Source organism: Schistocerca serialis, chromosome 7 (genome assembly GCF_023864345.2).
Source record: "Schistocerca serialis cubense isolate TAMUIC-IGC-003099 chromosome 7, iqSchSeri2.2, whole genome shotgun sequence".
Classification (NCBI taxonomy): Eukaryota; Metazoa; Arthropoda; class Insecta; order Orthoptera; family Acrididae; genus Schistocerca; species Schistocerca serialis.
The window spans coordinates 364952732-366106164 of NC_064644.1; the positions used below are offsets into that span (position 1 = coordinate 364952732).

At 41.8% G+C, this 1153433-nt stretch overlaps 1 protein-coding gene and 1 pseudogene across 1 annotated transcript; one reads left to right on the plus strand and one right to left on the minus strand.

The window, feature by feature from the left end:
• Nucleotides 1-57304: 57304 nt before the first annotated feature.
• On the minus strand, nt 57305-772038 carry LOC126413092 (furin-like protease 2). The gene is made up of 22 exons (XM_050082987.1): nt 771928-772038; nt 591871-591975; nt 462949-463086; nt 428750-428884; nt 326638-326797; nt 293978-294150; nt 279435-279565; nt 273449-273594; nt 242966-243130; nt 233380-233497; nt 215878-216200; nt 201823-201974; nt 201662-201777; nt 193780-193967; nt 190095-190251; nt 177335-177606; nt 148961-148968; nt 141799-142079; nt 105436-105635; nt 84258-84533; nt 77471-77724; nt 57305-59278 (listed from the first exon to the last, which is right to left on the minus strand). The coding sequence occupies exons 2-22, from the start codon at nt 591883-591885 to the stop codon at nt 59036-59038; spliced, it is 3651 nt and encodes a 1216-aa protein (XP_049938944.1). The 5' UTR covers nt 591886-591975; nt 771928-772038; the 3' UTR covers nt 57305-59035.
• On the plus strand, nt 367827-367940 carry LOC126413584 (U2 spliceosomal RNA; annotated as a pseudogene).
• Nucleotides 772039-1153433: the final 381395 nt, after the last annotated feature.

The following is a 1153433-nucleotide window of genomic DNA, read 5'->3' on the forward strand; positions in this document are numbered from 1 at the left end:
CGACTTCAAATAGCATATCGGTATATTATATCTCTGACACCATAACGAATAAAATATTTTCAAATCTTGAGCAAAATTTGAGAAATCGTTGATTATTGGGTTGTAGTTTTTCGAAAATAAGTTGTTTGAGATTTCACGTTAGTTTCAGCCGCTAAATTTCGTTAAAATATTTTTTTAATCATAAAAATCATTTGAAACTCTTGATCCGATTTCAGCCACATTTCTTTGTCTATTGTTTCTAAATGTAGTTTGTTGTCAGTCTCCGTTCGTCATGGATAGCGATTGTGGTGAACAACTTGTATTTAAAACATTGCTGCAATAATTTCACCTAACGCAGGAAGCCAGAAAAGGCCTTCCAATCATCACATCACACTTTCTCGATAAAAAGAATGATGCTTGTGTTCTGCAATATTATGAACTCTTTTATGTACTCAAAAACATTGACTCTTCCTAAGTTTTTCGATCTCAGAGTGGTACGCAAATGCGTAAATACATGCAAAATGGCGAAAGTATTCCCTTTTCTAACGAAGAGTTTAAACCGGTGTAGAATACACTTGTGATTGACTTTGGGCTTCCAGCAGCATTTTAAAAACGCTTTAGGAGAATTAGATTAGGAGTTTGTTGATGATTGGCGTTATCAGCGTCTTAGCTCTGTTCAGTCATTATTTATCACTACAAACACAAAGTGATTCCGTAATTATATCAACGAGATACTTGATTGTTTTAACAGTATTGTCAAAAAGGACTAGAGTTTTGTTGGCTGTATTCTCGTTCTCGGATACTTGTACAGAGTACTTCTGCATGTTAGTAGGAACAGGGGTAACTACTTGCAAGTGCTGATTCAGTTTAGTGGGCAACACTGATAGTGTAATTAGAAAGGCCATGGCCTACAAACTATTTTTATGTTGCATTTATTACACTGTGAATAAAGTAAAGCTCAAGTTTGGTTTACACACTGCAGTGCTTTCCTACACATGGTGGGGTTTCCTCCCAAATCTGAACCGGTGTTTGCCGCCAGTTAGAAGTGGACACACAGTTCAACATGTAAACAACAGGAAAGATCGTAAATTCGATGGGGAGCTAACCCCCAACCTTTAGCTTCAAACTTGTCTGCTATGTTTGCCAACCTCTCCAAACTCTGTTTAATACTTGTCAACTGCTGGCGAGCAGACTTGGCTGTCATATCTGGTCCAACTGATTAACTTCCGCATATTCGCTGGTTAGAATCTACGTTAGTGTCTTTGCCTAAGGCCTATGAGGCGACGGCGGGGAAGGCACTGAGATACTCGTCACGGCTTGCGAATTTTTAAAAGAAACAAATCTCTGTTCGATGGTGTTGCAGAGTGATGACAGGCTTTAGCTTGTCTGTGATATGGTGTACTATTATTATTTGAGAAAGCGGGAGACTCATGAATGAGGGAGGTTAAGGGTTTGTATTGGCGGAGTTACAGGCAGAATGACACGGTTATTTTGTGCGTCCTCTGTGGACTTGAATTAATAATTTTTCTACATCTATATGTACGTTGAGCCATTTGTAGCACTGAGATTCCTTAGACGCTGATGTATAATGAATAGCACGCTAGTGTACGCAGATACGATTCATATTGGGCGTCCTGTTAACATACTGTATTGGATTTATGATTATACTTCACTGACCAAAATGTTTTGATATCTTACACTTTTTTCAAATTTGCTTTAGGTACCAGATCTTTCTATGACTGTGCCAATGGCATCAAATGTATCATGTGACAATAATTTTATTGTTCCGCATAAAGCTTCTCTATCTTGGGATCTGATAAAAATGATTGCCAAACATTTTCCCTCCTGTTTCTATCCTTCCACTAATTTATTTAAATGAATGTATTTTTTGAAAATTTTAGTAATTTGTAACCCTGAGGCCTTGTCTAACAGTAGCAATATATACGGTAAATGCCCTCATCTCACTCATTAGTTTAACGACAACCATTTTCCACATATTGTAACTCAGAAAACGCTTCTGTTACTTTGCAACTTATTTTGACATCACAGAAGGTAGGTTAACTCGAGAATTTCAGAGCAGCTGCTACCCTGTCATTCTTATACTGTTTCGTAACATCTTTACTGTACCAGCTCACAACAACGAAGGGACGTTAATTTATAGTTCAATTCACGATTCGATATTCCTTTACTACTGATTAGGTGAAATCTAGAGATTACTTATGAGGTCCAGGGTTTGGATCAGTAAGGTGGATGTTAATCAGTGGTCAATAGATAGTCATTTTGGACGCCAAGTAATATCTGTTTTGCGTAATTTGTGTGCTTCTCACGAATTATATCTGAAGGCAGTCAGATTGCTTACTAAAATTATTTTCTTTCGGACCTTATTTACTTTACAAATCAGAGATTTTTCAAGTGGAACTTCAAAGCTCACTACTATCGACACTGTTTTCTACCACTACTGACACTACACATCTCATCAACAAAACCAAAAGGAAAAATGAAAAACTAAAAGTTAACAAGGAGTTTTTATCGTTAAGACGCTTATTGTCTGCTGAAACATTGAATTGTCTGGTATAGACTGTTTTAGAGAAATTGTACTTATCACGTCATTTACAACGTTTTAGAACGTATTATGGTCTGTTCTTATACCCCAAAAAATGCTGCATTCAGAACTGTAACAGATTCCCTATTGTCTACTGCAAGGGATTACATAAATCACTGATTGTATGTGCTTTGTTTGAATAAGTGGAACGTCTGTCGATTTTCGATAAGTAAAATCTTCTGAAGGTAATGTGAATAACTGTGAAACAAAAGAGGATAAAGCTATGAATAACAAATCCTTCAATGCCCTATCATGTAAGAGAGAAACCAAGCGACATAGACAGTAAGGGTCACCTGATGTCTGCAAAATACATGTACAAAGAAACAAATCTATGACAAGTAGGGGAAAATAAAAACATATTGAGTAATGGTTCGCCCTATTTTGACATATGTAGTAAGCTAGAGCGGAAAGGAAAGATGAAACAGAAGTTAATAGCAGTGGAAAAGAATCTACATTACTAAGACAGATCCAAGGAGTGACATTGTGAAACTGGAGAATAAATGTATAGTTAAGGCAGCAGTGTTGAATATAAGAATATGAAATGGAAGAGCCATGTGAAAAAGATGGACACGACAAGCCGCACAATATTTTGTAAAAGTGGACAACTACAACGTAAAGGACTCCCAGACGGTCACCCAAAAGACAGGATGGTATTTGGTTCAATACGTACATGAAATGAAACCGGCGGACAGGGAAAACACTAGCTGGCAGAAAGAGAAAATTAAGGGCATCTTGAAGAATAAATTTTTCTGGTGAGAGAATAACGATTACTCTTCCGTTGGTTTCTCATGTCTCAGGAATAATTCTGTCTCTCACGATTATTTTCTGGGAGGGTGTATTTAATAAATTCGGAAGACGTGGAAGAACTGAGAGCGGATTTTTGGAAAATATAGTTGTCAGCATTCTTTGCTCATACATAAATATAGAGTAACAGTTCTAAGCTCTGCATAAAATACATGGTTATGCGGAGTTAGGGTACATGCTATGAGATTATATTTCGTGTAATAGTGTGTTTAATGGTGAAATGTTTTGGGTTAATCTTGTGCAGATTTTCGTGTAGGGAATTGCGGTGTTTATTTTGTGTTTTGAAAAGTGGTTTTTCAGCGCTGTTTTGTATTTAAAGTCGATTAATAACATTACGTATGACTGGTGACTTGCTGGGCGGAGTCATGTTCCATAGTTATAGATTATATTTCGTGTAATAGTGTGTTTAATGGTGAAATGTTTTGGGTTAATCTTGTGCAGATTTTCGTGTAGGGAATTGCGGTGTTTATTTTGTGTTTTGAAAAGTGGTTTTTCAGCGCTGTTTTGTATTTAAAGTCGATTAATAACATTACGTATGACTGGTGACTTGCTGGGCGGAGTCATGTTCCATAGTCTATCAGGTGGACTCTACCGAAGCTGTGTTAGAAGTTTGAATGAGGTGGCGTTGCCAGATGTTTTCAACACGATTGTTGCATTGTATTTAATTTCGTTAAAATTTTTATTTGCTAATTTTGACAAATTTTTCTGGAACTAATATTCTAGCATACCTACAAAGTGCCGTTGGTGGTGCTGAATATGTATATTTAATGGGAGATTAGTTAGGAAATTTAAGTTTTTAAACATGACAGGACAGTGTTTAAATGAAGATTTTGCAGCGAATTGTTAACCATTTAATTTCAATAATTCTCCTTAGTGACTTTCCATATTTTTCATCTCACGTAATTTTCTATTTTGATTTCCGTTTTTCAGGCTCTTGATGTTAATGATAATAGATTCTGAGTAATACTTTTTACTAATATCATAATTAAATGGTTTCTGGATGATCATTCAGAATTTTGAAATTTTTAAATTCTTGAGCTGTTTTAGATTTGTAAACTTTTTTTCGGTTTTTTTATTCTGAGGTCATTTTGAAACTGTTGGTTGGTTCTTGGTGGCATTACTAATCATTACAAGATGTAGAGTGTAGCAGCACCTGCAGAGGTGTCCCTTCAAACTGTGACGATTTTCTCATCCAACATTGGTCTGGTCCAATGCTGAAGCTATTTAGTGAGATAGCTGAGAATTGAAATAAGATGTTAAGTGATGTAACTGATAATAGATAAAGAAGTTCATGGAGATAGTCAATAAGGAGTCAGAATAGGATGTCTACTGTGAACAGCATAAGAGACTTGTCTGAGAACTCTTGCAACAAAAAAGTAAAAAAAGTTGAAATGTAAGTAAAAACTGTTAAGAAACAGACATATTCTGAAGGGTAATAAGCGTTAAGAAACTGTAGGAGGAACAATGGTACCATCAGAAGAAATGAAAGGATAGGAGAAAATTTGATATGGAGGCTCCACCAGTACTGGAAGTTGGAAACGAAATTCTGAAGCACAGGAAGGTGCTAGACATTAATACGGAGTTGGAAGGTGTTGCTGTTACAACCCAGCCGATTACTAACGTTCAACAACACTGAAGTACCACAGGGCTAACCAGTGATTGTGATATAGGGGAGGCCACAGCTATTCTGAGGTAGACTGTTGCTCAGTTTCCTGCTCATATTTTGCATTTTGAACCAAAGTCAAGAGTGGAATCTGAGTAAAAATAGTTATTCTGTATGTGATTTATGACAACTAAGATACGTCTACTTATGTTCATCGCACACACACACACACAAACACACACACACACACACACACACACACACACACACACACACACACTGTTCCAAAAACCAATTCAAAATAGTTCCATTCCCCTGTTCACGACCAAGACTGCTGCAACTTGTTAATCAGATGATGAAACTGAACCCAAATAATCCAGTTTGGAACTCAAGGGCATATTTCCAAAAAGTTAGGAACAGTCTGAAAATTTCCTAGTCCCACCAATTAACGTACACCTCATATGGATCGGCTTCCTCACTGCAGCAAGGAATAAAAACTGTAAAAAGTAATAACCCTGAAAGAAAATAGTCGTATATTCAAATTAAAGTGAGGATTCAATGAGTAGTGTTTGTAATGAAATTCTTATTTACCATAACATTCATATAGACGTCAGATGAAAAGGAATAATTCAAGGATATCCACAGTATCAGTTCAATTTGCAGTGCATTACGTTGTGAGCCACAACTACGCATACAATTCTTCTTTTTTAAAGTTCCCGATTTTCTTAGGATGAAAAACTGTTTGTCGATCTTAGGTATCACATGCATATCCACATTGATGGTGATGAAACATGCGTTCTTAAATATTAGAAATCGCAGCATAATACGTTCCTCTGTACAGTTGTGACAATCTTCGTTTGGTTCTCTATTGAATCAATGTGGCATTTGTCACTTAGGCTGTACGTATATGAACTTCATTTTAGTTCTTCAAGTAGTTTCTGCTTTTAAATAATTTTCTGGTATCTAACTATTTAAAAAATGACCTTTATATTCCCGCCAAATATGGAGACACAAGGGTGTGTACTGAAATTAACAAAAAGATAGTTATAGGAACAGGGTGCCACTTTTAAGATAATGGTAGCATAATCACATTGTGTGTTTCCGATTGTAAAAGCATGAAACGTGTCGGTCAAAACCGTTTCATGAAACTAGCATATATAACAAATCTAATGTGCTTGTAATGTAGATTTCATGGCGCACATTACTCAGTCAAGTTAGTAATCAACCTCTCGAGGAGGGATGAGCAAATCTGTTCATTTATTTTTGTTATATAAGTCCTTTCCGTTACCCATGCATCCTGTAAATGTTCATGAATGAATAAATGTGGCCGCAAGTGGTTTTCAAACATTGCCACAGACAATCAGCGTTCGCAAACATAGAGGGTACCCGTTGCTAACATAAACTTTTGGGGAGCTGCAGAAGAGAAGGAAACACCAGGCACGTCCGATGGTAAATGTTAGGTAGAGACGATATTGAGGTGTGGTTAGTTAGATGTAACAGGATCTCAGTCCTCCACCTATTTTAAAAACGAATCATTTCATCCAGTACCTCGTTCTTCACTGTTGCTACGCTTTGGTAACTGAACATAAATGCTGTCATAAGTTGTTTTGTCCATTTGCGGATCCACATATTTCAGTGTGACAGTATACTTTGTATAAGTGCTTACATCCTGTGTTGGTTTACTTAAGTAAGCGAAACTTTTCGGGACACTTTCTTTAAAAAAAATTTATTTAATTTTGTTGGTTGAGGTACTTTGATGGGTTTATGCTTTGTTCAAATTTAAGATACCACCAGGTACGTCCTGAGTGAAACAGGTTTGGTATTGAGAAATCCACCTTTCGCTAATTTATCACCACGTGTATTCTGATTACTACAGGCTAGGTATCCTGAACCTCCCTTTCGCTGATTTGATCATTTATTAACTGTAGTGTTGTGTGAGAAATGTTGTGTTAATATCAATACTACTTTGACTACAGAAGTTTTGTACCTGATATCATCGTGATTCTCAGATACTGACATGTTTTAATTTTCTAGTTTTCAGGTAACACTGCATTCATCTTGTAGAGAGCGGTATTCTGTCCTTAAGGAATATTTCTACAGACGAAAATTTGTTTACCATTTTTCCTGTTTTTATCAAAATATCTGCAACCATACATTCTCTTGCATTACACCATTCCGTGTCATCTCTTTTCATTCTTTGCTTGCGTTGGCGGAAGTAGTTCACTGTATCGCACTGTATGAATGCGTGTGGGTTTCAGTGATTTATTCCCATGGTCTGGAACTTAAATGTCTCGAGCACGAGGCTCATGACTCTGACAATGATCAATGTATCCTCATTGTTCTTACTTGATATATGTTGAGGAAAAGGAATTATGCACTAGAATCATAAGCTAGAAAGTGTGTCCCTGTTAGCACCTTGAAGCCATTGTATAGCAAATGTATTTTAAAGATTTTCCAGTGGCAATTCGATGTTTGTCTTGATTAATCGCCACCATTCTTGATGAAAGAATTTCATCTACTGTGTAAATGGTTTACCTACCACATATTCCGTTTCCTACTGAACCAGCTAACCCATTCCTAAAAGATAAATTCAAACTGAATGCTAGTGTTCCTTTAAAACAAACTAATAATCTGTGCAATGAAATAAGGACTACTGAAAACTTCCTGATGTCATCTTCGCTACGTGCCTGTAAGCACTTAAACTATACATTGCTAGAAATCGTTGTTGATGTGTCTGATATGCCATATTCAAGTACAAAAATCGCTATGAAATACAAAAGCGATAGGCAGTTAATTTTATCTAGATGTAAGTGCATGTTACTCACCATTATACACACCTTCTCTTATCTTGAATTATAGACCTCCTTTTATCTTGAGTCCCTGTTCAGAAGATACACACAACTTTTAGCTGTTGTTAACTGCCGTGGATGTAGGTGAGCATGAGGACTCCCTGATAGATGATAGAATATGCATTAACCACCAATTAGTTTCAGAGTTCACATGAAACTGCTTGTGTTGATTCAGCGCTGAGTAATAGTCTTGTTTCCACTTTGTTAGCAGCGTATTTGTGTGTTTCATTTGATGGAAATTTATTTATGTGTGTATGTCCTTGTGAAATGACTTTGATGTTTTATGTGGTTTCTGTTTGACATTTTTAAGCTGCATCTAACATTTTTTATTCCATTAGTCTACTTGAATAAACAAAACTGAAAAGAAGAAGTAGGACAAATGATTGTCACTATCTGGCCAAGGGCCAAAAGCTTATTCCTTATGCGTAGCACACAGGATACCTTATCTGAGGACAATATGCAATTTAGTGATTCAGCGGGGGTGGAAACAAGTACATTAAGTTGGCTATACAAGGGCAGATAGTGTCAGTATTGGATTGACAGCCCATGGTCACACAGCACAAAGAAAACTGATACGACTGACTCGCAAGCTGACGTAATTGTTATAATTCTACAGAGCCTGAAGAACCTGAGTCAAAAAATTAGATAATCAAGATTAAAAGTATTGCTAGAATAAACAGACTCAACAGTGAAAAGGGTTTTAACACGGTAGAAGGTAAAGGCATTGTAGCACCCACGCCCCTATTTTATAGTCAATAAAAACTTTTTTTAATTTTTTAGTATGTGATATCGTGAGAGACAAGTGTGTTGTCAGAGAAACAGTTTGGTTTTGCTAGTGAAAAGACAAAGTAACGGTATCTTCACAAGGCACAGAAAATAGACTGAAAACAATCTAATCATTTAATTATAAGAACAATTATTATTATCACAGATTTTCCTTTTGTTCCTTCTTCTTGTTCGAGTAGCCATGACGCTAGCAAGATGGGCTTTAATCTTCCGCCTATGATACGATCTGTTAATATTACTGTTACGTAACTACCTATTGTAAATTATTGGAGAAAAATAGAGAATAATGTTATTCAAGTTAATCTCATATTTTCTGTAAGTATATTACTAAACTTGATCCACTGCATTTCTTCCATATTTGCTGTTGGCGTCCGTAAGAGATGATCTTGGTTTGCGTAAGGCTGGGGTCTACCGTATTCCTTGCAGTTGTGGCATGTCATATATTGGCCACACCATCAGGACTGTGGAAGACCGGTGTACTGAAAATAAGCGTCACACATGCTTACAACAGCCGAGCAAATCCGCTATTGCAGAACGTTGCCTTGACACCGGTCATCCTATGGAATACAACAACATGGAGATTCTGGCTTGCACGTCCAGCTATTGGAATAGTGTTATTAAGGAAGCTGTTGAAATCAGACTATTAAGCAACCTTATTAACAGAGATGGTGGATTTTGTTTAATTGCTGCTTGGAATCCGGCTCTGTCTCTCATCTAAAAACAGAGGGACAGAATTAGTGCTACCTCACCTGTTGACTAATAGTAACTATCGATATTCTGATGTTGGTTATCTTTGGTTGTGTTGACACTTGTTCTGTGTGTGGTGTCTTCCGTGTTTCTCCTCTGTGAACCGAGGTTTTAAATTTGCTTGCACATTTCTTTTTCCTTGCATTTGTGCCTTGAGAATGGCAGGGTGAGCTCTTGTCGAAATATCGGCGGTGTTCGACGACGTCACCCGGCAGCAAACCCGTAAGTTATTTGAACATTCGATTCGCTGGGAAAAGTTAAGGTCTCACAAGAAAGAAATAATTCAAAAGATAATAACAGCAATTATAAGCGGTGTGACCACCACTATACTTCTTGATACCACAGCGAGTGTCAGTTTTCAATATGCAGTTCTATAAAAGGGTCTCGCAGATTAGAAAATTTCCGGTTTGGCCCATTTCAAACTGCAAAGTTCTTGGTGCACCAGGACAGATGTCCCTATCAATCAAGTTCCAGACTCAAGCCGAGATTCAATCTGAAATTGGAGCCATAGCGTGCACATTCCTCTTGGTAGAGAATCTTTTCGTACCTGTCTTACTAGGACTAGAGTTTATGGAGGAGAAGCAGATAATAATAGATCACGACTATGGAACCTTCACCTTTAAATAACATCCGCAACAAATTACTATAGAGTTTAACCATCACAGAAATTTGGGCCATCTATCTGTTTTCCACAGCATATTTGTAAATGACTTCTACAAAAAACTTTCGCATCAGTAATTGCAAACATTTTTATACCATATTTGGACGGTTCTGATGGGATATCTAATGAAAATGCGCATCTTCCCCCAAATGAATCCAGGACTTCACAAACTGTAATTTGTTACAACAAACTCTAATGTTTCTTGCAATTTTCACTGAACTGATCAATCAAGAATAGGACAGCACCTAATTTATTTGTTTCATTCCGATGAGCTCTGTTTCTGGTGTCATAAAATCTCAGGCATGTCAACAATAAACGAAAACGATTGATGGCCTCTGAAAGTCTGAAGTACTCCACTCAAATACCGCCTGCATTTCAGATATCTAGTGATTTTGTGTGTAATGTTCGTAGAACACCTGCCAAGAAATGAAGTCATAAACACGACTTGATACCTGTAATGTTAGTGTCTGTACCGTTCTTTTGTGTGGATTATTAACAATCCAATATGCATTATCAGTACATCGAACAATTTCTTCTAAAACACCGTCGGTGAAAAAAACTGTTAACAATCAATTGTACACTGTGCGTTTTTTGCTGGATCTATGACTCCCAGTAAATGCTTGACAGTATTATGCTGAGCTCTTCTTACACGTCTGTTTTGAACCAGAGGTTGATGAGCCCACTGTGTACCACCTTTCAGAACATATAACTCAAATTTATCAATACTGTCATTTTTGTCCAAAGACTGCTCACTTTCAGAATCATGATCACTTTCGAAGACTAACTCTGCGTCAACACAATCTTCCTTGGCAATGCCTTCGTCTAGCCATTTCAACAGCCGTTCGTCATCGACAATTCTCCTGAAAATAGTAAAATAACACTTCTTCTAGAAATCAATTCCGGCCACTGAAATATTTCATAACTGTATCAAGATTAGGACAACTAAACCTCCTAAGTAAAGAAATAAGTATACAACTTTTACAATCGTAATTATTCGTATTTTGTGATATAGCTAGAAAAAAAATTGCATTCCTGTGTTGCACTATAGAAGAACTGACGGCTGAAGACACATAAGATTATACGCTCGCGGACTGATAATACGTACCTCATCAGTTTGCTGCTAAAGATAATAATAACTTTCTGTAATTGTCGCTAGTGATTCGTTAAGGAAAGAGGGGAAGGTAGAAAAAGTCGTTAACGGAAATCTTGAATTCTTAAATCGTTATTAATTAGAAGTCGGAACCGCGGACTCACAGTCAGCGGGGCGTTTAACGGATGGTTAAGATAATAACTGATTAAATTTATAACCTCAAGAATACCAACACAAATAAGGCCATTAGTCACTTTATTTCCGGAACAATTATTTCTCAAGACACACTAGTTGCTAAAATCGTAACGCTAACACTCAGTAACTGCTTATCGATAATGTACAGATATTAAAACGTGACTAAATAAGTTTAGTGCAGTCGCACAGAATGTAAGAAATTACTGCTAGCCACGCACTTAAGCACAGTTCAATTGCGAAGCGGCAAGAAAATTAAGCCAGGCACTTTAACTTAGACCTTTAAACATGAAAACTTTAACACACCATTTATGTACATAGCGTAGTCGATAATAGAAGGCTGTAGCGTTGCTCTTAGGGGGGGCAAAAAGAAATAGTTGTTATTTTTTTTTAGAAAGTCGAAAAAGTGAATATTTTGGTGGGCCACTTGGCAACAGAATCAGGGATTGATTACATTATTATAATAACATACGTTGAGCATTAAATACCTGAAAAAGAGAAACATTATCATTTCTGTGCATTTTTATATTCGCGATGTAGTCATACCCGGAACAACACTAAGGGACCAGAAGATTTATAGACTTTAAAATAAATGCAAAACTACACTGAAAAGTTGGTTCAGAAATAATAGGAAACGATAATGTTCCTTCTGCCTCATGCTGCGTTCGGCCCATCAGCGTGATCGTAATTTATTTCCATATTAAATTACAATAGATGACCATTGTGGTTAAATACTTTATACATAACCGTCTAAATGTCTTCTTGATGCTGTCTTTTCGTAATCAGTTATAAGAAACTACATGCTTTCTGATTGGAAAAAATAACAATTAGCATATTCACTCAATATTTTCACATAAAATATAAAATACAGTTGCGGAACGCAGCAAGTCCGCGTCCGCCTTTCATGGAATACCAACAGTAAAAGGTGAGGCGCCAAAAGCCTCATTTGTCTTGAAACAATAGAATTCTTTTTTATACCATTAATCGATACATGTACATAGAGATTTACAGGCAACGCGCAAGAACGGCAAAGATAAAGAATAATAGACTATGTCGCTGCTATGCGATGGTTCATTTCTTTAACTTTACAATTGTTCGATAACTTTAGGCCATCAGACATTTACTATTGACCGTATATTAATGTTTGTGAGGCGAAAATTACTAATATTACAAGGCCTAGGCACCAACCCATTCTTGTGTGTCACAGCAGTGTTATAAATACGGTTACTGTACTGGACAGTTTCCTTCTTGTATAAGCTGATCTGCCCACACCATTTGGACTTCCAGAAACAACCTGAATTGGATGCCCTACAACATGATGGGAAAAGCAATCATTTACATTTGCCGCTGCGTGGAGCACAAAAACTGACTTAGTTTATAACGTTACTAAGGAGTATTAGTTGTCCACACCGAAATCTTATATTGCTAAAAAGGGCACTTCGCATATGAGCACTGACACAAGATTCCGTTCCGTTGTCTAACAAGAATAAAACTAAACCGTAGCAAGTTACTGCCAATCTGCTCTAATAAAGTTCAGTGTATGTAATTAGAGCCACGAAACGGGAAGGGACCCTCTGCAGTTATGAATCTTAACAGACTAGCCAAGCTATACCACAAAGTCACATGCAAGCATATGCTTGAGGCTACCATACTTGCCACACCTTTAAAAAGCGTACACTGTTCGAAGCATGAAGCCCGATACGAGACAAACATTCACAACCAGCTTGTTATCCAACTCGCCACTTCACGAAAATTCGCTACACTCAGATTTGTCCAAATCTCAAAAGGATCACTGATTTCAATCGCCGAAATTGGTTCCATTAGGCAGCATACACAGTGGTTTCATTAGAAATATGGTCACCATCTTCCACAGCTCCAGGGACCATCTCAGGGAGAGACAGTCATAGCCACCCAAGACAGCAGCAGAAGGTTGACTAAGGGCCACTCTCAACAACCCGCCGGGGCCCACTGCACTCTTCCAAACACCTTCTAGCGACCGCCGTCCTCAAGCGTCCGTTCGTGACGCAACTCTGACCTCTCGCGGCTAGTGTCTCTACTCGACCTCTCGAAATTCTCGCAAAGATCTTCTTGCCGAGTAAAAGTGTCCCTACGCGTGGAGCGCCAGGGCTCAAAGAAGAGTTAAATAAAAAAGGTAAGTAAAAATTTGGATGATCAGAATAAATGATTTGAGGAACCTTGGGCTAGAATATGAGAGGGAATTACAATGAAGTGGGTCGCTATAATCAAGTCGCATATTTCAAGGACATGATTGAGCACACTCAAATAGTGACTGCAAGAAGTAATATGCAAAACGAAACTCATTTCATAATCTGCTGCCAGAGTTAGGTTGTTATGGAGATTTAGATAATTCCAGTTTAATGAGATCAGGAAGAGATACTCCTCAAAATACCAAGAGTCGTGAATGGAGTAACTGTAGTCATATTACTAGCTTAACTGAAATTACAGGAGACGGAGTAGGGACTATAGACATAATCGGTGGGGTTTGCATCACTGTAACCATGATAGATGGGGTTGCATTGAAAACCAACCGTAATCAAGGGGCTTCCTCTACTTGTGGGAGACGTATGATCAGCCAGCCCTTACGAAAGTGAATGTAATTAGTGGAGTGGGTGGGGAGAATTGAAAACCAACTGGTCTGTCTGAGTGAACGAAAGGATAGAAAGGGATAACTGTGAAACGAATTAGATGAGGGAGAATCAGCAATGAGAAAATTTTATGTGTCGTGAGACAATGTACTTTTTTCACAGGACAAAATGAGAAACGACTATCTGGATGTCATGCATCTCGTACACGTTAATAACTAAACTATCATGGTGTGGAGCCCCAAACTACCGGCTCGTTAGCTCAGCGTGTTTGGTCAGAGAGCTGGCAGGTCTCTGTAATAAAAAAAAAAATGAAGGGATCTACTACGAACGTCAACGGATGTCACGTGACGTCCGCTACGACTATATACAACATACAATAACGAACAAAACGAAAAAAGCGTGGTCTAGGGATAGGGTCTTTGATTAGTGACAAAAACCGCATCGGTCCCGGGTTCGAATCCTACCACTGGTAGAATTATGACTAATAATCAGCATTGGGGGCCGACGACTTCCGGCATAAGAAGTCACCATCATTCTCCCACCGGCCTTTGCAATGAGGGCGGAGGAGTTGAAAACGTCCAGGGCACTCTTTTGTCCTAGTGGCATGAAACTGCCCCCAAAGGCGAAAGAATCAGCAATGACCAACGGCATTAAGGTGCAGAAGGTAATGGAAACCACTGCATTAAAGACACGTAATGTGTATCCTCATGACATGTGGCCTGTAATTGGTGAAGTGTCATGATGATCTCTCCATTATCAAAAGATTTCGGAATTTTCCCCTATTCGGATATCCAGGAGGGGACTGCCAAGGTGGAGATAACTATGAAAAACATATTGAACAATCACTGAAAAGATAACGTTCTACGAGTCGGGGCCGGAATTTTAGAAGTCGTAGGGAAGTTAGAAAATCTGAAAAAGGAAATGAAAAGGCTCAATCTAGATGCAGTAGGGGTCAGTGAAGTGAAGTGGAGAGAAGTCAAGGATTTTAGGTCAGATGGCTCTAAGCACTATGGGACTTAACCTCTGAGGTCATCAGTCTTAGGTCAGATGAGTATAGGGTAATATCAACAGCAACAGAAATTGGTATAACTTGAGTAGGATTCGTTATGAAAAGGAAGGTAGGGCAGAGAGAGTGTTACTGTGAACAGTGCAGTGATAGGGTTATCCTTACCAGAATCGACAGCACACCAACACCAACAAAGTTAGTTCAGGTATACATGCCGCCGTCGCAAGCTGAAGATAAAGAGTCAGAGAAAGTGGATAAGGATAATGAAAGGGTAATAAAGTATGTAAAGGGATATGAATATCTGATAGTCTTGGGAGACAGGATTGCCGATGTAAGGGACGGAGTAGAAGTAAAGGTTACAGGAGAATATGGGCTTGGGACATGGAATGAGAGAGGAGAAAGGCTAATTGAGTTCTGTAACAAATTTCAGCTAGTAACAGCGAATACTCTGTTCAAGAATAGCAAGAGGAGGAGATATACTTGGAAGAGGCCGGGTAATACAGGAAGATTAGAGTTAGATTACGTCATGGTCAGGCAGAGATTCCAAAATCAGATACTGGATTGTAAGGCTTAACCAGGACCAGATACATTTTCATGTCACAATATAGTAGTATTGAACAGTAGGCTGAAGTTTATGACGTTAGTCAGGAAGAATTATCACCCAAAGAATTGGGAAGGACGAGATACGCTTTGAGTTCTCTAAAGCTATATATATACAGCAGTAAGGAATAGCTCAGTGGGCAATACAATTGAAGAGAAATGGACATCTCTAAAAAGGGCCATCATAGAAGCTGGAAAGGAAAACATAGGTACAAAGAAGGTAACAGAAAAAACACTACTGTTGATCGATGTAAGGTGGATGTACAAAACGTTCCGGGAATCTCAGGAATACAGAAATACAAGTCGCTGAGGAACGAAATAAATAGTACGTGCAGGGGAAATAAGACAAAATAGCAGCATAAATAATGCGGAGAAATCTAAAAAGTAATGTTTGCTGAAAGGACTGATTCAGCATATAGGAAAGTCAAAACAATCTTCGGTGAGATTAAAAGGAAGGCTGGTAACAATAAGAGTGCAACGGTTATTCCACTGTTAAATGGAGAGGAAAGAGTGGATAGGTGGAAGGAATACATTAAAGCCCTAGTGAGGGGGAGGTTTGTCTGATGTGATAGAGGAAGGAACAGGAATCGACTTAGAAGTGATAGCGGAACCACTATTAGAATCAGAATTTGAAAGAGCTTTGGAGGACTTACGATCAAATAAGGCAGGAGAGATATATAATATTCCATTAGAATTTCAAAACTCATTGGAGGAAACGGGAAAAAATCGACTGTTCACGTTAGTGTGTAGAATGTATGGCAGTGGCGACATACCATATGACTTTCCGAAAAATAACATCCACACAATTCCGAAGACTGCAAGAGCTGACAAATTCAAGAATTATCGAACAATCAGTTATCATTTTATGCATCCTACTAGCTATCAAGATTAATACACAAAAGATTAGAAAAGAAAATTGAGGATGTGCTAGATGACGATTATTATGGCTTCAGAAAAGGTAATGTCACGAGAGAGGCAATTCTGACGTAATGGTTGTTAATCGAAGCAAGGCTAAAGAAAAATGAAGACCCCTTCGTAGGATTTATCGATGTGGAAAAAGCCTTCGACAATGTAAAATTGTGCAAGATGTTCGAAATTCTGAGAAAAATAGGGGTAAGGTATGGGGAGAAACAGGTAATATACAATATTTACAAAAACCAAGAGGGAATAAAAATAGTGGACGACCAAGCACGAGGTGCTCGAATTAAAAAGGGTTTAAGACAGGGATCTGGTCTTTCGCTCCTACTGCTAAATCAGTACACCGAAGAAGCAATGGTGGAAATAATGGAAATGTTCAGGAGTGGATTTAAAATTCACGGTGAAAGGATATCAATGATAAGATTCACTGATGACATTCCTTTCCTGAGTGAAAGTGAAGAATAATTATATGATCTGCTGTATGGAATGAAAGTCTAACGAGTACATAGTATGGATTGAGAGTAAATCGAAGAAAAACGAAAGTAATGAGAAGTAGCAGAAACGAGAACAGCGAGTAACTTAGCATCAAGCCCTATAGTTGCAAAATAACTGAAGTTTAGGAATTCTGCTACCTAGGCAGTAAAATAACCTACGACTAACGGAGGAAAGTGGACATCAAAATCACACTAGCATTGGCACCAAAGGGAATTCCTGGCCAAGAGAAGTCTACTAGTATCAAACATAGGCCTAAATTTGAGGTAGAAATTTCTGAGAATGTACGCTTGGAGTACAGCATTGTATGATAGTGAAACATGGACTGTGGGAAAACCGGAACAGAAGATAATCGAAGAATTTGGGATATGGTGCTACAGACGAATTTTGAAAATTAGGTGGACTAATAAGGTAAGGAATGAGGAGGTTCCGCGTAGAACTGTCGAGGAAAGAATATGTGGAAAACACTGATAGGTAGAAGGGACAGGATGATAGAACATCTGTTAAGAGATGAGGGAATGACTTCCATGGTACTAGAGGGAGATGCAGAGGGCAAAAACTGTAGAGGAAGATGGAGATTGGAATACATCCAGTAAATAATTGAGGACGTAGGTTGCAAGTGCTACTCGGATATGAAGAGGATGGCACACGAGCGGAATTTATGGCGGGTCACATCAAACCGGTTTGAAATTGATGACCCCAAAGAAGAAAAAAATATAAGAAAAAATTTTATGAACGTCTCTGTTATAGCCATTTGAAGCCATGCAAAGGTTTCAAGAAATTAAGGGCGTCTCTAAATTTTAACGACATGAAGTACTGGAGTGGGACTGTGCTCACCACTTCGAAAGCGCGTGAGAAGACGAAAACGCCCACTGTGTCACGTGATACCCTTATTCCCCATTATTCTAGCCTAACTTCAGGATTTTGCAGTGGTGGACTTACTTGGACCTATATATTCAACCCCATGGTGAATTCATTATTGATATTTTTTCTGCAAAGTCTTCTTACTAAATATGTAAGTTTTAGCTCATTGCGAAGCATTACAGCAAAAAATCGCGATGACCACGTTCACAAATCGCTTCTTAAAAAAAGGAGAGCATATTGAGAAGGTTCTTTTACATAACGGAATGTATTTTTGGTGAAAACGGTGTTGTGATATCTGGAAGTTGGAGTTAATAGAATTACTCCATGATATGCCTTACCATCCAGCATCGAAACCGACCAAATATATTATGAAGGAGTTAGAAAAATTATGTTCTAAGCAGCATCATTAATGAGAAGTATTTCTAAGTGACTTACGGGATGTAATGAATGAGTTACCAGATGGATCAACCGACATTTCTCCCAAAAAAGTGCTGAAGAAATCTGCACCAGTAGATCGCATAGAAAGAACTGGTGAATTTTCCACCCACGAGAGCACATTCACACAGAGGTAGCTCCAGTTGCAGCTGACCAGATCACAAAAGGAGCAGATAACAGGATGAGGGCAATAGGAACGATTGTCTCAGACAGTGCTGGGAATAGGAGTAAATGATGAAATCCCATCGACTATCAAACAAACAGGGAATTCTGTGCAGCAAGTTCTTTAATACTCGTATCTATGCTGGTCCTTTTCATGTCAGGAGAGTTGTGCACAAATGTGCTATTGAGATCTAAACTTCATAGACTTTGGAGCGTCATTGCTTACAACGCAAATGGAATCTTAAAATCTTTGACAAATGATTGGGCGTGTATACTACAAATGCGTGGTTCCTTCTGAATTAGAGTGATTATCCTTGATATTAATCATTAGTTTCATTCTGCTTTTGTTCCTTTTATGCTTGAACATACCGGATGTAGTGGGTATAGGTGCAGATATTTTTATACGTGGCAGCTTAACATGTATTCACCTCAGTGCATCGGCTTTTTTTTTCGCTGCCTCAGTCTTCCCATAAACACGTCACAAAATTTACAAACTGATGTTTTTGAATGGTTGTAACTGCACCCGTGGTCTAGGGGTAGTGTCTTTGATTCAAAATCAAAACGACTTCGGTCCCGGGTTCGATCCGCGCCACTTCATAAATTTTGATAAATAATCAGCATTGGCGGTCGAAGACTTCGGGCATAAGAAGTCAGCCTCATTCTGCCAACGGCCTTGTCAAAGATGGCGGAGGAGCGGATAGAGGTTCAGGGCACTCTCTTGTCCTAGGGGTGGGAAATTGCCCCTAAAGGCGGAAGATTCAGCAATGATCAACGACATGAGGATGTAGAAGGCAATGGAAACCACTGCATTAAAGACACGTAACGTGTATCCACAGGACATGTGGCCTGTAATTGAAGAAGTGTCATGATGATCTCTCCATTGGCAAAAGATTCCGGAATAGTCCCCCATTCGGATCTCCGGGAGGGGAGTGCGAAGGGGGAGGTTACCATGAGAAAAAGATTCAATAATCTACGAAAGGGTAACGTTCTACGAGTCCGGGCGTGGAATGTCAGAAGCTTGAACGTGGTAGGGAAACTAGAAAATCTGAATAGAGAAATGCAAAGGCTCAATCTAGATATAGTAGGGGCCAGTGAAGTGAAGTGGAAGGAAGACAAGGATTTCTGGTCAGATGAGTATCGGGTAATATTAACAGCAGCAGAAAATGGTATAACAGGTGTAGGTTTCGTTATGAATAGGAAGGTAGGGCAGAGGATGTGTTACTGTGAACAGTTCAATGACGGGGTTGTTCTAATCAGAATCGACAGCTGACCAACACCGACAACGATAGTTCAGGTATACATGCCGACGTCGCAAGCTGAAGATGAACAGATAGAGAAAGTGTATGAGGATATTGAAAGGGTAATGCAGTATGTAAAGGGGGAAGAAAATCTAATAGTCATGGGCGACTGGAATGCAGTAGTAGGGGAAGGAGTAGAGGAAAAGGTTACAGGAGAATATGGGCTTGGGACAAGGAATCAAAGAGGAGAAAGACTAATTGAGTTCTGTAACAAGTTTCAGCTAGTAATAGCGAATACCCTGTTCAAGAATCACAAGAGGAGGAGGTATACTTGGAAAAGGCCGGGAGATACGGGCAGATTTCAATTAGATTACATCATGGTCAGACAGAGATTCCGAAATCAGATACTGGATTGTAAGGCGTACCCAGGAGCAGATATAGACTCAGATCACAATATAGTAGTGATGAACAGTAGGCTGAAGTTCAAGACATTAGTCAGGAAGAATCAATACGCAAAGAATTGGGATACGGAAGCACTAAGGAATGACGAGATACGTTTGAAGTCCTCTAACGTTCTAGATACAGCAATAAAGAATAGCGCAGTAGGCAGTACAGTTGAAGAGGAATGGACATCTCTAAAAAGGGCCATCACAGAAGTTGGCAAGAAAACATAGGTACAAATAAGGTAGCTGCGAAGAAACCATGGGTAACAGAAGATATACTTCAGTTGATTGATGAAAGGAGGAAGTACAAACATGTTCCGGGAAAAATCAGGAATACAGAAATACAAGTCGCTGAGGAATGAAATAAATAGGAAGTGCAGGGAAGCTAAGGCGAAATGGCTTCAGGAAAAATGTGAAGACATCGAAAAAGATATGATTGTCGGAAGGACAGACTCAGCATACAAGAAAGTCAAAACAACCTTTGGTGACATTAAAAGCAACGGTGGTAAAATTAAGAGTGCAACGGGAATTCCACTGTTAAATGCAGAGGAGAAAGCAGATAGGTGGAAAGAATACATTGAAAGCCTCTATGAGGGTGAAGATTTGTCTGATATGATAGAAGAAGAGACAGGAGTCGATTTAGAAGAGATAGGGGATCCAGTATTAGAATCGGAATTTAAAAGAGCTTTGGAGGACTTACGGTCAAATAAGGCAGAAGGGATAGATAACATTCCATCAGAATTTCTAAAATTGTTGGCGGAAGTGTCAACGGAACGACTATTCACGTTGGTGTGTAGAATATATGAGTCTGGCGATATACACACAATTCTGAAGACGGCAAGAGCTGACAAGTGCGAAAATTATCGCACAATCAGTTTAACAGCTCATGCATCGAAGCTGCTTACAAGAATAATATACACAAGAATGGAAAAGAAAATTGAGAATGCGCTAGGTGACGATCAGTTTGGCTTTAGGAAAAGTAAAGGAACGAGAGAGGCAATTCGGACGTTACGGCTAATAATGGAAGCAAGACTAAAGAAAAATCAAGACACTTTCATAGGATTTGTCGACCTGGAAAAAGCGTTCGACAATATAAAATGGTGCAAGCTGATCGAGATTCTGAAAAAAGTAGGGTTAAGCTATAAGGAGAGACGGGTCATATACAATATGTACAACAACCAAGAGGGAATAATAAGAGTGGACGATCAAGAACGAAGTGCTCGTATTAAGAAGGGTGTAAGACAAGGCTGCAGTCTTTCGCCCCTACTCTTCAATCTGTACATCGAGGAAGCAATGATGGAAATAAAAGAAAGGTTCAGGAGTGGAATTAAAATACAAGGTGAAAGGATATCAATGATACGATTCGCTGATGACATTGCTATCCTGAGTGAAAGTGAAGAAGAATTAAATGATCTGCTAATGAGTACACAGTATGGTTTGAGAGTAAATCGGATAAAGACGAAGGTAATGAGAAGTAGTAGAAATGAGAACAGCGAGAAACTTAACATCAGGATTGATGGTCACGAAGTCAATGAAGTTAAGGAATTCTGCTACCTCGGCAGTAAAATAACCAATGACCGACGGAGCAAGGTGGACATCAAAAGGAGACTCGCTATGGCAAAAAAGGCATTTCTGGCCAAGAGAAGTCTACTAATATCAAATACCGGCCTTAATTTGAGACATTTCTGAGGATGTACGTCTGGAGTACAGCATTGTATGGTAGTGCAACAAGGACTGTGGAAGACACGGAACAGAAAAGAATCATTGAGATGTGGTGCTACAGACGAATGTTGAAAATTAGGTGGACTGATAAGGTAAGGAATGAGGAGGTTCTACGCAGAATCGGAGAGGAAAGGAATATGTGGAAAACACTGATAAGGAGAAGGGACAGGATGATAGGACATCTGATAAGACATGAGGGAATGACTTCCATGGTACTAGAGGGAGCTGTAGAGGGAAAAAACTGTAGAGGAAGACAGAGATTGGAATACGTCAAGCAAATAATTGAGGACGTAGGTTGCAAGTGCTACTCTGAGATGAAGAGGTTAGCACAGGAAAGGAATTTGTGGCGGGCCGCATCAAACCAGTCAGTAGACTGAAGACAAAAAAAAAAAAAAAAAAAAAAAAAGAAACTGCACCACTGAGTGTACTCTACCTGTCGATATACACTAACTATTTTGCGTCCGTGTGTCCTACTTCAACACCTGATCTGCTGCCCAGAGGAAAATAAATATTAATTGCAAGCTCTTGCAACACTTACTTGGAGGTGTTAACCATCCTGAAAACATACTACTTGTAATATATATAATTATTTGTCTGCAAATGTTGTAAATACTGATGTAATGTTGCTTAAGACACAATCCTCATTCACTAATATAAACATCTATATTTACATTTACACCCATTAGACCATGTATACTGCATGAGTGAAAGTTCTCTACACTGTTGATTGTTGTGATGGTGAAGTCAATCCACAGCTATGGTACAGTCACATTAGTAATTGTATGCTTGGTATTAAGTGTGAGCATTTGAGCAGTGAATAATTAGCTATAATAATTATGAGCAGCAGCTACATAGGAAGCACATAGAGATTCATATTTATTAAGGGGTCTATTATCATGTTCAGGAGTTCTTTATAACATTGTTGCCAGCGAAACATGACAATCGCTGGGGAGTTCTGCGGTATATTTAGTAAATGATAACGCAGAAAACGTGATCTGATCAAGATGAAGTACTCTTGTGCTTGATAGAAACTGAGTGTGTTGCTGGCACTGTTGAAACAGGCTGCTAGTGAAGAAATCATACCAGAAGGACATACAACAACCAATCAGTGAAACAAAGACCGAAAGCAGACAGGGACCAGGGACTCGAATATAGAAATCAGATTACCAATATTTATTATGTTCTAACCTGTGTTACATACCTTCCTTTGCAATTTGCATCTACATCTACGTTATTACTCTGCTATTCACAATAAAGTGCCTGGAAGAGGTTTCAATGTACCACCTTCCTGCTGTCTCTCTACCATTTCACTCTCGAACGGCAAGCGGTAAAAACGAGCACTTAAATTTTTCGGTGTGAGCCCTAATTTCTCTTACTTTATCGTGATGATCATTTCTCCCTATATAGGTGGGTGCCAAAAGAATGTTTTCGCAATCGGAGGAGAAATCTAGTGATTGAAATTTCATGAGAAGATCCCGTCACAAAGAAAAACGTCTTTGTTTTAATGATCGCCACTCCAATTCACGTATGATGTCTGTGACACTATCTCCCCTATTTCGCGATAATACAAAACGAGCTGCCTTTCTTTGTATGTTGTCAGTGTCATAAGTCAGTCCCACGTGATGCGCATCCCACACCACACAGCAGTACTCCAGAATAGTCTCTTTGGTAGACCTGTTACACCTTCTAAATGTTCTGCCAAAGGATTCTAGTCTTTGGGTTGCTCTACCCACAATATTATCTATGTGATCATTTCAATTTAGCTTATTTGTAATTGTAATCCCTAAGTATTTAGTTGAATTTACAGCCTTGAGATTTGTGTGAATTATCGCGTAATCGAAATATAGCTGATTTCTTTTAATACTCATGTGAATAACTTCGCAGTTTTCTTTATTCAGGGTCAATTGCCACTTTTCGCACCATACAGATATCTTATCTAAATCATTTTGCAAGTCGTTTTGATCATCTGATGACTTTACAAGACGGTAAATGACAGCATCATCGACAAACAATCTAAGACGGCTACTCAGATGTCTCCTATGTCGTTAATATAGATCAGGAACAAAATAGGGCCTATAACAGTTCCTTGGGGAACGCCGGATATTACTTATGTTTTACTCTATGACTTTCCGTCTATCACTACGAACTGTGACCTTTCTGACAGGAAATCACAAATCCAGTCCCACAACTGTGGCGATACTCCGTAGGCACGCATTTTGGTTATAAGACGCTTGTGAAGAACGGTGTCGATAGCTTTCTGGAAATCTAAACATATGGAATGAATTTGACATCCCCTATCGATAGCACTTATTACTTCGTGAGTATAAAGAGCTAGTTGTGTTTCACAAGAACGATATTTTCTGAATCCGTGCTGACTATATGTCAATAAATCGTTTTCTTCGAAGTACTTCATAATGTTCGAATACAGTATATGTTCTAAAACCCTACTGCAAATCGACCTTAGTGATATAGGCCTGTAATTCAGCGGATGACTCCTACTTCCCTTTTTGGATATTGGTGTGACTTGAGTAATTTTCCAGTCCTTAGGTACGTATCTTTCGGTGAGCGAGTGGTTGTATATAATTGCCAAGTATGGAGCTATTTTATCAGCATACTCTGAGAGGAACCTGACTGGTATACAAACTGTACCGGAGGCCTTGCCTTTATAAAATGATTTAAGCTGCTTTGTTACACCGAGGGTATCTACTTCTATGTTTCTCATCTTGGCAGTTATTCTTGATTGGAATTCACTAATATTTACTTCGTCTTATTTGGTGAAGGAGTTTCGGAAAATCGTGTGTAATAACTCTGCTTTAGTGGCACTGTCATCAGTGACTTCGCCGTTGTTATCGCGCAGTGAAGGTATTGATTGTGTCTTGCTACTGGTGTGCTATTTGTATGACCAGAATCTCTTTGGGTTTTCTGCCAGAAATCGAGACAGAATTTCGTTGTGGAAATTATTAAAAGCATCTCGCATTGAAGTACGCGCCACATTTCGAACTTCTGTAAAACTTTGCCAATCTTGGGGATTTCGAGTTCTTTTAAATTTGGCATACTTTTTTCGTTGCTTCTGCAACAACGATCTGACCCGTTTTGTGTACCATGGGGGACCAGTAGCATCACTCTCTCAATTGCTCTTGATACTATCTATTTGAAAACATTCCACAACTGTTTTACTCCTTACACGATCAGATCGGAAGGAGTGAAGACTGTCTCTTAAAATGCATTAAGAGTATTTTTATCAGATTTTTCAAATAAATATACTATGAGTTTCTGTTTGATGGTTGTAGATGTTGTAACGTTCCCTGGCAAACTCACACAATTAATAAACAAAAATTTAATTGTACCATATACGCTGCTATGAAGCAATTTGTATATACTGTAATTATTTAACAAAAAATTTTATTTAATTTTGTGTAAAAGACATTCGTTATTATTGTAATATTTTCTGTAGTAATATTCTCGATGTATTTATGATTGTAATATTTCTATACTCATAATGTGTCAATATCTGCGATAACAAAAATGTAAAATTCAGCCACAGAGGAAAATAATGTTGTAAGATTACAAAGAGATGTTAATGGTCAGCAGTAATATAAAAACCACCACGTAGTTTGTAATCTTTGTCGTCTCCCTGTAGAGCTGAAAGTGAGAGCAAGCTGTGACGTAGCATTTTATGAACGGGTAGACTTCTTCTGTCTGTATCTAGATTTAGCCGCAATTAGAGGAGAAATTACAAACTAAGTAAGTTGAATTATTGTTGTGGTATAAATATATTATAATTTTATCAAAAGTGTGTATTATTAATGTAAATTAGCTTGCCCATGTCATCTATAATATTTCTTTAAATAATTTTCAGCGTTTTTAGCGGTGTTACATGGCTGTGCCGCGACCGAACGATTTGCAGTGGCGGCACATTTAAAAATTTGTTCCGCTAAGGAAAAATTAACCAAACCCGTAAATCGGGAGCAGATAAAGATTAGCAGTGAATTAAGAAAATGTTTTTTCTTTTACAGCGATCCTGAGACTGACGGAATTATTTACTAGTTTCACATTTGTGCATTCATAGGCGGATAGTTAACCTTGGAATTTAACAATTTTGGTTCTTTCAAATAACTTAAATGTATAGTGAAGTGTGTTTTATCGATGATAATTAAACGTCAGCTTGGCAGTATTTAACCATTTTCTGCTAATAGAGACAGTCTGGTGTTCCATAACTAACGCCGGGAAAGAATTCAGTAAATAATTTAAAAAAAACCCACTGCATTTAGAAAATGTTAGCCGAGGGCGAGTTATATAAAGGATTTAATTCTCAACTAAATATTCTTAATCAGTTAATATGAATTCACATAATTTTAAACGTACTTCATTCTGTGTAAATGAATTTTTATTACCACACGTGAATAAGAGGTCCTACAACAAAGTTAGTATGTACAGAAGGAAAGAAAAATAAAATCAAAAACGCTATTTTTTTAAAAAAAGGTAACTATTAATTAATTTTTTTTTTAATTTCATTAAATTGGCGCCCAACGTGGGGCACGAATGTGCAGTGGCCACAAAATACCCATGAGATAACTAGGGAATTATTGTAGTCGAACTTTGTTGGAGAACAACTAATATTTTTTCATGTATTGTATGTATTGCCTAACCAATATTGTGTGGTAATACCTGTATATGATTTTTTGCATGAGAACACTATATACCCAGAGGCAAGCTGAAGAAGAGAGCTCATTATATCGAAAAATTAATTACCTACCACAATACCAGGGGGCAGCTGCACCCAAGATAGATCACCAAAAGGTAAAGCTACAGTGTAGTTGCCCTGTGGGTAGTAAAGTAGCCTCAGTGCAGTGTTCTCGGATCATTAGTGGTGTGCTTGTTGTTAGTGTTTTTTTGTAAATAACAGGACATTTAAGTAGTTAGTCATTGTAGTATATAATAAGTGTGTTTCAATAAATGACCATTTCTTCTGTGATAACGTCAGTGAAACCTGAGTGTTAGGATATTTAGTTCAGATTTTGTTTCTTTTGTTGACTATGGTTAGATTGCGTAGTCAGAAAGATATAAACATGGATAATGAACAACAGTTAGCAAGCAGTGATACCGAGGTAGAAAGGGGGGCACAAAGTAATGTTAGTGGCGTAGTTCAGGAAGTACAATGTAAGAATCTGGGGGCAGAAGGGCAAGAAATGTTGCCACTGCCAGCCAGTGATTCAGTTGAAAGTAGAAATACTGTGCCACCCACAAGCACTAGACACGGACCAGAGAGTGGTGAGGTGTCAGAAGTGCAATCATTAAAAGCTATGTTCGAACGCATGCTCAATTTCCAAGCTACGTTTGTGCATGAACAAGCAGAGCGTGACCAGAGATTGCTAGCTGAATTTGCACGTATGCAAGCATTACGCGATAGAGAACGTGATACTAAACAAGCAGAGCGTGATCGATGCCAGCATGAGAGAGACTTGCAGTTAATGCGATCTTTGGAAGCCATGCAAAGTGAGATTGCTAGTTTGAGACAAAACTATGAAACCATACCCAAAGCGGTGCAAGAACTGAGCGAAAGAGTATATAATATCCAAGTGGCTAACGCCAGTATCGTGGGTGAAATCAGTGTACTGGCTAACAGGATGGAACAATTAGAAATTGACACAAGTCAAGTAACTGAGCAAAAATGTCCGAACAAGTACATAAAATTGAAAACCAATTTATAAAAAAAATAGACGAGACGGTGCACGCCGCAATTGAAGCCAAAGACGTGGGCTCCAATGCGGAAGTGCAGGACCTAAAAAAGGTGGTGCACACTGACATTCCGCTGTGGCAGCGGAATGTCAACCGTCGTCTTGCGGAGCTGGAAAACAGCTTGTTGCAAGGCGACGCACAGGCGTGTGTCACGCCAGCCAGGTCCAACAATGATAGGCATATAAATACAGCAGTGAAAAATTGCGAGTGCGAGACGAACGGGCAACCAATGTTAGCGAAACAAACAAACGTCACTCCAAAATAGTGATTGAAGAAAGCCTGATTAGAAACCGACAGTTTCAGATCTTTACAACGGAGAAGAAATTTGTTCACCCTGTAGTGTTTATCAAGGGATTTAGAATCATTTTGCGTAGCGTTTGGAGTCATACACAGAAAAGACAGTTCGTTATGTCTTACATACAAGGAGATGCTGCAATATGGGCAACTGAAGCAGCTGACAGTTGCGACACATATGAGCAATTTGAAAAGGCATTCTTGTCCAAATATTGGTCAACATGTATTCAGGAGAGATTACGGAAAGAGGTATATAATCCAGAGCCGTATTCTCCAAGATTAGGCAATTTGCGAAAATATTTTGAGAAATATATTAATAAGACCCGTTACTGGGACGAGCAGATTTCATCCCGGGATTTGATCAGACTTTTGAAATCACACTTGCCGATACACGTAAAGGAAAAACTTATACACGTACCGGAGAACGACATGGAACATTTCTTGTCTGTTCTGGACTCCATTGACCTGATTCAGGAGGATGTTAAGGCAGCCTCTGAACAGGCTAGAAGTAATGGAAACGGTTACAGAAATTGTCGAAATAACACGCCTCCACCAAATAATGGAAACGGCGGAGGTAACAATAGGAGACAAGATTTTGTACAAAACGGGAATAGAGGTAGAGACCAGAACGGCAATCGTCCGCCGGTGAATAATGACCGGAAAAGGAGGTCAGAGGACCGATATGAAACAGGCCCACCAAGCAATAGTAGATGGAAAAATGCCAGGGGGCTGTGGAACACTAATACCTATAACGATGCAAACCGAACTTAGCCACAGAACCAGAGGCCCAGTCCGGACCGGCAAAACAGTGAAAGATATGACAATAACCGACCGCCACCACAAAATGCGCCAATTGCGCAACCGTGGCGGCCGACGCAACACAACTTACACATGGTGGAGGTCAGCGACACAGAGCTGCCACACCCATCCACCAGTAATAATCCAACAAACTAGATTCAGCCGAGATACGCTCTCCATCGTCGGCTGAGGTTTGGAGTGAGAGCAGCCCGACATAGAACAAAATATCGGGAATCTGTATCCTCAGGTATAATGACGGGTACAGATGGGACATGAATTAATAACTGAACCACCCACGTGCATAAAGGAACACAAAGACAAAGTACAAGCGATAATAGAGATCAAAATTAACAATATTGATGTACAAGCAATCGTAGACACAGGTGCTACTGTCAGTGTCATGAGTATGGACTTATTCAGAGTACTGGGGAAAGAAAAGCGTATGCTGACTTTTCCTGTAAACAATTGCAAAGACACTGGAGCCATCAGTGCACAGCGACAAATAATTAAACCCAAGTGCAGGTAGATATGTATATAGGGGGAGAAGCCATAGCGTGCTCATTCCTGGTAGTAAAGGGTTTAAAGGTAGCCTCCATTTTGGGTGTAGATTTTTTGAGAGAAAGGGACGCAGTAATCGACTTTTCTCAGGTAAAACTAAGTTTGATGAATGCGGGTAGGAGGATAGAATTGTCCATGCTCAGATCTGAAGAGGTACCTGTGCCTAATTGTAATGCTATTAACATAAAATGTAGGAATCAGTGGATACTACATTTAGACTATCATTTTCTAGGACAAAATCTCTATTATCCAGACGTACAAAGTGATCAATTAAAAGCAAATGTGGACGCACTTGTGAACAAAGTCTCGCAGTCCGAAAATTTGAACTCAATGCAACAGCAGGGTTTGGTACAGTTATTATCTAACTATGCAGATATATTTTCAGAACGACCAGGAATTGTTAAGGGGTATCAATACAATATCGAGGTGAAGCCTCACAAAACCTACTGTCGAACCTCATACTCCATTCCTTAGTCCAAGAAGGAAATAGTAGCTATCTCTTAGCAGATCCCCACTCAGGGAGAGTACGGGGAGTGTATCCATGTAAGGATGTGAAAATATTCCTACAGTAAATGACTAATAGTCCTATGTGTTATGTGTAAAAAGGTACGCCATTCTTTTGAAAATGAATGAACATTAATGATGTGTGATCCGTAGTGATAATGTACTAGTCTAGAAGTATTTAGTTATAAGAATTTGATTGACTTTCTCTTTTGTTTATGAATATTTGTGTTATGTCTTCTTTTAATTAGTGTTAGCTTAAACATGCTATAAATGTCTGCACAGATAACCTAATTAGTGTAAATATTTGTAGTGTTAAATTGTGACAGAGATGAGTCAGGAGGAACATTTTAGCGGTGATTAGTTTGTGTACTGCATAATATTCTATATGTGTGTCAAACTTGAAATATTTCTTGGTACAATCTTTTCTATTATATATATATATATATATATATATATATATATATATATATATATGTGTGTAGCTGTCAGATTGACAGATTCGAACCCAGAATAATATCAATAATATGAGACCCTGAGAACTTTATTTTCAAACCAGTGTTATCAAAGAGAATAATGCACCCAGTAGTGACCCGAGGGCACCATGGGAGGCAAACGTATTGCAAATTTAAGTAACGCAAAGTTATGCACAAAGAAGCTTCAATTGAAGCATGTGCAGATCCAATCAGTTAAAAGAGCTAGCCTGATATAGTCCAAGTCAATTTTAGCCTACAGAGACTACACTGTAGTTACGTAGGACCTTGCAAGTAAACTGAGACATAATTTCAAAGGACTTATTGAACAATATGCCTTAATCCGACTGGAATGCACAAATAAAATCTACTCGAACATAAATATAGATGAATTTTGGGCAAACTAATACGAAATTTTAATATTTGTTACCATGTACGTAATTATCACACTCCTTGGTAAAGAGCGAACAAAGAAGTTATGAATGTGCTGTTACAAAAATTGCACAACGGACATTGCAAATGAAAACACTTAATCAAGAGTGCAGTATTGTGTGGCAGAGACAGACAGTGACTGTTAAACCTGCAGCAATACGTCACGAGGTTGTTTTGAACAAGCAATAAGAAACTGTATCATCGCCGTGTGTACAAATGGACAAGGAACTAGCACGACACGAAAAGCGAGCCGATAACGGACGGTGGACCAAGTTAGTGTCAAACTATAACCCTTCGTGTGTCAAGGGACGCTAGGAAAGCGCGTTGACTACAGAGATACATTCTGTCCTAAGGTGAAAACTTGCGTGTGATTAATGACAAGTCATGACATGGTGAAAAAATATTGTGTGCCCATAAAACGTGTTACTGTGACAACGAAACATTGTGCAAACCAGACTAGTGAAGACCTACTGAATAATATCTGCCAATAACTGTGTGCGTTCTTTCCCACAGCAGGAAAAATGCCCATAAGGATAGTACGCTGTTTGTGAACTTGTTGCATGTTTGTTGGAGCACTGCAAGAAAATGTCACACGGGCGAGCTGATATACAACGCGCATCCGGCTACCTCAGCCATGCAGCGGCCGCAGCAGCCCGTAGCAGACTTGACAGCCACACGCCTCTCTGCGCCGTAGCTGTCAACACCGGGGGCAGTGACCTACACGAAGCCGATGCGCCGCGCCGAGCGCCGCTCAACAATCACTCCGCACCGCTCACCAACTACAGCATTATTGACATATTCCAAAATATTTACACAAACTGCATAACATGTTTATGAACTCCATTTTTGATAAACATTGAACACTTATCATGTATACCCGTAAATTGACGAGAGAAAATGAAAACTAACAAGTGTAGGAGATGGATTTGTAACACGTAGGTAGTGGGAACATTATGAAAAGTGACGTTGTGCTAAATGATTTAAAAGAACCAAGTGATATATCCTAGGACAAGTGACCTTGCAGTATATCGCAAAATTAATAATAACGAGTTGTTAATCACACACAAAAAAAAAACTTTCGTTGAACTGTATGTGACTATGATATTATGTAACCGTTGATGACAAACTGCTAAATCAGTTCAAAAGAATGACTGTTAAAGAGACAAGATTAATCATGAACCAGCAGGGATGGCTGGGCTCCGGCACAGTTTTGCCCAGGTTTCCCGTCTGCCTTCGCCCAAATGGGGGAGCCATGAGCGTACATAACCCTGGGACTAATTAAAAGAGCCATTCCATAAAAAAAATACAGAATTGTAAAGAATGTTACTGGCACCATTGTGTCAAAGTATAGAAACTCTTTGCCAAATGCTGCCATGGGGCAATGTAACGTTCCCTGGCAGACTCACACTATTAATAAACAAATATTTAATTGTACCATATACGCTGCTATGAAGCAATTTGTAAATACTGTAATTATTTAACAAAAAATATTATTTAATTTTGTGTAAAAGACATTCGTTATTATTGTAATATTTTCTGTAGTAATATTGTCGATGTATTTATGATTGTAATATTTCTATACTCATAATGTAATTGCGAAATGTGTCAATATCTGCGATAACAAAAATGTAAAATTCAGCCATAGAGGAAAATAATGTTGTAAGATTACAAAGAGATGTTAATGGTCAGCAGTAATATAAAAACCACCACGTAGTGTGTATTCTTTGTCTTCTCCCTGTAGAGCTGAAAGTGAGAGCAAGCTGTGACATAGCATTTTATGAACGGGTAGACTTCTTCTGTCTGTATCTAGATTTAGCCGCCATTAGAGGAGAAATTACAAACTAAGTAAGTTGAATTATTGTTGTGGTATAAATATATTATAATTTTATCAAAAGTGTGTATTATTAATGTAAATTAGCTTGCCCATGTCATCTATAATATTTCTTTAAAGCATTTTCAGCGTTTTTAGCGGTGTTGCATGGCTGTGCCGCGACCGAACGATTTGCAGCGGCGGCACATTTAAAAAATTGTTCCGCTAAGGAAAAATTAACCAAACCCGTAAATCGGGAGCAGATAAGGATTAGCAGTGAATTAAGAAAATGTTTTTTCTTTTACAGCGATCCTGAGACTGACGGAATTATTTACTAGTTTCACATTTGTGCATTCATAGGCGGATAGTTAACGTTAGAATTTAACAATTTTGGTTCTTTCAAATAACTTAAATGTATAGTGAAGTGTGTTTTGTCGATGATAATTAAACGTCGGCTTGGCAATATTTAACCATTTTCTGCTAATAGAGACAGTCTTGTGTTCCATAGCTAACGCCGGGAAAGAATTCAGTAAATATTTAAAAAAAAACCACTGCATGTAGAATATGTGTGCCGAGGCCGAGTTATAAAGGATTTAATTCACAACTAAATATTCTTAATCAGTTAATATAAAATTCACATAATTTTAAACTTACTTAATTCTGTGTAAATGAATTTTTATTACCACACATAAATAAGAGGTCCTACAACAAAGTTCGTACGTACAGAAGGAAAGAAAAATTAAATCAAAAACGCTATTTTTTTAAAAAAAGGTAACTATTAATTAATTATTTTTTTAATTTCATTAAAATGTCACGGTATTCAGCCTAGCAGCAACTGCCTTGTGGTTGCTAATCCCTGTATTCGTCACAACACTATTTGTCCAGGAGTTTTTTATTGCTAAGAGGTCAAGTATGCTTTCGCAACCATTTGGCTTCAAGTGTGCTCATGACCTAATTGTTCAAAATAATTTTCTGAGAAGGCGTTTCGACCAGAGTGGCTGAGCGGTTCTAGGCGCTGCAGGCTGGAACTGCGTGACCGCTACGGTCGCAGGTTCTAATCCCGCCACGGGCATGGATGTGTGTGATGTCCTTAGCTTAGTTAGGTTTAAGTAGTTCTAAGTTATAGGGGACTGATGACGTCAGCAGTTAAGTCCCATAGTGCTCAGAGCCATTTGAACCATTTGAGAAGGCATTCAGTAAAATTTCGGATGATGTTTTATGCCTGCCGCCGGCTTTAAACGTATAATTTTTCCATCATATCGAAGGTAGATTGAAGTCACCACCGACTGTAATTATATGAGCGGGGTACTTATTTGAAATGAGACTCAAGTTTTCTTTGAAATGGTCAGCAACTATGTCATCTGAGTCGGGAGGTCGGTAAAACGATCCAATTAATAGTTTAGTCCGATTGTCAGGTATAACGTCGACCAATACTGTTTCACATTAACTATCTACTTCAATTTCGCTACAAGGCAAACTACCTCTGACAGCAATAAATACTCGACCATCAACTGTATTTAACCTACCATTTCTGAACACTGTTAGATCGTTTGAAAAAAATTCGGCTGAACTTATTTCCGGCTTTAGCCAGCTCTCTGTACCTACAACTATTTGAGCTTTAGTGCTTTCTATTAGGGCTTCGTGCTCTGGTTCTTTCCCAAAACAGCTACGACAATTTACAACTACAATAGTAATCGTTTCTACAACTACCTTACTGTGTTTTACGTGCCCACTTTCTGACGGACGCTCCTTCTGTGGTTCCCTGAGACTCTCTAACCTAAAAATCTCCCAGTCCCTTCCACACAGCCCCCAATACCCGTGTAGCCATCTCCTGTGTGTAGTGTACTTCTGACCTATTAAGCGGAACCCGGAAACCCACCACCCGATGGCGCAAGTCAAGGAATCTGCAGCCTACATGGTCACTAAACCGCCTGAGCCTCTGATTCAGACCCTCCACTCAGCTCTGCACCAAAGGACCACATTCGGTTTTATCGACGATGCTGCAGATGTTGAGCTCCGCCTTAATCTCGGAAGCAAGACTGGCAGTCTTTACCATTTCCGCTAGCCGCCCGAAACCTGACAGAATCTGCTCTGATCCAAAGGGACATACGTCATTAGTAGCCACATGAGCCACCACCTGTTGTTGGCTGCACCATGTACTCCTCAAGGCATCTGGAAGCACCCTTTCCACATCCGGAATGACTCCCCCCGGAATGCGCACAGAGTGCACACTGGCTTACTTCCCCTCCTCGACAGCCATGCTCCTAAGCGGCCCCATTACGCGCCTAACGTTGGAGCTCCCAACTACCTGGAAACCCACCCTCTGTGAATGCCCAGACCTTGGGTGCCGAGAAGCTTCCCCTGGAACGGGGAGGACGACTGCATCCGGCTCAGAGACATCGTTAGCCACAAATAACGCCCGAAATCTGTTCGTCAAACGAACCGGGGAGGCCCTACGATCGGCCCACGGAAAGGTTTTCGCTGCCTGCCAGACTCTGGAATGATCTCCCACTCGATAACGGGTGAGGGGTCAATCTCAATACAGGCAGTACCACAGCAGTGGAAATGAACAGTGGAGAAAGGAAGCTTCAAAACTGGTGAATAAGTACCACTCAGAGACATTAAGACAGATTTTGTAATACAATTCAGAATGTCCTTCTTGCCGTACCTGATATCTTACTGGGTCAGGTTTAGGGGCGACTGGATATATTTGGGACAAATTTTGGTTAGTGATTTATCAATTGTTTTGTGCAGTACTTGGGGACCCTCTTATGAATATGGTGAGTAACTTAAAATTTTGACTAGAAAATAATGTAGAGTGTGTTGACTAAATACATTTTTCGGTAACCGCAAAAACATTTTTCCTTAAATTTCGCAAGTATACAAGCTAACTGAAGGCAAAGTGTTATTAGGCATACCTCTAGGGGTGAGATGGTATAACCTGATATGGAAAGGGATACATGGCAGAACACTGTCATATTCAAGGAAAATCATGTTAGTTCACCAAATCATGGGTAACTTCGTTTTCAGAGAGTAAATTCTTCAAACTCTACATTCATCATGAAAAAGTAATACGTGAACAAAACCTCAGCGTCAGTGTATGAGCATAAATAACGGATGAACTAACAAGATACAAGGTTTGCGATTATTATTACAGCTACTAATAGTTATTTAAATAATATTAGCTCAGTGTTTCAAAAGAAAACGGATGGAGGAGTTGTACACTTGTTTGCTCGAATAATTGGGTTCAGTTACTGCACAATCTTATTTTAGTCTTCACAAAGTGAATCACATTGATCTGCCCCTATTCAATTTTACTCTTCGTGATCGTTGTGGGTACGCAAATCTCGTTATCTGGTTGCCAGAGGGGTGAGGGGGGACACTGCTGGGCAAAATACTTCACCAAAACAATCATTTAAATGGCATCCTGATTGACCAAGAAGCCCTTGACATTGTGAGGTCTTGATCCATGTGAGCTCTTGGGATTATTTTGATATTCTCCAGTGTCCGTGGGTACCCTCGCGATAGTCTTGGAAACTGGATGAGGATGAGCGCGCTTTACCATGGAGATATTGTTCCCCCCCTCTGAACTATTATTAAGGTAGGGCAAACTGCTGTCACCTTCAGCATAAGTAAAGTCCGAAACCCAGTCATCTAAATTTGTACAAGAAAGCTCAAGCCGACTGTTTCTGGGAAGTGTTTTCTTCTTGGAGTTGTCAACCTCAACCATATAACCCTTCTTCAGAGTATATAGCTTTCCTTCTTATCTGCCATTTCCGTTACGATTCTCTCTTTGATGGGACAGACGGTTAGCGTAGCCATAAACTTTATTTTTTGGGTATGATGGGATTGATGTCTTACCTAGCTTTGGGGAAAGGGGGTATTTCTTTTGAGGTTACGTATATTTATTCATTTCTTTACAGAAACTTTTTCCTTTTTAATGAAAAGCCCTTTAGGGTTTTCTTCCAACTGAACCCCATGGCTGCTAGCCCCGAGGTAAATTCAAAAACGAAAAGGATACCACACAATACCAAACACCAAAGAAAAAGATTATAATAGAGTCACGCAACCACTGTTAACCACTCACTCTAAAACCGCCATCAGTAGGCCCTCACTCCAATCCACAGGTTCCCCAAAACAAAAACATGTTCCTGGAAACGATAAATGATTGCTCGTTCATGACACTTTCAATCAGACTCTAGTGATGGTGGATGGCTGACCTTTACTTACACTCCCCACTAGCTTAATTAAAGCACTCTAGCTCGAAGGTGGAAGAAAATAGACGCTTTGTGCCATCTACCTCCTTATGTCAACTGACCACAGTCTTCCGTATAGAAAGATGTTTTGTGAATGGTTGACAACATGTTCTGCTTCATGGTTTTCTGACAAGAACCAATTTGCTGATGGAGATGATATAATAAAGATGTGAACTAGAGCAATCATTCGTACGGTATGCGATCCTCTATCAATGGCGAATCTGATTTTTGAGCGACGACTCGTAAGGAAAACCTTGAACAATAGAAATCGAAACCAACCTGCCATTTTTTCCTGGTTGGTACTGTGACGTCTTCCTACTGTAATGGTACAATAGAAACTTGTGCCAAATCAGTTGCATCTACAATGTATCCACCTCATGTAAAATATTGTAGAAGTAATTCTTTGTATACGACTGTTGAGAGTCGCAAGATTCAGGACCCATAAAGCAAGCATACCGCTTACAGCAAGCCACCGGACGCCCACGTTCCTGCCATCGCTGCGTGTGTAAGAGGAAAGCTGCTCTGGAATGCATTCCCTTCACTCGGTTGCACCAGCCTTTGTGTTGGGTAAGACGCACTACCCGCGACCGCGGCAGAGCAAATTGCTGAGACCGGGAGATTCTATTCGGTGGCGTTAAAAGCATGATAATAAGGAAAGCTGCAATTGAGCAGCAGTGGCTACGTACCCAGGTCTGACATGACGGCTGGAGCAGTCATCCACCAGAATGACTCAGAAGGAAAGACACACAATCTCCAGCTGTTATGGAGAGCGATCTCGAAGGCACCCCAGCCTGTGTGCGACACAGCTATGCAGCATGGCGCCCAAACTCGGTAGAAGCAATTACATGTGGCAGGTGCCACGACCTCCTACTTAGTCTGTCACTAAAAAAGGGAGACTACAGGCATGTTTGAAGCATGTTTGTCTGGTACCAAACACAACGTTGCCATGACATAGCTGTCAAGAGTACAGGTGAGTAGAGGGCTGTTTTCCAAAACGTTCACTGTCTTTTTAAGAAGACGAGACACCCAAGTTGGTATATGTGCCACCAACAACGGATTACACATATGAGACGTCTTGAACTGTTTCGGTCTAGAAAGCACCCACCTACTGCATGCCGAACTTAATTCAGATGACTATCCTAAGCAGGAATGCCTTTCACCCACAGTCCTAATGGACATACATGTTACTTATATACTGGTCCACTAGTCGTGCAGTGGGAGGAAATTAGGAGAAGGTACATGGTAGAGGCATTCCTGAGTATTTTAGCTGGTGTCTGGAGTCGAAGAAACTGCTACCCAAGAAAATTATTTCGTCAAAAAGAACCATTAATGCCAATTTTCTTCTTAGTCAATCCCCCAAAACTCTTTAAGAAGACTGTACTACCCCATGACATTCCCAGTGATAATGTGCACTATGTTTAGTGAAGTGTGCAACAAGGCAGTGCTAACAGATTCGACTGCAGCAAAGACGTTTTTCTCTTTCAGCAATTAACGATTACAATTTATGGGTGTAACGATGTGGTAGAGAATCCTTTCTGCTCTGCGCTCAATGCATTTTTGGCAAAAGTGTGCCTTTTCATTATTTATAATGTTTGTTTTCTATCTATATTTAGCAGCAAAAGTTCTTTGGATGTTCCTTGTTTAGATCATTCGAACTGCAACTGCAGCTTGATTCTATTTCGAACTGTCTATTGGCTGTGAAGTCGTTTTACCTACCATTGTTAATAAGCATAAGTACATGAGCAGATTGTCCTAATTCTGTTTGAAATGGTAAAATGATAATTTGTCTTCGTTTATGATAATGAAGACCGTTAAACAGATCTATTGCATGAGATCAGTTGACAGTAAATTATTTGATAGTATCGTGTTAAAGTTAGTTAACAGGTCTTCTCATAATACTTTTAATTCATTGTGGTATCAACAACGATCTTTGAAACTGTCAGATTTGGCTAGTTTAATGATGTGTTTACATAATATATTACATTTCATTCCCATGTAGCAATTGTTTTTCTTAACTATGACTTTTGAATATGTAATATGTACCCTAGGTTAGATCCATTAGATAAGTTTCATTATAAAAGAACTGTGCCCTTATTGATCTTTTACATGTTATTCACTTACTTTTATAATAACGAAGCAAGTGTGTATTTGTCATTGGTCGCATCATATTTGCCTACGTATTACTTGGAACAGTCCATCGATTGTAAACTTCTTACGTTTTATCTTATCTTTTTTGTGCAAATCATGTACTGTCACGAAAGGTGATTGGTTACATTGTTTATACTATTAGTAGCTGTGATTTTCTGTAAAATGATTCGCCCATTTAATTTCTTCATATTTCATGACTGATTCTTGTGACTCTATCCATTTATTTCTCCTTACTGGTTAGAAAAAATGCAAGGAACTGCATTCCCACTCGAAAGACAGAACCAAAGCATTTCACTTTTCTTGACCCTTGGCGTGTGAAACGGATCAATTGGAGTGGTGAAATAAACCTTGCATTGATTACGAACATTGTTGTGTCAAGTTAATAATCAAACTCTGAAGAAGGTATGAGCAAATCAGTGCATTTGTGTTGTTTATATAATTCCTTTCCGTTGCCCTTGCTTGCTGTAAATGACCATGAATGGATCACTGCGTGTTCAGGTGGTTTTCAAATGTTTCCACAGGCAACCGTAGTCAGCAAACAAAGTGAGCAGCACTTGCCGACATACTCTGGTGTGGAGGTATAGCAGAGAACCAAAGCAGAGCACAAGACCAAAGATAAACGTAGGTTCAAACATTATTGGCGTGCCATTATTGATATGTAGTAGGATAAGTCCCCTCCACGAGATTGGAAGAGGAAGCATGTCAGCCAAGCACCAGTTTCGATTATCTTGCGGCCAATGGGTAATATATACTCAACTTGAGTAATTTCTTTTTTGGTGGTGGACAGAGGTATTTGAATGAGAGAGCGTAGGTCGTAGAAGTGGTTAATGTATTCTATGTCAGCTGCGTTACGTAAGCGAAACTTTTTCTCATCCCTTTTCTGAAATTTTTTAATTTAATTTCGCGAGTATGTACTGTGATGGGATATGCTCTACTCAGTTGTGTGCTACTGCCGAATGTATCCTGAGTCCGATGCACTAGGTACTGTGGGGTACACTTCTACTAATTTCATTGTTTATTAACTGATGTACTGTGTGGGAAATATATTAAATACATATTTCTTTGACTGGTGAACTTTTGTGTCTAGTATCGTGCTCTTTATACCCTCACATACATGAAATTTCTTAATTTCAATTAAGACTGCCGTGCATCTTGTAGAATGTGAAATTCTATCCTTAATGTGTACCTCCATGCGTGAAGAATTACTATTTGTTGACCATTCTTCAGTTATCAAAAAAAAAAAAAAAAAGCTACTGCCAGTGGTATTTGACACAGTATCGTTCATTGCCCTTTCCTCGCCTGAATGGGCGTTGTTCACATCATTGCCCATTATTGCACCTTATGAATGTGTGTGAACTTAAATCCTCCTCCTCTCAAGATCTGGAATTTTGTTGCCTCGAACACGAGGCTGTTTCCACTCACAGAAATCAATGTATCCTCATTGTTGACACTTGATATATTTTAAGGAACCCCTAATTAATAAGGAGTAACCAACCGGAATCATAAGCTCAGCTGTGTGTCCCTGTTTGGAACTCGAAAGTCATGTTTTGTAAATGTGTTTTACCGTATTTTAGGTGACCTTGCGATGACTGACTTAAATAAATCGCCATAACTCACGATAAAAGAATACCTCTGTAAATGATTTTGTTTCACCATGTTCCGTTTCCATTTAATCCTCATGCAGCCAGCCCTGAAAGTATAATCGAAAGGAATATTAGTTGACCTGTAAAAGAAAGTAATAAGGAAGTAAACAGATGTGTAGTAAGATAAAGACTATCGCAGCCTACGTAACGTCACATTCTGCTATATTGTTGTACTGGTCGTAATTATAAGTTGTGAAAAATCGTTATTGATGTTTTCGATCTCCGCATTAAAGAGTATTAATTCTAAGTAAATACAAGCACGACAATCAGATATCGTGAAACCGCGTCTTGCTCAGAAGCAAGTATTCAAATTGACTTAAACACCCCCCCCCCCCCCCTCCCGAAACATAGTCCCTCCTCCTCCGCATCCCATCTATGTAGCTTTCTTGCTACATGCTATGCAATTATAAATAGTACACCATGTATGGTCTTATAAATTTAAGTAATATTTATGGTTTAAGCTTTGCGAGCACATAACGTATGAGATGCGCGAAGATGTGACATTAACGGAAGAATAAAAGTGAGCTAGGTCCAACAGTTTTAGAGAACTACTTACATACATACCAGGCACATTTTCTCTGGTAGTTTCGTCAGATATTTGCTGTTTCAGTTGTGCAATGTGCAGCTGGAGTGGGGTCAAACAAATAACTTTCGTCACGTCTTTCGATATTCGGTTTATCATTGCGTACAATAGCGTTCAGATGTTAAGCATAGTCACAAAAAGAGTGCAAATTGCCGTGTCAGGTCAACGGAAGTGTTACTGAACAACCTAAAGCTTAATCACATTTGGCTTATTACTGTCCCCCAAAACATAATATTAGAAAAATTTTGTTAGCTAAAAATATACATTTGTAAGAAAATTATGTAACTGGGAAATCTCTCCGCAACAATAGATTCTCTTAGTAGAGGATCCGGTTAACACGAACAGCTACACATGTTGTTATAGTTCAACAGCCCTCTTGACAATCGATACCATTCCTTAGCAAGAGCAATGCGGAGGTCTGGAAGCGTCCTTGGTGGAAGCAGATGGGATGCAATTCGCCTCCTTAATGCATTCTATGCATGCTCTATAGTATTCAGACCCGGGGACTTCTCTGCCCAATCCACATATGTTCATCTTCTAGAATTTTATTCATCAGAGCAGCTCGATGCGGACTCTCGTTATCGTCCACAAAAGGATATCTGGACCAACTGAACCTCTGAAAAAACAAGCATGTGTTAGCAGTACCTCATCTCTGTACCTCTGACTGTCAGCAAATATGTGAAGCTCTGTACGGCCTCCCCACACCCTGGCGCCATCACCACAAATCCAGTCTCTGGGGCTGCATCGGCTACCAAGTTCTCTCCAGAGTAATGTCATTTCGAAGACTGAAGAGGGATCCATCACTGTAGCGCTGAAGTGAGCGAGATGCACACGGCCGGTCGTCTAGCCATCAGCCCTGCTATTCTGAGCACCCAGGACACAGTTTGTTGGGAAACAACTCCTGAGGCAGCTACCGGCTCTGAAGGTGCTCTCCGATTTCGTACGGCTATTGCTGTGGGGTGGTTATTCATGGGCGAGCTTGGACTAACCTGTGACGAACGCCTCTTGTGACTGAACAGCCTCGGAATTATACTTTGTTGTCCAACCAAGGGTACTGAAACTCTGGACTGTGTCTGGCGTGCTTCCTGGGTCCACATGGCGACAGTGTGGCTTTACGTTGTCAACTTCACGAAGAGACTACACGCTCGTCATTATTAACGGACAAACAAGACATAGACACAAGTGGTCATATGGACTGTTTGTATTTACCTTTCGGTTACACTGCTATTCACAACACGTAGTACTCTTTTCCTCTAAGGAGCGGACAAGTAGGTTTTGTAGGCAGTATCTGCTCACGTTACCTCTTTTCGCTTTCGTGTTTTCGTGAATATGCTAACCTTTTGCACACTAGCCACGTAAAAGGAACTTAAAAACAAGATAAATTACCGTACTCCAGCAGTTAGTTTTGTATTGCCCTAGCCCGAGCTGCCTGCCTAATGCCATCCAACAGTGCTGTAAAGTTTCTGTTAGAGTACTGTTTATTCTTCGTGTTTTACTCTCCGTGCCAATATATATATCGATAAAACGAATGTCGCACTAGACTAACCTGGGACTGCCCTGTCGAATGGGCACGTAAAATGACACATTGAAAGTCACTTTGTTTGTAACGGGAAACAAAGCGCCGATTTCGGTCGACACTGCGCGTCGCATGAAAGACATGATAAGTAGTAAGTCTGTAGCCTTTTGTGGCTGTTGTCAGTGAAGGAAAGTATTTTTGGTTGTCAGGATCTTGTGGCGTTTAAGATAGACTGAACGCACTGTTCAGTCAACGGAGAATCACTCGGTGTGTCTTTCGGTTACGCGTATTGCCCGCTGTTGGCTGAATACTCTGTTCTGCCAACAATGGACACCACAAGATCCTGAAGAAGATCACAGAAGATGAGCCGAAACGTCGATCGTATAGAAGCAATATCAAGCAGCCTAAGACCTCAGAAGATTTTACCTTCAGAGATAAATAGTATTTGTTTGGGTTCATTTCAACTCCAGCTTCTCATTCCAATCCAGAAATACGCCAATATCTGTCAAAACACTAAAAAACCCGCCTAAAGATTCTTATATAATGTGAATGTTTTTTGTGTTTGCGTGTGTACTTAATTCCAAAGAAATAACGAGCAAATAAATAACTATCATTATAAACAAAACGGGAAAACGGAAAATTTCATTTCATCTGCTTTATAAGCCATATCAGTAATCTTATCTGTCAGTGTGGACACTACGAAAGGAATTGAAATACTAGTTTTGATTACCAACAGACAGAATATTAGTAAAATTATGGAGATGCCCTCTTTTTGGTGCAAGTGACTCGTGATAACGTTGTGTTATACTTAGGTCGAAGTTTAGGAGCGCTGTGCTGCACGGGCAATAACCATGCTTTCAAGCAAATGCAATATGTTTGGCATGATATTTCAAATTGCGTATGTGTCAGACATTTGTAAATAGTAATATGTAGAGATAAATATGTTAAGTCGGATGTTGTCTGAGGAAATAAATCTCAGACAATCGGCGCTCTGTCAGTGCTGACGTAGATCCGACGATAACGTACAGTAGTGTGGCCAATATCAGCCATAGGAGGTCCTCGGAACAAACGGAGAGCACATGTGCTCGGCCATTCCAGAGCCAGTGAGGCAAGTGGGGAGATAGTCCAGTGGAACAGCAAATTGGAGTGATCGCTAATTGCCCCATTAGCCAGTCAGAGCTCTATGCAGGTAAGAGCAGCTCCACCACAATCGGCGGCGGCCACTGGTACTACCAGGCAACTGACAGCTGCTCTCTCTGCCTTCTAGCCACATGCATACGGAAATGGAGAACCGGAGACGAATTTTCTGCAATACCTCTTTACATAATGTTGTTAGTATTCCTAAAGTACGTTAAAATTTTCATTTTCGACCTTTTCGACAATCTGAAATCAACGGAGGGAGACTTTTTCACGAATTATACAGATCAGGGAAACGTATTCGACGACTACTGACTGAAGAAGCAGGAGACTGTATTTATCTGTTTCTGCTTAGATTAAAAGTTTTCGTGTCTCTCTGTCTTTTTTAAGGAATTGCATGCTCACGGAATACATTTCATTAATGTCTTGCAATTTCATCAGTGACGTAGCATCAATGAAGTTAGTTGTCGGGTCTGCCGATTAATATTGTACTTGTTGTATCGACATGGAAGTATTACTAATAAAAAAATACCGCCAATTAATTGATCTTACTCTCGAATTGATATAGGATACCATTTTGTTTTCAGACAGTTTATTTAGCTGCGAGAAGTGAGTTAGAGGACCACGAAGATAAGATGAGTGAAATTAATGCAGGCACGGGGGATTGTAGGTGTAAGTAGGCTGTATAGGTTTTTTATTGGTAACTACACGTAGCGATCCATATGAAAATCAATGACTGTGCTGTGTGAAGGTTGTGGTTGGTTTGCATTGTTGTTGGCTATTGTAGTGTTGGTCAGCTGGATGTTATAAGCGCGTAGCGTTGCGCAGTTGGAGGTGAGCCGCCAGCAGTGGTGGATGTGGGGAGAGAAATGGCGGCGTTTTGAGAGCTGATGATCTGGACGTGTGTCCATCAGAGACAGTACATTTGTAAGACTGGATGTCATGAACTGCTATATATATTATGACTTTGGATCACTATTAAAGTAAATACATTGTTTGTTCTCTATCAAAATCTTTCATTTGTTAACTATGCCTATCAGTAGTTAGTGCCTTCAGTAGTTTGAATCTTTTATTTAGCTGGCAGTAGTGGCGCTCGCTGTATTGCAGTAGCTTGAGTAACGAAGATTTTTGTGAGGTAAGTGATTTGTGAAAGGTATAGTTTAATGTTAGTCAGGGCCATTCTCTTGTAGGGATTATTGAAAGTCAGATTCCGTTGCGCTAAATACATTGTGTGTCAGTTTAAGCACAGTCATGTACAATTTTTCTACTGGGACGTTTCATATAGGTAGTCGTCTTTGCCTCATTCTATTCGGCAATGAAACATTGGTGAAGGGGGGGGGGCGTGAGGGGGGAAGGACTACAGTGGAATGTGATGTCCTCCGTCATGGCCCGTACGGTAGCTTACCGAAGATGTAGATGCAGATTGACAACTGAAGTGGCTGAGATGTTGTTTGCAACCCTTGATGACAGTTCTGCTTCTACTCCGTTCACGCTTTGTAGCAGCTAATCTCAAGAGTTTCCAGAATGAATTTTGACTCTGCACGGGGTGTGCGCTGATTTACAATTTCCTGGCGGATTAAAAATGTGTGACAACAGGGCTGTGCTTGGAGAGTGCAATCGGTAGAGCGGCTGCCGCGAAAGGCAAGGTTCACGGGCACGAGTGCCACTCCATCCCATAGTTTTAATCAGACAGGCGTGATCAAGGTTACACGGCACAATGTGTCTCGCTGTTGCTTTGCGCCTGAACCCAGCAGTTCGCAGCTCTAGCAGGGTCGGCCGCGATGGCCGAGCGGTTCTAGGCGCTACAGTCTGGACCCGCGCGACCGCTACGGTCGCAGGTTCGAATCCTGCCTCCGGCATGGATGTGTGTGATGTCCTTCGGTTAAGTTAGGTTTAAGTAGTTCTATGTTCTAGGGGACTGATGATCTCAGAAGTTAAGTCCCATAGTGCTCAGAGCCATTTCAACCATTTTTTAGTTCTACGAGGAAGGTGCAGCGGCGGGGGGCACCAACACTCCAAATCCTTGTGCACAACCCATCACCTACTGTGGGTACAGAGTGTTTTTAAATGCTGTTAAAGTGGTTCACACTCTATGTAATGGGATAATACCTCGTTTCATGAGAAACTTAATTCTTATGACCTGGAAATTCTAAAGGCTAATATAATACATGTAAAATGCTTGATGTAAGTGACATTTGTAGCTGTGATATATAGCGCCTAATTCACAATGTTGCTGTGAGGTCTGACTAGAAGTAACTTCTGTTGTATGGATATTTTCCTCCCTCATAATAATATGTAACGACATTGCTTGTTTTTGATATTCATTAAGGTAGTTGTTCTTGGAGTAAAACCAATATAACCAATGCGGGTTTGATCGTCCTCCACATAAACTTTTCATTCGAGTTATGTAGTTTTCCCTTCGTTAATATAAATGATTACTCCTCTTGCGAACGTTTCTTTGTTATGGGACCTCCGTAACACAAAGCTCAACATATGCTGAGATTTGTCACGCTCTTCTGCTGATATATTCAGTTTATCAGATTTGCTACAATCCACGTCGGTATAAGAGAGAGTATTGATCGTGGAATAAGTTCTTGCTGCCACATGAAACAGAGAAAAATATCAGTTACCACACCCAAGAAAAACTCTGTTATGGTTATTAACGAAGCTGTATCGGGAAGCAGCTTCTTGGCAAAGACAAAAAAATGTTGAAAGGAATATAGAGGCTAAACGGCGTCAGCAGCATCAGATGTTAACGCGAAAGACAGGACTACCACCCTGTCGCATCTGAGTTCTATAGGAAAAACAGAAAGGATCACCCGTCGCCACCGAATGCATTACCTACTGAGTACAAAATCGGACTGAGGAAGGATCGCCAAGGATGGATGTTGATAGCAACTTATAAGGTTGTTACTGCTGCGAAATGTAGGATGGATACTAAATAATACGTATACATGAATAATAAAAATAATAATAGCAACAATACTACAAAGTTCTATGACCTGCCTAGCGAATATTAAAAAGGTACTTCGTATGGACATAAGCCCCATTATAAATTGTTCCCGAGGTAGAACACATTTTATATAATTTTATTACGTTTTTCTTAGATAATTGAAAAACCACACCCTTTAACGAAAACTTGAAGCGCTATATAATTAAAGTACATTAAATTTCCTACAAACGAGTCATATTCAGGTATCCTATAGGAATAATCGTTTTCTCGAAGACGGTGAAAATTGTTGAAAATCTTGCGCTACCCTCGTGTGATTTAGCTTAGTTAGTTTCCCGACTTGATAGACAACAATGTCCTGTATTAAATTTTACGTCTCACCTTCATCACTACCGTGGTACGTTGTTAACAATGACGATATCTAAATAATGAATAAAAAATAAATAACAATGTAACTGCCTAGCAGATTAAAACTATGTCCTGGACTGAGACTCGAACTTAGGACCTTCGCCTTCCGCGGGCAAGTGCTCTACCGACTGAGCTACCCAAGCATGACTAAGCCCCTCCTTACAGCTTTAATTCCGCCACTACAACGTCTCCTACCTTCCAATCTATACAGAAAGGCAAACGTCCCGAGTTCGAGTCTCGGTCCCCCACACAGTTTTAGTCTGCCAGGAAATTTCATATCAGCGCACACTCTGCTTCAGAGTGAAAATTTCATTCTGAATAACAATGAATATTAAACGTGTTTTGTCGGGGGAATAGCGCATATGTCCATATAGAGACTTTGTTCAGAATCATTGTCACCCCTCAAAAGCGTCTACGGATCTACATTTCCTCTTGACTCAGTCTCTATAGAGGGTGTTCCGAAATTCCCGTTACAAGCATCTAGGACTCTTAGAGGTATGTTATTACATAACACTTTAAATAAAATCCATATCCGGAAACGTAATTTCGTTCTACGACGGTTTCAGTTCAGATGCGTAAAGCGCCCACGTCTGCTGAGGGAAAGAGAAAAGTCTCAGATTGGGAATGGGACGTGCGGACCAGGACATGCATCACAGGTACTTTGTTACAACATTGCTGGTTGCCACAGTCAACCGCTCTTGTAATGCATCAGTACTATTTTGTACATAAAGTGTTCTGGGCTCCTTTTTGTTTTGCAATAATGTAAACTCGTATTGTTTTACTGTTAATACAAACAAGTGTGTTTAGTTTATGAACGGATGTTTCGTTCTGTTTCCTGTCGAATTGGCAACTGATAATTTTACTGCGTCACGCTTAATTCAGTTCCTCAAGCAGAAGTGAATGAGTTAAACACCTGAATTGAAATAGTCGTAGAACAGAGATGTATGTTTCCGGACATGGGTTCCTGTTTGAAATATTATGTACTCGCCTCTATGAGCCCTAGAAGGTTGTAACGGCGTTTTCCGAACACCCTGCATATCTCAAACATTTCTCAAACACTCACCCATGAAGAAATAATTTGCACTCAAAAAAGTTTTTCTGTTGCGACAGATTTAGGGAGAATGGATTAGTTGAGTCTAGGTTGTATGTGATATTTGCGACTTTCGTGAGATATTTAAAAGCGTTTCAAGTCGTCAGCCTACGTGTGTCATACAGGATAAGATTTATTAATGCCACATTTGATTCCACTATCGATCGTCCCCGTAGCTGAGTGCCCACTGCGGATGGCTGCCCAGCGGATGACTTGGGTTCCATTCCAGGCACAGACAGGGAATATCCTAGGTGAACTCACCCTTGTCAGACCACTAAGAAGCTAGCCGACCGATTCGCAACTGTTACAAGCTCAAGAAACGCAACAGCTACCGGGAGGACGGCGTGATGGCCAGATTCACTTCAATACGTTTCCGATGACACCACTGGCAGAGGATGACATGGAGGTCGGTCGGCTGCTATTGGTCCGTCACAGCCAAGACGCGGAGCTTTTTCTTTTTTTTCCAGTTATGTGAGTAATTAATTTCTGTGAACAGTTCACAACTATCTGCTGTTGATGTACGAGATCAAACGAAACATTACAAGACCGAACAAGAATGTCCGCAATTCAGTATCATATAGTTTCCATAACTTGCTAGCAGCTATAAAACATTTAGGAACAAAAAAGTGGCGTTTAAGAGCATCGTCGGCACACAGGCTGAGTTAGTTGACGTTTGTGTGACGCTCTACGAATTTTGTGACGTTACTTCCTGCGATTTCAAATTGAGGAGGCATTTCGTAGTGTGAAACACAAAATAAGTTCTGCGATACTTTGGAGACTTTTCACGTGATGTACAACCTGTAGGAAGTAAGAATGCCCAGTAAGTTACAAGCAGAAAGTTTGAGACTCGCTGAAACCAAGACACCACTTATACTTTTCGGGTTCAGGAGGAGCCCATATTCGGTGGGTTTTATTTTATACTTGCCGCATCATGAATATATGCTGTTTCTATGCACCGGGACACTGAATGTCTAGAGAACGAATCGTCATTGGTACGATTTTTTGTAATAAATCAACGGGAAGCGTCATACTGCTGGTAAAAGAATCTTCGTATTGGTTAATATCGCGTTATAACTCGCGTGTTATCGGAGTAAGCACATTGAAGATTCATAGAAAACTTGTTCATAGTATGATTTGTTATAATTGCATGTAAATTAAAACCATTTCGGCGTTAAAGCCTTTACATGTCTTCAAGATAAAATACCAAGTCCTTCATTACGTAGCTAGAAGGTAGCGAAGTGAGTTGACAGATCTTACTACAGAGCAGGGAATAGGTAGGTATAGGGGTCGAGTCCTTTTGCATCTCATTTTCACCTACGCATTTTCCAACAGATAGTGAGACTTTCTTACTCAAATTTGAAAAAATAATTTCCGTAACACTTCGTTTTATGTAAATGTAAGCGTGATCTCTTGTCAGGAGCGAGTTTGTTCGATTTGGTGAACTTTTATAAGCTGATGTCCTTAGCGACTTGACATGTATCTTTCGTCTTACTGCACATTCTGGATACTGAAGTCTTTATTTAGGAATACCACAGACAGGACAACACAACTACCATATGGGAAAAAGGGAGAAATGTGTGTTTCAATGGAGCTAACTTAGGAATTTTACGCGCGTCCATTTTCGGGAGCAAACTGTATTGTTCGCGAGCTAAGTGGGCCCGACAACTGCCGCTTGAAAGTGTTGATATCGTAAAATCACCTTAACCTTATCGTCTTGTGAGCCGACGGCCTGTGTCTCGCATCGTCGGATATCCCGTCAACGTTTGCTGCCTCGTTTCGTGTACCGACGACCCTATAGTGCGATTAAAATTAGTTCCGACTTTTGATGTTTGGATGAGCGGGTCGGGACGTGACGACGTTTCCCAGGTAGCACCAATTGGGAGCCGGCTTTCCCTACCACGCCGCCAGTGGTTCGACTGGTAAAGCGCCCATATTGCCAAACCATGATCAACAGTACCATGTGTTGTCACACATCAAATGCATCACTGTTCGTCAGCTGTCGTCAGGTATTGTGAAGAAGTGTTTTTTGTTGGCGTTGCATTAATGACAACAGTGAAGTATATCCGAGTACCAGAGTTGCAATAAAAGTGTCGTCCTAGAACACATTCACCGCCTGGGAAGATAACGTTCTGCTGCAAAACATTCCTCTAAATTCGGCAATACTAATGCTCAAGATAACATACCACTCTGTTGTGATGCACAAAGTTGCAGCAATACAGTAGAGGAAAGCGGATAACTTCCTTGGCTACAAAGAAATGTTCAGTGTGATAAAATTGAAGCCAGCATGTATAAGGCGACGTTAATGGAACTTCTAGTGCTGTAGAAACCAAAATATCACGGTACCAAGGCGACGAACTGGCCAACGTTAAAGCTTCCTCCATATCATGCTCATTTAAATCTGACACGGTATTTGAACCTCGGTGAAAAGCAACGTGTCAGCAAACAACAATAGGTTTACACTTACTGAGATCGAAACACTAAAAATGTTATATGACACGACTCGTCTTCAGTTGTCAGCCATACCAAGAAGGTAGCTCAGGTGACATTCGTTCATGGAGGACTGTGACGAGTTTTGAGAAATACATTATTTCTCTTGATACCATGTTAAAATCTGCTTCCTTCGTCAAAACACAGCAGAGTTTACAAATATGTATCTCACTAACATTCTAATTCAGTTGAAATTGGGATACAGTCCTGAGTGTATTATTAATCTAACAACCGAGTGCCAGTCAGGTCAATAGTTCACGAAACAGTCCATTCTCAGTATAAAAATTAACGGGTAAATTCTTTACTTATACTTTTACAAAACCCACAGCTGTTCTCGTTTCACTAGCTATGGAAGGTCCATAATACATTATTTCACTGAAGAAGTCTGTGGTAGCTTGAATATCGCGATAGGTGTGTAAGTTTTGCATATTGTTCCTATGGCAAAACAGTCTTGTCTTTGCGCACTATCATTTGCCAAGATCTTATTTCGATATCTCAAACCATTTATAAGATACGAGAAAGTTATGAATATTTCATTATAGTTTTTACACTGATAAGACTTCGTGACGGCGTGCATTAGATACATTCGTTTCCTCGAGATTGGAAACAGGATGCGATATCCTTCTTGGTTTAAAGAATAATGCAAGATAAAGTTTACATTACACACGCAGCAACATGTAACCTAGCACACGCCAAACACAAATTCATAGCGATACCAATTTTTCACTGCAAACTGAGAATTTCTTGCAGTACTTTACCTACCTTGGATATATTACAATAGCTATGACCATTAACGAAATGATGAAGCTGACGATTTAAACTATAACATGTTCAAAAATGAGAGTTTATTATCGAATTGTTTCTTTAAAATAGTTTTTGAAAGAAGCCAGATCGGCCAGCTTGGGCGGCACGCTCTGCATACAGTCAAGCGAGGCTGACAGATTCCACTCCGAAATGGTCTGGCGTTACTCTTTTGTCACCTGCTGAGGAGGCGAGCATACGCTGGCAACTGCGCTTCCCTCCACTCGCTCCGTACTGAACTGGCAAAAGAATCAACTTATTTTAAACATGCACTATAGTGCGCTTGAAATCGTCATGGAGATGCTCAATCAGCTCCGGTGGCAGACTTTACAAGACAACTGTTGCGTATCGCAGTTTGGTTTAGTGTTAAAATATCCAGAGCGAACGATTGTCGGAGATTCAGCCCGTTTACGGGCCACTGTTCCGTATAATGTGCGACTAGAGCACAAATCTAACATTAGAACTGAGCTCACTAGCGTGTCAACAATTGTTCTTACCGCAGACCATTCGCGACTGGAACATGAAAGCGTGGAAGTGCGAGTAGTGGTCAAAGTACTCTGCACTGCATAGCTGGTGGCTTCCAAAATATAGATATAGTAGCAAATGAGTTGGTGGTCAACTCCTTCTACTCCTTTGACTAATACTTAGCGGAGCCGACGGATGTGTACAAATTACAAATAATCCATTAAATGGTGTCCTAGAACATCGATTTGTAAAGAATTACGTGAATGATGTTAACACTGGTAAGATTTGCACGTAATTTACATAATGTAAACAGTGTTCGAACATCTATTTGTAACAAGTTAAGTGAATAATGTTAACGTTGGTGACATTTCAGGTAATTTACATCGTTTCACGACGTACATATCTTCACAATTCAGTAGCCCAGTTGCAAAAGCGGCTATGTGACCAAAAATCGAATATTGAGTTAGAAGCTGTGTGATAATGTATCGATCAGGTTTCAGAAACTTTTCAAAGTATCTTAAAATGAGGTGGGACAATCGCAAGTAGGTGCAGAGGCGGCTATGTTTTCAACACGTTAGTTTGAAAAAGCGGCCAAATCCAGTTCGGCTGCTAATGAGGCAGAGTCTTAACGGGATAGTGGCCGCCGACTAAGGGTACGGCTGCAGAATCGACATATTGTCTTGTCACACTTCACACTTTCTAAAAAGGTTCAATTTTTAGCTACATGTGACTAAAATTTTCGGGTTGGCTGTACTGGGTTGATTCTCGTATGTTTTTCATTCTATTGCTACACTGTAGGAAGGAAAGTACGAGAGAGAGAGAAAGAGAAAGTGAGAGAGTTATACGATAAAAAGACCTACCAGTACACTCGTTCCACTGTGGATTTTAAAACGACTTTGTAGGTAGTTTTATTGTAGCACAGTTCGGAATGGACAGGGATAATAAAGAGGAAATTTCTACTATTGAAGTACACTTCGACGAACCTGACGACAGTAGTGCTGAGATTAGCTTTAATAATGAGAGGGAAGATGCCACTAGAAACTCTACTTTTAGGAAGAGAAAACGGAATGTAAAGCAATGGAAACGAAGCGTACAGAAAAGAAAGACGTAAGGAAGACCACTACTTATAGTACTATTCAAATATTCATTACAGGCTTAACGTTGTTGGAATTAATGACCTAGCAACATTACCTATCCTTTTCTGGTACACATTTCTTGTAAATTCAACGTACTTGGAAATAGAAACACTGAACTTCTGACTGCATTGACATAAAACTACAATAAATTTTTTGCAATTTCCACTTTCATTTATCTGTAGGTACCAACCAAAAGGGTTTCGGCAGATGCCAAACTGTAAACATCCTGCTGCAAAGCTGAAGTGTAAAGAACTCACTATGCAGGGCGTAAGACGGATCGATCAAAAATCTTACGAACAAAATAACTGATAATGGCAGAGCAACTACATTCGATAGAATGTCACTGTGTCATCTCCTCGAACATCTAAGCATACAGGAGACAAAGTATCAAGAAAGCAACAAATTTTGGAGTTTGTGCTCTCAAAAAACTTGAAGAATTTCTATAAACATCAGGTTTTGCAGAGCGGCTTTCATGAGGATTTTGCAAATCAGAAAAAGGAGACTCAACAAAATTTGTTAGAGTATAAGGAACGATTCCTCACCTGTAACCGCTCGAGAAAGAGGAGGTGACAGAAGAACGAAGTTGTATGAGGATAGGAAAATGCATTTGTCAGAGACATTGAACAATTGAAACCGACAGAAAGTCACCATTCTAGAGGAAAAATGCTACATCGCCAATATTTACCCAGTGAATTAAATGTGAAAATAATGCGGGAAATGTTCTGTGACAAACATCCTGATCTGGATGTAAAATATGATTACTACCGGACAATATTCTCCTTATAATTCTAATGTTGGCTTCGGAGTACCTTATACTGACGCAGGCTCTACATGCTCGTCCCTAGAAAGCACGATTTCCTTAAGATCGGCCAATGGAAAAGAAAAATTTGGAACATCAGCCTATAGCTTACAACGTTCGGAGCGATGTTTTTCAAGAAAGACTGAAGAAAGACATCGAAGGTCAACTAATTTTAAGTTATCACTGCCAGAAAAATGAAGCCGTTGCTAAAGTCCCAGATCAGATGTACTTCCATAATTTCACGGTATTTCGAGGTTCTTCTACGAGCAGTCGGATGAAAGACAATGTGGCTTCATACGTTTGGCTGGAGAACGAATTTGCAAAGGGTTCGAATCAGATTGCTTCACCTCTTCATCATCAACAGCTTAATATCAGCTTGCATGATGTCAGCAAACTACGCCTCTTTTGGGATGGATGCGGTGGCGAAAACAAGAACACAACAGTGATGGGGATGTTGATGTGCTGGTTCCTGTACGCTGCTCCAGTACACGTAGAGAGCGTTGAAGTGTGGTTCCCGATCGTCGATCGTTATTTTATATCGCTTGATAGAGTTTTTTTTTGGAAGCATAGAGAGAAAATTTTCAAAATTAAGCGTAATTGAAAACCCTTCGGTATACGTCGGCATTATGGAAAAATTCGTCACAATTGTGCATGTGGGGTCGGACGACTGCAAAGTGAGATAATGGAAGAAGCTCGTCACTGACGTCATCAGAGTTCCTGGATCCTGGCACTTCCAGTTTCAAAAGTCAAAGAGAATTATCACCACGAAGACAGCAAACAGAAAATTATGTATGTAAGGAGCAGTATCCTCTAATTTTGAAAGTGGAGAGCCTAAATATGTTCTTAAACGAGGCAAACGTATCAGGAAAGAAACTCTTCTTGAGGAGATTCCAAAAGGAGTCCCACTGGGGAAAAGCTAAAACTCTGGACATCAAGCGGCTCTTAGAACTACACTGGGTTGAGACGCGGCTCGGAGGAAAAGTTAATGTTCTACACTGGTGTTTTCGAGCAGCAGAAGATTATGGAAACAGACGAATGTCAAATCGGCCAGGATGAAGGACTTCGTTTTGAGCTCTTAGATGACGACGATTCCCCGAACGTAGCTTAAACACTGTATACGTCATTTTACTTTGTGACCGTTTTTTGAAATATTTCATTTTCCCAAGATTTGTTTCCAAAGATTAATCACATTCATGACAGGTGTTAGGACTGAATTCAGTGATTAAATCTGAGTAATATTAATGCTACACCTTGTAGTAGTTCATGTTTTGTTTTCTTATGTAATGGTTTCAATCTTTTTAAATATTTAAAATAAAACAGCATTTCACTAGTTGCTCGTTTAACTTTCTTCCTTTCGCATTATTTTAGTGTACCACTGTAGTCTACCATTCTTACCGATATAGCCAGATAAACACCGAGATTAATTTTTCGGCCGGTTTAGCAAACGACTGCATTCCAACTTGGCCGCCGATGCCGTTACAGAAGCGGCTAACTGGCCCATTTGGTTACAAAACGGGCTAAGTACAAAGTTTTACATAAAAATATTAAAGGGGTTAATGTAGGATTATAGAGACATTTATGATTTGGTCTCTATCCTTTCCTTTTCTTTGAGACATTAACCACCGGTGAAATACTGATGTGAGAGCAAGGCTACGTTTTCCGGCTTTCCCAAAAATCATTTAAAACTGACTTAGCCGCTTTTGCAACTGAGCTACTCGTTTGTCTGATATTACTGTATTTTTACACCGAAAAAGCTTATTTTTAACGACGACTTGTTTACATATTTAAGGATTTTGAAGCCTGACATGTGCTAAGGCAAAATGTTTTACAGTACCACTTTAAGATAGCCCAAAGGCCGAAACTTCAGTAATGAAATAAGTAATTTCTACTGTGAATGGCGAATATGATGTCCATTAAAAATTCTACGTGACTGTGAACTCCGATCATGAGAAGGTAATCAGTGTGTGTGTGTGTGTGTGTGTGTGTGTGTGTGTGTGTGTCTGTGTGTATTCTAAGTCTCCTCCTAAGGTACCTGATCGATTTCACCCAACCTTGACACACATGTACCTTACTGTCAGGCGGCAGTGACTGTGCGGGTAAGAACCACTTACATAACAAAGGGGTGGGGCTTGGCATGAAATGAAGCGTAGCAGAAGACGTGTAAATTCCCAGCCTTTATTCGTCCGGTATGTGAAAATGAGAGCACTTAGCGACTTGCAACAAATTTTACATGTGAATTAGAACTTCTGCGAAAGTTTTTCTCGCAACCCCTACAAAAAATGAAACAAAAAAGTGTATCGTTTACTATTTTTTTCCGTTTCTCATACAGTAAAAGTACCGCAAGAGGTACGACGGTATAATTTACTTCTTTACTACTAACTGCGTTCGTGCCAAAGGTTATAGACAGCATGCATATACGCCACTGAACATAAGTGAGAAGTCATATCTCTGTACGACACATTGTTCAGATGATATGACATCGTGAACAATGAGACGCGTGAATAACTGCCACTTTTCATTTACATTTATTATTTTTCCCTACTATCTCTATTCGTGAAAACTTCGCAAACAATATCCGTATGTGCCACAGAATGTACCGTCAATATTATGTCATTGCACGACACAAGTTCAGGAGATATGACGAATGAACACTGACATGCGTGAAAAATTGCTGCATCGTGCATGACGTTTAAATCTATTGCTTCGTAAGTAATTTCCCTCGCAACACATTTTGCAGACAGTTTCCACGTATGAATCTGGAATGTACCTACAAAATTACATCTTTTTACCACACGTTGTTTAGGAGATATGACGTCATAAACGTTAAGCACAAGGGCAGTCCCTGCGTCGTACGACCGTTGGCGCAGAGTTATAAATAAATACCTGGAAAATATGGGTTCTCCACTAGTATCCAGTAATTTCAGCTTTAGGTAAAATGTGACCTTCACGTCCTCAGTGCAGAAATGTAATTATTGCAAGTATATGTTGTGAAGTGATTCCCTCTTTGACGATGCGTGGTTACAAGAGCCTAAGAAGTTTCATATACAACTCAGTTTATTGTAGCTTTCTATAGCTTATGAAAAGTAGTCTGTACCTCATAAATAATAATTGTCTGAGAGTTATTGACTTATTGCACATCAATGAGGATCATTTCACTTGAGGTATATGCGACAGAATATTAACTTACCCCCAATGCCTTCTTGTTTTGTGACAAGCTCTGCGTCCTCGAGGATATCTTAACTGCGGATCTATGCAACAAAAAGGACACCTAATCAATTCACACGTAGCAACAACATGATTTATGAAAGTCGGCTAGTCTCAATGACTGAAGAAGAAGGGGTAGAAATCACGAGTTTCCTCGTAAATATTACCTTACAAGTAAACCAAAAATGTCTCGTCTAAACCAATTTGTATGAAAGCTAAATATGCTGAATGTATGACAGCAGTTACATTACTTCCAAAGGAAACAGTACCACCAACGTTTACAATAAATTACACCAATAATTTATTTCCACAGTCCACTTACAAAACATTTACACGATAATAGTAATTATAGACACATTTGAAAAGATTTCACATAACTCACTCCATCATGATAAATAATTTTTTTAGATATCACATACAAAACGTTGTAACAGGACTTGACAGTAGCATCTACAGTCTTCAGCACTTTTTCGGCGCCGCTCGGTCACTACCATCTCAGCTGTAGCCTCTGAAGCGCTGTCTGCCCGCTGTCCCACCGGAGAGACGAATATCCCTCAGCGCGACACGTGTATCTCACATATCTTACAAAAATATCACTTCGAAAATATTGAAAGCATTTTCACCTTAAGGGAAGCGAGCTTATAATAGCGTGGAACGCAGCATTTTCTTTCTGGTAATTGCTCCGAAAACTTTATTCCTGTTTCAACATAAATATCACTTTACTGATCACGCGCGTCCCTTAATCTATTCAGGAATGGACAATCTCTCATAAGTAGATAATTGTACTTATCAGTCAAACGTTTAGACGTTCTAACAAATATAGTCTTGTATATTTGGGAGGGCAAGAAGGTGGGGCGTGTTGACGGATATACACACAAAAGGCATTGTAACAACAAACTACTTCTAGTCGCTTTGATTAAAATTCCACCGTGAACATGGAAAAATATTAAAAACTTCATGTACAGACTTACCAATGGGCCCAGATGCCTGAGGCTAATGTTCCGAACGACCACAATATCAATTCAACTAAAAGTCAGATGCAGTTCATTGAAACATTAATCACAAATGAAGCGCGATGTCTACACTTTACTTCTGGTAGGAGAGCATGACAGAATAGAGAGATAGAATTTTTAGTTGCTTTTTGACGCAACTGTTTCGCCATTTCTTTGCTGGGCTGGTACAAGTGACAAGTGGAATACACACATAATCTTGGGTTGCGAAAAAGAATTTCCTCAAGGCGGAGCGAAGAAGTTACATGTTACGAATCAGGGCTCCTCAAGTGGTATTTGACTTACATACAGACAAACCTAGAGCTACAGTGTAGGCACTTTCGCTGGATTAAAAAAAATGTGACACTTTCTTTATTTTAAACTGTCACCCACGCCAGCAGCTCTCAATGCCACTAGCAAGTGGGAACATAGAAATTTCTCCCACATTTAAAAGACTAAAGACATATCTGGGGCACACAAACGCCGATAATGATGGTATCTCACCAGAGAACCTCGTTAACTTTATGAACAAATACATCATCTTTCCGCAAAAGATCTTAGGACTATGTGGGCTCTCCGAAACACCAAGAGGACAGAAACAACATTACAAATATATTGTAAGCCTACTTCTAGTACGAACAGTGTATTAGCCGCGCAACTTTCTTTTTTTTTTTTAAGTTTCTTTGGCTTCTTGCTGAGAATCGTAGTAAATCAGGGGCGTTAAACATTACTTGAAACGAAATTTGTAAATTGGTCCTCAGACTTACAACATTACAACGAACTGTGTTCAAATGTTAGGGTTAGAAATGAGATAAGCAGCCGTATACAGATGTTCAAGAACAATAAATTCTTACGACAGCTACAATGAGCACGAATTACTGGGGAGATCATATGGATGACCTTTCGCTCGGATCGCGAGATACAATTACGCATACGTCAGGAGAACCACAGTTTCGCTTTTGTTATGCTAGTGGTACGCTCGTCGAATCAATGAACGCAAAATGACGCCGGGTGGGTAACTAAGTTCTCGTAAACAACTGCGTCGAAACGTCGTCCAGGTCGTCGACGTCTGTGTCGGTGTCGTCGCCGCTGTAGAGTGTGAAGGATGCGCCCAGCAGTTCCACCTCTGACGAGGCGACGGCAGGCGTCGCTGGGTGTCGCGACTCCCGACTGCGGCCTTTCGTCTTGAAACGGACGCTCGGCGTCGATTCCAGCTTCTTGTAGCCGTCGGAAGGTGTTACACGCCGGGACTGCGACCTCTCCTGCAGACAAGAGGCGAATCCAATTAGTTAAAGTAAACCAGATAATCGTCAGCAAGAATGAGGTACGATTTCACATTATGTGACTTGAAAAGAGTAGGGCCCTCTCCTGGAGGTTAAACGGCTGACTTACTTGGGTTCCATTGTATTTTACATTTTTTACGACACAGTCACATCGATGTTTCACAGTGTTGTAACCTGTTTCGGCTAAGAGTACAGGGACACTTACGTGGGTGGTTTTGACCATCCAGGTAACTGCACCACAACGATCTGCACAGTGACCTCGGATCTAAGATGTAAGTCGAATTTACCTTCTGCCGGACCGGCAGTTTATAACAACATTTGTTTATGGTTAATTTACATTTTTTTATAATTTTTTGCTTTAAGAAATTTTCGCAGATTGGTAATAAATATTCTGTATGTGTAAAGTGTACTATACTGGCGGTTGAAGTGCTTTGTAATGTAAGTGAGTAATGTAAGTAAAATACTTTGTAAATTGTTTATTATGTTAAATGATTATCTGATGATCTTTTGTATTAAAAAATATTTGTGTGTATAAATTGTTCAAGTTAATGTAAATTTGACAGTTTAAGAAACGGTCACGCTTAGCAGCAATATAACAAATAGGTGTCATGTAAAAGCCAGTGTGCTTTTGTTTAAAACGAAAATGGCTCTGGGAAGTGGAAAAGATGGCAACGGCGAAATGGCGCGCAACCTAGAGCAAGCGCGGGACGTAAGACAAAAAGTGGCTCTGAGTACTATGGGACTTAACTTCTGAGGTCATCAGTCCCCTAGAACTTAGTACTACTTAAACCTAACTAACCTAACGACATCACACACATCCATGCCCGAGGCAGGATTCGAATCTGCGACCGTAGCGTTCCATACTGTAGCGCCTAGAAACGCTCGGCCACCCCAACCGGCTGGGGAGTAAGATACACAGTCCGTTGGCAGCAGTGACTGAGGGAACACCTTCGTGGAGCAGGAGAAGCTTTGCCTTCAAATTCGCACAAAATGCCACGGATGGAGACTGCAAACGGCTTATTGCATAGCTGCGAGTTGTTAGAAATGAGCGACACCAAGAAGAGATATGAAGCCCATACAGCAAAAGACTTGCAGGCCGTACTGTGGGTAGTGTAGCCACCATAATTGTTCGCCACAAGCCTACAGACTTTTATACCAAATTTACTTTTTTACAGCGTGAACCATAGATTTATACTGTGTTTTAATAACCACTCTTGAACTTTAAACAAAGTAGTTCACCCTGTTATTTCATCTTAATTATACACCTACATAGGGTTGCTTCCTGGTGTTTGGTAAATCAGAGTATCGTATTTTACAGACTGAGGAAGTGTCAAGTTAATATAAAGAGGCACTATTTAAATTGTTTTTGTGTTATCTTGACAATTACAAGTATGCTTACGTAGAATTCAGAGTGCAGCCAAGTTACTAGAATCTGGTTAAAGACTATACAGAGTTAGTAAAACGAATAACAGCTGTTGAAAGTAAATTCCAGTCATAAAGAGGTTTCCGTGAAGTGAAATGATCAGTACAAAAAATGTGTGCTTTAGTATCTAAGTATTTTTGTATTTAAGATTTTTTATTACAGCAAATGATATTCTTTATGTCCCCTCCTGGCCAAATTTTTTAGCTTCCCTGAAGTTATCTACTAGGCTTTTTCTCCTTTTAAAACGTAATGTATAAAGATGTGGTAGTCAGACCAAATTCCAGTGTCTGTACTAACTTTGTTTACGTGGAGTAATATTAATTTGAAGAACCAAATTACACAGTAGGGAGAAAGCAGGCAAAAATTCATACTTCTGCTTTTTCAATACTCCACTGTTTCATTGCCTGGATAGGCTGCGGACCATTAGCACACGTTTTAAACCACTAAATGAACTTGTAACTGAGTTGTACTAGCTTCAGTGTAATATTATACGTACTGTGTTTCTATTTAATTGCTGGGTAAAATGTTGGGAAAAGAATTGTATAGTCTGACTTTCTTATCCATTAGACACATCACGTGGTCAACTCCTGTAAAAAGGATAACTCTATTGATTAGCATTTCCTATTAACAGGACTACCCTCAAATAGTGCACATTAGTAGGAAACTAAACAAAATTTTAGTAAGAGGGTTATACGTGGCCTTTCCCGTAACGGGACTATTTGTTCTGTTGGGGCAGAATATACGTAGCAACTTAAAGTCAGGGTTTTCCGTTATTTAGGTAAAAGCATACTAAATTACAATAGCAGAAGTAAGGTTATAGGGTGATAAGAGAAGACAGTGACAGCTGATGACCTTCCTGTTTTTCGCCCTAACCTACAAATCTTCACCGTCGTCAAAACAGTGCCTACCCTGACAGTCTCTGAGTTCTTAAACAGGACCCAGCAGGGTCTCGTAGCCCCACTTTTTCCAGTGTCCTGGAGAACACGTAGCTTCGGCATAGCCAAAGTCCATCACATAGGACATCGCAACAGGCTCCACGTTGGACGTAGGTCTCACGAACCTGTAGGAGTAGTGAGGGACCTTGAAATTGGAGCACAACGGTTACTATTAGCGGAACGTAAATAACTCACATCAATCCCGCGATCGGAAGACAACTGCCAACCTCCGTCAACTTGACATGGCGAGATGCTACGGCCTGCAAGCAAGCTAACACTTCATGCTGCAGATTTGGTCCTCATTGCCAGAACGCTGTAGGATGCAAAGTATCTGAACTTATAATATTGTACTTTAATGTGACATATATCCCGTCTACGCCTTTACGACTTCTTAAAGTCTGTTGGAAATATATTTAATGAGGTATCTGAAAGTCTGTATAAGAATAGTAGTCCATTGTTTCTCAAGAGCCGAGAAAAGGGAAGACATTGATGTTGATCTCTGGGATATAGTGTGAAGTCGAGTTCTCAAGATTCTCCATTTGGTTCAGGTCGGTAGTCTGGGTAGACCCGTCCATCTCAGGAACGTTATTATCTACAGACAATTGCTGCTTAATGAAAGGTTGCATTGTCGTGCTGACAGAATCACCATCTATGAATTATTCCTCTGCTTTGCAAAGTGCTGTTAAATATATTCATAACCTTCCACATCTAGCGTTTCTTAAAAGCAATGAGGAGACCGCGTCAATACAAATATCCCCATACCGCATCTTCCACACTACACAGATGGCGTCACATGTAATGGACGATAAGATCCTCCACGAATTCGACAAACCACGGCCCTTTCATTTGACTACCACTCGTTACCAGTCATACGCAGTCCAAGTGGGATAGCTCTTCACACCACCTCAAATATCGCTCAGGATTAGCTACAGTAATGTATAGCTTATGAGGAGCTCTTGGACCATTGTACCGCACTCTTTTAACTCATTGCACATGGTGAAAGTAAACAAAAGTTGCTTCAGTTGGCTTCCCAAGCACAACAAGAAGCAGTGTCGAATGTAGTTGGATACTGAAGTAATGATGCCACGCGTTTGAAGTTCATTTGAGATGTGGATAACGCGATAAGGAATACCACAATAGGCAGTTCAGTTGAGAGTGAAGATGAATTGCAGAAACATTTTGCTGGAACTAACAGTCTAATGAGTACAGAATAAAAATACTGAGAGGTTCCCGAAATGAGAATAGTGAGAAGCTTAAGGTCAAAATCTGTGATAACTACACAGAAGAAATTCTCTGCAAAGAAAGTGAACCATGACGGACGAAACAAAGAGGACGCAAAAAGCAGACTGCTACACGCGAAGAGTCGTTCCTGGCCAAATGTAGTCTGTTAGTGTCAACTGTAGGCTTCAACCTCAGGAAGAAATTTCTGAGAATGCTCATTTTCAACATCTCATTCTACGAGTACATTAGTGACTCATGGAGTGTGGAGAGAATGGAGCACAAGGGAATCGAATCCTTTGTGATGCCGCGCTACAGAATAATTTTGACACTTTGATGGATTGATAATGTAAGGAATGAGGAAGGAACGTATGGAAACCACTGACAAGAAGAAGCCATAGGTAGATAGGACATGTTTTAAGGCGGCAGGGAATAACCGACATGTTACTTGAGGGAACCGTAAAGAAAAAAAGTAGAGGAAGACAGAGATTGTAATACATCAAATTAATAATGGTGTGCAATAATTTCAGGAGAAAGGCTGGCACCGGAGTGGAACTCGTGGTGCGCCGCAACAAGCCAGCCAGCGGACCGATGACAAAAGAAAAGGTTCTTGATTTGCTACAACCATCCGCCGCAATGGTCGACGGTAGCTGTCTGTCATTACACGAGGTGTGCCTGGTTTCTTCCAGCCGTGCTTGTTCCTTCGTTTTCCCTCTTCACCTTCACGTCACCGAAAGTCGACTCACCCAGACTTAGATGTGTTGAAATGTACCTGATGCGTTTTTAGTTCGTTAGACAGGTGACATATACACACTTGTTCACGTTAAAAGTCATTGAGTTCTGCTGGCTGACCAATTCTTCTGCTACTACTTCACTTCTGAAAACATCTACATCCATACTCCGCAAGCCACCTGACGGTGTGTGGCGGAGGGTACCTTGAGTACCTCTATCGGTTCTCCCTTCTATTCCAGTCTCGTATTGTTCGTGGAAAGGAGGATTGTCGGTATGCCTCTGTGTGGGCTCTAATCTCTCTGATTTTATCCTCATGGTCTCTTCGCGAGATATACGTAGGAGGGAGCAATATACTGCTTGACTCTTCGGTGAAGGTATGTTCTCGAAACTTTGACAAAAGCCCGTACCGAGCTACTGAGCGTCTCTCCTGCAGAGTCTTCCACTGGAGTTTATCTATCATCTCCGTAACGCTTTCGCGATTACTAAATGATCCTGTAACGAAGCGCGCTGCTCTCCGTTGGATCTTCTCTATATCTTCTATCAACCCTATCTGGTACGGATCCCAGACTGCTGAGCAGTATTCAAGCAGTGGGCGAACAAGCGTACTGTAACCTACTTCCTTTGTTTTCGGATTGCATTTCCTTAGGATTCTTCCAATGAATCTCAGTCTGGCATCTGCTTTACCGACGATCAACATTATATGATCATTCCATTTTAAATCACTCCTAATGCGTACTCCCAGATAATTTATGGTATTAACTGCTTCCAGTTGCTGACCTGCTATTTTGTAGCTAAATGATAAAGGATCTATCTTTCTATGTATTCGCAGCACATTACACTTGTCTGCATTGAGATTCAATTGCCATTCCCTGCACCATGCGTCAACTCGCTGCAGATCCTCCTGCATTTCAGTACAATTTTCCGTTGTTACAACCTCTCGATACACCACAGCATCATCCGCAAAAAGCCTCAGTGAACTTCTGATGTCATCCACAAGGTCATTTATGTATATTGTGAATAGCAACGGTCCTATGACACTCCCCTGCGGCACACCTGAAACCACTCTTACTTCGGAAGACTTCTCTCCATTGAGAATGACATGCTGCGTCCTGTTATCTAGGAACTCCTCAATCCAATCACACAATTGGTCTGATAGTCCATATGCTCTTACTTTGTTCATTAAACGACTGTGGGGAACTGTATCGAACGCCTTGCGGAAGTCAAGAAACACGGCATCTACCTGTGAACCCGTGTCTATGGCCCTCTGAGTCTCGTGGACGAATAGCGCGAGCTGGGTTTCACATGACCGTCTTTTTCGAAACCCATGCTGATTCCTACAGAGTAGATTTCTTGTCTCCAGAAAAGTCATTATACTAGAACACAATACGTGTTCCAAAATTCTACAACTGATCGACGTTAGAGATATAGGTCTATAGTTCTGCACATCTGCTCGACGTCCCGTCTTGAAAACGGGAATGACCTGTGCCCTTTTCCAATCCTTTGGAACGCTACGCTCTTCTAGAGACCTACGGTACACCGCTGCAAGAAGGGGGGCAAGTTCCTTCGCGTACTCTGTGTAAAATTGAACTGGTATCCCATCAGGTCCAGAGGCCTTTCCTCTTTTGAGCGATTTTAATTGTTTCTCTATCCCTCTGTCGTCTATTTCGATATCTACCATTTTGTCATCTGTGCGACAATCTAGAGAAGGAACTACAGTGCAATCTTCCTCTGTGAAACAACTTTGGGAAAAGACATTTAGTATTTCGGCCTTTAGTCTGTCATCCTCTGTTTCAGTACCATTTTGGTCACAGAGTGTCTGGACATTTTGTTTTGACCCACCTACCGCTTTGACATAAGACCACCTTATTTATATCAGTGCGTCTGCATCTCGAGAAATCTATTTGTCAGTTTCGCTTTACATGTGGGTATCTGGATACTTTCGATAGGATTTATTTGTCTCTTTTGTTCGTCTCAACCATACAGTGGCATCTGTTGTATTAATTTGTAACTTTTAATTTTAATTTCATACTTAATCACAAGTAAAATACGACATTGATTACTGGCATTGCTGCCTCTTGATCACGGGCTCCCGGGTTCGATGCTCAGCCGGGTTGGGGATTTTCTCCACCCGAGGACTGGGTGTTTGTGTTGTCCTCATAATTTCGTCATCATCATTTGTGACAGTGACTAGATCGGACTGTGTGAAAAAATGGACTGTGAGAAGAACTGAGACTTAGTACTGGCGCTTATGACCGCGCAGTTGGGCGCCCCACAAACCAACCGTCATCATCGTTGATTACTGAGCCATTATTTCCTCGCGACTTCAATAAGTAACATTCATTTTTCCTATTGGCATATTAATCAAGAGTACACAATACGTTTCAAGTAACGAGTCAACTTTGAGTTCCTCCCATTGTTATGATATGGTGCGGATCTTACTGTTCCCCTGCATTCCCGTGATAAGCTTTGAGTGAACAATACTCAGATTGACTGCTTGAATGACGCCTGTAAATGGGATCGAGTCAGATGCTTCCAAAGCAGCCTTGTACAGCATATCGTTTTCCGGTTTCCTACTGTAGGAGCAAGTTGTGTGGGAGGTGAGGTGTACCACCACACGTTATAAACCGAAATGACGGTAGCAGCAGTTACACGTCGAGATATCACTCCGTCCACAGGCCCTGGTGACCACATCGGTGTCGACCGATCGCGGTGTCACCCTCTGCTGACGGCGTCATTGGACGAGCAGACCGCTCTCCTGGCCGATTTCAGTTTCAGAGATCTGCAGTCGCTTCTACTCTATCACGCAGCTCCTCAGTTGGCATCACGAGAATGAGTTTATGCCATTCCAGTCTTATCACCAGGGAAAAATCTGTGGCAGGGCTGGAAATCAAACCAGGATCCTCCGCAAAGCCTTCAGCCATGGAGAGCACTCAGCTACGAAAGCGGGCCGAAAGGATTGTCTGTTTCGTAATATTTTGTAGAAATATGCTTAAGAATTAATTGATATGATTTATGAAGCAAGTCGTCGAGTCTCACAGTTATTAAAACGCTCTTTTAACGGAGCAATTGAAAGAGCTAGACAATGATATGTGTATTGCCACCTATTAGTCGACACGGACCTGAAAATTCATCTCTGCTGCTGAAAATAAATGCAACTACTGATATTTTCGCTCTTCTCACATTCCTTTATTGTAACCAATTATTATTGTCCAGTAATTACTTAGTTTAGAGGATCCATATAATCACGTTCATACGAGTTGCTGTCTACACCTAACTAAGGTACTTTCCCCATCGCAACAAACGCTGGAATTTGAAACAACGTTTATTTTTTTTTCGTTTCTTTGAAATGTGTTACAAAATATTAACAAGCTAATGTAATAAAAGCAAATACAAAATCATTGTCAGCACATATACCTTTATGAACAAGAACTTGCACAATTCATACATGATCCTAAAGGGGTTGTAGAGGGGACTTAGTGAAGAAATACAATATTGCATTGCCTGTGTTATTCTGATCACGATCCAAAGTTACTTTGGACATGCATACGTAATAGATGTACAGGTCGTAGACGCATGATTGGCGACACATGTCCACGGATAGCCAAATGGTAAGGCGACAGCTCGCAATAAGCGTGAAATCCGGCTTCGAGTCCCGCTCCGGCACAAATTTTCAATGTCTTCATTCCATTCTACAGCTCACGGTTGTCATTGTTCGCAATTACGAGTACATTTAATGTGTTAGTGAAAAGAGTTCTGATGACGAACACATGTCCTTAAATGTTCTGTTTCGATATAAAACAACTCTGAAAATATAATCACTTTCAAATTCCCCGTTTCAGCATGCAAAAAGCGGAAACAATAAGTTATGACCTGCATGATCTACAAGAGCCCACGGCTCATCAATGTTTCCAGTAGGTCTACTTGTTGTCGGGCTCTCCTCTACGTGACAAAGGACGTCACCCTTCAAAGTTGAGAATTCGGTGTGGCCGTGGAGCACCTCAGTCAGCCCTTCTTGTTTCAAACATACCGATTTCTCGCAGTCGTTTTTGTATTATGACGAAACTTTTATGTGGTATCAGTATTTCCGCCCAGCCAATCTGAACATGTGCAAGAGGAATAGCGAAGCATTCTGCACTTGGTATGTAAATCACAACACTCCGAACGACTTAGAATGTTTATGAGGAAATAAACAGATACTTTCTTTGAGTCAAAAAGTGTTCATGACGATTTTGATAGAAATGATTTTCAGAAACGGGGTTCGGGCTGCAGTATGAGGAATAGAAGTGTCAGTCCAATGGAACTCCTTCCGTGGGAAGAGGTGAAGCGCTTCCAGTACGTGACATCGACAGCCATTGTAGGAGAGCTGCCATCACGCTTTGCTGAAGCTGAAGCCATTACTCGAGCGACACCTGGCTGTTTCGAACGATGAAAATATCAGCCACATCTGCTAAACAGCATTCATCACATTCCAATCTGAACGCCGTCTCCGAAAACCACTAGTGTCAAACCCATTACGGACCACTAGCGCGGAGATTGTGCATTTTTGCTTCGTAAGAAACTGTTCACTTTTATCTCGTCTAAAAATTGTAAGGTGATGTACACACGCTTGCTAACACGTTGTATGCTTCACAACACTGGGATTCTCAAAAATTTCTTCCTCAATTAAAGCAATTGGTACCAGCAAACTTCTCTTCGCCAACAATGCCCTCTTTGCCAGTGCTAGTCTGATTTTTATGTCCTCCTGGATCCGCCCGACATGGAACACTTTCCTGCCTACGTAGCAGAGTTCCTTGACTACATTTCATCGGCAATCCTGATGTTGAGTTTCTTGTAATTTTCATTTCTGCTACTTCTCGTTACTTTCGCCTTTCTTCGATTTACTCTTAATCCATGATCTATACTGATTAGGTTGTTCACTCCATTCAGCAGATACTGTAATTCTCCCTTTTCTTTCCATCATTGCTTCTTCGATGTATAGATGAAACAGTAATGGCGAAAGACAACATCCCTGTCTTAACACCACTTTTCAATCAGTGCACTTCTTTCTTGGTCACCCACTCTCATTACTCTCTTTTGACTCTTGTACATACCGTATATTATCCGTCCTTCCTTGTAGCTTACTCCAATTTTCTCAGAATTTTGAACATCTACCTTTTGACGTTGTCGAATGCTTTTCCAGTACTAAATCTATTCCGAATTCAACCGATGCCAACAAGTCCGCGGTCAGAAAATTAATTTCGAGGAATTAAGTACATTTGTAGGTCGTAATTTTAGGCTTGCATGTAAGAGTGGAAAAAATCCGATTAAGAGAGAATAGGAGTAATACGATCGCAAAGGAAAGACAAAACAAGACTTCGGCAATGCCATATGTTGTACATCGCGTGATGCAATAATGCCCAAACATGAATAATATACAGGGTGAACCAAAATTCATGGACTCGGACTCCACAGCGCGATTTCTTGTTTACTAGCAGTACAAAAGTATCTATTACAAAATTTCGTCTCGTGATTGTTTTAGGTCATAAATGGAAGTCAAAGTAAGGCAATTTCACAACTTTACCCGCATGTACTAGAAGTATTTTCAGTTAGCATTATACAGGTCTGCTCCCTATTACTATTATACTGGGTAGAATTCTGTATTAGAATACTTGAGGTAGATCCCGGAACTGCTTGTAAATTTTTTATTTCAAATTCCTAGTTTCAGATTCCATTATACGGCACTGGTTTCTTAATTTTTGCACATCAGTTACGGCAGGTATTTTACAAGAAACTTGAACACTTCTAGTATGGGTGAGTACTGCATCGTGAAAGTAACCGATGTTGTTGTTGTTGTGGTCTTCAGTCCTGAGACCGGTTTGATGCAGCTCTTCATGCTACTCTATCCTGTGCAAGCTTCTTCATCTCCCAGTAACTACTGCAACCTACATCCTTCTGAATCTGCTTAGTGTATTCATCTCTTGGTCTCCCTCTACGATTTTTACCCTCCACGCTGCCCTCCAATACTAAATTGGTGATCCCTTGATGCCTCAGAACATGACCTACCAACAGATCCCTCCTTCTAGTCAAGTTGTGCCACAAATTTCTCTTCTCTCCATTACCTCCTAATTAGTTATGTGATCTACCCATCTAATCTTCAGCATTCTTCTGTAGCACCACAGTTCGAAAGCTTCTATTCTCTTCTTGTGCAAACCTTTATCATGTTTCACTTCCATACATGGCTACACCCCATACAAATACTTTCAGAAACGACTTCCTGACGCTTAAATCTATACTCGATGTTAACAAATTGTTCTTCTTCAGAAACGCTTTCCTTGCCATTGCCAGCCTACATTTTATATCCTCGCTACTCCGATATAACCAATAATAGTATTTTAATCCAAGTTTGTACTCTGGCTTGATTGGTAGTGTTTAATGTATGTGTGCTGCCATAATTTTCTGAGGTTATGAAAGTTATTCCGAAAAAGTAAGGTTTTTACGTACTCTTCTAAGGTACAACAGGGTCACATACCTAAAACCACACATTCTATTCAAATTTAAAAGAATACGTTGCTCCAAACATATTATTTAAAAAAAAGTAAGCGGCGCTAAATAATGAAGATAGAAATATAAAAGCTGTTCAGTATTTGCAGATGTATGTCACAATAAAAACTTACAAGTCTGAACTTTATCAGGGCAATATTTTGGTCAAAATCGGCGTTTTTGCGAAAATTTGAAGCTAAATTTTAGAATCAGAAAGATGAAAATCTATCACGAGCTAAAGAAGTGTAATGGAATGTAGTCGAATTAAATCACGTGATGCTGAGGGAATTATATTAGGAAATGAGACATTAGGACTTATAGATGAAGTTTGCTAACTGGGCAGGAAAATGAATAAATGTGGCTGAAGGCCACAAAATGTAGAGTGGAAAATGGGATAAAAGCTCTTAAGAAGAACAGAAATTTGTTAATATCAAATATAAATTATAAGTTAGGTACCTTTTTCTGAAGGTATTTGTTCAGAGTCTGGCCTTGTAAGGACGTGAAATGTGTACGATAAACTGTTCAGACATAAGGACAATAGATCTTTTTGAAATGTCACGCTACAGGAAAGTACTGAAGACTAGATGGATAGGTCACTTAACAGATGAGGAGGTGTTGAATAGCACTGAGGAGAAAAGAAATTATTGGAATAAAAAAGGAAGACATTAATAGACCACTTCTGAGACATCAAAGGATCACCAATCTATTGTTGGAGGGAAGTATGTGAGGCAAAATTCGCAAAGGAAGACCAAGACACGAATACAGTACTCGGATTCAAACGGATGTAGTTTTCAGTAGTTACTCGGCAATGGAAAAGCTTGTAGAGGATAAAGTGGCATGGAGAGCAGCACCACACCAGTACATGTTATTGGTTCATAATATAACTGACCTAACGCTCTACTAAACTCTTGAAACTGCCTGCCTCAAACCTTCATTACCTGGCCGTCACCACATTCATCCACGGCGATAATAAGCATCGGAAAAATCTGACGTTCGTTAATGAAGAATAACCAGTACCACTGATCGCAATTTCATTGCAGGTGTTCCCTTGCACTGTTTCTTTGCACACCACGATGCATGAGGCTTTTATCGTTGTTCGAACGACACGACTTATGGCTACGTTGATGGTGAGGACATAGTTACGTAGTGAATGGATCTACTGAGGTCTCGCTGTAGCCCCAGTTTGAAGGTATCAGTTTTCAGTTGGTACTTGTAGCTCCAGAAAACCAGATCTTCTACATCTTGTGTCACGATAGCGGTTCTACTGACGCAGATGTGGTGTACACCCTATTCCATTGTCAACTTACCGTACTGTCAACTCTTACTGCCATATTCTGGAATTGCGTGCAGTGCATTAGCTTCAGTAGACTCTTCGAGACCTTATGAGAGAGTTAGCACATGAAGTAAAAGATCGACTTCCTTGCATTATTAAAAATGTGGTACTCGATACCTTCGTCTTAGGTTCCCTCAACATCTATAACACCATACAGTATCTTATGATTTTAGCTCTATCTAAGCATTCCCTCTATGTGTAACGTTGTAGAATATATCCTTCCATTTCGTTGCTTTTGATAATATTGTCGATAAGTATTTCACTAATGTGACTGGTGAGGCTAGTTCAGCATCAATGTAGTAACTGCGTATTACTGATTTCTTTTTCTTTCATATCGGTATCATACTTCCTACGTAAACAGACTAGAGTTTCGTTTAGTCATTTCGCAACAACACATTCGTTGTGACTGTGCTATCGTGAAGGAAAAGTCTGCGAGTACTGTTGGCACCATTAGATTTATCGCCTATCGTCAGCGAGAAAGCTACAGTATTATCATAACTCTCTTGAAGCGTTACATTCCATTGTACTGGACCATCACTGCGCGGTATAATGTCCTAAGTTTCGTTAGCCAAATCCGATTAGAGCAAACATAATATTCGTGTTTAAAAGTCTTTCCGACAGAAGTCTACTGGTGGTGCATCTTGGCACAGACAACGCCTGTTGCCAGAGACACGTCAATGCGAACAACTTTTGTTGAAGGCAAACAAAATGATCGCTGACGCCTCCCAGCGACGCTAGGCGTCCTTTTTAGTATTTGCCGTCGCTTGCACGGTGAGATTTCATCGAACTAGCGTAGTCTACTAACCACGTGTGCAGCATATTACATCCCTTAGTAAACAGGTTCTGTGATTTTCAGCAACAGAATCATAAAAAAAATTTCCAAGCATAGAAAGATATGTTAGAAGCGAATAAGGGGCTTCACTTTTAGCTCCCTACCTCGAGGGAAAGGTGACTGGATGATATGCAATATACTTCGCATATGAACGTCTCCTCTCGGAGGCATAACCAGCATTAGACAGAGCCTAATATCGCCGGATGATGATGATGTTTGGTTTGTGGGACGCTCAACTGCACGGTCATCAGCGCCCATACAAAGTCCCAATTGTTACATAGTTCAATTTTTTCTCAATCAACTCTAGCCTCTCCCAAAAATGATGGTGATGAAATGATGAGGACAACACAAACACCCAGTCCCTGGGCAGAGAAAATCCCCATCCCGGCCGGGAATCGAACCCGGTACCCCGTGATCCAAAGGCAGCAACACTAGCCACTAGACCACGAACTGCGGTCTAATATTGTCGGAAAGAGCAACGGACATTTCGTCTCTAACAAAAGTTGTTCCACACGAAGTGATCTGTCACTCCTAGATATTCTCTCTCTCTCTCTCTCTCTCTCTTTCTTTCTTTCTCTCTCTATCTCTCTCTGTGATTTAGTTGCACTACCAACGTGTTTTTTACAACCTCCTATGTTTTCATATACCGCGCTGATTTTCGTATTCACTCTCTCACTACATGCAAACTCCTAGTCCTACAGAAAAACTGAACAAGACATTTTTGCAGGATATTTAATCTTCTTAGATTTTGTTATATGATACGTTTTCGCTAGCGACCTCACATCAAGTTTTTCGAGGAAAACGTACCAAAGTGACATTAAAAAGAGACTTCGTTGAATAACTCGTAAACGGTGACCTCCAGTGAAAATTTATCCCAGTTCCAAACACGAGGTATTTCACTGTTCGTGTTATACACTTCTAGAGGTTGTAGAGAGTTTTTAGTAGATCAAGTTTTACATAGGAACCCATGCCCGGAAACGTCATCCAGCGACGCCTCAGACCATCAGGCGTCGGCGTTCGTAAATGTATGAATATTCAGGGTTATTCCGTGATGATGTTAGAAGCTTTCTATGATGATTGAAAAGAATAAATGTATTAGTTTGAGGAAAGGATCCCCGCACCGGAAACAAACCAGTCGAAAGCAGTAAGCGAATTCCTTTCTCACACCTCTGACAGTGGAATAAATATGCTGATACTGTTGTTGCTGAGAAATTTAGGCAATTTTCAAAGGTTGTAGAATTTACAAAAGCGAGAAAAACTGTTTGGTAAACATGGCCTCTGAAAAGCATATCTTAAGAGCTATCAACAGTTGTTCAGTACAGGAGATGTGTTTCACATTAGCGAAGATGCACAAGTGCACACAGCTCGTCAGGTATGCATTTTAGAGCCCATGTTTAAGGGACATTTTACCCTATTTTGATCCATACTACCACCTCTGAAAGTCGCTTACCCCATAATTTAGCGGCAACAGTACCAGTATATCCATTCAACTATCAGAGACATCAGAAAAGTTTTTGCTTGTAACTTTCGGCATGTTCGTTTCCGGTACAGGGACTCTTATCTCAAATTGATACATTTAACCTTCTCCATAATCCAAGAAAGTCTGAAACATCATCACGTAATCACCTGTATAACATACATTTGCAGGTACCGGCGCCTATGATTTTGACGCTCTGTGACGTCGTTGGGTGATGTTACCGGAAACGGGTTCCTATATAAAACTTGATCTTCTAAGGTATTGCAGGATGCATAAAAGCCATAGGCAGGCAGCTGAAAATGGGATCAGAAACCGTCTGAAAAGCCTGTAAAGGTGTTGTAGAGTGGGTTGTGCTGTTCATTAGCAGTTCATTAGCAGTGAAGTTAGCCTATCATGTCGTTCCACGCGCCGAGTGACCACCCAAATACAATTAGTGTCAGTTGTTCTCTTAGCTTAAATAATAGCTCACTACCTGCTCAGCCTTTGGATAGCGTTCGACCGTTATTACCGACCCACATCCCATTTTTGTAATGCCCTTCTGTTCAGTTTAAGGAAACCAAACGCGAACATGTTTGGCGACACCATCTCTCTCGCCCAAATTTTCGTGACAACGGCCTGATTGGCTAACTTCAAGGTTAATTAACATGGAGTAACACAGAAATTTTATCTTACAATCATGTCTCAGCATAAGAAACCCTACAACACCCTCTTAAGCTTTTCGAAGTGTCTGCGATCTCCTTATACTGGACATCAGGCAATAGCGTTTTACACGATTAAATCTAAGCACTTCCTTATATTTAGGTGTATTATTTGCGAAATATCCGTGGCGTTGAATTTCTGTCGGTTTGGGGAAGGCATGCATATTTCGCGACATAGTAACCATATCAGTCCCTTCAAGCGAGAGCTGGATGTCATTGGTTAGTATCGGACAGCACATTCCATGTTATTTGTTGGCTGCAAGCAGGTAGTATTACATTTTGTTGTATCTAGAGAAGTGTAGGCTGTGACAAGGCATAGGTGAAATAGCATCTATGGGAACACGGTAAGTACATATTACAACGAACGTAACAGATTACTAAAATTTTAAATTTTTGTCCTTTTTATTTCCTTAATAGGAGATTAAGAAAAAGTCAGGACATAGAGGGACTGAAAATTATGCGAAAGGAGCAGTAGAAAAAGTGAGATTTCTTGAAATGGCAGGTAGTGGGAAATACTCAGTTCTGAAAAGTACTTTAAGTAATTGACTTAATACTTGACCGGAAATCAGAGAGGCTAGCAGAAGACCTGTTTATCGAAATACCGAGTTCACTCCGAGAACAAATTGTGATGAATGGGGAACAATATTGTACAATCCATGAAATATTTTGCAGAACTCTGAGTTCAGTACCACATTTTGTAAGACAAAGCTCATGAAAACTGTGCGCAAGTAGAGCTGTACGGTGATTTGTTCATGTGTGATAAATGTTACACTAGAGGTCAATTTACTGGTTTAGGTCGGTTCTTTTTTTAAAGTTTTAATAAGTAACTGTAGTACGCCAAAAAAGCATCACTTTATCGAAACACCTTGACTGTGTCCTATAGCGTCTTACAAGTTTCGTATTTAGCTGAAACGTGCCTGCAACCTTCGTTGGAAGTGGTGCAAAAGAGTGGCGTCCTGAGACCTCACCTTCTGGCTTCACGACGCTTCAAACAGAAAGTTTTGCGAAAAGAAAAGACTGTAGTTCAGAATAGCATGTGAGGTGTGTGGAGGGTGACTGGAGTCACATGGGCACCAGATTCACCACAATTTTGCCGAAAGCCTTCCTGGACGGGTCACACGACGAAATGGTCGTCGCACCCCCTCTTAATTACATTTCACGCGTGCTTTCGATGGCTGCGATGGAGGTAAGCACTGGGAAATCCAGAGTTAAAACCACGTGATTTTCTTACGGGTAGCCGAGAAAAGCATTTCAGACACACCTGCGCTCAGTATCGACAAGAAAAGCCCTGTGGGCGCGGTATCAATCAGCCCGTTTCAAGAGGCGTTGATTTCCAATATTTCGTGTCGAAAACGACAGATCTCTGTGCGAAGAGCGACGGGACGACGATCTTGAGAACGCTCAACACTGTTGACACTTCCCGGACGATTAAACTCTAATCTAAGGATGTCATGGGGCTGCAGACACAATGAAAGTGATCGACTACTTTGGAGTGTTGCTCGCCTGCAATTATTTCTCCGGTATGCGGAGTGAAACCGCTGAGGATCGTTCAAAACCGTTCCTGGGTGTGTCTGTTTTCAGCCCTCAATATATAACGCTGTCACGTGTCATGATAACAGAGGGCTGAGCATTGACATGTGAGTGAATAAAACGGCAGAGGATCCCTCGGAGCCACCCATGCACGTTTGCTGAGCACGTTGCAAATGGGCCAGTCAGAGACTTCGACAGCGATTCAACTGAGTGGTTCCTTGCAGCTTATCTAGTGCCTGAACACAGGGAAGACCACGTAAGAGGTGTCGAAGGGGCTGCCTGCCTTAGGCGAAAGATCATCCATAAGGCCTCACTCAGCTGAATGTTACAGTGATGCCGCGATGTAATTCCCAATTCTTCAGCAATGGTAACGAATATTACTCCCAGAGCGAGATTCGGGAGAAAAAATGCTTTGTGGCAATCCTCCCCCTGCACGATGCTTGTCGTGTTCGAAATTTCTGTGTTTAGAATGTTCCTACTGTTGATACCAGTCAAGGGAAAGCACCAAATCTTCCTGAAGAATAAACATCAGAATAAAATATAAGAATTAATATAAAAATTGAGGTAAGAATGAAGTATAAGTATATAATAGTTTAAAAAGTTTATAACCACTCAAAACATTATACACATATATACAAATATGTGAGAGTTATTGTGACACCAAATACAAACTTTAAAATTAATATAACGTCCTAGTAACATGATAAGAAACATTCGTGTAGTTATCTTCAATGGAAATTTGTACATAAATTGAAAAAATAATAAAATAAAGTAAATACAGACAATAATCAAGTTTCGAACACAGGGCAAAAGTGGGAAACCTTGATGCAAGCCACTCTGTTACCGCGTCGTCTGATCTCATCGAGCGCTAAAAGACATCTGAATTGCGTCGAAAACTTTGGCCGTAGTTTTTCAGAAATGATCGAATACCTACAGATAATCTCCTCTTCAACTGTGCGGGATTTCTGGGAAATCGGGTTATGGCAATTTCCGTGCTCTTTCATAAGGTTTATACCTCGTCATTGTTTATCTTAATTTGAGTATATATTACAGCCCAGATACAAAGCATTTTGATACAGAACGGACTTTTTAGACGATATAATTTCATATCCGCTATAGGCTTAACACTCAAGAATTTTAAACGATCATAATGCAAAGGTGTCAAAAGTAGAAAACATTGCGAACGTCTGTCCTTATGTGCTACGATCTTCAGTTTCATAATTTATTAAGAAACCTATTTCTAACGTGATTAATGTTAAACAATCTTTAGATGAAATTATGATTTTAGGAAGCATGCACATACTCGCAAGATGATTAGATTGAGGGCTCCCGTAAGGAAGATATGTTTTGTGTGTGTGTGTGTGTGTGTGTGTGTGTGTCTGTGTGTGTGGGAGAAAGAGAGAGAGAGAGAGAGAGAGAGAGAGAGAGAGGTGGGATGTGGGGGAGGCAGAGAAAGAGTGAGAGTCAGACCCACCTGCAGAACGGTGAAAATTACGGTGAAGAGGCAGACGGCGGCGATGCAGCCACAGATGGCGAAGGCGACGACGACGAGCGGTCCACCCTCGTGGCCGTGGAGGACGGCGGGCGCCGCTTCGCCCACCCCCGGCAGGTAGGCAGCCCCGCGCGACGTGCCGCCCGCCGCTGGCAGCTCGCCGCCGCCTTGTTGCTGCTGCTGCTGTTGCTGCTTGGTGCGGCGCTTGCCCGCCAGCGACCAGCTGTGGCACTCGCCTGCCACAGAACCGCAGAGCGGGCGTGTCACCCAGCGGCGACGTGGCTTACGGCCAACGCTGCCTGCTGCTTGCTAAGCATGCGTCTCTCTCTGCTTGTGACTAACAACCACAACTGTACAGGTCGTGCAATGGAATACGTTGTAACAAAGAGAACATTTTCTGGCCTAGCGACTGCAAGGACACTGCGTCCTCATATGGGACATAATCAGTGGCGTGTACACTGACGGAAAAATTCCATAACCAATCAGTAATTAATGTAGAGTAATGAAATTTCGAAATACACCTGCCTAGGCAACATACACTACTGGCCATTAAAAGTGCTGCACCACGAAGATGATGGCCTACAGGCGCGAAATTTAACCGACAGGAAGAAGATACTGTGATATGCAAATGATTAGCTTTTCAGAGCATTCACACAAGGTTGGCACCGGAGGCGACACCTACAACTTGCTGACGTGAGGGAAGTTTCCAACCGATTTCTCATACACAAACAGCAGTTGACCGGCGTTGCTTGGTGAAACGTTGCTGAGATGCCTCGTGTAAGGAGGAGAAATGCGTACCATCATGTTCCCGACTTTGATAAAGGTCGGATTGTAGCATATAGCGATTGCGGTTTATCGTATCGCGACATTGCTGCTCGCGTTGGTCGAGATCCAATGACTGGTAGCAGAATATGGAATCGGTGGGTTCAGGAGGGTAATACGGAACGCCGTGCTGGATCCCAACGGCCTCGTATCACCAGCAGTCGAGATGACAGGCATCTTATCCGCATAGCTGTAACTGATCGTGCATCCACGTCTCGATCCCTGTGTCAATGATGGGGACGTTTGCTAGACAACAACCATCTGCACGAACAGTTCGACAACGTTTCCAGCAGCGTGGACTATCAGCTCGGAGACCATGGCTGCGGTTACAATTGACGCTGCATCACAGACAGGAGCGCCAACGATGGTGTACTCAACGACGAACCTCGGTGTACGAATGGCAAAACGTCATTTTTTCTGATGAATCCAGGTTCAGTTTACAGCATCATGATGGTCGCATCCGTGTTTGGCGACATCACTGTAAACGCACATGGGAAGGGTGTATTCGTCATCTCCATACTGGCGTATCACCCGGCGTGATGGTATTGGGTGCCATTGGTTACTCGTCTCGGTCGTCTCTTGTTCGCATTGACGGCACTCTGAACAGTGGACGTTACATTTCAGAGGTGTTACGACCCATGGCTCTACCCTTCATTCGATCCTTGCGAAACCCTACATTTCAGCAGAATAATGCACGACGGTGTGTTGCAGGTCCTGTATGGGCCTTTCTGGATACAGAAAATGTTCGACTACCGCCCTGGCCAGCACATTCTCCAGATCTCTCACCAATTGAAAACGTCTGGTCAATGGTGGCCGAGCAACTGAATCATCGCAATACCCCAGTCACTATTCTTGATGAACTGTGGTATCGTGTTGAAGCTGCATGGGCAGCTGTGCCTGTACGCGCCATTCAAGCTCTGTTTGATTCAATGCCCAGGCGTATCAAGGCCGTTATTACGGCCAGAGGTGGTTGTTCTGGGTACTGATTTCTCAGGATCTATGCACCCAAACTGAGTCAAAATGTAATCACCTGTCAATTCTATTATAATATATTTGTCCAATGAATACCAGTTTATCATCTACATTTCTTCTTGGTGTAACAATTTTAATGGCCAGTAGTGTATTTAAGAGCAAGATCGCAGATTAAAGTAGTATCGAGAAAAGCCAAACCTGAAATGCTGTTATATTAATAACCGGCGCTCACTGGAAAGCAGTTGCTGAATGGCAGCACAACAAGTCGGATCACCAGACATGTACAAATTTGCAGTCAGGGTGCGTGGGATAGCTACCGTAGTTCTCCAGCTGCCATACAAAGGCGCTGTGCTCCATAAGGGTGTAAGTTTCGTTTACAAGGTATGGACTGGGTCCTCTGATCCAATTGAACCGATCACTGACAGAAAATGGGCATGTTCGGATACTTGGAGACCAATTTCGATCATTCAGTGATGGTACTTTTATGAACGTCCATTGCCCATGTCACCAAGCCACAACTACTAGCGATTCGTTTGAAGAACATTCTAGACAATTCGAGCGAGTGATTTGGTTACCCAGATAGCTCTATATGAATCACGTCGAACATTTAGGGGACATAATCGAAAGATCACTTCGTGCACAAAACCCAGGTCCTGCAATTCTGTCGAAATTATGGACGGCTATAGGCGTAGCAGTATTCCTGCACGGTACTGGGAGGTATCCCATGACTTTGGTCACCATAGTGTAAACTGACATTCACTCTCCTATATCAGCACCCAGATATCCGTGATTAAGTTAACTCGTCCTCTTCCTGGAACTGAACAAGGAGAATGCAGACTTACGTTTTCCTTATATGAGTAGCGTTTCTGGTTCAAATGGTTCAAATGGCTCTGAGCACCATGGGACGTAACTTCTGAGGTCATCAGTCCCCTAGAACTTAGAACTACTTAAACCTAACCAACCTAATGACAGCACACACATCCATGTCCGAGGCAGGATTCGAACCTGCGACCGTAGCTGTGGCGCGGTTCCACACTGAAGTAGCGTTTCTGCCTTCTATTCATGGGTGTACATGGTATTCACACAAACCTTCAACGGAGGACGTTTGACTGAGTGAGTGGTTTGTATTATAGAGAAAATATATGTACTGCGTTTCATATGAGGTTTGTCTAAAAAGTAATCTTATATATTTCTTAACTGACGAACAGTGCAGACCTCAGTTTCGAACGCTACGCTGCCCATTCACCTGGTGACCCAGCTGTTTATGTCAGACCGTGTATCTGCAGCCTGTCGAAAAAAAATGAGTACTGTTTTGAGGGAACTACAGATCAGCGTGAAACTTTTAGTGAAAACAGGAAAAATCCACTGCAGAGGGGCCATTCTTCATTGAAACGAGGAATGTCTTTCACGCATTCGACTTTCTGAGTGATCTGAGAGCTCAAAGAGGAACGAGAAGAGACAGAACGTAAGTTATATTTAGGGCAATACTCAGCATTAACAATAAACGGAAACACTGGGAATGGTGGAGATTTCCTCCCAAAACACCATTGGGTGAGTATTGCTACAGTTGCTAATATTGTAAAAATCGACAAAGAAATTGTTCAGTTGATTTTACATGACAGTTTTCACATAACGTGGAAGAATCTGACACATGCCAAGTCTTTTATGGTTAACAAGGGGACTATAGGATAGTCGAATGTTAGAAGTTTGTTATATTTCTTTTATGAGAGTGGCAGATCTCAGAGATAAATCTGCAAGAGCACTTCCACGCATCTCTAAAAAGTTCTTTGAAGATTTCCAAGATTCTTTAACCGCCTAACACTGGGAAATTATTTTGATGCGTCGTGTGTGACTGTGGTAGGATGCTTGCCTGCCATATAGATGGTTCAGGTTCGACTCCTTTCACTTTGAATTTTAAAGCCACTGTTGAAACCTTCCTCTATTTCACTCATTGCTTCTGCGATGTACATACTGAACAATAGGGGAGAAAGACTACATCCCTATCTTACACCATTTCTAATCCCTGCAATACGTTCTTTATCGTCCACTGTTACTATTTCCTCTTGACTCTTGTGTCATTTTGTATATTACCTGTCATTCCATAGAGCTACCGCTATTTTACTTATAATTTCGAAAGTATTGCACCACTTTCCATTGTCGAATGCTTTCTCCTGGCTGAAAAATCCTATGGACGTCTCTCGATTTTTCTTTATTCTTTCTTCCATTATCCACCGAAACGTCAGAATTGCCTCTCTCGTACCTTTACCTTGTCAGCAACTTGGATGCATGAGCTGTTAAGTTGGTTGTGCGATAATTCTCACACTTGTCAGCTCTCTCAGTCTTCGGAATTGAATGGATGTTAGCTTTCGGAAATCAGATGGTATGTCGCCAGATTAATTCATTCTACAAACCAAGGTGAGTAATTGTTTCGTTGCGACTTTCCCAATGATTGTAGACATTTTCATGGAATGTTGTATATCCTTCTGCGTTATTTTATCTCAAGTCCTGCAAAGCTCTCTTAAATTCTGATTCTAATACTGAACGCCCTGCCCGCATCTCGTGGTCGTGCAGTAGCGTTCTCGGTTCCCACGCCCGGGTTCCCGGGTTCGATTCCCGGCGGGGTCAGGGATTTTCCTCGTGATGGCTGGGTGTTGTGTGCTGTCCTTAGGTTAGTTAGGTTTAAGTAGTTCTAAGTTCTAGGGGACTGATGACCATAGATGTTAAGTCCCATAGTGCTCGGAGCCACTTGAACCATTTTTGAACTGAACGCCTATCGCTTCTAAATCAGCTCCTGTTTTTTCATCTATCACATCAGACAAATCTTGCCCCTGATAGAGTCCTTCAATCTACTCTTTCCACCTATATGCTCTCTCCTCTCCATTTTACATAGTAATTCCCATCACATCCTTCTAACGGAAGTTTTCCTCTATCAGCCATCCTTTTCCAAGTATACTTCTTTCTCTTGTCATTCTTGAACAGAGAATCGCTATTACTATCTGGAATTTGTTACAGAACCCTATTACCATGTCTCATCTCTAATCCCTTGTCCCTACCCCATATTCTCCTGTAATCTTTATGTGCTACATTACCCACGGAATATCCTCATATACGTTCTCAATCTCTTCATCTGCAGCTAGCGATGTCGGCATGTGTACCTGAATTATCGTTGTCGGTGGTGGTTTGGTGTCGATTCTGATAAGAGCAGCCCATAACTGAAGTTCTCACAGTAACACACTGTCTGCCCTACCTTACCGTTCATGACGTATCCTACTGCCGTTATTCCTTTTTCTTCTGCTATTGATGTTACCCTACACTCATCTAACCAAAAATTCTTCTCTTCTTTCCACTTCACTTCACTGAGTCTTCTTACATCTAGATCAAGCCTTTCGGATTTTCTAGCTTCCCTACAACGTTCGAGCTTCTGACATTCCATTCCCTGACTCGTAGAATGTTTGAATGTTATCCTTTCGTTGGTTATATAATCTTTTTCTTCATGGTAGCCCCTCCTCCCATCGTTTGCTGCTCGCCCCCCCCCCCCCCGAGATTCGATTGGGGTACTATTCCAGAGTAATTTGCCCATGGAGAGATTATCATAACACTGTTTCAATTACAGGCCACATATCCTGTGGATACACGTTACGTTTCTTTAAGGCAGTAGTTCACATTGACTTCTACAACGTCAAACTATTGCTCATTGCTGATTCTTCCTCCGTCAACGGCAGTTTCCCACATCAATGACAAGAGAGTGTCCTGGACTTCTGTCCACTCCTCTCTCTACATTGACGTCGCCGTTGGCAGAATGAGGGTGATTTCTTACGCCAAAAGTCTTCAGCTGCCAATGCTGATTATTAATCGAAATTTAAGCAGTGGCGTTTTCCGAACCCAGGACATTTTGATTATTAGTCAAAGACGCTACCCCTAGTCTGCAAGTGCATCATTAGTAGCACTATCATACCATAAATTTCTGTAAATGTGTATCCATTGATTTTCTTTTATTACATTAATGTATGCGGTATGTTTCTCCGTTTTATTCAAATGCTTCATAAGATTAACCTCTCTATTCCGTCTTCTGTGAATGTCACGTTCAGCATTAGCAACGAATCTTTCGCAGGATTCACCATGGTATCTTTTTATCACATTTTTTTGTTTTATTTCTATTTTGTTTATACGTATATTTATATTCCAGGCTTCATTTTTTCACATTTGTAAACAAGTGTTATGAATTTTTTGTTTACCTATAATATTGTTAGCAACTTCTGCATTCCATATTTTCAGACTCCTTGTAGCGATTGCTACATTGATTTTCGATTGTACTTCGTTAACTAATTTCAACATTGTTGTTTTTGATCTTTCTCGATCTCCGGCAATATTGTACTTAATTTCAACCATTTGCAATTCCTGTGTGAGTCTGTATTGATATAAATTCCTTATGCTTCCTTCTTAAGGATGCGCGTTAATGTTCAGAATGTCATGTAAGTTGTTGATATCTCGTATTTTACCGATTTTTCATTTTTATCGCAATTAAATTGATTGTCATACAACAATCTTCCAGCACTACGGATTCAACATCCCTTGCTTATCCACAGAAGATTAGTAGATTTCAGACTTTTCTGACCGCAGTGGATGCCCTCGACACCTAAGCACTGCGTTATATGATGGGGCATTGGTACTGTATACTTCCACCAACTCGGAGTGGATCGTTGAGGGTGCATTCCACATTAAATGCAAAAAAAAAAAGCTACCTCATGATACCCTACTTTGTCAGTAGGCTGCAGCCTGTGTTTATCTCCTCTAGGCTCCTCCAGCATCATGCTACGGTATGCAGTGCAGGGATTTCACTGTGTATCATGACAGCAGACGTATACTGTCACACAAACACAAAATTAATTATGTAACTATATTTTGCGTGCGAATCGTTACAACTGAACGACTGCCCCTCACATCGGGCAGACGTTCAGTGTCGCTGGTGGCCTACCTGTTCGGTTGTCGCAGGGGCAGCAGTCAGCGCGCGGCTCTCTGGCGCAGCAGGGCACGCAGCGGCCGGTAGCGGGCTGCAGGCGCAGCGGCGACGCGCACGACGTGCAGCCGCCGGCGCCGGGACCCGAGCACGTCCGGCACGTCGCGTGGCAGCGCAGGCAGCGCTGCGTCAGCGGCTCGTAGTACTGCGCGTCCAGGCACGACACGCACAGTCCCGCAGCCACGTCCAGCTCGGCGCGCGATGGGCACGAAGTGCAGTGCAGCGGACCCGGGCCTGCACGCCGCAGCGAGTTCGTCATTATACTTTATTCTCGTTTCCGTTTCCCTTGCAGACTAGTGGGGAAGAGAAACAAAGGCAGTTGATTTATGGAGGTGAGTGGAGATTGGAAAAAATTACTCCTGGGCCACAAATTGTGAACTAAGATTTGAATCCATGAACGGGGTAAATACTACTGCCTCTGCTGCGACATCATAGATAAATTGCGTTTGCTTTGACCACAAAGATTTAATTATGAAGGGGAAGGCCAGAGGCATGAATACTTGACCAGATCCACTCGAGGAGTAGTCTCAGGTCGCACCTGATGAAGGTAACAAGCTACGTTACCGAAATATCGTGGGAGCCGGAACACTCGGCAACCCAAGATGCAATTACATCGCCTGAGAAATTACTTTAATTAAGTTGTGTTTCTGATAGTGGCTATCTTCACAAGCCCATGAACGGACTGGTGTCAGGGTTATCGTCCATGTTGTTGCTACAAATCATTAATACGTATTTACACTTATGATTTGCACTTACAGCATAGATGAGACTTGTCACTCAATTTCAGGACAAAGTTACAGTTAAATTGTACGGAAGTACGCCGGCCGGAGTGCTCGAGCGGTTCTAGGCGCTACAGTCAGGAACCTCGTGACCGCTCCGGTAGCAGGTTCGAATCCTGCCTCAGGCATGGATGTGTGTGATGTCCTTAGGTTAGTTAGGCTTCATTAGTTCTCCGTTCTAGGGGACTGATGACCTCAGAAGTTAAGTCCCATAGTGCTCAGAGCCATTTGAACCATTTGTATGGAACTACACTGAGCCTCTTCTTGCTGTACTGCCAGGTTCAGAGTATTTATGTCGCAACTCTCGTCTCGTCTCCTCACTACAATGTAAACAAGTCGGACATTAAGATATGATAAACTTACAGGGTATTTGAAGACAAATAGAAAATATTTTAGAAATCTGTATTGTAGACTTATGCTCAAAAAATATGCAGTGTAATGTGTGTCCAAGTTTTCTTGGTTACAGGGCTACAGCTGGTTACATCTACACCTGAATCATCATCGATGCTCTGCAAATCACTCTAAATGCCAGGCAGAGGGTTTAACGAGCCACCTTCACAATAATTCTGTATTACCCCAATTTTGAGTAGCGTGTGGCAGAAACAAACACCAATATATTTCTGCATGAGCTCTGAGTTCCCTTATTTTATCATGATGATCGTTTCTCCCTATGCAGGTCGGCGTCAACAAAATATTTTCCCATCCGCAGGAGAAAGTTGGTGACTGAAATTTCGTGAGAAGATTCAGTTTCAATGAAAACGCCTTTGTTTTAATGATGTCCACACCAAATCTTGTATCATGTCCTTGACATTCTCTCCTATTCGTCGATAGTACAAAACTTGCTGACCTTCTTTGGACTTCGTTAATCCTATCTTTTATGGATCCCAAACCTCGCAGCCGTACTCCAAAAAAGGACGGCCAAGCGTAGTGTAGGCACTCCCTTTTGTAGACATTTAGCATTTTCTAAGTGTTCTGCCTTCCCCACAACATTTTCTATGCCTTCTTTCCAATGTAAGACAATTTCTAGGTATGTAGTAGAACTTAGAACCTTTAGATTTGACCTATTTAATGTGTAACTGCGGATTCCGTTTAGCACTCACATGAATGACCTCACATTTTTCATTGCTAGGGTCAACTGGCAACTTTCGCACCATACAGATATCTTTTATAAATGGTTTTCCAATTTTTTATCTTCTAATGACTTTGCTAGACGATAAACGACAGTATCATCCGCAAACCACCTACATCGGCCGTTCAAATTGTCTGCTAAACCTTTTATGTAAATAATGAACAGCAGAAGTCTTGTAACACTGTCTTGGGAAACGCCAGAAATCACTTCTGTTTCACTCCATGATTTTCCGTCAATTACTACTAACTGTGACCTGCCTGAGAGGAAATCGCAAATCCAGTCACACAACTGAGACGAAATTCCATAAGCACGCCATTTGACTACAAGCCGCTTGAGAGTTACTGAGTCAAAAGCTTTCTCAAAATCTAGAAATACGGAATCAATTTTTTTAAAAAAATGGTTCAAATGGCTCTGAGCACTAAGGACATCACACTCATCCATGCCCGAGGCAGGATTCGAACCTGCGACCGTGGCGAAAATACACGCAACATTTCTTGTAGGTAAACAGATAATTGTGTTTAACAAGAACGATGTTTCGTAAATACTCATTGACTGTCTGTAAATAGATCGTTCTCTTCCAGATAATTCAGAATATATGTTCTAAAATCATGCTGCATATCGACGTAAATGGTATGGGCCTGTAATTGAATTGATTATTCCCACTGCCATTCTTGAATATTGGTGTGATCAGTGCAACTTTCAAGTGTTTGGGTATGGATCTGTCGTCGAATTACCGGTTGTATAAATGTTACGTATAGACCTATTGCAGCAGCCCATTCTGAAAGGAACGTAATTGGTATAGAGTCTCCAGCGGAAGTCTTGGACTTGTTAAGTGATTCAAGTTGCTTCGTTACTTCGAGGATATCTACTCGTAAATCACCTATGTTGGCATTTTTTCTTCATTCAAAGTCTGCAATATTTATGTCTTCTTCTTTCGTGAAGGAATTTCGGAAGGCTGTGTTTATTTGTTTTAGCAGCAGTGTCATCGATAGTATTTCCGTTGCTATCACGCAGAGAAGGCATTGAGTTTGTTTGCCGCTAGCATACTTTACTTACGATCAGAATCCCTTTCGATTTTCTGCCAGGTTTTGTTCTGGAAACAACTGTAAGTTTTTCACATTAAAATCCGCTCTAAATGTGTAGATTTTGTAAAAGTTCGCCAGTCTTAAAGATTTTGCATTCGGTTGAATTTCGAAAGCTTTTTTCGTTGTTTCTGCAACAGTATTCTGATTCGTTTTGTGTACTTTAGTGGAGCAGCTCCGTCGTTTGTTGTTTTATTTAATATAAATCTATTATTTACGGTCGATACTATGTTTTGAATTTAAGCCTTATCTGGTCTACACTTATCCGTACACTGTTAACTTGGAAGGAGCGGAGATAGTATCTTGGGAAGGAGTCAAGTGAATTGTTAACTGCTGTTTTGAGTAGGTTTATTTTTCGATTATTTTGAGTTAGAAGGGGCGTTCAAAAGAAACGAGCCGCAGGCATATTTACAGAAACCAGTACCTGTGTGTTAGAGGTACTGACCCTGCCTCTTGAGTCACTTGTCCTACTGTGACACAAGGCGGTGAAGGCCTGTCTCATAAAATTCTCGGGGCTGCAATGCTAACCTGTTCCGCACACACGTCTTCCGAGGTGAATCGTTTGCCCTCAAAGCCTTTTTATGGGATCCAAAAATTGCCTAATCACAGGGAGATAGGTCCGGACTGTGTGGAGGGTGGCCGAGAACCTCCCATTTTAAATTTTGCGTGAGTGCCGCCACTGTATCGGCCGTAAGAGGCTTTACATTGTCGTGGAGCAGAATGACCCCATGGGTGAGATTGCCTGGTCGTTTTGATTTGATCGCCTGTCAAAGGGTGGTCTAGGTTTGCAAGTAACGCTGAGCATTCAATGTTGTCTCGTGCTGCAGGACACTGCTCTTCCGTTGACGCCCCCATGTCCCTGTTTGCAATGCGACTGGCAGCGTTGGACGATTGCTGCATGCTGCTGCTAGCGCTGTATAGTCACGTGACGTGTACGTGTGCCCTCTAGCGACGTGCTGTAAACTTCCACGCTCTGGTCAGAACCACACCTCGTTAAACACACTACGATATTACCCTCCTGTCACCGATCTGTGCATTCCAGACTCCGGCTCGTTTCTTTTTGAACGCTTCTTATACAATATTCAGTCTCGCTACGACAACCCTGTGTTCTCTAATCCGTGTATCCGTTTTGATGCTCGTTATTAGCCAAGGATTATTTGTTGCTAAGAGGTCAAGCGTGTTTCCACACTCGTTTACTGTTCGAATTTTCTGAGAATGTGTTTAGCACAATTTTGGACGATATTTTTTACCTTCCTCTGGATTTAAACGTGTATTTTCGCCAACATATCGCGTTAAAGTAACAATCAACTATAACTGTTGAGTTGGGTGCGTGCTTGAAACTAGACTAACATTTTCTCTGAAACTTTCAGCAATTGCATCATTTGAGTTGGGAAGTCGATAAATGAATCCAGTTATTATTTCGCTCCGTTTGCGAACAATGACCTCCAGCTACGCTACTCCTATTTCAGTTTCGCTACAAGATAAACTGTTTCTATCAATGACGAACACACCACCGCCTACTGTGTTTCCTTTTCAACACCATTAGATCCTGCGCAAAAATTTCGGCTGAACGTATCTTCGGCTTTAGTCAGATATCAGTGCCTGGAGCAACTTGAGCATCAGTGCTTTCTATTAGCGCTTCCGCTTCTGGTACTTTCCCGACACACATACGACAGTTTCAAACTGTTATATCGATGGTTCTGTGCTGCAAAAAAATGGTTCAAATGGCTCTGAGCACTGTGGGACTTAACTGCTGAGGTCATCAGTCCCCTAGAACTTAGAACTACTTAAATCTAACTAACCTAAGGACATCACACACATCCATGCCTGAGGCAGGCTTCGAACCTGCGACATAAGGACATCACACACATCCATGCCCGAGGCAGGATTCGAACCTGCGACCATAGCGGTCACGTGGTTCCGGACTGTAGCGCCTAGAACCGCTCGGCCAAGGCGGCCGGCTCCGTGCTGCACCTGCACCCTTTGACCCTGAAGCCCTTTTTGTGTTTCCCCGAGACCCTCTAACCTAAGGAATAATTTTTTATTTCTAGGGATTAGTTTATAGAGTATCACCTCTTCTTTAATGCTGATCTATACAGACGACCAAGAACGTTAAGGAATTAGTTTACGGGACACAGGAAGGCGTGCTGTTCCCAGATAGAAGCCGCTCGTTGGCTTATTAAGAAGGGTCATTTGTACCTGATAGCCTGGAAGTGGTTTTTAGGCGATTTCCCATATTCGGTTAGGTAAATACTTGTCTGGTACCCACGAGACTTCTCAGATACTAGCTAGGCAAACATCTGTAGAACTTTCTCACACTTGGACATGAGATAACACCAGAAATAGGCATATGAACCGAAAATCTGTCCTTATGGAAATGGTGATGTCATGAGGGCCATCTGACCAACCACTACTACTAACACTGCCTCATCCGAAATAGCGCTGTGGATACGTGGAGAAATGATGGGAAGAGGAAGTAGAATAATTACGTTTTGTAGATCTGATTGTGTGGCTGTGCATGAGTTTACATAGCTGAATTATTCAACAGTGATTATGCTTGTTATTTGCTGACAGTTCCTACTATATCATTAAAGCAGAGTGGTCAGCACTGCAATATGCCATGCAAAGTGCCTGGGTTCGATTACCGGCTAGGTCAGAGATTTTCTCTGTTTGAGGACTAGGTGTTGTGTTGACTGTATCATAATATCATCGTAAGTGACATGCAAGCCACCAAATTGGCGTCAACTAAAAAAAGTTACACGAAGCGGCTGGACTATTCGTCGGGAGGCCCGAGGCATACAATATTTCTTTTCATTTCATTAAAGCATGCCGTACATATTTACACGTTCTGAGCACTCTAATACGCTATTTGAGTTCAGGTTTTGTAACCCACCTTCCAACAGTATTTGAACAGGTTCCTTTCGCTATAGGGATAACCACAATATGTCAACAAAACTCGGCCCCTGCTCGTTCTAGTATTCAAATGACACATCGTCTGAAGCTGATACTCCCCAGAAGATGGTCATGCTTCTTGGCCACTAACGTCTCCAACCTCCCAATTGAGTTTTTGCCTTCAGTGATACTACAGAACGACTGGGTCGACTTATTAACGTTTCTGCGATTGCAGATATCGTCAAGATGACTTCAGAAATGTTACGCATGGTTTTGACAGGAGAATCAGAGTGTATTTACATTTTAGGAAGATCTAATGAAAATCGACACTGAAATGAATCACTTGCCTTTGCTTAACACATTCTGTCAAGAGTTTCGGTTACTTCCTAACGGGTGTATCTCCTGAAGGATTAAAAATTTGACACGTACTATATAGAATGCCTTTTTTAGACTTAGTAATTTCTGCCACGTGCTATAATATTTACTGTTCTTCCAGAAACACCCCGCATAGTAAAACGAAAAGATATTGAGGACTGTTAATTTACATATTCGTAATTATTTGGTGACCAAAGACTTCGCTCATAATAGCTCAATCTCGGACTGAAAACGTCCTTGGCAAAGAGAACAGAGGAGCGGACAGTACTTCATTAACTATCTTGCTCTCGGGGTAGGAATCAGCCCCTAAAACAGTAACTTCTTGTTGTCTATAAGGTACAATACATTTGTAGAATTGTGGACAGTTGGGAATGTGAGTCTCACGGGAGGCGTGCAAGGGATAAGTCCCTGCAGTCGCGCTATTCATCTGTGTCCTCGGTGGCTCAGATGGATAGAGCGTCTGACATTAAGCAGAAGTTACTGTCTTCGTATTTATAGTTAAAGGCTACCCAGCCATTGACCTTCGTCTGTGTGAATGCACACAGGTTGCCCAAACTCTTACAGGAATCGCCAAAGCGTGCGCGAGTAATGAGTGGGTGGGCAGATGTCTATAAGGTACAATACATATGTAGAATTGTGGACAGTTGGGAATGTGAGTCTCGCGGGAGGCGTGCAAGGGATAAGTCCCTGCAGTCGCGCTATTCGTCTGTCTCCTCGGTGGCTCAGATGGATAGAGCGTCTGCCATGTAAGCAGGAGATCCCGGGTTCGAGTCCCGGTCGGATCACACATTTTCAGCTGTCCTCATCGAGGTATAACAACAACACCTGTCGGCAGCTGAGGTTGTCAGTTAGTCATCATTTAGAACGATATAAGGTACTCAGGAATGAAATAAATAGGACACCTAGAGCAGCCAAGGCTAAATGGCTGCATGGAAGATGTGTGGGAACCGAAAAAGAAATGTTCGTCGGCTCGATCGACTCTAAATATAGATAACTCAGAAAAACGGTAGTGAAATTATAATTAAGGGTGATAACATTAATATTGCAAAGGGAATTCCGCTGTTGCATGCAGAGGAGATAGCGGATTGGTGGGAAGAGTACACTCAAGCCCTCTGTGAAAGGGAGGAATTCTTTCATTCTGCAGTGGATGAATAAATTGCGGTCGATGTGGAAGAGATAGGGAAATCAGTATAAGAGGAAAAAGTAAAAGACCTCTAGTAGAATTTATATCAAATAAGCCAGAAGGGGTAGAAGACATTAAGTCTGGATTTCTAAAGTCACTGGGTGAAGCGCCAACCAAACGACTATTCATGTTGGTGTGTAGAATCTATCGTTCTGGTGACGTACCATAAGACATTCGGAAAATGTCATCCACACTATTCCGACGGCAACAGGGGCCGATAAGTGCGTAAACTATAGCATAATCAGCTTAACAGCTCATGCAACCGAGCTGCTGACAAGAATAGTAGACAGGAGAATGGAAAAGAAAAATGAGGATACGTTAAAGGACAACCAGTTTAGATCTGGGGATGCCAAAGGCCTTAGAGTGGCACTTTTGACGTTGAGCTTGATGTGAATAAGACTGAAGATAAATTAAGGGATGCTAACAGGATTTGCCGACCTAGAAAAGCGTTCTACAATATGAAACGGTGCAAGACGTTTTAAATTCCGAGAAAAACAGGAGTAAGCAAGGAGCGGGTAATATTAAAAATGAAGAAGAACCGTGAGGGAACAATGAGACTGGAAGACCAAGAACGAAGTGCTCAGATAAAAATGGTGTAGGACAGTCATGTAGTCCTTCTCCCATTCGTTCAATGTATACATCGTAGAAGCAGTAACGGAAATAAAAATAAGGTCTCACAAAATCAGTTACTCAGATAAGCTTTCTGGAAAAAATAGCAAACAGAACTGGTCTCAAAATTTCAGTTAAAGAAAATAAAATTCATGGCAAATATAAAAAATTCACCAAAATTCATATAAACAGAAACAGGTAAAATATAGCGGGTAAATAAATTTAAATATCGTGGAGGGCCTATACAACAGATGTAAGAACTAAGAAAATTGAAAGGGCATATGGTTTGACCAAAAATATTTACAACAAGAAATGTACATCTAGAAAAGCAAAAACTACAACACTACACCACGTTGTACGACCAGAATGTTTATACGGATCTGAATGCCAAAGGAGGAACTATAAGATGCACAGACTAGAGGTATTGGAAAGAAAGATTATTAGAAAAATAATGCGTGCAATAAAAACTGCAAATGGTTGGAAAATAAGAAGTAATAAGGAGAACTACAAAATATAGAGAAAAACCCGAAGTAATGGCCAAACGACGATTAACCTTTTTCGGACGCCTCTACTGGATGGACGTAAATAGACTAACAAAACAAATAATCCTATATTTCTGGAAGAAGAAATCGACAATAGCATGGATTACAGAAGTAAGGAAAGATCTAGAAAGAAACAAGATCAATGAATCAGTAATAGCAGAAAGAAACCGTTTGAAAAATAAAAAAAACTAAATTTGGAACGCTTTCAAAGCAGAAGAAATAAAAAATCAGGAACAACATGGACAGAAGAAAGGAAGAGACTTCATGGTGAGAAAATGAGGGAATACTGGAAAAATAGGAAACAACAACAAAGGATACTAGTTGGTCAATACGATTGTAAAACAGATCCAAGAGTGGCATTAAATTTCAGGGTGAACGGATATCATCGATAACATTTGTTAATTACATTGCTATCCTTAGTGAAAGTGAAGAAAAGTAAAAGATCTATTGAATGGAATGAACCGTCTAGTATGTGCAGTATACTAATAGAGAATGAACCGAAAAGAAACAAAAATATTGAGAAGCGGAAAAAATTTTAATAGTGAGACACATAACATCAAAACTAGCGATCACGAAGAAGACGAAGCTAAAATTCTGCTACCTGGGAAGCAAAATAGCTCGTGACAGAAGAAACAAGGAGGAGTTCAAACTACCACTGGAAAAGATGGATTTCGTGTGCCAGAGAAGTCTACTGATATCAAACATAAGCTGTAAGTAGACGAAGCTATATCTTACAATGAACGTTTGGAGCCAATAATTTCATGGTAGTGAGTTATCGATTGGGAGAATCGGAACGGAAGGGAATCAAAAGATTTGAGCTGCAGGGGACACAAGAACGTTGAAAATTAGGTGAACTAGTAAGATAAGGAATGAGGTCCTCTGAAAAATCGGCGAAGAAAGGAATATATGGAAAACACTGACTAGAAGAAGGGTGTGAGCGATAGGACCTGCTCAAGACATCTGGAAAAAATCCGTCATGGTAATAGAGGGAGATGTAGATGGAAAAAGCTTCAGGGGAAGTCAGTGATTGGAAGGTATCTAACAAATAATTGTAGACGTATGGTGGAATTGGTACTCTGAAATGAAGAGGTTAGTGCAGGAGAGGAATTCTTGGTCGGCCGATCAACCAGTTGGAAGACTGATAACTGAGATGGAAAACCAAAAATAATGGCAGGAAATGCTGTCGTTTAAACTACTGCTGCACAAGATGTACATATCGATGTAGCGTATGAAATAAGATACAGTCATCCTATAATGTGACATATATGTCACAAAAATTTCCATCATTTAGTAACAGAAGTTCGAGTCATGTGTCGTGGTAGACTGGTGTAGCCTTCAGTTAGAAGACTGGTTTGATACAACTCTCTTCGGTAGTCTACCCTCTGTCAGCGCCTTCATCTATCCATAATTACTTCAGTCTACGTCAATTTGAATGTGCATACTATTTAAAGACTTGAGATCTTTACAGGATTTCGCTTCTCGCTTTGCCCAGTGATCAAACTACCTAACTGCAGCTGCTTCGGAATGTATCCTGTCGATCTATTCCTTTCTTTAGTAAGTGTTTCTCGTGAGGCGCATTTCTCGACGTCACGGTTCTGTTCCATATTAGTTACTCGAACTAGCAAGTTATTTAGCAATCTTCTCTAATGCAACGATTCCAAAGCGTCTAGTTTCTTCATATCTGAAGTATTTTACATATGCGCTTTGCTTGTAAGGCTACGCTTGAGACAAATCGTGTCGCAATATGAGATCAGAATCCACACATTTTTATTTGAAATAATCTGCTCCTCTCGTTCAGAATAGATTTTATTCATTTTTTTTCAGTCTGCATTTTAATCATTATTCTTCTTTTACAAGCCCAACTGTCATAATAATTTAACTTAACTCTGTTATTATTGTTTTATCAATGTTTATATTATTGGTTTCCAAACACTACCAATTCTCTCCAACTACATTTTAAACCGCATAAGGGTTTTGCGTAGTGAGCGTATTTCCGATGGCTGTCAATTAACCAATGTTATACTCGCAGATTCTTGGAAAAATACTCAGCTTCAGGCTTAATGTATTAATGTGATAGCAGAGAGAGAGAGAACGTAATGAATCTGTGCCACAGTTACCAATACATTACAATGTAGGAAAATACAGAAATAGGATACATGAATTACCTTCACACAGATAATGATGATGTAATATATCAATACTGAGTCAACAGTACATTATGAAATTATGGTACACCAGCAATTACGCCGTAATTGGGAGAATTTCTCCTACTAATAACTGAATTATTTGGATCAATAATGACTTCGCCTCAAGTTCTTGCCTAGTTTTAATAATCAGGGCATCGAACAAAGTGTAGTGACTTTACGACCTTTGCATTACCTCGTCAGTACTTAAAAGTGTATTAACATGTTGACTCTTCTTACCAAGTAACGTATGTGTTGATGTATGTGTCGATATAAATGTGAAAATCAAAATCTTTCACCATTAAATTAATCAGTAAGTAGCAAAAATTCCAGAGACCATATTAATCGAAAGGAACAGGGAAAATTCTGAGAGGAGCAAGGTGTGTTAAAATCATTAATGAGTTGATAGAACAGTGAGAGAGAACGTTGTCATTGCAGCACAGTCGGGGCTTTGTTTGGAGCACTAAGCGTCACTTGTTACGAATATTTTCTGTTATTTACTGGGACTATTTCCAGAGCAATTGATCCTCCACATATGTGTCGTATACTGGAGAGCAGTTATTACAAGATATCCTCATTGTCATTTTACCATATCACATTCTCGACAATGCCAACTACGTTATCTGTCATATCTTGCATTCAGCCATATCATTTATTAATAAATAACCTAAAAATATAATCCTGACATGTTATAAAATTTAACGTTGGCAGGTGATCATAAAGATGATACAGTGAAATGAATCTCATGAATCCGACCCTCTGTCTAGTTACTAACCCTGCAAGTAGTTGTTACCAAAGTACTATCAGTCTGGGTGTTGGTTATTTTGCGGAAAACGTTTAATCTTCATCAAATATTGCATAATCTTAATGTATAATTAGTCCGCTATCTTGGTGTTTGTAGCAAATCAAACCAGTAAAATAATGACTTGCCGATTTTGAAAATAAACTGTAAATCATAAGTCATTTCAATTTTTCCATTCAGGCTTTCCAGGTTCTGCCCCATCATGGATTGACAGACATCTCGCAAATCTATATTAACATAGAACATAATGAATGCTCTAGAAGTTAATCCTACAGAACTTACATATCAGTAGGGAAAAACTACAAATATCTACACACACCATCTCCCTTCTTTACTATGTCACCGAAAGTGCTATTCCTGTGGAATTCAGTAACTCAGTCTGTTTTAAGTCAAACCTCCCAGTGCTTGTAACAATACCGAAGAGAGTTCAAGAGATAGTTATACACCTCTCAGAATAAGCTCCTTATGACATACCAGCAACATGTGTAAGGCTAAACAACAGACATATAAAAAATTCTAATTTAAATAAAGAACTTCTTATAGATAGCTGAATCAGACTCAGCTTCACAAATGGCCAAAACGAGGAATTTTGCTTTTTTCTTAAAGGCACTGGGCAGTTTCGATATATCGAAATATAAGAGCTGTGGAGATATTTCTTCAATATTTCTGCATAAATCAAAATGTAAAATATTTTCCAAATAAGTAAGAGCACTGATAGACCCTCAGAGACAATGACATGATTATGCTTTTCAATTATTAGCTTCAGTAGTAGTTTTCGGTTCTGTTCTAGTTCGTCTTAAAATGTAGACATATATTTTAAACCTTAAAATGTGGACATATTTGAAACCATGTACTTATTTATGGAAGTTTACTTTTAAAATTACTAGTTTAAGTCAAAACGAAATCTTACAGTTTATCATTATTTAAGGAAGCCTAATAACACAGTCTCCTGGACAGTTGTTATTATTTATGCGAAATGGATACCGATAGCTGCGGCGATCTTCACGATGGGGTAGTTCAAAAATGGTGGTGGGTGAACATGCCCTTTTATTACTTTGTGGCCACCATTCTCATTTTTTTTTTTAATTTGGGCATTTACCACGACACTAATACCAGCAATCTTCATCATTTCTCTACTTCTAACGAAGTCCGATTCCTTTTGTTATAATTTTTATCTGATTCTTTATTCCACCATAACTGATGTTCTTTGTGACCAGGCCACAAAGAAAGATAAATCCAAGAAAATATGTGCGTATGCCTCTCCTGTCTACTCGTCACACGTGACTTTTACAGTAATAACAGTTTATTCTCACCATCGACAAATGCAGTATATAAGACAGACAACTCACTCGTGAAATTACGCTCCTCTTCTCGTTGTTGTAGCCAGTTTGGTGTTAAATATTACCTTTATTTTGTTAATATTCTGTAGCATAGTTTCCGCTTGTGTTTGTCGCTATTGACACAACGCTATTTCACGGTGAGAATTATTATGCGACTTTATAATTAAATTCATTTTGCAAATTACTGCACCGGCTGGCGAAATAATCAGAAAGGTTAAATAACAACGGAGTAGCCGAATGCCAGTGTTCAAGTACAGTCACGGCGTAGTACCTCACAAACTATTACTTTATAAAAAAATTACTGTAGAATGTATTAGAATCGGTGGCTGTAGCTTTTCGGTCCTTATTAACAGTGTCGATTTTTGGAGCTTATATATGTATATTATTCAGCTCTGAATAGCGATTGTGATCGGTCAACGAAGGGAAAGTAGTAGGCTTAAACAAGACCTTAAAATTTATTTTAGACATATCAAATAATCATCCATTTGAATCATGAAGTCGATATTTCGGACAAAGTAATATCAGACACTTGTAATTTTCAAAATATTAATATATGTGATTCATGACGTACGATATTCTGATCTATGACGACATGCTCGCAAAGACGAATGTGTCAAATAACATGCACTGCTCACAAAGTGTGTAAATGAATTGTATGATGTGCTCTCCACCCCTTTCAAGTGAAGAACAAAAATAGCCTTGTTGCTCAATAGTGAAAAACTGTAGCTGAAATTTGCATCTAATTAGGTCAACAACTTTATTATTCATTCGACGACTTGATTTAAGATAATTATCAATGTTTATATAGTAGCTTGAAATAAAATATTTTGCTCTCTTCAGGTGGCTTATCACTCTTGGTGGTTCCTGCTTCTAATTAGTTGACAGCCGTGTCATGTGATTAGTAGATGTATTGAGACGAGCATTCTAGACTGAGGTATTCGTCGGTCAGAGAAATGTCGTGATTGATGTATTTACAAATCTGGATACGTGAAGAATATTTCACCTTCTACTTGTTATCTACATCATTCGTAATTTTTCTGGTAACAACAAACGTTCTATACTAGATATTCTCGTAAATTTCTTGGTTCTGCTCTTATTCTGTCGTCTTCCATCATGACACACATTCTCCACTTCTTCTTCTCTCCCCATTAAAGCAAACGACTACTGAAGCGTTTTACACCATTTTTCTAAAGAGCTGTCTGTGTTTGGAAATGTGTAAAATTAAATCTTTTTGCTGAAACAACACTAGGAAGTAGACTACCAGCAACTGCGAATTTTCTTATCAACATAGAAACATGAGATACGTAGTTACACCTATGTAAATGTTTCAGTTATTGGTTTTCGGAAATTCTCCATTATGAAAAGTTTTATGTAACTATTTTTAAAAGTCCACATCCTGGTATCATTGTACGTGTTACGCGTTGATTGCAGTTTTGTGTAAACGAAGTAAAATAGGTCGATATAGTTAGCCACACTGCGGTGCAACGCACGACTTATAGGTATCTTATGACACTTATGGACAATGCCATCAGTCATGCTAATGGCTTAGAACTGAGGAACGTCAGATACTGTCAACTCTGCAGTCCTTTCTGATGCAGAATAAGTATCCGAAGGAAATTTTTTTATCGATAATCGATTAACGACACATAAGACTATCCAGGAGAAACTACTATCTTTTATTAATTGCATTAAAATACGTAGGAAAGAGGAAGGTTTACTTATTGTGTTTCATATATTTTTGATGAGGACGCTGAAAAATAAATATTGTTCTTACATAGGAAATGTGGTTTAGGATAGTTGATCGTTCTTCTGAGACAAACCATAACATCTGCAATCTGTAGTAATTGATGTAATTAGCAGTGAAAGAAGTAAGAATGGGTCGAACTATATCACACTGAATTCTAGGTTGATGATACAAATTAACTAGTTAGGGTGCTTTTTTATGACGCAATTAAATCCAAGGAAAGACAGTAATGTAGTTTTGGTTAGTACCTATTTATTCAAGGTATGAACTTATGTAAAAGGGACGTATATGTATATTCCGTATCTAAAAATAAAAGGGAAGCGAGAGATAAAAAAACAATATTACACCAAGAAAACTAGAAATGGGTTTCCTGTAATTCATGTTTTAAGGATTTTTTGTGTTGGCGGAGAAGTTCTGTAGCTTCAGAAAGTTTCCGATTACGGGTTATCAGGGTGTCAATTTATTTTTCAAGTACTTCTTTATTTCTTTTATTTATTAAAACTTTTGATTTATCTATTCTTGCATCACCAGCGGCATAAAACCCTTATTTACATGTAGGAAGCCTTAATTCATTTTTCCATTACGTTCATTATGAACCAAATGAACCAAATTACACAGTGGTTGATCAAGACGGATCAGTAGCAAGCCTCATGGCTCGAATTTGGTCTCATGCCGGCTGACACCCACGTCTTCACCACTAGGTTTAGATTTCTCAACACTTCTCTAAATCATTTCACACGAATGCGGAGCTGACATTCTTTGCCATCAAGTTCCGATTGTAGTTTCTTGTCCCTTTTTCACGATTTTGTCATCGATGAGCCCCTAATTTCCTTCCTTTGGAACGTAAAAGCTCCTAAGTATACATGAAGTCCAACGCAAGAAATGTAAATGATATAAATCTTGAAAACATCAGTTAGGTATAGCAGAAATAGAAACATTTTGTACTTCTTCGTGAAAAACAGAATGAGAGCATAGCAGCATTAGACATGAGAAAACATTTGGAGCATGGAAAAAGCGGTAAGTGGTAAAACGTAAGTAATGGAGACAGAAGAAAAAATTACTTGACTGAGAAACCGAAGAAATGTCGAACTGGTGTTAGTGGAGTAAAATTCTTCTGCTGGCAGATAGAAGTGGCCATATTTATTAGTTACTCACTGAAATACTGTAACGATGACAAACCGACGTGCTTTTAACGTTTCTAATGTAACGGAACTCTAAATTTAGCTTAGAGAGCCGAGTAGTTTGTTAAATAAGCACCTAGCAACAGTGTGGAATGAGGCTGATGAATATTTTGTTTTCGCTGTAGGTACAGCTAGGATACTAAGAGAGATGTAGTGATACGATTATGGTGAGATGACAGGTACTTGAATTATGTTGCGAGGTATTGAAATGTGCACATAATCTGAAGCCGATGAAGTGGCTTACAGTAGTCACATCTGTTATTTCGGACATGTCCGAGAGAACAGATAGCATCGGTGACCATGTAGCTCGCTAGAATGAAATAACAATGAAATGAACACCCTTAGCTGCCTACAGGCGTTGACATACGTCAACGGTGGCAGATGAAAATGTGTGCCCCGACCGGGACTCGAACCCGGTATCTCCTGCTTGGATGGCAGACGCTCTATCCATCTGAGCCAACGAGGACAGAGAGGATAGCGCGACATGTCCGAAAGAACAGGTACCATCTTAGTATAAATATACAGGGTGTTACAAAAAGGTACGGCCAAACTTTCAGGAAACATTCCTCACACACAAATAAAGAAAAGATGCTATGTGGACACGTGTCCGGAAACGCTTAATTTCCTGATAGCTTGGCCGTACCTTTTTGTTACACCCTGTATAGTTAAGGCCCACCGGCCACTTGACCATCATCTTCTTCTGTGCGAATGCACAAACAGTGTCCGAACTCTTACGGGAATCGGCAACGCGCCGCGAGTAATGAGTATAATGGGCGGGGCATTACGAATGTAGTGCGGGACAATACATCGAGAATGTTGGTTTCACAGGAGGCGTGCCAGAGATAAAACCCTGCAGTCCCGCTATCCTCTGTGTCCTCGGTGGCTCAGATGGATAGAGCGTCTGCCATGTAAGCAGGACATCCCGGGTTCGAGTCCAGGTCGGTGCACACATTTTCATCTGTCCCCGTTGACGTATGTCAACGCCTGTAAGCAGCTAAGGGTGTTCGTTTCATTGTATAGTCGTATAACTAGTCTGGCTGCAATAATCCTAACCAGACGTATGGAACACTAGTATCGTCAAACTGGCGGACGTTGCTCACGTTACGTACACGTGCAGCCATAATTAATTGAAGCTGTCTAGATCGACTGACTAGACAAGTTTTGGCTATACAGGGCAAATCATCTAGGACTTGCACCGCAAATACCGTGGCAATGAAAAGTGCTATTGACGTGCAGTTTTCATTGAATGGATTAGTAGTCAGTGGCTCGTATTGCTAATCAAAATACATGTTTCAAATAGAACAATTCCTACTGACATTTGCAAACTAAAAGTCGGTTAAATTAGATTGTCACTGTCGTTTATTGCAGGCTTCTAGTGCGAGTCATTTACGAGAAAGAGGATTTTGAAAAGTTTCCTTATGCCACTTGTTTGTGCCAATCAGTCAGTTTAATTGCTAGGTACGAGGTTGTTGTATTGGTTTGCAATGTGCTTGTTTGTTGGGTGAGTGTACTGCAGGTTGTTACTCAGTGAGTTATGCTCCAAGCAGTCGACTGTGAGTGGACGATGCGATTTACCGATGCAGAAAAAGACGGGATGTACATGGTATGAGGATTGTAAGGAGAATGCAGTTCCTTCTCGTACTGTGTATGCGGCGAAATATCCCAACAGGCGTGAACCATCTTGCCAATTATTTATCAACATCTTCAATCATTTACATTAAAGCGGTAATGTAACACCTAGACGACGTAACAGAGGGAAACAAGTGACGACAGAAGAAAAGGAAATTAATGTTCATGCTAGTGTTGCAGTTGTTCCGCTCCCGCGCTATCCTACGGTGAAGCGTCCAACACATTCTTCTTCGACATAAATTGCATTCCTATCATATCTCTCTCCAACAAAAGCTGCATGCTAATGATTGTGAGAATCGTGTTTACCTCTATACAAGGGCACTAAGAGGGGTGCGGCGGATGTATGATGTACCTCGTCTAGCGAAGAATCACATTTGTCAATCATGGCCAGGTAAACCATCGAAACATGCACTCTTGGCCTGTTGTAAATCTGCTTTGGCTTCGTCAGGTGGAGCATCAGCGTCCACGGAGTGTAAGCATGTGGTGTGGGATAGTGAACTACACACTAGGACGAACCTGTGGTTCCTAAATGATGGCTGTCCAGCCCATAGTTCACAACCTTGGCCGGCTCATTACCCGAATTTTACGCCTTTAGGATTTTACTGTGGAAAAGGTGACAGACGCTGTCTACGACGACATACCAACTACACCCAATGATACGCAACGACGAATTACTGCAGCCTGCTCGATCATCTCTGCTGAAATGTTAGCATGTATGCTACAGTCGTTTCATACCAGACAGGAGGGGTGTACTGCTGCTGCCGGTGGTCATTTTGAACGCAGTCTGTGGTTGTCAGTTGTCCCGTTCCTGGTCAGAATCCATATATCTATGGTATCCACTTGTGTTGTTCTTCAATGTGTGAGAGCGCAGGTATTGTGAAAGTGTCAATTTGGAATCTTAACACCACTTCCTCTGAAATTCTAACTTACCTTAATTTTACTTTGTTAATGTTAATAGCTATTGTTTCATTTAAAATGTGTAAGTTTTCACAGAAAGTACACTCTGTATGTATCATTACAATCTATTGATTGGTTAACAATACGAGTCCGTGACTACCTATTCATTCTGTAAAAACCTCACAACAACAGCACTTTCATTTCTGCAATATTTGCGGTGCACGATTTAGGTTGTTCACCCTGTACATCCCTTGGAGATACATTCTTAAGCTGCACTACCTACAGGACTACTCCATAACTCACACTTAAGTTCCAGGCAGAGATTTTTCCAAATCCTCTTCAGTCCTTTTGTCTATCATTACACTCTCCAACAACGCTTGGGAAAAATAAAAAATTAAATCTTTTGAGACGATTCCACCTATTTTATTACGATGATAATTTCTCTCTATGTAGGTTGGTAACAATAAAATACTTTCACATTCAGAGGAGTTAGTTGTTGACTGAAATATAGTGAAAAGATCTCGCCGCAGCGAAACGCACAACTGTTTTATTGATTGCCATATTAGCTCTTCCCTCTTTCGCGATAATGCCACACGAGCTACCCTTCTTTAAATTCTTCCGATGTTCTCCTTCAGACATATCTGGTAAGCATTCTATTCCACGCCAGAGCACTCTTAACAGAGGATGAACAGGCGTAATGGAGCAGTCTCTTTACCAAATCCGTTGCATTTTCCAAGTGTTCAGGCAGGAAAACACTGTCTTTGGTTTACTTTCCCGAGAACATGATCTATGTGGTCGTTCCAATTTAAGTTTTCATTTACTGTACTTCCTAGATATTTAGTTAAATTGACAACCTCTAAATTTGCATGGTTTATTGTGTAACCGAAATTTTACTGTTTTCTTTTCGTATGGTACTCTTCTGGATTGCTTCACACTTTTCATTGTTCAGAGACAATTACAACGTTTCGCACTATACAAATATCACATCTAAGTTATTTTCATTTCGGTTCTGACCTTCAGATGACTTTACTAGACAGTAAATGACAGCATCATCAGGAAACAATCGAAGAAGGATGCTCAAGTTGTCTCCTAAGTTGTTTATATAGATTATGAACTGCAGAGGGACCGTTACAGATATCACTTCTGTTTTGCTTGATAATTTTCCGTCCCTTAATAAGTAGTTTTCCCTTCCTGAGAGAATATCAGGAATCCAGTTGCTTCTGAAGCGATACTCCATACGCATTCAATGTGCTTACTGACTGCATATTACGTGTTTTTCCCTAAACAGAAACTAAGGCAATAAACTAACGGAATAAAACATAATTACACCATAAGTCGGCAACGAGTCACCAGAGACGACCGGGCGCTGATACGAAAATTCTGAGGAAATGTCCTTAAATAATCTGCGGTGTTTTGTCGGTGGAGACTGGCTTCAGCAACTATGTGTAAACCGATTACTCTCAATCATATTTTTAATTGATCTATTAGGGAGAACACAGGAATATCGACATCGTTGAAAAATTCAAGGCACTCTGACTTAGAAGTGTTAGACGCGAAACTGTACCATAAAAATTTGAAAATGTTGTACACTTCCTTAGCAAATATCAAAATAGGTGCAGAGCATTTTTTTCGAAAATGAGGTCGAAATTTCAGGCTTATTGCAACCTATAACTCCATTGATTCTTGTTGCTGATGGCTATTATAAGCTTATTTGAAGATTTATCGTTCCAGAAGCACAGATTGAACCTTCTGCAGCCGTTTTGGTAATTTTATCGAACTTATGCTGATGGCCTAGTTTCTTGTCCCCGGGGTCACTACACTAAATGCCTATTTTAGGATACCTTCAGTCCATTTAGCTCTCTCTAAGTTTCGTTTCCTTGTCCTCGCCATCTTAAATTAGTTACAAGATTTTAATTAACAGTTGCTTACGATTAAGGAGTTGGGAAATAACGACATCCTACCGACATTGCCCCACAATTTGTCTGTCAATATTGCACCATCAACATAATTTTGGAGACACGATGATGATGATGATGATGTTGGGGTTGTGGGGCGCTCAACGGCGTGGTTATCAGCGCCCGTACAATTATCCAATCTTTGCTCAGTCCAATTTCGCCACTTTCCTGGATGATGATGAAATGATGAGGACAACACAAACACCCAGTCATCTCGAGGCAGGTGAAAATCTCTGACCCCGCCGGGAATCGAACCCGGGACCCCGTGTTCGGGAAGCGAGAACGCCACCGCGAGACCACGAGCGGCGGACATTGGAGACACGGCTTCAAAAAGTTTTCTTAGGCTCGAAAAGTGGCAAAATCTATCATGAAGGCACATTAGAGAACATACTATCAATCTACATTACACTTATTACCATTGAAATGCTGTTGAATCGCTTACATCAGATTAAGCCTATGCCAAAATAAAATCAAAATTCAAGAATCTAATTTTTAGTGCCACGATGAGACTTTCGTTTACAAGGACTCGTCGCGTCTGCACCCCACTTCTGGTGTCGTCTACTAGGCTGTAGCATGGACTGATGTGCTGCTGGTCTGACAAAAGGATGGTGTCGGTATTGCCTGGTATATCGATATTCCAGCGTTTTCCCCTAATCTTTGGATGAATGATGATGGCCTAAGGTCCACCTAGCACAACTGTGAGAAATGAGCAGACTAGAGAGATAGACAAGTCATGAAAAGGTTAATGAAGAACTGAAACCATAAATTTTTATATACTAGAACTATATACGGAGAGCAGTAGCTGCAGACTCACCATTGCAGGTGCGGCAGTAGTGGTGACACTTCTCGCAGCCGAAGGGCGTCTGGAAGAACCCTTCGGGACACTCTGGGAGGCACTCGCCGGCCGCCAGCTGCCACCCCCGCGGACACGTGACGCACTGGTCCCGTCGTGGCCCGCTGCACGTGGCGCAGCTCAGATAGCACTTGGCGCACACGCCGCGGTCCCCGTAGTACCTGCAACCACACATCGGGGGGCACATTAGCCCCGGTGTTCGTTGCCAAAGAATCGTTAACACCAGTTGATCGACTGCCGTTTCCCCGTCAACGCTGTTTTGACACCGCCCGCAACATCTACAAAAATACACGGATGTGCCGCAAAATGATGACCGTAGCCCACCACGAAACTGAGTGACGCTTGGTGGCACTGCTATCACGTGACACAACAGTAGAGCAGAGGCGAATACGGAAGGTTCTATCGACGATACAGGCCGTAAATGAGGATACTCACTAACAACAACGACTTTAAAAAATCCGGGTAAGTGCGACTAGTGCTCGTGTACCGAGGGCTCTGTACAAATGTAAACAAGTATACAGGGTGGTCGTCAATCCCCGTTACAAACTGCTAGGACATGTAGAGGGTAGTGAGTACTTAACATTTTGAACAGGAACCCATGTCCGGAAACGTATCGTTTCCGTTCTACGACAGTTTCAATGTAGATGATTATCTCATCAACCACCACGTGAGGAATGTACTTAGGCGTGAACTAGTACAATTGTTGCAATCCATTTGAAAAGAATACTGACTCCTTCCGTTATTACTTATGCATTTACATTAAAACTTATACCTTATAGTTTACATTAGTCGACAACAAAAAGAACCAGCATCTACGGCACCAGCCGCAACGCCGGCTGCGGTGGTCTAGCGGTTCTGGCGCTGCAGTCCGGAACCGCGGGACTGTTACGGTCGCAGGTTCGAATCCTGCCTCGGGCATGGGTGTGTGTGATGTCCTTAGGTTAGTTAGGTTTAAGTAGTTCTAAGTTCTAAGGGACTTATGACCTAAGATGTTGAGTCCCATAGTGCTCAGAGCCATTTGAACCAGCCGCAACGTACCGACGCATTTTAACAGCGGTTCGATGTGGCGACCACCAACGTTGTTACACACATTGTACCTCCGAAGTATGTTCTGGTACACTCTCTCCATCTTGCTCAGAAAGGAGTCCACTATTCAACAACGCATATTTTCAGTAAGTTACCAACAACCATAAGAGGTTAGTTTCAGACAAGGCACAATTTAAACATAATTTAAAAGAATTTTTGGTGGCCAACTCCTATTCCATCCATGAGATTCTCAACAAGTGCAGCAGACCATTTTAATGAATATTTATTACACTTTACTGACAATACTTGGTTGCAACAGCCAAGTAACTACCTACTGTGTGAATGATGGATGTATTGAAAGCAAATGTAAGTCTTAAGTCTGTAAATAGTGGAAGTTTAATCTTAAATCTTGTACATAATCTGACTGTTCTTAACTGAGGATCACTGAAATGAATAATTTACTTTAATTTTTGACAATACTTTGTTGTAATAGCCAAGAAACTAGCAAATGTCTGAATCATGGATTTAATGAAAGCTGATGTAAGTATTAAACCTGTAAATATTAGAAGTCTAAATTTAATTCATGTACATAATTTTACTGTTTATTGACTGAGGATCATTAAAATTAATGAAACTGAAATATTTCTAATTACATTTTTGTAATATGTTATCTGATATGTTCCACACGTAGGAAGATTCCCTCTTTTATGCGTCTATGGAATGAATAATTAATCTAATCTAATATAATCCAATCTAATCATCCAACCTGGTGTCTCTTCAATGACTTGTACAGAAGCCAGAACTCGTGCCAGCAGATCTTCCTGTCGGAATTGAAACTGTCGTAGCTCAAAAACGGTACGTTTCCGGACATGGGTTCCTATTCAAAATGTTTTGTAATCACTACCCTCTACATGTCCTAGAAGTTTGTAACGGGAATTTCCGACCACCCAGTATAGACAGCTCAGCCATACTGGAAATCGAGAATCGTGAGATTTTTTGTCTGTTATCGATATCGATGCTGGCCTGTGTAAGATGCCTACTCACTTATTCGTATGTATCATGGGCAAGTTTCTCTCTGAAACGATCTGTGTTGATATGACTACCGCGATCGTGGTACAGTATCCATTAAAAATTTTCACACTCGTTTAGTTCCAATGTATGTGAAATTAATTTGGAAGGAGACATCGACTTCATATAAATGAAAGGTTTATTGCCTCTAATACAACTCGGTACACGTTCCTAAGGTTTCTAAACACACATACTGACGTTAACTCTTATTTCAGCTTGTATTTATCTTTCTGAGGAACCATTGCTTATACCCCCCTTTGCTAACGTCTCGCTTCTGATATTGGTGAGTTCTCAATCCCGTTCACGAACACTACAATTAGAGGATTTATCGAACTTCTCACAGCACGCGGGGACATATCGTCTATCGTCATCTGACATCCAGCCACGAATGCTCACTACTCTTGCCTTCCGCGCCACCCGTAGCGGTTGGCGTCAGACCGAGCTCCTCAGTCACGGGGGTTTCCATGGTGGCAGCGTTCGTGCTCTAGGCCACTACACATAAGGTGTAAGGTACAGATATCAACACTCAAGGAGTCACAATATCTGTAACCTTATACGTTATTTCAATCCTGGGAATTGCAAGAGCTTTGAGAATGTTGTAAGATTCAAGTTTAAAATTGTAATTGTAATTTTTAATTTATTGTTTTAATTTTAGAGTTACATTAACCTAATACACCATGCGGTGACTTCAGTCTTCTTAACTACAACTGTTGTCGTTCCTTTTGTGATACGGCGGAGGCCTCCGGAAAATAAAACGATACAGCCTGTCATAGAGCTACTGTTATTAAGCAAATGTCGAACTGTTCTGTGGAACACTTCAACGAATATCGTATGCCTTATCAGAAATCTTATCCCAAACAATGGGAATGCAGTCCTACGTCACGTCTCACTATTACTTTGCTCTAAAGCGTTACATATGCTGTACATGTTGCACTCATGGACTGTCAGTGCGGTAGTCAGATGCGTTCCGCCTATGAGCGCTAGATGGTAAAGGCATGGTTTTCACGGCTGCAAGGGACTTCATTTCATCGTATCTCAGCCAATTACGGCGAAATATTTGTAAGTTACCTAGACAATCACTGTACCTATTACTGGAAACCACATCAAAATATATGGTGTAGTTCCTGAGACATTGGACACATTACGAATGCAGTGTAGGTATGCAAGGGGGAAAAAGTGACATCATTACAATTTAATGTATTTCGGAACTTCTCTTTTCTTGTACTCTGAATCCTTGCTTCTTACCAAATTTCGTGATTCTAAATCAACGGGAAGTACCCTGCAGATTTTGATGAGTGAGTCTTTCGAATATCAAAATATATGACATAAATGGTTGTATCTTTCGATTAATTTGACTTAGAAGCTAGGGACAGTACGCCGTACTATGTGATATAAATATTAACTTGATACGTCTACTCGTTCCTGAGAATAAGGGGGTCATAACAATAGGGCAGGCAGACAGTCGGATAGGAAATGACAAAACAATATTTTTTTCCTGTAATATAATTATAGATCAGCAATGTTCGGAGTCTTACCTTTATTTGCACTGTCAAATCTTGCTTCTCCAAATTCCGTGATTCTAGATCTAAGGAAAATACCCTATGTTTTCATGAGTGAGTCTTACGAGTATCAACATATGTGACATAAAGGATCGTATTTAGGATCGTATTTTTTTGTGTACTAAATTAGAAGCTTACACTTTTCACAGCGGCGTGACATTCTGAACCTTAATATGTGACATAAGTTTCAACTTGTTACAGATACCCACTCCGAAGGAAAAGGGATCTTAACAGACGGACAGATAGAGAGTCGCATACGAAATGACAAATACAATATTTTTTCGTGTGTTGTAATTACGAATTAGCATATTTCCGATGTTTTCCTTTTCTTGTACAGTGAAACCTTGCTTCTTTCCAAAATAGCATGATTCTGGGTCAGCGGGAAGTACAGTTGAGGTTTCGAAGAGTGGGTTTTTCGAGTATTAAAATTTGTGACATAAGTGGCCGTATCTTTTCACTAAATTCACTTCGAATGAGATTCGAGCTTATTGCTGCAGAGTGGTGCGTCGTCCCCACGCCTGGGAAACAGCATCCCGGAAACGTCGAATATCGTCGCTGTTCATGTGCCACTGTCATGAGCATCTGCAGAAACTGATTAAAGGCCCGTGTAATCACAAGCAAGCGAAGCAGCACAGAATGTAGACGGCACAGGCAGTGACACATGGCAGATACGTGGTTAGAAGATAATACTGATGCTGGAATACCTGTATGTGTTTTTGGAGTACACTGTTCATGCACTCTATCAAACATAGGCCTCAGTAGCAGACCCATAAGTGTTCCCTCTCAGTGTCATTATAAATTACGGCACGGGGCCATGGAACGTAGTTCATGCCAAAAGTGTCGGTTGGTCGAGTTAATCGCGTTCCTTGTTACGCCATGGCGATGATCGTGCCTTGATAGGCTGTCATCCAAGTGAATGGCTGTTCGAAACATTCACCATGCCGCATATGCAGACCGTGCATTCAGTATTACGATGTGATGGACTTTCACCACGGATTCCATGCTAACTACGGTAGTAACAGGACGAAAAATTGACAGCTGTGGATTATGTGAACATATCCTCTCAAGGGTATTGACTTCCCAGATGGCGGTGAAATCTTCCAGTTTCATTAATGTTCATGACACACGACGAGAAACGTCATACAGTGATTTCACAAGCATGACAGAAATGGCGTGTCCATTGCCTAGACTGCTTGTGCCACATATTTCTGGGACTCCTCAACAGACTTGTTGATACTTTATCACATCGAATACTTGCTATATTACACGCTGTTGGGCGGCCCACAAACCGAACATAATCATCATCATCATCATCAACATCTGCTATATAACATTTCAGTGTATTGACACTACTATACTTGAAAAAAAAACTGCCTCTTCAGTAACAATATCTTATTTAGCAAATATTATCCAACGTGTTTTGAAGTTACAGGTCCATTATCCACGACTAAAATGACTTTACTTTCTTTCCGGCTGCTACAATTAATCGCCGTTTTTGGGTAGAGATGTTAACCACGTGCAAATGCTTTCACACTTCTTGTCGTTTTATGCGGCTCTCGACGATATTTCACCTTCTGTAAGCCATTTCTTCTCAACTGTAGCCTGCATGTATTTGAACATCCTCTCTATAGTCATCCTTTTGCCTCCCTCTGTAATTTTTTCACCACGCTCTCACCCATACCAAACCGTGGATTCCTCCATACCTCATGACGTGCATCATAAACCAATCCCTTTTTGTTGCTGTCCTCAGTTCAGTTCAGTACCTCCTATTTAGAAACATTTTAGCTTTCTTCTGTAGCATTACACTTCCAAAACTCTAGTTATCTTCTTGTCTGCTCTGTTTATCGTCCACGTTTCACTTACATACAAGGCTACTAACGTTTAAATTTATATTCGATGTTGTTAAATTTTTTTGGCCTTTCCAGGCTTTAATTAGCATTCTCTCTAATTCGGCCGTCATCAGTTACTTTACTGCCCAAAGCGCAAGTCTTCTATCAACTTCAGTGTCTCATTCCGCGTTCTAAGGGTTTCAGTAGCCCCTCTGTCAATTCTACTGCATTCCTTTAACTTTGCTTTAGTTTTATTGGTGTTCATATTGAACGTATTTTTGATGTAATATCCATTCCACAGAAATTATCTATAAGTCCTTTCCTTAAGACAGAACTACATTCTCATCGGCAGATCTCAAAGTTTTTATTTCTATTCGTTAAAGCTTAATGGTTGTACGAATATACTCCAGTAGCAGTTATTTTTGAAAACTTGATTGAAGCTACTAGTTAAATGCCTCAGTAGTGTCATATTCAGATCTCTATATCGTTACAGAAAACATAAAAAAAATACTTAAAACAATAAAATGAGTTAAAAAATTAAATGAAATTGTTGCATCAAAGAGGTACAACAAAACCTCAGTAGTGTCATATTCAGATCTCTATATCGTTACAGAAAACATAAAAAAAATACTTAAAACAATAAAATGAGTTAAAAAATTAAATGAAATTGTTGCATCAAAGAGGTACAACAAAATAGTTATGTGATGGGATTGTACTTTACAACATTTTCGCTTCCGCGTGCTGACTCCCTAAAATACGGTTCCAAATAAATGGTTCAAATGGCTCTGAGCACTATGGGACTTAACATCTGGGGTCATCAGTCCCCCAGAACTTAGAACTACTTAAACCTAACTATCCTAAGGACGACACACACATCCATGCCAGATTCAGGATTCGAACCTGCGACCGTAGCGGTCAAGCGGTTCCAGACTGAAGCGACTAGAACCGCTCGGTCTATCCGGCGGCTCCGAAAATACGTATTTTTGGGTATTGTTACCTTCTTTATGTGTATTGCTGTCATTCCCTTTTATTAAACACCACCCCTCGAGCTTTTACCACCTTCGTAATGTACTGTCTTAGACATAAAAACTGACCACCGGCCGGCCGCCACAGAGACTAAGTCCTAGTCGTTCACTTAAGGTGGCCAATAAAACTGACCGCCCCTGATAACTTTAAGTCCGGCCACCTGCACAATCTGGCAACACTGTAAGATGCGGAAGTGTTAGGAGGAAGTGTTGCCTACGTTCGAGGTGATATGGATGGAGTGAGCCCGTGGTCTTCCGGTAATCGTCGTGCATTCTAAACTTAGAGTCGCATGTTCGCGTCCAACTGTATTTTTTTTTTTACCACATTTCGGTCTAAAGTTATGAGACTGATTGAACATCGAAGACAATTCGCTTAGCATTCTACCCACCCGCCATAAGAAGGATTCCAGAAACAATTCCGCATTACAGCTCGTGGCTGCGTGGCGATCATAACGGCTTACGCTCGAGCGTTTCCTCGCGTTGCAGCGGCTACCGGCCACCGGCCAGACGCCACCCGCCGCCTGAAATCCGGCGCCGCCCATGTGAAGGCGGCGCCACGCTGTCACTGTATGTATCAATGCCATTTTCGAATTTGAAGTTCTAGTTATCATCTTGCAGCTAAGCAGTGGACTTTGCATACTTGAAAATCATGAACTACACTTAAGCATTGTAAAATTGAGTCGCAAGTGGAAAAAGGTATAACATCTGCAACACAACGTTTACTTTTGGGATAACAGAGGGGTAAATGTAGAGGAGGCAGCTAGAAAGATTTGAACTGTGTGTGGAGCGAGTGCTTTTGGGAAAAATACGCCAGAAAAAGATATTCTTGTTTCAACAAAGATCGCTCTGGCATGAATGATTTTCCACATTAAGGAAGTCTCGACTACTGATATATGTGACTGATTACCATTTTACCATCATGTGACATTTGCATTCAACAGGCAATGTTCAGAAGTCTAGTGTAGGAGTACTGCATGCTCTAATTCGAAACAACAAAAATCAACGGAGTGACTATTATTGAACGTCATCAGGTCGCTCATTGAGCATTCCTATGCAGTAGTGTTACTGCTGACGTGTTATGATGCCTTTATGGTTAACTTCCTAAGAAGAAATGAAAGGCTGAGCCCCACCAAAGGACGTAGACTAGAGCAAAGAGTAGTGTGAACATAATATTTTACATCTGATAGCTCCAAAAGTGTGTTTTGGACTACGAATTCTGCCCCAAGGGGTGTGTGCAACACAGCTGGAATTTGTTGTCAACAACTGAGACACCTTTCGGTCGCAGTGTAAGAAAATCGAGCAACAAAACTTCATCACCTATGCTACTGCATGATAACTCACTCTGTTGATTTGAGAAACAAAACTATCCAGGAGACTGACAGGAAATTCGTCTCTCAGGCACTTGTATCGATAGGGAAGTCCTCTCTCAAGCAGGTGTCCCTTTCGACATATATTCGTAAAATTTTACCTTTCCCCCTCTTGATCGATCAACCGTCAAGGCAATTCTTTTATAGACAAAAATACTCTTAAAACTACACTGGTTTAATGACATCTTTAGAATCAGTGGGTTTCTACGGGCGTAGAATTTGTAAACAACATTAGGATTGTCAGATTGTTTTAGATACCGTGAAAGAAAATTCAGCTGCTGAATATTTTCTCTTTGATGATTAGTGTTGCGATTAGTAAACTAATGGAAAATGCAATTAAAATATTCACTGTCCTAATACAAATTACATTCAGCTTACTACAGAAACATCACGACGGCAGTCTATCTTAATAAAGCATTAAGTGTCTGTAAGACGATTGAGCCTATTTTAACACGAATTAGTAGGATATTACCGACTTTTCACTTCGAAAAGATCTGTATTTACTTCATTTTCTGTATCATTCGTAAGTATTATGAAAATGTGGCATTTCAAAGATAAAATACGTATTCACAACAACAAAAATATCTCGGCAGAAAACAAAAGTGGCATTATGAAATTGGCAGTACCGTAAGGTTTTCGCTCTGACACTAAGGCTTACTGTAAGTAGCAAGACGAATTTTGCTTGAGCGTTATCTTACGATTCCCTTATTGAGTATGTATCTGCCTGCTTGTAGCTCTACTACAAAAGGATTAAAAATCTGGCTTTCAGAGAGTCTCGAAAGGTGAACGAAAGCAGCTTGCACCTGTTAGCCAAGCATGTTACCTCGGAACTGGTTTTCCTAAAGTGGGAAGACATCCTTTTGTGGTTGAATTGTTGCCAAATGTCACTCAGGAGTGTGCCGTTGGTCTAAGCGTTTCGGTATGTTGAATTTGTACCAATGATTTTTCTACAGGTTTTTTCTGTTCCAAATAGAAAGTTGACGTCTCCCAATAGTATTTTCACGTCATCTTCGTGAATTTTGCTCATAGTATTTTCGAGTGCGTTCCAGAATTTTTCGACATTTTTGGTGTTTTTCTTATTTTAGATGTTGGTGGGGGCATGTGCATTGATGAGTGTATAATTTTTGCTGGGGCTCTGAATGAGCATAGTCATAAGTCGATTGTTGATGGGTGTGATTTCTTTGACAGAGATCATAATAGATCTGTATTCGAGAAAAGCAATGCCAAAGATTGGTACACCTTTCGCTACTTCTATTGTATTTTGCTTTTGAAGATGCAATGGTATCCGTAATGCAAGATTTCACTGTCAGTTAGTCGTGGTTCGTAAAGAACAAGGATGAGAATTTTTTGTTGGTCGATTTCTTTTGTGAGAATATTTTGTATTCGTGCTTGGATCATTGTATCGATGTTTAGTTTTCAAATGTATGTTTTCTGCTTGTGGGAAAATTTACCAGAGATCTTAGATATTCTCTGCCGTGCTAACCTGGACTCCCCAGAATCCGAAAATTCAACTGCCGCCTGTAGACAGCCGGGATGTGTACCACCTAGTGTAAAGTTGACTTTGCTTGCACTGTTCATGTTTGCTTGTGTTTCGTTGGTTTGGCTTGGGTGATACCAGGACCGGACAGGACCAGAGGGTGTTGAAGCCTTTGGAAGCAAATATTTTTAGCCGAGCTCATTGAGCTAATAGACGGTGACCAGAGTATCGGTGATTTTCACTGAGACGTGCGTGGATATTGGGTTCAACGGATTGAGTAGCTTTTCAGGATTGTGTTAGTATTTGGTTCACCCCAAGTATTTGATTTCCTCGGTACCACCCATATGGGGGAAGGTTTCCCCTAACGGCCCCCCGAAATTTTGATTATTATTATTATTATTATTATTATTGTCATTATGTCATCAGCAAATCCGATATGGTGCATCTTCCCACCACCACTGAAGTAGAGTTGCATTGGTTGATTCAGTATTTCCATCACATAAATATGGGTTATAATTACGTTACATTGTTGCTAGTAGACATATTTCTCACTTTTTCTTAGGCAGTTGCTACCTGTTACTCCATCATAGGAATTTATGTGCGCAGCATTGTTGCTATACAGACGTTCAAATTATCCGATTTCTGTAATTTCATTTCGATATCAGTTCGTTCTAATCGGATTCAGTCAGTCAGGCTTAATGTGGATATCCGAATACGACTCTCAACATTTGATAGACTGGGTAAACCACATTCTTAATCGGACGGTTGAATCTAGATCACTTATTTATGACAGGGCCTGAATTCTTAAACACTGTGGAAAATAATAATACAATGTGCTTATTACTAATATGTTATGTAAATACAAATATATGAACGAATGCGATAACAGTTTATTTACAGGAGCGGAGCCCCATCCATCATAGCAGAGCAGTGCGAGATTGGTTTCAGGGCCAAGACAGGATGTTTGACTGTGTGTGTGTGTGTGTGTGTGTGTGTGTGTGTGTGTGTGTGTGTGTGTGTGTGTGTGTGTGTTCAGTGTTCACGCACAATGTGAATCAATACTATTAACATTAGAGAGACAACAAACAATAAATATTGCACCAAATATAGCTGTAAAGTATTTTAATGCGATGGGAACTTACAAACAGAATTTTTACCCAAACCAAGACCTGCATATTACCTGAGGTAAGATGTAATAGCTCCATAGTATCGTTAGCAGAGGACAGTGCTCTCTTGTTGTCGAGTCTCGCGACAAGTGCAGTGATTAGCACTGCCCAAAGCCGCCGCGATTTGTTTATGTTGGCTGAGCGTGGACACTGCAGCAGACGCTTCGCCATAAACAAAAAGAAATTACCTTGGCTCGGACTGCAGTGAGCGGATATCACTACCTGTGTGTTCTTATAGTAGCCAACGTGAGACTCTGCTCGCAGGTGCCATGGAGTAATTGCAACGGGTATCATGTCATTAGTCATCAGAATATTAACCAGTGATGAAATGACCTCTCTATTTGAATTCCAAGAAAATAGGAACCTCCTCACAAAAGAATGTGAGGTGATACAAAAATTGACTGCAGGGCTTTCATGTATGCAGTAGTAGCACACAAGGAAATATGTCTTGGAATCGTATATTTCATTTCCTCTTCTCATATTAACGCCCTCGTTTTAGTATGAAGTGAGAAAATAAACACGAAGAACTATTGTTCCTAAGAAGCATATTAGTCATTTCCCCTTCTCATATCATAACTTTTGTTTTAGCATGAAGGAAAAAATAAACAGTTTTAGGTTGTGAAGCATCATATGACACCAGATTCTTATCGTAGGTGCTGTCGGAAACGCAAAAGCAGGGAGCTGACCATTCTTTTGTCCAACAGTCTGTCTCCTTTCATACATTTCTCCCGCTAGGAGATTCTTATTTCAGGACTTGTGGGCATCAAATTCTTCAGCAGAACAAGCCTTATGTTACTGTGCTAATACGGTATGGAAAAAATGCAACAAAGACGATTTCCCCTAAAGCACTGGGGATATTTGCAAATGTCTGCATTCAGCAATAACTGCCAGCTGCCACAACAGATCACAGAATCCATGCGGCAGGCGACACAACTGTGCGTGCACTTCAGACTTCATTCAGTAACACGTCAGGAGATGGATGGAAACGTCAAATTATTGTCGTTCTCCGAGTCGTACTCAATCCAGAATGAGGTGTTATTAAGGTAGTTGAGCGTTCTAGGAATTACACTTTTATAATTCCGATATGAGTATTCCGATAGCCAAAGGAACCCGTTAGTGTGAAACTATCGGGAACTGCATTAATATCAAACTGCAAGAACTTGAGACAATACGTGGACTCTTCTCTTCGCCGGGTGACCTATTACTGTTATTTAGTATTCTCTTCGTCCTAGGCGTAATGCAAATGGAACATCAGAGGCGCTTTCCGCTACACTTGACAAACATCAGCAACTTGTAATCACTGCGAGTTACAACTGTGTGATGATATGGCTCAGGTTGTCAGTAGTTGTGGAGGTGTCATGCTCTCAAACTGCGCCGGCCGTAGTGGCCAAGCGGTTAAAGGCGCTACAGTCTGGAACCGCGCAGCCGCTACGGTCGCAGGTTCGAATCCTGCCTCGGGCATGGATGTGTGTAATGTCCTTAGGTTAGTTAGGTTTAAGTAGTTCTACGTTCTAGGGGACTGATGACCTTAGAAGTTAAGTCCCATAGTGCTCAGAGCCATTTGAACCATTTCTCAAACTGCTTACAGTAACGTTAATTGTGGCACACATAATTTAGCACTGACTACCTATTTAAGTAAAGATAGTGTTGTGGCGTCGTCGCTTCTCTTTATTTGGCCTCAGCTTGAATAATCCGATTTAACGAACATAGTACTCCATTCGCGCTTTGCTAATGATACAGTATGACTACAGAGATCATCGTGCGGGTATTACATTAATTCTGCAATGAATTGCTTAACAAATATTACCCTCAGCTATGCATTTGGAATGACTCTTACACAGGTACTCTATGTTGCACTTGGTTAAGGGATCAGTTCGCTGCAATCCTGCTTCTACTGTTCGTAAATACTTATATACTTCAAAAATGGTTCAAATGGCTCTGAGCACTATGGGACTTAACTTCTGAGGTCATCAGTCCACTAGAACTTAGAACTACTTAAACCTAACATGCCCGGGACAGGATTCGAACCTGCGATCGTAGCGGTCGCGCGGTTCCAGACTGTAGAGCCTAGAACCGCTCGGCCACCCCGGCCGGCATACTTGTATACTGACCATTCGTTATTTGACTAAGTATGAACTACAATCTGATTCGCATATATATGACTTGGGTTAGCGCCGGCACAAAGCAATCACTAACGGTTGGATGCCGTTGAAGTCCCGTTACACTGATGGCAAGACTAATGTTCACAAATCACCTCTATTGCCTCAGCTAAGACGGCAGATGAATATTTGTGACCGACTGTGCTTCGGACCTGGACCTCCTGCTTACTAGACAGACATGCTGATCACTGCACTATTATTATTATTTTTTTTTAAAAGTTTGAGATGACTTTCAGCACCAGTTAGGCTGAGGCAAAGTGGGCAGGTGTCGATGATCCGAGGCCTGGCCTCAATGCCTCCCCCATACCTGTAACTGAGCAGCTGCATTATTCCCATGTATTCCATGTTTGCACCCATATATGTCTTCAAATTGTGGAACAAAATTGAAGTAGTAATTAAGGTAAAATAAATTACAGATTGCCGCCTCCAATGGCGTGCGTTCCTAGTAGAAAATAACTTATAACAGTGAAAAGGGTGACGGAAAAATACATAACAAACATTCATTCAGAAATATATTCACAATTTAAGTTATTTAGCACTGGATGAGTATGAGGTCTGTAAGGGAGGCATATATTTTTCAAGAAATGAAAAAAATTTCGGAGCCGGAGTGGTTTTGCCAAATTTGAACATTTCTGATTTTAGAACCAACGTAAAAGAATATTCCAGGAACAAAAAAAGTGAAAGAATAGTATTCTGCTTCTAATCAGAAAAACTGTCTACCTCTCCGTAGCCCACATAAAGCAATAGATAAAAAAATTTCAAACCATTCCTTATATTTGTTATTCTTCTTCAGGGTAAAATGTTCTTCTGCAATATAAACCATGTACTTTTCTAAGTTCTGTTTGTAAAACACCAACTGTCCCAGAAGCCACGAGTAACTGTATTCTTTGCGGACGGGTAACATCTCCAGTCGGGTTGTAAAACTTCAGGTATCGGTATATGACTTTCTGCTGTTCTGTTGATAGTGCTAATTTCTTCCTAGTCCAGTTCCAAATTCTGATTCTATTGTCACATAAGGAGATGTGCGCTACAGTTCCTACAAGCCGATATTTGTTGCAGTACGGAGATGGTCTCAATTTGGTTTTCCAAAATCGTTCCGCTGAGGGTATGGTTTCGTTTACAACGTCGCACCATACGGCACTGACTCTAGTTGGTAGAATTTCATTGTTGATATTTTTACAGACCTTCATCCATTTTTTTGTAGGTTAATTTTCCGGAATTGGTTTGTGAAGACGGTGTCTGCTAATATAATCATAGACGCTTCTAGTGTTGGTTTGTGCTGGTGGAAGTCTTATGCAGCTCCAATCGCGATAGTACTTCGGACGTAATCTAGGCTGGCATGCTACATTGACAGGAGCGTTCCTACCCCCAGGATATAGCGAGAGGAACAGATGTTGCGTGACGCCTGTCTTTTTTTTTTTTTTTTTTTTGGTCATCAGTCTACTGACTGGTTTGATGCGGCCCGCCACGAACTCCTTCCCTGTGCTAACCTCTTCATCTCAGAGTAGCGCTTGCAACCTACGTCCTCAATTATTTGCTTGACGTATTCCAATCTCTGTCTTCCTCTACAGTTTTTGCCCTCTACAGCTCCTTCTAGTACCATGGAAGTCATTCCCTCGTGTCTTAGCAGATGTCCTATCATCCTGTCCCTTCTCCTCATCAGTGTCTTCCACATATTCCTTTCCTCTCCGATTCTGCGTAGAACCTCCTCATTCCTTACCTTATCAGTCCACCTAATTTTCGACATTCGTTTATAGCACCACATCTCAAATGCTTCGATTCTCTTCTGTTCCGGTTTTCCAACAGTCCATGTTTCACTACCATACAATGCCTTACTCCAGACGTACATCCTCAGATATTTCTTCCTCAAATTAAGGCCGGTATTTGATATTAGTAGACTTATCTTGGCCAGAAATGCCTTTTTTGCCATAGCGAGTCTGCTTTTGATGTACTCCTTGCTCCGTCCGTCATTGGTTATTTTACTGCCTAGGTAGCAGAATTCCTTAACTTCAGTGACTTCTTGACCATCAATCCTGATGTTAAGTTTCTCGCTGTTCTCATTTCTACTAGTTCTCATCGCCTTCGTCTTTCTCCGATTTACTCTCAAACCATAATGTGTACTCATTAGACTGTTCATTCCGTTCAGAAGATCATTTAATTCTTCTTCACTTTCACTCAGGATAGCAATGTCATTAGCGAATCGTATCATTGATATCCTTTCACCTTGTATTTTAATTCCACTCCTGAACCTTTCTTGTATTTCCGTCACTGCTCCCTCGATGTACAGATTGAAGTGTAGGGGCGAAAGGCTACATCCTTGTCTTACACCCTTCTTAATACGAGCACTTCGTTCTTGATCGTCCACTCTTATTTTTCCCTCTTCGTTGTTGTACATATTGTATATGACCCGTCTCTCCCTATAGCTTATCCCTACTTTTTACAGAATCTCGATCAGCTTGCACCATTTTATATTGTCGAACGCTTTTTCCAGGTCGACAAATCCTATGAAAGGCTCTTGATTTTTCTTTAGCCTTGCTTCCATTATTAGCCGTAACGTCCGAATTGCCTCTCTCGTCCCTTTACTTTTCCTAAAGCCAAACTGATCGTCACCTAGCGCATTCTCAATTTTCTTTTCCATTCTTGTGTATATTATTCTTGTAAGCAACTTCGATGCATGAGCTGTTAAGCTGATTGTGCGATAATTCTCGCACTTGTCAGCTCTTGCCGTCTTCAGAATTGTGTGGATGATGCTTTTCCGAAAGTCAGGTGGTATATCGCCAGACTTATATATTCTACACATCAACGTGAATAGTCGTTTCGTTGCCACTTCCCCCAATGATTTTAGAAATTCTGATGGAATGTTATCCATCCCTTCTGCCTTATTTGACCGTAAGTCTTCCAAAGCTCTTTTAAATTCCGATCCTAATACTGGATCCCCTATCTCTTCTAAATCTCGACACATCAGACAAATCTTCACCCTCATAGAAGCTTTCAATGTATTCTTTCCACCTATCTGCTCTCTCCTCTGCATTTAACAGTGGAATTCCCGTTGCACTCTTAATGTTACCACCGTTGCTTTTAATGTCACCAAAGGTTGTTTTAACTTTCCTGTATGCTGAGTCTGTCCTTCCGACAATCATATCTTTTTCGATGTCCTCACATTTTTCCTGCAGCCATTTCGTCTTAGCTTCCCTGCACTTCCTATTTATTTCTTTTGTTCAGCGACTTGTATTTCTGTATTCCTGATTTTCCCGGAAACTGTTTGTACTTCCTCCTTTCATCAATCAACTGCAGTATTTCTTCTGTTACTTATGGTTTCTTCGCAGCTACGTTCTTTGTACCTATGTTTTCTTTCCCAACTTCTGTGATGGCCCTTTTTAGAGATGTCCATTCCTCATCAACTGTAATGCCTACAGCGCTATTCCTTATTGCTGTATCTATAGCGTTAGAGAACTTCGTCATTCCTTAGTACTTCCGTATCCCACTTCTTTGCGTATTGATTCTTCCTGACTAATGTCTTGAACTTCAGACTACTCTTCATCACTACTATATTGTGATCTGAGTCTATATCTGCTCCTGGGTACGCTTTACAATCCAGTATCTGATTTCGGAATCTCTGCCTGACCATGATGTAATCTAATTGAAAACATCCCGTATCTCCCGGCCTTTTCCAAGTATTCCTCCTCCTCTTGTGATTGTTGAACAGGGTATTCGCTACTACCAGCTGAAACTTGTTACAGAACTCAATTAGTCTTTCTCCTCTTTCATTCCTTGTCACAAACCCATATTCTCCTGTAACCTTTTCTTCTACTCCTTCCCCTGCAACTGCATTCCAGTCGCCCATGACTATTAGATTTTCGTCCCCCTTTACATACTGCATTACCCTTTCAATATCCTCATACACTCTCTCTATCTGTTTATCTTCAGCTTGCGACGTCGGCATGTATACCTGAACTATCGTTGCCGGTGTTGGTCTGCTGTCGATTCCGATTAGAACAACCCGGTCACTGAACTGTTCACAGTAACACATCCTCTGCCCTACCTTCCTATTCATAACGAATCCTACACCTGTTGTAGCATTTTCTGCTGCTGTTGATATTACCCGATACTCATCTGACCATAAATCCTTGTCCTCCTTCCACTTTACTTCACTGCCCCGTACTATATCTAGATTGAGCCTTTGCATTTCCCTTTTCAGATTTTCTAGTTTCCCTACCACGTTCAAGCTTCTGACATTCCACGCCCCGACTCGTAGAACGTTATCCTTTCGTTGATTATTCAGTCTTTTTCTAATGGTAACCTCCTCCTTGGCAGTCCCCTCCCGGAGATCCGAATGGGGGACTATTCCGGAATCTTTTGCCAATGGAGAGATCATCATGACACTTCTTCAATTGCAGGCCACATGTCCTGTGGATACACGTTACGTGTCTTTAATGCAGTGGTTTCCATTGCCTTCTGCATCCTCATGTCGTTGATCATTGCTGATTCTTCCACCTTTAGGGGCAATTTCCCACCCCTAGGACAAGAGAGTGCCCTGAACCTCTATCCGCTCCTCCGCCCTCTTTGACAAGGCCGTTGGCAGAATGAGGCTGACTTCTTATGCCGGAAGTCTTCGGCCGCCAATGCTGATTATTTATCCAAGTCCTCCGTTTTGCCTCTGCAAAGTCGCCGTGTGGAGGGATACTTTGAAGATATTTTGTTTCCACACATACCAAGAGGCTACAGCTAATATTTTATGTGCGGTGACCTGCGGTATCGGTAAGACTGCTGCGACATGATATATTTTGATAAGTATGTACGTATTTATAAAGTGAAATTTCTGCAGTCGGTCTAACAATCGCATGCCATGGTCCTTCAACAAGGTTCCGATGACATTAAGTTTCCGCTCCCAATTGTTCGTGGCCATGCGCTTGGGGTTCGCCCTTAACCTTAAGCCGAGTTGGACTCTCTGTTCATTTACATCTAACCAGTGCGCACCTGTTGCACTATTGTAAGAACCGAGATGCAGGTTCATTTGGCTACAAGAATGCGTATGTTCCTCGAGCATGACGGGGCTCCTGCACATTCTAGTCGTCAGGTGACACATTATCCAAACCTAACATTTCCCGGCAAGTGGATCGTTAGATATGGGCACTTTTCTTGGCCTTCAAGGTCCTCAGACTTTATCTCTTTGGATTTTTGCCTGCGGGGGTGGTTAAAGGCGAAGTCTACAAATAAAAAGTAAACCTAAGAGCCGATTTGATCGTTCGGGTTATTAATAGTGCAGCCCTCATAAAAGAACGCAAAGACGACCTCAGTAGAGCTACACGTGGTGTTATCAAGAGAAGTCAAATGTGCATTGAATTTGGTTGGTGAATTTTTGAAAATCAACTTTGAATGTCCTCATTTGCCTTTACTTTGAGTTTTTTAGCGTTACGTACTAACAGCTGTACCTCTGTACTCAATAAAAACTGGACGCATTTATATGGAATTTTTTTTCGTCTGTACTTCCTCCTGCTAAGATATCTACTATTCGTCCTGAAACACCCTGTACATGGATGTATGTGTGATGTCTGTTCTTTCAGACATGACCGAAAGAAAATGCTTTGTGGCATTCTGAAACGACCTACGATCTAGTTGCAGGGGCTGATACAGATTCCAGAGCTGCTTTGCTGCCTGAATAAAAGTAGATGCTACGATTTTTGTAGGTTCTACTCTAATTTTCCTCCGTGCACATGCTGACAGAAAAAAAGTGTAATACTGTTGCCATCTTCCCTAAAGAGATTCTAGGTAGTACCACACCTGGTACTTTCATCTGTTTTAGACCTGTCAGTAAACCACTATATTATTTCTGCTGCACAGTGTTGTGGTTCGTTTTTCCACTGCTCCCTGCTTCCAACTGTTACATGGCAAAGTTTATTGAAACACCTAGAAGTTATTGTGTAGTTAGTCAGCATTTCCCCAGCCATCGCCTTACTGATTTGGGATTCCGTATATTCTAACTATATCCAGTTATTTCCAATTTTTAGCCTTTATGTCCCTGCTGCTGCCTCCATTTTAAGCCACAGGTGTAAGGCGGGCATGTCTAGTATAATATCTATTCCAAGAGTGGATGTCCTGCTAATTCCATCTGTTTGTGAAAGCAGGCCAGTCTCTGCACTTTGCCAGACTCCCTAGCAGCCACCTTCTGTTCGACTTTGTTCATATTATAGGCCAATAAATTATCATTGGTCTTTTTGCAGGGATGTATATCCAGTATGTACTAGGTTTAGACCCCATTTACCCTACAGCAGCTTCTAGTGCTGATAAGATGGTCTTTCGCAGTGGAAAATATTCTTTATGTGAGGTGTTCATATTAGTTTTCCATCCAGGGCTACCTCTAGATACACTACAACCCTCTCCATAGTTTCATCGAGAAACATAATTTTTCAGTATGTGTGCTGGACATGCTTCCCCATACTACAACAATTTTCGTGGGGCTCGTCTTTAAATACTTTTACACAATGTTCAGTGCACATAGGTTTAACAGTACTAGCAAATATTTTAGGTCTTACTGTGAATAGATCGTCTACTTATTCTTTTCAAGAGTAGTCTCTCGCATTCAGATCATCTATGAGTTCATTAAAAAAAAATGGCTCTGAGCACTATGGGACTTAACATCTATGGTCATTAGTCCCCTAGAACTTAGAAGTACTTAAACCCAACTAGCCTAAGGACATCACACAACACCCAGCCATCATGAGGCAGGGAAAATCCCTAACCCCGCCGGAAATCGAACCCGGGAACCCGGGCGTGGGAAGCGAGAACGCTACCGCACGACCACGAGCTGCGGGCAGAGTTCATTCACCGCTAGGTTCTTCATCACCAACCATTTACTCGAAGGTCGTATTACTCGACATCCAGGAAGATAAAGAGAGCATCCAAAAAGGATAATGCCTTTTCCACGTGAAGTGTTATTTCACATGATTTGCTTCGCAAGTATTATGAAAATGTGGCAGTTCATAGATAAAATTATGTACTCACAACAAGAACAAATATGTCGGCAGAAAACAAAAACTTGGCATTATGAATTTGGCAGTACCTCAAGGATTTTCGCTTTGACACTAAGGGTTACTAAAAAAGCAAGACGAATTTTGCTAGAGCGTTGTCTTAGGATTCCCTCGGTGAATTTGTATCTGCCTGCTTGTAGCTCTGCCACAAAACAATTAAAAATCTGGCTTTCGGCGAGGCTTGACAGGCGAACGGAGGCAGCATGCACCTGAGAGCCAAGCACATTATCTACGATCTAGCGAATAGGTACAGTGTCTTCCACTTAATTATTGACCCAGTAAGCACTACGGCAGGTAAACCGCAACATGAGAGGCGACAGTAGCTGTATTTCCCATGTGGAACGACTTTCGTTGACTCAAAAGGTTTAACTGATATTCTTATGTCACATCTCAAGCGAAAATCACTCAGTATTAAATTGAAATGACACGATAATATCAAATGAATTTAGCAGGATAGATGTGCCATCAAGGAAGTAACTCGTCGGACATGTGGTATGCGGCAAAGATGGGAATTCGTGTCTGACGAGGAGCGTGTTTAGATAGGTGCTGAAGAGAGGTTGGCTGCTGTGTCCCGACAGTGCCCACCGTCGAAGGTTCGAATCTTCCCTCCGGTATGGGCGAGTGTGTTTTCCATAGCGTAAGTTAGTTTAAGTTAGATTAAGCAGTGTGTAATCTTAGGGACCGATGACCTAAGGAGCTTGGTCTCATAGGTTCTTACAACGAATTTACAAAATTTTAAATCCATAATACTGCATCTCAGTTCTTACAATAGTACAATAGGTGCGCACTGGTTAGCTGTAACTGAAGAAACACTCCAACTCGGATTGTGGTTAAGGGCATAATAACTTAAATTGTGAATATATTTCTGAATGAATGTTTGTTATGTATTTTTCCGTCACCCTTTTCACTGTTGTAAGTTATGTACTACAAGGAACGCACGCCATTGGAGGCGGCAATCTGTAATTTATTTTACCTTAATTACTACTTCAAAACTGTTCCACAATTTGAAGACACATATGGGTGCAAACATGGAGTACATGGGAAAAATGCAGCTGCTCAGTTACAGGTTTGGGGGAGGCATTGAGGCCAGGCCTCGGATCATCGACACCTGCCCACTTTGCCTCAGCCTACCTGGTGCTGAAAGTCATCTCAAATTTTTTTAAAAAAAATAATAATAATAGTGCAGTGATCAGCATGTCTGTCTAGTAAGCAGGAGGTCCAGGTCCGAAGCCCAGCCGGTCACAAATATTCATCGGGCGTCTTAGTTGTATTGCAACGCTCTGTGACAGTGTGGACGTCGGTCCTTCGATATTTAAGATGCAATTGTTTTTTGAGGCAATACAGGTGATTTGTGAACATTAGTCTTGCCATCAGTGTAACGGGACTTCAACGGCATTCAACCGTTAGTGATTGCTTTGTGCCGGCGCAAACCCAAGTCATATATATGCGAGTCAGATTGTAGTTCATACTTAGTCAAATAACGAATGGTCAGTATACAAGTATGCCGGCCGGGTTGGCCGAGCGGTTCTAGGCATTACAGTCTGGAACTGCGTGACCGCTACGGTCGCAGGTTTGAATCATGTCTCTGGCATGGATGTACCTAATGTCATTAGGTTAGTTAGGTTTAAGTAGGTGTAAGTTCTAGTGGACTGATGACCTCAGAAGTTAAGTCCTATAGTGTTCAGATCCATTTGAACCACTTATGAAGTATATAAATATTTACGAACAGTAGAAGCAGGATTGCAGCGAATTGATCCCTTAACCAAGTGCAACATTGAGTACTTGTGTAATGAGTCATTCCAAATGCATAGCTGAGGGTAATATTTGTTAAGCAATTCATTGCAGAATTAATGTAATACCGACACGATGATCTCTGCAGTCATACTGTATCATTAGCATAGTGCGAATAGAGTACTATGTTCGTTAAATCGGATTACTGAAGCTGAGGCCAATTAAAGAGAAGCGACCACGCCACAACACTATCTTTATTTAAGTAGGTAGTCAGCGCTAAATTATGTGTGACACAATTAACGTTACTGTAAGCAGTTTCAGAGCATGACACCACCACAACTACTGACAACCTGAGCCATATCATCACACAGTTGTAACTCGCAGTGATTACAAGTTGCTGATGTTTGTCAAGAATAACGGAAAGCGCCTCTGAAGTTCCATTTGCATTACTCCTAGGACGGAGAGAATTCTAAACAACAGTATCAGGTCACCCAGCGAAGAGAAGAGTCCACGTATTGTCTCAAGTTCTTGCAGTTTGATATTAGTGCAGTTCCCGATAGTTGCACACTAACGGGTTCTTTTGGCTATCGGAAAACTCATATGGGAATTATAAAAGTGTAATCGCTTGAACGCTCAACTACCTTAATAACACCTCATTCAGGACTGAATACGACTCGGAAATCGACAATATTTTGACGTTTCCATCTATCTCCTGACGTCTTGCTGAATGAAGTCTGAAGTGCACGCACAGTTGTGTTGCCTGCCGCATGGATTCTGTGATGTGTTGTGGCAGCTGGCAGTCATAGCTGAATACAGACATTTGCAAATAACCCCACTGCTTTAGGAGAAATCGTCTTTGTTGCATTTTTTCCATACCGTAATTAGCACAATAACATAAGGCTTGTTCTGCTGAAGAACTTGATGAGCACAAGTCCTTAAATAAGAATCTCCTAGCGAGAGTATTGCATGAAAGGAGACAGACTGTTGGACAAAAGAATGGACAGCTCCCTGCTTTTTGCGTTTCCGACAGCGCCTACGATAAGGATCTGGTGTCATATTATGCTTCACAACCTTAATCTGTTTATTTTTTTACTTCATAGTAAAACAAAAGTTATGATACGAGAAGAGGAGATAGGTGATATGCTTCTCAGGAACTTTAGTTTTTCGTGTTTATTTTCTCACTTCATATTAAAACAAGGGCGTTAATATGAGAAGAGGAATTGAAATATACGCTTCCAAGGCATAATATTTCCTTGCGTGCTACTACTGCTTACATGATAGCCCTGCAGTTAATTTTTGTATGTTGGATAAATTTTGGTATCACCTCACATTCCTATGTGAGAAGGTTCCTATCTTCTTGGGATTCAAATAGAGTGGACATTTCATCACTGGTTAATATTCTGATGACTAATGACATGATACCCGTTGAAATTACTCCATGACACCTGTGAGTAGAGCCTCACGTTGGTTACTATAATAACACGCAGGAAATGATACCCGCTCACTGCAGTCCGAGCCAAGGTGATTTCTTTCTGTTTATGGCGAAGCGTCTGCTGCAGTGTCCACGCTCAGCCAACATAAACAAATCGCGGCGGCATTGGGCAGTGCTAATCGCTGCACTTGTCGCGAGCCTCGACAACAAGAGCGCACTGTCTCTGCTAACGATACTATGGAGTTAAATACATCTAACCTAACGTAATACGCAAGCCGTGGTTTGGGTAAAAGTTCAGTTTGTAACTTCCCATCGCATTAAAATACTTTACAGCCGTATTTGAAGCAATATTCATTGTTTGTTGTCTCTATAATGTTAATAGTATTGATTCAGATTGTGCGTGAACACGAAACAAGAAACACACACACACACACACACACACACACACACACACACACACACACACACACATACAGTCATTAATTCCTGTGAGAGTTAAACTGCTGTGTGTTGAACAACACATGCACAAGTCAATTTCTCAGTTGGCGTCGAGTGGACGAGATTTATCAATTACCTTGCATTGCAGGAATTGTAAGAAAATGGACTTGTATCTAAAGTGCTGCGACAAAGCAAAGCTTGACCGGCTGTCAGATATTTGTCCACATGGGTTTTGTGGACGGGGATACTTTTAGTAACCAACCCACCCACGATCATAACGTAAGATTTCTCGAAGGCGTAGGGGCATTGATTTCATTAAGTCATCGACACTGTAGCGTGGTGGTTTACTTCCCACCATACGTTTTCTATATTCGTCCAAAGGTTGCTTGCATTCGTAGGTCCATATGGCAATGACCTTGTTACGTCTGCCCATATATTCTCTATCTGGTTGATGTTCGGTGATCGTGGGACAAACGGCAACAGTTTTATCCTCTCTTAGCCCTGAAACCAATCTCCCACTGCTCTGCTATGATGGATGGGGCTCTGCTCCTGTAAATAAACTGTTATCGCGTTCGTTCATATATTTATATTTAAATAACAAATTAGTAATAAGCACATTGTATTATTATTTTCCACAGTGTTTAAGAATTCAGGCCCTGTCATAAATAAGTGATCTAGATTCAACCGTCCGATTAAGAATGTGGTTTACCCAGTCTATCAAATGATGAGAGTCGTATTCGGATATCCACATTAAGCCTGACTGCCTGAATCCGATTAGAACGATCTGATATCGAAATGAAATTACAGAAATCGGATAATTTGAACGTCTGTATTGCAACAATGCTGCGCACATAAATTCCTTTGATGGAGTAACAGGTAGCAATTGCCTAAGAAAAAGTGAGAAATATGTCTACTAGCAGCAATGTAACGTAATTATAACCCATATTAATGTGATGGAAATACTGAATCGAGCAATGCACTTCTATTTCAGTGGTGGGAAGATGCACCATATTGGATTTGCTGATGAAATAATGACAATAATAATAATAATAATAATAATATAAATCCCGTGGGGCCGTTAGGGGAAACCCTTCCCCATATGGGTGGTACCGAGGAAATCAAATACTTGGGGTGAACCAAATACTAACACAATCCTGAAAAGCTACTCAATCCGTTGAACCCAATATCCACGCACGTCTCAGTGAAAATCACCGATACTCTGGTCACCGTCTATTAGCTCAATGAGCTCGGCTAAAAATATTTGCTTCCAAAGGCTTCAACACCCTCTGGCCCTGTCCGGTCCTGGTATCACACAAGCCAAACCAACGAAACACAAGCAAACATGAACTGTGCAAGCAAAGTCAACTTTACACTAGGTGGTACACAACCCGGCTGTCGACAGGCGACAGTTGAATTTTCGGATTCTGGGGAGTCCAGGTTAGCACGGCAGAGAATATCTAAGATCTCTGGTAAATTTGCCCACAAGTAGAAAACATGCATTTGAGAACTAAACATCGATACATTGATCCAAGCTCGAATACGAAATAATCTCACAAAAGAAATCGACCAACAGAAAATTCTCATCTTTGTTCTTCACGAACCTCGACTAACTGACAGTGAAACCTTGAATTACGGATACTATTGCATCTACAAATGCAAAATACAATAAAAGGTAACGAATGGCGTACCAATGTTTGGCATTGCTTTTCTCGGACACAGATCTATCATCATCTCTGTCAAAGAAATCACACCCATTAACAATCGACTTATGACTATGCTCATTCAGAGCCCCAGCAAAAAATATACACTCATCAATGCACATGCCCCCACCATCATCTAAAATAAGAAAAACTCCAAAAATGTCGAAAAATTCTGGAACACACTCAAAAACACTATAAGCAAAATTCACAAAGATGACGTGAAAACACCAATGGGAGACGTCAACTCTCTCTTTGGAACAGAAGAAACCTGTAGAAAATCATTGGTACAAATTCAACATACCTAAACGCTTAGACCAACGCCACACGTCTGACAGACATTTGCCAACAATTCAACCACAAAAGGATGTCTTCCCACTTTAGGAAAAACCAGGTCCTAGGAAACATGCTTGGCTACCAGGTGCAAGCTGCTTTCGTTCGTCTTTCGAGACTCGCTGAAAGCCAGATTTTTAATCCTTTTGTAGTAGAGCTACAAGCAGGCCGATACAAACTCAATAATGGAATCGTAAGATAACGCTGAAGCAAAATTCGTCTTGCTACTTACAGTAAGCCTTAGTGTCAGAGCGAAAACCTTACGGTACTGCCAATTTCATAATGCCACTTTTGTCTTGTGCCGAGGTATTTTTTGTTGTTGTGAATACGTAATTTTATTTTTGAAATGCCAGATTTTCATAATACTTTCGTATGATACAGGAAATGAAGTAAATACAGATCATTTCGAAGTAAAAAGTCGGTGATATCCTACTAACTCGTGTTAAAATAGGCTCAATCGTCTTACAGACACTTAATGCTTTATGTAGACAGACTGTCGTCGTGATGTTTCTGTAGTAAGCTGAATTTAATTTGTATTAGTACAGTGAATATTTTAATTGCACTTTCCATTACTTCACTAAGCGTAACAGTAATCATCAAAGAGAAATTAATCAACAGCTGAATTTTCTTTCACGGTATCTAAAACAATCTGACAATCCTGATGTTGTTTACAAATTCTACGCCCGTAGAAACCCACTGATTCTAACGATGTCATTAAACCAGTGTAATTTTAAGAGTATTTTCGTCTGTAAATGAATTGCCTTGACGGTTGATCGATCAAGAGGGGGAAAGGTAAACCTTTACGAATATATGACGAGAGGGACAAGCGCTTGAAAGAGGACTTCCCTATCGATACAAGTGCCTGAGAGACGACTTTCCGGTCAATATGCTGGATAGTTTTGTTTCTCAAATCAACAGAGTGAGTTATCATGCAGTAGCATAGGTGATGAAGTTTTGTTGCTCGATTTTCTTACACTGCGACCGAAAGATGTCTCAGTTGTTGACAATAAATTCCAGCTGTGTTGCACACACCCCTTGGGGCAGAATTCGTAGTCCAAAACACACTTTTGGAGCTATCAGATGTAAAATATTATGTTCACACTACTCTTTGCTCTAGTCTACGTCCTTTGGTGGGGCTCAGCCTTTCATTTCTTCTTAGGAAGTTAACCATAAAGGCATCATAACACGTCAGCAGTAACACTACTGCATAGGAATGCTCAATGAGCGACCTGATGACGTTCAATAATAGTCACTCCGTTGATTTTTGTTGTTTCGAATTAGAGCATGCAGTACTCCTACACTAGACTTCTGAACATTACGTGTTGAATGCAAACGTCACATGATGGTAAAATGGTAATCTGTCACATATATCAGTAGTCGAGACTTCCTTAATGTGGAAAATCATTCATGCCAGAGCGATGTTTGTTGAAACAAGAATATCTTTTTCTGGCGTATTTTTCCCAAAAGCACTCGCTCCACACACAGTTCAAATCTTTCTAGCGGCCTCCTCTACATTCACCCCTCTGTTATACCAAAAGTAAACGTTGTGTTGCAGATGTTACACCTTTTTCCACTTGCGACTCAATTTTACAATGCTTAAGTGTAGTTCATGATTTTCAAGTATGCAAAGTCCACTGCTTAGCTGCAAGATGATAACTAGAACTTCAAATTCGAAAATGGCATTGATACATACAGTGACAGCGTGGCGCCGCCTTCACATGGGCGGCGCCGGATTTCAGGCGGCGGGTGGCGTCTGGCCGGTGGCCGGTAGCCGCTGCAACGCGAGGAAACGCTCGAGCGTAAGCCGTTATGATCGCCACGCAGCCACGAGCTGTACTGCGGAATAGTTTCTGGAATACTTCTTATGGCGGCTGGGTACAATGTTAAGCGAATTGTCTTCGATGTTTAATAAGACTCATAACTTTAGACCGAAATGTGGTAAAAAAAAAAAAAAAAAACAGTTGGATGCGAACATGCGACTCTAAGTTTAGAATGCACGACGATTACCGGAAGACCGCGGGCTCACTCCATCCATATCAGCTCGGAAGTAGGCAACAGTTCCTCCTAACACTTTCGCATCTTACAGTGTTGCCAGATTGTGCAGATGGCCAGACGTAGAGTTGTCAGGGGCGGTCAGTTTTATTGGCCACCTTAAGTGAACGACTCGGACTAAGTCTCTGTGGCGGCCGGCCGGTGGTCAGTTTTTATGTCTAAGATCGTACGTGTGTTCATGTTCTCTTTCTGGTGACATAAACACGATATATCGATTCACATATTATCACAACTCACAACGTAGACTATCTCCTCTGAGTGCCTACTCTGGTCACTCTTTTGAGCGTTGCTGTTGCATGTGTGGACATCACTACTGGTACGTTTATGGCATACCTAATGTGAGCTATGATTTGCTTTAACTCCTGCTTAATTCGTATATTGCTTTCATACATACTTTTACGGAATCCAGAAACTACAGTGGTTCTTGCATTATGGACATACATGTCTTGTGTAACCTTATATTTCACCTACGAATATGCAGTGTCTTTATTGTTCCAATATGAACTGTTGCATTTTGACATGATGATAACTTATATTTTTGACTTTACTACGTTTCAACTGCGTACTTCTCGTGTATAGTTAGTCTCGTAGGTGTTGAGATCCATATTATTCGCCCTTATCGTCGCTGTTTAGTCCGCATTCCGTTGATTGCATTCTGCTTGAAGGATTCAGTTTTTTGTTTATTTATGCCAAACTTTGTAACGGTATCCGGGCTGATTCCCTTAACGCGATATTCCTTGGTTACGTTAAGTGCACCTCACGGTTTGTGTGTCCCTATTCATTTTAATGATGAGGTTCCGACAACATATATACCACAAAATGACAGGCTGCTCTAGTTTTTCTTTCAGTTTATGTACATACGTAATAAACGTTTATATATTTCCACAACAGTGTATAGTAATTACAGCTGTCTGCTGTCTTACGTTATTCAACATACAACGCCGTTTTAATTTTGACATCTAGTTAGATCCCTTGCTCTAATTTTGATTACATTTATATGGTGATGTAACCCACAGTATAATATGGCTACAGTCTACAGCTTCCTACACCCATTTGAATTATGTGGAGCTATCGATATTTTAATGATACTTCGTCGCCCATGTGATAATGAAGTGGTTTTTTTCCTTGTAATTTTTTATGCACACCTCCTTTCTATCTAAATATGAGTATAATCTTACTCTTATTTTAAAACCTTTTATATATCCAGAACAGTCTGGTTTTTAAACCCTTATGTGTATTTGATGTTACTATACCTTTTCTATATCTTTGAGTTACATTTTAGAATCATAGTTTCTACATAAATCTAGACTAAGTCTACACTCTCATATTGCTGAGTTAGTGTCTCATCCCAGTACACTATAGGATAGAGTAATGGCTACATATCTGATATGGTACTTCAATCTTGCGCTTCAGTGTCTTGCACTGAGTTGACACAGATTACCTCTTTTCCTTGATTATCATCTGTAAAACACTTTATATTCATAGATATGACATGATGGATGCTTCATAACTTTATAATTCGTTTTTAACTTTTTATTAGTAATAGTAACTTCTACAGTTTTTCAGTAATATTTATTTCTGATTAGATACTTGCTATGGTGTTCACCCCTTCGCACCTGTTACGGTTTATACAACCCTGTGATTTCTGTTTCAGGTAGGGATGCCCTCTCTATATTTACCACCGCCCCCTTCACAAACATACTGAAAAACTGATGTGTATCTGTTTATTGTAGTGGGTCCACATTCTCTTACTCCTTACGAATAGCCTGACTCATTTATATGCCATTACACCTACCACTAATACTTTGGGGATACCCATTTCTAACCTCCACTAAAAGGAGGTAACTTGCTTGATGTACATATTTTACCTATTTGCAAGATATCAAGGTGGTATGGGATCTTTTCCACCTTTGTATAACCTAACGCGAATTTTCCTTTGTACACTTCTCCAATTGGGTGGTTATTTTGAACCGCTTCCTACACCCATTTGAATTATGTGGAGCTATCGATATTTTAATGATACTTCGTCGCCCATGTGATAATGAAGTGGGTTTTTTTCTTGTAATTTTTTATGCACACCTCCTTTCTATCTAAATATGAGTATAATCTTACTCTTATTTTAAAACCTTTTATATATCCAGAACATACACTCCTGGAAATGGAAAAAAGAACACATTGACACCGGTGTGTCAGACTCACCATACTTGCTCACGACACTGCGAGAGGGCTGTACAAGCAATGATCACACGCACGTCACAGCGGACACACCAGGAACCGCGGTGTTGGCCGTCGAATGGCGCTAGCTGCGCAGCATTTGTGCACCGCCGCCGTCAGTGTCAGCCAGTTTCCCGTGGCAAACTCCATCGCAGTCTTTAACACTGGTAGCATGCCGCGACAGCGTGGACGTGAACCGTATGTGCAGTTGACGGACTTTGAGCGAGGGCGTATAGTGGGCATGCGGGAGGCCGGGTGGACGTACCGCCGAATTGCTCAACACGTGGGGCGTGAGGTCTCCACAGTACATGGATGTTGTCGCCAGTGGTCGGCGGAAGGTGCACGTGCCCGTCGACCTGGGAGCGGACCGCAGCGACGCACGGATGCACGCCAAGACCGTAGGATCCTACGCAGTGCCGTAGGGGACCGCACCGCCACTTCCCAGCAAATTAGGGACACTGTTGCTCCTGGGGTATCGGCGAGGACCATTCGCAACCGTCTCCATGAAGCTGGGCTACGGTCCCGCACACCGTTACGCCGTCTTCCGCTCACGCCCCAACATCGTGCAGCCCGCCTCCAGTGGTGTCGCGACAGGCGTGAATGGAGGGACGAATGGAGACGTGTCGTCTTCAGCGATGAGAGTCGCTTCTGCCTTGGTGCCAATGATAGTCGTATGCGTGTTTGGCGCCGTGCAGGTGAGCGCCACAATCAGGACTGCATACGACCGAGGCACACAGGGCCAACACCCGGCATCATGGTGTGGGGAGCGATCTCCTACACTGGCCGTACACCACTGGTGATCGTCGAGGGGACACTGAATAGTGCACGGTACATCCAAACCCTTATCGAACCCATCGTTCTACCATTCCTAGACCGGCAAGGGAACTTGCTGTTCCAACAGGACAATGCACGTCCGCATGTATCCCGTGCCACCCGACGTGCTCTAGAAGGTGTAAGTCAACTACCCTGGCCAGCAAGATCTCCGGATCTGTCCCCCATTGACCATGTTTGGGACTGGATGAAGCGTCGTCTCACGCGGTCTGCACGTCCAGCACGAACGCTGGTCCAACTGAGGCGCCAGGTGGAAATGGCATGGCAAGCCGTTCCACAGGACTACATCCAGCATCTCTACGATCGTCTCCATGGGAGAATAGCAGCCTGCATTGCTGCGAAAGGTGGATATACACTGTACTAGTGCCGACATTGTGCATGCTCTGTTGCCTGTGTCTATGTGCCTGTGGTTCTGTCAGTGTGATCATGTGATGTATCTGACCCCAGGAATGTGTCAATAAAGTTTCCCCTTCCTGGGACAATGAATTCACGGTGTTCTTATTTCAATTTCCGGGAGTGTACTTGTTCACATAAGCTTTACATAGATCCTTTCTTGGTGCTTCTTAATTCCGAGGTAGGCCTCTAGCTACTTACCTTCACATTTGGTGTCAAGTGGATACAGGGTCTTTTTACAGCTGCATGTATCAACCCTTTGCTCTGTTCTTTCTATTTCGTGATGGAACGCTTATTTTAATGGAGTTTCCGCTTCATTTTCACACTCATTCTACTTAAGATGGTTCTGTTTTCTCGTCCTTAGTGCATATTTCCATTAACAAAGCACAACGATCATCTTTGTACAACATGCCACCTTTCTAGAGGTTAACAAAAGCTCGTCCTGTTAGTGTTAATCCTGCATTTCTTTTCTTATTTAGTTTGAGATGTACTCTGCACTTTACTTACCGATGGGACGGTGTTATAACTGAGTGGCCACTGTTACTTGCTTCTGGCTTATATGTTTCCATGCCACTTCTTACTCTTCATAGCATTGCTTGTCATAATTTTGTATATGACATGATGTGGAGGAGAAAGGACAAAAATGGTAGAACTCTTCTGGAACAGAAGCACACCCAGGAAGCTGTTGTTGGAAAAGGATGATGATGCTGACGATGAACTTTTCCTATTTTCTTCTCAACCTGAGACGTAACTCATTTTGATGCTACTTACATATGTTGTACACAAATTCACCTAAATTATTTTACATCTTGGTTGAGTACTACATTTTCTACTTCTACTTCGTATTTTTCTTTCGTACACTATTACTATATTTTTTTACATCATCCCTATTACATGTAATTTATGATATTTCCTATTGTTGATTTCTCATTAAATGTGGTTCTCATTAAATGTGTAGCTTTGCTACAGCCCGTTACAGTGACACCATTATGATCCATAGTTGTCTTAATAGATACGATGTATCATACCTTATGTCTTTGAACTACTGTTTTTCGTGTTACTTTTAGTTCATAATTATTAACTGTATCTATTTAATGCAACACTTATAGTGTGTTACTGAACTTCGTTTGGATTACATTGTTTTAAGTATTTTTTGTATTTTTTGTAATCATATAGAAGCTGGAAGAAGGTGCTACTTGTTTTTCTTTAATCGACATTTTAGCTTGTTCAAAAATTTCAATACCTCCTAAACTTTCACAGAAATTAAGGCCACATAAGTATGGTCTTTTCCGAATGTATGTCTCTCCAAATGTTCATTTGGGTAGCTGCAGTATAAGGTTTTCGTTAATATTGCCTTTTTCATTCTTGTGGCGATATTTCCACAGAAACTTTCTTCCTGTAACACATTTTCCTTTACATCTAACAGAGAAGTGAAATATAAATTTTCAAAGATTTAGCTAAATGTTTTTTATACAACTATGTATGGTCTTAAAAATTTTCATCGCCTATTTTACCCCCTATCCACTGAATTTCTAAAAACAATGCAATTCGTATTTTTATAATTTTCAATCGAGAATTCAAGCACCAGTTTTCATAGATGTCGCTTTAAAAATTCTTTAGTAGTTCTTTAGTGATGATCTGTTTTCCAAATCTTTCACCCACTATTCCTCACTCATACGTATTAAAGTTCTACAAGTACTACAACACGTATCTCATTACTTCTGAGAAACCAAATAACAATTTCCATAAATCTAATTTCTAAATTGTAACAGCGACACATCTAAAAAAAATTTCATCCCCAATTTTATACCCTAGGGAAACAAATGTCGAAAAATCCCTTCTTCAGTGACACCTGCAGTACAATGCCTTTCTGCCAATTTCTATTTTCTATCCTTAGTGGTTAGGGCTATACATAGAGGTTTACGATTAAACTTTAATTATCGATGTAGATTTCTCCTTTACTTCTTTCTCACCCATTTCACTTCCTTCAACATTTCCTACGGCATGGCTGCTTCCATACAAACTGTAAATAACATTTCGTTTCTAGTAATTTAGGCCTTGAATTTCAAAGTTTCAATGAGTTCTGTCCAGTCAACTATGTATACGATTAGTTGTATGGCACATACTGCCACACTTTTTCCATCAATTCTCAATAACCAAAACTGATCAACAAGGTTGTTTTCTACCAGTTCCTCCATTCTTCTACAAATAATTTGGGTCAGTATTTTGCATGAATCACTTATTAAATTCAGTATGTGGTAATCTTCACACCTCTCAGCACATGTTTCCTTCGCAACTGGAATAAATACACTGTAGTTGAATTCTCAGACTATTTCGCTTGGCTTGTTCTTTCAAGAACTCGGCAATTCTAAGGGCCTTGTTTTGGTTTAGGCCTTCCAGTGCTCTTTCAGCCTTTTAGTGCTCTGTCAGATTCTTCTAGCAGTATCATTTTTCCGATCTTAACATTTATTTTCTCTTCCCGTCCATAACACTAGCTTCATGTTCATCTCCCTGGACTCGCATTCTGGAGGACGATGGTTGAAACCCGTGTCCAGCCATCCAGATTGAGGTTTCCCGTGATTTCCCTAACCCACTTAAGGCAAATGCCGGGTTAGTTCCTTTGAAATGTCATGGCCTATTTCCTTTTCCATCATTTCCTGATCTTAGCACGTGCTACATCTTTAATATCTTCGCTGTCGACGGGACGTCAATCTCCTCCTTTTCTCAACGTTCCCTTCATTGCGCATTACTCGATCGTAGTCTGCACTCTTGATTTTCAGACATCTACTACCCTTTTCTCCAAAGGTCTCTGTAAATTTATTATAGGCGGCATCTATCTTTGCCCTAGTTATGCATTCTTCCACAACGTTGCAAGTGCTCACTACCCTTCCTTCTTTGGGAATTTACACTTTTAGTCAGTCTCTGTTTTAGATGTCAGTATTGGTTTTTGGCTGTTTTCTTTACTCTATCATTATATTTTCTCATTTCGTCACTTATATTCGAAGTTTCGTGCGTTATCCCAGAAATTTAACTAGGCTTGGCGTAGGTCTATCTCATTTTTCATTAGTTTATCTCTCCAGGCAACAGTCACGTTCTATGGTGTTCTGTACCCCTTCTTCTGCCAGTAGTAACCTTTTATGTCTTTCAAAACTCTCAATAATCTCAGAATTTTTGAGCTGTCCTTGGTATTATAACTTTAGCTTCTTACCTTTCTACAATTTGTACTGCTTTAATTGATAGTTCTTAAACAAGGAGTATGGTCACATTATGCGACATCTGTGGCAAGAAATGCCTCGCCGTTTAACATCTGGGACCGAAATCACTGTCTTACTATTACGAAATATATCTAAAATATTTCTGTGTCTTAAGATTTTTTTCAACTGTACAACCTTCTTTCACGATTCTTAAGCTAAGAATCAGCAATAATAAAATTGTGGTCTGTGCAAAATTATGTCTGCCATCTTCTTCGTTGAATTCTTCCCCAGTCAGCGTTTTCCTACTTCTTTCGAATTCATATCTCCCGTCAAAATTAAATTTTGGTCTTCCTTAATCTTCTCTATCAATCTCTTCATTAGTTGCGGATCTGGTTGGCATATAAGCTTGTACTATCGAGGTGCATAAAGGTTTCATGCCTACCTCGATTAGAGTAATGTGCTTCCAGTGCTATTTATAGTAGTTTGCCTGCTTTCATTTTTATTATTAGCTATTTTCCCTGTGTTGTTCGCATTTGATTTTGTGAAAACAGCCCCGACCTCAACTAAGCTGAAGTCCTGCTCTTCCGACCATCAGCTTTCATTATCTCCTAATATGTATAATACCAACTTATGGATTTCCGTTTTTCAGTTCCATTAAGGGGTTTAACAATCTCCCCTCGGGCACATCTGTTGTCAGTAGGGTTGTCTTATTGTTCTTGATGACATCCTCCAGAGTAGGCTTACAACTGGGTACTATTACATCTCCAGTGTATTTTATCCAAAGAAGATGTCGTCATCCTTTAACCAAATGATAGAGCTACTGGTACTCTGAAAAAGTTGTGGCTGTAGTTCGCCTTGGCTTTTAGCTGTTCATAATAACAGCACTGTAGGGCCACTTTGGCTAATGTTACAACTCCTAGATCAATTATTCATGCTTGCCCCTGTGACTGCTAAACCGGTTGCTGTCCCTACTCTGGGAAAATATGCTATTCACTTACTTTCCGTTGTTGATGCAACCAAAATACGGCTATGTGTACCTATGACGCATGTAAGCGTCCCCATATCGCCAAGGTGCATGGTTGGTGGAGCTACACTTCCAACAACGTAACAAATTACGACTGTCCTAAACCGTTCGAATGACACAATTTTATTTATGATTCAAGATTACCCTAAAAGATATCGTAGTTGTTAAATTTGTTAGACTAGTAGACCAAATAAAAATAGGTGATTAGAGATGACACTTTATTAAAGAGAAATTCGTACCTCGTTCATAGTATTTGCCGATTGGCTCCTTTTAAAGGGTCAAGAGAGAGGACGACTATTCTGCAGAAAAACAATGATGTTCACGGTCTGTGTGGAAATGATATAATGCTTGATGTTATAGACGATCTTACACTAAGCTAGTACATAAGTGGTGTCCGTTCTCTTGGACATGACTGAATGAACAAGTGCCATTTTGATCCTTCAGCTGTTTTGATTCAAGACTCAAAGGAATTACAGATGTTAGCTGCCATGGGTACTGACTTATACCAATGAGACAAGTTGCCGAACCGAGATTCGAAGCGTCTCCTGCTTACTAGACCGATGTGCTGGGCACTATGGCATCTACACACAGTGATCATCCCACTGAAAGCACTATCCTGTCATGCCTCCTATCAGAATCAAATTCTCAACATACACCACACACTACTGTCTGCTGTATTCCGATGCTCATAGTCTCATTACTCAACGCATCTCGACGATTCCAGTAAGAGTTCGAGCTTGGTGTACATCGACACTGAAAGGATAATTAGCTGTCCTTGCCTCAAGGTCTGAAAGAACAGACACCACGGATAGACTATAATTAAGGTGATGACGGCCAATGATCCCTTCAGCGCAGCTTTGGACCAAGTTCGAAATCCTATGGAAATTGACGAGATGCCATAAGAAGCCTTTAGTGTAGTAGTCCGTAGTATAAGTTGAGAATTTAAGTCTGACAGGAGGTGTGACTTGGTGGTCTGTGTGGTTATGGCGAACACTGGGTGTGAAAGGCGTACTGGACAGATTAGTAAGCAAGAGACCTGGGTTCGAATCCCAGTCCGGCACAAATTTTCACCTTGCGCCATTCTTATAAAGCTATGTCCACTGGCACCTAATGTCCAAGATTCCTTTTTGTCAAACTGGTACGTTAACATTAGTGCTCAATAAAGTTTCTCTCTTGCCCTAGAAGTCTCGCTGTGTTCATTTCAAAGGCTGAAGTGTGAAGTACTTTTATTCCCCGCTGGTCTCCTTCGTGTACCGCACAAGGCAGAGGAGCGGTACTCACCCGGGCGCGCAGACGGGCCGGCACTGCCCGCTCTGCAGCAGCAGGCCGGGCGCGCAGGCGGTGCAGTTGAGCGGCGACTGGCAGCGCGTGCAGACGTGCGGGCAGCGCATGCAGGCGGCGGCGCGCGGCTCGGGGAACCAACCCGCGTCGCACGCGGACGCGCAGCGCCGGCCCTGCAGCAGCAGCGGCGACGCGCAGCGCACGCACGCCGACTCGGTGGCGCCGTCGCACGCCTCGCACGTCGAGTGGCACGGCCGGCACCGGCCGCCGCCCGCGTCGTACTCCCCTGCGCCACCAGCACTCGCCTCACTCAACAGCCACTGCCTGCCTACTGGCCGTCATGAATTTATTGTCTGTGCGTGACGTTGCGCAGCACCTACTAACAAGGGGAAATATACGAGGGCATTTCAATAAGTAATCCAACACATTTTTTTTCTCGGTCAATTTTGGTTGAAAAAACCGGAAATTTATTGTGGAATATTTTCAAACATTCCCGCTTCGTCTCGTATTGTTTCATTGACTTCCGACAGGTGGCAGCGCTGTACGGAGCTGTTAAAATGGCGTCTGTAACGGATGTGCGTTGCAAACAACGGGCAGTGATCTAGTTTCTTTTGGCGGAAAACCAGGGCATCTCAGATATTCATAGGCGCTTGCAGAATGTCTACGGTGATCTGGCAGTGGACAAAAGCACGGTGAGTCGTTGGGCAAAGCGTGTGTCATCATCGCTGCAAGGTCAAGCAAGACTGTCTGATCTCCCGCGTGCGGGCCGGCCGTGCACAGCTGTGACTCCTGCAATGGCGGAGCGTGCGAACACACTCGTTCGAGATGATCGACGGATCACCATCAAACAACTCAGTGCTCAACTTGACATCTCTTTTGTTAGTGCTGTCACAATTGTTCACCAGTTGGGATATTCAAAGGTTTGTTCCCGCTGGGTCCCTCGTTGTCTAACCGAACACCATAAAGAGCAAAGGAGAACCATCTGTGCGGAATTGCTTGCTCGTCATGTGGCTGAGGGTGACAATTTCTTGTCAAAGATTGTTACAGGCGATGAAACATGGGTTCATCACTTCGAACTAGAAACAAAACGGCAATCAATGGAGTGGCGCCACACCCACTCCGCTACCAAGAAAAAGTTTAAAGCCATACCCTCAGCCGGTAAAGTCATGGTTACAGTCTTCTGGGACGCTGAAGGGGTTATTCTGTTCGATGTCCTTCCCCATGGTCAAACGATCAACTCTGAAGTGTATTGTGCTACTCTTCAGAAATTGAAGAAACGACTTCAGCGTGTTCGTAGGCACAAAAATCAGAACGAACTTCTCCATGACAACGCAAGACCTCACACAAGTCTTCGCACCCGGGAGCAGCTCACAAAACTTCAGTGGACTGTTCTTCCTCATGCACCCTACAGCCCCGATCTCGCACCGTCGGATTTCCATATGTTTGGCCCAATGAAGGATGCAATCCGTGGGAGGCACTACGCGGATGATGAAGAAATTATTGATGCAGTACGACGTTGGCTCCGACATCGACCAGTGGAATGGTACCGTGCAGGCATACAGGCCCTCATTTCAAGGTGGCGTAAGGCCGTAGCATTGAATGGAGATTACGTTGAAAAATAGTGTTGTGTAGCTAAAAGATTGGGGAATAATCTAGCGTATTTCAATGCTGAATAAAACAACCCCTATTTCAGAAAAAAAATGTGTTGCATTACTTATTGAACTGCCCTCGTACAATAAGCAAGTAACGCAAAATAAATGCCCAGTAACCGACAGTGCGGTCATAAGCTACTATATATTTCTGCCCTTTAGGCTTCCACTGAAGTCAATATTAACCCAAGGGCGGACATAATATGGAAACACCGAAGACATACCCAGAGATCGTGGTGCTACACCAAACGTAGGCAACGCACGTCATCATACACATTACCGCTGTGTCGCTGCAAACCGAAATTACGATGGGAGAGTCTGAGGAAGGAACGCTCTACCTCTCCGCACAGCGCCCTCACATGGAGGTCAATATAGAGCCAAGTATGGAAGCACTCTGTCCAGTTTGTGACCTCCATTGAAGCAGTCAACATCACCTAGTAGGACTAAAGAATTACTCACATTTCAGACAGAAATATACAGGTCGATTATAGAATTACGTGAAAATAAAGTCGTAATAACTTCTGAACCGTATCGTTTGGGACCTTAAAACAGCAAGGTAGGCCGCTGGGTATGATGGGAATTAGTATGTACTACATTATTTGGTTTAGCGACTAAGCCCACTTTCATTTGGATTGTTTCGTCAAGAAGCAAAATTGGCGCATTTGGGGGACTGATAATCAACGTTTCGAGATTGAAAAGTCTCTTCACCCTCAACAGGTGACTCTGTCGTCAGGGAATGATTGGTGCGATATTCCTTGATGGGACGGTGACTACCGAACGTTACGTGAAGGTTTTGGATGGTGATCTCACCCCCATTATCCAAAGTGACATTGATTTCGGCAAGATGTGGTTCATGCAAGACGAAGGTCGACCCTATCGAAGCAGGAGAGTGATGTTCTGGAGGAGAACTTTGGGAACTGCATTCTGACTCTGGGAACCCAGAGGCCACTGCCATAGTCCTGGACTGGCCACCACATTCTTTTGTGCGGTTACATTGAAGACAAGGTGTACAGCAATAGCCTCCAAAACCACTGATGAGCTGAGAACAGTTATTCAAGAGGTTATCGACCGCATCGACATTCCGACACTTCAGCGGGTCATGTAGAATTTCGCTATTCGTTTGCACCACATCATTGCCATTGATGACAGGCATGTCGAATATGTCATAACCTAAGTGCGAATATCTGTAGTTTGCTAATTAATGCTTCAACTGATGCCTGAATAGTCAATGACAGTTGTCAAATATCAAAAACGCCTGAGACAAAGGTTTGTATCAAGATAAGTAAACCTTTCTTACATTAATGTAATACGGTCATCCAATATTTCATCTGTCATAGTACCAAGAGCAACCAAAGAAGCCCCAGATATGACAGGACGATTTTAATTTCACCTGTTTCTAAAATTACCGTGCCTAAAGTGGTGCAGGAAAACCGTTGGTATTTAAAACAGGTTCCAGTAGTCTAGGAATGAACCAAGATAGGTTCTGTACGGTTTACAGGGAATCTTGTACCACTCCTCATCCTAAATAATGGCAAGTTCAACTACAAAAATGCTCAAATGTGTGTGAAATCTTATGGGACTTAATTGCTAACGTCATCAGTCCCTAAGCTTACACACTACTTAACCTAAATTATCCTAAGGACAAACACGCACACTCATGCCCGAGGGAGGACTCGAACCTCCGCCGGGACCAGCCGCACCAAGTTCAAGTAACTATGATAGAGGTGGATAGCGATCACGCACCATTCTCTCCGAAGTGGATCGCAGACGCTCAATAATATTGAAACCATTGACTGTTGTGGCCGTGGATGATTATATAACTCATTTTCATGTTTACAAAAGCAGTACACGTGGATGCGAGCTGTGTGAACGGGGACCTGTCGCTCTTGGAACACAGCATCGCTACTGGGGATCAAACGTTATGTGTCAGTGCTTGGATGTAAACTCGACCAGAGGACGGATACAGTGTAAAATAACACTCGTCCCACCAAATTACTTTCTTCCATTGCATCATAATTTAGGTTATATGGCTTCCGCACCACGTTTTACTGCTATGGGTATTTGTATCACTGCTGTGAGGTTTTGAAATTCCAACTCGCCTTGGCAGTCACAGATTATGGAGCTCCCTACGTGTAGCTATGGTACTGACAGTTTCGCGAGTGGGACATTCAACTCTGCATTAACTTTCGCAAATGTCGTCCTCTTATTTGTCGTCACTGTCCTCTTCGTCAGTCACGATCTCTCAACACACACTTTCGTCCACATAGTAACTTAGCTGAAGATATTTTTCCGCTTTCGCTGTATGCGGCATAAATTTTTGATACGGTGCCTCTTGGAACACCTAACCTGTGGGCTCCTTTGGTTATGCATGAGCCCGCCTTACGAGCACTCACAATTTGCCGATTCTCCATACACTGATCTCCGAAATAAGGCAATAACAGCTAGGAAGAACACTATTGTGACCACGATTGACATCCCAGTGTGTTAAGGATTGTTGATGACATCGCACGGGTCCGGTTCATGATCAAATAGAGCACCGCAGTCTTTTCTAGAGTATGTATTCCTCTTCAGACATGCATTTCTCGAGGTATCTCCGTGTTTCTTTTCACTCCATATACAAGGTCATCAACAATAACTTCCCAATTTGATCAGTCTCCGTTACCATTTTCATTAGCCCTCTAACTGCTAGCGACGTATATGTCCGTGCGAAGTAGTCATGCCTCCAGTGTTAACGACATATTCTCACAAAACTTGGAAGGGAGATATAGTTTTCTCTTTCGGCGTCTGAAACTGACACTGTCTCTCTAGACTGACAACCTCCTACATCTGATTAGCTGGAATTTCGTTTTATTCGTTGCGTAACCTAGCCTTCCTGTAGTACGACTCGCAGCGATAATGAAGATGGCGTGAGGTAAGGCAAGTTTGTGCAAAAATTTCAGTGTTACAGGACGGAGCTGAAACCCAGAGTTCACGATTTTGGTACAGAACAATAGGGCGTTACTCTCGGAAAACCGAAAAATGTTATTGCGCTACAAGATTTCAAGCATTGTTCATGGCGGAATTAGTCCCAATTATTGTAGATAAGACTAGTAGCTACTACACTGTTCAGAGTAATACTACCTGTGAACCATGTCGTTTGGAGGCATTGAAAGATAGTAAGGTAAATCTATTATTTTCTTCAGTAAGTCTGTTCATGACAGGAGCTACAATACTGAAGTATTCTGAATATTGCTCAAATGATCGTCTCGTTAAAACTCATATTTTTGTAGAAATAATGTCTCGTGACAGATATTTATTCTTACTAAGAATTTTGCATGTTTCCAGTGACAAAATTTTGCGTGTTACCAATAACAGAGTTCCTTCAAAAAATGATAGGTTGTGGCAAAATAAGATCAATTGCATTATACCTGAGAGTGGAGTTTAGAACATCACTCACTTCGTTCCACAATGTTTGAGTTCTGGAAGTATTCCATTGGTCAAGGGTTGCTTAGCTCTCAAACAGTGTACTCCTTCTACAAGACGTATTTCTCGTATAAAAATATTTGTTTTGTGCTATATTTTAGTTATACTGGTGCAAAAATGATGTATTGGTAATTGAGGACTACTTGGGAATATTTAGGACTTTATTTGAGAAGAGGATGTGGTATCACCGCCAGACACCACACTTGCTAGGTGGTAGCCTTCAAATCGGCCGCGGTCCGTTAGTATACGTCGGACCCGCGTGTCGCCACTGTCAGTGATTGCAGACGGAGCGCCACCACACGGCAGGTCTAGAGAGACTTACTAGCACTCTCCCCAGTTGTACAGCCGACGTTCATAGCAATGGTTCACTGACAATTACGCTCTCATTTGCCGAGACGATAGTTAGCATAGCCTTCAGCTACGTCATCTGCTACGACCTAGCAAGGCGCCATAGCATTTGATATTTATCATAAAACATGTACCATCAAGAGCAATGTTTTCCAATTATGGATTAAAGTTAAGTATTACGTCAACTACGTACTTTATTTGCTACTATTAATTCCCTTAACTGTTCCAGACCTCACGCCAGTCAGCGTGTAATTAAACGCGTGCATTTCGGCCTCCTCTAGCAACACAGTGTTGGCTCTTCTACCAACGCTTCAGAGGACACATGCTGTATGCGGACGTTAGGAACACTACGTCCATCTCTCTTCCACTACCTGCATGAATGAGGAACTAATGCAACGGGTACAGCTCACATGAAGAGAAAACATTGTCAAAAATGAAGCCGAATTGCAAAAAGAAGAGGTGGAGTTTAGGTTAGCACACTAAGATGGCTTTGAAGTAGCTTAACAGAAGAATTATAGGGGCTGGACAAAGTACGGGAACACTGCGAGAATTGCGTGATTGAACGTAAATACAGATGCTAACAAATCCTGCAGCTTGCGCTATTGTGCTGAAACATGAACATGCGCGATGTCCTCAGAATTTTGCAAGTCTCAGCCTTGGTCAGAATGGCGCACTGTTTAGCTGTGAATGCGTTATTTCGTAGCTGAGTGACTTCCAGCGTGGGCATATTTTTGGTGCTCGTATGGTGAGTGCTTCCGTAATCGAGGTAGGCTAAGCCTAAGTTTTCGATGTTTAAAGATTCGCCATATCGTAGATTTATATCGTATACAGGGGAAATGGAGAAGCATCATCCACTAAATCGCAGAACGAAGCGTGTGTTGAGCAACAGTGACAGACAATAATTGAAACAGATTGTGGCGAAAAATAACTTGACGAAAGATGCAAAAGTCACTGCAGAACTGAGTGTCGTACTGGCGAACCCTGTCAATACCAAAACAACACGAGGGGAATTTCATAATCTAGTAATGGCAGGTCGAACTGGAATTCCAAAATTTCGCATCAGTGATGAAAATGTCTATCACAGCCAAACATGGTACCGAAGTCAACAGCTTAGGCAAAGTAGTAGCGACAGGTAGTCATTCGGTCGGGTGAGTCTTGTTTCATACTGTTTGGTGATGATTTGGACAGTCATATCGTGGTATTCCATGTGACCCTTGGGTACTTTGCAGGTTTTCATTACTGCGAAGGATTATGTGACACTTTTGGCTGGTCATGTCAATGTTTATTCTCCAGTGGTGGTGGTGCGTTCCAAAACTACTGGTGGCTATCCACATAGCTCCCAAGGACTTGCACTGGTTTTGTGACCACGAGGATGAAATTTCTAATAATCTCTGGCCACCACTGTCACCGGATCTCAATTGTATTGAGTCTTTGTTTTCTATTTTGGAGATAATGGTGCATGATTGCAATTCGCCCCCTCAGATTTACCTGAATTTGCCTTTATTTTATAGGGAGAAACGGTATACGAATCCTTCTGAAGCGTACCGGACCTGTATTCACCCATTTTGAGATGACTGGACGCTGTTTTAAATGCGAATGGTTTTCCTTCACCGTATTAAGAAAATAATGTGTTTTGACTCTGGTGTTTCCATATTCTTCCGTACCCCTGTAGGTGTGTTGTTGACATGCCGAACAGTTGAAACGAAATCAGCTGCGATAATGGATCGCCAAACTAGTAACGAAAAATTGAAATTAGAATGTGAGGTGGATTACAACGAGTCTTTGTGCGCACGGTTCGAAAAGTTCTTCACTGGTACAGTGAGCTTGTTTCTCACTCCTCAGATATATGCGGCTAAATTCCCATGATTCTACCAAACCTTGGAGCAGAACCAGAGGTTCACTTCTCTTGAGACATATGTATTCAATAGCCCAACTATTGAACTTAGAAATGGGAGAACATGGATGTTTTATTTGATAAATTGCACATTGTATCACAGTTCATAGTCCTTTCAGTTTTCCTTGTGTGTATCTGTGCAAGAGAATGAATGATATGGATTATAGAAAGGTGTAGGTTGGTCCAGAAGTAGTAGAAAGCAGCAGTAGGGTTTTCACAGAACAAAGTAGCAAGGTGCAGAGTCGGGATGGCTGTACAGACCCGAAAAAGATCAGATCGGTGGAGTGTAGATAGCGCAGACTGGTCCATCAGCCAATGAGTGCAAAGGCTTTGAGACAAGGGACGCTGAGTCCGGCCGGGAGCCAGGTTTGGGATGAATGATGGTTGGGGCGGGCGGAAGAGCGGACACGGACGTCATGGAGCTCCTCGGTGAATACGGCAAGAAGCACCAAATTTGGTAGATAGTGGCGTAAGGCGTTTGTGAATATGGCAATATAGGTGCAGGAGTATTGTACGTTGCTTAATAAATTTTTGTTCTGGGAATTTTCTTGTGTGATCTATTGTCCACCGCATTTTTGGCACGCCTTGTTAAAGTGGTGCCATCAGTGCATCGTGTAAATTTTTTGTGATAAAATGAGTAGTGGGTCAGTATCACAAGTGCTAGGATACCTTCCGATCATTATTATGCCTGTCAGTGTCTTTTTTTTCAATAAGTGTGGGATACAGTAACTTATCTTGTGCCTTTAACTGAAATTCTACATTAGCTTTATTTGGCACTGTTTCAACTTATGACCCTCATATTGGTACACGCTGAGGTTGAGTGTGCAAAACCAGTGGTGTTCTGCTACATTTTTTTGTAATTAGGCACGAAGTTAATTAATATAATAACAAAAAGCAACTATGCGCAATGGATAACGCTATCTATGCACACAAAACTTACGCGTGTAGCCTGAAGGCCGTAACCGCGTGCTTTTGGCATCTGAGAACAGAATTTTACTTTTCATTAGCGGAAGATGAAACAAAGGGGCAAAAGCAGTTTATAATTTTATATAACTGATATTTATTCATTGAAAAATGTATTCTTTTCGTTTACAACTACGTTCATAATATCGATTAAAATACCTGATGGTTTCCTGCTCTTTTTCATACTATTAGGGAAAAGTTTGTATGAAATTACTCTCATTACCACAGCGCTCCCATTCATTTTCATGCAACTGTACACTAATTAATTTACGTAGGCGCCCACACTATCTGGCACGGAAAAGCGCAATCCAAGAAATTAGCAAGGTTATTACAGAGCTGCAAAACCCATTTTTAAAAATTTATGGTATTACAGTAACTACAGCGCTCATCTTATTCTAACAACCACGTGGCGCGAACACAACATCAAAAGCAGAAAACATTTGATTCAAGCAAATAACTACATCAAAAGTATTACAAAAGCATATGAAACAGGGTATTGACCTACCCTCTTTACTCCTTCTTTCACAAAAAAGTTTACAGGACATACTGATGGTGCCAGGTGAACAAGGCGCTGGACAATAGATCAGTGAAGAAAATTCCCGAAACAAAAATTTATTAAGCAATGTATAATACTCCTGCGCGTATTCTGCCATATTCTCAAACATTTTACGCCAATATCAGCCAACATTGCGGCTTCTTACCGTATTCACCTAGGAGCACAATGACGTCGTGTCCGCTCTTCCACGCTTCCAAACAACCATCGGTCTCCCCTCCCCCCCGATAAGGCTCCTAAGGCTCCTGGCTGGACTGAACGTCCCTTGTTTCAAATCCTTTGCACTCATTGGCTGATGGACCAGTCTGCGCCCTCTACACTCTACCGATGTGACCTTTTTCGGGTCTTTACAGCCGTCCCTACTCTGAACCTTGTTACTTTCTTCTGTGAAAAGCCTACTGCTGCTATCTACTATCTCTGGACCAACGTACACCTTTCTATAGCCCATTTCATCCACTCTCATGGACACATACACACAAGGAAAACTGAAAGGACTATAAAGTGTGATACAATGTGCAATTTATAAAATAAAACACCTGTCTTGTCCCATTTTTAAGTTCAGTTCTTGGGGTACTGAATAAATATATGTGTAGAGAGAGTTTAGGCAATGAAGCGAACCACTGATTCCGTTTCATTCTGATATCGATAACAATTCTTCAATCTCCGCATTTCAACTCAAACTCGTTAGTGAGATTAGAGAGCTACACCATCCAGAAAAGAAAGCAGCTGCAGGTCGTCGATCATACGAGGAAACATCATTGCGGCTTAGAAAATGGCTCCCTATAAGCACCGCTGAATAGTCAGTAAAACAACGCAGCACGAATAATAAATGAAAGAAATCGGGTTAATAGTGAAAACTGTGTTCTGTGGGACTGTTTGTTGTGCGTCGTGTCGATAAATATCACGCAAAAGATACCTTCTGAAACCTGCTTCTTTGTAATGGTAGCTAGTAGGAAGAATTTAAACAATAAAGGAAATTCAAAGTGCACTTCCGTTTGAGAACTTATTGATGAGGATGAACACGGCCTGGGATGAAAATAACTGCAGTTCTCTGACTCATATTGTGCTCAGCAAGGCATACACTGCCGTTTGGAGCGTCCCGATCGCAAGCGCTCATGGGTGCTGTTATGGTGCTCTCAGCGGTCAGTGGATATGCTCTAGACAGCAGTCGGAGATCTTAAGTAGCGCTCCGTCTAAATGGTGATAGGTTTCGTGCTACCCGAGTACTCCTGCTCCATCTCAAGACACTCTTTTCCTCTCGTACTTGCTGATATGTGGTCAGGCCATGGATAATGCACGTCCTACACGCTAAAGACGATGATCACAGCTCAAATCTAAACTTTTACCTAGGTTTTATTTGTGTCATATAATCGTACCAGTAGATTTCCGTTATCCTCTGTCTTTCCAACCTCTAAGGCTGTTGGCATAATTCTAGGCTCTAACCGAATACTATAATATTATTTATGGTGCTCTCATTCAATTTTTTTTGTTTTTATGGTTACAGTTTCTTCAATTACTAGATTAGGTTTATTGTAATATTACACTTCCTTTAAGGCACGAATTATTCCTACTTGTATTTTAAGTCTTTCAAAGATTGAGGTTAGATCTCTCACCAATGACTAGCGACTCTTTTTCCTTTCCCTTATCTTTTCCGAATGAGTAAAACTCAAAGGTAATTCTACTCTTAACACTGTGCTACGATCTGGGAGCAAAGCACTTTAGCAGTCCTTTATTCACCCCTTTGTCTCCTAAAATCAAATATGGCACACTTGGCAATGTAGGGGAGCCACTCCCACCCCTCCAAAAAAGAACAAAAAATTTAATAGAGACAGAGAGAGAAAATGAGGTTTTTGTGCACTGTTAAACCCGATTTCGTGCGTGTAGTGCTTCAAATGGGATTCCCATTCATCTGGACGCATCAATAAAACATGATTAATGGGCACGCAGCTTAAGCCGTGTAACGGTATTCGCACAACGTTCCATCCGTCTGTCCACCACGGCTACCAACATCTGTGATCGACGCTTGTTAACACACCGCCTACGCTGGATGTCAAGCTACAATAATTTATTCGTGAATAATTTGTAGTAACTCTCAATTCAAGATTCCGCTTGACATATATTTGTACCATAATAATCTAGGCTACAGTTTAAGGAAACATTTATTTTACTTGCCTCACCTGCCGTAATGCGGTGTCCACCCAGCAGTTAAGGAAAAGACAGAGAAAAAAAGAAAGTGCTTTCCTGAACAATCTGAAATAGTGAATGAAACTTGTCCACCCTTTATTTATTTCAACATACGCCTATGCAAAACTTCTTCGGTTACTTGTTCGTGCGCTTGATACACACAACAAACAACGCTTCTCATCTAGAATATTGTTTACACATAAAAACAGCAAACAAATAAGAATCAGTTTGCAAGTCCGTAAAAAAAAAGTAGCCAAACACCACGGATTAGTAAAAGGGTACCTGCCTACAAAGATTTTCAAGTACACAGAACCTCAGAAACTAACTTGTAAGAACAGTTCGCCAGTAGAGAACGGTAAGTAATTACCTGCTTGTTTGGATTCACTTTCGTGGCTTCTATTCTGATACCTGTACCCCAAAAAATACTGAGTAACGAGGCCATGCTTACGTTACGACTTTCTTTTATAACTGTCTACAATTACATTTTTAAAACTATCTGTTCTACCCTGCAAAAACTTTTTAGACATTAATCGTTCGTCTGGTTTGATGTTATCGTAAATCTGTTATGAAGTTGGGCTTGTCTTATGATTTAATAAATCCGGTACGCTCGGTTTTGTAAAGTCTAGCCTTTCACTGTTTTTGCTCTTTAGGGCATGAAGCTGACTAGTCTGCGATACTGTAGTAGATATCCCACCGAATTGTACCACCTTCGGGTAACGTTCCTGTGTAATAGCCTTCCTGGGCTTATTCTTTTCAGTATTCTTAAATTTTGCACCATGTCCATCTACTACATCTCCTGTATCCACGTTTTGATTCCATATAATGCCTCCTTAATATGAAAAGGCACAGTAACTTCCATCTCCATTTTATACCAACCTAACGGTTATCAAGTCCCTTACCACACTAACGTTTTATGGAGCTACTAATTTTCATATATAAGGTGTGATTCAGATGTTTCAAGACTGATTCATTTCTGAGTAGCAGAGCGCGCGCGGACCGGTTCCACCGGGTGGGGGAAGTAGTTGAGTGCGTGTCATTGACCTCGGTCGAAAAGTTGAAGAGGCGAAAATGGAGCAGCACTTGGAGTAGCATTATGCGATTAAGTATTATGTGCGACTGAACAAAACCACCACGGAGACCCTCAGTATGATTCAATATGCCCTTAAGGAAGACGCCATGTCCCGTGCAATGGTTTTCATGCGGCAGAAACGATTCAAAGATGGCCGCGGGAGTTTTGAAGACAACGACCGCTCTGGGAGGCCATCATCCAGCCGAATGCGGGAACTTTTAAACAATGACCCTTATCTTAGTACTAGACTAATTGCCGATGAACTGGGAGTCGGAGTATGGTGTGGAGGATTGTGAGCGGAGAAACTGATGATGTTAAAAGTGTGTGCCAAACTGGTTCCAAAAGTTTTGTCGGTGGATCAGAAGAAACGGTGGGTGGCTGTTTGCCAGGAAATTCTCCAACGGTTGAATGTTGATCCAAACCTTCTGGAGAAACTGGTTACTGGTGATGAGACCTGGGACTACAAGTATACTGACTCGAAGCGTCAAAGCTCAGAATGGTACACTGCTTCCTCACCGAATCCTAAGAAAGCTCGCATAAGCCTTTGCCAAAGGTTTGGTCAAGCTCAACGTGACAGCACTTCCACAGCCACCCTCCAGCCCCTACTTTGTTCCAAGTGACTTTTTCCTCTTCTCCCGAGTCAAGACAGACCTAAAAGGGAAGCTGTTCTACTCCATTGACGCCATTCAACAGGCTTCGAGGAGAGCCCTTGACAACATTACGCACGAGGCCTTCCAGAAGCAGTGCAAGACGCGCTGGCAGAGCTGTTTTGATGCTGAAGGTTCATATTCTGATGAATTATAGTCCGCTGTACTTAAATGTCCAATAAATTTATAGTTCTGAGTTAAGTCTTGAAACTTTTGAATCACACCCTATATATATAGTTCAAACTCCCATTCCTCGACCTTATGGCAATATAGTGATTTGTGTGTCACGTGAAACATAAGTAACTATTATTGTTTGAGGGAGGAAAGTCGGACCAATCAGGGATGCTTGGTTCGGAAGTTCGCTGTACTAAAGGACTGCTTCTTAATATTCGTATATATACTTCGAATTGTTCGCTAATAGAAAACTAATTAGCCACTTTTGCAACTGCTTGCCATTTCTCAGTACATGGTGTCTGGCTCATATTTATCCGACGCTATTTTTCCTTGGTACGAATCCTGTGTGGGTATTTCATATGACATGATTAGCACGTTCGAAGCTACCACTGTAGAGGTCGATCAATGAGTCTGTTTGAGGGCATTGCTGCAGCATGTACGCTACTCAGCGCTACTCTAATGCATTTATACATGGCGATCTAGCTGCCATCAACGCTTTCGCTTTATACAACCCGCAATGTTATCCGTGGCCTTCAAAAACTAAACACAAGGTTTTCGTATTAACCTGCTCGCTACGTACGAACTATCAGTCCTACAGAAAGAATGAATCGGACTTTTTCGTAGGAAGTTTGATGTATTTAAATTTTGTATTGAGATACGTTTCCGCTCAAGTCCGCACTTTCAGTGTAATTCATGAGAATCGTACAAAAGTGACTTTCAAACGCACCGCTTCTTCCAGAATTAGTCACCACCTGTCAGGAATCTATTATATTGTGAAATATTTGCTAGTGCGCGCATTGTTTCCCACATTCATCCTCTTTTGGTTTTTACTGACTGACCTCATTATGGCATCGACTTCGTCAAGCTCTTACAAATGGTAAAACTGACGTTTCTGTAAATGTTACAGAACAACGGGAATTTTAACACCATAAAAGAAAGAATAACATCGATGTATACATCAGACCTTCAGACTACGAAACTACCGTGCTTCTAAGGGTTAGGTTTGGTTTCAATTGTGAACATCATAAGTTTCAGCGTGGCGCTTGCGAAAGACGTTTTCCTTTCCATTACCCTAAGGGGCACGTTTAAATTAAGAACGTTGAGAAAACAGGTGGCTATGCTAATGGTGTAATAGGCCAATCAATAGACCAAAACAGGTCGAAACTGGGGAATAGTTCGTTTAGTCGGAAAATTTTGTACATTGGTAGGAGTGAGTGGCACGATCACCATGCTAGAAATCCTGACTGCTGAGGGATGAGTGTTGAGGATGGGGGTACGTTTTAAGGTGACATTTATGCGTTTTTGTTGAGTAAATCTAAAAGTGTGGCCACCAGCGATAACGTATCACAATAAAAAATTTTAGTACATTAGATTTTCTACAAAAAAGTCCATTTTCTCTGGGGGGAATAACAGTTTGTGCGTAGAGAGATTGCCGCTAGTTTATGAAGGTCAAGTATAACATTGTGGGTTTCATAAAATGGTAGCTGTAGGGACAGCTGAATCGCCCTGTGGATAAGAGGTTAGTGTGGGCTTCGAAAGAAAACTTTTTTATCGCCTCTAATAGATGTTGATGATATTCCCAACTTACATCAAGTTCTTATCTAAAGAGCAAAGTGTGTTGATGAAGCGGTTACGTAAATCGGTTGAAGATTGTCGAAACAAGTTTTCTGCAATGAAACTGACATCCATGTACTTGGTCACTCAGAAGCATCTTCGTGTTTTCAGAGGACAACTGCACTAAAACTACAAGTTATACAGAAAGTTACAGGGAACAGTCAACAGATCACATCTCCAATCGTTGATTCGTGTGATTCGCTGTGGAACAGTTGCACTAAGGGAAAGGCATGTAAGGCAATGACGACAAATCATCGGCTTCATATTCTCCCACCGAATTAGTTCGCGCCTGCAGGTATGCTACCCAACGACCCAACGAACAAACTTTCACAGTGCGCTGCTGTTGCGCCTTCCAGGGCAATTTGTGTTAGTGGTTTCAGTGAATCGCATGCAGGTGTTGATATTCGCTGCCTCACAAACGGTGCCCATATTTGCACTTGTAATATGGTTCAAATGGCTCTAAGCACTATGGGACTTGAGATCTGAGGTCATCAGTCCCGCCGGCCGGGGTGGCCGAGCGGTTCTAGGTGCTACAGTCTGGAACCGCGCGACCGCTACGGTCGCAGGTTCGAGTCCTGCCTCGGGCATGGATGTGTGTGTGATGTCCTTGGGTTAGTTAGGTTTAAGTAGTTCTAAGTTCTAGGAGTCTGATGACCTCAGAAGTTATGTCCCATAGTGCTCAGAGCCATTTGAATCATTTTTTTACCCTAGAACTTAGAAATACTTAAACCTAACTAACCTAGGGACATCACACAAATCCATGGTACAGGCAGGATTCGAACCTGCGACCATAGCAGTCGTGCGGTGCCGGACTGAAGCGCCTAGAACCGCTCGGACACATTGGCCGGCTACTTGTAATATGAGTTAAAAGCTTAGAGGGATGCTCTGTCCTTTGATATGTGTCTATCGCCTGTGTGTTGCACAGTGGTCTTCTGAAACTTCACACACTATCTACTCTGGGGATGCAGTAAATCAGATTAACTGGGTAGATATAGTGTGTATAACTAGCTTATTCATGCCCTTTGTAATGCTTCATCCTTGTTTGGTCCTAAACGATAAAAAGTATCTAAAAACATGAGGCTGATCGTTCCTTCGAATTTGTGCAGCACTTTTGTCTGCGCTGTTGCTTGGTACTAGTAAAACTGTCACCTATACGTGCACCCACGAGATATTCCAGGTTGTCAGAAGGCTTAGAACTGCATTCGCAATTGAATGTCACATAGAAACAGGAGTAAAATGCAAATTATATTCATTTTTTGTGGATCATGACTCAACGGCAGTAAAACACTATACGCTTTCCAACGTGATGAGCAGAGACTGGCGCTTTAGACACAGGGAGGGAGTGCAGCGCCGCCGCTGCATCCATTGACAGCTGCCAGCAAGTGGGTCTCAGAGAGGCCTGAAACATGCGGCGTCTAAAGCCAGAAAGTCTGCTGAGAAACCTTTCTCTAAAATGTTTGTGGACGGAACTGTTATTACTGGTGTACCAGAAGGAGATATACATTGTAGCTAATGTACCATTGCACTAAGGACTTCAACATTCACACTAAAGGCTCTACAAAAATTTAGGCAATAAGCAGTCCTGATTGCTAGACGTTGCATTCAGATGAAGAGTGCCTTTCTGTAAGACGTTCAGCAAAATGACATAACACCTCTAACATTAGACAAGACTTACTCCAGTGATTGCCACAGACAACAGAGTAGTCAGATTGTATAGATAGCCAGAGAAAACGTTACAGTGTGGCCGATTTTTCCCATGTCACGATCGGCACATACTTAGACTACATGGCAGTAGGCAGCCGGTCGCCGACCAGGTTTTATGTCAAATAGTGTAGGTTTAATGACGACTCATCCTGTAGTCACATTGCACACTATCATGTTACAAACAACAACTTGGAGCCCCATAGTGGCAGAGGGTTGCAACCTGTGTCTGAGAACTGGGACAGTCAACAGAGTAACAGGCATGTATTACCTCAGCTGGTACTGAAAGCAGAAAAACAGATCGGATGAATTGCATTGTATTTTATGTTAATCGGGGACCTAGAGACGACGAAGAGGCTACGTCCCCGCCGCAGCCGTAGTGGTCCACAACCCCACGACGACTACGGCAGTCCACTTCACCCCTGCGCCGCCCCGCACCGAACCCAGGGTTATTGTGCGGTTCGGCCCCCGGTGGACCCCCCCAGGGAACGTCTCACACTAGACCAGCGTAACCCCTATGTTTGCGTGGTAGAGTAATGGTGGTGTACGCGTACGCGGAGAACTTGTTTGCGTAGCAATCGTCGACATAGTGTAATTGAGGTGGAATAAGGGGAACGAGCCCGCATTCGCCGTGGCAGATGGAAAACCACCTAAAAACCATCCACAGATTGGCCGGTTCACCGGACCTCGACATAAATCCGCCGGGCGGATTCGTGCCGGGACCAGGCGCTCCTTCCCGCCCGGAAAGCCGTGCGTTAGACCGCATGGCCAACCGGACGGGCCCCGTATAAGCAAGCCTCAGTGCTTATTTTTGTTTTCTGTGTCATTAATTTCGAGTAAAATGGGTGAGGCACTATTTTTGTTGAAGTATGTAAATGGTTTTTGCTTCACATTTCTGGAAAAGTGATTGTATGTGGTCACATTTACCAATATCTCCGTAGGGGTGCACCAGTTCCAATAATCAAAGCAATATGTAGTGCTAAAATTCGACTGATAGCAGAGGTAATCCAGTCCCAAATTAGCTCTGCATATGTGTAAAACAGCGCAATGCAGGGTTAAAACTGACTTTATCATGGCGTAACGAATACTGAAATAACGTACAGGGACGCAGCATATCAACTGTCTTTACAACGGGTAGCTGTCGAGGATGTTACCCTGCTGCATTTTTGTAGGTTACGTGAAGGTAATCCCTACAACAGATTACCCCAGTGTTAACTGATACCACTGTGAGAACCAATTTCAGAAACTAGATGATGTGACGCAGTAGTAACGTTCATTGTCAATAGCATGTATAATATCCAATTTGCCGTTAGACAGCTCCTGGAAGACACACTAGCCGCTTCAGCTACGAATGCTAACGAGCTGCCCTCGCCGCCAGAGAGAGTTTGCGGGCGCGGAGAGGGGGACCTGTCAAGTGGCGGCGGGCGGTCCTCCGGGGCACAGTGGATGGAGACTGGTCCGCCGGGGGAGAAGCAGTCTGCCGGGGCCATTAATAACCCGTCCCGTCCCGCGGCTAACAATCGGCTCACAGTCGACATCCGGGCGCCGCGCAGTGACGCGGCCGCCCGCTATCGATCCGCGCAAACTCTCGCCGCTCGAGACGAGTTTAGGCAAACGGATTTGGCTTCATAATTCAGAGGGCCCTGGGGGGCGGAATGAAGAGAGCATTTTTGTCCCCGCGGTTCTGCCTCGTCATCTCGCGGCGGGTTCCTGCTGACGCTGATTTAGACGCCAAGCCGGCTTAAAAAGTGCCGAGCGTCGAGGGTTGCGGTGTGATAAACGAGGGGACAACATCTCTCGTCCCCGCGACGTTGTTCATTTTTAGGCAGGGCAGGAAGTGAGAAATATTGCTTCCATCGCTCATTCTTACATGAAACAACGATTCCACCACATCGTATCTGCCAAGATATTGCTAATGCTCAAAGGTGACCACAAAATGTTTACAGTACTGTCCTATATAATTAGATTTATTAATTTTGTAATAATTTCAAGAGGCAGTTAGAATTAGCTTTTAGAGATATTCTTCTCCGAATTCATGTATCCTACTCAACATTTTGAACAACAAATTTTTTTTTTTATAAGAGCTATTTTGATCTACATTCCGACGACTTTGTCGCAGTCGTAACACATGTTCGAGTCAGATCACCGCATTTAGGGACTGTCGAGCGCTGTTGGCAAGTGAAGACCGCTCAGCCAGTGTCAGGCAAATTGAGTTGCTATTTGATTTAGAAGTAGTGACTCCGACCACAGAAACTGACAACGGTCCGGAGAATGGTGAGCTGACTACATCCCTGTTTATTTCTGCATCCACTTCTATATATTCTACCGCTTGAGCTTTGTCCCGCAGCTACGCAGGGTCAGCCATTGTTAATCGGGTTTGGCATGTTAATGTTTAAGAGGTGGCCGGATGCCCTTCCTGCCGCCACCCCGTACCCCCCGGGACGGAATTAGTGTACCCCAACTGCCTACGTCGAGTGTAATCCATGGAATAGTGCGAATGTGTTCCGGTGTCTGCGAGCCGTGTAACTGAGGAGGATCACGGCGAACAGCCCGGTATTCACCTAGCGGGATGTGGAAAACCGCCTAAAAACCACATCCAGGCTGGTCAGCACATGGGCCCTCGTCGTTAATCCGCTTGACAGATTCGTTCCGGGGCCGGCGCGCCTACCCGAGTCCAGGAAGCAGCGCGTTAGTGTTCTAGGCTACCCTGGCGGGTTCACATCTGCATTCACTGACGCCTATCTATTGACAATGACACGGCAGTCGGTTGGGTCTTTCGAAGCCGCTTCGGACGGAGTTCAGCTTTTTATTTTCGATCTGCATAATCTTCATGGTATACAGCAGGAATCCCCTAATAATTACACTCATTTACTTAGTTACTTGACTACATTATAGACGACATATTTGTCTCGAGATAACAGCTGTACCCTGATGTGTGGTTTGACACAGACACGGTGGGATGTCGACGGAGGTACAAAGATCTGAAGGTGATCTAGGGAAAAATTTGAAAAAAATTATAGCTGGGACAAAAAAATAAACGATAAAACAGAATTGTTGTAATTACTTTACACGATCAGGCCCAGTGCTGTGTTTTCGGCTACAAATCCCTGTTTCTGCTTGATTCTATTTCCTGCTTTCTTCCACCAATCACGCTATACGCCAATCTGCAGCGAATCCTCCGGGATTCCCTCTTCCCATCCTCTATTTGTTCTACATAGTGGTCGTGTCCCGTGGGAAGTAACACTCGTGGATTTCGAAGGTCATCGATGTTACGCCATCTGAGGGGTTTGACCTGCCAATAGGAGCCGTTCGTTTAACTTCTGGCCAACAATATTCGAAAGGTTGTAAATAAAATCCGGCTCATAATGGCCGGCCACAGTGACCGGGCGTCTCTAGGCACTTCAGTCTGGGACCGGGCGACCACTACGGTCGCAGGTTCAAATCCTGCCACGGGCATGGATGTGTGTGATGTCCTTGGGTTAGTTAGGTTGAAGTAGTTCTAAGTTCTAGGGGACTGATGACCTCAGATATAAAGTCCCATAGTCCTAGAGCCATTTGAACCACCTGAACCAACTCATAATGGCCTCATATTGTTCCAGATCGAAGATCTTTCTCAAGACTTTCTGTTCGGAAAAAAGTAGTCCTTGTCGAGGACACTCCAAGTTTCGCATCCAAACAACCCTACAGGTTACATGAGTGTTTTGTACAGTTGGAGTTCGACACTCCTTAGAGACTGCGCGACTGAAATAGCTGTCCTGAGACTAAAGTACGGTCGGTTTGCGGCTTGAATCCTCGCACTGACCTCTGCCTCACATGATGCATCCTCTTTGAATATTATCCCAACGTATTTAAAATTACGAGCCCTTTTGTAACATCGGGTTCCGAAAATCAAGGGCTGGAGAAACTCTCTTGAATAGGCATGAATATACCCGTTGCCGGAAGTTTGGTCTTCGCTTCATTCAGGAGGAGGCCAATTTTGCTCTCTGCTATCTCCACATTGTTGCTCACACACATCAGTTCTTCCATAGATCTGGACAACAGTGCCGCTTTTTCCATAAGCGCAATATGATTTTTCTCACCTGGCCACTCCTTTTATTTTGTGCAGTGTTCAAGATAGCCGAAAGAGATTTCCGGCGAATGGTGGTACACAGAGGGGCGCGAAAATTTGTTGGCTCAGCAAAATTCGAATCTCTCGTGCCGACACTGATATTGAAGCCAGTGTGGTGTTTCTTCATAGAGAGATAAATTTGTTTATATCATTCGAAAGCTCGAGAAAATACGAGTATAATGATAACACGCTTGGTAATGTTGGCTTTGAAATAGTGTTTCACAAATTTTATTGAGTGCAGAATATTATTTATGGTAAATTTGGATATTGTGAAGAGAAACATGTGAGAAGGAAAGCGTGTTGAGTCTCGCAGTCAACATTTACTAACTGAGAATGAACAGAATGAAGGAATGCCTAAGATCCAGTTCGATATGTAAACGTTGCTACTATTACAGTTCCTCACTAGCGTAGTTTTATTGAATGCCACGTCGATGACGAAATTTTTTCAGTAGTACCGCAATGCCGAATTCTGTCTGTAACAGTTAAGAACACTGTTGCTCCTCATTACGATAATGAGCAGTTCAGCTGAAATTAGTTACTTTTATGGCTTATCGTATGTTTGTTTTTGACAGTAAATGAAAGTCTATAAAGTTCGAATCATTGTTTACCAGTCCCGTCTGTTGTCCTGTACATTTTTCTCCAGCAGGCAGTCAAATCCTTTAAAACTTCTTGATTCAAAGTGTAATTCTGTCCCTATTCGTCCACCTTACCAAAATGATTTATCTCCCAAATTTTCACGTATACCTTCAACAATCCCTGATAATAACAGCATCACTACTTTATGCAAAAAATCCATACGTTTCGCGCACATTATGTAACTGTTAACTGCCAGTGAAGAGCACATATCATGTTGGCGAGTAAGTACAGTGTCATAATTTGTTTGGCCTTTTTAGATACCACGTCGTCAACGTAGCCGTCCTCGTTAGCGTTCATGGCTCATGTGAGGACGGCGTTAAGGATAAAAAACGGTAGAATCAATGCTGGTTGCATTACTGGTAGAGGGCGAGCCCAAGCTTAGAGTTAATCGTCTATGAAGCAATAAGGCGATATTCATATAGGGTAACGGGGCTAACGGGGTGTTTGTGGATTTGTAAGGACTGAACCTGGTTAAGACTGTGATTACCGCTTATTAGTTGGAGGAAGAATCTTTTATGAAGAACAGCAGTAATTCAGGGTGTTTATAAATGAATATCGGGGATTTAACTCTTTAAAATATTTATTACATTAAACTTACAGTTATAAATGATATGTCAAACGCAAGAGTAACTCAAACAGTTTTACCAAGAACCTTATAAATGTTCAGCGTGAGCACCATTTGTCACACGGCACACATCAAGTCTACGGCGGAATTCTTCCCAAACGTTGATAAGTGTCTTCAGTGATTCCAGCAACAGCTGCTTCAATCCGATTTCTTAATTGAGGGAGGTCTGCTGGTAGCGGAGGCACGTACACACGAACCTTGATCAAGCCCCAAAGGAAAAAATGGCATAGCGTTAGGCCGAGTGAACGTGGAGGCTATGCAAAGCAAGCCCTGTCATTGGACCCCTTGCGGCCTATCCAGCGCTCGGCTATAGACTTGATGTGGGCCGTGTGGTAAATGGTGCTAACTTTGAACATTTATAAGCTTCTTGGCAAAACTGTAAGTTTAATGTAATAAACCCTGATATTCATTTATAAACACCCTGTATATTTCGTTTTGTTTTAACGGTTTCATTTTCAAAATGTACATATTCGCATCTGTATGTGAGTAGTTGTTGGGAAAGAAAACAATTTCATCTTGTTACGTATAAATTACTTAATGTGGATTGCATTTGTAACTCAGGGGACGGACTGACCAGCTGATGGTGAGAGTGAGGTGTTTGTGGATGTGTTTGGCGAAGATGTAGTCACGTTACTCAGGGGAAACTAAGGACAATGGAGTATTTCAGTAGGAGGACCGGGAGTTGTAGGTCAGAGAAGTCTAATTATGACGTACATCAGATATGACGTTGATCTTGAAACATTCCAAGATGCCTTTTAATGTACTTAACTTCCAGTATCCCTTGGGGGAACTGTTAAAAAACCTCAGTGTAACACGTAAGTGTGTATAATATTACGGTGTAATTTACAATAAAATGAATAGATAAGACTTATCGTCAGTCAATGATCGGGTTTGGAAATTTAACTGTGTTAGCGTGTTCCAAATGGCTTCATTAGCCGCGTCATGACAATCAACGTGTTCTGAGTAAGTCACTATGACTCCGAGTCATGGGAGAAAAAACATGAGGATTCACCACTTCCTAAATTCGCAAATCCACAGCCAGCAACGGTTAAAATGTTGCTGTATGTTTTTTGGTACTGTTACGCTGTAGTACTAACCTTTGAGGGAGCTACGCCATTGTTTTTTCTCGCGTGAACTTTATTGCTAGAAACAAGTACACCACGGCATCAGGACCTATAAATCTTCCACTATTTATCGACATAGTCACCGACGAAATTGAGATATTTGTCGTTGCGTGCAATCAGTTTGAACACAGGTGCTCCACATCAGCACTGGCTTGAAAGCGACGTCCTGGATTGTGGCTTTCAGTGTAGGAAACTGGCGAAAATCTGATAGGTTAAGATCGAGACACCACACCTATCACCTGGTTGATCCAGTCACTTTCATCCAAAGCGACGAATCTGATTCTGTGTGAGACTTGCTGTATACGGATTTGCGTTGTGGTCCAAGAGCACACCACCTTATTCGTCGAACGTCTGACGTGGATTTAGTGAGTGTGTCGCAGTATGAGGCCGCACTGATTGTTCCTTGCTGGACGAAGTCATGGAGAAACACAGCATTCACGGTCCACAACACTTTGGCTACAACCTTTCGTGTGGAGGGCGACACTTTGAACTGGTTCCTCATTTACGAACTATAATGCTTCCTCTTCATCGAGACGGCCTTGGATTCTTGGATAAAGTAGAGGACACGTGTTTCATTGCCGGTGATGTTTCTGAACACGTAGTCAAGTGACTGAGGTTCGTTTCTATTTTTGTATTCTTGGGATCTGAGGTAAGATTTCTCGGCAGCCTTCTTACATACACTTTTCGGTGACCTAACAAATCATGGAGCATGTGATGGGCCTGGGCACAGTCAATACGCTGTGTGGACGACACGTATGACATCGTTTTGTGTCTGTCCACTCACACCATGTCCCATACTCTATCACTGTTATTTTCATTCGTGCCCACTTCGACCTTCATCCTCCACAATCAGCCGTCTTTCTCTACACCTGCAACACCAGCGACGAACCAGTTGACAAGAAATGGCCTCTTTGCCATACACGGTCTGTAGGCGTTGATTGATCACAGACACACTATTTCCACGTGCCCATTCATTCAAGATACAGCACGCACTTCGTTTGGCGATCGTTCTTAGCACATGTGATCTGCTACCATTACATTTAGTCGAATAACCTCGGGCACGTTATTCTGATGCTATTCTTTCTTCTTCAGTGCCTTAAGCATGCGTCATTGCTCCTCCGCTAAAGTCCCTTCCGCCGTTAACCCAGCAAAGGGTGTGGATTCTTACGGCGCTTGTTTGTGTCAGCTGTTGCAGCGTCTTCTGTTGGAAAAAAAGGACAAAACTCACTTCCTGAACGTCCCACGTTCCTAAAATACAAGATCGTAGTAACAAAATCTCATGACGAAATTTTGGGAGACTACCAAAACGAAGAGTCACTGTCGAAGTGCATGATTTTGAGCCGTGACAGCGACCTCTCTTATTTTTTGAAAGACACAGTCAAACCTACAGCTTCTTTGAAGCGTTAAACTTTGTCTCACCACTTGTATCCTCCTCACAAAATGCCCAGTAACTTCTTTCTCTTTCCGCAGTTGAGGGAACCATTTGTAGTTAACGTTTCCAGAATGGCGACGAGGTGATTTGCGAGGTGCAACAGTTGCTGGACAGCGAAAATGTAGGCCTCTACAAACAATTTCTCCGCCAGATCATCTTTCGCTGAGAAAAATGTGTCACATTTAAACGTATTTATAACACTGTCAAAATGTTTATTGGTGTCAAATTGGACTTCTTCGAGGTGACAAGTAAGACTACATCACCAGCCTTCGTATGAGGACGTAGCCCTCAGTGTGAAAGATATATGACAGAGCTGAAACATCCTAAGACGTCAAGGCAATTATGATAAATACTGTTCGTAATAAAGGCAGGTGCTGACAGGTGTGGATACTACCGAACCATGAAATGAATGAATCATGGTTTCAAAATACTGACATCAATTATGCGCAGAAGGCTACAAAACTTGTAGAAGCCGACCACGCGGAAGATCACTTTCGGCCCCGGAGAACTGTAGGAAAACGAGAGGCAACCATCAACCTGCCAGTGACATTAGCAAAAAGCTTGAAGGAAGGAAAACCTATATTCACAGCATTTGTAGATTTAGCGAAAGTCTTTATAGTATTGTCTATACCAATGAACCCTTCGGAATTGCGACCTTAGCAGGGATGAAATTATTTGCAAGTGGTACAGGAACCAGACTACAGTTAGAAGAGACGATAAACACGAAAGGGGAGCGTACGTTGATAAGGGAGTGAGATTTGATTGTAGCTTGTCATGTTATTCATCCTGCACAAGGAGAATTTTTAGGGAGTGAATTCGAGTTCAGGGAGTATAAGTAGACACTTTGAGGCTCGTCGATGACGTAATTCTATAGGATGCGTCAGGCAAATAAACAACGACTGGCAACAGTAATAAAACCACTTTTGAAACATGGGAATTTTTTAACGTCTAGTATTAATTAGTTAAGTATTTGGTAGATCGAAATGAACTGGGGAAATAGAAATTAATGGCATAATTTGACGAAATGAAGAGATAGATTGGTAGGTATTAAGGAATGGCCTGTTCAGTAATGGTAGTGTGGGTTGCTAAAAATTGATAAAAAGTATAATGGTTTTCAGGCAGTGCTTAGCGATTCCCAGAATCATCGTGGCCTTATAGTAGAAGCGTTTCATAAAAGTAATAATCTGATTAATCTTCTTACTTAGTAAAAGAACAACGAGTATGCAAGTAATGATAGCGAGAAAGTAAGTATTGTTACTATGGCAGCGTCGTGATTGAAGTCTAATCTTTCTACGTGTTGTTTTTATTAATAATGATCATACTGAAAATTAGTTTTGTAGAGTACAATTACATTTGATGGTTATTTGTTACATAACGTAATATTTCAAATGTGTCATTCAGATGTAAAGACAGAAATGTACAAAAATGCAGGAAGCCTGCCAATAATTTCGTATTCGAATAACTTACGGAAATGTAGACCGATGATGTCGCTGACAAAAGCTGACATTTCTACAGCAGCACATCCCGCCATTTTCAGGGCGAAACGGAAGCAAGTGAGCGCCGTGCAAGCGAATTTAAGCATCTGAACCCTACCTACGAAGGGAGACACTATGGTCAGACAACAGTTCCTTGAATTTCTGTTTTAACTGTTCTACTGTTGGACGTGAGGAATGACTACAAAGATTCATTTCTTTCAAAATGCTAGCTAGTAAAAGCATGATTTCTAATAAAACGAAACGACATTTGGAATCAATTCACGACACTTTCGTAAACAAGCAATTGGAACACTTTGCCACACGTTTATTTAAAAGACAGAACAAATCAAAACATCCACTGGACAAGCTTCATTTCCGATAAAGGTTCTTCTTTCATCTTAAAAAGTTTTCTTACAGTGCTGCAAAGAGCAAGAAGCTACGCCACAGCGGAAGATAAACGTTCCTCTTTCAGAGAGTAATTTCTGATGTAGAAGGAAAAAAGCTGGATTGTAAAGTATTATGTTACTTTTCGCCTGATCGGTACACGGTTTTAGAAGATACTGAGTTTCGGCTGAGTGCAGAAATGAAGTTTCTGTTTTCGGATAATTTAACTGAACTCAGTGATCACTTTACGAAGTGCTTTCTTAAACAAGAAGGTGGACACATATAGATTAAAGAGCCTTTCAATACAGAATTTTTCTTATCACTTACAGGTAGGGAGGAAGAGAAATTTAGTAAAATTTCTTCAGACTCCACATTGAAACCGCAGTTCGTTTCCTCATCGCTGCTTATGTTTACGCGAGTGGTGTAGCGGAAGTATCCACAAGCAGCTAACAAGGTCCTACGATTTTGACAGTTTTTTCAGCATTGTCAGTCATGAAGAGGAAATAATGATCGTGAATTAATGTGGATGAAGAAATGCAAGTCGCAGTTCATATTCTCCTACCGAGATATAAAGATCTAACGATGAAGTAGCATTGTCATTCTTCTAGTTGATTTCGTTCCAGGAATAAGGTGTAATAACATTAAAAGATGACTAAACTGTGATATTTAAATAGCTAAATAAACCAATAACTATTGGTACTATTTGTTTCGAAATTTAACATTTTTAACCATTTTGAATCAAATGTAGATAAAGAGCCATGGGTGCCCACGTTCAGGTCAAGGGAGTCTTACACTCAAATCTCAAAACCACTGATATAAGGGGCGTAGACACCAGCACAGTAAGCTGCTGGAAACTGATGTACTTTGGAATAGCTATTTAGTGATCAAGCGGCTTCCACAAAATTGAATAGCATGGAGAGCTGCATGAAATGATTCTTCAGACTGAAGACCACAAAAACAATAATTGAGCCGTTTGCTGTCGATATTCAAACATACCGAGGTCGCGTTTCTTGGCGGAAATACAGAAGCGTCCGATCTTACCCGTCGGCTTTGACCCATGACGTCACAAATGTAGCGGAAACGACTATAAACGACAATTCCAATATGGCGGATATAAAAACATCGCATACGTATTATCCAATATGGCGGATATAAAAACATCGCATACGTATTATAAACACTGAAATACACAAGTTTCACAAAAAGCCTAATGACTCTAACGGGACAAGCGTGGGAAATTGGGGGTTTTTGGGTGGGGACAAACTAAATATACACAAATGTAGCCACCGACCGCCATACAAAACCACGCAAAACAACGAAATAAATCAACATCACAAAACTGACCAAATACCAAAAAACACATTCCTATCCAGAATCGGACACTTCCCTTGACCTATATAGCTCAACAGAACCTACCGATCACATCCTCCAATACAAAAAAAAAAAAAAAAACGAACACTTCCCTTACACCTACATACATCTACAACAGCTCCCAATCACATAAATTACGATCGAACACTTCCGTTGACCTATATAGCTCAACATAACCTACCGATCACATCCCCCAACACCAACCTAAAAAACCAACACTTCCCTTACACCTACATACATCTACAACAGCTCCCAATCACATAAATTACGATCGAACAAAGATAATAATAAACAAGTGGTACTCGAGGCCAGGCAGGGGGGGGCTGCGCCCCCCCCCCCTGGCCCCCTCCCCCCCCCCCCCCCCGCCAAAAAAAACCTCCCAACCTAACCTCGTATTCAGGGCTACGCTACAGATCAATGTGTAGGTCCCTAACGTCACGGGTCAAAGCCGACGCGTGAGATCGGATGTTTCTGTTGACACAAAACACACATCAAAAACAAAAAAAAAACGGAACTTACCTCAAAAAAGTTCCAGCCCCACAAACTAGATTGGCCACCACAATCACACACAAATGCACCCTAACTAACCACTTTCGGCCTATACATTTTACCCACAGCCCTTAAAAAAAACCCGAAAAATGCAATAGGCCTCTGGGACACTCTTCCGCCAACAGTACTCATCTAAATGAGACTGAAGGTTGGAAGAGCGCCTCTTCCCCCTCCCAAGAACTGACTTAACCGCCCCCCTCATCCCCTCAATTGTGTTAGTGCAAGCCCCAGTATCATAATTCTTAAATTCTAGACTGTGGTTCACTACTAAATGATTAAATCCCCTGTCACCCAACCCCCTATAAGAAGAAAAAGCATCAGAAACTATTGTGGACCCGGGCTCTACATACTCCTCAATTAACCCCACTAATTCAGCCTTCGACCTCCCCTCCACAACCCTAAAAACACATTCAGTACCCCCACCCCCGTGAACAACAGCCCCCCACACCCAAAGACCAGCCACAGACTTCCCCCTCCCATACTTCCTTTTACCAAACTGCGACTCGTCCACCTCCACAAGCACCCCATGCCCACCCAACTTACCCCTGTACTTAATAAATTCCGAACACACTTCACGACAAAAGGAATACCAGTCTAAAACAGTCCTCTCACTCACACCAGTCTCAAACGCGTAAAAACTCTGTGGGCATCTATAACAAAAATAATATGTAATAAGCACAATCTCACGCATGCCCAATCTAGACTTCTCGAACCAGGTACCACGCCTTATAGAACGCCATACGCCATCTTTCCGGCAACACCACATGTATCCGTCGCTGGTCCGAGAGGCCGGAACTTTAACCAATTTCATCGCCTCAAGGCAAAGAGAACACTTAACAACTTCGGCGATTAAACCGAATAGTTGTAAGAACTTGATAAGTTCTAACGCTGTCTCGCCCATCATCGCCCTCAACCGAACACTATTAAGGCGGTCTTTCATATCCATTCCTAAACAAAAAACCACAACCAAATACACTCAATAACAAACTCACCCGACATACAGCAATGAGCATTAAATTAAAACAAACGAAAACCGTGAACACACCACCAGAGAGCACCACAAACAAAAACAAGACTAAACTCCGCGCCGTAATGACGTCACACACCACAACACGCTTACGTCACGGGTTAAAGCAGACGAGTAAGATCGGAGGTTTCTGTTGACCTTTCTTGGCAACGCCTTCCTCGGATTCCCGCTATGTGGCAGTGGGGTCGTGCAACATGGCTTTAAAGTGCTGTGTGCGGATCGGCTCATGATCTTGTTACCTCCACCGAATGCAACAGCTTGTAGGTTTTGTTGGACAGCTGGAGAGCTGTTCGCACGTGGAGCTGATGACGTACCGGTGGCCCAGTGTTGGTCACTACAGGTAAAGTGGATTTCGAGTTATGTTTGGAGTTTAAATTGAGCAATGACGAGAAAGTGTTATTTCTGCTGGTCCAGTAGATTCTCCGTCCAGATCGCGAGTTGTGTATGCGCTGTCGAATGTGCTATCTGTTTTATCTAAATGTCAGCAGGCGCTTCGAACATGGCTAGACACTATGACACACGGAAGTTTGGCTCAGTCCTGCAAGCGTGCTCGAATGGCCGAAGTGGTTAAGGTGGAAGTGGCCACAACGTGTCTACTTTTGCAAGGTGTGCGGGCCACTGGCAGGCCAAGTCCCGGACTGTCTCTGCTTTGGTCGGCCCTTCTCGGGAGTACCCGGAAGAGCGCCCGCCCGGTTGGGCGTGCGGTCTAACGCGCGGCTTTCCGGGCGGGAAGGAGCGCCGGTTCCTGGCACGAATCCGGCAGGCGGATTTATGTCGAGGTCCGGTGAGCCGGCCAGTCTGTGGATGCTTTTGAGGTGGTTTTCCATCTGCCTAGGCAAATGAGGGCTGGTTCCCCTTATTCCGACTCAGCTATACTATGTCGGCGATTGCTGCGCAAACAAGTTCTCCACGTACGCGTACACCACCATTACTCTACCACACAAACATAGGGGTTACACTCGTCTGGTTGAGACGTTCCCTGGGGGGTCCACCAGGGGCCGAACCGCACAATAACCCTGGCTTCGGTGTGGGGTGACGGAGGGGTGACGTGGACTGCGGTAGTCGTGGGGTTGTGGACCACTGGGGCTGCGGCGGGGACGGAGTCTCTCCGTCGTTTCTAGGTCCCCGGTCAACATAACATATCATAGCCCGGAAGAGCACAACGTTTCGTTCAGTATTATTCTGCGACATATTTCTATCAGCAGAACGCTCTTCAGTTTGTCAGAATAGTGGTGTCGTCAGCACAAATTATTGTTCGTTATTTTTTTCGTCCTATGGAGGACTTCTGGTCAGGTGACTACAGGGTTATAAACACAAAATCAAATAGGGGGAATGCAGGAGTAGGTTTAATAATGAATAGGAAAATAGGAATGTGGGTAAGCTACTACAAACAGCATAGTGAACGCATTATTGTGGCCAAGATAGATACGTAGCCCACACCTACTACAGTAGTACAAGTTTATATGCCAACTAGCTCTGCAGATGACGAAGAAATTGAAGAAATGTATGATGAAATAAAAGAAATTATTCAGATTGTGAAGGGAGACGAAAATTTAATAGTCATGGGTGACTGGAATTCGAGTGTAGGAAAAGGGAGAGAAGGAAACATAGTAGGTGAATATGGATTGGGGGACAGAAATGAAAGAGGAAGCCGCCTGGTAGAATTTTGCACAGAGCACAACATAATCATAACTAGCACTTGGTTTAAGAATCATGAAAGAAGGTTGTATACATGGAAGACCCCTGGAGATACTAAAAGGTATCAGATAGATTATATAATGGTAAGACAGAGATTTAGGAACCAGGTTTTAAATTGTAAGACATTTCCGGGGGCAGATGTGGACTCTGACCACAATCTATTGGTTATGACCTGTAGATTAAAACTGAAGAAACTGCAAAAAGGTGGGAATTTAAGGAGATGGGACCTGGATAAACTAAAAGAACCAGAGGTTGTACAGAGATTCAGGGAGAGCATAAGGGAGCAATTGACAGGAATGGAGGAAATAAATACAGTAGAAGAAGAATGGGTAGCTTTGAGGGATGAAGTAGTGAAGGCAGCAGAGGATCAAGTAGGTAAAAAGACGAGGGCTAGTAGAAATCCTCGGGTAACAGAAGAAATATTGAATTTAATTGATGAAAGGAGAAAATATAAAAATGCAGTAAGTGAAACAGGCAAAAAGGAATACAAACGTCTCAAAAATGAGATCGACAGGAAGTGCAAAATGGCTAAGCAGGGATGGCTAGAGGACAAATGTAAGGATGTAGAGGCCTATCTCACTAGGGGTAAGATAGATACCGCCTACAGGAAAATTAAAGAGACCTTTGGAGATAAGAGAACGACTTGTATGAATATCAAGAGCTCAGATGGAAACCCAGTTCTAAGCAAAGAAGGGAAAGCAGAAAGGTGGAAGGAGTATATAGAGGGTCTATACAAGGGCGATGTACTTGAGGACAATATTATGGAAATGGAAGAGGATGTAGATGAAGATGAAATGGGAGATACGATACTGCGTGAAGAGTTTGACAGAGCACTGAAAGACCTGAGTCGAAACAAGGCCCCCGGAGTAGACAACATTCCATTGGAACTACTGACGGCCGTGGGAGAGCCAGTCCTGTCAAAACTCTACCATCTGGTGAGCAAGATGTATGAAACAGGCGAAATACCCTCAGACTTCAAGAAGAATATAATAATTCCAATTCCAAAGAAAGCAGGTGTTGACAGATGTGAAAATTACCGAACTATCAGTTTAATAAGTCACAGCTGCAAAATACTAACACGAATTCTTTACAGACGAATGGAAAAACTAGTAGAAGCCAACCTCGGGGAAGATCAGTTTGGATTCCGTAGAAACACTGGAACACGTGAGGCAATACTGACCTTACGACTTATCTTAGAAGAAAGATTAAGGAAAGGCAAACCTACGTTTCTAGCATTTGTAGACTTAGAGAAAGCTTTTGACAATGTTGACTGGAATACTCTCTTTCAAATTCTAAAGGTGGCAGGGGTAAAATACAGGGAGCGAAAGGCTATTTACAATTTGTACAGAAACCAGTTGGCAGTTATAAGAGTCGAGGGACATGAAAGGGAAGCAGTGGTTGGGAAGGGAGTAAGACAGGGTTGTAGCCTCTCCCCGATGTTGTTCAATCTGTATATTGAGCAAGCAGTAAAGGAAACAAAAGAAAAATTCGGAGTAGGTATTAAAATTCATGGAGAAGAAATAAAAACTTTGAGGTTCGCCGATGACATTGTAATTCTGTCAGAGACAGCAAAGGACTTGGAAGAGCAGTTGAATGGAATGGACAGTGTCTTGAAAGGAGGATATAAGATGAACATCAACAAAAGCAAAACAAGGATAATGGAATGTAGTCTAATTAAGTCGGGTGATGCTGAGGGAATTAGATTAGGAAATGAGGCACTTAAAGCAGTAAAGGAGTTTTGCTATTTGGGGAGCAAAATAACTGATGATGGTCGAAGTAGAGAGGATATAAAATGTAGACTGACAATGGCAAGGAAAGCGTTTCTGAAGAAGAGAAATTTGTTAACATCGAGTATAGATTTAAGTGTCAGGAAGTCATTTCTGAAAGTATTCGTATGGAGTGTAGCCATGTATGGAAGTGAAACATGGACGATAAATAGTTTAGACAAGAAGAGAATAGAAGCTTTCGAAATGTGGTGCTACATAAGAATGCTGAAGATTAGATGGGTAGATCATGTAACTAATGAGGAAGTATTGAATAGGATTGGGGAGAAGAGAAGTTTGTGGCACAACTTGACCAGAAGAAGGGATCGGTTGGTAGGGCATGTTCTGAGGCATCAAGGGATCACCAATTTAGTATTGGAGGGCAGCGTGGAGGGTAAAAATCGTAGAGGGAGACCACGAGATGAATACACTAAGCAGATTCAGAAGGATGTAGGTTGCAGTAGGTACTGGGAGATGAAAAAGCTTGCACAGGATAGAGTAGCATGGAGAGCTGCATCAAACCAGTCTCAGGACTGAAGACCACAACAACAACAACATGGAGGAAGTTCACTGGTACACTGGCTGTTTGCACGAAAACGGTCAATCTAATGATGCATAGTGACACGCCTTTAAATCTGAATGGGAATGACACGAGAGAGGGAAGTGAATTCTCAGGTTGCATAAGCAACAGGTACTGTAGATTTCCTATAAAGCGACATCAGAATAGCATTCAGAAAAGAATTTAAAGATTTAGTTGGTAATGGAAGAGCAAAAAATTAGAGCGGTCGACAGGTTATATTCAATCTTCTGCACATCAAGTAGCACTCTGTGCTAAATTTACAGTCATAGAGCAAATGAAGAAAGTGATAGTACGAATAGTAAAATATCTGAAGTCGCACAAATTATTCTGATGTCAGTTGCAACCGTTAAATGTGTTCTAACTCCGGAATCATTTCGAACAAAACAGTTGAAGTTTTTTGTTGCCGTCAAAGCAAGTACCTTTCCTGCTGACACACCTTGTATGGTGATGAATGAGAGACAGTGTACTGTAATCCAGTTTCTAACCACTGGAAGAGTTCGTCCACACAAGGAGCACATTCTCATTTAGCATGACAATGCCAGACCACACACGAGCGCTGCAGCATCTACAACAATCCAACGTCTTGGGTTCATTGTCAATGATCATCCTCCATGCAGACCCCACTTACCCTCATCCAAATTTTATCTGCCTCCAAAACTTAAAGAACTCGTTTGGGGTCTTCAACTTGATATTGATGGAGGTGTGCAAGCAGAGGTTAGGTTGTTGCTCCGCCGACAATATCGAACATTCTACTGTCACGGACCGATCGAGGTGGCGCAGTGGTTAGACACTGTACTCGTATTTGGGAGGACGACGGTTCAATCGCGCGTCCGTCCATCCCGATTTAGATTTTCCGCTATTTCCCTAAATCGCTCCAGGCAAATGCCGGGATGGTTCCTCTCAAAGGGCACGGCCGACTTTCTTCCCCGTCCTTCCCTAATCCGATGAGACCGATGACCACGCTGTCTGGTCTCCTTCCCCAAACAACCCAAGCCCCCTCTACTGTCACGGTATCCACAAACTGGTCTCTCTTTGGGAGAAATGTGTTCGTTGCCACGATGACAATATTGACAAATAAATATGTAGACATGAAAAATGCAGAGATGGAGATTCAAACGCGTAATGGTAATAAAGTTTATTTTATTGAAACAGTTTCACGACTTTTCACATAAAACATTCAGAGACGTCATTTTTCAGCATGCTCTCGTCATTTCGTATATTCACTTTTGATTTTGCGATTTAAAACTCGCTATCGTTTAGCTTATGAAGGAAAACCGAGGGTGGGAACGAAAATTGAGATTGCTGACCTCGCGAGTTAAGTGGACTCGACTGTACATTACACACACAAAGGTAAAGCAGGGTGAGGAACAATGTCTTTTTGATTTGGTGAGGATGCATTTAAAAATAAAATAGCGTTATAGAAGGGTCACATTGTACACAGTTCGGCTTCCCAAGCTTACTGGCGGTAAGGAAAACGGGAGGTTTGAAGAATTGATTGTGACCTCGAAATAATTACAAGATCAGTTTCCTAAACGTTCTGAGGACACTGCAAACTTTACATCTGTTTTCTAAAGCGTATGCCTTCTCGTTGAAAGGATGCTTGTGCATATACAGATATAAGTGACTGACCTGCAAGTTAATTTTCTTTTCAAAGAGAGATCCTTTTAAAGTTAAAGGTCCACAGGACGTCTAGAATGCTTTTCCTCAGGTAGAGTTTCCATGTTAATGTAATAAGGTTGCAAAAGTGCTATAATATTTCGACGAACAAGTTTGTGTGTAAGATCGTTCTCTCGAATACAATACTGAAGAAGTCACGTTTACGTGGAAACCTGAGTGCTGAAATCTGTGAAATTGTCTGCTTCTGTCTGTACGACGAGAGTTTCTACTGGCTAAAAATTGTATGTCATCACGGCGCCAGAAATAAATAATAAAAAATATTTGTTTTGTTTTTTATCTTTGTTGTTGGTACGTAGTGCGACTGCATTGCCATTTAAATGCAGTTCACAGTTTCCCCCTCCTCACGCTGAGACCGCGTGGCGTGGCAGTGAGGGGAGTGTGCCAGCCAGGCTAAGCCAAGGCTGGGCCTAGAGTCACATTCTTGACCACCTATGTGTTAAGTCGAGCATTCGAGACAAGTGTGAAATGCGGATTCGAGTCCCGGACTGACACAAATTTGTATATGTCGGCAATAAGTAATATGTTCATACCTAACGTATATAATGTCAGAAACATCCCACAATACCGAACAAATTATTTCATGAAATAAAAATATGGAACAATTTTACGTGTTTATTTCACGGTACATTCCACTAATGAATTGATTGAAATATCCTGTGATAATTTTGAGATGGTTAATCGTCTAGCAATGGAGTTTGAACTGGAGATCAGAATGCTCTTCACGTTTCTAGGCTCTTTCGTTTCTACCTTTCATTTAAACGTAAAGGTACTGGATGTGAAAGAGCACACGCTGCGCTCTGCTGTGGAATGTGGCGGTGCGGTTACTCACCGGAGTCGCAGTGCGTGTTGCCGCGCGGGAGACAGGCTGCGGCGTGCAGCGTCCAACCGGGCGCGCAGGCCAGGCAAACGGTGGCGCTGCAGTGTAGGCAACCTGGTGGACAGGCCGCGCACTCACGGCGGCGGGCGTCGGGCCGCTGACCTGCCGGACACGCCTCGCGGCACTTGCCGCCGGAGAACAGCAGCCCGCGCCGGCACGTCACGCACTGCGCCGCGCCCGCGCCGCCGCGGCACGACTCGCACGTCGCGTGGCAAGGCGAGCACCTGCCGACACACGACCACGTTCACCACCACTACGACGTTGGCTACACGGAAAGTTGATCCAGACATAATACAAAAATGGACATACACCGGGTCTCAAACTTAGGTCACATTGAAGCAGATGATATTTGGTCTACAACCGATTAAATTGAGGTATGGGACCAACGGTCTGAAAATAATATTTATTGTGTTACTGAAATACACAGCACACACCACGTAACAACAGCACAGCTCATGGTAAAAGATTATTACTTGTTTTCGGTCACTACATGCTACAGCACCGTAAATTAAATGCACGTATGGCAATTCTTGTGCCTAGTAACGTTCCACGTTCGATTGTGTGTTCATAGCAACACACCTCACCACTGACGTACACTATGTGATCAAAAGTATCAAGTCACCTCGCTGAAAATGACTTACAAGTACGTGGCGCCCTCCATCGGCAATGCTGGAATTCAATATTGTGTTGGCCCACCCTTAGCCTTTATGACAGCTTCCACTCTCGAAGGCATACATTCAATCAGGTGCTGGACGTTTTCTCGGGGAATGACAGCCCGTTCTTCACGGATTGCTGCACTGAGGAGCGGTATCGATGTCGTTCGGTGGGGCCTAGCTCCAAGTCGGCATTCCAAAACATCCAAGAGTTGTTCTATAGGATCCAGGTCAGGACCCTGTGTAGGCCAGTCCCTTACAGGGATGTCACTGTCGTGTAACCAATTCGCCACAGGCCGTGCATTATGAATAGGTGCTCGATCGTGCTGAAAGATGCAGTCACCATCACCGCATTGCTCTTCAACACTGGTAAGAAAGAAGGTGCTTAAAACATCAATGTAGACCTGTGCTGTGATAGTGCCACGCAAAACAACAAGGGGTGGAAGCCCCCTCCATCCAAAACACGACACCAACATAACACTACCACCTCCGAATTATCCTGTTGACACTACACATGTTGGCAGATGATGTTCACTGGGCATTCGCCATACCCACACCCCGCCATTGGATCGCCACATTGTGTATCGTGATTCGTCCACACAACGTTTTCCCACTTTCAGCCCACCAGTGTTTATGCTCCTTACACCAAGTGAGCGTCGTTTAGCAATTACCTGCGTGATGTGTGGCTTTATGAGCGGCCGCTCGACCATGAAATCCAAGTTTTCTCACCTCCCACGTAACTGTCACAGTACTTGCAATCCGTCCTGATGCAGTTTGGAATTTCGGTGTTATGGTCTGGATAGATGTCTGCCTATTACACATTACGACTCTCTCCAATTATCGGCGGTCTCTGTCAGTCAACAGAAGAGGTCGGCCTGTATGCTTTGGCGCTGTACATGTCCATTCACGTTTCCACTTTACCGTCACACCGGAAACAGTGGCCCTAGAGATGATTACTAGTACAAAATCTCGCGTACAGACGTATGATACAAGTGACACCCAGTCAATTGACCACGTTCGAAGTCCGAGAGTTCCGCAGAGCCCCCCCCCCCCCCCCCCCCCCCATTCTGCATTATCACGATGTCTAGTGTCTACTGAGGTCGCTGATATGGAGTATCTGGCAGTAGGTAGCAGCACAATGCACCTAATATGAAAATTGTATGTTTTTGAGATAGTCAAAAATGGCTCTGAGCGCTAAGGGACTTAACAGCTGAGGTCATTAGTCCCCTCGAACTTAGAACTACTTAAACTTAACTGACCTAAAGACATCACACATATCCATGCCCGAGACAGGATTCGATCCTGCGACCGTAGCGGTCTCGCGGTTCTACCCGACCGGCTGTAAGTCACACATCTCCTCCTAAATCACTTGATTTCGACTAAACCTGGTTCACATATCAGTTACCGTCCGGAAATCATCGCTGTTGGGGTAAACACGACACACCTAATAAGGAAGTGAAAGTGGGAGTGAAATAGAAGTGTAGGGCCCGACTCCTGAATACCCACGGTTTATCCATCGAGTATTTGTCCAGAATAGCACTTTCAAAAAACTTCTGCACGTAATTTCAAATCTTACGAAACTCTTTCTCGTGCACAACCCCCACAATATGATGAAAGGAAGAAAGTTTATCGGTTACAACAATTTCGTTGTTCATGGGTTAAAACAGCCGCATTGAACACGACGATTTGATTAGTTACATCTTTACACCTACTTGTATTCGCAATACATTTTGCAGGCAGTATTTACATAAATCTTTGAAAGTACCTGCAAAATATAATATGACGTCAATAATGCTGTGGGTGATAACTGAACGTGTTGCATGACGTTGAAATCTATTGCTTCATTGCTGCTGAACCTAATCTAAATGCATCTTAGGAAGTGACTATATATGCCACTAAATGTACCTAAAAATTGTGTTTCTTGTACGACGCACAATTCAGTACATAATACGTCATAAATATTGAGCCTCGTGAAAATCAAACTACACAGCGAAATTCGTTGGAGATACAGATGAAATATGTTTACAAATTGGTGTGAAATATGTTAAGGTACATGAAATAGTAGAGGAAGACAAAGATTGGAATACATCCAGCACATATTTAAGGACTTAGATTGGGCCGCACCGAACCAGTCAGACGACTGGTGACTAAAAAAAGAAATAAGTGATATATATATATATATATATATATATATATATATATATATATATATATGTGTGTGTGTGTGTGTGTGTGTGTGTGTATGTGTGTGTGTGTGTGTGTGTGTGTGTGTGTGCGTATTGCGTATTGAACTGGGGAACTAGAAACGACACAGATGCTTCGTTCCTGCCGTAGCCCTCAGTGGTTCACAACCCCACAACGGACTCCAGCGGTCCACTCACCCCACCGCTGCCTCACACCGAACCCAGGGTTATTGTGCGGCTCGGCTACCCGTTGAGCCTATCCCCTGCCCCCGAGAACGTCTCATACCAGACTAGTGTAACCCTAAATGTTAGCGAGGTTGGGTAATTATGGTGTACGCGTTCCTGGGAACAGTGTTTGCGCAGCAATCACCAACATAGTGTAACAGAAGCGGAATAATGAGAATCAGCCCACATTCACCAAGGCAGATGGAAAATCGCCTTAATAACCATCCACAACCTGGCTGGCACACCGGACCTCGACACTCATCCGCCGGGCGGATTCCTACCGGGGACCGTCACGCCATCCCGCTGGGGAAGCAGAGCGTTAGACCGAGGGGCTGAAATATATGTGACACTACTGTACTCTAGCAAAAGTGTAGGTAAAAAGCACCCCCTAAAGCCCAGGATCGACTTGATCCAATTATTACTGAGTATCTGGAGAGAAATATCGTGGGGATAAGCCTGACAGCCTGATACCGGGGTGGGGGTGATAACTGGGTGACAGAAAGAGAAATTGGGCAGGAGGAGATGTCTGGAGAGGGAGAACGAGTAGATGTATGCAGTTAAGAGTGAGAAGCAACAGGGAGAGGAGGAGGAGAAGACGGACAAAGAAATGGAACAGTATAAGATTGACAGTGAGAGGGAAGTGGACAGAGAAAGGTAGGAGGAGGAGCCGGGGTAATCAAGAAATCGACAAAAGAGGGGGAAGGCGAGATACTCAGAGAGCGGGAGGAGGAAAATGATTTCGAGGGGGTTGGGAGATGAACGTAGAGCGGAGGAAAGAAGATGGATAAAGAAATGTATTTATGTCTCACTCCCAAGGGCCATTAGTGGCGATGTGTCGAAGCTGGTGAGGACCTTTCGCTTCCAAACTACTAGTAAATGGGCCTTATTCAGCAGTGTCCTTACGCCTATCCAGAGAGCTCTCGACGCCACCATCCCCTGCTATTAACAAGAGTATATAAGCTATACTTTTATATTACTTCATTCTCAACATTGATTTCAAGTTCTTTGACTTCTGATAAAATGTGTTACTCTTTTTCACAGGGTAAAATTGTCTGATGGCGAGGCAACAAGAAATCGAAACTAATCACCGAAGAAAATAAATAACTTATACGTGATGAAGACTACTTCTACAGATAGTATTTTATCAGACAATGCTGATCGTTACTGGTGCATCTGTGTCCTTTCCAATATTCTGGATACCTGCTCTGAGCCGCATTCCACCACGTTACCTGAGTAGGAAAAGTATTCGCCTGATGGAATGTACGAAAATTTGCAACAACCAGGAGTTGCCAGTCATCGTAGACATTCCTACTAAATGAATCAAGAGATTCCGCTCGAGACGCCTACCACTGAGAACATCTAGGGATTTAGTGGACAATAACTTCAGGTTCCAGGAATATTAAACGCAAGAGTGGCACAACAACACTCCACCCAAGCGCCACAGCTTTCTCCAAGCTAACATCTAAAAATGGGCACCTGATATGTCCTAGTGGAAATAGAGAACCCTCAACAAGAACCAGACTGACGAATGGGAGATGCGGTGACGAACTATACAGCTGGGAAAAGGGCTATGACTGTCGACTGCACTTGCGACTTTTCAAGACCGTCTGTCAGACATATTGTTGAACACTGCCCTCAAAATTCCTACCCTTGAAACACGTCGGTCTTCATGGGTAGTACAGCGGATGTAATTAAGTATATGGATAATGATGTAATGTAATGATGTAAGTTAGTAAATTGTGTAAATATTTTATTTTGTATTTTTAAAGTAATGTGTTATGCCATACAACTAATAAGAATAATGAACTATTTCGTAATTTATGGATTAGTACATTTCGCCCATTGGTCATTACGAAGCTATGCAGCAGTAAGAAGCTGTAAAGCCTCTAGCATGACACATTGCTTAGCAAAAAATGAAAATCACTCGGAAGAGGAGAAGGAAACGAAATGAGACCTCATAGATTGAGAAGGTATTTGGTGTTGCTCGGTGATTACAACAACGACTGAAATTTGCAAAAATCTTAGCAGTATGAGTCCTCTCATTACTAGGGCACTGCGCCTCTCCTGGCTTAAATGCATTCACTGATCAAGTAAGGCGTACCATAAAGCAGCTATTTCTTCTGCTGTGGCAAGGTTGTCGACAACTGCTGTAACTGCTCCTGAATAATGGCACTAGTAAGGGTTTGACTTTCGAGCTGGCCACACACATGTACTTCATCGAGACATATAAGGAGATCTTTATGACCTTGAGACTACCTTATCATCACGCAGACGGTTCATAGAAATACCTGCATTGTATGGACGTCCATTATCCTGTATGCCTGAAAGATAAACCATGAGGATGCAGGATGTCTGTGACATTCCGTCGTGCCGTCAGAGTTTCAGTAATCACTAACAGCTGTCACCTGTGGACATACCCAATAGCTTCCAACAAAATGACATCAGGAGTAACAGCATTGCCTCCATTTGCTACCGAACCTGTCGAAATTGAGTATGCGAGGTAAAGCGTAATTGTGGTTAATATCTGAAACAGTGGGCTGCCGTTCTTCGGCAATCCAGGCTTTCAAATCACGAGACTAATCCAAACGCAGCCGTTTGTGTTGCTCATGTTATTGCCAAACTACGAATGGGACGCCAGTTCCCTAGTCCGGCACTTTAATAGTTTCCAACCAATAGCGAGAGACGACGTTTAATGATGCAAGGAATGAAGAACAGGTTCACCGATGGCATGCGCTGATATCAAACGTTTATTATATGGCTGGTACAAACTAAGGTCATCCTTACTTGTGGTGGCCTTATTAGTGGACTAGAACATTGACACTGAGTATGCCAGCCGTCACATCCCCAGGCAGTCAAACATAGGTCTACAGTCACCTCGCCCTGCAAGTCTGAATATTGCTCGATCCGAGCAGCTGACCAAATGGAAACCCATCAATGAGGCACATCTCAAAGACGGCACCCTCATGTACTTTACAGTGATGACTCGATATTATATACTTATGCTCGTAAATTAAGGATAATGCTGATACATAGTGAAACAACACTCTGGTGGGCGGTTTGCGGGTTTAAATCACCTCGGGCTATGACTATGCGGTGCATTTGACCTGCGGTTGTCGCACGGTGGCGCTGGCAGTAGTCCACATACGCAAGGGTGTGTTGGTGCATGCCAGAGTACGGTGCAGCGAGTAAGTGTGCAGACGTTTTCAGACGTTCTAATGGTGACTGTGTGTTGAAAATGGCTCAAAGAATACATATTGATGTCGTTATGAGCGGTAGAATACTAGGGCGACTGGAGGCTGGTAAAACACAGCAGGTCGTAGCACGAGCCTTCCGTGTGCCACAAAGTGTGATCTCAAGATTATGGTAACGATTCCAGCAGACAGGAAAAGTGTCCAGACGCTAGAGTACGGGACGTCCACAGTGAAAAACACCATAATAAGATTGATATCTCACCATTAGTGCACGCAGACGGCCACGGAGTACCGCAGGTAGCCTTGCTCGAGACCTTACCGCCGGCCAGTGTGGCCGAGCGGTTGTAGGCGCTTCAGTCAGGAACCGCTACGGTCGCAAGTTCGAATCCTGCCTCAGGCATGGATGTGTGTGATGTCCTCAGGTTAATTAGGTTTATGTGGTTCTAAGTTCTAGGAGACTGATGACCTCAGATGTTAAGTCCCATAGTGCTCAGAGCCATTTATGGGACCTTACCGCAGTCACTGGAACAGTTGTCTCCAGATACAAAGTCTACAGATGACTGAACAGAGATGGTTTATTCGCCCGGAGACCTGCAAGATGCAAATCACGTCTGAGATGATCTCGGTCGACGTATCGCTGCACGTTTTCGAACCCCTAGGACAGTTAAGGAGCTCTGACAGGCACTGGTGCAAAAATGAGAGGTTATTACCCAGCAGCTGCTCGACCACCTGATCCAGAGTATGCCAATCCATTGTGCGGCCTGTGTACGTGCGCATGGTGATCATATCCCATACTGATGTCGGGATACATGCGCAGGAAACGGTGGCGTTTTGTAGCACATGGGTTTCGGGGCGGTTTTCTCAACTTATCACCAATACCGTGGACTTACAGATCTGCGTCGCGTGTGTTCCCTACGTGCCTATGCTATTAGCGCCAGTTTTGTGCAGTACCACGTTGTGTGGAACCACATTCTGCAGTTATCCTTAATTTATGAGCATAAGTGTACATGATCTCATAACAACGCTAAACACGAACAGTACTAATTCTTTGGGATAGCCACTATGTCACCGTTAACCTTTTTTATACCTTTAGATGGCGTCCATATGAACGAATTTATATTTACATCCGACCATGTTGTTTGGAAGCTTCACTTTTCCGTCAGGCAGTGTATATTCCACAAATTATGTGCAATGTCATTTCTTGTCTGCACACGTGTGCTTGTTTCTGTGGATATTGTTTAATCCACGTGCAATGACACAGATATCACTACAGCACTAAACAATATCTTTATTAAAACAATTACTAAATTTCGGAGAGGTGAATTGTTCGTCTTGTTGCATCGTAACTTCGAAAACTGGTAGTCGGCACCACTGAAGCAGTGTTCCGCTGGCATTGAAAGGGGCGCTGTGTGAGACATGCCTAATGCAGAGGCTCATGTCATTTAGCAATTGCAATGATGCAATCTTGTAAAAACTGGTGGGGACGAATCACCACTCCCTCGAATGGGACCTCCCGGCCAACAATACCATACGCTCACTTTCATTTACCTCATGCGGAAGTGGCAAACAACCTAAGTTACACATTTACTAAACTATATTAAGAAATAATTAAATACATTACGTTATGTTTCTTTTGATGAAAAGCTTAAAATGTTAAAATGACTGTGAAATTATGTACTGCGTAATGGAAGCAGCCATGGCTCGAGAAATATATATTAATAAGTAATGGTATTACCGCACATTGATTTAAGCGGTGGCATCCCGTCATTTTGAGGGGACATGTCTCTCGAACAAACACTGTCTAAGTAGTCAGTAGTAGTTTGAGCACAGGGCAAGTGTAAGCTGTTTGTGTGGTGAAGATCCAGCACTGGTAAAATTAGCCTCGTACGACTGCTGAATGATGTTACTATTTTATAAAAAGTGCAGCCAAATTGTGCGTTACGGAAGAAGAGGTTTGCTCTGATCTTTTGCGGAGTAAGAAGTCGGTTGTATTGTGGATCGTGGGGCTCTGCAGGCTGCAAGAGACATACTGCTAGCTACTCATACAACTGACATCCTGTAGCATTCATAGCCACAAACAGTAAGCTTCCACTTCACGTTTCTGCAAAGTTTGTTAAAGAGGCTTGGACATAGCTCGTTATAACGTGAAATGCCACGTTTTATTTCGTCTGTGCTGCGGCATATTACAGTCGTATTTTGTCGGTGCTACAGCCTAAAGTAGAATTACAGCAGGGAAGCCATATTAGCAAAACGTGTAAAAGCCATGATACAACTGGAACTGCAATTTGAGTAATAATATACTGGTTATTTATGCAGAAAATGGTTATCTCGTGTGTTTACTTATGTATTTAAAAATCAGTATCCTTATAGCTTCACTGTTTTAAACCTGATGTTTTTGTAATGATAAAAGCTGGTAGTTTTTTGAATACAAAATCGCTCGCGCACGTATACTGAGATTTCATATATCAATTATAAACCTCGCAATTTTAAAAATGGATACTACGTGTCGCTGTTATTGTTGATAAGAACATATCATAACGTAAAGTCAAACTTCTACTTCATTTCCTTCAGAAAACTCGGTGGCTTGTATACTTTGCAAATCGAAACCAAAGATGTGTGACGAAATCTGAGCTTGTGTTAGCTACTGTCGGGTGAAGATAGTTTTTCATACCTTGTCTGAAATATATCTTGTAATATTAACGTTAAATATTCTACCACCGGGGAGATAAGTACCTTCAGTGCTATATCAGGTATCTCATTAAAAGCTTATTATGTTAATTTTGATGAAAAGCGCCATGTTATGCAAAGTAATTACGTACGTGTGGATATAAGTATCCAACATTAGTATTAGGCATTCTTGCGAATTTGAGTGCCTCATGTTGAACCAATATCCAATAAGATCTTCACCTCAGACATAGTTAGTTTAAAAATTACTATGTTTCCTCTACAACCATTTACTGTTAACAACTGTTTACTATCATTTAAAATAATTCGTGTGTTAGATTATAGACTATCACAGACGAAAGTGATTGATCAGCCATCATATAGCTGAGCATCTATAGCACGCGACTGTCTCCCATAATTTAACACATGTTTAATAAAGTTATTGTTAAATCCTAACTGCGAGAAAATAAATTGAACCGAACGGAGACATCGCACATTGTAAGATGTTGTCTCAAACTTGCAGATAATGAGCTAGCCTTTCTCTCATCCCTGTAAATGGGCACTGGTCTGGGTGTAAGAGTTCGACTCAATGCCGAGTGATTTGCACATACAGACAATGCAGAGACTTGGAAGTGTCCTGGCGGAAATCAGCACACTACTGAAGCAGTACAAGCGGGAGCAGGAAAAGGTCAACGAAAATGCCTACATTCATGTCCTGTTTCAAATAAGCTGGAAGAATCAAATGTAAATAATTTCATGGAGTGGCGAATCTGGAGGAATCGGTGACAGCCTGCATGGGGTTGAAGCAGCAACTAATGTCCTCTGGAACCGAGTTTCTGTTTTGAAGTAATGGTCAAATGGTTCACATGGCTCTGAGCACTATAGGACTTAACTTCTAAGGTCGCACGGTTCCAGACGGTAGCGCCTAGAACCGCTCGGCTACCCCGGCCAGCAAGTGATGGTCATTTCGCAGATATCTATCATCCCTCATCAACTAAATTGCTTTTCCAATAGACAAAGCGTGGAATATATTCGAAAACGTTTTTCCATACATGGAAAAGTACTTTTCCAATAGAGAGAGGTTGCTAATGATTCGAATGTGTTTCTCCATACATGGATGTCGAATCCTGTTTAGCTACATCCTTGTTTTTCTTAATTATTGTTGTGGATTTGTTCGGTAAAACGATTCCTTACAGCACTCAGATCAGTACGAAACAAATTACAATTTCTGTTTTTGATTACCTTTAGCCAAATCTGTCACATTTGTTTAATGTCTGTTGTAACTAGTTGAGTGCGATGTGTTCGAGGATGGTGAACAGTGTGCGGGAATCTTTCCTCTAAGTATTTAGAAACTAATAGGAGCTTTAATTGATGCTCTAGTTCAATTTTCAGTTGTGCTACATTCAGCTAATGTCCTCCCCAACACCACTTTTTACAGGACTTTGCATAAGATTCTTCAGTCTCTGAACTGAACTGTCAAAATTAGTGTTATTATTGAATCAATGTGGGATCAATGTTCTGCATGAATGCACAGGTATGGTTTCGAAAGGAGAGCCAGTATTAGAACGTAAAATGACACGATATCGTGGAACTGGTATTCATAAGATGAATACCGAAGGTTTTCCAGACCACCAAGACTGGACTGGACAGCTTGCGGCGCCACACTTGCGCCCCAAGTTTGCTACGGGTGGGTTGGCTTTCGCTGCCCGCTGGCAAAGCAAGGCCTTCTGCGGCGCTGCCAGTGGTTGCTCGGTCAGCCGTATTCCCCACCGCCACTCGGCACTTGGCCGAACTTCCCCCATGTAGCCAACAGTTATCGCGTCGTCCAGCGGCCGCTCAGAGATTGCACGATGTTAGTTCCAGGACAGTTCCCAGATTTATAGGGCCCTAAATTTGTGCAAACACTTTAGGTAGGGGTTTCCACGAATTCCAGAACAGCTTGACTGACGTGTGCTGTGTTATCAACGCGAGAAACTGATGGCTGAGAACCAGTAGTGAATGACCAACAAGAAGCAACATACAAACGTCTAAAACAGACATTCCTATAACTACGTTTTGTCAGAAACAATATTACGTTCACATAATTCAGTAGGAACCATATTTTACTAGAATAGGCACAGTATTTAAAATTCAGTCTTGCGATCAGAGTAGCACTTTATATCTACCGTCCTAGCGTGCTACCCCGATCGCATCATTCATTTTCCGCACACTCTTCATAATCTCTGCAGAAACACTGTTATACATTAACTTAATAAAAAGGTATTTTCGAAATAATTCTTTTACTTTCTCAGCATTTATATCAATACACCGTTTCATTCAGAGAGCCTGAAAAAATAGTAACATGACGTCAGTCTTGCTTAGAGTAAGATTATTTTTATTTTTAATTTCTGTAGTAAATTTTTGACAAAAACTGTAGAAATCAGCTTCTTTGGAACTTTAGCCTTGTTGACTTTCTTTGGGCATGATGGTATATTGCATAAAGTTCCTGAATGTTTGCTGCATATTCAAGGTCTCCTTCTAAAATGTAGCTTATGTCTGGATCATCAAGACCGCTCGTTACATCAGAACCGTCCACAGGGAGTCATGCAGCATCTGAGAGTGGTAGATAGTGCACCGTTCCCCAGCTACAGAGACTATTAACATCGAGGTATTTAATACAAGAGCCATAATTTTCGTTATAATCAACAATGAATCATTTATATATCTTCGGCATTGCGCCAGCTGCTGGGGGAGATCTGAATTGTTATATTATCCAGATATGTCATATACGCCAAGATCGCTTATAAAATTTTACATTGATTACAAGTCTCGACCGAATTGTGCTGTCATCATCGGATCTTGCAACACATTAACAGAAGTTGATGAGCTTTACAGTGTTAATGTTAATGCGAGCTATGTCTGTAATAAGTAACTGTCTTTCATTTGTTCATTTGAACAAAGTATTGCGTGCTAAGCCAGATGAGGTAACATAATGGGCTGCATCTAGTTTGTACTATATGAGACAGTGTATATGGAAATTTTCGAAGGCATTGGCAAATAGCAAGGACTCGAATCTCTAAACTAAGTCACAGGGAACTTCTGATACCTTGTATTTCAATAAAAACACACCTCGCCCACCTTTGACATTCGTAACCTTCAACAGCCGTTTCACCAGTCAGCAGGCTTTTGAACCCCTCATTTGTTTATTCAACATGCAGACACATACATATACGATAACAGACACCTTAATTATTAATCAATTACATTTGTTCACTGTTGAAGAAATACTTTCTTGTTAGTTTCAACTCATCAGGTTTTAGGTATGGTATCCATTTTAATAGAGAATACGTTAGAAAGTTGAAGAAATTTACATTGTGCAGCCACATAGACGCGAACTTCTGTGGAAAGCCTGAACAATCGCCTTTTGCAGGGTGAAACTCTGCGAAACGTGCAAGAAGAGAGTCAATGAGTTTCAGGATTGTATCGACATGTATGTGGAGCCGTGCTCACTCCATTGCTGTGGCCAACTTCGCTAGATTTCTCGACTGAAGTAGTGCCACGAATTCTCGATTGGATTTAAATTCTGGTTGTTTTGTAGCCAGAGGAGTAAGGTCAACCGATTCCGGTGAGCTTGTAATTACGCACGTACACTACGTTCTGTGTGTCACATTGCGCTGTCCTGCTGACAGATGCCATCGTATGGAGGAATAATGATGAATACACCACGTTCATTCCAACGCGGGAAAGCAAAAAATCAAGGAGCGCTTTACAGGAAACCGAGTGGCAGCCAGCACTTTCGAGCCAGCGAGGTACTCACGTGTTTCCGTCAGTCTCGAAGGTACCGGGCGGGCAGGCGGCGTGGCAGCGGCCGCTGTACAGCAGCAGGTGGTGTTCACATGAGGCGCACCGGTCGGCGCGCTCCATGCACGTCGCGCAATTGCCCGAGCACGGCTCGCACGTGCCCTCCTCCATATCTGCAAACAAACCGTCTTCACTCGTAACACAGTAGCTTCGTTTCTAGTCACCGGTATGAAGGCTGAACAATTGTAGTTTAGAAATTAGGACAATGGGGAGAGGGGTGTGGGGGGGGGGGGGGGGGGGAGGGTTGGGGGCGCTCAGAGTCAACAGATATGTAGCACGATCTCGAATAGAACAAGAATGTGGGTGAATATCGCTGACTTCCTTCACATAGGAAGCGTTCTAGCATTAACATAAACAGATTAGGAGCAATCTCAACTTAAACGTAAATGATCTGGCATGGAACCTGATCGTCACGAATGCGATCATATTCCAGTGATTAAGCACTGTGAAACCTAACCCGGAAGCGGCTGATGGTGTACAGTCAATAGTTCATTGGTGGAAGCTTGAGTACGTCAACTGTTACAGACGAAAACTGAGTGCTCATCGAGGTCCCAATGTTGAAAATGAGCAAGTTGTACAGAATGTATCGTAGTTAATGGCGTAAACGCATACAGTTGAAACTACACGATGTTAAAAGCAAAGACAATTTTAGTAAACATAGGTTCGGCAACTAGCCTTTTGTGAGGTAATTGCGACATTCTGGTTACCAGCCACCACTGACGTAATTCTGTGTAAACACCCCATGCTGGTCTGTAGCGTGGTCTTTGTTTACAATTTGGAGCTGGAGTTATCAACAGACTGGATATGACAGCAGAGTACACCGACAAAGGACAACTCACGTCAGCCGTTTGCGGAGCGTCATATGTTTAGTGCGAGTGTTGGTGGTAACATGGAACGTTACAGGAGTATGCGGATATGCATTTCATTTCCGATAGGGTAAATGGCAATGGACGGGAGGCTGCACGCCTGTACCAAGAGGCGTACCCTGCCCGAAGGCACCACTACAGTCGAACGTTTACAAGGCGGCATCAACGCCTCTGAGAAACTGGGAGCTCTGCACATACTGCCGGAGTGCATAGCCCTGTACAAATTGTGCTTGTAGTGCTGGAAACTGTCGATTGCTCTCCGGGAACCTCGACAAGGAACCTTGCTCCATTCAGGCAATGTAGTGTTTGGAGACTAATGCATCGTAGTGCAATGTACCCCTACTACCTTCAACCAGTTCATTGTCTTAGTCAGGCGGACTTTGGCTCTAGACTGACATCCTGGCAGTTTTTTAATATTTTTATTATGATTCTGAAAAATCTGGTGCGTCGCAAATTTAGTAACTAGATCTTAATGGAATTCCTTTATTTTCATAGTGCGTTTCGAGTGTGTCTCGTCGAAAGGCTTCAGTGTCACAGCATTGCAGTCATATTGCTTTGTGCATTTCATCTGACGATGAACCATGACAGAAACGCTATATGAAAACGAAGGAGTTCCGTTATAATCTAGGGACTAATTTTTACGATCTATAACTTTTTTAGAATTACTATTAAAAACCCTACGTTTGACAACGTTTTATTTTCAGAAGGAGCAAAGTTCATTCGATAAAGTGCGTTTGTCGAAATTCTCGCGTCTGGAATCATCACCCACTAGCTGTGCATGCGTTTTCACCTCAGCGACGTTTCTTATTGAGTGTTTCGTTAGGGGCACTAGATGATCATCTTATTTAAGGCACCAAACAAACATAATGCACAGAATTGCCTTCGGTCTGTGGGGTATTATCTCGAAGGATTCCTTGAGGATATCCTTAGACCAACGTGAGAGGAATTGGAACATGGTGATGGAACATCGACATTTTGCTTCTATGGTGAAACGACATTAAACTCGTCGATACGGCCAAAAAAAGAATTGGGCGTGGAGGACCTATACTGTACGCTCCAAGATTACTTCACACTAACTAATGGATTTCTGTGTTTGGGCCAATCTTAACGGTGTAGTATGCGCCAATCCAGCTATCACGGTTGACGAATTGGAAACGAGACTTCTCTAAGCTTGTCAAAAATTTCGAAATGATCTCGCTGTGTTTGAAAGTAGTCGAAATTCATAGCGGTGACGGACAGAGGCCTGCATCCAGATGCGAGGACGGCACTTCGGACACCTCCGTTAACTAAGCGTATAGTCGCGTAAGTATTTTTTATTCAAAACGTCTGCACTTGTATTGATGCATCTCTAATAACTTTTCTTAGTGTTGTAAAGTCTTGTTATCTTTTCATGACTGGGGTGGTATTTACACAGAAATATTTCAGTGATGGCTGATAATAACAAAGTTGCATTAATCTCGTATACAAACTTTTTCGGCCCTAGTATGGTGTATTCCCAACGGTGATCTATTACGCCATAAATTGTGGTATAACCTGTATAGACGGCAGCTGTGGGGACCACGCGCAGTGTATTTACTATAAATAATGTTAGTTATAGACGTCATTACGTTAGTAGTTGTTTCTTTGTGATGCTGCTTAGATAAATCAAATAGAAATGCTACAGTACAAAGACTGTGCCTTTATAGGAGCGGTCTGTGCGGTAGGCCTCTTCCACTGGACAGAATGTAGTGCACAAGAGGTATTCGTGAACACTATTTTTGTCGGTGAAGAGTTCTCGGGCTTCCGGCCGGGTGGCGGTGTCTTCAAACTGCGACGTTTCGACGAGTGGCAGACATACTCATCATGTTCTGGCGAAGTACCGAGACTTTGCGGATGCTGGTCCCTTTTGTACGTGCAGCGTGCTCCCCGCAACCTGGCCACGGCTGGCTGGCTCCAGATTAGCCGGTGGGCGGGTGGAGGAGGAGGCGGGTGCGCCGTCCGTGTCTCCGTCAGAGCATTCCAGTCGTGTCTCGCGAGCTGGACGGTTCTTGGTGCGTTCACGGCCTATTGCGGCTGATGGTGGATTCCAGGGCGCGCTAAGTTGATAACCTTTGTCCCTGTTCACAAGATTCTTGTGGACCCGTATTTCTATGGATATTCTGATGACGCTGTCCCAATAGCGCCCTGGTGTTCTTGATATCAAAGGTGTGCTTTTCTTTGATACAATGTTCTGCACCGAGCGTGGTGGCGCAGTGGTTAGACACTGGACTTGCATTCGGGAGGACGACGGTTCAATCCCGCGTCCGGCCATCCTGATTTGGGTTTTCCGTGATTTCCCTAAATCACTCCAGGCAAATGCCGGGATGGTTCCTCCGAAAGGGCACGGCTGACGTCCTTCTCCATCCTTCCCTAATCCGATGAGACCGATGACCACGCTGTCTGGTCTCCTTCCCCAAACAACCCAACCCAATGTTCTGCTTTAGCTCATGTCTCTGTCTGTCCAAGTCGAACGTGTCTGATGTGTTCCTCGCACCTTTTACTGATTCAGCGCTGCGATTGTTCAATGTACTGCACACCACATTCGCCGGCTAGCCCGAGAACTCTTCATCAGCTGTATACGCCGGGAAAGCATACATTCACATTTACTCTTTCCGTCATTTTGTCCTTTTTTTCTTTTTTATTATAATTTTTGCGCCCTCTTGCGCCTGCGCCCTTGACGGGAATCTGTCCCTTCTGACCCTCAGTACGGTCCTCAAGTGTGAACTGGGCGAGACGCCGAACGGCGCGGCTACTCACTTTCCAGGTAGCCGTCGGGGCACTGCTGGAGGCAGACGGCGATGTCGGTGAGGCGCAGGTGGGCGGGCGCGCAGGTGAGGCAGCTGTCCTGGCCGGGCCCGGCGCACGTCTCGCAGGACTCGTGGCACGGCCAGCACACGCCGCCCTGGCTGGGGAAGCTGCGCGGCGGGCAGCGGCTCACGCACGAGCTGCAACAGCGCGGCGCACGGCGTGCAAGGCGGGATGACGCTGGAAAACTGCTATAGCACAGAGGATTTACCAGTCTACATCCGGAAGGCGGCAGCTACGGGAGGTTAATCTGAGCAGAGTATAAAAAAATGTGGAGCAAATGCTAAATGAAAATTTCCTTCGGTCCAGACAGGGATTAAGGTTAGGTTCTCTTTCAAATGAGCAAAAAACAAGCAATGTTTGGAATTTTTGTTTGTTGAGACAGTGAAAAGACATACGAAGTATCTCTTTGAGAATTATGACTGATAATTCTCTGAAATTCAGTTTAGCCCGCCAGGGTAGTCGAGAGCGCTAATGCGCTGCTTCCTCGACTCGGGTAGACGCGCAGGCCCCAGATCGAATCCGTCCGACGTATTAACGACGAGGGTCGGTATGCGGGCCAGCCTGGATGTGGTTTTTAGGATGTGGTTTTTAGGCGGTTTTCCACATCCTGCTAGGTGAATATCGGGCTGGTCCCCGCGTTCCGCCACAGCTACACGACTCTCAGACATTTGAAAACGTTCGCACTATTTCATGGATTACACTAGACGCAGGCAGCTGGGGTGCACTTAGTCCATCCTGGAAGGTTCGGGGTGGCGGCAGGAAGGGCATCCGGCCTCCCTCTGCCACTAACATTGCCAAATTCATAATAACAAATCAAATGGCTCTGAGCACTATGGAACTTAACATCTGAGGTCATCAGTCCCCTAGAACTTAGAACTACTTAAACCTAACTAACCTAAGGACATCACAAACATCCATGCCTGAGGCAGGATTCGAACCTGGGACCATAGCGGTCACGCGGTTCCAGACTGAAGCGCCTAGAACCACTCAGCGACACCGGCAGGCTCGTAATAACAAATCCGACCCTGCGTTCTTGCGAGATAAAGGCCTACAGGAAAAGAAAGAAAGAATACTCTGAACTTCAGTTTATACTTTCAATACAAAAAAGAAAATGGCGCCCGTAATTATGGTTTGATCAAGACCCTGCAAGTCTGAAATACACAGACTGAGTTCAATTTTGCGCCTCAGGAGCTATTTGAAATTAAAAAAAAATGGATAATACCAATCGGTACTATATTAAACGTATGGTATTTTATACCTAACTACAATGAAATAACCTTAAATGTAACGGTATGATGCCAACTCGAAGTTTGAGTTCGATTTGTGGGGGTTTGTTTCATTCGTTATAGCTTTATAAAAAATAGTTAATGTTAGCAAATTTCATGTAATACAGACCTAACGTCCTAAGAAGAGTGTTTACTTTTGGATTGTGAAAAGTTGAACTTAAAATGTTTGACCGTCTTTCTTTTAGGCTGCACGGAGTTTTGAAAAATCGTTTCTCGAGAAAGATCTGCTTAAAGCTTAGCGAAAACTATTATACGTATTGTTAGTTCAATTTTCATAGAAACTACTTGTTGTTATTTATTTCTGATGTTGCTGAACACAAATCTAAAATTAGATTCTCAAAACTGAAAATAGCTAATCCTATACCGTGGAACAAAAATTACGTTTTGACGAATTATGTCCTAAATTTGACCAAAAAAAGTTTTCGTTACTTACGTTTAGCCTGAAATACTAGTACTGTATATCAACGCCTCCTCTAACTCGAATTGTTCCTGGAGAGCAATTCCCTCGGCGAGAAAATCCGATTACTGCTGGGCTGTATATGCCTCGTTCGGGAGCCTGCACACGTTGTTCGTCAGCTTTCTCGGCGAATATAATTGCATGCATACTGAAATATAATCATTTTGTGAAAGCGCGTCGCGGCACGAAAAGTTTTCTGCCTGAACCAGACGTATCAGGCTTAGAGTGTCCCACGGCGGCCGTGACACAGCCTCGAACAATAGGACTTCAAATGGTTCAAATGGCTCTGAGCACTGTGGGACTTAACATCTGTGGTCATCAGTCCCCTAGAACTTAGAACTACTTAAATCTAACTAACCTAAGGACATCACACACATCCATGCCCGAGGCAGGATTCGAACCTGCGACCGTAGTAGTCGCGTGGCTCCAGACTGAGCGCCTGAACCGCTTGACCACCGCGGCCGGCCAATAGGACTGTAGAAACTTTTGCAATGCACGGATTATAAAACGTTATCGTCCCAACGTTTTAGACACATACACCTGTAAAAAAAAAATAGAATTTTCGACCATTTTGAATGAGAGCTTGACCCTAAGTACAAGAGAGGTGATTCTGACACTGACACTAGTATTTGAAAAGGAATTACAGAAAAATTAACCAACGTATGTAGCCTTTGTAATTCTTGGAAATTCAAGATGTTATGTTGAAAGAAATGTTCAGAGTAGTGACAGGACCTGGACTGAAGCGCAGCGACATGCATGTGACGTTCAGGTTCCGTAAGAACGAAGTTTCAGTTCATAAGGAGCCAGAACCAAGAATTAGTAAAGACGTGAGACAAGCATGTGATTATACTCCTCTATTATTCACTCCTTTCAGTCACGAATTAGCCTATCAAGTTCATTAAAATGAAATGGGGTTCAAAATTAATGGGCAGAACATAATCTTACTATTTTACCCCTGACACTGGTCAAGGGAACGAAACATGATTTTGAGAAAGTCGTCAGTACAACGGAAAGAATTTTCTGTAGATATGAGATGATGTGAGAATAAACAAGAGAAAGAGTAAACTGATGGTATGCACTACTGAGGACGAATGTGGTCCTACAATACAAAGAACTAGTAAAGAAAAGTTTGAATTGATCGTAAGATTTGTCTGTTCATGAAATACGATGAGAATGGATGGCATAAATTGGAAAGGAATTGTGAGAGAATACATCAAGTTAAAATGCCATTGAATTTCCGAAATAACTAACTCATCAGCAACAACGCAATAACGAAATGAGGAATATATTCCCAATTGAATATATTTTATTGAGAGGAAGAGTTTCTGTTCACAAATCAACGTGTATTTAGAAAGCATTGTTCGTGTGAAAATCTATCTTGAACTTTTCTCTCACAGTATGCTGTGAACCATGGACACGGTAGCCTGTTACAAACTGTTAAGAAAATACGAACATATAGAATAGGCTCCTAGATATGTGAGTGGCTTGAAGACGTCATACATAATGGAACCCAGTACGTTGGCCTTGAAATGCTCAGATATATTAATGTCTCGAAGACATCATAAATAATGGAACCCAGAACATTGTCCTCGACAGCGCGTTTTCAATTGGGACAAGGGTGTGATCAGGAGTGCACCAGAGAAGTGTGCGAGGACCGCTCTTGTTCCCCATATCTAAATAAATGATCTGACAGACAGAGTGGCCAGCAATAGTAGTGTGTTTACTGAAGATGCTGTGGTGAATGGGAAGGACTCATCTTTGGGTGAATGTAGGAGGATGCAAAATTTATGGTATGTGTAACAAACTGCAGGCTGCTCTAAATACAGAAACATTTCAATTAATGCATATGAGTAGATAAAGCAGATCCGTAATGTTCGGAAACAGCATCTGTAGCGTACTGCTTGACACAGCCACTTGGATTAAATATCTGGGCGTAGCTTCGCAAAGCGATATGTTACGGGACGAGCACGTAAGGATGGCAGTAGTGAAGGCAAAAATATAATGGTTCAAATGGCTCTAAGCACTATGGGACTTAACATCTGAGGTCATCAGTCCCCTAGACTTAAACCTAACTAACCTAAAAACATCACACACATCCATGCCCGAGGCAAGATTCGAACCTGCGGCCGTAGCAGCAGCGCGCTTCCGGACTGAAGCGTCTAGAACCGTTCGGCCACAACGGCCGGCAGTAGTGAAGGCAAATGATCGATTTTATTTTATTGGGAAAGTTTTAGGAGACTGAGGTTCATTTGTAAGGACACACATTGTTGGGTAATGCTCAAGTGTTTGGTATCTCCACCAGGTCGGATTAAAGGAAGACATTCGCAGGTGGTCTGCAAGATTTTCAATAAGTAGGTTCGATCAACACGCGAGTGTTACGGAAATAGTTCCGGATTTCAGGTGGGAATCCCTGGGACGAAGACGTTGTTTTCACGGAATACTACTGAGACAATTTAAAGAAACGAAATTTGAAGCTAACTGCAAAACGATTCTACTGCCCCCAACGTACATATGCCGTAAAGACCACGAAGGTAAGGTACGACAAATTAGGGCTCGTACAGAAACATGAAGGCATTCGTTCCTCCCTTGCTCCATTTGCGAGTTTAACAGGAAATGGAGAGACTAGTAGTAATACAGAGTACCCTCTGCCACTCACCATACGGTAGACTTTGAGGTATGTATGTAAATGAAACCTGCACTTTCTTCGAGGTAGGTGGCTGGACAAGAGAAATATATCACTTTGCGAATGAAGGAGGAGACATTACCACGGGACACAAGAATTTTCCTTGACATATTAGTTACAATTCAGATTTCTGTCACTGTGGATGAGTTAAATTTGAATGTTGCGTCCAATGATGCCTCAAATTACTTTGATTTTGCAGATCTCGGTAACTCAGTCTGCAAATCTACCATTATACTAAGACTTTTGATGCAGGTTTTGACTGAAAACAATTTTGTGTGTCAGCGGGACTCATTGTGGAGGAAATGGCAACCGATTACATGTTTTTTGTTCAGATTTCTGTGGAAATGAAATAACGGGCTTGCGTATTAGCATACCAGCCAGCAACCGACTACATCGAAGTTTCAAAGTGGTAAGAATCAGTGTTGCACTATCGAGCTAAATTTGTGAGTGAAGCAGTGCGATGCACTGTGGTCATTTGGACAAGACTTCAATCATACTGTACGGTGGTTGCACACTTCAGTAGTCGTTCACCGTTAGCTAAGGCCCTCTTTCATGCACTGATTCTGTACATGCATCAGCGTCAAATCAGCATGGCACGTACAGACCGAAACGCCTAAGTGTTTAAAACCAATTACATCGAGACTGATCACTCTACGCTCGTTAAGTTCACTCTGATTGTTTGCTATGGTATCGATGTGGCTGACAGCCTTGCCGCAGTGGTAACACTGGTTCCCGTTACACCACCAAAGTGCGGTCGAGCTAGGCTATCACTTGGATGGGTGACAGTCCAGCTCTGCCGAGTGCTGTTGGCAAGTGAGGCGCACTCAGCCCTTTTGAGGCCGAATGAGCAGGTACTTGACTGAGAAGTAGCGGCTCCGGCCACGAAACACATAGCGGCAGCAAGAGTGATGTACTGACCACATGCCCCTTCATATCTGCATCTAGTGATGCCTATAGGCGATAGATGAGACCGTTGGGTCTACTGAGGCCTGTTCGGAGTTAGTAGATAGTTTGTATCGATGTAGCGTACAGGTATTTCTTTTCTGGTTCCAGTTTTGGCTGCATCGAATAGGTCTCCTTGAAATCGCAGCAAAGGTTTCGTGGTAAAATACTGAGTAATTTAGAACTATCATTCTACCCGAACTAGTGTGATAGTGTGAAGAGAGCGTTGATAATGTTCTCCAGAAGCGTGGTTCAGTGGAAGTTGTACAGACAATAAGTTTATACAACAGCAAATGAGATGAAATACAATAAACAAATGGACATCCTCTTCATAGATGTTATAAAGGAAATAGGTAATTATTTTTGGAGATATTAAGAAGATTATAACACTACGTCTTATACCGGAGATTAGGAATATTCATCATAAACAAGTATCTAAATTACTGGGGTGTATTAGAAAAGAACAGAGGATATTAACTTAGGAGTTTTTGCCTTCCGCCACTGCTCTTTAATATATGCACAGACAAATTGTTCAACAGAAAATGAAAGTACGACGTTACACATACGAGTTTAAACAACAGTATTATGTAAGAACGATGCTAGTTTCAGATGACCAATTCTTAATGGCGGAAATTACAAATGAACTACAGAGAGCCCCGCGGAGTGGCCGCGTGGTTAGAGGCGCAATGTCACTGCGAGACCCCTCCTGCCAGGGGTTCGAACCCTCCCTCGGGCATGGGTGTGTGTGTTGTACTTAGTGTAAGTTAGTTTAACTTAGTTTGTGTGTAAGTCTAGGGACCGATAACCTCAGCGGAATTCACACACATTTGAGCATTTTTGGACCACCTATGAACTGCATAAAATATTTCAAATAAATTATATGTCAATTTCAATGCAAGAAACACTAAGACTTTCTGTTTGAAAAACGCAGGAAGAACAAAAGTAGTCACTGAAAGAAATATCATAGACGGATGAATTCTTCTCGGGTTATCAGCCGAGTGGTGGAGTCGTGTTGTCGCAAACGTTTCAATGAGTTTCGTACCAATCATCTTCTGGCGAAGATGATGGGCACGAAACTTTTTGAAACGTTGCTACAAGACGAAGCCACCACCCGGCTGATAATCCGAGAAGAATTCATCAGTAGAATAGGCCGAGAAAGACTGAAATCGTGTAGATCATAGACTAATTTCATATACCGGGTGATCAAAAAATCAGTATAAATTCGAAAACTTAATAAACCACGGAATAATGTAGATAGAGAGGTGACAATTGACACACATACTTGGAATGACATTGGGTTTTATTAAAACAACTCCATATTGCTAGAAGCGTGAAAGATCTCTTGCGCGCGTCGTTTGGTGATGATCGTGTGCTCAGCTGCCACTTTCGTCATGCTTGGCTTCCCAGGTCCTCAGACCTCTGTCCGTGCGATTATTGGCTTTGGGGTTACCTGAAGTCGCTAGTGTATCGTGATCGACCGACATCTCTAGGGATGCTGAAAGACAACATCCGACGCAAATGCCTCACCATAACTCCGGACATGCTTTACAGTGCCGTTCACAAAATTATTCCTCGGCTACAGCTACGATGGTGGACATATTGAGCATTTCCTGTAAAGAACGTCATCTTAGCTTTGTCTTACTTTGCTATGCTAGTTATTGCTATTCTGATCAGATGAAGCGCCATCTGTCGGACATATTTCGAACTTTTGTATATATTTGGTTCCAATAAAACCCCATGTCATTCCAAGCATGTGTGTCAATTTGTACCTCTCTAGCTACATTATTCCGTGATTTATTCAGTTTTCAAATTTATACTGACATCTTGATCACCCGGTATTTAAATTTGTAGGAACTGTGCTAACATACAGAGGAGATCTAGCTCCAAAGTTCAGTACCTGAACGCAATCCCTCCAAATGAAATAAGGACGTATCTTCACATTTGTAATGTTATATCGGTACCAATATTGCGGACTGGTAGGGAGTCTCAGGTAAAGAAAAAAAAAAAAAGAAAGAAAAGATAAGATAATATCACGGGCCAACGAAATACAGTTCCTCAGCAACATTGCAGGACGCGCATTGTGAGATTATAAAAGAGGTACAGATATTAGGAAGGAATCGAAAATAGTCGATGAACACGAAAAGACCGTAAAAGAAGAAACAAAAGATATCCCATTCGTTGCGGATAGTACAATGAAGATAAACACTAAATTTCTTGTCAAGGATTCCGCGTTGTTAGACCATTGGAAGGAACAAATTTAGTTGCAAGATGACGTTCAAGGACTAACGTTTAACAGAAGAAGAAGGAGGAGGAGGAGGAGGAGGAGGAGGAGGAGGAGGAGGAGGAAGAGACGATGATGATGATGACGATGAAGCGTTAAATTTTGACTTGCCCTAATAAGTGCAGCAGCCTTAAAGATGACACCACTCGGGACCTGAGCTACAGTACACTGTTTTTACTAACTTGTCTAGCCGGTAGTGGCGGCAGGCGATGCACTGGGTGGGCCCCTTGCCGTAGCAGCCCTGCGCGTCGCACTCGGCGTCGCACGTGTGCAGCACGCGCACGTTGCCGCCGCCCTCCTCCTCCGCCATGAGGCCCGCCCCCGCAGACGCTGCCGCCCCCGCGCCACCCCCGCCTCCCCCAGGCCCCAGTTCTGCTCCGGGCGGCGGCGTCGGGGCTCTGGGCGGCGGACCGGGCCCTCCGTCGCCGCTCGACCGCACGTTCACCGGCTTCGTGGCCGTCCCGTAGAAGATGAGCTGCCACTTCTTTAGCATCCCTAAAACGTAAAGAAACCGCTTATCACAAAGCAGCTCTGTGTCCCATAAGAATGAAACACCGCGTACGCTGAGTTATAAATACATACGTACCACTATTCGCAAACATAGTTAATAGTACCGCTTGGTGCGTCCCTGCTATATCAGAAATATGCAATACAATGAGCAAATGTGTACATACCACTACCAGCCCTCTAAGACCTCTCGTCTTTCTCGTGATCCCTAGACAGAGCAATATAACTGATGGACAGACTTGCTGTGCCAAAATCCCCATTACCTGTGAACAGAGTTCGACTGACAGCGAAGTGACGGCTGTCTTCACTCTAACTTTGTAAGAAGCAGAAGGCAGCAGAAGCCTTCTTCTGTTACTGGAGAGAGGTGAGTAGAATCGACTGGAGTACTATCATACTACTAAGTATTTTGGTTTTCAAAGAGGAATTGTTTAATCATTTCAACAATGTATTTCATATGTACCATACTGGAAGAAATGTCTGTTGGCTCGCTGACTAGCTTTCTACAGAGAGAGTTGCATTTCAGCAAATAGTTACGATTATTCTAACAATATTTGTTCCCAACCACCAGAGAGGAGTATTGTTCCGCTTATTTACAAGCAATACATATATAACAGTCTGTTCCGTAAACTGCACAAGTATGTTAGAGACGTGTAGTGTGCTGTGACTCATTTTAACACATTACCAAAAACATATAACAGTTCTCTAGTATAGACAAGTCAAGACTCCTCTTATTCTTCTATTATCTGACGTCCAGAATGTACTTACTTCAGCTGCCCCCTGAATGGTAGCGCAGTCTTCCTCGCAGATTGTTTTCTACCACATGGGCCTCAGTTCTGTCACGTCAAGATATCGCTGGTGATATCTGAGGCGCTTAGGCACGCCTGACTCCGATTTATTCTGTATATCGAGGCCTACCATTCTACTGTTTGTATTTGTGATGGCTCCTTATTTTTAACACGATAACGCCTTTTAGTTTCCAGATCACAGGTGACGTGTAATATAGGCCAACATCATACTGAATTCCAGCATCACCGATGGAGGGTGCATTGAACCTGTAAGTCATTTTCAGCCAGGTGTCCGGATCCTTTTCATCATATAGTGTATGCTCTATGGGACTCAGATCTGTGGAGCGAAAAGGCCACGCCATGTGTGTTTTCCGTTTCCAAGAAAACATCAACTAACCGTGCTCTATGAGGTCTAGCATTATCAACCGTTAGTACGACGTCTGGCCCCACAGCACCTCGCAGCAACCGCAAATGAGGTCCAAAGAGATCGTCACGATATCTGGCAGTAGTTTAACCTTGCCAATTCACATGACGCCATCGGACCACGTCAGCTTGTAACTGACCTGATTCCGTTCTTTCTACGGCCCTCCACCGTAGTGAGTCTGGTAGGCATCTTCTCTCTGCCATACTGCACCGTCTCCAGTTTTGGTTGTGGGGCTACATTGTTTCGTAGATGCCCTGACGTCTTCGCTGGCACGGTTCTCCACTGACCGGAACGCTATCATCCATGCAGAACACGATCGTATGGACATCTGGTTGACAGTTTTTATGATTACATCGTGAATTAGACCCAGGAGGGGGAAGTAGGGGTTCACTGCTTTCATTTTGGACACCAGTGTATATTGCTGGTGCACCTTCCTCACAAATATTAAACTTTCGTGAAGTTTGGCAAGCATGAGCTAATATTCAGATTGCATATTTCACTCTGCAGAGGAACTTGCAGTGAAATGGAACTTTGTGGTAGATTACAACTGTGTACTGGACCGGGATACGAACCCAGGGGTTTTGGCTTTTGTGGACAAGTGCTCCATCAACTGAGCTGCTCAAGTACATCCGTCCCCATACCTTTACTTCTGGCGTCAGCTCATCTTCTGTCTTCTAAACTTCACGGAAGTCCTCCTGTGAAAGTTGAGGGACTAGCACTCCTGGAAGAAAGGAAATTCCTGAAAAATGGATTTACCGCAGCTTGGGGGATGTTTCCAGAATGAATTTTCACTCTGAAGCGGAGTATGCGCTGATATGAAACTTTGCACAAGAGCTTCTGTGCACTTTGAAATGTAGGAGATGAGCTGGTCGTGGATGTATGGCTGTGATGACGGATCGTGTGTCGTGCTCGGGTAGCCGTGTAAGGCAAATTCTAGAGTGCAAGACCCTATCCGGCACACAGTTTTAATCTGCCAAGAAGTTTCAGAATGTAATATTGGTTCTCCAAATTTACCCAACAGAATTTCCCAAGAACAAGGTTGGGTTTACTCCACGACCACTGGTAAGGCTTCCTCAAGATCCATGTTACACTTCTCTATGGACTATACCTGAATCGGTATGTCTTGTAAGCTAAGATCGAGCAGAGTAGCGCAGTGGTTAGCACACTTGTCTCGCACTCGGGAGGACGATGGTTCAAACCCGCATCTGCCCACCATGATTTAGGTTTTCCGTGGTATTCATAAATACCAAATGCCAGAAAGGTTCTTCGAAAGGGAACGGTCGATTTCCTTCTCCAACCTTCCCTTATCCGAGCTTCTGCTCCGTCTTTAATGACCTCGTTGTCGACGGGACGTTAAACACTAATTTACTCTTCCTCCTCCTCCTCTTGTAACGTAAGTGGTTGTCATAACCAAAGGTTGACGTACAATCCTCAGCCAGTTCTTGGATATTTTTTTATGGTTCTGATCGCATCTTTCACCTTTGCCACCGACTTATGTGGTGAATATTAAGTTGCTTCTTGTTCACGTTGAACATTATCTCCACCAACATAGTTGCCGATACAGCTGGCTGCGTATGTTTCAATCGGAGAACCAGCAACAGAATCATGCCATATTAGCGATGGAAGTGCAAGTACTAACTTTCCATTTGTTAACAGGTCTTACTTCTATGGCTAGCGGCAGATAAGACGTACTTATTTTGGATCCTAAATGCTGTAAGAGTACTCTGTAACTGGAGGCACTTCCGTCATACAATCAGCCTTGTATGCCAGATGCACCAGTTTTCTATAATGCTGCCGACAATAGTTTGTCTTCCTTTCGCCTTATTAGTAAGAGCAAATCGCACTACAACAAGTAATGTTATTCTTACTTGTAGCAATAATAATTCATGTAGCTACAGAAATTCTAGAAGTTGCAAAGTGTTATCAGATTTGCTTAACAAAATTCAAGCTTAATTTAGAGTCACCCGTTCCGAGAAAGGAAACTACATAGCGAACAGCAGCACATCCATCGCTTGGTGTGGATTTACGCATTACAGGATCAAAAGATTCGGTTTTGAGGCGTCTAGTTCCAGCTCTTAACAATAGTACAATGCTAAAGGTGAAGTGACATCAGATTCAACTAGTCTCCATCTAAAGAAACAGAGAAATGAGTAAAGTGAGTCGTTCCAAAAATATTACCAGCACCTTGTTAGAGTTTTGATGTATGTACACGATTTGTCCCTTGCTGACTTTACCTGTAATGATTTCGTTACCATAAACATACAAAGGAAACACCTATTTCATTCTTCAGTGGATGCACTTCAACAGCGCATATGAACAGTAAAAAGAAGTTCCCCCGAAATAATTTCGAGGTTTTTAGGGACATTGCTTCCGATGCATCCGCTCATTTTACCTATAAGCAAATCTAAAGTTATGTTCATTTTTAATATATCTAATTGGAGCAGTTTCGTAAATGCCAACACGTAATAAACTGCGTACAGATTTTAGTAGTACAGAATAGTATTACCTCTCGAAGACACTATGTTGTTCTCCACACACAGCAGAAAAACTGTTAAGGTAAATTTTTTTTTTGTTTTCATTTTGAAATCGAACAGTTAAGCTATAACTCATGTGTTCGATTTCCTGTTTCCCCTCCTCTGCGAGCAAATTCTGTTCATCGGATAACGTTGGCGTCTCACCAACGGGCTGGCTGCCCAGTAAGCATGAATTATGTGCAAACATGATTAGAAGCTACCTTAATTACGTTAATGGCTGACTACGGAAGATCAGAGCGATAACCTTCAATTAACTTAATTCAGTTATACACATAGTGAGCTCGACTAGGTGGAATGAGACATGGATTGTCCTCCATTTTCATCAGATTTTAGTTCGAGAAATAGTCTTGCAACTATCCTCTTTAACACTGAAGTACTAGCCAACTCATTCTTTGCTCCGTAAGTAAACATAGTTAGTTTTTGACCTCTTTCAGTTCTTTAAAATGAAAAGCTTAGTGACCGCTTCTATCATTTCCTTACGATAGTAATTGTTTCGGTAGATCTGCAGTAATTCTGGGTTCTTCTGAGACGGACTGAATTATAAGGGTAGTGAATTCTTGTATTTGTCCAATAATGTGCTAAATAATTTTCGCAGTAGTAACTAGTGGAATTATTACTTTAATGGATTCATTCACTCAGGAGATCAATATTAGTCACAAATTCAACACACGCTGAAAGCAAGCAGCACACAGGTTCACAATTCTTACCATATTATGTCTGCCACACGTACTAAAAGAGGGAAAATACAAAACAAAAAGTTTATAAGACGAGGAAAACAGGGAACGGGAACTGAACATTGTAAAGCAAATCCCAGTGGGCAAAAGCAAACAAGGTGAAAACGCTTGATATATAGACGAAGTGAAACAGGCAATAAAATGTGAAGCCAATATTGTATTCCTGCACATAATTTATGAAAAATATACCCGACCTGCTCACGTGACGAGGTAGAAATACACCATTCCACAAACAACAAATAGCTACAGGCATTTATTCCCCCCTGCCGCAACTGATCAGAGCCATCCTTTAAACCAAATATGTATGAAACGGCATATAAAATCGCTCAGGCCAGACTGACAGGATTTTCAGAGTTACAAGTAGTAACCACTTAACTATTAGGCATAAAGCATTTTCAGAAATTTAGCCATAGGAATATATAATACTGGTTATTCTTTGAAAAACATGTAAAGTAAACGCAGGAAATCCGGAGAAGAATGAAGAATAAGACTGACAGTGCTGAGATCAAAAATCATCAATGTTTTCGTATATTTATTGTCTGCAGCTTATTGGAGGCTATTTCGAACGATCTTCGTAGTGAAGCCGCTAGTATATTCAGATGTTTGTACGTTTATTTAACAACTGAAAGACTAAATACAAATACAAATACGATATTCATCACATAATACACTCTCTATACCGTTATGTTGTTGTTTTCAGTTTGGTTCTACGATTACTGTGGATGACGCATTACTACGTATGTAAGAGCTTCAAAGTCTGGAACAAACTACATGACCAGCAAATAGAAATCAGAAAATATCTGAGTATTCCGTAATATCTAGATTCCAAAGAGTTTCCCAATTTCTTACAGTAAGGAAAATATTCTGAGGAGGGCCAAATGCAACAGGAGCCGGAACGACGGAGAGTTTTACATACAGGGTGTTACAAAAAGGTACGGCGAAACTTTCAGGAAACATTCCTCACACATAAATAAAGAAAAGATGTTATGTGGACATGCGACCGGAAACGCTTAATTTCCATGTTGGAGCTCATTTTAGTTTCGTCAGTATGTACTGTACTTCCTCGATTCACCGCCAGTTGGTTCAATTGAAGGAAGGTAATGTTGACTTCGGTGCTTGTGTTGACATGCGACTCATTGCTCTACAGTACTAGCGTCAAGCACATCAGTACGTAGCATCAACATGTTACTGTTCATCACGAACGTGGTTTTGCAGTCTACATCTACATCTACATTTATACTCCGCAAGCCACCCAACGGTGTGTGGCGGAGGGCACTTTACGTGCCACTGTCATTACCTCCCTTTCCTGTTCCAGTCGCGTATGGTTCGCGGGAAGAACGACTGTCTGAAAGCCTCCGTGCGCGCTCTAATCTCTCTAATTTTACATTCGTGATCTCCTCGGGAGGTATAAGTAGGGGGAAGCAATATATTCGATACCTCATCCAGAAACGCACCCTCTCGAAACCTGGCGAGCAAGCTACACCGCGATGCAGAGCGCCTCTCTTGCAGAGTCTGCCACTTGAGTTTATTAAACATCTCCGTAACGCTATCACGGTTACCAAATAACCCTGTGACGAAACGCGCCGCTCTTCTTTGGATCTTCTCTATCTCCTCCGTCAGACCGATCTGGTACGGATCCCACACTGATGAGCAATACTCAAGTATAGGTCGAACGAGTGTTTTGTAAGCCACCTCCTTTGTTGATGGACTACATTTTCTAAGCACTCTTCCAATGAATCTCAACCTGGTACCCGCCTTACCAACAATTAATTTTATATGATCATTCCACTTCAAATCGTTCCGAACGCATACTCCCAGATATTTTACAGAAGTAACTGCTACCAGTGTTTGTTCCGCTATCATATAATCATACAATAAAGGATCCTTCTTTCTATGTATTCGCAATACATTACATTTGTCTATGTTAAGGGTCAGTTGCCACTCCCTGCACCAAGTGCCCATCCGCTGCAGATCTTCCTGCATTTCGCTACAATTTTGTAATGCTGCAACTTCTCTGTATACTACAGCATCATCCGCGAAAAGCCGCATGGAACTTCCGACACTATCTACTAGGTCATTTATATATATTGTGAAAAGCAATGGTCCCATAACACTCCCCTGTGGCACGCCAGAGGTTACTTTAACGTCTGTAGACGTCTCTCCATTGATAACAACATGCTGTGTTCTGTTTGCTAAAAACTCTTCAATCCAGCCACACAGCTGGTCTGATATTCCGTAGGCTCTTACTTTGTTTATCAGGCAACAGTGCGGAACTGTATCGAACGCCTTGCGGAAGTCAAGAAAAATAGCATCTACCTGGGAGCCTGTATCTAATATTTTGTGGGTCTCATGAACAAATAAAGCGAGTTGGGTCTCACACGATCGCTGTTTCCGGAATCCATGTTGATTCCTACATAGTAGATTCTGGGTTTCCAAAAACGACATGATACTCGAGCAAAAAAGATGTTCTAAAATTCTACAACAGATCGACGTCAGAGATATAGGTCTATAGTTTTGCGCATCTGCTCGACGACCCTTCTTGAAGACTGGGACTATCTGCGCTCTTTTCCAATCATTTGGAACCCTCCGTTCCTCTAGAGACTTGCGGTACACGGCAGTTAGAAGGGGGGCAAGTTCTTTCGCGTACTCTGTGTAGAATCGAACTGGTATCCCGTCAGGTCTAGTGGACTTTCCTCTATTGAGTGATTCCAGTTGCTTTTCTATTCCTTGGACACTTATTTCGATGTCAGCCATTTTTTCGTTTGTGCGAGGATTTAGAGAAGGAACTGCAGTGCGGTCTTCCTCTGTGAAACAGCTTTGCAAAAAGGTGTTTAGTATTTCAGCTTTACGCGTGTCATCCTCTGTTTCAATGCCATCATCATCCCGTAGTGTCTGGATATGCTGTTTCGAGCCACTTACTGATTTAACGTAAGACCAGAACTTCCTAGGATTTTCTGTCAAGTCGGTACACAGAATTTTACTTTCGAATTCACTGAACGCTTGACGCATAGCCCTCCTTACGCTAACTTTGACATGGTTTAGCTTCTGTTTGTCTGAGAGGTTTTGGCTGCGTTTAAACTTGGAGTGGAGCTCTCTTTGCTTTCGCAGTAGTTTCCTAACTTTGTTGTTGTACCACGGTGGGTTTTTCCCGTCCCTCACAGTTTTACTCGGCACGTACCTGTCTAAAACGCATTTTACGATTGCCTTGTTTACAAATGCAATGTTTACAAATGCGGAGTTGGCAGATGCCCATTTGATGTATGGATTAGCACGGGGCAATAGCCGTGGCGCGGTACGTTTGTATTGTGATCGATTTTCAGGACGAAGGTGTCCCGACAGGAAGACGTTCGAAGCAATTGATCAGCGTCTTAGGGAGCACGGAACATTCCAGCCTATGACTCGCGACTGGGGAAGACCTAGAACGACGAGGACACCTGCACTGGATGAGGCAATTCTTCGTGCGGTTGACTATAACCCTAATGTCAGCGTCAGAGAAATTGCTGCTGTACACGGTAAGGTTGACCACGTTAATGTATGGAGAGTGCTACGGGAGAACCAGTTGTTTCCGTACCATGTACAGCGTGTGCAGGCACTATCAGCAGCTGAATGGCTTCCACGGGTACACTTCTGAGAATGGTTCATCCAACAATGTGTCAATCCTCATTTCAGTGCAAATGTTCTCTTTACGGATGAGGCTTCATTCCAACGTGATCAAATGGTAAATTTTCACAATCATCATGTATGGGCTGACGAGAATCCGCACACAACTGTGCAATCACGTCATCAACACAGATTTTCTGTGAACGTTTGGGCAGGCATTGTTGGCGATGTCTTGATTGGGCCCCATGTTCTTCCACCTACGCTCAGTGGAGCACGTTATCATCATTTCATACGGGATACTCTACCTGTGCTGCTAGAACATGTGCCGTTACAAGTACGACACAACATGTGGTTCATGCACGATGGAGCTCCTGCACATTTCAGTCGAAGTGTTCGTACGCTTCTCAGAAACAGATTCGGTGACCGATGGATTGGTAGAGGCGGACCAATTCCATGGCCTCCACGCTCTCCTGACCTCAACCCTCTTGACATTCATTTATGGGGGCATTTGAAAGCTCTTGTCTACGCAACCCTGGTACCAAATGCAGAGACTCTTCGTGCTCGTATTGTGGACAGCTGTGATACAATACGCCATTCTCCAAGGCTGCATCAGCGCATCAGGAATTCCATGCGACGGATGGTGGATGCATGTATCCTCGATAACGGAGGACAGTTTGAACATTTCCTGTAACAAAGTGTTTGAAGTCACGCTGGTACATTCTGTTGCTGTGTGTTTCCATTCCATGATTAATGTGATTTGAAGAGAAGTAACAAAATGAGCTCTAACATGGAAAGTAAGCGTTTCCGGACACATGTCCACATAACATATTTTCTTTCTTTGTGTGTGAGGAATGTTTCCTGATAGTTTGGCCGTACCTTTTTGTAACATCCTGTATACATACCCTGAAGACTTTTATTGACAGTATATACAAAAAGTCTCCCCATGAATTAATATAGTGCCGGAACTGTGTCCTACAATCCTTTCCAGATTTTATTTTACATACATATAGAAAAAGGCCGCCCCATACTTCTTTATAAGTGGTAGCTTGACTGCCTGTGGCCGTTGTCGGGAAGAAGCTATGACGTTACAGTAAACAAGTAAAGTGGTGGCTAAAGAAAACGCATCGCACTATGAAAGACTTCAGGACAGTTCTGCATACACTATCAAGTTATTTAGGGTGCCATGATACTCATTATAGAAACTGACAACAAGCCACCGAGACCCTCTCTGCCAGGTGCAGTAATATTGTGGGCGACTATTAAAGACGTTATTGTTGTGTTTTGGAATAAGCTTCTGAGCTCTTAACAGGCATCACGAAATCTCTGGGAATTTAGGGAATTATGAAGTTGTAACTTTCGTAATTGTTGATCAGGGAGCACGCCCTCTTTAGTATCTTCCTACGGTAGTGAGAACGCCGCGTGCACAGGCCACTGCAGCCTGTTATTAATGCAAGCACTGTAAACTACGAGCTTAAGAGTCCCCGGGACTCCACGACGCAGTTAGCGTATTGTTTCGATTTTAGTAAATACGTCAGTGAATTCAAAAGCAGTTAACTCTATAAATCTAAATACTGAGAATGTGTACTAACATCGATTGAGTAATGTGTTGCTGACTGTTCCGATGAAGATAATGATGCCGAGAGCAATATTACCATTGAAAATGCTGTTCCAGGATATCACGAAACAGCAACTCAACTAGCTGGCAAGAAATATGATGAAGATTAGAAGGTCAGACAAAGTGAAAAAGAAAACTGAGTTTAGTGCTTGCAGATCTATAACTCTCGTTCCGTCCGAACAGGCTTCGGAAGGCCTAACGGCACAGACCGTCGTCTTATACTCAGCCGGTAGGGCTCACTGGATACGGAGGGACACTCTTAGTTTTTGAGACAGAAGCAGCCGCTACAGCGTCACATAACTCCTCAGTTGGCCTCACAAGGGCTGAGCGGACCCCATTTGTCAACAGCTCTTGGCGGAACGGGAAAGTGAGCCGTTGAAGTGTTGGCCAAGTCCAACAGCGCTTTACTTCGGTGATCTGACGGGAAACGGTGTTACCATTGCTGCAAGGCTGGTGGCTGCAAATCTAATAGCCTCATAAATATTATCTCTTCTTATAGGCGTGTCTATACCGTTGCCAACATTTTATAGTTTTGGTATCTAAATAAATGCGTGCTCTTTCCTTGTAATTTAGGCCCAATCAAATTCGTATTTCACCAAAAAAAAAAGATTTTTATTTGTCAGTTTCTGTTGGAAAATAGAAGAAATGGAGAAAATGGATTTATTTTTGTAATATCTTTAATTTCAGATTTTCCGCTTTAGTTTCATCCCAAACTGGTTGTGAATAAAAAAGGTTGGTTCCTCAAATGTTTTTGATTATGTTTATGTCCGAAAATAACAATAAAAATGATCACGATACACTACAAACTTTTTGGCTTTGGAGGCCCAGGACTTTTCAATGTATTTAGTGCTAAAATCCCCCCCATGAACCATGGGCCTTGCCGTTGGTGGGGAGGCTTGCGTGCCTTAAGGATACAGATAGGCGTACCGTAGATGCAACCGCAACCGAGGGGTATCTGTTGAGAGGCCAGACAAACGTGTGGTTCCTGAAGAGGGGAAGTAGCCTTTTCAGTAGTTGCAGGGGCAACAGTCTGGATGATAGACTGATCTGGCCCTGTGACACCAACCAAAACAGGCTTGTTGTTGTGGTACTGCGAACGGCTGAAAGCAAGGGGAAACTACAGCAGTAATTTTTCCCGAGGGTACGCAGATTTACTGTATGATTAAATGATGATGGCGTCCTCTTGGGTAAAATAGTCCACATTCGGATCTCCGGGCGGGGACTACTCAAGAGGACGTCGTTATCACGAGAAAGAAAATTGGCGTTCTACGGATCGGAGCGTGGAATGTCAGATCCCTTAATCGGGCAGGAAGATTAGAAAATTTAAAAAGGGAAGTGGATAGGTTAAAGTTATATATAGTGGGAATTAGTAAAGTCCGGTGGCAGGAAGAACAAGACTTTTAGTCAGGTGAATACAGGGTTATAAATACAAAATCAAACAGGGGTAATGCAGGAGTAGGTTTAATATTGAATAAAAAAATAGGAGTGCGGGTAAGCTACTACAAACAGCACAGTGAACGGATTATTGTGGCCAAGATAGACACGAAGCCCACGCTTACTACATTAGTACAAGTTTATATGCCAACTAGCTCTGCTGATGATGAAGAAGTTGATGAAACGTATGATGAGATAAAAGAAATTATTCAGGTAGTGAAGGGAGACGAAAATTTAATAGTCATGGGTGACTGGAATTCAACAGTAGGAAAAGGAAGAGAAGGGAACGTAGTAGTTGAATATGGATTGGGGCTAAGAAATGAAAGAGGAAACCGCCTGGTAGAATTTTGCACAGAGCATAACATAATCATAGCTAACACTTCGTTCAAGAATCATGAAAGAAGGTTGTAAACATGGAAGAACCCTGGAGATACTAGAAGGTTTCTGATAGATTATATAATGGTAAGAGAGAGATTTAGGAACAAGATTTGGAATTCTAAGACATTTCCAGGGGCAGATGTGGACTCTGACCACAATCTGTTGGTTATGAACTGCAGATTAAAACTGAAGAAACTTGAAAAAGGTGGGAATTTAAGGATATGGGACCTGGATAAACTGACTAAACCAGAGGTTGTACAGAGTTTCAGGGAGACCATAAGGGAACAATTGACAGGAATGGTGGAAAAAATACAGTAGGAGAAGAATGGGTAGCTTTGAGGAATGAAATAGTGAAGGCAGCAGAGGATCAAGTAGGTAAAAAGACGAGGGCTAGTAGAAATCCTTGAATAACAGAAGATGGCTAGAGTACAAATGTAAGGATGTAGAGTTTTATCTCACGAGGGGTAAGATAGACACTGCCTACAGGAAAATTAAAGAGACCTTTGGAGAAAAGAGAGCCACTTGCATGAATATCAAGAGCTCAAATGGAAACTCAGTTCTAAGCAAAGAAGGGAAAGCAGAAAGGGGGAAGGAGTATATAGAGGGTATATACAAGGGCGATGTTCTTGAGGACAATATTATGGAAATGGAAGAGGATGTAGATGAAGATGAAATGAGAGATATGATACTGCGTTAAGAGTTTGACAGAGCACTGAAAGACCTAAGTCGAAACAAGGCCCTGGGAGTAGACAACATTCCATTGAAACTACTGACAGCCTTGGGAGAGCCAGTCCTGACAAAACTCTACCATCTAGTGAGCAAGATGTATGAGACAAGCGAAATTCCCTCAGACTTCAAGAAGAATATAATAATTCCAATCCCAAAGAAAGCAGGTGTTGACAGAAATCAAAATTACCGAACTATCAGTTTAATAGGTCACAGCGGCAAAATACTAAAGCGAATTCTTTACAGACGAATCGAAAAACTGGTAGAAGCCGAACTCGGTGCTGGTCAGTTTGGATTCCGTAGAAATATAGGAACACCCGAGGCAATACTGACACTACGACTTATCTTAGAAGCTAGATTAAGGAAAGGCAAAGGTACGTTTCTAGCATTTGTAGACTTAGAGAAAGCTTTTGACAATGTTGACTGGAATACTGTCTTTCATATTCTGAAGGTGGCAGGTGTAAAATTCAGGGAGCGAAAGGCTATTTACAATTTGTACAGAAACCAGATGACAGTTATAAGAGTCGAGGGACATGAAAGGGATGCAGTGGTTGGGAAGGGAGTGAGACAGTGTTGTACCCTCTCCCCAATGCTATTCAATCCGTATATTGAGCAAGCAGTAAAGGAAACAAAAGAAAAGTTCGGAGTAGGTATTAAAATCCATTTAGAAGAAATAGAAACTTTGAGGTTCGCCGATGACATTGTAATTCTGTCAGAGATAGAAAAGGACTTGGAAGACCAGTTGAACGGAATGTACAGTGTCTTGGAAGGAGGGTATAAGATGAACATCAACAAAAGCAAAACGAGGATAATGGAATGCAGTCGAATTAAGTCGGGTGATGCTGAGGGAATTAGATTAGGAAATGAGACACTTAAAGTAGTAAAGGAGTTTTGCCGTTTGGGGAGCAAAATAACTTATGATGGCCGAAGTAGAGAGGATATAAAATGTAGACTGGCAATAGCAAGGAAAGCGTTTCTGAAGAAGAGAAATTGGTTAACATCGAGTATAGATTTAAGTGTCAGGAAGACGTTTCTGAAAGTATTTGTATGAAGTGTAGCCATGTATGGAAGTGAAACATGGGCGATAAATAGTTTAGACAAGAAGAGAATAGCAGCTTTCGAAATGTGGTGCTACAGAAGAAAGCTGACGATTAGATGGGTAGATCATGTAACTAATGAGGAGGTATTGAGTAGAATTAGGGAGAAAAGATATTTATGGAACAACCTGACTATAAGAAGGGATCGGTTGGTAGGACATGTTCTGAGGCATCAGGGGATCACCAATTTAGTACTGGAGGGCAGCATGGAGGGTAAAAATCGTAGAGGGAGACCAAGAGATGAATACACCAAGCAGATTCAGAAGGATGTATGCTGCAGTAGGTACTGGGAGATGAAGAAGCTTGCACATGATAGAGTAGCATGGAGAGCTGCATCAAACCAGTCTCAGGACTGAAGACCACAACAACAACAACAGTGTTAAAATTTCTGACAACGCCGGTTAAAGGCTAAGGCAGAAATGGGATGGTAATTTTTTTTTCGCTGTAAGAGAACAATGTAGTAATAATAAAAAGTAAAATAGAGAGAGGCGCAAAGACTGAGGAGAAGTTCACTTGGCATCCATACCAATGGACGAGAGCAGGGCGCAGCGCGTGACGACTCACCGGGCTGCGTGGCCCTGCGGGAGCCGGCGTTGACGATGTCGAGCGTCCAGCGGCCGTCGGGCGCCTCGCCCCAGTAGTGGACGCTGAGGAAGGCCCAGTCGTCGAGCGCGGCGCTGAGCAGGTCGCGCGGCCGCGGCGACAGCAGCGTGCACGCCGTGCCCGCCGGCGACGTCAGCCGCACGCGCAGGTTGCCGCGCGGCAGGAAGCGCAGCGACACGCGGCACTGCACGTGCTCCAGGAAGCGCACCTCGCTGGCCGAGCCCGTGCAGCCCGACACGTCCATGTGCACGCGCAGGCTCGCGCCCGCCGACGCCTCCAGCTCCCTGCCGCGCCGCAGTCAAACACAACACCGGCGTTACAGCCGCTACACTGTGCGGTCTCTTCTGATAGAGGCTATTCTAGGTGAAAACAGGGCAGTGGGACAGTTGGAAACTTAATAATTAGAGCAGCGTACTAGCAAATGAACCATTGAGGCTATTCTGACGTTGTGATTGGTAATGGAATCAAGACTTACAGGGGTACAACGGAGCAGAATATTTTTGTTTCTTTTTTTTTTCATTTTCCTTGAGCCAATTTTTTATTGTCTTTAAATGTTCCTTAGAGAGTCTATTTTTAAGACTAATTTACACTACTGGCCATTAAAATAGCTACACCAAGAAGAAATGCACATCATAAACGGGCATTCATCGGACAAATATATAATAATAGAACTGATATGTGATTACATTTTCACGCAAGTTGGGTGCATAGATCATGAGAAATCAGTACCCAGAACGACCACATCTGGCCGTAATAACGGCCTTGATGCGCCTGGGCATTGAGTCAAACAGAGCTTGGAGGGAGTGTACAGGTACAGCTGCAGATGCAGATTCAACACGATACCATCAAGTGTAGTGACTGGCGTATTGTGACGAGCCAGTTGCTCGGCCACCATTAACCAGACGTTTTCAATTGGTGAGAGATCTGGGGAACATGCTGGCCAAGGCAGCAGTCGAACATTTTCTGTATTCAGAAATGCCCGCATAGGACCTGGAACATGCGGTCGTGCATTATCCTGCTGAAATGTAGCGTTTCGCAGGGATCGAATCATTGGTAGAGCCACGGGTCGTAACACATCTGAAATGTAAAGTCCACTGTTCAAAGTTCCGTAAATACGAACAAGAGGCGACCGAGACGTGCAAACAATGGCACCCCATACCATCACGCCGGTTGAACGCCAGTATGGCGATGACGAATACACGCTTCCATTCTGCGTTCACCGCGATGTCGCAAAATACGGATGCAACCATCATGATGCTGTAAACAGAACCTAGATTCATCCGAAAAAATGACGTTTTGCTGTTCGTGCACCGGGTTCGTCGTTGAGTACACCATCGTAGGCGTTCCTGTCTGTGATGCAGCGTCAAGGGTAACCCCAACTATGGCCCCCGAGCTGATAGTCCCTGCTGCTGCAAACGTCGTCGAACTGTTCATGCAGATGGTTGTTGTCTTGCAAACGTCCCCATCTGTTGACTCAGGGATCGAGACGTAGCTGCACGATCCGTTCCAGCGGATAAGATGCCTGTCATCTCGACTGCTAGTGATACGTGGCCGTCGGGATCCAGCACGGCGTTCCATATTACCCTCCTGAACGCACCAATTCCATATTCTGTTAACAGTCATTCGATCTCGACCAACACGAGCAGCAATGTCGCAATACGATAAATCGCAATCGCGATAGGCTACAAATCCGACCTTTATCAAAGTCGGAAACATGATGGTACGCATTTCTCCTCCTTACACGAGGCATCACAACAACGTTTTACCAGCCAACGCTGGTCAACTACTGTTTGTGTAAGATAAATCGGTTGGAATCTTTCCTCATGTCAGCACGTTGTAGGTGTCGCCACGGCGCCAACCTTGTGTGAATGCTCTGAAAAGCTAACCATTTGCATATCACATCATCCTCCTGCTGTTGGTTAAATTTCGCGTCTGTTGCACGTCATCTTTGTGGTGTAGCAATTTTAATGGCTAGTAGTGTATATAAAATGTGCCATAAATGTTAAAACTGAGACATACTGCAAAGGGGTCTCGCGTATCCGAGCACTTGAATGGAACCGATGTGCACTGAAGAGCGAAAGAAACTGGTACACCTGCTTAATATCGTGTAGGGCCACCACGATCAAGAGAACTGGCGCAACACGACGCGGCATGGACTCGACTAATGTCGGAAGTAGTGTTCGAGTGAACTGACACCCTGAATCCTGCAGGGCTGCCCATAAATACACTCCTGGAAATTGAAATAAGAACACCGTGAATTCATTGTCCCAGGAATGGGAAACTTTATTGACACATTCCTTGGGTCAGATACATCACATGATCACACTGACAGAACCACAGGCACATAGACACAGGCAACGGAGGATGCACAATGTCGGCACTAGTACAGTGTATATCCACCTTTCGCAGCAATGCAGGCTGCTATTCTCCCATGGAGACGATCGTAGAGATGCTGCTTGTAGTCCTGTGGAACGGCTTGCCATGCCATTTCCACCTGGCGCCTCAGTTGGACCAGCGTTCGTGCTGGACGTGCAGACCGCGTGAGACGACGCTTCATCCAGTCCCAAACATGCTCAATGGGGGACAGATCCGGAGATCTTGCTGGCCAGGGTAGTTGACTTACACCTTCTAGAGCACGTTGGGTGGCACGGGATACATGCGGACGTGCATTGTCTGTTGGAACAGCAAGTTCCCTTGCCGGTCTAGGAATGGTAGAACGATGGGTTCGATGACGGTTTGGATGTACCGTGCACTATTCGGTGTCCCCTCGACGATCACCAGTGGTGTACGGCCAGTGTAGGAGATCGCTCCCCACACCATGATGCCGGGTGTTGGCCCTGTGTGCCTCGGTCGTATGCAGTCCTGATTGTGGCGCTCACCTGCAAGGCGCCAAACACGCATACGACCATCATTGGTACCAAGGCAGAAGCGACTCTCATCGCTGAAGACGACACGTCTCCATTCGTCCCTCCATTCACGCCTGTCGCGACACCACTGGAGGCGGGCTGCACGATGTTGGGGCGTGAACGGAAGACGGCCTAACGGTGTGCGGGACCGTAGCCCAGCTTCATGGAGACGGTTGCGAATGGTCCTCGCCGATACCCCAGGAGCAACAGTGTCCCTAATTTGCTGGGAAGTGGCGGTGCGGTCCCCTACGGCACTGCGTAGGATCCTACGGTCTTGGCGTGCATCCGTGCGTGCGGTCCCAGGTCGACGGGCACGTGCACCTTCCGCCAACCACTGGCGACAACATCAATGTACTGTGGAGACCTCACGCCCCACGTTTTGAGCAATTCGGCGGTACGTCCACCCGGCCTCCCTGCCCACTATACGCCCTCGCTCAAAGTCCGTCAACTGCACATACGGTTCACGTCCACGCTGTCGCGGCATGCTACCAGTGTTAAAGACTGTGATGGAGCTCCGTATGCCACGGCAAACTGGCTGACACTGACGGCGGCGGTGCACAAATGCTGCGCAGCTAGCGCCATTCGACGGCCAACACCGCGGTTCCTGGTGTGTCCGCTGTGCCGTGCGTGTGATCATTGCTTGTACAGCCCTCTCGCAGTGTCCGGAGCAAGTATGGTGGGTCTGACACACCGGTGTCAATGTGTTCTTTTTTCCATTTCCAGGAGTGTACGTAACAGTACACGTGGGAGGAGACCACTTCTGATCAGCACGTTGCAAGGTATCACAGCTTTGCTCAATAATGTTCGTGTCTGGGGCATTTGGTGGCCAGTGGAAGTGTTTAATCGCAGAAGAGTGTTCCTGGAGCCACTCTGTAGCAATTCTGGACGTACGAGGTGTCGCATTGTCCTACTAGATTTGTCCAAGTCTGTCGAAATGCACGATGGACATGAATGGATGCAGGTGATCAGACAGGATGCTTACGTACGGGTCACCGGTCAGAGATGAATCTAGACGTATCAGAGGTAACAAATCACTCTAATTGCTCACGCCTCACACCATTACAGAGCCTCCACCAGACTGAACAGTACCCCACTGACATGCAGTGTCCATGGATTGATGAGGTTGCCTCCATACCCGTACGCGTCCATCCTCTCGATACAATCTGAAATCAGACCCGTCCGAACAGGTAACATGTTTCCAGTCATCAGCTATCTTATGCCGTTGTTGACGGGGCAGGCGAGGCTTAAAGCTTTGTGTGGTGCAGTCATCAAGTTTTAAACGAGTGGGCCTTAGGTGCCGAAAGCGCATATTGATGATGTTTCGTTCAATGCTTCGCACGCTGACGCTTTTTGATGGTCCCACATCGAAATCGGCAGAAATTTTCGGAATGGATGGACTTCTGTCAGGTTGAACGACTCTCTTCAGTCGACGTTGGTCCCGTTCTTGCAGAATCTTTTTGTGGCCGCAGCGATGTCGGAGATTGTTATGTTTTACCGGATTCTTGATATTCACGGCACACTCGTGAAAGGGTCGCACCGGAAAATCCCCACCTCGGAGATGCTGTGTCCCATCCCTTGTACGATGATTATAATACCACGTTCAAACCCACTTAAATTAGGATAAGCTGCCATTGTAGCAGCAGTAACCGATGTACAACTGCGTCAGACACTTATTGTCTTATATAGGCATTGCCGACCACAGCCCCGTATTCTGAGTGTTAGCATTTCAATATGCATGCCTATATCATTTTTTTGGCGCTTCAGTGTAATACAATAGTCAGCATAACACTGTAGTAGCTACTGACGGAATAGGGGTCCTGTTAGTTTCGGACAGTATCACAGAGGATATTATTACCGACTACAATACTACTTTCAGTACATTTCTCTTCATAACATGATTTATTCACGGCACACACCAGCGCCTGCTTGTCCGTTCGCTTGTTTTTTATACGAAGCAAAATTTGAGTGCTTGAAAATGACACACAAACTTATTTATATATATAGAAAAAGCTAAAAAGTAATACCAATCTTGCGAAGAACGGTTCGATTGCTAAGCGGCAGCCATTTAGGCCTAATCCAAATACGTTCGTCAAAATGAGTGTGTTTCGACACCGTCGAAAAAAAAAGCCGACAGTACAGCGCTGGCAATCCTGATAAAAGGTTCGGCCAGTTTCAGTGTTAAAAAACAGAAGTTGAAACTTACATCTCTTGTTTTTCTCAAAACAAAATTCTTCAAGTCGTCCGAAGCTATCGGTCATGAAATATATATTTAATTACATTATACTTTAATGTAACTTGTGAGTTGGCATTCTTTCTACTGTAGTAAGGAGGAATTTTGCCATGTATTTTAGTTTTGATTCGCGATGCACCTTTTTATAAGGAATATGTTGTTTTCACATTTTTTTATTTCAGATTGCGGCCATTTTGTTAGAATCCACTTCTTTAAGCATTTCTTCCTACAACGTTAGACAATAGCATCAGTTTCAAATCAGTTTTTGGAAGTTTGGTCTAGGTTCTAAATTGGACCATTCAGAGCTCGTATTAACCGCTTTCGCATTTCCCGAAGACCTTTCATCGTCTATGTTGTGTAGCGTGTTCTGGACGAACGATTTTTACTAAAAAACTATAATACAATCTTACGTGTTTACAAGGAAAGTGTAATGTCAGTTTTGTGATACATCTGTTATTTTATTGAAAAAATCGTGAATATCTATTCGAAAACGTAGCGTCACCTTAGTCAACTCCCTTAAAGAACTTAAGGAACTTCCTATGGATACGTTCGATAGTGTCAATTGGTGCAAGGTGTGAGTCCTTAAATTGTCCCGTATTAAAGAGTATCCCAGGATTCGGCAGAACTGAAACTTAAAGCCTTTTGACGATATGTAGGTGACATGCCTGTAGTATCCCCACGGTCAGGAACTGTCGCGCTTTTTGCGTCATCTGGATTCAGTCCAAGAGAATATTCAATGTATGAGGGAAGTGGAGAAGAGTGGCTGCCTGCAGTTTATGGGCATCTTGGTCAGTCGGAAAGTGGACTGATGTTTTGGACGGTCCGTTTGCAGCACTTCCAGACATACAGACCTGTATAATGTTGGGGCCTACCTGTCACCACCCATTACAGACTACGAGCGTCCGTCTCCACGTCAGATCAGCACGGCTTCAGAGAAGACGAAACGTGATTCCCCGTACAATCAAGAGGAGAAGGTGCGTTCCTCCCGTATGTCGGCAATAATTCGTGGGCATTAGAAAAAATCAAATGTGAACATTATGTCAGAGTAATCTTCCTGCCACCTACAAAAATCTATGCACATCTCGAACTGGTAAAGGACGATGTGGGTCGCGAAGGGCTCGAATATACAGAATACCTTGCCAGTGTGGCGAGGTTATGCACACGAATGCTCCACCTGGCTCTGCATATGCATCTCTGTCGAGTGTCTGTTGTTCATGTATCAAAACCAGCAGATGCTACTCAGCGCCTCCAGTTTTGTTAGTGGCCGTGCACTGAGATAACAATAAAAAGCTTGGACATGGATCTGTTCTTTATGTCTGGTGAAGCCTGATTTCACCTGCGAGGCTGTTTCAACTCACAGGATCAAATTTTCTGGGCAGCAGCGAATCCGCACAGCTTCCACGAAATATCACTGCGTGATCAGAAGGGTGCAGTTTTGTGTCTAATGTCTGCACACTGCATTATTGGTCCCATCCTCTTTCATCAGACGCTGACTTCGGCGCGTTACATTGCTATCATTTTGAAATCATTTGTGGCAGCACTAACGAAGGAGGAGAAGACCATACAGTTACTTCCAACAGGATGGAGCAACTGCCCATACAGACGCCGAGCCTTGGAGCACATTTACACAATCTTCAGGTCTTACAGAGCTGTTTGCAGAGGTCAGTCTTGTCTCGACTCTACCTGGTCACGCAGGTCACCTGATCTGTCAGTGTTTGATTACTTCGTGCGGGGAGCCGTTAAGACTGTATCGCAACAACATTCAAAGTCATCAGGAACTGCAAAAGAACATTTCGGATGAGACTGCAGCAATTCCACCAGTCCATCTTCGATTTGCATTTAGCAGCTTGCTGACGAGGACCCAAAGAAGCTAAGAGATCAAGAGTGGTCACTTTCAACATCTGCTGTAATCAGGTTAGTATTGTATTTCTTTTTCACTGCTTTGTTTCTATGTACCTTGGACTCTGGGCTACTTTCACTAGGCACACCTTATAGAAGTGTTCGAAAACATGTTAATATAACATAGAAAAAGTTCCATGGTACTAGATAGAACTCTAGAGGGTATAAACTGTGCTGTAGCGAAAGAGGGAGATAGGAATACATCCACCAAATAATTCAGGATGTAAAGTGCAAGTGAGGTTCTGGAATGAAATTGTTCGCACAGGATGGCATTTCACGGCGGGACTCATCAAACCACTAAGAAAAAAGCAAAATATAACTTCTTCAATGGTGTCTTTTACTGCTGCAATGCACACTTCTGAGTCACAATTTCATCATCACGGTCTGTGCTCGTACGCAAGTTCTTTCATTATAATGTCAATAAGCCAAAAACGGATAGCTGCTGGTTTTGTTGGTTCCCTTTTAATACTACTATTTGTTAACATTGTGAGACCAAGAAGGGGACATGTGGCTACAACGAAAATTAATCCACGGAATAGGTATACGATATTACAAAAATTACTGGAATTACAGAACTTCACGTGCACTTTTACAGAGACAAATCAATACGGTGTGAAGGCAGGCACCAAGTGCTGCAATCAGAAACTCTAGAAGTCGTAGGACGGAATCAGATATGACATGGACACGCCACTGAGGATCGCCAACAGTTGTAGCAGGACCAGATAGAACATTCTTCCGTTTGACCAGTTACCAGACATGTTCGCTGTGCCACATGTGAAACAAATTAACTGGTCTGGGAAGCAGTGGCATCCTTCGTGCAGCATATGACAATGTCCTGGTAAAATAGAGCGTGAGAAGTTGCCTGCAGGAGGAGCGACTGCTGCAAACATTGCCCTCAATATGTAGGAGGCGGGATCGCACGTTATAGCCAATGGCGCCCCAAACCACCACTCTTGGCTTGTATCAACTACGCCGCTCAATAACAGTGTCAGCCCGATTGCGTTCAATAAGGTAGCGTCCAACACCGCATCCGGCTGCCACTACATCACATATTGAAGCAATATTCGACGGGAAACACTATATTTGGTACACAGCTTGCAAGCGACGCCATTCACGCGCTCATTTCCATTACTGCTGCTGGGGGTTTCTGGTCAGTGGAAACCGGCGCATAAAGTGCGTGCTACCAGCCCGGCAATCAGGAGAGGACGTCTAACAGTCGACCGTCGACACAGACGTGTCAACAACCGTATGTGTGCTGCAACGTGGAACGGAACATTTCTGTTAAATCTATTCTGTCGGTTATGACCATGCTGACAAGACGGCGGTAATCCTGCGCTATGGTGACACTGCGTAGTCTACTACCAACTCGTTGTTGTATACAACACCCTTCGATCCACTGGTTCCACAAACACAAATAGTAGGAGCAGCGTGCCTTGTGGAAGGTACAGTCTCACAGTACGACAGACCCTTTTCTCAGAGGTCACAATCTCACGAGTTGCGACATCGTTGCAGCAAAATTTTCTCGGTGACACAGGTACATATTTACATGTTCTCTATTCCACCACTTACTAATTTTTTTACATGTAATAGTTTATTAATTAATTTCAGGTCTCCTTTTTTAGTATTGTGTGCACGAAGTACAACAATAATTTCGAGACCTTTTAAACAAAAAAAAAATACACTTGCGAAACTACCCTGCACCCCATAATTAAAAGATCGTTATTTCCAAACCTAGTGATTTCTCCCATTACAACACAGCTATCTGAAATTAGCTCTTCCTCCGCAATTGTGCTTCAGCACGAAGATGTCGACATATTCGAAAGAAAGGCAAGAGCTCAGAAATTCATGTGAGGGGTAAGGTTGGTTAATGATGTTACATTGGCACCAGATTGCACCATTATGGGTAGGACGTCATACGCTCTCTTACTCACATTTCACGCTTTCTCTGACGCTTCTGAAATGGATGTAAGAACCGCGACACCCAGCGTTAAATCATACTGTTTTCTTTAGGTGGTCGAGAAGAACGTTACAAATACACAGTTTCTAAGAATAGCCACTGAGAGGACTGGCGGTGGCATAAAGCACGTCAGTCAAAACAACTCTTTAGTTGGGGCATTGACCTTGTTATGGCGTAAAGTCAAGCGCCAGCACGCCAGTCGGGAACGACATGGAAGAGAAGGCTGTGAGAGGAAGTCAGCCAATCGCGTGCTGACCGGACCTCCATCCAGGACGACAACGCGACAACAGCGGCCCCTATGTGAAGAGAACTGGTGACGGCCCAGTGGAATACCAGCTTCAAGATTACCCTCTTGGGTAGCAGCGTCAACGTTAGGCACTTCGATAGCAGTTCAGGACAGACCTTTGTCAGTTAGCGATCAGCGGTCACTGCAAAGACTGATTATTTCGTATGTCACCCTTTGCTTGCGACACATCTGTGTAGTTGCCAAAGCTAAGTATTGTACTTTATTAGATGTAATAAAACTCATTCATACGATTTTTTTATTGTTTGTCTGGACTCGATGAGGTGTAAGAATGCCAACGCGACAACTTGTTCACGTTTCATGTCCAGAGCCACTAGCTGCCACGGTTCTGTTTTGTCGTCGCCTTTTGTGTTTTGTTGGCTTCTTAATTCTACCTTATGTTTTCTTTCAAGGGGTGTGTTCATATGTTTTAATAGTGTCTCTTAAAGAGTTTTTACTAATCAGTGTTTCCTAGTGGGTGTTGCAGAAATTTTCTTGGCTTGTTTGCTTATTTTTCTTTCTTGCATTGTCTGTTTATTGCATTTTCCTGTTCCAAAATGAGTAACCCACCTGTCCCACCCCTGATCAGCCGCCACGGCTACAAGCTATAGATACAACGCAGCTAACACAGATTTACAGTTTTAGACGCAACATACTGCAACCCTTCATACCACAGTACAGCAGTTATCGGCGAACGAAACACAGAAAGCTGCGCAACAGACAGCAACTTTAGCTCCGAGTGCCGCACCGCCTTTTCGCCAGTTTAACGAAACGAAAGAGGAATGGCCCTAGTGGTTGCAACACTGTGAAGCCCACGTAATTGTTCACACAGTATAAGGTACTGTGAAACTACATTACTTTTTGTCAACGGCAGGAAGTGCAGTCTTTCACCTCGTTCAGAAAGTGTTCGCTAACGCCACTTCGAGTAAACTTTCCTGTGATCAGGTTACAGGTTCTCTAGCTAACTATTATGACCAACAAGTGAATGTTGTGGCAACTGGTACCAATTCTTTCGTTGCAAAAAAAGGTCAGAATAAACTTATTGTGAGTGGCTAACAGATTTGCAAGGTATGCCGACAAAGTGCAAATTCAAATATGCTTGTGGTGCTTTATATATTTAGATAATACGTTGCGTGATGCTTTCGTCTACAATGTACCTGATGTCGAACTTATACAACTGATTTTGAAAGAGTCAGATCCATCATTTTGACACGGAAAGTAAGCTCCCGCTCAGTGTGATTAAGGTGCCGTAGTGGGCAATAAATTTGAGCAGCTGACAATTTGTCCGGTTGCATCATCATTTACTCACGACCAACCTAGTACGCAGCAACAGCATTCGCGTAGAAAACCACGTAAACAGTTCTCTAAACAGGCGGATACATTGGTGAAAAGAATTAGGTCATGCCCTCAGTGCTCTTCGCGGCACAAACTCGAAGACTGCCCATCCAGACAAGCACAGTATTACGCTTGTGGCAAGGAAGGCCACGTAGAATCCGGTTGTTTGCAACGGAATAAACATACGAATTTTGTCCGATCACAAAAATCTAGTCAAAAGGGACACATAATTGTATTCAAAGCCTACTGCAGGTGTTAGCAAAACTAACAAGCAAACAGTATCTTCAGTGCTACGCCGGTCCAACATACGTTTTGTTCATTTGCTTCTTAGTGAAAAAACATATGACATTTTAGTTGGACACGGGTGCCTGTGTTACACTGGTGTCAGGCTCCTCATGCTAGTCTAAACTAGCCTGCACCTGACGGCTTATAATGGATAAGACATTCGCGTTCCCGGAAAATGTACTTTGTCTGCCGTGTATCTCTCGCATTCGCAAACTGAGACTTTCACTATGCTACAATCACGTGATTATGAGAAAATATTTGGGCTCGACTCGTTTGATTTGCTTAGCTTTCAAATTCAGGACTATGTGTTGTCAGTGAGTGATTCAATGCCTAAGACAGAGTAGCTAGCTTGCTGAAAGATTTCCCTGAACTCTTCATAAGGGTTTAGGCAAGGCTAATGATTTTGTTGCACATATTACTATGAAACACAATGCTTAGCCGCCATTTTGCCGGGCTACAACTGTTCCCATTGCATTACGGGATAAAGTAGCTGCTGAACTTAAAGAATTGCAAGAGAGCGGAATTATTGCTCCCGCCGTACAAGCTACTCAATGGGCGAGTCCACTGGTCTTGCTCTCCAAACTTTCAGGTCGCATTCGCCTCTGTTTCGACTTTAAGTTTACAGTCAGCTCATAAACTGTGACTGATACTTATCCATTGCCATGCCCAGTGGATCTCAAGGACAGATTATTCGCTGGTCACCACTTTCCACAACTGATTTGCGCAATGCATATCTTCAAATACCATTAGATGAAGAATCTCTAAACGTGTGAGTTGTGAACACTGTTTTGGGATTTTTAAATATTTGCGTTTGCCTTTTGGCAATGCTTCCTCACCCGCCATTTTCCTAGGTTATTTGGAGCAGCTGACTGCTCAAGTACAAACTGTTCAAACTATTGGGACGATATTGTCGTAGCAGGGCCGTACAACTGAAGAACACTGCAGATTTGCGTGCTTTGTTTCGTCTGCTATCTGATGCGGGACTAAAGAGTTGACTGGAATAGTATGATTTCTTTTTAAAACTGAGCTGATGTATCTTGGTCATGTCATGAAAAGTCAAGGTGTACATCATCTTCAGTCACATATGTTCGCCATACAGGACCCGCCAGTTCCTCGCAATATCAAAGAATTGCAGTCAGACTTGGGGAAAAATAACAATTATATTCTCCACTGCATAGCTTGTGTCGCAAGGATGTCCCCTTTGTTTGGACAGATGAGTGTCAAGTAGCTTTTCAAAAACTTAAAAATGCAATGCTCAGTGATGGATGCTTGATTCACTTTGATCCTGGCAATCCAGTCGTGTTGCAATTTTACGCTTCTCCTTATGCATCGGCACAGTGCTTATCACAGATTTGGTGCTTTCGCACGTATTAGGTGATAAAGACATGTCTATTGCTTTCGCTTCAAGAAGCGTTGTCCAAAGGTCAGTGTAACTCTTCAAAAATAGAGAAAGAGACACTGGCGATTGTGTATGGTGTCAAAAAATTCCACCACTATTTGAATGGAGTAAAATTCTACTTAGTAATGGATCACAAGCCATAGCAGTCCTTGCTTCGTCCGATGAAGCCGCTACCTGTACGATCTGCCCAAAAATTGCAAAGATGGACCTTCTTATTATCTGAATACCAGTACGAGATTGTGCATCGTCCGACAGCTCAACATGGTAATGTGGACGCAGTTTCACGTCTTCCGATTGGCCCTGATACTGACTAGGACACCTCTGCATCATCTTCTTGTCACATCGATGATCAGGATTTTGAAATGGTTCAGGCTTTTCCGCTGAACTACAGGATAACTGCACATGCGACGGAAGCTGATTCAAATTTGAACATTTTGCTGACATATATTCGCACATCTAGGGCTCGCTCATTGTATCGTATAAAGAACTGTGTAGTGCGCCGATACTCTGCACGTCGGCATAACCTCGCTGTATAACAAGGTGTGAATCTTGTTCAAAATGAGAGTGAATAGTCACGTGTGTCGATCGCCAAAGCTTTGCAGAAAGAAGTGTGGCAGTACTTCACCAAGAACACTGGGGGGTAGTTCGTCCGAAACAGTTCGCGCGTCGATACTGTACTTGGCAGGGTATGGACACCCAAATAGAACAGATGACGTCACAGTGTCACATATGTGCGGAAAATCAGTCCGCTCTGCCACAAAAATTCTTTGCTTGGCCTAAGTCGCTATCACCATGGCAACGTGTGCACATAAACTTTGTGGGATCTTTTCGAACGGTCGTTTGTTGATTGTGGTAGACTCACATAGCAAGTTTCCTTTTGCTGTGTCAAGGATCTTGACAACGTCACGTGGCACAATTCAGGCCTTGTCCTCTATTTTTCGCCTTAGAGGTTGCCTCAAGTCATAGTGTCGGACAATGACCCTCAGTTCACTAAAATGAATTTGAAATATTCTGTGAACGAAATCGCATACAGCATCAAACTCATCCACAGTCCATCAGCGAAGCGGAATGCTTTGTCAGAACCTCCAAGCAGCAAATGGCCCATCTTTTCAACGCTCACACCAGGGGTCAGGCATTGCAACTGTATGTCGCCTCCTATCGTTCGCATCCACGAGATCGACCGTCGATAGCGGACTTGTTTCACGGCCTCCGCCATCGGACTCTGCTCCATCTGATCCACCCTTCTCAGCATCCGGCGCCGGAGGAAGGTCGCAAGTATTGCTTCGCGCGGCATGATATTGTATTTTTCAGGGTTTTTAGAGGCAGCAGGTGGTGAGCGCTATGCATGATCTTTCGTCAGCTTGGCGCATGCCTTTATCTCATTTCAGGCCCAGGTGGATTGCAGCAACGAAACCATAATCAAATTCGGCACTGTCATGTGCATGGTGATCTTCCTGTATCTCTTCCCCCAGATTCACGATTACCGAGGACAGCGCGGCCACAGCAGCCGCCAGAGGCGACATCACGACACCGCCCGACGACAGCATGGAGACGGAGCCTTCGCCTTTTCCTCCTCCTCCTTCCAATGGAGCTGGACCTGTCCACGCCGCAGCAGCCGACGCTTTCTACATTGTGGTGTGGGCCTCAGGATGTAGATGCGTACGCTTCTGGGTGTTTTCCGGGGTAGTTTCCACTAGAGTGAAGGCGGATGGCGTGAAACGACCGGAATTTCAATGTCCCCTGCAGCCTCAGAGCGCCCACGCTCCTACCTCCCCTCCCGTAGTCGTCCTCGATATACGACGACAGTCACTATGGGGGAGGGGGCGGGGCGAAGTTACAGCGTAAAGTCAAGCTCCATCATGCCAGTCGGGCATTACAGGAAGAGAAGCCTGGGAGTCAAAGTCAGCCAATCGCATGTTGACCGAACGGCAACGCAACAGCAACAACCGGTATGTGAAGAGGACATAAGCGCCGCGACCGACTGGTTACGGTCCAGTTCAATACCAGCTTCAAGATTACCCATTTGGATAGCAGCGTGAATGTTAGGCACTTCGATAGCACTTCAGGACAGACTTTTGTCTCTTAGAGATCAGCGGTCAGTGCTAAGACCGATTATTTTGTATGTCGACCTTTGCTTGCGAAACATCTGCGTGATTGCCAAATTCAGTATTTATTTGGTTAGTTGTAATAAAACTCATTCATACGACATTTTTGATAGTTTGTCTAACAAACCGAGTACGCAGGCTTCTTAGACAGATTCCTACACATTTCGCGACGCGAGGGATTGGCCGAGAGGTCTTAAGGCGCTGCTCCGTCATGGACTGTGCGGTGGTCCCGGCGGAGGTTCGAGTCCTCCCTCGGGCATGGGTGTGTGTGTTTGTCCTTAGGATAATTTAGGTTAAGTAGTCTGTAAGCTTAGGGACTGATGACGTTAGCAGTTAAGTCCCATAAGATTTCATACTCACATTAGGTTAATTTTTAGAAACTTGCAGACAAGTTTGCAGAGAGCCACGTTTCTACGAAGGTGAGCTGGACAGACGTGTGACAGTGTTGGCAGACAGCATGTAGTTGTAGATATGACTAACTATTGCATTCAAATAAACATCAGATTTCTTGACATGAGCGCTGCGGAATCGAACTGGTATGTAACAGCCCGCTGTCGAATATACTAATGCAAGTGATGCTTCACGGAGATCTGATCTACAGTATTTACTGTGCGTGAACTATCTAACAGCTTCCTCGTAGGACAACTTATTAGCTTTGTTCGAAAGCTAATAATGTGTTCTGTTTAATGTGACTCCAAGGCACGAGGATCGTCATTACTGACTAAAATTAATAATCTGATACATATTTCAATGATGCTTAACTTATTTTCTCCCGTTTCCACTTAATATTATTCTGATATTGCATCCTTTGACCTCTACGAGGCATGCCGGTACTGTTTTGGTTGTTTCCTTTTCCCTTGTCGGGTTTGCACCTTATTACTGTTGCGTACTACTAGCCATCCGGTCAAACAAGGAGGCGTGGGACCTTCAGCACTTACGTGCAGGCCTTCTCCACACTTCGACTCATCATCTGATTTAAGAGTGATGCAGGACATTTCTACTTAGTGTTACGATATGCACATGATATCACAATGAAACCCCTTTCAGATGTTTCTGCAACAGCGTAAACAACCTGTGGAACAGACGTCACTGTCATGTCATATACAAAAGTAAGTAATAAAATTCGAATACAATCATGAGTGGCATATTGTCATCATAGTGACGTTCCTTGCATGATAACTGTGGCTTCGAACCATCCTTGACATAGTGAAGGAAGCTATTTTCGATATAGTGCCTCGACTGAACATTGTGCTCTGAACACCAACTGTGGGCCAGTAACTCCGTTAATGCAAGTCGGGTTGAGTTTAAAGGAAACAGATGGGGTACAACGCTCATGCACTTCCATATTTACAGCAGTTGTGAAACTATTTTGGTCCTACTTTGCGGAAGAACGTATCTCCTTAGTACAAAGAGCGGATGCTTTTGTTTATGTTGGTTGGGGTTCACCTATGAACACCGGGCGTCGGTGTTGTCCTGGGACGTGATGGCACACATTCTCAGCCACATACGGAATAGAACAACGATAACATTTATTTAGCATTACGACGTAAACTGTGATGACAAGCTGAACTGTAGAGAATATTGATGTCTAGTATTAGTTGTAAGGCAACATGGTGTTGAGAATTGTCGAATCTAGCAACTGCGATGTCCTGAGCAAATCTATAATTATTTTGTTAGTGAGTGTTGTAGGCATATTGGATTTAAGTGAATTGTTTATGTCCGCTATCTTTTTGACGACGTGGCTCAAAGTACTGAGCTGGAATAAGAAGTTTCATGGTTTACACTTCATTTCAGTACTAGAAACTGCTACCTTTATGATTCAGCACGTAAGTTAGTCCCTGAAGATATATTACCGATTATTTCTCATTTAGGATGATAGAGAACCGAGTCTTTCCTCGCTTCTCGCTGTTCAAAGCTAATAGGAAAAAAAATTGAGTAAAAGTCCTGGGCCTAACGATTCACAGACTCTTTTCTGGTATGACATGCATTGCTCATCCGTCGCCATCATATGCAAATCGAATTTTTCGTAAATATGCAGTAAAGGGTCTGTGAAGGAATTTTAATTTCTATTTACTAGCTTTCGGAAAATGCCCATACTCTCATCTCAACGGTGAAATCTTAATTGTGACGACACGGCCGTGAGAACAACACAGCACCCAGTCACCGAGCGGAGAAAATGTCTGATCAAGTTGGGAACAGAACACGGTCCCCTACGGTTAACAATCCGCCGCGCTTATACGAAATGAAGTGATGTCGATCTTTTGAGGAGAGCGGCGACATTGATCTCAAAAGTACTTATAGAAAGCATAGTCCACATTACATTTTGATGGATTGGATTCACAGAGCATGTTTAGTTGTTAATAAAAATTACAGGAATGAATCATTTCAAGATTTGACATATTCCTTCTTGAGACCATTCGAATCCACATGTGATTGGTAATTTTTCACATAAACCATTATTCGAATCTAAATAATCTTCTGTATTCCATACTTTCGTCAACGCAGCGTGCATCTCATCCCTGCATACCGCACTTACGGAATGTCAGGACACAATCCTTCAAACTTTCGTTCCGGTACATCACATGAACTTTCAAATCGGTAAGTACTGTTGCGATATCAGCACCTTCAGCTGGTTTAACCTCTCAATTTTTTCTGACTTTGGAAACGTTCCAAGAGTGTGAAGCACACACTGGCAATTACTGACATAAATCTGCTGTTGTCGCTATGGAGTTTGTAACGAACTTCATGGACACATGTTCTTAAATACTGTCGTACATTTGCTAGATCCTGACTTTAAGAAAATATGGTTTTTCCTGTCTATTCTCGGGATCTTACGGACGTCTCAGGCGTATTACTCATATAAGACGGATTAAAAACAACACACTCAAAAATTCCAAAAATGGACCTCTCTATGGTCTATCGTTCCTCATAGTGTATTGTGAAACTTTCATTCATCAAAATAGCCGGTCTATTCCTACTACAATAAAATTAGACGCTGATGCTCGTTTCGCGTCGTAGTCTCAGACCTGTTGAAAGAGAGTTGATAGCTTCTCGATGATCTCACCTGTCCTCGTTGATCTCTTGGGATTTGCAGATGTGCTGCGTAGGCACGTTGGTCCACTTCTCCGCCAGGGCCACCATGGCGCCTGCATCCATCAGGCCGTAACCAAACTTGTGGCTAACTGAAACAAGCGACAGAAATCTTTCACCACAGGTGTGCCACAGTAACCAAATTACATCTCAGTAAAGTACCCACATTTCTGGAAAATAATGAGAGAGATTAAGTCTCGGATAATGTACACGTGGTAACACCCACCTTTATTCCATATCTAGTAACAACCTGTAAGAGAAATATACTGAAAGTACACATCCATAAACTGTAAGCTTTTTTTTTTTTTTTTTTTTTTTTTTTTTTTTTTTTTTTTTTTTTTTTTTAGTCATCAGTCGCGTGACTATTGTGATGAGGTCCGCCGCGAATTCCTCTTCTGTGTCAGCCTCCTCATATCAGAGTAGCACTTACACTCTACATCGTCAGTTACTGTTATATGTATCAAAATATCTGTCTTCCTCTACAGCTTCTACCCTCTGTAGCACCTGCTAGTCCCGTGGAAGTATGTCCTATAGCACTACTTTCTTCCCGTCAAACCGAGCGAGATGGCGCAGTGGCTAGCACACTGGACTCGCATTCGTGACGACGATAGTTCAATCCCGCGTCCAGCCGTCCTGATTTAGGTTTTCCGTGATTTCCCTAAATCACTCCAGGCAAATGCCGGGATGATTCATTTGAAAGGCCACAGCCAACTTCCTTCCCCGTCCTTCCCTAATCCGATGAGACCGAAGACCTCTCTGGTCTCCTCCCCCAAAGAAAGCAACCCCCCTCTTCCCGTCAATGTATTCCATACGTTCCTTTCTCCACCGATTCTGCGTGGAGGCTCCTCATTCAATATATTATCAGACCGTCTATTTGTCAACATTCCTCTGTAGTACCAAATCTCAAATGCTTCGATTCTCTTCTGTTCCTGTTTTTCGCAGTCCATGTTTCACTACCATACAACGGTGTGTTCTATACATACTTTCTTAGAAATTTCCTCCTCACATTAAGGCCTATGACTGATATCAGGATACTTCTGTTGGCCAGGAATTTCCTCTTTGCCTGTGATGGTCTGCTATTTATGTCCTCATTACTTCGTCCGTCATGTATTTTTTCGCTTCCAAGGTAGCAGAATTCCTTAACTTCATCTACATGGTGATCACCAATTTTAATCTTAAGCTTCATGCTGTTGTCATTTCTGGTACTTATCGTTGCTTTCGTCTTTCTTCAGTTTACAGCCAGTCTATAATTTATACTTAGCAGACTGTTCATTCCTTTTAACGAATCCTTTAATTCCGCTACACCTTCATTGAATGTAACAATGTCATCAGCAAATCTTAACACCTACGCAGTTTCAACCATTTGTTGATTTGAGATCAACAATTTGTCTATTTTATCAGGAGTTTATTTCAAATCTGTCACAGTTGCAGTACATATATTTTCTCGAATAATTCTAAACCGACTTGTTTATTCTCAAGCCTTACCTACTGAGACTTGCAAAGAAAGTGCTTCATCTTAATGACAACCATCTAAAATTGACAAATATGTACATCGTACAGTAACGGTACGTAATTGTTACAATATAAATACGCTCACTGTATAAGGCAGTTTCATTCAGATATGTATAGTGCGTATTGTAAGATTTAACTACTGTCATTATGCGATGCATGTATTTGCCAATTTCAGATGGTTGTTATTAATATAAGTTACAGTACACCTTTTGTAGGTCAGTCATGAGAATGAACAATTCAATACGTAGCTAGCCGACAAAATACATATGTACAGCAAGTCTGATAAATTTGTAAAAAGCTAATATCCTTTCACCCTGGAATTTTATTCCATTCATGAACCTTTCTTTTAGTTCATCCATTCAGTCATCGATGTATAGATCGAAAAGTAGAGGCAAAAGTATGCATCCATGCCTTCAACTATTTTTTAATGGAGCACATCTTTCTTGGTCTTTCAGTCCTATCGCCGGCCGGAGTGGCCGAGTGGTTCTAGACGCTACAGTCTGTAACCGCGCGACCGCTACGGTTGCAGGTTCGAATCCTGGTTCGGACATGAATGTGTGTGATGTACTTAGGTTAGTTAGGTTTAAGTAGTTGTAAGTTCTAGGGGACTGATGACCTCAGATGTTAAGTCCCATAGTGCTCAGAGCCATTTGAACCATTTTTCAGTCCTATCCAGCCCTCTCGGCTCTAGCATATTTTGTGTATGACTCATCTTTCCTATAGTTTAATCCATTTTTCTTAGATTTTCGAACATCTCGCACCATTTCACACTGTCAACACCTTTCCAAAGTGACAAATCCTATAAAAAGTATCCATTTTTTCTTCAGTCTTGCTTCCATTACCAAGCGATACGTCAGGGCTGCCTCTCAGGTTTTTAACCTTCTCTAACGAATAAATAATCGTCAGTCTAACAGATCCTCAATTTTCTTTTCCAGACTTCTAAGTATTAGTCTACTCAGCAACTTGGATGCATTTGCTGTTAAGCCGTTTGTCCAAAATTCTCGCACTTACCGGCTGTTGACAGCTTCACAAACGTGTGTTGATATGTCGCCAGTCTCATAGGTTCTATACATCAACTTGAGTAGTCAATGGCTTGACACTTCCGCCAGTGATATTAGAAGTTCCTACGGAATGTTATCTATCCCGTCTGCCTTATTTGATCATACGTCTTCCAGAGCTCTTTTAAATTCGACTAACATTGGATCCCTTATTTATTCGGTATCGACTGCAATTTCTTCTACTATCGCAATTTCTCCACCTAGTAGATGCCGTCAATATACTATTTCCACCTACCCGCCCTCTCCACTGCCTTCAGCATTGGAATTCCTGTTGAACTCTTATTGTTACTGCCCTTGTTTTCAATCTCACCGTAGGTTTTTTGGGTTTTTCTATACACCGAGTGATGTTTTTCTACGATACTTACTCTTTCCATTTCTTCACATTTTTTCTGCAAGCCTTTTGTCCTTGTCTTTTTACTCACTTCCTACTTATTTCATTTAGGAGTGATTTATATTACTGGATTTCTGTCTTTCGTCGGTCTCTGCATGTCGTCTTACCCAAGGTTTCCTTGGGGTTACCTTAATTGTACCTATCGATGTTTGTGAACCACATGTGAGATGGCACCGCGCGACCGCTATGGTCGCAGGTTCGAATCCTGTCTCGGGCATGGATGTGTGTGATGTCCTTAGGTTAGTTAGGTTTAAGTAGTTCTAAGTTCTAGGGGACTTATGACCTCAGCAGTTGAGTCCCATAGTGCTCAGAGCTATTAAAATCGTCGTCGTCACATGTAAGAGAAATTTTTAAACATGGGCTGTTCAAGTGAACATGTTGCTGTGTTCTCCCTTATCACAATAGCCACATCTTCAGCAAACTTAACCACATGTCATCATTCCTCAGTACTTCAGTATCCCACTTCCTTCCACTCAGATTCTTGCGGACGATTCTCTTCATCTTTAGTATTCATCACTACTAAATGGTGACCTGAGTCTACATATGCTTCTGAGTAGGACTTACAGTCTAATGATTTCGATTGTTGAACCATGATGTTATCTATCACGCACCTTAACGTGTCTTCCTCCTTTTGTGACTTTTGAAAAGAGTATGCGATGTTACTAACTAACATTTAATTTAAATTTAATTACGCTTTCTCCTCTTTCATTCCTACTACCAAACTCATTTTTCCCTCTAACTCTTTGGTCTGCTCCTTCCCCTACAGCCGCAGTCCAATGGAAGATTAAGATTAGATTTTCGGCTCCCTGTATATACTGCTTTACCCGTCCAATATTCTTATATGCTCTTTCTATCTTACTTTCTGCTTGCAACGTCGGCAAGTACAAGTGAACTATTGTTGTCGGCTTTAGTTTGCTACCGACTCTGTTGCGAATTGTTCAGAATAGCTCACTCTTTGCCTACCTTCGAATTCATAACGAACCCCACTCCCGTTATACTATTCCTTGCTGCAGTACATATGACCCTATATTCATCTGGCCAAATATGTTCAACATTCCATTTCACTTCACTTACTGGCCACTATATCCAGACTGAGTCTTTTCATTTACTTTTTGAATTTGCTCTCTTCCTAACACGTTCAAACGTCTGACATCCTAGGCTCCAATCGCAGAATGCCACCGTGTTGTTGGTTACTTCATATTCTTCTCATGGTCGTTTCACGTAGTCCCATCCAGGAGATCCACAGCGGGGAACAATTCTGAATCTTTTATCAATCGAAGGATCATCATGAAAGTTTTCAGCTACAGACCACATAAACTGTGGATACATCTTGTGTGTCTTCACTGCATGAGTTTCCATTGTCTTGATCATTAAGGATTAATTCGTCTTTTAAAGGTATTTTCCCCACCCTAAGGACAAGAGATTGTCTTGAACCTCTCTCCGCTCCTTCACACTCTTTGACAAGGTCGTTGGCAGAGCAAGGACGACTTCTCACTCCGGAAGTCTTCGGCTGTCATTGGTGATTACTTTTATTCAAAGTAAGTTCTAGGCTGTTAATGGATTAGTAGTGAACAACGATACCCATAGAGCGCGGTATGTCATTAACATTAAATAACAATAAAATTATCTGTAGAACTATTTTCATCTGCGTGTTTAATAAAATATTAGCTTGTCAACGTGGAGAACGAGATTGTTCGCTATAATTCTTTGGAGACATGCTGCTGTCACCCATTCATATGACTGACATAAACAGAAATTTATTCTTTGAAAGTTACGATTTGTTTTCTGTGCGCCTAAAATTCATTATGGTTATTGCCGCCAGACAAGTCCGTACATTTACCCGCGAAAACAGTCGAGTTTTTCCTGAAAACGATTATATTTGCGCTAATATAAATTGTTCTTTATTCTTTCTGAGTTCCTTTTCTCTAGATGGGTTGGGACGCTATAAAAGGTTTCTATTACATACAGACAAAGCGTTTAGCGGTATACATTGTTCGTCCCGCAGCAACACGACAGACAATCATGAAAGGGTTTTGAGAAAGCAACGCAAAAATCATCGAATTAACTACCCTTTTTCTACAGACATGTCATGGAAGAGACTGGCCAATATGGTTTGGATACTGTTGCCGCAATATTCCGGTATTCTACTGCCGGAGCCAGAAACTTTGCTTCTTTCTTTTCTTTTAATTTTCTTAACGGCTTTTGGACATCACCTATACAATCAGACAGAATCAGTTAACATTTAACTGTGTAACAATCTGAAACTGTTGAAATGAAACACCTCGAACAAGTACCATCATAACAACAATTACAATTATATTAATTTCACAGAAATGAAGTCTGCAATGTTAGAAAATGAAATTTTACAAAATGAAAATAAATGGATTAATTAAAGAAGGTAAGTTGCTAACACAACCCATACTTATTCATTTACTAAATAATAATGCAAATAAGGCATTTCCTATTTTGTTATATGTCCTGCTGTTACAAAGTAGTACATGAGACAGTATACTTTTGGACATCTGTCACTAAAAGTATTTGAATGTTTGCTGACAATGCACTGTCAGAAGACGTCGAAAGCTACAAGAGAATTGTCTTTTAATGATTATCTTCCGTCGCACTCAAAACCTCTTCCTCACTGCTGCATTCTCATGAAGAAGAACCGATCATACTGAGGCGACAGAGATGATTCCGTAACCTCCTGTGATCAAATAGAAGTCATATTTCATTTGAAAATTTTTTGCCAACGCCGCGATGTTAGACTATCTGTCTCCGTCTCCTTCTCCAGACCGTCTAGCTTTTCGTTTCGTTTTACTACGCTGTGTGCCGTCACCCATAACATATCTGAGCAGTGCGGCTTGCTTTTATCAAATTCTTTTGCGATGTTTCCGCTGCGCCTTCTAACTTCATGTTTAATTTCATTGATCTCTTGACATTTTCTCGTCAGAGAATTTCTCGGACAGTTTGCGGTAGCCTGTTTGGTGTCAATCGCATTTCCGTGGTTTTCGCTTGGAGAGCAGCGTCGTGGGGTGTGAGGTGGCCCTTCGCGAGTGATAAAGACTACTAAGACAGCCGGGGTACTCGGCTGCAGTTTGTCTGAGGTGGATGTTACTTGCGTTATACTGTGGTCCAGCTTGCCATCAGTAGGGGCACGTGTTCCTCGAAGGGCTCTATTAGCATCTTGAAGAGAAGATCAGGAGACTGTGTGCTATTTTGGATTCCTATGGAGCGGATTCCTGTGGGGCTTGCAATGTACTGGTGACGTTCTGACAGACGGTTGGTGGAGTCTTGTCAGTTATTCTTAATCTGGTATCCTGATACCACCGTGTTGATTCTAGCTGGTCTAGAGAACTAAGATATGTGCCGGTGATTTCTTCTATCGAGTCCTATGAAAGCGGTGAGAATTTTTGTACTATTTATAAATGGTTCAAATAGCTCTGAACACTATGGGACTTAACTTCCGAGGTCATCAGTCCCCTAGACTTAGAACTACTTAAACCTAACTAACCTAAGGGCATCACACACATCCATGCCCGAGGCAGGATTCGAATCTGCGACCGCAGCGGTCGCGCGGTTTCAAACTGAAGCGCCTAGAACCGCTCGACCACACCGGCCGGCTGCGCGTAACAACTGAATAAGTGTGGTCCCTTCTGTTTTATCTATGTTGGTTGCTTCTGGAAACAAGTCTATGTTTCAGTTGTTTCCACCCAAAAGTTCGTCTCTGTTAATGCATTGTAAAGGCCACCTTTATAACTGACGTTTTGTCAAAAACCCAGGAAGCAGCTATTTGACAGTGGGTTGTGTGGCATTATTTGGAGCCAGGGTCATAAGTAATCTACGTTTAAATTTTTCGTGTTGTAAGCAAATCACTATTTTAATTTGTCATATTGTTAGCTAGTCAGAGGTAATTATTACTTGCTAAAGTGCTGCCAAATTGTCAGCTACAAATTTATCACGTTTTGTAACTTGAATTTATGGACGGTGCTTATTAATTTTAAGCATCACTGAAATTTATCGCAAAGCGCACTGTAGCAGCTCAAATTTGGGGTAGCGTCTGTATATTCACTCAAAAGAATCTGAAAATATCTGTTAAGGGCGGATGCTTAATGTTTAAAATTTGCTATTATCTTTGCGTGAATATGTGCCACAAAAGAGTCAGTTCTATCATAAAGTTTTTACATTGAAATGGTAACGCGCGAAACTTGACGACTTTGTTTCACAACATGTTGAAATGTTGGCTGTAAAATTTTGTTCCTAAGCTACATGTAGAAAGGCTTTTCCTTATAACAATGTAGGTCTTAACATGCCTGTTGCTGAAATTTGTGACGTTGCACAATTTCGTCGCTTCCTGCTTCAAATTATCAATGAATTATCCCCATTAGTAACGTTTCATCAAAGATATCGTTCGAAAACATCTTATGTATCTAGCGTAGTAATTTCTTTCAGGTTGTCACAATGGAAAAAATTCGCTTTGTCGAGCAGCTGGAAGCGTTATTAGTTGCGCCGGAATTGGAGGAGATTATTCTGCAGAAAGGAACACTCTAGAGACCACAACAGTCATCCTACTTCTGAATCAAAACGCACTAGAGGCTCTGATACTAACATGGAAAGTTGCAAGCGGTGTAAATGGTTCAGTCAACAGACAAACGTATCATGATGTGGAACTTGGAAACATTTACACAAAATGGATGAGTGTCTACTTCAAACTGTATAAAACTGACTCCTGGTCCTGCAAGGTATGGTATATCCAGAGTAAGTGATATGAACCCTTTTTCAATCCTTTATGAACGATAATAACGGAAATATTGTGGAGGAGAAGACAGTTGGGAAAAATTAGATGCAATTTCACTTAAAACCTCTATTGGTTTATCATTACTGGCTATGTGTAGAATTCACACTGATGAGTCATTAAACAGCATATGGGATCAAGAAACAGGAAGAGGCATCTTCCCCGTTGTAATATCAGAGAAACGATTCTCTCACATCTCGCGTGTGCTTGTTTTGCAGACAAGTCTTACGGTAGAGCACGAAGAGCAAATGACAAGTTTGTGCCTATTAGAGTTCTAAGGTAGAAGAGGGTGAAAATAGCTTGGAAGCTATAATTCTGGCGAAAATGTAAACACAGATGTGCAAACAGATCCGAATTCAGAATAATAACAACTTTTAACAATTTGTCAGTATTATGCTTTTAAATATCAATTAGGTTACTATGACTCACAAGAGCATGAAATATAGTTTCTTAAAGCAAAAAGAGGGGTTGATCCAATAACTGTCGGCAGAGCAGTTAGTCATGAGTTCCATAATCTTTTTTGCATAATTCTATAGGCAATTCGTCTACTTTTGCCAACAAATGATTGGTTGGAGTCGACTTCAGTGTTCCAAAACAGACTCCACTGGCCTCATATTGACCCTTATTTAATTTTTATAAGATATTTTGTGTTACTGAACCTTAGTAGATGTATCCGCAGTGGATACTAGGCCACATTAGAGTGCAGTTAAAAGTTAATGCAGACTCTCGCACCTGCTCTCCAACAAACGACTGTCACAGAGATAAGGATACCATTGCACTTCCACAGTATCGAATTAATGTGGTGTGACCGTGTTAGACTAGAGTCGGCGTAATGCGTAGGGTCACCCCAAAACAAGTGCAGAATACTTTTTAACGATCTCCGTACGTACCAACTGCCTTGCGATATCGTGGAACTAAGGCTTGTATACCGGAATGATAGAACTCAGGAGAAACACGTTTGACCCTTCACGAGGCAGCCATCATCCTCAAATCTCGTTCGACGATGGGGTACTTTCTTTACGTGAGGAATTCTCCTCCGGAATTATTGTAGCTCCTTAAGTTCACTGCAAGCCGTGTTCCATGTTTCTTTGTTGGCATCCGACATTACTCCTGGAACCCATCTAGAGCAAATCTTTCTCGGGAACTCATCTAGAGCAAACCTTTTCCAATTGTCTTAATATTATTCACGTATTCGTTTCTTTTACTGCCGCAGGGACTGAATGTCCGTTTGCTGTTATTCATTCACTGTTATGTGTATGTCAGCCGAAACCAGTGAAAACCCTGCACACTGCTCTGTCTGCTGTTGAGCAGGAGACCACGTGTGTAGGCGTGCGTACCTTCACCGGATAATCCGCTTGCTCGACAACTAACTATACTGCTATCAACAGTGTCATCCCCATACACCTTCTACAACCTCTCATGAATGTTTCTTACTGTGTCTTTGGCACGGGAAAGGATCTTTACTGTAGTACGTTTCTTCCGATGAATATCAAATGCAGCAGACATATTGACGGAGTGCTCGAATAGCGCTACTAGTGGAAACAGGTGGAACTGAATTTTTACACAAACGCGGAGAATTTTTCTGTAACCTCCGCAAATAGCAAAGATGTAGAACAAAAATTGGGTCTCCGATAGAAAAGAAGTTGACCATTTCTGTTGGAGTGACCCTCGTACTTGATTGCTCTTTTGTCAGGCTGTATTAAGGGTGCCAATCATATGCTTCTCAGGTCGTTTAGGCTGTGTCTGGTACGTGTGAGGCGGGGAGAGTGGGGTACTGTGCTGCGACCGCCGCCACTTGCTGCGGACTCACCTTTCCTGTTGACGCCGTTGAGCGCCCAGCCGGCCTCGCTCTGCAGCGGCTCGGGCCGCGACGTGATGAGCACCAGGTACTGCACGTCGCGCCACGTCAGGTTGGGGTTCGCCTGCAGTGCCAACGCCACGATGCCCGCCGCCAGCGGCGCCGACGCCGACGTGCCTGCACACACCGTGCATCGTACAGCATTCTTCCCGTTTACTCTCTTCCACTGTAGCGGCATTGTGAGTGTCAAGAGTTCGAGACATCTCAGGAATAGAACTCTCACTGATATTCTAAACGAGCGATCGTTCGCAAATAATCCATGACTCCACACACCAACACAAACATTCTGTATGTCGGTGCCCATACATTACTCTCGTAAGGCGCACTGTAGTCCAATATAGAGAGAGTACAAAATACTCTTATTAAGAGGTTACTTCAGTAGCACCAATTACTGGATTCATATCAACGTTCAAAATCCACAGCCCAAGAAAAGCAACTGTTAAATAAATAAAGGATCAAGCAATGCAAAACAAGATTGTCCACACGCTGCCAGTCGGAAAACCCACAAAGTCATGAGGGGTAGAAATGGATGGAGCATTGAGCTGAGTCGCACATGTGCGATGTTGGTAAGAGAGCTCTGTGGGAACATCTTCATCTGGTTGCTGGGTAACCGGTAGACATGCTTCTGCAAGGGGGCAGTGATGTACCGCTGAGCGGCTGTATACGTGCGTGCATTGCATACATTATTCGAGAGTTGGCTTATGGGAGGCACAGTGTGCTTTTCAGTGATCGAAATTCGGTGTGGCTGCTTGTGTGTTCTCCGTCCCGCTGATCGTTGGGGCTGAAGAGGCAGTCTGAACTGAGGACTGTTGGTACTGAGACACCTACCCGAATTCCAATCACTAGCCGCTCTACAATCTGAGAGACAGGAACCTGGCCTGGCATTTCTCCTAAATTAAAAACTGTTTGAATCTTCATGGTAAGCTTCTACCTTCGTCATTGGGCAGCCATCTTAACTTGTAAAATTAAACAGGTGCCCTGAGCTCTCGTCATCCTTTTTACGTAAAGTCTTGAAGGTGTATTTTCCATGCCTTGCATGCAAGTGAGCTACAGTATGCTCATCAATTGAGTGTAGTGGACAGTTTCTGGCCTTTTTGAGTATGAATCACGAATATCTACCTGTGGGTGTAATTTACTAAATTTTCTTGTTAATTCACCACGTGAGTCATTCCTGCACTGATTGAAAGTAAACATATTGTGGGTACTCTGACAAGTTTTGCGTGTTACGTTGTCATCCCTTTAGTGAGCCGTGCTCTTAAGACATTTGCTTTAAGATTTACGCCCCTGTGTTTGCTGTAGAGTTTATTTCTGCGAGTGCGCCTTCGTTAGTAGGGTCTTTAGTACCATAATTTCGTGTGTTGGTAGGGAATGGAAATGAAAATGAGCGTTTGTCGTCATTGGCCGGAAGGCCCCATCCGTGGCAGGTCCGATACGCAATCTATAAATGCGAAACTGTCACTAGTGCAGGATTTTGTGGGCGATCTGACCTCTCGATTACATCCCTTAAAATGTTCGATAGTATATTTTCCGCGTTTGACTTACGAAATTCGTAACCTCACACCACAGTCTTTCATGACAGGCATATGCCTTTCACTTCATTCAAGAGAAAAAATGAAGCACGTATTAAGACAACTTTCACCTTTGATAGACCCATAGAGTCTGAAATGCATCGGGTACCAATAAAAGACGAAAAGCTGTGACTGATAGCGTTTATTTTAATTAATGCTTCCAGTGCATTGAATATGGTCACGTTTGAAGCTGCAACAAATGGAAAAAATTTAATTTAATTTACCCAGCCATGCGCTGAAAGCAGTATACTCATACAAAAATTACAAAATTAAACTTATGAAGACATTGCTGGTATTAGGTTCACCAAAGAATGTCTAGCGTATGATTTTCGTCCTAATTATGTAATTATGTCAAATGAAGATCAGAAGTAAGTCTGCTACAGCCCAGACTGCCAAAAGTAAGTGTGAGATAATGTGGATGAAATGATAAGTAAAATCTCAGCATCAGAAGAACGCAGAAATTGCCCGCCCGATTAGTAGTGCGATCTAACTCACGGCTTTCCGGATTGGCGCCCCAGCACGAATCAGCGCAGCGGACTTGTGTCGAGGTCCGGAGAGCCGGACAGTCTCTGGATGGTTTTTAGGCGGTTTTCTATCTTCCTCGGAGAATGCGGGCTGGTTTCTGTTATTCCGCCTCAGCTACACTGTATCGGCGATTTTTGCGCAAACGAGTTCTCCACACACGCTTACACCACCATTACTGTACCACGCAAACATAAGGGTTACACTCGTCTGGTGTGGTAAATTCCCTGGAAGGGGGGGGATTCCACTGTCGGACGAACCGCACAATAACCCTCAAAGAGTGGTTCAGTGTGCGGCGGCGGTGGAGCGGAATGGACTTCGGCAGTCGTCGTGGGGTTGTTGACCACTGCAGCTGTTGCGGGGATGGAACCTCTCCTTCGTTTCTAGACCCCCGGTTAACATACAATACAAGCAGACAGTATTATTCGCTGTTATTACACATATTTTCAATTAGCTAATACATTATCCCCATTACAGCTGAAGAATATGTTGAAATTATTGTACGCAAATTACAGTCTAAAATCACACTCAAGCACCAAATGAAATTAGAAGCCATGCAGCAAAAACTGCATCAACAGGACAACCAACCATCCAACAAAACACCGGTTTATGAAAGAGTCAGTAATCAAACTGGCATCACCTTCAGTGAAAAAGAACAACATATACTGAGGATGGGCTAAAGGACAACGAAAAACCCAGATCAAGTAACAATTACCTAAAAAATCGTCATTATAAACATTAGAAAAGCAGCTGATTTAGCTGATCTAAATAACACTGAACAGTTTGTCCTAGCATAAAAATAAATAACATTATTCACTAAAGCATAAGCAACCACAATTAAACGCCGCAAGCAGTTTATCATAAGAGAATGGTAGGAAACAGCATTAACATAAAAGCCAATAATAACAAAGCCATTATTCTAACAGACAACAAAAGCAATTCTGTAGTAATTATGATGAAAGATGAATACATCACATCACTAAAACACTGACTTTCTCTGAAAACAACATAACATAACTCAAACAACATCCAGCTGTAAAATTCCGAAACCAAATCGGAAAAATTTTTAATAGATCCTTTTTACTTTTCACAGAAAATAAGCAGAAACATGCATTTTAACAAATCCCACAGCTCTAGGACTCAGAGCTCAATCTAAGACCCACACACCGGATGTTCCATTGAGGCCTACTGTAAATTCTAAAAATACACCTGCCTCCAAAGCCTCCCAACTACTGAACTTCAGTCCGAAGCAGTACTATAAGTTTGATGAATCATACTCAGTTAGGAACACAAATGAATTAGCAACTAAAATTAAAGATATAAATATTCCTGCAGGTAGCAAGTTTGACTCTTTTGATTTACTTAACCTATCTAAATATGTACCAACTGAAGAAACAATAGACATAATCTTTTAAAACTTAGTAAAACATTAAAAGTTGTCGTAGCAGAAATATCAGAAGTCAATGACATGTTGCAGCTAATATTATCTCACAATTACTTTACATTTAATGGCAAAGTTTACCAACAGAAATAGGGTTTTACTATGGGAAGTTTTCTGGTAGGTATATTTCCCAATCATCTGAAATTAAGTTTTGCAATGAAAACAACAGACTGAGAAGTAGAATAATATTTCACCAGAGATATGTTGATGATACCTTGCCTCTACGTGTCGGAAAAAAAGAGGAGATTGAAGAACTACTAGCAGCATTCAGTTCCTTCCACACAAACATAAAATTGACAGTAGAACTTGAGGACAACAAAGCATAAATTTCCTGGATCTTGAAAATCACCAACCACCAACAAAAACATGAGTACAGCACACAGAGAAAACACACATACGCAGATATAACACTGGAAATCTCATAATGCTATCCCACCACACAGAAACATCCTGCATTTAGTTCCTTGCTACACAGAGTACACTCTCTTGATATAGAAGAAAATACCCTCAAGAATGAGCTAGATACAATAATGAGCATTGCCATAAGCACTGGCAACACAGTCAAGACAATTGACAACCTAGACTACAAATACACAAACGTAAGACAAATAATAGCCACACTGTGAAAGAAGAGAAAATATATGTCGGTACCCCATACCTGGGCAACTTATCACAGAAAACGGCTAACCTTAGAAGAAAAACAAATATAACAGTTGCATTCTTAACTAATAGTAACTTAGGAAACTTACTCATCCATTACATAAAGTCGAATACACAAACATAAAACAACAGTGAAGTTTACAAAGTATTATGTCCCAGTTGTCCTGCCTACTATGTAGGGGAAACAGGCAGAAACGTTAAGACCCGTTTTCAAGAACATGTAAATCCTTTCAGGTTCAACCATTTCGGAAAACCAGTTACTGCCCAACACACGTTCGAAACGAAACATGTCATCAACCGTCTAGAAATAATGTGGTAGCACTACATAATGAAGCCAACGGTAAGACCCTAAATCTGTTGGAACAACTGGAAATATACCTCCACAAAATCAAAAAGCAGTCTCTATGTTAAATGAACAAACAGATTTCGCAAGCCACAGATATTCCAGTAATTTTGAAACCTATTTTAAAGTTATTCCCTGCATAAATCAATTGTTTAACAAATAGTTCTTTAGCATTACGAATAAATTCATCTTTTATCACACCATGTACAAAAACATTTGTGAATTGTTTACAAACATGTCTCTGCAAATATGCCTATTGAGCGAAGTGATATGTACGAACAGGATGGAGAAAAGAATGTATGATGGTGCTAAAACGTTAAAACAGTTTTTCTCTGATTATGTGGTCAGTTTACACGGTTCATCTTTTCCACTATTTCCCACATATTGTCCGCGTTGGACTTACGAAATTCATAATCTATCACTAAGATTTTCGTGACAGGAATACACACTTCACTTCGTTCAAGAGAACAAATAGCACATGTATTAAGACAAATTACACCTGATGATGGATCCACAGGCTCCGAAATACGTCGGGTACTTTATAAAGCACAAAAAGATGCGACTGAAGGCGGTTTTTAATTCATACTTCCAATACACGATGCGATTATTATCGGGCGATCTGGGTGAGTCAGAGAGGAGCTGCAGGCCATGTCGTGCTGTAGGCAAGGACACTCGTGTCGATCGTTCGGTGCCGTTCCTCTGAAAGCAAAATTTCGCAGTACTGTCCTTACTGACACGGTAGTCGTAAGTCCCATGATGATTTCGGTTGTTATTTCACTCAGTGTTGCTTGTCTTAAACACTGAAAACTGTACGCAAATGGCGCAGCTCCCGGTCATGAAGTGAAAGCCGTTGGCCAGTGTGTTGTCCGTGGTGAGAGTTAATACCTGAAATCTGGTATTCCCGGCACACTCTTGGCGCTATAGATCTCGGAATATAGAATTCCCTAATGATTTCTGAAGTGTAATGTGCCTTGAGTCTAGCTCCAACTGGATTTCCGCAGTCGTAGTCTGTTAATTCCCTTCTGCGGTCATACTCTTGTCAGAAATTCTTTTACATGAATATAATGAGTACAAATGACAGCTTCAGCAATTCTTTTCCTTTTATACTTTGCGTACGCGATTCTACCGCCATCTGTATATGTGCATATTGCTATCCCGTGATATTTGTCACCTTAGCGTCTTTAATTTCAGAATGTAGTGATAATAAATGTATTTGCCTCCTTTTGTTAATTTGGGTAAATGCATGATACACACTGTGCTTTCTTAGAATAAATTTATTCATTACCAGTTTCGGCCGTGAACCAACTTCACAGTGTAAATTTTTTCAATGTCAAGATGGTGCGTGATTGAAACCAGTAGTGAATAAATGTTTTGTGAGACTGTATAGTGTGTATCACGCGTTTCTCCAAATAGTCGCCTGAAAAAAATTTTTGTCCTTTTGTTAAAGGAGCTGTCCATCTAGTTAATTTTTTGTAATTACAATTACTATTTTCTACACGCTTGGTTGCATTTTGGGAAAACTCGACTCTTTGTAATATTGCCACCACTTTCCGTGTTTATGCATTGTTCTGCGTTTCTCTGCTGCCCCTGTGGGAGTACGTTAATTCTTTTTTTAACTGATTATCAAAAATTGTTTCGTATTTAAAATGTTTAGTCCTCTGACTGCTGTGGAAGAATTATTTCAGTAGACCTACCTCTCCGCAGGTGCTGAAGCAAATGTTCGCACGCGAACTCCCGGTTTTCGTTAAGCAATATTGTCGTGTTTACGCTTCCCATACTGACAAAACCTACCTTATTTGGACAATTTTGAATTTGAGTACAACCTTAACCCTTAGGTTCTAATAAAGGTACAAAGCTCCACTAAATAAAACACAAATACCTAACAGAAGAAAATTTAAAATAAATATGAATAAATCATAAAGAACCATTCCCATTTGTAGAAAAAATGTACATAAATGAATTCTAAACGCAACTTTTATTATTGATCATAACTCATTTGGAAAAAAATTCATTCAGTATCTAGAACTGTTATGAAATATGACTATTGTTGGGACCACATGCTTCCTGATGCACACCGACAGTCTTCAGTGCACTAGGTGCGGTCATCCACCAGATAAAAATTCAATAAGTCTAGAACGACACGAGATATTGATCTTCTTTCAATATAAAATTTCTCTATCTTATTGTATTTCATAAGCAGTAAAATGTGAGCTAGTATCCACCGTCCGTAGAGTTTATGCAGTATCTTTTAACTTTTGTAAACTCTTTAGTGGTTCGTGCAGTGCTTTACTTAATTTGATGCAGGACAGTAATTATGATAAATAACGAAAAGTAATTGTATACTTTACTGAGACAAGATACCATTCTGTCCGGCGTGCAAAACTCAATTTTTTTTTATCAAATATTTTTGTTAAATCGGATGATAAGTATTTGGTAGTGGCCGAACGCTGTCTCTCAGCACAGGGAGCAGCATTAGGCAAGCAGAACATTCTTATGCAGCTATGGTTTGCAACTGATTTGTTAACTTGGTGCTAGGAGACGTTTTACTTAATTATCTCGATTTTAGGATCTCATTAGCAGCAAGTATTTGCTACTGAATTTTTTGTTATTCCACAGAAGGTACTTATTCTAGTTAGTACTGTACTTGGCCGTTGATGGCTGTTCCTTTGGGTTAAGGAAACGCAAATAAATGTTTGCTAGTAGCAAAGAAAAACGGTTTCATTTTCTAACTTCTAACTGGCCACTCTTGGTGAATTCTAACTTCACATAATTTTTTTTTTCCTTTTCTCAGTGGTCCTTGAATATGGCACTCTGTGTATGTTAACTACGATTCTGAGGCACCCCACTCACTGTGAACTTACAAATAGCCATTGGCCATTAATACAGATGTGTGACTGTGATAGTCATTTACCAAAAAGCCTTGATCTTTTTTTTTAAATTTTGATATTACATGTTTCTTAATACTGCCATGGGGTGTTACAATTAGTATTAAGCTTAGTGAAAAATTGTAATAATTGTGTATATTGCCTTGCATGGCATTTACACAAGCACCATAACAGCTTTTGTACTAAGTGTTAAGTACTTGTTGGTGACTATTAACATTGACAAACTGTTGTTTAAAATTTTATATGCTTTTACTGGCCCAGCCCCGTTCCGCTCACCCTAATAGCCCCTACCACTTCAGTTGTACCTGACGGCGTTGCTTAATGTTCTAATATTATGTATATATGCAGGCAATGTTAAAATGAAGAAAACATGTCACCTGAAAACTGTGTGTCGCTGCCGTGATAAGCTGTTTAGCAATAATGCCCAAAGACAATTTTTCCCCTTCTTCAACATGTTTCTGGAGTATTGAAGCCTTAAAAGTAGTTGTGGTTGTGTTTTTCCCCTCATCTTTTATTTTCATTACTGAGCAACCACAATTGTTACCAGTTCTTGGAACCCTCCCAAACACACACTTTTGTTTCCTCGTTTCCTTATACTGATTAACTGTAGTGGCATTTCATACAATCACATTTGACTCACTATGAAGAACTTTTCGTGTACCTGTTACACGCAAACATTGCAGTTCCATGTACGGAGTAAAGAGACAGCAACGAGAACACCCTAACTGTGCAGGCTAGCAGTTTATCGCCAACTGAGCCGGCCCGCCCCCTTCACAACAAGGGAATGGACTCTCCCTGCAGAGACGACGAGATTGTGTTTCTGCACCGGTGCTAAGTTTGCGCTAGCTGTACCTCTTCAAATACACGTCCGTGTTTTTCGCAAGACGTTTGTGCCCTTTCGTCACCAATCTTAAACGTCACTATGGTTCCAGTTACTTATCTTTGACTCAACATGGAAATCTACTTCTCTTCATTGAATTCGTCCAGGCCCTAAAGATGACGTAGAATACGATGGAAATCGGCTTGATACGACCCGTTTCTTCCTTCTGCAGACTTGCAAATAGCAGAAATCCAAGCCGTTATTACACAAAAAACATAAAACTAACAGGCTGAAAGATGTTTGTTAAATCGCACTTTCATTTTATTATTATTTTGATTAGGTCGCGGAATAATCTGGAATACTTCGCATACAGATAACCTGCAACTCGAATCGAGAATTCATGCCAACGCTTCAAGTTACCTCTGTATGAGGGAGTACAGCAGTGGAGTGTTTCACCTTTGGCGACTTCCATTCGGTACCAAACGCATAAATAGGCCAAGCAACCGACTGAGTTTTAGATCACAGTTTCATTCTGGAACTGGAGGCCCAGAGTTTTTTCATTTTTTATTTATTTATTTTCACTTTTTGGTATGACGGCTATACAGTCAATGGCTTGGTTCAAATGGCTCTGAGCACTATGGGACTTAACAGCTGAGGTCATCAGTCCCCTAGAACTTAGAACTACTTGAACCTAATTAACCTAAGGACATCACACACATCCATGCCCGAGGAAGGATTCGAACCTGCGACCGTAGCAGTCGCGCGGTTCCGGACTGAAGCTCCTAGAACCGTTCGGCGACGGCGGCCGGCCACAGTCAATGGACATTAGTTGGAAGCTGCTCGGAAGTGACAATAGTAGTTGGAGATTCGGTGAGACTGTTACACTGATTCGCGCTGGTTAGTAATATACAATGCTTAAGCCATTCCAGTTGTTGATGTTATTGTCTACACATCCAAGTTCGTATCATTTCGTTTGCAGGATTGGTGACGAATTCCGAGGGTAGCCTCGTATTCAGTCGTGTGCTACTTCAGGGGCTCAGAGATCGATGACTTTTGCTATGTTAGGAACTCATTAAAGGACTGTGTCGTAGTTATTCAATCTAATACCTGATGCACTCAGTTTCCTCATTGTCAACTACGCATCATAATGTTCCCTACATCACTGGAAGATGCGTATAGAAAATTTAAGTTGCTGTGATTTGTAAAAATACATTTCATGTTGTGCATGTATTGCAGGTCTCACGTGCTGTATGTTTCCTGTTTGATTATTCTGGAGTTGATACGGAGTATCAGTTAAATACTGTGCTTAATCTATAAAATCATCTGCTTACATTTCGTACGTAATATTCATTCACATGTTGCATTATGCCCCCTTGAACAAACATGTTGCTAATATTTCTCTCTCCTAATTCGGTAATCATCTGCGATACACATAATGCAGTAATTCAGTAACACGTGATTCCTACCACGGATTAGTAATGAACAGCCAGTTCTGTGGGTGTATAATTTTCAGATTGTGAAACATGAGTTTTCATGGTCACTTTCTGTCTATTACCTTTCTTGAGACTGTCTTAGAAATGTGCTTGATCTAGAGACTCTCTTACAGGAACGACGGTATCAAATGCGGTACTATTCCAGACATCGACGGAGTTTACTAATCATGTAAACAGTGTATTCAAGGATTCTCCACCCGGCCACCCCCTTCCCCACCTCCAGTGCGCAGCATGCAGCTGGTCAGTATCGGGTAACGAAGCTGATTCTGGAGAGCACTGATCTGAATCTCGGAATGGATCACAGAACAGGGCTCTGTTCTGAGAAGACATACCCAGATCCCAGCTGTGGAGAGCTGGGATGCGACGTGATTATTTTATGATGTTTTCGAATGGTTGTCGTTCTTACGTTGTACTGCCGAACGCTATCCTCAGTGTGGTATTATTCCGTTTTATATTGTTTACTAATAAAATACAGCGGTGATATACAGATTCCATTTTGTGTTGTAAATTCATTATCTTTACTATTGTTATAACCACGTAAATCCACTAGTTTATAAAAAAAATAAAAAATAAAAGTGGTGCTAGTGTCTCAAAAAGAGAACTTACAGTGACGTTATTCCTTTTCAGGTTGTACAGTTCATCTTTCAACTTGTTATTATTGTAGAATTTTTGTATTTGTGATGGTAATGAAATAACAATTGTTGGTCAAGCTTTTGTCCGCGAATTACCAAGGTCCCAGTTTCGAGTCTCAGTCCGGCATGAAGATTTAATCTACCTGCATGGTTGGTTGGTTGGTTGGTTGATTTGGGAGGAGAGGACCAAACAGCGAGGTAATGGGTTCCATTAGATTGGCGAAAGACGGCAATGGAGTCGGCCGTGCCCTTTCGAAGAAAACATCCCAACATTTGCCTGAAGCGACTTACAGACATCACGGAAAATCTAAATCAGGACGGCCGGACGTGGGTTTCATCCGTCATTCTTCCGAATGCAAGTCCAGTGTGCTAACCACTCCGCCACCTAGCTCGGTAAAGGGTGGTATCAGTACTTACTTTAATGCTGAAACCTGACGTCTTTATTACTGTGCCTCCACAGTTTTCTCAGTGTCCTGTTTCGTGTATCTCGTTCCCGGATGTTTCTCAGTCGAATACATAGGTCTTAACTCACACTGTTTCCAGTAGTCCTCAGTGTCACTCTGAAATACCTTCGTAACAACACCTCTACCATCTTGGGAAAAAAAGGTTAACCAAACTTGCTTCTCCGTTTTTTAAAGAAGAGGGAAGGTAATAACTGTTTTCTATGAACGTCAGTTTCCTAATGCGTTAGGAGTACCACATACTAAAATACCGCATCTGTGTGTATGGGAACAGAATTGTTCTGTCGGCACTGTCCGCACCGATAACCGCCATTAAGATTAATGTGAATGATGTCCATCTTTTATTGTGGTGAAAACGCTGGAACTAGGACACACCTAAGGTCCTGTATCAAACGTACAGTTGTTTAACTCCTACCGCTAAATCTATAAATTCAATTCACAATCGTGGAAACATAAAGTAAAATGACTTTGTCATGCTGAGAGGCCTTTTTCAGAGAAAAAAATTTTCTATTATTTTGGCTAGGCAGACAATTCGTGCTCTTTAACATTTTTACTTTTCGTTTTTCAATTCCAGACATGCATATTTGTAAGCTTACGGTGTAGCTATTTTTTCGTGGGGTGAATTTATAACTGATTTATGCGTCATGGGTTTAGATTCCTTTCACTGTTTTCCAGAATGTTGATTTTTCTGTCTTCATGGTTGTACTTCATAGAAGCTTGGAAAGGAAACACAGTAAACAATATTTCACGGATCAATGCGGTCAAAAGAAATTTGTACTTAGCCCTGCTGTGATGTGTCAAAGTGAACCCCGCTACTGCAACATTGTTTGGAGACAAAACAGAGCCAAATATTTCTATGTAGAGTCGACAACAGGGCGGAACAACAATTTTTGCATGCATTCTTTTTCCGGTGCGACAGCTTTAACAAAGCACGAACTGAAAATACGTTATGAGATGAATAATCTCTGTGATTGCGTGACAACTGAGTTTCAAACATTTCAGGACTCTGTCATTTTGTTTCTGCGCCCAATAAAGCTAAACACTGCTTCCGCTCATTTCACAACTGACAGAAATACGCTAATTTGTACTCTTCTATGAGAATCATTATTGTTAGCTTTGGCCATTTTATTTGTTTTGCTGTTTTATAAACTTCTTCTAAAAGTTGGTAGGGTTGTATCTGTTTAGCTTACGTTTGAGTATTGAAAAATGTAGCCATATACACGCTGTTTTGCAGATATTAAATGTGACAAAAATGTTTTCCTAATAGAATAAATGATTCTTCTTTTTGTTAAGAAGCTATGTTTCCTGCATTCCCTAACCAATCCGCCACGCCAAAGTAATTATTAATGTTCATTCATTAAAAGTGTTGAATGAAAATTTAAGCTCCGCAGCTCTTCTAGAGTACCCGGACATATTAGTGTCATTACCTATCAAAAGCCTGAACAACCACCTTCAGCAATGCGAGAAATGCAGGAAGTGTGTTAACAACGCTCACCCCTCCACCCGTTTCACTCTGTACACGCCAACCGAAATCATATCCCACCACCTGAAAGCTTCTGAGAGTAAAGAGATGTCCGAAGGAGCATAAAACGTGGGTCATCTGAAAAGGCCACCTCTCGCCTGTCCGTGGAAGCTTAGTTGCGTTACTGGTGTGCAAATTCCAGCCTTTGTCAACGATGAATAGCAGTTAGCATGAATGCATGAACGAACCCACATGCAGCAACGCCCGCTACACGGTCTTTGAGGAGACACCGTTGATAGGCTCTTGGTTCATCAGGGCAATCAATTGCTCAACAGTTGCTCGCTGCCGTCGTTCACCCCTGTCAACTGTATCTCGGTAGCCTCGGCGCTTGTTTTGGATAACGCCGCTTTGCCATACACAGTACACCATTACCATGGCGGGAAATGAACTGTTCACAAAATTTAGCCGCTTCGGACAGACTTCCACCCTTGACTTTCAAGCCAATTATCATGCTTTTCGACAGTGAGATAAACCTCACCGCATTCAAATTACTACGGCTGCAATGTTGTCCTCGTCCGCCCGACAAGCTTTATACGAGTATAGCCTCCAAGCTAGTGTTCCCATTAGCCATCTGTGAGTGTTATTGCCCGTCGAAGTCGAACGCAGCAGGTGGTCACATTAATGTAACTGGAGCTTGTATTACTGCCGAAGCTATTCCCTGATGACTTGAAACAAACCTTATTTTTTCGTCCATTTTCCTCTTCTTCATAGTACGCTCCTCGTTGATTCAGCGCTAAACAACATGAAGAAGTGTTTTTCGTCCATTTTCCTCTTCCTCATAGTACGCTCCTTGCTGATTCCGCGCCAAACAACATAAAGAAGTGTGTAAACGGATAAGTACAGTAGAAACATCTCTACCGAATCTCTATTGTATGCCTGCACAGAAAAGGTTTCATGCCTACTCTGGCAACGTGAGAAAATTTAGAAGGCTTTCCTATTTTGAATGCGAATGAGGTATGAAAAATGAGTAAGAGGAGGAGACAACGCGGGCACGACAAAGGAAAGAGCAACCTGCCACGTCAGGAGCCACTCGGGGCGTTAAAAACGTGCGAGGCGTCTGGCGTGGGGTGCCGCACAGGCGCCGGCAAATTTCCACCACATATGGAAGTGGAGGCAGCGGCGCCTGACGCCGCGCGCTCCGCCCTGTGGAGAGCAAAGTTTCCGCGCTCCCTGCTCCCGGTCCCCAGGGAGGCGCGTCGCCCTCCTCTGGGACAGAAAAGTTTCACAGCTCCTCCTTTATGCCGGCGACGCCACTCCGGCCCGGCGCGGCCCGGCTCACATACCCCAGCGCTGTTGATCCCGTGGCTCGGAAAACTGCTGAGAAAGGCAGCCGCGGGCTCTCGGAATTTTCTTCTCACCACATTCGAAAGGTGCCATGCATGGGAGGCCTTCTCTTAGTCATTACGTATCCTGCATCAATCTTTTCGAAAGCGAAGCACACTACTGTCCATTACAATTGCTACATCATGAAGAAATGCAGATGATAAACGGGTATTTCTTGGACAAATATATTATACTAGAACTGACATGTGATTACATATTCAGGCAATTTCGGTGCATAGATCCTGAGAGATCAGTACCCAGAACAACCACCTCTGGCCCGTGGGCATTGAGTCAAACACAGCTTGGATGGCGTGTACAGGTACAGCTGTCCATGCATCTTCAACACGATACCACAGTTCATCAAGGGTAGTGACTGGCGTATTGCGACGAGCCAGTTGCTCGGCCACCATTGACCAGACGTTTAGAACTGGTGAGAGACCTGGAGAATGTGCTGGCCAGGGCAGCAGTCGAACTTTTTCTGTATCCAGATAGGCCCGTACAGGACCTGAAACATGCGGTCGTGCATTATCCTGATGAAATGTATGGTTTAGCAGGGATCAAATGAAGGGTAGAGCCACGAGTCGTAACACATCTGAAATATAACGTCCACTGTTCAAAGTGCCGACAATGCGAACAAGAGGTGACCGAGAAGTGTAACTAATGTTACCCATCACGCCGGGTGATACACCAGTATGGCGATGACGAATACACGCTTCTAATGTGCGTTCACCGTGATGTCGCCAAACACGGATGCGATCATCATGATGCGGTAAACAGAACCTGGATTCATCCGAAAAGATGACGTTTTGCCATTCGTGCACCCAGGTTCGGCGCTGAGTACACCATCGCAGGCGCTACTGTCTGTGATGCAGCGTTAAGGGCAACCAAAGCCATGATCTCCGAGCTGATAGTCCATGCTGCTGCAAACGTCGTCGAGCTGTTCGTGCAGATGGTTGTTTTCTTGCAGACGTCCCCATCTGTCGACTCAGGGATTGAGACGTGGCTGCACGATCCGTTACAGCCATGCGGATAAGATGCTTATAATCTCGACTGCTAGTGGTACGAGGGCGTTTGGATGCATCACGGCGTTTTGTATTATTCTCCTGAACCCACCGATTCCATATTCTGCTAACAGTCATTGGATATCGACCAACGCGAGCTGCAATGTGGTGATTCGATAAACCTCAATCACGCTAGGCTATAATCCGACCTTTATCAAAGTCGGAAACGTGATGGTGCGCATTTCTCCTCGTTACATGAGGCATCACAACAACGTTTCACCAGGCAAAGCTGGTCAACTGCTGTTTGTGTATGAGAAATCTGTTGGAAACTTTCGTCATGTCAGCACGTTGTAGGTGTCTCCACCGGCGCCAACCTTGTGTGAATGCTCTGAAAAGCTAATCATTCATATCACAGCATATTCTTCCTGTTGGTTAAATGTCGCGTCTGTAGCAAGTTATCTTCGTGGTGTAGAAATTTTAATGGCCAGTAGTGTAAATCAGCTTAGAGAGACTTCCAAGTGACGGGTTATGATTTCAGGTGACGTACCTGTATTCTCACAGCATTTCTTTTCATGCTACCTAAATTCTGGCCCAAAGATATAACTATCTTTGTAAATAGATTGGGCACAGCAGCTGTCATAGCTAACAGGAATAAAATATTATGTAGAACAGTACTAATTTCATAAAGACACTTTTATTCATAATTGGTCATCAGTTTCGCCCTGCTGTGGATCATCTTCAGCCCAATTCCAGTGCCGACGTGTAGAAACGACGGCATGGAGTTGAAACCGTAGATAACCACCCATGAGCAGTCGGCATCAGTGGTTGGTATCCACGGTTCCTCGCGTGTGCCACGTCTCCACATGTCATCACTGGAGTATGGTCTGAAGCTGATCAACAGAGGGTCGAAAACAATCACGACTTTTGAATAAAAATATTATAACGCAAACAGAACTGTTTAAAATAATATTTTACAAAGTTATAATATTTGATATATAGATAAGTTCATTTTATTTTTGCTCTCATTTGTATTATGGGAGTGCACCATCATTCTCTACACGCTACGCTAACGTACCTGTGTATTGAGCTGAAGCATGCAGTTCGTTGTCTATTGGTTGGCCTCGTGGCCTATAGATCCTGGAAGCCCAGGTTCGATCCGAAAGAGTTGAAGATTCTTTTCTGTTCAGGGACCGGTTCTTCGTTGTCCTCATAATCAGTTAATCATCATCGACAATCAAGTCGTCGACGGGGCGTCAAATAGAAAAATTTGCACTATATGGAACACTTTCCCCATAAAAGATCTCCTGTCAAATAATGACTTAGGATTACCTCAATTTTAGAGACGTAAAACACTTCTTTGCTTCCCTCTCTCGTAGATCTCGCTAGAGTTCTGGTGTCTTAGACATCTGAGTTCGGACATGTAGGCATCTTTGCCTTCATCTGCAAACTGAGAATGTGGCGTCAGCTTCGATTGGGGAAACTACTGATAAACTCTTTTTGTGGATTTATGAGAGCGTACTGAAAAGTAATGCATACGAATTTCCTACGTGAACAGGCTCAGTGTTTTTTAAACAAGGGAAACGTTATTAACATTCTACATCTTCACTGCTCATTTCTCATATTTGCAGACCGAGCGAGATGGTGCAGTTGTTAGCAAACTGGACGGACGGTTCCAACCTGTGTCCGGTAATACTGATTTAGCTTTTACGAGATTTCCCTAAATCGCTTCAGGTCAATGCCGGGATGGTTCCTTTGAAAGGACACGGCCCGTTTCCTTCTCTAATCCGATGGAACCGATGACCTCGCTTTTTGGTCCCATCCCGAGAATCAGCCAACCAATCATATTTGCAGCACTCTGCCGATAAAGGGCTCCGAATTGTAGCATACAACATGGTGGTGTCTAACGAAACTATGTCGACACTTGAGAACCTTGGTTCTGCAATCCAGTTTCGAATTCTAAGAGTTCATCCTTACTGTACACGGAGCACTCTCTATTTCAGCACGAGAATGCCAGAACACACAACTGAAACAGTCCGATGGGTTGGGTTCACAGTCATCAGTCATAATCCATACAGTCCCGACTTCTCCCCATCCGCTTTCCCATTTTCGTGGCCGGCCGCGGTAGTCTAGCGGTTCTAGGTGCTCAGTCCGGAACCGCGCGACTGCTACGGTCGCAGGTTCGAATCCTGCCTCGGGCGTGGATGTGTGTGATGTCCTTAGGTTAGTTAGGTTTAAGTAGTTCTAAGTTCTAGGGGACTGATGACCACAGATGTTAAGTCCCATAGTGCTCAGAGTCATTTGAACCAACCCATATTTGTGTGTTACAAACACTTCAAAAACATCCTCGAGTTCACTTTCATAATGATAAAACGGGGCCGGCAGAGGTGAAGTTGTGGTTCCGTCATCAAAACCCAACATTCTACAGTGACGATATCACCAAACTCGTCTCTCATTGGAAGAAATGTGTTCTACGCCAGGGCGACTATGATGAAAAATAAATTTGTCGAAATTAAGGATAAAGATGTAGAATATTAATACGTTTATTTTACTTAAAAAGCTTTAAGTGTTTACACATAAAGATTTTGGAAGCATTATTTTTCATCAGGCACCCGAACAATCGCTAAAAATTCATTCTTGTTGCTTGGGACCAGCACATAGGGCGATGTTGCGGAACTAATGATTTTCGCGGGTCAACTAGTCATATAGTATTCCTTTTCGTTCAGCTAATTATTGAGTGAAACTAAAATCACGGTTTAGTTGATTTATGATGAAAGCTTTTTAACTAGTAGGCGACTGTGGGTTTTGCACTTGTGTAACAGGTGCATGATAAATAAAACTGTGCTCAACCCTTATCGACACACTTGTTCTCGTGTTCTTTCCTTAGAGTGTCTTACTTCCTCTTTCAATGTGATATCTCTGTGGTTTTGTAACGGTGATCAAAGAAGAATTTGGTGTATGTTGTGTTTCAGCAACACGGGGCTACTCAGTGCTGACGAATACTTCATTAACGTCCGGAATTGGAACCTCCATGATCTCATCTATTCCCTCCAATTTATGGCAATCAGAATTATAGATTATATTTTCGTATACCCATAGCACAACTTTGAGTAGCCCCTTGCTTATCGTTCCCATTGTCACCATCTCGGCTTTTTGTAACGTGTTAAACTGCATACATCGCACACGTTGGTACATGAAAGTGTTATCTTTCAGAAAATAAGATGGCAATAAAAATTATAGATGTCATTTTTGTACCCGGCCGCGGTGGTCTCGCGGTTCTAGGCGCGCAGTCCGGAACCGCGAGACTGCTACGGTCGCAGGTTCGAATCCTGCCTCGGGCATGGATGTGTGTGATGTCCTTAGGTTCGTTATGTTTAAGTAGTTCTAAGTTCTAGGCGACTGATGACCACAGCTGTTAAGTCCCATAGTGCTCAGAGCCATTTGAACCATCACTTTTGTATACCCACAGCACAACTTCCCGTAACGGCTGTCGTATCGTTCCCATTGCCACCATCTCGGCTGTTTGTAACGTGTTAAACGGCATATATCGCACATACTGCTACATGAAAGTACTATCTTTCACTGAATAAGCCGTCACGAGATGAGGGGCAGATGCACGGAGAACAGTCCATTGCATGTAAACGCAAAAGCACTCGAGCCTCACCAGTTCAGGATATAATTCACAGTAATTAAGCAAACGTTAAAATATTTTTGTATAGAGGCAAATGCATTGCATTTACATTACTTTTTGGGCCCAACTTTTACGCAGTAATTTTTATTCGGGATTCCCGTTCAAAGAAGATGTTCTCAAACTTGGGATTCAGTCATAAATAAATAAGAGCAATAGTTAGAATCTTTAAACTCGTCTGACTATTTTGATTCAACCTCCATATGACAAACTCCAGCTCTGGGTTGGATCTATTATTCGTTGTGCATGATCCTATCCCTGTTTCTCTGAAATATTTACTCTTTGCCATTCCTGCAGAACCATGAAGAATTTTCCTTTACGTCTTAACTAGTCTTATCACTCTGGACCTCCGGTTAGTGTTTTGTACATATTCCTTTCCTGGGCAATTGGGCTGAGGATCTAAGCGTTCTCAGTAATCCGTTCCTATTATTAGTGCTTATGTTATCATTATGAGATACTTGATTTGTTCATAAATGACTTCCTTTACTGGTTAGTCAGCTGCCCATGTTCTCCTTGCTTCGTCCGTGATGCGTTACTTCACGATAATAATAATAATAATGAGGGTATGGCATTGATGGCCGGCAGACCCCTCGCGGGGCGGTTCGGCCGCCGCTCCACAAGTTTTTTAACGCCACTACGGCCACTTGCGAGTGAATGAGGATGAAATGATTATGAAAGATACTCAACACCCAGTCATCTCGAGGCAGAGAAATTCCCTGACCCCGCCGCGAATCGAACCCGGGAGCCCGTGCTCTGGAAGCGAGAACGCTACCGCAATACCAGGAGCCGCGGACACTTCACGATTATGGTACCAGTTGCGCTGCAGAGTGATCTACAATATTAATGTTCATTTTACCGCTAAAATTACTCCAGCTTGTTTCATCATTCTTCAATTTCCTCGCCATCTATTGGCTGTGCTCAGTATACATGAACGTTAATAGATGTATGGAATTACAAGGAAATGGACGTCGCGAAACCATTAGTTTTCAATTACATTTTTTTTATAATTCACGGGAAACAGCAACAAGCAAGAAATTCGGACGAGCAACCTTTCGGAACTCCATGCTACGATCTGCGTCGTCCTCGTTCATTGCTGCCTTTAAAACAATAAAGGATGTCGTTTATTGACAAAAGCCACTCACGTTGCGTGAACTTAGAGAATCCATCGTACATTGATGTGCAAATATCCAACTGAACACGTTGCAGTCAGTAGTTCGTGCCGCATTTCGGCGGCATCGTTTGAGTGTGGATGTTAATGGTGACCATTTGAACAACTACAGTGATATCATTAAGTTAGACTTTAAGCTAGACTTCCACCAAAAATGAGACAACTCCGTCAATTAGTTTGCAAGTTCTGGACTTTTAAACAGTGGATACATTTTTTGGACCCCTCTGTATTGTAGCGCTTTACGGGGTGATCAAAACGTCAGTATAAATTTGAAAACGTAATAAACCACGGAATAATGTAGATAGAGAGGTAAAAATTGACACACATGCTTAGAATGACATGGGGTTTTATTATAACAAAAAAAAACAAAAAAAACGAAGTTCACAAAATGCCCGATGGATGACGCTCGACAGCAAAACGTCAGTGACGGCGCATGACAATCGTGTATAAAAGGAGTTGTAATGAGAGAGAGAATCAGATGCACCAGCGGTCGCAGCATGTTGACGTTACCTGAAATGGCACTTTTAGTGAAGCTGCATTACCAGATGCGTGAAAGATCTCTTGCACGCTTCGTTTGGTGATGATCGTGTGCTCTGCTCAGCCCCCATTTTCGTCATGCTAAGCCTCCCAGGTCCCCAGACCTCAGTCCGTGTGTTTGGGGTTACCTGAAGTCGCAAGTGTATCGTGATCGACCGACATCTCTAGGGATGCTGAAAGACTACATCCGACGCCAAAGCCTGACCATAACTCCGGACATGCTTTATAGTGCTGTTCACAACATTGTTCCTCGACCGCAGGTATTGCTGAGGAATGATGGTGGACGTATTGAGCAGTTCCTGTAAAGATCATCATCTTTGCTTTCTCTTATATGTTATGCTAATGATTGCTATCTAATCAGATGAAGCTCCATCTGTCGGACATTTTTAGAACTGTTGTATTTTTTTGGTTCTAAAAAAACCCCATGTCATTCCAAGCATGTGTGTCAATTTGTACCTCTCTATGTACATTATTCCGTGATTTGATCAGTTTTAAAATTTATACTGACCTTTTGATCACCCGGTATTTCGTAAATAGTGGGATTTAAAAGTTTTAGAAATAAGCTCGCGTTTCAGGTAACAATAAGTTTTGTGCAGTTGCTCTCAGTTTAAGTACCTAGGGCACTACTCGTTTTCAAACTCCGTGAATCAGCTATATAAAAATGGCACTTTTGCATCTTGTCACTTTTTTCTGATGCTCATGCTCCTCCCACTATACTATTAATTTTACTGCATTTCGAAATCTGTTTATATGGAAAAGGTATGTTTTTGGTGTAAAAATGTTACAACCAGTGACATAAAGTGCGATAGTCTTCCCTTTGTGTAAACTATTGTGGATTGAGTCTGCGTACCTTGTTTTTAGCCGTCTGTTCTTTTTAGTTGTATTTTTATTTCGTGTCGAACATCCTCCGTTTTCAAGTGATTTATTTCATCACGACGTCTTAGAAAAAAACCTCCCTGTAGCGGGACAGTCTACTACTACGATATTTCTGGCTTACACGGTAGCAGGATCGTTGATACACTTTCATTTAATTTATGTTTATTCTTATAGTGACTGTGTGGGGATGAAGTCATTTATCTTTCACCTCATGTTCCGTTCTGTCTTCCTTTCGTGTACACTCTCACTGAACATCTCTTAAATTACTCCAGCACACAGCGTTCTTTATCTTCCTTTACAATGGCTCCAAAGACTATATGAGTTGTTAAAAGGACGGCATATTCCATTTACGACTGTCACGGTTTTAGTTTGCTGTTGCCATTTCGGCGTCACGCCACTATCACGCATGTACGTTAATGATAACGGCACAATGGCGAAATTGTTATGGCAACATAAAACCGTGTCAGATGCAGCGGGAATATAACGTCCTTCCAGTCAAACATTTCTTCCACATTTATGTTACATTCAGACCATAAATCATTTATTAACCAAAGAAGTAGTTTTCTTTTCCTTGAGCTTTTATTCCTCTTTGAAATTATTCACTATGTCTTCAGCTCTCTCTTTTCTATACGATTTACACAGCAACGGTAATCGTGTGGCTCAGTGGCGTAATGCAAGTCTTTCTATTCGTCGCTACTGTCCTACAGCTGTTACCAACTGGGGGGAGGGGACCTCCAGTGTAAAGTGGGATCCGAACCACGTGAGGCGAATCCCCTCATCAGTGAGAGAAGAATGCCGTGTTAAAATGCAGACTGAAAAACCGGCGGCCCGACCTAGATTTGACCCCCCGACCTTTCAATTTCCAAGCACACGCTTTAGTGCTAGACCATCAGCCCCAAGCAACAACTGTGAAATGCATTCTATTCTGATTTATGTCGTCTCTTACTTACATATGGTTTCCTGATGTAGTCTAATCTGGCGAATTTCCTCAATTTCGTTGTAATTCTTCTTAGAGATTCGAATATTTCCGCCAGGTATGCATCGATAATAAGAGTTATGTCATCAATGTGTAGGATAAATGTGATGTAATGAACGAGAAGATGAGGCATGGAAGACAATTTAGACAAGATTAGTGGCAAAGGTATTGGCTAAGGAAGGAGATCACTACCAAAAAAATGAAAGTCAGTCTTATTGAGAGTGCACTACCCTCCGGAGGTAAGAATTCAGATGTCATTTCTTGTTAAAAAGGAAAGAAAGCAAAAGCGTTAGCGCACTATCAATGGAGTGCAATGGTCTCGATTAGAGTTCTGATCCACCATATGTTTTTAACATTTCTTGAATAATCTTTATCTTATTTGACTTTCTGACAGTGGTTTAGACCAGTACACCAACTACCTACGACATCTTACATTTGTCCACACTATGATACTGATGACTTCACCAGTCTTACACTCTTTTCCGAATGACATTTCGATCCTTTTGTGCATGATTACCATAAACCTTTTTCCTGCAAGAACTTCACCTTGTAACCTCCTTTTTTAGTGGAGGATGACATCGGAAAGACTAATACCAACCACGTTCGATTGTTTGTAAGACAGACAATGTATCACAATTATTCCAATCAACGTGTACCAAACCAAAGAGGAAGAATAGTTATTTTCTTCTAGTAGTCACGAATCGATACAGCTTTACAACGAAGTTATTTATGGAGACGCTTGTGTGATTCACCATCTCTCTGTTAGCAGTGAGTCATAAGAACACCTGCTGTTATCAATAGTCTGTACTGTATAGAATATTTTATGTTATTATTTAGAAATCCTGAGTCCTGTAGCCCAAAGACTATGATCTAGTTGTTAAAATGTAAATGATTTGTAAGAAGTAGCCTACGAATTTGGTCAAACAAGCTCTCTGTTTTAACTACCGTGCAACCGGTTCTAATTAGCTCACAGCTTTCCAAAAAATTGCTGCCGAAAATTATTTCAAGTGCTTTCAGATCTGTTACGTTATAGAACTCACTCGTCAGAATGGCGCTGGCTAAAAAAATGTATTCTGTCATCAGTAAATGAGATAACGATAAAAGGAATAGACTGTTATGTATTATGTAAATACAATGAAAATTCACGATTAAAAGCGAAAACAGAATTTGTAACTCCAATAAACGAAACCAGTACAGTCTATTGCACTGCATTACTGCACCAAGTGTAGAGGTCTCGAAGAACTTGTCAGGTTTCATGCGACGAAAGCAATGATTTAAGACGATTGTGAATAATGTCCTACAATGGTGCTAACTCCGTAATGTTTCGCACACAGAGTTCTTACTTCAGAGGACCAGTGGTCGAATCTGGCATTCAGATTTAGGTTTACCACTAATTTCATAATGTAAGGTAGCGTCCCGGACCGTGTCGGCTCGTATCGATTGCTGCCTGTAGATCGTATCATGCTATTCAATTTAGTTTTAGAAAAGGTGATGCGGCAAATGCCGGTAAACCGAGCAAGAACAATACTTAATCGAAAAGTTCATGTGGTAGCATATGCGGATGGCGTAGCATAAATGGCAAGGAATTTAAGGGCACTAAAGGAGAACTACGATACGTTAGAGGAAGCAGCAAGAGAAGTAGGTTTACAAGTAAACATAAATAAAAGGAAGTATATGGTGATGGGGGAGCGCAATATAAACGGACAAAAGAATTCAATAGTAATGAATGGGAAAGAATATGAAAGAGTAAAAACATTTGAACATTTAGGTTCTGTAATAACAGAGAACAATAAAGTAGCCGTAGATATTCAAGAAAGGATAGGGAGTAGAAACCGTTGCTATTTTGCCTTGCAGAATGTATTTCATTCAAGGAATGTTAGTAGGAATACAAAAATCAAAATATACACGACAATATTAAAACCTATAGTAATATATGGATCAGAAGGCTGGGTACTGACATAAAAGGAGGAGAACTGGTTATTGAGATGGGAAAGAAAGATACTGAGAAGGATTTTTGGAGCAGTGAGGGAGGAAGATGGCTGGAGAGTAAGGACGAATGTGGAACTACAAATACTTTTTGGACTGATGGATATTAATGTTAAAATTAAGCAGGGAAAAATAAGATAGGTAGGACATATACAGACAATGCCAGAAACTCGGAGTGTCAAGAACGTTTTCGTGGGAAAACCTGACAAGTGATGGAGAAGAGGTAGACCCAGGATGATATGGACGAAGATCTAAAGGTGATGGGAATAAGAAATTGCAGTTGGAAGGCGATGCACAGAGAAGAATGGAGGCAGGTGATGCAGGAGGCCAAGGTTCTTCAAGGACTGTAGAGCCCACCAAGAAGAAGAAGAAGAACGTATCACTGATTCGTTTTCCTTTTGGTCGCCGGGTGCCCCTCTGTGTCACGTATTCCGGTTTGAAATGTTAGTTGGAGTCTCCGGGGAACGAGTAGGAAGGAGCTCGGTTAGAACGAGCATGTGTTGTTACGCGCCGTTGGTAGGTGTCTTACATATTCCCCCTGTGGGTACCGTTGCAACGGGAACTACTTTATGATTAGCTGATATTGGCGATTTGAAAGGCCAACCCTTTCCTGTTGTCGGGCCGCGTTTTGCTACCTAGTTTCGCTGCGTTAGCGGGATCTGTTGTTACTGCCCTGCCCTATGTGATTCTGCTCTGAGTTGTGATTTTGTGCTTGCAGGAAGTTTGGTTTCGCCTTAGTGTGGTCTGTGTCGCTTATAGAAACTGCTTGCGCCCTCTTACCTCTGTGTTCGCTGAGCACCCTGTGTTGCTTTCCTGGAAAGTAACTTAGTTGTGATCCCCGGGTGTGACTATTGTATTGTATTGGTTTTTAATAACGTATCTCCTTGCCAAATAACGCCGAACGTCATTACTGTTACCATCTGTGCAAGTGATGGGAGTGTGACAGCGGTCGCTGGTGCTATTCGTGCCATTGTAACATTTATATTTAACGTACACTTTTATTTATATTTTAGATTCTGATCGGGCCAGACCTATTAGTTTACCGAATGCACTGTCGGAGAGGTGTGAGATTCAGTGTGTTTTCACCCTTGGGTGTTGTAAGGCGAGATTCCTTGACTGATTCTTGGTCTGCGAACCATGTTGTACTGGCATGTGACCGTTGTGTTATTAATCGAAGTAGCATTCGGGACTATTTTGTAAAAACCACTTCAACTAGCTTCGTTAGGTTAGAATAGTTACTCTTGGTCCTCACCAGAGTTTAAAGTGTACTGTTCTTAATTTAATCTGTTCATCGCCGCTTGCCGGACGTTGTAACTTATTGTGGGCTAATTGTTCAGGTACCTATTTGCTGAAAATGTGTTATCGTACTAACTGACATGTTGCTGTTTCTAGGCATTTTCTTGTCGCATGACGCTTATTTTACGAGCGCCCTGCTGTTGCCTGGTTAGTCAGCTTCTGTTTCCGCAGAGTATGCGTGCGAATGTCCCAGCCTGACAAATGTGAGCGTACCGGCAGCGGGATGTTAATGACCGGCATTTGGGATCCACCGGTGGCGTTACCTTGTGTGAAGCTGCTCTATGGCATGGTGGCTGCTGCGTAAGCCAAGTTTTGTCTTCACTGGTTAGAGTGGGTTCAATTCTTTTCAGAGCTCGCGTAATTTTTCTTTCGGGTTTGGTAACCTGTGGTGCCATGCACTTTTTGTATCAAGTTTTCCTTGGTCGGCCTGACCATTTGCTGGCTATTGTATCGCTTAAATTTGTCATCTTTCTCAAAGAAAAATGTTAAATTTTGACTTGTAAATCAAAACCATTCTGTAAGGTTGGACATTTACTTTTCTATAAACATTTTACCTACACTAAATTTCTGCTAGTCGTTATTACATTTGACCTTCAAAAATGTATACTTTGCAACTGTCAAGTCTCTTAAAAGACAGTGTTAAACAAGTGGGTCTGTACTTCAAAACAACTGTTAGCCTGGTGTCAGTTCAGTCTGCTATCACTGTGTTTTACTACTCTTGTATTTTTTAAATAAATGCTTAATAGTTGGGAATCAAGTGGAAAACAATGAATAACGTCATAACCTGGGGCCGAGCTCTTCGGTGAATTCCTGCTGCCCTGGCTTGATGGAGTTCAGTTCGCTTCCTTAATCCGAGTTTAGGTTCCGACTTTAATCATCTCGTCTCCAATGGATCGTTAAATCATTATCTTACTTCAGGTCGGTACCACTATGCAGGACAGTAAATTCATAGTTTGAGGTGCTAACGCCACACACGTAAAAGCACAAACTTAAGCTATTTATATAACTGACTTTTTAGCAGCGTTCCTATAAAATTGAGAGTAAACAGCCATATTTATGACTAATGCAGGGTATATACGTTGGTAAACGGACGATTGCAACACTTCGTACATAGTTAAAGACGAATGAAAGGCATCATAATACTAATGCGACATTAGTCGATTCAAGGAAAGAAATCATGGGGAAATTTTGTCTAGACGCAGTTTTTTGTACTGTGGTACTAGATAGTACCATGAAAAACATACTAAAAATCCCCAGTCGTCGTGTGGGAATGCAGGGGTTAGGGGAGCGTTTAAAAGTCGACTTTTTATGTTTTTCTTACATAATGTGAGAACCGTGGCTTCTAGCGCTAATGTTACCAGTACAAAACTAAACTTTCTTACAAAAAAAATGCTATTAAGTTTTCTTCTCTGGGACTAATAGCTTCCGCTTTGCAAGGGTTGGAAAAATATTTGATTCTCTAATAGTGGTCTAATGGTATAAAAATAAAGCTTACTATTAAATGAAGTGGGTTAAGAACAAATATTTTGTGTGTTTATTATATCTATGTCCAATAGAACCGTTTTTTGGGTTAAATGGTATTCTGGGGTTGTAATGGGCTGGAGGGGACGGGATGGATGGTTGAAATACGCGGGAAGGTAGGTCGCCGGTTTGTGGTCATGCACTTCCCTCATAGGTCTGCAGACTGAAGACCCAGTAGTGATTTCACAGTCTATCTTCCCCACTACGTCACAAGAGGAAACATCAGAGTGTTTTACAAAGTTACACCAATCCGCCACAGCGTGCTTTACGGATCCCAGGCCACGCAACGTCCACACACGCCTGGGGATCTTCTATTTTCCACAAAGTGCATTAACACTACATGGAATACAGATACGAAGTGCTGTTAACACTAACGCAAGATACATCATTAAATAGTAATTTTATACCACAGAAACACTATTTTCAAGAATGTGCGATATCTCCAGCTCCCTGCAACGCGAAAACCATTAGTGCTAAAAAATGAATAGTGCCTTTTTCGTAGTAATCTGAATAACATTTAATTTTGTACTGAGAAACACTCTCGCTCCAAACTGCGGATTTCGACTTACTCAAGAAAATCATAACATGTGACCATCAAACTCCTCCACCCGTCAACCCCTTTCCCTACGCTCACACCTCTCGGGTGGGGATTTTTAGTAAGTTCCCGCTAATCCATCGAGAACAGTGGGACAATTGTTACTTGACAACGATAATTGAGACCAACAGCTGTACTGTAATCTAATGTCGTTTATTCAAAGCACGCTACCGGTTTCTCAACCGAAAAGCGTCATCGTGCGATCGCATGCCTAATCTGCCATCAACGTACAAACCAAAATGACCAACATCAGCGGAGTCATCATGTGGAAACAATACACATTATTAAGAATGTTACGCTAGCATGTGCAACCATCAGAGTCGAGCGTAGCGGGGCGAAAATCAAGTGGACTCGGTACTGGTGTCCAGATTCCAGCCTTCATCGCCGATGAACAGCAGTCAGCATTGGTGCACGAACCAAGCGCCTGCTACGGAGTCCCATACGCAGAAACGTTCAGTGAATGGTCGTTGAGGCGACACTGTAGCGCCTTGAGTAATCTGGGAGGTTATTTGCTCAACATTTGCACCTGCATTCGCCGGTATACATCTCCACAGCACACTTTCACCCCAGTCATGTATGACCCATGGTGCACCATAGTTCCATCGGCGCCGGCTTAGGACAGCGTAATTTTACGTGCAAGGTATACTTTAACCACGGCGGCACAAGAACACGATAATTGCGACACTTTAGGAAATGCTAACATCCTTGGGCCGCAGGGCAATGTTCATGACCTTTTCGACGTCAGATAACATAGCTCTGTCCGTGAGAGCTTATTGCATGTTGACGGCCAAAAAATGCGGTGGTCATATTAGTGTGACTGTACCGTTTATATATGTCCTTTAGGGCAACTGGTGCCATTGCGTATCGCCCTCATGGTTCCGCATTTGCTCAAAAATCGTAGGATCTCCTCCAATTCGAGCCGCAACAATGCGGAACGTAAACAACAGGCTTGTGGACGTCTTTCCTTGTTACACAGGACATAACATGATCAAACCTTCAGTATTCAGGTGCGAGTTATGAATGTGTATCTGCTGCATGGTCATTGGATACATACTAGTTAGATCCGTACCTCAATAGATTAAAGCCGAATCGTCATAGGACCGCTTTGTTTTCACCTGCTTGCCTGTCTATCATTTTGTCAACTTGTCTAGACATCTTTTTCTCAGGGTTGCATAGATGTATCAGGTTGAAATGTATGTCAAATACTAAGGTCTACAGTGCCTTGAGGGTGTAAATACGAGGGGCAGTCAGTAAGTGATGCAACACGTTTTCTCTCTAAGCACTTTAGTTGTATTCAAAATTTCAATAAACCATAATATTATCCACTGTTTTGGCCACAAAAACCTGTTTTTCAAATTAATCTGCATTGAATGCGCACGGCGTTGCGTCAATTTACTGTGAGGTCCCGTGCAGCCTTATCGTATCACTCTGCTGGCCGACGTCGGAGTCAACGTCTTGCTCCTTCAATAACCTCCTCATCACCCACGTAGCGCTTCCTTGGGACAAACAGACGTAAGTCGGAAGGGTTGAGATTTGGACTGTAGGAAGGACGAGGATGAAAGGCCAATGAATTTTGTGACCTCCACCCGGGTGCGCGGAGTTGTATGAGGCCTTGAGTTGTCTTGGAGAAGGAGACGTTTGTCTGCTATTTTTTGCGGTGACGAATATGTTGTGTGCGGCCGGCACGCAGACGGGAAACAGAACACTTTTGTGCGACCTCGTTTCACTGACTACAGACGCCTCGCCCAGCGACTCAAGGTCATTTTGTTCACTGTCAGGTCTCTGTAGACATTCTGCAAGCGCCTATGACTATCTGTGATTCCCTGACCGGAAGAGACTCAATGAAAATTCTTTGTTTTGAACGTACCTCCATTACGAACACCATTTTGAAGGCTATGTACAGCACCGCCACCTATCGGAACTTCATGAGACTACAGGGGCTGAAGTGTGTATATTCCACAATGTCCGACAGCAAATTCCGCATTTCTTTCACCGAATATCTCCGAAAAAAAAATGTTGCCCATCGTAACAGAAGCATCTAATTCATTAGAGATCGTAGCACCTAATCTGGGTCGGACTACGGATTTTTCGGTCTTCGTTTCAACCTAGTCTTCTCTTCTCAACGACGTGAGAAGTCGCCAGAGACAAAACGAGGTTCAGATTCCTCGTTAAACTGTTGCTACCCATTCCAAGGTTGGGTAACTGAAGTACGTTAGGGGTACGTATGTCACCGGAGTCTCGCGCAATAGAAAGACTTGCACCAAGTCATTGAGTCTCACAAAACTATTGTTCTTATTATTATGTGTATAGATAATTAACTATAGACGTAACCCTCGGAGCAAGAGTCCTACTCGCACTTGTCCTGTATTAGCAAATGGCGTTACTGCTAATTTTCACGTTTGTGCTGAAATGCCAATCGTTCACACAACCAAGCGTGCAGTACGCTTCATGCCAGTTTGACGTTTGTTAAATGTCGTCTACATGATTTTACAGTTTTACACACACACACACACACACACACACACACACACGCACACACACACGCACACAGACATACACACACACACACACACACAAGCTCACTCACACTCACCACGTTGAGTGATGGTAGGTACCCAATATTACTGTTACTCATTTCCTTTCCTTTTCCACTCGCCTTTATGGTTCAAATGGTTCAAACACTACGGGACTTAACTGCAGAGGTCATCAGTCCCCTAGAACTTAGAACTACTTAAACCTAACTAACCTAAGGACATCACACACATCCATGCCCGAGGCAGGATTCCAACCTGCGACCGTAGCGGTCGCTCGGCTCCAGACTGTAGCGCCTATAACCGCTCGGCCACTCCGGCCGGCTGCCTTTTATGGTTTATTCCGCATAAGCACTAGTTTCTCGTATATTCTCCTTTATGGTTCTTTGGCGAGATGTAAGTTGTTGGTAGAAGGATCGCTCTACAGTCTGTCGCAAGTGGTCAACTGGTCTCTTTCGTAAAGGTAGTATGTGTTAGTGCGGTGCTCTTTTCGGAGAAATGAAACGAGAACCCTTTGACATAGGTTATTACTTTAAGAACTATTATAGATTAGGAAGCGGCGCCTAGCGAGGCAACGCAGTAGCGGGCCTTACCTGTGTGGTCGACGGTACACAGGTGGTCGGGTCGGAGGCGGCCGTCCATGTCCACGGTGGCGACGCTCTTGTCTCGGCCCGGCGTGCCCGAGCTGTACGTGGTCGCCAGCGTCGACGAGCACTCCTCCAGGTACCACGGCTTGTACCTAAGGCAGCCGTCTGTTTCATCAATAACCTCAGATGCGGATGACAATTCATTACCTTACATTTAATGTGGGTGAAACATGTAATGCTTTCATGTTAAGTCTTTTGTTAATATTGTTAAGGGCACTGCATGTATAGTAAGTGAAAACGCTGCTATATTCAAAGACTTTTTATCTAGATGTTATTTTCTTGTGCTATAACTTTATTTCGGCTCCATGGACATTATCAAGCTATGTGCAACGTATGGAGTTGTTAACGCATATATCTATGTCTATTTGTAACTAATAACAATATGTATAGATACTAAATCACGCTACTTACTTCCACAACACACGTTAACGCTGTCACTGTGTAATTCCTTATGAGGGTGCCTATCGTAATTGTAGCGCAGACGAAACAGTGTTTCCTTAAGTATGCAGTGGCTTAGCAGTGGAATTTGGTGTGCAACAATATTCACTAAGACCTATTTAAGATTTTCCGAAAGTCTTCTGATAGCTCATTTGACAACCAGGTAAAGTGTGTTAAATGTTTAAAAAGTTGACTTACTCATCTCTGGAATTGTGTGGTAGCAAGAAACTCTTAGCTAATGTCAGATGGGGTTGCCTTTGCCTCTAGATATGTTTCATCCGTTACCGTGTTCTGACACCCCCAAAAACATACATATTTCATATTAGGAGCAATGTGCTGCCACCTACTGCCAGGTACTCCATATCAGCGACCTCCGTAGTAATTAGACATCATGAGAGAGCACAATATGGCGCTCTCCGGAACTCACGGTCTTATAACGTGGGCAGGTGATTGGGTGTCACTTGTGTCATACGTCTGTACGCGAGATTTCCACACTCATAAACATCACTAGGGCCACTGTTCCCGAAACAGAGGAAACGTGAAGGGGCACGTACAGCACAATAACGTACTGGCCGACCTGTTGACTGACAGAGACCACCGACAGTTGAAGCGGGTCGTAATGTGTAATAGGCAGACTTCTATTCAGATCATCACACAGGAATTCCAAACTGCACCAGGATCCACTGCAAGTACTGTGACAGTTAGGCGGGAGATGAGAAAACTTGGATTTTATGGTCGAGCGGCTGCTCATAAGCCACACATCATGCCGGTAAAGGCCAAAGGACGCCTCGCTTGGTGTATGGAGCGTAGACATTGGACGGCTGAACAGTGGAAAAACCTTGTGTGAAGTGAGGACTCACGGTACACAATGTGGCGATCCGATGGCAGGGTGTGGGTATTGCTATGGCGAATACCCGGTGAACGTCATCTCCAAGAATTTGGAGTGCCAACAGTAAAACTCGGAGGCTGTGATGTTATGGTGTGGTCGTGTTTTTCATGGAGGGGGCTTGCACCCCTTGTTATTTCGCGTGAGACTATCACAGCACAGGCCTACATTGATGTTTTAAGCAAGGTGCTTCCCACTGTTCAAGAGCTGTTCGGGGATAGCAAATGCATCTTTCAACACGATAGAGTACCTGTTCATAATGCACGGCCTGTGGCGGAGTGTACACGACAATAACATCTCTGTATTTGACTGTGGATTGGCCTGCACAGAGTCCTGACCTGAGACCTATATAACATTTTTGCGATGTTTTGGAGTTCCATCTTCGAGCCAGGCCTCACCGGTCGACATCGGTACATCTCCTCAGTGCAGAACTGCGTGACGAATGGGTTGCTATTCCCCAGAAATTCTTCCATCACCTGATTGAACGTATTCCTGCGAGAGTGGAAGCTGTCATCAAGGCTAAGGATGGGTCAACACCATACTGAGTTCCTGAATTACCGATGGAGGGCGCCACGCACTTGCAAGTAATTTTCAGCCATATGTCCGGATACGTTTGATCACATGGAGTATCACTGTGTAAAAGATGTATCCCAAGGACCGCAGGAAGAATTTTGAAATTTCACTGACATCGATAGTACAATAATGTTAAATGTTAACTTTAAGTACTATTTGTCTTATGGAAGAGTAACTGAGTAACCGACGTTACCCGACTATTCATTCTACAATTTTGTATTAGAAACGACACCGAAAAATTAACTGTGTTTGTAATGTAATAACCTGGACAGTTTCCGTATGCAGCTTGCAGCTTCTTCGCGTGTGCACAACACGCTTTTGTAAACGTCTCCATGGCGATCCCTCTTCATATCTTCGTAGACGACCATTGTTTTCGCCTATTGCCGATTGTACTTCGCAGTTCAAATCTGTCAAAATCTCTGTCACTTGTCAAGGATTTCCTTGTCTCGACTGTAAGAGTATCTTAGTAATAAAGAATAAATGTCCTAAAGCTTCCATCATTTTCAACAACTGTTCTTGAAGAATACCGATGTAAGGAAATAGCACGTTAATTGCGTTAATTATTTTTTTAAACGTAACTGATGTTCTGTTTCTTTACATCGCAAGTGTTATTCCAATCACACAGCACAGACAACTCCTTGTGCAATTGGACTTTTTTGTGCCGCCTATACTTACTTCACACAGTGAAAGACAGAGACTCGACATAATGAATGCTCAAAGTGTAGTAAGACTCCCTTCACACAGTGAAAGTAAAATTATATCCTACTTCAGTTTCAAAAGAACGATTTCAAATATTTACCGAAAATCGCGATAAAATATAGTATAAAATAAAAATATCGGCACTCGAACGTACCAGTACGATATGGATATACAGCGTTATAATATATGTCGTTTACGTATGCCGAATCTCGGACAGTTTACCGATATATCACCATATCGACACATCATTAAATCGATTTTTTATTCACAGACCCAGTAGATACATTCAATGGCATATGTGGACACCGCAAATTAAGTTGCGAATAAAGTTAGTAGCAAAGAAGTAATCAATTTAAACATCATGTACAATGTGGGAGTTTTTTCGCAACTCAGCATCTATGACGTCATATTCCTTGAGTAGGGTTGATTTGGGGGAAGAGACCAAACACAAAGGTCATCGGGCTCATCGGATTAGGGAAGGATGGTGAAGGAAGTAGACCGTGATCTGTCGAAGTAACCATTCCATCCGAAATTTGCCTAACACTATTTAGGAAAATCGCGGAAAACCTGAATAAGGATGGCGGGACACGGGGCTGAACCGTGGTCCTCCTGAATGCGAGTCCAGTGTGCTACCCACTGCACCTCTTCACTCGTTCATATCTCCTGAACTATGTGTGGTACAGTGATACTATTTGGTAGGTGCAAATAGTGGTAGATGTGGATACCGTCCGTAAAATTTATTGCGTGAAGAGCTAGTAGCAGTGAAGCAATAAATTTACACGTCATGCATGCTACAGCGGTTTGTCACACAATCCCACTGTTTATGAAATCACAGCTCTTGAACGACGGTAGGCAGGTGGCTCTTATCCACACAGCGATTGGTAAGTGACTGTAAAGGATATGTGTACCAAGTTTGGTTGAAATCGGTGTGGAGATGTGGAACACACAACACACGTTCATACAGAATTATAATATGTATGGATTTGGTGGTGTTATCGCATTATTAATCAAAAATATTCTTCAACTCGCTACCACGAGAAGAACAGGAAACGGAAAGTTGTTGTGAGCAGTCTGGCGTAGGAGAGATGAGCCAAATTCGTGGTGTGTAAAGGAATTTTTCGATTTATACTGCAGACAGAATCTGACAAGACAAGCAGTGTAGAAGATACAGCAGTTACCAATAGGGTAATGAGATCATTCGACCTTGTGCTGTGGTCATCGTCTTGTATAGCACAACTACTAACACAAAATCTGAGCCGTGACAGTGAATGTCTTTAATAGACTGCACTAAAGCACTTTCGTGAGACATTTAAGGATTAGCAACCACCTAAGCAAATGTAAATTAAATATGGCATTAATAAAGACTGAGTGGATGTAGACTTCTCCGGTTCGAAGATTATGGCTGGTGGAATAAACAAACCATTGACTATCCTTTATCCTTTCATTTTCGTTAAGAAACTGAAATGTATGCAAAACAGGCGAAGGATATAAATCTGTGGTACTCAAAGTCACGTGTATATTGAAACGTGCTCTCAATATTAACACACCTAAATGACGATGTGTAGCTGTTATTAAACTTGTTAAAAAGAACAGGGCACCAAGTCTATCGTGAAGCCTTGGCTTGAGTGACTATAGAGGTGCATAGAATATTAGGTAGAATATTTCTCAAGGATGTAGATGTGTGACTTTCAGAAGACAGTTCTCAGTGCTTTCGGTGTGTCAATAAGAATGGTACTTAGCAGCGCACATTGTACCTTGATCGTCTCGTTCCATACCGTTAGAAACACTAAAGGTAAAGAGCAGATGTATGTACACATGGTTCTGTTGTAAGTATTCAGAAAAACTTTCGGTCACATTTTGTCATTCACGTGAGTAAAGTGTAGGTTGTAAATGTTATGTACCTCTCAACAGTATATGTGTTATATTTTCGTAATAGCTAAACAGCTGCTTATAACTCAGATAAAAAAGTAATTGAAACAGTTAAAGAACCAAAATATACAATAATGAACTTACTACAAAATGCAAAATTTTGAGTTTCCTAAGATTATTTTTGCCATGGTGTGTGTGTTAAATTACTCCACACAGGAAATTTTCACGCTTAAACTGTTAGGTTCACAATAACAAACTAGAATCATTTTTCATACAAAGTGGCACAGTAACGCTTTACGTCGGAACAGTGTGTATAGAAGTATCAGTCTAAGATAGTGATATATGCACTTCCTGAAGAAATGAAGTACATAAAATCATTAAAAGAAATATTTACAAAATGTAGTTGTATGTAGAAGCTTCTGCAGCTTTCAGAAATACAGTCACTATTAACAACGACAATGCTCTGCCACTTTCTACAAAAATACGTGTGTTGTGTATAGTACACCTTTTGTAAAGAGAAATTAATGTCGTTGTTTCTCTGTTTGGATCGTTAAATATCTGTCAGGTACATAAAAAGATGTCGAAGCCGGCATGGAGATGAGTAATAATGACTGTGGGAGGTAAGTTAATTAATTCAACGATAGCTGTATGGAAGCATTGGTGTGTGTGAGAGGTAAAGAAACAAAAATTTTCTTTAAATGTAGCCTGTCCATACATTGTAGAAAATAGTGAAACGATGAATAAATATTTTTATTGTTGTTATTATTATTAATTATATATAATTCTTAATTACTCTACTTCAGATTTACAAGATTTTAAAAACGAAATGAAATAGATAATTCAAATGTGTAAATCAGAGTTAAAAATTTTCTCACTCATTTCACTGAACTTCTTTAGGCTGTTACACTGTATTTCATGTTAGATGATTTCCTTGTTCGTCTTAGCTTCTTACATTTCTGTAAGGGAAACAAATCGGATTTTCGCATAATGATTACTTCAAGAAGCTTCCCAAGAAGGCAACTTACAGACCGTATCGCCGAAGTCACATATTAATACTTTGTGGCTTGTCGAACAAATCAGTAGTGTTCAATTATCACTTTTGACATCCAAAGTGCATTTTCTCATGATTATGTTTTTGTTCAAGCTATAAATATAACGCCAGTGCGCTGTCTCATCTACTTTATGCACAGCTTAGCAACTCAACAAACACTAGAGACCCCCACGTAACTAAATGAGTATGGTTTGTATGAATCTATCACATTTTAAAATGCATGAAAATGATGAAGGACTCTCGGAGAGAGTTTTTGTTGTTTTGTGAAATGTCTGAGTGTGTTTATGTTCGCTGGAAGTAGTTTCTGAGTACTTCACTGGCTAGAGAAACCCCGCAGAGACAGTGAAGTCAGAAAGAGTGGCAGAAGAAAACGAGATAGCAAAGCGTATAGAGAGAGGATAAAAAGCGCTACTCACCCCGCCTGCGTCGCGCTGGAGATGGACAGAGTGAAGATGGAGTTGGTGTAGCCGTCGCAGTTGCAGGAGTCTGTGTGGCGGCCGCCATTCCCGGACGCCCACACGAAGATGGAGCCCTTGCCTTTTCGGCCCTGCGGAAATTCGATGTCGTTTTTGGCGCTCAATCTCGGAACAAAGCGAACAGCTGCGTCTATACCGAGGCAGCCGTAGCCATTAATCAATGTCAGAGGCAGTGCACTACTACGCCGCAAGGCCTGTACAACTAAGACAGCCGTCACAAGAACTAACGACAGAAGAGAAGCGACTCGCTGTTGTGAAATTGTGTAGCGTTAGGTGATCTAATGAAATTCCGGTGCACATTACCCGCGTTCCATGTCAGTTAGTAATTGCGTATCTTACAATTTCCGTACGATAAAAACTTGTCAATAACGGTAAGAAGCGTAGACATTAGCTGCGGATAACAGATAATATCAAATTTAAAACAACGCAGGACCGAAATATACAAGATATTTGACGTTCCTTTACATGATTTGTTCAAGATACGAGAATGGTTTCAAGGTAATATAAATGGAACAGATTTTAGTCACACGTTTCTCTGCAAAAACTGCAATGTCAGAATAACTGAAAAAGTCACAAGATAGACAAAAATGCCGAATTATCTATGGTCTGATAGGATCCTTACGTGACGATTAATACTGGCGGGTGTAAAAATAAGGAAATTCGTAGTTCAACATATAGTGCGTTCCTGTGGCTCAGTGTCGTTAAATGAAAAAGAAACAAAAAGGAAAGCACAAGTTTCTAATATGTTTGGCAACTGGATGTACGTACTAATATCCTTCTCTCCGTTGTCTCTGTCCATCACCTCCTACGCCTCCGCCCCCCCCCCTTTATCCGTCTTCTCCTCCCACATCTATCTCCTGCCCCTATTTCTCTTTGAGCAAATGTCCTACACCTCTTCCCTCCTTTGTACTTCCATCTTCCCCTCCACACTCTCTATCTATTTGCTCCATTCATCCTCTCTCTATTCATCTACTCCTTTCCGCTTTCTATCTCCATTACCTTCCACTCCTCTATTCATTTCCTCTTCCCTTCGTATAGTGCAATAATTTAAAGTAAATCGGTCGAGAACTTTTTGAAGTTTTTGATCATAACAGTTCCCTTTTCATATATCAGATATTTATTTACCTGTTCTACGTATTTAAAAATTGGACTATAGAAAAAATGTGCGTAATCGAATGCAATGTTGTGTTAAAATTTCAAAGCATTTGATAAAGAGCTTTCGGAGATTTTTTACACACAAATATTTACATATTTATTTATTTCCGCTTTAATTATTTATATATTATATTTGGCGCTCTGGCAGATATATGAAAACACACACTTATCTGAACGAACGATCTGTAGAAATTTCCAAGAAGTTAGTGAAGAATTTACGGAAATTTAGGATTTCGAATTTACAAACATTTACATTTTTTTATGTAGATGTAAATATTCGTTTATACAAAATTGTAAATTTCCAAAATTCTTCAATGAATGTTCGAAATTTTAACAACGTTCCATTTGAATACGCACGTCTTTCTATAGGTCTATTGAGATCCTATTGGTATATGTAATACATAAAAGTAATACCCTGTTAGCTAAAATTTCATGTTCTTGGTTCAGATGCTTAAATCTCCGAAAGTTCTTCACAGCATTACATTAGAATACGCAGATGTGGTACTGGAATGCTGTATGGTACATAAATGTAATATTTTTATTTATTGTGTATATAATTTATAGGATTCTCTAAAATTCCCCTTAAAGATTCCTACGACTTCTACAGGAGACTGAATAGATAATGCTTTGTAGTGTAGCCCCGTGCGGAAATGTGACGTTTACCGTAATGAAAGACCTGCTCGTCACGTTTAACAAGATCACTATCCACAACATACGATTCCATAGCATAAGCTACAACCATTCGAAAATGTGTCGGTAACGTGAGCAATTTCACGAGTAATTTGTTACGTGCGACCCAGTACATCACTTGTTTTACAGTTCTACTTATTATTAAAGAAAGTAATAAAATCGAAATTCAATCAGCTGTGACAAACACAGTTGTTTATACCTAAACTTAAAACCAATTCGGGTGTGCAGCGTGTCCTTGGACCACCAAAGTCATCCCTGTTGATAATGAAAGTACCCCTTTCTTAAAGACATCGCGTGAATGTGACGAAAAGCGTATGCGATGGACTCGAACGTTGTGGATAATGATACAAACGACGAGCAGGTCTTTCATTACCTTGAGCTTCACCATAGAGAATGATCATGTCGGTGTACTCTGCAAGGGTGTGTTCAGTCATGTCACTCTGACGCTCACAAACACGTGAATGACGCTCGAACCAAGTCAGAGAGGTAGGATGACCTCAAATGACATCAACCTATCCGACATAAACACCCCTTCCCCCCACCATAACTACCCGGTTGCAAACGTGATTTCAAACGGCTGTAATATGCAAACGATATGTTTCCACACGTGGGTTCCAATTCAAAATATCATCTCCTCAGTACGCACTACAAGTATTGGAAGTCTGTAAGGCGGATTTTAAAGCACCCTGTATATATTTATAGACGTTATGGTACACCAGTAGCTGTATAAAAAGAAGTGCACTCGAACGCAAAGTTATGTCAAAATTTCAAAGGAATCAGTCAAGAATTTTTCAGATATACGATTTTGAATACATGAACATGAGGTTTCTGCTTACAACGTATCCATTTATCATCGTCATCACTATCATCATTATCTCCTTCCATGGATTAGGCTCTCTACCAGCTATCCATACACCTCTTACGATGTCTTCCTAGTTCTCACTTTTCAGTCGGCCGATAATTCATCATATTTTTTGGCAAGGCGTTTTCTTTTATTCTATCGACATGATCTTTCCATCTCATTATGTTCTCTTCTATCATTTCATTAACTGAAATGATGTTTAAAGCTGATCTTATTGCTTAATTCCTTATTTTATCCATTTTGTACAGCCATAATTTATAGAATTTAATTTGTGTTTCTTTTTTCGTTTTTCTTCTTAAAGTTCTTCCAACTGCTCACTAGACAGATTGATCGTTGTTACCCTTTTTCTCAATGTCTTTGTCATAGTAGAAACTAATCTCATATCCTAGATAACTGAAGTCTTGCCTCTGAAAGCCATTATCTTTGTCTTATTTGCAGACACAGTAAAGTTGTACTGTATTGCGTTTGGCTCAATATATAACTGACCTTTGTAAATTATCCTCTGTTTCCTGTATAATTAACTGGTCATCATCATTTGACCGAGTATTTAATGGTATGTTAAATCCTATTTTAATTCCTAAAATTATTTCATCCTTCCGCTTCATATCTAGGTCGTCAATGTATAAATGAAATAAAGTGGGTGTAGACTGCTCCCTTATCGAACGTCTTGATTTATTAAAATTTCATCTTACTTTTTCGGACCAGAACTTATAAAAATTTTGAACTTAAGTAAAGACTCTTTATGGTATTAATATAGGAAAACTTTTTAATTCCAATAATTTCCACAAAAAGGATCTTCTTAACATATCAAAGGCTTTCTCAAAATCAATAAATGTTAAGTGTCTTTCTAAACCAAATATCCGAAGTTTGTCAATAATTCCTATTATTATAAATAATTTATATTATCTGAGCCGTGCGCGGCTCGTGCTCGTGCCGTTTATTACTTGACATATTGCTTTGCAGTACTGCCATCCCGTTTCTTATTCTATTTACTGGCGTTACTAAGTTGCTGGCAAGCCGGCCCGTGAGTGGCAGCAGCAGCGGTTATCGATAAGAGCACAGTCGTACTATCTTTGGAGCGACCGCTAGTATTATTGAGTCGTCGTGTGTCGGGAGTCCAGTCGGGATGGAGCTCCAGTAAGGTCTGCACAGCCGGTACTCCCCGACCGCTGACCACACACATGCACTGTCCGGCGGAAGGAGACTGGAGCGGGGAGTTCCGTTGGTCGTTCGCTCGGTCACCTCATCGGGCGACGTGTATTTGGTCTTCCGACCGCTTGATCATCTTGCGGTCCGTGGGTCGGTTCTTCCTTGTGCAGAGATGTCGGGTGGCTAATGGGCCGGTGTTCCCTCTGCATGGCTGGGTCCGAATCATTGTGCCCGTGTCACCGTGTCTCAAGAGTTCCCAGTGGACATCGAGTTGGGTAGGGTTGGAGTTGTAGTGAGCTCCGGACAGCCAAGACTCGCCCGACCGTTACCGATACACATACCTTGGGTGGGGATGACTTTGATTGGCCGTTCGGTAGGTCGTGTCATCGGACCACGTGTATTTGGTCACCGACCGCTTATGGAAACTGTGTTTATCGACTTGTCATTTCTCCCTGTTGTTCCACTGTTATTGATTTTAGGATTGTAGGAGTTCTTGTGCAAATGTTTACGTGGAACTCTGTGTAGCTTCTGTGATTACCAGTGAGCAGATGAATGCTGTCTGCGTACTGGAGTAGCCAGTCGATCGGTTGCGACAGAACAGCTAGAGTGTGTGAATTTTAAAATTTTCCCGGCGAATTGACTGTTCAAACAAATCTCAGGCTTGCGGCCGGTCGTCGTTCAATACTTCGCACGATATTTCAACTGAGCACCTGCCAGTCATCTTCAGGTGAGCCGTCGCAGACTGGCGATAACGTCCTCCGCTCCGCAATATAAAGCGTACTGCAACTATTCTGCGCATGCGTCGAAAACTTGATAGTTGAACCAACATCGCCCGCCGGCAGCGCCCTCGCTGGTGGAATAGCGGAACTCAGTCGCCCTCTGCGTTGCTGTTTGCCACGGGCGTCGACGCACTCTGTCGTCATCGATTTGAGCAAATCGTGGAGATGATGGGATTCCATCAGCCGAAGTATTTTAAGATTAGGCCTTCAGCTGTGTTCTATTTAAAATTCTTGTTTTCCCTGTATTAGGAATTCAATCGCGGTTGTTTTAAAATTTGTGGCTTTCAGCCGTAATTTGCAAATGCTTATCTTAAGTTTTGTCTTTAATTATTTTGAATAATTGTTTGGGCCTTCAGCCGTGAAGATATTTTCATTTTCCTTAAGTAAGGCCCTCTGCCGTTTGTCTAAATCACTGTGTTTTAAAATGAATTATTAAAACCCTTTGTTGTTGAGTAGTTATTTGGACCCTAAGTCGTTAATTGATCACTGTTGTTATAAAGACGAATATGTTTGTGTTTTAGAGGCAATAAAATTTTGTGTTCTTGTGTAACTAACCGCCACTGGTCTTGGCCCCTTTCCACAACTTGATCAGCGCTGTCCTGCGAAACCAGATTTCATTATCGTTACACGAACATCTCTTTCTGAACCCTCGCTGTTCTGAGATTATTGCATCAGCGATAGTTTGTAGCCTTGATTAAGAATCATCTCATAAATTTTATATACCACTTTTAGTAAACTTATACCTCCGTAATTCCCTTTCTCTCTCCTACTGCTTTGTTAAATACAAAAATAACTTTAGCTGTATTTCATTCTGAAGGTACACAACAGTTTTCCCAACATATCTTTAATGATGGAGAAGGCTAAATTCTAAAGTGGTTCCGTCATATTTGATTCATTCAGAATTAGTACCCTCTAGGCCAGTAGCTCTTCTGTTTTCTGTAACATTTAAGGCTGCTTTTACATCTTTTACGTCTATATGGTCTACGAAGTTATTATCGGATTCTTAGAATAATTTGCTCCACTAACTTCATCATACCATAACGTTCTGTTATGTTGTATCTATCGATCTTCTGTTGTTATATTAATGTTTGAAGTACGTTTCTCTGTTTTATTCATATGCTTCATACGTTTAAATGCTATTTCTGTCTTCCGTGAATGTCATGTTCAATATTACCAATGAACCTTTCCCAGGATTCTCTATGGTATCTTTTTATTAAATTCTTTGATTTCTTTCTTTTCTGTTTACACATTTCCCATGCTTCACGTGTTCGTGTTTGTAAACACTCATTATAAACACTTTGTTTTTCTGTAATATTGTTAGCTATTTTTGTATTCCTTATTTTCTGTTTTTAATCTCACGATTTTTCTACAGTATAGCCTTCAGTATCAACCATTTGCAATTCCTATCTGAGGCTTTCTACATGTAAGTTCTTTAAGCCTTGTTCCTGCAGAAGATAAACTTCATATTTCAATTTTGCCTGTATCGTTACCTCTAGACACATGAGAATTTCGGATTTGAGAGCTTATTTTTTTTTTTTTTTTTTTAATTAACTGTTACAGAGGCGATCACTGAGTGTGAACGTCTTGCGTTCCAGGTTCATTTATTAATGTCAATTTTTATGAAGAACGTATTTGTAAATTTCAGCTGGTTAAATGTATCAAAAAGTCTTTCCATTTTCATTAAAAATTACTTCACCAAATGCTGCTACTGAATCATTATTGGTACCTTTACAGTTCCTGCATTTAAGACTCCTGATATCAACAGATGATCAGTTTTATTGTATTTATTTACTTGTCTTTGCAGTTACATATGAAACATTTCAGAATCCTCGCATTTTCCTTCTTCAGGTACATATACTCGCGTCATAGCCTGTCACAAGGCCAGTTATGAAGGGAGGAGGGGGAGGACTAACACCTCTTTAAGAAACTTTGGATCACCTGCCCAGGTGATATTCCCTTGCGAGGGTCGCTTTCCAGGGTTACGGTGATGACTGCAAACGGTCAACAAGGCAATGTGAAACCAGACTCTCCCTACAATGATTTGAAGAGCGGAAGTAGCAACCATGTCTGCTGGGAATTCATTAACAGAGAAGAAAGGTAGATAGATCTCTTAAGACCCGGTCGGTCGTATACCTAGTAGAAGGTATTTACATTTACAATCCGATCCTACAGGGCGGTGTTTGTGCGATGGGCTGGTTACCTATCAGTACAAAAAAATTCATAACTCATTAATCTCTAACGAATAAGCCGATGGTTCTCACAGTCGACAACAAGACCATTATGAACGCAAACGAGTTGGTATTAAACATATATTCTCTGTACGTACCTGGAATATACGAGGGCTTTTTAATATGATGGAGCTTAGGAAACTTGAAACGAGGAAATACTAACATTTCTGCTGATAAAACTTTCAACGAAGAAGATCGTGGAACACAAACGCTTTTTTCTGACGTTTCGTCCAGAACTGAGCTGGACATACCCAGAAATGTTGCGCTTTCGTAGAGTCTTGCCGACTGACGGGACGGACATATGAGAGCTACATATATATACTGTAGTAAAAGAAGCGTGGCCCGTGTTACACTGAAAAACAGAGATGATTCTTGTCAAAACTTAACTGTCGATTGTCCTCTTGTCAAAGAGCAAAAACTTCTTTAGCGATTCTGTAGAGCTCTGTCCATATCTCGTTAGGTTTGATGGTCTCTTCTATACCACTAAAATTGTTCATATATCCAGAATGAGATTTTCACTCTGCAGCGGAGTGTGCGCTGATATGAAACTTCCTGGAAGATTAAAACTGTGTGCCCGACCGAGACTCGAACTCGGGACCTTTGCCTTTCGCTGGCAAGTGCTCTACCATCCTTTTTTTTTTTTTTAATTCTCATTTTGTCCGCGTTTGTTCGTTGTATCTGGTCGGGGCGGACGTCGTAAGACAGCCAATTAAGTTCGTTGATGATCGATTAACTCAGTTCTTTTATAACAGAGGGTACGTAACCCTCTGTCCGAACACGCTGAGCTACCGTGCCGGCACCATCTGAGCTACCGAAGCACGACTCACGCCCGGTCCTCACAGCTTTACTTCTGGCAGTATCTCGTCTCCTACCTTCCAAACTTGACAGAAGCTCTCCTGCGAAGTTTGGAAGGTAGGAGACGAGATACTGGCAGAAGTACAGGACCGGGCGTGAGTCGTGCTTCAATAGAACAGATGGTAAAGCACTTGCCAGCGAAAGGCAAAGGTCTCGAGTTCGACTCTCGGTCGGGTACACAGTTTTAATCTGCCAGGATATTTTGTTCATATATTTCACTGGCTTCTCTACATAGCCATGGATAATAATTCGTCGTCGTAGATAAAATGATTGTTTCAGGAAACCTTATTTCTTGACTTAGTGATTGCATAGCACGCTCTGCTACAGCCAATTAATCCACCTTCCCTAGTTGGCAAAGAGTTTTGTGTTCCTTCTAACGTGTGTTCACGCTTCTCCTGGTTGTTTCAGTACAAACGTCACCATACCTACACAAAATTTTGTACACGACACATACAGAGTTGGGTGTTTATCGTTTGTAGATCAGAGTGCCTGACCTACTTTCTCTGTTGATTTAAAAATCGGTCTAATGTCATGCTTCTGTAATATCATTGCTATCTGATGTGTTACTTTTTTAATGAAAGGGAGAGAGCCTGTATTCTTCCATCGTTGTTTTTTCATGCATATCCTTCGGATTCCGTAATTTGGTCTTCGAGATCTGTTTACACCTTTCCCCAAGTAGCCATTTTTCCTCGAAAGTCTGCTTTATACGTTTTAATTCGACATCCAGATATTCCGGCGTGAAAGTCCATTTGGCTCTATCGGTAAGACTTTATATTACACCTCTCTTTTGTTGAGAATAGTGATTAGACTTCTTATATAAATATTTGTCTATGTGCGTTACTTTTCGGAACACCTAATGTTCCCAACTCCCATCGGTCTGTCTCACAACCAAATATCCGAGAAAGGTATTTTGTTGTCATTTTTATTTCCATGGTTGACTAGCCACAAAACGATACCAGAGAGTTGTTTTTTTATTTGCTTCTAGCCGACTGCTCGAATTTCTCCATTTAGAAATGAGCTATATCAGGACCTAAAGGATTACCCATTACAACATTATCAAGTTTTTCATAAAATTCTTCATCTCATTGGAACTGACTTGAAGTAAGTCAATGCGTGGGAAGAGCAGATGAATCTCCTGGAAAAATATCCGGCATGAAAATGATAACTACGTTGACTGGGATCTTAGTGAATAAACATACTATGTTGAAATTACTTGCAAAGATATCTTCAGGAACGAGAATTAGCCCTTCAATTTTCCCCATAAAATGACGCGAGTCTTTTATACACTCCTGGAAATGGAAAAAAGAACACATTGACACCGGTGTGTCAGACCCACCATACTTGCTCCGGACACTGCGAGAGGGCTGTACAAGCAATGATCACACGCACGGCACAGCGGACACACCAGGAACCGCGGTGTTGGCCGTCGAATGGCGCTAGCTGCGCAGCATTTGTGCACCGCCGCCGTCAGTGTCAGCCAGTTTGCCGTGGCATACGGAGTTCCATCGCAGTCTTTAACACTGGTAGCATGCCGCGACAGCGTGGACGTGACCCGTATGTGCAGTTGACGGACTGTGAGCGAGGGCGTATAGTGGGCATGCGGGAGGCCGGGTGGACGTACCGCCGAATTGCTCAACACATGGGGTGTGAGGTCTCCACAGTACATCGATGTTGTCGCCAGTGGTCGGCGGAAGGTGCACGTGCCCGTCGACCTAGGACCGGACCGCAGCGACGCACGGATGCACGCCAAGACCGTAGGATCCTACGCAGTGCCGTAGGGGACCGCACCGCCACTTCCCAGCAAATTAGGGACACTGTTGCTCCTGGGGTATCGGCGAGGACCATTCGCAACCGTCTCCATGAAGCTGGGCTACGGTCCCGCACACCGTTAGGCCGTCTTCCGCTCATGCCCCAACGTCGTGCAGCCCGCCTCCAGTGGTGTCGCGACAGGCGTGAATGGAGGGACGAATGGAGACGTGTCGTCTTCAGCGATGAGAGTCGCTTCTGCCTTGGTGCCAATGATGGTCGTATGCGTATTTGGCGCCGTGCAGGTGAGCGCCACAATCAGGACTGCATACGACCGAGGCACACAGGGCCAACACCCGGCATCATGGTGTGGGGGGCGATCTCCTACACTGGCCGTACACCACTGGTGATCGTCGAGGGGACACTGAATAGTGCACGGTACATCCAAACCGTCATCGAACCCATCGTTCTACCATTCCTAGACCGGCAAGAGAACGTGCTTTTCCAACAGGACAATGCACGTCCGCATGTATCCCGTGCCACCCAACGTGCTCTAGAAGGTGTAAGTCAACTACCCTGGCCAGCAAGATCTCCGGATCTGTCCCCCATTGAGCATGTTTGGGACTGGATGAAGCGTCGTCTCACGCGGTCTGCACTTCCAGCACGAACGCTGGTCCAAATGAGGCGCCAGGTGGAAATGGCATGGCAAGCCGTTCCACAGGACTACATCCAGCATCTCTACGATCGTCTCCATGGGAGAATAGCAGCCTGCATTGCTGCGAAAGGTGGATATACACTGTACTAGTGCCGACATTGTGCATGCTCTGTTGCCTGTGTCTATGTGCCTGTGGTTCTGTCAGTGTGATCATGTGATGTATCTGACCCCAGGAATGTGTCAATAAAGTTTCCCCTTCCTGGGACAATGAATTCACGGTGTTCTTATTTCAATTTCCAGGAGTGTATATGAGTCAATATTCCCGACGTATGGGTGTAAATGAGTTGCCGGATACCTTTCTATGCTAATTAATATCTAAAGAAGAGAGAAAACTACGTTATAACACCCATGCAAGTATCAGTTGTGGATATTATCGTCAATATAGAAACAGGTATGGGTGCCTTCCGCAAAAAAATATATTGGGAAACCTATTGTGTAACCCTTCATTCTATCAACTGTAAAGATCTCTCTCGTAACAAAAACAAAGAAGAAACTTAAAGGAACAAACGATTCCAATAATAATACATTAATTTACATTGATTTGTGGTGGACGCACAAAACAAGCAGCGAGTGTAGTAGTAATTCTTACAGATAAAAACTAAAAAGAAGAAGTGATTTTTATGACTACATAAAGAATGGATACTAATTGCTAGATTTAGAAATACGCCGTATTTTGGTTCAGTAGGTATACACAAACACGTGAGATACCAAGGGAACGCTGTGTCAAAATTTGAAAGCAATCGGTGAAGAACTTTCGGAGGTACATGATTTTGACCAAAAGAACATTTACATTTTTTTTGTATAGAGGAAGATTACAGAGACTTGCTATTAACGCCAATAAGAAGGTTACTATAATAAACTAGCCTTTTCCTCCTGGTTTTGAGAAATCTTACCTTATTTACGATGTATAAAACCGTCTGCAACTGAGGAACATAAAGGTACAGTGCTACGCATATAGATAGTTTCATCTGTCTTGATTTCTTTGCCCACTAACTCCACGTACACTGCATTTGTCTCCTGTGTGAGCAATGCTTATCACGTCGAAACTTACTGTTATATTTCGTGCTATCCATTAATGTCGGGGAGCTTTTCAACACTGTACAGTATTGACACTGCAATACATTTGTGGCGGAAGCCCATAAAGCAAGTTAAAACTTTTATGACACCTGCGACAGTCACTTTGTATTGCATGTAGGACGCTTCTTCTACTTCTGCTACGTTACATATTCACAAATTTTTCTAAATAAATCCGTGTGTTTACTAGATTTGTAATAGTTATTTATGATAACACACTTTCCCTCTAACAGTCATGCTTCAAAGCAGAAGTCTGTTAGAAATATACTCTTTCCTCATTTTTCACGATTTATTCTGTTAGTTAGTGAAGGAAATACCCTCTTTTACGTTTGGACTGTAACACTATACCTGTACCATGATCCCTTATTCGAACAACGGGAAACAATTGGATTAAGTCGTTTGCTACACTCATGTTCAGAAACAAAACAGAACACCTTGAATGAATAGAGATAGGATGCTGAAATTCACAGGGCATGTATATCAGTATGTTCTGCACTAATGAATAACATTCCAGTCGGTATGTGTCCTGCTGCCTGGTAGGCGCAGGGTCCGCCATGGACCCTGGTAACTTGTTCCATGTGTGATGGCATCGGCGAGTATAAAGCGCGAATGCCTTCCTGTGGTATAGCCATCCTTACTGCATTCACCTGGTTCCCAAGTTCTTCTGTGGTGGTTGGCATTTGGTCAGAGTACTGCACCCGTCATTTCACCATATTCCCCACATTTTTGATTAGCGACAAGTCTGGTGATCTGGCGAACCAGGGCAAAAGGCTGACTTCTGTGACAGCAAGAGGGCATCTGCTCATGCAGCAACTTGTGGTCGTGCATTGTCTCGCTGGGAAATGGCGACTGGTGTATTGTCCAGAAAGGGTTCAGCTACTAGTCGTGGGATGTCATTCACGAAAGTCACAAAGGCCACAGTGCCCTGGACGCGCACAAACTGTGATTTGTGGCTGTACCCAAAAGCACCCCACACCAGAAGGCCTTGAGCTGGCGCTGAATGTCTTGTGCGAATGCAATCACTGTGTTGCCACTTCCCCCTCCCCCCCCCCCCCCCCCCCCGCCACTACCTGTCTGCGGCGAACCAAATAGTGCGGTTAAGATTTTCCAACAAACAGAACCTGGGATCGTCCGAAAACACTTTTTGATGCCATTCCTAGCCCCACTGACATCGCTCCCTGCACCATTGCCGTCTAGCATGTTTCTGCAGGTACGTCAATGGTATACGGAGAAGTGGACGACGATCACGTAACCCATGACGTAATAAACGGCGACGGGCTGTCACTCCTGATAGTGCACGAGAGTGCACGTTGCATCAATGGCGAGGAGGAAGCAGATATGTCCTTCGAAGCCATTCGGATGACGTGTCGGTCAACCGGTGGGCGGGGGGGGGGGGGGGGGGGGGGCTGGGCAGTGCGACCTGACTCATCGAGCTGTATTCCGCGGCATTCCATGAAGCATTCTGCACACACCCATTGCACTGCCGAAACACTTCGTCCCACACGAGCAGCAATTTCCCGGATGGATACGTCACACCCTCTCATGCCAATAATGTGCCCTGTTTCAAACAACCTATTTGGCACTGTTCGCTCATTCTTTTGTGAGGCATCCTGCGCTTCTGATCAAGTCACATTGATCCATTATCTTCGGTTTATGGCGACAATGAGAGTCGGAGGCACTTTTTTTGGTTTGTTTGGCGAAGGAGACCCGACAGCGAGGTCATCGGTCTCATCGGATTAGGGAAGGACGGTGAAGGAAGTCGGCCGTGCCCTTTCAAAGGAACCATCCCGGCATTTGCCTGGAGCGATTTAGGGAAATCACGGAAAACCTAAATCAGGATGGCCGGACGCGGGATTGAACCGTCGTCTTCCCGAATGCGAGTCCAGTGTCTAACCACTGCGCCACCTCGCTCGGTGGAGCCACATTTTACTGGTAGGTGGTGTTGTGCCGCGGTATCGATGTTGACTCTGGACCCGCGGGCCGACATGGTTCAGGTGCTAACCATTTCTGCAAAACATACAAATATACATGTCCCATGAACATGAACGCCCTATCTCTAGTCGTTCAAGATGTCCTGTTTCTTCCTGAACGTCTGTATACTAAATTCGATGTCAGATCAGTACTATTTCAAATGAATTATAATATTGCATAATTTTATGCAATTTTAAGTCGAGGTAAACGCGTTACCATAGGTTTCATTGGAATATTGTGATATTCTTTAATGCAGGTCGTAGCACAGTAAATTTGGAAATTAGTGACAGTAGTTTTTTTCCAAGAAATTGCTTGTATTGATACTCAAACTTCATCAGTCTGTTGATCTAATGTATTTGGAATTTCATTTTCGCCATTCTGATTGGTTTTACAAAAGTTTCGTTGCTTCGTTTTGCTTCATAATGTTGTTGGGAAATTTTGTTTGCATCAAGAACTAGTCGATCATTAAATTTATCGATAAATGAACTCCAAGTAGCAGGACTGTTAAATCTCGGATGTAATGACAAACAAATATATAAAGGGGCCTAACCAGGTCATTTTGACCACAACTTACATAACCATTTGTAAGAAGTTCTACAGTTTAATGTGAAATCCCTAACACACTGCCATTTGGCAATCTTCCTTAAACGAATCTTTGTCAGATATTGGAGAAAGGAAAAATTTTAGGAGAGAGTCCTATCAGTGGCGGTTGAAAATCGGAATGTAGACTTTTATGGGGAGTAGAACCCGGAGTCTTTGTTTTTGGGTACAATGCTCTTACCAGATGAGCCAGCCAAGCGCGAAACTCAGGCTCCAACCATAGTTTCGGTTCTGCCTACACTGCTCTCTCAAAATTTCAGTGCCGCTGTACGAAATACTACGCTCGACTGTCGGACTAAGAGTCCTGGAAGAAATGAGATTTTATAGGAATGACTTGGCGACAGAGAGAGGTCATTTCGAAATAAGACACACATTCTGAGGTGGAACGTGCCAAATTGGGACTCATTTGGAAAGTGAGAGAGATATGTTGTCTGTCGTAGACAGTAGCCCATGAAACACGTGTGATAGCTCAGCTGTAAGATTGTTACCCGTGGGACCTACAGTCCTTATTTCAGTCCAGGATCAGGCCCAGACTTATAATTTGACGAAGCTTCCAAAACCGCACACATTCCCCAATAGATTGAAATCTTCGTTCTGGAGAAAGTGACTGACATTTTTCCGAAAGACATCCAGTGGCACGTGAGGCTGGCTGTACTCACGCTGGTGACTCCACGGACGAAAGCCCTCCTGGCCAGCGGGCCTGGACCGTCCACCGTCTTGCCGTCGTCCTCCGGCCCCCACGAGGCGCTGTAGACGTCCACGTGTTCAGGGTTCAGCCCCAGGGCCCGGGCCTCCACTGCGTCGTTCACTGTGCCGTCAAGCATGCGAACACCTGCAGGAACAAGCACCGTGTATGTGAATGACGTATACTGAAGTTATGAAACAAATTTTGGTACCAGTTAATGAGTAATTTTTGTATACTATGCGCTTTCGGCACCAAGGTCATTTTCATGAGATTTTTCTTCTTTGATAACGAAAGAAAACTTCGCAAGCCGAGGGAGCTAATAAATCTTTTTCTTGGTTGACCGGTATCGACAGAGCTCTGCTATCATTATCGAATCAGCAAGAGGACGAACAGAAGAAGTTGATACGAAAATATTTTACGATCATGATATTAAACTTCGATAAACGGTCTTGTTGCACAACTTTAAAATACTTACAACATATTGTCCTTAAGTGTTGCAATTCCCTTCACTTTGGGTGTTGTACGCTTCCCATTGCCATGAAGATCACTACATACCGGCATGCCAGATGTACTAGTTTTATGTACAAACACAAACATAAGTGTACTGCGTCTATTACAAGTTTTCGTGTTCAGTACCAGCTGACAACTGACAGAAATGTTGTAAACACAACAACCGCATAGTACATCACCAGGTGGCACTATCTCAGTTGGCTGCTTTATCGTCTTGTATGCAGCATAAAACATAGACACGTAATTCCATGTAACTGAAGGTACATTTTAAGGATTACTTTTATTTATATATTATATAATCCATTACAGGGAAACATAGAAATTTTACGTATAGTTAATGTATCTATAGTTACGTTTAGAACCTCTTTTCACACTGTGGAGACAAATTTTTTTCGTTTTCTAGTTTTTTTTTAAACAGTGCTTTACACACACTGCTCTAGACAGGTCACCGTTAAAAAATGACAACCTTACATAATTCTAAATACGGAATTGGTATGTTCATCTACATTGCATATGTAGCCCCATGTCTAGGTACTCATTGCGAATATGACTGAAACAATGTTCGTCATTGTCTATTCTATCAAATGAAACTCAAATAATGTTAATTTGTGATATACGACGGTTGGAACTTAAATAGTGGCAACTGTTAACGGTATACTACGCCTTCCACATCGATGGCAACGAGTTCTACACAACGCTGGTAACTACTCTGAAGGACATCAACAGATGCAAACATCGGTTGGGAATAAATGGTTGCCACTATTTAAGTTACAATCATCGTATAATGGGAAGCGACTTCGAACACTGATGGACAATATGTTGTAAAAATTTTAGAGCGTAAGATATATTATAACTCCGTAGGTTATGTAAGAAGACAGTTCAACAAGGTGTAATATCACGATTATAAAGTATTTTCCAATGAAATTCATGTGTTCATCCTCTTGCAGATCCGATGATGACAGTGTAGCTCTATCGAAACGGGGCATACAATAAAGTGCTTATTTTCGCGATCTTGGCTTATGAAATTTTCTTCAGTTATGACTTACTGCAGACAGCTCACAGACTGACCGTGTCAGTGATCCATTGTGATTTAAGTCTACTGTAGTCGAAGGGTACCCTCTCTGCCTGACCAGGCAAATTCACAATCAGTTATTCTGTCCAGGCAAAAAGGGTGACGTTACCTACAACACAGTTGAAATTTGTTTGGTCAGAAAAGGAGAATGCTCCTCAACTACTGCAGACCGTATCGACTTGAATTTAATCAATATGTTTTGGTGGCCAAGAAGGATGGTCATCTGCTACAACAGACTGTAGCCACTCGAATTCAGTGTCAGTGACATGAAAATGGCATCGGTGGGTGAAACAGATCGTGATATTAAAAAATAAAATTGCACATGTTGGGTTAAATTGTTTTCCATTAATTACTGGCGTTGTAGACACTCTGAAACACCAAGCAAAACATGCAGAATGTACAGGGTGTCTCAAATCTGTTGAGTCAACAGAATTAGGTGATTGTATTGAGGTAGGGATTTTATTGAGGTGTGGAACCAATGGTCTGAAATGCAAATTTATTATGTTATGGGTACACACAGCGTACACCGTGTAACAGCAATGTAGCTAACAGTAACTGTTCGTAAGGATGACCGCCAGGGTCAGTGCATGTATTATAACAGCGCTGGCAGTTCTGCCGCAATCTCGCATTGCTCGCCGGTGCCCGTGGTACACTGGAACACGCAGCGAGTGTACGCCCCTGGGCTCCAAATAGACATACTCTACTCAACTTAGCTCGTAGCACGTGTGTCATGTTACATTTTCATACTTCGCACCGGCCACAATCACACCACTATCCCTGGTATAACTTTTCCACTGCATCAGACAGCTCGTGATGTGTCCATGGCGATGTGTAGTACTGTTACTCGTCACGAGAGTTGACAGACATGCATTTAATGAACGGTGCAGCAGGAACGCTTCCTTACAGATAACATCCTACCTGGAAGAAGTTCATCTCTATGGACACCAACCCACTGAGATGGAAGTCGGAAGTTGTGAGATCCTGTAAGTAAGGTGGATGAGAGAAAACAGTCCAGTAAAGTTTCGTGAGCTACTCCCAGGTGCGCAGACTCGTGTGAAGCCTTGCGTTGTCATGGAGAAAGACAAGGTCGTTTGTAGTTTTGTGGCAACGAACGCGCTGTGGTCGTTCCTTCAGTTTCCTGAGGGTAGTAAAACACACTACAGAGTTGATCATTGCATCATGAGGGAGGACATCGAACCTCTACAGAATTCCGGAGGACGGTCGCCATGACTTTACTGGCGGTGCAACTTCGAAATTTTTCTTCGGAGGAGAGGTGGGGTGCCGCCACTACATGTAAAGCTATTTTGTCTCCGGTTCGAAGTGATGAAGCCATGTTTCATCGCCTTTGACCATGTTCAATGTTCCTCATGATCAGGGTCGTAACACACAAGCAATTCCGTATAGATGGCCCTTCGTTGGTCTTTATGATCTTCTGTTGCGGGGCGAGGAACCCAGCTGCCCACCTTTGAGTACCCCATCTGGAGGACGACGGTATCAGCACTATCAGAATAGGCGCCCAGTTGAATAGCGATGCGTTTAATTGTGAAATGTCGATCACCTCCAGTGAAGGTGTCCGCACGTTTCAACACTGGAGGAGCCACAGCTGGTCGCGGCCAGCCGGTACGTGGAAGATCGGACAGTTTTGGGTGACCACAGCGGTGACGATAGACGCCTCACCCAACGACTAACCGTGCCTTGGCTCACTGCTGCCATGTCTCCATAGACATTCACCCAATATATCTGCGATGCTCCGTTTTTCCGCCAAAAGAATCTCAGTGACAGCTGTCTGCTTAAGACGCACCTCCATTACAGATGTCATTTTGAATGCTATTTACAGCGCCACCACCAATCTAAACGTCATGAAACTAAAGCGCCTGAATCGGCACTATTCCCTGATGTGCCAGAACAAATTCCCCCTTTTATCCATCAAAATCGGCTGAGAACAAAGTGTATTGCATAAGGTATCTAATGCCCCTCGTATATAGAAACATGAATCAGTCTATTTGTTGAAACTGTATAAAAATTCCTACAGTAGTTCCTCAGAGAAGACTTAACACACAGGCAGAAAAACGATGCGAGGAACATTAATTTATAATATGTGTAGATTCTGGTCTGGTCAAGATTCTGGTTAAGTTTTGCTGCTCTGTGCAGCTGCGGTGGCTGTTACTTTACTGCTTTTTCCGCCACATACCGGGTCTTCTGTAGCTCGTGTATCTTGTAGCTCCCATCATTGGTGCGTCATTCCAAACGCAAATTATATGTGGGACACGTAACGATAAGTTCTTTACTCCTTCATTGTTACTATAATTGTAAATTATATCGACAAACACTCCCTTTGAATCAGTATATCTCTTAGTGAAAACATATCGAAATAAGTATGGTAGACTAACCTACACGTACAGAAAAACGTGGCAGGGGACAAGACTTTTCATGTCCATGATAAGTATTTCAACATTTCCTATAGTCACATAATTCTGTGTATAAGACTTGATTGTTATTCAGCTAACATCACCCTTAGGTCCGTCACAATAAAACAGTAATTGGATTTTCACAGTTTAACTCACATTTTTACGATTCGACGTGTTTTGCCATTCGCAGTCCAGAATCACCTATGCTAAGGGTAGTGCCAACGTTAAGAGAATTAGTGGCTGCTGAGTGAAGATTCTTTAAGTTCCTCGACAACTGAATCAGAAAATAAACTCACAAACCAAAAATATGAGTAAGGTATTAAGAAGGTTTATTTAAAACATCGCTTTGTCGATTTCTTTCGATTTCGTGACTTCCGTGCAGTCGGGTAGCCGTGATCGAAGGCACTATGCTCATGAATTGAACACGATTAAAGCAAACCTATTACTTCGTTGTAGCTGGAAAAAAAGAGAGATTCTACAATAACAACGCAGATCAGAAATGTTTCTCACGAAATTATTATTATTGTAAAGCCGTTATTTGTGTTCTAAAGGAGGCGATAATTCATTGATGATATCTTTTGAAGCCTTCCGAAAATTTCCAGTGTACTGAAGAGTCTGCAGCTGTTTGTCCTAAGACTTTGTGGTCAGGTAATGAAGTCCGAAAAAAGCATTCATGTTCAAAAGACAATAGAAGTCAAGAAAGAAATCAGCATGTAATGAAAAGTGTAAGTTAGAAATCAAAGACTTGAAGCCACTTTCTTAAGTATTCATGGATTGTATTTGGAGAGAGAGAGAAGACGAAGTGAACGGAGACATTACTGAATAGGACGATAATAATGAGAAGAACGCAAGAAATATTTATGTAATTTTTCCTACCAAATGTCACCGTTCTTTGAAATTAATAGGATATACACACTAGAGAACTTATTGTGTAGATTTCTCCGACAGCTTTTGGGTGTGATATTAGTGCCTTGCAAAAATAATTTGTGTTGTTTGGTTGAAACAGCATAACAATGTTTCAAGTATGTCTCGGATGGTACTTAATTATATATATATATATATATATATATATATATATCCCGAAAACCAGACACCAAATATATATAATTAAGATGAGGATTACCAATTGATCACTTCAGTGCAGAAGCACACCATGCTCTGACTCTTAATGGAATCAGCGAAATGCAGCGAATACTGAGGATAATGGGCAAGGGGCTCTGCTTTGGTAGTGTGAGGATAAGCTGAGAATTTGGGGGCTGACGGGAGGCGTGCTAGGGTAGTCCGTGGAGTTCTGATGACCACTGTGTCCGTACGGCGTAGTGGTGAGCACATCTTCAAAGCAAGTAAAAGACACGGGTTCGAATTCCAGTCAGACTCAAATTTTCAACTTTCACCACTGATTTAAATTAGTGCTCACCAGCAGGTAACGTCAGTTCCTTTGCGTCTCGATATATAATTATGATTAACAACCTCAACCTCAGAACATTGTGCCCTTCTCCACTGCAGAGCTCTGAACAGTGTATCGCCATTTACAACATCAAAAATCTCCCTCAAATGTGAATTTTAAACGATCAACATGTGCATCAGCACCGAAAAATAGGAAACGCTGAGATAAATTTCATTACCCAAAGAAATTAGTGATCTGGGAAGGGGATAATAGTGCCTTATCAATAATTCCATCTAATCACTTAAGGCTCCATAAGCCTACAACTCTGTGAACAAAATTTACTGCACATCATATATTTTGATACCACAGCTTCTGGCAGTAAATAATTCCACCTTTTCCATGAGGAAAAAAATTCCTTACCAGTCTTAACACGTGTTTACATAACAAATTGCATTTGTTAGTCCAAACCATTAGCCGGCCGCTGTGTCCCAGCGGTTCTAGGAGCTTCAGTCCGGAACCACGTTTCTGATACGGTCGCAGGTTCGAATCCTGCCCCGGGCATGGATGTTTGTGATGTTCTTAGGTCTGTTAGGTTTAAGTAGTTCTAAGTCTAGGGGACTGATGACCTCAGATGTTAAGTCCCGTAGTGCTTATAGCTATTTGAATCATTTTCCTAATCACTAAGTGAAAAGTTTGGCAACTTGAAATCGCATCTGTCCAATAATCACTACCTTTGTTTGAAGATGCTACACAAGGAGGGATAAGGATACTCTTTACTAAGTTTTTGACGTGAACTTCTGTATGTGTGGTATGAAAAATTTATTAAAAGGGAACGCTGTGGCTTCTGAAGAAAGTACACGCAGTTTTTTTTCAATATACTTTCAAAAATGTGGTAAAATATTTAACATTTTTGATCTGGCGAGTAGTATGGCTGGGTGTGCAAATTTCAACAATAGAAACGTCGATCTCTCTCTCTCTCTCTCTCTGTGAAGAAGATCCTACTCGTATTTCAGCTTTGTACATAAGCAGCTTGACCTGGTGATATTTGTCAGCCGTATTCCTTCTGAGAAGAAGTAATTATTTTCAGGCATGGTGCAAATAGATATGATAATATTGCATACTGTTTATAAGATCTCAAACAGGAAAATGTTCAGGCATGCACGTTGAATAAATTACGTATCTGCTGATTCTGGTATTTCTACTTTTTTACGGATCACCACCTGAATTGTGTCTGGTAATCTGTCATCACCTCAGTAAAAATGAAACAGTTAACAGTATACTTCCATAACAAATGAACCGTTATTGTTTTATAGAAAGAACACAACAGGTAAAGAGCTGTGATACAAGTCAAGTCCTAAACTTCAAAGAATAAATTACATTAGCATAATTTTTCTGTCACCTGGGGTACATTTTGTTGAGTGCAACAAAAACTCGAAAAATACCTCTTTACCATACGAAAAGAAATGGTGAGATGACAACGTTTTTAGTCTCAAAACAAAAGTAAGAAAAAATGATAAACTGAGGATGAATACTGAAACGGCACTACGCAAAGGGAGTTTCGTAAAAGAATATCTACAGAGTAAGAGAAGGTACGTGGTGGAGCAGATCAAAAACAGAGCACAAAAAGTTGGAGAACACGAAGAGTAGTGGACATAAATAAAAGAGTTGGACGTATTTCACATAGAAGCTTAGATAGCGGAGTGGAAAGAGACCTGGCGGTGGTGGGTGATGAAGGGGGGACGAGGGGGAAAGAGGAGGTTGGGGAGATGCTGTTAGAAGAGAGGACTGAAATTTTCTTTGACGCAACTAGTATGAGAAAACGTTGGAAGTCTGCCTTTTCTTCTACCAATGCAAAACCGCGTTGACATGGGGCAAGGGAAACACAAAGACAAGTTATAACTTCGCATGAGAAGTGAATTTTATTTACATGTTACTTAATAAGTCTCACAAGGAATTGGGAACAACCTTTGAGCTATTCTCAGATTCATCTCTGTCAGAAGAGGATGTACGTTTGATCTGTTTAATTTATCTATCTACTTTCGCAATTACCAAGGGACAGAGATGGCTATAGTTACTCGCTAGATGTGTATGTTTCATGGAACCCCAAATAGATAATGAATAAGCGTATATAAGTGATTTACCACACTATGCGGTACAAAACTTACCTAAAAACTACCATGACGAATTTTAGTAAAGAATATAAGCAAGATTTTCAACTGATAACAAATTTGATCCTACACTTATGGACGTCCTACGCTAGTTTGAAACATTATCTTACATTTTGTTCAGTGGGTGAATACCACATTTTCTATTTAATAACACCCTAATATTAACTACGAACAGCATAAAGGACCAAATGAACTAATACAGTGACGTTTGAATTCCGGTCTATCGTACAGTCCTACTTGGGATGACGAACAAATTTGTCAGATTAACTTCTCATGGTCAGGGTTCACACTCATGTCGAATTTTTTAAAGGAGACCAAGTTCGCCGATGATCTTAGGAATAATTTATTTCACAAATGCAATTACACAAATTACGTGAGTGATGTTAACACTGTCAACATTTCACGCACTTTGCGTCATTTCAAGATATACGGAGTTTCACATTCATCTGATGTTACTGTATTGCTACAATGAAAAGGCCTGTTTTTGAATTTGAAATATACATAATCCAGAGGCACTTTAAAGTCTGAAATGTGCTGAAGCCAAATCTTTCTCAGTACGACCTGTAAATGGCCCAAAGGCCGAAACTGCAATTGTGAAAGGAATAATTCCTAGAGTCAAGGGTTAAAACGAGTAGGATGTCCTTTTAAAAATGTCTTAGCAATTTCTCATATTCCTTTTCCCCGCTGAAAAAAATTATCTATAGAAGTACGTCATAACAGGTTAAGATACGTTGTAGCGATTGAGTTAATTACGGCATTTCTAACGGTGAAGCCTGACGAACTAAGAAATTATGACCATTGCCCACCGCGACACTTGGTGTCACCTGGTGATGTTGTTGGCATGTGCCACGGAATGGAAAGAAAAGGGTGGTTATAATTAAGCTTTCGCTACTTGAGAGGGTCGCAATGAGCGTCCAGTGAGCGTAGGGTAATGAAACTTCGTGGAAGCATTTGTAAGGACGTGTGGAAGAGAAATAACGAATAAACCACTTAAGAAGACACTTTTCAATTTTCGTGTGAGACGGTAATATTTGTTAACTGCATGCCATGCTTATGTTCCAGGCTACAAATAATGCAGAAAGTGAAGACCAACTCCATCCACGACAGACTGAAACAGCACTAGATATTGCTCTACTGCTGACCGAAACATCTCATATGGGATGTTGGCTGCCTCGGTAAGTTCATCTTCAGCCTCTAGCATGTGTTAGTGTCCCGTTGATAAACCTTGTCCTTCAGATATCCCCTTAGACAGGAACCACAATGGTTGCACTCTGAAGACCTTGGTGGAGACCTGGTTCTGAAAGATCGGCCAATGACTCAGCTTACTCCAAATATGTTTGTAACCGAGTGAACTCAAGAGCAACGCGAGGTCGAGCTCCATCATACATCGAAGCAGTTGAATCCAAAACAACTCTGTCTCTCACTGTAGAGATTACATATTGGCTAAGTAAATCACGCTCTGTGCCCTTTGTCCTTCGGGTCCGAGTTCCTCTAGCTGGTATGGACCAATCGCGAAATGTGCCTCGAAACCACACCACTGACCGACGTGCCCACTATGCAGGGGACCGTTAGTTGGCGGTGTCTATCCCCAAATGCGATAGTCTTGACTCTTGAGTGTTCACGGCCCCAGTGAGTTTTAGTGTGTTTCATTAATTGATAAAATGTTCCAAGGCCACATTCTGTCAACTTCAACCACTTGAAGAGACGTAAGAGCTAAGTCTACTCGAATGTCTGCATCTTGTTCACAGTTGTTCGCAGTACATTTGAAACGGGACCATGGACCGTTCAGCTGTCGTGACACAGCTCGTGCACGGCTTAAAGATCGCACTTCGCGTCTGGCATTCTCGGTCATAGCAGCAGTAAAGTTTTCAACATTTTGTGGCATAATTCGTCATCGGCCTATGGCAGGTGGATGGCCAGCTCGTTTATCTGAATTAAGGCCTCTTGAAATCTTGCTTAGTGGGACAAAATTATATCCTTGCATTATTTATTGTTGTCACTGTCATCGATTGAAATAAACCTGTGTTGATCAATACGGTACGCTGGGATGAAGTCGTGCTACACACAACCTGGAATGTGTCAGTTCGAATTATTACCAACAAATGTACACCAAGAAGTAATCCCCCTGTGTCGCAAATAAATAAATAAGTAAATAAAAAAATTAATAACGAACATATAGAAGCGAAATTAGCGAACGTCACAGCCGGAACTGTTTTCTACACAACATCGCCGTTCAACATAGCCACCTTGCTTTTGTACACACATGCGTCATACGATTCAAAACCAACTTGAAATGATTCAGGGTATTGCTTCTTCACTCTTAATGCTTAAAAACACCGACTTCGGTTTTGATTGTGAAATCTAACGCGCCTGTCTCATCGAATCGCTTCATCAGCACATCCTCGATTGGCATCTGTGACAGATCTTTATCGGCATAGAACGTTTCTCCGTTAACAAACGTCTTCACTTCACGCCACACTCTGCTGACGTTCATTACTACAGCAACCCCATACGTTTGCTTCATAGACGATAAAGAAACAGCTTTAAAGCCATTGCTCATGACTCAAAACACTGAATTTTTCAAACTAGTTTTGATCCGTAGTTTGAACGATTGGGCAAATGTGTACAAATGCATAGTGATTGTTACGGCTATGATTTGTACTGACTGCGTTTTATATGTTCATTATTTATTTTTTACGTCACAGGAGGTATTACATGTTAACTCACCCTGGTATGTAATAACTTGATCAATCTGTTCACAACGAAAAAATTATTTCCCGTGTGTCATCAGTATACAACATACAAATTTGAAAAATCTCTCTTTTTGTCACACCTTTCACCTTATCGATTTGCATTTCAGTGTTCCTTAACTCTTATACATTTGGCCTTCTCCATAAACTTCGAATGTTTTTGTCGTCGTCAGGGAAACACCATGTAGAGGTGCTTGGCATTCATCCGACATGTGACACGTTGTGCACACGTCAATACCAGCGTGCCACGTCAGCCAGCAGGGACCTGCATCATTGAGGACAAAGGACGCCCATCTATACCTGAGGTTCTGTCGACAGCCGTGCGATAGTCACGCGACTCGGACTGTATGGAGCGTTCAGCGCAATATCGGAGCCAGACGGGCACCATTCACTGCCATGCCTGTGAGCCGGAATTAAGAGCGCAGCGTCTTCTGCGCAGCTGATCTCCAGCCCCTACCAGCATAATTGACCGATGAACTGAAAGAGATTATAAGAGCACCATAGCTTAATATTTAATCTTGGATATCTTTTTCATGAAGAAATACAGGGTGAGAACCATATCCGGTCAACGAGGACGATCTCCTTGGCAGCAGACACTCGGGATGGACAACAGATAAGCAAAATATCTGCCATTGTATTTTTCGAAGCAATCATTCTGTCACTCGGTGAAGTGATTCTGAGAAATAAAATAAATATGTATATTGCCTGGAACATGCTCCACTTCAAATAATCCCACCACATTTGGTTGAGAAACGAAATACCTCAGAGGACGTTCAAGAGTACCCTTCGATGACGTACGTTGCGTGCTCTTCCCTAGCCGCATTTACAGCACATGCGGGATTAAAGGTTATTCACTAAGTGATTTGCACCAGAGCATCTCTCTGTGTTTTCACATCACGCCATCCACCACTAATTTCTTCAAGGTCCCTACTTCTACAAGGCGTCGACGGTAGACTAGATATGTGTGTTGTATAAAGAGCTATTAAGATAATGTTGTTATCGTGCCATATCTGTTCAGCAAAGAATACACAGTATGCCGAAAAAAATTATTAAATTTCTTTTACCGCTTGCCATTTACCATGTGTCTGATTAGCAATGTGAATATTATTTCTTTTTATTACATTACTTCTCTTCTTTCGGTTAATATATCATTAATTTGAAACAAATAAATGAACCTTGGTCCTTCTCTCAGTGTTTCATAGCCGTACATTATTGTACAACTTACTAAGAACAGACATGTCCATATGGTCAGGCTGTTATTCATACTCCTGCAACGAATTGGATTTTTTATGAGGTTCCATTGCAGTCGTGTCTCATTAATATATCTGCCATGGCAAGGCATAAATCTACACATACATCTACATGGATACTCTGCAAATCACATTTAAGGGCCTGGCAGAGGGTTTATCTAACCACCTTCACAATTCTCTATTATTCCAATCTCGTATAGCGCGCGGAAAGAATCAACACCTATATCTTTCCGTATGAGCTCTGATCTCCCTTATTTTATCGTGGTGATCGTTCCTCCCTCTTTAGGTCGGTGTCAACAAAATATTTTCGCATTCGGGGGAGAAAGTTGGTGATTGGAATTCCGTGAGAAGATTCCGACGCAACGAAAAACGCCTTTCTTTGAATGATGTCCAGCCCCAATCCTGTATCATTTCAGTGACACTCTCTCCCATATTTCGCGATGATACAAAACGTGCTGCATTTCTTTGAACTTTTTCGATGTACTCCGTCAGTCCTATCTGGTAAGGACCCCACACCGTACAGCAGTATTCTAAAAGAGGACGGACAAGCATAGTGTAGGCAGTCTCCTTAGTAGGTCTGTCACATTTTCTAAGTGTCGTGCCAATAAAACGCAGTCTTTTGTTAGCCTTCCCCATAACAATTTCTGTGTGTTCCTTCCAATTTAAGTTGTTCGTAATTGTAATACCTAAGTATTTAGTTGAATTTGCGGCTTTTAGATTAGACTGATTTATCGTGTAACCGAAGTTTAACGAGTTCCTTTTAGCACTCATGTGGATGACCTCACACTTTTCGCACCATTCAGATATATTTTCTAAGTCGTTTTGCAGTTTTCTTTGATCGTCTGATGACTTTATTAGTCGATAAACGACAGCGTCATTTGCAAACAATCGAAGACGGCTGCTCAAATTGGCTCCCATATCGTTTACATAGATAAGGAACAGCAAAGGGCTTATAACACTATCTTCGGGAACGCAAGAAATCACTTCTCATTTACTCGATGACTTTCCGTCAGTTACTATAACCTGTGACCTGTCTGACAGGAAATCACAAATCCAGTCACATAACTGAGATGAATTCCATAGCACACAATTTCACTACGAGCCGCTTGTGTGGTACATTGTCAAAACGCTTCCGGAAATCCAGAAATACCGAAGCAATCTGAAATCCCTTGTCAATAGCACTCAACACTTTATGTGAATAAAGAGCTAGTTGTGCTTCACAGGAACAATTTTTACTGTACCCATGCTGACTGTGTGTCAATAGATCGTTTTCTTCGAGGTAATTCATAATGTTCCAAACAATATACGTTCCAAAGTCCTGCGGCATATTCACGTTAAAGACATTGGCCTGTAATTTAACGGATTACTCCTACCACCTTTCTCGAATATTGGTGTGACCCGTGCAACTTTCCAGTCTTTCTGTTCGGATTTTTCGTCGAGCGAACGGTTGTATATGATTGTCAAGTATGGAGCTAACGCATCAGCATACTCCGAAAGGAAAGTAATTGGTATACAGTCTGAACCAGAAGACATGCTTTTATTAAGTGATTTAAGTTGCTCCACTACTCCGAAGATATTGACTTGTACGTTACTCACGTTGGCAGCCGTTCTCGATTCGAATTCAGAATATTTACTTCGTCTTCTTTTGTGAAGGCATTTCGGAGGGCTGTGTTTAGTAACTCTTCTTTGGCAGGACTGTCTCCGATAGTATCTCAATTGCTATCGCGCAGAGAAGGAAACATACTTCACATACGAACATAATCTCTTTGGATTTTCTGCCAGGTTTCGAGAGAAAGTTTCGTTGTGGAAACTGTTATAAGCATCTCGCATTGAAGTCGGTGCTAAATATCGAACTTCTGTAGAAGATCGCCAATCTTGGGGATTTTGCGTCTGTCTAAATTTCGCATGTTTGTTTCATTGTTTCTGCAACAGTGTTCTAACCCGTTTTGTGTACCAAGGAGGATCAGCTCCGTCGTTTGTTAATGTATTTGGTATAAATCTCTCAACTGCTGCCGATACTACTTCACTGAATTTAAGCCACATCTGGCCTACACTTATATTACTAATTTGTCATGAGTGGAGATTGTCTCTCAAGAAGGCGTCAACTGAAGCTTTATCTACTTTTTTGAATGGGTATATTATTCGCTTATTTTTCGAGGATTTGGAGATTACAGTATTCAATCTCGCTGCGACAACCTTGTATTCACTAATCCCTGAATGGGTTTTGATGCTGGTTTTTAAACTCAGGATTATTTGTTGCTAAGAGGTCAAGTGTGTTTTCACAACCGTTACTATTCGCGTGAGCTCAAGAAGTAACTGCTCGAAATAATTTTCAGAGAATGCATTTAGCACAATTTCGGATGATATTTTATGCGTACCTCCGGAAGTCAACATGTATTTTCGCCAACATGTCGAGGGTAAATTAAAGCCACCACCAACTATTATCGCATGAGTTGGGTACGTGTTTGAAATCAGCTCAAGTTTTCTTTGAACCTTTCAGCAACTGTATTATCTGAATTGGGAGGTCCGTAAAAGGATCCAGTTATTATTTTATACCGGTTGCCAACAACGACCTCCATACTAATTCACAAGAAGTATATACTTCAATTTCGCGACAAGTTAAACTACTTCCGACAGCAACAAACACGCCACCGTCAACCGTGTTTAGCCTATCCTTTCGGGACACGGTTAGGTTCTTCGCAAAAATTCCGACTGAGCTTATATCCGGCTTTAGCCAGCTTTCAGTGCCTATAACGATTTGAGCATCAGTGCCTTCTATTAGCGCTTGGACCTCTGGTAATGTCCCAGCACAGCTACGACAATTTACAACTGTTATACCAATGGTTCCTGTATCTACATTCATCCTATGTTTAGCCTGCACTATTTGTGGCTGAAGCTGTTCTTGTGTTTTCCCGAGACCCTCTAACCTAAAAAACTGCCCAGTCCACGCCACACAGCCCCTGCTGTCCATGTAGCCGCCTCCTGCGTATAGTGGACACCAGACCTATTTAGCGGGACCCGAAACCCAACCACACTTTGGCGCAGGTCGAGGAATCTGCAGCCAACACGGTCGCAGAACCGTCTGAGCCTCTGATTCAGACCCTCCACTCGGCTCTGTACCAGAGGTCCGCAATCGGTCCTGTCGACTATACTGTAAATGGTCAGTTCTGCTTTTATCTTGCAAGCAAGACTGGCAGCCTTTACCACTTCTGTTAGCCAGATAGAATCTCTTCTGTCCAAAGTGACACACATCATTGGTACCGACGAGAGCAACCACCTACAGATGGTTGCACCCTGTGCTGTTCATGGCATCCGGGAGGACCCTTTCCACATCTGGAATGACTCCACCAGGTATGCAAATGGAGTGCACAGTGGTTTTCTTACCCTTTTCGTCAGCCAAGTCCCTAAGGTGCCCTATAACGCACCTAACGTTGGAGCTCCCAATTACCAATAATCTTACCCTCTGTGATTGCCCGGATCTTGCTGGCTGAATGGTTTCCTCTGAAATACGACAGGTGTCAGCATCTGGCTCAGCGACGTGTCAGCCAGAGACAGTTCCTGGAACCTGTTTGTCAGACAAACCGGGGAGGCTTGACGTGGGGCCACCTGGGAAGCCCTTCTCCGCCTGCCTCGCCCCATCGCGGCCTGCCACTCGACCACGTATGAGGGATCAGCCTCATTCCGAGCAGTAACTGGGTTGGCCACCAGTGAGGACTGATCGGAGGACTCGGACGTGCTGGACGTCCGTTGGATACCCATGGCTGGCCCAGAACAGTGATGCCCATCCAATGCAGCCTCAAGCTGTGCAACCGAAGCCATCATAGCCTGAAGCTGAGAGCGAAGTGTCACCAACACGGCTCCCGCACACGACAGTCGCAGTCCCTTTCAATACTAAAGACCGTGGAAGACTAAACTATGCAGATAAATGGACTATCGGCACTTGCTGTGACACTATACTGTAAACCCTGACGAAAACGGAGGATCTGTGTCTACGAATACGCAGATATTCAAAAACCTAAATACTGAAGCACTCAGGTGAAACTAAATAATTCGCCCCTGATTAGGAACTTGTAATATGTTACAAAATCGGTCTACTTTCCGACGCAAACGGAAACACGAGAACAGTGGCTATTAGATATTAAATTTACCTGCAGAAACTCAAGAAACTAAACTATTAAAAGATGCAGATAAGATAATAAAATTCGCTCCTGGTTAGGAACTCAAAAATGTCACAAAAGCGGTTACTTCCCTGTTGCTGTGTCTGTCTCGGTCGGCTACTTACTACTGCCTGACTGGAGTGGGCAAAGATCTGTCACCACCAAAACATCTTCCTGTGCCCTCACATCACGCGCGCCACCCGTAAAATGCCACGGACTCTGTTTCTACAAGACGTCGACAAAATTTTCCGATCTAATGTAACATAGCATGACTACGATACGGGTACGTAAGCACCATCATATAGAGTAGAGATTAGTGTGGCAATTGTGTCTTTCTGTCGCAGATGCTGCACATTCGGAAACGTGAACTATGGCAAAGTTATTACAAAATGCATCCTAATAGGACAAACGTGCTGTTATTCTTTTATTGGCTGCCGAAGGAAAAACACCAATAGACATCCATCGGAGGATGATGGATGGGTATGGGGCAGCGTGTCTGGTGAAAACCACCGTTCTGGAATGGTGTGCCAAGTTCTGCAATGGTCAGATTCGATACATGACGCTGGCTAATCTCAAAGCACTACCCCCCCCCCACCCCGCCACCAATTCCTCTCATCATCAAGTGGGAGGTACATGAGCACCTGCGCTGTAGCCCTAATATCTCAACATGCGATTATAATACCTTCGGTCCCATAAACAAGGCATCGAAACGTCTTTTATACCTGTCGGAGGAGGGTATCTTCAACCTGGTGCGTTCGTGGGATGATTGCCTCAGTGCTCATAGCGACTTCACCCGATTGGCACATTGATTCTGAACTGTACGCCGTTGACCGGAAAAGTTCTGATCTCCCCTTACATTTGATGCATCTTAAGATAGGCAACTCAACTCAGTCGGAATAAGTTGTGTGCTGGAAACTTTTCCGGATTAGATGATTTTGCCAACGCTGTATTTGACAGGGGCGGACTGCCGAGTGCAGAAGCATTCCACCATGCAAGTCTGTGCCATCGTTACAATGTGAAAGCCGTAAGACGTTTGTATTGTTAAACGTGGTGTACATTCTTGATTATGGTCTGGTACTAGTGCGTGACATGGGCTACTGCCTAGATGTCACGACCAGGGAGTTGCTGTATCTCCACCTTTCCATAGCACATATCCTGACCCGAGAAGACTGGGACCAGGTTGATGGTGCCTCCTGGTCCTTGGCTGAATGCACCATGAGGAAATCAACAGCATGTCAACAGGCCAAGTTTGAGTGCATTAACAAGAAGGTGCTACAGGATGGGGACACATGGACAGTGGTCAACCTGAGCGACAAGCAGAGCGATGAGACAACCTCCAAAACACTCAGCAAGGGCCTCAACTTTGCAGTGACTCCCAGAAGCATATCTGCTGCAGCCTTCATCAGTTCGGTTGAGCAAGTCGTCAACACGCTACCTTCCAACATGTCTGAAGAGATCCGCAGGGAGACCTGCAGGGCACTCACCAGGACAAAGCGCCCCAAATCCAACATCTCGAGCAAGGAAAGGGTGGCACTCAGGCAGCTACAGGAGGATGACAGCATTGCAGTTCTGCCAGCTGATAAGGGTAACTCCACAGTTACGTTAAGCAAGTTGGAGTATGATAGGAAGGTGCAACAACTTCTGGAAGACACTGCTAACAAACCACTAGATGGCGACCCCACTGACAAGGTGGACAAGAACACCCAGAAATTGCTGAAGGAGACAGGTCTACCTGATCAGGTCATCAAGAAGCTTCATCCCAAAGCACCTGTACCACCCATACTCTATGGACTCCCCAAGGTCCACAAGGAGGGGGCCCCTCTTCGACCTATTGTCAGTAACATCGGACCAGCGACATACCTCACTGCACAATACCTGAAGAAGATATTGGCACCATATGTGGGCAAATGTGCATACCACATTCGGAACTCGGAGGACTTCCTACAACGGCTAAGGCAGCTACACACGTTGGACTCTGACATAATGGTCAGTTACGATGCAGTGTCGCTCTTGACACGAGTACCACTCACCAATTCATTCAATATCATTGGAGAGACGTTCGATGGTACCCTGCTCGACCTGTTCAAGCGTGTACTGACTACAACATATTTTCTTTACGGGGGTCAATTTTATGAGCAAACGGAAGGAGTTGCAATGGGTAGCCCTTTATCACCAGTGGTAGCCAACCCTTGCATGGAAAGGTACGAAGAGGAGGCACTTGCATGAGCCACTTACCAATACAAGTGCTTTCTTAGGTATGTCAATGACGCTTTAGTCATTTGGGCCCATGGCAGGGTGAAGCTAGATGACTTTCTGGAACATCTAAATTCACGCCACCAAAATATAGAACTTACTATGGAGCCAGAGAAGGATGGACTGCTCCCATTCAAAGATGTCCTGGTCAAGAGGAAGGCAGATTGCACTCTGGCGCACTCACACTGACTTATACCTTCAAGCCAGTAGCTGCCACCACCCAACACAGAAGAGTCTTGGAGTCTTCACAGGGTTCGGGCTCTGTAAGATAACATCTACAGCTGGTGTTCAGCAGAAATGGATACTCCTCCACAGACATCCAAAGGGCACTTTGTGCTACCAGCCAACCACAGGGTACACAAGAGGAGCCAGAGGACGTGAAGAAGGTGGCTTACCTGCCATATACTGGACCTATTTCTGCAAAGATCAACAGAATTCTCTCAAAATATGATATAAAGAATATCTTCTGTCCACCCTCCAAAATTGGGACAATGCTAGGGAGTGTAAAGAACGACCTGGGGCTACATAAACCAGGCATTTACAACATCCCGTGCGAGTGGGGAACATCATACATTGGCCAGACTACCATGACGGTGGATGTCAAGTGCAAAGAGCACCAGAGGCGCAACAGACTCGGACAGGCAACCAAATCTGCCATAACAGAGCACTGTCTGGAGCTCAGTCACTCAATGGACTACAAAAACACCAAAATTGTGACACAGACTCCTAGATTTTGGGATAGTGTCATCAAGGAGGCCATCAAGATCAAGGTCACAGACAACCTAATAAACCGAGACAGCGATTACCAGCTCAGCTCGGCGTGGACTCCGGCCCTGGAGCTTATCAGGGTCCAACGAAAGGAAGCAAGAAACTCCTCAAGAAGTAGTAACACCGCAGGAGCAGCGCCAGGCGGGCGCGGATCGCGAATGGAACGCCCTACAAACGACGGGCCTCAGAGACCTGCCCACAGTTGGAGACCAAGTCGGGCGCGGACATCCGAGGGAGCACCAGGGAAGAGACAACACCTTACAAGCAGCGCCATGTGGGCGCGGACCACGAACGGAGCGCGCGATGCGAGACGGGCCTCAGACAGCTACCACAACAGCAGATGGTGGACGAGGCGGCCGCGGACTTCCGTGGGAGCACCAGGGAAGTGCCAACACCTCAGGAGCAGCGCCAAGCGGGCGCGGTCCACGAACGGAACGCCAAACGCGGGTCCAGCCCCAGACAGCTGCCACGACCACAGATGGTGGACGAGGCGGGCGCGGCCGTCCGTGGGAGCACCAGGGAAGTGGCAAAACCTCAGGAGCTGCACGAGCCGGGCACGGACCGCGAACGGAACGCCTGACACGGACGGGCCTCAGACAGCTGCCACAGATGGCGACCAAGTCGGGCGCGGACATCCGAGGGAGCACCAGGGAAGAGACAACACCTTACAAGCAGCGCCATGTGGGCGCGGACCACGAACGGAGCGCGCGATGCGAGACGGGCCTCAGACAGCTACCACAACAGCAGATGGTGGACGAGGCGGCCGCGGACTTCCGTGGGAGCACCAGGGAAGTGCCAACACCTCAGGAGCAGCGCCAAGCGGGCGCGGTCCACGAACGGAACGCCAAACGCGGGTCCAGCCCCAGACAGCTGCCACGACCACAGATGGTGGACGAGGCGGGCACGGACGTCCGTGGGAGCACCAGGGAAGTGGCAAAACCTCAGGAGCAGCACGAGCCGGGCGCGGACCGCGAACGGAACGCCTGACACAGGACGGGCCTCAGACAGCTGCCACAGATGGCGACCAAGTCGGGCGCGGACATCCGAGGGAGCACCAGGGAAGAGACAACACCTTACAAGCAGCGCCATGTGGGCGCGGACCACGAACGGAGCGCGCGATGCGAGACGGGCCTCAGACAGCTACCACAACAGCAGATGGTGGACGAGGCGGCCGCGGACTTCCGTGGGAGCACCAGGGAAGTGCCAACACCTCAGGAGCAGCGCCAAGCGGGCGCGGTCCACGAACGGAACGCCAAACGCGGGACCAGCCCCAGACAGCTGCCACGACCACAGATGGTGGACGAGGCGGGCGCGGACGTCCGTGGGAGCACCAGGGAAGTGGCAAAACCTCAGGAGCAGCACGAGGCGGGAGCGGACCGCGAACGGAACGCCTGACACAGGACAGGCCTCAGACAGCTGCCACAGATGGCGACCAAGTCGGGCGCGGACATCCGAGGGAGCACCAGGGAAGAGACAACACATTACAGGCAGCGCCAGGCGGGCGCGGACGGCAGAGAGAGCACCCAGCGCCCTCTGGGCTTAAGTACCGGACAAGATCCTCCAATACGGCAGTCTCAGGTAGCACCTTAAGAAGGCAACGAGTTACGTGGCCGAAGTATTGTGCCAGAGTGACACAAACATCCGGCAGTAGACCCAATTATTCCACATGTCAAGATCTCGCCGGCAAATCCTGAAAAGTTACACTAGTGTAAGATGTGAATGTGATGAACTACAGGAAACTGAAGTACAAAAATTTTACATTCACTTTGTGTATAGTTGCATGTGGTTATCAGACATGAATAAAAGATGGAGACCTGCATATTCGTTAAAAGAGTTTTCTTCTAAAGACGAAACTAAGAAATATCAATAACGCAAAGCTGGTGGTCGGATAATATGCTTGAAAAAGGCTGTGAATAACAAGAGAATAGATCCGCAGCGAACGAATGTAACATTAAGTTTGTTCATTTCACAGATAAAGTGTTATTCTATTTCCCAGCATACTGGGAAGCTTCAACTGGTTGGAAATGGAACGTTGTAAACTGTTTCATTCATCTTCACTATGCTGTGCACTTCTTCTGTCAGGAAGGATATGTGCTTGGAGACGACGAGTATTCGTCAGATGGTCGTCTCCTCATAGTAACATACAATCAAGTCAATGGGCTCACACAATTTGGAGTCCGTGATGGATGCAGAACGTGAAGAGTATAATATTAAATAAGTTGGCTACAGTGTGCAGTGTAACCAACTGATTAGCGCATTTCATAAATGACGACTCGGAAACAAGTACTTTCTCATACGAACACTGTTTTCATTTGTCTTATTGTTTCTAGACGAGATGCTCAAACGCCGTGTCAATGACATTAGTGAAAAATGTGGAATGTGTACTCGTATTTGCAACAACATTCATGAATAGTTCAGAGATAGAAAACGTATAAATTAGAATTTCCCTCTCATTCTTCAGGTACATTCTCCGAGTATTTTTAATTAGAACAACATTAGGTTGTATACGAATCGTCTCAATGTAGTCTTGAGGAGGCATATCAGAGGGGGATGCGATTCATAACAAAGACGAATGCAGAACACATATGAAAATTTTTAAGGAGAGCATGAACTCAATGTGCCACAAAGAATTCAGGCAGTGTTGCGAACCACAGGAGCTTGTAGTCGCTGTAAATATAAAAATCCAGAGAGTCATATCTTTGATGCTAGCAAACGCATACGATGTTGAGAAAATGTAGCGAAAGAACAAGCAAAATACTAAGATGAGTTATCAATTGTTAAGATCAAATGAAACAGATAGTAGTGAAATTCACGGTTAATGAAACTAGAAACAGTGAACCGTTATGAAGCACTGTTCGACGATATGGTACAGAATGGACTATAAAAACGCCAAGGTATCTACTGCTTCATCTTTCACAGACAGCGTTGTTGGAAGGGCAGTACTTATTTGTATAACTCCTAATGCAATTAACAGACGTGTAGAATAAAACTTCGGGAAGGTGTGAGATGGGCAATAACCGTGTTAGAGAACCGAAGTTTACTATTTCATGTGCTGCTGAGGACGACTTCGGAGGGGGGAGGGGGTGGGGAATAAGCGTTCAACGTCCCGTCCGTAACGAGATCATTAAAGATGGAGCACAAGCTCGGCTTAGGGAAGGATGGGGAACGAAACCGGCTGAGCCCTATCAGAGGAAACACCCTGGCATTTGCCTGAAACGATTTAGGGAAGTCACAGGAAACCTAAGTCAGGATGATCGCAGATGGGTTTGAACCGTCGTCCTCCATAATGTGAGTCCAGTGTGCTAACAACACGACGGAACACTATTTCGCTTTGGATAAGGGTAAGCTTCAAAATTATCCGTTTCCTTTTGTTTTTAATGGAACCACCATGATAAACTGATTTAGGGAAGTCACGAAAATCCGCAATGTTCGAGGCTAGACGTAGATTTTAATAACGAGTCTCCTGAATACGAATCCAGAGCGCTAACCACTGAGTGATCTCGGTCTGTGTTGCACGCTGAAGTTATGTCGGCCAGAACGGACGACGCAAAAAGAGAAGAAAGACACAGCCTCCTTTGTGACTTCAGATCCCACAACCCACGCGGAGGTATACTTTCTACCCGTGTGTCTCGGCAAAAACAATAATGTGGTGTCACCGCCAGACACCACACTTGCTAGGTAGTTTAAAATCGGCCGCGGTCCATTAGTACATGTCGGACCCGCGTGTCGCCACTGTGTGATCGCAGACCGAGCGCCACCACAAGGCAGGTCTCGAGATACGGACTAGCACTCGCCCCAGTTGTACGGACGACGTAGCTAGCGATGCACACTGACGAAGCCTCGCTCATTTGCAGAGCAGATAGTTAGAATAGCCTTCAGCTAAGTCAATGGCTACGACCTAGCAAGGCGCCATTAGTAACATTGCATGTATCTGAAGAGTCTCACTTGTATCGCCACAATCACAAGATGTACCAAAAGGATGGATTAAAGTTAAGTATTCCAGAAGCTACGTACTTTTCTTTATTGCATTCATTATGTATCTTGTTTCAGACCTCACGCCATCCTGCTTTAGCTTAGCGCGTGCCTTTCGGCTTCCTCTCATTGTGTCTAGGCTGTCTTGTCTAGACACAACAAATAAAACATTCGTTTGTAATATTTATTTCATAAAAATCTTTTCCGCATGGGCAAAGGCACAGGCGTGCGTTGCTAGTTGCCTTCACCATAACAGCCAGCCGCCGAAAGGAGACGAGGATGGCCTCATAACCCAAGCGACAGGCGTCATTCGTGCCGACATGTGCCACTACATACAGCCGGTTGCACCCAGTGCGCTAGATAGCCGCCGACAGGGTCTCCTCCACATCACGGAATAAAACCTCCCGGCAAACATACCGAAAGCACACTGGAATTCTTTCCCGCCTTGCCTGCTGTCTCCCTGAGAGGCTAATTCACCCCCCCCCCCCCCGTTACATTGGAGCTCCCACCATCTATACTTGTCCGGACTGGGCAGGAAAATCGACCACTTGCCCAACAGGAGAGGCATCCTCTGCTGCCTCAGAGTTATACTGGGTAGCACCTCGTACCCGTTGCTAAGACGTAGGGAGCCAGTCGCACGGCCTGCTCCCTCTTTCGCCTTCCACCTAGTGACACGCGAACCCACGACTGTCTGCCACCCATTCTGGGGTGAGGACGGACCGCCCAGGTGTAGCGTATCAGAAGCCGCAGCGACGTCCGGGTCACCAGGGGATTGCAGTGGCGCCAAAGGTGTCTCAGGTCTCGTCACTGGCGCCCCAACGTCACAGCAACTTTGAGCATTAGCTAGATGCTTGTCGGCGGAAGCCAACGCAGCTTCCAGCTTACCTCTCCTTGCATCCGCTCACAACAAGCACAGTCTCTAGCCACATCGTACGGCGTATAAAGTAGATATAAGGTATCAAATGGCGCCACTGAGTTTGAAAATATACCAAAGAAGAGTAAAGTAACACTGAAAGTTGCTGTGCAGATTTATCACTGTACCCTGAGACCGTAAGCTGTTAAGCAGCAATAAATTTCTCTACTGAATTTGATCTATTTACAGATACCCGTTATTATAAATCCTGTTTAACGAAAAGTTACTGCACTAGATAAATATTCAAACTAGAAAGCACTGATCCAAACCAGGTGCTGTCTAATAGTACAAAATTAAAACGCAATGGCGTGACGGATTTTCTGGCGACGGGAAAATGCAGAGTAGGAAGCCGCCCTACACAAGGATATTCACAAGACCTACGCAACAACAAAAACTACGATTAGTTTTCTAACCACTTGTCTGGACAGTAAAATACACACGTACACTTCATTTCTTTGCAGAAGCACGTAAACCAAAAGCAAAGACTAAATCAATTTACAGTTTATCAGACGAGTGCTTCTGCTGCTCTGCTTCGCGTCCTCTGGGCTCGGCGGCTGCCGCTACATACACTCCTGGAAATTGAAATAAGAACACCGTGAATTCATTGTCCCAGGAAGGGGAAACTTTATTGACACATTCCTGGGGTCAGATACATCACATGATCACACTGACAGAACCACAGGCACATAGACACAGGCAACAGAGCATGCACAATGTCGGCACTAGTACAGTGTATATCCACCTTTCGCAGCAATGCAGGCTGCTATTCTCCCATGGAGACGATCGTAGAGATGCTGGATGTAGTCCTGTGGAACGGCTTGCCATGCCATTTCCACCTGGCGCCTCAGTTGGACCAGCGTTCGTGCTGGATGTGCAGACCGCGTGAGACGACGCTTCATCCAGTCCCAAACATGCTCAATGGGGGACAGATCCGGAGATCTTGCTGGCCAGGGTAGTTGACTTACACCTTCTAGAGCACGTTGGGTGGGACGGGATACATGTGGACGTGCATTGTCCTGTTGGAACAGCAAGTTCCCTGCCGGTCTAGGAATGGTAGAACGATGGGTTCGATGACGGTTTGGATGTACCGTGCACTATTCAGTGTCCCCTCGACGATCACCAGTGGTGTACGGCCAGTGTAGGAGATCGCTCCCCACACCATGATGCCGGGTGTTGGCCCTGTGTGCCTCGGTCGTATGCAGTCCTGATTGTGGCGCTCACCTGCACGGCGCCAAACATGCATACGACCATCATTGGCACCAAGGCAGAAGCGACTCTCATCGCTGAAGACGATACGTCTCCATTCGTCCCTCCATTCACGCCTCTCGCGACACCACTGGAGGCGGGCTGCACGATGTTGGGGCGTGAGCGGAAGACGGCCTAACGGTGTGCGGGACCATAGCCCAGCTTCATGGAGACGGTTGCGAATGGTCCTCGCCGATACCCCAGGAGCAACAGTGTCCCTAATTTGCTGGGAAGTGGCGGTGCGGTCCCCTACGGCACTGCGTAGGATCCTACGGTCTTGGCGTGCATCCGTGCGTCGCTGCGGTCCGGTCCCAGGTCGACGGGCACGTGCACCTTCCGCCGACCACTGGCGACAACATCGATGTACTGTGGAGACCTCACGCCCCACGTGTTGAGCAATTCGGCGGTACGTCCACCCGGCCTCCCGCATGCCCACTATACGCCCCCACTCAAAGTCCGTCAACTGTACATACGGTTCACGTCCACGCCGTCGCGGCATGCTACCAGTGTTAAAGACTGCGATGGAGCTCCGTATGCCATGGCAAACTGGCTGACACTGACGGCAGCGGTGCACAAATGCTGCGCAGCTAGCGCCATTCGACGGCCAACACCGCGGTTCCTGGTGTGTCCGCTGTGCCGTGCGTGTGATCATTGCTTGTACAGCCCTCTCGCAGTGTCCGGAGCAAGTATGGTGGGTCTGACACACCGGTGTCAATGTGTTCTTTTTTCCATTTCCATGAGTGTATATTCCTAGCCTCGCCAGTTCTACAGCGAAACTCCTCACTCCTCATTACCCTTTTCAACGTTATTCTCCAGCACCATATCTCAAATGCTTCGGTTCTCTTCTGTTTCAGGTTCCCCAAGGACCATGTTTCACAGCAATACGATTCTGTGCTCCAAACCCACCGGGGGCCGAATCGCACAATAACCCTGGGTTCGGTGTGGGGCGGCGGAGGGGTGAAGTGGACTGCGGTAGTCCTCGTCGGGTTGTGAACCACCGCTGCTGCGGCGGGGACGGAGCCTCTCCGTCGTTTCTAGGTCCCCGATTAACATACAATACAATACAATATGTATTTGTTAGTAGCAACTAGCAACGGTTTATTGGTATTATAGGTTTATCGGGACAAGATAGATGGTTCCCGGTTTTTGTTGTTAGATAAAAAACGAACTTTTGTAAGAGGGTGATATAGCGAATTTGGTCATTCCTTTGATGCTGTATTTTATCCGGTTGGTCAGGAAGACGTGTATAGTAAGCGACACTTACTTTTTCACCCCATTCAAGGTATGGAATACGTATAATACGTAATACGTTGCAGACAGAATTGATCGTAGTTAATTCTTCATGCACAATAGGTTTCCGTTGTGAGTTCATTACTCAACCAGTAATGACTAGTTATCCCACTTAATACAGCGAGCTTGAGATTTAGTCTGTGGATGTAAGTTTTGGACGTACTTCACACTGGGATTAGGAGCATAATAATTACAACGCCTTTTGAAACAGCCTGTCGTTTCACAACTGTTAAACATGCGTATACAGGACTTTTCATGCGTCTTAGTTACTGTCAGAAAAACTCTTATTAGTTGAGATGTTTTACGTGAAATCTGTAACAGAAGATACCACAGAAGGCCTACGACGTTTTGTTTTTCTTCAGCTATACGTTGTAAACATTCCAGTCTCTATCTCCCGGTAAAGTTTTTACCTTCTGCAGCTCTCTCAGGTGCTATTTAAGTTTTTTCCTGGCGTCTTAACACATGTCTTATCGTCTTGTCTCGCCTTTTACACATTTTTTGGTCCTCGCTGATTCTCAGGACAACATCAATTCTTATCAGAGCACCTAATTTTTGACATACATTTTGCACCATATCTCATAAGCTTCGGTTTCCTCGTTTTCGAGTTTATCCACAGTCGATGTTGCACTTTCATACACTGCTGAGCTGCGGAAATTTCTTCCTCAAATGAAGTCCGAAGTTTGATACTAATGGACTACTAATGCCCAGGAATGTCCTCTTTGTGCTCTGGTAAGCTTTTTACACGCTCCTTGGTTCGTCCTTCGAGTTGTGAGTTAACGAGCATTTCGCTCTCATTTAACTATAAGACCGAAAGAGAGAGCCTTCAGGAATTGTGAAACGGACCCTGTTATCCAGGACTGTTTGCTACAAAGCGCACAGATTCGCCTCGAGATGGGGAAATTGCCAGGCGTCTATTATGCTGTAGTGTGTGTGTGTGAGACAGACGAGAACCTACTTCATACGGAAAACCCGTAGAAGCCGTTTGTGGCCAAGGAGAGGCAGCAGTGTTAAATATGGCGAACCTAAGATTGGCCATAAAGGGAAACATTTATAAAATGGTTCAAATGGCTCTGAGCACTATGGGGCTTAACTTCTGAGGTCATCAGTCCCCTAGAACTTAGAACTACTTAAACCTAACTAACCTAAGGACATCACACACATCCATGCCCGAAGCAGGATTCGAACCTGCGACTGTAGCGTTCTCGTGGTTCCAGACTGTAGCGCCTAGAACCGCTCGGCCACTCGGCCGGCTGTGTTAAATGGATGTGCGCTCGAGTGTAACAGTAATTCTAAGTGCGACCACATTCGCTATTAGTTTTCTTCCTGAATAAACATTATTCTAACCAAATCGCAACTGTGTGGTCTACATCATTTATGGGTCGTTAATTTAGTTCCCGATATTATTATTATTGTTATTATATGTTGCATTAACTTTGTTTCTTACAATTTCGCAAACTTGCCATTAGCCAGACAGTTTAACCAAAGGGTCACAAGTGTGTAACTTAGGGCATCTAATGCGACACGTGCGATTCAACCCCTAGATTAGTCTGAGCCAAGACATTTGGACGAAGAGGAACCGTATGTGAGCCCAAAGATCTTTGGGGTGTTAGCTTGCAGTGTGTTGTTGATCTTTCAAGTACCAGATTTCCTTCGCTTCTTCTACTTTGTACTCCAGTGTTTTTTCCTTTTCTAAAGCCAAACTGAGCTTCGTGTAACACAATAAAATCTCTGTTTTCTTTTTCATTACACTGCACGTTATCTTTCTTTCTTTAGCTAGTCCCTTGTCCCGCGGTTTCGGAGTGTCGGCATTGTTAGGATCGGATTTGGCAAGGTTAGAGTTAAGGGGTGGCTGGATGCCCTTCCTGCCGTCACCCTGTACCTCACGGGTGCGCCCCAGCTGTCTGCATCTAGTATAATCAATGTAATAGTGCGCACGTGTTCAGATGTCTGCGAGTCGTGTAACTCAGGCGGAACGTGGGGACCAGCCCGGTATTCTCCTAGTGGGATGTGGGAAACCACCTAAAAACAATATACAGGCTCGCTGGCACACTGGCAGACCTCGGTAAGCCGCCAGGCGGATTCTAACCTGGGCTGGAGCGCCTTCCCGAGTCCAGGCAACAGCGCATTTGCGCTCTCAGCTAACCTGGCGGGTTTTCCTCTGTATGTTATACTGGTTAGTAACTTGGAAGCATGAGTGCCAAGTTCACTGTGCGGTATATCTCGCACTTACCTGCCCCTGCCACCTTTGGTATCTTCGTGGATGATAATTTTATGTAAGTCCGATGGTATGTCTGCAGAATAACAGATACTATAAAACAACGTGAACAGTCATTTGCTTGGCACTGTCAACATTGATTAAGATATTCAGAAGGAATGCTGTACGATCCAGCCACCTTATGTCACCGCAAATCTTAAAACCTCAGTTAATTTCTACTACTGGGTTCCCTGTGAATTTGTCGCATCATCACATTCTTCCTCTCGTAAATGCTTCCACTTCTCTCCTTTCACCTATTCTCTGTCTGCCTCTCTTCTTTTCACCTGCAGTCTTAATGTAGACTTTATGGTTTTAATTTAACTCTGGGTTTTTTTGAATTTCCTGCATGCTGAATCAACTCTTCATACGACCATTTCGTTTTATATTTCACCTCATTTTCCAGCAGCCATACAGCCTTAGCGTCCTTTAGTTTTCAAAATGTTTGTTAATGCGTTTCGGGCTTGTTCTGCCATCACAGAGTTAAATAAAAATTTAATTCAGTGCACGGTGTGAAGTGGTAATTACCTGCAGTGTTTCATGAGATGGGCTTGAGATAGGAAAGGCTTCTCGCAACGCATAAACCTTAGCTCAGATCACCCAAACGCTTCACTAACTGTGACAGTAACCTCTATTCTTCTGCGCTTAGTGTTCGATGACAGTACACAATGGACAAGGCTGAACACAAGAGTTTCTAAGTTCTGGGGAGCTTTCGCCAGCTAAATGTCATTCTAGAATGCTTTCCTGTATTAGAAACGATTTTTAGTATGCGAAAAAATTGGAAGTTGCTTGAAATTAAAAAAAAAATTGCTAACATGTTGGTGACAAGGGGTGAGAGGGAATGTACATGTATCCTACCATGAGATGCTTTCCCTAATGTGAGACAGTACAATTACTTGGTGAGTGTGAGTGGTGATGATCACATAAACGTCCTGCTTCAAAATATCTGCAGGTCAGTTTCCATGCAAGGAAAGTTCAATACTAAATTTCATGCATGCAGTTTAACGGCTTTTAACACATCGAACATGAGACGCCTGTTAATAAATCAGTCCAGTTATTTCTCTTGGAAATGTTTCTTTTGGCGCAAAGTTATGAGATGCTCCAGGAATGCAATCTTGAGATAACTACTAATAGAATGAGTTTATTATTGTTCTTTTTTTAAAATCTTAATGATAGATGGAAAGTTATATTCAGCTGAGAGATACAAGATGTAAATATGAACAGTTGTTAGCTGGACAAGCAGATCTTCAAAATATTTTATACTGACTTTGCTTTAATGTCTGTTGATGAGGTTGGTGGACCTGTAATGGCACAATTTGAGTGAGAATTTCAAAATTCAGAAACATAAAGACAACTCCTTTTGATTTGATGCTCTACAAAGAGCGTTCGACCCTGTAAAATGTTCCAAACAGACACTAAACTAAAATACAATACTACTGTGGCCACCATGGAGTCACTACTGGTGGCTTGATGTGGAAGACTGGTGCGAATGTAAGGCCGGGTCGGTGACGAGGTACTTGAGGAAGATGCCTCAGATCACTCTCAAATGGCTGAAGACATGCTGAACACAATTTTGATAGAAATACACGCCGCTGTAAGTTCAAGGCCCATCGTTCATGGACGTTTTGACACCAAAAATGATTATTTTTTTCTGGTAAGACACTATCACGATGTGGAAGAACATCCGTGAAGATGGAGGTATTTGAGAAGTTTACTTCAAGAGGATATCAAGCGTTTTGCTTGTGTCACTGTGCATTAGTGGAAGAGGTGCGCACGATAGAGAGAAAAAACGTAGGTGTGTATCATTCTGGAGAAGCCGGAGGGATCGGATATCAGTCGAACGAGCCAGCTGCTTATCCCGCCTGGAACAGAATAGAGTGTCAAGGAAGTTACTAAATAAAAAGAGGCGGTTACGCCGTCTGTTGTCACTTTCAAATAAACAGTAGACAGTGCTGAATTGTGCAGCAAGAATATGTGTGATATAACACTACTATGGTTCCCATGAAAAAAAAAAAACGACATGTGCTGGCGTTTATCAGTACCGCAATTAGATATGTAGGACACAGGTGTAGTCTTTTAATCAGGCCATTCAATCTGTAGGGCGAAGAAGCATTGTCGATTTATGGAATATCAGTGTGATGATATCAGTTGATGATATTACTGGGATTGCTTCTTGAGCGAGGGATAATTATGTTCATATGAATAACATACAAAATGTGTTGTGAACCGAATATGGATTGGGAGGAAACCGAAGAAAGCAGCATCAGAAATGAGATATACTAAAAAATTTAATATAAAATTTGGAAACACCGAAATAGACGGAAAGAATGGACTCACATACGGAGGAAGCAAGGTGGACATATAAATCAGACTAGCACAGGCAAAGAAGGCACTCCAGAGCACAAAAAATTTACTAATATTAAACTTCGGCCTTAACTTGAGGTGGAAGTTTTTGAGAAATTAAGTTTTGGATACAGCAGTGAGTCAGATACAGATTGTGGGGAAAATGCGAAAGAAGAGAATCGAAGCGTTGGAGATGTGGTACTGTAGAAGGATCATAATAATTAGGTGGACTGATAAAAAAATTATTTCGCAAACGTTGTTGTAAGTCCGATTGAAATTACTCGCAAGTGGCCAAGACTAGTAGATGATTTACTCATGTTAATGAATTGAAGATCAGTGAGTTTACGGGCAATCACTATTAAAGTACTTGTGGGGGGGAGGTGAGGAGGTGGTCCACCCAACCGTCATAACATAACTGCTCAGTGTGAGTTGAGTGATATATACTACAGGTTATGGTAATTCACGAGAAATTAAACGAACTTTACCTCTTCTAATCTAAAAATGATTGTCTTTTGTTGTAGGTTAAGTGTAAGCGTTGTGACCTTTCGAGCGTAAAAATAATAAACCCTTCCCCAATTGATACGGTGGATTTACAACGGTTGTTGGTGGCCACTATCTCCTACCTCTTTCCAGGTTACCTGAGCTACACATTTATGTAGTCGTTACAGTTTTAAAGTGTTGAACTGTGTGGTTCTTGATCCATTCCAGTTATTAATGTGACGTGTCGCTGTAACATTTGACAAGATGTATGCTCAACCGACGGTCTAAACAAACTGGTTGCTGGCGTTTATTTCTGAAACAGTAGTACGAGGGGTGTTCAATAAGCAATGCAACTTATACTTTTCTCGGACAATTTAGGTTGTGGAACACTGTGGAATATTCCCTATTCAGCCCCTATAGTTTCATGGCATTCCGATAGGTGGCATCGCCATAAATAGCTTTCAAAATGGCGTCTGTAACGGAAGTGCGTTCCAAGCAGAGAACTGTCACTGAGTTCCTCTTGGCAGGAAACTAGAGCACAGCAGATAGTGATAGCCGCTTGCAGAATGTCTACGGAGACGTCGCAGTCAACAGAAGCACGGTGAGTCGTTGAGCGAGGCGTTTGTCATCATTGCAACAAGGCCGCGCAGACCTGTCCGATCTACCGCGTGGCGACTGGCCACACACAGCTGTGACTCCTGGAAAGTTGGAACGTGCGGACCGCCTCATTCGAGCTAATCGACGGATCACAATGAACACCTCGCCTCACAACTACTGTCTCTGTTGGTTGGTAATGCTGACACACTAGTCCACCAGTTGGGGTCTCATAAGTGTATAGTACGACCCTGTAGAGTAGACTTCAGCCTGTTCGTCGCCACAAAAATTTAATAAGTCAAGATCTCACACAAGTCTGTGCACCCGAGAAGATCTCACCAAACTTCTTTTCTTCGTCACCCACCTTACAGTCCGTATCCAGTTACTTACGCGGGAATCAGTACGTAGAAGTTAGGGAGGTTACTGATGCAGTAAGAGGTTAGCTCTGACGTCGATGTGGGCATGCAGGTCCTGTCAGTGAGGTGGCGTACGGCCGTCGCATTGCTCGGAGAGTAGGTTGAAAACTAAGGTTTTGTAGCCAAAAGAGCGGCGTTTAATAAAGTGTATCGGAATACTGAATAAAGTCAATGTGCTTTCAGAATACAATGTATGGCAATATTTATTGAAGACCCTTCGCATATTGTAACTGTCAAATTTAATCGGTGCATGTAGGCATTTTAGCACCATTGGTCCAACTTAGAGTCACTTATTAAAGGGTAGTGTATTGTGTTTGCTTTAACCGTAAATCGTTGAGATACAGTTACTTTTAATTGAAACGGCCGTCAGTTGCGTGTAGCTGGACAGCGGCGGCGCAGCCACTCACCGCCGATGCTGGCGTTGTAGGCGACGCCGACGCCGCAGTAGCTGTTATAGGCGACGGCCGCCACCTCGCCCGCACACCGCGTGCCGTGCTTGTTGTCGCCGTTGTCGCGCGGCGTCGGGTCGCTGTCATTGTCGTTGATATCCGTGCTGGCGAGCGGGTCCTGCGGGCACACAGAGGGGTGGGTGGCGTCGGTCAGCCATCGATCCACCGCAGAATGCGCGGCGCGCGCTCGCACCGCGATTAAACGCGTCTCCAGGCGAAGAGCGTACGTGGCCGCCGAGCGCATAGCAAGGCTAATTATTCACTTACCTGCAGCGCGCATGTAAACTGTATTGGTCTCCAAATCTCTAAGGATTACATTTTATGAATTCCGCATAAATATGCATCTCTGTAACAAGAAGGCGCTTAAGTATTTTACTGTGAACTAGCTGAGAATCCGACATTGCCATGTATGTATTTAATTCTGTTCTGGTAGTCCATCACCTCCTTTCCCCTCTCTCTATCTTCTCTGGCTCCTTTCTGTCCACCTCCTTCCCCGCATTCACTCTGTCCAGTACTTCCACCCCACACTCTCCGTCCTACTTCCCCCTTTCTCCGTGCGCGTCCTCTGCCCGTCTCACTGTCTACCTCAGTCACCCCAATTCTCTTTGTCCACTGCCTCCACCCCCGACTCTCCGTCCATCATCACCCTCTGGCTGTCTCTGGCCATCTGCTGCTTCCTCCTCACTTTGCCCATCTCCTTGTCACCCTTACCATGTCTCTCTCCTGTTTCCTGTTTATGTCCTTCACGTTTTACCCCTCTTCCAGTCCATTTCCTATTATTCCCTTTCTCTGGCCACCCCCCCACCCCCACCCCATCCCTCTGTGTCGTACAACGACGCAATTTTGTAGGTACTATCTGCTAATTGTGAAGACGTGAAAAATGTCGTCCCTGATGCGAAAATGAACAGCCCAAAATGTAGTAAGCGATAAACTTTTTCCGTTTCGTCAATTTGTGGATCGTTTAACCGAGAAATACGTTCACAAAGGTTTGAAATTATGTGTATTTGTTTCAAATCACTAAGCGCTCTCGTCCTCAGGAACGGTATGAATAAAATTTGAATGTTAGCGGGTCGTGGGCTACGCTTTTTATTCACTCCATTCTTCACCCATTCGATAGGTAGGTGGTTCTTACCCAACTGGGTTTCTTTCGAGACAGTTAGTGATATGGGTGCCGAGTTTGGCTGAAATCCGTCCGGTACTACATACATTTTTTTTCGTAATGCAATTTTGATGAAGTACAGTATACATGTTACTAACGGAAATACCATGAAAATTCCTTTAGTAGTGCAGGAGCTTTGCGTGTTGAAACAGGCAGACAAAGAGAGACATGTGATTTTTAGTAAAACTTTACGTTACGATATCTTTTTTCCGTTGACCGAGCTGCGTTGAAGCTACCAGTAAAACCCCACGGAAATCCATTTCCTACAGATCGAGACAAACAAGAATGGCCCGGATGAGTGGATACAATTGACCGTGAATTTGTACCGGCACTGACGGAGGAGGAAAAGACCTACAGCTAATTTCAGCCTGATGGAGCAACTGCCAATACAGCCAGCCGAACCTTGGAGCTCATTTACACAATCCTCTCTAGTGAGAGAGTTGTTAGAGGTGGTCAGCCCGGTCGCGGTCCTAGCTGGCCATCCACGTTTCCTGATGTGCGAGTGCGGATTACATCGTTTGGGGAGCCCTCAGATCTAAGGTGTATCGCAACACCTTTCATATTCTTCAAGAACTGCAGCAGAACATTTCGGATGAGACTGCAGCAATTCCAGCAGTCCAGCTTGGATCAACCTTCAGAAAATTGCTTACTAGATGAATCATGGTCTTTCCAGCGTCTGCTATAGTCGGGTTACTACTGTATTTCTTTCCCCTGTTGTGTCCCTGTTCAGCCGGCTACTCTAATTTGCCCCAGCCTATAGTTTAGGAGAATAATGTCTTAAAAGATGAACAGACAGAGATGACGGTTTTACATTTTATTCATTAATACAGATACGGAGGATTAACAGCTATATGGAAACGCGAAAAACACAGCACATTAGCATGCCTAATAAGGTGTTGGAAAACGTATGGATTTCAAAACAGCATCCAACCGTCTTGGAATGGACCAGCAGGTCGTGTATGGTTTTCAAGAGAATCATATAACATTTATCTTGCAAAATAGGTGGAGGTGGATAGCGAACTCACACCCTTTTCTCAAAGGTACACCCCCAAGGCTCAATAAATTGAGATCTGATGACTGTCGTGGCTAGAAAAGACGTGACTGTTTATTCTCGCACTCAGAAAACCAAATCTGGACGGTGTGACCTGTGTGAACAGGATTCCAATCGTTTTGGAATAAAGCATCGCCACTGGGAAATAAATATTGAACCATTGTACCGTAGAATGGGTGTTATTAGCCGAAATGGTCACATAATCCCAAATCATCACTGAACCCATGCCATTTTTCAGCCTTTTGACGTAAAATCGGCCAGGAGTGGAACCAGTGTGAAACAAGACTCACCTGACCAAATGATGATCTTCCACTACTCCATAGCAGACGTTTTATGGTCTCAACATCCAATTTTCCTGTTACAGGTATTTGCGTCATTGAGAAGTAGTTTCGAAATTACAGCTCGCCCTTAAATTCCCCACTTATGGAGCTCCCATATTGCCGTTTCCGTGCTGACAGGGTTCGCGAATGCGAATTCAACTCTGCAGTGATATTTGCAGCTGCCGTACTTTTATTTTTCGTGACAATGCTCTTGAGTGACTGGCACTATCGCTCAAAAGACAATACTGTATGCTGTATCTCCGTTTTCCCTCTACGCGATGTAAGTATTTGATATAGTACCTCTTTAAACATCATACGCTTCGTCTACCTCGGTTACGGTGGCAGCCCCATACGAAGACAAACAAATCGACATAAGGCACACACCTCTACACAGAACGATTTACTGACTACGACTGATACTTGCCAAGTACTGAGGACATTGCTTAGTGGCCGTCAGTGGTCAAATACAACAAAGCAGTCTACAGGCTTACGTACCACCTGCGTTTCCCTGCCGGCTGAAGTGACCGAGCGGTTCTAGGCGCCTCAGTCCGGAACCGCGCTGCTGCCACGGTCGCAGGTTCGAATCCTGCCTTAGGCATGGGTGTGTGTGATGTCCTCATGTTCGTTAGGTTTAAGTAGTTCTAAGTCTAGGGGACTGATGACATCAGATGTTAAGTCCCATAGAGCTTAGAGCCATTTGAACCATTTTTTTGCGTTTCCCGCGCTGTTTCCATATTTTTGTGTAACTCCTGTAAGGCTAACTGCTGAGCACATACAGCGTGTCCCAGGAGGAATGGTCCGTATTAGGAATGGTCAGTATTCAAGGATATGGCAGGAACGAACATGTGAAGCAACGTAATCCCTAAACATGGGCTCTAAAAATGTGTACCTTAAGAGCGACAATCGCTTGTTCATTTCCCCTACTCTGAAACATGACTCTTCTACTGAACAGATATTCGTAGGTCTTAGACTATGCATTTTAGAGCCTATATTTGGTAAACAACATTTTATTATTTTGGTCCATGCAGCCTCCTACCGAAATATGGAAGGAAAGAGTGTGCATTAAAAGTGATTTGATTCACAGTATCGAAGATGAAGAAGTTCTCGTAGCTCATAGGGTATCCGCTTTAGAGCCCTTGTTTAATGAACTTTTTACTTCGAATGGTTGTTACTGTCATATTCCTGAATACTTGCCAATCCTCCTGGAACAAGTTTTATTACCTAAATTGGCCTCCCAACCTCTAACGGATAAAGTTTACCTGTATGTGAAAGAGGGAACTTCGTGTTTGAGGTACTACTTTGTGAAAATAGCGTGCTCCAGCATTTTATTCTTCAGTATTGTAATTAGCGTCAACAAACAAAACACAAACTCTTCTGCAGTCCGTTCTTGCATACTCCTGCCTTTATTGATGGACGTTACAGGCACTCGCATTACGCTTCAGCTGTCACAAGGCCGTTTTGCTGCAAAATGGAAAAATGTTTTTGCAGATATCTTTCCGCTACTGACAATTACTCTGATGAGCGGATTTACTAACGGTAGGATAATATAAGCGAGTTACATATGTAGATCACTGTTCAGCCATTTGAAATGGAAAAAATTATATCCGTATATTATAGCAGTAAAATTAATCACATATGTACCTGCAGAAACAAGTGTTGTGATTTAAATTATAGAAATTATGTGTCATTAATAAAAGTTGGGACATTACAAATGTATCAGTAATAGAAAGAAGACTTTTCTTCATATGATAATCTAGTTTCCGAATACATTTTCCAGAATATTTGGAATATTATGCTGAATGTGACATGGCTTTGCTTTTATCATACCACTGAAGACATAATCGAACGGTTTGAACTAATTACTTTACTTAGCGGATATTGTGCTAAGTGTAGGTGCTGTTCTCTGCTTCTTTCTATACTCTTCTATTGAAATGATGCGTAAATAGGTGTGTAAAAGTTTTGTTATATTACCTTTTTAAGTGGAGTTTACTTTTCTCCATTATTTCTTTATTTTATTAAAGACAGGACCAAAAGCCTCCCCCCATGAACCATGGACCTAGCCGTTGGTGGGGAGGCTTGCGTGCCTCAGCGATACAGATAGCCGTACCGTAGGTGCAACCACAACGGAGGGGTATCTGTTGAGAGGCCAGACAAACGTGTGGTTCCTGAAGAGGGGCAGCAGCCTTTTCAGTAGTTGCAAGGACAACAGTCTGGATGATTGACTGATCTGGCCTTGTAACAATAACCAAAACGGCCTTGCTGTGCTGGTACTGCGAACGGCTGAAAGCAAGGGGAAACTACAGCCGTAATTTTTCCCGAGGACATGCAGCTTTACTGTATGATTAAATGATGATGGCGTCCTCTTGGGTAAAATATTCCGGAGGTAAAATAGTCCCCCATTCGGATCTCCGGGCGGGGACTACTCAAGAGGATGTCGTTATCAGGAGAAGGAAAACTGGCATTCTACGGATCGGAGCGTGGAATGTCAGATCCCTTAATCGGGCAGGTAGGTTAGAAAATTTAAAAAGGGAAATGGATAGGTTGAAGTTAGATATAGTGGGAATTAGTGAATTTCGGTGGCAAGAGGAACAAGACTTTTGGTCAGGTGACTACAGGGTTATAAACACAAAATCAAATAGGGGTAATGCAGGAGTAGGTTTAATAATGAATAGGAAAATAGGAATGCGGGTAAGCTACTACAAACAGCATAGTGAACGCATTATTGTGGCCAAGATAGATACGAAGCCCACACCTACTACAGTAGTACAAGTTTATATGCCAACTAGCTCTGCAGATGACGAAGAAATTGAAGAAATGTTTGATGAAATAAAAGAAATTATTCAGATTGTGAAGGGAGACGAAAATTTAATAGTCATGGGTGACTGGAATTCGAGTGTAGGAAAAGGGAGAGAAGGAAACATAGTAGGTGAATATGGATTGGGGGACAGAAATGAAAGAGGAAGCCGCCTGGTAGAATTTTGCACAGAGCACAACATAATCATAACTAACACTTGGTTTAAGAATCATGAAAGAAGGTTGTATACATGGAAGAACCCTGGAGATACTAAAAGGTATCAGATAGATTATATAATGGTAAGACAGAGATTTAGGAACCAGGTTTTAAATTGTAAGACATTTCCAGGGGCAGATGTGGACTCTGACCACAATCTATTGGTTATGACCTGTAGATTAAAACTGAAGAAACTGCAAAAAGGTGGGAATTTAAGGAGATGGGACCTGGATAAACTAAAAGAACCAGAGGTTGTACAGAGATTCAGGGAGAGCATAAGGGAGCAATTGACAGGAATTGGGGAAATAAATACAGTAGAAGAAGAATGGGTAGCTTTGAGGGATGAAGCAGTGAAGGCAGCAGAGGATCAAGTAGGTAAAAAGACGAGGGCTAGTAGAAATCCTTGGGTAACAGAAGAAATATTGAATTTAATTGATGAAAGGAGAAAATATAAAAATGCAGTAAGTGAAACAGGCAAAATGGAATACAAACGTCTCAAAAATGAGATCGACAGGGAGTGCAAAATGGCTAAGCAGGGATGGCTAGAGGACAAATGTAAGGATGTAGAGGCCTATCTCACTAGGGGTAAGATAGATACCGCCTGCAGGAAAATTAAAGAGACCTTTGGAGATAAGAGACCGACTTGTATGAATATCAAGAGCTCAGATGAAAACCCAGTTCTAAGCAAAGAAGGGAAAGCAGAAAGGTGGAAGGAGTATATAGAGGGTCTATACAAGGGCGATGTACTTGAGGACAATATTATGGAAATGGAAGAGGATGTAGATGAAGATGAAATGGGAGATACGATACTGCGTGAAGAGTTTGACAGAGCACTGAAAGACCTGAGTCGAAACAAAGCCCCCGGAGTAGACAATATTCCATTGGAACTACTGACGGCCGTGGGAGAGCCAGTCCTGACAAAACTCTACCATCTGGTGAGCAAGATGTATGAAACAGGCGAAATACCCTCAGACTTCAAGAAGAATATAATAATTCCAATCCCAAAGAAAGCAGGTGTTGACAGATGTGAAAATTACCGAACTATCAGCTTAATAAGTCACAGCTGCAAAATACTAACACGAATTCTTTACAGACGAATGGAAAAACTAGTAGAAGCCAACCTCGGGGAAGATCAGTTTGGATTCCGTAGAAACACTGGAACACGTGAGGCAATACTGACTTTACGACTTATCTTAGAAGAGAGATTAAGGAAAGGCAAACCTACGTTTCTAGCATTTGTAGACTTAGAGAAAGCTTTTGACAATGTTGACTGGAATACTCTATTTCAAATTCTAAAGGTGGCAGGGGTAAAATACAGGGAGCGAAAGGCTATTTACAATTTATACAGAAACCAGACGGCAGTTATAAGAGTCGAGGGACATGAAAGAGAAGCAGTGGTTGGGAAGGGAGTGAGACAGGGTTGTAGCCTCTCCCCGATGTTGTTCAATCTGTATATTGAGCAAGCAGTAAAGGAAACAAAAGAAAAATTCGGATTAGGTATTAAAATTCATGGAGAAGAAATAAAAACTTTGAGGTTCGCCGATGACTTTGTAATTCTGTCAGAGACAGCAAAGGACTTGGAAGAGCAGTTGAATGGAATGGACAGTGTCTTGAAAGGAGGATATAAGATGAACATCAACAAAAGCAAAACAAGGATAATGGAATGTAGTCTAATTAAGTCGGGTGATGCTGAGGGAATTAGATTAGGAAATGAGGCACTTAAAGTAGTAAAGGAGTTTTGCTATATGGGGAGCAAAATAACTGATGATGGTCGAAGTAGAGAGGATATAAAATGTAGGCTGGCAATGGCAAGGAAAGCGTTTCTGAAGAAGAGAAATTTGTTAACATCCAGTATTGATTTAAGTGTCAGGAAGTCATTTCTGAAAGTATTCATATGGAGTGTAGCCATGTATGGAAGTGAAACATGGACGATAAATAGCTTGGACAAGATGAGAATAGAAGCTTTCGAAATGTGGTGCTACAGAAGAATGCTGAAGATTAGATGGGTAGATCACATAACTAATGAGGAAGTATTGAATAGGATTGGGGAGAAGAGAAGTTTGTGGCACAACTTGACCAGAAGAAGGGATCGGTTGGTAGGACATGTTCTGAGGCATCAAGGGATCACCAATTTAGTATTGGAGGACAGCGTGGAGGGTAAAAATCGTAGAGGGAGACCAAGAGATGAATACACTAAGCAGATTCAGAAGGATGTAGGTTGCAGTAGGTACTGGGAGATGAAAAAGCTTGCACAGGATAGAGTAGCATGGAGAGCTGCATCAAACCAGTCTCAGGACTGAAGACCACAACAACAACAAAGGACCAAAAGAATTTGGAAATTAAGAAAATTATAAAAATATATCTCACCAAATTGGTAAACTTTGTGACAAATATTTTTCTCTACGTTGATAAGACAAAACTCATAAAACATGAAAAATCTATAACACAGCTATAGACAAACACAAGGGCAGCCCATCGTTGTGACAGATGAACTGAACTTTGCTGTCCCTGTCTTACATGTCAGGTCACGATGTTCCCTGAGCAGAAGGTTGCTTTTGACAATTAACATACCACATACCTGTTAAATTTTAAGGATAACGTTTACAAAATTCCAGAAATGTGAGAATTAAAGGTCTCAGTGCTTATTTTAATGATTTACGTTTCAAAAAGGTCTAAAAGGATTACAAAGTTGCCCACGTTTCCTGCGTGAAATTGATCTCTGCCTTGTTGATTTTAAACAAAGTTTTGACAGTAGTAGCCTTGAAAAAAGCACTGAAAGAATTTAGCGTGGTAAGAATGTCAATAATCAAGGAGAGAAACTCCAAAGGGAAGAAATTACAACAAAACGAAAAAGAGCTTTGACTTCGCATGAGGAGTGTAACAGGATAAGAGGCTCACTCCGGTCCTGCTACAACTTTCTGGCACAAAAAAGTGAGTGCCGGACCGGCGCTCGAACATGTGATCATTGAGAGGTAGATCAGGTACTGATGGATGTAAAGCTGTGAGGGCGGGCCACGAGTCATTCTTCAATTGGTCAGTCGATGAAGCACTTTCCCGCGATATGGCGAAGGTCCCACGTTCGATTCCCGGTCTGGCGCACAGCTTCATCCTGCCAGGAAGTTTCAAATCAGTACACACACTGCTGCGTATAGAAAATTCATTCTGCGACCCTGCTGAACGCAGCGCTGCACAGTCAGCGACAGAAAATAAAATAAAAATGCAATAATTACGATATTACGTTTAAATTTATTACATCAAAAAGGAACAAAAGCGATCTTATTTAATATTGTAATAAACAGCTGTCTTGATCGCTAATATTCGATACACCGGGTGATCAAAAGGTCAGTATAATTTTGAAAACTGAATAAATCACGAAATAATGTAGATATAGAGGTACAAATTGACAAACATGCTTGGAATGGCATGGGGTATTATTAGAACCAAAAAATACAAAAGTTCAAAACATGTCCGACAGATGGCGCTTCATATGTTCAGAATAGCAATAATTAGCAAAACAAAGTAAGACAAAGCTAAGATGATGTTCTTTACAGGAAATGCTCAATATGTCCACCATCATTCCTCAACAATAGCTGTAGTCGAGGAATAATGTCGTGAACAGCACCGTAATGCATGTCCGTAGTCGTGGTGAGGCATTGGCGTCGGATGTTGCCTTTCAGCATCCCTAGAGATGTTGGTCGATCACGATACACTTCCTTCAGGTAACCCCAAAGCCAATAACCGCACGGACTGAGGTCTGGGGACCTGGGAGGCCAAGCATGACGAAAGTGGCGGCTGAGTACACGATCATCACCAAACGACGCGCGCAAGATATATTTCACGCGTCTAGCAATATGGGGTGGAGCGCTATCCTGCATAAACGTCGTACGTTCCAGGAGGTGTTTATCAGCCAGGCTGCGGATGATGCGATTCTGAAACATATCGGCGTATCTCTCACCCGTCACGCTAGCAGTTACAACACCAGAATCACGCATTTCCTCAAAGAAAAAAGGCTCAATAACGGTAGATGTGGTAAATCCAACCCATACCGTGACTTTCTCGTCGTGCAATGGAGTTTCCACGACAGTTCTAGGATTTTCGGTAGCCCAAATCCTGCAGCTGTGGGCGTTGACAGACCCTCGGAGCGTGAAATGACTTCGTCGGTCCACAACAAGTTACTCAACCAATCATCATCTTCCGCCATCTTTTGAAACGCCCACACCGCAAATGCCCTCCGCTTCACTAAATCGCCAGGTAGCAGCTCATGATGCCGATGGATTTTGTATGGATAGCATAGGATGGTACGCCTAAGTGCCAACCAAACAGTAGTGTATGGAATGCCGGTGCGACGTGCGACTGCACGAGCGATGACTTCCCCGTGCATAACCGAACCCACTACAGTCTCCATTTCTTCCTGAACTGTCTCAGCAGCATTACGCCTTGTGCTCGGTCGGCCACTAAGGGGTCTATCGTCTAAACCAGGGGTCTCCAAACTATAGCACGCGGGCCGTAACCGGCCCGCGAGGGCCGGCAAACCGGCCCGCTTTAGCTGGCCGGACATCCCCCGTATCCGGCCCGCCAAATATTTGAGGTGGTACCCACACTGCCAAAAATTGAGTTTCGACATCTATCGCGACCAATACACCGCGACATTGTCGGAGCTCTACTTTACAAAGCGGAAGGTCATGGTTAAACTTGTGGCTATACACAATAAACAGAGACCATTCTCCGTGCGGTAGTGAAAAAAAAGAAATAATAATAAGAACGGTTAACAGACTAGTTTGGCGAAAATATGTTAAGTAAAAAAATTCTTTGCATTTTATTCTACTCACGAGTCTGGTGCAAGTCTTTCAAACGGACGCCACTTCGGCGACTAGGCTTAGTAATCAATCATTATAGAAGATGCTTCTTAAGTGAGGTTTCACTTTCTTTTGACTATTTGGAAAATAAACATAGCAAGTAAATCGTATAAAATATGTTTATTTAAAGGCAATTTAAAGAAAATACAATACCTGGTGTACATAATGCTATTGGATGTTTTAGTTGTAACTGATGTATAAAAATAGCTACAATTAATTTATATCTTGAAAACTCACAGTGTTAGAGTATTCAAGTAAAAAAAATTAACAGCTTATTGATAATTAGTGACTTTTAATTATCTGTAATTTTCCATTCATAATTACCTCCAGTTGTGGATCAGGTTTACTGGTAGAGATAATCATCAGCGACTTCAAATGCTTATCACTTAAATTTGATCTGTAATTACTCTTTGCATGTTTCATTTCGGAGGAAGTTTTTTCACACAAATAAGTAGTGCCAAAAGCGGAAAAAAGCCACTGGCAAATTTATGTAAATTCTGAAACTGTGTGGATGGAAGATACTTATAAAATTCCAGTAATGTTGACTTTGAATGTCTTTCTTAAAAAAAGTCGCTACATTGCAAATCAATAATTTCAAACAGAAGTTCTGCGAACATCGACCTAATGTAACAAGAAACGTGATTTATCCGACTAGGCGACAACTTTATATTCATGCACGTTCCAATCTCGGCCGTGCGGTTAAAGGCGCTGCAGTCTGGAACCGCAAGACCGCTACGGTCGCAGGTTCGAATCCTGCCTCTGGCATGGATGTTTGTGACGTCCTTAGGTTAGTTAGGTTTAACTAGTTCTAAGTTCTAGGGGACTAATGACCTCAGAAGTTGAGTCCCATAGTGCTCAGAGCCATTTGAACCATTTTAATCCAATCTCGATGGCCATGTGCCTCGTATGTGATGACGTCACTGGATCGACATGGGAAGAAGGGCGCAGGGAACGTGTGCTTTTAGGTGTGCAGCCAAAGCTTGTGCCTTCACCGGCATGGTACAGTGTTGCCCAGTGTATCATCGACCACCATCTTTTGTGTTTTGCAGACCGGGCAGGCCCTCACCACGTTCTGTGACGCGTGGTGGTCGAGCAGTTTGTCACGTACTTTTCAGAGATGGTCGCAATAGTAGCACACGGACAGCCAACCACTTACGTCATTTGCGAGATGCTTGTGCCTAGGTGTCAGGCCACAACATGCTGCCCTTTGGCAGCCTACGTTAGTGTCCTTGCTCTTTTGGAATCAGTATCGTGGCTAGAATGATTCTCCATTCGCCTGCATACCACTCACACACTTTTCTTGCCGCGTCACTTTCCCGTAACGTAAGCAGGCGGTGCTCATACTGTTACGCCTCTGCTGTTTACAATATAGTAAAGTTAAGGCATAAGTTGTAACTTACATTTCTTTCATATATTTTTACCCTTAGCTTCAAATTATTTTCAAACTTGGTATTGAGTGTGCTGTGTACACTGTTAGGTAGCATCTAGACGGGTCACAAACTCATACTTTACAGTCTTTGTAAAATAGGTGTCTAGTACGTTCAGCGGATCAGATCAATGATGGTAGTTACATTGCAGGTCGTCTTACTGCTGAGGGGAAAGCGTTAAACTCGCTCTTGGGAAGAAAGAATACCAGTCACAACTATCTGAAGTAAAGGTTTCATAGTTTCTATGATTTACATAGGATGAAAGACCTTGAAGGCAACTCTAACCGTGTCCACCGCCATACGATCGAAGATTACGCACTCTGTCGTTGTCCATAGTACAATAAGGCCGTCACATTTGTTTTCTCATAAAAGTAACCTTTCATTACTTGCATTTTAGCGTATTTTTGCATCATGATGTAAGATGTTCCGTCTGTTCTCCCATCGTATAGAATGGTACATCAAATAACTTTAAAACACGATCGAGTAGATCAGCGAAATACGACTCGCTTTTCAACTCATTCTACCATCTAAATAACACGTTTAATACTTTCTAGAAACCTTTTGAGCGCTTTCTCTGCGAATTTAATCTGACATCGGACCTCAGAGGTATGTCCATGATGCTTGGTATCTTCTGTATTAGTAACCATACATTTTATGTTGATGAAACTTTATGACTTTTCCTAATTTGTCAAGTTAGTCATAGTGTGGCTGTGTTGAAGCGTAGGTGCACTTTTCCTCCCGTAAGGGCCCCGAAGACGCGTGCGGTTGGAACCGATTTTTCAACGCTAAGATGTCTGTCTGTGCAGTGTCTGAAACGAAATATGCCATTGTCGACTCGCGGTGTTTCTCTTTCAATGTTCAACAGTCCTCCTTATCATAATCACATGTTTATTTTGGTGCATTATTTCATAACAGTTGTCTGTTCTACGTACTGAAAATGTTACCGAGAAGAGGTCTATCAGATGAGGAGATAAGGGAATTCTTGGAGCAGTGAAAGTGAATATTCCAGTGATGATGAGAATGAGTTAGAATGAGTAGATGTCGCTGAAAACTCAGAACTACATGGAGATTATGATAATGAAGAATCTCTTTACGAAATGGAGTAGAACAATTCCGTTGAGTGTAACTTACAGTTTTCTCGTTATGGGAGTTAAATTTGGTCTACAGCTCCTCAAGCTGGAATTTCAGGTAGGTGCAGCGAAGAGGATGTGCTGAAAGAAGACCAGAGACCTATAAGTTATTTGATTAGGAACTGTGATAATGAAGAATCTTCTTTATGTTGTTGTTTCCTGTACCCTTACTGACGTAGTGTGCATGTGGACCAACATGGAAGGTAGAATAGTAAACAACGGCTGGGTTGATGCAGATATGCACGAAACGGAAAAGTTTCTTGGTGCTCTGACCTTCACTAGAGTTCAAAAGTCAAGAAATGAAGATATCAGTCAGCTTTGGAGTGTTGAGAATGGCTGCTCACTGTTCAATGAAACTATGTTTGTTCATTGCTTCCGCGATATGTGAGGGTGAAGTACTTTGACAGTGCATCAGCCCAATGTGAACATAGCACAAGTGACAAATTGGAACCAATCAGAAAAGTTTTTGAGAAATTACCCTTTGGGATGCCTACATTCCAGGATAGTGCATGACCATGGACGAACAGCAGGTCACACTTCGAGGTCGCTGCCCATTTCGACAAAACATCTCATCGAAACCTCGCAGATATGGAATAAAGTTCTGGGCAGTTTGTGAGAGTGCAGCAAGCTACTGCTGGGAGACGAAAGTCTATTTGGGAAAGGAGGAGGAAACCACAGCTGTGCGACTTGGGCAGAATGTTGTGAAAACCCTGCTGATTGATCTCGAAAAGGTTGGACGTAGTATAACCTGTGATAATAATTCACACACTTTTTGTTTTAACCTGTGATAATTTTTTTACGTTTATAGATTTACCTCATTATTTGTTATCAAAAGATCTGGTTCTAGTCGGTACTGTCCTAAACAACAAAGATGAATTGCTTGCCGATATCATTGCGTTTAAAGGACGTGAACAATGCTCTACATTGTTTGGTTTCCAACCAGGTGTGGTGACAGCCTCTTATGTTTCTAAGAAAAACAAAGTTGTTACCATCCTTAGCTCTCTTCATGACCAATCAACGGTGTTATCATTACAAGTAAAGAAAATTGAAGCTATAATTCCATACAATGCCACAAAGGGCTGTCTTGATACCGTGGACCAGAAGACGCGATGCTACAGTGTGAAGAGAAAAACAAAGCGCTGGCCATTGGTGGTTTTCCCTAAATATTATCGATGTAAGTGTATTGAATGTGCACATAACTCCTATCGTGCTGGCTGCCATCTGAGACGTCTGATTTTCTTCATTAGTCTGGGAAAGCAATTAGCAAGGCTAAAAAAGTCCATGAATTCATTACTAGCACGAAAATTAGGAACAGAAGTGAAACCAACAGCTAAGAAAAGATGTGCACATTGTGCAGAGAAGGAAGACAGAAAAAGTAAAATTACGTGGTATAAGTGCACCAAATCTGTAAGATCGGAATATTATGCTGTTGTCTGTAGGCCCTGCGCAAACTTGCTGTAAGAATAAGTTTTTTTAAATATTTTTAATTATTTTTCAATTATTTATACCTCCGAAGTCGTCGACATCGTAAGTAGTCAAAATAGTGGAAATTTACGTCAATTTAAACAACATGGGCCTGAGAGGCCGGACTGGTATGCAATTCTATACAGATTTTCTGGTAAGCAGAGGGTTGATAGGAACCTTACTGACAGATGATGGTTTACAATATTAGACAACGATTTATGCAACATGTTTCAATGGAAAACTACATAGAAGGGGATAAGACATATAGACGTTAATACGTAAAGTTCCCAATTGAATCTCGTATTGAGCCATATATATGACAATGAACACCAAGAGGAAAAGAATGGGAGCGTCGGTCATTGACTTGGAACTGGTCAGCAATGTTAATCACTTATGTTTTGCCTCCCCTGAATATATACTCTTCTAAGAGGTTTCTGTTATTGGTGTTGAACACGAAATTTTATTGCTTCAATCTGAACAAGTTCTTTACCTTACACACGTTTTTGTAAGTTGTTGCAGCTGCTGAGTAAAGCAGTGTTATTATTACTTCGACTTGGCCAGACTTCTGCCGTTCGGCGTCCTGCACCTCCATTAAGAAATTACATGCGGTTATCGATTCGGACTCTTTTAAAAGCATTGCCAGACATAATTCTACGAACGGCCTCGACTGACGTTCCGAATTAAATTATTCAAAAAACTGCTAGTTGTCTGGCTACTTTTCTTAAGGAAGTCTGAAATTAAAACCGAGTCGGTACATGAAAAACAATTAAGTTTATGGATCCGAGAAGCACAACTGTGTGGCTGCCACTTAGTACTAGAAACACGTGGAAATATTTTCGTCATCAGATTTTATTTTTAAACCTTCTGCTAAACTTCCAGTATCCGTAAACATGAATAGAGTTGTTCTTTTTTTATTATATTTATTTATTTTTTTGAGTCATCAGTCTTCTAAGTGGTTTGATACGGCCCGCCACGAATTCCTCTCCTGTTCCAACCTCTTCATCTCAGAGTAGCACTTACAGTTTACGACCTTAATTATTTCCTGAATGTATTTCAATCTCCGACTTCCTTTACAGTTTCTACTCTCGACAGCTCCCTCTAGTACCATAGAAGTTATTCCCTGATGTGTTAACAAATGTACTGTCATCCCGTCCCTTCATCTTGTCAGTGTTTTCCATATATTCCCTTCCCCTCCGACTCTGCGCGGAACCTCCTCATTCCTTACCTTATCGGTCCTTCTAACTTTCTACATGCGACTGTCGCACCACATCTCAAACGTTCCGATTCGCTTCTGTTTCGGTTTTCCCATAGTCCATTTTTCAATACCTTGCAAAGCTTTTGGTTCAAATGGCTCTGAGCACTATGCGACTTAACTTCTGAGGTCATCAGTCGCCTACAACTTAGAACTAATTAAACCTAACTAACCTAAGGACATCGCCCACATCCATGCCCGAGGCAGGATTCGAACCTGCGACCGTAGCGGTCGCTCGGTTCCAGACTGTAGCGCCAGACTGTAGCGCCTGCAAAGCTTTACTCCAAACGTATCTTCTCAAATTTCTTCCTCAAATTAATGCCTGTGTTTGATACTAGTAGATTCCTCTTGGCCTCAGATTCCCTTTTGGCTGTGCGTAATGAACGTTTGATATCCTCCCTGCTCATGCCATCAGTGGTTATTGCGATGTCTAGGTAGCAAAATTCCATAACTTCACTTATTTCGCGTTCGTTAATTTTCTCGGTGATCTTATTTCTGCAGCTACTTATTACTTTCATCTTTCTTCGATTTACCATCAATCCGTTTTCTGCACTCATCAACTGTTTATTCCATTCAGCAGAGCCTGTAATTCTTCGTCACTAATACCAAGGGTAGCAATGTCATCAGCGAATTTTATCAGTGATAATCTTTCACCTTGAACTCTAATTCCAATCTTGTATCTTTCTTTTATTTCCGTCTCTTCGACGTATAGATTGAACATAGCGGGCGAGAGACTACATCCCTCCCTTACTTTGTTCTTGGTCTTCCACTTTCACTGTTCCCTCTTCGCTCTTGTACATATTGTAAATTAAACGTCCTTCCCGACAACTTACACCTTCTTTTGTCAGAATTTCGAACATCCTGCATCATATAACTCTGTCGAAAGCTTTTATCAGTTATGGACGTGTCTTGATTTGCTTTATTCTTGCTTCCATTAACAACTGCAACGTCAGAACTGCCTCTCTGACGCCTCCACCTTTCCTAAAGCGAAATTGATTGTCATCTAACACATCCTCAACTTTCTATCCCACTCTTCTGTATATTATGTTGTAATTGTAACTGTCGAACATGTCAGCTTTTGCAGTCTTCGCAATTGTGTGGATATTTTTCCTTAAGGCAATTGGTATATTGCCAGACTCACACATTTTACACACTAACGTAAAGAGGCCTTTTTTTTTTTGCCGCTTCGGCCCAATGATTTTAGGAATTGTGATGAAATGTTATCTGCTCCTTCTGCCTTTTTGATCTTAAGTCTTATGAAGCTGTTTTAAATGCCATTTCTAGTACTAAAGCCCTTATTTCTTCTATACCTTCTATCACACCAGACAGATCTGCCCCCTCACAGAGGCCTTCAATGTGCTCTTTCCACCAATCCGTTCTCTCCTTTTCCTTTGCATTTAACAGTGGAATTCCCTTTTCACTCTTTATGTCACCACTCTTTCAATTAATTTGGCCAGATTTATTTGAATTTTCGTATGTTGGGTCAGTTCTTCCAACAATCATTTCATTTTTTCCCTTTCGTCACAGACCATAGATGTTAAGTCCCATAGTGCTCAGAGCCGTTTTGAACCTTTCTTCACATGTTTCATGCAGCTTCTCGTATTTCGTCTTAGCTTCCCTGCACTTTCTATTTATTTCATTTCGTACTTCTGTATTCCTGAATTTGCCTAAAAATGTATGTACTTCCTCCTTCCATCGATCAACTGAAGTATTTCTTTTATTACCTATGGTTTCTTCGCAGTTAACTTTTTTTGTACCTATATTTTTCTCTCCAGCTTCTGTGATTGTCTTTTTAGAGATATCCATTCTTCTTCCTGCAGAGCTGTTCCTTACTGAGGTATCTACAGCCTTAGAGAACTTCAAGTGTGTATCTTCAAATCTTATTACTTCCGTATCCCACTTCTTTGCGCACTGATTCATTCTGACTAGTCTCTTAAACTTCACTCTACTCTTCATCACTACTAAATTGTGATCTGTGTTTATATCTGCTCCAGGGTAGCCTTGCAACCCAGTATCTAATCTCGGAATCTCTGTCCGACGATGATCTATTCGTATAACTGATATCTTCCCTTATCTCCCAAGTTTTACCAGGCATTTGTTTGTGTTTCTAGAACAGAGTTTTCGCTATTACTACCTGATATTTATTGCAGAACTAAACTAGTCTCTCCCCTCTCTTATTCCCAGACCAATTCTCCTGTAACCTCTTCTGTTCCTTTCCCTACAATCTCATTCCAAACTACCATAATTACTAGATTTTCATTTCCCTCTAAGTGCTGAATTACCCGTTCAGTACCCTCGTAATATACTGTTTCTGCCTCTTTATCTGAACTATCGTCGTCGGTGTTGGTTTTCTGTCGATTCTGATGAGAACAAACCTATCACTGAACTTTCACATTAACACACACTCTGCCCTACCTTCCTGTTCGTAACGAACCGTATTCCCATTATACCATATTATGCTTCTCTGATGTAACCATAAACCCGTCTGACCAGGAATCCTTGTTTCCCTTCCATTTCAATTCACTGACCTGCTCTGTGTCTAGATTGAGCCTTTCCATCTTTTCAGTTTTACTAGATTCTCTGCCACGTTTAAACTTCTGACACTCCACGCCCCGACTCGTAGAACTTATCCCCACTTTAGTTATCCAGTGTTCGTTTCATGGTCACTCCCTAATTGGCAGTCCCTTCCCTGAGATCTAGAATGGGGGACTATTCCGGAATCGTTTGCCCATGGAGATATCATTATTACATTTTTTCAATTACGGGCCACATGTCCTGTGAATACACATTGTGTGTCTTTAATGCACAGGTCTCCGTTTCGTTCTGCACCCTGATAGCAATGATCACTGCTGATTCTTCCGCCTTTAGGGGTACTTTCCCTACCCGAGGGAAAGAAAGTATTCTGAAACCCTGTCGGCTCCTTTGCCCACTATGACAAGGCCGTTGGCAGAATGAGGGTCACTTTTTATGCCTGAAGTCTTCGGCCGCCAATGAACAGAGTAGAAATGGATATCGCTTTTGAAATCCCGTCTGTAGTCTGTTTTTGTGAATAGGAATAGGATGATTGTAGCCGACAGCCACTATTAAACCTGTAGCGTTCGCATGGATAAGGCGATGGATGATCCAGTGGCTTCTGTGTTACTGTTAAAGTTACCATACATTGTCTCACTACAAAAATACTGATTATCCTTGCGATTAATGGACTCTTGCTGTATCTTTATTCAGTCTTTCCGTATTCCCTTAAGGATGTTGTAGCTCCCCTACCGTACCTATAAGTCATTACACGCAGTTACTGTTTATTTTACTTGGCTATTTAACACTATTTTGTTATGGTCGCATTCCCATTGACACTCTTTTCCCTGAGATGTGCATAAGCTCTAATCCGATCTTTCTTTCTCAATGGAGAGCGCATGCAAACACTTTTTTTGGTTAAATGCCACAGTACCTGTGGATACATATCATGTATCTTTATAATCTGTACCTTCATGGCTTCATAATATTTAATATTGCTAACTGCTAATTGTTCCAACTTTAAGACCAGTTTTCCAAGAGAAAAAGGGCGCACTGAACGTAAACTGTTGCGCAAAATAGGTGTTAGAAAGTATTTGCCTGCTGTTTATAATTCCATGCTGTAAATGATTCCCCTTGTGATATTATAGTATTCCAGCCCTGAAATTTCTGTATCCTACTCACCAGTCTCAATTTACATTTCAGAATGGACACACTAACACTGGAACACCTTTTGTTGATCGTAAAGAAAGTTAACGCTATCCTGGGGCGTGCATCAACAACATATCCTGTTTGAAGAATAGCTTCATCCGGAATGACACCGTTGAAAAACTTCAAGCAGTCTATGATAATGATTTTGTGTAATGTTTTCCCTGTTTTTTGACTGGTTGATGAAACATTTTGGAAAGACCGGATCTCTAAACGATTCCAGAAAGGGCCACCCTGGACCACCAGACTCAGTTTCAATATTGGAGAATGCGGAATGAATGGAAACGTCATTCGGTGAGGAGCCCACTTCATCGAGATATTATGGAACACAGTAGCTCATGATGTCAGGACGGTGGCTCCAGAGGATAATATGAACTGAACCTCTTCCGTCCCAAAACTCAACGGTGCCAGTCTTTGAAGCACACGGATGTGGAGCGGTGACTTTCTTCCGAAAATGAGATGACTGAGGCCTTTGAAAATCGAGCTGTCGATACGGATTATATCTGGTTTAAGGATGAGGCATATTTCCATCTCCATGGGTCGCCAACAAATAGAACTGGTGCTACTGGGCTACTGGGAATCCACACGTTGAAGCATTTGCCCCACCTCATCAACAAGAAGTCAGTTTCGTTCGCTATCAGTCCAAAATTTATTACTAAGCTGATTGTTATTCAGGCAGCTGTCATAGTAAACAAATACGGGAAGGTAATGGAAACGGGTTTGTACCCGTTGCAAGATACGGCGGCATGTTCCGATACTACTGGTTCGTCGAGGACGGAGCGCGTCTAGATTATAGTGCAGACGGCTTCCATTTCATCCAGGAGATGTTCACGGACCAGATCATTGCTATGGACACCTTAGTAGTCATTGGATACTGTGTGAATGACCTATTTATAGCCCGGATCTCAGCCCATGTCATTATTTCTTAGGGGGTTAAGTGAAGGACAAAGTATTCGAAGATGCACCTGTTACAGTCCAGTACGTTTTTATTGCAATTTAAAAAGAGATTCGTTCAGTCTGAAATTATGCTTTTCAGAAAGTGATCACAGAGTTCAGTTCAAGGCTGCAGAAGGAAAGGATATTGAAAACCTACAGTATAAATTTCAGGTTGTCTTCTATAGCATAAATCTACTTCTGTAACTACACCTACATAGATTCTCTGCAAGCCAGCGTACGGTGTGTGGTGGCGGGTACGTATGGTTGACAAATCTAGCAGCCCGCCTCTGAATTCCTTCGACGTCTCCATTCAATCTGACCTGGTACGGCTCCCAAACACTCGAGCAGTACTCAAGAATAGCTCGCACCAGCGTCCTATATGCGTTCTCCTTTACATGTGAACTACATTTTCCAAAAATTCTCCCAATGAACCGAAATGAACCACTCGCCTTGCCTACCACAGTTCTCACGTGTCCGTTCCATTTCATATCGCAACATACTTTGACATATTTCAACATTACATGCTTGTTCTTCCTGCCCATCCGCATTAACTTACATTTTTCCACATTTAGAGCTAGCTTCCATTTATCACACCAACTAGAAATTTTTCCGTGAGACCTTATCGTACAGCACAGAATCATCAACAAACAATCGCAAATTGTTGCCCATCCTATCCACCAAATCATTTACGGTTATTGAGAACAAGAGAAGTCCTATCACACTTCCGTGGGGTACTTCTGACGGAAATCTTGTGTCTGATGAACACTAGTCGTGAAGGACAATATACTGTGTTCTATTACTTAAGAAGTCTTCGAGCCACTCATATATCTGAACTTACTCCATATGTTCGTACCTTCGTCACAGCCTGCAATAGGGCACAGTGTAAAACGCTTTCCGGAAATCTAGAAATGTGGAATCTTCTTGTTGCCTTTCATCCATAATATCGCAGTAGCCAAAAAGTTTTTAATACCTATTTCGCGCCATCTTGTATAATTCCTTTTTGTTGAAAGGTGTCCCAACAATGAAACCGCTCAACACATTTTAAAAAGTGCAAAAGTAAACAGTTACCTAGTGTCACTCACATAATTATTCGAAAGTATAATGTGTGTGTTTGCACGGCCAACTTCCGCAAAAATATTATGGGTACGATTATCACTATAACCTGCGTGAAACTCGTGTGCGCTCCTGTATGGATTGCCCAAGATTCACAAAGATGGGGTGCCTCCACGGCCGATTCTGGGCACTATCAACTCGCCCAGTTATGGACTGGCCAAATACCTGGCGACACTATTGAAACCACTGGTGGGACACTGCAGTCATCACGTGAAAAACTCCGCGGATTTCGTTAGAATACTGAAGGACATCCGAATACAGAGTGATGACCTACTCGTGAGCTTCGACGTCACCTCCTTGTTCACAAAAGTACCGCTACAAGACGCCTTGGCGCTCCTTAATCAGCCCTTTGAGCCTGAAACAGTGAAGCTCTTTGAATATGCACTTACGACCACCTACTTCAAGTGCAATGGAGAGCATTATGAACAAGTGGATGGAGTGGACATGGGATCTCCCCTTGCTCCAGGGATCGCGAATCTTTATATGGAACACTTTGAGGAGGTGGCACTACAAACTGCTCACCGTAAACCCAGGCACTTCATCCGCTATGTGGACGACACTTTCGTGATTTGGCAGCATGGCAGGCAGGCATTGGAGGAGTTTATGGACCACCTAAACGGCAAAAATTAGAATATCACCTTCACGATGGAAGTAGAAGAGAATAGCTGTATTCCATTCCAGGACATACTGATCAGGAAGAAAGCGGATGGCACGCAGGGCCATTCAGTATATAGAAAAGAGACGCACACAGACCTGTACCTCCATGCAACCAGCTGCCACCATCCGGCGCAACGCCAGTCAGTACTGAGCACCTTGGTGCATAGGGCGCACGTCATTTGTGACAAAGAAAGGCTCTCAGACGAATTACACCACCTAAGAGAGGTATTTCGGAAAAACGGGTACAGTGAAACACAGATTGGCAGGGCCTTCAAGAGGAGACAGGCTGACAAATTTCAGGAAGAGCAAGATGAAGTTAACAAGAGACTCGCCTTTCTTCCATATTTGGGGCCCACATCAGCCAAAATCGGGAGGCTATTAAGAAAATCTAACATAAATACCGTCTTCCGACCACCGCCGAAGACGAAAGAGCTGCTGGGCTCAGCTAAAGATCCACTCAAACTAAACACACCTGGTATATACAACATTGCCTGCGAATGTGGTGTGCAGTACATTGGTCAAACGCAGCGCTGCATCTCTAAAAGGTGCGAGGAACACATCAGGCATGTTCGACTTGGACAGATAGAGAAATCTGCTATAGCTGAACATAGCATCAAAGAAAACCACACCTTTGACTTCGAAAACACCATGGTGCTATGCCGAGCCGGGAGCTATTGGGATAGCGTCATTGAAGAATCAATAGAAATATGGGTCCACGAGAACCTTGTGAACAGGGACGAAGGCTATCAACTGAGCGCGGCCTGGAATCCAGCATTAGCCGCAATAAGCCAGGAACGCAACAAGAACCGTCCAGCTCACGAGACGCGATCAGAATGCTCTGACGGAGACACGAACGGCGCACCCGCTTCCCCCTCCACCTCGCCCGCCGGCTTCTCTGGACCCAGTCTCCCGCGGCCAGGTGGTGGGGGGCACACCGCAGGTATACAGGCACCGGCATCCGCAAAGTCTCGGCACTTCGCCAGAAGATGATGAGTATGTCACTCGTCGAAACGTCGCAGTTTGAAGACACCGCCACCCAGCTGGAAGCCCGAGAACTCTTCGCAAGCTGTATACGCCGGGAAAGCATACATTCACATCGTGTTACCGTGTTACTAGTACGCATGTGGCAAAATTCCGTTACGGCAGCCACTTTCTCGTTCTGGGCCGCCTCTTTGCTTTGCGGCGAAGTATGGACAGTTGCGTAAAACGCAGGGGCGGTTGTTTTTCTGCCTTATGGGACGCTACGGTCCCAAGCTGGGTGAGCCATTCCCATCCAGCTGTAATCAGTAGGTGACAAGCAATGTACATTCTGTATGATGGTTCAAATGGCTCTGAGCACTACGGGACTTAACATCTGAGGTCATCAGTCCTCTAGAACTTAGAACTACTTAAATATAACTAACCTAAAGACATCGCACACATCCATACCCGAGGAAGGATTCAAACCTGCGACCGTAGCAGTCGCGCGGTTCCGGACTGAAGCGCCTACAACCGCTCGGCCACCGCGGCCGGCTCTGTATGATGGAGGGTAAACAATCAACATTCGAAACACCGTTAATAAGCGACAGGTACCAATGGATCTACAAGTACTGGCAGGAGATGTACACAGATCAAGAAAAGTTTTGAACCACCCCGGTTCCAAGAACTTCTGAAGATAACTGTCGATATTGCATCACAGACGCAGTCCCTTTGATATTCAGAGATGTCACGCCCAAAGATGTAAACAAGCATGCGGAGGGGATTCGACAGCCGATCCAGTCATTCCATCAGGAAGGAGGTACACGGCTCATGTTGTCTGTAGTTCAACAATCCCTCGATGGTCAATACCAAGGTTCGATCGCGTCCGCATTCTTACTTTGTACCAGGAAAGGTTCTCAGCAAGGAAAGTATCCAGGCGTCTCGGAGTGAATCAAAGCGATGTTGTTCGGGCAAGGAGGAGACACAGAGAGACAGGAACTGTCGATCATATGCCTCGTTCAGGCCCCCCAAGGCCTACTACTGCAACGCCACCATGTTGAATAATGCTTTTCGTGCAGCCACAGGACGTCGTGTTACGACTCAAACTGTGCGCAACAGGCTGCATGATGCGCAGCTTCACTCCCGACATACATGGCGTGGTCCATCATTGCAACCACGACAAAAAAAAAAAAAATGGTTCAAACGGCTCTGAGCACTATGTGACTTAACATCTGAGGTCATTATAGTCCCCTAGAACTAATTGAACCTAATTAACCTAAGGACATCACACACATCCATGTCCGAGGCAGGATTCGAACCTGCGACAGTAGCGGTCGCGCGGTTCTAGACTGAAGCGCCTAGAACTGCTCGGCCACACCGGCTGGCAAAACCAAGACACCATGCACCCCTGTACAGATCGGCCCAACAACATGCCGAATAAACCGCTCAGGATTTGCATCATGTTCTCTTCACGGATGAGTGTCGCATATGCCTTCAACCAGACAATCGTCGGAAATGAGTTTGGAGGCAACCTGGTCAGGCTGTACGCCTCAGACACACTGTCCAGCGAGTGCAGTAAGGTGGAGGTTCCCTGCTGTTTAGGGTTGGCGCTATATTGGGCCGACGTACGCCGCTTTTGGCCTTGGAAGGCGCCGTAACGGCTGTACGATACTTGAATGCCATCCTCCTACCGATAGTGCAACCATATCGCGAGCATATTGGCGAGGCTTTCGTCTTCATGGACGACAATTAGCGTCCCCATCGTGCACATCTTGTAAATGAATTCCTTCAGGATAACGACATGGCTCGACTAGAGTGGCCAGCATGTTCTTCAGACATGAACCCTATCTAACATGCCTGGGATGGAGTGAAAAGGGCTGTTTATGGATGAATTGACCCACCAACCACTCTCAGGGATCTACGCCAAATGGCCGTTGAGGAGTGGGACAACATGGACCAACAGAGCAACGATGAACTTCTGGACGAATACAAGCATGTATCAATGAAAGTGGACGTGCTACTGGGTATTAGTGGTGTGGTACCGGTGTGTACAGCAATCTGTATCACCACCTCTGAAGGTCTCGCTGCACGATGGTACAACATGCAATGTGTGGTTTTCATGATCGATAAAAAGGGCGGAAATTATTTTTATATTGACCTCTATTAAAATTTTTTGTACAGATTCCGGAAGTCTCGGAACCGAGGTGATGCAAAACTTTTATTGGTGTGTGTAGGATAAACTGAAGCTGGGAAACGTCTGGCTATCAACCCCTACCTAACCTCCTGGACGTGCTTAAGATGAAATATCTGCAGCGAGCCGAGAGCGTAAAACCTTTCAGCACTGGATACGATATCTCACTAACGATCTAATATAACGTAAACTAGTACCAATGCCAATGAGGTAAAGTCAGGCTACCAGAGAACATGAAATATCTGTCCAATGATCATCGTGTTAGTGCTGCAAATGAAAACTACCTCACTGGGGGCAAAGCGGTACACGACATTCTTTAACTCACAGTTAGTTCAAAACCTTCCTAGACCAGCACTGTAACCAATGCAGGAGGAGTAAAAGCCATGCGCCGGCATTTCTTTCTTAGACCTTCATTCAAAAATCTACAGTGTCACCAGATCTGGCGTATCAGTGCAGCATCAGAAAGATACCGAGCCGTTCGCTCTTTCGATACGCGTCCGAAAGGGCAATGGAACGCCTACCACTTGCCAAGTAATATCCTACTGGCATCCCGCGAGAGGGCGCATATGTGGTGCTGCGCGTTCACTCAACCCCTCCCCCCTCCACCCTGTTGAGAATCGCCTCGTGGCCTGTCCTCGCTCACCGCTAAACGGGGGGAGGCCATCAGCGACTGCGGGTGTGTGGGTCAGGAAAGCCACCCGAGTTGGGTCGAAATTTTGAAGGTGTTCTACCACACTGGCCATGAATGGGAAATAAGGCGTTCGAATTGCAAGACGGCTTGGCTCGACCCTAAATTTTGTCCACTGGGGATACGCAGACAGGGAGGAGCAGTGTAGACATATGGTCTTGTTTGTGGAGCAACTGATTCTATGTTATCGAATGCTTGTACTCTGCGCCTCACTTAGTCCACTTGCTAGGAATGGTCAGCAACGTTCATGAAATTTGTTTGATCTTAACACTCATTTGTTTCAGCAGCACTTGCCTCTTATGCATTGTGGATGATTTAAACAGACTGTCAGTTGTATGCAACACATGTGAATGTGCAGACAAAGCAACTTTTGAAATTTTAATTAAGCCTCCCGGGGCGTGCTACCTTTGGCCATATTTTCATAACTTTTTCAAATTGTCTTGAGTGCAAGCACATTTTAATAATAATCTTACCCGGTTACTTTTTACTTTTTTGATTGGGGTAAGAGCCTGATGGTTAATTTGGAATATTAGTTGTGGTGGATAAAAATATTCTGTTAGTGGAAACCTGCTGGTTCTTTTGGTTTTAATTTTTGACACAATTGCTCATCGGTTTAACATTTCTTTTTCTTGTAATTGGAGAGTTAATTGTGAGTTTTGTGGTAAACTGGATAGTCATTGATCAATTTGGTGCCAGCCCTGGAACATATGTTGTATCATTTTGAAAGAAATTATCCTCACTGGCTGTACAATGTCTTTTACTGAAGCACATGACCCGTTTCGCGTCAATTGTAGACGCGTGCTTAGACGATAAAGATTATTTTTAACAAGTCACCGCTGAAAGGTAACTACCTTAGAGCCACTCAGTATCATTCAATTCACATTTCAAACGAATAGCGCGTTAAAATCGGTAGTCCATATTGAAAATGAAGGTGGTGGCAGAACCGTGACACAAGGGGGAAGGTGACTGAGCGGCAGCAGGGAAGGCGGTGCTGGCTCTGAGGCACTTACCTTTCGGCTATGACTAGCTAAAAACGATCTTTATCACACAGGGGCGCGTCTTTAATTGATGAAAAACCGGCTGTGACTTTTAATGAAAAATATCCTACAATCAGTGCGGATAATTTCATTCAAATTATGGAAATTTGGCTGCGGTTGCCCGCAGTTTGAAACAACGTGCTTGTGTCAATGTTAGCGTGTGGATCGAGTTAGTTATTTGTTTCTGTACGAGTCACTGCAGTCAGTGCGATCTCATGCCTTTAAGTACATTCGTAATTTTTTTTTATTTCCCACAGTTCTTGTAGTATTTTCGTAGTTACGGCTCACTGTCTTACCTGAGCAAAAGGATAAACTTTCGCTTGCGTTTGTTTTATTATGTGCAAGTGGGCTAATGAAGATCCTTTTCCCTATTTTACTGTATATGTGATTGTCCAATACAGGCTGATACATAGAACCCGGAGAGTTGGGTTGTTTTGGGGGAAGAGACCAAACCGCGAGGCCATCGGTCTCATCAGTTTAGGGAAGGACGGGGAAGAAAGTTGGCCGTGCCCTTTCAAAGGAACCATCCCGGCATTTGCCTGGAGCGATTTAGGGAAATCACGGAAAACCTAAATCAGGATGGCCGGACGCGGGATTGAACCGTCGTCCTCCCGAATGCGACTCCAGTGTGCTAACCACTGCGCCACCTCGCTCGGTTTAGAACCTGGAGAGCTTAACTTTTAGTTATTACATCGCTTATAACTATTACTTTGATTGATTATATTGTACTCCCACACTTCCGACATCTGCTAAATTTATGTTGAGGAAAATGTATTGTCGCAGTAACCACACTAACCCGCGTTTATAAATAAATATCTCTTCAGGTACAGATGTCATATTTTACTACCGAGCACCTTATCTCTCATAGCTCCTTGCTAGCTACACTGTGTCAGGTTTATTACTCCAAATGAAGTGAAAAATTCTTCTGAAGAAATTATCCGCAACATTGTTAGCAACAGCAGCCGATCAGTGGTTCATAGTTCGTATCAGTACCAGCACGACCCTCGCCCTGTAGTTCAGAAATAACATAACGACGGTAAAACTCTGCACGACTCGTAATAATAATAATTTACGGTGAAAATTGTTAGCAGTACTGAATTTTAGGAGAACCCTTGGTCAGAATTTAGTTAAATCATTACAGCTACCTGTCTCAAGGCCACCACAACTTTGGTACAGGCATGTGTGTCGCAGTCCTACGATCAGCCATAACAGTCACCGTGTTCGTCTAGTTAAAGGCTCGCAGGTCACGTTTAGATCTCAGTTACTTCCAAAGGACATCTTCTCGAGACTTTCAAGTAACTCTGAGAAACAGCAGGTCCACTTGGAGTGATCGACACAGTATGGGTTTGTTATATTAACTCAAATTCGTAAATAACATCATACATTTGTGTTTCTGCTTTACCTTCCGTTAAGCTCATTTTAATATTTATCGAGTCTCAGCTTTAGGATCCATAGCTATGGCCGTATTTTCTTTTTTTTTTTTTGTGGTAGTTGATCTGTTTGCGCCGAGTAATTCAAAGGTGCGCCCACCTTTTAATTAATTTTCTGGTTCAGGGTACTCATTTGAAACACATGAGGGGTTTTGCAATGATAGCCATCTCATTATATCATTAACATAAGTATATATATATATATATATATATATATATATATAAAGGGAGGTCGGTTGAATCAAATCGGTTTTTACTTCTCACGCTTTATGACACTGTCAATAGAAAATGTGCTCATATACATTCAGTGGCAGTTACTTTAAATAATCATTCCTTTTTCAGCATTTGGCTGAATTGCCAGGTCTGAATTTGGGTACGTTTTTATTTCACAACGACGTGCCACACCGGTGTAGTGCAAAGGGAACAAATTTAATGGCACTCTAAAATACGTGCTAGCGTTTAATAAGCGAAAAAGTTTTCACCGTAATAGATTTGATCGTCCTTTAGTTCATTTAGTGCCTGTTGCTCCTGGTGCTGCGCAGAGTAATTAAATTCAGTCGTCCAATCAAAAACAGATTATTAGAAAAGCTCACATTTAATTTCGAAGCGGATGCTTGCTGCAAAAAGAGTGTCCAATAGTAATTACATACATATAAACTTGTCGTTGCTCAACTATTTAACCACCTACTACAACAAAAAGTAATAATATTTCTTTAAAATTAGTCGTAACAGGAAAGTTAGCGAGTCCATTCTTCTTCGACGTCAACCCTGTACGTCAGGTAACAGAACTTATTGCTAAACATTAAAAAGTAAGGTATTGGATTGACAATCTTAAATCACAGTTTATTATGTAGATAACCGATTTAATTAAGAGATTAACATCTTCGCACCTGTAAGGAATACATAGGCAACAATGTACAAAAACATAAATCGACAATGGACGACAAACTTTTTTTAGTAACAACAGCAGTTGTTTTTCTCTCTTTGTGGTTTACTATTTCACATTCTTCTTCTCATATTGGCTTTTATTTTTATGTCCATTTCCTTCCACCTTTTCTCGCCTGGATCCTGTAACTCACCCGGTTCCTGTAACTGCTCAAAGTTCCTCCACCTCCTTCAACTCCTACAGCAACTTTGCCTCTCCTACGTTCCCGCAAAATTTCAGTCCCAGATTCCTGCGAGGCCAGGCCTATTGCTGCGCGGCTCTTTCTCGGTGTAATTTCAACCCATCTCATACCAAATGGAGGCTCTAGGTCTCTCTTCCCTTATCCGTCAGACGTCCCACTGATCTCAAAACACCCACAAACTACCTAGCAGTTCATACATATTAGTTCCTTTCCACGTAGACAACCCAAATTCATTTGTATATTATATCCACTAAAACACTTTTTACTCTTAATCTGCCCACTATTACCACGAGCCTCCATCATATCATTCTCACTACAGAAAGTATGTATGTCTCCATCATTCTGTCAAAAATGTCGACAAATAACTTAAACTATTAAATTATTTTCTATTATCTTTATTGTTTATGAAATCAAATTACTGAATTTAGGGAAACTGGTCGCTGCCACCCCCCCCCCCCTCCTTCCGCAACTATCGGGGAATCTAAGTATATGGCAATGAAATTAAAATAAAGGTATTCAATGCGCTGGTGTTTTACGTTATTCTCCTTCGTTGAGTTTGTGTTTTGCACGCCGCTGGTCCAAAACCTTCTGAAACTGATTGTATTCCTAACTTATAAGCCATATTAGTGCGGTAGCTACGTGAGGCTGTAGAGTGTCACGGTCGTCGAGTCAAAAGCTTAGTCGACCAACATCTCTAAATGAAATATTCAAGACATACTACATAATGTTTTGAAGAAGAGAAAAGTGTGTCGACTGTTTTTATTTCCACGTTGATTAATACAACGACGATATTATGCCTGACACGACTAAATTGAAATGCAAAACGTGGACAATTATTTTCTGGTAAATTCATCACGGGTGATGAGACTTTTTACTATCAACATGAACGTATTACGAAACGACGAAGTGCAGCAATTCACAAGAACGGTCAACACTTTGAGGATATTCAAGCCAACGTAATGCGCGAGCGGAACAACCTTCCACGGATTGATTTTTCTAGCAGTTTCACGTTATGTAAGCCTTCTGTGTATTGTATTCACCTGTAGCGGGGGAGGGGGGGGGGTGGGGGTTAGACATGGGGCATGGGGAGACTATGTAGTACGTCCGAACCATTAAGATAACCGCATGAAGTTTTCTCTCCTTTTTATTAACGAGTCTCAAAACGTCTTGCACTGAGGGGTAATATTTCTTAAGGGATTGACATACTAGTATAATAAATCTTTTATTTTGGTACCACCTCCGTTTTCATCAGCTATGTGGTTTCGTTCGTTGTAGGATTTTCACTAATAACTGAGCTGACATGTCTAATGAACAATAATGTCCTTTTAGTACCTACTTATTTTACCTTCCAATTCCGTTTTGTTTCCGTTTCCTTGTCGTGTTTTCCCACCGTCTACGTACGACAACGTTCATATGCAGTGCGGGATGACGTAAAGTTTTGGAAATACCTTATGCAGTTGTTTCGTATGACTTCATATGAATAGCTCTGTTGTGTTAAGGGATTTCATCGTTTTCCCAATATATGCATTATTATATTTTAATTTGTCTTGGTATAAAAAAATTTGTTATCTCGTTCTTCATCGTTTCTTGATTTTCCACTATTTTTGAGAAACGTTTATTTTACGTTAATCTGTTTTCCACACCTAGCAGCCTGTATTTTTCATTTAACAGTTTAACGCAGATATTTTTATTATCAAATTTATACAAATATCTTTTGTAGATTAGGCGCGTCCTTGCAACGTTGGTTTTGATATAATTAAAATTTGAACTGTACAGTTTTTTACAGAAAAATACCATAATTTGGAGGGATAATTCACCATCAAGTGTGCACCTTATATACTCGTTATACGTAAGAATGTGCATTGTGAAATGGAAGCACCGATCAGAAATTAATTTTTAACCGTAGCAAATTCATCACTTAAACGAAGTGTAATTGTACTGTATGAAGCTATCTACGTCATAATCACGGTAGTTCACATATTTTTCCAATGTGTGATGATTTTCGTGTGACTACTATCAATTCCGTTTCGTTCTCCCCTTTAACGCTATTTCCATTTCACTACGCGAATGTGTTTGATCGTTGTGATTGATTCCAGCGCGTTGGCCACGATAATGCGGATAAAACGAAGGAGATTTCACGCTTGGTTACGTGGAATGAAACATTTCGTTAAATTCACAGTTGAATGATAATTATGAAGCCAATGGATGCTATTTTATCACGACTGAAGTTGATGGTAAAACAAATTTTCCGGTATTGGTAGGACCCTTTTTGTGTCGGGACGTTTTGATTTTTCAGTGCTAGTATTGCGTCATCATGCAAAGAATGACACAAAGCTTATTTACGATATGTTTTGGTACAAATATTTAAATGCTTTATTTAAAGAAATTCAAGTTCCCAACGCCGTTTCGTACCCAAGCATTGTGTGTGTGTGTGTGTGTGTGTGTGTGTGTGTGTGTGTTGGTGTGTGAGCGATTTTAAGTAAAGTCATCATTTCGTAATTTAATGAAAATTTTAAGTTAAACTGAGAATAAAACGGTCAGTTATACAAACAGAAAGAAAGATAATAGTGCACAGGAAAGTCTTACGGAAGCATGTAGCAAATACATCAAGAGGCCATCATTCTTTTATTTTATTTATTTATTTGCACTTCCCTTCAAAAAGGTACATTTTAAGACTGATAATTTCTATGGATTATGAAATTAGGAGTCTTCTTAAAAACAACACATTGAATTTTAGAGCACTTGAAACAATATAAAAAAAATGGCCAGATGCTAGTAGGAATCGTGCACTAAGGGTTCGATACAAACTTCACTGTATATGCATACACTTCATCCATTTTGAGAATAGAGGAGACTGAGGTATTTTGCCTGTTGTAGACGCTGATACTGGCGACATATGGGTCCTATGGATTTCAAACCTGCGGAGAATGTTTCAAGTCTGAAGTCGATAACAAATGACAACAGAAATATTTTTTGTGTGATATAATTACAAATTAATAGTTTCTAATCTTCCCCGTCACTTGTAGTGTGAAGCCATGCTTATTACCCCATTTCATGATTTAGATCAAAGGGAGATAGCCTATAGGTTTTGATGAGTGAGTTTAAGAGTTCCAAAATATGTGACATAAATGGCCATATCTTTTGCCTGAATTAACTTCTGAGCATAAAACTTTTACACGGCCAAGGGACCGTACAAGTGTATGTGACAAAAATTTGTACGTGATACGCCAACATCTTTCAGAGAAGAAGGGTCTTAACTCGAGGGACCGACAGAGCAACAGAGAGGTGGATTAAAAAATATAAAAAAAAATTTGTTCTTGTTAATATGATTACAAAATTACAGTTTTAGAATTATCCTTTATTTTTAGTGTGAGACATCGCTTCTTGCAAAATTTAATGACTTACGTCCGCGGGCAGCTCCTTATAGATTCTGATGAAGGAATTTTAGTGTATCAAAATTTATGACATAGATAGCCTATATCTTGACTGCATTGATTTATAAACATTAAATTTTTTTCACCGCCAAGGGACTACAGACCGTAATATGTGACAAAGTAGAACTCCTTGCGTCTTCTCGTCCCTAAGAAAAAGGATTCTTAACAGTCGGACAGGTAGACAGACAAACAGACAGACGGACAACAGCGATCCCGTGAGGTTTCCATTTTTATAGAGTAATACACAGAACCCTAATGGGCGAATGAAACGTCATCGGACAATGGAAGGTAATACTGAAACTAAATCTGAAACTAAGATGGAACTGCAAGGGTGGCAAGTCACAGTTTATGTTAAAATAATGTGGCGATGTTTCCCAATAAGAAAGGGCTAGTTTCCATGTAAACTACATCAAAAATTGGAATCAAAAAATTAAAATAATGGGTGCACCAATGGACGTACAGTGTAGCTCGTAAAAATGTTATTGCAGCGTATGCACCAGCAAGTCGCAAGAAGAAGAGCCAGAGTAGTTATATTAATACATAGTTGTAAACTGTAGTGAATAAACATCTTTTATCCCCGAGTGACTTAAACGCCCGAATAGTTTGTACCTTTAGAGGAACAAGCGCACATAAATATTAACACCGTTTTGGTGATGTGAGATATAAAACGGCCATGGAGTAAAGATATAATTTCTGACAGCCTGTGTACCACTGACTTTATAAACACTTATTATCTTTTATAGTCAGAATCAATGTATTTTTTTAAATATAGTCGACACCTACATGTTTTGGATATACCAAATTATTAAAGGTTTCCAAGTTTCTGGAACCGTACTTCCCACAAATTTGCACCAAGGTGCAACGATAACAATGTCCATAATCGATTGCACTGCCGTGAGTGATAAATTGAGTAATGATCAATCTGTTAAATCAAACAGCACAGTTCAGATTAAATCAGAAAAACGTTACTTTTGAATGCATTATGGGAACAGCAGTGATCAATGTCTTGTAAATAATTACTATTAAAAACAGTCTTGATCACGATTTATTCTACAAGGTGACCGGTTTCGACCACTACTGTGGTCATCTTCAGACCATTGAGTGGGAACCCCTTTCCGTTGGAGAATCCAACAGAAAGGGGTTCCCACTCAGTGGTCTGAAGATGACCACAGTAGTGGTCGAAACCGGTCACCTTGTAAAATAAATCGTGATCAAGACTGTTTTTAATAGTAATTATTTAGAAAAACGTTAGTTCTGATAATTGTTACCATATTTGAGTGACAACAAAGAATTACTGTTTCTTTGCTGAATTCCATCTCCAAGAACACAGATAATGAACTAGCTCAATATACAGTTGGGGCAGATAAATATTTTCCCAGTACAGTGATCTTCGTCAGCTGCAATGTTTGCGGTCTGTTGCATAGTTTTCGGGAAATATGGCAAAATGCGACAGCCAAAAGCGGGAAGTTTTGAAGGAAAAAAACATCAGATATTAATCACCATTAGCCTGCACGCCAGCGAGGGATACCGGATAGCGCGCTAGCATATTTATCTGCGTTACTCCTAATTACCCCGGAGGGTGTTAAACGAAAGCTTTGTAATCTATCAGATGAAGCTCAATAATTAATGCCCGGTATAAATCAAACTCAAAGTCGATGAGAAGTATCGGAAATACAATTAGCGCTTGCCTCCAGCGGGAAAGATCTGGGCGTCTGGTACCTGGGACCATCCACACAGCCTTCCCAACTTCAGAAGCTCCGAAGAGGCCAAACTTCCAAGATCTGGAACAGATTCTCAGTCGGCTACTGCCTGCTGTTTGTGTTCAATGTTACCACTCGCTAGTAAATGCAGAAATTATAGTCCCTATTTGTTTCTCAGTGTTTTGATGTTCCTTGCACTTGTACATTAACAACAAATATTTCATGGTGTTACTGAATGTCACAGTTTCTAAGTAAAGAAGTTTTCGTAATGCTGTCCTACTCACACAAGATACACCGTCTTTTTTATTACTTACTGACACGGGGTTTTCATTTCCGTATTTATTTTTGTATTTTGTAAATAATATTTCATACACAATCTCAAATATGCCAATTTCATACATGAGAAAAAATTTTGTACGTGTCTGTGCTTTTTAAATTATATACTGTGTCCAGAGAAGTTAGTGCCAATGTGCAATCTGATGAACAAGGAAACAGCTGAAGGACAGACATTGTGGTGGAACGTGTAATACCATGTGTTGTACTGAATACAAAAAGCTATTGCACTGGACACCAAAAATTAATTATATGTTTGGAACGAAGTTTAAAGTACGTTTACACTGTAGGCATCCAAAGAAGCTGCTACAATGATGTGTACTACAGTTCTATGCTTAACCACAGAAGAGCTTAATTTACAAAGGGCATTTATTCAAGTAGCGTTGCAGGAAGAAATGTACCAGAAGTTTAACTAAAGGGTGCATCACGTCGAATTTAGCGACATTTGTAAATATTAAACAATGGCCCATTTGCTCAAATACATGTTAAGTCAGCAATCTGTGGAAGTGACGCTGAAGCCTGTGTGAATTAATCATCTAGCCTAGTTGAACATACCATCGTAAGTTACTGCCTAGACTTAACGTTCAGCAACGGACCAATTACAGCCATCACCACTGATTTACTAGCCATCCACAACTAACTTGGTGAGATTTAAGAAGAACCCAAAGGGAATAAAAGACTGGAAAACCAGGAACGATGCACTCGGATTAAGAAGGGAGTGCGTCGGAGATGTAGTCTTTCGCACCAACTTTCATTCTATACATCAAAGAAACAATGACGGAAATAAAAGAAAGTTTCAACACTAGGATTAGAGCTGAAGGTGAGATGATATCAATGATAAGAATCGTTGATATTGCTATCCTCAGTGGGAGAGAAGAAATATTGTAAGATATGTTGAATGGAATGAGTACAGAATATGGATAGAAAATACATCGAAGAAAAAGTAATGAAAGGAGCAGAAACGAGAACACAGAGAAACTTAGCGTCCAAACTGGACATCACGAAATAGAAGAAGTTAAGAAATTCTTCTACATACGTGACAAAAGAAACCAAGATGAACGAATCAAGGAAGACTTAAAAAAGAAAGTAGCATTAAAAAACGGCATTCCTGGCCACGTCTCCCAGTATCAAACAGAGGCCTTATTTTCCAGAAGAAATCTTCGAAAAGGTACATTCGGAGCACAGCATTGTATGTTATTGAGACACGGACTGTGGTGAGACCGGAACAGAAGCTATTCGAAGTATCTGAAGTGTGATGCCACAGACGAGTCTGGAAAATTACGTGAATTGATCGTTTAACGAATGAGGAGGTTCCTCGCAGAATCGCCGAGGAAAGGAACGTATAGAAAACATTGAATAGAAGAAGTGACGGGATGATTGGACATCTGTTTGGATATCAACGAATAAGTGTCATGGTACTAGAGGTAGTGCCAGACGGTAAAAACTGTAGAGGAAGACAGTGACATAAATACATCCAGTAAATAATTGAGGACGTAGGTTGCAAATGCTATTCTGAGATGAAGAGTTGACACAGGAGACGAACTCATGGCGGGGCTCATCAAACATGTCTGAAGACTGATGACAAAAAAGAAAGGCATGTGGCTTATGTCTGTGCGAAGGTTTGTCTGCAAAAAAGGAGAATTTGCTGTATTAAGTTCACTAAATATTGCAGTCCAAACTGTCAAATGGTTCAAAGGGCTCTGAGCACTATGGAACTTAACTTATGAGGTCATCATTCCCCTAGAACTTAGAACTACTTAAACCTAAGTAACCTAAGGACATCACACACATCCATGCCCGAGGCAGGATTAGAACCTGCGACGGTAGCTGTCTCGCGGTTCCAGATTGTAGCGCCTAGAACCTCACGGCCACTGCAGCCGGCTGCAGCTGTCATTTCCAAGTGTCCGGATGCAGGTGCAGACTACTTGCATGCAACCTTGACCCGAGAAAACTTGTACACTAGAAGTGAACCGAAGTGAAACTGACACGTGTATTCAGATCGTAGAAAGGATCTATACTAGGCATCAGGGTAAGGATTAGAGACATACCGCTCATGTTTAATGAAGTCATTTTAGAAGTGTACTCGCAGATGAAATTATTGAACCACTATTTATATATCTTCACTAGCCTGCATTTTCCGTGTTGCATATCATGAAATAACAGTGATTAACGGTCCTGAAGTGTCCATATTAGAGTGGTGAAATTAATTAACCCTTTTGCCATGTGCTGTGGGTGACGCGATGTGCAGATCATCTCATCAATCCGTTAACTTGTTTGCTACGTACGGTGAGCACGAACTTCATCTCCAACCCAGTAAAACCACGCTCTCTGAAGGACTTTCTGCGCCTTGGTGCATTTGATGTGGTTTTTCTCCAGGAGGTTTGTGCCCCCTCTCTCTCTGACCTGGTTGGGTATGACGCACTATTTAACATCGACCCTGACGCCAGGCGGGGCACTGCTTTGCTATACAGATCACTCCATCCGATATTACTAAACTACCCAATGGTCGCGTTCTTGCATGTATCATTCGGGATGTACTTTTTATTAACGTCTATGCTCCTTCAGGAGCTAATCACAGGCATGACAGAACAACACTTTTTACGTCAGATATCACCCCTTTCTTGACAGCTCGTCGTCCTATCGTATTTGACGGAGATTTCAACTGTGTGGTAGCCGATGATGATCAGGTCCTAACGCCTATGCGGTGAGAAGCGCTCGCTTCCCTCCTTCGGGCGGCTGACCTTAATGATACATGGCACCACTTTCATCCCACCTACACACAATTTACTCACATATATCCCACTGGGGCAAGCCGTATTGACCGTGTTTATGTCTCTCCTGATCTGATTCCTGCCCTCTGTGCCGTCCAAGTCATTCCCGTGGCCTTTAGTGACCACTCTGCATACTCCTGCTCCTTGCATATCACGGGTCCAACCCCGGTTCCTCGGGGCACCTATTGGGAGATGAATACACTTCATCTCCCAACGTCCGAACTTCGCACTCTTGTCACGAAAACATGGCGGGATTGCATCGCTACTGCTTCGAAGTACCCTACCACTGTGGTTTGGTGGCTCCGCTGTGCGAAGCCACGGCTGCGACGTGTTGTCCAGCAACATAGTCGCGAAGTCGCACACTGGAAGCGTAGCACATTAGACTTCTATCAACAATGTCTAAATGACGCACTAACCCTTCCTGCTGACAGGTATGATCAGCTACGCATGCGCCTCAACAAAATTAAAGCGACAATCCTTCGCTTCTCTCGGGAGAAGGCCGAGGGGATGGTGGTGAGGTGCCGCTCCGCATCCCTGATTGAGGGTTAGAGGCCATCCATCTATCACCTTGCCTCTGAAAGGAATCATGCAAAGAAAAACACCATTCTACGCCTTAAAACAGACGATGGTAGGCGCCTCACAGATCATCGTGAAGTCCTCAAACACCTAACAGACCATTATACGCACCTCTTCCAGGATGTTGCGGTAGACGTCGCCGCCCAACGAGCACTTATCGGTGGGGTCCCAACTTCATTGGATTGTCGAGACCGCGACTGTTTAACCGAGCCACTCACACTCGCAGACATCACATCTGTCCTCCGTGCCTGTCCGGGACAAAAATCACCTGGCCCCGACGGTCTCCCTTATGAATTCTACCAACAATTTTGGGACCTGTTAGGAGACCGCTTCTGCAAAATGTGCGAGGAGATTTTTGCTGGTTGCGAACTACCCGCCGACTTTCTAGCTGGACGTATTGCCCTTATTCCAAAGGTCACAGGTCACTGTCGAGCTAAAGTCCTGCGTCCTATCACCGTTCTTAACACTGATTATAAGTTGGTGGCACGAAGCGTGGCTTCTCGTCTTAAACAGGTAATGAATAAGGTACTTTGCCCCACTCAATCATGTGGCGTTTCGAATCGAACCATCTTCACCGCCGCTTCTATATACCGTGATGCTGTATTACTCACCGCCAACACTCGAACCCCGGCTGCAATTCTTTCCCTAGATTTCGCCGGCGCCTTTGACAGGGTCTCCCACCCTTACCTGCTGGCCGTTATGTCGCGGATGGGTTTTGGGGAGCGCTTCATAAGAATCATCCGGCACTTCTTGGATGGAGCAAATTCCACAATCGTTGTGAACGGCTGCCAATCACGACCAATTCCCATCAGACGATCAGTTGGACAAGGGTGTCCCTTGTCAATGTATTTGTTCGCTTTTGTGCTAGACCCCATGCTGCGTGACATCGGACGGATGGTCGATGGTGTCGCTCTCCCAGGCGTCACCTTCCGCAGTGCGGCATACGCGGATGATGTCGGTGTGTTCGTCGCAAACGCTAGGGACATCGATTCAGTTTGCCGAGTTCTCAACGTTTATGAACGAGTATCCGGTGCCATGTTAAATTCCAACAAAACGATGCTGATCCCGCTAGGACCACGATCATTGACCATCGAACGCCCATGGTACCGAGTTGTGGGGGAACAACGTATCCTGGGCATTGAGGTGACTGCCTGTCCGCAGCGCATGTTAACACTCACGTGGAGGCGGCTTCTCACGCGCATCAGAGGACTTTGCGTGAGTCACGCTGATCGACGACTCGACCTCCATCAACGAATCCAACTGATTAATACTTACATCCTATCACGGGCATGGTATGTAGCACAACTCCTTACGCTACCGAAACAAACCGGCAGAGCCATCTCACAAACAGTATATTGGCTCTTGTGGCGGCATGCACTGTTCAAAGTTGATGCACAGCCTTGTACACTGCCAAAGGTCGATGGTGGCCTTGGACTCACTGACTTTCCCCGCAAATGTGCGGCCCTCCTGATTCACCGTATCGCCACTTTGCGTGAAACTGACCCAGGTGGGACAACAGCGGTTCATTTCGCCCACAATCGGCGCGTGCACCAGTATGTTTGACACATATTCCGTTCCGGATGACGACAGTCAAGGACTATTACCTCAATCAAAGTTACGTCCTAACAGTGGCCACTGACAAGGCACGCACGTCGAAGCGCCTTTACCAGGCACTTCGAGGCCAGCCCACACCACATAAATTAGAGGACAGACGACCGTCGGTCATCTGGCACCAAGCTTGGGCTAATATCAACAACCCAACCCTTCCCACAGAAGTTTCAGCGCTATGCTATCGTGTCGTGAACAATTTAATACCCACTAATCATCGCCTGGCGGCCATACGCTTACGGCCCTCGGCTGCTTGCAGCCGATGTGGTGACGTAGACACCAGAGAGCATCGTCTCTTATGCCCTCACGTCACAGAAGTGTGGGACCTTGCACGTGTGCTATTAGCGCTGATCGGTGGGACGATACCAGACAATGTGTCAATCGACTGGTTCCTTAGCCCTGATATTCAGACCAACCCTTGAACACGACGTAACGCAATGGTGTGGCTCTTGGGCCACCCCATTTTCACTATCTATGACCTTTGCCTCACCGATGCTGTCTCTTTCATGCACTACCTGTGGAGCCAGCATCGCCTGGCGGAATCTGACCGGAGATATACCATTACTTTTGCAAGATTTCTGAAAGTTGCAATGGTTCATGGTTATCAAAAGGTGTTCCGGGTTGACTAAGGCACCCCGTCCAGGAATTGCCTGAGTTTACCCCTGGATCCTTGTCACTCGGACTTTGAAACTACCCTTGACTTGCCTCTACCCAAGATTTGACATTGGCCTTCTGGGCATCACTAGAGTAGACGTTTCTATGATACTGATAATATGGCAATTGGTAACATGGGAATTGTGTGAACCTTGTATGAAAAATTATTGGAAAATTAGAAAACACGTAATCTATCTTAGAGGATTATTACTTCGTTAATTCTATGGGCGATGGGATTATCTCGTCAGTTTCGTTTTCATTTGTGTGTGCTGCCGTCCCTGTTTTTAATTTGCCTTCCTTTCTGTCTTTTTTTATTTCTTCCTTTTTAGTTTCTAAACTCATCACTTTCTTCATACCTGCAGAGAGAGGTGTATGTCTAAGTAGTGTGTCGTCGCCCCCTGAGGCATAGCTGAGTATGCCTCCGCTTTTATTTTCGGTTTATGGCAATGAGTCTTGCTACTAACAGCTCCATGCTTTACGTGCTGCGTCGACACTAGAGGATGGCGGCATTTTTGGAGAGGAAAAGGTAGGGCTATAGGGGAGGAAGGAGGCCCATTTAAAAAAAAAAGTGTAGTATCTGTTCTTATCAGCTCAATATCTGATACGTCCTGCATCGCAGGACCAGAATATTAAACTCATTTTTGGCAAAAAAAAAAAAAAATTAAATTAAATAAAAAAGATAAAAAAACTGTCAAGCAGATCTCATTTACCTGCTAAAAGAGTGGTGGATAAAGTACACCTTTCTCTGATAAACCAGGACTGGATTAAAGTATCCCTAAAGATAAGATATGGTAATTGTTATTCTGCAAAATAACCTAATATCTGCCTGCATGTTAATGATAATTTTTTGTTGGCAGCAAGGAGCTGACTTATGATGTGTAGTATATAGCAGAAATTGTCGAAAGCCTTACAGGTGTCCATGCTATGAATTTTAATGTTTATTGAGATGTGTGTTTTGATTTCAACTTTATGCGGAAATAAAGATAAACAGTGATAAGGCAACGCTACATTAACTACAGCTGGAAGCCACGAGGGGTTTCTTGTGTGCCTCAACGGCGCAGACAGCCACAGCGATGGGATATATTTTGACAGACCGGGATAACTCGTGGTTCCTGAAAAGCGCCAGCAACCTTTTCACTACGGTAGTTGTCTGACTGATCCGGACTAGTGACATAAGCCTCAACATTGATTTGATGTGGTGGTACTTCGAACGGATGAAAGCAAGAGGAACGAATCGCCTTAATTTTTTCACAGGATATGTAGCTTTACTGTACGGCTTAATGATGATATCATTCCCTTCGATAAAAATTCCGGAGGCTAATGGCAACCCTTTCGGAAGTTTGTGCGTGAACTACTCAGAAGGAACAGAATGAGATTTTCACTCTGCAGCGGAGTGTTCGCTGATATGAAACTTCCTGGTACACTAAAATTTTGTGCAGGACCGAGACTCAAACTCGGGACTTTTTCCTTTCGCGGGCAAGTGCTCTACCGACTGAGTTACCCAAACACGAACCACCCTTACAGTTTCAATTCTACCAGTACCTCGTTCCTGCCTTCAAAACTTCACATAAGCTCTTCAGCGAACCTTGCAGAACTAGTATTCCTGGAAGAAAGGATATTACGGAGACATGCCTTAGCCACAGTCTAGGGAATGTTTCCAGAACTCTGCAACGTAGTGTGTACTGATACGTATTTCCTGGCAGATTAAAACTGTGTGCCGGACCGAAACTCGAACTTGTGGCCTTTGCCTTCGAGGGCATGTGCTACCCAAGCACGACTCACGACCCGCCCTATCAGCTTCAGTTCTGCCAGTATCTCGTCTCCTACCTTCCAAACGTCACAGCTCTTCAGCGAACCTTGCAGAACCAGCACTCTAAGAAAGGATATTGCGGAGACGTGCTGAGCCACAGCCTGGGGGAAGTTTCCACAGCCTGCGCTCTTTTCCAGACGCTTGCAAGAGCCCGACGGAGTCCCAGATGTGTTCCATCGGTTTTAGGTTATATGAATTTGGTCGTCAACATATAAATGATACCAATAGTATCCTCTGGCGAGATGTTCACGTAGTCGACAGCTGTCACCGTGGCTTTGATTACTACCACAGGTTATAAGGAAGGGCAGTTGATGGTAGCCCATAGCGTATATTGCACCACCGGTCAGCGTTTGTGGCGCGGTACATGTTTTAAACAGCCGCTTGCCTCGGTGGCTACGTATCCGAACGTGACCAGGAAAACGGTCTAGCAAGTAAGTTATTCATCTGACCAGGTGACATGTTTCCACCTGTGCACGGTCAAATTTCGACGGTTCCTGGTCGTTGTGTATTTGTAGGATGTAAATTTAACTTTGCTGTTACCTGTAATGATTTTTCCCAAAGTAACGGTTGGATTACTGCTGCTTTTGTTAGGTGTGTTTCTGCTGCTGTTAATGGCCTTGAGAGTTTTAATGAGCGTGATGTGATCGTCTTTAAGACCTTCGACGTTTCAGAATTTAGTGACAAAGATTCTGGTAACTAGGTGTTTATGAGTAACTGCAGTCGAAATGAGGACGCCTTTGGGTCAACGTGAGACGATGTAGAGACTGTCTGCTTTGAGCCCCAGATATTGAACAATATTGGGTGGGTGGTGTGCTCCGAGACACTTGTACCTTCGCAGCACAGTATTTTGTTGCCCAATCTGCCACAGAAACCCGCTTATCGACCATTGCAGAGCAACAAGCGTAGGAAATGCGTGTTATTTGAAAACGTGAAGACGTCCAAAACTTAGTCGCTTACTCGTTCTTTCACCGTCATTCTTTTCGCATAGATGCTCACGACAGGAACACACAAACAGCCGAACAGCTTCACCATATCCGAAATGCTCGTTTCAGAAGCTGGGCGATAACAGCCTGCTCTTTGTCAAAGTCGCTCACCTCAGTGGAATATCCATTTACTATACTCGTATTGTTAACAAAGCAATGAATTGTTGAAAGGTGGCTACACTGAGTCACAGCGCCAGAGATTGCGCGAAAGAGCATTATTCAGCTGCCTCCACTGGCAGTGCTTGTTCAGAAGTGGTGGTGGTTAGTGCTTTGCTGAGAGGATGTTGATAGCTGTATTATTTGAGGCCATGTCGTGTGCAGTTGTTTTGATGGGCTAGACAGCAGATGTTGTTCGAATGGAGATGTTGTTTAATGATCAGAGTGTATTTTTAGTCAATATATATGAAGGTATAAAATATTTTTTTATTTTTTTTAAATTTCCTAACTAACAATGCCTCTTGGTCACAGGTTCAGTCAACAAGGCATCTGGCTTGTGTTCATGTATTAGACTGTAATTCGGGTTTCTATGTGCAATTATAGTATTTCAGTTTTATTTGATTAATTCAGTGTAAATGGTATTTAAAATATCTTGTCTTATTGAGGAAGAACCGTGCCAGATGTGTACGTTGAATCACACTTCCACACACAGAACATTTGCACTTGTGCTTTGTTGTTCGTAGTTGTTGTTTCGCAGCTTTTATAGTTGCTGGGGACTTAATTCATTAATTGTGTTAACGGAAGTTTCCTTTCATTCTTTTTTGTTATTCTATGCAGTCAGATTGCGTACTAATACTACTCAGGGCCAACCGGTTACGAGACTGCGTAACCGGACAGACAGCGACTAAAATTAAAATTATTTGCATTCTATTTAATTAAGCCCCCTGCACGTGGCTACCGCTGCTTCGGATAGTCCCTTGGAATTCTTTTGATAGTAAAAATAGCAGACAGTAGTATTGTTGTAGTAAGTTGTAGTTTAGTAATTGTAGTCTCTATTGCATATGTAGGTTTGGTAATTGAACATTTGTAGTTGTCTTGTCATTCTTCTAATGGTAGTTTTGCAGAATTTCATTTATGATGTCTTGTACACGGGTTTGAAAATTTTGTGCAATTATGAAGATTTCAATTGTTCGTTAATCGTGTTTGTCGGGAAGCATTAGTTGTGAATGATATTGTTGGAGATAAAGTGTCATTGTGTGTAATTTTCGTATAGTGACGAGTTTTGTACTTTTTGTAAATGATTACGCGATCGATGAAAAAGGCAAAAATGATGGATAGGGAGAATGACGAAAATGTTAACATGGCGAAATCACCAACACAGGAGAACAGGATGATGAATAATGAAGTAGAAAATAATTTAATAAGCAGGGAAAATAGTCAGGAACCAGTTCAAAACTTTTCACAATCAAAAAATTTTCTGAATACGAGATTAATGACAGAAGACTCTAGAATAGTATCGAACACAGATAGCTTTACAGCTTTGACGGAAGAAGTTGGTTTTGCGGGAAATGTTAGGGGCGAAAAGAATTTCGAACCAGTTAATATGGAGTAGTTGATGATTGTAATATTTAATTTGGGATCTGAATTAAAAACAGTGGGATCACAGTTACGATCTGAATTTAAAACAGAGATGGGAACTTTGGCAACACAGTTAGACTCACAAATAGGAACAATTAAAACTGAGATGGGAACAATGGAAACACGGTTAGACTCACAAATAGGAACAATTAAAACAGAGATGGAAACAATGGAAACACGGTTAGACTCACGAATAGGGACATGTTTCAAAAATATGAAAGATGAATTAAAGAAAGAAATTAGAGAAGAAGTACAACCGATTTTGAATGCTCACAATAATAGATTAATTTCAATAGAAATTAGACAAAAGGAACAGGATAGAGAACAGGAAGAAAGAGATCGCGTGATGGTACAAAAATTTTCAGAGTTAAATTTACAACGTGCACACAATAAGGAAGAAATATTTGAGAGAATCGAGGAATCCGTACCAAATGACAGAATAAAAAACCTAACACAATAATATGAATAGTTAACTACTAACTGTGTCAATACTGAAACCCGAGTCGCGACACTTACGGAAGACGTAAATAAACAGAAAGAAAAAATAGGTGACTTATCGGAAAGAGTTGAGGAGATTTCAGATAAATTGACAAATCTTAGTTTACATGGGGACGGAGATTCAGATGATACAGCTCCATTGCCATTTACAGAAACAGAAGAGTACCAGAGCATAAATAAACATGTTGAAGATCAGGGAAAATTTAATGAACGCGTTAAAGGGGAATTTGAGGCGTTACGAAAGCAAGTCAAACAAATTGAAAGCGAAATCGTAGGAAAAGACGGTAGAAGAAATTTGGAATCATCGATAGCAGCGGGTTTTGAAGAAAATAATTTATTTCATTTACGAGATGCAACAAGAGAGCGCCAGGCGCGCGAACTTATCAATAATCAACATTCGGACTGGGACAGACACGGTAGGTCTTTGTCGCCACGAGGCGAAAACTATGACTATAAACACTTTTTAACTGTTCGGAAGATTTTTCGCAATGACATACATCCATGTTCATGGTTAGATCAATTTATGCACGCACTTCCACCAAATTGGCCACTAAGTCACAAACTGGAATTTATTTGTGGCTATTTAGGTCCTCAGGGGATTCACTACACTAAGTGAATATGTGTCGTAGTGTCCACAGGGCCCTGAGCTGTAGTAGTGCTATTTCACTTTTAGTTTTCTGCACTGCTGCCTACTCCTTTACTATTCTTTGTATCTATCAAAACAACTCTTCAACTATCAATCTATCTAGAAAAGGAGTCAGTAAAGAATCACCAGATATGACTATTTTACCTAAAAGCAATTTCGGAAATTACCGTTTGGATTTACTGTATCTTCAGCAGCATTCATTCCTAGTTTAAACGAAATTTTAACTGTTTATCTTCATGACAATATTACTTCATATGTTGACGATATTATTATTGCTAAACGTTCTTGGAGTGAGCATAACAAAATTTTGGATTCATTATTACGTATTTTTGCAAGAGTTGGCATTACAGTGAACTTGGAAAAAACTGAATTTGGTCGTTCTCAGGTGAAATTTCTTGGTCATATTATTTCTACAGAAGGTATTCTTCCTGATCCAGAGAAACTAAATGCTAGTCGTAATTATGCTGGTCCTACTACAAAACGTGAGGTTCGTAATTTCCTTGGTGTCTGTAATTTTCTTAGACGCTTTGCTAAATTGGACGATTTGACCACACCTCGTTTATGTGAACTATCTGGAAAGAATTCTAATTGGTGTTGGGATGAGGAAGCTCAATCAAAATTTGAACAACTTCGTGATGCTTTAGTTGCTGCCCCACTTCTTTCACATCTGGATTTATCTAAAGATTTTTGTTTGGCGACGGACTCTTCATACAAAGGCCTAGGTGCATATTTATTTCAAGAGATAGAAGAAAACGGCGTTGTACAAAAAACTATTGCATTTGGAAGTCGTGTTCTCTCTAAATCAGAAAAGAATTATTCGATTACGGCACTTGAAGCCTTGGTTGTTATTTCGGCTTTCACAAAATTTCGCGTATTTTTGTATGGGATACATACTAAGGTTTACACCGATCATCGAGTTCTGGAATTTCTTATGTCAACACAATTAACACATGGAAGATTGTCACGATGGGCGCTGTATCTAAAGGAATTTGACTTTAGTATTGTTTACATACAGGGTTCTTCAAATATTATTGCTGATGCTTTATCACGTGCACCTATGGGTTTGAAACAAAGTGCTGAAGACGACTGCAAAGAAAACAATTATTGTTTGATGTATATTCAAGGTATTGCGTTTGAAAATTTTATTTCGTCTTCGCTCCAGGACATCGCTAAGGAGCAAAATAAGGATCCAATCTGGAAGGACATTAAGGAGAAGTGGAGGAGAAAGGAAAGCCTAACGATTACACAGTATTATTTAGTTCGCAATGATTTTCTTTTTAAACGAAAATCGGTCGACAACTTTGTTTGGTTAGTTTGTATTCCTGATGAGTGGGTTAATAAATTGATTTGGTATACACACTTCAGTTATGCACACTTTGGTCCCAGAAAATGCTTTCATAAATTACGAGAAAGTTGCTACTTCAGTAATATGGAAAAACGTATTCGATCTGTTCTTGCCAAATGCAAATTATGTCAAAAGGCTAAGCCGCCAACTATTTCTCACAGAGCACCGTTGTTTCCTATCATTCCAGAGAAATTAAAGGAGATAGCTGCAGTCAATTTGTTCGGTCCAGTGGTTCGTTCTACTAATGGTTTTGCATACATTTTGGTAGCAGTGGAATTGACATCAAAATATGTGTGTTTTACACCTTTGCGCAAAGCAATAGCTCGTTCAGTATCTAATGCTGTCATCAAACATTTTCTTAAAGAAGTGGGTCATGTGGATAAGGTTATATCAGATAATGGATCACAGTTTCGCTCTAAAATTTGTCTTCGTACTCTAAGGCGTCGTAAGATTAAACCAATTTTCATTTCACTTTTTCACCCTCAATTTAATGCTTCAGAGAGATGGATGAAGGAAATCAATAAATTGTGTCGACTTTATTGTCATCAGAATCACAGAACTTGGGATCAGTATCTTCATAATTTTCAAAACATTCTGAATGAACTCCTTAATGATTCAACTTCTTTACCGCCTCTATTGATATTAAATAATAAAGCACCGACAAATCGCATTTCTGAAATCGTTCCTTTTCCGCCTTCACGGAAACTGCGGCATTCTGAAGTAGTCAACCTGGCTCTACGAAATATTGCATCTGCGGCTGCTAGAAGAGAGAAATGAGCTAAACGTCCTGGTAGTTTAAAAACCTTGTCAGTTGGTCAAAAGGTGTTAATTAAGTCTCATCGTTTGTCTCACAAAGGGAAGGGCTTGTGTCGCAAATTTTTTCTGCTTTATAACGGTCCATATGGAGTTCGCAAAATTATTCATGATAACACTGTCGAAGTAGAAACTCTTAAATCTCGGCGCTCTAAGGGAATACATCATATATCGAACGTTAAAATTTTTGTGGAATGACATACTTTTGAGAAACTAACAGTTATACGTAAACACACGGAGAGTACAAGGATACCGCGCTGCGTTCCGACGGCGGCACATACTCAAAGCAACAGTCAAGTCTGCGCGCCGCACAAGGCAGTCGTTGACCATAAACAATTACTTCCTACGTCAGGCGTACCTACAGCTGATCGAGCGCTCAGTGCGAATGCACTAACAGCCGTAAACAAATACACAGTCTAATTTCTCCGATTCAATTCAGTATAAAGCTATAGTGACCTGATAAATTATGTTATTAACGTTCAGTATTTTTCAGGATACGGTTGTATAAAATATTTAAGAACTTCAGGTAAATTCTGTGTGTGTCCGACGTTAAGATGACTTGCTCTCGAGATAATTTCAGGAAGAATGTAATTTCGAAGAAGAAAGTAATAAACTAAAAAGGTAACTATTAATTGAGTTTATTTTTCAGGTAACACATTTCCACTTAGGTACGTACTTTAGACGTAATTTGCTGCTCGCAATTACGTGATTCATACTTTGTGCTAAATTTCATGTTCTATGAATTTACTTGTGAAGCGACGTGCTTATGTACATTAACTGATTTTGACAATGATTGATTAATGAACAGGGTTGTTACTTGTGTATATTATGCATCGCTTGGCTGCACTGCTTTTTCACTGATGACATATTTTTCTATTATGTGCCTGCTGTGCTTATTTATTTAAATTATAACTGTCACCTGATTAATTGTGCTGATGTGGTTATGTATATAGGTTACACTTCGTGATTTATCTGCTTGCGCTTTCATGTTTACTTATTAAGATTACATATGAACATTTACTTGCTTATGCTGATATGATGCTCATGACCTGTTTATTATGTAAGATACATATTTGCTGCTTTGCGTACGGATTGCACATTTATACATTTCTGTTTGTTGTCATAACTACTCTTTAATTTGGTATATAGAAATGCAGATATAAGGTGTACGAACATGGAGTTTAGGCTACAGTATGGTGTTAATTATAGATTGTTCGCTTGGCAGAGCCTCGTTGTAGGGATTGTGCTGCATCCACTTGTTGACATTCTGTTCTCTACTGGTATATTTACTCGCTATTGCATGTTTTGCTTACGCTCAGTGCCTTACATTTTAAGATAAGAAAATGAACTGCTATAATGCTACGAACGACATTGGTACAAGAAACTTCATTGAAGTCACATGAGCTGGAGGTTTTATGGAAGCTGTATAAATGTATGCTAATAGGAAGGAAGCTAACGACATGACATACCAACACTAGGTTTAGACCATTGACAGTTATTACACTGCATTCTTCGTGAGCAATTGAAATAGCAAGTGACTCTTGACACAAGAAATACTCCACATGTTTGCTTCTGTTTTGCTATGGTTCTTGAAGTGGTGTACATACTGTGAAATATTATGATCATTCACACTCCGTACTCGTACTTACTTACTGAAAGTTATTCAAACTAAAGGCTGTTAGAGGTCATGTATGCATTTCTTTTATTTAATGATGGACAAGGTAACCAAAATGTATTTTATAATTCATAATGAGTAGAAGATTTGGGTCAGATGGATTAAACAGAGGTTGTGTGTGGGAATTATGTCTTCGGATTGTATGGGATGATGAATTGAAGTTTGCACTAGGATTTTATCTGTACTTGTTCGAGGAGACTGACTAGACGAAAGAGTTGTTATGGAAGTGAAATGATATTGGCCATAAGGTTTATATGTGTCGACGTATTAAAGAGGTATTATTGAGGTATTGAGATTGTGTGAAGTTGATGATTATTGGAGTTTTGGTGGATAAGAGGTAAGGTAAATGATATTGATGATAAGGTTTATATTTATCGACGTAAGAGGTATTATTGAAGTATTGAGATTATGTGATGCTGATGGTTATTGGAGTTTTGGTGGATAAGAGGTAAAGTAAGTGAGGAGCATAGTCTTTTTTTGTTGGTTTATATGGAACAAGGAGGATGAAGATGGCAGACTAGAACACTCAAGTAGAAGGAAGATTGTCTACACACACACTTTGTTAAATCAATAAGCAGTATATACTTTTTTTGGAGAGAGGAAGCATTTGCATATCTTGGCACACTGACAGTTGTTCAGCAACTGTACATTCTGATCTGGCTTGGCAAACATTGGTCTTGACATGATGACTATGACGTTGACTAACTATTATTGACTGTTATACACTGCTGCATTACTACTTGATACACATGTTGAACATGAAATTTTGACAGAATTGCATTTACACAGTTAACACTATTCAATTACACAGTAGTATTTAATGTGGATGAAAGATGAGTGAGTGTGTTTTCCTTTCCTATTCCCAAATAATTGGTACCGACCTATCTCGTAAATATTATTTTACTTCTTTGTTGTGGCTTGCACTGACACCCATAAATATTATAGATTCACTGATATTTGTGTGTTTGTAATAGTTAGTATGACAATTATCTGATATCATTTGTTTGTTTATTATAACTTGTATGTTTAGTGTAAGAGCATTAATAATAATTTTGTAAAAGCAATTGTGTGTGCGTTCAAACTGTTGTTTGTGCTTACACATATTAACATTGGTGGGTGCCACTTAGAAATGTTTAATTTATGCAAATGAACTCTGATGAACTGTCTGATTAGTGATAGTGAATATTATCGACTGTTATTTGCACCTGTTCAACATTGCTTGGTGCCACAAATGGAACTGATTCCACTGACATAATGTCACTTGTTGCTGTCTGCACCTGTTAACATTACTGGGTGCCACCGATGGAACTGCTACTACTGATGATGTCACTTGTTGCTGTCTGCACCTGTCAACATTACTGGGTGTCACTGATGGAACTGCTTCTACTGAGATAATGCCACTTGTTGGTGTCTGCACCTGTTCAACATTGCTGGGTGCCACTAATGGAACTGCTTCTACTGAAATGATGTCACTTGTTGATGTCTGCACCTGCTCAACATTGCTGGGTGTCACTAATGGAACTACTTCTACTGAAATGATGTCACTTGTTGGTGTCTGCACCTGTTCAACATTATTGGGTGCCACTAATGGAACTGCTTCTACTGAAATGATGTCACTTGTTGCTGTCTGCACCTGCTCAACATTGCTGGGTGTCACTAATGGAACTGCTTCTACCGAAATGATGTCACTTGTTGGTGTCTGCACCTGTTCAACATTACTGGGTGCCACTAATGGAACTGCTTCTACCGAAATGAGGTCACTTGTTGCTGTCTGCACCTGCTCAACATTGCTGGATGTCAGTAATGGAACTGCTTCTACTGAAATGATGTCACTTGTTGGTGTCTGCACCTGTTCAACATTGCGGGGTGCCACTGATGGAACTGCTTCTACTAACATAATGTCACTTGTTGGTGTCTGCACCCGTCAACATTACTGGGTGTCACTAATGGAACTGCTTATCCTGAAATGATGTCACGTGTTGGTGTCTGTGCCTGCTCGCCATTGCTGGGTGCCACTGTTGGAGCTGTTTAAATACTGCTGATGAAATGTTATGAGACTGCTATTTGCAGCTGTTGACCATTGCTGGGTGCTACTGTTGAAACTTTCAACTACTCTGAGGAGTGCTACTTGTTTATTGAACTATTGACAAGACTTTATGTGAATATTTGTATAAACAGATTTTTTGTGTATTTACTGTTTATGAAATGTTATGAGACTCTTATGAGATTCATTGCTGACGCTATTGATTGAATTGTTTAACCACATGATACTTGTGTAAACTATTATGTAAAATCACATGTATGCAAGCATTTGTATTCCTTACTGTATTTTATATATTAGGTTATTGAAGGGTCCGTGCAAAGCCTAAATTTATCTAGTTATGTGATATTTACTTATTAATATTATCTTTTATTTTTGTCTGTATTTTTTTTGGACGAATTTGGTGGTATTTTCACCACCAATGCTGGCAAAAAACCATCAAATTCTAGCCCGTGGAGGAGGGGCATATGAAAGGTGGCTACACTGAGTCACAGCGCCAGAGATTGCGCCAAAGAACATTATTCAGCTGCCTCCACTGGCAGTGCCTATTCAGAAGTGGTGGTGGTTAGTGCTTTGCTGAGAGGATGTTGATAGCTGTATTCTTTGAGGCCATGTCGTGTGCAGTTGTTTTGATGGGCTAGACAGCAGATGTTGTTCGAGTGGAGATGTTGTAATGATCAGAGTGTATTTTTAGTCAATATATATGAAGGTAAAAAACATTTTTTTATTTTTTTTTAAATTTCCTAACTAACAATGCCTCTTGGTCACAGGTTCAGTCAACAAGGCATCTGGCTTGTGTTCATGTATTAGACTGTAATTCGGGTTTCTATGTGCAATTATAGTATTTTAGTTTTATTTAATTAATTCAGTGTAAATGGTATTTAAAATATCTTGTCTTATTGAGGAAGAACAGTGCCAGATGTGTACGTTGAATCACACTTCCACACACAGAACATTTACACTTGTGCTTTGTTGATCGTAGTTGTTGTTTCGCAGCTTTTATAGTTGCTGGGGACTTAATTCATTAATTGTGTTAACGGAAGTTTCCTTTCATTCTTTGTTGTTATTCTATGCAGTCAGATTGCGTACTAACACTACTCAGGGCCAACCGGTTACGAGACTGCGTAACCGGACTGACAGCGACTAAAATTAAAATTATTTGCATTCTATTTAATTAAGCCCCCATGCATTGTAATAACACTTCGAAAGTTTATTTTTTTGCAAGCATCCACGTGTTAAATGGAGCATTGTCAAACTAAAAGTATGGTAAATTAGAATGTCAGTGGTGTTTGTTACAGAAGTCACTCACGAGATATCATTTTATGAAAAGTTCTCACATTGACACTTTTACAATGTCTTCGGTAGCACTCACTAACGAACAACACAAGTGCACAAACTAGTTATGTGAATTATGAACAGTAACCATACGGTTGCCCATCACCGGCAGTCCGGTATGGAAAAACTGCTGCACATGTGCTAGAATTTCAATGGTGATATCTGAGCAGGCTGCAGTAATACGATGTTTCATATCACGGATTGTAGTTGGTCTGTCCTTGTAGACAGTGTCTTTCAGTTTACCCCAGAGAAAAAAGTCTATTGCCGTCTATTAGGGGGAACGGGCACGCCAAGGTACAGGTCCAATTAAACGATTGGAAACAATATGTGTAGATGTACAGCTGTACTTCGCACCATGGCCTGGATAGCCATCATGTTGGCCCCACAGGTTCCTCCTAGTCTGCAGAGAAAAGCCTTGTAAAAGTGGAAGACGGTCTGCTAGAGGGTTGCGATAAGTGTGAGGGTTCAGTGCTCCATGTTTAAAAAACGGGCCTATGAGCTGATGATTCACTATACCACACCACACGTTTACACGCCATGGACGCTGAGAAACTCAGTGACAGCTATTTGCTAGGAAAGCACTTCAGCTACAGGCGCATTCTGAATGCTACACGTAGCTCCACAACCTATGGGAACTTCATGAAGTCGTAGGAGTTGAAGCGAGTATATTACACTACGTCCCACAGTAAATTTCTCATTTTTTTCAAACGAAATAGACAGACAAAAAATGTGTTTGTTATTGATCGCCCCCTCATATATCGTATTCTCCAAGGTTTTCATTCCGTTTTAATAATTGCAATAGAGGCCGTGCGTGTGTAATTTCATTCATATTATATCTTCTACTACATCCACTCCTACTTCATAAACACTTTCTGATACGTATGACCGTTTGGCGTTGCACCAATGTAACTCATTTCAGTGAAAACGAGAGGAAAACCATGTGAATTAGGTTCTCTGCTGTCAGGTAACCGTCTGTCGCATTCTTACAAAGAAAAGTTAGTGAACTGCTTATAGATGTTGACTCTGAAATTATTGGTATATCAGAGCGCCATTGAAAAAGTTTGACAAATCAGAGGCTCCTTTTACCCAGGATACAGTTTAGCTGGCTTTTTTTCAAGGATTTCCTTGCGGGGTGGGGGAGTGGCTATGAACGTAAAAGCAGTAATCCGTTTGAGTCCATAGATGTATCATGGCACTGCACTGAACAGATATTTGAATGTTGTGCAGGGGCAGTTAAATTTAGTGACCTTAACTTCTAATTTTTGTTGTTTATAAGTCCCGTAACTCTGACTTCAGAGCATTTGTGCTTAAGCTAGAGAGGGTTCTTCATTCACTTTTTACGAAGTTCCAGAAATTAGTTATATGTGGTGGCTTCAATATCAATTTTGTATATGATGGTGCAAGAAAAAGGATGTTGGTAGATCTCATACATTCATATGATCTGATGCCGACTGCGTTCTTTCCAGCTAGGGTGCAGTGGAACAGCAGCACAGCCATAGAAAATATTTTTGTTCATTCTTCATTACTAGATGGGCATTCTGTTAGCAAAAGGGTGAATGGCATTTCAGACCATGATGCACAAATTTTAACACTAAAAGGCCTTATTACTCAAACAAATGTGACATTTAATTACAAACTATGTAGGAAAGTTAATGCAACAGCAAAAGAGAGTATCTTAAACCTTGTCAAGGAACAAGAGTGGCAGGAAGTTGACGGTCGGTGTGACCAACCGGTTCTAGGCGCTTCAACCTCTGGAACCGCGTGACCACTACGGTCGCAGGTTCGAATCCTGCCTCGGGCATGGATGTGTGTGATGTCCTTAGGTTAGTTAGGTTTTCGTAGTTCTAAGTTCTAGGGGACTGATGACCTCAGATGTTAAGTCCCATAGTGCTCAGAGCCATTTGGCAGGATGTTTATAGTGCCGATAAGATAGGTGATAAATATATTGTTTTCCTTAACAGATTTCTCATGCTCTTTAAGAGTTACTTTCCATTAGAACATTCTAAACGGGGTACTAGCAGTAAAAGGCAGTCGGGGTGCCTGACTGGTGGGATAAGGATACCATGTAGAACGAAGTGGGAATTATATCAAAATATTTGAGGAAGTCACACTCAAGCTAAAGTAGCCCATTACAAACAGTATTGTACCGCACTTACCATGTTACCGCACTTATGCAATAGACTGCTATTCGTAGAACTGTCGTCGTTAGATAGTAGTGTGCCTATGTATAACGACTAAGGTCGGCTGGTAGAATTAGCCCTATAAGCTGTTAGAGCGTACATTGTAAGCTGGAGTTTTATTTGCAAATAATAGCCCCGTTTTCGAATGATGCTTCAAATAGCGATGCAGACTTTGTTATATGAATTTGTTAATGATTGACCACTTTGATGATCGTATGCAATAGAATTTTAAATGTTGGACAGTAGTATTAATAAGTATATGGTCCTTCAGTTGCACTTGGAGGCTTGGTATTAATATCTTATCGTAGATATCAACTAGTTTCCTGATGAACGGTGCGTTGTAGCTCAGTGTGGGGAGCGCCATCTATGGGGCGCAGGATGTAGAACATTTGACGACCGCGCGCGCCTAGTGTAACAGATGTAGTGGTGGAGGACATACGGTGCCATATGTAGTTTTACTTATTATCGAAACAGGCTTATGTCTGCTGAAGTTATTTTATTTTACTGATCTTGACGCAGCCGCTGGGGTAAGACGTTTACCATTTTTAAAAGCTTATGTAACTAATATGTTATCACATAGGTAATTTCAGGGGTTTCTGTATACATTGTATTACTGGTCTAGCTGTTAATTTGATCACTTTTTAGGACTTCTGAAGAAGGCGATATTATTATAACAGCAAACATGGTCAAGGTTTATAATAAACACAATTAGTGCAACTGTGTGCTGTTTTTCATTCGAGATAAAACCATATGGTCAGTTGTGAAGGAAGTGTCTGGTCAGGAGCACAAGGTCCATGATATAAATCAGTTACTAGCAAAACTGTTTCTGTTACTGATAAGTTAGATATAAGTGCCGTATTTAACAATCATTTTATAAGAATTTCTGATGAATGAAACTTAGTTTTTTACAGGGAATCATATAACATTGTTGGAAAATGCCTTTCCGTGATTTATGTCTTAAATACGCCTCTGTAATACTGACGAGTGGGAGAGTGAGTCAATAATTAAATCACTGAAGCCTAAGGACTCTCATGGTTACGATGGAGTGCCTAGGAGAATATTAAAGTACTGTGATGCACATAGTAGCCCTGTATTTAGCCACATTTGTGATTTTTCTTTTAGGAATGGTCAGTTTCATGAACGATTAAAGTACCCAGCGGGAAAGCCGCTTTACAGAAAGGGAGAAAGGGATAACGCAGATAATGTCAGACCTATTTCTATGGGATCAGTGTTTGATAAAGTCATTGAAAAGGCTGTGTATGCAGGGATAACTGATCATTTTATATCACACAGTTTGCTATCGTATGTACAACTTGGCTTTAGAACTCGTTTAACATCTAAAAATGCTATATTCTCTTTTCTCTGTGAGGTAATGGATGGTTTTTTTTTCATTTAACTAAGGCACTCGATTGTACTGATCACAAAATATTGCTCCAGAAGTTGGACCATTACGGAATATGGGGAGTAGGTCACAGTTGGTTCACCTCTTACTTTAGCAGCAGACAGCGAAAGGTCATTATTCACAATCATGAGAATGGCTGTGATATGGGGTCTGAGTGGCGTACAGACAAGTGCGGTGTGCTCCAGAGATCGGTTTTGGGGTCACTCCTGTTCCTTAGTTATGTAAATGATGTGCCCTCTAGTACTACGGGTAACTCTAAAATACCTCTGTTTGCTGATGACACTAGCTTGGTAGAAAAAGAAGTTGTGTGCAACATTGGCCCGGTTTCAAATAGTGCAGTTCATGTGATATGTTCATGGCTTGCAGAAAATAATCACAGTAAGACTCAGTTTTTTACAGTTTCTAACACACAATTCAACAAAACCTGTTGTTTCAATTTCACAGAATGCGCATATGATTAGTGAAAGTGAACAGTTCAGATTTCTAGGTGTTTAGAGAGATAGTAAGCTGTCGTGGAAATCCCATGTTTACGATCGTTTCAAAGACTTAATGCTGCCATATTTACTATTCGAACAGTATCTAAAAAGAGTGATCGTTCGACACGAAAATTAGTCTACTTTGCTTATTTTCATTCGCTTATGTCGTATGGTATTATATTTTGGGGTAACTCTTCCTACTCTGAAAGAAACCGGTGGTTCGGGCAATAAGTGGTGTAAGTTCACGAACGTCTTGTCAACCCCTGTTCACGAGTTTGGGTATTTGGCATTGGCCTCTCAATATATATTTTCCTTACTGTTATTTCTTGTTAACAATATTAGCTTATTCCCACGAATAAGCAGCTTTCATTCAGTATTAACCGGCATTTGGATCGGACATCCTTAAGTCTTGTGCAGAAAGGTGTTCAGTATACTGCTGTATCCATTTTCAATAAGCTACCACTCGAATTCAAAAATCTTAGCAGTAGTCCACGTGCTTTGAAATCGAAACTAAAGAGTTTCCTCACTCCTTCTATTCTGTAGAGGACTTCGTTGAAAAATTAAGCTGATTCTTGTTGTATTGATAGCTTTTACTTAAACTTATGGACTGACTTTTTCCGGTTCATAAACATCTATTATTTGTTATTACTTTTATGTTTTAATTTCATGTACTGACACGTTTCATAACCTTGGAGATTTGCTCCTGAATTTGGTCCTACGGAACTTGACGTGTAAATAAACAAAAGCAGCGTTTCAATTACAGAACACCTTACACATATATAATATCGGCGCGCTTAGCATCTGTAAACAAATGACACATTCTTAAATCACTGAGTAAGATTGGGCAAAAATCACAGTCATAACCACAACTGAAAAATTCAGTTATGTAAACTAAAGTGCTACTTCTCAAAATCAAACACGTACGACATGTACAAACACGCGATATAAAAACTTATCTCTGTAAGCTGCTGTATTTCTGCACCTAATTAATTTAATATTTTAAAGTCTTATTTGAATTCTAGCAAGCAATAAATAACCTGTTTATAATAATAATCGTAACTGCCTCGACACTTCCAGGGGTCTGGTGGCCGTTAGGCCCTCTTTCCATTTAATTATGTCATTTAGAGTAATATCTGGATTTCTTCAGCAATTTCAGCCTCCAAAGCTAATGTGTGATGTTACTTTGGTATTTATTTATAGCTGTGTCCAAGACTTAGTAGGCGTGAAATTTATCTTTAACTTATAAAGCTTCTATTTATACAACGTTTGAAGTAGTATGATTTGGGACATGAACAAAGAGCTTCTTTTCTTCACTAATACGGAAGAGACCATGACGCTACTGTGCGAACACGCTGAGAACTAGAGCGGTTTTCTCTGTGAGTGAACGGTTATGATCAACTAGATAATGCATGACGCACCCGATCAAAGTCTCTAAAGAGTGAGTTGAAAGTGATGTTCTCGAACTCATCAAGTCTCGCCTCACGACACTCATTTGATTCTGAGAACCGTGCAGTCCCCAGTCTTTTGGCTGTAGTTGTGTATACAGAAAGAATCGGCTGGTTTCTAGACGTTTCTGTTCTTTAAGAAACCGAAATGGAATTGCAATAATTCAGCACTTAAAGCAGACAGTAAACTTAATAAATCAATTTTTCCTAGCACAGAATATAAATATAATATAAAGAAAAAAGCAAAGAAACCTCGTTAACTCTTTCCTAAAGAAAGCGAAATCAGTAATTCCGTATATTGTAGCAAAGTAGATTCTGTATACGCTTGTGTTTATAAAGATAAGATTGTAGTTCTTAATTCTGTCAACTCTCGAAAACACATCACTCATTGAGTTAAAAAACTATTGTTTTTTTGGTGTCGTAGGAATGTAAACGCGCTATGTACTGGTTGTTTGGCGTACTGCATTGTGATGGTCAAGTCACTGAGGTAAACATACGAATTACTAAGTTTATCAGGCCATTTTAGATAAGATATTAAATTACAACATCTTTTCTTTTCCTAGATCCTATTTCGATCAAACAAAGCCTATATGTTGCCCTACGGTAAGCTCGAGTAAAATGTAAAAACCCGATGAAAATACTTCTCGCAGATTTGCAGATTAGGATTTTCTAACAGACAGACTGAGAGACATAATGGATTTAATTAAAACAATAATTCATGAAATCTTTTAAGAAAACAATAGCCAGATACGAATATGACTCTCGCTCTGAGGGTTGCGTAGAAACATACTTATGTATAAAGTTACATGTTCATCCTGGTCATCCAAAAAATCCACACTGATACCGGCAAGACATCGGTCCCAGAAAGTCATAGACTTTCGAAAAAAAATTAATTTGAAGTTTGAAGTCCGATAAGAATTGACACAAAAATATGTTTTTCTTGTGATATAATTACATATTACCACATTTTGGATTTTTTTCCCTTTAATTATACTGTTGAACCTTGCTTCTTGCCAAATTTCATGATTATAGATTAAAGAGAAATAGCCTACAAGGTTTAATGAGTGTGTTTTCGAGAATCAAAATATGTGACGTACGTAGCCAATCTTTTCGTTTCATTGACTCAGAAGCTTATATTTACTACACCGGCAAGGGACTACAAATCATTCGATGTAACATTTCAACTTGATACGTCTACCCATTCTTGAGAAAAAAGGGCTATTAACGTATAAGGGACAGCCAGTCGGTCAGATTATAAATTACAGAAAATTTGTTTCCTGGTGATATCATTCCAACTGAATAATTTTCTGATTTTTTCCTTTAGTTTTACTGTGAAACCTAGCTTCCAACCAAATGTCATGACCGTATCTTTGGATTTCAGTTTCTTACAACACCAAGGGATTGTGGAGCCTAGTATGTGACATTAAATTCGACTCGATACTTTTACGCCGTCGTGGGAAAATAGGTTTTTTGAATTTTTATAGTCGGACAGACATCCAGATACAAGAAACTGAACCTCCAAGGGTTCCATTTTTACCGTCTGAGGTACGATATCCTATGAATTTTGATGAAATAAAGCTCCTTTGCTCCAAAGTACACTCCAGTTACCTGTCAAAGTCTCATGAAAATTCATCCAGCGGTATAGGAGACTAGCGAGTTCACACAAACAGACACGACTGCTTTACAGTTTTATTATTAGTATAGTACTGATTTATAACGTATCTTATTTTTTCGTGATCCAATTATGGCGAAATAGCGCTTATACGTTACCCCAAGTAACGCTCAACTTACCTGGGAAAATTCCATGAAAATTCATCTGGCTGTTTTGGACATTAGAGTCTACGAAGAGACACGACAGTTTTGAAGTTTTACAGTTAATAAGGGGTAGTATATATATAGAGGTTGGTCCATTGATACTGACCGGGCCAAATATCTCACAAAATAAGCATAAAACGAAAAAACTACAGAGAACGAAACTTGTTTAGCTTGAAGGGGGAAACCTGATGGCGCTATGGTTGGCCCGCTAGATGGAGCTGCCATAGGTCAAACAGATATCAACTGCGCTTTTTTAAATAGGAACTCCCATTTTTTATTACATATTCGTATAGTACGTAAAGAACTATGAATGTTTTAGTTGGACCACTTTTTTCGCTTTGTGATAGATGGCGCTGTAATAGTCACAAACGTATATAAGTACGTGGTATCACGTAACATTCCGCCAGTGCGGACGGTATTTGCTTCGTGATACATTACCCGTGTTAAAATGGACCGTTTACCAATTGCGGAAAAGGTCTATATCGTGTTGATGTATGGCTATTGTGATCAAAATGCCCAATGGGCGTGTACTATGTATGCTCCTCGGTATCCTGGACAACATCATCCAAGTGTTCGGACCGTTCGCCGGAAAGTAACGTTATTAAAGGAAAAAGGAAGTGTTCAGCCACTTGTGAAACGTTAACCACGACCTGCAACAAATGATGATGCCCAAGTAGGTATTTTAGCTGCTGTCGCGACTAACCCGCACATCAGAAGCAGACAAATTGCCCGAGAATCGGGAATGTCAAAAACTTCCGTGTTGGAAATGCTACATCAACATCGATTGCAGTCGTACCATATTTCTAGGCACCAGGAATTGCACGGCGACGACTTTGAACGTCGTGTACAGTTCTGCCACTGGGCACAAGAGAAATTACAGGACGATGACAGATTTTTTTGCATGCGTTCTATTTAGCGACGAAGCGTCATTCACCAACAGCGGTAACGTAAATCGGCAGAATATGCACTATTGGGCAGCGGAAAACCCACGATGGCTGCGACAACTGGAACATCAGCGACCTTTAGGCAGGTTAATATGGTGCGGCCCTATGGGAGGAAGGATAATTGGCACCCATTTTATCGATGGCAATCTAAATGGTCCAATGTATGCTGATTTATTACGTATTGTTCTATGGATGTTACTACAAAATGTTTCACTGCATGACAGAATGGCGATTTACTTCCAACTTGATGGATGTTCGGCAAGTAGCTCGCGTGCGGTTGAAGTGGTATTGAATAGCATATTTCATGAGAGGTGCATTGGTCGTTGAAGCACCATACCATGGCCCGCACGTTCACAGGATCTGACGTCCCCGGATTTCTTTCTGTGGGGAAAGCTGAAGGATATTTTCTGTTATAGATCCACTCACAACGCCTGACAACATGCGTCATCGCATTGTCAATGCATGTGCGAACATTACGGAATGCGAACTACTCGCTGTTGACAGGTATGTCGTTATACGTATTGCCAAATGCATTGAGGTTGACGGACATCATTTTGAGCATTTACAGCATTCATGTGGTGTTTACAGGTAATCACGCTGTAACAACATGCGTTCTCAGAAATGGTAAGTTCACAAAGATACATGTATCACATTGGATCAACCGAATAAAATGTTCAAACGTACTTACGTTCTGTATTTCAATTTAAAAAACCTACCTGTTACCAACTGTTCCTCTAAAATTGTGAGCCATATGTTTGTCACTATTACAGCGCCATCTACACAAAGGGAAAAAAGTGGTCCAACTAAAACATTCATATTTCTTTACGTACTACACGAATATGTAATAAGAAGTGGGGGTTCCTATTTAGAAAAAAAACGCAGATGATATTTTGAACTATGGCAGCGCCATCTAGCGGGCCAACCATAGCGCCATCTGGTTTCCCCTTTCAAGCTAGACCAGTTTCGTTCTTTGTAGTTTTTTCGTTTTACGCTTATTTCGTGAGATATTTGGCCCGGTCACGATCAATGGACCACCCTGTATATGTAGATTACCATGACCTAAAGTATTTACTATTTTCTTCTGAATCATGTTGTTCGTACGTACTTTTATCGGAGAATAAGTTTCAGTGTCCACTGTAGGAGCCAAAGAAGATTTATTGCATTCTTTCATCAGAATAAATGTGTTCTTTCTACGATCCTCATAATCTCGTTCCTTCGTCTCCTGCACTGTGTATTTTCACGAGAATAAGCTTTTCAGTCTTGTGTCTGAACCCAACCCCTCCAAAAAACTATCTGTCTTATAGTCGATGTCAATTGTTCACCGAAAATACAGGATACTATGTATTGGTGTTTTTGTGTCGTGAAAAAGCACAGCAAAGTCCGGGGTGCTACCAGAAACGCGAAGCTGGATTGGTGGTCTCCGCTTGTGGCTGTCGCTGTCGCTAGGCATCGCAGCGCCGACAAGCAGTGAGAGGTGTTACGCCACCTGGCGACGCCGAGCGCGTCTGTTGCAGCGCAGACACACACTCCAGCGGGCAGAGGGCGGCGGCTCTGGGGAAATTACAGTTATGGAGCAGATAAGGAAATCCCCTGGCATGTTTGTGGAAGTGCGCCCACAGGATTTGTTGGCAATGGTGGCGCGGCCTATTCGGCGACCGCTCCTGCAGCCCGGAACAGTTTAGTGCCTCGGCCATGGCAACACTTGTTTTCCTGGAGTCACCTGCGACTGTTTCTACAAGGTTCAAACAGGGCTGCCACCTAAGCTACGTTATCAGGGCGAACAATCTAGAATGTATGTACACTGAGTTCCGCTGTACCAAAACTACGGTTAATGACGTAATAAATGGTAGGATTATCTATAGTATTGGCAGTATTAGTAGCGAAAGGAATATAAATTAATATATGATAGAGAAACTGCTCGCCGACGAATTTCCTTCGTTTTTTGTTTATTCTGTACATAACTGAAACCGCACATCGCTCAGTATAGAGCGTTGTGTATTTTAGATCCGCACTATATATGAACAGAATTTTATAAGCAATAAATTAGCTGCTCCCGTAACTTCTGCGCTTTTATATAACCAAAACAATAACTTTTGATCCAAGTAGTGTTTACATGCACAAACACAAAAATTCTATGTATTTATTGTTATATTGTATTCAACAGAAGTTTCTTCATCGTTACCAAAGGCAGCAGTTTCCTGTTAAGTGCAAACGTAGCTTAGCAGTAACAGAAACGTCTTTTATATAAGCTCAGCGAGGTACTGAAGCGGTGTTTGATAAGATTTCCTGTAATTGAATTGAATTTTATTTTATTTTACCTTTGTCAGAGGAAATAGCTTTTTCTAGCCCGAAATGATAATCTGTATTTTTTAAATATTTTTTACTACAACGGGGCTCTGTTTTGCGTCACTTATCTACAGTTTTCGAATTAGCCCTGAATTAACCAATGAAAATTTCAGTTTTGCTGTAAGTAGGTTTATTTTTAAGTAATAGACAGGATAACTATGAGGACAAAATAATTCCGTTGGTTACGTGCCGTTTTATAGCCACGCTTAGTTTCCAGGCGGTTCACTGTTGCCGGATTATAGGAGAATCTTGTAAGACACTGAAAGCATCGATATTACGTAAAGTCCAACGGGAATGTAACACACCTGAGCCATGCGTGGCTCGTGATCGTGCTATCTCTCTCTTTTATATTCTGTTTTACTGTACTGCCACCTCGTTTTGTTAATTCGATTACTGATCTTACTCAGTTGCTGCCTTGTCTGCCCGTGAGCGGCAGCAGCAGCGCTTGTCGATATATGTCCTGCCGTATTATCTGTGCTGGACTGCTATCAATTCCCGGTTGTTGTGTGTTGGGGGAGGGAGGGAGTTCGTGTCTGGCGGTCAGTTGCATCGCGCTAGGAGTGGAGTTCGGTCCCGGCAGTCGGGCAGTTAGGACGCGGTAGGAGTTGGTCGGGTTGGAGCCGCAGTCAGGTTCAGATAGCCATGACTCGCCTGACCGTTGCCGGCACACCTGGATATAAAATAGGGACGGTCTTGGTTGATCGTCGGTTGGTCGTCTTACCGGACGACGTGATTGCTCGCCGATCGTCTAGGGTTGGCGTTGTGTGTGTCTCTAAGTCGTCGTTCGACCTCGTCGCTGCGTAGTCACTGCCTTTACCATTGGTCGCGTTCATCGTCCAAGTGTTTGTGATATTGTGTGTAGCATCTGATGTCGACTGCCCGGTTATTTAAGTGCTGTTTCCGTGCTGATATGTAGCAATTGGTCGGTTGGCGCAGTCGTAACGTAGCGCCAGTCGGACATGCAGCGTCAGGAAGATGCGGATAGCCAGCACTTGGCCGACAATTGCCGACAGACACGTTTTGAGTGGGGACGACTTTGGTTGACCATCAGTGGGTCGTCTTGTTAGACGACGTGTATTTGACTGCCGATTTCTGATGGGTTGACTGTGTGCGCCGACTTGTGGTTTGTCCTCGATATTGCAGAGTCACTGCCGTGAGAGTCGTCTAGTCCTCTAGTCCTCGTGCAGATGTTCGTGGGGCTGTGTGTAGTCAATGTGATTTTCACTGACAAGTCTATTTAAGTGTTGCCGGTGTACTGTCTCTGAGTTAGTCGGTCGTTTGATTGGACGTCGTGGGTTTTCGGGTGATTTTCACTGACAAGTCTATTTAAGTGTTGCCGGTGTACTGCCTCTGAGTTAGTCGGTCGTTTGATTGGACGTCGTGGGTTTTCGGGTGGCTTGTCCTCGATATTGCAGAGTCACTGCCGTGAGAGTCGTCTAGTCCTCTAGTCCTCGTGCAGATGTTCGTGGGGCTGTGTGTAGTCAATGTGATTTTCACTGACAAGTCTATTTAAGTGTTGCCGGTGTATTGCCTCTGAGTTAGTCGGTCGTTTGATTGGACGTCGTGGGTTTTCGGGTGGCCCACCCCTTATGGGTTGTCTGGGATCCGTTCTTGTTTGGTTCCACAGTCTCTACTGTCAGCATCGTCGGAATTTTGGTACACGTGCGGAGCATTGGTCTGTTGACGGTCTGTCGGTTGGGGTTATCATCGGTTTGAACATGGTTGGGCCGACTGCCTGTCTCACCTAAGCGAATGTTAGTATTTCAAGTGCTGCCCCCCCCCCCCCCCCCCCCCTCCCAAAACTTCTTAGCGCCGTTAGCTGCACTGCCTTTTCTTATTTTGTGTTGTGTGTATTTGTATGGCTCATAGCCGATGTTTTGATTTAAAGTTGGTTATAGGCATTCAGCCGTTTTTAAAATTCAATTTCCTTATTCCCTTACTTTTCAAGTGCTAGGTTGTTTGGGCCTTCTGCCGTCTTTAAAATAAATTTGTTTGCTTTTAAGTCTTAGATTTGTTGGGCCTTCAGCCAAGTTATAGAACTTACTTACGTGAGGCCTTCTGACTTCGAAATATTCTGTTTTGGCTCTCAATCTTAAGTTAATGTCTTTTAGCCGTTTTCAAATTTAAGTTGGTTGGTTGGTTGGTTTGGGGAAGACCAGACAGCTTGGTCATCGGTCTCATCGGATTAGGGAAGGATGGGGAAGGAAGTCGGCCGTGCCCTTTCAGAGGAACCATCCCGGCATTTGCCTGGAGTGATTTAGGGAAATCACGGAAAACCTAAATCAGGATGGCCGGACGCGGGATTGAACCGTCGTCCTTCCGAATGCGAGTCCAGTGTCTAACCACTGCGCCACCTCGCTCGGTTCAAATTTTAGTGGTTGTGCCCTTACGGCATAAGATAATGTGGCCTATTTAGTCCATAACTAAGTTCAAAAATTTGTGCTGTAATGTTTGGTCAAATAATAAAGTTATTTGTGTTCGAAAGTAACTGACAGCCGCTCATTTTGGCCCATTTCCACAATTCCAAGTACCTGTCCTGTACTGCGAGTTTAGCAGAGAGTTTCAACCTCCTAATGCATAGGGAACGCATTTACGATCTTAAATGATCGGAGCTACTGGGAGAACAACCGTAGTCTACGCTTATTGAGCTGTAGTCTTTGGTAGCCTATGGTACTTTTACGAATCTTTCTGTATCTGAATCCCAGGTGTGCTTGCTACCCCAAATGTGTTGTGGTCCAGTCGGGAATGGTACGTCAGACAGACAAAATGAGCGAATAACTGGTTTCTGACAACAAAAACAACGATATAAGACTTGATATTTTTAAACTGCCAATACGCCCGCGCGTCGCAACGAAAAATGAAGTAAGGCTTTTGCTTACCGTCGTTTTGTATGGTGTAAACGGAACCTTTATAAGGTTATTTTGTCGATAAAGTTTTTCCTAGCCACGAAGTCAAATATAATTGAAACCTACAGAAAGACAAAGCGAAATCAGTACATCTGTGTAAAATTAAGGTCAGTCTGTCTTCGTAATCAGAAGATAGTGGCGATTAATCCTGCCACTAAAATAAACTTCGGAAAATAATTCTGCCGCTGAGGTAAAAAAATCTAGCAGCGCCATCTATTGGTTCTCTGGTGTACCACGAAACGAAGCATGGTGTCTCTTGTTACTCTGGTCTACTACGCAGTCATTAACATCCGAACGACTGAGCCGAGCACACTCCAAAGTCTTTAAATTACGTTATGTTTCCACCGGTGATCTTATTTACATAAAATAAGGCTTGTATGTTGACCGAAGCGACGCTCAGGTTACTGTGAAATACCCACAAAAATTTGTCTAATACATTCGTAGATAACAGTGTTCAAACATACAAACACGACGGCTTTAGATAGAGCTTTAAATTACGACACATTTTTCTCCGTGATCGTGCACATACCCAAAGCTACACTCAAGTCACCTGTAAAAACCCCATGACAATTGGTCTAGTAGTTTTGGAGATTAGCGTTATCAAACAGGCAAACAAGCAGACATAACGTTTTTACGGTTTTATTGTTATTACATTAGTATGGAATAGATAAGAAAATGAGGACACTTCAACTGAATTTTCTCAGTTTGACAAGCCAGAAGCAGCGATCTGTTTTACTTGCTAAAAAACACCCTACAGCAGAGATTGCATAAATATTTCTTTATTTAAAACCAAAGAATTTAGCGGTATCTCATTCCATTCAGAGGAACCTACCTCGTGATTGAAAATACACGATTTACTCTACTTAATTTACTTGTTTGTATATCTCTGTTATCAATTTTCATTCATATTTGGGACTTAAAAATCTTTTTATTAGGATACGCTATCATTTTAAGTTTGACATCACGCCAAGTTCTATCCACATGTTTTAGATAAAGAAATATTTGTGCAATCTCGGTTTTAGGATGTTCTTTAGCGAGACACTAGAGGTAATCTAAGGCTTTGGCTACTTCAATATTAAAATAGCTGACGGTGGCCAAAGAAGTACAGTGTCTGGCAGTATCAAGGAAGTGCTTCACAGAAAGAGGAATTGGTCAGTACTGAATTTAAGTTTAAGCCTCAGCAAGCCTTTCCTGAAGGTGTTTAGAGAATAGCCTGGCTAGGAAATGTCTGTTAGACAGCAAATAATTCAGAGCAGAGGAGAGCAGATACTTTAGAAATGTAGTGCTATACAAGAAATGCTGAAAATTAGGTGCGTAGATGGGATAATAAAGTGTTACTGAGACGCGGGGCGAATCCTCTACCCAAACTTATCAAATCTGTATATTTATCCAACAGTAAGGATTAACACGGTGCATTATGGTACATGCGTTGAGACATCAAGGAATAACCACATGGTACTTGAGAAAGTTGTAGAGGTTGAAAACTGTAGCGGGGAGAGACAGATTTGAATATCCAACGAACTACTGAGGACGTTACGTGAGTAACTCCGAGATGAAGACCTCGACACAGGAGATAAATTCGTGGCGGTACATTTAAAATCAATCAGAAGGTTGATGAGAAGAAATAAATGAACAACTCCACAGAGTTTTACAGGTGTTGGACTTGTGTTTCATGCCGTAATACTTCCCATTTCCGACAATGTGCCGGGGTATCGCCCTCAGGAAGACAGTCGGAGCTCCGTTTCGAGGACACGTATCGCAACATTTTTGGTTCACTCTGAAAAGTACGTTCTCAACTTTCGACACTGCTGTGTACAGTTGTGATTCGGTCTCCTGTTTTTATTTTCGTGGCTTCCTTTTGGAAACTTGTTGACTGCGGAGGCAGTAAAAACTAGGCGGCACTGCCTGGTCAACTGTGGCCGGCGCAGCACGTCTGCGGCCGTTGCGTTTACGGTATTCCCTTTGTACCGCATGGCGCGCCAGGGAACACAGCAGAGCGACAACGCCGCGGCTGCCACGCCTACGTGTTTGTTTGTGCTTTCATTAGCCGCCGCCGGCAGCAGGGACCACCCACCCGCCTCCGCGGCGCGGCGTCACGGCTCAATTTCCCGCTAGCCGTGCAGCGCGCAGTGCCAAAACAGGATCGCTGTTTGGGAACGCTTCCTGCTAATGAATGGACAGGTGCATAAGCAGCGCTGTCCCATAATTCCACCTCACTCGCTATAATACACCTTCATCCATCCTCCACCTTGCATTTTGCTCTCCCACCACTCTTCATTTTCCCATTCCAGATGACGTTAATGAAACACACATAGCTTATTCCTATTGCCATGACGACTCACCGCCTCCCGACAACTGTTTCGCAATGAGCATTGCAGTACAGTTGGTGCTTTGCGTTTCCTCAGTTAACCTATTACAGGCCTCCAAATATTGACCAACATTTCTTTGATAAATACCGATTTCGCGCAGAAGTCTGTTTTAAAAATATCCAGCCACAGGATCACGAAATACGTCACTTTAAAGCTGAGAAAGCGAATATAAAACCCATGTGTATTCTACGAGGAACGCTCATTAACCAATGCAACCCTTTCGTCTCGAACAATTTCTGTTTAAAAAATACCGAATTCGCTGTGGAATATCGTAGTAATTTCCCTCTTCATTCTCTATATTTTAATGAAGTACCGATCGGTGGCGGCGCTATATGGAGCCTTTAAAATGGTGTCTGTGGTGCGTTTGAAGCAGAGAGCTGTCACTAAATTTCTTTTGATGGAAGACAATAGAACCACCGACATTCTGACTCTCTTGCAGAAACTCCTCGGAAACCTGGCAGTGAACAAAAGCACAATGCGTCTTTGGACAAGGTGATCATCAATGTCGCAACAAGGTCGTGCAAATCTTTCCTACCGCCCGCTTTCCAGTCGGCTGCACATAGCTGTCACTCCTGCAACGTGGAACCTGCAGACACTCTCATTCGAAGTGGTCGACAAATCAGAATCAAACACTTCGCTGCATAACCAGAAGTCTCGGTTGGCAGTGCTGACACACTCGTCCATCAGTTGGGGTACGCAAAGGCGTGTGTCCGCTGGGTTCTTCGCCGCCTAACAGAGGACCATGAAGAGCAACGAAGGACCATATGTGCGACATTGCTGGCGCGTTACGACGCTGATCGTGACAAACTTTTGTCGAACATCGTAACAGGCGTCGAGACATGGATTCATCAGATCGAACCGGAAAGAAAATGCCATGCATGGAGTGGCGCCACACCAGCTCTCCTCCGAAGAAAAATTTTATACCCGCACCCCCAGCCGGCTTCTGGGGCTCCGAAGTGGTTATTCCGTTCGATGGCCACCCTTATGGTGTAATGATTAACTGTAAGCGGTTTTGAGCCACCCTTAGGAAACTGAAGAAACGACTTCGGCGCGTTTATTTCCACAAAAATGCAACTATCCCCTCCAGCACTATGGCAACGCAAGGCCTAAAGCGTGTGGGTTGGGGTTGGGTTATTTTGGAGGAGGAGATCAAACTGCGAACTCATCGGTCTCATCGGATAGGGAAGGATGGGGAAGGAAGTCGGCCGTGCCCTTTCGAAAGAACCATCCGGGCATTTGCCTGGAGCGATTTAGGGAAATCACGGAAGACCTAAATCAGCATGGCTGGACGCGGGATTGAACCGACGTCCCCCGAATGTGAGTCCAGTGTTCTAACTACTGCGCCTCCTCGCTCGGTCCTCAAGCGAGCCTGTGCACTCAGCTCACTAAACTTCATTAGAGTTCTTCCTCATCCAGTCCTGTAGCCTAGATCTCACACCTTTCGACTGCCATCTGATGAATGATAGGAAAGCTGCTGATGTATGAAGACGTTGACACTGACGCAACGATTAGAGTATTATCATAAGGACATACAGGCCCTCCCATTAATGTGGCTATCTCATTGAAGAGAAAATGTGAAAAATAAGTGTTGCAGCCGAAAGAGTGGAGAGTAATACAGTGTATTATAATCCTGAACAAAACCAACCCCCTTTCAGAAAAAAATTGTTACATTACTTAATACATTCCATACAGTAACAATAATTGTTATTATACTCTCCTTTGCAAGATTTTAAGGAAGAACTAGATAATTTAAAAGAATATATTAAATACTTGGTGGAGCGTGTTGCGGAAGTCTCCCACGCGCGCACAGGAATTTGTACGTCACATAGGGTAAAGTCAGTGTGACAACAGAAGGAAATGTGGCTGGCAGCGCAACACGAGGCATTCAGAGTAACAGCAAAAAGACAGCGAGTGTCGATCAGCAAATAGTCAAGGTATACCGTGACAGAGTTATTCAGTAGAACATGACCCGGAGGCAACATCTGGATGACTTCACATTGGGAGGAATCATCAGGAAACTGACTGAAGGGTGAAGTGGGACGAGCGTAGCTCGGGAGTACGGTTTTACTCATAGCAAAATTTCAAGAGCATAGGGAGCGTTCCGAAACACAAGCACTGTTACCCAATGAGGTAGTAGTCAACCACAGAAAGCATTGTTGTGATATTGTACTCGTTCCCCCTGTGCATTGTGAGCTGAATTCTTTTTGATGGATGACAATGCGTGACCGCATGGACAGTTCTGGTAGAGGAGTTCTTCGTTCGATAGGAAAATTGGCGAATCCACTGCCCTAGCAGTTACTCCGACTTACACCGTATCGAGCTTGTGTTGTATGCGTGGGGGAGATGTCCACATGCACCAACGACCATCCCGCAGTTGTCAATCGCACTGGAAGTGGGATGGAACCCCCATCATGAAAGCTCTTAACTAACATTCAGGGCAGCATGGAAGCACGTTACAGAGCTGAGTTGCTGTCTGTGGTAATCACACTACCTATTAAAAACCATGTCTCACCTTTTTTAATGTCCAGGGAACGATCATAAACCTCGATGCCTTCAGTATATTAATTAATTTTTAATCATTTATTACTCTTTAGTATAATTATTGTCTTTGAATAAAGGTGTCATTTCTGTGCGTCTCACTGCACGTATCTTTCAGTTACCATCCATACTGTACTATCGTAGTTCTTTCAATACATGGTCTGAGCTTCATGGAGATAAAGTACTTGGCAGTGACACATCATGCGAAACTTAATTTCCTCGTACTATAAAATATTACCTTCAATGCGAATTTTATTTCAAAATTTTGCTTTGAATAGTTTCTGACCCACATGTTTCATTAAATAACTGTTACATTTACTCTTATGAAAACCCAAAAATACCATGATGGACTAGATGTCCCACTAACTGATGTAAAATAGAACAACATTAACAGAGGCGCTGCTGCTGATATTAGGCTTGCTACGTCTGGACCAAGTCGTAAGAAAGAGAGGTGCACAATATTGGCTCAGAAAGAGGGAAAATGATAAAGGAGATTCTGGGCACAAAAGTCATGTATTGGCATGCATTAATAAAGAATGACAAGACATCTGGGAGAGGGCAGAAAAAGGAAGGACATCTTACTAATTTCTTCGTAATATGAAAGAAAGATTCAGAACGATATAATTCCTCCTACCTAGAGAATTACACACTCGCTGTCAGGACACGGCACATATTCCAACTACTTACTGAAAAAGCGAGAACTTACCACAGATATTTCTGAATGTGCAGAAATCGGCACCCGGGACCAAACGTCTAGGATTCTGGCATTAGCCACAATGTTACAAACCAGGACACGAACTTTTTCAGCAAGACAACAGTCCATAACTCAATAAGGAATGAGGAACTGGGGAATAATCTGAGAAAGGAGATAAGCCTCGGGGAGTACGAGGAAAGACTTCGTGACACCCCGACAGCCATCTTCCAGTCTGCAGACCGTCGATGGCGCAGCAGCACAGCACTGTGATTCCTGAGTTGTGTCTCTGTAAAATTTAGGTCTAGAGATGCAGCGTAAAACACCAGAACAGTGGCATGTGCCTTCTGGATGTTGGACGAACATATATCTGAGCAAGCACCTGATTGCATAGGGAAAGTATGTCAGAATATTATGTGTCGCATTGACGCCATTTCATGTAAATCGTTTGGTCTGTTTCGGCATCGTAATCACTGACTAAACTAAAATACCCAGTAAATAAAAAGTAAACAAAGTTCCATAGAAAACCAAAAAAAAGAAAATTGGAGAAAGTGATTGGAAGATAGAAAAATACAGCTATATTATGTAATGAACGACTATTGGAAAAACCGGAAGTTAACAGAAAATTACGTGGTCCATTGGAGGCCCTAATTTATAATTAAATCAATAACCGTAACATTACGCCCTTAAAAGGTAAATAGAAAATGAAATACTAGGAAAATGCTCTCATAATAGACCACAAGCGACCGTACACATCATTGGCTGTTGAGCGGCTGCAGCGGACGTCTAGTCGCGCGGACAGGACTCGGCAACGCAGATGCAAGTGAAATCTCATTGGCGACGAACAAGGAACTATTTTAGATATTCTTCCAAAAGCCATGTTACCAAATTACTAAACAAATAATATGTAGTACATTTCGAATTACGTGAGACGTTCAAGGATCCAGAAACTGTGCTATTATTAGAAAAAAGCAACACAATTAATGCCGCAAATTAGAAAGTATTTGGCTAGAAACCATGTTGTGATACTGTGAACAGAAAATTGTAAACGAATGAGTTCTTACGCCATAACAGCAAAATTTTAAAACGAAAGCCAACAAAAAACTTAACAACATTTTACCGCGAAGTTAAAATACGTTGGTGTGCAAAACTTAGTGTAATGTGTGAAAAATTTAATGTAATATTTACGATGACTCATATTTTTCCTGAACACACATTTTGAACCGTCCTATTGTGCTTCAAACAAAAACACAGATATTGTAAAGTGTATGTTTTATTCTTAGGTGGTACTTCGAAATATGTAATGTAGTTGATTTTTTATGTAGAAAAACAGACAATGGAACTTATCAATAATTGTTGAACATGAATATTACAAAATAAAGTTTATTTACAAAATTTTAGTTGAAAAATACTGTTTTGCAGAAAAAACACATTTTGGAATTTAAATTTCAGTACTTACTGCAGACATTAATTACTATAAAATTCAAATAAAATTACAAAATTTGACTTTGAGGAAACATATTGAACTCAGTTCCATATTCCTATCACATTAACTTATGCAATTCTTGCAGCAAATGTTTGCATGCTATTGGCAGAGGAGTGATTGCCATCTATTACACTTTTTGCTTGTCTTTCGGTCTTTCTTCGGTTCATACTCTTTGCACCAGCTCCTCTCCTATTCTTTTTCTCCAGAATTCGTTCCTGCAATATTCTACATACTAATTTTGATCTTTTTAGAACGATTTCTGATCGTTGTTTCCTCTCGTATTGGTTTTGTTGGTTCATATCCAAGTTCTCTTAGAAATAGTCGCCTTCTGCACAATTTATTTGGACCATAATCTAGACTGATGTGTACACACAACAGAGAGGAATTTATTGCAGTATTATCGAACACGTTGTAGAACAAACAGATCATCGTTTGGTACACCTATTGCAGGAATAACTTCTGTCAGTTTATCTGTTGTGTCAGTTCCTCCTTTCGTTTTGTTGTAATTCAGTTTTCCTTGAGGCTTCCACGACAGGCTACAGTCATGGTGCATTGTAAAGAGTAATAAAACTGCTTTATTTTATTTTGTTACTTACTTATTTTTTGGCACGTCCGAAATTAACGTTACGTCCCTCTGAAACCCAAAGATGGTTGAAACTACCCGTCTGCTATTTTTTGGCTGCATTTCCTTCGGAATCCCAGCTTTGTTCTTTCTGAGAGTTCCTACTAAGGTCAGATTTTTCTTGAGAAGTCCTTTGGTCACGGTGTAGTCGGCAAAGAAATTATCGGTGGCAATGTTTCACCCAGTTTTCTCAATACTTTCGAAAAGCCTCAAAACAACATTTCTGACTTGATTTCTTTCTCGTGGATCCATTTTCCGGCTTTCCTGTACAAACTTCTGCCGCACAAACATATGCTGTTTTTACGTCAGATAACAACCGTAACCTTATTCCCTATTTTCCTCTGGGTATCTTAAGAGAAGGGACACCATCCTCTGAATGAAACCAATTGCTTTTCCACTGTGACATCTTCGTAAGGAACGAACATTTTAGGCAACATTTCAAAGACCGCCCTTACAGTAGGCAGTTTATCATGACGTCGCCTAATTGGTTGTTCTTCTTTGTCGTCAAATCTGAGAAATATGCTGGCTGTTTGGAAACGCTGAAGTGATATAGTTACATAAAAAAACTGGCCGACCAGTCATGTTGTCCCATAGCTCTTCAAAAGTTCCCCATAGCTCTTCAAGAGATTCTCCAGCAGATCTACACACACTAGCTAATATAAGAAGTTCCAAATAACGTTTCAGTTTCTGACTTGTGATAGGAGCGAAAGTCGCATCTTTGAGTTGTGATACCCTTGTCGTTTCTCAGTTGGTTTCATTCAAAATCACCATCAACATCTATTCTGTTATGAACAGTGAAAATAACGATACTTTCGCTTCATTAGTCCGTTGAAGAACGAATTACGTAGGTTCTGAAGCAGGACGGTTAATGTTTGCAGCTCTAAAAATGTAAAATGAAGAGAAATATATTGATTTAAAATTGAATGCAATTGAATAAAATAAATTACAAAGAAACACAACGAACATAAACCTGACAATTAGTAAAGAGTAAAGATGTACTCCGTACAAGTCTCAAGGGGTGATGGATGATAGAGGTTTTTATCTTTCTAGACAATCGGCACAATGAGAAGGTAATAGGATAACCGTGAGAAAGGCTGTCCCAGGGCTGCATTCCCCACCAAAACAATCGTGTTTCGAACCTGTGACCACAACGATGACAGCCCAGCGCACTAGTCACTAGACTATGACACGGTGTAATTATAATAATATTATACACATAAAATACAGTTACGTATATAAGAGTATTATGCTCACCTTGATCTCGACTCAACCGGAGGGTCTGTACACTACTTGTACCATGACACGTATATAGATCTCCTACTACACCGGTTTGTTTAGACAATGATAAACGGCCTGCATCTGCTTCAACCACACCTCTCTCTTCACTTCCATCCGATACATTATCACATCTCTTGAAACAACAAGAAAATCTTGAAAAATCAGGATTATTGATAGGTTCTTTTACCATATCGTCATCTGACTCATGCTAAAGCCTTTCTAACTGATCATCACCCTCAGAAAACATCTAGCCATTTTGAGACACAAAATCAAACGAATGATTTAGTTGTTATACTTGTATGTATCCTTACAACAATGCGAAATGCCTCTGAACCATTATAGACCATACAACTGCATTTATTAGAATCCAAATGACAATTTCGGACTGGGTCTAAATGACCAATTCACAATATGTGTATCAAACCAGTGTGTGTCCAAAATTATTTTATATTTTAAAATAAAAATTTATAACAACATAAAATTTTACATATCTGACGATGTCCTAAGGTCCTGTATAAATATTAAACGCGATTTTTTGTTAATTTTAGTAAACGAACTGGTTCAGTTAGACCACTTAACAGTAAAATGGAATAAAAACTACGCCGTACTGTTCATCATGTGATTTAAAAAAATGTTATTAAAGTTTCCTATGGTATCTACAGAGGAGAGCTGCAGAAAAAAAATGGAAAATGGGAACAGCGGCTACACCCATCACTAATGACGAGGCCGTTGTCGACTGCCGGCCGTTTACGTTTCACAGCAGAACATCGCAAGCTAAGAACAGTGTGAGCTCATATACTTGTTACTAAGTTATGTCTTACACGCTTCAGAAAGGGACTCCGTAAAACTTAAAACTTAGTTTAATGTGTAATAAATAAAGGATCATGCTTATGTAAATGTAATCTTTGTGAAGGTTGTATTTAGTTAATATAGGAATAATTTTTTTTTTAAATTCTAATGGTTATTGTTATGCTATTGATGTAGACGTCCATCAACAACGAACATTTAAATTAAATATGAATCATTGTTGAAGGAAATACGCTATAACGTTTTTAAGTTATTTAGGTTACAATCAGCAGCCGAGATCGCAATAATATTTGTTTATTTAACGTTGTAGGCTTATCTTCTGAATTTTTGGAATCCTATGGCTGGTGCTGGCGGCTCTTGGGCTTTCTCGTGATATCACGACCGTACACTGTCCAGGCTTTAACATACGGCGAAACCGGTGAATAAACAAATTTTATTGCGATTACGACTGTTGATTGCAACCTAAATACTTCACCAGATTGCTAGACCCCATTGACAGTGGTGTCTAAATTCATGAAGGTTCTTGTGATTCACGGCAAACAATTTGTCGCATTCGGCAAGTAATGCAAACTTTACCGAATTTGAACTCGAAATTTAGTAAACATTTAAGATACGAAATTGTGAAAGTTCTTTTCTTTTACAGTAAAGGACACATGTAAAATATATTAAAGGCTTTAAGAAATACAAGGTCAGTTTTCTCATTTTTCTTCTCAATTGCGCCCATCAGGTGAAGGAATACACTTAACGGGCGTTCGTCGCAGAAGCCTGTGTTGCCGTAACCCTTCTGCGTCTGCGTGCCTAAACGGTCGACATATAGCCCATAATAGCGATTAAGACTGAATTGTTATTGGTGGCAGCTGAAGACTTCTGAACAAAATACCAACAATTAGCGAAAGAACTTTCTCTAGAGATGGGCATCAGTAACGAAACGTATGTAAGTTCGGAGTTACGTGTTCTTCAGTGTTCATTTCTCTCAAATAACTTCTGATGTATTTGAGCCATCTTAAGGAGTGAGACCTTTTTCCGACTGGCATGTTCAAATATCGTGCTTTTATTCATCCGAATCAGATGACCGTAAAACATCATTCTACGTTCTCTCATCCTTACATTTAGTTGCAAAAGTTCTTGCACGGATCTACACTATTGCTGTTTCTGTATTCCCCTTTGTGTTCTTTTGGCCCCAGTATTTTTATTAGAATTTTCTTCTCTTTCTATTTCACTCTTTCTGTTTCCCCACACTTAGAAAATCCAGGCATTTTGCTACGTAGAAAAACTAAGGTTCATTTATTGTAGCATAATGTTGTAACTTTGCTTGAGAGATTATCTATTATTGTACGCAACTTCGGTCAACAAAAAGATTGTTTACATGTTCCCTGCAGTTAATTTATTAGCCTCACCGTCACGGGTGATCTTCTGTATTGCCTTGACAATATATTTATTTTAATGATTTATTTAATTTTTCCGTTTTTTGTATTTATGAAATTTGGAACACCGTTTATATTTCTCATATATATTCCGTTTTCCCGTAGTCTATTTGAAGACCTGTTTTTACTGCAGTTCTTTTCAAAAGCTTGATACTTTTTGTTCTCATTGCTGTGTCTCTTGACAGTATTGTAAGATCGTGAGTCAGCATAATAGCCCTTCGTCTTTACGCCACCCTTTTCGGGTTTTTCTTCCCAGTATCAAATAAACGTTTCAAGGACAAACTTGAGCAAAACAGAGGATACACCATCTCCATGTCATCCACCTGTTCATGCACCGAAAGCTTCAACTACCTCTCCTAGAAGTTCAACTTCAGATTGTGGTTTGTCTACCTTTCTTCTAGTTTTGCAGTCTACAAGAAACTCTTTAGTTGTAATTTAATGGCATTGTGTTTCATTATTTGCATTGCATTTGACACTTTTCACTAACGCTTATCGTTTAACGCGCACAGCAGTGAAGCAGTATGTTCGATACATTATATACTGTGTTTAAGTATTTTAAACTCACGGCGAAGTTCATGTATGCTCCAATTATGGTATTTACTACATGATCGAAATGAAAAATCCTTGATATTGTCTAAGGTTCAAATGGCTCTGAGCACTATGGGACTCAACTTCTGAGTTCATTAGTCCCCTAGAACTTAGAACTAGTTAAACCTAACTAACCTAAGGACAGCACACACATCCATGCCCGAGGCAGGATTCGAACCTGCGACCGTAGCGGGCTCGCGGTTCCAGCGCCTAGAACCGCACGGCCACTTCGGCCGGCGATATTGTCTATGCTGTTGTTGTTGTGGTCTTCAGTCCTGAGACTGGTTTGATGCAGCTCTCCATGCTACTCTATCCTGTGCAAGCTTTTTCATCTCCCAGTACCTACTGCAACCTACATCCTTCTGAATCTGCTTAGTGTATTCATCTCTTGGTCTCCCCCTACGATTTTTACCCTCCACGCTGCCCTCCAATACTAAATTGGTGATCCCTTGATGCCTCAGAACATGTCCTACCAACCGATCCCTTCTTCTGGTCAAGTTGTGCCACAAACTTCTCTTCTCCCCAATCCTATTCAATACTTCCTCATTAGTTATGTGATCTACCCATCTAATCTTCAGCATTCTTCTGTAGCACCACATTTCGAAAGCTTCTATTCTCTTCTTGTCCAAACTATTTATCGTCCATGTTTCACTTCCATACATAGCTACACTCCATACAAATACTTTCAGAAATGACTTCCTGACACTCAAATCAATACCGGATGTTAACAAATTTTTCTTCTTCAGAAACGCTTTCCTTGCCATTGCCAGCCGACATTTTATATCCTCTCTACTTCGACCATCATCAGTTATTTTGCTCCCCAAATAGCAAAACTCCTTTACTACTTTAAGTGTCTCATTTCCTAATCTAATTCCCTCAGCATCCCCCGACTTAATTAGACTACATTCCATTATCCTCGTTTTGCTTTTGTTGATGTTCATCTTATATCCTCCTTTCAAGACACTGTCCATTCCGTTCAACTGCTCTTCCAAGTCCTTTGCTGTCTCTGACAGAATTACAATGTCATCGGCGAACCTCAATGTTTTTATTACTTCTCCATGAATTTTAATACCTACTCCGAATTTTTCTTTTGTTTCCTTTACTGCTTGCTCAATATACAGATTGAACAACATCGGGGAGAGGCTACAACCCTGTCTTACTCCCTTCCCAACCACTGCTTCCCTTTCATGTCCCTCGACTCTTATAACTGCCATCTGGTTTCTGTACAAATTGTAAATAGCCTTTCGCTCCCTGTATTTTACCCCTGCCACCTTCAGAATTTGAAAGAGAGTATTGTCTATGCAACAGGATTAATATACCGTAGATATGTTCATTATTAGCTACTGTCACTGTCATTTCAGTCTTCTTCTCTTTCAATAGCCTTTCCTAGCTGCTAAAACTGAGCTATTAACCACTATTGTTATTTTAATGCCCTTAATAGTGTTATTATTGATATTATTGTTCGTGCGTCGACTCCAACTGATTATGGACCACGTAAAACAGAGGAAATGATCTCTCGAAGAAGGTTCTCGTCCATTTTCCCACATCCTTATTGTTCTTTCAACCAGCAGTTGAATGTGTTCCGAAGCAAAGATCTTCCACGTTTCTCAGTTCTTGAAAACCTCCGAAATTTTTTGTTTTCGTTTCCAATGTTTCTTTATTTCGAAGGCGTTATTGAGATACGAGGGATGATTTTTAAGCAAGGGCCGTTCGCGCATAGCGTCCCGTAGTTCGCGCGGACGACGCAACAAGCCACCGCGCCACTTGCCGGTATCCTTCTCGTTCACACTGATGCAAGTTGCAGCTCTGTAGGTGAAGTGTACGTATCACTGTGCTGCATTAAAATGTTTACGGTTATCGAATCGCCCGCTGCGTGTGAGATATGGTCAGTGATACGTTTTTTGACTGCGAGAAGCCTATCAGCTGCAGAAATTCATCGTCAGTCAACAGAAATTTATGGCTTGAATGCAATGAGTGAAGGTAAAGTGCGTCAATGGGTTAGAGAGTTTAAAAATGGCCTTCAAATCGTCCATGACGAAGAACGCTCAGGCCGGCCCTCTGTGATCACTGATGATTTGGTGGCTGCAGTCGAAACAAAGATTCGTGAGGACAGAAGATTCACAATTTCCACTCTTTCTTTGGAAATTACACAAGTTTCAAGATCGGTTTTGTACAAAATTGTGTCTGAAAACCTAAACTTTAAGGAAGTGTGTTCTCGGTGGGTACCCAGACTCCTCACAGAGGACCGCAAAGGGATGAGATTTGCCACTTCATTGGACTATTTGATTCGTTACGAGGAAGAATGGGATGACATGTTGAGTCAAATTGGCTCTGGAGATGAAACATGGGGATCACATACCACTCCCGAAAGCAAGCGACAATCGATGGAATGGCGACACACAACCTCACCCATCAAGGTAAAAGCCAAACAGACGCTGTCAAAGCACAAGATTATGGCAACTGTGTTCTGGGACCGGCGCGATGTTTTGCTAGTGGACTTTATGCCACGAGGAACGACAATCAACTCAGATGCCTACTGTGCAACTCTAAAGAAGCTCCGCAGAGCAATTCAAAACAAAAGGCGCGGCATGCTGACAAAAGGAGTTTTGCTCCTGCACGATAACGCTAGGCCTCACACCTCTCAAAAGACTCTGGATTTGATTGATTCTTTTGGCTGGGAAGTTCTGGACCATGCACCATACAGCCCCGACCTTGCTCCTAGCAATTTTCACCTTTTCCGTTACCTGAAACACCATCTTGGCGGGCAGCGCTTCAATGACGACGATGAAGTGAAAGCGGCCGTGAACTCTTGGCTGTCGGAGCTGGCGGCCGAATTCTTTGAAGAGGGAATTAAAAACTTAGTTGTACGGTATGGCAAGTGCTTAAATAAACATGACAACTATGTATAAAAATAGGTAAAAGTGTGTAGAATCAGAAAATAAAAGTTTTTTTACAAAAGTATTTGTATGTTTTTTTAAAAATAAAAACGGCCCTTAGCTAAAAAACAACCCTCGTATGTTGATCTCTTCAAAGTTCTTTCTACTGTCTTTCATCCAGTGTTGTTTGTTCTTTTTGTTATTGAAAAACTGGAAAATTATTTTTAAACCTACTGTCCTCTATTCCTTACACATGTCCAAAGAAAATGATCCAGCTACTCTTCCTTAGAGGGTGGGAACATATTGACAGAGCGCTCTGTTGCTTACTAACTTTTAGTTGTCATTTTCGTCTGTGGTTCAGTCCAGGATTTTTCGAAGCACTGTCCTCTGGTTTTCTAAATTTTTGTGTGTATCTCCTGCTTTCACTGTGACTGTGCACTCTGCTGCTTTCCCTTTTACGGCTGCGTCACAACCTGTAATCGTCGCACTAATGGAGACTGATTTGTATTGTAAATGTCTTTGGAAAGTTGATACGCCAACTTCGCAACTTCGTATTCTGTATCCGGTATTGTTTAATTCTTTGGTTAGTCCATTGGTATGAATGATTCCTCTGATGTATTTATATACTTAACCTTTTTAATTTTTCCGAAATCTGTTTTCAACGATTTGGTTGTATCTACGATAATTTTTGGTGATAGTTGATTCTACATCTTTGTCAAAGAGTGCAAGGTGATCGGCAAAGTTCAGGCCGTAGATTTTGTTTCCTTTCTGTCTCTCTATTAGTTGGATTTGTTAACTTATTATAGCTATTTGTAGAGCACATCCCACTCACCAGATATTATTTTCCAACTCCAAATGAATAGGTCAATATTGGTATAGCATAAGTATTTATAATTTTATCTTGTTTCTTGCTGTCAATTCTGTTTTCAGTATATTTGTTAGTCTTGTCTATATTTTTCTTTTAGTTCTTCTTTAATATTTGTATTATCTATTCCTGTTTTTGTCTGTATCCTAGATATTTATAGGCATCTGTTTTTTCCATCGATTCTATGCAGTCGCTGTGGTTATCCAATATGTAATCTTCTTGTTTAGTGTGTTTTCCCTTGACTATGCTGTTTTTCTTACATTTGTCTGTTCCAAAAGCCATATTAATATCATTGCTAAATTCTTCTGTTATCTTTAGTAATTGTTTGAGTTGTTGATTTGTTGCTGCCAGTAGTTTTAGATCATCCATGTATAGCAAATGTGTGATTTTGTGTTGATATGTTCCATTAATGTTATATCCAAAATTTGTATTATTTCGCATGTTGGATAGTGGGTTCAGAGCAAGGCAGAACCTGAAAGGACATAGTAAGAATCCTTGGTATATTCCACGCTTAATCTGTATTGGCTGTGATGTGATATAATTTGAATTTGTTTGGATATTAAGTGTGGTTTTCCAATTTTTCATTACTATGTTTAGGAACTGCATCAATTTAGGATCTACTTTGTATATTTCCAATATCTGTAGTAAGCATGAGTTGGGTACACTATCAAAAGCTTTTTGGTAATCAAAGTATGCGTAGTGTAGCGACCTTTCTTTAGTTTTAGCTTGATATGTCACCTTTGCATCTATTACCAGTTGTTCTTTACATCCACGTGCTCCTTTGCAGCAGCCTTTTTGTTCTTCATTTATAATTTTGTTCTGTGTTGTATGTGTCATTAATTTCTTTGTATGACTGAAGTTAATATTTTGTATATTGTTGGTAGGCATGTTATGGGGCGATATTTCGCTGGGTTTGCTGTGTCTGCTTGATCTTTAGGTTTCAGATAAGTTATTCCTTGTGTACGTGTATCACGGACTGTGTATAGGTCTGCAATGCAACTGTCAAATAATTTAGTTAGATGTGAATGTGTTGAGGTGAACTTCTTTAGCCAGAAATTTGCTATTTTATCTTTTCCAGGGACTTTCCAATTGTTCGTAGAATTAATTGCTCGGGTGACTTCAAGTTGCAAAATTATCACTTCAGGCATTTGTGGTATCATCTTGTATGTGTCTGTTTCTGCTTGTATCCACCGTGCATGCCTGTTATGTTGTACCGGGATTAACCATATGTTGCTCCAGAAGTGTTCCACGTCTGTTATGTTTGGTGGATTGTCTGTTTCAATGTGTGTGTTATCTATTGTCTGGTAAAATTTCTTTCGGTTTGTGTTGAATGTCTGGTTTTGTTTCCTTCTATTTACACTTTCTTTGTATCTTGTAAGTCGTTTGGCCAATGCTTGTAATTTCTGCTTCTTTTCATGTAATTGCTCTATCGATTCTTGTTGTGAGATTTTACCTAACGTTTTTTGTTTTTTGTCTGATATTTCATTTCTTATAAATTGTGTTAGCTGTCTGATGTATTTTCTAAGTTTTTCTATTCTGATCTGCAGCCTGTGTTGCCATGCTGGTTTTGTGGGTTTCTTCTGTGTGTTGGTTGGTTCTGATCTCTGCCTAGTGTGTATATTTAGAGTAATGAGTGCGCCTATATAAATTAGTGGTTGTAACTCTTCCATAGTTGTATTTTCATTTATTTTGTTGTTTATGATTGTGTTGATAGTTGTTATTGTTTTTTCGACTTTGAGTTATTTGGTGGTCGATGCAAGAATGGTCTAATGTCTGTATATGTGTCTTTGTATTCTATATATGTCAGCTGAAATTTTTCTTCTATATCTAACATGTGTGTCATTTCGTGTTCCATTTGTGCTTGTTCTGGTGTCTGTCTTAAGATTTTGTTTTCCTCTGATTGTTAATTGATGCGTGTTGTTCTTTGTTTGTTTGCTCTAGGATGTTTGAGTCCATTACTGTATTTTCTTCTTCTTCTGATTTCACATTATTTTGTTCCAGTATTTGTTGTACTTGTTGCTTGATGTTTTCTAATTCCGACTGGGGTATCCGGTTATTTTTGATTAATACTCGGATCTGATCAACCAGTCGTTGTTCTGTTAAAAATTTTAATTCTGGGTATCTGGTAATAAGTGTTGTGTATACTTGTGATCTGTATCCAGTTGTGTTGGTTCCTATGTTTGTTGCTTGGTAATAACAGAACATGAGGTGTCGGTTAACTTCATCCGACCATCTCATCCTCAGTCTTTGTTTTCCTTCTAGGGTGGTTGCAGGAAGCATATCCAGCAAAACACCTCTATCTGGATTTAAATCATTTTCCATGTGGCTAGCAGTGTCGTTACCATTGTGGACGGGCATAGGGTTCAAGCGTCGTCCCCGCCCATGTCATCGCTTGTCCGAGGCTTCATTAGTTCTGTCCTGAACCAACTAATCACACTAAAAGGGGGGTTAGCCCTATTAGTGGTTTGTTCTTTTCATCGCCTTTTACGACTGGCAGAACATACAGGAGGCCTATTCTTATTATTATTATTAATATTATTACTATTGGGAGGAGTATGATCCTCCTGCAATTAATGGCAACTGCTTTATCTCGTCTTTTATTGAGGGATTTATTGGAGCATATTCCCATTGTTCCACTGTTCCTACTGAATTATATTATTACTATTATTATTGTTATTACTAGGGTTATTATGAACGCTAGTTGTTGTTACTCACTGTCATTATTTGTGTTAGTATTTGTAATTTTTTCCATAACTATTCCAGCAGATGTAGATAATTGAATCAGAAGTACGAACACCATTAGTTAATATTTTCCAATATTTTATGCAACGTGTAGTTCTTGTTCCGTTGGCAGGGACAGCCTTAAGAACCTAATCTGGTGAGGATCATTAAGTAGTAAATGAATGAACAAAAGCCGGCCGGGGTGGCCGAGCGGCTGCAGGCGCTTAAGTCTGGAACTGCGCGACCGCTACGGTCGCAGGTTCGAATCCTGCCTCGGGCATGGATGTGTGTGATGGCCTTAGGATAGTTACGTTTAAGTAGCTCTAAGTTCTAGGCGACTGATGAGCTCAGATGTTAAGTCCCATAGTGCTGAGAGCCATTTGCACCATTTAAATGAACAAAGTCTACCCCATCCAACAGCAAATGTCTAATGCACTGCCTGGTGATATAGGCAGCACCCTGGCATTCTCCAGAGGCTGACAGCACAAGCGGAGACACTACATGAGGCAGTGTAAATTTCTGCGTAAGTTGGCAGCTGCCCGGTTCATGTGGGTACCTTAAAACTGGCGACAAAATTTTGCGAGCAGAGACCACAAACCTGCCGTAAATTGCAGTATAGCTTACAGCTGTTCTGCTGAAGCGGAGTAGCGGTCATTGATACATCAAGGTACTTCGTTGACTGTAATGTTCACGACTCGCCAACGGTGAGCCTACATTAGCGAGTACATGCATATGGAATCGGACCTTCGTGACGCGCGTATGGAAGTGAGCTGTTTTCGGTGGCGATGCCACGGCCGCCGCCTCGCCGCGGGCACCCTTTGGTGACACCTTGTTGTCAGCCGCCATGCTTCAGCTGTGATAACAGGGCGAGTCAACGGCAGCGGCCGCCAGCCTGCGTCACCGACAACTTTCGGGTTGGCCGCGCCGAGCATCGCAGCGCCGCTCCACGCTTATCCCGGCGCCGGTAAACACAGCGGGCGATGCCAGGCAGCGCGGCGCGGTAGGCAATATCAGACGCTACCCCGCGTACGGTGCGTCGCGTCGCGTCGCGGGGCAGGAAATCCCTGGCAAAGTAAACCTCGCCCGCGGACAGCTTTTACCGGGACATAAGATCTTTGTATTGGGTAACAGTGCTAACATCCGCAGCGCAGCGCGACGCGTGTAAACAACCTGTTACTGTCGGCTCAACGGCATAATTCACCCATTCCCCCCCCCCCCCCCCCCGCCCTCATCGTGTGTTGACAAATTTCGGCCAGATACAGTTCGCTCTAGTACCTTTCCTAACTAAACCCCAATGCCTAATTTTAATTTAAGAATTACATAATCTTATGACTGAAATATTAATCTACTACCTCTGGTTGACCACACCTGCAACTCAACGTGTCCCTGAATCATCAAAGCTCACACAACACCAACTCAGCCTCACAGCCCAGCTTCCCTCCTTATTCACCAGGTGCAAAACACACTAACTGTGGTGTGCATACTGTAAGACCGTCGGTACACAAACCATCAGATAATTTGACTTGTCGCTCTAACGAAGTAGTGGAGTGTCACCAATATGTCTCGTGGTCTTATCGTGGCGTGTTTATCATCTGCCGTTAGGTCGGACGATAGAAATACCACTTGCACCCTTAGAGTAGCAGATTGACGGTGACCAACTTTAAACAGAACTTGATTAATTTTCACACACATTTATTAAAATAATAAAAAGCAAAGACTTACTCAACTTGATTCTGGATGCTATTTACAATTGACACTCTGAAGTTCCTTTGGTCTTGGTACGTTAATATTATTCTCACATATCTCTGATACTTGACAAAGTGTCTGTTCATCTATCTTCATGGCTATGTACAGGAATATGATAATCTTATTAGGCGCAGACTGAAACTTGACTATAGAATGGTGCAGACTAATGCAGACTGACTAATCGTAGGTCTGTACACTCGTTATAATACCTCGAGCGTTCAGGTATCACTGCGCGAGTGTGATCCGCGAGGAGAAAAGGTTCTACGTTAGCAGCAATCTCATTGGCTGCGAGACATGTTAATACGCGGATCGGCGGTAGCAGAATTTGGTCCGTCTCTAAGACAGCACCATCTCGTAGTGCGGAGACGGACGAGCGCTGCGCCTGCGCTGTTGTGCTTAGCGGGGTGCGCTGTACTGGGAAAGTTGTGTACGCGCTGACTACGCGGAACTATGTACACAACACTAACATATTGCTTTCATCTCCATGATACAGCTTATCACGTCCATACCAACGTGAAAACGAGGTACTAGATACAATTAAATTAATTTGTTTACTTATTTGAAGGTCATCAGTCTTCTTACAGGTTTGATGCGGCCTACCAGTAATTCCGTGCTAATCTCCATCTCAGAGTAGCACTAATATTGAACGTCCTCAAGTATTTGTTGGATATTTTCCAATCTTTCTCTTCCCCTAGTCTTATAGTTCACTAAAACGACTTCTTTCACGAAATTGTAGTCGGTTTACAGGATATGTACACATGATTAGTGTCAACTATCATTAACATATTATTATAGACTTACTCGTGCAAACTTTACACACTCTATAGCACCGTCAAGTACCATGGAAGTTATTCCTTAATGTCTCCACACATGTCGTACACCCTGGCCCTTCATCTTCACCATGTCTGCCTCGCCGATTCTGCAGAGAAGCAAGCACGACTTGCGACCCGTCCTCACAGTTTCAAATTTTTGCCAGTACCTCGTCTCCTACCTTCGAAACTTCACAAAAGCTCTCATGTGAACCTTGCATAACTAGCACTCTTAGAACAATGAATATTGCGGAGACATGGCTTGGCCAGTTTTAATCTACCATTACGGCTTATCGAGTATCGGACCAGATTTACGACTTGGTTCAAGACTTCCCTGTAGACAGAACTCAGTACGACACTCTTAACGGAACAAAACTAACAGATGTAAATGAGTGCTAGTTCTGCCAGGAAGTTTCATTTCAGCGTACACTCTGCTGCAGTGTGAAAAACTCATTCGGGGACCTCATTTCTTATCAGCCACTAAGTTTTTCAACAGCCTTCTTTAGGAAAACATTTCAGGCGTTTCGTTTCCTCTTGTTTTAGGTTTTCATTTAGTCCATAATTCACTTGTATCCACTGCTGTGCACAAAATGCATTTCTTCAGCAATTTCTTTTTCAAATTAAGGCAGACGACTCATAGTACTGTTGTTTCAACCGGGACTGCTTACTGAGCTACTTTGCTTTATGTTACGTGTTTCTTACTTCGTCTAGTATGTGCTTTTTTGCTTCGAAAGTAGCAGAATTCCTTCACGTCATCTACTTCGTCACTCCAAACTTGGTATTATCTTCAATCAGATTTCGCTACTCCTCATTCCTGTCTTCTTTCTTAGGACTACCCTCGGTCCACATTATAAGCTTGTAATAATGTTCATTACGTTCAAGAGGTTCTTTAATTATTGGACATTTTCAGTAAAGATAGGCATTTCATCGGCAAATCTTATCCATCAGATTCACCCAGAATTTTAGTCCCATTCCTGAATCTTCCTTTTACTTTATTCATAGATTCTTCGATGTACAGGTTAGATAATAGGGACGAAGGACTTAATCCCTATTTGACGGTGCTCAGTTGATGCCTTGTTTCTTGACTTCAGGAGGGCATTTGACACAGACCCGCACTGCCGTTTAGTGAAAAAAGTACGGTCTTGCCAAGTATCGGACAAGATTTGAGACTGGGTTCAAGACTTGCTTGCAGACAGAAAACCCGTCACTCTTAACGAAACAAAATTGACAGATGTAAAGGTAATTTCTAAGGTACCCTAAGGAAGTGCGAGAGGACTGTCATTGTTTAAAAAAATCTAATAGAAAGCATCGAATGCTCTCCAAGATTGTTCGCAGGTGACGTGTTTGTCTGTAACAAGGTAGCGACATCAGAAGACGTCTGGTGACTGAAGAATGGTGCTGACTCTGGCAGTTGACCAGGAACACAAATAAATATAACATATTACGCATGCACAGGAAAGAAAGCCACCACTGTACAACTATGCGCTTGATGATAAACTGCTCGAAACAGAATCTTTCGTAAAATATCTCGAAGTAACTATCTAGAACGACCTTAAATGAAATGACCGCATAAGACTAACTGTAGGAACAGAAGAAGCCGAACGCAGGTTCCTAGGAAGAATCTTTGGGGAATGTAGCACATACACGAAGTAAGTGGCTTGTAAGTCGCTTGTTCTACCGATTCTTGAGTTTTTGTCATCAATATGGGATCCTTACGAGATAAGACCCATAGAAGAAGACCCAACGAAGTGAAGTGCATTTCGTCTCGGGACATTTAGTCGGAGCGAGAGCATTACAAAGATGCTCAAGAAACGCCATTGGCTGAAAAGAGAATCTTCATGGATTACGAGAGGTTTGCTATTGAAATTTTGAGAGATCGCTTTCCGGAAAGAGTCGGAAAACATATTACTTTCTCTCACATACACCTCGCTTAATGACCACGACGAGAAAATTCCAGGAACTATATCCAATACACACGTTTACCGACAATAATTCACCCCACGCGTCATTCGCGAATGGAACACAGTAGGTGCGATCAGTTAATCGTACCAGAAGTACCCTCCGCCCCACTCCAGGTGGCGGCTTGGGGAATGTGATGCAGATGTGGATGTCTTAAATCATTTCTATGCAAATCACTTCTTCCTCTTTCATTCTCATTTTTCCTGCTTGGATCTTTACGTATTGCATATTACCAGCCTTTCCCTTTAACTTAGACTTATTTTCCGGCGAACTTCGAATTTTAAGTAGCCGTACGCTTTTTCTACGTCATATTACCTACGGACATTTCTTGCATGTAACTGTTGCTATATCTCTGATTTAACTGAAGATAAGCCGAAAATCGATTGGGAACAAATAAATATTTAATAGAACAATATCGTAATTTATTTGTTTTCTAGTTTAATACTTTTTTCTTTATGGTAACAAGCTATTTTTAATACAGGCTATGTCTTCGTCACTATTATCGACCACTAGAAGCTGCAAGTCACGAGTGTAGGCAACAAAAATTAAATTATAAAGCGGAGATGTAAATATATGACAATACAGTATGGCAATACAGTAAATATTTTATATAAGCGGTATTTTAATTAATATTATATTAATATTCAATTAATATTAGTCCATATTCATACATTTAATCCTACTGACAGTAAACTCAATACCTGTGAATCAGACATGTAAAATTATTGAAACCCATGCAGATATACAGTTTAACATCAGCAAAGGAAAGATGTAACATGCGATTAGTCACTCACATTTTCAACCTGCTATATGTGTGCCACTCACTGAAACTAACAGGTGCTCCGAAATCTTCTGAATTGGTCTGAGCAGTTGCGGGCACGGAGAAAATCCCCAGAGCGTTAATCTTAACCTACTTGGATTTCATTGTGACTATTAAAACAGTTTGATTTCTCAGAATACCACGATTCATACGTAAATTGAAGGTGGCAAGTGCGGTCAGTTGCAGCTTGACATTAAACGGAATGAGGGGCGACGAGCGAAAATGTGTACCAGACTGGGATTCGAACCCGGGATCTCTAGTTCACTACGCAGGTGCGCCATCCAGGACACAGCATCATCGCAACTGCGCGGACTGTCTCTGCTCGCCTCACGGCCGACCCACACTCCCACCGAGTGCGACCTGTCCGCAGTCCCTATCCATTACACACCCGTTCTCTACTCAGAGATACCAACAGAAGATCGGAAGTATTTTGTATTCGCACTGCAGATTTCCCAGCTAGGTTTATCAATTATTTGAATGCGTGGTGGCTGTTCTTTCGGACATGTCCTAAACAACATATTCCACGCATTCGTATACCACGATTTTCCAAAATGATTACCGATTAAAATTAGTATCGTTTCCAAATATACCGTATGCTATTAATTGCTGCCTAACTGCATTAGGGCAGACGGTAATTGTCAAATATCGCCACGGTGGCCTAGAAACGCTATTTGGTACATCTGTGGAGGTAAGTGAATAATTTTCACTAGTGCTTATGCAGTTGCCGATTTGTACAGATGGAGTAAATTATTACTTGAAGGAATGCAGTTTCCCGCCACTTATTTGATAGATAGTACAGCTTCATTTTATGCCAGGACGCGTTTCAGGATGTCACTTATCTTTAGGTCGAGTGACAAATTTAGATATTTGTGAGTACGACGTTAATATCGACTGTATCTTGAAAGACGCAATCACTAAATCCAAGATACTGATGAAGATCTGGAGCCGAAGATGAGTGAAATGCCGAAACATTTCCTTGCTTTAAATACTCTGTAATACGTACAAGTACAGAGACCGACTTGTCGCTCTATTGTTTCAGGTAATTCAGTTTGCAGTCACGGAGCCCAACCACCATGATCATAGATTAAGTAATTTCAAAATAAATAAACTGCAGTTTGTGGTACGCCTTTGACCAAACATTGTATCGAACATTGCATCTGCGTGTGGATTACTGTAGTTTATGGTTGATGATAAATGTACAACGTAACAGTTGTAACTGAATGTGACAGATGCAGCAACTAGAACCAGTTGTATATTTGACGCAAAACGACCTTCCTGAAAGTCGATGTGGTGTTAATCCCTGAGTTGTAGATGGTCACTTATTCCAAAATGGCTTATCTATGAAAAAGATCGTTAAAACTGTTTACCATAGTTCCAAGATATCCTCGTTTATGTTAACAAATAACGCTTTCATTCCATTGGAAATAGTCGGACGTCACCCAAAACTCATTAGTATGATGTTAATAGCCACTGAGTAATGACAGATCAACAACTTTAAAAATGTTACAGCGACTTCTTCGGTGACAAAGGTACTGTTTCCATTCATCGCTGTACGGCGGACCTATACCTACCTGCTCTCGTACACAACCCAAAATACGTTGCTAAAGTATCAAAGAGAATTACTGTTGAGAAGAGAGTAGTCTGTTACCCAAGATTCTTCAAGGATTCGGTGGCGATTAATAGGGTTAGCGAACTCGCAGCATGAGGAGCGTCCGCTGATCCAGGCACAGCGGGCGATGTGCGATAAATGTGCCTCCGTAGCGGCTGGAAGAAGATGAACTGCAGTTTCCAGCCGTATAAAACCTCAACTTAAACTCTTCCCAACACGATAGCTGTAATGTACTAACTTTGCCGAGAAGGGGAGGTGTTGCCTCTCCCTGGGCCTAATCCGCACTCCAGGGGCATCTCAACTGGTCACATCGATTCTGGGCTCGGAGAAAATCTCCAGTCGCGATTAGTCGTCCACTGATACTATTAAGGTGGCGTTGTCGACTGACCCTTCTCTTAGAAAAAAAGTGATACTCGTCGCAGTGTTAGGTGACTGAAATTAAAAACGAGTTCTCACAAGTAAATTACTTGCTTATGCTGATTTCAAAACTGTTCTTAGTAATAAATAATTATCATAATTTTTTTAGGGATGCAAAATGTCGTTCTTGTAGAGTGAATAGAGTAGCCAGGCAAAATAAAACTGTTCGAGTGTAAACGTCTGGTGCAAGTAGAGACTTTTGTGTCTGGGACTAAAAACATCTAGCTTGAGAAGCTTGTAGACAACAGTAACTATTGCATCCACCACTGTATATCAAACGGTGATTTAAATGTGAATATCATGTGCTCAAATTCACAAACTGATGAAAGGTAATGAACAGCAGAATACAATAATATACGAGGAATAATGGATGGAATCCTTTGAGGTATGTTACTGAAAACTTCCTAGGGAATAACAGAGGTACAAATTAGAAAAAAGACTGCCAAAACGATGTTGCGAAATTGAAGGGGGCTAGGTCGTAGCAACAGTATAAAAATCCATATCCGACGCTCACGTTTTGACTGCTTCCCAGAAAATCTTTGACATAATAACAAGGAAAATGTCTCCAACAGTACATTGAGGAAATGGAGAAGAGGTAGCAGGGAAGATGGACATAATGTATACTGGTTCACTGATGTTGGGTGCTGAAAAGGTAGTCTAAAGGAAATAAAAAAAAATTAGAAGCACTGATTGACCCAATAAATGTAACAGAGTATTCATAATACAGGATGTTTCAAAATGAGTTTGGGATTTAAGGCTTGGTAGCATCAATTACATTCACCTTAAAATTATAAATAATACATCAAATGAAAGAGCAACTCGGTTTTCTTTGCGAACCTGTACGCAAAAGGAAGAGAATGGATTGAGCCAAGAGTAACTTAACAACGTGTTGAACGAGTGAGAACCTTTCAAGCTTAGCCCCAAGAAATCAGTCCGGAAGGCTAGTCGTCAAATAGCAGTCCCACCGACACCTGTGTGGAGACTTAAGGAGACGCATACAACTACGTCCTTATCGTTTGCAGTTGTTACAAGCTCCAAAGCCTACAGAGCACGGTTTACGTGCCAACTTTGCAGCCGAAACGCTGCTACATGCCGATGAAGGTTTCCTGGAACGTGTCGTCTTCGGTGATGAATCTACATTTCACTTAACCGGAAATGTGAACACAAGTAATGAGCGCATCTGGGGTCAACAAATACCCAAGAAACTGTATAGTTGGAAAGAGACTATGCTGCATTTTTCTGTGCCAGATCTTGACGGAATGTTTGTGAGGAGCCTTTCTTTTTCGTTGAAGCATATCTTTGCTCTCTCGTTTCCGATTAGCGAGCGCCGCTTGACTTTACGCCGTAACACCTATTTCCTTCCCAATCCTTCTCTACTCCGATGGAGTCGATGACCTCGCTGTTTGGTACCTTTCCACTAATCAATCACCCAACCAGCAAATACCAGTTGGATTCCTATGTTAACCGCAAAACTGTGTTCCTTACCCATCGTTCCCTAACCCTAACTTCTGCTCCATCACAAAAAGACCTCTTTCTCGATGGGATATTAAACTCTAAATGTTCCTTCCTTAATGACGCAGCCGCAGTATTTGCACTTGTGTAGAGTTTAGAGCCACTAGGGACAGCTCAAAATCACTCGGCGAAATTTGAACGTGATCCAAATCAGCTCTGGGTGTTGATGCTTTTTCAGCGCTCCTACTTTGTGTCCTCCTGTGGCGTGATCATTGGGGGATTCGGCATGGATAAAAGCATAAAGAAAATGGAAAAGGATCTTTCTATGATGTCCCAGTTTGTCGAAATTCTTCTTGGCACTGCACACCTTTATTGAGATTTTCAAAATGTATCTGTACGTACAGAACCTGTGACGAAGTACTAGACGATTGCTGTACGTTAGCACCCTCGATACTTTCTCATCCTGAATGACCTACTTTTAGGCCTAAGAGCAACAATATAGTGACGAAAGGGCAGCAGCAGCAGCCTAGTCCACCTCTGTCTGTACAGGTAGCTTTTTATAATGCTCCACAAACGCGGGTAGGTCCACCTAGTGTCTGGACGGTTTTAGAAGGACCCTTTGCTGTTTGATTCACGTATGTGAATGTTGCAGGCCCCCATCCCCTCATGTAGTAACGCCACAACAGGAATCGAAATAGAGGGATGATAAAGCAAAAGCACTCTTTTCCACATCCGATCATGTTCAAATTTCGTCGAATAGTGTTGAACACTCCCTAGTGCTCCCAACCAGAACATCAGAGCAAAAAATGTGGTCGTACTGCACTCCAAAGCAGTATGGTCAATTTCAGTGGAGATGCAGCCCACAAGTTCTTAGAGACGGGTTGAAAGGTTCGAGGGTGTCAGCAGTGTCAAAGGTTAGGTTTCATGGCGTTTCTGATCTGCGGTGTGTCTGGTGTGTTGCCCTCGGCCAGTCACAAGAAAACCGCGTGATTTCAACGCGATCCTCCATTTTAGAGGTATCAAAAGAAGTGGTGAAATGTTATAAAAGGGGCTGTGACATTCTTCCCGTCACCTGACTTGACTACGATGGCCCTGGGCAGAATTGTGGTGAAGTTTGGTGCCGATGTGACATCATGAACCCACCGTACACGTCATATGAACGTATGAGCCCTGGCAGATTTTTCGCATGTGTCCACACCTTAGCGTCTGAAGCATCTTCGAGCCTGAGAGTGATGTCACAGTGTGCAGAGGAAGATTGTATGCACATATGTGCCAAATTTCAAAAATTTGCTTTAGGTGAGACTGACAGGGTTTCGAAAAATTATCCTTTAATTGTTTATATTAATTATCTGTGCTCATATTTTGTGTAGGTGGTATTCTACAGTCAACACTTTTCCTCTACTGTAACATAACCTCAGCAGGCAAAAAATTAACAGCTATGTTCAGGATCAGAAAGTATCGAGGGCGCTCATGTACTGCAATCGTCTAGGACTTCGTCACAGGTTCTGTACGTACGCGTACAGCCAACACACCTTGCAGTAATATATGAAATTTGCATACTCTTTGTTCATTTCCATTGAAAACTGTTGCATCAGAAAATCGAATAAGCTGTGTGACTTCATAAATTTTACTATTCGTATCATCAATTTCTTGAATTGCTCGATTCCAGCAAATTTAGCACGAATTTCTTCTTGGTTTGCAGAACAATGAGTCCCACCTGTCGATCACTGTAATGTTTTGTTCGTTCATCGTCATCTCAAAGTTCAAATTCTTTCTGCATGATGCTGTGATCTAGTGGCGGAGTAAATAAGTGGTACCCATTGCTTAAGCGAACTGTGAATTCTCATCGCTCTCTTCTGTCAATCCCATTCGTTTTAAAGGATTGCTGTGATAGATCACTAGACTTCGCCTTTTTGTGCGAACAGCCCATGGACCAGTTAACGTCCTTCATAGAAATGAAAAACAGCGAAGGCTGAATAGCGTTGACACCACGATTCTGACGAAGTGAGATAGTGTTGTCGACAGCAAATTTCCGCATCGCGATGTTAATTGAAATGTCGCGCTGTTCCATGTACTTCCGAGAAGTACCGTGACAGGCCGGTCCTTGGCCCTCACGTGGCCCACACGCGCTACACGCATAAAGTATGGCAAGCCTTCTTCAGCCCTGGGTGAAGAGGTGAGACCATAAGGTTGTTCAGGTCATTGCATCCAGATTAAGCCACATTTTGAGGGTTTAACTGAGCAATTCCACCAAACAGCGTAGTGCTGATGGCGTTTTAATCGTTACCAACTTGTCCCACTTATTATTCAAAGCGTTATATACAGGGTGGTCCATTGATAGTGACCGCGCCAAATATCTCACGAAATAAGCGTCAAACGAAAAAAATACAAAGAACGAAGCTTGTCTAGCTTGAAGGGGGAAACCGGATGGCGCTATGGTTGGCCCGCTAGATGGCACTGTCATAGGTCAAACGGATATCAAGTGCGTTTTTTTTTATAGGGACCCTCATTTTTATTACATGTTCGTGTAGTACGTAAAGAGATATGAATGTTTTAGTTGGACCACTTTTTTCGCTTTGTGATATACGGCGCTGTAACAGTCACAAACATTTGGCTCACATTTTTAGACGTAAGTTGGTAAGTTTTTTAAATTAAAATACAGAACGTAGGTACGTGTGAACATTTTATTTCGGTTGTTCCAATGTGATACATGTACCTTTGTGAACTTATCATTTCCGAGAACGTATGCTGTTACAGCGTGATTACCTGTAATTACCACATTAATCCAATAAATGCTCAAAATGATGACCATCAACCTCAATGCATTTGGCAATACGTATAACGACATACCTCTCAACAGCGAGTAGTTCGCATTCCGTAATGTTCGCACATGCATTGACAATGCGATGACGCATGTTGACAGGCGTTGTCGGTGGATCACGATAGCAGATATGCTTCAACTTTCCCCACAGAAATAAATTCGTATTCAATACCGCTTCAACCGCACGCGAACCATGTGTCGGACATCCATCGTGTTGGAAGTACATCGCCATTCTGTCATGCAGTGAAACATCTTGTAGCAACTTCGGTAGAACATTACGTAGGAGATCAGCATACAATGTACCATTTAGAATCCCATCGATAAAATGGGGGCCAATTGTCCTTCTTCCCGCAATGCCGCACTATACATTAACCCGACAAGGTCGCTGATGTTCCACTTGTCGCAGCCATCGTGGATTTTCCGTTGCCAAATAGTGCATACTATGCCGATTTACGTTATCGCTGTTGGTGAATGACGCTTCGTCGCTAAATAGAAAGCGTGGAAAAACTCTGTCATTGTCCCGTAATTTCTCTTGTGCCCAGTGGCAGAAGTGTACACGACGTTCAAAGTCGTCACCATGCAATTCCATGTGCATAGAAAAATGGTACGGGTGCAATCGATGCTGATATAGCATCCTCAACATCGGCGTTTTTGAGATTCCCGATTCACGCGCTGTTTCTCTGCTACTGATGTGCTGATTAGCCGCAACAGGACCTAAAACGCATACTTGGACATCATAATTTGTTGCAGGTCGTGGAGGACGCTTCACATGTGTCTGAACACTTCCTGTTTCCTTAAATAACGTAAATATCCGGCGAACGGTCCGGATACTTGGAAGATGTCGTCCAGGATACCGAGCAGCATACATAGCACACCCCCGTCGGGCATTTTGATCACAATAGCCATACATCAACACGATATCGACATTTCACGCAATTGTTAAATGGTCCGTTTTAACACGGGTAATGTATCACGAAGCAAATACCGTCCGCACTGGCGGAATGTTACGTGTCACCAAGTACTTATAACTTTGTGACTATTACAGCGCCATCTGTCACAAAGCGAAAAAAGTGGTTCAACTAAAAGATTCATATTTATTTACGTACTACACGAATATGTAATAAAAATGGGGGTTCCTATTAAAAAAAAACGCAGTTGATACCTGTTTGACCTATGGCAGCGCCATTTAGCGGGCTAACCATAGTGCCATCTGGTTTCCCCCTTCAAGCTAGACGAGTTTCGTTCTTTGTAGTTTTTTACGTTTGATGCTAATTTCATGAGATATTTGGCCCTGTCACTAGCAATGGACCACCCTGTATAGTCAGGTGACATTATGGGGCAGACGAGATGTAATAAAGTGGGAAAGTGTTCGCATTACCAGTCACATATTCTTCGGGTCCTATGAAGTTTGCTGTAGTCTTTTAGCGCCTATATGAGGAATGGCAACTTGCGAGATGACCGAGGCCAAAAATTTACTGAAAGCAGTTCCCGTCAGTGACGTATGGGTAACAGGTGCGATGTTGCTTCACTCACTACCTGCAGTCATTTTCATTACAAGCCTTGAAATGCATTCCCAGTCCACATCACTCAGATTATTCTGACGTGTTCATGGCCGTGTGTGCCTGCCGCGACATACCAACTTCACGCACTGTATGGTCATGGGCACAGCCAAACATGATCACCCCCTTTTCTTCACTCTGTCACGTCGTTAGATTTGTCCATGTTCCTTTGCAATGTCTGCTTGAAACATAAATATCTAACTCAATGCTACAGCCTTATTCTCACATAGAGGTATGGGCGAGTGAGTGACCACGTGATTCGATCACTGCGCAAGTTATAAAGTCGTAATGATTTATCACTGCATGTACACTGTGGTAACGAAGTTTAAGACCGATGAGTATATCTGCTTCGTGTAGCTCATGCGAAGATAGTGTTAACGTAACCAATAATGAACAGTGTCCTATAGCAGCGGAAAATGGTTCTCCTCATTCTTCGTCTAAATTGTCACCTGTACTATATACAACAATAAGAGAAACCATTGAGATCACGACCTGTCTTGAGAATGAACGCTACCTTGTGGCCTAACGGACATCTGCGGCATAGTAAGATACGGGCCGCGAGCTGGGGAATTCGCCGCCGTCAGTCTCTACAATGGCAGAGTAAGCTGTCGATCCACATTAATGTGACCAGCTGTCAGAAGCCTATGTAACCACTATCTGCAGTGTGGACCGCCGTGAGAGGTGCAGGGAAAGAGTCACTGATGGACTCGATACCGCCAGGGGCGTGAAACCATGTCGACTTAACTGTCGTGGTTAACTGCGTTAGCATTCTCGGTTGAGAATCCATGGCGTAAACAGCCCGATCGAGGCTGTGCCACGGATTCTCCACTGGATATAAACGCGAAGAGAACGCTGTTCGACCCATGCACGTACAGTGCGAGCTGTGTGGCATGTTTCATTGTCCTGCTGGTACATGCCAGCTAGTTGAGGAAGAACAGACTGTATATATGGGTGTGCGAGATCCCCCAAGGATAGTTACACAGTTGTGTTGCTGGATTCTGTCCTCCATAATGACCAACCAGGGAATGTCACTTCTCCAGATCATAACGTTCTTTTCTCACACTGGGCTTTCTGCAGGATGTCTACTTTTAGTCGTTTCACGTAGATGGAACATAAAAAATGATTCACCAGAAAAGGCCACCATTGGGCACTCAGTGAGCATCCAGTTGGGGTGATAGTGTGCAACTTCCAGCGTTCGTCGTCGATGAATAGCAATCAGCATGGATACATGAAGCAGGCGCCTCCTATGGAGGCCCATACAGTTTTGGATAGTGCCGTTTTGGTTTCTTTAACCACGGTGACACGGGAGCAGTTTACAGACTTCATCGTTTCGTAAATGCTTCCATTCCTCGGTTATAAGAAAACGATAATGTATTCTAGGGCGCCAGATATATCACCCCGTTTTCACATTAGAGCAATGACTGCGCTTTCTTCTCGCGACCCTCAGACACACTTTATACAGGGTGTTACAAGAAGGTACGGCCAAATTTTCAGGAAACATTCCTCACACACAAATAAAGAAAAGATGTTATGTGGACATGTGTCTGGAAACGCTTAATTTCCATGTTCTCATTTTAGTTTCGTCAGTATGTACTGTACTTCCTTCATTCTGATGATCAAATTGTAAATTTTCACACTCAACATGTGTGGGCTGACGAGAATCTGCACGCAATTGTACAATCACGTCATCAACAAAGATTTTCTGTGAACGTTTGGGCAGGCATTGTTGATGTCTTGTTTGGGCCCCATGTTCTTCCACCTACGCTCAATGGAGCACGTTATCATGATTTCATACGGGATACTCTACCGGTGCTGCTAGAACATGTGCCTTTACAAGTACGACGGAACATGTGGTTCATGCACGATGGAGCTCCTGCAAATTTCAGTCGAAGTGTTCGTACGCTTCTCAACAACAGATTCGGTGACCGAAGGATTGGTAGAGGCAGACCAATTCCATGGCCTCCACGCTCTCCTGACCTCAACCCTCTTGACTTTCATTTATGGGGGCATTTGAAAGCTCTTGTCTACGCAACTCCGGTACCAAATGTAGAGACTCTTCATGCACGATGGAGCTCCTGCAAATTTCAGTCGAAGTGTTCGTACGATTCTCAACAACAGATTCGGTGACCGAAGGATTGGTAGAGGCAGACCAATTCCATGGCCTCCACGCTCTCCTGACCTCAACCCTCTTGACTTTCATTTATGGGGGCATTTGAAAGCTCTTGTCTACGCAACTCCGGTACCAAATGTAGAGACTCTTCGTGCTCTTATTGTGGATGGCTGTAATACAATACGCCATTCTCCAGGGCTGCATCAGCGCATCAGGGATTCCATGTGTGTGTGAGGAATGTTTCCTGAAAGTTTGGCCGTACCCTTTTGTAACACCCTGTATAGCCCCCACTGCGAGTTCCACCACCTACTGTCTGTATGTGGTTCTTTCACGTCGACTTCGAACACAGGCCGTTGTCACATTAGTGTAACTAGACCCTGAATTATGGTCCGCAGCCGTGAACTAGCATCTCGGTAACAACGCTTTTCGGCTGTTCGCAGACTACAGTTGTAAGTACCCACCGAGAGGATTTGAAGGACGGTGAAATCTCGAGTAAAGGAACGGTGTTGGACGTCCACATCTCGTCACAAGAGAGGACGTTCAGAAACTAGCCAGCTCTATGCTGCAGAATGTCTAGCGATCTATGGCAAATCTGACGACAGAGTACAGTACTGACATACGCAAAAGCGTTCCAGAGGGCTCCAATCAGTGTACATTGCTTGAGTCTCCATGTCAACGACGCCTACGGGTTCCTACCTAGTCCAGCAAGGTCTCCGGATCTGAGCACGTCTGTAGCATTATGGCCAGGGCCCTCGAAACGAACTGAAAAATTTTACGATCTGACGCGCCAATTGCACAGAATTTGGCACGTCGTCACTCAGGACAGCCAACAACCGTATCACTCATTCCTAAACCGAGTAATTCCTTGCATAAGGGCCAGATGTAAACAAAACCGTTATTGACTTAATTTGTGAAAATGTCTCTTGAATAATTCAGCCACTGTATCTGAGATTGTAGTCGTTTGTCATATACATAATATCTACCGATTCGCGCCCCATTTGGATAAATCTTCGTGGTGCATTGTTGTTTTCTTGTTTCCTACCTTCGTTTTTTTAAGTGTATTATTACGGACCCCCTGCATTCCTTAAAGCTTGACGTGTTTCTCGACGGAGGTGGCAAGTTCCAATAGAATAACTGATCATATCACGAGTATCATACTACAATGAGGAGCATGATAGTGATCTCAAGTTCACGGGCTGATTACCAGTTTCCCCTAAGTGAACCTGATGGCGCTATTGGGAGCCAGTTGCGTGGCCAATGTGTAGCCTTCTCTTGCCGCGTAACCCTATATGTCCACCAAGGAGTTACTGAATCCATACAACGCAACTTCGCTGAATCGCAAAACACAGAATCTAATGGCGGACCCACATGTCATAATGGAATGTCTCAGGTGAGACATAGATTTACTGAATTTCTGTGGGAACCACAACGACTGTAGCAAATACGTATAAATGAAAAGCATTAGAACGAATCGCATTAATTCTAATTTTGCAATTAGTTGCTATTCTCAGTAACTGAGATTTATCAATGGACAATTTCAAGTCCACATGAAAAAAAAAACAGTGTACGGAGTCACTGTATTATTACTAAATGTTACACGTCACTAACTTACAGGGTAGTTTCATTGGACGGAAGTAGAAATCGTTCGGTACGAGAGTAGAGAGACTTACGTAGTTGGGCGCCAGGTCGGGATGGTTGGTCTGTATGCCGTCGTCCAGTATGGAGACGACGACGCCCTTGCCGGTGTAGCCCATCCTCCAGGCTCCCGTCACGTTCATGTCCAGGCCGCCCTTGGCACCACCATTCTGCAACAAGCGAGAATTTCTCTATAGTTTCTCTAAGGGTCATTTAAACTTCTGTTTCATATGCTGGTAAATCTCCCATACATTGCGGATACTGCAAGATACAGTGATGTTCCAAAAATATTAATTTCAGTTATTATTTGCAGTCGCCTGTTAGAAAAGGTCTCTTTCAGTATCTGTAAGCGAATAATAGGTCGCTAGCAAGCTGCAAAGACTCTCTAAGCATAGTTTTCGTCTGTCAGAAAAGTCACGTCTGTGTGTGTGTGTGTGTGTGTGTGTGTGTGTGTGTGTGTGTGTGTGTGTGTGTGTGAATGCTGAGTTTGAAGTGAAGCTCTACAGAACGGTCGCGTAACAAAGATTTGAGTTAGCTTGGCCATGTGGACGTTCTGATAAAGCGTCATCTTTCCTCTGCTGACCGCTGGTCCTAGTAGTATAGGGGATAGGCAAAATAATGTAAACACCTTTACTTACTTGGGAATGGTTTATTTATAAGGGGTTGGACCCCCCATTTGTCCGTAATACAGCTGCGATTCTTCTTGGACTACTGGCATATAATGATTGTATAGTTCCAATGGAACGTTATGCCACTCTTCGACGAGAACCTCTTCTATCTCCAGCAGTGACCAGGGAGGCAGATATCTGCTCCGGAGTCTGGACTCCAATACCGCCCACAAAGGTTCGATAACGTTCACGTCCGGGGACTGTGATACCAGGCAAGACGCTGCAGTTCTGTCGCATGCTCCTGGCTGTCTGAATGGGTGCGTTATCTTCCTGAAATGTGGCATCATTGATGGGAAACAACGTCTGAATCACGGGATGCACCTGATAAGCTAAAATGTTCACTTAATCGTTACTTGTAATCGACCCTTTGTGCCTAATGATGGGACAAGCAGATACCGTGATACGGCTACCCACACAATCACACTTCCACCCCCATGCTTAACCGCTCGATCAAGCAATCAGAATTGCAGGCTTTTTTGGCGTCTCCAGACGTAAATCCGGCCCAATGTTAAAATAAGGAAAACGTTGACACATCGGACCATATGACGTGTTTCCATTGATCAGCCGTCCAGGATTTATGCTCCTGACACACTGTTTTACGCTTATATAATTGCGTAGGCTTCCGGGGCCTGAGTCACTCAAAATTCTTAAAATGGTTCTGAGCACTATGGGACTTAACATCTCAGGTCATCAGTCCCCTAGAACTTAGAACAACTTAAACCTAACTAACCTAAGGACATCACTCTACATCCATCCCGAGGCAGGATTCGAACCTTCGACCGTAGCAGTCGCGCGGTCCTGGACTGAAGCGCCTAGAATCGCTCGGTCACCACGGCCGGCTCAGATTCAGTCGACATGAAAGTTTTCTGAGTATAGCACCGCGTTATAATGTATAAAACTACTGCTGCTGGAGAAAAACCAACGTTTCGGCGAAGGTTGCAGCGGCCTTCTTCTGGGTCTCCTTTTTCTCCAGAAGCAGTAGTTTTAAACATTATGACGAGGTACCAAACCCTGAACACTTATCTGTCGACTGTTTTACGCTTCTTTGCATTGCTTGTCGTTACTAATGGTTTCGGTATGGTAACTCGTCCATGAATATTCGCTTTATGGAGCTCTCTGCCGATAGTGTCTATAGATATGGGGTCTCGAAGATGGCTATTGAGCTGTACACTAACTTTATCTGCCGTAGTTTTGTGTTGTTTTGACTCAATTAGTTTTAATCTACGACAATCTATCATTTAGTTTTGATTTGCGCCTACTATTACGTTTACACGATAATGTCTTTCCATGTTTTGTGTAGGCTTTCATAACTGTTGAAACAGTTTCTCTTGAAACATTCATTTAGTTGATTGTCTTGGTTACTGATGCTCCAGCTAATCGGGCTCCCCATAATCTGTCCTCTTTGGAGCTCTGTTAGGTCTTTCATTGCACGCCAATCCCCGCTTCTGAATGCAAGTACGAAGTGTGCACTACTCGTAAACAACCTGCACTTATGCCTATTCCATAATAAACACGCACAGTACAGCGCAACGTCTGGCTTACCCGGCTTCAAACTTAACATCCCATTACTACCACTGCTCATGATATTTTGCCTATCCCCTGTATATTTCGCTCTGTGTGGACGTTGTGTACAGACAAAATGGATCTTTTTCATAAGTTCAAAAATTCATGGTGAGAGCGTTGCTTGCTATAGTGCTTTGGTTTAATTTTCTGTTGTATGATTTTCAGCTGTACAGACGTGTTTTTTATATGAAGAAGGTTAAATCTGTTTGTTGCTGTTGATACTTTGCTCCATGCACAAGGTTAATATCGATCTTTCATTAAGTCATCAGTGGACGTGGCTCATGCTGCATGGCCAGTTGTTTAATTATAGCAGACCGCCCCAGCTTCGCACAGGAAACACCATATATTAATGGTCAATTGTAAGGAAATTTTTTTTGGGCCACTGCTTGAAGATATTCATGAAAGTCAAACAACAGTATCAGGTAACGAAATATCATGACTTTCAAATAAGTCAAATTACTTAAGAAGGACGAACCAGAAAAGTTCTTAGGAAGCACAGATGTTGTATGTTCTATTTTCAATTAGTGTTTCGAGTGGCATCTCATGGTAATGTTAGTAACACATCATGATTACATGAATATGTTTAAAAACAATGTAAATAGTAGAGACGAGCAAAAAAGAAACAAAAAAAACTTGAGACTTTGGCGTTGGCACTTTGGCAGGTTTAGGCAAGCCTATATTCTTCTGTAGGAGATCGAGAAGATAACGCAACAGTAAAAAATATTGGATCAGTTTATTAAAATTTGATAAATCTGGAATAGTTAACTTCAAAATAATTGAGGTCCGCAGGAATATCTATATATTAGTTACTGTCGCTGAATCTATAACTTATCATTTGGAACGATAATGAGTTACGATTCTCAAATACATCTGACTGTTAACTTTGTTATCTTTCTGACTTCTACTATAATTCGCGCTTTTGGATCCGAAAGAAGATTCTGTCGTCGTCAGCTATGATTGCAGACTTTTTATTTATGAGTAGCACTGTGCTCTGTGGTGAGTACACTTCTAGCAACAATGGGGTCAGGCTAGGGTTTTCCTTCTTTGTCGTTCCTCGTTCCGTTGTGAAACACAAAATTTGACATCAGCAAGGGATGCAGCTTTGTATCTTTTACGTAAAGAAAGTGGGCTGTTCTTGCACACTGGGTTTGGCCACAGATTCATTTTGGTATTCAGAACTTCACTTCCTAAGAGTTCTGCCATTCGCTGCTAGATGGGAATTGCATTACTTTCACAGCGGCTGGAGACAGATTAAGCATCGTCCATCCACTATGAACGGAAATATGTACACAAACATTGCTTGTAAATCAGTTTGTCTATTAATAAAAATCAATTAATAGTCCCTACGGTATCTCCTGAGATTAGCACCGGCAAACAGACACAATTACAACAAATATCTTTTGCTTGTAAATGCAAAGAAAAAAGATACATTATGAGGGGGTTCTGAGATCACATGACGCTGATTTTGTTCTGTTTTTGATCAAATGGGGCATTGTTTTACAAAGTGTTTGCTTGGTGGACATATGTAACCTCGTTATTGATTTGTCGTGTTGCTTCGAATTAGCTTTAATCATTTTTCAACTAGAAGTCACTTACAAGTTTTTACTTTCTTCATGCTCAGATCCGATGTGCTCACTCATCACATTACAGCTGCTATAAAGGTAAACTACCATTGGCAGATGGAATATTTATTTCCTTACAGTCACGTCTCTGCAAACACAAGGTAGATTTGAGCTGATGAGAACTTCGGAACAGTGGTTTTTGTGATGCTCACTGTTACGGCTAGGTGTTAGGTTTTATAAAAAGCAGTCTACAGACCCATCACATGTGACAATAATGGAGGACGCGTTCACAGTTGCAGGCTACGTTAGAATCACCAAATGTCTTGGTCATACTTTTGCTTCCATAAGCACAACTGCAAGAACCAGTTATATTTTCCGTCTCGCTATGAGATTTATGCGAGTTAACGAAAGAACAGGTTGCGTTGGCTGTTCATTGAAGCGTAAAATTTTTGTTCAATAAGAGAAATATTTTTATGACATAAATACTGAAGTCATATCCAGTCATGTACTCATTTTAAATTTAAATAGGAGGTGGGAGGTTTCAAACGTGAATGAACCAGTCTACTGTCAAACACAAATGAATTATTATTACTTTGTTTTACAGAAAACAAGCATTTAACATATGTTCTTTTGTTACCTGCTGTGCTGAATAAGCTAAATATTTATTAGCTCTGTTGTGCATTTTCCAACCTCTGTAAGTTAACATATTGTGAAAACATAATTTATTTGTTTATAAAGTATTCAAACCATTTTTTACTAATTTCTTCCTTTGTCACGAAAATAATATCCACTTTTTTGCACAAACACTTTTTTAAAAATGTTTCATATACGCAGCCACGGTACCTACTAAGCTCTCATATCTGTCACTGCGTATCTTAGCACGGATTGCATTTTGAATTGAAAGCGGTAAAGATACTTGATTTTCATCGTTTGTATTGATAAATGCAAAACATTTATGCTATAAAATCACATGAATTTAACTATGGAGTAATTTGTTGAAATGAACACGTGCTATCATTCAAGTTTTAGTTGTATGTTAAATTAAAGAACATGCTGCGTAAGGTCAATCACAACATGATTCCGAGAACCCGCCTGGGTTGTCATGTACGTTAAAACGAACGCTTCCACGACGGGGAGGTATGCCGGCCGCGGATATAATACGTCTGGTGGGTCAACGACCAGAGTTCGGTGTGTTGGCTGGACTGGATGTCGATTTTAAGAGTTTTATCTCATCCCAGTCGGTGGATACTGGGCTGGTTGCCATGTTACACCTTTAATACACGCTACGCAAACATTTAGAACATTCCCTCACACCTGCGCAGGAAATTTAATGTACACGCAGACAGACTTGGTACGCTGTTTCTGCCCTGGGGAGGTGACCAAGAGAGTGGTGACTTTCACTGTTTGGTCTCCTTAAATACATACTCAGCATCAGCTCTCCCTAATTAAGGTTTTCCTTAGTAACAGACTTATCCCGGGGGTAATGAACTGCGTGTGTACTCTGTACGCACACACACACACGCACACACACACACACACACACACACACACACACACACACACACACACAGTAATCTTTTCTGTCTCTAAAAGTTTTTTTCCGTACATATGTGACCAAGCTGGGTGCAGTCATTCTGTGTGAAATATATAAATACGCATACAGCTACTAGGAATTTTAAATAAAATGTTAACGATATTGTTGATGATATTAAGGCAGTCTAGAATGACACAGTTTATTTACTAGGTAAACAGAATAGCAGTTTTCTTAGAATTAGAGTAAATGATTGGCTTAACCCGCTAATGTGCATTTCCTAAATGCAGAAATATTGAGATCGTTAGGAGATGTCACGAAATCAGATTGCAATTCCAAAGACCCGCCACCTCCTGCCCCGACTCCTTCATTTCTGCTGGAATCGTCAGTCTCACTTGCCAGTACACTTGAATACAACCTATGAAATGAAATCACTTTGCTGGTCAATGTTACCTACCACGCGGGTATTTTGGAGTAACTGAAACAATCCTATAGTTCGCCTAATGCGCCTTCTTTGACCACAGTGAAAGTCTCCGTTTAATCGTTGATCAGAGAATAACATTGTAACTGCACATTAATAATTAATGTGGTAAGCTTTCCTACAGAGATCAAAATTCGACAAGACTAAGTGAGAATGTGTGAGTGTGTTACGAGTAACTTGTTTCAGATTTTATATTTGCGTTGTTGGCTTGCAAAATACGGAAACAAAATGAGGAAGGAAATGTTGAGGCAATTTTCTCTGAATACACATAATGTATAACAAAAACACGAATTACCTTTACAGCACGTGTCTATACATATATCTCCCTCACAACCACGTATGTTAGCCAAAAAAGTAAGAACTATGTTTCACAAGCAGCGACGTGTTCGCCAACTGAACAGTGACCCGAATGTCGAATAGGTTTCCTGTAATCACGTCAATGGGCACAATATTTTTGTCCTCAGACTACTGGTTTCAGCCCGTAATTACCAACTCCAGATCTCCTTCATAAAAAGTGTCCTAATATACTGGATTATTTAATATACTTTCACCTTTACTCTTTAATATCATTCTTGAAAAAGTTATCAGGACATGGCAAAAGAAAGTCAAAGGAATCCAAATTGGCATTAGAAAAGATAATAGATTCAATGTGAAGTGTGTAGATTTTGCGGATGACCTTGCAATCCTCACAAATAATAGAAAAGTAGCCACTAACGCCATAGAGAAGTTACACGAAATTGCACAAAGAACCGGCCTGCAAATCTCATATGGGAAAACCCAGTACATAGAAAGAGTACGACAAGACAAATTGCCTATTGTGACAACCCGTGGGAAAATCGTACAAGTACCACATATTAAGTACCTGGGAGAAATCATCCAGCCATCAGGGATCAACCTAAAGGCCAATGAGGAAAGAATAAAAAACTACCAAAAGCATATAAATTCACGTGGAACTATTATAACAAAAAGTCCATATCCATTAACGCAAAATTGAGGCACTACAACACTGTCGTACTTCCGGAGGCATCTGAAACAACACAAATAGGTGGGCAAACTAAAATCAAAGAAATAGAGAAACAAGAAAGGAAAATTCTCAGGAAAATTTTTAGCCCGATACAAGAGCAAGGAATCTGGAAGAAGAGACCTACATCAGAACTATATAAATACACAAACAAGATCACGGATACAATAAGGAAAAGAAGAATGCAGTTCTACAGACATATCCACAGGATGAATGAAAACAGAATTTCAAAGCGAATTCTTAAAGTCATCAACTCAGGCAGGGGAAAAACAAAATGGATAAATGAAGTTGAAGAGGACCTCAGACAGGCACACATAACAGTAAACGATGCAGAAAATAGAACTGAATTCAGGAACGTCATCAAAAAACATAAATTTGACACCACAGCACAGAAGAGACCAGGATGGAAATGGACAGCGGAGCGAAAGAAACAGCACAGTGAACACATGAAGAAAATCTGGGCCCAGAAAAAACATAAACAATCATCATAAAGGATTTCAAGTTCAAGCGCTCTCTTAAATGGGAATAATCGAAAATAATAATAATAAATACTAGATTATGTAGGCAGAAATATGCAGTGAACACACCAATTAGAATATCATTACTTATTTAGATTTGACATTATTTCAGTAAAAATGTTTAAGATCTGTCGTTTTTATAGGTGCACTGAGAAACATTAATCGATTTAAATAAATAACTAAGGTGAACAAAACAATTCCTCTGAGAAAATAATTGGCATAAATTCCCTAGAAACTAGATTCCGTGAGGAACTAAGAAAAAAAATGGTTCAAATGGCTCTGAGCGCTATGGGACTTAACTTCTGACGTTATCATTCCCCTTGAACTTAGAACTACTTAAACCTAACTAACCTAAGTACATCACACACATCCATGCCCGAGGCAGGATTCGAACCTGCGACCGTAGCGGTCACGCGGTTCCAGACTGTAGTGCCTAGAACCGCTCGCCCACAAGGGCCGGCGATGAAATAAGAGTTTTGTATACACCTACGAAACTAAATCTGTTGTAAAAATTATCGTGTCAAACACATTGCCAAGTATATGTCACATTTGTTAACAAGCTTCTCGGAAGACCTATCCATTCATCTAGTGTGCAAATGAGCAATGTAATATAAATTCCGTGAACAAAATACCAAGTGATTTCCTGTTAGACATTTAAAAGGAATATTGCACCATAACTCTGTCAGGTATAATGAACTGCCCTTGCGGCACTCAGGGAAACATCATCATACAGGGGGAGTAATCCTCAGCCTAGGTTTCAGTCACCAAAAGAAGACCCTTTCAGGATGAAAGAGCGGCTAGCGAGGAAGTTGTGGCAGCGGGAGAAGCTATCCAGCGCCTCCAAAGCGTGAAGCTAGGCTACGTAACACTTCTGGCTAAGTTCCATTAAAAGCTCATCAAACAAAATAATCAGAACAAATAAAGTCGCTGCCACCCAATGGCGACATCCAGATGCCACATACTATGGTTATTTATGGGGTTGGATGCATCTGTTGCAGAAGTACTGGTCGGCAGGCTCTCATATTCTCCCCTTCCCACCCCTAATCAGACTCTCGGATGTTCTCAGCTGCCCGTCGACATTCTCTGTACACAATTGCACAGGGGTGCAGTAACAGACGCAATATCCACTCACTTTCCGATAATTACGTCTCCAGTAGCTTCAGACGTCTTGGGGACCTTATGCCACTCGGCAAATTTGCACTGCTGGGTGAAGTGTCAGGTGACTGCCTTCAGCTGGCGAACTTCTCCCTTGTTGATCGCGTGTTCGACCCTGCCGTATGGGCTTTCCAGTCTCTGTTTCTGCTCTGCAGTTCCTGAAGTCCTTGACCTTTTCTAATGACTGCGTAGTTCAGACAAACGCGTTTCACGTTGGCCATGATGAGTGCGACAGCGTAAACACCATCCATCCCAGTGTGGTACGTAGCAGGAGTTGTGCCTGACAAAACATCTGCGGCAGCTTCATTGACCCCAACGCCCGTGGCTACAAACACATACAGTCTCCTGAGCCGGCATTGGTGCCTTCCCTCGAGAGAACGCTCCAGCTGAGGCGCCATCGGTGAATCTGGGTTGCAGTTTCATCTCTGCAGGTGTGGTGAATGAACGTTCTGATTTTGTGGTTTCATTTGTCCCTGGGCACGGGTTTGGTAGAGAAAATTGACATGCACAGAAATGTGCAGTTGTGATTTTTGGAACTGAAAGGTCCTTCAGAATTGTCTCAGTTTTGGGGACGTTATAGGGATCTCTACTTGCGACCAGATGCCAGCAACTTAATTCGGCAGGCCACAAATTGCCATGAACGTAATCAGTATCAGAAAAAGTAGTAGGGACATTTTCCGACGTTATGGTCACAAGGAACATCAACCTGTGGAGTCGAGGTTGTTGGCTTTTAGCAAGCCGTTTAGTATTGCTATTCTGAGTGTACTAGTTAACTTGGAATTTTTGTATACATTAAGTGTATTGTAATTTTGATAGATGAAGTTTATACGAGGGTTGAATGAAAAGTAATGCCTCCACCTTCGTTAATTGGGTTTGGATGGGAATGTTTTAGTAAATAAAACGCAGAAATAATCCTTAGAATGTCATCTTTAATAACCAATATCCACTTTTACACATAATCACTAGCCAATTGGATACATTTCTGCCAAAATGAACAAGTTTTCTGAAGTCGTCACGGAAGAAGTCGACACACTGTTTCCGCAACCATAGTCCCACAATATTCTCAACGTCGTCATCAGAAGCATAATGATGTCCCCACAGAGCGTCTTTCATTATTGGGGACAGATGGAAGTCAGACGGTGATAAATCTGGACTGTATGAAGGATGCCGTGCTTTGATGAAAATCAGTCTTTGGAGTTATGCTGTGGTGGCACGCGAAATGTTTCGTTTTGCATTGTCATGCTGTAGGAAAACATTTCCCTCTTCCTTTCGGATCCCTGTTAGCCGTCGTTTCAGAGTTCGCAACGTTGTGACGTAACGCTATGAATTTATTGTTGTTCCACAATCGAGGAAATTATCGTCGATAACACCACCTGCGTCCCAGAACACTGTGGTCATGCCTCTTGAATTTCTTTTTCTGGGGCGAGTCTTTGGGTCAATATTCCATCGACTGACGTTTCGTCTCCGAGTCGTAAAGTTGTATCCAAGTTTCGTCTCCTGTCACAATTGAATGGAGAAAGGCGTCACCAGTCTCGTAACGCGAGAGGAGTTCCTGGACAATTTCAAATCTGTGCGCTTTCATTTCAGGAGTCAGCAGCCGAGGAGCCCATCGCGCACAGACCTTCCGATAGCCAAGTAAAGCAATAATGTGACCCATACGTTCTTATTAAACGTCGATTGTGCTTGCAGTTTCTCTCTGTGTGATACGAGGATCGTCCTGAATCAATCTGTCAACATTTGCTTGTGAAACTCGTTGGTAGCTGTCATAGGACGTTCAACTCTTTGTTTGTCACACAGGTCAGATGTTTCCGCCTCAACTTCTTTAAACTTACTCGCCCAACGACGCACAGTACTCGCATCAATATAATCACTATAAACTGCTTTCCTTCTCTGACAGATCTTCTTTGGGGTGACACCTTGGGCTGTCAAGAATTCAATGACTGCACGTTGCTTAAATCGCATTGACTGACCATCTGCGCAGGGTTCCATACTTTACACTGTAACGAAACAACCGTTCAATGCTAAGGCTTCCCGCCAACTGGAGCTGTAGAGAAGAGGCTACGGAACAAGCCAGTACCTGTTGCATACCAATGCTGCCAACTGTCGAAGAGATACGAGGGTGGAGGCATTACTTTTCATTTTGCAATGGCGAGTGGATACTCTGATGGCTGACAACCCTTGTGGAGACGGTAAAATAGTCAGGACGGTAGAAACAAAAGCGTCATTCAGTACGCCCAAGCCTACTTTGAATTCGTCAGCAGCTATTCTAATGAGTCCTTCTCGTGTAGAATGACTGGGATGTGTTAGCACTGACTGATAATTTGGAAGCTGCTACGACTCTGGAAGTTTGGTTGGAAGAAGAATGTTTATACGTAACCAGATTAGAGTTAAGGAGTGAGGTAACAGCTACATGACGTACCATGAGGGGCTGAACTAGGCACACATTCCAGTACATCAAAACTGGATTCATTCAGCGCTGCCACAAAGAAAATCATTCTAGATTCCTTATGGAGCATCACAGCAACGGAAAGAATAGGTGGAAACATTCTGGAATAGGATTGGGAAAGCAAGCACGCAAACGTATGAGCTGCCTCAGAATGAGGTGGATTATTCTCCAAGAGGCAGGACACAGACACTAGATGCTTTTCCTCGAAGGGGTTTCCACATTAAACGTCAAGCTTAGTATAGATGCAAAACCCGCTGCTCCTAGTAACACTGATATGCATCCACAAAAAGTGGATACATTGTCGCAGCAGAAGCTGAGTACACCGTGGTGTAGTGGTGATGATGCCCAACTGTTGCATGGAGGGTCGTGAGTACAAAACTTACCTAAACTGTACTGTTATAATTTCTATGTTCGGTTCGAGTACATTCTGGAGGTATTCACAAATGTGAAGAATCACTGTACTGGAATGGTCTGAAGCTGTATATATACTGTATGAGTTCTGGCCGAAGTCAGTTCGCTCCGCGCCCTTGTATGTGCAAGTGCTGAACAAACCTTCGTTAAGTAAATTTAGTGTTCGTCATTCATCTACTTACACCTTGTTCTACGTGACATTATTCTGGTGGAGGAGACAGAAGAAGAAGAGGACCTTACGATGACAGCAACTGTGTGCCATCACATGAGACATCCTTCCGGGTTCTCTGGTGACAATGGCCAAGATCCCAACAAGTGGCTGAAGGTAGGTACATGCTGAAGGTACATGCAAGAAGTTTGAACGGCTTCCTAACGTCGTATCGATGTCTGTGATATAGGAAGCAACTCGTTTCGCAAGTGTTCTTCGTCAGATAGTGAGAGAGGAAGTTCAAAAGGCACTTGGATTGCACGGCGAGCAAAAAACCGAGCCGCTTCAGTAGGTCATAAGGGAGGAAGTGGAACAGACATTGAATCCAATCTCTCGTCCTTCATTTCCATTTAAAACGCTGAAAAAGTCGAGACCCAGGCGGAGTTACGTTTCTACAATGCCGCATGAGGAACCTCTTTGGGCACCAAGGAAGACTGACGTCTGCAGGACCCAGGATAACCAACCAGTATGTTTCCACTGTGGACGACTGGGACATGTGGTGCGCTATTGTCAAGAAAGGTGGCGGATATTTGATTATGCCCGCGCCAGAAGACAGCAGACCGATGTTAGCTTACGCCAACTCCGGCACGACGAAGATGAACAAGAAGATGTGGTGAAGAAGATGTGGCTGAAGGACGACGTAGGTCACCATCGCCGAAAGCTAGCCGCTAGAGAGGACGCTCCCCAACACGCCAATCAAGGTTTCCATCGCTGTTTAGAAGCTCCAGCCGATCACCTAGCCGCCGCAATCTGGAAAACTACAGGGTGCGACCTTCCTTGGAGGTGAGGCAGAAGAAGAAAAAAATCCTCCGTCGTCGATCACTAAAGAATCATAGGAAACTACGCCGATATCCTCGTGGATGGCCGACCAGCCCAGGCTCTTGTGGACTCTGTAGCATCATATTCAGTCATTTCAGTGATGTACCGCCGCCGCCATGTCTGCTCAAAGTGGCTGATGGGAAACATGTAAAACCTACAGGAAGATCTACCATTCGTGTGGATATAAGTGTCCTTACACAGCCCTTAGAATTCGAATAACTGCAGCTGTAGCGGTTATAAGCTAAGTACTGACAAACTTACTTGTGCTCTGTAATACAGATATTAAATTTAATAGATTTTAGCGGTGTTGCGTGCCGTTTGTGGCGAAATAACGACTTAATGAACTTGAGTAATCGTTCGCTCGCTGTGTTTTAGAGAGTTTTCAGTGTGTTGAAGGCGTTAGTAATTTTCGTGCTTTAGTTTTCAACTGACGTGTATTGTTCTTTCTAGTGAAAAATTTCAGTAAAATTTTCATATAATGATTTAACTTCGGTTAGTGTTACAGTGGTAGTTTTAATTTATTGGTTGTAGCTAATAATTTTGTGAAGTTTTGCTGGTACTGCTATCGGCTGTGTTGTAGTAGTATTAATACAAGTAGCTGCTTTCTTAGTAGGCAGAGAATTTCGAGACCATTATTGTTAGTTCTTAAATAGTTCTACTGGTGTAACTGAACTTTGCTACCGTAGACGTACAGTTTTTTTTCAGTAACTGTAAAATTTACCATGAGTGAAATGTGTGGGCTCTGTCGTAGGTTTGTGAGTAGTGTATTACGGTGTGGCATTTGTTCAAAGTATTTTCATAGGGGGGAGTGCAGTGGGGAAGCCAATGGTCATTTTAGGGAGATCCTCTCCTGGGAATGTAGAATCTGTAGTAGAAACAAGTTAATAGAGGATCATGAGCGTAAGACCTGTGCCCTTCAGGTGCAGTTACAATGCGCAAAGGAGGAACTAGACAGGTTGAGGAGGGTGAAGGGTGGTGGGGAATGGGAACTGGCAGTTGGCAAGAAGGTAGCTAGGAAGAGGAGGTACTCAGACAGTTTTACTTTGCATACATGCAATAGATACGACCAACTGTCAGAGTTGAGTGGATGAGTGGAGAGGAGCCTCCTGTAGCCGTAGATGTAGGTAACTTGCAGCAGTCCTCAGCAATTAGGAGGCCTAGGTTAGTTGCAAAGTCTAGCAGAAAGAAGGTTCTGCTGCTAGGTAGTTCCCACGGTAGAGTTGTGGGCCAGCAGTTGCAGGAAGTGTTGGGGAGTGAGTACCAGGTCACCAGCATTGTGAAGCCTAGTGCAGGGTTGGCTCAGGTGACTGAAAGCATAAGGGAGTTATGTAAGAATTTTACGAAAGAGGATTAGGTAGTGATAGTGGGTGGAGCAGGGAACAGTCTCGATAGGGACGGGGAATATGATGTCAGTGGTGACTTGGTTAAGATAGCTACTCAAACTGGTGGTACTAATATGCATTTCGTGCAACTGTTTCAGCGTCATGATCGGCCTCACTTTAATGCGGCTGTTAGGCGCGTTAATGTGGGGCTGGGGAGGGCACTGATGGCGGAGGGCATGGATCACATCTTAGTGGTGCCAGTTGGGTCTATCAGTAGATGGGGTTTCACTAGGCATGGCCTGCACCTCAATAGGTATGGGAAGGGGAGGCTGGCTAAGCTTATAGGTGACAGTGTAGTGGGTGGTGGTAGTGGTATCACTCATGGAAAAATTCGTACAGTAGTTGGTGTTAGAGCTGCACCTTTTTTAGACTGAAGTCAGCTGATAGGTATATCTGCTTAAAGGAAGTGCCTCTAACTAAGGGCTCACCTCCAGAGGATGTAATGTTTCCAAGTAGAGAAGGAATTAGCATATTTCATGAAAATATGAGAGGTATTAGAGATAAAGTTAGTGAACTACTAATAGATGCTAACTCTGAAATTATTGGTATATCTGAGCACCAGTTAAATCATTTGATAATTCAGAGGCTTCCTTTACCAGGCTACAGATTAGCTGGCTGTTTCTCAAGGAGTTCCTTGCGGGGTGGGGGAGCGGCTCTGTACGTAAAAAACAGTATTTCATTAGAGACCATAGACGATTCACGACACTGCACTGAACATATATTTGAAAGTTGTGCAGCATTAGTTGAATTTAGTGAAACTAGACTTCTAATTGCTGTTGTTTATAGGTCCCCTAACTCCGACTTCAGAGCAATTTTGCTTAAGCTAGAGAGGGCTCTTGATTCACTTTGTAGGAAGTACCAGAAAGTAGTTCTATGTGGTGACTTCAATATTAATTTTGTACATGATTGTGCAAGAAAAAGGATGTTGGTAGATCTCCTAAATTCATATGATCTGATGCAAACTGTTTTTTCCAACTAGGGTGCAGGGGAACAGTAGCACATCATAGACAATATTTTTATTCATTCTTCATTACTAGATGGGCATTCTGTTAGTAAAAGGGTGAATGGCCTTTCACACCATGATGCACAAATTTTATCACTAAAAGGTTTTTGTACTCTAACCAATGTCGTATTTAATTACAAACTACGTAGGAAAGTTAATCCAACAGCAACAGAGAGTTTTTCAAAACTTGTCAAAGAACAAGAGTGGCAAGATGTTTACAGTGCCGATAATATAGTTGATAAATACAATGCTTTCCATAACACATTTCTCATGCTCTTTGAGAGTGGCTTTCCATTAGAACATTCTAAATGGGGTACTAGCAGTAATGGACAGCCCGATTGGCTGACTAGTGGGATAAGGATATCATGTGAAACAAAGCGGGAATTATATCAAAATGTTAGAAGTAGTCACAATCAAGATACAGTAGCCCATTACAAACAGTATTGTAAGGTGCTTAAAAATATTATTAGCAAGGCAAAAAGTATGTGGTATGCAAATAGAGTAGCTAAATCACAGCATAAAATTAAAGCCATATGGTCAGTTGTGAAGGAAGTGTCTGGTCAGCAGCACAAGGTTGACGATATAAAGTTAGTTTGCAGTAATAATATTTCTGTTACTGATAAATCAGATATATGTACAGTATTTAATAACCATTTTCTGAGCATTGATGGTAAATTAAATAAAAATTTAGTATCTACAGGAAATCATATAAATTTCTTAGCAAATGCCTTTCCGAGATTGACGTCTGAAATACTCCTCTGTGATACAGACAAGAGGGAGATTGAGACAATAATCTAATCACTGAAGACTAAGGACTCTCACGGTTATGATGGAGTGTCTAGTAGAATACTAATGTACTGTGCTGCACATGTTAGCCTTGTATTTAGCCATATTTGTAATTTTTCCTTTAGGAATGGTCAGTTTCCTGAGCGATTAAAGTACTCAGTAGTAAAGCCGGTTTATAAAAGGGGAGAAAGGGATGATGTAGATAATTTTAGACCTATTTCTATGCCATCAGTGTTTGCAAAAGTTATCGAAAAGGCTGTGTATGTAAGGTTAATTGATCATTTTATATCACACGATTTGGTATCAAATGTACAGTTCGGCTTTAGAAGTCATTTGACAACTGATAATGCTATATTCTCTTTTCTTGGTGAGGTACTGGATGGGCTAAACAAAAAGTTTCGAACGCTAGGCTTATTTTTTGATTTAACAAAGACATTTGACTGTGTTGATCACACAATATTGCTCCAGAAGTTGGACCATTACGGAATAAGGCGAGTAGCTCACAATTCGTTCACCTCTTACTTTAGCAACAGGCAGCAAAAGGTCATTATTAACAATGTTGATTACGGCTGTGATGTGGGATCTGAGTGGGGTACCGTCAAGTGGGGAGTGCCCCAGGAATCAGTGTTGGGGCCGCTCCTGTTCCTTACTTACATAAGTGATATGCCCTCTAGTATTATGGGTAACTCTAAAATATTTCTGTTTGCTGATGACACTAGCTTGGTAGTAAAGGATGTTGTGTGCAACATTGGCTCGGTTTCAGGTAGAACAGTACATGACCTCAGTTCATGGCTTGTAGAAAATAAACTAACGTTAAATCACAGTAAGACTCAGTTTTTACAGTTCCTAACACACAATTCAACAAAACCTAACGTTTTAATCTCACAGAAAGGGCATATGATTAGTGAAACTGAACAGTTCAAATTCCTAGGTGTTCAGATAGATAGTAAGCTGTCGTGGAAACCCCACGTTCAGGATCTTGTTCAAAGACTTAATACTGCCATTTTCACTATTCGAACGGTATCGAAAGTGAGTGATATTTCGGCACGTAAATTAGTCTACTTTGCTTATTTTCATTCACTTATGTAGTATGGTATTACGTTTTGGGGTAACTCTTCCCATTCTAGAAGGATATTATTGGCTCAGAAACGGGCGGTTCGGGCAATAAGTGGTGTGAGTTCACGAACCTCTTTTCGACGTCTGTTCACGAGTCTGGGTATTTTGACACTGGCCTCTAAATATGTATATTCCTTATTGTCGTTTCTTGTTACCAATATTAGTTTATTTCCAAGAATAAGCAGCTTTCACTCGGTTAATACTCGGCAGAAATCAAACCTCCATTTGGATCGGACTTCCTTAACTCTTGTGCAAAAAGGTGTGCAGTATACTGCTGCATCCATCCTCAATAAGCTGCCACTCGAATTCTAAAATCTTAGCAGTAATCCACGCGCTTTCAAATCCAAACTGAAGAGTTTCCTCATGGGTCACTCCTTCTATTCTGTAGAGGAGTTCCTTGAAAAATTAAGATGATTCTCATTGTATTGCTGATAGCGTTTGCTTAAACTTATGGAATGATTTTCTTTCAGGTTCATGAACATTTATTTTTATCTGTTACTACATTTTATGTTGTAAGTTCATGTACTGACACGTTCCATGACCTTGGAGATTTGCTCCTCATTTTGGTCCTACGCAACTTGACATGTAAATAAATAAATAAATAAAACAAGATTGTAGTCATGACGTCATTCTCGAATGGGACGTTTTGGAAGCTTCTCAGGCAGTTTGTGGTCGCTCGAAGATTATGTTGGACGAGATGAGATACTGCGGCCAGGAAGATGCGCATCCGAGTGTGTGGAGACTATGTGTGCTGGATGAAGTGATCATTCCTGCAGTGAGCACTAGAAAGGTAACTGTCACGCGTCATGCCATGCATCAACCCATGGATCTTGCAGTGGAATGTAAAATAAGCAGACCACTGTAGAATAACTTGGTCATCCCAGCCTCCGTCGTCTCGTTTAAGAACGGATTCGGTGAATTGGGGATAGTTAACTGTTGTCGCAGATCCTTCCAAGACGCATGTGCGTAGCACATGCTGAGCGTCATAGAAACCTCCGATGCCGAGTCTGTGGGCGAAATTGGCGCTACCACTATGAGACAAGATCTTCTATCTCGACTATCACCAGGTCCCACTAAGGAACAACAGGGGAAGCTACTTGCCATTCTTCAAGAGTTCTCTGAATGCTTCAATCCACAGGTGAAGAGCATATTAGACAAATCGACGGTGAAACTCTGGATTAGCACTGGAGACCATCAACCAATAAGCCAGAGAGCATACCGTGTTTCAGCAACGGAACGTGGAATAATTCGCGGCGAGGTAGAGAAAATGATGAAGAATGACATATTTTAGTCTTCGTAAAACCCATGGTCGTCACCAGAGGTCCTCGTCAGGAAGAAGGATGGCAGTTGGAGCTTTTGTGTTGATTACAGGAAGCTTAATAAGATAACTAAAAAGGACGTTTACCCTCTTCCACGAATTGACGATACACTAGATTGTCTGAAGAGGGTTAAGTTTTTCTCAACCATGGACATGTACTCGGGATACTGGCAAATCGAAGTAGATGAGGCTGATCGTCAGAAAACTGCAGTCATCACCCCTGAGGGCCTGTGTGAGTTTAAGGTAATGCCGTTCGGTTTGTATAATGCACCAGCAACTTTTGAACGGATGATGGATAATCATCTAGGGCACCTGAAGCGGACGTTGTATCTTTGTTATTTAGATGACGTTATAGTATTCTCATAGACATTTGATGAGCATTTAAAAAGACTCAGGACAGTTCTTGTCTCCAGCAAGGCGGACTGAAACTTAATTCAAGAAATTATGTCTTTGGAGCAAAAGAAATCAAAATACATGGACAGCTTGTGTCAGACGAAAGTGTGCGGCCAGAGCCAGAGAAGGTGAGATCTTCAACAGAATTTCCTATTCCTAAAAGTATTAGAGATGTGAGAAGCTTCCTTGGATTACGTTCTTATTACCGTCGTTTTATCAAAGACTCTTGTATCAGATCCAGGCCAATGATAAATGCATCTCGGGTGGCGCTCAACAAGCTTCTATCGATCTGCTGCGAAAAGCTCTGACGACTGACCCTGTACTTGATCTGTATAATGAGAGAGCACCTACAGAACTACACACCGCGAGTATGGGATCATTGCTGTTCTGGTGCAAATTTCGGATGGAAAAGAGAAGGTTATAGCCTATGCTTCTAGGACACTTTTAAAATCTGAGAGAAACTCTTCAACTAAAGAAGGAGAATGTCTTGCTGTGATCTGGGCCATGTGCAAATTTCGACAGTATCTCTTTGGAAGGCCATTCACAGTTGTTACAGACCATCATTCACTTTGTTGGTTGACATGTCTTAAGGTTCCAACACGACGACTCGACAGGTGGGCACTACGTCTTCAAGAGTGTGACATTACCATAGTGTACAAAAGTGGAAGGAAACACCGAGATGACTACTGTCTCTCAAGAAGTCCTTTGCAAGACGATCAAGTCTTTGATGATGATAGTTACTGTCTCTCCGCACTCCAGGATCTCTCTGTTGAGCAGAAGAAGGACGCCCAGATATCTCAAATTATGCTAGCCGTAAATCGATCAGAGGATGTGAAAGCGCAATTTAAGGTAGCTAATGGAATACTTTGCAAGAAAAAGTTTGATACGTTTCGAAAGAGGTGGCTTCCAGCGATTCCTAAACACATTCTATTCAATGTTCTCCAAAAATTCCATGACATACCTAAGGCCGGACATTTAGGATTTATTAAGACATACGATAGAACCCGCAAGAGATTTTTCGGCCAGGTTTATTTAGGAGTGTACGTCACTATGTGTCGCACTGTCTAGAGTGCCATAGGTGATAGCCAGTTCCTCAGAAACCACCTGGCCGACTCACACCAATTCCACCAGCCGTAACGCATTTCCAGCATTTTGGGATTGACCTCCTCGGACGATTTACTACGTCTGCTAGTGGCATTAGATGGATTATTGTTTGCACTGATTATCTGACACGCTATGCCATTACAAAAGCCGTGAGAAAAGCCAAAGCATTCGAGGTAGCCAAATTCATCGTGGAAGACACTGTATTAAAACATGGTCTACATCTACATGTACATCTACATTTATACTCCGCAAGCCACCCAACGGTGTGTGGCGGAGGGCACTTTACGTGTCACTGTCATTACCTCCCTTTCCTGTTCCAGTCGCGTATGGTTCGCGGGAAGAACGACTGTCGCTCTAATCTCTCTAATTTTACATTCGTGATCTCCTCGGGAGATATAAGTAGGGGGAAGCAATATATTCGATACCTCATCCAGAAACGCACCCTCTCGAAACCTGGCGAGCAAGCTACACCGCGATGCAGAGCGCCTCTCTTGCAGAGTCTGCCACTTGAGTTTATTAAACATCTCCGTAACGCTATCACGGTTACCAAATAACCCTGTGACGAAACGCGCCGCTCTTCTTTGGATCTTCTCTATCTCCTCCGTCAACCCTATCTGGTACGGATCCCACACTGATGAGCAATACTCAAGTATAGGTCGAACGAGTGTTTTGTAAGCCACCTCCTTTGTTGATGGACTACATTTTCTAAGGACTCTCCCAATGAATCTCAACCTGGTACCCGCCTTAAGAACAATTAATTTTATATGATCATTCCGCCTCAAATCGTTCCGCACGCTTACTCCCAGATATTTTACAGAAGTAACTGATGCCAGTGTTTGTTCCGCTATCATGTAATCATACAATAAAGGATCTTTCTTTCTATGTATTCGCAATACATTACATTTGTCTATGTTAAGGGTCAGTTGCCACTCCCTGCACCAAGTGCCTATCCGCTGCAGATCTTCCTGCATTTCGCAACAATTTTCTAATGCTGCAACTTCTCTGTATACCACAGCATCATCCACGAAAAGCCACATGGAACTTCCAACACTATCTACTAGGTCATTTATATATATTGTGAAAAGCAATGGTCCCATAACACGCCCCTGTGGCACGCCAGAGGTTACTTTAACGTCTGTAGACGTCTCTCCATTGATAACAACATGCTGTGTTCTGTTTGCTAAAAACTCTTCAATCCAACCACACAGCTGGTCTGATATTCCGTAGGTTCTCACTTTGTTTATCTGGCAACAGTGCGGAACTGTATCGAACGCCTTCCGGAAGTCAAGAAAAATAGCATCTACCTGAGAGCCTGCATCTCATATTTTCTGGGTCTCATGAACAAATAAAGCGAGTTGGGTCTCACACAATCGCTGTTTCCGGAATCCATGTTGATTCCTATATAGTAGATTCTGGGTTTCCAAAAACGACATGATACTCGAGCAAAAAACATGTTCTAAGATTCTACAACAGATCGACGTCAGAGATATAGGTCTATAGTTTTGCGCATCTGCTCGACGATCCTTCTTGAAGACTGGGACTACCTGTGCTCTTTTCCAATCATTTCGAACCTTCCGTTCCTCTAGGACTTTCCTCTGTTGAGTGATTCCAGTTGCTTTTCTGTTCCTTGGACACTTATTTCGATGTCAGCCATTTTTTCGTTTGTGCGAGGATTTAGAGAAGGAACTGCAGTGCGGTCTTCCTCTGTGAAACAGCTTTGGAAAAAGGTGTTTAGTATTTCAGCTTTACGCGTGTCATCCTCTGTTTCAATGCCATCATCGTCCCGGAGTGTCTGGATATGCTGTTTCGAGCCACTTACTGATTTAACGTAAGACCAGAACGTCCTAGGATTTTCTGTCAAGTCGGTAAGTAGAATTTTACTTTCGAATTCACTGAACGCTTCACGCATAGCCCTCCTTACGCTAACTTTGACATTGTTTAGCTTCTGTTTGTCTGAGAGGTTTTGGCTGCGTTTAAACTTGGAGTTTCCTAACTTTGTTGTTGCACCACGGTGGGTTTTTCCCGTCCCTCACAGTTTTATTCGGCACGTACCTGTCTATAACGCATTTTACGATTGCCTTGAACTTTTTCCATAAACACTCAACATTGTCAGTGTCGGAACAGAAATTTTCGTTTTGATCTGTTAGGTAGTCTGAAATCTGCCTTCTATTACTCTTGCTAAACAGATAAACCTTCCTCCCTTTTTTTTATATTCCTATTAACTTCCATATTCAGGGATGCTGTAACGGCCTTATGATCACTGATTCCCTGTTCTGCACATACAGAGTCGAAAAGTTCGGGTCTGTTTGTTATCAGTAGGTCCAAGATGTTATCTCCACGAGTCGGTTCTCTGTTTAATTGCTCGAGGTAATTTTCGGATACTGCACTCAGTATAATGTCACTCGATGCTCTGTCCCTACCACCCGTCCTAAACATCTGAGTGTCCCAGACTATATCTGGTAAATTGAAATCTCCACCTAAGACTATAACATGCTGAGAATATTTATGAGAAATGTATTCCAAATTTTCTCTCAGTTGTTCTGCCACTAATGCTGCTGAGTCGGGAGGTCGGTAAAAGGAGCCAATTATTAACCTAGCTCGGTTGTTGAGTGTAACCTCCACCCATAATAATTCACAGGAACTATCCACTTCTACTTCACTACAGGATAAACTACTACTAACAGCGACGAACACTCCACCACCGGTTGCATGCAATCTATCCTTTCTAAACACCGTCTGTACCTTTGTAAAAATTTCGGCAGAATTTATCTCTGGCTTCAGCCAGCTTTCTGTACCTATAACGATTTCAGCTTCGGTGCTTTCTATCAGCGCTTGAAGTTCCGGTACTTTACCAACGCATCTTCGACAGTTTACAATTACAATACCGATTGCTGCTTGGTCCCCGCATGTCCTGACTCTGCCCCGCACCCGTTGAGGCTGTTGCCGTTTCTGTACTAGCCCAAGGCCATCTAACCTAAAAAACCGCCCAGCCCACGCCACACAACCCCTGCTACCCGTGTAGCCGCTTGTTGCGTGGAGTGGACTCCTGACCTATCCAGCTGAACCCGAAACCCCACCACCCTATGGCGCAAGTCGAGGAATCTGCAGCCCACACGGTCGCAGAACCGTCTCAGCCTCTGATTCAGACCCTCCACTCGGCTCTGTACCAAAGGTCCGCAGTCAGTCCTGTCGACGATGCTGCAGATGGTGAGCTCTGCTTTCATCCCGCTAGCGAGACTGGCAGTCTTCACCAAATCAGATAGCCGCCGGAAGCCAGAGAGGATTTCCTCCGATCCATAGCGACACACATCATTGGTGCCGACATGAGCGACCACCTGCAGATGGGTGCACCCTGTACCCTTCATGGCATCCGGAAGGACCCTTTCCACATCTGGAATGACACCCCCCGGTATGCACACGGAGTGCACATTGGTTTTCTTCCCCTCTCTTGCTGCCATGGTGCCTTGGTGCCACAAGGTCGTTAATTACGGATCGAGGGAAAGTTTTTCAATCGAATCTTGTGACAGAGATAAACCGTCGGTGCAACGTTACTTATCACATGACGACTGTCTACCATCCGCAAACTGACGGGATTACTGAACGCCTTAATAAGACCCTGGCCGACCCGACATGCTATCAATGTTCGTCAGCGTTGAGCAGAGCAATTGGGATGAGGTTGCTACCTTTCTTGACTTTTGCCTACTATACCGCCAAGCAAGACACCACAGGATTTACGCCATTTCTCCTGGTGCGTGGTCGTGAGGTGACGACGACGATGGACACTGTGTTTTCGTTACATCCGATGACATGGAAGACGACTAGCCTACTGAGTTATTCATTTTGGTAGTGTCTATAGTCCAACCTCATTGAATTTCAAGCGTATATCTTCATTCCTTAATACTTACGTGTCCCACTTCCTTGTGCCATGTTTTATCCCTACGAGTCTCTTAAACTTCAATCTTCTTGGGTACGCCTCACAGAAGAGTTTCTGAATTCGGAATCTCTGTCTGACAGTGTTGTAATCGACCGAGCGAGGTGGCGCAGTGGTTAGACACTGGACTCGCATTCGGGAGGACGACGGTTCAATCCCGCGTCCGGCCATCCTGATTTCGGTTTTCCGTGATTTCCCTAAATCGCTCCAGGCAAATGCCGGGATGGTTCCTCTGAAAGGGCACGGCCGACTTCCTTCCCCATCCTTCCCTAATCCGATGAGACCGATGACCTCGCTGTCTGGTCTCCTTCCCCAAACCAACCAACCAACAAGTGTTGTAATCTACCTGTCTTTCGACCATTTTAATTTATATCGCCTACTCTTGTGATTTTTTAGCAAAGTACTTGCTTTTACTAGACGAAGTCTATTGCACAAAACATTTAAAATTAGTCTTTCGCCTCTCTCGTTCCTACTACCAATTCCCTTTCTCCCGTGATCCACCTACTTCTTCCCCTATAGCAGATTTTCAATCTTCCATGACATACAGAATTGACTCGTAATTACCGTCCATATTTTCATTTTTTACTTGCGATGTCCTCCTGCGTACCTGAACTATTGTTGGTGTTTGTTTGCTGGTAGAACAACCTGTCACTGACTCTTCACAGTAACTCTTTTTCTGCCCTACCATCCCGTTGATAACGAATGCTACTATCACTACTCCATTTTCCGCTGTTGTTGAAATTATCCTGTATTCTTCTTACCAGAAATCCTTGTCTTCTTTCCATTTCGCTCCGCTGACCCCCACAATATTTGCATTGTACCTTAGCATTTCCTCTTTCAGAATTATAGCTTCCCTACCAAATTCAAACTTCTGACATTCCACGACCCGACTCGTAGAACATTAACACTTCTATGGTTAATCAGTCTTTTCCTCGTGGACACGTTCCGCCTAGCAGTCCCCCTCCGGAGATACGAATGGGGAACCAGTCCGGCATCTTGAGGCAATGGAGACATCATAACGACATTTTTCAATTATGGACCACATATCCGGTGGATACAAATTACATGAGTTAATGCAGTGGTATCCGTTGGTTTCTGCATCTTTACGCCATTGATCACTGCTGATTCTTCCGCCCATTAGGATAAATTTATTGCCGTAAGGGCAAGAGTGCCCTGAACCTCTGTCCTCCTACCTGACAATGCTGTTGACAGAACGAGGGCTACTTGTTACACCGGAAGCGTTCTGTCGCTAATGCTAATGATTTTATTCAGATTTTACGCAGTGGCGAAGTTCGAACCCGTGAATCAGTATGAGCTGGTAAGTAATCAGATACGAAACCTCTAGACCACTCTTCGGCACGATTCTCTTAAATTCGAGTCTGCTCATCATCAGTATTAACTATGGAGTGTGTCTATATCTACTCTTTGGTATGCATTGCAGTCTAATATATGATTTCGGAATCTCTGGCTGATCATAATGTAATCCACCCCGAGTCTCCCTGTGCCTCTGAGTCTCTTCCAAATATACCTACTTCTCAGACTCTGGAACACTGCATTTTCTATTGCCACCTGAAATTTATTGCAGAATCATTTAGCGTATATCCTCTCTCATTTCTAGTGCTTCTCTCCTAGTGTCTAGCTTCTCCTGGTGAATTCTTTCCCGTAAACTTTTCTTCTATTGGTTCCCCTATGACTGCGATCCAAACCCACATGTTTAATAGATTTTCGTAAACCTTTACATACTGAGTTACCCGTTGAGTATCTTCATACACTTGCTATATCTCTTCATATTTTGCTTGTGACTTCGTCATATATAACTCAAACGGTTGTCTGTCGAATATGATTATGACAGCCCTATCAGAGAACTGTCCACAGTACCTAATTCTTCCCCTAGTTTCTTGTTCATCATGAATCTTACTCCCATCGTAGTATTTTTCGCTGTTGTTGATATTACCGTATACTCGTCTTACAGATTTCCTTACATTCTTTTCATTTCACTTCATTGACACCCACTGTGTGCAGACTGAGCTTTAGCATTTCACCTTCCCGATTTTCTAGCTTTCCTATTAGGTTTAAACTTCCGATATTTCATAATCCGACTCGTAGAACGTTATCCGTTCATTTTTTCATAGACACCTGCCTCTTGGCAGGCCACTCCCGGAGATCCGAATGTGAGACTAAAGTGGAATCTTTTGCCAATGGAGAGATCATTGTGACAAAATGAAATTTTCAGTATGCAGTGGAGTGCGCGCTGATATGAAACTTCCTGGCAGATTGAAACTGTGTGCAGGACCGAGACACTCGGGGACCTTTGCCTTTCGTGGACATGTGCTCTACCACTTATTTTTTATTATGAAACTTCCTGGGAAATCAAAACTGTGCCGGACCGAGACTCGAACTCGGGACTCTTGTCTTTCGCTGGCTAGTGCTCTACCATCCTTTTTTATTTATTTTTTTATTTTTTTCGTACCATTTTACACGACTTCTTTTATTTAATTTTTTTTCTAATTTCACGCTTTATGCGAGCGGTCGTCTTAACCGCTTTTTTTATTTATATTATACATTTAAACAGGAACTATAGAAAACGAAAAAACTACATTTTTCTTGGTGTTTCAAAATGACACTATAACAATTTCTTTATATAATCTGGAATGATAACTATAAATCAGACTGACGTAAGATTAACATTGTGATAAGTGGTAAGCTTTGGAACGTAAACATACGTCAGAAATTTAAAAAAAAAAAAAGCCGGCCGAAGTGGCCGTGCGGTTAAAGGCGCTGCAGTCTGGAACCGCAAGACCGCTACGGTCGCAGGTTCGAATACTGCATCGGGCATGGATGTATGTGATGTCCTTAGGTTGGTTAGGTTTAACTAGTTCTAAGTTCTAGGGGACTAATGACCTCGGCAGTTGAGTCCCCTAGTGCTCAGAGCCATTTAAAAAAAAAAATACACACACACAATAAAATTACGTTAGAAAGAAAGACTTCTCCAACTATGCGTCAAATTCCAAAGAATACCTTTCACAGATTAAAGCAAATCCTGGTTCACATATAACATTTAAGGGAAGTTAAATTTCGGTAACAATCACTGCCTTGTCATAGCACAAACAATATTTCTGTATTGCTTGAAGCTAGTAAACCGAACATTATTCTCGCATTGCATATTAAAAAGAAAGAAACACATATCTCAATGGAGAAGCGTATTTCCAATCACCCATGCTGTTCTGTCATATGGATATGTCTTCTCGTAAGCACGATGTATCCACCTATCCTTATCTTCTGTTCATGCTTCCTTGGCATCGATAATTTAACTTCTCCTACCCTGGACGTTCCAGCTATGCGGGGGCTCTTGAAACGCACTCCATAGGAAGTTAATGAAATACTGTCGGCATTTCGGATTGTTATCGATCTTTAGACGTCGCTCCTGTAAAAATGTCCAAAAGTCCATGACGTTCTTTGGGCCATCTGTGAACAAATAGAGCACCGTCTGGCCTCGAAGCCACTTTAAGGCATGCCTTTTTCTTTATGTGGGCAGTAAGTCCCGTCCGGAAAGGTTATAATCCCAGATTTAATGTTGTTTTGTCCCATTCTGAGAAAGGAAGCGATCATTCGTGTCACTAAAAGCCACACATCTGTCGAGGGGCCGCATATGAGGCGGTTTTCATCTTTGTCCAGAGTTTGGCACTGAGGGCACAATGGTGAAACTGTCATACGAATTGCATCGAGTCTGGATCGGGTGACATTTTTACCATTAACTGTACTACGTTGCTCGTGTCTCTGTGTCTAAGGAAACATGGTGTATCGATGGCAATACTACTTGCCAATTGATATGTGGATGCCTCCTCTCAATAGGATTGCTGTGTCGTCCGGTCGTTAGTATCCGATATAGGTCATGCGCCGTTGCAGGTCTAGTTTCCGACAGAGCCTTCTGAACGTACTGTACTCTATAAGAAAAGTACGTATATGTTGGAGTGACTGGGAAATGCGCTGGACCGCCACTGGCGCCATTCGAGAAACTGGTGCTAGTTCTTCTATTAAGATTCCTGTCAGACAAGTCTGATTTCATCCCCACAGTTTTAACATTGTGCTGATATATAGTACCACCGCTCGTTCACGAACATAGGCAAGACCAAGTCCACCTCTACTAAGAGGGAGGGTAAGGGCGTCGTATCTTACTTCAAACAGTAGACCTGCACACACAAAGGGACCGAACGCAGCCAGTATTTGTCGTGATATCGTCACCGGCATTTGGAGCACTTTAGGAAAATGCGCAATTTGTGACGCCAGGTAGATGTTAATATACGTGACCCACTGGATAATGTCAAATGCTCGTGTGATGTTCCCTCTAACGCCCGTTCGGATTGACTGTAGTAGTCTCTTATAGTTGTACGCTGCTGTGCGACGTACGTCGTTGGTAAAACCAATACCTAGACATTTCAAGATATCCATGAGCCTTAATGGTCCTACAAATTCTTCCGTTGGTCTAACACCAATATTCATCGCTACAGACTTGCCCATATTTATACGGCTGCCAGTGGCCGTTCCATATTTGCGTATCCGGTCTAAAGCCACACTCATATCGTTTTCACTCCGTACTATCAAAACCAGGTCATCCACATATCATTTGCACGCAAATATGTATCATTGCAAAGTTAGTCCTGTCAAGCGGTGTCGTAGGCCGCAAAGTAACGGGTCGAGAGCCAGGGCATATAATGTCGTTGATAAGGGACATGCTTGTCTGATCGATCTCGCTACGACTAGAGATTTTATCGTAGTCTATTGACAAGCGCTTTGGAGGGGGCATTGCTGATTAGCCGCCTCACGACAGCGATAAATGGTCGTGGAAATCGCATGTGTGTCAGGACTTCTGCTAGATATTTATGGCTAACTCGTTCAAAGGCTTGATCAAAATCTATTAAATCTAGTGCTTCACGGAGGCGGCACGTCTTTACTAGGGCGATCAAATCGCGGTATTCAACAAGTGCCGTCCAGATCAAGTGAGATTACTTGCCGCAATACTCTTCGGACGCGTGCTGCTAATAATCTGGTGAATATTTTAAAGTCGCAGTTAAGGGGCGTCAGTGGTCGGCAGTCCCGTATTCTTGTACCACCCGAGAGTTTGTGAAATGGGATAATCAGCCACTCCACAAAAGCCGGCGGTAAGATAGTAGTCCATCGTGGTGCGATCGCATATCTAAAGGTCCTGTAAAATTCCAGAAGGAGGACATCAGGTTCCGCAGATTTGTTCATCGCTCTCCTACCAATGGCCTCCGTCACTTCCTCCTCTGTAATCTGCCCCATCAGTTGGGCTTCCGTCTCTGGATCAATGGTGCCGAAAATCATATCCGTAACTTCGTTAATGGCCTCCATATCAGTATTCACTGCGGTGTAAAGTTGAGTGTAATGTTCTACAAAGGCATTGCCTATTTCTTGTTGCGATATTAGGTGTCTACCATCATCCGTATAACATGTGCTAGGGCTCTTCGCCGTCTTTCGTTTTCGTTAATGATGTGATACACTGATGGGTGTTCTCCTGAAACTCGATCTAGTGTCTGCGCCATCACCACCGTACCTTCGAGGTGGCGTTGCATGATGGATATAATTTTGGACTTTGCCTGTTGTACCGCCTGTTGCCGCTCCGGAGAAGGTATTTGTTCGGCACATTCCCATAGCACCGTGAAATAGAAGCCCATCGTCTGACGTCGCCCTACTGCATGCTCACGATCAAATGTTATCATTGCACGGCTCAGGGCCGGTTTGGCGCAACCCATCCACCAACCTAGGGTCGTGGGAAACGACCGAAAGCGTCGTTCGCAAGATCTCCAAACACTTTAATGACGTCTCGACAAACTGTGTCCCGCAGGTGGGTGATGTTTATTTTCCAAAGAACGCTGCTACGCCACACTTGCTGTCGCCGGAGGGAGGCTGTACATATTAATGCTGTATGATCGGGTATAGGCTGTAGGCCACAGCTCCATTTCGAGGACGTCCGCTTTAAGATTGCGTGTGACATATATTCGGTCGAGACGACTAGCGGAATTTGTTGTACGGCTGTACTCAGGTCAAAGGCCATGGACATGCTCCCAGATGTCAACATATGCATACTCTGCAACAACATTCGTAGTGCTGGGCATGGGTTATATCGAGGAAATTGGTCTTTCGGTGCAAGTACACACTTAAAATCGCCGCCTAGGATTAATCGCTCGTTTCGGACTTGGAAGGGCGGGACAATTTCGTCAGCGAAGAAGCGGGAACGCTCTCGTCTCCTGTCTGTACCGGAAGGTGCATAGCTATTGATGAGTCGTATACCAAGTACTGTCATTGCTAATCCCCGTGTCGACGGTAGGTACAGTACACCCTCTGCCATGATGCCTTCTATAACAAGTATTGCTATGCCGCTGCCAGTTTCGGAGGCATGTGATATGTATTGTATTGTAATGTATTGTATGTTAACCAGGGACCTAGAAACAAATGGACAGGCTCAGCCCCGCCGCAGACGCAGTGGTCAGCAACCCCATGACGACTACCGCAGTCCACGTCACCCCTCCGCCGCCCCACACCGAAGCCGGGGTTATTCTGTCGTTCGGCTCCCTGTGGACCCCAGGAAACGTCTCACACCAGACGAGTGTAACTCCTATGTTTGCGTGGTAGAGTAATGGTGGTGTACGCATACGTGGAGAACTTGTTTGCGCAGCTATCGTCGACATAGTGTAACTGAGGCGGAATATGGGGAACCAGCCCGCATTCGCCGAGGCAGATAGGAAACTGCCTAAAAACCATCCACAGACTGGCCGGTTCACCGGACCTCGATACAAATCCGCCGGGCGGATTCGTGCCGGGGACCAGGCGCTCCTTCCATCCAGGAAAGCCGCGAGTTAGACCGCACGGCCAACCGGGTGGACCGTGTGAAATGTAGGATACGTGCCCGTACATGACAGGAAATTCATCGATGTAGGAGGACGATGCCGATGTCCGCTGCTTGGAGCATGTCTTTGAGTAATGACATCTTAATCAGCGAACGTATGTTATTGACATTCATAAAAACAAACCGATACGCTTGTCTTCGTTCCGTCGCATGTATATCAGCCATAGGAGCTTAAGCCGTCTGCTATTGTACTGGCACGTTACGTGACCCCGTCCTACCCGCCGTTGTTAGTTATAGCTTGAACTGTAGAGGGGCGCCACCCCCACCGTGTCATCAGTTGCGACTGTCGGTTGGTCCCCTTCACAATCGTCAGCCCCGTCTCTCTGTGGCTCCCCTTCTAATACTTTGGAGTGGCAGTGGACTGCAGGTTGCCGTCCGTTGTCAAGTTCTTCAGGTTACTTTTGACGTATGCTGCTGTCGAGACGGTGGTGTTCTAGATGAGGAAGTTCGGAATCCTTTGTAAGGTGGCCGTCTTCCTCAGTCGTTTCTTGATCGTCGTCCTGCATACGTATTAAGGAGTCCTCCGACGGGGATAGACGTCGTCTATTGCGCCGTTTCGGAGACCGTTGCTTATGCGTGTGCGTTATCACTGCAGTTGGACACGAAGGCAGCCGTTGGCACTATTCGACTGTCGATGACCATTTGCTCATCTGATCTCTGGTTCAAATGATTAAAATGGCTCTGAGCACTACGGGACTTAACATCTGAGGTCATCAGTCCCCTAGAACTTAGAACTACTTAAACCTAACTAACCTAAGGACATCACACACATCTATGCCCGAGGCAGGATTCCAACCTGCGACCGTAGCGGTCACGTGGATCCAAACTGACGCGCTTAGAACCGCACGACCACACCGGCCGGCTGATGTCTGGTGCTCTAGTGCTGTTGGTATCGATCGGTGTTGCTCGGTGGGGGGGGGGGGGGGGGGGGGGTGTTCGCCGCCGTCACCATGCACGTACCGTCATCCGCCGTCGTCGGCTTTTTCACTGGCCTGTCCAGCTGTTGGGCGCTGTTACTTTTCGGTGTGGCGCCCTTCCGGAACATATTTGCACATGTGAGAGGGAGAGACATCGCCACAGGTGTTGCTAGAGATTCACCTGACGGTGTCTGTACAATTCTTCGTTGGAGACACGCTGAGTGAAGGTGGCCTTCCTGACCACAACCTGAGCAAGTTTTCGGCTGACCGTCGTAAATGACTATAGCTCTGCAGCCTCCAATTGTGAGATAAGACGTTACATGTTTTGGTAGCTCGATGCGTATTTGTCGCTCACCATTAAGTACTGGTTACATCGTAAAGGTTGTCAATTTTTCTGCTATGTGATTAAGTACCCATCCGTAGGTTTGTAGCTCATTAACCACGACCTCAGCCGGAACCTCAAATGGTAGCTCAAATACTCTTACAGTTCTCTGTCCAAGTCCCGCATGATCAATTGCCACAGTTCTGACATGGCCGTCTGCATGTTTAAAAAATCTTTATGGCCGCGTACGATCATGTCACACACCGTGTCGTGTCCAGTTTGAGGTAGACCACATTGCTTGTGACAGAGAAGTTGATGCCAATCATATCTTGTGGTTCAATTTCAACTTCTTCACGTGTAAATCGTTCTATTTCAAATGCCTTCGGTCGTGCAACTTCATTATCAAAGCTGTTCTAGCCGTCCGGTGTGGCCGTGCGGCTCTAGGCGCTTCAGTCTGGAACCGCGTAACCGCTACGGTCGCAGGTTCGAAACCTGCCTCGGGCATGGATGTGTGTGATGTCCTTCGGTTAGTTAGGTGTAAGTAGTTCTAAATTCTAGGGGACTGATGACCACAAATGTTAAGTCCCATAGTGCTCAGAGCCATTTGAACCAAAGCTGTTCTTGATAGTAGATTGTCGGTACAAATGAGCCATTCTAATTCGAAGGCGAAAGCTCTAGCGAAGGCTAACACGAAGTAAACAACCGCGTACGGGCTAAGCACCGCTGCAGGAACGTAAACAGGCTGCTGTAAGCAGACTGCTGACGCTTGAGCTACGCAACTACGACTTCCAGTACTGCAGGGTTCGCAGGTGAGCTTTTGTGAAGTTTGGAAGGGAGGAGACGAGGTACTGCCAGAATCTGATGCTGAGAGGAGGAGTCGCGGGACGTGTTTCGGTAGCTCAATCCGTAGAGCACTTTCCAGCTAAAGGCAAAGAGCTGTTCGGGATTAGCCGAGGGGTCTAGGGCGCTGCAGTCGTGGACTGTGCGGCTGGTCCCGGTGGAGGTTCGAGTCCTCCCTCGGGCATGGGTGTGTGTGTTTGTCCATAGGATAAGTTAGGTTAAGTAGTGTGTAAGCTTAGGGGCTGATGATCTTAGTAGTTAAGTCCCGCAAGATTTCACACACACACACACACACAAAGGCAAAGTTCATGAGTTCATGTTTCCGTGCGTCACACAGTTTTAATCAGCCAGGAAGTTTAAAGTTTCATCATTATGACACTATTACAATTACGGGTCACATGTCCTTTGACTACACATTGCAGTTGTTTTCCTTCTTCATCCTCAGACAGATGATTACTGCTGTTTCTTCTGCCTTTTATGGCAGTTTCTCACTCAAGGGGGAGGAGTGTACCTGATTGACAGTAGAAAAGAATTAACAGCAATAGCCTAACATAAAAAAGCGTCGGCCCAGCGACTTAGAACGTAGACTTGTCATTGGATGTCAAGCCTGTAACAGTTAAAACTGCCCAAGTCAACTACTGGTGATGCGAATTTGAGACTGAAACGCAAAGAAATAACTACAGCTATGACAATATCTGGCAGACCTCATACTGACGCAAAGGAACCGCTGAACAATGCGAAGTGTGGTTATAATCGCATGAAATCAGCGAAAGAAATTGCTTGTGTTTCCACATTATTACCAGCAATCGATCTAGCACAATGGCTGTAGGTAGGGAGTTAAAAAAAGTGGTATACAATGGAGAAATACATCGTAATCCACATATCTTCATAGTGAAAGCTAAGCGTACACATGAGGTGCAATAAAGAGCACGCCGCTGGACTGTGGACGACTCAAATTCATTGTTTTGGAGTGACGAATCACGATGGAACCTGTAGCAAACCGATGAAAGTGCTTAGGTTTGGTGAATTCCTGTAGAACGTTACCTGGCCTCATGCGCAGTGCGAAAGGTGATCCATGGAGGGTGCTGTGTTATAGTGTGGGGCTGCTTTTCGTTGCTAGATTGTGATCCGAATATTGCATTTAAGAAAATGGTAAATGTGGAAGGTCATGTACACATCTTACAGCATTGTGTACTGGTACGATAGAGGAACAGTTTGGAAGTGTTGACAGAATCAGGCTGACAACGCAGCCTGTCGTAAAGCAGCATCTATGAGCAATTCTTTGGGGAAACTATGTTCCTGAAACAGACTGGCCTGCCCTACTTGAACCCAATGGAACTGCTTTGTGATCAGCTAAAGCGTCGCTTCCACTTCAAATTCCAGCTTATAACATCACTACCTTCTCTGGTTTCGGCCTTACAGAAAGAATGGGCTGCCTTCCTGTACAGTTATTGGTGTAACTCAATGAAATGTTCCTAGCAAAGTCGCACCCGTAGCAAAGGAGAATGGTAGACATGCCTCTTGTTAATGACCACTAATATGGGCATCGGTAAGTTTGATAAGATGGTTTATTGCTGAATTATCACTTCATTTATACCTCTCGGTCTTTTACAATGTCCCAGAAACGTTTGAAAGATGTATGTAGGTTCAGCATTGAGTAGTACGACATGGCAGCCCCTATTCGTGAAGCAGGAAAGAAGTTATCACTGTAGCTTTGCGAGTGGGAATATCCGTACTTACGTCAGAGAATCGAGAGGCAAAATCAGAGAATTTGAATGTGAAGAGAAGACAGTTCTGCTGGACGGCGAACTTACCAGGTACCATTGTTCCTTGTAGAGAGGGTCCGTGAAGGAGGTGTTGCCGCGGACGGCTCGCCTGCGAGTAGTACTGGCCGCTGCGTCCAGGTCGCGCTTTGAGCGCCTCAGTTCCCGCTGCTGCTGCACCCACGTCACCTGCAACACGTACCAAAGCCACAGGGTTCAGTGAAGCAGTGTAGCGCACGTGGCTTCTACAAGTCATTTTCAGTGGTCAATTAGGGGATATACCAGATAATTCTAGAGGAAACTGCTGATAAATAATTATTTAAATAAAAATACAATTTCAATACAAGAATTTTTTAAATCCCTTTAAAAAGGGTCGAATAACTTTTCATAGCCTATACAGCTTCAGAACACAGTAGAGCCAGTTCTAAAACTTTTTGATTAAGAGTTTATACTAACTAAGGAAATAAAGATTTTTAATGAAAAACACACGGCACACCCAATAGATAACCGTCTAGTTATTAAAAATTCAGAATTACGAATTTTTAGAACTACCTGCAAAGGGCTAGGAGTCTGCTTCGGGCTAAAAGAAAGCATTTTTTTGCGTTTTGAGTCTGATTTAAAAACATGCTTAATGAAAAATGTATTTTTATTTAGATAATTATGTTCTGCAGTTCGGTCATGTATGTGAAACGTCTCAATATAATAACAGATTTGTGAGGTTGTATGAGAGACATGAGTTAAATTTCAGGATTACTTCAGCGTCTTTTCATCTGTTGTATCTTAAATAGAACAGTGTTATACCTACCTATAAATAATGTATCAGGCTGTTTAAATGTTATTTTTCAAAAGCTAAAATGAAGGGAGTCTAGCAAGAATCGGAAATGACTCAAAGAACGAGCTGCGACTGGACGACCGGAGATGGCACGACAAAGCAACGATGTTCAAACGAGTAAACGAAGAACGAAAACCTATGATCTAGCGAAATCTGAGATCAAGACAAAGTTGTGTAATGAGAACACTACGAGTACACAACTCAAGGCAGGGCGGTGGTGTGGCTAGCTTCACAGTGCGACGGTAAGGACTAACTGATACGCTTAGGTGGGCTTGGTCCTGCAAGACCGCGGGTTCAGCGCTGGAGAGGCGATGCTATTCCACATATAACTATCATTGCCATCTAGTGGCCGAAATCTTACGTGAGTACCGTCTGGAACGCATTCTGATACTACTAGAATATCTCTCTAATTCTGCAGGTCAGCCGAAATGTTAGGCGCTAGCAACGTTTTCACCCCTTACTATGAGCCGTAGGTGCATCAGGTAGCTAGGAGAGCAGGTTAATATGACACTGTCATCCATTTCGTACCTACGTTTAAAATTATTAATCTCTGGTTTATCAGGAGTCAGCTTAAAATCAACTGCCAAATCAGAACAGATCAGAGAGACACAGAGAAAGACTTAATGGCTTAAAAGTAGTGCATATTTACACAAACACACACACACACACACACACACACCACTCAAAAAATATAAACATGCACCCAAAGGGGTTGCAGACGCTTCCCAAAACACAAAACAAAGCAAAAGTCGATTGCATCTTGCAACATCAAAACAAAGTGCACGATTTATAGCTGGATCTACCCAATATGGTAACGAAGTAATATTGAGAGTAAGTGAACTGCAATAAACTAAAATCGCACACGAGTCTGGAGAATCATTACAAATGAATTAGGAAACAAAAACTCGTGAATAATAACTGTAATTTAATACCGATTAGTCATGAATGCAGTTGTAGGGGAAGGAGTTGAAGAAAAGGTTACAGGAGAATATGGGCATGGCACAAGGAATGAAAGAGGAGAAAGACTAATTGAGTTCTGTAACAAGTTTCAGCTAGTAATAGCGAATACCCTGTTCAAGAATCACAGGAGAAGGAGGTATACTTGGAAAAGGCCGGGAGATACGGGAAGATTTCAATTAGATTACATCATGGTCAGACAGAGATTCCGAAATCAGATACTGGATTGTAAGGCGTACCCAGGAGCATATATAGACTCAGATCACAATATAGTAGTGATGAAGAGTAGGCTGAAGTTCAAGACATTAGTCAGGAAGAATCAATACGCAAAAAAGTGGGATACGGAAGTATTAAGGAATGACAAGATACCTTTGAAGTTCTCTAACGCTATAAATACAGAAATAAGGAATAGCGCAGTAGGCAGTACAGTTGAAGAGAACTGGACATCTCTAAAAAGGGCCATCACGGAAGTTGGGAAGGAAAACATAGGTACAAAGAAGGTAGCTGGTAGAAACCATGGGTAACAGGAGAAATATTTCAGTTGATTGATGAAAGGAGGAAGTACAAACATGTTCCGGGAAAATCAGGAATACAGAAATACAAGTCGCTGAGGAATGAAATTAATAGGAAGTGCATGGAAGCTAAGACGAAATGGCTGCAGGAAAAATGTGAAGACATCGAAAAAGATATGATTGTCGGAAGGACAGACTCAGCATACAGGAAAGTCAAAACAACCTTTGGTGACATTAAAAGCAACGGTGGTAACATTAAGAGTGCAACGGGAATTCCACTGTTAAAGGCAGAGGAGAGAGGAGATAGGTGGAAAAATACATTGAAAGCCTCTATGAGGGTGAAGATTTGTCTGATGTGATAGAAGAAGAAAAAGGAGTCGATTTAGAAGAGATAGGGGATCCAGCATTAGAAACGGAATTTAAAAGATCTTTGGAGGACTTACGGTCAAATAAGGCAGAAGGGATAAATAACATTCCATCAGAATTTCTAAAATCATTGGGGGAAGTGGCAACAAAACGACTATTCACGTTGGTTTGTAGAATATATGAGTCTGGCGACATACCATATGACTTTCGGAAAAGCATCATCCACACAATTCCAACGACAGCAAGAGAAGTGCGAGAATTATCGCACAATCAGCTTAACAGCTCATGCATCGAGGCTGCTTACAAGAATAATATACAGAAGAATTGGAAAAGAAAATTGAGAATGCGCTAGGTGACGATCAGTTTGGCTTTAGGAAAAGTAAAGGGACGAGAGAGGCAATTCTGACGTTACGGCTAATAATGGAAGCAAAGCTAAAGAAAAATCAAGACACTTTCATAGGATTTGTCGACCTGGAAAAAGCGTTCGACAATATAAAATGGTGCAAGTTGTTCGAGATTCTGAAAAAAGTAGGGGTAAGCTACAGGGAGTGACGGGTCATATACAACATGTACAACAACCAAGAGGGAATAATAAGAGTGGACGATCAAGAACGAAGTGCTCGTATTAAGAAGGGTGTAAGACAAGGCTGTAGCCTTTCGCCCCTACTCTTCAATCTGTACATCGAGAAAGCAATGATTGAAATAAAAGAAAGGTTCAGGAGTGGAATTAAAATACAAGGCGAAAGGATATCAGTGATACGATTCGCTGATGACATTGCTATCCTGAGTGAAATGAAGAAGAATTAAATGATCTGCTGAACGGAATGAACAGTCAAAAGAGTACACAGTATGGTTTGAGAGTAAATCGGAGAAAGACGAAGGTAATGAGAAGTAGTAGAAATGAGAACAGCGAGAAACTTAACATCAGGATTGATGGTCACGAAGTCAATGAAGTTAAGGAATTCTGCTACCTAGGCAGTAAAATAACCAATGACGGACGGAGCAAGGAGAACATCAAAAGCAGACTCACTATGGCAAAAAAGGCATTTCTGGCCAAGAGAAGTCAACTAATATCAAATACCGGCCGTAATTTGAGGAAGAAATTTCTGAGGATGTACGTCTGGAGTACAGCATTGTATGGTAGTGAAACATGGACTGTGGGAAAACCGGAACAGAAGAGAATCGAAGCATTTGAGATGTGGTGCTATAGACGAATGTTGAAAATTAGGTGGACTGCTAAGGTAAGGAATGAGATGGTTCTATGCAGAATCGTCGAGGAAAGGAATATGTGGAAAACACTGATACGGAGAAGGGACAGGATGATAGGACATCTGCTAAGACATGAGGGAATGACTTCCATGATACTAGAGGGAGCTGTAGAGGGCAAAAACTGTAGAGGAAGACAGAGATTGGAATACGTCAAGCAAAAAATTGAGGACGTAGGTTGCAGGTGCTACTCTGTGATGAAGAGGTTAGCACAGGAAAGGAATTCGTGGCGGACGGCATCAAACCAGTCAGTAGACTGATGACCAAAAAAAAAGTAGTATTACTGCTCAACATGAGAACTGTTCACGATCTTGTCAATCAAATATGTTATGAAAAGCCTCAATGTTACAGTGACCACGGAGAAAAGTTTCGAGTTAAGCGAAATGTATATGGTCTAAATAAGATATTTATTAAAGTTCAAAAATATTGTATCTAACCTATTTCAATTGCATAGCGGCGACTGCGGACCGAGATCTAACAGCAAGGAAAACAACGTGAGGAAACAGATTTTTTTAAAGAAAATATATCTGTTGTTATCTAGCAAAATACATTTAACAGAAGGCAATTTGTTATCTGTAAGATAACTACTTACTGCAAGCATGAAGTATTCTAAGTCCCTGAGCTCGAAACACAGTAAGAGCACCGAAAATTTTTCGCGTTTGGATTTTGACGTCATACAAGTTGAGACAGTTTCCACGTAAGGTTACTGTCTTCACAATTTACGGTTTTTCTTTTGTATTTCATTTACTATTTTAAGAATGTAGTACGCATTCCAGGTCTACATACGTCTAATTATGAGGATCGCATTTTGTTTCTATGGTACTCACCTACGTGGCTTTTTTTTTACGTTTTAATTACGCCAGAATTTTACACCACAATAACTGGCACAAGAAGTGTTACAAAATTCCTGATAATTGCTTATATTTGAGTACAGTTACACTTCGAAGTTACTATCAAAGTATTTTATCATTTAATACTGTTACACAAGTTTATCACGATATTTTTCAATTCTTTCAGTTTTCTGTTAATTTCAAACTACGCAGTTACATTTGTAACGTTAGCGTGGCAATTATTTTAACTCCTGGTTCGTATGGCTACGTGGACGCCAAATTATGTGCGAAGCTCTGCATCGACTTTTCTGTCTATTTCTCTAATGCTAAACCAGTAAAGTCCTTGAAGTTGTTGCCGTAGTGTTCACCTTTCACATTTTGCTAGCTAACTATCTAGTATTACAATAGCAACTTACAAAGTACATCAAAGCAGAGGTTTCTGTTAGATTTTGTGTTTATTGGAGTGTCATATAGCTTGGACACCGTTTGTACTCTGGGGATGATTGAAAGAGAGAGTGTATACTTGTATTAGAGATTTCTAAGCACAATTTACCCACAGTGACTCAATTTTATGAGGAACAAATACTTATTGTTCTGAACTACTTTATTACTCATTTGTGAGATGGTTCCAACAGCCTGAACACGAACAGTAATATTCGAGACTGCCGTCCCAGTGAGAAAAAATTAAATTACAAGTATTTAACATAGGTAACCGGAAGCCTGTAATTGATAAAGTGTCATGATGACCCCTCCATCGGCAAATTATCCATAAACAGTCACTGTTTTAGATTTCCAGGAGGGGACTGCCTAGGGGGACGTGACGAAGAAACTGGAATAAACAACGACGAGATGAAGTTCTATACGTCTGAATGTAACAGGTAACCTAGAATATATGAAACGGAAATACAAAGGGTGACTCTAACTGTACTAAAGGTCAATGGGGTGGAATGGAACCAAGGTAAGAAATTTGTGGACATACGAACGTAGGGTAGAATTAACTGCAGCAGTAAACAGTATAAACGGAGTAGAATTCGTTACGAATTGGAAAGTAGGCCAGAGAGTGAGCTACTGTGAACAGGTCAGTGTTAGCACTGTTCTCATTAGATTCGACAGAGAACCAAAACCGACAGCCATAGTTTAGATATACATACCGACGTCGCAAACAGCAGATGAAGAGACAGAGAAAGTATATGAGGATACTGAATGGGTTATTCAGTAAAAAGAAGGGACACTAAAATAATCCCATAGTGCTCAGAGCCATTTGAACCATTTGAACCACTAAAATGAAATAATCATGGAGGATTGGAACGCGGTTGTAGGGAAAGGTATAGAAAAAAAGTTACTGGAGAACATGAGTTTGGCTGTAGGGATGAGAGAGGAGAAAAAGCACTCGAGTTCTACAATAAATTTCAGATAATAATACAGAACGCTATGTTCCAAATCACAAGAGGAATAAAAGTCCCGGAGACAAGGGAATACTGTAGCTGCACAACATCATGATCAAACAGAGGCTCTAAGGTTGACATTGGTTGGTAAGGTGTATCCAAGTGCAAGCATACTCCATCATCTCAATTTAGGAAGATGAGTAGGATGAATATTAAGAGTATCGAAGGAAAGAGTCAGTGGAGAAAAAGAAGAATACTGAAGTACTGAGAAATAACAATTGGTATTTGAGAATAACTAAGAATGTAGATTTTCAAATAACTTCCGGGAATTCAGCCAGGTAAAACTTTTCAGCGACCTCCGATATTTCAGCGGGAGAACACCCCGCCATTTTCAAGGCAAACTGCAACGGACAGGCGACGTACATGCAAATTTAAAACCTTGGTTCTCGGACTGATGCAGGAAAGAGAACACACACACTGAACACTAGTGCCACCAAAGATGACCAAAGTCGGAACTATCGATACTGATACTAGGAACTCGCAGGTGAGGTAGCATGGACTCTGTCCCTCTGCTTTTGACAAGAGAGAGCCGGATTCCAAACAGAGTTTAAAAAAAACCTCCATCCCTGTTAACGAGGTTGCTCGCTAATTTAATCTCAACTGCCTCCTTAATAACACTGTCCCATTAGCTGGACGTGCATTACAATATCTCGGTGTTATTATATAACATGGGGTGACCAGTATCCAAACAATTTTCGACAATAGCAGATCTACTTGGCTGCTGTAATCGTGTGTGTCGTTTGTGCTCAGTACATCGGCCCTCCACGGCCATGATAGTTTGGTTAATATATGGCATGCCGCAGCTACAAGAAATGCGATATACACCCACCTTACGCAGACAAACATTATCCTTAATAGAACTCATAAGCGCTCTAATTTTAGATGGAAGTCGGAAAACACATTTCACATCGTATTTCCGTAAAATACGAACGTCCTTGTTGGAAGTGTTTCCTACGTAAGGCAAAAAGGCTGTAGACTTAGATGTCGACTCAGAATTATCGTCAGTCACCCGATGTACACTTGGTCGATAGCGCAACGCACGTCAATCTGTCTATCACTATAACCATTTTGACGAAATGTAACTTCAAGAAAGCCGCATTGGGTGTCTATCGCATTCCTTGTAGCTGTGGCATATCATATATAGATCGAACTATCATGACCGTGGAGGATCGATGTACTGAGCATAAACGGCACAAACGATTACAGCAGCTTAGTAGATCTGCTATTGCCGAACATTGTTTGGATACTGGTCACCCCAAGTTATATAATAACACCGAGATATTGGCATCCACGTCCAGCTATTGGGACAGTGTTATTAAGGAGGCAGATGAGATTAAATTAGCAAGCAACGTCGTTAACCGGGATGGAGGGTTTTGTTTAGACTCTGTTTGGAATCTGGCTCTCTCCCTTGACAGATAACAGGGGGACAGAGTCGATGCTGCCTCACCTGCGAGTTCGTAGTCTCACTATCGACAGCTCTTACTTTGATCATTTTTGGTGGCACTGGCGTTCAGTGTGTGTTATTTTTCCTGCATCAGTACGAGAACCGAGGTTTTAAATTGGCATGTATGTCACCTGTCCGTTGCAGTTTGCCTTGAAATTGTCGTGGTGTTCTCCCGCCGAAATATCGGTGGTCGCTGAAAGTTTTACCTGGCTGAATTCCCGGAAGTTATTTGTATAAGCCAGGAGAAACTCAGGTCTCACATGGATGTAGATACTGCTCTAGGGATTACCACGGTAGTTAGTCAGTTGAAAAGGAGCTTCACCACTAATAAAAAAGGAAATCACAAATGTTGGACTGACAAACATGAGTACAAGGAAGGCTATTGCGAAGAGACCTTGAGCAACAGAAGAGATACTGCGATTGACCTACGAAAGAAGGAAGTACGAAAGTGTTAAGGAAAAGACTGGAATAAGGCAATGTAAGTAATTTAGGAATGGGTAGCAACTGCAGGCAGTCAAAGTGAAAAGATTGGGGGAGATGAAGGATTGACAGAAAAACCGAACCAACTTCCGTTGAAATTAAAGGCAAAGGTTGTAACATTAATAGTGCAATACGAATTCGACAGCTAAATGGTTCAAATGGCTCTGAGCACTATGGGACTCAACTGCTGAGGTCATTAGTCCCCTAGAACTTAGAACTAGTTAAACCTAAAGACATCACAAACATCCATGCCCGAGGAATGATTCGAACCTGCGACCGTAGCGGTCTTGCGGTTCCAGACTGCAACGCCTTTAACCGCACGGCCACTTCGGCCGGCTCGACAGCTAAATTTAGAAGAGATAGCGGGTGGATCTAATGTGTACACTGAAGGTCTCTGTGAGGCGGAGGACTTGTCTGATGACGTCATACAAGAAGGAGCTAGAGTGAATATGCATGACGTAGGAGATCCGGTATTAGGGTCATCTTTTAATAATTAAAGGAAGACTTGAGATCCAGAAGAAGGGATTGATATCATTCTATCTGAAATTCTAAAACCGTTGAGGGATGTGGCAACCAAACGACTATTCATGTTGGTGTGTCAAATCTGAGACTAGCGACGTACCATCCGACTTTCGTTAAAATATCATCCACAAAATCCCGGTGATAGCAAGGACAGGTAAGTGCGTAAACTATTGCACGGTCTGCATAACAGGTCATGGATACAAGCTGCTGAGAAGAACAATATAAGGAACAGTGGGAAATAAAATTGTGGATCAGGTAATTGCAATCATTTTGGCACTAGGAAAGGTTGCGCTTGATAATGGAAGAAGGACTATGGAAATAATCATGGCAAATTCATAGGATTCGTCGACTTACAAAAGGCATTAGAAAATGCAAGATGCTAGAAATCCTGAGAAATGACGAGAGCGTGGTATGGGCAAATATTGGTAATATCAGATATGTAGAGCCAAGATGGAACAATAAGAGTGGAAGATCAAGAAGGAAGACAGATGATGTCTTTCGGCCCTACTGTTCAGTCGATACATCGACGAGGCAATGACAGAAATAAAACAATGTTTCAGGAATGAAATCTGGGTGGAAGGGTACCAGTGACAACATTCACTGATGACGCTGCTATGTTCAGCGAGTGCAAAGATTTACCGTCTTCCGTGAATGGAATGAACAGCGTAATGGGTACAGAACATGGATTGAAGGTAACGGGGGGAAGAGGAAGCAGAAAAAAGAATAGCGAGAAACTTAACATCAAAATTGGTGATCACGGAGTAGACTACTTCAATAAGGTCTGGTACCTTGGTAGCCACATCAGCCTTGATGGAAGTAGCAAGGGGGGCATAAAAACAGACTAGCGCAGAAAAACAAGGCATCTCTGGCCTAGAGACGTTTAGTACCTTACCTGAAGGAAGAAATTTCTGATAATGTACGTTTGCTGCTCAGATTTATCTGGCAGTGAGTCATGGACATGGAAAAACCAGAACACAAGTGAATGGAAGAGTTAATGGTTACGTGGACTTATCAGGTGAAGAATGATGTTCTCTCCACAATCGACGAAGAAACAAACACATCGAAAACAGTGATGAGAGGTAGAGATGACAGCACATCTGTTAAGACATCATAAAATAACCTCTATGGTACCAGAGGGTGCCGCAGAGTGTAAAAGTTGTAGTGAAAGATAGAGATTTGAATGTATCTAACAAATAACTGAGAAGGTAAGATGCAAGTGCTACACAGAGATGAAGAGGACAGCGCAGGGGGCCGGCCACGGTGGCCGTGCGGTTCTGGCGCTGTAGTCCGGAACCGCGGGACTGCTACGGTCGCAGGTTCGAATCCTGCCTCGGGCATGGGTGTGTATGATGTCCTTAGGCTAGTTAGGTTTAAGTAGTTCTAAGTTCTAGGGGACTTATGACCTAAGATGTTGAGTCCCATAGTGCTCAGAGCCATTTGAACCATTTTTTGACAGCGCAGGGGAGAAAGTCAGAACGCGTCAAACCAGGCAGAAGAATGAATCTTGTTTAATACGTACATTAAAGCTTCCGACCCACTGGCATCAAATTATAGGATAAAACTGTTACAAATAAAAAATAAGTAATGCAACAAAATAAAAAGATGAACTTGTGTCCAAGAATCTACTTTTAGAACGATTTAGATCTTTAATTTTAATAATGGTAACGAAGCGACAATGTTTATTGACCACTGAGGGAAAGATGTAGTTAAAATACAATGCCATTGCCTTCAGTCATTAGAGATATAATGATTAAGGTTCTAGCGACTGACGCTGAGACGATATTGGGAACGAATTTGCATAAAAATTTATTTAAAGCAGAAATATTTCCAAAATTAAGCAATATATGTATGCCTACATGTTTACATATTATTCGGATTACACACTGTTAAGTCGTATAACACAAGTTAACAGAATGCGACCGAGAGAGAGCGAGAGAAGGACTGGAGTGGAAAGTGTTTGTGATAATGCGGAAAAAGTCATAGAAATCTGTGAGTTTTAAACAGCACGATAACTACAAGGATCAAGTGACCTGCAGTCGTGACGGGAGAAATCGGTAATAGTTACGAGAGAATTACGAGTTCTGGGACTGAGTTTGGTCATAACTCGGAACAAATCGAGCTGCGCCACGAAAATAGTCTTCTGTACATCAGACGCCCTGCGGTGGTAATTGCCTTTGCCCACGCATAGTGAAATGGAAGTAATAAACGGATTCTGGCTGAATGCCAAAAGCTGTTAACTATCAAAAGAAGGAAAGGTCATGGCCAAATTCTTGACAAGCATTAAGCGATGTTCACAATGGTTAGATGTAATACTCTTGTTACTAAAACTTTAAACATGTCGACCAATGTTACCACACAATGTGTGGAAACAGCATAAAATTGTCATTGCGAAATGAGAGCTCCAGAACTTCGTCAAGTAATTTTTGATTTTTGCGAGAAAGCGATAAGGCCATCAAACATTTGAAGAAAAATATGAATTTCAATGGTGTCACGAATACCATCAGTGACGAATTGCAACAATCGTGGTTCTGAGTAAGATTTTAAAACTTCAGTATTTTGTACAAGTCTCACAAATGTACCACTGCCCGATCGTTTCAAAATCCGTACGTAAAAATAAAAATGGATGTGTGTATATTTGTGTTTGTGTGTGTGTGTGTGTGTGTGTGTGCGTGTGTGTTCCAAGTCTCCTCCTAAGCCATTGGACGGATTCCAACCAACTTGGTACTCAAATCCCCTACTTTCAGGCAATAATCGTTATGGGGGTAAGAATCGCCTGTCATACTTCAGAAGATATGACGTTATAAACAAAGATATGCGTGAAAAACTGCCGCATCATGCATGACGTTTAAATTTCTTAATTCCTTGGTACTAACTCATTTCGCAGACAGGTTCCACGTATGATTCATCCACATAGTTCAAGAGATGAGTGGAAACATGCCGCATCATGTAAGATGTATTAATACTGTAGGAGTATAGTGGAGTAAACTTCAGGAAATCCTTGATACCTGATTGCGCTTTGACGGCTTTCAACTGTGAACCGCAAACGCCTATAGGCGGAAAGATTCGCCGTCTATACAGTGTGGTCCACTGATCGTTACCGGGCCAAATATCTCACGAAATAAGTGTCAAACGAAAAAAATACAATGACCTAAACTTGTCTACCTTAAAGGGGGAAACCACATAGCGCTATGGTTGGCCCGCTAGATGGCGCTGCCATAGGTCAAACGGATATCAACTGCGTTTTTTAAAATAGGAACCCCCATTTTTATTACATATTCGTGTAGTACGTAAATGAATATGAATGTTTTAGTTGGACCAAATTTTTCGCTTTGTGATAGATGGCGCTGTAATAGTCACAATCATGTCCCAATATGACACATGTACCTTTGTAAACTTATCATTTCTGAGAAAGCCTGCTGTTACAGCGTGATTACCTGTAGATACCACATTAATGCCGTAAAAGCTAAAAATGATGTCCGTCAGCCTCAATACATTTGGCAATACGGGTAACGACATTCCTCTCAACAGCGAGTAGTACGCCCGACGCGTATTGTCAGGAGTTGTCGGTGGATCACGATAGCAAATATTCTTCAACTTCCCAACGGAATGAAATCCGGGGACGTCAGATCCGGTGAACGTGCGGGCCATGGTATAGTGCTTCGACGACCAATCCACCTGTTATGAAATATTCTATTAAGTACCGCTTCACCAACACGGGAGCTATGTGCCAGACATCCATCGTGTTTGAAGTACATCGTCATTCTGTCATTCAGTGAAACATCTTGTAGTAACATCGGTAGAACGTAACATAGGAAATCAACATACATTGTACGATTGAGATTGCCATCGATAAAATGTGGGCCAATTATCATTCCTCCCATAATGCCGCACCATACATCAACCCGCCAAGGTCGCTGATGTTCCACTTGTCGCAGCCATCGTGGATTTTCCGTTGCCCAATAGTGCATATTTTGCTGGTCTAAGTTACCGCTATTGGTGAATAACGCTTCGTCGCCAAATAGAACGCGTGCAAAAATTCTGTCAACTTACCCGTAATTTCTGATGTGCCCAGTGATACAACTGTACCCGACGTTCAAAGTCGTCGTCATGCAATTCCTGGTGCTTAGAAATATGGCACGGGTGCAATCGATGTTGATGTAGCATTCTCAGCACCGACGTTTTTGAGATTCCCCGATTCTCGCGCAATTTGTCTGTTACTGATGCGTTGATTAGCCGCGACAGCAGCTAAAACACCTACTTGGGCATCATCATTTGTTGCAGGTCGTGGTTGACGTTTCACATGTGGCTGACAATTTCCTGTTTCCTTAAATAACGTAACTATTCGGCGAACGGTCCGGACACTTGGATGATGTCGTCCAGGATACTGAGCAGCATACATAGCATACGCCGGTTGGGCATTTTGATCACAATAGCCATACATCAACACGATATCGACCTTTTCCGCAATTGATAAACGGTCCATTTTAACATGGGTAATGTATCACGAAGCAAATAACGTCCGCACTGGCGGAATGTTACGTGATACCACGTACTTATACGTTTGTGACTATTACAGAGCCATCTATCACAAAGCGTAAAAAGTGGTCCACCTAAAACATTCATATTTATTTACGTAGTACACCAATATGTAATTAAAAGGTGGGTTCCTATTGAAAAAAACGCAGTTGATATCTGTTTGACCTATGGCAGCGACATCTAGCGGAGCAACCATAGCGCCGTCTGTTTTCCCTCTTCAAGCTAAACGAGTTTCGTTCTTAGTAGTTTTTCCTTTTGATGCTTATTTCGTGACATATTTGGCCCGGTCACTATCGATGGACCACCCTTTAGATCTAGGAAGAGGGGTTCCAACAAGGAGATTTACAAAACCGTGCTGTAGACACACGAAGCAGCTGCGCTCAGCAAATAAAAACTGTACGTGATATAACACTGCAAATACAGTTCAGTTTTAGTTTCCATTTCTAAGAGAAAATAGACAAACTGAATACCTGGGCAGTGCTAGGTCTGTCACATAGTTAAACTGTATATAAACATAGGAAGTGCGAAGGGCGTGTTACAGACGTTATGCTCTGGGTCAGCTGAACAGTACCGATTCTGTGGCACTCCCCTATGGTACAGGGAAACAATGCAAGTGCCACAAAGCTATCCTGGCAGTTCATGCTCGAAACGTCCACCTTCCACTACAAGCAGTTGTCATCAGTTTGATAAGGGACCGTCCATGTTCGGTGTTGTCTAAGGTGTACACTGTTAAGCCAAAACATGTCCACTTCCCTTCGCGAGGTTGGAGGCCGCATGGTGGAGTAGCGAGAACGCGACGCGGATTGTCAGGAATCACTGTAGCTACTTGATGGGCCGCCTGTGAGAAAACTTACTGACACGATTTTCTTAGAAAGAGTAACAGTACAGATCATTCTACTTCGTTTGTTAACTATTTGGGCGTTACACACTTCCTAACAATGTATAAATCCCACCGATAAACAATCAAATGTAACCCACTTTCACAGTGATGTCTGACATTGCCGTACCGGTGCTGCTTTTACGACGTAGTATATCAGTTGTAATTGTCGATGGTAGCCATTTTAACTGCTCAAACAGTAATATGTTCCGCCAACGGAAGATACTGTGCAACAATGACAATACTGTGTCGTCCACTGATTTCACATTCCACTTTCGTGGGTGACCCATATCACTGTGCAACAGTATTCTAGCAATCGATGTAATACTTCCTGACTCATAACTCATCTCATTAACTACTGTTCAAATAATTCTTGATGTCGCGCATCTACAAGTGAACTTTGCCCGCGATAGCCCTTTACTCACGTAGTGGCAAGTGACCGATAGCGTTTGGGCAACGTCGAAAGTAGTAGCAAGACGGTGCATGTCCCGAAAAGAGCCACACCCAGCTCCTAAAGTTGCAGAGATGTAGCTCTGCTCCGTGTGAATGCACGACTAATGCGAGGATAGCATCTTACCGTCAGTATCATGGAGCTTCGTAAACCATGGTTATGTTTCTACTCGGTGTGGGATTAAGCTATGAAGAACAATTTTCAAAGGTTCGCAGTTAGTTCCAAACCTTCACTGTGGACGTACAGAATGTGAGATGTTAGTACAAACTGTGTTGGCTCCGCATTCGTTAGAGTTAATTTCTAAATGAATCAAATTATGGCACATTCTTTCCAGTTTCGATAAATGCTTCCAACAACGCAATGGTCAATGTTTTCTGGCAAATAAAATAATTTTTAAGAGGTAAAATGCTTCAAATAACGGTAATATTCAACATTTTCCCGTGCCGATAATATATTTTTCTGAGGTAAAATGCTTCCAATAAAGGTAAAATTCAATGTTTTCCTTTGTTGATAAATTATTTTTCTGAGGTGTCTCGGATGAAGGAAAAATAACAAGGTTTCTGCGACGATAGTAATACAACAGCAATTACTATTTTCGGGGAACTTTATTTTGGACGAACACACTTTGGAAATATTTAATATATCAAGTTTCGGGTACAGACAACACAGCAGTGAACGTTGGAAAACATCTTTTTCAAAATTTTAAGTGTTTAAGTAGTATTATAATTTACGCTTACTGTAACTATCATGTTATTTATGATTTGGCCACCAAAAGTGTGCCTACTGATTAAATTCGACGTCGAGGAAGCAGTATTGAATGTCTACGTGTCGCATCTTTTAGTAATGAGAAGAAAAGTATGGTAAGTTTTAAGGCAAGATCAGGAATACTGATAATATCGACTGCAGCACTGTGAACATTCGACAACATTGCATATGTATCTGCAACTAATTATTTATCCTTATTTTGCTGGAGTAAAGCTTTTTCATCAGTTCTAGTTTCATAGCTATTATAATTTGTGGTCAGCTCTATTGATAGAAAAACACTGGCATTGTAACGTTTTACTGAACATAGCAAAAAGGCGTAAAACAAAACACTATTAGTCAGATTCTAATTATTATCCAGCACGATCGAAAAAAATGTTGTTTGTAACATTATGAACGTTCTCAGTATTGCTCTGCTACAAAAGTTGTTGGAGCACCTGGTAAAATATAGTCTTTGGAGTATGATCGAAAGAATAGCGGCAGTAGTAAAAATCTGTCAAATAATTTTCTGTAGTGACTAAAAGTGTGCACGATGTAGAGAATAATAATAATAAAATACATGTTGTGTCTAATCAGTGTTTGGTTTATTACCGGCATATAGTGTTCAAATAAAATGAATAGTGCAAATAGAAAGGTTTCACTGCACAACAGAATAAAACGAGACACGTTACTGGTTCAGAGCTAGAAAGCAAATAGTAATAATAATGCAGCTGAACAACACAAACATATAGCAAAATACACTAAGAAAAAGCTTCGGAACAATCAAGTAACGGACAAAACAAGACAACACATAAAATATCTCACGAAATGAGTTCAGTGATATACAAATGAACAAGGACAGTAATTTATCCGACACGTGCTTAATACGCAGAACCTATGTCATACTGTAGATGAAACTGAAACACGCGGAAAATATGTCGCCAAAGAAGAAGTACAGCAACGTGAAATGTTGTACAGGTTGAACGCTCTACTTGAGGTTGTTTAGGGATACTTTCTGAATATTTTGGTATGAAAGACACACTGTCCTTATAAGAACGAAATGAACACAATAAATTAGTTGTGTCTACATAATGAAATTGTTACTCATCATAAAATTATATTCTCAGGGCAGTGAGAGAAAATACATAAACTTGGTAAAAGCTGAGAGCCTGAAAGAACAGATTTTTATATCATTATTTAGAAACTGATTAGTGACATTTATTTCCCAACTAATAATTAGCGCCAATGTATAATGTTTCATAAACAGTACGTATATAAATTAGCTCAAATATGAAATTACGAGGAAACTAGTAGATAAACTGGAGAGAAAATAACAGAATCAGTCGCCAAGTTAACAATATTTACAGAGACTCTTTTACAAATATACGATATGACCAGTGTTTCGGTTGACTGAAACTGTATGTCACAAGGTCGACACGTTCATAAATTGAAATGGGAATCATCAGGCGACGTACTAACTAAGATTTCAGATATCCAAAAATACATTTCCGAGATGTTAACGACTTTCATTGGCTTGTCGATTCCTACCTCTGACGTACGAAGCTATTGCCCAGATTAAGGAACAACAAGCTATTGACCACTTTACAGTTAGCACGCGATTTATATAAGGCCTTTTATTTTCCGTACTTATAGTTCACATGTTCTGTGCCATCCCCAAGCGATATTTTACTTATACGTTAACATGAATTCTCTTGAACAGTACCTCGTTGCCATTTCAGCATCTGATTACGACAAAGAAAATAGAATAAATGTTCGTGAATCACATTTAAATACTGCAAGGACTATTTGCGATGAGTGTAATGAACAGATCTCACGAAAGTAGTAGAGGACAGTGAAATAACTGTCGTTTTGAAAAATGTGACTCACAGCAAATGATTACTTCTATCTTATAGAGTGCAAAAGCAGCTTCTGAATACTAGAACTGAGAAACAGAGAAGTAGCTGACAGACTTTATTTAACCCGAGATTCTAGGTATTTTTCTAATCGACACTTCCCGTAACGTTCATTTTTATGAAGTTCAAGGTATTGCAAGTGCCACGCAATCATTTTTAGGGCTTTATGAAAAAGTAACAATATCTTCCTTCGATACTACAAACTAATTTATGAGATATGTTTCGAAATTAAAGGATTCTAGTTGATGGGACAGTAGCTTCTGATTTCAGCTACAGTTACACAAAAAAGAGAAACTGCTCTAATGAGAATGGGCTGGGAAAGAATAGTCTAGTGACATAACAAATATTTATGGAGCAGTGCTACAGTAGCGCTCTGGATTATTCGCTGTCACGAACAGTGTGGTTACACATTGCCGTCCTGATTTATTGAGCTTTCACCTCCCTCGGACTGGTGAGCACAACACTGAATATTAAATAATAAACTCGTTAAGCACTATATCACAAGCTCTGCCACGCCACTGTTCATGCCATTATCAAAACAGTGATCTAAATCATCGTGGAAGGAGTCCACCATTTATGTTGATGAGAGCGAACAGCCAGTAGTTGAATCATTTCTGCGAGTTTGAAAGTAGTATGAAGGCTCTGTATCTAGCAACGCTTGCAAATTCCCTCTTCCGCAAAATAATTACACATCAGATCAAATACAATAATGTATCACTGCTGTACACTACAACTATTCCCAAGAAGTGACATGTAGAAAAATATTTGTTGCTAATTCAAATATTCATAAGTGCTACTGCTGCGTTCACTGCGCGCTCCGAAGTACTCAAATAAAGTACTTTATCTATCCCTGCTGTCTTATTCAATCTGAAGTCTTCCAAAGTTCTTTTAAATTCTGATCCTAATACTGGATCCCCTTCTAAATCGACTCCTGTTTCTTCTCCTATCTGAATATGGAGTAATTAAGTTAATAATGAAAGTACTTGTACTATCACTGCTGTTGCCCCTAGTAATGTTACTAGTAATAATGGTAATAGTAATAATGATAACAACAGTAATGACAGTGTCAGCTACAAAAAGAATTTATAGGTGTACAAAATAGATGTTACGTGATACAGCGAGGCCTGCGGGAAGGAAATTTAAGGAAATTGCGTCAGCTAAGAACACAGGGAAACGAGATCTGGTTTGAAAGAAGGATGTACACATGCAACGAGTGCCACAGGGACCATGGTAACCATTATTGTTGTCTCAGTAGACATGTCATTAATTGTTTTCTGAAGTCAGACATTGTATTCCATTCCCCTAATATTATGTAGGTTCCTTCTACAGAGGACTTCGAGGAACTGGCTGAACCACGGACACATAAAGGATTTTTCTCTGCTAGGAATGGGTGTTTGTGCCACGTTGTGTAGACAATGGCGTTAAGGTCGAGGAGAGATACTGGCTGATAGTGTATGTTGATAAGACAATTGAGACGACAGAGAGTATGAAGATCACTCAGCTTGTCTTCACGCGGCCACAACAGCTCTCGATATGAGGGTGGAACATAATGAAAGAGTCTAACAACACAGATGTAAAGAACAAGGCATTCATAACCAGCTCTCGGCCCCATGAGCTTTCCAGAGAAAGGTCTTGCACGATAATATCGCAGTAAGCAATAGTTGGAAGTATGAGTAGTTGTAAAAGTTTCTTTTTAAGGTCAAGAGGGAACATCAATTAATTTTATCGGAGCATAGAGAGGTATTGATGATTTCTTGTACATTGCACTTATATGCTCAGTACAGTTTACATTTTCATCTCTTATTACTCCTAGGCTCATTGCTGAAGTAGATTAGTTTGATATTTGTCCCATCTTGGGTTATAGATGATTCCCAATAATTTGGGCTAATGAGCATAGAATGATCAAACAGTACCGCTTGTGCTTTGGATGGGTTGAGCTTTAACCATACACCCTGCACCTTTTTTAATGATATACAAAGGTCAGTACTGAGATTCCCAATAGCTGTTTATTGGATTTGCACTTCGCACGTGGTACTTTCAGTAGGGCAAATGACACATCATTTGCATCCAACAAAAAGAGCATAGAATCTAATAACGAACCCCGCTAGATTTGCCGAACTTGTGGGATTAGTTGGTTTGAGCCCTGTCTCTGACTGAAGTATTGGTTGGATGTCTATATCTTGAAATTAATTTTATCGGAGCATAGAGAGGTATTGATGATTTCTTGTACATTGCACTTATATGCTCAGTACAGTGTACATTTTCATCTCTTATTACTCCTAGGCTCATTGCTGAAGTAGATTAGTTTGATATTTGTCCCATCTTGGGTTATAGATGATTCCCAATAATTTGGGCTAATGAGCACAGAATGATCAAACAGTACCGCTTGTGCTTTGGATGGGTTGAGCTTTAACCATACACCCTGCACCTTTTTTAATGATATACAAAGGTCAGTACTGAGATTCCCAATAGCTGTTTATTGGATTTGCACTTCGCACGTGGTACTTTCAGTAGGGCAAATGACACATCATTTGCATCCAACAAAAAGAGCATAGAATCTAATAACGAACACCGCTAGATTTGCCGAACTTGTGGGATTAGTTGGTTTGAGCCCTGTCTCTGACTGAAGTATTGGTTGGATGTCTATATCTTGAAATATATGACAGAACTCGTCAGCTGCCAGAGATGGGACATTTTCACGTGCAACGTGGAGCTTCAGGTGCAAAGCTTTCGAAGATGCCGCTGCTGGAAAGTAGCGAATGTGGATCAGCGCTAGTGAGGAAACAGAGCAGAGTGAAGTACGCTGAGGTTGGGGCACAGGTTCCCTGAAATGAAAGCAGCTGCTGTCTCCAGAGAGAAGGACGGCTTAGTAAGCAAAGCCAGCGGGCTTTGCAGCAATCTTAAAGTAGTTGACGTGACAGGAAAAGAAATTCACTAGACAGAGCTAGAGTAACTTGTGTGAAACAGCACTGAAGGAAAGGTAAATAGAATAGTAATAGACAGTAATATTAAAGATGGTAATGACGAATAACAACAATAATATGATAATAAATTACAAAAATAAAAATTGAAGTAAGGAAAATTTCGTAGTGTAATTGATAAAATAAACAAGGAGCAACTAAAACAGGAATTACGAGTAATGAAAAGAAAAAACACACAGTTAAAATATTAGTTAGGTTATGGTTAATAGTCTGGGCAAATTAGGAAAAATGGGGAAAAAACTTATAACGCTTAGAAACTTTGAGAAGACACTCTTAGGGGAGGTAGAAGTAAAAAAGTAGAAAAGTTCGCTCCCATATCGGGCGAGGTTCCCCTTCCCCAACCTATACTGTAATTTATTTTCATTGTTTTCAAACTTTAAGTAAAACGGTTCATTTAACGAAATCATCTATATCACATAAACTATTTCTGGCGAAGTTCTACTCAGAGAAGGTCAAATGCATGTTTAAGCAGGGTAATTAGATTATGAGTGGTTAAACTTGAAGGTAATAAAAGGTGAAATTTCTTTTAAAACTGACTTTTATCCATACGGAATAATGTTGCTTTATAGTCTTTTTACTTTAGACTTATGCAACTTAAATTATTGAGGTGAAAACCATTTCTCATGAAAATTAAGAATTATGGTACTGTAAAACCAATCAGCAGTTAATTTTGTTGTACTATATTTACAATTATATATATAGCTTGCAGACAACGAAAATACCACAATATCTATCAAAGAAATAAATGTTTGTAAATATTTTTTTGCATAAAACCATCGTCCAAATCTTCTGTGAAAATCACTGCGACGCACATTAGTGCAGCTATGTCCATAACAGTTTTTGCACATTGCTTTGCAATGTAGGTCAGCCTTCGTACATCCACACTTTCTTCCGCAGCTTCAGTGCAGCCACATGAAATCAGTAGCAGTATTTTCACTGGAGCAGGTGGTCGTTTCACGTAAATCGGGGAGAGGAATGAGTTTCATTCCCTCCAAGCCCAGTTTCTGGGATATAAGTTCTTCCCCAGCCATAGCTGGACTTTTAGGTAAACGCAGTAAGAGTGGAGACACCCCGCATCAGTAGTGGGTGGTAAACGAGAGAGTATGACAGCATTGTTTGCCTGACCCACAAGTACATTAAAACGTTTAAATCGAATGGCATTTAAGTTGTCATCATCGGAACTCTCTACAGTTTTTGTGTAGAGAGAGAGTATAACTTCCTCTCCTGCTTCTGCAATGGTATCATGAGAGGAAGCAGGCTCGTTGAATATCCGTGGAATATTATAAAATTGGGGATACCGGTTGAATAGTTGCAAAGTTTGCAACTCTCCATTCGCAAACAAGGCTGAAATGCTGTCGCAACTACTTACTATATGAAGAAATAGTATTGAATTCTTTCATTCATGAATGAGTGTGGAGTTACGTGTATCCTTAGAACTACAACACCTTATTCTGACGTTACCTCTGCCTTCCTTCATCAGTACTACGTCTGCGTCGTCTGGAGCAAGAGCTATAAGTAGCACTAGAAAGTCTACAACGTGACCCAATATAATCACTTGCTGGTAAAATATTGAGGCATTTATTTCTTTTGCAATAATTTCAACATCTACATTGTTATCCGCAATCCTGGTTTCAATATCAAAACTGTCTAATTTTCGCACAAGCTGGGTAATAAACATTTCCGTATTGCTAAGGCTACTAAGAAAGGCGGACTGTGATTCAATACATAGTGTCTGGTCATTAAAGAAAATATCTCGTGAGGCCGGCTTCATCATTCGCCTTTGTCGTTCAATAGTTTTTACGTTCAGAAAACTTTTTGAATGCCCGTCAACTACAACAGCAACATCATCTTTTTAATGTCTCTAAATATAGGCTATTACGGTTTTATAGATGTAACCAAAAGTTCCATTCTCGGGTCACACGACATGGTGGGTAAGAAACCCTCCATCTATAACAAAGAACTTCGATTCACTATTGTCAATACTCCTTTCAGGTACATGATTGAAAATATTGTACGGCGACAACTTTTTTGTTTTCCTCATCAATCCACTGCCGTCAAACGGAGACATTGGTACAATCGATAATTCGTATTAGAAGCAATCCTTTAAATCATTAGGTGAATGAAACGTGCACACTATTTTATGAAATAACTGTGTTGTATCTACTTCTGTAAAATTTTTTTCAAGCTTAACGGTTGGTCATGCACATTGTCATAACCATGCTGGATCGCTTAAGCTTCAGAGAACCAAATTTTGGTGAGACAGTAGCTATTCTTCGAAGAGATTCTTCACCAACAGACACAGTTTAGTAGCAGTTTAATAGCAGCTTCCTGAGAAGCTACTAATCCAGATCCTAATGAATACAATTGCTCCTTATGAACAAATGCAGTGTGTTGTTGCAACCACAGCTGAAATGGCCTGCGAATATTCTGGTCAATTTCTATTCTCCCACTCCTCAGTTCAACATGTTGATCACTCGAAACCGAATGTAAATTGCAGAACTGATTCATAGCTTAGCATATGTGATGGGCTATGGGTATACCGCAAAGCGATCGGTTCAACACATTATCGGTGAAACCTCTTGCGTGTGAAACACCTAAAATACTCTTCAGGTTCTTCATAAGCGTTGGTTCCATCGTCATGTCGGTCCATACTCCACACCAGTACTTAGGGTGTCGAACGATGAAGAAGCTATGATTGGTGAATTTACGGAACTGCGCGGGTTTCATGGTTTCTTTAAGTTTTTCCATGACATGAAGGTACAAGCGAAACGCCTTAGCATAAGGAAAGTTTCCAGTTGCATGGAATTTTGGGAGCACAGCTCTCACACATTCTATACGGAGCTCCCAATTCCTCATAACCTCTGCTGAATAAAATGCAATGCCAAGATCACAAGCTGAATGTATTGTATCCATGACTTGGCAGTTTCCCCTATTTGCGTAATATCATCCATTGTGTTGACAAATTTATTTTTCAGCTTTTCAATCACTTGATCTTTCTCCGAAACGTCGAAAGATGCACAGATTTGGCTCAAATAAGAAATCGAGTGTGTAATATGTTGCTTCTCCTCCTCCATGAGTGCCATTTCCACCAGTATTAGGATGGTAAGAGTACACATGACTGCAGAGTGAGCATCAATTGCCCTCGTATAGGCACGACCGGAAAGTATATGGGGAACAGAGGCTGCAGCATACACAGTCTACAAAAGTTGAGAGTGTGCACTGTATCTCATTAAGAATCCTATTAAAGACATTATCAAGTGAAAGCCCCCTAATCGAATAACTACATTAGTGAATAGCTCACTCCCTCCATTAGGCTCCGCTGCATCTGTATTTTTAGCTTTCATGTGGTGGGCTTGATCAAACGTCAAGATACATGTTTGCAGTGTGATCTTCTTACTCTCCGTGATGTCATAAGTTAAAACAGTTAAAATAGTACTATAATCTGTGGCGGGTTGTTGATAAATGGAAGCGCTAATACGTTTGATTGTGTATAAGGTTGTTCAGTTGTGATTTTCTCCATGAAACCTTGCCTTGCAGGAATAGAAAGCTGCAAAGACTTTCCCAAGTTGACATTTTGCAGAACAATTTCTTCAATTCCAACTCTATGCTGTCTTCGTAATGTTTGCAGACCAACTTTTTGGGAACTTGCTGTTTCAGTAGAGCTCGGCATAACAGAGGCTTGCGTTACTTTCTGATGTTCTGTCGCTCTCCCACCAGTCACACACCTTGATTCCTCCCATAGAATGGGAACTTGCTGTTTCAGTAGGGCTCGGCATAACGGAGACTTGCGCCAGTCACACACCTTGATTCCTCCCATAGTATGGGAGCTTGCTGTTTCAGTAGAGCTCGGCATAACGTGGACTTGCGTTACTTTCTGATGTCCTGTCGCTCTCCCACCAGTCCCGCACCTTGATTCCTCCCGTAGTATGGACTGTACCTTAATCTGCCATTGCTGCAATATTAAAGTGAACGTTATCGAAAACGAACTGCGAGAACGAGTCATTTGAAGTATTTGGTTATGAGAACTGAATGGCAGAAGCCTCAAATAAAGGAACAGTGCTACATGAGGAGCAGAATCCCTTATTCAAAACAATTTCAACAATGTTTTTGATCCTACTTTACGAAACTACTATACTTCAAGACCAAGTTGCAGTGGGAAGATAAATGAATGAGGCCTGGTAACTGACGCAACCGCATAGTATATTGTTGGACATTTCTTTTAAAGAGGACCGTTCACTACATTTCTTTTTTGACAAAACTACACCCTTAAAAAATTTTGTAAAGTGTCAGGAAACATAACTTCAGCATTCACAGTCAAGTCACTGACATCTGTATAATAGGCAATACCGTAGGGTGGTATTCTTCTATCTTAACGGATGATAGCTGTTGCTGCTTCTGCTATTCTCTTTCTCTCACCTTTTTCATTAACAGCTCAAGCATTACACCATTAATTCAGAAGTTTGTGGCCAGTGCCAGGAAAACATACAGCTATTGGAATTTTTGGCATTGTGGCAAACAATACACCATCACCAAAGTGTTCAGTAGGTTTTTTTTTCAGAGTTTTTATAGTCATTGTCTGTCCTTCTGAGAGACATTCATTAACAAATCCAGCAGTGAAAATTGAGATTCCTCTAAACGGTCTATAAATCTGAATAGTTATTGAAGAGTGGCATCAAAGTTAGTGTCTTGAGGGTGGCCTCTTTTAAGAATAGAGCAGGGGTTCGACACTAATTTAGCATAACAATCTTGATGATAACGGGGTTCTGCAGCTACTAAAAACAAAACACTGTTGATGCGCTCGGCAACCTTTCTACCGAAATCATGATCGCGTTTCTCTGCTCTCTCAAGCAGCGAATGTTTCACATTTAAAGAGCGAACTTCAAAGACGCCACGGCGTTTGTGGAGTGTTTTTCTTGTTTCCACCTCTGTGTCACACTTTTCAGCACATATGAAAAGGTCTTTTTTGAAATTGAATGGACTAGAGGAAGAGGATCTCAAACGTTTATTATCTGCTTGTGCAACATTCTGATTATTTACTGTCCTTATATTACGTTCCTTAATATGTTGACGTCGACGTACCATATGCACTTCAATCAGTCCAGCGTTCTGTAGGAGATATGAGCCCCATCCTTCCGTTCTTCGCTAATGCCTATCAGCGTCTCCAAGCCCTTCGTCACTAATGATGCCTCTCCTTCCGAAACAGACACAAATAAAACAGCTATTGGAGTCTAGCATTATGGTTTTGGAGTTAAGACAAACGAAATTAGACTAAAAAGAAGCACTTCACTAACACCACACGCTGATAACTACTGTCGCAGAAACAGAATTCTCTGACATTACTTTGACGGTTGACAACATCAACTCAACTGAACTGAACACTGGGTAGCAAGAAACGTCAGCGACAATAGTAGTAGCGGAGCGCTGAGTGAATGGGAAGAGGAACCTGACGTTTTCATTGTTGGCACAAACACCTGATTTCAACAATACTGATCGCAAGAAAAATGTCATCATGTAGAATATGTAGGCTACTTAAGTACGCTTTTCATATGAATACTTAGTTAAGTAACAAAATCTACAAACTACTACGTTAACAGAATTCTGTTCCAATTCTTGTACCTCAAATACCATTCACATAAATGCAACGATGCGCAGTTCTTTTGCTAGGAATGTATTTACTAATAAGAGCCCCTTTCGAAAAATGAGCCTATTTGCGTATAAATTTAAAATATGGTACAAATTGACTTTTGGGGGGGAAAAAAGGGGGACGCGCCCCCTACGAAGGGGAACCTTTCTGTTTCTTGTTACTATACCTCAAATGAGTAATTTCCCGAAGTTTCGGAGCTTTATACATTTTTACCTCATTTGTTGATTTTATTTACTAATGTGCCTGGCGTATAAGTCTAATCTACAATAATAATAGAAACACACGAACTAGAACTAGCATGAGTTGACATGTTGTTAGCTAATAAAACACAGACTTCCAAGTTCATATGCACCTAAACCTGATGTTTTGCCAATTTCTGTTTTCACCGTTATCCAGCCAACATATGTTTTGTAGCCTGAATATTGAAAGCGTATTGGAACAGGTGCTTAATCTTCCTCGTATTGTCAGACTTGACTTAAGGAGAATCTTCTTAACTAGATCTTTTGCTGTATGACAATAAATTCAATATTGTTGGTCTAGGTTTTATACATCTGGAGACTTCCATATCACTGTTTGACTTTCGTCACTGTGTTCAGAGTCACTTGAGGGCTACGTTCTAGTGGACAAGATTAGCCAGCGAACCCCATATATACAGAGTAAGTCACTAACTATTAACTCCAAGAATGACTCCGAATGTATGATAGAAGCTGAAAAGTCTGTGGGACAGAAGCCGCATGAGACAACGTCGGTTTTTTGTGGCTAGGTGGGGTTGCTTCAGAGATATGAAAGTCAACATTGTTTTTCTAAGTGGGATGCCATACTTTAGGGATGAGACTTTTATTAATTTGATTTTATTTACTGACGAGGCTACATTCACGAACCATGGAAATATCAGTTTGCATAAGATGCATTACTGGGCAGATGAAAATACATGTTGGCGGCGGCAAGTAGCCCACCAAAAACCGTGGTCGGTGGATCTATTGTGTGGGATTCTGGAGCACAGAATTATAGGCCTCTATTTCATCGAAGGAAGTCTTAATGGTAGGAAGCACACCACATTCCTGCAAGAAACATTAGCTCTGTTGTTGGCAGCAGAAATACCTTTAGGATCAAGGAACAGAATGTGGTATCAACACGATGGGTGTCCGGCACATTTTTCTCTGATGACTAGATATGAGTTGCAGAGACAATTCCCAGATCGCTGGATTGGACGCGGAGGATATGTGTCGTGGCCGGCTCGTTCGCCAGGTTTGGGCCTCTGGATTTTTTCTTTTGGGGATTCGTAAGAGACCATGATTATAAAGACTTTCCAACCACATCTGAAGATATGTGAGAGAGAATTGTCGCAGCATGTACTTCGATAAGTACCAAAGTGATAAGGACTACCACTCTATCCATAATAAGAAGATTGCAGCATTGCATTCATACCAATGGTCATCATTTCTAACACCTTCTGTAAATGGACGTTCAAGCCACCTTTGTGACCTTTGTTGACCTTCAAAGACAGTACTGTTACACATCATTGGATTCGTCTCGATAGACGCTATCAGAAAATAAGTACCATACCATAGCATCCTACTTAAAAAAAACAAAGCTGACCTTCATATCTCTGGCACAACCCCACCTAGTAACAAAAACCCAACGTCATGTTATGGACCTGTTGTCCCATGCAACATTTGTCCTACAAACGTTTCAGTTAGTACCATACTTGCGGAGCTATCCTTGGTGGCAATAGTTAGTCACTCAACCTGTATTCTCTCTGAACAAGAATCGTCATCAACTTGTCTGTATTTGATTAATAATCAGCGTTGGCTGCATAAGGCTTTCGACAATAGAAGTCATCCTCATTTCGACAATAGCCATATCAAAGAGGGACAGAGGTTCAGGGCACTCTCTTGTTCTTGTGGTGGGAAACTGACTATAAAGGCGGAAGAATCAGCAACGATCAACGGCATGAGGATATAGAAGGCAATGGAAACCACTGCATTAAAGAAAGAACGTGTATCCACAGGGCATGTAGACCGTAATTGAATTAGTGTCAGGATGATTTTTCCATTGGAAAAGATTCCGGCATAGTTCCCCATTCGGATCTCCGGGAGGGGACTGCCAAGGGGTAGGTGACCATAGGAAAAACAATGAATAATCAACGAAACGGTAAGGAAAACGTTCTACTGCTCGGGATGTGGAATGACAGAAGCTTGAATGTAGTAGGGTAGCTGGAAAATCTGAAAAAGGAAATTCTCAATCTAGATATGGTAAGGGTCAGTGAAGTGAAATGGAAAAAAATTAACGATTTCGGGTCAGATAAGTATAGGGTATTATCAACTGCAGCAGAGAATCGTGTAACAGGAGTAAGATTTGTTACGAATAGGGAGGTAGGGCAAACAGTGTGCTACAGTATACAGTTAAGTGATAGGGCTGTTCTTATCAGAATCGAGAGCACACCAACGCCGACAACGATAGTTCAGGTATACATGCCGACGTCACAAGTTGAATATGAAGAGACAGAAAAAGTATATGAGGATATTAAAAGGGTAATTCAGTAAATAGTCATGGGGGATTGGAATGCAGTTAGGAGTATGTGAAAAGGTTACAGAAAATATGGGGTTGGGACACGGAGTGAAAGAGGAGGAAGACTAATTGAGTTCTGTTACAAATTTCAGCTAGTAACAGGGAATACTCTGTTCGAGAATCATAAGAGTGGCAGGTATACTTGTAAAAGGCAGGGTGATATGGGAAGATTTCAGTTAGATTACTTCATGGCGAGACAAAGATTCCGAACTCAGATACTAGAGTTAAGGCGTACCCAGTAGCAGATATAGACTGAGATCACAATGTAGTAGTGACGAAGAGTAGTCTTAAGTTCAAGAGACTGGACAGGAAGAATCATATACACAATGAAGTAGGATACAGAAGTACTAAGGGATGACGAGATACGCTTCAAGTCCTCGAAGGGTGTAGATGCAGTAATCAGAAATAGCTCAGTGGGCAGTACTGTTGAAGAGGAATGGACATATCTAAAAAGGGCAATATCAGAAGTTGCAAGAAAAACGAGGGTAGCGTCGGAGGAGCCACGTGTAACAGAAGAAATACTTTAATTGATCGGTTAAAGAAGGAAGGGCAAAAATGTTATGGAAAATTCAGGAATGCAGAAATACAAGTCGCCGAGGAATGAAGTAAATAGGAAGTGCAAGAAACGTAAGACGAAAAGGCTCCAAGAAAAATGTGAAGAAATTGAAAAAGAAAGAATTGTTGGAAGGGCTGACTCAGCAAATAGAAAGGTCAAAACAACCGTCGATGAAATTGAATGCATTGGTGGTAACATTAAACGTTCAACTGGAATTCCACCCTTAGATGAAGAGGAGAGAGCGGATAGGAGGAAAGACTACATTGAAGGCTGCTAGGACGGCGAAAATTTGGCTGATGTGATGGAAGAAATTACAGAAGTCGATTTAGAAGAGATAGGGGATCCCATATTATAAACAGAAGTTAAAAGAACTTTCAAGGACTTAAGATGAAATAAGGCAGAAGGGATCCATAACTTTCCATCAGAATATCTAAAATCATTGGGGGAAGTGGCAACAAAACGACCATTCACTTTGTGTAACCCTTGCGACATACCACACAATTCCGAAGACTGCAGGAACTGATAAGTGTGAGAATTATCGGACAATCAGCTTAAGAGCTCATGCATCAATGTTGCTGACAAGAATAAAATATAGAAGAATGGAAAAGAAAATTAAGGATATGCAAGATGACGTCAGTTTGGACTTAGAAAAGGCAAAGGCACGTGGGAGGCAGTTCTGACGTTGCGGTTGGTAATGGAAGCAAGACTAAAGAAAAATCAAGACACGTTCATAGGATTTGGCGACCTGGAAAAAGCATTAGACAAAGTAAGATAGTCCATTATGTTAGAAATTCTGAGAAAAATAGGGATAAGCTATAGGGAGAGACGAGTAATTTACTTGTACAAAAGCCAAGAGGGAATAATAAGAGTGGACGAGCAAGAATGCTGCTCTCGGATTAAAAAGAGTGTAAGACAGGGATGTAGTCTTTCCCCCAAATCTGTACATCAAAGAAGCAATGATGAAATAAAAAACAGGTGCAAGGGGATCAATGATACGAATCGCTGATGATATTGCTATCCTGAGTGACTGTGAACAAGACTTACATGATGTGCTGAATAGAATGTACAGTCTCATGAGTACAGAATATAGACTGAAAGTAAGTCGAAGAAAAACAAAAGTAATGAAAAGCAGGAGAAATGAGAACAGGCAGGAACTTAACGTCAGGATTGGTGGTCACGAAGTAGATGAAGTTAAGGAATTCTGCTACCTTGATAGCAAAATAACATATGATGGACGGATCAAGGAGGGCATCAAAACCATACTGCAAATGGAAAACAGGGCATTGCTGGCCAAGAGAAGTCTACCAATGTGAAACATAGGCCTTAATCTGGGGAAGAAATTTCTGAGAATGTACGTTTGGAACACAGCATTGTAGTGAAACATTAACTGTGGGACAACCGGAACAGAAGAGAATCGAAACATTTGAGATGTGATGCGGCAGGCAAATGTTGAATGTTGGACTGATAAGGTAAAGGATGAGGAGGTTCTGCACAGAACTACAGAGGAAAGGAATATGTGGAAAACATTGACAAGAACGGGGGGTAGGATGATGGAACATCTGTCAAGACGTCAGCGAATTACTTGCATGGTACTAGAGGGAGCTACAGAGGGCAAATCTGTAAAGGAAGGCAGAGTTTGTAATACATCCAGGAAGTAATTTGGTACAGGAGAGGAACTTGTGGCGGGCCACATCAAACCAGACAGAAGACTGGTGACCCACCCCCTCCCTCAGAAAAAAAAAGTCTGCTCATCTCTAGCATTTTTGCTTTCCATTTTTGGGAAATGGTGATGTGGACCAAAACATGAAAAAAAATGTCCAATATACATTTGCTCTAAAATATATACCTTAAAAGTTATGAGCAATTGTTCAGCAGAAGAGTTGTGTCTGCAAGTAGCGAAGATGAGCACGTGCTCATAGCTCTTAAAGTACGCATTTTAGAACAAATGTTTTCCGGACATTCTTTCTTGTTTTGGTCCATATTACCATTTCCCAAAATATGGAAAGCAAAGAGCTTTGAGTAGAAAGGATTTGCTTCACAGTATCGAAGATCAAAAATTGCTCGTAGCTCTTAAGGTATGCATTTTCTACAGTGTGTTTACTGAGACTTTTTTGCTTATAGTATCGTGTACTTTCAACTGTATGCGTCTACGCCATTAATTATGATACAACGTATATAACATGTAAGGTGAGTGCTAATCGCAGTCCGCAGCTCGTGGTCGTTCGGTAGCGTTCTCGCTTCCCGCGCCCGGGTTCCCGGGTTCGATTCCCGGAGGGGTCAGGGTTTTTCTCTGCCTCGTGATGACTGGGTGTTGTGTGATGTCCTTAGGTTAGTTAGGTTTAAGTAGTTCTAAGTTCTAGGAGACTGATGACCACAGCTGTTAAGTCCCATAGTGCCCAGATCCATTTGAACTTTTTTCGCTAATCGCATTTCAACTCAGACACTGCCATATTGTACTTACCAGTAGACATGGGGCAAAAGACTCTCAATTAAAACTTCTCCCCTGTACGGGAACGTACATAAGAGGTGTATGAGTGCAGGTTGTTGCACATAGTTGATGATATGTTGAAGTTCGGTTTTGGCCGTGACATATACTCAGATAACCTAATGGTCGGTTCCGCTTCCAGCACCGAGCGGGAAGGTTCTTGTTTATTTCACTTGCTCCAGCGTCGCTTGTGCGTTTTCCTCGTTAGTGTTGATCTGTCTGCCGGGTGGCGCTACGCCTCCGCTCCGCCTTTACTGTCTTTGTTCGCATACTACCAGCGGCGTCGGCCGCTCCGCTATGGTTACCATGGTTTCCATGTGCATTCCGCGAAAAGGTGCTGTGTGCTTTGCTTTCCATAAATCAGCGCGACACGTGCATCCAAGGTCTCTAGAAATACACGCTTGGCTTATCGATAGAATGCATGTGAACTCTGATCAGGTCCACACCGCTTATTTTGATGCATACGAATATGAGTTTTACGTGAAAGTTTTACGTGAAATTTATGAATTCCCTTCACGTTGAAAGATTACGGTCGCGACGTGGTTCTCAAGACCCGTTCAAGCATCGCGATAATTCCGTTAGTATGTTATCCCTCGCAGATGCTGAAATCGAATGTACCAATGTTCGAGTGTTCAGCCTCTCGCTGGAAGATGATGACAACTCTGTGAAGGACATATTGACTCCATATGGTAACGTGTAAAACGTCCGTCATGAACACTGGTGTACTCAACATAGTTTACAGTGTTATAGTGGAATTCTTTCCGTGGAAATGCGTACCAAACGCAATATTCCATCACCTTTGCAAGATTGTGGCTACCGCGTCAGTGTCGTGTATACTAGTCAAGACGGAACTTGCTTCCTATGTAATGAAAGTGGACACGTTCGGTTTAATTGTCCGCGGAGGGTGTTTGTATTCAAGCCGTCATTAGTGCAGCGTCACAAATTGACGGTTGCTGATCTTATTGCTTCCACTCCCGCCGTCCGACCTACTTCTGCTTCGGATTATAATGGCCAAAATATCAGCTCTGATAATCGTGTCAATGAATTTCTGCCCTTACATCCGCGACAGGTTCAGAATCCTATTGGCCCCAGGATGGAACCTATAACGGGGAAAAACAAGCGAAGCCGCACTCAGGATGGGAATGGTGAGGATTTGGCTGTGCCCTCTGCTCCAACATCCTCCGGATCGATTGTGTCCCCTGCTCCTCTCGAAGCTACGATACCTCCGTTCGTGGTACGGTGAGTGGCGAAGAAGTTATCTCCAGCATCCCTCCTGCTTGCGAAATGTCACCTTCTGAGGGTGCCTGTGTCTGTGGAGAGAGAGCGGACTATCCCCCCCACCCACCCTCCCCCTCGCCGTCGTCTTTGTGTCCTCTGTTACAGTCTGAGATGATGCAATGTCCTTCTCCCCTTCGGCTTCAGCCGCCGACGGTTTCCTGCATTTGCCGGCTACAGCAACTCCCGAGATGAATAAAATTAATGAACAAGTATCACACGTTGCATAGGCAGTTCCACAGAATGCTTCCGCCTTAGTGACTGGAACTGCAATACATTAGTTCTGAGTGGTAGGAAGCTGTGCCTATGACCCCTCCTACATCTCCGTCTGCAGAGGCCGTCATCCCACGTAGCCGACAGAAACAGCGTTTACAACCTGACAGTGCGGTGGCACGTAAGAGCTCTAAGAAAAAAGGTTGCGATAATGGGAATTCTGGTCCCCTCATGTCTGATTCCTATGTGGATTTGGCAATGGACCTTGACTCTCAGCTGTCTGCCTAATTCTACTCGGAGGTTGCGTACATCCCGACCAGCTGTAATCAATGACCCAAGCCTACACGTTCCTTTCCTTAAACGTTAATCGTGTGGGATCAGAATTGTGATTGGCTTCGCTGTGACAGTTCATTTATGATTCATGTGCGGACATAGTCTTTTTACAGGAGGTGTTATTTAGTAATTTCTCCTTACCTGGTTTTCGTAAGATCATTAATGTAGGACCCGAATATTTTACGGGGCCGTCTTATTCTTTCGCGAAGGCATTCCTATTGATGAGGTGGAACTGTAGGATTATAGTAGGGGGCACAGGTTCTCAATTTTTCAATCTTATCTTGGTTCTTTTATGTGCCCCTTCTGGCACTAGTCGCCCAGTGGATCGTTCGCGATTCTGTAAAGAGTCCTCCGGGTATTCTGTTGGGTGGTGATTTTAGCTGTGTATTGCGTCCTACAGATCAGTCTCCTAATGTTAATTTCTCTCGTGAATTACGTGAATCGGTCCTCTACTTACGCCTAAAAGACGTCTGGATATGTAAATACCCGACGTTAGTTAAATTTACCCACTTTCCTGTAACTTCTGGTAGCAGGCTAGATATGTTTTACTTATCAGATTGCCTGAGTGATAGTGTTCTTAATGTTGAAGTCATCCCAGCTTCCTTTACGGATTACTGTGCTGTTGCCACAACTGTCAATCTTGAACGGCAACCAGTCAAATTTTCGCCCTCCGTGGATGTTAAACGTCGCTTACCTAGCTGACTCCTCTCTCGATGACGTGATGCAAGTCGTGTGGGAGCGTACTCTACGGTCCTCCGGGAAATACTCTTCCAACCTTGACTGGTGGACACGGCTAGCAAAACCAAGGATCAGGCAAACTTTGATAATTCTCTGTGCTGCCAAAGCGCGAGACTTTCGGAGAAGTTATGAATATTACCATTTCATGCTGTGTGAACGTTTTACTGATTTGGATCACGCCCCTCTGCGAATAGCGGATGTTAGGCATGTGAAAGCAAAATTGTTGACCTTGAACAGAATACAAATTGAAGGTTTAAAAATTCGATCGAAGCCGCGTTAATTGATGACGGAAGGTGCAAATGGCTCTGAGCACTATGGGACTTAACATCTGAGGACATCAGTCCCCTAGAACTTAGAAGTACTTAAACCTAACTAACCTAGGGACATCACAACATCCACGCCCGAGGCAGGATTCGAACCTGCGACCGGAGTGGTCGCGCGGTTCCACACTGAAGCGCCTAGAATCGCTCGGCCGCACCGGCCGGCCAAGATGGACTTCCCAAGGAAATTTACGTGTGCTTTTGGCCGTTGTTGGGTGCTACCTTTACCTTCCTTTTGAATGAAGTGTTACTTGGTATAGTAATACCAACTCCGTTACAAGTGGGAAAAATTGTTTTAATCTCGAAACGCACTGGACCTACTGCCCCTGACAGCTTTCGCCCACTTACTTTGTTAAACTTTGATTATAAGACTGCAGCTAGGGCAGTTTTCAGTAGAATGTCGGCTCTGATGGAGACGATTCTTCCGAAACATCAAAGCTGCGTACCTGGTCGTACCATTCTTACGCCTGTAGTAGGGTGTCTTGGTGTGGTTTCGATTGCTGCTTAACGACCGTTCCTTAAGCCCTTGCTTTTCTAGACATCGATAAGGCATTTGATCGTGTTAATCACCACTTTCTACTTCGGATTCTGGAGGCAGTTGGTTTCGCTGTTGACAGACGGCGAGTGCTCTCATATCTGTTTTCCCCCCTCGGTGCTTTCATATCTGTTTTCTGGTATTTCTGCTTTGGTGGTTGTTAATGGCCAACTGACGCCCCCAATAAATATCCGTAGGCGAGTGCCTCAAGGAATCCCGCTGACACTGACTTTGTTTGTGTTGTCTCTGGAGCCCCTACTTCGGATGCTAGAATCCTAATTCAAGGGCTGGACGCTTTCAGGAGTGACTACAGCTGTTCATGCGTACGAGGATAACGTGATGGTGTGTACGAGGATGACGTGATGGTTCTACTTCGCGATCATTTTGACATACCGCGACTGAAGGCTGTAATCGATGATTTTCGGTGCAAAAGTTAATGAAGGCAAATTCAAGCTTCTTCCACTGCGAGGTTTTCATGACGCGATTGTTCTATGGGTTGCTCTGGTGCATCGGTATACGTCTCTCGGTATCATCATTGATCGTTGTCCACACAAAATGGTGACGCTCAACTGGAAGTCCGTTACAGAAAAAAATGAGGGAGTGATACTAGAGCATGAAAGGCGTTCTCTTAATCTGCTCCAGAAAGTCTCAATACTGGATACATATGTCCTGAAGCTTATTATGTGGCCCAAGTTGACCCGCTTCCCTCGATGATGCCGAAGAAACTACAAAAATTGTCTGGTCGTTTCATATGGGAAACATATATATGTCGCTTACGATATGATGTGATCACGAAGCTTCGTTGCTTTGGGAGGGGGGGGGGGGGGGGGCGGGGTTGGGCATGACTGATATACGGAGACGCAGATGCTATATGTGGGATGTACTGTTTTGACGATGAGTCAAGAAACTCATGCATTCAAATCTCATTTATTTTTCTGTGTCCGTCCTGCTAGTCTTCAACGCCTATTGATGTTGGTCGCATAAATTATAATTTAAAACACATTGTATCTTGCGGTGAGCTATTTAGGGGCTGATATATTTTGGAAACCTGTCCTCACCTTGAAATTCCTAAAGACTCGATGGGAAGTAGTCCCTTGCCCGAACGTCGTTGAAAGAGAATCGCCGCATACAACCTAGACGATTGTTTGGTTCAATGTCAGTCTTTCGATTTTGACGATGCGCGTAGCGTCCTCGTCGTATAAGTAGGAAATAACTAGATTCCAACGAACGAGCGACTGTTCGTTATTGGTGTTAGTGACACGGGTTTATGTAATCGTTGTAGGCTCCTAATACGAAACTTGTGGTCATATGGCAAACTAGTCTTGCATCAGTACACAATTGGACTTCCTTACTCGATCTTCTAAGACTGCATACACTACGGACATCATATTGCGCCTAGATTCTTCTTCCTTTCGACAGTCGAAAGCCCATACCGTAAAGCCCATACCGTAAAGTGGTTGCTGGGACACTTCGTTCATTATGTTGTACAAGGTGAGGGGGAAGATCACATTAACTTCATGCAGTACATGATCATTGCTTATTGGGCATGCTTGCGAATGCCTCGATATCGAGACCTCTTCGCCACCATGCTGAATCTTGTTGGCTCATTTAATTTTTCTGATAAGTGTTTTTCTTTGTTACGTATGTTCCCATCTGATTTGCTTCGGCTTGTCCTCTCCTGGTTTCCGTGTTCGTTTTGTTTTGTGTATTGACCTAGTATCGCTCCACTTCTATTGTAAAATTTGTATAGATGAAGTATACATACACTTGAGCGTCGACAATCCTTGCAATCAAATTAGGGTTTTTCTTAGTTTGCTATTTCGATTGCAGTCTGGTTTCGTTTTCCTTCTACTTGTAGATTCTATTACAAACTATAAAAATAAATAAAAAACACAAAATAAAAGAACATAAAATTACTAAAAATCCTATGTAAAAGTAATTGTTGATACATATCATGTGAGCTTGGTCGTGGTTTGTAGGCTGCATCATCTTTTTTTAAAATTTATTTCTTTTCTTACTTTTATTTATTATTCTGTTATCGTATTTAATTTTTTCTCCCATTTGCATCTTATATATTAAATGATGATTTGACTATCGTCTACCGAAGTGTCATGATAGTAATACGTCATTCTGATGATAAAAGAACTGGTATGGCGGCTGGTTGAGGTAAGCGGGAAATCCTGGTTGGAGTTCTGGTCCGGGAGAAATTTTCATTTCCGTCATTCCATTATGTAGCTGATGGTTCTCCATATTCGCAATTGGGAATACATGCAATGTAATAATTCATGGCGCAGGAGTACAGGCAAGAAAGTGAGGGTCAACCAAAGATCTTTTCCGGTGTGCAGATCAGTTGAATCGAGAAAATTGTCTACGAAGGACAACTTACAGCAACCGAAGACGAAATTTTAGATCATACGTTGTCCTTCTTCAGGACAATGCTCAGACTCATACTGCAGCTGCAACAAAGATGTTTCTGCAGCGCTTTCGATGGGAAGTTTTTGTTCACCTGTCACACAGCTTGGCTACTCACTGGAACCCCATTCCGACACAGACAACGAGTTACTGGACAGCTTAGAGAATTTGCGGAATCTTCTACAGGAAACTAATTGCAGTTACTGGTGTCGAAGAGAATGAAATGGAAGCTGTAGTTGAGACAATTGTAGCCTATCCCCTTTTTAGGACATACAGCAAGCTATGAAGGAAACCAACGAGAAATCTGAAAAGTAATTAATGTGCACATAGAACATATTAAAGATTGGAGGCTTGCCAATGACTTCGTAATTCAGTCAGGGATGGAAAGGACTTAGAAGACCAGTGAAACGGAAAGGATCAAAATCAAGGAAAATGAAGCAGGGATAATGGAACGTAGCCTAGTTAAACAGCGATACTGAGGGAACCACGTTACGAACAAAGACGCCGAAACTGGTAGATGAGTTTTGTATTTGAGCAGCAGAATAGATGGCGTTGTCCTACAGACAGAGGACATATAATGCAGAATGACAACAGCAAAGAAAGCATTTCTCGAAGAGAAAAACTGGCGTTGAATATAAAATTAAGTATAAAGACGTCTAGTCTGAAGGAGGTATATTTCTTTAGAGTAGCCAAGTACGAAGTGATACGTAGGAGATGAACAGTTCAGAAAGGAAGAGAATAAGTTGTTTTTAAACATGGTTCTGTGTGAGAGTGTTGAATGTAATGATGGATATATCCAATAAGTAGTGAGGAGGTAATGAATCTAAACTGTAAGATTAGAGCTATATAGAATAACTTGACGAAGTATGGGAGCGGTTGGCAGGGCACATCCTGAGGAATCATGGAATAGTCTCTTCGGTAATGTAGAACAGTGTAGATTATAGTAATTGTAGAGCGCTACTTGATTTGACTGCAGTAGTTAGATTCGACTGTCTGTAGGTAGCAGTAATTACGCAGACGTGAGGTGGTTTGCGCAGGAGAACCTAGCATGGAGAGCAGCTTCAAAACGGCCTTCTGACAGAAGATAACAAAAATAACATTTTGATATGCTCTTGTCGAACTGATACGTAGATGAATGAGAAAGGGCTTCGAAATTCGAAATTCTTAGAGACCCTGCATTTCATTGAATAGAAAACCCTCAGAAGTTCTCGATAACAAAATATATCACGTGGTAGTGGCGGAGTCTGTCAATATATTTTAAAACTTGATTCTTTTTAAGTCTTCAGTCATCTCCTTGCTTTGATGCGGTCCTCCATGAATTGATCTCTTCTACCAACCTCTTCATCTTAGTACTACATTCTCAATTATTTATTGAACGTTTTCTAATTTATGTCTTCTCCTACAGTTCCTACTCTCTACGTGTACAAGATAGTTGTTCTGTGTTTAATACATATCCAGTCATCTTTTCCTCCTTTCCAGTGATTTTCGTACGTTTCCTTTCTATGCCCACTTAGTGGAGAACCTCTTCGTTCTTTACCAACCTGTTTTTTTTTTCATTTTTTCCCCACAGTCCACAGAATTCGGTGAACTAACGTAAGTTTTCTGGAACTTGTTCCATAAATTAAGGACTATGTTTGACGCTGTCAGACTACTTTTGGCCAGGAATACCGTCTTTCACTATGCTAGTCTACTTTATATTTCGCCCTTGCTCCATCCGCCATGTGTTTCTTTGATTGCAGGAAGTCCTTCACGTCGCCTATTGGGTGGTCACCAGTTATGATGCGACACTTAACGCTAGTCTTAGTTCTGTTGCTCTTCATTACTTTCGTCTGTTTTTAGCTTACATTCAATCCATATGCTGAACTTATTACACTGATGACTGTGTTCAACAGATGTTGAAGTTCTTGTTAAGCAAGGTTCGCAGGAGAGCTTCTGTAAAGTTTGGAAGGTAGGAGACGGGGTACTGGCAGAAGTAAAGCTGTGAGTACCGGGCGTGAGTCGTGCTTCGGTAGCTCAGTTGGTAGAGCACTTGCCCACGAAAGGCTAAGCTCCCGAATTCGAGTCTCGGTCGGGCACACAGTTTTAATCTGCCAGGAAATTTCATATCAGCGCACACTCTGCTGCAGAGTGAAAATCTCATTCTAGTATTTTCTTAATTTTCATCTAAAGTAATTGTGGATTGGAACTGGTACAGGGCGGAAAATGCGAGATCGTATGGATTGAAATCGACAGTACATTGGCTACAAGGATTCTTCCAGTCAGAAGATAAAGATTTCATGTGCACAGTGACTAAGAGCAGGATTAGGAGCGTAAGACCAGAGCAGTCAGTGGAGAGCTCTTGTCATGAACGGACATGTTGCACTAAGCTCAACAAAAGTGTATTGACTTTAAGTAATCTTGAATTTTAGGAGACTGTGATGCATGTTCAAACATTTGTAACCTCTCGATGTGATTAATGGGTCAATATTTTTGCAGTTTTTTAGTCGAAAAACGTTATATGTCGCTTCAGGGCAGCCTTGTGTGCTGTAAAAGAATTCACCTGAAGGTGGGTGAACATCCTGTAACATGCGAAAAGAAGCACTACCGCAGCATTCTTTCACGGTTCGCTTTAATACCACTCTTGAACTTTTGTTTCATATCCGATATTGCGTCATCGATATTGTCCCGTCTCAAGTGGTACGTTTGTTTTAACGGCAGCAAGAGAGAAACTTGTTGGCTTTTGCGGTGGTGTGTCGACGCAAGAGAGCTGTGTGCATGCTCGGAGATCAACATCAACATGGCAGAGGCCAACTGCGAAGACCGAAAGAGTCAACAACGTCAGTCAGATGACAACCGGCACGTAAAAAGCCTAATGCAGAGCTGATGTGCTGAGGAACTGGGACTGCGACTTGACTCACATGGGAAGGGTGGTATAAAACGCAATTGAAAAATATCCAAAATCTTCGATTATTAGATGTTCCACCACCACAATCTTTCGTTTTTAAAATTTCCTGCCATTTTGGGTTTTTGAATTTTCCAATGTCCTTCATTTCTTTGCATATCAAACATCCGTTACCTTCGATTTCTAAATTTCACGCCATCCGTCACTTTCATTTCGCGCGAATACCAGTGACTGTGGCCGACTGGCGGATAATACTGGCTGAAACTTGAACTGCACTTCAAAATGCTCGTTGAAACGCTACTCCTATGACATAAGGCGTAAAATGTGTCTGGGATTCATGTAGATATTAATTGTGAGTGTATTGCTATGATGTATATAGTTATAACCATTTGTAATCGTAGTGGTTTGGAATTGCTCTGTATAAAATGAAAGAGTCAGGGAATAATTTAGAACAGATTGTGGACGCAACATTGCATGACGGCTGTTGGTGTGGTATCGATAGCGTCTTCGTCGATCGCACCCAGCGCGCCTTGTGTAAACACGGCTATATGGGAGAAAGCACGTTTTAATCTGCATCCAGCAGGCTGCTGGCGAGCTTGCTCTTCCATCGCTCGCTGTCCCCAACAGCATGGGAGGGAGGAGAGGCGGGCAGTGGGTATTGCTGACGGCGTGGGCGGGGGAGGGTAAGGCGCCATTCATACGCACCACCAGAAGACGATCAGTTCAGATGGCCTCACAACTGTGACTCAGGTTGTTAGCGCCTCTGCTTAAGCAGCCACGCTCAGAGCTTAATCCTACTCAGGGAACCTTTGGACCAGCATCAGTCTTAGTTCAGAAGACTGCAATAAGAAAATACATCAACGTATCCCGATGCTAGTAAGCATCGAGACTACTGGTCTCAGCAGAGAATATTACTCTTATTGTATACAGGGTGTTTGTAAACTGCCTTACGAACTTCTAGGACTTGTAGAGACGATTGAGTCAGTAACATTTTGAATAGAAACCATTTCCGTGCTCGAACCATTTGAAAACATGTTGATAATGAGACCGCTTGAATAAGTTTTACAGTTCTACACATTAATAGCCAAAGTAATTGCTCGTGTACTAGTTGACAGGTTCTCTTCAACATGATGCAGTACGACTTCTTCCAATACGGTTGTGTGGTTTCCCCTTGGAGCATCACAGTCTCGCCTGCTGACAGTGAAGGTATCCCTTCCTCGGAGCCGTTGCGTAGTTGGGATTAAAATGGTAAGTAAAGGAGTTTGGCGTTGTGGAGAATGACCTTGATAAAGGTGACGAGCGGCTCTTCCATTACCGTCAGCTTCGCCATTCAGAAGGATCATGTCGGTATACTCTGTAAATGTGGGCTAAACCATTTTGCTCTAACACCCACAGCCACGTGAATGAGGCTAGAACCAGGTCGAAGAGGTATGATAGACATCTAATGACGTAAGCCTATCCGGAGGTACCACCAGACACCGTGAATAACCTGTTGCATACCTATGTAAAAAACATGTTCACAAAAGACTGTATCACGGAAACTGTACGTTTCTTGGCATGAGTTCTTGTTCAGAATACCACGTATTCACTCCCCTCTATAGGTCATATAAGTTTTTAATGGGAATTTCGGTACACCCTTTGTAACTCAGCACTAAGAAGAACTCGGAACAGTAATGTATATCTGAATGTGTAAGTGGACATATTGTGAATAAGCTTATCAATATGTTACCTTTCTGCAGGTGTCTGACCGCCTTTCTTGGCCACTTTTATTGCCGACACATCACTTGGTGAGTTTCACAACCTAGAGGACGGCGATTCCAGAATTACACATTACAAGAGGAGCACAAACAGGGTGCTTTAGTGACCGGCAGTGGAATGTTAGTCAGTTCAGTTGATTCAATCTGTGTACAGTGCACAGCGGAGAGCCACCCGTATTCTACACAGAAGCACCGTGTACACTGTATGTTTACGTAATGTGTTTACTTGGATGCTTTGTGTGTGTCTTTTCTCCAAACGAGAGTTATGTAAATGCAACTGTGTGGACAACCGTTATTGCTAATTTTGCACACGTAGTGGTACTAGTGTTGATAACAGCGAGTAACTGGTGGAAGGAATTGTTAGTAGATCTAATATTTAGTTTAAATATAAGTGTATGAAGGCCTAATTAAACCAAGGGGTACTTTTTGGGGTTTATTGTTTGTGTTAATTGGTTCTGTTAGAAAACTGTTTCCCTTGTTGTGCCTTGATGCCAAATATTATGAACTATTTGTGTTCGCGTTGTTGCCTCAAATTGACTTTTATTAAGGTTGTGTTCATTACTTGTTTTATTATTCTGCAGAAGATATTTTTATCAGTTTTTGTTGCTGTAGGGACTAAAATGCTGTAATATACTTCAATCCAGGTTATCAAATAGTTATTTTGTTAATTGCAAAAGAATTATTTTATGTTAAATGAATATTGTTTGTGTAAGTAAACCCACGGATTCACTACCTATATTCTGTGCTACAACGTATAGGTTGACAAGGGTGGGTATACGACTGTGAAACAGAAAAGTCCTTGCCGACTAGGGAAAATAGAAAAATCAGCCGTACCTGGGCATGCTCTTCAGTCAGGAAATCATGGAGTAATGTTTCCTGAAGCCAAAATATCATCAACGGTAACAAACTATTATCCATGAAAATATATAAGCATGGGGACAATTTGAACAGAAAAGAAGAAGCCACGAAACTTAGTGATATCAGGACGGATGTTCTGCAGAAACAATATACATGTTTCTGTCAGTATGTGGCAATCGACAATTAAGCTTTATTTCTGATACGAATTATCTTTGCTTTGGAGTAATGTTTCCTGAAGCCAAAATATCATCAACGGTAACAAACTATTATCCATGAAAATATATAAGCATGGGGACAATTTGAACAGAAAAGAAGAAGCCACGAAACTTAGTGATATCAGGACGGTCGTTCTGCAGAAACAATATACATGTTTCTGTCAGTATGTGGCAATCGACAATTAAGCTTTATTTCTGATACGAATTATCTTTGCTTATCACGTGTAAACTCGACCACGTCGATTTTACACATTATTTATGTCGCTCTCTGACACGTTAGTTGGCAGGACTCGGTGTCGCCAGGGGTAAATGCGAATATCTCCAGTGCAGCAATAGTGAAACGTCAGGTACCGAAAAGTTACTTGGACCATGGCCAACCCGCAAGACTCACCAGCATCTATATGCGGATGCCTTCAGTGTTTGAAGACACTCTCTGCGTAACATTCAGCTAATAAAAACTTATTTTCCCATTGTACCATTTGATGCTGCTGTTGCTGTTGATATTTCCCCACATTCATCTGACCAGAAATCTCCATCCTCTACACTGCATTTCACCACTTACTGTTTCCTTAGTTATTCAATATCTCTCTCACGGCGAGCTTCCCCAAGGCAGTCCGCTCTCGGAGACCAAATGGGGTACTAATCCGGAATATTCGGTCACTGTACAGCTAATTACGATATTTTCTCTGTTACAGGCCAGTTATCCTCTGGATACACATTATCTGCTTTATTCCTTCTGAAACTTCATGCCGCTTATCACTGCTGGTCCTTTGGCATTTTAGGGGCAGTCTTTCACTCAAATGCGAAGACCAATGGCTGAGATCGAATCTGGGACTTAGTCCGCTTTTAATAATACGGCAGCTCTAGATCACGGGTGTATAGATATTGTTACTCAAGTAACAGGATCGTGGGATAGAAGGTGGTTATAATTAAAGTGCAGCTACTCACAGTGCTCTACCGTGGGCTCTAATTATAGTATGGCAGTGAAACTTGGTAGATATGCTAATGCGTTAATGCAGTACCAGTTCACGCAGGAATAAATTTAGTTCAAAATTGGCCACCAGATGCAAATCTTGCGTTCTGAATGCAAGAACGACGAATAGAAATGTTTGCGTAAATCCATGGAACATCATCAACAATGGCTCGTAGCAGTTCCAGTGGAATATGAGCGAAGTCTTCCTGTGTACAGAACTGGCCTTCACATCAGATAGAGACCGAATTTATCTCTGGTAAACCATTTGAACATTGTACGTTTTTCTTTTTTTTTCTCCTGCATCCTCAATTATTTGCAGTATGTATCCCAATCTCTGTCCTCTTGTACAATTTTTACCCTCTACAACTCGCTCTAGTACCATGACAGTTATTCGCTGATGCCTTAACAGATGTCCTATCACCCTGAGCCCTATACTTGTGTGTGTTTTCAGAGTATTCCTTTCCTATCCTATTCTGCGCAGAACCTCCTCATTCCTTAAAACTTATCAGTCCACCTAATTTACAACAATCACCTGAAGAACCACTTCTCAAATGCTATGAATCTCTTTTAGATAACCCCTGAACCAAATGTTACATTGATCCAGATCAGGTGATCTTGCAGACTAGTCATCAGTAAAACCTCGGAAGAGAACACGTTCGTGGAAGGTTGCATTAAGCTGATCTGTCACTGGGTGAGTGAAATAGGATGCGGACCATTCTTCCATGAAAGCAATGGTCTCAACACTGACGCGCTCTTCCAAAGCACAAATCACCTGCTGTACAAGAACGTTGCGGCAACGTGCAGACGTCACATTACACCTAAGTGCACTCTCTTGAAAGAACGAACCGAGATTAAAAGTGCTTGTAAATCCATACCATGCAGTCACCTATGGTGAGTGCAACGGCTGTTCGTGCACATTACATGGTTTAATAGTATCGTAAATTCGGCAACTCCGTGTATTCACTGCAGCATGTAGTGTGAAATGTGACTCGTAACTCAATCGATTACTGCCCAGCCACAAGTCATCAACTTCGACCCGTGCCAGAAAGCGAAAAGAAAATTCATATAGTCGCTGCAGATCATGAGGTTTCAGCTACTACATTGTCTGGATGTTGTACGGTTCTTTTCCCTATGTCTTCAGTTATTTGCTGGATGTATTCCAATCTCTGTCTCCCTCTATAACTTTTACCCTCTACAGCTCGCTCTAGTCAGCAACTTGGGCGCACGAGATGTTAAGACGATAGTACGATAATGACTTATCAGCTCTTGGTGTTCTCGGAACTGTGTAGATGATATTTTTCCGGAAGTCACATGGTATATTGCCAGGTTAATATATTCTGCAAACAAACGTGATGGTCGTTTTGTAGCCACTTCCGCCAAATGATTTTAGAAATTCTTATGGAATGTTAACCATAAGTTCTGCCTTATTTGATCTGAAAATTCCTAAGCTCCTTTAAACTCTGATTCTAACAATGGATCTGCTATCTCTTCAATACCAATTCCTGTTTCTTCTTCGATGACATCAGACAAGTCTTCCCCCTCATAGCGGCCTTCAGTGCACGCTTTTCACCTGTCCACTGTCTCCTCTACTTTTAACAGTGAAATTTCTATTGCACTCTTAATGTTAACACCCTTGCTTTTAATTTCACCGAAGATTATTTTGACTTCTCAATATGCTGTCAGTTCATCCTACAAACATTTCTTTTTCGTTTTCTTCCCACTTTCAATGGAGCCTTAACTTTCCTTCATTTCCTATGTATTTCGTTCCTATGTGACTTGTATATCTGTGTTCTTGAATTTCCCTGAACATTTTTATAATTCCTTCTATCATCGACCAGTTGGGAGATTTACTGTTACCCATGGTTTCTTTGCAGTTACCTTCTTTGTATCTACGGTTTTCTTTCCCACTTTCCGATTGCCCTTTTAGGAGATGTCCATTCTTCTTCAACTGAACTGAAAAGAAACTGAGCAATTCATTATCACAGTATCTATAGCCTTTGCGAACTTCCAGGGTACCTCTTCATTCCTTAGTACTTTTTTTGATACTGTTTCTCTCTGACTAGGTTCTTAAACTTTAGCCTACTCTTCATCACTATTAAATTGTGATCTCCGTCTATACTTACTCCTGGGTACACCTTACAATCCATTATCTGATTTTGGAGCAGCTACTTGAGTACGATGTAATCTAACTGAAATCTTACCATATTTGCATCAACACAGATACTCCGCAATCAACCTATGGCCTTCTCCACGTACACATCCTCCTCTTATGGTTCTAGAACAGAGCATTCGTTAGTACTAGCTGAAATTTATTGGAGAACCGAGTCAGTCTTTCTGCTTTCTCATTCCTCTTATAAAGCTTACACTCTCCCGTTCCGCTTCTTCAACTCCTTGCCCTACAACCGCATTCCAGTCCCCCATGACTATTAGATTTTAATTTCCCCGTACGTCCTGAATTATCCGTTCACTGTACACATATACATTATCTATCTCTTCATCTTCCGCTTGCCACGTCGTCTTGAATACCTGAACTATCGTTGTCCGTGTTTGCTTTCGATTCTGAATGTAACAACCCCCCTCACTGTTCGCACTAAAACACTGCCTGCCCTACCGTCCTACTCATAACGCATCCTACTCCCGTTATACCATTTTCGACTGCCGTCGATATTACCCCATACTCATCCGAATTGCTTGTCTTCTTTCCATTTCATTTCACCGACCCCCACTATACCTTGATCAAGCCTCTGCATTCCACTTTTCAGATTTTCTAACTCCCCTACGACGTTGAAGCTTCTGACATTCCACACTCCGAGTCCTAGAATGTTTGTTGTTCATTCAATATTTTTCTTATGGTCACCTCCCTCTTTTACGGGTACCACTGTAAAATAGACGGCAAAACATTCTGTCCTCCTGACCATGGTATGGACAATTCTCGTGACACTGCACAAGCACTAACACCAGCCAGGGCACCTGCCGTATGGTGAATCACAGCAACAGCATAATCGTCAGGAACTTGCACAGGAATGGGATGCTTTCCACTTTCAGGTGCCACAGGAAACTCACCAATGTTTTCGAATTTCGTTATCTAAACCATTTAAAGACGCCTGGCGTCTCCTGAAACCTTTCAGTCGGCGTTACTCTCTCAACACAGCACTATAATTGCTACCATTCACACAAAACAGTTTCACTAATAGCGCACGGACTCTTGTTGATAGCCATACTGTTCAGTTACGTTATTGCCTGTCAATTGACAGCGTGGATGACATACCTTCGTACAAACATTGTAATGTAAAAGACCGTAAGATCAATCCTGCTCTTAATTTCGTCCATCTAGGAACCTTCGGTTTCCACAGTTGGTAACAAAAGCTTACCTGCGTGATCATGCACGACTCACTGCATTGTTTTGTTGAGAGAATCTGTTGTGTGCACCTTATCTATCACCCTTGTTCGAGGGAATTAATTTGTTTAATGCTGAGGTTAGTTAATGAGTTTGTCAAGTCAACAGACTGCAATTCCTAGTGTGAGCAGTCTTTGGCGCTCAAATATTGTGCTTTGTTTCAGTCGTCTGTTGTAATTTTTGGTGTGTAACAGTTATAGTGGAGGGTTAAGTCTATGTTTCTGTACCGGCCATTATAACAAATCTGGGGATGTTTGTCCCCAGTGCAGTTCCTGTACCAGTCCCGGGGACAAAATTTTGAATTACTGTTAAGAATTGATTCCATTTGCTATTTATAAAGATTACTTACATTTTTTCTTATGGGAAACAAAAGCGGAGAGAAATGGATACGTTGCACAAAAAGCTTGGTGTGTTATCACGAAATATTACGCTCTTCACCTACACGGACTTACAAGCACATACGTAACACGTCTTGAGAATGCCGAAAATAAAATGAAAGTTATATATTTATGGCCTTTCAAGTGATTTATTATAGTGAAAGTGTCTGGCAGTGCTACAACGGCAAAATACATTTCAATTAATTGTACTTCTGAGAATTTCTTTGGGGACGAAATTACGAATATTTTTATTGCTGTTTTTGGGGTCTTAATGTTTATTTCAGATAGTGACTTTAGTATGTTGTAACTATCTAATTATAGCTTGTCTGTAATTGGAGGACAACCTCAGGACTATACATAATTTTTAGCCTATCCTGTAATCTTTGAGGACATTTAAACGCCCTGACGTAGTAAGGTGATGAAATTTGCGCCCTGTACCTTACGTTGCCAGATTTTCATCCTAAATTATTGTACAAGGCCAGTCCTCTCATCTGTCAAATAGCAAAACTAGCGTCTCCTATCCAGCTCCTGAGATGCCTTCCTCTTCATCTATCTCTATTAGCCACGCAATCTTCTTTTCCTTTATATTTCCTTAATTATGTTTCATCATGTCTCTCTATTCTTCTCCTCCCTTCACCATCAGTCTCCCTCATACTCCATGCTGTTAGCACTCCTATCTCAAATCTGTCTCTTCAATAATGTCTATTTATAAAAGTACTTATGATCTACGAATATAAACCCTATATGTATATATTTTTCCAGGTGTGCCTTTGTAATTGTTTATTTCACTTTTTGTGCTAGATGTAGTTTAACATGCCTACTAAAATATATGAATGTAAAATAAGTAGAATGCCTGGTTAGTTGTAAGAGAGGGCCTGATGGCCCTAATCTTGCCAGGTTAAATAAATAAATAAATAAATAAATTGGTTTAGCATTAACGCATTGTTATGCCAGGTTTCGGTGCCATACGATAATTCCAGTCCACACTGAGCCTCCGTGAGTAGCAGCATTTTACTTACAGGAAATCGGTATGAATTAGTTTATATGGAGACTATCTTTAAGAATCAGATCACTCAGATAAAAAGGTTTCATGGCTCATGCTGTGTAATAAAAGAATACAGACGAGTACAAGCTGGAGTATGATACCTCTGGTTTGTACGTCTCAGAAGCACATCTTGTTAATACCTTAGAGTTTGCAAGCACACGTAAGATGGGTTTCACGAGAGGTCGGTTGCACATTGTTTAGCTCTGGTGTGTGAGAGGGTGAGAAGTACTTGGAGGGCGCCGGAGTGTCAGCACAGACGCCGAGTGCTGTTACCGACGACGCCCCGAGCAGATCTCGAGAGAGTGCGTGGAGAGTGCTGGAACGCGCCCAGGGAAGCTGCCTGGGGGCTGCGCAGCTCGAGTAGCCGCGAAACACAGGCGCAAGGGTAGCCGCGCAAGTGTTTCCTCAATGTACGAGTATTTCACGAATGAATTAACTGCTTGCAGAGCAGCTGCCAGTAGAAACAACTTTCTGTTTCATTAATGCTTTGAAATGTAACATGTTACTCACCACGAATTTCCCTCCTGTACTAACTTCTTCATCTCAGTGTAGGACTTACACCCAACGTCTTCATTTACTTATTTATGGATTGATTAACGTACAGTACAAGTTAAATCCAACCGTTCCAACTTCAATGTTCCTAATACTAATTCTAAACATGCTCAAAAACTGCTCTTTTAATGTTAACATTGGAGAAACAAGTAGATCCTATACCATAACGAACAGTGTTCCGCAGGGCTGTGTTCTGACCCCACTTTTATTTAACTTTCGCACCGACGACATAGTCACCACTGTTTCTGTCAAGTTCAGCTGCGATAACGACCTGGCAACAGGAACTCAACGCAACACATTTGAATAGAGAGAAAGAACACTTTCAAACGATCTAAAACAAGCTCGTTCAGTATTACATAAAGTGGAGAGGGTCCGAATTCTAATAAAATAGAAGTCAGCTAATTGGATCTAACCAGTCGGATGGCAAACAGAGAAATGAACGTAGCCCAGAGGAACAGAAACATAGTCGACACCTCAAATATTTGGGTGTGAGTCTTGCTTGACTGATCCCTGACATTTAGGAATCACCTAGAACTAACAGGACAGAAGCTACAATCAACAAATAACTTAAAAGAGCTGGATAAAAGGTAATTACTTTACTGACAGAGGTTCTGACAGTTAAACATCTACAATATAATATCTTCATTATGTATGACTTTTGCTATGTGCCCGGAAGGCGTCGTAGACCGTCTGCGCTCCTATTTCGTTGATATACCGTATTAACCGCCCTGTGGAATGAATAATGTCATCTCTGGTGCTGTGCCGGATCCCTCACAGTGTTTCCTTCACTTTGGCAAAGAGATCGTACTCGCAAGGGCTCATGTTGAGTGAGTACGGTGGATGTCGCAGACTCTCACATTGTCAACGGCACAAGACGTCATGGACAGCAGCAGTTGTGTGCCACCGTACATTGTCATGAAGAATGATAGAGTGCTATTCCACGAATTGCCATCGCTTTCGCCTGAGCGCTGGACTAAAGCGATGTTGCAGGAACTTGTAATAGTAGGCAGCGTCAATCGTCACCCTTGGTCGTACAGCGTGATGCAGTATTACCCAATCAATATCATACACCACAATGTGCATCAACGTCACATTTGTGTTCGAGCAGAACTGGGATACCTCCATTCACTGGTGTTTAAATTTTGGTAGGTACGAGCGCGCCCATGTTTAGTCGATAGTGACGATACGTCGAAGAAAGTCGTTACCTGTCCTTTGATACCGGCCCAAAAAATTCTGTGAGACGGCATAGGATTACCACTGTTGCACCTCTGACATTTCGTGGAGTTTCCAACGTGCTTCAATTTTGCGGTACCTCAGAGTGTCGTACAGAATGTGGAGCACCGTGTTTTGGCATACTCCCACATTTGCTACTAACTCACGCACCATCTAGCGGCAATTTACTACGAGCGAGGAAACAAGGAGTTTACTGTATTCTCCTCCAGGCAGGGTAATAGTGTGAGGGGGGTAATCCTGCACAGCATCTCCGCCTAATCTGAACGCCTTAACCCATCGTGCGCCCCACATGCTTCACGCAGCTCTGCAGATATTCTTGCGTACTCCGAATCCGTACCACTGCAGTTTTGAGCCAAGAACGTTGCTCTGTCATTACAAACATTTTGTGGCGATGATTGTACCACTGCCATGGCATTCAGTGGTCTACACGCACTAGTAGATTGACAGAGTATGGTCATACCTCGCTGTACAAAGTCTTCTCACGGGCCGTCCTTGTGTTAACACAGGTGGCAGTTCACCGACTCACCCGTTTCTCGTTGCAGCAGTGTTACCACTACTTTGTATCAACCCTTTGTATTAAGGAAATTGACTAGCGCTAGCTGAAGGCCTAATGCAAACACCTTAAGAACTACAGCACAAGCACTTGAGTATCCTGCCGTTGAATAATGTTCTGCTGTTTCGAGTAGAAGTAGCTATGCCTACAAAATAGATGTCCTTAAAAATGATGCTCTGAGGAGCGTAACATGAACAGTTAAATCCACACCAACACCACGCCTGTCGGTACACGCCAAACTTGCCTCTCGAATATCCGACGACAGCCAACAGCAGCAAATGAACGGATGAAATTCAAAAGACCAAGAGCGTTACCAATTCATAAAACAATGAACAAGTTATCACGTGCTTGACTTAAATCTAGAAAACCAATCTGGGTAAAGGTGACCAACCTGCCCCAGAAAGCTATAATCTAAGAACGGAGAGATCAATGAAGTTCTTATACGGTCATAATCTATTAGTATGGCGCTATCACGACTGAATCATGACTGGCCAGGCCGTGATCAAAGTAGGGCTACTATGGTCGACAATTACCGATGATCACCAATGAGATTGCGCAACATCGGTACGAACACAAGAGCTTATTTTGCTCTATAGCTCAAAAAGAATATTAGTAGGCACCTGGAAAGACATCATAGACGCAACACCTGCATCTATTAATTGGCTTTGGATATCGAACTATGGTGAAAAATGTGAACATCAACTTCTTTTAGTTACTGCCATTTCTCCAATTTTGCTTGTACCACTTCATATCACTTTATCTTCCCTTGTATCTACTTACATTTTATGTACTTGTAAAATCTAATTCTGTAAATCATACACTAAATAAATGAATTTATTTGAAGAATTTATTCCAATCTCTATCCTTTCCAAGACTTTTTATTCATTTGCAGCTCCCTGTTTTTCAGTGGTGTTTTGTCTTAATACGTGTCGTATCATATTGTCCTTACATCTTGTCAGTGTTACCACATATACATTTCTTTGCTGATTCTACTGAGAACCTTCTCATTTACTGTATCAGTCAATAAAATTATGATATTTGTATTGCACCTTATCTCAAATGTATCGATTCCTTTCTTTAACAAAACTCTACATATTCTTATTCATGAGGGTGATTCAGGTGGAAACCTTGAAAGTATCATAATATTCCGAATGGTTGTATGATGGAGTTAGTAGGTGGCAGAATGATGCAACAACGCAGGAGAAGGCAGTAGCGTACGCAGAAAGATGGCCGCCTCTCTGTCAACAAGATGGCCGCCTCTCTGTCAACATTCACCACTATTGAGCAGCGATCTGTACTGTGTGGCGAAAGTGTCAAACCAATCGAAATCCAATGCAGAGTGACACCGCAGTATGATGATTTCTGTTTGCCTTTGCAGCAAGTGTATACGTAGTGTGGAAAATTTAACCATACAGCAGTCTCGTGAATTTATGTTATATTAGTGGTCGTGCGGATGACAGCTTTCACCCAGCATTCTTTTCAGTGTTGTTTTAACAACGATTCAACAGAATAGAACATATACTTGCATAATCGCAAAGGATTCAATTAATTACACAACTCCACACTTGAATGCACTATTTTTACAATAATATCTACTTATAATCTTTTTTAATGAAAACAAACGGAAATGAACGTATTTTGCAGGAAAACGTAACAATAAATTAGTTTTTTAAATCTGTACACTGTAATAGCTGTCACCCTTCATTCTTTTCAGTATTATATATATTAAGAAAATTTTCTGAATGATCTTTACATGAAAATGTGTGCATTCTGTAAATTAGTCATCCAGGTAAAAGACGTATCGGTACAAGGATTTTACCTCATTCATTAAAGTAGAACTCGTTAACTTGACAAGGTATCATATTGTTTTTCCGTTTGTTTCTAGTACAAGTGAATAATATCCACACCCTGAGGAAGCGGTCCGTGAAATTCTGTGTTTTAAGTGCATTGAGCTTCTTCGCATATGAAAAAGCGTGATATGAGTGAAGCTGGGTGTTGGGATGAACTTCTTCCCTGCTTTGCTGGAGGAAAAACTATTTGCTGCACATCTCAATTTCAGTGATGAAACACCCTTCCACGTAAGTGACAAAATAAAGGGACACAACATTCGAATACGTGGTGCAACAAAACTTGGTGTGTGACAACATCGACGTGATTCACCCGAAATTGATGTCTGCTGTGCGATTTCTGCACGAGAAACAGTCAACTTTTCGACCCGGAATTGATTCACAAAAATTTACATGGCCATGATTGAGCACTGGTGAGGCAACAGTTTGATATAGTTTCCATGGATTTCTTCTTTAGCCAAAATACAGCATCCCACTTTGTGGTACGGGTGACTGCACAGTTTTAGATCGACAGGTATTCTGCTCTTGAACATCTAGATCACCAGTATTTACATCCTTGGGTTGCTTTCACAGAGTTATTTGAAAGAATTTCTTGGTTGCAAGCAGTTTCTGAAGTAATGTGTGTGTTTTTAATTTGTGTGCATGGGTGACATGTTGCGTATGAGTAGTCTGTTATGAGAATTCTGACGCAAGGATGTAGTTTCTGCCGCTTGTTGGCACTACAGCTACTGATGGTGGTGAGAAATTAAAAAACCAGAGATGGTGGATGGTGTCAACTTCAAAAATGAAAGATGGTAGACATTGGGAAATTCAGAAATATTCGAGATGGTGAGAAATTTAAAAATTCAAGATGCCAGGTAGCGAGGGTGTCGGCATTGTTGAAGGTTGTTGCTCATCGTACTGCAAACTGACGTTTCGGGCCATTAAATATGTGTGTAAATGCCCGCCCAGACGGAATGGGATGTACTAATTGAGCCCTTAATACCATCTCATGAGGCCTTCTCGTGTCGTTTTTAATGGCAGAGTGTCGAAAATGTTTTCCTCGCCCATTCATGAAAAAACTGCGTAATTTTAACGCTTGTTGCCAGATTATGACCTCCACTGCATAGGTATCAATAGGAGTAGTGACATGCGGGTAAAGCGGGGAAAGGGGGTGGGGATGACTGCGACGACCGTCCTTACGTGTGACACATGTCCACAGTGGCTTTGGGTAGCACAATGTGGAGCGCAGTGGACGTCATTAGCCCACCTTACACCTCAAATGAACTTCTAAACTCTGATTTCTTCTTCATAAGTGTCGACAGCTTGCTGTGGATCATCACGAAACCCTAGGGTGATTTCGCTTTGCCATGCTTTTGCACCATTTCAGTAGAAGACTGTAAGCACCTTTGACACAAAACTTATGCGTCGCAATCAGTGAAAATGACGGGGTTTCCAAGTATGTGAACCTATGAAATTTTATGCAATGTTGTTAAAAACATGGTTTGCTTATGCAAAGGTATTAATTGTAATTATTAATTATAATATATATATAATTACAATCAATTACAATTATTAATACATAGATCGTACAGACGACTTTTACTTCAAATATTATTCGCAAAACTTCAAACATGCGAAATAAAACCAACTGCTGCCGTATGCTACAGCGTCCTGTCGTCACTTTAGCGATAGTTCCTTTTCTTAAGTGATACTTAAATGCCCTATGGGTAAAGAAAGGATAATGGATCTCTCAAGTGCATTCGGTAGGAATTTAATTTTATGTAGAAAATCCGAGAACTCTACTCCTTGCAGTCACAGAACGCATTTTACTTACGATGGAGCTTCTGCAATTCTGATAAAAGTCTGATTTATGTCACTGGCAACAAATGAAGAGACTGATTATCAGTTATCATGTAATAACACTTGTGCGTTTCGCCTGTGTGAACTTCTGTGCATCAGACGTCAGTTTTGTTCTCTTTGTATAGTGGCTACTATTAATGCCACTTATTAAACGCAGCCGCGTTAATTATTTAAAAGATTAATCACCTTCCTTATCTACTTGCCATGAAATTAATTTTTATTGTGTTCTAACAATATTGAGAAGTCAATTGGGAGGAGCTGACAGCGGATCGTTGGATGATGATAAGACCGAACACTAGTCGCTTTCTCTTGTTATTTTTTCGTTAAACAGAGAGCCCCCATTAGATTAATAGATTAATTTGCAAATTAATTACATTATCTTCGTGCAGAAGAATAGCTCTCGACTGATCGGACACGTACCATTGGAGACTCACATTAGCCAAAACACTTACTTGCTTGATACAACTCCACATTAAATTAAATTGGTGATAATCGGTCTAAGGTAACTAAATATCTAAACTTCACATTGATGAATTGTTTTGCGCCTCTCGGTACGTCTGAATAGAGTAGTTTAAGCCAATATCTTTAACTTTCATCCTCTATCTAGGATTTGATGCACTGGAGAGGCGGAGAGGCTGGAAGGGCAAAGGGTGGTACAAAAGGCAACTGGGCAGTATTTACAATTTTGGATGATTAAATTTGCCACAACCGGCTTCATTCATTTTTAAAATTTCTTGTCCTCTACGACTCTTGACTTTTCCAGTGTCCTCCATTTATTTATATTTCTCACAACCGTTACCTTCGATTTCTAAGTTTCGTGCAATCCACCACTTTAATTTCCCGCAACCACCAGTGACCGTAGCAGAGTGGTGCTTACTACTAACGGAACTATCCGATAGAATGCTCGCAGAAATGTTACTCGTATGAAATAAGGCGTAAAGTGGGTTTGCGATTCATGCAAATAGTACTTGTCTATATACTACTATGTTTCATAAAGTTATGGCCATTTTAATAATACTGATTTTGAATTACCCTGCACAAAATGGAAGAGTCGGGATATAATATTGAACTTTCAGTGCATCACACAGTTTAATGAAACAGACACATAAACCAAAACTTTGTCGCATAAATACATTAATAATGACATCATTTCTAGTATTACTGTTGCATATAAAAATAATGTAAGAGGAATGAACTGTAACTCAATGCAGACAAAATAAAGTGAACTCCTCCATGAATAACGTTTCTAAACTTGCAGCCCTTTTTAGTGTTTATATCGTTTGTTTTATCTGAATTGAAGGACACATATATATTGTGAATGCAGCTTTTCTCCACTTCTAGTTGCATATTACTTTATTCGTGCTGTTAGCCGATAACAGCCGTTAGGTCATTATACATACATCACTAAAAGTTTTGCATCACCTCGGTTCCGAGAATTCCGGAACCTGCACATCACCACCGCCCTTTTTATTGCTCATGAAAACCACACACTGCATGTTGTACCACCATACAGTGAGACCTTCAGAGGTCGTGGTCCAGATTGCTGTAAAGACCGCTACCTCTAATACCGAGTATCACGACCTCTTGCATTCATACATGCCTGTATTCGTCGTGGAATACTATCCACAAGTTCATCAAGCACTGTTGGTCCAGATTGTCCCACTCCTCAACGACGATTCAGTGTAGATCCCTCAGAGTGATTGATGGGTCACGTCGTCCATAAACAGCCCTTTTCAATCTATTCCAGGCTTGTTACATGGGGTTCATGTCTAGAGAACATGCTGGCCACTCTAGTGGAGCGATGTCGTTATCCTGAAGAAAGTAATTCACAAGATATGGACGATGGGGGCGCGAATTGCGTCCATGATGACGAATGCCTCGCCAATATACTACCGACATGGTTGCACTGTCGGTCGGAGGATGATATTCACGCATAGTGCAACTGTTACGGCGCCTTCTATGAGCACCAACAACGTACGTCGACCCCACATAATGGCACCGCAAAGCAGCAGGGAACCTCCACCTTGCTCCACTCGCTGGACAGTGTGTCTAAGATGTTCAGCGTGACCGGGTTGCCTCCAAACCGTCTCCGACGATTGTCTGGTTGAAGGCATACCCGACACTCATCGGTGAAGAGAACGTGACGCCAGTCCCGAGCGGTCCATTCGGCATGTTGTTGGACTCATCTGTGCTGCGCTGCATGGTGTCGTGGTTGCAAAGAATGTCCTCGCCATGAAAATCTGGAGTGAAGTTGCGAATCATGCAGCCTATTGCGCACAGTTTGAGTCGTACTACGACGTCCTGTGGATGCACGAAAAGCATTATTAAACATTGTGGCGTTGCTGTAAGGGTTTCTTCGAGCCATAATCCGTAGGTAGCGATTATCCACTGCTGTAGTAGCCCTTGGGTGGCCTGAGCGAGGCATGTCATTGACCCTGTCCCTCTGTATCTCCTCCATCTCCGAACAATATCGCCTCGGTTCACTGAGAGACTCCTGGACACTTCCCTTGGTGAGAACCCTTCCTGGCAGAAAGTAACAATGCGGACGCGATCGAACCGCGGTATTGACCGTCTAGGCATGGTTGAACTACAGACACCACGAGCTGTTTACCTCCTTCCTGGTGTAATGACTGGAACTGATCGGCTGTCGGACCCCCTCCATCTAATAGGAGCTGCTCAAACATGGTTGTTTGCATCTTTGGGCGGGTTTAGAGACATCTCTGAACAGTCAAAGGGACCATGTCTGTGATAGAATATCCATAGTCAACGTCTATCTTCAGTTCTGAGAACCGGAGTGAAGCAAAATTTTTTTGATGTGTTTAGTAACGTCTCTGATTACGAACCGAAACATGAAAAATACGTAATGAGCCAATCATGTGTCTCACAAACAACCAGCACCCTCCACACAGAGTTAGTGTCCCCATGAATCGTTTGCGTCCCAGCTTACTAACTGTTAGATGGTCATCGGCTGTAAAGTACAGAGATGGCGAAATAAAGTTTGTCCATAACATATTTACAGTAAGACTGGTCTGGAAATGCCCTTTGCTGAAGAACATAAGTCAAGATGGTGGAAACGTTCAACGTTGCTGTCGATGCACTGCACTGCTCGATTATCAAACTGTGAGAGACTCGTAGCGGCTCTGCCTGGGGGACAGCAGCAAACAGTTTCCAAAGTTCTGCTGTAGCTCCTCCATATCATAAGGAAGATTTAAGTACAACTAACTCTTCAGCACGTGACAAGGCCGTCAAGGCAGTGTGTGTTGCTTGAAATATCCCCATCGTCGTTTATATTCTCTGAACTGATCCACGTACAGATTAAACAGCTTATGGAAATATCGGTTAGTGTTAAGAATTTGATGAAAGGACATTGTTACGCTGTGGAAACCAGACCGTGAATCAAACACCAATCTTAAGAGAATGGAACGGCTTGTCGAAGTACTGATGTATTTTTCTGACGCATAATAGTGCACTATCTTTATTCTGACACATAATAGGGCACGATCTGTCACTTCAGTACGCCGATGGTGTGCATCAGTCCTCATCTTGAGAAATGAAAAATTGGGGAGCGAGAAGCTCTGATATCACTTCAGTCAGAAATCATACCACGCCAGGCAGAAACCACTTGCACAGCACACTGAAGTTTGTCTCCACGCTTTAATTGATGCATAACAGTCATAGGTAATTCCCCTGTTCATTAACATGGATCAATTCCTCGTCAGTCTTATGAATATTTTATACACCACTGCCATTTTTCTCTGAATCAGCACGTGCTCTGTCTCGATTGGTCTGTTTCTAAGTCGAATTTCAGAGGGTGCTAAGCGAAAAGAAATTTCCGAAGGAATTCATATCTTGGCCTGGTGCTACACTGTTATTAGAAAAACAGCTCCGTTCTTTGCTATTTACCTCGAGTGATGTTTTGAATGCCGTAGCATGGTAAATTAACTGGAATGCATTATATTAATCTGCAACTTAAAACTATATCAGCACGAGATGTAATAGAAATAACTCTTCAATAAAACAATTGATTTGACAGTTTATATCATCTTAATAGTTATTTTCCAAGCAGTTACAGCGAACACAATTTTTTTGTAATCAGTCTCCTACCTGATTCGATGCCACACGCCACGAATTTCTCCCCTGTGCCACCATCTTCATCCCAGAGTAGCACATACATTCCACGTCCATAATGACTATATTCCAATCTCTCGGTATCTTCTTCTATAGCTTTTACCTTCTACAGCTCCCTGTAGTCCCGGATTCCTTAGCACATATTCTGTCACCATGTCACTTCTTCTTATCAAGTGTTTTCCATGTTCCTTCTTCGCCTTTCGTGAGTAGAATGTTCTCATTTCGTACCCTATCAGTTCATCTATGTCTCAACATTCCTCTGTAGCACAACAAATCCAACGCTTTGATGCTATTCTGCTCCAGCTTTGGTAGAGTACATCATTCACTACCACGAAATGCTGTTCTCAAAACATATCCTCACGTATTTCCTCCTCAAATTAAAGCCTATGTTTCATACTAGTAGACTGCTTCTCATATTCACTTACTTAGTACGTCATTGGCTATCTTGCTTCAAATTTAGCACGATTACTTTACTTTGTCTACATTGTCATCACTAAGTTTCTCATTATATTATTTCTTCTTCGGTTTACTTTCAGTCCCTATTCTGTGCTTAGTAGACCGTCCGTTCAATTCAACACGTCCTGTAATTCTTCTTCGTATTTACTGCAGAGAGCAACGTCGTCATAGATTCTTATCACTGATACCTTTTCACCTTGAATTTTAGTACCAATCATCAAACTTTCTTTTTTCTTCGTCATTGATTCTTTGACGTGTACATTGAAAAATAATGACGAAACACTTCATTTCTGTGTTACCCCCATCTGAAACCGAGGGCATTGTTCTTTGTCTTTCTTTTTGGTTCTTGTACATATTGTATATTTCTCTTCATATACCGTAGTTTACTCCTGAAATTCAAACGTCTTGCACCATTCCGCATTTTCAAACGCTTTTTTTAACTTCTACTTTTTTTAACTTTCTTCAATCTTGTTAGTGAAATGGATAGATGAGCAAGCAAAGTTAGATGAAGAGGCAGCAAGACGAGCAGATGTAAAAGAGCTCCACAATATAACCAAAGGGTTGTCAATGAAGAACTTGAGACGTGGAGGACTAGTTAAAAACAAGGATGGGGTGATGCTTACAACTCAACAGGCACAGCTACAGTGATGGGAGGAGCACTGCAAGGAACTGTTAAAAGAACAGGTAAGAGATGCTCCAGAGGAAGTCGAAGAAGATCAAGAAATAAATCTGCAGTGCGCCACAATGGACGAAATTAGGATTTATCTGAAAACCCTAAAGAATACAAAGACTCCAGGCCTAGACAAAATAGCACCGGAGCTGTTAAAAGCCGATATTGAAAGTAGTGTTCAAATGCCCCATCCCTTGCTGAATCATATTTGGCTTGAAGGGAAATCTCCAAAGGCGTGGAAAAAAGGTTTGGTGGTTAAGCGCTCAGAAAAAAGGAAATTTGTCAGACTGTAGCAACTGCCGTGGTATTACATTGTTGTTAGGGCCCAGTAAGGTCCTCAACAGAATTATTTTAAACAGAATTAAAGAGCCTCCTAGAAAGCGACTGCGTAAAGAACAGGCCGGTTTTAGGGCACAAAACAGTTTTGTAGAACTTATTGACACTCTTAGTGTGGTGTCACCGCCAGACACCACACTTGCTAGGTGGTAGCTTAAATCGGCCGCGGTCCATTTAGTACATGTCGGACCCGCGTGTCGCCACTGTGTAATCGCAGACCTAGCGCCACCAAGGCAGGTCTCGTGATACGAGAGAGCACTCGCCCCAGTTGTACGAGAACCTAGCTACCAACCAGATGTACGAAGCCTTTCTCTCTCATTAGCCGAGAGACAGAATAGCCATCAGCTAAGTTAATGGCTACGAACTAGCAAGGCGCCATTAGCCATACAGTGATTGAACTTAAAGTCTTCTGTGTATCGTCAAGATCGATGTACCACAAGGAATGAGTAAAGTTAAGTATTAAACCTGCTCCGTACTTTTCTTCCTAACATTAATTACGTATCCTGTTCCAGTACTTCACGCCCGTCTGCGTTAGTCTAGCTTGCCTTTTCAGCCATCTCAACTTCACGGTGTCGGCCCAGATACCGACACAACACTTAGGATAATTTTAGAGCAAAGCCAAGAATTCCAAGCAACCATATACATGGCATTCATTGATTTTTCAAAAGGCCTTCGATTTCTTTAAACATAAAATGCTCTGGCTGGTGTTGCAGAAATTAGCATACCACAGAAGACCTTAAACATCATAAAATATCTATATGATGGCTACAAATGTTGCGTACTCCACAAGGGAAATATGACAGAGCCCATTGAATTAACAACTGGAGTCCGGCCGGGTGGCATTTTATCACCTACACTTTTTCTTCTTTTTCTGGACTCAGTTATGAGAATAGTCACAGCAGGCAGGAGACGAGGAATCCAGTGGGGGATCCATGAACATCTGGAGCTCAAAGGCTGGCTGAAATGCAAGCTAAATTAAACTTGCTGAAAGAAGAAGCAGAGACTGCTGGCCTCAAAATAAATACTGGCAAGACAAAGGAAATGAGAGTAAGCTCAGGGAACATTGAGATGCCAGTGTTGATAGGGGAGCAGCGGGTGGAGACTGTGAACTCATTCCTGTATGTGAGTAGTATGGTGACGGAAGATGGTGGAGCTGGAAATGACGTGAGAAACCGCATTAAAAACGCAAATGCTGCCTTCATACAGTTGTACCCAATATGGAAAAATAGAAACATCAGGTACAAAAAAAAATCCTTATTTTCAATACAAATGTGAAGGCTGTCCTTCTGTACACCAGTGAAAGCTGGAAAATGGATAAAATGATAACATCCCAGTTACAACGTTTCGTAAACAGATGTTTCCCACGCATCATGAATATCTATCTGGTGGCCAGAAAAAATACATAATGAGAAGCTCTGACGAATAGCAAACCAGACATCTATAAAGACCAGATACGAGAGAGAATGTGGGGTTGGTTGGGGCACACATTGAGAAAACCAGATGTGGCCATCGAGAAAAAAGCATTTGAATGGAATCCCCAGGGGAAAAGGAAAAGAGGAAGACCTATGGGCAAATGGAAGAGGACAGTGGCATGGGAAGCAAAGCGAATTGGCAAGACCTGGGCAGAACTGAGATAAATGGCCGCAGACAGAGACGGATGGCGAGTTCTTCTGTGTGCTCTATGCCCCCATAGAGGCCAAAAGAATTAAGTCATGTCAAGTTTACATTATCACGCACAGCGCCACAACTGACTCTTTGGTGCATATAACTTTTCTAAAACCAAACTGAACAGCATATAACAGATCGTCACTTTTGTTTTCCATTATCCTGCAAATTACTCTTGTCGCCAGCATATATGCATGGCTGTAAAGCTGCCTCTGCGATGAGTCTCGCATTTAAGTGTTCCTGATATCTTCGAAATTGATGGGTGATATTTTTCAGGACGTCTGATAGTATATCGCCAGTCTAGCAGATTTTCCCCACTAACTTTAACAGTCGTTTTGTTGCCATTTACACCATAATTTTAGAAATTTTGATGCAACTTTATCCATGTCTTCTGTCATATTTAATGTCCAGCCTCTCATAGCCCTTTTAAATTCTAATGCTTTATTCCCTATCTCTTCATTTTATCGTTCTGTCAAGTCATCAGACAATTCTCCCCTCGATCCCACCCTCTCCTCCCCCCCCCCCTCTTCATTGAGGTCTCCAATGGACTCTTTACAGCTACACGCTCTTTCCTCTGCGTTCAACAGCGGATTCCCTTCTTCCCTTTGTAATCTTATTATTTCCGCCCTTGATTTTAATTTTATCGAAGGTTGTTACTGAGCCAGTCATTTTATCTGTCATTACTTTTTCCATTATTTGACGACTTTCCTGCAGAAGATCCTCGTATTTGTATTATTGTATTTTTGTACTTCCTTCTTTCGCTGGTCAGTTCATGTTTTTCACGTGGTACTCAAGGTTTTTTCACAGTTATCTTCCTCATACCTACGATTTTCTTTCCAACAGCTGTGATTGCTCTTTTTAGAGATGTTTACAAGTCTGTAACTTAAATGCCTACTGCGGTATTCCTTATCGCAGTCCACTTCAAAAGTGTCTCATCATTCGTTAGTACTTTAGTACTTCCTGTCAAGCTTATTCTTCCCAACTGGTTTCTCAAGCTTCAGTTTACGCTTCATCACTTCTGAAATGTGATCTGATACGATATCTACTCTTGGGTACGCTTTACAGTCCACTATCAGACTTCGGAATTTCTGTCTCATTTTTTTCTCCAGGCTTTTTCCAAATGAATTACCTAGCCTTGTTGTTCTTGAGCAGTGAGTTTCCCATTACTAACTGAAATTCATTGCTTAACTCTGTTAGTTTTTCTTCTATCTCATTCCTACTACCAAGCCCTTATTCCCCCGTAACCCTTTCTTCTACTTCATCCCAAAGAACCACATTCCAGACCCCCAAGTTTGATAGATTATTATTTTCCTTCACATACTGAATTACCCGTTCAGTATTCTCATACAGTTTGTCTACCTGCTCATCTTCTGCTAGCGACTTCGGCTTATATACCGGATACACTTTACGTGTTGTTGGTTTGCTGTCGTGTCTAACGAGAACAACGTTATCTCTGAAGTATTCTCAGTAAACCACTCCGTGCTATACCTTCCTGTTCATCATGAATCCTGCTCGCGTTAATCCATTATTTTCTACTGTTGATTTACCCTATATTCGTCTGATCAGAAATCCGTATCTTCCTTTCACGTCCATTGCCTTCGGCGTCCTCATAACTGTTTCTTCTGCCTTGTTGGAGTGGTTTCCCAGACCAAGGGCAAGAGAGTGACCAGAACTTTTGTCAGACTCTCCATCCTCTGTGACCGGGCATTTTACAGAATGAGGGTGCCTTCTTACGCCGCAAATCTTCGACTGCCATTACTGATGAATTTCATTCAAAATCAGAACAATGGTGTTTTTCTAAAACGTGACCCAAGACGTTTTGATTACTAGTCAAAGGCGCTTCCCCTAGAGGACGAGCCGTAATAACGACAACAACACGAATGGCTATAAAAATCACTGCTGCATAAAGGAACTACCGTATCAGTGTAAGCCACCTAAACAGCAGTTACTTTTTATTGCAGTCTTAGTTAACACTACCGTTACCCACAAAATAGGGGCGTTCTGCTGTCAGTATCCTCAGTACACCATGTTAACTCTTGAATACCATACTAAAACGCTATGGAGTCATAGCTAAGTGATGCCACCACTTATCTGACTCATCAATGCGCGTTTCACTCCTATCTCCACGTCACAGTGCAATGTGGCAGACGATACAAGATAAATGATTGCGTATTACGACGGAGTCGTGCTTTAATGAGGTTCAGTTTTTGGTCATTTAGTTTTTCCCCACATAACTTCAACGTTCGCCACATTAATTACTGCGAGAAAGCGTAGACCGATTCTCTCGTTCACTTACACTGAACGTAGTCTCTAATTACGACCACGTTAACGCGACATTATACGAAATTTTTTCGTTTGGTTTTAAACTCTCGCAGACAATGGAAGGCTGTGATAAGGAGGTACATGAAACAATTTTATCAGCTTCAAGGCCTCTTGTGACGGACTGAAATTAGCTTCAACTTAGTTTCCGCATAATGACTTAATGCAGTTGATGGCCTTATTCGTACAGCATCTCTAGGTATAATTACTAAGATGATATCCTGAAACCAGACTGAAGTGCACTCATTTGAGATATTAGTATGTGTCCTTCATTTCAAATGTCCAGTCTCTCATACAGTGTGTATTATTCGACAAAATATGGACAGTCATAAATCATTGTAGGATTTTCACCCGTCTCACTAACTTTACGCAGTTAGTGAGTCGAAAAATGATGTGACTTCACCATTTCCTATCGGCTAGTCACTGAGCTGAAACTGCAAAAAGTTGATATCTTTGTACACATTATTCGACAATTTTCCCTAACAGTGAAAATAGAGACAACGTATCACGAGGATATTTTTGCAGCACTCCGTAGGGAAATATCAGCTAAATATAACCCGGTATCTTAAATAAATGTTCAGGAACCATATTCTGTACATGAAGGAGTATTACTTTGAAAACTTTTTGAATGAACAATCGAAATCAGACATGTGGTGTCAGCAGGCCAAGCATCTTACTAACAAAAAATATGGCTGCCACCATCTTTTCCACCCTTTGCAGAACTGGTGGATCAATGACAAGTGGCTGGAGGAATTCCGCCGAATGTTTACTAAACTCCCTGTTGCTATTTGTCTCTGCAAAAAAAGAAAGTAACAGTGAATCTATGGTAAGTGATCACATGAGTTCGGAATGTACCTCTACTTACGACAATGTCCTACGTATGGATCTGTTGAAAGAGGCATTAAAACAGGGCGAGGTACGACAGACTTGGAAATCTGAAAGTGCAGAATTCTTAAAGAAAAGTCTCAACAAAGATTCCGTAGAGCCGAAGAATTATAGAACCACCTTCGTGAGCTGCTACAGTGCTTGCGGCTCTCCTGATATAAAACAGGACTGACGATAAATATTGTACTGTAATTATGATCGATATGTTAAGCGCCATATGGTCTGTCTCTCCTGCGCTGAATGTTCCAGGAGGGCTCAGCATCACGATTTCATCTGTCGCTATGGGTATCGCCACCCCCGACACAAGAAAATACGGTTACTCTAACTTCATAAGTTTTTCTGTTTAAAATTCCGCTTGAAATGAATCACTCCTGTGGTGGTTAATCCACCCTAATCAGCCAATTCCTGTTGAACAGGAGGGCCGGGCCATATAAGCAACATTGACAGTTTATAATAACAACATTTTATTAACTTTTCTTTGGCCAAATAAAATTTTATCTTTAAAATTCAAAATCCTTACAAGCACAGGCAACCGCCCTACTCAATCAACAACATTAACCTTTAACCAAGCATTAAGTGATTTGCAAGTGAATTAAATTCTATACACAGAAAAGCTCCCAAATGGAGACTACAATAATGGAAAAGTTTAACCAATAATGTATATCACAAAATCTTTTTTTAACACCAAAGAAAATACCAACACATACACACCTTCATGGCACATTTTTAAAACTGGTGACGTCACATACGCACGGGCAAGTTCAAGTAGTGGAAGGGGGACCCAATGAACCCATACCAGAGGGGCTAGACCCAGAACCCACAGCAAGCGGGCGACTTGGACAGGGTGCCACACACAGTACAGTATAACACACTGGAAAATGAGTTCTTAGAGCCCATGCTACAACGGCAAACATTAATTCCTCAAACGTAAAATAACTTCGATGTTTAAATTACAGCCTATTTCACGAACATTGAAATAAAATAGTCAAGGGTGAATCAATAACGAATGACCTTGACGCAGCCTTAAAGGACGAGGGCGAATAGCATAATACCAAGTCAGCTTAGAAATTAAAAAACACTACTATGTTAACATATGCTCACTGAAACTGGGGAGCTCACTTAAATTACCCCTTAACAGGATACTGATAAACTTAAACAGGCAAGTGAGGCTACCATTTCACAGTTTACGAGTAACAAGTAATACAATTAGATAACACAGAATGTACAGATTCAATGTTAAGCATGCGCTTTGGACCAACTATAACAACGTCCACACGGCTCACTGTACCACGAAAAATATTATAGTTTCACCATAGTGGCTTATGCCACCCGTGACTCCGAATAGCAAAAGTATCAATTAATGCACCACGCTTACTCGGACTGTATCACATCACAAAATCCAGATAAACCTTTAACCAAACACAATAACGTGTTTACTTAACAGCACTAAATAGAGGGGACCTTTTGGTTGGCAAGACAGCAGTTTCCACTTATTGTGCCGATACTTGGGAAGCAAGGATCAGTATAATGTTGTTGTTGTGGTCTTCAGTCCTGAGACTGGTTTGATGCAGCTCTCCATGTTACTCTATCCTGTGCAAGCTTCTTCATATCCCAGTACCTACTGCAACCTACATCCTTCTGAATATGCTTAGTGTATTCATCTCTTGGTCTCCCCCTATGATTTTTACCCTCCACGCTGCCCTCAAATACTAAATTGGTGATCCCTTGATGCCTCAGAACATGTCCTACCAACCGATCCCTTCTTCTGGTCAAGTTGTGCCACAAACTTCTCTTCTCCCCAATCCTATTCAATACTTCCTCATTAGTTATGTGATCTACCCATCAAATCTTCAGCATTCTTCTGTAGCACCACATTTCAAAAGCTTCAATTTTCTTCTTGTCCAAACTATTTACCGTCCATGTTTCACTTCCATACATGGCTACACTCCATACAAATACTTTCAGAAATAACTTCCTGACACTTAAATCTATACTCGATGTTAACAAATTTCTCTTCTTCAGAAACGCTTTCCTTGCCATTGCCAGTCTACATTTTATATCCTCTCTACTTCGTCCATCATCAGTTATTTTGCTCCCCAAATAGCAAAACTCCTTTACTACTTTAAGTGTCTCATTTCCTAATCTAATACCCTCAGCATCACACGACTTAACTCGACTACATTCCATTATCCTCGTTTTGCTTTTGTTGATGTTCATCTTATATCCTCCTTTCAAGACACCATCCATTCCGTTCAACTGCTCTTCCAAGTCCTTTGCTGTCTCTGACAGAATTACAATGTAATCGCGAACCTCAAAGTTTTTATTTCTTCTCCACGGATTTTAATACCTACTCCAAATTTTTCTTTTGTTTCCTTTACTGCTTGCTCAATATAGAGATTGAATAACATCGGGGAGAGGCTACAATCCTGTCTTATTCCCTTCCCAACCACTGCTTCCCTTTCATGTCCCTCAACTCTTATAACTGCCATCTGGTTTCTGTACAAGTTGTAAATAGCCTTTCGCTCCCTGTATTTTACCCCTGCCACCTTTAGAATTTGAAAGAGAGTATTCCAGTCAACATTGTCAAAAGCTTTCTCTAAGTCTACAAATGCTAGAAACGTAGGTTTGCCTTTCCTTAATCTTTCTTCTAAGATAAGTCGTAAGGTCAGTATTGCCTCACGTCTTCCAGTATTTCTACGGAATCCAAACTGATCTTCCCCGAGGTCAGCTTCTACTAGTTTTTCCATTCGTCTGTAAAGAATTCGTGTTAGTACTTTGGAGCTGTGGCTTATTAAACTGATTGTTCGGTAATTTTCACATCTGTCAACACCTGCTTTCTTTGGGATTGGAATTATTATATTCTTCTTGAAGTCTGAGGGTATTTCGCCTGTTTCATACATCTTGCTCACCAGATGGTAGAATTTTGTCAGGACTGGCTCTCCCAAGGCCGTCAGTAGTTCCAATGGAATGTTGTCTACTCCGGGGGCCTTGTTTCGACTCAGGTCCTTCAGTGCTCTGTCAAACTCTTCACGCAGTATCGTATCTCCCATTTCATCTTCATCTACATCCTCTTCCATTTCCATAATATTGTCCTCAAGTGCATCGCCCTTGTATAGACCCTCTATATACTCCCTCCACCTATCTGCTTTCCCTTCTTTGCTTAGAACTGGGTTTCCATCTGAGCTTTTGATGTTCATACATGTGGTTCTCTTATCTCCAAAGGTCTCTTTAATTTTCCTGTAGGCAGTATCTATCTTACCCCTAGTGAGATAAGCCTCTACATCCCTACATTTGTCCTCTGCCATCCCTGCTTAGCCATTTTGCACTTCCTGTCGATCTCATTTTTGAGACGTTTGTATTCCTTTTTGCCTGCTTCGTTTACTGCATTTTTATATTTTCTCCTTTCATCAATTAAATTCAATATTTCTTCTGTTACCCAAGGATTCCTACTAACCCTCTTCTTTTTACCTACTTGATCGTCTGCTGCCTTCACTACTTCATCCCTCAGAGCTACCCATTCTTCTTCTACTGTATTTCTTTCCCCCATTCCTTTCAATTGTTCCCTTATGCTCTCCCTGAAACTCTGTACAACCTCTGGTTCTTTCAGTTTATCCAGGTCCCATCTCCTTAAATTCCCACCTTTTTGCAGTTTCTTCAGTTTTAATCTACAGGTCATAACCAATAGATTGTGGTCATAGTCCACATCTGCCCCCGGAAATGTCTTACAATTTAAAACCTGGTTCCTAAATCTCTGTCTTACCATTATATAATCTATCTGATACCTTTTAGTATCTCCAGGGTTCTTCCATGTATACAACCTTCTATCATGATTCTTAAACCAAGTGTTAGCTATGATTAAGTTGTGCTCTGTGCAAAATTCTATCAGGCGGCTTCCTCTTTCATTTCTTAGCCCCAATCCATATTCACCTACTACGTTTCCTTCTCTCCCTTTTCCTACACTCGAATTCCAGTCACCCATGACTATTAAATTTTCGTCTCCCTTCACTATCTGAATAATTTCTTTTATTTCATCATACATTTCTTCAATTTCTTCGTCATCTGCAGAGCTAGTTGGCATATAAACTTGTACTACTGTAGTAGGTGTGGGCTTCGTAACTATCTTGGCCACAATAATTCGTTCACTATGCTGTTTGTAGTAGCTTACCCGAATTCCTATTTTCCTATTCATTATTAAACCTACTCCTGCATTACCCCTATTTGCCTTTGTGTTTATAACCCTGTAGTCACCTGACCAGAAGTCTTGTTCCTCCTGCCACCGAACTTCACTAATTCCCACAATATCTAGCTTTAACCTATCCATTTCCCTTTTTAAATTTTCTAACCTACCTGCCCGATTAAGGGATCTGACATTCCACGCTCCGATCCGTAGAACGCCAGTTTTCTTTCTCCTGATAACGACATCCTCTTGAGTTGTCCCCGCCCGGAGATCCGAATGGGGGACTATTTTACCTCCGGAATATTTTACCCAAGAGGACGCCATCATCATTTAATCATACAGTAAAGCTGCATGCCCTCGGGAAAAATTACGGCCATAGTTTCCCCTTGCTTTCAGCCGTTCGCAGTACCAGCACGGCAAGGCCGTTTTGGTTATTGTTACAAGGCCAGATCAGTCAATCATCCAGACTGTTGCCCTTGCAACTACTGAAACGGCTGCTGCCCCTCTTCAGGAACCACACGTTTGTTTGGCCTCTCAACAGATACCCCTCCGTTGTGGTTGTACCTACGGTACGGCTATCTGTATCGCTGAGGCACGCAAGCCTCCCCACCAACGGCAAGGTCCATGGTTCATGGGGGGGGATCAGTATAATATGCGCACCAAAAACATGAGAAGCGATTCTCACCAAATCTTTTATAAAATCCTTTACAGATCCAAATCAGGGCAACACGATTCGGGTAATGTGGCCGAGTCCAGTTCCCACACTGCAAGCCAGGTTCGGTCTTGCAAACGTGTCAAACACACCACGACCTCTGCGCCGTGCCCCGGCCTGCTTAACCACGCTCGCCAGCAACTCTCACGCGCCGCGCGGCTCTCCGGCTGTCCCCTTTCTCTAGCCCCCACCCCCGTCGCGGTCAAAAGCCACGTCAAACGGCCGAGCCCAAAGATCACACCATGCCGACCCGATCGATCAATCGATACGAGCCGTCACGGTTCAACTGCAATCACCCTCTCCTCAAGATTGTAGTAGAATTTTAGAAGCCTGTGACGAAAGCGAAGTGTCACTTTGGATTCATCTCAGTAACTTTCTGTTCTTTCATAATTACTCATCCAGAAACCTACCGTCTTACTTGTATTCAGAGCTGTAATAACTCAACTAAAATATGAATCAGTCATATCGCTCTAACATGAGTACACCGGCAGTCTTTGGAAGCCATAGTCAGAACATTTTCACTTCGCGTTTCTTGATCAGTTCACGAATTATCAGTGGCTCCGTTGGGCACACACGGAGGCCACCTCGGAGGGTACATAAAGCTGCGAGTCTTCAGTGGCCTAGAAATCATCGCACGTGACGATCGCTGACTAGCGGAGCGTAATGGGGTACGACGAATCACGTTTTAGCCTCTGTTCAAATGACGCACGTCGTTGATAGCACCACAGGCCAAATGAATTATTTCATCCCTAATGTGTGCAAGGTCAGGTTCAACTTGAATGTAAACCAGTGATGTTTCGGGGTGTTTTTATCGCTAACTGGGTCTGATCACTGAGATGACCATTAATATGAACCATCATATTTATTTAAACATTCTGATTTATCATCCAATGTCTAAAAGTTGAGTATGCTATTGATACCCTTATTTGTCAAAACGAAAACGTCGGACATCATGGGGCTGGGAGAATATGTGACTGGTTTTCAGAACACTCCCTCGCCATATTACGTCTCGACTGCCTTATAGAATCATCTGCCTTGGTCCCCATATGAAATATGTGAGATGTTTTAACAGTTGGTTAAACGCCGACATCAGCATCCCTGCAATTTTTTGGAATTGCGTGATAAAATACTGAGAGTGTGGTTTAACTAGGAATTGTCTACATAACCTTGTGGACCCAGTTACTAACCGAATCCAAGAGGTTATCAAATCTAGGGTCGAAATTACATGGATTTCTGTGATGTTTGTAATAATTTCTCTAGGGGTGACAAACATTGTGTCTGATGCGCTTACATTATTTATTATTAAAAGTATGCTACTGTCATTTACAAATAATTGTGGTTACTTGATGTCTTTGGCAAGTCGCTCAACAACTAGATATTATATTTTAGTCACATTTTAAAATATTGCACATACAAATGAAAGTATAGTTATAATGAATGCAGGAAATGTGCTGGTGAATCAAGTGTAGGTCGCTTTCCCACACAGCGCAGGCGAAACGAACATGTGTCGCTGGATTGAAGAGTTTTTAGCAAACAGAACACAGCATGTTGTTATCAATGGAGAGACGTCTACAGACGTTAAAGTAACCTCTGGCGTGCCACAGGGGAGTGTTATGGGACCATTGCTTTTCACAATATATATAAATGACCTAGTAGATAGTGTCGGAAGTTCCATGCAGCTTTTCGTGGATGATGCTGTAGTATACAGAGAAGTTGCAGCATTAGAAAATTGTAGCGAAATGCAGGAAGATCTGCAGCGGATAGGCACTTGGTGCAGGGAGTGGCAACTGTCCCTTAATATAGACAAATGTAATGTATTGCGAATACATAGAAAGAAGGATCCTTTATTGTATGATAGCGGAACAAACACTGGTAGCAGTTACTTCTGTAAAATATCTGGGAGTATGCGTGCGGAACGATTTGAAGTGGAATGATCATATAAAATTAATTGTTGGTAAGGCGGGTACCGGGTTGAGATTCATTGGGAGAGTGCTTAGAAAATGTAGTCCATCAACAAAGGAGGTGGCCTACAAAACACTCGTTCGACCTATACTTGAGTATTGCTCATCAGTGTGGGATCCGTACCAGATCGGTTTGACGGAGGAGATAGAGAATATCCAAAGAAGAGCGGCGCGTTTCGTCACAGGGTTATTTGGTAACCGTGATAGCGTTACGGAGATGTTTAATAAACTCAAGTGGCAGACTCTGCAAGAGAGGCGCTCTGCATCGCGGTGTAGCTTTCTCGCCAGGTTTCGAGAGGGTGCGTTTCTGGATGAGGTATCGAATATATTGCTTCTCCCGAGGAGATCACGAATGTAAAATTAGAGAGATTAGAGCGCGCACGGAGGCTTTCAGACAGTCGTTCTTTCCGCGAACCATACGCGACTGGAACAGGACAGGGAGGTAATGACAGTGGCACGTAAAGTGCCCTCCGCCACACACCGTTGGGTGGCTTGCGGAGTATAAATGTAGATGTAGATGTACCGACGTAACAGCAAACAGAACGTCTGCTAGAGAGGTTAGATAAGAAGACAGGTAATATGTTATTTAAAGATTTCCATAAATTTATGCAAACAATTGCGTTTTGTAATTCTTCCATTGTTATTTATCGTGACAGGTCTTGCGCTTACCGATTCATCTTCAGATGGTCCACTTTTATAGCAAGTTTCGAATTACAAAAGGCGACTGGTTGCATAGTTTCTCGAATTTATTGTTCAGTCACAGCGTTCCATATCTATAATGGATAAAGTTTTGTGCCATTATTTATTTTGTTTCATTTCATTATCCACCCTTAAGTTGTGTTCTTTATCATATTCTGTCCAGTTATGGTTTCTTTATATTTATACCTAAATAATTTTGTACTGTAATAGTGACAAGAAATACCTGTTGGAAATTTTCAATGTACTGAACCTACAGTGCTATGCCTGGCCGCTGTCTTGTTTCACGCCAATATTTTTCTGAAAGTTCCTGCGTGGTGTTCGAATAGCTCAAAACGTATTGCAGTCTTCGTACGAAATGTTTTCCTTTCTGGAATACGTATGTAAGTATGTGTAGGTAGTGAAGACAAACAACGGCGAATATGTTCGGCATAAAGGAGCTATATATATGCGTACCATGAACAAATGGATGCGAAAGTCCTGACGTAATATCTAGCTTTCTACCGCTTTCGTAAGGCAAATTTAGGAATGCATAACGAAGTATTGTGTTATAGCCATACGGCACTAAAACTTTAGTCATTATTCCGTCACTTGCTGTGATTCACCGATTCAGGGAAATTCTACGACATTCATCATTTCTTTCCTGCAAGGGATCATAGTTTTGGCTTGCAAACATGTTCTCGCCGTCGTTAAGCGTATGCGCCCAATATAATTGCACATACACTGAAGCACCAAAGAAACTGGTATAGGCATGCTTATTCAAATACAGAGATGTGTAAACAGGCAGACGGCTATATAAGACAACAAGTATGTAGCGCAGTTGTTAGTTGGGTTACTGCTGCTACAGTGGAAGATTATCGAGATTTTAGTGAGTTTCGCTATGGTGTTATAGTCGGCGCACGAGTGATGGGACACAGCATCTCCGAGGTAGTGATGAGGTGGGGATTTTCCCGTACGACCATTTCACGAGTGTAGTGTGAACATTAGGAAGCTGGTAAAACATCAAATCTCTGACATCACTGCGGCCGGAGAAAGATCCTGCCAGAACGGGGCCAACGGCTACTGAAGAGAATCGTTCAACGTGACAGAAGTGCATCCCTTCCGCAAATTGCTGCAGATTTCAATGCTGGGCCATCAAAAAGTGTCAGCGAGTAAACGATTCAAGGAAACGTCGTTGATATTTGCTTTCGGAGCCGAAGGCCCACTCATATCCCCCTGATGACTTAATGACAACGCTTTATGCATCGCCTGGGCGATGACGCAACACCGACGTTAGGCTGTTGATGACTGGAAACATGTTGACTGCTCGGACTAGTCTCCTTTCAAATTGCATCGAGAGGATGGACGCGTACGATAGTGGAGGCAACCTCATTAATCCGTGGACACGGCATGTCAATGGAGGACTGTTCAAGCTGGTGGTGGCTCTCTCATGGTGTGGAGCGTGTGCAATTGGAGTCATGTGGGGTCCCTGATACGCCTAGATACGACTCTAACGTACGTAAAGCATCCTGTCTGATCACCTGCATCCGTTCATATCCATTGTGCAATCCGACGAAGTTGGGAAATTCCAGAAGAATGGCAATAGAGTGGCTCCAAGAACGCTCTTCTGAGTTTAAACACTTCCGCTGGTCACCAAACTCCCCAGATATGAACCTTATTGAGCATATCTGGTATGCCTTGCAACGTGCTGTTCAGAAGAAGTCTCCACTCCCTCGTACTTTTACGTATTTATGGACAGCCCTGCAGCATTCATGGTGTCAATTCCCTCCGGTACTACTTCAGACATTAGTCGAGTCCATTCCAGGTAACGTTGCGGCACTTCTGCGTGCTCGTGGAAGCCCTACATGATGTTTAGCAGGTGTACCAGTTTCTTTGGCTCTTCAGTGTAGATAGTCCGTCAGCTGATGGAACTGACGTCATAGTTCTTCACCTGGAGAATTCGTTGTGAAAGGGATCCAGAGTTCCGAAACCTCGAAGAATCGTGTAAGCAGTATTATAAGATCTAGAAGCTATATCTTCGAGATATAAAAGCTCAGCTCCTACAAGGAAATGATTGTGCCTCTTTTTGTACACAAAAGGGTGCTGCAGCAGGGAAATGACAGGATGAGATGCTATTAACAGATCATGGAGAACACATTCGTAAAGGTCCGCAGGGATACAGACGTTCAGCAGACATAGGAGGAAACACGCATTTGAACAATAGTGCCTTTTCTATGAAGTAAATTGGTGGATTCTCAAGAAGTACCACATGTTTATTCCAAAGGTACCCCTCAGTACCAGTTACAGTTTTTACACACAGCGATGCGTGATTTGGCGCTACAATGTACACACAGCGATGCATGAGTTGGCGCTACAATGTACAGTGCCACGTTGCTTGTTCTGTAGCCTATAATGTACGTCTGGTTGTAACGCAAAACTTATATACGAGGTATGTTACTTACCTTCGGACAAGACTGTAGTTTTGCTATATTTCCATTGCCACGTATCATAACATCTACAGTAGTTTGTTTTTAAGGATGATTTGAGAAAGGACGAGCCATCCGTCATTAGTGAATAAATTTCCTGAGATACTTAAAACGGCTCCTTTAACAAATATTGTGATAAAAATTAAATTTTATGCAGAAAGTTTGATTAGTAGTGGAAGGTGACGATGGAAAGGATTAACAGTATTTAATGTTTCCTCTCAGCATCACGTCTTGCATTACGTACTTAACTTTCAGTTAGCTTACAGCAAACTTGGGATGTGTGTGCGTTATGTAGTAAATGATCAAACTGTCTTTCCCTTCCCTGAGACAGTGTTCTGTTTTAAAATTTCTAATTTTTAGAAAGTAAAAACAAGTGTAATTTTGGTCCTATGGTGTATGAAACTTGATCCCATCTGCACTTATGAACAATAGAATATAAAGAAAAGAAATTTTCTAAAGAGCCTTAGGAAGTAAAACGATTGTTTATCCTCAGCTGGCGGTCTGATACACTTTTTTAAAAGAATCGATTCATTTACGGGAAGAAGCCTTAGAAAGGGTAAATCATGCCCGTGAGAGGTCGCTTATGAAATCAACAATGTGCAGTGGAAAGAGTCGATTGAAAGACGTGTGTCGTGGAGAACATTATTCACAAACCTCCGATAGCTCACTGCTTTTACCATCGTCAACGTCAGCTGCATTGCACGTAATGTTTCAGTCACAGTTTATCAAGGTCACTACACAACTACAAAGTGACAGAACTAACTCAGTCACATCGTTTATAACAAAAACAGTAAACCAAATTTAAGGTCCCATGAAGAGTATCAAGGCAAAAACAGTAGTGATCACTTGATCATTAAACGCTAAATAGTAGTTTACTTATCCCAGATACTACGTCAATTTGATATTCACGAATTTCTTACGAGACATATTGATCCCTGAATTAAGTTAATCCTGTAGATCCAGTGTTTTTGACACCGTAAGAGCATTTTACTCGTTACCTACCTACGCGTTTTATGGAAAGTAGTATGGTACTAGGTATCGAGCGAAACTCGGTAGGGGACTGACGAATTTTTGATAGTTAGGATACAGCAAGTTATATTGGATGGACAGTTATCAACGTATACAGAACAAACTTGAAGTACGCTCAAAAAATAAGTTTCACACGAAAAAATGTGTAGAATACAAAGTCGATTTTCGAGGAGGACATCTACTGGTGCTAAAATTAGCCCGCCACCCCAGCCCCCTTGCGGTGGGGTGGTAGGCAGCTTTAAAATTTCAAATGGGAACCCCCATTTTTATTGCAGAATGAGATTCTACAAAAAAAAAACTACTTACATTTTGTCCTAAACATTTGTTTTGATCCTTGGTAGTTAGCACTGTAGCTCAAGAAAATCCATGTTTTCATTTTTACGTGGAAAATGGTTACGGTTAAATAAAAGAATACTTCTTTATTTCACAAATTATGATTTAGTAAAACTAAAACTCTCCTTCTCTCCCCATAGGGGGGGTTTCAGAGAGAGGAATTTGAGTTTTACGAATGTTGAACCAAGTAAATCTTATCCGAATCTGAGGAAAAAATTAGTATTTTAGTCAACATTCTTTGATAGCGGAGTAGGAGGGTCCTGTTGTCGCAAAGTTTCGATTAGTATCCTAGTGGTCATCTTCAAGCGAAGCGTCGGGTTAACGTCCAGTTCGTTACTTCAAAGCCGCTTCAACACACTCTTGTACCAAGAACTCAACTGATGGGCCATCTGCTTGCCTCGGAAAGAGATGTGGAGCGCTGTTCGTGGGAGGTGAAGGCCCCAGCGGTTTGGAGCAACATCTGAGACAGAGGCTTCCAAAAACATAAAGTGTCATAAGCATTGATCAAATGTTGTCATGTTATTAACACAGCAGTGTTGTCGAATCGTTTCAACGAGTATCCTACTCGCCATCGTTCAGGTGGAGAGTCGGGTATATGAGCATTAGAAATGGTAATGAGTAAGTTTATAAATAACTTTTTTGCTGCCGATCATGAGATTCTTTAATTTATAATTAGCGCAACACTTTTCGGGAAACATTTCCCATTCTCAAGTACGTTTCTCTGTGTGTAGAGTGTCGGTTATTCGTTATATTTCATGTGTGTGAGGTCCTGTATTGTTCTGTAGTCTTTACCGCAATGTACTAAAAGATCGAGCCATATATGGTTGATTATCAATCGTTATATATAGTTAGTATGGAAACATGGCAGAAATTAAACTAATAGTGTTTTATAATTCATTAGTACAGTGTCTCAAACACATCAAACCTCACTCTTCGTTTTTCCTGCCCATTTTACTTTGAGAATAAGGAACGAACATAAACAGTTAGAAAAATGTTTTTAGATGTAGCCAACAGAGATAATGCTATAGGTCTTCCACAGAGTGTGATATACTTTTGTACAGAAGGTATTTATCTAAATAATCTGTATCATAATTTGCATATATGTATTTACAATTGTGTTTATTTCTATATTTTTATGTAAGTATGATGTCGAAGCATCTGAAGAACTATGCTTCGAAGTTCCTCAAAAATGGTTCAAATGGTTCTGAGCACTATGGGACTTAACTGCTGAAGTCATCAGTCCCCTAAAACTTAGAACTACTTAAACCTAACTAACCTAAGGACATCACACACATCCAAGCCCGAGGCAGAATTCGAACCTGCGACCGTAGCGGTCACGCGGTTCCAGACTGTAGCGCCTAGAACCGCTCGGCCACTCCGGCCGCCTCGAAGTTTGTCGTTTCATATTTTAACGTCATATATTTTGTAATGTCGTTATATCTCTAGTTCTTCCAAGAAATCCATTTCATTCTATTCCTTCAGTCGGTGGAGTGTTTTGATTTTATGTTCTACTTTTCCAAACTGGTGTCCAGTATTGTGAAAGTTTGTGGCTATTGCTGATGTTTTGTATCTGCTACTTGTGTAGACTTCACTGCACATTTTATATATGGTATTGAAATCTCTGTCAATATGTCCTAGGTAGAATATGGAGCATTCCTAGAATGCTACTTCGAGTTTTGTGCTTTTCAGAGTGTGATTATTGGTAATAATAACTGTATTTACGTTAAATATTACTTTTTGCTGTAGTTTCTTATATGTAGAATTTTGAATTAGTAGTTTTTGAAAATATTTGCTATCTTCTGTGATATACATTTCTCTCTGTCTTTTATTACTTTGAAGTGTATTGTACCTGAGTCTTGTCTTATTTCCATAGTACTGTGACATGGAAGGAATATAATCACTGGAAAGTGCAACCCGTACGCGTACTGAAGATACATTCACAGACAAAAAAACGTGAAAGAAAAATATTAAACGGAAAACTTAACAGTGAACCAGTGTATTTGTTCTAAAAAAAACATTAACACACAGAAATAAGCACCACGGCAAGTATGTAGGTCTATTAATAAATTATGTTCCAAATTATTACGATAACCTCTGTATGTAACATACTCTGTTGGAGAACTACATCATTATCTCTGTTCACTATTGCTAACGTTTCCTTGTAATTCTCGATGTATACTGTGCAGAGAAAATTGTGTATGGTGTTTAGTATGTGTTAAATTCTGTACAGATGGACTACAAAAATAAGCCTATAAGCAGAAATTCTTTCAAATTTCACCACTAATTCTATGTACAGATGGATAATACAGGCCAAAGACGGAGAAACTTTTTTGCTGTAAATACCTTACTTTTTTGTTTTTTAGGGTGGGAAATCCAAATTTGATACTGTATCACCCACCACTTCGTCACAATTTATAGTTAAATTTATTAAATTAAGCAATGTTTAAAAGAATGTAACAGCTTTTATATAGTTAAAATAATTCAAAAAGGAAGTGTAATGAATGTAGATGAGGTTGGTAGCACTGCTGAAAAACATTCGCTGGCAAAAATAGTCGATTCTATTTTTGTGTAAATAGAAAGTGTTTTGTTTACTATTAACCTAACCTCACTTTCCCGTTTCCTGTACATGTCCACAGTACAATGTCTAATAGTGGTTGTTCAAAATGTGCTGACAGTTTCTGTTATATTGTTGGCGAATTTGTGATTAAGAAACACCAAAGAAACATTACAGTGTTTGTGAAAAAAGTTTATCTATCATACTTTGGCTCTGAACTTACTGATCAAGATAAATCTTGTGCTCCGTGTGAGGTATGTTATATGTATGTTGATGATCTTAGAAAATGCTCCAAAAAGGAGAAAAAGCTCTTTAGATTTGCTGATCCTATGGTATGGAGAGAGCCAAGAAATCATTCCAATGTTTCCTACATTTACAGTGTTGATATTAGTCGTCATAATTCGAAAAACGAGAGGGTAATAAGCTACCATAACCTTCCGTCCGCCTTCCGACCAGTAGACCATGGTGTAGATTTGCCGGTTCCTACACCACCACATGTCTAAATTCTGTTCCAACAAAAGTATTTTCTGATGTACAGTCTGATTTAAATGAACCAGACGACGATGATTTCCATTATGATACAGAAAGTCTACAGCCCAAATTGTATATGCAGACCGAGCTTAACGATTTGGTTAGGGATCTGGGCTTAACGAAAGAAAAAACTGAATTTCTTGGCTCTAGATTAAAAGAAAAGAACGTATTGGCAGTTGGAAACAGCATTTACAAGTATAGAAAGAGAGAGCAGCAATTGTCCAAGTTTTTTCAACAAGAAGGTGATTTAGTATGCTGCTCAGACTTTCCCGTTCTGATGAAGAGGTCTGGAATTATAATAAAAAAAATATTGCAAGTTTCTCTACACTGCTCTAAAGACAGAAAAACAATGCTGAACGCCACACTCCTAGAACATCACAAATAACAGGCATAGTACACAGGGAAAAACGCACTTCAACCATTTCCGGAAATGCGCCGCGTAAAATACAACAAAACAAAATCGTGACTGGTAGCAGAAAAATATTTTTATAAACAAACACACATCATTTCTATTTTTGTAACCACGTCAAATGGAAGCACTGGAAATAGCTATGTTGATGCAGATGCTTAATCATCAAATCGTGATATATCTTAGGAAGAAACAATCACAGTATGACTAGACGAGGAGCTATCGTTGATGGTGCGTAGAGTGTCTGTTCAGCCTCGTCTCATGGTGGCCTAAAAAGCCGAAAGCCGGTTACATTTGCGGGATATTAAAATTGTATGTTTAAGTTTAAAATTTTTAAATTTTCGCTCTTGTCCGACGCCCTCCTTTAGGAATTCGTGTCTGAAACTGGCACGTTTTTCTCCTTTCCACCGTCCCTTAAAATTTGCTCCTCCATCAAGGTAACACCGTTTATATGTTGAGTCATTTAAATGAAACCTCATAACTATCGTAATCTGGGCGCGCAAACTGCGGTCGCGGCGGCTGCTGCCATCAGCCAGAGGATCGTTCCCTCCCGTCTGCAGTGGTACGTGGTAGGTGGTACGTGGTACCTGCACAACGCCCAGGTTGTCACTGGGCGTGTGATGTACGGCGGCGCTACCTATGCCGCGGGCAGCTCTGATAAGCACATCCGGCAGTGATTTAGGCCCTGCCGCGGCCAGACAGGCAGACCGACGCTGCGCCTCTTATCACCTCACAGCTCTGTCCTATCCGCTGCACATATTCACACGTCACGCCCATTTAGAGAGCGCATTCCGCGTTCCTACTCTTCACTGGACATCTTCCCGCTCTCGTCTGAATCTTAATAGGGCTAATATTTGTCTGTTTCTTTTGGGATTCTCTTTAAAGAGCTTCTAATTGAGACGTTCCCTTCACTAAATTATAGCATTGCAGCTTATAATTTTAGTGAAATGGACTTTAAATTCTGAATCTCGTAATCAAAAGCGTTTACTGTCACGGAAAATTATTTATTCATAATCTGATAATTCTTAATTACTTTCGTAAAAAAAACTCAACAATGGTTAATAACTCTATTAACTTTCATTTAACTGAAAAAATATAGCTATGGGCCACAGATAGTCCAGAAACAATCCGTTTGATATTTTGAATGACTGTAAAAAGAAGTGATGTTTCCTTTTACATGAATTATACCCAGAAAAGTTATGTAACTTCGTAAAAGCAAATGACTGCAGGTTCTAATTAATGTAATAAGCATGTGATAATCACGCACGAAAAGGTGTTTAAAATTATTGTGAACCAAACTAAAAGCTTCCGTATTTGATTACCTCAGTTTTACTGCGGATAGTAAATTTTTATTGTGATCGGCAATGAAAAGATCTTTTAAATGACGTACCCGTAAAGCAAGAAATACTTTTAGACCTTTCAGTATGTATTTGATCTAAACTCGAAAATCAAACTCACATTAAATAACATAGCTCAGCGACAAGAGGCATCAGGCTAGCAATACAGCAGAAGTGCACTGATGCGTCCCATATATAATTAATTAATTTGCAATAATGTCTTTGTTTGTTACAGACGATAATGATAATGGTCACAAAGCCCATATTTCACTCCTTTTCACAGACAACAAAGAACTACTAGTAAATTAAGTATTATTTCAATTACGTGTATTTGACGCTGTCATTGTATCGATTTTCATCTGGGTAAAACAAGAAAGATTTTTGGATACAGGTGTGACGCAACAGGATGAACTATATGCACCGTCGCAAAGAGGACAATATTTAATTATCATACTCCTCTTCGTCCAAGAAACACTTGCGCAATCGCATTTATGTAATTTGTGCGGGTGTTCGTGACTGCAGCAAGGTTGAGAGTTCACAGCCTTACTGTATCCACATAGATGATATTTAAAAGACAACGCTATAGAATCTTTAGTATATAACGACCTTTTGAACAGCATGCTTCAGTTCATTGCAGGACCGCGGTGAAAACTGACATCACCTCTGCTAAGCGTGTATTACCTCAAAGCCTACGTTGCTGCTGCGTTAAGCTTTGTCCACTAATGGTCTACTGTCGGAAAGCGATAATGAAAATTAAACTAATGAAACGTTGTGAGAATGTTTGTTTTCCCTACTTTCAAGAATGATCACGCAAACATAAATTGCTTGGGATTCGCAGATGACTTATCGTTACCAGCTAATAACATTCAATATGCCTACAAAGTGTAATACAAAAGTCGGACCCCACATATCATTCAAAACGACTGAGATAATGGTACGAGATTCACTCGTAATAAATCTCATAACAGTAAATAACAGGAAAGTAATAATACGGAAAAAAATTTGAACACCACGAAGAAATAATAACGTAGAAATTGTGCGAGAAACCAGCACTGCAAGAATGAACTAATCAGATGATAAAAGGTCAAGAATTAACGTGGTATACATACAATAAGAAATGTCTGTCAATCGACAATAAACTGAAACATTGCAAGACTGCAATTCAACCACAGGTGGCATGTGAAAGTAAACTCTTCTCAGTGTCACTCAGTAAACCAGAATCGACAAAATCCTAAAAACAGCGAGGAGAATAGCTACAACAAACATAAATAAGAAATAGCAAAAGAGACGGGTAATGGAGGAGAGAGTCATCGAAGTGGTTTACAGCGAACTGGAGCCCATTACAGATACTACACGGAAGAAAATGGTCTCTTTGTTTGGTCACATAGTGAGAAACCAGAACCAGTTTACAATGAAAAATTACGAAAAAGTTTTAAATATTCAGTAATATTTAGTTTTGATAAAGGAAATCAGGAAGGATATGAGAAACCTAGAATTAGCTCGGACGATTTTTTAAACCTGAACCTGAAAAACACAAAATATAAGATTCGAGACAAATGTATGCAAACAACATACTGGAAAGGACATTTATAGATGAGGAACAACAAAAAGAACAAAGTGAATGTAAACATACTAGGACATTCGGAGAGATAACGTATTGGAAAAAGTTGATCAGAAAATGAAATGTTTTGATGAAGCTATCAAAGCGGAGGAAGAAGAAGATATAAAACACTCGGAGATAAAATGAACGATGATATAATTGTCAATTCCTTTTCTTCCGGAAGTTATTTTGTCCCAGGTTCGACCGTCTCTCGTATACCAATTCAGTGATGAGACTTGTGCGGTAGATTAACTCGCAGTATTTGAGTGAATGGAAGAGAAGCTTGCGCACAGACGTTGCAGCAGTAATTAATCCTGGCCAATAAAAAGGGCATTATCTCGAAGTCTTATTCGCAGTCGAGAAAATTAAATGCCTACATCAGTTCGCATCGTGAAAATTACACCTGCTGATTGAAAGGAGAACTAGAAAACTTTAACACAGTTTTATAAGCAAAGATGAAAATGTCTTCTACTCCAGTTCGTTGCACAGCAGTGCCATGTGATTATTAGAGACCGGATTATATGCATCATAAAAACCTTAAAATATGTATGAAAAATTCTTAAAAAGTGCTTGAAACTGTCAAAATATGCAACATCAAATAATAAAAAGCATGGTAGTTGCTGCGTGCATCACATCTCGAAGTCGAACCTGTGCTTATAAATTACGAGGAACATCGCTGGCCACGCGAAAAATCGATACATTTAGAACGTTGATATCATTTTTTGAATACTTTCTGATAGAGGGTAGAAAGGGAACCATTCTGGGGCCATTTTCTGACAATTTGTAAAATGGGGACACATACCATACAAGATGTAGAAAGAGCAATGATGAAAGAATAATAAGGTATGAGGAGAAGATAACGACAGAGATGTCGAAGGCAGGAGGAGAAACATTTCAGGAAAAGCTATACAACCTCATAAAAGAAATATAGGAAAAAGAGGAAATCCCAGAAGAATGGAAATCAACCGTCATTATCCCACTCTCTCGAATAGTGTACCTTATAAATTTATATCTTTAATAATACTTGAAAAACTTACGCCATTTGCAAAAGATATTGTAGGAGAGTACCAGGTAGGTTTCTAGGAAGGAGGATCGACCATAGATCAAACTTTCACCTTGTGGCAAGTATAGGAAAAGTGCTGGGAATTCAACCATGGGTTTCTGGTGACGTTCGTGGACCTCTCAGAGGCTTATGACGGTATCCACATATTAAGTATGTACAAAATCTTGAGTGAGCTTGATATACCAATGAAGTTAATAAATATGGTCAAGAGTGCAGAGCGGAGACCAAAGCCAAAGTCAAATACCAAGGGGAGCTCTCCAAGAAATCCGTATCAGAACGGGTACGAGACAGGGTGATGGTACTTCACCACTGTTATTTAATCTGGTCCTAGAGAATGTAATCCGAGAAATGAAAAGAGAAATCAAAGAGGTGCCGCTAAATGGTAGGACAGATTTATTGGGTTATGCAGACTGCATCGACTTGCTAGCAAAATCAGAGGAGGAGATGGCAGAAGCTGAAGAGGACCTAGTGCAAAATGCAAGTAAGATTGGGTTACGGATTAATGTGGAAAAAACTGAGGTAATGGAGGTATCAAGACAAGCACCGAATGAGATCTCATTACAGGTAGGGATATGGAAATCTGCTAATGTCGGATATTTTAAATACCCTGGTACATGGTTCAACAGGCAAAATAATTTAAAACAGGAAATAAACCAACGTATTGTGATTGGTCTAAAATTTATTTAAGGCTAAAGCAGATAATGTCGTCCAAGAATCTGTCAATTAAGACCAAACCTAAAGCAATCAGTCCGTGATAGTGCCAGTATTGTTATATGGGACAGAAACCCTGGAGCGCAACAAAGAAGGATACAGAAAACTTGTTGGTCTTCGAAAGAAAAATGATGAGAAAGATTTTTGGGCCTGCCCCGGAAAGGAGCTCGTGGAGACATAGAAAAAACTAATAACTGTATGAGCTGATGGGGCAACCGAACACCATTGAAAAACTGAAAGCGCTTGGAATAAGCTTGACAGGCCACATTGCTAGGAGACCAGACACCTCTCGGGCAAAAGCAGTAGTTATGGGAAGACATGGTGGGACCCGTCCATCGGAAGACCCAGAAAGCGATGGTTTTGCCAGCTAATGGTCCGTGACAACTGGATCCAAAGTGCACAAGATAGCCGTCTATGGAGGAGCATTGTGAGGTTGGCGCATGATCTACAGGGTCCTCGGTCGCCGATTTCATTGATACTATATTCCAAGAATTGCTCCACCTTTGGTATTGTTGTCGGTAACCAGCGGATGCTATGCGAGTGAGTCGCAGCGAAAAAATCTGTATTTACAGGACTAGCTTCTAGATATATCGTACGCAGAGGGTCACGCTCAAAAACTCCGTAATATTTTATTTAAAAAACAACATATAATCATGAATGTTTCTAACAGCGTTAACTTTTAATTAATTCTATACAACCGAATCATCATTTACAATTTATTTTACATTTTTCTAAACATAAACGACCAAGTAGTGTTCCAAATGTTCGGTACTAAAATTGTCTTCGATCACTTAAACCATTTTTTAAGCAGAAAAGGACCGTTCTGCATCAATTGAGGTAACTGGGCAGCATTGGAATTTGGGTACTATGTAGGCACTCATTGTTTCTGGTAAAAGTTCACCCGTCCCATTGATAAAACTATCAATTTGGCTCAAATGTTCAAAGCCTGGGTTACTGTTTAAAGTGTTTTCAAACTTTTCTTTCAATTTTCTGGGTATACCTACGGCACTGAGGAGTCCACTAGAATAATTTTATTCGTTAACTGAATAGATTCATTCACCCTGAAACCTAGATTTCCAGTACTTGCAGGTACATGGGAAAAATGAGTGCTAATCACAGCAATGTCTTTTGTAACACCGGAATAATTAAAATCTTTCTTGTACTGGCAAACTGCGATAGCCTCTGCATTGTCGAAGTCGTTTACTGCCCCTCTAACGGCCTCAAAATGTTCACTGTAAAACAACACAGCTTCGACCTGCGTACCCCAACGAACTACCACTAGTTTGGGACTTAGGGGCACATTTAGTAGTTCCCTTTGTAGGTCCTGATGAGAGCAAGAGCCTCTAGAAACACTTTATTTGTGGATGAAATCATTTTATTTACATTCACAAACTTGGAACTTACTTCTTCAGCAGGGTGATGTACTCCATGAGTAAAGCGGGTCACATGAATCAAATTGGGTAAAATACTCGGAGGGCTTTTCGTGCTTTGACCATATAGGGAGCAACATCTGAAATAAACACAGACACCCTTCCATCTGCAGAAGATTCTGGGAATATTTTTCTAATACCCTCGTTCACAAATCTGGCGATAGTAGAATGATTTACGCTATTTTGTCGAAAGTCGACATGTTGAGAAACGTGGCTGTTGTACTTAAGGTTTTTTATATAAATTATAAACCTAGAATGATTTACTTTTCTCAAGTTCTTTGAAGGCCGCTACCTGGGAAGAAGATGCTCTTCTTTTGAAGCACCAGCAATGTAACGGCCACAATTATCTGTAGTTTCGTCATCTGAAATCCAGATAATGCTGTTCTTGAGTTCATTGCGCATTTCTTCCGCAACATTTACGTAAATTGTCGGTATGTAATTTTTACTCAATGTTGATTCATATGGTATATTTTGATGAAAGCAATATTTCCGCATTAAACCTTTGGGGATAGGGTTTCTAAGTTTGTGAAGAGGCATATTGCCTGCAGTGAATGCTTCACATAGATCCACGTTAAACCGACTGTTTTGGTTACCTTGGAGAAATCCCAGCTACTGCAGCTTGCTATTGTCAGAAGTAACTGGCGTCGTCCATCCACCTGCATTCGTGCGATGTGAAGACTTGTCTTCACACGCTGGTCTACTCGAAACTTTTTTTGGCGAAAAGTTTTTCCCTCAAACTCGACAGTTTAAAACAATTCTGCCATATGTAAATGTCCCAGGATAGTTACCTGCCCACGAAACGACGTTTCTTTTTTCGGGCGGCATGGCGCGCAATACGTTACGCACTACACGTCGTAAACACATTCAGCTGTGTACAAGTAAATAGGAAGCTAAACTGAAAGAATGGAAGGGCGTCTAAAAGCTTATGCATCTTCACTAGTTTTTAGTTAAAATGTGTCATAACTGGTGAAATGGAGCCAAGTATGCAAATGCATATGCAACACGCAAATGCATATAATCCGGTGTCTAGTGATTACCAATGTGAGTCTGATCACACATGAAACAGTAACTTCCATAACGAGAGAATTCGCTAACATTTCGTTTTCCTTAGCAATTTTAATTCTCTTTCAAAATTTACTGTAGACACAGTCATGAACACTGTATTTAGTGCATCATATTAAGACTTACGTCCACAAGTGTCCCAGAATTTCCATAGTCTGTAGTGCCGATGCATTAAGAAGCATCGGGTTACCTGATTCATCTAGAGATTTCACTGTCGCTTTGTAACACATTCGCTTGGGAAAAAGTAATTTGGTTAAAATGGCTCTCAGCACTATGGGACTTAACTTCTGAGGTCATCAGTCCCCTAGAACTTAGAACTACTTAAACCTAACTAACCTAAGGACATCACACACACCCAAGCCCGAGGCAGGATTCTAACCTGAGACCGTAGCGGTCGCGCGGTTCCAGACTGTGGCGCCTAGAACCGCTTGGCCACTCCGGCCGGCTAAAAGTAATTTCTGAGAATACTGCATCAGTTTTTTGTACTGATGACGTCGTCTTCATCAGAACGCTTGTAACGATAGCTCTATTGTTCAGGGACAAATAAGCGAAGCTAAAACGAAGTGAACTTCAAGGTCCGTACGTCAGTCTGGCTCTGTATCATCGTCCTGTGATCAACAGTACGAACAGTTCTGCCACGCTGTCTGTGTATCTGCCGAGTATAATTATGCTTTCTAGGCACGCTTAGTGTGTGAATATATATTGTCACAGTCTTGTTTATGATATACTTATTCTACAAGAATTTAGCTCCGGCGATAAATTTCTGCTTCATGTAGCCTCTCACTGCGTTGTGGAAGACTTACTTTTACTTCCCGGAGGGAGTAACGTTCGCGGCTAAGGCAGACCGATCGATGTCTGAAGCCCAAAGTTCATATCGCTATTGTTAAGATGCCATGTGCACACGCTTAACATGGCACATACATGAGCTAATGCTTCAAATAATTTGAATGAATTCCTAATCGCTTAAAGCAGCTGCCAGATCTAGCATGATAACGTCTAATATTGACTTACACAACAGGCGAATTTAATGCCCTGCTGCTGCGGAACTGACTGCACTTGAGTTGGGAGACTGATTGTTCTCCTCTGGTTACGGGTGGGCAAGGAAACCTGGTATTCCCGTACTTATCTCATTTACTTACTCAAAATTTGAAATCACGACCGAGAGGGGTAGATCAGTAGTTAGCACACAGGTCTCGCATTCGGGAGGACGAAGGTTCAAACGCGTTTCCGGATACCCTGATTTATGTCTTCCGTGATTTCCCTAAATCGCTTAAGGCAATTGCCGGGATAGTTCTTTCTAAAGGGTGCTGGCGCTTTTCGTCCTCATCCTTCCCTAATCCGAGCTTCTGCTCCGTCTCTAATAACCTTGTCGTCGACGAGACGTTAAACACTAATCTCCTCCCCCCACCCCACTTCAAAATCCGTGGCAGCTACAACTACATCAACCATTTTCAGATCGGCCTTGCCCAACCAATATAAACGCAAGGCTACATATTTGTGATCAGAACTTTGTCTGCTTCGACGCTGTTCCCAATTTAAACTTTTACACCGAATAATAGTTTGTTGGGGGCCCATGCTCTAGACCTGGCATTCTTTCTTAGCCATCGAAGATCGACATGCAGGTTCAGTCTGCAAATACCACCATCCTGATTTCCAATTTCCACAATGCACATTTCACTCCAAGTCCGATTATCAGAGCTATTCGTGATTAACTACTAACAAACGCTAATTAAATTGTATTGATGCGCCTGGTACACTTGATGTCGTTACTTGAATGCACTACATATTCCATTTCGTTAATTGTTATCTAAACAAGATGTCCCAATAACTCTTACAATAAACTGACCCTCATTCTAATAAGAGCGTTCTGTTAATTTATCTTGAATCACACCGTTACATACGAATTAATTGCTTACGTTATGCATACACTTCATTTTTTAACTTTCTCACTTTGGAGACACATTTGAGTACTTTTCATTAATCGACGCTTTGTCCAGTTGCACTGTCTTGAAAATTTCTGATATCAACGACTGAGTGTATTCACGTTTCTTAAGCAGCATAACTATTGCTCTTCCTATCGTTGCCTTTGCAGCGGTGATTCTTTGGGTTGCAATTGGGTTCAAATGGCTCTGAGCACTATGGGACTCAACTGCTGAGGTCATGAGTCCCCTAGAACTTAGAACTAGTTAAACCTAACTAACCTAAGGACATCACAAACATCCATGCCCGAGGCAGGATTCGAACCTGCGACCGTAGCGGTCTTGCGGTTCCAGACTGCAGCGCCTTTAACCGCACGGCCACTTCGGCCGGCTGGGTTGCAATTCTGTAGGTTATTTTTTCAAATTAAGTTCTTATTTTTGTTTAAAATGGAATTTCTGAGATGAATAGTGTCACTATCTCACTCAAAAGTTCGTAATTTTTCCCACATATAGGCGCGAAAGTAAGCTCTTCAAGCACACAAAACTAGTATTCCTTACCCTTCTTTATTCGTATAGTCCTTTACTGAACATTAGTTCCATGGTTGTCACTGCACCTTCTAATAAATTAGTGGTTACCTACGCAGTGTGGAAAAAGATTATCAACAGCGGGGGTCATTCCTGTCAAATGGCTGGAGAAGAGTTCTAAGTGAACTGTGATTAAAGCCTCATAATACAATTATGCCGAAACAATGGCGTCAAACAATTTTAAACGGAGTTTATTCTCGTCAGTGGATTGAAATGATCGTCGTAGCTTCGATGATGTGCTATGAGCTAAAATTGTGGATGTAAAGGTAAGCTAAACAGATTTTAATGCGTAACTCTATTCCGTGCTGGACCACAGTCGTATGCCATTTATCTGTAGTTAACACATTCATTGGTCACCTGACGACCGATTCAATTGCAGAAAGCCTGCACATGGCAAAAAAACAAACACAGAAGGCATTAATCTGCCAATAGCTACCTGTTGACGCGAATATCCCGCTTTCTTTCGCGGCTATAAGTACATTTTTCTAGCTGGGAGTTGTCTTATAGTCTCAAGAACCTGAGGCAGTCCCAGAGTTTACCACAGGGTATTATAAATTATTTCGTACTCCGTTTACAAATAATCTTAATTCTGTTTATTCATTTCACTTGGCCATATGTCTATTCCTTAAAAATTACTTAATTCACATGCAGTTGATTTCGCGACTACTAAGTCCCTATCTCAGACATCTTCCAAAGGAAGGGGAATAATCCATCTTGCCTATACAGCATAGACCAAGATAGAAAATCTTGCGCGGATAGCAAGATGGTTGTCACTATCCGCCAATAATTCGACCAACAATTACGTGGTGGTTATAATTACAGTGCAACTACACACACTGGTCGAGCGTCGGGTCAAATTACCGTACTGCTGCGAAAATAGATAGATTTTCAAATGCGTTTATGCGGATCCGATTTACGTTGGAAAACGATAAATTCTAATTTTGGATACCACGTGCAAATCTGGCACTGTTATGCAAGAAGAATATCTATAAATGTTTCCATATTTAATGGATATGGGACGGAGCGTGTCCAGAAAACGTCAAACAAGGGAGACATGTTCGTTTCGTTATCAACCGCCACTTACACGATTTGTTCAGTATGAGCACAGGAGACAAGATTCTGTATAGAGAAATATTTGCTCCTGTGGTTCGTCATTGCCACTTTAGCATATCAGTTTTTCTGTCGTACGATAACTACATTTCACACTGGATTTCCATGAGCATCTGCACTTTAATTATGCTGAAAATTGTGCTTGCAGCTAAGGGACGAGAGACCATATTTTCAAGGCAAATATATGAAGGCTGAATGTGAATATGAGAGAGAGAGAGAGAGAGAGAGAGAGGGAGACAGAAAGAGAAAAAGAGAGACGTTGTATATGTTAATGAATGTTACGCTCTCTGTGAGATAGTGTTCGTTTTTCGGACAAGTTTATAGCGGAGTCAAATTCCAGGCCTCTTTCTTTGCTCTTTTCTACGCATTCTTTTTCCTGCGCGCGTGTCAGGGTCATGAGAAATTTTCTTCTGTATTTTCTGCCTCTAATGAATGAAAAGAGTAACGAGATCTTAATAAAGTGAGTGCCGTATCCCAAGCTGGACCTAAATAAAATGCTCCGTCTCTGTTACCAACAGTCGTCTGGATTTCTCGTTTTGATGGACTCCTTAATTACTTGACGCCCACTCTACAACGATTGGCCCATCATATCTTATTTCCACATTGTTTATGAAGAATTTTTCGTCGGCATTGGATCTGTTTGACGGTTTCAACAGTCAATGTCCCTAATGTTTCTGGAATATTTCCTCGACTGTTCCGACAGGCTGTCTCACATGTAAGATTCCGTATTTTCACTGTCAGAACAACTGTAGGGATATGAGGGTGGCGAAAATCACCTACATACGCTACTGAAACAGTCCAGCCAGTCACAGCTAACAAAAATTATATCCAGCATGACATTAGGTGTGTATCGTAAAACCAATTCAGCTCTCGGATTACCCACCTCTTATGTGTTAAAAGCATTGACGTCCGGTGCCATTTGAAGCTGGGTGTTGCACTAAAGTTTTAGTGCTGCATTAAAATAGGAGATGCTTACTACGGAGTAAATTCTTTATGTCGGCGCCTGGTTTCCTGACAATAGTTATTATACAAACACACTTAGAATTCATGATCTGTGAAGGATACACAATTCAGTTTCTTAAATCCACAGAGGTATAACTATGACAGAGTAATATCTGTGGCAAAGAGCATGCTAGAAAAACTTTTATCACTACGTAACAAGCTACATTCCTAGCAGAACTGAAATACATAAATGAATCACAGAAACGAATAGAATTTCTTACAATATTTAACACACACCTATTACGCCTAGCTTCTTCGTTATACTCAGCAATTTTCCTTCTGTTCAGCTACGTTGTAAGTTCCAAAAAGTACCAGCCTTAAATAGTGTTGCATGTGAACAGCTGAAGATTCGTACTTTTTCCATTTGCCACTCAGATGATCTATGTCCGTAGCTCCCACTTTTTTCGGCGAGTGTTCCCCACCAACAACAGGCATGGAAAGCACAATAACGCACTTTTAACGTCACAGCCATCTAATCAATCATTGTTTTCCCGGAAGGGCGTTCAATAAATAAATAAACAGATATTTTTTCCGGCCTATTTCGGTTGAAAAATTACGGCGTTTGGTGCGGTGCATCATTGAATATTCCCGCTTCAGTCAGCCCCAGTTGTTTCATCAAGTGCCGATAGGTGTGGCGGTATTTAAAGCCTTCAAAATGGCGTGAGTAGCGGTCTGCGTTCAAAAAGAGAGCTGTCATTGAGATTCTTTTGGCGGGAAAACAGGACTTGGCAGATATTTGCAGGTGCTTGCAGAGCTTCTACGGAGACCTGGGAATGAATAAAAGCACGATGACTCGTTGGGCGAGGCGTTTGCCATCATCGCAACAATTTGTCCGATCTCTCGGTTGCCGTCTGGCGGTACAGAGCCCTGTCTCCTCCAATGTTGAAACGAGCGGATACTCTTAACCGAGGTGATCTACCGATCATTGACGCACCTCTCTGCTCAACCAGACGTCCCCATCGGTAGCGCTGACGCACTCGTCCACCAGTTGGGATACTCAGATGGGAGCGTCCGCCGGGATTCTTGCCAGCTAAGACCATGAAGAGCAACGTAGGATCGTCTGTGCAGAAATGTTTGCTCGTTATGATGCTGATCGTGAGAATTTTTTGACGAACATCATCACAGGCGATGAAACACCATTTCATAACTTCGAACGAGAAACAAATGGCAATCTATGCAGTGGCGGACACCTCCTCTCTTCTGAAGAAAAAGTCCAAAGCCGGTAAGATCACAGAGACAGTTTCCTGGGACCCTGTTTGATGTCCTCCATCACAGTGCAACGGTCAACTCGGAAGTGTACTGTGCTACCCTCGGAAACTGGAGAAACGAATTCAGCGCGTCGCCACAAAATTGCAAATGAAATTCTCATTCTCCATGACAACGCAAGGCCTCACATAAGCGGCACTTCCGACACCTCACAAAACTTTATTGCACTATCCTTCATCCACCACACAGCACGCATCTCACACCTTCGGACTTCTATCTGCTTGACCCAAGGAAGGATAGACTCCGCGGGAAGCAGTACGTGGATGATGAGGTGACGACCTGGATTTTTATTGTCCAGGAAATATAAGATAGAGCAATGCATAGAAAATCGCGGTATCAAGAACCAAAGCACTCAATCATCTAGAAACACCAGAACATCTTTAAACCAAGCTACACACAAGTTTCCTCGAAGTAATTTTCATACACGTAATAAACATTATGGCTGCTACAAATCCAACAATCGCTAATATGACGTTAAGAGAAGAGAGGAAGCTGAGAGAAATGTCGTCTGTAGTGTGTGGTGCTAAGTATCAGGGCATTAGGAACTCCTTCTATTCAGTTTTCACGCCGACTACAGCACCGTATGACTTCACTGGTGAGCAGGCTGCCTGGTGCTTGGGGCAGGCCTTGTCTCGTCCCTGTTCAAAGTACAATAGTCGGCCCTATCCGTTAGGAAGTTGTCGAAGGAGCGCAATGGCCCTGAGTTTTGTACGAGCCTGGCAGTGTTTTTGGATCGTTTACGTCGCAGTAGGTCGTTGGAGGACTAAACGTAGTTGATAGTGATATATTTCATGGTATATAAGGATTCTAAAGACTTAAGAAAAGGGGACATATGAAGTGTAAAATTATTGGAAGTTGTGCAATGTTGTACTAATACTACACACAGCCACTGGTTTGAATACAACGTTTCCTTGATAAAAACTAAAAATTTCAGGTGATAGACAGTAATTGTACTGGAGGATGGATGGAAACTAGAAATAGTAGTGAAAACGTCAAAACAAAATTACCGCGGAGAAGTTTTCCACATTGACAATAAAGCCCAACTCTTTATATTACATTTTCTTTTTCTGTAATATTTGCATTATTTAAATTATATTCTCATCAACTAGGCTGAAACAAATAATATAGAACCATTTCAGCAGTTGTTAAGCATTAAATTCGCTGTAGCCTTAGAGAAATCTTTATGTATTACGTTCTTTACATTATTGAATAATAAAAGCATTAACAACTGTATACCAATAAGGTTGTAAGATTTAAAAGTCTTTGCTATTAGATTTAGAAGAGTCCGACCTACCTTACATTTATAGGCAGTGGGTTTCTCTGTACTGATAATGAAATGAAATAAAATCCAATAAAGTAGTTCGTAGTAATCATGTACTGCGTCCAACGTCTTGTACGACGTTATTATAGTTCTTTGACTTGGATATTAACATTGAAATTTACATCTCAGCGCTTTCTGAGCCTATCTAGATGCCTGAAATCTCCTGTATATGTCAAATAGACACATTTTTAGCACTTTGAACTTCGGGGATTTGGAATATTGAGATTCTTTTTTAGACGAAGGACAAACTGTACTATTTTTAAACTAGCTTCTGCTAAGCATTTTTGCAGGTACGTACCACCTGAAGCAAAGTACTCCTGCTTCACTCACCAAAAGGTTCTCGGACCCTGCCCCTATGATCTCAGTGCTATGCATCTTTTACGCAGACCACGGACGCAGAAATGTGAATTCTGTAATTACGCAACATGTTTTCCTATAACAATTTATTATCTTTGGTATAAAATGTACAAATATTGCTACTTTGGACATCACGTGCAGCAGCCGCAGCACCGGTTCCCGTCGTGTTACCGAAGTGTCTACCGAACGTTGTTGGTAAGCGGGGTGCATTCAGCCCTAGTTATGCCGACTGACAAGCTACGTGACTTACGAACAGCGTCTCGAGTCATGAAAACTGACAATGGCCGGGGAAGCAGTGTGCTGACCACATGCCTCCCGTATCGGTATTGAGCAATGGCACTCGGCTGAGGATGACATCGCGATTGGTTGGTATCCTTGGACCTACCGAGGCCTGTTCGGAAGCAGGCGAGATTTTAGTTTAGTTGGAACACCATTAAATCTTAACATTTCTTTTTTGGACAACATGGTTGTGGAGAGAAGCAGCGATTAGTATAATTAATCAATAATTCAAGAACAGGCTTAATCGCATTTATTATTGTTATAATTCCGCCAACCGGTTTAAACCCGACGTAGGGGTCATCCTCTGGGCGTTTACACCACTGGTCGACTACTGGTGGTGTCACTCCTGTCTACAACTATTTAGTTTCCTGTCGTTATGTAGACAGGAGTGACACCACCGGCAGTCGACCAGTAGTGTAAACGCCCAGAAATGACCAAATGACCCCTAAGTCGGGTTCAAACCGGTTGGCGGTATTATAACAATAACAAATGCGGTTAAGACTGTTCTTGAATTATTGCTTAACATTTCTGTTTATGCAGATCAGCAAGTCACTTGATCAAAGAGTGAAACTAGAATGTCGTCCTGTGGTATTATAAAGGACTATGGAAGCTGGGGAGGGCGGGAAACAGCAACGAAGTGGGAAGATACTCGAGTATCTTGAAAGAACTTGAAATTCACACACACAAACTGAATCCCGTAGGTCCCGGCGGAGGTTCGAGTCCTCCCTCGGGCATGGGCGTATGCGTTTGTCCTTAGGATAATTTAGTTTAAGTAGTGTGTAAGCTTAGGGACTGATGACCTTAGCAGTTAAGTCCCATAAGATTTCATACATATTTGAACATTTTTTTGGATCCCGTAAATACGCTGATTGATAAGAATGGATCATAACGAAATTACTTTTTAAGTGTTTTCGACCATTTCATCCTCTTGTGAACCGTTCGCGGACAGACTTGGAGAGAAGTGGCAGTTAACGGGCGCAGGGACAGTGTGGGACAAGGCGACCACGGCGAGCACTACTGAAAACACAGCGACGTCGACGGCGCTAGCAATGCAACTCCAGCAATGCAACAGCCCAGTAGAGGGCATCACTATCGTAATAGTATTGCATCATATTACAATTCCACTTTTAACGGTTGTAATGACAAATATTTGAACTCGTTTTTTGCTAATATACTTTGCGTACCTGTATTTTTTCATTAATTATAGATGTTTTTTCTAAACTGTACATCATCAAGTTTGTGTCAATTATTTTTTAGTACACATGTAACATGTAACTGTTTTTATGAGCACACCCCGTAGTTCCTCCCACCGCCTCATCTGCCTCCCTCAGTGCTCAGATAGTCTTTGAATCCACCCTCTCCCGAACCATCTTCTAACATCTGCCCAACACTCCAGAAAACCCAACAGTCCCTCCAAATCCACATAAATTACTTTATCTCATGGTGTAACCAATGTCTCCTAAGGATCAAAAAAATTCCTCTGAGCACTATGGGACTTAACATCTGAGGTCATCAGTCCCCTAGAACTTAGAATTACTTAAAGCTAACTAACCTAAGGACATCATACACATCCATGCCCGAGGCAAGATTCGAACCTGCGACCGTAGCGGTCGCGCGGTTCCAACTGAAGCGCCTAGAACCGCTCGGCCACACCGTCCGGCCCCCTAAGGATCAGTCCACCTCAGAAAATCCAGGCAGTGGCTGTAGGACGAACCACTTACACCTTCCATCTCCATGACTTCTACCCTACCACCTACAAGCGGCCGATACAGTTAACTAACACTGCAATATCTTTGACAAACACTCGACCGGCAACTAGCTCTGAACCTTCACCTATTAACTATCAAAAAGAAAGCTCACTTTAGCCTAAAATTACTAATACAACAGGTCGAAATTAGGGATTATACGTCTCCATTATTCTCCAAAGAACCCTTTGGTGGTTCATGGTGTGGGTTCCTGTAGTCATGTCCTAGTTCATGAACCACGGGTAACGTATGATTGGCCAAGTAAGTGGTCCCGACAGTCGGGATACCAGTTACTTTGGAATAATGCTGGGCGTCTTGGACATATTCTGAGGCGTGGTCACCTTTGCGCTCCTACAGCAAAGACTACCAAATCCACCGGTTGGTCCCTCAACCGTTAGGGGCAATACCTAATGGGACTCGGGGCAAGTAAGGCTAGCAACCTGCTTCCCTGGTACTTTAAATATGATGCTGGCAACAATCAGAGCATAATGCCTCGGACCTTTGGAGGTGACGGAGTCCCATCTCTAACTGACAAACTAGCGACTCCTAAGGTACGACTTGGCAAACAAATGGTAATGAGATGGGGAGCTATTAATATCAATGGGGGCTACTCTGGGAAGAAGGTAGAGCTGGCAGAGGCTGCAAGTAAGATGGGGCTGGACGTTTTAGCTGTTAGTGACATTCAAGTAAGGGGTGAGAAAGAAGAGGAAGTGGGAGAATACTAGGTCTACCTGTCAGGAGTCAAAGCAGGAATAGCACAATGGGGTGTAGGGCTTTACATCAGGAAAGAAATGGAACCCAGCGTAGTTGCAATAATGTATGTAAACGAACGACTGATGTGGATAGATTTGACAGTGTCTAGCAAGAAAATTAGGATTGTGTCAGTATATTCGCATTGTGAAGGGACTGATCAAGATAAGATGGATAGTTTTTATGAGGCACTCAGTGATGTAGTTGTTAGAGTAAAGGACAAGGACAGTGTTCTGCTCATGGGTGATTTTAACGCCAGGATTGGAAATCGAACAGAAGGGTATGAAAAGGTTATGGGTAAATTTGGAGAGGATATGGAGGCCAACAGGAACGGGAAACAAGTCTTGGATTTCTGTGCCAGTATGGGCTTAGTAATCACAAACTCCTTTTTTAAACATAAGAACATTCACCGGTATACTTGGAAAGACATGGGAACCAGTTCTGTCATCGACTATATAATAACAGATCAGGAATTCAGGAAGGCTGTGAGGGACACACGAGTATTCAGGGGATTCTTTGATGACACTGATCATTATTTAATCTGCAGTGAAATTGGGATTGTGAGGCCGAATGTGCAGCAGATGAGATCCATATGTAGGAGGATAAGAGTGGAGAAACTTCAGGATAAGGAAATCAGGCACAAATGCATAACAGCGATCTCAGAAAGGTACCGGTTAGTTGAATGTAGTCAATTACAATCATTGGAAAAGGAATGGACAAGGTACAGGGACACAGTACTAGAAGTGGCTAAAGAATGTCTTGGAACAGCAGTGTGTAAAGCCAGGATGAAGCAAACAGCTTGGTGGAATGACACAGTCAAGGCAGCCTGTAAAAGGAAAAAGAAGGCGTATCAAAAATGGCTACATACTAGAACTCAGATAGACATAGAAAGTTATGTTGAAGAAAGAAACAAAGCCAAACAGATAATTGTAGCATCGAAGAAGAAATCTTGGGAAGACTTTGGAAACAGGTTAGAGACTATGTCTGAAGCTACTGGAAAACCATTCTGGAGTGTAATTAGCAGTCTTCGCAAGGGAGGTAAGAAGGAAATGACATGTATTTTGGACAGGTCAGGAAAACTGCTGGTGAATCCTGTGGATGCCTTGGGCAGATGGAGGGAATCTTTTGAAGAGTTGCTCAATGTAGGTGAAAATTCGATCAGTAATGTTTCAGATTTCGAGGTAGAATGGGATAGGAATGACGATGGAAATAGCATCACATTTGAGGAAGTAGAGAAAATGGTCAATAGATTGCAGTGCAATAAAGCAGCTGGGGTGGACGAAATTAAGTCGGAACTCATCCGATACATCGGAATGTCAGGTCTTAAGTGGCTACACAGGATAATTAAAATGGCCTGGGAGTCGGGACAGGTTCCATCAGACTGGACAAAAGCAGTAATCACACCAATCCTTAAACATGGAAACAGAAAAGATTGTAACAACTACAGAGGTATCTCTTTAATCAGCGTTGTGGGTAAAATCTTCTCAGGTATTGTTGAAAGGAAAGTGTGAGTATTCGTTGAGGACCAATTGGATGAAAATCAGTGTGGGTGTAGGCCTCTTAGGGGTTGTCAGGACCAGATCTTTAGCTTACGGCAAATAATGGAGAAGTGTTATGAGTGGAACAGGGAATTGTATCTATGCTTCATATATCTAGAAAAGGCTTATGACCGGGTTCCTAGGAAGAAGTTATTGTGTGTTCTACGAGATTATGGAATAGGAGGCAAACTTTTGCAAGCAATTAAAGGTCTTTACATGGATAGTCAGGCAGCAGTTAGAGTTGACGCTAAATTGAGTTCATGGTTCAGAGTAGTTTCAGGGGTAAGACAAGGATGCAACCTGTCTCCACTGTTGTTCATATTATTTATGGATCATATGTTAAAAACAATAGACTGGCGGGGTGAGATTAAGATATGTGAACACAAAATAAGCAGTCTTGCATATGCGGATGACTTAGTTGTGATGGCAGATTCGATTGAAAGCTTGCAAAGTAATATTTCAAAGCTAGATCAGAGATGTAAGGACTATGGTATGAAGATTAGCATATCCAAAACGAAAGTAATGTCAGTGGGAAAGACATATAAACGGATGGAGTGCCAAATATGAGGAACAAAGTTAGAACAGGTGGACGGTTTCAAGTACTTAGGATGCATATTCTCACAGGATGGCAACATAGTGATAGAACTGGAGGTGTAGCAAAGCTAATGCAGTGAGCGCTCAGCTACGATCTACTCTCTTCTGCAAGAAGGAAGTCAGTACCAAGACTAAGTTATCTGTGCACCGTTCAATCTTTCGACCAACTTTGTTGTATGGGAGCGAAAGCTTGGTGGATTCAGGTTACCGTATCAACAAGGTTGAGGTTACGGATATGAAAGTAGCTAGGATGATTGCAGGTACTAGTAGATGGGAACAATGGCAGGAGGGTCTCCACAATGAGGAAATCAAAGGAAAACTGGTAATGAACTGAATAGATGTAGCAGTCAGGGCGAACAAGCTTAGATGGTGGGGTCATGTTACACGCATGGGAGAAGCAAGGTTACCAAAGAGCCTCATGGGTTCAGCAATAGAGGGTAGGAGGAGTCGGGGCAGACCAAGGAGAAGGTACCTGGATTCGGTTAAGAATGATTTTGAAGTAATAGGTCTAACATCAGAAGAGGCACCAATGTTAGCACTGAATAGGGGATCATGGAGGAATTTTATAAGGGGGCTATGCTCCAGACTGAACGCTGAAAGGCATAATCAGTCTTAAGTGATGATGGTGATGATGATGATGATGATGAACCCTTTTGTGATCCTTCCGTGCTATGCAAATCTTGCACAGATGTCTGCTTCACCAAAGTTATGGAAGTCCCCTCGGTCCGAAGTTCGAACATCTCAACCACTTACATGTAGAATACAAATCATCGGCAATAGCGGGCTACGACTTCAGGCATAAGAATTTCTACTCATCCTGCCAATTGCCTTGTCAAATAGTGCGGCGGAGCGGACAGAGCTACAGGATTGGGAAACTGTTCCTAAAAGCGAAACAATCAGCAATGATTAACGACAGCATGATGAAGAGCCTATGGAAAAAAAACTACATTCAAAATATATAATCTGTATCCACACGACATGTGATCAGTAATTAGAAAAAATAGTCCTGATGTTCTCTCATCTGTAAAAGATTCTGTAATAGTCTCCTATTAGAACCTTCGGGAGGGACTGCCAAGGGGAAGAAGACCATGAGAAAAAGACTAACAAACGAAAGGGTAACGTCAAACGATTCGGGGCGTGGAATATCAGGAGTTTGAACGTGGTAGTGAAGCTAGAATATTAGAAAACGGAAATGCAAAGGCTCAGTTTAGATATAGTAGGGGTAAGTGAAGTGATATGAAAAGAAGACGGGGATATCTCGTCATATGAGTATAGGGATAACATCAAGAGCAGTAGAAAATGATATAACGGAAGTAGGTTTCGTTATGAATTGAAAGGAATGGCAGAGAGTATGCTACTGTGAACAGTTCAGCGGTAGGGTTATTCTTATCAGTTTCTACGGCAAATCAGCACCGACAACGATTGCTCAGGTATACATGCTGACATCGCAAGGTGAAGATGAGGTGAGAGAGGAAGTATATAAAGATATAGAAAGGAAAATACAGTACGCAAATGGGTATGAAAATCTGATAGTCATGGGGGACTGGAACGCAGTTGCAGAGAAAGGTGTAGAAGAAGAAAAGATTACAGGAGAAGATGGGTTTAGGATAAGGAGTGAGAGAGGAGAAATACTAATTGAGTTCTACTGCAAATTTCACCCAGTAATAGTGAATACTCCGTTCAACAATCACAAGAGCAAGAGGTAAACTTGGAAAAGGCCGGGTGATATGGGAAGATTTCACTTAGATTACATCATCGTCAGACAGAGATTCCGATATCAGATACTGGATTGTAAGGCTTATCCAAGAGTAGATATAGATACAGATCACAATTTAAAAATAAAGAGGAGTAGGATGATTCGGAGATTAGCGAGGAAGAATCAGTACGCAAAAAAGTGGGAATGACGAGATAGCTTGAAGCTCGCTAACGATATAGATAAAGCGATAAGGAATACTTCAGTAGGCAGTACTGCTGAAGAGGAAGGGACATACCAAAAAAGGGCACTCACAGAAGATGGAAAGGAACACATAGGTACAAAGAAGGTAACTGCGAAGAAACCATGGGTAACAGAAGGAATACTTAAGCTGATAGATGAAAGAAGGGTGTACAAAAGTGGTTAGGGATATGCAGCATTACGGAAATGTAAGTAGTTGAGGAATGAAATAAATAGGAAATGCAGGTAAGCTAAGACGAAATGGCTGCAGGGAAAACTTAAGAGATCGAGAAAGAGATGATTGTAAAAAGGTCTGACACATAAGAAAGTCGAAACGACATTCGGTGAAATTAAAAGCAAGTACGGAAACATTAAGAGTGCAACTGGAATTCCAGAGGAGAGAGCAGATAAGTGGAAGAAGAACACTGAAGACCTCTATGAGGCGGAAGACTTCTTTGACGACGTGATAGAAGAAGAAACAACAGTCGATATAGAAGAGTTAGGGGATCCAGCATTAGAATCAGACTTCAAAAGAACTTTGAAACACTTAAGATTAAATAAAACATAAGTGATAGATAGTATTGCATAGCTTTGTCTGATGTGATAGAAGAAGAAACAGGAGTCGATTTAAAGGAGATAGGGGATCCAGTATTGAAATCAGAATTTATGGGAGCTTTTCAAGACTTAAGAGTAAATAATGCGCTAGGGATAGATAGCATGCCATCACAATTATTGAGGGAAGTGGCAACAAACGAATATTCACGTTGTTGTGTAGAATGTGAGTCTGACGACATACTATCTGACTTTTGGAAAAATATCATCCCCATAATTCAGAAGACTGCAAGAGCCGGTAGTTGCGACAATTATCGCAAAGTCAGCGTAACTGCTCGTGCATCCAAACTGCTGACAAGAACATTACACAGAAGAATGGAAAAGATTATTTAGGATGCGTTAGATGACCATCAGTTTTGCTTTAGGAAGGGGAAAGGCACCAGACAGACAGTTCTGATGTTAATGTGGTAATGGCAGCAAGACCAAAGATAGCTAAAGAAACGTTCATACGATTTTTCGACTTGGAAAAAGCGTTCGATAATGTCAAATGGTGCTAGATATTCCTAATTATGAGAAAAATAGGGGTAAGCTGTAGGGAAAGATTGGTAACAAGATAGGAAGCAATAAGAGGGGAAGACCAAGAAGAAAGCGCTCGGATTAAAAAGGATGTATGACAGGGATCTAGTCTTTTATTAGAATAATTTCACCATTCCGTAGTATGACTTTAAAATGTATCTACTTTCATTTTTAAATGTTCGTCTAAGGTTTTTAATTTAAAATAGTAAATAAGTCCTTATGTTCTTTATCTCATCTTCGTTATATTTTTAAAAATACTCCAGGCTGAAGAGCAGAATACTGTACTGCCGACAGCGTCACCCCCTTGTCAACCCCGATGCCTAACTGTGACGAGGTGGATGAAACTAATAATAATGAAAAACATTATTAACACACCAACTGTTGAAAGCATCATGAAATTAATGACAATCTTCCTCCAAGACATGCCTCCATTCCTTTGTACAGACTCCTTCCATCTCAAAACCGAAGCCACCCTCTCGCACCAGAGAGGTCCACCGCAACACCCTAGTCTAAGCGTCTCCATAACTCACAGACACCACTCTTTTCCCTTGGCGCAACAGCCCTATAATATCCAGTACCACAACATCCACTCCCTATCCAAGTTCAAGCGTCTCTTAACGCTTACCCGGACCAAATACAATGTCCACAGCTTCAACTTTAACGAAACATTCCTCCAATCCTATCACACAATCCGAATCGTCAGTGAATCCTCCATCGTACAGATAATCCCATTCCCCCGTATAGAGGTTAAGTTGCAATTGTCCGTCACAAGAACATCGCTGCTCGTCCACAATCCTTATTAAATAGTTCCACTAAACACCTTATCTTTAATCTGTTCTTCAAAACGTAGACACATTATAATCGATGCTTCTTTTTGTTTTTGGGGTCATCATTATTCCAACTGGTTTGATGTGGCCAGCCACGAATTCCTCTCCTGTGCCAACCACTTCATCTCCGAGTAGCACTTGCAACCTACACCCTCAATTATTTGCTGGATGTATTCCAATCTCTGCCTGATGTCTTAACACATGTCCTATCGTACTGTCCCTTTTCCTTATCAGTGTTTTCCACATATTCCTTTCCTTTCAGAGTCTGCTCAAAACCTCTTCATTCCTTACCTGATCAGTCCATCTAATCGTCAACATTCGTCTGTAGCACCATATCTCAAATGCTTCAATTTTCTTCTGTTCCGGTTTTGCCACAGTCCGTGTTTCACTGCTATCAAACTCTGTGTTCCGAACGTACATTCTCAGAAATTTTTTCCTCTAAGACCTATGTTAGATACTAGTAGGCTTCTCTTGCCCGGCAATGCCATTTTTGCCAGTGCTAATCTGCTTTTGATGTCTTCCTTTGTTCCGCCTGTCATTGATTATTTTGCTGCCCAGATAGCTCAATTCCTTAACCTCATCCACTTCGTAACCATCAATCACGATGTTGTTTCTTGCTGTTCTCATTTATGCTACTTGTCATTACTTTCGTTTTCCTTCGATTTAGTCTCAGTCCATATTCTGTACTCATTAGATTGTTCATTCTATTAAGCAGATTATGTAATTGTCCCCCACTCGCACTAAAGATATCAAAGTCATCAGCGAATCGTATCATTTATATCCTTTCACCTTGAATTCTACATCTGAACACTTCTTTTGTTTCCATCTTTGCTTCTTCGATGTAGAGATAGAACAGTAGAGGAGAAAGACAGTATCTCTGTATTAAACCCTTTTTAATTCGAGCACTTCGTTCTTGGTCATCCACTCTTATTATTCCCTCTTGGGCCTTGTACATATCGTAAATTATCCGTCTCTCCCCATAGCTTACCACTATTTTTCTCGGCACCTTTGCCTTTCGCGGGCAAGTGCTCTCGGTCCGGCACACAGTTTTAATCCGCCAGGAAGTTTCATATCAGCGCACACTCCGCTGCAGAGTGAAAATCTCATTCCGTAGAACTATAGTTCAACCAATACCTGAATATTGCTGGGATTCGTGTCAGACGAGATTGACAGAGTGAATAGAGGAGAGCAAAACGACAACAGCGAAATTCGTTACAGGATCATTCACTAAATATGGAGATATTCTGGGAATGCTTATAGACCTGCAGCAGCAGACGCGACATGAAGGGCGATGAGCATCATGGTTTTGTTTATTATTAAAATCAGAGCGCGTGCAATTTTAGACACGCCAATGCCTGTAATAGAAACTAGTATGTAGGTGCCCTTTAGAGATATCATTAGGTGGCTTCCCGAGGACAGATGTAGACTGATATCGCGAAAAGTTCAAAGTGTTCCAGAAACACACCGTAAACTCAAAGTGTTACCCGTAGGCGAAAGAAGACGTTCTTTTCGCGAAATACAAATGAGAAAATTATGAAACCCTTCCAGGCAGTCGCTTCCCTTTCTCTGGATTTTCAAGTGGAACGTGAGAGGAAACGACTATTGGCGATACAAGAGTCCCTCCGACATGCGCTGTGTCGAAGTTTTCGGAATAGGTAATTAGATTTAGATTATTAAAACGGCTGAAACTGCACTGGTTTCACAAAAAAGTAAGTCGAATAAACGGTATCCACTTAGATTTAGGACAATAAAGCGCCAAATATTGTGTTAAATAACATAATAATTTGTAACTTATTTACAGTATAAATGTAGTAAATATTTTGTAGGAATGAAACACTTTTTGCTCGCTAGGGCCTGGGATTCAGGTTTGCTCATTAAAGCAAAGCAGGAAACACTGTTGGAAGGAAAACAGTTGTGTGGAAAAGGGGCGCTATGTTCTCACGCTTATTTGGTTAGCGGGCTTCCGTTCTTCTAAAGAAAACGCCATCTCCGTGTCGGCAGCCTTATTCCACCTTTGATGTCGGACACTAAATCGTTATTTCTGGGACGTTATCCGGTGCATTAAGCTATCCTGACAAGCGCGCCATGTAAATGCGGCAGCCGCGAAACGCCTGTGAATTATTCATCGCCATTCCGTCGATTGTAGAATCTATTCTGGCCACTTATTTCTTTCCGATCGACACAGAAAGATTTTTATCTCGCCGTTTTCTCTAAAGCTGCCCAGCGGGCGAGTTCTAACTGCGTCCTTGAAGGTGCTGTCAGGATTCCCAATTACAATAACCGCCTCGGTGGGTATTCGTGTTTGATACTTGTCGGATGTTTTGGGGAAATAAGCTCTCTGAAGCAGCAGTACATACGCTGCGGTGTTACATTTATAGATGATGGCAACCTACCAGACGCGAACCAAACATTATGAACGAGAAACGCCCACTATTAACGGTAATGGTATCACCACCTATGTTCGACTTTAGCTTTCATTAGTCACTCACAGATGGTAGGTAGCAGTCATGGTTAAAGCACATCGCGCATGGAAAAATGGTACTACCCAAAACCGGCGCCGAGCAACTGTGGTTCACGGGTTACAACCCGTGTTCACTCAGGTACGAGCAGCCCTTAGCGGCTCGCCATCTTATCTTATTTGCAACTTCTCATGACGTCACCTTTCCGGCTTAGATTTTTTTAGAATGTGACTTGTAAGTACTGCATATCTTTCCAGTCAGTACACACTTTAATTTATTAATGTCTTATATACCTATTATGTACTAGAACAGTTAGTTTAATTCTGAAGACGACGCTCATAGTAGCGTCGAAACCTGGTCAATTTTGACTTAAGATTTGTGACCGATGGCATATTTGTTCTAACATAATTCTGATACGATCACTGAACCTTACCAGCTATGTTCAAAGTTTTATGATTTTGAGATTGCTAGAAAAAATTTGAGCTGTGAAGCAGGCATCAACAAGAGAATTAAAAAGAATTATTTCTGGTATTGGACATACTATAGTATATCGTCACACCTTTCCACATTGAGGAAAATTCTTTTGCAGCAGCGATCACCCGCCTGATTCTCACTAAGCATATTGGTTTTACAGACCAATTTAGAAACGCTTCATCTTCTTTCCCAGTGCAAACAATTAACTGCAGGTTGTTTAGATAGTGTAGACACACCAGGTCGAAGTAATGTCCCACTGAGAATAATCAGGATGGGTGCGTACATACTTGGAAAAAATTCAAATTATTTCTAGATACATAAATGAGCGGATACAGAAAAACCATATATTAACGGCTGAATAAAAAAACGGGAGATGAAAAACTCATGACACCGGTGCATATGAACAACGAGTAAAATCGAAGTATTACATTCAGTATCACAGAGACAGGAACATTGTTACTATTAAAAACACTTGAGCAAATAGTCAGATAAATATTTCTACTAAGAGCATGGTGAATACTTCTCCCTTATAAACGAAGGGCTTTCAATATTAAATTCAACACTTTTTCTTAAACAGGTTGGTTTTATTCAGGATTGCAGTACTTCATATTTATCCCCACAATTTTGAGGTCAAAACTGTATTTATCAACGTTATCTCCGTTCAATTCGACGACTTACGCCACATTACCTGGAAGGGCCCGTCTGTCTCCACAATACCACTCTACTGGTCGCCGAAGAAGCCAACGTGAAAAAATTGTCACGCTCAGCCTTCTAATGCTGAAGCAACGTCACACAGATGGTTCTTCGTTGCGCTTTATGGTCTTTTGTTCGACAGCGTGGAACCTGCGGGCACGCACCTTTGAATACCCCAACTGTTGGACGAGTGTGTCAACACTACCGACAGAGGTGTCCAGCGTCAGCCTTATCAACAGAGGCGCCCAGTTGAGCTGCGAGGTGACTGGTTATGATCCATCGACCACCTCTAATAAGAGTCTCCGCACATTCCAACAATGCAGAAATCACAGGTGTGTGGCCTGCCGACACGCGGGAGATTGCACAGCTTTGCGCGACCTCGCTGCGATGATGACAGAAGTCTCTCCCAACGATTCATCGTGCTTTTGTTCACTGTCAGATCTCCATAGACATTCTACAAGCACCTGCGATGATCTGATTTTCCACCGAAAGAAACTGAGAGGTAGCTCTCTACTTGATACACGACTCCATTACAGACACGATTTTGAAGGCCACGTATAGCGCTGCCACTTATTGGAACTTCATAACAAAGTAGGGGTGAAGCGGGAATATTCCACAATGTCTCACAACAAATTCCGAATTTTTTCAGTCCGCACTGGCCGACATAAATATGTGTTGCATTACTTACTGAACGCCCCTTGTAGTAAGCAATGGAGTATAAAAAGAGCGTAATTGAATTAGCTACTCTATGAACGCTCTGATAAAATGCTTCACAACTCATACTTCAGTTCTTCAGTGATTGTAGTGTACGTTTATTCTTATACTTTTCCCGAGCTTATGTACAGTTTTATGGGTATGGGAGGTAGCCATTCCTAAACAACAAGAGTTGTGGGAGTATTTCACCTCTGTCGGGTATGTTCAACATTACTGGAACTTTTCAGATGGAGACTGCAACAGAGTGTGGCCAGATGCACGAGTAAACTATCGTCATTTTTCGGATTCTTGGAAAGATCGAATAGGAGTATTGAGGGAAATGCGAGAATGACACTGACAGATCGCACAGACATTGGGTTGTTGTGAAATGGGAGCAGAACGATAGTGATCGAGTCCTCAGAGCAACAGACTGGAAAGAAGAGTAGGCTCCAGTCCTTCCAGAAAGGATACACAAAAAAATTATTGTAGGTGGCTAATGATAACATGTGTCACCCTGACAGGGTGTCGCAAGAACAGTTTACTGGATGCTGATTTGAGATCTCGTGTTTCCAAGCGTCCTTTAACGCTGACGTCACACTACAAACGACTAAAGCTTGCGTGAAGTAGAGCCGCAGTGAGCTGGAACTTCCATATTGTGTGGTGTTGTACGGTAAGTGTCGATTGTCTCTGAAGTTTTCACATCAACACAAACTTGTCCCGAGACGATATGGTAATAGGTCACAGGAAATAGCGATTCTCGAGATCGATAGCTCTCTTTAGCTTTTGAAATCGGGGTGCCGCGAATTATTGCAGATGAGAACAGCGCTCGTTTGCTAATTTTGAAAAGGCTGCTAAACGTTCCACAGTACTTACGGGAAATTGCTGAAAAGCAGTACCTCCGATTTTTGTGTGAAAACTCTTAAGACTTTTGCAATAAAACAGACATTATTAGCATTCTACATCTTCATTCATCATGTATCATATTTGTATCTCAACATAGTCACCCTGGAGACGGACGCACTTCTCCCAGCAACAGGTTCAGTTTTAGTTACTATCACTGCCTGCACCGCCTCGTAACTATCAAAGTGAAACCCTACAAGGTGTTCCTTATGTTTTAGAAACAGATGAAAATCGGATGTAACCTAATCGGACTACACTGAGGATGATAAGTGATAGTGAAACCATGGCGTCGGTGCGTTGCAGATGTTGCCTCTCGCTCGTGTGTGGTTTGGCATTTTCCTGCTGAAGGAGCCCTATGCGTGGACGACTTCTTCGAATTCGAAATTCAATTACAGCGCGCTGTTTCCACGCACCGTCATAGTTACGTTATACATGACCACCATACACACTAACCAGACTAAATACAGGGAGAGAGTGGCCGTAGGTAAAATCGCACGTGATTGACTGGTCGGCTGTGACTCCACTTTTTCGCCATAGGTCTTTCCATCTTCGTAAGTTGGCAGTGATTTCTGGAGTTGGATTACTGTTTTGGAACCTTTTGGGAAGCTGTTTCAGTCTATAGCATTACACATCTACAGATTTGTTGTCTTGCGAAGAAGAAAATTTGACTTCGAAAATATCTGGGTACTGTTATCTACATAGCATTCCGGCAATATATCGCACTGTTGCCAGCAGCTTAGTAAGTAACATCAATGATCAATAATGTCCGTACAATTCTTACTGTCACCACATTATTTGAATTACAGGTTTTTGAATTTCTTTTATCGAGTTGAAATGTCAGTTAACAAATCCTGGATCATAATCTGATGTTTAATTACCAGTTTCATGAAGATACGAGTGTCCGCAATAAAAGCAGTATCGTTTTCAAACATCGGCTATTGTGAAATTGTTTTTCGTACTTTTGCTCTTAAGCGTTTCTGTCATTCAGAAGTATACCTTCCGAATGTTTCCGGTATACGACATAGTTTCAAGATCCACAGTGATTTCATCTAAAATATATTAACCTGGAAAGGAAAAGGCTATACAAAGTTTTGGTGCCGCTATCGTCAGCAATGAATTTCAAAGGGGTAAATTCTTCAATGGTTGCAGAGCGTCTAAATTAATACAAGTAGAACTCTTTTTTCCTGGTCGATTACTATTTTTCCGGATGGTTGTAATAAGTAGCTAATACAGTGTATCACGCTACACCATAATTTACCCCACATTAAACGTAAAGTTGTCATCTAGTAAACATAAAGATAGAATTTCTGCTATAATGTGAGTGTCAAATCCATTTCTTGTGATAGTCACCGGCGACAACCGCAACAGCGTACACTCTGGTAAAAAATGGCTGCCGCTGAGCATATTGTTTATGGTCTAAAGAGCATTGGCAACTGTTTTCTCTGTTTATAGGTTTTCTAGACACTAAAATTCACATCCCTCCAGCGATAGAGGGCTGAAAATACAAAGACATGAAGAATAAATATGCAGAAGGTTAATAAGATTGGTTTTATTTAAAAGATTTATGAGTTTTCATATAGAAAAATCGGATTTACTACTTTTTAGCAAGTGCTGGAAGCCCGCAAAGTAAATTCTGTTGTCAAACGCATCATGTCCAAGATGCCAGAAGGCATTTTCCTGCAGGATAATGCTGCAGTTCCAACTATTAAAGTCTTGGGGAATGTGCTAATCCCTAACTGTCCTGCACGGAGACCTTGAAAATTAGCCACAAAGCGTGTCTAGAAAACATCTATTTTCATGTCAGCTCGCAGCTAACTATCCGCATGCTATTTCCGTAAATTTCTGGCGTGACATAATGACATTCGTATACTGTCTTCAGTTACACCACAACGAATATAAGTGTGTTCGTTCCCGTCTCGGTGACAATAGGAGAAACAATAAAAAATTGCACTAAGCAATTCGATAGCCGTATATAATTTAAATTTTTTATTGCTTGTTTGAATGCTACGGTAGGAAAGTAGTAAGTAGCTCAGATGGCGTCCGGACTAATCTTGATGACTTTTGAATTATTTAACTCGTTACTGTGATGATAGTTTCCAAATCATGGCGATGTAACACTAGAGGGATGAACTACTTTTGGGGATATTATTTCGCGTCGCGAATTGTTTAGTGTAATGTTTCTAGAGTGATGAACCGTGCAAAACAACTTGGTGTCATCAAAATTGCAAGTGTTGTCCTGCGTACGTAACAGTAAGTATCATTGTTATTGCATAGTTGTATTTGTGAGATGTAAGTCTACATTCAGCTGTAATACTTGCAAATAACTGATTGAAACAATGGTATTTTATTTGGTGAAGAATATTTTCGTGGCTTTCTTACCAACATACAAACGAAGAAACGTAGACTTCGAACAAGGATGAGGTAGTTTAATATGAATAGAGAGATGATGACCTAACTGTAGAAGTACTGATGTTTGATGAGAAGTCGTGGACTGTGTTAAACAGTTGTCGGATAATTCACCGAGAAACAGACAAGAGCGTATCTACAAAGTAGAAGGCACAAGAGTAATAGGCTGCATCACACTTTCATGTCTGTCAAAAAGGAGAACTTCCGCTACACTACAAGTCACACTTTTTAAGAATGTTCTTACTGCCAATAAGCTGAGGGCATTTCAGGAGTACAACTGATGATATAATTTTGATTGACACTGGCGACTTACTGAAAGAGGAAATGAAAAGCAATCATATTACATTATGATATGTTCCACTTTCGTATACATTTGTCGCAGATTGAGAAATTGTAAAGAAAAGAGCTTAAAGATATTACAGTAGTTACAACGGTATTCCAGTTAAGTACTTAAACTCTTCTACATAACATTTATTTAAACCAATCACTCCAGCGGGGTAACAGAACACCGCCTACAATGAAAGGACACAGCTGCTCTGCAGTTTGAGACAATTCGTCGTAAAACTGCTTCCCGTACGTGCATAAAATTTTTATTTTACTTATATTTTAACACCTGCATGCCGGTACCATATTGAGAATTAAATTATGATACGATACAGTGGAAGGAAAGTGCATCTAAAATAGGTGATAACTCATTAACACACCAGCGAATGCACAGTAAAAAAGCAACGGATACAATGCGAACGGCGCTTTAAAAGCATGAAAACGAAATTACAACTACAATAATATATATTTTTGGGTCAAATTAAAAAGCTGGGACGCTGCAGTCATGGACTGTGCGGCTGGTCCCGGCGGAGGTTCCAGTCCTCCCTCGGGCATGGGTGTGTGTGTTTGTCCTTAGGATAATTTAGGTTAAGTAGTGTGTACGCTTAGGGATTGATGACCTTAGCAGTTAAGTCCCATAAGATTTCACACACATTTGAACATTTTAAAAAGCTGGAATAAAGATGCTCAGACGTATGACATCTACATCTACATACACATCCTATAAGGCACGGTATAGTGCGTGGAGGAGGGTACCTCTTACCCCCACTAGTAATATTTTCTCTTCCACTCACGAATAGAGCGAAAGAAATAATTTTCTATATGCCTCCATAGGAACCCTAATTTCTCTTATATTATCCTCGTGTCCTTATGCGAAATGTATGATGGCGGTACCAGAATGGTTCTGCAGTCACCTTCCAATGCCGGTTCTCTAAATTTTTCTCCATAGTGTTCCTCGAAATGAACGTCGCCTTCCTTCCAGGGATGCCCACTGGATCTCCCGAACCATCTCCGTGATACTTCCGTGATCTAACCTCGTCAGTGAATTGCTTCAGTATTTTGCTTTAGTCAGACCCGGTTGGAATCCGAAACATTCAAGCAGTACTGAAGCATGGGTTGTACTACAGTCTCCTACCGATAATTCACATTTCCCTAAAATTCTCCCAGTGCACCAGAATCGACCATTCCCCTTCCTATTACAATCCTTACATTCTTCTTAAATTTCACATCGATTTGCAACATTACATCCAGTTATTTTTTCATGGTGGCTGTGTAGATCAGTACTATAGTAATGCTGTATACTATTTGTTGTATTCTGTTTGTTAATTCCATCTTTAAGAAAGATCATAAGGGAGATATCAATAACTACCTACCTGTTACACTACTGACATCATTCATCAACATTTTTGAGAAGATGATGTATTCTAGAATAGTATATCACCTTAGCAACAATAGTATACTTAGCAAATCACAGTTAGGGTTCAGATGGGTTACTCTACTGAGAATGCCATTTACAGGTTCACTCGCTAGATTTTACGAGATTTAAATTATGAAACCACATCGGTTCTTATTTTCTGCAACCTCTGTATGGCACGTGAATGTCTGAATCACTTAATTCCCCTACATAAACTAACGTTTTATGTGATGGATGGTATAGCCAACCAATAGATTATATCTGACCAAAAGAATACCGGAAGCTGTACTCAGTAACTCAAGCAGTACAGTCCAGGCACATAATTATGATCTGGGAGAAATCACAAATGAGGTTCCCCAAGGTTCAATTTTGAGTCCACTACTGTTCCTCATACATATACTTCTGTCTAGTACAGAACAAGCAGAATTACTTATTTTGGCAAATAACAATAGTATCGTAATCAATCCAAGCATGTGTACAGAAACAGAAGAAATGATAAAGTTCTTAAAAGTATCATTGACTGCTTTCTCCAAATGGTCTCACCTTGACTTAAAAAAAAAAAAGAAACACACAAGGTATTCAGTTCTGCACGTCTAGAAGTTTCCATTTCCATTCATCAACGTACTACTGATGTCAGCAACGTGGATGAATAAGCTGTTAAGCTGATTGTGTGATAACTCTCGCATTTGTAAACCCTTACAATGTTCGAAATTGAGTGAATTATGATTTTCCGAAAGTTTGATGGCGTACAGCCGCCTCATACATTCTAGACATTAGTTTGAACAGCCGTTTGGTAGCCGCTTCCCCCCAATACATTTAGCAATTCTGACTGAATGCTATGTTTCCCTTCTGCCTTACTCAGTCTTATGTTCTGATGGTAATAATGCACTCCAAATCTCTACCTTATCGACTCTTGTTTCTCCTTCTGTCACTTCATCATACTAGTCATTCCCCTTACAGAAGACTTTAATGTATGCTTCCGAACTATTCTCTCTCTCGTCCTCATTTAACAGTGGGGTTCTCACTGTTCTCTTAATGTTACCACTATTGCTTTAAATATAACCGTATGTGGTTTTAACTTTTAAGCCAGTTCTTCCGACAATTGTTTTACATTTCTTCACATTTTTCATGCAACCATTTCCCTTAGCTTCGCTACACTTGCTGTTTAATTTATACAAAATTTATTAATATTTCTATAATCTTAAATTTTCATGAAAATTTTTCTTTCTCTTTGTTTCTTCGATCAACTGAAATACATCTTCTGTTAGCCATTGTTTCTTCTTAGTTTCCTGCTTCTTAGCTATGATTTTATTTCCAACTTATGCCATTGCCCTCTTTAGACATATCCATTCATTTTCAACTGAACTGCTTACTGGGTTATTCATTCTTAAATTTCTATAGCCTCAGAGATCTTAAGGTGTATCTATTCATTTCTTAGACACTAATCCTTCCTGTCTCTCTTAAACTGAAGCCACTTATTCATCATTACTAAATTGTGATCTGAGTTCGTATCTGATCCTGGGAACGCCTCACAATCTAATATCTGATTTTCGAACCTCTGTCTGTCCATAATGTAATATAGCAGAAATCTATCCTCACACCCTGGTATTTTCCACTTTACCACCCCCTCTTGTGACTCTTGAAATCGATGCTATTGCAATCAGAAATTTATTGAAGAACTAAATTACACTTTCTCTTCTCTCATTCCTCCGATCGAGACCATATTGTCAGGTAACGCTTTCTTGTATTCCTTCTCTTACAACTGCATCCCCACCCCCCATGACTATCGGATTTTCAGCTCCCTTTATGTGTTGAATCACTCGTTCAATATCCTCATGTACTTTCTTCTTCTGCTTGCTTGTGGTATGTGTATCTGAATATTGTTGTTGGCGTTAGTTTTCCGTCGATTCTGATGAGAAAAATCCAATCACAGAGCTGTTCGCCGTATCTCGCTCTCTAACCTACCTTTCTATCCATAACGAATCATAATCCTGTGATACCAATTCCTGCTGCTGTTGATATTACCCTATAATTATGTGATCAGCTTCAGTGTCTCTCATTTCACGGACCCTCTCTATATCTAAAATGAGCATTATCATTAGCCTGTTTAGATATTCTAGCTTCTCCTGCCAGTATCAAATTCCTGACATTCCACGTCCCTAATGCTAGAGCGTTTCCCTTTCGTTGGTTGTTGAATCTTTTTCTTATGGTCAGCTACCCATCTGCAGATCTTCCTGGAGATCTGAATGAGGGGGCTAGTTTTGAATATTTTGCCAGTGGAGAGATCATGCTACAGACTTTCTATTACAGGCTACATGTCCTGCGAATACACAGTACGTGCGTTTAATACAGTTGTTTCTGTTGCCTTCTGCTACCTCAAGCCGTTGATAGTTGTTGACTTCCACCTTTTACGAGGTTTCCCACCCCAAGAGCAAGAGTGTGCCCTGAACTTCTGTGCGCTCCTCCGGCCTCTATGACGAGCTGTTGGCAGAACTACGGTGACTTCGTACATCGAAAATCTTCAGCCGCCATTGCAACTAATTTTTATTCAGAATTTAAGCAGTGGTGAACTTCGAATCGGGGACCGTGGACATTTTGATTATTACTGATAGACACTATCCTTATACCACAGGTATCTCAAAACTGTACTGAACATTTAATAAAAGAAAATCAACATCAGACTGGGATAAAAACAGACATGTCTGTCTTAGGGCATAAAAATAAAATTAAGGGAACTCTCACTTTTCAGGACGAACATTTAATACGGGAGACCATAAATAAAAATCAAAACATTCTCGAAGATAAAAAGAGTAACAACATAAGGCCAATATTCAAAGCAGCTCACAGTCTACAATAAAAATTATATATAATTATGTCAGTAATTGCTTACAAACACTGACTTTTCAGGAGCAAAAGTAACCCTTCCACCATATGAGCTGAAGCATAGAAAGCGTCCAAACGATATGTATAGCATTTTAAACAGGGAAGTGTTTTTCACTAAAGTTCATTTTTACGTGTACAATCGACAGATACTCCATTTTCTTTGCACTTGATCGGTATTTGTAGAAAGTTGACACAAAAGAAACTCTACTGTTTTTCTCTGGGTTAATTCAATGTGTTTTCAAATTGTTGTCAACGGGGGCATATAATAATGAAACCAAGATAGTATAATTTCGTTCACAACAAAATAATTATACGTTATTGTTACTGTTACCACTATTCCTTGTTATTTGTCCCCACATAAATCACTGTTATTACCACTACATTTCATCTCCTCTTCTTCATTACAATTTTCATCGCTGATACCAAGAAGTACACCTATCACGAAGGTTTTGTTTCCTTGATCCAGGGATTGCGTCACAGAACATGCCTCCAGCTGGCTGAATACCGGAATTCTTGTCGTTCAAAAGTACGAATGTATTATATCCTCTACTAGCAGTTCTCTTAATAACGATACGCCTGTTCCATGGACCAAAATGAGAGTTTTGCAATGAGACACACAACCTATGTTCCACATCCTTGTGAATCATCCGTGCCTGGTGCCGTTCGAGCGGAGGATTAACACTAGAACGGCGGAGTTTCTGACATTCCTAAAACGGCGGAAAGAGGTCGCTTTGACCACACATAAAGTATTTTCATACTTGAATTAAACAAGAAGGTTTTAATGTTTGTTCATCCATTATTTATTTCTACTAATCACAACTATTATTAATAAGTGTATATAATATTTACAATGTAACATACAAATTCATTGTATTCTTAACTATATATTTTAATATCGTAACTATTCATATAACCTTCTAGATACATTTACTATATCTGGTCAATTTTACTCTACTGTCACATGGGTTTTACAAACATCTATGTATTATTCTAACTCAGGTCATCTAAAGCTGCTACAGGCAGTTAGCTACGGTGATTTCTGTTTTACGTGCACATTTTCTGCACACTGCTTTATGGCACTTTACACTGTTTTCGCTGGTCTTGTTGTCTTTGCAGAGGCTGATTTGGCACTTCCTCCGCTGTCTAGGTCATTTCAATTTCATATCCTTTTCCTTTGCTTGATGTTCTTGCTCTTTCGTTCCCCTGAATTGATTTGCGGTTGAAGTAAGAACTCCTTCTTTTCCGTTTTATTGTTCGTTACTATGTTATAGATGACCCATGCATTAATTGCCGCCGTGTCCAGTATGTTGTAGAAGACATGCATTGGCCATCTCCTACAGGCAACCTTCCTAGTATATTTACAGTTCATTTGATCAACAATGTTCACCCCATATTTTGTTGCATTGCAGAACGTTACAGTTTCAGGTTTTTTTCTTTCAGTTCTGCCGTATTGCTACTTCAGCATGCAGCGTACACAGGAGAATGACATTTTTACTCTTCTTTCCTTGGTATACACTCAGGTGTAGTCTGTGTTCCCATTATTGTCGTTGAGTGAATTTCAGCATTTGGCTTCCATATTTCATCAGGGATTTCACGGCGGATCTAGTTCATTGCAGCAACTAATAAAGTTTTCTTTTCTTTGGGTTTTTTAGCAAGTTGATGAGACGTAAAGAAGTTGTCCGTGGTCACATTTCTTCGTTGATTGGGAAATGTCTCCATGACACGCAGAACGACGTACTCTGAAAGTGGTTATATATATATATATATATGGTGCAGAACGAAACTCGTCTAGCTTTAATGGGGAAACCAGATGGCCCTATGGTTGGCCCGCTAGATGGCGCTGCCATAGTTCAAACGGATATCAACTGCGTTTTCTTAAATAGGAACCTCCATTTTTATGGAATCTTCCTGTAGTACGTAAAGAAATGTGAATGTTTTAGTTGGACCACTTTTTTCGCTTTGTGATAGATGACGCAGTAATAGTCACAAACTTATTAGTACGTGGTAACACGTAACATTCTGCAGTGCGGACGGTATTTGCTTTGCGATACATTACCCGTGTTAAAATGGACCGTTTAGCAATTGCGGAAAAGGTCGATGTAGTGTTGATGTATGGCTATTGTGATTAAAATGACCAACGGGTGTGTGCCAAGTATGCTGCTCGGTATCCTGGACGACATCATCCAAGTGTCCGTATCGTTCACCGGATAGTTACGTTATTTAAGTTTCAAAATGGCTCTAAGCACTACGGGACTTAATATCTGAGGTCAATAGTCCCCTAGAACTTAGAACTACTTAAACCTAACTAACCTAAGGACATCACACACACCCATGCCCGAGGCAGGATTCGAACCTGCGACCGTAGCAGCAGCGCGGTTTCGGACTGAAGCACGTAGAACCGCACGGTCACAACGGGCGGCATTATTTAAGGAACCAGGAAGTTTTCAACCACATGTGAAACGTCAACCACGATCTTTGAAACAAATGATTATGCCCAAGTAGGTGTTTTAGCTGCTGTGGTGGTTAATCCGCACATCAGTAGCAGGCAAATTGCGCAAGAATTGGGAATCACAAAAACGTCTGTATTGAGAATGCTACATCAACATCGATTGCTCCAGTACCGTATTTCTGTGCAACAGGAATTGCATGGCGACGACTTTGAACGTCGTGTACAGTTCTGCCACTGGGCACAAGAGAAATTACGGGATGGTGACAGATTGTTTGCACGCGTTCTATGCAGCGACGAAGCGTCATTCACCAACAGCGGTAAGGTGAACCGGCATAATATGCACTATTGGGCGACGGAAGATCCACAATGGTTGCGACAAGTGGAACATCAGCGACCTTAGCGGGTTAATGTATGATGCGGCATTATGGGAGGAAGGATAACTGGACCAATTTCATCGATGGCAATCTAAATGGTGCAATGTATGCTGATTTCCTACGTAATTCTCTACCATTTACTACAAGATGTTTCACTGCATGACAGAACGGTGATGTACTTCCAACATGATCGGTGTCCGGCACATAGCTCGCGTGCGGTTGAAGCCGTATTGAATAGCATATTTCATGTCAGATGGATTGGTCGTCGAAGGACCACATCATGGCCCGCACGTTCACCGGATCTGACGTCCCCGGATATTTTTCTGTGAGAAAGTTTGAAGGATATTTGCTATCGTGATCCACCGACAACGCCTGACAACATGCGTCAGCGCATTGTCAATGCATATGCGAACATTACGGAAGGCGAAATAATCGCTGTTGAGAGGAATGTCTTTACGTATATTGCCAAATGCATTGAGTTTGACGGACATCATTTTGAGCATTTATTGCATTAATGTGTTATTTACAGGTAATCACGCTGTAACAGTATGCGTTCTCAGAAATGATAACTTCCAAAAGGTACATGTATCACATTGGAACAACCGAAATGAAATGTTCAAACGTACCTACTTCCTGTATTTTAATTTAAAAAACCTATCTGTTACCAACTGTTCGTCTAAAATTGTGAGCCGTATGTTTGTGACTATTACAGCGAAATCTGCCACAAAGCGAAAAATGTGGTCCAACTAAAACATTCATATTTCTTTATGTACTACACGAATATGTAATAAAGGATGGCGGTTCCTACTTAAGAAGACGCAGTTTATATCCGTTTGACCTATGGCAGCGCCTTCTAGCGGGCCAACCATAGCGCCATCTGGTTTCCCTCTTATAGCTAGACAAGTTTCGTTTTTTGTAGTTTTTTCGTTTGACGCTTATTTCATGAGATATTTGGCCTGGTCACGATCAATGGACCACCCTGTATGCTTTGTCGTTACATCAACAGCCATCCAGAATTTGAGACTATATTTGTCTGGTTTGTTGGACATGAACTGAACAAACCTGCTTTTTTCTCTGCTTAATAACAATTGCTCATCAATGGTTATATTTTCTCCAAGGCGGAAAGCGCGAATACCGTTTTCAACGAACTTTCCCCAAATTTCAGATACAAGAGCGAATTTGTTGGCTGCCAGGTGGTCAGCCCAGGTTGATTTCTCATCAAAACGTAGGAATCTGAGAAGCTCCGGAAATCTGTCACTTGGCATAATGTTATTGAAAAAAGCATTCCGCCAAGAGTGGGTCCAGAGATCATCCACAGACATACCTTTCGTGCACAATACACACCGAACATACATTATGGCTATCAGTTTCTCTAGTTCCTCAAGTGACACAGTACAGTAATTGTTTTAGTACTTTTCGAGCATTTGATTCTGTGTATTTCTTCATGAGTCGTAGCATTGCTTCATAAAAAATAAGATGGAAGGCAATGATGGCAGAGCTGTCTACTCTTTGCCAATCATAAGCAGTGGGACCTCGTTTCTCCTTCAGAATGTTCACAACTGACCACCTTCCAGAAGATGAATAATTTGCAATCTTTCACACGGTTCCATCCCTTGCAATCATCTTTATATACACTTCCAACTGTACCTGATGTGGTGAAAGAGGTGATCACTGACGTATATCAGCATCTGAATCCTTATACAGTAATCGCCCCTCATTCACAATGTCTTCATCTTCAGTTGTGTTAGGTACATACTAATCTTCATCAGTGAAATCAATTTCCGATTCAAATTCGGAATTCTCTAAGAGATGAAACACTTCTCCATCAGAAAGCCCACACTGACGATACAAGTTCGAAAATGCATTTCACGGACAAAGACTGCCTAAGTGACAACATAAATTGTGGCGGACTGGAATATACATGTGCGAAGTTACAACAATGAGAAACAACTGCTTCGCGTTGCTGGTCACTGTAGCCACTCTAGCCATGGTCTTGTTGGATAATTTACTTATATTCAGCAGAGAAATTACAGTGAGGTTGAATTGACCCCTTGCGCCATTCTAGGTACACTGAATTAAATGGCAAACGAATTTAAAATACTTCGTTAATACTACAACATATTCAGAAAGAGGAAAGAAAATTAGTACAAGTCACATAATTTCATTAAAAAAGTAAATAATTTGGATATGATATATGATTTAGATATGAACGAAAAACGTATGACAGGCGTCATTTTGACCTCTTCTGCCCTTCTAGTGTTTAGTCTTTTTAAACAGAATGGATCAGTAGCACGTTTAATGTCTACTAAATCATCAAATACCATTATTTTCAGCTGAAATTGGTGAGGTAATGTACGGGCATCAACAAATTACCTGACCAAAATTTCAGACATTCCGATTATTGTGCCCTATCAACAAGAGGTCTTGACCATTTGTATCATAGATTTGTCACTGGGAGACGTGCACCTGACTGGACAAGAACTGAACGTCAACTCTATGTTTCTTCTGCTCAGAACACACATCACTAACAAGGGAATATTCCTAAATCTCAACAAACGATCTCGATGAAACTCAGCAGATGTGTAGAGGGGGAAAATATTTTAATACTTCTTTTTTTGTTTGTGCTTAATTGCAGTTTTATGGGGTGAAACACACACTGAAATGTAATTTGGCATCTCCATCTGAAAGGAAATAGATTCTAAACGACGACATGTATGAATTATTTTCATATAGAAGTTGATATGTAATTAATGATCTTGAAAACCGTATAACTAGCTTCATAATAATTTTTGCAAAATATCACATTACTGTTAATTAATTTTGAAAAATAAGTACTTCCATCACTTTCGTTACAACATAAAGTAAACGGGCTTTGAAGTCACAAACATCCCTGTTTAACAAAGCTGGCACCTGAAATACTATTTTTAAAATTTTAGTTGAATACAGTGTGCTGTTGGAATATTTCTACCATCCCTAATTAAGATACTTAACCATTCACTACTATTCTAATTATTCATTTACTCACAATTTATAATTAAATTCTTGTTTTAAATTTTACATTAATAATTTAATTTTTGTTTGTTACTTTAATGATTTACATACATGTATTTTCTGAATTGAAAATAGTAAGAAATTCGTTATTATAATGGAAAATAATTACAATAATCATAATCTGTCATAAAATACTTAAAGGATAATTTTTTATAATATGCACATAAATTTATAAGTTGAAGACATAAAGTATGAAAACGAGTTCATTATCGTGTTTTTGGCACATTGTTTTACAGGCCCGTCTCTGTCACACAAACTTTTACTACATCAGAATATTTTATGGTATGTATGGCTGGTATACATGGCTGTTAATCACATAAACACTTTTTATCATTCTTGCGTAGCACCAGGACTTTTATAGATTTAGCGTCAGCAAACTGAACTTAGTTGGTTACATACTGTGTAAAGGTTTGTTTGATCAAGACGGACCTGTAAGATAAAATACACATAAAATAAATGAAATTTTTTCACTTAATATACACGGCGGAGTACACAATATAAATAAAAATTTCGCAGGATTTCCAACTGTCATTGGTGGTCCTCTAAAATCCTGATCTGTCTCTAGCATATTTCTGGACGTCAGTAAGCCTCCGTGAAGAGAATTGATTATGTTCTAACGACTGCAGCTTAATTATACTGTTTCTCACATGAAGTTTGACATCAAACTCATTCGTGGCTGTTAGGTTTGAAAATCTTCTCAAGAAGTTCTTACAAACATCGACAGATGTATTTGTTCCACGGCTATCACTGAGCCGAGGAGTCCTTTGGGATCACCATTCTTTCTTGTCCTCAAAACGACATTTTCCGCAGTGTCCACCTGCCTCCTCATAGTTCTCATGGAAACTAATTGCGAGTTTGGACAGGAAATCGAAAATCTCTTCTTGATACTCCAAATTCTCTTCTGAGAGAATTTAAATCTAGTAAACAAACATCAGACCACGTTAGAGATATTTGAAATATATGTTCGTCCCAGTGATGGAAAAATATCGGTATGACTGTTACACTTTTGTGGAGATCAAGGTGGAAGAACCGTTTAGAGAATTGCACCTTTGGACAATAAACTTATTGATGTGGTGATTGCAAAAGGCTAGACGGCACAGTTACAGCCATTGGACTTATACTGATTTCGACGTAAGTTCTTGATTAGTTTTAAAGGTGTATTTCAGTAGAATGATAATGATGTCAGCCTCTATTTCAGAAACAGTAGAATTAAGCTCTACTCATTAGTACATGATCAGTTCTGTTCCCCAAGACTTTCAACTGTAGTAAAACTTCCCTCGAAGAAATCGCTATAATCAGTGGATCATCTGTGACTCTTTGAAATCCTACAGAATTTTGTTTTATATTGTCCTCTCTGTCGTACAAATTAGATGAGGAAATTTTGTTTATTTTATTTGTATGGCGTAAAATAGGATTTATTTCAAGCGTTTCTTTACAGATTGTCATTATTTTCTGTCATAAAATGAGGTGTTTACTATTTTCAAATCACAAAATCCACGTATGTGAAACAGTAAACTAAAAAACTATAAAATCTGAATATAAAACGTAAAATTTTAAATTAAAACTAAAGATAAATATAAGTGAAATTAATAATTAGGATAGTAATGAATGTTTATCTGTTTTAATTAAGAATGTAGAAAATACTAAGACAGCATTCTTTATACAGCTTATTTTCCGAAAATGGTATTTCAGAAACCAGCTTTATTATACAGGGATTATGTGGCTTGAAAGCTTCTGTAATTTAAGTTGCAACCATAGCATTCTTTTTTCAAAATTAATTAATGGTGGTGAGTATCTAAAAGCTTCTAATTATTACAAATGTGGATTACTCAGTTTTCAAGAACTTTAATTGCACATAAATATTATATGAAACTTTCTTTAAACATCATCTTTTCGAAGATATTCCGTCCTAATGTAAAAAGTAACATTAGCTTTTGTGCTGTGTTTTACGCTTTTGTAGCAAAACTGGTCACAAACAAAACAAAATACGTATTGCACTATTTTTTTCTTCTCTACATGCCCACAAAGTTCCATCAACTACAAAGTTCCATGCCTACTTGGGAATGCTACCTTTTAAGCCAGCGAAGCTCATCTCTTCTATTTACTAATGAAATTACGTTCATGTAGTTAAAAATCATGGATGTGAGTTCATAGGACTTTGCCAACTTTCAGGACAGTGTTAAATAGAAACCGTCTCATCTGCCACACTGTGAATCCCAAAAACATCGTACCATAAGGGCTTTATACAGTAAGTGGCATTTCACTGCAAATGCTATAAGGGCACGTTTTACATCTGAAAACATGAATTATTGTTAATGGGTTCTTGCTTTTGTTCTTAGAATGTAGTTTAGTAACATATTAACAAAAGCTTCTGCCCTTTTCAAGTGAAATATTTTTTTGCGTTAGTAATCGACTCTTCTCAAAATCTCTCTCCTCAGCCTCTGTTTTGCTGTTCTGAGAATCACATATACTATCTGCAATAGACTTGGAATATTCGAAGTTATTTTAAAAGTTACACACTGTCCTGAAGCTCTTATAAGGAAGACTGATATGGTACTTAAAGTAAAAATTCAAGAAGCGTATCACTTATGGTCAAATATTATGTTAGGTATTTTCAATCTGCTTTTTCATGCAGAGGGTCGTGGGACTGCCTTACTTTACAGAACTTATTACAGCACTCAGTCAACTTAACTGTTGGATCTGATATCCTTTTTGGTCCGGTTTTATGGGAGCCTCTTTTATGATCTGGAGACTGCCCATACCTTAGAATGTTGTTCTTGATTCTGCACACCCTGTTTTTGGTTATTCCTTGAAAGCTAAGGAACACTACTTTACAAACTGGAACAATCAGAACCTCAGTTTTCAACTTGTAGAAAAATGCAGCTGCTTGATTACGACTTTCTTTGTGTAGTCTGCAATTCTGGGAAGTTTCCTCTGAATGTGGTTTTTAATAATCAGTTCAGCAAGATGAGAGTAGACAGCCTACAACTTCTAGACTTTTACAGGTTCTGTAGAAGTAATAAACGGTTAGTTTGCTTTTTCTTGAAGAGCAACATTTTCAAACTGGTATTTCTTTGGATCCGTATGCTTTTGCCGCACCAAATTCCGCCATGAAATAGATGAGGTGACAGAGAAGAGCGTTTTTGTACTTAGTGCTTAATCTTTTAAGACAGAGGTCCTGGTATTGTGGCGTACCTTTATTTCTACGTATTTTAATAATATGAATAAAACCTATGTACTTATGAAAAACAAAGTTCTACCGCACAACGTCTCTAAATCTGCGGTTTTGAGAGGTACCGGTAATGGATACTGTCACAAATTAAGGACTATATGTACACACATTTTTACATGCGATATCTTAATATATACACACATCAGATTATTGATTGGTTTTTCTCTGCATTGAACTGCCTTCCCACAAACACCTCACAAAACTGACGACCTGATGTTTCTTTGTAGCTGCACCACTAACAAGTAAGTGGACTATCCCTGTCAGTATAGACTAACCGTTTTGTGTCCATGTGTCACACTTCAATACCTCACCTACGTTCCAGGTGAAAGTATGCATTACTTCTTGTTCTTGACACACAGAGGCACTAACCAACCAAAATTCATATCACTACTAATAGCTAAAATTATTATTACACAAGTGAAGTAAATACTGATGTAATGGTGATCACAACACCTGTCAGTCACCAATAGAAATATCAACATTTATACCTTTTACTTCCCTCTAGATAGAATAAACAAGGTAAAAGAAGTAACATAAAAATTAAAAGTAAAATAAAATAAAAATTACATACTCACGTAACGGCCCATCATCCACTATTCCTTCATCCTTACCCCAACACGTCGCTCCATTTTCCCAAGAATCCTTAGACCATAATCCCATAATAAACTCTACAGCAAGCAAACAACAGCAGTTGAAGCATTTGCAATTTACTACAATGTAGGTTATATAAAGACGAAACATTTACTGGAAAACCTCTAAGCTGCGAATTTAACACATATAGAGCAACAAATGGCTGCGCGAATTTGATGGTACAGTGAATAACTGTCCACAAACAAGGAAAGATTTACAGCCAATTGTATGGAACTTAATTTCTGTCAAACACATTACATCCCGTCCCTTACACTCAATTCGTGTTGTCATCCAAAGGTCCTGCAACGGTGACCTGTTAGTGACGAAGAGCACAACAGATTTCTGAGGCAGAAAGTAGACGGTAAGCTCTAGCAATACATGTAACCAAGACAGCTGGCCGGATTAACGTACTCAGCAATACTAATACATCTCAAAGTTTAAATATGTTTACGCTTTTGGCAGACAATATAATATCTTGGAGACGAAAGAATATATCTAGTCCAAATTTCAGCTAGTATGGCCTCGTATGAAGTTAATGTAGGCTCCTAACGAGTAAATTCCTAATCAATACTCATGAGTCTACTCAAGTATGAGACGTGTAACTGGTAAACTTTAAAGATTTTGAAGAGATGAATAGCATCGAGTGAACAAATGACAGATTTCACATCTACATCTGCAGCTTGTTCCGCAACCGTCTATATGGTGGCGAATATAGCAGGTACCACCAAGAGTACGCTCATTCCCTGTTCTATTCCTGAATTACGTGAGGGGCATTACTATAATCGGTAAATATTAGAGTTAATTGCAAATTTCCACAATTTTCTCGTTGTGCTCATTTCGTGATACGTTTGTGGAAGGTAGTACGTAGTATGCTGTCTGACTCTTCCTAGAAAGTTCCCTCTCGGAATGCTAATAGTACATCTCCAATTTTCACACAACGTATCTCTTATAGCGTCTACCAGTGTCGTTCTGTTATACCCTCTCACCGACAAAACAATTCCGTGACGAAACGTTCCACCCTTCTAAGGATCTCGTCTCTCCCTTCTGTTAATCCTACCTGACAACAATCCCAAAAATAAGAGCAATACCAAGGAGTCGGAGGAAGAAGTGTTCTGTAAACTGCTACTTTCGTGGATAATGACATTCCCATAACATTCTTCCTACGAATTTAAACTTGGCTTCTACTTTTCCTGCTACCAGTTTTGCGGTCATTAAACTTGTTTTGTGGTATTTCCCTTTATATTGTTCTAGATGGTATTTTCTATTTGTACTGGCTTGTCACCAGTAATGTGATCGTACAAAAGTGGGTTAAAGATTTTATTGTTACTAGGAGTAGCATAGTTGTGGTTAAAATGTGAGTAGAAATATTTTTAACAGCCATGAATATGAATTGGAGGTTGATAGTAATACACTCAAAGCTATGACGAAAGCTTTTCATGATGCAAACCCTTATTTACTACAGAAATAATGATATACATATTGCTGTATGAAAATGTAAATTACAGAACTATAAGAAAACGTAGACAATACTGACCCCATTATCATTACTATTACTACATGATATAATTCTCACCAAAACAAGGACACAGGTACGTCATGCCCAAGAAAATGACGTGAAAGTTTATGAATCTTCGTGGTTAATTTACGTACATTCCTATATGTGACCAATTCTTGAAAACGGTTTGAATCAACAAGGACAACTTAAGTACACAGCACCCCCACGATATATCTAACAGCGTGTTACAACCCTTCTGTCCTTAATATTGGCAGGAATTTCGCGGGAAAGTATAAAAAAGTTTCTTTATCTATGCCACATCTAGTTGAAAAAACTCATTGCTAATTGAATGCCATACAGCTACCAAACTGTGGAGGTATTAATTTCTACATTTCACTCGTAGTTACCCAATGTATCAGACATTACCTATGGAAGATTCAACAGACCAGTCGAATATGTACAATTCTTAGAAATTTCATTCACAAATAACGCATCTTCACTAAACCACTTACAGTGATAACGAACGAATTTTATTCGTTTCTACTAATCTGAAACTTAATTTTATCTCTATCTACAAGTGCCACATACAATTAGGTTGACGAAGCCTACTTACGGTGCATCTTAGCTACTGTATTTCATATGAAAATCACTAACGTGACCCATTATTTACCTATGCCTTTTGATGTATGTCTGCCTTGTAAATGTCATAGTTACGACTGCAAGCACAAAGACTCTTGTCCACCTCCATATGTGGCATTAATGTTCTGGAATTTATACAATATTTCATACTGAAAAGATAATTTCTCCTTCAGGAGCAAGGACAACCGTATATTCCCTTTTCACAGCAGAATACATACTGGCTGATCGTTCTTTAAAGGTTACATCATAAGAAATCCGGCGAAGTATTTTGCAGAAAGTCTTCATTGGTAAGATGGTGATGGTTTCTTAGAGCTATTAGTCGATCATGCTCCGTGGACTTTCATTGTCTGAAAGAACTGGTGCAGTGCGGCTCCGAGTTTTAATTTATCACGACTATTCCTCATTTTTTGTAATCTGTCAAGCGTAAATGAGTCTAACTTCACGCAGAACGAGCTTTATTATCAAAAAGAAAAACTGCAATTGAGTATCTCGTGTCTGTGACCTAGTTATATAGAGAATGTCAGTGAAGGTGTCTACCTCAAATATTTCCCCATCCCTTTAAAAAATCGTAATGTTATTTTCAGCTGAAGTGTAAGGATGTCCTCACTGAACGACGTCTAGTTTTCTGTAATGGTTTTACTTTGTCAACATCGCTTTTAAAAATGGATGTATATAAATACTTGTTATAAGCGTCACATATCTCGCGGAGACAAATCAACATTTTATTTTCCTATGTTCTATAGATAGTTCTGGAGATGTTACGATATTTAGAACGTAATATTTACATGCTTTAGCCGTCAAACCGACTGCCGGCTTTTGTTGAAATGTCATTTGGAACTATCGCGTACTCACCACAGTCTCCCCATTTTTTCGCACATGCAGGAGTCAAGCGACAGAATTCGGAATAATAGTGGATAACTTACTTTAAATTTGATACTAATTACATTCTAACATGTGTAGCTGGGTCGAGACGTAACTGGAATACAAGGGACGTAGGATTAATTCACTGACTGACACTGTATATCCATTTCCATTCTGTTCCAAAGACTGAAATTTAGCCAGGAACAGGGCTGCGTTGAACAGAAAGCACACTTCCCGATTTTAATACTAGTTATAAAGGTGGATTACTTAACTTCATGGAGGTGTTGGCTAGTAGCAGACCGGAAGTCGGAAACTGGAATGAAAGATACATCAGACTATTCGTCTTACCTGCTTCTCTGCCATCAACGCATGATGGTGGTGGTCACTCGGCGTCGTTGATCGTTTATGCAGTCTTTGGTGCTCCAGGAGGAAGAAACCATCGAGACTGCCAATCTGAAAAGAAAACATTCTCCATAAGAATTTAATTTCTCTGAAACAGAATCAGTTTTTCTTTCTTGCAGTCGTATCACAATATTAAAGACATCTAAAGTTAATCGCCAACGAGGCCACCATACCAGAAACAACTAGAGCTGCTACGAACGCTAAAAGTTTTAAAAATATTTTGCCACAAATAAGTTTACTTAATCTTCTCTTTTTGCAGAGATGACTGGGTGTTTGTGTTGTCCTCATCATTTCATCATCATCATGAAAGTGGAGAGATTGGCCAGAGGAATGGTTCGGAATTTGTACGGGCGCTGTTAACCGCGCAGTTGAGCGCCCCACAAACCAAAAAACATCATCGTCATCATCTTTTTGCAGCTACTGAACTACAGTATCTAGAATACAGAGTTTAGACACCATCGCTGGTTACATATTCCTACGACCCAGACAATTTAGAAACCACGGTGGACGGGTGTCAACATTACCCATCGACATGTTACAGCAACAATTCGATATAAATAGTGCCTTTAGCATACAAAAAATATAGGGATGAATGAAAAATACCGCACATGAAGGTCCGCATGCGGTTTCGGATTTAGATTCACGACAAAAGTTCAACTATGAAAATCAGTTAAGTTGCATACATGCATGAAAACGAGGCGCTGCCAACACTGCCACGTCTAGTAGCGCATTGGAACGTACAGAGGAACGTGTATCATCCAAAACTATAGTACCAGCCGTCGTAGTACCTCAGTAGGCTGCTGGTACATCAAAACATCAACCATGGAGCTACAGTTAGAATCTTCATGAAGTAGTTTCTTACTACAGAGATGGAAGTTTACCACAGACTGTAATTTGTATTAGTCATTTATCGTTGTAAATAGAGAGGCGCAGTAGAGCGGCACTAGTTTTCTAACTTTCACTGACCACTTGTTAAAAAGAACGTGTATTGTTAAAAATATTTGGCAATAAAGTGTACGTTTCGCGTCAGTTTCAAGATTATGAAAGAGACATTCGTCGTCGAAAAGGAGTCTTTTCCATCACCTGTTGGTAATACTGGAAATGCAATCTTACTAGAAGCCAACGAACTTCTGAAGAAGTCCTTTCCCACAGTCCAAGCCTTCAGAAAGACGCAGAACTATGCGCGCCTGTCCCTAAACTAGTGTCTCTCACGTAACTTCACAATGAGGTGAAGCAGCTCCTATAGACGTGGTTTTTGTGGGAGATCCTTGCAATTCTAGTCCACAAAATCTGATTTAGGACTTCCGTATAACCTTTCCTAGAGACTCGTATAAATCTGTTTGGAGATATGAATAGCGTACGTTTTGTAGAAACTGCCGTGGAAAGAATCACTCGAGTCTGCGCTTAGGCCGGTATTAAACTATCAAATTTCTTTGTGAAATATCTTTGTCTAGAATCTTTGTCAAAGATATTTGATGGTGTAGTAAGGAACGTTGGCAAATGTCGTCCAATATTTGATCAAATCTAGGGCCTCGCTGTAGACTTGATCAAAGAAGTCGCTTGTCTTATGTTCATTGCAATGTGACATGTTACCACATAGCATTCTGTCGTCTGTAGTGTTTTTGTGTGCCAACAACTACAAAATTAATAGAGATGTATGAAGCTGATGAGGCGCTTTACAACGTGAGGCACGCTGAATATAACAATAGATTAAGAAGATTGGATACTTGACCTGACCTAACCTAACCTAACCTAACCTGTCCTAACCCTCTCTGTAGTAAGGAATCGGAGTGTTACAGAGAGTCTGTCTTCTGCAGATGTAGCAGTTCTTAAGTGAATATTGTGCTTTATGATATGAGGATACACTTCATTGAGGACAGACAGAAATGTATGCTCATCCATTCTTAAGTAATTGATGTACGACTTCACGTCCTCCACTACGAGCTCACATAACAAGTTTTGTTGAATGCTTTTGTCTGTCGTCGTAAAACCCACGGCTTCTCCCAGATATTTTCCTTTTTTCCCCAACTTCTCTTTCGCATGTGCACACAGTGCAATTGTGGTACATGCAACTGCTGCGGTTAGTAACAAGTTGTTGTTGCCCGCCATCTTGAACTTTGAAGAAAAATATGATGACAGTGTAATACCCCTTCTAGCGCTACGTCAAAGATATTTGTCAAATATATTTGACGGAATATTTGATCACATGTTTCATCAAATCTTTGACAAAGAAATTTGATAGTCTAATACCGGACTGAAACGTAATCGAGCATGCAAAAATAATGGCACTTCATAAATCTTAACTGTAGCTTCAGTTCTTAATCTAGTGATAGTAGACTGGTTGGTACTAATTACCTGAAATCAGTCACTGGCTTACATCGAGAATGCAAGCCCTTACTACACTAAAAAAAAAAGGTCTGTGCCAGGAACAACATACTGCGGAAGCTAACAGGTTCATCGTGGGGAGCTCAACCACATGTTTTGCGCACCACGGGTCTGGTGCTGAGTATCTCAGCAGCGGAATATGCGGCGCCAGTTCGGAGGAACTCTGCTCACACTAAGCAAGTTGACGTCGCCGTAAACGAAACTGTACGTATTGCCACAGGATGCCTCAAACCAACTCCCACAGACATCATTTACCCCATCATAGGCATAGCACCACCCACTATCCGCAGACAAGTAGCCGCCGAGATCGAAAGATCAAAACAAAAGAATGATCCTCGACACCCGTTGCATATGCACCGAAAACAACGTGTCCGGCTGAAATCCCGCAGGAGTTTCATTGAAACTACTGAAGAGCTCGTCACCAAACCCGCCGCAAGGCCGCTATCTCTTTGGGGAGAAATGGTGCCACACTCCACAATGGATCTACTTGAGGAGGGATCTGCAGGATTTCAACTATCTTTTACAACTTGGAGGTCATTAAACCGGCTGCGCACTGGAGTAACTGGGTGCAAATCAAACCTATTTAAATGGGGTTACAGTGATGGCGACAGGTGTGAATGCGGAGCAATACAGGACTTGGACCACCTACTGATCTGCCCAGATATGTCTATGACATGCCCTAAAGATGATATTTTGAAAGTCAATGACAAAACAATCTACGTTGCTAATTTCTGGGAAGGGAGGATATAATTGGTGCATCCGGACACGGAAGAAGAAGAAGAATCGAGAATGCAGATATTTTTCTGAGAGCTGCTGCATTACATGAACGCAATAATCCGTAAAAATCACATCGACAGTAGTTTCTATCTTCACACATAATCTAGTAATGAGTGTCTTTTGAGTGAGGATGATACCGTAACGACGTGTAGGTGGTTGTCATATTCTGAGCACCTGTCACGAAAACCCTTAATCGCCACGTATAAACACTGCCAGCAGTAGTTTTTATCACAAATTAACTATATAAAAGTTTGTGGCTCGTAATTTGTTTCCAGTTTTAATAATCGCAAATATAATTATTGCAGCTGGTAGTGGTTTTGCTGAAGCAGTAGACACGTTTGTTGACTCCCATCTGGAGCTAATACCCACGCTTGGCGTGTGATAACTACACGCGGCCTGGGACGAGGAACTCTGGCTGTAATTCACAGCTGTCAGAGCCACGTGACGCAGGTACTAGCAGTCCCACGCTCGGCTATATATTCTCATCTCCGTGTCCGCGCTGAGGGTGAAATATCTCACAATACTGAAAAAGGGCCGTACAGCAAATAATGTTTGAAAAATGTATATATATATAGAAACTAAAACATTTTGCTTAAAATTTACATTCCAGTACTATCGACAGAAACAAAGGAATAAACCGGCGTGGAAAGATCTAAGGACTGTATGAGTTAGATGGTCATGAAACGTAAGCTGTGTTCCGTAATTATTTTTAATCAATACTGGCGGTCTCTCATGCTTCAGTGAAAATCATTTAAATTACAATGTTAATGCAGATAGCAAACGTACGTTTTATGACTTTCAATCCGATTTCTATACACACTAAACACAATTGGAGCACGATATCGCAACGTAAAGAACGGAGACTTAGAATGTTTCTCGCGAACCACTGTCTTCAAGTGTAATGTAATATGGTGATAATCTCAACATCATCCACTAAAAGTAATTCCTCGATGACGTTGTCAGTCTTCCTGTTTGCCATATGTATCATACCCCGTGGTTATAGCGTCTGCTGCACATTCCACAGACCCTAGTCTGAGATATTTGTGATCTGGAACAGTTTCTTAATTTGCTTTCCAGGATCTTTTCTCAAATTAAGTTCTTCGAGTATTTGTGTCCCATATATTTAGTTTCTCCTTTTTCTGATTTTGAGTAATGTCCTCTTTTCATTCTTTCCATTTAACGTTGCCTCATTAGGCTTCCTTTTTGTCGACAAAGTTCCATATAAGTAAATTGATTATATCATAAAAACACAATCGACATGCCATAAGTATACGTAGACTAACATACAAGTAAGGAACAACGTTATGTCTATTATACCACCTTCACAGGTACATTCGATAGTGGCAAAAACGCCGAAACGATTAACTTGCGTCCCTACCAGTAAAAATATACATACTGCAGCAAAAAAGTGTATTTAGAATAGAATAGTTTCTTTCCTTTTTCCCAAGAATCCACGATTCACACACACACACACACACACACACACACACACACACACACACACACTCACACACACACATACATACATCGCTAAAGGGTACGTTCTGGGACAGCTGCGCTCTAGCTCAGACTTTCTGTACGTGCTACGTATACTCCAAATAATTTTTAACCCTTTCGTATAAATTAGTCTCTGATTACAAGGAAATGTAATTGTAAAGAATTCCTTTTTTTGTCAAATCCTGTCGTTAAGTTGGAACGTCTTCATGGAATTTGCACTGTCAGTGTCTAATGTAATTCCATACCTCATATTTGGTGTAGTACGGGATGGTAAGTTTACTTATCTGCGTGCAGAGCCGTATCGAGGGGCGATTCCCCGCCCATGGTGAAACCGAAAAATCTATGACCATCTTGTAAAACTTCTTTTCGGCAAAGCAGCTTTAGCTTATAATGTAATTTATCAAGTAGTTTTAAAGATTTTAAACATGGCTGCAGCAGCAACTGTTAAAATTCTTCACAATAAAGGATGGCAGCCAAAAACAGTTGCAGGATAGAATTTTTTTATTAAAATTCTTGACCAAGGTTTCGGTACATATAAATATACCTTCATCAAAAGTACATTTCCTGAATAGAAAGACACATTCATTAGAAAAGCCATATCAACGAAAGTGAGAAACAGAAGCTTAAATAACGGTGAAATTGCTAAAGTAATACAGGCACACAATCTTTAGTACTTACTAAAATTACATCATGCACTGGATAATAATGAAACAATTATGCCAAAAGGCGTCGTCAGTAATTAAAATATCATCTCCATTTGTACAACATGTGTAATGGGTACAGGATCAAAGCGAACAGTTTAACAATGTTACTTCGCCTATGAACTGTTGAGACACGAGTGTGAAGGCACTAAGGTAGATTGTTTCGCCGAGAGAGGGCACTTGAATGTGCCAGACTCGCGCATATTACAATCCATAAATACATACATAAGCGCATCAAAATTATTAAAGGTTGTGTTAATTCAAACTTTGTCTTAATAAATAAAGCGTATCACGCCAATTAAAGACATTTATGTACACTAGAAATATAGAACCAAATTTACCTGTGTCCTAGTGTCAAACGGATAAAGCTTGCGCTTGGAACATCTAACGAGAGAGGGCACTACTGTAATGCGCGAGAGTCTCGCGTAACGTAGGCAGTGAAATACATACTAGCGAAACAACCAAAATGTTATAATAAAACGAAACCATCTGTCTAGACATTATAACATTTTGGTTGTTTCGCTAGTATGTATTTCACTGCCTACGTTACACGAGACTCTCGTGCATTACAGTAGTGCCCTCTCTCGTTAGATGTTCCAAGCGCAAGCTTTATCCGTTTGACACTAGGACACAGGTAAATTTGGTTCTATATTTCTAGTGTACATAAATGTCTTTAATTGGCGTGATACGCTTTATTTATTAAGACAAAGTTTGAATTAACACAACCTTTAATAATTTTGATGCGCTTATGTATGTATTTATGGATTGTAATATGCGCGAGTCTGGCACATTCAAGTGCCCTCTCTCGGCGAAACAATCTACCTTAGTGCCTTCACACTCGTGTCTCAACAGTTCATAGGCGAAGTAACATTGTTAAACTGTTCGCTTTGATCCTGTACCCATTACACATGTTGTACAAATGGAGATGATATTTTAATTACTGACGACGCCTTTTGGCATAATTGTTTCATTATTCTCCAGTGCATGATGTAATTTTAGTAAGTACTAAAGATTGTGTGCCTGTATTACTTTAGCAATTTCACCGTTATTTAAGCTTCTGTTTCTCACTTTCGTTGATATGGCTTTTCTAATGAATGTGTCTTTCTATTCAGGAAATGTACTTCTGATGAAGGTATATTTATATGTACCGAAACCTTGGTCAAGAATTTTAATAAAAAAATTCTATCCTGCAACTGTTTTTGGCTGCCATCCTTTATTGTGAAGTAGTTTTAAAAAAATGAAGCATTATTGAAAAACATTTCTTAAACGAACTACGTGGATGTAAATAAATAGTACGCAAAATATTAATAGGATCACTGCAGTAAATTAATTGGAAATTGCGTAAACGTTCTAGAAAAATTAAAATAAAACAAAACCTTGTTTTACAGTTCGGGGCAGATGCTGTACATTGTGTTTAGTAACATGTACAACAAAGAGCAGACTTTTCGCCAGTCATATTTTTATTAAGTAATAATAAAAGGAAGGAGATACAATTAAATGTTGATAACATACCTCTTTGCTGAACCTTATTTTACTCTTCCGTTCCTTGTTTTGAGAGAAGAAAACAGGTTAGTTACTCCACTGAAGTTAAATTTAGCACCTGTGCCATTTTGCAACAACATTATTACTAAACGTGTTGACACCGAACTCTCATGGTATAAATGGTTGGCTATAGAAGAAGGCTTCTAATTGAGTTCTTTTGTGTTTACAAATGGGTCGTACTAAGCGAAAGACGGGAGCAACAGAAGAACTAGCAGGTAAGGTACTCACAACGTCCACCGTCTTTGCTGCGAACTTCCACCGTCGCGCGTCGTTACAGTCTTCAGTCAATACAAATAGGTAAAAAACTCGCTCGCCAACCGACAAAGGTACCACAGTGATAGAACGAAATGTTATAGGGAGCACATTGTGCACATGTGGGAGCGATCTAGATGGCTGTAAAACAATAAACTGGTAGCCAAGATCGCAGGAACTCATTTTATTCCATAATTACCGGTTTCGGTGAAACTAAATCCGCCGTCATCGGATCTTAGGACACATACAGGTTACAACATCAAGGCCAACAATGCTCGTATTTATAGTTGCCTATAACACGCAGGCCTTACAAAATTGTCGTGTGCCTATATGCTACTTACGACAATTTTGTAACGCCCGGTTGTTATAGACAACTATTAATATCCCCATTGTTTGTCTTGATGTTGTAACCTGTATGTGTCCTAAGATCGGAGCTGGGTCCTCAGCATGAAGCCCTACTCACCACTAAACTATGAAGGTGGACTATTTTAATATAAGAACTTAAGTAAAATGTAGATAATCATTACATATATTAGAAGATTTAAAGTACCGCATAGTACTTGTAATACAAGAAGTTGATATCTCAAAAGATACAAGCACACAGAATGCCAAATGATAGTAGTTGCAAGAGGGCACCGTCTGTGCCAGGATGAGCGCTGAATGTGACACTAGCGTTCTTTCACGCATGCTACAGTCAGTCAGTTGTGCAACTGTTACCGAATCCACTTTTCTTTGCTTTTTAATCAGTGATGGATCCCAGGGTTGCTTAAAAGAGGTAAGAAACTGCTTTGTCCAGTAAAATAAAGTTGTGATGTGAAGGTGTTTCTTTTTCTGTATGCAGTGGTAGTGATATGTAAATCTCAGCAACCAGCCACAGTGGGTGTCGCTTTGTGAGTGGTGCTATGGCCCTCTGTTAATGGATGTAGTTGATGGGTATGTAATGTCAGATGATCGCACATTTATTCGGTGGTTGGTGGGCTGAGCTGGAGAACGTGACCAAACAGGGAGGTCATTGGTCCCATCGGATTAGGGAAGTAAGTCGGCCTTGTCCTTTCAAACGAACCACCCCAGCATTTGCCTGAAGTGATTTGGGGAAATCACAGAAAACCTAAATAAGGATGGCCAGACACGCGTTTGAACGTCGTCCTGCCGAATGTGAGTCCAGTGTGCTTACCACTGTGCCACCTTGCTCAATTCAGTTTGGTGCATACATATCACGTATATCTGGTGATGAGTTTGCGAGCCTGGAAATAGGCCATAGTACAAAACAATGAAGATCATTTAGTAGCAGTTTGGGACAATTTCTCTTTCCCTTATTCACTAGGAAATGTATATTGTTGGGAGCAAATAACAGACTCCGCTTCTACATTAACAAAACAAGGGTAAGTTTCCAGTGCTACAAAGTCAATGAGTCACAGCCTACAGCTATATACCTTCATGATTACGTTATGATGCTCGAACTTTTCAGAGATGATGGAGAAGCGTAAGTGTATTAATTTCGCGTAGGGACCTTGGGCCGGCCCAGTAGATACGCTTACCAACAATACTTCATTAGCTTTTGGTCGACGTTACGTCATCAGTAATGTGAGGCAGACATCCCGCACTCCAGTTACCCATGCCAGCAAAGACTCATTGACGGCCGCTGTCACCTTGGCGATAAGATGCAGCATCAATACTCTGTAGTGCTCAGATCAGGAAGAGCGGCGGCCCTTGGCCAGTCAGTCAGCCGCAGCCCTGACGTAAGCAGCATCCCGTGTTGTGCTGCGACGGCGTTCTGCAGTGGCAGACACCCGCATTTAGGCGGCTCAGATCTGGCAATAGCCCACATAGAGACAAAGGAGACTGCTGTGGATGGAACATGACCCGTTGCCGCCAGGAAGGAGTCGGATGGAGGTAGGAGTGGATGGAAAGTCAGTGCGCTGTGGCACCAAGCTCTGCAAGGAGATTCAATGCTGGCGGTGGCTCGCCTGATCTGGTCTTCAATCCATGGTCGAACCTGGCTGTGCCCAGTGTTCTCACTGTCTAGCATGGCCTCAGAGTAGTGGTGATGCTGCTGGCCTCGGAATACGTTTGCTTCAACATCTGCTACCATTCACTCCTGTGTGCTCTTGTTACAGTAAAACCCTGCACTTAGCCACACAGCTCTTAAGGAGAGTCTTGTCGTGATGTGATACATTTCTGCCTGCTCCGGCTATTAATGCTAGGTCGCTCAGTTTTCTGCTACATCATCTCTTAATCCTTTTGTGTATTTGTTACTATAAACCATATGGTGCGTTATTACGCTTACTGCCCAGCGGTATCTTGGTGTAGGGCAACACCACGACTACATACTGATTATTCCAAATTCTGCTAAAACTAGGTAGTGACCCTACAGCAGGGTACACTCACAGGTGGTAGTATGGACGAAGAAAGCTGTTCCAATAAACAAAGGTTTTGAAACGCATTCCAAAAAGCCACGAACACTTGTTCAACATTGCTACTGAACAAGCAGCCAGCATTCCCTGTGGAATTATTTTTTCTTGAGTTTCATTTTGTTTTGGTTCACACTATTAGATATGGGAAACAAAGAGCTTGCTGTAGAAGAAATGTGTTTTACACTGTCGAAGATGAACAAGTAGTAAAAGCTCATGAGTTATGCCTGTCAGAGTTCTTATTTAGTGGATATTTTCTTCTTGTTTTGGTCCATACGACCATTTCTCGAAAACGGTACAGATACATCTAACGTATTGTCAGAGGTATTATAACGATTTTCACCTGAAAGTTTCGCCGCGATCGTTTCTGGAGAAGCGTGCCTACCTCGTACTGATACATTTACCTTACTTCAACCTCCATGAAAGTTGTAACTACATCACAGAATCACTCTGTATGTCGTGATTCCACCACCTGAACATAAAAAACGAATATCTCGAACAGTCAGGGCCAGTTTAAGACCCAAGCGACACAAGCCGTCGCTTGAGGATCCAAGCTAGGTCTTGAGCCACGCTTTACATGACGTATTGTTATCAGTAACTACCGTTTGGGACACCAAGATGAGAAAGGCGCCATGACCGCCCCACGTCAAGAGGTGTACACAGCGCACGTCGCAGCTAGTAGCGAAAACTGACAGAGGTGAATGTGTACAAGGGAAAAAGGCCGAAGGGGTGGGAGGCGTCAAATGATAAGTCGCTTGTAAGAAATGGTTTTCTCGAAGAGGCCCTGTCAACAGTCAGTAGCCCTGACTGGTTCCTGTCGAATTCCGTAGATAGTCCCCAATGATTGGATCATAATTCAGAGTTAATAGTTCATAAGATAAACGGAAATACCACATTTCAAGTTACCCAGTGGATCTGCAGTAGATCTCCGAAGTCCAGTCCTTTCATTAAAGATCACTTGCAGCGACCCATTGGCTTCGCAGTCTAGTATGACACCTACTCCAATACAACAGGTTATTCTCATTAAATCTTCCAAGCTTCACAGAGATACTGCTGTAACCTTACGTAACAACCTTTCTTGAAAAAAAAAAAAAAAAAAAGAGAGGCTGAGTCATAGCTCTCCCGTCGTTTATACGATGGTTCCCACTAATATTCTTCACTCGACAGTGGAGTGTGTACTTCCTAGCAGCTTATCCGTGTGCCGAACAGGGACTCGAACCTGCGACGTTAGCCTTTCACGGGCAACAGTTCTACCGAATCCGCTTTTGAAAGCACCACTCCCGTCTGTGGCTAAGCGATCTGCAAACCCAAAGAGAGGAAAGCTGATAAATTCGAGGACTATCGTACGATTGTCTTCACGATGCTGACAACAGCAATAAGCAGAACAGTCTAAAAGAAAACTTACACTGAGGTACATGCCTATCAGTTCGGCTTTCGGAAAGGCAAGGGCACCGGATAAGCATTTCCGAAGCCGTGCATGCGAATGGAAGGGAAGCACAAGAAAAATAACGCTGACTAGATATGTCGACTTAGAAATAGCGTTCGACCGTGTAGTATGGTCAAGATAGATATTGTCAATGAAATAGGTGTAAATTTTACGGAAAGACGAGTTACATATAATGTGTACAAGAATCAAAAGAGAGAAACAAGAATGAGAGACCTAGAACGAAATGCTCGGATTCGGAAACGTGTAAGATAAAATATAGTCACTCGCATCTATTGTTCAACCTATACATAGAATAAAGATTCTGGAATGGGATTCAAATTCATGGTGGAAGAATATCAGTGATATCCAATGTCTGGAAATGTTTCCGCTCGATGCACCAAGCTTCTCAGAAGAGACATTTCATGTGACAGCTGATGGTAGCTGCTAGCTCGCAAATAAACCAGAGGATCCAAGACCCTGAGAAAAAGGTCAATTTTTCGTGTCCCTAAACCAAGACGACAGAAACGCAAGTTTGTATCATCCTTCTCGGAGACCTTCTATTTACCTATTTTACGTAGACTAATTTCCGATATTCGCTGGTTTGGAAGACGTTATAGCTTAATACATATCATAAGTGAATCAGTCCTCGTGGCAGCTTTTCAGGGTCTGGAACTGTTTCCGCTCGACGCACTAAGATTTTCAGAAGAGACCGTTCATGTGATGGCTGGTGGTAGCTGCTAGCTCTTCATTGCCTGCTTTCCGGTAAACACTGCAGCTGAGACACCCATTCCGTTTTCGTTGGCAAAGACGTGCACTAGGATATCTAGTGCCCGAGAGAGACGCGGACGCCCTCTCGAAAAAGTTAACACTATGACAAAAGTAATCGTTCAAAGGAACAGAATCTCCTCCACCATTACTGTCGTAATTACGTGAAAACACTGCCACGTTACATTTCCTTACGTATCAGCGACCTGGAATCGTCCTCACAACCATAACAATATTTATTTTCATAGTCATCAGGATCTTTATTCTCATTAGGAACACCTGAATAAACGTTGTCAAAGACCTCCGAAATTATTTCAGATTCGTTCATATACTTCCTTTTCCTGTACAGGACAGTCTCTAAAATGCGGGCATGCAGGCAAGTAGCGCTTACGAAATTTTTATTCTGTTCTCAAAAGACCGGTTGAGGTATTATTACATGTCGTGCATATTACTGGAGCGACTTCCCTGCTTAGCTAATGCAAGTTGCAAACGTCTGCAATAAAGGGCTTCGAATTTTAACGTGTAGCATGACGGTGAATAACATAGCTATGATGATGCGTGCTGCACTAGAGATTCGAATTCATAGAGTTCATTCACACACGGAGCACCCTCTCTTCAGCACAAGGTCAGACTATAGAAGAGCGCTGCGACAGCTGTAACAGGCCGACGCTTTCAGTCCTCTATCATCCTCCACAAAACCCCGAACTGGCTCCATCAGATTTTCATCCCTTTCTAAAATTTAAGAAAAACATCCGAGATCTTCACTTAGACAGTCATGAAGCGGAGCAAACAGAGCTGAGATTGTTGCTCAGTCGATACTCAAACATTCTACAATGGCGGCGTCAACAAACTGCTCTCTCACTGGGAGAAATGTGTTCGCCGCCAGGTTGTCTATGTTGAGAAATAATTATCTAATCATGAAGGATGAAGATGTAGAATGTTAATTATATTTATTTTACTTATATAGCATTAAGGGGAGCCGGAGGTGCCTATGCTGCCCATTATAAAATCACTAAGTTTGAGGAACATTTATGAATAAACTACCAAATAGAAAAATTTGAATTTTTTTTCACATATAGAGTGGTTTAGTATTGCAGTTATGACAGAGGGATTTTGGAGTATCTTTTCTAGTTTCCTTCCAATTATTTTTTTTACTAATGACACAAATTTTTTTACAAATAATTGCTTTATAATTAAACTGAAATGAAACTACTGAACATATTGCCAAATGGCTGTGTTACAATGTAAGTTAGACCACTAGAAGTGCTGTATAAAAATTTAATCTCTCTATCTAGAGTGGATTTACGGGAAATGGCTATCAAAGTTTCTCAATACATTCCTGCACTATAGGATGGATTATCAGGGTCTTCTTCTTCATCCTCCAAAAGCTTCCTCTTCTGTCTTATTTTCTGGCCTGTTGTTCCATTATACTTCATATGCCTTTCTCTTCTTTCTGCTGCTCATATCCTTTCTCTGTAAATATTTCTTAGTGCTCGTACAATGTTCACCCCAGCTGTATATCTTAATGCCTTCAGAACTTCACACTTCACACTGTTCTCTTGGCTGTAGTTTGCTATTGCATCATAAATGCCAAAGTGCAGTGTTTTTATGCTTACAAACACCCTTTTAAGAATCGCTTTCCAAATCAAATTGTTTACGCTCTCATTAGGATTCTGCATCGTTCAGTGTAGACATTTGTGTAACAATTCTGGCAGCGCTAAATCATGAAAAATTGGTTTTATTGCATTTATCGCAGCTGCTGGCAAACCATGTTTGTGATCATAGTCAATTTTTGCATTATATTTGCACCAGGAATCTTTTGGGCACAGGCTGTGTTGAGGGTATTTATTGGAAGAGGCAATATGAAGGAACAATGCCCACACTGCTTTTCAAAAAAATGGTTCAAATGGCTCTGAGCACTATGGGACTTAACTACTGTGGTCATCAGTCCCCTAGAACTTAGAACTACTTAAACCTAAGGACATCACACACATCCATGCCCGAGGCAGGATTCGAACCTGCGACCGTAGCAGTCGCGCGGTTCCAGACTGCGCGCCTAGAACCGCTAGACCACCGCGGCCGGCCACTGCTTTTCGCATGTCACTAACATTACTAGTATTTTGCCTTACAGCATACCCACAGTATCTCTGTAGACGTTCAATCACCTCATCAGTAAGCCTGCCTCTCCCTCCTATTGTCTATCCATCACTGAGCTCACTTAAACCCAAAAATTTTTTGAGCCTTCGAAGCCGTGCACCCATACGCTTTTGCACATACCCAATGCATTCCAACTTTTCAACCACAAATTCATTTCCATATGGTTTCAGTTCCTCTATAGTCTTGAAACCTTTGGAGTCACCATCCCCAAGGTAGTATTTGTACCTAACGTTGAATCTGGGAACTGAACGTTCAAATATTTGTTTCACTCCATCCACTTCCATTGCTCCACTTGATCCACTAAAATTTGCCTCACAGGTTCCACTGTGCTCTCCTTTGATTTTATTTTTGCACCTACAATGTTTTGATAATATTGCAACATCTATCACTTTTGCACTATCACCACAAGTAGCAGTTACCACCCCATTCAGGGATTTATGACCCCTCTTTTGTCAGGAACCATCTAATGCCACTACCAAATCCCTAGAACCGCTGTGCATTTCTACAGTTTCCTCCACTGCTTCCTTCACGGTTTTCAAAGCCACATCTTCAACAGAGGATCTTACCAGTTCACAGTAGTACCCAAATTTTCTTTGAGACGATGGCAAGTTCGTAATACCACAAAACAGTTTACCAGCAGCAGACCCTTTTCCAATGGATCGAAGACCATACACAAGTCGAACATTCACATCAAACACCCCTAGATCATCCATTTTCACCAAAGAGACTGGCATGTGAATTGTAGAAAGTCACTTGATACTTGCAACATGCACAGATTATCTTCATATCACAAGCTAAACCAAAGTGCTTTGTTATCTCGAGTCGCACTCCTACACTTGAACACATTTTGCACAGAATACTTTCTTTCAGCACAGAAGATAATAATCCAATTTTCAGTACTTCGTTAATATCATCACTGTCAATAACATATTCACGAAATCTGTCACTTCCACCAGTCAGCTTCTTGCTAGAAGATGTCACAGGGGTATGGCCGGCCATGTGTTGCTTAGCAGAAGAACGCACTGTTTCAGTAATTGTAGTATCGCAACTTGGTATTAGGCGCAACACTGAACTTATTCGAAACGGTAAACAGCAAAGAGACGATGTTCCGCGCTCTTAGGGCTTCATTTGTCACAGAAAACAATGTAGCCAACCCTTGCACACTCGCTGTATGCGTAACATAAGACGCTGTATGCGTAACAGGCCGAGAAAATCCCAAGCAGTTCGCCAGGAAGTCACGAGAGGGTGTTAGATGAATTCAGCGGCCGCCCATTTCCTCTGCAGGCGTGGGGGAAAATGGTAATAACACCACTTCTAGGCCGAGTAAAACAATAATTCAAAGTTTACATTAAAGAGGAATGTTCCAATTAATTTTCGGTAGCAACAAAAAATTGTAATTTTTTGGATTTGATTACCTCCGGCTCCCCTTAAGGGTTTTCTAATAAAAAAATTCGGTGCCATTACATTTGAGCATGCAGTCGAGTAACTATAAGATATTTCAAAACACACTGACGGGAAAGAAATCGCATTGAGACATGAATGAAAGTGTGCAGGTATGTGATTCATTTAAAGGACGATGTCTATTGGAGTTTCGCACGAGACACATAATAGTGGCGCTACGAGCGCTACTGAGGAGGATACAAACTAGGTTTGCATTAAATACACTCTGTAACGGTAATGAGCTTCAGTTATCTTTCAGATTGGCAGTAGTAAGTTGATGTTTGTACGCATAGACTAATATGCGACAAAGATGCTATTTGAATCGCATAACTGAGTTTGAGAGATGCGTAATTGGTGTAGGAGGAGCTGTATGTTACTTCTGCGATGTCGCAGGAAGACTCGCTGTAATGCAGACACTGTACATGACAGCTGGCAGCGGTGGTCATGAGAATGTACAGTAGCAACAAGACTGGGCAACTGAACGCTCAAGTGCCACTACCGAGAGTGTAGAAAATCGTGTTCGCTGAATGGTTCTTGGGCATCGTACAGATCTACATCAGTAGTTTCAGCAGCAGTTGACACCACAGCGCCACAACGACACTGTCACTCATCGGTTAATTAAAGGACACCTCCGGGCCAGACTTTCTGTACCGAGGATTCCGCTGACCTAAAACAACAGTAATTTACAACTTCAGTATTGTGCCAACCTAGAGCTCGATGGAGGGCATGGCGGAGGTATTTCTTGTTTTGTGGTGAAAGGCGGTCTTAGCCTTGATGCCAGTGGTAGCCGTGTGTCGGTTAGAAGGAGCCCAGTTGAATGCCTTTAAACAAAGTGTATGCATCCTAGACACACTGGACCAATATCAGGAGTTATGGTATGGCGTGCGATTTTGTATGTCAACAGTAGCACTCTCGTGGTCATTCCAAAGACCCTGACTGTAAACCTGTACGTCAATCTGGAGATTCAGCCTGCTGTGCTGCCGTTCATGAACAGGATTGCAGCGGATGTTTTCCAACGGGATAACGCTCGCATACCAACCGCTGTTGTAACCCAATACGATCAACAGAGTGTTGTATTGCCTATAGCTGCTCGATCATCAGACCTGTCAGGAACCGAGCCATATGAGACGTCATCGGACCAAAACTCCTGCGTCACCCACAAGAGTCGGACAGAGTGACATGCAGCACCTGTAGAGCACAACGCATGCGCGTCTGTATGTTTACAACCACGTTCTGGCAGTTACATTCGTTTTTAATGTACCAGCACTTTACATCTGAAATGCTTATCAAGCGCGTATATTAAACTGTGATCTTGCAATGTTGACCTCTTAAATTCGGTATCTAGACAAAGGTTTCCCCGGAATGTCATTACTCTACATGGATTATTCTTTGGTGCTTCGATTTTTTTTCCGACAGTTACTCAAATGGTTCAAATTGCTCTGAGCACTATGGTACTTAACATCTGAGGTCATCAATCCCCTAGAACTTAGAACTACTTAAACCTAACTAACCTAAGGAGATCACACACATCTATGACCTAGGCAGGATTCGAACCCGCGACCGTAGCAGTCTCGCGGTTCAGGACTGAAGCGCCTAGAACCACTCGGCCACCACGGTCGGCCGTCAGCGTACTATCAAAATACTAAATAAGTACGAAGTACTTGAAGACAGTCAAGTTGAGAGGTTCCATACCCTCTTTTGCACGTCGTCTCTCATTTTCATCAATTTTATTAATGTTTTATGTCATTTCACGGTGATAATGGCCAAATAAGTTTATTGTAATGAGAGTATTTGTACTGAGAGCTCAAAATACTTTTCACTTGATTCCTATATATGTTGGGTTACTTTACTGGGTCGCCTGTGTGAGGCGAGCATTGGAGGACGTGGCACCCTGCGTTTCCGGTTGGGGTTGCACTTCTCCGAATACTAAGAGGGTCGGACATCAATGGGCTTAAGCAGCTGGCGAAACGACTGACGTCCGTCGAATTTCGCATATTGTATGCTTTGTGAAGTGGAAGGAAGACAAGGATTTCTGGTCAGATGAGTATCGGGTAATATCAACAGCAGCAGAAAATGGTATAACAGGTATAGGATTCGTTATGAAGAGGAAGGTAGGGCAGAGGGTGTGTTACCGTGAACAGTTCAGTGTCCGGGTTGTTCTAATCAGAATCGACAGCATACCTGCCGGCCGGTGTGGCCGTGCAGTTAAAGGCGCTTCAGTATGGAACCGCGTGACCGCTACGGTCGCAGGTTCGAATCCTGCCTCGGGCGTGGATGTGTGTGATGTCCTTAGGTTATTTAGGTTTAAGTAGTTCTAAGTTCTAGGGGACTTATGACCACAGATGTTGAGTCCCATAGTGCTCAGAGCCATTTGAACCATTTTGACAGCAGACCAACACTGACAACGATAGTCCAGGTATACATGCCGACGTCGCAAGCTGAAGATGAACAGATAGAGAAAGTGTATGAGGATATTGAAAGGATAATGCAGTATGTAAAGGGGGGCGAAAATCTAATAGTCATTGGCGACTGGAATGCAATTGTAGGGGAAGGAGTAGAAGAAAAGGTACAGGAGAATATGGGCTTGGGACAAGGAATGAAAGAGGAGAAAGAGTAATTGAGTTCTCTAACAAGTTTCAGTTAGTAATAGCGAATACCCTGTTCAAGAATCACAAGAGGAGGAGGCATACTTGGAAAAGGCCGGGAGATACGGGAAGATTTCAATTAGATTACATCATGGTCAGACAGAGATTCCGAAATCAGATACAGGATTGTAAGGCGTACCCAGGAGCAGATAGGGGATTCCACTGTTAAATGAAGAGGAGAGAGAGCAGATAGGTGGAAAGAATACAGTGAAAGCCTCTATGAGGGTGAAGATTTGTCTGATGTGATAGAAGAAGAAACAGGAGTCGATTTAGGAGAGACAGGGGATCCAGTATTAGAATCGGAATTTAAAAGAGCTTTGGAGGACTTACGGTCAAGTAAGGCAGAAAGGATAGATAACATTCCATCAGAATTTCTAAAATCATTGGCGGAAGTGGCAACAAAACGACTATTCACGTTGGTGTGTAGAATATATGAGTCTGGCGATATATCATCTGACTTTCGGAAAAGCATCATCCACACAATTCTGAAGACGGCAAGAGCTGACAAGTCAGAGAATTATCGCACAATCAGCTTAACAGCTCATGCATCGAAGCTGCTTAGAAGAATAATATACAGAAGAATGGAAAAGAAAATTGAGAATGCGCTAGGTGACGATCAGTTTGGCTTTAGGAAAAGAAAAGGGACGAGAGAGGAAATTCTGACGTTACGGCTAACAATGGAAGCTAGGCTAAAGAAAAATCAGGACACGTTCATAGGATTTGTCGACCTTGAAAAAGCGTTCGACTATACAAAATGGTGCAAGCTGTTCGAGATTCTGAAAAATGTAGGGGTAAGCTATAGGGAGAGACGGGTCATATACAATATGTACAACAACCAAGAGGGAATAATAAGAGTGGATGATCAAGAACGAAGTGCTCGTATTAAGAAGGGTGTAAGACAAGGCTGTAGCCTTTCGCCCCTACTCTTCAATCTCTACATCGAGGAAGCAATGATGGAAATAAAAGAAAGGTTCAGGAGTGGAATTAAAATACAAGGTGAAAGGATATCAATGATACGATTCGCTGATGACATTTCTATCCTGAGTGAAAGTGAAGAAGAATTAAATGATCTGCTGAACGGAATGAACAGTCTAATGAGTACACAGTATGGTTTGAGAGTAAATCGGAGAAAGACGAAGGTAATGAGAAGTACTAGAAATGAGAACAGCGAGAAACTTAACATCAGGATTGATGGTCACGAAGTCAATGAAGTTAAGGAATTCTGCTACCTAGGCAGTAAAATAACCAATGACGGACGGAGCAAGGAGGACATCAAAAGCAGACTCGCTATGGCAAAAAAGGCATTTCTGGCCAAGAGAAGTCTACTAATATCAAATACCGGCCGTAATTTGAGGAAGAAATTTCTGAGGATGTACGTCTGGAGTACAGCATTGTATGGCAGTGAAACATGGACTGTGGGAAACCCGGAACAGAAGAGAATCGAAGCATTTGAGATGTGGTGCTATAGACGAATGTTGAAAATTAGGTGGACTGATAAGGTAAGGAATGAGGAGGTTCTACGCAGAATCGGTGAGGAAAGGAATATGTGGAAAACACTGATAAGGAGAAGGGACAGGATGATAGGACACCTGCTAAGACACGAGGGAATGACTTCCATGGTACCAGAGGGAGCTGTAGAGGGCAAAAACGGTAGAGGAAGACAGAGATTGGAATACGTCAAGCAAATAATTGAGGACATAGGTTGCAAGTGCTACTCTGAGATGAAGACGTTAGCACAGGAAAGGAATTCGTGGCGGGCCGCATCAAACCAGTCAGTAGACTGATGACACAAAAAAAAAAAAAAATGCTTTGCGAAGCGACCTGTGAGACGTCTGAGAGTCGCCGCAGTTTATGTGTTTATCGTTCGGCCACGTCCAGAACGAAGACTGCTGGCGACGACTGACTGCAATGTCCTCATGATTCTGAGAACAGCTGTGGGCCGTGCCCTACTGGGCGCGACTGTCTGGCTCGGGATGGCCGGTGGTCTAGGCACGTTTTTTTAGTACCCGGTCAAAAGGCAAGTTCAGTGCCCTCAACTAAATAGCAGAGGCATGATTGGTCAACTTAAACTGAGGCTAGTTGACTTGCATAAAGCCCTACTCCAAAGTGGAGGGAACGGTCGCTATTGGCGTGAATGATGTTCTGAGACAGTGTGGGGGAATTTTTGAATCAGCACTGAATGGTGATTCTCGGCTTTCGAGGATGGTAGGGAGTTGAGCAATGTTGGTTTCGCTTTTGAGTTTTGCGGGCGCAGGGATTCGGGATCTGATTGTCGTCCGAGTCTCACGGTCCTGCAACTTAGTAGCACTTTTTCGGCACAACTTAGAAATCTCGGACAGCCTTCAAGGCCAGAGGTTGAAACCGAATTGCTGTGCAGCATAAGTCGGCGCCTATGTCAACAAAACGCTGCATACTGACGACGCGCTCCAGATTTCAGATCTAGAACAGTATTTTGCGGCTTTGACATTCTAGGACCTATCATTTTTATAGTGAATCTCTCAGCAGCACGCGGGCTCGCTTTGCTACAAGTCCACCTTGCTTGTTTCTCCATGTGATCACATTTGAGCTGTCACTACTAATTGCGATTCTACAATATAATCGGGAGAGTAATATTTGATTCATTAGGACCTCCTGTCATTATCGTTAAGCTATTGCAGCACAGAGAGTAGGAGCCCCTTGTTCTCGAGCCAACTCTTATTCTCATAACAGTTCAGCATACCCTATCCTCTAACCTACTGTTGTGTCGACAATCAAAAATGGCTCCAAGCACTATGGGACTTAACATCTGTCATCAGTCCCCTACACTTAGATCTACATAAACCTAACTAACCTAAGGACATCACACACATCGATGCCCGAGGCAGGATTCGAACCTGCGACCGTAGCAGTCCCGTGGTTCCAGATCGTAGCGCCTAGAATCGCTCGGCCACAGCGGCCGGCTCTGTGGATAATCATGTGCCTTTATGTTCTGATGTGTAATAAACCTCATTGTAATATTTAATTGGCATATCATTTATTAGATATATGCAGAATCCCATTTCCTCTTGTTTATTATGATAAAGTTCTCTTTTTTTCTCTGAGTAGGTTACGATTTTTCCTATATGATTGTGTCTGCACTCCTTACTTTACCAACTAGCATGGTCCACCACCATTTCCTTTCGTTACTGTTCTGCGCATAATTAATTAGGTGGTACATAAGGAGGGGGCCGAGTGCATGCATCGTTCTCGTGCAAAATTCGTCAGAATTACAGAGGTTCGAACTCTTCTTCACCCCGGCATCTCGCAAAATTTTATACATTTGATACAAACATGAGTTTTCTCGAGTATCGTTTCTAACGAATAACTCTAGAAACACGAGTAAACACTGAGATTTGTCCCCAAAGTGTCCTTCTCAACCGCAGTGGCAATCTTGATGTGGTCACGGACGTTTTTGATGTGGGCCAAAAACTCCCCCGACTCTTCATGTCAATGATACCTGGACACCGATGTATTGTCAACGTAATGATAAAAGAAGCCAGGTTTTGCAGGAGTCTTCTCCATTGTGTTAAGAATTAAGTAAACAGTTTGGCTATAAAAGGAACTAACGGGCTTCCCATCGAGACTTCTCCATCTGGATAAAATAATACTAAGACGTCACAGTGAACTTGCTCTTCCGCAATCGGGCGACAGTGGCTAATACCTCACAGATCCTTCGCAGAACTAGCTGACACACTTCCAGTCTGACAGACGCAGCGCCTCGTGCAGACGAACTGTGCCGGCTGGCCGCCTCTAGAGGACCGACCCAGTTCCGTGTGACGCATGGATTCAGCGGACGCTACGATATGGGCGACACCAGAAACATTTGTTGGAAATGTGGCCACGGAGTGTAAGGGGAAGGGGGGGGGGGGCGGCTGTAGGGGGCGGACAACAACGCGAGCAACAGCGCGCGACAACGCGGCGCGCGGGGCGCCTGCAGCGGTGTGCGCTGCTGCCAAGTGGCCATCGCTCTCCCTGCTGTATGCCGCACGCTCTGCAGAGCAGCTTTATTTGCTCGCGCGCCCGGCGCGTTCCTCATTTGTCTCCGGAACACGGCTGGCCCTCCCTGGGTTCCAGAAGCACCCGCGCCAGAACGCCACTCGGCTCTACTGCCGAGTGGAACCTACCTCCACAAGAGCTATGGTGCAGCGGCGCCCATATGCCGGCCACCTCACTTTACCTGAGACTATACTCATTTGTAGCAGGGGTAACGATACAGTAAGTACAAGTATCATTCACGGGTGCATGCTACGTAGCTCCACGCAGGCAAGGGTCCCCTAATGGGTTATGAAATTAAAATTAACCATTCAGCTCTTTTGAACTGAAATCAATATAACTTAGGATTATGGGAGCGTGACTGTGTAGTACTTTTACGGCATTGGAAATAACTGACCAATGACTTAAATTATATTTTTAACTTCGAACCTTTCAGCACTAATTTTATGCGTTCAGTCCAACGACTGGTTTGATTCAGCTCTCCATGCTGCTCTAAGCTCTGCGTGTCTATCAATCTCTACATAATTACTGCACACCCATTTGAATCTGCTGGCTACGCTTACCTTGTGTGTCCCTCAACAATCTCTACCGCCCGCACTTCCCTTCTCTACAGAAGTGACAGTTCCTTAATGCCTCAAGCGTATACTGTCGATCTATCGGTTCTTCTACTCAACAAATTCTGCAAATAATTTTTCCTCCATTTCGATTGAGTATCTTCTAATTTGTAGTGTTACCCATCTAATCTTCCACATACTTCTGTATCACCTCATTTTGAAAACCTCTTATTCTCTTCTTGTCTGAACTGCATATAGTCCTCGTTTCACTATTGTACTACCTTTACAAAAAGATTTTTTAACACTTATATTCGTTCTAGATGTTGAAATATTCCAGCTTCTCAGTTCTTTTCTTGCTGTATTACTTTGCATTTTACAGAGTCTGTACTTCATCAGTTGCTTCGCTGCAGAAACAGAAAACTCATCTGCAACTATGCCCCATTGCCTAATATGATATCCTCAGTATCAAAACTGTTTACATTCAGTCTTCATATCGCTTTTCCCTATTTCGACATGAGCGGTTTCAGGCCAGCTGCGCATTAGCGTGTCTATTACAAAAAAATTAAACTGGAATTGGTTCAAATTAGAAATGGTATAAGATTTATGTTTACAAGGCTTCACGATCTTGAAGATATGTGTTCCACTACAATATTTGAGCAACATACTGTCTGCTACAGTTATATGGTAATCTGTATAAAGTTGCACTGTAAGTTCACTGCTATATAGATAGCTTTACAAAAAGATTTAGGAAATCTTACCGGGGCATCATTTAAAGCACTGGAAAGCGCCTTCTAACTGTACAGAGCCGACTGATGTAATTAATAAAAATGACTTCTAGGCATGACACGAAATACTGTTGCGGTATTTAAGGGAACTAAATACTTTGAGGGAACTTAATAAAACATTTACAAAATGTAAAGTTTGCAGCGCTCAAACGTGCCCTTCATGGACTGACAGAATACATAAAAGACGTTCCAAAATGTAACATATGAAACACAGATTAAAGATTATTATTAAAAACAAGAGAGATTATTTAAAATATTGCAAAAATGTTTTCTCCTTCTATTTGGCGATCGTAGACCCAATAGCGTTCTAAAGAGTGCATGGGGGCTTCATTAATTATGACTGAAAATATTTTTTATTTTTCGTAGCTGTATGTCCGATTACGCTGTGTCTCGTAATCGGTTGGCCCTGACTAGAATTATTACGCAATCTGACTGCATAGAATAACAACAAAGAATGAAAGAAAATTTTCGTTAACACAGTTAATTAATTAAGTGCCCAGCAACTATAAAACCAACGCAACAACAAGCACAAGAGTAACTGTTCTGTGTGTGGAAGTATGACTCAACGCACATCTGGCACGGTTCTTCTTCAACAAGACAAGAATTTTTAAATACCAATTTTACTGACGTGATAAAAGAAAATTACAAATACTATAATTGCATAAGGAAAGCAGAATTAAACTCTAATACAAGAACACACGCCAGATGCTTTGTTGACTGAACCTGTAATAACGCATTATTCAGAACATTGAAATAATAAAAAAAAAAAAAGAAACGGAGTTTGTTACCTCATTTATATTGATGAAAATCACTCTAATCCTTACAATATACCTCACACCGACTCTCTACTATCACATCTCAACCAGAACTCTTCAGTATCACATCTCAGCAAGCACAGCCTACTAGCACATCTCAACAAACACTCTCTGCTACGAGTTCTTAACAAGCACTGACTGCTACGAGACCTCGACAGGCACTGACTACTACGAGCTCTCGACAAGCACTGTGGAGGCGGTAGAATAATACTCTTTGGCGCCCCTCCTCCACAGGCCAGAATTTGATGGTATTTTTGCCAGCATTGGTGGTGAAAATACCACCAAATTCGTCCACAAAAATACAGACAAAAATAAAAGATAATATTAATACCTAAATATCACATAATTAGTTAAAATTTTGGCTTTGCACTGACCTTTCAATAACCTAATATATAAAATACAGTAAGCAATACAACTTCTTTTCATACATGTGACTTTATATAAGAGTTCACACAATACACAAAAAACCAGTTTATACAAATGTTCACATAAAATGCTTTCAATTATTAGTTTATACAAAAAAAAAACACCAACAGGTGACATCTTTTCAGTAGAAGCAGTCCATCAGTTGCATCCAGTAAAGTTGAGCAGGTACACCCAGCAACAAGTCACATTAGTTCAGTAGAAGCAGCTCCATTAGTGGCACCCAGTAAAGTTGAGCAGGTCCAGACAGCAACAAGTGACATTATTTCAGTAGAAGCAGTTCCATCTGTGGCACCCAGCAATGTTGAGTAGGTGCAGACAGCAACAAGTGACATTATTTCAGTAGAAGCAGTTCCATCTGTGGCACCCAGCAATGTTGAAGAGGTACACACAGCAATAAGTCACATTAGTTCAGTAGAAGAAATTCATCAGTGGCACCCAGCAATGTTGAGTAGGTGCAGACAGCAAGAAGTAACATCATTTCAGTAGAAACAGTTCTAACAGTGGCACCCAGCAATGTTGAGTAGGTGCAGACACCGGCAAGAGACATCATTTCCATAGAAGTATCTTCATCTGTGCACCCAGTAATGTTGAGCAGGTACAGACACCAACAAGTGACTTCATTTCAGTAGAAGCAGTTCCATTAGTGGCACCCAGCAATGTTGAGTAGGTGCAGACAGCAACAAGTGACATTATTTCAGTAGAAGCAGTTCCATCTGTGGCACCCAGCAATGTTGAAGAGGTACACACAGCAACAAGTCACATTAGTTCAGTAGAAGCAGTCCATCAGTGGCACCCAGCAATGTTGAGTAGGTGCAGACAGCAAGAAGTAACATCATTTCAGTAGAAACAGTTCTAACAGTGGCACCCAGCAATGTTGAGTAGGTGGAGACACCGGCAAGTGACATCATTTCCATAGAAGTAGCTTCATATGTGCACCCAGTAATGTTGAGCAGGTGCAGACACCAACAAGTGACTTCATTTCAGTAGAAGCAGTTCCATTAGTGGCACCCAGCAATGTTGAGTAGGTGCAGACAGCAACAAGTGACATTATTTCAGTAGAAGCAGTTCCATCTGTGGCACCCAGCAATGTTGAAGAGGTACACACAGCAATAAGTCACATTAGTTCAGTAGAAGCAATCCATCAGTGGCACCCAGCAATGTTGAGTAGGTGCAGACAGCAAGAAGTAACATCATTTCAGTAGAAACAGTTCTAACCGTGGCACCCAGCAATGTTGAGTAGGTGCAGACACCGGCAAGTGACATCATTTCCATAGAAGTAGCTTCATGTGTGCACCCAGTAATGTTGAGCAGGTGCAGACACCAACAAGAGACTTCATTTCAGTAGAAGCAGTTCCATTAGTGTCACTCAGCAATGTTGAATCGGTCCAGAGAGCAGTCCATAATATTCACTATCACTGATCACACAGTTCATCAGCAGAAATTAAACATTTCTAAGTGGCACCCATTATGTTGAAGAGGTGCAGGTGACAGTTCATAATGTTCACCATCACTAATCAGACAGTTCAGGCATGAACAATAGTTTGAATACACATACAAATGCTTTTACACACTAGACATATAAATTCTAATAAACACACAAATGATATCAGATAATTCTCATATTAACTATTACAAATACTCAAATATCAGTAAACCTATAATATTTATGGATGTCAGTGCAAGCCACAACAAACAAATAAAATAATATTTAGGAAATAGGTGGGTAGGATTAGGAAAAGAAAACACATGAAACACACTCACTCATCTTTCATCCACATTAAGTACTACTGTGTAATTGAATAGTGTTAACTGTGTAAATGCAATTCTGTCAAAATTTGATGTTCATCTTGTGTATCAAGTAGTAGTGCCAGCAATGTATAACAGTCAATAATAGTTAAGTCAACGTCATAGTCATCATGTCAAGACCAATGTTTGCCAAGCCAGATCAAATGTACTGTTGTTGAACAACTGTCAGTGAGCCAAGATATGCAAATACTTCCTCTCTTCAAAAATAAAGTATATACTGCTTAGTGATTTAACAAAGTTTGTGTATAGACTATCTTCCTTCTACTTTAGTGTTCTAGTCTGCTATCTTCATCCTCCTTGTTCCATAAGACCAACAAAAAAAAAAAAAAAAAAAAAAAAAATATGCTCCTCACTTACTTTACCTCTTATCCACCAAAACTCCAATAATCATCACCATCACATAATCTCAATACTTCAATAATACCTCTTACGTCGATACATATAAATCTTAACATCAATATCATTTACCTTACCTCTTGTCCACAAAAACTCCAATAATCATCAACTTCATATAATCTCTATACCCCAATAATACCTCTTCAATACGTCGATACATATAAACCTTATTACCAATATCATTTCACTTCCATAACAACTCTTTCCTCTGGTCAGTCTCCTCGAACAAGTACAGATAACATCCTAATGCAAACCTTATCATCCCATATAATCCGAAGACACACTGTCAGCACACAACCTCTGTGTAATCCATTTGACCCAAATCTTCTACTCATTATGAATTATAAACAAAGAAATGCATACATGACCTCTAACAGACTTAGTTCGAATAACTCTCAGTAATTAAGTACGATTACGGAGTGTGAATGATCATAATATTTCACAGTGTGTACACCACTTCAAGAATTATGGCAAACAGAAGCAAACATGTGGAGTATTTCTTGTGTCAAGTGTCCTATTTCAATTGCTCACGAAAAAAGCAGTGTAATGACTGTCAATGGTCTAAACCTAGTGTTGGTATGTCATGTCGTTAGCTTCCTTCCTATTAGCATAAATTTCTACAGCTTCCATAAAACCTCAGCTCATGTGACTTCTATGAAGTTTCTGGTACTAATGTCGTTCTTCGAATTATAGCAGTTCATTTTCTTATCTTAAAAATATAAGACACTGAGCGTAAGCAAAACATGCAATAGCGAGTAAATATACCAGTAGTGAACAGAATGTCAACACGTGGATGCAGCACAATTCTTACAACGAGGCTCTGCCAAGCGAACAATCTATAGTTAATACCATAGTGTAACCTATACTCTATGTTCGTACACAGTATATCAGCATTTCTATACACCAAATTAAAGACTAGTTACGACAACAACAGATATGTATAAATATGCAATCCATACGCATAGCAGCAAACAGGTCATTAGCCTCATATCAGCATAAGCAAATAAATGTTCATATGTAATCTTAATACGTAAACATGAAGGCGCAAGCAGATAAATCACAAAGTATAACTTACATACCTAACCACATCAGCACAATTAATCAGGTTACAATTATAATTTAAAAAAATAAGCACAGCAGGCACATAATTAAAAAATATGACATCAGTGAAAAAGCAGTGCAGCCAAGCGATGCATAATATATACAAATAACAATCCTGTTCATTAATAATCATAGTCAAAATCAGTTAACGTACGCAAGCACGTCGCCTCACAAGTAAATTCATAGAACATGAAATTAGCACAAAGTATGAATCACGTAATTGCGAGCAGCAAATTACGTCTAAAGTACGTACCTAAGTGGAAATATGTTACCTGAAAAATGAACTCAATTAACAGTTACCTTTTTTTTATTAGTTTCTTCTTCGAAATTACATTCTTCCTGAAAATTTCTCGATAGCAAGTCCTCTTAACGTCGGAGACACACAGAATTTACCTGAAGTTCTTAAATATTTTATAGAACCGAACCCTGAAAAATACTGAATGTTAATAACATAATTCATCAAGTCACTATAGCTTTATACTGAATTTAATCGGAGAAATTAGACTGTGTATTTGTTTATGGCTGTCAGTGCATTCGCACTGAGCGCTCGATCAGCTGTAGGCCCGTGACGTAGGAAGCAATTGTTCGCGGTCAACGACTGCCTTGTGCGGCGCGCAGACTTGACTGTTGCTTTGAGTATGTGCCGCCGCCAAAACACAGCGCGGTATCCTTGTACTCTCCGCATGTTTACATCTAGCTGTTAGTTTCTCAAAAGTATGTCATTCCACAAAAATTTTTTAAAAGTATATCATTCCACAAAAATTTTAACGTTAGATATGTGATGTATTCCTTTAGAGCGTCGAGATTTAAGAGTTTCTACTTCGACAGTGTTATCATGAATAATTTTACGAATTCTATATGGACCGTTATAAAGCAGAAAATATTTGCGACACAAGCCTTTTCCTTTGTGAGACAAACGATGAGACTTAATTAATACCTTTTGACCAACTGACAAGATTTTTGAACGACCAGGATGCTTAGCTGATTTCTCTCTTCTAGCAGCCGCAGGTGCAATATTTTGTAGAGCCAGGTTGACAACTTCAGAATGTCGCAGTTTCTGTGAAGGCGGAAAAGGAACGATTTCAGATATGCGATTTGTCGGTGCTTTGTTTTTTAATATCAGTAAAGGCGGTAAAGAAGTTGAGGTATTAGGGAGTTCATTCAGAATGTTTTGAAAAATATGAAGATACTGATCCCAAGTTCTGTGATTCTGATGACAATAAAGACGACAGAATTTATTGATTTCCTTCATCCATCTCTCTGAAGCGTTAGATTGAGGGTGAAAAAGTGAAATGAAAATTAGTTTAATTTTACGACGCTGTAGAGTATGAAGCCAAATTTTAGAACGAAACTGTGATCCGTTATCTGATATAACCTTATCAAGAAGACCAACTTCTTTAAGAAAATGTTTGATGAAAGCGTTAGATACTGAACGAGCTGTTGCTTTGCGTAAAGGTGTAAAACACACATAATTTGACGTCAACTCGACTGCTACGAAAATGTACGCAAAACCATTAGTAGAACGAACCACTGGACCGAACAAATCAACTGCAGCCATCTCCTTTAATTTCGCTGGAATGATATGAAACAACGGTGCTCTGTGAGAAACTGTTGGCGGCTTAGCCTTTTGACATAATTTGCATTTGGCCAGAACAGATCGAATACGTTTTTCCATATTACTGAAGTAGCAATTTTCCCGTAATTTACGAAAGCATTTTCTGGGACCAAAGTGCGCATAACTGAAATGCGTATATCAAATCAGCTTATTAACCCACTCATCAGGAATACAAACTAACCAAACAGAGTTGTCGACCGATTTTCGTTTAAAAAGAATGTCATTGCGAACTAAATAATGCTGTCTAATCGCTACGCTTTCCTTTCTCCTCCACTTCTCCTTAATGTCCTTCCTGATTGGATCCTTATTTTGCTCCTTAGCGATGTCCTGGAGCGAAGACGAAATAAAGTTCTCAAACGCAACACCTTGAATATACATCAAACAATAATTGTTTTATATGCCGTCCTCTTTAGCACTTTGTTTCAAACCCATAGGTGCATGTGATAAAGCATCGGCAACAATATTTGAAGAACCCTGTATGTAAACAATACTAAAGTCAAATTCCTGTAGGTACAACGCCCATCGTGACAATCTGCCATGAGTTAATTTTGTCGACATAAGAAATTCCAGAGCTCGATGATCGGTATAAACCTTAGTATGTCTGCCAAACAAAAATGTCCGAAATTTTGTAAAAGCCCATACAACAGCCAAAGCTTCAAGTTCCGTAATCGAATAATTCTTTTCGGATTTAGAGAGAACGCGACTTCCAAATGCAATAGTCTTCTGTACTACAACGCTGTTTTCTTCTATCTCTTGAAATAAGTGTGCCCCTAGGCCCTTGTATGATGAGTCCGTTGCCAAACAAAATTCTTTAGATAAATCTGGATGTGAAAGAAGTGGAGCAGCAACTAAAGCATCACGAAGCTGTTCAAATTCTGACTGAGCTTCCTCATCCCAACACCAATTAGATTTCTTTCCAGGTAGTTCACATAAGCGAGGTGTGGCCAAATCGTCCAATTTAACAAAGCGTCTAAGAAAATTACAGACACCAAGGAAACTACGAACATCACGTTTTGTGGTAGGAACAGCATAATTACGAATATCGTCTAGTTTCTCTGGATCAGGAAGAATACCTTCTGTAGAAATAATGTGACCGAGAAATTTCACCTGTGAACGACCAAATTCAGATTTTTCTAAGTTCACTGTAATGCCAACTCTGGCAAAAATACGTAATAATGAATCCAAAATTTTGTTGTGCTCACTCCAAGAATGTGTAGTAATAAGAATATCGTCAACATATGAAGTAATGTTGTCACGAAGATAAACAGGTAAAATTTCATTTAAACTACGAATGAATGCTGCTGAAGATACAGTAAGTCCAAACGGTAATTTCCGAAACTGGTAACAGTTACCAAAGGCTAAAAAGGCAGTATATTTTCTACAATCAAGGTGGAGTTCTATTTGCCAAAAACTTGCACGCATATCAGTCGTGGATAAAACTTTAATTCCATGGAAATGTTGAAGAAGTTCATCTAAATTTTGTGGGCGGTCAGTTTCAGGAATGATGATGTTATTTATCTGTCTGGAATCCAGAACCAAACGAATTGATCCATCCTTTTTAAGAACAACGTGTAATGGGCTAGTATAAGGACTGACTGCAGGCTCAATAATGCCCTGATCTAACATGTACTGAAGTTCATTCTTAACCTTGTCTCTGTAAGCCAAAGGAATAGCGTACGTTTTCCTGCGAAATGGTGTGTGTTCTTTTACTTTAAATAAATATTGTAAGCCTTGTGTAGTTCCTGTGTGATGACTAAACACTGTAGCATGTGAAGTCAAAATGTGGTGCAGCTCTTCTCTTACAACGTCATCTGGCACTTCAGCTTTCTTAACCTTTTCATTAATTAATTCTTCGCTATTAATTATATCATCCATCGCGTCTCTGTATCTATTGTCATTGTCATGAATAAACACACTGTCGTCATAATGCTCAACGAAAACATCAGAAGTAAGAAACCTTAAACATTTTGTATCTGACTCAGATCTTGTTAAACACTCGAAAAATTTCAAACATTTCGGCATTCCGGCGACAGTCAATTTCACACTTCCTTCTTTAAAGTTCAAAATTGCCTTATGTGTGTTAAGAAACTCCATACCTAATATAATTTGTGTACTGAGTAATGGAACAATAATAAAATTAGCAGAAAATTCGTATCCTTGACAACTGAAATTTAAATTGGTCTGTTGTTTGACTTCCACACTTTTTCCAGAAATCGCTCCTCGAATTGTAGTTTTAGAAATAGGTAACACAGGACAAGCAATAGTTCTTACACATATACGAAAAACTGATTCACTAATGACATTCAGTGGGCTCCCAGAATCTAAAACTGCAGTGAACTTATTTTTACCGACACATACTTCAATAACAGCATGTAAAAATGCGTCTACATTATTTTCCTTTTCGTCTAGCAAAATGTCTCTCATGTCTTCCAGGCGTACGTAGCGTAAAGTCGTAGTGTCATTACTTTCTGAACCGTCTATATTGCTGCCAGAAGCCGAAGCTACAAGTCATTGTCGATTGTTTGCGTCACGTCTTTGATTATTCGCGTAATTTCGCGGATCAATTTCTACGATTTGCACTTGTCTCTCTGATGTTCTGTCACGTGGAGGATGCCAATTAGGTCCCTCCTGTCTGTTAGATGTAAATTCTTGGTTGTGTCTGTTATTAAAATTTCAGTTTTCCTGTCTGTCTGCATAACTACTTCTTGTGTAATTTCGACTGTCACTTCTGAAATTGTTGTTGTATCTACTACCCTGGTTATTTCTGTAGAAAGAATTTCTATTACTGTATGAATAATTTCTGTCTTGATGATACCGATTACTGTTTCCATATGATTGATCATTCCGGCACGAATTGCCGTTGTTATAATTGTCTGTGTAATTTCTGTTAGAACGTCTGTTATTGTCATAAGGCTGGTATCTATTGTCCTGTCTGTTACGTCTGTCATTCTCAAAATTACCCATATAACGCCCGTTCCGATCACTATCCCTTTTCTCTGAAAATCTATTGTAATTACTGTTACTGAAGAAGTTACAGGAAGTCCCGTCGTCGTTGTCATACTCAAGTTCTTGCAACAAAGTCTTAAAGGTCTCGATGTCGTCTTTACATCTTCCGGCTAAAGCAATTTGTCTTATGGATTGTGGCAGCTTAGTTAAACAAATGCGAATTAATTCAGTCGGGCTATAAGGGTTGGAAAGGAACTGATGCTTTCGAATCATGTCTTCAAAATATTCTGCTGGCGTGCGGTACTCAGACTGTTTAAAATTACGCTGCATAATCAGACTATGTTTGACTCTGTCTTGTGTGTTTTCGGACCAATATGCCGATAGAAATGCATGATAAAAATCATTCAGATTATTACAAACTCTAATGAGTGCGCGCATCCGCGTCGCCGGTTCGTTTTCTAAATATCCACACATAAATTCCAGTTTGTAACTTGTGGCCAATTTGGTGGAAGTGCGTACATAAATTGATCTAACCATGCACATGGATGTATGTCATTCTTAGAATTGCGGAAGATCTTAAATTTCCGGACAGTCAAAAAGTGTTTATAGTCAAAGTTTTCGCCTCGTGGCGACAAAGACCTACCGCGTCTGTCCCAGTCCGAATGTCGATTATTGTAAAGTTCGCGCGCCTGGCGCTCTCTTGTTGCATCCCGTAAATGAAACAAATTATTTTCTTCAAACCCTTCTGGTATCTGTGATTCTAAATTTCCTTTGCCGTCTTTTCCTACGATTTCGCCTTCAATTTGTTTGACTTGCTTTTTTAATACCTCAAATTCCCTTTTCACGCGTTCATTAAATTTTCCCTGATTTTCAACATGCTTATTTATGTTCTGATACTCTTCGGTTTCTGCAAATGGTAATGGAGCTGTATCATCCGAATCTCTGTCCCCATGTAAACTAAGATTTGTCAATTTATCTGAAATCTCCTCAACTCTTTCCGATAAGTCACCTATTTGTTCTTTCTGTTTATTTACGTCTTCCGTAAGTGTCGCCACTCGGGTTTCAGTGTTGACACATTTGGTAGTTAGCTGTTCATATTGCTGTGTTAGGTTATTTAATCTGTCATTTGGTACGGATTCCTCGATTCTCTCAAATATTTCTTCCTTATCCTTTGCACGTTGTAAATTTAACTCTGAAAATTTCTGTACTATCACGCGAACTCTTTCTTCCTGTTCTCTATCCTGTTCCCTTTGTCTAATCTCTACTGCAATTAATCAATTATTGTGAGCATTCAAAATCGGTTGTACTTCTTCTCTGATTTCTTTCTTTAATTCATCTTTCATGTTTTTGAAACATGTCCCTATTCGTGAGTCTAACCGTGTTTCCATTGTTTCCATATCATTTTTTAATTCAGATCCCAAAGTTCCCATCTCTGTTTTAATTCTTCCTATCTCTGTTTTAATTGTTCCCATCTCAGTTTTGATTGCTCCCATCTGTGTTTTTAATTCAGATCTAAACTGTGTTTCCATTCGTGCTCCCAAATTTAATATAGCACCCATCAACTGCTCCATATCAGCCGGTTCGAAATTCTTTTCGCCCCTAACATTTCCCGCAAAACTAACTTCCTTCTGCATAGCTGTAAAGCTATCTGTGTTCGATACTATTTCAGAATCTTCTATCGTTAATCTCGTATTCTGTGAATTTTCTGATTGAGAAAAATTTTGAAATGGTTCCGGACTGTCTTCCCGACTTATTAAATTATTTTCAACTCCATTATTCATCATACTGTTGTCCTGTGTTGGCGAGTTCGCCATGTCAACAATTTCATCATTCTCACTATTCATCATTTTCGCCTTTTTCATTGATCGCGTAATCATTTACAAAACATAAAAAATTCGTCACTGTACGAAAATTACACACAATGACTCTTTATCTCCAACAATACCATTCACATGAAATGTTTCCCTCAAACACGATTAATCGAACAATTGAAATAATTGCACTAAATTGTCAAACGCGTATACAAGACAACAAATCAAATTCTGAGAAAAAATACCATTAGAAGAATGACAATTACCAAATCTACAAATGCAAAATAGATTACAATTACTAAACTCAAATTACTACAACAATACTACGGACTACTATTTTTACAATCAGAAGAATTCCAAGGGACGATCCGAGGCAGCGGTCGCCACCTGCATGGGGGCTTAATTAATTAGGATTGAAAATATTTTTTATTTTTCGTAGCTGTATGTCCGATTACGCTGTGTCTCGTAATCGGTTGGCCCTGACTAGAATTATTACGCAATCTGACTGCATAGAATAACAACAAAGAATGAAAGAAAATTTTAGTTAACACAGTTAATTAATTAAGTCCCCAGCAACTATAAAACCAACGCAACAACAAGCACAAGAGTAACTGTTATGTGTGTGGAAGTATGACTCAACGCACATCTGGCACGGTTCTTCTTCAACAAGACAAGAATTTTTAAATACCAATTTTACTGACGTGATAAAAGAAAATTACAAATACTATAATTGCGTAAGGAAAGCAGAATTAAACTCTAATACAAGAACACACGCCAGATGCTTTGTTGACTGAACCTGTAATGACGCATTATTCAGAACATTGAAATAATGAAAAAAAAAAGAAACGGAGTTTGTTACCTCATTTATATTGATGAAAATCACTCTATTCCTTACAATATATCTCACACCGACTCTCTACTATCACATCTCAACCAGAACTCTTCAGTATCACATCTCAGCAAGCACAGTCTACTAGCACATCTCAACAAACACTCTCTGCTACGAGTTCTTAACAAGCACTGACTGCTACGAGACCTCGACAGGCACTGACTACTACGAGCTCTCGACAAGCACTGTGGAGGCGGCAGAATAATACTCTTTGGCGCAATCTCTGGCGCAGTGGCTCAGTGTAGCCAACTTTCAAGAGCCTTCTATGGACTCGAACAATTCATACATAAAGTGTTCCCATTGTTTTAGCATGTGAAACATAATCAGTGGTTGATATGATTAAAGTCTTGGAAAAACTTTACAAAATTCGAAAAATACCTTCTTTCCCTGTTACTTGGCGAACGTAGAAAGAGTTTTGAACTTAATTTTTTTCAGTGAGAATTTAATGTACAAAAAAAATTTCGGGCTTGCAGCCGGTCGGTGTTCAGAATCCCACGATAGTTGAACTGTGCACTTGCCAGTCATCCTCCCATAAGCCATCGGAGACTGACGAAGAGATCCTCCGTTCTGACATATATAGCGGGCTTTGCCTATGCGTCAAAATCAGGTTGACAGACGGACCACACTTCCCGGCGACAGCGCCATCACCGGTGGAACTGCGGTACTCAGCTGTCCTTTGCATTGGTTGGTCGCGGCGGTTAGCGCACTCTGTGGTTTTCGATTAGGGAAAATCGTGGAGAAGTTGGAGCTCCACGCACTGGTCATCAGGTAGTCGTTATCACGGTTCACCACGTCTTCTGCCAAGGGTATTTAAACGAATTCTTTAATACCGGAGTCTCAAGAAGATATTGCTGTGGTCAGAATCATTGTTTTCTCCTATTCCGTTTAGCGTTCAGTGCAGGTAAAACACAGTGTTCGGCAATATCCGACATACAGCCGGCGGTGGAAGCAGTTTCGCGATCCTCGGGACAATAGCCAAATGAGGCGCCTCCAGCGCGAATTATGCTGCCGGCTCGCAGACTGGAAGTCCGAACAATGGGAGGACATGATGTCCTCTTTCCCTCTACACAAGACTGACTGGGCTGTCATTGGCGCCTTGCGACGTTCTTTGCTGGCGACTGAGATAATGAAGAAACCTCGTTACTTTATCTTCTCCATGAGACCACACTACGAAAGAATGGTCCTCAAACATTCAAAATGCAGTTGGTTTAATGGTAGCTGATTCAGGCGCCCTCCCATCGAAATTCACCACAAAAGGATGCCACCAAGGCAGACACAGGACTGCCCTGGACGGCACTGTCAGTCTTTTCAAAATTTTCTTGGTTTAACGTGAAACAGGTTGAGGAAAGAGCATACCGAAACAAAGCATTGCTGTTCACCCGTAACTTATTGTCAATTAGTTGCCTATGTAAGGCAACAAGTGTCTGGCGCAGTTGTTAGATTGGTTACTGCTACTGAAATGGCAAGTTATCAAGATTTAAGTGAGTTTGAACATGGTGTTACAGTCGGCGCACGAGCGGTAGGACACAGCATCTCCGAGGTAGAGATGGAGTGGGTATTTTCCCGTATGACCATTTCACGAGTGTGCCCTGAATATGAGGAATCCGGTAAAAGATCAAATCTATGACATCGCTGCGGCCGGAAAAAAGATCCTGTAAGAACGGGACCAACGACGACTGAAGAGAATCTTTCACCGTGACAGAATGCAAACCATCCGTAAACTGCTGCAGATTTTAATGCTGGGCCATCAAAAATTGTCAGCATGCATCCAATCAACTAAACGTCACCGATATGGGATTTCGCAGCCGAATGCTCACTCATGTACCCTTGACTACAGCACGACTCAAATCTTTACGCCTCGCCTGGGCTGTTGATGCCTGGAAACATGTTACCTGGTTGGATTAGACTCGTTTCAAATTGTATCGAGCTGATGGTGATGTACGGGTTTGGAAACAAGCTCATGAATCCATGGATCCTGCATATCAGCAGGGGACTATTGAAGCTCATGGAGGCTCTGTAAAGGTGTGTGGCGTGTGCATTTGGAGTGATATGGTACCCCTGACACGTGTAGACACGACTCTGATAGGTGACACGTAGGTAGTCATCACGTTTGATAGCCTGCATCGATTCATTCCCTCACAGCAAAACTACTTATCAATGGGGACGATTCTATAGAAATAATGGAGTGGCGAATGTAACTTGATAAAATGTACCACACATTAACACGTTATAATAAAAAGAGAAGAATGAAAAGTAATAGGCAGAGCGATCAGAGTTGGACGTTTCTCAATATTAAGGACGTTAGCGAAGTTTAATGAGGGAATCTAACGATAGTACTATTCAATCCTAATGAAATTGAGGAGTTTAAGAAGGATGAGGATGTGTCAGATAAATTTACAAGTTATTAGTTCCAGTATTTTACGAAGTGAATTGAATGAAACTGTGCAGTGAAGTGTAAAGTGTAAAGCGAGACCAGACATTTCAACCTTAAGGACGCAGGGGATGTTGTTGATTTCGGATAACAGAGAGGCTCATCTGGGTACGCCGTTAGCGGATTTGGAGAAGAACACTCAAGGTTCAAATGGCTTTGAGCACTATGGGACTTAACTTCTCAGGTCATCAGTCCCCTAGAACTTACAACTACGTAAACCTAACTAACCTAAGGACATCACACACATCCATGCCCGAGGCAGGATTCGAACCTGCGACCGTAGCGGTCGCACGGTTCCGGACTGAAGCGCCTAGAACCGCTCCGCCACACGGCAGGCGAAATCGGTTGGCAACCTGCCACAGATCAACTCGTCGAGTTACGATGTTAGGCACTCCATACTTGTGGCGTGGCGGCAGAAAGATTTGGGGGAAATTTCAGTAGTGTGGGTAGCTTGGGTTAAGCCTACCTTCGCCCTGTGAGGGTCTTCGGCCGATGGACTGTAGGCTACGGTCCAGATATGGAAGCGCTCCCTTGTGGTCTACTAGCCGCATAGACGTCTTTAGCTGTCGTCGTGGTTTACCCGTGGAGAGAGGGAGTAGTGACAATGGCATTGTTACTCGGCATTACGACCTCTATCGCTGGCTAAAACACCCAAGTGCACGCCGTGGTGAGAGGGAGGACAGGCGGGAGTGCTCAGTCCAGGCGACCCCGGAAGGCTTGTGCTGCCCGCGCTCGTCATTACGGATGGCGCCCCATGGGGACCACAGCAGCATCCACCACGAGCCAGGATAACAGGTGTCGCTTAACGTTATAGAGGTATCCATAATCGGCTGCGTTTGCAAGCACACAGTGCGACCCTGAGACGACCGGAGTCCTGGATTTGGTTGCTTGAATAAAAATCCATCAATGCAAAAACAGCTTCAAACCCCTGCATGAATCAGTCCTCTCCTTCATCACTTCACTCGCTTATCCTGACTCGTAGTGACCCAAAACACACCGAGTCTTTACAATCGACACAGTTCTGAAGATAGCAAGGGCAGTTAAGTGCGAGAACAATCGCACAATCAGCTTAATGACTCATGCAACAAAGATGCTGATAGGAATTATATAAGAAGAATGGTAAAGAAATTTGAGGAGCTGTTAGATGACGGTCCGTCTGGCGTTAGGAGAGTTAAAGGCCTAAGTGAGGCTGTTCTGACCTATAGACTGATGAAAAATCAAGAAATGCACATCGGATTTGTCGATGTAGGTAATCTGTTCGACAATGTAATATGCAGCAGGATGTTCAAAATTCTGAGAAAACTAGGTGTAATCATAGCAAATGAGGGTAAAATACAATACGTACAAGAACAGGGAGGGAACAATAATACCGGAACTCTTAGCACGAATTGCTCAGGTTAAAATGTGAGTGAGACAGATGCACCTGTACTGTTCAAACGGTACATCGAAGATGCACTGACGGAAATAAAAAGAAAGATCCAAATTTGGGATTAAAATTCTAAGTGAAATGATAATATTAACCGATGACATTGCTATTCTCAATTAAATTGAAGATATGATGTGAAACTATATGGTTCCAGGGCCATTTTCAAGTCTGAGACATCAGTGATGTATATACGCAGACTAAAGGGACGAATGAAAATTTGTACCGCGGGTGGCATTAGGACATGAGTCTTCTGCAAGACTGACAGATGCGCTAACCACTAAGCAACGCTGGCACAGTGGCTTTGCACCACTGTACAGACTACTCTAGCACGTCTCTATCCTCCGTCCGAATCCCTAGTAACGCCTAAACCCATTTGGTATTCTCGCTAAACTCGAACAGAATCGCAGAGGCTCTCCAACTGAACTGGAATATCTTCTGAGCGTCGAATGAAACGGGGGATCCTGCCTGACACCCAGGCATAGATGATTACATTAAACTGATTAATATAAAATGGTATCTCTCATTTGGCAGAATTCCTCTCCAGTTTCTCCTAGCGAGCACAGAAACAAGATCTGCAACATCCAGAAGATGATTACTCTTCCATTGGTAACTTTTGTGGATACATATTAGGCATATTCTTCAAAAATCTCTCAGAGCCGTTTCCTTCAGTCAATGATGCCTATTCACCACCCATTACCCATTTATTGAATTGTTTATAGCCCGATGTTTTTCATATTCTGTAAGATATATAAAAGTCTAAATATGTCTGATGTCACTTTACTCTTCACACATATCAGAAAATTACTTACAGACAATCATCGTTACCACTAGAATTTTGTACAGCTACATTTTATTTGGCAATGATTAAACTTGAACGAATTGATCCTGGTTTCATAATTATCCTTGCTTGTTTGTGTGAGGCAAAGAGCTTTTTGCTTCCAGTGATACATTTGATGGGCCATTTCAGTTGAAAACAGAATAAAAGGAAGTTTCATCTGCACATAAGTGAACTAGCGCTCCCGGTTTGTTTCATATGCTAGTATATATTCACGACATTGAATCGTTCATACTATTCCATTCTCTTCTGTTTGTTTTTGCGACTACCATTGCGATTGCTACCTCTATTATGATGAACTTCATTTTCTGTTCTTTAGTAAGCTGAAACACATAAGTTAAGTGTGGCAGAAGTTAAGTATGACTACTGTAATTGTATTAGTTGAAGCTACAGCGGTTTTACATGCCACCATTGACTTATTTTTATTCTTAACAGCAACTACTTGCATCTAAAGTGCAACAGAACCTGCACACAGTTTATCTGCTTTCCAAGGCTAATGCTTTATTGTTTTACATGGCGTAGATAACCTTTCAGCAGACAAGCAGCTAGTAACACAGTAACACTGGCCTGAGCGGATATCAGTGTGTTTTATCTTACGAAAGAAAATAATTGACCCAAATGTGATTAAAATGGAAAGTATTACATGCAGTCTTTGCTAATACTTGCTTAACTCAAAGGTACTACTTAACTTAGATGATCATTTCTCTAAATTGCAACAATTTTATAGCTAATCCTCTTGAAATATTACTGCAGCCTACAAAAAACATGGCTGATGATTTACACGTTCTGATATAAATTCAAATAATAATTGCGGTCAGTTAGAGTATGCTCGTATCATTAAATCTATTGTACTGTCGATAGCTTGACATGGTTTTGGCACTGTGATGTTTTTTCCCCACTTGTTTGTGTCTTGTTAATAAAGGAATAATCATATTAATACGACACAAGGATTGGAGAAAAACACCACAACATCAAAAACCATCGCTAGCTGTAGATGTATATTAAATCCAAAGCTACCAGCATACAAAACAATTAACTTCATGGCAGCAAATAAATAAACAAGTAATCTCGTTGAAGATAGCACAAAATTTCTTGAAACTTGTCTGCGAGAAAACAAAACTGTAGAACGGTGTCTTGCACAAGGCGGAATTCCTCTCATATTCAACAATATACGCGATGTGGGCGAAGATGTGAGAAGCTTGCTAATATAATGACAGTAGACAAGGGCGTGAGACTCATCTAAGTCGATAAATGGTGTTTGAAGCTCTTCATTGACTAATGAATGTCTCTCTGAGGATTCGTCTTTTACATTGTATGCAAAACGATGTGTGAAAGAGTTTCTAACAGTTACGTGCCTAAAAACCTGATTATTACTTTATGCCTGAAAAGTTTTCTTTCAACTTTGAGAAATTTTCCTTCTTGTTTCAAATGGATTTCCTTAATGTTGCTATGATGAATGAAATTAAATTTTTTTTCCCTAAGTAATTAGCTAGTAACAATTTAATTTTGTAATTAGATATAAAAGTAATTTTAAGTCAGAGGGATCCAATGTCACACAAGTAAAATGAGTTTATGTGCCAGTTACATAGGCCTACATCATCTGCAGAGGAACCACTACCCTCTTGTGAGTATATTACTCGATGTATCCGTCGTAGCGTAACAGCCTTAAATGTTATGTAGGAGTAGATGATACATGATGTTTAGAGAATTACTCTATACGATGTAAATTTTTATTTCATTATCATATATTTGCAAGTGTATTTTTTCCTGTCGTATCAAATATTCATTATTAAGAACATTTAGAATAATTGATTAGCCTTTTACTTATAATGTTGGATACAGTGCTTTAATTCATGATTACAAAACTAAATAATTTGGAACTCCATACCCAGAAAGATAAGAAGTTACACACCTAAAACAATGTTTACATGAAATACACAAAATCATTGATTAGAAATTTGCAGAAAAAGATTGCATAACGTCAGAACCTCTTACTAAAGTTGTAATTGATTACTACTTAATGATCTTCAATATTGTTTAACAAGTTAGTCAGTTGTATCATAGAAAGAAACTTAAGAAGTTTTAAAATTTTTGTGGTGAACTGAACGTTCAAACAAATTTCGGGCCTGCAAACACCCATCGTTTATTTTATTGCGAGACATTTCGACTGGGCACCTGCCAGTCATATTTAGATGAGCCATCGGAGACCGACAAAGACTTCTGTTTGCTGTATATAGTGTGCTGCGAGTATTCCTCGCATGCCTCAAACTTCGAGTTGGACCGCACCTCTCGGGGCAGCTCTCTCGCTCGTGGAACCGCCGAACTCAGCTGTCCTCCGTTACAGCTCGCCGCCGCCGTTGGCGCTCTCTGTTGCGTTCGATTAGAACAAATCGTGAAGATGACAGGATTCTACGCACTATCCGACTGGAAGCCACTATCATCAAATTTTCTACCAGGCTTATTTCCACGGATTCTTTAATAATGGAGTCCCACAAACATGTAGTTGTGAGTGTGCTGTGGTCTACGTAGGACAGACCACAGGCAGTGTGAAAGTGCGCTACTCTGAACATGAACGTTGCACTCGCATTTTGCAAGCAAGCTAGTTCGCTATTGCCGAGCTGTGTATTCCACTGGACATTCAATGGAGTATGATAGAGTCGACCACGGCTACATGTTTTAGGCCTCCATTAATAAAGAACCCGTGGAAATTCACCTGGCGGAAAATCTGATGAACCGTGATAGCGGCAAGCAGTTCGACAGTGCGTGGAACCCCATCGCTTCCACGATTTTTTTGTAATCGAAGGCGACACAGTTCGCCAACGACCGCAACGAGCGGCGACACAGAGGACATCTGAGTTTCGCGGTTCTACCAGCGAGGGCGCTGCCGCCCTGAAGTGTGGTCCGTCTGTCAACTTGAAGTTTGAGTTATTCGCGGCATACTTGCAGCACACTTACAGGGCGAACGGAGCAACTCTTCGTCGGTCTTCGATGACTCACTTGAAAATGACTCTGCATGTACCCATTCGCAGTATCTGACAATGAATTAAACGACGTGCGTCTGCAAGCCCCCGCCCCCCCCCCCCCCCACCCACTCAAAAAAAAAGAAAACAAATAAATCAGAGACCATAGCATCTCACGTTCTGTAAAAATTAGTTATCAAAATAATTAAGTACTTACACAGAAATTTCCGTATGTCAGAAGCAGTTCTTCAAAATAAGTGATTTACAAAAGTTTGGTTCAAAAATGGTTCAAATGGCTCTGAGCACTATGCGATTTAACGTCTGAGGTCATCAGTCGCCTAGAACTTAGAACTAATTAAACCTAACTAACCTAAGGACATCACACTCACCCATGCCCGAGACAGGATTCGAACCTGCGACTATAGCGGCCGCTCGGCTCCAGACTGTAGCGCCTAGAACCGAACGGCCACTGCGGCCGGCAAAGTTTGTATAAGTAAGAAATTTTCTAACGAAAAAAAGTTGTCTAACATTGTCTTAATTATTATAAAATTTATTGTGACACTTAAGTTGCCGGCTGAAGTGGCCGTGCGGTTCGAGGCACTAAAGTCTGGAACCGAGCGACCGCCACGGTCGCAGGTTCGAATCCTGCCTCGGGAATGGATGTGTGTGATGTCCATAAGTTAATTAGGTCTAAGGTCTAGGCGACTGATGACCTCAGTAGTGAAGTCGTATAGTGCTCAGAGCCATTTGAACACTTTAGTTCTTGTAAATACCTGTCTTTTTCCTTACAGCTTTACAAAACTTTGCAAAACTATTAACATTAACAATGAATGAGTAGCGACTAATTTTTACTATTTTATATAAGGACCAGTACAAGAAGAAGCAGTTTCGTTGATGTTATGTTTGCACAGTGTGTAGTTTATCAGATAAGGAGTCTAAAACAAGGTGAAATAAACGTATTTGGCTGTAAAGAGAGCAATCCGTGATGCCCTCCGTAGCAGCGTACTGTTAAATAATATTTCACAATACGCCGAGACAATCTGGTTATATGTAAAGGCTGTTAGTGGCGCCAAAGTTAGTGTCCTGTCCGTAGCGAATGAGACGGGATCTAAAGTTGGAGGTTGCAAAACAAAAGCTGAAATGCTTAACTACGTTTTTAAATGTTCCTTTATAATACCCAGAAGAACTGCCAAAATTTAACAATCGCCATGGAGAACAGTTCAATTTAATACTTGTATACTTTTGGAAAAATGAACGAAATAAGTATTAGTATCAGTGATATAGACAAAGTTTAATTCAATAAAATTTATCAAAGCTTCAGGTCCCTGTGAGATCCTTTACAGAACTGGCGTCTGAGTTAGCCCTTCTTTTAACCATCGTAAATGCCTCGAGCAGAAAACCGTCCCCAGTTCTTGGAAGAAAGCACAGATCATACTCATCTACAACAAGGGTAGTAGAGGTGATCCATGAAACTACCGTCCAATATCCTTGACATCGATTTCTTGTAGAGCCTCAGAATATTTCCTGAGCTTGAACATAGTTAGGTATGGACAGAATGACCTCCTCAATACCAACCAACATGGATTACGAAAACATCGATCATGTGAAACCAACTCGAAATTTTCTCACATGACATACTGAAAGCTTCGGATCAAGACAGTCAGCTAGATGTAGTATTTCTTGATCTCCGAAACGCTCTTGACTCAGTACCACACGTGTACTTATTGTCGAAAGTACGATCACTTGGGATATCAAGTGAAATTTGTGACTGGATTGAGGACTTTCTGGTAGGGAGGACGCAGCACGTTATCTTGGACGCTAATCATCGACAGAAGTATAGCTAACGTCTGGTGTGCCCCAGGAAAGTGTGTTGGAAACCTAGTTGTTCATCTTTTATATTAATGACCTTACAGGCATGTTAACAATAACTTAGCAGTTGATGCAGTTATCTATATTGAAGTACTATCTGAAAGAAGCTGCAGAAATATTCACCCAGATCTCGATAAGATTTCGAATTAGTGCAAAGATTGGCGACTTGCTTTAAATGTTCTGAAATGTAAAACTGTGCGCTTTCCAAAACGAATTATAGGTCGTATCCTACTACTATAATATCAATTAGTCCCCGTTGGAATCGGGAAACTGATAAATACTTGACTGTAACACTTTGTAGGGGTATGAAATAGAGTGAACACATAGCCTCAGTCGTGGGTAAAGCAGGTGATAGAATTAAGTTTATTATTAGAATACCGGGGAAGTGCAATCAGTCTACAAAGGAGACTGCTTACAAATGGCACGTACGACCGGCTCTGGAATACTGCTTAGGTGTGTGGGACCCGTAACGAATAGGACTTACAGCGGTTATTGAATGTATACACAGAATTGCAGCAGCAATGGTCACAGGTTTGTTTGATCCGTGGGAGAGTCTCAGAGACACTGAGGAAATTGAAATGGCAAGGTTTTGAAGAAAGCCGTAAACTATCCCTAAAAAGCCCGTTAAAAAATTACAAGAACTGTGTTTAAATGATGGTTCTAGGAATATACTGCAATCTCCTATGTATCTCTCACGTAGGAATCGTGAGGAAAAGATAAAAATAGTTACTGCACGCGGAGAGGCATTCAAACAATTTTTCCCGCGCTCCATACGTGAATGAAACGGGTAGAGACCCTAATAACTTGTTCAGCGGGAAGTACTACTTTCAGCCATGCACCTCACCGTGTGTTGCAGAGTATAGTTGTAACTGTAGACGTTCATGTGTGTATTATTACGTAAGTTGTTGTACAAGTTTGAAACAAAAGAAAAAAGAAAGTGTTTCATCAATTACTTAACAGGCTTGTGGAAGTTGTGTAAAGACATGTTTTCACGGTTACGTAAATACAACATTACGTGAGTTAAAAGTTAGTGTTTCATTCCCCCCGCTAGTTCATCACATAGACAATCATAAAATTCAGTATGTTCCTCCTGCCGTATTTAGTCTGCAAGATGGTTGCAGTTACACATGTGACTGTAGACGAGAGCAGTTATGTTTGATTGTACAGCTCCTATAATCGACCAACGAGATACTCTTAGGCATCCTACAAAAAATTATCAAGCCGCTCCACAGTTGACGAGTTTCAACGAAACCGTAAAATAAGTAAACGCGCCGACGTTATGTAATTCCGACCAGGGGACAGCGATATTCAACCAAGGAGAATTAAATTACAAAACATTGCAATCCTATTTATGCCACTAAAATATAAATGCAGTCCTTCATGCTGCAGTATTCCTTCGATAGCGAAGGTGTTTATTCAAATCACATAGCAGTAGAGGGGGATATGTTTATGTAATCGCATCTACATTTTGCCACTCCGAATGTAGTCATTTATCACAAAGTTTATTTCATTGTTATCTTTGACAGATACCGAGCAATGTGGATCAGTGGTTAACACACTGGACTCGCATTTGGAAGGACGACAGTTCAAACCCGCGTCCGCCATCCTGATTTAGGTTTCCATGATTTCCCTAAATCGCTTCAGGCAAATGCCTGGATGGTTTCTTTGAAAGGTCACGGCCGGCTTGCTTCCCCTCCTTCTCTAATCCACTGATCTCGCTATTCCCCCCCCCCCCCCACCACCACCGAATCAACCAACCAACCAACTTTTACATATATGGGTCTACAGCCAGAGTAAAAATTATGAATGAGAATATGGTCTCTGCTAATACTGTCTTCTTTATTCGCGATTGAACTATGCATTTATCAAATTACTTCAAACAACGCGTAATTATGAATAAAGAACATAGCCTGTGCCGAAAACATTGTTTCATGAAGCTTATTCCATTAACACTGGGCTTTAGATAAATCCCGGTAGTGGAAGCAGTCAACGTGAGCGTGACACCGTAGGCGTATACCTGCTAATGAGATCACCTGTTTATAACAGAAGCGTCGAATACCGCTTCCGCTGCGCAGAAGTTTTCGGCGCTAGGAAACAATGACGAATTTTTTAGGAGAGGAATGACAACCCGACACTATTTATCAGAAATAAAATAATGTTTAGTGAGCCCTCAGGTGAACTTAACGCTTAAGTGACGTATAATCTGTTGCATTACACGGTGCACGTTAGAGGTGTAACAGATTGGAGTCAGTGGTGACGCAGAGCAAGGGTGCTACGTACAAACAAATATTCAATTTTGAGAGAGATTTTGAACATTTTGTGGGTGCAGAACCGCTGATCAGTTATCCCTCGTGTGACGACAGTCAACGTTGATGGAGATTTTTTTTTTTTTGTACCTGGTAGTGTAATTATATTCTAATTTTATTAGAATAACTGTGAGAAAAGGAAAGTTGTCACCAACCTGAAGGTTAGTATTGAACACCAAGGTGATTTAATAGGCTCGATTCAATTTGAGGTTATATGTCGTTGCCCTACTCTGACCTCTAAACTGTCATGTCCAGCTCGGGATCGGGGGAAGAACTACAGTTCAGACTTTGGAGCACGGCAAATCTTGACACTTACCATACTAACAAGCACTGATAAAGATGATAGAAGTGGCAACAGACATTAAAACATTAGGACTGACGTGTGTGAGCTCATCCGAGTAGTCTGCAAATCTCACACATTTTTGCTAACGTGATTTGTCAAAACATCTTTTAGCTAACCTATATGAATAATAAAATGAAATACTACACAAATTAGTTCCCATCTTACATGGCAGAATACTTTTACCTCTAATGCATTCCCGTATGTAGTCTCAAAGCAGTCTGCTTCTTAAGTATGTCTCAATGTGACTGTACATTATTTTGTCAACATTGTTCCATCATACGATTACGTTGCTGGTTTCTTTGCGAACTACTCGTCACCTTTTTCGATTCCTGAACAGTCTCGAGAATCACACGCAAGTAATTATGCGATGACGGCCCACATAGACACATCAACAAAGTTTTGCATCACCCCGGTTCCCAGAAGATAGCCGTTGACCGTGGATACTGTATCAGAGACACAGTCATTTTCACTATTCATAGATGTCACTAAACCCGCCCAAAGATGTAAACAACCATGCATGAGCTGCGCCTATTTGACGGAGGGAATCAGACAGCCGATCTGCTCCAATCATTCCACCAGGAAGAACGTACACGGCTCGTGTTTGTGTGTAGTTCCGCCATGCCTGGACAATATATGCCGCTGTTCGATCGCGTCCACTTTGTAACTTTGTGCCAGGAAGGGTCCTCGACAAGGGAAGTCTCACGGCCTCTCCGAGTGAACCAAAGGGATGTTGTTCGGACATGGAGGTGATACAGAGAGACAGGAACTGTTGATAAATGCCTCGCTCAGGCCGCCCAAGGGCTACTGCTTCAGTGGATGACCGCTACTACGGACTATGGCTCGGAGGAACTCTGACTGCAACGCCACCATGTTGAATGATGCTTTTCGTGCACCCACAGGACGTCGTGTTACGACTCAAACTGTGCGAAACTTCGCTCCCGACGTCCATGGCGTGTTCCATCCTTGCAACGACGACACCATGTAGAGTGGTACAGATGGGCCCAATAACATGCCGAATGGAATGCTCAGACTGGCGTCACGTTCTCTTCACCGATGAGTGTCGCATATGCCTTCAACCAGAGAATCTCTGGAGACGTGTTTCGAGACAACCCGGTCAGACTGAACGCCTTAGACACACTGTCCAGCGAGTGCAGCAAGGTGGAGGTCTCTGCTGTTTTAGAGTGGCATTATGTGGGGCCGAAGTACGCCGCTGGTGATCATGGAAGGTGCCGCAACGGCTCTACGATACGTGAATGCATTCCTCCGACCGATGGTGCAACCATATCGGCAGCATATTGGCAAGAAATTCGTCTTCATGGACGACAATTCGCAACCCCATCGTGCGTATCTTGTGAATGAATTTCATCAAGATAACGACATCGCTCAACTAGAGTGGTCAGGATGTTCTCCAGACATTATCCGTATCAAAAATGCCTGGGATGGATTGAAAAGTGCTGTTTATTGACGACGTGACCCACCAGCCATTCCGAGGGATCTATGCCGAGTCGCCGTTGAGGAGTGGGACAGTCTGGACCAACAGTGCCTTGATAAACTTCTTGATAGTATGCCACGACGAGTGCAGGCATGCGCAATGCAAGAGGACGTACTACAGGGTATAAGAGGTACTGGTGTGTACAGCAATCCGGACCACCACCTGTAAAGGTTTCGCTGTATGGTGGAACAGCATGCAATGTGTGGTTCTCATGAGCAATAAAAAGGGTGGAAGTGATGTTTATGTTGATCTCCATTCCTTTTACCTGTACAGGTTCCGGAACTCTCTGAAGCGAGGTGATGCAAAACTTTTTTTGAAGTGTGTAGTTAGACGCAGTCACACATTGTACTACGTATTCTTTAACGTTAATTTCATTGTTGATCTTAGTTTGTTGGAAATATTTGTACCATGGTAAGGAATCATGTGTTCACTATAAAGAATGAGTTGCCATTGTACTCATGTATCTAGCTGATCTAAGAAATACATCTTAAAGACCATCACGCTTTGCATTATTTCTATGTAAAGGCAATTCAGCTGACATATTAGGCAGTTCATATTCGGACTCTGACTAATGTCTGTGCTTCTAAAGGGCTGCATACTTTGTTTAGTGGTATGTTTATGTAAATACTTTTAATATGAACCAATTAGACCGCACAAACGCTTATTTTAATGTTTTCTACTCCTTGTAATATACTCCAAATTAGTGTGACGTGTTTTTCTTAGTTTTGCATGGCAACGTATCCATTCCACCTAAATACAATATATGCTGATTATGCCTATGTACATGTGGAAATCCTGGTAGAACAATCATTTTATTTTAATGTAGTCTAACTTAAGTCTAGACATGTTAGTGAAAATAATCGTTCGTCGTTTTTGGTGTCTTGTAGCTTATGGTAATAGACGGACTAACTGCAAATCACTTTCTTCGTGAGGACATCCTAATATTAAATTTACTACTTGGATGGAGAGGGATCGCAGGCCAGCAGCTTCTTTTGCTGAGTGGAAGACTGAAGTTTGGCTTGGTCATGTACCGTAGAGGAAGTCGATGCACACTGACTGAGACATAAACGGACATAGCTTTCACCACCCTGTACACAAGAAAGCAGTCTTACAGAGAAATTATTATTTCTAACAATAACCACCTACAGTCTGAATTGCAGCACATTAGATGCGTGTTCAGACAGACTAGTTACACCAAAAGGAACACTGCAAACGCTTTCAGGGCCACCACGAAGGACGTCTCGTGAATTAGCGTCATTGCACAAACCGGCTGCATTCGTTCCATAGTGTGGGGTAATGAACAGCAAGATGGACGGGTGCTGCGGAGACATGGACTGGAGCAGTGTCCAACTTGCAACACGAGATATATCACTCCCCCACAAACATTGTGCCCCATACGAACGTAGCAGCATCTACACTCTCCAGTCACAATGTAACCATCTGTCAAAAATTTGCGTAACACCTTTTCCAGAGCGGACCGCTGCGAGACGTACAGAAAGAGAGAGAATGATGTTCTGGAAGGTACCGACAGGGATGTGGAGCCAGGCTGAGTCCCATGTGGTGACCAGCTGTGCTAGATTACACGACTGAGCATCCATGGCGTGAATAGCCTGATCGAGTTGGTCCAACAGGTTCTCGACTGGATTTTGATCTGGTGAGTCTGAAGGCCAGGCCAGTTAGGTAAAATTTTCAAACCACGGAGGCACACTTCCTGATACGTTGCATTGTCCTGCTGGTAAATGCATGCGTGTCATTGAAAAACAAACTGCATGTAGAGTTGGACGTAGTTCCCATGGGTGGGATACATTTTTGTGGAGTTCCATTGTGCATTCCAGAACATGAGATAACCCGAGGTATACCACAAGACCATTTCGCAGACAATAACATTCCCCGTTCCGGCCTGGACCCTTCCGACCATTGTTCCAGTGTGTTTGCATTCAGACGTTTCACACCGCACACGCCAACGGCCATCGGTCCATTGGAGCATAAAACGTGATTCATCTGAAAAGACCACCTGGGGCTCCAGTTGCTGTACTGGCGACGTTCGCTGAAAGATCGCCGAGGTGACACTGTTGGTGGTTCTTCGGTTCACCTCGAGTGTCAGTTGGTCAACAGGTCACGTCTATTCGTTAGCATACATCTCCGCAACCGTCGTTCGTCCTTGTCGTCTATGGCCCGGGTTGCTTCACAGTCGGTTCTGGTGCTGCAGTCCGGAACCGCAAGACTGCTACGGTCGCAGGTTCGAATCCTGCCTCGGGCATGGGTGTGTGTGATGTCCTTCGGCTAGTTAGGTTTAAGTCATTCTAAGTTCTAGGAGACTTATGACCTAAGATGTTGAGTCCCGTAGTGCTCAGAACCATTTGAACCATTTTTTTGCTTCACAGTTGGCTCGGTGCCAACTTCGGTTAACGACATTTTGCAAGCCACGGTCTGCGTGGCCGAGCGGTTCTAGGCGCTTCAGTCTGGAACCGCGCGACCGCAACGGTCGCAGGTTCGAATCCTGCCTCGGGCATGGATGTGTGTGATGTCCTTAGGTTAGTTAGGTTTAAGTAGTTCTAAGTTCTAGGCGACTGATGATTTAAGAAGTTAAGTCGCATAGTGCTCAGAGCCATTTTTTTGTTGTTGAAAGCTAGTGTTTTGTTTGAAGTGACGTGGCTTGTAAATTGGCTCCAATGTCGGCGCCGAGCCAACTGCAGAGCAGCACGAGAGACTAAGAGGACGTCACCCAAATACGATGGCACTCAACAAATAATACACCGGTTGATTGCGTTTTTCAGTTGAAGCTACGTTCTCTTCATTATTTGGCGCTCGAGATGTCCTTGAAGTGTTTTATCTATAAGAGAGGTATGCCCAAGAATAATTTTTTCACCCGTTTCACCGGTTTTTTGAATGCAAGCGGGCAGGTACCTTGTAAACATAATTAACATGTGTGAATTTCGTTTGACGATTTTGACGTGCTCTTGATGTTTCAGTATAGACTGCTGAACAAGGAACAGAAATGCTAATCGTCAAAACCATTTAAGCAAAAGTAGTCAGTAGCTCATGTTGATACTTCTATGAAACATGCATCTACATAAGAAATTAGAAATTTTCAGTTCATGTTTTGGAACTTCTAGGCTGCCTGTCATCAGAGAAAGCGATTAAGAATAAAGAAATGCTGCAAAATATGATCCTTGTACAGGGTATTCGGAGAGCCCCGTTCCAAACTTCTAGGACTTGCAGAAGGGAGTGATTATATAATTTTTCGAATACGAACCTATGTCCGGGAACATACCGCTTCCGATTCAGTTCAGGTGTTTCACTCATTCACCTCTGCTTGAGGAATTGGGGTACCCCTGAGGTAGTACAATTATTAGGTAACAATTCGGAAGGGAACATGACGAAATATCCATTTATCTGTTAAGCACATTTGTTTGTAGTAACACTTAAACATTCCGTGTTTACGTTATGACATTGCGTGCTTACATTATTCCAAAACAAAAAAAGAATTCAGTGTACTGTACGTATAGAACAGTACTGATGCGTTACAACAACGGCTCGATGTGACGACCACCAACGTTGTTACATATATTGTACGCACAAAGCAAGTTCTGATACACACTCTCCATCTAACCTGGCGTCTCTTCAACTTTTAGTGCAGCAACCAGAGCTCGTACCAGCAGATTTTCCTCCGCCTCTACAGGAATCTTTTAAATTGAACTTTGCATACGACCCCACCAGATATAGTCCATAGAAGATAAATCCGGCGATCGCGTAGGTCACGCGGTGGAACCACCTCAGCCTATCCATCTTTCACCATATCGCCTGCAGAGATGTCACCAAAACGCAAGTGAGAAGTGAGGTGGTGAACCATCATGCTGAAACCACATTTCCTGACGGACATTCAGTGGCTTCCAAGTCCGAGTCCAATACGTTTCGCAGGAACATCAAGTACGCAGGACCAGCTGGCTGAGTGGCACGAGGGTTTTCATCTGCCCAGACAAAGTTCTTTCACGGTTTCAGAACATTATCTCTAGTGAACTTACATTCATTTGTGAACAGAACTCGACTTGGGAAATGGGCTGTGTGTCGTTGCAGCGGTGCGGGAACCACGTGCAGAGGGCAACGCGTTGTGGAAAATGGGCTGTACGATTTGTAAGTTACTCACGTTGAACATCACAGACGATACTGTGCCTATCACCTGTAACATATGTATCGATTAGAAGTAGGTTTATACTATGTAACTGTGTATCTGTGATTGTAAAGTGTTTGTTGTTTGTTGCTTAAGGTCATTGAATTGTGACAGGAAATTTAAAGTTTGTAATATATATATGAAAAAATACTTAATTATGTTTAAAATAAATGAAATTTTATAATATATGTATGTTTATAAAGAATTTATAAAGGAAACATGGTATATTGGAAGCTGGTTCATACTAAGGACACTTGCACTGTATAACGCAAAAGATGTAGAGAAGTCCCTTCGCAACGGAAGTGGCTTGGAGCTATGTAAAAGGTGGTTTGGCGGTCCAACTGAGCGGCAGTCAGTGGCTAACCGTTGCACGATACACATCGTTGGTGCCAAGGGAGGCAATTGGAAGCCATTTTGTAAGAAATATTACCTCGGATGTGGATTTGGCTTTTCCATGGTACTCTCGGCAATAAAGAATGGCTCTAACACGCTAAAAGTCCGTCACTAAGAAGAAATTGTAAAGAGCATTTAAACATCAAGAGCCACCACATCGCTTGCCACCACTACGTCGCCACTGCTCCACCAACCTGATGCATACAGAATGAGATTTTCACTCTGCAGCAGAGTGTGCGCTGATATGAAACTTCCTGGCAGATTAAAACTGTGTGCCCGACCAAGACTCGAACTCGGGACCTTTGCATTTCGCGGGCAAGTGCTCTACCAACTGAGCTACCGAAGCACGACTCACGCCCGGTACCCACAGCTTTACTTCTGCCAGTATCTCGTCTCCTACCTTCCAAACTTTACAGAAGCTCTCCTGCGAACCTTGCAGAACTAGCACTCCTGAAAGAAAGGATATAGCGGAGACATGGCTTAGCCACAGCCTGGAGGATGTTTCCTGAATAAGATTTTCACTCTGCAGCGGAGTGTGCGCTGATATGAAACTTCCTGGCAGATTAAAACTGTGTGCCCGACCGAGACTCGAACTCGGGACCTTTGCCTTTCGCGGGCAAGTGCTCTACCAACTGAGCTACCGAAGCACGACTCACGCCCGAGTTCGAGTCTCGGTCGGGCACACAGTTTTAATCTGCCAGGAAGCTTCTGATGCATACAGATATGTATCAGAGCTTGGACCTGTTAATTTGTTTGAGTATTTTCAATAATAATTTAAGTGTTTAGAACGGTAACATTTATGCTAATCACGAACCTATGCAGAATCCCCTCCTAAGTGCTCAGAATACCTAGTATCCTGCTTCAAACGAAATAGTAATTTATTTCTGTGTATTAAATGTGCAAAAATTCAGTGCCAGACAGCGTAAATATTTCTGTCTAAAATACCTACTTCACAGTAGATGAAAAAGGCACGTACGTTAAACATATTTGAAACATAATTGAGCCTTGATTACTATCAAAGGATTTTTTTAAGTTAAGCGAGCTCAGTGTAGAATAATTGGCTTTAAAAATTAAAAACATGAACTATTCCAAGTGAGGCTAAGAATTTAATTCAGTTGAACAGAATTTTGCTACTGAAATAATCACAGAGTTTGACGAGTGGTACAGTATCAGTTTATGACTCCCACCATATTCTTCTCATATTAGAAAGATAACAGCGATAGTATTGCTACTAAAGAAATCTGATACATTTCTATAAACGGGACTATATACAGTGTAATTGTGGCATTATTTAATGTTATCTGTGGTATTTATATGTCCGTTAAATCAGAAGTCCCTCCATGGCCAACTTTAGTTCGGTGCTTCCTGAAGTAGCATCCCAATTCTGAGTCACGTGATGATAGTGATTGTAACTGTTATTATTAAGAGTTAGGTGCAATTTTGCTTTCTATGATTACTGGTTTGTTCATTAATGGTAACTACTACTATTAACAACTTAGACTGCGCTGTATTCGTGTGTATCTAGTGTGTTATTCAAAGGGAATCGTAATGAAAGTCACTTCTACAAATAATATCCAATTTTCTTCAACATAATATTTTAAATTAATGTGCGAAATTGGGCTGGCGACCGTTTATTGTTTCATTCGTATGAACTTTTTCCATGGAACCCCAAAGTTAAAGCCTCTTTAGTTTTCCTATTAATTACAATATATTCAAAATTACTGCCCGATACCTTCATCCATTAGACAAACACACTGTAAAAAATTAAAAATCCTCCCATAGGGCCACATTGGTCTGTGTGACAGCAAGCGAGTGTTATACACACATTTTGACTAATACCTATTTTCACCCTCAACTATTGGAATACTCGTTGACGGGTTCCCTCCGACGCGATCCGCTAATACTTAATTCAAATTCGGGCGTGCGACATTGCTGTGGAGCACCACAGTCCTACCTCCTAGCCTGAAGGTACCTGTTTCTCGGAGCCGATGCTTAACTTCTCCGAAAGTTTGAGCGATGGCGTGCCTTGTTGTGGAAAACGTTCTTGATGCAGCCGACTAGACTAGAATCTCTTCCGTTACCTTCGCCATACACAAGGAACATGTCTGTGTCTTGCGAAAACGTGTACCGAACCATCTTTACTGTATCGGAGACGCACAGGTTTGAATAGGTCTGGCAGCAAGCAATTAAGTGCCGTCAGGGGACTGTTTGACGTAATACACAACATTCTATCTGTCCTATTACATACCAGGCCAAGCAACTCCGAGACTTTCCTCTTTCCCTCAGCATACGTGGACGCGCTACACCTCTTACTTGAAACCGTCATAGAACGGAAACTTTAGGTCTCCGGACATGGGATCCTACTCAGAACAGTATGTATTCACTCCCCTCTACAAGTCCTAGAAGTTTAGAATGGTAATTTCCGATCAATATCTACAACACTCTGTACTATCCTCACGAGGCAATTGTACTCACGGCATTAAGACCCTTCACTGACATCAGCAGAAAGCATTACGACCAACACAAGATAATAATGTATGCAGAACTATTTTCACAGCACGAAGAAATGTACTGCTCCTTGCCATATGGACGAAAAGTTCCTTTACACTATTATGAGGCACCTGATAAGGTACCAACATATTTCAAATGCCATGGAGAAAAAAGCACAATAAAAGTTGGCGACCCCGATCGCAGTTTCCGTAGAGAGAAGAAAATTTCCAAATACAACACTGTGTTAGTGATGCAAATCAATCTTCAATGTCTTATCTTTTGAGTATCGATATGTATTTTGTCCATTAAAGTATTTTCATGTTCTTACCAAGTACCGGTGAACTGCTTTAGCGCCGGCCGGTGTGGCCGTGCGGTTCTAAGCGCGTCAGTTTGGAACCGCTTGACCGCTACGGTCGCAGGTTCGAATCCTGCTTCGGGCATGGATGTGTGTGATGTCCTTAGGTTAATTAGGTTTAAGTAGTTCTAAGTTCTATGGGACTGATGACCTCAGTAGTTAAGTCACGTAGTGCTCAGAGCCATTTAAACCATTTGAACTACTTTAGCTTTCTGTGCTACATTGTCGTTCTTTAAAATAAAAACGCTTGTGGTCAGGTGAGTTAAAACTGTCTTTCGAAAGAAACACAAAAAAATGTGTGTCATATACTGCGACACGCAGTAATATTCTGAGGTGGAATGTCTCACAACTTTTGCGGACTGTTACGTGGCGTTCAGTAGTTATAGACAAAAAGGAGCAACGGTGTGAGCTTAAATCCATGTGATGACCATCTTCCGAGAGGAGCAAGCGGAATTAAACCAAATTATCATCCAGCATAAGCAACAAAAATTTTGACCGTAATATAATCTCTGTCAGAAAGTAGTGTCCAGAAGTTTTCAAACAACTTACGGGAATTCAGCCAAGTAATAATTACAGCGACCGCCGATATTTCGGCGGGAGTACACCACGCCATTTTCAAGGCACAAAAGGCCTTGAAAATGGCGAGGTCTACTCTTGCCGAAATATCGGAGGTCACTTAAATAGTACCTGGCTGAATTCGCGTAAGTTGTTCGAAAATTGTATACGCCAGGAGAAACCCAGGTCCCACAGTGTCCTAAAATGTTCATTAAGTCACACATCACACACCCCAGAGATCTGTTCCTCACTTCGCTTTCGTCAAAGTAGTAAAACGAGATGGTAGATAGAGGTCTTATGTTTAAGCTTTGAGCCATACGAACAAACTTGTAGTGTTAACAACTGGGTGAAGATGAACCCGAAAATCTGTCTTCTTAAGGCGCAATCAGGTTGTTACGCTATTTGTTCGTATGCATCTCTTGGTCAAACTGGGAGCCACAAATCATCAGACTATGTCCTGCAAATACCGCACGACAAGGATCATATATCGCCGGAGGTGGTACGCCACAACCGGGTTGGTGACTTCCTGCACATAATTCTACAGATTGACGATAACTTATATGTGGCCGCACTTTGATTCTGATTATCACTAAATCATCTGCTAAAAATGCTACCCCAAATCCCATGCAATGTATTGTTGCTGACTAGGCAATTTATGTGTGTGTGTGTGTGTGTAAAATGTGCGTATAGAAATGTTCTTAACTAAAGAAATTATTTCTGTTACAGCAATTTCATGTGCTTAGTCCGTGTATAGTAGGCACCAGTGCTCCAAATGTTGACGTTCTGACAGATTTTGATTGTTTTCATTTACGGAATATTTGTATTGTTAGGTTGTTGAGGATTCATGGTTATAACAGCAATTAGGCATACATAAGGAAAATATGGCTGGAAATAAAAATCTGCCCCTTTTTATGGGAAGGAGATGACGTTATCGACGGAGCATTACGTACAAAATATTGATGGAATGAGATCATACCTTCGACAATTACGCATCTTCCACTTGACCCAATGAGTTTTAGTTTCTGCCTAAAATATGATACAAAATGCTTCTGGACTGATAATACGCTATATGACTGAAACACTGTAGACGTGACATTGGAACGTGACTATCATCCTCCTGCGAATTTCTAATCCAGGAGGAAATTGTATTTTCCTACGATGTTGCAATCATTTTGGAGCGATTCGCAGCGAGTATTGGACGGCGGCTGAATCACCTGATGGAAGTATCTAAGGCGACGCGACGGGCTACTGCCGGCCGTTGCCGTTAACCTTGACGTTCACGTCGCGGCGGACGAAAATTCCCCTTGGCGTCCTATGGCTCGCTTCTACGGTTCGTCGTATAGGTTACGAAGGGCTGAGGCCCATCGTCTGGAAGTAGATGCCCGTGCCCAATAGTTATGTGCACAGACTCTCCAGAAGAGCATAGTGGAAACCAGAAATGGCAATGACGACCCGTAACGCAAATATGATATGGGTTTCTCAGGTTATTGCCACGTTATGCCGACATTATGAAACCGTTTGTCAGCTTATCACGAAGAAAACGGGACCAAAATGTTCTTAACCGCACCTACTGATTACGCTGTAGCTACGAATACTCACAATCAGCCTAGCACAGCTTTTCATGTAACGCAGAAACTCAAAAACAAGCGTTCCAGAACGTTTACTTGGTTTTGAGGAAACGGCTGCGTACTCACGAATAACAAGCTGGAATTTTTTAAGTCACTTCTGCCGATGACATGTAGTGATGCATTTGCGTCTACAAGTACTTTCTTCCTCGCTATAAAGTATGTATGATCATGATAACGATACGAAGTCAAGCCACGGGAAGTAGAATGTGGTGGTTTTAGAGATGGACGTATAATAGATGAAATTTAGTAAGGAAAATAATCGCAGAATTATCACTTCTCAGCGAGAAAAGAATCATAATTGGTCATAGTGCTGCAGCTTGAAGGCCAGATGTATTTTGTTAAAATAATGGACGTGACAGACAGTCCTTATCTTGAAAACCATTAAAAGACAATTTGCCGCGCGGGGTAGCCGAGCAGTGAGAGGCGCGTTGTCACGAAACGCGCGGCTCCCCCGTCGGAGGTTCGAGTCCTCCCTCGGGCGTGGGTGTGTGTGTTGCCCTTAGTGTAAGTTATATTAAGTAGTGCGTAAGCTTAGCGACCGATAAACGAGTTGCGATTAATTCCAGTTTTCACCAACCAAGGAAAACCTCTCAAGTACGTAAATTATAATCCTAGAAGAGTATCTTTACGTATATGTGTTTATTTAACCAGATTTGGTTTGATCCTGATGCCAACAGTACACTGAATACTTAAGAACAGGTCAGTTCTTTAACTTCAATAAAAAAGTACCTTCGCTCCAACAGCGCACTGAATATTTTAAAACATTTTGCATACACAGTGGATTTGGTAAAATGCTACTATCAAATTAAGATTACCTAAATGTCACACAGCAGCAACACAAGGAACCAATACCAAAATATTAAGCTTCATACTAATTTACAAAAAAAAAGGGGAGACGAAGAAGGGTTTTCATTTTTAATAAACCCAGAAAACTCCTCAAATTGTATTAGACATAAGTGCATTAAAGTGTATAGCTTGAAGTTACATTATTTTAATGTAGAAGACAGCTTCATACCAAACCAACATAGAACACCATCCTCTCCAGGGCCAGAAGTAAGAGCTAAAATGCAGTGAAGAGACCAGGCGCTTGAATAACAGCGCCGTTCAAAAGCGCGTCAGGCAGAACATAATGTTTTAAAAACTTTGAACGTAGCTGCTAAGGTTCAGTGACCGTGTCAGAATTATATTAGAACAAATAAGCCCTTGGTCACAAATATTAAGTCAAAATTGACCAGGTTTCGACGCTACTATGAGCGTCGCCTTCAGAATTAAACTAACTGTTCTAAAACATAATAGGTATATAAGACATTATTAAACTAAAGTGTGTACTGCCGGAAAAGAGATGCAGTACTTACAAGTCACATTCTAAAAAATCTAAGCCGGAATGGCGACGTCATGAAAAGTTGTAAATAAGATAAGATGGCGAGATGCTAAGGGCTGCTCGTACCTGAGTGAACATGGGTTGCAGGCAGTAAACACTAGTTTATTAATGTCTTATATACCTATTATGTTTTAGAACAGTTTAATTCTGAAGACGACGCTTATTGTAGCTTCGAAACCTGGTCAATTTTGACTTAATATTTGTGACCGAGGGCTCATTTGTTCTAATATAATAATGTTTTAATCACACTCCCAAGCTGTCTCCGCAGTAAAAAACATACTGAATAGCCATTACCAGTAATAGAAATAATATTAAGTATCGCCTCCGCTGTTTCTTGCATACAAAATCCACTGGTAACCGCAGCTGACAATCGCGCTGGCATGTTATCGTCGCTTCCACGCACAGCCTTACGGAAAGATGTGAGTAACTTGTACCAGCTCAGCATACACGACGTACAGCGGCACGAGAGAAAGAGATAGCCAACGCTGAATTTCTCTCATCTGCTACTGGCGCCCACTGTTTGCCCGCGGCGTTGCGAAGTTTCGCCACGTCCTCCTCGCCCACCGACTTACTGACTGCCGACACGAAGAACCAGCCGACGATACGTCCACTTTCTCGTTGTCCTAAGAGCAGGGTATTTGCCGCAGCACTTCTCTAGAATCAATGACCAGAGCCGTTCCCCAAATCAATCTGAAATGTAAACTTTGCGATTAAGTCTTAAATTTGACTCATGGGCCACCTTACTACGAAATTCAGCAGTACTTCAGCATGCTACAGTTTGTAATTTACTAGCGACTTACCACTGTTCAGGCGATATTTTGCTTCTAGTCCTCGCATCGGAATGCAACACTGCACTTGCCTGTGCAATGACTTGTGAATTGTTTCAAATATTTCCGAATCATCCTGGGAATCTTGACAAGACTACAATTAGAGACACCAAATTTTAAACCTTTGGAATGGAGTATTCTACCATTCTGTTACTACACAATGCTGAAAATCTGTTATGACAGCACGTTGAAAAATCCAGAGGATCTTGGAGGTCAAGGTATAAGCTCTGCTCTCCGTTTTGGACCATACTGGTGCGTTGCTTATCGCCCTATATCATCATTTATAGCATAAACGGGTCTTCAACGCCTACAGCAAAGCAAAACAAAATATCACACTATAAAATTGAACAAAACTGCATGCTATAAAAGAGATTATAACAGAACACACGACAAAAGCACAATTAGAAAGGAGGTCAGTCAGTCACAGCAGAACAAGTAGTCCATCGTTGCCGATCTCGAGCTTCATCATCCACCGTTGTCGGCTCCACTTCTTTAAGGAGTGTAACACCCGATCCTTCCATCGCGTCCTGGGACATCCCTTTGGGCGTTTTTCTGCTGTTTGAGAGTGTAGGACTCGGTATGTGATGGCTGCAGCTCGAATGATGTGGCCAAACCAATGAAGCCTATTGTGATCTAATGTCCGGCCAATGTGCGGTTTTCCATACCGCTGGTGAGGAATTCTTTCTTTCTTCGTTCTCATTTACGTTTCATGCTACTAGAGACAGGTCCATAGATCCCTCGAAGTACCTTCCTCTTGAAGGCACAGATTGTTTCTTCAGTTGTTCGGTTCTTCAGGTTTCACACGAATAAGAATAGTGACTGTACTAGTACATTGTACAGCTAGATGTCAATCTTCTGTAATATCTGTGGTGACATGAATATATAGTTCAGGTCCAACATTAACATCAAAGTGTTACAGTGTACCATTTCTATCCACCATGGACGATGGATGAAACATTCAGCGCATTCAGACTGGAACTTAATCGAAAAGTTACATTTCGATAACGCTGGTAGTAACGAGGTAAATCACATCAGAGGCAGGTCGTAAGGATACATTTGAAAATGTCTCTCAATGGCTTGTTTGGCAACCCATGTTTACTGGAGCCTTTTTGTCCTAGTACCACGTATTTACACCGTAGTCAGTCTTCATTATTATTTATGATCTACCCTGTATAAACATAAATGTAACAGCTATTTTCTATTTGAAATAGATAAAAATTGAAGTTCCTGGATGGGAGTAGGAAAGGATTGAGGAAACGAAATGAGATTTCACGTATTGAGAAGTTATGTGATGTTATTTCAGTGACTACAAGGCCGAGTCAAATTTGCAGAGAATTTGGAACTATTAACCCATTTGTCACTATGATGCTGCACCTCTCCTGGTATCAATATTTCTGCTGATTCCTTGAGAAGGTTGTGATAAAGCCATTGTATCCTTTCCTGAGGCCACCTGGTCCACGAGTGTTGTAAATGGTCCTTGATATGCAGGATACTGGCACTGTGACGGAACTGATATCCAAGCTGGCCCCACACATGTTTTATCGCAGACATATCTGGGTATCTTGCTGGCAATGGAACTACCGCAGCATCAAATGGTTGAAATGGCTCTGACCACTATGGGACTTAACATCTATGGTCATCAGTGCCCTAGAACTTAGAGTTACTTAAACCTAACTAACCTAAGGACGTCACACAACACCCAGTCGTCACGAGGCAGAGAAAAGGGACTTAACAGCTGAGGTCATCAGTTCCCTAGAACTTAGAACTACTTACACCTAACTAACCTAAGGACATCACATACATCCATGCCCGAGGCTGGATTCTAACCTGCGACCGTAGCGGTCGCGTGGTTCCAGACTGAAGCGCCTAAAACCACTCGGCCACACAGGCCGGCACCGCAGCATCACTCGAAGAGTTCGTGGTGACAGTGCAATAAATGGTCGAGCGTTGTCCTGTTGAAATACGGCACTACAAGACAGTCGCATGACACTTAACATGTAAGGCCGTAGGAAGCCAGTGATTATGCCGTCAGAGTTCCATCAACCACCACCAGCCATGACCTGAAGTCACACGCGCTGGTTACGCAAATCATGATACTAGGAGAAACACTACTGTGCCCCTTCAAACACAGGAACAAATCGCCAACATTTGTACGACGATGGTCATCCGGGGTAATGGGCTAATACATAAACGCAATACACCGCAGAACTCTAAACGACTCCATTTACAGCAGTCCATCCTTGCAGGACCTATGCAAAGGCAGCAGTCTGTGTTCTGGTGTTAACGACAGCTTACACATAGGACGGTAATGCTCTAGTCTGGCTGCTGATAGTGTCGGACCAACGGTGTAGAATGTCACAGAGTGTTGCATAGGGCCTACTGTTTTCGGATTGCTGGTTCAGATGTGAAGAGATTACGATGTGCTTGGAGAAAAATATGGCGATCCTCACTTTTGATAGTGAATCCCGGTCTCTTGGAACCTCGATAACGAGAATGACTCCCCTCATTTTCCTGTGAAGTCCAACGTTGGACCCTTGTCACATCCGAATATTCCAAAAACCTGGATATTGCACGATTCGAGCAGACGATCAAATGTATGGCCACAATCAAGTCCCTTTGAAACTTCATCAGGTGCGGATGAAGCTGTCTGACATGTGTACGCAGCATCTCCGTGTACTTCTCAGTGATCAGCAACAGCTGGCCGTTATGGGCGAGCGGTTGTAGGCGCTTCAGTCCGGAACCGCGTTGCTGTTACGGTCACAGGTTCGAATCCTGCCTCGGGCATGGATGTGTGTGATGTCCTTAGGTTAATTAGGTTTAAGTAGTTGCAAGTCTAGGGGACTGATGACCTCAGATGTTAAGTCCCATAGTGCTTAGAGCCATTTGAACCATTTTCTTGATCAGCAACGATGCTTTTCACGGCCCTTTCATAGCTTACTAACCCTATTAACAACAGTAGACAATCTGGTGGCCGTTCTAATCATCACACAGATATCCAGCTGTAGTCATTTATATGCTCGTCGATCGTGTGTATTTATACGAAGTTACATTGATATCAGATCATGTCTTCCGAGTGCTCAACTCTTGTAGTGAAGCTACATAAATGAGTAGCCTACTGAACGCTCCACCAATTTCTGCATTTGAAAACATTCTCCGTGGAACGATCTACAGAAGCTGAAGTCTTGAATCATAATTCAGAATCAGCTGACTTTATGTATACAGTAATTGTATGAATATAAAACTAGTGAGAAAACAGTCTACATCGCAGTGGTTAACGTATTTAAAATTACTAGTTTCGGTCTAGTCTTAGACCACATTCAGAATAGCACTGTGAAGGATAGAAGCCGTGCTAGTTACATAAATAAGTCAGTGACTTAAAGAAATTTACACTCACTAAACTCGAAGAGTCGTTACCTATCAGCTGAAGTTGTCGGTAACAGTCAGTAGAACTCAGTCGCTAAAACTGCTGTTGTTGGCTAGGCTGGATTGCGTTATATATAAATCTGTTGAGGGCGTGTTTGTGCTGTATGACGTCAACATCAGCAACTGAGGACCGATTTACCCAAATTATGTGTCATTTGAAGATATAGTTGATTTATAATTGGTTAATTATCAAAAAGGAGAGCCTATTGGACAGAACAGTTTGTTAACAATAGTAAGTAAGTGTAATATGTAAATTATTTTTCTTATTTCTTGAGGTACCATCTGGCGGCAATAATTAATTTAACCACTATAATATATTCCTCCAATCCATCGAATCAGTACAATGTGTGTATAGAATAAACAAATGGATTTATGTAAAATAATTATTATCTACCATAATCATACAGTGGTTGTACTGTGTTCTTCACAATACGAAATTTAGTAGAGTATCGGCGAACTCTTCTGGCCTGAATCTGCTATCAACGGATGCCGTTGTGTGAATGATTTACATTGATGAGCATAAAGGCAACAGGAGAAATGATTTTGGATATTAGTAACTTCACTGACGAGCCAAAATGTTATGACTACCTGCTTAACAGCCTGTTTGACCGTCTCTGGAAAGAAATACACTAAAGAGTCAAAGAAATTGGTACACCTGCCTAATATCGTATAGGGGCCCCGCGAGCACGCAGAAGTGCTGCAACACGACATGTCATGGACTCGACTAATGTCTGATATAATGCTCGAGGGAATAGACACCATGAATACTGCAGAGCTGTCCATAAATCCGTAAGAGTACGTTGCAAGGCATCCTAGATATGCTCAGTAATGTTCATGTCGGAGGAGTTTGGTGGGCAGCGAAAGTCCATCGGAATGGACAATGGACATGAAAGGATGCAGGTGGTCAGACGGAATACTCATGTACATGTGATACATCACAGTCGTATCTAGACGTATCAGTGGTCCATATCACTCCAAATGCACACGTCCTATACCATTACATATCCTCCATAAGCTTGCACAGCTCGGATTCATGAGATTGCCTCCACACCCGTACAAGTCCATCCCTTCGATACAATTTGAAACGAAACTCGTCCGACCAGGAAATAAGTTTCCAGTCATCAACAGTCCAATGTTGGTGCTGACCGGCGCAGAGGAGGAGTAAAGCTTTTTATCGCGCAGTCATCAAGGCTACACTTGTTGATGGTCCAGAATTGAAATCTGCAGCAATCTGCGAACGGGTTGCATTTCTATCGCGCTGAAAGATTCTCTTCAGTCGTCGTTGGTCCCGTTCTTGCAGCATCTTTTTCCGGCCGCAGCGATGACGGAGATCTGATGTTTTACCGGATGTCAGATATAGACGGTACACTCGCGAAATGGTCGTTGGGGAAAATCTTCAATTCATCTCTATCTCGGAGATGCTGTGTCCCACCGCTCGTGCACCGACTATAGCACGACGTTCAAACTCACATAAATCTTGATAACCTGCAGTTTTAGCAGAGTAACCGATCTAGCAACTGCTCCAGACACTTGTCTTATCAGGCGTTGCCGACCACAGCTCCGTAATCTGCCTGTTTAAGTATCTCTGTATTTGAATACGCATGCCTATACCATTTCCCTTGGCGCTATAGTGTACATCACCATTCTGCGTATCAGGGATCGGACAGATTGTTGGTACGCGACATTAGATGTAGTTCGCGTAAATAACGGGCCTCTGATTTGCGTACCCGCTGATGGCGCTCGATAGCGACACAAGTAGGTTCCATAGGATTCACATCAGGCGGAATCAGTCGCTGAGGCATCAACGTGAGTACACCAAAACGCTCCTGAAACCAATGTAGTAGGATTTTAGTTCCGAATCATGACATCACCTTCGGGGAAGACATCAAGCTGGCAGTACGCAGCTGTCTGAGTGTCTTCGATTACTACCACAGATCCCATGCAAGGCCAGGAGGATATCTCCCACAGCATAATAATGTTCCCACCAACCTGCGACCGTGGCGCGCTGCACGTTTCGAGCCGCCTTCCACCTCGGTGATGGCGTTCTGGAGACAACCATGGACCTAGTATGCCAAAAATGTGATTCACTCGGAGAGCCGACACGTTTTCGTTGATCGATAGCCAAATCTCTGTGGTCCCGTGCACACTGCAATCGTAACTGACGATGCCGTTGGGTCAAGATGTGAACACACATGGGTGGTTGCCGCGGAGTTCGAACAGTGTATGATGAACAGCGCGCTCCGAAACAGATGTGTGTGCATCAGCATTGTCCTCTTTCTGCAGAGATGCCACGTATCGCCATCTATCCTACTGTACAGAACAGACTAGCCTCTGATTCCCACGTTCTGTGAAGAGTTGTGGACGTCTAACCATTTAGTGCATACTCGTAGTTTGACTGTCCTACCCCTTCCCATAGATTCTCACGACAGTAGCACGTGAAGAGTCGACCAACGTCACCGTTTTCGTGATGCTCGTTCGCAAGCTCTACGTAATAATAATGTACCCCATGTGAAAGTCGCTTATCTCGATCGATTTCGCCATCTGCAGCCCATATCTTCGCTACCCGTGATCCCTTGTCCTTGCCTGCTCCGCTGATCGCGTCACATTCGCGCAACGCCACTAAGCGGCATACAGCGTGGCGGTGGGCAGTGGTCGTAATGTTTGGGTACATCAGTGTAAATAAAAGGCCCTTTTACCTGCTGCAGTATTGATAAGAAGCACACACGTTTCGCCTTTCACGTGAAAGGTATCTTCAGTGTATGTTGTCTTCTAAGGTAAGTACTAATTTATGTATAAAACGAAGTGGTGCTTACAGTTAATTTCACTAGTGAAATATGGGAAGACGTACTTACGAATATTTTCGCCAAACAGAAGGAGAAACTACAGTGGCGGAGGAAAAACCGCAACACCAAAACTTAATTTATGTAAAGTAATGAAATTTCGAGGCAATATATTTAAACGATGAACATTGCAGCACCACATATTAATGTAAGTGCGAGATAAGCCATTTGAAATGTGAAATGGAGGTACATTAATAACCGGCCTGACTGTCCGAATGTCGAATGCAAGCACGAAAACGTGCATGAGTTATGTTATACAGGTGACGGATGTGTTTGTGGTCTGGAGTTCGATGCCTGTAGCAGTTGGTCAGTCAATACAGGGGCGGTTAATGCTAATTGAGGATGACGCTGGAGGTGTCGTCGCCGATGATGTCCCATACGTACTCGACGGGAGACAGATCTGGTGATCGAGCAGGCCTCGGAAACATGGCGACACTCTGTAGAGCATATTGGGTTACAATAGCGTTGACAAATGACAGCACTATGGGTGGAATCACCAGACCGCCGTACCATTTCGCAGTCTGGGACAGTGGGATAGTCACAAGAGTGCTCCTGCTGTCCAGGTTTCTTCATACAGTACCTTCTTACATGAAATACCATCAACTAGTTAAATCTGTTGCTGCGTCCATTTCACGGACTCTAACCTAAGGTGGAAAACTACGTTATAGTAATAAATAAACTGCTCGCCAACTATTCCATAAACGTGTATGAAACGTGCCACGCGAAATTCTACAAAAGCCGAAAGTTCACACGCGTTTTTCCGTCCAGCAGGTCACTTTATAAAGCTCAGATTTTCACAATCTGTCCGTAAATGCAAATGCTTTCACCGCAATACAATCCGAATGCGAGAAACCAGTAACTTCTTCATTTTACTCATAATGTAGACGGAGACGCGCAACATGATCTGCACGTCCGATAGTTAGACAGTGACTTCTGTTCAGTCTACTTCTCTCCCAGTATAATTAATTAGCAGTGATCAAAATGACCTACCAATCAGAACTATCCTTCGAGATTATTGTCGCGCCAAAACTGTCCTAGGCCAATGACTATTACCAGTTGCATTTATGTCATTTCAATATGCAAATATTAATACAATGTTTCAGAAAACCAAACGAAAGTAAAACTAAACTTGTTATAAATTTAGAAACTTATTACTCTGAAAACGGTTATTCTGGTTGCCTCCTTACAAAAAGAAGTACACTTAGACATACGTCATCATCAATGTGGGTAAAACACAACTTTCCCAAGACACAGTTACATAATGGTGTAAAATGAGATAATATTGAATTTTTTCGTATGTCCCACATATACACCCTCACTCATTCTCATTTACTCAAGCAACAACACATTAAATAAATATTGCTCTTTTATGAATTTTATATTATGAAAAATGCCAACTTCTTAACGTATTTAGTTATGCAACTCTAAACAAAGTGACCAACGTGATGTGAGCTTCAGTAATGATTCCACATGATACTAAAAGACAATTTGTTATGAATCCTAGCTGACTTTAATCTTACAAGTGTCGGTTTGGGATGTTTTAGGTAATTTTCTCTAACTCTGAGAGTATGACAGCTTAAAAGCTGAGATTTTTACACATTATTCTTTTTAACAACAAAGGTCAGCATATTGACTTTTAACTAAATTGAATAATATTTAATATAGTTTATTTAGATTCTTATAGGCTTGAATATTCTGTCGCTCGAATTGACACAGGCACCGCTTCCCACGGCCAGGCTAGCGACAGGTACGAATGAGTCACGCTACGATACAAGCGGCTGTTTCTATCACCGCCAGCGGCTCCAAAGCTACGAGCCGTACTGCAAAGTAGTGCAATAAATGCTATTGCCTATTGACTCGTGACGTTACAGCATTAGTGCACATGTCCTAACTGTAGTCGTTCAAGGTGTTCTCCTTTTTCTGAACATGGGTGTACGTGTTCTATCACCCAGCCCCTACTTCTTGGCAATATTTACCGTTGCGGTCCTCTCCTCACCGATTCTGAGGAGAACATCCTGTTTTCTTCTTCTTCTTTTTTTTTTTTTTCTTTTTTTGTGAATCCACTTAATCTCATTCTTTTATACCAAACCTCATACGATTCGATACTGTTGTTTTCCGCTTTCCCTCAGTCCATGATTAACATCAATGCTATGCTGAGCTCCAAACGTAGTGCCAAATGTTTCAGAAATATCTTCTTCTACTTAGGGAAAATGTTTAGTGCTAGTAGACTTCTTTTTCCCAGGAATTCCTTCCTTGCATATGTTTGTTTTATGTACTCTTTCCATCATCTGTCAAAGATTCCTTTAATTCGTCTAATTCGTGATCCTTTGGGAGTGATGTTTATCGCTGATCTCATTCCCAGTATTCATCATTACAATGATATTTCTTCAGTTTATCCTCAGTCCGCGAGTGTGCACCTTGAAGTGTTCATTGCATTGAACAGGTCCTGTAATTCTTTCTTACTCTGAGGAGAGCAACACCGTCAGCGAATCTTATAATTTCATCATCCCGATTTCAAACTCTAACCCTGAACCTTTCCGTTATTTCCATCGTTGTTTCTTCGCGTGCAGACTACTGAAGAAAAGAAGTGAAAGACTAATTGCTTGTCTTATGCACGCCTGTTACCTCATAGAGGGATCATTCATTACCTGTCTCTTCTTTGTAAGGAGAACGAACGTAAGGCCGGCTGACGAGAAGTGATCCACAGTGTACAAAACCGTCGGTTTGTCTTTCTCCAATTTAGATTATTCTGTTTTGATCGTAAAGGTCGTTCGACATCGTTATGCAGATTTGTCTTCGTAATATCATTAATATTGATTCCATCGATGACCATAGTTCACTTTCAGTGTTCTCAAATCACCTTGTTGCCTAAAACGCAACCGTTGATGTAATAGCATAAAGTATCTAGTCACGGGACATCCACAGTGAAACATTTAAGATTTATCGCTCTACAGTTTATAATTAGTTCTGGGGAAATTGCGCCAGGAGAATAATGAAATGAACCATGACTTGTATAAGATTTATTGGTTTCAGTTTTATTCTTTCCTTAATATTCTTACTTCAGTTCTTCATATTCTTCATTCCGTGATCTAGAAGGATAGCATGAAAGAATCGGTGGAGACCCCTACAGGTGAAAGCCAAACCTTCACGACGACCTGCAGTCATTGAGCCGGCCGCAGGACGCGAGCGAAATACCTCAGCCAATTAAGGCCCGGGCTTCTGCTTGACCTACGGGTCTCAATCGATATTCGAATAGATGGAAGCAATTAGAAAGCCCCCACCCTAACCCCGTCCCTCTCATACTCCATCGGAGGAAACTGGACTGTGGTTTAAGCCCTCTGCCGCGTTACGTGCAACTGCGATGCACGAACGTTTGTTACGGTCACGCGCCAGGCTGTAAGGATTATGCAACGCAACGATTACCACGCTTATCGGCTCACTTTATTTCTTCAACGCGTGGCCTCACACCGATAACACACGCGTCGCAGGTTATAAATTTCCAGCGCAGTTTTAAGGCTATGTATCGTTTAATTCTAATCCCGTAGGGCGAGGGCCATTTTTCTAACGCATTTTTGAAAAATTCGGGAATTCAACAGCTCGTTGTCGTCTCTCTTTATTTAACTGAGATGACTGTAAGAATGATAATGTAGGACTTAAAATCAAGTACCGCTATTAATAATTCCTTTGAGGAGTCATATATCAAATAGAAAACAAATACGCAACACAGTTTCTGCTACACCAAATACTTGTATCTGTGAACTACCGAGCTCTCTACTCCTATGTGCACATGATGATTCTGCAGTTCAAACTGTTTAGCAGATGGTTCACAGTACTGCTTTCAGAATCTTTCACCACCGTTTCTCTCTCAAACAGAAATCGGGAGAGTATGGAAGACAAATTTTTCCGATCGGGCTCTGGTTTCCATTATTTTCCGTATGTAGGGGGAACCAAAAAAATATTTTGGCATCTGAAGGAGAAAGCTGATGATTGTAGTTTCGAGAAAAGGTATCATCACAACGAAAAACCACTTTGTGCTAATAATTGGCACCACAATTTACTTACCATATCTGTGACACTCTCCCCTCTGTTCTGAGGCATTACATGGATGTTCTCCATCAGTCCCATCCGGTAAGGATCCTACATCGTGCAGCAATGCTTCAGGAGAGGCAGAGTAAGTATGGTGTTCGTAGTCTCTATAGCAGATTCGTGGCATCATCTAAGTGTTGTCCTGATAAAATACAGTCTTCGCTTCGTCTTTCCCAGTGTTTTCATTGTGATTGTTCCAAGGTAGCTTTTCGTAATTATGATGTCTATAATCGGCAATATTTAATTTTATATGATTCATCATATAACCTAAATTTAAGTGATCATTCCGAGGACTTTTCACTTTTTATTGATCAAGGTGATTTTTAATATTCACACCACGCAGATGTCTAAATCATTTTCAAACTCCTTTTGAGCTTCTGATTGCGTTCTTACAAAGTGGTTCTATACAATCACATGCAAATATAGAAAAGAAATATATATTCTCAAACGATCTTATTTAAACACAATATAAAACGATTATGAGCGAATATACTATAGAGACAGTTACAGCGTCCCATGCCACGTCCGTTGCTGTACATACCTCTGAGTCATCTTTCAAAGATGCCCCTCCAACAGAGGGCGGGAAGGTCGGCACAGTTACATGATGAAAATTATCGTATAACAATGTATATTAAGGGAGGAAGAAACTGGGTAAAATCCAATTAATACCTGTACAATTTACAAATTTATAGTTAGCACTTTATAAAAAGCATACGACTGACATAACATAAACGAGTAACTTTTTTATAGGTTATTATTCGGAACTGTTACATAAATTTGAAATGGAAACCAAAGTAACTTTATCGGTTTTCTTCAGATCGTAAGAACAGTAGTTCACTCAAAGGCACACAGAGAAAATCATGTTGTTATTGTCATCGTCATTACCTCACAGTATAGTGAGTGAACTACTGCTTGCTCTTATGAACTGAAAGTGACAACAGAATTAAGTCTCAAGCTGAGATGAGATTGTGCCGAAGAATTAGTAATTAAAAATAATTTTATTAGTCACGTATGTCTCTGTCACAACTGAAATGTCGTTCTCTCCTAAATGAACGTGGCAGTTGTGATGATAGATGGGTTTATGCATCGTATCATTGATAATTTTCTGCCACACGATAAGTGTATCCTATGTTTCATGTTCCTCGCCTGGGCCTTCGCGAAGGCGGAAGCGCCAGTTTTCATGTCCAGATGAAAAAACCGTCATCGAATATCATTCGCACCGAATCGCTAGCCATAGAACACAACCAGAAGTTGTTCAGTTCATGTTCATTCTCAGCAATGATTAGATGAAAACATTGAGGAACTGGAGTAATTTTTTAGACGTGTGTGTCTCATCAGAGTGTAAAAAAGCCTATGTACAGCATAAATATATTCAAAAGTGTGAAACGTTATTCAGAACATTTTAATTTCTGCTTGAAGACAGTTATTCTGAATAATTGTGATTACATTGTTGATTTATGATGTATTGAAACGAAGTTTTAAACTCAACACGAAAGAATTAAGTCTTCGCAATAGTATCTCTGAAATTAGAGAAAGTGTACTATGGAATTTTGCATGATATTATTTGTCAAATTTTAATCAAAATATTTATGAAGGTTATTTTTCAAAATAGAGGATGAATTTCTTTTAGTTTTGAAATAATTGTTTCACAAATTGTGGTAAAAATACTTAAGCGACAATTAAGATATATAAGAACAGGTATTACCACTATGTCAAGAGCTGATCTGAAGTCAACAAGCCTGCTAACATCACTGGTTGTCGTATTTGACGGTAAATGAGTTATTAATACTGTATGTTGTAGTGCATGTGGAATGAAGAAATAATATCCCAGATTAAACTAAAATGTGTTTCCTATGGTTTACAGAACAGTGTAAATTGTGTTGACATATCGTGGATGGATTGTACTTAACTTTAAAACGGCTGTTTGAAGAATGGTAGATTGTTTATTGCGTCAGGACCAAACGAAGTGGAAATTATGTGAATTACTGCAGCAAAAAATCAAAAGGGAATCAAAATCTGCTAATGGTAACGGCTGAATCCCTCAATCGAACAAGAGAAAAGAACCCGTTAAACTAATGGAAAATGTATTCGAACTGATACAATGATATTCGCCTGACTTTCGAGTTACTTACGACACTAGCAAAAGCTCTTAAAGCGAGAGTGAATCACATCACGGGAAAGCGTACAGAGAGCCACACACCACTGTATGGGGCGAATGTGCTAGGACGCGACCTAGGTGCAGCAACAATACAATGAGCAAAAAAAAGAGAGAAAGCTATTTGTGGTAGGTAGGGAGACCACTGTTGCAAAAGCAATGACAAATGCATCCAAATATAAAAGAATGCAATCTCCACAAGATTGACAAAGTTCTGAAGAAGATCAAAATTTTGCGCGAACTTCAATGCCAATTGCTTTTAACTTTTTCGCCGGCAAAACTATCCCGAAATCTGGCAGAAAATCCAAAGAGATTCTGGTTATCTACAAAGTACACCAGAGACTTGTCCCAATCAGTACCTCGACTGTGGCACTGAAACTGAGCTACTAAACACAATTTTCCAAAATTCTTTCATCAAAGAAGTAAATATTGCAGAATTCGAATGAAAAACATTTGCAAATATGACTATCTTACACGCAGATATCGTCAGTGTAACGAAGCATCTTAGATCACCTAATAAACGCATAGCCTCCGGTCTAAGTTGGCTAGGTTCCGTTTAGAGTATGTTGATACATTAGTTCCGTACTTAGCAACAATGTACTACGGCACCTAAAGACAGGAACGCAGCACGGGTCACACCAATATTCAAGGAGAAATCTGACGAATGACAGACCCATATCGCTAACGTCTATTTGCAGTAGGATTTTGGAACATATACTGTGCTCGAACATTATGAATTACCTCCAAGAAAATGATTTACTGACAAATAGCCAACACGGATTCAGAAAATACTGCTCTTATGAAACACAGATAACTCTTTATTCTCACAAAGTAATGACGGCTGTCGGCAAGAAACGTCATAATGATCCCATAGTTTTTGATTGCCAAAGGGTTTCGACACTGTTTCTCAAAAACTACTTCTAATCAAATTGCATACCAATGGAGTAATGACTAAGTTGTGCAACAGGATTCGTTAATACCTGTCAGAAAGGTCACAGTTCGTAGCAACTGACGGAAAGTCATCGAGTAAAACAGAAGTAATATCTGGCGTTCCTTAAGAAAGTGTTATAGACCGTCTGCTCTTCCTGGCCTATATACACGATTTAGAAGGCAATATGAGCAGCCGTTTCAGATTGTCTGCAGATGATGCAGTCATTTATCATCCTGTGATCTCATCAGGGGACCAAAACCAATTGAAAAGTGGTTTAGACAAAATATTTGTACGATGCGGAAAATGTCTATGGACTCAGTATAATGAAGAGTGTGAAATCATCGACATGAGTCCTAAAACGAGTCCATTACATTTCAATTACGCAATAAATTACACAAATCCAAAGGCTGTAAATTCAACTAAATACTGAGGGATTATAATTACATATAACTTAACTTGGAATAATCACACACGATGTTGTGAGGAAAGCGATCCAAAGACTGTGATTTATTGGCAGATAACTCAGAAGATGCAGCTGGTCAAAATAAAAAGACTTGCACGTCCTCTTCTGGAATACTGTTGTGCAGTGTGTGATGTCCACATCAGTTAGGTTTGATGGAAGACATCGAAAAAGTTCGAAGAAGGGCATCTCGTCTTGTATTATAACGAAATAGGACAGACAGTGCGACGCATATGATATAAAAATTGGGGTAGAAATCATTAAAACAAAAGCGTCTTTCGTTTTGATTGTCTTGCCATGACATTTTAATCATTAATGTTCTCCTCCGAAGGCGAAAATATTTTTTTGCCGACCATCTACACAGGAGAAAATGACCATCATCGTAAAATAAGAGAAAGCCTAGCTCACGTGGAAAAATTAGCAGTAATCCAAATGGTGGACGAGATCCACATACTTGTGACAATGACTTTTTAAGGGAGATAGTGATTACAGAAGTAAAATTCTTGTCGAAGAAGAATATCAATACTGAAGATATAAATGGAAGCCTTACACAATCACATGGAGTTTTAGGTTTAGTGGAAACTACTAACAGAGAGATCGATGTTAACAAAAACATATTGTGTAATATAATAGATAGCAACAAAACCGAGGCGTCTAGTTACATAACCGAGTTGTCTACGAAAGTAGAAGCTAACAAGGCAGAATTAAAAGTGCGAATTAAAGGTGCGAGATGATCTCACTGAAGATTGTTACAGAATATAGCATGGGTATGAGATGCGTAGGAAACAGTAAACTGAAGGTTGGGTACTTACATTGAGCTACTGAGACAGAATAAGGCTCAATCAGTATGTAAATGTAAATATTAACTAACGAACTTAGCAAGGTTCAATTTAGAGCTATTAAATAGTAGAACAGTGCACTGGGCAAAGCAAGGGCGAGTAACTCACGAGATTAGAACATGTAGAGAAGAATTCTCGGAAGCTTTGGATGAAAAAAATCTGACAATTCCAGATTGCCAGATAGAAGGCTAAAATGGTAAAAATAAATGTAAAATATTTACTAGGTCAAGCAAAGATAATAAAAGGATGAAGATATCCGGATACTGGAATGTTGGGAATTAAGGTACAAAAGAAAAACTGGAACACTTGATAGCTTTTCTGGGAATGGTGTGACTCTATACGAAGTTCTTGAAAGGACAAAACAGTGTATTGTACAGCCGTACTTTATGCATTTATAAAACAAGAACGCACAATGACACAAAGAAGATTAAGGGGTTAGAGAAAACGGAGCAAGAATTATTAAATACTAAACTATTACACCGAGAGGTAAGATGAAGTATTCAAAAACTTTAAAGTTGCATGCTCGTATGGGGTCAAATTAAGATTTAGAAGATATATTTGACCAACACAGAAGTCTATCTTGTGCACGTTGAATGTTATACCTACACGAGTTACAGTACTCCATTACGAAGAAGGAGGCGCTAACTATAATTTGGGTATTTAAGTGCTTCTGGTGTCTGATTTTAAGTAGCAAAACTACCGTCTAGCCTCATTACAAAGCATTATGCTTTCTCATAGTAAGTTATTACATGCTCAACTTATGGTACGAATTCTATTTCTGCCTAAATTAAACACTGAGGTACATTATATACAGGAAATAAAAGTATAACACCTGATGCATTATACTGATTACCTGTAGGCTGAAATACACAAACCATAATACGTGGCGCAGGGAAGGATTTCCGTTTTTATTTGATGCAGACTAAGTCAATGGCTGTAGACGAAAATGTGTTAGTACAGCTATTATGTGAAAACGAACACAATATTTTTAGTTAATGGACGTGAAATACTGGGTAAAAGTCCATGGCCAAAGGAGAAGCCAGATTACTGAAAAGTGTAAGATGGTGTTTTATATTGGAGGAACAGTGTGCAAAATGAACATTGGAGAATTTGTGTCTTTGTTCATATGATAGACAGACTAGTAAGTTTATCCACTTATCCACATTGGTTATGGACTCTTTGGAATAAAGAAATATCTAATCATTCTGAGTAAGTTGTATTATACACGAATATTGTTAGATACCTGAGGAACAATATATGAACATTTTCGTCAGTGAGTCAAGGACATAAAAATTTCATGTAAATTCGAAATGCGCCCTTTAATACTAAATGAATTATGGGACTTCTCTGGCCCATTTTTTAAACTATTTATTGTAATGGAATGTTTGACCATGTATATACGGCTATATCCACTAAAAGCTGCTACCTCATGTGATTTAATGAGATGTTTTGGAATAAATATTTTATAAAATACCAAAAACAATTTTAATAGAGAGTGAAAGTTAGTTTGTAAGTGATATACTAAAAACAATTTCTAGAAAACCACAGCGTAAAGCACGTTAGAGTGCCTAGATAACACATACAAAGGAACACTTTAACAACAGTGATCAAAGAACATGTGGTAGTTTGTAGAACCTACTGTGCAGATCGATATAATGTGCGGGTGGGGAAGTTAGGGGAAGTAGAAACAATAGTGATGAATTACTACATTTGAGTTCTGGCCGATACGTTTGGGAACAATAGGATAAAGAAACGTGAGGGATCTCCCTTGGCAGCACTGACGTGGGTGCCTTCCTGTTCTGAGAGGGATTATTCCCTACACCTCATCTTGTGCAAGAAAGGTTAGAAGCTTACGCTAAGGAAAGGTTAGAGCGTATAGTTCCTAGACACCTGTTCGGACCACACCGTCATAGCTCCTAATTAAATAAGAGAGTTGATAAGCTTTACTAATAGGAAGACAAACATCGGAAAATTCTGGAGATCTTTCATCTAAAACCTGCCATACTAAGAGAGCCAAACACAGGTAAAATTAATGTGCTGTTTATTGTGGACCATATTAAACGTTATGGAATGATGCGTGCAAGAGAAATAAGCGGAGAGACGAGCTAGTTCTGCGTGTTCCACGTGAGAACGGAAGATTATGTGTGTAATATTTTGAACTGACCTAGAACAGTAACTTTAAATAAAGACCGAAAAGGGAAGCTTGTTTATTAGTGGACTTCCATATTGCAATAATTGACTGAGTCTTTAGCTGACACGTTGATCGTAAATGTTAGTTCAAACTTAGTCTTTAATTATTAATGAGTACAAAGAAGTACACAGAGAGAAGCTGATAAATATGGGTAAATGGTGTAGTTTCTGTATGCAGGTACCAACTCAAGTAAACATTCAAGGTTATCCACTAAGAGGAATGTGCCGTGAAATCTAGATGTATCAGAACAATTTCAACAGTCGACAACATTCCGTTTCTGTCTGCTGATAGCATAACTTTGATTACGTCACAACAGCAACAGTAAATTATTCAGAACAGAAATATATCATCGGGGACTGAGTGATTACAACGAAACTAATAATAAAATTAGAGGTAGGAATAATCCAGAAACACGAGAAACTATAATGGAAATAAAATTATTTTCCGTAACAGCCCTGATTAAATCTGCAAACTGAATACGTGCCGAAACTGATATCATGGTATTTGCTTTTAGATATGCCTTTTTCCCCTTCTGATTAAATGGTAATTAACAGGTTTTAATCAGTATTTTAATCATTTGGACTAGTCTACTTACCACGCAGCTAACTGGACGCGTGAGCTCATCACTTCGGGGATTGGAGAATGCATGTCAGCTACGGATTTGACGCACCCGGCAGATTAACTACGAATACCGGTGTGTGGGCCTGTCTAGGTGTGGTTATGTGGCTTTTAGGTTGTAATGAATGAGGATGTTCTCCAGAGACTCGCCGAGGAAACAAATATATGGAAAACACTGACAAGGAGAGGGGACGGCATGTTAAGACATCTTTTAGGCATCGCAGAATAACTTCCATGGTGCTAGAGAGAGCTATAGAGGGTAAAAGCTTTAGACAAAAACAGAGACTGGAACTGGTTCAGTTAATAAGTAAGGACGTAGGTTGAAAATGCTACTCTGAGATGAACAGGTTAGCAGAGGAGAGAAATTGGTGGTGGGCCGTATGAAAGCAGTGAGAAGACAAATGACCGCACCACCCAACTGCCCCCCCCCCCCCACACCAAAAGAAAATAAAGAAAAGTTTTCCTCATCCGATGAGCTGAAAATCTGAATAGCTTGCTGGTACTAAAGTTACACTATTCGCAAACATTTTGAAAATATCGCACACCGTAACATGGGATAAAACTAAATACAGAAAGACAGGGTACACAAATTGCACTTGCAGTTGGGGGAGGCGGTTTGTATTGGGGGGAGCGGTGGAGGAGAGTGACAGGAAAGGCATCCGACCACCCTCTGCTGCTAAGATTGACAAGTCCAAAAATAGACTGCCGACCAAGATATAAGGTCGGGAAAAGGGGCGCTAGAAAGTTTTCTGCTCTCATACCTTTGCTGAGGGGAGGTGGTGTCCACACGGTAACGGACACGAGAAACGTGGGTTATAGAGGGATAGGAAATCTCTAGCCTTCATACCCGTTTCGCTGGTGGTTCAGCGTTGAAGTACAACAATGAAAAAAGATTATCATTACACAAATTTAAATTTTTAGTCGGAGGCTTGCGTATTGAGAATAAGAAAGGAGTTCTGGAGCCTTTAGTTGAATGGTTCAAATGGCTCTCAGCACCATGGGACTGAACACCGGAGGTCATCAGTCCACTAGAACTTAGAACTACTTAAACCTAACTAACCTAAGGACATCACACACATCCATGCCCGAGGCAGGATTCGAACCTGCGACCGAAGCGGTCACGCTGTTCCAGACTGAAGCACCTAGAACCGCTCGGCCACACCGGCCGGCAATCTTTAATTGACATTTTACATCATTTCTTTCGTCCGCCCCCGGTAGCTGAGTGATCAGCGCGACAGAATGTCAATCCTAAGGGCCCGGGTTCGATTCCCGGCTGGGTCGGAGGTTTTCTCCGCTCAGGGGTTGTGTGTTGTGTTGTCCTAATCATTATAATTTCATCCCCAGCGACGCGCAAGTCGCCGAAGTGGCGTCAAATCGAAAGACTTGCACCCGGCGAACGGTCTACCCGACGGGAGGCCCTAGTCACACGACATTTACATTTTATCATTTCTTTCACGTGTGTCACTTGGAGTTCACAGACGAATTTGCCTGTAATATTTTGATGGTTTAATACATAAGAACGTGGAATTTTAGATCATGTAAATTTATGTCTTGCGGCCCTCTGATGGTCATTTCATAAAACAATTTGTTCTCTCCGTTCATTTCATGCTCAATATATCGCTTTGCGACACATCATATTACCTATTTACGACCAACCAATGTCACACTTTGCTTGTAATAACTGATACTGCTAGAATAAAATCCTAAACGCAGTAAACATCCTGGTTGTGTTGCCCTTCAATTGCACGTTGAGAAGGTAGCTGCATCACAGGCTTTGCAGCGTGAACATAAGGTTTCAGGCCATTAACTTAGTGAAGTGTAGTCTCAGGCATGATTTCGCCAATAAGACGAAAAAATCTAAATGTACGGGAGCAAATAATAGACAGTGCTCGTACTGCGGTACGAAGTATAATGGATAAACGGCGAGAACATTTTCGGACAGATGCTAAGTTGTATTCATTGTGAATATTTCCAAGTCAGTAGACTATATTAGTTTCGGCAGTGCAGACAGTGATGACACACTGTTAGAATAAAATCGGTTTACCACTCTGGCTGTTATGATTAAATTGTCATTTTATTTTATGTTATTCACTTCGAATTAGTTTCAGCACGGTAGGCGTTCTTTGATCTGCAATTCGTATGGGGTACAGCGAAACTAAAATACAACGCATAAATCAACCAAAGGATGTTTGGTCGACACAATAAAAGCAGAACTTACAGAGACTAACCTGTTAAACGCCCGTACTTGTGTTACAGTCGGAGTACTTGTTTACACTGCGCAATGTTAGAAGCGTAGATTAGTTGACTTGACATATACAAAAAAATTAAGTTCAGTATAGTAGGTGAACAGAATGGAATGGTATCACACAAAAAGTATCTAACCAGAAAATTTTAAACTACAGTACCTCACTTCAGAAATACATGTATGATACCAGGTGTAACACAGCGCAGTTACTGACACGTGTAAGGGAGTACTGCGCAGTGACAACACCTCGTGGCCGACTAGTAACAAATCTACCTAAGCGGAAGAATATGCTGTCTTATAATCATTGTTAACCACGGAACTGACATAGTACAATACATGAAAGGCAGGAAAAGGAAAGATGGAACGTCGTTTCATTACTGTGTGAGCGAGGCTTATAGAAACCCTTTTTACATTTATCTTAAAATACATATAATTAATAGAAATAAATAATAATGAGAATAATTACTGTTGTAATAATTGATTCTTTGTATAATAAGATAACTATTACGATTCTGTTCAGAGCTGTAGTTCAGCAGGTGCAGAATATTTTAACAAAATAAAGAAGTAATTACTCAGCTGCACAGGAAAACCTTTATTTGGTGCACTTTATCGGTTTTGAGAGTTAAAACTATAAGCCAATCTCAAACGAAGAATTTAACAGCTGCGTCCTTCGCAAAAGAATCAATAAAATACAGTCACACCTCTGAAAATATGTGAGATGAGTAGCAAACAGTTAACAGTCAAATCAAAAGTAGTACATGTTGGCTGACTTTATCGAACGCACTATGTACCATTTGCGATTTGACAGTTGTTAGCTGTTTATCGCACATATCATATACTAATGTATTTTATTGATTCTGTAGCGCTTCAGTTCGCAGGTTAGAATCTTGCCTCGGGCATGGATATGTGTGATGTCCTTAGGTTAGTTAGGTTTAAGCAGTTCTAAGTTCTATGGGACTGATGACCTCAGAAGTTAAGTCGCATAGTGCTCAAAGCCATTTGAACCATTTGATTATGTAGCAAGCGTTGGTACCGCTCGATTCTTATTTTGACGTTGGCTTACCGATTTGTGAGCTAATTTCACTTCGGAAGATGACAGTTTAAAGTGTCGAAATTGGAAAAGTGAGCCAAATAAAGGTCTTCTTAGGCATCTCAGGATTGAATTTTTTATCTTCGTTGTAAGATAAATGTATATGGCTCCTCCCTATGAACTTTGTGCATACAATAAATTACGCTTGCATGTCCGTCACGCTGTTACAGAGGCTTCCATGTATGATGTTAGACAGAAACTTGGGCTAATTTTAGATTTTGTGCGGTCCCAGTCTTCTTAATTCTCACGTGTAAGGACGGATTAAAAGATTATATCGTGCAACGGATGTTCGGACTGCAGATGTCCATTAATGACTTGTCATTCAGTACTATAATTCAATTCTATAAGACCATTCGACGTCAATTGTATGTTAGTAAGAATCCAACTATTATCTGTTTATACATTATCTGTCACATCTATTTAACGGTACAATCACTACGATGTCCACTTTCATCCTACATAATAGTAGCATGTTTAACATATCTAGTATGTAACTATCAACATATGTGTGACATTATCTACATGTTCAATAACAACATGAATTTTATTTGTAATCGCTTTTATTCAACGCTCACGGCGACTGCTTGTCAGCACATTTACTGTTCTTTGCTATGTTATGTAAAATTACTTGATAATAATATCTGGAATCGATTACTCGTTATTTCATCAGCCTAATATCGGTGCATCCTTAAGCTTTGGCACCTTCTCTTTTATTGTACACATATGCAGCAAATTAAAAAACCGAGCTTTTAATTTGTTAGCAACACAATTTAAGACGCCCCTCCCCATGAACCATAGACCTTGCCGTTGGTGGGGAGGCTTGCGTGCCTCAGCGATACAGATAGCCGTACCGTAGGTGCAACCACGACGGAGGGGTATCTGTTGAGAGGCCAGACAAACGTATGGTTCCTGAAGAGGGGAAGCAGCCTTTTCAGTAGTTTCAGGGGCAACAGTCTGGATGATTGACTGATCTGGCCTTGTAACACTAACCAAAACGGCCTTGCTGTGCTGGTACTGCGAACGGCTAAGAGCAGGGGGAAACTACGGCCGTAATTTTTCCCTAGGGCGTGCAGCTTTACTGTATGGATAAATGATGATGGCGTCCTCTTGGGTAAAATATTCCAGAAGTAAAATAGTCCTCCATCTTGAAAGAAGGTTGTATACATGGAAGAAATCTGCATATACTAGAAGGTTTCAGGTAGATTATATAATGGTGACAGAGATTTAGGAAACCCGGTTTTAAATTGTAAGACATTTCCAGGGGCAGATGTGGACTCTGACCACAATCTATTGGTTATGAACTGTAGATAAAAACTGAAGAAACTGCAGAAAGGTGGGAATTTAAGGAGATGGGACCTGGATACACTGAAAGAACCAGAGGCTGTACAGAGTTTCTGGGAGAGCATAAGGGAACAATTGACAGGAATGGGGGAAAGAAATACAGTAGAAGAAAAATGGGTAGCTTTGAGGCATGAAATAGTAAAGGCAGCAGAGGATCAAGTAGGTAAAAAGACGAGGGCTAGTAGAAATCCTTGGGTAACAGAAGAGGTACTGAATTTAATTGATGAAAGGAGAAAATACAAAAATGCAGTAAGTGGCGCAGGCAAAAAGGAATACAAACGTCTCGAAAAAGAGATCGATAGGAAGTGCATAATGGCTAAGCAGGCATGGCTAGAGGACAAATGTAAAGATGTAGAAGCTTATCTCACGAGGGGTAAGATTGATAATGCCTACAGGATAATTACCGAGACCCTTGACGAAAAGAGAACCACTTGCATGAATATGAGGAAGTCAGATGGAAACCCAGTTCTAAGCAAAGAATGGATAGCAGAAAGGTGGAAGGAGTATATAGAAGGTCTATACTGTGGCGGTGTTCTTGAGGACAATATTATGGAAATGGAAGAGGATGTAGATGAAGATGGGAGATAACAGAGTACTCAAAGACCTAAGCCCAAACAAGGCCCTAGGAGTAACAACATTCCATTAGAACTACTGACAGCCTTGGGAGAGCCCGTCCTGACAAAACTCTACCATCTGGTGAGCAAGATGTGTGAGACAGGCGAAATTCCCTCAGACTTCAAGAAGAATATAATAATTCAAATCCCAAAGAAAGCAGGTGTTGACACATGTGAAAATTACCGAACTATCAGTTTAATAAGTCACAGCTGCAAAATACTAACGCAAATTCTTTACAGGCGAATGGAAAAACTGGTAGAAGCCGACCTCGGGGAAGATCAGTTTGGATTCCGTAGAAATGTTGGAACACTTGACGCAATACTGACCCTACGACTTATCTTAGAAAATAGATTAAGGAAAGGCAAACCTACGTTTCTAGCATTTGTAGACTTAGGGAAAGCTTTTGACAATGTTGACTGGAATACTCTCTTTCAAATTCTGAAGGTGGCAGGGGTAAAATACAGGGAGCGAAAGGCTATTTACAATTTGTACAGAAACCAGATGGCAGTTATAAGAGTCGAGGGACATTAAAGGGTAGCAGTGGTTGGGAAGGGAGTGGGACAGGGTTGTAGCCTCTCCCCGATGCTATTCAATCTGTATATTGAGCAAGCAGTAAAGGAAGCAAAAGAAAAGTTCGGAGTAGGCATTAAAATCCATGGAGAAGAAATAAAACTTTGAGGTTCACCGATGAATATGTAATTCTGCCAGAGAAAGCAAAGGACTTACAAAAGCATTGAACGGAATGGATAGTGTCTTGAACGGAGGGTATAAGATGAACATCAACAAAAGCAAAACGAGGATAATGGAATGTAGTCGAATTAAATCTGGTGATGCTGAGGGAATTAGATTAGGAAATGAGACACTTAAAGTAGTAATGGAGTTTTGCTGTTTGGGGATCAAAATAACTAATGATAGTTGAAGTAGAGAGGATATAATACGTATACTGGCAATGGCAAGGAAAGCGTTTCTGAAGAAGAGAAATTTGTTAACATCGAGTATTGATTTAAGTGTCAGGAAGTCGTTTCGGAAAGTATTTGTATGGAGTGTAGCCATAGATCAAAAATCAGCAGGGACGATAAATAATTTAGACAAGAAGAGAATAGAAGCTTTCAAAATGTGGTGCTACAGAAGAATGCTGAAGATTAGATGGGTAGATCACATAACTAATGAGGAGCTATTGAATAGAATTGGGGAGAACAGGAGATTGTGGCACAACTTGACTAGAAAAAGGGACTCGTTGGTAGGACATGTTCTGAGGCATCAAGGGATGACCAATTTAGTATTGGAGGGCAGCGTGGAGGGTAAAAATCGTAGAGGGCGACCAAGAGATGAATACACTAAGCAGATTCAGAAGGATGTAGGCTGCAGTAGGTACTGTGAGATGAAGAAGCTTGCACAGGGTAGAGTAGCATGGAGAACTGCATCAAACCAGTCTCAGGACTGAAGACCACAACAACAACAACAGGTTGTTCATGGGCGGTTCCTGAAGAAACTCCGAAACTTCGAAAAGCCATGATTTTTGGGTGCGAATTGTAATAACAGTGGCGATGGCCGCTTCTATAGTATCTGTTCACGGTAGATCGTCGAATTGTATACTGTATGTTCATATTATGACGTTTTCTGGGAACACAGAGTTATTTGACAGAGGTCCTAAAGTTCGACTTCACCGTAGTTATCTATGTAAAACACGCGCATAATATTCCATCTGCCACCTGCGAGTAGTTTTATCTTGACGTAGTGAACAAATGGCTGTGGTTACAGGCTCACCACAAGGGTTCTCAGGTCAGCAAACAGTTTTTTTTCAGCATATTTTCAGAGATAAAACTTTATGAGTCACTGTCTCTGTATAATTGACACTTCACGTATATACAAATAAGCCTAAAGAGGTACTGCAACGACAAAAAATGAGCTGAAATGGGGCCAAACGAGCCTGAAAAGATGTTAAAAAACTGACAAAGGTATGTAAAACTGTAAAGACCACGAATTCATTAAAATATATTTAATAAAATTTTTGATCTATTAAAGTACAAATCTTAAGATGGCTGTTTTCGATTAATTACGATCCATAAGCAATGTATCAAGAAAAAAGTAAAGCAGACAATACTGCATTATTTTAATTAATTTGCCTGTGGGGTCTTGGTGAAAGATTGTATGAGGTGAGTAATGCAACATATTTCATTCTGAATGCAGTTTAGTTTTATTGAAGACTCCAATACACCATACTACTACCCACTCTTTTGGCTATAAAACCATATCCACCAATATAATTTCCATTCAACGCGATGGCCTTACTCCACATTACTGGGAGGCACTTTAAGTCAGCATAGTACCACTCTACCAATCGACGTAAGAGCCAATGTCTTGCTGCACAAATAACCGCTCCGTCATCCATGTTCCCCTTCCTATTCATTTGGCCGAACAGGAAGAAGTGTTAAGGTGCGAGATCTGGTCTGTAGGGTGGATAAAAAAGGGACAGCCAATGAAGTTTTGTGGCTCCTCTCGGGTACACATACTTGTATGAGGCCTTGCATTGATACAGGTAAGATCGTTTGATTGTGGTCTGTCAGTCAGCTCGAATGAGTGTCGGCACATTCCAATATTGCTGGAGTCACAGCTGTGTGGGTCCGGCCAGCACCCAGGAGATCGGACACGTTTGTCCGACGTTGCTGCGGTGATGACAGACGCCTTGCCCAACGATCCACAGACCTCATTTTCGCTGCCAGGCGTCAGAAGCCATTTATAAGGCTATGTACAGCGCCACCAATAATAGGGGCTAGAGCTGGCAAATTACATCACGTCCCAAATCAAATTCTACAGTTTTTCAGTCGAAACTGATGCAGGAAAAAATGTGTTACATTACTTACCACTTTCTTAGCCTTGTTTCTCAAAATTTCTTATTACTGGACGACCTCGTTTTCCGGCTATAAGGCCATTTTCTAGGACATGACTGATACAAAGGATGAGAACCAGAAAAAGATATACGTTTCAACTTCATAAACTATCGATTCTTGACTTACTCTGAAATAATCATCTGTGATAAATTTGGAAAACTTACATATGGATTTATGACGTTTATCCGGTATGCATTTATAACAACTGTGACTAAAAATATTTAGAAAATTCATTAGCACAGCGTTTACATTCACTATGACTAAACATAAAATGGAAGAAAGCCATGCACAAGAATGGGTTTTTGTTATGTGCATGAAGGCACCTCGGTTTTTCTCCTATCTAGGGATTGCAGTATTGTCAAAAAGGTGAGAATACTTGAATTTAGTCTGTTCATTCAGTAATAAATGTGGGGATAATCACATATATTTCTTAACTCTTTCAGACCTGTGTTTTATTTGGGAGGAAATATTTTTCTTTGTGTGTTAATGCTTTTACTTACGAGATTCGTACAAATATATGTACCCGTTTTTAAATCATACTTTGTACTCTTGGATTCACTGTACGGAATAAAGTAACTAATTACGAAATATTCTTGACTTTCATAAATATTAAAATGATCATGGAATAATTACCATGCAAAATAACTAAAATAATAATCAATTAAACAATGGAATATAGCGAACCAGCCGCATCCGTGTTTTCTGGTGGCCGTGTTTTCTGGTGCTCATGAGTTGTTGTGCAGCGCTACATTGGCTTACTGGTATTTTCATAGTGATGCTCTACAGTTGGCAGCACTTGTGCATCATGAAAAGGTTGAACATTCAATAACGTGTATCTCAGTTTTCCATTGAGAATAAAATACCTGTACAAGGTAATGTATGCAGTTGTAGCCAGAGGATCCTAAAGGGCTAATTTCTAAAATTTCTGAGTAAGCTTTGCGCCCTTTCCTTCTATGTGTACGACTCCCGTATGAATGATGCATTTGTGGTTTTCATTAATGCAACGTTCGGGAACGGGGGAATCTGGCTTCTTTAATCTCCAACTTGTATCGTATTCTCTGAACCTTGGGCAGATTGACCTCGCAGTCTGTTCAAGAGAGAAGATGATCTTATAATGTCAGTGTTCCTTATGACAGCTTATTTATCTTTTGAATTAAAGACAAATCTACCTACTCTCTGTAGGGCGTAGAAAAACGTAGAGAAGCACTTTTGTTTTTAAATTTTACTTATTCTACATGAAGCACTAAGTGTAAAAGGTGAAATGAGCCTTTCCTTTAAGGTCTATCTGTATTGTTCACTGTGTGTAATACGGATCTGGCTTGTTCCATCGATTCTTTATTGAGAATTTTGTCAGTAATGTTAGAATGTAATTCATTATTTGTGGCTGTTATTTTTATGGTACTGAGGTCCTCGTCACAGTATTCTTGAGACATGGTACTAGACAGAGAATTCTGTATCATGCGATGGAATTCTAAATGTTTATAGGCTGTAGGAAGTTGAGAGGAATTTTGGTTGAAAGTGTCAGTAAGGCAGTCTTTTCGGTAAATTTTAAATTTATGGTTGCTGTTTTCTGTACGTAAACTGACGTCCAGCAAATTAATGGAATCCTCTAACTCCACAGTGCTCATACAGATAGTGTCATCGACATAATTATACCAGTGCAAAACATGTTCTGTGAGTTGTTGATTTTTAAGAACATCTGTCTCATTCTTGTCTATGAACATTTATACCAGAAAGAGAGATAAGAGTGAGCATATCACCAGACCATTTTCTTGCTTATAACAGCTTCCTTTAAAAAAGGACATATATAGCAGGTGTAGGTGAAACTAAGTTAATTGTTGAATTTTTTTACCCGTCACCCGATTCCAATATGACCGTTCTAGAGTCATTCAATAGAAGTCCGCGTTCAATAGTCTGTAAATACTCAGATCACGCAATACTAGTCCGAGTCGACTTTAACCTGCCGACTATAGACAGGGATGCCTGTAGATTCATGGGGGGGGGGGGGGGGGGGGGGGGCAGACAATCGGTCACGCGAAGTTCTTTTGAACACGTTATCTCGTTAGCCCACAATCAATGGAAATATCTTAGACCTTGTAGCTACAAATAGGCCGCAGCTTATAGACAATGTCAGTATAGAAAATGGGATTAGCGATCATGTTTATCATTACAGCAACTATAATTATGAAGGTGAATAAATCAGTCAAGAAGGCTAGGAGAGTGTTTCTGCTGGATAAAGCAAATAAGCAGTTATTAACATCTCACTTAGACAGCGAACTGGTATCATTTACTTCCAGTAAAATGGATATAGAGGAATTATGGGCAAAGTTTAAGCATATTGTAAATCGTGATCTAGAGAGTTATGTGCCTAGTAAGTGGACAGTGGATGGAAATAACCCACAATGGTTTAATAACGAAATTCGGCGGATCCTGAAAAGTAGAAGCTGTTCAAAAGGGGACGCACAAATGACGACAAGTAAAGGATAGTAGAAATTCGTGCAGCTGTGGAAAGATCTATGTGTGAAACATAGAACAGCTCCCACCGTCACACCTTAGCAAAAGATTTGGCAGGGAACCCTTGTTGACCAGTCTGGTGTGGCAGTTGAAGATAGCCAAACGTAAGCCTAAGTTTTAAACTTCACGTTCAAGAAAACGTTCACAGAGAAGAACCGTACAAAAATACTGTCATTTGATCAGCGGACAGACTCCCGTATGGGTGACATAGTAATAAGCATACCTGGCTTAGAGAAACAACTGAAAGCTCTGAAAACAATTAAAACACCTAATCCGGATGGAATCCCAATTCGATTTTAGGAAGAGTACTCTACGGCATTTATTGTGAATGTCTCGCCCAGCAGAAACTCCCAAGCGACTTGGGACTGAGACAGCTGGTTCCTTCTTTTCTGATAAGAGTCATTTACAGAGGAACATATTTGTCTTTTTTGTCCTCCGACAGGAGCAATTTACCACTGGTGAAGAAAAATGATCGACTATTGAATGTCGTGTAGTTCTACAAAAATGTAGTCACTTCCCCTTACCTACTCTAGAAAGATGTTTACTTTTATTGTACAAGTTAAAAAAGTTTATTACCTTGGCAGTCTCTATTCATCGCTGGTGTGAGGAAACAAAGGTAAAGAATATTCACTGAATGGTCCTTACTACCTCGTCTTCCAACAAGGAAGTTATTTTCAGCTATATCTACTACAAAATTCCAATTAGCTGATGAAAAGTATACGAACAAGTTACTTACTTTTCATGAAAATAATATTGAAACTAAAGGTGAGTCTTATAATACTTTAATGAAGCAACGTTATGAAAGACTTTATCGGTGTTGCAAGGATAGAAAAAGCAAAAAACTATATGTTAATGACAAATAAGGAATTCAATTATGTAAGAAATAATCATATGGAATATTAATTTTGGAAAATCTTACGTGCAGTTGTAAATTCTAGTATGGAAGGCAACATATCACCAATTTGGCTTTCTGTTGAAAATGCAGCTCCTGTTGTGTCGGCAATGAAGCGAATCAGTAACTGAATTTTGCTATTTCTCAAACTGATAAAGGAAAGAATCATTTTCCTTTATCCCATTTTTTCTCAAAAAAGATAAACCAATCGGCATTCAAGAGATTAACGACATAGAGTGAAATTAATTATAGACAACAGTAGTCTGGTACATTATAATTATGACGTAGTCTCCGACGGAAAGTCCAATCAACACCAGAGTTACAACTGACCTGAAGCTGACAGTGAATCATAATAACAGCATAGTATCAAGTACCTGACGCGCTTGTGATGGTAACGGGCAGCATACGGCTAAGATATCATAAAATTCACTCTTCATCTTCTTTTCATGTTCAGTAGAGATACGTTACACGCCACGAGATGGAATAGATCGACAACAAATGAGTGTTCATCATCCCAAAGTGACAAACACTACTCGTTCTCCCGCTTCTTGCTGTTTACGATCGTTACTACTGCCTCAGCAGTGTTACAGTTTAGGGTAAGGGAACAGGGGTGAGCGTTTCCTCTCCGTAAGCTGTACATTTAGGGAAACAACTCTAAATTGTATATTTCAGTCACCTAATGTGCACCAATTGGTAAATACAATTAAACCAAATGTTCCGTTTGCATTCGTTTTAAGAGGTGGGTGAACCCATCTCTTACGTCCTCGAGTATGATGTACAACGTTGTCGGAGGACAAGAACTATATCAGAAGTGAACCGTCTGAAAATAACTGTACTTCTAAACAGAACATTGGAAATATTGTACGATAACTGTCGAATTTCTTGTTTTTGCAGCATACATAAAAAAGTGTTGTTGTATTCTTCCTAATTATGTATGCAGAGAGTAATATTTCAAGGTAAATTGTAGGACGAAGGTGTGTATGTATCAGAATGTAACTTGACTGCAAACCACTTTAAAGCAGATTACAAATCAAGTGAAATTATATATCGCAGTAAACCGCCACTAGTTGTAAGAAACGTGTATGCGCTGTTCCTAATCTATGCTGTGACGAGATATTGTACATTGTTGACCTCGCTTATTACAAAAAGTCATATTTGTAACAGTTAATTGCCAAGGTAGGAACTGCCTATGTTTCACTGCTTCTGTAGCAACATCTCAAATCTTAATTACATAATTCATTCCAGGATTCGACATTTTCTCCATTTTCTTAATGAATCAATCGGATAATAGCCCGGTAGTGCTGGCCTGTTCTACACTTCCACAATAATACTTTCAGCTTCGAATACAGAGCACATACATTGAGACTGTTCGCTATCACGAATGAAATGACAATAACGACAAGCAATAATAAAATGGTAGTATTTTGAGGATTAGATACAATAACAGCAAAAGTGTAGTAAATGGTCGAATAATAGGAAATACAACTGAATTTAAATACCTGGGGGGATCAGCTTAAGTAGACAAGACCAGAAAAACTTAAAATATAGCTTTAAAGTTTTAGGCGTATCTGTGGTACAATGCGACCAACCCAACGCGAAAGGAAACTTTGTTCAAAGTAATCAAAATTATACCTCTACTTTTACAGTGGTAAATATACATATATAGACTGCTTGAAATGAAGTTTTTCCGCTATGCAGGGGGATACCGGCATCTAGACCATTAGAAGAATATAAATACTAGATAGGACTTAAGAAAGCTGAATGGATGATTTATGACATACCATTGTAATTCGAGTACTTCTGTTTTTATTCCTGTGATTGTAGACCGATTTAAATACCAGACACACTTGTGTGCGTTCTGCAGATGCCACTGTCGTAATTTTCATTCTACTCGCTGACTTGGAAGCTGTGAAAGACACAACTGTCTCTTTATGAACAACGCTTCTTCCAAAGCCCATTTCTGCGATAGCTCTCTTCTCCGATAGATCTTCCTCAGGATTCACTTCAGCGTTGGCACTTAACGACTGAATAATTAGACTAAATTTTTAGTATTATTTAGTGGTAAAGCTTCAACGAATCATTGTGAGCTTGCTTACGCGGAATGTATTCTAGGGTAATGTAAGTGTGAAATGATTATAATAGTCAAATATGTGAACTTGTTTGGAACTGTGAGTTACTTACGGATCCTTAAGTGCTTAAGAAACTCTAGTAGTAACTTACCCGTGATTAATTCCAAAAACAAATAATTTGAGATTTTATCTGGAAAACTAGACTTTCAGATTTAACTATTCACACTAATTTCTTTTATTTTGTTGATCGATGAACCCTGATCGATAAATCGGCTACAAGAGTGAAATGTGAATGATTATATTACAGATTACAGCCTACTATAATTGGAAAGTTTATCCAGTGCCAAATGCCTCCAGATTAGATGGGTGTTATTGTCGTATTGAATAATAAATAGTACCCGGAAACAAAGCGCAGGTACCGTTTGCCTCATAGTAGTCGTAATTTTATAATAGTGATGTTCAAAGTAAAATTACACAAGTCCGAAATGAAAGCTGACCTCACCTGAAATGACTTCGGAAAACAACGGAGAGAGGGCGGCCGCACATAGCCATCCCCCAAAATCGCCAGCCTCATTCGGTTTGCACACTATTTTCTCTATATAACTTATGATATGAAATACTGTTTTGCTGTTCGTCATTGCAGGCACCACGGAACCCCGCTGGTGATTCTTAATCCACGAACATGCTGCTATGCCGCTTGCACTAAGTCTAGTCTGTTCGGATAACTGATTCCTGGGCCGTAAACGTTCAACTATGCCCCAGAGACGACTTCTCCCTCTGTCCGAAAGAATAACTGAGTCAGCATACCGAAATGATGAGTGAATTCAGAATAAAGATAAGACATTACTATCATGCACTAGACATACGATTTTCTTGTAAAATCGTTATATTCTCAAAACGTAATGGTACAGGGAGTTGTAGCCGTCCACTTGCATTATTAGCTAATATTCAGAATCCGCTAGTCCTCAACTGTGTAGTATGCCTTTTTTAATAAGAATGTTTTAGCTGCCTTCATAAACAGGTGTATTTTATCAGTCTCTTATCTCCTTGGGTAATTTATTACACTATTTTATATGTTTATAAAAAGTGCTGTTTTGAGCTCTTTGTATCTCTATGAGAAATGATGGTCAAGAGTGGCTCTTGTTCAACGACTGTGATGGAAAACGTTAGTTAAATATATTGTAATAAAGCAGCCGACTCGTCGCTGAGTACTGAACAAACACAGAAACGGTATCTGAGCTGGGACGCACGAGACAGATGGCTCGCATCTAAAAGCTTCCACTTAGCAATGAGTAAAGCGAGCCGTGGCGATTGACTCGCCCTGCTAGAAGTCGGCTACACTGAGTCAAAGCCAAAGAGGCGCTCCTGTCGAGTGAAATGGCGCGTGAAGTTGCAGGTAATGCGAGTCTTTCGGCTCCGTGCATCTGGGTGCACACACAAAGTTCCATGTGAAAAGTTCGTAAAAGCAATGCAATAAAACATCAATAGCCCTGGTATAGGACGTACAGTTGAGAAACAAAACTTTAATTGCCATTTAGTGCAATCTGTACAAAGACAAATTAATGTATGGCGACACTCCAGTGAAACGATAGGATGTAATCGGGTCGAAAGCTTACGTTAACTGCCAAAACGAGGAGCATAAAATCTTATCGCTAACACAGAATATTTTACGTGTGAATCACTTACAGTCGTATGGTAATCTCCGAACTCATTTCATTAATGAGAAGAAACTTAGAGGTGGTCCTGATATTATAGAATACTATTTCCGCCTCTGAGCAGAATTTACTGTCGAAATGAGGGAAGTTCCTAAAACCAAAACGAACTGCGACTACAACTTGCTATGGTAAGTTACATTTTATAATTTGCAAAGAATGTTCAAGTAAAAGTCTTATGAAATAGTAGGATAAATTGTAATAAACGATTGAAACCACAGATAACAAGCTTCATTTGATAGAAAGGAGGAATTAATGAAACTTATGAGAATACATCTTGCGTAATACAGATCAGAATACTGTTTCGCACTTTAGCGACGCCACTAAGTTTGTTTTGTTCGCTGTCATCACGAGTATAATCTTCCTTTTCGGTGGTAAAATGTAAGGGGACCTACCCAAATCTCTCTTGGTTTGTTTCCCAAAATTTTTCGTTGCACTAGGAACCTTAGCACAGTAGCCTTCTGGTACAGAAAAAGATACGAAGTTTTATATGAAGAAGGAATGGGTCGATAACAACACTTAGAAGTGCAAAGGACAGATGTATCACAAATCTTAGATTTTGCTTATAACCCAGGCTGACAACTCGGAAAAAATGATTTTTACATGTAAAGAAAAAGCCGTAAACTGAAAAACGATCAGTGAATTATAAATTAATATTATTACAATGTTCATTACATTTAAACTAAATCCTACGACGTATGTCTAATAGCTGCTAAGATCTTTTGAAAAACTACACAAAAGTGATAACTGAACGTCATTGAAAACTGGTCGACATTCAATACAGAGAATCACGGAAGCTCTCAGAAGTATTGTATGACCTTCTCCCGAGACAGCAGCGTTTAACAAAGGAGAAACAGTGGTATCCTCCAATGCTTCAGATTTCCATTATAACAGAATCCCCCACGCACGTTTCCTGTGCTGCTGATGGGCTCTCCTCCGAACCCAGCCAAACATATAACTTGCATCACCCCACGTGAATGTGTCTCAAATGTCCATAGGCGAAAGAAGATAGCTGACAGTTTTGGGCTCAGCACAGCTGCTTCACCCGCTTACCTCGACCACCCACACGACGTGATTTTCTCTACTTCCCTATGGCAACACTTCGTGTCGTTACAGTTCTACAGGTGGCAATAGTTTGATGTAAAGCCGTTCACGCTCCGCAATGTAAAGCTCAGGACTGCCCGCTGTCATGTTTGGCCCTTTACCAAATCTGCTGTACAATTTTAATAATAACAATAAGAGGAAAACATAAATTAATTTAATTTAATTACAAAATTTTTTACATCGTCTATTTAGCATAAGTTCTCATAAATTGCAGTTGATAGAAATACACTGACGAAAAAAAATTGCAACACCAAGCAATAATTAATGAAGAGTATTAAAATTGCGGGTATACATTTGTTTAGATACATATTTAAGCGATTAACATTGCAAGATCACAGATTAATTCAAATGCGAGATAAGCAACTGCAGTTATGAAATACGGTACATTAATAATTAGTGTAATTGCCAGAAAGTTGAATGCAAGCATGAATTGATTGTGTTGTACAGGTGCCGAATGTCAGTTAGTAGGATGGAGTTCCATGCCTGATGAACTTGGTCGGTCCACACAGGGATTGTTAATGGTGATTGTGGATAGTGCTGGAGTTATCGGCCGATTATATCCGACTTGCTCTTGTTTGGAGCCAGGTCTGGTGAACGAGCGGGCAAATGCAAAATGTTGACACAGTGTAGACCATTTTGGTTTACAACAGTTGTATGTGGGCAAGCTTTAGCCTGTTGGAAAACATGCCCTGGAATGCTGTTCATGAATGGCAGCACAACAGGTCGAATCACCAGAAAGAAGTACAAATTTGCAGTCATGGTGCGTGGGATAACCACCAGAGTGCTCCTGCTGTCATACGAAATCGCACCCCGGACTAGTTGTGTGGTGTGTCAAGCCCGCAGACTAACCTCTTTTTAACCAACACACGGTCATCATTGACATCGAGGCAGAACCAGCTTTCATAAGAAAACACAACAATTCTCGACCCTGTCCTCCAATGAGTTCTAGTTTGACACCATTAAAGCCGTTTGACATCATTAAAATCGCAAATGGTGTTGCTCTGGTGTTATGCACGCTACAGGGCGCCTGGCTCAGAGCTGAAGTAACCGTTTTGTAACAGTTCGTTGTGTCACTGTACTGCCAACTGCTGCTGAAACTGCTGCTGCAGATGCGGTACGGTGCGCCAGAGTCATATTCCGAACAGGATGGACTTCCCTGTCGGTAGTGCCATGTGACCGACCGTCCGGATCCTGGTTTCCTTACGACCGTACATTCTCGTGATCACCGCTGCCGGCAATCACGTACAGTGGCTACATTCCTGCTGAGCATTTCTGCATTATCGCAGAAGGAACACCCAGATTCTCGTAGACACGATCTCGTTTAAACTCAGTAAGGTGCTGACAATGGCGTCCTTGTCGCCTTATAGGGATTTTTGATTAACATCAACTCATCACGCTCAGTGTGAAAGGCGACTAACGCTTACGACCGTTACAACTTGTATTTAAGAAACCTGATTTGCATCCTCCTTACTGGCGCTAAAAGGGCCACCATTACGCGACTGCGTGGTACCTGAACACACGTTATCTTTCAAATGTAGAAAGACGGTTACCAAATGTCGTTTGTGTCCGGCAACCCCTTCTTGGTGTTGCAACTTTTATCCGCGGGTGTACATTAAATTAAAAGTCATCATTCAAGCATTTAAGAAGCGCATGTGCTTTGCTATTGATTTAAAACCGATGTTGTTGTTGTGTTCTTCAGTCCTGAGACTGGTTTGATGCAGCTCTCCATGCTACCCTATCCTGTGCAAGCTTCTTCATCTCCCAGTACTTACTGCAACCCACCTCCTTCTGAATCTGCTTAGTGTATTCATCTCTTTGTCTCCCTCTACACTTTTTACCCTCCACGCTGCCCTCCAATGCTAAATTTGTGATCCCTCGATGCCTCAGAACATGTCCTACTAACCGTCCCTTTTTCTTGTCAAGTTGTGCCACATACTCCTCTTCTCCCCTTTTCTATTCTGCCCTTCATCATTAGTTACGTGATCCACCCACCTGATCTTCAGCATTCTTCTGTAGCACCACATTTCGAAATCTTCTATTCTCTTCTTGTCCAAACTAGTTATCGTCCATGTTTCACCTCCATATATGGCTACACTCCATACAAATACTTTCAGAAACGACTTCCTGACATATCTATACTCGATATTAACAAATTTCTCTTCTTCAGAAACGCTTTCCTTGCCATTGCCAGTCTACATTTTATATCTTCTAGACTTCGACCATCATCAGTTATTTTGCTCCCCAAATTACAAAACTCCTTTATTACTTTAAGTGTCTCATTTCCTAATCTAACTCCCTCATCAGCATCACCCGACTTAATTCGACTACATTCCATTATCCTCGTTTTGCTTTTGTTGACGTTCATCTTATATGCTCCTTTCAAGACACTGTCCATTCCGTTCAACTGCTCTTCGAAGTCCTTTGCTGTCTCTGATAGAATTACAATGTCATCGGCGAACCTCAAAGTTTTTTATTTCTTCTCCACGGGTTTTAATACCTACCCCGAATTTTTCTTCTGTTTCCTTTACTGCTTGCTCAATATACAGATTGAATAACATCGGGGAAAGGCTAGAACCCTGTCTCACTCCATTCTCAACCGTTGCTTCCCTTTCATGTCCCTCGACTCTTATAACTGCCGTCTGGTTTCTGTACAAATTGTAAATAGCCTTTCGCTCCCTGTATTTGACCCCTGCCACCTTTAGAATTTGAAAGAGAGTATTCCAGTCAACATTGTCAAAAGCTTTCTCTAAGTCTACAAATCCTATAAACGTAGGTTTGCCTTTCCTTAATCTTTCTTCGAAGATAAGTCGTAAGGTCAGTATTGCCTCAAGTGTTCCAACATTTCCACGGAATCCAAACTAATCTTCCCCGAGGTTGGATTCCACCAGTTTTTGCATTCGTCTGTAAAGAATTCGAGTTAGTATTTTGCAGCTGTGACTTATTAAACTGATAGTTCGGTAATTTTCACGTCTGTCAACACCGGCTTTCTTTGGGATTGGAATTATTATATTCTTCTTGAAGTCTGAGGGTATTTCGCCTGTCTCATACATCTTGCTCACCAGGTGGTAGAGTTTTGTCAGGACTGGCTCTCCCAAGGCCGTCAGTAGTTCTAATGGAATGTTGTCTACTCCCGGGGCCTGGTTTCGACTCAGGTCTTTCAGTGCTCTGTCAAACTCTTCACGCAGTATCGTATCTCCCATTTCATCTTGATCTGCATCCTCTTCCGTTTCCATAATATTGTCCTCAAGTACATCGCCCTTGTATAGAACCTCTATATACTCCTTCCACCTTTCTGATCTCCCTTCTTTGCTTAGAACTGGGTTTCCATCTGAGCTCTTGATATTCATACAAGTGGTTCTCTTTTCTCCAAATGTCTCTTTAATTTTCCTGTGGGCATTATCTATCTTACCCCTAGTGAGGTAAGCCTCTATATCCATACATTTGCCCTCTAGCCATCCCTGCTTAGCCATTTTGCACTTCCTGTCTATCTCATTTATGAGACGCCTGTATTCCTTTTTGCCTGCTTCATTTACTGCATTTTTATAATTTCTCCTTTCATCAATTAAATACAATATTTCTTCTGTTACCCAAGGAGTTCTACTAGCCCTCGTCTTTTTACCTACTTGATCCTCTGGTGCCTTCACTACTTCATCCCTCAGAGCTACCCATTCTTCTTCTACTGTACTTCTTTCCCCCACGCCTGTCAATTGTTCCCTTATGCTCGCCCTGAAACTCTGTACAACCTCTGGTTCGTTCAGTTTATCCATGTCCCGTCGCTTAAATTCCCACCTCTTTGCAGTTTCTTCAGTTTTACTCTACAGTTCTTATCCAATAGATTGTGGTCAGAGTCCTCATCTGCCCCTGGATACGTCTTACAATTTAAAACGTGGTTCCTAACTCTCTGTCTTACAATTATATAATCTGATACCTTCTAGTATCTCCAGGATTCTTCCATGTATACAACCTTCTTTCATGATTCTTGAACCAAGGGTTAGCTATGAATAAGTTATGCTCTGTGCAAAACTCTACCAGGCGATTTCCTCTTTCATTTCTTAGCCCCAATCCATATTCACCTACTATGTTTCCTTTTCTCCCTTTTCCTACTCTCGATTTCCAGTCACCCATGACTATTAAATTTTCGTCTCCATTCACTACCTGAATAATTTCTTTTATCTCATCATACATTTCTTCAATTTCTTCATCATGCGCAGAGATAGTTTGCATATAAACTTCTACTACTGTAGTAGGCGTGGTATTCGTGTCTATCTTGGCCAAAATAATGCGTTCACAATGCTGTTTGTAGTAGCTTACCCGCAATCCTATTTTTTTAATTCATTATTAATCCTACTCCTACATTACTCCTATTTGATTTTGTATTTATAACCCTGTAACCACCTGACCAAATGTCTTGTTCCTCCTGCCACCGAACTTCGCTAATTCCTACTATATCTAACTTTAACCTACCCATTTCCCTTTTTAAATTTTCTAATCTACCAGCCCGGTTAAGGGATCTGACGTTCCACGCTCCGATCTGTAGAAAGCCAGTTTTCTTTTTCCTGATAACGACGTCCTCTTAAGTACTCCCAGCCCGGAGATCCGAACGGGGGAGTATTTTACCTCCGGAATATTTTACCCAAGAGGACGCCATCATCATTTATCCATACAGTAAAGCTGCATGCCCTCGGGAAAAATTACGGCCGTAGTTTCCCCTTGCTTTCAGCCGTTCGCAGTACCAGCACAGCGAGGCCGTTTTGGTTAATGTTGCAAGGCCAGGTCATTCAATCATCCAGACTGTTACCCCTGCAACTACTGAAAAGGCTGCTGCCCCTCTTCAGGTACCACACGTTTGTCTGGCCTCTCAACAGATACCCCTCCGTTGTGGTTACACCTACGGTATGGCCATCTGTATCGCTGAGGCACGCAAGCCTCCCCACCAGCGGCAAGGTCCATGGATCATGGGGGGAAGTTAAAACCGATAATGACTACATATTTTACTAATTTCTGATGACAACATACTTTTCGCGAGGTAAAATCAAAATGAGGGCTCACCATTACCATTATTTCAGTTGGGTTTGTGGCGATTATTCTGCGGACTGTGGCTTTGCAAATACGTAAAAGGTCGCCTGCTTTCTCATTCAGTCATTTCCATCCACATCAGGGAAAGACCAGCACTTCAGTTATGTGGTTTCCAGTAGTGAACCATTCTGCCTGTAGCTTAATCAACTTACTGTAGTACGCCAGTGAACTAACTTCGTCATTATTTCACTTCGCCCTACGATTGTCAAGACAGTTCTGTACACAATGGGTATGAGAGACTGTGAATTGCATGCATTTATTTGTCCCCGTCGTTTCAATCCATTTTAGGGAAAATTTTGTCTTTTTTTGTTTCGGTGGTGGTCTTTCTGTCTCTCTACCCCATCCACTTCTTGTCACTCCTTGTAGAATACCAGCTCTAATTATGGGAAAAAAGCGTGTAAAATTTTTGTTAATAGTAATTACCATCTAACTGTATGAGGGTACCTTTATATAACTGGCATATTTCTAACCGGGGTCAGGAATTGTAACTTGCATTAAAGATAGACGATAATTTCTAGAACTATGATTCACTCAGTCCTCCGAATGTTACCGGAAAATTTTGGAAATTGATATGCGTATAGATCTATATGTCTTTAATTATCTTCTTTGTGTATGAGTCGAAAGCCATTGTAAATTTCTTAAAGGAAGACACAGTAACAAAATCCACACGAGTATTGCGCTTCACACATGGACTTTAGTTCTGTAATATGTTCGAAACTACTACTATTGTGACAGTATAGGTGTCACGTGTACTATTCGTACAGCAGGGGTGCTAAATGTGATCCCCTCATTGTACATGATGGGTTTCTGAATGTAGTATTTCGCACCAAAATAATAATGCCACGTAAAAGGTACATAATGAATTCTTAATGCAACGATCCTGCGGAATTCTTTTTGTACTCTTCGAGGCAATTTGCTTCCTCTCAAATTGTAAAGATGACTCGTTGTCTATGTCCCGTTTGGTTTCTTCGAGGCTGACCGGAAACTCTAACGGCGTGCAACAAACAATGTATAATCGAGTGGCAAATAGATAAGTCTCAGTGTTTCTAGAATGAGAATTCCGAACTAACAGGATTCCACCTGAATTTCGTTTATTCATAAAATAACAAAATAAAAATTTCTTCAGCCAGTCAGACGTTAATTTTCATGTCAGAGTTAATGGATACTAATCATTATTTCTTCTGTACTGTAAAAAGAATCTGAATATACTTCGCACGAGATCGCATCTTTACGTTTTCCGATGTAATTTTTAACAAATTGTTTCCTTTTTACGTGAAATAGCATTTTACACGTGAACTCATGTACTGCCTCTTCAGAATCCGAACATAGACTCCCCTTTTGAGGTAGCTTAACGGTTTGGCGCCTTTCCGCTCAGTAAATCTTGTGTTTTGTATATTTTGTCCATCAGTGATGTAAGCATTAACTCAAATCTGCAGTTACTTTCTGAGAATGAATTTCGAATTGTTGAAATTATTGTTGGAAAGTTGTCAGTACAGATAACATCAGCGCCACAGTTGTAGAAGTGTATCGGTGTTTAAGCAGTAAATATAAGAAATGAGAGATAGACTTTTCGGCGCCACGCCTTGTACGTAAATCATCACTATCTCATTAGTTTCCAGCACGATATAGCTTCTATTCATCCAATCGTTGTCAAGCTCTGAGACCACCTCTTGCGTGTTGGAATGAGTAGGTCTAATGATCCTAACTTCTTGTCAGGACAGCGATAAGAATCGTTCTATTCAATGTTATGTAACACTGCACGTCCATGGGCATGAATGTATAAAACACCTGAAAATGGGCGGAAGCCCGAAACCGGTCGTGTCACAAATAAATAACCTTTTATTGTGACTGGTAGCGGATATTTTTCTACACCCCATAAAGGAACAGTCACGGAGTTCAGCAGCATCTACTATAGATAAAATTCGTTTAATGTTACCTAGCCAGGTATTACGAACTGTCAGTGCATTCAAAACATGTAAAATGAAGATGATGTAGACCACTGAAGCAGTCAAATTCAACAAAAAGTGCCTTTTGTGTACAGCAATACCGAACTAAATTAAAATTAATGATGGGATCCACACTAAGTCAGCCAAAATAGCAAAATAAAAATGTGAAACTGTTTGGTTAAAAACTGAAATCTAATCATTATACAAGCGTAAAGATGTCTTTAACAAACAAATGCTCGATCTCCACTTGGCAGTAAGCAACTCCTTACCTCAAATGCAATTTATGTGTATTTCAGATATAATTAATGACCAAGTGTGCAAAGAACAACTAGCAGTGTCAACTTGACATATCAGAAATTACTTGCTCTTAACCCTAACAAACTGCAACAACTAAAATCTCCTTCCACATTAGAACAAAGGTCTTACGATAGGATGATTAATTCAACCAACATCTCATCTGACAAAATAGAAGCTGAATTACTTGAGAAGTGTCTCAAATATAATATGCACCCTTTACTCACTGATAACACTATCAAAGAACTAATTGTTTGCTGTAAAATGGCATATGAGTCAGCTAAAATAAATAATAATGAAAAGATTAGTATCGGGTTGCAAGGTAACAACATCATACATAAAAACTTACAAAATCAAAAATCAAATAACTGTGGCTCCAAACTGCTCAGAAGTATTAATAGAAAACTATCTAAAAACAAAGCTCTGGTAGTCAAATCTGATAAAGGGAACTCAGATGTTGTTATTTATTAATCTGATTATTTCAACAAATCTCTAGAATTTTTTCAGAATAATAACATACATGAAATACACAATGACCCTACACCAAAATTTTAGGCCCGGCCTAAGAAACTACTGAAATCTTCTGACTTCCATTTATCCGACTCTGTTGTTCTAAAATGCCTTGTCATGAACCCATGTGCACCAAAACTACATTCACAATCAAAGATTCAAATGTAAGTTGCCCTATACGCCCCATAGTCAACCCAAGAAACAGTCCAGCATGTTTTACTAGCAAGAAACTTAAAGACATTCTTAGAAACTTTTATACCTATGAAAACATTTTTTCAGTTAAGAATAGCTGCGAACTTATTGAGCACATCAAAGACTTACCAATACCAGAGGGTGCCAAATTTGCTTCAATGGACATAGTAAACCTTTACACCAACATTCCTGTACATTACACTATTCAGATAATTAGAGACAACCCATTAAAACACAAAAAGCTATCCCAGGCTGAGATATGTGAAGTCATTGACCTGCTAGATCTGGTCATATCACACAATTATTTTACTTTTAATAACAAAATTTATAAACAGGAAGATGGTCTTGCAATGGGCAGTAGTTTGGCAGGAATACTTGCAGGTATTTACATTAACCACATAGAAAATTATTTTTTCAGATCGGATAGTTCACTTGAAAATAAAGTAATATACTACAAAAGGTATGTGGATGATGTTATCATCTTGTACAGTGGTACAACTGAGGAGATTGAGAAACTTCCTAAAGGCCTCAGCAGCATGCACAGCAACATCACATTCACGGTAGAACATCAAGTAGATAAAGGCATCAATTTTCTTGACTTTACAATATCTCATGTAAACAACAAACAAGCCTTCCAGATTTACAGAAAACCTATCACTAGTGACGTTGTCATTAACAACTCCCCATGTCATCCAGCACAACACAAAATGGCATTCTTCAGATCCACACTTAGCTGTATACATAAAATCCCACTCAGCACCCATGATGAACAAAAAGAAATTAACGTTATAAAAGAAATTGCACCGAGAAATGGATACAACCCAGATGTAATTGATAAATTTAACAAGATTAAAAAGAAACAATGCACAACTACTAAATCAGATTCACAAGAAGGAGAAATACATTCGCCTGCATACCATTTGTAGGTAAAATTTCATATCAAATTGCTAACCTCTCTCGGAAAACTGGTATTCAAATTTCTTTCAGCACTAACAAGCTACAACAGCACATCATCCACAACAGTAAGACAAACAACCAATGCCACCACAAATCAGGTATTTACAAACTTTTATGTAACTATTCCCCACAGTTCTACATAGGCCAAACTGGAAGGAGGTTCACTATAAGATACTGTGAGCATATGGATGCCCTCCAGCTAAATAATTTTGATAAATCCACCTTTGCAATGCACCTAAAAGACCATGGTCACTCAGCCACAGCCATTACAGAAAACCTACAAATACTACACATTGTGAACAGAGGAAAGAAAATGAATCTGCTTGAAGAGCTAGAAAGTGATATCCACAGCTCTCACCCACCAGACCTTGTTCCCAATGAACAAGTGGAACTGGAAAACGAATCCTATCTTCACATATTTCATAAAATATTCAAAAACAGGAAATAATTATCCTCTGATATAATAACAAAGTGATATTCTATGTAAATTCGATGTAGCAGTCATACAACAGTCCAAGTGTCATTACCGTAATTTGTAATAGTCATATTGTAAACACAAACTGTAGCTGGCATTGTATAATGTGTAATAGCTTTCAAAATGTCTTGTGTGTAACATTATTGTACCTCCTAGATCTAAGTTCTCTGATAACAGTGTGGCTCAAATCAGTTATAGCAGTCATTCTTTAATTTGTGATAGCTTTGAGTAACAAAACTGTACTTCCTAGATCTAAGTTCTCTGACAAAAATGTGAATAAAAAACATTTCATAATGTATATCAGGAAACGTCGCAGTCTATAATAGCTTTTTAAATTTCTATATATGCAAGAACCTTGCAGTTCTTATGGCTAAGTTCCTTGACCATAACCTATAAGTTTCTGTATGAGCAACATCTTTATATCTGCTACATCTAAGTTCTTTGACTACAGCCCACATGTTTGTATGTAAACATAGCGTATTTCACGAGTGCACTTCATAATAGTGTAATATGAAGCTATACTTGGTAAAACTGAAATATGGACGTGAAAATCACAATAAGTGTGTAACTAAGTGGCAAAACTGTCACCACAGCATAACTGTAATAATGGTGCTTCATCTTTATGTAAGTACAGATATAGTTTCATCAAATGCTGCCTTACCACTTACAATTGTCCCACTAGTATCCGTGTAGTCACCGGCAAATAATTTTTTTGTATTTATACAGTGATATCCAATAGTATAAACATGTTCATGAATGTGTAAAACACCTGAAGGTGGGCGGAACCCCGAAACCGGTCGTGTGACAAATAAATAACCTTTCATTGTGACTGGTAGCGGATATTTTTTTACGCATCAGAAAGGAACAGTCAGGGAGTTCGACAGCATCCCCTATGGATAAAATTCATCTTTATTAGTGTTTTTGTGTCACTCAAGATAGAATCCTTTCATGTCCTTGATTATTTCTGCACTCATGCAGTAATGTTTCAGTATTTGATTAAGTAATGCTCTTGTCTGCTACACACAGCACAGTTTGTATCCAGTTTGCTATTCAAAAGAAATCTCAGAAAAATAGCTTCAATAACTAATATCCGTTCCACTCAAATCCATATTTCCAAATTAATGTGCCTAATTAGGCTGGCGACGGTTTATTTTTTTCATTCATTTAAGATTTTACCTTTTCTGTTAACCCCCAAGGTTAAAGCCTGTTTGATCTTTCTGTTAATTTCACAAAAATATAAATTATAGTCTGATACCCTTTTCCTTACACTCATGCACGGTCGAACTTTGAAATCCTCTCAGAGAGTGTTTCACGGTACGTTAGTTTTATAGCTCCAGCTACTATCAAGATGGCTTCGCCATCTTTTCCCTAAGGAAGTACTGATGGCGTAAAGGTCGCCACTCGCCGAAGCGGACGCAACTAGACATGTACCCGTGCCCAGCGGGAGGCCATTCTTTAGGTGTCGTTTGCCCCAACTAAGACAGGCGATCGAAACCCAACATTCACCGGCACTCGCCTTGCTGTTAGCGAAACTTTCCAGAGGGTAGCCTCAGAGGCCGATTGGTTGTCTACGTAATCTCTCCTAGGCCGAGGCCCACGAGAAGACAGACGGTAGCGCGTACGTCACAGCGCGTGTCACTGCAGGTTTTACGAGTGCCAGCAGCCGTCTCCGGTGGGGAGCGAGTAACTAATTTCAGACGAGTTTAATAATTCTTGACTGCGCTTTAAAATGCATGCAAGTCCTCGATAGTACACGACAAAGTTAAGACCGTTAATCCGTATCTTTCAGTCTCTTATTGATTCCCGTGGGCTGCGCACGGAACCGAGCGTTTGCGAACTGCTGCGGACAAGCCGACTAGAGTGATGTCATAAGCTCGTTGCAGGACCTGTATATCTCGTGGGATTGGTCGTTGCCTCAGCTAGATGCGGCCGGTGGGCTGCCAGCCGAGCGCAGTCCACGAGAGCAGCGCTTCAGTCGTGATCACTGTTACACGTACGCCATGTCAGGTGTCCGTAAGCAGGTCCCTCCGTATCGGTTCGCCGCGACGGTATTACCGTCGGTACACAAGCCCGAAGTGGCTGTGCGGCCTCAATGGCTACACAAGTCCACATCGGGAGTGGACTCCGGGCTTATGCTGACTGCACGTGCGATTTCTCAGTGACAATCCAGGAAGCGTCCATCCTGGAAGTTACTCTCACACTCCGGCCCGTTGCGACTGCTGTATCCTGCGGCTCATTAGTCTGAAGATGAGTACAGCTCACCGTACTGGACGTCCGGCAGCCCTTCTAGGCCAACCTGCACACCGATCAAGACTCTGTACATTCACTAGACATTTAGTGCGAAGTACAAGCCCGTTGTATTACTCATAACAGGACTGTGAAATGTACATCATATTATTTTCACTAAACCATGGTTCTGTGTCTACCTGGGATCCTGTTAATTCCACGTGCACCATACCAACGTTCATTGAAAATGCCATCACATATTGCTTTAGCCCTACAGTCACCTCTTAAATCTCATACATCTCTTAATGTGATGGAAGAATCATAATTTTATTTTCAAATATCTCGATAATCCACTACAATGCGAAGTTAGTCTCACTTTCCTTCATTATTTCTTAAGTGTTTCAAAATTAAATAAAAGCCAGTAGAGGAATGTTTTCCTTTAAGAAGTGCTTTTAGTAAAATGACATCTGATTTGGAATGTGAACCATAACAGCCCATTTTTCATACGATTTCTAAACTAACTTGGGTCGCTTGATTAGTGTCATGTCATTACGTAGGACCCCAGTATGTAATTTCGTCTTCTGAGCTCTGCATTGTGATTTTTTAACAAATTCATGTCAAAGTATTCCCTAATGGTATGTGCATCGATTGGTAGGAACATACATCGTCAATTCGCTTAGATGCAAAAACCATTACTTGTTTATAAACCACTAGATAAAAAAAAGCTACGTGGCGTGGCCGCGCGGTGTAAGGCGCCATGTCGGGGATTGCGGAGGTTCGAGTCCTTTTTCGGCACCAATGCGTGTATTGTTCTTAGCATAAGTTAGTTTAATTAGTGTGTAAGTCTAGGGACCGACGACCTCAGCAGTTTGGCCTCTTAGGAATTCACACACATTTGAACATTTTTTTAAAACAAAAAATGTACCAAAAATAATCTATTTGATAATGTTAGAAACCTGTCAAAACTCTATTTGTCATACAGGTCAACTTGATACACTATTGTTTTCCATTACGACACATAGTTATTTGGTAATTAATGTAATTCACATTACGAAACTTAACTGAGAAAGTAAAAAAAGCGTTTCTCATTCAGGCTATTGGATTATATGTTGGAATTTCGTCTGTATTAAAAAATTATGTATCAATATTTAATGCAGGAAAAATTGTAAGAATGCTTGGCATAGTGAATTTCACACAGTTAATAGAATTTTAATCAGTGTTAGTTATTTGAATCACTTCACTTATTTTTCCATAAAAACGACAGATACGTATTTCAAGTATTCCAATTGTAGATATAGAGTGATAAAATTTTATTTGACTCTGACAAGGTCTGTGATAATAACTAACGAAATTATTATATGTAACAATGTTCTGATTGTCAGCGAATGTGCAACACGAAAGAATTCGCGCAAAGTGGCCAGTACAGTGCGAGGTTTTGAGATGCACTGTGTGACAGAACGTCAATTCAAGAAATAAACAACATTCAGAATTCTAAGTCTGAGTACACCTGAATCAAATTTTGACTTATCACGTTACTTGAGAACCATGCGGTTCTCTAGCATGTCATCACTTAAGAAATTTACAGGCAGAATCAACTGCGTTGGAGATACAACTGTAACATGAGCTTAACCTGTCAGGCTTCAAGAACTTATATTTCAGCAATCTTTTTCAAGACTAATATTCGTAAAGCCATCTACTTTGATCTATATTTCTTCATTTATTATCCCCAACAAGGCGGTTATGACGTAAGGAATGTAGCCTCCCTCACCCATCTTGGATTACGCCAGCCACAACATTTGTCGCTTTTCCAATCGACCATACTAGCAGCTCATTCGATTGTAGCTAATCTTTCTTGTAAGTTTTGAGATTCGCAGCGAGAACTTCATTCTGAAAATTAGACTCTTTAAAGTTATTTTACAATATGTCTGTAGAAGATCCATAGAAGTCTATGGTATGTGGCGAACTTTGAAGCTTTTCTTTTTTCACATGTGCTCAAATCATGAGTGACACTAGGAGGTTTAATCTGCAACGACATTACCATATCTTACCTTCATGCGCTCACAGAATGGGAGGATCGGAAATACAGGTACAAGGGTTAAAGTACAGTTTGTTGAGCAGTGTAGCTGCATTAAGTAGTGCTCAGCAGGGAAATAAATAATTATTTAAATTCGCTCTGGCTAACATTTCTACTGTGAAAATCTATTTATTTCTGGATATGTGTGTAGGCCCCACCCCCATGAGCCATGAACTTCGCCGTCGGTGGGATGGCTCGCATGCCTCAGCAATACAGATAGCCGTGCCGTAGCTACAACCACAACGGTGGGGTACCTGTTGAGAGGTCAGACAAACATGCGGTTCCTTAAGAGGGGCAGCAACCTTTTCAGCAGTTGCAGGGGCAACAGTCTGGATGAATGGCTGATCTGGCCTTGTAACATCAACCAAAAAGGGCTTGCTGGCTGGTACTGGGAAAGGCCGAAAGAAAACTACAGCCGTAATTTTCCCCGACGGCATACAGCTCTGCTGTGAGGTTTAATCATGATGACATCCTCTTGGATAAGATATTCCAGAAGTAAAATAGTACCCCATTCGGATATTGGGGCGGGAGTATTCAGAAGCATTTCGTTATGAGGAAAAACAAAACAGCATTCAACAGACTAGAGAGTCGACTGTAGGCTCACTTAATCGGGCAGGTAGATTAGAAACTTTAAAACGGGCAATGGATAATTTGAAGTTAGATATAGATAGAATTAGTTAAGTTCGGTGGCCGGAGGAGCAGGACCTTTGGTGAGGTGAATACAGGGTTATAAGTACAATGTCAAAAATGGGTAATGTAGAACTGAGTTTAATAATCCACAAGAAAAACTATCAACATTATAGTGAACGCATTAAGGTAGCCAAGATGGACACAAAACCTACGCCTAACACAATAGTACATGTTGATATGGCAATTATCTGTGCAGATGATGAAGAGATTGAAGAAATGAACGAAGAAATAAAAGAAATTACTCAGTTAAAGGCGACGAAAATTTAATTTTGATGGGGTCTAGAATTCGACAGCAGGGAAATGTAGAGAAGAAAAAATACTAACTCAATATGGGCTGAGGGAATAAATGAAATAAAAGGCCACCTGGTAGAATTCTGCACAGAGCATAATTTAATTATCTCTGACACTAGGTTTAATAATCACAAAATATGGTTGTATAAGTGGAAGAGACCTGAAGACACTGGAGGATTTCATATCGATTATACAACGGTTAGACTGAGATTTAGGAATCATATTTCTAATCATATGACATGTCCAGGGGAAGTTCTGCACTCTCACCAGACTATATTGGTTGTGAACTGTACATTAAAACTGTAGAAACTGCAAAAAGGTAGGAAAATAAGGAGATGAGATGTGGATAACTTGAACTAGAGGTCGTTGAAAGTTTCAGTGTAAGCATTATAAAGTGGCTGACTACAATTGGGGAAAGGAAAATAGCAGAAGTGAAATGGGCAGTTTTAAGGGATGAAATAGTGAAGTAGCAGAGTATGAAATAGGGAGAAAGACAAGGCCTAGCAGAAGTTCTTGTTTCACACATGAGAAACTGAATTTCATTGATGAAAACGAGTAAATTTAAAAACGTAGCAAATGAAACAAGCGAGACGGAAGAAAAATGTTTAAAAAAGTAGACTGATGGGAACTGCAAAATGGCTAAGCAGGAATGTCCAGAGGTCAAATATAAGGGTTTAGAAGCATATTTCACTAGGGGGAAAATGTATACCACCTACAGGAAAAATTAGACTTTCGGAGAAAAGAGAAGTCGCTCTATGGATACCAAGAGCACACATGGAAAACCAGTCCTAACCAAAGAAGGGAAAGCTGAAAGGTTTAAGGAGTATATAGAGGGTCCTATAAAAGGAAGATGGATTTGAAGGCAAGAGTATAGAATGGGAAGTGGACATAGATTAGGATGAGATGGGAAATACGATACCACCAAAAGAAATTGACAGAACTCTGAAAGATCTAAGTCGAAACAAGGCCCTTGGAGTTGACGATATTCCGTCAGCACTACTGATAGCCTAGGGAGAGCCAGCCAAGACAAAACGATTCCATCTGGTGGGCAAGACGTTTGAGATTGGCGAAATACCCTCAAACTTCAGGAAGAATGTTATAATTCCAATTCGAAAGAAAACAGTTGCTGGCAGCGGTGAAACTTATCGAACCATCGGTTTAATAAGTCATGGTTGCAAAATACTAATCAGAATGTTTTATAGAAGAATGGAAAAACTGGTGGTAGCCGACCTCGTACAAGATCAGTTTGGATTCCGGAGAAATGTAGCAACACGCTAGGTAATACTGACCTTACGACTCATCTTAGATGATAGGTTAAGGAAAGGCACACCTACGTTTACAAAACCTGTAGACTTAGAGAAAGCGTTAAACAACGCTGACTGGAATGCTATCTTTGAATTTCTGAATGTAGCAGGGGTAAAATACAGTGAGAGAAAAGCGATTTACATCTTGTACAGAAACGAGACGGCAGTAAAATAGAGTCGATAGGCATGAAAAGGAAGCAGGGGTTAAGAAGGTAGTGGGACATAGTTCTTGCCTGTCCTCGATGTTATTCAATCTGTATATCGAACAAACAGTAAAGGAAAGCAAAGAAAAATTTGGAAAGGTATAAAATGACACTGTACTTCTATCAGAAACAGTAAAGTACTGGCAAGTGCAGTTGGAAGGAATGGACAGGGTCTCGAAAGGAGGATATAAAATGAACATCAATAAAACCAGAACAACAGTAAGGGAATGTAGTATAATTACATCAGGTAATGTTTAGGAAATTAGGTTAGGAAACTAGACGCTTAAAATAGTACATGAGCTTAGCTATTTGGACAGGAAAATAATGATGATTGCCGAATTAGAGAGGATGTAATATGTAGATTGGCAATGACAAGAAAAGCATTTCCGAAAAAGAAATTGTTAATATCGACTACACACTTTGTGATCAAAAGTATCCGAACACCTGCAAAAACATACGTTTTTCATATTAAGTGCATTGCTAGGTACTCCATACCAGCGACATCAGTAATCATTAGATATCGTGAGAGAGCAGAATGGAGCACTCCGCGGAACTCAAGGACTTCGAAAGTGGTCAGGTCATTGGGTGTCACTTGTGTCATACGTCTGTACGCGAGATTTCCACACTCCCAAACATCCCTAGGTCCACTGTTTCCGATGCGATACTGAAGTGGAAAGACACGTACAGCACAAACGCGTACAGGCCGACCTTGTCTCTTGACTGACAGATATCGCTGACGGTTGAAGAGGATCGTAGTGTGTAATACGCAGATATCTATCCAGACCACGACACAGGAATTCCAAACTGCATCAGGATCCACTGCAAGTACAATGACAGTTAGGCAGAAGGTGAGAATACTTGGATTTCATGGTCGAGTGGCTGCTCGTAAGCCACACACCACGCCGGTAAATGCGAAACGACGTTTCGCATGGTGTAAGGAGCGTAAACGTTGGACGATGGAACAGCGGAAAAACGTTGTGTGGAGTAATGAATCACGCCACACAATGTGGCGATCTGATGACAGGGTTTGGGTATGGCGATTGCATGGTAAACTTCATCTGTCAGCGTCTGTAGTGCCAACAGTAAAATTCGGAGGCGGTATTACAGTGTGGTCGTATTTTTCATGGAGGGGGTTTGCACCCCTTGTTGTTTAGCGTGGCATTATCAGAGCACAGGCCTATATTGATGTTTTAAGCACCTTCTTGCTTCCCACTGTTGAAGAGCAATTCGGGGATGACGATTGCATCTTTCAACACGATTGAGCACCTGTTCATAATGCACAGCCTGTGGCGGAGTGGTTCGACGACAATAACAGCCCTGTAATGCACTCGCCTGCATAGAGTCCTGACCTGAATCATACAGAACGTCTCTGGGATGTTTTGGTACGCCAACTTCGTGCCAGGCCTCACCGACCGACATCGATATCTCTCCTCAGAGCAGCGCTTGGTGCGAATGGTCTGCCATTTCCCAGGAAACCTTCCAGCACCTGTTTGAACATATGCCTGCGAGAGTGGAAGCTGTCATCAAGACAAAGGGTGGGCCAACACCATATTGAATTCCAGCATTATCGATAGAGTATGCCACGAACTTGTAAGTCATTTTCAGCCAGATGACCGAATACTTTTGATCACATAGTGTAGATTTAAGAGTAAGGAAGTCTTTCCTGAAAGTATGTTTGGTATGTAGCCGTTTATGGTGCTGGAACAAGGCGATAAACAGTTTAGACAAAAAGAGAATAGAAGCTTTCGAAATGTGGGGCTACAGAAGAATGTTGAAGATTAGATGGGTTGATCACATAACTAGTGAGGAGGTACTCAACAGGACTGGGAAGAGAAGAAATTCGTAGCATAACGTGATCATCAGAAGGGATCGGTTGATAAGACTCTTCGTACTGGAAGGAAGTGTGAAGAGAGAAAAAGCGTATAGTGAGACCAAGAGATGAGTAACGTAAGGAGATTCAGAAGAATGTAGGTTGTAATAGCTATTCAGAGATGAAGAGGCTCGTATAGGATAGAGTTTCGTAGAGAGCTGCAGCAAACCAATCTTTGAACTGAAGACTCTAACAAAACAATATATGTAACACGCTTTCTACAGAGTGATACACAGCTTTCCTCACTGCCGAAACGTTATGTAACGGCGTGCAGAGAGAATTTCAAGAAGGGTATCAAGTATAAGAGGCTGAATCATTTGAAGAATGTAGGAGTGAGTCAGTTCATTTTATAAGTTTACTCCTCATTGTGAGTCAGACCTGTTAGCCTTTGACTCATAGTCGTTTGTTTTAAAATATTTGTAACTGCACTGATAACTCCGCAGATAAGCGCCCTTAATCTCCAAACACAAACGCAAGCACACACTATAAAATTACATTAATACTTCAGTCACGCCACTTCTTATACAAAAATCTCAGAAGCTACAGGAAACACTTAACGTGATCTGGACAACAGGCTCACTGCGAGATAAAAATTACTCTTAAAGAGTTTCATAGCCTGCATTTCATTGACTTCAGAACTCAGCAACATGTTTACGCTTACCTTCGTATTCATACAGATTTTTGAGAAGTGTTACCTAGCCGTTGAGGAAGTAAATCGCCCCACAGGAGTATAGTTATGTGTCCCTGTAGTATACCCAGATATTTTTCGCAACGTGGAAAGCATTGCACTTTCTGGAAACCGTTTTCTGCCTTGTCTGGTAACCCGAGTCAGGTTACACAGTTAGTACGGTTCATGTGATCTAGAATAACAATCTGACCTTGTCCACTTACAGTGTTAGGCTCTACATGGTAAGTCACACAAGAAAGCCATTGATGAGCACTCTGGAAGCAGACACGGTGTTTTCCTACTAAACCTACACCCACTTCGAGCTAGCACACCATGTCAGACAGCACTTCATGTACGTGGTGCATCCTGACTCTAGGCTCTCATGCCGATAGTAGCTGTCAACAGCGCTCAAGGCTAACGAAGACAGAGGGAAGCAGCTGAATACGTGAGAGATAAAGAGGAGGTCACCCAGTTGGACCTTTGATATCCTAGCCAATATGCGTTACTTTTAAATCGCATTGAACCTGTAGCTTCAATTAAATGTTAAGAATGTATTCTGCGATGTTGAACATGTTGAAAGGACTTAGCAGTGTTCGGAAATACTCTGTAAATTACAGGAAAGATTTCGAATGTTTTCGAAAGTCTTGGAAATTTCAAGAAGTTTCCAGAATGCTATTGAACCATAAATTTGATATTTTAGAATGCTCCACAATGTTCTAGAACCACCCCTAAAGATACTGAATGTTCTAAAAATTTCTACCTCTGCAAGTACATTCACCTTGTGACGAAATGTCAGTCTCATGTGAAAGCACCAGGCAGGATTAAGGAACGAAAATGAAGAACTAAATCAGTCTCTGAACCTATGACGAAGTTACGTAAGATTAGGGTAAAATAACTGAGAACACAAGAAATATATAACGCTAATTACAAGGGTGATCTTTACGGAGTTAAATCTGTTTTCGGTCTGCACAAAGAAACATGGAGAAAACCTCTCGTTGCCCGCTTCTCATACGATATTTAAACTTGAAAAGTGTTAAAAAGATGACGAATGAAGCGGGTTAACTAGAAGTACACGAATCGGATGTGCATGTCTTAGAATTAAGGGTACTTTTCCGGTGGTTGGAGCGAGGTTTAAATGTAGGTAGGATGGAATACTGTTTCCTATAGCGTATAACAGCAAAATATCTGTAATTGGTGAACAATGTAGCCCTTTGCCGTCCCCGGAAGAAACTTCTGGACTGTAAACCTGAAGTTATCTGGGTTTATACACTCTAACCTTGAATTTACCGACGTCCCACCAACGTCCCTCCATCACTAGCTATTCGTATAGTAAAAAACACGTCGACATCAAGGGAACAAATTGTACGTCCCAAATCTCTTCTCAGTGGCTCCGCACCGCATGGCATCATGGTCGCAAACTGGCAGTTCCGTGAAATGCACATGAGATACTCCTACGCGTCGTAGGTTCATATATGTAGGAATTATAAGGTGGAAACTCAATCTTATTCGATTTTCTCAGTATTTATTCAGATATTGCTGGTCTTGCGCTTGTACCGTTGTTGTGAAATCAACGTGCGTCGAACGACGTCGCAGGAGATAAAACTTCATAACGCCTATGAAATTTACTGAATTGCAGGAATGCCTGTACTTCAACGATAATTTGTACAGCCATTGGCACTGACTTGCAATTGACCAAAATGTTTTACGAACGTGTAAATGTGTTAACTATTTGACGCTAAGAATTTAGGAGAGGATGTTTTTGATATTATGCTTAAATTTCGTTGGAATCTACTAAAGTGTTCTTCTTATGGATGAGTGCACTCTGGGTAATTCGGATTCCTTTTGCAGCAAAAGCTAGTTCTTCATACTTATGTTTATAACGTCGTGTCTCCTTCATCTAATATTTTGAACTATGTATCGTACGATGATATATTTTTCCAGTTGTATTCCGTAGTGCATGTGGATACTGCGTCCAAAATATGTTGAAAATAGATAAGGAAGAAGTGATAGACTAAAACGTCGTGCTTGCTCATGAAGTTTCACTGCACGAACAGCGAATATATAGTAAGCGATAAACATTTCTCCTTTAATTATTTTTGGGGGAGTGTCAAAAATAGAAAGTTATGTAAATGTTTCATATTATGTGTGAGTTGTTTGAAGTCGCTCAATACTCTCAGTCTCAAATAGTGGATGAATATAATCTGGATAATAACAGTTACACTGTTGAGAGGTATGTATATACAGTTCCTATCAGCAATACTTTAGATATAGTGTTAAATCTTTAACGTAATATTACAAAAAAATGGTTCAAATGGCTCTGAGCACTATGGGACTTAACAGTTGTGAACTTAGAACTACTTAAACCTAACTAACCTAGGGGCATCACACACATCCATGCCCGAGGCAGGATTCGAACCTGCGACCGTAGCAGTAGCGCTTAATATTACAAATCGTTATGAGATTATTACAGAATTTTTGCCCCTGGAAGTCGTTAAGTAGGTAACTCACTTTAGGAAGTGTGCCCTGGGTCAGCCGTTTAGTAACGTAGACGTTTAGTAACATACATTGTTGGGAGACCCTTTTTTATTAGAGTGCTTTATTGGCGATGAGTCACTGGAAACAGAAACAGCCTGAAAATATTGACAGGTATGCGTCCGGATCGACCTGAAGTGAAATGACCTCCTGCAATTTGTCATAGTAAAAGCACATGCCAGACACAATCTCCCGTTCACCCGAATACTGGGCACTGTTCGTCAGTATCGCACTTTTATTACATAGCTTTAGTCGACGTCATATAAAGAACAGCCGTGCGTTGCGTCGCAGGTTAGATCAGTAGCAAATGTAGTTGCGGACTTGTTCGTTACACTACAGTGCCAGACACTGAAAGACAGGCGTTGTTAGTCACGGGGAGATGATATTCAAGTTTCAATAGTAAATGTTCAGAACAGGGATTCACTCACAACTGTACTGAAGAATGACCATTATGGTCTCAGTAATTTCATCACTTACGGATGTTTACCAACAGTAATACCTATCGCCGGTCCACTGGTGAAGGCCAAAGGAAGTGGTATCCGAAGTACCCTCCGCCAACCACCGTTATGTAGTATGCGGAGTATACTTGTAGATGTAGATTACGATGTGTACAGAATCACTTTTCAGTATCAGTACTGCATCTAAAGACCAAGCACATTCTCGTTTAGTCGAAGTCATGTAAATAATAATAAGTACAAGCGACGAGTATTACTACAACCCACGTAAAAACAAGAGCAGTGTCTAAATAACTAGGATCGCTCTGAATGTAAAATGCAGAGACCTGAGGGAAACAACGATACGCCATTCTACCGTTGAGAACATTATACATTTACGAGCCCGGGTTTCACTCACGCAACGGAACGGAAAACGAACTTTCCGTGCGGAACTGTCTGTTCTGCAGGTCGAATATTGGATTTTTGAGGTCACGTTCTGTGGAAAAAGTATCACACTGCGAAGAATGCGGGAAGGTTCTTAGGGCTTGTTCTCACATTTACAGGCTAATCCATGTAAACACAAAACTGTTGTTGTTGAGACATAACATTATTTCTTTGGCTAGTCGAGAGTTACTCATTCCCAGACTAAAAATTACCTACAGATTTAAATGTGAATTATTAGTGCAATAAAATGTCAGAAAGGAGTCAGAGAAGTTATACCAAACATTATAGGTCTCGATACCGTTCTGTGAAGACAAGCGCCCTTTTTCCTCATCAACCCTCCGACATCCACTTTAGAATAAAGGGCTACTTTTAACTTTAGCCGGCCGAAGTGGCCGCGCGGTTCTGGCGCTGCAGTCTGGAACCGCAAGACCGCTACGGTCGCAGGTTCGAATCCTGCCTCGGGCATGGATGTGTGTGATGTCCTTAGGTTAGTTAGGTTTAACTAGTTCTAAGTTGTAGGGGACTAATGACCTCAGCAGTTGAGTCCATAGTGCTCAGAGCCATTTGAACCATTTTTTTTTAACTTTAGAATTTCATCATTAAGTTTGGCTCGGAGCACTATGTGACTCAACATCTGAGGTCATCAGTCCCCTAGACTTAGAACTACTTGAACCTAAGGACATCACACACATCCATGCACGAGGCAGGATTCGAACCTGCTACCGTAGCAGCAGCGCGGTTCCGGACTTGAGCGCCTAGAACCGCTCGGTCGCCACGCCCGGCAGCATGAAGCTTCGGGGTTGCATCTGCAACTTTTATAATGTAAAGTGTGACATATGTAAGTCCTATAAGAGTGTAGTTCTCTTCGTTCTCAGCTCTCTGGATTTCTCTAAGAACTTTTATGGGTGATCTGGCATTAATTAGACAAGCTACCCACAATGCAGTCTCATTGCGCTCATAATTACGTCCTTTACTTCAAGCTACTTTCTCATCCACTGGTTATGTTTTCCTATTCCCCTAGTAGTTACCGGCCGGAGTGGCCGTGCGGTTCTAGGCGCTACAGTCTGAAGCCGAGCGACCGCTACGGTCGCGGGTTCGAATCCTGCCTCGGGCATGGATGTGTGTGATGTCCTTGGGTTAGTTAGGTTTAATTAGTTCTAAGTTCTAGGCGACTGATGACCTCGGAAGTTTAGTCGCATTGTGCTCAGAGCCATTCGCCAGCCCTAGTAATTCTGAACATTTATCTTTCCATCGATAAATTTTTACATTTATCTTGGCGGTACAAGTCCACGCCTCGGTGTCGTACGTTCCGCACACTGATTGAAAGCATTCCTTTTCAGTCAGAGAAGAAGCTTACCTCTTGAAACTACGTTTTAATTCAGCACAAACACTGTAAGAAATTTTTAAGTCTTCAGTTAAATTCTTTTGCTGTCCCTACCACAATACATTCAGCTGCACTAAATGGAGAACTCAATGTCGAGAGGTACACTTCTCTTTGATTATACATATTTATAGTCTTATTATACAACGTCTGACAAAATGCGAAGCACCAAGAAAACATGTATCTTCTGACGCGTAAGGACAGTTGGCAAGTGTATAAATGATGACGATGAGTTGCAAATCTCTGTTACAGGTAAAACCTCCACCAGACTGCATCAGTGTTATTCATGTTTCATGCAATCATCACCCCTGCTACGACATTTGTTGGACTTGAAATGACTCAGCTGTTGAATGATCACGGTAAGGTACAGGCAGATGACGCGTACTTGCATGAGAAAACAGTATCAACACTTGACAGAGTCTGAAAGAGCCCACACTCTAGGTCTCGACGTGACCAGCTGTTCGAATCGTCCAATATCAAGATCGGTGGGGCTTTCGAATATAACAGTGCACGTTGTTCGACTGTAAGGGAATGTGTCAGCAGGCATATTTATTGCCAACGTTCCTTTCAGCCAAGTCTGAACACCACAAGGATAGATATCCATATCGTGCGCCAAACTCGTCTTAACACCTTCAAATCCGCGACTGCCATCCGACAACAGGCAACATTCTGTGGCATCCCGCACCATTTGTCGCAGACTAGCAGCAGCTGGGACAGAGAAATGCCGTACAGCGCGTAGGCAACCGTTACCAACACCTGTATGCCGGTTCTTTTGGCCGTCAGTTATATGGGGCCATTGAGGTACTGAATGGACTTCCTGAGCCCGTCGATCTCACATTCGGATGACAGTAATGAGACATCACTCAACTAGAGCAGCAGTCTTGCGGATCGAAAAACTTCTAGTTGGCTACCACTCTCTTTATGTCGAATCCGAATACGTTCTGTAGGCGTTTCCTCTTCTTACACAGTACAGAACATGATGTTTTTACAAACAAACAACTTTTGAACACGATCTCTGAACTGGAGAGACGCCGCGTAAACTTTCCTTGTTACCTACCTTGTGCCGTTGCGGTGAAATGATAATCATCTCCAGATGTAAACCGTGTAGTACACTTCACGACACTCCGACGTTCGTTGCACGCAGCCTTCATTGTGCTGTAATTATAATGAGCAGTCTTGCAGAGATAGTGTGTGCAGTCTTAAGGAAAGAAAGCGATAGCCCTTAGAAAGCAAGGAAGTGGATGAATTCCATGAGACTGCGACGATTATGTTTGTAATGCATTTGTAAAACTTGCTGTTTCGAACCAGACCAGAATATTTGTAAGAGAGTGAATATTTTCAGGCATTTTAAACACGAAGTGTAATCAAGCTGAAATAATTACTTAACACTAATAATATGGAAAAAATTGCTACAGTAATAGTACTGTCATACTGTATTCAATTAAGAACATTAATTTGAACTGTTATTATTCTAAGAATTATTATTGGAGTAACAGGAGGTTTAAACCAAACTTCATTACGACAACTTCCTGCGTACTCATGTTAACCGCTAGAGTTGGGATGCTGTTAAAAATGGTAGGATTTAGAAAGGGTGTTTCCGTAAGGGAGTGCAAAAATTTAACAGGATATAGAGGATGCTCCACTGAACAATGTGAAGTAGGAAACCTGCGGTTGGAGAAGCCGTCTTAAGGAGACAATAGGAATAAAATCACTATGCACTTTCTTATTTACTTGTACATTAGTTACAGTTAACTGCAAATACCATGACTGCCACAATGAACTTACCATTTGTACTGTATCTTATGAAATATGCTGAAGCTGATGGCCATCATTCTCAATGCAAGCATGACACTGTCGAACAAGATTCTGACGCACCCTGACAAATATCCCTGGAGTGTTTCGAATCACATCATAGGTAGATACAACTCTGGCAACTAATTCCATCTCCGTATCCACTGGGGTCTCATACACAAATGACTTTAGGACATAATCAAGGGTTTCGGGTCAGGTGACCTCGCAGACCATGAAATAAGACCTTCGCCGTTCAATCTAGCTACCAGTAAATACAGCACTGAGATGGGTGTGGACATCCACACTGAAGTGAGACGGTCGACCGTCGTGTTGTATTCACATTCTCTCACGAACAGCGAAGGATACGTCCTCCAGCAACTCAGACAGAACTCACGAACTTCAAGTACGGATATCCATTCATAATTCCTAGTAATAATGCTCGTCCTCCTTGTTTCCTTGCAGTAAATAAATAATGGCAACGGAAATAAACAGCACAGTATGTGTAAACTTGTAAGAATGTTGAAAGGTCTCTTCTCCTTCTCAGATCAGTTACTATTACAAAATCATCTTCATTAAACACATCGATAAATTCAGACTTTACATTTGAAACATAACATTAGAACTGCTTCCTCACTTTACAACAGCAAACCATTATCTGGTACTGCGCCTACGCACACACCAAATATGGTTACCTAAACCTGAGATACAGCTTACAACAGCTCGAGAGCGAAGATATGAAATTATTGCACAATCGATGAACACTCAAATAACACTTAAATAAACTGGAAAACAGTAATGCTAGACAAAGCAGTTGACGAGTTTACTTCCCTATCTCTGTAAGCTGGCTTCTCCAACCCCATGTTCCCTACCTCAAGTTGTTCAATGGAGCATTCTCTATGTCCTGTTACATTTTTTCACACTCTTACGGGAACTTCCTGTACAGATTTTGCCGAAATATAGAGATAATTAAGAATAGTTACGTTATTTAGTTAACCACACATCAATAATCCAAGGCGTTGTATGTACATTACTTTAAAAAGATAAAGTGTACACCAGCGTGGAAAACTCAGATACCTCTGGTTTAATAATTTGCCTCTATTCTGATTAATCATTAAGAAATATGACACTTCCCAAATCTAGTTCATTAACAAGTTGGGTTCATAAGTTCAGTAACAAGTCGGATTCAGCTGTCGTGAGATAATACTATCAGCGATGTTCGATGATTACAAAATATAGGTGTTGGAGTCTAATCGTCAAAGTATCAACGTACGAGTAGCTACTGATGCCCATCTATGTTAAACACAAGAAATCGACCTTCGATGTTGGCAAAAAGACCGTGGTACCTTTTATCACTGTCAACATTTTCCTTTTTTTATATTTTAAACGACTCTTTTTCTATACATGTCTCTTATCGGTACAGCGGTTCAAGGAGAAAACTACTGGAAAGGTCGTCAACCTATATGACTGTAATACTGCTGTGAGAAGTATTTCAGTGGGGTTTAAATAAAATGTAGCAGCAAGTGATGATATAAGAAAAGAATCAGGTCTCACATTAATACAAGAAGTATCAAATGGTTCAAATGGCTCTCAGCACTATGGGACTTAACTTCTGAGGTCATTAGTCCCCTAGAACTTAGAACTACTTAAACCTAACTAACCAAATGACATTACACACATCCATGCCCAAGGCAGGATTCGAACCTGCGACCGTAGCGGTCGCGCAGTTCCAGACTGTAGTGCCTAGAACCGCTCGTCCACCTCGGCCGGCCAAGAAGTATCCTCTATATGACTGTAAGCCTTTTGGATCTGTGCCCGGTTATTAATAATATCATTAACAGCCTTGTTGGTGGTTCCACCTATTATAACAGCCGCAGATATTGTATACTAAGGTGAGAAAAGTCATGGGATAGTGATGTAAATATACATATGGCGGTAGTATTGCGTACAAGAAGTAAAAAGGACAATAAATTGGTGGAGCTGTCATTTGTATGCAGGTGATTCATTTGAAAAGGTGTCCGACGTCATTATGGCCGCACGAAGGGAGTTAACAGACGTTGAAGTCAGAATGATAGATAGGATATTACGTTTCACGTTTCTAAAAATGTCAAGGAATTCAATGTTTCGAGATTCATAGTATCAAAAGTGTGCCGAGAATACCAACTTTTACGCACTATCTCTAATCACGGGCAAGGCACTAGCTGACGGCCTTCACTTAACGACCGAGGGCAGCGGTGGTAACAGAGGAGCAACACTGTGTGAAATAACTGCAGAAAACAATGTGAGGCATACGACGAACGTATTCATTACAACAGTGCGGCCAAATTTGGCGTTAATGTCGGTCGACGAGAGTGCCTTTCTCAACAGCAAGACATCCCTTGCAGTGCCTCTCCTGGGCTCGTGACGATGTCGGTTGGACTATAGACAAGTGGAAAACCGTGGCCCGATCAGATGAGTGCCGATTGCAGTTGGTAAGAGCTGATAGCGAGATTCAAGTGTGACGCAGACCCCACAAAGGTATCGAATTACGTCCTCATCACGGCACTGCGCAATCCTGTGGTGACATCAAACTGGTGTGGGATGTAGTAACATGGACTAGTCGTCTGGTCCAGGTCATTGACTGGGAATGTTCATGTTCGGCTACTTGGAGAGCATTTGCAGCCATTCATTGACTTCATGGTCCCAAACAATGACATTTCGCCACGTCACCGGGCCATAATCGTTCGCCATTGGTTTGAAGAATATTCTGGAGAATTCGAGAGACACTCATCGAACATTTATGGGACATAATCGAATGACGAGAGTAAGGAGAAGATGTAGTAGTGAGAACAGCGAGAAACTTAACATCAGGGTTGATGGTCACGAAGTGGATGAAGTTAAGGAATCCTACTACTACCTCGGCAGCAGAATAACCAGTTGCGGACGGAACAAGCAAGGCATCAAAAAAGCAGACTAGCACTGGCTAAAAGGGGCATTCCTGGCCAACGGAAGTCTACCAGAATCGAACATAGGCCTCGATTTGAGGAAGAAATTTCTTAGAATGTACTACTGGAGCACAGCGTTGAATGGTAATGAAACATGGACCGTGGGAGAAACCAGATCAGAAGAGAATCGAAGCATTTGTGCTACAAACGAACGTTGAAAATTAGGTGGACTGATTAGGTAAGGAATCAGGAGGTCCTGCGCAGAATCAGAGAGGAAAGGAATATGCGGAAAACACTGACAAGCAGAAGGGACAGGAAGACAGGACATTTGTTACGACATCAGGGAATGACTTCCAAGGTACTAGAGGGAGCTGTAGAGGGCGAAAACTATGGAAGACGACACAGATTGGAATACATCTGGAAAATAATTGAGGACGTAGGTTACGACTGCTACTCTGAGGTGAAGAGGTTGGCACAGGATAGGAAATCGTAGCGAACAGCATCAAACCAGTCAGAAGACTGATTGTTAAATAAAAAAAAAGTCGACAGGTCAGTTCGTGCAAAGAAATATGCGTCGGCAAAACTTTCGCAATTATGAACGGATACAGATGCTGGTGGCTCAATATTTCTACCAGGGACTTCCAACGACGTATTTAGTCCATGTGACGTCGAGCTGCGATACGCCGGGCACAGATTAGGCCTCACACGATATTAGGAGATATTCCATGACTTCTGTCACCTCAGTGTGCGACTCGCAGATGGCTACGACATTCTTTGGCAAGCAGAAGTGGCTTCTCGTGAAATCTGCGCAGGAAAGTACATCGCAAACAGTAAAGTAATCCCAATAACTAATATGTTGAATATCACAATATCTCGTAGACAACCTATACAGTCTGTTGAAGAGCGAATTAGTCGACCTTCTTACTGAAGAGTTTGCTGAAAGTTAATTCATTATATGAGCATATTACCAATGTAACGTTGCTCGATTCAAGGCTCAAAACATACACTTTAAAAGTGCCTCAGTATATTCGAATTCAATCAAAATCATGAATAATTACGTGGCAGATGCCGAAACGACTGTCGGTTAGAAAGGACATTACATTGATACATTACAGGAAAACCAAATCTGAATTATGGAGTGAGCATTATAAAATAGCAAAAGAAAGGAGTAAGCTGTAAACTGGAGCAGAAACGGACATACCGTTACGGTTAATATGAAACCGGATGCTGGTTTTGGCTGTATTTTATAAGTTCATCATTTAACATCGGCATTAAACACATTGATGTTTCCGGGTCTATTGTAGTCGGCCTGCGATGATAGGCAAACATTACACACGTCTAATTGAACATCTCTCTTCACAACTGTCACTAAAACGCTCCGTTCCAGTGATGCGAAGAGTGATAGATTATTTTCGCAGTGTGCTACAAGGTAGTTACACTTCATTCCAAAGTACAAAATTTGATTTTTGTATCGACGGTTATAAATTTCGTTGAGGTACAGAAACAGCCGGCAGGATACCCGTATCAAATGCAAAACGAGAAGTTACCTGTGCTATCAGGTCACCATCACGCCACCAATTCAACAGGCACTTCCGTGGAAGTACACGTTCGCATGACAGAGAGCATAAGGAAGCCTCTTGCTACCGCAGAACTCTTTATAACTACTAAATTCACAGCGAGCAGAGGAGGATGCTGGCCAATGTCTTACAGCCTCTCCTTCATACCTCAGTCTGTGGTCATTCTGTTTTCAGCCGTCATTTTTTTAGTCTTAGTTGGAGTGCAAGCATCACTTATTCCATATAAGTTGGAGGTCATAAATCACTTACCATATGTCCTCAAACACCAAAGAAGACATCCTATTATTAAACTGAATTGTTTCATACGATCCCAATTCGTGTTCCCGGAACATTCTTGCCGACTCAATTTGAAACACTCACTCATCCACTCTCTTGTCTCTCTCTCTCTCACTCTCTCTCTCTCTCTCTCTCTCTCTCTCTCTCTCTCTCTCTCTAAAACACACACACACACACACACACACACACACACTTGAACGTGGATAACATTGTCCCAGAATTAAAATAACTATACGAAAAATATTTAGTTCTCAGAAAAAATACAGCATTTTGGAGATTAAGAAGTTACCAGAAGAGTTATCAGAACATAAAAAATGTATCAGAAACAAAGAGGAAGATCGTATTACCATTTTTCGGTATTTTTATGCAATGGATGACAATAGATTCACCAAACATATCTTCAAATATCATTAAAAAATTAATTAACTGCCACCTGTATTCATGATGTTAGGAAAGAAGAATTGGAAGGAGATGTCCTTGGGAGAAAAATCTTAAAATTGGAAGAGCTCCTAGGCAAGAGGGAAGAGGAAACTGACAACAAAGAAGAAGCATTTTGAAACACTGAAGGAAGCTGGAAGAACAGGGTAGAGCAACAAAAGATTGCCGAATACATTAGAAGACATTAACACAAGAAGAAGAAAATAGTTCCAAACCCTCAAACTGAGCTGAAGAAGGAGTGGTCTGCTCATTACCTTTTCTGGGACGACGGACGGACACATGAGAGGAATGAAAACATGAGGTGCTGCAAACAAAATTATTACTTACCAGGAAATCAGAGAGGTATCCCATGTACGAAGGAAAGAACTATTTTTGTTTTAGAGTTAGGTCTTGCGGCTGCCATGCGGTGGCTATTAATGTCTTTCCTGTGTTTTACTGGGGACCGTATTTCAGTGTTGTAGAGCATCATTTCCAGGTACTTAAGCGTGTTAACGTCTTTAAGAGGAACACAGATACAATAGTGATGCACGTTGAAAGCAAGAGTACCTATTATCCTATAAATTGTTAAACAGTTCTGAGTACAATACCTTAAAGCCACAACACGACCCAGAGTGTATATCCTCTTACTGCTATAATTGTCTCACATTCCATTCTATACTGACCACTCATCTTAATGTGACGAGCTGTCAAAAACCTGAAACATACTTTACAGCGTGGACAGCTGCGACACGTGCAGGAAGAGAGTCAATGAATTTCTGAAAAGTATCGACAGGGCCAAACCGACTCCAGTGCCGCGCTGGATTCCTCGGTTGGGAAACCATTGCACGAACACGTTCTTGAATGGGTTTTAATCCGGTGAGTTTGGTGCCGGGAGACTAAGTTAAACTCGTCCTATTGGTTTTAGAACCACGCACATGCACTGCTGAATGAAACCTAACACTTTGCTGCTGGTATATGCCATAGTCTTCCCGCAGTGGTAACACCGGCTCCCGTCAGATCATCGAAGTAAAGCGGTGACGTCCGCAGCTCGTGGTGGTGCGGTACCGTTCTCGCTTCCCGCGCCCGGGTTCCCGGCTTCGATTCCCGGCGGGGTAAGGAATTTTCTCTGCCTCGTGATGGCTGGGTGTTGTGTGATGTCCTTAGGTTAGTTAGGTTTAAGTAGTTCTAAATTCTAGGGGACTGATGACCATAGATGTTAAGTCCCATAGAGCTCAGAGCCATTTTTAAGCGCTGACGGGCTGGGCTAGCACTTGGATGAGTGACCATACGGTCTGCCGAGCGCTGTTGGCAAGCGGGCTACACTCAGCCCTTGTAAGGCAAATTGATAAGCTACTTGATTGAGAAGTAGCGGCCCCGGTCTCGGAAACTGACCTACGGCCGGGAGGGCGGTGTGCTGACCACATGCCCCTCCATATCTGCATCCATTGACGCCTGTGGGCTGAGGATGACACGTCAGCTAGTCGGTACTTTTGGGCCTTCATGGCCTATGCGGGAGGAGTTTAGTTTTAGTTCATCTTTACTTTAGATGCCGAGGAAATGGTGCAAATGGATCTGAGCACCATGGGACTTAACATCTGAGGTCATCAGTCCGCTAGAACTTCGAACTACTTAAACCTAACTAACATAAGGGCATCACACACATTCATTTCCCAGGCAGTATTCGAACCTGCGACAGTAGCGTTCGCGCGGTTCCGGACTGAAGTGCCTAAAACCGCTCGGTCACAACGTCCGGCCTGCCGAGGAATAAGAAACATTTTTCTAGGAGCGGAAATGGTCCGCAAGGATAGATGCGTGCTTGTGTTGATCCTCCGTGAATTCCAGAATGACGAAATCACCCAGGGAATGCTATAAAAATTCCCTTGGCTCTAATGCTCCCCACTGCTTGCTTTCAGACTTTTCACGCAGTACGCGCCAACGGCGATCTGTTCGATGGAGCATGAAGCGTAATTCGTCTGAAAAGGCCACTTGGCGCCAGTCAGATGACTTCTTGTTGCAGTACTGGCGTGCAAATTCCGCCATCGTCGACGATGTATTCAGCATGGTTACATGAGCCAGGCGGTTGCTGCAGAGGCCCATACGCAGCAACGTCCGCTGAATGATAGGCCTTTGGTTAACCTGGGCGTTCAATTGCTTAACAGATTCACGACTCTTCGCACGTACACATCTCCGCAGCCGTCGCTTATCGCTGTCATCTACGCCCGTAGTACACTACAGTTGCGACTAAAACATTTCGGAAATGCTTCCACCATTTTCTCGAAATCAAATTATAGTTCCCTTTTGGATGTCAGATAAACTGCTTCTTTTCGGAATTACGACGATAACTTCACTTTTTTCTGGGTCCCACCGAAACACTTTGCGTACCCTCCACTGCCAGTGCTGCCACCTGCCACCTGTGAGCGGTTATTGCACGTTGATGTCGAACATAGGCGGCGACCACATTAAAGTGACTGGATCGTGTACGAAACAAGCTGAATGGGACAGGAACATCAGGCGTCGGTAAAGGTTAAATCGATTCCATCTGCCGTGCGAAGTAAAATTTCATGAAACGTTGCATATTTTAAATGCGTCAGTGCACATGCGCCACTACCGTCCTCTTGATGTGCTGCCGGAACCGGACGGAAACAAACAACCTTTGTGTAGTGACTGATGGAACACAGGGCTAAACACCGGTTGAGACCAGCCTCGAAGCCTTCCATCTCCCATGGACTTTAATGATACTTTGCCATTCCAGAGACGTGCGCACGCCATCGCCGGAGGGGGGGGGGGGGGGGGGGGGGAAACACAAACATCACGAGCTGCTCGCGTGCCAGTAATTGTCCTCTCGTTCTGGCCTTCTACGAATACGTTTTGCAGTTTTTTGTGCATGGTAGACACTGCTCTTAATGTTTTCGGAATGCTACCGAACTGTGGTGCGCCTTCAGTTGATACTGATTTTCGCATTTCTTTCCATGTGTAAACAACTGCGTCCTGACTGCTATTCAATTTGGTTATGTCGGATAGCAATCTACATCTTTCCAGAAAATTGCAATATGAAACATTGTTTCGGTGTAAGGTCTTTTTCTTTGCTCTCATATATTGACTACTTGTGTACTCATTTCTCCACGAATCTTATAAATTTATTGTTTTGCAATCTGGAAAACATCTAGTCGTCATCCATATTTTTAAAGGCCAGTGGAACGACTAAATTAAGAAAAAAAATTTCTTGTGCATGACTACGTTCTATCTGTGCGTTACTAAGTATTTTTAGGATTGAACTGTAGTATAAAAGTACATGTTTTATTGAACGTTGCCAACTACGAAAAATAACGCGTGTTATTTACATTAATGTATGTTGGCATTTGTAAAACCGCGAATTCATTCGAGCTCTTTTCCGTCCGCACAGATGTCGGCAGAATTACAAAACACAGCAGTTGGTTAATTTTGTGAGTCCATATATCACACTGAGTGTTATTTTCCTTGATCAGGTTAGTGAACGCGTTCTTGCAGATGTATCGACTGTTGCAAAATTGTTGCATTTGTAAAAGCATAACCAAAACTTCGTTGGTACCTAATCTAAGTGCAGGTATCTGTGCGACTTGCAGTTGTTGTAGTTGCTTTTCATAAGATCGTGGGAAATGTAGTTCGAAATCCGTGACTCGCATTATATCTTTGTCAAATGTGCGGAGTAGGATATTTAATGAAATATTAAGTAACTCCTTTCAAAATTGAGTAACATATCTGGAAATAGGGAATCTCAACATCTGATGAGTGGTTATCACTACTTCCTCACGGACTATGGAACATTCAGGTTTACATAGCGTTTCTGCTGATACTGTTTTAACCATCACTTCGATATTCATCTTGATGTGCAAGTGATTGGAGATACTTCCACACTGTAAATCTAGAAGCCATAATTAGAGGAGCTCTGCTTAAATTACCGTCTTTGTATTATAGGTACCGGACGTAACGGCTGTCGCTCACAATTCATTTTTCCAAAACTATATTACAATTTTTAGAGGAATGTGAAATTCTGTGGAAAGTAATACCAACCACACGAGGATCAGATCGTCTGAAGCTAACTCTGCGCTGGTACTGTCTCTTATCCCTACTTTTGATCCATTGTGAGGATTCTCCGACACTTAGTTTTTGAGTACCCTGCGTACCCTGCAGAAAAACTGCGGGACTGTAAGTTAACACAAGAGCACAATTATTTTTACTTGCTGATTTCAGCCAAACGCCTGAGCTCAGAGTTGGACAAATGGATTTACAATTGTGGAAACTATCAAGCACGTCATTTCCTACACTTCCTGGGGGAGCCTTTTTTCGAAAATGAGCATCAGGACTACTTATTTTTCCTCTTCTTCGTCTTCTTCTGCTTCTTCTTGATCTTCTTCTTAAGCTACTTCTACAGCTCCAAGGTTAGGCCTAGCACCTGTTCCAGTCTCACCATCTGTTCTTGGTCTTCTCAGGCATCTCTTGCTCGTCAGTTTATATTCCATTGCTAGTTTAGGACGTCTCTGTGGCATCGTGCGAAGTACATGTTCTCTCTGTTTTTCGTATTCGATTGCCCTTCGGTTATTGGTTGGATTCCTAATTCTTCCCGTATTCGTAGATTCCTGGTTTTGTCTTCCCTAGTAGAGTAGCCCTCCAGATATCTAGCATCTAGTTGTCATAAATCTTTGGGTCTCAATGTTGAATTTCCCGCCCCATACATTAAAGTAAGGATTGCTTAACTTCATAAAATTACTTTTTCTTCCCATGTCTTATCCTTGTGCTGTCCCTATTCTGCCACTTGTAAGCTGTGTTATTTTCTCTTGTACGTGTGATTCGTTACATGCTAAATATTGACAATCGGCTAACTGTTTCATCGATTTAATATTGAGGACTACATTTGTTTCTACTTGGGAAATACCTAAAGAGGCCATGGTTTCAATTTTATTTGTAGAGGTAATAATCAGTTAATGTAATACAACTTCCAAATTATTTACACCGACTTGCATGAAAGCTTGGTCAACTGCGAGTAACATTGTGCTGTATGTAAATTCCTCCTATCATTTTTCTTTCACTTTTACATTCTCTGGTCATGTCATCTATATAGATTTTGTGTAATGTTAGTAGCTAGCTGCATACGTGATTTACTCAATTTGTTTGTATTTGAGGTATTACCTCTTTGCACATGTCAGTTTAATTCTGCTGTTCATATACAGGTTTTTTGGAACTTGAATCATACGTTTAGGGGTTCATATTTTTCTCCAATATTACCCATAGGTCATCTCTGTGTGTTGTGGCAAATGCTTTCACATAGTTCACGAATGAGAGGTGAATTTCCAGGAAGAGTATTTAAATTTAATGTGTGTGCGGGCACGCGCGTCCGTGTATGTGTGTGTGTGTGTGTGTGTGTGTGTGTGTGTGTGTGTCTGTATATGTGTCTGGGCAAAGGGGGCGAGTGTATAGTGCCATAGAAAACAGCGGAAAGTCAAGATGGTAAAAGCTTACGAAAATGGAGAAGAACAATTTAACGAGAATTCTGTTGAGTGTGAGTTATCGTTTTCTCGTAATGGGAACGAAACATGGGCTACAATCCTCAAGCAACCTCTTCCATGCTATTCTGAGGGTGATTTGCTTTGACAGTGAAGCAGCCCGATATGAAAATAAGTCAAGTGACAGAGAAGATTTTGAGATGTGAGAAATTAGACTTAGTAATGTCCACATTCCAGCATGGTGCATGACCGTAGAGGAACTGTTGCTTACATTTCAAGGTTGTATCCATTTTGACAATATATCCCATCAAAACCTGGCAGATACCGAATAAAGTTCGTGCAATTCGTGACAGTGCGACAAGCTATTGCTGGAAAACGAAAGTGTATTTGGGGAAGGAGGAAGGAACCAGAGCCGTGCGCTTTGGAGTAAGTGTTATGAAAACTGTGGTGATTGAACTTCAAAAGTCTGGACGCATTATTACTTGTGATAATTTTTCCTGCATCTCTCGATTTTTTAGCTCATTATTTTTTGTAATGATATCTGACATTAGTCGGTACAAAACTGAAAAGCAAAGCTGAACTGCGACCCGAATTTTAACACCTATATGGCGTTAATGGCTCTGAGCACTATGGGACTCAACTGCTGAGGTCATTAGTCCCCTAGAACTTAGAACTAGTTAAACCTAACTAACCTAAGGACATCACAAACATCCATGCCCGAGGCAGGATTCGATCCTGCGACCGTAGCGGTCTTGCGGTTCCAGACTGCAGCGCCTTTAACCGCACGGCCACTTCGGCCGGCACCTATATGGCGTGATGTATACTCTACATTAGTTGACTTTCAACTAGATATGATAGTCTCTAAAAAAAAAAACAAAGTTGTTACAGTCCTCAGCTCTCTTCATGACCACACAACGATGTCATCACCACAAGTAAGGAATTCTGGTGTTATAAAGAGACACAGTGCCACACAAATGGCGGCGTTGACACCAAGGACGAAATGACGCTATGCTGCAATGTGAAGAGAAAAACAAGGCGCAGGCCATGGGTGGTTTTTCTCACCATGGTTGACATAGGTGTAATAAATGCATACGTAATTGGGATGATGCTGCCTACCAATAAAAATAAGAAGGGGACTTTCATCATCAGTTAGGAGAAGAACTTGCCGGAATAAAAAAGACAATGAATTCATTAGTAGCATTCGATCGAGGAAGGGCTGTGAAACCACCTGCTAAGAAAAGGAGATGATGTCCAGGGAAGAACTATAGAAAAGTTACATGTTATAAGTGCACGAAATCTGTACACGGAACATTCTGCTATTGTCTGTAGACCTTGAACAAATTTGTAATAAGAATAAAAGGCACAACAGAAGAACAAAAATTGTGATTTCTAAAATGAAAACTTAAAGAAATGAACTTATTTTAAACGTATTTATACCTCAAAAGGCGTTCACATCATAAATAGCCAAGCAGTATCAATTTATGTCAATTTAAACAACACAGACCTGAAAGGATGGACTGCTAGGCAACGCCATACAAGTTTTCTGGTAATTCGAGGGCTAATGTAGTATTACAATCGTGATACCCTTCTTACCCTTCTTATTCTTCTTACCCACCACTAATTTGCTTCTGACCCTTATTTTGTCTTGTAGGCCCTACAATAATAATCATATAACAATTGCTTGCGTCGCTGCAGTACTGGTTCTGTAAAGACAGCACAAATATCGACGAGTGAAATTTTAAAAATAAATGCATTTCTATCAGACGTTTCACATACATTACGTTATCTGGAAATTATCGATTGTAGGGGCGTAGAAGTGACCAGCTGTTGAAGAAACTCCCTTAAAGGCGTTAGTTTACAGTAACTGTCTGAAACTGGTCTTGTAGTGTATCTAGTATTGCCACAGAATCTATTACACATTAATTTGTAAGTTCCCTTGAAGTGCAACTACATACACTACTGGCCATTAAAATTGCTACACCAAGAAGAAATGCAGATGATAAACGGGTATTCATTGGACAAATATATTATACTACAACTGAAATCTGATTACATTTTCACGCAGTTCGTGTGCATAGATCCTGAGAAATCAGTACCCAGGACAACCACCTCTGGCCGTAATAACGGCCTTGATACGCCTGGCCATTGAGTCTAACAGAGCTCGGATGGCGTGTGCAGGTACAGCTGCCCCGGCAGCTTCAACACGATACCACAGTTCATCAAGAGTAGAGGCCGGCGTATTGTGACGAGCCAGTTGCTTGACCACCATTAACCAGACGTTTTCAATTGGTGAGAGATCTGGAGAACGTGGTGGCCAGGGCAGCAGTCGAACATTTTCTGTATCCAGAAAGTCCCGTACAGGACCTGCAACATGCATTTGTGCATTATCCTGCTGAAATGTAGGGTTTCGTAGGAATCGAATGAAGGGTAGTGCCACGGGTCGTAACACATCTGAAATGTAACGTCCACTGTTCAAAGTGCCGTCAATACATACAAGAAGTGACCGAGACGTGTAACCAATGGCACCCCATACCATCGCACTGGGTGATACCCCAGTATGGCGATGACGAATACACGCTTCCAATGTGCGTTCACCGCGATGTCGCCAAACACGGACGCGACCATCATGATGCTGTAAACAGAACCTGCATTCATCCGAAAAAATGACGTTCTGCCATTCGTGCACCAAGGTTCGTCGTTGAGTACACAATCTCAGCCACTCCCGTCTGTGATTCAACGTCAAGGGTAACAGCAGCCATGGTCTCCGAGCTGATAGTACATGCTGCTGCAAACGTCGTACAACCGTTCGTGCAGATGGTTGTTGTCTTGCAAACGTCACCAACTGTTGACTCAGGGATCGAGACGTGGCTACACGATCCGTTGCAGGTATGCGGATAAGATGCCTGTCATCTCGACTGCTAGTGATACGAGGCGGTTGGGATCCAGCACGGCGTTCCGTATTACTCTCCTGAACCCACCGATTCCATATTCTGCTAACATTCATTGGATCTCGACCAACGCGAGCAGCAATGTCGCGGTACGATAAACTGCAATCGTGATAGGCTACAATACGTCCATTATCAAAGTCGGAAACGTGATGGTACGCATTTCTCCTCCTTACACGAGGCATCACAACATCGTTTCACCAGGTAACGCCGGTCAACTGCTGTTTGTGTATGACAAATCGGTTGGAAACTTCCCTCATGTCAGCACGTTGTAGGTATCGACACCGGCGCCAACCTTGTGTGAATTATCTTAAAAGCTAATCATTTGCATATCACAGCATCTTCTTCCCGTCGGTTAAATTTCGCATCTGTAGCACGTCATCTTCGTGGTTTAGCAATTTTAGTGGCCAGTAGTATATTTTATATTTGCATCAAAATGATTAAAACCTATCTCATTTTTGCGTAACAAAAGGGTAGTCACAATTATTTAACTATCACCTCGAAACAAGAAAGGTACTAAATTAAAATGCCCTTTGTTTGTAGGTATGTTTCTGTTGTCGCGATACACATTGAAATCCCTGGGTCATAGTATCGAAACACATCGCTAGAAGAGATAAAAAATAAAAGCCCAGCTCGTTGATTCAATGCAGAGTCGTGTGGCAACAAGTTTCTGCATTTTAAGGTTGACAGAGTTGCAACAGTGCTTGTTGGATTTGCGGAAATGTACACCAAAGCGTATTCATACCACATGGTGATTAGGTCGCATTGACTCTTCCATTGTGGTCAAGTACTTCTGAGAAATGAGGAAAAAGTGTTAGGTCATGCCTTTGTGAAGATCTGGTAATCTTAATGTACGTGGATACCCTGGTGCACAGAGAAAAATGTATCACAATCGAACTAACTGTGAAAAGCACTCAAGGATCAGGTTTCGGGCTCTGTAACGACTTTTTGAAAGTGGAAAAGAACGCCGGACATTTAGTTCCACGCGTTCTCATTCTGCACAGGACACAGTCATACATACTGCTTTCTTGGTCTTCCCACTTTTGACTCATTTGTGCATTCTTCTAAGACAGCAACCAGTGAGTTCTTCTTTCTTTCACAAATGGGGCACCAAATAAATGGTAGGCAGTTCTGGATTGAAGGCGAGGTCATTTCTGCTTCCAGCATAACAAAAATACCAACATGTACAACGTGGTCTCCATGAAGTCATTCGAGATAGAAAAAATTCGTGGATTGAAGGCTGCATATGTAGAGAAAGACTAATGCCAAATTTCATTGTTGTAGCTTGAATCCATCTTTTGCACTTAACGTACAGACTGTTACACAGTGCAGATCGATAAAGCAGGCCAGTCCACTCCAACACAACATACCAGTTGTGAGGGGAGACTACATGTTAGGGGTGGAAAAAGCATTACTTGCTCTTAACCTACAGGTTACCCAGAGAAACAACACGATACTATTCCCACACAACCCTTGTGTCCGGTAGGTGCTGAAAAACGCTTTTTACCCATATCTCCTCTCTTCTTTGAGTGCTGATACTACTGAAGTTTAGCTGTTTGGGAGGAGATCCAAGACGTACAAACGGACATGTTTCATGCATGGGCGCAGATAGATTAATTAAGTGCACCTACACTGGACAGTATAAAAGTTACGAAAAATTTTAATTTGAATATAGGATGCTCCTCTCGAAAATTGAGACTTAAACATTAAAATTAATGAGCAGTGTTGCTATTTTCGCTACTTTGTTGTAAATGAAATAATAATTTTTCAGCAAGTAGATTAGGATAATTATCTACATGCTGTTTACCATTGTTTTAATTGATTTTGGCCAATTAAATATATTGCTTGAAAGACGAATGTTGAAACATTTGCAGCATTTATTCTCTTTTAGGTTTACTTTTGAATAAGGTGACTACCTGAATGCTTACAAGAGTCTGAGGAGAGGATCTCTTGGGAGATGAACAATTGCTACCATGTTCAGACCTGTGGGAGTGGACGGAATTTTGAAAGCTACAGCGTGGTATCTGTGCCAAGAGAAATGAAGTTACGATGACTCAGCAAGACTAAGGTGGCGGAAAAAATGGCAGCGATTGCAAACTGACAAAAGAGCGACCGTCGAACATTATCGTAGGCGTCGTTACCCTGATGGCGACTTACTGTGCTTCACAGCGTTACCTTAAGAACTGTTAATTTCCTCCTGAATGGAGGCCATTAACTTATGTACTCTGATCGCCAAAACCTAACATTCTATTATGCAGTAGGTACTTGTTAGAAACAGTGTAACAGGTACTGAAAATTCTAATTTTAAAAGACGGAATAAATCCGGTGAGAGATTTTAGACCGTATTACAGTAGTAGAGGAGTGCTGGGCCGAACAAGTCTTTATTAGACAGTAAAGATGATATGTCCTAATAATGTGTGCCGTCTTCTGGAAAATACCTCAGATGGTCAGGCTCACGATTAAAACCTTTTCTCAGAAAGTGTTAGCCACGCGCGGTAGCCGCTTGGTCTTAAGCGCCTTGCACGGTACGCGCGGCTCCCTTCGTCGGAGGTTCGAGTGCATTTATTCTCTTTTAGGTTTACTTTTGAATAAGGTGACTACCTGAATGCTTACAAGAGTCTGAGGAGAGGATCTCTTGGGAGATGAACAATTGCTACCATGTTCAGACCTGTGGGAGTGGACGGAATTTTGAAAGCTACAGCGTGGTATCTGTGCCAAGAGAAATGAAGTTACGATGACTCAGCAAGACTAAGGTGGCGGAAAAAATGGCAGCGATTGCAAACTGACAAAAGAGCGACCGTCGAACATTATCGTAGGCGTCGTTACCCTGATGGCGACTTACTGTGCTTCACAGCGTTACCTTAAGAACTGTTAATTTCCTCCTGAATGGAGGCCATTAACTTATGTACTCTGATCGCCAAAACCTAACATTCTATTATGCAGTAGGTACTTGTTAGAAACAGTGTAACAGGTACTGAAAATTCTAATTTTAAAAGACGGAATAAATCCGGTGAGAGATTTTAGACCGTATTACAGTAGTAGAGGAGTGCTGGGCCGAACAAGTCTTTATTAGACAGTAAAGATGATATGTCCTAATAATGTGTGCCGTCTTCTGGAAAATACCTCAGATGGTCAGGCTCACGATTAAAACCTTTTCTCAGAAAGTGTTAGCCACGCGCGGTAGCCGCTTGGTCTTAAGCGCCTTGCACGGTACGCGCGGCTCCCTTCGTCGGAGGTTCGAGTGCTCCCTCGGGCGTGGGTGTGTGTAGTCCTTAGCGTAAGTTAGTTTAAGTTAGACTAAATAGTGTGTAAGCTTAGGGACCGATGACCTCAGGAGTTGGGTCCCATGAGATCTTACCACAAATTTCCAAATTTCAGAAACTGTTAGATACATACAAGAGTACAAAGATTTTATATCCAACATATCAATGTAGCGATTATCTTCGCAGTTCAATAGATTTTCTTGTTACTGTCATTACAAATTACATCTTTTAGCTCACATCAGGGAGGAAGTAGAATGCGAATATTGTCTCTAATGAAATGAACGTACATTTGGACAAACTCGTCAGTTACATTCTGCTAGAAGTGTACCAACAGCCTAAATTTTACTGAAAGAGCGGTATAATATAACAGGAATGAGGATGACGAATAGTTTTCGGATTAACATTTTGTCTAATGAAACAGTTTGTTTTTTATCTTTATGTATTGTCTGTGTTAATTCATTTCCAAAATGAATCTCTCTTCGATGCACTGAGGACAACGCAAATCAGTCTAGAAATATACGGTGATCAAAACTGTACCATTTAGATTGGATGTTTAACTTGGCACACTGAGATGTGGTTATAACGACTGGAAATGAAAATTTACAATTTTTAGCGTAAACAACGTGCAGTTTGTCCCGATAATTGTTCAAGGTGACAACCACTGTTGAAATGCATACATTGTAAAGTAACATCAATTTCTAGAAAATCTCATGTGACGTAAAAAGGGATAAACTAGTAGGATACTAATGACCCATACCTGTTCAGGTTCTGCTCGGTTTTCGCTCAGTTACGTGTTTATTTAACACAATGGGAAATTATACACAGTGAGTACACATGAGTGAGACTTTCCACTTCAATACAAAGATAAGTGTATCTGATGTTCTGGTGCTCAGAGACGCCAATATCCGTGTAGGATTGCTCAACATCGTGTTGGGGCTACAGCACACAAGCAACACAGACAGTTCAAAGTGTGTGACAGAAAATGAACTAATATTAGTTAGCCCCAACTCAAACTATAGCCTGAAGTTGATAGTTCATCTTTGCACGCATTGTGAAACTAGTTTGGTATATGAATATTCATTACTCAGCAGGCCATTCAAGCAAATGCGAAAACTATCACGGTTGAAAGAGACTCGTTTGTAAGGCGTTCGCACTCAAGTACTTTAGTGTGAAACGCTTTGACAGAATTGAACTTTGATTCAAAAATAATTTTTTTCCAGTGCTTGCACACTTCGTTTATAGTATACAGCTTTGACAGTATCCCACACAATCTGTTAATCGATGCATGAGGATGCAGAAGGCAATGGAAATCACTGCATTAACGACATATGATGTGTATCCATAGGACGTGTAGCGTGTTATTTTCATCTCTCCATTGGCAAGAGATTCGTCTCTGCTAAGTTTGTGTACTTTCCTTAATGCGTCACTTGTCCGCCGGCAGCGTCACAGAGTGGCATTCATTCCCTCAGCTTCCAGTGGTCACAATGTTTTGTCACGTCAGTGCATATTTACGTTGATAAAGTTCTTCCTGAAATGATGCCTCCTTTTCCTATACTCTGGAACATATATTGGTTTGATATTTCGTATATTACTGTCTCCAGTTAAATTAATATGAGCATCTGCCAAATGCTGAACAACAACTTTTCGCAACGCGGATCGTAGCGAGAGGTTTAAGAGGAGACTGAATGAGGTTGTGGAAAGTGTCGACAGGTATGTGAAGCCATGGTGACTCCAGTGTCGTGACGATCTCAGTTACGTTTCTGGGGTTAGGACCCGTGGCATGAGCAGCCCGATCGATGTGGCCCCACAGATCCTCAATAGGCTTTAGTCTGGGGAATTTGTCGGCCAGAACAGTTATGCAAACTCATTCTGGTGCTCTTCAAACCACCCACGTACATTGCAACCTATGTGACACTTGCATTGTCCTACTGGCAGATGCCACAATGCCAGAAAGAAAGAAACTACATGTAGCGGTGCGGTACGCTCTCCAAGGATAGATGCATACTTTTCTTGATATATTGCGCCAAGGGGATGCCACGAATAAGTTCTTCCTCCGGTATGGACGCATTCGACCATTGATGCAGGGTGTTTGCTTTCACAAATTTCACGTCGTACACGCCAACGACCATCTGTCCGATGGAGCACAAAACGTGATTCATTTGGAAAGGCCACCTGTCGCCAGTCAGAGAACGTACATTTGCGGTATTGGCGTGAAATTGTCAGTTTTCTTCGTCGATGAACAACCAGCTGTCCGCTGCAGAGGCAAGTACGCAGCAACCGTTGCCGAACGGCTATTGAGGAGACATTATTGTTACCCTTGGTTCATCTGGCTGGTTAGTTGCTTAACAGTCGCTTGTATATTCGCCAGTACAAACCCCCGCAGCCATCGTTCACTCCTGTCATCTTCAGCCCCACACGCGGACGGTTTAGAAATTTATCCGTTTCTGCAAATGCGTCATCTTTGACCCTAAAACCAATGACCATGCCCTTCATGGATTTCTGACAAATTACGCTGTTTTCGCATTACGACAATGACAACACTGGTTTCCATACGATACGGTTTATGTTCTAGTCTACAACACTAGTTATGCCTTTTGCCATCAGTGAGTGGTTACTGCACTTAAACACAAAGTATATGATTTCGTACTATCCAAATTCTAGAGAAGGATATAGGTAATAAGGTGAACTGATTAGAAATGAAGCTCACCACAGAACAGGCGAGGAAAGGAGCATGTGGGAAACATTGACTGAAAGAAAGGACAGGAAGACAGGTCATTTGTTAATATGTCAAGGAATAACTTACATTGTATTTGAGGAAGCTGCAGAGGGTGAAAATCGTAAGGGAAGACAGAGATTCAAATATATCCAAGAAATAATTGATTCTGTTGTGTACCAGTGCTACTCTGGAGTGAAGAGGCGTCGCATCAAATCAACGTACTACCCCTGCGCCTTACACCTCCCAAAAAAATATAATTGAAATAAATCTAAATAAATGTAATACTTTCGACCAACGAGGCAAATTAGTCAAATATGGATGACAAAAAGAGCAACCACAGACGACACGCTAATGCACTGGTAGTTACTTCAGTTACCATAGGAAGCGTCTCTCGTTTTGTTGTTCCGTCCTTAGAAACAATTTACCTGAGGTGTAGATGGACAGGTTTAAGAAGTCGCAAATCTTCAGCTCTTCTGTTAATACGAAGAACACAAAGTCTGAAAGAACAACGACGGGCAACGATTCACAGCTGTAGGAAATAGTTCTAATTTAATTTACTATAGAGGGTGAAAACTGTCTTAGTAGTTAATGTGTTTCAGGATTATTCGAAATCAACTCGAATTCCTTGTCATCAGTTTTTCTAGGCTCAGAGCTACTATCCAACAGTGACGTACGATAATGGCGACAGCTCGTGATAAGCGGGAAATACGGGTTCAAGTCCCAGTCGGCACTAATTTTCGTACTTAACTACTGGTTAGCAGACGTATAACTAATACAGCTGATGCCGAGGTATTCGCGTTCAATGAATTAATTTCTAATGATCCTATGACGCTTTAAGTAGCACCCTCATCTTCGGACATCCTACTATAATAGAAACCTATAATAGTGGGCACTCCTCTATCTCCTGCAAGCTGCTGGTCACCTTTGGGAAGTAACCAGATGGATCATGAACTACAGGAGGAGCTTTTCAAAGATGACGTAACAGTCTAAATCGGTACTGCCACGGCAAGGCACCAAGCTCGCATATTGTGGGAGGCGGATAGAGCCACCGTCGGGCCATCAAGAGTTAGGTTTGCTGTGGTTTGTCTAAATCACGTAAAGCAAATGCTGGGACAGTTCCTTTGAACTGAACGCGACAGAAGTTCATGCTCCATCAGAGCTTGTGCTCCGTTTCTAACGACCTCGACTACGGCGGGACGTTAAAGTCTTACCTATATCACGTATAAAATTTATGCACAGCTGCGAAATAAATGTGATTCCAATTTAAAAATAACCTAATAACGGCCATGCATTTGGGGTAAAATATATTCTTTAAATGACAATTATTTCTCACACTGGATATATGTCGGACAACTGTTATTCTTCATCGGCTCTTGAACATAGACTTCTGCCCGGAATACGTCCAGTGTGAGAAATATATCTTTATACCGAGTCCACGATTGTCCGAAGACGTCATTTCAACATTTAAATAATGTTGGTAAGCCATAATATTCGGACTGTGACGTCAACTTCACTTACATTTACATGTCATACTGCTCAAGGCCCCTTGCGGTGTGTTGCGGAGGATGCTTTGTGTATCACTGTGTGGTGTGCGTACTGTAAGACCTTCGGTACACACACCATCAGATTATTTGACTTATGGCTCTAACGAAGTAGGCGAGTGTCAGCAATATGTCTCGTGGTATTATCTTCTGCCGTTAGGTCAGACGATAGATATGCCACTTGCACGCTTAGAGTAGCAGATTAACAGTGACCAACTTTAAACAGAATTTGATTAATTTTCAGACACATTAATTAAAACAATAACAATTATAAACCTTACTTAACTTGATTCTGGATGCTATTTACAACTGACAATCTGAAGTTCCTTTGGTCTTGGTTCGTTAATCTTATTCTTACATATCTCTGATACTTGACAAAGTGTCTATACATTTATCTTCATGGCTATGTACAGGAATATGATAATCTTGTTAGGCGCAGACTGAATCTTGACTACAGACTAAGGCAGACAAATGCAGACTAACTAATCGGAGGTCTGTACACTCGTTATAATACCTCGCGCATTCAGATATCACTGCGCGAGTGTGATCCGCGAGGAGAAATGTTTCTATGTTAGCAGCAATCTAATTGGCCGCGTTACATATTAATACACGGATCCGAGGAAGTAGAATTTGGTCCGTCTCTAAGACAGCGCCATGTCGTAGGGCGGAGACGGAGCGCTGCGCCTGCGCTGTTGTGCTTAGCGGGGCGCGCTATAGTGGGAAAGTTGTGTACGTGCTGACTACACGGAACTATGTACACAACACACTGTCACATCCCCCTCTTCTTTTTGCAGTCGCCTGTAGTTGGCTTGAAGAAGCATTGATGGTAATGCTCCACGTCAGCTAGAGTCTTCCTAATTCTATTTTTATAGTCTTTTGATTAGGTGTACATTGGAGGAAGCACCATACTGGTTAACTCTTCTATGAACGTACACTCTCGTCACTGTTAACAGCGCGCTGCAGAGCGCCTCTCGTGCAGCGCCTGCCACTAGAGTTGCCGGAGCATTCGCGCTTACTTAATGAGCGTCAAACGAAACGTGTTGCCCTTTTTCTGCATCTTCTCCATTTCCTCTATCCATCCTCTCAGCTTCCCAGATTGACGAGCAGTATCCAAGTATTGGTCGAACGAGCTCCTTTGTTGATCGATCACATTTCTTATGATCCTCCCAATGAATCCGAATCTCACAGCTGCCTAACCCGCGAAAGAGATTACGTCGTCCTTTCACATCATACCGCTCCGTACATCTATTCCTAGACATTTTATGGAATTAACTTCTTCCTTAATTGTTTTGCAATCGTGTAGTAATACAGCAAAGGCCATTTCTATCTACGTATTTGTAATATGTTACAGTTCTTTATGTTGGGAGTCTACTGCCACACCCTGCACCAACCATCGATCCTTTGCAGCTCCTCCGACATTTCGCTAAAATTTTTCAGCATTCCGATTTCTCTCTATATAGCAGTGTCATCTTCGCAAAGCTCCATGGAACCTCCGACGCAACCTACTAAGTCATTTATATACGCATCTACTCTAGTTCCAATGCCCGACGTTGTCCAGGTCAGAGTTTATCGCATAGTTAATGGCATGGGGACCATTCTCTCTATCAAACGTAAACAGATGTATATTCAGTTACACGTAAAATCTATACAGTGTACACTAAATTAATTACTCAACAATGCAATAACATATTATTATGTAAATAAAACATGTCAGAATAAAATTTTACTTAAATAAAATTTGTTCTTTAGCGCATCCACAAAGAGAAGCGTGGTCATTAATTTAATAATAAATGAAATATTTATATTATATATGCATTTATATTTTCATTTCTTCAGAACACTTGCTTACAGACTATATTTGTAGTTTTGTTGCTCGGACTACAAATGAACAAATCTTGTGGTGACCTAACTCGTGTGCCAGCCAAAGTGACCGTGCGGTTGTAGGCACAACAGTCTGGAACTGCGCGAACGCTATGGTCGCTGGTTCGAATCTTGCCTCGGGCATGGATGTGTCTGATGTCCTTAGATTAGTTAGGTTTAAGTAGTTCTGTGTTCTAGGGGACTGATGACACCTCAGCAGTTAAGTCCCATAGTACTCAGAGCCATTTGAACAGTTTTTTTTTTTTGAACCTAACTCGTGAGCACGCGGCGTTACCGATAGAATATTGTAAATATTTGGTTCATAAATCGCTTTATCGTTCAATATTCACTTTCTACTTTGTGATGTTTTTCTCTTTGTTCCTCTCTTCGCTCTGTGAAAAGGACGACTCCCTCAAGTTGACACCACAACATCGAAATGTTTGGCACCGTGTAATGTCGATGGTTAAGTTGTAGGCCAGCAATACTAGAAATTGCAAATTCCTCAAACCGAAGGGTAGTCCAGTTGCCCCTTTGCCTTGACAATCAGTACACAGGATTCGATGATGTTATTTTGCATTAGATTCGTGTAAAGTCTCATATCATTACAAAGTTTCAGCGAATTCTGATCCTTCAGTAACTAATAAAACTAAAAAGCTTCTACGCTCACACGGATAAAAATTTTAAGAAAACGATTGAATACAAAGAACATAACAAAAATAAAACATTTATTTTTAGAATTCGCGTTACCGATAGAATATTGTAAATATGTGGTTCATAAATCGCTTTATCGTTCAATATTCACTTTCTACTTTGTGATGTTTTTCTCTTTGTTCCTCTCTTGATCGTTTTTAAATTCTGACACGAAAACGCGAGGAGCTGCGTCTTACATCGAACCGAAATGTAAAATTATTCGACTTCGATACTGTACAACTTTCGGATATCTTCGAATTCGCAAATGAAGAAATTTGTCAGGAATTTGGAACTTCCTAAAAAAATCCAGTTCGAAAGATATTTTCTTGGAAATTCCACTACGTCTATTCCATTCACTAACACACAAATCGCAAGTCAAAACATTTTAGACGCTATTCATAAATACAATGTGTTTGAGTGAGTGGCAGTGGGTTGTCATGGAGAAAACTGTGTCTTTTCGTAGATGCACATACCTTTTACATTGGGCCCTGTGCGATGTTTTTTTATTACTGAACATTTTTCACCTCTCAGAATGAGAGGCCAATACTATGTTCCGTTTACCTGTTTACCAGTAAGATTTCTATCCACTCACACAGTTGGTCAGATATTCCGTACGCTCGTGATTTGTTCAATAGTCTGAAGTGGGGAAATGTAGCCAACGGCTGCCGTAAGTCAAAGAACACAGCATCAGGCGGACTGCCGGTATCTACACCTTTCCGTGTCTCGTGGAACAACAAATTTGGCTTTTCGGAACCAATTTATATTCTCACACACATTTTCAGTCGACATACATAACAAGCGAACATAAACCATGTTCCAAAATTCTGCAAGTATTCAAGAGATACAGGCCTATAGTTATATTCTTCTGTTCGACGACCCTTGTTGAAAACGGGAATTACGTGTGCATCTTCCCCAACCATAGCGAGCGCTTCGCTTCGTGGGAGGCCTTCAGTGCATTGCTGCTCGAAGAGGAGCAAGTTATTTCTGTGTAGAATAGAAATTCTCTCTCTTAGGTCCAGTGACTTTTACTCTGTTGAGCGGTGTCAGTTGCTTTTATACATCTCGGTCAGTTATTTCAACATCTTTCATTCTGTCCTTTGTGTGACGATGTAAAGGAGGAACTACAGTGTGATTTCCTCTGTGAAACAGTTAGTGAATGTGACGTCTAGAACTTTGGCATTTTTCTGTGTCACTCTCTGTTTGAAAGACAGTACGGTCATAGAATCTAGACAGATGGCGTCGACCGATTTCCTGACTAATCATAAGAGCAAAACTCTTAAGATTTTCTGTCAAGTCCATCGAAAGAATTTTGCTTCCGATTTCTGTGAACGTTTCATGCATAGCCCTCTTAACGGTAATTTTGGCTACGTTTAGCTTTTACTTATTTGTGACCATAAATTTGTAGTGAAGCTCTCTTAGCTTTCGTAGGACCTATCTATCACGGTTGTCGAACCACGGTGTGTCTATTGCACCCTTCATAATTTTGCTTACTACATACCTGTGTAATCTGTATTGTACCATGCTTTTTTCAGTACTGATATGAAATTTTCTTGTTGACCTGTCAAGTAATCTGAGATCTGTCTCTCGTCGCTCTTGTTAAATATGATCTCTTTGTCACCATTAGATCTAAGATATTATCTTCACGATTTAATTCTCTGAATAACTACCGAAGGTAATTTTTGGATAAAGCGTTGAAAATAACTTCATCGAACTTCTCTCCGTATTACCAGTCATAATCGCTTGAGCACCCCAGACTCTACCTGGCAAGTTGAAATCTGCGTCTAAAATTATAAAATGACCGAGGTATTTATGCGAAATATTGTCCAATTTCACCCTCAGATGTTTCGCCATTATTGCTGCTGAGACAGGGATCTATAAAAGCATCCAGGGACCATGTTAGGTCCGACTTGAAATATAATCATCACCCAAATTTTTTGGCGTTCTGAATCCGTACTAATCACACTAGATATTATTACAATTTTTTATTCGTATAAACACACCTCCACCAGCAGCGTTCAACCTTTTCCAGTCGGAGTTTAGAATTTCGTTGCGAGAGACATCTGGTTTTACCCAGTTTCCTGTCCCTAAGACAATGTAAGCACTATTACGTTTATAAGCGAGCTTAGTTCCGGGGCCTTTCCAGAGACGCTCCTGTAGGCAATTAATACTATATTAATATTATCTTTCTCCGATATGCTATGGCGAACCCCGCCAGTACTCAGAACGTGTCTTATCAGGTCTGTGGAGGTATTTCTCTATTCTAAAACTCCCCCAGGTGCACGGCAGTGGTACTCTGCTATTTAATATAACTACGCAGCGCTATTAACGGCCACCCCACTGTAATGCGAAAGCTTCCCTAGGGATTGGATACAGACGGTAGATCCCGCTGGGCAGTTAATTTTGGTTTCCTTTACGTGTGCGGTCGAGCGCGAAAAAGACTTCAGACGCAGGAGCTGCTTTGCTAACTTCTCAACTCAGAGTGGCAGCAGTGCAAAAACTGAAGCTCGTTTTAAGTGAAAACAAGAAGGCGATTATATTCCGCTAGAACAGAAACCGAAAACATTAAATGAAGTGGAATATTTTAAACGGAAGGGTGTCACATTGCATTTCCCAGTCTATGAATACACTTCGCAAGATTCTTTGAACATCCCACCCCTTCCTTTAAACCAATTTCTCCTCTGCGGCCCCTCATCTGTATCCCCGCTATCTCTTTCCTGACAACTTAATTGAATAATAATTACGTCATTTTAGTGTCTAAGGCATTTCGGTCCCATCTACAAGTAATTAAATTAATAATGCGCGCTTCGTTACACGTTTTCTGTCACATCACGCATCCACAGTCACCAGTGACAACAGCACATCCGGTATCTTCCATCATAACGTTGATGTACCACATGAAGCCGGCCGAAGTGGCCGTGCGGTTAAAGGCGCTACAGTCTGGAACCGCAAGACCACTACGGTCGCAGGTTCGAATCCTGCCTCGGGCATGGATGTTAGTGATGTCCTTAGGTTAGTTAGGTTTAACTAGTTCTAAGTTCTAGGGGACTAATGACCTCAGCAGTTGAGTCCCATAGTGCTCAGAACCATTTGAACTATTTTTTTTACCACATGAATCTGCAGTTACTCGTCTCCGGTATATCTATGCATGTAACATCCCCACCTCCTACACTACGTCTACTATAACACTTTAATGTTCATATATCCCTCATTTTATAACCACCATCGGGCCCTCAGTTTCAAGAGCTAACTTACTTTTACAAAAGTTTGAAAAGCCCCGCAGTAACTATAGATAAAACCACCTAAAGGTTCTGCTACCGTAACTCCTATCTGTTTAAAAGTGTCCCACTCTATAGGAGAAACACCTGTATAGCAGTCAGTAAACTGGCTCAGAAACCTCGTCTACTAACCACGTAGCAGAATGTAAAGAACAGACAAACTACTAATCATAAGAAGTTGGAGATCCAGTCACTCATCTTCCTCCACAACCATGGCATGACCACTAACTTGTCTCCTCCTATGTCAACGCCTGCTGGTTAAATGCTCTCCCCAGAATCAGTTATACGAGATCATCGAACAACTAGCTACGATCCTCCACCAAAAATGTTGGAAACTCTTCGGTATTGCCCCATCACCGTGGGCGCTACCATAGCGAGGATGTAGACGCTTCAAGAAGGATTGCTCTCATTTCCCACTGACGGCACATCTTGTTGTGGACTGCGCACGAAAGCGTCGACGGTGCGTACAGACAGCGCTATGTTTACTGCAAATGGCGTCTCTAGCGTAAAACCAGAGTCCACCGACAAGTTTCAGAGATGGTTCAGCGATATTTGCTGAGTTTTATGGTACAAGCAACTCCTCGACTCTGGCTCGTTACACAACACGTCTAAGCGTCCTACATCTTATTAAATTGTTGTTGTTGTGGTCTTCAGTCCTGAGACTGGTTTGATGCAGGTCTCCATGCTACCCTATCCTGTGCAAGCTTCTTCATGTCCCAGAACTTACTGCAACCTACATCCTTCTGAATCTGCTTAGTGTATTCATCATTTGGTCTCCGATTTTTACCCTCCTTGATGCCCTCCAATGCTAAATTTGTGATCCCTTGATGCCTCAGAACATGTCCTACCAACCGATCCCTTCTTCTAGTCAAGTTGTGCCACAAACTCCTCTTCTCCCCAATTCCATTCAATACTTCATCATTGGTTATGTGATCTATCCATCTAATCTTCAGCATTTTTCTGTAGCACAACATTTCGAAAGCTTCTATTCTCTTCTTGTCCAAACTATTTACCGTCCATGTTTCACTTCCATACATGGCTACACTCCATACAAATACTTTCAGAAACGACTTCCTGACACTTATATCTATACTCGATGTTAACAAATTTCTCTTCTTCAGAAACGCTTTCCTTGCCATTGCCAGTCTTTATTTTATATCTTCTCCACTTGGACCATCATCAGTTATTTTACTCCCTAAATAGCAAAACTCCTTTACTACTTTAAGTGTCTCATTTCCTAATCTAATTCCCTCTGCATCACCCGACTTAATTTGACTACATTCCATTATCCTCAATTTGCTTTCGTTGATGTTCATGTTATATCCTCTTTTCAAGACACTATCCATTCCGTTCAACTGCTCTTCTAAGTGCTTTGCTGTCTCTGACAGAATTACAATGTCTTCGTCGAACCTCAAAGTTTTTATATCTTCTCCAAGGATTTTAATTCCTACTCCGAATTTTTCTTTTGTATCCTTCACTGCTTGCTGAATATACAGATTGAATAACATCGGGGAGAGGCTTCAACCCTGTCTCACTCCCTTCCCAATCACTGCTTCCCTTTCATGCCCCTCAACTCTTATAACTGCCATCTGGCTTCTGTACAAATTGTAAATAGACTTTCGCTCCCTGTATTTTACCCCTGCCACCTTTAGAATTTGAAAGAGAATATTCCAGTCAACATTGTCAAAAGCTTTCTCTAAGTCTACAAATGCTAGGAACGTAGGTTTGCCTTTCCTTAATCTTCCTTCTAAGGTAAGTCGTAAGGTCATTATTGCCTCACGTGTTCCAATATTTCTACGGAATGCAAACTGATCTTCCCCGAGGTCGGTTTCTACCAGTTTTTCCATTCGTCTGTAAAGAATTCGTGTTAGTATATTGCAGCTATGACTTAGTAAACTGATAGTTCGTTAATTTTCACATCGTTCAACACCTGCTTTCTTTGGGATTGGAATTATTATATTATTCTTGAAGTCTGAGGGTATTTCGCCTGTCTCATACATCTTGCTCACCAGATGGTAGAGTTTTGTCACGACTGGCACTCCCAAGGCCATCAGTAGTTATAACGGAATATTGTCTACTCCCGGGGCCTTGTTTTGACTCAGGTCTTTCAGTGCTCTGTCAAATTCTACACGCAGTATTGTATCTCCCATTTCATCTTCATCTACATCCTCTTCCATTTCCATAATATTGTCCTCAAGTACATCACCCTTGTATAGAACCTCTATATACTCCTTCCACCTTTCTGCTTTCCCTTCTGTGCTTAGCACTGGGTTTCCATCTGAGCTCTTGATATTCATACAAGTGGTTCTCTTGTCTCCAAAGGTCTCTTTAATTTTCCTGTAGGCAGTATCTATCTTACCCCTAGTGAGATAAGCCTCTACATCCTTATATTTGTCCTCTAGCCATCCGTGCTTAGCCATTTTGCACATCCTGTCGATCTCATTTTTGAGACGTTTGTATTTCTTTTTGCCTGTTTCATTTACTGCATTTTTTTATTTTCTCCATTCATCAATTAAATTCAATATTTCTTCTGTTACCCAAGGATTCCTACTAGCCCTCGTCTTTTTACCTACTTGATCCTCTGCTGCCTTCACTACTTCATCCCTCAGAGCTACCCATTCTTCTTCTACTGTACTTCTTTCCCCCATTCCTGTCAATTGTTTCCTTATGCTCGCCCTGAAACTCTGTACCACCTCTGGTTTAGTCAATTTATCGAGGTCCCATTTCCTTAAATTCCCACCTTTTTGCAGTTTCTTCAGTTTTACTCTATAGTTCATAACCAAAAGATTGTGGTCAGAGTCCACATCTGCCCCTGGAAATGTCTTACAATTTAAAACCTGGTTCCTAAATCTCTGTCTTACCATTATATAATCTATTTGATATCTTCTAGTATCTCCAGGATTTTTCCATGTATACAACCTTCTTTCATGCTTCTTGAACCAAGTGTTAGCTATGATTAAGTTATGCTCTGTGCAAAACTCCACTAGGCGGCTTCCTCTTTCATTTCTTAGCCCCAATCCATATTCACCTACTATGTTTCCTTCTCTCCCTTTTCCTACTCTCGAATTCCAGTCACCCATGACTATTAAATTTTCGTCTCCATTCACTACCTGAATAATTTCTTTTATCTCATCATACATTTCATCAATTTCTTCATCATCTGCAGAGCTAGTTGGCTTATAAGCTTGTACCACAGTAGTAGGCGTGGGCTTTGTGTCTATCTTGGCCACAATAGTGCGTTCACTATGCTGTTTGTAGTAGCTAACCCGCACTCCTATTTTCTTATTCATTATTAAACCTACACCTGCATTACCTCTATTTGATTTTGTATTTATAATCCTGTATTCACCTGACCAAAAGTCTTGTTCCTCCTGCCACCGAACTTCACTATTTCCCGCTATATCTAACTTTATCCTATACTGAAGTGGCTGCTGCCCCTCTTCAGGAACCACACGTTTGTCTGGCCTCTCAACAGATACCCACATATATGGGGAGCACATACACCAAGGTCTACACCTGTCGCAAAGCTATAAATCCATAGGGTGAAGGTCAGAATAACGAGCAGGCCAAGGTACTGAACCTCACCGACCAATCTATCGCTGCTGAATGTGTCTTCTTATGTGTCGTCCTGCCGGGAAATGGTTCAAATGGCTCTGAGCACTATGGGACTTAAGTTCTAAGGTCATCAGTCCTCTAGAACTTAGAACTACTTAAACCTAACTAACCTAAGGACATCACTCACATCCATGCCCGAGGCAGGATTCGAACCTGCGACAGTAGCGGTCGGGCGGTTCCAGACTGTAGCGCCTTTAACCGCTTGGCCACCCCGGCCGGCTCCTGCCGGGAGTAGAAAATTGGCCGGTGGCATATCAAGTATGTACCAAATTTTTAGTCGTTCTTGAAATGATACAGTCTCTAGCGACAAAGGTATTTGGTTACAAAGTAAATGACACTATCCAGTGTGTTCTGCAGAACGTAGCGACCTGGCAGTAAGCCCCCTCGGACGCCTGCCCAAATGTTGTTATTAAATGGGTGCTGGTGTTTGTGGTCTCTCTTCAAGTGGATGCAGGAGTGGCATCGACCCATACGTGCGTATTTACGATTCCGTCTCTCGTGAAGCACGCCTGATCACTAAAAAATACCACTGCCGTGATCTACAGGTCATGAGCACACGTTTGAAGAAAACACTGGCAGAAGTGCAATCTGATGGGTCGATTGAGTGGTTGCACATGGTAAGGACAGAGCAACTGATAATGGAGGGCTGTCCAGATAACAGACTTAGCAACATCTTTCGATGCAGCAACACTTCGGAACTCCATCCGTGGTTGTCCTCCACATATTTAATACTTGTTGCTCCCTACAAGGTTTGTGAGATGTTAGAAGTCTGCCAAAATCCCCTTATAAGGATGCAAAGCATCCCGTTTCCAAAAGGCGCTTCAGTCCGGAACGACGCTGCTGCTACGGTCGCAGGCTCGAATCCTGTCTCGGGCACGGATGTGTGTGATGTCCTTAGGTTAGTTAGCTTTAGGTATTTCTAAGTCTAGGGGACTAATGATCCCAGATGTTAAGTTCCATAGTGCTTAATTTTTGGACCAAAAGTTCCTGGAACAGGTAGCTAAACAGATGGTGTTCGGCGTCGTAGATATTTGGCAACATACAGGCTACATGCTCTTAGGCCGGTTCCATCTACTTACCCGTAGAAGGACACAACATCTGCCTCATGGTATACTGAATTGTGGTACTCCATTCAGAAACGTACATTCAGTGACTGACACGGAAACATTTTACGGTAATGTATTGCTGCATCGAAAGAAACAATGTGCCATACGAACACTGCGAGTAGACAAGATGAAAATAACATACCTGACCGATACATTTCGTACTGTGATACGCCTTGGAATACTGTATGTATCCTTGTGTTAGGTGTGCGCTTGATACAGATGCAAGATCACTGTGCTGCATAAGGCCTAGTACGCATGCTGTTTCCTCATTTTGTCCTTGTTGCGTAATACTTTTCTGTAAATATTGGAATATTTTTCAGGACGCCCTGAGTAAAGTTTTTACTACTCCTGAAGTTTCTTGAGAACCGCCAACTTTTTAAGAGCTTCTGTAACTTATGTACATGAGTAATCTGCAACTCAAGTTTATGTGCTTGGAGAAGAATTCGTAGAATCATTTTCAAACTATTTTTCCAACCCTCTTGAAATGCGTTGACTGTGGTCTATGTTTTTCGGTGACAGTTAATGTGTGCTACACTAATAATTATATATGTGGGGAAGCAGAGGGCAGCCACGGCAGTGTTTGTCACATCATCAGAGCGGGCTGTTGTGAGACCCCAGCGTGCTACCACGGAAACTGCACAGGGGTGTACGTTTCACACAGGGCGCTACCGTGTGTGTCAGCAGCCATGGCTTCTTTGTGGGTCCTGTGACGTCACGTTGATAGCACCACGCCTCCCTGCACGGACCTCTCGGTAAAACAGTCGCCCGCATGTGGCACGTTGACCAGTTGCTGCAAATATGGCTGTGCCTGGAACGTCGATGAGTCGTCGGCAAACCTCATTCACGCAAAAGTGTTACGCATCACTGGTCTCCTAAATCTTTCCGTTTGGTAAGTGGATCTGTAAATAATAATAATAAAAAAAAATCTTTCTTGAGATAGCGCAAAGACGAGTGAGCTACGGAATCCTAGTTGAAGTAAATATTGAAGGTGTTGCTTATTCTGTTCTTAGTAGTAATTATGTGTTGAATCACTGACATTTATCGGCCGACAGAGGTTAGTTTCGCAGAATATTTGTTAAATGTTTGAACTAACTTTGAACGTCATTTCATTGCCTACATTCAATTTACTTTTAAACTGCAGCTGCACTGATAACCACGACGTTGAGCAGCCATAACCCACCCGCGCACACACACACACACACACACACACACACACACACACACACACACACACACATACACTGCAACGAAAGATCGCTAATCAAATGACTGAAGCTGTCTCTGGGGCCACTTAATCAAATTGCTTAAGTTTAGTAATTCGTTATAGAAATAAATCGCTGCTTAAGTCAGATCGAAAAAGAAACACGTATTACGCAAAATTTGTGAATGTTTTGTGCTGACAATCCCGAAAGTTATCCAGAAAAAGGCAGAATATCAGCAGAATTACAGAACAGAAATCGACTTGATAGAAACTTCATAATTTATAAGTTTGCAGTTGAGATACATATTTTGTTGTGTGAGCTCCATGAAGTATATGACAGCGTAGCTTCGTGTATGTGTTTCCGATTTTGATGTTGCACCTTAAGCTTGCACATACACTTTTGATTCCTTCTGAAGGGTATTAATATGACAAAATACGTTGTAGAGAGCGTGAATATGGGAGCTAATGTCTCAAGTAGTTAAAAAAGGATTTGGAGATTATTGCATCTCGTCAGAGAATACTATATATTCATGTCCGCCCCGATAGCTGAGTGGTCAGTTTGACGGATTGCCGTGCTACGGGCCCGCGTTCGATTCCCGGCTGAGTCGGAGAATTTCTCCGCTCAGGGACTGGGTGTTGTGATTATAATAATCATTTCATCCCCATCCGGCGGTCAGGTCACCCAATGTGACGTCGAATGTAATAAGGCCTGCACCAAGGCGCCTGGAACTGCCCCGTAAGGGGCCTCCCGGCCAATGACGCCAAACGCTCGACTATATTTTGGTAGTAGAGTATAAATCACTTTTGGACTGAATTTTCTGAGCCAGTCGTTAATATTCCGGTTATTATTGATTGCTTCGAGAAAAAGCTTCGTAAGATGGATCTTCTTATACTGTTAGATGCGAAATTGACATTACATCCTCGACTATAGGGATATACCCATTTTTGTGACACTACAGTTATTACATTATTACTTATTTTGGAATTTGCCGGCCATTTTAGTTGTTGTATTGCATATTCTACTCATGAGCTAATACGTTAGACAATTGTTTGCAATGAGCACCTGCAGCGTTGCGAGACGGTGTAGCGAACTGCTAGATTTCGTCGGCGACGCAATTTTTTGACAGGGAAACCTTAGATTTATGCTATAACTTCCTGCGGTGCCCAGAGCTGCACGGAATGCTAGATATTTCCAACAAAAAGTGATTGGCCCTGTGCATCGTTGATATACAAAATGAAGGCAAGCCGCATGCGAAACTGCAGTCGCTTTAAATCGAAGGGCACTTTCTAGTCCCTGCGTATCAGTGGAGTGCGAGTAATGAATGTATCTTCACCTGCGGCACACACTGTAATGATGTTGTGCTCTATTACGCTCGGCACTAGGTTCTTCACGGTCAGACTTATACTTTTTCGTAAGTAACAACGGCAAATAATCAATAAACCAGAGTTTGGAATCATGTTTCTGCAAAATTCTCGCACTTTCACTCGTTCCACAACGTAATGACGTCGGATGGCACTATCTCGAAAATGGGTATTAAACGCTGAATTTATTCTCGCAATAGGAGTGACAGACAGTTTACCACGATTGATTTCGTTTGTTAGGCGTTTAATTTTTCATTAATTTTCTTCGTTTTTTAATCTGAATGTACAAACTTAAGAAATTTGAAATAAACCGGTCAAGAATATTCAAGTATCACCGTCCACGGTTTCCCACGCGAGTGTTGTGATGGTTAAGCCAGTCTGTCCTTTAACTGACTTTGTGAGCTGCCGCGTAGGAATTCTTCCTACTTGTTATGTGTAGATGCTCTCGTAGTGTTCTGTCCCAATGCAGGGCCGCAGCAGCGCCGTCGAATTCTGAAATTGCAACACTACTCTCTATGTTTCACGTAATAGAATGGAAGAAGTTCCTTTGTGCAAATAATTTTTAACACTGGATGCCACTACGGTGCGTATATTTAAGAAACACAGTAAAGTGAATTTGTTCACACTGATTGTAAGCTAACTGATAACGGTACGAGGGCATGGTCTACCGCATGATTAGATCGAAAGGCATTCTATGACGACTGCCGACTATGGGCACAGTCTGTATCTAGGGCGTACAACATGTATAGTTCGTATAAGATTGTTCATCATCGGTTATGCCAATGTTATTCATTTATTTATTGATATCAGCGTTGGCTCTCATTGTGGGATTACTGAAAATATTTATGACCCGTAGACACCTCATAATGTCTCTCAAATAGCTCTGAGCACCATGGGACTTCACACCTGAGGCCTTCATCCACTAGAACAAAGAACTACTTAAACGTAACCACCCTAAGGATATCACACAAATCCGTGCCCGAGGCAGGATTCGAACCTGCGACCGAAGCGGTCCCGCGGTTCAACACTGAAGCGCCTAGAACCACTCGGCCACACAGGCCGGCGTCTGAGTGGCAGAAGGCAACTTTCGTTAGCAAATATTATTAAGCACTCATTCCGTCTTCAGGACACAACTGGCCCATCGGGACCATCCGACCGCCATGTCATCCTCACTGAGGATACGGATAGGAGGGTCGTGTGGTCAGCACACCGCCCTCCCAGTCGTTATGATGGTTTTCTTTGACTGGAGCCGCTACTATTCGGTCGAGTAGCTCCTCAATAGGCATCACGAGGCTGAGTGCACCCCGAAAAATATTTATTAATAACACTTAATTCTTACTAGAATAAATGTACTTTCCTATTTTTTAGTAATGTGCCACCGAAGCGAGTACGTATCTCTTTGCTGATGTCAGGAGCGATTTCTGCATCGACAACTCGTCTCGCTGGCTCTGAAAGCGCCAGAAGGCCAACCGCCTCTGCTATGCAGCGTGAGAACCGACCTCTCGCTCTGTACGCAGTGCAGCGCTGATACATTAACTTACGTGATACAGGGAAACTGGGAGAAAGTAAAACGCGCTCTTATCTGTAAATAAGGGGCACCTTACAATGTTCAGTAGTGGATGGTGTAGAAGTCTGAAGTAAATTGGCCAAGAACTTTCACGGACTTTTGGTAACAATCTCTCCTCATTACATATATCATATATATGTTTTTCAAGCCACATAAAGAAATATTACGTAGGCAGTGATCTTCCTCTTGTCTTGCAGATAATGTGTGCGAAATATATCAAGATTTAAATAAAATTGTAGATATATATAAATTACACACAAACAAACAAGAAACGGACACTCTTCTTCGTGTATGTAGAAGAAAAAAACCATGATTTCTTGCATGAAAGTGCTGATTATAATCGTAAGGAAAGTATTCATCGCAGAAAAATCAGGCAGGGAATACAGGAAATGTTTCATTCAAAGACAGAGTAGATCTTTCTCAATTATATATTTTCCTGGTCATTCATCTTCCTCTTGCCGCTGACTATATAATGTTGACACCATTATACTTTAGATTCCCGCTTAAACCTTTAGCAGCAAATTTAGGAAGCCAGGGTGTAACAGCTTCTGCGCTGACGCAAGAAGTCTTTGAAAAGATAAGAAGCCGATGTTAACAGCACGTACTTTCGCAACAAGCAGCTCAGCAACACCGCTGGCTGTAATAACGCTGATGTCACGGAAGTATGAAATCAGACTGTAGCAACGGCGATGTGAATTTCAACAAATTGAAAAAAAAGTGATACAACTGCTATTTTTATAGCTTTTTGTTTACGCTGCAAATTTCGATTCCTCAGTAAATTTGAAACAGGTATCCTACATAGTAAGCTACAAATGTAATGGCTGTTGGAATATAACTTTACCATTCGTTGCTCCTTCTAAGTGTCTGTCTATATAACGTAGTCTTCAGCGTATCTTCCCCCACAACATTTTCTGTGCAAAGATTTTAACATACGTGCTTCGTAATTGTAATCAACAACTACAGACATAAAAAAAAAGTTTTGCATCAACATGGTTCCAAGAACTCCAGAAGATACACGTTGACTGTACATATTGTATCACAGACACAGCTCCTTTGACTGTTCACAAAACCCGCCCAAAGATGTAAACAACCATCAAGAGCAGCGACTATCAGATGGAGGGGGGCCCCGACAGCCGATCAGTTACACCCATTCCACCAGAAACGAGGTACACGTGTTGTCTGTAGTTCAACCTATCGTAGACGGTCAATACCGCGGTTCGATCGCATACATATTGTTACTTAAGGGCTCTTAAGAAAGCAGGCGTCTCGGAGTGAATCAAAGCGATGTTGTTTACACATGGAGGAGACACAGAGAGACAGGAACTGTCGATCACATGCTTCGCTCAGGCCGCCCAAGTGCTACTACTGCAGTGAATGACCCCTACGTACGGATTACGGGTTGGAGGAACCCTGACAGAAACGCCACTATGTTGAATAATGCTTTTCGTGCAGCCACAGACTGTGCGCAATAGGCTGCATGATGCGCAAATTCACTTCCGACTTCCATTGCGAGGTCCATCTCTGCAAACACGGCACCATGCAGCGCAATACAGATGGGCCCAACAACATGCCGAATGGACCGCTCAGGATTGGCATTACGTTCTCTTCACCGATAGGTGTCGCATATGCCTTCAACGAGACAATCGTCGGTTACTTGTTTCGAGGTAACCCGGTCAGGCTGAACGCCTTAGACGCACCGTCCAGCGAGTGCAGTAAGATGGAGGTTCCCTGCTTTTATGGGGTAGCATTATGTGGGGCCGACGTACGCCGCTAGTAGTCATGGAAGGCGCCGTAACGGCTGTACGATACGTGAGTGCCATTCTCCGACCGATAGTGCAACCATATCGGTAACATATTGGTGAGGCATTCGCCTTTATGGACGACAATTCGCACCCACCGTGCACACCTCGTGAATGACTTCTTTCAGGATAACGACATCGTTCAACTAGAGGGGCTAGCATGTTCTCCAGACATGAACCCTAATGAACATGCCTGGGATGGATTGAAAAGGGCTCTTTATGGACGATGTGACCCACCAATCACTCTTTGGGATCTTCGCCGCATCGCCGGTGAGGAGTAGGAGAGCCTGGACCAAGAGGGCCTTGATGAACTTGTGGGTAGTATGCCACGATGAATACAGGCTAGCGTCAATGCAAGAGGACGTGCTACAGGGTATTAGATGTACCGGTGTGTACAACAATCTGGACCACCACCTCTGGTCTCGCTGTGTGATGGTACAACATGTGTTTACGTTGATCTCTATTCCATTGTTCTCTACAGGTCCCGGAAGTCTCGGAACCGAGGTGATGTGTGTATTAAGTTAAATGGGAAACCTGTAAATCTGTGTGATTTCTCTTATATAGGTTAAGAAGCTATGGAATACACTACATTACCCACTACTTATTATCACCGGTTGTTACGTTGCAATTTTATCCAAATGCGACACATAGTCACACACACACTCTAGGAATCTATATGGCAAACTAAACATCATTCTGTATTAAAATACAAATGTAAATGCTACAAAGAAACTTCGATTCGGCGCCAACTATTCCTAGAACTCTTTTTCCTTCTACAGAAAATGAAATGACTTAAATCTATTTACGTTACTGCACACTTGAAATTCGCCAGCAGCGCAGTATTTTCTTTCAGTTAATACCTCGTGGTCAAAATATCTGACACGTAATTTGTGCGTTGAATGAAAATGAAAATTTAATGATTTTTTTTATAATTTAGTTGGAACGTGTAATTATATATATGTGTACGTTGTTTAATTGGAATGTTCAGTTGAATCAAATACTTTCAGGTAATTTGTATGCCAGCTCATATCACCGCGAATATCTATCGACGTTGAACAGAATCACTTTTTTTTCCCGCATGCACAATTTATTTCAGTGTTAGCAATCGGTCTGTGTAAAAGTGCGAACCAAAAGCTATTTTAGCAATAAAATATGTCGGAACTAATATTTTAGTATTGTTATTTACCCGATATACACTACGTAAATAAACATCGCATTCCCATGATAACGATACAGACTTTCAGTTTTGTTGGGGGAAACCAGTTACACAAAAACATTTATTAGCGATTCGGAAATGGCCATGCATAAACTCAAAAGCTAAGCATCAGGAGAGCTAAATGTAATATAATAATCGTACAATAAATAATTCATAAATAACTTGCAGTAGAGACGTGTGCTATTCTGAGAATACGCAGTCAACAACGTAAAATCTTATTCTTTTACTATTCAAATTTGGGACTGATAGTCGACATTATTGAAACGGGGCTAGTTCGACAACTGTAACACAGTTCAAGGCTGCACCTGTTCACATTTCTTTTAAAATTAAAAGTGCGCCCATTTCTCTTCAGGTTACGCTCATTTGTTTCACCAGCTGTACTAGTTGGTCAGTCTTCCTAACCACCAACACCTATCGCTTTAATACGATCACAGCCTCACGTGTCCGTATAAATGGAAACTATTGTGCTAGTAATTTCCTTTGTAAACTTGTGTTGTTAGTTGTACCCGTCGCTTCAGAACCTCTTCATGAAGTCTCATTACTTGTTGGTCTATATAGACTACAAAATGTTGGTTGATATAGTTGAGCTACTTTGTTTAAAAGCAAGGAGTGCACAATAAATAACTTGTCAATATTGGAAACAAGTTGAGATTTCTAGCTATCATTGTTCATATAGTGTTGTATACCCTTTACTCCTTACCATATTCTTTTCGTAAAACTTCGTTAAGTAAGTCTACTTTCTGATAATAATGCAACCAGTTGTGAGCTGCACTTGATCTTTCATTGCTGAATTTTTTCGAATTTTATCTAGGTAGTGTTCACACAGATAAGTAAGCCACTTACGACAAATTCAATATAGAAAAATCCATAGAACAATACCACCTGAAATTATTAGTCTTCCGATGCCCCTGATTGATTAAAAAGCCTTAGGAATTCGTCGCGTGGGCAGGTGGAACGCGTTTCAGCGTCAGTTTACGATTGACAGGTACCACCACACTTGGCAGTTGGGTCAAAAGGGATCATCCATTCCAATCACAGCAGAGTACACGAGAAACTGCAAAATAGGCGACAGCAGTACCATAGCTATGCAACGAACAGTCGTAAAAGTGGTAGTAAAGCAACTAGGTCTGGGATTAGGAAGCGGCAACAAGTTCTAGCCAGTGTCGAGGACCATGGGCCGCAATGACAGGACAAGAGTTCGCGTGGAGCGCATGTCATGGATGGCATGCCTTCAGGTTTTAGTGACCTTCCACGGTGGTTGGTTTTGGGGGCTGGCCAGCGAGCCGCAGTGCCTAACAGTTGGTTGCTGGCAACTGGTGACGTCGGGGTCGCGTATGTGGAGGGCAGGACAGTCATTGTCATCATGGGGCTGGAGGATAAAAGAGATGTGGAGAGACTACGTAGAGTGGCTGAGGGAACAAAGGAACAACTAAGATGCGAGTCAGCTGTGCAGACGGAACAGAAAGTTCACGCTGTCAACAGTGGGGCAGCCTGACCTAGCAGCGATTTGTTATGAACACAAAGCATGGGTTCCTGTTCGGGACGAGCAGGTGGTTGCTGGAGACTTGACTCCAGTAAATCTCATGCTGGAAAGGCACAAGCAGACGTCTACTGGTGTGTTCTCTTGAAGAGCAGTGCATAAGGAGAGTGTCTTGCCAGTTGTGCTCAGTGGGAACATCGCTGTGTGGAGACTGTGTTCGTGCGTTCCAGCACAGGCGGTGCTATTCATCCTGTCGTCATAGCAGCGGAGCCACTGATTCGTCTATCATTATTCCGTGAAACATGTTTTAGTAACGATACTACGCAAATTAGAGCCTCAGAGTACAATTTATTTTATTTTTAGTTGTGCTTAATTGATTTACCTATCTGACGCCTAAACTGTTATCGTGAGTGGTCGCATTAAACAGTTCGGGTACCAGGACCAATGCAAACTTCCTTATATCTTACGTTCGCACATTTCGTGATTTCCGCACAGGGAGAGAGAAATACTTTGTCATTTTAGCCCGTCGAGTCATCGATGTACCATTGTTGATTACAACATCTGTATTTATGCTGTTTATCGTCACATTAGATGAATGACATTGTAAAGTAAAAATACAGAAACTGTATAAACACAGATATTGTAACCAGCCATTACTGATATGGTTGCCTGTTGCTTTGTCCCTGCCTTGTTACTGTAAAGGTGCGTTTGTTTTAAGGGGCAGGGCCGTGGTGTGCATGGTATGTTATATTTATAGATGTGTGTTGAATTTAGAGGTGGTAGTTTTTCTTGTGTTTTTCTTTTTCTTGTGGACTCTGATCTGTAAAGTTAAGTCACTAAGATATGTGCTTAAAACTTGTAAAGTATTTGTGACTATCAAATCCCCAGACTCTTTCCATTCCATGCCCACAACTGATAGCAGGATGTGGCTGTGCCTTGTGAGAACGTGTTGTTAGTATGTAAGACTGTAGTGATACTTCCGTGTCCTTACTCTTTTACTATTAATGCTGCATGGTGGCCAACCCCCTGGCAGTTATGAAGCGCGAGAGTACCGGCTTCGAAGATGCAGTTTGTGCCGTAAGTTAGCAATTCGGTGGCAGCACTGGTGATGTCTACCCACCACAGCAGAACATGCGCGAAGTTTCAAGATAACTGACTTATAGCCACACTGCCTGTGAATTGACCGGCTGCTAAACTTTCTGTCATATGGTCGTTTCAGAAGAAGAGCAATAACGTTGTTTCTGGTTTTAAATGATGCGATACGGAAGAAATCTAGGCAGTGAGCGTACTATGTGCATGAGTCATAAGTCACATGGCTTTTGTTTTCTATCAACTAAACTGCGCAACTTATTTAAATGATCGCATTTTCAAAATCCCGTAACTGACTCCCATTACGGCGCATAAGTTTGAAATGTGGGTGAAAGCTGCCTAGAAACCATCTCTGTAATTGTGCAAAGGCTTTTCGCCTTGCAATATCGTACTCGGTGACGCTTCTAACAGCAATGTGTCGACACGTTCGAAAATAAAGGTCATAACGCAGAAGTTGGTGTGATGTGCAAGGCTGGTTAACGATGTCACCCTTTCACCAGATTTCACCACAAGTCCATGTAGCTACACCGCGGGCATTTCTTCACACCGCCTCTTACAGGCTTCTCACTCTTTCTTTTGACGCCTTTGCGATAGGGGATTGAAACCGCTAGACCCAGCGTTGAAATCAGCAGTTTTCTTATGGATGGGCGAGGAAAAATTGCAGGCACACCGCGACTCAGGGGTGACATGATACGCACCAAGAGACGTCGGAAAGTACGTCAGCAAAATCACACCTTTCCTTGGGGCGCTGAAAACCACACATTTCGCGCTCGGAAACGACAATTCGCAGTGCGATGAGCATCATGGTTTCATTGCCACCCTCTACGGAACCTCCTGAGTATTTATCCTATCGATTCTGAGTGCCGAAGTGTCAGGATTGCTTTCCTCAGCTGTTCGCTGGGGACGTGGTTCTGTCCTCCATCCAGAACGTAGAAAGAAGAGGTTAAAAGTGTGCAAGAGTGTATGTGACGATCTACTCATTATGTGAGACGTCCACCATGGCGTTGGGCGAAACTGTTGTGAAATTTGTTATCAATCTGAAATTATTACCCCACCTTACATCTCACACGAACTTCTGAGCTGTGGCGTTTTTTCGTACATGACGACACCTTGCAGTTTGAAGTATCGCCGAGAGTAGTGACGTCACAGGACGCGACGCTTTCGCACTTTTAAAGACGAAAGTAGTAGGAAACTTTGAGACGAACTTCTAACTTATGAGTCGCAATGGGAGACAGTTAGGAGGTTTCGAAAGTGGTCCACTGATGTTGCATTACGTATGTTAGTTCAAAATGGTTCAAATGGCTCTGAGCACTATGGGACTTAACTTCTGAGGTCATCAGTCCTCTAGAACTTAGAACTACTTAAGCCTAACTAACCTAAGGAGATCACACAAATCCATGACCGAGGCAGGATTCGAACCTGCGACTGTAGCGCCTAGAACCGCTCGGCCACACCGGCCGGCAATGTATGTTAGTGTCTTGCCGCATTCTCCCCATTCCCTTTCCTTTATTAAGGGTGTATCTGGTAAGCGATTGTTCATGAAAAAGGACAGTAGTTGCTCACATCAGATGAGGACTAATGCAATATATGTATACTGGCAGGATATTTTATAATGATCTGTAGTGACTGAAGAAAATATTTTTTAGTAGCGAAGAGGCTCTGAATTAAGTCATCAAATACCTATATAACGCTCCGTTGGTGTCATCTCGTTATTTTCGATCTCAACACGCTCCTGTGAAAAAATAGCTTCTTGACGTGTTGCATTTGATTGCGTTACTTTGTTCTTCCACTTCATTTTCCAAGTAACTGTCGGACATGTTCCACTTTCAAATCTATGGCTTTTATCTCCATTACTTTCATACGTAACACTTACTATCAGAAATAGAAGTGAGACATACAAATTTATGACTAATACCATTTATTGGACACAAAAGAGCTTCATCGTTTAACGTTGCTGGTATATTTACATCAACTTTTTCACTTTAAACAATACTGGATGACTCCTTAAACACTCATGTTTCTATTCCTAGCTGAAACCAAACGTAACACAACACTACCATGAGCCGTGGCTGCGTTTCACGACCTTAAGACAATAGGCTATTCTAAGTCCTTAAAATGAAACATTTATGGAGAATCAAAAGAATATACGTACAAACTAACATACTGCAAAATGTTAAATGAAAAGTACTTCTTGAAGAGTTGCACTGCGTGTGTGCAGGTGTTGGTTTAATTTACGTCGTCATTATGTTGAACGTGGAGAAGGACTGCAGCTACGGGAATCAACAGGTGGCCTATAGGTGTCCCTGACAATCCAGTGTTAATTAGCAGTACTGTATAACGTTGTACAATTGGCTCTGCGAGACCAAAGCAGCGTGCAGTCGTAATGAGCACTCCCTGCTGGGACTATAAAGCTTTCTAATTATTTTGCATTCTGTGATCATCGAGATGCAAACCGTAATCTTCGTGACAACCAGGTTCATTACAAAAGTGTTCGACAACGATCAGTATTGCATAAGTAGAATCGATGATGTTAAGTTGTGAAGCATCTATTTTCATTAATATATCTTCGTTCATTCTATTGTACTTGAATTAACCAGGCCCTTCGTTTGGTACCTGTCGAAATTGGGTAAAATAATTTCAATACTATCGCATGTTATGCTCTAAAGTAACATAAAGAGTAGCTAAATAACATCATATTCCCCACGACAGTTCTGATCGCACAGATCAACTTTGGGTAATACAAAATTTTAATCCAATCTCGAATTTAATATTCCTAAAACGATTTCGTTAGTAACAAAGTTCAACCTGTTGGGGTCTATTACTGTTCTTAGCACATACTATCTTGCGGTATCGTAGCCATTATAGTGATTTGGCACCATTCACTAATTCGGAATGGTGGGGTAGTGAAAGTTTGTGTACATCTCTCACATTTTGACTAAACTTTTTGAGGATTTATAAATCTTCCCAAGCCAGTTCTCGTTTTATGTAAACTGATGACCACATTCCAATGAAGGTCAGTGCTGTCATGGTTCCTTTCAAACATACGTGGAAGACTTCCTACCCTCGTTAAACTACTCAACAACGTATGGCTACATTACTTGCTAGTTTCGTTTCGATTTGTCTTCAAAGCCTACGATTCCCCCTACATAGACAAGAAACAGTAAGTTTCTTGACATCTTGTAAAGTAAAACTTGTATCCATCAAGATTGAATCACAAGCAGTGCAAGCTGAGGTACATAATGGAACGTAGACGGGCGTCAGCGACAAAAATATAAACGCTGATTTGGGAGGACTTAAACCAAAAGCAGTAGTGGCTGACATGTGTCACCTTTGATGAATGAAAGAGCTCAGTCAACGGACTTGGATGAGACGCCTTAAAGATGAAGTGTTTCCATACGGGAATGGAGTCTTATGGCTATCCTAGAACAGACACTCAGGGGAACCGACGGTCACTGTAGCCTGACAGAGTAGCATCATTTTTAGGCCAGACTGATCACTTCTATGGGAGGAACGTAACTGCGAAGAAACACTTTTATTGATCGAAGGAGCAAGAAGGTACAACAATTTTAAGGGAATGGCAAGATTAGGGCCATATAACTCTCTTAGTAATATAAACAGGCACTGCAAGAAAGTCAACGCGAAATTGATGAAGAAAAAATGCTTGAAATCAAAAGACAAATTGTCGCTGCAATGATTAACTCAACACACAGAAAATTTAAGGAAATCTACGGTAAAATTAAAAGCAAGGGCTTCAATATTAAGAGTGTAATGGATATTCCATTGCCAAACGCATAGGAGAGAACAGGTGGCTGGAAAGATTACACTGAAGGTCTCTACGACGGAGACGACTTGTCTGAGGAAGTGGTAGAAGGGATTATGTACGGAAGAGTTAGCGAACACAGTATTACAATCTGACAGGGTTTAGGAAGACTTAGTAAGAAAGAATGGATAATTATAATCCTTTGCAAACTTCTAAAAGGTGTAGCATCTGGAGTCTGGAGACATGACGATAGACTCACGAAGAAAACTCACCAAAAACTTCCCGAATTCATCTTAAAAACTCATACATCGAAGATGATAGCAAGAATAATATAGAGAGGAAAATTGAGGATTTCGTAGCTCAGGATCAGTTTGGCTTTCGGCAAAGTAATGGCACCAGAGAGACAGTTCTGACGTTCTTCTTAATAGCGGGAACAAGAATTTCGAGAAATCAAGACACATTATCTGGATTTATCGATTTAGGAAAACTGTTGACAATGTAAAATGGGAAATTACGTTCGAGAGTTTCGAGAAAAGTAGTAGTAGGCTGTAGATAATGACGGGTGATATACAGCACGTACAAGGACCAAAGGGAAAGGAAAAGAATGGAAGATTGGCAGTTCTCGGTTTAAAAAGGGTGTAAGAGTGCGATGCAGCCTTTCGCCCTCCTGTTCAATCCGTATGTCGAATAAGCGAGTAAAACAGCGAAAAACGCTAAAACTCATTCATTTCCAAGATCAATTTCCATCGCCAGAATTATTATACAATTATATCTAAAATCGGCCGGGATAAAAATACATATAAAAATACTAAAACTTCGTGGTTTCTTACCTTTCATAACTGTAGTTTTGTCTAGAACGCTTTAAGAGATTCTGTTCTAATAATTCTAAAAATGAAGGCCTGTCTTTCAAAACGCGTCAGTTTTAGTGCCTCTACACTGTGAAAAGGTTGTTGAGGTGACTATTTAACGTTGATTGTAACAACCACAAAAATGTACCAATCATGGATGAATCAAAGAAATTGTAATGTCTCTTGCAGCGGTCTCTCCACGATATTTTCAGAAATTTTATAAATTATATAACTCAGCACATATCTCGAAATATCTCTTCTTATCTTACCGATTATCAATGCAAAGTAGTTTCGAGCCCAATTATTCCTTGGAGCGTCCATTTACTCCATGGAATAGCTTCTCTGCTATCCATGTTTCCTCTTATGAAAAGAATAGAGGACTTCTTGCCGATTAGTCGTGAAAGAAGGATGTATATGTATGTATTGTTGAGCTAGTCGCCATCTTGATGAGATTCTGTATGAGAAGGAATTTAATACATGAACTAAAGTAAGTGTGTTCGCGTATTATTTAACTGATTATTATTGACAGTGTCTGCTTACTACGCTGTGTGGCACGGGATCAGTGGGGAACGTCTGATTTACACTGGATGAACCTGCCGTTTTGTATGCTCAAGATATCCAGTTACTTCAAATAAATAGGCTAACACGGTCTTACCAGCAGATCTCCGGTCTTCCCCATGTGATCACCGAAAGTTAATAATTATTACAAATGTTTTCAGGAGATCGACTGACAATTTTCGTCGCACCGAGACTTCGAAATGGCTTCACTGCCTTATGGAATTTAAGTTAAGCTCAATTTAATCAGGATAGAACAGTATTGAACTGAGTGAATGTGATAAGCCTGCCTTGTGAATGAAAATGCCCTTAACATACGCATGTTTATACTATCCTGATCAGTGAAGCTAAATCAGGCCGGTGTGAGAGAGGTTTTAAAATTTTAGATCCCACACAAAATATATTACAAAATGAATGTTAAGAAGTGGGATTAAATTTCAGAGTGACAGGATATCAATTGTTACACTAAAGATATCTATATGCTCAATGAAATTTGGAGAAAATTACGTGACCTATTAAATGGAATGAAATCTTTAATGAGTATATCATAAGCCAAAGAAAGATGAAGTGACGAGAAGTGTACGAAGTGAAGACATTACGCAATCTTTGAAGCAAAACAACATATGATGTGTAAACCAAGGAAGACATAAAAGGCAAAGAGAGCATTCATGGCTAAACTAAGCCTACTCGTATGGACATGGGTCTTCATTTGATGAAGTAACTTCTTAGAATACGTTTATAGAGCACAGCATTGTATGGTAGAGAAACATTCATTGTGGAAACGCCGGGAAGGAATTCAAGCTGTCGATTTAACGCGATATATAGAATTAGTTTGACTGATAGTGGAAGAGCTTAGAATGTTCTCTGCAGAATCGGCGAAGAGAGAAATATTAGAAAACACTGATATAGGGAAGAGACAGATCCGGAGAACAAGTGTAAAGACATCAATGAATGAAAATGCGGTGGACAGAGATCATGTACAACAAAATATGGGAGGAAAAGTTTGCTGTAGGTGAGGGATTAGTAGTTCGATCCATGAAATCATTTACAAGACGGATGGTGAAATATTGAGTCCTTGTCTCGCGGTGCGCCTGCGTTTAATTTCGCGTAATTCCCGCGGATTTGGAGTCCCTCTGGCCGCAAGAACGTGTGAGCGTTACTGTCGCCAGTAGAGGGCAGGTCGCAGGAGAAGGTAGTTGAGGGCTGCGGAGACCTGAAGAAGAGGAGAGCCTGACATGGACGGCGAAGAGCGCAAGTGAGGCGGCACGCTGTTGTGGCCAAGTGTATTCCGTGGCAAGTTGGCAGGAGCGGACTCTTTGCTCACTGCGGGTTTGGCGGGACCATGTGTTGGTCGCAGCCGTGAACATTGCTCGTTAAGAGCTTCTTGCACTTCTGCAGGACGAATAGTGGCGTCTGTTAGATGATACCCGTGGGTTTCCGATTTGGGGTAATCATCGTTACATCCTTCTCTCGGCGCTCTCTAAGCAAGCGTTTGTCAGTAGGCGTTGGATTTTACGAGAAAACACGGTGGTCATCCGATTAGGGTGAACGTCACGTAGTGTCTGGTGGTGGCTATTTTGACTCCGTATCCTGGTTGCCCGTTGTTATACTGGTACTGCCGGCCAGAGTGGCCGAGCCGTTCTAGGCGCTACAGTCTGGAACCGCGCGACCGCTACGGTCGGAGGTTCGAATCCTGCCTCAGGCATGGATGTGTGTGATGTCCTTAGGTTAGTTAGCTTTAAGTAGTTCTAAGCTCTATGGGACTGATGACCTCAGAAGTAAATTCCCACAGTGCTCAGAGCCATTTGAATCTTTTTTTCTGCTTTTCGAACTGTACTTTATAGTCAGTGACAATTTTTTAGTCTAGCTATCTCATTTCTGAGGGATCGCTATAGCTACCTGTTGGCTAGTATCACGACCTCGAGCTGTTTACTAAATTGTTCGCATCTACAAAAAAAGAAAAATTTTATGCCTGAGCAGTAAATTCAAAGTTCCCTGCATATCATTCGTAATTTTCTGCTTTTGTGGTAAGTTTAAATTTTACTAAATAATTAACGAGTTATCTCTGTGTTACAAGATAGGTGATTTGTATCTCTTGTTAAATGTGGTCTAGTTAAAGATGCCTGTGTACCATGATTGAAATTTTTAATGAAGGTTTTTAGTAATGTGGTAGCGGCAACCGGCGTCCTATGTTAGTAGAGGAGGAATTATTCCTGTTGGCGTTACCTCTGCTACCACCTCTATCATCATGGATTTGAACCACATTTGTCAGTCATTTTGGCTACCTCGAAGCCAATGGTGTTCTGATAATTATAGGCAATAGGCGATGGTTCATATCTGTGAAATATTCATTTGATCATATGTTTTGCTATTTTTAATGTAAAATTATTTTTTACTCCATTTAATATTCTTTTCTAAAAGGAAGAGCAGAATGCAGACAAGCATTTTCAAGGATCAGTGCAGATTAACCTACTCAGCATCAGTTAAGACCTGAAGATGGGTAACGAAGCAGCGAAACTGGTAGCCATATAATAAATATTGTTGGAGGGACGGCTGTATAACTAGTAACAGTTCGCTGCCGGCCCCACTGTATGGAGCACTCAGCTCTCCGATTCTTTCGTGAACTACGCTGACAACATCTGGGAGCACATGCTGCCAGTGAAGGAGAGAGCAATTATTCGGTGCCTTGCTGTCTAAATTTTGAAAGGTCCTGTGATACAACACTTGATCAAGCAGTCGAGGGCTCATCCATGTCCGAGGAGGCTTTGTCATTTGCAAACGCTTTTCGTACGTCTTTCTTGCACGATTAGGGCAATCCCTCTGCGCTGATTGACAGTTATTCGAGGACAACCTTTTGAGAAAATTGTTATCCCAATCTCACTTGTTCCCTGCAAGCTTCATCATATCAGACTAGTACTAGTCTAAATTTCTTTCAATATTGACAATTAGTACTTCCTTTTGTTCTGTACTTTATCAGTGAGGTTAATGTGAAATTATTGCCCCCTTGTTTATGTATGTGCTCACAAAGTGTAATGAGAAAACTGGAGTCAAAATGGGGCAAAGGTTTTTCATTGAGTACTGGACAAAACACATTCTAATTACATAATGCAATTGGCTCTATGTGGCTAGCGCCCAAGAAGCTAACACTGGAGCCATTCTGCAACCACAGAGATGTAAGGAGCACATACACGCTTCGCTTAAGAATGGGAACCTTGCGAACAGCCTGTCACATAACGAGAAGTGTGCTGCAAACTGATTGACCCCTGCTGCCACTAGAACAGCGTGTAAAGAATGTGCTTCTGGAGGTGTGGTAATTCTCACAGCGAGGCGTGTGAAACTAAAGGTCTGCGAAAGAAGTCAGCCTGCTTAAAGAAAAGCAATATTCTGTACAGTATGAACGTTCCTTACAAATTCCGAACGGCAGCAGATTCTGAGGCAAAGCGAAAATATGAGACTGTCCATGTCTCACGCTGAGAGAGCCATGGAAAAAAATTGCTTCCACAGTAACTTACAAATGCAGAGAAACATATAACTGGGAACCGCCTTGACAGTGAAATCGTGAAAAAGATGTCAATTACCGAGTCACACAGCAGCCCACGCAAGACAGAGAATTTCCATTCTGCATTTGGAGGCTTGGTCATGAAACGGCGATCTGTCACAGGACGACATTCCAAATTTAGTCCGCCAATTCCAAACTGAGAGGGGGGAAATATTCAAGGAATTGTCGAGCTTGGAGAGAGAGGGGATTGAAGAGGACAGTCGGTGAGACAGTGAAGAAGCAAGAGGACATTGGGGCCCTTCTGCCAATCGCCATCATCCGCCTTCCGACACCGTGAGAGCGGAGCTTCGGCTACGGCTATAGATAGTGACGTATCAACGTGGACGCCGTTCTGGACCCTGGCCGCACAGCCACCGGCTGCCGAGCAGAGCACCACACAGGTCCGAAGTGACGCGTCGTCGCGAGTCAGCACTTGCCGCCGTCATCACCCCACGACAAAAGGCTATGCAGAATGATGGAATTATTCATTCCGCCCACCATCCCCTGAATAACAGATTCGTGTCCACGCCCAGCCAAATCGGCTGTGACATTTGTAATTGTTGTTTGGTTTTTTACACAAAACTTACTGAATTAAATGCTGTCACAGAATATCGAAACGAAAAGTAAAATCACGTGTCACCATAGTTTTCAACCACTCGCTAACAGCTAGTACCCCCCCCCCCCCAAAAAAAAACACCCTCGTCGGCTCTATCCCCCTCTCTCCCCCACTCACACACACACACACACACACACACACACACACACACACACACACACACACGGTATAAACATCGTAAATAAAAGTTAGTCTCGAACATATACTTCGTTAGGTTGGCCACAAATAGGAAAACGTACCAAAGAAGATGAAACACGTAATGGAGTTGCAATATTTACGCTATGAAAAGTAGTGTACGACGAAATAGTTGTACCGAGTGACAAAAGAATAATAGTCCACCACAAAAAAGAGTGAGGAACATGGTGAACAGTGTGGGGAAGGCGAGAACACAAAGATGTGTTTGTGTGGTAGTGATAAAAATGGTAGTGCGACCTCCAGACCTGATGTGAGGAAACGCAGATCAGCAAATCGTTTGTAATTAATTATTTTACAAAAAATCATGAAATGAACTGTTTGATAATGTATAATTAACAAAACTGTATCGTTATAGATCCCACTGATGATGCCTTAAAACAGGAGAAGGCAAAACGTGTATGGGATAAATAAAGTAACTAGCACCAGAAAAAGGCAGTTTTATTCACAAAACAAGTATTTAAATGCAGTCATTTTATGTTTTATTCATCTAAACAATCAGTTCCACTGGCTTATCAACGCTCGAATCTTGTATCGTTTTATGTTTGATTTCCTTATTAATGACAGTTAGTTGCTCCCAACGTGGGGCAATTCATTAGTGATCAGCAAGTTATTTCACGTCAAAGAGCAAACAATTCTCGATTCACTATAATAGTTTTTTCGCAAATCACGTACACTCATTTTTATTCTAAATCTCGTCATACATAGAGGGAAATGCAATTACCAGTCAGTGGTACTTGCAACCATGTGGCTTACGAAGTCTTAGTTGACATGCAAATGTGTTGTGAGACTATATTTGTGCTGTTAAATGTAGTTTTACAGTTTCTTACAAGTGAGCTCCTTCTATTCTATTACATTACTGCCAGCTACTAAATGCTAAGCAAAGACAGGACATTAATAATTTCGCGGGAAACTTCTACTATGGGTGTTTTGCTCTAGGGCTTGCTGATCAAGACAAAAGCTAGTTACCACTGAAAGTGTGCCGTACATCTGTTGAGGGACTGAGACTGTGGAGAAATGGGAAGAGCAATACGTACTGCACTTCTCATGATTTAGGGTAGTCGTATAATCATGTATATGATTTTCGTTTTTGTATTGTTTATGCTGAAGGTCATAACGCAAAAAGTGAGGATAGAAATTATTCTAATAGATCTTTGGCCTTACGACCTGCTGCACATGGTGACTTTATCCTAATTCAAATTCGACCTATCATTCTTGAACGTCTGTAACAGGACAGCAAATCACAAAATGAATGCAATTATGATGACAGTAGAAAACTGGAAGAAGATTCTGCAACGGTATTACGTAGTCAAATCTGACTAAATTATTTATCTCCTGACTAGAATCTGAAAACAGGGTGCCAACGCATTGTTTGGCTCCATAAAGGGCTCTAAACATCTTGTACTACTGTGAGTATCATTCTCTTGCTCTAGAAACAAAGGAAAGTAATTAATAAAATTATTTAAAGATGAAGGGCTTATGATTTTGTTGCTGTGTTTTGAAGCTCTGCTTCAGGTTAGAATTGTATAAGAATCTGACGCGATAGAGGAAAATGAAAATCGGATTTGGTATCAGAATGAAAAATATTTTAACTAAGACCTTACACTATGGAAATATCGTCCCAGAAGTTTTAAAATGTAGCACTGTGTTATTAAATTAGTGTTTTTCGTAAAAACCAACACACAGAACTCATTTGCAAAGGCCAGTCTATTAACATTTCTCAATCATTTCGCGACAGATACACTCTACGGCAAATTCATTTCCGTGTGTAAGTTCATGAGAAGTAATCTTCCTCCCTGACGGCTCAGGTGGTACAGATTACTTCGCTAAGCAAAAGGTATATTAGCTCGGTTGGTATCTCACTGACCAAGGTGCTACAATACGCAAAGTACGACAATCGTTCGAGCATTATGCATGGGTGACAGCTATTGTTATTGCATTCCTGAAACTCATTTACGATTAATATTATTTTGAAACTCAGCCTGCACTTGTTACCATTCCACGGCTTATTCTGCCAAAAATATTGTCCGTTTCATGAAGAAACTCGTGATCTGTTTTCGCCACAAACATGTTTGAAAAGAAAGGGTAGATACTAGATGGAGTAATTAGTCTGAACGGAAATGGAAATGTTTCCAGGGAATCGTATTCCTGAATAACGTACTGGTCTCGACAGCAACACTGCGAAAGACACTTCGCATTTTTAGAGTCATTCAGTGATACAAGAGAAGTACTGTCAGGTGAAAAGTATTCTACAATTCAGTTTGTTTTGTTATGGATGCAGAAACTGAAATTTCGGTTCCAGCATGGAAGAATGTTTACGGTTGCCTACGGAACCGTGAATGTACCCAGACGTGCACCACTTCGTCGGAAAAATCGACGATCACGAATGTCTTTGTTTACGGCTGCAAAAATTTGCATATCGCATGAGCAGAGACCGGGACTGTATGGTGGATATGAAAGGGCCTCCCAGCGATATTCCTGCAGCCTACACGAAACAACCTCGGCAACGTATGGTTCCGACTAAATTTTTCCTTGATGTCTTGACCTTCGTCTCGCACAGTACAATAAATGTGTTAACAGTTATGGCTTATTACTTTTCAAATGATCCACAGTTTATATCTTATCTTACATACTCCCCTTTCCCTTTGACTGCCCCTTATGCAATTGACGCTATGTGTCGGGTAAATGAAAGTTGTATTAAACTGCAAAACGTTAGTTTCAATGTCACTGGTATTTTTTAGTATAGTACAATAAAGTATTATCGTCTATTAGATATAACATGCTGCGAAAAAGCGTCGAATCAATTCGGACGTAGTGCAGAATAGATTGCACTTTGAAATATCGGTGGAGATGACATATTGAATACAGTGAATCAAATGTGTGGTGGCCTATCAGTTCCATCTAAGCCATCCTAGTAATGAAAATTGTGAGGTCATCCACATGAGTGCTAAAAGGAATTCGTTTAACTTCGGTTACACGATAAATCAGTCAAATCTAAAGGCCGTAAATTCAACTAAACACTTAGAAACTCCAATTACGAACAACTTAAATGGAAGTAACATGTAGAAAATATGGGGAAGGCTAACAAAACATTGCGTATTATTGGCTGCACACTTAGAAAAGTGACAGACCTACTAAGGAGACTGCCTACAGACGCTTGTCCGTCCTCTTTTAAAATACTGCTGCGCGGTGTGGGATCGTTACCAGATAGGACTGACGGAGTACATCGAAAAAGTTCAAAGAAGAGCAGCACTTTTGTATTATGGCGAAATATGGGAGAGAGTGTCACTGAAATGATACAGGATTTGGGGTGGACATCATTAAAACAAAGGGGTTTTCCGTTGCGACGAAATCTTCTCACGAAATTCCAATCACCAGCTTTCTCCGACGAGTGTAAAAATATTTTCTTGACACCGAACTACATAGGTAGAAACGATCACCACGGTAAAATAAGGAAATCAGAGCTCGTACGGAAAGATATAGGTGTTGGTTCTTTCCGCGCGCTATACGAGATTGGAATAGTACAGAACTGTGAAGGTGGTTCAATGAACCCTCTGTCAGGCACTTAAATGTGATTTGGAAAGTATCCATGTAGATGTAGATCTGGATGTAATTATTAAGTGAAATTCAGAGCGAAAAATAATTTTCCTTTAATACTTCTATTTTTAAAAACATGGAAGACAGATCATTTTCGGTTTTTGTAGGTCTGTTGTTGATCCGAAGCTCGTTTGATTACTGAAAGCGAATGGGTTACTGGATCCATCGCAACTTCATCCGTGCCCTGTTGGCCGTCACGGGGTTCCTGTAACGCTTCCACAGCTAATCTACCGCTCTCGGGGCACACGCAGTCCCCACTGTACTTCGTTCGTACAGACAATCCCTTACTTCACGCCGTTGCGCGTCTACCAAGACGTGGACGAGCGGTTGGGCTTGCTCTGAATGAGCAGAAACATTTCAGGAAAAAGGACAATAAGACTTTTTTTAAATACGAACTATGTGGCAATGAGACAATAGGTAGTGCTTGTTTCTAACAACCCATTTCTACCTGAAACAGTAAAGCAATTGGAAATGCATCGGAATTGCTATCTACAAACCCTTCCCAGAAAAGAAAGCTTACTACCCACGTTTAGGTAGACGCTTGTTATAAAACAAGCATACTATGCACCTCTAATCTCTCTCTAGCAACACTTGTTTCTTCCACATTCTGCACTCCTATTTGAAATCAACCATATTGATATGTGTGCATTGTACCTAGTTTTTTTAAATCACTTGATCGGTTGACTTATTACTTCTGAAATAGCGGAAATTGGAGGACTTCAAGCTGCCAATGGTTTGTGTTTGACCAGACCCGCTAATAACAATAGCTTCTGTTGTGTTCTCTCACTTTTTTTATTGCCGGAGGAGGCAAGTACGTGAGACATTTAAGCATATGTCATATATATGTTTCAGTTTCACTATCATCGTAAGGAAGACGTTCATACATTCGTTTCATAAGCTGTAAGCTACACCACTCTGTGTCAAGAGTTAATATAAGTATTTAAAAAAATAATTGTTAGTAATTTAAGTATAATATTAACGTCATATTAAATAGTAATAAACATAACAATATTTACCAGCAGTTTACTTTCATGATCGAAACACAATTTAACCCTTCTGTTTTTACCCCATCTTCTCTCCCCTCCCCACCCCCTCCCCAGTCAGTTTCAATTTACCACTCAGGACGTAATAAGCCTCTCCAGGTTGAGAAGAGCTATTCTAGAGAGCCAGCACTGAAGAAGTTATATGGGCTATTGAGAATTACATAATTGTCGAAACTGCTCTAGCCCATAAAAAATGTATGCGAGCCTTAACTGACAACTTGTTAAATCTGGTATACTCGCTAATAAGCCGCGACCGTGGTTGCCTAGCGAGTAGAGCACTGTATTCAGATTTTGAGATCTCGGAATGTGAACGCTGGAAGCAGGCACGTTGTGACGGAACGGGGCACCATGGGGGTGGGCAGAGGCCGCCTGGTCTGGCGTACTCGCCAACCGCCTTAGTCACAGTTACAGTATCAGCTCTACGTGTCTGCAGGCTGATGTTGCTTCTCACATACCCTCACCAGCAGATGGGTTTGGATTCAGATCGATTTAATTATCGTGTAGACGAATATTTCTGAACAGTCGTGCCTAATCGCTTCGTCATTATGATCCATAAGATAAATAGCTTGCACTATACACGGTCGACAGTTTGGCAACCGTTTACAGTTTCACAGGAAAAAATAGGTACCTCCCAATTTATGTAATGAAAATTCATATTCATGTTTCTTGAAACATCATCTGCTTTATTGTTTGAAGTCCACATATGTGAATTTTATTTCCGAGGAAACTATAAATCTAACAGAATCGAAATTGTCTCCTAATTATTCTATATTATCGTAATTACAATGAGCTGTCGGGATGCCATGTGCCTCGTCTGTCATAGTTAACGAATCCTGCCGACCATCATTCCTTCCGCTAGGCAGGTTGGAGCATAGTACACAAACACACTAAATGAGAAGAGGATTCTGTTATGATTCCGCCTCTCAAGCCCATACTTGTCGTCACCAGTATCTGTTCGCGTAAACGGCAAGACAACCTCATAGAAAGATTATGTTATGGCCCACAGTCTAAGTCACTCTGAATGTAGTGTTCATTATTCTGCCTTTCGAGAGAGGCGGACATTCACCCACCCGCATTAAACAATTATACTCGGGGGTTGGAACTTAAATAGTGGCTACTATTTCTTCACAACCGATACATGAGAGTTACGCGTTTTCCCCTGTAACTGTCCTATAAAGTAGTCACCAGCACTGTGTAGAACCCGTTGCCAGCGATGTTTAAGGCGTAGTATACCGTTAGCAGAGCCTGTTCTGTTGATGGTGTGAATGGAGCGATCTAGTGCCTGTCGGATCCCTGGAACAGTTCTGAAGCGATTGCCACGAAGTGGTTCCTTCATCTTAAATCAAAGTCACAAGGACTTAAGTCCGGAGAGTATGGCGGATTGTACAGTACTTCCAAGTCCCATCGACCAAACAGAACAGCCACAGCTTGCGCTGTAGGTGCCAGTGCATTGTCAAGCGAAATGATGGGTGGGTTGCGCAGAAAGTGTCGCCGCTTCTGTCGCAAAACTGGTAGCAGATGATACTCAAAAAGCGAACAGTAATACCGTGCGTTGACGGTCTGCCGTGGAGGAACGTAATTCGTTAGGATAACACCATCACAGTCGTACGCGAGAATCACTATAATTTTAGACCGCTCCATTCACACGATCAACAGAAAAGGCTCTTCTAACGGTATACTACACCTTCCACATCGCTGGCAACTGTTTCTACACAACGCTGGTGACTACTTTAAAGGACAGTAACAGGTGCAAACGTGTAACTCTTTTGTATCGGTTGTGAATAAACAGATGCCACTATTTAAGTTCCAACCCTCGTATACAGGGAACACTTCCAATTATTCATTCCACAATTCCTAAAGAACTGAACACTGTACAGATGTCATACATATTGCATTTTGAAGAGGAACTCGGATTTTTTTTTTTTTTTTACAAACATTCCATATGCGAACCGTTGGTGACCCGACAGACTCTAATATGGTACTCGAATTCTTGCCATACCCGTCCCAGCATGGCATTATGTACTGTGGCAGTTGCTCCCATATTGCTCCCGCAGCTCCGCTACATCACGTGGTAGAGGTGCTACATATACCAGATCTTTAGTGTCTCACCACAGAAGAAAGTCACACGGAGTGATATCTGGTGATGGGGGAGGCCATTTCATGAAACAGCTGTCCCCTTCTCTTGCACGGCAGCTGCACTCACCATATTTGCAACTAGCGCTGACTATCGGCAAATTACCAAACTACGTTGTGGCGATATACAAGCAAAAAAACCTTTCAGGTTTTGTCTTCAAAATGTATGTATGATATCTATACAATGTTTGGTTCTTGTGCAGTAAACAATTGAATGTGTTATTAAGGGTCAATTTCTAATTTCCGCACCATTCAGATAACTTTTATAAATAATTTTGCAGTTTGTTTTGATCTTCTGATGACTTTATTAGTCGATAAACGACGGCTGCTCAGATTATCTCCCAAATCGTTTATATAAATAAGGAATAGCAAAGGGCCTGTAACACTACCTTTGGGAACGCCAGAAATCAATTCTGTTTTACTCGATGACTTTTCGTCACCTCTCTGACAGGAAGTGACAAATCCTGTCACTTAACTGAGGCGCTATTCCATAAGCACGCAATTTCACTATAAGCCGCATGTGTGGTACAGTGTCACCTACGAACTGTCACCTCTCTTCCAGGAAGTCACAAATCCTGTCACATAACTGAGGCGCTATTCCATAAGCACGCAATTTCACTACAAGCCGCATGTGTGGTACAGTGTCAAAAGCCTTCCGGAAACCCAGAAATACGGATTCCATCTGAAATCCCTTTTCAAAATGACTCAACACATCATGCGAATAAAGAGCTAGTTGTGTTTCACAAGAACGATGTTCTCTAAACCCTTGTTGGCTGTGTGTAAATACACCGTTTGCTTCGAGGGAATTCTTTATCTTCGAACACAATATATGTTCCAGAATCCTGTTGCATATCGACGTTAATGATGTGGGCCTGTAATTTAGTCGATTGCTCCTAATATCTTTCTTAAATACTGATATGACCTGTGCAACTTTCCAGTCTTTGGGTACGGAACTTTCGTCGAGCTAATGCATCAGTATAATCCGAAAGGAACGTAATTGGTATACAGTCTGGACCATAAGGCTTGGTTTTATTAAGTGTTTTAAGTTGCTTCATTACTCCGAGGACATTTACTTCTAGTTTACTGATGTTGGCAGCTGTTCTTGATTCTAATTCTGGATTATTTACTTCGTCTGCTTTTGTGAAGGCATTTCGGAAGGCTGTGTTTACTAACTCTGCTTGGGCAGCACTGTCTTCCATAGTATCTCCATTGCTATCGCGCAGAGAAGGCATGGATTGTTTCTTGTCAATAACACACTTCACATACGACCAAGTTTAGAGACAAAGTTTCGTTGTGGGAACTGTTACAAGAATCTGGCATTGATGTGCGCGCTAAATTTCGAGCTTCAGTAAAAGGTCGCCAATCTTTGGGAATTATCGTCTGTTTAAATTTGTCATGTTGGCTTCATTGACTCTGCAACAGTGTTCTGATCCGTTTTGTGTACCAAGCACGTTCAGCTCCGTCATCTGTTAATTTATTTGGTTTAAATCTCTCAATTGCTGCCGATACTATTTCTTTGAATTCAAGCCACATATGGTCCATACATAAAATTTGGAAGGAATGGAGATTTTCCTTAGGAAGGCGTCAAGTGAATTTTTTATCTGCTTTTTTGAGTAGGTATATTTTTCGTTTTTTTTTTTGAGGTTTTGTGGGTTACAATATTCAGTCTCGCTACGACAACCCTATGTTCAGTTTTCCGTGTATCCGTTTTAAGGCTCGTTATTAACTCAGGATTATTTGTTGATAGGTGATCAAGTGTGTTTTCACATCCGTTTAATATTCGCGTGAGCTCATGAATTATCTGCTCGAAATAATTTTCAGAGAAATCGTTTAGCACAATTTCAGATGATATATTACCCGTACCTACGGAATTAAAAATGTATTTTCGCCACTAACATTGATGATGGAGGTAGGAGGCGGTTCGGTACTTGCTGATGTCTGAGCGGTAATGCTGATAACGGGTGGGAGAGAGGGGGTAATAGCTAATATCAGATTGAATACAGGGGTAATGCTCTCAGTGGTCAGAGGAAGATTGAGAATCACTGCTGAGAAGAGATCTGAGGAGAGGCTCGTACTGCTTACTGCCACAGCCGTCGACTAACAATTTGTAAGGGCTAGCGAGACTGGCAAAACCGGTTTAGCCAAAAACACCATGTAAGCGAACACTAACGTCTTCAAAACTGTTACACTAAGCAGCACCACGAGCTGCGTCGTTTGGACCGGTAACGGCAGCTATAAGCTGTGTGAGGGCCCCGTTGATACGATCATGGGATACCTTGTATATGGTAAAACATCGGTCCTGCAGACATTCGTGTTGCGAGCGGGTAAGCAAGTTACCTGTCCGAGGTTGACGAAGCCGTTGCGGTGGGCGACGTCGTCGGCAGCGGCCGTGCCGCCCTCGACGCGCACGGCGAACTGGTTGAGGAAGACGCCGGGGGCGGGCGCCGAAGCGGCCCCCAGCGCCGCCGCCAGCAGCGCGCACCGCAGCCACAGCCTCATGGCCGCCTCCAGCCGCCGCTACGGACTCATGGCGGCCCTGCGCCGTCCCACTGCTGCAACACACCGCGTCACAACGTGTAAGCCGACTAGCCTGTTGATCAGTTTACAAGACAGCACGGTTATAACTAAACTTTCGCTGTTTTATCCTATTTAGAGGGAAAACTTTTTATCTTATGGGTACCGAACCGTATAGGAATGAACAGAATGATGACAGTATTGATACCCACAGCTGTACTGTAATCCAATGTCGTTTGTTCTAAACATGCAACCAATTTCGGCTCCAAAAGGCGTAATCTTCAGGTTCCAAGCGTAATCGGCCATCAACGTAGGAACCACAATGGCAAGACCAACAGTCTTTAAATGGAACTAATACATCCTATTAAGCATATTACCCCAGCATGTGCAACCATCAAATTAGACTGCAGTGGGGCCGAAGTCAACTGCATTCCGTACCTTCGTACCAGTAACAAGCCCACCAATGGTCGTCTGGCTTTGCTGATTGCACATGCTGGCGTAACGTGTCCAATAAGTTGTACTGAAGACTCGGTTAGTCTTTGTCAGTGTGGTTCGTACGTTGATGACAGATTGCGCTTGGGGCCTGAAGATGAGGCTTTTTGGAGTACCATGTTTTGAAGAAACGGCATTGGATTACAATACTGCTGTTGGTTACAATTATTACTGTTCAAGTACTTCGTGTCGGGCTGTTGTCCACCTGTCCTCGATGGGTTAGTATAGGTATAGGATTGATGTTCGGACTGTGTTCTACTGAATATGCGTTATTAGTAGTACCAGGCTAGTGTATAATTTCGTTGGGTTTTTTCTTTTGTATGTTGATATCAGCTCACTCATCGATTCTCTCTCTCTCTCTCTCCCTCCTTTGTTTTTTATTTGCAGTTCACTGATGCTGTTTGAGTTTAGATTTATTTTTTGTCATTTGGAGTTAGTGAGCTATGGACGCTAGAAAATGGAGTACCAAGTGGAGAAATCGGAACATTTCTGAAATATTCTTCTGTTTGAGTTGAACAGAGGGGTAACACGAGCGGAGGCAGCCAGAGACATTAACCTTGTATGGGGATAATATCACTATACAGAGCATGGAAAGAAAATGGTTTTCTCTTTCTGGCGAGGATAGTTTTTGACATTAGACGCTCAAGAAGAGCGTCGGGGTATCAGAAGATCTTTAAACGCATTAATCCACAACGACCCTCGTCATTCGGCTCGAGAACTGGTAAATGTGATGGGCTGTGATCATTCCAAGTCGTGCGAGATTTAGGACTACATACAAATGGGAAGATTAAAAAATCGGGTGTATGGGAACCGCATGCTCTAATCCAAAATTATACAAATCATCGAGTTGCCATTTACGCATGTATGCTTGCTCGTCATAAACTGGCTCACGGACAATACCAACCATTCCTAACCCGTACCGTTACCGGTGAGGAGAAATGGTGGAAAAGAAAGTAATATTTGAGGTCAAACAAAGCAGCAACTCCCAGAACAAAGACTTGCGTGCCTCCACAAAATATGACGTTATACATTTGGTGGAACACCGACGGTGTGGTGTACTACGAACTACTTCCGCGAGTTGTAGCCATCGTGCTGACACATGTTGTCAACATCTTACACGTCTTTGAGACGCATTCCAAGAACATTCACTACAAGTACTGTGTGAAGTGATGCTATGTTACGAGAACGCCCGCCCTCATTCTGCTAGACAGACGAAAAGCAGTGTACAGGAGTTGGGATAGAAAGTCATTCCACGCCCACTTTATTCACCTCACCTTGCGCTGTCAGATTTTCACCTTCTCGCTCTCTGTCGAACAGCCTGCTAGGAACCTGCTTTCCGGATGAAAACGCGCTCCGAAGGTGGGTCGACGAGGTCTTCGCCACAAAACTACGTGATTTCAACGGTCGCAAAATCTAAAAGATACCCCAGTTTTGGCAGATTCTTGTAAATAGTGAAGGAGAATATATTATTGATGGTTAAAGCCTCTGTTACGCCCGCGCGGGTTTAGCTGAGCCGTCTAAGGCGCTGCAGTCATGGACTGTGCGGCTGGTCCCGGCGGAGGTTCGAGTCCTCCCTCGGGCATGGGTGTGTGTGTTAGTCCTTGGGATAATTTAGGTTAAGTAGTCTGTAGGCTTAGGGACTGATGACCTTAGTGATTAAGTCCCATAAGATTTCACACATATTTGACCATTTTTGGCCTCTATTACGTAAACTGTGGTGTTTATTAAACGTACGCGAAAGTGTTGGGAGTGATTGCATCAAACCATTACTTATATGAATAACTGCTTTTAGACACCGGGCTTAACTCACAAAGAAGTTTTATCAAAACGATAGCAATAGTGCTACCGCTATCTGTGACGTACGAAGCATTAAAGGAATACGGAGAGGTCCTCTTTTCGCACCGGGGTTGAGGAACGTGATTCGGAAGTTCCAAATGACTGGTGATTCGGAAATTGGTCCTGGGAGGGGCCAGCGGCCTCATGGACCACAAATAGTTTAATTACTGTTGCCGTGGCTGAGAATGTTGGACGCAATGTGCAATCCTCAAGTACTGTACGAATTGTGTCGCGAAAGCTGAACATTTAATCTCGCGTGAGATGTATCAGGTAGCAGTAGAGCAACTTGTAGTGCGGTTCCAGGCTATCGTGGATGCAGGTTTTTGTCACACTGAGCAACGTTCGTAACCTGGAATGTAAATATGGTACGCAATAAACAGATGTTACCCTCTCATGTGGAAATGAAAATGTGTTTCTTTCAGTGGTTTAAATGCTATTTCTCTGCAGCGTTTCTTAGAAATATTTCCATAATGTTTCATTTTCCTACGATAACGTTGTTTTCGTGGGGGGCCCTCTCAAGTAGTGAAAATATTATTAAACAACCCTGTACCTCCAAGCACTCCTGATCTTCCACAGGCGCTCGAGCTAGCGACTACAACACTGGTAAAGCAGACCATGTGAACACGTGAACGTTTCTCGTGACAAAGTGGCAATGAATTGAATCTCTGCGAGGAGAGGATGGAAATTCTCGGTGCTGCCAGGGAGAGGCGCAGCTGGGGGTTAGGTGCAGAAACATGTGAGTACCTTTTTACTCCCCTCGCATGCGGTGGGGATGGTCTTACAGACTTAGTAATTTTATGTGATAATATTAGCAAGGCTAGCCATGGTCAAGAACGTGGAAAATGGAATTTATCAATCCAGCTTTATTTGTCTAGATCACGAGTTTTTAAAATGGTACGATCGGTTTCAGTTGTACTAGCGACCATCATAAGATAGTGAAATATTGTGACGGGAAGTAACACGTCTGATGTTATATAATCAAGTCCTTAATGAATCTAGTACTTGATTCTATAATATGCGATGTGTTAAATTTTGTAACGATCTACACTGCTGGATAATGAAATCAGTACACACTTCTGAGGTTTATAATTCTCTCAAAATTTGTTGTTGCAGCAGCTAGTATCGACTAGGTGAAATGACAGAATTTACAGATCAGTAGCATAGGTTCTGCAGTACCAAGTACCGACACATTCTGAAACACCTATAATAGTATGTGGTGTAGCCTCCAAGCACAGCAGTGGGGGCACTGGCTCTACCATCCAGTCGATGCTGTGGCGTGTGTGAAGGACGGTGTAAAGGTATGCGGTTCTAAACAGTTCGTGTCGACACATCCGGGCTCACAAGCCCCTTTATGTGCGCTGTGGTAGCTGTACGAGCTGCCATTGCTGTACCTACAATACAACGATTCTGGTGGATGTAGGTGGCGCGTGGACGTCCAGAACCTCGTCTACGGACGTGATTTTCAGCACGTCTAACATGTGTGGCAGTTCTTCGATAGGATAATACCTCCATTCGAAAAGCTACAATTTTATCCCTTTTAAACTCACTAACCTGGCCTTAGGAAGCACGAGTGAACTTCTGTGGTATGGCCGCCTGCTTGCTACACACATTTGCATCACACTGAGGCCTCATGAATGTGAGCATTCCCTGTTAAATGACACACATTTAGCACTCTGGCAGGCATGCCAATACGCTGTCTGCTGGTGGAAGACGTTGAAAAAACTATCAATACATATACTTTCAGACAAGTGGCATATGCCGTCATCGGATCAAAATCGACATCGTCTTTCCAGGTGTAGTTTCTTTGTGACAGTCTATTAAAACCTGTAGGTGACTGGTGGCACATTGGAAACCGATTGTAATTTTATAAACTAGGTATCTAGAGAAGTGTATAACATTAGCAAATGTCACAGAAATATTACGGTATCATAACCACGCATACAAAATAAATGATTTGTTCACTGATGCATAATCAAAGTTTGTAATAGTTTATTTAATATGAGCTGCTACAACACCTAGGAGGCATACCAAAGTGATTGGTTCAAATGGCTCTAAGCACTATGGGTCAGAACATCTGAGGTCATCAGTCGCCTAGACTTAGAACTACTTAAACCTAACTAACCTAAGGACATCATAAACATCCATGCCCGAGGCAGTATTCGGACCTGCGACCGCAGCAGCAGCGCGGTTCCGGACTAAAGCGCCTAGAACCGCTCCGCCACACCGGCCGGCGTGGGGTTATCCTAACGCATTACGTTCCTCCACGGCAGACCGTCAGTGCGTATTATTACTGTTCGGTTTTGGAACATCACCTGCGACCATCTTTGCGAAAGAAACGGCGACCCTTCCTGCGCAACCCACCCATCATTTTGCACGACAATGCACGGGCGCATACAGCGCAAGCTGTGGCTGCTCTGTTCGGTCGATGGGTCTGGGAAGAACTGTACATCCATCATACTCCCCGGCCTTAAGTCCTTGTGGCTTTGATTTGATTCCTAAGATGGAGGAACCACTTCGTGGCATTCCCTTCAGAGCTGTTCCAGAGAGTCGACAGACAGTAGATCGCTCCATTCGCACCATCAACAAACAGGTGCTGCTAACGGAATACTACGCCTTCCACATCACTGGCAATGGGTTCTACTCTTTTGTATTGGTTGTGAATAAATAGTTCCCATTATTTAAGTTTCAGTTCTCGCATATTCATGGACTTCATGATCACAAACAATGTTGTCACTGTGCCACAATTTTTCGCTCTTGTTTTGAATAACAATCTGCGTAATTCGATGAATGATTTGGCAACGGAGTTCACCCCAATTGAACGTTTATTGGGTATAATGGAGCGGTCAATTAGTGCACAAAATCCTGCACTAGCAAAAATTTCGCAGTTGTGGACGGCTGTAGAGGTAGCATGGCTCAATATTATTGTAGCTGACTTACAACGTCTATTGAGTCCATGTCACGTCGATCTGTCGCAGTACACTGGGCATAAAGGAGGGCCACGCGATATTAGAGGGAAATGATAATTAAATCAAGACTCTAAGCTGTCGACAGGATTTCATACCTATCAGCGGGAACAGTTGAAAATGTGTTCCCCGATCGGTACTCGAACCCGGGATGTCCTGCTTACATGACAGACGCTCAAGCCATCTGAGCCACCAAGGGCACAGAGGATAGTGCGACTGTAGGGATTTATCCCATGTACGCTCCCCGTGAGACCCATATTCCAAACTTGAGGTCCACAAACTACATTCGTAGTGCCCCTGCCCACTACACACATTACTCGCGGCTGACAATCTTATCGAGTCCCGTAAGAGTTCGGGCAATGCGTGTGTATCCACCACAGAAGAAGAAGGCCAATGGCCAGTTAGCCTTAACTGTATGAAGATGGTATCTGTTCTTTCGGACATGTCCGAAAGAACTGATACTATCTTCATATTCATAAACGATATTAGAAGGTATCCCAAGACTTTGTCACCTCAGTGTATATTTTTATCTTCTTAAGACTCTTGTGTGATGAGTGTTTTACCTTTCAGATAGACAGAGCTCCTTTTTTCAACGTATTTCTTAACTTCTTTCCTAAACCATAGTGTTCAGTTTGTTTTTCTCTCATGCTTTATAACCCATGTACTTAATGAATCCCGAGTTGATACTAAATACTGTATCTCCCAGAAAATATTTTCTCTGCTAATCGGCATCAGTTGTGACGTACAATTTTTGTAGGTTCATTCCACAGTTGAGCTAAACATTTTTTACTACGGTATGTTGATGATTTTCACTTATGGACCGTCTGACAGCAACTGAATAAAACACAATTTTAGTGCCATACGCGTTTCGCCTTTATTTTCTGCAAGGCATCATCAGTGGCCTGTAATATGTACATATGTTAGCCATTTTATTTACATTTTTGTCACTGTGCCTATAGATTATAAACAGTTCTGGTGGTTGGTATTTCCTATTAAGTAGTAATGTTTTGAACTGTACTTACAGGTTGCGTAGACAGTTTCTTACATCTTACGCTCCTGCTGCATTTTTGGTCTTGTTCTTCTTCCTATGAGCGCCAATTTGCTGTTTTTTCTGCATTCCACAGCACTATGCACTGAACGTTTGTTTTAATGCAATGTTTTGGTTTCTGTTGCTGACTGTCAAATGTTTTTGCCAAAGATCGAATATTACTGCCAAACTTATGAGTGTAACTATCGAAGTATCTGTGGTCTGTTCGTGTATGCATTTGTGTGTGCGCTTGTGTATGTGTGTGTGTGTGTGTGTGTGTGTGTGTGTGTGTGTGTGTGTGTGAGTGTTTTTTGCTGTCATATTAATTTAATTTAATTTTATTGTATTTAATTATTTATTTTTGTTTATGTCCTGTGTATGTGTGTGTGTGTTTTGGTGTGATATATATATATATATATATATATATATATATATATATATAATTTTTTTTGTGCTGTGTATGTGTTTCTGTCTGTATTTTGGTGTTATGCATTTTTTTTTTTTTTAATTGGAGGGGGGGCTGTGTATGTGTGTGTGTGTGTGTGTATTTTGGTGTTATATACTTTTTTATGTTATCATTTCGTTTATTAAGTGTAGTAAGGAGCCTGTGCTGATGTCTGTTTGTTCATTTATCACATGTTTGTTTTCTGCTATGGCTTTCTGGATGTGGAAGTTTTCTTGCATTTGTATAAGATGTTTGTCATGGTTGCTTATTCTCATTATTTTCATTTCTTTTTCCATGTTTGTAGGATGATGGTTGTAGTGTTTTAAATGCTCTGCAAATGTGGAATGGTTTGTTTCATACTTCCAACATCTGATATGTTCTTTGTATCTTGTTTCAAAATTCCTGCATGTCATGCCTATGTATATTGCATCACAACTTTGACATTCAAGTTTATATATTCCTGATTGTTGGAATTTGTCCCTCTTGGTAGCTGGCTGGCTTAGGTGTGATTGAAGGGTTTGCTCAGGCTTATATGCTATTTTGAAGCCCTGTCTCTTTAGGATGTTTGCAACTCTGTGTGTTAGTTTATGTGTGTAGGTCATGGTGTACCATCTGGTTCTTTTCTGTGTGGTGTTGTCATTGTGTGTGTTTGTTGAGTGTGTTTGTAAGTTTACAGTTTGTGAGTTCTTTTGTATTGTGGAAATGTTGTGTTTGTGTTTTATTTGTGTTTTTATTTTTTGATTGAGCCTGTGTACCACATGTGTGTCATACCCGTTGTTCCTAGCTATTTGTATGATCGTGTTCATTTCTTGTTCATAGTTTCTCTTACTGAGTGGGATTCTGTTTAATCTATGTAACATGTGTCTTAGTGCTGCAAATTTCTGGCTTTGGGGGTGGTTGGATGTGGAATGTATTATTGTGTCTGTGGCTGTTGGTTTTCTAAAGATGTTAAATGTATGTTTTCCATTTTCTTTTTTAATTGTAATGTCAAGAAAATTTATTTGATTTTCTTGAAGCCTGGGCAAACCCTTCAATCACACCTAAGCCAGCCAGCTACCAAGAGGGACAAATTCCAACAATCAGGAATATATAAACTTGAATGTCAAAGTTGTGATGCAGTATACATAGGCATGACATGCAGGAATTTTGAAACAAGATACAAAGAACATATCAGATGTTGGAAGTATGAAACAAACCATTCCACATTTGCAGAGCATTTAAAACACTACAACCATCATCCTACAAACATGGAACAAGAAATGAAAATAATGAGAATAAGTAACCATGACAAACATCTTATACAAATGCAAGAAAACTTCCACATCCAGAAAGCCATAGCAGAAAACAAACATGTGATAAATGAACAAACACACATCAGCACAGGCTCCTTACTACACTTAATAAACGAAATGATAACATAAAAAAGTATATAACACCAAAATACACACACACACACACACACACATACACAGCCCCCCCCTCCAATTAAAAAAAAAATGCATAACATCAAAATACAGACAGACACACATAGACAGCACAAAAAAAAATTATATATATATATATATATATATATATATATATATATATCACACCAAAACACACACACACATACACAGGACATAAACAAAAATAAATAATTAAATACAATAAAATTAAATTAAATTAATATGACAGCAAAAAACACTCACACACACACACACACACACACACACACACACACACACACACACACACATACACATACACAAGCGCGCACACAAATGCATACACGAACAGACCACAGATACTTCGATAGTTACACTCATAAGTTTGGCAGTAATATTCGATCTTTGGCAAAAACATTTGACAGTCAGCAACAGAAACCAAAACATTGCATTAAAACAAACGTTCAGTGCATAGTGCTGTGGAATGCAGAAAAAACAGCAAATTGGCGCTCATAGGAAGAAGAACAAGACCAAAAATGCAGCAGGAGCGTAAGATGTAAGAAACTGTCTACGCAACCTGTAAGTACAGTTCAAAACATTACTACTTAATAGGAAATACCAACCACCAGAACTGTTTATAATCTATAGGCACAGTGACAAAAATGTAAATAAAAAAGCTAACATATGTACATATTACAGGCCACTGATGATGCCTTGCAAAAAATAAAGGCGAAACGCGTATGGCACTAAAATTGTGTTTTATTCAGTTGCTATCAGACGGTCCATAAGTGAAAATCATCAACATACCGTAGTATTACGCGCAACTGAGGAGGACAGGACCAAAAAATTGAAGATAAACATTTTTTTGTTTTCAGGTAGTTTTTTAGCATTCTTGTCTCATCCTGCCCCGCAGTCTGATTTTTGCCTAAATAGTCGACGATCACGCCGAATGTTGGCAGAGTTTAGAGCCTACACATGTAGTTTTGACTGGAGATGCATGTTCTTATTTGAAACAATGTAATTTACTGTAAAATCGTGACCTCTTGTGTTGTGGGAAGTGCATTTATACTGCTCTTTGTGGTCAAAGAATATATTATTTTCCCTGATAAGGGAATATATTCCACAGCAGTGATTCACGGTTTATAGCTAGTGTGGTCTATGTAATTATACACGACAGTCGAGAGCAGAGCCGACCACGGCGTGCCAAACCACATGCGAGCCGGATGCGCGGGTCATGTGCAGGCTGGGGCTCGGCGTATCTCGCCTTGTTCGGTACTTCTCGGAAGTACTCACAGCAGCACGGCGTTTCATTTAATACTGCGGGACCGCGTTTTCTGTTCGACATGACTCTCTACAGTTAGGCAGAATCGCGATATCACCGCTGTCTACCCTTCGCTATTTGTCTGTGGTATGATGGACTTCTACACTTCCAGCAGCTGTTTACACAAAAACAGCAATCTAGCGATCTATCGTACCAAGCCTTTAAAAATGAGTGGAAATGACAGAAGAGAGGGATGAGAATATCTATTACACAGATGCATATTCGCCGGGTACTGCAAATTTGCTACGAAACGACACTACAATGCCATAACGATATAATTTAAAAATTTAGTTGGCAGCGTAAGAGCCAAAAATTACTACGATCGACATGTGGGATTCATTCTTTTGTACGTCAAGGAACAATTTGTGGTAAATTTCCATACTTGGAGCATGTGAAGGAATTAATGATACAAACAGAAAAATTTCTGAAACTGCAAGCGTTTTTCTACTGTCTGTTGCAACAGTTTCCGGTGGAACAGGATGAAAAGTGTGGAAACCTTATATACTACAGCTTAGAACGTTGGTTAAGTAAAGGGGCATATCTGAGATAATTCTTCGAGACGAAACCAGCTATTCCTGAATTTCTGAAGGAAAAAGGAGTGTAGGAAGGGGAATGAGAACATCCGGAATGCAGTAGACATCGAATTTTAAGAGGACTTGGCTTCACACTGTCCACTTACTGCAAGGTGAGGAACAAGTTATTTCTGATTTCATGGGGACGCATTGTAGAAAGCACAAATTCCCTAAGCTCACTAGCATTGAAAAAACCGCCACATTTGAAGAATTCATTGTTGCCTTGAAAGAATTACAAGGATGGTTTTACAAACGTTTGTTACATCTGTTTTCGAGAGTGGTTGCCATTTCAGTTGAAAGTTCTCCTTCGCGTGTAAAAATTAATCGATTGATCTGCAACGTAATTCACATTCAAAAGACAGATCTCTTTAATGATAAAACTGTCCAGGACATGCTCACTGTTTTCGACAATGAGGTTGCAAAAGTGACACAACATTTATTTAAACATATGAGTATGAAACACCTCTTTTTCAATTATGAAATTGAATAATGAATTTTAAATGGCAGCTTGCCTGTCAAATTGTCTGCGTCTTTCATGTACCGACAGTTTCTACCTGATCAAAATAATGTTATGCCTTAGCACACCAAAGATATTTAATTAAACTGAACGTTTATTTCATTTGTGGATCTATGTTGTTCAGTGATATGAAACCAGTCATACGCAGTGCTACTGCATTTTTATCTACATACAGCATATTCGCAGTTTCCCCTCTCTTCCCCCTCCTTCCACTCAGATACGATCGTGAGGACCGGGGGAGGGGGGCGGCGCCGAGTGGGGGGGGGGGGGGGATTTGTCGCTAGTCTGGGTGCTAGAGCACTGCTAATTAGCTGAATTCCTCGTCGCACCAGATAAAGCCGTACAGGTAGATAGTTCAGTATTATTTGCCACACGAAGATGCGGTGGACAATGGATCAAATGACAGTTTCGAGTAGTTTTAAGCATGGCTGCTGTTTTCAGTGACCGTTTATAAACATGTACAAAATAAATAACAGGTCAAAAGGGCTTTAGTCCCAATTTATTTTTAAAAAAAGAAGGCATGAACGCGTGACACTATGGCCTGCTCATACCTGTACAGCCACAGGTTGCAGCCTGTGGCTGTACGGGTATAAACAGGCCATAGTGGCTCATCTTCATGCTTTATTTTTAAAAAATTTTGGGGCTAAAGCCCTTTTGGCCTGTTATTTATTTTATATGTGTCATGTAAGTACTGTCTCTGTCTGGTATTGTTAGTCAGTACTTACACTTTTATATAAAAAATTTCTTTTCATATAAATTTGTAATTATGTCATAGACCACTTTAAACGTTTAAATTCTGATGAAGGCGCTCTTAGTAGTGTTGAAATCTGGTTAATAAGATTAAAAATTGTGACTGAGGGCTCATTTGTTTCAGTTTAACAGTTTCGAGTGTTTGGAAACCTAGCAAGGTCATTGTAAGCGGACAAGATCAGTTCAGAGAGAGTATGAAAAGAAGTAAATGCTTAAAACAAACAATTGTTGAATATTATATCGAACTGGACCGGCCAGAACGCTGACATAGAACAGACATGTTTTCAGATGTAGATTAAAGATATTTTTTCTACTGCGCCACCCTTTAGATGCCACTAACGCTAACTTTGTAGCATGTGTAAATCGTAGGAGGTAAACTGTGTGAACAAGCTCTAATACGAAGGTGAAAAGCAACGTCGACCAATGTAGCTCACTCTCGTAATACGACAATTAGTTTCCTGACAATATCTTATCCTGACTAGAAGTAATGGTCTATACTAACATAGCGACGTCACGAAAGATTTTGTATTCAGCTTCTCACACTGTAAATTGCACTACAGCTCGCTACGACGTCAATATGTACGCGCGGATTGACATAATAACACTTTTCGTGGTATAACTGGTTCAGGGGTAGCTATCTGGATATTAGTTACAACAACGCATCTGACTATCAGGCTTCAATAGGTTCGAAAGACAAACTACCAGCAAAGCTAGTATCAGACATTAGAAAGAAACTAAATGGGAGAGTCTACCGGGAGTAGAAATGAGGTATGGAAATACAGAAGCGTCCGATCTTACCCGTCGGCTTTGACACATGACGTCACAAATGTAGCGGAAACGACTATAAACGACAATTCCAATATGGCGGATATAAAAACATCGCATACGTATTATCCAATATGGCGGATATAAAAACATCGCATACGTATTATAAACACTGAAATACACAAGTTTCACAAAAAGCCTAATGACTCTAACGGGACAAGCGTGGGAAACTGGGGGTTTTTGGGTGGGGACAAACTAAATATACACAAATGTAGCCACCGACCGCCATACAAAACCACGCAAAACAACGAAATAAATCAACATCACAAAACTGACCAAATACCAAAAAACACATTCCTATCCAGAATCGGACACTTCCCTTGACCTATGTAGCTCAACAGAACCTACCGATCACATCCTCCAATACAAAAAAAAAACGAACACTTCCCTTACACCTACATACATCTACAACAGCTCCCAATAACATAAATTACGATCGAACACTTCCGTTGACCTATATAGCTCAACAGAACCTACCGATCACATCCCCCAACACCAACCTAAAAAACCAACACTTCCCTTACACCTACATACATCTACAACAGCTCCCAATCACATAAATTACGATCGAACAAAGATAATAATAAACAGTGGTACTAGAGGCCAGGCAGGGGGGAGCTGCGCCCCCCCCCTGACCCTCCCCCCCCCCCGCCAAAAAAAAACCTCCCAACATAACCTCGTATTCAGGGCTACGCTACAGATCAATGTCTAGGTCCCTAACGTCACGGGTCAAAGCCGACGCGTGAGATCGGATGTTTCTGTTGACACAAAACACACATCAAAAACAAAAAAAAACGGAACTTACCTCAAAAAAGTTCCAGCCCCACAAACTAGATTGGCCACCACAATCACACACAAATGCACCCTAACTAACCACTTTCGGCCTATACATTTTACCCACAGCCCTTAAAAAAACCCGAAAAATGCAATAGGCCTCTGGGACACTCTTCCGCCAACAGTACTCATCTAAATGAGACTGAAGGTTGGAAGAGCGCCTCTTCCCCCTCCCAAGAACTGACTTAACCGCCCCCCACATCCCCTCAATTGTGTTAGTGCAAACCCCAGTATCATAATTCTTAAATTCTAGACTGTGGTTCACTACTAAATGATTAAATCCCCTGTCACCCAACCCCCTATAAGAAGAAAAAGCATCAGAAACTATTGTGGACCCGGGCGCTACATACTCCTCAATTAACCCCACTAATTCAGCCTTCGACCTCCCCTCCACAACCCTAAAAACACATTCAGTACCCCCACCCCCGTGAACAACAGCCCCCCACACCCAAAGACCAGCCACAGACTTCCCCCTCCCATACTTCCTTTTACCAAACTGCGACTCGTCCACCTCCACAAGCACCCCATGCCCACCCAACTTACCCCTGTACTTAATAAATTCCGAACACACTTCACGACAAAAGGAATACCAGTCTAAAACAGTCCTCTCACTCACACCAGTCTCAAACGCGCAAAAACTCTGTGGGCATCTATAACAAAAATAATATGTAATAAGCACAATCTCACGCATGCCCAATCTAGACTTCTCGAACCAGGTACCACGCCTTATAGAACGCCATACGCCATCTTTCCGGCAACACCACATGTATCCGTCGCTGGTCCGAGAGGCCGGAACTTTAACCAATTTCATCGCCTCAAGGCAAAGAGAACACTTAACAACTTCGGCGATTAAACCGAATAGTTGTAAGAACTTGATAAGTTCTAACGCTGTCTCGCCCATCATCGCCCTCAACCGAACACTATTAAGGCGGTCTTTCATATCCATTCCTAAACAAAAAACCACAACCAAATACACTCAATAACAAACTCCCCCGACATACAGCAATGAGCATTAAATTAAAACAAACGAAAACCATGAACACACCACCAGAGAGCACCACAAACAAAAACAAGACTAAACTCCGCGCCGTAATGACGTCACACACCACAACACGCTTACGTCACGGGTCAAAGCAGACGAGTAAGATCGGAGGTTTCTGTTGACCCTGAGGTATTCACTTTACCAATAACAGCAACATATTTTGCAGAACACGTTCACAAAGTAAAGATATAATTTTATGCAGTTTATGCCTCTTTGTCAACCAACGATAAAGTCTATAAGTAGCGCCTTGCTACGACAGTATCCTTGACTCTGTCGATATTTTATCTTAATAAACTATTTCGGTAATCACAATTTTTCAGTATTAAATGGACTAACTTTTCATTTATAATTAATCACTTTTCCATAACACGCGAACTTGCTGTCCCTGTCTAAATATTATTTATCCTTCTGTACGTTACAAGTCATTCAGTGAAAATAGCACTACTTTTCTTTAATTTCTCTGAACTTTGCTTTTACCAGAAGTCCTGTCTTTTAATTTATTGGCATTTGGATTTACTTTGTTCCATAAAATTATATTCCAGATATTAGTCTGCTTTCAAATAAGCCTTGATTATTTTTTTAAAATAGTTTGGGAATAAAGACAAGTAGGGTAGTGACTTTTTCGGTTTAAAACTGTTTTCATTATTTGCTGTAATTAAATGAACTACAGGTACAAAACATTGAGTCATTGTATTGTTTCTTCGAGTGCTGGTTCACTATTCAAAACCTCAATAAGCGGAAATGTAATTAAAAAAAGAAAAACAAAAAACCTGAGTGTCACCGCCACTTTTCAGCTATATGAACTCAAATAATCAAACGAGGCTAAACTACTTCAGGCATTGACTTCTGCGATCCACTAATATTTAAAATTCAAAACACAGCACTCAGTGATCTCTTTCCAACAGAATTAGCGTATTCTCTTTTAAATGGTTCTTGATTTGTCATTCAGGGCCAAAGGGAAAAACTATCACAGTCTCAGTCAACTTCCGATTGTTTCTCAATAAATAAATATTACATAGAACGACCGTTCTGTTTAATATAGACTACAGATTCATTGCATCCACGAGACTTCCAATATTTACTATATTGCGACGCTCACGGTGAAGTCACACAATAAATCCTAACCTTAATATCGCTAAGACATTACTTCTTAGGGCTTGCGTACAACTATATACCCATAGTAATACAACGGACCGCTACTACCCCTTAGTTACACAGTTCGCCTACCATCGTGTGGCTGTTAAAAAGCACAGCGTACCATTAACAACAACTAGGAGATACTAATCTCACACTTCAATGAGTCCCAGATTTTCCTATACTTCGTGAGTCTACACTCTACCAAAAGTCTGCGAAATAGTCACTTCCTACGTGAGCCCGAAAATCCTCTCCAAATTCCTTTCCATAGGACTTAGAAGTGCTCTGAACACTTTTGAGCTCTATCCCCATTGCAGACTAGTCAATGTATCACACGTGTGAGCCGATCTCATCACACTCGGGATAATCTCTCTCGAGGTTGTCTATTCGAAAGTTACTCCAATACTACTACCGAAATTCTCAGAGAACATACCAAGAACTATTCTCTGCGAACAAACATATCACGCTAATTCTCTCTTTAGCAATATTTCTTTCATGTAGTCGCTGGAAAATATTCGTAGTGGCCAGCTGCATCGTATTTGTTTTCTTTCCTCACGAACCGATTCAGCAATCGGCTGGGCTTCGCAAACTCGCTGACTTCACAGGAATTGAGGATTACGAATCGAGGAGAAGCAACTGAAATCCAGTATCTCATCAAACCTATCGTAACACGCACATGCAATACGGAATTTACCACTAGATCTCACGAGAGGCGGTATCACCGATACAGAAGGCAGTGGACACGAATGTGTTGTCAGTCATGAAGGAGTAACAGAGAAATGGATCGGTCAAAACAGCTCAGTGACTTCAGAGAGTACTCACAGGATGTATACTACGTAACAGATCCATCCGGGACGTTTCAGTCCTTCTAAAGCTGCCCAACTCGACTGTATCATCACTAAAATGCACTCTTTCATTAATAAGGATCTCTTAGAAATGGTTTTTGGACAGCAGCTTCCCTGAGAAAGGCTGTCTTGCCCAGAGTGCCGACCTGGATCAAGTGGAACACGTTTGAGATGAGCTAAGATGCCGACTTCTATTCAAACTCCACCATCCTTTCTGTAGTTTCGCCTCTTGAGGACGAAAGGGTTGCCATTCGTGCAGAAACATTCAGACACGTCATTGATTGTACCTCCAGCCGAGATAAAGTCATCGTAAAGGAGAAAATTGCTCAACCAATATTAATGTCGACTAATAGATGTCTGGACGCTTTCGATAGCTTGGTGCATGTGATTTTTGTGTGTGTAGTGTAATTTTCAAGCAGTTTTCTTCAGAAACATCGAGATCTGATAAACGCTGTACAAGTGGAGTAGAAACGTATAGTGAATCATTATGGCGATGACGCTGGCCACATGTGGTGAAATTCACTGACCTCTGCGACTTTGTAGACAGTGCGGATTTTTATTGCCTGGAGTGTCGGAATGAGCACCTCGGAAACCGCGAAACTAATCTAATGTTCGAATGCAACCGCGAGAAGTTTCTTTGCAACGTTGACGAAGAATCGTAAACCGAAAACTAGGCGAGAAGTTGCTGAACGCCCATGCCTTACTTACATTTCTCCCTCTGTAAAGCAGATATGAGGGAAGAGTACAACGTCGGAGAATACACTACTGTCTAGGGGCATACCGTTCAATGCGCGCATTTTAACATGGGGCTACACATCGATTCACTTGTTGAACCATGGACATCGTCAATTACGGTTCCAGTGGACACGAAATCATCGAGACTGGACAGTCAATTAATTGAAATGTGAGTCCTGGTCAGACGAGTTACGTTCCTTCTTTCACCATTTCGGCCGGATTTGCTTTCATCTAGACTAATAGTTACTAGAAAAGTGCTCTGCACCACGGAAGCTGGTAGTATTAATGGCGAGGGAAGTTCGCTTGGGCTGCCATGGGACCTGCGGTGTGAATCGAAGTCACGATGACATCTGTGGACAACGTGAAAATTATTGCGGACGTCCTGCATCCCTTCATACTTTATGATCTTTTAACGACGGAGGACCAATCATCAGATTATCTGTCAGTATCACAAGGCTAGAATTATACAGAAGTGGATGACATCTTGGGGACCTAATTCATCTGAAAGTGATGGGTGGTGTCGGGAGTGAAACATCTTCAAGAGGGAAAAATTCCAGTACTCGAGGAGATTTGTCTATAGTCTTTTATGTCCGTATCTTTGGCACTCCTTGTAGTCAATTCGCAGATGCTGATATGCTTAGAAAACACATTTCTTAACGAGACGAGGCGATCATTTGCAGTGAATTCATAGCGGTGAAAGCACTTCCATCCATAGTAAGGGAAGCACTGTTAGGTAAATTAAAACGAATAAACCGCTGTAACAAGGACGCAACTGAAATGCGTTATCTGTTGCCATAAGATTTATAAGAAAAGAATCATGAAAAAGACTGAAAAGAGAGCTGTGAACCTCAAGATGATCGTCGTATGAGAGAGCGTCCCGAAAGATAACCTTCACCGGAATGGTGACATTATGGAACATTGTGTGAAGGGTAGTCATTCTATGGTTTTTCGTGTTACTCGCCTAATTGGTCGTTACCCTGCACTAACAAGGCGTTGCGCCACATCAAAAGTGTATAGCCCGTTCAGAGAATGTCATGATAACACAATGAAACATGGTCTGTTCCTTGAAGGAAACCGGTCAGCAAACACTACGACCTTTCAGTCTTAACATTCATGACATCGTTAGACACGTCGGCGACTGCAGAACTGTTATCTGATCTCTCGGCAGGAACGACTAAGGGCTATTTTCTTTGGCGAATTTTACTTCGGCCTTAGAGCAAGGCGGAATAAAAACAACCTCTAAAAATTGCTCTTCGAAAGACAAAAATGCTCAAGTTGCTGCTTCCGCTAATTTCGCGTGTCATGATGCATGATTGCAAGACGTGAAACTGTAAGAAAATTTCGTGAATATTATCGTCAATATAGAGGCTGGGTCTGAACCCCACCAAAATTCGTAGATGGTAGCTGACTGCAGAGTGCTTACGAACAACGCGCTTCAAATCCGTTTGATACGGAATGTGTGTCAGTTTTTTAAAGAAAATGGTAAATGGTCTCTGATGTAGAGAAAAATATCCATTCGCTTTATCGATCGCTGACTTAATAACCGCAACTTTAAAGATAATGACCTTGGCTGTGAGCAACACCACAGTTTTTTTTCTGGTTTTATAGCGCTGTATCTGATAAGATCATAGAGCACCAGGTCTATTATATCTGTAACTAATATATAAATGCTATGAATGAACTGGAATATTAAAGGTTTTTTTTCTTTTCTTTGCAGATTTCACGCAACATTTTATACTCTTGGTTGTTGAAGCTAGGTTTTCAACACTATCTGAAACCGTCTAGATCTTTGATAACGGCTCTAAATTTGGCAGAGCACACTTCAGTTTCAACGGATCTCATTACAGAGTTTTTTGTGACATTGTGACGCTACAACGCAGTCCTCGCTATGAATTTTTTTGCTTACTTCACACATGAAATAGTTTGTATACGATGTATTGTTTAGTGTAAACATGTATTGTAAATACTATGTTTAAATTATGTAATATTTAATACTGGCAAGTCAGGGGATATTTAGTTAACGTTGAAGTCAGAGAGATTGTTTTGTCGTGCCGCTGGGCGCGGGAGCGCGTCAGCGGGTGGTAGTAGCTGTGACGTCGTGCTCGGAGTAAGACGTACAGTCGAGTGCTGCTATTCCCAGCTGTGTTACATATAACGGCTAGTGTGTGGATCTAAGTACGACGGGAAAGTAATGGTAGGCATATCTGGAAGCATGGCCGGGCAAGTGCTGGGCATAGTGCTGAAGAAACGAGGACTTGAATGTGAAGCGCACTGTGGGCCCAAATCGCAACAGTAAAAGCCCGCTGCCACATTGTGTCGCTGCCGTAGACTTCCGTCAATCCACCGACAACAAGGGAAGTAAGATCCACGTAATTGTCGTAGGATAAAACTGTAGAAGGCTTGCCAGTGACTGTGCCTTTCTCTGAAGTTGAACAATTAATAGCAGGCACTTTATAATCGAAGTGTTGCAGTTACATTCTACCCGACAATAACACCAGGTAGGTTCCTTCCGATCCTTACCTTATTGAACCGAGTGTGTCACGCCATTATCAAGAGAAAATATGTTAATTATCAAATTATTTGCACCGACGGTGAAGAGTAAATTTCAGACTGGTTATCGTAGTTAATTGCTGCACTTAATAAGCTTACGCCAACCGTAGTAACTTAGTAATAGAATGAAGTAATAAATTTGATTATTAAGATTTATTTCCATTCATATTCAGCTGAAGTTAGTTCAAGGATATTTCATGAAACTATGAAGCTTATTCCACTTGACATTCCCCCAATTAATGAATTACTCTCACTCAAAACATAGTTAATCAATTATTGGCAATATATTTCATTATCAGTAGATTAAAATGTGCAAAGTACCTAATTTTAAAGACAGAATGACAGTCCATTATTCAAAATCTCGATAGACAGTTATCTGTGTTGTCAGCATTGCACTTATCTCACAAATTATGAACAAAGTAAGTATCAAAATACTTATTAAAAGTTAACCATTAATGTTTAAGTGTAGTTAGATTGTTATGACATTGTTTTATATGACTACTGAGCCTGACACAGCACTTACGTAAAAGCTCCCGTTCCACCTGCTGCGCTACAAACAGGTAAACTTTATTTTTGACACAATTATTCACGTACTTAACTGTCGCTCATCAGTTGAGCTGCCGACCGATTTTTTAATTGCTTTTACAACTTAATCATTACTTTCGGCAAAATTTCCACTGGCAAAATTTATTTCCAAATTATTTCCATTATTTCTTTTTCCGATCGTTAGTGAATGAAATTATTCATTCAATAACGATCAAGTTATAATGTCTTCTGCTTCCCGCGGAATAAGCATTATTTACTTCGGATTCGAATGCCTGATTCCGAGGCGGGTAAAAATTCATAATTAACGGTCATTGTCAAATTGTAATTTCGCAAATCTCGGGAAGCAGGGGGGTGTTATAACGTCACATTGATAATTGGCACCGATGAATATATGGTTCGCATCCTTTTCACGGGATTCTTATTGTGGGAATAGTGGGACGCCCGAACCGGTCAAGATGTCTCTTTAAGCAGCTACATGTACTACTCCAGCATTCAATAACGTTTCTGAAGCTGGCCGTTCTCTTACAGCTAGTGAAAAGCTGGCAGTATGGGTTGTATGTGCGTACGATGATCGCCCACATACAGTAGATTACTGCAACTTCACAATTCACTGGCGACAGCTTCATGCTCAGGCCCTGACAGACCATTCAGTGCCGGCAGGCAGTTACGTTGCCTCTCCGTATGGCGTCATTCGGATCATACAGCTCTCCTGGCCACTCTTAGTTTCTCATACCTAGGCGCCGATCTCATTCAAGCAGCTCGTCAGTTGGAATCATGAGGTTAAGAAGCCATCGTTCCCGTGTATCCAGCAATGTTACCTGTTATTGCCGGGAAATGAACCAGGGGCCTGTGAATGTCAGTCAGACACACGATTACGCAGCTAACGAGACCAAAAATTGTTTCAGTCAGCAACAGAAATACAAACAAAGCAGAATTATCTTCTCTCAACGGCATATTTGGCCAGAAATATTTGGTTTTCCTTAAAGCCGTGAAGCCTGCTGTGCATCTCATGCACAATGGTTATGAAGCAGCAATACGGTGCAGTTGGTCTTTAGAGTGTGGGGAATATGGACAGTCACGAACAACGGTACTCCAGCAAAACTAGGGCTGTTTTCTTTTCAAACTTCCAATTGGGAGTGAAATTAAAAGCACAGTGAAATTTCGATGAAGCTTTACGTAGACACATTGCGTAATGTCTAGTAAGCTTCTGTAACGCGTCACGTTATACTTCTCAGTTCCGAGCGCACTGTGCACACGTAAAGATGCTTACAACAAGAGAGTCTCCCGCCAAATTTGAAGTCCTGTTAAGTGGCTACGCCATGTTTCATGGAGTCCACGTAATGTAACTGTCGTGCATTAATTCTTCATGTGAGTTCTCGGCCGCACATTGCAGTTACGACGATGTTCCGGCAGCGTTTTCATTGGTATGGTGGCTAGGGAGAGAGGTGAAGTGAATTGTTCAGAACTGGCGTAATTATGCTAATGTACTTTTAGCCACACCAGAAAATCTAACTCCAGAAATTTACACAGTTATTGACGCCTGCGGGTTGAGAAACTTTGTGACAATTCTGGAACACTGACTGAAAATTAACTCCTTTGAGTTTTTGTATGCGGGCTTGATATTTCCCTGGTCTCCCCAACGAAGTACAACAATTGTCGGCTATTCTCTCTTCGTGTTCACTTTTTCTTAGAAAAGGTCCATTTAAAAATGCAAGTTCTCGTTGCATTGGGATGTGGAGATTAGAACGTAGCTAGCTCGGTGGGAGAATGAAAACTTGCGACTTCCGAATGTTATAACTTTTAATGAACTTAATGTACGAAGAGTACAAGTACATACGTTTTCATCATACCTGTTCGAAAGACCGACATGCACCGAGACTTGCAAAAAAACAATTGAGGTACATAAAAATTTTTAGTACAACTTTCAATTTTCTGTCAGCTTACCCAGCGAGTAAGAATCTTTACAAATATTTGATTATATTTGTAGTGCACTTCATGAACCTAAGCAGGAAGTATCTGGTCATCCACCATACACATTGTACTTTTCTACTCATCGCTCACGTGAACCATTGGCTATGAGGGCAGAATTTACCACAAACTGCTAGAAGCAGACCAGGGCAGGGAACTGGCGGAAAGAACAGTCTTCTGTCTTCCACGACGAGTGTGTGGTAAAGCTGATACCACGCTATGACAAATATCTTAGTCGGAGCGGCGACTATGTAGAGAAGTAGCTGGAACGCATAGCCAAATAAAAAAAAGAAAAATTGATTCGACAGTATTTTCCATTTCGCAACCGATCGGACGTCGGAAGCAGTAGCCCTCCTACTGCTAGTGTATCCAGTTTTGAAACTTCGTTAAGTAACACATAGTGTTCATTGAGTGATTCCTCAATTACTCGTTGGCATGAATTAGCAAAGAAAACAGGAATCACGGAACACTTTTGAGTTTTCCTCCTGGTTCCACTCTGATACCGTCGCGTGGCCGTCAGTTTGTAGTACGAATCAGGTCTTACAAACAGGTAACAGCTGCAGTGTACTCCAGCAATGACTGCACCGGCATGATTCTGAACCGTGAGGAGACGCACCGCAAATCAGCTGCGTCCCGAGGGCTATATTGACAAAGTTTCCCAACACGACGTCTACATCCTGCGCATGGTTTTACACATACAGAGATGCGTTTAAGAACCGAGGAAGCTTTCCTGTTACAACGTGTCTTGGGAAGACCAATCCGTGAGCACCCGATGTTGCCCGGAACGTTATTGAGTATTTTGAAGCACATTCTATGCACGGTAAGCTTAGCTTAGGTGAAAGTGACGCATACGTACAGTGTAGTATAAAAAAAGTGTTATCGTGCTATTGCATTAGGTTGATTGAAATGGCTCTGAGCACTATGGGACTTAACTTCTGAGGTCATCAGTCCCCTAGAACTTATAACTACTTAAACATAACCAACCCAAGGACATCACACACATCCATGCTCGAGGCAGGATTCGAACCTGCGATCGTACCGGTCGCGTGGTTCCAGATTGTAGCGTCTAGAACCGCTCGGCCACCACAGCCGGCGCATTATGTTGCTGTATTATTTGTACCTACATTAATAATAAAAATAATAATAGTAATAATGAAATAGTAGACCTTCTGATTGCCTGTGATCCAGCCACCGTATAGTATTTAATTTACGGAAAGCATATACAGCCACTTCGGCTGCACAAAAATTTGTCAATTTAGCATGTGTTTCCATTGCACTAGGGCAATATTCATCAGAATAAAAAGTCACGTGGAATACCATGGTGTGGTTGCATTTATTTCATGTAACTTTTTATTCTGAGGAAGACTGTCCTAGTGCAATCGAAACCATAGTCAACTGACAAAAATTTTGTGCAACAGAAGTGGCTGCATATACGTCCTGTAAATTAAATAATAATTATTATAACAGGGTCATACTTATCAATACTACGAAAGTCATTAGATCTCGCCTAGTAATACCTATATCTCATCGTAATTAGGGCAAAGAGGAACTGCAGCATACCTTGGGATATGGAGGTCTTCGTTGGAAATGTTTCTGAAGAACGACGACTGCATCCCTTTAAGATGCAGCTACATCAGCAGCTATGTAGAAACGATTCCCAAAATCGGATGTCCTGCTGCAGACGTTTCGTAAATAAAGTTTCGTGAATCCGGAATTTATCAAGCAAATTTTGTGGGCAGAAGAACGCTGTTTCTGTAACGACGCCAATGTTAATACACACCATTTATATTACTGGGCTCCTGGAAATGCTCACTAGTTAGAACCACCTCACATGCAACAGCACTGGGGTGTTATTAACGTATGGTGCGGCATTCTAGGTACCAAGTTATTGGATCATTTTATTTGGCACTCAGACTAAGTGGAGGGCTTATTTGCAATTCCTACAGAATGATCTGACTCTAGGGCATCTCCAAGAACACGTCCCACTTAGCTGTGAGACTCTGGCTTCAGCACGATGGTACACAACCCCATGATTGTAGAGGGCCTACAGACAATCCCAGCAATGTGTACCCTGAACGGTGGATTGGGCATAGTGGTTGCATTCGATGGCCAGCGAACCGCCTGATTGGCGGCCTTGGACTTTTTCTTAAGAGATTGTATCAAACCCACGGTTTACTAGACGTAACCCGAATATCCAGGTGTGTTAAAAGGACGAACACGTCATGCTTGCGTTCGAGTATCTGCAGAACTGTTGAGAGATGTCCCTGCTAATATCGAGAGGCGCTGACATCAATGCATCCAACAAGACGAACACGCATTTGAACATTAGCATTGTGAATAATGCAGTTATAAACATCTGTCATTCTGTAACATCATTTATGATTTCCATAATTTTATTTTTTAATCCAGTATAAGAGAGGATCGTATTTATGTTATCCTCCCTACGGTGAAGCACGAGTTGGTGCGTTATGTATTGTTAATAAGTTAGCTGTCATATGTTGATATGCCTTGGAACAGATAATTAATATTCTTTGGCCCTTGAACGCATTCTTCTACACAGACATCTTTCTCGAGCCTTGGAATCTAACGCCACACCCCTTCTACAGCAAACAAGTTTTATAGCGACAAGCTATAGGGCTACTTATAGCTGTAAAGCGTTTATTGTCAACGACTGGTCTTACGTTCAGCAGGGTCTCCTCTCTGTTGGTGTGGAGTTCCCTTAACTGTTCTGCTAGGCAAACCTTTCGGCGTCTGTCGCATCTGGGGTTAGCTAACGTCGATGGTGGACGGCGTGAATGGACCACCTCGTATATTAAAACGTGCGTTATGTGCTGAGTCATACCTTCCATAACAGATATTCTGGTGTTCACAAACGTGCTTTCCTTTTTCATAGTGAAAGTTCTCATGAGGAGTTTCAGTTAACTGACTAAAACGAAACATAATGGAACAGCTCAAGGAGCATCTACAGGATAAGAAGTACAGAATGGGGCCACGGAGTGGTTAGCACACTGGACAACAGTTCAAACCAACGTCCGGCCATCCTGATTCCTGATTTACGTTTTCCATGATTTCCCTAGATTGCTTAGCGTAAATGTCCGGACGGTTCTTTCGAAGGAGCATGACCGCTTTCCTTCTCCATCCTTCCCTAACCCGACAAAGTGCTCCGTCTCTGATGACGTTGTCGACGGTCCGTTACTCGCTAGTCTCCTCCTCCTCCAGATAAAGTGAACATTGTGGTCTTTGTTATTGCCCTACTGCAGTACCGACACATTGAATATGCTGTAATGTGTTCACATGTTGCTCTTGCAAAGTGTTCATACTGTGTATCCCGCTGCGTTTCAGTCACTTCATTGAAACATCACGTTTCAACTCCCCGTAGTTCAATACAGAATTTAAAAGAAAAAATTATTTTATGCTTATGATCTTTTGAACCATTCATAAAAAAGTTAGAAAGAAAATTTTGTTTAACCAGTTCTTGCGCTATGTAAGAATGCTTAAATGCTGTGCTATTTACTTTGCTGTTACTCTATAGGTTAGGTTCTAGTTGGAGAATATTGGACGTCCTTGTTATAGACAAATAGCTAGTCACATTTAGGGCTTTACTTCTTGCGTACTCATTAGAATAAATTGCTACCCACGCTCATCCCATGATGGACATTACTTCTGTAAGCGTAGAAGTGATAGATCACGGCATGGGGAACCGATTTTGGTACAGACAATATGTTCGCTGATACGTACCGGCATCTCTAGGCGTCCTTTAGTATTCACCAACCCTGAAATGTCTAAATTTCACCGTACTAGCAGGGCCTACTGGCCAGGTCTGTAGCGTATTACCTATCTACCTCAGCAAACTGACAAAATGTTTCTCAAGGAGAAAACCATAAGAGTGAATGGAGAAACGTATTATAGAAGCGAATGAGGAACTTTAATTTTGATGCACCTGACCTCGTTTCAGAAGGAGCAGATGAATGCATTGGAGACAAACACACAAGGCTCAGGGTCCCTATGCCCTGCATCTTCAAGGGTCGTAACTGATGCAGAAGCATGTGTAGCTTCATCAAGAAGCAACGTCGACTATTTCGTCTAAGAAATGCTATTCCCCATGGCATAGTCTACTAGTCCTTAGCGTTTGATCAAACACGTCGAGAAGCCCTATATATTAAGACGCAAGGTACCGTAAAATATAATATAGAATGAGCAAATAAAAAAATTTTAGTGTTCTAAAACTGCCCCCTGCACAAACTGTACAGCACTTTTACATGCTCGTCATTAAAGATAGTTGTCCAACATGTAATTATATTGTGGCCACATTAACCTACGATTGACATCTGTCTTCTACCTAAACGAAGCACAGAACGAAATTTCGCTGGATACGAATTAATTTACTTTACTAACTTCATCTCAGTGTAGCACATGTATCCAACGTCCTCGAACATTTATTGGATGTATTTATGACTCTACCTTCCTCTGTAGATTGAGCTGATTACGGCTCCTTATGGTGCCACGTTTTATTCCCTGATGTCTTAATCACATGGTCTGTCATCCTGTTCCTTCTTCTTGTCAATGTTTTCCACATTTTGTTTCCTTCTACGGTTCTGTGGATTATCCATCCGTTCATTTAGGTATCAGTCCATTTTGTTTCCAACTTCCATCTCTATCATGTTAACCTTTCCGATCCTCTTCTTTCCGGTTTCTAATAATAGATGATTTTTATACAATTATGTACTCGTACTTTCTCAGAACTTTACTCTTCAAATTACGTCTTACGTAAGATACTAGCATGTATTCCTTAGGAACAATTGCCCTTTTTGACATTCGTCTTGTTTCGTTACTCGTATGTTGTGTTGCTTTCAAGGTTGCAAAGGCCTTTATTTGGTCTACCATATGGTCGCCAATTTAGTATATCGTTTACCCCACTTCATTCGTGGCTTGATCATTTCGACTTTTCTCACTGCAAATCAGTATTCTGTCCTCAAGGGATTGATCTTCCATTTCAAGAAGTCCTGTAATTCTTCCTCAAGTTCACTGAGGATAGCACTGAGCTCTGCGTACCTTGTCATTGGTACGTTTATACTTTGAGCCCAGTTTTGACCTTCTATATTTCACTCATTATGAGTTCGTATGGAAAATGAATTGCATCCATGCCTTACGTCTTTTAATCCAACCAGTTATTTCTTGATAATCAGAACAACGTTGCGTTGCATTCTTTGCTTACGTATACTACTTCGTCCAGTGTGCATCGCCATATGTTGCATGCTGTGAAAATAAATCTACTCTTTATCAGTTGGTTTGTACTTTTGTGACGTTCAGCAACTACTCTGTTACGTTTGGACCGTTAGTGAGAGTTCTGTTCTAGTTTATGTAACTGGCCTTGCCTATGTGCACAAAAGTGTAACTGATTTGCTTTGCATGTAACAGACAGAGCTGAATTCTAGATTCAATCGGACCTAAGGTTCCTTCTGAAACATTACTTTAGTATCACCGCTTGCAATATTTTGTATACGACATACTTTTACAGTTGCACTGTCATTCGGGTTCTAAGCCAATATTTACCTCCAATCCCCTTGAAATGGCTAGGTGTCACAGTTCTGAAATTGTGTAAATACGAGGTTAGATGAAAATGACGAGCTAGTGACAAATTCAATTTTTGGAGTTTTTCATTAGAAGCGTTTCCCAAAATACTTTGAGTATGATGTCAATACACGAGAATGGTCGTTCTTCCTTGACAATAAAGCCACGTGCAGTAAATAGTTATGGTTTTCATATCGACTCATCTGGGTAATGTAGCATTCGGGAAGAGAATGGTTGAAATCCTCGTAGTTCTATGGAGATTCACGTATAGCGTCGTGTCCCTCGTTACATTACATTAATATTTGATCCATAGATCATGAATACGACATTTTGCAATGATATGGAACGTGTCAGTTTAAAATAAGTTTTCCATACAAAATATAATTTTTTTTTTCGCTCAGCACATCAGGACAGAATGGTTCCTTTCTGAAGGAACGGCGTACAACTTCCTTCATGCTTGTCATTCACCAGTAGTAGCCTCGTCGTTTTTACATGCTGTACCCAATCATTCCACCTCGCCAACGCACGTACTTGCTTCGTATTTTTCCCTTTTTTGTTCAAAGGAGTGTAAAACTGAAATCACAGTGCAAATAACGTCAGCGCAGAATATGGCTAAAAGGCCACTTCATTGAAGATGTATGTTATTTTCTTGTTTCTTGATCTGAGAAATTCCTATTACGTTTACCTGTATCTTTTCCCTCCTGATGTGAATACGTTCCCACTACCATTCATCATCCCCTGTACAATTTGCTGACAAGTTGGCCATTTACTGACATCTGGGTCAGCGGGTGGAGTTTTATCCAAATGACAACTTCTATTGTTAGTATCACCTTGCATTGGTGAACTTCGGCCACATGTTTCTGATGCTAACTACTAAGTGAAAGATGTGTAATGGAAGAGAGAATTCAGATTCTCTGTGAAAACTCAGTCATCTTCAATCAGTGACAATGGCTGTGAAGATATTACACGGTTATTTAGATGAAAATACTGAAAATTATTTACACTGTCTCTCGAACATTAACATAACGTTCTCCATTCGTTTTTTATGTATGTGGCTGCATGTTTTTACTTCCAGCAAGATGAAATGTTATCTAGTTCTTTGGTTTCTCTCTTCCTCTCTCTGTCTCCCTATCCCTGATATACAGCACGGACAAATCTAATTAATATACTGCAATTATTCGCATGTAATTACAATTTAATTAACTAGTGATTGCTGTTGTAATTGCTTTCATTAAAGCAACATTGAACGTTGCACATAAACTAGAGTACGTTTCACATCTAAACTCAAATCCCGATCTCTACTACACTGTTCTGCAACAGGATGGGATACACAAAGTACCATAACATAACTACTCGCAAACAATGCAGGAATGCGCTGGAACAAGTTTCCAGACGTCTCCCAGTCGTGAACATAGCGCTTAATATGGTTGGGCCAGCTACCTTGAAGAAATGAAAACAGGGAAAGACAGTGTGAATCAACCAGCGAGTAGTTAAGGTGCACTCTTGGCGTTCATCATTACAGCATGACCCGGAGGTAAAATGTGGGCGCCTTCCTACAGCGTATAATTATCGAGAAACTGGAAGAAGGACGAAGTGTGACGAGTGTAGCGCCGGAGTTTGGCACCGCTCACAGCATTGCTTCACTTGCATGAGGACCGTTTTGAAAGACGACAGCTGGAAAAAGGAGAGGAGGTGATCGACAACGATCAAGAGCAGCCACGGATGACCTCTACGCTGTGCAAAAGGCAAGAAGCGAACCACGTAAATCAGCGAGTGCGGTAGTAAACCCATTTAAAGGAACTGCAACGCAAGCAACCTCTAGCTCCTAGATGCTCGGCGACTGGGAGGGTATGGGGGTAATGTCTTTGGGCGTACGACCAGTAAGTTGTGTTCCGTTGACACCCGCGCATCAGCAGCTCCAGTTGAGATGGAGCATAGCAACTGGTTCTATAAGCAGTGAGTGGTCTTCTAGGGTTGGAGTGGATTCAATCTGAGTGGTGTTTCGGGACGTACACTGAGATTAGGAGAGTTGTAAATATCTAATGCACACAGGACCATGATCGTCTAGGTTTTATGGTGGAGAAGGCATAATTTTTATTCTCTGATCATGGTAACTCAACTATCGACGTTATTGTGCCACTGTATTCATCCCAGAGCGCATACTTTTAGGTATGCATTCGGCCATGACTTCATTTTCATGCATGAGGAGGAGGTTGTGCAACAAGAGCGTATTCAGTGAACGTCCTGGAATGCCCCTTCTTTCCCCGTCCTCGCTCCTTCTACTACATCCAATCGATGCTTCGGGGATACGTCCACGTGCATCAACGACCATCCAGCAGCTATAAGACTCGCTGGTGGAGGACGGAACGTCATACCACAAGAACTTACCATCCTTGTGTTAGGCACGAGAGCACGTTGCAGAGCATGCGTTATCGTCCGAGGTGTTCACACATCATATTGAGAACCATTTCCCGCTTCATATTATGTCCAGTGGAACATCATAAATCGCGCTGAAATTAGTATCATTACTGTTTCTGAATAAAACTGTAATTTCTGTTCGTTTCATTCCGTGTTTCTTTCTGTTAGCTTGTGTAACATACTGAAACAGCTCTTTCCATATATGGTCCAAGTTTAATCGGGTTATTTTACTCAACAGTGACCCATCACGCGAAGGTTATTTTCGTCCTCAAGTTCTGAAAACGAGTGTATTTGTGAGTTACCTTTGTCAGATAAAAGTCAATCAGATATACTTTCGGAAGAGTGTTTCAGTATAGTAGAAATATTCATTTGCGTAATCTTCAAGATTCCATATGAAATGTTGTACAAGTGTCTGTGTTATGTGATCTTGCAATTTATAATCTCCGAATGTAATTTCTGAACGTTTCTCTTGTCACGGAAAAGTGGGTGTAGGATGTAAAAATTGTTCTTCAAATGTGGATTGATTTTCCTTCATTTGAGCGCCGATCAAATCCATGGGCTGGAATCTCTCTTTCTTTATACTTACTGTCTTGTAGAAAGAGACTCACAGAAATTCTAATTCTTAAACACTCCGGCCAAAAGACACCACCAACCTACCTATCTAAAGTGGAAGGAATTTATTGTGCTAATGGTCACTGACATCAATGGAGAGGCAAGGTTCGGGTTTGTGGGACACTCGAATGTGGCAGTGGCCCGATGTTGGACTATGTGAATGCACGCTGAAGAGCCAAAGAAATTGGTACACCTGCCTAATATTGTGTAGGGCTGCCGTTAGCACGCAGAAGTGCCGCAACACGACGTGGCATGGACTCGACTAATCTATGAAGTAGTGCTGGAGTGAACTGACACCAAGGGTCTTGCAGGGCTGTCCATAAATCTATAAATCCGTAAGTCCGAGAGGTGGATATCTCTTCTGAATAGCACGTTGCAAGGTACCACAGATATGCTCAATAATGATCATTTCCGGGAAGTTTTATGGCCGGTGGAAGTGTAGAACCTCAGAAGAGCGTTCCTGGAGCCACTCTGCAGCAATTATGGACGTGTGGGGTGTCGTATTGTCCTGCTGGAATTGCCCAAGTCCGTCGGAGTGCACAATAGACATGAATGGATGCAGGGGATCAGACAGGATGCTTAAGCACGTGTCACATATCAGAGTCGTATCTAGACGTATCAGGCGTCCCAGCTGCACACGCCTCACACCATTACAGAGCCTCTACAAGCTCAGTCTCCTGCTGACATGTATGGTCCATGGATTCATGAGGTTGTCTCCATACCCGTACACATACATCCGCTACATGCAATTTAAAACGGGACTCGTCCGAGCAGGCAAAATGTTTTCAGTCATCAACAGTCCAATAGTCCTGTGTTGGTGTTGCCGGGCCCAGTCTTTGTGTCGTGCAGTCATGAAGAGTACATGAGTGAGCCTTCGGCTCCGAATGCCAATACCGATGACGTTTCGTTGAATGGTTCGTACGCTGCCACTTGTTGATGGCCCAGAATAGAAGTCTTCAGCAATTTGCAGAAGCGTCAGTCGTCGATTCATGAAGGATCTTTTCCCGGCCGCAGCGATGTCGGTGATTTGACGTTTTACAGGATTTCTGATATTCAGGGTAACTCGTGAAATCGTCGTACAGGAAAATCATGTCTTCATTGCTACCTCGGAATTACTGTGTCCCATCGTTCGTGCGCCGACTATAACATCAAGTTCACCCGCACTTAAATCTTGATAACCTCCCATTGTGACAGCAGTAAGTAATAGAGATATCTACCTTGTTGTCTTATATAGGCGTTGCTGCCCGCAGCACCGTATTATTCCTTTTTACATATCTCTGTATTTGAATACTTATGCCTATACTAGTTTCTTTGGCATTTCAATGCAGTGGCAGACCTGCTCATCGCCAAGATTCCTGTCGCCCTCGCCCTCGCCTATCTGTACACCATGTACATCGTAACCCATTCACATCTGCATGTGCCATCCGAGAACAAGTAAGAGACTTTCTGCAACATTCCGTGTCACCTCCCACCAGTGATAGGAGACTACCAGCAGCCGCTGCAGGTAAATAACGACGTGTCTGTATGCTGTCATCACAACAACAGAAACGGCTGCCTTTGATGTCTTGCCGTTAACAGGAAGCACGGATTGCTGGTGAATGTCGTCGCATGGTGTACAGCAGTGAATTACGGTTCAGCATTACCCTAGATGACAGTCGGTGGCGAGTATAGTGGTGCGGGTGGGAATTGTTTCACTCTTCCAATGTTTCAGAGAGTGTTACTCGTAGTGCTATGATGTGGGGAGCCATTGGATATAAGTTCAGGTCACGGCTGGTAGAAATTGAGGAACTCTGACGGCAGATCTGTACGTCACGGACATCCCGCGTCCTCACGTGTTCCCTCTCGTCTTGTCCGTCTCGTATCGCAGCGGTAGCGATACCGTGTAACACGCGAGGGGGCCCGGTTTCGATTTCCATCAGGGGACTGGGTGTTGTGTGCCCTTCATCATCATTGACACGCAAGTCGCCGAAGCAGCATCAACTAAATAGCCTTTCAATATGGGGACCGAACACCGAAGGGGATATCCCGGCCAATAAATGCCATACGATCACTTCATGTCACCTCTCGTGCTACAATATCATTGTGCCATCCTTCAGTAGGACTATAACTCGTCCGCACATAGAACCACTCTCTTAAAGTAACAATAATAATAATAAAAATAACAGGCTCCTGCTGCCTGGGAAAGCGCCTAAGAACCACATCCATGCACACTGGTCCTCACTCTTAACCCGCTGTGCGGATTCGATCAAGGGCTGACGAACCTCCCTGAATCTTGCAGGCAGTGTGCTAATTCGCGCATCTATCAGAGCGAGTGGAGTATATCCACTTTTACACATACTTTTACTTTTTTCTTTGGTCATCAGTCTTCTGACTAGTTTCATGCTGCCCGCCACGAATTCCTCTCCTTTGCTAAATGCTAACATATGCATTTCAGAGTTGCAATTCCAACTTACGTCCTCAATTATAAGTTGGTTGTATTCCAGTCTGTGTCTTCCTCTACAGTTTTTGCCATCTATAGCTCTCTCTCTAGTACAATGGAAGTCATTTCCTCGTGCCTTAACACATGTCCTATCATTCTGTTCCTTCTCCTTACCAGTGTTTTCCACATTTTCCTTTCCGATTACGCGCAGAATGTCCTCATTCCTTACCTTATCAGTCCATCTAATTTTCCACATTCGTCTATAGTACCCATCTCAAATGCTTCGATTCTCTTCTGTTCCGGGTTTCCCACGGTCCATACAATGCTCTACCCAAGACGTACATTCTCAGAAATTTCTTCCTCAAATTAAGGCCGATATTTGATATTAATAGAATTCCCATGGCCAGGAATGCCTTTTTACCCATAGCTAGTCCGATTTTAATTCCCTCCTTGCTCCTTCCGTCACTGATTATTTTACTGCTTAGGTAGCAGAATTCCTCAACTTCATATTCTTCGTGAGCATCAATCTTGATGTTAAGTTTCTCGCTGTTCTCACTTCTACTACTTCTAATTACCTTCGTCTTTCTTCGATTTACTCTCAGTCCATATTCTGTTCTCATTAGACTATTCTTTCTGTTCAGGAGATCACGTGATTCTTCTTCCCTTCCACTCAAGATAGCAAAGTCATCAGCGAATCGTATCATTGATATCTTTACCCTTGAAATTTAATTCAACTCCTGAACCTTTCTTTTATTCCCATCATTGCTTTCTCGATGCACAGACTGAACAGTAGGGGTGAAAGGCTACATCTTTGTCTTATACTCTTTTTAATACGAGCACTTCGTCCTTGGTCGTCCACTCTTTTTATTCCCTCTTGGCCGTTGTATATACTGTAAGTGACCCGTCCCTCCCTATAGCTTACCCCTACTTTTTTTCAGAATTTCGAAAATCTTGCACCATTTTAAATTGTCGAACGCTCTTTCCAGATCGACAAATCCTATGAGCGTGTCTTGATTTTTGTTTAGTCTTGCTTCTATTATTAACGGCAACGTCAGAATTGCCTCTCTCGTGCCTTTACCTTTCCTAACGCTGCTCGTCAATTAGCGCATCCTCAGTTTTCGTTTCCATTCTCCTATATATTCTTGTAATATACACTCCTGGAAATTGAAATAAGAACACCGTGAATTCATTGTCCCAGGAAGGGGAAACTTTATTGACACATTCCTGGGGTCAGATACATCACATGATCACACTGACAGAACCACAGGCACATAGACACAGGCAACAGAGCATGCACAATGTCGGCACTAGTACAGTGTATATCCACCTTTCGCAGCAATGCAGGCTGCTATTCCCCCATGGAGACGATCGTAGAGATGCTGGATGTAGCCCTGTGGAACGGCTTGCCATGCCATTTCCACCTGGCGCCTCAGTTGGACCAGCGTTCGTGCTGGACGTGCAGACCGCGTGAGACGACGCTTCATCCAGTCCCAAACATGCTCAATGGGGGACAGATCCGGAGATCTTGCTGGCCAGGGTAGTTGACTTACACCTTCTAGAGCACGTTGGGCGGCACGGGATACATGCGGACGTGCATTGTCCTGTTGGAACAGCAAGTTCCCTTGCCGGTCTAGGAATGGTAGAACGATGGGTTCGATGACGGTTTGGATGTACCGTGCACTATTCAGTGTCCCCTCGACGATCACCAGTGGTGTACGGCCAGTGTAGGAGATCGCTCCCCACACCATGATGCCGGGTGTTGGCCCTGTGTGCCTCGGTCGTATGCAGTCCTGATTGTGGGGCTCACCTGCACGGCGCCAAACACGCATACGACCATCATTGGCACCAAGGCAGAAGCGACTCCCATCGCTGAAGACGTCTCCATTCGTCCCTCCATTCACGCCTGTCGCGACACCACTGGAGGCGGGCTGCACGATGTTGGGGCGTGAGCGGAAGACGGCCTAACGGTGTGCGGGACCGTAGCCCAGCTTCATGGAGACGGTTGCGAATGGTCCTCGCCGATACACCAGGAGCAAAAGTGTCCCTAATTTGCTGGGAAGTGGCGGTGCGGTCCCCTACGGCACTGCGTAGGATCCTACGGTCTTGGCGTGCATCCGTGCGTCGCTGCGGTCCGGTCCCAGGTCGACGGGCACGTGCACCTTCCGCCGACCACTGGCGACAACATCGATGTACTGTGGAGACCTCACGCCCCACGTGTTGAGCAATTCGGCGGTACGTCCACCGGGCCTCCCGCATGCCCACTATACGCCCTCGCTCAAAGTCTGTCAACTGCACATACGGTTCACGTCCACGCTGTCGCGGCATGCTACCAGTGTTAAAGACTGCGATGGAGCTCCGTATGCCACGGCAAACTGGCTGACTCTGACGGCGGCGGTGCACAAATGCTGCGCAGCTAGCGCCATTCGACGGCCAACACCGCGGTTCCTGGTGTGTCCGCTGTGCCGTGCGTGTGATCATTGCTTGTACAGCCCTCTCGCAGTGTCCGGAGCAAGTATGGTGGGTCTGACACACCGGTGTCAATGTGTTCTTTTTTCCATTTCCAGGAGTGTATATAACAGGCAGATAATAAGGAAATAAGCCAGACTTAAATGATATATTTACAAAGTATCTCACACAAGAAGGTACAATTGACTGTTACCAGCTGTCTGATGAGGCAGCCTGCCTTAAATAATACCAACCGTGGCCGATAGCCAGCGCCAGTGAAACACTCATTTCATGAACATAAAGCAGTTTGGTATTAGGCACCTATAGAAATTAGAAATTGTACTGTATGCTGGTTGAGACGTGTTGCTCGATCAGCGATTTTCCCGCCGCTGGTATGGGTCATCTTTCCTGCAGTGTGCGCAGAGCGCGCTGGCGCCAACTACCGGGCCGATCGGGAGCGAGAGGACAAGCTGAGGAAGAGGGACGAATTTTGCTTTGGGACGCCGAGCAGTATCGGGGTTTTGGGAACTGTGGCGGACAGCTAAGGTCAGGTGTCAGCCAGCAAGCAGGGCACGTCCAGAAGGGGCTGTTTACCCTGGTCACGGCACCGTGGTAAATATCACCAGCGTGGAAAGAGACGTTACCGGGAAGACGTTGGTATTGTTTTTCCACTTGCTTCATGTCTCCTTGCATCGGGATCTGCGGCGGCTGACTTTGTCGGACAAGCAAGAGGGTAAGGGCATGGCTTGTCCTGTAAATTGTGGTGGGAATCCACTACTGGGCTCTGCGCGGTTGACTGTATTTTCTTGGGCTGCCGTCGCTACGCTTACTGAGTCTGGCCTACAATGTGTTGATTTTATTTGGTTTAAAACGTAATGTTTTAAGGTGTATGTGGTGTGATCGTTAGAATTTACGAGGGCATGGAGTGCTGAGACATTCCGTTGTAGATTCCTACTGTCAAGGCTTAACCGCAGTACCACCAGGTTATTGTATTAATATCACACCACAAAGTTAAGATGTGCAGTCGCTACTGATATATATATATATATATATATATATATATATATATATATATATATAATTTCATTGGATATATTTATCTCTGAATTTTAATAACGTTGGAATATTATTACAAGGGAGACAGGGCAACCAAGAGTACAGGATGACGGCATTGCCATCAAAGCGAATGGAAACTTGACGAACAACAAGCTGGAATTCGAAAACATTTTGTATAATCATTTTTTAAATGTTGTAGAGAAAACAGAATCTAAATGTTCATTAGACGAAGCAAGGCAGTTAATGAAAGAGGTCTTACCCACACAATCTGATAGAATTGAAATTCCAGCCACCTCTCCTTCTGAAATTAGGAAAATAATAATCTCTCTCAAGAATAAAAGCGCACATGGAATTGAAGGTATTTCCAGCAGGATAATGCAACCTTGTTCCCAAGACATAAGTGGGATTCTAAGTCACATATGTAATTGCTCTCTGAAGCAGGGTATTTTCCCAGATAGACCGAAGTATGCCATTGTTAAGGAACTGCATAAAAAGGGGGGATGCGACTGATTTCATCAACTACGGCCCAATCTCTCTTTTGACTGTCTTGAAAAAGTAATGTATTGTGCATTAGATTCACATATTTGTAAAAATAAAGTTTTAACAAAATGTCAGTTTGGTTTCCTGAAAGGTTTTTCAACGGAAAATGCTATACATATTTCCACTAATGAAATATTAAGTGCACTTAGTAACCGGAATTCACCTGTTGGGACTTTTTGTAATCTCTCAAAGGCTTTTGACTGTGTAAATTATGGAATACTTCTAGATAAGCTCAATTACTGTGGTACGAATGGGACTGTGCTCAAGTTTTTAAATCATACCTAACTAGAAGAGTACAGAAAGTTGAAATAAGCAGTTCACATGCAAAAAAACTGGTGATTTCTCACACTGGGGAACAATTAAGAATGGGGTGCCGCAAGGTTCGGTCTTGGGACCTCTGCTGTTCTTAATATATATTAATGACTTGCCATTCTGTATTCACAAAGATGCAAAGCTGGTACTTTTTACCGATAATACAAGTGTAGCTTTGACACCCAACAGACAAGAATTAACTGATGAAATTCTAAACGATGTTTTTCAGAAAATCATTAAGTGGTTCTCTGCAAATGGGCTCTCGTTAAACTTTGACAAAACACAGTATATGCAGTTCTACACAGTAAATAGAGTGACACCATTAATAAATATAGACTTCGATCAGAAATCGGTAGCTGAGGTAGAATATTCAAAATTTCTAGGTGTATGCATTGATGAGGGGTTGAATTGGAGAAAAAACACACTGAAGATCTGCTGAAACGTTTGATTTCAGCTACTTATGCTGTTAGAGTCATTTTAAATTTTGTCCATATACATTTCAGTAAATTTGCTTACCACACCTATTTTCATTCTCTGCTTTCGTATGGCTCCATATTCTGGAGTAACTCATCATTAAGTAAAAGTGTGTAATCAGAATAATTGCTGGAGTTCATCCAAGATCATCCTGCAGACATTTATTCAAAGAGCTAGGGATCAACACTGTAGTCTCACAATATGTATATTCACTTATGAAATCTGTTATTAACAATCCGAACGAATACAAAAGTAATAGCAGTGTACATCGCTGCAACACTAGGAGAAAGGATGATCTTCTCTACTCAAAATTAAATCTAACTTTGGCTCAGAAAGGGGTGAATTATGCTGCCACAAAAGTCTTTGCTCACTTACCTAATAGCATCAAAAGTTTGACAGATAGCCATATAACACTCAAGAGGAAATTAAAAGAATTTCTGAATGGCAACTCCTTCTACTCATTAGATGAATTTTTCGATGTAGTATGTGGGTAATTTTCCCACCCCCCACCCAAAAAAGAACTAAAAATATTAGGTGTCAAGTAATATTTTGTGTAATGTAATATCTTGTATAGACACCTTTTATTAACCTGACACGTTCCACAACATTACGAAGTGTGGTATTCATGATCTATGGAACAAGTACTAATCGAATCTAATCTAATCTAATTACTGTTACGTGTCTGTTTCAACTAACAGCGTGTGTGAGAGACATGTGTATAATTTAGAAATCCCTAGTTCCTAAATACTTACCAGTTACTGAGAGGCCAGTTGTTATTCTATTGATGGTGTTACTAAAATTCCTTCAAGGACAGTAGATCGATATTATAATTAATTTCATGTATTAATTTTCCTGATGTCGAGCATGTATTGGAAACAGCTGAACGGGAGGGCGTTCGTTTTACGAGTGTGGTTGTTGAATCTCACGAGCTTGTTTGCTCACATGAGATTTTATGTGCTATATGCTAAATTAACTTAATTATTTTGATAATAACAATCACTGTCGTAATGAAAGAGTAAATTAGTTATAAAATTTAAATCATTGCAGTAAATCTGTATTATGCCATAAGTGACACGTTTTTATGAATGAATAAAATTAAATTAATTTATTTTCACCTGAATGATGAATTTTAAAGATGTGTGGTAGTTTTAACCATGTGACGGTTTTATTGTCAAATTCTCTTGTTTAAAGTTACCAAATTAAATGTTAAGTGCAACTGTCGATGGTGATTGCCTGATGGCCGGCCAGAGTGTCCGAGCGGTTCTAGGCGCTTCAGTCTGGAACCACGCGACCGCTACAGTCGCAGATTCGAATCCTGCCTCGGACGTGGATGTGTGTGATGTCCTTAGGTTGGTTAAGTTTAAGTAGTTCTAAGTTCTAGGGGACTGATGACCTCAGATGTTAAGTTCCACAGTGCTCAGAGCCATTTCTCCCATTTGACCGATTTCATTGCCTGCTGTGTCACTTTGGGCCAGTCCTACCACCCTACAGCTTGTTGTGCTGAGTTTGTGTCGTTGCGTAAAAGGTGTAATTATATGTTGTATCGACACTTCACTGGTGTTAGAACGAATGTAACGTACATAGCAGAATTATACACAGCAGCTTTTGCCATACATGCTATTGTAAGACTGTGTAATAATTACGTTGCAAAATTTGTAAGGAACGTGGTATATGAATCTTGGTAATAACTTTATTATTACAAAATACATTTGAGCGTCAAGGTGTGTAAAAATTTAATTCGTGGTATGTGTTTATGGAAAACTGTCGAACAAGACGCACTTTGTATACATTCCTCTGGTCCACATAATATACTGAATACCATTCAGTACATCCATCACCAATAAAAATGCTTATGCACAATGATGAAAATAAATATACAGTTTTATACAAATCCTGAGTTCCAGTTCGTCCCGTGTTTTAACACTTCTATAGGGCAGGCATTATTGTTCGTCACAAAAGCCGAGCTAACGGTATTCCAACAGCTTGTTATTTCGGGAGTCAGAACTATTAATCGTATCGCTCTCCTACTATGTACATCCCGGTTGTGATTTTATGGCATCGCCACTCTGTATGATTGTATCGCTGGAAAGCAGTAAATACGACAGCTAGAGCTGTTAACACTGAATGTCTGATCAGATTTGCACTACTGACAAATATCTGTATGAAAAAGATACAGTATCCCACCTTTTTAGTAAACTGTGTACAACAATTTGCTAAGCGTTCCACAATACAGAAGGTACAACTTACTGTCATTGGGCCCTTTAATGTCGTCGTTAGCGCATTCCAAAATACAATGTGATATCTTGGGTTTTATTAGGATTGCTCTACGCTCCTTTCCTGAAGTAATCTGAGAAGAATAGGTTTTCATATGCATCTGCTCAGGCCATTATAATCTTATTTTATCTTCACATTTTCTATGATACAACTTCGGCTGACGAATATTCATGGATAATCATCTTGATGTTGAAGCTCTTGTGTCTGTGTTTACTTTAACAGTAACTTAAATTTTTAGTGGGTCTGCCTTCAGCAAAACACGATTTTGTTTTTGGTCCCAGATATAGAAACTAATATTTATATGTATTTAAACAATAAAGAACATCCTTATGTTTAAAGCCATAACAAAAAAAAAACAACACTGTTGATGCTGCAACTGCCGTGAAACGTGTCTGGTACAAAAAACAAAATCGTGTTTTGCTAAAGGCGGACCCCACTCAAAAACATATGTTATAATATTCATGGAATTCTACTCTGGAAACTGGAGGATGGAAGATACATTTAACGTCTCGTCGACAACTAGGTCTGTACAGCAAACGTCGAAGTTCTTATTGAGAAGAATTGTAGAGGAAATCAGACGTGCTGAGGAAATACGTTGGGATTCGTTACAAGAGATTTAGTCAATTCACTTATAACCTAAACCTGGCTGGCTGGAATGAGATCTCAACCGCCACTCTACTGACTACTTTTTACCACACGCCACCTCCGCTGATAGAAGAAATTGATTAGTAGAACATACCGAGAGTGAAAACACGTGGTGGATAAAAATTGTGCGCCAGACCGAGACACGAACCAAAAATCTTCGCCTTTCGTGGACGAATTCTCAAGTGAATGAGCTATCTAGGCACGACACATGATCCGTCTTCACAGCTTCACTTCTGCCAGCACTTCACTGATATCATTTTCACAAATTTTCGTTAAAACTTCCAGATCACTTTTCGCACAGCCCGTCTTTGTATTCGCATTTGGTTCTTTGTTATTGCGAAGTGGTATGGCTCCACGTTTTTAGCATTAGACTAACTGAAGCTACGCAGGTTTTTGTACTCCCATTCGCAGATGAACCACGAATTTACAGTGGTCTACCAATTACCTGAAACATGTGGAATATGCTTTACACACAGCTGAACGAAAGTTACTGATTCCCCTCACATTCCCACACATCGTTATTCCATGTTCAGCTATGTTATGAATGAGTTAAATTACGATCACATGGCGTAACGGTTCAATATTCGATCCCCATCAAATCTTTGTTCTATTACAACAATAGGATATTTCTTCATACCTTGAGCCATGATGAATGGTATGTTGAGACTGAATACAGTGCTGTCTGTTAAGCCTTTTGTTAAACGAACGGTAAGGACAGTTTCACACTTCCCAAGGGGCACACACTATACGTCCCCGCACTCTAACACCAGGACCACGAAAGCGGCAGCTTTCCACGTGTTCTTGGGTACATTACGTGTTCCCACCTTTAGCCATACGTCCAGCATTGTTGAGCGAGATCGGTTTAGTGGTCATAGTATTATGGTGTGGGGAGGCATAACGTAGTATGGGCGCGAAAAATTCATGAAGACAAAATCAGAGAGATTCGAGCCTGCACGGTGGCTTACCAGCAATCGTTCTTCCAAGGATCCAAACGAGACTGGAACGGAAAAAGGGGGAAGACACTGATACACAAAGCACATTCCATAACATACAGTAAGGTAACTGACGCAGTATTGATGTAGATGTAGATGTAGAAGCTATGGTAATTGCATTCTGGAAAGCTTCCGATGAATAGAAGCATCAAGAATAGCATATCAGTTGGTATCTTCAATTGGACGTTAAGCTCTTAAGCTTTCGTAGCTGAAATTAATTTTCATTATCTTATCGTAGGTCGTACTCTTCGTCTTCGTGTAATATGATGGAAAAACGTTTCTCGCAGTACTGAACAAGAAGTCTAGTTGGCAAGTGTACCCTGATAAACGCCATGTTCAATAATGACTGAAACCAGAAAAAAGTGTATGGAAACAGAATATACCATAACTAACGGAACCTAGCGCCTAGTTCTTAATGAAGAGACATCTCAGATACGAAACAATGTTTACGTCAGTGTCATTTGTCGTGACACAGTGGATCGCGATAGTTACTAGAGGATGTCGTGACAAAGAAATCTGGTAGGACCAGCTGCGACCTAGTCGCGTATATGAATAGTGATCCAATATTGTCAAATGTTTTATATTCCAGTCTTTGATCCCAATATCAATTCTTTGGACATTGACCTGTTTCAGTCAGTAATGTCCATCCTCAAATCTTTGCTACACCATGTAACCTTATGACTTTAGGACATGGTGTAGCAAAGATCTGAGGATGGTCATTGCTGACTGAAATCGGTCATCGTCAAAAGAATTGATACTTTGATCAAAGACTGGAATAAAAAGCATTTAAAAACATTTGAAATCGTATAGGTTACATGAGGGTTTCACTATTTTGAGGACTTAAATACAAATCCATCGAATTTTGAAATTTGGACCGTAGGCGACAGTAAGTAACTGTAATTAAAGAACTGAAAGAATGAAACAAATGAACTAAGGTACATAAATACAACTCTGTAACCTGTAGTCAGAATTACTTTATAACTTTCTTCATTTTTTAGCGGAAGAGAATGTTACAGACTGCTTTGCAACATAAATATTGTTAAGCTGGAATGTAATTAACTGTTATAGCCGAAGTACAAAGCAACGTGGATTTAGTGTGCTAAACCATGTTCATTGTCAAAGAAAGAAAGACAATTATTTGAAAAATATGTTGTTTTAAGAACTGAGAAAATATAAATACCACGTATGAACCACACACTAAGATATTGTGTTTTAATGTTATTGTTCTTTCATATTCGTCAAAGTATCAGAGGTGTAGTTCTAGGAGTTACAAGAAAAAGATTATGGTAGAAAGTTGTGGCATACACAATGAAGGATTGTGAAATCCAACGGTGGTCAAGTTTGTCAGAACATGTGTGGAAACGAAATAAATGAGGGGTTATGTATTATGCATTTTGATCTGAAAGAGAAGAATGAGAACGTTAAATACTAAATTTCTTCTTATCCGAGCTAAATGCCGGTCCTCGATGTGTTAATTACATCAAACATAAGAATGTTGTTCTTATGAGTCTTTCCTATTTATATGATATAATTTGCAATCAAGTGTTAGTGTACGTATTTATTTGTTGAAGGGAAGACAAGGCTCGATATAACCGACTACAGGAAATGTAAACATAGACAAAGTAGGACTAGTCAATCAACTGATTTTTTCTCTGAGGTAAGGAAGAATTAAATTGTTGGGTATGGGGAGTAAAGGGATCAAACTACGGGGTCATCAGTCCCTTTTTCCACATTCAAACAGGTCTCCAGTTAAAAACAGCCCCAAAACTACCCAGGGAAAGTAAAAAGCGTAATACCAACTGCGAACCACAATGAAAGACAAACCGAAAGATTCTAATAAAAGGGGAAAACGTACACTAAAAGGAAAAAGTAGTTGAAGGTATAACAGTAATATAGTAGATGGCCTGGTCTGGTTGATCCCAAAACAGAAAAGGATGAACCAGCCACCCTACAATACACTAGAATCTCAAGAATAAAATACAAGGCTAGGGAAGACAAATAGGTAAGAGACCAACACCAAGGCGAACAAGCATCAAAGCCAGAATGAGGAAGAGTTAAAATGGAGGGAGGCTGTAGTTCTGTCAGAGAAGGCCAGACGCCCACATTAGGTTGTGTGATGAAAACCCCTCACGAATAAAACGTAAAACAACCTCAGTGAGTGAGGTATTACTCATAACACCTTTGGCAGTGTGATGGGAAGGTTAACCGTTTAACCGTCCGCCAAGAGCGGCTAAAATTGGGCAGTGGAACAAGATATGAATGACGTTAATGTGGGAACCATAGCAACACCGAAATGGGTACTCGCGACGGAGGAGATGACCATGTGCTGGCCAAGTATGAGCGATGCAGGGCCAGCAAAGGACAACAGAGTCGCATGGATGACCGCCACACAGTCGTTCTCTCCTTCATACCACGTAGGTTATTTGCTACACTGAGGGTGCGCCATTCAGTATCCCAGATCGCGGAAACTATACGGCAGCTGACCTACCAAGAGGCTAAATGGAAGTATGATCGGCTGCACCCGCTCGCTTTGGAGTACCGTGCATTCCAGCAAGCAGGGGGAGTCGTGCTCCTAACAGCTGACACAGGTGAAAGGAGGGTCATGTGGAATATTTGGATGCAATCTCTACATGTGGCGCTGGAAGTGCCCCGGGAAGACGTGCATCAGAACTTCCAGCATTTAAAGCACTGCATGGTGGGAAGGACGTAACGTTCGACGTCAGAGCGGAAGGCAACCCCCCCCCCCCCCCAGCTCTTCAAGTAACGAACCACCCTCAAAAGCCAAGATGAAGGCGCAAGTGGCAACCATATTATACTTAGGCGCCCTAAAGACGTGCCGGACGAAGTCGTTATAAATTGCCACGTTACTCCTCGTCGGAGTGCAACAGGTCGCGATGAAAAATAATTCCCTGTACCACATGGAGGCTGTAATGGGGACTGACCAAGATAGTAATATCACACACCTTGCTACATGTTGGTAACGACTGGGACTGGGCTGGGGATGCCATCTGAATCAGGACTGACCCACTGCGCATTTTGGACAGTGTTGTCACTTCCCCATACTTATCAACCAACAAAAAATAGAGGCTTCGTATCCAGAAACGAGTGCCCATCAGTTCTGCTGCACGCTAAAAAACAAGGCGAATATGGCCTTGTTCTATCCATAGCTTTCCATTCCTCCCAGGGGCTGACTATGGAGGAGAACGACGTGGGGTCGTGTGTCGCAGCATTGTGTTCTACCTTGCCTTTCTTATAGACAGCTCGGGCCATTCGGTCCACACAGCAAAAGTAACTTTGTCCACTTCGTTGTACGTCATCCTCCCTGTTACATCCCATTTCGATCAGGGGTTCTCCACACGGGCGCCACCATGCCACAGCAAACTCCACCTGGCACGATGACCGTTGACGGGAGTCCCGAGGCCCGAAGACAATGAGCAGCTACTTCTTGGCATACGTTGGGAGATTGCAGCTCAGGCATTAGTAATGCCATCCCTGTGTAGTCAGGAGGCTACGACCAAGAGGGTACATGGCGACCCCTCCACAACGGATGCAGAGAAATCCAATATTGTCATGGGGACGAAAGAGGACAGTGGAAAACGGAAGAAAATGACATACACCGGACGGTTCCTCGTCTATATAGCTGGGTTGATGGTGGAGTAGCAGAGCCATGACAATAAGAGATGCAGAAAATAGAATCGGACTGTGGATATATGCTGCACCAAGTAAGGTGTTATTCCTCAAATGGCCCTAACTTCGGAAAAATTTGGGAAGATGGAGTTCAAACGCGGAAAGGGGACCATAACGCAGTAAGCCGAAAAGGTTGGATACTCCTTGTAGTTCCCTCTTACGACAGACAAGAATACATCGTGCCTATTCTAACCCCTGACCCGCAGGGGAGAAGAATTAGTTTAGCATTTTTATTTTACATGCCTCTGTTACGAAATATCTTAATGTGCCAATGCTTCAGTTTTAAGGCGCTACATGTGGTAAGGAGCTCCTCAGAAGCTGAGGAGATAAATGAAAAATTGCTGGCCTTAGTCACGCATTGTCCTAGTGTCTAGTGTCTCAGTACAAAACCCTCTCTGTTTTCAACTCAATGCGTTTTACATGACAATAACGACTTACGAATGAAGATACTTTTTGGGCGTCCCCTCCACTGCCATAGAGAAACCTCTCAGTTTCCGCTTTGTCATACGTATTCGCACCTTCCAATAACGACTTTATAAGCTTAGTCGCTCTCTCGCAAGCCAGTTTTCATTTAGCCCTTACGAAATTCCGTTTAATTACAACACTAACAAATTTTGAGCTGCTAATCGACTTTCTGGCGTGCCCCCCGGGCTCAGTGACGATAATTGGCGACGCTGCTCCTCTTCCACCGTCGCTTGGTTCTGATTTAATTAGTGAAATGTCGGCTGTAAAGTCTTCCTCTCGGGTTGAGAATAAAATGACAAAACCTTAAGCGAGTGCGTTAAATGCAATAGCTAATCGTACGCAATAAATTAACCTTTAACTACGTTCCACAGAAGCAAGGCCCCCGCTCTCCACAGTAATTGTAATTAAGTTAAGTGAACGGATGTGTCATATATTTTTAGCTTCAGGCAATAAATGATGAGTGAAATGTGTTTCACCAAAAAGATCTCTCCTTTAGATATAAACTAGAAAAACAGCAATCCTTCTGTCTTTTATCTTCCAGGAAATACGGAATTCATAAAGAGTTCTTTACCATCGTCGGATTTGAAGTCCATGCTGTCATCAAAATTATATATATATATATACTAGTGACCTATCATAAGTTTCGTACCAGCACATCGTAATGAAAGGAACAAACATATTCATGATGTTAGGTTTTATGTATGGGATGGAAACACATCTACAAATGACCACTTCTAAATCAGTTTATTTCGCCATTACAGTAATTATAATGTCATAATCTGCGTCTTTCAGTCGCTTCTTATAGGCCTTCTCAAGACTCTGCGGCATGTTACTGTTTACAGCTTGATGTATGAAAATTCGGTGTACCGATCCCTTCTTATCACGAGGGAACACGTTCAACTACGATCTTTCCTCCATTTAATTTATATCGTTGTGCTCTTACACTTTTACAGGAGTGGTATACATTATTATTCATTATCCTATGGAGAGCTAACAGTCTCTGGATGGTTTGTGCATTGAAATTTCATGTTGCACTGCCAGCTGTTAAAACTAGCACTATTCTGGGAAAGGTAAGACTTGAAGCATTCTCCATTCTATAGACTTATTGAGAGAACATCCATGGAATAAGTTTCGCTTCAGATAACTGACTTCAAACTAGTTTCGACCAGCAAAGAAGTAATAGACTTTGAATGTGTAGCTAATTTCTGTTACTCTTCATTTTTCCCTGTCTCGAAACTAAAATTTCCACTCGCTTAAGGTAATCGGATATCAAACGTTGTCTCATAGGAGGTAACACACTGATAAAAAAAAAAAAAAACCACAACCTCCAAAATAGTTAAAGCACGGTAATGAAATTTCGGGAATACATTTGTCTAGGGAACACATGAAAGTTATTAACACTGTTTCAGTAGGCTGTTTAGGTTTTTTTATTGGTAACGCCACGTAGCGCTCTGTATGAAAATCACTGGCTGTGATGTGTGCAGTCTGTGGCTGGTTTGCATTGTTGTTCGCTATTGTAGTGTTGGGCAGCTGGATGTTAACAGCGCGTAGCGTTGTGCAGTTGGAGGTGATCCGCCAGAAGTGGTGGATGTGGGGAAGTGAGATGGCGGATTTTTGAAAGCGGATGATCTGGACGTGTGTCCATCAGAAACAGTACATTTGTAAGCATGGATGTCATGAACTGCTATATATATTATAACTTTTGAACACTGTTAAGGTAAATACATTGTTTGTTCTCTATCAAAATCTTTCATTTGCTAACTATGCCTATCAGTAGTTAGTGCCTTCAGTAGTTTGAATCTTTTATTTAGCTGGCAGTAGTGGCGCTCGCTGTATTGCAGTAGTTTGAGTAACGAAGATTTTTGTGTGGTAAGTGATTTGTGAAACGTATATGTTAATTAAGTCAGGACCATTCTCTTGTAGGGATTATTGAAAATCAGATAGCGTTGCGATAAAAAATTATTGTGTGTCAGTTTAAGCACAATCATTCATAATTTTTTCCAAGGGGACGTTTCTGTACTACTACAAATGTTATCTGTTGTAGTGTCGGCAGCCTTGCCAACACTACGTACACTAATAGAAAGAGGCGGCCAAGATGCACGCGCTAACTCACGCAGGGTGGCGTGAGGTCTGAAACAGTATACGTAATGAATGCTATAAAGAAAAGTACGTAGCTGCTGGAATACTTAACTTTAATTCATCATTTGTATACAGCGTTCTTGATGATACAAGTGAGACTCTCTCTAGATAAATGCAATGTAATGCTAATGGCGCCTTGCTAGGTCGTAGCCATTGACTTAGCTGAAGGCTATGCTAACTAGCTGCTCGGCTAATGAGCGATGCTTCGTCCGTGTAGTCGCTAGCAAAGTCGTCCGTACAACTGGGGCGAATGCTAGTCCGTCTCTCCAGACCTGCCGTGTGGTGGCGCTCGGTTGCGATCACTAACAGAGGCGACACGCGGGTCCGACATGTACTAATGGACCGCGGCCGATTTAAAACTACCACATAGCAAATGTGGTGTCTGGCGGTGACACCACATCTGTATTGTTATGTTCTTTAATGATGTATTTTGTAACTTTGTTATTGTATTCTCATGTTATAAAATTGTAATTGACACCAGTTCATCAAATTAAGTAAGTTGTAAGCATTCATTTCACTGCACGTATTTCTGATGGTCATAGTATATGGACGATATGTGAGAAGTAGGGACTGTTAGTGTTTGCACGTGTGTTGATAATTCAGCAAGGACTAATTAACAGCATTGCTGGTTCTAAGGACAATTCCAAAAACTTTGTGAGTGCACAAGTGGTGGTTTATGGACTTGCTATATTGTCCGCAAGACTCTTCGTTGGTGATTGTGCACCTGCAGAGTTGTAACAGTTGGCTGCTGGCCGTCTCTACAAGGACTACAGTGGGTCTGCATCTTTGATGGCCCACCAATGCCATTATTTCTACAAGGACTGCAGTGGGTCTGCGCCTCTGGTGGCCCACCAATACCATACTCTCTACGAGGACTACAGTGGGTCTTCCCTGTGACGACCTACCTACCAATATTCTTCAAAACTTCGACTGGCTCGGCTGGGGGTTTGCTCTGTTGTGGTCCATTACCCATCTGTATGTCAAGAGTCAGCATTGTCTTTCCGTTGGAAGGACAACACTACTTCTTCAAGACTGTGTGGAAATCCACTACTTCCGTGTGCATTTCCTTTTACTACTCAGACTGAGAAAAACACAGCAATTTTACTGCGATGAATGATCAGGACTGTCTTCATGGACTGTGAGAAAGTTTTAGGTTTTGACCAACATTGTATCGATAAGTGTGTGCATTTGATATTTTTGTTATTGTAATTATGAAAAATTTTTTCAAATCTTAATTGGCCACAGCCCAAAACAATTTGTAAAATTTTTTTTGGGAGCATGGGGGCTATGTAAGTAGGCTGTTTAGTCTTTTATATTGGTGACGCCACGTAGCGCTCTGTATTAAAATCACTGGCTGTGATGTGTGCAGTCTGTGGCTGGTTTGCATTGTTGTTCGCTATTGTAGTGTTGGGCAGCTGGATGTTAACAGCGCGTAGCGTTGCGCAGTTGGAGGTGATCCGCCAGAAGTGGTGGATGTGGGGAAGTGAGATGGCGGATTCTTGAAAGCGGATGATCTGGACGTGTGTCCATCAGAAACAGTACATTTGTAAGCATGGATGTCATGAACTGCTATATATATTATGACTTTTGAACACTTTTAAGGTAAATACATTGTTTGTTCTCTATCAAAATCTTTCATTTGCTAACTATGCCTATCAGTAGTTAGTGCCTTCAATAGTTTGAATCTTTTATTTAGCTGGCAGTAGTGGCGCTCGCTGTATTGCAGTACTTTGAGTAACGAAGATTTTTGTGTGGTAAGTGATTTGTGAAACGTATATGTTAATTTAGTCAGGGCCATTCTCTTGTAGGGATTATTGAAAGTCAGATTGCGTTGCGCAAAAAAATTATTGTATGTCAGTTTAAGCAAAATCATTCATAAATTTTTCTAAGGGGACGTTTCAACTGCAACATGAGAGGTTAATGTAAGCGTGTTATATGTCATTATGAATGTGAAATGCTGGTATGTTAACAACAGATGTAACCGTCATAATGTTGGATGCAAGCACTCATATGCGCATGCATTGTGTTGTATAGGTGCGGATGTCATTTTGTGGGATAGAGTTCCCTGCTTGTTGCAATTCATCGATCAACAGAGGGGCAATTAATTCCGGCTTGGGATGACGCTGGAGTTGTAGCTCGATCATGTCCCAAATGTGATTGACTGGAGATAGATCTGGTGGTCGAGCAGGTCGAGGCAAGATGTCGACGCTCTGTGGAGCATGCTGGGTTACAACAGCAGTTGTGGGCGGGCGATATAGTTCTGCAAAACAGCCCTTGAATGCTGTTCCCGACTGGCAGCGCAACAGGTCAAATTACCAGATTCAGATACAGATTGCTGTCATACGAAATCGCACTCCGGACTATAACTCCAGGTGTGAGTCCAGTGTGTCTAGCACACAGATAGTTTGACAGCAGGCCCTCCACTGCCTCAATTGGCCTCCTAACCAACATACAAACGCCACTGTCACCGAGGCACAGCCTCAGACCTCTAACCTGCCCTCCAGTGAGCTCTCGCTTCACACCACTGAAGTCTGAAATGGCAGTGGTTGGGAGTTAGTTGAATGCACTCTGCAGAGCGTCTGGCACTTAGCTGTATGTTGAGTAACTGATTTGTAACAGTTCGTTGTGTCATACTGGCATCAACTGTTGCTGAAATTGATGCTGCAGATGCAGTACGGTGAGTCAGAGCCATACGACAAATATGGTGGTCTTCCGTCGAGGCAGTCCGACGTGCCTTCCGATGCCCAATCCTGTTTCGACCGCACCGCATCCGCAGTCATGTAAAGTCGTGGACAAAACGAGCGAGACCCCACGCCTTTTCGTTATTCTGATCCTCACAGCTTTAAAGGCTGCCACACAGCATAACAGGCAAGGCGACGAAGTGCTACCAACATGCTATGCAAGTTCGCTCAGCTAACGTGCTGACATAGCTAGCACTGGAGAAACTCGCGCTTCGAAGACGCCACAGCATCGTCCGCCACCACTTCGTGGGAAACGAAGTACCTCAAGTATAAGACAATGTGTTGTATTCCCATATTTGTGACTATGACTTTGATCTAAAGTGTGGTTATGGATAGTACGTATGCTCAGATTGCGAATCTAACATCATGAATAAAGACAAGGGGAAATGAATTAGGCGTCCTTCCTCTTCCATAACATCAAATATATTTTAGTTATTCTTTCTTAAATGTACTGCGCAGAAAATCATTCACCAGAAGTGAATAACTTTTTAGTAACACCAGATGATATTGAAAGCTTGCCGTCGCGGGTTAGTCGTGCGTTCAACGGCGCCATATCGCGGATAGCGCGGCTCCTTGCGCAGTCAGTTCGAATCCTTCCCCGGGCATTGATGTGTGTTAGATTAGGTAGGTTGAAGTAGTTCTAGATCTAGAGCACTGATGACCTAAGCAGTTTGGTGGCATAGTCCTTAGAGCCATTTTTTGACCTTTCGCGTAAATTTTCTTTACATAAACGGCCGTATCTTTAGTTTGCCTTGACATAGCTCACTTTCTTACACCACCAAGGGACCGTATACCACAGGCAGTGCGATACATTTCCACTAACTATATCCACCCGTACTCGAGGTAAAACGGTTTTATGGGTTGGGTAGACAGAGAGACGGTCAAGAAAGTGCGACTAGTAGGGTTCCATTTTTACCGATTTATGTGACGAAATCATAACAACGAAAATAGCTACCACAGTTACTGAAGATGACGGCCGCATAATAATTTCTACTCTTTATTCGAAATGTTCCAGTTGCAGTCTATACATCGGCATATTAATCGTAGCTACCTATTCAATCCAAATCACGTTTACAGAAACGCAAATAAAATCCATTTGCCTATACGCGTGGTAATTCAGATCCCACTATTAATACCACCACGTTTTAGGTGTGCGAGCATTCCCATTGCTAGCTACCTTAAGGAACACTTCAGCTAATGAACGTTTACTAGCCGTGGCACGTCTAATGGAGAATTGGAAACATTGTAGAATACGTTTGGCAGCTACGTCGCCGTTTATTTCCTCGGGTGGTGCTGAATTATCCTACTAAATTTACTCGCTAATAAAAGTTTATTGTTATTTCGATAAACATCCTGAATGATTGTCACATAAGCGGTGACATAAAGATAGACAATTCATGTTTTTGAGTCCAGAAATCTCTGTGCAACAGAAATTGTAGATGATTTTGCCATTTTCATTGCGAAATTGCCGGCTTATTCATGTCGTGGGTAATAATAGAAGGCTGTTTGCCTTTGTTGTCTGCTAGCGTAGTGAAAGGTGTTTGCTACTGCAAGGGAGGTCTGGTTTGTTTTCGGTTCTAATATCGATGGAGGCAGATAGACTATCAGTAAAGAACTTTAGGAAATATTCGCTCCCCCAATACGTTTTATTGCTGCCTATATTCTGTACTGGCGCCCTGTGGATGGAGATATGAAACTCTTGTAATTTCATACTTGTTACTGCCTACTTTTACCGCATCTGTCAATAACTGAATTGACATAAGTGTGGCACTGAATGATTTTCAACTGAATTTCGTTATGAATCTTCACGCATTGCTAAATTTGCATACTTTCATGGTAGGTCAGCAACGGTAATTCAGTATGAACGTTGACACAGACCATTTCGCGGCTGAATGCGCATAATATTTTGCTAATTCGTAACGATCTGGGGTACTTTGTCTTACTAAAGCAGTTATGTTATCTCGATAAGCTGAAATACATTTTTATTAGTACGGTTCACACTAACTAGCGTTTCTATTTTCATTTATATCTTATATTTAGGTGTTGTGGTTAACATACTAATCAGTATTAGTATAGTGTTACACATGATTGAAAACAGTCTGACAAATTTCAGATAGTTTTTCGATTTCACGCCTGTGCATTGTATGTTGGTTGCACTTCATCCCCTTGCCTGTTGTGCTGTGTAGCAGACTTTAAAGCTGTGCGGATCAGCATAACGAAAAGGTGAGGGTCTCGCTCGTTTTGTCCACGACAATCGCTACATTCCTGCCAAGTCTTTCTGTAGTATCGCACAAGGAATATGCAGCTTCTCGTAGTTCTATTACATAACCTCTTCCCAATTCAGTGATTTGTTGATAATGGATGGTGTGTTTGTCACTTTAAAGGCATTCTCGACTAACATCAGGTCACCTCGAATTGTGTCACTTTTTATCGACTAGCGTGAAATTTGAATAGACATGTTCCAGACGTAGAAACATTCCTACCAACTTTCAGTTATGTACCACAACTCCTTGTTGGTGGCGATAATTTATTTTGTGAGTTTATACATATAGCATGATAGTATGAAGTAACTAACGACAAGACAGATCACACAAAATATATCCAGAATCGTAAATTACGAGGCAAAATTTTTATTAACATCCGATTATCAGTACCAGTTAGATAACCTGTATTGAATAACTTTTTTTGTTTCTTTTGACCCCGAGTTAGAATTACTTTTATCTTTTACCGAATTCTTTCTATACGTAAAGGTGTGATCAATTTATGAGTGTATTTTTCCGTCTAAAAGTATTGTTTGTAGAAATGTTCCCATCAAGTAAATATTTTATATGTCATAAACTTCTTTAAACTGATTTAATATGTGACATTCCCACTTAGGATTAAACATATTCTGAGTTTTTAACGATATAGGAGGAGGAAGACTATTGGGTGCACAGCTGTTGGTTGTAACTGCGCTAGAGTTTGCGATTTTTAAAACGTCCAGTGAAAGTGAGAAAGAGAGGTAGTAATTTAGACTGTGTAGATAGGAGTATTAAGCTGTCTATTTATACAGAAAAGAGGTGAAACCAGACTCAAGAAGTACTACTGCGTCATAACATCTGTCGTGGAGTCGGGGTGTAATGGCTATACTGTGTGACTGTTTGGTGAGCCTTTGGTTTTTAAGGTACACAAGTCCGGCGGATGTAGTAGAGGAAACCAAACTAGCGGAACGACAAGTAAACTATGGAAGGAGATGTTATCCAGATGAAGATACGCACGCAAGAAAGAAGAATATATTCATGATTTTTTAATGGCGGCCAGCATCATCTACGTGAAATTCAAGAAGATTCATAGCTAATGGATGTTGTAGAGCATTAACTGCTGTCAAAAATTACTAATATTACTAGGGAAAGATAACTGTGCTTACTGACCGTGGACTGTAAATGAGGTACGTAACTAAAACTAAAACTTTACGTGTACATTAGAGTTTCGGGACAAAAGTAAAGCTACTATTGGCTGTAAGATATAAGAACTTTCAATGTTGATAGTTTACCAAAAAAATGCCCATACCTACAAAGAAATACATTCAAGTGGGCATGTACTCTTGATTACGACAATATTGTGTTTCATGGTTTAACATCTCATATCCCTTTCAGTTGCGTCCTTTGGATTATTTAAAACTTTTATTGTGCATGTAACGGAACCAACAGCAACACTTTTGATGTAATATTTTTCGAATAAATTTACTATTAAATCTTGGCCAAAAAGGCCATTTGTAGCAGACTACGGCGTGAGAGCAGTAGAGAATTCGAAGCTTTAATGGGGAAGAGCAAACTGTCGCAGTATGGACCACAAACATTGCTATTAATTATTATATCACGATTTGCATTACAAGAAATTCAGAGTTATTTTCTTGCTATAGGAAATGATTTAATGTAATAGCCCAAATTATTGAGTTTATAACGATGGAATATATTGCAACTATAACACACTAAAATGTCTGGCACGATAGAAAAATTTTCCTAGTTACATTTGTAAACTACCTGCTATACTAATAATAAAAGTGTAAAACGGTCTTGTCTCTGTGTTTGTCTGTTGGAACACGCCAATCTCCAAAATCAATAGACAAATTTTCATTGGGTTTCCACAGGCTTCACTTCATCAGAATGGGAAAACGGCAAAAACGATATCGTAATTTAAAGTTTTATCTAAAATCGTCTGCTAGCTTACTAGTTTGGATGGCTAATCAGCATGGCGTAGTACACCTAAGAAGCAATAGATGGTGCTATTCAGTTTAGTAACTCACGAAAGGACCAGTAAATGATGCTGTTAGTTTTTTTAAACCCATTAACTCATGTATTTTTGAAAATTTATGTGAGTCACAATTAAGCACTGCAGTCTTTACTTCATGAAAGAAACTAACAGGGTATTTACTTTGTTAGGTTGTGTGGGATATTGATCTGGCTTTGCTTATCAAATGTTAAATGCATTACTTTGCTCCTTGCAACAGGTTTTATCTACCTACGTATCAAGGAGAAATGAATTTTTTTAGGTTTGCTTTGTGGTATGGGTGCTTACTCTATATGTTTTGTTTTCGTTTTGTTTATGAATAAAAATGCCTATAAAACGGTCGAGTCATTCTGAATACACTAGAGTGGCTAAGCGACTAAGCGATTTCAACAATCGATTGAAGATCGTGAGGGGAGACTTTTGGCTCGTCGAAAACATTATACATTAATTCACTCTTTCGAAACTCCATCAGAAAGCGAGGTACGACGTAATTTCAATCGAGATCGTCATGCATTATCGTGGTCTTCAGAACCCTTTACTGGTGGAGACTTGAAGTTAACTTCTCCCCAACGTAACATCATAGAAGCGGAAATTTTGATGGGAAGTGATGAAGGCGAGCAAGTTTTGTATCCTAAATGTCACTTACTCCTAGCAATTCATCATTTCATTTTAAATGTATCCAATTCCCTGTGAGCTTATGTTATGCCATAACCATCAGAAAAGCACAAGGCAAAATGCTACCAATTGCGGGTTGTATCTTAGTGAGAGTTCCTTTTTATAAGGCCAGCTCTACGTCGGACTCTCCTTTGTTAATGAATCAAACAAACTCTTCGAGTATGGCCCGTCATGATACCTCAAACGTTGTATACACAAAAACTTTATAAGCCGGGAATGTATGCTACATGTACGAAGTCTCAGGCTTAGCTGTCAACGAATAGCCATGCAACAAGGTGTTTCTCAATTAGTAGATAATATTACTCACCACAACTTTCGAAAGTGCGAGGTGTAGTAGTGATGTATAATGAGTAAGTAATGGATTTTTGCCCCCTGGGCGTTGCAGTAATGAATGTGTCGTAGTAAAATAGCATAATAAATACTATTACTATTGGAATCCTTCATATAACATCAATTCTGGGTACAGTACTTTTGTATCTTCGATCCTACATGCGTTAGTGGGGCGGGTAGTTTCAGCCTGCAGTATCGCGCATAGCTCGTCGCCACCTTGAGCCGTACTGGCAGCCACAAGGTGCACTGAGGCAGGAAACAGCGATAGATGTCAGCCGCGGCGAGCCTGTGACGAGTTCCGAAAGCGCTCTGAGTCTCGTAGGGCTCGTGGGCACTCAAGTGACATTTGTTACGCAGCCATGACGAGAAAGAGGACGTTCCGCTAATGTTAGTGGAAGGGACGTACAGTCGGCTGGACATACCCGAAACTAGCCGGTTAGGTCGTGATAGGATAATTTCAAGGTATAAGTGCAATTTTACTAAGAACTAGCGAATCCGTAAACGATTTGAAGTTGCTAACTATATAACTATATATGGGAATCTGATGTACGTCGTAATCTGCTTTTGCCTACTGTTTCTGACCGTCTCCTACTCCCTTCCTCCCCCCCCCCCCCCCCCACTCTGTGACCATCACCTCCATCAATCTTTGTCCATCTTCCCCTCTCGCTATCTTTTCCCATTTCCTTCTCACAACTCTCTTTCCATCTCCACCTTCCTCCTCTCTATGTCCATCCTCCTATGTCTATCCATCTCTTCTTTCACAATTTGCCTGACATTAAGCCTTGCTTATTGGGTGGTATCATTGGTATCTGCTCTGCAATTGCTGTCACTGTAGTTACTATTCTTAGTTAGTAACTCCCTGTTCTGCGCTCATAGGCATCACACCGCGCCTAGTACACTCGGCGCTCGGGGATCACAGCACAGCTGCGACACCTGAGGATGGGCTTATAACAGTCCGAAACCGAACGTGTGAAAACAAAGTAACTTACAAATGAAGCGGTATTTTGAACCTCTGCTGCAATTACAGTGTTTCGCATAGTTTTAATATTCGAATGGGTAGGATTAAAAAGTGTCGGATTCTGATTTCGTAGTGTTATTCTAGTGACAAGCCAATAATCCACAAATACTACTGTCCTGATTTCTGTTGAAACAGCCTGATAAAAAGAAAACCAAAAACTACATTGTCTCTTTCTTAATTATTGTTTAAAATTCTATATAAAGGGAAAGAATATAATTGGGAGAAACCATGTGTCCAATGGTTTAAATCCCCTACCATCCTAGTAAAAACTTACTGTGAGAAAGAATACGAAAACTCACATTCTCACAAATACAACAGAGAAAGAACCACAGCGCGGTATTATTTGTCTCGCATTCGATTTTAAGTGATAACCGGCATATTATTGTTTAAAAAAGCACATGATCCATTTCCGTCTGAATTATTAATAGGTTGTCAAGTAGAAATTTGGAGCAAATTGGACAATCACTTTTCAAGATATGTGCCAGCATGTTTCCGTAATATGAATTTCATATATGTTTCTAAATTACATACATTAAAATGTGTATGAAAAAGATTTTCAAATAAATAGGTCAAGAACTTTCAGAGAGCTTTTCCAACAACGTTTATGTAAGGGAAACATTACTCTCTGCATGTTTTACCAATAATTAGTCTATATCTGTTAGAACGTTTGCCAAAGTATTGCGTTAAATTTGAATAAATCGGTAAAAATCTTTTCGAGATTTTTTCTAACAACGTTTGTGGCCTTTATATATATATATATATATATATATATATATATTACATAGATTCAAAAATATGTAGCATGTGCACGTAAGAATTTTTAAAATAGTAAGATGTATACATATGAAGTAAATAGCTCAAGAATTTTTTTATTTGTATATGAGACTTAAAAGCCTAGTTCCGTACGAAGGTTGACGAATGTCAGCACGTCTCGCAGTTCAAAAATATTACGGTGGAAAACAATTCTTGGGTTACAGAGTTAGTAAAAGTGCTCTTCCGATTTGATCAAAACTTGAATGGTGGTTATTTAATGAAGACTGCTCATCAAATTTTAAGCTGTGGGTCGTCGCGAACAGGATTTTCATAATATTTTCCGCTTTACTTTTTGTTGGCATCTAGTACAGAAAAATTTGCTTCATCATTTTAAAGAGGAACCAGGAAAAGATACGAGTTGTATGCGACACAACAAATGTTTATTACAGCCACTGTTAAAATAGATAATTGTCGAAAGGGATACCTGTGATCCAGCGAGTAACGTTCAGTGCCGATTACAGAAATGTGAAGCTTACTGGTACACAGGGGTAGCACCACGGTGATGTAAGTGCAAAAATATCATCCACAGGAGTTTAGAAGAGCACTAAAGAGACAATCAGGGACAACTGCGTGCAACTATGTGCGCTGGATCTACGGCCAGCATTGTCACCGGAAAAGAGTTTATTAGCCTTTCACGGGAACTTATTGACACTGCTGCCAAGTGCGGTACAGAGAGCTCTCAAGAGATTTTGCCCTCGCCAAGCACCTAAGATGTGGGATCTTGCGTAAAGTGAAGAAACCTATTGACGTAAATGAGTGTGCTATAACGTGTGATCTTCGCACTGACAAATTTCGGGAAGTAAATTACCTTGCTGTCACATCCCACATTCTTGTATACTCTGAGTAAAGGTATGAACAAAGAAAAATTTGCTCCTCAAAACAAATATTCCCAATTAAATTTCGTGTGACTAGGGCCTCCCGTCGGGTAGATCGTTCGCCGGGTGCAAGTCATTCGATTTGACGCCAAATCGGTGACTTTCGCTTAGATGGGGATGAGATGATGATGATTACGACAACACAACACCCAGTCCCTGAGCGGAGAAAATGTCCCTCCCAGCCGGTAATCGAATCCGGGCCCTTAGGATTGACATTCTGTCACGCTGACCACTCAGCTACCAGGGGCGGACCATATTCCCAACCCTACATCAATAAATACAAAATTCTTACAGAATTATATGAAAAATTGTCTGAAATAGATATATGTCTTCCGGAATTAAGCAAAAGTTGCGTATGAACGCATCGAGGGCCAAACATAAAGAAAGCTCTTCAGCACCATAAAAGCTCTGTTATGTGCTGTGCACTGCATAACCCAGCGGTAAGGCAGGCACCACATGAAAAATTTCTTTTAAAAACCCCTTTATATCAAGATATAGGAACCAAATGGAATAACATCTACATGATGTTGCATTCATCTCATTCACAAAAAGAAAATGAGAATTTGGTGTTAAGAGAAACAAGCAGGAAATGATATCCTCACTTCAATCTGGTTTAATGGATGTGTGATTAAATTCTCGGAAACTTCTCAAGAAGCCATAAATAATCTGGGGGTGGGGGGTGAAAGAGAACCGACCCTTTCTTTTGTAGGGCTGTCAACATTCAGTTTACTAGAAACAAGCCAATGTGAAGGTGACGACGCTGTACTTAAATTGCTGAAAATACGTGGAGAGGCATCGGTAAAAGATAGAGTCGTTAATGAATTGCAGGATTCAAATTACATCATTACACTTCTTATCCATTTTACAAGAAACTGTTAGTACCACGTGAGGAAAAGAAAGCAATTATACATCAAAACTTTCATCAGAAGTTAAATACTGTAGTCGTGGAAGAAGAGAAGAAAGGTACCATCCACACTCCAGTAAAAAAGTTGCAGAGCTGCGTCCTTCGATGTATAACGGTGAGGTTGAACTTGCAAGATATTTGGATAGCCCAGATTATGACTTCAAGATCGGTATGTTTTCGTGAAAGACCAATGCCTTTGCCTTACCCAGACCTGTGTAAAGTGGTCAGCTATTAGCACAACTTGCTAAAGAAATTTAGCTGGGCAACCCTAGTTGTATCAGGGAAGCGACACTGCGCCGATCCACATCACGTCAATATCATTTTGTTGATTCATAAGAGTAAGAGGCATGAGTAAATTATTTTATGAAGACCATTATATTATACGAGGTTAAAATCAATAAATCCTTGTAAGCTGCATCGACTTACATAATACAAATATAATGCACCGTGTTGCATTCATACGTATGTTACGGTTACAAATAACTTTTTGTTTGCATTCTAAACACATGTACTGTGGTACGCTACACTTAACCGCTACTGCATTAACTGATTATATTTTATGACATAATTTATCTTGCATTTTAATTATATTTTTCATTTAAATACAAAAAATATCATTCCTTCTATTGAACAGTCACGAAATGACTTCGTAAGGTATGATTACCGGACAGATTATTTTCACTTCTAGGCAAACTGGTGTGACCATTTAGCGATACTTCAATATTTCTAAATCATATAGCACGAAAATCGAAAGACTGAAATGACATGAAGATGAAATAATTAATTCATTAAAGGTACAGGTATCAAACGTGCAGTTTTCGTTACGTACCATTCATTATCACTAGTGAGCGATATCTCCTCCAGTACGAGAATGACCGAGCCGCCTGCGCTCAGAACCGTACGGAGGGTACCCTGCGTCCCTGATAGAACTGCCAAACGTGCTCCCTCCCGCCCCCCCCCCCCCCCCCCTGAAAGCACTACCTTTGTGCAATATTTTCTGCAGAGCTATAGTAAATTTTCCAATTTGTAAGGTAGGTTTAGGAAAAAAGGAAGCATTTCCGAATAATATTACTGGAATTAGCCGTTTACACGAAAAATATAACACGCTGTGGATTAAATGTGTTATTCTAGTGGCCGGCCGGGGTGGCTGAGCGGTTCTAGGAGCTACAGTCTGGAAGCGTGCTAACACTACGGTCGCAGGTTCGAGTCCTGCCTCGGGCATGGATGTGTGTGATGTCGTTAGGTTAGTTAGGTTTAAGTACTTCTAAGTTCTAGGGGACTGATGACGTCAGATGTTATGTCCCATAGTGCTCAGAGCCATTTGAACCATTTGTTATTCTAGGAAATAACTTACAAACTGTACGAACTTCCTAAAAGAACTGAGAGTAAATCAAAGCCTTCGTATCAGACCGGCTTCACACGGGGCTACATTGCAGCGGTACTCACTGGTTCGCTGGCAGCGCTTCCGGTGACGTCAGTGGCGCTGCTGCCGATTACAAGTGGCGATCCAAGTGCACGTTAGTGGCGCTGCGAACGGGCCTTAGTGGTGCTGCAAACTCTGCACAGCTCATTTAAAATACTGAGCATTAAGTAGGGATATCTCACCAAAATTTCAAGAAGATTTAGGGGAAATTACAATAGAAACTTGCTGCCTTCTGCAAATCTTCTATAGGGAAAGAGTTGGGTGTAAGTGTGAGTACACACTTTGTTTTGTTGGACTAATGTACAAGAGGCCAATAGAGAGATGCCAGAAGACAACTCTTTACCTGGAAATGCTACTACGAGGTTCGTTCAGTAAGTAATGCCCCACATTTTTTTAAAGCCATTAATACAGGCCAAACTAGACAAACTTCCTTGTTGGTACTTCACATTTGATGTTTGTTGTGCGTGTTGGTGAAGCTTCGAACCGTTCTGGCAGATGGCAGAGCCGTAGTACAGCGTCAAAATGGTGTCTACATACGACTCTCGTTGCAAGCAACGTGCTGTTATTGAACTGTTGTATGCAGAAAAAGAAACCGTGGTGAACATCCGTAAACGTTTGAGTGCAGTGTATGGCGATGCTGCAGTTGATAGGAATACAGTTGGGCGATGGGTAAAGAAAGTTACAGACTCAGGAAATGCAAAAAAAGAGCTCTATGATCAGCCTCGCTCGGGACGTCATGCCACAGCCACTGCTGCAGAAATGCTGAGTTGTGCGGATGCCATTATTCGTGCCGACCGGCGCATCACAACTCGACAACTTGCTCTTCAGTTGTTGGTCAGCCAGCCCTTTATGACCTAGCGGTTCTAGGTGCTTCAGTCCGGAACTGCGCTGCTGCTACGATAGCAGGTTCGAATCCTGCCTCGGGCATGAGTGTGTGTGATGTCCTTAGGTTAGTTAGGTTTAAGTAGTCTAGGGGACTGATGACCTCAGATGTTAAGTCCCGTAGTGCGTAGAGGCATTTGAACCATTTTTAGTTGTTGGTCAGCACTGGAAGTGAGTCCTCCGTGAGACTCTCTGATATTCAGAGAAGTGCTCACGATGCATTCCACGAATGCTCACAGTGGACCACAAGATTCGAAGAAAGGCCATTTAATCTGAATTGCTGGAGCGTTTTGAGACCCACGGAGGTGCCGTTCTGTCACGGATCGTCACGAGGGACGAAAGCTACGCGCACCACTTTCCGCCGGAAAGTATATGGAGTGGCATCATCCTCATTCACCACAAAAGAACAAAGTCAAGACAACCCCCTCTGCCGGAGGTCATGGTGACAGTACTCTGGGATTGTGATGGCGTCATTCTCGTGGACGTGGTGCCAAGAGGGTCAACCATCAATTCAGAGGCATATGTGATGACTCTAACTAAACCAAAGAACCGTTTCCGAAGTGTTCGATCGGACAAGAATCCACCATAAATCTTATTCCAACAGGATAATGCACACCCATCCACAAGTCTGAGAACCCGGGAATGCATCGCCAAATTGGGTTGGACGTCATTGCCTCACCCACCCTACAGTCCAGACCTGGCACCCTCGGACTTCCATCTCTTTGGGCCACTTAAAAATTATCAATGGGAAACACACTTTGAAGATGGCAGAGGATCAGTCATGCAGTGAAAACATATGGCTACGTCTACAGGACAAGAGCTTTTACCAGGAAGGAATACATGCTCCTCCACAAAGTTGGCGTACGGCCGTAGAACGTGATGGAAACCACGTAGAAAAATAGGATATTGACAAGACACGTTCATGTATATTCTAACAATAAATATGTTCTGAGAAAAAGTGTGGGCCATTACGTATTGAAAAACCCTCGTAAACGCATCCGAACAGAATTTGCCGATTACTTCAAGAATGAAGGGGCATGAAAATGACTTGAATATACATCAAATTTCAAATCAGGATTAACATGCAGCTCAGATGTTTGCATCAAATACCACTTTTCGTGTACTGAATATGTGAAGTACTTCAGCAGCTGCAGTATTTGTTACAGTACTGATAATCGGTGCCGGCCGGTGTGGCCGTGCGGTTAAAGGCGCTTCAGTCTGGAACCGCGTGACCGCTACGGTCGCAGGTTCGAATCCTGCCTCGGGCATGGATGTGTGTGTTGTCCTTAGGTTAGTTAGGTTTAATTAGTTCTAAGTTCTAGGCGACTGATGACCTCAGAAGTTAAGTCGCATAGTGCTCAGAGCCATTTGCACCATTTGAACTGATAATCGGTGAAATAAACAATACGAATAGTTTTTGAGAACGTTTATCGTGGAGAAACAGCAGTCTGGCTAAATGTACCTTAAAAATGGACACACCAGTCTCTGCTACGAAAACATTTATTTCGATGTCTACAGGTTTCCTTCACTTTTTTAATATTCTCAGACCCTCATACTGAAATATTAACATAAAATGGATTTAGAGGCGTGTCAGGTATTCTTGTTAGCTTTCGTGTAACTCTTCTGTGTATACATTATTGTAACAATTGTTATATGACCTGTGTGTCTCATTGGTTATTTCTGAAGTAATTCTATATGCATTGGTGGAGCATCACGTGCTTAAACAACTGCGTTGCTCTTCTTAGCAGTCGCCACTGTTGGATTTCCAGCACCCGCTCCGTTCACCGCCACCGCCTACCATCACGAGTTATTTTAATATTTCTTATACGCTGCTATTATCAGACATCCCTCCAAATCCATTCTACGTTTATATTTCAATATGAGTATTTGAGGAATGTCAAAAGTTGACCGAAACTGCTTACCATCGAAATAAATGTTTTTGCGGTCGTCTCTGTTTGTGTTCATTTTTAAAATAAACATTTCCTCTCTAACCGACAACGCTTTTCTCTTGCTAACGTGCCAGTGAAATATGATTCCAATTTCCTTAAGATGGACTACCATACACTCTTATTTGCGACCTCGTTGCTACAATGGTCATGTTTGAGATCCCGTCTGGCAGGCCACCTTTCAGTTTCAATAGCAAAATTTCTACATTGACGTTGGGCTGAACAGTTCTCGTATTCAGCGCGTTTGCTACGATTGTGGAAACTAGCCACTTCCCCTTGGCAGCAGCTAATGCGCTAGGGACACGTGCGTTAGCAACGCCGCACTCGCGTTTTTGAAAGAGTTTTGCGGCATGGCACAGTCTGAACGTTGCTGTTACGTTCCTTGCATACTCAGTAGTGGAACCACTTTTTGTGGTCTCTATATGCGTCCAAGCAGACCAACGAGACTGCCTGCAGCGCCACCGCTCATAGATGTATTGACCAGAACTTTGTGTCTCACAGTTTGCGAATCTCGAGATGGCAGAGTTAGTAATCCGCAGTAAATTTTGCGTGAAACTCAAGGAAACCTTTACAGACACACACCAAATGATGCAGGTAGCCTACGGCGATGACTGCTTAAGCCGTCCTCTGTGTTACGAATAGTTCACACGGTTAAAAAATGGCCAGAAAGAAGTCGAAGATAGCCGTCGTTCAGGACGTCAACGATATTGTGCCTGCCGATCGATGAATTACAGAGCGAGAGATTGGAGAAGAATATAACATTTCGGTTGGATCATGTCATAGGATCCTGACACAACATCTTCGAATACATGGAGTTGCCTACAAGTTCGTCCCATGGCTCTTAAGGAAAGACTAGAGAGACCTTCGTCTCGCAATCTGTGAAGAGCTTTTAGAAAGCGCAAATGTGAACGAGATGCCCCTTAAGAGAGTCATAGCTGGTGATGTGACGAGGGCCTACGGTTAGGATGCTGATACCAAGGTTCAATCTCTAAAATTGGTCGGGAAAGTTACAGCAATACCAAAAAAGATCATCAAGTCAAATGTCACAGCAATGCTGATAATTTTCTTTGACTTCTTGCACCACGATAGCGCACCCACACATTCATCCCTATTTGTGCGTGACTATTAGACACAAAACGAAATCACTGTGCGTTTTCAACGATATACGAGAGATAAGAAAATTACTAGACGGAGTGAACAGACCTCGTACACTGTAACTGCAGCATTGACCACCGGCAGCGAAGCTGAGACGCATTGCCTAACTGTTCCGTCTGAAGGGGCCTATACTGTTTCTGGCAGCTATTGTACACTGATACCTTTCCAAGAATTGTGCTGTTAAGGTAATTTTATTTTCTGTTTCCTTGCTTTGAGTGCGGCAAGCTGCTTGGTAATACCACTGACATCAAATTTGCAGCTGTGACGATCTCTGTCGACCTGATAGCTGAATTTGACAATTTCGTGCACCTACACTCTACGTCAAGTTGGTTGTCGCCTTTAGTTTGATGAAACTGCGTTGAAAGCTATTTTGAAGTATTGTTAAACATAAAGTAACCCAAACTTTGAAAAACATATTCAAGACTTCCGTGGGGAAAATGTGTCAGTGCTCTTCATCAACTCTACCGACTGGAATTCGAAAATAGCTATTTCGTTAAATAGTTCTACTGTATCGGTATTTATGTTACTTTTGACACCAAAATCTCGCCGGCCGGGGTGGCCGAGCGTTTCTAGGCGCTACAGTCTGGAACCGTGCGACCGCTACGGTCACAGGCTAGAATCCTGCCTCGGGCATTCATGTGTGTGACGTCCTTAGGTTAGTTAGGTTTGAGTAGTCCTAAGTTCTAGGGGACTGATGACCTTAGAAGTTAAGTCCCATAGTGTTCAGAACCATTTGAACCAAAATCTCATGCATACTTTTAAAAATAAGATACATTGATCTGATGTAACGCTTTACCAACAAGAAAATTTGTGACGAAATGGCGTGTTACATATGAGTCCTTTTTCCCATTTCACTTTTTATATATCAAATATTTTGAAGCCGTTCAGCATCAACAGGTTCATTCCAGTACTCAGCAGAAATCGGCAAACATAGGAGACTTTCGGTTAAATAGTATATCACTCGCTTCAAGACTCACCGACCAACCTTTGAGATCCTACAATACTGTAGCCAATTTGTAGCAGAAACAGCATTGTTGAACGTGGAAAACATAGGACGGAATAACGAAGATATTATGAGAAGGGTAATTTGCTGCTCGCCATACAGAGAAGACGTTGAGTCGCTAACGGTCACGACAAAAAGACTACTATACGTTAGAGGTTTCAACCAAAAGGCGTTCTTCTACAGTAGGAAACACGCACACATTCACACAAGCACAACTCTCTGGCCGCTGAAGCCAATGCGTTTTCCATTGTTTCATTTTACTAGCGGCTTTATTCCGTCCCGCAACTCAATGCTGTTTCCTTTTTCACTTTTCGTTACTCAGTTTCCGTCCATTTCTTTCTCTTCTTTCCTGTTTTTTAACTGTCGCCGTCCAAGCCATACACACTCTCACTTGCGAGCCACACTGTATCAACCATCTCTTCTTCTCACAACACACAACTATGTAATCGTGCTGATTGTGTAGCATGTCGTGTTCTTACATAATAGTAATAATAATAAAAATAATAATAATTATAATAATGTCGTGTGACGAGGGCCTCCCGTCGGGTAGACCGCTCGCCTGGTGCAAGCCTTTCGATTTGACGCTACTTCGGCGACTTGCGCGTCGATGGGGATGAAATGATGATGATTAGGACTACACAACACCCAGTCCCTGAGCGGAGAAGATCTCCGACCCAGCCGGTAAGTGTTGTTAGATAATTCTTGCCTATATTATTAACCCTAGACCTTAAAATTGATAACTCATCCTAAGCTACTCTCTTGTATTTTCGCGTGCTATTTTACGCAACTTCCTGTGCCACACACACTTGGTAACTGTCTACCAACTAACCCCCTCCCCCCCACCCGCCACTCCTGTTTTTTCCTCTATTTCAGATCTTCTGCCCCCTCTCTTCACACTTGTCAAACCTCTGGTCTGCTTCCCGCATTATTTTTATTTATTTTTCTCTTCGATATCATCGTTTATTCACGGCGATTATAGTTCGTTTTCGCCTTCCCCCATGCTTCACCGTTTTTCGGCTTACATCATCCGTTCAGTCCTTGTCGTGATTGTCCCTATTGTTAGATATTTTCCCTACTTTCAGCAGTCTTTTAGGACGTATTCTTACGTAATTCATCTATTTTTACTCTTTCTTATCCTCCACCATGGCTCCTTGTTCCTTCCATCTGGACCACCACTTAGAAGTTTCCTTATCCCTATCCAGAAAAACCCAGTCACTCAATTTTCCGGCGTTGTTACTCTACCACATAGGATCCCCCACAAATTGCATTACCATGATATAACCGATCTCTGGCTGCTTCCATTTCTTCCACATTGACTTCTGTCTGTTCAAACTCCACCAGTCCATAGCCTTCCCCATTTCAGTTCTGCGAAACCACGTAAATCTCATGCCCATCCTTTCTTGCAATACCGCCCCTTCATCCCGTAAAATCTTACTGCCCTGTAATCCCAAATTCCAGCATCCCATCACTCAACTTGTAATTTTTGTCCTGCATAAACTGTAACAGCAAGCAACGCCGTTTAAAATAACTCGCCAACCAGCTCACCTCTGGTGAGAGAATATCCCGGCCTCAGCGCCGGAGACAATGGACATATGTGTGTGATTTGTGACTATGTGACGTTGAGTTGTGACGTATGTTCAGCGCATTATGTGCTGTTTGTCGAATTGAAGCTGTGACAACTGGTTGAGTATTGAGCGTTGGGCCGTGAAAAACGAGCAAGCTTGATGCACCTTTTGCCTTTAAGTTTCTCTAATGTCCCTGTACTGTGCCTGAAGGCGTGAATCGGAGTACAAATGGTTCAACTGGCTCTGAGCACTATGGGACGTAACATCTGAGGTCATCAGTCCCCTAGAACTTAGAACTACTTAAATCTTACTAATCTAAGGACATCACACACATCCATGTCCTAGGCAGGATTCGAACCTGCGACCGTAGCGGTCGCGCGGTTCCAGACTGAAGCGCCTAGAACCGCGTGGCCACACTGGCAGGCAGTACAAATGGAGTCAATAGATTTTAAAGTCAGCTTCCAAACGAAGTAGCTAAGTCGAGTGTAACAGTTTACTAAAGCAGTAGTGACATGCAAAGATTCAGAACAAAGTTAATCAGCTATAGCAGAGGGGATTTAATTTACATATAATTAACTAGATGTTATTCGCGGTGGTGCTCATATACAAGCAGTTTTGTTGTAGGCAGTAGTGAGTAAGTACGCTTCTGTACGTGCAATAACATAAGCTCGCAAGTGGCTGGTCGTTCAGATAAGGATAGCGCGTCATGTGCGCCCCACTCTGCCCCTCCCAAGATGCGTCAGCAAGCGCGATGTCGCTGCTGCCGAACTGTGCGTACCGAGTGGCACGGGCAGAGATGCGCCTCTATGCGACGCCCTATACTGTGTTCAGCATAAGAATAAATCTAATGTAAACACTACACCAAGTATTCTTCAGCGTTTGCATGAATCTCATTGGATTTGAGTTTCGCGTGGAGCAGAAGCCCAACTGTGTACAGTACAGTCAAGTACAATCATGAGGATACGTTTTATGCACATGCGCTGAGCGATAATGCGGGACAACAGCTTTAACTGTGCATTTAGCTTAGAGAGCACTGGCCAGCCAGCTGGTTCAACTTACCTGCAGTGATGTGAGCAATTGCAGTTCAGACGTAAAAAGAGACGAGCAAAGAAACAATGTAGCTTCGAATGTCATTTACTTTTGAAAAAGAATGAAATAATATTCGGCAAAACGCCAGCACTACGGCACGCTTCTTAGGTGACCAGACGGAAAGTATAAAATGCTCTCGTTCTCACCTAACATACACTCCTGGAAATGGAAAAAAGAACACATTGACACCGGTGTGTCAGACCCACCATACTTGCTCCGGACACTGTGAGAGGGCTGTACAAGCAATGATCACACGCACGGCACAGCGGACACACCAGGAACCGCGGTGTTGTCCGTCGAATGGCGCTAGCTGCGCAGCATTTGTGCACCGCCGCCGCCAGTGTCAGCCAGTTTGCCGTGGCATACGGAGCTCCATCGCAGTCTTTAACACTGGTAGCATGCCGCGACAGCGTGGACGTGAATCGTATGTGCAGTTGACGGACTTTGAGCGAGGGCGTATAGTGGGCATGCGGGAGGCCGGGTGGACGTACCGCCGAATTGCTCAACACGTGGGGCGTGAGGTCTCCACAGTACATCGATGTTGTCGCCAGTGGTCGGCGGAAGGTGCACGTGCCCGTCGACCTGGGACCGGACCGCAGCGACGCACGGATGCACGCCAAGACCGTAGGATCCTACGCAGTGCCGTAGGGGACCGCACCGCCACTTCCCAGCAAATTAGGGACACTGTTGCTCCTGGGGTATCGGCGAGGACCATTCGCAACCGTCTCCATGAAGCTCGGCTACGGTCCCGCACACCGTTAGGCCGTCTTCCGCTCACGCCCCAACATCGTGCAGCCTGCCTCCAGTGGTGTCGCGACAGGCGTGAATGGAGGGACGAATGGAGACGTGTCGTCTTCAGCGATGAGAGTCGCTTCTGCCTTGGTGCCAATGATGGTCGTATGCGTGTTTGGCGCCGTGCAGGTGAGCGCCACAATCAGGACTGCATACGACCGAGGCACACAGGGCCAACACCCGGCATCATGGTGTGGGGAGCGATCTCCTACACTGGCCGTACACCACTGGTGATCGTCGAGGGGACACTGAATAGTGCACGGTACATCCAAACCGTCATCGAACCCATCGTTCTACCATTCCTAGACCGGCAAGGGAACTTGCTGTTCCAACAGGACAATGCACGTCCGCATGTATCCCGTGCCACCCAACGTGCTCTAGAAGGTGTAAGTCAACTACCCTGGCCAGCAAGATCTCCGGATCTGTCCCCCATTGAGCATGTTTGGGACTGGATGAAGCGTCGTCTCACGCGGTCTGCACGTCCAGCACGAACGCTGGTCCAACTGAGGCGCCAGGTGGAAATGGCATGGCAAGCCGTTCCACAGGACTACATCCAGCATCTCTACGATCGTCTCCATGGGAGAATAGCAGCCTGCATTGCTGCGAAAGGTGGATATACACTGTACTAGTGCCGACATTGTGCATGCTCTGTTGCCTGTGTCTATGTGCTTGTGGTTCTGTCAGTGTGATCATGTGATGTATCTGACCCCAGGAATGTGTCAATAAAGTTTCCCCTTCCTGGGACAATGAATTCACGGTGTTCTTATTTCAATTTCCAGGAGTGTAGATGATGAAAATTTCTACTTAAACACAGAACAATTTTTTTGAGTGGGCGTGTGTGTGATGCAAAAGCATACTGCAGGGATTTCACCGTATTACTGAATACTGAAGGGAATGAGGATATTAATTACAGTCATCTGCTAGTCTCTTAGCTCAGTTTCAATTCTGAAACTGTCAGCTGCTACGATGATAAGGAATCGATCAACAACAGAATCCACGAAACCACCCAGGCGCCGCTTCTTCTCATCTTCTTTTATGGCGTGCCGTTATATATCCCGCCAGCGTTCGGCAATGATTTGTAGAAAATCTTCTTGCGTTAGTTCCAGTACGTGTAGCAGCATAACGGTCTTGCTATTTCTCGCGATAGATCCCTTAACTTGACTCCAGATCAATTCTCTTGGGTTCATATTGCAATGGTAGGCAAACGCTAAAAGGTAGCAGTCGTGTGATGTGCTTGATGCTGCGAAAACGATTATTTTTCATGTTTCTACGACATTTACGACTCTGGCTCTTGTGCGAATAATCTGTGGTATAAAATAATGGACATAGTCCAAATAATATTAGGTTTCTCATTTTTGTCCTAAAGAATTAAGTTATGTCTGTATAAGTTGAGCAAGCTTTATTAACAATCTTTCAAAAAATACCGGTAATTGAGAATTTATATTTGAAATGAAAAGAGGAATTTTGCGTGCAGTATGTAATTAGAAATAAGAAGACGTGCATTATACTTAAAATGATGACGAATTTTACAATTACGTGTCGTAAGTATTTCATATTGAACGAAAAAAAAGATGACGAAGGCGAGACTTGATCCAGCGATCGCTGAACTATACCAAATCGGGCAAGACTCTACCCCACCGATTCCGCAACATATCTGGTGTTTAATTGTACCCCAATTGTATCAAACGTAGTCACAGCTGATATTTTTCCATAAATATATGAAAAAAATTACGGACAACCTATTTCTCGTTGCTTTTTAACCGTGTTCCAAACGCGTATTTCACTACGAAGCAGGAAGCAACCTTAACCATTTGAATAAGCGTATTAACAGCGCGACAATCAGAGCACATCATTACAGACACTGTGACTTTACACAATTTTTGAAATAACATCTACAAAGTTAAAGTGTGATTAAGAGAAACTTCGAAAACTGTTAATAAATTAGAATACCTTTAAATTTCATTTGACGTAACTTAGTAATAAGGTATCACATCATATGTACGACCTACTTCCAAGAGCGTAACAATACCAGTGTACGATTGCTACAGCTTCTGAACAATCATCGCGTTTGTGTTTGTTTACATCTGATTTATTCTTATGATGAACAGAGTACAGTGAAGCTGCTGTACATTATACAATGTGTACATAATACAACAAATAGTGTGGAAGGACAGATTAAACAATATGAAGATTGTATAAGCACTGTACATATTAGTTTCAATCGTATCATGTAGCACATATAGCAATAGAAGCATTTTCACAAATATGACAAAGATCGAAAGCCAAAAGGGTAAACAGCTTTTTCAAATAGTAAATATTCTTCCCCAGTTCACATACCACTCTTCAAATCAGTAAGTATCTTGTAACACACAGTTTCTAGTACAATGCGTTATTCCTCAGGATTCAACACATTTCTTTATCAAATTTCATCGAAATCGGTTCAGCGGGTTAGACGTGAAAACGTAAGAGACAGACAGAGTTACTACTGCAGTATGTACAAAATTTGCAAGTACGGTATCTTTTTCTCTGTGATCTGATTTAGATGAGATAAGACTTATACAGTGCCCCAATCTATGCCCTAGTTACCTGTGGAAATCCCATGAAAGAGAGTAGCGCATTCAAACAGACAAATAGACAGATACGAACAGAGAAAGATACGACGGCTTTAGATAGAACCTTAAATCAAACTGTCTTTTTCTTTCCATGATACGATTTTTGATGAACTAAAGCTTATACAGTGTCCAACATTACGCTGAATTCCGCCTGCTTGGCTGAGGGGTAAAGTGCAAGGCTACCATGCAGCGGGCCCGCATTTGATTCCCGACCGGGTTGGAGATTTTCTCCGCCCGTGGTAAGGATGTTGTGTTGTCTTCATCATTATCACATCATCACCGTCGCGCAGGTAGCTCAATGTGGCATCACCTGAAATGAAACCTGCAACCCGGCGGCTGAATTTCCCGGAAGGGGCATCCTGGCCAACAATGCCACAACATCATTTCATTTTTTCACTGCGTTTAACTTTCTCGTAAAAACCACATGAAAATTCGTCTAGTACTTTTCGAGATCAGCGTGTTCAAAAAGAGAAACAGACAGATAAGACTTTAAATCACGATATCTTTCTTCCGCGATCTGGTTTTGACGAAATAAAGCAGATATAGTGTACAAGCAGTAGTCAAGTTACCTCCGATATCTCACGATTATTCCATTTTATTTTTATTTATTTATTTATTTTGAGATTAGTGTGTTCAAACTGACAACCATGCCGGTTTTCTTAAAAGTCAAGAAAAACGATGTCTTTTCTTCAGGATCCGATTTTGATGAACTACAAAAGTGTGTACGGTGTCCCAAGCAATTCTCATGACACCTTCGAAAACTCCATCACAATTCGTCTAGCAGCTTTGCATAAACGTGTTCAAATAAACAGCAGTTTTTCGTTAAACTATAGTGAACAATACGGAGTACTTCATGAAATGTTTCCGCAATTGCGAATATGGACAACCGTCAGCTGCATAATGGAATGATGACAATGAAAAGTACCGAGCGAGGTGGCGCTACTGTTAGTGCCCTGGACTCGCATTCGGGAGGACGACGGTTCAAAAACGCATCCGGCTATCCAGATTTAGATTATCCATGATTTCACTAGACCGCTTAAGGTAAATGCCAGGATGATTCCCTTGAAAGCGTAATGCTGATTTCCTTTTCAGTTCTTCCTTAATTCGAGCTTATGCTCCGTCTCGGATGACCTCGTTGTCGACGGGACGTTAAACACTTAATCTCCTTCGCCTGCTGCTCCGAGAGTGAAAATTTGTGCCGGACCAGGGCTAGAACCCGGATTTCCCACTTTCACTTTTTTTTAGATTTCCTAGGTTACCTTAACATTTTTTAAACATACATCAGAAAGTGAAAAACACAATAAAACTATGTTAAAAATACTTTGCCAAATATACTTCAATTTTTAATGAATATCTTTCACAAATTAAAGGAAATCCTGGTACACATATTACATGTAAGTGAAGTTACATCTCAGTAACAACCACTCGCGTGTAATACCACAAACAATATTTCTGTGCTGCTGGAAAGTTAATAAAATGAGAAATACTGTCTGTATTTCGGATTGTTCACGATATTCAGGTACCGTTTCTGTAAAATGGTCCAAAAGTCCATCACATTCCTTGTGCCATATCTGAACAAATAGAGCACCGTCTGGCCTCGAAGCCACGTTACTACATTTGCTTTAGTACGTGGGTCAGTACGTCCCGTACGTGAAGAATGTAACCTCTTGTCCAATGTTGCCGATCAAGCTGTTGCGCGCGCAAATTCAAGAGGCCCGCCACAAAGGGCGTCGGTAAACGTGTGCTCCGTTAGTTTTCCAATACCGAACAAGAGAACGGAATATAGCTTGAACGTGGAACGGTAGTAACGATCGAACCCGAGCCAAAGTTTGAACAGTCTAGTGTGCAATCATCTACGACATGAGAACATCTGACGCTTACTGTACCTGGAGAGCCGCTTGTTTTTGCTCACGCAACTTCCTGCTTGGCTAACTACAGTGCTAATTAACTAGGAAACGGCGCAATATATCAAATCTTTTTATTATTTCTCTGCACAACCTACCAAGCAATAGCGTTTCAAGCCTTTTACTGTTTCTGATCTTCCTGTTTAGGGTCAAGACGTTACTGAGCAGTTTGCTTCAAATTTTTACCATATGAACTTTCCTACGGACAGTGGCTGAGAGTTTACTTCAAATTTATATACAATGAACTTTCATACGGTCATTGGCTGACCTTTTTTAAAGGGAATTGTACAGATTTTCTGTTAAAACCAACTGCCAGAAAAAAAATGCTACGTTATGTTCCCTTTCTCACAGACAGCTGTAACCACGATAGTAGGGCATTTAAACCATTAGACAAATTATTTCTGCTAGGTAGATTCTTACCCCTCACATATAATTCTAAACAAAAACTTTGTACAGAGCAACATACTTTGTGGTTTTCTCCTTTGAAGTCCGTTTCTACAGAAAACAGAAAGTAGTAGTTTTGGCTTATCGACTTACGATTACAACACTACTATATGCATGAACTGTCGAAAATTTGTAATCCTACCCGTTCGCAGATTAAAATACGCGAAACAGTTTCACTGAAGCAACATTGTACCTATTAATAGCAATCCTGTTACAAGGACTACAAGTAGTGCTATGGGATACTCGAGGGATTCCTTCCCCTGATTTCGTGCTATTTTGTACAGCTAACCTCTGTAATACTCGAAAGATCCTTTCCGTGTGCCCATGAGTTCTGCCTGATGGCGATTTAGCTGTGATGGTTCTTTCGCGTTTCCACTTGACAATCAAGTCACCAGCAGCCAAGGTGGGCAGCTTTAGAAGGCTTGAAACGTCCCTGAAGGATTTGCTGTATTCGTGCAGACCGAGCTCTCCTAATCGACTCACTCTGCTGTTATACAGCTTCTCCGCTGGCAGCGCAATACTCTTTGCCTCCTTTTATACTGACTGGTCCGCTCTCGTCGTGCCTAGTGGTCAGTTCTGCATTATTTGCCGCGCTGTGTAGCCGCGTGATCTAGGGCGCCTCATCACGGTCCGTGCGGCTCCCCCACATCGGAGGTTCGAGTCCTCCCTCGGGCATCGGTGTGCGTGTTGCCCTTAGCGTAAGTTAGTTTAAGTTAGATCAAGTAGTGTGTAAGCTTAGGGTCCAATGACCTCAGCAGTTTGGTGCCACAAACATCCTAATTTTTTCGCATTACTTACGGGTGTCCGGGTACACTTAGTCAGAGAGCGTGGTTGCATTTCTCTCATTAGTTGCAGTACTTATATTCCTCTTGACAAACGCTTATCATGTTTGCAAGGATACGTAGTACGGCTTGACAGGATCAGGCTGTCTTTCAGCGCACAACCGCAGAGCTGCAACATTCGTCTTAATCGACAAACATATCCACATTCCCTACTGTTGTTAGCATTGTGACTAGCTTCGCGATTAAGTTGTCTGATCGCAACATCAGCAGAGCAACGTAGTAGGCTACAAGCGCACAGGTAAGCCGATGAAACTACATCAGGGCTTTGAATTTCGGCTTGGGCGGATTCCATTTCCCTGTAACTTCATCCGTTTCATAATTTCTCTTGAAAATCTGTTGTCATGAATCTCTACGTTTATCCCCTTTGTTACCATATCGGGATATGTTCTTACGCTGTATTCCCTGCGTTTCCGTTTCACAGAATTCAAACACTTTGACGAAATATAATACTCTAACCATCCACTCTCACTTCTCAACTGTGTGAAAGCTACACAAGTACTTGCCAACTTCCTTTTTAATGTTGTTCACATGCTTTAAACTGCCTCTCTCATGATCTTCTGATATTGGTTTTTAACTTTTAATCACCACTGCTGATTTTGTTTGGTTCATTGTATTCTGTATTCCATGTCCATTGTCTTATTTTTTACAGATTCTCCCGTGCATTAACTTTACTACTGAAATTCTTTGTGTGCGTTCATAATAGCGTAATACCTCGTATTGCATTACACTGAATCTGGATGTAGTAATTTTAAACTGCAACAGTGGTCCTCCAACTGCGCCAGAGGGCCGCATGTGGCCCCGATAGGGTATTCGTGCAACCCGCGAATCTAAGCTGCATTTTATAATAATATGCACCTAGCAACAAACATATGTTCTTTATTTAACGAGTTGCGCGTCTCCGCAAAGGAAAAAGGTTAGCTTCGGAAAGCTGTTTGCGCGCGGCGGGCGTATCCCTAGTGATGGAGCGATTTCCACCTAGAGGAGGGCTGTGGTCTGACCCTCTTACCGGCAAGTGGGATCTGTTGGCCAAGCGGCAGTTACAGACTATTTTACACACCAGAACACTGTGCTTTACCCAATGGCTATTTTCAACGGGGTTCGCCGGTGCCATGATTGCCTCAGTGCTCACGATACTTTGCCTGATTGGTACACCTATTCTGGACTGTATGGGCTTTGAATGAAAAATTTTTAATCTCCCCTTATATCTGCTGAGCTGAAACTATTGGTCCAGACTACCCCTGATTCTGTATACTCTTTGCGAGCATACACACAAAAAGAAGCACACATCAGTATAAAAAGAAAAGGAAGTACAAGCTGTATACGTCGAGACAGTTTATCTAAGTCTTAGATCTGCTTGAATGGGTAAAGCAAGAGTGACAGTCAACTCAACAGGTAGTCCCCGCCAAAGCAGGATCGCTGGTGGGACCACTATGGGTTCTCCAATAATACCAGGAAACTAGGTATTGATCCCACATTCAAATATTTAGACGCGCTTGCTCACGGTTGATGCCCCTGCTACAAGACGAAATGTTAAGTCACGTTGTCTGAACGAGATCAACAGAAATTAATAGAAAATACCTAACCATTCGCCTGCCGTGATAGCCCGTGCAACTCGCTAGCCTCCTAGATTCGACAGTTCAGAGCGACAAGACCTGTTGTGTTGCATCCTGCTGCCTACAGTAAATGGATTTCCGAGTCGATCTCGAATGCCAGTTCACATCTCTCATCAGTGTATTCTTCCGTGTCCCCCGAACAGCTCCCTCTAAGACCGTAGAGTCCTCTCCGCTACAGATTCTCTCACAATAGTCACCAGAGACAGACCTTACCACGGGGCACACATTTTCAACACGTCCCCAACGAAGTACATCAACGCCTGTTTGCAGCTAGGGTGTCCATTTAATCATAATTTCATATCGTAGATGAGTTTTACGAATTTCTGAAATTGACCAATGTGGCACGAAAATAATATTGTATGTTGCCAACACTGCGCGAGATACCTCCTTCCGCAATGCCCCCCGGCCCCCGCCGTCCTTACCATATCTCAGAAACTGCCTCTAAGCTGAGTTCAACATGAAATTTACTGTCTTTAAACCAATTATAATTAAAAAAGTGAGAAATTTAAGCAATAATGAGCAGGACAAAGCTTTGTTGAACTTCGTGAAAAATTGGGTCTAACGAAGGCGGTGACCTATTTGTGTCTACTTATAAAGTTCAGTTATGGCTCTTACCAGGCATGTAAGAAGAGATTTTGTGTCAAAACGAGTCGAGAGAGGAATTTCTAATAATGGACAATGTTTTATTTTTTTTTTTTTTTTGTTTTTGTTACAGAGAGGATATACACCGATGAGCCAAAACATTATAACCACCTACTTAAAAGCGTCTTGGTCCACTTCTGGGACGAAATTCAGCAGTGATTTTGCGTGTCATTGATTCGAAATTTACTTGACAGCTTTTCAGAAATATATGGCACCAGGTGCCCACTCACTAGTTCAACACTGTGCGGACTTCCTGTAATTTAAGGGCGGTTGGTTTGTGGACGCAGAGCTGGCATCCGATAACGTCCCAAATGGGTTTCATCAGATTTAACTAAGCCGAGCTTGAGGCCAAGACATCATTGTGAGTTTACTATCATGCTCCTCAAACCATTGTAGCACGATTCTGGCGGTGTGGCACGGATAGTTATCCTACTGGAAGATGTCATCGCTGTTGGGGAGGACGTCAACTATGAGTGGTTACAGATGGTCCTTAATAATGTTCACGTAATTCACAGCCGTCACGGTGCGTTCGTTTACTACCGCAGGTCCCATTGAAGCCCAGGTGAATCTCCCCATGACATAATACTGCTCCCACCAGCCTGCGTCCGTGGCGCGCTGCATGTTTCCAGCAGCCGTTCACCTGGACGACAGCCTATCTGGACACGACCGCCGATCTGGCTTAACGACAAACGGGATTGATCCGACCAGGCGACACCATTCGACTGATACCCAGTACAGTCATGATGTTACCGTGCCCACTGTAATCACCATGGACGATGTTGTTGCTTCAACATAGAAGCACGGATGGGTCACTGTGAACGCACTCTGGAAGCGTGTATTCGTCATCGCCATACTGGCGTATCACCCGGCGTGGTGGTATGGGGTGCCATTGGTTACACGTCTCGGTCACCTCTTGTTACCACTGACGGCACTCTGAACAGTGGACGTTACATTTCAGATATATTACAACCCGTGGCTCTACCCTCATTCGATCCCTGCGAAACCCTACATTTCAGCAAGATAATGCACGACCGCATGTTGCTGGTCCTGTCACTACTTTGATGAACTGTGATATCGTGTGGAAGCTGCATGGGCAGCTGTACCTTTACACGCCATCCAAGCTCTGTTTGGCTCAATGCCCAGGCGTATCAAGGCCGTTATTACGACCAGAGGTGGTTGTTCTGGGTACTGATTTCTCAGGGTATTTGCACCCAAATTGCGTGGAAATGTAATCACATGTCAGTTCTAGCATTAAGTACCCGCTTATCGTCTGCATTTCTTCTTGGTGTAGCAATTGTAATGGCTAGTAGTTTAGTTTCCTTACACGATTACGACAGTAGCACGCGAACAGCCTACCAGCTTCGTCAATTTCGAGTTGCTCGCTCACAGGCACTGGGCCACAACAATCTGACTTTTGTCAAAGTCGCTCAAGTCGCCACATTTCAGAACTTCCGCTATCTATCGTGCTGGAATGATTCCCTACTCATCTCTGCTCCGCTATATATTTATCTTACGGCGTCACATGCCCTCAGTGCCAAAGGCAGCAAGCATACAACCTCGTGGTGGGCAATAGCCATAATAATTTCACTCCTCAGTGTAAGTAGCTATGTATTGAACTTATTATTAGGGGAAGTAGCGTATTTTAGAGCAAATTTTTACTATCCCCTTGTATTACATAACGAGATACCTTGTTTAAATCTTTCTAGCCCTAGAAGGTGTAAGCGCAAAAAAGCATAGATGATAAAGGCTATAATACATTTGCAGATCAAATGCTCAAAAACTTTTCATGTAAATCATCATGAAACCGCTGCGTGTCTTACTCCACGGATGAAACTACGGAACGACACAAGGGCGCGAAGTATGCTACCATTTATTAGTACTGTAACAAATAAGAGATGCAACATCCATTTTTATGGATTTATGCTATACTTTTGCAGTAGAAAACGTACCATTTGAAAACTGGTAGATTCCGCATTCACATCATTTTAGAGAACTACACCAAATATGATATCCGGTATTCATCCACCCTATTCAAAATTACTTTCAAATACCGTAAGCATATGGAAATATATTTCATCTTGCAAAATACTGTGGAAGAATGTCTGCGATTTGAATTACCTGCTTTATGTTTCTACAAATTAAATCTATGATTTTAAACCTGCCTCGACTTTCTTATTTTCATTTTGTCAATTATGTGTTAGGTGAAATTCTAAAGGACTTGGAAACCTCTGTTGAAAAAACTAATGACCATTAGAACATATATAACGTATTTGACAGTTAGGATATGGAGGACGGGCGGGAAAAATCTAATCTAAAATGCTGCAAGGCTTTAGAAAATAGCAAACCACCCTCCAGTCTGGAAAATCTCATCTAATGTGCCACAATGCTTTTGCAAAAGGTAAGCGATCGCTAATATCTTCGAAGAAGGAATGCGTGAGTAACGGCAACAGAAAGGAAGATTTGTATAGTCTGTTAATGTTTCAGTATTCCCAGGCGCCACGCTTTTGATTGATAGAGGTAGGAGGACTTAGAGTCTACTACTATCTTTATTAACTATTGCCTCAGGCTAAATTTAATTTCATATTTATTATTTCAAGCAGTACAATATTTGAGATTAGTTTCCTTATTACAAATGTGCTGTCGCGTTACTTTCCAGATCCGTGCGACATTTCTACTACAGCGGATGACAGGCATGAATGGTATCTTGTGACAAACTTGCTCTTCCCACACTACCCTTTTGAAGGTTCAAATGGCTCTGAGCACTATGCGACCCAAATTCTGAGGTCATCAGTCGCCTAGAACTTAGAACTAAGTAAACCTAACTAACCTAAGGACATCAGACACATCCATGCCCGAGGCAGGATTCGAACCTGCGACCGTAGCGGTCGCTCGGCTCCAGACTGTAGCGCCTAGAACCGCTCGGCCACTCCGGCCGGCCCTTTTGAAGGCCCTTGCGCTTTTTCCACTCTACCCGCAGACCAAGAGAGCAGCTTTACTAAAAGGTGCACGGATTGTGTTGTTATGCAGTTCTGATTTGTATTTGACGAAGGCCGGTAAAGCAATTAAAACATTTTATCCTAACGTAAGGCACGTCAGACGCTTGGACCACGCACTACATCGTGCAACATGAACAGTGCGTCTAAAATATGACAGTGTGAATATGGTATCCTCCACAAAGAAAGTAAACAGGCATATGAAACACAATGTTTTGACACTACTGAAAACATTAATTAAAACATATGGTTTTTTTCCTGTTAAAGGTCTTCTTGAAAGCACCTATCTGCGTCATCACATTTAGATATACGCCCAGATTTAGCTTTGCCACCACAACATATTTTAACCACATGGAGTACCTGAATGAATAGTGTCATCTTTTAATGTGACAACTTTTATGACATTCAGTCGGTAAGGGATTAAAATCTGTTTACTTCATTCTATTGAAAAACCATACGTTACTGTCTCCTATTTGTTTTTCTTTCTATTGTTAGTCGCACTCATCTAAAAAGGCACTGACGTATCGGGCATTCACGAAAAATACACTTGCAGCAGGTATTGATTTCCATAATAGCAAATTTAGCCCATTTTTCTGTGCTAAAACTGAATTTGGAAGCCACAAGTACACCACAGATGGAATCATTTACAGTTAATGAGGCTGAAGAAACTTCGCAATTATCCTACGGAGAAGTGGGTGTTGCAGCAAAAGACAAGTCGAACAAAGGTATCGGTTCAAACCGTGATGCTTAGTATATGAAGTTAAGAAGAAATATCCAGTAATTCAAAAGACTTTCGATTTGATATGACTTTGCTCAAAATTTCTTCACTTATGTTTGTAACTCTAATTTCTTGTGACCGATGACCTCAGCAGTTTGGTCCCTTAGAAATTCACACAAACACACACGCACACACACACACGCGCACACACACACACACACACACACACACACACGCACACACACATTTTGAAATGTACCTTTCATGTGCCGGCCGGAGTGGCCGTGCGGTTCTAGGTGCTACAGTCTGGAACCGAGCGACTGCTACGGTCGCAGGTTTGAATCCTGCCTCGGGCATGGATGTGTGTGATGTCCTTATGTTAGTTAGGTTTAATTAGTTCTACGTTCTAGGCGACTGATGACCTCACAGGTTAAGTCGCATAGTGCTCAGAGCCATTTGAACCATCTGAACCTTCCATGTAAGAAGATGTTCTGTAGGATAAACGAATAGGTAGAAGAGGAGAAAATTTGATGAAATTGTTGTCATGTTCTGTTTAAGAGAAAATGTAAATAAATATAGAAACCACAATGTTGATACCATACGTTTTTATTACTTTGCTGCCTCATTGTGCATAATTGTTGATAAGGTACTGCATGAATACGTGCACCTCTTACGGTTGAGCATGAAATTCCGGGATCCAGTAATTGTCTATTTTTCCCACTTTACTGTAATCCTACGACAACTATAATTTGCCGTCATTCCTGATGTTGAACTTTCAGTTGCCAGCAGTGTTTTTCCTTTCTAAAGTTTGCAAAATCAAGACGTGTACACGTAGCTGTAATGATGTTCTAAAGAGAACCTATGTGGATGAGAACAGACAAATGATATCGATTACAGAACGGTACATCGTTCCTGACTTTGAGAACCCAGTACAGGGTGAAGCAACATGAACCGTAATCAAGGAATCATACCGCAACTGGGTATATTCTTGTGGAATCTCATTTGTCCAACAAACATCAACAGTGATTGTTAGACGTTACAGGTCTCTAACGGATGAAGTACGAGCCAACCATAGACAGAGATATGTGGCATGCCACTTGTCAACATTTGAGGCGAACGTTTACTCCAGGGCGACAGTATTGGGAAGAGATTAGTCTCTAACGTCCCGTCGACAAAGAGGTCATTATCGACGGAGCATGAGCCCGGACCAGGGAACGATGGAGAACGGAAGCAGCCGTGTCTTTTCGAAGCGATTTAGGGAAATCGTGGAAAACCTGAATGTGGAGGCTGGATGTGGGTTTCCTCGCGAATACGAGTGCAGTATGCTAATCACTGCGCTACCTCGCGCTTTACAAGACTGGTTCCTGTTGTTCAGTTAATTAAGCTTGAAGATTCCTCACCAGATGTGACCGGTCTTTCTTTAGAAGAACCGTAAAATTAGTTCTTGCTTGCAAGGTGTGTAGCACATCGCGCTCTTAAGTCACCGCGGCGTAGCGTTTGACGTCCCAATTACATTTACAACGTTTAAGTTCCGATAGCATACTGAATCCAGTTTCGATACATAACATCGCTCTTCGCGTTTTACCACAGAGACGCCTTAAAATGCAGACTGCAGTAATAGCACTTAGCAGAGTAGGTTGTAACATCCACCGAGTGAGGGAGCGCAGTGTTAGCACACTGGACTCGCATTCGGGACGACGACGGTTCAAACCCGCGTCCGGCCATCCTGATTTAGGTTTTCCGTGATTTCCCTAAATCGCTTCAGGCAAATGCCGCAATGGTTCCTTTGAAAAGGGCACGGCCATCTTCCTTTCGCATCCTTCCCTAATCCGATGGTACCGGTGAACTCGCTATTTGGCCCCTCCACCAATCAACCAACCAATCAACGTATAACATCCGTCATTGTAGTATCGGTTGGTGTATTCATTCGAAACATATTGTTTTGCCATTCACAAGGGGACGGTACAACGTTCCCCTCATCGATTTGATTCATACTGACAGGGTGTGCAGGACACGACTGGAACTTATGTGTAAACAGGGAGACTCCACTTTGAACCGTTTCCGAGAAAATAGAGTAAGAAAATATTAGGCTTACTTACATACTTTGTTCGATCGCTTTAACCATGGAATCCGTTGCCGATCGAGTAAGTGATTAGTTTCTTGAACGTGAGAAACTGGAATGGTTCTACCGGTGATTCTTTTTTCACTTCCACGTAATTGTAACAACAGATTTACTATAATTGTGCGTATTATCAACAATGATTCATTTTTTTATTTTTCATAATTTTTATCCTGAAAAAGGAGAAAAACTTATGTTTCTAAGGAGACTGGATATAAGAACAGAATCCACGAAAACTTTCAATCAAATCAATATAGAAATTTTAGTTACATCGCAGCACCAATATTTGTGAAAAATGTAGTGTGTAACCTGGGGAGCACTTCTCTAACTGAGATAATTCTGATCACGGAAATGTGGACATTAATAAATATGGCCACATACTGCGCATGTAATGAAACCCAAATTTTTGCATGTGTGGTTTTTTCGATGTGTCTATTGCAAAAAAAACTTGAGTTGCATTCGTAAATAGTTCTCCATCTTCACACAGTTTCGTTACATACCTATATCTGCTGTTAGAATTACGAGGAATGGAAACAAGTACAGGAAGCGAAATTTCATCCAGATACCTTACGATTATGAAACTAAGCGCTTACTCGCGCGGCGGTGGACTGCTTGGATACTAGAGACCATTCGAAGGATATAAGCACGCCTAAAATTTTCAAACTTGATTTTATCGAAAAAACGGTTCAGAGATGCTTGTCCTAGTTCACATATGTAGGTGTCTTAGTTGCGTCCTACAAACCCTGTCAACGCGAATCAAATCAGTAAAGGGAAGTTGCAGAGTCCCACTGTCAGCGCATTACCAGAGGCGTTTTCGTGACTATCGCTGTTCGAGGAATGTGGAGCGAAGGTGCACGTAATGTCATGAGTGCCTCCTGTTCAGCCCACGATAGTCATACCTCTAGTGCTCATTACATTCCGTTATTCACTGTACTGTATATGTTACACGTTAACGATTTCACATTTTTATGATTTCTTCGCGTGCTAGTTACCACAGGCCTGCTGGAATGGCGACGTACTGTACCTAGTATCGATTATGATCAACCTAGTTTACCTTTCAGGTAATCTGCTCGGTATGCGGGAGCTAGTTGAAGCAGTGGATGAGGCGACTATTCGGGTCACTTCCCGCCGCGATGAGACTCTTGGGGCATGAGTTTAAAGTAACCACTCATTTGTTCCGCCGTGTCGAGGAAGGTCGTGCTTAATGTCAAATACCGCGAGTTGCTGCTTGCTGGACGGTGAGATGCAGAGATGGAGCTTGGCTGCATGTAGCAAGTGCACACTTGCAACACGATTGTGTTTATTATTCACAGCGTGCATGTGTTTCATATTAAACAAATATATTCATTCGCATCGTAAAGTTGCTGTAACTTCCATATGTTTGACCCGCACCTCTCATGTGGAATTTTGTGTCTGAGAGGCGACTATGTTTCGAAGCTATGGTCTGAATCTGTTTGCTATCAGTTCAGGCGAAAGGCAGTACTATCAATGAATGTTTGCAAATCTTATGCCACTTTGTTATTTGGTAGAACTATTCCATATTTAAGGATAAATAACAAGTACACCGTTTTTGTTCTGCTGTAGAAAAAACAATGTACTTATAATTCAATATTAAAAAGATTACACTTTGGTTTTCTTACGATTGGAACGCTGTGAACGACATGTTTTCTGGGAACCAGTAGTACACGTTACTGTTTACTCACTTTTTGGACTCAGTTATATGAGTTTACGTTCAAATACTATTCCCAATCATTGTCCTCTGACAACCATTTCCATATTCAAATGATTTAGGATGATTTTTACTCGCAATTGGAATGCGATAGCTTAATGAGGAACTGGCGGACTAAAACTATGTACTGGACCGAGACTCGAACTCAGGACATTTGCCTTTCGCGGGCAAGTGCGCTACCTGTGTTCTGGGGAGCATAGTCAGTCGTGCTTTGATAGGTCCGCTGTTAGAGCACTTGCCCGCGAAAGGTGAAGGTTTCGAGTTCGATCCTTGATCTGAGACACAGTTATAATCTGCCAGGAAGCTTCATATAAGCGTACGTTCCGCTGCAGGGTAAAATTTCATTCTGGAACGTACGATTTGCCTTCTGCACTTGTAGAACCTTGTTTTTCCTGCTGCAATTTACGTCGACAACAGGAGTGATTACTACGCATGTCGTGCCTCACATTTCCTTGTATGCTTCACAGCGGAAAAGCTGAGTTTGGCTGCTTATGCGGATGACAGAGGCGCAGTACCTTATTCTACACAAGTTGTGTATCTTCGATGCCTTATGTTTCATTATAATTATAGCAGAATGGGTCCACATTTCCTTGTTTAAACTCTTTTATACTTATATGACAGCTTAATTTGTGTTTTTTTATGGTGTGTACGAAAGAAGTCATCACGCATTGATATAATTAATTCGACTTAATGGGATGCAAAATATCATTCGACCTCCAGAAGGAACCTAAAATTAGAACACGGAAGGAGGTTGCGGATAGGTAGAGGTAGGTGGGAATGTGAGACGACGTGGGAGCATCCCGAGATTGTCCGCGCGTTTGCGATAAACACTGTTCCCGGATGACACAATAGTCAACGCAATTACCTGGTAAGCAGGTAATCCTGGGTTCGAATCCCTGTCTGACACACATTTTCACTCGTCACCGATGATTCCGTATAAAGTCCCTTTACAGCTGATATTACAATTCTTTCCCTTTGGCTACGGGAGGGGGGGGGGGCAGACTTGCGGTCCAAGGTGTTAGCTGAAATTAGATTAAGTAGTGTGTAAGCCTAGAGACCGATGGTCTCAGCAGTTTGGTCCCATAGGAACTTGCCATAATTTTCCAAAATTTCCTTCCCTTTCTTTTCCTTTCTCACCCCCCCCCCCCCACTTCCCTCCCCACCACCTTCAATTTACGTAATAATTTTATGCCTGCAGCACTGTTCGCACTGTTCATAATCCGAACAATAAATTACTCAGTGTCTTTTGCTTTTCGCCGGCCGCTGTGGCCGAGCGGTTCTAAGCGCTTCAGCCCGGAACAGCGCTGCTGCTACGGTCGCAGGTTCGAATCCTGCCTCGGGCATTGATGTGTGTGATGTCCTTAGGTTAGTTAGGTTTTAGTAGTAGGGGACTGATGACCTCAGATGTTAAGTCATATAGTGCTCAGAGCCTTTTGAACCATTTGAGCCATCTTTTGCTTTTCTTTGCAGACTTTTCCTTTCAGCCATCCCAACAGCCAAATATCCGAAGAATAAGATTCGAATATCTTGCTGGCAAGAAATGTGATCATCTCTGCTGGTACCGGGAGATGTTAGGCTTATACACTCATGTTCAGAAGAAACATGACACCTTGAACGACTAGAGATAGGAGGTTCTGGACATGTACATATGTATGTTCTGCACAAATAATTAGTATTTCAGTTACCTCAGTTCAACCTGTGTCCTGTGGCCTAGTAGGCAAGGGGTCCACCATGCACCCTGATAACTTTTTCCTTGCAAGACGGCATCAAGAAGTGTAAGGCGCGAATGGCGTCTCGTGGTTTAGCCATCCATACTGCGTTCACCTGGTTCCCAAGTTCATCTGTGGTGGTAGGCACTGAGTCCCAGTGCTCCATCCGTCGTTTCACGACATCTCAACTATTTTCGACTGGCGACAAGTTTGGTTATCTGGTGTGCCAGGGTAAAACACTGACATACTGTGCAGCAACATGTAGTCGTGCATTATCTTGCTGTAAAATTGCGTGTGGGGTGTTGCGGAGAAAGGATATGGCTACAGGTCACAGGATGTCATTCACGTAGATCACACTGGTCACAGTGTCCTGGACATGTACCAATTACGATTTGTGACTACCCAATAGCACCCTACACCTAAGGCGTTGAGTTAGTACTGCACGTCCTGTACGATTTCAGTCACTGCGATACCGGTCCCTCGATCTGCGTCAAACAAAAAGGCAGCCATAATTTTCAAACAAAAAAGAACCCTATATGACGCCGTCCCTGTCCTCACTGACGTCGATCCATACAGGATTGCCATCTAATATGTTTCTGTACATTCGTCAAAGGTAGGCAACCCCTGGCGTAATAAACCTCGTCTTACTGTCTCCCCTGATAGTGTACGATCTGTTACACTGTTACAATGTTGCGCCAGAGCCGAGGAGGACGCAGATCTAATCTGCAATGCCTTTCGGATGAGGAGTCGATCTTCTAGGGGGGAGGGGGGGGGGATTGTTTCATGTTCTACGGCCCTGTGTGAACCATTCTGCTCACACCCGTTGCATTACCGAACTACTTCGTTCCTCACTAGCCCTCTTTCTAACGCACTGATTTGACGGTACGGTTCGCGCATACATCTGCGAGGCGTCCTCCACGTCTACCCAAGTCACACTGACCCATTATCTTAGGTTTTTAGCGACAACGAGAGCTGCAGGGATATTTTAAAGGTAGTGCTGTGGGGCGCAATATCGATGTTGACCTTCAATCCGCAGGCTGACATAGTTCTAATGTTGTCCATTTATGTACAACGTACTATTGTACATGTCCTGTGAATATGAGCGTCCTGTCTGTAGTCGCTCAAGACGTTCTGTTTTTTCTGAACGTGAGTGTATGTAGCTTCGCCTAACGACTCGAATGTGCATGGGTCCCATCATGCTAGACGAACATATTTCTTGTAGCCAGAGCTACCTCTTCCAGTACTGTTGACAGCTCGTTTTCAAGATAGCCCAGATGACGATTCGACGTGATGTGATAATACATCAGGCCCAACCTACTGATTGTTTACAGAGAAGCATTCTTGAGAATGTGTCTCTACTAGACACGTATTTATTCCTCGGACCACATGTGTTATTTATATCGTCATGACTGAAATAGGCCTCACCAGTGGACATTAATAATGGGATTACTCAGCTATCTGAAATTAGACAACGATGAAATTCCAACTGTCTACATCCATTCGCTTCTCGACAATGTTTAATCTACTGTAAATGATAAGGATAGATGCCGGCAAATGGAAGTTTCCGTCAAACGTATTTTGAACGTGTGCTTGTAGGAGGAGTACGTTCAAGCAACTGAATAACTTCTACTTCACACTGTTAACTGAGCCTTGAAATGAAATGATCGTATGGCATTCATTGGCCGGGATATCCCCTTCGGGGTTCGGCCATCGTATTTCAAGTCCTTTTAGTTGACGCCGCTTCGGCGACTTGCGTGTCAATGATGATGAAGCACACACAACACCCAGTACCCTGCCGGGGATCGAACCAAGACCCCTTGCGTGGTAGGCGGTAACGCCACCGCTGCGCTACGGAGGTGGACTACATGAGATATGACTGCTTGAAACAACGTTTAATGGAAGCTAGAGTACTCTTGAAATTGGTACTCTGCTTAAATCACAAATACAATTCTTCAAACCCCCCCCCCCCCCCCACTTGTACTTATGTGCGGGAAACTTAAACAGCTCAGTAGAATTACCTAACCAGTCAGTCATATGTACTGTAGAAAATTTCAATTACGTAAAATGAAGTAAAAGTCCACAGCTTGCACTGCAAAACAAAAGCGACGTTCGATAAATAACTCCATAGCAACACACCAAATGAAAACTCCATAACCAGCACTACCCCTGTAACCAATAGAAACTGGACACATCTTATATGGAATATGTTATTCGAGTTAGTCTACACCAATTTCTCCTGATATAAGTACTGTTGCCACTGGAACATCATGCATACCCAACAGAATACTATAACTAAAACACTGTGTGTTTTCCTTGCTTAAGGTTTCACAGGTAAGCGTAGCTGGTTTAACGATATTTCTAGTTCAACGCGAGAAAGCGCTTGTGTCCTGTCTTCAGATGACGGGTAAGGGCCATTGGCGACATTCGACAATACTAAAGTTCTCATGCTGTTCCTATACTGTACGTCAGATGCTCTTTAGTCCTCTTATTTCTAAGTAATGTCGGTGTTAACAACAAAAACTTTAAGTGGTGCTCCACAGCATCGAGCCTGTATGGAAAACATTATAGCAGTACATGAAAGCTACTATTAGGTCATTATTCAGCTACTATTTTAGTCATTTAACCAACTGGCATACATAGACGTATTACGTAAGAAAGTTACAGAATTTTATTTAAAAGCAATTGCGGGGATTATAATATTGTAGTCGTGTTATTTCGTCAAATGCTGCAACAAGTTTGAGTTAAATGAGCCATATGTCCATAAACACAATGCAGAGAAGTATATATAGGGAACGTATCTACAAACACAAGCCGAACATTAACTGTAAAACCATGGTGCTAGATTTTAATATGAAATACATTTGCTTTTCACGCTCTGTCACCAAAATATATTAATTCTTCAGACGAAGTGCTCTGTTATCATCAGAGCAGCTATTCTCTGTTCCGTTACCAGTCTGCAAACACACATTATCCACCACATGTGTGGAAGCGAAAAGGACATAGCGATTAGTCAACTTATCAGACAGTACGGGTATAACTACTAACCTGAGTAGCATCTAGCTGTTGATATTTGTAAGCTCAATACTGGGTAGCATTACCTATCTAAAATATGATTTGACTATATAGTGCGTTGTCGTAAATGATGGTACAGAAAAAATAGATAAACAAGCTCCTCTAACAAAATAGCTATGGCAGAAAACGCAACATTTTAATGAGTTAGTGAAAATATGTCTAAGCTATCTTCAATTAAGGCATATTATGTCTTAAAATATCTCGTAAATGGCTACAAACGAAAGGAAACATTATCGAACTACGGTATCACATTAGCAGCCCAGTAAGAAAACCGCAACAAGTGTTAGAGACACACACAGCACGATATTTCTGACTGTGATTCTCAGGCCTAAAACGTTCGAGCTGTGATACAACTTCCACTTCAAATAGATGTACAGATATTGAAAATAATTATCATTCAAGCGTTGCACCACACACCCCATGAAGTAAGAGAATCGGGGTACCATCTTGTTCAGTGCATTATAGAGCTTTCTCATTACGGTCTCCCACATGAAGAGATAATATCACAGGTAACTAAATATAATTTCTATGCTAAGGACTGGACGCGAGGTAAAAAATGCTGGTGGTCTATTTATAAGTTTGTAATGAATCAGCAGATGCTTCCAGTGATAATCCTGACAGGGTGATGTTTAAATCGAGAAATATTGGACCTGCGCTACAGTTACCACTTGAATTAAACAGGCTGTAACACGTTTACGACAGAGATTTCTGGTCATCTGTTCAATCTTTCACTTTATGAACTCTCGCATTCACGAGAGCTTTACATTCCGCTCGTATGTGTGGTTATACCTCTCGTCAAATGCCACATAAAACTCTGGCACTGCCGTAAAAAGATACACTGTTTGATTACTGGGAAGGATAGAAATACTGCTCCGTAGCTCGTATGACGTGAGTATGAGATTTTCATGGTGCAGTGCGGCTCATCTGACGGAGTAACGTTTCTTGGCACGTAGCGTTCACGGTGAATTCAGGTGCCAACGATGCCCCAGTTCCTACACGATGCAGCACTAGTCTCGGCTTTCGTCTACGAAGCTGGATTGTATGTTGTTTCTCTTCATTAATACCATTCATCAGAAAGCTGTTGGTTACATATTACGCATGCCACAGCGTCCGTATTGCATACATCTGCTGGAGATTCGAATAACGATCGCAGAGCCGTCGTGCTACCACAGCGCTCATTAGTCCGGGCCTAACCGTAATCGGTTGTGGTCTAGCATGTAGGTGAGTACAGACCCTTTTCACCTACAGTAGCAAAAATTCCATCGGAGGTAGTAATGTTGGGAATATATAGACTTCGCACTAAACAAGAGTGCACACACGCACACACACACACACACACACACACACACACACACACACACACACACACACACACACACACACAGAGAGAGAGAGAGAGAGAGAGAGAGAGAGAGAGAGAGTGAGAGAGAGATAAAACACAATACAACACACATAAAGCACACGGGAGTGAAAGAAAATGGCAGAGGGGCCAGAGAGCGAGATAGAGAGAAACGAAAATCTTCATGATTTCTTAAGTCATTGGTCTGTTCTGCCTTAGTGGCTACGAGTTCACCAGATGGGTTGAAAGTTATTTAAGGAATAGCTGAACAACGATGGAGTTAACCATCTGAAGAATCCATTGATACCATAACGAGTACGTTATGAATACGATTGTTTTATCAGATCTCTCTACCCCATCAAGTCTCTGACAGCTAACTGTCGACATGACATTAAAACCAGTCTCCTCTCCTCTGACAGACATGTCGTTGAATGAATTTTCAACTCTTGTATGGTGATACGCTTTCATGGAAACAGACATTCTAAGATGACTGGCGAGGTTCTACATACATAGGTACGTTCTCGACTACAATTCATCAGACACAAGGATATCATGAGGGGCGTTACCAGGGAAGTGTGCAGGACAGCTGTTACTTTCTATGTACATAAATGATTTGGTATGCAGGGTGAGCAGCAATCTGCGATTGTTTTGCTGATCATGCTCTGGTGTGTGGGAGGTATTGAAGATGATTGAATGTACGATGATAAACGATGAATTAGAGAACATTTCTAGTTGGTGTGATGAATGGCAGCTAGCTCCGAATGTAAAAAAAAAATCTAAGTTAATGCGGATGAATAGAAAAACAAAAAACTAATGTTCAGATAAAGCTTTAGCATTATCCTGCTTGAACACAGTCACTTCGTTTAAATATCTCGGCGTAGCGTCGCAAAGTGATATGAAATGGAACGAACATATGAGGATTGTGGTAGGGAAGCCGAATGATCGACTTCTGTTTATTAAGAGTATTTTGGGAAAATTTAGTTCATGTGTAAGGGAGGCCGCCTAATGCTAGAGAGTGTTTGGGACCACATCAGGTAGGATTAACAGAAGTCATCGAAGCATTTCATAGTCTTTCTGCTAGGTTTGTCATCGGTAGTTCGAACAACACGCTAGTGTTACGGAGATGCTTAGGTAATCAGATGGGAATCCATGGAGGAAAAGTGACGCTCTTTTAGAGAAAAATATTAGAAAAGAACGATCCTGCTGCCGCCAACATGTATTTCGCGAACCGACCACGCAGATAAGATACGATAAATTAACTCTCATACGGAGGCATGTAGGCAATTGTTTTTCCCTCGTACATTTCCGAGTGGGGCTGGAAACGAAACGGCTACTACTGGTACAGGGTACCCTCCGCCACGCACTATTCGGTGGATTGCGAAGTATTTATGTATATGTAGATTTAGATGTAGATATCGACGACAGGTATGTCAGTCGAGACTTAATGATTTTACATCTTTAGTGATCCCCTGCAAGAAAAGGTCCTTAAACTCCCGCTTGAACAGAAATGAGCGAGTTTCACGTTGAATTTGAACTCATTTGAATAAACACAGAAAATACGCAACACGCTGCACTTATACTGAATGGAAGAGCGGTAGTAATGTAACGCGACTCTGGTATTAATTACATCTGGAATTAATTACATCTGTATCCAGTTAATGAAATTGGAAACATTACGTAATATCAAGGCACAGTATTTACACATCATAGAGTATCCGTAATTTCTCATTTGCCACTGTTACTGCACCCTTTCCTACTTTCTTACTGTATGTTTATTAAATTGGGCAACTGATTACTAATGTAGTAATTACCAGATTAACATGTAACATCTTTGACTGTTTGAAGCCAGGAGACGTGATAGTTAAAAACCTCACATTTGTATTCATGGGAACCGTACGTTTCTGGTCTTCTGTTTCTATTCACCGTGATACCAAGACAGTCCCACTGCAATCTTTCAAAGTATACAATAGAAATTGAGAAATGTCCTGTACATCCGTCAATTGTCTCATCAGATACTGGACATTGATGATGTTTGATATTGTGTGGGAGTGTTACTGCAGGCACGAGCACTAGATTGCACTTCATTATACCTAATCTATTCGTGTAAAAGTCCTGGATTACTCCAGGTAGCGCCTCCATCAATATTTGAGCATATAAAAGTAAGTAATATTCCGAAAATGTGACTTACGACACATGACTGACATTCTTGTGGCTAACTGTTTCCTTAATTCGTGTATCCTCTAGCTCCAAATTAATTTCTCATTAGTAATTAGCTCAATACGCTTTCAGTGTGGAATCGACGTCAGAGGAAAATACTGCAATATTTATTAAATCGTACGCTCATAGCATAGAAAGCAAGAAGGCTGTATGATATATGTGATGGGTTGGTGTTATTATTCCGATATATAGTTATCTCAGTTAGGCATCTAACCGCATTTTAGAAAACAATTATGTCGAAGAATCTCGATATGTTAGTGGCCTGCAGAACAGAAATTCATCGTGGACATCCCAAGAAAGACATTCGTTTCAATGTACACTCCACTGTCAAGTCGATGTCACAATGAAGCTTTGTGGTGCATGAATGTCATCAACATATTATATTAATATGATCTTTTATAAAAGTTAATTTCAAGCTAATAAGATACTTGAACAGTTGCTCGTGTACAAGCATCTGTATCATTCTTATCATATTTAAAATGTTTATATGCCCTTTGAAATTAGTATATGACGTTTGGACAGAGTTGTGTTCGTCAAATGCGACGCTAGTTGCTCCTCAAAGGTGGTATAACATCATAGTTTTAAAAACTAAATGCAGATAAAAAATCTGATATGACGATTATGGAAAATAATGGTACTGTAAGTTGAAAGAGTCAGAGTAAAGAGGTAGATACCGAACTGTTGTCCGGAGAAGCAACAGTGATATAGGCGCATAGAATTATTAGACGTATCAGATCCTAGTGAGCACAGTATATAAAGATGATAAAGGCGTAGAACTATATACAAGGAACGGTAAACGTCATGATACTAGTCACAATAATAGTATGTAAAAAGCCTTTATGTTATATAAAAGTTGGCCATCACGGAGAAAGGACAGAATGCGAGGACATGTATTACGACATCAGGTAATGATTTCCATGGTACAATACAGGGCTGAAAACATTATAAACACATCCGACGAATAATTGAGAACATTGACTGTAAAGTGGTACAATGAAATGAAAAAGTTGGCACAGGCGCATAAGTCACGGCGGACCGTATCAAACCAGAAAGAAGTCTGATGGCCCAAACATAAGTAAGTTAGTATATACAATATTAGAATGGATAAAGTAAGACACTAAACTATATAAATGGAGTGATATCTGCTGAGATTTCGGTTCGATTGTTGTGCGATTCTGGTGAATCTGGTGCCCCTTGGTTACTGCAAATGGCCGGGTAACTGCACTGATCCGGGTAACTAGAGCCTGTGGGTTGTGTAGAAGAATTGGTTAAAGGAATTAGATGTGGGCGTTATCGTTGATAGATGTGATTTGGGAATTTGATGTGTGGAATGGGGTTTTGAGAACTTGGAAACAGAATCTTGATCTATTGAAAGGAGGAGAAAGCAAGAACTGTAGCTTCTAAGAAGCCTTACAATCAGACAGATGAATGTAGCCAATAAATAAATAAATATATTATAAAGGGAATAAGAACACGTGGTCTGTGTTTGTCGTTACTACAATAAGGTGAATGGTGTAACACCAAAGAGGAGATATGTGCACTATTGTAGAGCGTCGGAAACGAATGGGGCGCGAAGGACGGCGTGTGGAGAGTGAGGTGCGTGAGATGCAAATCACCTGCTGCTCCTGTCCTGCGGGGGCGGGCGCCGCCGTGTCGCGCTAGGCGGCGGCAGCAGGTCGCGTCGCGGAGGCGGCAGGCGCGTTGCGCGGGGGCGAGCGTCCTCCGCAGACTGACCGCTCGTGTCCGGGGGCGGAGCGGCACTGTCGCCGCCCGACTGGACGTCGGGAGGCGGCGTGGCGCTGCGCGTCGGCGCTGTGGTCGCCGCCAGAGGCACTGCGCATGCGCCGCGGGATGTCGGCCGTCGCGGCTGTGCGTGAGGCAGGCCGTGCAGACGGTCGCAGAACTTCGTGACGCAAGCGTACTCACTGCCACACCGGCGCCGGGCACTGTCCGGCTTTGCGCGAGACCGCGGAAACAAATTCCGTATGCGACCTTCATTAGCCGCATTCAGTTCTTCGCGGATGCAGATCCACTTCGTGTTCTTACACGGAGAGGGAATAAATTTGCAAACCTTATGAAGGCGCATTTGGCAAAAATACTGTGTGCTTCCGAGCGTGGTGCCTCGTAATTTGGCGCCACTTCGTCCCCTGGTATGTCAGAATCGGATGTCACACCGTACCGCGGACAGTCTTTGTCCCTGACAGGACTGCCCCCTCCCCCCCTCCACCCCCCCACCCCGCCCGCAAAAAAACCCTTCACCATTTTCACCCTACACACATTTAAAAAATCGTTTGTAAGGCGGTATAATAAAAGTTAAGCTCAACCGAATCAAATGTCCAGTGATACTTGATACGTGTATTACATAGCTTAAATGTTGATGACAAAATGATCATAGAAAGAACGTTATTGTGATTTACGTTTTTTCACTACGTGTCAGCATTTGATTTGGACTAGAATAACGAGAAACTACTTAATACGTAAGTAAGGCCTATTTTCAGTGATCTTATGACATAAGTGCTCGACCAATTTAACAGTGCGTTTATACCGCTAAGGAGTCCGTCCCCGGTAGCTGAATAGTCAGCCTGAAGGATTGTCATTCCTCTGGGCCCGGGATCGATTCCTGGCTGGGTCGGGGAATTTGCTCCGCCCAGGGACTGGGTGTTGTGCTGTCCTCATCATCATCCTATCATCCTCATCGACTGCAGGTCGCCGAAGTGGCGTCAAATTGAAAGTTCGGCTCCTGGCGGACGATCTGCCCGGCGAGGGGCCGTAGCCGTACGATTAAACTAAATAAATAAAACCTCTACGGGGGCTTTCCGATTCTGTTTGTAGGTGCCGCAGGTGCTGCGAGACTTGCTATCAAACAGGCTTCAACCGTGAGTTGTCCGACCAGAGCCTCTCCTAATACTGATTTACGCCACTCGTTCACCAGCAGCGGATGTGTTGTCACCGTCGCTCATGCAATGCCCTCACCGATAGCTTTCCGCATAGTTTCGCGGGGCTCAGGTACTCTACCTCTGTATATAGTGAATAATGTTAATAAAACGACGATAATATTGTCATCGCTGCCAGGCGCACAGAAAATATGGTGAGTACACTTTTAAAAGAAAAAAGAAAAAGAAAAGAAAAGGAAACACCACGCCAACGCGAAGGAATCAGCTGAATAGGACAGATATCATTAGATACGATGTACATGGACAAGTAAATGACTACAGTTCCAGAAACACTGGACTAGTTATTCAAGAGAAAAAACTTCACAAATTGAGCAAGTTAATTACGCGTTGGCCCACTTCTGGCACTTATGCAAGCAGCAGTTCGGGTTGGCATTGACTGATAAGAGTTGTGGGTGTCCTCCTGAGAGATGTTGTGTCAAATTCTGTCCATCAGATGATCAAAATCACGAGATGGTTTGAGGGCTCTCCCTATAATGCTCCAGACGATCTCAGTTGGGAAGACGTCCGACGACCTTGGGAACAAAGCAGGAAGACAAGTAGCTGAAATTCTCGGCGTTTGCTGCCGGCCATTATCTTGCTGAAATGTAAGCTCAGAATGGCTTGTCGTGAAACGCAAATAAATAGGGCGTGGAATATCTTCTACGTACCGTTGTGCTGTGAGTGTATCGAGGATGAAAACTAAATGGATGCTACTACGAAATCGAATGGCACCCCAGACCATGTCGAAAGTCAGATCGTACAGCGGGCGACTATTAGTTTGCTATTTCACTGCTGTCCAGGGCGTCTCCAGGAATGTCTCCGACATGGAATCTCATTGACTGGAACAGAATAGACTTCAATGAGTACCGCTTCGAACTGAGCCACGATGACCAACCAAGAAGTTTCTTAAGATTACCCCCACCGCAGTGGGATACCAACACGACCTTCGCCTGCCATTCGGCCCTATTATCCCCACCGCAGTGGGATACCAACATGACCTTCGCCTGCCATTCGGCCCGATTACGATAAATAAGCGTCTGAGGTGCCATTTCATTTCATAGCAAAACCTCTTAGTTACCATCTGCGGTACCTTTACAGCGTAGCCGTTTTGTACGATAGTCTACAACCCTTCATGTCAAGTGATCCTGGGCTTACAAGACAATGCCCGTCCACAAACGACAAGAGTTTCTATTGTTGGTCTTCGTGCTTGCCAAACCCTACATTCGCCACCAAACTCGCCTCACCTCAATTGAGCAAGCTCGGAGCTATACGGGCAGGCTCCTCTATCCATCTCTGGCTTTGACTATCTAACGCGATAATTGGACAGAATTTGGGACTATGTTCCTCACGAGGACATCAAACAACTCTGTCAATCAATGCCAAGCGGAATAAATGGTTGCGGGATGCCCAGAGGTGAATCAACGCGTTATTGACTTCCTGAGGTTGTAAAAATCTTTCTCCTTTTTGTTTGGGAGTCTGTATCAACCGGTTGCGCTTGAATTCCGATCAAAGTAGAGGCCATTTAAAAATTGGAAACGGTAGAATGATGGCTGAACAGCAACATTCTTGTCCTCCTGACGCTGGAGATTAAAAAACAAATATAAGGAAGACAGTCAACGAAGACAAGAAAGTGTTTGTTTTCCAAATTTTGAAAGAGCAATTTAGAGATCTGAAAGGTAAAGATTTAGATTTCATCATACCAGTTTACGAGAACTCAAATACTGTGTTGTGTGAAACAGTCAGCAAAGATAATACGCCAGGGCTTATATCGATGAGCGCCGCTGCTGCCGCTCATGGACAGGCAAGGCGGCATTCAGTGACACCAGTAATTTAAATTAACATAAAGAGGTGATAGTACAGTAAAAACAGGATGTCAAACGAGATATGGTACGAAAACGAGCCACACACGGCTCACCTCGGTCTGAAGGCTCCTGACATAAAGCTCTCCACATGGAACGACCATTTGGATTTCCAGAGTACAACACTAGATTACACTATTCTCTATACTTCTGTATCAGTACCTGATACTAAAAGTGTGTAGCTTATTTACTGAATTCTGGTTATGCAGGACAGAGCAGATCAGGTTATGGTTCTGGTAAGCGGCCAAAATCAGTTACTGTCAGTTGCACAAAACACACAAACTTTATTTTCCTAAAATCACTTAATCACACATGCCCTTTAAAATTATTCAAAACAATATGGCTGAATGTTATTACAACTGCTTTAAGGAATACACGCAGCTGAATGCCTTACTTACAAATATTTGACAAAAAAGCTCGGCTGAGGGGCCACATACTGAACATAGAACAACACACAGTTTAGGGCCTGTATAACAAGTATTTGCAATACAGCAAAATTTCTCTTTTTGTCTTTTAAAAGAAATTGTTCAAACAAGAATCTTCAAAGTTTTAACTTAAGACCTCTGGAGGCCTCATCTTAACATTAAAACAAACTAAATTAGTAGACGGCTGAAGGCCTCGCACAATACTTGAGACTAAGGGAAAGTCACAGTCTAGAACAACAGAACAGTGGTGTTCAGAAGTGCTCCAAGGGTCGGCCTGAGGAGGTAACTCTAACGTAAGGTTAGGTGAGATAGGCAGCCAAGAATAGGATTAAGTAATCAGATGGACACATCTCAAAAAAGAACAACACCAAGGCTGTCGAACTACACGCCATGCCGGACAGCATCATCACAGTGAGGAAAACACACTGCCAGAAAACTACGCTAACGACCAGGGCAGGTAACCGGAACGTTAGCGGCCACAAGGCAGAAGATACCACTGGTACACTTCACTAATAAGTTACAATCAATTCGATAGTTAAACACCACACAGGTAGACGGCTGAAAAACTTTTGCCAACTTCAGCACACCACACATTGCTGCTTGCGGGAATGGCCAAAGAAGCAATAACCGGCAATGAACAAAGAGTTGTCACACCAGTTGAGGTTTTATAACAGGTTAACTGATTACTCGATTCCTATATCCAGGTTCGGTGGGCGACGAACTTTGCAGCTCTTGCAGCTAGTGCCTCACAAATCTGACTACGACTGTACGTCGATAGCGGCCTTGGCCTGGGTGCCTATTCTTTATCTTTCCGCCACTGTGAAGATCGTTTCGGTACTCAATAGCACCGGACGGTCTAGTACTCGAATTAGAGTCTCTGCGTTATTCAGTATGCATTTCGGTAGCGATACCGTTCGGGTCTAGAGAACGGAAGCGCTGTTGTCGGTTCATGTCGCGCAAGCCAATCAAAGGCAAGTGGCCACAGATCCGCGCATGTGCACTGCAGCGCGCACGAACACAAAGCGGCTAGCAGACGACACAGGCGCGCTATTCTTCCTAACACCGAAAATTGCGTTTACGTTTCCATAACTCACGACGCCGCATTCCATCGAGCTGACGTGCCTGCCTTCATCGCCCTAGCCTCCTCCTTAACAGTATCAGGCGCAGAATTCCATGATTCTCAGCTGAAATGCATAAAAATTTTTACAGTTTCTCTGACCACATATCTCCATGCATGCATAATAACGATAGCGTATTTGACTGTATTCTGCAGATTGTCGTAAATGCCGCATTATGTCATCTTATTCTCATTCACACTGACATCATGTTTTGGATTTTACGTTTCGGAAAATGAGTTACGAATAGTGTGTAGTATCACATTGTACTAATACATCTATAAAAACACCAGAAAAATTGATTCTGAGAGTTTCAAACAATAAGAAGGTAAACAGAATGTGGTTATAACACGCTCCTAGAGATCCAAATGATTAAGTAGCCCACATCCCTATAGGTTGCGTCAACGATTTGGGTCTTAAAAACAAAATTGATAAAAAAAACTCATTTTCGAGAGCTCCTGAAGTTCGTCGAAGTTTATAACATGCATCTCATGAATGAAAATGTTTCGTATATGGTGCTACAGCGAAAAAATATTACGACAGAGATCTTTCATCTCTGTGTACTGTAGTTGATGATTCGATCGCAGATAAATACTTGTGACAAGCAAGATTATGAAGATGACTGCTGCTAGTTACATTCTCAGTAATTTGTGCTCTTAGATTCCCGTCTAGCCGCATACTCGGAAATCGCTACATGTTCGAAAAAAAAGGTGAATTATTTCTGACAAGAAAAAATATAAAGGTCACTGTCGGTTGTTTCACTCACAGCAATTTCATCTCCAACAATTTCACCGAGCGAGGTGGCGCTGTGGTTAGCACACTGGACTCGCATTCGGGAGGACGACGGTTCAATCCCGCGACCGGCCATCCTGATTTAGGTTTTCCGTGATTTCCCTAAATCACACCAGGCAAATGCCGGGATGGTTCCTTTCAAAGAGCACAGCTGACTGCCTTCCTCGTCCTTCAATAAACCGATGAGACCGATGACCTCGCTGTTTGGTCTCTTCCCCCAAACAATCCAGTCTCCAACAATTTCATATTTCGTATTTTAAACAAACAGAAATCACGAAATCATTACTGAGGAAGTGCGCTCTTACATGTAAGAAATAACGGATATTGCAGAAAAATTTTGTTACTCGAATAACAATGTCTCAGAAGGTGTTGCATATATGAAGAGAAAAAAAAATTTTTTACGTCTATCCATGCGCGAACCCACGACCCCTGGTAACGCATTCGCGCGTGCTAACCACTTGGCCACGCCAAACAACAGACACACAGTGCCCATTTCTTGTAGTATTATGTAGAGGAACGTTGCCAAGCGGTGCTCCGTAAGTCATAAATGCATGATAGTATGGAAGGTTTCCAACATCAGGCTTCACATAATTTCTTTCCATTGTTACTTGAAAGTTCTAAACACGTTTCGATAGTTACTAACTAACCTATTTGTGGGAAAATATACACAAAGGCACCAGTAACGTCAGTTCACACTCATGTAATATATGCATAAGCAGAGCCGACGTCTTGATATTTAATGATCTTAAACTCTTATTTGTATAAAACTAACACGTATTTTGAGAGAATGTTGACCGAAAACTTTTTTTTTATGTAATCATTCACAGTAACAACCTAACCTAACCATATTTATAACAAAGGAAAATAGTGTATTACGATCTTACATTACAACTGGATGCGTCCTTTGGTGATTCTTTAGTAACACAATCACTAAATCCGAAGCTAAAACCGCTAAATATGTTTAAAATAACAAATAATAGGTGTACATAAACCACAGCTCACCGATCGACAGGGCCAGACCGAAATCCTAAACCTCTTGGTACAATTGTCGTAAAATCGGTGGATGGAGCGTTTGGTAACAAAAGTCTCAGAAGCTTACTGAATAGAATATTTCGGTAAAGAACCTAAAATGACGTCACTGCTGATACTAACCTACTACACCGATCGGTATGAACGATACAGAATAGGGCCCCTGACCTCGCGTTATGAAGACTTCCTTGCTGCTCTGTCGCAATTGACCGACTGCCTACTCGAGTATGCAGACAGCATTAACATAAGTGCTCAGTCGAAATTACGCAAGCTAGACTCAGTTCCACGAAAACACTTCCAAAAGAATTCGAACAATCGTAAAAGCCGTCACTGTGGAATAACAAGGGTGAATCACAAGCTGAAACACATAGACAACCCATAAGCGGTCGGTGACCAAATACACGTTGTCTGATGAGATGACCGACCGAACAACCAACCAATGTCGTTCACACTCAAGCCATGTGTGTCGACAATGGTTGGGCGAGTCTTGGGTGTCCAGACCTCACTGCAGCTCCATCCCAACTCAACTCGATGTGCATTCGGAACTCGGAGACACGGCGACCCGGGCACACTGGCTCGGACCCAACCGTGCAGATGGAACACTAACCCATTGGCCACCCGAAATCTCTGCACAAGGAAGGAACAGACGCACGTCCGGCGAGATGACAAACTGGTGAGGCCCAGAAACGGTCAAAAGACCAAATACACGTCGCTTGATGAGACAACCGACCGAACGACCAACCAACGGTCGTTCCTGCTCTTGTCTCCTTCCGTCGGACAGTGCGTGTGTATCGCCAGCGATCGGGCGAATACTGGCTATGCAGAACTCACTGTAGCTTCATTCCGACTGAACTAACCTCACACCACGTCCTGTAAATATTAGCGGTCGCTCCAAAGATAGTACGACCGTCTTCTTATCGATAAGTGCTGCTGCTGCCACTCACGGGCAGGCAAGCCAGCAACTTAGTGACGCCAATAAATCGAATAAGAAACGGACAGCAGTACCGCAAAGGCAAGATGTCAAGCAATAACGGAAAGAACACTGGCTGCGCACGGCTCATTTACGTCTTAGGTTAGAACAATCATGTTAACATAGTATTTTATGAGAAGTTATTCCTCGGAAATGTACACTGTTTGATGTCATTTTCATCTGAGTTTGAGCCAAATTTCTTATGAAACACCTTTCTTTAATGTTGGGCAAATGGTTCCAAATATGCATAAAATTATAACGTAATGCATGTTACTAGAACGAGAGAAGTAAGTTGAAAAACGTAGTCGGGGAAGGACATAGCACGCTTGGGTTGGATGTGAAGAGGAGACAACAATTTCGTGTTTACCGTCGAACGGCTGATTTGTCTCAAAGTTAAGGTGTTGGGACTGACATCACTGTGACTTCAGAGAAACAGAATTTTTCAGTTTCAAACCCTTCGTAAAGTGTGTTGATACACATTGATGGCTGCGATCTAGAGACAAACAGTGCCACTACAACATTTCAGATTTATTGAATAAACTACTGAACTTTGAACGGTCTATGTTATATTCCTTTCATGCTATTTTGCTCGATTTATTATTGATTACGTCATATATTTGCTCCGATAATTTTGCTGTAGTATTTCTAAATTTTACGTGGGAGAAGACTGAGCAGTGGAATATGTTATATTCACATACAAACAAGAACAACTTGCCATACAACACTTTCGAACACATTTTATATGTAAATCTTATAATACAGAGTTTTCTATGACACCCACATCCGCCTCCTTTGCGTAGTGTATATGATGTCTTAAGAAATTGTCATCTCTTTCCCTTCTAGTGTGAATGGATGATTGAATGTGAGTATTTGTAGTTGCATGCTCGGTGGTAGCAGGGAAGTTCAGTCTGCTAGAGAACAGTAGGACCAACTTCTGAGTAGGTAGATATGATTTCTTAGGCAAAGAGGTTTGTCTCCTTGGTGTGGTTCTGTCCGTCCCTTGTAAAGTTGGTAAAGGAAGTACCTCTCTGGTCATTTCCTATTGTATCTGTGAGACACCCTCCGACGGAGCATATTCTCAGGTGGTAACATCGTCGGGCAAGCGCATGTTTGTTGAGTCCGAAGGACACGGAAGTTCTTAAGTTTTCAGCCTAACTGAAATCTTAATTACTTTTCTTACAGATTTATATTGAAAATGTTTTTATATTATTTTAAATCGGGATACAGTGCGATTTCGGTGTTGGTTTCGCAGTTTATTGCGGTAGTAGCTTCGTTTCCAATCCAATAAAGGGAAGCGGAAACACGTTAAGGCATGAGGCGTAATTCTGATTAAAGTCGTTAGGGTGAATGTGTGTATAAGTGTTTGATCTCGTTGAAATTTTTCGAATTAATAATTTCTCGTTGTGTTCAATCCACGTGGTATGTGCTTCGTAGTAAATGTATCACGTGCTCGTAAAAATTGTTTAATGAGCCATCAGGTCAATACTATGCCATTATTAATACAGTTCGTAAGTTTCCTTTGTAACTGATGTGTTTGGATTTGATTTCTTCATCAAAATCGTTGTGGAATTACATATTTTCTGTAAATGTACTTTTGCACTTGGAACACGTGGTGTAGTAACAAAACTGGCCCTCAGCTACTCTTTTGCGTAATATTTAGTGTATTCAAACGTAATTAATCGCTACTGCGAGCGGTTTTCCTATTTCACAATTTATGGAAATATTTTTATGGAACATTTTGGTAAGGCTGTGTTTATATCGAACCACGTGATCTTTGTTTAAACTTCCAATACCAGTCTGTGGTTATTCATTGGAAACACGACTACGCTAGGAGCGGAATTTCTTTGTCTAAAAAGAATGGTGTGTTTTGTGTACCCTTCAACTATCTATGTGTGCCTGTTTCCTATTCTTTCGGCTTCCTATTCTTTAAAAATCACATTTTATGCAAATTGAACGCATCTGAGTAACACTTTTCCTAATTAATTTACAACAGTATATAAGGCACCAGCTTTATCGAACACTGATGAATTTTAACATAAATTTAAAAATTTAAACTTACTTTACTTTTATTTACTCTAACTTCCACCATGTTTACTTATAATAATAAAATCATAAAAAATGAGTTGGTAGTGTGGGTAACTATTGAATGGATTGAAAAATTTATAACAGTAATAAAAATTTATATATCAGTCACCCACGCGTACTCTCCACCCTCACGTCGGAAAGTTTTAAAAACACTAGGCTCATTATAACTTCCAAACACTCGTTCAGTCGTTTATCTCATCTGATATAATCAACTCCATCTCTATTTATTTCTCTATATTCCGGCTAAGAAGTCTGCAAAGAGTTCAGAAACTTGTAATTTTCTTAAAGTTGATACTATTTTGTGTCTGTATACGAGCGTCTCTAGACTGCAAGAGCCGGTGTAAATACCGTTCATGAAACAGGTCCTGCATTTATGTCCCGTCCTATAATACATTGATCTACACAATTTGGTAGCTAGCAAACCACAAAAACTAGAAACTGCTGTAGTACTATCAGTCAGCCACAAAAGGCTTAAACGAGACAGTTACAAAATGGCTCTGAGCACTATGGGACTTAACCGCTTGGTCATCAGTCCCCTAGAACTTAGAACTACTTAAACCTAACCAACATAAGGACAACACACACATCCATGCCCGAGGCAGGATTCGAACCTGCGACCGTAGCGGTCACGAGGCGAGACAGTTACACCACGTCTTCCGTCGTTCCGGTAATAATAAACATATCACTCGTATACATAGTTTAATATTTAGTAGTATTATTTTCATTGTTATGTGTGGTTGAAAAGTTTGAATTCTCTATTTAAATGATCTTTTCTCTGTGTTTCATGTCGAGGGAAAGCGCTGTAACACGACGTCGGCAGCATCTTCGGCGCTGCCGCCAGTCTGAAAGCTGGGTGTTGTTGCTCAGAAGCGAAAGCCATCTCTCCAAAGAAGATTCAGTATGCATGCGTTATCGCCATCTGATTTACAAGAGAATAAATGCATGCAGTTATCTTCAACGAACACAGTAAGTCGGTGAGTCCTTGTCTTGATCTCACAAGACTTAACATCAAAGCAGGCAAGATGCAGTTTTCTTAACATCGATGTTAATGTATATCTTACACGGTAGTAAAATAGATCCGCGGAAATGAAACGCTATTTGTTTATCTATCATGATTTTCGAAAGTGAATACAAATTTGAAAATAGCAATTTAAATTCGAATGTCATTTCACCACATGAAAAGTGATTTCTTTTATAATAAAGTCTTGTTGAGGATTTTGGAGTTCTTGAAGTCCGGAGTGAATCGGCGAACGAAGGTTAAAGGCAATGGCAATGATAATACCACAGTTGTTAATTTTTTGGTAGGAACGAAACATTTATCGAACTAGTGATACGTAAAATAATATAAATTTTGCCTCTTTCTACTTCCAAGCTTGGAGAAAGCGTATCTAACAACTTCATTGAAGAAATTCAAATTAGTTGTGGCTCGACCTTCTGAAAAGGAAGTCTGAAACGGTCAACCTGAATTAATGTAGCATTAGAATTAAATGTTCTCGTCATCTGGGTGTTAGGTAAAACGTTTACTGAAGTTGCATGTTTAAATAACAACTTTAAAAGGTGTGTGCGCCGCCCGTGGCGTCAAATACAGAGACTTGTGACCATAAATTAGCAACAGGGATGTTTCCAGAGAAGAGAGAGATAACAGCGAGGGAGACGACGCCAAGCAGTGATACACTTTGAATGAAGCACGAGTGGGAGAAGCGGAGGCGGCTACAGTAGAGGATGCTGCATTCATTATCTGGCCAGCGAGCAACAGCCACGAACCCAGCGTCGTGGTGGGAGCTGCCGGAACAGCCCACGTTGCGAACAACGACCGCCTGACGCAGCGCGCTTGTGGTGGCAGCAAAGCGCAGTCGATAGAGAAATTTAGCATTCTAAGCGGTAGGGAGAGGTCGACGTCGACTCGTCGCTGCCTGGTCGCAGCCGCCGTTCGTCACTGGTGCGAGTCGTCAGATAGCAGACATCGTGGGCGAGTAAGTCTCTGCGTTGCGACCGGTGTGGAGCCGTCGAACAGAATACGTATAATGGCAGGTTGCAGTCTACACCATGAGCCAGCAAACCGTTGGAGGGTGACGTTCATGAATAAGACACACTACGCGCCAAATCCAAGACACGCAAAGAAATTTTATACCATACTTTACATGAAATTAATGTATTTATTGACTGGTAAGTTCCTTAGATGCTATACACATAACATTTTTATGAAATTTAGAAATTCGAACTATAATATATCTTTTCTCTCAGAAACGGTTCAAGAGACTTCTACAAAATGCCCATTTAATCTCTTTTCATGTAGTACGCTTCTCTCATTAAGATTTTTTAAATGTATAGAATAGGATTACTTTAATTATTTCTAATTACAATTCGGCATATATAATATAAGATTCAGGCAAAATTCCAAGCACTTTGTCTCATATCTCAGCTTACACTTAGAATTTCAAACTGTATTTCTGAGACATCATTTATTGCCTTTGTAGAAATAAGTGTACAAAATTTCGTAAGTTTGGAGAATAAAGTACATAAACCTTAAAACCATAAGTTTCATGAAATGCAATTTAAAGCTCATTCTAAAGGTTTTTCTGATGTCACCTCTTCAGAAGGACCCAGATTTATACATCAAATCCTCCTTTCCTTCAAGACTTCAGGTTTCCTGCCTTCCATCCTTTACCATGTTTTCAACTGACTTTTCATTTAAATCAAAATGTCTTCAGAAAAATTTTCTGTCTTAAAACCCATTCTCTCTCATACCTTTACCCTCCTTACATTGCCATCATGAAATTCAAAAGCTATTTCCTAAGTTGCAGCTCTGTAGCAGACGAAGGTGTGGTGTTAAGCTATCGTTTCCAAATGAGTGTTTTTACAAACTTACCTGGATTCTGGGTTTTGCCTTGAACACACCTTTCTAGAAATTGGGGATCGGTGAGAAACCCGTATGTGAGTTTGGCAACATCGGACACACAATTTGGAAGCGTTTCCTTTTGGATGTAGAGGTAGTTGTCCCTCTTTGCCTGTAGGCATTTACACTATCTAAAGTGGTGCACATCACGCATGTGATGTTCGTCTGTTGACACCACGTGGAAGTAATTAGCCCATACTGCAATTTACATGTCGCTTGGACTGGATAGGTTCTGCTTGACAGTCTTATAGTACACTTGAGCAGCAGTACCAGGCAAAATAAGAATTGATTTTTCATAAACAAAGCAATTACTTTCTAATACTTGGAACATTTAGAAAACGAGAGAGTATGTATCACAGCCTTCTAAATGGAACTCGCGAAAGTTTCTTTGAAAGTAATCCACGGATCCTTTGTTCACCAAGCTAGTACTGAAGTATTGCTTCAAAACGTGGATGTGACAGGAAGGTTGCGCCCACATTTACTTGTGTTTTAGGCACTTCGGACGCGAATTTGCCATTGAAAAATTGGGAACGTATCGTCCATGAGTTCTACTAACAGACAAAAAGTAAACTGAAAACTGACATTTACGATCAGTTTCATGAACGTGCACCATCAATATAAATTTCTGCAGTTGGTGCAGCTCACATTGACGGAAAGGCAAGTGTGATGTGCTGTGTCGCTAAAACAAGCTTAAGTCAACGTGACTGTAGGGTTATTTTAACTGCATGTTATAAAGAGAATAGATCCGTTTTAAATTCACAATAATCATTTAGAAAGATAGCGTACAGGAATGTACGAATGAATTTTGTGGGAAAGAGTAACAAACCAGCAATTAGATAGCACATACATAGAGATGATCGGGTTAAACACCCTAAATATAAAGATAAACCAGAAATTAGATATTACTAATTTAGTGATAAAGTGATAACCAGTTTATAGGTCTCTAGTGTAGAGATACATTAGAATATAACCTGTTTAAGAGCCTCATATCGAAAGATGAGTCGAAAACAGAGAATTTGTGTTCGGAGACAAATCTGTTAACTATCCTGAACGTTCAAATTGCTAATACGATTTTCAGGTGAGATCATATTCGCGAGTCTAGAAAATACGAGTTACAAACGAAGCCTGACTGAGCAGATCTAGAGTATGAAGCTCGTAGATCGGAAAGAAACTAATTAAAGTAATATTTGTATCGGCCAAGAGATCGTGGATCAAACTGACCGCTTATATAAAGGCTTATTAGAATGTACTGTGGACACTTCTACTGGAGCTAATGGACACCCACTATCTCGAAATGGAGAGATAACAGTAATCCCAGATCGTCTAGAAGAACACCATAGGCAAACAGAAACGTTGAAAAAACAAGTGTCATAAAACTGCAACACATTAAGCATGTTACAAAGCAATAACAGCGGAATGTGTTCACACTGTGGTGAGGATAACAGAATAGAATAGGCAGAATCGTTTGGATGGTAAAATAAGACAGAGACTCATTTGCTGGAAGTTTGTAAACGGGTCGTGGAATTTACTGTACCTAGGACGGATAGTGGTAAAACTCAGGTAATAGTATTGATGTAGAGAGGGGTGACGATAAAGCCGTTTCTGATAGTCAAATAGTACGACAGACTGACGTAACTGGGAACAAGCAAAAACCGTTCGCACGGTTTGTACATTGATAAAGATGGTAATCTGTATTTGTCGAGTGAGTAGTGGAAGTAGTTTAGTTTTTCTAGCTATATCCAAGTGGATAATTAGTTCCCTAGTTAGAAACCAGAGGGAGAACTGCACTCGGTAACATTTTTAAGAAATTTTGAGGAATCTTTGTCAGTGGGATGAGAGAAGAAATAGAAATCGAAGCAGCCGAACAAGTAATGATTCATAAGCACAATTTTAAGTATTGGTTCGATTTCGTACAACAATTTAAAGATAAATACTAGCAGAAAGGCGAGCGGCAGAAGCTTACACTAGAGTTATCGTATCCGGGTCCTTAGAATAGACAATAGGGCAGGCTTATAAAAAGCTTCGTGTGGTATTTAAATAGGAGAAAGTCAGTGAACAAACCTTCAAGCGGGTGTCACCTAATTCGGGTTCTGATTAGTCGCATGCCGGTCTGCGATAGGGAGATGATGATCGCCAAAGAGTATTCGAAATCCAGTGTTACCTTAAGGTATCTGAAACCATTATATATATTGAAACAGACTAGAGAAGATAAAAGCTTGAGGGCGAATAAAGATAATTTCAATAGAGAACTAAATTCTGATCAAAGGAAGAACAATAATAACAGCAGCTGATTTTATCAGGTGGAAAGACAGAATGTGGAAGTTACCAGAAAGGTCAGTGTTGGTCCCCATACAAAAGTATGCAAGTTGGAAGGGAATTCAATTGTAGTGGAAAATGGAAAGCAGTAGAAATTCGTGAATTAAAGGGGGGCCCTCTGGGACGCCTGACTGTGAAGCATGGTGGGTCTATGAATGGCAATAGAATTTGGCAGGAAGATTTATTGTATGAAAACACTTCCATTATATGCAATACAAATATAAAGCCTGTTCTTAAAGAAAGCATACAGAGTACCGCCGCAGATATTATTCTCGATTCTGTCAGTTATGTTAGTATTCTTTCGGAAGAATTCAATCAACTGTCCCTCACTATCCGTTACCATAGTTAGGGCTACCAGAGTTACAGGGCGTACATGGCAAACCACAGCTGAGGGGCTTTTCCTGACTTTCTATAAACAAATAAGAGTTCACAGGATCTTCTCTCGTAGTACCTAGTTTAAAAATATCCTTACTACTAGGAATGGACTGACTTTGGGTGTATAAAGCAGCAATTGAATTTGGGAATTTATGTGTGAGATTATGAATGAGTAACGAAAAAATGTCAACTGGATTTTTAGAACCTGCTGTCAAGGGACCTGTTATAAGTACTCGTAGTACACAAGTAAAGACTTTGGCAACTGTGAGTTTCCTGTTGGAATGATACGCTAATCAGTACAGTGTTTATGCATGTTATACTGTAAATAATGTTGACATAGAAATCGAGACTAAGTACAATGTCAACAGTTCCTTGTACTCAGAAACGAGGAAAGAATTAAAATGGTTATTCTTAGAAATGTACACGGTTTTCCCTATTAAATCAGGCGTTTGCGGAAAATATTTATGTGAGCTAAAAGTTAAGAACCATAATCAGTTCTTCAAAAAATGGTACGCTGTACAATTAGATTCAAGCGACGTGGCTGCTAGAGACATGGAGAGAATGATTAATCAGAGCAATCCTGAGAATCACGTAATACTTCATTATTAGTGGTAAAGAAAGCTGGAAAAGGTGTGTGATTGTTTTGGATCCAGGATCGCTACGTCAGATTATCGAGATGGAAAGCGGTTGCCCTATTCTGATGGAAGAAACCCTTGTGAAGCCCTATGTGGAGCAAAATATAGCAGCAGTATAGAGTTCACGGCGGGGGGGGGGGGGGGGGGGGGGGAGCGTTACTGGCAGGTAAAATTGCACATTTTCGGTATTATACAATATGGCCAGCTTATGTAAACGGATGTGCTACTGTGTATTGTGTTTTGTGATGTAACAATCATCTGTGAGCGGTATATATAAAGACATGGCCATTTGCACAAGATGCTTTATGTTTTATGTCTTCTAATATGTTTTCTGTGACAGGCGTTTCATAAGGTGTTGTTTTTATCCACATGTCAACTTGGCGCGAACTCCAACATAAAATGAACACGTTTCATAACAAAGAGATTTCTTAATACCTGAAGATGACAGCACAGTCCGTAGAAACTGGTTCTTTTAAATAAAGTCATACTTATGAGTGCTTATCTTTAGAAGGATTTTAGCAAGGATTACATAGTCTTCTTGTTCGAGATTTGGTCAGAATTTAAGGTACTACCTTTTGGACTGAATACATCGGTAGCTGTTTTGATAAGATAATTAGATTATGCCCTAGGGTCTCAGCTGTTGCTGAAATTAGTCCCATAATTAGACGGTGTATTAGTTGTAAATAAAAGTTGGGAAGACCAAATTGCTGTATTAAGAGAAATGTTTTGAAGGCTGAATAAATACTGCTTTTCTTTTTTTTTTATGTAAGATGAGAAACAAGGCCTTGGGCCTTGTGATATGTTGTACTCTCTTAAGGCGCTTTTATGTCGTCTCATTGTCTATGTAGATTTGTTCCATGGGAAGCAAGGAGATGAGGCTGGTTGGTGGCCGGTATCCTCGTTCTATAACGCAAACGACACGCAATTAATTAGTGGGGTCTTTATTCATAAACAAAGAGTTAGTTAACTTGAGTTTTCATGGCGTGTGGTACAAGGTGTCTTCTGTATAGTCCACGTAGCCTTAACGCTGTGGAAGTAGAAATCCGGTATGTTCCCGTATAAGGTTGCTATGTGGTGCCTACGTTGGAGGCTAGGTCTGCGGCTCCGTCTCGGTGACATGCTGGAACTCTCACGGCGTACAGACTCGAACTGAAGTTAACAGGCTCGAACGAACTGGCTGACTAACTGGCCCTCCAGTTGCGGCAGCGATCTTAAATACTGGCGGCTGATTGGGCGCTGGTGGCCTGTTTCCATTGAGGCTTGTCGTTGGCCTCTATCGATACTCTCGTAACCTCTGTGGCTCAGGTATTATACCGGATCCTTCACCACATGTGGGAGCCATTGCCCAGTGCCCAAGCTCGCAGAATAGAAAACAATTAATATCATTCCTCGGAATGATATGTGTTTTAGGCGTTTTATATACGGAGCTAACTACAAATAATTATACCTAATTAAAAAGAACTTTAATATGACAATAACATCTACATGGCATGTAACTATAATATTATTATGCATTATATTAGTGCCTTTTTTATTGAATTCTGCAAAAACCCTACTAGTCCGATCCTTTTTTCTTCTCCATACCGAGAGAATATAATTTGACATCACTCAATTAGTTCTCATAACAATCCTGATGCTTACAGAATATTTAGATAAAAAAAAGAAATTAGCTATTTATGGCACTAAGATACGCGTTTTTTTCGTTTTAGTAGCATTGTGATATCCTGAAAAGTGTGTTTTAGGCGACAACTCCTCAGTTCTTAATTTTTGGTAGGAACGGAACATATATGGAACTGGTGATAACAGAAAATGTGCTTAAGTCAACGCGCGAATTCTGTTTCACCTAAATTCTGACAAAGACTTTAATATGTTGATTACGGATGGTCATGTGCTGTCTTCTAAGGGGAGTTAAATAATGACAGAGGCTTACACCGTCCTATAGCCTTTGCTAGTCATGTTCATAATAAACATGAAAAAACTGTTGTGATAGAGAAAAATAAACACTCACGATAGTGTAGCTTTTCAGAGGAGGTCCGCAGCTCGTGGTCGTGCGGTAGCGTTCTCGCTTCCCACGCCCGGTTTCCCGGGCTCGATTCCCGGCGGGGTCAGGTATTTTCACTGCCTCGTGATTACTGGGTGTTGTGTGATGTCCTTAGGTTAGTTAGGTTTAAGCAGTTCTAAGTTCTAGGGGACTGATGACCGTAGATGTTAAGTCCCATAGTGCTCAGTGCCATTTGAACCTTTTTTTTTCAGAGGGTTCGTGGGATACCAGCCGGAAGGAAAACAGTAGTATATGCAGGCCACTAAGTTTTGACACCTGTGATAAACTGCCATTTACTACACCATATATTATTGAGATGTGTGCTTCGTATACAGAAGTTTAATTATGAAATAAAAAAATAAAGGAGAACGGAAAATAATACCTTCTGTGTCACCCTGACTACCAGTGAGAATGATCGACGTAATCATTGAAGAGGGGCTCTGAACTGAATATCCAGTTTATTATCTAAACAAAGGAAACCATAATAGAATGGTACAGTAACCGCAAGTCCCTATTAACTTTGTTTAACTGAACGACGGCCAACTAAGAGAAATCATTGAAAACCTTAGGAAAGGGAGGGAAACTGGTAACAAACAATACCTGTGGTTATAGTTTAACAATTTAATCTACTGGTAAGCCTGTAGTGACAATCAGTTAAGCTCAGTTGTTGAAGAATGGGCCACTTTCATCCATGAAGGGCTTGGACATTTCAGAGTAAGAAAGTGTGTAAAACATCCAATGAAATAGAATTTAGAAAATATGACCATAGTGATGAGATTGATTACATATGAGGTGCGCAGAGAGTTAGGGATAGGAATCCACCTGCAAGATACAAATTGTATCCAATCATTTCAAAGTGTCTATGGAACTTAATTTCCGTGGACTGCTTGGCCCACTACCACGTAGTTTAGTAGGGTGAACATAAATGTTTCAAGTCTTGAAGCCTTGGGCAAAACATGAAGAATTATATATTATGTTGAAGCAAGCGAGTGCACAGGGTGGGATTTGCTGTACAACGTGGGTTATTTTAAAAGTTGGAGCAGTCCACAGATCTGCTACTGGAAAATGGAACTGCATTCTTATAGCACGAAATTTAAGGAAATGATAGAACAGCACCCGTTAAAACATATACTTATTTCAATACATCTCCTGTAAGGTAAATCAGCTGCGGGCTTGATAAAAGAACTGGGGCGTTTATGTAGAATGTACAGTTCAAATAATCATTCACCTCGCCTCATTAATATCTAAATTTGGAAAGATACTGAATGAACTCCAACATTTAAGTGTGACGTTATCACTATGAGAGGCAGTAGGCAAACGTGTAATACAGGAACCATTATCAGCACTTCCTTGGTCACCAGTGGAAGGAGAAAATTGGCAGGTGCAAACTGAGGCATTACATAATAAGTTAATAAAGAATTCAGGAAGAAACTGGAAGGATATGAACAGGAAGCTGAGGAAGCGTTCTACCCAGCCGCAAACTTAGTATTAGTTAAATAACATCTCGAAATCTCTGAAAGTGAGAGGGGATGCTAAAAGATTTTTCCTCATATGAACGGCTGTTAGTAGTGAAGCGGACACCCCATCAAAAGCCTTGTTACTGAAAAAGCCAGTATCAAGTATCATTCAAGGTCAATACAGGGTAGACCATGTTAAGCCTTTCGTCAACAAGCAAAAGTAGGAATTATACAAAAGTTCACAGGAGAACTAACCGTACTTTAGTATGAAGCGTAACAATTTCCATAATGAATAACAAAGTTGTTTGTGTATGTAAGTCAGTTAATCACCAATTCTTATAAGCTGTTAACAATGTATGTAATTAATGTAAGAAGGGGAACAGTTTTAACGTTGCCTGTAAGGATACGGGATTAACCAAGAAAGCTAGGAAAAATGATCTGCATGACATTAATTGCAAATAAATAATAGTTACAAAATTGTAGAGAACCGAATGGAAGCCTGTGATCACAAAGCATCTGCAAGTGTAAAGTGTAGTTCATAAGATAAGGAAAATCTGAATAACATTATGAATCACATTATGAATCACATTATGAATTCTCGTATTTATATAGACTTGAAATTAATTATTTTAGAAAAGAAAAACTTATGTTCAGGCACAGTATCAGAAGATGTAGACAGTAAATAATTAACAACAATAGATATTTCAGGCAGGTCGCACAGTAAAATCGTATAAGTAAATTACGAACCTCTGTTATTCTGCGTGTAAACGAAATGTGGTAGGTGAATGGAGAGTAATAAGGAACTATGCCTTCCAGGTTGTAAATATCCACGAGAAGAATCTGACAGTGCCATTATACTGGGTTTGCGAAAGTACTACGATGCTCACTACAAACCTGATACTATTCTCATGCTTCTCAAAGGAAAGTTTAGTGGTGTCTATCACATCGTAAGACACACGAAAATGTGATGTTACACAACACCAAACCTGCCCAAGGTACACAGGGGAGCTGTCGCCTTCTCATCTTGCAAATTCATTGTCACTGTCGTAGGGGAGAAACATTAATATTAATAGAAGTAGAATTCCTCAGAAGATCACATTATGAATGCTCTGAACATAAGTGAATGAAGCGCAGGATGAGAAGCAAATTCTTAGAATGATAAAACAGAAGAAAAGGTAACCTATATGCCAACATGATGTAATTTTAATGGACTAACACAATAAAGCTGTTATATAAAGTTATTTTGTCCGACTTGGAATCCCGGCAGAAACAGTAATTGTAATTAAATGATGCGATCTGTTAAAGATTAATCAAAGCCTCATAAAATAAAAGTGTATGAATTGGGTACTACATACATACGTAGAAAGATAATGTCTTCATACTAGTATACAGCAATAAGACAAGGGCATATAACTAAAGGGAATATTGTCATTACGAATGGAAAAACGTTGTTGATTAACAATGTGATGTCTGTGGTTGTCACAAGGTCAGCTAGACTACTGAGATGAGAGCATAATAGGTGATAATGAATAAGGACTTGGCTGATAACGTGGAATGTGCATGGGGTATGTATCGTGATCTGTAAGATGAGAGCCAGGAGCTCAAGAAACAAATGAAGATAATTTAAGCTGAGCAAGATATTTTCTCTGCCTCGTGATGACTGGGTGTTGTGTGATGTCCTTAGGCTAGTTAGGTTTCAGTAGTTCTAAGTTCTAGGGGACTGATGACCATAGCTGTTAAGTCCCATAGTGCTCAGAGCCATTTTTTGAGCAAGATAAAGCGTGCTGTACTCAGAAGTGTATGATGATGTGATGTGCAGTGTTGACTAAGAGAAACTAAAAACTACTTAAACAGAAAGCGCTTTAGCGACCACTTTAGAGAAAGAAGAGGACGTTGTTAGTCTGGTCAAGCGAAAGGGGATACTGCCAAACTGAGCTAGTGCATGGAGGTTGTCCAGTGACCAGATGTCAAGACAGGTTCCCCATGTCTCCTACTGTTCCATTTGCTGGTAATAATATAGACCTACAGAGAAAAATCACAGCAACAACATAGAATAAATGACGAAGAGTAATGAAATTAAGGGAATAGATTTGTCTACGTAACGTATTTAAGTGATTGACATTGCAAGATCACGGGTTATTGTGAGCGTGAGATAAGCCGTTGCAAATGTTAAACGCTGGTGTAATCACCGGAGTAATCACCAGAATACTGAATGAAACCATTCAAGCGTGTCTGAATTGTGTTGTACAGGTGCCAGATGTCAGTTTGTGGGATGAAGATTCATGCCTGTTGCAGTTGGTTGGTCAATATAGGGACTGTTAGTGCTGTTTGTGGATGATGCTGGAGTTGTCGTCAGTTGATGTCCCCAATGTGTTCGACTGGAGACAGATCTGGCTATCAAACATGCCAATGCGCCATGTTGACACTCGGTAGGGCATGTTGGGTTACAACAGCAGTACGTGGGTGAGCATTATACTGTTGGAAAACACTCCCTGGAATGCTGTTCCCGAATGGCAGGACAATTTGACAAACAAATTTGCGGCCAGGATGCGTAGGATAACCAAGAGAGTGCTCATGCTTGCATACAAAATAGTACCTCAAACCGTAAGTCCTTGTGTGTGTGATTTAAATGTTAATGTAAAACTTACGTTGTAATAAAATACATCGGTGAAAGTTATTTGTTTATGCAGCAAGAAGCCTATATTGAAATAGTGATTTGAATTTGTGACTCGTTCCATCATGAGAAGCTATATTTCTTTAATAATCAAGTAACGATGAGAATTTTGGAGTTATTGAAGACTGAAGTGAATCGGCGATCGATAGTTAAAGGCAAGGACAGAGAAAAAACTTGCAGTTGTTCATCTGGGTAGGCACGGAAATTTTGTAGAACTAGTAATACGTAAGATGATTGACATGTTATGTCTCTATACCTCCGAGCTTGCCGATATTTAATGCAATTATTTCATTAAACTAGATAAAATTTGTTGTGGCGCGCCTCTGGAAAAATGTCTGAAACGGTCAGGTTGAATTACTGTATGTATCTGTGAAACCTGAGTTTCTCCCGCAATTTTGAAACAACTTACGGGAATTCAGTGAGGTAATACTAACAGCGATCGCCGATATTTCGGCGGGAGGACACCCCGCCATTTACAAGGCAAAAACTGTTTGTACCTTGAAAATGGCGGGGTGTACTCCCGCCGAAATATCGGCGGTCTCTGTAAATATTACCTGGCTGAATTGCAGTAAGTCTTTTGAATAATTTATGTACCTGACTGAAAGTAGTTTTGAAACTTTCTCTCTAGCCCGACTTATCGCAGAGAAATTTGTCAGCAACATCTTACAGCCGACCTGTTAATCACAAGGTCGCCTCATACTATTATACGTATGTTCTTGCATGCAGTGCGCCGCACGTATATTGTTCCAGACCTTGCGCCATTGTTCCCTGATAGCGGTAAGAGAAATACTCTGGCAGCAAATCAATTCGTCACAAATTATTGATCGCGGAATTGGGCGAGTAGGAAAACAAAAAAATGGCCGGAGTGTTTCGATGACCTTTGGGTAGCTCAGCTAAAGACATAGTCTAGCCAACTCAGTGTATTGTCGCAAATTATGTGATGATTTTGGTGGTTTGCCATGAGAATTTCGCCATGAGAATCACTCGCAAATTGCGATTTCCTCCCTCACCAGTAGAGGGCTTTTGACAGTATGGCGCAGTGCGCTGATGTCTGAGCTCCATGCCACAAAAAGTTTTTGAATTCTTCAGAAGTAACTGCAGAGGCAGTGACAGAAAATAGTACCCAACTGAGACTGAAAATGCTAAAAAAACCTGCAATGTGCTGACGGCTGCTCCTGAGGTAGCTTTCTTGAAACGCTGTTACGGTACAACAAAATCCCCATAAAGTTCTCCCTAGTGTCTCTTCACTGATTTAGGTTTCAGACGTCTGGTGAGGGTATTCTGGGCCGATTTGCTTAGTGCACAAACTTGACAGCTCATAACACATTTATTATAGTCAGTGTCCATGCCCAGACAGGTAAAGTGTTCTCTCACCTGTTCGCGAATTTAGTATGCTCCAAGGTGTCCGTCTACGGGATAATTGGAAATACTGTAACACACAGGCGACTGCTTCTACTAGAACCACAATTCCAAACTTATGGTCAAAACAAGATTGACAGCATTGAACACCCTTCCTCACCGCAATGGCTCATAGTCTTCTCCCTAATTTATCCTCTCCGTTATATCCTATACACTGGTGTCTTTGCTCCTGATACGTTACTGTCTTGGAAGAGGGCAGGGAACTATGAAAATATAAGTTTTATCTCGCTCATTGTTGAGCTTACGGACCTGGGGTTTCATTTTGTGGTTTTGAAGATTTAATATACGGCTCAAGGTATTGGCAAATGCATTATCCATCCCTTTTATGTCTCTGATCTGGAAATTAAGAGCTAGAAGACATGTGGCCCAACGCACTATCCTTCCAGGTACCAAACATAATCCCAGAACCCTGTTAAATGCCTGATTGCCAGTCTCTAATTCTGAAGGGGTGTATTCCAGGTATAGTTTAAATTTCTCCAAAGCAAAACAATGCTGAGGTTCCAAATCCCTTAGTACCCTAACCAACAACCTCTGAAATGTTGTTCGTTCATTCTTTAATCTGAATGGAATCTTTTGGTATTGATAATGACCACAGGAAACCGAGCACGTGATCTTTGGTTAGTCCTCAGGAAACGTCTGTAACAGTTTTGGTATCCATTCCTTAAACCTATGGTAGAAAATACTGACACTGTTTCCAGCTGTAGATAGTCGCTGTCATATTGAGTATAAGGAAAGTATCAGCTACTATCTCATTAATAAAATGGTCACAGTCACAGTAGAGTCTATACTTCTTCGAACAGTCCGTTAGCTCATTAAACCCATTAGGAATGTGGAGACTTTAATGAACTGTGACAACAGGTGCAGAAGTACTAGTTCATATATAGAGTGAGTCAGAAAGAAAGATACATCCTTTGAGGGGTGATACTCTTAGTGATTCTCAACAAAAAACTTCATATGGAGGTTTGCCCTATTCCGAATGGTTTCCGAGGTAGATCACATTTAATGTCACTTTTGTACGTTTTTCTTGAATAACTTGAAAACCACACCCTCCAGCGAAAACGTGTCGCAGAACAAAATGTAACTGTATTAAATTTCCTACAAAAAAGGTCCTATTCATTTTTTTTCGCTAGATCTAATGGTTTGTACGAAGAAAACACGAGAATGCTGAAAAACTCACTCGACGCGCATGCGCTGTAGCTTACGTAGTTTTTTAGGCCAATTGCAGGTAGCATATTGAGGTAGCAAGTTGAGACGAACAGATTGATATTGGAAACTTGTGGTCTATCAAGTGGGAAATTACTTCAAATTGGCCAACACGCAAACACTTGGGGTTACATCGTCTCTGGGTTCGGTGTGGAGTGGCGGTGAAGTGAGTTGACTGCTGTGGCCTGTTATGGTGTTTTGAACCACTGCGGGCTGCGGAGGGACGATGCCTATCTGTCGCTTCTAGGTCCGCAGGCTACGAACGAAAGCTTGGTTCATAATGACTGCATGTGTCCTCCCTGTTCTGTTACATTCACTTAACACGCTGGTAATGGCTGCATCGGTTGCTCGTTACGTCCTCGAAAGAGATGGAGCTCCCTGCAACACGCCTTAGGAGCTAACGAATATGCTTGACTCATTTCCTTTGCTGTTCTGTCGCAGTCTCCTTTCTGATGAATGCGATCCTCCCTCGGTATCGTAATGCGCCGTCATCTAGACCCACTTGCGACATACCAGTTCGCTTCCTTCTTCTGCCTCTGACTCGAGTTTTACAGTGGTAATTTGAATGAGTTTTAGTAAAATTTCCTAATTTCTACCCCATTAGTAATCTATGCGGTAGCAAAGGCATTCGACGACAAAACAAGTCTACTAGTCTCAAACGTACGCCTTAAGTTGAGGAGTAAATTTTTAATAATGTTCTGTAGAGAAAAGTACTGTGTGAAAGTGAGTCATGAGCTGTGAGAAACCAGCAAAGAAAAAATGGAAGGTTTAGAGTTAATAAGAAAAGACTAAGATAGTGCTTGCGTAAGACATGAGGGAATAAGTTACGTGACATTAGAGAAAAATGTAGACGGCAAAAAGGTTATGGACACAGCGATCATACTATATCCACATATCTTCCTCTTTTTCTAATGCTTTCCCCTGTATCAGCTCAATATCGGCATATTTATAAACGGATTTGGCGTGGTTAATATAATGGGCGGCAGGGTGTCTTTTCCGTCGCCAGCTCTTAAAACCTCAGTGTGTATGGAATATCTGCACCCCAAAAATCTACGGGTACTGTTTGTCATGTCAGTGATTGAAACTTTTCCAACCAATCGCGAACTAGGCGGGACTTTGTTACCATACCGATATTCACGTCATAGATTGTGGGAAACCTCCTTAAAAAACAATCAGACCTACCAGCAATTCGACCCTCATGGTTAAACCTACGGGTGGGATCGACGTGGGTCGGCGCTCCTCCCTGTCCCAAAAGGAGCTCCTCAGTACCCATGCCTACGCCGGCGGGTCACTTTGTCTACATATAAATGAAGATTTTGATTTAAAGTGCTTCGTATGAAAAGAATGAATGGTCACATTAAACCTGGAATAAAGAGGAAGTGTAAGGTACTCGTACAACAAAGACAGTGGATGGCTTTTTGGGCTACCAAAATCCTCTGCTGTACCAAGTCTTCACCTTTAGCTGTACTCAACAACACGTGATCAAATGGTATGTTCTGAACTACCAGAGGACCATTTAGCTCCAGTTCTGAAAAAACTGTACCGCTTCTGAAATGAGGAAAATGCAGTGGATGTGGTACTGTGTAACAGATTATAAACGGCGAAACTTACCTGACTGTTAACGAAACTGCAATGATACGAAATAGGTTCCCAGGTATGTGTGTGGCTCGAGGAGTTCTTAACTAACAGAAATCAGTATGTTGTCCTCGACGGTGAGTGTTCATCAGAGGCAAAGGTAAAGTGAGGAGTGCTCCAGGAATAAGTAATGGCTCTGAGCACTATGGGACTTAACTTCTGAGGTCATCAGTCCCCTAGAACTCAACTACTTAAACTTAACTAACCTAAGGACATCACACACATCCATGCCCAAGGCAGGATTCGAACCTGCGACTGTAGCAGTCTTACGGTTCCAGACTGTAGCGCCTAGAACTGCTCGGCCACCCGGGCCGGCGAATAAGTGATGGGACCGCTGTTACTTTCTATACACATAAATGACCTGGCGTACAAGGTAAGCGGCAATCTGGTGCTGTTTCGCAATGATGCAGTGGTACGTGAGAAGATGTCGTCGTTGAGTGACTGTAGAAGGATACAAGATGAATTTCCACTTGGGATGTTGAATCGCAGCTAACTCTAAATGTAGAAAAGTTTAAGTTAATGCAGATCAGTAGGAAAAACAAACAATCCATAATGTTCGAATACGGTACTAGTAGTGTATTGCTTGACACAGTCACATCGAATAAATATCCAGGCGTAGCGCTACAGAGCGATGGGAAATGGAATTATCATGTAAGGAAAGTAGCGGGAAAGGCTAATGGTCGACTTTGGTTTATTGGAAGTGCGGTTCGTCTGTAAAATAGACCGCATGTACAACTTTAGTTTGACAAGTTGTTGAGTACTTTTAGAGTGTTCGGGATCCGAACCTGGTCTGACTAATTTAAGGCACCGATGTAGTTCAGTGGTGGGCTGCTAGACTTGTTACTGTTAGGTTCGAACAATACGCAAGTATTTCGAAAATGCTTCGGGAAGTGAGAATTACGTGAGGGAAGATGACGTTCATTCCCGGCGGGGTCAGGGATTTTCTCGGCCTCGTGATGACTGGGTGTTGTGTGATGTCCTTAGGTTAGTTAGGTTTATGTAGTTAGTGGACTGATGACCATAGGTGTTAAGTCCCATAGTACTCAGAGCCATTTGAACCACTTGAAGATGACGTTCTTTTCGGGGAACAGTAAACACAAAATTTAGACAACCGGCATTTGAGGCTTACTGGAGAATGATTCTACGCCACCAAAGTACGTTTCACGTAAGGACCATGAATAGAAGATTGAGAGGTGAGGGCTCGAGTGGAGGCACACAGATAGTAGTTTTCCCCTCGCTCTATTTGCGAGTCGAACACAAAAAGATATTACTAATAGAGGTACAGTGTACCCTCCGCCACGCACCATGCAGTGCCCTCCGGAGTACGTTTGGAATGTAGATATGTATTAAGTGACGCATGTGGCTAATTAACCAGATATTTTTGAGGCCAGTAGGTGAGTGCTCTGTTACTGAAGAACGATGTGATATTTGTTAGAAGCAGCTGGTTCCCTTAACATCTTATCTTTGTTAAAGAATTCAAAAATGGTTCAAATGGCTCTGAGAACTATGGGACTTAACTGCTGTGGTCATCAGTCCCCTAGAACTTAGAACTACTTAAACCTACCTAACCTAAGGACATCACACACATCCATGCCCGAGGCAGGATTCGAACCTGCGACCGTAGCGGTTGCGAGGTTCCAGACTGTAGTGCCTAGAACCGCTCGGCCACTACGGTCGGCTGTTAAAGAATTAATTCAGGATGTGTCCCAACAATAGTGCCTATTAAACCGTATCTGTGTACAGGATCGTATTTACGTCATAAATCCTCTAAAATACCTAAGTGCAGAAATTGCGTCGCCGCGTTGCAACTATGTGATTATCAGAAGTGAATTAATCCCTGAACGTCAAGAATTAGCACAATATTTTCCAAAGTGCCGACAGGGTATTAGCTTTACGGAGACTATCGAAGAGAGTGAGTGATATAAAATTTCAGAAACGTTCTTCAATTCTGAACCCACCGGGAACTTTTCTTTCGGCTGCCGTCCACACCAGATTCCGTTTCTGCCCCCTACCTCCACCCCCCCTAAAAAAATATGAGTCCATTTCTGTAATGGTATTGCGCGACGTCAGAGGGGCTTCGTTTTGCTCATTTCACTCCGTGCTACCACTGGGAACGGAAAATTTGAGGCCCCCGTAACGACTGTTGCCGGTTTTATGCTGAGGGTGTTTCAGCCGCCACTAAATTCGACTTGTCATTTTGCGTTTGCCATTTGAAGCCTGTCGATATTCGCCTCCGCGGCAGCGGAATTTTTTATCTGAAAATTTTATTTTGTGTCAGCTATATTCGCGCCGTGCTGTCGCGCGCCCGGGTGTTCGGGCTGCCACTAGCGAGTAGCGGGCAGGGCGCGTAGCGGGTAGCCGGCGCTGCAGGCAATTCCGCGCTCCAGTCCGCCCACGTGACAACTGCCTCGCCGCCACCGCCGCTGCCACGTTATTTTGGCAACCACGTGTGAAACGCACGTGCTTCACACGTAGAACAACGTATTTATACACTTCCATGTCTCATTAAGGATGGACGTTCATGAACTGACCGAAAATGTCCATTTTCAGTTTTATTTATTTACTAGTCTAGCCCGTGGACAGTAAGTTCCCAACGTTTCAGTGATGAAATCACACCCGAAGGGACTGAAAAATAATTAAATATGCGATGCGAGCCACCTGCCACTCCCACATTCTGAAACAAAACGTCAGTACTAACTCGGTGAACACCGATTCCGTGGATTACTTCCAACCAAACTTGCGCGGGATATATCTAGAGGACTGTTTGATTTTGTAGATCATCTGTGACTCTGCTGTGTAAACAAAACTTCAATCCTAACTCGGTAAAGAACGATTTCGCGGATTACTTTCAAGCAAACGTGCACGGGATACATCTAGAGGACTGTTGTAAGCACTCTTTGATTTTATAAATCACCTGTGCCTCCGTTCCGTATCTTAGAAACAGCAACAAACCAGCTGCTTTGCTTATGAGGAAGCATTTTTTGTTTTTCCTTATGTTGCTGATGGAGATTTATGCATGTGATCGATTATTTCGCCACTCAGCAATGCCATGTTCACAAAGACTTCATACAAATATGTTATAACTTCCTTTGCACGCAGTGTAGTTCATTAATGGATCGACGATCGAAGAAAAGAAGCTGTTCATGAACAGAGAACTCAGATATTAATTTATTCTACATCTAATGTTGTCGCTATGCTCTCCAGTCCAAAACTGGTCTGAGAAGCTCTCCATGCTACTCTGTCCGCTCTAAGCCTCTTCATCTCCAAGTAACTACTGCGACCTACATTCTTCTTCCATTCTGCCTACTGTATTCATCTCTTGGTCTCCCTCTACGATTTTTATCCCTCACGCTTCCCTCCAGTACTGAGTTGTTGATCCGTTGACACCTCGGAATGTGTCATACCAACCGATACCCTCTTCTAGTCGGGTTGTACCACAAATTTCTCTTCTCCCCAATTCGACACAGTATCTCCTCATTAGTTACGTGATCCACCCATCTAATCTTCTGAATTCTTCTCTAGCACCACATTTCAACAGCTTCTATTTTCCTGCATAAGCTGTTTGCAGTTCATGTTTCACTTGCATACATGGCTACACTCCATACAAATACTTCAACAAAGTACATCCTGACACTGAAGCCTATACTCGAAGCTAACAAATTCCTCTTTTTCGGAAACGCTTTTCTTGCAATTTCCAGTCTACATTTTATATCCTCCATACGTCAACCATCATCTGTTATTTTGCTTCCCAAATGAAAAGACTCCTCTACTACTTTAAGTGTTTTATTTCCAAATGTAATTCCCTCAGCATCACCTGATTTGATTGAAGTTTACTCCAATATCCTCGTTTTGCTTTTGTTGATGTTCATCTTACACCCTCCTTTGAGGATACTCTCCATGCTGTTCGACTGCTCCTCCAAGTACTTTGCTGTCTCTGACCGAATTACAATTTCATCAGCAAATATCTGATTTTTTAATTCTTCTCCGTGGACTTTAAACCCTACTCCAAATATTTCTTTTGTTTCCTTTACTGCTTGCTCAGTATACTGATTAAATAACATTTGGGGTTAGGCTACAACACTGTCTCACTCCCTTCTCAACCACAGCTTCCCCTCGACTCTTGTAACTACCATCCGGTTTTGTACAAATTGGAAATAGCGTTTCTTTCCCTGTATTTTACCTGTGACACCTTTAGAATTTGAAACCGATTATTCCAGTCAACATTATCAACACTTTCTTTAACTCTACAAATGCTACAAACGTAGGTTTGCAATTCCTTAACTTGTCTTGAATGACAAGTCGTAGGGTCACCATTGCCTCGTATGTTCCAACATTCCTCCGGAATTCAAACCTGTCTTTCCCGCGGTCGGCTTATACCAGGTTTTCCATTCTTCTACAAAGAATTCGTGTTAGTATTTTGCAGCGTTGACTTATTAAACTGATAGTTCGGTAATTTTAACACCTGTCAGCAACTGCTTTCTTTGGAATTGGTATTAATCTTATTATAAAATAGTGAAAATAATACGTCAATTTATTGCTGTAGTTTCAGTCTCAGTTACTAACAGTAGCTTTGGATGTCGAAACATGTACAGATATCGCTGATTTACAGATCAGTATTCAATATAATGGCTATCCAGTAGCTCAAAAGTCCTGCCCACTATGAACGTCTGTAAATGTTATTCAATTGGCTAACACACAAAATGTGCCCAGAGCATGAATGTTCGAACTTAAGTACACCCAGCGAAGGAGCTCGGGAGAGGGGATGCTTGCATCTCAGTCGCAGATGCGTAATCGTTCGTGGCAGCGTCGACGTGCCGCGGTAGAAGCTGTAGGAAAGACGGAGGCGTAACAGGCGGCTCGCTTATTCGGAGATGCGGCCAACTGGATATGGCCGATCCCGCAAGAACTTAACAAACTGCCCTTGCAGAAGTCATTGAAGGCAAGACTGAAGAAACAGCAACAAACCAGCATTCATCATCTGTGCCACATTAGGTGGTGTCATTATATACAGGCTCAGATGGATAACAACCTCTACATTCACTAGCAGAAGCTACCAAATTTTATGATGGATCTTGTCAAGGCTGTTTTTAGGTTTCTGGCTGATCCTGAACTTCTAAAAAAGCGCGTTCATGGTAAAACAAATGATTCTCTAACTTAAATCAGCTGGAAACAACATCTTAAAACCACATATTCATCTGTTAAATTTCTCAGAATTGCAATTTGTGATGCACTTCTTGTAGTTAATGATGGTAACTAACGTATGGAGGAATGGCCTTTAAGACAGCGAATTTCACTCAAGACATCCTGAGGAAAATAGACTTATAGCGATTCTCTGCAGCTGAAAAGTCAGTTGAAGACCGAGTAAAAGACAGAAGGAAGAAAACAAGAAACCAGAAGAGAAGCCTCGAAGGGAAAGAGGACCCTGAGCATAAATTAGCAATCTCCTGAAGAGGTGACGCAAAAAAGAGCATTAGGTTGAACTTTAAAACTGCGTATCTTGAAAATTATGTTTTTTAAAAATTTATATTCCTTTCTCTGAGTGTTGGTGAAGGACAGAATTTTGAAACTTTGTAAAACTGTTACGTAAACATAATAAATTTTATACTATGAACCAAATTTACTGCTGAGATATCGCGAAATGTGCTTGTCATTTTTCAAGCATTTTATATTATGCTTAATATATTATAATTTTAAAAAATGAAAATATTCTCCTATTTGAGAAGTTCAAAAACCTTCATAAGAGAATCGCAGTATATGCAATGAGATTAAAGAAACAAAATTGCACAGGAATCTCTTAAATAGTTTCTGAGAAGAAGATACATTCATTTTTTTAAATACAACTTTAAAATCCATACTTAAGAACTTCAATACATACCAATCAAGGAACGAAACAGTAAATGTGTTAATCTCGTGTAAAGCATAGCACAGAATTTCAGTGTTTATCCTCAAACTCGAGGATTTTGCGCATCTTTTAAATAGTTTGTGATTTCTATAAAAGTTCCTCTCAACGTTTCTGTTCTCTCATCTACCCGTCAAGGTTCACAACAGACATTTTCGACAAATGGATTTCAATTTCAGCTTTGAGCTTACAAATTAAGGACAACAACAGGTTCTCAAAAAGGTTGGTGAAATTATGTTTTATGAAATTTCTTCTTCTTCTCTTCTTCTTCTGCCAATCCAGCACTAGACCTTAGGACCTGTTCCACCTCTTCCTAGCCTTCTTACGCACCTTCTTCCATCGCCTGTCGAGAGATTCTCTGAGATGACATACGCAAAACATGTTCTTTCCAATCCTAATTTTGTTAGATTTTTTTTAATTTAATGAATACATCAATAATTCTTTCGTTGTTTCTGAATTTCTCATTTTGTCTTGTCTTGTCCTGCACTTAACTCACGTATTTCGTTTCGGATGTTTCAAGTTGTCTTATGTATTTTGACCGTGATGTAAACCTTTTTGCTCCTCATAGTACTGTCAGTAGGGCATGACTGCATTAAATTTTATTTCGGTTACTCTACATGTTTTACCTTTTAGAGTTCTTTTCAGCCTTACGACACATTTGTTGATACGCGGTAAATTTCGCACTTATGTCGGTGACTTCTTTGAAAGTAATGTCACATCCTGTTAGGTTGGTTGCTATGAGTTTATTGTCGAGTGGCTATTTGAGTTTACATGTTGTTGTTTCGTCATATGACGATAGTGTGCGGAACTGCGGTCGCTGGAAAATGGAGAAATCGGAACATTCCCGATATGTTCTTGTGTTTGAGTTCAATGGAATAGTGACAGCAGCGGAGGCAAACAGAAATATTTGCCCTTTGTATAGGAATAACGCAATTGGACAGAACACGAAAGTAAAACGGTTTTCTCGTTTTAATGAGGATCGTTTTGACATTAGTGACTCTCCATGCCCAGGAAGACCTTTGGGGTTTGATGCAGATCGTGTAAACGCAATAATTCACAACGATCCATGTCAGTGTACACGAGAGCTGGCAGGTTGATGAACTGTGTTCATTCGACCACTGTGCTACATTTGCATGCAGTGGGCAAGGTTCAAAAATAAAGTGCGTATGTAACACATGAGCTAAGCGAAAATCACAAACCACAGCCCCTGGATATGTGCGAATCTCTGCTTGCTCGTCATCAATTCGCTCTTGAACAACACCGACGATTTCTATACTCTATCGTTTCTGGTGACAAGAAATTGTGTCTTTATGCTAACATAAGAAAATGAAAGGAATGTTTGAGCCTAAAGGAAGTAACAACTACCCGTACAAAGACTGCTTGCATCCACAAAAGAAAAGTTATGCATCTGGTGGAACAGTGACGGAATGGCGTACGACGAATTGCTTCTCCGATTTGAAACTATCTCTGCTGGCATTTATTGCAAACGAGTAAGATGTCTTGCAGGCGCAGTCCATGACCGATGACCAGCAATACCACGAGAAGTCATGTCACCGCACGATAACCCCCGCCCTCATTCTGTTAGACTGACAAAAAGCACTACACAGGAATGGGATTGGGTAGTCGTTCCGAACCCACGTTATTCACCTGCTACTGCGCCCTCTGAGTTTCAAATTTTCCACTCTCTATCGAAGAACGTACAAGGATCTTTCTTTCGGATGAAAATTCTTTCCGAATATGGCTCGACGAGTATTTTGCCTCAAAACCACATCATATAATGGCGGAATCGACAAGCTACTCCAGAGTAGGCAGACCGTTGGAAATAGCAAAGAAGAATGTATTATTGATGACTGAAGTCTCTGTTATATGTATCTGTTGTGTTCATTAGACTCACGGAAAAACACTACGAACTTATGCATCAACCCACAACCAATTAATTACTTGATATGGGACACGTATTCTGTTATTAAGCTACTGATTATTTTCTTAGTTTTTACCGAGATATCTTCCTGAAAAGGCCACTGTATTTTTTTCGTTTTAATATGTACTGTGGCATTTATTTAGAAGTATGTTGTTTAATCTATGAACAGTTATTTTTAATTTGGCCTCACTGTACTTAACGTTTACGTGGTCACCTCGAAACACCATTTTATTTTGAAAATTAACTGTCAAATTTACTACACCGTGAAGTATTGTGTCCCTTATCCACTAAAGTATTACAAACTAATATTAACTATCAATTTATCGAATGTGGTAGCGACTGTTGTACTTCATAACTGGAAATTAGTACTGTTCCACGAGTATAATGATACGTAACAATATTCCACATCGAGTGCCGACAGACATTGCTCTCCTCATCAGTCTGTGCGCACTAAACACTTACCATTACAACTGTTTGAGTCCGACAGTAATGGCAGCTGTCAGAGAAAACAGATTCCTCCCGACTAGTTTCCGAGTGATCATGGGGACGGAAACTGCATGCAGTGCAGATCTGAAGTCGAATACGTCGCAAAATGTTGCCACACTAGCAGCGCATTTTCAGTGAGCCATTTATAGCGAAACTGTAGATGAATGGAGACGTTGTCCTTCCAAATGTTTTTACAGCTTCATGATTACTATGCTGTGGAGTTTCCTGTCTTCAACCACGACATTAGACCATTTCAAAGGGGACGGCACGCGCACATTCCTTGTTCGATGAACACACTGGTCACTCTATCGCACGTAGACTGCCATGCTCAATCAACAGATCATAAACCGTACGAAATGTCTGTGTTTATCACGCATAACCATGTGCATCTTGAGGGCGACAGAAAATTGGTGCACAGATCAACCGTCTATGGAATGTATGTATTACGTTTCAGAAAATAGACATCGACGGAATTCAAGAAATGTTCAAAACAAACCATTAACTTGCACCATGAACACCGAATGAACAACGTGCGCCACAGTGATCAGGAAGGTGTGCACCATCCAGATCGAAGCTAGGTACCCAGTCTTAAAAAATGCCTTTACTTAGAATCCTATTGGTGTACCGTGGTGTTGAGAACAGAGTGAATGTGGTGGCATGCTACCTAATGCGAAATAATCTCTCTACGAACTTACCATTAAACGTGCTTTCCTTTAAGGCATAGCAGCAGATAGTGCGATAGTGTTTTATAGCTAAAAAGTGAAACCATCCAGATACTGAATTTGTCCAGTGGTTGTAGATGTTATAAACGGCAGTGTCACACACTTTTATGGAGGAATAGTTTGTTCTAAGAGAGTATGATTTCCATGCGCAGACCAGAAATCTAGAAATAGCTAGTTATTTTGACCTGTTATCGGCCCAAAGCAGTGTTCACACCATAGTCGTAGTTCTTTTAGGCCCATTTTCTCACTCTTGCTTCCTGTGACGTAAATATTTCCTATGCCCCAGCAATATCACACACACAAAAGAATCGTAGGGGGCTGAGCACGTCCTGCTTCTCGCAGCACAATAAATAATCTTCCAGCCAGTTTACCATCCAGCTTAACAATAGGCATAACTGTATACGAATTGGTTAAGAGATTGATGTTAGTTGGTCTTGACAGAACTGTCTTAATGCCTTTTATTTACAAGGTTCCTTTCATATGTACAGCACCCTCAAACCTCGATTGGTCACTGTTGATAAAAAATTCCTTATTGAGCCATGGGATAAATTTGTTTATCTCATCTACAAATTTTCGGGCCGGCTCCGCAGCTTGATATGCATCGTCAAACTGACGATTCTTTTGAAATTTCATTGCTTTACGTCTTTCAGTTTTGTAGCACTGTTTTATGTTGTGAAACCATCTACCGCTCAACTTCAGATCTCTGTAACCTGTGTCGTGGGCAGTTTTATGTGCATCTCGTAGTAGGTTACCATCATGCATTTCGCGTAAATTGAGCATCACAGAAAAGCGCAAACATTACTTTTTGTATTAGGTGCGCCTTGTCCTACCTTGAACATCCGCAGTTTTTCTTATGCACTGCACGATCGTATGTCTGAGGAGTAATTCGTAATCTGTTCATAATTGTTTTTTTAGTATGCTGTGGACGATTTTGAATGTACGTAATCATGTTTAGTACCCATTCCTTGGACAACGATTGTCCTTTACCACGTTTCACTGGAGACAGGAATTATGGCTTCCTGTATGACAATGATGATGAACTACTTGGCTCGACACCTGTTTCAGTATCACTTCCACTTGTTGAGGATGTATCATCTTCATTGTACGCCTCATGTATATTGCCGACAGGGTCGAGCGTGTACGGCACCAGTCATTCCACTTACTCACTTTGCAGAAACGCTACTATTTTATCTGCCATTTCATTCTCACTCCGCTTAATTCCTTGGGTTCCTTTCTGACGAAATCTCAACTCCGGAAACTGTTGTTACAGATATAATGCAACGTTCGTTTAATTTATCGTTGCAATTGCTCTACTTTGTATAAACACCACTAGCACCGATGTACTGTTAAGAATTGCTCTTCGACTAAGCAGTTCAACTACGTGCTGTAGCCTCATGCTGTGCTCAACACTGCATACCTCCAGGCCAGCCCCCTAATGCCATTAGCAGCAAGTTACTGTGATTGCATTGTAGACAACATGTGAGCATCGAATGCCGTCTACATTATTTGCCTTTTGCGACTTCGCACTCAAGGGGCTCCTTGTAAGTTCCATGCATGCACACACAGTGTCTGGCCATGTGGTTTGTTTGTGTTCATGGCATAATATAAGCCCACCTGGAACTGTACATGTTTAAGGCGGACACATGAACTGTTAGGAATAAATGGGATTACGGGTAGAAACACTCGGCCGCTTGCGCCTATTCCCGTCAGTACTTTCACTTGTATGATGTCGCGTTGGAGAAGTAAATCTCAGCCTCTGTGAGCGAAGGAATCTGAGTGACGTCTCGAGCAGTGATATGTATTGCCTCGATTTGGGACGGAGTTTCCAAAGACCGAGTTAAATATTCCGTTTTAGAGTCGCAGATAGTCTGAGCTCATGATCTTAATTGGATCCCTGAGACCGCGCGGTCATCAGTATAGTGTGTTCAGCAAAACTCGACCGTTACCTAGGCATTTTATTTTTAAATAAACTATAATGAATAGGCACCCATATCACAAAGAAAACTTAATAAATCAGGTTTTTCTAGCAAAGAATGTAAATAAAACCTGCCGAGAGGTAGAAAGTAGAGTCGTTAAGATGTAATGCACAAAGCGAAATCAGTAAATCCACGTATGATATCCAAGTAAATTCATCTTTTCTTCTGTGTTCCGACTCTGATAAAATAAAGTGTATCTCTTACCCCAAACTACGATGAAGTTACCTGTGACAATCCCATCAAAATTCGTCAAGTAGTTACGGAGATTAGCGTATTCAGACAGACACGACAGTTTTACAGTTTTACTATTAGTATGGATCAGAAACGGACTGAAACCGTCTGTCTAGGACCAGTATGGAATCCAAACGGAGGATGTCGTACAGACAGCCGGAATACTAAATGTCTTCTTGCAAAACAGAGGAAGATTTCACTGCGGTTCGTCATTTAAATTGTCGCACGAACGACAAAATGGCAGATACCGAAGGAAAATGGCTCAACAGAGGGAAGGCCACAGGACTTGACAGGATAGCATGAATGGTCGTCGAACAGACGCACGTAATTGAAAACCTGTATCTCTCATGTGTGTACTGTGGAATTTTGGAAGACGTTTTCATTCTCGCGAATTACGATTTTTGTGGACACCGAGAAAAGGAATCAAGATGGGTTCCAAATAAAACGATAGTGTGAAATCCCTCTCGCTCTGTTCGTCCACGAGACCCAGAATACAGGAGGTAGCCTACTCGCGTGTTGGCTGAAGCCGTGTTCCTTGACTTCCGGCAGGCTTTCAATACGGTTCCGCTCTTCCGCCTAGTGAATAAAATAAGAACGCACGGAAAATGAGAAAAGCTATGTGATTGAATAATTTCTAGAAAACAGAACACGACATGCATTTTCAGCGCAGAGTAATCTTTAGACATAAAAATAACTTCGGATGTACCCCAAAGGTATATAAGTAACCTAGTACATAACGTCGGAAATTCCGTGATGCTCTCAGAAGATGATGTACTCGTATATAAAGAAGCGGCAACGCTGGAAAACTGTAACGAAATGCAGTAAGGTCTGCAGAGGTTCGACTCTTGTTGCTGGCATTAGCAGCTGACGCTCAAGTTAAACGAATGTAACATATTGGGAATTAATAAGCGGAAACATCCTTTACTTTATGATTACGTGATTACAGGACAATCACTGGAAGCTGTAACATCAATAAAATATATAAGAGTGTGCTGAACAATCGCTTTAAAGTGGAACAACCACATAAAAGTAACAGCAGGTAACGCAGATGTAAGATTCGTTGGAAGAAGCCTCAGGAAGTTTAGTCCACCGTCAGTGGAGGCATGTCACTAAACTCTCGATCCTTCAGTACTTGACAATGGCTCGTCAGTCTGGGACGCATAACGTATAGGATTCATAGAGTATACAGAAAAGGAGAAAAGAAAAGCAGCGAGTTCAACATGAAAATGGCTTGCTACTCAGGATGTGTCCACTCAGTCTGGGGGAATGTTACTAAACCTTCGATAGATCAGTACATGACAACTGCTCGTCAATCTGGGATCCATAACACACATGATTCCTAGAGGATATAGAAAAGGCGAGAAGAAAGAGTTTCGTATACATGAAAACGGCTTGGAGATGCTCAGCCAACTCCAGACACTACAAGAGAGGAGTTATACATGGTAGTGTGGTTAACTCTTAGTGTTCCAAGATCGTATGTTCCTGGAAGAATCAAGTGTCATATTGCTTCCTGTTACGTGTTCCTCGCGAAATGTCATGAAGGTATAATTAGAGAGATTGCAGCACATGGAGGATTATCAACAATTGTTCTTCTCACAACCAATTTGGCTTGCGGAATACAGATGCTGATTTGTATAAACCCACGACGTTTACAGCAGTTGAGAGATACCTGTCAGTATGTTGTTGAAAGATATCGTCACAGAGACCTCGACTATTGGGCACAGCCACCGGCCCCAATACGCCAGATATGATGCGGCTGCTGTCCCTATCAACGGTTTTTTGAAACAGAGGTGATAACTTTGTTCGTCCATGGCACCCCGTACCATCACTCCACGTTCTTCACCATTATGACAGAAACAAATGCATCTTGCAACGTTCCTTTTCCTCGGATCGTTGACACACTGTCACGATCACTATGATGCCGCACATGTAACCCGGAATCTTGTGGAAATAGAACGTGATGCCATTCAGCTGTCCAGTGTTGTCGTTGGCTGGACTGCAGCTGGCGCGGCTGTCTCTACTACCCCATCAAGGGAATCCCCAACAATGGTCTCCGCGCTGAGAGTTCGTGGTGCTCCAAACGTTGATGCACAGTCCATGTTGATACTTCAAGTGCTGCAAGCAGACACATATCCTGATTCAAGGTACGTCACTGTACGATCTTACACGAATGAGATAACAATATGTCCAGTCTCACGGGGGCTTGTCGCTTGAGGCGGTTGAGTTCCGGAAAGAGTACTTCATGGCTCACTTGAACCCAATGATTATTTGATCACCTTATATCGTCCAACGCGAGAGCCAGTATCGTGGTACGGTACAGTCTTGATAGGCTACGATGCGCTCTCTGTCGAAATCCGACATTAGCTTGTAGACCAATCTCCCTCTTACGAGAGTCATAACACGACCTTCTCAAAAACAGCAATTCTTCGTGAGGAATCCACTTCGTAAAATTTCCTTATATTCAGTACATTTAAAATCATCAAAACACATGGCTTTATCAAAAAGTGACTACTACTGAATCTCTCAGCTATTTCTTTCATAACATACAATCGACTAAGCTTCAGATTTACTAATTAACCGGAAAATATTACACATATCTCAGTCATTTAAGCACCACTTTACATTTACAGTACCAAGTATTAACTAGATACATATGAAGCAAAAATTGTTCCCATTAACAGGACTAACAAGCAAGGGAAATGGATTTTTACCGTTAGATTCTGCAGAAAATATCACAAATGAAATTTAATTTACATGGCCATTTTTAGCTCATCTATGATATTTTTTTTTTTTTTTACTTAGTAACAGAGACAGATCTTTGTGTGGATAAAACAGAGAAGTTTCACTTATTCACATTCCAGCTGAGAACCTGGTATTTCCCAGTATGTATTTATTCCAATCATCTGCTTGTCTACCTCCCATTCCCCCCTCCCCGCCCCTCTCCATCGCCTCATCAACCCCTCTAAGTTCATCTCCTATTACATTTATAAATTATAAATTTAATTTCTGTTATTAAAGGTCTTGCCAAACTGATCTGATTTACGAATGATAGGTTTATTTGCTTAACTATTAATTTAATTAATTTTAGTAAAGAGCAGATGATAAAATAAAGTTCTCAAATATCTCTCCACCTCCTCCGTCCCTCATTGTCCTCTCCATCTGCTCACTTCCCTACATCTCTGTCCAACTCCTCTTCCCACTCTCACTGTTCATCTCTTCCTCCTCCCTTGGCCTGTCCATCTCCTCCTGTATCGTTTATTTTTCCTTCTCCTATCTTCCCTCTCTGTCCGTCTTTTCTTCTTCCCATTCTGTCCATTTCTTCTCCCCAACTCTCTTTCCATTTGCTGTTCCCCTCTTCCTTGTTCGCTCATCTCCTCCTAAGCCCTACTCTCTCCATGGTGTCGCCCGTTCCCCGGTAGAAGGTTGCTGGCTTTTATCCTCATAGTATTTTTTTCCAGATAGTAAGCACTAGATTTACCAACTTTGGTTGAAATCGATTCTTGGGTTTAAGGGGAGCTATCTAGTGGTGGCTTTTCCCGTGAGGGCACATGTCACGTATATTTAACACATGTTTAACACATATTTGTGCACATAGTTCACGTGTGTCTCTAGCGGATTTCACTCTGCAGTTTCGTTGTCATGCAGCTCAATGTTAATGACGTCGTATATCCTGAACGTTATGTCGAGCAGTGATATACTTCTGTAGGTACATTCAGCATGATATGTGGATAGTGTCTACTAAAAGTGTCGCGAATACGGTTAGTGGTAAAGAGCAATAAGTTAAAACGTCACGCTTGAAGCGGCGGTTGCACTGCATAAACTCCGAAAATGTAGCAAGGGATTAACTTTTATTCATTCATCCCCTGTGGCGGTTGTCAACGAGAAAAAGGTTCATAAAGGTTTGAAATTAAATGTAAACTTTGTTACTAGTCACTAAGTGTTCTTATTAAAAAGGAAAGGTGAATAAATTCTGGGTATTCTCGCGTCGTGGGCTACAATGGTTTTTCACTCCCCTCAGCCATCTCGTTCATAGGTAGATGGTTGTCACCTTTACAGCATTTCTTTCCACGTAGTTAGTGATACGTGTACCAAGTTCGGCTGAAATGCGTACAGTGGTTTACGAGGTGTTAAACACACTTATATACGTAAGTATATCCATTTTTTTAAAATATTTATGAAATCCAGGCTGTGTTGCCGTAGCCAGAGTAGTTTCTTGGTGAAGCACAGTACCTGACCATATCGAGCGAGGATTTTTCCTTCGGATCCTCGAGAAGGCTACAACAGACTTCTCCTACCCGCCTCCGCAAACGTGGACGAAACGTTAGATTTCAAAAAGGAATTTACCCGACCATGGCATAACATCTCGCAATATTTTAATTGATATGACATTCCCGGCGTGAATGTTAACTTTTTATAAGATGTGGAGTTACAGATGCTATCAATCATGGATGGCTCCTCTTTGAAGCACCACGAACTGCTAAATCTTGCCGGCCGGTGCGGCCGTGCGGTTATAGGCGCTTCAGTCTGGAACCGCGTGACCGCTACGGTCGCTGGTTCGAATCCTGCCTCGGGCATGGATGTGTGTGATGTCCTTAGGTTAGTTAGGTTTAAGTAGTTCTAAGTTCTAGGGGACTGATGACCTCAGCAATTAAGTCCCATAGTGCTCAGGGCCATTTGAACCATTTTTGCTAAATCTGACATCAACACTCACTTACGGTCATAACAGTCAGATAGCGTTAGCATTGCACTTCGTAATTTTCTGAAAATCCAATATTTGAAGTGTTAAGGTAAACCAACATTGCTATTCTCCATGTGTGATGATTTTAGCCTCTCAGAAGACTGTAAACACACACAGACAAAATACAATGCTTCAACAACTAGAACCATGCGTAGGAAAAACTCGGTGGCTGGTAAAATGGTTCTTCCAGTGCGGACGCTGGTGACCACGTCACCTCATTTAATTCAGCTAGGAATCCGACGGTGAAGCTTGATAGTATTGTAGGAGCTCTTGTCTCATGAAGGCTGTTTTTACCAATTTTCTAACTAGGGCTAGCTATTTATTTGTTAAATTTATTCTTCTTTAAAGAGTAACAATATATTGTAACATACCGTGCAGTGTTGCCGTTCTAGCGAAGAAGTCGCTAGACCTAGAAAAATTTATGAACTTCTGGCGGAAAACGTTCTTGTTTTAGCGATAAATAAATTTTAGGGGCTTCTGGAAATATTTTTAGGGAGACGGACAGATGATAATTTTCTCCGTGTGGGAATTAATAAAGTGCGATTAGCCAAACACAATTAAATAAATAAAATATAATTATTACGTTCCTGAAGTTACCCGATTTTCAACCTCTGATGCTGGTAACTTCGAATCAAGTAAAACGGGAATCCCCGGTACCAGGAACGTTCTGTAAAATAGTAACGAAACTCTACAGGGCATAATATTACAAGCTTTTGACAGCTGCAGCTACGCCAGCGCTCCCAGTGGCTGAATTGTAGCGACAGATGAATGGCGTCAGGTAAACTGAGACACAGCTTGGGGCTCCTCTGGGACATCCGTGTTGGCACTAATTGGACAATATGTTTAAAGCTACATCGCGTTTCCTATTATTTACAACAAATAATTATGAAACCTCAGAGCAATATAAAATGTTCTTAGACGACAAATCAATTGTAACCAAACTTGTTTCAATCTAAAACGCACTGATTACGAGTATATCCGCGTGCCTGGCATGTATTTCCTGAAGCACTGCGCCGATTGTAGCTTATTTCGCGAGTTTCTTTGCCTATTTTAGACTCACTTTAACATTCACAACTAGACACAACTATTAAAATCATGGAGATTAGCTCCCACTTCTTCTAAACGCCCTCCTGGCCTTCTTGCTTCTGGTTTACGTGAACCTATCATCATTATCTGCTCTGCTTCCCAGGTACGTTCATGTCATGATTTCTCTTCCTTCCCACTTGTGACATTTAGTCCTCCATTTTTTAAATTACACCTCACACTAGATACCTTACAAGTAGAAAGAAACGTAATTCATGCTCACTTTTGGCTACATACCGCCACTACAATCTCGATTTTGTGCTAATTTTCTGTACCTCATAAGTATCAACAGTCCTTTACTTCTCCAATTCCCCTTCTGTGAAGGAAAAATAAAAGAATACGCTACTGGAAAAAGCTCAACACATGCGCTTTTACGCCACCAGTATCCGCTAGAGGCTTTAATTAACTCGTTTATACTCACATAATGCACTCTAATGCGACCCAAAACACTTCCTTTCATCTAAAACTTTTTTACGACTTGCTAATTTCAACAATGTCTTGGAAGTTTGTAAATGAGTACCTTAATCATATACAAAAGGTCTATGTAACTCATTACTCAATCTGGTAGAATACACAATTACATAGGTGTGTTCTCTTTTCTTTTTAAAGAAACTAAATATTAGTATTTCAGTATGTACGGAAGGAAAAATTTGCTTATTAGCATCCGATAAGTTGTCAGCCATTTACATAGTAGTAAAGTGAAAAAGTGGTACGGATTTGGTCAGTCTCGTGAAGGGTCAAAGTTCCGACGACAGTAAGAGTGAATAGACATGTTAAACATTTCCTCGCAAGCCTAAAATGAGCATTTGTTTTTTAAAAAAAAACTACAGTAGCTATTGACATTCTTCGCTACATTCGCTGGAAATTGGAAAAATGATATTTTTGATAGATGCTGCAAATTATAATGCCATAATAGGTCTGAAATACGAATGCATTTTTATTTGGAATGTGCTTCTGAACTTCATTTACTCAACGCACAATCGTACAGCGATGTTTATACAGGCCAATCTCTTGGTGGCACTACAGTAGCGAAATTGCAGAAAAACTGTGGAAGCTTCGTGACTCAAAAATGAGTGAGAACAAAAATTATGCATTGGAAATGAACTGTATTGAGTGTCATGTTCGTTTTAGTTGTGTCCATGCTTTTCTGTGTATTTAGGTCTCATTGTTGTTTGCAGATTGTTATAGTGTGGAATTAATGAGTTCATACAAAAATCATTGGAGTGCCGCATAAAGGAAGCTCTCTAGACACACATAGAAAAGAGTGACGTACCATATGAAGTTCAAATATTTGTTAAAGCCTGCGCCAGAAAACTCAACCAAAGCCCAATGTAGCTATGAATAACTAAACTCTGCCCGAACAGTCCATGAAGGCCGAAAGGTACCGATTGCCAGCCGTGTCAAACAAAGCCTATAGGCGTCATTGGATGCGAAGATGAAGAATCACGTGGCCAACACAATGCTCTTCCGGCCGTATGTCAGTTCACGAGACTAGAGCCGCTACTTGTCAATCAAGTAGCTCCTCGGTTTGCCTCAAAAGGGCTCAGTGCATCTCGCCTACCAACAGCGCTAGGAGGAATGGACGGTCACCCATCCATGTCTTAGCCCATCCCAACCTCGCTTAACTTCGATGCTCTGACGGGAACAGCTGTTACCACTGCGGCGAGGCCACCAATCCGAAAGATACCAAAAATTAACGGTTCGAAGAAAAATTTGCAAACAAGATACATTGCGCAAAGTATGAACTAATTTCTCAAAATAAGCAACTAACGTTTTCTGCAACGCCAGTGAAAATATGTAATTTTTGTGCAAGAGCTGAGTTTACGTTAGCTTTGTACATTACTGAACATAGATCAATTTCCAACATTAATCACCTGACTGGCGTGTGTAAGATATGCTTGAAGGATTTGTAGAACCACGTGCACAGAACTAATGAATTATACTCTGAAACCTCATTTTTAAAAAAGAAAGTTTGGTTTATTATTAGGTGAATCAATAGATGTAGGCATCAATAAATATCTCGCGATCGTCGTCAGATATTATAGCTTAAAACAAAAAAGTTGTGTCTGCGTTTTTAGCTTATTAGTCGCTTGGGTGTTCTGATGCCGCTGCAAGTGTGTTACGGTGTTTAAAAGTTCATGACCTTAGACTACAAAGTTAACTTCAATAGGAATCCATAAGGCATCTGTCACGACTAGTTCCAAGCACAGCGTGTATATAATTCTGAAAATGCATCACAATCTTCCACATATCTTTATGATACCTTGTATCTGTCACTCATTGTAGTTGGCAGTAACGCGCTCATCAGAAATCACATTGTTACTAATCACAGATTTTATGGACCGTGAAACCTACGCCTGATTCTCATACTCGTCAAAGCGCAAGACTGATTATAAAATTATTTTTGAGCTAATTAATTGCGGTGATGCATTGTTAAAAACGCTGATGGCGTGTGAAAAACGAAGGCCGCTATCGAAGCGACTACAGCAAGAATATTATCGCAGTAGGATAAATGAAAATTGCATTTTATGACTACTGAAAATAGATTTTACACAACAGAGATGGTTTACAGAATACACTCAAACGGACAGAGTGGAATCTATATATGCTTTCTGAAAACGATTCTTGGTGATGTCAAGGCAGAAACTTCCAGTAAAACATAATGCCGATATTGAAGGAATAAAAAAAATCGATGCATTGTTTTTAACGTAAAGTTAGGAGAAGAAATACATAAACGACATCCAGTCAATTACAGAAATTTAGAAAAATAACAATCAAGAGGCACTGTATTAATCGATCTTGTAAGGGAAATGGGATACTCTGGCGAAAAAATTGGCAAAATCTTGCAGCTGTGGAAAACTGTTCACTTTGTTGAGTGGAATGCTATAAACGTGGACACTCATCAGACTTCTAATATGGTTTTGAAATTTATTTAAAAGCGTCTAGCCAGTAACGACGTCTTCTTTTATGAAATTAAAGCATAATATATATATACCATGACATGTTACATCGAAAATCCAATCAGTGTACTCATCATTGCGAAGATCTTTTACTATTACATTGAAAAACCATTACTCTGCCATATTATTTTGTTTTGAGTGGGCTTGACCATTTTATGTGTAACAATTTTTTTCGCGGTTCCAGGGTTGGTCTCATAATAAAGAGTTGGAGTGATGAGTGCATTATCTGGGGTTTCCATGCAACACGTTTAAAATATCACAATATATACGTCTTCTTTTATCAGTAGTACCATTTACATAACTAAAACAGAAAGCTTCGATAGCTAAAAGTAAATTTTTATTTTATCTTTTCAGATGGAGAGCCTGAGGCACGAATAATATACTTTTTCGGCTGAGTGGAACATTTATGAACGTCGTTGACGAATTTAATTTTTATCAGATTTTTGTAACTGTGCATAAGTTAGAACTAATTTTGTAATTGAAAACGAGAACTCACTTTCATCAATATTTATCAATAAATTTATGCAATTTTTAGTCCCTAAGTTTGTAAAATGCCGCTAGAAAAAGAGAAAAATAGGGTGATTAAAAATATCTTGTAATATATTATTGTCTGGGAATAACCAAGAGCTGAAAATAAATATAATTTTCCGCCTCCGACATTATGTTTGCCGTAAGCAAAGTTTAGCGACATCTAGTGGATTTTTAGTGCACGTTATTGTACATATCTAGTGGGATTTTCTTAAACCAGTTAGCGAATTTAACAGCAACACTGATATTGCTGTTTTCTGTTCTACAGTCGGAGGACTCCTTTGATACAGTAGCCAAGTTCTCCTCTAAACTTTTCTTCTACTCCTTCCCCTACCACTGCATTCCAGTCCACCGTGACTGTTAGATATTCATCTCCCTTTATGTGTTGTATTACTCTTTCAATTTCCTCATATGCTTTCTTTATCTCTTCATCTTCAGCTTGGGATATCGGCATGTATAACTGAACTATAGTTATCGATGTTGGTTTGCTGTCGATTCTGATAAGAATAATCCTATCCCTGATCTATTCACAGTAGCTGACTCTCTGCCCTAACTTCTTATTCATAACAAACCCTATTCCATTTTCTGCTGCTGTTGTTATTACCCTATACTGATTTGACCAGAAATCCTTGTCTTCCTTCTGTTTTACCTCACTGTCCCCAGCTGCATCTAGTCTGAGTCTTTGCATATCTCTTTTAAGAATTATAGCCTTCTCGCCTCGTTCAAGCTTCTGAAATTCCACCCCTCGACTCGTAGAACATTATCCTTCCGTTGGGTACTGAATCTTTTTCTCACGGTTACCTCCTCTTGGCAGTTCCATCCTGATGATCCGAATGGGGCACTATTCCGGAATCTTTTGCCAATGGAGAGATCATGATGACCCTTTTTCAATTACAAGCCATATCTCCTGTGGATACACGTTATGTGTCTTTAATGCAGTGGTTTCCATTGCCTTCTCCATCCTCATGCCGTTTATCATTGCTGATTCTTCCACATTTGGAGGCAATTTCCCACCCCACGGATAAGAGAGTGGCCTAAATCTATGTCCGCTCCTCCGCCCTCTTTGACCCAGTCTTTTGCAGAATGAGGGTAGCTTCTTATGCGGGAAGTCTTCGGTCGCCAGTGCTGATTATTAATCTACACTTAAGATGTGGCGGGGTTGGAAGCCGGGACGGAGGATGACTGGATTAATAATTAAAGGCACTACTCCTAGAACACCGGTGCAGGTGCTGAAGACATATATCGGCTAAAGACGACTACAATTCACTTTCTTCGGCTGATGGCTTGGTCATAGATTACTCTGCAGACTCTAGCAGGGCCAAAACTAAATCGTGTTGCACATACAGTTTACTTGTCGTGTGAATTGAGTAGCTGTCTATCCCGGAAAAGCATCGTACACATTCAAGTACTGTATGTTTGTGCAATAAGCATTCTTTTAATCTGGATCCCTCCTGTTTGCTGATGTGATTTCTCTTTCCTCCAATATGTGCAACTGCCGACCCTTACCAACTATAGGCAAAATTTTTAGTTTTCATCAATATTAACTGGAAATGGTACCAAGCATGACATTCCTTTGACGTCTGTTTAGTTGTAAGTTGCATGTTTTATTGAGACATATAAAACACTTCGCCAAATGCAGCCAGAAACAGTGTTGTAAGGAAGAAACACACTGATTTGGCGTCTCATCATACAGGCACATTTGAATGCCGAAAGAGGGTAGGAGGAGGAGATAATGGCAAAGGTGTTTAATATTTTTTAAAGAAATCTCTATACATTTCCATTAATCTTTCTACGGAGACGACATAGTACCTACATATCAACGCGACTTACAAAGCCAACCCTCTCGAACGCAAGTCTTAGTCACCGTGTCATCTCGTAGCAGTATTGTCGAATATTGACATCATGATACTATAGAGGGAGTTATCGAGACATGAACGTTCTGTCCGTATGACGACTATACTCTCTACATCGTTTGTAGCATGTTGAGACTGAAACAAGACGAATACAGTTCTCGGTTATACGTTGCGTGTAAGGAACTTGACAAGCAACTCGCAATCTGTCACGTCATCTGGTAGGAGGCATAATGGTCATCTGCGCTAACTACAGGGAGCACGCTTTCTTCAAAACTGACGCGATCCTGATACGGAGTTCTCAGGTATGGCGACGAAAACATCGCGTGAGGATCAGAGATCAGCGAAAAGCTCATTAGTGTCAATGAACTTCCTGTAGCACCTTATAATTCTTCGTTAACGTCTGCAGTGAAGGCGGAGTATAAGTAATTAACAATCAGTTAAGAAGGAACGAGGACTGCTGGTGAAGCGTTTGACCGAATATTCATTTATAGACGACAATTATCTTGATCCCCCCGTTTATTTGTTTCTGATCGTAGCACATGAATATATTTTTTTTTCATTTTGATGAAAATATTGTTGGCTCTGCTACTATTACGTTATTATTTCGTTCACTGTTGTGCGTTTCAGCAACTCTAGTGTATATTCACGAGTAAAATTCAATCGCCAGTTGCAAAATTTATTTTTATTACTCTTTATCAGTTTCGACACATTGAGTTGTCATCTTCAGAAACCTACAAAAATATTGTCACTATAAATCTTAATTTGTTTAAAATATGTGACATTACTATGTCCTTCACCAACAATAATTCCACCAAGTTACTCTTTATAGACAACGAAAAATCTCAAAATTTCTCAAATCTAAGTTATGTAAAATACAATGCAATGCTGGTGTTTTTTTTTTTTCTTTTTACAGGACAGATCAGGGCGGGGGCCGGAGGGGGGTGGGTGGCATTTAAGACCAGAATTGGTCAAAGAAGATGGTAAGAATTCATATAGTGCAGAACATCTAAAAATTGAGGAACACATTCTTCCTCCTCCAACCTTGTTTAACATAGAAATTTTGCATATAGTTGAGAAGGGCAACAAAATGAACGTTTTGGAAGAATTTGAAATATGTAAATGTTCCAGCCGAAATTCAAGGGATTGGTTGATTGATCAACGTTCATCAAAAAGCAGTCACTATTTTGATTGGGTTGCTTCTCTCATAAAATTTGAAAATCAGCCCATAACTTTCATGTATTAGAAGTACATGTCATGCTTTTCGAAAGCATTATATACGTCTTTATATATTGTAACTATACTTCTTATGTGCTTTTATAGGTGCTTCATGTTGCTGGAGCAACAGCTTGATATGCATATAACTGTGATTCAGTTACTGTAAATTTTCAATTTGTCAATCTGTGTTTACAATAATCACATACAATACAAACATTTGGACGTATCATGACACTATGTTTCTATGAAGAATATTTTGACATCTTTAAACCAAAACTAAATAACGTTCTGTGCTATAATTCTTATACTTTACAAAAATGTTTACCCAAAGTCTAAACATTCATAATCTTTCTAATTTTGTTGGCTTCTTAAGAAGACAAAAAACTGGTAAAGGGAAATAAAAATATATTAAGAACTAATGACTGAATTTAGTTCTGAAATACTCGATTATTGGCAATTATATTTATTATGTTAACAGTGAGTATTTTCACATAGCGTGAGTGGCTTCAGAATTCCATATCTCATTCTCAATTGCTCACAGCCGTTTACTGGATAATTAAGATGGAAATGTTGAGCCCTCTGCACATTTCACCATCAGCAGTAAATGACAATTATGGCCATACAGAGCCCATTAAGAACTTTCATTAATGGTTAATATTCACTAACTTTATACATAGATGAAAGTAGCATCTGAGTGCCAGTTTTCCAACAATATTCAGGAACAGCATTAAGCAGGGACTTTTCTGTGTGATTTCCACAACATTTACTTGTTTTGAGTAACTGCTCATCTGGTCGTCCAAATGTCATTCTACTAAATTCTGTAGACCACTTTTGCTGAAACATTTCTGACAAACTGATAATTGCAAGATAAAAATTGGTCGTAGTAGTTTATGATGCATTGTTTACTCCTGTTTAGCAGTTTGCTTAAAGGTGATTCATCTGAAACCGGTCGCCAAGAATGAACAAAAAGTGATTTTATCTGTTGTGTGCAAAGGTTCTTTATAATCAGTTACCAAGTGAAATAAGTATATAGACACTCATCAAATTTTTTTTTTCTGAAACGATTAATGTATATGTGTTACACAATTGATTCCAATAGGAAGAAATGGACTATGCGATGTTTGATTAATCGATAAGTTCCGTATCCTGGTTGTTAGCTATTACTAAACCACTAACATATTGTGGTCAAATTTCTCCTGTGGTGTTTTAGTGCATTTCATTATGATTTTGCGTATACACTGTCCGGCCGATGAAGAATCGTGGTATAGCATTCTCAGAACAACATATCTATGTAGTTGGTATGAATTTTCATCTCTGCCTCTGTACCTATAGCAGGACCAGACGTATGGCATTAGCAGCAATGATTCCCATCAAATCTCACAAATTGTTTCCATGACCATAACAATGTATTACCTATTCGTAGACAATGCAAGACAATGTACTGTTTCACTTAGTTCCCATTTTTTTACTAAAGTAGTTTGGGGTAGTGAAACATGATCTCCTTATTTGCTGTTATCTCAGGAGTCAAGATAGCGAGTGATACATAAATGAAAGTCATTCGTTATTTTCTCCGTTGTGATGGAAATATTATTAGGTCTTCAGCTGTTCTATTTCTGGCGATCATATCTATTATATTGTTCATACAGCTTCAGAATATCTTATCCCACTCTCAAAAAATCACAAGCATTGCGTGATGTCAATGGCATTTTGGAGCGCTCTACGCAATTAAGCTTCGGCAGTAAATTTTATAATAAAGCCAAACATCGCTTATATGTTGTAACCTAGATTTATCATTTTGTACTGAACGACATACAGCACTCCATTCCGATGGCTCCACGCTGAGAACGCCACTAAGCCCAATTCACTATATTTATACACGGTCCAATCCCCTGAATATGACCACCGCGTATGTTACATGAAACGTGTAATACCCACTCACAAGATCAATAGACGACATAAAAAGCGTGTCGGTTCGAACAGACGTCCATAAGGACATTGTCACTGATGTTCGGACCAAGGGTGGAGACGTTACCGAAACGACTATGTTTGTAAGCTTTTGCATTCCGCCATGGTTAAAGCATATTGTGCGTGGCAAAATGGCGCTATCCAAGAGCGGCTCGAAGGCAACTACGATGCACCACTGGTCATACATAACGGAGGTGGATATGTCTACAGACGAACAGACGTACAAACATTGAGTTATTGTGATCGTTTCATACCTTTGGTTACTGATAATAACTTGACACCAGTGGCTATGTGATTTAATTTGTACACTACAGCACCGAAGATGATCATTATGTGATTGAAAATCGATTTTGCTGTCAACAAACCATCAAAATTACGGCCAACGCTGACCTTCCTTCTAATTAAATACAGAGCAACTAACCTTCCAGCTGACCCAAGGGGCTACCAATATCGTCTCCTCAACGATCGTTCAGCAAATGTAGCCACGCATGGGTCTCCACAGAAGTTGTACATGGATCAATGCTGACTGCTGTTCTTCGGTGACCAACGTAACTGGACGTCCGCCGAGTGGCGGCTGGTGGGGTTAAGATGAATACCGTCTTCTGCTCCATCTGATAGGAGGCTGTTGGCGTGTATTATGAAACCAAACACCCTGCTGCAATCGCTGAAAGGATACAGGTCGGAGAAGAGAGTGTTAATGTCTGGGAATTGCTCTAATAGTATTACCTGGGTGATGTCATCATTTTTAATGGTGCAATGGATTAACACAAGTATTCATCTTTCCTTGAGGAACTTGTCCAGCCCTACATGCAGCTTTTCCTTTCATCAGCACGATAGCGTCTACCAGCAGGAAAAGGGTCACTGAGTACGTGTTATGAAAAGGGTTAGTGGTGAAAACCAAAGCGAGCATCTTTTATTCTGAGTTTGATTTTACCATATCTCCCTGAATTTACTATATCTGGCTTGCTCCGCCCTAAAGTTAGGCCCTAGATTCCTGGCCCAACGCGCTGCTTCAAGTGCCAACACTCCTGTTATACCAGCAATGGCTATAATGGTCAAGCTACAAGTGGGAGATGCGGCTTCACTGCTCACTAATCCGACATTCAATATACTGCGCCGTGTATGTTTTGAATTCTTCCCATGTCCACTCCGTTTCGGGCCCAGAATGACCTGTTTTCGCTGAGGAGAAGGAAATAGAGGAGGTTGATGTGACACGACATTTCCCATTCTCCGACACGAAAGGATGGTTAAGGTCTCGCAATCGTCCACTTTGGTGTAGTCTTTTGCTTTGCCGTTGAAGCAGCGTATGAATACAGACCTTTATAGTTGATTGAGGAAGCTTCAACTTCTCTTGAAAATGCAAGCCTGTATCGGTAGCGCTACAACCCAGTAATGGTGGCGGATGCCGGGTGTAGTGTCGATAACAGAGCCCCGCAGCAGATGAGATCCAGAAAACTGATTCTATCAAAATAAAGTTGCCACTTTCCCCAAAATCGAAGCAGTGCGAAAACCATCAAGGCAAAACTTTGAAGTCATCAGACCATGCGATCATGATCCTGTCTGATGGATAAGGCGATGACCATATTTATGATTGTGTAAACGTCGATCTCTGCTAAAAGGGAACCACGAGTCCCCTAAATATCCCCTCCCGCTGCCCCCTCCCTACCATAGTATCAAGCTACCATGGAGTAGCGGATGGAGGGAGGACAGGAAAACCCCACTGTTAAAATGGTTTCGATAATACAGCGCAACTGAATGGTTTCAAGACACATATGGAGGTATTACATCTATTAACTCAGGGTAGACTAACGTGTCCCTGACTTCTCTAACATCCCTTAGCTATGTGGCTACATTATCCACAGTAAGAACGACCTTAGTGTAGGGAGAGCTAAAGGAGAAGTGGCTATTTTCGTCAAGAGCGCCTACCACTCCTCGATTACCTCCCTCACAACCATTGTGTAAACAGCCACGGTACCGGTATACGTGCATCAGTTTACGATATGTTCACTTTACCTGGTGCAAGGAAAAGAGATTCCTCATGACCTCCACGTCTTCAACCGGTGTGGTGATTTTATGCACATAATGTGGCTTGGGGCTCTGCAGACACGTGTCCCATTGCTAGAGCAATTTAGAGCCTTCACTTGTCCCCAAACATGTGTTGGTTGAACATGGTTTGGGACACGCACTTCAGCACAGCTTCAGGATTGTTCAGTGCCATCAAAATTGGCTCAAATGGCTCTGAGCACTACGGGACATAACATCTTAGGTCATCAGTCCCCTAGAACTTAGAACTACTTAAACATAACTAACCTAAGGACATCACACACATCCATGCCCGAGGCATGATTCGAACCTGCGACTGTAGCAGTCCCGCGGTTCAGTGCCATCGATCTCTCGGTATAATCCCTATCCCTCACACATGCTGCTCAACATTTTCGATGAACTGCACATAAGTGACCACTATCTAGTCTGAATTCCCTTCCTGACACTGTCGTGCAAGTAATACATCCGCCACTTTGGATACTAAGTGGGGTGTAGAGGATGCTTTACAGCTAACTAGCTGTTTTTGAACACTGCAACAGCGTCCAGGATTGGGTGGATTGTATTATCCAAATTATCAACCACACAGCTGGAGCATCCAGTCCACAGTCTTCAGGTCACTGTGATAGGCATTGCGTCCCATAGTGGAGCGACAAATGTCATATTGATCACGTTCAGGTCGGCAGTGCTATATGGGTTCAAGTGCCGGCCAACTAGAGAGAACCTTGCAACCTTTCGGGTGACGAGGGCGAAATGTCACAAGAAGTGATCGTGGTAACCGTTCCTGACCATTACAAACCGTTTTACTAAAAGTACAGTTGTATAAGATGCCATTAGCGCGATATCTGCCAAGTGGCTTTTGAAATGGACAGTTGAAATGTCTAAACCACTCCGAGAGACATTTCCATACCACGGCGACCTTTTTTTCACAGGTAATCCCAACTGCCAGTCAGGGCTCAACTGTCTTGGGTTGGAGAGTGGTTGCTGAGGGGAGCAGTAGGGTCTTCATTTCCACCACTGAGGCAGAAAACAAATTTCACTTATCCACGTAGGAGCTGCATTCTGCATTAGCTGCAGTTTGTGACACATTGTCCGGTCACAGCATAGTCCATTATAGTATGTTGCGCCTCCTCACAGGATGTAGGAGAAAAGATCCTCCTAACCCTTTTTAACTTCATTTGGGCGTCGGATGACTATTAATTCCTCTTTTAAAACCTGTGTTGCCTTCACTAGTTGTGTGGGAGAAGCCTTGGAGTGGATGGTAACAGCCATCTTCTCTGGATCTTAGAATCCTGTCAGCTCTTTAGCGTGGTTGCGGGAGGTATCGCTTCATATTTGATTTCCTGATCCTCCATGAAGAGGCTCCTGAGTATACTTTTTGCCACCAAAAAGGCTGCATGTTAACTATAGGTAGCTCAATGATTGGGATTTTCGAAGATGTTTCTCCTCTAATACTGTCCTTCGTCTCACCCTGTTATTCTACATATCTAGGTAGTGAGGTTTAGAGCAGGAGAACGGTGTCCCTCAAGACAGCGTTTTAAGTGTGATTGTGTTTACCACAGCTCTTAATAGTGCCAGATGTTAAATGTCACATCCAGTATTCTTTGTTCATTGATGACTTCTCCGTCTTCTGTTCCTCTTCGAGCCTTGCAACAATAACTCGTCAAATGTAACTAACTTTACGAACGGGCGGAGCAAAGCGGTTTTAAAATCTCAACCGAGACATCGGCGTACGCCCATTTTAACTGCACCCTTCATTTTTAAACGTTCATATTTTACGGATGAGGACACTGGTCCTAGTTTTGAGTACACAGTGAGGTTTGTGAGTCTCACATTTGAGTTACAACCGTCATGGTTGACACATGTTAGCGATCTGAAAAGATGCTCCTTGAAAGTTTAAAGAAATGTCTTTGATACAGTTAATGCACAGCAGACCATACTTCTTTGCTCCGGTTTTACAGGGTGCACGGTGTATAGGTTCGCACGAACTTAGCATTTAAAGATGATGGGCGTAGTGAACCATGGATGACTTTGGCTGGACACTGCGGTCTTTTGCATCAACCCAATTCCGATCCTATGTGCTGAGAGCGGTGAGCCACCGCTTCACGTCGGCGATGATTCCTCATGGTGCGACAAGCATCTAAGACACTGTTCAGACCAATGCACACCTGCATACCACACTGTTTCTCAATCACCAGTGGAGAGGCTTCTACACGCAGGGAAACTAGGTCCTATGGGATTCTCGCGAAGGATTGCCTTTTAGAGATGAGTGTAGCTGGATTCAACTTTCTATATCAAGGCTGCAGCCCGATATTATTTTAGATTTCATGAACTGAAATGAAAACTTAGCTCCCAATTTTACGTTTTCTTTAGCATGTTACATCTCATCACAGTTTTACAACTGTGTTTACAGATGATTACCAACAAGGGGACTCCTTTGGCTATTCAACCGTCTTTCCCGTCATACGTGCAGGATTCGCAGAGCTCCGTGTGATCCTGAAGGCCCTAGAGCTGATGAGGCGTCTTTAGGACACACAGAGTCTCCGATTCCCTTGCTGCCTTAAAATCCATGCAGCGCATGTACCCTGCGGGGGACTGGCCCAGCTCATTCACGACCTACTGTACTCCTTACAGTTGTCATTCTTGCAAGAGCCAGGGCATAAGGAAAAGTAGGAAAATTAAAAAGCCGACAAAGCCTTCAAGCATACATGCATGGAACGTACCGTTACAGAATGCGCCATTTCAATGCAAGTTGTCATTTCACAGATCCAAGCAGTTACGGGAATAGGAGTGGCTGGCAGCAACCGACAATAATCTACGACTAATGAAGCCAATTACTCGTGTCTGGAACATGGCGATCCTCATGCTGTCCGCTCTGACGAGATGAGGTGGTCTTGACCCGCCTCTGCAACACCACAGTCCCCTCACGCGGCTTTTTACTCTGGCGAGAGGACCACCAAGTCCAGTACACCTCGTCTGAAATGGGTGCATTCTATTTTTTGACAAGTGTGCAGAAGAGAATTTAGGTGAGGATCTGTCCTCTACCTCAAAGGATGATTGGGTGAGTGTGGTGACTTTCAAAATTTTGTTATGTGTCAGGACTCTAGTATAAGCATTTGGGCTGGATATCTTAGTGTGTTGCAGTGTGGCTCGCTCAAGCCATTTTCTTCCTGCACTCAGTCAGCCGCAAGTGTTTGCTGTCTTCTTTTAATTCTTTCCGCCGTTTTTCCGTTTTTTAATGTGTGATTTCCGATGTTTTGCATGTGTGTGTGTGTGTGTGTGTGTGTGTGTGTGTGTGTGTGTGTGTGTGTGTCTTCCAGTTTTCAGGAATTGATTTCCTAATCTTCGATTAGGAAATCTCATTTTAGTAATTTTGTGATAGTCCTCCACACTCGTCTCTTTCCATTTTAGTACCGACGCTTAAGATCTTGATGTCAGATCGCCACACCGGCCACAGCGTATTTGCGTGTTTTGAAAAGGACCAGGATGAGTTTGCTGTACTTCCCTGGCCAGCAAACTGCCCAGATTAATATCCAATAGAGAATCTGTGAGACCAACTCGACCGGGCAGTTTGCGCAATGGAACCTCAACCGAGAATCATAGAGCAACTGGTCACTGCACTGGAATCGACATGGCTCCACATCCCCGTCAGAAATTTCCAGGATACCACTTTTCTGCATGTCTCGAAGTGGACCCTCACTGCAGCAGGCGGCTATTGATGCTTTTGACAGGAGATCGTATGACTGTGACTGGACAATACACCTTGTAAACCAAAAACATTTAGTGTCCTGTCTCGAACGATATCAAATAACAGTATTCAGTAGGACAACTACTGGAATGAAACACAGTATGATAAAACTTTTTAATTTCCACATATTTTATCGGCCACATCTGAGTGTCATCAGTCTAGATGGAATTCCCACAGTATACTGACAAATTTACACTGACCGAGGCATTAGGTGCTACTTTCTAGTTCAAATTATTCCCCTTGCCGGTAAAACAATTTATTAGAAACCTTTTATTGTTCTTGTGTGAGGTTCGCCTGTGCTAATAGATATACACACCCGCAAATAAATCCTTCGTTATCTTAATCTTTAGCTTTTTCGGTATCTTCAAATTCCTGCCTGTTCAGTATTGAATATTGCTGGATACCTCTGACTGTCACATCCATTACACATCTCCTTGAAATATAGATAAAACAAGTGGCGGTTGGATGCATTGCGACTATTTTCCTGTTTCTCTACAGTAGCACCTGATATCCCTTCTTGGAAAGTGGACTACGAACTAGGGTACTGCTTTTCATACTTCCTTCCACCCCTCATTTCGCCGGAAGCAACAGCAATAGGTATATCGAAAGCCGTAGCTGAAGGAAAAGAGAGTGTAATTACCATGATATTAGTGAATACTGGCATTTGTTAGACGCTGTCATATACTCTTATAACCATGTGGCCATAGTGGTACGCTGAGCGTAGCCAAATTTGACCAAGCTCTGTGTTCGCGTTAGTTCACAAGCATACAGTAGAGCTGGACAGGATATATTCATATTAAGGGTAACTTATAACTGTATCTGGGGCTTCGGAAGGTGACGGCGTTCTAACTGCTGGGTAAATTACTGAGTAACTTTGTATACGGGTCTTTAAACAGTAACAAATTTTACTGTCGTCGGGAATAATTCGATCAGTAGTAACCAGGCTGTAAGTTTACCAGAATTCAGAGTTACAAAATTATTCTGATTCCCTAATTGCTGGACACTGAAATGTTTCTAACTTGGAATTACGACACTTAAACCCAACTGACTCCGTGACCTCAAAGTGCCTTCTATCACATTACCACGTCATCTACACACCAACAAAAGAGGCATAGCTCTACTTAAGTCAACCTAGTGTTACTCAACCTGACCACCAGTCATAAAATTACATTTATTACAATATTTCCACAACTTTAAATATTCACATTAAACGCTCCTCTTTAATCTTACGTTTTCGTTTTGCAATATTATCTCTAAAGTTATCATCAACAATCAGTTTCATTTATTCTCTTTGCCATACACGGTGCTCCATCTGTTACTAGTCAGTAGAGCATGTTTACACACCGCCACATTGTTGCTATGCAACGTACCATTGCTGACAAAGTTCACGTGGCAATTTTGGCTGTTCACGTTCACTCCACAGTACAATGTTTCTTCACCTTTAGTGATACTGTGCTTCAATATGACAGGATGCCCGTTCACAGAGCTCGCATTATCTAGAACTAGTTGTGTGAGCACGAGAATAAAAGATGACATCTCCACTGTTACAAGATCTTTATGCTATTGAGCCTTTGTAGTCTACTTTGGAGAGAAGGGTGGGTGAAAGCTATCCAGCTTGCTATGTGGTCGTTTTCTCCTAACTGACACGGAACATAATTATCATTCACTTATTTAAAGTAGGATACCACATAAAGTTGTACAATGAGTGGTGCACCTGAATATGGATACAAGTAAGAGTTTACAATAATCGTGAATCCCTTTGGGTCTGACTCTTTACGCTATGGAGTCTTACTTTCTGGCACCACTATTACTGAGGGACCGATATAGCCCGATATAGGATCTTAAGTGTATTTCTTTCTGAAATCCTGTCAGAAGAGGCGGTCCAGACGTCTTGGGGCCGATAGAGGATGGAACTGTCCGGAGCCCCTAGCAAATTATGTGACTGTAAAACTTCAGTACTGTGAGAGCCTTAAGAATGCTTTACTAGGCAGATAGGCATCTGCAGAGTGGAGAAAAACACGACACGCTTTGGATTCGAAGTACAAAGCTGTAGCAAGGAAGGGAGCACCCATAAATTCCTAATCAACCTTTCACAGCGGCTTTGGTTGGTTTACGATAATTATTTTGGAAGTAGAACGAAGGTCTCACATTTGTGTACGTGCCTTCCCTCTTATTGGCAAGGACAATAAATCACGCTGTTGGGAGGAGATGGCTCCACTCTTCTGCCCCCACTCTTGCAGACAATTAACATCTTTGGTTAATCACTTCAAAATACGAAACGGAAAGGATTTTTGTAACATATTTCTGAATTTTTCACTGGTTTCACTCGCACTCTGTTATTGGATATAGGGTTTCCGCTGCTGGGAGAGCCACCATGATTTCTACAGTAGCAAGCAGACGACCTCCATCTTAGGCAGGCATTGACAGCTCAGCGAATCTGTCTTGCACTGTTTGGACTCTGTAACAAAACTGAACAGAAGCTGTAGCTACACTCAGAGTCCACAACCACTGCTTCAGTCATCAGCTACTGCAGAACTGTATAAATCTGATGACAATGTGCAAAAATTGTGCGTGTCGTGATAAGGAGACCGTGAGCTTGTTTATTTTGAGATTTGTTTGGCTTAAATGAATTAGTTCTGGAGCTCATTTGACTTCCTGTGCGCTAAGGCAGGGGAACTGGTGCTACCATGTAATTTTCTTTATGTGAAATTTCTGTTCTGGTCTTTACTTCTATTGATTAATGGGATTTGCAAATCATTGGCGTTTTAATCGCTTCACTCACAATCCAACGTCCAGCCACTCATGTCGTAGTCTTCCGAGAATCTCACTGGCTCATTCTGTATTCCATGCTCACTGTTCAATCCACTTTTATTAACAATCCTTTGAGTTTTTTAGATACATTTGACTTGATTCTGACGTTTTGATTCATTTGATAATTTGATGAAACGGTTCTTGAACGTATCAGAGCGAGCTATAGACCCATGTAGTCACGTTTGTTACGACCATCCGTATTATCACTTCAGAATGCGTTAGGTCCCGTTTCGTGGCTTTTCGTTAATTATTTTCGTATGATTTCATAAGTGCAATGATCTCTTTACTGATCTTACTAACACCACAGAGGTATGCTGAGCAGCCAATAATAGCCTCACGTAAATGTTTTGGCGTCGCTTCTGGAATGCTAAACAGTTCAGTTGACACTTTACTGCCTCCACCATTGTTACCTGATATTACCACTATTTTGCAGTAACAATGGTATAATACGCTTAATAAAGCGTTATAGGATCCACGTTTATCCATTCTGAGACGACATGATGTCATTTTCAATGCCAATTAGTTTATTACACTGTATTAGTCACGGGAGTGTGTTGTGTTTTTGGTGTTTCAATATTTTCTCCACCCCTTTACTCAAACGTGGGTTACATGCATTCAGTGCATGTCTAGATCATTTGCTTTTGATTTTGTAAACATTGTTAGTGTTAAACGTTGATACCTTTGTTGATCATAATTTCATATTCACGGTAATAATTTCACTAGCCTGAATCATGGACTGTCTTCTGATTTTTCGTAGCATGTAAGCAATTTTGATATTTTCAGAGAGTAAGTTAGTTTTCGGTGTTAACCAGTTCCTGGCCGATGTAGCCTCTCTTTCCGAAACACGCGGCGGCACATTGTCCCCCCCCCCCCCCCACCCCAACTCTCCTCCACTCGAAATTTCCAAGTCACTGAGCCGCTGAAAACTATCGAGCGGTCCCCGGCTACTCATGACTCGGTTGAATAACATAGGTACTCTGCCCAACGCCAAGGCTGGCATAAGTGGCCCAGCCACGTCACGGCTGCCATAAAACATTCAATTAACGTTCGGCATATATATACTACACTTAGGCAGCTCGCCACTCGTAATGACTCAGACTTACATACACTATCTAAGAAAAAATTTAGTTCGTGTTTCACAGTTTTTAATTTTCATTTTCCGTCAGTATAGTGTTCTGCGTCATACACAGAATCCATCCCATATGCGGGGAGGTCCAAATAATGGCAGTATAAGTTTCACGTAAGTATCTGGCATGATAAACGAAAGAGGATGGAAGTTGATGTACACCTCCAGTATGTCTCTCTGTTTTGTGTCATTCAATTTACTTTTCATCAAAAAATTCTCAAAACATTTTTATAAATCATCGTACTCTTGCATACCACAACATGGGTTTATAAGGTTTCGACAATTATTTCTGGCTATAGCCTATGTCCTACCCTATGTCCTTTCAGAAGCACGCAACGTACATCCACGCATATTACTCTTTTAATGATGCAAGTATTTTCTTTATCTAAAGACGTTCGTTGGTTCTGCCCCACACTTTCTTTAGAGTTGTAAGAATGCCATGGATTTATGCAGGATCACTCATTACTCTACACAATACGCCCCAGAGGTGCAAATAGCAGTAAATACTTTTTATAACGTTTTCGTTGAATGTCAGGTTTGGCCTTCACAGACTAACATATCCTCGGCTGAACGGGCAGCTATTCGATCTATTAGAGAGAACGATGAATTATTAATTTTACTAGCAGACAAAAGCAACATTACCATTTTAATCTCCAGGGCCGATTATGTGAATAAGATGTATGATTTGCTTAAGGATCCGTCGTATCGTATATTATAGAAGGATCCCACTGATGGCATAAAACGGACGACGATTTTACCTCTGAAGAAGAGCTCATTGCCTAAGGACATTACTAAAAAACTTCGTCCTGGTGTGGCCGTTCCACCTACATTATATGGAATGCCGAAGGCCCATATGACAGGGTCCGGTTACGCCCGATTGTTAGTAATTTGGGTGCTTCGACTTAAAACTTAGCAAAATGTTTAGCGTCGGTCCTTAGTCCTCGTGTGAGAGAAGGTGAACACCATATTTCGAATATCATAGATTTTATTTAGATTTTAAGTCACTTCATCTTGGTCCCTGTGATTTACTTGTCAGTTTAGATGTGGTGTCTCGTTTTACTCGGATCCCTCTTGAAGAGTCATTGATCTTAATGAAAACTTGCTATGGAAATGACGACGTCCACATATTTTTTATTCAATGACAAATATATTGAACAGACTGAGGGTGTGGCCGTGGGAAGTCGTTTATCCCCCACAGTCGATAATCTTTTTATGGAGGGCTTTGAGTATGTGGCCCTGAAAAAATCATTTTTGAAGGGTGCTTGTATTTTGAGGTATGTTGACGATAGTTTCTTGTTGGGACACAAGGAATATATTCTCTGCACTGGTTATTTGAACATTTTAATTGTCTTCGTCTTAATATCGAATTCATGTAGTGGTTTATGGGGAACTCTTGGGATGACCCAACTCTTGGCTACAGAGGTTGTAGGAAACCGACACTTACTTGTAGGTATTTACATGCTCTCTGCTGTCACCACCGTTTCAAAGTACAGAAGTCAACGGGACCTTGGTCAAAATGGCATACGCTATCTCGGATGCTGAGGATTTAGCACGTGAGCTGCAACACCTGAAGAACATTTTTAATCATATCGGCTATACGGACAGACAAATCCGACGAACTTCTGAATTTGGATCACTACCTAAACCAGCTGAAGACATCTTTAGTTCCATGGCTTTCCTTTCGCATACTGGGAACGTGTCTGGCAAGATAGGAAGAGTTTTGAAGAAACATGGAATTCCGCCTGCCAGCTAAGGTTAGAGCTCTTTTCGGCTCTATTATGAAGGATTTAGATTTGAGGGAGCCTGGCGTGTACAAAATAAGGCGTGAGTACGGTAAAATATACACTGTCCCAACTATTGCTACCGTCACTGACACACACAAACACACACACACTCACACACACACACACACACACACACACATACGCACACACATAAACACCATGCGCTATCGTTACAACCTGACACGTCAACGGTGGCTGAGCACTCTCTCAAAGTGGAGCATTGGATGCTATACTATGAGACACATGTGGCTGCAAGCGCCTCCGTGTTACTGGAACTGTTTTAAAAGAATGTCGAAATCTGACTAACGGATAATATCATTAGCCGTGATAATGAATACCCGCTAAGTAAAACTTGGAATGCTGTTTAATAAGATGTGGAGAAACTACATCATTTGAATCGGCCAGCCATGAGTAATAATTTTTAACAAAATATCGATTTTCGAAAGTATTCACCACAGGAGGCGCTGCAATTCCTCTTGCGACAGAGGGCTGTGACAATGATGAAGCGCTTGCGCATTACCTTAATGAATGCGCTTTCGTATTTTCTCTGCATATAATGATGCCGTCCTTCATTATGTGAATCAGTTATCGGTGAGAGCGGCTCAGCTTTTCTCAGCTGATGATGGCAGCCAGGTAGACCGCGGAAATATTGTATGCAGATGACAGTTTGATCCGAATAAAGACCCGACAAGAATCTGATCTATCAATATGCTGGGAAAGCCTACACACACACAAACACACACGCACACACACACACACACACATCTCTTAATTGCCAGTAAGTGCGGCTGTGAGAAGATGTTATTTTGCAGAATCCACTAACATCTTTTTGAATTTTCTTTTTAAAATTTCATTTTCCTTACCGTCTTTATGCGATGTTATGACTTTATTTGTATTTCGTCTCCTGATATACCCTGTGGTGACAAAAGTCATGGGAATATGTTGTAATATCGTGCGGCAACACGTTTAGCCCTGCTAGCGCGGCAGCTGGGTGTGGCATGGACTGAATAAACCGGTGGAAGTCCCTTGAAGCAATATTCAGCCATGCGGCTTCTTTAGCAGCCCATAACTCGGGAAGTGTTGAGGATTGGGAGCGAACTGATCTCTCTATTGTGCCCTATAAATGTTCGATGGGATTCATGTCGGGCGATCTGGGCGGCCAGATCATTCTCTAGGATTGTGCAGAATGGTCTTCTAACCAGTCACGAACAATGTGGCCCGTTGCAGTAAGTACTGGGAGATGAAGTAGCTTGCACAGGATAGAGTAGCATGGAGAGCTGCATCAAACCAGTCTCTGGACTGAAGATCACAACAACAACATCAATTTTTCTCCTTTCGAAGTATGTACAGGATAAACCAACATAAAATTGTGTGAGAGCTCTCATTTCTGTTATTTTGTTACAGTGGTTACTTCTCCCTATGAACGTGGTTTTCAATAGAATGTTTTGGCATTCGGAGGAGGAAGCTGGTGACTGATATTTCGTGAAAAGGCCCCGCTGCAATGCGAAGTATCTATGTTTTAATTATTACCACCGCAACTCGCGCATCGTATCCCTGAAATGGCCTTCCAGATTACCATAGTACAAAACAAGCTGCTGCATTTTGAAATTTGTCTATGATCTCCGTCAATTCTATCTAGTATGGATCCTAAAACACATAGCAATACTCCAGCCGAGGACGGACAAGAGTATCGTAGGCAGTCTCTTTAGGGGTTTGTTCTATCTTCCAAGTTTTCTGCCAATAAAACGCTTTACAGACCGGATTATGTTTGCTAGCGCTCCAATTTATAGAGTTCGCATTTGTACTCCGTAGTTAATTTACGTGGAATGACAGCCTTTAAAATTGTATGATTTACCTTGTAACCGAAATTTAACGGTTTTCATTTAGAGGTCATTTGGATGACCTCATAAAATTTACTATTTACAGTCGATTTCCGCTTCTCGCACAATACAGATAACTTGTCTAAATCATTTTACAATATTTGATCTTCTGATGAATTAGCTTGATGGTAAATGACAGCATCATCTGCAAACGATCTAAGACGACTGGTCAGATTGTCTCGTAGGTAGTTCATATCGATTAGGAACGGCACAGAGCCTATAACACGTCCCTTGGGGAACGCCATATCTAACGTCTGCTTTACTCGATGACTGTCCGGAAGTTACTACAGACTGTGACCTTCCTAACAGGAAACTAATGCAATCTCACAACTGAGAGGACACCCCATAGACACGCAATTTGATTACAAGCCATTTGTGAGGAATGATATGAGAAGCCTTCCGGAAATCTAGAAATATGCAATCTGTTCGAGATACGTTGTCGACAGCAGTCGTTGTTGTTGTTGTTGTTGTTGTTGTTGTTGTGGTCTCCAGTCCTGAGACTGGATTGATACAGATATCCATGCCTATCTATCGCGTGCAAGCTTCTTCATCTCCCAGTACCTACTGCAACCTACATCCTTCTGAATCTGCTTAGTGTATTCACCTCTTGGTCTCCCTCTACGACTTTTAGCCTCCACGCTGCCCTCCAATACTAAATTGGTGATCCCTCGACGTCTCAGAACATGTCCTACCAAACGATCCCTTCTTCTAGTCAAGTTGTGCCACAAGCTGCTCTTCTCCCATAACCTATTCAATACCTCCTCATTAGTTATGTGATCTACCCATCTAATCTTCAGCATTCTTCTGTAGCACCACATTTCGAAAGCTTCTACTCTCTTCTTGTCTGAGTTATTTATCGTCCACGTTTCACTTCCATACATGGCTACTCTCCATATAAATACTTTCAGAAACGACTTCCTGACATTTAAATCTATACATAGTCGTTATTTCATCAGAATAAAGAGCTAGTTGTCTTGCGTACGACCGATATTTTTTGAATCCATATTGACTATGTGACAGCAGATCGTTTTCCTCGAATTAATTCATAAAATGTAATACCGTTGTCTTTGCTGTTCTAGGCAGTGAATCTCCCCATCCGAACAAGCCTCGGAATTCCCAAAGGTACAGATCGATCGCCGTGTGTACCTTGGCCGGTAGGCGTCGTTAGACGCCGATTTCGATTGGCATATGTTCCGCACATCCTTCTCCCGGCCGTAGTCAGTTTTCGTGACCGGTGCCTCTTGTTATCAGATAGCTCCTCAATTGGACTCACAAGGGCTGAGTGAACGGCACTTGTCAGCAGCGCTCGGCCGAATCGGACGATCACCCATTCATGTGCTAGCCAAGCCGGTTAACTTCGGTGGTCTGACGGTAACCGGTGTTACCACTACGGCTAGGCCATTGGAATCTTGGGGATGTGTCGATGATATTTCTTCGAAATGCTGATATTACGTATCCAGGCACTACAAACGAACTGGAATAGTTGTTAGTTGCAAACTGGGTCAGTCTACCATACAGTTCCGCAACCCAGAATGCAGCACGCTTTCCAGCACTAGTTACACGTGTATTTCACACTGTAGGACAGTGGGATGAATCTGAGTCTGTGTCTCGTCCAATTTGTTCGAGGCGGAGGGATGTGAGGGCGATCGTGCGGAAAGTGTCGTGTGACGAAGACTCAATCCGGCGGGTAATCGCCCCCCGCCGGCGTCGCCCGCGGCCAGCGGCGATCAATAGCGCCTCTCGCCGGCCACCGGCTGGTTGCGCGCTGCGCTCTTAGGGCGGCCGACCCGCTCCGAGGGCGCTAGCCGCGACTTCGTGGAACGGGCCGGTCACCGCATTCTTCGTGGGACACTGACAGGCCTAGTAACTGATCGGCTACCTGCGGTTCCCCAAGGAAGCGCTACAACTACTCTGCCTCTCCTAATCTGCACCACTGGTGCTCAACCCATCGATCGCGTTCTACTGGTCGATCGCAAAACTTCATGAGTCAATCTCTGAAAACCTTTGTCCGCGAACTGCATTAGGTACTTTTCTGAAAAAAATATACTAACGCAAAAAAATCGCTACACCAAAAGTAATGTAAAAATCAAAAATCTAGACTCTGCCAGAACGGGGTACGAAGGCCCTACGGTACCGACCGGCCGCCATATTATCTTTGGCCCTCAGGTGTCTCTGATGCTGATATGGAGGGGTATGTGGTCAGCACACCACTCTCCCGGCCGTGCGTCAGTTTACGAGACTGGGGCCTCTAATTCTAAATCAAGCAGCTCCTCAGTTTGCCTCACAAGGACTGAGTGCACACCGCTTGTCAACAGCGCTCCACAGACTGGACGGTCACCCATCCAAGTGATAGCCCAGCCCGACAGCGATGGTGATCTGACGGAAATCGGTGTTACCACTACGGCAAGGCCGTTGGCCAAATATAATGAAGAGTAGTGAAATTTCGGGAATACATCTGTCTGGATAACATATTTAAGTGATTAAGTTTGCAAGATTACTGGTGAGTGTAAGAGCGAGATAAAGTCATTGCAGAAATGTGAAATGCTGGTATATTAGTAATCGGTATAACCGCCAGAACGTTGAATGCGATCTTGGAAACGTGCACGAACTGTGATGTATAGGTGTCTGATCTCAGTTTGTGGGATAGAATACCACGCATGTTGAACTTTACCCGTCAGCACTGGGACGTTAGTGCTGTTTACTGGAACTGCTCGACCGCTACCGTCTAAGGTTAGAATCCTGCCTCGGTCATGGATATGTGTGATGTCCTTAGGTTAGTAGGGTTTAAGTAGTTCTACGTTCTAGGGGACTGATGGCCTCAGATGTTAAGTCCCATAGTGCTCAGATCCATTTGAGCTGTTTGTTAATGGCGCTGAAATTGTTGTCCTATGATGTCCTGTACATGGTCGATTGGAGACAGATCTGGTGATTGAGCAGACCAAGGCAATATGTTGTCAACCTGTGGAGTATGTTGGGTTATATCAGCTGTTGTGGGCCAGCGTTATCCATTTGGACCCCACCTCCTCCTGGAATGTTGGTTATGAATAACAGAACAACAAGTCGAATCAGAGGGCTGACGTACAAGTTTGCAGTCCATGTGCGTGTGATGACCCCGAGAGTGCTCCAGCTGTCGTACGAAATCGAACACCAGACCATAAGTCCAGGTGTAGGTCCAGTGTATCTAGCACCAGACACGTTGGTAACGGGCCCTCAGCTGACCTCCTCCTAACCAATACACGGTCGTAACTGGCACCGAGGCAGAACCAGCTTTCATCAGAAAACACAACATCTCCTATGAGATATCCAATGAGCTCTCGCCTGACACAACTGAGGTCGTCAATGGTGGCGGTTTGGGATCAGTGTAGTAAACGCTACAGGGCGTCTTGCTCGTAGCTGTCCTCGAACTAACCGATTTGTAACAGCTGTTACAAGCTAGAGAATCTGAAAAAGTTAAATGCAAAGGCTCAATCTAGATGTAGCAGGAGAAAGTGAAGAGAAATGGAAAGAAGGAAAGGATATCTGGTCATATCAACAGCAGCAGAAAATGGTACAATGGGCTCAGGATTGGTTACGCATAGGAAGGTATGGCAGAGAGTGTGTACTGAAATGTAGGAAAAGAGCGATATTGAGCTTTAATGAACAGCTGCGGCGTCGTGGTTCCTAGTAGGCCTTCAGCTGTGAAACGGACGTGCGGCGCGCCGAGCAGCGTTCCACAGGTATGCGCTAAGAACTGCGTTCGTTGTGATTTCGTGCTCTCACGTTCAACGATTCCTACGCGCGTCCAAAGGCTTATGAAGTCGAATTGTTCTTCAGACGACATGCATGTTGATCCCCACGAGCTGATAGGCATATATGTCTACACCAAGATGAAGAACGAAGAGGTATGTGCCGACCTAGTCCGACGTTCCACAGCTTTCGCTATGTTAACGGTAACCGTTCGTACCATGTGCAAATTCGAACCGCATTTGGAAGTCCCGGCCGCGCTCGCCACTGAATTCTTACGGCCTTATGGCACAGTGCTAAGCTACATAAAAGAGAAATGGAACACCTTTGCAGCCGGCCGGAGTGGCCGAGTGGTTCTAGTCGCTACAGTCTGGATCCGCGCGACCGCTACGTTCGCAGGTTCGAATCCTACCTTGGGCATGGCTGTGTGTGATGTCTTTAGGTTAGTTCGGTTTAAGTAGTTCTAAGTTATAGGGGACTGATGACCTCAGAAGCTAAGTCCTATAGTGCTCAGAGCCATTTGGACACCTTTGCACCTATTATGTTCTCAGTGGAGTCCGACAGGTACGCATCGAATTCCACAAACACGTGCCGTCGTTCGTCTTCATCAGCGGTTGTCGAGCAATCATTATTTATAATGGACGACCGTGGACGTGTACCAGCTGTGGACACGAAGGACGTGTCCGATGAAACTGCCTTCAGCACCGCCCTGTCCAGGTGCCACGTGCGGAACCAACACAGGCAGGGGTGTCGACCACACGTGGAAGCGATTCGGCCTGTGTGTACAGACGCGGCGCCCATGACGCAGCCTCACGCGACCGCGAACTCAACCGTCGATGACGCCGTGACGGCTCCGCAGCCCTTTCAGGACACAGCGCCCGCCATCACCACCATCGCTACCACCAGCAGCACAGTCATCGTACCGGTGGCGCCATTTCGAGACACCAGCCTCACGGAAAAGGGGCCGAGCCCAGGCCCTCGCCTGGGGTGGACACACGGTCCCGGAAACAAGGTCATGAATGCGTCGTAAGAAACGCCGCCGCTCGACAGAAGACGACCAACGAGGCAGAAATAGGAATCAAGCTGCTTAGACCATCTCTGACCCCTCGTTGCCAATAGACTTTATCGGCACTGCCCCAAGGCAAGCATACAACGCCAAAAAGAAAAGGGCGGCAATCTTGCCCAACCCAGACGTACCCATGACTCCTCGGGACAAAGACGAAGCGATGGAGCCCATTGATCTTGACGATTAGGCCGCTACCGACCCCTTCCTCAGTTGGTGAATAGGAGGCTGAAATGGAGGCAGAAGATGCACGAAACGTCATTGACGCTCCTCCGCCACACGGTATTCGTGCCCCACTTGGGGAGAGTCAGCACCTGAAGAAGAGCCGTGTTATACATGCCTGCAACAAGGATGGGTAGCCAAACGGCCCAATTACGCCCCATTACCACAGAGGGGCATGTACATAATTCAAATTTGGTTGTCCCAATCAACCGTGTGGTTACGATCAACGTCAACAGCATGTCTCATAACATACTATGCGCAGCAGACCTGGATATCATCTTAAATCAAGAATTTTTTGTATGTCCATCCTTCTGACAGGAGGTCTTCGGGACGACGGCTGTTTGCTATCGTGAGCGGTCCTTATGATTTTACTCATTTTGTAGTTACCAGTATCGGCGCATCAATGCGCCATCTTATAGCTGTAGTTGATGCTCAAGAAATGATTCAAATGACTCTGAGCACAATGGGACAACATCTGAGTTCATCAGTCCCCTAGAACTTAGAACTACTTAAACTTAACTAAACTAAGGACATCACACATATCTATGCCCGAAGTAGGATTCGAACCTGCGACTGTAACAGCCGCACGGTTCCAGATTGAAGAACCGCTCGGCCACCGTGGCCGACGTAGTTGATGCTGAGGGGCTTGACATGATCATCAGTGGCCAACATAACTGGTTAGGCAGACGGTCTGAAAGCTTTGGTATCAGGACTCCAACCCCCAACTCAGTTACACCGCAAGCACCGATGGAGACGGCAGTGGATTAACGTGTCGACATGCAGTCTGCAATTGCTACACCATTTGCCAGCATTGCAGGACGTTTTATGCCAACGACCCGTGGACTGCCGACGAATACGAAGGCATCGTGGGCGATTTCCCCTTCCCCAGAATAGTGGCCAGGACGACGCCTTTCTGGTTCCCATGGCTGCTGAAGACATAGCAGAGGCCTTGGCACATGGCGCCCTGAAGGAATCACAGCTACCAGACGGCTTACTGAACGAATTCTACCGCGCCTTCTATTCCCTGATGGGACCTCAGTGGATTCAAATATTTAAAAATCTCCTCCGTGACGATTTTACCCCATTGATTTCCTCGAAGGCATCATGATACTTCTCCCAAAAGCAAGTGGCTCTCAGCATTATCTCTCTTACTCCCCTGAACGGAAAGCGCATTATAAACTTTTCGCCTGTATCCCTTGCATACGTCGTGGGCCACAGTTGGACACATGATCCATCCTGTCCAGATCAGCTTAGGCGGCGACAACATCCACAGGGGACATAGCACCTACCGTGACGCCACGACGTTGGCGCTGGCCTACTACCTCGGAGGCGCCCTCGTCGCCGTCGACTTTGAACAAACTTTGATCGTTTCGTTTCCTTCACTCCATGCCTGAACGCATGGGTCTCTCTCAGGCATCGGCAGGGTGATCCTAAGCTTAATCCATGGGGCGCAATACCGGTTTATGGTCAACGTTCACCAGAGCGAACAGACCGTTCTTCTATGGTCAGTGCGACAGGGATGTCCTTTATCAGGAGTTTATTCGCGGCCGCCGTCGAACCCTCACTACACGGTCTTCACCAAGGACTGGAAGGTACATGCATCGAGAAGTGACCTTTCAATGTAATGCCTTTCCTGACGTCATGGTGCCCTTGGCGCAATCGGGCGTCGAAATATAAGCGACCCTTCAGTAGTTGTGTCGCTACGGCGCAGTATCAGGCAATGCCGTCAACATGCGCAAGATGACGTACATGGATGTCGGGAGAACCCTGCTCTACCCAACAGCGATCCCCTTGCAGCAGGTTTCCGAACTAACAGTAGTGGTATGGTAGTCCTCCAGTACAGTTCATCGATCTGCGACAGCCACATATCGCTGGCTATTACAATGGACACATGCGCGGCTCCATGACAACAAATTCTGCGACATGGATATGATTCTCTCGACACGTTACATCAACGCTTACCTAGGGTCTAAACATAACTATTTTGCATACATTCTTCCTCTAACGGCCTCCATGGCTTGGAGTTTTCAGCTGGCGTACGGATATTTTGTGGGCGTGGGTCGATACTCAAAGCCCGCTACACTACCTTAACGAGCCCTCCTTTGGTGGGAGTCCTGGGGTTAACTCAAGTCCCCATGCCGCTTGCCCAGCCCGACGTCGCCTCGCAACCACCACCGCTGCGGCGTTCCAGCGGCCTCGCGCGGGAGGCGGCGCCCTACTCTCCGGCGGCTGGGTTCCACTGCCTTCTTCAGGAGGACTTAGCTGCAGATCAGCCTACGGCACCGGGATATATTGGTACGGTCGCCGGTGCCGCAGCAGCTTTTCCAAAGGTGGAGAGGTGTTATACCGGAGCCAAGGTAGCCCCTAAGGGCCGGCGACCCATATTATGCCACAGAGGACGAGGCTGTCTACACCCAAGGCGTGCCAAAAGCACCATGGAAAACACCAGCTATTTACATACATGACAATGGAAACATACATTCCGAGCACTACTTCCTGCAGGGGGAGCTCGAGCCACGGCCTGCAGGAAGTATCACTACGGCTTAACCTGATTGACTAGAGACAGTTTATAGGGGCTAGGACCAGTCCCGAAGTTTAGTTCACACCGGATGCCGACCTCGTGTACTGCGACCGTTGAGGATTACGTCTTCCTCTCGGAATTGGAATGATACTAGTGTGTGAGTGTGTTACCAGGAACCATTGTGGATAATTGGAATTGAACTTACGTTTGCCTCAATTAAGAGACATTTTTTGTTATTGTTACCTTTCGTTTGTATGTTCAGTCATCAACCTTGTGAACTTACAGTAATAAAAGTCGTGATTGTGAAAAATTGCGAATTGTCAGTCACAACAGAGACCATTCGTGCTTGACGTTAGCCGCTCCGGTGACGCCCTGAGGCGCGAGGTCACTCACTCTTCGCCTGGGACGGCAGACGAGGACCTGGCTCGGCAGCTGTCACCGGGAATCAACCAAGCAGCTCAGTAAGGCATCTGCTACAAGGAAGAAGACGACTGTAAACATGGCTAATAAATAACTGAACTTTAACCATGTTTTACCATCGTCAGAGATGCTTCACAGGTAAGCGACTGTTGTCCTGACTTCATGCAAAGGAGTCTCCGCTCGGCCGCTCTGTGGTATTCCCGTTTACAGCCATATTCAGTGATGCTGCAACGGCCCTATGGTCTCCAGGTTCTCTGTGCTACGATAACTGAGTCGAAAAGTTGTAGCCTACGTGTCACCAGTCATTTAACTGATTAACTTGATGGACTGTCTTACTACTTACTATAATACCTTCCCTATCACGATACTGTTCTTTCAACATGCGGTTCCTGTAAAGTCAGTAATCATCTCAATATGCTGCAATGGGTTAGAGCTATCGGGAAGCCAGTTTAATGTCACATGAGCAATGCCATTTGCATAGTGTTTACAGCAGAGCAGCCACAACCACTTATAGATCTGACTTTTCTCCTTGCACGATAAATACGGTAAATTCGCTTACATCATACTTATTCCGAAACAACCAACCAATAATTGTACAAAACAGCCCTTCGCTGTCATAGAAATCATTATAATATTTTATCATTACAAATCAGGTTTTGAAGTAATTAACTGTGCTTTCAGTTCATTCTCTGTCACACTCGTGTCGGTACTATGTAACTTCGATACATCTGAGGATCATGCCAATTTCTGTAAATTAGAAATTTGTGGTAACGTCTTATGGGACCAAAATTGCTGAGGTCGTTGGTCCCTAAGCTTACACAATACTTAATCTAACGTAAACTTACGCTAAGGACAACATACACACCCATGCCCTAGGGAGGACTCGAACCTCCAACGGGGGTAGCCGCGCGGACGTGAAAGAAGCCTCAGACCACACGGGTACGCCGCGCAGCTCAATTTCTTGATAGTACTTAAAACTAACAACTGACTTCGTGGCTTACCCTTAACTTTAACCTAGAACAGACACAGAAAATAATGAGTAGCTTAATCATAGCAGCAAGATTCCTTGCTTCGATTTGTGTGGTTCCTTCCATAGACCGCAACATGCATACGAGGCTTCTACAGAAAGTAAGTTCCTGTCGGTCGGGAGATGGAAACCACTGGGACAATGCAGTAAAGCCTTGCACAGATGAGTTGGGCAGTGTCTCTAGTATGCCCGTAGACCGTGTCGCGTCGCTCTTTTCAGTCTTGAGGGAACATTGAGCACGTAAAAATGGTTGGGGAATTGCGTCTCCTGCAAGTATGACGGCCTGGTTAGAGATTTCGCCTGTGTCATGCAGCCCACATATCACACTTGTCGAGCAGTTGCGTCTTCATGTCAATTCTTGGCCGCACGCTGCAGGGTCAATGAAGACGCCCCTGCAGAGTTTCCGGTGAGGAGTGTCTGATCACCCACAATACAGTCCGTAAATGGCTCCCCCTGAGTCTCATCTCCGCTCACAAGAACCGTTGGCAAAGAAGAAAAATTTTTCCACAGACAACAAACTGCACACCAGTGCGGATAACTGTCCGAAAGCACAGGCGGCTGCTTTCTATGACGAGGACATTGGAAAGTCGATACATCGCGAGAAAACAAAGTCGGAGCGGCGACTATGTAGAGAAGTAGGTGGAAGGTGTACCTAACTGTTTCAAATGAAAGGTTTCTGGTTCTCACTGTGGTTTCCATTTAGTGACTGATCGGCACTTACTTTCTAGACAACCCTCGTAAAATCTCATGCTGTAATTGTCCGCAACTCAACACTCTACTTAAATGTTGTTTTAGAATTATGCTCTACTTATAATAACTGTAGCCCTGCTCACCTCAAATGCCTCTAGTAATTAAATATCTATTTGATTCTCTAATTTTGAACTTTAGTTTCTTTACTCAGTAGCAATTACAGTTAAATATTTTTTAAATAGCTCCCTTTTGTGAATGTGTAAACCACTTCAAGCAGTCATAGTTAATAATGTGCCTCAAACCCCTAACATGACAACAATACTATAGTACCAAACATAATTAACCTGTATTCACACCCAATGTTTCTCCCTCCAGAAGAACTTCTGAAATACTATGAATTATTGTCCTATGTACAGTGCATACGACCCCCACAACATGGACCAGGGCCGTTTACACCATTTTCTTCCCAACAATTTCTGTAGTTGTCAGCTCAAGCAGTTCAATCATCTCTTCATATGATCGCTCCTGAAGATTTCGTCGCCAAGGGCAGGGACGACTCCTTTGACTGCCCTTAGTATTCCGACCTCTGGCTGTAGTGTAACACATTTACTTTACTGCCTGGATGATCGACGCAACCAGTTGCATCCTGATTCAGCCAATAAAGGTTTCTACTGTCTGGCTAGTCATCTCAGATACCGGGGACATCTTCTTGATAGTTGAAAAAACCATTGAACTGTCGATTACTACATTTATTCCTCCTGCCAGTAGCCAGCGAGCCTTTATTGTTATTGGCCTTATGTCGATAGGTCTTTCCCAAGGATTTAGATTTCCCAACATCGTCTAATTGATCCAAATCATCAACCATTCCTTGTGCTTCGGTAAGGTCCCTATCCATCGTCTTTTCTGAGTTCCTAAGTTCAATCGACTTTGGGCACCATTAGACGAGATACGATTTTTGAGGCCAGCTTGAGATTCGTTAAAAGTTCGAAAATTATCTTTAGACGTACAGCCCCATTGGTCAGCATCACCTCTCAAACAACCTACCACAAATCTGATCTTACGTGCTTCATTGTATACCTTCGGGACCACTCCTTGAGACTATTTCAGAAATATTGCTGGATGCACATACCCCAGATCATATAGAGCAAAGCTTTGTAATATCTCGATCCATATTCTTTAAAAACCGTTGCATCGTTTAATCCTTGGATTTTAAATTCCAATAATTGTTTATTTGTTATTTAGACCTACAGAGGCTATCTCAAATTATAGAATCCTTTCTTTTCCCTGAACCTTATCAGAATACCCAACAGCAGTGTACTTCGGATCGTTAACCATCGAACCATGTTCCTTATCTATTTCCTTAACTTTTTTATTTACTTAATTATATACAGTTCCCATGACCTCCGATTAGCCCTCATGTACATCACAGAAATTTACATCGGTTTGCTGACTACAGGTTTGGGATTATCTATGATTAGGTCCTCTTATTCATCATCATCATCATCATTTAAGACTGATTATGCCTTTCAGCGTTCAGTCTGGAGCATAGTCCCCCTTATAAAATTCCTCCATGATCCCCTATTCAGTGCTAACATTGGTGCCTCTTCTGATGTTAAGCCTATTACTTCAAAATCATTCTCAAGCGAATCCAGGTACCTTCTCCTTGGTATGCCCCGACTCCTCCTGCCCTCTACTGCTGAACCCTTGAGACTCTTGGGTAACCTTGCTTCTCCCATGCGTGTAACATGACCCCACCATCTAAGCCAGTTCGCCCTGACTGGTACATCTATAGAGTTCATTCCCAGTTTTTCTTTGATTTCCTCATTGTGGACACCCTCCTGCCATTGTTCCCATCTACTAGTACCTGCAATCATCCTAGCTACTTTCATATCCGTAACCTCAACCTTGTTGATAAGGTAACCTGAATCCACCCAGCTTTCGCTCCCATACAACAAAGTTGGTCGAAAGATTGAACGGTGCACAGATAACTTAGTCCTGGTACTGACTTCATTCTTGCAGAAGAGAGTAGATCGTAGATGAGCGCTCACTGCATTAGCTTTGCTACACCTCGCTTCCAGTTCTTTCACTATGTTGCCATCCTGTGAGAATATGCATCCTAAGTACTTGAAACCATCCACCTGTTCTAACTTTGTTCCTCCTATTTGGCACTCAATCCGTTAATATCTCTTTCCCACTGACATTACTTTCGTTTTGGAGATGCTAATCTTCATACCATAGTCCTTACATTTCTGATCTAGCTCTCAAATATTACTTTTCAAACTTTCAATCGAATCTGCCATCACAACTAAGTCCTCGGCATATGCAAGACTACTCATTTTGTGTTCACATATCTTAATCTCACCCAGCCAGTCTATTGTTTTCAACATATGATCCATAAATAATACGAACAACAGTGGAGACAGGCTGCAGCCTTGTCTTACTCCTGAAACTACTCTGAATCATGAACTCAATTTACCGTCAGCTCTAACTGCTGCCTGACTATCCGTGTAAAGACCTTTAATTGCTTGCAAAAGTTTGCCTCCTATTCCATAATCTCGTAGAACATACAATAACTTCCTCCTAGGAACCCGGTCATATGCCTTTTCTAGATCTATAAAGAATAGATACAATTCCCTGTTCCACTCATAACACATCTCCATTATTTGCCGTAAGCTAAAGATCTGGTCCTGACAACCTCTAAGAGGCCTAAACCCATACTGATTTTCATCCAATTGGTCTTCAACTAATACTCGCACTTTCCTTTAACAATACCTGAGAAGATTTTGCACACAACGATAATTAAAGACATACCTTTGTAATTGTTATAATCTTTTCTGTTTCCATGTTTAAAGATTGGTGTGATTACTGCTTTTGTCCATCTGATGGAACCTGTCCCGACTCCCAGGCCATTTCAGTTATGCTGTGTAGCCTTTTAAGACCTGACATTCCACTGTATTTGATGAGTTCCGACTTAATTTCATCCACCCCAGCTGCTTCATTGCACTGCAATCTATTGACCATTTTCTCCACTTCCTCAAATGTGATCCTATGTCCGTCATCATTCCTATCCCATTGTACCTCGAAATCTGAAACATTACTGATCGTATTTTCACCTACATTGAGCAACTCTTCAACATATTCCATCCATCTGGCAAAGGAATCCACAGGATTCACCAGCTGTTTTCCTGACCTGTCCAAAATACTTGTCATTTCCTTCTTACTTCCCTTTCGAAGACTGCTAATTACACTCCAGAATGGTTTTCCAGCAGCTTGATCCAAAGTCTCCAACCTGTTTGCAATGTCTTCCGAAGATTTCTTCTTGGATGCTGCAATTATCTGTTTGGCTTTGTTTCTTTCTTCAACAAACCTTTCTCTGTCTACCTGAGTTCTAGTATGTAGCCATTTTTGATACCCCTTCTTTTTCCTTTTACAGGCTGCCTTGACTGTGTCATTCCACCAAGCTGTTTGCTTCATCCTACCTTTACACACAACTGTTCCAAGACATTCTTTAGCAACTTCTAGTACTGTGTCCCTGTACCTTGTCCATTCCTTTTCCAATGACTGTAATTGATTCCATTCAACTAACTGGTACCTTTCTGAGATCACTGTTATGTACTTGTGCCTGATTTACTTATCCTGAAGGTTCTCCACTCTTATCCTCCTACATATGGACCTGACCTCCTGCACTTTCTGCCTCACAATCTCAATTTCACTGCAGATTAAATAATGATCAGTGTCATCAAAGAATCCCCTGAATGCACGTGTGTCCCTCACAGCCTTCCTGAATTCCTGATCTGTTATTAAATAGTCAATGACAGATCTGGTTCCCCTGCCTTCCCAAGTATACCGGTGAATGTTCTTATGTTTAAGAAAGGAGATTGTGATTACTAAACCCATACTGGCACAGTAATCCAAGAGTTGTTTCCCGTTCCTGTTGGCCTCCATATCCTCTCCAAATTTACCCATAACCTTTTCATAGCCTTATGTTCGATTTCCAATCCTGGCATTAAAATCACCCATGAGCAGAACACTTTCCTTGTCCTTTACTCTAACAACTACATCACTGAGTGCCTCATAAAAACTATCCATCTTATCTTCATCTCTCACCTCACAATGCGAATATACTGACACAATCCTAATTTTCTTGCTAGACACTGTCACATCTATCCACATCAGTCGTTCGTTTACATACCTTATTGCAACTACGCTGGGCTCCATTTCTTTCCTGATGTAAAGCCCTACACCCCATTGTGCTATTCCTGCTTTGACTCCTGACAGGTAGACCTTGTATTCTCCCACTTCCTCTTCTTTCTCACCCCTTACCCGAATGTCACTAACAGCTAAAACGTCCAGCCCCATCTTACTTGCAGCCTCTGCCAGCTCTACCTTCCTCCCAGATTAGCCCCCATTGATATTAATAGCTCCCCATCTCATTACCATTTGTTTGCCAAGTCGTATCTTAGGAGTCCCTGGTTTGTCAGAGGTGGGACTCCGTCACCTCCAAAGGTCAGAGGCATTTTGCTCTGATTGTTGCCAGCATTATATTTAAAGTACCAGGGAAGCAGGTTGCTAGCCTTACTTGCCCAGAGTCCCATTGTCTTTTACCCCTAACGGTTGAGGGACTAACTGGAGGATTTGGTAGTCTTTGCCGTATGAGCACAAAGGTGACCGCGATTCAGAATATGTCCGAGATGCCAAGCCTTATTCCAAAGTAACTGGTATCCCGACTGTCGGGACCACTTACTTGGCCACTCATACGTTGCCCGTGGTTCATGAACTAGGACATGACTACAGGAACCCACACCATGAACCAAAGGTCCTCTTATTAACAACTGAAAATCCTTCCAAAACTACTTTCTGAAATTTTAAACAGTTATCCACGTACTTATTTATTACTTCCGATTTCATACTCTCACCTTCATTTTGTACCCGGCTAATATCCTCACTAAGAAACTTTCTTACTGAATTAGTCTCACGTTTTATTTCTTTTCTTAATTCTCTAGGTTGGTGGTGTATCTCTTCCTCTTGTATTTAGTACGTAGATCTTCTAAATTACAAAAATCAGATTTCAGTTCATTATAGCTATCATGTAATCATCTAACTTGCTTCCATCCTAACAATTTCAGTTTTCACTTCCCATAAAGACTGGGGCATATTTCCGATTTTAACCGATGACTACCAGATTTAATATTAACGTGCATCTAAGTGTTCCAACTGAACTCTACTAGTGTCTCAGATTCTAATTAAGAGTCTACCTCTCGAAACGTAATGTTGGTATCACTACATAAACTCCTCGAGCCATTATTCCCAAAGTCACTTCCGTTTCTACTAGCTTCCTCCTGCTTTGGTTTGAACCGACAACTCGTAACTTAGATCTCTATCATAAACATTCGCTACACATTCAGTATATGCTACAAATTATTCGTTATCATCATGTATGACCCGTAAGTCAGTTTTATATGCTCCTTTCCCTCCCCTGAATCCATAGTTCCGGTATTAAAATAATCAATATCCTTGTAGCTGGTGCGTTGATCTGCTGCTGACGTATTGTAGATGTAGCTGATAGGCCAGTGATGAGGTGACTAGAGATGAGTTGTTCTCTAACTAATGGGTTCAAAGAAACGATTCACCAAGATGGACGGAACGAGCGAGGAACGAATTCTAGGGGACGGTCTATCGTAGTTCGGTCGCGGCTTTCTACTTCTAGTTCCCAGTAACCGGAAACAGTTGGTCTCGTTCCCGCAACGGCACGTCGGCCGGTCACGATCTAGCCTCGGTCCCGTTCCCGTCTGTCTTGGTGTCGGTCTCGCTCGGCCGGTCTCGTCCTTCTTCGCGTGGCCACACGTCACAGTTCCACTGCCGACTGCTCATGGTTAGTTGAATATCGAATTGTTGTTATTCGTTTAGTTCGCTTCGCGCCCCCATTCTAGATGTGTTTCAAACATTTTTGAACTCTGAACTTCTGGTTCCTTTCGTATTCTATTCGTCGTCCACGACCGGTAATTAAAATGTAATTTATAATTACGTAAATTACATAAAAATTACCTGGTATGTAATACATACACCTTGTCTGGTAACAAAACGGCGTATCAGCTTGCTTCACTAGTACTATATAAAGCAGAAGTAATACTTGTAAAAAGGCAACACTTTTTGTTATTATTCATGGAAAGGACATCGACACTGCACACACAAGTGGCCATTTTCTGTCTTTTGATCCAAGGTAAAACAGCACATTCATTTTTATGGAATGCAGACCGACTTACAACCGAATGAAGCCCGCGCTTCGTAATCGAGTGTATGGTGTCACATTTGGTGAAGAAAATATGATAAATCCTACAATATTATTTCAGTGGTACTAGACTGCTCATTGTCGCTTACCAATCGTCATCTATTGTTTCGAAGTTGTTCGCATTAGTTTATCTGTTATTTCTTCACAGCCTAATGATTACATGTTTATCTACTCTGCTCGTTGCGGTTAACAAATCGTGCGTAATTGACAAGCAGTCTGTACCCGGGGCCGGTTTTTCGTGCACCACCTTATATTATTTCACTGCGATAAGCCATTTAACGCTACAGTTGCCTAAACGAGATGTTTCGCAGAATCACGAAAATTGTCTGAGAATTCTGTTATGAATAAAAACTCTGTACCAGAGGGGGGAGGCAAGTGCCCCTCTTTGCGCCTTCCATCATCATTCACCTATGCTACAAATTTTCAGTGTTTCATAAGAACCATATACCAAACACAATGAACGATGAACGAGTAAAAATGAACGGTTCCATAAATCGAGCAATCACCAGTGAACTATTTTCCAAGGATGAACGATTTTGCCCATCTCTAGAGTGGACTGCAGTGGCAGATCCCTCCATTGAACAGGGACCAGTAACCCCTCGGTTATTCGGCCACTCGACTCACTGATGGTGCGATGCCCCAATAGCTGTCAATGGCTTGACATGCGCCAGTGACGCCTCCAGTCGCAGCTGACAGGTGCTAAGTGCGCCTGCCACTCGCACTGTTAAATTCAGAGCCAGCACTGCGCTTCTCTCTGATGTGTAAAGCACTCGCCAGACAACACTTGAACAGTTTGCTGCACCCCACTCGGTCAACTCAATAGCCTGACGCCCACGAATTGCGCGTTCCTTGCCACCGAATTTCCGACCTCTGCTTAGACCACCGGTTCTGCGCCGGCTGACCTAAGCTCACGAGATGCTGTCACTCAGATGAACTGGACTCCGTGCTGAGAAGAGTAGAGCAGCAGCTGTAGTGCCCCACCACGTTGACAGGAAGTGCCTTGTCACTGCTGGCCAACCAGTTTCACGAAATAACTTGAAATGGTTCAAATGGCTCTAAGGACTATGGGACTTAACTTCTGAGGACATCAGTCTCCTAGATTTTGAAGTACTTAAATCTAACTAACCTAAGGACGTCACACACATCCATGCCCGAGGCAGGATTCGAACCTGCGACCGAAGCAGAAGCGCGGTTCCGGACTGATGCGCCTAGAAACGCTCGGCACGAATAACTTCACATAAATTAACAAATTTCACGAACAGTCATTCCAGAAAGGTCAGCAGCTTGGCGACCTATCAGGAGATATATGCTGAAAGATGTTCTTGGATTGATGGCCCAAACTACCCAGTTGCGGACAGCAGCCAAAAGATGCAAGAAATTTCCCCAGCTTAGTCACGAAGTTTCGGGAAGCTGTCGTAACTGATTAAATCCCGATCTCTGATTTATGATCAATTTACAGCACTGGGCACGTTCTAACAGTTGATGCTAGTCACTGATTATAAATGGTTCAATGTCATTAATGTGACCACCTGTCAAAAGCCTAAATACCCACAATTAGCAGCACAGAGTTTTGTAAGACTTACAGGATGAGACTTAGTGAAGTTATGGAAGGAACCGATAGGAATGTGGAGTCATGCTGTGTACAGCTCTGGTAGGTTCTCGGATGGAGATCCACAGCATCAACAGCCTAGTCAAAAAGTCAAAATAGTCCTAGAGATCCTAAACTGGGCTTAAATCCGGTGAGTTTGGTGGCCAGAGGATTATGATAATGTCATCCTTGTGCTCTTTGAAGCAAGCAAGTACACAGCGATCTGTGAGACTTGTTGTATTCTCTTGATGGTAGAGATCATTGCACTGTGAAAAGAAATTGCATGTAGTGGTGAAAATGAGCCCCTATGCTAAATGCATGCTTGCATTGATCCACTGTACCTTCCAGAATGACGAGCTCACCTACGGATTGCCATGAAAACAATGCTAAGACCATAAGGCTCTCATCTCCGGCCTGGAACTTACCGACGGTTGTTGCTGCTTTCAGAAGTTTCACGTCGATGGAGCACGACACTTGCTTCATCTGAAAAATCTACCGGTCTCCACTCAGTGTACATCCAGTTGCGATATTGGAATGCTAATTCCAGCCTTCATCGCCGATTAACGTCAGTCAGCATGGGTGCATAGATGGGGCACTTACTGTGGAGGCCTTTACGAGGCAATGTTGGGAGAATGGTCGATGATAAGACACTGTTAGTAGAATCCTGGTTCACCTGGGCGGTCCACTGATCAACGGTATCACCTATGTTCGTCTGTACAAACCTCCGCAGCCGGCGTTCAGCCTAGCCCACTACGGCCTGTGGTGCAGTATTTTCGCCTCATCGCCAGTTTTGAATAGTGCCATTTTTGATCTCCGGCAGCGCGCAAACATTTTAGAAACTTAATCGTTTCGGAAACACTTCCACCCATGACCCAAAAGCCTATTCTTATGACCTTGTGGAACTCAATTAAATCGCCCCATTTCTTCATTACGCCACCGATGTCCTCCAGCCACAGATTTATGTATCCTCCATCTCTGGTGTTGCCGTCTCTGAGTAGTTACTGCTCGTTGACGTCGAACAAAGGTCACATTGCGTGTCTGGACTGTGTATAAATTACTATGACTAACTAACGTGTTTTTTCTCGTAATTGTTTTTCAACTTCGAACTAAATGAAATATTCATAGCTAGACTTCATTCCCTCTAGAATGATATCACATCAGTTATCATCTGACTGCTAATCACAAAGTCAAAAAAATGGTTCAAGTGGCTCTGAGCACTATGGGACTCAACTGCTGTGGTCATAAGTCCCCTAGAACTTAGAACTACTTAAACCTAACTAGCCTAAGGACATCACACAACACCCAGCCATCACGAGGCAGAGAAAATCCCTGACCCCGCCGGGAATCGAACCCGGGAACCCGTGCGTGGGAAGCGAGAACGCTACCGCACGACCACGAGATGCGGGCAATCACAAAGTCATAAACTGCTGTAATACAAGTGACGTAGAATGTTTGTAAAGCAGTAGCACTACTGCTTATCTACGGTCGTTGGGTAGCTTATAGTTTAATATTAAATAACATTCGATATAACGTCTAGAAAATCTGGTCTTGAGCATTAGTCCTTCGAGAATACGATCACATCATGAACGTGTAACTGAAAATGCGAAAGAGACTTTCCAGAGTCTTCATTAATCGGCTATGACTTGCTACCAGTTGTACCAGTACATTAGGATGCAGCGAGGCTCACACTAACACTAGAGACTATTTCTTGATGGCTGAAATAAAACTAAACTCCGTCCGAACAGGTCTCGGTAGACCCAACAATACTGACCGGTCGACGTGTCACCCTCGGCCTATATATGTTTTCTTGGCTGGAGCCACCACTTCTCGGTCAACTGGCTTCTCGGTTTGCCTCGCAAGGTCTGAGTGCACCCCGCTTGCCAACAGCACTCGGCAGACCGAGTGATGTGATGCTATTATCCTGTCCCGTCTTCTTGTCAGTGCTCTCGCTGCTTCTGTCCGAGAAGTCCTCACTCCTTACCTTATCAGTCCACCTAATTTTCAACATTCTTTTGTAGCACCATATCTGAAAGTGTTCTACGCTGTTCTGTTTCAGTTTTTCCACTATCCGTGCGTCAATACTGTACAATGCTGTCCTCCAAACGTAGTCTCAGAAATTCCTGCTTGAGATTGATGTTTCTGATTGATACCGGTGGAGTTATTTTGGCCAGGAATTCACTCGTTGCCTGTGCTGGTCTGCTTCGATCGTGACGAGTTATTTTGCTTCAAAGGTGGTGGAAGATCTTAACTTCATGTGCCTCGTAATCACTAGTCTTGATGTTAAGTATCTCGCTGTTATCATTTCTGCTACATCTCATTACCTTAGTCTTTTTTCCGGATTACCCGGAATCCATATTACGTTCTCGTTATACCGTTCACACCATCCAGTGTATCTTTTAAGTCTTCAGTTTCACTAAGGACAGCAATACCATCAGCGAATTCTGTCACAATGATATCGTTTCACCTTGAATTTAAATCCACCTCTTGGACCTTGGTTTTATTTCCATCACTGCTTCTTCGATGTAACAATAGAAGAAAAACTCTACTTCCTTGTATTACACTCGTTTTAACCCGAAATCTAATATTACCGTTCTCTCTTGGTTCCTCTGCACACTGTGTCTTATCCGTCTTTCACCATAGCTTAATCCGATTTTCAACGAAATTTCGACTTTGCACCATTTTATATCAAACGCTCTTTACAGGTCGACAAATCCTCTGAACGTTTCTTGATTCTTCTCCAGCGTTCCTTTCGTTATCAAGTGCAACGTCAGCGTTGCCTCTCCCGTGCCTTTACTGTTCCTAAAGCCAAACTGATCGTCTGATTCTCTATTAACTGATCCTAATTTTCCTTTTCATTCTTCTGCATATTACTCTTGTCGTGAACATACACACATCACTCATTAAGATGAGTGTGCGATAGTTCTCGCATATGTTTCAACTTGCTAATTTCGGAATTGTATGGAAATACCTGTTGGTGTACTTCCAGTCTCATATATTATGTGCACCAACATTAATAGTCTCTGTAGATCCCTCGTCGACATTGAACAGCGGCTAGTCAAATATTTAATGATGAAATCCACCAAAGAGTCGTGCTATTCCGATGTTGTTTTATTTTGTTTTCGGTACCAGTTTCAGCAATTCATTATGCCATCTTCAGCACCCTTATGGACCTCTAAAAAATAATCGATATTGGCATACTGGGGCCACATGTTTCTGAATGTCGTGAATTCGTAGCTCTCGTGCTTGAGTGGCAGTCAATTCTTCGAAGGAAGCACTTGAGCAACGAACTAACGACCTCCAAGAACATATGGCCCCAGTATGCCAAAATCGATTATTTTGGAGAAGTGCGTATGGGGCCTGAAGATGACATAATGTATTGTGGAAACTGGTCGGGAAAGTAAGATAAAATAACATATCAACTGTACGTCTGTTCCGCGAATTGCATTGTTCAATATAAAACGTGAACAGTCGTTCGGCTGTCACTTTCCCCTATCATTTTCGGACTTCCGATGGAACGTACTCTATCCCTTCTGTGTTATCGATCTAAAAATTTTCAAATATTTCCCATATTCTGACTGTTACTGGATCTCTTATGTCTTCCAAATCGACTCCTATTTCTTCTTCTATCATGTTATCAGACAAGTCATTCCATTGCGGAGTCCCTCAATGTGCTCTTACCTTCTACTGGTCCTCTATTCCGCTTTTAACAGTGGAATTCCCATTCCACTCTTAATGTTGCCACCGATGCTTTCAATTTAACGAATGTTTTTTTTAACTTTTTCTCTATGCTGGGTCAGTATTCCCACGTTCGTTTCTTTTCACATCTTTCCTAGCGCCATTTCGCTTTGACTTCTCAAAACTTCATATTTATTTCATTCGTAAGAGTTTTATAATGCCATACGCCTGTTTTTCCCTGAATACCTTTTTTTTGTACCTTCCTCTTACGTCGATTAATTGAAGTATTTCTTCTGTTACCCAAGGGTTCTTCAGAGTTACCTTACAGTACTTAAGTCAGTTTGTCCAAACCCAGAAAACAATAAAAAATTTGACTTGCCGCTTTGTAGATATGTATCAGATGAGATCTCAAGCGTCACTGACTGGCTTAGTAAACGAATAAGTTGGTGCGTTCAAAACAAAACCAAGAGCTACTACTGTGCTACAGAGGAAGTTAATTTACATTTACCAAAACGCGACATCAGATCTCTTAAATAGGAAAAAACGCACGTGTTTTGATAAATATAGCACGCGGAAAACACAGAAAACAATAAACACTTAACTTGCCGCTTTAACTTCGACGTCAATGAGCAGTAACCACTCGCAGACGGCACATGGCAGCACTATCTGTGGAGGGTATATACTCGTGAAGCGTTTCGAAGGCAGCGGAAAACAGTGCACTCATTGTAATGCTTAAACGGTGTTATTTATCTGACGTAGAGGAGGGTAAGATTTTCGGCTTTGACGTCAAAGGTGGAAAAAGTATCGGAATGGCTAAGTTTGTAAGTTTCTACCTTACCGCCATGACTGAAGTTTACCGTGCATGGCAAAATGGCGCTATCCAAGACCGACGCCATGGTAAATGCATTGCTTCACATGCCATAGATGACACAGCTGAATGATGGCTGCAGAATTGTGTAGAGGCGAATAGATGTACAACTGTTGAGCAACAGACAGCCATGGACTACCAATAGTGTCTCCCTAATGACCATTCAACGAACGTTGCTGTGTATTGTTTTCTGCAGCACCTGCTTGACTGCGCATTGCTGGTCTTCGGCAACTACGTATCACAAGTGGACGTCGACTGAATGACGACAGATTTCCTTTTCAGGTGACTCACGGTTCATGCTCCATCGGACTAATGGAAGTTAGCGGCTACCACGCGAAACGTCCGAAAGCAAACACCCTGAAACAATCGTCGGAAGCGTCCAGACTGGGAGCGATTCCCTTTGTGGTCATTCCATTCTAGAAGACACAATTTATCTACACACTTACGCATATATGTTTGGGGATCATGTGCGCCCGTACATACAGTTTGTTTTCCCTCGACACAACAGCATCTACCAGCAGGACAATGCAACATGTCACTCACCTCGCAGTGTATGTTCATGGTTCGCAGAGAACCAAAATGAATTTACTATACATGGCAACCAAACTCTCCGGATTTAAACCGAATCGAAAACCTACGCGACCACATCGATAGGGATGCTCGAGCCATGGATCTTCAACCAAGGGACCTAGCGCAGCTGGCAACGGAACTGTGGCCTGCATGGCTCCACATCCCTGTCAGTTCGTCACTAATTCTCCTCCAGCATGACTCGCCGCGTCAAGAGCTGGTTAATCAGGCTTTGGACAAGCGGTCACATTAATTTGACTGGACAGTGTAGAAGCGATAAGGACAGACAAGGCAGAAACCGTCAACATAAACCGCAGTACAGCAAATCGATTCGTAATGAGAACAAGGGAAATGTATTTCTGTTCCAATTGCCCCACTTCAGTGCACCACGCGCTAGAGGAATGTTGGGGAATGAAGAACACTCTGATATCAAAAACTGTGCACGTACAAGATATCTTTATAGAAGAAATCTGAAAAAAGCAACAGTGAAATCCTTATCTACGTAGGCACACAAGTGAGTGATTAGTTACGATACAATGAAAGTCATGAACATTGTTTTGACTCATCAGACATTTGGCTCATTCAATGGGGCTCGATATGATGTTGTCTTGTGCCAACCTCTTCATCTTAAAGGAGCAGGTGCACTTTAGTTTCTTTGAGGTACATACTAATTAGTACGTACGAAAGGCTACACTCTTGTCTAGCACCATTTCAAATCGAGAATTTCGTTCTTGGTCTCCTGTTCCGACTAGAGTCTCTTGGTTATTGCGCACATTGTATATCATCCGCATAACTTACTCCTAGTGTGCTCAGAACTTCTAACATTTTGCTCTATTTTACACTGAAGAAGGCATTATCCAAGTTGCCATTTCGTGTGAAGTTGTGCACAGAGCACTTGGAAACACGACAGCAGCTGGTCCAACTCTCTCACAAAGAAATAGTGTCCAAATAAAATTTAATTACTACCATTGATTGCTGATTCAGTTTTGCCTTTGAATTATGAGTCGATTGATACAGGTAACAGACTAATCGGCCTAGTAGTTCAAAATACAGTGTAATTAAATACTAATTAAATCATATCAAACAAATTTTCCCCGGCAATTTTGGACAGCCATAGGCTTGGGTAATCGCTGGACTCCCGGCTCATGAAGAGATTATCATTTTCTGACGGCAGATCTAATTAATATCTTGTAAAATATGATGTCTGGAAGACAGTCCTTCGTCATCAGCAGTGGAGGGACAACCCACCACCATTTACGCAGGAAACCTGCTACCCCTTTTCTCCCAACCTATGTATCACGGTCACTGTCTTCACAGGCCGGAACAAATGTGCAAAATACGCATCTGTTAGGTTGATCACGGTGCTTCTCTTCGGACCGGCGGAGGAATACATTGTCTTTGGGTGTTCGTACACAAAAGTGACAAGAGACGCCTTTAACATCACAGCTAAAGTCAGTTATTGATTGCAGCAGGCTCATGAGCATCGTCAGCGAGTGGATTGCTGTCATTATGCGTGGGTGTGCATGCTTGTCATATAGATAGCGGCCACTGATCGCGAGACTCGCTACAGTACGGTCAGTAATCAGTTTACGCCTGTTAATCAGTGATAATTCCGAAGCGACAGTGTAGAGCGTGCACGAAACAGTAGGAGCGTGATCGTATCATTTATCTGGAATAGTAATCTGAGCTGCACCTGCTCGGTTCGCTCTCCTCAATTATCATGACTATTCAAGTATCTCTCTGTGCATTAGTTGAGAGGTTAAACTATACAGCACAGTGTCGGTAAATGGGTTTTGTTTAATTGTTTTTGTGCCTTATCTGAAGAAAGACTGGTTCTCGCCAGTTTATTAGCTTAATCAGTGTCTAGCAATCATTGTCTAGTAATCATTATTCACTTGTAACAAGCTACCTCTCCTTAAACGTGTCCTTCTGATACAGTAAATACATTTTACTAGATCTATCCGATTATCCGTGGTCAGTGTGTTCCCCCTGTTGGCTCTTTTACTATCAGCTTATTACTGAAACTCCAGCTGAAGGCGATGAAGCTTGATGCTGGCCTAATTCGGAACATCTGCAGCAGCGCAGGTGAGTTTTAACACCGCCAGATGTCAAGGGGAACAAAGAAATTAACATCCAATTTAATCATTGCTAATATACTTTCAGTTAATGTCATCACCTGACATCGTTTCAAGAAATAGTGCAGCCTGAAAGTTATCTTGATATTAGTTAAGTCATGCTTCCATTATCACTCGCAACGTACAAAATGCCTTCCTGGTGTCTTTTTGTATATAATTCTTATCATAAATTTCGAAATATGAATCATTAAGCAGATTGTGCGATAGTTAACGCACTCATCCTGGACTAGATGTCTTCGGCTTTGTATGGATTATTATTTTCGAAAGTTTTACGTTATGCCTCCAGTCTCAGAGATTCAACACACTAGCTTCAACACTCACCAGTATGCCGCATCTCCCAATGATTTCAGAAACTCCTTACGAATGTTGTCTATCTCTTTTGTGTTGTTAGGTCGCAAATCTTTTAATGCTCTTACAAACACTGCCTCTGGTAATGGATCCCCTAAGTCTTCCTTTTTGACTCCCATTTCTTCCTTAATCATATTGTCAGATATGTCCCCCTAACCCACACGTAAAGGTCTTTAATGAATTCTCCCCACCTATCCTCTTCCTTGTTTGTGTTTAACGGTGGAGTACCCATTGCACTCTTAGTCGACGCACTCGCTTTTAATTTCACCGAATGTTGTTTGATTCTTCTTTCTGCTGAATCATGTTTTCTCTGCACATTCTATTTATTTCGTTTCTAAGTGATTTATACTGGTTTTTTATTGCCTTTGCGCAATCATTTTTTACTGCTTCCTTTCGTCATTCAGGTGAAATATTTTTATTTCTTACCAAAGGTGTTGCATAGTTATCTTCCCTATACCTGTAATTGTCTATCCAACAACCGTGATTGCCATTTTAGAGATGTCCACTCGTCATCAACTAAATTGCTTACCGTGGTGTTCATTAAGTCAGTATCTAAAAACCCAGAAAACAACGCAAATCATCATCCTCAGTATTTTAGTTTGTCACTTCATTTAAAACAGATACTTCCGTAGGAACCTCTTAAGCTTAAGCGTACTCATCATCATTAACAAGTTGTAAAGGTAGTCTACAACTGCTCCTGCGTATACCTTAGATTCCTATATCTAATTTTAGAATCTATGTCTTACCAAGACGTAATCCATTGGGAACATTCCCGTGTCTGAAGGAATTTTCCACGCATACCTCCTCATATTGTCAGTCTTGCTTAGTGTATTTTCTGCTACACGCTACAACATATTACAGAACTCAATTAGTCTTTCTTCTCTCTGATTACTGCTATCAAGCTATCATTTAACATTCTCTTAATACTGCGTGCCCGTTTTCCATAATTATTTGACTGTCATCTCCTTGTATGAACAAAATCACCCATTCGATATTCCCATATACTTTCTCCATCTCTCCATGCTCCGTTCACAACATGTTATGGACGTCGGTTAGCTGTCGATTCTAATAAGGACAACCCTGTCACTGAACTGTTCACTCCATCTCACTGTCTGCCCTAACTTCCTACTCGCGCCGAATTCTACTATCGTTTTACCATTTTGTGATGCAGCATGATAAAAATTCTCCGACCAGCCACCCTTATCTTCTTTCCACTTCAATCCACTGACCACCATTACATTTAGTCTGAGCCTTTGCATTTCTCTTTTCAGATTTTCTACTTTCTGTACTGCGTTCAAACTTCAGATATTTTTCCCTAATACTCATACTATTCTACCAATCTTTTTTTCATAGGTACCTCAATTTTGACAGTCCCGTCCCGGAGATATTGATTAGGAATTACCGTGAATCTTTTGTCGTTGGAGAAATCGTCAAGACAGATTTCCAGTTATCGGACACATGTCCTGAGGACAAACGTTGCTTGTCTTTTATTGGAATGATTTCCATTGTCTAAATGAGGCCATTGTAGAAGCATTCATCAAGAGGGCTGTGAAAGGAATCATAATGGCGGCTCGCTAATCCGATGTCCCGCAACGCATGGACATCTTGTGAAGTTCTAACAACTTTTCAGACATTTCTCTGAAAATACACTCCTGGAAATTGAAATAAGAACACCGTGAATTCATTGTCCCAGGAAGGGGAAACTTTATTGACACATTCCTGGGGTCAGATACATCACATGATCACACTGACAGAACCACAGGCACACAGACACAGGCAACAGAGCATGCACAATGTCGGCACTAGTACAGTGTATATCCACCTTTCGCAGCAATGCAGGCTGCTATTCACCCATGGAGACGATCGTAGAGATGCTGGATGTAGTCCTGTGGAACGGCTTGCCATGCCATTTCCACCTGGCGCCTCAGTTGGACCAGCGTTCGTGCTGGACGTGCAGACCGCGTGAGACGACGCTTCATCCAGTCCCAAACATGCTCAATGGGGGACAGATCCGGAGATCTTGCTGGTCAGGGTAGTTGACTTACACCTTCTAGAGCACGTTGGGTGGCACCGGATACATGCGGACGTGTATTGTCCTGTTGGAACAGCAAGTTCCCTTGCCGGTCTAGGAATGGTAGAACGATGGGTTCGATGACGGTTCGGATGTACCGTGCACTATTCAGTCTCCCCTCGACGATCACCAGTGGTGTACGGCCAGTGTAGGAGATCGCTCTCCACACCATGATGCCGGGTGTTGGCCCTGTGTGCCTCGGTCGTATGCAGTCCTGATTGTGGCGCTCACCTGCACGGCGCCAAACACGCATACGACCATCATTGGCACCAAGGCAGAAGCGACTCTCATCGCTGAAGACGACACGTCTCCATTCGCCCCTCCATTCACGCCTGTCGCGACACCACTGGAGGCGGGCTGCACGATGTTGGGGTGTGAGGGGAAGACGGCCTAACGGTGTGCGGGACCGTAGCCCAGCTTCATGGAGACGGTTGCGAATGGTCCTCGCCGATACCCCAGGAGCAACAGTGTCCCTAATTTGCTGGGAAGTGGCGGTGCGGTCCCCTACGGTACTGCGTAGGATCCTACGGTATTGGCGTGCATCCGTGCGTCGCTGCGGTCCGGTCCCAGGTCGACGGGCACGTGCACCTTCCGCTGACCACTGGCGACAACATCGATGTACTGTGGAGACCTCACGCCCCACGTGTTGAGCAATTCGGCTGTACGTCCACCCGGCCTCCCGCATGCCCACTATACGCCCTCGCTCAAAGTCCGTCAACTGCACATACGGTTCACGTCCACGCTGTCGCGGCATGCTACCAGTGTTAAAGACTGCGATGGAGCTCCGTATGCCACGGCAAACTGGCTGACACTGACGGCGGCGGTGCACAAATGCTGCGCAGCTAGCGCCATTCGACGGCCAACACCGCGGTTCCTGGTGTGTCCGCTGTGCCGTGCGTGTGATCATTGCTTGTACAGCCCTCTCGCAGTGTCCGGAGCAAGTATGGTGGGTCTGACACACCGGTGTCAATGTGTTCTTTTTTCCATTTCCAGGAGTGTATGATTCTGTACAGATTGATTTGAGAACTGAAGATATGTTTTAGTTGTATTGCTTGTTCGAGCATAATTTATCATGAGTTTGAGAAAGGTAAATATTTAGAAAGATTTTTTTTTCTTTATTGGTTTCGAACGGTTAGTATGATTGTCCAGATGTGATTAATAAATGGCATCTGGTCACATAACTTGGACTCAGAGTTGAAGATTCATCATTCGTATCCTATTTCATTAACTGACTTCACAGAAGAGTCATTTTTAAAAGAAGTGATTTTTCTGAATATGCTTATATTGTTAAGGAATGCGATTCGTAATACACTTTTCGAATGCTAGTCTCTTTTCAGACATTCAGTAAGTTTAGTTTCTTCCAAAAATTTTGTTTCGTAATTTTGTGTCGCTGCATTGCACTTAGCGAAACACAGTTACGTACAGTAAGACATGAGGTTTTTATCATGGATATTTTTCATCACATTGCACTTGGAAAGATGTTTCTTCAGCCGGTTTGCTGCGGCGCTGCATATTAATATTTACCACTTGCGAGTAGCAAGGTATGTGACGAAGTTTTTTTCAGCCAGTTCGGTATTACAGTAAGAACACAATAAGAACATTAAGTGTTGCATTTCAAAATCATTGTCAGAGTCAGTCTCGGTAAAGTTTTGATTTTCATTTCTTTGTCAGATAGTTTTATTCTGACAGCGCAGTTTTAACATGCTCACGTGTGCTTCGATTAATGTTTGGAACTTTGTCTGTTAATTGGGTGCCGGCCTGTGTGGCCGAGTGGTTCTAGGCACTTCAGTCTGGAACCACGCGACCGCTGCATTCACAGGTTCGAATCCTGCCTCTCGCATGGATGTGTGTGATGTCCTTAGGTTAGTTAGGTTTAAGTAGTTCAAAGTTCTAGGGGACTGATGACCTCAGAAGTTACGTCCCATATTGCTCAGACCCATTTGAAACATTTGTTAGTTGGGTACGGAAAATAACAGGGCATTTTCACCGAAACATTTTGGATAGTTATTCTTTCAAAATTGGATATGTAATTTTATGTAGAAATTTTATTTTGCTAGTTTTGTGTGTTGTAACTGTAAGACAAGAATTATGACGTCACGGATTGTCGGACTGTTTACTGCGCTGCACAGTACAGAACGTCACACAGAAGTCTATTTAGTATACAGTTTTACGTTTTCTATTGCAATACAGTTATATAGTTTCAGATTTATTTCGCGACTCTTTTTTATCATATAGCGTTTACGTAATCAAATGACTTGCATAGTTCAGGTTCACATTACAACGCAGATACACATGGAATTTAAGAATAGAAAAGCAATATACATACACAGCAACAACAAACAGCAAGCCGGCCGGTGTGGCCGTGCGGTTCTAGGCGCTTCAGTTTGGAACCGCGTGACCGATACTGTCGCAGGTTCGAATCCTGCCTCGGGCATGGATGTGTGTGATGTCCTTAGGTTAGTTAGGTTTAAGTAGTTCTAAGTTCTAGGGGACTGATGACCACAGATGTTAAGTCCCACAGTGCTCAGAACCATCTGAACAAACAGCAAACTAAAACAGTTACTTCTACGCGAAACATCTGAAAGATTTTAGAAATTTTCTGTAATTTTCATAGGCAGATGTATGTACTTCGTCGATAGTGAAGTTACAGCAACCATTTTTTGCACCAACTTGCACACGCACTGCTTTGCTGGCGAATAGAGTTGGAATTTTATATAGTTCTCTTTATGTATTAACATTATTAAATTGATGATTTGTGCTGTTTTAAAGCATTTTTTTGGTTATTTGCGTGATACTCGTAGTTTCACGATTTGGTGAAAAGTAAATGTGTAGATTAAGGTCACTGTAGTGCAGATTTTACTATATGCTGGATATTTATTAATTAGCCATTATCTCGGACAAATTATCTTCTCGTGCACTGCCAGTGATAGGTGGGGGACTATGTGGCCAGACTCGCATGTTGACCGCTGCCCACTCTGCCGCCGCGCCCCGTCCGCTGAGCAGGAGGATGGCTGTGAGTCTCATCACGTCCCTGCGCCTTCTTGCCTCTTTGTCTACAGCGTCACTCCTCTTAGTTCACTTTCAATTTTCCTTGTTCACAGGTCCACATATTTTTTTGTCCCCGTGGATTGGTAGTAAAGACTTTTTACGCTCTGTTGTGCCCTTCCCCCCCCTCCCCTTCCCCCCCACCCGTCTCGTCAGTTGTAGACTGCGCTGCGCTGCGCTGCGATATAGTGTCTAATGTTCGTCTCGTCAGACGCAGGCCTTTACGTTGTGTTTATGCTTTAATTCTATTTTTGCTGTTTATATTCTTTATTTACCCTTAGAAGGGCACAATTGTAGGAATGAAGACGTTTTGTTTAACCTGCATTCCGTTTCAACAAAAGAAAGACATGAAATGAAATCAAATAAAATGAAATACGGAGGAAGGTCGTTCACGGTAGAGAAGGGCGAGCTACCGTGACCAGGCGTCAGGTTCCGACCTCTGCCCACCCTGTCTCCACCGGCCTGAAGCTGACCGCTCTACTTCGATAAAAAAAATTTTTGTTGTTGTGGTCTTCAGTCCTGAGATTGGTTTGATGCAGCTCTCCATGCTGCTCTATCCTGTGCAAGCTTCATCTCCCAGTACCTACTGCAACCTACATCCTTCTCAATCTGCTTAGTGTGTTCGTCTCAAGCTCTCCCTCTACGATTTTTACCCTCCACACTGCCCTCCAATACTAAACTGATGATCCCTTGACGCCTCAGAACATATCCTACCAACCGGTCCCTTCTTCTAGTCAAGTTGTGCCACAAACTTCTCTCCTCCCCAGTCCTATTCAACACTTCCTCATTAGTTATGTGATCTACCCATCTAATCTTCAGCATTCTTCTGCAGCACCACATTTCGAAAGATTCTATTCTCTTCTTGTCCAAAATATTTATAGTCCATGTTTCACTTCCATTCATGGCTACACTCCATACAAATACTTTCAGAAACAACTTCCCGACATTTAAATCTATTCTCGAAGTTAACAAATTTCTCTTCTTCAGAAATGCTTTCCCTGTCATTGCCAGTCTACATTTTATATCCTCTCTACTTTGACCATCATGTTATATCCTCCTTTCAAGACACTATCTGTGGTGTCACCGCCAGACACCACGCTTGCTAGGTGGTAGCTTAAAACGGCCGCGGTCCATTTAGTACATGTCGGACCCGCGTGTCGCCACTGTGTGATCGCAGACCGAGCGCCACCACAAGGCAGGTCTCGAGATACGGGATAGCACTCGCCGCAGTTGTACGGACGACATTGCTAGCGACTACACGGACGAAGCATCGCTCATTAGCCAAGAAGATAGTTAGCATGCATTGCTCATTAGCTGAGCAGACAGTTAGAATAGCCTTCAGCTAAGTCCATGGCTATGACCTAGCAAGGCACTATTTGTAACATTGCATGTACCTCAAGATAGAGTCTCACTTGTATCACCAAGAACGTTGTAAACCAATGAAGATATAAAAGTTAAGTGTTCTAGTAGCTACATACTTTTCTTATTAGCATTCAATACTTATCCTGTTCCAGAATTCACGCCCGTCTGCGTTAGATAGCTTCCATTTCGGCCTCCTCTATCTACAAGGTGTTGGCACATTTACCAACACATCATTGGCGACGAGACAACGGAAAGGGTCTTGTTCATTCTAATTGCTTACATTTACTTGTGTCATGGCTTCGCCACATTCTCCAGATGTACTGTCCGAATTTTATCGCTTGCAGAATCAGCAGACGCAGGCGTTATTGGATGCCCTTGGACAGCTCGTCCAGGGTCAACGTGCGCTGCAAACCATTGCGGCCGCCTCTGCTTCATCGCTCCTGCAGCCACAACATGCAGTTGCACCGCCTTTTAGGCCCTACGACCCAGACGTGGAATCGTGGACCGAGTGGTCCGGCCAGTTTGGATTTCATCTCGCCGCTTACAGAATTCAAGGTAACGAGCGGCAGCCTCATTTATTGTCGTGTGTAGGGGTGCAAACGTACCGTGTGATAGTGAAATTGTTTCCCCGACGCGACGTAGCAACTCTGTCCTACGAAGAAATTTTGTCGGCATTGGACGCCTATTTCAAAGAAACAGTTAATGTAGTTGCAAAGAGGTATACGTTCTTTCGTACAAAACGTATGGCTGGTCAAACTAATAGGGAGTGGGTTGCAACTTTGCAAGGCCTTACTCGGGATTGTGCGTTTGAATGCGACTGTGGCCTTCCTTATTCAGATACAATGGTACGTGATGCAATTGCACAGAACGTTTCTGATGTTCGCATACGGGAACAGATTTTGAAACAAGTTAATCCCTCCCTTCAACAAGTGATAGACATATTGGATAGACAATACACACTTGACTGTGCTCAGGAATCGTTTGAAACTTCGCCAGCAGTGTGTAACATTAACCGGCCCGTCGGGCGCGCTGCGCGCCCGGTAAACTGCCCTTGCGCACGGCTGCGCAGCTGCCACCACGCTCTACACCAGGTGTGCCGCGCCAGCACACAACTGCAGTGAAATCATGCCCGCGGTGTGCTACTAGACATTCGCGTGAAAATTGCCCGTCACGACAAGCTATTTGCTTTTTCTGTAATAGGAAAGGACATGTTCAAAGTGTTTGCCAGCAACGGCTCAGATCAGACACTCTTAATCATTCCGGGCCTTTTGCTTCGCGCCGGAATCGAACCAAGGACGCTCAGGCTCGTGGACCTTCGCCCATGGACATTCATGTAGTTAATTCCACTCCGCCCAGTGCCACTTTCTCTAACAGTGACTGTGTTCGTCCCACAAAAAGTGTGCGCCGACGTCGCCGGAAATCACGTCAATTAGCAAGTGATTCTGTACCAGCGTCTGTTAAAATTGCACAAAACAGTCGCTCTGGTCGTCAGCAGGACAATAAACTTTTTGTAGATTTGGACTTTACTGGCAAGGTCATTCCATTCCAGCTCGATACCGGAGCTGCTGTTTCATTGCCCAATCACGACACGTACAAACAACTGGGCAAACCTCCGTTGCGTGCCGCAAATGTTCAGTTGAAAAGTTATTCAGGACAGCTCATCCCTGTGTTAGGACAGTGCACTCTTCTTGCAACATACAAGGGACAAACAAAACTTGTGTCATTTTACGTTCTTCGTTCTTCTACTGCAGTGAACTTGTTTGGCTTAGATTTATTTCAATTGTTTAACATGTCTATTGTATATCAGGTCCTATCAGTGAATCAGACTGTGCCTTCAGACAGTGTTTCTCGGCTATGTGAAGAATTTTCAGACATTTTTGCACCAGACTTAGGTTGCGCTAAAAACTATGAAGCACATTTGGAACTGAAAGTAAACGCGCAACCGAAATTTTTCCGAGCGCGCAATGTTCCTGACGCATTGCGTGATGAGGTCGCAAGAACATTAAACGATTTAGAATCACAAGGTGTCATTGAACGTGTGCAAGCTTCTCTCTGGGCCTCACCCTTAGTAATTTTGCCAAAACCTTCCGGAAAACTGAGACTTTGTGTGGACTTCAAGGCAACAGTGAATCCACAACTCGTGATTGCAACTTATCCTTTACCCCGCCCGGAAGATCTTTTTGGTAAACTGTGCCCGGGTCAATACTTTTCCAAGTTGGACCTAGCAGATGCGTACTTGCAAATCCCAGTGGACGCCGAATCCCAGCGCGTCTTGGCGGTTAACACGCATCTTGGTTTGTACCGGTTCAAAAGACTGCCATTCGGGTGTGCATCCACCCCTGCATTGTTTCAGCAATATTTACAAACTGTTTGTGCGTCGGTCCCTACTGCTGCGAACTATCTGGACGATATTGTGATCTCCGGAAAGACAGCCGACGAGCATTTAGCACACCTACGTACATTATTTCAGGTATTGTGACAAAATGGTCTTCGCTTGCGGAAGGACAAATGTGTGTTTTTTGCTTGTGACTTACCATACCTGGGACATGTCATCAATGCCCAAGGCATACATCCGAGTCCAGAGCACCTCCGTGCCATACAAGATTTGTCTTCCCCACAAAATGTGAAGCAGCTACAGAGTGTGTTGGGTAAAATTAACTATTATCATCGCTTTCTGCGCAATGCTTCTTCTATTTCAGCTCCGCTTCATAGCTTACGCCGTAAGGGTGTTCCGTTCGTCTGGACGACGGAATGCGAATGCGCCTTTCGCCAGTTGAGATCGGCGTTGCTTTCAAATACTTGTCTTACGCCATTCGATCCCCAGAAACCCCTTTTGTTGATGGTAGATGCATCGGATTTCGGGATCGGTGCTGTGCTTGCGCACAAAGATGGATCGCATGATCGCCCTATTGCCTTTGCGTCGAAATTGCTGTCGTCTGCGTAAAGAAATTATTCACAGATAGAGAAAGAAGCTTTGGCTCTCGTGTTTCGTGTTACTAAGTTCCATGATTTCTTGTATGGTCGTCACTTTACCATCATCACAGACCACAAGCCTTTGACATCGCTTTTTCATCCGAACAAGCCTGTACCTCCGCGTACAGCGCAGAAATTCATTCGCTGGTCTATTTTCCTCTCGCAGTACCGCTACGATATCTTGTATCGGTCCACTGCTAAGCACGGAAACGCCGATACGTTGTCCCGTTTGTCTGTTGCTGAGGATCGAGCATTCGATTGTTCCGAACTTGCTTGCATGTTCATTGATTCGGAAACCGGTGAAGTGGTCGAATCGTTTCCGATTGATTTTCGTCGTGTAGCTACAGCCACAGCTGCTGACCCTGTCCTTGCTACCGTTTTGCGTTTTGTTGCTACGCAATGGCCTTTGTCAAAGTCTCGGATCGAGGATCCGTTGGTTCGCCGATTTTTTGCTCATAAGGAGAGACTTTTTGTTCGACGTGGTGTTTTGTTGTTGCGTTCTGATAATGATCAGTCCAGAGTCGTGGTCCCACGTTCGTTACAGTCCTCTGTTTTACGGCTTCTTCACCAAGGACATTGGGGTATAGTGCGAACGAAGCAACTTGCTCGTCAGCACTGTACTTGGTTCGGAATCGATGCTGCGATTATGAATATGTGCTCTTCTTGCATGGCGTGTGCCGAACAACAATCCGCACCGCCGCGGAAAGTCTTTGCATGGCCAAAAGCCACTTCCCCTTGGCAACGCTTGCACATCGATTTTGCTGGTCCATTCTGGAATGCTCGATGGTTGGTTCTGGTAGATGCCTTCAGTAATTTTCCTTTTGTTGTCCGGATGTCTTCCACGACGTCCTCCGCCACCATCCAAGCGTTGTCTGCTATCTTTTACATTGAAGGTCTTCCGCAGACTATTGTTTCCGACAATGGCCCACAATTCATGTCAGCAGAATTTCAGTCATTCTGCCAGGCCAATGGTATTCAACATCTGACATGTGCGCCGTTTTCACCTCAGTCAAACGGTGCCGCGGAACGATTGGTCCGGACTTTGAAGTCACAGATGTTGAAGTTGAAAGAGTCGCATTCTCGGGAGGACGCATTGTTGCTCTTTTTGTCATCGTATCGCTCTCAGCCACGAGATGGTCGCTCGCCGGCTGAGTAGCTCCATGGTCGTCCTCACCGAACCTTGATGTCTTTGCTGCATCCGCCGCATCAGGTTCCTGTGCAGCGGAAGACTCCTGCTTTTGCTCCAGGCGACGTTGTATTTTATCGCAACTATCGAGGTTCACGGCGTTGTCTCGCAGGGCGCATTCTTCGCTGCCTCGGCCGCGCGATGTATTTGGTTTTGGGGGCCTCTGGTGAGGTGCGTCGGCATCTCAATCAGCTGCGCCTCTGTCGTCGCACGGGTTCTGCCGCTCCCCGTCTGCTTTCAGCGACGGTGCCGTCCGGTCAGCGCCCTGGGGACCCATCTACTGGCTCGCCTCATCCCCAGGTGTTACCGACGATGCCTTCCATTTTGCCCCATGGCGACGCGCCGCCGCAGCCGCCGCCGCAGCCGCAGCCTGTTCTCCCGCCGGCGCCGCCCGCATTCGACGCTTCGCTGCAGCCGCCAAGCGCCTCCCTGGGTCACGCGCCGCCGATCGCTTCCCGTGACCAGCTGTCCTCCGCCATGGAACTCTTGCCCGCTCCCCGGACCACATGACGTCATCGCGCGTCGGATACCCCGACGCAATGGAGGTCGACCCTTCGGCCCCTCCTGCCTCTTTAAGGGCGCATACACCAAATGTTGACGTGCACCCTGGACTAGGTTTTCAGGCGTTTCCTAGCTCCCCTCGGACCGAATGGCCGGGTGCGGGTGGCACAGCCTCGCCTGTTGTTAGGCTCCCCACCTCATCGCATACGTCAACATGGGGTCCTCCCCACGGCGGGCGGAAGCCTTATCCCACGACCGTTCGCCGATTTGCGGGGGAGGAATGTGGTGTCACCGCCAGACACCACGCTTGCTAGGTGGTCAGCATGCATTGCTCATTAGCCGAGCAGACAGTTAGAATAGCCTTCAGCTAAGTCCATGGCTACGACCTAGCAAGGCACTATTTGTAACATTGCATCTACCTCAAGATAGAGTCTCACTTGTATCACCAAGAACGTTGTAAACCAATGAAGATATAAAAGTTAAGTGTTCTAGTAGCTACATACTTTTCTTTATAACATTTATAAGTATCCTGTTTCAGACCTCTATCAAGCCTACTTAAGATTACGCGTTCCTTTCGGCTACTTCAGCGTGGCGTAGCTGTCTTGTTACGCCACAACACTATCCATTCCGTCCAACTGCACTTCCAAGTCCTTTGCTGTCTCTGCCAGAATTACAATGTCATCGGCGAGCCTCAAACTTTTTATTTCTTCTCCATGGATTTTAATACCTACTCCGAATTTTTCTTTTGTTTCCTTCGCTGCTTGCTCAATATACAGATTGAATAACATCGGGGAGTGGCTACAACCCAGTCTCACTCCCTCCCCAACCACTGCTTCCCTTTGATGTCCCTCGACTCTTACAACTGCAATCTGGTTTCTGTACAAATTGTAAATAGCTTTTCGCTCCCTGTATTTAACCCCTGCCACCTCCAGAATTTGAAAGAGAGTACTCCAGTCAACATTGTCAAAAGCTTTCTCTAAGTCTACAAATGTTGGAAACGTAGGTTTGCCTTTCCTTAATCTAGCTTCTAACATAAGTCGTTGGGTCAGTATTGACTCACGTGTTCCGATATTTCTACGGAATCCAAACTGATCTTCCCCGAGGTCAGCTTCTACTAGTTTTTCCATTCGTCTGTAAAGAATTCGCGTTAGTATTTTGCAGCCGTGTCTTATTAAACTGATAGTTCGTTAATTTTCACATCTGTCAACACCTGCTTTCTTTGGTATTGGAATTATTATATTCTTCTTGACGTCTGAGGGTATTTCGCGTGTCTCATCCACTTTGCTCACCAGATGGTAGAGTTTTGTCAGGACTGGCTCTCCCAAGGCTGTCAGTAATTCTAATAGAATGTTGCCTACTCCCGGGGCTTTGTTTCGACTCAGGTCTTTCAGTGCTCTGTCAAACTCTTCACGCAGTATTATATCTCCCATTTCATCTTCATTTACCTCCTCTTCCATTTCCATAATATTGTCCACAAGAACATCACCCCTGTATAGACCCTCTATATACTCCTTCCACCTTTCTGCTTTCCCGACTTTGCATAGAACTGGGTTTCCATCTGAGCTCTTGATATTCATACAAGTGGTTCTCTTTTCTCCAAAGGTCTCTTTAATTTTCTTGTAGGCAGTATCTATCTGACCCCTAGCAAGATAAGCCTCTACATCCTTACATTTGTCCTCTAGCCACCCCTGCTTAGCCATTTTGCACTTACTGTCGATCTCATTTTTGAGACGTTTGTATTCATTTTTGTCGCTTCATTTACTGCATTTTTGTATTTTCTCCTTATAAAAAAAATTTTAAAAATTAAAAATTGTTTCAATGAACGTTTGCCCACGAAAGGAAATGGTCTTGGCGTCGGTGAGCCGTGTGTGGCTCGTTTCCGAGTTATCTCTTAATTAACATCCTGTGTTTGCCGTACTGCCACCTCGTTACGTTAGTTTCAACTACTTGTGTCACTGATATGCTGCTTCGACTGCCCGTGAGCGGCAGCAGCAGTGCTTATCGGTATAACTCCTGCCAGATTATCTTCGGTGGACTGCTATTACTTCCCGGTCGTCGTGTGTCGACCAGTTAGTTGGAACGTGCGAGCAGTTACTTCGGACTTGGCAGTGTCTGAGTTGGCACGCGGCACAAGTTCAATCGGGGCGCGGCAGCAGTGAGGTCCGGACCGCCATCACTTGCCCGGCGGTTGCCGATACACATGATTGGAGTAGGGACGACTTTCGTTGTTCGTAGGTCGGTCGTCTCGCCGGACGACGTGTATTTGGCCGGCGATCGCTGATTGGTAGGCTGAGTGTGCTGACTCGTGATTCGTCCCTGTTATTGTACAGTCACTGCCATTAGCATTGTCTAGTTCTTCGTGCATGTGGTTGTGTAACTGTGTGTAGTCTGTGTGATTCGGACTGATAAGTTGTATTAAATGTTGTCGGCGTACTGGCTCTGAGCAGTCGGTCGGTTGGCGTGGAGTAGCGAGGAATTCTCGGCGGGACGTAGTTTGGCCGGTGCCCGCTAGCGGACTCTATGCGGTGCCGGTGTGTGTGGCTCTGTTCCCATTGCTACGAGGTCCGTGGCTCTCCGACCCTCGAACATCTGGGCGCCCTTGTGTGGACTACATTATTTTTTTAATTTGTTCTTGTTGTTGGTAATTGTATGGCTTCTAGCCATACATTACAGTTTTCTTACTCTTAAGGCCTTCAGCCTAGTTTGTAGTAATGTTTGGCATTTGATTTTTTTTTAATTTTTAAGTCTTGGGCCTTCAGCCGATTTGAATTTAACTTGTTTACTTCAATCTGTTGAATTTTTAAGTCTTCAGCCTACAGCCGGTTTGAGTTTCAATAGTTTGTTCTTAAGGCCCCCAGCCTAAATTAAAGACCTGTTTCACGTAAGGAACTTAGTATTTTTTAAAAAATGTTTTGGAGTTGTAAGTGTTCGGCCTTCAGCCGATTTGAATTTAACTTGTTTACTTCAGCCTATCTAAGGATCTGTTGTAAAATAAGGCATGCCTTTTAAATTTCTGATTATGCTTGCGTTTTCAGCCGTTTTAAAATGAAAGTGGCTTTCAGCCGGTAATTTAGTCCCTAAGATTAAAGCGTGTGTTTAAAATATTTATTTTGGGCTCTTGTGACGTTTGAAAAAATAATAAAGTTGTACGTTCGAGTGTAGCTGAAAACCACTTATTTTGGCCCCTTCCCATAATATATTCCAGCTGTCCTTTCCTGCGGGTTAAGCAGGGCATTTCACTCCGTATCTTGAGATTTAGAATGGTACTACAAATATTGTATCATCCCATTAACAAAACAAAACGTACTTAACCCGGTATTTCAGTCGACACATGAGTTAAAAAATAACGTACCCTTGTGAGTGGATGTTCCCCTAGCAGACTTCTTTGGCTCTACATCCGACAGCTGTTAGGTGTGCACGCCACGGCGCGTTTAGCCGATTTAAAAGCACCCGCTGTTTCATCGTAAACCGGACGTTAGTGCAAATTAGTAACTGATAAAACACTTCAAATGAAATTGAAGAATTACAGAGATCTGCTGACTGAATAATGTAGTCAACAGATTGACAAAAGCCGCGCGAGGTAGTAACGCGGTCTAGGGCGTCTTTTCACGGCTCGCCAGAGTGGCCGCTCGGTGGTAGGCGCTACAGTCTGGAACCGCGCGACCGCTACGGTCGCAGGTTCGAATCCCGCCTCGGGCATGGATGTGCGTGATGTCCTTAGGTTAGTTAGGTTTAAGTAGTTTTAAGTTCTAGGGCACTGATGACCTTAGAAGTTAAGTCCCATAGTGCTCAGAGCCATTTGAACCATTTTTGTCAAGGCTCGTGCGGCTTTCCCCGTCGGAGATTCGAGTTCTCCCACGGGCATGAGCGTGTGTGTTGTCCTTAGTGTAATTTAGATTAAGTAGTACGTAAATTTAGGGATCGATGACCTCAGCGGTTTGGTCCCATAAGACCTTAACACAAATGTCTAACAGAGACAAATTTTGTTTGAAATGGAATAGTGTATCGTCAGTGAATCACATTCAAGTCCGATGATGGTCTTACAAAATGTCATTATAAGCGTTTGCCATCCACATCAAGTTGAATAACGAAAATCATAGGGAGCACATTTACGTAGCGTAAAATAGCTAACTCTTGGGAAGAGCCGGCCTCTGTGGCCGACGAGTTCTAGGCGCTTCTGTCCGGAACCGCGCTGCTGCTGCGGTCGCAGGTTTGAATCCTGCCCCGGGCATGGATGTGTGTGATGTCCCTAGGTTAGTTCGGTTTAAGTAGTTCTAAGTCTAGGGGACTGATGACCTTGGATGTTAAGTTAGAACCATTTCGACCATTCTTACGAAGAATCGAAAAAACATTCTGCCAACCCAGTTACAATACCAAAGTCCAATTACTACAGTTTTACTGCACTAGTATTCATAAAAGCCAATCACGATACACAATCATTCGTGCCAAGCTAATGACCTTCAGTCACGCGGAAAGGGCAACAGTCAGAAGTATTGTGATCACGACTACGTCCATGTGGCAGCTCAAATTTTGTCACTCGCGAATTTTGTAAGAGTTGGAACTGTGGGGCAACACTAGCGCTCAGAAATCTCAGTCCCGATCCCGGCTAAATGCTGTCGAAACATTCCATATTCGACCCTCTCCATCTAACGCAACAATCCCAAAGACCACTAGACACTCCAATGCCCCCTGTTTGAAACCTTGGAAATGCTCGTCAAATTCATGAGTTGTTACAGAACTGTTGTTGAAATGAACGTCATATAAAATTACACACGTTTAAGTACAATACAACCCATCGCAACTAGCCTCTTTTTCACTCAGCACACTCTGCCATCATCCAAAGCATCACAGCATTCTAATCTAAATATTACGGCATTTATCGATAAAAATAATTAGTGGTGTCGTGATGCGCTGCTGTAAGATGTGTAAAGCATTAAGCAACATATATATTTAAATGACTGTGCCTTGTAAAGACACATATATAAATTTCTATTAGTCCTTGTGACACTTTCAGTCAATTGTTAAGACACTCTAGATTTAGAATATATGTGGTTTAAATAATGGCTAATTTCAGTCTACCAATAAATACATCACTTGGAACACAAGAAAAAAGTTTCTTGTTTTTGATTAAATCTTATAGCATATTTCATAGACGTTTCAATCTATCAGTTAAACTTTCCTCGAAAGTTTAAGTCTTAGCAATAGGTATGACTTTGTATCATATTCAGTACGTTCTGGTTTTTGGCCCTACTTACATATCGCCACCTCTTTAAAAATTGTGTGAGTGAAAGTCAATAGCCGAGCGGTCTAGGGCGCTGCAGTCATGGAGTGTGCGGCTGGTCCCGGCGGAGGTTCGAGTCCTCCCTCGGGCATGGGTGTGTGTGTTTGTCCTTAGGATAATTTAGGTTTATAGTGTATAAGCTTAGGGACTGATGGTCTTAGCAGTTAAGTCCCATAAGATTTCACACACATTTGAACATTTCTGAAAGTCAATAACAGTTCACAATTTTCTTTTAGGTGCTCACCTGTTGTAACAGAAAGAGCGTTGGTTCTGCTAAATGTGCTAAATGATATTTTCATCTTCTATCCCTGCTTGCAAATCAGTACCTCTTTACAATAATATATTGTTAATACTAAACAACAACAATTAACGAAGTTTGTTTTCTAATTTTTTTTTAGGTGGGCTCAAATTACCCCCCCCCCTTTCCCCTAATCCATTCCCCTTTGTAATATCCGTTATTGAAAATGTGTTCCTTTTCCTAGGGTTAAAGGTATAAGTGAACCGTGCTGAAATCAGACTACGAGTTTCTGTAGATTATCTTAAGCTGCGGTTCATTCCATTGACTCGTATTAAAGTCGCCGCTACTCTAATACCAGTTGAGTTTCAGGTAATCTGTATATGTAGGATTCCGACTGACGTGTAATTACATTGCATACCATCAGTTTAAAACCATTGTTTACCATAATTAATGACAATCTGTGTTACTCGTGAACTGGAGGCCACAAAGCGAAGTGTAATCAGCTTGGGAAATGGGGAAGCACACTTTGATACCCTCAGACTCTTTGAGAGGCCACAAGTTTTAATATTTTTCACGTATTTCTAAATTATATGCGGTTCGAGGAAAGCGTCACTCGGTCACCGGCGCCAAACACTCCGTTAACTCTTGGGTTTCACCTGTTGTTTCCAGTAGCCTAACCCCTTTCTATATACGTTAAACACGCAGTGATGAACCGTCTTACTCCGGCGTTGTTTGACCGTATCCAAGATAAGCCCAAACCTAGACTGTAAACTCACGCACTCTTTTCGTAGTATCATTTGCTGATTACCTCATATTGATACCTTGAACCATTCACGAAGTAAATGGGGTGTTTGTCTGACGTTGCTTTGATTATATACACGTGTTTTCCTAGTTTCATGTGGAAATACAAGCATATTTGTTAGACTACAGAGAAAACTACCACCGGCACCCAGGTAATACTTGTTCCAAGGCATACTTTTCAGGTGTATTTAACAGGCTGTGAAGTGAGTTCTGTTCGTGCAAAATCAAAACGCGACATGTTGGTCAAGAAGACCTCTGTTGATTTGAATCAGATTACACTGAACTTACAAAATTTTAAAAAAGAAAATTAGGGATGAGGACTATAAATGTATAACAGGTCAGTAAAGTGAAATAGAAAGAAGGTAGAAATTTCTGGTTATGATATTACTGGTAACGAAATTAATGGATACAGCACCTGAAAAAGTAAGATTAGAAATGAATTTGAAGGTACGTCGAAGAAGTTACTCCAAACCATTCGATGATCAGATTATTCACATCAGAGCAGAAATCAAACCAACATCAACAACTATAGTTCATTTATAATGAAATTCGCGTCCTTACCATACAATACGCTGAGGTGACAAAAGTCATAAGATACCTCGTAATATCGTGTCGGGCAACAACACGACGTGGTATGGATTCAACAAGTCGTTGGAGGTCCCTAGCAGAAATATCGAGCCATGCTGTCTCTACAGGCGTCCATAATTGCAAAAGTTTTGCCGGTACAGGATTTTGTGCACGAATCGACCTCTCGATTATGTCCCATAAATGTTCGATTGTATTCAGTCGGTCTCTCTGGGTGACCAAATAATTGGCTCGAATTTTCCACATGTTCTTCAAACCAATAGCGAACAACTGTAGCTAAACATTGTCATCCATGAAGATTTCAGTGTTGTTTGAAAACATGACGTCCATGAATGGCTACAAATGGTCTCCCAATAGCCGAACATCCAGAGGTCCCAATCAATTCCATATAAAGGCAGCCCATACCATTATGGAGCCACCACCAGGTAGCACAGTACTGACAACTTGAGTCCGTGGCTTTGTTTGGTCTGCGCCACACTCGAAACCTACCATCTGCTCTTACCAACTGAAATCCTGACTCGTCTGATCAGTCTACAGTATTCCGGCCGTCTAGGGTACAATCGCTACTGGCAGGAGCCCAGGAAGGGGTTGCCGGCGATGTCGTCCTGCTAGCAAAGGCACTCGAGTCGGTCGTCCCCAGCCACAACCCATTAATGCTAAATTTCGCATAATTGTCCAAACAGATACGTTCGTCATAGTCCTACAATGATTGCTTGTCTGTCAACACTCGCACTTCTAAGGAAGCGCCGCGGCTCTCTGTTGTTAAGTGAAGGCCGTTGGCCACTGCGGTGTCCGTGGTGAGAGGTAATGCCTGACATTTGGATTCCCGGCACACTCATGACACTGTGGATCTCGAAATATTGAATTTTACGTAATGGAACGTCCCATGCTACCAACTCCAACTGCCATTCCGCGTTGTATGGCCATAATCCGTTGAAAATGTTTTCACATAAATTATCTAAGTACAAATGACACCCCCTTTATAATTAATGTACGAGATACTATCGTCATCTCTATATGTGCGTGTCGCTATCACATGACTTTCGTTACCTCACTGTATGTGTTTTATTTCCTCCTCATGCGTGTCGGTATTTTGCCATTGTGAAAGGACATAAGGAGGAACGAATCTGAATCAGCATATGAATCGAATAATACAGATAGCGAACCTGTACCACCGAAACACTGTTGATACGGAGAATCACGTCCATTTTATTCGCACTTCACACACTGCAACCTCTCTGCTTTGACAGGTATGAGAGTGTGGCTAGTTGTAACAGCAAAAATGTCCACATTAGCTTTGCTCGTGGACGTCAGACACACCAGAATTCCATTAGGCCACTTTCTGTGTTCTAAGGCTTATTTCCTCCCGCAGAAGATTGCGCCCTGTTGTGGCCGCATTTACGATTTGAAGCTGAATCTGTTAAGATAATAATGCCGGCCAATTTTCAGTTAAACAGTACGTAAAATCTTTTAAGAGATACCTTTAATTTGTTCAGTGATGCAGTTTATGTCACAACACTGTTTACAACACAGTGATCAACGATCACACAGCATTCAACATGTACGACTGCTTCGTTCAACCTCTAACCAGAATGCTAGTCACAAACTTAAATTCACGAATGTAGATCATAGTTTAACATCCCTCAACTGCTAATGTCGACCAGTATTAAACGTCGTCAACAGTGAACATACTTCTGCTCAGACATCGAACTCTACTGGCAGTATCTGCTGTGGTCGCCACCCGACATGCAGTGCTATAGAGATTAACGTTTAATAATATTAGATGACTAGCAGTTTGTCTTTCTGAAAGGTAAAAGCACCACAGAAGCAATTCTGACGTATCAGTTGATAATGGAAGCAAGTCTAAAGAAAAATCCAGACTCGTTCGTAGGATTTGTCGACCTGGAAAGAAACGTTCCACGGTATAAAATGGTTCAAGATGTTTGAAATTCTGAGAAAAATAATGGTAACCTGTAGGGAGAGACGGGTAATATGCAACATGTTCAAGAACCAAGAGGGAATAGTAAGAATGGTGGACCAAGAATGAAGGGAATCAGAAAGGGAGGTAGTTTTTCACCCTATTCTTCAATCAGTACATCGAGAAAGTTATGATGGAAATAAAAAGAAGGTACGGTTCGCTGATGACATTGCTATCCTGAGTGAAAGTGAAGAAGAATTACATGACCTGATGAATGGAATGAACAGTCTAATGAGTGCAGAATATGGATTGAGAGTCAATAGAAGAAAGACGAAATGAGAACAGGGAGAAACTTAACATCAGGATTGATGGTCACGAAATAGATGAAATTAAGGACTCCTGCGTCCTAGTCAGCAAAATAACTAATAACGGACGGAAAAAGGAGGACATTAAAAGGAGACTACCACTGGCACAAGGGCATTACTGGCCAAGAGATTTCTACTAGTATCAAACGTAGGCCTTGACTTGAGGAAGAAGTTTCTGGGAATGTACGTTTCGAGCACAGAACAGCATAGATATGAAACATGGACTGTTGGGAAACCAAAACAGAAGAGAGTGGACGGATGTGAAACGTGGTGCTACAGACGAATATTGAAAATTAGGTGGACTGATAAAATAAGGAAATAAGAGGTTCTGCACATAATCGAAGAGGAAAGGAATTTTTTAAAAAGCAAGAAGGATGGACAGGATGACAGAACAACTGTTAAGACATCAGGGTATAACTTCCATTTTACTAGAGGGAGCTGAGAAGGGCAAAAACTGAGGAAGAAGACAGAAATTGTAATACTTCCAGCAAGTAACTAAGGACTTAGTAGCAAGTACTGCTCTGAGATGAAGAGTTTGGTACGCGGGAGAAATTCGTGGTAGGTCGCATCAAACCAAGCGTATTTCGAGCTGTGAACAAACCGTAGCTCATGTTTTACGACTACTGGTGGCCTTGTATTCCAGATCGCTGTCCTTGGCGTATGCCACGCAATTTAACTGTCAGCTGCAGTCTTCGTATTTTTGCTTAGACCAGTAAGAGGCCAGGAAAAGCAACACTGTCGTGTAAGGTGATACTGCGACAAAGCAATGTGAAGTGGACAGGGTCCTTCCGTGCGAACAGATATATCGTTGTTTGAGAATAAGTCCTACCGAACAGTTCTCCTTGGGCCAGTTCGTCAGAAACTGTGCACATGCCCTCCTTAATCTTTTGCAGAAGTGGAAATCCTCAAAGACAATTGACAATGTTTGACAAATAATGATGCAAATCAGAAATTTCATCAACTCAATTTCCGACTGATTACCTTATGTAATGCTTTATCATTTAAAGCAAAATTAGTTTATGCTCCGCATAAAATTAAATATTAATATGACCTTTTCTGAAACAAACTTATGGGACTGTTTCCCCGAAATGAATATAAAAGTTTTAGATAATTTCTGTCTACTTATACTCTTAAATTTATTTTTAGAATTCACACAGTTGTTACTGAATAACCTCCAAACAGTAATATTACCCTCGATTATAGTATTGAACATCATACATCATACATCATTCAGGATACATCTAACAATTTGTACAATGAAACATTATTAATTTATGAGCTTTTTTCTGCCCATGTTTTATATTAACCGCTATCAATAATACCTCTTTCGGCACTTTTCCGTCTCTTTAAAAGATCTAATTACTTGGAAAGAAATGAAACAAAATACAGGATCATTCTCCATACTTCGGCACCTTCCTGCCTTTTTAGGAGGAAGTCTTTTCAGTCTCGTAATACAAAACCTCGTTCGACGGTAGTCATTTGCCTTTTGTGTGCGTTCAGCCAGGGTGAGGTGACACTGAAATCGCACCGTCTTTTCACTCTTTACTCTTGGCATGTTTCCGGTAATGTCAGTTCTCCGTCGACCTGTCTCGTCATCATCAGGATTTTTGCAGTATTAAATAACTTGTTTATCTGTAGAAATGTGAGTTACAACGCATACAAATTTTAAAATTTACGGTTTTAAAACAATGTACCGGGTGATCAAAATGTCAGTATAAATTTGAGAACTGTATAAATCACGGTATAATGTAGATAGAGAGGTACAAATAGACACACATGCTTTGAATGACATGGGGTCTTATTAGAACAAAAAAGAAAAAAATACAAAAAATCAAAAAATGTTCGACAGATGGCGCTTCATCTGATCAGAATAGCAATAATTAGCATAACAAAGTAAGACAAAGCAAAGATGATGTTCTTTACAGGAAATGTTCAATATGTCCACCATCATTCCTCAAAAATAGCTGTAGTCGAGGAATAATGTTGTGAACAGCACTGTAAAGCATGTCCGGAGTTATGGTGAGATATTGGCGTCGGATATCGTCTTTCAGCATCCCTAGATGTGTCGGTCGATCACGTTACACTTGCGACTTCAGGTAACCCCAAAGCCAATAATCGCACTGACTGAGGTCTGGGGACCTGGGAGGCCAAGCGTGACGAAAGTGGCAGCTGAGCACACGATCATCACCAAACGACGCGCGCAAGAGATCTTTCCCGCTTCTAGCAATATTGGTTTTCTTTTTTCTTTTTTTGTTCTCATAAAACCCCATGGTATTCCAAGCATGTGTGTCAATTTTTACCGCTCCATCTACATTATTCCGTGATTTATTAAGTTTTCAAATTTATACTGACATTTTGATCACCCGGTACATATATCGATTAGAACCCCAGCCATTTAGGCATTTGTTGAGCTGTAGCGGATAAAGTTGTAGTCGAAGTCAGTAGTTAATGGCAGTCTCTGAGTTGTGTTGTATTCAACGGGAAATGGAAGACACAGGCAAACATGCGTTCTAAGTCTTTAACATGAATAGATGATGAATAAATTCTTGTATATGTTACAAAGGAAAATGTAGCCACAATATTAGTATTTACGATAACCAAAAAATTGTCCGAAGGAACTGGTGACATACTGAGATCCATGTTGACTGCTTTCACCGTTAGAATCAAGATCAGTATCCTAGTGTTCAATACGGATACCGTTTGTGACGCAGAAAACCTCAATACGATAGTGAAACTATAGCCATACATGTCGCAATACGACATGTTCGATATCAATGGCCGCGATAATTATCCTTTCTCGTAACTCTTCCAAAATAAGTAGCAGTGGAGGCAACAAAACACATTATTAAACATACAGTTAAGTCAGGTGAGCTTAGAGAATAGGAGACGCATGATGGGAAGCACGACCAATCCAACTCTGAGACAGCTCAGCACTGCTGTAATTACAAATCTCTCAAGGAGAGTAAAGAAGAGCAGAGCGATGTTGCAGCATGAAGTCTCCGTTGTCTTGAGGTAATTCTGACGTAAGCCGTTGCTTCAACGTGTCCAGGTGCACGGAAGCAGGCACATTTTCCTCCTAGAAGAAAAATGGTCCATATATTTTCTAAGGTAATTTGGCACAAAAGATGATTACTTTAGGTGAATTACGTATGTGTTCCAAAAACTAGTGTGCATTTGCTGCGCGTCAGACGCACTTTATGACTGTTCATGTTACCAGGCACATGAAACGTGCCTTCGCACTGAAGACCAACTTCTGTGAAAAACCATCTTCCTCCGTAGCAAGTTGTTGCAACAGATAGAACGAAGCTCATTGTCCCCACTAGTAAGCGAATGTAACAGCTGCAGTCGCTACTGTTTAGCATGCAGACCTCTATGTAGACTGGGCCAGGCAGCTGACTGCGAAATCTGCATTTCTCTGCTCGCACGCGCCATCGGAGTTTTCAGACTGCTGACGAATGAGAGCCCACACTGTGCACCTTCTCAGCAGACAGCCCCAGCCGGCGTGGTTTTCTTCGCACCACATGAACAACCAATTGCTCGGAAAGTGTTATAGCAAACACCGACTGTTTTGTCTGCTGGAGTTTTTACCTGTTAGTATACTCAGTACGAAATCGTCGCCGAACAGTTCCATTAGACTTACATATAGCTAACTCAATAACACAAAACACAACATCGCACCACTAAATGTGTTCAGACCAGTGGTGCACAAACTCTCTTCCCCGGAACCGTTCCGTCTGCTGCTCACACCCAGTCAATCGAACGTGACTAGGGAGGTACATGTTTGCATAGGTGGTTTCACTGCAGCTCATTTATCATAACGGTGGGAGCAAAAAAATTAAGAAACCAAACTTAAAGGAGATTGAAGCGAAATTATGAATTGGGCAATACGTACGCCATGAAAAGGAGCTAAAGACCAGCAGGAGGAGAGTTATATTGATGAGGCAGCTTCAAATGAATCGGCAAGTGTCTCGCAATGCAAATCGTGTAAAATGTTGCTGAACACTCATTCGGGAACCTCGAGTGTGTTACGGCATGTTTGTATATTTGACCATCAGTTTCCTCACTCCGTATATGTTTTGAAAGAGGACAAAGACGAAGGGGCTAGTGTGTGTAAATGTGTGCAAAGGGCTTGATGTCTTTTATCAGAATATAGACTTTTTGAATTTAGGGCAAATGTTGACTGACCAAGGAAAAGATATGGATCTGTGGCTATTAAAAACCACATTGTGGTAGTGTGCAACGTAATGCGAAAGAAGATTTGAAAGAAAGCTTCTTCTTTCACACATTAACTTTTCAAATCAACATAACATGAAAAACTAAGTTCTTGTGTTCTAAAATGCATTGGGAGAATTTAGAATGAGCTATTTTGGCCGCTTAAAACGAATCCAAAGAACCCGCAATACACATCTTGGAAAAATTAGTTAAAATTGATATAACTGGTGTCATATTTGAATGGAACACATTAATGGTACAGAAACTAGAGTTCCAGAACTTTATTTGTGTTTGCGTGGCAGTAGAATAGACATCTTTAGGTTCTTAGGTACAAAGGATCTACTTTCAGAGTTATTTCTCTTTAATACAGAAATAAGGTATTATAGGGGACCCGAAGATCGTTCAGACTGAGAACAGCCAGTTGTAGTAGGAAGAGTGTAAAGCTGGAAAGGTTGGGTTGGGTTGAGTTGGGTTGATTTTTTTTTTGGAGAGGGGGGGGGGGGGGGGGGGTAGACCAAACTGCTAGGTCATCGGTCTCATCGGATTAGGGAAGGATGGAGAAGGAAGTCGGCTGTGCCCTTTTAAAGGAACCATCTTGGCATTTGCCTGAAACTATTTAGGGAAATCACAGTAAACCTAAATCAGGATGGTCGGACGCGCGATTGAACCGTTGTCCTCCCGAATGTGACTCCAATGTGCTAACCACTGCACCACCTCGCTCGGTGAGCTGCAAAGAAAAACGTTCATATCGAAAAGTAAATAACCCCGATATACGCCAAAAAGGAAGAAAAGGACAAATAAAATCCACCATTTTCTGGCCTACAATGATCCAAAATAAATATATACTTCGATGAGACTCGTCTGTTGATACCTAAGTATTTTCGTCAATATCCGTACCCTAGTCATAACATTACAATGAAAGCGTACAGAAGGAACTGTTACTTAGCGTAGCATAGCGGGAAGAAGGGAAAGCAAGCAAGACTCCTTTAGCCTAATTGGGTTGGGCATAGCTTGGCTTGAATGGGAGTAAAGCAGCTAGCCCGTTCCCCTGATAACGGACAACGTACGTGCCTGACTAACAGGCAAGCATGGGAAGGTTAAAAGCGAAGTGTGTACACCTCTGCTTCAAAAAAACCTGCCACTAGTGGTGCTCTCTCCATGTGTGTCACGGTGCGTATTAGAAATCGAAAATTGAAGAGATGCTCTATCCACGTTGTCTTTCGCTTCTCTGTATGCCGTATAGTTTCCTGAAATCCCAGATGTTTATATAAGGCCCGTTGTATAAAATGTAAAACATCGCTAACATTCAGATCGATGATGAGTAGCTAATTTTTACGTTAAGCCAAACTGTATTAATTCGGAACTAATTCGCGGAAGACGAATCTCTTGACATCAGCTTTATTAAGTTCGTATTCATGAAAGGCATAATACGACCATTCAAAGTAATCCTCACACGTCAAAACATTTATCCAACTGTTTCCGGATCCACAACAGCACAAGAAGTGCAAATCACGTGGTGAAACGTCCGGGCTGTACGGAGAATGTTGCGGGTGATTACATGGTACCAACATTTCAAGCCCGAGGGCAAACCACAGGGTGAAGAGTGGAAAAACCTCACATCTCTCCGCCAAAGATATCCAAAATTGTTATGATCTCCTTCTTCGACTGCAGAGAATAATTATGTTGCACGATAACGGGACCACACACTGCCAGTTGGATGAAGGCTACACTTTGGCCGTCTGAGTGGGAAACACTGCAGCATCCTCTGTACAGCCTCGATCTCTCACTGTGTGCTTTTCACAGTTATGGCGACTTGAAGGAAGACACGTGTGGATGACGGTTTCAGTCGGACGAGGAGGTGAACGAGTGTCGGAATGCGAGAAGTCGGAGATTGAGTCCAAGGTGCTAGCATGAATTTCAGTATGTCACTATTGGGGCTGAAGATCGATATGTAATACAGCCGACATAAAGGAATTCGAATTTAGCGAATTAATTTCGAATTATTTCGTAGAGCTGTGGGTCGTCAACAGTATTTTTTCTATATTTTATTGATTAAGGTTTCCGTGAGAACTGCACATAATATTACTATTAATGATTGGTTTGGATCATTTTTATTCATTCTAAAACCATTACCGGCTTTTGCAATGTTACACTGTACGTAGTACATTTGTTTCTGCAGCGTATCTATAAAACAGATGTTACTTCAACTGGGATATAGTCGCGTATACAAATAGTGATCCAATACTGTCAAATGTAAAATATTACATGTGTAACTGTATTCGTCTTTTAATGTATCACAATTTAGTTTCTATGATAGTTATCAATTTTAAAAGTTTGCTACATGTATTTTACATAACGTGTTTTTATCAGATTCTGTTTTTGCGTAAATGATGACTACATCTAAGCCGACAGTAGCGACATCTAGGGATGATATAGGCAAACAGATTTCTGGTAGTTACTGTACTACAGTAGCAAGTAGCAATAATTACTGTGTGGACGGTGCTGACTATTCTGCACCTTATTTTAGATCCGTACGACGATGCTATGGTGATTATATTTATATGTTTTGATGATGGCATTATGGCCTTATCACTTTAGGACATGGTGTAAAAAAGGTACGTTTTACCGTATTTTCTGTACATCTCCCTGGTTGTATGACAGTATATGGTGATACGTATTGCTGTGTTATGTTGAAAGACATACTGCTCACTAGGTGTATATATTTGTTTATTACAGATCTGATGATAGTCATTACGGACTGAAAGCGGTCATCGTCCAATGAATTCAATTTGTGATCAAAGACTGGAATAAAAAACATTTAAACAGATGTTATGTGACTATCACGATTGTCTCGATACTTTCAAATTCGATAGGCGTAATTCGTGCATTTACGTAATTAACAAATCGTAAATATATTGCGTTGTTGATCCCGATACCAATAACGTTGGAAGTATGTGTATATTTGTTCTTCCAGACACGCATGTATCAAATTGTTTTAGTTTGGTGTGCAATGCCGAGATACAATTTGCCAATGGAAACTGACTTACCAGAAAACACCATTGCTGCAAAGCAGCATTTTTATTTAGATGCATAAAAGTAGCTATGTAATAAGTTCGTTCAGATAGCCATCTACTGCAGAAGCTGTTAAAAATCAGTTAGCAATCGTTTGTGCATCTTAAGCTTGCTGCAATTAATTAAAGAGAATTGTACATCAGACGCGTTTCGTTTAGATTTACAAACTATCTTCTGTGTCATTCTGCGCATTTGATGCGTACGTCTGCACATTGGTCGTAATTTTAGATTCAGACCATCATTTTGTTTATAAATCTGTGCAGTTCACTTACGGTGTAGTGGAATTAAGGAAAATGTGAAGGGAGGACCCACCAATAGAACTTTGTTTTCACACAACCTGTTTATTTAAAAATACATAGTGTTTTAAAGGTAATCGAAGCATTTAACCATAAAATTTTATTTTGACCTTAAACCTTAAGTTGAATAAGCTGTCAATCTTAGCAAAAGAAATCTGAAGTGCTGCATTGCGAAACAGCAAACAATATGAGAGTGATTACAAGACTCCCGGCCCTGCAGCCCGCCCATTATCGAACGAAACAGCGGTGTTTACTGCCGCGCTGGACACATTCTGTATTATTAAATGGCCTTCAGCAACACATGAAAACTATATATGGACTATTGATGACAAGAGTGATTCAATTACTCAGAGCAGATAACATGACCTTTAATTTGAAAGCTGTATGTCCAAAGGTTCGGGATGCACATGCGCGACTGGGCTTAAAGGTTAAAAAGTTTAGCAAAGAATGTGACAGTGATAAGGCTTTTTAATTTCAATCGGCAACCAAGGTGCCACTGGATCTCAACCCATCCCTTCTGACCATTTTATTTTGAATAAAGCCCTGGGGACAGTTGGCTGTTAGTATTTTCAAGGTTACTCTGATAGTCAGTTATTAAGGCCGCTCTGAAGGAACGTCTTGAAACATTACTTGTGAACACTTGTTGCAAGAAAACTCACTTGGCGGAACCACAAGACCCAGCTGAAGTACACCTATAATGACTCGGTCTTTCAAACACAACAAGGAACAGCTTAGCACAGCATGTTGTTCATATTATAACTAATGACTGAGGAATGCAATTACAATCAAAGAATTGCACCAGTTAACAGCTAAATCTAACCTCAAGGTCCCTCTTTTGTGTAATGACAACATGTGGCTTCGTACAATTTTTCTGGCTGTATTACGTCCAAGAGATGATTAATTGCAATATTAACGAAAGGAAATATAGTAATAGCACAAATTTTCAAACGACAACTATTATCTTAGTACAACACTGCTGCCTATATTTACGACCAAAGAGCCGACCGAGTAAAACTCTAAGGGTCGGATACAAACCAGAAAATAATAAGGAGGGCAAGTAGACAAAGATAGATAGATAGATAGATAGAGATTAGTGTTTAACGTCCCGTCGACAACGAGGTCATTAGAGACGGAGCGCAAGCTCGGGTGAGGGAAGGATGGGGAAGGAAATCGGCCGTGCCCTTTCAAAGGAACCATCCCGGCATTTGCCTGAAGCGATTTAGGGAAATCACGGAAAACCTAAATCAGGATGCCCGGAGACGGGATTGAAACGTCGTCCTCCCGAATGCGAGGTAGACAAAGAAACAAGTCACGACGAGGATTACGGAATGTTAGTTCCCTTTATCAGCTAGCAGTTCCATGGATCTACGGTGCGTCGCGGCGGTTACTGAGTGGTGCCGATGAAAGCCAGGTAGAAGAGGGCAGCCAGGCCACGAGCGGTCGTCCGACACAAATGTTGTCAACCAACGGACGGAATGTCGGCCTGCTGCTTGTAGTCGACGGTGACCCCGGTGAAGTACTCCGGTATCTTCGCTCTGCACAGGCCCTCCTCACGCAGCTCGTGGCTTCGGCGGCTCGGACCTCGTGTCCCGTCTTGTCGCGATGCTTCGTACCTCCGTCTCGGGCCAGCGAACCCAGTAATTATATATCGGCAAGAAAAGATCATCTAAGGACACAACCCACAGATACCAACTATTCCTCATAGATATTGGCAATGGGACCGCAAAAGGGATAGTCGAAACTAGACCTGAGCCAGTGATGCAAGACAGAATAGTCTACTAACTCAATGGCGCCACGGCTCAGTTTATATGTTCTCCAAACGACTGCTTAATCCCACTTTGTTAGCATAGGCTCATGTCGGTATAAACTTCTTGACACATAGACACTTGGCAGTTTTTGCCCTTTTTCACTTTGTGCTATTTGCACTTCACCTCAGAACTGAAGTTATGTGTGTTCTCACTCAGCACAGTTTTACAGTGTTTATGTTTGTCCGATTTTTTCTCGTGTGGGTTGTAAGCATTACCAACCTGTGAAACTACGTTTCTATATTTATGTAATTCTGTGTGTGTGTGTGTGTGTGTGTGTGTGTGTGTGTGTGTGTGTGTGTGTGTGTGTGTAGGGTGATGGGGAGGGAGAGGAGGAAAGGGAGAGAGATTAGAAGGTGGAGGAGAATAGAGGGAGAATGTGTGTGTGTGTGTGTCTGTGTGTGTGTGTGTTTGTAAACCAAACGTATAAACATAACTACTGTAATACCCCACTGAGTGAGAACACACTTAGCTTCAGTTCTGTTGCCCAAAAGTGAGATGAAGTGTGTACATCGCAAATGCAGTATGCCAACTGTATATGCGTCACCAAGTTTCTTTCGACATCAGTTTCTACTGATAAATAGGAAACAAGTATGGTTTGGAGAGTATCTAAACTTAGACAGAAACACCGTAATTTAACTGCACACCAGCTTTATAAACAAAATGCTATTTTAAATCTAAAATCATAAAAATGTACAAAGGTGTAAACCCAATTTGCAGTATGTCCCCAGAAGATGCTTTGTAAATAAAAGCGAAACATGTCGGGATGTGAAGTTGTCTTGAATAAATTGCTGTAAACTTAAGTCAGATAAATCAATAATAATTGATATATTATACCTACTTTTACCGAGAAGGGTTAATAATGATCTTAAGTTACAAGTTATTTCGAACTTAACTGGGACAGGTGTGTGCCTTGTGGACCGCAGCCAGAGTCACTGGGAGGTGAGAGGCAGCCTCTTTCCGCCCCCGCCTATCTCGCCCTTACGCAGCCTCCCCCACTCGCCTTACAACCCAACCACCCGCTCTCCAACCCCCTGCCCTGTGCCACTGGCGGCTTTTCCGGGCCGGGCCCCGGAACTTGGCTGCGCGGTCTGCCACGAGCCCACCGCCCCCGCAACACGCAATGAACTCCCCAGTCCGCCACCGTCACCGCTGCCAAACTTTGTGATATCCACCTACTTTCGCCGTACCCGCAGAAATACCACAAGGACGCTTCTCTTTCGCTCCTCGTTCTTCTTGAAGCTCACTTACTTCCTGCAACCGATGCTCAAATATATGGTTTACCGACAGGTCTCTTACGTAGACGAGCGAGTCCAAGGCACTTTTCGATAGATTGATACTCAGGGCGAACCTGCACTCCACCGCCATAATTTCGGAGGATGGTCACGCGTATTTTCTGAGTACACTGGTGCAAGGGTCTGACGTCCCCGGTGACACGTTGGAGACTAGTTACATTTTGTTCGGTTTCTTATTCATACTTTTCTATGTATCGTGTACCGTCTGTCGCGTTCTATTCAATGACGCAAGCTGCTGTCGACAACAGCAGTGCCCACACTACTCTTCTACATTTATGTCTACATGTACATACACACTCCGCAAGCCACGGTGCCTTATACCACTCACGTTCCTTCCTGTTCCACTCGCAAATACGACTAGGGAAAAACTACTGTTTGTATGCTTCCGTGAGGGCCGTAATTTTCGTTTCAGTAGATCCGTAATGAGAAATTTTCCTGAACGTAAGACATGTCAGAAAAATAAGAATACACATCAAATACACTGACGGAAAAAAATCACAACACCAAAAAATAGTTATTGAAGAGCAATGAAATATCGGGAAAACATTTATCTAGGTAACAAATTTAAGTAATTAACAGAAGTTAATATAAGCCCGAGATAAGCCACTGCAAATGTGAATCACAGGTGTAACCATCAGAATGTTGACTGCAAACCCGTATCTGTGCATGCTTTGTGCTCTACAGATACTGGATGCCATTTTGTGGGCTGGAGTTGCATGCCTATTGCACTAGTTCTGTCAATACAGGGACACCTAATGCAGTTTGTGGATGACGCTGGAGTTGTTGTCTGGTGATGAGCTCGACTGGCGACAGATCTGGTGATCTAACAGGCCAAGGCAACATATCGACACACTGTAAGGCACGTTGAGTTTCAATAGCGGTATGTGGCGTTATCGTGTTGGAAAACAATCTCCTGGAATGCTTTTCGGGAATAGTGGCACACAGTCACACGAAGTCCAGTGTGTCTAGCACGCAGGCAGATATGTTACAGGCCAACTGGTCTCCTCCTAACCAACATATAGCTATCACTGACACCAAAGTGGAACCAGATTTCATCAGAAAACCCTACAGACCATCCTGCCCCCTCTTGACATCACTGATATCGCAAATGACGATGGCGTGGGGTCAATGGGATGCACGGTACAGGGCGTTTGGATCGAAGCTGTCCTTTAAGTAACCGATTGGAGTTTTCGTTGTGTCACTGCGGTACCAACTGCTGCTCAAACTGTTGTTGCAGATGCAGCAGAATGCACCACAGCCATACACCGAATACGATGGTCTTCCCTCTCGTTAGGGTCACATGGTTGTCCGGCACCAGGTCTTCTTGCGACTGCAGTTTCTTGTGACCACCGCTGCCAGCAATCACGTACAGTGCCCACATTCCTGCCAAGTATTTCTGCAATATCGCAGGTGAAACATGCAGGATCTCGTAGCCCTATCACACGACCGGGTTCAAATTAGGTGAGGTGTTGATAATGGCATCTTTGTCGCCTTAAAGACATTTTTGACTGTCAACAACTCACCACCTGCCATCTCAGCGGTAACTGATGCTCACGACTGTTTCAGCATGTATTTGAATCAAACCTGGTTTCTGTCCTCATAGCAGCGCTAGCAACGCCACTCTCATGCGACTGGCGCACAGTTTTAATAGACATCATGATTCAGATGTAGAAACACGCCTACCAAATGGTTCAAATGGCTCTGAGCAGTATGGGACTCAACTTCTGAGGTCATTAGTCCCCTAGAACTTAGAACTAGTTAAACCTAACTAACTAAGGACATCCCAAACACCCATGCCCGAGGCAGGATTCGAACCTGCGACCGTAGCGGTCTTGCGGTTCCAGACTGCAGCGCCTTTAACCGCACGGCCACTTCGGCCGGCCACGCCTACCAACTTTCGTTTATGCCGCACAACTTCTTTTTGATGTTGCGACTATTTTCCGACAGTGTATTTATAAAGAAATGACAAATTAGTTTATGTTTTGACAATCAGCAATTTTCACTCATTGACACTACTTCGCATAGTGCTCGTTTTCGTGTCTTGCGGATTGTAATGCATGTTTGATTGTAACGCAAGACTTACGTACTTGGATGATCTGATAACGGATGAGCCACACGAAACTAGTCATCACTGAATAAATAAACTTCCCACGCAACTTAAGAATATTTCTTTAACAGTTACTGTAATCACATAAAAAGCGGCACACCGGTTCAAACCCATTAAGCTGGTGATAAAGGAAATCAAACATACCACTTTACCTTGCACATACTCTAGGTTATATGGACCTCATGGACGTGGATTATTGATTTCAACGAAAATAAGTAACTTGTCACAAAAAATGCAAATGTTAAATAAAATGAGGTGCATATGATAATCCTTAGGCTGTGTGTAGCATTTCATCATGAGATGGAAAAATCTTTTTTCTACGCTATTTACAATGATCGAATTACTCCAGCGAATTTTTACTAAAGCTGAACTGTACTAGTAGGCGCATAATTTGATATCACATGTAACACAGTATAATGTATCATTTTATTTACAGACATTTTTCCGCGACCTCCACATCGTTAATTGTCGAACGAATTAGATTCCAGAGTAGTTCCGGCGAGAAATACAAACATAGCTGTAGTTATTTTCGGTCTTCTATCAGAAAATTTAAAAGGTATAACCGCCATTTTACTAGCCCCTTCTTAGGAAAACCTCATTTCTTCATTGGAGCTCACTTCTTCAATAGACTCACTTCTTGTACAATACTCAGATTCTGAGCGGATGTTTGCTTAGGTTTCACTACGGCATTAGCGCTGATTGAGTCTAATAACCGGAATAAATATTGAGAAATATGATTTCATCATAAAATTTCAGGCTCTTCCTGAAAGTATATTAATGAAGAAAGAATTCTAAAAATATGTAATCGGATGTAATAAAAGAATACGTAGTGTGAGCTTACAACTGGAGAATTGTCTCTTGATTCTTATCACAGAATTACTTCAGGGATATTAATAGCATATCAAGAGTGTTTAATTGACAGTCGATTATCGTTTCTTGATCTTACCTGGAAGACTATAATTTCATATGCGTTATCCAGACTACTTTTTATTTTGCTGGTATTCTAAAGTGCCACAAGTTCAAAATGGTTCACATGGCTCTAAGCAGTTTGGGACTCAACTTCTGAGGTCAGCAGTCCCCTAGACTTAGAACTAAATAACCTAACTATCCAAAGGACATCACACACATCCATGCCGGAGGCAGGATTCGAACCCGTGACCGTAGCAGCAGCGCGGTTCCGGACTGAAGCGCCTAGAACCTCTCGGCCACAGCGGCCGGTGAACCTGCCACAAGTATCAAATATAAACATTCAGTTTACTCACATTAAAGCCTTTAATAATTCAAATGGTTCAAATGGCTCTGAACACTATGAGACTCAACATCTGGGGTCATCAGTCCCATAGAACTTAGAACTACTTAAACGTAACTAGCCTAAGGACATCACACACATCCATGCCCGAGGCAGGATTCGAACCTGCAACCGTAGCGGTCGCGTGGTTCCACACTGAAGCGCGTAGAGCCGCTCGGCCAGCACGGCCGGCTCTTTAATAATTAATAATCGTTTCGAGTGTCAATTGCCCCCTGAAAAGACGTATAATTGAGCTATTGAATACAAGAACTTGGAGGCACAGCGCAGTTTTCGCTACTCTCTTGGTAGTAGATATTTTATTCACTGAATAGCCAAAGAAATTGGTATACATCACCCAATATTGTGCAGAACACCCGCGAGCACGCAAAAGTGCAACAAAACGACGTGACATGAACTCGACAAATGTCTGAAGTCGTGCTGGAGGGAACTCACACCATGATTCCATAAGAATACGAGGGGATGGAGATTTCTTCTGTACAGCACATTGCAAGGCATCCCAGATATGCTTAGTAATGTTCATTTCTGGTGGCCAGCGGAAGTTATTAAACTCTATTCCAGTAGCCACAATGTAGCAATTTTGTACGTGTGGGGTGTCGCATTGTCCTGTTCGAATTGCCCAAGTCCGTCGGAATTCACAATGGACATGAATGGATGCAGGTGATCGGACAGGATGTTAACGTAAGTTTCATCTGTCAGATTCGTATCGACATGTATCAGAGGCCCCATACCACTCCAACCGCACATGCCGCAGACCATTACAGAGCCTCCACCAATATGAACAGTCCGCTGCAGTAATGCAGGGTCCATGGAATAATGAGGTTGTCTACATACCCGTTCACGTCCATCCACTCGATACAATTAGAAACGAGACTCGACCGAGCGGGCAACATGTTTCCAGTCATCAACAGTCCAGAGTCGGAGTTGACGGGCCAAGACGAGAAGTAAGGCTTTGTGTCGTGCAGTCATCAAGCGTACACGAATGGGCATTCGGGTCCGAATGCCCATATTGATGAAGTTTCGTTGAATGGTTCGCACGCTAACGTTTGTTGATAGCCTAGCATTGAAATCTGCAGCAATATGCGGAACTATTGCATTTCTTTCACGTTGAAAAATTCTCTTCAATCGTCGTTGGTCCTGATCGTGTAGGATGTATTTTTTCGGTCGCAGCGATGTCTGTGATTTGATTGTTTACCGGCTTCCTGATATTCGTGGTACACTCGTGAAATGGTCGTACGGGAAAATCCCCACTTAATCGCTGCTTCTGACATGCTGTGTCCCATCGCTCGTGCGCCGACTATAACACCACGTTCAAACTCACTTAAATCTTGACAACATACCATTGTTACATCAGGAACTGATCTAACAACTGCGCCCGACTCTTGTTGTACTATACAGGCGCTGTCGACGGCAGCTCCGTGCTCTGCCGCTTTACATACCTTTGTATTTGAATACTCATGCCTATACCAGTTTCTTTGGCCCTTCAGTGTAATCGTGCATGGCAAGTGCCAGTGTAGAGTACACTAAGAAATTAATCAATGGAATATAAAGAGCTGCCAACCAATAAATCCTTTAGGCCCTTCTTAAACTGAACTTTATTTGTGGGTAAACTTTTTATGCTTGCTGAGAATTATTGAAAATGTGTGTTCATGGATAACGAAACCTTTCAGTACCGAAGATAGTGATTTTCAATCTGCGTAAAGATTATTGTTATTGATAGTATCCATTCGAAGTAAAAGTTGAAAAATTCAAATGTTTTTCGTGAAAAATTTGATTGCAAATGAAATATACTGGGAAGCTGATGTTAGTAGTTCTAGTTCCCTGAACAGTCCTCTGAAGAATGTTCTTAATTTTACACTACAAGTAATGATTATTACACGCTTATGGATGCGGGTAAGTTTGTCCTGGCTACATTAATTAACCAAAATTACAATGCCATACGACATTATTAAATGAAAATAAGCATTGCATACTAAGATCGTTTCGTTTTTACTGGACGGCATTGAAAATACTGATCTTTGTAGGTGCTTCAGTATTTCTACGGTATGCTCATTCCAGTTGAATTTATCATCCATCTGTAATCCCAAGCTTACAACTCGCAACTTTTCCTATGTTTCTTGCATCATAATTTAGGCGTCTAATGACGGAAAGCTCTTGCAAGCTACAAATTGTAAACGGTATGTCTCTTTAAAGCTTAGTAAGAAATATTCGGCTAGGAAGCATGTATTAATATCCATGAGAATTTCAGTAATACATATTTTTAAGTTTAGGACATGGGTTGCTATTTATTGCAGTGTTTATGCCATCTGCAAACAAAACAGGTACAGATGAATGGTCACTGATATATCCAAGAAAAAGCAAAGGCGCTCACAAGGAATCTTGCTGGACACCATATTTACTTACCTCACACCCGTGTGACGCGTGATAATACATTCTCTACCGTGTGAGAGGTATAAGAGTTGAACCATATGGCAGCATTTTTTTGGTACGCCACAGAAATTAAATTTACTTAGAAGGATATGTGGTTTACACAGCCAAACGCCTTTTAAAATCTCAAAATATGCCTTTAGCCTGTAATTTACTAGGTACATCTCATTGTATGTGTAGATAGCATTCTCAGTACCACAAGTACATATAAATCCGAACTGTGACTTTATCGATATACACACATCAAAAATAATGTTGCACCACCTCGGTTCCGAGAGTTCTGGAACCTGTACAGAAAAAGTGCTGTAGATTTATTAAGTTAAACTACAACGATTCATTAAATATGTCCATTGTCAATTACATTATAACTCAAATTTGCTCTACAGTGTGTGAACAGCATCACAACTCTTGTAGCCTAAGCACAACACAGTCCCGACTTACGTCAGTTAAAGAAGAGCATGCCTATTTTAACTTTTTCTTGTTTTAATAATAAGAAAAAGTAATATCAACAGCATGCTACTTACTGAAAATCAGTTACGTGTTTCGTCCATAGTCTGCCATTGCACCGTCACATAAGAGGGCTTAACAGTTGGTTTTTGAGCTTATGACGGCAGTAGCAGAAAGGACGTAATAAACAAGTATATTAAGTAATCCAGATGGTTTTATTCATGAAGAATGGTATCAAGTCACGCGATCTCAGTCTTAACGGAACACTATTGTTAGGACTGAAATCATGTGACACGATACGAAGTATTGCATCACCTCAGTTTCGAGACTGCCGGAACCTGTACTGAAAATTGTAATGGAGATCAACATAAATATCATTTCCGCCCTTTTATTGCTCATGGAAACCACACATTGCTTGTTGTACCACCATACAGCGAGGGCTTCAGAGGTGGTGGTCCAGATTGCTGTACAAACCGGTACTCATCGGCGAAGAGAACGTAATGCCAATCCTGAGCGATCCATTAGACATGTTGTTTGGCCCATCTGTATTGCGCTGCTTGGTGTCGTGGTTGCAAAGATGGACCTCGCCATGGACGTCGGGAGCGAAGTTGCGCATCATGTAGCTTATCTCACGCGGCTTGAGTCGTAACACGGCATCCTATGCCTGCAGCAAAAGCATTATTCAACATTTCGGCGTTGCTGTCAGGGTTCTTCCGAGCCATAATCTGGAGGTAGCAGTCATCCACTGCAGTAGTAGCACTTCGGCGGCCTGAGCGAGGAATGTCATCGACAGTTATTGTCTCTCTGTATCCCTTTGATGTCCGAGGCGCCTGGACACTTCCCTTTTTGAGAGCCCTTCTTGGCACTAAGTAACAATGCGGACGCTATCGAACCGCAGAATTGACTGTCCAGGCATGGTTGGGCTACAGACAACACGAGCCGTGTACCTCCTACCTGGTGGAATGACCGGCTGTCGGACCCCCTCCGTCTGATAGGCGCTGCTCATGTGTGGTTGTTTACATCTTTGGGCGGGTTTAGTGACATCTCTGAACTGTCAAAGGAACTGTGTCTGTGATACAACATCCACAGTCAGACGTCTATCTTTAGAAGTTTTGGGAACCGGCGTTATGTAAAACTTTTTTGTTGTCTATATTATTCGTTCCGTTGCTCGAAGCTTTGATGACGGACAACTTGTAAATTTGATTCTCGAGCAAGACGTTGGATGCCGTGAAATTTCCACAACTTTTCGCCAGCGCAACAGTCCGACATCTTCAGGTGCAGTGAACACACAGCTAAGGCTGTGACCGAAGCCTCCCGTTTTTGCCAGTTTAGAAGAAACTGCGCAAGCATGAACGTGCCAGCTTCGGTGATCAATGCACAGATATCTTAGTCGGTTGCGAGAGCGACAATTATGAACATGTCGGACGACGGAATAAAAGCTTCGATGCGCGCGCAGTGGCTGTCAATCATGCTGCGAGCCGCCGTCGGCCGCCACAGCGCCCTCTGTTGTGAGCCACCTGCCGATAAACTTGGTCGTGTGCCCATCCTAGCCGTTGTCATCTCTTTGCGGTCGCTGTGATTTCAAAATGGCCAGCACCAGATCCCATGCTGCACGAAGTTGGTATCTTGTGTCGCTATTCAACTAATTAGCCCAGCTGCAAATTTTCACTGTTTCCCTAATAGCACTGGCCCTTACGAAGACGTCGACGTATTGCTGCATTCCATCCTGTACTGGTACAAAGCTCGTATACTGTGTTGGACTAATTAGAGACATTACGCTAGTCCAAATTCTGCTCCCTATCCAAGCATAGTCATTTAAATATCGAAACATATTCTGATACCTAGTCCTATACCTTAACGATTGGTACGCATTTAGGGTCATTTTAAATTCCTTTCATAGGGGTAACGCTATCAGCAACTTGCTCTTGTAGTGTTATAGGGAAGAATTGTAATTAGTAACAAGAGTAACAGTAGATGTTAGTGTTATAGTCTGTTCATAACACTTGAAACAGTTAATGAATTTTATTTTACTAAATGTAATTATTGCTTTTTGAACCATAAAAAGCTAGGAAGATCTTAAATGACTTAATTTTCAGACATTACATAACGTACATTGTAAGGAGAAATGAAGTTAGTAATTTTCATTTGACTGAAGTAACTTTAATCTCGTCACTTTTTGTAAATGAATTCAGACCAGCTACATTTAAACAATTACTATTACAAAGCACCCTGTCAAAGTTTTGTGTCTGTTGCATTCACTGTTGTCACTATTCAACTGATATAAATAAAAGTGGAAACGTGCGTTTGTCCAAAATTGTGAATCTCCAAAAGTTCTTCACGGATTTCTTTGAAATTTCGACACAACGTTGCATTTAAATATGCGCGTCTTTTTATATATACCTACTGGCGCGCCGTATGGTATATATATTTACAACACAATTTTAATTATGGCTGACAGCAGCAGCCGTCAATAAATTCTTAATATATAAATCATACAGCCAGTCTGTTGCATAAGTTTAATGTAAAAACCGTGACCAAGTTTCACTATCAGAAAGTGTATTTTTTTCCAGATGGAAGTAACATATAATATTTTAAACACTTTATAAATAAACGTCTTAAATACTTAATAGGTGACAATATTGAAATGGATAACATGGAATAAAACTAGTACTTAAGTAAATTAAATGAGTTTAAAATTGTAAACATATATAATAAGCTAAGGATCGTACGTCAAACGTTACAAAATGTGAAATAAAGTACTCCATGGAAACGGTAAAAACTGTTTCGCATTACAGCTGCGTATAAAGATGAAATTGGACTAAGCGTGTGGCAACTAGTTACGATGTCAGTAAATGAAATGTAGGGCGGGCCATTTACTGGGCGGTTGTAGCGTGATAAAAACCTCAACTGTGTAAAACACGCTACTGTTGCAATAATGCATCCCTGTGATACATATTTAGATGTTTTAAACAAAGTAAATTGTATGTAGTATAAAAGAAAGGATGTATGAACGATAAAAAAGGAATATAATAATTTTTATATAAATGACCAGTACAATGTGTAGTAGAAATCAATAAAATGGTTACTTACAAGTATGTGCTGAGAATAAGGACCGTACTTTACATAAAGTCTGCAAAACACAACGCGGTATGCAGTGACGTCTGACGTGCAGTCAGGAAGGAAGAACAGAGTCCACAAAGGAGAGATAAGCAACGATTTCGAAACGGGAGTGAACGGAAACAAGAATCAAAACGTCATATAGTTGTGAGAAACATCATAAAGGCGTTATAGACGCTTTTGGTTTGTAACTGTAATTGTTTGTTGAAGATGAGGCCGTCGTTCCTGATCTTATGTCTAAAGATTTCTCGTTCTTCCAAGACATCAAGTTTTCATCTCCTCTCTATGTAGAACCACCATTTCATCTGCTCCTTTTGCATTGTGTGTCATGTTCCGCGAAAGTAGTTATGAACATTAATACCTTCCTTCCCTAGCAAGTGTTTCTTTAATAAAAAGCCGTACGGGACACATACTGCAACTTTTTCAGTGTTTCCAAGTGTTAAGTATTTCAGACGTTTAAAACATAATGGGTAACGTTGTATCTTAAGAAGAGACCCTTAGTGGTACTGAAACCTGGTCGTGGCTTTTACATTAAAGTTGTCCAACAGGTTGGCTGTGTACTACATATATTGAGTCCTGCTATTCCGAGTTAATTGGGACTGAACACTGTTCGGCTTAGCGGGAATTTAGAACAGGTGATTCTCGTGAATAAACATATTGACTTGCCATGGCGTAAATTAAGTCCGGGGACCTTCGACTACTCATAAAGCAGACGCCCTACCTGTCGCTCTCCCTGCCGCGTTCCGAACACGTTTGTTGCAAATTTATAGTTAAGCTTTGTTCCGTCAGTGTTGAGTTACTTTACCGTGGCACTGTGCATTTCTTATTTATGTTAGTAGTCCTTGACGCCAACTGTTAAACATTAAACATGGCAAATAAACGAAGTCGCTCTTCGCGTGTTTAAAAAAAATCTTGATGTGTTAAAAAGACTGGACATAGGAGAAAGAGCTACTAAATTATTGCTCGAATATGGTGTTGGAAAAGCTATGATTAGTGACTGGAAAAACGTTCGCGTTAGCATTGAGCATTTTGTTCTGCTTCGAGTGAAGTAACTCCTGAAAAGCGGCAAAAATTGACTGAGTCTTCAAATGAAAAACTGGAGAGGAATGATTTTCGTTGTTCACCAAAGATATTCCCATTTCTGGTCCTTTGATAAAACAAAAGGCGCTCCAACTGAACAAGATAATGGGTGGTGACCTGCCACATTCAGCTACCTGTTGGTTTTTGGATCTTTGAAAATAAGGACATGGAGTAAGACAGCTCACGATTACTGGAGAGAAGCTGTAAGCTGACAACGAACCAACTGCCAATTGCCTAAAAGAATTTAAAGACTTTGTTGCTTCTCAGAAATGCTCAGTACAGCAAGTATGCAAAGCGAATGAAACCGGACTTCATTTTAAGGCTTTGCTTACCGGAAGTCTTGTTACGCAATAGGAGAAATCTGCCCTATGGTTGGAAATGCACAAACAACATCTAACTGTCTTAGCTTGCAGCAATGTCTGGGCAACAAACAAACTTCCACTGAATGGTAATAGGCAAATCGGAAAAACCACGGGCATTCAGCAACTTGTGTGATAAGAATGAAAAAAAAAAATTCTTGCTTGAGCTCGACTTCATCAAGGAATGGTCCGAGCACAAATCTGTCCCTAAATTGCCTGCGATCAGGAGAGAAAAGGGTTTGCCTAATCGTCCTCTGCCGTTTATAGACAATGCTCCGTCACACTCAAGGGAAACGAAACTTATCTGTGAAGCCATCAAAGCAGTTTTTATGCCAACGGATGTAATTTCAGTTCCCAGCCTGGGTTTATTGCAGGCCATTAAACACCTTCGCATCTTACTTAAAAAGGGTGAAAGTGAAATCACAATCCTGCAAAAACTTTAAAAAATTGCAATTAAAGTTGTGATTTACTCGTTGGTTGAAGCAAGGGGTAACACCACTTAAGATGCATGACGAAAATCATGCAAAAATCTCAGGCCTGCATTGGAATTTGTTGAAACAGCTTTTGCACCAGTGAAGTACTGAGACTTTGTTCCACTAGTCAAGAAAATCTCTGGCTTTGAAGGCACAGAAGAAAGCTGGGTTGACGAGTGGACTGCTGCTGATAATGACAACCAGGCGTATGGAGAGGAAGACATGGTAGAAATGGCGCATGGCTCATCAGTTCATATCGACTCGGAGGAATGAGAGGAGGAGGTGAAAGCTCAAACTCAACTCGTATCAAACACATAGGCGCGGCAAATGCTCTTGACCTCCCCTTACTCTACGTCGAACAACACGCTTCATCAACAGCAAATGATGTTACGTTCATGCGACGATGGCGGAAGATTACATCCTCAATTCCATTCGGTGTTCTTCGTCGGAAAAAAATGACTGAGTTTACTTCTTAAGTGTGTGTAAATTGGTTATTTTTTGTGTTTAGAAATGCTTGCAAATGATTCTACAGAATTCTATAAATGGAGCCGATACATACTGTCTGTACTGTAGTGTAAGTAACCAGCTTTCATTCCAATATGGTATCGGGCGTTTTCGTCAAGCTTAGGCTCTATGTATGTCTCTATTTAACTTATTCAAATAAATAATAAAGGTACACTTCTTCACGAACGTCTTTTTAATTTCTCCTGTTTTTGAGTTAAAAAATCGGCATTTTTTCTGATTTCTGTACGACATAGTTGGATTTGCGGAATAGCGGACATTGGTATACCGGGGCTCTAGTGTATAAACACGCTGGTATACGAATGCAGCACTGTGCCAAAATTTCAAAGGAATCAATAAAGAACTGGATATATCAAACTTTTAACAAATGAACAAGGGGTTTTTGTTAACAACGTATCGGCTTTTGAACAAGCTGACATGAGGATTTTTCTAACAAGGTCTCGTATATATGTTGTATATATATGTATACCATATGGCGCTCCAGAAGATATATGGAAACACGCGCGTATTCGAATGGAAGGTTGAGTCAGATTTTCAAAGCAATCAGTGAAGAATTTTCGGAGCTTTGCGATTTGGCGGAAAGGAACATTTACATTTATATAAATAAAAATTTAAATATTCCAAGGTTCTAAATCTTAAAACTCCGAAAGTTGCTTTCAGATTTTGATGCAGCGGAACATTTCACTACCCGCGTGTTTTTATGTGCATCCTATAACGCCAGATATAATATATAAAAATGTAAGTAGGCAGTATTTAGGAAATCTATACAAAACTTATATGTTCGTTTGTTCCAAATCTTAATACTCTGAAAGTTCTTCACTGTTCCTCAATATTATGAGACAACTTTGCAATAAAATTAGTGCGTGTTTTATATACCTTTGGTTTTATATACATTACATACATTGAAGAGCCAAAGAAATTCGTATACCTGTCTAATATCGTGTAGGGACTCCGCGAGCACGTAAAACTGCTGCAACACAACGTGGCATAGCCTCGACTAATGTCTGAAGTAGTGCTGGAGGAAACTGACACCATGAATCCTGGAGGGCTGTCCATAAATCAGTATGAGTACAAGGGGGTGATGAACTCTTCTGAACAGCTTGTTGCAAGGCTCCCCAGGTTAGCTCAATAATGTTCATCCCTTGGGAGTTTGGTGGCGAGCGCAAGTGTTTAAACTCAGAAGAGTGTTCTTGGAGCCACTCTGTAGCATTTCTGTACGTGTGGGGTGTCGCATTGTCCTGCTGGAGTTGCAAGTCCGTCATATTGCACAATCGACATGAATGGATGCAGGTAATCAGACAGGAAGCTTACGTACGTGTCGCCTGTCAAAGTCGTATCTAGACGTATCTGGGGTCCCATATCACTCCAGTGCACAAGTTCCACGCCATTACACTGCCCCCTCGCCCAAGTTTTAACAGTCCGCTGCTGACATGCAGGGTCCATGGGTTCACGAGGTTGTCTCTGTACCCGTACACGTCCATCCGCTGGATGCAATTTGAAACGAGACTCGTCCGATCAGGCAACATGTTTCCAGGCATCAACAGTCCAATGTCGATGTTGACAGGCCTATACGAGGCACAAAGCTTTGCGTCGTACAGTCATCAAGGGTACACGAGCTGGCCTTCGACTTCGAAATCCATATCGATAATATTTCGTTGAATGGTTCGCACGCTGTCACTTATTGATGGCCCAACACTGAAATCTGTTGCAATCTGTGGAAGGGTTGCAGTTCTGTCATTTTGAACGATTCTCTTCAGCCGTCATTGGTTCCGTTCTTGCAGGATCTTTTCTGACGTCAGCGATGCCGGAGATTTGCTGTTCAGCCGGATTCCGTCGTACGGGTGAATCCACACTCGTCTCTTCTTCAGAAACGCGATGTCACATCGCGAGTGCGTCTACTATAATACCACGTTCAAACTCAGTTAAATCCTGTTAACTTGCCATTGTAGCTGCTATAAGTGGTATGACAACTGAGCCCGAGACTTATTGTCTTATGTAGCAGTTGTCGACCGCATCGCCGTATTCTGCCTCATTAGATATCTCTGTATTTGAATATGCATACCTTTACGTTTCTTTGGCGCTTTAGTGTAGAAATAAATAATGAATAAAAGGGAGTTGTTATTATCAAAAATTTCAAAAAATCCTTGACAAATTTTCTTTCGGCTTAAAAGCTTATTATTGAAAAATAGAATGTGAATTTGCATCAGCAGTGTACAAGTCTCAGTATCAGAGGGATGGCTGGTGGGAGGGGGGGGGCGGTGGCGAGAGGAGATGACATGAGATAGACAGAAGGTGGGAGGAGATGGAGATAGGAAGTGGAAGGTAGGAGATCGACGGAGGGAGGGGACGTGGGGAGAATATGAACAGAGAAAGAAGGGAGGATGTGATGAACAGAGGGAAGGGGAAGGAGGAGCAGATGGACAATGAGAGGAGAGGGAGTAGATGGCCAGCGACAAGGAGGTCAAGAAGATGAGAACTTATATCCGATTCGCAAGCATACTACAGACGTGTGCTTTATGTTCTCTTTGCTTTCCATTTATCCAGACTGAGCCACAGCGATGCATGGCCGAGAACGGCTGGTACCTTGCAATTTGTAAGATGCAATTAATTAAAGTAATGATAGATAGTTGAAATAAATTTTTAGAATTGAATTCCAGTGCACAGAACAAAAAGCACATTCCGTAACTGTTGTCAATCACTAGTCTGGGTTTTCTTTAAGTGAATAATGAAATAAATTGCCTGTAGTTTGCCGTGTCAGAGACAGTGCTATTGAGAATGTTATGTAAAATTACTTCCAAACATTCTTCACGTCTCTTATCAAATGGCTCTGAGCACTATGGGACTTAGCATCTGTGGTCATCAGTCCCCTAGAACTTAGAACTACTTAAACCTAACTAACCTAAGGACATCACACACATCCATGCCCGAGGCAGGATTCGAACCTGCGACCGTAGTAGTCGCGCGGTTCCGGACTGAGCGCGACTCTTATCAATTAGACACATCAAAGATTCTCTAAAGTATATCCGTGAGCAACATTCTTGCATTAAGGTGGTGCAGCTCTTGCCACAGACCGTTTCTAATGATGTTCGTGTCCGTAGAACATTAAACCTTAATCTTCATTCCATCCAGTTTTTTCGTATTTTGATCTGAAAAAGTCTTGCATCGACGGCCACACCTTAAATGAGGCGACGTATTATTTCATAACTGCTAATTATTGCCCTCTTCTATAAATTATGGCAGTGTTAGCACGAAATAATTAATATCTTGAGGAGGGCACCATTACATAACCATACTCAACCCCTAGTAGCTGCCTACTCCCCACATTTCAGTCTGTCTACGGTACACGTCGTTTCACAGAAAAGGCGGACAAAACGGAAATGACAAGACAAACCTGAGAACCCTGACTCCACCCTGTCCGCTAGACCAACCTACAGACCATTTGCCGTCGCAGAAATGGCGTTCCCGAGACTAAAAGACAAGGGGAAAAGCTTGGTCACCCTCAGGCCTAATGGATTCCTCATGTCTTTGGCAGAATACTACTCTTTCGTAATAATGTAAAATTGGCTGTGTAGTTTAGCTGTGAAGGTGATTCCGGTTTATGTACGTGATTAGATTGTGACCGCCGCAGGCCCTTGACAGAACAATTTCCATAACAGGGTGGTATTACGAGAATTGTGCCACTTTAATCGGTGTGGTAACACGTACTCTTTTCCTGTCGAACTTTCATACTGTGTTAAAACATTTCAGCATTTCTGAGAAAAACAGTGACACGGAGGGAGGAATAGCCTATGCTGAAGTTTCAGGAACTGGAGTAGGCTACGGTCGTTTCAGTTGTTTCACGAGGAAATGAAACAGGGAGGAACCATAAAATAATAGCCACTGCAGGGATCTCTTCTTTTCTTCCAGCCGGGACACTTTCAATCTGACATGTACTAAATTGAACATCATTTGTAGTTTACCTATAGAGGCAACACGTTGGCTACACTCATATTGGACCGTTACAGCTGAGCTGTAGACTCAAACATAAAGAACTTAGAGGCCGAGACACTAGCTTCAGTGTCATTCTTCGGAAACACATAGAAATATGTGTGAGTTTCAATACCACTTGTCAAATAATTGTTTACAACATTCTCAGAAGCAGCGGGGTACCTTACAGATATGAGTATTTTAAATATTTAAGGATATAACAACGAAATGATTATGCAGATATTAATCTTCAGAATGGTTTAACATCTCTTTCGAAATAATCATCTTTAAATCACCATTAATAAATGTTATCGGATATCGACAACACACTACGTAAATATAGAAGTAACGCTTTTCTCCTACAATTTCTTTGGGAGTCACTTGTGTTAAACAATTTCTTAAATTTTAACCACAGATAAAAGTACAGTGCTGCTAAGTCTGTTGAGTGTTAAGCCATTTTGTGTGATCAAAAGATCGCTTGAGCTATCTCCAATTTTTGTGTTCTTTAATTGTGTGTGCAGAATGGACAAGATATTTGATATATTTTACCTCGTGAATCCGGTTAGTTTGCCATTTTTTGACCACATGGACTGCCTTGCGTGTGGTGTGTTATCCTCCAATAATTACGCTGTCATGTCTGTCACATCAGCCAAATGGGGATCAATGATGTGCATCTTCTCAAACCCTCTTCATAAGTTGGCGGACTAAGACAGTTTTATGGCTAATTATCTCAGCAAGCTTCGATTTCCAACTGACGAGCAATGTATATTTCGGAGACTGATTTGCGCTTGGTTTGTGGATGCTGCTTTGTAAGTGAACTTATCTTGTGTACCAACGCCGCACCACTTTCTAGTTTTCACGGACACTATTCGGAAACCTGTAGCTGATTTTGGTTATTCCCTTCGTTCCGTTGGTGAAGTGAAACACGATAAGGATTTTATGGGCTAGAAAGCAACATCCAGAGACCACCCTGTTGGCTGATGACACTTGCACATTAAGATGCCTCATAGGGACAAGGGGACACTGCGTTGTATCTGCTAAAATAATGGTGGCATTTCTCTGAACAGCTGCTGTTCGATTTGGCAGACGTATTTTATTCATCGCTTTTGTAGTACCGTTCAAAATTCTCATAGAGATGGGAAAGAGCGATCTGTATTCCCTTTGAAGAAACTTTTAACGTCCAAATCAATACTACTTATTCGTGGTGACCACTTGCAGACTATCATTCTCTGACCGTCTTTTGATCATCGTGTTCCATTATGAATGTATCACGCATGCCATTATAGTGGATAGCAAGGAGTACATTCCACACAGGTTTGGACGCTGATGACCTCGCTGTTGAGCGACCTTAAGCTCCTGACACACACACACACACACACACACACACACACACACACATACACACATACACAGACAAGCGCTCGCTCGCAAACACACACACACACGATACAGGTTTGTTAAAAAAAAAAAAGAAAAAAAACAGATTTGTTACAAATAAAAACAATACTGAAATCCATGGGCTAGTAGGACAGAGCGGATGAGATAGCACTCGACATATAAACTTTATTTGTTAAAACACACAATCACACAAGCAATAATCAAAAACTCTCAAGGTTTTAACGAAAGGCCTCCTTTGATTCAATTTAGATCGGCTGGAGGCCACATCGAAAATCCTAGGCACAAGATCTAAGCAAGGAACTGAGGTACAGATCTTATAGAGGTTTTACATCTTTAGAAAAAAGAATTTTTATCTTCAATTTAAATAGCCTGAAAGCCTGAGCTTAAATTTTTCCCATAAACTCGCCTCAAGGTCACACATTAATCAATAACAGTGTTATGGCTTAAGTCCACGCACAGTCAGTGTAATGTTTACAAATGCGGGGTTGGCAGATGCCCATTTGATGTATGGATTAGCACTGGGCAATAGCCGTGGCGCGTTACGTCTGTATCGAGACAGATATCCAGAACGAAGGAGTCCCGACAAGAAGACGTTCGTTGCAATTGGTCGGCGTCTTAGGGAGCACGGAACATTCCAGCCTATGACTCGCAAGTGGGGAAGACCTAGAACGACGAGGACACCTTCAATGGACGAGGCAATTCTTCGTGCATTTGACTATAACCCTAATGTCAGCGTCAGAGAAGTTGCTGCTGTACAAGGTAACGTTGACCACGTCACTGTATGGAGAGTGCTACGGGAGAACCAGTTGTTTCCGTACCGTGTACAGCGTGTGCAGGCACTATCAGCCAGCTGATTGGCCTCCACGGGTACACTTGTGCGAATGGTTCATCCAACAATGGGTCAATCCTCATTTCAGTGCAAATGTTCTCTTTACGGATGAGGCTTCATTCCAGCATGATCAAATTGTTAATTTTCACAATCAACATGTGTGGGCTGACGAGAATCAGCACACAATTGTGCAATCACGTCATAAACACAGATTTTCTGTGAACGTTTGGGCAGGCATTGTTGGTTATGCCTTGATTGGGCCCCATGTTCTTCCACCTACGCTCAATGGAGCACGTTATCGTGATTTCATACGGGATACTCTACCTGTGCTGCTAGAACATGTGCCTTTACAAGTACGACACAACATGTGGTTCATGCACGATGAAGCTCCTGCACATTTCAGTCGAAGTGTTCGTACGCTTCTCAACAGCAGATTCGGCGACCGATGGATTGATAGAGGTAATTTCAAGATCAGAGATATAAAAGGGATGGATAATGGTTCAAATGGCTCTAAGCACTATGGGACTTGACATCTGAGGTCATCAGTCCCCTAGACTTAGAACTACTTAAACCTAACTAACCTAAGGACGTTACACACATCCATGCCCGAGTCAGGATTCGAACCTGCGACCGCAGCAGCCACGTGGTTCCGGACTGAAGCGCCTGGAACCACTCGATCACCGCGGCCGGCTCTAGGCCCCGGGAGTCCAACCTTTAAGCTTACCTGGGCCACACCGGTAGAAGAGTGTTTCTGGGTGGCACATAATATAATTAACACTAACAATAACCACAGAATAACTTTTTTAGATCTCCAATTTGGTAGTTTTGTAGGTGCAATTGAAGTAGCCATAAGATAACGGATCTGCGCATCTGACAGATTTTACCGTTATATGAACGAAACTTTCGATGTTCAAGTACATCCCGGGCAGCAATGTTAAGAACGGGATGGAAAAACGAGACAATAGCATATTGTGGCGGGAGATTCAAATTGAAAATATGCAATTAAACGTAATTTTACAGCCGCGATTGGCCAGCCTGAGGCCGAAGCATCGGGGCTTTCCTTTTTCTAATTCGTACTAGCAAGAAAACGAAATGAATGAGCACTACAACTTGCCTGAATGTTGAAAATAAAGTGAGCAAACATTTAGCGTCACGAAAACGTTTCGTACTGCGTATCTGCTAGAATGTGAAGTAAAATGTCTAAACAGCGCAACTACCTTCCAATTAACTCAGAACGTTTGCCGCTCCTTAGCGTACAGTTAATGGCCCCCTCCGGTGTAGAAGAATTCACATGTTTGGGAGAAAATTCACGTCTTTTACAAATGTGTTTTCGTTCGACTACTCTTGTATGATTTGTGTGATCAGAATGACTCCAGCAGTACGGGCAGACGTGTGACCGCTCCTCCGCTCCAGCTTCCACGCTTTTCCGCAGAAGCGCGGCTGTTAGTCACTTGACGGCCAGTTCCTTCTTTTGGATTGCGGTCCGTTCCAGAAGACAGCGGCATCCTCGCCTTACATCAGCGAGAAGTCTCGAGACGCAGCCGTCGCCGTCAGGGCAATTTATCCCTTGTTCCATCGCCCATGAAACTAACTGGGCTTTCTGGATTCATTTGAATAACTTGAGCGGCGAAGTTGGTCGCGCGTCCCCCACAGTCCCTGGGATGCGCAGGTGAGTTATGGCGCGCGGTTTCCAGGGGACGCGATTCTCCTTACCAACAAATAGCGCCATAAAAAGGCCGGCAGAGCAGTGGAAATGATTTGTGTCACTACCAAAGTCAGATTCCTCACCGTCCCCGACATTCTCTGGAAACACTTTTCGTTTCATTTAGGGCGCATCACTTAGATTCTTGTCCAAGAACTGTTGTCCGCGGTAACCTAATCCGAAGACAGGCAGCTTTGGGCTCATTGCGTTTGAAGTTCAGTGTTTTCATTCGTGAAACAACAGCTTCAGATCACCAAAAAAGGGATATCCCGGAGCCTTCACCGACTGTACACGTGACAGAACGGCTAAATCAACAAATCACGGAACAAACATAGTGGAACACGCAGTGAAATATGTTAAGATGTCGTATATCGGTATAATATCTGATAAATTAGCTAGGTTATTCGAAAACACACACCTAAAATTTAGCTGCAGCATAATCAAAAACTCACCTCAGAGGCTTACATAAAACCGTTTGACCCTCGGCTACGTACAAAATTAACTGCAGCTAATGCAAAAAAATTACGTATTGTATAGTCTTAATGTGACTGAGTGGTTTAAGCATTGTGTGATGTAACAGACACTGCCCGGTTTTATGGTTCTGCAGTAAAGCCGCGAGTAATGAGTATAATGTGCAGGGGCACTATGAACATAATGCGGGACAGTAAGTTGCGATTGTGGGTCTCACAGGAGAGGTGCGAGAGGTATGTCCCTGCAGTCGTAGTATCCTCTGTGACGTCGGTGGGTCAGATGGATCGCCGGCACGGTAGTTCAGCGTCTTTGGTCAGAGGGTTAGCTGCCCTCTGTAATGAAAAAAAACTGACTTAATCGATCAACAACGTACTTAAACGGACGTCTTACTACGTCCCCATCTTTCCCCCACCCCAGAGCAGATGCAACGAACGAAAGCGAACAAAATGAGATTAAGAAAACTAAAAAGTAAAAAAAAAAAAAAAATATAGATGGAGCGTCTGCCATGTAAGCAGGAGATCGCGGGTTCGAGTCCCGGTTATGGCACATATATTTAACTGTCGCCGTTGGCTTATATCAACGCCTGTATGCAGCCAATGGAATTCATTACATTGTAATGGTGATACATACTGCCGAAACTAGTAATCCAGTAAATTTGTTAACATAGCGATCTTGGCCAAAAAAAACTTGGTTTTCACAATAAGACAACACAACAAATCTATAGATCGCCTCCTGCACTGAATGATATGTCAGGCGACCAAATACTACGTACGTAAGACTGGCAGATTTCAATTTAAAGAACATATAGACTGCTACAGACTAGAAAAATGGACAAATGAGCAGTAGTACATACATTAGTGACACAGGACACCCTTCCAAAATATATGACAAAATGTAAATTTAGCATAAAATAGAAAAAAGTGAAAGAATTGAAATCATCGAAGCAACGGAAATTCTCGGTCAAAACACAAAAAAATCGTTGAACTGATCTTGATGAGATAACTGAATTCTAAAACTCAGTTTTCTCAGTAGGCTTAAACCACCACTAATGTCATAGTTAAAATTATATAAGATGTGCCAGTCTGAAACAAGCGACTACCAGACTGTAATTAACGTGAATATCAATGAAAGAAATGATAATCGGTACTCATTCACACGATGCTAGGTCGCCATATTGATTTTAAGATAATACACTCTTTCCATATATGGAGACCGGTTTATGCAATGAAAGTACGTCAGGAAACAGTGCTCAAATAAGCAGAGAAATAGTGTAATATCGGACAACAGCTCCGCCTATGCACCAACGATGCATATAGAGCTTCGGGACGTCAAAATCTTAAGTAAGGAACCGACCTTTAGAGGGTATATCACACAGGTGTCACCCCATAACAACTAATACAAAATTAGATGTATCTAAACAGTCTGTAGTTGCAACCACACCAAAGGTGCACAGTGGCACACCAGCATAAGACAACACTGGACATCAATTTATCGATACCTACTGCTCTCCCCTTCTCCCATCCCAACCCCCACCCCCACCCCCACCAACAACGCCAATAGCGAGTCTTAAAGCAGAACAATTAAACAAAAATGTTCTAGGGTAAACAATTGAATGTCCGAGTGGGAACATCAACAATTATGGAAGGACAGATCGCTACTCACCGCAAATGGTGAGAGGTATTTATCGCTTAATATATGTTTTAAGTTCTAGGTTAATTGAGGGTAAGACATTTTAGTTCTAAGTAATATCTGTATGCATAAACGCCTGATGATGAACTAAACATGCTATAAACGCGTCCCAGTGTGTTAAATTAAACATAAAATCAATTATTAATGCTATTAATACCAGAATATTACAAATGATAATGGAAGGTACTGATATGTATCAACTGTCCGTCGTTCCAGCCCCCATCCCTCCCACCCCTGTCACCGGAAACTTATTTATCAGCTAACGGTGAAAAAGACCCTGACGGGTTACCACCGACTCCCAGGCGGTATCGACTGATCGAGGTGCAACTGTCCACAAATTTGTACATTTCAAAAAAATGTTCAAATGTGTGTGAGATCCTAAGGGGCCAAACTGCTAAGGTCATCGGTCCCTAGAATTACACGCTACTTAAACTAACTTATTCTAAGAACAACGCAAACACCCATGCCTGAGGGATGACTCGAACCTCCGGTGGGATGGGCCGTGCAAACCGTCACATAGCGCCTCTAATAGCATGGCCACTCTGCGCGGCCTGTACATTTCAAACTACAGAAAAAGTGCCCAGGAAGGAGTGGTAGGAGAGAGCTGCTGAATGATACAATGCCATGAAGCCGTGAATACGTTGTTGTACACTTCAGGCGACACAGCACTGGCCGCGAAAGACAAAGGTCCCAGATTCGAGTACCGTCCAGGCACACTGCTGGAAGCTTAAATTTCATTCTGGAGAAATAATCACTGTTATTGAGAAGCTGGTCAAATGTTCAAGTGCTTCTTTTGTTAGCATCTGCGGAAAGAGGATGGGCATTTTAAGATGAAACGAAGATCACTAACGCCTGCTCCCGCTACATGGTTCGACGCCCACAGAACGAGGGGTTCGGAGGCTCGTGTGTTCCGTGAAGTAGGTTTGCTAGTGATTTGTGGCATCTCTGTCGACAGAGCACAATGCTGGTGCACGCACAAGTGCTTCACAGCACGCCGTTTAGCGCACTGTTGATCATGCGGCTCCGCAGTAGACCACACCTACTTGTTCATATGCTGATGCCACGACATCATCAATCACGATTTCCGTGGACAAAGGCGCACTGAGTTTCGACAGTCGATCAATGTAAATGTGCCGGCTCTTCTCGTGAATCACACTTTCGCTATACTATGGTTATGGTCGTCTTCGCAGATGCCGTCATCGAGGTGAATGGTGGCTCGGAACGTGCAGCACACCATGGACGTAGGATGTGAGAACAAAATTATGTTAAGGGAAACATTCTCCTGCACTTGAATGGGGGCAGTGGTAGTAATCGAAGACACGCTGAAAACTTCGAACCACCCGCATCCCTTCATGCAAGGCGTCTTCCCCGACTGCGATGTTATATTTCAGCTGTATAACTGTTCGCGTCTCAGAGCCGGAACCGTGTAAAGTGGTTTGAGGAGCATTATAGCGAACCCACGGTGATGTCTCGGGGACCAAATTCGTCCACAAATCAGCGGCTGGTGCGACATACCTCCAAAATACTACCAACAAACTGACGGTTCCATGTTAGGAAAGATTTGGTTTTTATTTCATTTCAAAGACAGACAAACAAGCTATAGGGCAGGTGGTCATAATGTTTTGCCTCATGGGTGTAGCTCGTCATGGACACTCAAATTGAACAATTGACTTCACAATACCAAGCAGGTGCGGAACACCAAGCTGCTAGGTTACAGGAATTTTTTGACTGGTTCAAGTGCCGTGCCCCTTAGCATCGTCTGCATACATCACATGCACGAGTCATGTTATCACTAAAACATGACCCGTGCATGTGAAGTGATTTATATGTATTTGACGATGCTGGTGCTGATTCCGCACTTAACATTTGACGATGTCACTATGGCTCCAGTATATTAGGACTTTGTTTTTATGAAACAGATCTGATGATGGTCATTAAAGGCCGAAACCGGTAATCTGTTAAACAGGAAAGATTGTGACCATAGACGCAAATTAAAGGAAACAAACCGGGAAATATGTTTAAGGAGTGGGATTGCACCAAATGCAGGTACTCCACCTTGTTACGCTTCAGCACGTGAAAAAGAACAATGATAAATATATATAGGTAGACAATGAAGGGTGACATGTTCTCATGCACGTCGATCCATTAAAAACTCTGTAGCGTACGCCAATGGTAATTCCGTTTCTGTTTCTCTTTAGTAAACACGTCCATGTTGCCACTCTGCGGAACCTGACTGTCGGACGATAACGATTTAGGTAAAGCTGGAAGAAGTCGTGTTGTCGTTTAACCACCGCACACACGCAGCTCGTCGTACACACGGCAGCCGTCGGCACAATCTGACTAATTTTGCAACAGGTCGGGTGCGACCGCAGAGGGCGCCAGCCATCCAGCTGGCGAGCGAGCGAGCGAGCAAATGTGCTGCCCCCGGTGGCAAACGCCCGCGTTGTCGGGCAATCAGGACGAGCGAGCAGCGTGTAGTCTGGCGGCGCTGCACGGCCTGGGCGGGAACACGGCGCGCGGCGCGGGCACAAACAGGCAGGCGTCGCGTCAAACAGGCCCGGGCACAAACACGCGCGCGCCCTGCCGCGCTGCGTTGCGCTAGTAATTACGTATGCAAACTAATGCTATCAACGAGCTGGCCAATTAACTGCTACAATTGCAGCAACAGCGCGTAATTAATACGGCTGGCGGGAGGTACAGAGCGTGTCGGACGAGGCGACAAACGGCCGCCCTCCGTCTGGCGGACCCTGTGTCGGTTGTACTTGTAGTTGTGGAGGTAGATGGGGCGCTCGGCTCTCAGCCGCCTCCACCGCCTTGGCGCTGTGTGCACACCCCTGTGCCGTCCATAACTGCCGCCGCCGCCTGCTGTGTAATCAGATAACGAGATCGCGCCATCGCGTCATAACATCCGTTTGATGGAGGGACAAGCGTTTGCAGGAGAGACCTATCCCGTGAACTGTTTAAGCTAGTGACAAATTCTCTAACGTAATACTGCCGCTTACCGAACAAGCATAAATGTCGAAATATTAGTATTGTTTTAGGGCGCGTTCGAAATATGTCAGTTCAATCTTCCCACGATTCCAAGAGTACCACTGTATAATAAGGCACAAATATCGAGGAGCTTCGCGATCGAACTGACACCTCCGTCCCTCCCCTCGCACCTGGTTCCCAGTACTTGGACAACATTGCACACACGGAACTCAATGCCCCTATCACTACACAGGATCTCATTGCTACACTCCGCACAAAACGCAACACCGCTCCTGGTCACGATCGTGTCACCTACCGTCACCTTCGTGAAGCTCCTGTCTCTTTCCTCTCCACCCTGGCCAGGCTCTACAATGTAGTCCTGTCCACCGGTTACTACCCCAACCTGTGGAAAACCTCCCGTATCCTCATGTTCCCCAAACCGCCGTCTGCCGTCTCCTCCTACCGTCCCATCAACCTTACCTCGGTCTTCAGCAAGGTCCTGGAATCTATCCACACCCGACGCATCCACCAGCATCTCCGCCAGCACCGCCTCCTTCCCGTTACCCAGTGTGGCTTTCGGCTGTCCTTCTCTTCCGACGACCTTCTCCTACACCCCACTCATCTCCTTTCCGAACAGCTTAATTCCCGTCGCTCCGCAATCTTCCTCTCCCTGGACCTCGAACGTGCATATGACCGCGTATGGCGTTCCGGTCTCCTCTTCAAGCTCCAAACCTTCGCCCTTCCCATTAACTACGTCCGTCTGATCGGCTCCTTTCTCTCCCGCCGTCCTTCCTATGTCACCACCCATAACACAGATTCCTACACCTTTTTCCCTCTGCCGGTGTGCCCCAAGGCTCCGTCCTCTCCCCCCTTCTGTACCTTTTGTACACGGCGGACACGCCGCCGCCGTCAGCCCCCGTCCACCTTCTCCAGTTTGCCGAAGACACCGCCTTCCTTGCCCTTGCCCCCACCCTACAGCGCTCCCAACACCTCCTCCAATCCCATCTTGACCGTTTCACCGCTTGGTGCAACCAGTGGTTGCTCAAGGTCAATCCCTCCAAAACCCAGGCGATCATTGTAGGCAAAACCACCCCTTCCATCCGCCTCCTTGATTTCTATCTCACCGTCTATGGCCGTCCTATCGCCCTCACTCCCACCCTTAAGTACATTGGCGTCACCTTCGACCGTCGCCTATCCTGGACTCCCCACCTCTGGACAATCCAAGCCAAGGCACGCTCCCGCCTCAGTCTCCTCAAGCTCCTCTCTGGCCGTACGTGGGGTCTGGACCCCTCCACCGTCCTCCACACCTATAAGTCCCTCATCTGCCCTATCCTTTGTTAAGCCCATCTGGCTTGGATCTCCGCCCCCCCAACCTTTTATAAATCCCTCCAAATCCTTGAACGTCATGCTCTCCGCCTCGCCTATCGCATCCGTCTACCCTCCCCCACGCGGATCCTGTACAATCTCATCCCCTTCCCCCACCTCCTCCTTTTCCATGAAAGGATACGGATCCTGTACACCTCCCGCAAACTCGATCCTCCTCACCTGCTCGTCTCCCCGATCCTCTCCCACCCCCGCCCGCTGCCGTGCCTGTATTCACACGTCCCACCCGGTCTCCATCTCTCCACCCTCCTTACCCTCTCCCAAGGTGGCTTCCGGCAGCTCCCCCTCGCTCATGATGCCCTCCTCCCCACCATCTACCCCTCCTATCAACTTTGACCATGCCCCACCCCCCACTTCCGGTATCCTTTCCTTTGGGCACCCTCCCTCCCTTCTCTTCCCATCCCTTCTCTTTCCTCTTCCCACGTCCCCTCCCCTCTTCCTCCGGGTTTCCCCTCCCCCTTCCTCCCTCCCCCCTTTCTTCCCTGCCCGTGGCATCTCTGCTCTCCCCTCTCGCTCTCCCACTCCCCTTCCTCCTCCTCCTCTCTTGGCAGGTCCCCGGACTCGCACACGCATAGTGAACATTCGCGCGCCGGCGAACATCGACATCAGTATCTCGTGTGTGTGCTTCGTATTGTGTTTCGTGCAGTTACGACTCCACTGTTCACATGTGCCATCGCCGTTCTCCGTGTTTTGTGCACCGTGTCCACAAGTGTTAGTGTTTTTATCGTCCAACGTGAACGGCTTCATGTTTATTGTTTTTTTTGTATCTCCAATTTTTGCCCGCCGTTTTTTGTATTGTCTGTATCACCTCTGTCATGTTATTGTTCCACTTAAGGCTGAAGAGCAGCGTAATGTGCTGCTGCCAGCCCGCCTGTATAGGTGATTCAAATTACAATAAAGGAAAAAAAAAAGAGGAGCTTCGCGGCTGTTATTTAATCACTGGCAATTCAACTAACACCTCTGTAGGACAATTTAAGGGGCACCCCACTAAGTGTTTGCGTAGAGGAGGAAGATCTAAACCATATATTCCTTCAACTTTCTCTGGACACGCTCGCATAATCGTACTTTCAGTTAATCGTCCAGCTCTTGGTCATCATTTCTCAAACAGCCTGTTGTGCCCATAGAAAATGTTAATTTGTATTCTTGCTTTTGTGACCATAATAAGAGTCCAGGCTCCATAGGCAAACAGCCAGCTGACATTAAGAAATAGTCCACCAGGACAGAGGGACAAGATAAGTGGTGGCGGCTGCCAAGTATGTCTTGTTGATCAAATAACTTTGTGTTTGACTTCCTTCCAGAGGAAGCAGCATGAATCAAACATGCGCAATGGAAGACGCAAACACCAGAGCGATAATACAACAAGAGAGAGTATCAGTCACGTGTGGAAAGGACTCCTGTGGAACCAACGTAAGTTGTGTGCAGCTAGAAGCGAAGGTGTCGTGTGGAACCGAAGGCATTCTCGCGCAAGCTGACCAATTAGAAACGAGAGTGTCATGCGGAACCATAGGCATTCTTGTGCAATCCGATCACTTAGAAATGAAAGGGTCGTTTGAAACCAATTAACTCGTGTGCACCCAAATGCATGAGAAATGAAATAAAAGGCCAGGCAGCAGAATAGCTAGAGGCAGAGATTCAGATGCAGATTCAGAGCCAGTGGCGGCTGTTTGGAGATTCCGCAGTGAGACACCAGTGGGGCCGAGTAGGTCCATAGCAGCCGATACAGCTGATAAAGACTTAGCTATAATAAGACGGTGATAGACTCTGGTGGACACTCAGGAACTGCCAGTCAAGTAGGATTTTTAGAGTTTCATTGGAATAGTGTTGAACAGAGGCTGTCAGTCTTTGTCTCAACTACTTACAGAGATTTCAGTGCTCACCAATAACAAATGATTGCTTAGTACTTGTTTCTTGTATGTACCAGCAGTTAACTTTGAAGTAGCAAGTCCGAATAAATAGACTGAATCTTACTAAGTGGTTTATGGTCCAACACCTCACATAAGTATATGTGAGAATAAACTTGATAGAAACCAATCAATCTTTTCTGCCTATTGCAATTCTGTAACCTATTTTCAGGAAAACCAAGGAGATTCTCTCCCTCTCATCTCCGATATAAAGGTTGACAGCAATTTACAACCAACACATTGTCGTTAACGTTCCAATTGCGCTACGAAGTTCGCACTTACTTCATTCTGGTAGAGTGAGGCTGTGTGGGATGCGACAAGCCCCCGAACCCGTATCAACTACTATACAAGTGACAACATTAGGAAATAATTCCCTGTGGTGCTAATTAATTCTCTTGGTATTTAGAATGCCACGGGAATGTCACTGTGTATCTCCTATATGTCTGTGTCTGGATGCTGGTATAACTGTACGTATGGCTGTAATACCCAAACCTAATTCTTGTAAACTGTTCTGTTCTGTGTAGATGCTTCTTACAGAGCTGCACACGTATTCGAGTCACTGTCCGCAGCTTTTGAAACAATTCTAACATGACATACAAAAGAACATTTCATTGTTAATTTAGATATATGTTCATCCATATGGATTGAAGTGGGAATACCCCAGACGTGTACCAATGGCACAGCATTCTACCTATATGTATCCTGTATTACATTCTTGTCTTGTTTACTTTCAGTATACTGCGATTCTAAAATTTGTTTTATGTAATCAGTCCTTTGTTAAGCCTATGTAACTTCGTAGCATGGTACGACTTAAACTAATATCTACTTTGGATTGTCAAAACAAACTGTAATCTACGATTATGTATCCAATGTTGAGGTGGCTGTATGGCCACGTCCCGAAACCAAATAAATAAATAAATAAAATGTACATAAGTAAGGGGTTCCGGAATATTTCCAATGTTAAAATAGCATTTATAAATTACGTGTTTTTTGACATAGTATTTGCGCTAGGTAGTTGAAATTTTTATTTTTTTTATTGGGGCTTTGGCTACAAATTAATGAAGTAATGCTTAAAAATTTAAATTCAGTTGTTGGCAATTAATTATTTTTATTGTAACGAGAATTCACTACTTTTTGTACAAGTTTTTGTTTATATATTACACAATACACAGGTTCTTGGAAAAGCCTGTGTTAAGTTACGCTGAAGGGACTGTGTAACATTCCTGAAAATTTCAAGCACATTGGTGAGGTAGATCATGGGAAAAAATGTAATTTTTTGTGAAAAAATTAAACTTCTGAGAATAGAGCAATACAGTTTTAGTGCATTCCAGGTCTACAGGATGGATTATTCTTCATCTCCTGCAAACTCTTTCTCCTGCTTCCTCTTTGTCCTCCTCCAGTTTACTCTGGATTTTATTTCTATTCTATTTACAGCCCTGTCAGCAGTGTGAAGTGGTTCCTTGTCTAAAGCAAGTATCATTCGTACCATGTTCAAACCTATCTTCATCCGCAAATTTCAAAATACTTTGCACCTGAAAACGTTGCTGATCACTACAGTCTCAGGTTCGAATCCTGCCTCGGGCATGTGTGTGTGTGATGTCCTTAGATTAGTTAGGTTTAAGTAGTTCTAAGTTCTAGGCGACTGACGACCCCAGCTGTTAAGTCCCATAGTGCTCAGAGCCATTTTGAATCAAAACGTTGCCATCATTAAAAGTAGCAACAGCATCATACACACCAAAGTGAAGTGTCTCTATTCAAACAAACACAGTCTTCGGGAATCTTGACCATATAACACTATTGAACCGCGCACGGCTCGCGTTTTTCCCATTTATTGTTTGTCATCTTCTATTACGGTGCTGCCGCCTCGTTTTCTTATTCTGTTTACTGGCGTCACTAACTTCCTGCCTTACCTACCCGTGAGCGTCAGCAGCAGCGCATATCGATAAGTGCACTGTCGTACCATCTCTGGAGCGACCGACAGTATTTCCGGGTCATCGTGTGTCTGGCAGTCAGTTCGTGACGGAAGAGCAGTGCAGTCGGGACCCAGCAGCAGTGAAATTGGGGGACGGAGCGCCGGTGAGGCGCCGACAGCCAGTGCTTGCCGCCCGCTGGCGGGACGACCGTTGGTTGGTCGTCACATCGGCCGTTGTCTACTTGGTCCTTTCAGTGCTTTCTGGCCTGGGGAGTTGGTCGGTTGGCGTGGAACAGTGTGGAAATCTCCACAGCACGTGGTTTGACCGGGCCCACTGGTGGCCTCTATGCGGTGTCAGAGTGTGTGGTGCTGTTCCCATTGCTGGTAGGTTCGTGGCTCACCAATCCTGATAATGAAAGTTGAGTTTTGACTTAATCTACCAGCAAGTCATGACTGTTCACACTGTGACGTTTCGAGTTCATTGTCGGCTGTTGGGATATTGCCGCGAGCAACGATGTGTGTTTTCAAGTTGGCAAATTATAGTCACCCTCCATTGGAGTTTAACTGTACTTGGTTATTTGAATTGAAGAGCACCAGCGGAATCTTCTGCCTTGTGGCCGTTAACGTTCCAGTTACCTACACTGGACGTAGACATAAATTCAGGCAGTGTATTTTCTTCATCGTGTTGTAGCTATCCAGTATGGTGTGTAGTTTGACAGCGCAATGTATAAATGGTTGTGGGCGCCAATACCTTCCACGTTTTTGCATTGATCTCCCTGTTTTGTGCTGGTCAGGTGAAGGGGACGCTATCTCGTCGGTGGGTCCGTTGACTGTCGGTTGGGTTGTCGTCAGATCGACAGTGGTTTGGCCGATTGCCTGTTTCACATAAGAGAGCGTTAATGCTTGAATTCCAGGCGGACCCTCGGAACTTCTGAGCGTCCTTGGGTGTACTGACTTTTCTTGTTTGTTCCATTTACCTGTATGGCTTCTAGCCGATTTTATGAATTTAAGTTGTTTTGCTCTTAAAAGTGTCAGATTCTTTGGGCCTTCGTCCGATTTTGGATTAAAGTTGTTCTGCCCTTAAGCTGTCAGATGGTTTGGCCTTTCAGCCTAGTTTAGGAATCATTTTACGTAAAGCTATTGGCATTTTTAAAATTAATGTTTTTGAGTCTTAAGTGTTGCACCTTCAGCCGATTTTGAATTTAAGTTGTTTGCTCTTAAAGTGTCATATTCTTTGAGCCTTCGGCCTAATTAAGGAACTGTTTTAAGATAAGGCTTTGCCTTTTAAATTTCTGATTTTGGTTGAGTTTTAAGTTATTGGCTTTCAGCCATTTTTAAATTAAAGTGATCTTGCCCTTAAGGCATGAGACTGTACTTCGCATTCAGCCACTAATTAAGTTCCAAAAACAGAGCTGTGTTTTCTTAAAAAAAATTCTTAGCTCTTGTAACGTTTGATCAAATAAAAGGTTGTATGTTCAAGTGTAACAGACAGCCGTTTATTTTGGCCACTTTCTACAAATTAAACTACCTGTCCTGTCCTGCGGGTTCAGCAGGGCGTCTCTACTACGGGGTGTGTTTTTTAAATAAGTACAGTTTTGAAATTAAAAAAAGACGTGCGAAGATATCACAATAATTTTGTTTTTACATGAAAATCTGTACTTTAATCTACGCACTGACGCCATTACAGTCTGATTCTTCCTTGTTTACGTTGTGTACTGAGTGTTTAAGGTGCCTCCCATGATCCTGACTGTAAAGTATGGGCTGTTATAAGATTTCTTAGTGCTAAAGACCTAAAAGCGATCGATATTCATAGTGAGATCTTTGCACTTTACGGAGAAAACATTATGAGTAATGGAATGCTAAGAAAGTGGGTGAGAGCATTTGAAGATTTCCGCACAAATGTGCATGATGAACAACGGAGTGGGCGTCATTCGGTCGTTGTGCAGGAAATGGACTTTCCTAATGTTTCTCGTAGTGTTTTGTATGACATTGTGACCGAGCACTAGAATTGCCAAAATTGTGCGCACGTTGGGTACCGAAAATGTCGACGGATGTGCACAAAACCAAACATTAGGACAGTGCATGGACTTCCCTTGAGCGATACCACAACGACGATGATGATTTCTGAAGCCAAATTGTTAAGGGCGATGATACATGAGTGGCCTACGTCACACCAGAATCAAAGCAACAGTCCATGGAAGTTGAGCAAGGGCTTCGTGTTGCTGCAAGAAAATGCCCGTCCCCATGTGGCGATTCAGAGCAAAGATCTCATCACATCTTATCGATGGAAAACTCAAGATCATCCTCCGTACAGCCTCGATCTTGCGCCCGGTGACTACCATCTGTTGCGGCACTTGAAGAAACACCTGGGCGGTCAGCGTCTTCAAGACGATGACGAAGTCAAAACAGTGGTGATGCATTGGTTAACAAGTCAGGCGGCAGACTTCTATGAGGAGGGTAATCAAAAACTGGTACAACGTTATGACAAGTGCCTCAATACTGATGGAAATTATGTAGGAAAGTGGATTAAGGTACAGGCGTTCATGTAAAAATAAAATTATTGAGATATCTTAGAACGTCTTTTTTTAATTTCAAAACGGTACTTGCTTAAAAACACGCCTCGTATCTTGGGGATTCTAGACCATATAACACTACTTACACTTTCATTGGAGATTTTAGTTTTTCCATGAATACACTTTTCAACAGTCCAGGTGCTGCAAAGTCTCTGAAAGTAGGTTTTATCACCTCTATTACCGCATCAGGCAGACTATGCTTGTGAGTGTACGCTTCACCAGTTGTTCTTACACCAAATGATTTCTCTTTCGGGACACCAGTAATGACGGGGACTTTCATCGGTTGACAAAGTATGAAAAAAGAGCCTAAGAAGCCATCTTCATTTCGTCGACACTGTGTGTGTTTTGCTAATAACCGTTCCATAACAGTTATGTGTTTTTTCAATTACACTGTCAGATAACCTTTCCTTCCCATCCAATCCTTCACCATCACTGAGTTTTTATTTTTTGCACGAAGCTTTCAGTCGCCGATGTCTTGATCCCATCTGTTTCTGTACGTGTCCAATACATACTAATTTCTGCACTACAGTCCCACCCTAGGGCTTCAGTTCTTGAATATGTCTGAAACTTTTAGGATCACCGTCACTAACTTAATTCACATATCGAACCTTATCACAACAGAACGTTCCAGTATACTAGCAACACTTCCTGTCCACTACTACTGCCACTATAGTTAGTTGTGCAATTATTTTAATGCATACTTTTTTTCGGACACCTACAATATTAAGATATTACTGCCACATGCACAACTTTCACTGTATATGTACCGGTAGCAGATACTACACCATGAAGAGGCTTGTTTCCCCATTTTTGCCAGGTTACCATCGAATGCTGCAGTCAAGTCTCTACTACCAGTGTTTTCTACTACTGTCTCTTGCGCAGCTTTCTTCTTAGATTCTATACAGACGTCTTCTAGCTTAGACCCTAATAATCAATTCCAGTTATAAACTTGGTTGGGGGATTTGGAAGATTAATCATGCACAGAGAACTGCACCAACAGTAGTCTCTTGCAAACTGTAAGCAAGGCATAAATAATGCTAATGTTATGTTCATACTTTGTGCTACCATTTTCATCATTTGGAGTTACTGCAACACTGTTCCAAAAGGTGGTCATGTATGAACACTTACCCCACTTCTAATCCATTTCATTGGCAAGTTCTACGTGATTTTTTGTAGAGTTCCAGACCGACTTCACTACACTGAATACATCTTACACAGTTTGATAAAATTGCGTTGAGAACTGACATATATATTTGATTCACATCCAATTCTCCCATAAAACAATTATACTTTTCAGTAACTGAACCAAGCTTCCTCTGCAAAGTGCTTTCTTTCTGACTTTCATTGGCATGGGCAGGTGTACCAGCAAGGTTAGTTTCACATGCTTGGTTGTTGTCATTGTTACTTACGGTAAAACACATACCTTTGGCTTTCCAACATTTTTCCTATTCTTAAAAGCCTTCAGAGGCTTTGTAGTCACTTTGCTCTTACCCATGATTATCCTTCAATAAAACAGAGACTTCAATGAACAGAATTCACTACGACTATTATCAGGATTACACAAATTAAATAAACTTGAAACACACGACAATCAAGTGAACGATATGTATCGAACTATCACAGGTTAGCCACAACACTTATTTTGTAACACTTATTTTCTCTCGCAACATCAAAAAGTACATGATGAGAATGTAGATTCATGAGTACAACAGTTTAAAATCGCCACAGTGGGTCAGGCCATGCAGAACATATTTAAAAAATATTCTAAAATTAGTTGTAGTCTTCTGGACCGAATAGATTATACACACATAAAAAGAACCTTCGCATCAGCCGATTACTAGAACAACAGAAGATAGACGTTGACTGTGGATATTGTAACACAGACACAGTCCCTTTGACTGTTCAGAGATATCACTAAACCCGCCCAGAGATGTAAACAATCATTCATGAGCAGCGACTATCACACGCAGGGGGTCCGACAGCCGATCAGTTCCAGTCATTCCAACAGGAAGGTGGTACACGGCCCGTGTTGTCTATAGTTCAATACCGCGGATCGATCGCGTCCGCATTGTTACTTTGTGCCAGGAAGGGCTCTCAACAAGGGATGTGTCCAGGTGTCTCGGAGTGAACCAAAGCCATGTTGTTCGAATGTGGAGGAGATACAGAGAGACAGGAACTGTCGATAACATGTCTCGCTCAGGCCGCCCCAGGGTTGCTACTGCATCACATGGCCACTAACAACGGATTACGGCTCGGAGGAACTCTGACAGCAACGCCACCGCGTTGATGATGCTTTTTATTACAGCCATAGCACGTCGTGTTCCGTCTCAGAATGTCCGCAAAAGGCTGCATGATGAGCAACTTGACTCCAGACGTCCATGGGGAGGTCCATCTTTGCAAACACGATACCATGCAGCGCGATACAGTTGAGCCCAACAACATGCAAATGGACCGCTCAGGACTGGCATCAAGTTCTCTTCAGCGATGAATGTCGCATATGCCTTCAAACAGACAATCGTCGAAGACGTGTTTGGAGGCAACCCGACCAGGCTGAACGCCTTAGACACACTCTCCAGTGAGTGCAGCAAGGTGGAGGTTCCCTGCTGTTTTGGGGTGGCATTATGTGGGGCCGACGTACGCCGCTCATGGTCGGCTGTGCGATACTTGAATGCCATCCTCCGTCCGATAGTACAAACATATCGGCTGAACATTGGGGAGGCATTCGTCTTCATGGACGAAAATTCGCGTCCCCATCGTGGACATCTTGTGAATCACTTCCTTCAATATAACGACATCGCTCGACTAGAGCGGCAAGTGTGTTCTCCAAACATGAATCCTATCGAAGATGCCTGGGATAGATTGAAAAGGGCTGTTTATGAACGACTTGACCCACCAAACACTCTGGAGGATCCACGCCGAATCGCCTTTGAGGCGTGGGACAATCTGGGCCAACAGTGCCTTGATGAACTTGTGGATATTATTCCACGACGAATACAGACATGCATCAATGCAAGAGGATGTGCAACTGGGAATTAGAGGTAGCGGTGTGTACAGAAATCTGGACGACCACCTGTGTAGGTCTCGCTGTATGGTGGTACAACAAGCAATGTGTGGTATTCATGAGCAATAAAGAAGGCGGATATGATGTTTATGTTGATCTCTATTCTAATTTTCCGTACAGGTTCCGGAACTCTCGGAACAGAGGTGATGCAATTTTTTTTTTGTGTTTTATATAATTTGAAAGAGGAATGTCTCTTGACTTTTAAAGTGCAAAAATGTAAAATCTGAACTTTTCAGCCCCTTGACCAATGTGGTTGCGTCAATTCTTCGGCGTGGTCTGCTGCTGATTACTAGAATTTCTAACGTCTAAACCTTCTTATACAGGGAAGTAACCCAAATGTATGATCAAAGCCTTCAGCAAATTTTCCTCCCTGTGGAGGAGAAAATCTATTACATGGACATGCGACACAATACGCTTAGTTTCCATGTTAGAACTCAGTGTCTACTTGAACACATTAACGATCTGCATTGAAACGAATCCTCATCAGAGAACAGCGCAATGATGTTAATAGCATGTCAACATTACCTTCGATCAAATGGAACAACAAACATTGGCAACGGACCTAAGAATGAGTAATTACAATAAATTCTAGCCAAATCTAATCAAACGGGAATTCTGAACATTTCATGTAAGAAAACGTTTTGCGTAATGTTGGTAGGTTGTGATTCTGTGTTTTTCTCATGATTAATGTGATTATAAAGGCAAGTAATGAATGAGATCTAACACGGAAATAAAGCATTTCCGTATGCGCTAAAGTGAAATTTGACACACCGTTGAACGAACCATTCGCGAAAGTGTACTGTGGAGGAAAGTCTATTGCTGATGGTGCTTGCACACACTGTACATGGTACGGATACGGCATATTATCATATAGTACTCTTGAGACAGTGATATGGTCAACAGTACTTGGTGCAGCTAATTGTCTCACACTGACAATAGGGTTCTCGTCAACAGCATCAAGGAGTTCCTCCTCCAGTTGAGATGTCCTCGTCTTTCTAGGTCAAAACGATATTTCATTCATTCCCTATTTACTCTGCTTTACAATGAATGTGTTTCGATGAATCCGCTGCCAGCCTCTTCATTGTGAATTGCATAGAACCCATGGAGTTAAAGATGTAGATGTAGCAGACGTAATGTATAGCAACTCTTCGATTTACGTCAGATGTTTAGCTGACACTAAATTATTTCTTTGTCACTAAAATAAATACCAGGGACCCTATTTTTTTCCTAATTTCTGATTGGTGAACATTTTCTGGTAGGACACAGCTGCTGATACGGAATATAGCTGAAACGCTTGTGCTTCCTCTCTTCTGATGTCCTACTAACTGTCAAGTTCATCAGTCGCGTTTCGTGCACGCAGATTATTTTCTTCTTAATGTAATATTTTGTAGACACAACATAAGTTTAACACCTGCATGGTAAGCAGTTTGCTACTTTAGTCTCGGTTATTAGTGATATATGGTATTTACAGAAACTTGTGAGCTGCTTTACAATGCAATCTATCGTTACATGTTTCGGTAAACCATCCACGTTTGCCAACTGATATAGGTACCCAGTTTCGGGTACTTCAGGTTGCCCAATGTCGAACATCTGACAAATGTGCCCCGTTACAGATTTAGCTTTTTACTGCTTTTCAGAAGATGGCTGGTGAGAAAAAAGGGTGTTGGTTGACTGGAAGATGTACAAATGTGAAAACTGCAAATGACTCAATGTATTTATAAATGTATCATTATTGCAATCAATTTGGAACTATTTTTAACTTTTAGTATAGAAAAATTAATTTTCTTCATGAAATAACTCAGTCCGAAATTAAGAACCAAACGATCCTCATTTAAGTGGAAAGAAGAACAGAAGCTCCGTAGATATATTAATCTTGTGGTTGACAACAGTGAAGCCCAATTTACTTTTCGCCCTGAAGCTTGCATTCGATGATGTTCAATTGAGAGTCTTGGGTTTGTGATTCCAACAGTATTCGTTGTGTGTTAACATTGATGCACAGCAGTGTGGATACGTTTACAGACGAAGAGTTGTCCAACATGTACTTGGCGTTTGTGTTTACTGGTACACTGCAAGATTGTCACAGTGATCTGATGCTGATCTGTTCCTGCAGTGACGTCAACCGAATCATAGTACTTTTGCCTGTGTGTACAGAAGCCTGTAAAAATCCAGATCGTTTCAAATTAAATGTTTTGGTGATTGCTTATTACAGGCATTAACAGAAACCAAATTAACTAAGATGAAAATTGTATAAATCCTAATTACATCACTATCCCAACACAAGGCAACAGAGATTTTTGGGCCGTTTTACCAAAACATTCAGAAAATATACCTGAACAACCTCCGCAATTTTGTTGTTGGCACTCTTTTAAGCCGCCTATCACAAAAGCTGGGATATTTCTGAAATCGAGCAGCGCAGTTAGTCGATACGATGTTTTACCCGAATAATGGCTTCAACAACTCTTGGCAGGGCTTGAATCACGCTGTAGTCTAGTCTTAAAATTTAGTGGAAGAAGGATGCCGATCGTGTAGACATTATAAAATGGTTCCCTGACACAACATAGATACAGGATCTATTTTTCATTAGTTCATCGACCATCATGTTTACACCTTTCTGCAGTAGGAGGTAGAGGAAATTTCATTTAAAGCACTTGTTCATTTGTGCCTTTTTACACATGAGGAGGGGAACGACGTAACCCAAACGAAATCATGATCGGCATGGTTGCGGCAGTTAAAAGGGGCTTAAATATTTTGGTAGTGACCACAGTATGTCCTGCTTGTACTTACAGGTTGCTGCAGCTAGTGTGAATAGTGATGCTGTCACTGGACATATCGAGGTAAAGTAAAAGTGGTAACTATGAATTGAACAAATTAATGATTAACATTTTGTGCTTTTATCAGACTCTTTCTACTGAAACCGATAACCGTTTTTTCTTGAAGGGATCGGGAAGCGAAAATTAGTAGATTACGATATCTACTGTTGATCGACAGCTTGAGGATCTCGGACATTGCTTTCTTGTGAAAAAGGATATCTTCCTTCCGCAAAAGACACACATATTACCATTCCAGAAGCATAAGCTAAGGGGTTCGTAAATCTAGACGGTTTTCTGAGCTGGTAAACAAAAGTTGTGAAAATAGTCTGCACAATGTAATCGGGAGATTAATAATTGGCAAAAAGTACTTCGAAGGTAGATGAGCAGAGAGCCCATTACGAAGGCGTCTCAGATTAGGTTCCGAAGTCTCAGTGTTTTAGAGTGTGAAGTTTTCTTTCAGTAACTGTTGAAGAATAAACATTAGTGTTTGCAAAAAGAGAAATAATTGGCTTGTGTTACTTTAGGTATTCTTTTCGACAAAACACCATCACCGCGCTTAATCGAAATACAACAGCATTACGTTCCCCATGTTAAAATGGCACTGAGCACTATGGGACTTAACTTCTGCGGTCATCAGTCCCCTAGAATTTAGAACTACTTAAACCTAACTAACCTAAGAACAACACACACACACCGAGCGAGGTGGCGCAGTGGTTAGCACACTGGACTCGCATTCGGGAGGACGACGGTTCAGTCCCGTCTCCGGCCATTCTGATTTAGGTTTTCCTTGATTTCCCTAAATCGCTTCAGGCAAATGCCGGGATGGTTCCTTTGAAAGGGCACGGCCGATTTCCTTCCCCATCCTTCCCTCATCCCAGCTTGCGCTCCATCTCTAATGACCTCGTTGTCGACGGGACGTTAAACACTAATCTCCTCCTCCACAACACACACATCCATACCCGAGGCAGGATTCGAACCTGCGACCGTAGTGGTCGCGCGGTTCCAGACTATAGCGCCTAGAACCTCTCGGCCACCCCGGCCGGCATTCCCAATGTAATTTATACATTACGTATATTGTACGTTCAGCGCTAATCTCAAAGAAGGGGCTGAAACCACAACTGAGTTTATTATAGAAAATTGCATTTACTAGCTGATATTTAAGAGACGTACGTTTTTCTTTGGCTTATACTCGTTATACTATGTTTCACTTGCGTTCCGTTGAGAATTGAAGCGAAGATTTTGAAGTGACAGAAAAGTATTACAGTCGATATATCATTACGTAACATGCCTGTTGAATTCTGTAATGTAGGTCCAAGAAGATATTTTGTAAAATTTAAATATCAGCTAAACATTGTGCTAGTTGTAGAGGGCCTACTAACCCACTCGTTTGGCTCTAAGCACTATGGGAGTTAACATCTGAGGTCATCAGTCCCCTAGACTTAGAACTACTTAAACCTAAGGCCATCACACACATCCATGCCCGAGGCAGGATTAGAACCTGCGACCATAGCAGCAGCAGCGCGGTTCCGGACTGAAGTGCCTAGAACCGCTCGACCACCAGCTGCTTGGAGATAATCTCATATATACAGATATTTTATAGGAATTAGTGGTAGGGACTGATCCAGTTGCTGGGAAGGAACAAACTCTTATAAAAAATGCCCTCAGCCTCCACCGTGTGCTACATGTCGATAACGTGGAAGGACATTGAGCAGAAATAGTCCCTTAAGTTGAGACAACATTGTCCATAGGAGAACAGTGATCTGGTGCTCTAATTTGGCTAAAAATATTAAATATTTAATTATTTGAACAAATGAAACCTATTAGACAGGTATTATTCTGAAATTATACCGGTTATCTTTGAGGAGAGGCTGAAATTTATTGGCATGACAGAATTATTAAATAATGAACCAAGCATGACACACTTCTTCCTCCCCGATAAAAGAGAGGTCTTCCAAGTTTCCTCTGGAGTCATTACAGACTTGTTGATGTCGATATGGTGAAAAGTGAAGAAACAGGAGCATATGAGGAGCTGCACGCTCCAGATGAAAACGGGATGATCGTTCTCACTGTCAATGGGTTCCAATATGAAGTAAGAGGAAGCAATCGTTCACTTCATATTATCCGGCGATACCAATAAGATGCGCCTGTATTGCGGAAGGGGAATTTCAAAGGGATATTTCACAATGGACCTGCTGGGAGCGGAGCTCTGGAAGGGCAAGCGCTCTGTGACCAGCAGGCGAGTTCGTTATTGGAGTTCTGTTACATGCCGAAGTTTCTCCACGGCACGATGAAGAAGAAATCGGCTCTCCCCTACCACTGCGTTTCCCATAATATGTAATAAAATATCTCCCTTAGCAGTTTCCGAATTTTGTGTAGTTTCAGGATGGTCGTTTTCAGGTGGTTTTCGTCGCTAAACAACGATAGTAGGAAAGCAAAGTGCTCTTTAGATGAAATATCCACTCTGGCCGTTCCTAAGAATATGGCAGTTGGCAAAGGGAGGCCTATCGGAACAAGAGCAATATGATGCTTACCCAAGCAGCTTCGTTACCAATATGCACGATTAGACAATTTGTTCTCCCTAACACATTTTTGAACTCCTTCTTCAGACATGCACCTGTCTTATAAGCAGAGCAATCAGAACCTCTTAGCAGCGCGCGCGCGCGCACACACACACACACACACACACACACACACACACTCTCTCTCTTTCACAGACATACTATTTTCTTCTAGTGGCATGTGGCTCTGAGCACTATGGGACTTAACTTCTGAGGTCATTAGTCCCCTAGAACTTAGAACTACCTAAACCTAACTAACCTAAGGACATCAAACACATCCATGTCCGAGGCAGGATTCGAACCTGCGACCGTAGCGGTCCAGCGGTTCCAGACTGAAGCGCCTAGAACCGCTGGGCCACTCCGGCCGGCTTTCTTCCAGTCACAAACTACAGTTTTATTGCTATAAAAATGAAAGAGCTACGCAAAGAGCTTCCTATAGTAAGGATGGTGTTAACGTCACTCCTGTTCAGTGGACACTGTAACTGAGTAAGGTCTGCTATGCACATACTGTTTCTTAAGAACACAAGAAAATAGTTTAACTCCTGAGCAGAGGTACGAAACTTTTTACAAACATGGTACATTGTAGGAGATGCGAACATTACAAACGTAAGATATTGCGACAACCTACCAGAACTCGTAAACGCTAAATAAAAACAACTGGTATCGGGTTTAATCTGGTGAGCTACTGGACGATTGCTAGTGGTGCGAACAACAACGTCACATGCTCAGCAGTTCTGAAGTAACAGCGACTAGCTGTCTCAGTAATTCTCAGTCGATCCGACTACAGCGCCCTGGATCTACAATTTGCAAAGGGTGCTCTGTCTGTCAGTGCTGGTGGATCCTCGCATTCTGATCATGTTATCACAGCCTCTTCTCCACATTCAGAGTTGAAGGCTGCTGCCTCACCGAAATTCGCGAATGTGGATCTCTAGTTTCCTTAAACCGATCTGCACCTCAGGCTAGTGGTAGAGCTTTGTTGAGAGGGTATGAACGAGGCCCTTCGCTTTCAGAACGTGCTGCTCCAGAGGTAACTGCGCCACGTGCTTCATCGCTGGTATTCCTTATAGTTGCTAACTTAGTATCTGACTATTGGTAGAGACCTGGCCTCTGATACTTCCGTCTCATTCTTTATAGTTTCCAAGAATGCTTAGGTGACTGGTTGTGAAAGGATGATCGAAACACTTCAGGATGGTTGGCGATGGATGACCTGGGACAATGACCAACTATTTCCATCCCGTTCGATAATAGTTCCTCTTATACAATTTCCTGTTTGTTATCTTGAATTTCTTTGGTCGGTCCCTATATCTCCCAGACTTTATGACTTTCAGCAGTGCTGTAACTTCCCATAGTTCTGCAGAAATGGCATTTAATAGGGCGAGAACTAGATTTTATCTCCACACTGCTGTGATGTGCCAAAGGATTCCTTGGAAAAGTTCGGAATACTAGCGACCCGCTTTGAAATACCACTGTGATGTCGTATTTCTGAAGCGTTAGTGCTCTTCTCACCAGGCAACTTGACGGATCTCTCAGAGCTAGTCAACCAGCGTAGTGTGTGGTGTCCCATTACAATGGTGAATGGTTTGATAAGAAATACCTCCGTAACATTTTGATGACCCGAGCAACTGCAAGGCCCTCTTCCCCGGTTCTATAGTAGTATCTCACGGATTAGGAGGGTACTCTGAAAGCATAAGGATTCTCCATATCAGTACCTACTAGAATTCACACCTATGCCATTACTGCTAGCTTATCTCGGTATTCTCTTCACGCAGACCGAGCGAGGTGGCGCAGTGGTTAGCACACTGGACTCGCATTCGGGAGGACGACGGTTCAATCCCGTATCCGGCCATCCTGATTTAGGTTTTCCGTGATTTCCCTAAATCGCTTCAGGCAAATGCCTTTGAAAGGGCACGGCCGATTTCCTTCCGCATCCTTCCCTCACCCGAGCTTGCGCTCCGTCTCTAATGACCACGTTGTCGACGGGACGTTAAACACTAATATCCTCCTCCTCTTCACGCAGTACTATCACCAGAGGACATGTTAGCACCTCCATAAGGAAAAGGAATATCCTTGTTGCGTCTCGTACCAGGTAAATGCGGTATCTCTTTGCAATAGTTCTTGCAAGGGACTTCCGTTGGTACAGAGGTTCTATACGAATCGTAAGCAGTAAGAAAATATTTTAAGAATTCTTCTCACGTCACAAATGTGGCGATGAGTCGGAAAATCTGTGACCGCACGTACTTTGTCTGCGTCGGGACAAACTACATCGCTATTCTCTAGATGCCCGAAGATTTTCATTTCTTGCGTGGCGCAGAGGTACTTCGTCGGATTCAGGCTGATATCTGCAGGCTAAACATCAGGTTTGTCGCGATGTCAGCTTTCTTCGTGATAACCACAATGTTATCCTCGCAGGACGTCGTCTATCTAACGTATGGAAGCAGGTTGTCCATCAGGTATTCGAAGGCAGCTGGAGCTTTATACAGTCCAAACGCAATAGCTTTGATCAACCGGGGTCCGCTGTGTGGCAGTCAGATGCGCCGACCACTCAGCTAAGGGGGTGGACTTCTCAAACATTACTCCTCGCTAAATTTATCATTTTATCATAGAGTGTGAAACAGTAGTCGTCTTTGGCCGATATCGCTAATTTACAGTCTTTTACAGTGGAAACTGGATGCAGCTTTGATCGAATTATGCACTGAACAACCGATTTATCTACATATTTATCAATTCATCGATAATGCTCTTTTTTATCAACAATGATGAGCAGTTTACTTTCATTCCGGCTATCAGCAATGATTAAAATAATATTAAAGTTACACACGTTGGGCCTCAATGTGTCACTCACAGCGTGTTTTAGAGTATTTACGGCTGCACCCTGCTCTTCAGCAAATAATTCACTAACACACACACCACTGTACGTGTCTGAACATCACTTCTTTCATGAAGAGTTCCTATTCCAGCATGTTAGCAGCAAAAATCTCTAACACCGAAAGCACCTCAGCCCGATTCGCACAAAAAATTACATTGCCTAGACCGTTTGTTGCCATTACTGATTCTTCGCTCTGATTGTTCAGCCAAAGTGCTGCCAAACCGATATGAGTATAGTCCGCAGATGATTCCACATTAAATAAAAAGATTTAAATAAACATATACAGAATTAGTTCTCTTACTCTTTTTCAAATTTCATTCGTGCTGCCTCCAGCTTCTCCACAGTTCTCCGTTTCTCAGTACTGCCTCCATGCTGAAAACTCACCTCTACCACTGTAGCCCTCCATTCGCGGGCCACAGTCAGCAGAAAATCCAGTTTCCCAGTTGCAGCTTGTGATCATATCCATTTCGATCCTTCCTGTTACTATCTGCCTCTTCCGCATCTGCTGACTTTCACGGGTATGGGAATTCTCTTGGAAGTTATCAACATCACGCTGGAAGCTCATCACATCGGCGTTCTGCACTTACTGCCAATTTCTATCTCTTCTATTGCTTATAATGGTTCTTGTACTATCGGCTCCCCTGTTCCGGCAATACATGCACCACACATTGACTAGACGAAATCAAGAAAACTTTGTTTTCAGAGGCTGTGGACCAAATCCCACTGCAAATAGATCTGCGGCTCTTTAGAACGCAATTCGTGAGCTCTCCAGCTGTTTGTCTAGTTGAACTAATTTCTGCAATTCAGCCACTCAGAATTCGCGCATACTGCCTTGAATAACTTTTTAATTCGCTTCGTTCAGGAAAGCGTTCTGCTGTGGCATCTACTTACCTATACCTAAACATGTATTAAGCAAAGATGCCTCAAACACTGGGACCGATGACCTCGCTGCTTGGTTCCCTGGCCCGAATCCACCACCACCATTAACACCACCATCACCACCCCGACCACGACCACTACCTCACACATTCTGTTAACAGTGAACGCTGCCACATTTTGATTCGCTCACGTCTGTGCACCTCTGCGAGCTGCTCCTTAACAAATTCAATTTTAGCCTCAACAGACATACCTTCGACAAAACAGTCTTTGCACGATGCTAAAAGGTCTACCCCTGGTACGTGTTTTCCACACTAAAGTATTTCAGTTTGGGGCTCGCGTATCCACTGCCCCTCTTTCATTCACAGCTAATTTATTTAGTGTGGCTTCAATCGATAAAGACTCTCTTTCTCTGTTTACGCCACTTTAGCTACAGTAGTGTACTCACTCCTCATCTCTGATTTCAATGAATCAGATTCAGCTCTGACCCATTTGACACTGAACTATATGGCCTATATTATAAGACATTGGTTTCAGTGAAGACTCCGTCACTTTTTCCCTAATATCACACACTGTCCACAAAGTATCTATCGTCTGTTCCAAGTGCTTCTCCACCACGGTAATTCGCTATAAATATTTATTAACAGTAACTGACTTGTACTCCGCATATGTGTGATAGTAATCGATATGTACTCCGAATATGCGTTACTCATTGCTCTAACGACTGGATGTGGAATTGAGGCTGCATACGTACTTAGAAAAATACACAGATAAAGCAACAGGCTTCCAAATCGTTTAACAACCTCAACTGTTTAGATGTAATTTGTTGATATAGTGCAAGATCTACTAAATCAGTAAAATGAAACATATACCACTTGGTATGAGATCTGTTGATGTGAACACTACTAGCCTTTCCATTGCATCGCCTCGATTTATCTGCAAGCTGTAACGTTACGAAAGACGATACATGAGTGTGTGGCTAAGTAAAGCATTTCTCATTGAACTGAAACATTCAAAGAGGGCCAGGTAACACGACTAAACCAAGTTGATAGAAGCAGGCAAAGCTACTTGTTTGTGAGCTCAAACAAAGCATACCTTTTAATTCAGTAAAACGACGTATGATAATTGAGGGAGAAATATATTATAATGTATTAAAAGATTTTTTGCAAGGCAGTCAAACCCATCAGTTCGATCACAATTTGTTTCAGTTACCGCTCAATAATCGTCAGTGGTGCAGTTAGCAAGTATATCAATGAAGACGTTTTTCCTACTTGAGAGTGAAATAGCCAGAGTTTAAAAGCGAGAGTTTAAATGTAACTGGAGTTCACGAATGTGTTAATCGAAACTGAATATTACTTGGAAACATGGTTCCAAATATTGTCAAAGAAATGCTGATTTTCGTTATAATTTGAACAGATGACTGAAAAATAATACAATCTGCAAAAACAAAAGTGATACATGTAAAATTCATAGATTGAGCTGAAAACGGGCAGCGATCTCATCCAAATGCATGCAACACCATGTTGAAAGCGCGTATCTATTTCATTCATTCGAAAACTAGCACTTTAGTGTCCCAACAGAAAAGTCGAATCCAGGGACAGTGTTACCTAAAACTAAAATTTTCGCTGCGAGAATTCTGATAGGTTACTGCAGTCCAAAGTCCCTGACCTCATGAGACATCCCATGTGTGGCTACGCAGAGATCAATTTCGTACACATCAAGGCTACATAACATGTCACAGCTACTATATTTTGGAAGGAAACAGACGACTGGCGAGCTACGCACTTGCCCGTTAATAAAAGAAGCTGAAGCGTATAGACGACGAGTTTCGAGCTGAAGACCGTAACGGATTGCAACGTCTCTTGTGCGCTGCTTACAGCAGACGACTCCGCATGGTTGGTAATGATAGTGATAATGTTATGGACATCATGTTGACATTCCTGGTCGATACGTAGATTGCAGCCATCTCTGTAACATTTCACGTACATAACTGCAGCAGCGGAGATGATGAGGGGTGCAAATTTTTTCGCGCCCCCAAAACTGTGTCATAGACCTTCCTTATTGTTCGCACCAGGACGATGCTAACAGCGAACTGAAACGGTCGTCTGTAGGTTAACTGTGCTGTTTTGAAATAATTAACTAACTTCTCCAACAAGTGCGAGGTTCGTAGGGTGGTCCGTACGGATACGACAGCATGCACTACGTAATGTGTTCCAGTAAGCCGTTCATAAAAGCGGGATTTTCCTGGGCTCATACACTATGTGATCAAAAGTATCCGGACTCCACGAAAAACATAAGTTTTTCATATTAAGTGCATTGTGCTGCCACCTACTGCCAGGTAGTCCATAACAGCGACCTCAGTAGTGATTATAAATCGTGGGGGAGCAGAATGAGGCGCTCCTCGGAACTCACGGACTTCGAATGTGGTTAGGTGATTGGGTAACACTTGTGTCATACATCTGTACGCGAGATTTTCACACACCTAAACATCCCTAGGTCCACGATTTTCGATGTGACAGTGAAGTGGAAATGTGAAGGACCATGTACAGCACAGAAGCGTCCAGGCTGCCGATAGTTGATGACTACCACACAAGAATTCCAAATTGCATGAGGATCCACTGCAAGTATAGTTTGGTGAGGGAAGGGAAAACTTGGATTTCTTGGTCGAGAGACTGGTCATAAGCCACACATCACGCAAGTAAATGCCAAAGGACGCCTTGCTTGGTGTAAGGAGCGTAAACATTGGTCAATTTCACTGTGGAAAAACGTTATGTGGAGTGACGAATCACGATGCACGGTGTGGGTAATGCGAATGCCCGGTGAACGTCATCTACCCGCCTGTGTCGTGGCAACAGTAAGATTCGGAAGCGGTGGTGTTACCGTGTGGTAGCGTTTTTCATGGAGGGGCTTTACCCCTTGTTGTTCTGCGTGGCACTGTCACAGCACAGACCTACACTGATGTTTGAAGCACCTTCTTGCTTCCCTTTGTTCAAGAGCAATTCGGGTTTGACGAATGTATCTTTCAACACGATCGAACACCTGTTCATAGCGCACAGCCTGTGGCGGAGTGGTTACACGACAATAGCATCCATGTAATGGACTGGCCTGCACAGAGTCCTGACCTGAATCCTCTTGAACATCTTTGGGATGTTTTAGAATGCCGACTTCGCGCCATGTCCCACCGATCGCCATTGACACCTCTCCTCAGTGCAGTACTCCGTGAAGAATGGGCTGGCAATCCCCAAGAAACCTTCCAGCACCTGACTGAACGTGTGCCTGCGACACTGGAAACTGTCATCAAGGCTAAGGGTGGGCCAGCCCCATACTGAATTCCAGCGTTATCGATGGAGGTCGCCACAAAGTAGTAAGTCACTTTCAACCACTAGTCCGGATGCTTTTGATCTCGTAGTGTACCTGAGGCTCTACTGGTGATAGTAAGGTAACGTCAAATGTTTTGTGTTGCTCTTGGGCTAGGTTCCATTTATATCCCCAACACAAGAATCGACTTACTGTAACTATCGTGCAGTACAGGGTCAAAGTTTGAATATTACACACTTTCTCCAGCTTAAGAAAAAGACTAAACCGTTTGGTTAGATGTGGTCGAAGGTGTGTGTGAAGGCGGGGTTCCTGATTAACCTGGGGAAATCATTATCCATTATATTAAACCCCTCAAAACACTGTTTTGAGTACCAAAACCTAGCCACCAATTAAAAAACAGCCAAGCACACAAACGGCTGAAGTTTTGACGATATGTTCTTAAAATCCAGATATCGAACAACCAGGGAAATTTCCGTAATATCTTTATCCCTTTTCGAGATATACAGGTATAAATATATGCTACACTACTGGCCATTAAAATTGCTACACCAAGAAGAAATGCAGATGTTAAACAGGTATTCATTGGACAAATGTATTATACTAGAACTGACATGTGACTACATTTTCACGCAATTAGGGTGGATAGATCCTGAGAAATCAGTACCCTGAACTACCACCTCTGGCCGTAATAACGGCCTTGATACGCCTGGGAACTGATTCAAACAGAGCTTGGATGCCGTATACAGGTACAGCTGCCCATGCAGCTTCAACACGACACCACAGTTCATCAAGAGTAGTGACTGGCGTATTCTGACGAGCCAGTTGCTCGGCCACCATTGATCAGACATTTTCAATTGGTGATAGATATGGAGAATGTGCTGGCCAGGGCAGCAGTCGAACATTTTCTGTATCCAGAAAGGTCCACACAGGACGTGCAACATGCGGTCGTGCATTATCCTGCTGAAATGTAGGGTTCCGCATGGATCGAATGAAGGGTAGAGCCACGGGTCGTAACACGTCTGAAATGTAACCTCCACTGTTCAAAGTGCCGTCAATGTGAACAAGAGGTGACCGAGACGTGTAACCAATGGCACCCCGTACCATCACGCCGGATGATACGCCAGTATAGCGATGACGAATACACGCTTCCAATGTGCGTTCACCGCGATGTCGCCAAACACGGATGCGACCATCATGATGCTGTAAACAAACCTGGATTCATCCAAAAAAATGACGTTTTGCCATTCGTGCACCCAGGTTCGTCGTTGGGTACACCATCGCAGGGGCTCCTGTCTGTCATGCAGCGTCAAGGGTAACCGCAGCTATGGTCTCCGAGCTGATGGTCCATGCTGCGGCAAACGTCGTCGAATTGTTCGTGCAGATGGTTTTTGTCTTGTAAACGTCCCCATCTGTTGACTCAGGGATCGAGACGTGGCTGCACTTTCCGTTACAGCCACGCAGATAAGATGACTGTCATCTCGACTGCTAGTGATACGAGGCCGTTGGGATCCAGCACGGCGTTCCGTATTACCCTCTTGAACCCACCGATTCCATATTCTGCTAACAGTGATTAAATCTCGACCAACGCGAGCAGCAATGTCGCATTACGATAAACCGCAATCACGATAGGCTGCAATCCGACCTTTATCAAAGTCGGAAAAGTGATGGTACGCATTTCTCCTCCTTACACGAGGCATCACAACAACGTTTCACCAGGCAACGCCGGTCGACTGCTGTTTGTGTATGAGAAATCGGTTGGAAAGTTTCCTCATGTCAGCACGTTGTAGGTGTCACCACCGGCGCCAACCTTGTGTGAATGCTCTGAAAAGCTAATCATTTGTATATCACAGCATCTTCTTTCTTTCGGTTAAATGTAGATTCTGTAGCACGTCATCCTCGTGGTGTTGCAATTTTAATGTCCAGTAGTGTAGTTTTTGAAGTCAAATTCGCATGTAAATCCTTTGTGAGGCTAAAACGTTGTTTACAATTGGTAGCGTGGAGAAATACGCTGTAAAGTGTCTCCATTATTATCTTAAAGATTCTGGGAACGAAATTTTGCCATGTGAACATATTCGTGCTTTTCCATTCTCAGAGAGGAGACAATTGTAGTGGCGGTGGCAGTGGGAAATAGATTGAAAAGTTATAAGTACTGGAAAATATTAGACAGTCATTGTGAATAGGGAAAGCGAAGATGAAAGTCGCAAAAAGAGGGACACAGTGACAGTGGAACGTAGCGACAGAACAGCTCTAGGAAAAGAGTGAAGGACTAAAGGAGACAGTGCCAGTTGGCGAGGAATAAGGAGAAAATGAGGGGGGGAGAGGGAGTGACAGTGATAAGAGAAAGTGGCAGTGAATGAGATAATAGCAGTGAGAGAGAGAAAGAAAGAGATCGTGGCAATGACAGGAGGCAGGGCAGAGCGAAGGAGACAGTGGCTGTGAGACAAGAGACAGGGACAGAGGGACACAGGTAACGGCAATGAGTTGGGCTGAAAGAATGACTGAGAATGGACAAGTGTGAATGCATAGATATAAGCGATTTACAGCACTGGGACAATGTTTTTGACTGAGTTACGACTAGGGGAGCTTGTGGGACTGAGAGGCGAGTTGCATGTTAAAAAAGAGTTAGTCTATTTTCACAGGCGAAGTTTGCGAAAACGTTCTAAGGTACTTTGAAAGGAGGAATGAGGCCGTTGAACCCACTTTTCATTCATAATCATTGAAACAGGAGTACACTGACTTTTTGTGCTCCGGTAGTACTATTTCTTCACCCGTACAGTTTCTGAACACCAAAATTGTCCTCCCCATCGAAATTTACGGATCTTTGAAGTTTATGAAAATGTGCGTTAGTTCTAAAATTGTACATCTTGTTAAAAAGCGATGTGCTTTATTTCGAAAATGGGGCATCTTTTTAAATAGCAGGCGAACAAATATTCACGCTGAAGAACGATCAGGCTGACCTTCAGTTGTGACTGACGACCTCAACAATTAGGAATGATGTCAACAAGGTAGAAGTCTCAGTGTTGATTGACTGAGCTTGAGCTCTCCTGCAATTTCGTGACGAGGTCTTTATCAAAATGTTAGTGTTGATTTGGGCTATATAAACATGTTTCCCAGATGAGTTCCTCCACTTTTGACGCAAGAACACAAAAACAGCGAATAGGAGATGCACTGAATTTTCTTGCTCGGCGTGAAATGGATGGGGAGTAGTTTTAGAAAAAACGTTTTTACTGGTAATGAGACCTGGGTTTCGTTTAAAAATACAGAAATGAAGCGCTAGTCAATGGAATGGCATTGTTCACTCATCAACAAAACAAAATAAAACCTAAACAAATTCTGAGCACGAAAAAGGTTTTACCCCAATGTTCTGCATCGAAAGGCCGTCCAGGTCATCGACTTTGTGCCTAAAGGACAGGCGGTAAAAGCAGCAGCCTTCATTTCCTTTCTTTACCTACCACCTTGCGCCGTCAAATCAGTATTTTGCTGTCCAGCGGTATTGTGGGTCCTAGCGATTACCCTCACAGGCATTCTTCCGCGTTAACAAAGAATTTACTTCGTCCTCTTACGTGGAAACCTTTCGAACATTCTCCTTATAGACTCGAGTAATAATCTTCCTTTTCTCAAAATGGAGTAATTTTATGAAGGAAAGCACTACGGGAGTACATCAAACTGAAAGGATCATTAGCAATTGTTACACAAATTAGCGGCAACTGGATATGCAGGAGGCTCCGGGAAGTTTATGTAGGGCATGTAGAAAAGTAGTTAAGATACCGTAAAACGGATATACTTTGACCGCCATAGTTACCTTGACCGCTCACACACCAAAAGTTTTACACCCCTTTGCTGGCTCTCATTTAGATGTTCAGTACGTACTTTCTGGTAGCAAAGTTGCATCGGCGCCATGTAGTGCCGATATTCTTGCGCAAATGTTGGCGAACTTGTTGTCACTTCTAATTGTATGCGAAAAACTGTGTTAACACGAAGTTGTGCAAAATCTATCGATGTGATTCAACTGCAAAGCGATACCCGTAGGTGTTTTCACGTATATCATTTATGTTACGCGGTTAATTCTCAAATCAGACCACTGATTTGTTTTTTGTTCACTAGTACATCTCTGCCACTACATTACGGATTCTGATATCATGTGAATGTTTTCTCTGTTTCGCAGTGTGCGATTTGAAGGGGGGGATGGGGGGGGGGGTTTCCTCTCCTCTGCATCAGACCATCCCCTCCTCTGGTTTTAGTTTATGTATCCCAACCTGGGATGTTTATTTCCCATGCACTGGAGTAAAACTTTACATATAATTTAAATTTGTGAAGCCGAACACTCGAAATTTTTAATACAGTCTTATTATTACTACCATTAACATGTTTGCTTATCAATTTTGAAAAAGTGTTATGTAGTAGTTAAGCATTTCAAAACATTTAGAACTAAATCATCATTCTCATGTTGTCATTGCTGCTTTCGTCTAAGGTGCGTCATCCGTTTTCTTGCGGCTTGCGAGGGAAGTAGTGTGGCAGTCATACCGCAGCAGTCGTATCGCAGAGTTGGGCGAGCTGGGAGGGGGGGGAGGGGGAGGGGGGGGGAATTCCCATTCCGGGCCCTGACACAGGGTGGTAACCGGTCCGGTACCGGTGCGAACATTTACCGTTAGGCAAACTTTTGGCAACGCTATGGGCGGACTAACGCGCCTAGGACTAAAGCACAAAGTAGTGCGAAGTGAGGAACGGTATCTACCAGACGGGATCGGACAGTCTGACTTCACTAGCCGCGAACCATGTGGGTGGAGCTCAACACAGGCTCCCCAGCATCGCGTACTCCAAATTAATTGGTGGTCATTCGTTCGTTGCCTCACGTCCGCCAAACACACGGCGATCTTCACACGTTCCCGCTTCAGTAGCTTCATTAGTGAGTTGAGTGCGTCCGGGCCTGCAAGAACTACGGAATTTCAGGATATCATTCAAACAAATCGAAAATTTATGATTTCGTTAAGAGCAGTGCATTACCTGATACGTGTACAAACTCTGACAGTCAGGATACTAACAGTGAGTTAAAATAGACAGTGAATGTAAAAAAGAAATGGTGCTAATACAGGGGAAGAGACTGAATCTCCGGTGACGGAAAAGTGTGACACGTCTCACGGTAGGAATGGGAGTATCAGTACTCTTGAGATTATTGTAGGAAATTGTGCTGCCTTATCACGTTTTCAAAACTGGCATAAGACTAAGCCGTGGCTGTCCGTAAATGACAAAAAGTTAGTAACATGCACAGTGTGTTCACAAGTTCGTGAACTTAAGGTGGAAGGCTTTGAACGTGTGCTTATCGATAACACGTTTTTAGCTGGTGTTTCTGCTAATTACGCCAAAAAACTAAATGATAAAATCGTGGAACACGCAAAGTGCATATCACACATGAAGTGCGCATAAAAGAGAATGCGTGAGTGAAAGTGAAAAGTTGTGGGGAAAGTAGCATCAAGAGAAAGTAATAGCAATTGCTTCGTTGTTCAGATCAGCATATGTAATAGCTAAACAGAAATTATCATTCAAATCGTATCCTACAGTAATCGAACTACAAAAGTTTAATGATTTATCAGTCGGTAGTATGCTTCATTCTGACCATGCATGCCGAAATATCATTATGTTTGTAGGAGAAGAAATGAGAAAGGATCTTGCTCACTTCCTTGTAGAATCGGGTGCAAACTTAAGTATCATGATGGACGAATGTACAACCGTTTCCAATAAAACTTGTTTAATAATATGTTTACGTTTGTCCTTTGAGGGAGTTGCTTGCAGTTATTTTTTTGTCATTGTTGAATTAGAAAGTGGGACAAGAGAATTCATTTTCAGCACACTGTTAGCAGCTCTTGAAAAGTATGGCATTACAAATGATGTACTAAAAACCCACCTTGTAGGTTCGCAACAGATGGTGCCTCAACAATGCTTGCACCTTACAAAAACGTAGCCGCTCTACTGCGTAGTCATTTACGTAGGGATTTAACTGTCGTTCATTGTATGAACCACAAAATGGAATTAGCTGTCCACGATGTTATGAATGATGTAGCAGATGTATACCATACACAGATTTTTTTAGATTCCCTATATTTAGTGTTTTCACGAAGTCCCAAAAATCAGAGACTACTACAAAGTGTTTCACAAGAATTATCCTCGTTGCTATTAAAACTAGGTCGTATTTTCCGCGTACGTTGGGTTGCTTCTTCATTTAATGCTGTTTAAGCTCTTCTTGAGAGTCACAGTTCTCTTGTCCATCTTTTTGAAAAACTGAGATATGATGGTTCCCGATCAACTCAGGAGCGATCTAAATTTGAAGGTTTACTAGAACATCTCACAAAGTGGTTGCTTGTAATGGAATTAGTTATGCTTTATGAGGCCCTACAAGTTCTGCAAGTATTGTCATTTTTTATGCAGAGCAGAAATTCTTCAGCCCTTAAATGCAAAACTGGAAATTGACGTGGCTATAAGAACTCTTGAAACACTGAAAACAAATGACTCGCCACGAATTAGAATGCTAGTACAAAATTTGGAGGAAAAGCGCACATTCAAAGGGGTATTAATTAAAGAACCATCTTGTGATGAATATAACAGATTTCAGACATTTCGAAAGAAATTTTTTCAGTCTTTGGTAGACAATATAAAAAACCGCTTTGAGGACCAGGATTTCTTTTCGGATGTAGCCGTATTAAATTCAGATACAAGGCCTTCAGATGATTATGAACATGTGTTTTAGGGTGACATGTCAATTTCTCGCTTGTGTAATAAGGTGGATTTTAAATTACGTGAAAGCACGTGTGTGTCACTAGTTAAAGGTTTTCGAATCTATAAAGAAAATCCTCAACACATGCCCAATTCTGTGAAGGAACTTATGAAAGCAGTGGAAATTATACCTATATCTACGGCTGAATGTGAACGCGGATTTAGTGCCATGAATTTAACACTGGCTGATTTGAGAAATCACTTTCAAAATCCAACACTTTCAAATCTACTTTTAATTTCAATAAATGGACCTCCACTGCATTGCTTCGATGCACAAAAATTTTCATCAAGGTGAATAAGTCTCAGCACCATAGCGCCCTTGGCAAACCAACAGGCAAGCCCTCGAATCTTCAGGAGCAGTCTCATTCATCTCGTCTTTTCAACTAAACTCTGTAAGCTAAAATGACAATTATATACTGTAGTACTAGCTGAACCGGCCACACTTTGCTGTGGCTTTCTCATAATACAATGATTGAACAAATTAACATTCAATTATAATTTCAGAGTATTAAAATTAAGCACAAAACAAAACAAAAATTTTAATTTTGCATTTTATTCATCTCATATTTTAGTATAATTTCAGTATCGTATATTACATGAATCATTTACAAAGATGTTAATTAACAGCATATGAAGATTTATTGATTTTATAAATGAGGTAAATAAACTCGGCATTCCCCCGATGTTTCTACCTTCCCCTTATGTCCACCTCCTTTTCCCACTCCCCTTCTTCTCCTGCCCTTCGCTCTGTCCGTCTGCTTCTCTCCTCTATCACCTCCTACCCCCTCCGTCACTCTCCCCTTCACTAAGGTCAATTTCTCTCCCCCCTCTAAGTCAATCTCCTCCTCCCCTCTCTTTCTGTCCCTGTGACATCCAACATGTACATATTGAAAGCAGTAATTTGCGCCTACAATTACCATAAGGACAATGCTGAATCTTTTTTTTTGTAGTTGATGTATTCATTTCCAGTATTCGGAGGACACATAATTTGCACATGTTTGCCCTATATGGCTCCTATGCAGTGAGGGAAATTCCACTTCACTTCGAAATTTCTTGCTACCTTCTGCCATTCTTCAGTGTCCTTTGGAATCTTAAAAGAAAAACATACTCATTACTTTCCCTATTTTTTCAGACTGATGACACAGAGGACACAGTATCAAAAGATGACGGCGATGTAGCTCTTGAAGAACATGTACTCCCACATATGTCAAGCACATATTTTCAAATGTTATTTTTAAAGCGGCCTTGGGGGAGTATGAACAGCAAACTCCGAGCATCGAAACATTGGTTGCAAAACCTACCTGTGAAATTGTGTATGTGGACAACAGTAATTGTGATGAATTTCTTCAATCAGAAACAGAAGAGCTCGAATTAATTAGATTTTAGAAATAAGTATTTTTTAACAGTTCTTTGATATCCATTTTAATATGCTTAAAAATTCCAATAAAAAATTACTTAAATGAAATCAGTAGTGAATGTTGCGTGCTTACCTTTATGTAATTCTTCAACACCAATGAAATAGCTTCACATACTACTGGCACTATGAGGGAAATAGCAGAATATGATACTTTAAATAAGTACATTAGTGACTTGTGTGAATGGCCAGTGCTAAAAGTCAGAATGTGATGGGCCATCGAATTCTTGGTGAAATACAGTCTTGGCAGTTCTTATCTTCCTTTACAATAAGAGGTGTAGTTACTGCAGTCAGTAATTAAAGTCTTCCGTCGACATTCTAGTAAAATTACTAAATAACGCACCATCGTATGCTCTTAGTTCCTAGGATACTATTTCGTGGGCCTTCTTTAAATACTCATCTCTTCCACCATCGTTTTCTTTTCCTTTGGTTTTCATCTCCGTTGTTAGCTGCATCTGCAAGTACAAAGTAGGCCGCCGCTGCGATCACTTTATCATTCATTATACTGCAAGACCGACACACGTGTGGCACAAATTCTGTTGCTTTGGTATAAATTAACCTGCCGCATGTAACATACGCCGCAAGATGTTGCCTGTTGTAGCATGCTACAAGACGATGCACGCCACATTTCTGTAGCATGGCACAATGCTGCAAGACGTCGCCCCAGCGTAAACGAGGCTTTAGAGCCAGGTCTGTATTGTATGGTGGATGCGATGGGTTGCGTACGAAACTAAAACCTGCAATCAGATCCAAACGTCGTGGAAAACTGTGAAGAGGTGTCATCCTGCAGCAAGATAACGCTAGCCCACATTCTACCAAACGGACTGCCGACGCAATAAAGGAGTTGAGATTCGAGGCGCTGGAACATCCACCATACAGTCCAGACCTGGCTCCAAGCGATTTTCACATGTTTGGACCCTTAACTGAAGCACTACAGGCAAGAAGATTTCAAAGTGATGAAGACGTCATTGCTGCGGTGCAAAATTGGTTATAGATGCAACCGAAAAACGTATTTTCTGATGAAACAAAAAAAAAAAAACTCGTAAAACGTCGGGAAAACTGCATTGAAGTCCAGGGAGGTTACGTAGAAAAATAACGCATGTTTCAGTTTTCTATCATCAGAATGAGTACAGCTTTTCACAAATGTGCCTTTACTTTCTGAATTCCCATCGTATACCTGTATGTAGATGATTTTGTAAATAAGCTTTACCTATAATGTACTTTTAAGGATATAACAAGGGATGGCTTTTCTGATAGTGCATACGCGTGAATAGTGAGTTTCGACATTAACATCAATTTATAAATAACTGTTTAACCTTGGGTAACGCCACGGTCTAGTAACATATATAATTATACTAACCACGTAAGACATCCCCCCACCCACTGGTAAAAGCTTAAATAGCACACTGCTGTTTCGGGATAATGCCTAATTTTGACCACTGGTCATGGTTACCAAAGGTTTATAGATATGGAATTTTTAAGCAGTGTTGATGCCAATGACAGCGAGGATCTAATAAATACATACATTAAGCACTTGTATATATAAAAAGGCTCATATGTAGTAGTTCATGTGCCTACAACTACGAAAAACAAGTATCAGTCATACATTGCCCAAACTGAATGCAACAATGGTTCAGGCACTGCTTCGGGTACAACATATAATGTCAAGTGTCTACGATAACAAGGAATGAAGTTTGCTTGGCTACAAGTGCCACATATTGTCTCGATAAATGAAGAACAAATAACCTTAAATCTAACTGCAATGGATATTTTGAAACGAACGTAGATCATCTAAGATGACGAAATTGAAGCATTATGCTATATTTGGAGTTATGGGTGGGTTCCTCATCTTATCTTTCCTAATATTTACAATATTTTTCTTTTATGACGCTTAATAAAGCACATGAGAAAACGTCAGGAAAATGTATTTATTTTTGGGCGGTGAAAGTTTGATTCTGGTTTTGAAATATTGACCATAATGCGAATAGTAGCTGACAGCTATGGTGGAAGTATAGGACACACATGTATCACCAAATCTATGCTAACTTTGACCACCTACATTTATACTATTAATTACTCTGCATGTTAGAAAATATGTTGTACTAATTTGTACATAATCCTTTCAGACAAGCCTGTATGTTCACTAACATAAATATCACAGGAGTGAAAAGAATAGCAATGTAATCATATTTTAAATCTGAAAATCTTCAAAGCATACCCGGTTTACAGTATAAAAACATTTTTAATATAATTGTTTCATTGTCTTCACAATATACTGTCTGGAGAAAGAAAAGCTATTTACTTGTAGAATCCCTTATTGAAGACCGATCACTTTGTACTGGAAGCACAGTTCTTCACTACAGAGTGGATAACAAGAAACGCCAATATTTAGTTATTATGTCACTGTTAACAAGATTTAAAGAAACTAGTTGCTCTATCAGCGTTGTGTTTATGATCTCATACCAAAAGCGTATACACTGCGAAATGTTCCATTGCCTGTGCTTTTGTTATGCAGCCGAGAAACACTGACGAAACGTTCTTGGTGGAATACAAAACAATGCGCGCTGCTGCTTGAATGCAAAAAATTGTTCAAATGGCTCTGAGTACTATGGGACGTAAAATCCGAGGTCATCAGTCCCCTAGAACTTAGAACTACTTAAACCTAACTAACCTAAGGACATCACACACATCCATGCCCGAGGCAGGATTCGAACCTGCGACCGTAGCGGTCGCGCGGTTCCAGACTGAAGCGCCTAGAACCACTCGGCCACACCGGCCGGCGCTTGAGTGGAATACCAGAGGTTACTTGAATAGTAGAGATGATAACACGTTGATGAAAAGAGTCGCAACACTAGGAAGGATTCCCGGCGGGGTCAGGGATTTTCTCTGTCTCGTGATGACTGGGTGTTGTGTGATGCCCTTAGGTTAGTTAGGTTTAAGTAGTTCTAAGTTCTAGGGGACTGATGACCATAGATGTTAAGTCCCATAGTGCTCAGAGCCATTTTTGAACTAGGAAGGAGTTGCGGAATATAAACCAAAGTTGGTAGGGCGTGTTTCTACATCTGAAAGATAATGTCTGTTCAACGTTTGCGCTAGTCGCATAAGAGTCACGCTGGTAGCGCCATTATGAGGATGCAGATCAGGTTTGCTTTAAATTCACGCGTGGCAACGGTCTGAACCTTAGTTACCATTGAGAATATACGTGGTTAGTTGGTGTCAGACAAGAATGCCTTTAAGACGACAAAGAAGCCATTATCAACACAGACTAAGTTCAACGAGGTCGTTAATAGGGCTACGAGATGCTGGAAAATCCTTCTGTGACACTGCAGAAAGACTTGGCAGGAATGCAGCTACTGCACGTGACTAATGGCAGAGGTTGTAACGTGAATGTACGGTCACAGGAAGACCGGGCTCCAGAAGGCCACATAGCAGTAACGAGAGGCAAAACCATCGTGTTCGGCGTATGGCTATGGCGCATCGTACTGCATCTGCAGCAATAAACTGAAGAGTAGCTGGTGTAAGTAGGCTGTTTAGGTATTTATGTTGGTAACGTCACCCAGCGCTCTGTATGAAAATCACTGGCTGTGCTGTGTGCAGTCTGTGGCTGGTGGCCATTGTTGAAGAAGTCGCTATTGTAGTGTTGGGGAGTTGGCTGTTAACAGCAAGTAGCATTGCGCAGTTGGTGGTGGGCCGACAGCAGTGGTGGATGTGGGGAGAGAGATGGCGGAGTTTTGAGAGCGGATGATCTGGACGTGTGTCCATCAGAGACAGTAAATTTGTAAGACTGGATGTCATGAACTGCTATATATATTATGACTTTCGAACACTATTAAGGTAAATACATTATTTGTTCTTCATCAAAATATTTCATTTGCTAACTATGCCTGTCAGTAGTTAGTGACTTCAGTAGTTAGAATCTTTTATTTAGCTGGCAGTATTGGCGCTCGCTGTATTGTAGTAGTTCGAGTAATGAAGATTTTTGTGAGGTAAGTGATTCATGAAAGGTATAGGTTATTGTTAGTCAGGGCCATTCTTTTGTAGGGATTATTAAAAGTCAGATTGCATTTCGCCAAAAATATTGTGTGTCATTTTAGTGACGATCAGAATAAGTAAACAGAAAATGTCTGAGTACGTTCAGTTTTGCTCAGCTGTTTGAAAATCAAATAACGTAAAGGGTTTACCAGCACAGTAATTGACTAATTTTTCTAAGGGGACGTTTCAATGGTACCACAGTAGCACAACGAACTGTCACAAATCGGTTACTTCGAGGAGAGTTCCAAGTCAGACGCGCTGCACTGTGCATTCTACTGACGCACACCACGACCAGTTGCGATTTCAGTGGTGTCAAGCGACAGCTCATTAGAGGGCAGGGTGGAGGTGGGTTGTTCTTCAATGAAAGCTGGTTCTGCCTCGGTGTCAGTCACAGCCGTGTGTTGGTTAGCAGGAGGCCTCTTGAAGACCTGTAACCAAGCTGTCTGCTTGCTGGACACACTGGACCTATAGCAGGCGTTACGGTCTGGGATGCGATGACAGCAGGCGCAGCTACGTGGTTATGCCACGCAGCCTGACTGCAGATTTGTTCGCCAGCCCGGCGAGTTGACCTGTTCTGCTGTCATTCACAAAGAGCATTCCAGAGGTGTTTTCCAACAGGATAACGGTGGCCCATATACCGCTTCTGTAACGCAATATGCTTTACAGAGTGTCGACATGTTGCCTTGGCCAGCTCGATCACCAGATCTGTCTGCAATCGAGCATGTATGGAATATCATCGGAAGACAACTCCACCGTCATCCACAAATGGCGTTAATCGTTTCTGTATTGACCGACCAAGGGCAACAGGCATGGAACTCCACCACACAAACTGACAGCTGGTACACGCAAAAAACAATTCACGCACATTCACTTGCTTGTTTTCAAAGTTGTTGCAGTTACATCGGTTGTGGTTATTAATGTACCAGCATTTCTAATTTGCGATGCCTGATCTCATGCTTCCACTAGCCTGTCATTTTGCAACGCTGATATGTTGAATATAGTACCTAGACAAATGGTTCCCGAAATTACAGTACTCTACGATAGTTATTTTTTGGTCTTGCTACGTTTTTCGTCAACTTATTTGGGATCAATGAATCATAATTTGTCCAAATTACGCCGTGCCCTTACTTTGGCATACACTGTCAAGTGCGTCTCAGAGATGAGATGTGGCAGCCGCGTAGAATACGTTTAACGTAATGTCAGCGTAACACCCATCTCAGGTCAGGCAGGCGGGATCCTAGCTGGTGACATGGCGAGCCTCCGAAACCCGGCCTGACACGATCAAGAAGCAATTAGCACCTGGCACCTGCACCTGCCCCTGGACCCAGGGGCGACGGCATGAGGGGGCGGGGAGAGGGAGGCGGCAGTAGGGGAGCCTTTGAGCTCCTTGGCAGTAGCCCAGATTCCAGATTTGGCCTGAGAGTCGGCAAGTTAGTTAAATGCCCTCCCAGCGTTGCGCCAATTAGGAGCAAGAAGCTCCGAAGGCTGCGCCGGCGTTCCCGAAATCATCCCCTCGTTAGAGATCATACTTTCAACTTTAGAAATGCGAAATCCTGGCACTCGATTCTTATCCAAGTGGTGTCGTGACGGGGACTGTGTAGAGAACTTTTAAATACAATAAATCGCGGAGTTGAGATAGAAGTATCATAAATACTATTTCTACCTCTATATATGCACTCCGCAAACAACGTCACAGTGAATGGTGGACAATACTGTCACACGCGGATACGAATTGAGGGAAAAACAACTGTCTAGTCGCCCCATAAGAGGCCGGATTACCCTTGGTGATCATTACGGGAAATGCACGTCGGTGGCCGTTGAGAGTTTTGCAATCAGTCGCAATTGTTTTTCAGTACGTGGAGATCCAATCTGACGAAATCTTTTCTTGATACCAGGTGGTGATATAAGAAGTTAAAAGAAATTATTACAACTTTCTACCTAAGGTAGTATTGGTCACAGCTTGAAAAAAGTGCCTGTAATATGTCTGGAAACTAATACCTGATAACATGTGGACCAATCTGGCCTCTCACTTCCATCTGTATTTTACGTACGATATTCACTATAGGCAATGCTCCAGCTGGTAACCACATATTCTGAAGCATTCTTCAGCACTTCTTCATACTCTCTTATGCACACTATCAGACAAATCTGGTTCCCTTGCATCATAGACATTGGCCACACCTCTCCCGTAGTGTCCGCGTCGTCGATGGGCTCACGTCCGAAAACCGGGAAGGGCATGTAGTTATTCCCCATCGGCAGCCCATCGCTCACGAATCTTTGCAGTGAGTCACTTTTCACACGATCGTAAATCACAGTGGTTGAGGTCAGCGTTACCGTTAGTATTCCCCAATAGCACCAGTAACTAATAGCGCAAAAATCGCTGACACACAGAATCTGTTAATATGCTTTTCAAAGTGCATCATCGACTTATCCTGCCACTACATTGATAGTATAGCGATACTGGTGCCCCATCTCCACGACTGCTCGAGGATTTTCATCTGCCTACACGTGAGTATTGCGGATTTTTCTATCCCATCTCTTGTTGACCGTCACCCCACGCACGTGGTCCCGGGTTCGATTCCTGGCAGGGTTAGGGATGTTCCCTGCCTCTAGATGACTGAGTATTGTTGTGTAGTCTTCATCGTCACCATCATCATCATCATGCATCCTCATTACGGTCCAGAGAAGTCAATGGCAAACCACCAGAACTAGGACCCTGCCAAGTACGGCTGTGCGGGTCTCCCGTATCGTCCCCAACGCTCCTCGGAGTATGGAACCTCATCATCATCTTGTTGATCGTGCCTTATCGGTAAATAAATCGCCGGCTGTGAATTGTTGATCTTCAGCAATATGTTGAAGAAGCCGTTAGCGGAACTGTAACCGAACATGGCTGTCCGCTGGTCGAAGAGGTTGCACGTTTTGCTTGTGAAAGCGCCTGTTCCCGCATGACTGAGCACGAAAGAGAAAGATTAATCATTACAGCGGCTACACTTCTTCCCATACTGTTTGAGGATCATGTTCTACATATCCTAATAACTGCTATTCTATGTACGGTATGTGAAGTGTGGAGGGCCTACGGCGGACCGTTGTTCAGTGTCTGCAAAACAATAGAATCGCCTGCTGTTCCAGCTGATGGGATGGAGCGCTGTGGATGTGGTTTGGCACACAGTTGAAGGGCATGGAGATTGATGCCGTTTACTAACCCATAAGAAGAGGTCATGACACTCATATTCCTCATGGAATGGTATACCTTCTTTGCACTATTTGCAATAGACTGCAGTTTTTTCATATGGCATGGAACCAATAATCTTGTTCGGCTAACGCAGTGGATTGGCAGCACAACCTCGACTGACTGACTTAGCAGATCCGCACACTGCCTATGACTGGTATCAGCACCACCATCCTTGTCCTGCATACAGAATCTTGCCGGCATCCAAACAAACAGCAAGTCGAACTACACCACACGCTAGCGTTAAAAGTGAAAATGGCTCTGAGCACACATCACCCAGTCATCACGAGGCAGAGAAAGTCCCTGACCCCGCCGGGAATCGAACCCGGGAACCTGGGCGTGGGAAGCGAGAACGCTACCGCACGACCACGAGATGCGGACGTTAAAAGTGAAACTGCCCCTATCTTACTAGGTAAGGGTTTCCGGTTCCGTATGTAAAAGAACTTTTCTTCTACTTTTGACCATTGCTAAAACCTCGAGTGATATGTGACAGTGTTTTAGAAACACTCGTGGTTGACAATATCTAGATTTATTTCGTGAAAACATTTAAAATTTTCCTTTACAATGGAATTAAGCGAAAGGCCAATTAACAAGAATCACGTATCAAACCGCCAGAGTGGCTTCAAAATTTGCTTTAAAATTTACCAACTTTGAACAAGAATTACAAGACCGACAACAATAATCATAGAGCACCAGAATACTTTGGATTTGAGCCTTGTCGGCTCGTTTTCCGAGGTGTTACGTCATTACTTACTGTCGCGATCCGTTTTCCTGTGGCGGTTAGGTCTTCTTTGTAGTTTGCTCTGTAGGTAGAGGAAGCTAGAGGACGCTGTTGACCAACTGGGGGGCAGTGAGAGAGAGGAGTGGATGGCGAAAAGTTACTCTGCGAATAAGGGGCCCGATCATCAGTCGCTCGACCAAGTGGACGACCACTTGTAGGGGCCGTGATGGTGTGGAGTGTTGGGGTCTACCGTGTTGTGAGTCTGGGTTAGCGAGTAACCATCTGCTGATGTGGGTGTCGTGACTACGTTGATTTTCCCTGATAACCACCCTTCTTACCTGATTCTTGGCTAAGGTACTTCTGTTTGTGGATATTGTCACCTATGCACCGGTGCCGGACTTGATCCCGTTAAGCTGGTTTGCCCACTGTTCTGTGTCACTTTGTACCCAAGGTACTAAATTCACTTTCTCCCTCTGTGTTTTCCTTTTATTGCAATTTGTTCAGCATTTATGTGACCTTGTCATTATTGCTTAGGCGTGAAATTAATTTGGTTACAATATGTTTTTCGTTGTAATATGTTCCAGGGCATATACTAGTGACCACTGAGGCCAAATATCGAGCCTGGCCTTTAAGGTGGCAAGTTCTTGCATGCCCAACTTGTGCATGAATTGTAACATCGGACATGGTCGTGAGAAACAAACGCCAGCAGCCCGATAAATGTTAGCTATGTTTCTGTTCACAGGTTGGAAGGTCTTCGTGATAGCTTGCACTTCTCTGAAAAGCAGTAATTTATTGTTTTAGTGTTGCATATTTTTGTGCTAATGTGATCGCGTGTTTAGGTTCAATGTGTAAGCATTTCTCCTTACTTTTTAGACTTACTTAAGTGAATTCCTTTTTTTTGTGTCCTTCTTAACAACTGCTTGTTTAATCAAATTATTTCCTGTGTTTGGTCATTACTGCTAGCCGATAAACCGGTTAACCTTTGTTTTAATTATGCAGACATTGTAACATATTTTGGTCGGCGTCTGGGTCGGGGTTTGCGTTTGGTATTCTTCTGTCAAGCATTGGAGATTTCCTTATTTGATTGTCAGTTTTTCATGAATTATTTGTGTTTGTTTTCGGTTTCCCGAGTTGATCATAGCGTTGGAGCCGTTGGCCTTGGCATGTTATCCACTACCCGTCCATTCATCGCCTACTGCGACATCTGTCCTAAGTTCTTAATCTCATGGCTTTCGCACTAAACGAAGGAGTCCGCTACCCCAAGCCGTCCTAGCCAAGCCTTGCCTCCGCCAACCCAGCCTTGTCTTCTATTGCTGCCTGATTTGAGCATCTTTCAATTCTTAATTGTTGAATGTTGTGAGTTTTGGAACTGTTGTTTCCTTCTTTTGCTCGACTGGTACTGCCCAAAGGGCGTTCCGAATCTTTGCTGTAAACCTGTACCTGTAAATTTTAAAATATGTCAACAGCAGAGCTTGTAATATTTCGTATAATGCTGCTAAACTGCTATCGTCAAAATCTCCCTAATGTAATCTTAATTGTAATTCTTCTAAGTAAGGCCCACCTTCCTTGTCTGAAGTTTACAACCTAATGAGTGTGTTTTAAGTTTTTATTGTAGTGCTCTTTCTGTAATTGTAATGAAGATAGATTTGCCCTAGCTGAAATCTTACACATACCTAAAGGGCTCTCGGCATGCGCTTTCATGAATGTCGAACACCTGAAAGAGGTAACAGTTGTCCTGGAAAAGAAAAAGAAAAGTTTGGTCTTTTGGTTCACCTTACTGAAATCAAACTGACAATTACTTTTGAGTTACATGTTATTGTTTTTAAATATACTGTCACGTTCTTTAAACAAAACAAAAGATCTACGATTACGTTGAGTGAAAATCTGAGCTACGGTATCTATACAAAACTCGAATTGTCGTGTAGCATGTTGTAACTGCAAGTGGTGTGCTTACTTTCTGTTATTGATAGCAAAAACTTTTTACGAAGTGATTGGGCAATGCAACTCCCAATACCAATAAATAAATACAGTCACTGCAAAATACATTCAGGCCCTTAGGCACTGAATCATCTGGCCCTGTCCAAAACTGTTTACTTTGGCCCTTACGCAGATAAGAAATAAATTGAATTGTTTTACCTCTCAAGCAGCAACGGAGTAATGCGAAATATTCTGATCCCTCATCAATATATATATGCTACCAAAAGGTTCAGCACTTTGCATTGCTGGCCATAATACTTTGATATGCACATGAAATCCTTCTGGCTTATAAATGAAATAATTTAAGAAAAATTTAATATCTTTAAATAACAAGACCTGGACAGGGAGGTGGTACTGATCGTGGTGCAATACTAACAGATTTTTTCTTAGTAAGATTATATTGCAAGTTAAGTTTGTATTTTGAAAAACATTTGACAATTCAAGTTACATTTTACTAATTGATTCACAAACGATGAAATTTATACAGCAAGTATTATCTTACCTCATTAAAAGGACTTAAATACAGATCATCAAATTACATACACCTCTGTTAATAAATCTTAGCAACATTACAAAAATGAAATATCTGACTGGTCTTTTTATCAAATCAGTTTACGTATATTGCGGGGTGATTCAATAATTGCAAATTAGGAGCCAACTCATCTATACTAACGCTTTGGAAAACAAAATACATACTTACTTTAAATCTTTACTCCGTTTGCATGTTCAACAATACTGACATACCGACATTAGTCTAACACTTGGTGGCTACACACCGCACATCACAAAAACTGCCTACTCCGTCGTCTTTCGCTCACAAATGGCTACTTACCGCAGTGACACCGGCGCTGTCTTACTTTAACACTACAATCTCAGACCAGAAGCATTATCTTTGGCTCTGCGGTCGTGCACAGTCAGCGATCCGCATTGTAAGGCCTATCAGAGACATACATCGTTTGTACTATTGTTTCAGTTTATTTTACATTAATATTCACATCATATTCTGGCGCGACATACAACTGTGCCCCAGTAGACTCATTTCACAACCCTCCAGCTGGGTTTAACAAATTTGACACTGATGAGTAGAAATCTTGAGCAGTACAAAACCATTGCAGTGTAGTCCTAAGGACCATTATAAAGTAACAACTCATGATTGTACAAAAAAGTTTCACTGTATAACCATTTAACTTGAAAGAATTGAGAGTGCCCAGGAGCACTAGTATTAATCCTAATCTGGTTATGAGTAAATCTTCTGCTAAACAAGGTTGCTGACAAATTATTTAAAGCAGAATCACTATACAATCCTGTCAAGATAATGGTATAGGATTGGGCAAGGGGAAGCAAGAGTCATGGCTGAAGCCTATGTTCATGTTGAAGTGACTGCATCATAAAGTCCGTTTCTTTTTGTTTTGTGCAGGTTCAAGAACTAAGTACTGACCAACGTGGATTCCAATCAGTGTACCAAGACATATGACCTCCATATTAAGTTTCTCAGTCAGGTGCAGCGATACAAGTGGTACTAAGCAACGAATTACAAACAACCATAGTTGGCAATTATCATAATGTCAGTAATGTGATAACCAGAATCATCACTGCTCTTCATAGGAGAGATTCTTCTGAGATCAAATAGACATACATAGTCACTTATGTTGAAGTATGAATACAGTAATAAATTGCTCCAGTACCAGAGGTAGGAACAGACTGCATAATGGAAGGTATGAAAAGGTAGCAAAGATAAGGTAGTTGAACATGATCATTTCTACCTATGTCACCATCGAGCAATCTATCTCATCAGAAAAAGTTCAGAATCCTAATGAAATTACGTGTGGGATGACGCAACAATGCTTTACAACGGGGTGAATAGGCAAAACTGAAGGTGAAATCTGAATAAGACAACATAAATACGTGTGGCAACAGGCTGCCAATTAGACATAGAATAACCTAACATCACAGAGAACATCTCTGGCTCATAATATTGCACTACGGCGCTCAGTGGCCTTGTGTATGCAATACTGAGAAATAATTACTTAAGAAAACGTAACAGTGAAACTAAGAACTGAATTGCTCCACGTGCCCTTGTACTTGAATTACTTGCAAATCTTAATAACTAAAATATCAATGAGAGGCTCCTAGTGACCTTTCAACATAAATAAATGCTGATCTTAGCAGCTAAAAGAATGTTATAGAAATCATGTTTGTGGCCCACAATGGCCTAGTTTTACATGGCATAAACATCAATGTTGAGAAAGCATCATAAAATATCATTTACCTATAACTTTATATTGCACTCAGAGGCCTATGCAGAATTCGTAATGACAATACATAGCTCGACATGGCTTTTACAGGAACAATGTGCAGTATTATATGGAAGTATGGTCTGTGTGTGTTCTGTGATTATATAATAGACAAATACCATTATAAAATCGAAGTATCGCATCGTGTGAGTAAATACACAATATTTATAGGTGGTCTAGCACCCTCGGGGCTTCATAAATTCCAGCCTACTGAGACTTATATCTCTAACAATGTGCATTTCTACAGGAAAGGATGTGTGAATGATTGATAAGGGCAGTGTACGTTACCTGTAAAAATAACGATTAACAGTCAGTCTTCATTCGTCTTGGCTCAAGAACTGCTACGGTTAAAGGGAAGAAAAATGTGATTATAGTGTATGCAAGCATAACAACCGGAGTACTGAGTGCAATATACCTTGATGACTAGAAAACTTTAACACATTACAGTAAATTATGAAATAAATATGCAGCGATGCGAATGAATTAAAGGAATAGTGGAACCTCAAAATGTGATTAATAACCGGAAAATGTTAACATGAGAAGGCAGTATCATATGCAGTCTCGTAAGGAGTGGTGAACAATTTTTTAGCTGCAAAGCTTCTGTGACAGTCTCCTACAAACAACTCCAGTCATGTGGCACAAAGTAAGACAGATTTTCCTAGAAAGGACACAACGTACAGAAAATACGTATTAATATCATACAATGTTGTAGAAAGAGCATTACTAAATAATCATTACTGGAGTGCAGTTCAGGGCATGACCATCATTAAACATCAGCATTCCATGATTATTCCAAAAATTTCGTTCAGCACATAGCATGAATTCATTAAATATTCTAACAATACTCTTATATCTAACACAAATGCAGAGAAAAGAATTTCCTTAATCCTAAATCTTTACAGGCAATCTGCCTAATTTACCTAGTACACTAACGGGAAAATGTATATAAAGGCCTGCCAGTAGACAGTGTGATAAGTGTCAGTGGTGTTTATTATTCCATATAAATGGCTTTCTTAGCAATGCATTTCCTGCACACCTTTACGAGTGCCACATTTCACACTTTCATGTGCTTCTACTTATGAGCGAGCTTGGATGCAATGAGACTTCGGTACACTGGTGCAGCAACATATACATAATGGATAAGTATATCCAACAGACATGATTTACAGGGTAAACTGACTTCTTAAATCTACATAGGTGAATGAAAGCAAACTATTGACATCATCAAGTACAAGAGATATGTAGAAAAATAGAGCACGACACTGGGCTTAAAAGAAGCATGGCAACATCTTAAAATACAAAGAGTGATTAACCTAACAAAAATATAGTAATTCATAAGGCAATAGAAAATTTCAACATAGCATCATAAGAAAGTAGCACATTACCTGGTACCAGCAAAGACAAAATAGAATCAGAAATAAATGAACATAAGTTATGCAAAAGCCGTAGACCAAAGGACAAAAATTCTTATTATCAAAAAAAAAAAAAAAAAAAAAAAAAAAATGTTTGCGTTACAGTTTGCAGCGGCCAGGCCACAAAAGGGATGTCATCCGCCGGATATATGTCAAAATAAATTGTATCTCGTTCAGTTTTATTCATGCACACGCTTGTGAAAACAGAAATATGCAAGGCCTTTAGTTTCGGTAAGAGAACCGACTTGCAAGATTCTCCCTACCGGGCAAGTCGCCACCTAATAAAATGTAGAATAATCAAGAGAAATTCTAATTGTTGTTTCCATCATTGTTACGGGTTGTGACATCAGATTGGGCTGGCGTATCGTCGATAGTAAAACTCCGTTTGCTCAAATTATCATCTGTATCCGTGTTGAAATTCTGAATATGACTTCCACGAAGTTTCTGTGTTTCATTTTCTGTAATAATGGACATCGTCTTCTTGTAGGTGCTAATTTTGGGTTCTGACTGTAGGTTGTCGTGATTATACGCAGCTGCGTTGAAAGAGATAAACGGAATGGTGATATATTGCTTGGTTCCACATAAATCCTTAGTAGATTGTACAGAAGTGCTGTTACAAAAATTTTGCTTCTCAGAATGGGCTGCTAAGTATTTCAGTGGGCTGTAAGGGGTATACGTAGTTTGCTTTTGCGTAATATTAGTTGCATAATTCAAAGATACAGTGTAAGGGAAATCGTTATTTCCTTCAAAAAATTTTGCGTTGTAACGCAGTGGCAATCTAACATTTTCGGTATGTGTCACGGAAGGAAACAAACACAGTTCTGTGTTGAGACTGAAAGCGGCGTCTGATGTTTGATTGTTCGCATCATTAATCTCAGGGAAATAAAAGTTATTTGTTGACGTTTCATTTTGTTGATAGGTTCTGGTCTGCAAATCGATCAGTGGGGAATAGATTTTATCATCACAAAGGTTGACAGAAGCAGAAGTATTTGCACACGATAAAGCGGAAAGCTGCTGTGTGAACGGAAGGTCTTCATGACAAAAGGCGGCGTTGTGTGTACCATTTTGGGTTGATAGGAAACTTCGGTACAGTTAGTGTCATTGTGCTTAATATGGGTCTCGATAACTTCACTGTTAACCGTTTCAGACTGCGTCGGTGGCTTAACAGGGCGGTCAAGAGTGTTACTACAGACAGTGTTATCATTAGTATCAACGAAATACAATGAAACTTCTGACGTGGGAAACTTAGCTTTGTTATCAGACTTCTTACGAACAATAGACTCATCTACGTTTTCCGAGATTAACAAACCGCTCTTGCTGACGGTAGCGTCGGAGGAAAAACTCGCAATTTTATGATACGTAACAGAGGTCATTGCTAATGTCTCAGTAAAATTATGCTCCGTATTGTCGATGGGACTTTTAATAGGATGTGATGGTTGCGACGTGGCAACGTCTGTAACGGAATTTATATTAGCATCAACATGGATTGTAAGAACAGTGAGCAACTGCTGTACTACTTCCTGTCTTTGCACTGCTAATGACTGTAGAAACTGATTGCTTTCCTGTGTGTGCATTCGGAAAAAGCCTTAGTATCGCTTTTCTGAGGTCTCGGTATGAACATTAAGACGTGCATCTAACCTAGTGTCTTGTTGATCCATATTCTCACTAGTTGATTGTATTTCATTGGTAAGATTTTCAAAGGTTTCACTACATCGAAGTCTTAAAGCATTAATGTCATCTCTCAGACGTTTGGTACTGTCTGTGAACTGCCTGGCTATGGCTTCAATTTTATTCAAAGGCGTTTTTCACTGGCCTTAATGTCTGTATATATCTGCTTTAACGGTTATCGGTCGTTTCTGTGTACGATTTAAGCTTGTGACTTATGCTGTAAAATTGTTCATTAAACTGAGTGGTGGTGTCAAACATGTTTTTATCGTATTTCTCGTTAATGATTAGTGTTGTCAACTACTTTTTCTCGTATTTCTTGTATGATTGAAAACCGTTCTCGTACGATGGAAAATTGTACATCATTTCAATTTTTCTGTTTAACCATTATTTGAATGAGAGTGTAAAGCATGGTTTCCGGCCTCTTTTGAACTGGTACTACGGGTGTCACCTATGTTGTGGTTTGTACTGTGGAGATATCATCTGCAACCATGGAGGTCTCGTTTGTTGCATTATCTGCATAATTACCGTTTACGGAATCTGACATTCTTAGAAACAGATTGAGTATTTTGCACTACCGTGTCTTCTAACATACATTTGGCACTCTTATTGACTGTACAAGAACTGGAGAGGTCATTGACCTGATTCAGTAAAACATCCTGTTCTGACGCCTGCATGTTAGCATTACATACCGCAGCGTTGTATACTATACCGGAATTGACAGTCCCAGCAGATGGTAGATTGGATGAAATCATATTGTTCGGAAACTGTGCAGTATTTCGGAAATTGGAACTTACGTTATCTGCTGTGTTTCGTAAGTGTTACACCGCAGAGGGGTTACTATCATTCTCAACATTGTTCTCCATAATCAGAAAATCGTCCACCTCGTTATCTTTAATTATCAGGTCACGCGCCGGAACCTTAACACTTTTGCGCGGCGACGCGCTGGATTAGCCGAGCGGTCTCAGGCGCTGCAGTCATGGACTGTGCGGCTGGTCCCGGCGGAGGTTCGAGTCCTCCCTCGGGCATGGGTTAGTTTTTTTGTCCTTAGGGTCATTTAGGTTAAGTAGTGTGTAAGCTTGGAGACTGATAACCTTAACAGTTAAGTCCCATAAGATTTCACACACATTTGAACATTTTTTTCTTTTTTTCTTTTTTGCGCGGCGTCGCAAATGAAATACAGGGTACAAAGCGAAAGACGAAAAATACTGAACAAGCAAATCAATGGAAACGAGGCTGAGCATAAGAATGCCCGTGAACCGTGGAAGAAATTTTGTGCTGGTCAGTAAACTGCGTTGCACCAAAAAGTCTAATGACTATTATACCAGACTATTTTGATATCAGAGATTTCACAAAGTGAACGAATGGCAGAGCTGTCGCGAAGTGCAACATTCTTTCAAAAAGAAAAACTTTCGGATAGTTAGTAAAATTATTTTGCTGTGTACGGAACACATTGAATGATAGCGAGTGCATACCAATAGGTACATTGTCTTACCTCTAAACCCACGACGGTGGAATATGATATATTCTGATCCCTCACAAAAATTATAAATATGCTAGCTACAGGCTCAGCAGTGTAGAATGTTAGCCATAATTAATACTTTGAAATGCAAATTAAATTCTTCTGGCTGATAGAAGAAAAGATTTAAGAAAAATATAACTTCTTTGAAAAACATATGTCCTGGACATGGAGGGGTTACTGACTATGGTGAGTTACTAACACAGACCATTCATAGCACATTTACATTGCAAGTTAAGTCTGTCTTTTGAAAAAATTTTGACTATTGGAGTTAAATTTTACTAATTGATGCACAAAAAATGAGTTTTATATTGCAAGTATTATCTAACCTCACTACAATGACATAAAAAACAAATCATCAAATTACATGTAGCTCTGTTAACAAATCTTAGAAAATTACAAAAGTGAAACATCAGACTTGCCTCTTTGTCAAATCAGTTTACGTATATGGGGTTATTCAACAATTAGAAATTATCAGCCAGCTCATGTATACCAACGCTCTGGAAAAACAAAACTCATAATTATTTAACATCTTTCCCTTGCTTGCATGAAGACTTCTGCTTCCATGTTCAACAATACTGACATACCGACATTATCTAACACATGGTGGCATCACGCAGCTCACCACAAAAACTGCCTACTCCACCGATTTTCGCTCACATACAGCAACCTACCACTGTGCGCCCAGCGCTCTCTTACTCAAAAACTACCATCTCAGACCAGAAGCAGAATCTTTGGCTCTGCGGTCGTGCAGTCAGCGATCCGCATTATAAGGCCTATCTGAGACATACATCGTTTATAATATAGTCTCAGTTTAGTTTACATTAAAATTCGTATCATATTCGTGTGACACATACAAGTGTTCCCCCAATAGACTGCTTTCAGTATCTTGTTAAATAAAGGAATACGAAATACTGTGATTCAACAAATGACTTTCCGTAAACTCAGCCTGCACCTTTCTTCCACCCGAGCGTCCACTGAGATTTCAGAATTTACTTTGAAATCTTTCTGAAAAAATTTACGGGAAGATCAAACTCCATAACTGCCAAGCGGCAGAAGGCTTAGAAATTGTCTAGAAATTTTTAAGTATTACAACAAGGTCAAGATCAGTTCAGAGCCCCCAAAGTTTTAGAAGTATTCCCATTAAAAAATTAGGAAGAACCACTTTAACAGAAACAGATCAAGTTATCTACAGTTCTTACAAAACAGGAGAGTAAATGCTCCTCCTGAACAACCTAGACCACGGTGGAAGCTACCAAGTATCTAACAAATGTAAAAACAGTGGCAGCAAGCAGACCTGTAGGGGGGTAAAAGTTTGGCAAATTGGCAACAATTCCCAATATATGGTTGTGGTAAACTAAACTTGTAATAGAGTTTAACCTGGTGAAATTTAGTCACTTTATGGTGGCTTCAAACAACTTTTCTGCTTACAAAATTTTGAGTCTTTATTCTGGGAGAAGAAGGGAGATAAGGGCAAATTTAACAAGGAACTGAAAATTTAGAAGTCCCTGAGACAGAGTATCACAGAAAGCATAAGAGCTTAGGTGGTGTGACCGACGATCCGCTACTGCAACTTGTCAGGTATTAGCGGACCCAAAGAGGTTCTAGCACCGTACTTCGCCCAGAACCACATCCGTCGCGAACTCAGCCGTCTATTGAAACACATCGGAACAGTTTGTTAGGCGGACGGACAGCCAGGAACTGGGTCAACATGGAATATAAATAACTAGCCCAGTCCGCAAGACTGATAATCTGATCTTAGTATTAGATCAGCTTACACAGCAACCACGCATAACACAAGAACAATCTACCATTTGAAACGTCTGCAAATTTGTTGCCTAATTTAAAAAAAATGAAAAAGACATAAATTAGATTACAACACTTAAGCCAAAGAACAAAGATAACAGCAATCTAACTTTTTTCCACAGAACTCGGAAAATCTATATAATGACAGACATTTAAACATCAGCGTAATATCAAGACAGATTAATCCAAGGTGATTACAACAAGTTGCCCTCTACACATCCAGTACACCGACAGCGTAAGTTTGGCAGCCCACTGAAAAATGTCACTAGGTGCAAATACTGCACCTTACCCGTATAGGGCATTCGTCAATAGTCAACAATGTCCACTACATGACAGCTGTCTCCCTGTGCCGATACGGTTAATAGACGCCCCACTGGATTGCCGACGTAATCCTTAAGCTCAGTTTAGAAAAAGGTTTAACAAGTCGGTGCAACAATCGCCTTGTAGGACTCCTATTAGTTGGACGCTTTCACAGATCCACGCAAAAACAATACCATAACTAAAAATATCAACCAGCCACTGTGCAGTAACAGGTCCAAATGCAAGTAATCAAGGGCACACAGAACCCAGAAGCACTCAAAAGACCCAATACACGTCATCCGCTGAGACGACCGACCGCCCAACCAGCTGTCGTATCCAACGAAATCACAGGCAAGGCAAAAAAACTGCAAGTGAGTCACCATTGACTGCTTGTTACCATGAGGTCATTTCGACGGACAGCAGCACAGTGGGCGGTGGCAACACACTTACCGTGGCAAACCAATAGCCGTCAGCCACACGCAGAACGGAGCCTTTGGTCACTTCCCGCCTAATCGGCCTAGCGTCGACTCGACCACTTCAGCTCGGAGTCCTGACTTCCTCCCAACGTTGTTGAAGTGAGACTCGGACGCCGCGAAAATTCGGTAAAACGGCAGCGGCGCGGTGGCAGCGCCACCGGACAAGCAGAGGAGAAACCAAACATGTACATCTACATTTACTTCTGCATCCATACTCCGCAAGCGGCGGGTACTTTGAGTACCTCTATCGGTTCTATCGTAGCAAAGGAAGTCTCCACGATACGAGCCGAAACGGCTCACTTATACTTTTATTTATTGAAGTGTATTGCCAAATTTGTGTTTATGATGATTACTGGTTCGGTTCAGTTACAGAGCATTATCTGATCTATTGTAACTGACGAGCAATCTTAAGTTACATGTGATACACTCAGCCTCCGTAAGTCACCAATGTATTCATAGAGACTGAGAGCACTATACGTTAGTGAAGGGTGGTTATCGAGCTACAACAGATCTGAAAATGTTGTATAACTCGTGAATCAAGTACTCGTTGTAAACACAATTTCGACAATAAAGTGCAATAAAAGTATTACAATGCTGAAGTGAGTTTATAGACCAGTTGCGGGAGACATGATAATCGAACCGGCTGGTAGAAAAGTTCGTCTCTGAATTGCTTCAGGTCTTCCTTTAATCCATTCTGGTGGCAATCCCAAACAATCGAGCAGTACTCAAGAACAGATCATACAGATGGACTGCTTACGATCTCCTTTATCACTGAGCTACACCTTCTGATAATCCTCTCAATAAACCGAAGTCTGAAAGTCTTCTTACTACAACCGACTTTAAGTGCTCGTATCCCTTTGCAATGTTGCCCATTGTTATTTAACAGACTTGACTGTGCCAAACAGCACACCTAATACTGTCTTAGAACATTAGAGGATCGTTTTCCTATTGATCTGCATCGTCTTATATCTTAACACCCTTAGAGCAAGCTGACATCACACCTAACGTAAATTATGTGGAAGTCGTCATGCGTCCTTCTACAGTCACTCTACGTGTTCGGTTGTGTCACTAAAAGTCTTCGAACCACTCACATATGGGAGAAGATATTCCGTACGCGCGGACCTTCGTTAAGAGATTTCTGCGTGGTGTTGTGTCAAACGCTTTTCCAGAAACCTAGGAATTTGGAATATGCGCTTCTGTTCGGTTACGTATTTCTCACTGCTTACGTTATCAAACACTGAATGGCTTTTTAGTTCTGTAGATACTGGCGAGCCTCATGTTTCATTCTTTTTCTCCCACCAAGCTTCATTTCTGGGTATGACAGGTCAAATTCTTGCATAGTATCTAACGCATGTGAAATATACCATAGAGCACCTGAGGACTGTTGATCTGATTTCTCCTTTTAGTTATAATATGCACGATAGGTTCTTTTCGTCCATAGTTAGCGGATAATGAACTTGTGGCGCAATGGTTTTCTTGATACTCACCACAGGTGAAGTGAGCTGCCAGACGCAGGAGGAGGGTGAGGGGGGAGGGGGTTGGCAGGCCGTTCTAGCTCCCTGAGAGTAGGCCGTCGACCTATTCTCCGTGCCCGAAGGTTATGCGAGCTTTTGACCAGATTAGCGACGCTTGCGTAGGACGGAAACTCTAGCCTGTGAATTCAGCGACCTCCGTCAGATCTCACCGCATTGACAAATATGAATATGGAGTTCCTCCTACAGCTCTTGACCACCCGCACAGCACCTGTGCGTCTAGGAAAGAATATATCTCGCCTTAGCGTGGGAGACAGATTACAACTCTGTACGAAAGCCTTTGTATCGTGCTGCTAGGCCGATGGCGTCACGATCATAAACATTGCTAAAGCTAATTTACAGAAAGTTTTTGGTTGGTCGGCGCGCTCAACTTCTAACTTTTCGGAGCGACAACTTACCACAGTTTGCGGTTTGCAATCTACGAAAAAGTAGCGCTGAAAATTCTGGAATAAATGTATCAGATTTATGATTGGCTTCAACTGATGTCTTTGGCGCGCCTACACCGTATAGGAGCAGAGAGAACAAGTTCTCAGTATTCCAGCTTCAGTATTCGTTCAAGACAAAGGCAGTCGAAGTGATTCGTCATTCCACATTCAGCATTCTCTTTCAGCTTTCTGGAGAGCAGATGGGACGTTCCATACCAGAAAACATCACAGCCCGCGACCTCACCTTCCCCTGTCTCGTGAAATTGTAAGTTCCGCAATGAAGTGGCATAAGAAAATCGTACACGATGATAGGTCGCAATTTCATATTAACTGATCTTTCGCCATACGCTCTTGGCCTTGACTTTGCTCTATAGTATTCTCATTCCTATACTCACTAAGCTTCCGAAGCAATCATTACCATCAGCTTAATTTCACGATTAAAATTCAATTAAAATTCCCATAGCTACTACTTGACTTAATAAGTTTTATCGGGGCTAACAGCTATGGTTCACATGTGGTGGCCACCCTTCCTTCCGTTTCCTTGTGCACAATTCATTTATGTACATCTGGAACTTCGTGGCGGACTTGAAACTTGAGTGGAGAGGATCGGTGCCTATCAGTGGCCAATTGTACTGACTATAGCGCAACCCCAGTGGCGTTTTGCAATATTGTCAGTATTGCTCGCCAATTTACAGCAACCACGCTCTCTTTTCATGACGGAACTATATTATATTTGTCGTGAGACCAAGTCAGCTACGTCTGACAGAACGCTAAGGGTTCAGTCATCGCACGAACCCAGAAAGAGAATAACTGTTTACGAAATAACAAATCAATTGCGTTCGCTCGGCATTTGAAAGGCTCTTGGTTCTCCGCGCAGAAGCAACAGGGAGTATCTAACGACTGGAAAAAAGCTTAGGTATTTCCATATTCAAGAACGCACATGGGGCAGGCATCCATTATCACAGGCCTATGTCTCTATTACAGGTCTGTTGTGGAATGACGGATCGAGTTGTATGCTCGTGAATTAGGACACATGGGGTTAGTAAAAATTCCCTCTATTGCAAACTACATGGATTGAGTTCCTCCACGATACCGATAAGATAGCTGACAAAGGCACCCGCATTGATACCGTGTTCCTTGACTTCCAAGAGGATCGTAACCTTCAGAAAAAGACAACAGCCAACATTCTACGAGGTGTGGAATGTGAAAGGTTTGAACAAGCTAAGGGAACTAGGAAATCAGAAAAAGGAAATACGAAAGCTCTGCCTGGTTACAGTGGGGAAAAGACGATGAGGAATTTTGGTAAGGTGAATACATTGTGATACCAACAACAGAGGTTAGGAAGGGGGCAGTGTTGGGGAATGTGATCATCAAAACTCTTATTGCTCTGATATGCCACGAATTCCTGTGTGAATATTTCGCTCTCAGAGTAACAATTGCAACGTACGTCCTCAGTTATTCGCTAAGCATATTTCACTATCTGCCTTCCTGTAAAGTTTTTGCCGTTTACAAATCTCTATAGTACCGTAGAGACTATACGATGATATAAACTGGTATCTTTTATCAGAACTCCCTTCTTATCTACGTCTTGTGCATGTTTCTCTCCACTACAGTTCGGCAGAGAATCTAATCATTTGTTACATACTTAATTTTCATCCTCCTTCTATTACGGCACATCTCAAAAGCCTCATTTTTTATGGCTTTCCCACAGCCCGCAGTCACTTCCATATGATGTCCTGTGGAATACCAACAAGTTATCGGATGAAAAGGGACAGGGATGCCCCTCTTTCGTCCCAATGGTTCAGACCATAAGCCAAAGAAAATATAACGGGAATAAAAGAACGATTCAAGATCTGAATTAAAATTCAGGACGTAAAAATATGGACGGTAAAAGTCGCCGATGATATTGTTTTTTTTCGGTCATCAGTCTACTGACTGGTTTGATGCGGCCCGGCACGAATTCCGTTCCTGTGCTAACCTCTTCATCTCAGAGTAGCACTTGGAACCTACGTCCTCAATTATTTGCTTGACGTATTCCAATCTCTGTCTTCCTCTACAGTTTTTGCCCTCTACAGCTCCCTCTAGTACCATTGAAGTCAATCCCTCATGTCTTAGCAGATGTCCTATCATCCTGTCCCTTCTCCTTATCAGTGTTTTCCACATATTCCTTTCCTCTCCGATTCTGCATAGAACCTCCTCATTCCTTACCTTATCAGTCCATCTAATTTTCAACATTCGTTTATAGCACCACATCTCAAATGTTTCGATTCTCTTCTGTTTCGGTTTTCCCACAGTCCTTGTTTCACTACCATACAATGCTGTACTCCAGACGTACATCTCAGAAATTTCTTCCTCAAATTAAGGCCGGTATTTGATATTAGTAGACTTCTCTTGGCCAGAAATGCCATATTTGCCATAGCGAGTCTGCTTTTGATGTCCTCCTTCCTCCGTCCGTCATTGGTTATTTTACTGCCTAGGTAGCAGAATTCCATAACTTCATTGACTTCGTGACCATAAATCCTGATGTTAAGTTTCTCGCTGTTCTCATTTCTACTACTTCTCATTACCTTCGTCTTTCTCCGATTTACTCTCAAACCATACTGTTTACTCATTAGACTGTTCATTCCGTTCAGCAGATCATTTAATTCTTCTTCACTTTCACTCAGGATAGCAATGTCATCAGCGAATCGTATCATTGATATCCTTTCACCTTGTATTACAATTCCACTCCTGAACCTTTCTTTTATTTCCATCATTGCTTCCTCGATGTACAGATTGAAGAGTAGGGGCGAAAGGCTACAACCTTGTCTTACACCCTTCTTAATACGAGCACTTCGTTCTTGATCGTCCACTCTTATTATTCCCTCTTGGTTGTTGTACACATTGTATATGACCCGTCTCTCCCTATAGCTTACCCCTACTTTTTTCAGAATCTCGAACAGCTTGCACCATTTTATATAGTCGAACGCTTTTTCCAGGTCGACAAATCCTATGAAAGTGTCCTGATTTTTCTTTAGCCTTGCTTCCATTAGTAGCCGTAACGTCAGGATTGCCTCTCTCGTCCCTTTACTTTTCCTAAAGCCAAACTGATCGTCACCTAGCGCATTCTCAATTTTCTTTTCCATTCTTCTGTTTATTATTCTTGTAAACAGCTTCGATGCATGAGCTGTTAAGCTGATTGTGCGATAATTCTCGCACTTGTCAGCTCTTGCCGTCTTCGGAATTGTGTGGATGATGCTTTTCCGAAAGTCAGATGGTATATCGCCAGACTCATATATTCTACACACCAACGTGAATAGTCGTTTTGTTGCCACTTACCCCAATGAATTTAGAAGTTCTGATGGGACGTTATCTGTCCCTTGTGCCTTATTTGACCGTAAGTCCTCCAAAGCTCTTTTAAATTCCGATTCTAATACTGGACCCCTATCTCTTCTAAATCGACTCCTGTTTCTTCTTCTATCACATCAGACAAATCTTCACCCTCATAGAGGCTTTCAATGTATTCTTTCCACTTATCTGCTCTCTCCTCTGCATTTAACAGTGGAGTTCCCGTTGCACTCTTAATGTTACCACCGTTGATTTTAATGTCACCAAAGGTTGTTTTGACATTCCTGTATGCTGAGCCTGTTCTTCCGACAATCATATCCTTTTCGATGTCTTCACATTTTTCCTGCAGCCATTTCGTCTTAGCTTCCTTGCACTTCCTATTTATTTCATTCCTCAGCGACTTGTATTTCTGTATTCCTGAGTTTCCCGGAGCATGTTTGTACTTCCTCCTTTCATCAATCAACTGAAGTACACTCCTGGAAATTGAAATAAGAACACTGTGAATTCATTGTCCCAGGAAGGGGAAACTTTATTGACACATTCCTGGGGTCAGATACATCACATGATCACATTGACAGAACCACAGGCACATAGACACAGGCAACAGAGCATGCACAATGTCGGCACTAGTACAGTGTGTAGCCACCTTTCGCAGCAATGCAGGCTGCTATTCTCCCATGGAGACGATCGTAGAGATGCTGGATGTAGTCCTGTGGAACGGCTTGCCATGCCATTTCCACCTGGCGCCTCAGTTGGACCAGCGTTCGTGCTGGACGTGCAGACCGCGTGAGACGACGCTTCATCCAGTCCCAAACATGCTCAATGGGGGACAGATCCGGAGATCTTGCTGGCCAGGGTAGTTGACTTACACCTTCTAGAGCACGTTGGGTGGCACGGGATACATGCGGACGTGCATTGTCCTGTTGGAACAGCAAGTTCCCTTGCCGGTCTAGGAATGGTAGAACGATGGGTTCGATGACGTTTTGGATGTACCGTGCACTATTCAGTGTCCCCTCGACGATCACCAGTGGTGTACGGCCAGTGTAGGAGATCGCTCCACTCACCATGATGCCGGGTGTTGGCCCTGTGTGCCTCGGTCGTATGCAGTCCTGATTGTGGCGCTCACCTGCACGGCGCCAAACACGCATACGACCATCATTGGCACCAAGGCAGAAGCGACTCTCATCGCTGAAGACGACATGTCTCCATTCGTCCCTCCATTCACGTCTGTCGCGACACCACTGGAGGCGGGCTGCACGATGTTGGGGCGTGAGCGGAAGACGGCCTAACGGTGTGCGGGACCGTAGCCCAGCTTCATGGAGACGGTTGCGAATGGTCCTCGCCGATACCCCAGGAGCAACAGTGTCCCTAATTTGCTGGGAAGTGGCGGTGCGGTCCCCTACGGCACTGTGTAGGATCCTACGGTCTTGGCGTGCATCCGTGCGTCGCTGCGGTCCGGTCCCAGGTCGACGGGCACGTGCACCTTCCGCCGACCACTGGCGACAACATCGATGTACTGTGGAGACGTCACGCCCCACGTGTTGAGCAATTCGGCGGTACGTCCACCCGGCCTCCCGCATGCCCGCTATACGCCCTTGCTCAAAGTCCGTCAACTGCACATACGGTTCACGTCCACGCTGTCGCGGCATGCTACCAGTGTTAAAGACTGCGATGGAGCTCCGTATGCCACGGCAAACTGGCTGACACTGACGGCGGCGGTGCACAAATGCTGCGCAGCTAGCGCCATTCGACGGCCAACACCGCGGTTCCTGGTGTGTCCGCTGTGCCGTGCGTGTGATCATTGCTTGTACAGCCCTCTCGCAGTGTCCGGAGCAAGTATGGTGGGTCTGACACACCGGTGTCAATGTGTTCTTTTTTCCATTTCCAGGAGTGTATTTCTTCTGTTACCCATGGTTTCTGCGCTGCTACCTTCTATGTACCTATGTTTTCCTTCCCAAATTCTGTGATGGCCCTTTTTAGAGATGTCCATTCCTCTTCAATTGTACTGCCTACTGCGCTTGTCCTTATTGCTGTATCTATAGCGTTACAGAACTTCAATATCGTCATTCCTTAGTACTTCCGTATCCCACTTGTTTGCGTATTGATTCTTCCTGACTAATGTCTTGAACTTCAACCTACTCTTCATCACTACTGTATTGTGATCTGAGTCTATATCTGCTCCTGGGTACGCCTTACATTCCAGTATCTGATATCGGAATCTCTGTCTGACCATGATGTAATCTAATTGAAATCTTCCCGTATCTCCCGGCCTTTTCCAAGTATACCTCCTCCTCTTGTGATTCTTGAACAGGGTATTCGCTATTACTAGCTGAAACGTGTTACAGAACTCAATTAGTCTTTCTCCTCTTTCATGCCTTGTCCCAAGTCCATATTCTCCTGTAACCTTTTCTTCTACTCCTTCCCCTACAAGTGCATTCCAGTCGCCCATGACTATTAGATTTTCGTCCCCCTTTACATACTGCATTACCCTTTCAGTATCCTCATACACTTTCTCTATCTGTTCATCTTCAGCTTGCGACGTCGGCATGTATACCTGAACCATCGTTGTCGGTGTTGGTCTGCTGTCGATTCTGATTAGAACAACCCGGTCACTGAACTGTTCACAGTAACACAACCTCTGCCCTACCTTCCTATTCATAACGAATCCTACACCTGTTATACCATTTTCTGTTGCTGTTGATATTACCTGGTACTCATCTGACCAGAAATCCTTGTCTTCCTTCCACTTCACTTCACTGACCCCTACTTTATCTAGATTGAGCCTTTGCATTTCCCTTTTCAGATTTTCTAGTTTCCCTACCACGTTCAAGCTTCTGACATTCCTCGCCCCGACTCGTAGAACGTTATCCTTTCGTTGATTATTCGACCTTTTTCTCATGGTAACCTCCCCCTTGGCAGTCCCCTCCCGGAGATCCGAATGGGGGACAATTTCGGAATCTTTTGCCAATGGAGAGATCATCATGACACTTCTTAAATTACAGGCCACATGTCCTGTGGATACACATTACGTGTCTTTAATGCAGTGGTTTCCATTGCCTTCTGCATCCTCATGTCGTTGGTCATTGCTGATTCTTCCGCCTTTTGGGGCAATTTACCACCCCTAGGACAAGAGAGTGCCCTGAACCTCTATCCGCTCCTCCGCCCTCTTTGACAAAGCCGTTGGCAGAATGAGGCTGACTTCTTATGCCGGAAGTATTCGGCCGCCAATGCTGATTATTTATCAAAATTTAGGCTGTGGCGGGGATCGAACTCGTGACCGAAGACGTTTTGATTATGAATCAAAGACGCTACCCCTCAGTGAAATAGAATATCAATTGAAAGATTTGTTGAATGGAATGAATAGCCAAATGAGTATAGAATATGGACTGAGATCAAATATAACGAAAAGTATAGGAAATGAGAATAGCGCGAAATTTAACATCAACTTTGGTGGTCAGGAAGTAGAGAAAGTTAACGGTAGCAAAGAAGAACCAACGGTAAACAATATGGAGCAAAGTGTATGTTTGAACTGTTTAAGACTTTCCTGACATAGTAACTGCTTCAGTGGTTCACGGGCGCCGCGTCAGGTAATGTTGTGAAGGCTACACAATATTTAAACTAGACGGCTGCTCTTTGGCTTCAGTTCCTTGCTGACGTGTTACTGCAGTTGCTCGCCAATATATGCACTGGCTTGCTCGAAAGGCGCAGGCGCCAAGGAGTCGTGGGTCTATAACGTCGTTGTAAACTAATCGTAGAGCACGACGACATCCAGAGCCCCCTGCAGGAGGAACGGGCAAGGGGAAAAACATGGCCGCAAATCGTGGCCCAGCGCGCGTGTGGGCAGTGTGTTGGCGCCCAGTTCTAATGTCCGAACTTCGATCCCCCCCTCTGTGGCATTCGTTCGTCAGCGGTCGACGATGTCCTAGTGCAGCCACTGCTGCTTCCCATGTCTTCCTGAAATGAAATTCCGTTTCTCTATTAATCCGGTCGTTAATTATACGTATTTCGATTGCTTGTTTAGCGTTGGAGTCCCAGTTGATGCAATGTCCCGTGTCAAGACAGTGTTCAGTAACAGCATCTGATGTAATGTTTATGCTCAGCGCATCTATATTTAACAGTTAACAATATTTTGAGGCAACTAATGGTGGTGCTATAGATTGTCTCCCACAAAAGCTAACCTTCTCGTAGAAGACTTCGATGTACAAGCACTTCCGTCGGCAACTTCAAACCTATATGTTTCTGGTGGTAAGTGGAGGACACCTTTGCAGTATGGTCACAATGGACAGCAATGCTTCCTTCATTTCGGCAACGCCTTAGCTCACTCCATCCAAGCATTTACTCCGCCGTGGAAATGGAGAAAAATCCAGATTTCCCGTTCTTAGATATCTAGGTATGCAGAAAATAAGACGGTTTCTTGGGTCACACTGTGTTCCATAAACCAATACACGCCGACTTATATCTAAGAGCTACGAACTACCGCCAACTCGTCAACGCAGTGGTGTATTATACGGACTCTCATTCATAGGGCTATAGTTACATCAGATGCACGGAGCTTATCAGCAGAACATAGCCATCTTCGCCCTATTTTTGCACAAACCGGGCACTCTGATAAATAGATTCTAAATGCATTTCAATTTGCATGCACTAAACCAGGAGAAGAGCAAGAAGAAACTGAGAACTCCACGAAGATAATTTTTCTACGCTATGTTGGTGGCGCGACGTCTAGGATCGGCAGGCTGTTCAAGAAATATCAAATTAATGTGTCTTGCGCCCTCCATCACGATTGGAAATGATGCCGGGTTCTGTTAAAGACAACCTAGTAAACTCAGTTGAACAGGCCCTACATGTTCGATGTTTACCGAGTGAGATTTTAATTATCATTGATTCTGAATTCAGTTGCCCTCTTATCCTGAGTATCCAGCAGAATGTACAAAGGATTTTTTTTTTCCTGTGGATGTAGTCACTCTTGTATTGCCTGCCTACCAATAAGTAAGATGTTAGGTTTGGTTGGGAACGTTTTAGGATTTGGAACTGTGGCGAGATCTTTTATTGGCAGTTCTTTTATTCATGCCCCTTTTATTGTAACGCTGAATGAATTCAGAGGGGTAGATTTATTGTTACTCTGTCCTTTTGAGTTAGGTATTAGAATGTTGTTATTTTTTTACATTAATATGTGCCTCCATTGTTGTAATGCTGATTGATTCAAATGGAGCAACTTAATTAAGGACATGTTGTCCTGTATTAGATTTATGAGTTACTTTTTTATATTTTTTAATCTGAGCACTGAGTTATTTGTTTGTTTCTGATTCTGTATACACTCTAGATTGTTTACACTACTCAATAAATTGAATTACATTTGGTTCAGCGTTATGCCCACTCGATCTCACATATTTTCCACTCACATCGTTTCCTGTGAGACACAACTATAGACGGATGTTCAAATTGTGCAGACTGTTAAGGTAACGAGTGTGGAGTTACTCTGCGGTACACGTGGAGGCAATTCTGACGTTGCTGTTGATAATGGAAACAAGGCTATACAAAAATCAAGACACGTAGATTGGATTTGACGACCTGGAAAAAGCATTAAACAATGTAAAATGCTGCTTGATGTTCGAAATTCAGAAAAAGTATTGGTAAGCTACAGGCCGAGACGGGTAATATACAATATGTACAAGAGCCAACAGGGAATAATAAGAGTGGACAACCAAGAACGAAGTGCGCGGATTAAAAAGGATGTGAAACAGGGATGAAGTCTGTCGCCCCTACTGCTAAATCCCTACGTCGATGAGGAAATGATGGAAATAAAAGGAAGGTTCAGGAGTGGAACTAAAATTCAAGGTGAAAGGATATCAATGACACGATTCGCTGATGACATTACTATCCTGAGTGAAAGTGAAGATGGATTGCATGATCTGCTGAATGGAATGAATAATCTAATGAGTACAGAATATTGACCGAAAGTAAATGCAGGAAAGTCGAAACTAATAAGAAGTAGCAGGAATGAGAATATCAGGATTGATGGTCACGAAGTTGATGAAGTTAACGAATTTTCCTTACTGGACAGTAAAGTAACCAATGACGGGCTGAGCAAGGAGGACATCAAAAGCAAACTAGTAATGGTAAAAAGGGCTTCCCTCACCAAAAGAAGTCTACTAGCATGAGAGCATTTGAGGAAGAAATTTCTGAGAACGCACGTCTGGAGTACAGCACTGTTGGTAGTGAAACATGGACAGTTGGAATACCGGAACTGAAGAGAATCGAAGCATTTGCGATGTAGTACTACAGACCAATGTTGACAATTAGGTGGACTGATAAGGTAAGGAATGTTGAGGTTCTGCGCAGAATCAGAGAGGAAAGTAATACCTGAAAATGGTTCAAATGGCACATGGGACTTAACAGCTGAAGTCATCAGTCCCCTAGAACTTAGCACTACTTAAACCTAACTAACGTAAGGACATCACACACATCCGTACCCGAGGCAGCATTCGAACCTGCGACCGTAGCGGTGGCGCGGTTCCAGGCTGAAGGTCCTAGAACTGCTCGGCCACTCCGGCCCGCGAATACGTGCAGAACATTGAGAAGGATAAAGGGCAGGATGATAGGACGTCTGGTAAGACATGAGATAATTACCTCCATGGTACTAGAGGAATCCGTAGAGGGCGAAAGCTGTAGAGGAAGAAAAGAGCTTGAAATACATCCCCCAAATAATTCAGGACGTAGGTAGCAAGCGCTACTCTGAGATGAAGAGGTTGGCACAGCATAGGAATTCGTGACGCGCCGTATCAAACCAGTCAGAAGAGTGATGAAAAAAAAAGCGGAAAATGTAGACAAGAAAAAGACACGGAATGGTATTGTAAGTGTATGTAGGAGGACGTTAACTAGAAAAATGCGAACAGTCTCTCTTGATACGACGTAATTTAATGGTTGCCCTCCACAATAATGCATAAATAATTCTTTATTCAAGTTATTAAACAAGAATTTCTGTTAACTCACTTTATTACGTGCATATAACTGATCTGCCAAGCTTTGACAATGCTAAACCAATACCTTGGCAGGCCTGGTAAAAGTATTCATGAAGGCGTACCGTAATTACTGGCATATTAGAATTAAGAACTGTGTAGGGCTATAGAAGGGTATGCATTTGAAACTGCGGCCAAGGGAGAAAGCATATGGTTCGTAAAACTGCAAACAAGTCTTCATAAAGAGGCTTGAAACTACTGAAACTCGGTGCCATGGCTAAGATCTCGCCATGTTAAGCTGCACTTAGATACTGAAATGGTCGCAATATCACTGGATACGTGACAAAAGCTTGCAACTGCGGCTAAGTGGAAATCAGCCGGAAAAACTTATAATTCCTCAGCTAATCTGCTCGAAAGGACACCTGGTGACAGAGGTGCTCATGTAATGAGTAGTGGGGAGAACGGGGGGGGGGGGGGGGGAACTGTGGCGGAGAAGAAGTTTCGTGGAGCTCTGGCATTTTGCCTTCTGGTTCCTAATAGGAGGACTCGTGGCGCTGCGTTTTTCGTTCGTCATATCATTCTTACCGGGTAAACTACATATATTCCTAGTGTCCTGACTTGTTTCACACTCGCTAATACTTGGGGCTGATTAACAGTGTCCCCCTCTCTATCTGTCTGTGATCAGTGGGGTTTGACCTCTGTATCACAGCCGTGTTTTCACTCTAACTTCTAAATTGTTTTTGTTACTCAGTCATTGCGTCTCTGAGTTAAAGATTATTGTCTGGTAGTACTCGAGGAAGAGGATTTCATGCCCTCTAATATGTTCTGACTCCCCTCGTCATGACCCAACGTCAGATGATATCTGAAGCGGTCAGTGTATTTCGCAATACCTCTGCTTTCTACGGTTCTTTCGGATCTGCCAAAAGCTACACATCTCCTCTTTACGCACGGAGGTCGTTAAAAAGAAAACACTGCTGGCGCCACTGCACCATGGGAGACTGTATCTGGATTGTGACTCTTGGCATCGGGCACCCAGGGTTGCTTCTCAAAGCAGTCGTTAATCTAACCGCATTGTCGTTGATCCCTTGCAGCTTTCGGTGAGTACATTCCGCAAATTCTCCTGGGGTGGTCTCCTTGTCAGGTACGTGACATTCAGTGTGTCTGCTTACCTACAGCCCAACACAACATATTTTCATATTGGCTTTTTATTTAAGTGGAAATTCAGTTCTAAACGAAAATGTAACCTATATTAGCTAAGCACTGGCAAACACTAGTACTGACTGGCACAAATTATTCATCAGCGTTGATTAATTATTCCGAATTCTCATTTTAATTTTGGCGTTGTACCAGTTACAGGACAGTTTTAGATAAAACGGTCTTGTACCAGTGGGATATTTCTTAAGACAGCAGTACCTATCGTACCGGAGGTAGCTGCAAAATGTAGAAACTGTACAGTATCGCAGAGATTGAAAAAATGTCCAAGAAAAAATTGAGGGCTTTGGGTGTAAGTGCCACTCTGGGATGGAGAGCTTGCCACAAGTGATAAATTTGTACTGGGCCTCATCAAACCAGTCAGAAGACTGATGATTCAAATAATAAAGTGATTTCCTTAACAATATCGGAAACTGCGTTAGGCTTGTCATACCTAGTGTTATTGTGTACTGCAGATGACTGTGCCACAATGATGGAAGACCCCAGGGGGATCGATGATTAGTGCAGTGATCGACAGTTAACCCATCAACATGTGTAATGAAGTCAAAACAGATGCCAATATGAGATTCATAGAAAGTTGCTTGGGGAAGTGAAAACCATTCACTAGAGAAACGGATTACGAACCACTTGTAAGATCGATTCTTTAACATTGCTCCTTAGTCTGGAAACCTTACAAGAGTATTTTAATAACAATAAGGAAGCAGTCGCGAGGGCGCTGGGCGTTTCAGAGATCATCTTCAATCACCAGTCACAGTTTTGCCCTGTACAAATACATTTTTAAAGTGCCTCGGCGGGGGGCACCAAGGGTGTCGAGAACTGGGGTGCCTCAGAGCGATGCTGTGCCGTTTTACTCACTCGCGTGTGAATGTCGCACCCCTTGTTCATCACTGGACAGGAGATCGCAAAACAGGAGAGCTGAAAGAGAAGAAGCTTCGGCCGGTACTCACACTTTATCGAATTGTCTTAAACGGGGCCTAGCGGGTTCCCTCAGCATAACAGAAAAAAACTGATGGTTGCGCTGCACTCCAAGGGAGTGCGATCATGTACAGTGTGATGGCCCATGATTGCACTGGAGAAGCACTGAATCTTCTGGGGATGATAACAGTGTGAAACGTGGTCAAGAAAGTCGTTTTGTTGCACCCCCTACTGTTAACTGCCGTTTTAGACCGAAAATTTTTCGAAATCAAAGTCTCAAAGAAATGGGTTGCCGCATTGACGCCTTTTTTGTTATGCCACCCGATAAAGCATTTTAGTGCCGACTCTGACCGCTGACGACTCTGAAATGTTTTCCACGGGGTGCCCGTAAGAAAACCCCATGACTGGAGCACTGAGCATTGCAATGCCGTTTTCATTTCAACGGCGTCAAAAGAAATGAAATGTGGATAAGATGGGGCGTGACATACTTACCATCATGTGGTGCTGGACAGAAGAGTGGTGAAATTTGGTGCCAATGTGACATAATTAGCTCAACTGACACCTCCCATGAACGTCCGAGTTCTGGCCTCCTTTTCGCTTTTGTTGACACCTTGGTGTCTAACGCGACGCCGAGTTCGGGGGTGGATGCCCAAGGCGCCACGCCTTTGCAGCATTGCAGAGGGAGGCACCTTTGAGCCATATTTCAAACTTGTACGTTGCAATGGTAGACAGCTACAGCGTTTTGAGAAAGCTGTTCGTTAAAAGCGTAGTTTCAAAGAGATTATAGCATTTAGTGGGCAACATAGGAATTCTGTTTTTGCACATGAAGTCGATTACTGTCTTTCGCGGATGTTCCTTGTTTCATACGCAAATAAGGAAGTTCGCCACATCTGATAAAAAGAAATTGAAATGTTTCCACTGCGACATGTAGCTTACGTTCTAGTCATTCACGTGTGTCGAGCGCTGGTTAGTCAGATAATAAAAATGAGTGTCTTTGACAAACCAAGAGATAGTAGATGTGCTACTTTTCTGGAGAGAATGTATAAGGAACAACTTGGAAGCGTATTGTCACATCGCTGACATAGTTGTGGAGTATCTTTGCGGGCAGCCGCGTCTGTAGAGTTGAGCGCGGGACACGGAACTGTTATGTTGCGTTGTGGGTAGCTCTGCATGTGAGAGGCATTGTTAGTATGGAAGGTGAAGTGTTGCTGTAAGTGCTATTACAGTAAAGTGATGAAATATGGAAGTGATTCAGAAGAAAGAGCGTAATGATGTAATTGAAAACGAGCAGTACGCCGATAACGTATTTGTGTATCTTCTCGTTGTGTGTCGCACAGTATCAATCATCCGCGCCGTGTTCGGTCTCCCAGAATGAAAAGATGTGAATAAGTAGAAATTAGTAACCGTAAATGAGTGCAGTCAAGTGCAAGTGTTTTGTAGCGAGCGTGAGAACGTACGTTCGATCATCGCGTTTCCGCATTATCAACAATCGGCCGCGCCGCGACGGTTACGCGTACGCTCGTACAAGTGAGAACTGAGAACTGAAAAGTTAACTTTACGAACAGTGTTATATCGTTGCTAGTGTCAAGGAGAACTGGTACCAAAAGAAATCTGCGTATGCGTGGCGAGCGTAAGAACTTTCGTTCGATTACTCGGCTTGCGCACTATCAATAATCATCCGTGCCGTGTTCGGTTAAGCGTACGCCCGTCCCAGTGGTTTTGTGGACAGATAATCATCTAGAAGTTAGCATCAAATCTTTTGACTTACAATGTAAGCAGTGCAACCTGTGATTTCTTATCATCTCAGAATATAGATTTTCATACTGGACGTAGGACAGTCTTGTGCTTGACGTTGAGTGGCTCCCCTAAACCCGTTTCCATATTTCGATAGATAATTTCAGGCAAGCCAGCAGCAGTGTGGGGCAGAACAATACGATAGCCATGGGATTATCAGGTACGTGGTGTGGAAAGGGCGCACGGTCAAGAAACGGTCGAAACGACAATCAGTTGAATTGGTTCCTCCCCTACCCAATTGTACCCCCGGGCGCGTTACAAACTGAGTTGTACTACCGAGCGGAGGTAACGAAAAAGACGTTACGGCAGATGTTGTCCAGATTCCACGTGTTAACTCCAAATAAATTGCGAGTGCCCCTGGAACAAGTCGCCCCAGCGTGTTTTTGCATTTTCTCCAACTTAGAACCACTGAGATTGCAAAAGGCACTTGGAATTCTACTACTCATTCTGATCTCACACTTGGGCAACAGATAACATTTTCAAATTATTCGCTTTCAGGTAAAATAACCACTCTCTCCCACAGTTCACTATCAGTTAGAGGAACCGGACAAGAGGAATGATACGACAGCAAAATCCACAGCCATTCTCCCGTCTAATGGCAAAGTTCCTGTCAAGATAAAACGCGTTTCCTAGATATTTCCAGAAAGAGTTGTTTTCCAGTTACTCTCCAATATTACAGACCATTTTAACCGGTGTAGGGTGCCTTATTTTTCTTGAAGGCCGGAGTTAACAAAATACATTGCCGATGTGGCATATGCACTAGCTGATCAAAACCATCTGCACACGCAATGCAGAGCGCAAATGACCACTGGAAGCTTGAAAAACACACGCGCCAGTGTTAAAGGAGGCGGGGTTAAAGGCAGACTTCTAAATATGTCGCCTGTTTTCATTGTAAAGCAGAAACACAAATGAATAACCACAGCTCAAAAAACACCAGGCAGATCTTGAAAAGTGTGTGTGTGTGTGTAAATATTCTTACGGCTTAATCTTGATCAGGAAGTCTGGAATCGAGCTCCCAAGGTCTGAACTGGTTAGACATGGGCTAACAACTTCGTCATATGAGCTGTGCTGCAAAGATATGAGTTACAGGTGATCATTGCTCCGCGAAGATGCGCCTCAGACATATACATTAATTGCAGGAAGAGGAGAGGAGACACACGGCTGAGCTTTGTTGGTAGATGTAAATATATGAGTTTTTGGTTTAGCAGCAGTACTCAGTAAACAGTGGCGATTTTTACGAGTTATATTATGGATAAATAGAAGATTTATTGCGGCGAGAAAAAGAGTTGACCTTTACATTCAAATTGCTCTAGGCACTATGGAACTTAACATCTGAGGTCATCAGTCCCATGGACTTAGAACTACTTAAACCTCACTAACCTAAGGACATCATACACATCCATGACCGAAGCAGGATTCGAACCTGCTACCACAGCAGCAGTGCGGTTCCGGACTCAAGCATCTAGAACCGCTCGGCCAACGCGGCTGGCTGTGAAGAATGAATTACAGGTTATGATGAAGTTCGTTTTATGTGCGGCAGAGTTTTGATAACGAGCACGCTTTGTTCGTAAAACATCAAGATGAGGAATCTCTTTGCGTTTGATTTTTTGTTAGGATTTATCGAACATTGTGAGAAAAGTGGATTTAAGATTTAGTTTTGGAATTTGGTTTAGGGAAAAATTATACTTGCGAAGTTCAATTTTTGTACTTCTTGGATTATAATTACATGATTTCAGGGAAAGCTGAAATATTAGTGAAGTTTCATTAAAAGTTATTAAGTCAAATGATATGAGATTGCTATTGAGTTGACGTGACTCAGAGTCATTGTCTACATCCCAAGAGTAGATTAATTTTAAATTTTTTTAAAACAGTTATCAAAAATTTTCAGAGAACGCATTGCACTTTTGGCTGTCTCAGTAGTTAAATTTTGCAGCTCTGTTATTGACACACGCTGTAGCTACAAGGGCAGTTTGTACGGCATTTTCCAGTGCGATCATGCAATCTAAAGTGTTGAAAACATGTTGTTTCTTTAATTACATTTCAGAGAGACAAACTTTAGCTTCAAAGTAAACACGTTTTCATAAAAATTCACAGACAGATATTGTGATAACTATAGGTTTCAGACAGGTAATTCTCGGAACTAGATTTCTCAATGCATTCTCGCGGTTGAATTTTGTCATTTTCTTTAAGCAAGCTGTGTTGTCACCGCCAGAAACCACACTTGCTATGTTGCAGCCTTTAAATCGCCCGCGGTCCGTTAGTACACGTCGGACCCGCGTGTTGCCACTATCAGTGATTGCAGACCGAGCGCCGCCACACGGCAGGTCTAGTCTAGAGAGACTCCCTAGCACTCGCCCTGTTGTGCAGCCGACTTTGCTAGCGATGGTTCAATGTCTACATACGCTCTCATTTGCAGAGACGACAGTTTGGCATAGCCTTCAGCTACGTCATTTGCTACGATCTAGCAAGGCGCCAAATTCAGTTACTATAATGACTATCTTCAAGAATGCGTACTGAAGAGATAATATTGTGAATCATGTACCGTCAAGAGCGACGTTCATCATTAATGGATTAAAGTTGAGTATCAAACTAATTACGTCCGCTTTCTGAATTCTCATTCCTTATCATGTTCCAGACCTCACGTCGGTATAATTCTTCCCTCCTTACGCCAGCCTACGTGAGCTAAAACGCGTGCATTTCGGCCTCCACTCGTAACACGGTGTTGGCTCTTCTGCTAACACAAAACAAGCTATCAGGTTTAAGGGCTGGTGTGGGTACCATGCAGAAAAAACCGGAAGGCCTACATTTAGCATCTAACAGACCGCTCAGCATTAAAACACACAATAAGCATTACAGATCCACTTTCTCTAAAACATATTTAAACAGATAACCTTCCACCTCTTGTACCAGGGAGAGAATAATTGTAAAAAAGTCACATGAATCAGCGAAAAAAATCGGTCGTGCGTGTACGAATCTCATATGAATGTCCACTAATCAGATAATACACTTCAGACCAGACGCAGGGTGAAAGAACACCGTGTACAATATCAACGCAGTGTTCGTCTTTGGCAAACTGACAGTATGCCATTGCTGATCGCAGTACATATGCAGGGTATACTAAGAAATTTATTTATTTATCTACTGAGTTGTCAGTCTTCTGGTTTGATGTAGCCCGCCACAAATTCCTCTCCTGTCCCAAATTTTTCATCTCAGAGTAGCAATTGGACCCTATGTCCTCCGTTATTTGCTGGATGTATTCCTCTGAAGATTTTACCCTCTACAGCTCCCTCTGGTACCATGAAAGTTATCCAATGATAGTTAACCCCCGATGCCTTACCTGACGTCCTATCATCCTGCCCCTTCTTCTTGTCAGTGTCCTTTACATATTCTTTTCCTCTCCAACACTGCGCAAAACCTTCTCAGTCCTTACCTTACCAGTTTACCCAATTTTCAACATTGTTCTTTAGCAACACATCTCAAAGGCTTAGATTCTCTTCTGATCTGGTTCTCCAAAATACCATGTCTCACTACCATACAATTCTGGGCTCCAACGTACATTCTCAGAAATTTCGTCCTCTTGTTCAGACCTATGTTAGATACTAGCAGACTTCTGTTTGCCAGGAATGCCTTCTTCGCCAGACATGGTCTGCTTTCGATATCCTCCTTGCTCCATCAATCATAGGTTATTTTGCTGCCCACGTAACAGAACTTCGTCTACATTGTGATCCCCAACTGCAATGTTTTGTTTCTCCCTGTTCACATTTCTGCTACTTCTCATTACTCTCGTCTTTCTTTGATCTAATCTCTGTCTATATTCTGTATTTATTAGACTGTGCATTTCATTCAACGAAAGGTGCAGGTCTTCTTCACTAACACAGACGAAAGCAATGTCATCAGCTAATTTTAACATGACATCCTTTCACCCTGAATTTTAATCCCACTGTTGAGCCTTTCTTTTATTTCCCTGAGTGCTTCTTCGATATACAGATTTAACAGTAGAGGCGGGCGACTACATCCTTATCTTATACCCTTTTTAATCGGAGTAGTTCGTTCTTGGTCTTCCAGTAAATAGTTTGTTCCTGGTTGTTGTACGTATTGTGTATTACCAGCCTTTCTCTGTGGCTTACCCCTACTTTATCAGAATTTCGAAAAACATTCATCATTTTACACTGTCGGACGCTTTTACCGGTCAACATGTCCTGTGAACGTCTCTTAGTTTTTCTTCAGTATTGATTCCATTAGCCGTGCGGTTAAAGGCGCTGCAGTCTGGAACCGCAAGACCGCTACGGTCGCAGGTTCGAATCCTGCCTCGGGCATGGATGTTTGTGGTTAGTTAGGTTTAACTAGTTCTAAGTTCTAGGGGCTAATGACCTCAGCAGTTGAGTCCCATAGTGCTCAGAGCCATTTGAACCATTTGATTCCATTATCAGCTGCAACGTCACAATTGCCTGTCTGGTGCCTTTTCGATTTGTCAAGCCAAACTGATTGTCATCTAGTACATCCTCAATTTTCTTTTCCGTTCTGCTGTATATTACTATTGTCAGCAACTTGGATGCATCAGTTGTTAAACTGAAGTGTGCGATAATTCTCGCATTTGTCGGCTCTTGCAATCATCGGAATGGTGTGGATGATGTGTTTTCCGAAAGTCTGCTGGTATATCGCCAGCCCCATACACTCTACACACTAACGTGGGCAGACGTTTTGTTACCACTTCCCCAAATCATTTTAGAAATTCCAATGGAATGTTGTCTACTCCTTGTGTCTCTTGTGGTCTTAAGTCTTCCAAAGCTCTTTTAAATTCTAATATTGGATCCCCTGCCAATTCCCTTCGACTCATGTTTTCTCTTCTATGACGTAATCAGACAAGTCTTGCCCCTCGCAGAAACCTTCAATGTTCTCTTTCCACCTATTCGCTCTGTCCTCTGGATTTAACAGTGGAATTCCCTGCGGACGCTTAATGTTACCACCCTTGTTCTTACTTTCACTGAAGGTTGCTTTGACTTTTCTACGTGTTGAATGCGTCCTTCCGACAATGATTGTTTTCCTATGTCTCCATGGTTTCACGCACGCATTTTGCTTGAGTTTCCCTGCACTTCCTCTTTGTTTCATTCCTGAATTTCCCTGAAAAGTTTGGTACTTCCGTCTTTCGTCAATCATGGTTTCACACGTTTGTCCTCCTTGTACCTAAGGTTTTCTTTCCAACATGTGTGATTGCCCTTTTTACGCATGTCCAACTACACTGCTTGCTGACCTAAAGCCTCAGAAGACTACAAACGTATCTCTTCATTCGTTAGTACTTCCGTCTCCCTTCCTGACTGCTCTTTTAACCTTCGGCCTACTCTTCACGATTACTAAAGAGTGAAACGAGTCCAATCTGCTCATGGGTATGCCTTATAATCAAGTATATGGTTTTGGAATCTCTGTCTTACCATGATGTAATCTAACTGAATTCTTACAGTAGCTCCTGTGATTCCTGAATAGAGTATTTGCTGTTACTAACAGATTTTTATTGCAGAACTCAATTAGACTTTCTCCTATCTTTTCTCTATTCCCATGCCCATACCGTCCCGTAACACATTCTTCAACTCCCTCATCTACAACAGCACTCAAATTCCCAATGAATATTAGATTTTTATTCCCATTTACGTATTGAACTGCCCGTTCAATATCCTCATACATTCAGTATCTTCATATTCTTTGTCTCATTCTTCATTTTCTGGTAGAGACGTTGACATGTGTACCTGAACAATTGCTGTCGGTGTTGATTTGCTGGAGATTCTGATGAGAATCACCTTATCACTGAAGTGTTCACAGTAACAGACTCTTTGCCCTACCTCCCTTTCATAGCATATCCTAATCCCGTTATGCTATTTACTGCAGCTGCTGATATCAGCCTACACTCGTCTGTCCAGAAATCCTTGTCTTCCTTCAATTTGACTTCACTGACCGCTCAATATAATTGGATTTAGCGTTAACATTTCCTTTTCACATATTCCATCTTCCCTACCACGTAAATTTTCTGACATTCCACGCCCCGATTCGTACACGCTATCCTTATCCTTTCGTTGTGTAGTCAGTTTCTTTCTCATGGCCACCTCCCACTTGTCAGTCGCCCCCTGGAGATCCGAATGGGGGACTGATCCGAAATGTTTTGCCAAAATAGGGATAGTCATGATCGTTTTTCAATCACAAGCCGCATATCCTGTGGATACGCATTGTGTCTTTAATGCAGTGGTTTCCACTGCCTTCTGCATCCTAATGGCTTAGATCATCTCTGATTCATCCGCCTTTGTGGGCAGTTTCCCACACTAAGGCCAAGACAGTGCCCTAAACCTCTATCCCCTCGTCCGCCCTCTCTGATTATGTAGTTGAATGAATAAGAGTGATTTCTTTTGTCGGAAGTCTCACCATTGCTGATGATTTTTATTCAAGATTTCAGGAGTGGCGAGTTTCGAACTGGGGCAGAGGATGTTTTGCTTGTGAACTTGATTCGCTACCACTAGACAATGGGCAGAAATAGAACACAATGAAAGTTATTCCTACTGTAAATTCTTTTTTGGTACTACATTATTAAAGAATCTATAGAGGTACATAGGGCGGGAAACACTAAACGAGACAATGGCTATCAGTTCATTAACAATGCGATCCAATTATGTCCTCTACTTGCTCTCATCGGAGACGACAGAATGCGCCGAGAGCCCAAGCTGGCGGCTACCCACCTCACAGCTGAGTTTTGCACTTACGCCATCGAGAGGGATGCCTGATACCATTGGGGATGGCCGGACACGGCACTATGATGGTGACCCATTTGCGAATGTATGTTTTGAGCTAAGAACGTGTGCGACATGAACCCCCTCAGTAGCTGCGCCGTCAGCTCGGCGTGTTTGCAAGCGAGGGGTCCCGAAATCGGTCTGAAATTTTATCCGCTCGGGGACTCTGTGATGTGTTGTCCTTCCTTCGCACCCTGATAACTGATATTTCACTGTTGAGGTGACTGAATGGGCGCGTCCAGAAAGCCTACAAAAAAATTAAGAAATTGTTCAACAGGGGCAGCCGATGTCAGTCTTCCACGGCTTACCGGAAGACCTGTGACAGGTGGGCAGATGAAACAGCGTATGAGATAGTAATACCACTATCAACTGCATCCCTGAAACATCGAGCAATGAAGAGCGTATACGCTGTCAGTCCTCATCTCGTAACGCCCACTTTATGTGGAAAGCTGTTGCCGAATTTAAACAACACTTTTCCTATTTGTACTGAAGACGTAAAATAGATGAGGACGTGAGACTTTGCGAGAAGAAGTATCAATATTTCAGTTGTACCATCCACTGAAGAGTGTGACATGTACGAGAAAAGTGAGAAAGGCTCAAAATAATTTAAAAAGTTGGAGTATAAATATGATGCTACAGAACACACGCTAAGAAAGAGGCTTTCCTAATTTAGAAAAAGGAAAGTGAAAGATGTGAAAACAAACAGTGCATGCTTTATCAGCGTCAGACTAGGCGTGAAAGTTTTTAGGAGCCGGCTACTGAGGCCCAAATGGAGATCGAAATTAATTTAGGAAATGTTTGCTGAACAATTCTGTATCATACAAACATTATATTCTAGTCATGAATGGAAATGTCATCCACAGTTCGACAATACAGTGCTGGATGAATGTTGCTGCAGAAAATTACATCCCCAATTCGACTCTCTGGCGTTCGATACTGTTACGCAAGTGGGGTGCAATTACATAAATGGAGCGACTGTGAAACCTGAATTCCCTCGAGGAAGAGAAATGAAATTTATGGAACCTGCCAAAATGTCTGTTAATCAACGCTTTTACCTGAGTGAATCAGTAAGGCTAATTCATATCTTCGCGATTCGTTGTTGCTGGCTAGTGAATACTTCAGATTCACATTCCGGCCATTAATCTAATTACTGCAGCCTTGCACCGACGCTGCACGACCAGCTCAGTGTATCAGCTCGACAAAGCACTTAATATTGAATGTAAAACTTTGACGTCAGAGCGTGGGGCTAATTATGGTGAAGTGGAGATAAATCCATAACGACACAGTGCCAGATAATGCTACTCGTGTAACCTGTTCTCGCTGTTCTCCAGACAGTTTCCTACAATTTGATGCGGCTTATTCCGTGTGTAACACTTATTTCAAAACTGTTGCTATAAAAGTACGCTGGTTTCATTTACAAATGGCTGCTGATGACAACGGTACTTAGTTTTCTCATTTACCGTAGACGCATCGCAGGTAATTAGGTTCATTACCAAATATTATTTTTAAATTATCGTCCGAATTATCAATAATACGCAAGCTCTGTATGACCTACTGCATCATATTGCGGCATATAGTGCAATGTACTTTCAATATAACATCTAAAAATGCCGTACGGAATATCTAGGTTGCAAATACTGGATTTTAGATACCATACGCCGATAACTCGCAAGTGATTACGCATTTAGTTGATGCAGAAAATGAAATACAAATATAATATACACAAGACTACCACTTAAAAACACTGAATAATTATTAGATGGATGGCCGGCCGTGGTGGCCGTGCGGTTCTAGGCGCTTCAGTCCGGAACCGCGTGACTGATGCGGTCGCAGGTTCGAATCCTGCCTCGGTCATGGATGTGTGTGATGTGCTTAGTTTAGTTAGGTTTAAGAAGTTCTAAGTTCTAGAAGACTGATGACCTCAGATGTTAAATTCCATAGTGCTCAAAGCCATTTGAACCATTTTCTTTTAGATTAATGCTGTTGATATAATCACAGATATACTTGAAGTTATATGAGGCTACAGATACTGCAATATGAAACAGCTCAGTAGGCAGTTCACTTGAAGAGAAATAGACACCTCCAAAACGAGCAGTCACAGAATTGGAAAGGAAAAGTTATGTATAAGGAAGACAACTGCGATGAAATCTTGGGTAACAGAAAAATCTTCAGTAGCTCGATGAAAGAAGAAAACAATATTCAGGGAAAATCTGGAATACAATAAGTCACTTAGAAAATAAATAAATAGGAAGTGCAGGGAAAAAATGGCCACATGAAAAACGTGAATAAATTGAAAAAAAAATTTCATTCGTACAGGCTGACTCTACATATAGAAAATGCAACCGACGTTGAAATTAAAAACAAGGGCGGCAACATTAATAGTGCAATCGGAATTCCACTGTTAAATGCAGAGGAGATAGTGGATAGGTAGAAAGAGAACATTGTGGTAGTGTGAGAGGGGGAGAATACATCTGTTGACGTGATAGAAGGAGAAACAGAAGACGAGACGGAAGAGATATGGGATCCACAATTAGGATGATAATTTAGACGAGCTTTGGAAGACTTAAAATAAAATAAGATCAGTTGGGCCTTACGAATGGTAAAAGCAAGGTAATTCCGAATTTGTGGATCATAATGGAAGCAAGACTAAAGAAAAATCTAAACACATTCATAGGATCAGTAGAGATGGGTAAAGCGTTCGACAACATCAAATGGTGCAGGATGTTTGAAATTCTGAGAAAAATGGGATAAGGTATATGGAAAGGCGTGGGATATCAAGAAGGAGAAATAAGAGGGGAAGAGCAAGAACGATGTGCATGTATTAAAAATGATGCAAGACAGGGATGTAGGTCTTCTCCCATGCTGTTCCAACTGTACGTTGATGAAGCTATGACGGAAATAAAAGAAATTTTCAAGAGTAGTATTAAAATACAAGTTGGAAGGATATCAGTGTTTATATTCGCTGATGACATCCCTATTCTCAGTGGATCTAAAGAAGAGGTACATGATCTGTTGAATGGAATGAAGAATTTAGAGTACCAAATATGGACTGAGAGTAAATCGAAGAAAGACGAAAGTAATGAGAAGTAGAAGAAAAGAGAGCAACGAAAAACTTAAGATTGGATATGGGGATCTCAAAGTGGACGAATTCTGCTGCCTACGCAGCAAAATAACCTTTGATGGACGAAGCAACGAGGATATAAAGAACATATTATCACGGGAAAAAGTGGATTACCGACCAAGCCAATTCTTCTAGTATACAACGTCTTAATTTAAGAAAGATATTTCTGAAAACGTACATATGGAGCAGAGAAGTATGTGGCAGTGGGAATGGACTGCGGTGAAACCGGACCAGAAGAGAATCAAAGTATTTGAGATGTGGTGCTGCAGAAGAATGTGGAAATGTGGTGGACTGATAAGGGAATCACAAGGTTCTCCACAGAATTGCCGAAGAAAAGAATATATGGAAAACACCCAGAAGAAGAAGGGATAGGATGGTAGGATATCTGTTAGGACATCAAGGGATAATATTGGAACAAATAAGCCCTCGGTCACAAATATTAAGTCAAAATTGACCTGGTTTCGACGCAACCATGAGCGCCGCCTTCAGAATTAGACTAACTGTACTAAAACATATTAGGTATATAGTACATTAATAAAATTAAAGTTTGTACTGACTGGAAAAGATGCAGCACTTACAAGTCACATATTAAAAAAGATCTGAGCCGGAAAGGCTAAGGGCTGCTCGTACTGTGAACAAGGATTGCAACGAGACTGAGGTGCCCGCTTTAGAAAGTGTGGGCAAGTGAACATGGTGTTGCTACGAGCGCCATCTAGTAGCCGCAGAAACAACTAGGCTAATGTACATTCAAAATTAGACACATGAAATTGTGATGCAGCTGATTCAGGCATAACGTAAGCATTAATAATAACAGGATGAAGTTACATATTTATCTGCTTTAAATAGAGATACATTTTGTAACGTAAAAAACGTTAGTTATGACATACAAGCAAACAGCAAAGATGTGACAGGAAAACAACATTTCGGTAAACTGCATGAGGAAATCTGAATCAAAGACCAAGCAAAGGGCTCTGTACAGTCAAAAAAGCTTTTATTTCGCAGCTGCAGCTGTTCGTTGAGAATGAGGCCATCATGACGTGTGAGATGTTTGAAAATCTCTAATTCCTCTAAGACATCTAACGTACGCCGCTACTTTTCGGTATGCAGAATATTGTTATCGCCTATGACTTTAGGCACGTGTCCAGTAATTAAGAGATGATCGCCAAAGGATGAATTTAGGGGACTGGTGCCGTTCTTTCTCAAAAGATTTTCTTTATATCTGATGGTGAAAGCAAGTCCAGTTTGCCCTATATAATAGGAGGAGCAGGTAACGCAGATGATCTTATAAACGCAAGAACTTTCTGTAGGGGAGCGAATGGATTTCAAACTATGAATGGAGTTTCTCTTTAGATTATTATTAGTAGAGAAGGCAGCATTGCAGTTGTATTTGTTGCGAAGCATCCGCTGAAGCTGATAGGATATGGGTCCTATGAAAGGAACAGAAAAACGTTTTTTTGAGTTAATTTCAGTGCATGAGGTTTTGAGCGTGGTAGTTCTTGCAGTTTCTTTTTTAGGATATCGACCACTATGTTAGGCGTATATTCATCATTAACTGCTATGGTTCTAAGTAAATTAATCTCCTCATTAAACTTTTCTGTTGAAAGTAGTATGGAGGTGGCGCGGTGGACGGCAGAGCGAAAAAAGGCCATTTTTTGAGACTGTGGATGAAAAGAGGAAGCAGGCACCACTTGGTCATTATACGTTTCTTTTCGAAAAATATTGAAAGTGATGTTATGTCTTCTATTGTAAGCGTCAAGTCTAAATAACGTAATTGGTGGTTTTCGTTTTCGAGTTCAATAGTGAAAGAAATTTTTTTCTTGGAGGTCGTTAAGAAGTTTAAATATATGATCAATTCTATCGGCGGGTCCGTTATAGGTGACCAGAATATCGTCAACGTATCATGTGTAAGAAGGGATACCTAGTGAAGCGGCTGAGACACGGTTAAATACCTTTTTTCCTAGAAATTGATAAAGATGTCGGCAAGAATGTCGGATAAAGGGTTGCCCATAGCGAGCCCATCAGACTGCTGGTACAGTTGTCCGTTGAATTTAAAATAGTTGTACTTGACAACGACATTAATGAGATTCATAAAGTCGCTAATTTGTTCATCTGATAGACATTTTAGCCGGCCGCGGTGGTCTCGCGGTTCTAGGCGCTCAGTCCGGAGCCGCGCGACTGCTACGGTCGCAGGTTCGAATCCTGCCTCGGGCATGGATGTGTGTGATGTCCTTAGGTTAGTTAGGTTTAAGTAGTTCTAAGTTCTAGGGGACTTATGACCACAGATGTTGAGTCCCATAGTGCTCAGAGCCATTTGAACCATTTTTTGATAGATATTTTTTAAATTGACGTAAGTTTACTTCCACAATGATGAGCGTCTCATGTACCGGGACATTGGTATAAAGATTTTTAATATCTGAGGAAAACTTGGTGTCTGAACTGCATACTAAGTTTTTAATATTTTGGACTAAAATGTGGCTGTTAGGAACGGAATAATTATTTTCGAAAAAGAAGGATTTTTTCAATGTTTCGTGTAGAAGTCGGGCCAAATCGTGATATGCGCTATTCATGCTGTTGGAGATTGGACGTATTATCAAGGGATAACTTCATTCGCTGATGGGGGAGCTTTAGGGGGTAAAAACAATAGAAGAAAAGAGAGATTGGTCTTTATCCAGAAAATAATCGAGGAGATAGGTTGCAAGTGCTACTGTGAAATGAAAAGTTTGCCACAGGAGATACCCTAGTGGCAAGCCGCATCAAACCAGTAAGGAGACACGAAAAACAAGAGAGAGAGAGAGAATCATAAGCTTAAATCAGTTACACAGAGAACTCAAAAAGTACTCACACTATGGAGAAACCCAGGAAATAGGATAATTTTCCATTTATAATTTCGACAGTTAATCAGTAAGTATAGTCAAAGTACTCAGATGGTAATCCTAAAAAATTCCTATATACTGGTTGTATAAATATAACAATTAACTTAATAATTTTAAACATTACGACAGTGTGACAATTACCATAACTGATATGTAGATGGATAGTATGTTTATCTAGTATTTTTGATTATGTCGCTATCAACAGAGTAGGAGAACAGGGTAATGTAGCTATATATCTCCTTGTGTCACGAACAAAAGCGGATCAGGACAATACAAATTCCTTAGTTGCAATGCACCACGGTGTAACTCATAATGTGTACTGGTGAAACAGTAATTAATACTAATGATAGTTACAACCACATGTGCACATGCATAAATTTCCAAAATAATACTCTAACCCTCAACAGGCTACCATGTGCGAGTTATGCAATTATCGGCAAATAAACTAGTCGTTAGTAGCATTAGTAGCAATAATATTATTCTCTCGCCTATCACTTTCACAGGGAGATTGAAAGTGTCGGCGTATCTCAGGTTGAGAAAAAAAAGTGTAATTCCTTATCTACAGACATTTAATAATTAGGAGTCTAGTTTGACAAGGTCTAGAATATATCTTACATCCTTCCAACACAGTCCAGAAAGTTCGGCTATGCAGAGGACTGGGCAATAGCTGTTGTTGTTGTGGTCTTCAGTCCTGAAACTGGTTTGATGCAGCTCTCCACGCTACCCAATCCTGTGCAAGCTTCTTCATCTCCTAGTACTTACTGCAACCTGCATCCTTCTGAATCTGCTTAGTGTATTCATCTCTTGGTCTCCCTCTACGAGTTTTACCCTCCACGCTGCCCTCCTATGCTACATTTGTGATTCCTTGATGCCTCAGAACACGTCCTGCCAATCAGTCCCTTTTTCTTGTCAAGTTGTGCCACCAACTCCTCTTCTCCCCAATTCTATTCAATACAATAGCTACCCAACATTAAACTTTTGAAAGAACTGAAGCAATCCTAACTTCTGATCTACATATCTTAAACCCCTGTCTCCGCAAATGGAGGTTACAAACAAATTCAAGTAAAACAGAAGTTTCAAATTTTCATCTCTCCAATTGATTAGGATACAGAGCCCTCGATGTCTATTTTGAAGGAGACGAATTTCATCATAATATGCACTCAAAATACCTTGGGATGGTGTTACATAAGACACTTTTTTTTCAAGGAGCATTTGATGCTAACATCTGCTAAGCTCAACAGCAGAATCAAGATTCTCCATAATTCTGGTCCTCTCGTTGGAGATAGTCGGCAAACACTCTCTGCGTATCAGCATTGGGTTTGGTATACTCAGCACCAGAGTACTGTGCACCCGTCTGGTTTAGCAGTCCACACATAAGAAAGATTGACTTACAACTTATTGAGGCCATGTACATTGTTAGTGGGTCAATACGATCTACTAACACATACTGGCTACCTATCTTGAGCCACATTTCACCTCCGAATATCAGGCGGAAGAGTGAGCAAGTGCGTGAATACCAGAAGATTAATAAAAAATCGATTTTCCAATAGTAGAGGACGTATTCCCTGTGGAGCGAAATAGACTAAACACAAGACATCCGACTCTCACTGCAGCCAGGACTCCCATGGAAACTGAATTCAATCCCATCGATGAATCCAAGCGCTGTTGGTAACAAAACTGGTCTCCACAATGCCCGCATCCAGAAGAAACCCCCTGGATTCGACCTTCCTCGGGTAATTTGGACTATCTTGAACCGCTTCCGAACGGGCCATTGACGATGTGCAGACGCTCTCTACAAGTGGGGCAAATGTTCATTACCATCCTGTGACTGTGGTGCGGAACGCCAGACAGTTTCTCATGATGAAGCGACACGTCTCGCACATGCCTACAAGGATCGTTTCGAAGATTTCGTCACAGCGGCGAGTGGTGTTATGAAATACATAGAACACCTTGATATCCGTCTATAACTGTTGTTATTTGTGGTATTCTACGCTGGAGAGCTGTGCTTAAATGTTGATGTCTAGTAATTTGTAATCTTTATATATGTACTGCCATGCGATAAATAAGTAATAATTTATTTATTCCGGTGGTCTAGTATAACTTTTCCTCATACCATTTCACAGATACTACCTACTTCAATTTCAATACATGTTTGTTGGTTGATTTGTGGGGGGAACCAAACACCGACTTCGTCGGTCCCATCGAATTCATGAAGGATGTAGAAAGAAGTCTGCCGCGCCCTTTCAGAGATACCATGTCGGCATTTGCCTGAATAAATTTAGGGATATCAAGGAAAACAAAAATCAGGATAGCTGAACGTGGGTTTGAAACATCATGTTCCCGAATGCGAGTCCAGTGTCCTAGCCACTGTGAGTTCCACTATAAGGTAAACTACTTCTGAAAGACTGTATTCAATCTATCCTTTCTGAACACAAAGTCATTTGTAAGAATTTCGGATGAAGTTATTTCCGGCTGTAACCAGCTTTCCGTATCTGTAACTATTTGACTTTCAATGTTTTCTATTAGATTTAGGAGCTCTGGTTCTTTTCCATCACAACTACGACAGTTTACATTTACAATATTGAGTGTCGCTATTTCTGTCCTCTTCCTGTATTCGTCCTACACCCTTTGAAACTGAAGTCCTTTCTGTACCTTTCCGAGATTCTCTAAGCTTAGGAGCCACCCACTCCCCTCCACACAACTCTCACTACCTATGTAGCCACTTCCTAACCTATTTGGCAAACCTGGAAACCGATCACAGCATGGCGCAAGTCGAGGAATTGGGAATCTGCACGTTCACAGAACCATCTGAGCCTGAGATTCAGACCCTCAACTTGGCCACAGTAGGTTCTGTCGACAGTGCTACAGATAGCGAGTGCTGACTTCATTTTGCAAGCAAGACTGACCTTGAAGTCCGTCTGTCTGCCTGTCTGTCCGATGACAAAATAGTTTTTCTGAGGATCGGGTAACGGTATCAAGTTAAAATTTGTGTCACATACCGAAGCCTACAGTCGCTTGGGTGTGTTAAAAAGTGAAACTTCTAAGTAAATGGACTGAAAATGTAAGGCCATTTATGTACATATTTTGACGAAAATAATTCTTGAAAACCTATAGGGCACTTCCCGTAGACCCAGGACCATGACGTTTGGCAAGAAGCTGGGTTTCACTGTAGATGTAAAGGAAAAAATCAAAGAGTTGTAAGTTTTTAATATCATTATATTATAAAAAATTTTGTCATTTGTTATCCGACTGACAGTCTCCCCGTCCGTCTGTTAAGAACCCTTCCCCTCAGGGACAGGCAGGCGTATCAAATGGAAATTTATCTCACGTACTGAGGTCCCGTGCGTTGTAATAAAAGCGAGCTTCTGAGGCAATGCTATCATTTACGTCACGTATTTTGACACTCGCAAAGTCACTCATCGGAACGTATAAGGTGCTTCCCGTTGACCTAGAATCAGACGTTGGCGGTAAGAAAGGATTCGTAGTACAAGTAAAGGGAAAAATCCGAAATTGTAGTTTATAATTATACCATAAGAAAATTATGTTGTAATTTGTTATATGGCTGTCTCTGTACGTTTGTCTGTTAAGTTACGTTTCTCTCAGGAAGGAGTAAACGTTTTAAGTTGAAATTTATGTCACATACTTCGGTCTATTGGTGGTATAAAAATGTTAAGCTTCAAAGTCAGTGCAATCGAAAGATAAGGCCATGTATGTCACATATTTAGATATTTGCTAACTCACCCATTAAAAGTCGTAGTGTACCTCCCGTTGACCTATAATGACAAAATTTGGCAAAAAAAAAAAAAAAAACAAGGTATCACACCGGGAGAATAATTCGTAAATCTATCGCAACAAAAAAATTTCTTTTGGCGTATGTTATCCTACTTCAAACTTAAAATTAAGGGGAGCCGGAGGCGGTCAAATCCAAAAAATTACGATTTTCTTTTGCTACCGAAAATTAATTGGAACATTCCTCTTTAAGGTAAACTTTGAATTATTGTTCTACTCGCCCTAGAAGTGGAGTTATTACCATTTTCCCCCACGCCTGCAGAGGAAACGGGCAGCCGCTGAATGCATCTAACACCCTCTCGTGACTTCCTGGCGCACTGCTTGGGATTTTCTCGGCCTGTTACGCATACAGCGCCTTATGTTACGCATACAGCGAGTGTGCAAGGGTTGGCTACATTGTTTTCTGTGACAAATGTTACCCGTATTTCCTTACAGCTCACTCGTATTTTGCTCAGATTTTCGAACAACTTGCTCCATTTAATATTGTCGTACACTTTTGCTATGGTTACGATGCCACGTTTTAGTAACGGTGTATATAAGAAGAGGATGAACGTAGGGAAAAGAAAATTAACACTAATACCAAGTTGCGATACTACAATGAATAAGAGCGCGGAACAACGTCTCTTTGCTGTTCACCGTTTCGAATTAGTTCAGTGTTGCACCTGTTGTTGGTAGTATTATACTTCTTGTGTAAAGCGGGTAATATTCAGTATGTACAAGAATCAGCAGGGAACAATAAAACCAATTTTTCATAACTTAGCACAGCCAGAATTGTTACACAAATGTCTACACGGAAAGACGCAGAATCCTAATGAGAGCGTAAACAATTTGATTTGGAAAGTGATTCCTAAAAGGTTGTTTGTAAGCATAAAAACACTGCACTTTGGCATTTGTGATGCAATAGCAACCTACAACCAAGGGAACAGTGTGAAGTGTAAAGTTATGAAGGCATTGGGATTTACAGCTGGGGTGAACACTGTACGAGCACTTAGAAATATTGACAGAGAAATGATAAGAGGAGCAGAGAGAAGAGAAAGGCATATGAAGTATGATGGAACAACAGGCCAGAAAAGAAGACAGAAGAGGAAGCTTTTGGAGGATGAAGAGGAAGACCCTGATAATCCATCCTATAGTGCAGGAATGTATTGAGAAACTTTGACAGCCATTTCCCGTAAATTAGAATTTTTCTAATATAAGGAACATTTTCTCAAAATCCACTCAAGCTAGAGAGATGAATTTTTTATACAGCACTCCTAGTACTTAGCCTTACATTGTAACACAGCCATTTGGCAATATGTTCAGTACTTTCATTTCAGTTTAATTATAAAGCAATTATTTTTAAAAAAATTTGGGTCCTTCATAAAAAAATAATTGGAAGGAAACTAGAAAAGATACTCCAAAATCCCTCTGTCATAACTGCAATACTAAACCACTCTATATGTAAAAAAAATTCAAATTTTTCTATTTGGTAGTTTATTCATAAATGTTCCTCAAACTTAGTGATTTTAACATGGGCAGCATAGGCACCTCCGGCTCCCCTTAAAACAGCCCCGTGAATGATACCTTGTTAGTATCAGTGTAGAAAGCAAGCAAAAATCGTCGAGACTCTCAACTCTCGCGATGGCTGATGTGTCTATGACCATAATTAAGTTTGTACACAACACTCGGACCGCGAGTCCTGCTCTCACCCGGTCAATTTTTATTCTCTCATCGTTACTCTGAAGAGATCTGATGCGGTCCGCCACGGATTCCTCGCTTCATATCAGAATAGCATTCGCAGTCTACGGTCTCTGTTATCTGCATTCTAATCTCTGTCTTCCTCTATAGTTGTTACCCTTTACAGCTCCCTCTGGTACCATGAAGATTATTTCCTCTAGTTTTAACACATTCTCTATCGGCCTGTCCCTTCTTCTTCTCAGTGTTTTCCTTACATTCCTTTCCTCGTCAATTATAAGGACAATCTCCTCATTCATATCTTGCCAGTGGATCTAATTTTCAATATTATTTTGAAGTAGCGCTTTTCAGACTCATTGACTCTTCTTTGTTACGGATTTCCCCCAGTCCATGATTCACTACCATTGAATTCTGTCCTCCAGACTTACTTCAAAAGAAATTACTTCTCAGATTACAGCCAAGGCTTCATACCAGTGCAGTTGACCAGGAATGGCCTCTTTGGCCGTGCTAGCCTCCTTTTTATATCCTCCTCGTTTCGCCTTTGATGGGCTATTTTCTTCCAACGTAGTAGAGCTTCTATTCCGCCGTCAGTCTTGATGTTAAGTTCCTGACTGCATCTCATTAAATCTGCCTTTTCTCGGTTTACTTCCAACCCATGTTCTGTAGTCATCAGACTGTTCATTCCATCCAACAGATCCTGTGAGTCTTCTTCAGTTTCTCGAAGAATAGCACTGTGTAAGAGGTCCGAGCAGATGTTATACAGATGTAATTTTATGTAAGAGGTCCGAGCAGAAGTAATTTCGATGTATTGCTCAGGCGCTGCCTGCGATATGCAAGGTATAAGAGAATCGCTGACCAGAGAGCAGTGTTGACTGTACGAACTGTGTAGCTGTAGCAGTAAGTTGTTCCCAGTGTGTGTGTCTGCTCTGGTGTGGTCTGGTGTATCATGTTGGCTGGGCCGGTTGCGGTGCAGCGATGCCGGAGCCTGAGTATTATTGTATAAGGTAAAAAAAAGCAGCCTCGCGTATATCTAGTAATACTATGTAAAGTCCCATGTATATCTATTAAAAATGTCCTAATAATAACAAGCATTCATTTCAATTTAAAGAATTTAATTTTTTTTCAATGCATGATCATTCCGATTGTTGCAAAAGAAAAATCATTTGCTTTCTTTCATAAACAACAAATGTATAGGCCAGCATTGCACAGAGCTGTGCCGGAAAAGAGCTATTGTAAGAGCAGACAGTTGCCGACTTTATCGAAGTGAGAATTTTTGCTTTTTATTCAGAATGATGTTACAGGGCCATGACGCAGCACTGCTGTCGTCCAAATTTTACCAGGTTACTGAATTCATTAGTTATTACGAGGATTAGGAATTTTTCTGTTTCGAGCTTATATTAAATGAGAAAAGAATTTTGTGGGTACATTAAATGGGAACCAGTTTTCTTCTGAGGTTACACTAAAATTAGAATCATTAACCAAATAATATTTCATAAATTATATTTTTTGTGGGGTGGTTACACTTGGCGACATCCGGCCAGGATCGTATTTCTTTGTGAATCTCTGAGAAGTAGTCATATATCTGCTCTTATTTAGTTAAATGTAGTTTGCATCTGGCGCAACGCATTTACTAATTTGTCACTCTTTCTTTCACAGATCATCGGCAGTTTATTGCTCTTTGTTGTAATTGTGTTTGTTCCATTTTTGCTTCGTCTTTGTTTCATTTTTGTGCTTAATATTGATTTGTGAAAAATGCCGCGAAAAACTGTTAACAGTACATCGCGATGTGCAATGAGTGAAATAGCCGACTTGAATAGCTTGACCGATAATATTTGCGACACTCATTGTAATAATGATAATCCTCCATTTACAGACAATCAGTGCGTACCGACCACTAATATTGATTTTGATCCTAATGATGAGCAAACAAATCTAACTATGTCCAGAGTAAATTTAACAATTAATGACGTGGCACATTCCGTTACAATGAACGCTGCTCAGTTTGTCACACCCGGTTTGCAAAATTTGAATTGTGAGCAAATAATTGTTTCTAACGAAGGTGAACAATGTACTCAAAGTCCGTCAGATTTGTTTGATTCCGATGTAGTGGCCAACAGTGCACATCCGATTGGCAAACCTTTTTGTGAATCACAGAATGACCAAATAGTTATACAAAACGTGACACATACAGATACACCATCACACTGCACAGAAAATACAGCAGCTAATTTTGGGATGGATCAAGTTATGGCATTATTACTACAACTCAATGAAAAATACGACAACCAGAACAAACAACTTAAAGAAAACATCAAAGAACAACTTAACGAATCGAACAAACAACTTAATGAAAAACAAGACAACAATTTTAAACAGCTTAGTGAACACATTACAGCCGTTGCCGTGCAATGTCATGATACTAAAGAACAATTACGTGAAGAAATTAAGGCTTGTGCTAGGAACAGCAGTGAAGAAATTAGATCTGTGGCACAAGAATTAAATAATACACATGCAGCCACAACTAAATTACTTGGAGATGAAATTAGTGCAGTCGCTAAACAATGCTCTGATAACGCAACACAGCTACGCGACGAGTTTAAATTAATGTCAGCAGAACTTTCACGCACGCTGGATGCGAAAGTAGATGCGAAATTTGACCAACAGAACAGTCAAATTGACGAAAGTTTTAATCAACACCTACAAACCAGTGAAACGTGTTACCGTAAATTTATACAGGAACAGAATAAAGTAAAGCGACAAGTCATGGAAACAATTGCTGCACAGAGACAGGAAGATAAGCGTAAATTGTTTACGAAAGCAAAAACATATGTAGACAACAATATTGCTACAGTATCAGACGAAATTAATGCCATCAAACAGTTGAACACCGAATTACATGATGAAATCTCTGACCTTAAAACAAAAACAGACACAACACAGTAGACTTTCAGACAGTGACCGACAGACTTGAACAATTAGATTTAATACAGGATCCCGATGCCTTCAAAGCAGACGTTAAGAAATTAAACAAAACCACACGTGAAATACAAGAACAAATTAATGCTTGCGATACTAAAAACGATGATCAGGTAAAAATACTGACTAAAAAATATGATAAATTGGCCAGTCGTACTGATACTATCGAAAGTAATAATGACACCAAATCAAACTATACGTCACCAGTTTCGTTTAATCAAACAACCAAATTCCAAAATTTACAGCAGACAGTCAATGAGATAGGTTCGTACAATAATACATTATGTAGAAAATTGTCATCTTTACAGCACGAAGTGACAGAGATGAAAAATATTTCAGCCTTTAACACATCACAGCATACGCCACTCTCCAAACATTTGTCAGACTCACACAGCCAGTAGAATTTAGGTAATTTACAGAGAGTACGTGAGTTAGATTCCGAACAGTCATGGACAAACAGACTAGCATACAATCCTGAACCTGTTCAGACATACAGAGACGATAATTTTGATTACAAGCACTTTCTATCAGTGAGAAAATTTAAAGTATTTAAAAATGACAGAACACAGATACACGCTTTGGACTTGATACGACAATTTGCTTTTCTATTTTCATCAGCATTGCCTGTAACGCAGAAACCAAAATTTATTTGCAGCGCGTAATAGACCTCAGGGGATTCATTACGCTTCGATGAATATGTGCCGTAGCGTGCACAGGGCCCCGAGCCGTAGTAGTGCTATTTCATCTTTAGTTTTCTGCACTGCTGCCTTCTCTTCTACTATCATTTATATCTATCAAAACAGGTGTTCAACTATCGATCTATCTAAGATTAAGGATGTATAAGGAAAACCTGATATGACGAGTTTTACCTGAAGGTGAAAGTTTTCATTAGACACTCTCGAGACGACAAGAACTACCAGCATAATTTCAATAACAGAGAAAATTGTAATCATCAGTATGCAAAAAATTTTCAGCAGTCGCAAACACATTTGAGCTTCTCTATTCAGGTCCATACACAATTCGCAGCATTCGTCACCCCAATGTAGTACACGCCGAAACTCTGAGAACCAGAAAAAGTAAAGGCAATCACCATGTCTCCAATATTAAACCGTTTATTGAATGAACATACTTTATGATTTATCACACTGTAATGCCTCTTCCTGATTTTTATATGACCAATGATGCAATTATTTATGTGATTACTTACTAATGATTATAAGTCTGTCCACATTTTCCAGATAAACTTACATATTTTATGAACAATTAAGCAATTCTATCTAGTGACATATTAATTTTATCAAATTCTTTCTCCATTAAAGTCTTCAACTCTCGCCTCTATCAACTACACAACATACAAGCTCAACACAAAGAAAGTCATTTCTTGTCGTTATATATCAGACCGTGCACATTTTCCATTTTTCATGTATGTATGATTGTTTTCCCGTTTGTTTGTATGCACTATGAAATCATTAAGATATAAGAAACACCAGTTGACTTTGACATTTTTGCCTTATGATATCTCAACATAGTGACTATTTTACATTTTTTTTTCTACTCCATTATGATACTCTGTGTACATTTTTGCACCTACACACTGTCTATGTTTTTGACATATTACGTTTTCCATCATGCTATGCTATATGCTTAATTATATCACCAGAAACCAGTTTTTATTTAATGGGTATATGATTTAAATGCAAGACATTAATCATTGTTCATCATTTTCAGACAGCAATAACGTGTAAATGAAATAAATGGAACAAACCACAGTGGATTACTGTGAAATGGGAATTTCACCTTCGGAATGAACGATAGAAGATGCAATACCTCGTCATGAAGAGTAAATGGATCACAATTAACAAACATTAACATGAATATACTATACACATAGTATGATAGCAGTCTTAACTAATTATTTTTCTTTCAGAATACGAGGCGATTGATGCCGGCTGTCAAACAGAACTACACATCTTAGTTTTAGTGATGAAATATGCTAGAAATAAGAAACTCTATAATATGAATAGTTGTATGAAGTAAATGGTAATATGAATAATGAATAATGAAGTGTCTTTTTGCAGATGATAATGAATGATGATGAATAGTGATGAAGAATATGGTAATATGAATAATGAAGTTTTTCTTTGCAGGTGATGATAATAATGAAGTTATGGTGATATGAATAATTTAGTTTTTGTTTACAGGTGATGATAGTGATAAATTTTATGTTGTCACTAAACGCACCTCTTTTAAGTTTTTCTTTGCAGATGAGGATAATGATGAAGTTTATATATTTACTGTTAGTTAAGAAATGCTATGTAGTTATTTAAGTGTTTGTTGCAGTTCGTTTTGACAGTACGTTTTATGTCACATGGTATAATGACTGAAGGTTTTGGAAAGGACAGCTAGAGTACATATATATTGAGTACACATTTCATTACCTGTTAATTCGAAGTTCACTACTTTTCAGCATAATATGTGTTTCTTCTTTCAGCTTAATAATCCATTCCGTAGTTTTTCTAGGAGCAGCTATTCATGAAATTAATGTGCTATAAGCAGTTAGTGATTAAACCTGGTCTAGTACTTGCATTTTTTTACCCATTTGTGTGTGTCATTCATGAATGTGATCACATATACTCTACTTGTTTCATAACCTTGCCTCAGCTGACTCATGACGAATGACGTTACCTACCCTCATTTGCAGCAATAAGTCAGAAGCAAATATTTTCACGCGCCAGCAATTAATAATCGATCCCTACGCACTGCATTGCTAGCAAAAAAAACAAACAAAAAAAATAGGCCTTGAATAATAGTTACAGTGTCTTACGTTTTAAATATGTCTTATGTCACTGGAATGATCAGTTCTGAGTAATACTAAATGATGTTTTCTGATTGCAGACCTTGAGTAATAGTTACAGTGTGCTACATTTTCAATATTTCCTATGTCACTTGAATGATCAGTTCTAAGTAATACTGAATGATGTTTTATAATAATGCATAAATACTATGCCAATAATTTCTGTAAATAATATTTTTGTTATACTCTATAAATGCTATGCCAATAATTAACTTTCATTTTGAATGAAAACTTCTTAATAATACTGAATAAGGTTTCATAAAAATATAAGAATACTTTGTAACTGGCCAATGAGTCCCAATAATTATTTTAAATATGTCGTATGTCACTTCAATGATGAAAAACGTTTTGTACTATTCACTACTTGCTATATGTTTAGTAACTGGCCAATGAATGCCACTGTTTCTTATTTTAATTTTGGATTATGTCACCTACATGCTATTATATATGAATAACCAGTAGCTTGATGCTGCACTCATTACCTCCTGTTTTGAAGGATGACTTCTGATGGTTTGTAACTGGCCAAAGAGTGCCAATGATTACTATAACTACATTAATTATGTAAATGGTATGCCATTAATTTACTATTGCTTTGAATGATCACTTTTAAATAATGTATAAAAATGGTTTCTAACTGGCCAATGAGTGCCAATATTTTCTGTCATCGGATGACTTGTGAATAATATTCTGTAATACTCCATACATAGTGCAGAAATATTTAGTAACTAGGCAATGAGTGCCACCAATTACTCAAATCGGTTGATAGACTTGTGTAATTCTCAATGATGACTAGCATGAGACTTAATGTCCTTCACCTTCCGACCTAATTACCAGAAATTACTGCAATATACGTTTGTCCTGTCTATCCTCATGATCATGGAGCACTATACTTGGTTTCTGCACTAATTCTACGTTGGTGAAAGAGTGTGGTGTTGAAACATCATGGTGTCCACTACCTTCAACAATGGAGATGTTATTATGGTTCCACTGTTTGTTGTACCTAATATACTACCAAATGATAACATTGAATATTCATACGAGATTTCAGTGTCTTGGCTACACTGATTAATACTTCAGGGAAGAGAACTTCAGATTGTCTCACTTGGTGTTGTGCTTTTGTAGAAAGATATGGACTTTCAGTGCAGCTACGTGCAACCTACTGTGCTACAACGTTGATGCAATCCTACCATTTCCTATCCTTGTTCTTGTAAAATGGTAAAAAAATACTACAGTGCGAATGTACTTTATGTCATTTGTTAATATGTTTTGTACCCATGCGTATACATTTGGTCATTGCTAGGTATGTTCTGTACTACAGTGCGTATGCACTTTATGTCATTTGTTAATATGATTTGTACTCATTGAGTATACATTTTGTGATTTCTTGATATGTTCTGTACTCACTCCATGTGCACTCTGTTTCATTTCATGTTCTGCACTTATATATATATATTTACTTTGTTGCTCATGGCAAGTCCAATTGACTCACCATCGCTGCCAAATTTTTGCCCTCCCAGAGGAGGGTTATGTAAGAGGTCTGAGCAGATGTAATACAGATGTAATTTTATGTAAGAGGTCTGAGTAGATGTAATTTCGATGTATTGCTCATACGCTGCCTGCGATATGCAAGGTATAAGAGAATCGCAAACCAGAGAGCAGTGTTGACTGTACGAACTGTGTAGCTGTAGCATTAAGTTGTTGCCAGTGTGTGTGTCTGCTCTGGTCTGGTCTGGTGTATCATGTTGGCTGGGCCAGTCGTGGTGCAGCGATGCTGGAGCCTGAGTATTATTGTATAAGGTAAAAAAAAAGCAGCCTCGCGCATATCTAGTAATATTATGTAAACTCCCATGTATATCTTTTAAAAATGTCCTAATAATAACAAACATTCATTCAATTTAAAGAATTTAATATTTTTGTTCAATGCATGATCATTCCGATTGTTGCAAAAGAAAAATCATTTGCTTCCTTTCATAAATAACAAATGTATAGGCCAGCATGGCACAGAGCTGTGCCGGAAAAGAGCTATTGTAAGAGCAGTTAGTTGCCGACTTTATCGAGGTGAGAATTTTTGCTTTTTATTCAGAATGATCTTACAGGGCCATGTCGCAGCACTGCTGTCATCCAAATTTTACCAGGTTACTGAATTCATTTTTTATTATGAGGTTTAGGAATTTTTCTGTTTCGAGCTTATATTAAATGAGAAAAAGAATTTTGTGGGTACATTAAATGGGAACTAGTTTTCTTCTGAGGTTACACTAAAATTAGAATCATCAACCAAATAATATTTAATAATATATATTTTTGTAGGGAGGTTACAACTGTCATCAGCGAATCTTATCATTCTTTCATCCTGAATTTGAATCCTTCTCTCGAACCTTTCCTTCATTACCGCCATTGCTTCTTCGATGTGTAGAATAGTCATTAGGGACGAAAACTGCATCCCACTATCACACCATCTGCAACCAGTGGACTCCGTTCTTGGTGTTTCAATCTTACTCTTTCCTTCCTCGGTTCTTGTACATATTGTATATCACCCATCTTTCCGTATAGCTTACTCGTATTTTAGTACAGTTTGTAGGAGTTTGAACCATTTTACGTTGTTGGAAGCTGCTTATAGATCAGTAAGCCCTGTGAGCGTATCTTGATTTTTCTTAAGCCTTGGTTACATTATCTGGTGCAAAGTCAACACTGCCTCTCAGGTGTTTTTATCTTTCCTTATGCCAAACTAATTGTAGTCTAAGGGAACATCAATTTTTTACCATTCTTTTGCCACCTCAGCAGCTTTGATGCATGACATGTTACGCTGATTCTGCGATAGTTTTTGCACGTACCTGCCTTTCCTATCGTCGGAAAATGTGTGGAACCTCAGCACGCTTCTCCGCCCTTCTTGGATGAGTCCGTTGATACAACGAATGTGCCTTTTTATGCTGGAAATCATTGTTTATGACTTTATTCGAAATTCAAGCTGTAGCTACATTCGAACGCATAACCCAGGCTGTTTTGATTACTAGTGAAAAATGCTACACCTAGACCATGAGTACAGTATGACTTTGAATAACAACTTCTTCTCACTAACCATTAACTAGTGGCTAACTGATCAGACCCATGTTTCGTTTTCAAGATATTGCATTGTATTCCAATTACCTCTTGCTACCGTTTTGCTTAAGATTATGCCTTTTGCCCCCTAAAACAGTTGGTGCTCTATCGCACTAACATTTTATTTGTTGTTAACATAATTTTGCTCCAAGGTACATATCAGGCTTTCCTGTTATTCTACACTCTAATACATAATCAGCATGGTTATAGTAATAATAGTAATTTTTACTCGAAACCCTGCATCATCTAACATTGAAAGTACACCGCAGCAAAGAATCTGAAGTTATCTACTATCGAAAACTGTAAAGTCCATCCTTCTGTTCGACTATATCAACGTTAACTAAAGTTCACGCTATCCTTAGGAGTATTTAAGAATCTGTGGCTTGTCCTGGGAGTTAGCTGTATGTTGGAAATATATTGCAGTGTAGCTTAAACGTTAATTTTTATAACAGTGTTGTGTTTCATTCACGGACCATCCCATACCAGCTATGTTTGTAATCAAGCTATGTTTGCAATCATGTAACACAATTATTGTAAACGACTTTTGTAAATTATATTACAAACTAATGAATTTTCGATCATATAATCTAAAAATGTTTCAACTCACTTATCAAACTACAGTAATGGTGAAGTTGTAATCCCCATAGTGACATCATCCTCATTTAGGCTTCTTGAGTGGTCCTTTAATTATTTCGACATCCTCGTGTGTATTAAATAATGGAGGAGTAGGGATGGATCCCTGTGGCAAAACATTATTCAGTAATTCTGGGCAGATAGTGTCCTTTCCTGCAGTTACTGTAAATGTCCTTCCAATGAACACGTAGTCAATTATTTTATCATATGGCTGCATGAGACAAGTTGCAATAATTTATAAAGCAGTCCACGCCTACAAACTGTGTCACATGCTGCACTTAGGTCGATGAAAGTAACTGATGTTTTCTGCTTCATTGGATATCCTGGTTCAATAAATGTTGTTAAATATAAGACTTGATCAGTGCAGGTCTGTCCTGGATGGAATCCTGCTTGCTCAAGGAGAGGGTGGTAAACTACTACTGGACTAATCCGATTATATCGAATTTTTTCAAGGTACTTATAAGTTGTGCGACTGGGTGGTAGTTTTTAGGCTGGTTTGGTACCTTGCCGGGTATTAGATATTGCTATGATTTTTGATTGCTTCATTTTTCGTATGACTGAACCAGGCAGCATAATATCAGTGAATAAATCCGCCAGACATCTTTTTGCATAATTACCACTATTCAGAAGGAATTCTGCATGTATTCCGTCACTTCCCGGTGACTTTCTGGGTTTAGAGTCTTAAGAGAAGCTGAAATTTCAGGTATAGAGGAAGTTCTTGAGAAGTCAGATTGTTCCTTCACGTTCTTTTTGAGCTACGTAAGTTTGCGTCTGATGTGTGTTGTATGAGTTTTATACTTTGATGCTCTTCATGTGTCACAAACTTTTTCAAGCCTAGTGCAGATCTGGGTCAGGTAACAGAGGATGTATGTTCTTTATGCAAGGATTTCACAAAGGAGGATGCTGTAGTTATAGTGGGTGATTCCTGAAATATCACTGACAGAGACTGAATATTCCATAGAGAGTGTCCTGGTGAAGATAGCATCAACAACGAAGCCTGTGAGTGTGGGATTTGTGTCTGTGTTGAGACGCCATGAGCGGCCTCATTTGAGCTCTTCCGTCAGGAGGGTGAACTTGGAGTTGGAGTGGCTGCTTGGGACGGATATAGGGTCCTATATTCGTTTGATTCCTGTGGATGCTATCGATAGGTGGGACTACACTAGGCATGGCCTTCACCTCAATAGGAAAGGGAAGGGAAAACTGTCTGGATTGGTTGCAGAAAACTTAAGGGGGGACACTGTAACAAGTGGTAAAATACCAGTGGTCACAGGTGTCAGAGGGATGCCTTTTTTAGGACAGGGAAGGGGGAAAGAAAACGAGTCTTAACAGAGATTGGCAGACACACTTAGTTTGAGAAAACAGATCAACAGGTGTCAGAATTTAACATACAGCCTCCACTTAAACAATGTTTAACAGAAAGTAATCAGAAATTGTCAGTTCATCGTCGCCAAAGCAGTTATAATCCCATTAGTATGCAGTATCAGTTATCTTTATTATACCAGAATATTCAGGGACTCAGAAATAGAGTTGATGAACTACTCATTTGTATTGGTGAAATGAATTCATCTAACCAAATTGACATAATCTGCCTCTCTGAACATCAAGTGACCACTGGTATAGACATTTTAGACATTTCTGGATTTAAGCTAGCTTCCTACCTCTACAGTGTAGATATGGATGGAGAAGGAGTTGCCACATTTATTAAAAAGTGCCATCAATTCAAGAACATTGACATTAATAAATACTGTTTAGAGCAGCACCTAGAAACATGTGCAACAGAAGTAGAGTTCCATAACAGATCCTATATAATAGTAACTATTTACCGAGCACCTGTAGGAAATTATAATCTATTTATAAATCATCTAGAAGCTCTTTTGGGTTATTTAACAGGAAGAATCAAAGAAATTTTGATTGCTGGTGACTTTAATACAGATTTTCTAATGCTATCTTCCAGTAAACATTTACAGCAGTTAGTAATGTTGTCTTTCAATCTAACTCACACTTTCCAACTAGGATCACAAAATCCTGAAGGACAGCCATTGATAACATTTTATAGACAAATCAAAGAAACAAAATCATATCATAAATCCTGTAATAAATGGACTATGAGATCATGACACGCAGCTCCTTGTTTCAGATGTAAATTCTAAGCAGATTATCAAGACTGCTAAATCTGAGTACAGGAGAATAGTCAATCAACCAAAAATTGAGTGTTTTAGAAAACTGCTCAATGATATGAACTGGAAAGATGTTTATAGTGCTCATGACACGAATGAAAAATATAACAATTTCATGAACAATGTCAGTACAATGTTTGAAAAATTTTTTCATCTAAAAGTTACTCATATTAAACAGAAGTCTATAATAAAACCATGGATTACACAAGGAATAAAGATTTCCTGTAAGACAAAAAGGAAAATGTATCTGTCGACCAAGAATAGCTCCAATGCTGATGATTTAGCTAAATACAAGGAATACTGTAAAATATTAAAAAAAAGTAATTCAGACATCTGAACAAATGCACTGTCAGGGAACAAAATTAACAATATGGGATACAGTGAAAGAGGCGACTGGTAGAACAGGACCAAACAGCATTAAGGGTAGATGACACATTAGTAACCGATGGGCATAATGAGGCAAATCTATATAACAAGTACTTCATATCCGTTACTGATAGAATGGAATTGTCAGGATCAGTAAATAATGCCCTTGAATATCTGAAACCAGCCTTTGCAAATAGCTTCAGGTACATAACTTCCATAATAAAATCTTTAAAAACTAAGCATTCTAGAGGTTATGATGAAATATCTACAAAGTTAATTAAAGCATGTTCTTGGGAGTTTAGTAGAATTCTAAGTTACTTGTGTAACCAGTCAATTATAAGTGGGACATTTCCTGATTGGCTAAAATATGGAGATGTTAAGCCTCTATTCAAGAAAAGGGATATAGACATAACATGAAACTACAGACCGATTTCTTTTTTGCCAGCATTCACAAAAATTTTAGAAAAAATTAATGTACAGGCAGCTTATCAACCATCTGACCACAAATAACATATTATCAAGAACACAGCTTTGATTTCAGAAGGGTTCTGATATCGAGAAGGCTATATACACCTACAGTGAAAATGTACTCAATTCATTAAATAACAAATTACAAGCAGCAGGTATTTTCTGCGATTTGTCAAAGACATTTGATTGTGTGAACCACAACACCCTTTTAAATAAATTAGAATTCTATGGTGTCACGGGCAGTGCTGCAAAATGGTTCAAATCATACCTCACTAACAGGAAACAAAGGGTGTCAGTGCAGGGACTAGTGAATTAAGTCACCAGAATGGGAAGAAATTACATGTGGTGTCCCACAAGGATCCATCTTAGGGCCATTGCGTTTTCTTGGGTACATTAACGATCTCTCATCAATTACACTGCCAGAAGCAGAGTTTGTTTTGTTTGCACATGACACAAGTATTGCAATAAATAGTATGTCGAGTGTAGTTCTAGGAAGATCTGATAATGATATTTTCATGGATATTAATAAATGGTTTAAAGCCAACTCACTGACATTAAACTTTGAAAAGACTCACTATATGCAATTCAGAACCTGTAACAGGTATCCACCCAGTATACACATAAAGTATGAAGAAGAGCAAATAGAAGAGGTTGACAGTCTTAAATTCCTGGGATTACAACTTGATAATAAATTCAGTTGGGAGGAGCACACCACAGAACTGCAGAAAAGCCATAACAAATCTATTTGCAGTTCGAGTGTTAGTTGACATAGGTGACATAAAAATTAAAAATCATGCATACTTTGCCTACTTTCAGTTCATAACATCATATGGTATAAGTTTTTGGGGTAACTCTTCAAGTGAAACAAACGTTTTCAGAGCCCAAAAGCGCGTAATACGTATTATTTGTGGAGTAAATTCACGAACGTCCTGTAGAAACCTCTTCAAAGAACTGGGTATACTAACTACCGCCTCAGTATATTTACTCCGTAATGAAATTTGTCCTAAATAGTATGTCTCTTTTTCCAACAAACAGCTCAGTTCATACATACAATACTAGGAAAAAAATGATCGGCACAAGGACCTAAAAGCACTTACTTTAGTTCAAAAAGGGGTCCACTACTCAGGAACACTCATGTTCAATAATTTGCCAGCAAACATAAAAAATTTATTTACAAATAAAGATGAGTTAAAAAGGAGCCTGAAAGATTTACTGGTGGCCAACTCCTTCTACTCCACTGACAATTTTTTTTATAGAAACAAATGATGTATTGTATCATTCATGCTATTAGTATAGTTATTTCAGCTTGAAAAAAAAAGGAAAAAGAAAAAGAAAATATTGAAATGTTCCACATCCATGAGGATCTCCTCAGCACGGATTTATGGAACGAAAAACTAATCTAATCTAATCGAATCAAATGTGGACAACAGTTGTGAAGCAACCATTTTAGCTGACATTTGAGTGTTGTTCGTTTCCATCCAACTTCCATAGTAATGACAGTAATGATCATGCTTTTCTACTTGGTGTTTGAAAACTGAGTGACTCATTAGTCTCTCTCCAGCTAATTCGTCTGGCTCTGTTGAGGTTATGCAGTACGTTTATCCGCTATTTTCGAATCCCTGCTATTTACAAATTCGCCATATTGTGTCCCAGTTGTTTCATTACAACATAGAGTATGTTGCTTCTTGTAGCCCCTAGGGATGGTCTTCTTTGCTGCACTTATCATAGCTCATACAAGCCTCGCATAGTTTTTTGCTTTTGGGGATATCTACCAAGATATTTGCCCAGATTTTTAGCTAATACGTCCCTCTTTGCTTTCCTGAAGTTCCATCTACTTTGTGGAAAGCATGAAAGGAGTGGAATATTTATCCTTATTTAAATTAAGGTTGGACGGTGTTGGCTGTGTAGGAAGTCTTCTAGCATAAACCATGAACTTAAGAGAGGTATTGTATTTTCATAAGTTGTCACTAAGCACTGATCAGGATTATACTCCTGTCTCCAAGATGCTGAAACGAACGTTGCATTATCCTTTGCATCAAACACTAAATATAAGCCATTGTATTCTGCACAATTTTCAATCACTTTACCTTTTCGAACACTTTCTGTATAGTTCCATTACGATAGCTGTTAAAATCTCCGAGGTGACACCGATATGACCCGTGAAGGCCAGAGATAACTGGGGGTTTGTATAGATTAATTGCTGTTAGTTCTCCTATGTTTACGGTAACTTCGTGGTTGTCTTCGAGACCAGATACAGAGCCAAGATGTGCATTCTTCATTGAAGATCGTACTTATGTTGCCAATCCATAGCACAGTGGTATGTAACACGTAGTAATTCAAAGCCAGGAATTTTCCCTCTCTGATTCATTTGCTCTTAATTTTCAGTACGAGTTTCTTGAACAACAACAACATCGATGTTATATTTTGATAAAATCCTCAGTAAGACTTGGCAATTGCAATTACTCATGCCTTCAAAGATGATCTGACATATTCTGATGACCGGTCCAAAGTTTATGGCTGGAGATCCTGAGAAAAACCGTGTGAGTCTATGTCTTGTGACAGATTCATTTTAGCCTGGAGTTCCTTGAGGTTATCTGGCTGCCTCTGCTTCTTGGCCTTAAATATTTGCCAAGAAGTGACTGTTCTTGTGCAACGTGCTGAGTACACGTGTGACTTACGGTATGTCATGGATGCGAGCAGTCATTGTCCCCCAGTAAATTAATAATTAGTTCCTTTTGCCAACGCACCCCGCCCCCCCCCCTCAGATGATGCAGTAGCCGAACAGTTCAAAGAAAATTGTGTGACATTTAAAATAGGTACGCAGTCACACAACTATCGTTCGTGGTGACTTCAGTTTACCCTCGATATATTGGTGAAAATATATGTTTAAACTCCGTGGTAGACATAAAACGTCGTCCGAAGTCGTTCTGATGGTCACTTCAGAGAATTATTTTGGAAAACTAGCTCAGGAGCCGACTCGAAGTGTGAATGGTTGCGTGCGAAAGCATACTTGACCTCTTAGCAACAGCCGCGCGGAGTAACCCCCCACCGGTTTTCGGAGGTTCGAGTCCTCCCTTTGGCATGGGTGTGTGTGTTGTCCTTAATGTAAGTTTAAGTTAGATTAAGTAGAGTGTAAGCCTAGGGACTGTTGACCTCAGCAGTTTGGTCCCACAGTACTTACCACAAATTTCCAAACTCTTAGCAACAAATAATCCTAACCATATTGGGAGCATCATGTCAAATACAGGGATTAGTGACTTCAACGTTGTTGTAACCAGGCTGCATGCCGTAACATTCAAACTCAACAAAAATAAACGTAAAATACATCTATTTATAAAAATTAGATAAAAATTCGCTTGACACCTTTGCAGGAGACAGACTCCACTCCTTCCCAACTAACTCTGCAAGATTAGGCCAGATATTTAAATTCGAAGAAATAGTATCAAAGGCAGTTGAGAGATATATACCAAATGAATCAATAACAGATGGTGATATCCCACGAACTACAAAAAGCGGGGCAGAACACTGTTGCGAAAGCACCAGAAACAGAAAAATGCAAAATTTAAAACAAATTCCCCAAGATTAGCGAAGCTTTACAGAAGTTCAAAATTTAGCGCTATATTAAGTAAGAGGCGCATTAATAGTTTCCAAATTGAAACTGTGTTAGGAAATCTGTAAGAAAATGCCAACGTAAGCAGCTTAGAAGTAGATAACCTAGGTACAGCCAAACAACTAAAGACAATGAAGGAAAGCAAGGACTCAGGTGCTGGTGGTACATCAGTCAGGTTCCTTTCACAGTATGGTGACAAAATAGCTCCACACTTACCAACCACATACAGCCGCTCGCTCGAAGAAATGTCCTAACCCAAAGAGTTCAAAGTCCCACAAGTCAGACCAATCCACAAGAAAGGAAAACATCGATTTTGCAGTAGAACTTTGGAACATACACTGTGCTCGATCATTATGAATCAGCTCGAAGAAAACGATTTATTGACAAGTAGCCAACATGGATTCAGAAGATATTATTGTTGTCTAACGCTACAGCTCTCCATTCTCACAAAGTAATGAGTGCTATCGACAGGGGCGTCAAATTCATTCCACAATCTTCGATTTCCAGAAAGCTTTTGATACTGTTCCTCACAAGCTACTTGCATTTAAATTGCGTGCCTTGGAGTATAGTTCAAATATGGTTCAAATGGCTCTGAACGGTATGGGACTCAACATCTGAGGTCATTAGTCCCCTAGAACTTAGAACTAGTTAAACCTAAGTAACCTAAGGACATCACACACATCCATGGCCGAGGCAGGATTCGAACCAGCGACCGTAGCCGTCTCGCGGTTCCAGACTGCAGCGCCACTTCGGCGGCTGGAGTATAGTCTGATTTCTGTGATTGGATTCGTGATTTCCTGTAAAAATGGTCACAGTTCGTAATAACAGAAGGAAAGCAACCGATTAAAACGGAAGCAATATCTAGCATTTCCCAAGAAAGTTTTACATTCCCTCTCTTGTTCCTGATCTACGTAAACGATTTAAGAGGCAGTCAGAGCTGCCGTCTTCGATTGTTTTGAGATGTTACTACCACTCACCGTCGTATAAAGTTATCAGATGATCGAAATGAATTGGAAAATGATTCAGACAAAATATATGTATGGTGCAAAAAGTGGCACTTGACTGCAAATAACTGAAGGCGTGATGTTATTCACATGAGTACTAAATGGAATCCGTTAAATTTCAGTTGCACGATAAGTCACACAAATTTAAAAGTTGTAAACTCAAATAAATTCTTAGAGATCACAGTTACGGATAACTCTAATTCGGACGATCACATATAAATTGTTGCGGGGGAAAGCAAACCGCAATTTATGAACAGAATTGTCCGCCCCCCTCTGAAGTACTGGTGAGCGGTGTGGAATCCGCATCGGATAGGACTGACGGTGTACATCGAGAAAGTTCAGAGTGGGACTGTTCGTTATGTACTATCGCACATGAGGGAAAGAGTGCCACGGATATGATACACGAATGGGATGACGGTCATTTCAAAAGAGACGTTTCCCGCCGTGGCAGGACCTTCTCATGAAACTTCAATCAACAACTTTCTCCTCACTGTATGAAAACATTTTTGGTGAAGCCCACCTACAGAGGGAGAAATGATCATCCTAATAAAATAATAGAAATCAGAGCTCGCACGGAAAGATCTAAGTGTTCATCTTTCCCGTGCGCTGTTTGAGAGTGGAACGGTAGACAAGTGTCTCAAAGGTGGTTCGATGACCGCTCTGCCCGGTGCTCAATTGTGAATTGCAGAGTAATCGTGTGGATGTAGAAATGATACTATAAGGATTCCGTTATTACCAATTGAGGTATGGAATCCTAAAAAAGAAAAAAATTATACCCATGTGCTTCTTTGAAGCCATGTGGTTTCTTTAATGCAATGGTGTTGGTATATTTTAGAGGCGTCTCGGATTTTGTTTTTCGATGACAATACAAAATGTACTTCTATAACTGTGACTCAAATAACAGCAGATAACTACTACATGCACATCACTTGAGAGGAAACAACTCGCATTACGTGCCCTGGGACATGTAGCTACTGATCACTGTGCGTGAATACCCAATTCCTTCAGCAAACGAAGAACGACCGATGCTCCACGTAAGATGACGTGTTCTCAGCAGTGAGACCCGTTCGCGCCTTAATGCCCTCACATCCGAGGTAGTTTAGACATATAATTCACACACATTTACAATAAACATTCTCAATATCATTTTCTGTATGTGTAAGTAATTTTTAAAAGGGTGATAATTTTCAACTGTAAAATACTTTGGAAATCGTAAATTGGCACAATAGCAGCATATCAGTAAAAAAAAAAGAAACATCGTATCCGTCCTATTATGATCCTTTGTGTCCAGCGTAACCATAATGTAGTGTAACTTTAATTAATTGGGAGATTTTTAGGTAAGAGTGGTTTACTTGTAAAGGACACCGCATATAGGACGGTGGTGCGACCTGTTCTTCAGTACTGCTCGAGTGTTTGAGATCCGTACGACGTCGGGTTGAAGGAAGACATCGAAGCAATTCAGGGGCCAGCTGCTAGATTTGATACCGGTAGATTCGAACAACACGTAAGTGTTACGGAGGTGCTTCGGCAACTCAGATGGAAATCCTTGGAGGGAAGGCGACGTTCTTTCGGGAAACACTGTTGAAAAATCGTCTTGAGTATTAATAACGTCAGGGAGTCACACCTAGTGATACGTGGCTGGCGACCACGGGGCCCCGAGCTGAGTCCTGGCATTGCTTCCACTTACTTATGCCAGGCTCCTCACTTTTATCTTTCCTATCTGGCCACCCTCGGCCAGCTCTTGTTCTTTTCCGACCCTGACGCTATTAGGTTTCGAGGGCTAGGGGTCTTTCATTTTCCAACCTATACTTCTCATGCAGCGTTTGACCCGGAGCGGGCGGCTGCAAAAGGCGTCTGTATCCCATGTTAGGGGCGGCCTCCAGAACTGCGGAAGGCAACGGAATACCACCGCAGATTATGTTCCCTGCATAATGCAGTCTCCATTTTATGCACAAAAAATGGCTTCCTCTCATGTTTAATCAGTGTCCGGAGGTAAAATAGTCCCCCATTCGGATCTCCGGGAGGACAACTAGAAAGGAGGCAAAAAGTCAAAATGAGAATTGGTACCTGGAATGTCAGAACTCTGCTACAAGCAGGAAAACTAGAAAACGTTAAAAGAGAAATGGAAAAGAATCATATGGACCTCGTAGGAGTTGCTGAAGTAAGATGGAATGGACATGGAGAGTTGCAGTCAGATGAATATGTATTCTACTACTCAGGAAGAGAAGTAAAAGGAATTAATGGAGTAGGAATGATTATGACAAAGGAATTGGCTAAATGTGTGGAATATGAGGACTATGCAAATGACCGGGTTATTGGTGTAAGGCTGAAAGGAGCACAAAAAGATTTACTGATTGTCCAGGTGTATATGCCAACTTCAGAACATGATGACCAAATTGTAGAGGAAACGTACAATGTAATAGAGAGAATAATGGACGAAAATAAAAAATGCTGCAAAATAGTAATGGGAGACTGGAACGCCATTGTGGGAGAAGGGAAAGAGGGAAACATAGTAGGCAGTCATGGTCTTGGAAAGAGAAATGACAGAGGTGAATGGTTAATTGACTTGTGCAGGGGAAGGCAGCTGATAGCGGCAAACACATGGTTCAAGAACCATAAGAGGAGGCTCAACACTTGGAAATCACCAGGGGATAAATATAGAAACCAAATCCATTTTATACTGGTGGAAGAAAGATACAGGAATGGATTCAAGAAGGTGCACACATTACCAGGTGCTGATATTAATAGTGGCCACAACTTACTTATGGCAGAAATAGAAATAAGAATGAAAAAACTGAAAAAGGCGACAATGGTGAAGAAGTGGGATCTAGAGAAGATAAGGTCCAACAAAGAAAAATTACAGAAATGCTGTCTCGGGACTTTCTAAACATATTACAAGACAAAGAAGCACCTGATAATGCCAACGAGTACTAGAATATGCTGAAAGAAGGAATCATTAAAGCAGGACAGCAAAATATAGGATATGTAAAAGGGAAAAGGTCAAAAAACCATGGGTCACACAAGAAATGATTTCCAAGATGGAGGAGAGAAGAAAATTGAAAAACAAGAACACTGAAGATGCAAGAAAGATATACCGAAGGTTAAATAACGAACTGCGAAGAGAAACAGAGCAGGCTAGGAAAAAATGGCTAAAAGAGGAATGTGATGAAATTGAAGAACTGGACAGGAAGGGAAGATACGACTTACTATACAACAGAGTAAAGACTATGACATGGGAACAAAACAGAGCAGGTAGTTCTACTATGGAAATTTTGAGTAAAGACGAAGAGGTAGTGTATAAAGATTGTGACGATGTCCTCCAGAGATGGGAGGAATATATAAAAGAGCTGTATGACACAAATAGCAAATCAGAAACTCTGGAACTTGAATCACACAACAGTGTAAATGATGAAGAGAAAGGACCGAGCATCATAATGGAAGAAGTAAAGTCTGCCATTGCTGCAATGAAAAATGGCAAAGCAGTAGGTACAGATACAATACCGGGAGAAATACTAAAATGCTTGAACCACAATGGAATAAGAGAAATATTGAGGTTATATAATAAAATATATGACAGTGATGAATGGCCTGAGGACTTTTTGACAACAGTAATGATTCCATTACCGAAAAAACAAGGAACCAAGAAATGCAGCGAGCACAGGACAATGAGCCTCATCACACATGCAGCCAAAGTGATGTTAAGAATGATTAATAAAAGACTTGAAAAAGTAATAGAGGAGAATCTCGGCGAGGAGCAGTTTGGCTTTAGACGGAATACGGGCACCAGAGATGCAGTAGGGCTCGTACGAATCTTGGGAGAAAGGTTTATTGAAAAAGGAAGAGTCCTATATATGTGCTTCATCGATTTAGAAAAGGCATTTGACAATGTGGTTAGGGACAAGCTGCCGACTATTATGAGGGAAAATAGAGTGGACTGGAAAACCAGAACACTTATAAACTCATTGTACCTTAATCAAAAAGTTTCAGTTAAAGTGAGAGGAGAAAGTACAAACTGGATCAGACTAGGGAAAGGAGTAAGACAAGGATGCTGTTTATCACCTACTCTTTTCAACCTGTACATGGAAAATATGATTGACCAATGCTCATTAGATGACAAAGGAGTAGAAATTGGAGGAAGAAGAGTAGGGTGCTTGAGATTTGCTGATGACATGGTCCTTCTAGCCACAGGGGAAAAAGAATTACAGGATTTGGTGGACACCATTGCAACTAACGGAAAAAAATATGGAATGAAAATTAACACAAGTAAAACAAAAGTATTGGCAATAGGAGGAAATAAGGAAATAAAAATTGTGCTGAATGGAGAAACACTAGAACAGGCGCAAAATTTTAAGTATCTTGGAAGCAGGATAGACACCGACTGGAAGTGCACCACAGAAATTAAAACAAGGATAGCAATGGCAAAAGAGGCGTTTTATAAGAAAAGGAGAATCTTCTGCAGCGGTATGGACAGAGAACTCAGAGAGAGACTCATAAAATGTCTTGTATGGAGTGTTCTTCTATATGGCGCTGAAACATGGACTATGAGGAAAAAAGAAAGGCTGGAGGCTTTTGAGATCTGGACATGGCGGAAAGAATAAGTTGGATGGACAGAGTAAAAAATGAAGAGGTACTGAGAAGAGAGGGAGAGAAAAGGCAGTTACTAGATGTAATAAAGAGAAGAAAAAGAAATTGGATTGGGCATATATTAAGAAAGAATGACGGACTGATAAAAACAGTTTTAGAAGGTTATGTAGAAGGGAAAAGGAAGCGAGGAAGGAAGAGATTCCAGATACTGGATGACATGATGGACGGTACAACATACAGCAGCCTTAAGAAGGAAGCAATGGATCGCATAAAATGGAGAGGCAAAGGACCTGCTAATATAGCAGATAACTGACGATGATGTTGATTAATAACCACTTCAACTGTATTTAATCCTTTATTATTGTGTCACTACCGGTTTCGTGGCACTAAAAACCATATCTTGAAGTGGACATATGACATTTGAAGCTTACTATGGAACGATTCTAGCGTCGCCGACATACATTGCGCGTAAGGACCACAGTGATAAGATACGAAAAATTAGGGCTCATACGGAGGCATACCGACAGTCGCTTTTCCTTCGCTCTATTTGCGAGATTAACAGGAGAGAAAAGGACAAGTAGTGGTACAGGGTACCTCCACCACGTACCATACGGTGGCTTCCGGAGTATCTATGTAGATGTAGATGTAGAATTAATGCTGGAAACTATCTCATTGAAACATAAGGCAATATACTGACAGGACAAAGGAATGGGCAGACTAAAATATGAAGGCAAAGTGCTACTTCAGTCTGTGGCTCGTACTTCTTGCCTTATGGATCAATCCGATACTCTCCTGCATTTTGTAAGTTCGATGTATTTAATGCGTAACGTTGATCTTGGTATTGGTACCAATGGTCGCAACTAGCCACATCTCTCATAATTAATGTCGCTGTAAATACCTGAATATTGTTGTTTTACGATACTTGGTCGTTTACTATGTATGGTCGTCTACATATAGCCTTTATGACACACCATGATTTTTCAGAAATACTCTTATCGACTACATGCGGAAATGATAAAATTTAGTTACTCTCCTGAGGTACCCCAGGGACTGCAGCTCCTAAGCTTGCATTGTCAGGGCTTTACCTCTTACCTATTTCTCGTATTAAGGTCGGTACGTGTAAAAGAAAAAGAATTTTAGAAAGCAAAGCAGAGAAAGTAATCATTTGTAACAAGACCCCTGAAACATTATTTTCAGTAACGAAGTAGTTTTCTTGAGTTTACCTTGAGGAAAACAACGTACAGATTTTGTGAAAATAATCGATTAAAATTAACTGTGGATTTTGGAATGAAACATACGTTAATAACACCTTGTATGATCTAGTTATGTAAGTCTCTTCAGAAGGGCGAAATCCCTCCGACCCAACCTATCACGAAACCCAACAGTAGTAGAGCACTTTCACGTCACAGACCTTTCCATGAGTTTACGTCGAGGAGGATCATTGTGAAGAATTCTTCACACATCCAAAAGGTCTTATATCTAACAGCAGGCTACCCACAGCTTGTGAGATCACAGCAAAATCTAGAATGATGTACAGTTGAAAGCTTTATGAGAATGACAGAACATCATAAAATATCTTAAATGGAATATGTCTGTGAACCTTTCAGGCGGACAAAGAATTTCAGAAGAAGTGGATCGATAAACTTGTCACAGAAGTCAAGAGTATCACGAATAAATTTAATAAGGCGTCAGAGAAAGGTTACATTTTTCATAGTCACCTACACCTTCTTTCCTCCTATACACAAACTCGTTCCTATCAGATATGTCAAATATGGTAGATGTACGCACACCGCAGATGCATTAGGCCATTTAATGCAATGCAAGCAACCACTGTTAATGCTTCTACCATTGCCAAACATATTTCTGTCAGGATAACGACTCAACTGATTCACAGAACCCGTAAACTGGAATTTACAGAGGTGCCAGTAAATGCACTTGACGAAGATGAAGGAGCATCAGCAGCCAATACTATTTCCAACCTCATTCCTCAGCCACTGAGAACATTATCAACCTAAGTAAGACAGATGAGATACAGTAGCAACTATAGTATGAGACTTGCAATATCAAATATATCTTTGTAATGCTAGCTGTCTTTTCTTGTGGAGCTTGTAACTAAGAGCGCTCTGTTCCACGAACCATAAGCAGATTACATACGGTAGTCATATTACTGCTAACATGACTACAATACGTAATCAGCTTATGGTTCGTGGCATAACAAATATAGATATAATCTGTAATTGCAAATTAATTTTTATGTACGTTAATAAATAATTGCCGGTGCATAGGGGAATAATGTTCTACCAGACTGTTAAATAATTTCTTCTGATTAGAAATTGTATCAGGCGATAGCAATCACACACGAAATTATGTGATTATTAACGATTTCTTTCGCTATATACAATTACTATGCACTTCTCGCAGCGGATCACAGAATTTTCAAGTACACCTACAAACTTATGTGTGCAGTTATTTCCTCTATAAAATAAAATAACTCATTTGCTGCTTTTTATTAATACCAAAGGAAGTTAACGAATGCACATATTCAACAATAATTTCCGATGTTACTGAGCAAAATATTTACGAATTTAGATTATTAATGCAACATTTAATTTAATTCAACAACTAATTTATCCCACTTTTAAAGTTTAGTGTCAAAAATGTTTCAAATGGCTCTGAGCACTATGGGACTTAACATCTGAGGTCATCAGTCCCCTAGAACTTAGAACTACTTAAACCTAACTAACGTAAGGACATCACACACATCCATGCAGGATTCGAACCTGCGACTGGAGCAGTCACGTGGTTCCGGACTGAAGCGCCTAGAATCGCTCGGCCACAGCGGCCGGCTAAAGTTCAGTGTCCGTAGGCTATGAATCAATTTGTACCTTTGAAACACTAGCCTGTTAATCGTAAGTGAAAAGGAGATAAACAGGATTGGCCGAAATTGGACCCGACTTTGTGTCGCGTACATATTGTATGCTATATTTTAGAAAGACAGTTTTGTCAGTTTCTTCGTACTTACGACCGCACGTCTTTTTCCCGGCACTCGACAACCCTTAAACGATCTGATTCTAAGGATGAGATGCAGCTTAATGACGGAACACGGAGGTTGGAATTTTTAAAGGCGCTATATATATAAAAAGAGCTTCAATAATCGTTCATCATCCACCTACCGCTGCCATCATATAAAGACAAATATAACTGTAAATGGCTACTAATACCTACCAGTTTAACAAAATCCGTGGCTGAACACCACAACACACTATAAAATATAAAATTACGTTGACTAGTAACATTCATGCAATTAAAACTTTGAGCGTAGCTGCAAAGGTTCAGTGACCGTGTCAGAATTATATTGTAACAAATAAGCCCTCGGTCACAAATGTTAAGTCAAAATTGACCTCGTTTCGACGCTACTATGAGCGTCGTCTTCAGAATTAGACTAACTGTACTAAAACATTAGGTATATAGTACATTAATAAAATTAAAGTTTGTACTGACTCGAAACGATGCAGTACTTACAAGTCACATATTAAAAAAATCTCGGCCGGAAAGGCGACGTCATGAACACTAGTCAGAGGGCGAGCCTCTAAGGGGTGCTCGTACTGTGGGCAGGGTTTGCAACAAGACTGAGGTGCCCACTGTAGAAAGTGTGGGCAAGCAAACATGGTGTTGCTACGAGCGCCATCTAATAGCCGCAGAAACAACTAGGCTACTTACATTCAAAATTAGACACATGAAATTGTGATGCAGCTGATTCAGGCATAACGTAAGCATTAACAATAACAGGATGAAGTTACATATTTATCTGCTTTAAATAGAGATACATTTTGTAACGTAAAAAACGTTCGTTATGACATGCAAGAAAACAGCAAAGATGTGACAGGAAGACAACATTTCAGTAAACTGCGTGAGGATATCTGAATCAAAGATCAAGCAATGGCTTTATACAGTCAAAAAAGTTTTTATTTCGCAGCTGCAGCAGTTCGTTGAGAATGAGGCCATCATGACGAGTGAACTAATTACTGATTTTATGAATCTCATTAATGTCGTTGTCAAGTACAACTACTTTGTATTCAACGAACAACTGTACCAGCAGTCTGATGGGCTCGCTACGGGCAACCCTTTAGCCGGCGTCCTCGTCGACGTCTTTATCAATTCCTTGGGAAAAAAAGCTGTTTAACCGTGTCTCAGCCGCTTCACTAGGTATCCTTTCTTAAACAAGATACGTTGATGATATTCTACTCATCTACAACGGACCCGCCGATAGAATTGATCATATATTTAAACTTTTTAACGACCTCCATGAAAAAATTTCTTTCACTATTGAACTCGAAAACAATAACCGCCAATTAAATTATTTAGACTTGACGCTTACAATAGAAGACAATAACATCACTTTCAATATTTTTCGAAAAGAAACGTATACTGACCAAATCGTGCCTGCTTCCTCTCTTGATCGACAGTCTCAAAAAATGGCCTTTTTTCACTCTGCCGTCCACCGAGCCACCTCGATACCACTTTCAACAGAAAAGTTTAATGAGGAGATTAATTTACTTAAAACCATAGCAGTCAATAATGAATATACGCCTAACATAGTGGACGATATCCTAAAAAAGAAAACTGCAAGAACTACCACGCTCAACACCTCATCCACTGAAATTAACCCAAAAAAACGTTTGATAGGATCCATTTCCTATCAGATTCAGCGCATGCTTCGCAACAAATACAACTGCAATGTTGCCTTCTCTACTAATAATAATCTAAAGAGAAATTTCAATTATAATTTGAAATCCATTCGCTCCCCTACAGAATGTTCTGGCGTTTATAAGATCATCTGCGATACCTGCTCCTCCTATTATATAAGGCAAACCGAACGTGCTTTCACCGTCAGATATAAAGAACACCTTTTGAGAAAGAACGGCACCAGTCCCCTAAATTCATCCTTTGCCGATCATCTTTTAATTACTAGACACGTGCCTAAAGCCATAGGCGATAACAATATTCTGCATACCGAAAAGAAGGGGCGTAGGTTAGATGTCTTGGAGGAATTGGAGATTTTCAAACATCTCACTCGTCATGATGGCCTCATTCTCAACAAACAGCTGCGAAATAAAAACTATTTTGACTGTATAAAGCCATTGCTTGATCTTTGATTCAGATTTCCTCATGCAGTTTACCGAATTGTTGTTTTCCTGTCACATCTTTGCTGTTTTCTTATATGCCATAAATAACGTTTTTGCATTACAAAATGAATTTTTATTTAAAGCATATACATATGTAACTTCATTATGCTGCATCACAATTTCATGTGTCTAATTTTGAATGTACACTAGCCTAGTTATTTCTGCGGCTATTAGATGGCACTCGTAGCAACACCATGTTTACTTGCTCACACTTTCTAAAGTGGGCACCTCAGTCTTGTTGCAACCCCTGTCCACAGTACGAGCAGCCCTTAGCAGCTCGCCATCTGACAAGTGGTCATAACGTCCCCTTTCCGGCCGGGATCTTTTTTAATATGTGACCTGTAAGTACTTCATCGTTTCGAGTCAGTACAAACTTTAATTTTATTAATGTACTATATACCTAATGTTATAGTACAGTTAGTCTAATTCTGAAGACGACGCTCATAGTAGCGTCGAAACGAGGTCAATTTTGACTTAATATTTGTGACCGAGGGCTTATTTGTTACAATATAATTCATGCAAGTAATGGTTCATAATATATATTATTTTATGCTTTCCTTTTTTACTTTACAATAATAAACTTCGAAACGAATAAAACTGGTTAGTTAGTTTCCCTTCTTGTACTGTAATGTCATTCAACCGAGTTCTGCTTGATGTTAGTAAATAACTGTAGCAGCACGTAGATATCGTACAATGATACCTCATTTCGGCACTAGGCGAACACAGGCAACATCAATACCTTGTATTCCTGTTACAGTATACTCAATGACAGTTACTTCAGTTCTAATTGGATTACGTGGTTCCTTTGCGCTGGAAATTTCCCGTAGAACTATAGATAAAGCCACAGCATCTACTACTTACCGACAGAAAGTTACCTACTGGCTACTAAACACGCCTGTATTGCCGCGATGTGCTCAGCTTTGTCATTGACCAATTATATTTCACTATACGAAACACGAAACAGGTTTTTCAATTGAGAGGAAGAAGTTAATAGTGGTATAACAAATCTAGTCGTGAATTTATGACACTTGCAAAATATCGTGAAATCGAAGAGACATAAAACACACACTAAAACAACCGACTAATTACTTGTGTTATGCAATAGTTATCAGGCATTAAATACATTTTTACAGTGCTGTTGATTACTTCTTACATTATTTTACGTTACTGTTTATTCAATCAAGTTGTCTCCATTTCTTCCACTCACAACAGAATACAAGTATACATCGACTCTTAACAAATTTTCCACACAACGGATAATCCCAGAGACTTGTCGACCTAGATCAGTGCTTGCTTTCTATTTTTTTTTCTTTTTTTTTCATCTAGCATTCGTTGAGGTGTCAACTAGATATGGAGTAAAACGATTCTTTCTGTGGGAATTTCGCTAGACAATTAGTTATCGTTGAAAATTTGATACATTTGATCAGAACTGCCGTTTTCTAATTAAGTAGACGCCACATCGAAATTACATTTTTCTTAAATGACTACTCCTTAAGTGGCATGAAGAGTTCCTTTTCTTGTGTCGGTTCTCCTCATTTTACAAAAGAACTGCTGTCTCATACTTTCGTTATTTGTAACGTAATAGCCGGCTGGTGTGGCCATGCGCTTCTAGGCACTTCAGTCTGGAACCACGTGACTGCTATGGTTGCAGGTTCGAATCCTGCCTCAGGCATGGATGTGTGTGATGTCCTTAGGTTAGGTAGGTTTGAGTAGTTCCAAGTTCTAGGGGACTGATGACCACAGATGTTAAGTCCATAGTGCTCAGAGCCATTTTTTTATTTTGTAAAGTAATAAATTTATGGCGCCTCATAATCCTAGACAAATATTTATGATGAACAGCGATTCCGTGTCATTAAAGAAGTTTTGTTTGTTTTGAAACTACAGTGGTTCAGTTGTGTCGCACGTGTAGAAGCTTCTATTCACACGAAACTGTGCCTGGCAGTGTAAGCCTGCTGTCTCAAGGCAGCCTAATGAGTTTCAGTGAAGGGAAGAGTGGAGGGAGGTACACTTCACTCCCAGCGGAAGCGGGGGATTTGGGTGAGGTTGCAGGATTGAGAGGCCCGATGTCTCTTTGAAGCAATCATGGAAGTGCTCAGCTGCAAAGATTTAAGGACACAACGACAAAATTATACAGGAAATCTGCGTCCAACTCTTCTCCAACTGGCGTCAATTACCTTAATCACTGAAACGTCGTGGTTTGATAGAGCTACCATTACAGAGACGAGTCGTCGTGAAAGAGGAAACTACTGGAGGGCAACATACAAATCAGTTTCTCGAGGACTGCGATTTACTTCCTACCTCTTTCTCTGTATACAGGGCCCCCATTACATTTTCAGCATAAATACAAAGTGTGGTACTTGGACATGTCTCCCAGCTACAGAAGCAGTTCCTAACGAGAAATTCCAAGTACGAAAATTATCGGCGTGAGAGATGAGTCGGTGTTAACAGTTTTCCTCGGAGAGTTAAATGGCGAATGTGGCGGCGGTATCCACGAGAGCCGGCCGGAGCGGCACTGTGGCCCCCGTTCTCTACCACCCTCCCGCTCCCGCCCGGTGCGCTCCTCTCACAATGGTCCGAGTCTCTGGTGGCGGCGCAGCGCACGGCACAACCGCCAAACGAGCGCCTAAATGGAGCCACGGCGAGGCGTCATCAGCATCGGCCGCGCCCCGTCCCCGTCCGGAGAAAGTCGCAATGGATCGAGGGCCCTCTCGGTAATGACGTCATTAGTGACGATTCCCGACGCCGTGACTCCCGCGGGCCTCCTAAGGACCCGGATCGATTCCATGGCGACGCGGCTGCCGGCCCCGCCGAGAGCTGTCCCTGCCTGATGGATGAGCGCGCCGCTGCGCCGCGCTCGGACCCCCTCGGCAGGCCGGCTCCCGCCTCTGCCCCTAAAAGAGACGTTCGTTACCGGCTTGCGCTGGCCCGGCTCCAGGCTTTATCGATGCGTTGTCTCCACTGTTTCGCTGTATGGCCATGATAGCATCAAGTTCTTGATGGCGTCAGTCTACAAAACTGTTATGCGCTCTGAGTTCTCAGCCTATATCTCCCTTTCACAACCTCTATTCCATCCATGACAGAGTTGCCAGAGTGAAATTTTCACTGGACAGCGGAGTGTGCGCTGGTATGAGACTACCTGGCAGATAAAATCTGTGTGCCGGACCGAGATTCCAACTTGGGACCTTTGCCTTTCGCGGGCAAGTGCTTCACCATCTGAGCTACCCAAGAGACCCGTGAGTCCTGCTTGGGTAGCTCTGATAGTAAAGTACTTGCCCGCGAAAGTCAAAGGTCTCAAGTTCTAGGCTCGGTCCGGCACATAGTTTTAAACTGTGTACTTTTTCTCCCGGTTGGACATGAACGTGAAATGTATACATTACATATTTTTACGATAAGTTGTTGTTGTTGTTGTTGCGGTCTTGAGTCCTGAGACTGGTTTGAGGCAGCTCTCCATGCTACTCTATCGTGTGCAAGATTCTTCATCTCCCAGTACCTACTGCAACCTACATCCTTCTGAATCTGCTTAGTGTACTCATCTCTTCGTCTCCCTCTACGATTTTTACCCTCCACGCTGCCCTCCAATGCTAAATTAGTGATCCCTTGATGTCTCAGAACACGTCCTACCAACCGATCCCTTCTTCTAGTCAAGTTGTGCCACAAACTTCTCTTCTCCCCAATCCTATTCAATACTTCCTCATCAGTTATGTGATCTATCCATCTAATCTTCTGTAGTACCACATTTCGAAAGCTTCTATTCTCTTCTTGTGCAAACTATTTATCGTCCATGTTTCACTTCCGTACATGGCTACACTCCATACAAATACTTTCAGAAACTACTTCCTGACACTGAAATCAATACTTGATGTTAACAAATTTCTCTTTGCCAGAAACGATATCCTTGCCATTGCGAGTCTACATTTTATATCCTCTCTGCTTCGACCATCATCACTTATTTCGCTCCCCAAATAGCAAAACTCCTTTACTACTTTAAGTGTCTCACTTCCCTAATCTAATCCCCTCACCATCACCCGACTTAATTCGACTACATTCCATTTTCCTCGTTTTGCTTTTGTTGATGTTCATCTTATATCCTCCCTTCAAGACACTGTCCATTCCGTTGAACTGCTCTTCCAAGTCCTTAGCTGTCTCTGACAGAATTACAGTGTCATCGGCGAGCCTCAAAGTGTTTATTTCTTCTCCATAGATTTTAATACCTACTCCAACTTTTCTTTTGTTTCCTTTACTGCTGGCTCAATATACTGATTGAATAACATCGGGGAGATGCTACAGCCCTGTCTCACTCCCTTCCCAACCACTGCTTCCCTTTCATGCCCCTCCACCCGTATAACTGCCATCTGTTTTCTGTACAAATTGTAATTAGCCTTTCGCTCCCTGTATTTTACCCCTGCCACCTTTAGAATTTGAAAGAGAGTATTCCAGACAACATTGTCAAAAGCTTTCTCTAAGTCTACAAATGCTAGAAACGTTTGCCTTTCCTTAATCTTTCTTCTATGATAAGTACTGTATGAGTAACATGTGAATTTTACCAAGGAACAATATATTATTCTACAATGTATGCCTATTCCATGGAGTTGAGATTCTATATGTGAACTCTGACGTCTCCTGTCACTACTATTTTTCTTCTTGGCTTATAATCTGGACGCGAACCGTAAGGAGCGTTTAACGAAGGTTCATCTTGCTGTTTCAGCCAATGTAAGTTGTTAATATAACTAGAGCTGTTTGTGACTATAAAATTGTGTCCGTGTTGAAATCATTTGTAATCCTAAACCTTGCTTGTCTAGAGCAGACGTGGGCCTTAACAGAAATTCGTCCTTGTTAGGCGCCATCTTGAAAAATAATTAAGAACTTTCTTTTAGCTCATCGTAGAGACGTACCGCCGGTTGGAAAACTAAACTTTTCTTTCAGATTCTACGAGCCTGGCAGTCGCTGCAAATAACTGAAATAGATTCACTTAGAGGTTGTCTCAAAGTTGCGAGATAGCATCTCAGGCAGGAAGGCCTGGTGACAGGATTCTAGTTCTGGTATAAAATTTTGTTTGAAAAAGCTACGCTTGTTATCTTATATTGGGAATGAAGACGAAACCACGATTCTGATTTACGGAATTTATTGTTGTACAGTGAACGGACTGGTGAAATATTCTCTGGTGCTACAAGCACTCGGCTTTTGACTTGACGTTGACTAGGAATACATTGAGGAATATCTGTGGTGTATTAAAAGGTAAACAAATGAGTATTTACAATTCCTTAACCCCTGAGAACTGAGCTAGTTTACTGAGTGCTTATACGCCTCGGGCTAAATTAAACAATATGTCACAATGTTAATAATATTCCTACATTACTTACTTCTCTTTTATGCTGAGCCATTGCATTAATGTGTGTTTCATTCTATTACATTACACTGATAGTAAAGAAAAAGAGTCACAACTACTTTTATTTCATTACATTACATGTGCCTGGAACTTTCTTATCAGTGCACACTCCGCTGCAGACTGAAAATCCGGCTCTGGAAACATCCCCCTGGCTAAACCATGTCTCCGCAATAACCTTTCTGCCGAGAGTGCTAGTTCTGCAAGGTTCGCAGAACAGCTTCTGTGAAGTTTGGCAGGTACTAGACGAGGTACTGGGAGAATAGACGCTGTGAGGACGGATCGTGAGTCGTGCTTGGGTAGCTCGAATGGTAGAGCACTTGCCCGCGGAAGGCAAAAGTCCCGGGTTCGTGTTTCGGCTGGGCACACAGTTTTAATCTGTCAGGAAGATTCATGTCAGATTCACTTCTTAACCCATTAAATAACTCTGATATGAATGGAATGAAGACTGTTAAATCGAGAAAAAGATTTAGGCTGACAGTAATTACAATGACAGGAATACCCATGGTGATATTCTTAACCGCTTAAATACACAGAGGTGACAAATGTAATATTCACCTCCTAATATCGAAAGTAACTGTTAGTATGCCGCCAGCAATGTTAACAAAACCGCGTCGCAAGTGGTGATACTATTTTCAGCTTACGTGGCGAGCAATTAACTCTTTTTATTAGAATTCATGGCGAAAGACCACTTAATGGGCACTTACGCAGAGTTGCCCACTGAACTGCTCATAGGGCTGGTTGTCCATCGCTTTCTGGCTGAGTACAAAAATAGTTTTCAGGCCCTCGTAAAAGACTGCGAAGCACTAAAATTCTTATTTAATACGCCCTTGAAAGGCCAGACTTTCGTGCGCAAATTAACGAGTCGATCATGTCCAATAAATGACCGACGGGAGTCACGTCGGGTGATTGGCCAGGTGAAAATTCCATTGTTGTTTGGAAATGGTTTACAAGTAAATGATCACAAAAATATCCAGTTAATGATCGGTTCAGTAGGACCAGAGGACCCAGTCCACTCAATCAAACACAGACCACACCATTATGGACCCACCATCAACTTGTGAAGTGCCTTGTTGACAACCTGGTCCATGATTTCATGGGGGCGCAACCAATACGAGCCCAGGAGAGGCGCTGCAGGAGATGTCGTGCATTTAGCAAAGGCGCTCGCATCCTTCCACTGTCCTAACGGATACATTGGTCAAACATCCTGCACTGGTTTCTGTAGTTATTTCATACAGAGTTGTTTGTCGGCAATGACAACTCTACCCAAATGCGGATGCTCTCGATCGTCAACACTGCACCGTCCATGGTGAGAGATAACGGCTGGAATTTGGTATTCTCGACACACTCTTGACACTGTGGATCTCAGAATACTGAATTCCCTATCGGTTTGCGGAATGGAATTTCCCATGTGTCTACCTCCAACTACCATTCCACGTTCAAAGTCTGTTAACTACCGTTGTGCGGTCGTAACCTCGTGAGAAAACATTTCACATGAATCACCCTTGTACAAATGATAGCTCTACCAGTCCAATGCCCTTTTATACCTCGTCTACGCGATACTGCCGTCGTCTGTAAGGGTGAAATCACTATCACATGACTTTCGTCACTTCATCGTATTATTATGAGTATCCCCGTGACCACAACCGAGATCACTAACACACGCCTGTGTAGTGGCTTTCGACATGGAGGTAAGCTGGTTAGAATCCTACACCTACATCTACATCTACATTTATACTCCGCAAGCCACCCAAAGGTGTGTGGCGGAGGGCATTTTACGTGCCACTGTCATTACCTCCTTTTCCTGTTCCAGTCGCGTATGGTTCGCGGGAAGAACGACTGTCTGAAAGCCTCCGTGCGTGCTCTAATCTCTCTAATTTTACATTCGTGATCTCCTCGGGAGGTATAAGTAGGGGGAAGCAATATATTCGATACCTCATCCAGAAACGCACCCTCTCGAAACCTGGCGAGCAAGCTACACCGCGATGCAGAGCGCCTCTCTTGCAGAGTCTGCCACTTGAGTTTATTAAACATCTCCGTAACGTTATCACGGTTACGAAATAACCCTGTGACGAAACGCACCGCTCTTCTTTGGATCTTCTCTATCTCCTCCGTCAAACCGATCTGGTACGGATCCCACACTGATGAGTAATACTCAAGTATAGGTCGAACGAGAGTTTTGTAAGCCACCTCCTTTGTTGATGGATTACATTTTCTAAGCACTCTCCCAATGAATCTCAACCTGGTACCCGCCTTACCAACAATTAATTTTATATGATCATTCCACTTCAAATCGTTCCGCACGCATACTCCCAGATATTTTACGGAAGTAACTGCTACCAGTGTTTGTTCCGCTATCATATAATCCTACTAGAAAGGATCCTTCTTTATATGTATTCGCAATACATTACATTTGTCTATGTTAAGGGACAGTTGCCACTCCCTGCACCAAGTGCCTATCCGCTGAAGATCTTCCTGCATTTCGCTACAATTTTCTAATGCTGCAACTTCTCTGTATACTACAGCATCATCCGCGAAAAGCCGCATGGAAGTTCCTAGCGCCGGAAGACGTTTTCACCGCCAGTATTTGGCCGACGAGGGATGGAGGGGTGATGGCGTGAAATCCTGTCCATCAGTGTTTCCACTAATGTCGTGATTTAAATTCCGAACCTCTCCACAGTGTCTCATGAAATGAGGGCACGTGAAACCTGATGGTGACCCGTCCATTGGATGGGGAAGTTAAGCTTGGCGGCCACTGCTACTGGAGAGGTGTAGGCTGTGTGGCGGCACTGGGTATCGCTGTCTCTCTTCTCTCATCACACTCTCACAAACACAGCACACACACACACACACACACACACACACACACACACACACACACAAAATGGTGCAAATGGCTCTAAGCACTATGGGACTTAACATCTGAGGTCATCAGTCCCCTAGACTTAGAACTAATTAAACCTAACTAACCTAAGAACATCGCACAGATCCATGCCCGAAGCAGGATTCGAACCTGCGACCGTAGCAGCAGCGCGGTTCCGGAACACATACACACACACACACACACACACACACACACACACACACACACACAAATGATACCTGCTACCATTACACTCACCTATAATCTAAAACAGCACATTCTGCACAACTCTTGCATATTCTCAAAGTGAAGTGCCAAGGCGCATGGAAGGTCACCTGCTCCAAAAGGCATCTGAACCCACACAATGAAAAAATCCATTCAGTAATGCTGTACAACATTTACATATATTTTTACCATAAGAATCAGTATCATGTGCAACTCCAAGGGGTGGGAGTAGCTAAATTGGGATCAAGAACCCCCTCTAAACACATCTAGACAGAGCTGTTTTTCATTTATTAAGTCTCCAAGCATTAATAGTTAATTTGAGAGAGTAAATAAATTCACGTGTGGTTTAGTCTAATCAAATGTGCTAGGACTCGGGTTTCAACATCCCCACTGCTTAAATTTTGAATAAAAATCGTTAACAATGGCGCCCGAAGACCTCCAGCACAAGAAATCAGGCTCGTTCTTCCAGCAGTCCTCTGAAAGAGGGCAGAGGAGTGAACCGACATTCAGGACTCTTGCTTGACGTTGGTGTGGGTAACTAACCATAAGAGGCGGAAGAATCAGCAATGATAAACGGCATGAGAATGCAGAATGCAGTAGAAGTTACGGCATTAAAGACACATAATATGTATCCACAGGAAACATGGCAAGATATAGGAAACGTGTCATTGTCAAAGTGTTCTGGACTAGTGACCCATTCGGAATTGCGGGAGGAGGTTGCCAAGGGGCAGATGACCTTGAAAACTGGTTGAATAACCAACGAAAGGATGTTCTACGAGCCGGGGCGTGAAATGTCTGAATGTAATAGGAAAGTTAGAAAATCCTAAAAAATGAAATGGAAAGGTTGAATGTAGGTATGGTAGAGATCATTGAAGTGAAATGATCAGACGAACAAAGGGGTAATACCAAAGGCAGCAGAAAATCGTATAATGAGAGTAGGATTGGTTATAAGTAGGAAAATAGGGCAGCGATTGAGCTAACGTGAATCTTTGAGTGATGTGCTCGTTCTCATCAGATTAGACAGCAAAACGACGCCGACGACGATAGTCAGGTGTACATGTGGACGTCGAAAGTAGCAGATGAAGAAGCAGAGGAAGTACGTAAGGACATTGAAACGGAGATTGGTACGTAAAGTGAGATGAAATCTAATAATCATGGGTTTGGAAAGTGGCTGTAGGGTAAGGAATAGAAGAAAAGTTTAAGGTAGAATAAGGCTTCGGCAGTAAGAAGAGAAAGACTAACAGAGTTCTGGAATAAATTTCAGAAGGTAATACGCGAATAATCTGTTCAAAAATTGCAAGGGGAACTGGTCTACTCGGAAAAGACCTGAAGATACCAGATGGTTCCAGCTGGATTAGATCATCGTTAGATAGAGATTTGGAAAAGCGTGTCCAGGAGCACATACTGACTCAGATCACAACTGAGTAATCATGAAAAGCAAACTGAAGTGTAAGAGAGTTGTCCGAAAGTGGGATTCTGCAGTACTGAGGAATGACAAGAGGAGTCTGAATTCGCTAAGACTGTGGGCACTGGAGGAATGGAATAGAGCGTACGCCATTGTGGGCCTCGAGTCCCTATAAGGAACACCAGGGGGGGGGGGGGGGGGCATTTCAATTGACGAGGAGTGAACTTCGCTAAAAATAAAGGACTATTACATAAACTGGTCAGAAAAATCTTGGTATAAGAAAGGTAACGGCGAAGAAACCATGGGTAACAGGTGAAATACTTAAATTGATATCCGAAAGAAGGAAATATCAAAATGTTAATTGAAAGACAGAGTTTCGGCGTCATAACTCACCTAGGAATGAAATTAATAGCAAGCTTAGTGCAGCGAAGGCGTATAGCTACAGGAAACGTACGTAGAAATCGAGAAAGAAATAATTGTGGGGAAGCTGCCTCAGGTAGCAAAATTAAAAACAACCTTCGATAAAACTAAAAGGAAGGGAGGTAACATTAAGAGTGCGATAGGATGGCAAGAAAGAAGAATAGGGGGAGGATAAGTGCAAAGAAGGTCTCTATGATTGAGAGAAATTGTATGACGACGTGACAGCAGAAGACATTGGAGTTGATTCGGATCACACAGGGGATCCAGTAATAGAGTCACAATTTAAAAGAGATCTGGAAGAATAGAAATCTATTAAGGCAAAGGGCCAGATGACTTTCAGTCGGAATTTCTAAAGTCATTGGAGGAAGTGCCAACCAAAAGACTATTCAAGATGATGTGTATGAATACGAGACTGGCGACGCCCAACCAGGCGTCCGGAGAAATATCAGTCACACAATGCCGACGATATTGAGGGCAGATAAGCGCGAAAACCATGGCGCAATCCGTTTAACTGCTCGTACATCCAAGCTACTGACAAGAATAATATACAGTAACATGAGAAAGAAAAATTAGGATCTGTTAGATGACGATCAGCTTGGCTTTATCAAAGACAAAGGCACCAGAGACGTAGCTCTGACTTTGCGATTGATAAAGGCCGCAAGGCTGAATGAAAATAAAGACACGCTCACAGGATATGTCAACCTGGAAAAAGTGATTGACAATGCAAAGCGGCAAAGTCGTGCAAGATGTTGGAAATTCTGAGGAAAACAGCGGTAAACTATAAGGAAAGACGGGTAATACACAATGTCTAAAAGAACAAGGAGAGAACAAAACAATTGGAAGGGCAGGAACGAAGTGCTCGGATTAAAAACAATGTAATACAGGGATTCAGTATTTCGTCGCCACTGTTCATTATATACATCGAAGAAGGTACGACATAAGTAAAAAAGTGGCATTATTATTCAGGGTGAAAATTTAGCAATGATGATGTTCGCTAAGGACACTCAGGAAAGCAAGGAAGAATTACAGGACCTTTTGAATGGATTGAAAAGTCTAATGAGTACAGAAATGGATTGGAATCGCAGAAACACCAAAGTAATGAGATGTACCAGAAATGACAGTAGCGAGAAACTTAACATTAAAATTAGTGACCACGAAATAGTCAAAGTTAAGAAATTCTATCACCTTGAAAGCAAAATTACCCTTAACGGACGAATCAAGGAGAACATCAAAGCAGACTAGCACCGGCTTAAAGGGCATTCCTGGCCAAGAGCAGTCTACTGGTACCACACATAAGCCTTGATTTGAGGAATAAATTTCTGCGGAAGTACGTTTGTGCCACAATAGTTGTGATAGTGAACCATGCACTGTGGGAAAGCCTAAACAGAAGGGAATTCAAGCGTTTGAGATGCGATGTTACAGAACAATTCTGAGGATCGGTGAAGAAAGGAACATATGAAGAAAACTGACAAGAAGAAGGGACAGGACGGTATGGCAAATGTTACAACGTCAAGGAATAACCTCCACGTTGCTAGAGGGAGCTCAAGAAGGTAGAAAATGTAGGGGAAAAGAGAAATTTGAATACTTCCAACAAATAAATGAGGACGTGAAGTGCAAGTGCTGCTCCGATATGAAGAAGTTTGCACAGGATAGAAATTCGTTGCGGGCCGCATCAAACACGAAACCATTCGGAAACATGATGACCCCCCAAAAAAATGACATTTACTTCCCAAACGTAGATAGAAAAGTATGGAAGAACAGAACTTCTCTTACTCGCTTATATCGCAATAGTACTCAGAATTCGCCATAGTTCGGACGAAGCACCGATTGTGTGTTTGGTTGATGTTGTTGAGAGAGTTTGTTATTGTTGTGGCTCTTAAATTAATGGCGTAACTCACGTTCTTCGCAAACTTTCGGATGATATTATTCTAGTGTTGCATTTATCTGCACTGCAATTCACTGCAAATTATGCTAAAGCAATGAGTTAAGCACTAACGTAAAAATTTATTATATTAAAATATGTTTTACGCCGTCTAAAAAACTACGTATACCAGATTTTTGGGTGTTCAGAGGAGATAAACGAGACACAACCTTTCTATGTGAGAAAAGTCACAAGGGCACCGTTTACTTACTCGGGGTCGATGTGGGTTTTGACGTTTACAGTTATAGCCCTTATCGCTGTGTGGTTAATACTGATTTTACACAATCGTGACTTCCTAATGTTTTCTTTTCCATGGGAAGGGCTGGGGGGGGGGGGGAGGGGGAGGGTAAGTTAGACATTCCAGAAGGCGATTATTCACATCCGAATGCCAAATGTGAATAAATGTAAACAGACGACATTCGCACCAACATCTCTAAAACAATGTTCTCTAGACTGCAGTAAACGACCGTTGTAAAGCACAGCTATCGTATGCGCAGACGACTTCAGCCATATGGTGCCGTTCTTCTGAAGATAGCCATCATAAAGGCCGAAACCGGTCATCATTTATAAATAAATAATGGTTTTCGATCTTGAGTGCTTCATTAAGTGGTAATTGGCATAATATGGCTCTTTTATTTCCAAGTATGTTATCTACAAATATTTAACTTGCGTGTCGCTCAGGAATTACAGTTTACAGGTTATTTACGTGATCAACATGAAAATATACTAGTAAAACACAAAACTATAAAGACACCTTCAAGAACCTCCTAAACTCAGACTTTAAAAATCTGGGAGGAGTGTCAGCAACAACGCACGTTAACAAATTGTTTACCAACAACAGCAAACCAATGGGCTCATGTCAGCATCACGAGGCAGCAACATGGCATGTCAAGACCGAAGAAGAAAACTGCACCACACACATAAACGGTGTCTCCTTCTACACAGAGCTGCTTTCCCAGGAAAATCCAGCCTTAACAAATCTACTGATGCGAACACCACAAGGATAATGAGAATGGAACTTTACGAGACTCAGAGGTGAAATCGAAGTACATTAAATACTACACTGTGTACTCTAAGAGAAAATAAATTAAAATAAAACGAGATAATGAGCTTCATAAAGTGAACAAGTCAATAACGAAACTTCCTGGCAGATTAAAACTGTGTTCCGGACCGAGACTGGAACTCGTGACTTATCTTTCGCGGGTAAGTGTTAGAGCACTTTTCCGCGAAAGGCAGAGGTCCTGAGTGCAAGTCTCCGTCCGGTATACAATTTAAATCTGCCAGGGAGATCCATATCAGCGCACACTCCGCTGCAGAGTGAAAATTTCATTCTGAAGGCATAAACGCATTGGTCTACTTCTGGCCCTTACGAAATCACTTATTCGGCTGGACATTAATTGATAGACCTGTTGGATGTCCTCATGAGCAATATCGTGCCAAATTACGGTGGTCAAACTCCCGAGACTGTTGTAGGGCCCTACCCAAAGTGCTCTCAACTGGGAGAGATGTGGTGACCTTGATGGCCAAGTTGCTGTTTTGCAAACGTGAGGACTAGCTGGGGGGCACTGTCTTGTCCGAATGTAAGCCCTGGATGGCTTGCCATGAACGGCAACAAAACAGGGCGTAGAACATCGCGACCTACTGCTGTGCTGTGAAGGTGCCGCGGATAACAACCAAATGATTTCTGCTGTGAAATTAAATGGCCCTCATATCATCGGTCGTGTGTGCTCGTACTGCAGGCTACACTCGGATTGATATCCTGCCTCTGTCCTTGGCATGTTCAGACACTTCTTGGTACGTCATGGGGACTCAGTTCGAAACAAGACTCATCATTGAAAATTCTACACAAGTCGATGAGGTTCCAGGTCGGAGAAATATCTGGAGAGTCCCTGTACAGTGGTGGGATACCAACCGGACGGTCGCCACCAATACGGCCCGAAAGCCGGGAGTGCTGTTCTGTGGTGCCATTTCATTTCATAGGAGAACCGTTTAATTCTAACACGTAGCAACTTTGGAGCACAGCTGAATTACGATGATATTTTACGGCCCTTTTGTTGTCCTTCATGGAAAGCCATTCTGCTGTTGCATTTCAGCAAGACGATTCGCCTACTCACGATGGGAGCTGGTTATGTACCTGCTTGACAAATCCTGTTTTGGAGAGGAGGTTCGTCGGAACTTCTCCCAATAGAGAACTTTCGGAGCATAATGGTCAACGCCTTCACGGTCTCGGAGTTTTTTACCATCTAACGTGCCAACTGGACAGAATTTGGCACGATATTCCTCAGGAGGAAATCCAAAAACGTGTCAGCCAATACCAAGACGAATAACTGCTTGCATGAGGGCCAGAGGGGACCACCGCGTCATTCAAATGTTCAAATGTGTTAAATCTTATGGGACTTAACTGCTATGGTCATCAGTCCCTAAGTTTACACACTACTTAACCTAAATTATCCTAAGGACAAACACACGCACCCATGCCCGAAGGAGGACTCGAACCTCCGCCGGGGCCAGCCGCATAGTCCATGACTGCAGCGCCCGAGACCGCTCGGCTACTCCTGTGCGGCCAACACGTTATTGATTTGTTGAATTTGCGAAGGTCTTCCTCTAGAATAAATCATCCAGTTTTTCTGAAATTGTGCCGACCGCGGTGGTCTCGCGGTTCTAGGCGCGCAGTCCGGAACCGTGCGACTGGTACGGTCGCAGGTTCGAATCCTGCCTCGGGCATGGATGTGTGTGATGTCCTTGGGTTAGTTAGGTTTAAGTAGTTCTAAGTTCTAGGGGACTGATGACCACAGCAGTTGAGACCCATAGTGCTCAGAGCCATTTGAACCATTTTTTTCCGAAATTGTACCCATTTGGGTAATTCCTTCGTGATTCCTCTTCTTTTTGTCTTAGATTGTATTTTTTGGTATGTTTGTGCCTAATTAGATCCGCATAAATAATCATTATACGATTATTTCTCATCGCCACAGTAGGCAGGAAATTGCTTGTAGTACAGATCGCCCATCATTTTTGGTTGGGTTTCAAAAGATATGGCCATTAGTAACATTTATTTACAGTAAAATATGTTTGTCACTGTCACTGTCAGGTATCATTTATCGTTCACATTAGGTGGGGCTCTCGTAAAGCATAGTTTTTTTTTTGCCTTTTTTAGGGTGCCAATTATTGAATATTTGCTTGGTGATGTAATTTGAGGGCTTTATATTTCATAATTAACGCCATATCTTAAGCACCGCAACCTGCTTCTTACAGTAAATAAATAAACGACGCCTCTATCACAACTATGTATTTACCAAAATCCGGTTTCAATCTGCGATGCAAATCATCTTCAGCTCTTTTGCCTTAAGCCGCAGTTTGTCAGCATTGGGTGAAACTAGCACACGCAGTACTACCAGACTGCACTTTGCACCTGAAGACGATCTGCACCTCAGATTGAAGCTGGTTGTCGGTAAATAAAAAAGTGTTGGACTTTACATTCCTCTTGTGTTGTGTCTACCAAGACCGCTGGAATCACCTTGTGTTTGTCCCTATGGATATGCACACTTTTAGCGTACAACATATCGCTTCATCGGATGCTCCTTCGTATAGGTTTAAATCTTCTTTAAGCTTGTACATCTCCTGTACGTCTGTAATAAACACGTCTAGATTTTTGGGGAAAGCTTTATAATTTCATGTGAGGACCCTCTGAAAGACCCACGTAGTCCGAGAGCCGGAATTAACTGCACTCCCACTGTTAACTTGCACAGACTGAGGCGGTATAATTCGTGGGACGCGAAAGGCGAGCCACAGTTAACGCCCTCTCTTAGTGTCGTCGCAGTGCTGACTTTTACTGCCCGCGCTGGGAATGTTATTCCTCCTTACCAGTACAAATTCTATCCTATTAGCGTAATGTCTTATTTCTGAAAATCACTGTGTACCATTGAGGCGACCACAGGATCCGGACTACACCCATGATTACTTATAAGCTCAAACTTGTCACTGAAATTTGCAAGGTTCCCTGTGGGACGCTTCCACGGCTTTTCGGCCCTCCGCAAACCACAGTGTGATATATAGCCCCCACTGAAAGGACACCCGTCGGAATTTGAGTCTCGCTGTTTTCTTTCGTCCTGTCAACTGCGGAAACTTTTTAATACCACTTCCTTCCTCTCCTAAAGGAGAGCAAGTGAATCGTATTAAAGTTGCTTCTGAAACCGAACTTTCGCGAAACTCCCTAGTTGGCGGCGCGTTCTCTCCCCGTCCTCTCGCTCTTCCCGCAACCGCCGCACTCTTTCGGTGCTGGCGGACCTCTTCCTCTGTGGCTCCAGCTTCCTCTTTACACGCCACCGTCCTTTCCTCCTTTTTCCGGTGTTTGAGTGATAGATGGGCTGATTCGAGGATTCCCGAAGAACTACGTTGCTTGAGGGGAAGAGAGTAACGTCCAGAATTTGACAAATTTTTCACATTTTGTGCATCTACGTCTACATACATCCTTTGCAGACCAACGTACGGTGCGTGGCGGATTGTACCTTGTACCACTGCTATACGTATCCTCTCCTGTTGACTAGCAAACACAGATTCCGAAAAACTGGTGTCTAAAAAACGACGTGTCTTCGTGGTCCTCACGCAAACTACTTGGGAGACAATAGAATCGCCCATAGTCAGGATCAAATGCTGGTTCTCTAAATTTGTGCAGTGGTGACTTGCGGAAAGAGCATCATATTTCCGCCAGGGATTCCTATCTGAGTTCACAAAGCATCTCCTCAGTTCTTGCATGCTGATCCAACCTAACGCTACAGATCCAGCACCCTTCTGAACTGGTTCGATATCTTCCTTTAAACCGACCTGGTGGGGTCCTAAACACCCGAACAGTACTCAAGAATTGGTCGTCGCCTTTATGGATGTTCTATACATTACCAAAATTCTCCCAATAAACCGAAATCAAGCATTCCTCTTCCCTACTACAAATCTGGCGTACTCATTCCATTTCAAACCGCCTTGCAACATTACGTCTACATATTTAATTGAAGCGAATGTACCATGCTGCTCTCTTCTAATGCAGTATTCGAGCGTTACAGGACTGCTTCCCCCTGCTCATCCACCCTAACTTACGTTTTTCTACATTTAGGGCAAACTGCCATTCGTCACACAAATTTTGTCTAGGTCATCTTGTATATCCCTACAGTCACTCAACGACGTCACCTTCCCGGACATCACAGCGTCATCAGCAAACAGTCGTACATTTCTGCTCACCCTGTCCCTTAGGTCATTTATGTATATAGGAAATAATAAAGCAGTTCTATCAAACTTCCCTGGGGTACTCCTAACGATACGTTTGTCTCTGATGTACAGTAACCGTAGACGATCACATATTGGGTTCTACTTAAAAAGTCTTTGGCGCACTGCCATATCTGTGAACTTATTCCATTTGATCGTTCTTTCGTTAACAGCAATGGGACCAAATAAAAAACAGGTACGCCTTCAATCTAGAACCTTTAGTTGAGTAAAATTACCAAATACCAACAGGCAGGACTGCAACAACAACAGCTTCAGTTAAGTAAAGTTACCAAATAGAAACAAAGCAAGCCTTCAAAGACAAGAGTTTCCGTTAAGCAAAATTACCAAATGCAAAACAGGCAGGCCATCAATAGAAACACCTTCAGTTAAGTAAAATTACCAAATAGAAAACAGCCAGGCTTCTTTAATAACAGCTTTAGTTAAGTATAATTACAAAACAGAAAACAGGTAGACATCCAGTGATAACAGTTTGAGTTAACTGAAATTACCAAATGCAAAACGGGCAGTCCTTCTTTCATAACAGGTTCAGTTAAGTGAAATTACCAAATGGAAAACATCCAGAGCTTCATTGATAACAACCTCAGCTAAGTAGAATTGGCAGACAGAAAACAGGCAGGCATTCAATAATAACTGCTTCAGTTAAGCAAAATTACCAAAAAACAGACACGCGTTCAGTAATAAAGTTAAGACTTCAAAATCTAAAATTTAACGGAAGTTCACCAATTGAAGTTGAAGGTTTCCGATTCCAAAGGGGGCTTAGAATTTAATGGTTCAAATGGCTCTGAGCACTATGGGACTTAACATCTGTGGTCATCAGTCCCCTAGAACTTAGAACTACTTTAACCTATCTAACCTAAGGACACCACACACATCCATGCCCGAGGCAGGAGTCGAACCTGCGACCGTAGTAGTCGCGCGGTTCCGGACTGAGCGCCTGAGCCGCTAGACGACCGCGGCCGGCGCTTAGAATTCAACACAGCGAAACTGGCTTTAATGTTTCGTGTGTGTGGCACGTCCCAGAGATGGCTGGGCAGACCACGCACGAAGACAGCACTCGATATCAGCCACGGATTCAAAACGGTCCACAAATAGGCCCAGCAACCATTCGACGGAGTCCGTGCCCTAGTCGCTTGCGCAGATGCTCGCCTTACTTGCCGGGCGGACCTCTCACGCCATCCTCCTCGCTCCGTTACCACTCCCCAACCCGCTAAGCCACAACACGTTCCGTTCCCCATCAAGAACCTATAGCAAAAATCTTAGTGACCTCAAACCAGAGGGAAATCGCACGACAGATCGAGCTAATGGCGCCAGGAATTCGAAAGGCGATGCTCGCAGCCCGACCACGGCTCATTATATGCGTGTTGCATCCTTTCAGGGTTTGCAAAAAATGGCAAGCTGAATTCAGAACGAGCGATGCTTTCTAAATACGAGCTAATCTGTGGACACAACCTTGTCTGTCTAAAGGATATTTATTATATTCGAACTCAGAATGTGTTTACGAATTCTAGAGCAAACCGATTTTAAGGAAAGTAGTTTGTCATTATGTGAGTCAGTTCTTTTACCTTTCTTACGTTCAGAGGTCACATGTACTTGACTCCATTCACTTGAAACTTTTCGCTGGGCGGGAGATTCGTGACGAATGTAAGCTACGTAAGGGGCCAGCAACGCTGAATAGTGTCTGTAAAGGTGAAATGGGATTCTATTGGGACTTGGTGACTTACCTTCTGGACTTTTTCGGTTGCTTCTCTACGCCACGGATGCCAATTTCTATGTCCTCTATGCGGGAGTCCGTACGACAGCTAAGCGACTGTACATATGTACGATAGTGATCTGTCGAAACATATTGTCACGCAGAAGAAAGTGTATTTAGATGAATGACGAATACTAACTTCACTTAACGAAGGTTTATTCAGCACTTGCACATACAAGAGAGCGGAGCGATTTGTCTCCTATCAGAACACATACAGCATATATACAGCTACAGAACATTCTAGTACAATGATTCTTGACATTTGTGGATACTTCTTAGAATGTACTCGAACCGAATATAGAAATTAAAATCGTACAGTCCAGATGAGTTGGGAACTCACGACCCTCGATGCAGTGGTTTAGTATCGTAACCGCTACACTACGGAGCTACTCAGCTTTTCTGCGACATTGCTCCCTCCTTAACCGAACAGCGTCTCATTGTTACGTCGTCCTGGTCCGGAAACGAGACCTCGGTCCTGCACACTCCGACTGCTGATGACTGAGTCTGGCCCTTGCGGTGATCTTATAACTACTTTTGCCGCTACACTCTTCGTCATCTGTCCGATTGTTGCCTGTCGCTGGAGCTTCGAATTTACCCTGGGTTGCTGAATCCTTATAGGGCTTCATTCAAAGGACATGGATCGTATATCTGATCTTTCGTCGTCTTGTGTCGGGATCGAAATCTTCAACTTCATAATTAAAATCAAGCAACTATCTTACACCCATATAAGGTCCAAAGTAGCGCCTGAGGAGAGACCAACCTTCCGAACAGGAGTGAGGATCCAGACGAGGTCACCAGGCTGGTGGACAACAGGGCGGTGGCTCGCGTCATACCTTCGGCGATCGTTTTCTTGAGCCTGCAGCGTGCGGAGTCGAGCTAACTGCAGAGCTTCCTCAGCTCTGGTTAACGCATGGCCGATGTAGTCGTCCGCCACGTCATCAGGATACAACGAAAACACAGTGTCCATCGTCGTAGTCGCCTCACGCGAATGCACCAGGAAAAATGGCGTAAATCCTGTGGTGTCTTGTTTGGCGGTGTTTTAGGCAAACGTCACGAAAGGTAGCACCTCACCCCAGTTGTTTTGCTCAACATGGACGAAAATTGATAGCACGTCTGCCAAGGTCTTATTAAGGCGTTCAATAACCCGGTTAGTTTGCGGGTGGTAGGCAGTCATCGTGTGATGAGGAGTGCTGCACCGACGGTTTATCTCTGTCACAAGATTCGATTGAAAAACTTTCCCTCGATCCGTAATAAACGACCTGTCTTATCATACTCGAAGACTTGATCACCCTGTTGATTGACATTATCAACGTAAATAGTTAACAGACATTTACAAAAAGTAATAGAAAGACATTGACAAAATTCCATAATCTCCTCTATGAGGTACCAAGTCTGTAATTTTTCATGTGAGCAGCTGACCGTAATTGTCAATAACGACAAAGTGGGCGACTGTTGAAACTTCAATGAATAAACCGGCAAATGCCAAATATACATGGCAGATAGACGTCAAAAATAAAACTAATATACACCATTTGCTGCTGGGAAACCTGTTAAACACGTCATAGCAACAAATTGTTGAAGAGGAGGCTTGCCTAAATCCACACTAAGTGTACGCACGTATCGTGAATCAGCGTGTTGCACTGGATAAGAACTTCATTCCGGCTTATCTTCCGTTTCGTTGCTGGCATTGTGGATGGCTTTCTTGCCATGCGCTAGGCAGCTCTCAAAGTGCTTCAAAAAATGGGCACATTTTTTTATTGTCTGCTCTCTAAGCACCGTGCAATTACGAGATTTCAAATTGCAGAAAATCTCCATCTCCTCAAGGAGATCCAGACATCTACCGTTTTATAGCAGTTCAAATTGCGATATCAACTCACGAGGAGCATGGTCCGTATCAGTCAAAAGTACAGCAACGTTGGATCTATCGGCAATATCCTTCCTACCCAGTGCAACATGTTCACGATATCTTACTTCGAGTTTTCTCCCTCTCTGCTCCACATAAATATCATTACAATCAGCACGCTTGCAGACAGTTCTATTTATTTATATTATTAATTAACAAATTTATCTTCAATTAAAAATGAGAAGCACACAATTAATTTGTTGAAAATCTTGTTGTAAGGTAAAGTAGCAAATTATTTCTGTTCATTACTATGCGTAACTGTCACACATTCCTTCTCATTGATCTTGATCTTGTTGTTATAAATATTTCCTACGTAATCGTCAGGGTAGTCATTCACTCTAGCTATGTACAACATAGTTTGAAATTCCGTTTTGAAATCGATTTCTGGTAATGGTGATCTAAGCATTCTATTGACAGCAAAATTGAAACACTCATTTATGTTGATCTGGATGGTGAGAATTATAATCTAAGACTGTTTCAGTGCACGTATTGTTCCTAAATATTCCAAGGTTGTGCTTACCGTTTCTTATAAATAGGTCTAAAAAATTTATAGAACCCTTGGTCCCTTTCTCAACCGCAAACTGAAATTTATGAAGTAAGCTGTTATTCTTAGTCACTCTTCTATTAATTTCTGCACTGTCTCCTATGATTAATAAAAGTGTATCGTCAATATGCCTTAATAATAAACTATCTTGTTAGCTAGTTTAGAATAATATGGAGAAATTTATCTTCAAGTTAATTGATAAGAACATCTGCCAGAAAATCTGAAATTGCGCTACTCATACTTAATCCATATATCTGAATATATATTTTATCATAGCTCCTGAAATAATTATATTTTAAGCAGAGAGAGATTAAATTTTGTGTCTCTGACAAACTAAATCTTCTTTGAAGACTGGCTGTGACAATGTCAACAGTCTGGGTCACAGGAGAATTAGTATATAAGTTTAAAATGTCCAGTGAACCAAACGTCATATCACCTAATATCTGTACATCCTTAATCAAGTTTGTTGACACTGTGCTATTTATTACTGAAAACTGCGGATTAAATTTATTATATTTCTTAAAATATCGGTGGAATTTCTTAGCCATCTCGCATGAGGAGCTTCCCTCCCACTTACAATCGGCCTTATTGGATTTAATTCTGTATGAACCTTAATTTATGCCCTCAATTGAATGCACGGGGGTTCATTAGTTTAAGAAAATATGCGTCTTTAAGTTATAGAATTTCTACTAAAGTTTTCTGAATGTCATTCGTGGGATCCCTGTCGACGCTGTCAGTCCCATTTTCTTGGTAAAAACTATAAAGTTTTTTCGATATATTAATTTTTAGGAACTTCTATAACTGTGGTCTCCTTATCAGGTTTCGTGGTAAGAGCCCAGTAATCTACTACTTTCTTGTTGATGCCTTTCACTAATTTTATGTCATTTATGTATTTGTCCCTTCTCTGATTAGATTCTTGCCTAAGCACTTTATCGACTGTCAGTGCAAGTTTATACTGCTCAATTTTAGGTACTTTGAGACTGTCACGCAAATCTAAGATGAGCCAATGTATTAATCTTCTTATTTATGTTATACTTAAGCCCTTTTTGTAGCAATGATTCTTCGTATTTGCCAAACACAATTGCAATTTAACTAAAATCCTTAGGTCAAATATTAAAACTAGATTTACACACTTTAACAGGAGTGCACGAGTCCACCATCAAGTTTACAGTCTCTTTGTTATTCTTTTTCATTGTGCGCACTTTCTCTACAATAATCTATGCACACACTAACACTGAATCGAACACTTTAGGAGACGCTAGATTAGCAAGTTCACATTGTGAGTGAAGGAGGACTGATGACCTCAGATGTTAAGTCCCATAGTGCCAGAGCCATTTGAGTGAAGGAACTCTGCGCTGATTTTTTCCTTTTTTTAAATGCGACTTTCTGATTTCACTCAGCAGTAACACCACATAATTTCCTTCTAGATAACCTTCCTCTATTAATCTTATTATTGAAGTGCTCCTTTGCACTCCGTGGAACAATTTTCTTTCTCCTAGTTCGACATTCAGGTTCTTTAACTTGAAATATGTTACACATTCCCAGCTACGCTGAATATCCTTGCTGTATAATTATACTGAAAACCGTGTGCACCACGACCGTACTACTGTCAATGTATTTTCGGTACACGGCAGCATAGGTCATAAAGAATCCTTTATTTTACAGATCGATTTCCGTCACTCAGTGACTATCTTCAGAGCTAAAAATACATATGAACCATCAGACATGATGATTTTAATGCAAAATACAGAAACAAAATATATACAAATATACAACTTCTCGTACATATCAAATTATTCGAGCCTTGCAGGCCCATATCGTAGCAGCACAACATTTCCCATGAGGTTTAACATGTACTGTGATGATTTCTTCGCACGGATATATTCAGTTTTACTGCACACCACCATTACTTTTAAATTTACGGAAGGGCCTACCTTGTAACCTTAGCATTAAATCTTAACAGTTGCCGATACAACGTACAGTGAGTTTATAGCTTTCACAGCCTACTACCTAAGACCAGTAGTGCAAAAACAAGCAACGTAGTGACGTCTATACTCCAAAGCGTACAACGCGCAGAAATTACATACAACAAATACCATCAACAGAAAAACCAAAACTTACACCAAAAATAACCTTTCAAATGATGTGACGATTTTTTACCGTGTGAAGTCATAGAAAACATTTAAAACACAAAACAGACACAATAAAAAAATTCAGTAAAGTTACGCCCTCTGATGTAAAGACGAAGATACCATTTTATCGCAATATTCCTAATGTAAGAGCACATAGTAATTTCTTAAAAACAAATACAGCAAAGTTAACAACATTAACACCCTGCTTACGCTTCCAAAACCATCATTTACGTGTAAAAGCATTAACGCTTTACGATAAATAGGACGTTACGCCCTCTCTTATCATACTCGAAGACTTAAGCAACATATTGATTGACATCATCAAAATAAATTCATAACAGGCATTTACAAAAAGTAATAAAGAGACAGTGACAAAAATATAATAATGTCCCCTATGATGTACTAACCTGTAATATTGTTATTTTTCGTGTGAACAACTGCTGTTATATTTCGATCACGACAAAGTGGGCGACTATGGCAAATTCAGTGAATAAACCGGCATATGCCAAATTATATATTGCTCCAATCGAAGCCTCAGTTTCAAGTACTCGTCACAATGAAACTGATATACAACCATGGTTACGTCTAAGAAGAAAGCAGGAACTGTTGTCCAGAGGACATTTTTGCGTGTCCTTCTTACTGGACAAGGCACGCTGAGGGTAATGCTCACTGATATATTATCTGCAGCTGGCTTATTCTGCATCTAACCCGTGGACTATGGGTAACCGATACGTTAGCTCAGTCTGTTCGCCTGTAATAAATGACTGTGTGAAGGGATCAACAATTTACGACCAAATACAATGAACAAAATGCTAAAAAAAAGGAGGTAGGTTGTTGATTAGGAATCAAAACGTCCTCGGTCCTGGATGCGAAACCCAACACCGCTTACCTTTTTGATTAATAATCATCATTGGCGCCCTCATAAGAAGTCACCGTCAATCAGCCAACACCAAGTTGTCTTAAAGTAGAAAGAGCAATAATTTTCTTTAAATCAAATTCAAAATTAGCACCCAATGGCCTTTTCAATGAGGGTGGAGGAGTGGATAGAGGTTCAGAGCACTCTCATACCGTTGGTGTGGGAAGCTGGCCCTAAAGGCGGAAGAATTTGTGATGATTAACTGCAAGAGGATGCAGAAGGCAATGGAAACAACTGCGTCAAAGACACAACGTGTGTCCATAGGATATGTGACCCGTAATTGAAATAATGTCATGATGATCTCTCCATTGGCAGAAGATTTCGGGTTAGACCACCTTCGGATCTCCGAGAGGCGACTGCCAAGTGGTAGGTGACCATGAGAAAGAAACTGGTTAACGAACAAAAGGATGGCGTTCTACGAGTCGGGGCGTGGAATGTTAGAAGGCTGAAAGTGGTACGAAAGTCAGAAAGTCTGAAAAGGGAAATGCTAACGCCCAATCTAAATATAGTGCGAGTCAGTGAAGTCAAGTGGGGGACAAGGATTTCTGGACAGATGAGTATAAGCTAATATCAGTAGCTGCTGGAAATAAAATAACGGCTGTAGGATTCGTTATGAACGGGAAGGAAGGGAAATGAGCGTGTTGCTGCGAACTGGTCAGTAATAGGGTTGTTCTTATCAGAATCGACTGCAAACCAACGCCGACAACGATAGTTCAGGTATACATGACGACGTCACAAGCTGAAAATGAAGATATAGAGAAAGTATATGAGGATATTGAAAGGGCAATACATTACATAAAGTGATATGAATATCTTACAGTCGTCGAGGACTGGAACGCAGTTGTAGGGGAAGGATAAAAAGAAAATTTTACAGCAGAATATGGGCTTGGGACAAGTACTGAAAGAGGAGAATGGGTAATTGGGATTTTCAGCAAGTAGTATAGATATTCTGTTCAAGAATCACAAGAGGAGGAGGTATACCTGGAAACGGCTGGGTGAAATTGGAACCTTTCTGTTAGATTACATCGTGGTCAAAGAGAGATTCGGAAATCGGATACAGGATTGTAAGGTGTGCCCAGGAGACAGATCACAATGTAGTAGTGATGGATATTAGGTTCAAGAGATTAGTCAGGACGATTCAATATGGAAAGAAAGGTATACAAAAGTATTGAGTAATACTTGAAGTTCTCTAAGGCTGTGGGTACAGCAATAAAGAACTGGCTAGTAGGCGGTAGAGTTGAAGAGGAATGGAGATCATTAAAAGCGACAGTCACGGAATTTCGGAAGAAAAACGTAGGTATTAAGAATGTAACTGCGAAGAATCCGTTGATAACAGATAAAATTCTACAGTTGATCGATGAAAAAAGAAAGTACAAATATGTTCTGGTAAATTCAGGAATACAGAAACGCAAGTCTCTAACGAATGAAATAAGTGGGAAGTGCAGAGACGCTAAGACGAAATGGCTACAGGAGAAGTATAAAGAAATCGAAAAGTAAATGATTATTGGAACGACTGATCCACATACAGTAAAGTCAAAACAACCTTCCGTCAAATTGAAAGCAATGGTTGTAACATTAAGAGTGCAAAGGGAATTTCACTGTTAAATGTAGAGGGGAGAGCAGATAGATGGAAAAAGTACCCTGAAAGCCTCTATGAGGGGGAGATTTGTCTGATGTGATAGAATAAGAAAAAGGCGTCGATATGGAAGAGATAGGGGATCCATTATTAGAATCAGAATTTAAGAGAGCTTTGGAGCATTTAAGATCAAACTAAGTAGAAGGGATAGATAACATTCAATCAGAATTCCTGCAGTCATTGGAGGAAGTAGCAGCAAAACAACTATTCACTTCGGTGTGCAGAATGTATGAGTCTGGCTACATATCATCTGATTTTCGGAAAAATATGATCCACATAATTCCGAAGTCTGCTAGAGCTGACAAGTGCGAGAATTATGGCACAATCAGCTTTACAGTTCATGCATCTAAGTTGCTTACAAGAATGGTATTCAGAAGAATGGTAAATAAAATTGAAGAGCTTTTAGATGACGTTGAGTACGGCTTTAGGAAAGCTACAGGTTCCAGAAGGGCTATTCTGACTTTGCGATCGATAATGGAAGGAAGACTAAAGAATTTTTCGACCTGGAAAAAGCGTTCGACAGCATAAAATGGTGCCAGGTGTTCGAAATTCTGAGTAAAATAGGGGTAAGTTGCAGAGACGGGTAACATAAAATATGTACAAGATCCAAGAGGGAGTAATAAGAGTGGGCGACCAAGAAAGAAGTGCTCGGATTAAAAAGGTTGTAAGGTAGGGATGTAGTCTTTCGTCCCTATTGTTCAATCTGTACATAGAAGAAGCAATGATGGAAACAGAAGAAAGGTTTCAGGATGGATTTAAAATTGGAGGTGAAGGGATATCAATGATAAGATTCATTGATGATGTTGCTATCCTGAGTTCAAGCGACGGGGAATTACATGATCTGCAGAATGGATTTCAACATTAGAATGAGTACAGAATCTTGGATTGTGAGTAAATCGAAGAAAGACGAAATTAATGAGAAACAGCAGAAATGAGAACAGCGAGAAACACAGACTAAGTAGACGATAAGGAATTCTGCTACCTAAGCAGGAAAATAACCAGTGATGGAGGGAGGAAGGAGCTTCGCAATTATCTTTTTTGTACTTATGTTTTTCTTTCCAACCTCCGTTATTGCCCTTTTTACACATGCCCAATCCTCTTCGACTGTACTGCCTACTGAGCTATTCCTCATTGGTGTATCTAAAATCTTGGAGAGCTTCTAGCGTCTCTCGTCATTCCTTAGTACTTCCGTATCCCAGTTTTTTGCATATTGATTCTTCCTGACTAATCTCTTAAACTTCAACCTATTCTTCATCACTACCAATTTGTGATCTGAGTCTATATCTCCTCCTGGGTAAGACTTACAGTCCAGTATTGAATTTCGGAATCTCTGCCTGACCATGATATAATCTAACTGAAATCTTCCCTTATCACCATGCCTTTTCCATGAATACCACCTCCTTTGTGATTCTTGAAGAACGTATTGACTATTATCAGTTGAAATTTGTTGAAGAACTGAATTAATCTTTCTCCTCTCTCATTCCTTGCCCCAAGCCCATATTCTCCTATAAACTTTTCTTCGACTTGCCCTACAACTGCATTCCAGTCTCCCATCTCTATTAGATTTTCACTTCCTTTTACGTACTGTATTACCATTACAATG

Bases quoted from the DNA above. Each gene is read 5' to 3' on its own strand.
- LOC126413092 (XM_050082987.1), bottom strand. The intron at 84,534-105,435 runs GTGAGTCTGCAG...TGCGGCGTGCAG, and splicing joins CTACTGCCGCACCTGCAATG to GCCCGGGTCCGCTGCACTGC. The intron at 77,725-84,257 runs GTAGGCCACCAG...GTTCTGTGGCAG, and splicing joins CCCCTGCGACAACCGAACAG to GCGAGTGCCACAGCTGGTCG.